Source organism: Mauremys mutica, chromosome 2 (assembly GCF_020497125.1).
Source record: "Mauremys mutica isolate MM-2020 ecotype Southern chromosome 2, ASM2049712v1, whole genome shotgun sequence".
Taxonomy (NCBI): Eukaryota; Metazoa; Chordata; order Testudines; family Geoemydidae; genus Mauremys; species Mauremys mutica.
Window position 1 is genome coordinate 136,259,264 of NC_059073.1, and position 1,126,615 is coordinate 137,385,878.

At 50.6% G+C, this 1,126,615-nt stretch overlaps 31 protein-coding genes, 6 long non-coding RNA genes and 1 pseudogene across 99 annotated transcripts in view; 20 read left to right on the forward strand and 18 right to left on the reverse strand.

Annotated features, from left to right (window-relative positions):
- Positions 1 to 598: 598 nt before the first annotated feature.
- On the forward strand, positions 599 to 7,192 carry LOC123364483. Its single transcript, XR_006577126.1, has 3 exons — positions 599 to 1,095; positions 5,924 to 6,030; positions 6,600 to 7,192. It is a non-coding gene; the product is annotated as an uncharacterized LOC123364483 (long non-coding RNA).
- Positions 7,193 to 84,860: 77,668 nt separating this feature from the next.
- On the reverse strand, positions 84,861 to 100,014 carry DOK2 (docking protein 2). The gene is made up of 5 exons (XM_045003110.1): positions 99,844 to 100,014; positions 93,946 to 94,242; positions 93,285 to 93,381; positions 86,967 to 87,148; positions 84,861 to 86,226 (listed from the first exon to the last, which is right to left on the reverse strand). Exons 1-5 carry the CDS (start codon positions 99,904 to 99,906, stop codon positions 85,282 to 85,284), a joined length of 1,584 nt encoding a protein of 527 aa, XP_044859045.1. The 5' UTR covers positions 99,907 to 100,014; the 3' UTR covers positions 84,861 to 85,281.
- A 15,867-nt stretch (positions 100,015 to 115,881) lies between these two features.
- Positions 115,882 to 119,874, reverse strand: LOC123365281 (kazal-type serine protease inhibitor domain-containing protein 1-like). Its single transcript, XM_045008000.1, has 4 exons — positions 119,177 to 119,874; positions 117,406 to 117,566; positions 116,932 to 117,079; positions 115,882 to 116,116 (listed from the first exon to the last, which is right to left on the reverse strand). The coding sequence occupies exons 1-4, from the start codon at positions 119,628 to 119,630 to the stop codon at positions 116,019 to 116,021; spliced, it is 861 nt and encodes a 286-aa protein (XP_044863935.1). The 5' UTR covers positions 119,631 to 119,874; the 3' UTR covers positions 115,882 to 116,018.
- Positions 119,875 to 125,598: 5,724 nt separating this feature from the next.
- Positions 125,599 to 208,563, forward strand: XPO7 (exportin 7). Of its 2 annotated transcripts, none has more exons than XM_045003359.1 (29): positions 125,599 to 125,902; positions 160,244 to 160,315; positions 165,404 to 165,550; positions 167,709 to 167,802; positions 170,746 to 170,912; positions 173,491 to 173,583; positions 177,585 to 177,689; positions 180,063 to 180,228; positions 181,138 to 181,211; positions 183,320 to 183,439; positions 184,606 to 184,752; positions 186,235 to 186,407; positions 187,049 to 187,242; positions 188,002 to 188,107; positions 189,556 to 189,691; positions 191,261 to 191,334; positions 192,437 to 192,517; positions 193,473 to 193,536; positions 194,802 to 194,910; positions 195,393 to 195,499; positions 195,992 to 196,080; positions 197,343 to 197,450; positions 199,043 to 199,125; positions 199,809 to 200,023; positions 201,804 to 201,942; positions 203,440 to 203,600; positions 205,423 to 205,521; positions 205,861 to 205,988; positions 207,027 to 208,563. In XM_045003359.1, the coding sequence occupies exons 1-29, from the start codon at positions 125,840 to 125,842 to the stop codon at positions 207,118 to 207,120; spliced, it is 3,408 nt and encodes a 1,135-aa protein (XP_044859294.1). In that variant the 5' UTR covers positions 125,599 to 125,839; the 3' UTR covers positions 207,121 to 208,563. The 2 variants fall into 2 exon arrangements, with proteins under 2 accessions (XP_044859294.1, XP_044859295.1); XM_045003360.1 differs by having other exon boundaries at positions 125,601 to 125,902; positions 173,491 to 173,556.
- Positions 208,564 to 209,010: 447 nt separating this feature from the next.
- Positions 209,011 to 214,720, reverse strand: PBDC1 (polysaccharide biosynthesis domain containing 1). The gene is made up of 6 exons (XM_045003370.1): positions 214,630 to 214,720; positions 213,185 to 213,250; positions 211,970 to 212,029; positions 210,562 to 210,702; positions 209,834 to 209,945; positions 209,011 to 209,541 (listed from the first exon to the last, which is right to left on the reverse strand). The coding sequence occupies exons 1-6, from the start codon at positions 214,660 to 214,662 to the stop codon at positions 209,420 to 209,422; spliced, it is 534 nt and encodes a 177-aa protein (XP_044859305.1). The 5' UTR covers positions 214,663 to 214,720; the 3' UTR covers positions 209,011 to 209,419.
- Positions 214,721 to 214,928: 208 nt separating this feature from the next.
- On the forward strand, positions 214,929 to 228,608 carry NPM2 (nucleophosmin/nucleoplasmin 2). Of its 6 annotated transcripts, none has more exons than XM_045003365.1 (10): positions 214,929 to 215,005; positions 221,125 to 221,208; positions 222,540 to 222,625; positions 223,570 to 223,689; positions 224,475 to 224,568; positions 225,201 to 225,349; positions 226,117 to 226,145; positions 226,835 to 226,874; positions 227,510 to 227,581; positions 228,196 to 228,608. In XM_045003365.1, the coding sequence occupies exons 2-9, from the start codon at positions 221,145 to 221,147 to the stop codon at positions 227,552 to 227,554; spliced, it is 627 nt and encodes a 208-aa protein (XP_044859300.1). In that variant the 5' UTR covers positions 214,929 to 215,005; positions 221,125 to 221,144; the 3' UTR covers positions 227,555 to 227,581; positions 228,196 to 228,608. The 6 variants fall into 6 exon arrangements, with proteins under 6 accessions (XP_044859300.1, XP_044859303.1, XP_044859299.1 ...); XM_045003368.1 differs by lacking the exon at positions 214,929 to 215,005 and adding an exon at positions 219,469 to 219,598 and having other exon boundaries at positions 226,120 to 226,145; positions 228,196 to 228,602; XM_045003364.1 differs by lacking the exon at positions 214,929 to 215,005 and adding an exon at positions 219,469 to 219,598 and having other exon boundaries at positions 228,196 to 228,339.
- Positions 226,758 to 259,700, reverse strand: LOC123362860. Its single transcript, XR_006576608.1, has 3 exons — positions 259,573 to 259,700; positions 243,315 to 243,479; positions 226,758 to 226,915 (listed from the first exon to the last, which is right to left on the reverse strand). It is a non-coding gene; the product is annotated as an uncharacterized LOC123362860 (long non-coding RNA).
- Positions 246,799 to 265,555, forward strand: FGF17 (fibroblast growth factor 17). Of its 3 annotated transcripts, XM_045003361.1 has the most exons (5): positions 246,799 to 246,937; positions 247,085 to 247,121; positions 255,859 to 256,036; positions 261,089 to 261,195; positions 263,096 to 265,555. In XM_045003361.1, exons 1-5 carry the CDS (start codon positions 246,903 to 246,905, stop codon positions 263,390 to 263,392), a joined length of 654 nt encoding a protein of 217 aa, XP_044859296.1. In that variant the 5' UTR covers positions 246,799 to 246,902; the 3' UTR covers positions 263,393 to 265,555. The 3 variants fall into 3 exon arrangements, with proteins under 3 accessions (XP_044859296.1, XP_044859297.1, XP_044859298.1); XM_045003362.1 differs by lacking the exons at positions 246,799 to 246,937; positions 247,085 to 247,121 and adding an exon at positions 248,278 to 248,382; XM_045003363.1 differs by lacking the exons at positions 246,799 to 246,937; positions 247,085 to 247,121 and adding an exon at positions 248,335 to 248,382 and having other exon boundaries at positions 255,892 to 256,036.
- Positions 265,556 to 273,754: 8,199 nt separating this feature from the next.
- On the reverse strand, positions 273,755 to 275,554 carry LOC123364248. Its single transcript, XR_006577048.1, has 3 exons — positions 275,461 to 275,554; positions 274,723 to 274,777; positions 273,755 to 273,874 (listed from the first exon to the last, which is right to left on the reverse strand). It is a non-coding gene; the product is annotated as an uncharacterized LOC123364248 (long non-coding RNA).
- A 15-nt stretch (positions 275,555 to 275,569) lies between these two features.
- On the forward strand, positions 275,570 to 312,828 carry DMTN (dematin actin binding protein). Of its 5 annotated transcripts, none has more exons than XM_045006181.1 (17): positions 275,570 to 275,679; positions 298,449 to 298,512; positions 299,314 to 299,370; positions 301,318 to 301,392; positions 301,906 to 302,061; positions 302,297 to 302,341; positions 303,350 to 303,458; positions 303,879 to 303,935; positions 304,054 to 304,206; positions 304,585 to 304,694; positions 304,955 to 305,060; positions 305,446 to 305,510; positions 306,252 to 306,300; positions 307,500 to 307,507; positions 308,119 to 308,178; positions 308,465 to 308,545; positions 309,964 to 312,828. In XM_045006181.1, the coding sequence occupies exons 3-17, from the start codon at positions 299,353 to 299,355 to the stop codon at positions 310,075 to 310,077; spliced, it is 1,206 nt and encodes a 401-aa protein (XP_044862116.1). In that variant the 5' UTR covers positions 275,570 to 275,679; positions 298,449 to 298,512; positions 299,314 to 299,352; the 3' UTR covers positions 310,078 to 312,828. The 5 variants fall into 5 exon arrangements, with proteins under 5 accessions (XP_044862116.1, XP_044862119.1, XP_044862115.1 ...); XM_045006184.1 differs by lacking the exon at positions 275,570 to 275,679 and adding an exon at positions 278,582 to 278,678; XM_045006180.1 differs by lacking the exon at positions 275,570 to 275,679 and adding an exon at positions 278,712 to 279,239.
- A 1,243-nt stretch (positions 312,829 to 314,071) lies between these two features.
- On the forward strand, positions 314,072 to 340,515 carry LOC123364716 (actin filament-associated protein 1-like 2). 4 transcript variants are annotated; one of them, XM_045007052.1, is made up of 17 exons: positions 322,245 to 322,333; positions 324,786 to 324,914; positions 325,753 to 325,845; positions 326,712 to 326,788; positions 329,125 to 329,224; positions 329,703 to 329,920; positions 330,931 to 331,110; positions 332,255 to 332,350; positions 332,984 to 333,071; positions 333,538 to 333,749; positions 334,140 to 334,261; positions 334,861 to 334,981; positions 335,130 to 335,235; positions 335,651 to 335,800; positions 336,838 to 336,998; positions 337,561 to 337,671; positions 337,803 to 340,165. In XM_045007052.1, the coding sequence occupies exons 1-17, from the start codon at positions 322,297 to 322,299 to the stop codon at positions 337,827 to 337,829; spliced, it is 2,028 nt and encodes a 675-aa protein (XP_044862987.1). In that variant the 5' UTR covers positions 322,245 to 322,296; the 3' UTR covers positions 337,830 to 340,165. The 4 variants fall into 4 exon arrangements, with proteins under 4 accessions (XP_044862984.1, XP_044862986.1, XP_044862985.1 ...); XM_045007049.1 differs by lacking the exon at positions 322,245 to 322,333 and adding an exon at positions 314,072 to 314,243 and having other exon boundaries at positions 329,125 to 329,920; positions 330,931 to 331,118; positions 337,803 to 340,514; XM_045007051.1 differs by lacking the exon at positions 322,245 to 322,333 and adding an exon at positions 320,006 to 320,138 and having other exon boundaries at positions 325,756 to 325,845; positions 329,125 to 329,920; positions 330,931 to 331,118; positions 337,803 to 340,515.
- A 522-nt stretch (positions 340,516 to 341,037) lies between these two features.
- Positions 341,038 to 360,673, forward strand: FHIP2B (FHF complex subunit HOOK interacting protein 2B). Of its 3 annotated transcripts, none has more exons than XM_045008075.1 (17): positions 341,038 to 341,209; positions 342,046 to 342,124; positions 344,171 to 344,340; positions 347,291 to 347,395; positions 347,932 to 348,054; positions 349,060 to 349,293; positions 349,477 to 349,673; positions 350,356 to 350,464; positions 351,640 to 351,716; positions 353,117 to 353,312; positions 354,113 to 354,282; positions 354,365 to 354,502; positions 355,554 to 355,644; positions 356,055 to 356,198; positions 356,995 to 357,135; positions 357,392 to 357,492; positions 357,836 to 360,673. In XM_045008075.1, the coding sequence occupies exons 1-17, from the start codon at positions 341,165 to 341,167 to the stop codon at positions 357,939 to 357,941; spliced, it is 2,226 nt and encodes a 741-aa protein (XP_044864010.1). In that variant the 5' UTR covers positions 341,038 to 341,164; the 3' UTR covers positions 357,942 to 360,673. The 3 variants fall into 3 exon arrangements, with proteins under 3 accessions (XP_044864010.1, XP_044864008.1, XP_044864009.1); XM_045008073.1 differs by having other exon boundaries at positions 341,039 to 341,209; positions 342,049 to 342,124; XM_045008074.1 differs by lacking the exons at positions 341,038 to 341,209; positions 342,046 to 342,124; positions 344,171 to 344,340 and adding an exon at positions 345,965 to 346,583.
- Positions 360,535 to 375,951, reverse strand: NUDT18 (nudix hydrolase 18). 6 transcript variants are annotated; one of them, XR_006577530.1, is made up of 5 exons: positions 369,622 to 370,367; positions 365,656 to 365,869; positions 364,255 to 364,867; positions 363,499 to 363,678; positions 360,535 to 360,927 (listed from the first exon to the last, which is right to left on the reverse strand). XR_006577530.1 is itself a non-coding variant. In XM_045008086.1 (5 exons), the coding sequence occupies exons 2-4, from the start codon at positions 369,778 to 369,780 to the stop codon at positions 364,260 to 364,262; spliced, it is 981 nt and encodes a 326-aa protein (XP_044864021.1). In that variant the 5' UTR covers positions 369,781 to 369,782; positions 370,713 to 370,808; the 3' UTR covers positions 362,276 to 363,678; positions 364,255 to 364,259. The 6 variants fall into 6 exon arrangements, 4 of the variants coding, with proteins under 4 accessions (XP_044864021.1, XP_044864023.1, XP_044864022.1 ...); XR_006577529.1 differs by lacking the exon at positions 360,535 to 360,927 and adding an exon at positions 360,981 to 361,679; XM_045008086.1 differs by lacking the exon at positions 360,535 to 360,927 and adding an exon at positions 370,713 to 370,808 and having other exon boundaries at positions 362,276 to 363,678; positions 369,622 to 369,782.
- A 146-nt stretch (positions 375,952 to 376,097) lies between these two features.
- Positions 376,098 to 427,557, reverse strand: HR (HR lysine demethylase and nuclear receptor corepressor). 6 transcript variants are annotated; one of them, XM_045008069.1, is made up of 20 exons: positions 419,348 to 419,366; positions 417,847 to 418,015; positions 396,945 to 397,976; positions 393,033 to 394,116; positions 390,349 to 390,544; positions 387,622 to 387,851; positions 385,702 to 385,851; positions 384,863 to 384,958; positions 384,289 to 384,410; positions 383,685 to 383,766; positions 382,991 to 383,151; positions 382,386 to 382,601; positions 381,790 to 381,961; positions 380,997 to 381,072; positions 379,552 to 379,682; positions 378,883 to 379,002; positions 378,664 to 378,803; positions 378,170 to 378,346; positions 377,531 to 377,659; positions 376,098 to 376,925 (listed from the first exon to the last, which is right to left on the reverse strand). In XM_045008069.1, the coding sequence occupies exons 3-20, from the start codon at positions 397,923 to 397,925 to the stop codon at positions 376,863 to 376,865; spliced, it is 4,326 nt and encodes a 1,441-aa protein (XP_044864004.1). In that variant the 5' UTR covers positions 397,926 to 397,976; positions 417,847 to 418,015; positions 419,348 to 419,366; the 3' UTR covers positions 376,098 to 376,862. The 6 variants fall into 6 exon arrangements, with proteins under 6 accessions (XP_044864004.1, XP_044864002.1, XP_044864003.1 ...); XM_045008067.1 differs by lacking the exons at positions 417,847 to 418,015; positions 419,348 to 419,366 and adding an exon at positions 427,290 to 427,544; XM_045008068.1 differs by lacking the exon at positions 419,348 to 419,366 and having other exon boundaries at positions 417,847 to 418,123.
- A 2,492-nt stretch (positions 427,558 to 430,049) lies between these two features.
- On the reverse strand, positions 430,050 to 444,090 carry LOC123365331 (receptor expression-enhancing protein 4-like). Its single transcript, XM_045008090.1, has 8 exons — positions 443,743 to 444,090; positions 437,432 to 437,504; positions 436,645 to 436,721; positions 435,808 to 435,928; positions 434,646 to 434,759; positions 433,536 to 433,668; positions 431,882 to 432,066; positions 430,050 to 431,582 (listed from the first exon to the last, which is right to left on the reverse strand). The coding sequence occupies exons 1-8, from the start codon at positions 443,772 to 443,774 to the stop codon at positions 431,517 to 431,519; spliced, it is 801 nt and encodes a 266-aa protein (XP_044864025.1). The 5' UTR covers positions 443,775 to 444,090; the 3' UTR covers positions 430,050 to 431,516.
- A 10,544-nt stretch (positions 444,091 to 454,634) lies between these two features.
- On the reverse strand, positions 454,635 to 461,425 carry LOC123365326 (leucine-rich repeat LGI family member 3-like). Its single transcript, XM_045008083.1, has 7 exons — positions 461,340 to 461,425; positions 460,699 to 460,770; positions 460,359 to 460,430; positions 459,631 to 459,702; positions 458,938 to 459,107; positions 458,555 to 458,719; positions 454,635 to 457,364 (listed from the first exon to the last, which is right to left on the reverse strand). The coding sequence occupies exons 1-7, from the start codon at positions 461,405 to 461,407 to the stop codon at positions 456,547 to 456,549; spliced, it is 1,437 nt and encodes a 478-aa protein (XP_044864018.1). The 5' UTR covers positions 461,408 to 461,425; the 3' UTR covers positions 454,635 to 456,546.
- Positions 461,426 to 465,408: 3,983 nt separating this feature from the next.
- LOC123365332 lies at positions 465,409 to 479,797 on the reverse strand (annotated as a pseudogene).
- A 10,988-nt stretch (positions 479,798 to 490,785) lies between these two features.
- On the reverse strand, positions 490,786 to 496,593 carry LOC123365327 (leucine-rich repeat LGI family member 3-like). The gene is made up of 7 exons (XM_045008084.1): positions 496,508 to 496,593; positions 495,865 to 495,936; positions 495,525 to 495,596; positions 494,782 to 494,853; positions 494,089 to 494,258; positions 493,706 to 493,870; positions 490,786 to 492,515 (listed from the first exon to the last, which is right to left on the reverse strand). The coding sequence occupies exons 1-7, from the start codon at positions 496,573 to 496,575 to the stop codon at positions 491,698 to 491,700; spliced, it is 1,437 nt and encodes a 478-aa protein (XP_044864019.1). The 5' UTR covers positions 496,576 to 496,593; the 3' UTR covers positions 490,786 to 491,697.
- A 3,941-nt stretch (positions 496,594 to 500,534) lies between these two features.
- Positions 500,535 to 514,871, reverse strand: LOC123365329 (receptor expression-enhancing protein 4-like). Its single transcript, XM_045008089.1, has 8 exons — positions 514,240 to 514,871; positions 507,917 to 507,989; positions 507,130 to 507,206; positions 506,293 to 506,413; positions 505,131 to 505,244; positions 504,021 to 504,153; positions 502,367 to 502,551; positions 500,535 to 502,067 (listed from the first exon to the last, which is right to left on the reverse strand). The coding sequence occupies exons 1-8, from the start codon at positions 514,269 to 514,271 to the stop codon at positions 502,002 to 502,004; spliced, it is 801 nt and encodes a 266-aa protein (XP_044864024.1). The 5' UTR covers positions 514,272 to 514,871; the 3' UTR covers positions 500,535 to 502,001.
- Positions 514,872 to 518,529: 3,658 nt separating this feature from the next.
- SFTPC (surfactant protein C) lies at positions 518,530 to 543,998 on the forward strand. Of its 2 annotated transcripts, XM_045008091.1 has the most exons (7): positions 518,530 to 518,683; positions 523,413 to 523,429; positions 538,916 to 539,062; positions 539,700 to 539,840; positions 541,202 to 541,312; positions 542,502 to 542,629; positions 543,668 to 543,998. In XM_045008091.1, exons 1-6 carry the CDS (start codon positions 518,626 to 518,628, stop codon positions 542,616 to 542,618), a joined length of 591 nt encoding a protein of 196 aa, XP_044864026.1. In that variant the 5' UTR covers positions 518,530 to 518,625; the 3' UTR covers positions 542,619 to 542,629; positions 543,668 to 543,998. The 2 variants fall into 2 exon arrangements, with proteins under 2 accessions (XP_044864026.1, XP_044864027.1); XM_045008092.1 differs by lacking the exons at positions 518,530 to 518,683; positions 523,413 to 523,429 and adding an exon at positions 538,666 to 538,722 and having other exon boundaries at positions 543,668 to 543,997.
- LOC123365325 (leucine-rich repeat LGI family member 3-like) lies at positions 525,928 to 560,483 on the reverse strand. 6 transcript variants are annotated; one of them, XM_045008077.1, is made up of 9 exons: positions 535,755 to 536,215; positions 534,408 to 534,642; positions 531,644 to 531,715; positions 531,007 to 531,078; positions 530,667 to 530,738; positions 529,924 to 529,995; positions 529,231 to 529,400; positions 528,848 to 529,012; positions 525,928 to 527,657 (listed from the first exon to the last, which is right to left on the reverse strand). In XM_045008077.1, exons 2-9 carry the CDS (start codon positions 534,617 to 534,619, stop codon positions 526,840 to 526,842), a joined length of 1,653 nt encoding a protein of 550 aa, XP_044864012.1. In that variant the 5' UTR covers positions 534,620 to 534,642; positions 535,755 to 536,215; the 3' UTR covers positions 525,928 to 526,839. The 6 variants fall into 6 exon arrangements, with proteins under 6 accessions (XP_044864012.1, XP_044864016.1, XP_044864014.1 ...); XM_045008081.1 differs by lacking the exons at positions 534,408 to 534,642; positions 535,755 to 536,215 and adding an exon at positions 560,350 to 560,483; XM_045008079.1 differs by lacking the exons at positions 534,408 to 534,642; positions 535,755 to 536,215 and adding an exon at positions 546,054 to 546,106.
- Positions 549,382 to 555,296, forward strand: LOC123365334 (pulmonary surfactant-associated protein C-like). The gene is made up of 6 exons (XM_045008094.1): positions 549,382 to 549,453; positions 550,277 to 550,576; positions 551,511 to 551,651; positions 552,628 to 552,741; positions 553,721 to 553,879; positions 555,211 to 555,296. Exons 1-5 carry the CDS (start codon positions 549,382 to 549,384, stop codon positions 553,862 to 553,864), a joined length of 771 nt encoding a protein of 256 aa, XP_044864029.1. The 3' UTR covers positions 553,865 to 553,879; positions 555,211 to 555,296.
- A 6,684-nt stretch (positions 560,484 to 567,167) lies between the features above and the next one.
- LOC123362620 lies at positions 567,168 to 574,129 on the forward strand. The gene is made up of 4 exons (XR_006576501.1): positions 567,168 to 569,708; positions 570,129 to 571,187; positions 571,729 to 571,911; positions 572,052 to 574,129. It is a non-coding gene; the product is annotated as an uncharacterized LOC123362620 (long non-coding RNA).
- A 3,681-nt stretch (positions 574,130 to 577,810) lies between these two features.
- LOC123365109 (collagen alpha-3(VI) chain-like) lies at positions 577,811 to 605,357 on the reverse strand. Its single transcript, XM_045007748.1, has 32 exons — positions 605,209 to 605,357; positions 602,528 to 602,632; positions 600,999 to 601,315; positions 600,522 to 600,600; positions 599,865 to 600,013; positions 599,450 to 599,545; positions 597,821 to 597,874; positions 596,804 to 596,875; positions 596,687 to 596,713; positions 595,867 to 595,911; positions 595,321 to 595,374; positions 594,967 to 595,029; positions 594,199 to 594,264; positions 592,782 to 592,844; positions 592,028 to 592,060; positions 591,055 to 591,117; positions 590,892 to 590,954; positions 590,284 to 590,346; positions 589,925 to 589,987; positions 589,356 to 589,406; positions 588,760 to 588,795; positions 588,331 to 588,393; positions 587,789 to 587,851; positions 587,280 to 587,315; positions 586,390 to 586,426; positions 585,391 to 585,890; positions 584,372 to 584,471; positions 582,676 to 583,356; positions 582,110 to 582,215; positions 581,037 to 581,296; positions 579,809 to 579,853; positions 577,811 to 579,136 (listed from the first exon to the last, which is right to left on the reverse strand). The coding sequence occupies exons 2-32, from the start codon at positions 602,610 to 602,612 to the stop codon at positions 578,877 to 578,879; spliced, it is 3,693 nt and encodes a 1,230-aa protein (XP_044863683.1). The 5' UTR covers positions 602,613 to 602,632; positions 605,209 to 605,357; the 3' UTR covers positions 577,811 to 578,876.
- A 3,515-nt stretch (positions 605,358 to 608,872) lies between these two features.
- Positions 608,873 to 697,881, forward strand: BMP1 (bone morphogenetic protein 1). 5 transcript variants are annotated; one of them, XM_045005568.1, is made up of 20 exons: positions 608,873 to 609,024; positions 648,999 to 649,112; positions 651,817 to 651,978; positions 653,983 to 654,100; positions 658,440 to 658,618; positions 658,843 to 658,948; positions 668,089 to 668,213; positions 674,623 to 674,738; positions 677,665 to 677,767; positions 679,490 to 679,606; positions 679,932 to 680,077; positions 683,095 to 683,290; positions 683,809 to 683,934; positions 684,134 to 684,294; positions 684,948 to 685,131; positions 693,583 to 693,708; positions 693,994 to 694,121; positions 694,636 to 694,849; positions 695,549 to 695,799; positions 696,941 to 697,881. In XM_045005568.1, exons 1-20 carry the CDS (start codon positions 608,961 to 608,963, stop codon positions 697,073 to 697,075), a joined length of 2,871 nt encoding a protein of 956 aa, XP_044861503.1. In that variant the 5' UTR covers positions 608,873 to 608,960; the 3' UTR covers positions 697,076 to 697,881. The 5 variants fall into 5 exon arrangements, with proteins under 5 accessions (XP_044861503.1, XP_044861504.1, XP_044861501.1 ...); XM_045005566.1 differs by lacking the exon at positions 608,873 to 609,024 and adding an exon at positions 611,349 to 611,631; XM_045005567.1 differs by lacking the exon at positions 608,873 to 609,024 and adding an exon at positions 611,350 to 611,631 and having other exon boundaries at positions 684,951 to 685,131.
- Positions 697,882 to 708,364: 10,483 nt separating this feature from the next.
- On the reverse strand, positions 708,365 to 758,839 carry LOC123365196 (phytanoyl-CoA 2-hydroxylase interacting protein). Of its 6 annotated transcripts, none has more exons than XM_045007889.1 (10): positions 755,101 to 757,909; positions 753,658 to 753,764; positions 753,501 to 753,561; positions 753,039 to 753,122; positions 752,759 to 752,957; positions 728,995 to 729,256; positions 718,814 to 718,997; positions 716,298 to 716,472; positions 714,889 to 715,006; positions 708,365 to 714,329 (listed from the first exon to the last, which is right to left on the reverse strand). In XM_045007889.1, exons 7-10 carry the CDS (start codon positions 718,976 to 718,978, stop codon positions 713,795 to 713,797), a joined length of 993 nt encoding a protein of 330 aa, XP_044863824.1. In that variant the 5' UTR covers positions 718,979 to 718,997; positions 728,995 to 729,256; positions 752,759 to 752,957; positions 753,039 to 753,122; positions 753,501 to 753,561; positions 753,658 to 753,764; positions 755,101 to 757,909; the 3' UTR covers positions 708,365 to 713,794. The 6 variants fall into 6 exon arrangements, with proteins under 6 accessions (XP_044863824.1, XP_044863820.1, XP_044863821.1 ...); XM_045007885.1 differs by having other exon boundaries at positions 753,039 to 753,236; XM_045007886.1 differs by having other exon boundaries at positions 753,039 to 753,257.
- Positions 730,490 to 745,006, forward strand: POLR3D (RNA polymerase III subunit D). 4 transcript variants are annotated; one of them, XM_045007880.1, is made up of 9 exons: positions 730,490 to 730,651; positions 734,911 to 735,088; positions 736,505 to 736,548; positions 736,835 to 736,986; positions 738,104 to 738,228; positions 738,986 to 739,157; positions 740,035 to 740,306; positions 741,145 to 741,297; positions 742,917 to 745,006. In XM_045007880.1, exons 1-9 carry the CDS (start codon positions 730,614 to 730,616, stop codon positions 743,037 to 743,039), a joined length of 1,257 nt encoding a protein of 418 aa, XP_044863815.1. In that variant the 5' UTR covers positions 730,490 to 730,613; the 3' UTR covers positions 743,040 to 745,006. The 4 variants fall into 4 exon arrangements, with proteins under 4 accessions (XP_044863815.1, XP_044863818.1, XP_044863816.1 ...); XM_045007883.1 differs by lacking the exon at positions 730,490 to 730,651 and adding an exon at positions 732,686 to 732,706; XM_045007881.1 differs by lacking the exon at positions 730,490 to 730,651 and adding an exon at positions 733,280 to 733,340.
- Positions 758,840 to 763,519: 4,680 nt separating the features above from the next.
- On the forward strand, positions 763,520 to 771,501 carry LOC123365199. The gene is made up of 5 exons (XR_006577473.1): positions 763,520 to 764,078; positions 764,506 to 765,494; positions 765,922 to 768,524; positions 769,141 to 769,263; positions 769,405 to 771,501. It is a non-coding gene; the product is annotated as an uncharacterized LOC123365199 (long non-coding RNA).
- Positions 771,502 to 773,876: 2,375 nt separating this feature from the next.
- On the forward strand, positions 773,877 to 816,832 carry PIWIL2 (piwi like RNA-mediated gene silencing 2). 2 transcript variants are annotated; one of them, XM_045007689.1, is made up of 23 exons: positions 773,877 to 773,893; positions 777,273 to 777,474; positions 779,561 to 779,660; positions 779,799 to 779,940; positions 784,137 to 784,352; positions 785,482 to 785,592; positions 786,382 to 786,499; positions 787,544 to 787,668; positions 790,182 to 790,262; positions 791,401 to 791,514; positions 791,901 to 792,089; positions 792,638 to 792,722; positions 793,743 to 793,832; positions 794,818 to 794,958; positions 798,232 to 798,345; positions 799,307 to 799,495; positions 803,537 to 803,638; positions 804,995 to 805,114; positions 805,792 to 805,880; positions 806,741 to 806,846; positions 809,088 to 809,341; positions 810,250 to 810,357; positions 813,456 to 816,831. In XM_045007689.1, exons 2-23 carry the CDS (start codon positions 777,280 to 777,282, stop codon positions 813,610 to 813,612), a joined length of 2,946 nt encoding a protein of 981 aa, XP_044863624.1. In that variant the 5' UTR covers positions 773,877 to 773,893; positions 777,273 to 777,279; the 3' UTR covers positions 813,613 to 816,831. The 2 variants fall into 2 exon arrangements, with proteins under 2 accessions (XP_044863624.1, XP_044863623.1); XM_045007688.1 differs by lacking the exon at positions 773,877 to 773,893 and adding an exon at positions 776,812 to 776,930 and having other exon boundaries at positions 813,456 to 816,832.
- Positions 803,592 to 810,293, reverse strand: LOC123365065. The gene is made up of 3 exons (XR_006577412.1): positions 810,169 to 810,293; positions 805,173 to 805,249; positions 803,592 to 803,724 (listed from the first exon to the last, which is right to left on the reverse strand). It is a non-coding gene; the product is annotated as an uncharacterized LOC123365065 (long non-coding RNA).
- A 13,333-nt stretch (positions 816,833 to 830,165) lies between the features above and the next one.
- Positions 830,166 to 859,832, forward strand: SLC39A14 (solute carrier family 39 member 14). 3 transcript variants are annotated; one of them, XM_045003138.1, is made up of 10 exons: positions 830,166 to 830,267; positions 840,853 to 840,946; positions 842,669 to 842,950; positions 843,620 to 843,806; positions 846,201 to 846,370; positions 850,753 to 850,875; positions 851,907 to 852,092; positions 852,276 to 852,483; positions 854,538 to 854,722; positions 855,358 to 859,832. In XM_045003138.1, the coding sequence occupies exons 3-10, from the start codon at positions 842,684 to 842,686 to the stop codon at positions 855,502 to 855,504; spliced, it is 1,473 nt and encodes a 490-aa protein (XP_044859073.1). In that variant the 5' UTR covers positions 830,166 to 830,267; positions 840,853 to 840,946; positions 842,669 to 842,683; the 3' UTR covers positions 855,505 to 859,832. The 3 variants fall into 3 exon arrangements, with proteins under 3 accessions (XP_044859073.1, XP_044859072.1, XP_044859074.1); XM_045003137.1 differs by lacking the exon at positions 846,201 to 846,370 and adding an exon at positions 848,879 to 849,048; XM_045003139.1 differs by lacking the exons at positions 830,166 to 830,267; positions 846,201 to 846,370 and adding exons at positions 837,923 to 837,955; positions 848,879 to 849,048.
- Positions 859,833 to 861,889: 2,057 nt separating this feature from the next.
- Positions 861,890 to 915,898, forward strand: PPP3CC (protein phosphatase 3 catalytic subunit gamma). Of its 6 annotated transcripts, none has more exons than XM_045004574.1 (14): positions 861,890 to 861,946; positions 880,874 to 881,071; positions 881,370 to 881,494; positions 893,150 to 893,261; positions 895,713 to 895,858; positions 897,184 to 897,323; positions 898,356 to 898,433; positions 898,528 to 898,622; positions 900,552 to 900,677; positions 907,844 to 907,921; positions 909,550 to 909,631; positions 910,282 to 910,379; positions 913,944 to 913,973; positions 915,300 to 915,898. In XM_045004574.1, the coding sequence occupies exons 1-14, from the start codon at positions 861,922 to 861,924 to the stop codon at positions 915,473 to 915,475; spliced, it is 1,509 nt and encodes a 502-aa protein (XP_044860509.1). In that variant the 5' UTR covers positions 861,890 to 861,921; the 3' UTR covers positions 915,476 to 915,898. The 6 variants fall into 6 exon arrangements, with proteins under 6 accessions (XP_044860509.1, XP_044860512.1, XP_044860507.1 ...); XM_045004572.1 differs by lacking the exon at positions 861,890 to 861,946 and adding an exon at positions 862,050 to 862,295; XM_045004573.1 differs by lacking the exon at positions 861,890 to 861,946 and adding an exon at positions 862,050 to 862,295 and having other exon boundaries at positions 909,553 to 909,631.
- An 11,263-nt stretch (positions 915,899 to 927,161) lies between these two features.
- Positions 927,162 to 971,011, forward strand: SORBS3 (sorbin and SH3 domain containing 3). Of its 4 annotated transcripts, none has more exons than XM_045006421.1 (22): positions 927,162 to 927,297; positions 947,580 to 947,700; positions 948,576 to 948,962; positions 949,785 to 949,902; positions 950,729 to 950,973; positions 951,506 to 951,569; positions 952,037 to 952,072; positions 952,453 to 952,528; positions 954,068 to 954,164; positions 954,758 to 954,829; positions 955,423 to 955,482; positions 956,050 to 956,136; positions 958,196 to 958,233; positions 961,341 to 961,486; positions 963,308 to 963,399; positions 963,914 to 963,960; positions 964,671 to 964,785; positions 965,441 to 965,566; positions 967,054 to 967,581; positions 967,954 to 968,060; positions 968,521 to 968,627; positions 968,883 to 971,011. In XM_045006421.1, the coding sequence occupies exons 2-22, from the start codon at positions 947,656 to 947,658 to the stop codon at positions 968,942 to 968,944; spliced, it is 2,655 nt and encodes an 884-aa protein (XP_044862356.1). In that variant the 5' UTR covers positions 927,162 to 927,297; positions 947,580 to 947,655; the 3' UTR covers positions 968,945 to 971,011. The 4 variants fall into 4 exon arrangements, with proteins under 4 accessions (XP_044862356.1, XP_044862355.1, XP_044862357.1 ...); XM_045006420.1 differs by lacking the exon at positions 927,162 to 927,297 and adding an exon at positions 936,054 to 936,608; XM_045006422.1 differs by lacking the exon at positions 927,162 to 927,297 and adding an exon at positions 936,054 to 936,608 and having other exon boundaries at positions 961,344 to 961,486.
- A 3,829-nt stretch (positions 971,012 to 974,840) lies between these two features.
- Positions 974,841 to 994,629, forward strand: PDLIM2 (PDZ and LIM domain 2). Its single transcript, XM_045006424.1, has 10 exons — positions 974,841 to 974,998; positions 978,500 to 978,649; positions 981,694 to 981,845; positions 985,794 to 985,863; positions 986,195 to 986,388; positions 986,603 to 986,687; positions 990,911 to 991,050; positions 992,769 to 992,914; positions 993,165 to 993,282; positions 994,287 to 994,629. The coding sequence occupies exons 2-10, from the start codon at positions 978,557 to 978,559 to the stop codon at positions 994,483 to 994,485; spliced, it is 1,197 nt and encodes a 398-aa protein (XP_044862359.1). The 5' UTR covers positions 974,841 to 974,998; positions 978,500 to 978,556; the 3' UTR covers positions 994,486 to 994,629.
- Positions 994,630 to 1,005,474: 10,845 nt separating this feature from the next.
- C2H8orf58 (chromosome 2 C8orf58 homolog) lies at positions 1,005,475 to 1,025,399 on the forward strand. 2 transcript variants are annotated; one of them, XM_045003059.1, is made up of 7 exons: positions 1,005,475 to 1,005,593; positions 1,015,427 to 1,016,106; positions 1,020,394 to 1,020,558; positions 1,021,109 to 1,021,298; positions 1,021,918 to 1,022,030; positions 1,022,761 to 1,022,879; positions 1,024,248 to 1,025,399. In XM_045003059.1, exons 1-7 carry the CDS (start codon positions 1,005,503 to 1,005,505, stop codon positions 1,024,348 to 1,024,350), a joined length of 1,461 nt encoding a protein of 486 aa, XP_044858994.1. In that variant the 5' UTR covers positions 1,005,475 to 1,005,502; the 3' UTR covers positions 1,024,351 to 1,025,399. The 2 variants fall into 2 exon arrangements, with proteins under 2 accessions (XP_044858994.1, XP_044858995.1); XM_045003060.1 differs by lacking the exon at positions 1,005,475 to 1,005,593 and adding an exon at positions 1,005,594 to 1,006,439.
- Positions 1,025,400 to 1,029,714: 4,315 nt separating this feature from the next.
- CCAR2 (cell cycle and apoptosis regulator 2) lies at positions 1,029,715 to 1,038,933 on the forward strand. 2 transcript variants are annotated; one of them, XM_045003629.1, is made up of 21 exons: positions 1,029,715 to 1,029,859; positions 1,030,280 to 1,030,395; positions 1,031,659 to 1,031,750; positions 1,032,509 to 1,032,600; positions 1,032,811 to 1,032,925; positions 1,033,305 to 1,033,431; positions 1,033,724 to 1,033,820; positions 1,034,050 to 1,034,166; positions 1,034,369 to 1,034,606; positions 1,034,684 to 1,034,797; positions 1,034,887 to 1,035,050; positions 1,035,849 to 1,036,038; positions 1,036,123 to 1,036,362; positions 1,036,479 to 1,036,688; positions 1,036,770 to 1,036,959; positions 1,037,037 to 1,037,116; positions 1,037,227 to 1,037,376; positions 1,037,473 to 1,037,581; positions 1,037,660 to 1,037,857; positions 1,037,961 to 1,038,166; positions 1,038,300 to 1,038,933. In XM_045003629.1, exons 2-21 carry the CDS (start codon positions 1,030,329 to 1,030,331, stop codon positions 1,038,348 to 1,038,350), a joined length of 2,847 nt encoding a protein of 948 aa, XP_044859564.1. In that variant the 5' UTR covers positions 1,029,715 to 1,029,859; positions 1,030,280 to 1,030,328; the 3' UTR covers positions 1,038,351 to 1,038,933. The 2 variants fall into 2 exon arrangements, with proteins under 2 accessions (XP_044859564.1, XP_044859565.1); XM_045003630.1 differs by having other exon boundaries at positions 1,037,230 to 1,037,376.
- BIN3 (bridging integrator 3) lies at positions 1,038,588 to 1,121,577 on the reverse strand. 3 transcript variants are annotated; one of them, XM_045003632.1, is made up of 10 exons: positions 1,121,430 to 1,121,577; positions 1,114,738 to 1,114,824; positions 1,087,782 to 1,087,830; positions 1,078,519 to 1,078,559; positions 1,072,673 to 1,072,734; positions 1,067,639 to 1,067,775; positions 1,067,035 to 1,067,075; positions 1,049,039 to 1,049,180; positions 1,046,205 to 1,046,339; positions 1,038,588 to 1,039,345 (listed from the first exon to the last, which is right to left on the reverse strand). In XM_045003632.1, exons 2-10 carry the CDS (start codon positions 1,114,743 to 1,114,745, stop codon positions 1,039,199 to 1,039,201), a joined length of 762 nt encoding a protein of 253 aa, XP_044859567.1. In that variant the 5' UTR covers positions 1,114,746 to 1,114,824; positions 1,121,430 to 1,121,577; the 3' UTR covers positions 1,038,588 to 1,039,198. The 3 variants fall into 3 exon arrangements, with proteins under 3 accessions (XP_044859567.1, XP_044859569.1, XP_044859566.1); XM_045003634.1 differs by lacking the exons at positions 1,114,738 to 1,114,824; positions 1,121,430 to 1,121,577 and adding an exon at positions 1,104,951 to 1,105,042 and having other exon boundaries at positions 1,038,588 to 1,039,356; XM_045003631.1 differs by lacking the exons at positions 1,114,738 to 1,114,824; positions 1,121,430 to 1,121,577 and adding an exon at positions 1,104,951 to 1,105,037.
- A 3,371-nt stretch (positions 1,121,578 to 1,124,948) lies between these two features.
- The window catches only part of EGR3 (early growth response 3), a 4,949-nt gene continuing 3,282 nt past the window's right edge, over positions 1,124,949 to 1,126,615 (reverse strand). For all 3 annotated transcript variants that reach the window (XM_045007638.1, XM_045007641.1, XM_045007642.1), the window contains one exon: positions 1,124,949 to 1,126,615. This exon is cut by the window's right edge and continues 981 nt beyond it. In XM_045007638.1, the coding sequence (XP_044863573.1) occupies positions 1,126,587 to 1,126,615 (29 nt within the window). In that variant the 3' untranslated portion in view covers positions 1,124,949 to 1,126,586.

The window sequence follows — 1,126,615 nt, forward strand, 5'->3', positions numbered from 1 at the left end:
ATTGTAATAATAATAATTGTAGAATTATACAATGATCTTTGTACAAAATATGCTTTGTGAGGTCTCATTTGAAGACTAATAACTAATCCCTCGCCGCTCTGGATTGCACCCCAAAGTGCTGTCGCAACCCCCATCCTGGGGTTCTCCTCTGGTTACAAGTTCGTAAGAGCCTTAGCTCAGAATATGAACCCTCAGTTTTATGGGGCCTCGGTAGGCCAAAGTCCTTCCAACATTTCCTTAAGGATTGCGGTCCCCTTGGACCAAAGGTCCTGTCCATTTCCTGGATCAGAACAAAGGCCCTGAATCAGTTTAAACTCAAGGCTATTTATCAAAAAGTCCTTTCTTTGTCTGCTGGTCTCTAGAGAATCCAGTTTGAGCCAGTATATGGGAGTGCCTTCATGAGGTAGGACCTCCCTGGAGGTGTTACAACTTGAGTGAATGCGCCTAATCATCCCTGTGACATATCCGGCATACAGTCTAGACTAATCAGTAGCTCGGTCAGCAGCGTGTGGAGTGTTGACAGAGGTACATTCTGTCACAATTCCACACTGTTCTTAGTTCCTGGAGGACTGTGGTCAGTCTCCCCCATGGAACTACATACAGTCCCTGGCCCGCAGTGACACACAAGCTTAATTCAGTAAAATCTGCCAAAGATATTGCAGGAAATTGCCACGTCTACCACAGGGAGAAAGAGAGACATGCCATGCAAGACTCTCCAGCCAACATCAGATCCAGCTTCAGTATCAGGGCCAGGGAAATGGACTCTGGGCACTTAGCAGAGCTAGATTGGTCTAGGGCAGTGGTCCCCAACCTTTTCGTCTGGCGGGTGCCAGACGAAGGACTGTGGTGACGGTCGAGGTGACGCCTCTCGATGATGTCGCTTGTCGGTGGCAAACGGCATCGTCGAGAGGTGTCGCCGTCGAAACGCCGCCGAATTTCGGTGGTATTTCAGCGGATGCTTGACTGCGGGCCAGGACACGGGCACATTTAGATGCCCCCGCAGGTGCTATGGCGCCCACGGGCACCGCATTGGGGACCCCTGGTCTAGGGAGTTGCTGACTCAAGAGGGATTCAGCTCATCTACCTCCCCAGCTGGTAAGTTTGAGAGCACTGAACATTATAAGACTGGACAAGTTTACTGCAGGAACCAGGGAAGGGGTGGGGGGAGAAGAAAATTAAAGCAACCTAGTGGTGTCCTAATGTCATTAGATGGCTGATTATGTTTGGATATTGCCTTTCAGCTCCCCATTCTTAAGTTAATGCCTTTAAATCAGCTCAGTTCAATTGCCGCCATCCACTTCCAGACTGGTGCTCTGCAGAGGGCATTCCAGCCAAGGGCTTTTATTTCCTAAGTCTGGCTCATGGAAATCCAGGTGTTTATGTCTCTACCTGTGCATCCCCTTCTTTCGCCACTGCCAAGAGTCCCTGTGCTTGCTGTCCTGGCAGTGAACTTCAGTCCAGGATTCTCCTCTTCACCCCTGACTTTTGCTGAGCCAAACCCTCCCTATATACAGACAAAAATAGAGCTGGGCAGGAAATGGTTTTCCAGTCGCATGAGAATTTTTGAGATTTTGAATATTTTTCTCATCTCAAATCAGAACAAAAAGTCAAAATCTCAAAAAAATTCGCAAACTAAAAATAAAAAATATATATTTGGATTGGGTCAGTTGAAATATTTAATTTCAATCATGATGGTTAGTTTAGATTTCAACTTTTTTTTTTACATTTTTCACTATAAATTAACGTAAAATTTCAAAACAATGTTGTTTCAATCAAAAAAAGCGAACTTTTCATTTCAAAAATATCAAAATGGAACAAGTTTAAAACTTGTTTTCCAAACAGTTTTCAAAATGGAAATTTGTTGAAACTGACTCTTTCCGTGAAAAGTTTCAGTTTTGTTACATCAGCATTTGCAGACCAAAGAATATTTTGTCAAAAACTTTGTGATCAGCTCTCTTCGAAAACTCAATTTTCTGCCTATAAATAGTTTCAACCAAAACATTTCAACCGTTCTTATCTACTAGCCATTGCCTCAAGCCTTTGCTCTGCTTGCAAGCCCCTCCATGCTGTTTCCTACACCACCCCCAAAACATGGGGCAAACTCCGCGTCAAAATTCTCAAAATTGCCACCTTATCTTCTTTAAACCCTTGCTTAAAACCTACCTCTGCTGCAATATCTATGAATCACTCACATCTCTCATGGGTCAGGCAAGTGAAGAGCTGAAACTTCTGTTTTTCCATTAAACTCTGTTCATTTTGTTGTAATCTAATCCTTCCAACACACCTCCGCCCTCATTTGTGTGTCTGACATATGGGTCATAAGCTCTCTGGGATAGGGTCTGCCTACTGTGTTATGTGTCTGTACACCACCTCGCACCATGGAGCCCTGCTCCTTGATTGCACTTCCTATGTGCAGCAATCGTAACGATAACAAATAGCCATCCAAAACTAAAATCATTTTGTGCAACTGAATTTATTTCCCTTAAAGAAAAAGAGAGCGCTCCCCCCCCACACACACAAAAAACCCCACCATAAATCAAATATAGTCTGTGATGTTTGGGAAAGAAGCTCTTGAAGGAAATTGACTTTGACATTCTAATAAATGTCAATTTCAGACAGGGGCTAAGTCTGAAGATGAATCCTCAAACTTTAATTGGAGACATGATGCTCCCATTACCCAGGACAGAAATCCTGCCTCCCTGTTTCAGATATTGCTATTGATAAAATTATTCTTTTATGCCTCTAATTGATTAGAATGTCGCCGTGCCTGGTAGAATTTGTTCAAGGAGATTGAGATGAGGCTTCTGAGTTAACCTGAGACAACGACAGAGTCAGGGGAACGTGCCGCGATTGATGTTTGCTTGTGGAGGGGCACAGCTCTTGCAAAACTGAGGGCAGGCGGAGAAGAGTAGGGACTACAGATGGGGAGGCAGGGGAGAGATAGGGGGGTTTAGAGGCTTTATTTCAAACCCCAACTTCTGCTGGCTAAGAGCTCTTGAGGTGGTCTAGCACAGACAATCTGTGTGAGAAAACTGGAGGCGTGGGTGTGTGTATTTGGTATGTCTTTGGGTGTGAGAGCATGTGTGCAGGGGCGGCTCTAGACATTTCGACGCCCCAAGCACAGCGGCATGCTGCGGGGGGCGCTCTGCCGGAACCCTGCGGGAGGTCCACCGGAGCTGTGGGACCAGCGGACCCTTCGCAGGCAAGCCGCCGAAGGCAGCCTGCCTGCCGCCCTCCCGGCGACCGACAGAGCGCCCCCCGCAGCATGCCGCCCCAAGCACGCGCTTGGCGTGCTGGGACCTGGAGCCACCCCCATATGTGTGTGTGTGTGTGTGTGTGGCTGGAGCTGTCCGCCCATGTGGGGTGGGGAGGTGTGCAGGGGAGGGGGGCTATGTTATGCCACATTTACAAAGGGGCTCCATGAAGCCCCACAGCAATGCCTTTTCCCTCCGCCTCCCCTCTAACACAACATATGCAAGCACCTCCCCATCCACTCAACTGACCACCCTCACAATATGGAGCCCAGGCCTCCTCCGGGCTCCCCCTTTCCTGACACCTTCCCATGCAAACCTAACTTCCAATGGCACAAAGGGTGCTTAAAGAACTCAAGGTCCATGTGTCCCCCATCCACTGTCCCTCAGACAGCTGGCGGGGGGAGATGCTGCACATTGGAGCTGAGGTAAATAACCAACAAAGGCTCTTTGATCCATTCGGGAGGCAGGAAGAGGCATCAGTGCATCTCAGGAACCTTTTGAACATCAGAGCCAAATGCCAGGCAGCCCGGGCCACTTCACAAGCAGTGGGGATCGTGCTAGCAGCTACTTTGGGGGTTCTATTACTCACAGCCATTGAAATTTTAATTAGAGCCGTCTGCTTTCTTGGCCAGGGAGGCTGAGACTGCCAGGAAGATGCAGTGATGGGCAGGGGGAGGGAGGGAAGGGAAAGGGGCATCACAAAATTAGCTGATAGGCATCTCCTGCCTGCTTTTAATTATCCTGTCGGATTTAGCAGGCAGATTTCAGAGCCTCTCGCTGGCAGCTGACAAGACCTTGACAACACTGATGAGCAAAGATTAGCTCCGCTAGGCTGTGATGGGGGCACTTTCTGGAGGCACCCTGCCCCCCGCACTCCAAGGCAAGGTGCCCTCCCAGTGGCCCTTTAGAGTGCCTGCCATCTATCATGCAACATAGCCCAGCATCCAGTTCCTCCCTGGGTGCAATGGTTGGGAAGAGTCAGGCAGAAACCCAGCAGGCCCTGGGATATTACAGGGGCTCCCTTCCTGCTCCCTTTGCCTCTATGCTCTGCTCCCCCAGGCCCAGCTCAGCACCGGCTCTGCTCCCGCATCAGTGTAGCTTACCTTTGTCCTGCATCATGACAGGGGGTCTCTGCTCCCCCACCTCCCCCGTGTTCCATTCCCCCAGCTCAGCCCTGCAGGGTTAATTCCCTCCTGATACACAGGGTGGGGAGCGCTGACTTGCCCATCAGAGCTGCCTGGATGGCAGAAAGCAGGCTCTGGGAGCTGAGTGGAGAGTGCTCACTTGTCTGCTCTGATGGACTGTTTTAAGGTGTGTGTTTACACCAAGAAACCTGCCCACCTCCCTTGGGAATCACGTGAGGCCCTTTGAACTCACACCCTCAAACTCCAAGGTTATTTCCACACGGCCTCACTTCCTAAAGCATCTTGCTGATTTCAGGAAAGGGCTCCTATCGGGCTAATGAGCAGCATGACAGCTCTGGGTCCACACCAGCTCAGTCGCTAGAAGTGTCCAGATAGATTATTTCACGGGTGTTTTTATTCATGAACATGCAAGTCCCCTCCCAGCTGGTATACAGAGCATCGGCTGGGAGGGGACTTGCATCTCAACTCAGTGCTAGGACTCCCCTCTGCTTGGCATTACATCAGAGACCCGTAAATCAGGCCAGCTCACAGAAGAACTCCAGCAGCAGCACTCTGATTGGAACTTATCACTTGCATTATAGTAACACCTTCAGACCCCAAATGAGATCAGGTCTCCACCATGCCAGGTGCTGTACAGACACACAGTGAGAGATGGTCCCTGCCCCAAGAGCTCACAGTCTTAGGCCCCAATTCTGCAAAAACATATGCACCTGCTTCCTATGAAGTCAAGGGGACCACTCTTACAGTGCATAAGTCTTTGCCAGATTGGGGGTAAATAGACAAGGACTAATTAACTGGTGATTAGCGGCTCCTTTACAGACAAAAATGTTACGGCTGTGACTAGACCAGGCTAGTTGTACCAGTACATGGCCTGGAGAGCAGATGCAGTTATACTGGTAGAAGGGGCCTTACACTGCTATAGCTGTTCCTGTACAGGAAGAGGAATAAGCCACACACTAGTAGAATTAGGACGATACTAGGGCTTATCCCAGTATAACTATACTAGTTAAAAAAAAGAAATCTCACCTCTAGCCAAGATAGTCAAACCAAGATAAAAGCTTTTTGTGGCTCAGACCTAAGATTAAGAGACTTGCCCAAGGTCACACAGAGAACATGTGGCAGAGCCAGGAACTGACTCCAGAGCACCCAAGTTCCAGTTCAGGGCCTTAGCCATGAGACCATCTCTGCCCCTTTGCCACAGGGCACAGAATGATTACTGCACCCCCCATCCAGCTAATCTCTAGGCATTTCTAGGACATCCTTGGGTATAACTGACATAGGTGGGGCTGTCCCAGCTTTGCTTCTACAGGTAAATACCCCGGGCATTATGTAGCTGATCCACTGCACTGCTGAGCTCCCACTAACCCCACAGAGGAGGGTGCTTGGCACCTTGCAGATTCAAGTGATAACTAGACAAAGGAACAGGGAAGGGCTACAAAGTGCCAGCAGTTTATGTCTTGCATTATGTCAGTCAGCCAGGAGGAAGTGCTGGTGCAGCCAATGCCCCTTCCCCTCTCTCACCAGGCAGTGCCCTGACAACAATAAGAACACGGGAGTCGGTGCCAACTTTCATCCAGGGAGTCCTAGGTCCCAGTGCCCAACCCTGCCATCGGAGAATCTCAGAACAAAAGGTTGTAACAAAATAAATACAATCCCTTTCTTCTTCCCTTTTCCAAAAACAGTAAAGAAGAAACCCCAGCCAGACACAAGTCAGAGAGGCCACGCATCTTGCTAGCTGTGCTAGGCATTAGGAGGGGAAAAATGGCCATTATTACTGCTGGCTAATGGTCCATATTTTGTTTACACTTTCCACTTTCCCCTCTAATAGCTGCTCTTGGGCTCGCTGTCATTTTTCTCCCCTCGCTGCTATTGCCGGCAATTACTCCAGAGTATTTGCATTTAATGATAAAGCCAGGGCACTGCTCGCTGGGTGTTTTGAATAGATGTCACACGACTGGAGCGCTAATAGAAATGCCTCTCCCTGTATCGGTCAGAGCCAGTGAGGGAGAGAAAAGGGAAGGAAAAGACAGTGCCACAGAACAGAGGGACTGAGAATCCCTTGCACCCTAGTTCACCCCTTTGCAGCTGCTAATTTGCCCTGATCAGTTCCCTGGCTGCTTGGATGTTCCCTCTCCTTCACTCCACTGCTTTCTGCCTCTCTGGCTGTGTCTGCTGAGCAACCTCCTCCCTTCCCCTGCAGGAGGATGCTAAGTGAGTGCAGGGAAGCAGAGCAGCAGGGTGAGAAACCAGCCCTGAGAACCAGCTGTGTGGAGGATCAAGCCAATCAGGTGATGGAAGGAGAGTTCAGATGTTAGTCATGAGGGGGTCAGAGTGATCCCCAAAGATCCTGCGACACTGGGACCCCCAGTTTCCCCCGCCCCCGACAAGAGGAATCCCACTCTGATGCTTCCCAGAGTACCCAGAGCTGTGAGGCACCTCGCCACCACCTGCCCTTAGTGGGAAGACTCCTGGTCTGTGTCTGCCAGGGGTCAGTTCCCTGACCCCACCAGCTACTGGCAACACAAGTGCTCCCCTCTCAGCCCAGCTAGGCTCTGCTGTCTCTCTGCAGGTCAGCAACAGGAACACTCCAACTGTTGAGCCCCACCATGCATCCCCCAGGAGTGTCCAGCCCCTGCTTCGCTGGACTCTCACAGCATTCACAGACCCACTGCTCCCCATGGAATAGAGCGCACCAGCATTCACAGACCCACTGCTCCCCATGGAATAGAGCACACCAGCATTCACAGACCCACTGCTCCCCACCGAATAGAGCACACCAGCTTGCCAGTTTCACCTCAGGATCACTGCTCCACTTACAAACAGCACTCAAATGAGTCAGATTATTTAACAAAGAACAGAGATCTGAGAAGGAGCAAAGATAATTCATGGATATGAATAGTTACAGCTACAATAAAATCATAACACATTTCCTAGCGCCTAAACTTACTTAACTAGTTACTTTCATGTCACACAGAGCAAATTCCTTCCTTTTAGACGGGCTCTTGGCTCACCCAAACTTCTTCCAGCATATCACAGTCAGGATCAGCTGTGATGAGACATTCGTGAGACAAACCATGCTGTCCTCTTGCCTCCTGTGCGGAATGATACCCCGTGTCTCTCTGCAACCCCACCTATATCAGCTCAGTCCTTTGATCTTTATTCATAAATGCCCCTTCCCTCATCTGATTGTTCATCCCTGGGGCCTCCCTCTTTCGTTGACCCTGCAATCTGTTAAATTAGCATCTGGCTGTACATGCAGATAGGCTTACCTGGTGAGACACACCATGCACGATACACACCTGACCAGACAAAGGAGATAACTGTCTCCTATCCCCTGTCTCAACAGATTCTGTCCAAGGCTAATCATCTCCTGGTGAGCTGCTTTGAACACCGAGGCTTTAAGAAAATAATGTACAGTATAGATTCATAGACTTAAGGTCAGAAAGGACCATTGTGGTCATCTAGTGTGACCTGCACAATGCAGGCCACAGAATCTCACCCACCCACTCCTGGAACAAACCCCTAACCTATATCTGAGTTATTGAAGCCCTCAAATCATGGTTTAAAGACCTCAAGGTGCAGAGAATCCTCCAGCAAGTGACCCGGGCCCCATGCTGCAGAGGAAGGCGAAAAACCTCCAGGGCCTCTGTCAATCTTCCCTGGAGGAAAATTCCTTCCTGACCCCAAATATGGTGATCAGTTAAACCCTGAGCATGTGGGCAAGACTCACCAGCCAGCAACCAGGAAAAAATTCTCTGTAGTAACTCAGATCCCATCCCATCTAACATCCCATCACAGACCATTGAGCATATTTCCCTGCTAATAATCAAAGATCAATTAATTGCCAAAATTAGGCTATCCCATCATACCATCCCCTCCATAAACTTATCAAGCTTAGTCTTGAAGCCAGATATGTCTGTTGCCCCCACTACTCCCCTTGGAAGGCTGTTCCAGAACTTCACTCCTCTAATGGTTAGAAACCTTTGTCTAATTTCAATACAATAAATACAACATTAGCCATACATACATTTCACAAGGGCTGAGGTGACCAGCATGCAGCAGTCTGTTGATAGAGACATTACATGACACCCTTATGTCAATATCAGACCCAGTGGTCCCTGTAAATTCCTACTCACCCCTTCAGCCCTCTGCCAGTTGGCATTAAGGCGGCCCTGGGTCAAACCCAGCCCCCCTTACAACACTTACTCGATTGCTCCCTTCCAGCAGCTTGGCCCTTTGCAGAGCACGGGGTTGGTTCCCTGTGTGGCTCGGATAGGGATACCCCAGCCAAACTGGACTCCTCTTTCCCCACATGGACCCTGGATTGAGGCTGGATTTCTGGAGCTCTCTTCAACCTCTTTGCCTTCCTGCTGCACCCTGATTCCACTGCTGGCGTGGAATTACTTTCCAGCTGTAGGGTGATAACATCCGCTGCCAATTCCACCCACAGCTGGCCCTATCAGGCATGGCCTGGGGGCTGTTTGCTGCAGAGTCACACCTCTCAAGGAATAACACAGCTTCTTGGGACTCAATATGCTTGAATAACCTGCCTCTTGCCCAGTTTGGAGAGGAAACATGGTTCAGTGAACAGGCTTTTCCCAGGACGCTGGGGTTCCATCCCCAGCTCTGCCACCATCTTGCTGTGTGACTCAGTTCAACTCCCCCGTGCCTCAGTTTTCCCCCTCTGTAAAATGGAGCTAATGATACACCTTCCCTTTGGGATCTATAGACGAACAGTTCCTATATCAGTGCTAGGTATCCTTAACCTCCCTAGCTTCTGTCTTGCCAGAGAAAGGGCCCTGTGCCTTCTAGGAGACACTCTCCCCTGCAGGATTGCACAGCACTGTCTGCAAACAGCACCAAAACGAGATTTTGCTGCAAAGCAACACACCAGCAGAGAGGCAAGGATCCATCTATCTGCAACTGGAACCGTATCCTCTGCTGCGTGGGGAGAGCCACCCCTCTTGCTTAACAGATGGTCGGCGCTTTCGAGCGCTGCCTTGATCTCCACTAGCTCACCTGGCTCTTTATCCACGCTGGCTCATTGCCTCCACATGGGGAACTCAGGTGAAACTTCATTAACAAGTGCAGAAGCAGGGAGGAGGCCTGGCTTATATCCCTCTGCCCCCTGCCGGCTGTGGGCCCAGAGGCTCAGACAAGACATTGTGTACAATTAGCCAGAGGCAGCTGACAGTGGAGCCCTTCACTCAGGACTGCTGTGACCCTGCACAGGATGGGGTACAGTCCCAGAGTTCCCTCTGCATCCAGAAACCAGGCTCATCATCCATGAGATGCACGTGGAAAGGGAGATGCAAGGCCAGGTGTGAGCATCCGAACACAGACTCACGTCACACATTTGCCATTCTCAGCCGCACTGTCTCCCTCTGTTCCAGTTCAGCTCCCAGAGCACTCAAGGCAAATAGACTCACTGGCCTGCTAGGCCATTCAGTTAATCTCCCGGGGGCCAATGCCAGCTTGTTCTGTCTCATCTAATCTATCTGTCTCTCCAAAGCACCTGTCAGCATATAGCATCTAGGTACCGCACTGCTATCATTGCTACAGGAGCAAGGAGGGGCACAGACAGGCTCAGGGCCCCATTGTGCTCCAGGAATAGTCAATGACAGTTTCTGCCCCCAAGAGTTTACACTCTAAACAGATAATGGAAGGATTATTTTGCCCCATTTTACAGAAGGGGAACTGAGGCACAAGAGATAAAGTGACTTGCTCAAGGTCACACAGGGAGTCTAGGGTAGAGCCAGGAATTAATACCAGGTCTCCTGAATGCCAGTCCAGCACTTTAAGCACAACACCTTCCTGCCTCCTTTTTCCTAGTCTCCATTTTCTAGCATTTTGCCAAGTCTTTTTTTGTCAAGTGTCCTAAGTATAGGGGGCTCCCACTGCTTCCCTGGGGAAGATGATTCACAGACAGCTGCCTAGCAAACAAATGTTGGTTTGCTGAGCCATTTCCTGAGTTGCAACCATTCTCAAAAATACAAAGCCAGTTCCCGGGGGCAAATCCTAATGCCAGTGTGGTCAGGGCAGAACTGCCCCTAACCTCATTGCAATCGGGATTCCGCCCTGTGCAAGTAACTGATAACTCACTACACAAAGGGACAGTGGAGTCACCACTCATGCCTCTTCTCCTTACCAACAGTGGGGACAGAAAGGTAACAGACAGATTAGGGAACTGGCAGCCAGGAGCTGCTACATTTCAGCCCTGTCACTGCACATTGTGCTGCTTCAGGTAAGTCACCTACACACTCTGTGCCAGATCCCCAGCTGAAGGAAATGCACACAGCTGCATTGCCATTGATGTCACACCACCAGAGGAGCTGGCTTTGTTGGGTGTCCGGCTACTGGGTTGTCCTTGGCAACCGTAGGAATAAATCCACCTTTGGTGATGAAACACCAGTGGATCATCTTGGCTCAGTGCACCAAAAGCCACCTTTTCTCTGACACAGACTCAGATACCCTTACCCCAGTCAGCTCTGTATTTTCTCTGGAGGGTCATGCCCAGAAGGTCTAGCACTGATGGGGCCCCAGCATCCTCTGCACTAGGACAGAGCCTAGCAGGAGACTCACCAATAAGGTGATTGACTATTAATGACATTTGCTGAAAAGAGAAGTGAAACTCCAGGATAATGGAAAAGCAGAGGCTTGGGGAGTTGATCAGTGACTGATTTTTAGTGGGTGCTCACAGGCTTGAAAGCCAAAAGAAAGACTGGACTCTACTCACCCCAACTCAGGCAATGTACTGGATCAGCATCTGGAATTCACTCACTCAGCTCTGGCCCGGTCCTTGGAGAACACCACCTTTGTGTGCTACTGAGAACATGCAAAGAGGCAGCAAATCCCACCACACGTGCTCAGATTATCCAGTACCTTAGGGGCTTGGGTGAGGTGGCCAAATTCAGGTGAGACGCATTGTCAATTTCATCTCCAGCAGAGCCAGCTCTGAATGCTGCTCTGTGAGCAGTTGCTCCAGGTGAGGAACCTAGAGCTCCCAGCTGTCTTTCCAGCAGGGCAGTGCTCGTTATTAATTATTTGTTATTAATTAGTGCACTAGGTGCTCTGGCTTCATTGGCACCAAGTTGTCTGGGGAAAAAAAGGATATTGCTCCAGACTGAAATGATCTATCTAATGCTTAGATAGTGTTTGAAATAATTACATAGCAACAAGGTGAGCTCAGATTTCCTAAAGCTCTTTTGTTCACCCAAGTGCATAATCCCGAATGTACTGAGTAATAGATATGGCAAACACGCACATGCATACAAACACTGTCTCCTTGTCATCCAGAAACACAGACAGACGCATCACACCAACGCCCTCCAGCAAATGCACACAAATGCCCTCACAGCAGCATACTCACCCCTACACAAACACCCTCTTGCATGCACACACTCCCACATGCAGGGAGATACCTCACACACACACACAGTCACATGGATACAGGTTTGCTCATACTGCTCCACAGACACACATTTTCACCCCATGTGCTCACACCTATGAATACTCACATAGGCACACCCTTGCACACACAGGCACATATGCACTGTGTCATAGAGATACCTCAGACACATGCACAAACCTTCTTCCACGGACACGGACATGTGCATGTACACTCTCACCCACGTACACACAGACCACCCAAACACACACTACAGCTGTTGCACAACTCCTCATGCATACACACAAATACACACAAACTCATGTCTTCTATGCATACACACCCCTCCTCACACACACACAAGCCTGTCAACATAAACGTCCCCACATGTACACACATATTCTTGGGCACACACAAACACCTCCTTCCATACCTGCCAGGAGAGCTCCCACCACCAGCAGAGCCGTGTGCCTGTTAGTAAGTGAAGCCATGCTCTCCTCACCTTCCCTTCCTGCTCCTTCTCCTCATGCTCCTTTTTCAGGCTCAGTTTCCCTTTTCCTCCCATTAAAGGGCTAGGAGCCAGGCTCTTGCTGCCGGATATGCTGAGCAATGCACCCTGACACCCTATCCAGCGGTGACCTTGTCAAGGAGCTGGGCTTTATGTGAGCAAGCATTCCGCATGGTGCCCGCAGTGTACACACTAATGGTTGTTTTCAGGGAAGGAGGTGGGGGGGGGAGCTCAACCACTCTGGCTGCCCTTGGTCTCTGTCTCTCTTTCTGTCCCTCTCTTTTCTCTGCTCGCTCTGGAGTTCCGGCTAGATCGGCTTCAAACCCCGAGGGCCCGAAAGTCAGCTTAGCTCCCCGCTGCTCTTTAATGGGAGAAAACCCCAGCGCAATGCTCAAGACACTTGCTTTGCATCACCCCTCATGGATGCTGAGACAGCCTGAACCAGGAGGCCAGCTTGGAGCAGGGACAAGCTGACTTTCATCTGGAGACTGAAGAGACCTTGGGACCTTTGCCCTTGACATTCATGCAGTAGGAATGTGCTCAGCCCAGCCTGTCAGGCTTCCGGCTGATGCATTAGCCTGGTATTTGGGAGCCCTGGAGTCAAGTCCATTGTTCTGCAACCTGTGTGAACTTGGGTGAGTCACTTAGAAATCAGCGTAAGTTAGGAGCCTAAATGCCTTTGAGGGTCTCTCCTCAGTTCCCACTGCCCTTCCTCTCCGGGGTATTGTGAGGAGAGATGCATTACAGATTGTGAGGTGCTAAAATGCTATGGCAGGGATAGGCAACCTTTGGCCCGTGGCCCGCCATCCGATCGCGGCTCCCACTGGCTGCGGTTCGCCACTCCAGGCCAATGGGGGTGGCGGGAAGCCGCATCCACCGAATCCCTTGGCCCGTGCCGCTTCCTGCCGCCCCCATTGGCCTGGAGCGGCGAACCGCAGCCAGTGGGAGCCGCGATTGGCTGAACCTAGGGAAACTAGATGGAACCACTGACTGGTCAGCTGAGTCCTCTGGCTAGGTTAGTGAACAGAACTTTCCTGCCTGCTTCTCAGGCCAGGCATTTTCTAGGAAATAGCATCCTTGCAGCAAGCAGGCTTCGCTGCACTGGCACGGACCGTGGTTTGTTGCAATCCACCCTTACAGCTAACCCCTGCTCAGTACGTTAAGATAAACCGATGGGACTGTTTCCAAGTGCAGAGAGCAGGGAGATGGAAGGCGAGGGTTAGGTAAGTTCCCAGGGTGGAAATACTACCCAGAGCCTTGTATAACTGTGACGCATTAACATGCTTTCACCTCTGGCATCCTGGGCAATGTAGCCAAGGTCATCAACAGGTATGAGTTTGCTAGAGTTCAGCCCGTTCCTTTGCAAACTAGCTGGGATTTTCAAAGAGCCTGAAAGTTCGATGCCCAGATCCCAGTGAACTTCAGTGTGATGTGGGCACCTAAGTGCCTCTGAACATCCCAGCCTTTGGGCTCTGTCAGTTCCCATTGCTAGTAGAGTTGTGCAATGGGGACCCAGGGCTGGAGTTGCAGGGGTTGCTGTAGGGCAGGACTGTGGTGCATCAGCACAGCTTGGGGTAGGGAGCCACTGCTGGAGTAGCAGAGGGTTCCGCAAGCCAGGACTGAGGTGTGTTGGCAGAGCCACAGCTGGAGGTTCCAGAAGTGAAATAGCCTTGGCAGCTGCAGGCCACGATTGAGGTGCATCAGCAGAGCCAGCCAGGGGACTCCAGGATTGGAATAGCAGGACAAGACTGGGGTACATGGACAGAGCTTCTGGAATAGCTCGAGCAGCGCTTGCCCGGGATGCCAACTCTGATCAGCACTATCCAGTATTCATGAACATTAACACTAGGCAATTCCCATACATGAAAAACTTTGTTACGTTGATCACACCTAACAGTAACTTAAGAGTAAAAATCCTTCTGAGAACACTGCTGTTAGAAGAATAATATCCACTATAAGGGGAGGAAATTGGAGATAAACTCACAATAAACTCAAACATTTGAAAGAAAGAAACAGCCTCTAGATAAATCCAAGACAACTCATTTTAATTGTCTGCCACTTTCCATTCTCTGGCTAGTGTCTGGCAAAAAGCACGTTAGACACATTTTCTAACTGATGAGCAATGCTTGTCTTAATTCACAAATAGCTTCTCTGACTAATTGTAATGTAGATGGAAATTTTCTCCTTTCCCCATTGGCAAGACCTGTAGAGAGTGCGGTCACATTGTGACCTCTATTTCTGCAAGGAAAAAGGCTAGAGATATAAGGCCAGATTTACAAAGGCATTTGGGTACCTAAAGATGCAGATAGCTGCTTACTGGGATTGACAAAAGCATCTAAACTGGGTACATACCTAATTTCCATTGAAGCCAACATGAGTTAGGCACCTAATTTGCTTTAATCTATTTGTAAATACCACTAGGTGCCTTTCCACATCTTTAAATTACTAAATACATCACTAAATACATCACTAAACTCCCAGCCAGCTGCACCAACATGACCCTAGTGTGGACAGCAGAGCTGGTCAAAAACTAGTTGCTGAAAAATGGCTCTTTGGCCAAAATGAAAATTGTCATGGAAAACTGTTCATTTCGGTTGAAAATGTTTTAGTTTTCAGCGAAAACCCAAGAAACCAAAATTTGATTTTATTTTTGGGGTGGGGTGGTGGAATTAGAGTTTTCTGTACAAAGGTTTGGGTTTGGGTTTTCAAAAAATGGTTACTTTTTTAACTGAACACCAAAAGTTTTTACCAAAAATCATTTGTAAACATTTTTAAAAAAAAAATTGGTATGGTTTGGTTTTGAATTGTTGTTGCAATTGTTGGGGAAAAAAGTCAAGGGAAAGAAAAATAAAATTAATTCCCCGCCAAAAATTAGCTAGCTTTTTTTAACTGGCTTTAGCAGACAGTCAAAGCTGCTATAAGCCATCATTTGCTCTGGTTCAACTTCCCTTGGCTTCAGTCAGCGCAAATCGCAGCTCTGCCTGGCTGCACAAGGGCTTCCGCTGGTCCAGCTATCTGGCTGATTGAAACTGGGCTAATAATGGAAAGTTAATTGCAGCCTTAACTGTGGAGTTGCTCCCATCACTCCATAGGGTCAGTTAATGCTTCCTGGAGTTTGGGAGGTGTATCTATGTACCTGCGATTGCTTTGAGTTTTGTTCACAATATATGAGGCTGGCCTACTGCAGTTTGATGGCATATTATGCCTTCCATCAATGGTCCCCCCGAGCCAAAGAAGCTCAGCTTTCATTTTAGCTGCTGTAATTGGTGACCCACTTTTCAAAAGGGCTCAGGGCAATGGGTGGCTGTTGGGTGCTGCTGAGCAGTTTTGAAAATTTGGCCCTGATTTTGAGTGCTGAGCCTTTGAAAATCTGGCCCTAAGCTCTTTTGGTATAGTCGGCCCATGGAGGAGAATGAGGACTTCCGTGGTCTTTAATAGACTCGACAGAAGAGGAATTATTGTCAAGACTAGCAAGCTCAGCACTAGAATAACCAGATGAATCAGGCAAGCACTGATTCCCAGAGTAATGGGTTCTTCTTCAGATCCCACCATCCTGGGGCCCGCCAGCTCCATAGTTATCAAATGCAGCACTTCTGGCTGCGTGACCTTGTGTTTGGCAAGCTGAAAGGGAATGTAAGTTCCTTCCAGGCCCAGCCCCCTCGCTGCACCCCCAAACAATACTCCCTGTTTAGCTAGCCCGGACTAGAATGATAGGCACGGGGGCTCATAGCAGCAGGACATGGATACTGCGCTTGGGGTGACACCAAGTGACATGCTCGGAAGGAAGAGGTTAACCTCGCAGCTCCTTCTCAGAGCATTGGCAACTCCGGCTGTCCAGAGAAATCAGGCTGGCTCCTGGAAGACCCACATCAGATCTGAGCAGATCTTTTTGCTGGAGGACATGTTCATGCAGGAATGACAAGAATCCCCATGCAAACGGCTGGGCATGGCGAACAGGGACCTTAAGGCAACTTTTGACTTTGTAACTGGAAACACGGACTCCCTCCTCTCCAGGGGATGGGTGTCCCAGGCTGTCTCTTTAGATTGATTCAGGCTGTTCTTTCACTAGCACAACACAGGGGCTGGGTGGGCATGAGAGTGAGTGTGTGAGGTGGCGTATGTAGAGGAATGAGGGTGAAAGTACAGGTGCATGAATCTGTGTTTCACTGAATATATGCACATGTTCATATATCAGTGGGTGAGTGCCCATGAGTCTGGGTGTCTACGTTAGCGTGTGTGTGTGTTACAGCCAGTGTGGGCTGAGGGAATCCAGGAGAGCATGCATGTATTCAAATATGGGGGAAGTCTGGGTCTGCAAGGGGGGAGTGCTGAGTGTGGGCATGGACAGGAGTGAGTGTGTACGGGAATGTTTGTGTGTAGGTGGGGGGGACGTGTATAACTGAGTGCCGGGGGTTCATGTGTGTGAGCATGTGTGAAAGCATGAATGAGGGGCATGGCTTTGTGTGGGGTGTTTGTGTGAGCATGTGGACACATACAGAGGCTTATGTGTGATGGAGGGGTTGTGAGTGTGGGGAGTCAGCTTGTGTGATGCTGGGGAAACGGACACACACACCTGCAAGCTGAATTTGAACCCAGGCTAAGCACTTTCCTGAGCACACTGGTGGGCAGAGCCAGCTTTAGCAAGTGTGGGGCCTGATTTGTGGGGCTTGTACTCACCGGGCGGCGCTCCGAGTCTTCGGTCGGGGGAGTGGGGCCGCGGGACTCGCCGCACTCCGGCCGGGGGAGCGGGGCCATGGGACTCGCTGTGCTCCGGCCAGTGTTGCGGGGCCGCGGGACTCGCCGAGCTTTAGCCGGGAGAGCAGGGCCATGGGACTTGCTGCGCTTTGGCCGGGAGAGCAGGGCCGTGGGACTTGCTGCGCTCCGGCCTGAGGAGCGGGGCCGTGGGACTCGCCATGGTCTGGCCGGGGGAGCAGGGCCATGGGACTCGCCACGTTCCGACCGGGGGAGCGGGGCCATGGGACTCGCCGCGCTCCGGCCAGGGGAGCGGGGCCATGGGACTCGCCGCGCTCTGGCCGGGAGAGTGGGGCTGCGGGATTTGCCGCGCTCCGGCCCGAGGAGTGGGGCCGCGGGACTCGCTGTGGTCTGGCCGGGGCCGTGGTGCCGCGGGACTCGCCGCACTCTGGCTGGGGAGTGGGGCCGCGGGACTCGCCGCACTCCGACTGGATGCGGGGCCTTCTTAGGCACAGGGCCCAATTCAGGGGACTCAGCCTAAAGTCAGCCCTGCTGGTGGGGTGGGGGGGCAAGAGAGCTGAAGACAGATAAGCTCCGCTCTCCCCAGAGAATGATGACATGCAAACTCCAGCCCAGCCCCTTTAACTGACTAATACTGGCTGATAAGCAGAGGCAGAATGCCACTTATTTGTACGTATTCAACTACGGAACCCAAAAACTAGCGTGATGGACGGGGATGGCTGGCAGCAGGCAGGAGACACCTTGCCAGCAGTCGGAGCAAAGAGCCCTCTTGCACATTACAAATGGTTACGGCTCATCTGTACAACCACTGGCCCCAAGTCTGCCTCCCCAGCCCAATGCCTGTGCCTCCTCGCCTCGCGCCCACTGCAGAGAGATGGGAACAGGCACTGCCATGGCACTGAGCGTAGAAGGCGGCGGTGGGGCTGAGGAGACACCTGCACCCTGGACATACTCCAGGCTGTAATAATCTTTCCATGTGACTCAGAGCAGCTGAGAGCAGGCCAGGCACATCCTGAAGCATGCAATCAGGCACCACAACACACCAAGCCAGAAGGTCAGGGCAGGGCTGAGCTGAACAACAAGGCGATGGAGAAATAATAAATCACCACGGGGAAAGGGAGAAAGGAGCTGCGTTCTGAGCAGTGGTGGAGAACCAGTGAGATGGTGGCTGCAGAGAAGAAGGCTCATGCCCCAACCAATTAGCAAAAACAGTGTCCTTGGGTTAAAACAGGATCTTCGCCCACATAGTGTTACTGGAAACAGAGAAAGAGCCAGCACAATCTCAGGAAGCATTTTAACAACGCAGAAGTGTTTTATTGCAATTGCCCTCAGATCAGCCAATATTAGTATCATTGCATACATAGACATGGGAGCCAGATCGTCAGTGGATGTCCATTGGGGTAGCTCCCTTGACTTCAGTTCACACCAGCTGAGGATCTGGCCCTATAGCATATTTGTGCATTTTACTAAACCTGTTTCAGCACTGGAAATTAGTGGCCTCTCGACTGCAAAAGTTTCCCAGGGTCACATCAGTTCGAATTAGAAGAGGAAGCCTGGCACAGGGAAAGAAGGAGGATCTTATTTGCCCAGCTATTTGCCCAACTCACCCAGCTACTTATTTGCCAACTTACCTATCGACATACCTATTTCTAACAGACCTTTCGCCATAGCGACAGTATGCCAAGGAAATGCAAAGCAATGGCAGAGTCAACTCTCCTTGTGGCCGACACCACGTCCCGAGGGAAGGGAAGAGGAGATGAAGGAAGGTGGAGAGGAGTGAACAGGGAAGGAGAACTTTAAAAGTTCCTCAATAACCAGAGACAGAGTGAGACAAGAAAGTGAAAGGAGGGGACATGTTCAAGGGCAAACACATTCCAGCATCTGGAACAGATGCTCTCAGAAACACAAATGGAGCAACAGTACGTAAAAAGAGGGTGTGGGTGTGGGTGTGTCCATACATCTCTCTCTTTCTCTCAGGTGGGTTGAAAGATATGCTTTGAGGGCAGGCGAAGTGGAAAGCCTGACGCTTCTCCTTGCAGCTCTGCCATTTGGCCACAAAGTGGGATGAAGAGACCTGAGTTCAGAGAGGCTTCGGAAGCCAGACAGCACAGAAATGCTGACTCTTCTCTCTCTGTCTCACATGCCCTCATGGAAAATGCCTATAGAATGTCACAGAAAACGGTCTCCCTGCCATCTGGGTTTGGAGGCATCCTATAGAACTTAATGAAGCATCCCTTTTCCTGCTAATCAAATTCTGCAAGATGGTCCAAGCAATCTGTAGAAAGGGGCTCACCTCTCGAGTGACATACATCTGGCCTGATTCTCACAGATACTCAGGTCACTTTACACCACTCCGGCAGTGTAAAAAGGCCTTCAAACGGGCATGAAGTGTATCAACACTCACCTTCATTCCCCCTTTACACTGCCAGTGTGGGGTGAACTGCCTTAGCATCCATGAGACTCCACCCACAGAATTTCTACTGCACCCTCTTGGTTTCATCCCTGTGACACTCTATGGGGCTTTCCCATATGGGGCTTACTCTCTGTTTCAGAAAGGTGGGGACTCAACGGAGTTAAGAGAGTTGTCAATGGCTAAGGCCAGAAGGAACCGGTGCCACTGTCTAGAAGCACCTCCTGCGTAAGGCAGGCCTTGGAATGCCATCCGCTTTGCTTGGGCGATTTAGGGAGCTGTAATTGCAGTTGGATCAAGCACAGAGTTGGAAGGGGATGCTCCTCAGGGGGACTGGCTTGTTCTCCCCTTGGCGAGGACAACAACTGAGCCACAGAACAGGAAACGTGCACTATATGTTTAAAGCCAGAGGGGCTGGCAGGCTCAGGAAGTCGCTGGAAGAGGCAGTAACAGAGTGGCCTGCCCCTTTAAGGAACAGAGGCAGCTACAGAGGCACAGGTGTTCCCTATAAAGAGTCTGGCTGTGATTAGGGAGAGGGAGTCTGGAGCAGCAGGGAGATCTCTGAGAGGGGAGGTAGCTAGAGCTGCTGGGAAGCTTGCAGAGGTGGGCCCAATATTTGTCCTTTTTTGCCATGCATCACCCAGCCTCCCTCCCCAGTCTGGCCCTGTCCATGGTACTGAACTATGAAGCTGGGCCAAGCCCTGTTCCAGACCCAGGTTTTATTTCATGCAACTCTCTCCAGCCATAGATTCTATTCCAATCTGTTTTCAAGATACCCAACAGTGCTGGGTCATCCAGTCCATGTCATACATTTAACGGTTGTAACAATACATGAATTCAAGCCCTCATCTCTAACTGGGAAACTTGGGAGATCTTAGAACAGCTGTTTCCCCAGAACCATGAACTGTTAAGGCCATAGTCCTGCTGGCTCAGCAGATGAAGAGCCCTTCTCCCCCAACCCACTGTGGGACCAGCAGAGAGACCTGCTGCTGCAAATGAAATAGCATCCAAGCTCAGAATCAAGAGAGGAGGGGACAGTGTAACGATGTGTTGGTGGACAGGTATGGCAGTGTGTACACTTGGGGAGGGGAGCTGGGGGAGACACATGGGTGGACAGGCGAGGCAGAGGGGCCGGGGTACAGAGACAGAGAGAGAGCAGGAGGGGAAGGCACGGCAGCCATCTATCATCCCACGTTTAGCATGCGCTAAGTTTCAGAGGGAGGAACAGCTCATGTTGGTGACAGGTTTATGCAAGATGAGTTATATAAGCCGCACGGAACCGGAGTCAGCAGTAATGAGACGCTTGTGAAATCTTGCACCGATCTGTGTCGGTGCCCTAATCACAGGCGACAGCTGGGCTCTGCGGCTGGTTTGAGATGATAATATTAATGTCAGTAAGCATCAAGCGGCGGATGCGCCCTTCAAAGGGGGGATTACACTCCTCCTGGCAAAAAGGAAACAGCCCTAATCTTTGCTTTGCCACTTTGTGGAGGATCCTGGGGGCTGTGTAGGGAAGGCCCAGCAGAAGCAGCTTCAGATGGCTTGTTGTTTGTGCAGCAGTGGCCTGGAAGTAGTCGGCACCATACATGCACATGTGTGTGCATGAACAAGGCTATACACCTATGTACCCAGAGCATGAGCACATCTCCATACATCTGCACACATGGACCCATTTGTATATGCATGCACATATATACAGACTTCTGTACCCATACACACACATCTCCACAGGCACATCCACTGATGAACACATGCGTACATTTACACACCCATGTGCACACATGCTCATGAACACATCCATATACGTACACGTGACTATGTATTCTCACAGACATGCATGAACATATCTATTTCCACGCACAGCCACTGACTTACATAGATGTTTATACACACACACATTAATACATCTATATGGATACATAGCCACCCAGAAAGGCCCCTCCACACTCACTCAGGCACATCTGTATGCACGCACCCATCCACGCACTTAGGCACTCGTGAACATGAACCCATAAACCCCCATCTCAAACTATCCTTGTACACCAATTCACAGCTACATCGCATGGTGGTGAAGGCTGAGCGATAGATGCACACACAAACACACCCCTACACTCTCATGCACACCCCCCCCCAGCTCTCTCGCTTTCTCGCTCTCACACACGCACACAGCTAAAAGCTGCTCTAAATTCCAGTCAAGTGCCAATGAGGGTAGCGGGGGAAACCTGTCCTCAGAATAATTAAAGCAAACACCTGACTTTGAGGGTCTCATTGCCTGCTGCTCTTTTATCTGGGTCCCTGATTTCTGTCATTTCACCTCCCCTAACCCACCCCCGTTCTACTTCTCAGGCAACACCCAAGGAAACCACAGTCCCCAGCACACTGGCCTTGGAACAGTGATGTGAAGCCGGCTCCCTCTGGGGTCAGACAGGGAAGGGCCTGGTGGAGACTTGGGCTGTGAAGAAAGACCGGGTGTGGAATTGAAGCTCCCTTTATAATTCAGGCAGCTTGCTCCTTTCTCTGGGAGCGGCTGCCAATCCAGAGTTTATTCTCATGCAATCTGTTCTCAGCTGGGACGATGGGGAAGGGGGAAGCCAGCAGACACAAACAAAACAAACAAACAAGAGTAGGGGGTGGGATGCTGCAGATCAGGAGGCAGGTTTGCATCGCCTGGAGGGGAAGGAGATAGCAGGGGCTGAGAGAGAGTAAAGAAAACACCACTCGCTGGGATAAAAAACAGCTCTTCGAGGTCACGTTTTTCTTATTTATTCCTCAAGGAGGCATCCTCCCCACATGGCTCACAGCCCCTGCGCAACCACTGGCCCTTCTGGTCCAGGTGGATTCCATAGGAAAGTCACCCCCACCGCCGTGACAATTCCGGCCTCGACATGTTGCCACAGAGGAGAACCTGTTATTATTAACACGTACATTCCAGTAGTGCCGAGAGGTCTCAGTCAGGCCAGGATCTCCTTGTGCTAGGTGCTTGTCACTTGGTGACTGGCCCTTTAAAGGGCACAGGGTCCAGCCTCACCTGTGATGCAGCAGCGGAGACTGATCAGCTAGGTATCAGGTGATTCTAACAGCCAACAAGTAGACCAGATAGGGAGAAAGATGCAGGGAATAGGAAGTTGGCGGGGGGCCTCCATGGGTAAGTCTACACTGCGATAAAAGACCTACAGCATGGCCCTGGTTGGCCCGGGCCAGCTGACTGAGACTCGTGGGGTTCAGGCTGCGGGACTAGAAAATGGCAGGGTAGATGTTCGGGCTCTGGCTGGAGCCCCAGCCCAGGCTCTGTAACCCCACAAGGAGGGAGGGTTTCAGAGCCCAGTCTCCAGCCCAAGCCTGAACATCTACATCACAATTAAATAGCCTCTTAGCCCGAGCCCCTCGAGCACGCGTCAGCTGGCACGGGCCAGCCGCAGGTGCCTAAATGCAGCCTAGGCACACCTAGGGAAGTGTCACTTGGGGAAGTGTTACTGGGGGTCTCTGGGTCAAGTCAGAGGGAGAAGATTTGCAGCCCTTCCTGGGCTGGGGTGACAGCCAGACACCTACAGTGCTGTGCAAACATACAGTAAATGACTGATCCTGCCCCCAAAAGCACAGTCTGTCTCCCCTTGCTCCAATCTATGCACTGCCCACTGCTGTTCAACTAAATGGTTTCATGTGGCTGGCACTTTGAGTCCTCATTCACACCTGTGAAGAGTGGCTGTGGAATGCTGCCATTCTGATCTGGCAGGGCTTGATGCCTGCTTGGCACAGATGCAAGTGAAAAGCAGGAGAGAAGCTGGTCCTGACTCTGCCTGGCTCAGCCTGCAGAACATGGACATTGCTACAGTGCTCCAAGACACCCTGCACCCACATGACACTGAACAGTCCAGCAGGGCCCAAAGGAGCACTTCCAAATGTGCTTTCATTAGCAAGCACACATGCTGGTGAGTTATAACTGTGACGTTGCACCCCATAAGGCTTTATGGGAATATGCTTATGAATGTAAATATGACGTAACTGGAATATATTTTATGCTATATATGCCATGTAACATATCTCTGTAAAGGTTATGATCTACTGAATCTATTCCTCCTCTTTGTATGCATGTGTCAATGTTGTACTCGAAGTTATGAATATTGGCTGTGTCCTTGCTTGATTTTAAGTAACCTTAGTAAAGCATTTGGTCAGCTTCTTGAGAAAGGAATGTACAAATTAAGTGCCCAATCAAGAAACACTTAACGGACAATGGATCTTGGAAGGCTCCAATCCACATAAGAAGTTTACTTAAGGACGTTCAAGGTAGCATGTGAACCGTGGCTGCTACCTGTGAGTTCTGAGTCATGTATGGACATGTGACTTGCCCATGTGACTCCAAAACTCCATCTTGTACCTGGGATTCTACACAGGGGGAGGGAGGGATATCACCCACAAGCGAAAATCTATTTAAACCCCTGGGAGACTCCTCCATTTGGTCTTCAGCTGGCTCAAGAGATAGCCCCTCCACCCCCAAGGATACCTGAAAGAAACTGGAACAAAGGACAGTAACTACAGGGGGTGTGAGTGATTGCTAGACCCAGACTAGAAGGAGACTAGTCTGTAAAAGGAAGCTTACTGGAGCCCTTCTAATGGTGAGGTTTTATCTGTATTCAGTTTTCTTACTGTATTAGGCATAGACTTGCATGTTCTAATTTATTTTGCATGGTAATTCACTTTGTTCTGTCTGTTACTACTTGGAACCACTTCAGTCCTACTTTCTGTATTTAATAAAATCACTTTTTACTTATTAATTAACCCACAGTATGTATTAATACCGGGGGGGGGGGCAAACAGCTGTGCATCTCTCTCTATCAGTGTTATAGGGGGCAAACAATTTATGAGTTTACCCTGTATAAGCTTTATACAGGGTAAAATTGATTTATTTGGGGTTTAGACCCCATTGGGAGTTGGGTATCTGAGTGTTAAAGACAGGAACACTTCTTAAGCTGCTTTCAGTTAAGCTCGCAGTTTGTGGGACCTGGTTCAGACTTAGATCTGTGTTTGTGGCCGGCAAGTGTGTCTGGCACAACCAGGCAGGGTTCTGGAGTCCCAAGCTGGCAGGGAAAGCAGGGGCAAAAGTAGTCTTGGTACATCAGTTGGCAGCCCCAAAGGGGTTTCTGTGATTCAACCCATCACAATACAGTCCCCTGGAGAAACAGACATAGAGTGGTATCTGCCATGGACACCACACAGTCATGCCACTTCAGAGCAGGCTGCAGCAGGTGGGTTTGGGCCTGGCCCTCAGGAGGCATGAGATGCAGTCCCCAGGTGGTGGCATTTCTATAAGCCATAGCAATGAAAGGCCCATGGAAGAAAATCACATGGAGAGGTCCCCTGGCCACAAGTAGGGAGGGTCTGCTGTGCAGAGGCCGGTGAGACCACTGCAAACAGGAGAGGTTAGAAGAGACTAAGGAAAGTGCTTCCCTGAAGGGTGGGCATGCGGGTGTGTTTGGGATCAATAACCCAGGACGTAGAGAGTGCATTGACTATGAAATTTGCTGATGACAATAAGCTGGGGGAAGCATGGAGGGAGCAGCCAGCACAAAGGAGAAAGGGTCATAAAATTCAGGCAGAGCCAGCACAGGAGGTGGGTAAGCGGCAGTGGATAATGGGACTTTGGGGGACAGAAAATAGATGATGGCTGCAGTAATGCTCAATAGGCTACAGCATGCTCCGAAGGGCTTGAGGGGAGAGCTGGGAGAAAGGCACTTAGTGGCTAGGACAGACAATCAAATCCTTGGTAATGGATATGAAAATAGAGAGAAGGGACGCCAGCCCTTTATGAGAGGCCAGAGAATGCGACCCCACTGGGGATGCTAGCCAGGGGTCAGATGCAGATCTGGTTTTCTGGGAAAGAGAAGTCACAGAGGGATCTTATCATGGAAATGATCGTGTCTTTCTATAGCCCTTATATCCTGTAGGATCCCAAGGGACTGTATGGACCAAGGGCCAACATAAAGCTGTCATAAGACCACTGAATCCTACTGGCTGTATCGCTACAGGGATCACAGCACACATCCCTCAGTGAAAATGCCTGCCTCTGGGGCAGGAGATGAATTTGATTGAAACTGCAGGAACAAGGGAGGTTAAGGAGGCAGAAAGTGTTACCCAGCAGCAAATTCAAGCGGACTAAAGAGGAGACTTATTTGAGATGATGTCAATCGAACAAACGACAAATGGGGCAGTGTAACAGGGTCGGACTCACCCCCACGGCGCCTCCTGCTGGTGACTCTGGGAATTAGCTCTGTTTCCAGCACTGGAGCGCCCTCTGCAGGCTGGTGATCCACCTGTCTTCTGGACCCCATGTCCCTCCCTGGACCCGGTGCCCTTTTACATGGGGTGCTGCCCCCTGGCAGTAACCCCTTTCTCTTAGGGTCTCCCCTCCTCAGGGAACCTCCACCCTCTATCCCCACCTTGCCTCAGTATTTGGCTACTGCCAGTCATTGTCTAGCCCCACACTCTGGGGCAGACTGCAGTATCAGCCTACTCATCACTGGCAAGGAGGGTTTGGACCTGCTGCCTTGGCCTACCCCTGGGCTGCCCTCTGCAACCCCCAGTACCAGTTGGCCCACTGCTAGGCCACAGCCTGGGGCTTTCTAGGCTGGAGCTCCCCGGCTCCTCAGCCTTCCCCAGCCCTGCTTCACTCAGGTACCCAGTCTCAAGCTCCTAAGCAGCCAGGCCCATCTCTCTCTGAAGGCAGAGAGAGACTGTCTGGGCTTCTGGCTTCCCTGGCCTTTTTATAAGGCCTGTGGCTCAGTTTGGGGCGTGGCCTCAGCTGCAGCCACTTCCCCAATCAGCCCAGGCTAAAGGCTGTCTTCTCCTGCCAGAGCCCTATCCCAGGGCTGTTTTTAACCCCTTCAGGGCAGGAGCAGGGTCCACCCTGCTACAGGCAGGTTCTTAAGCCATAGAAGGGATGTGTGTCTGTATGGGGACGGGGTGGTATTCAGATAGTAGCATACAGCCAGCTATGGACACAGACTCTATTTCCAATGAGAGAAATCAGATCAGATCTGATTCTAAACAGAACTGAAACCCATCAAAAACCCAGCATCATAACAGGCTCTAATCCTAAAGATTCAGAAAGGAACTGGATAGTTTTATGGATATCAAGGGTATCCAGTTATCATAACTAGTGACACTGAACATGTTGGAAAGGATATTAAACCTGGGGCTTCAAGGCCAAGCTAATCTCCGATTATTAGAGATCAGGAGAATTATGTGGGGGCAAATTGTGCCACATTGGCTACTGCGGGGTTCTTACACCTTCCTCTGATACATCTGGTGCTGGGCGTTGACAGAGACAAGATCCTGGGATAAGTGGCCACTGGGTCTAACTCAATCTGGCAAGTCCTATGGTCCTTACAGCCCTCCCTTGTTGGCGATCAGAGGCCCAGGACTGAATGGAGACCGACTGCCCCTCACGCCCCTAGAGGTGTTCTCTCCAGGTCAGGGTGGGAACAGCATGTGTGTGGGAAGCTTTCCCTGGTGCTCCCTGTATAGAGGTCTGCAATCTGCAGGGCTGTCAATACAGCCCCGCTCAAAGGCATGAAGTTCACACACACCACCAGCAGCCTTTGTTAACAGCACAGTTTCCCCCGGGGGTAACCAGGAGCCGCAGATGGGTGTGCAGTTCTGGAGGGGGTTTGGTGCCTCCCCACACTGCTAGAATCACAGCCATCCTGCTGATTAGGGGGGTACATGCACTCGGCAGCCTCCTAATCTGCTGCACCGCATTCAAGGCCACTTTCCCCATCTGTGGCACGCGCTCAGGTTTATGCTAATCCCGCCCGCCAGCCGCTCTGTCAGTGTGTACAGAGGGATTGTGTGTCAAACGCACTGAGGATCATTCAAGTGACGGTGAGGAGAGCAGCCACCAGGTGTGAGCAACAGGCTTAGTGACACCCGGCTCTGCTGATCCCCTGCAGAGGAGAAGGAGCATGCAGGACGCCCACCTCTCCTCTCGCAGAGCATGGCGAAGTCTACAGACGTGGGTGGAGACTGAGGCTGGCATGAGCACTTCAGGGCCCAAACTCGTGGCAGCTGTGATGTTTCCGGAGAAAGACAAATGCAGCCAGAATCCCGCACCCCTCTAACGAGGCCACCCCCTGCCCAGGGCTGAGAGACTCAGCAAAAGATGGGCCGTGTTTCTGATGTTTCTCAGGGTCCCTCTAGGGAAGCATTGTTCTCTATTACCCAGAATCCCCCAAGGCCTGCCCAGCCCCAGCATTGCATTCTCTGTTACCCAGAAGTCCTCAGAGTCCTACCCCAGCCCAGAGCCATATTCTCTGTTTGTACAGCACCTAGTACAATAGGATCCTGGTCAGTGACTAGAGCTCCTGGGTGCTATGATAATAAAAATAATAATAATAATTAATAAATAACAGTACTCAGAATCCAATTGGGCCCTATTTGGCACCAGCACCATACTCTGTTACCCAGAATCCCCCGGGCCTTCACCCAGCCCCAGCCCCATATCCTCTGTTACACAGAAGAACTATTTGATATCTCCTAGGCCCTGCTATATACAGAGGGAGGAGATGGGATGCTGAAAACAGAGAGAGCAAGAACTGCATTTAGATCATCCCTGGCCTGCCCTGCAGGCTGCTGTATCTGCCATGGTCCCCCGGGCACTTGGGAACTCTCTCTCCCAGGAATTGCTGTGTAAATCCAGAGAGCAGCTTAAGAACAACAGCACCAGGGCTACAGATTCATCTCCCCGGGGTCAAAGGCGGTGGGGAGGGAGACTGGCTCCTAGGAGCAAAGGTCACTGGAACAATAATTGCACATAGTGTTGCCAGAGGAGAGTTTGAGGTGATCTCTGAATCTCACCAGCAATCGCTTAGCAAAAGCAACCTAGTTGGACATGATCCAGCAGGGCACGAGACAATGCTGTGTATGTGAGGGGTGGGAACATCATGCAGGGGAAGGGGAGGGAACTGCAGACCACGAGCCAGAGCCACTGCTGGTGTAAATTAGCCTTGCTCCACTGAAATCTGGGCCTGATCTGAGAGGTAAGGTGAGGTAGAGTCACACAGGGCCTTGGGAAGGAGAGTTTCCATTTCCTATCTCAGGAACAGAAGAACCAGGGGAGGGATATGGGGGCAGGCAAAGATGTGGTTTGAGCTATAGGCAGTTGCATTTTGGATGGACAGGAGGGAAGCAGTAAGGTGTCAGGGCAGCAAGGACAGACAGTTCCCAGGGATGCTCCAGTTACACTGTTGCACATGGCACAGGCAGAAGGGGTCCCTGGGGTCTGCAAGCGGTCAGAAGCCATTAATAGGTTAGTATTTAGCCATGCTTAGATGCAGCCCTAAAGCCCAAAAGGTCAAGCCAGCCCTGCTCCACTCCATAAATCCAGCAGAGTGCTTGCTAAGAGGACAGTTTTGCTTCACCTCCATTATTACTTCCTTATGCATAAATACACTGTATTGATAAAGCCATGAATCAAACTTCCCGGCTGGGTCAGCAGGAAAAAGGAACTGCTGTCAGCTCTCATTCTTAGCAGGGGCCCAGGCACTAGTGCTCCGGCATGGGCTCTTAAAGGGACAGGCTGATGCGGCCCCACTCTGACTGTAGGGGGCTTTTTGTCCCTCTCTCAGCCCATTCTCCCTCCCCCTCTTGCCTCATGAGCCAATCCCCTCTCCATATCCCCAATTCCATCCCCCTCCCACTCCTTTTCCCTTCACCCCTTATTCCCACTCCCCCTTCTACTCCATTTCTCCATCTCGCCCCCAGGTGAGATTACCTTCTCACCCACATGTCCCCTCCTCGCCCCCCTTTCACCCATTGTCAGAGCAGTTCTCAGTGTCCATCACCCTCACCAGTGCCAATGAAGCAGAGACGTTCCCCTACCATCTCAGACCCTCCTCATTCAGGTGCTCATTCAAACCCGCTATCCTCTCCTGTCAGATTCCTCTGGTGACAGCACATGGCTGGAAAAGGTCACCAGGGCTGCCACAGACTCAGCCTCCCCCGCCACCCCTAGCTCACACGCCGTCGCCTCCTCAATTAGCTCGTCACACTGACATTTTCCCTCTTTCCGTGCACTGCCCAGAGAACTAAAGGTCAAACAATCACAGTGCTGACGCAGTGGGGGACAATTCCAATGCACTGGGGGTGGGGGGCGAGTTCAGTAGTGGGGGGAAATGGAGGGGAAGAGGAGGTGACATGAGTGATTACCCAATTAAAGCCAGGAACGGGGAATGATTCTCAGTCAGTGGAGCCAGACCCTGATTGGAATCTCCACGTTTTGCACATTCCAGTGCAGCCTTCAGGCTGCTCTGCAGGGAAGGATTTAATGGCTACATTGAATTTTCTGATTCCCTGCTTGCCCTGCTCTCTCCATCCCTCCCAATGCTCCCTGCCCAAAATGGTATCATCCTGCTTGGAGGAGCAGCTCAGAAAGCAGTGTCTAGCGCATGTCCTCTCCCTGACCTCTTGGATTCAATGGGTTTTATTAGCTGGAAAAGCAAATTATTGCCTGGTGAAACCAAGGGAATTTGAAACCTTCTTCAACCATAGCACTGAGCCAATGGATAAGCTCCCCAGCACCACTCCCATGCACACCAGAGCAGAAATGCATCAGCAGAGCGTGGTGGGGATTCCAGGACTGAAATAGCAGGAGGGGGAGATTCAAAAGCTGTGCCAGAGGAGCCCAGGACTGGAACAGCAGAGAGTACAGCAGGTTGAAATTCAGGGGCATTGGTAGAGCTGGGGGTCCCAGGATGGAAGTTGCAGGGATGGGGAGAATTGAGGGATCAGAACAGAGCTGGGCAAAGGGCAGCCCAGGACTGGAATAGCAGGGAGGGCTGCAGGCTGAGATTGAAGGACCTTTGCAGAGTTGTTTGAGTGGAGTCTCAGGGGGCCCACAGGGTGAGACTGAGGTGCATTGCTAGAGTAGTTGGGGGACGCAGGAGTGAAGTAGCAAGAGCGTCACAGGTGAGGCATCATCAGAGGCATTGGCAAAGGTAGGGTACAAGCACTGAAGTAGCAGGGTGAGCGCTAGACCAGGATTGAAGTGCATTAGTAGTACCAAGGGCCAGAGGAAGCTTAAATGGTCCTTGCATAAAGTACTAAATGCATTGACAAATGCGTAGAGAAAGGAATATATTGATCTTTCCCTGTCTGGTGGGAAAGGAACAGGCATTTGACCACCCCCACATAAGGCCAGCTGGAAACATATGAGCTAGCCCTTACGCTGCAGAGTCTGCCCAGCACCATGTCACAAGGCGGGAAGACCACCAGGTGACCAGCTCTGTCCATCGGTTAGTTCACATGAACACTCACTCGCCTAATGTGATTGCAGCTTGACTGGGTTGTGAGAACTGGTTGCTGGAAGGACGTCTACACTCCATTAAAAGACCTGCAGCATGATCGCAGCTGGCCTGGGTCAGCTGACTCAGGCACATGGGGCTCATGCTGCAGGGCTGTAAAACTGCAGTGTAAATATTTGCGCTGGGGCTGGAGCCTGGGCTCTGAGACCCACCCCCCTCATGGGGTCTCAGAGCCCAGACTCCAGCCCCAACCCATATATTTACACTGCAGTTTTACAGCCCTTCAACCCAGCCCTGCGAACCCAAGTCAGCTGTCCCAAGCTCTGAGACTCAGTGCCACGGGTTTGTTTACTGCACTGCAGACATACCCTAGGGAGTCAGGAAACCTGGCTTCTAATCCTTGACTCTGCCACTGATGCACTGCATAACCTTGGGCAAGCCCCCCTCCTGTGCCTCAGTTTCCCCATCTGTGCAAGGATTTGATACCACTTTGTTTAAAGCCTTTTGGGATACTTGGTTGATAGTGGAATGTGCCGAGTGATGCCAGCGCTGGACTCCTCACCACTCCTGCTCTGCAGGAGATGTTGTTGAGTCCTGGGCTCCCATCGCTCTGCGTTCCACTGATGTTTGGATGCCCCTTGCCTCCCTCCATCTGCTGTTGATTAGGAATCAGGATGTGTTCACACTTTCCGTCAGCTGCTACCTCTACAGTATGGAGCATTACCCGCTCTGATTGATTATTCTTTCACCTTTTTATCCTCCCCGTTTTTTGCCTCCATTGATGGAGTGGCCAATTTCCCCCAGAACCTCCACACTGCACTTTCTGGCTCCTGTTCTCCTTGGCGGGCCAGGACCATTAATACTGAGGGATACACAGGCTGGAAACGATAGCGAGGGAAAGAGATGAGCAGCTAATGATGAGTGCAAATTCAAAACACAAACCAAGGAGTGCTTCTCCCCTCCCCCTCTTAACAATGACACGCTGTGTGTATGTCCAAAACCAGACAGCATGCAGACAGAGCAAAGCCGTGCTGGATTTATCTATTCCTGGAGCACCGTGGCTGCTGGGGCTGAGGGCAGTTATGGATTGTACTATGGAGACAAGTTCCATTATAATTATTTGGATTACAACAGCGCCTGGGGAACCCATCCCAGATCAGGGCCCTGTTCTTCTAGGCACTGCACAAATATAGAGCAAGAGATGGTCCCTGCCCCAAAGAGCTTATAAATAGACAAAGGAGGGGAAATTGAGGCACAGAGCAGGACAATGACTTGCCAGACTAATGAAAGATTGTTTGGATTGCTGTAAGAGTGAGTGTGTGTGTGTGTGTGTGTGTGTGTGTGTGTGTGAGTGTGTGAGAGAGAGAGAGAGAGAGAGAGAGAGAGAGCGCGCCTTGGAACTGTAACTGAAGAAGCATTCTAACTTCATTGTGTTCAAGGATGCGAAATCCACAGACCCAGTCTGCGTTTAGTCAACAGAGGAAAAACCCATGCTGTGATGGAGACACTAGTCAGGTTGGTTTCCGGGGAAGACAGCTACAAGAGTGGATCCAGGAAGCGATCCTGTATCTCTGAACTGTTTTGGATTCTAACAGGGTGGAATACTGAATAAATGGTCAGAAATCCCCAGAATTACACTAGGTAACCCTGAGGAATTTTTGGAAATCTAGTAGATTACTACACCTCTCAACAGTTTGCATTTACAAACTTGGACTCATCTGTTAATGTATTTTACCTGCTTTAACCTCTCAATAACTCTCATTTCTTTTTCTTAGCTAATAAACCTTTAGTTAGTTTACTAGAGAAACTGGCTTCAGCGTTATCTTTGGTGAGATCTAGAGTACCAATTTTACCTGGGGTAAGTGACCAATCCTTTGGGACTAGGAGTAACCTAATGTGAGATAATTTTTTTTGGCTTAATAACCTTTCAGCACAAAATCCAGTTTGTCTGGGTGGCAAGATTGTCTGGAGAACCTAAGGCAGGGGTGGGCAAACTTTTTGCCCTCAGGGTCATATCGGGTTTCAGAAATTGTATGGAGGGCCAGTCAGGGGAGGTCCCCACCCCCTATCCGACCCCCACTGCTTCTCGCCCCCTGACAGCCCCACCCCAGAACCCCTGCCCCATCCACCGCTCCCTGTCCCCTGCCCACCCCCGAACTCCCCGCCCCTGACTGCCCCCCACCACCCCATCCAACCCCTCCTCTCCTTCCTGAATGCCCCCCCGGAACCCCTGCCCCCATTCAACCCCCCTGTTCCCTGTCTTCTGACCGCCCTGACCCCATCCACCCACCCCACCCCCTGCCCACCACCCAAACTCCCCTGCCCTCTATCCAATCCCCCACTGCTCCCTGCCCCCTTACCGTGCTGCCTGGAGCACGGGTGGCTGGCGGCGCTATAACCACGCCACCTAGAGCACCAGGACAGAAAGCCGTGCTGCCCGGCTGGAGCCAGCCACGCCACTGTGCAGCACAGAGCTCTGGATCAGGCCACGGATCTGCAACTGTGCTGCCCGACAAGAGCTCACAGCCCCACCACCCAGAGCATTGCACCGGCGGCGCAGAGAGCTGAGGCTGCAGGGGAGGGGGAACAGCAGGATGGGTCGGGGGCTAGTATCCCGGGGCAGGAGCTCAGGGCCCAGGTAGGCGGGTCCCACGGGCCGGATGTGGCCTGCAGGCCGTAGTTTGCCCACCTCTGACCTAAGGGGACTGTTTGTAAAATGAATATAGTGATCCAGGGTGCACATGTGTTACTGGCATGCTGAAATCTAATTATAGAACATACCACCAGTTTGGGGTGCCTGCTCTGAGACTGCCACTTTCAGTTGTGAGCTACTCCATACAATGTGACACACCCTAATTAGAAGACACTTTCTCTGCTCTTCCTAAAAATCTATTTATGTGCTTATCTGGCCCCTATCACCATATTATCTGAGCACCTCACACTCTGTGACGTATTTATCTCCCCCACGGCCTGGGAGGCCAGGCAGGGGTATTCTCCTCATTTTACATATGGAGAACTGAGGCCCAGATCCGCAAAGGCTCCTAACTTCCATTGATTTGCTTCAGTGACTCACCCGTGGGGGCAGAACAGGGAATCAAGCCAGCTTTGCCGAGTCCCAGGCAAGCACCAAACCACGGGGCCATCCTTCCTCACCTTGGCAGCTAAACCCCTAAGATCACCACAAGGGACCCCAGGGACCTAGAACACACACCTCTGCCCATAGCAGTTGCCTTTACATGCTAGATGCCACCTCACTTCGGAAGCAAGGCTCAAGCCTGACCCATAACTGGCTCCCTGACCTGCCATCTCCTACCAGCTTAGTCCATGGGTCTCCTCCCTTCTTTAGACCCCCTGGGAAACTGAGTGATGGTGGAAGATGCAGAAAGTGCCATCTATACAGGACCGCAGTGAATAAAGAATCCCTCTCGAGGACAGTGAAGCCCTGGGAAAGGACTGTTATGAAGCGAGGCTGTGGACAGCCCCCTACTGCTCTACCCCAAACCCACACCACTCTCCCGGCTCTGAGCCATCCCCTCGATCATCTCTGAGGTTCACCTTCATGAGGCGGGGAAGCGGGGAATTTATGGCAGGAGAGCCAGCTGTTGGGGGAAAGGGCTCTGCCACTGCAATCTTTTCAACAGCTGTAACAGCTTCTGCTATCTTTTAATGCACCAATATTTCTTCGAGATTACGCTCAGTCGCTGCTCGCCCCATTATCACTCAAATGTATATTTGGGACTGCAACAAAGACATGTCATTCCCATTACGGTGCGGAGGCAGCCTGGGCTCTGCCCACAGCCCCTGGGATCCAGGGTCTGTCAAGGAGGTGTGAAGACATGGGAGAGGAGGCAAGGGGACCGGGAGGGTGTAGGAGGGCAAGGGAACCAGGCAATAGAACAGCCTTTCCACAAAAATCCATGAAGGGAAAGCATGAGTTCTTGGGGGAGCCAAGCAATTCTGGGTCATTGCTGACCCAAAGCCTTCTGCTGCCCCCCGCCCCCCAACATCTGTCTGTCTAGGTTCTTCTGTGGCACCCTCCCAGAGTCTGCCTCAAACTTCTTTTCCTCTCGCATTCATTCCTCTTCTCTTTTTTTCTGCTCTTGTTCTTTCATCGTCTCCTCTCTGCCTCTCCCTCATCTCCAGTGCCCCATTCTCTCTCTTCTCATTCTGTCCTCGCAGCCTGAAGTTCTGCCTTTCCTTCTCTCACTCCCTCCTTCCCATCCGCCCTCTCCCTGGCTCTCTCTTTCTCACTCACTCATTCACGCTCTGTCTTCTCTTTCAGTTCCCCACTCTCTCTCTCTCTCTGACCCTTCTTCCCCCACTCTTTCATCCCCTCTCCTTTTCTCTGCCATTGGCCCTCTCAAGCACTTGTGTAACTCCACCCAACTGAAGGGGAGAGCAGGAGGCCCTACGCATGCTGCCAGTGCCCTCTTGTCTCTCTTCCCTCATGACATGGGCTATGGTCCTCACAGCCAGCCATCTGCACAGCGCCTTTCGCTAGTGACGCAGTGGGGCCCGGGGCAAGCCTTCTCTGCTGACAAGTCCCATCCCACTTCCCACCGCAGAAATGCCCTTGGTTGTTTCCATCCTTGCGGATGCTTGTCCACCTCTTTGAAGGACAGAAGCAGACGATATAGAAGAGCAGGAGGTGCTGTGGGTCAAAACTGTGTTGTGGGGCAGCCAGGACAGGACTGCAGGGAGTTAAGACATGGACGTGTTGGGCAGAGTCGTGCATCTGAGGGGCTGCAACTGAAATAACGAGGGGTGTGATACGGCGGGATGGTGGTGCATGGGCAAAGTGGGTGGGAACCCAGGGCTGGAGGAGAGGGGTGGAGCAACAGAGCTGGGCAGAGGGGGCATTTGTACAGTTGCTTCGGAGAGGCCAGGACTGGAATAACAGGCTGGAACTGAGGGGCATGAAGAGAGTGGTGTGGGAAGCCCAGGACTGGGATAGCAGGGGGGGCCTCGGATCAGGATTGTGAAGCACAAGCAGAGCAGTAAAGGGGAAGTTTGTACAGCACCAGCCTGGCTCTAGCCTGCACTATCCATCCTTATATTGAGCTGGAAAGACGGGAGGGGCCCTTACAAGACAAAAAACACTTCTGCCCCTTACCCCCGTGACTCAGGCACGTTGATTCACCTGGTCTCTGCCCAGCTGGAGGGGAAGGAAAGAGGTGCTGGAAGGGGAGAATGGGTTATGATCATGACCTGTGTCCCCTCCTGAGGATCATGGCAGAAGAGTCTGCCGGGGAAGACGCCAGTGGCAAGGGATTCTATTATCTCTGGAGACCGCTCCCCTTCCCTCTCTGCAGCCAGCATGATGGAGCTACAAGAAAACACACCAGGGAAACAGAAGATAAAAAGCAGCCGCAGCAGAAAGGGCTAAATAAAGACACATGGCTCTGCAGATTCACCGGGCTGCTAGGGGAGCACTCGGCAGTCACAAGTGCCTGGCTCAACGATGACAAAGGGAGAGCTGGCATAGTGGACTGCAGACAGGTACTGGCTGGGCGCTCGGCTGCCTCTCATGCGAGCACGCAGGGAAGGAGTTGAGTCTATTAGTGCCGGGGTGCTTTGCACTGCATCTCTGGCCATGTCAGCACACGTGCGATGGCGGGGAGGGAAAGGAGAGCATCGAGTGAGCTTATTTCCCACTCACCACCGAGCATCAATCGAGCGCTTGTCTGAGGCATCTCCCAGAGCCGAAACAAGACAAGTGCCTTTGATCTGAAATCAATGGAGGGTGGCATGTCTGAGGTGACGGAACATCAGTCAGGGACTCGCCTCGTCGTGGGTCACAGGAGAGAAGCATCCTTCTCTCCCCTGGCGAATGGCTTCCCAGCCCCATCCTGGGGGAAAGCACCAGGATTACAAGATCTAGTGCTTACCTGAGAGAGGCGGGGGTAGCTTAGAAAAGGGAACGCTGTGCCAGTGAGAAGTGCCCTGGAGAGGGAAGCCTTTGTTCAGTGAAGGGCAGCACCAGGGCCTGTTCTCCCCTCCATTCCCTGCTCCACCAATGTGCCTCGCTCACCTTGGGGACCTCTGAGACCTGGGTTTCTGGTCCCTGCTCCGCCACAGCCTCCCTGCAGGACCTTTGTCTGCCCTGTGCCTTACTCCTCATCCGGGGATAACAATGCTTCCCTGCCTCCCGGGGGTGGCGGGAGTGATTGTGAGGGGATCAGATACATGGGGTGACAGAGAAGTTAGTCCAATGACCACAGCCCAGCCAGTCCACAGTCTCTCTGCTGATGCTGCTGGGAACGTAGGCCAGTTAGTGCCAACTATGCTGGGGGATTTTGTGGCACAGGCTCTTGTCTGCGGGGAGCTAGACTGAGGCCTGCTTAACAGGATTAAAAACAAAGGACTGGGCATTTATATGGATAACAAGAACATCCAGGGTTACAGTAGTAAGGGTTTAAAAAACCTGTGAGACAGAGCCTCCAGGGAGGTAGCTGGCTGATATCAGTGGAGCTGTGCTGATTTACTCCAGCTGAAGACCCGAGTCCACGTCTTGTGGACGGGGTATAACCCTCATGCTTCAGGATAGGAGCCAGCCACTAAGGGGAGCTAGGAAGAAACTTCCCCAATGGGCAGGTTCTCTTACTGCTTCTGCAGGGCAACTTGTACCTTCCTCTGAAGCAGCTGGCACTGGCCCCTGCTGGAGACATGACCAGAGGGACATCTACTCGGACCCAGCGTGGCAATCCCCTTGCCCAGCATTAGTGCCCGTCAGACCAGGCCCCATTGTGCTGGGTGGCATACGGACAACCGAGATGGACATGGCTGACTAGCTTACAATCTACACAAACAAGGCAGGCAGCAATTGGCAGACAAGGCTCCATCGGTCGGCCCCACACACAGGCCAAGGAGTTACAGGATGGTGGCTGGGTCCCATTGCAAGTTGCTCTCTTACCAGCACAGATCGCAGCTGACATGGCTGCATCCTAGTACAGATCCCCACCTTCCACAGATCTCAGCCACCCACCAAGCAAAACTACAGGTGCTTTACCACTCCAGCCAGCAGGCCAAGACCCTGCACAGCCTTGATAGCAACCACTCCTGCCCACTACCAACCTGGGCTGGATTCATGTGAGCAACCTAGAAGCTAGGGATCCTATGTCTCAATTGCACTTCCTGACACACACACACACCCCAAGCTATCCCTGCCCCCATGCTTTGAGCATTTGTCAGGGAGAAGCCCCATCTCCTCAGACCTCGCTCACCCACTTGAGGCAAAACATGACATTTTTTGTGCAGAAAATAGACAGTCATGGTCACAGATTTTAATTAAAAATTAACTGTTGCCAGCAACTCCTGGACAAAATTATTAAGTCACCAGGTATCAACTCTGCTGACAGAGACTGTAATTAAGAACTGAATATTCCTCCTCCTGCAGCCCCCACCTGAGCCCTAGCAGAAAGCAAAAGCTCTCTGTGAAATGTTAATGCCCACCCTGGGGCAGCTGGGACCCACAGCCCAAGGGAAGCTTATACCAGGCACAGGTTCATGTGCTAAACCCAAGTAGATACCTGTGGAAGTTTACAAGATCCCAGCATCTCTGTGGGACACACACGGGGCAGCTGTTGCAGGAATACAGTACCTGCAGGATCTGTATGCTGGTAGAGTATCTTCACCTACTTCAATCTTGCATTCGTGGTCATTCCAACTGAAGGGCGTCACTAAGGGGGTTTGAATAGCTCAAGTGAACCCTCTCCCCCTATCCAGGTACCTTGAGGGCTTATCAAACCAAGGGCATTCAAACCCATCTCACAGAGAAGGTAAGGGACTTGCCCAACAGCACAACGGGAGATATCGCTCAGGTCTTCTGACTCCTAGTCCAGTGCCCTAGCTCCTGGGCCGCATGGCAACCCACCTGCACTGTCTCGCCATTGCCAGAGCTGTGTTGGGGGGGGGGCTCCAGAAATGGGGAGCCCAGGGCTAGAATGGTGGGGGTGGCAGGTCAGGAGTTAGCAGGGATGGCTGGTGGGGAGGGGGTTGTCCAGGACTGGAATAGCAGTCAGGGGAATGTTTGAAGACACCAGCAGGTTGAGAGGATTGTTTGAACCACACCTCCCATAGTAGAGTGGCCCTACTGGAGCTGGGATCACAGTTATGCCAGCCAGCCCACCAACCACCTAATTAACTGATTAATTCAGCTGGGCATGGGGGCCAGCTCTCCCCACTTTGCATGGTTTGGGGCAGCAGTGGATTTTTGCTGCTGGACAGAGGCCAGCCCAATTCCCCAGTCGCGTCCTATCACCCACAGCACCACAAGTCAGCCTGGAAAGGTATGGGCTTTGCTTCTTGTGACTCTTTACACAGCAATGAAGCCTCTTCCCTTTCTTCCAAGCAGGGCAGCTCCCCTCTGCCTGGAAATGTCAGAGCACACAATCCCAGGACTTACTGCCAGAGCCTGCCTCTCAGTATCTTCACCCTCATGCACATGGGACTCTGACACAGGGCTTAGCTAGCAACAGGCCACTCCATTACACCAGCTAGAATGTCAAAGAACAACCAAGCTGCTTAAAAGCCAGCGCCTGCCGCAGTAATCCCAGCCTTTCGCTTCTCTGAAACCCCAGCACAACTGAGGGCTTGGACAACGGGAATCGCGGTGAAATGAAGCTGAGGCTAAAAAGAGTTGGATGCATCTGCACTGGGTCGCTATCCTTGCGGAAAAGGTTAAATAGAGAGAGATGGGGCAGATGGCATCAATGAGCGTTTAGCAGGGCCAGTGAGGGAGGGAGCAATGGCAAGTCTGTGAGAGAATCCCAAGCCTCAGCAGCGGTCACCTTGTAGAAAAGCCTTACTGAATTTAATAGAGAGCCAGTCCCTCTCTAGAGGTCTGTGGATCTTCCTAGACACCCGAATAAAGAATCCTACCCCTGCTCTAGATTTCTATAGGCTGCTCCAACACAGCCCCAATAGACAGGATCTCATTCTCTCCTGAGTTCTCTGGGATCTGGGAGTTATTTCTGTAGCTTTTGAGACAGGGGCTGGGTCTTCCCAAATGTTTGTGCAATGCCTAGCAGAATGGGGCCCCAGCTGCCACCACAATACACACTAATAAATCTAGAACCCTATCATGTTTCCATAGGACTCAGCTGGTTCCAGTCTTATACATTCCCTGAGACTTTCCCATAAGGGTCTAGCCTTGATGCACAAATAGATCTTACACCTATGCTGGGAAGCCTCATCATGAAACCACAATGCCAGTGTCAACTGAAACCCCTTATTAAGTAGCATGCCCCCACTACAGTAATTACTCCTATTTATAGCCAAGTATTTGCAGCTCGCCCTCAGTAAAACTACAGTCTACTCCGCCTCCCCGTTACAGTCACTGATACAGAGAGCAGCTGCTAGTTATACCCCCAAAAAGATTAATTGGCCCTGATTTGAGCCATGTGATTTAAACAGCCCATCCCTGCAAGCGAGAGTCAAGGACCGACATTACAATCAGGGATAATGCTGCCTCCTCTATCTAGACTAAATGTTAGTGCCAGGGACCATCCCTTGTGATGCGTTCATACAGCACCCAGTGCCATGGGGCTCTGACTTCGGCGAGGTCTCTAACACCAGTATTGGACCAGTGGGGAGGTTTGTGCCCAGATCAGAATTCCCCCAAAGCAGCCCATCGCTGCAAGCGAGAATCAGCGACCAACATTACAAACAGTAGCAGTTTAGTATCTGCGATGGCTCAATGCATCAAGAAGGATGCTCTGTGGGTAGCTGGACCCATCACCCAAAGACATGGATACGGTTTTCTCCCTACACACGAGCCATTTGAGAAGCAATGGCAGCATTTCACAGAGGAAACAGCTTCAAATAATATTAACACCCATCCACGTAATTGGAACGATTAAGGAAATAGAGAGGCACTTTGGGCTTCCGGCTTTTCCGTAACTGTGCATGCCAAAGTGCTTGCAAATGGCTCAGGCCCACACAAACCCCCTGGCTGCAGCCAGAGCAAGGAGGAAAATGCCTTGCGTTCTCTCTGCACAATCAGCCCAGTCCTGAAATAAAAGGGAACAAAGACGGAATGATCCTGCTTCTGCTCAAACACAACTTCACTGGAAGAAACAACAGCCCGGAGTCACTGGAAGCCTTGCCTGAGTGGTGACTAGCTGAGGAGCTCAAGATTTTACCCTTAGGCTATAAGCTTCTTGGGTCAAGATCTTCCCTTCTTATTTGTCTGTGAATTATGGTGTGCCGCAACGGCACTCTGCACATAATCCTGTAGCTTCAGTTATTGGCATGTCCTTCATAGGAAGGGTGTCTTCAAAATATTGACAGAGTTAATGTGTGGAAAGATTGAAAAAGGCAAAGGAATTGCCGAGAGAGAGAGAGAGAGATTCAGAGCTATCAGCACCACCACCTCACTGACCTCCTCCAAATCCCTCCCTAAAACTCCTTTGCTGGGATGCCTGCAAGAACCCTGACAATGGTTATGCAGCTGGTGTGCTGTGACCACTGCCCATCTTGCTGACCTGTATGGTCTCATTCTATCTAAGGCCTGGTCTACACTACGATTTTAGGTCGAATTTAGCAGTGTTACCTTGATTTAAGCCTGGACCCGTCCACACGACTAAGCCCTTTTTTTTCAACTCAAAGGGCTCTTTAAATTGATTTCTTTACTCCACCTCCGACGAGGGGATTAGCGCTAAAATCGGCCTTGCCAGGTCGAATTTGGGGTAGTGTGGATGCAATGTGACAATACTGGCCTCTGGGAGCTATCCCAGAGTGCTCCATTGTGACCGCTCTGGACAGTGCTCTCAACTCAGATGCACTGGCCAGGTAAACAGGAAAAGGCCTGCGAATTTTTGAATTTTATTTCCTGTTTGGCCAGCGTGGCTAGCTGATCAGCACAGGTGACCATGCAGAGCTCATGCAGAGCTCATCAGCATGATGTGCACATTGCCGGGGCACCCGTACTTTGTGAGAAGTCTATGTCCTCATCACTCTCGTCACTGCGCTGCCGTCGCCTCCTCTCCTAGTTTTGCTTTTGCAGCTTCTGGTTCTGCACTGAAAAAGGCGCAAAACAATTGATTGCCGCTGCTCTGACAGAGGGAGGGGCAACAGACGACATGGCTTACAGGGAATTAAAATCAACAAAAGGGGTAGCTTTGCATCAAGGAGAAACACAAACAACTGTCACACAGAATGGCCCCGTCAAAGACTGAACTCAAAACCCTGGGTTTAGCAGGCCGTTGATTTCACAAAACAAATCGGGTCAATGTCTTGTTTTGATCCACTCCATCTATCTTTTACATCTTAGGCTGGCAGCAGACGGTGCAGTACGACTGCTAGCCATTGTCATCTCCTGGGTGCTCGGCTAAAAGAGCACCGAGGAGTATGACGACGATGGCTACCAATAGTAATGCACCGTCTGCTGCCAAAAGGCAATGAGCTGCTGCGGTGTAGCAATGCAGTCCCATGTCTGCCAGCACTCAGGAGACATACGGTAACGGTGAGCTGAGCGGGCTCCATGCTTGCCGTGGTATGGCATCTGCTCAGGTAACCCAGGAAAAAAGGGGCGAAACCATTGTCTGCTGTTGCTTTCACGGAGGGAGGGAGAGGGGGGCCTGACAACATGTACCCAGAACCACCCACGACACTGTTTTTGCCCCATCATGCATTGGGATCTCAACCCAGAATTCCAATGGGCAGCGGAGACTGCGGGAATTGTGGGATAGCTACCCACAGCTACCCACAGTTCAACGCTCCGGAAGTCGATGCTAGCCTCAGTACTGTGAACGCAGTCCGCCGACTTAATGCACTTAGAGCATTTTGTGTGGGGACACACACAATCGACTGTATAAAAACGATTTCTAAAAAAATGACTTCTATAAATTAGACCTAATTTTGTAGTGTAGACATACCCTAAGGTAACTATCTGGCCTCCATCACTGGAGCATCTGAGCTCCTCACCAGTTGTAAAGCGTGTATCCTCTGTGACGGGCTGAATCACAGAAACCCCCTTGGGAGCTGCCACCTGATGTGCCAAGACTACTTTTACCCCTGCTTTCCCTGCCAGCTCAGGACCCCAGCACCCTGTCTTTCTGAGCCAGACACTCCCATCTGCTCCAACAAAGACCCAGGGTCTGAATTACATGCCCCAAAACTGCAGGTTTACCTGAAAACAGCTAACAGACGCGTGCTTGTCTTTAGCACTCAGATGCCCAACTCCCAATGGGGTCTAAACCCAAATAAATCCATTTTACCCTGTATAAAGCTTAGTATAAAGTAGGGTAAACTCATAAATTGTTCGCCCTCTATAACACTGATAGAGAGATATACCCAGTTGTTTGCTCCCCCCGGTATTAATACATACTCTGATTTAACTAATAAGTAAAAAGTGATTTTATTAAATACAGAAAGTAGGATTTAAGTCGGGGGTTCTCAAACTTTTGTACTGGTGACCCCTTTCATATAGCAAGCCTCTGAGTGCGACCCCCCCTTATAAATTAAAAACACTTTAATATATTTAACACCATTATAAATGTTGGAGGAAAAGCGGGATTTGGGGTGAAAGCTGACAACTCACGACCCCCCATGTAATAACCTCACAACCCCTTGAGGGGATCCGACCCCCAGTTTGAGAACCCCTAATTTAAGTGGTTCCAAGTAGTAACAGACAGAACAAAGTAAGTCACCAAGCAAAATAAAATAAAATGTGCAAATCTATTTCTAATCAAGCTGAATACAGATAAGATCCTCACCAGTTCCAGAATGCTCCCTTTTACAGGCTAATCTCCTTTTAGCCTGGGTCCAGCAATCACTCACACCCCTTGCACACTGTCCTTTGTTCCAGTTTCTTTCAAGTATCGTGGGGGTGGAGAGGCTCTCTTTAGCCAGCTGAAGACAAAAAGGAGGGGTCTCCCAGGGGTTTAAATAGACTTCCTCTTGAGGGTGTAGACCCCCTCCTCCTTCCTATGCAAAGTCTAGCTCCAAGATGGAGTTTGGGAGTCATCTGGGCAAGTCCCATGTCCATGCATGACTCACAGTTTTTACAGGTAGCATCCATTGTTTACATGCTACCTTGAACATCCTCAACTAGACTTCTTATGTGAATTGGAGCATTCCAAGATCCATTGTCCTTTAAGTGTTTTTTGATCAGGTACTTAATTTCAACATTCCTTTCTCCAGGAACTGACCAAATGCTCTACTACGGTTATTTAGAAATCAAGCCAGTACACAGCCAACATTCATAACATTCATAACTTCAAATACAAAAATGATACATGCATACAGATAGGATTAATAGATTCAGTAGATCATAACCTTTACGGAGATATGTTACATGCCATATGTAGCATAAAACACATTCTAAGCATATTTCCATAAAGCCTTATGGGAGGTACTGTCACATCCTCCCTGTGCGGTAGGGCTGTGCTACTGTCCCCTTTCAACAGGCACAGACAGACAAAATGACTTTCCCAAGCTCACACCGGAGGCCTCTAGTAAAGCCAGGCATTGAACCCGGGTAGCCCGAGTCCCATGCAGCATCTGAACACCGGACCGCCCTTCCTTTGCATCATTTCCTTCCGCTCCCCGCTCTGTCTGTAGCCATCTGTTGTCTCTTGTCTTAGATCATCCACTCTGTATGGACCATCCGTTGTTCTCTTTGTACAGCCCTCAGCACAATGGGGGCCTGGACCCACGCTGCAGGCTCCTAGGCCCTACTGCAATACAAATAATCAACAACCACAACTGTAGATGCCAGGGGGAACCTCAGGACTTAGATCATAGAATCATAGAATATCAGGGTTGGAAGGGACCTCAGGAGATCATCTAGTCCAACCCCCTGCTCAAAGCAGGACAAATCCCTAGACAGTAGATCTGGATTTCAACCCCCCTCAGAAGACAGGGATGTTTGGATCAGGCTCATCTCTCGTTCTCAGATGAGATTTGGAACACGTTTGAGGAGGTGGAGGAATGGGGGGGAGGGTTGGTGCAGTCAGCTGGAACTGTAGGGTAGGCTCTTGCACCAGCCATGGAAAGATCACATATCTGCAGCTGGCACGTGCAAAGGCAGCAAGTGGATGTAACAAAGGAACAAGAGACAGCAGCCGCCCCAGGAATAGCATTCATTGGAAGGGTAGGAACTATGTGTCTAGCTCTTTTGCACCAGCTCATGGTGCGGCAAGTGACATGGAAGGCATAAACAAGATGCTCACAGATTGTGCAATCATGGGCTAATCAGGAGAGCCCCCACTCCACTAATCAGCCTCTGTGATTGCCCTTTCGCCTTGCCAGGAAGTGTGATGGGGAGAGACAGCTGCTGCTGCCACTCTACCTCCCTGCAACTCTCACACAGCCACCTGTGTGCAGTGGCAGTCAGATGCTGGCTTCTCCAGGGGATTTGAACCCAGGGCTGGGGAGAAGGAATCAAGCTGTTTACGCATCTGCTGGCTCAAGGTTAGCCAAGGCATTTAGAGAGGTGATGGTGATTGTGAAAGCCCCCAAACTTCCCTCCACCCCAGACAGGCTCAAATCTCATTCCACCTCTCAGCTTGGGAACTGTGCAGCTGGCACCTTGCTGGAGATATTTATAGCTGGACGGGACACAGCAGTAGAATATGTGCCTTGGGAGGCAACCCTATATTGGCCCCAGGGAGAGGGACTGGATGTTCTTCTGGTAGGGTGACCAAATGTCCCAATTTCATAGGGACAGTCCCGATTTTTGAGTGTTTTTCTTATATAGCCTCCTATTACCCCCCACCCCCGTCCCGATTTTTCACACTTGCAGTCTGGCCACCTTATCTTCTGGGTCCTTTCTACCTCAGACGCCTCTGATGAGACACATGCACCCACATTCCAACGCAGAGCTCCACCCTAGCACAGACAGCCACAAAAAATAAAACCTCCTCTTACCCAGTGGATATCTACTCCCTAAATTATGGGACAACTCAGGCCATGTGTGTATCACAACACTGCTGAGCCATCAGGAACCAGGTAGAGACCAGACTCACATTGCCAGTCGCCCTACCAGGACTGGAAGAACCCAGAGATGAGCAGGCATCTGGAGCAGTCACCATTTGCTATCCCAGTCCCCGCCCCTCCGGGCTGCAGCTTGGATGCCTCAGCTGATGGAAGTCAATGCACTTTACCTGGTCTCAGCGACTCCCGCCTGCCCATCTCCCCAATCACTTGTTGATGCATGAGAAGAACATTAGTGCAAGTGCTTTTTTTTTTTAATATAAATATGCGATCATTGCCTATTACACCGAGCGAGCTGAAAACCCTGCACAGTAATTACAACTAATTGCTCCTCCTCTCTGGAAAGTGTCTCTCTCCCGTCTGATGGCTGGAGACAGTTTCTCTGATGATACCCAATTGCCAATCTATTCAGACTGACATTTTGACAGTGCCCGCAACATCAAAAATAGACAAGATAAAGACCAGAGACCTGCTCTCCCCACACAGATACATACTCCACATCTGATACTGCAGCTGCCATATCCACTTTGGAGAGATTCAAGAGGTTGCTGTTGGTGTTCCTGGGCCTGCTGGTGCCGAGAGTCCCTGCCTCATGCATGCAGCCCGCACCTGCTTGAGTCACCCCCACACCTCAGGATGGGATCATCTGAGGTGAAGCTTTCGAGTTCCTTGGGACAGGAACTCTCTCATTGTGCAGAGGGGTCTAGATTCTACCACTGCTTCTTTTCCCCTGTTCTGTCCATACAGGGTGGAGACTGAGAGGCCAAGACCAAGACACAAGACTTCCCTGAGACCCCCACCCCCACCCACTGGCTGAGCTATAGGAGAGACTGGCAGTAAGCTGAAGGCCCGTGCTGGGCAGTGTTGTCCAGGAGGCAGCATAGCCTAATAGTCTGAGAACAATGCAGGGTACCAGGGACTCCTGAGTTCTAGTACTGCTTCTTAACATTGATGCCAAGTGGCTTTGCCTCAGTTTCCCTATCTAGAGTATGAGATTGATCTTTACCTACCTCACTGGGAGAATTAATTGGCTAAAATGCTAAGTGGTTACTGAAATGGGACTGGGATTCAGGAGGCCTGGTTTTTATTCCAGGCTCTGCCATATAACCTTGGGCAAGTCAATGCTCTGTGCCTCAGTTTCCTCATCTGGAAAAGATGGTTAGTGTTGCCCACCAACCTCCCTGTGGGAGGGGCGGGTTTTGTGAGACTGGAGTAATTAGTGTTTGTAAAACTCTGAGAACCCCAGCTAAAGGCACCACCAAAGTAGTAATGATTTAGGCAATAGCCATCATTTCCATCAGCAGCTCCCACCTGGGTAGGTGAAGAGAAGCACATGCTTCTGGGCCCAAGGGGAAGTGCTCCTGTTAGACCCCCTTTATGAGAGCATCTCCTCACAGAGGCACTTTGGGATACTCATCAAGCATCAGTTCTCGAACCTCCCCTGGTCCCAATTGCTCCCTTGCTAAGAGCTAATAGGAAAAGGGAGATTAAAGATTTCTCATCATTTTTTCCTGGAAGAAAAAAACCAAACACTTCAGAGAATTGCAGCATTTCCTGACTGTACCTAAAGCATTCTCCTGAGCCAGCTGGCCAGTAGCCCGCTTCTAACTCAGAGCTTTCTCTCGTGGTGCACACAGAACTCTTTCCAGAGGGCACAGAAATCCAGTTCCGGTACTTTTCTTTCCAGGATCTGCACTCAAAGGCCATGCCTTCGGGGCACCAAATTCAGTTCCTCCACTAGGTCCTAAGTTCAAGGCAGAAATCCATTGATGAAATGGCTGACCTGGTTGCAGTTAAAGTGCACACCCCTTTGCACACTCACGCATGTTCCCTTGCACACTGATTTATTTTCCCTTCTATGTACTACTGACCAAGAAGAGGCAAATGAATCCCTGGTGCATATGCACTGAAGTCTTTGGAGTAACACCTGTGACCAAGCTGATGCTACGAGTTGCATGTCACTCCTAGCTCTGAGCCATCCCTTCATACCAGCTGCAGAGCCCAACACTTCCCCAAATTCTCCTTCCCCACCCTTCAGCACATGCATTCGCTTAGCCAGTTTGCCTGGACTTCCTCCAAACCCAGTTCACATCCCCTCTGATGCTGAGTGAAGTGGCAAAAAACAACCTGCAGTCTGATTTTCTGGGTTATCCAAGTGGGATTAATGAAAAGTGGTGGCTGGTCCTATTTCCCTATCGAGAATCTTCCATGGCCTTTATCCATGTAATATCTAAGCACCTCACAATCTCCCTAGTGTATGTCTCCTCTATTATCCCCATTGTACAGATAGAGAACTGAGGAACAGAGAGGTGAAGGGATTTACCCAAGTTCACACAGGGAGTCAGTGGCAGAGATGATAATCAAATCCTGATTTCCTGAGTCCCCGTCCACTTACTAGACCATCCCTTCAATCTGGAAGTAGTGGTTGGGGTGGGGGGGGATACAGAGGGATGGATGAAAGGTAACAAAGGCAAAGACACCTGCGTCTTGTAGCAATTCCTCTAGGACATGACAGTGGATTTCCACCTCCTTCAGGAGCAAGAAATGGTGGGTCCCTGTCAGGTACACAATACCTTGTCTTGTCTTTGTAAATAATACTTGGGAATCTCTCTAGGGACTTCCATCCAAGCATCTCAGAGAGATGTGTATGGTTAAGGCACAAGACTTAGTCTGGAGGCCTGGATTCTATTCCCACAGTCCCATTGCATGTCCTGGGAAAGCCATTAAGAGCCAGAGAGCTCCACACCGAGGACCTCACACTTCTGAAAACCTGGTCCTAAAGGCCAAACTGAAGTCAATAGGGTTTCATGGGGCATAAATCAGTGCAGGGTCTGGCCCTTAGCCTCTCTCTGTCTCTATTTCCTCACCCGTACAACAGGGCCACTGCATTCAGCAGGGCATTTATGAGGCTCAATTCACTGTTTGCAACGTGCTTTGAGATCCTCAGATGGACAGGGGCTGGAGAAGAGCCGACAATCAGCACTTAGATCCTAGAGTGATGGGCCCTATAGAAAAAACCTACGATCAATAACTGGACTGGTTCAACCTCACCATATTCCTGTGACTTAAATGTCCCTGTGGGGAAACTGAGGCACAAGGCGCAGCAGTGCCTTGCCTCCAGGGTCCCACAGCAAGTCAGTGGCAGAGGCAGAATAGATCTCAGGGGTCACCAGAACCCACGGCTCACACTGCTACACTGGGGCCCATTCCCATCGCTGGCTGGGAGGTTCCATGCTGCCATGGAAAAAACCCAGGTCTGATTCCCCAAGGTGGTTTCTCACTCGCTGCCGGAGAGACCTGAGAGCATGTCTAAGGCACAATCCTTTCCCTGGAAGATGGGGGAGCCATTCATTGCTCTACAGTGACCCCTACCATCAGGTTCCCCACACAGCCCTGCTCAACAGGAGTCCATCCCAGCCCGGGGGATGTTGCCAAGGGAACAGAGGGGGAATTCATAGTGATCCCATAAAGCCAGCAAGTAACCCAGCCTGCTGCCTCCCCTGCCCTTAGCAAATTGCACCAGGAGAGGAACAGATTCTTCCCAGGCAAGTTTGAGCAGCGCCCCTTGCAGCGGCGTAGCAGGGCCCTTCCACCACTCACACGTCTCACTGCATCTCCGCTCCCCTCTTCCTCCCCTCCCTGCCCTCCAGTCCCCTGCAAGAGCTCCCTGATTAGGCTGCAGCGTGATGCATTAATCATTCCCATTGCATGTTGAGCCATCTGGCTGATATTGGCCCTCCTGCCACACCACAGAGGATTGTTAACACAAAGCATATGCTTTGTTAGAAATTAATAATAATTTTAGGCTCTCACCAGCTGCTGGTAATTGGCTCCCCTTTCACACAGATAACTGAGAGCAGCAGGGTGGAAACTCAGCCTCTTCCTGGCTCCCTTTCTAATGAGATGAGTGTGCAGCCCTGGGAAGGAGGCCGTTCTATAGAGGGGAGTGTGATAGAGGCAGGGTAATAGGTTTGTAATAACTGCATACATGCATCCGGCGCTCCGACGGGCGAGAGGAGCAGGGCGACGGGAGCAGCTTGCAGGCCGGCCGTGTGCAGGGGAATTTTAATGCTGCATTAGTATAGCTGCTTCCACCACCCTGTTTATCTGCTGGGCTGCCCCCTTTAGAGAGAGGAGAGTTGGGGGGAGCAGCAGCAGAAGGGAAAGGGAAAATAAATGGCATGGACACACGTTTAAGACCCCCAATTGTTTTTGAAAGGATACAGGGCAGATTCTGTGACTGCTAGTTATCAGGGACATTCTAGCCAGGAACCACTCTCCCCACCTCTCTCCCAAACCTCTATGTGCAAAGCATTACTACCAGTAGCATTGCATGGGGGGCTATACACAGGGGCCGCTGGTGGTTCAGGAGACACGTGCATTGCTCTGCAACCTCTCTAGGAGTTCAGTGAAAACTTGAATCGTGGCCGAAATCTCCCCCTCTGCACATGGAAAACCCTGACATAAGCCTGTGCTTGCTGAATAGCCAGGTCTGGTCCGATTTTGCTGGCTCAGAGGCTCCATTTTGCAAAGGGTGACCCTCAACAGCTACCTTTATTCCCACTGCCTGTGCAAGATCTGCCTTTGCTTAGCCCTGCCAGCACTTGTAAATGCAATTCTCCTTTTGCATGCACAGTTGTCTGTTTTGCGTGTGCGAAAAGGCCCACTCACAAGTGCAAACATGGCCTTTCCAGGCACCATTCTGGCAGCATCTGAGAGCACTGATCCATCACAGTATGGTTCAAGGTTTCAGAGTTGCAGCTGTGTTAGACTGTATCTGCAAAAAGAACAGGAGTCCTCCTGTTCTTTTAGTATGGTTACAAACTGAATACAGGAAAAAATCAGCTCCTCCTTTCACCCCCTGCCCCTGTCAAGTCCTGAGCCCACGGATCCATGTTGCTACTGCAAGGATCAACAAGCCTGATTCTCCCCTCACACTGGTGTAAATCTGGACTAGCCCCATTGAAGAGAATAACAGTGGTGTAGAACCAGCGAGAAGCGGAGAATCACACAAAGACCCCAGTGCCGACCTGCCACATCTCGCTCAGCTAAAGGGACAGCTCCCTTCGTTGTAATTGACTTTAAAGGGAAAAGCTTTAAGGCGCGAGGATTTTGCCGTGCCTCTCACAATGAGACACTCAAAGTCTCATTCGTACTGATTTGGAAATCACTCTGGTATCAACTGCCATGGCTTGACAGTCCTGCTGACATCACAGTGATGGATGCGTTAGAAATAACTAGCTAGATAGCTAGACCCACACACAGCTAGGGGCACACTCATCACTTCACTCCATTGCTTTGGTTACTTGTGTTATCATTAGCTCCCATAAAGGAAACACAGAACCGTGATTGGGGTCGGAAATGGACCCGTTTTAGAAGCCTCTTTTACAATGTAATTACTGCTGTCAGCAACAGATGAACACTGAGGATATATTTTTACTTTTTCTGGCTTACACATCATGGTCTAGGCAGGTGGGTGTAAATGGAGGCTGTTAGAGATATTTATATTCCATTGCTGACAAGTTCTGAACACGGGGGAACTATACGCTATATTATTTTTGTAAAAACAGTGCACATTAAGCAAATGGAAACATACCCAGCATATCTGCTGCAACAGAGCCACACACGAGCCAGGTTTTCCCAAAGAGCTCAGGCTGCCTTTTAGGCACCTCAAGGAGGGCCAGATTTCCCAGGGGGCTCAGCACCCACCATTATGTTACAGCAGTGCTCTACCCCAGTATTGATGTAAATGGTTACTGGGTAACGGGGCCAATAGATGGCTCTCAAAAATAGGTAGCGTCGTTTCTGTGTTCTGCAACCAAAAGTAGGGTGTAAATGGCTTTCTCTGGCGGCTCTTTATCTCAATTCTTAACTACGTGCAGAAGCCCTTTGAAAATCTGGCCAGGTTCTGATGAGTGGCATGGCCTTCCAGCCAAGAGATGCCTACATTTAGAAGGCTGGTGCTTACCTCTGAAGTACACTGGGATTTTGCACAACAATCGCACTCGTATAGCTCCTTGCTTCCACAACCCTCTAATGTACAAAATTTTCACAGCACCCTCCAGAATCCCTTACACTCCTGATTTACAGACAGAGAAACTGAGACACAGAGGACCTGACTTGACCAAGGCCAGATAGTGATCGTAAACAGAACCCAGGGACCCTGACTGCTGAACTTCATCTCTAACAGATGTAAGACACTGTTTCCCTGAGCCTGCTTAGCAGAGGTTACAGAATAAGCCTTCCAAGCCATGCAAGCAAGATGTCTGTGAGGGCAGCCTCTTACAAAATGGTGCCACAGGGATCCATCCTGGACTGGCAGGGTGGTGGGCTAATGGGCCTCTTCTCTCTCTGACTTGTGTGTGTGTCTGTGGAGCCCAGTTTCTGCGCTCTGGAGCCATTTGTGCTAGTCTGGTGTGCTGAGCTCACTGAAGAACCATTCCATGGAAGAACAACACAGAGTCCGGTGGTACCTTAAAGACGAACAGATTTATTTGGGCATAAGCTTTCGTGAGTAAAAAAACTTCACTTCTTCAGATGCAAGTGAGGTTTTTTACCCACGAAAGCTTATGCCCAAATAGTCTTTAAGGTGCCACTGGACTCCTCATTGTTTTTGTGGATACAGATTAACATGGCTACCCCTACAATCCGTGGAAGGAGCGTCCCGCGAAGCAGGGCCGGCTCCAGACCCCAGCGTGCCAAGCGCGTGCTTGGGGCGGCATTTTGCCAGCAGGGCAGCAGGCGGGTCCGGCGGACCTTCCGCAGTCATGCCTGCGGGAGGTCCACCGGAGCTGCGGGACCAGCGAACCTCCCGCAGGCATGACTGCGGAGGGTGCGCTGGTCCCGCGGCTCCAGTCGACCTCCCGCAGGCATGACTGCGGATGGTTCGCTGGTCCCGCGGCTCGAGTGGACCTCCCGCAGGCATTCCTGCGGATGCTCCACCGGAGCCGCGGGGCCAGGGAACCATGCGCAGTCATGCCTGCGGGAGGTCCGCTGGTCCCGCGGCTCCGGTGCACCTCCCGCAGGCATGACTGCTTGGGGCGGCCAAATTCCTAGAGCCTCCCCTGCCGCGAAGGGTAGCTTTGCTGGCACCAGCACTGTGCATTTGGGAGGGTTTCGCTGCAGTTCATACTCCCAGGGATAAGTCAACGTCAGTTGCTCGTGCTGGCTTTTCCATTAGCATTGCACTCTGAGTTTATCACTCACGCACGCTGGGTGAAAACTTGGTAGCATTTCATCCTGGGAGCAGAACAGAAAGCAAAACCCCATCTGAGGGGAGAGTGAGCTTCAGAGACAGCCTAGGAGCAGGGGGCTCTGGGACCCCAGTGTCTTACCCACAGAGGCCACGAAGCCAATGGGAATCAGTGACGTCCATGGGAGACAAGGGGGCTAATGTCCTGGATAAGGATTTCAGGACTGGGCCTAGTGTTTCTTTGCCACTTGCTCCAGGAGAAGCATGGCAATGCCTTTGGCATCGCTGGTTTGCAAAGACATGGGGGAAGCCACGAGGAATGCCTGGACTTTCCCTTGTTTCCCAAGCCAACAGCTGCATACCTTACCCAGAATGAACAGGGTTGGGCAGGAGGCAGGACGGCTTCAGATGGTATAAAAATATCTTGACCAAAACTGTGATCTTCTGCAAAGTAAGAGAATCACAGAAATCAAGAGGAAGGAGAAGATCTTGGAGGGATCTAACCAATGCAGGATTGTTCTCCATAGTGTGTTCCCTAGTCCAGAGTCAAACAGACCTCACTGCAAATCTTTCCTGTTATTCAAGCCTACATTTTCCTCCACTTAATCCCATCCCATTACGGTGGGTTATACCCAGGAGGCCAACCCTGTACAATCCCCTCCTTGTTGGTGTATACACCACTCTAAATGCTTGTAGGCGGTTATTGTATTTCCCCCTTAGTCATCATTAGGGTCAGGATTATACCTTTAATGGTATTTCCATAATGAAAGTGTAGGAGGTTTGTGCAATATCCAGAGAGCTGAAATACTCTCCCGGGCTTCATCCAACGCTGCTTTAATACAGCTTATTGTTATTTGATCCTTCGTCAAACATTCAGCAATAGGACAACAACTCGAAAGAAATTCTAGACTAACAGAGCAGTGAAATATGGAAACAATTAGCTGAGAACTCCCATTATCCCCAAATGATGTTAAATCAGGGCAAGACCACCGACAGTGCAGTCAGTCGCCATTCCTGCGCCCTCTTACGCTTAAGATGAACTGGACCGGAACCAGGAAGAACGTGGCTTCTTGGAACGGGTGTAACATACCGCAGACCAAAATTCTGCTTTCCTTCCTCGGGCATGTATTCCCATTGACTGCAGCGAGAGTAAGGCAAGCAAGATGCGCCTCTCATTCTGAGCATTGCGTTGAGGTCCCCCTCCAGCTTCTTGCATTCCTAGGGCGGACTGTGCTTTCGGTTACATATGGAGTAACTCCACTAAAGTCAGTAGAGCTATCACAGATCTACAATAGGGCAACAGAGATCAGAATCTGGCCCCTGCCTTTAATTGCTTTGCAGTGATGCTGTGCAAAGTTAGAGTCTGATCTCTTACATGGCTGCAAGTCATGGCTTTGGCGAAGCCCAGGGAGCCACAGCAGTGTAAGACAGGGGTGCGTGAAGGCAGAAGCAGGCCCCCCAGTGTGTTTCACCCTCAAAAGTGGTTGCATTTCAGCAGGGAGTAAAGCAATCCCTTTATCTATTGCAGACTGTAAGCCTATAAATACCTTGAAGACTTTAGATCTGTTCAGGTATGTTGTTGCTTTTCATTATCCCCGCTTCAGGGGGCGGGGCAGAAGACCAGCCTAAGACACAAGGGCCGATTCTGCTTTTACACTGGCGTCAGTCTGGAGCGACTCCACTAGAAACATGTTGTAATAAATGACGTGTTCCCCAACTGGGTCACACTGGGAACATTTAGCAGATTCCCTGGGAAAAAATAATAGCTGACTCCTAGTATTTTTCCTTCCTTTCTCATCTTGTTGAAAAATAAAAAATGTATTTTTTTCAGTCTGAGCTGCTTCGGCACTACAATCCAATAGAGAAAGCACTGGGGGAAACTTGCAGTAGACAGGGTCAGAGTCCAAATGGACAACAGTCTCAGCACATAGGGCTGGAGGGTCTTTTCCTTGAAACAAACCTTGAGAAGAGGAGCAAAAGGACATGCATGAAGCAGTAGCAGCCAGTCGGATAGTAGAGGATGGGTTGGAAATGGAAGGGTATGAAATCACTCTGGGGTATTCACTAGCACACCAGCAGCCAGGGAAGCTGAGACCTGCATCAGGCAGTGTTGCCAACTCTTGCAATTTTATCTCACAATATTTGGTACTTTTCTTAAAGTCACATGATTGCATGAGATTATCCACTTTTCCCCCCTCCCCCCCCCCCGCCCCAAGGAGGTTTGTAGCCCTTCACGATCATGGAAGCAGTATGTCTCCACAGCATCTGGGAGCAAGCCTCCCACCCCAGGTCCACAGACTTGTGCCAGTAGCGCTTGTGCCAGCATCCTAAACAGCTGTGTAGACATTGTGGCTCCGGCTGGAGCTCAGGAGCCCACACCTAGGGGAGCATACGCTGGAGAGCCCAGCTCCATCCTGAGCCGCACCTTCTACACAGCTCTTTTTAGCAAGCTAGCACAAGCCCCACCAGCACATGTCTGTAACTAAAACCCAGAAGCCCTCATGGATGTTTATTATTTTTAACGCATCAGTTTTGAATACCTGAGATTGGCACTGCCGCTGGCTGCCTGGCTGAAACACATGCCGTCTTCCTTGCTTTTGGAGGGGGAGGATTTTGAATCTGTGCTGGGATTTCTATGGCTTTCCTCCCCCCCACCCTTAATTCCAGCCAAGTGGGTTATTTAGCAGCAGGAGAAGGCTTGATTCCTAGAGGGATGATCTGCCAGAGATACTGCAGCAATGGGCACAGCAGAAGTAGATGCGAGGGGACAGTTCTCATAGGTGAAGGGAGAAAAAGGCCAGTAGGTTACAGGGTTAGGCCAACAAGGCAAAGAACTCCTATAGTTTGTGTTTCCTCCCTACCCTACCCAGACCCTGGTGACAGAGACCCACTGTATACCCAGAACCCTAGAGACACCGACTTCCTTTCTAGGCACGGTTGTCATACGAGATGCATATGCAGGCTGAGATTTTCAAGGATGACTAGTGATTTTGGCTGCCTAATCTGAGCCACATTCTGGGGCCTGGTTTTCAGAAGGCAGGTGCTCAGCACTTACTGAATATCAAACCCCTTTACAGCATCACCATTGGAGCAAATGCCCCAAGGCACCCCAAATCACGAGTCCTTCTTGAAAAGCTTGGCCTTGGCTCTTATAACTTGGTGGTTCAGGATGCAGCCAGTCCTTCGGTCCATGCAAATCCTTGGGAGTTGAAGATTAGGCCACAGAGTCATTGGGAAGGTAATTTCCCCATCGACAGCAATGAATACTTTACACTGCTTGTGCGCCCTCCAAGGATCTCAGAGCAATTTGCAGGCGTTAACTAATTACATTTCACACACTCCCTGAGAGGATGGGAAGGGACCACATCACCCACTGCTGAGGTGGAACACAGCAGCTGTTTAACAGGGCACGGTAACACTGCAGGGGAAGAAGCAAAGAAGAATCCCATATCCCATTAAAACTTCAGGGGGGAAATCTGAGTCACAGTATAACCCTCCTCGGTGGAATCTGGCCAGGACAAGAGCACTAACACCACCTCTGGTTTATGTCTCTCATGAAAAGGGAACAATTCCACCCCACCCACCCCCCAAAACACCATGCTGGGGGAACTAATTTGATACTGGCCCAAAGGGCAGATCTTAAATAGGTTCCTAGCCACATCCTTGCTAAGTTCTAGCCCTGCTTAGCTAATAGGCGCTGCTAGGATTTGCAGCACATCTACAGGGATCAGATGCATCTGAACTAGATTGTAAGGGCAGAGCGGTATCAGCCTTTGCACCCAGCCCAGCACCTGATACGTAAGAAAAACAAAACTTCCCTGCACATTTTCCGACTTATAAATCACAGCATGGGGGGTGGGACTTGCTAACCACAAGATAGCATTGAGGCTAAGAGCTTGCGAGGATTGAAGAAAGGATTAAATGCTTGTAAGGATAATAAGATCACCTGCAACTGCACCATTGGTGATACACATTTATAAAGGGCATAAACCTTCCTGCTTCAGGGCAAGAGGCAGCCGCTGACTGGCAGAGGTCAGGAAGAGACTGCCCCTCTGGCCAGGTTATTCCAGAACTGTCTATTAGGTGAGGTTTCTTCACTATTTGTCTGAAGCAGCTGGGGCTGGACAGTGTCAGAGACAGGATTCTGGGTTAGATGGAGCCCTGCTCTGATCCAGTCTGGCAGCTCCTACGTCCACGTGCTTGTGTACCTCTAACCAGGGCTTGGGAGAGGAGCTCATTACTGCATTTGGGTGCAACTCCTTGTTTTACCTGACCTGGTTGTAGCAAGTGCGGAGGGATTTCCTAACTTCTTCCAGAATCAGGGCATGTGGCAAAAGGCATCTTAGCAACAGCAGCCAGACTTGTTTCTTTAACCCCAATACCGCTGGATGTCTCACACCACTAATTCCCTCTGCTTGTGCCCTTCATGCAGAAGGATGTGGCTCCGGGTCCCCTGGTTATCCCCCGCCCTGCTGCAGCCTCGCTGATTAACAACCTTTCTATTTCCAGTGCTGACCTCACTCCCCTTAATTGATTCCCAAAGAGCTGATTGCCTGGATTACCAGCTATCCACATATCAATCAGAGCGTTACTTAATGTTCTCTCATCAGTCCTGGGCCCTGATCTTATCCGACTTCAGCCCCACTGATTGGTAACCTTGGGGCTCCAGCAATCAGGAGGTATAGGAGTGCTCCTTTTACATTGTCAGAGGAATGTCTCCCTTTCCAGGGAAGAGCAGGAGGATGTGAATTGGGGAGAGCATTCTAGTAGGTGCTGTAAAGTTTCCCTGTTTGTCTCACGGTTCCACGATGCAGGAAGTTCACATTCCTCTCCCCTGTGCTTGGGGAGCCATGACACACCCTTACCAATCACTACAGTACAGTCTGCCCGCGTGGCTCAAAGATACCCGGTCGAAGGGAAGAGAGATGGGAGAGAAAGCGGCACCAGGAAGAATCAATTTGGCCATGTAGCAGAGTCTGCTGAGGCCGCCGGTCTCAGGAAGCCATCGCCAGTCACCCTGCTGGCAAGTTGCTGGGAAGAGGATGGGCCGACATGCTTCTTAAAGGGATACAGCCAGCCCAAGCAGGGACCTTCCCTTGTCTCCTGCTGCAAAAATACAGTGATCCAGTGACAGGACCCACCATCCCTATCTGGGTAGGGGATAACTCAGAGTGACCAGGACCATTCGTTTTACATTGCAGATGGAAAGAGAGCCGTTAGCTCCCATCTAATCTAGCCCAGGCCCCACCTCCTGGAGGGCCAGCACAGGATTGTTCTCCAGGTGTTAGCTCAGACCAGTTTCAAATTATCCAAAAGATGAGTCTTCCACCCCATTTCTTGTACAGTAACATCTAGCTACCCCAACCAAGGTCAGGACCCCACTGTGCCACATAGCAAGAGATGGTCCTGCCCCAAAGAGCTCACAGTCTAACTAGACAAGACAGACAAAGGATTATTAGCCCCACTCTACAGATGGGAAACTGAGGAACAGAGATGAGATGAGTCTTGCTTAGGGTCACACAGGGAGTCCAGGGTAGAGCTAGGAATAGCATCCAGGTTTAATAAGTCCTCTCCCTGTGTCTTATCCCCTCAGTTTTACCCTCTAGAAATGTCTGTAATGCAAACTGTGCTACTCCTTAGAAAAACAGTGCAGGTGAATTTCCAAGCCCAGCCAGCTCCTCACCTCAGGCCCCCATCTAAAGACCCTAATGAGATATGGCAGCAGATGAGAGAGTGAGGAACTCGTTCCATCTGCAGGCTTAATAGTGGATGCTGGGGAAGGTGCCTACATTACCCGATGTCCCCAAGTCTTTACAGCAGCTGCCCTGGATCAATAGGTGTTTGTCAGTGACAGAATAATCACACCTCTCAGAGGCTGCTAAATGACCAGAGGAGGCTGAGGGATCAATGAGGAATGAAGGAAATATGGCTGAGGCTGAGGATGCAGCCTCCTTTCTGAGGAAACTCTTGTCTGTTTTTTTATGGACCTTTGGTAATTGCCAATTAATTTAACCGAAGCTGATGTAAAGCAGGGACAGGAAATCAGAAAGCACCTGCGTAGGACGCTGAGCACTGGATTAGCATGTTGTGGAAGCTTATGCTGGGTACTGCCAGTCTTATTGACTGAAGACTGGCTTTGCCCAGGAAGGAGAATTCACCCCGTACAGATGGGCAACATGAGGACCATGCTCCATTTCATGCCCCCAAGAGCTTCAGAGGGACATATGTGGTGCATGGGCCTTGTACTAGGGGCACGTCACCAGGAGAGAGTTCTGCAGCCTCCCGGAACTTGGGGAAATGCCCTGTGGGCACGTCCGATGTTTTGCTTTTGGGGTTAGTCTCAGAAGCACCTCGCTCCCACTCCAGTCTAGCCGCCTCCACACACATTTCCAGGGGAGAGGGAAACCCCACAGAGAAAGAGCCCAAGGCCACACAGAGGCATCAGGTATATTGTTATTTAGACAGATTCAAGTCTGCCTCATCCCAGCACATCTTCCTCCATCCCATCACATCTCTCCCTTCCATGCCCTCATCCCTCATCCCACCGCATCAGTCCATGTCCATGCCATCCCTTTTCCTGTCTTCCCGTCCTCTCCCCATCCATCTTGTTACTTCTCCATATTTTACTGGGCTAGCAAACAGCACCTGGTGGCTCAGGGAGGTACAGAGAGGTCAAGGCGCCAGCCTTTCGCTTCAAAGAGGCCCGGTGACAAACACGATTGGTTTTGTGAACCTCTCCACAGCAGGGGGGTCCCACTTCACAAAGCCTGGACCCAATGTGCCACAATGAGCAGTTCCCGCATGAGGCGCCAGTAGCACCCAGACATCCTGGTGATGGGTGGTACAGAAATACACAGAAAAACCAGACCGGATAGAAAGAAGAGCTGGGTGAGAGGGTCTGCAGGTTGAGACAGAGGGGCCTCAGCAGAGCTGGAAGTGTGGGGACTGATTGCCCAGGGCAGGAAGAGCAAGGGGTGCTGCAGGTCAGGTTTTGTATGCACCAAAGGAGTTGTCTGTGGGGAGCCCAGAATTGAAGTAGCAGACGGTGCTGCAGGATTGAGGTTGAGCAGCAGCTACACGTGGCAGGCAGTGGGCCCAATTGGCCAGAAGTGCCACAAATCCAGAAGATGAGCCATGCTCCAAGCCCTGTGGCAGGCCACGGCTTGGGCACAGAGCCTGGGCATTTGCTGACTGGCAGGTCTCCCGTGCAGGCCTTCCCGGAGCATTGGGAGCTGCCGTGCCTTCCCTAACAAGGCTGTGATTGAGCTGCTGCCCTCGCCTTGCCGAGCGCCATCATCAGCACTGAATCCCAACAGGAACTCATTAAGACATATCTATTAAAGGGCGCAGCAAGCAGAAAATGCCTCCCCACAGGTTTCCCAGCCCCAAAGAGCCGCCTCTAATAGGCTCGTGTGTTGCTGTCAGACAGTTGTCAGGGCATAGATGAGTTTGCTTGGGCTTCACAGGCTGCTGAGTGGGGGAGTGTTGCTGTATATCACAAGAGCTACTGCATGGTAGCCTCGTGGGCTCTTTGATCCATCCCCCCTCTACTCCTACTCATTCATTGACTCTGCCACTCCCCTTCCTCCTCCCTTCTGTCTCTCTTCTCCCATCCCTCATTCATTCCTTCTCCCCTGCTAGCCATCCCCAGATCGCTCTTCCTCCATCTTCCGCCCTTGGTTGCCCGTTCCCCCGGCTCATGCTGACAGCATGGTCCCCTGGGAGAGGGAAGGGGCCAGTGAGATGGAAGAGTTCCTAGGGGCCCATTCCCACTGCAGGATGAAGCCAATGATGGTGACTAGTTTCCTGCAGCAGAAGAGCCCAGGCCCTGGAGTGCATCATGGCTAGGAACCCTTTGGGAGAGTTCAAAACCAAGTCACTTAGATGCAAATATAGGAGCTTCTCAAGTACTGCTTCTTCTGATCGGCATCTAGGACTGGTTCCTTAGGAACCAGAAAGCTGCCTACTTCCCTCTTATATGGGATGCATGTTCGAAGTCAGGGAGCAGACCCTACACTGAGATGAGTGGGGCTACGGGAACTTACTAAGGGGTAAGTTTGACATAGGGCTGCTCTGGTAGTTTGGGTGCTAGTCTGAGCTGTAGGAGCTCTGGGATAAAGTCCCTGTTCTACTCCAAACCAAAGTGTGTGTGACTACCCTGAGGGGTGCCAGACAAGTGACCTAGGTAGATAGCTTGTAAGGAGTAACATCTGAGAGGGGTGCTCTCTCTTCCTTGTTCGGTGGGGTTGCACTAGGGGTGAATTTGGTGCTTAAGGGGGTCTAAGAAATGCTTGTGCCACCATAACTTCGATCCAGATACTTTCTGAGCAGGTGCTATTAAAAGGCCCTTGCGCTCACCAGACACGGGCCCTCTTCAATGTAGGCCTGATTTCCCTTCACACGAGCTGAGCCAGGGATGCCCCTACGGCAGCGGGGCAGCTATGCCTAGATCCACAGCTGGCTCTGTGCTGTTTCCGCAGCACCCCCAAGTCCAGGACATTCTGGGGTGGGCTCAGAGCTGTCCTCACCACCACAGTCCCTGAGTAGGGGAGGCAAAGCTACCTCCCCTCTCTCCCAAGGCGGCAGTGGGGTTGAGCAGATGGGGTACCAGCCTGAGAATCAAAAGACGTGGGTTCTATTGGGGGATCTGCTCTTGTTCTGTGTGACCCTGCGCAAGGTGCTTCCTCTCCATGTCCTTTGATGGATAATGCTAGAGATGTACGAATGATTGCCATTAGAACCACCCAAAGGGTTTGGAGCTTTTCCAGCCATCCCTTTCCCCAGGAGAGTAAGAGGGATTCTTTCCAGGCCAGAGCCTTCTTGCAAGATTCCCAGCACTTCCCCCAATTAGCAGAGTCTGGGCTGGGTTGGTGCTAGGAGCTGGGCTTGCCCCATGCAGACCTTATGGAGGGCAGAGAGGAGGAAGCCAAGATGCAGAACCTGGGGTTTAGCAGGGAAGCACACAGGTGGCGTTTGTTTTTGTTGTCGGCTTCTCTCCTTCACCCCTGCCCCCCCAGCCAAACTGGTGGAAAGGACGCGATCATGGGGCAGAATGCAAAGAGCCTACCTGCAGAGGCTTCCCCGCAAGATCCCCCCCATTACACTCGGATAAGCTTCCCAGCAGCAAACCTTGTTCCACAGAACCAGCTTTGCTCTCCCCGGAGTCCCCGTGGCGAAGGGAGGTGATGGTAGGTTCCAAAAGTGGGGGACACCACTCAAAGCACAGGCCCCCTGGGTTCTACTCCAGATTGTGCTACTAACTTGGAGCTGTGGCTCTGTGCCTCGCTTTCCCCACCTGTAAAAGGAAAGGATCGTGACACTTGCGTGGCCCGTGGGGATGGTGTGAAACTTGACTTGTGCGTGAAGCACTTGATGATCCATTGAGGGAAGGGCACAGGGAAGGGGTGGCATCAGCATTTGTCACTTCCAGCCCCAGTGGAGAGCTCTGGATACCAGTGCTGACCTGCAGTGGGCTCAGAGTGCAGACTCTGGAAGGAGGTGTCATAGACTCAGTTTAAGGCCAGAAGGGACCAGCTTTTCTGATCTCCTGCGGATCACAGACCATTCAATTTCACCCATTTACCCCTGTACCGAGCCCAATAACATGTGTGGCTATAGCATCTCTTCCACAAAAGCACCCAGTCTTGATATGAAGACATCAAGATCTGGAGAATCCATCAGCTCCCTTGGTAGCTTGTCCCAATGGCTAATTATCCTCACTGTTAAAAACAGTGTGTCTTGCTTCCAGGTGGAATGTGGCTGGCTTTAGCCTCCAGCCATTGATTTCTGTTCTGCCTTACTCTGCTCGATTAAAGAGCTCTACGATAGCTGCTATTTTCTTCCCAGGAAGTTACTTACACACTGTAATCAAGTCACCAGTCAATCTTCCTTTGGATAGGCTATACAGATCGAGCTCTTTGAGTCTCTCACTGTACAGCATTTTCTCCAGCCCTCGAATCATTCCATGGCTCTTTCCTGCACCCTCTCCAATTTTTCAACATCCTTTTAAAAATGTGGACACCACCATTCCAGTCTCAGTCTCGTCCGTGCTGTATACGGAGGTAAAAATCACCTCCCTCCTCCTCTATACATCCAAGAACTGCATCAGCCCTTTTTGCTGTAGCATCGCATTGGGAGCTCATTTAGTTGCTTGTCCACTATGACCCTTGGATCCTTCCCAGAATCGCTGCTTCCCAGTATACAATCCCCAGATCTGTAGGCACAGCCTGGGTTTCTTGTTCCGAAATATATTGCTTTGCATATGTCTGTATTAAAACACATTTTGTATGACTGCCCTGTCCTCATCATTACTTACCACTCCGCCAGGCTTCATGTTGTCTGCACATTTTATCAGCAGCAATTTTATGTTTACTTCCAGATCATTGAAGATAGTGTTGAATGGCCTCTGGTCTGGTATCAGTCCCTGAGGCAGCCCAGGGCTATCCAGATAACCTGGGCTGGATTTCTGTTCCCACCTGAAATGGGCTCAGGTTGCAGCCCAGGGGAGGAGGAGAACCTGGACTGGAGGGGTGTAGGGGAAGCATGATATCTGGAAAGAAGGTGTGAATGGTTCCAGTAGCCCTACTGATCAGCAGAGCCACCAACCAGTTCCCCCCACCCAATGGGTTAATGTGGGCCAGAAGAGAACAATTAACCTTAGCTGCTGCACCTGGAGGGGAGTCAGGACTAGAGAGGGCCTAATAGCCAATAAAGCCCAGCTGTGGGATAGAACTGGGCTATCATGAGAAAGCAAGTGCAGAGAGAGCTCTGCATGACTCCAGAGATGCAAAGGGAGTTGGCTAAGAACAAGGAGGATATCCACGGGGAGAGTAAGCCCTGGGGAGTCTGGCAAGAGGCTGAGAAGGGTGAAGTAGCCATGGGGAGCAGAGACATTTCCAGTGGTAAACCAGAGACAGGCCAGGGGACAGAGAGGGAGGAGCCCAGGGAAATAGCTGGGAATGAGCATACCTAGGTTGCTAGTCATAGGGTCCTGGGGCTGGAACCCAGAGCAGCCCCTGGGATAGTGGGCCTGGAGACATGGAGTGGAAGGCTGACTGAGACAGCACTGGACCGCTTGCAATGGGACTTGAAGAGAGAATCCAGGCCCTTCCACTTAGGTCACATTTCTGAATGGCGTGCTCCTCTCCTCCCCCCGATGACATAAATCGCAGGGTATTTTAGGGGCTTGTCATTTAGCACCTCTAATGCTTCCTAGGTAACAACGTTATGGCCTCTGTGGCAGGCCACTAATGCAGTTTGCAGCTGCGCCGTGGCGCCTGGGATTCGGCCGCCAGGCGGGGCGCACGCTGTAAATGAGGAGATTCCTAATGCAAGGAGACAGTAATGAGAAGAGTGGCTGCCATGATGAGGTAGCTGGGCTGCCAGAGGGGAAGGGGAACATGCTAATACCTAGCACCTTGTGCCTGACAGGTGACAGAGAGACAGCAGCTCCCACTGAGCTCTGTGTTCCTACTTCCTCAAAGCCTCCTGCCCAGGGCGTGATGCCTGAGGAACCACTTCTCCCCCAAGCCCCATCCTGATGACTTGGCCCTGGGACATCATGCTGCCTCCTAGCCCCATGCCCTGCTTCCCCAGCTCAGCCCTGGCCTGCAAGATTACTGGAGACCCCCTGCTCCCCCATTTCCCCCTATGTTCTGCTCCCCTCAGCCCTGCCCTGGGCTTTCCGCATTATAGGAGTGCTGAGCAGGGATGTGCTGTGTCCTTGTCCTACCATACCACACAATATGAAGGAATAACGTCAGCAGGGCCCCTGGGGATTCGTCTTCCAAAGGGACATTCCTCCGTGTTTGTTTACTGCCCTCTGCCTTGAGGGTCCTTGCCAAAGAAAGTGACCCTTACAGCTTAGAACAAATCTCTATTTTGATTAGCTGAGCTCCTAAATGATTTATAATCAGCATAATACAATAACAGAGAACTCCCTAATCAGATTAAGCCTCTCTGCTCCGTCTGGGGCTTGGGTTTTAATCTCTTCCTCTTCTCTGCCATTGATTTTATTTTCAGGCTCCCATTCCCTCCCAGCCCCTCGCTGAGGCCCCAATTAAAGAGCTCTCCATCCAGCAGGTACACCCTACGTGGCTTTATCAACCACACTGCATGGGAGCAGGCCAGATGCTAATGCAGAGTTTAATTCAGTGGTGAAGGTGGCTCCAGTTGCTTCCTAATAGATGAAGCAGCAATGGACTGAAATATAAACCTTCTTGCTTCAGATCGTAAGGCAACCTCTAACTGAGGGGTTGGAAGGGAACTTGCCCTGATTTGCAGTCCCCCGCTATCCAGTCCTAGCCCCTGCCTCCCCCCACTCCACCAGTGCACTGCAGTCCCAACCCACAGCCTCACTACTATCCAGACCTGGGCTCCCCACACCCACCGCAGCATTCCCTGCCCTCCTTTCTACGTACCCCATGTAAAGTCATAGCAACAAGGGGTGAGGTTCAGCCAGCACTAGAACCTGGGTCGACAGGCTGGCATCATGCTGCTACATGGCAGCCATGATGGGGCTGTCTGCATTATCACACAGATAAGCACCACTGGAGGTACCGCCTTGGAAGCCTGGACTGACAGCTTCCCTTGTGGCCCCTGATTGGTCCAGGAGCCCTATTTAAGCCCAGAAGGAGTTCCAGAAAATGTCTATGACCATTGGCTCTGACTCCTTGTTCCTGACTTCAGCTCTGACCTTCAGTGCTGTTCCTGGCCGACACTGCTCTGACCATTAGGCCTGACTGTCCACAGCTCAGTTGTGGCACAAGGTCTCTTTTCCAGCATGTGCACATCTTGCTGTCCTGTTAGAATTATTATTATTTATTTATTTGTGCTATTGTAGTGTCCAGGGCACCACTGAGTTAAGCACTGAACAAACAGATGGTCTCTGTCCCAAAGAGCTTGCAAGCTCAGACGAGAAATTGGGTGGATACAGACAGACAGAGGAGTCCAAGCAAAGAAAGAGACAATATTAGTCAGGGTCTGCATCTGCACATGTGTAGCTAATTTATTATTCAAAACAGATGCAAATTTCTTCAGAAAATTACCACACCCTCTCCCTCTTGGAGAAATTTACCCTAAGACAAGGAACTAGCATCCTACTTATACCCTCTTCTGGAATCTAAGCAGTTCATAGGTCCTGCACTGGTTCCTCCACATAGGCAGGGTGAGGCGGGGGAATCTCGCCATCTGGGAATTTATCACAATCAGCTTGCTGTGAATATTTAAAATGTGGACTGCCGTGTTGGTGAGTTGCATGTCACATGGCATCTTTTTTTCTGTCCCCCGACTGGAGGATTTAGGTAGCTAAGCAACAGCATGCAAATGGTGAATTTTGAATAGGACAATCGAATGAACAAATTTGCTTTGGGTGAATTCAAAATTTGCTTTGGGTGAATATCAAGGGCTTAAAATGTACTGTTTGTGAGGATTCTACCCACGAATGCCCAAGGACTTGAACATTTGGTGACTTTTTGAGGTCCCTTCCACCCTACAGATGTATGATTCTATATAATTTCTATCTATTCTATGGGTTTTATCCTGCCGCCCATCACGCTGGTATCTGAGTGCCTTCCATGTAAAATCAAGAGTAACAGCAATGTGCCTAGTCAAGTTTGTTGAGCTTTTAGCACTTCACCCTCTTGGGGGGTAGAAATACCTCTGCTTGGGGTATTTTTGTGGTTTGGTTGAATGGTTTATTATAAACTTCACTGGGTTTATTAAATGTATTTGTTATTTGGGAGTGAGGGTGGGGAGTAGATGGGGTGTCAATGGGGTGAATTGCTATGGTGGAAAGCTTTTCCAAAGAGGAAGGTTTCAATTCAAACAAATAGCTGGAGATCTTGTTCTCCACCATTTACTCAGATGCTCTTGGGTGACAGGGAAAATTTGCCCTTCCCCCTGAACTGGGGACCCTGAATCCTGCATCAAGGCCTACACTTGGGCCTGACTTCAAGTGACACTAAGGCTCTCAGGTAGAAATGGTGCCTTGAGGGTCCCTCCAGCCATTGTAGAGCCCTGAAGTTGCATCAACTAGCAATGAGATCCCAGCAAGTGGCAGAATGTGGAGAAGGCAAAGGTAACTTACAGCTCTACCCCCCACCCCCACCCCTTTATCCTCCATCCCTGTCCCAAGCAGAGGCACAGAATCACTAGGAATCAGACCCTTCATTTCTTATCTATTCTAGGACCACTCCCGAAGAGAGAATTGGACAGGGAGTATAAATGCAATCAGCTGTTGACAGATCCCTCAGAGCAACTATAGAAACAGTGAGCTGGGCGCATCGCCCGGGGACCTAGCGCTGACAGCTATCTCTTTGTGGCATAAATATACGTCTTTCACTCTGGCTCAGTCATGCTCTTAAATAATTAAGCCAAGGAGTTGTGAATTAAGCATGAAATACTTTTTTATAACAAAGAAGCCGTGCAGCTGGTTTTAAGTTGGGACTTTTCTTGGGCGGATTACACAGGAGCTACGCTTGCAGACAATATTTTGCTAGCTTTCTTTGGGGGGGAAGAGAACAACCTATGCATCAACCACACAGGTGGGTTGGAGGCTGGGGGAAATGGAATCACAGCACTGTTTAATCTGTATTGTATACAGATATGCTATCCACATATGCTCACTCATATGTTGCTTGTACAAACATGGAGCTTAGCACCCCAATCTCTGGATTCCCACTCCAGAGAGCTGAGTTCTACTCCCAGCTCTGCCACTGAGCTACTGTGTGACCTTGGGCGTCTCTTTTCCCCTCCCACTCTCCCCCTCTCCCCCTCTGTCTTGTCTACGTAATTTATAAGCTCTTTGGAGCAGGAGCTTCCCCTTACAGCACTCACCATAGCGGACCGTTGACTTTGCCTGGGCCCTCAAGGTATCCCCATAACATAAGAAGAAAGGTGATAGCTGTGGCCACGAGTTAGTAGAGCTCACTGCAGGATCAGGCCCCATATAGGGTGACCAGACATCCCGATAAAATCGGGACTGTCCCGATTTTGAGGAGTTTGTCCAGCGCCCCAACCAGAGTACGGTCAGGACGCCATTTATCCCGATATTTTGTTTCCTGGTCTTCGGCGGCAATTTGGCGGAGAGTCCTTCAGTCGCGGACGGTCTTCGGCGGTATTTCAGCAGTGGCTGCTTCTGACTTTGGCAGCAAGGTTTATTACCCACTGCCAAAATACCGCTGAAGACCGGCTGTGACTGAAGGGCTCTCCCTGAATTGCCGCCGAACTCCCAAACGGGTGAGTGTAAAAAAAAAAAAAAAAAAAAAAACCCTGCGGTGGTCCCGATATTTTCCTCTTAACATCTGGTCACCCTAGCCCCACTGACAATTTGCCAGGTGCTAAACCTTTCTAGCCCTTCACGTGGACTCGGTCCACCAATCCATTTCCCTTCTTCTAACAGGCCAAACCCTGAAGCAGCTTCAGACATCTGCCTTTTTTCCTTCTTTTTCCCACCTGCCAGAGCAAACTTTTTCCTCCTCCTTCAAGTTGCAGAATTTTCCCAAAAGAACATTACCTTGACCTGAGCCTCAGAGCAGGTAAGAAAAGGATTTTTAACCTTAGCATCCCCTCACTTGGACCTCCACCCCATCTCCTTAAGCTTCCGTCACAGACCAGTGACAGTTTTCTTCAACACAAAGATGTCCTGGCTTTAACGTCTTAGGGGCAAACCCTGAAGTCAGTTTGCATCAGAGGATCTGACCCTTGAGATATCAGGACTAAAGACAGGAGTCCTATCCCGATGGGAAAAAAAGAGATTCCCAGCTCCCGGGGGGTCCAGCTTCTAGCCCTGGGAGGACTCAAGGTAAGACTATAAAACAGTGACATATTTAGGAATTGAAAAGCTAAGGACACAGTTGACAGGTCTAATTAGCAGCCTCTCCCCCGGCCCCTATTTCCACCTCAAAATTGTCAGCATCCCATCTGTCTTGCAATAAGAGCATAAGTGAGTCAGGAAAGTTCCATCTCTGCCTATCACTTCACGAGAGAGGATTGGATCCAGGAGTGAGTCCAGTCCCTGGTTCCTATTTTGGGACAGTAGAGGCACTGGATACAGGAGTCTCTAAGTTGCATTCTTGTAGGAAATCACAGGCCTTGGTAAAACGTCACCTGTGGTTGACCTAAAGCAGCTGGACTCCTGCCACATCAGGTTCTGTACAAAGAGATTAAATCAGGTTTTTTTAAATTGTTGGTTTGTCCACTCTGCTCTTTCCACCCTGAACCTGGCCAAGGGGACACCTGACTTTGCTGGCATAGAGGGTGTTGGAGGACATGAGGTGACCATCTGGGGAGATGTGCACGGGGAAGATGACATAGCTCAGAGGGCTGGAGACTCCCCCCTTTCTCCTGCACGGCTAATGCTTCCGGCAGAGGACAGTCAATGGGCCTTCTCTCCCCGAGGCACTCGGCCAATTCCTGCAAGGGCACCCTGACCTGCTCTGCTCTGCGGTGAGATTGTAGCCAGCACAGCTGATGAGACCACAACTGTAGTTTCCTTCCTACATGCAGACTGGTAGCTGAACATGTAGGCTTGTCTCAGAATGTGCTTCAGGGTCAAACCCATTTCCCTGCTGCAGGGCCACCAGAGCACCCCCAACTGTGTCGTCTAGCCACAGGAGATGGCCTCAGGCAACAGGCGAGATAAGAGCATTGTAGCTTTCCTGCTGCATGTAACAGTAAGCTCTCTGCAACAGGGACTGTCTGTGTTCTGTGTGTGTGCAGCGTCTAGCACAGAGGTGGGCAAAGTATGGCCCCCGGGACCTTCCTGCCCAGCCCCTGAGCTCCTGGCCTGGGACACTCGCCCCTGACCCCTCCCCCACAACCGCAGCTCGCTCCGCCGCCAGCGCAATGCTCTGGGCAGTGGGGCTGCGAGCTCCTGGGGCAGTGCAGCTGCAGAGCCTGGCCTGACCCAGTGTTCTGAGCTGTGCGGTGGTATGGCTGGCTCCCGGCAGGCGACATGGCTGCCTGTCCTGGTGCTCTGGGCGGCGTGGCAAGGGGGCAGGGAGCAGGGGGGTTGGCTAGAGGGCAGGGGAGTTCAGGGTGGTGGTCAGGAAGCAGGGGTGTGGATGGTGGTCGGGGGGAACAGGGAGATTGAATGGGGGCAGGGGCCGCGGGGGGCAGTCAGGAAGGAGAGGAGGGGTTGGGGGGCAGTCAGTGGCAGGAGTTCCGGGAGCAGTCAGGGGACAGGGAACAGGGGGGTGGATGGGGCAGGAGTCCCGGGGGGGCTGTCAGGAGGCAAGAAGCAGGGAGGATCGGATAGGGGGTGGGGGCGGGCTGTTTGGGGAGGCACAGCCTTCCTATCCCAACCCTTTGCCCCCACACAACTCTGATGATTAACATCAAACCTTGCTTGTCCCTGCCCTCTTATTCCACACCCAGCACCCACATATACACACACCACCAGCTCTCCCTATGGATTTGTGACAAACAGCAGGGTGGGAGGGCATGTGAGCATGTCCATGTAAGTGGAACAAATGAGTGTGTGAGTGTGAAAAGGTCTGTGTGTGGCAATTATGGGTATTACAGGATATGGCAAGTGTGCGAGCGCTTGGAGAAGGCGTGGGACTTAGTGTGCAAGGTGTGAGCAAAATTGGCTAAGCAAGTAAAAGCCAAGATGCCATCCAGCTCCATGTAGTTACCTCTGCTCTGTTTGATTAGTGGATTCCCACTGGCTCTGTTAATAGCTTAGCTGGCATTGTACAAATCTCATTAGGCCCACAGGATCTTTATGGCTTTGGACCAAGCACAGTCCGGAAGGTGTTTCCATTTCTTCTGTTAATGAAGAAAAACAACAGTGGAAACTCTCAGAGGAGAAGCACAGTTTGTACATTACACCTGCCAGGAATACGCTGGGGAGAGAAGACGAGCCTGTGAGATGGGCAAAGAGAGGCCTGTGTTAATAGCAATTAATAATAAATAGCCATCATAATTAATGCAAAGTGATAATAGAATATGCTTGGGAGATTAATTAATTACAGATTAATGGTTAATAGCAGAACACCATCACTGTCCCTGTCGCCTAGTCTTACAAACTGAGGATCATTCCTGTTATTAATTTGTATTGCAAGGACCCCAGATGCTGTTGTCCTGGGTGCCTCACCAACACAGAACAAAGACAGTCCCTGCCCCAAGGAGTTTACACTACAAGATGAGACAACCAGCGGACTGGGGACGCACTGTTCCACATGGAAAGCAGGGGCCACAGCACCCCAGATGCCTAACCATTGTCTTGCTTTTCCAATGAAGCTGCTCGCAAGGAGGTTGGTTATGAGGGTGACAGCAGACGGACTTCACGATTGAGCCGTCTCTCTGTTAGGAAACAGACCGAGCCCAGCCACTCAGTCTACACAGGTCACCTGCTCTCAGTTTTCGCTCCCAGCCTACTGCTGGATTTGAACAGGTGACTGCCCTTCCCCAGACCCTCCACACCACCGTGCTGTTTTTTCCCTATGGCTTGCTAGAGCCAGGATCTCCCCTTGCTTCGCTTCCCACCACCTGCTGTCCCTGGGCGAGAGAGCGGAGCTCTTGCTTTATAATCCAAATATGTCCTCTGGCCAGGACTCCGCAGGCAGAACCAATGTGGTAATTAACACAGATTATTCCTTGTCGCCATAGAAACAGGACCATGGCGGGGGAGGGTGCGTCAGAGGAAAGAGCATTTCCAAAATTCAGCCTGGCCCCTCCTCAGCCTTGACACAAGCACCCCCAGTGACACTAAGCCGCCTTCCCAACCTGATGAGAGCCCGGTCGCCCTGTCTCATGTTGCCGAGTGACTAGCAGAATATGAAGGCTGCCTCGAGCGTCTGTGTTATTCTGCAGTGCTTAGATACCACCATGATAGGGTACCTTGGAGATATCTTAGACGGATAGATGGCCTAATCAATACAGGATAGATGGCAGGGAGATATATAAGTTGCTTCGAGCTGAGGACTGAGAGGTAGGGCTTCTGGGTTCTACCCTAGCACAGAGGCTGATTCCATGTGTAAACTTGGCTGAGATTTCTTTTACTTAGGTTGTAAGCTCTGGGTAAGGAATTGTCTTGTTCATTGTGCTAGGTGCTGTGCAAACCCATGTCCTGATCCCAACTGGGGTGCCTAGGTGCTATTGCAATGCAAATAATAAATCAGCCACTAATAGGTTGGTTTGAAAATGCCTCAGCCTCTTTGCCTCAGTTTCTCCATCTGTAAAGTGGAGGCAACTGTAGAGACTCAGTTCACAGCAAGGTGCTTTGAGAGCTCCCAATGCACAGTACTAGAGAAGGACAAAGGATGATCACTCTCTGCCTCTGCTAAGGTTCCCTGGTACATGTCAAGCATTTAACAGGCCCATGGGGGATGCTAGGCAGGAGAAATTAGAGATAGCATCTGTTTATTCTGTTGCCAATGTTTGAGTTAAGGAGCCTCATTGTCATTGTCTGTGAGTTTGTTAGTGCACTAATCTACAAGGTGAATTAGTCCATCCAGCACATGCTGCATCACTTCAGTGAGGTCCACATCTGAGGTGAAATCCTGACCCCATTGAAAATTGGCGGGAGATTTGCCTTTGACTCCATGGGGCAAGAATTTTCACGCACAGAGTGGAACTAAAGCGACATTCTACATCAGTTTTAAATTCCCTTCCCTGCGCTCTGATCACTAACAACAGCTGGGCACACTAACCCTGGCAGAAAGAGTTTGATTTTCCTCTTGCTCTCACCAGATTTTCACCTTGCACCTCCCAGAGTCATTTACACCTTTACAGCGCACAATAACTGTAAACTCCTGATCTATCAATGGTGGCATTTCACACCCACGGCACGCTGGTGTAAATTACTGCACTGTATGCAAGGCAGTGGAGAATTAGGCCCATTTATTTCTGTGGAGTTACACTGGTGTAAACCAGGGTTAAGTGGGAGCAAAATCTGGCCAATGAGTCTAAATTTACTCTTCATGTGTGACTCTGCGGTTTGTTCAGCTGGGCCAATGCAGCTGGATGTGTCAGTTTCATTTCCCAGTTCTCTGACACTGGCCTGTTAGGATTGTTGGAGTTTCCCACACAGCAGGGGAAGGCTTCTAAATCCTCTACAAAAGTTCTGTTTTCATTGCCCCCTTTACAGCCCTCCACCCAAACATGTCTCTGATTATTAGCCTTCATACAACTTTTCCTTTAAATAAAAGGAAACTGGGGTCTGAACTAACCATACTTCTACAGCCCTGTACACATTCAGACATTAACCCAGTGAATACTCATTGCTGTGTCTGCTCTAGAATTGTGACTGTGTTTTGTCTGATTTCCGGTGAACTGTAGTTACAAAAGACCTTTGTAAATGCCGAGCTACATTCCACAAAAATTAGTTCCTGCATGCACGAGTTCACAGAGCATCTGGACTAGCATTTTACATCACGCAGTGAACGCGAGTTAGCCACCAATTAACTGGAGTTACAAAAGGACCACAGACTCCAGTCTAGACAAACCCAGGTGCTATAGTGAAGAGGGCCATATAAGCAGATATTTGGCAGGTGGGGAAACAGAGGCACCAGTGGGGGTTTGGGGATTTGCCTAAGGTACCACAGCAAATGGGTGGCAGAGAGTAGAACTGAAGCTCCTGGGCATATTCCCCCAGGCCCAGCTGCTTCTCGACCTGTGTGGCAGTATCGTAATTAATGAGCAGTGTCCCCATGCAGAGCGAGAGAGTGAAATATGCCTTTCGTACTATTGCAGCTAGAACTCACTCTGAGTCCCTGGCAATCCATAGGCAGCTGCTCCACCAGCTGAGTCAGAAAGGGGAGGAGGAGCTGGTCTCAACTGCGTGTTGTTCTCTGTGCAACTCGCATGTACCACAAAGGGGGCAAGGGCTTGATCGCATTCTCCAGGCGTACCCAGATCAAGGAGTACCTCCTTGTGGCTGGTGAGTCTGGCACTCGCTGGCTCCGCCCTGCAGCTGGCAAGAGAACTTGAGGTGGCAAGTGCTGGGCACTGACCTGTGCTGGGGATGAGCGCTCGGGGGTATGCGTATGGGATGGCGGATGGGGTGCAAGCTCCTGCCATGGGAATGTACTGAGCTGCATGAAGGAGAAGCAGTGGAAGAATTATCACAGAGAAATAAGCATGCCTGTTGGACAAAACACAGTACCTTCTCCATGCTCTGTGCTGCTCCTGTCTGTGTGTGTGGTGGGGGTCCCCAGGGTCTTCTCTATCTGCTGGATATAGGGGAAGGGCCTAATCATAGCAATCCCAGGCTGCTCTCTGCTCCTCCTATCTCTGTGGAGACCTTTAATGCCCCACGGATCCCTCAGTGCCTGCTGCATGTGCGGGAGGAAGCCCTGGGTGCTCTCCAATCCCTTCCATAACCCATCGTTATTTTTTAGTATTTACTAATATAACTCTGGATATTCTCCATATCCTTATAAAAGACCAAGAAAGGGGCTCTCTTCTGCAGAAGGAAACCAGGCCAACCTGGAGGGGTTGGAGAGGACTTCCAGGCAACAAGATCCTGTTGCCTGCAGAGAAAGCCTGACCTCAGGCAACTTATTATCCTTCCACAGTCCCCCAGCACACATCTTTGAGGCCAGAGTTGCAAGAGCTCAGCTCCTACTTAGGCACCAAACGGGAGGCCAGATTTTCACACGAGTCCAGCACTTTGGGTGCAGGTTGAGCACTGACCTCTTTGAAAATTTGATCCAAAGTGTCACAATGGGAGCTGCTGGGTGCAGGTTGGGAAATCTGGCCTTTGTTTAGATACCTAAACAGGAGCCGGGCTCCTTTGAAACTCTGGCGCTTAATAAAAGGTGCATTTCCCTGTTCTGATCTGGGCTGTTTCCTGGCCGCCACCACCCAGGTTTCTCCTCCACAAGACCATGATTGTTGGGGCTATATTTGTTTTCCAGCCCATTCGATCCAGCTTTGGATAGACTGATATGAAGCTTTAATCAGTGTAATATATAAATCACATAATTTGCCTTATTAAAACTCTGCACTCTGGATTCTCAGGATCTAGGAAATTAACTTGAGCACCTCAAAGTTTATTTGATTGAAAGGGATTATAAATAATTCAAGCCTTTTTTAAAGTCCTGGCTAGGGGATGGGGGAGGGTTCACCCAAGGATATGCATTTCAGTTTCATTACTACCCACTGGCTGGGTAGTAACTTTGATACCGACTTTGGCGGATTCTTGTGATTCATTGGCTGTGCTCCCTTTAATTATTGTTGGCGGAGCCCACTTGCTTATGAGGCAGCGTGGTCTAGCAGTCGGAATGGAATGATGGGCCCCAAAAGCGACTGAAGGCTCTGACACCAACACGCAACATCCCTTGACCGTCTCCGTGCCTTAGGTTAGTCTTGCGGTCACCAGATCAGGATTCAGGAGACTGGGGTTCCATTTCCTACTCTGCTACAGACTTCCTGCATCACCAGGGGCAAGCCACTGCATCTCTCTGGGCCTCTGTTTCCCCATCTGTAAAGCAGGGGTGATAATCCACCCTCTGTCATCTTTACAGTATGAGCTCTCAGGGGCAGGGCTGTCTCTCACTCTGCATCTGTACTGCACCTAGCACAATGGGGCACTGATCTCCGCTGAGGCCTCTAAGTGCTAATGGAAAACAAATAATTTAAAAAATGTTTCTCCTCTCTTTGCCTCAGCTTTCCCACAAGTAAAATGGGGATAATGTTCCTCAGCTTCCTTCGTGAAGTATTTTGAGATCCACCACTGAGTGCCAAGCATGATTAATTACTCCCTCCCCTCTGGGACAAGGCACTAGCTGCTCAGAGGCTCAACTTCAGATCTTCTTGACTCGGAAGATACTAGTTCCTACCATCCTCCAAACTCCATGGCTGCTGTCCTTCCTCATCTGCTCTTTCCACTTTGGGTTTTTCAACTCAACCGGCCACAACAGTAAAAATGCTGCAACTCAGCCAGCCTGACTCACTGGGTCCCTGAAACAGTGTAGGCCAAGGAAATTGACTCCATAGGGCTGGACAAAGCATAGAGTTATCAGCATTCAGCACCACAGCCAGCTCACGGATGCTGCAGCCTCTACCTGAGGGTGATGAAACTGAATTTCCTTGTGTGGTGGGGGTCAAGAGGAATCACTCATTAGTGTCTGGAAAGCCTTTGTGATCCTCAGATGGAAGGAACTGTAGGAATGTAATGAATTATTACTCACCTACCAGCCCTATGCCAGGTCTTGGCTCCTCCATGTCCTGTCCTTATAGAGAATAGTCTTGGTTGCTATAAGCTGATAGTTGAACTTCTCCAAGCCAGCCGAGCCTCTCGCTCTTTCATCCAGTCATACCACCTTACAGGAGCGATCCTGCTAGGCATGGGCCAAGAATCCCTTTAGAAAGCCAAGGTGGCCATCAGAGGCTGAAAGGGAGAGACTGCCCCCTAGAGTCCATTAGCAAGAACTTCAGGCCCTACATGTGGGATCCTGCTGTTTCTATTATGAGGAGAAATTGAATCTGGAACTGGTGAGGAGAGATAAGAAAACGTGTAACAAAGGTGTGGAGAATGAATGCGAGCTCTCAGAGCCCAAGGAACAGAATGGAAAGTTGGGGACCTGCTGATTTCTATAATTTTACCAAATAAACAAAAGAACCTTTGAGTGGGGGTAAGTGGCGGTAAATGGCCGTGCTGCTGTGAGGTGCATCAGGCAGCGTGACGAGCTGGGGCCAGGGTCTCGAGTAAAGAGGGAAGGGACTGAGGACAGAGCTTTGGAGACCTTGAAGGAGGAACAGCAATGAAATCCAGCAGCAAGGCTGCTGCGAACACCATGGGTTAAAGTCTGTGTATGGCCAGAAAAGAGCCTGTACCAATGGCCTCTTTAGATGCTCTTTCTCGGATGCCTGCACATTCTCAGCCATGCAGCTTTCTGGGCAAGCTGGACTCTCCCCTGCCTCCCTCACTACAAGCACTGTCCACTCAGGCCAAACTCTGGAATCTTTATTACCAGTGAGGATGTGAGAGGCAGAAGGAACCATATTAGATTTTCAGAATCCAGGTTATCTGGTAGTTAGAAATAATCCCCTTTTAATTTTTACAGGAGCACTGGGAGAGTGAAATATGGAGCGTCATACAACAGCATTTCTGCTGAGTGTACCTGCAGCCCATTCCAGGCGGGGACCGAACTCCAGTGCCTATTCTTCTCTTTAGCTGATGGGAATGATCAGAAAGCTGATGCTCTTCTCCCTGTCTGCTATTAGCTTGCGCTGGCTTTATGTGCTTGATAGCTTGGAACTTAGCGGGCTGGTTTTGTAAGCCAAGAGTCATGAGTTCAATTTGCAGTAAGACCCAATTATTGTAAGTGCTTAAATTCTGGAGTGATGGACACCACCAGAAGGATCTGGGTGGGTGACTTCTCATTATCAAAATAGAGGCAGAGGGGTTTGTGGCTAGCTAAATCCCTGGAGTGGGACTCAAAAAACTTGGATTCAATCCCCTCCTTTGCAATTCCCTGCCTGTGTTGCTTCAGGCACCTTGCTTAGGCTTGGTCTACACTAGAGAGTCATACTGCATTAAGGTTTCAGAGGGGTAGCCGTGTTAGTCTGTATCATCAAAAACAACAAGGAATCCTTGTGGCACCATATAGACTAATAAATGTATTTGGGCATAAGCTTTCATGGGCTAAAACCCACTTCATCAGATGCATGGAGTGGAAAATACAGTAGCAGGTATAAATACATAACACGTGAAAAGATGGGAGTTGCCTTACCAAATGAATCACTACAAAAATAATTTTCCCTCTGTTGATACTCACACCTTCTTGTCAACTGTTGGGAATGGGCCTGTCATAAACAGATAGTTAAGGGTTAAAGTCTCTTTTACCTGTAAAGGGTTAACAAGCTCAGTAACCTGATGAACACCTGACCAGAGGACCAATCAAGGGACAAGATAATTTCAAATCTCTGTAGAGGGAGGTCTTTGTCTGTGTTCTTTGTTTGAGTGTTCGTTCTCTCTTTGGATTTAAGAGAGGCCAGACATATTCTTCAAGTTCTCCAAGGTTTCCTGAAGTATTTTCTTCTATTCAGTATAGTGAGTATTAGAAGGCGGTTTAGTCTTATAATTGATTTCTACATTTGCAATTGTGTGTTTGCTGAAGAAATATCTTTATTTCTGTTTGCTGTTATTTTGATTATTCTGAGGAGGAGGGAGGGGCAGTCTCTCCAGTTTTTATAAGTTAGATCCTGTAAATGTTTCCATCCTGGTATTACAGAGATAAGGTACTTTCTTTCTTTCTTTTAATAAAATCTTTTCTTTTTAGAACTTGCTTGATTTCTTCCCTTGTTTGGATTTCAGGGGAAGGGGAGGGGGGGAAAGTGAATCCCTCTTTGTTTGATTCAATGAGTTTGAATCAAGGTATCTCTCCTAAGGACTAGAAGAGGGGAGGGGGAAAGGAGGTGAGGGGAATAAATTATTTCCCTTTGTGTTGAGATTCAAGGAGTTTGGATCTGTGTTCCCCAGGGAAAGTTTGGGGGAACAGGGAGTGTGCCAGACGCTAAAAACTTGGCTGGTGGCAGCGTTTCCCAGATCTAAACTAGGATTTAGTTTAGAGGAGTCCATGCAGGTCCCCATCTTGTGAACGCTAAAGTTCAAAGTGGGGAATAAACCTATGACAGGGCCACATCCACCCTAACTGAATTGGCCTCGTTAGCACTGACCCCCCACTCAGTAAGGCAACTCCCATCTTTTCATGTGCTGTATATTTATACCTGCTACTGTATTTTCCACTCCATGCATCTGATGAAGTGGGTTTTAGCCCACAAAAGCTTATACCCAAATAAATTTGTTAGTCTCTAAGGTGCCACAATGATTCCTCATTGTTTATACTGCATTAACTATACCAGTAGAGCTAAAATGGGACATGTGAAGGGAGTTTTATCAGTCGAAAGGTGGTTTCTAGTGATATAGCTGTTCCTGTATGAAGAACAGGAGTACTTGTGGCACCTTAGAGACTAACACATTTATTTCCGCATAAGCTTTCGTGGGCTACAGACTAACATGGCTGCTACTCTGTTCCTGTATGGGGAGGGGGATAACTAGCCCACATTAGGACTAGTACCAATATATACCCTACCTAACATAGTTCTAGTGGTATAATTTTCAGGTGTAAACCAGGTCTTAATCTTTCTGTGCCTAGCTTCCACATCTGTCAATGGAGATAATAATCTTTCCTTTGTTCCTCCCTTTGTCTGTCTTGTCTACTTAAACTGTAAGTGCCAGATCCTCAAAGGTATTTAGATGTCTAGCTCCCACTGATTTTCAATGGGAACAAGGCACCTAAATACCTCTGAGGATCTGGGCCTGAACTCCCCGGGAAGGGACTGTCTCTTACGATCTTCATGTTCAGCCCCAGCAGAATGGGACCAAAATCTCAGATGAGGCTTCCAGGTGCTGCTGTCACACAACCAGTGATGAAGGCTTAATCCCCTTTGCCAGCTCCAGGGCAATCCCAGTTCAGATTATTTTCCCTGACACGAATGGCTTCTGGCTACGACTCTAGTCTGAGATGAGATTAGAGACAGACTGTGAAGCAAACCCAAGCACATTACTGCTCCTTTAATTGGTTAAAAACAAAAGCCACCCCAAAAACATTTTTTTTTCAACTTGAATTTAAAGAAAAAAATTTGTTTTCCCTAAAGCCCCTTGAAGTTGTGGCACTTGGACGGAAGCAGGGTCTCCTGCTGCGCTGCTCATACACCTGTGAAGCAAGCCACTAAAATAACCATGACAATAAAGCGGAGGGTTTCATTTATAATTCAGAGGCAGCTGGAAAGTGGTTTAAAAAAAACTGGCTGAGACAGTAAAAATTGTGTCTCTTTATGCGAATGCGCTTGCAACAAGAGGTCTCCATGTAACGAGCGTGACCTTCAGCAGAATGAGCTATCCCCAGCCGCCATCACGGGCCCCGCTAGAGGCCTCTGCTCATGAGAACAGACCCATTTCCAACCAGCATGTTAAAAATACTCTGCTGTGATCTCTCGGAGCCTGACCCAAAAGCCCTTGAAGCCAAAAGGGGAAAAAAGACAAAGTCAATGAAGCAATGCTGATTTACACCAACTGAGGATGGGGCCTCTAATGCAGAGGTAGTGTGGCTCAATGGCTAGGACTGGTTATTCAGAAAGCCTGGCTCATATCCCTCACTTTGTCACTGACCTGCTGCATGACCTTGGGCCAGTCACTTGAACCAAGATCCTCAAAGGCATTTAGGCACTTAACTCCTGCTGATTTCAGTGGGAGTTAGCTGCCTAAATATCTCTGTGTGTCTGGGCCATCCTGTCTCTCTGCTTTTATTTCCTCCTCCTTTATTACTCTTTTGTCTGTTTAGATTGCAAGCTCTTCATGGACTGGTTCTTGCTATGTGTATGTACAGCATCTAGCACAATGGAGCCCTGATCCCAGCTGGGGCCTCTGGGTGTGACTGGAATAGAAAGAATAACAGTGGGAGACTTTCAATAGACTTTGTCTCAAACAGGCCCTTAGTCAAATAATATAAAAAGCTAATGTTGTTTGCAGTGGTGTTGTAGCCATATTGGTCCCAGGAAATGAGAGAGACAAGGTAGGTGAAGTAATATCTTCTCCAGACCTGCACAAGAGCTCTAGGTAAGTTCAAAAGTTTGTCCCTTCCACCAGCAGAAGTTGGTCCAATAAAAGATATTACCTTCCACACCTTGTCTCTTTCATACAAGCTTTTGGTGTCCCTAGCCTCTGTTTGCCAGAAGTTGGGAATGGGTGACAGGGGATGGATCACTTAATGATGACCTGTTCTGTTCATTCCCTCTGGGGCACCTGGCACTGGCCACTGTCAGAAGACAGGATACTGGACTAGATGGACCTTTGGTCTGATGCAGTATGGCCGTTCTTATGTTATAAGTCTTTCTGTGCTGGGCTAAACATTGACTATGGTAAGGAGATGAGGAAGAGCTGAAGGGTAGAAATACCCCAGAGGGAGAGGAGTTATTTAGGGCCGGGGGGGGAGGAAGGAGGATGTTATTAGGGGCCATGGGAGAGGGAAAAATTAGACTATCTGGGAAAACCTCATGCCCATGAGATCAGTTGTGATAATTGAGCCTACAAAAGTGCACTAATTGTGAGCTCAGTGGGTGAGAAGTGAGTGAAAGTTCATGGAATGTCACAACAACCTCGAGTGACAAATGTTGGTGGGGAAAGTTGCAAAGTGAGACAGAGTGAATTAGTCCAAACAAAAAGGCCTCCTGCTATATATAATTCAAGAACAGTGTTGCTCAGATCATCCCTGGTAAACAAGAACTGCGGGAGACCGAAAATCAGTTAATCAAAATCTGTGTGTTGGAAATTAGACCTATTGGTGGTGGACAAAATAATGAGTGGATGGGCTGTTCCACCCACCATTCCCTTCTGGGGTTATTAAACTTTGGGGGGATACAGAACAGCAGACTGAGGCTACTGCTACACTGGATGAAGAGGAAGGAACAAGCTTCACCATCATGGCTGCTACCCTCACTGTCTCCTGGCACCCAGCACCTTCTTCATCCTAATCCTGAGAGATGTCCTGATCAGACCAGGCCAGAGAGAGGGAGCCAGATGACATCTCCACCTCCACTAGCTCCAGCTAAAACCTGAGCACCACCTGGGAGGACTGGACACTTATTATCGCCTTCAATACCAACTAAAAGATTGTCAAACGACGGGGGTGTGTGGGGGGGTTCTTTCTAAAAACTCTCTCCAGCTACAGGTGAAGGGAACAAGGGTTGTTGTTAAAATGAAAGCCTTATTCATTTCAAATGCTTTCACTCTTTTTCTTCTTTTCTACATCTTTAATAAAAGATTGATGTGATAGTTAACGGTGTGTTTGCCAGGGTGCTAAGCAGGCTGAGGTCTCTATATTGAACTCTGAACCTTGTTTGAAACTGGTTAATGTTGGGCAGGGACTGGGTTATGTTAACACCTTTGGCTCTTTGAGCCCATATATTCCACCTAAATTAAGATAACAGATCTCTCAGGCTGTGGGGTCTTCTTCCCAGGGAAGGCACTTAAAGCTAGAACATACTGTAGTGGTCACAGGGAGATGGATTGGGTGATCATTCTATCTAACTATGCTAGGTATTTCTACAGGTATTTCTAAAGGTCCCTAAATGCGCTTGGATAGGCAGGTCATAATGGTCTCTCCATTTGCTGACCATACAGTGAAACAATGAGCACTGTTGATGTCAATGGCGCTGAACTGGTTTACACCAGCTGAGGATCTGGCCTCACTAATGTAATGGTTGGGTTTGTTCCCCTAGACCACTGGAGTTACACCAGCCCCACTTTAACCCAAGAGAAAGAGTAACCCTGTGGACTGAGAGGTGGGAACTCTTGCCTTTGAAGGCTCTGCCCCTGAGTCAGTGTCTGATCTTGGGCAAGTCACGGCTCGGCTCTGTGCCTCAGTTTCCCCATCAGTAGAACGGAGATCATAAAACTGACCTAGGTCCAGATGGTTGAGGATGAATTAGTTAAGGTGTATGCAATGTAAAGTGTTACACACATGCTGAATACCATTTTTCTAACAGGATCTGTAAACTACACAAGAGCTGGGCTCCCCAGATGCCTGTCCCCCCTGGCCTGCAGCCAGCCAGGCTGAAGCACATCACAGATCCTTGGAAAGAGAAGGTTTGGCTGAATAATGGATCAAAACAGACAAACAAACCAAAACTTTAGTAGGAAAAAACACAAAGAAAATTGCAGAGGATCAGAGAACAAACTGGGGGGGGGGGCGGGGAGCTGAGTTAAAAACACAAACAATGGAGTGTAAATAGGAAGGCAGGTGTCCCCCGGGAGCACACAATGCAATCAGCTCTGAGCGCTGCTGACTTCAAAACCATTGTTGTGTCATTAATTTATTTGGGGGAAGTGGAGGCAGCAACTGTGCTTAGCTCAGAAGGGGTGCAGATGGGAGCTTAAAGTAGTGGGCTGGAGAGAGGTCCAGGGGGTCAGGACTCCTGGGTTCTATTTCTAGATTGATGTCTAGTGGTTAGAGCAGGGAGTGTGTGGGAGTTAGAACTCCTAGGTTCCATTCACGGCTCTGAGAGCAAAGTGTTATCATGGAGTCAAAGCTCCCAAGTCAGTTATGAAACATCACTCATCAGCAATGTTTCTTTAACTCTGTGGTTGCTGGTGCACACCCAACTCCCAATAAAAATGAGTGCATGTGAGTGCTAGACAGACAGACCACGTGCTTCAGTGTCAGGGAGATGTGGATGGAAGGCTCTAATAAGACTAGGGAGCTTTTCTGTTGACGCACCCTGTTCACCGGTGTTAGAAACCTGCACAATCCTGCTGGGTCACGGTGCCAGGCGCACCTTTTAACCTCCACTAGTGTATAGGAGAGTGGGTGGGACCTTCTGCTCAGAGCAAACCAGGGGTAGATGCAGGGACCCATAGGACTAGCTGGGCTTGAGGGGACATCTCTGTGCAGGGTGTATGTTGGGTTGCAGTTTGAGAAAGCCAAACCCTGGAAGTGGGCACCTCTGACCTTAGCCAGGATGTGAGATCTCTGTCTGGCCGCTTGGCATTGGCAGGGGAGTTGGGGTAGAGATGCTGCTTCTCAGGTGGAGATTTGGGGGGGAAAAACAGCAGTGTCTGGGCACATTCCTGCTCCCTTTCTGTTTGTTTCCTGGCAAGCTCCCATTCCCTTGCTCTCTTCTGGTCCCCCTCCCATAGGGCCCTGCACTAGATGAGGTTTTCACCCTCAATCCTACCTCTGTCTCTGTCACCGTTTCCCCCTACTGATCAGCCCATTATGGAGACGGGATCAGACCTGGAGCTCCAGTCTGCAGAGAGCCATCCCCACTGGCCCACATCCAGGGCCTTGTGTCACATCTGCACTGAGCTGCATTGGCTGCTGACCACTAATGCTCCTCACCCGCGGACCCAGCGCCATTGACTCATGCTGCCCTTTTAAAGGGAACAGAAATATCCATTCCAATCAGGTTTCATGGATTTTTTCCCCCTCCCTCCTTTCTTTTCTCCGGTATGTTCTTTTTCAGAACCTCATGTTTAATCATGTTATCTGAAACCCTGCTGCAAAGGCAGTTTCAGCCCGGTTCCCCTTCCCAATGGCGCTAGAGACCTGGCTGAGCATCGTACCATGGGCCAACACTGCCCTCCAGTGGGAGAGAGGCAGGCTGGCTGCCCATATGCTATCAGCTGAGAAATAAACCTACAGCTTAGATGCTCCTGGGCTGAGGTGGGTTGAAGACGGTGGGATTAGTGCCAAAGCCCGGGCAGGTTTGCTTTGCCTGGCTCTCCCCTTTCAGAGGCAGTGAGACAGTCTACTTTGGGGATGAACCCTCCAGGGAGTGGAGCAATGGGGATGCACCCCCTGGGGCAGCTGGCAAGCCGGTCCACAGTTGTAATGTCACAGATGAATTATGCCTGGCACCACCTGGGCCAGTGACTCGCCAGAGCAGCCCTATTGCTGCCACCGCATCTGCCCCCTCCCCAGCTGTCAGTGAACAGGTAGAGTTGGCCCGGCTGGCCTGCTCCATCTGAGTCAGTGTCCCAGCCAAGCTGCCCTGCCTGTGTCAATGGCACGCATGAGATGTGCTATTGAAATTGCTCTACAGAGACCAATATCACACCTGCCCCTCTCCAGCGTGGCCAGTGTCACCCGTGGGCTATCCTGCCCGAACCATTGTCTCAGCTTGATGTCCCACTTCTTCAGCCAATGTCACACCTGAATCTCCTGCTTGGCCCTAAGCTTTCATCTCCTCCCATGAGCTCACTAGGACACTGCACACGTCACAGGAAGATGGGATCAGGTGTGCTGGGGAAAGAAGGTTCATAGATTCACCTTAGATCATCTCTGAGCTCTGCGATACCACAGGCAGTTACATTTCACCCAGTTATGCCTGTATTGATCCCCGTTACTCGTGTTGGACTAGACTAGAGCATAACTTCCAGAACGGCATCCAGTCTGGATTTGACGACATGAAGAAACAAAGGATCCACCACCGGTAATGCTGGGCCAGAGAAACTGATGTAATGGGGAAAGAAGCCACAGGTCACTTCAGCAGCTGATTTAAATGCTGTTTTTAATAGAGATGCCCAGGAATATCTTCTGGGGACGGGAGAGTAACGCAGAACCTTTGGGACAGCATTATTAGTACTCTCTATATTAACTGCCATCACTGTGCTGAGTGCTGGCACACAATACACAGCAATGCATGACCCCTGCCCTAAATCTATACAGCCTAGGCTAAGGGAGAGGGCAGTTGAATTCTATTGTCCCCCCCTCCTGGACAGCCAGGCCCGAACAGGCTTTCAGTCACTAGTGAGATGAGTTTGACAGACTCAGCTTTCACCCTAAGGGACAGCTGAACAGCAAAGGATCTTGGAAATGTCCACTCCAGCCATCTCCAGGGCTAGAGAGCTGGCACAACCCGGGGCCAAGTGGAATGGCAGCACAGAAAGTCCTTTCTCTTGTTCTCTCTCCTCTTCCCTCTCCTCCCTTTTACTGCACATTCTTCTTCTTGTTCATGAACCTCAGGGCCACATTGTCATATTCAGTTTCCCCAATCCAGTCTCCCCCTTGTCTGGTGAGTGGGTGCAAGGTGGGCACTGCCATCTTGGGCACAGAGTAGTCATCCCGCTGGGAATTGTAGGGGTACTCGTGACCCACTGGGTCCTCTGCAGTGGCCTGCAGCTTCCAGGCCTCCCCTTTGACCTCCTCAGGCTCATCGTACACGGTGTGGGCAGACAGGCCCTCGGGCTCATCATAAATGTGCTCTGGCTTGGTCTGAGTGGGTGGCTGGCTCCGCTTCCTCACGCCCGCTTCATCTATGCTGTCATACAGTGGGTACGGGGCCTCTGGCTCCTCAAAGCCACAGAGAAAGCTGCCAAACTCTGTGGCCATCAGGGACTTGGCGATGGTGTCGAAGGGCACGGCATATTCAGACTCAGGTGCCTCTTTTGCCTGAGCCACCACCTTCCTCGCCTGCTGCAGGGTCTTGGCTCTGCCCTGCAGGGGCAGCCGTAGGGAGTCACGTGGCTCCGCGTAGGGCAACTCGGAGTCAACAGGGGAGATGAAACTGCTTGTGGGCTCCCCGGACAGGGGGAAGCTGTTGGTGGGCTTCACTGATTTGCCTTTGGCTGGCTTCCCCTCCAAGCTAGACTCCAGGGAGAGGCATTTGGTGCTGGCCATGTGGTGCAGCAGGGATCCCCCAGTTGAGACCCTCTCCTCGCCATCCCTGGCTCGGCTCACAGTCCTCACAGGAACGGGAACCCTGAGGGCATCGTCAGCAGGGCCGACCCACCGCGGCTCTTCTGCCCCAAGGCCCCTCTGCACGTTGATGGCTGACTCAATGACCTGGAAGATCTCGTTGCCCTGCGTGGTCTCAAACTCAAAGTTGCCTTCTCCAGAGGTGCATCTTCGACCAGCTTCGAAGGAGAAGGTCACCTGGCAGGGGTGCAAAGCCAAGCAGGGTCATATCCCCAGCACTGTGTGGGTACAGCAGCCCCTGCCACATTGAGGATAACAACATACTACAGCTGCTAACTAACTCTCCTTGCTCTCAAGTGCGAAAGGCCTGTGCTACCAATCGAAGGCTCTAGGATCAAACCCAGCTGATGACTCATACTGAGGGCTGTTATACCTACTCCCCACATGGCAGTATTTGTGCCCCATGGATAATTTTCTCACCTAGCTACCTGATGTGTTTGTTCCCAAGAAAACTCTCCTTGCCTGCCTTGATGTGACCTATGCAAGAGGGACAAGGATGTCCTGACACAAAAGGGGGCTCAGTCTCCCTGCAGGAGCTCTGGCTTGTGCAAGGGGGATGTCACAGCTACTCCAGTCCCTGCCTCCCCCAGCAGGACAGTGCACATGTATTATCTTGGAGAAGCTCACAAACTACCCCAGTTTTAGAAGGGTGCTGGCTGTGGGGAGAGCTTCCAGCTCCCAGTAGGTGAGGCTGTAATGAGCAGGGCAGGAGCGCTGGCTGTGAGAAGCACTCACCTCCCAGCTACTGGCAGAAGGGGCTGCAGCAAATGGCATGTGAGTGCCAGCTGACAGCTACTCCTGGCCCAGCCCTTCTGACAGGAGGACGCTTGACTTTTAACAGACTTCCTGCTCTCATAGCCCCCATCCCCACCCTTCACCTCAGAGGAGCTGTTCCCTCCCTCTGGGTCTGCATTTACCTTATCCCGTCCAAATCTCCGCAGGAACTTATACGGCCAGGTATAGAGCACGCCCCCCGTCTGCAAGTCCTGAAGCTCCAGGGCCTCCTCCTCAGCTCGGAGGATGAAGCTGCCCCAGAGGCGGCAGCGCTCGGAGGCCTCCGTGGCCCTCACGGTCACTTGGAACTCCTTAGTGGCCGCGGCTGCAAAGGAACACATGCTAGAGGTGATCCTGCCGGCCACACTGCAGCTCACAGCCCTTCCGCACGGCACCTCGTGAATTTTGCATGAATACATGAGCTCCCCTGGTCTCCCTCACGCTGTCAGCCCTGCTGCTGGGAGCCTGCGGCTCAACAGCACGTACCCCAGCAAGCCTGTCATCTGCTAATGTAGCAACGCAGAGGTGGGGGGAGTGCAGTTACCACCAGGCCTGGCTGTGTCCTACATAGCCAGCATGGAGTAGGACATGCCACAGACAATGCAGCTGAGCGCTCAGCCTGAGAGGGATCCAGTATGGCCCAAGTCCATATGGGCCAGTGGCACCATCGTACAATGGTTAGACTGGGGATGATGGCATGTGGCATGATAGGTGGCTTACCCCACAGGGGGTGAGGGGCAGGCGAGAGGCTAAAGATCAGGGAATCTCCAGCCTTCTTGAGAGCTGATGGGTATTAGTGAGGTGCTGCCAGGAGTTGCCCTCAGACTCAGGGAGGCTTTGGGGCCAATTCCTCTGCCTCTGGCTCATCCCTGGGGCTCCTCAAAACCTTCCTAAAAGGCAAATGCTTTTCCCTTGGGATGCACAGCCCACGAAAGCTTATGCTCAAATAAATTTGTTAGTCTCTAAGGTGCCACAAGTACTCCTGTTCTTTTTGCAGAAATGTCCCAGAAACTTCCCCTCTCCCCGGCAGGAGGGGTGGAGAACCCCCACAACCCCTGGATTCCCCTGCAAGATCTTCACACGCAGAGTCACACGTGCGCTCCCCGTCCCAGACGCAGACTCACGGTCACGCACAGACAGACATGCATATGCAGACAGCCTCTCTCACACACAAACCCACTTCCCCCATTTCAAACCGCCCAAGCTGAATGCTACGCTGTGCTCGCCTATCAGCTCCCCGCAGTTTGCTTGCTTGGCATCACAGCTCTGCCCCGTGGCTGTGGATTGGAGACAGCACTGGCATTTCAGTGGGAGATCAGCTGACTCGATTCCTCATCTCCTGTAGCACCCAGGACCTTAGGATGTTGGTAAAGGGCTTTCCAAGAGCCCTTTGTTAAGAGATCAACAGTGCATCAGTGAGGGGATGTGCCCCCATTCGGAGAACCAGGCCTGCTATCTCTGAACTCCTCCATGCAGCACGCCCACGGACGTAAATTCCCCTCTCTTCCCCCTACTGCACCCTCCTCCCCCTGGCCCCGCGATGTGACACAGCTGGCACAATGCAAGGTGAACTTTCCTCGAGATGAGCCCACCACATCCTTCCTGTTCCTGCCAGGGCTCCCTCAGCTTAGCAAGTGGGGCCAAGAGATGCAAATGCTCCCGCTGCTACGCCGCATCCCCCTCCTGCTCAGCACAGGTGCTATAACAACCACGAGGCCTCACCGGGGCCCTTGTGTCCCCCAGCTCTGCCGGAAGCAGAACATGGAGCATGTCACGTCAGCCGCCTGAAAGGGCCACAGAGCTGGGATCTGCAAGGGCTGTGCCCAGCCCTGCACTCACCGAGATCTTCCAGCAGCCACCGTGGGAGCCAAACTCTGATCCAAATGCACCTGAGATTCACACTATGCTTTCAGCTCGCGACGTAGCCACATGGATGGCAGCCTTCCGAAAAGCCCGCAGTGCTATGATAAGGGGTGCGGGTGACTCAGGAAAGGATGCTCTCTCTGGGTCAGTGCCCTATGCCCTCATGTGATAACGGAGGTGATGCGGCAGAGAATAACGTCAGTGACTCAGCAGGGGGCCCTCTCCCCTTGGAGTCAGTGCTGACTCCATTACCCCAGAAGGATTGGAGGAGGGGCGGGGGGGAGCTGTCCAATCTGTCTGGACCACACTCACCACCTGAGCATGGGATCTGTTGGAGAGGAGAGGGCTGATTCTTGCCTCCCCCTGGCGCTTTGTGCCATCGTTCTCCACTCACACCAGAGCTCACGTTTGGCACTCACTTTGCCCAAGTGTAAATGACTCCACCAGGTGAAAGACAGAGGAGAAGCAGACCCATCCCCCATCTTTCAGAGGTACACAAACCTCAGGTCCTGAGCCCAGGGCACTTCCCCCAAGGTATTTATTCTTATTACGGGGCCAGCTCCCTGCTGAGAATGCAGGTCAGCCTCTCCCCAGAGCCATGCCAGATGCCGGCAGCCTTGGGACACGACTTGCACCCCCACTCCATGTTAAACAGCCATCTGTAGCCAGGGCACAGTCCCCTGCCGCCCTGCCAAACCAGCAAGACCATTCCCATTTCCCTAGCACCTCACTTGCCCCGAGTTCAGCTCAAGGCAGGCCTGTCTCTGCAGTAGTTTGCCAAGTGCGATGCAGCCCAGCACAATCTCCCTGTGGCTTATCTGCTCCCTGCAACGTGCCCCTTGGCCCTCTCTGAGAGAGGAAGGTGAGTGTGCTGCCTTCTCACTGGCTGATAGGAGAGCAGATCAGCACCCTCCAATGGCAGGGACAGGCTATCCCATTCTCCTTTAGAGGGTGGACAAAAAAAAGTGACTCACCATCTGAAGAAGCCTGAGACAGACGCAGGCTGGAGATGGGACCAAGGGAGAGGTGCAGGCTGGATCAAGACACTGGGCCAGACTCACCCCTGGATTTACATCAGTCATGGATTTGGCCCTTTGCTCTCAATTCTCTGCCAATGCTGCTGTTTAATACTGCAGACAAAAGGCTTCCGTGTGTGTGTGAGAGAGAGAGAGAGAGAGAGAGAGCCTGCGCCTGCTCACACGTATGTACATGCATGTGAGTGTGCCCATGCAAGTGAGTTTGTGCGTGCGTTTGCATGTGAGCATCCCCAGGTATATATTTCCAGGTGGGAAGGTGTGCAAATGTGCAACTGTGTGCATACACATGAGCATGTGAGTTAGCAAGTGTGCTTGGCATGCCTGTCCTCAAGACAGGAGCAATGCCCTGGAGTGGGGGTGATTTTCCTTTGCCAGCCACCCTATGGGTTCTTGTAAGGCAGGGACTGTGCTCTGGGAGGATTAGTCTCTGTTCCTTTCCCAGCAGCCCGTGGGGCCTTCCACTTCCCTGAAAGGGTCCCAGATCCATTACTCAGGTTGCCTGTGACCTGAAGAGGTTGCTATGTTGATGATCGAGCAGGATGTTTGCAACAGGCCTACATCCGCAGGTCAGTTGATAAACTGAGCCCGAGCCAAGTATGTGTGACATCAGCTTTGTCAGCTCCCCACATGCTTTCCTAGCAGCACTCAGGAGGCGGCAAGACACAGAGATGAAGGCAGAGGGAGAAAATGCCCCTTCTGGCCCCTGCATTTCAACCCTTTCCCTATATAAACATTCCCAATCAGAACACTTGGCCCTCAGATAGGCCCTTTCCTCTGAGGATCCCCGAGCTCTGTGCGGCGCTGACTCAGTCACATTACCCTCATTGCACAAATGGGGAAAGTGAGGCACAGAGAAGCGACTGATCCACGGTCATCCTGCAAGTCAGCGGCATAGCCAGAGCCTCAACTTCCCTTTCCATGTGGCTGCCAGCTGTCTCATTCCCCCACCCCATGCTCTTCTCCCTTCACTCAGATCACCCAGCCCAGCTGCGCTACTTGGCATGCAGGGTTGATAGCCTGTTCCCATTGCATTGTGGGAGTGGATGCATGGGCTCTGTGCCTTCAGTCACTCCTCAGACCAGGAGTGCAGGGTTGAGGGGCTGTCATGGGAAATGGTGCAAGACCGACAAGGGTTCTAAGCGCTCTGGACAGTTGCGAACGGCCGGTTATCAGCGCGAGGCACAGTTCTACCAGACCACAAAGCAGGAAGCGCAGGAGGGCTATTTATGAAGCTGATTTTCCATTACACTTCTTGCAAAGAGCAGGGCTGAGCTGTTGTTGCAGCCATGTTCCGTTTCAAAATTAGCAGCATCGCTTACCTGGCTCATGGGCTAAGGCTCCAGGTTTAATCTTTAACTTAGCACAATGGGCTCCTGGTCTGTGACTAGGGCTCCTAAGCAACACAAATAATAATAGCCAAGTGATACTGACAAGGGTATCCTCTGAGCTCACCATTATATTCCCTTCCTTCCTACTTGGGTACAGTGCAGCGCTCCAGGGAGACTGGGATGGTGGGCCAGGGAATCTCTCCTTCCCGATGTCTGTCAGGGCGCAGCTTTGCACACAAGTTCAGCATCACCCCTTTAGTTAAACCAGTGCAATTTTGTGGCCTGGGAAAACTCCCTTTGCTCTCCCACTCCTGGTGGCTCATGGCTCAGAGTGGCTGGGACCTGCCACCCTGCATGCAATCTGGTACACGAGTGCAAAGTGAGTGTGAGCATCTGCTACTCTGACTGGGTAGAACCAGACCTCCAGCTGGCAGAGAAGAGGAAGTCAAGGGGACTGTGCTGACTTAAACTATATGAGGTTCTGTCGCCATGGCCTGAGATGCGCTAGCAAGAACTGTGGTCAGAAACAGTGATCAGGAAGAATGACATATGCAAATGGGTCTCCAGCACCACTGCTGCTAAAACAATTCAGACACAGTCTCCCTGGCCTGGGCAAATCCCAGGACTGTGCTCTGAGAACCATGCTACGGATTCTCTGAACATGGCTGTAATGTGGCTTCAAATGTGGACACAACCCTGATTCTCTGCAACTAGGTCTGCAACAGTTTTGGGTGTGTTCCCAGTTCGCTGAGGGGCACTTGGACTCAGTGGCTGGCTGCAGGCTTCTGGTGTCTAATGAAGTCACGTTCCCCCACGTGAAGAGTGTCACAAGCAAAAGCTTGATGCCCAAGGGAAGGGGGTGAAGTAGGAGGCAGAAACAGGTTAGGAGACCCCAGAGGATAAGGGTCCCCCAAGAGACCAAACATGTCACAGGGTGTGAGACTTGGGGAGCATTGCTATATTCAGCCTCATCATTATGTCAATTTGCTGCTTGGTTATGAGTCAGTGGCATGGTGGTGGTAATGTGAATGAAGTGATGCTGATGGTCCCTAGATCTCTAGGCTGCTGGTTTTAGCCCCAGTTAGGTCAGCTACCCAAGTAGCAGGAAGTTGTTACTCCATGAGAGCTGGTCAGTAGTGGAGTCTACTTAGAAATGGGACCTGGTGGGTTTAAAAGGCAAAATGTGCCAACGTGTGCACTAGGGGGCAGGTCTGGCTGCTGATAGCCTGGGAACTGTGGGGTTAATGTGGGGCAATGCCATTGAGTCTGGCAGTATGCAGGGGAGAGCAAGGAACAAAGGGGCATGTGGCAGCCAAGCTGGGGCTGGTGGTGAGAGATAAGGGGCTGATCCAAAGCTCACAGAAATCAATGAGAATATTTCTATTGACTTCAATGAGCTTTGACTCAGGGCCCCAGGGCTCTGGGATATTAAGCTTGCACCTGTGCCTGTGAGTGTCCCCCAAAGTAAGTACAGGGCTGGCAGGCAAAGGAGAGGGCATGTCCCTTTTTGGAAAGAGGAGGCATGATCCTACATTTCCCAGCAGCCCCAGCAAGAGCTATCGAGAGATCTGCTCTTCTGTAAGCACCCAGCAGGGCTCAGGGATCGTGGCTGAGCCACACTTGACTGTGGTTTCGGGTTCTGCCAAGGCAAGGAGTTATTACTCCATCACCCTCCTGCTGCCCCCGCCCTCTTCCTTGCTTCCCCTCAGAAAGAAGAAAGCAAAACCACTTGAATCACTCTGCTGGGGGCTTCATCTCTGCTGTGCCCTGCCTCTGCCCCTGCTGTGCCCACTCCACTCATCTGGCTGGCTGGCTGGCTTTTGCCACACATCACCTGTCTCTCTACAGACATACATATTCATCCTTATACCCACACCATGCACATTCAACTATCAGTCTATCTGATTTCTCTCTCTCTCTCTCTCTCTCTCTCTCTCTCTCTCTCTCACACACACACACACACACACACACACACACACACACACACACACACACACACACACACACACACACACACACACACACACCCAAACCTGCATCTATTTACCTGCCTGTTCATAGTGGCTCCATCCATGTCTCTAGGTATCTCATCTCCTAGCCTATGAGATCTACGAAAGTGAACAGACAGGTCCAGTCTCCAGTGCCTGCTGACCCAGCACCTTCCACCAGAACTAGATGCACTTCAAACACACATGCACACACGCAGAGCCAGGCTCTCTCATTCCCACCCTACCTTTGGCCCTGGAGCTGTACAGGGAGTTCTCCTCCATGGATAGCGAAACTGGGTGGCTGTCCTTCCCCACTGCTGCCTTCCGTTCATCCTTGCTCCTCTGGAACCCACAGGGAAGAGAAATGGATGAGCGTGGGGCAGCCCAAGTCCAGCCATGCTGATCTGGGCCCATGTGGTGTCTCCTCTCTAGTGCTGAGATCCAGATGCCAGAGCTGATAGAGAGGGTGTCCCCCTTCCTGCAACCTCATCTCCCAGTGCCTGGGGCTCGCTCTTGAACTGCCAAGGCTCCTCCCGCTCCCCAGACCAACAGGGGTTTGGAGACTCTGTGAAGGACTCAGGGGATACCAGAGCTGGCCTGAGAGAGCACCCTGAGGACTCTGAGAAACACTTCAGTGTATGCCAAACCTCAGTACTAATGGGCAAAGCTGGGCCATCCATTCTCCCTGGTACCCTCCAACACCCACCTCCATGGAAACCCCAGCTCTTGGAGTCCCTGATCTCCCCAGGGTCCCCTTCCCCCTAGATTCTTGGTGCCCTATCTTTCCAAGTCCCCCACCCCCTGAACACCCCCCTCCAGATCGTTGGCATTGCCCTCACTCCTAAGGACCCCTCCATATGCCCCCATCGCTCTCCACCACCACAGGGAGCACGCCACCGCTCTCACCGCGAAGGCCAGATCGCAGAGGGTGAGGACCCAGTTGGCCACCTCGGTGCTTTCAGCTGCCAGCAGGTAGCGCTTGTCCGTGGTCTCCAGGATGAAGGGGACAGTATCCTTGGGGCTGCTGGTGTCCCCATTAGCCTCAGCCACATGCACACAGTTACTCAACTTGATGAGCTTCTTGCCACTCTCAGCCTTCTTGGGCTTCTCGGAAGTGGGAGGCCCGGAGCCCTCAAAGAGCTCCAGGTGGGCGCAGGAGCAGGCGCTCTCCCGGTGCAGCACTGCCCAGAACTTCCTCCATTTCTGACAGAGGGAAGGAAGCAAAAGGAACAGAAACATGCGGGTGTTAGTCAGCTCTACCTTTGGGTTCCTAGGAAGTTTTGCTTCCTGACTCTCATGCAGTAGCCCAAGGCTGCAATGTCTGGGCTGTAAATGGTCTCCCGGGGACAGCTGGTTTGTTTTACATGGAAAACGAAAGCCATTCCCATGTCTTCATGGCAAAAAACAGTTGCGTTTTTACACCAAGACAGACCTAGAGCCATGGACTATTTTCACTGCAATAAGAGGTGTGTTTGCATTGATAGCTAGCTCGATGCAAACCCTAGGGGAGACAAGCCACCCGCAGTTTTTACCTTGGTGTAACTAGTGGAGTTTAACCATATATCAGCATACCTGGGTTTAAGCTCCATCACAGTAAAAACTGCAGTGCCTTCTCTCCACTAGGGTTTATCAAAGCAAACACACCTCTTATTGCAGGGATGACATGGTCCATGTCTCCACCCTGGAGTGCTGTTTTAAAAAGGGCCATGAGGGTAACAATTTCAAAAGCACCTGTGCCTTAGGAGTCCAAGTTCCACTGCAACAAGTCAACAGGATTTGGGTTCCTAAGTCACTTAGATCCAGATCCTCAAAGGCATTTAGACACTTAACTCCCATTCTGTGACTCAGAGGCTTCTGAAAATTTTCCCTTAAGTGTTTACTTTTAATTGGCTCCTGTAAACATCCCAGACAACCCACAAAGATACTGAGACTCGGGGTGCATCTACACTACTCGCGGAAGCGAGCCTCCCAGCCCCGGATGACAGATTTGGGCTTGTGCGGCTCACACTATCACATTAAAAATACCTAGGTGGAGGCTGCAGAGGTCTGAAGCCTAGGGTGGGGAGTTGGCAGCAGAGCCCAAGCTCCAGCCACAGCTGCAACTTCAAACCGCTGTCTCCTGTCTTCACAGCTATTCTTAGCACTGAAGCACAAGCCCTGTGAGCCTGAGTCTGTTGACCCAGGTTTGGGAGCTCGCTTCTTTGGTTGGTTGCTAGCTGTGTAGCGGTACCCTCAAAGGGCTGGTCTAAACACACACATGCTGGACAAGAAACACCAACACTGGTTTTCATTCAGACCTTTTGTTGTGTTTGCAGGTTATGTTAGCTTGAAGGGCCAGAGACTCCACAAAGTTTGCTAGAGACTTCATTAGTGCTCTTGATTTTATGTGGAAGGAGCTCAGATACTGCAGTGATGAGCAGCAGGATAAAATCCTTAGATAGATATATAGATTAGATTAGATTAGATTAGATAGAGGGGGTGTATGGAGATAGATAGATAGATAGATAGATACTCTTAACCTGGACTCAGAGTGGCTATACAGATAGCTATGTGTACATGCCCTGAAATGGCTCTGTCAGAAATACTGTTGCCAAGTTGACCCGCTGAACTGCTGCCAAGACAGCAGTTTCGCCCTGCAAATCATAGAATATCATAGATTCATAGAATATCAGGGCTGGAAGGGACCTCAGGAGGTCATCTAGTCCAACCCCCTGCTCAAAGCAGGACCAATCCCCAGACAGATTTTTGCCCAAGATCCCTGCCATTTGCCAATGTCCTTTCTAAGGGCCAAGACCTGAGTCTACTGAAGTGAATGATGACAGAGCTGTAGTTGAGTTCAATGGCACCAGTAGGATTTCTGACCCAAACTGTAAGAGTTAATGGATTAACTGTTTTTAAGTAATTACCTCCATTCTGAGATATTAGGAAGGGAATAGGGTATGTGTGTTCATTCATAAACAGCCTCCTCTCAGCTGCCTTACTGTTAGGTTCTGCAATTTAAATATCCAGTGTTGATAAGAAACTGCTATTCTTTCAGAAGTGTCCTCATCTCATAGTTTTTATTATGAAAGATTATCCTTTCTGGACAATATAACTACCCAGAAAACAAATTCTGTTTTACAAAAATTTTCTAGGTTTTGAAATCTGTTTTCATTCTGAGGAGGAATAAAAATTAGACCTTTTGAAATTTCTTGGGAAGAAATACAAGCTAGAGAGACACCCACCCCAGAACAGCCAGCAGTGAGGGCACTCACCAGAGCTGTGGGATACCCAGGTTCAAGTGACTACTCTAAATAATGCTAAGCAGGGACTTGAACCTGATTTTTTCACATCCCAAGAGTGTTTTCTAACTACCAGCCTATAGTGTCAGTCTTGCTTTTGGTCTGGTCCAATGAATATTTAGCTATACAAAGTAAAACAGACCCAACAGGAAAGTGACTATAGTCTGAGTCAGGCAGAGTGCCCATGATCTCTCTCTCTCTCTCTCTCTCTCTGATTTTTTTTATCAGAAATTCCATTCTGAACTTGACAAAAGCTGTATTAAAACTTCTGTTTCTGAAAAGTTTAAATTTCAGTGAATTTCTATTTTTGACATGATGTTTGGGCTCATATTTCTTATATTTAGTCTTGGTCTAGAAGCGAGGGGTTCTGGAAAGCAGCTTCCTCGCTTAGGGCCCAGTTGATGCCTAAGTGCATGACCTAAAGGATCCTAAAGTTAAATGGACTCTTGCCATTGACTATCATGGGCTTTGGATCAGGCCCTAGATTGTTTCCGATTCTGTAAAAAGAAGCAGACGTCACTGCATCAGGGACACTTGCATCACGATTTTGAAGCTAGCTCAAAAACCAGATCAGCTGGAGACTTCCTTTTTGTTACAAAATGAACGTTTAGATTCTGGAGAATAAGTAGGCAGAAGGAAATAGGGTCCAATTTACCTCCCCACTGTGCACCAGCTGAATTAAAGCGCTCACTTTAACTGAGGAGAACCTGACCTTTCTGTGTACATGGCTCTAGAGTGGTGCCAAGGACAATCTGCAACGTGCATATGCGGTGCACCAAACAGCTTCCCCATCTCCACAGTGTCACCACACGCTATTTGCTTGGGTTAAACTTTCATGGGGGAACAGCTGCCACAGGTCAAAGATGATGGTTATCTGGTATCCTGCCTGCTCTGCTCTAATGTGTTACAACATCACACCCAGCTTCCTTGGGAGGAGAGGGGAGGCCAGGATGCTCTGTCTAGCCCAGCCTTGGTGGTGGAGGGGTGTTTCAATGGGTGGGCGGAGAGCTACTGACAGTGACAGAAATAGCAAGGGTTGCAAACATTCATTTGGTTATCTGCTAAGAAGATATGCTCCATCTGTGCTCCGTGGCCTGTTAGCTAGACTCTCGCACACAGATCACACACGCGGCGCTGACATTTGCAGACGGGGGGGTTACTATTCAATTTCACGTGTACGTCTAGCACTGGTGATTGGAATCTGCTGCTTAGCCACGAAACTGAAGCCAAAGCCAGGCAACCTTCCCGACCCTGGCCTAGAGCTGTTGCCAATTTTGGCTGGACATATTCCTGGAGGTTTCATCACATGAGCTAATCTTTCATTAAAGATTCATATTTAATTCCTGGAGACAGTCCTGGAGGGCTGGCAATCCTAGGGAGCAACTTGGAAATAGCAGAGGAACTCCAGCCCCCCTTTAGGCTGCCCACCCCCAGAGGGCTAGTCAGTACCATGATTGTTTTGTGCAATGCAGACTCTTGAGGGCAGGGATCTGGACTGAGATCCTCTTTCTCTGGTGCTCGCAGGCAGCACACGGAAATGCCTTTCGGTTACCACCAGCATTGGCTACGTTGATCAGCTGACCAACAGGAGAAAGAGCCTGTTTCTGTGAACAACCCTGTGAGTCCTCCCATCTCTAAATGTGGTACAGGGGCTTAACTCCCTTCTCCTTCACGCTGGGGTAAATCAGGAGTCACTCCATAGTTACACCAATGCAAGAGAAAGGGGAATCTGAGGTTTCTAACCGTGGTGCAAAGGAGCATTTCCAAAGAAAAGGTCTGGGGGAAACAATCACCTCTCACTGTTCATTTTAGGCTGGACACTCAGCTGGTGTTAATCAGTGAAGCCCAGGGAGCTTAGGCCAACTGACACCCACTGATGAACTTCCCGGAGTCTAGGAGGATGTTGGACCCGGGAGTCCATTTAGGGCCCATCTCTATTAACAGTGCACCTCCTGCATGCCAGGGCTCATGCCCAGGTATCTAAGGGTATGTCTACCCTGCAATAAAAGACTGTGGCACGGCTGCAGCTGGCCCGGGTCAGCAGACTCAGGATGCAGGGCTCAGACTTCGGAGCTACAAAACTGCAGTATAGAGGTTCCTATGAGACCCCACGGGGGGTAGGATCTCAGACCTTGGGCTCCAGCCCAAACATGTACACTGCTTTTAGCCCCACACGTCCAAGTCAGCTGACCCCAGCTCTGAGACTCGGTGCAGTGCGGGGTTTTACGGCAGTGTGGACATATCTTTGGGAGTCTCATTGTGAGTTTCCCCTGACAGCTCAGTTCCCACAGGATATGGCAGGCAGTGCTCTGGGGTTTGAACTCCCATTTTGGTCTGGCTGCAGCATTTCCAGAGGAACCTTCCCAAGAACTAGTATGTGCTGCAAGCAGGTGAAAGCTAGCTGTGCAGACTTCTGCTTTCAGGGAAGCTCTTTGCAACCTGAGCCCAGCCCGGATCCTTGCAACCGGATCATCTTGAGACCTGCCCAGAAACTGGGCAGGAAGTACGAAAGCTCCTAAAATGCTGCAAAGAAGCAGGGGAACAGAGCCAGGGTGGGGGGAGAGCTGGGGGCGCCCCTGCAGCAGAGCAGGTGGGTGTGAGCAGGGATGCTGAGCTCAGGGGAGGTCCTGTGACACCGCAGATCAGAACTGAGCTGAGGAAGCAGGGGTCTCCTGCAATGTAGGAGCAAGCAGGGAGCGTAGTATGTCTGGGCGGGAGAGCTTCTGCTGCAGTTGCAAAACGGTGGTGCTGGTTTTTTTAAAGCCCAGCCCATGTTTATGCCAATCACTGTCAGGCCCCTGGCAAGTTGCCTGTGTCAGTGCCATGAAGACAAATCCCTGCTGCCCTCATCTTCCCCTTCCCCAGCGTAGATTGTCCCCGTCTCTGTACTGTGAGTCTCAGGCCCTATATGCCTTGAGCTGAGGGACAACGAAAGCCAGAGACCTCAGCTTCTGCCTACGCCAGGGCTCTCGTCTGGAGGGATGTGACTCATTCCTGGGAGTCACCGGGCATGATGAGGGATTTCTACAAGAGGGAGGAAGATCTGGTGAGCTGCAGCTTGTGCCCAGTTGAGTCACCAAGGCAGCAGATGGGTAGCAGAAGGGGGGATGCTGGAGGAGGCACGTCGCAGTAGGATCAATGGGGTGAAACTGGGCAAGGGACTGTTTAGGCAGAACATCCAGGGGGTTCTTAATGGGGCAGAGAGTGTGAAGCAGGGACTCGTCTCCCCAGAGAGGCCCATACATAGGGCATTTAAACCCCTAGGAAACCAGTCTGGCTCTCTAACCCCACTGCCATTCCCAGCCCAGGTACAGCATAGCGACGGGCCCCGCCAGGGATGAGGGGCCAACCCTGCAAACTGTCCTGCTTTGCAATAAGGCAAGATGGCGAACTAGAGGCACAGAGGCAGGCGCTGTCTGAGTCCAGGATGGAGGAAGCCCAGGCCCCAGGCAGGGCGTGGGAGGCCCCAGTCAAGAGCAGCTAGAGGCTTCAGCCCCGCGGAGATGCCCAAGTCAGTCCTTACCTTCCCGAAGGTTTGCTGCTGCTGGAGGTACAATAACCCCTGTTTTACAACCATCTCGTCCATCTTCTATCAAGGAGCATCCTCTTGCTCTGTCACACGCACTTTCCTGTCCCAGCCCTCCCCTCTATCTCTCTCGAACTTTCACACCTCCCACCTCTGACCCATGCTTAGCACCTCTCCCTCACCTGGCCCACCCCACTTCTAGCTCCGGCTCCCTACCCTTCAGTTTAACTCATTCCCTCCCCAGACGCCTTCCTGCTTCTGCCTTCAGGGCTGGGTTTGTTCCCGATCTCACTTCATGAGCATGTGACGTGTGGCCGGGTTTTTTTTTTTTTCCTAAACATATACGTTTCACACTTCAACTTCCTGTATTTGCGATCTTACCAAAAAGGGCAGCTAAAGACGCTGTTGTTGAGCGCTGCTATGTCCACAGACAGACTGCATACTAACACACTGACATACAGTCAGACTGTACATGCAAACACAGAGATACACACACTGACACAGAGAGACTGTATGCACTGACAGAGACACACAGACACTGACACACTGAGGCTGTACACACTGACACACAGAGACACAGACACTGAGACTACGCACTGACACACAGAAACACACAGACAATGACACACTGAGGCTGTATGCACTGACACAAAGAGACACACCGACATTGACACACAGGCTGTATGCACTGACACACAGAGACACACAGACACTGACACACTGAGGCTGTACGCACTGACACACAGAGACACAGACACTGAGACTATGCACTGACACACAGAAACACACAGACAATGACACACTGAGGCTGTATGCACTGACACAAAGAGACACACCGACATTGACACACAGGCTGTGTGCACTGACACACAGAGACACACAGACACTGACACACTGAGGTGTACGCACTGACACACAGAGACACAGACACTGAGACTATGCACTGACACACAGAAACACACAGACAATGACACACTGAGGCTGTATGTGTTGAGTCTGAACTCTTTATGCACTGAAACTTAACTCAGACTACATGTCTCTGTCTGAAACTTTTAATCAAAAGTTTTGACCTGCGAACTACTCCTGACACCTCCCCCCTCCCAATAAGTAGCCATATCCTCCTTTGTCTTTTCTAATTTACATTTTAACCTGTTTTATCCCGTAGAATCTTGATTGATTATGCATGACCATTATGATCTGTTAATCACTTTGTTTACTTCTGTGTATAAACATTGGTGCTCACCCCTAATAAACTTGCCACACTTACTCCGAAGCTCTGCTTTTAAGCTAAGGATGGTGTGAGCCCGTTGATCAACGAATTGTTGTCTGGTCTCTGACAGATTTCTGAGCCCTATACCAACTCCGCACAAACTCGGGTGCTGGAGAGGTGAGTAGGACTTGCTTTTTACCTAACAATTTGGGGGCTCGTCCGGGATTCCTTCTGGTGCGGTGCCTCTGTCCAGTGGTCAGACCACTCATATACGAATTGGCAGGCGCCACGGGAGATTTCTCCCAGCCAATTCAATATTGAGGGGTCGTGTACTGGACAGCAGGATAAACGCCAGTTGGAGGGCTCCTGTCAGACACCATGGGTCAAGGGACTAGCGTGCCTCTTGAGAGTCCGCTGGGGATTGTAAATAAGTTATGGAATGAAGGGAAACTCCCAGTACAGACAGGAATGTCTAGGAGGAAGTTGTACACACTGTGGGTAAGGAATTGGACTGGGTATACCGCGGTATTGGCCGACCCGGAGATGAGGTGGCCTTCGTATGGCTCTTTCGAACAGGCTGCCTTAAGAGGAGTAAGGAGCCAGATCGAAAAAGACCATCCGGGACAGTTATGTTACTGGTTTTGTTGGGACACAGCAGCAGAGCTGTGGAAATCTTTAAAAATTATGGCAGTCAGGTATTCTTCCGGGAGTGAACCCCCTCCATGTTATTTCGATGAAGGGTGTAAACCACGGTGTGTTTTAACTCGTCAGTTGGTCCCCACTGCACCTGCCCCTATTCCTCCGCAAGGGGACTCTCTCCAGAGTGCAGAGGGGAATCTGCAGGACTCCAGATTGGAATCTCTGCAGAGGGATAAGGAGGAATTGGAGGGGCACACCTCGGAAGGAGTTTTGCATGGGAGAAAGAAAGGGAAAGTAGTAAAAAGAAAGAGAAAAAGGAAGAATATAAGTTGATGGCTTTAGCTTTTCGCGGTGGTATTCGAGGCAGAAGCCGTGGCCGTGGCAGGGAATTTCAGGGTGCTCGGGGAAGAGGGTCCTGGCAACCCCAGCCATCAGGAAATTGTTTTCAGTGCGGACAGCCCGGTCACTTTAAACGTGAATGCCCCTGGGGACGCCCAGAGGGTCCGGTCGCATCCGCAGATACTTACACCAGGGACGAATACACCGCTGCACCACCAGCCCAGCCCGTTCCTCAGGCCTGGATCAACTACGGGCAGCAGCAGCAGCAGCAGCAAACTCAGCCTTCTCAATGACGGTACCCCGGGGGCGAAGGCAAACAATGTGATGGTCTTATTTCCTTAATGTCTTTAGCCGGCTCTTTCCTCACTTTCTCCCCTCCAAGCAAAGAGCCTCGTCTAACCCTTTCAGTCCAGGGACTGCCTGTCTGTTTCCTCATTGATACTGGAGCTACTTTCTCTCTTTTAAATCATGCCCCCTCTCCCTGGCTATCCTCTGAGGTTAAAACTGCAGCTGGGGTGGAAGGCAACCCACAGTCTCTGGGACTCACTTTGCCTCTAAATGTTATTTATGCTGATAAATGTTTTTTCTCACCGTTTTCTTTTTTCCCCAGCTTGTCCGATCCCTTTGATGGGCCGGGATTTACTCTGTAAGCTTGAGGCTACTTTAACCTGTACTCCTGAAGGGGTAGGATTATTGATGACAGTGTTAAGAGATTCAGCCCTAACTCAGGGTAATTGGGAAACCCCCCCTCTCTCTCCCCTGACCTCACTGACTTGCCTTCAACCCTCTGGGGAATTTCTGACACTGATGTTGGCCTGCTCCTTTCGGCAGAGCCAGTAAGGATTCAAGTGAAGCCCTCCTTAGCCCCCCCCGTCAGTCCCCCAATACCCCCTGTCGCTGGAAGCCCGGGAGGGCATCCGCCCCATTGTCGAGGGATTCATTGCACAAAAGCTAGTCCGCCCTCAGCGCACTCCCTGTAATACCCCTATACTGCCTGTCAAAAAGCCTCCTAAAAAGGACGGAGACCCTATTCGTTGGCGCTTTGTACAGGATCTACGGGTTATTAATAACTATGTGGTCCCTCTTCATGCAGTAGTTCCTGATCCAGCTACTATCATCAGCCAAATCCCCTGGGATGCTGAGTGGTTCACTGTTATTGACTTAAAATCAGCCTTTTTCAGCATTCCTGTGCACCCAGACTCTCAATATCTCTTTGGTTTCACCTGGGAGGGACAAAGTTATGTCTGGCAACGACTTCCTCAAGGCTACAGAGACAGCCCCACGATTTTCAGCCAATGCCTACGCCACGACTTGGAAGGCTTCACCAGTCCGCAGGGATCCACGTTAGTCCTATACGTAGATGACATCCTACTAGGTAACCGCGAAGAAGCCGCCCTCCGCATCGATGCAGATCGACCCTGTCGCTCAGGGAACCCCATCCTGCACCCGGACTCTGGCAGCAGCTGCCCTGCTGATCACAAAGGCAAAGAGCCTGACCCTGGGTCATTTTACCACGGTCTGGACCTCTAATGCCTTGTCAGCCCTTCTGCGTAGGGGCACGACCCAAGTCTTTTCGGCCCATCGTCAGCAGCAGCTAGAGGCCAAACTCCTAGAAGACACTAACCTAATTTTTAAAAGGTGTGGGCCCCTTAATCCAGCTACCTTGCTTCCTGACCTGCCAGTCCTCCAGGATCAGCACAACTGTGTGAAAGTAGTTCATAGCATCTTACAAATAAAAAACAACCTGTTTGACGTGCCACTGGACAACCCTGATTGCATCCTCTTCTCGGACGGAAGCTCCTTCTATGTTGATGGCAAGCGTTTCACCGGTTATGCAGTCACCTCTGAATGGGACATTCAAGAGGCCGCCTCACTGCCAGGCAACTGGGGAGCCCAAGCCGCCGAACTCTATGCCCTGGCCCGAGCTTGCCAGTTGGCCGCTGGTAAGACCGTTACCATTTTTACTGATAGCAAGTATGCTTTTACCCTGTACTGGTACCCGCTGCTGAACTACAGTCGTGGGAAAGCCTCGGAGCCACTCTGGTCAAAGGGACCTGGCTTATGCCGGATGGCCGAGCCTGCCTCCCTCGCTCCACATACCCCGTGGCAGTTCGCTGGAACCATGATAAGGGGGGTCACTACGGCACGCACGCCCTTGTGGACACCATCGCTCGCTTTTGGTATGCTCCAGGCATTCAACCCTACTGCCTGTCAATAGTGAAAGCATGCAGCACATGTCAGCGAAATGGACCTGCTCCGCCTCTTAACAAAATTAAGGGTAAAAAACCTCCGCCTGCTGCTCCATTTCAACATCTTCAAATTGACTTTGCACATATGCCAAAGGCTTTTGGGAAAAAACACCTCCTTGTTTTGGTTTGCCCTCTGACAATAGGGAGCTTAAGCTTACATTGGCTAAATACTGTCAGGAAACAGGGTTAAACTGGCCTCAGGTACTTCCCTTGGTCCTGTTTCACCTTCGTACTCGCCCAACCCGTGTATTGGGATTATCCCCCTTTGAACCGCTCTATGGACACCCCCCCTTTCAAAGGCGGGGCGCTACCACGTGCTGATGTTTCACTATTGGGAGGGGATCATATGACCGCGTGCCAGTTTCTCTCCCTACAGGCTCGCCTCCGTACCCTTTGGAAAGCGATCCACCTGTTCCAACCAGGGGACTTCGTCTGGGCCAAAAAGTTCGTTCGTGGCGACGCCCTCCAGCCGAGGTTTACTGGACCCCACCAGGTTCTTTTAACAACCCAGACTGCAGTGTTCCTGGAAGGACGCAAATCCTGGATCCACCACTCCCACGTCAAGCCAGCCGTAGTGGACCACAGTGACGAACCAGCAGCTCTTGCCACCACTGAGGATACTGCCTCTAACCAGTGGACCAGCTTACCTCTTTCAGACATCAGATTTAAATTGACTCAAAAAAATGAGAGGACCTTTTATTCTGACAACTGTATGTTTTTTATTATGCCTTTTTATTTTATTTTCTGCTTATGAAAAATGCTGTGTTTTTGTAAACGACACCTACCCTGACACTTTTCAACGTACCAAACATCTAAGGGAAATGGCTAAGAACTACTCCTCTGGCCAGCCACCTTATGATTGGTGGGGAGCCTTATGGAATTGGCTGCCTGGATTTGGGTGGGTTAAAAAACTCTTGGTGGGTGTTGTTGGGGCCATAGTAATCCTTATAATACTGTGTTGCTGTATCCAGTGTGTCCCCTCCCTCATAAACTCATGTGGGTCAGTTTATTCTTTTCCTACTTCAGCCAAAGGCCTTACTCTCTTCAAGTTGGCCCAGGCTGAAATTGCCAAGCGGCCCTTGGGTCCTTAAAATGGGGTGTAGCGTTTGGTAAATAATTATCCCAAAGCTACAAATGGGGGAATGTTGAGTCTGAACTCTTTATGCACTGAAACTTAACTCAGACTACATGTCTCTGTCTGAAACTTTTAATCAAAAGTTTTGACCTGCGAACTACTCCTGACACCTCCCCCCTCCCAATAAGTAGCCATATCCTCCTTTGTCTTTTCTAATTTACATTTTAACCTGTTTTATCCCGTAGAATCTTGATTGATTATGCATGACCATTATGATCTGTTAATCACTTTGTTTACTTCTGTGTATAAACATTGGTGCTCACCCCTAATAAACTTGCCACACTTACTCCGAAGCTCTGCTTTTAAGCTAAGGATGGTGTGAGCCCGTTGATCAACGAATTGTTGTCTGGTCTCTGACAGATTTCTGAGCCCTATACCAACTCCGCACAAACTCGGGTGCTGGAGAGGTGAGTAGGACTTGCTTTTTACCTAACATATGCACTGACACAAAGAGACACACCGACATTGACACACAGGCTGTATGCACTGACACACAGAGACACACAGACACTGACACACTGAGGCTGTACGCACTGAGACAAAGAGATGCACACACACACCGATTGTACTCCCTGATCCATAGGCTGCACATGCACACACATGCACAGACTGTACACACAGACACTCGAGTCTTTCGCTCTTTACACCACAACAACAATCTGAAGACACCACAGGGGGCATACTGGATCCCAGATAGCTGTATTTACTAACTATACACAAACATGCCAGGCCTAGCAACATAGTATGGGTTACAATAGCACCACTGCACTGGCTGATTTCTGACAGCTTCTGAAACACAGAGCTCAGTAAGCATCGCTAGAGGGCTCACAAACTATTTAAAGGAATCCTACCCAATTCCTACACACTTCACATATGCACCGATTATACATTTTTGTTTTTACTTTATTATCACCCTCCTTCTATTCAGAAAAGGCACAGGCAACGGCTTGGGTCAGAACCCACTCCTCCCACCCAACTCCACTATTCTTGGACAGACTCTGGGCTCTTATCTTACCACACAATACCCCAACGTGCCCTGGAATCTGCAGGCCCATCTGGATTAGAGAGGGGCTCATTTGGAGCTAGAAGGTTTGTTTAATCTATTATGGAGTCAGGGTCCAGCTGTCCCAAGTACAGTCAGATTGTGAAGAGCCCCAAATCACAGAATGTGGGGTTCTTGGGGGATGGGTTTGGTGAGGATCTGTGCTCGCTCTCTCTCTCTCTCTCTCTCTCTCTCTCTGTTGCTTGCATTGGTTCTCTGCACCTGCCTCATGCTTTACTTATGAGCTTTAAAGAAACAGCCATCTCTTCCTTGATGCCCACTCCTCAGAGCAGGTAAATGAGGTGGTTCCAGGGAAATGGGGCAACAGGCAGTCATGCAAAGCAGGAGACAGCAAATGTCCTGGTGCTGAGAGACACTGGCTTCACTTCCTAGAGGCTGGATGCCTGTCTTTAACCACAGAGCAGGGCCAGTCAAGCAGTGGCAGGCTAAGCTCCTGCGCCTGCAGGCAGTGTAGCCAGTCTTTGATATTGAGGGACAGTGGAAACAGGTCGCTTACATTTGATGCAATGGAACATGATTTAACTTGGTGCTGTGTGCTGCTGCTCTGGGAATCCCGGGCTCAAACAGTGTGTGTGAGGGGATCCTACACCCTCAGACAATGGGGCTGGGATACATTAGTTACAAGAGAGACCCTAGGGGAGAAAGTGCACACATTAGCTAACCGCATGGGCTTCCCTATACCCTACTGGCAAATGGGGCTGGCTTGGCCCCTCTGGAGAAGTAAGGGAGGGTCTGAGCAGAAGCAGCTGGCATGCGCTTTGCATGAACTAAGCACCTTTCCTACCTGCAAGTGTAGGTCTACATCTGTCAGAGCACCCTCTAGTGGCCAATTCACCCCTCCCGTGTTCTCTACGCGTCTGACAATAATAATAACTGTCACTTGTATTTGAATACAACTGCGACTGGAAATCAGTTTCCACATGTTGGGTTCAGGAAACTCATCAAGGCAAATTGGTATCTACATTCCCTCCTACTGACAGGCAAGATGGAGCGATGACATTCTGTTGCACGTTCTGCTTCCTTCATAGCAGAGTACCAAGCTCACCTGTCATGTCCTGTATCCTCCCAGGTCACTAAGTATGTGCTGCTTGATGCAATCCTTGTAGCAGAGTTTGGGATGGCCAATCTTCTTACTGCCTTTTTCAAATGCACTGTACAGAACTCTCTTAGGCAGTCGATTGTTCCGACCCAAGTCAGTTTCCTCCGTGCTGGCATTGTTGCCAGCCATAGTACTTCATTGTTGGTGATTTTCCCAGGTCATTTGATTCCCATTATGCTGCATAGGTGGTGTTGTGGCAGGCAATTAAGTTTTTGGATATGGCACCAATCAAGGGGACAGGTCTCTAATGAGACTGACAATAATGCTGCAAAATGTTATATAGCATCTTTCACCTGTAAGTAACCTATAGTACATTGCAAACAAGATGTCCAAGAATCACTTCGCTCATCCCCCACCCCCTCCCACTGAAACACAGCCACCTCTAAGGCAAGAGGCAGCAGCTATGTAATATGGCATCATTACACAGAAATTTTAGGACAGCAAGTGAAGAAGAATCCCAAACCCAGTTGAAACCGCCAGGGGGATTTAAAGAGGCAGAATAGAATAACAGATTTGGTCAGGACCCCAGGGTTAATGCAAAAGGCCTTATTCTGATTTCAGTTACATCAGTGTAAATCTGGAATGGCTCCATCAACTTCAGTGGAGCTATTCTGTATTTGCCCTGGTGTAGCTGAGATAAGTTTGGCTCCGTGACTCTTAGGGAAAGTGCCATGGGATCTTTAACAGCCCTAGCTGCTCAGAACTTCCATCTGAAGATGCCCCAATGATTATTCCATACAGCCCCCATACACACTGCTTTGTTTCTGCAAACAAATTCCAGAGGTGCTGTATTTTACAGGGACAAGAAAACTGACACTGAAATAACCCCACTTGGAGACAGCACGCTGAAGGCACTTTGGTTTATTTAGAGAGAGGCTCAGAGATGCTGTTTCTCTTTCCATCGTTTCACTGGTATACCGAGCACCCTATGAATAGGATCCATATTTCACCAGATGGCTCAGCCAGAGATATCAGAGCCATGACATTCCAGAGAGTCTGTGGACTATCCAACCTGCATCCCTTCCCTGGCATATTGAGCATCCTCAGAATATCCAAGCGGAATCTCTTCCCCATGCTGGGCATCTAGGGGACCAAAGATTTGTACCACCTTGTTAGCAGATTGCACAGCCAGATGCTATCTGAGCTGTATGCTTTTGCTGGCAGATTGGGCAGCCGAGGTATACTCATCCCATACCATTGCATTGACACATTAGGCATCTGGTGAATATATCTGGTTCCTTGTTGCTTCAGCCACACTGGGGGCATCTGTAATATTTCTGAGCCACACTGATTCTCTGGGAGCATGGGAAACTGGGAAGTATGTGGTCCACATTCCCTCAACATCCGGATGGCTACCCAGGGACTATCAGACCAGAACCGCTTCATCAGTATATTGCTAAATCCCAAGAATATCTGATCTATACTCCCTTTACTGGGACACAGGGCAGCCTGAATACTGAACATTCCAATTTTCTATCTGCTGGGGTGAAGGGAAGGACTTGCACTGCAGACCTGATGCTTCTTTGGCATATTTCATTTTAACTTGAAACATAGATCGGGCCGCAGGATGAGAGACCATCACCATCAGGCCTGAATCCCCAAGCTCGGGTACAGATCCGAATCTGAGCTTTCCCAAAATCTGGGGACGTGTGAATCCGGTGTCCCCGTTGGGTCCATTGCAGCCTTCACATACACAAATGTCTCTAACGTTTGGGCAGGTTTGGCTCGAGGGTAGCTGTTTGAGCCCATTTCTAGTTAAGCTAAATGAAATTAAACCAATCATATTTTATTATTTCAATCACTTTATTTCTAATAATAATTACAATAATTTTTGCATGATGGTAGAGACCACAATGTGCTCAGTCTACAGAAAAATATAATCCCTGCTGAAATGGGGCACTGACACTTGAAGGTCGTGTGAAAGGCCGGTTACTCTGTTCCAGGTGTTTGGAATAACAGAAGTAGTCATTGGGCAAGAGGAAAAGGGTCTTGGGGAGCAATCACAGGTGGGAGAGGGAAAGTGAGTGGCCATCCCGGACCACTGTCCCTTTAAGCCCAGCTGTGGGTCACACAAAGGCCATAATCTTGACTTGTTGCCATCCTTCCAGAGCTTCCTCCATGAGGCACAGCAGCAGGCAGCACACCTGCTCCTGTCCTGCCTGGGGGGTCCTGAGTTGGGATGAAGGGCTGGGGAAAGAGGAGATGGTGCCTGGGATGGGGAAGTGTTATCCAGATTTTCCAATGAGTTCAGGCCAGTGCAAGGGTCTTTGCAAGGGACATTTCATATCTGGGGCTTTTCAGGGAGGCACCAGGCTGTAACTCACACCAACACACCCTCTTCCCCAAGAACATGGAAGGGGCCGTGATTGCCCAAGAAGTACCTGTGTGGGAGCACCTTGTGCTCGTCCTAATATTGTACAGAGGATTTACTGCAAAGACCTTTGGCAAGCGAGCATTCACATGCTCTCGCCGTTAGAGCAGGGAACCGGGACCCAGGACTCCTGGGTTCATAGAAGAGACCTATGCAGGATTCTTCCCTATTGCCTGATTTCTAGAGTTTAGTCCTAAATGTCCCAAGCGATGGAGCTCCCAGACCACCTTATAGATCTCACCATCGGGAAGGCTGTCCGGATATTCCCTTTCCTAGTACTATTACTTGCATTCCAAGTTCTTTGGGGGCAGGGACTGTCTCTTTGCTATATACAATGGGACTGCGGGGTCTCAGGCTACTGCAAAATAAATAATAACTGGGATCCCATTCCTCCTAGTTAATCCCCTGTATCACCATAAATAAGGCTCCTCCTTTCTGGGAGTTCACAGCCTTCTGATATTGTCAGGCTGTTAGCACATCCCCTTTCAGTCATTGCTTAGCTAAACCAGACTGATTTAGCTCTTTTAATCTTTCCTCACCTCCTTGATCATCCTTGTCATTCTTCTCTGAACTCCTTCCAGTCTGTCGATGTGCAGCTGGGAATGTGGTGCCCAGGACTGAACACGATATTCCAGATGTGGTTACCTCAGAGACATCAGATGCCAGAATTTGCAGCAAGCCTCAGCATCCACAGCTGGGTCCAGGTTTTCAGAAGAGCTTCAGCGCCTGCTTACGCACCCCTAATTAAAGGGCAAGCTTTTCTGACAATGAAACCTGGCCCACAGAGAGGGACTAATGCCTCTCTGCTCATGACTGCATGACCTTGGGCAAGTCACTTACTTGCCCTCCCTGTAACTCAGTTTCCCCATCTGTAAAATGAAGACAATGATATGCTCCTGTGAGGCTGAATCAGCTAATGTTTGCAATGGGCCCTGATGGAAGGCACCGGAGCCAGGCAAAGTGTTATCACTGCAAGAAACCACAGGAGATCACGTTCCCTCACCAGCTGGACATAACTAGGAATGAAATTATTTGGAATTATTTAAAATATACATGAGACCCAGACTCTTCTCTACCCAGAAACAGGCTGTTATTTAAACCCTCGCTGCAGATAGGATATAAACCGTTACAGGTCTCATAGGAAGCATCTTTCACAGCTAATCATTTTCTTTCCTTGAGTGCTTGCAAACCAGATACAGCCTCCTTTCAACTAGGTGCTCCACTCTCCAGTCTGTTCTGTTCCCTAACTCCCACCCCCATCCCTTCCACCCTCTGCATCCTCTGGCAAGAAGAGAGCCCAGGCTGCATTAGGATCCTGCAGCTGCTGGGACAGGCTTGGGTACAGTCCTGCTTCTGATACACTGCAGGGGGGGTGCAGAGAACCTGTGCATCTGCCTAAGGTTCCCCTGAAATCTTCTCCCCCATCTCCCCCTGGCTAGGTTAGAGGGAAATCATGCCAACTGTGCTCCCCAGCACTGCACGCACATCATTTTTTGTTCCCCTACAACCAGTGATGAGCTGCCAAAATCTTAACAACCGGTTCCCTATAAAAAGTTCTGATTTAAGGGATGTTCGTCCACAGTATGTATTTTTGTACCTTTTCTCCATAAGAAATGGCAATGCATTGAATCATTGGAAGTCATACTTAAGAATAAAAAAACATTTTTATAAAAGTTTATTACAATAGAAACAAAGTATTGCTTTATTACATGAATTTAAAATACATTTGAAAAGAAAAAATATATAAAGATGTATGAGTAAGCAAACAATAATAAAGAATTAAATGCCTTTTCTTGTATTTTAAAATATTACATGTGAACTACTTAAGTTACAACACACAGCTCTGTCTGGCACACACACTATACACAGGTGGTCCCCACTACAGCACTCCCCTAACTAAAAAATGCACAATGCTCTGAGCCGGGGGTTGGATGGGGGAAGGTGGAGTCAAGGGGGGGGGACATCCTCATGGAGCAGGGGGCCCCTATAGGGCCTGGGGCAAATTGCCCCACTCACTCTCCCCACCCCAGGTGGGCCCCGAAGCTCGCAGCCCCCCCTTACTTTGGTGGCCCCTCAAAGCTGCAGGACAAGCTGGAGCTCCACTGAGCTTCCCAGCTGCCAGTGGCTTGCCACTGCGGCTCTTCGGGGGGAGGGGGCGGGGGGGCATCCTCGTGGGGCAGGGGGCCCCTGCAGAGCCTGGGGCAAATTGTCCCACTTGCCCCCCGGGCGACCCTGGAGCTCGCAGCCCCCCCTTTGCCAGCCGCTCAAAGCAGCAAGACAAGCTGGAGCTCCGCTGAGCTGCCCAGTTGCCTGCGGCTGGCCTCTGCGGGGGGAGGGGGCGGGGGGGCATCCTCGTGGGACAGGGGGCCCCTATAGGGCCTGGGGCAAATTGCCCCACTCACTCTCCCCACCCCAGGTGGGCCCCGAAGCTCGCAGCCCCCCCTTACTTTGGTGGCCGCTCAAAGCAGCTGGACAAGCTGGAGCTCCGCTGAGCTGCCCAGCTGCCAGCGGCTGGCCACTGCGGCTCTGTGGGGGGAGGGGGCATCCTCATGGGACAGGGGACCCCTGCAGGGCCTGGGGCAAATTGCCCCACTTGCCCCCCGGGCGACCCTGGAGCTCGCAGCCCCCACTTTGCCAGCCGCTCAAAGCAGCAAGACAAGCTGGAGCTCTGCTGAGCTGCCCAGCTGCCTGCGGCTGGCCTCTGCGGGGGGAGGGGGCGGGGCGGGGCGGGGGGGCATCCTCGTGGGACAGGGGGCCCCTGCAGGGCCCAGGGCAAATTGCCCCACTTGCCCCCGGCGACCCTGAAGCACCCAGTCCCCCTTACCTTTTGGCGGCCGCTCAAATCATCAGCATGAAGCTGGAGCTCAGCGGAGCTGGCGGCGGGCTGACCACCATGCGGCTCTGCGGGGGGTAGAGGGCAGGAAATCCTGGGAGCTGCTCAGGTGGGAGACAGGGCGGTCCTGCTGGCCACATGCGGCCAGCAGACCAGAGTTGTTCTCCTACCTGCCTGGCTCTTTAGCATCCGGTTCTCTGTCTGGCGTCTAATTTTAGCAAACGGTTTGCGCGAACCGTTGCGAACCGTCTGCAGCTCACCCCTGCCTACAACCCAGCCCTTACCATCCCTGGAGCACTGGAGCATCTTTACTACTGTAACCTCAGCAGCACTCCCCTGTTCCCCAGCAGAATGTGGAGCATTAAAATGAAGGCCCTGAGTGACATTCACCTGTGTACAGAAGGTGAGAGAAAGCCTGTGCTTCACTTAAGCACAGCCCTCATGCTGGCCCTTTGCACAGCAGGGATTAAGTGGGACTGAAGCGATGCCCAGGCTTTGTGTTGACCCTGCTACACAGAGTGGAATTTCACTCCTCTGTGGAAGGGTTACGAGTGCGAACGCCCGATCCTCCCTTCCTGCGAGAGCACCACATTGCACAGTAGCTCTCCAGAGCTCTCCAGAGGACAGCTGTGTTACTGCAGCATTCAGTAGCAGTAAGGGCATCTAGTCAATGTCCATTTGGCTTCTTCAGTCGAACGGCCCCTTTGATCTCTTTGAACACCACTGCCTCAATGAAGGGTACAGGGTTAGGGCATGCTAGGATGGGGCACTTCCTAACCCTCAAGAGTCCGTTTACCCATTCCCCAGGCAAGCCAGTGGCAGGAGAGTCAGCTTCAGAGCTTCTTGCCCATATCCTAATGTCCTTCATGAGAGACCTGGCCCATGGCTGTTGGCATCCAGGATCATGGGCGCCAACTTATATGGGCTCCTGGGGCTTTAGCCCCAGGAATATTCACAGTAAGGGGCTCTGCTCCAGCAATATTTGGAGCTAGGTTTCTCCCCTGCTCTGGGCTGCCGGCAGCCGCCGGGAGCCCAGAGCCTTCTAAATCCCAGCAGCAGCCGGGAGTCAGAGGGCTCTGCGCTGCCCGCTGCGGCGGGGAGCCCAGAGCCTTTTAAATCCCAGCCCCAGCCGGGACTCAGAGGGCTGTGCGCTGCCCACTGCGGCGGGGAGCCCAGAGCCTTTTAAATCCCAGCCGCCGAGGGCTCTGGGCTGCCCGCTGCGGCGGGGAGCCCAGAGCCCTTTAAATCCCAGCCGCGGTTGCAGGCAGCCCAGAGCCCTCTGAGTCCCGGCCGCGGCTGGGATTTAAAGGGCTCTGGGCTCCCCGCGGTTGCAGGCAGCCCAGAGCCCTCTGACTCCCCGCCGCGGCTGGGATTTAAAGGGCTCTGGGCTCCCCGCCGCAGCGGGCAGCCCAGAGCCCTCTGACTCCCGGCCGCGGCTGGGATTTAAAGGGCTCTGGGCTCCCCGCGGTTGCAGGCAGCCCAGAGCCCTCTGACTCCCCGCCGCGGCTGGGATTTAAAGGGCTCTGGGCTCCCCGCCGCAGCGGGCAGCCCAGAGCCCTCTGACTCCCGGCCGCGGCTGGGATTTAAAGGGCTCTGGGCTCCCCGCGGCTGCCAGCAGCCCAGAGCCCTTTGAATCCCAGCCCCTGGCCGCTGATTGCCCCCTCCCAGACCCCTGCCCCAACTGCCCCCCAGGACACCCACCCCCTATCTAAGCACCACTGGCCCTTGTCCCCCAATTACCCCCTCCCGAGACCCCTGCCCCTAACTGCCCCTTGGGACCTCAGCTCCTATCTAAGCCTCCCTTCTCCTTGTCCCCAACTGCCCCCTCCTGAGACCCCACCCAACTTCCCCCCAGGACCCTCCTACCTGTCCCCTGATAAACCTCCTGGACTCCCATGCCTATCCAATTGCTGCCTGTCCCCTGACTGCCCCTCCGAACCTCTGCCCCATCCAACCCCCCCTGCTCCTTGTCCCTTGACTGCCCCCCAGAACCCCCTACCTCTTCTCCAACCCCCAAACCGCTTACTGTGCCACTCAGACCAGCATGTCTGGCTCCGTGCAGCTCCAGACAGTTGCTGCCATGCTCCCCCATGGAGCCCACAGCCCTCTCCCACCCCCAGCACCTGCCTTCCAGATTTGAACACCTCAAAATTCAGGAGTGCTCAAGCTCGGTTTGGGCAGCTTTTACTTCATTTCTCCCAAATCAGTTTCCCCTGCAAGGTGCCAACTGAAGGTGTTGGAGAACAGAGAGATTGGGTGGCCTCCTAATGCCTGGAAAAGAGACAAAGGCCAGAGGAGGGAGTGTCAGTGCCTGTGTGGACTTCTGGGAAGTGCACGGTGTGGAAGGGGATGCTGTGATGCTTTGGAACAAATCCATACAAAGCCAGTCAGGACTCTGGGGGAGCCTCCTCTCTCGGAGCAGACTGTCTCCAGGGCAAGAAGCTTACACCTTCCTGGGTCTGACCTCAGAGCATTCAGCATGCCCTTCCACATCATGCACTTTCCACAGCGAGTCTGCCCAGGCTGGTCCTGGGGCAACCAGAGGTCCCTGCACCCCAACTCTGCAGTCAGATGTGACTCTCAGCCAGACAGTAAAACAGGTTTATTATATGACAGGAACACAGTTTAAACAGAGCTTGTTGGTACAGAAAACAGAACCCCTCTGTCAGGTCCATCTTGGGGGGGTGGGGAGCCCAGAACCAAGTTCTGGGTCTCTCCCCATTTCCCCAGCCAGCTCCAAACTGACACTCCCTCCTCTGGCCTCTGTGTCTCTTCCGGACAGGGAGACCACCTGATCTCTTTGTCCCCAACACCTTCAGTTGGCATCTTGCAGGGGAAACTGAGGCACCCACACAGTATTCAGAGAAAATATTAAGAACATTCCCACTTCATCACAACAGGTGCAACAAAATATAATACTGTATATTGAAGTAGGCAAGTGCTGCTTCTGACTTTCCACTTTTAATTGACCCTTGTAATCTTGTGGCACTGACGCGTTATAGCTTCATTTTATATCGGCTTACAGGGCGGGAGCGGGGGGGCACCACCATTTTGGGCCCCACCAAAAATTATACAAACCTGCCGCCTATGTCCAGGATCCAGGGCATCTCAGCACCAGCCAGAGGAAGCTGGAAAAGCCCTGCCCTCCAGGCTCATCTGCTTCCCCTGTCCTGTCGCGGCCCATTCTGATTTCTGCAGCAGGGTCAGTCAGCCGGGGGCAGGGATGGCACCACGTTAGTAATAATCAGAGGAATCCTCCTCTTCCTCGCTGGCTGTGGGAGCCTCTTCTCCTGGGTTCACTGGGGAGCTAAACAGAGCAGGGGGAGCAGCTTCTGCAGCAGAACACAGAGGGCAGGAGAGAGGGATAAAGGAAAGGGAGAGGCAGGATCAGTGAGAGGGATAAGAGAAGCCCAGGTGGGCTCTGTAGCAATTGTTCCAGTTTCTGTCTCTGCCCATAGTGTAGCATCTTGGGAGGGTGTTTCTGACCTAGGCCTTTCCCCACTGAATGCCATGCAGCAGACCTGAGACTGGCCCCTGCCTCTGGCTCACAGGGAAGCTCTGCAGACTATCTGCACATGGGCTGGCAAATCCTGAATCTCTCTCCCCCTCCACCTCTCTTCCTCCCGAATGGGTGGGACAGGGGCCCAGCCTCAGATCTTATCATTTCCCCTCCAGTTTCCCCTAAAAATGGGGACAGAGCCAAGGATTTCATTGCAAAAGGCCTTCCCTCCCTCCCAATCTCCCTCTTTCTGTCCCCCTTCCCTTCATGCCCGATTGCCTTCATCTCCCTCCCCCCTCCTTTCTCCTTGTGTCTACCTCTCCCCTCTCCAGCAACTCTGCTGGCGTAACATGGTGTTTTCCAGTGAATATATCAAATCTTCAGACTGAATCCCGCTTGATGGTTACATGGACGCAACTCAGTTGAAGTCAGCAGAGCTGCCCAGTTGTAACTGAGGGCAGCCTAAACCTGCCCTGGCATACGAAGCCATGACAACCAACATTTCATTGCAGCCAGGCCTGCCTTTGATTCTCTGGGTCAAGGATAGAGCTTGGGCCCTTCAGGAGGCCTCATACTGAGAGTGCAAGACTGTTTCTTTCGTCTCTTGTTTCCTTGCATGCACACAAAGCGGGCAGGGACACAGGGTACCTGCACTGACGACAAGAAGAGTAGCTTTGGCAGTGGCATTGCCCAGCTTGTTGTGTGCAATGCAGAAGTAGGTGCCTCTGTCCGCCTTCCTCACCCCTTCAATCTGCAGCCAGCTGGACAGCTCGTATTTCAAAGGGCCACCTCTGGACTGAGAGCAGGAAGAGAGTTAGGGCAAATGAGTCCCACAGTCGATCGCCAAGCTGGGCCGGTCAGAAAAATGCACACACCCAGAGGGCCTCCAGATCTCACTGAGCATGGAGGAGACTCACCGAAATGGAGATAAGTGTGTGATGCACCTGGACAGAGGTGCATGTCAGGGTCACTCATGAGGGCCGAGCTGAGTTGGGCCCATTCACCTGAGCGGAGCTGAGTCAGGGTCATTCACCTGCATGGAGCTGCCTCAAGGACCCTCACCTGGGTGGAGCTGAGCTGGGGGACCCTTTGCCTAGGCAGGGCTGTGACGGTGTCACTCACCTGGATGGAGATGTGAGGATCATCTCCAGGTAGGGCAAATTCTTGTTCATCCTTCCTCCATTCCACGAGGGCCATGGGGTAGGCAAAGACCTCACACATGAAGATCACATCATGGCCCGACATATTCACCTGGTCTTGGGGATGGTGCTTGATCTGGGGAACTGCAGAGAATCCAGACAATAGGCCGAGGATTTTAGAAGCTCACGAGGTCAGAACCTAATCCGCCTCCATCACCAGACAGAAATGAACCTCCCTTAACCAGAATCATACAGGCTGCTGCAGGAAGCATGGCAGAGATTTAAACAATCAAAGCATCTTATTAAGCAGCAGCTACTCCTATCCTATCTAGCCACTCACTCTGCCTGGTCAGTCTAAATGGCTAGGAGATAACACAAGTCACCTTATATTGTAACGAGTGCAGCAATGAACCACACCCTCTGCCTGATCCCAGCCCACCATATCAGAGGAAACAGACTGTGAGAAATACACTGAATTCATTGTTGATTTTAGATGTCACTGATGGGTCTGAGCCACAGAGTTCAGATTCGGATCCAGATTGGAATTTCCCTGAAATCTGGGAGTGACATGGCTTTTGGCCCATGTCTAGCCATTAATAATAATCACTACATTAACTTGCATTTCTCTAGAGCCTTTCATCCCAAAGGAGCCCTGTGCTACAGGCAACTCTTACACACAGAAGTTGCCCCAGGGAAGCCAGTGGGAAAACTTGCATGAATAAGGGCTACTGCTGGTGTGAGTAAGGGTTGCAGAATTGGGCCTTCTATCTCTAACCCCCACATATGATACATAAAATACATATGGAGCAAATACACATGTGGCACATACATAGCCACATTTTAAAGTGCCATATCTCCAGGTGGGGTAAAGCAGCACTGCTGCATTGACTTATCTCAGATGAGGATCTGGCCCCATATACTTATGTACAGTACATATGTATGTTATCTACTTATGGTACATACAGATATACACAGTACATACATTCACATATGGTACATACATATAGTACTAATACAATATACCTATGGTACATGCACATATACAATAACATGGTACATAAGACACTGTGTACATATATCCATATGGTACTTGAATACAATATGTATATATACAAAGAATACATATAGACCATATATATGGTACACACGCACAGTACTAAATCATAACTGCAGTGCAGCTGCCTGTGGATGGGATGGTGAATGGATGTGTTCATTTTTAATGTACACATGCACCTGAATATTCTCTCTGCCCAACTTCCTTTCATTATAAATCAGCGCTTGAAGGAATCCGGCTCTGGCTTTTAAGGCACACCTGGGAGGGGGTTGGGGAGCTAGCTCACAGGGGAGCCCAGCGCACAAGGAAACCCGATTTGCAGGACAGCTCTGAAAGCCCTTTAGGGCATTCAAGTCCCCTGATCTCTTGTGTGGATTGATCAAGGAAGGAGGTGAAAGGGTTTGCTGGCAGAAAGAGAGATTGAGAGGCTCCACCTGCCCAATAACAGCCTTGCTGAGAGGCCCAGAATGCTAAAGACTTCCCTGAAGGGCCCTCCCAGCCATCTAAGCTGTCCGATGATAGACGCCTGGCCAATGGAATCTGGCCATGGCTTGGAGGATTAGATACCTCCTGTGCCATTCTTCACCTCACCCCAGGTATGCTGGAAAAGTGGCCGGATCCCTCGTCTATCCCTGGGCCACCTTCCCCCTCCCAGTCTCTCTCCAAGAAGCAGAGGGCAAACAAGGAGGTGGGCCGTTACCTGCTAGGCAGGGCCCATCGCTGGTGATGCTGAGGTTCCGCCCCTCTCTCTCACGCACGGCCTCCTGGAACTTGCAGATGTTCTGGTAGGTGATGTGATCGGAGCCACACACGGCCGCCTGGGACCTGCACACACATTGTGGCTCGGGGATCCCCCCATAGCCTAGCTCCTGGATGTCCAGCTGGCACTCCAGATTCTCTCCGCACCGCCCATAGAAGGTGCCGCTGCCATCCAGGTCGCAGAGCTGCCCCTCAGCATTCCCGCACTCCAGGCAGCAGCCACAGTGGTCACGCACCAAGCCTGCTGGGCAGGTTGTGGCTCTAGGGCACAGCTGTGGCACACACTGACACTGTCCTTCTGCACCCTCTTCTGCCCATGTGAGTCCAGTGGGATGCGGCAAGCAGGAGGCTCCATGGAAGGACCAAGCCAGACCCATCACCAGCAGTAGCAACATCCTGCAAATTATCTCTGGGTGCCTCTTCTTCCCTGCAAGGAACAGGGCACCAAGTCTCTTCTGACCCACTTGGAAGTGTGAGCTGGGTGCAGATGGAGCCCCACGTCCCGATCCTCTAGTTTCCACTCAGAGCCGAACACTAATAACTCCAGCAGCATGAGCTACCCTCCTCTCCCCGCCCTCTTCTCACACTCCCTTGGCAGGCAGGCTCTGGTTTCAATCAACAGACAGGACAGAGCAAGAGGAAAGAGGATGTCTTTGGAGGGATCCAATCCAGCCCTGGCTGGGCTCCTCCAGAGACCATCTGTGTCCCACAGATGCTTCCCATTAAGAGTTGCATTGCAAAGGGAGATACATGCAAAAGGATCTTGCCTTGTCTTTGTAGTTGGCTGGGTGGGTTTGTGAGGAGGAAGCACGTGGATAGGCCTGCTTTCTCCTTGGTCTCTCCTCCTCTCCAGTTCTCTCCGTTTATCTTTTTGCTCTTTCACCCTCACTCTTATCCTGTCGCCCTCTTTATCTATATATATGGCAATAAGCGCTATATCTAGATAAAGCTCCTTGTAGACTTTGTCTGGGTTTTTCAGCCATCCGATAGACTTCTACAGCAGGGACAGAATTCCCACCCTAAGGAGACATGCTCACGCTAGCTCTGAAAAGAGAGTGTAGCCAACGTGGATGAGCGGCGGGACAGGCTAGCTGCCCCAAGTACATGCCTAGGGGCTGGGCTGGGGATGTACTCGGGGCAGCTAATCCATCCTGCCACCCATGCTGCCATGGCTACACTCTGTTTTTAGCATTCTAGCCGTATGAGAGCTCACCCAAGTGCGTCTCCCAGCTCCAAGTGAGGCCAGACCCTAAAAGTATTGCCGCATTCTCCTGGAAGCTCCCAAACCCTTCAAGTCTCCTACCTGTCTCATTCTAGTATAAATCAGGAGCAGTGCCATTGGGATCAAGGGAGTTACACTGGTGTAAGGGAGATCAGGACTAGGCCTCAGCTCTTGCATTAGTGACAGAGTGTGGCTGGTGAAACACTGGAGTATTTTAAAGAAGCGGTGGGGTTTTCTCTTTCTGTCTCCTCCCTTTATGTTTCTCCTCTCACCCTCCTCTCTTTCCTTCAGATCCCTTCCCTCTCCCTCACACTCCCTATGGCCTGATTGTGATTCACTACCACACTGATTAGTACCTTATTCCACAAACAGTGTCACTGGCTCCATAGGGGCTATTCCTGGCTCAAGGTATTATTCCCTGTGCATAAGGGCAACCTGTTTCCTTTCTTTTCTCCAACCTCCTTCCTCATTGATTCTTCCTTTCTCAGCTGTCCCTATTTTGCTGAGATCTCCCCCAGCCCCAGGAGTCTCCATAGCCCATCTTGTCTTTGCAGATGCTAAGCCCAAGGTTGATCCACTGCTGTATGCAGCCACAGAGCGATCCTGGACCTTCCACCTTCAAACACAGCCCAGCACAGTCCCTGCGGGGAAGGGAGAAAAATCCTCCCTCCGCTTGTATTTATAAGCTGATAAGTTGTGCAGGTGGCACCCTCAGAGACAGCAGGTGTGATTGTGACAGCTTGCCTGACGGGAGTCTAGCAAGCAGCTGTTCTTCCTTTCCCCGGAGGCAGCACTGTGTGTTCAGCCCCTGGCCTCCATTCTAGCTTTTGTTTGGAATGAGACTTGATAATTGAGGCCAGACTCCTTCCTGCTGAGCTGCTCAGATCAGAGGGGAAATGTACTTGCCCTTCACTTTGCTTTGACTTTCCCAGCTTCCTTTTCAAGTTCCTGCTGGCCCCAGATCAAGGTCATTTGGGCAGTTTGAGTGATCATAGAGCTCTTTCAAGAAGGAAAGACAGCTGGATGTGGGGCTGCTCTGTTCTTTGGAGAATTTTCCAGGAAGAAAGCGTAGGGAAAGGAGATAAAAAAAATTGATGGAAGGGAACTACTCTCTGTGTCAGTTGAGGCAAGGATTGTAGGCACAGGCAGGCTGGGCGGTACAGAAGTTAAAAGTGCTGAGATCTTTCATTGTTGGTGGGCTATGTTCAGAGCTAGGAAGATTTCTGGGGCTGGCAAGAATGCAAAAGGTCAGAGCTTATTTTTGGGGGGTACCACAGACCATATGTCAGATCTACAAACTCTGATGATCAAAGTCTTCATCTCACCTTTGCCCACATACATCATATACCTATACTCACTGCTTCCAAGCTCCTATTCTGCCCACGCATGCCCTGTAAACCTGACATGAGACAGAAAAGAGATACCAAGAAGGAAGTTAAAATAGAGATGCAACTACTGCTGTCTATTTGCAGGGTGCCTGCCGTGATGGGTCTATAAATGCCATGCAATGAAAAGCAAACAGAAAGCATTTCAAACCTAAAAAACCAGCCAGACAAATAAAGCACATGGCTATATAGCAAAATCATGCCACAACCTAGCAACAAAAGGACTGACTCTCAACTCAGTAGAAGGAGGGGAAGGGGTGAAATTCTGATCCTTTGCTGTATCTCTGAGTTGTGTATATGGCATCTGGATATTGTGTTGATGGGATAGATAGATAGATAGATAGATAGATAATCTGTTCCTAGGACATGAGGCTAGGATTTGTTTTGTTTGCCTTTTGCTTTAAAAATGTAAGACTTAGCTAAAGCTGCATGCAGCTCAGAGTTGGGGGCTTCAGCACCATACATACTACAGGGTAAAGCCGACATTTTCAGCAATGGCCTCTGATTTAGAATGCCCAATGTGAAATACCTCCTGGACTCCAGTTTTGATGAGTACCCACAGCTCTGACTCAAATGATTGTGGGTTCTAAAGGCTCAGTCCCTCTGCAGCTCAGGCCCAAGATGTCTCAGGTTAGGCACCCAAAATTAGTCACCTAAACTTAGAGGCTGTGTGTGAAAATTTGGCTGCAAGCAGCCACTCCCCAACATCTTCCCTGAGCTCCTTTCCCCAGCGAGTCCTGTGCTGGCACCATGGGCTTCTGCACTCTTGAACATGGTCGCCTGGAAGTTCCCAATGTTAATTCATTTATCAGGAGCCATATAGTTCTCTACCTATTGTTGCATCTTGGTCACTGCATGAGACAGTGCTTCTATTCAAAAGTACAAAGGTTGGTTTAAAAGTAATACAATATATATAGTACATAATCAGCAATAACCCAAATATGATTAATACATTTAACAATACAATTTAGATGTTAGCAGCCAAGCATTCGGTTACATCACTCTTGGAACATTATACAGGGAGTTGGTTGTTGAAAGCAAATATATGAATGAGTGAAGATTGTCCCGCAGTAATTGAGAATTTAGGATAGGTTGTTCGTTATAAAATACAATCCATCAGGGAAGTGTTTCCATCCACCGCTGCCAGCTATTCCTTCCCCAGGTGAGAATGTTGACTGAACAATACAAACAACTTGCATCATAGCCGATATTCAATCTGGAACCATGAGGGGGCACCAAAGTTTGCATCATCCCTGTCTGTGGAGTCATGATTTGCTTGAAACTAGCAAATGTGTGAGTGTGTTGGGCAAGGGAGAATGGGGAGCAGAATAGGGCAAATTAAAAAGTAAAAATCCCCTTTCCTTCCATGCATGCAGTCTCTGGTGCTGATAAAGATCCTGAAATGCTTGGCATGGTGATGCCATGTGCTTAAATGAATAGATAGAGAGATGATGTCAGCCAGGCTAGGCTCACAAACAGAATGGCAAAGGTAATGTCTCTTGGATTTATAATGACTTCATAAACAAAACAGCCAACTGATCACATCTGATTTAAGGTAGAGGAACGGTTCTAAGGGGTGTAGATGTATAGTACTATATAAATAAACAGCAACCAACAAAACAACAATAATACTAGAGATGTTTCTATATAAACGAATATGCAGTTTGGATTGGAAATTGCTAGTCACAATTAAGATGTCTCATCAGAGCTGTGTATGGCCCCAGGATAGAAAAAGCAGCTGGGTCCTGCAAGTCAGGATAGAGGAGCAGTGTAGGGCTGAATAGCAAGGGGGAAAGGAGTTGTACTGTATAGCCTGCTAAAGTGCATTAAACAAACTGGGGTATGAAGGACTGGAATAGTGTATGTGGGGGGGTGGGGGAAGGTACAGATCAGGGTGCAAATATCTCAATGTTGCTGAGTGAAGAGCCAAGGGAATAGGATAGTACATAGGTGAGGACTAAGGTACATTACAAGAGCCATGTATCTGAGGAGGGTGTCTCAGCTCTGGGCTGGGGTAGGCAGTGCAGTGCATGGTCAGATACAGTGGTACAACAGTACTGCAGGCACACACCCGGTGGGGAGTGCAGGACAGAGCCAGATGCAGTAGCAGGGCAGTGCCCCTGGCATGGGGCAGGGGGAGGGTCCAGGGCAGATCCAGATGTAGTGACAGGGCAGTGCCCCCAGCATGGAGCTAGTTGGGGATGCAGTGCATCGTCAGATGCAGTTGAGGGTGCTGTGCACAGTCAGATGCAGTGGCAGAGCAGTACACTGGCACACGGCTGGGGGGGGTGCAGGACAAGGCCAGATGCAGTGGGAGGGCAGTGTTCCTGGCATGAGGCAGGTGGGCAGCACAGTGCAGGACCAGATGCAGTAGCAGGGCAGTGCCCCTGGCATGGGGGAGGGTGCAGGGCAGATCCAGATGCAGTGGAACAGCAGTGACCCTGGCACACGGCTGGGGTGGCGGTGGACAAGGCCAGATGCAGTGGGAGGGCAGTGTCCCTGGCACAAAGCAGGCAGGACAAGGCCATGTGCAGTGGCAGGGCATTGCCCCCAGCACAGGGCTAGCTGGGGGTACAGTGCACGGTCAGATGCAGTGCTAGGACAGTGCTCCCGGCACGGGGCAAGCGGAGGGTGCAGGGCAGGCTGCCCCTTTGGCTCACAGCCCGGTCCCGGCCTGTTGCTCCGGCGCTGCCTTTCCAGTGCGTGGCGCCTTTAAGAGCCATGTAAACAAAGCCTAGTCCCCGTCCCTCCCCCCGCTCCTCTCTTAGCCGCTGACGTTACTGCGTCGCTTACGCCGCCGCAGCGGGCTGCGCCATTCTCTAAACCCCGCCGCCCCAGGGCTGGCGGCGGGGTCCTTTACGTAAAGTGCGGGAGCTGGAAGGTGCAGCGCGCAGGCGCGGCGGCCCGGCCGGGGGGAGGAGAGAGGAGCATGAATGGAGCAAAATGGCGGATCATGTGCAGGTGAGGAGGGAGCGCGCGGGGGAGGGGACAGCCGGGCCGCGCGGCGCCGGGCCGGGCGCGGGGGAGACCGGCCCGCGGGAGCTGCTGGGGCCGAGGGGCCCGGCTCCCCCCGGGGGGCTGCGGGGCAGCGGGCACCTCCCGGGGTGTGGCTCGGATCTGGGGGCGCGGGGCCCCGCTGCGAGCGGAGCCCCCCGCCCCCCCAGGCGCGGCGCTCCCAGCATGGGGCGGCGGTGCCAGCGCTCTGTGTGGGGCGGGTCACGGGCAGCCCAGGAGACTGAGCCCCTCCCCCTAGGCCCGGGCCGCCTCCGGCTAGGGCAGCTCCCCTCTGATAAAGGGGGCGGGGCTTCCCCCCCAGTGCTGGGGCACCTGGAAGTCAAGGGGGGCAAAGACACCCCCCCCCCGACTGAGTGGTGCTTGAGCATTGATACCCCCGACACACACACACGTGCCCTGTGCAGACTGGTGGGAGCCAGGGGAGAGGCCTTGCAGACCAAGGGGCAGCTGGGTGCTGGGATCTCCAGGAGCAAGGGGTGCCTGAGCACAGACTGCACCCAAGGCAGCTGCTGGCAGGGAGAGCCTGGGCTGCATTATGTTACCTGCATGCAGCTTTCACTCACTTTAGTTTCCCAGGTGCCAGCAATTAGCAGCAGCCCAAGAGTGGTGAGAAACAGGCCAGGGTGGGCAGCAGCATCGGAGGGAGCCTATCACCGCAAAGCTGGTGGCGAGAAGGGGAATTTGGGGCACAGTTGCCCAGGATTGGAGCCCTCAATCTGCCATCAGCTACCACAGCTGGGCACTTTGCACCAGGGAATAATGCCTGAAAGCACTGTAGAGTCAGCGTTACCTAGAGTACCTGGTCACTCTTAGTGTCAGAGGGCTTTGAAGGTCTTCCTGGGTTATTTTATAGGCAGAGACGACTGGAAACTTTTGCCTGTATTCTGCTAAGCCCTTCTGGTGTTCACCCCCTTTCGCGTTAAGCGTAGTAAGGGGCTGCCAACCCCAAAGTGAGAAGAACTGAGGGAACTTCAAAATTGACATGGCAGAAGTCTTGGCTTTGGGTCTGACACCATGGCCTGGATTATTTGTCTCCCATAACCAGGTAAATAAAATGTCTGCTGATATGAAGTTCATATGGTTTGAGACAGTCAGATTCTGGGCCCTATTGCCAGGATCCATGGGGTGAAATTAAGAAAGGGAAAATGTAGCTAGAATATCCGAAAGAATCTTTCTGCCTTTGATATATGCCATATGGTGGTATGGTCTCACAGGGGAAGCAGTGGAAATACCTTTATTTGTATGTTGTACGGATTGGATGAGTCTCTGAGATGTGTCAGCAGTGGAGAACAATGGCCAGGGATTGGAGGAGCTGACCTGATAGTTAACTTTCCATCTTGAACTTCAGTGATACTTTATTGAAGAGCATAGCAGTGGTTGGTAGTGGTAGTGTTAACTAACATCAAGGTTTTTTTTTAACTAGATCAGTGGTCCCCAACCTTTTTCGTCTGGCAGGCACCAGACGAAGGACCGTGGCGGAGGTCGAGCATCCGCCGAAATGCTGCTGAAATTCAGTGGCATTTCAGCGGCGACACCTCTCGATGACGCTGCTTGTCAGCGGCAAACGGCATCATCCAGAGGCAATGCCACCAAATTTCGGCAGCATTTTGGCGGATGCTTGACCGCTGGCCAGGATGCAGGCGCACCGTGTTGGGAACCCCTGAATTAGATGGTATTGGTGATCTTTTTCTGAAGGCTTTCAAAGCAAGCTTTAAAGTGGCTATTGTTAAACATTTTATTAAGAGACATTGTCAAATTAAAAATCGTATGTAAACAAGCTATCGTCTATCACTAATAACATCGTAAGGTATTAAAAATGAAAGCTTCAAAATTCCATTTCACATGATATGTGTGTCCTTCAGTTTTTTTATGTCTCTTTGCTTGGACATCTAAAATCAATGTAGTCAGTTTCGCTTTTATGTAAGAATCAGTTTCTCTTTCAGGGTCTTACTTTTGCAGTGTTTACATTTGAAACACTGAATGGGAACTATTTATTTAAAAACAACTGTTTCAGTTGGATTCAAAATAAAAGCTTGTGGAGATACATTTAGAGATCTTACAAAATTTAAACTTTGAGCCAAATCTAAGGGATAGTGTCCCTGTTAACAATTTACGCAGCCACACTTTTCATGAAGAACATTGTAAAGGACTCATCCTGGAATTAGAAATATTGCAGCAGAATGATAGTATAGAGGAAATAATGTTTTCCCAATATAGTGATGATTTAATTTGTGAGTATATGCATGATATCAGAATACAGAAAAAAAGTTTTGATAGTTACTTATTATTCAGGTAACTGTTAAATATATTCTGCATCTGGTACCTCTGTGAACCACAAGGGTGAGTAGTTTATTAACTCAGAATATAGCCCATGTAATTCTCAGGTTGTCTTGTGGGGTTGAAATAATCTTATCAAATGCAGCCTAGATAATCTGTTGGGGATTGCTGTGTTACTAACAATTTACGTGCCATAAAGACACTGGAGAATGGCTGTATTCTTTGGTTTGTCATTAGTGACACATCAGCTTCACAACTTAACCTGTGACTTTACGGATAGACCCACAGAATCCGGTGACACAGTGTCTCTTGCTGTTCTTGTCGTTTTAAAACAGGCTTTTTCTTTTTTAAATATTGGGTCAAGCAAATGGAATTTGGGGCCACAAGAACATAATTCATATTGCTAGCTTCGGGTGCACTAGTTAAACTTTAACATAAGAAGCTTGAAGATGTTCCACTCCAATGGAGATTTATTGCAAGTACTGTTAACCTGTCACTAAGCTACAGGAGACTTATCAGAAGGCATCAGTGCAATCTTTACAACTAGTGCTAATGGACAAGTTACATATCTGTAATGGAGTTATTTTATTTTATTTTTGTCTTTTTATTTTGCTTTGAGGCAAAAAAGTATAGCACCTCTGAAGAGGCTCTTCTAGCTTCCTTCAAAGCTGCCTCAGGATTTCTGGATTTTTATGGCTAGGGGAAAATCACTGATTAGATGAGTGGATTCAATTCCTGTTTGTTATAGTGTTTTTTTCTAAAACAAAACAAACCAACACACTATTTCTAATGCTGATCCAGTTGTTTGGATATTTTGTGAGTAGGCTGTCTGGGGCTCTGTTATAAACTATGCTTGTTTTTAAAAAAAACTGGAACACCCTTGATACAGGGAGACATTGAATATAAGTTTGGATGAGTGAGAGCATATAACTTGAGACTTGATTCTGTTTTGGATAATAGGGTGTTTCAGATAACTGATATCTGGATGATATAGTATATAAGACTAGCAGCGGAGTGGCCATATTTTGTCAAACTTCCAGTCCAGTTATTAAATATTGACTCCACAGAGTTACTGTCATTAGAACTTGCATGTTAATACTTAACAAAGTGCAAAAGTGTAGATTTATTTATAATTATTATGAGTTATGGAGTTTACAATATGATGCAAGTTGATGAAAGTGGAAGAAGAGTTGAGTTCTTCGAGACCACAGCTGAAGGACTATAGCATCATGTTCTGTAGCTTTTTAAAAAATGGAACTGTGAATGTAGAAAATCCCACTTCTTTTCTGAGTGCAATCCACGTAGTCAAAGCCAGTTGGGATAGTTTTCTGCTGGACAGCTCTTCAGAATTACTGTGCAGGGTCTAGGAATGAAAAGGACTGTAACAGAGAATTCTGTATCATTGTGTGTGGCTGTGGAAAGCTACGCGGTCTTAGACGACTGGTATAGATGCTCTTCCCTTCCTGCTTTTGATTAAGTTAATGTTTCTACCTGCTCTTTTCAGTCTGTGAATGTTGTTCCAACTCCAATATATGCGATGGAAACAGGAGATGAAGAGAGATCACTACTTTCCCCACAAAGTTTTTTCTAATAAGTCTTTTTTTCTCCTTGGAAACAGATTTGCTATGCAGTATTTCTCTTTCTTAGATCTAGGATTTGATGTCATACTGTAATCTAAAATGGGTAAACTTATTGGGAGATACCTGATGAGTTAGAATATGCTTTTAGGGAAAATGTTGATGTAGGGCAAGGGTAACAACGTGCTTCTGTGGCTTTGTGTACTGAGTTGTACCTGAAGATTCCCCTGGACCTGAATATAAGACCTAATTACATCAATTAAAAATTGTTGCCTCACTTTTATCGGTGATCATGTTATTTTTACCTGCTCTGGGTAACCCGACTTGTAGGTTTATCGTGCAAGCTCTTTTGAAATGTAACAGGTCAGGTGCTGTAGGGGTACCTTCATAGGTACAGTAGGTGGTCTGAGAGAAACTGACTGCTTGCATATGAAAAACCTAGGTTCAAGTGATATGGCAAAAGTAAAGGGATGTTAGCCATCTGATTGCAACTTCTAATTAAACTGGCAGCAGTTAATTCAAATCAGCAAACTTCCAACTCAGAAGAAGCCTATATTTGTGGCGTAAGATCGATTCAGATGTGGAGCCAGGTCCTTGAAGTTCTTTGGTGGGAAGCAAATGAAGAGGCAGGATGAAATACTTTCTTTCATTGTAAATTAAAGCCCTCTCACCTCAGAGCTATTGTATTGGAAACAGTGGAAAAATGTGGTTGGAGACACTCTAATAACATCTGCCCTTGGATGAATGGAGGAGCAGAGTTAAGAATGGAAAACTTGAGACTGAAATCAAGAAAAATGACAGTTTTTCCCATAAATATATTGGCATGTAGTGCATATAACCTGAAGCATGAAATTGGAGTAAGTGTTTAAAAAAAAACAAAAAACACCGGTGTGCATGCATGCTAATAGCCTCTTATGTGTGATTCTTAGGGTACTGTTTGTTTGGGTTTTTTTAATGAATGTCTTGCAGGGCCAATCCCCTGCCACTCCCAAACCCTAATACACCAACAAAATTCAGGAGCTATTTCTGTATTCCAAAAGGACATTGTCTTGGCTCTGGGAACAAGTAACACATTTTGCCCCAAGGGAAACCCCGGAGACTAGATATGTATTTCCTATTTGCTATCTCTGTAACCTCATGTTTGCTTGGTAAAAGAATCACGATTTAGCCCACTGCCCAACTATAATTTTGCGTAGAATACTGCATTGTTTGTTTGTTTTGTTTTTAGTCCATGCTTTTACCTTCGGCGTGTCATTGGGCTGTCTGACAGCTCTTGTGAAGGACTTTTCCCAGAATAGTCTGAGATCTGCTCAAGAACCAGGGGAAGAATACACAGTGCAACTTAAAATAGTGTTACCAGCTTTTCTTTCGCAAACTAGATTTTTATTTTACTGTCCAGCCATTGAGCAACAGAATTACTGGATAACTTTGTGGCAAGTGGATCAGAATGGCATTTTAAACGGAACCCAGGAATTCATGGATTTAGATACATAAATTTTTGGTGCTGTGATTATCATCATTTCAATGTCAAAAGTCTGAAAGTAAAACAAGGGGAAGCTCAAGCTCCAGCTCCTTTTCAGCTTGGGGGACGAAATCACTAGCAGTTGGTTAGCTGCTTCCATTCTTCCTCTTAGCCTGCCCGGGTGGCTTGTCTTATAGAATGTGCTACTCTCCTAGGAAGCAGGAAAACACCTTTTGTAAGAGACTGCTGATCTCAGAGGCACTACATATAAAGGCATGTACTTCCTCTATCCTCTGTTCAGATGATTGTGTCATGAAACAGTTATGTCTGAGAGGAGAGTGGAGGAAAATGTGTTGGCTTCTTCAAAGTTTTTCACACTCATTAGTTACTTGTTGAGACGAGAAGGATTTCAGTGAAATCCTATCCTCCATCAAAATCAGTGGGAGGTTTTACCACTGATTTCAATGGGTTCAGAATCTTGCCCTCAGTTTCTAGGTAGGAAAACCTTCTATAATTCATCTAAAGATTTCAAAGCACTTTACAAAATTAAGTCTTCTCCCCCCCCCCCCATGACATTGAGACCCATATTACAGAGAAAAAAGGCACAGTGTAGTGAAATGACAAGGTCATGCAATGAGTGAGTGTCAGAGCTGAGACTAGGCTGTATCTGTGATGTGATGGGCGATCACTCGTTACCGAGTATGCTCATCTTCCATGAGACTTATGGGTCCTCAGGTGGCTAATAAGGCCAATCCTGCATCTACGCTGCCAATTTCAGTGCTAAAACTTTAGTCGTTCAGGGGTGTGAAAAAACACCTCCCTGAGCGACAAAAGTTTTAGCACTGAAAAGCGCCAGTATAGACAACGATGGCTCCCGGCGATAAAGCTACCACTGCTCGTTAGGGGTGGGTTTTTTAAATCACTGGGAGAGCTCTCCCCCAGCGATAAAGCGTGTCTACACTGCCCATGTCACAGCATGGCTGTGCTGTAATGTGGGCAGTATAAACATACCCTAGAATTGAGGAGTCTGGGACTCCTAGCCCCCATTCTAACAGACTGTGTTCCCTCCAACACTAACACCATTAGGGAAGTATTAAGAGAACACTGAACCCTCTGTAATACAGCAAATCACTTCCTTTACTGTTCATATTGTCCTGTTGCCCTTGGTTTTGGGCAGTCTTGCTATGAACTGCAGTTGGTCTGATGCTCAGACCAACTATAGCAAAGTACAAAAAAGTCCAGACTTAAGAGGTAAAATGTTGTTTGCTGTTTTGATTCAGCTGTGTGAATCAAGGAGACACTTGTAAATCATCTGTGATGCTCTTTGAGGCTAAATCGTTTGTGTGTCTTAGTAGCCTGCATTTCCTTTTCAAGTCAACAGAAGGGAATACTTAACTTTAGAGCTTTGAATTTAGCCATGTACGCTGTGGACAGGGGCTATGCAATTCTCCAAACACAGCTTAGCCAGTACAGATCTGGAGGATCTATGCAGTTCTCACTGTACCTCATGCTTGACCTCCAACAGGCTCTCTGCGTTTCCCTATGCCAGCTAACTGTGCCACTGTTAGATTTTTTTTTTGTCTAAATTAAATGGTGGTTTTGTGCTTTGAGGGAAATAATTCCTGAAGAATTGCATAATTGTGACCCCAGTCAGACTTGAATAAGATCTTTAGAGGAGCTGCAGTGTAGTAGGGCCATTGCATAAAGTACTAAGTTAATCCAGCAAATGTGACTGTACAGTGCAACCATAAATATGTGCTCCCTGTACTGGCCTTCACTGAAACATGCAAAGTGAACCCATATAGTGGTGCCACATAAATGGTTATGGTAGTATCTACTACATTCTGAGGTTTGGTTGTGTTGAATGGATATTTAGTATGCAATTACAGGTGCTTGCTGGCTATGTTTTTATTTGTTAATGCTCACCATGTTCTGGATTGCCTACTGGGGTTAAGCAAGCTTGTTATGAAGAAAATATTACTCATAATATTTTGACATTGGGAGTTGGAATATAGTACAAGGATAACTCCACCTGCTGTGTCTTTTGGCTTGCATTATTCTGAGTGCATGTGGTACTCCTGGGGGAATTCTGCATCACTGCACATGCGCAGAATTCATGGGCCCCGCAGATTTCTTTGCTTCCCCACAGAAAAATGACTTCTGATGGGGAAGCAAAGGTAAACCACAAGAGTGGTCATGCGCCCCTCCCCAGCAATGCAGGAAGGTCAGTTTGGGTGTCCAGAGCAGCCAGTAGAGACATAAATCACCACCAGAGGGTATGGAGGGGGATCTGGGCAGTCGTGTGTGTGTGTGTGAGAGAGAGAGAGAGAGAGACGCTGTCCCTCTTGCTCACTATTGCAGCACATTTCGCGTGGAGGGGCAGGGCTTTGGGGTGTTTCTGAGGAGGGCGTGGGGCAAGCTCTGTCCCCTCAGGCAGAGCAGTGTGTAACACTCTGCCTGCTTAGTGAATTGTTCCTATTGTTTTTAGAGAATTTCTCCCGGGAGTTTAAAACAGGTGTAAAAAAATGTTAAGGCTCCTTTACATTGCGAGTGGACAGTTGTAAAGGACAGTGTGGCCTTATAAATGCTTATGGTGCTTTAGTGATTAGAACTAGTCTACATTTTTGAACTGAGAAAATTTCCTATCAAAATATGCTCCATGAACTGTTTGCTACTGACCTTTCTGGAGATGGTCAGTAGCCAATATAAATTGTGAGTTTGAGTCCTCAACCCTCGTTTGCTCTTCAGTTGTGTATGATGTAACACGGAGTGTATGGCTTCATATATTTGTTGACTAAAAACTAGAAGTAAAGGATCAGTACTAGCTACATTACTATTAGATGGGGGGGGGCAGTCCTCCAATGCTCCCCACTCCCATTCTCCATCCATTGTATTGTAGTTCAAATATGTTACCAAAATAATTGAAACCAGTGTGATTATATTGCTTTATTTTGACAAAATATGCAGAATTTTTCAGAATTTTTAATTTTTTGGCGCAGAATTCCCCCAGGAGTAATGTGGTGAGAGATCCTCAGATTTGCATGAAGATAGGTGATAGATAAGATTTCTGGTTGTTGCTTTTTTCTGCCCCGCTCCTCCTCCCCAAGTGCACACTGGTCCCTAGAACTTTTGGTGAAAGGTAGTTAGTAACCACCTACTTAGAAAGCATCTCTGCTAATGTCAGGACTGCAGCTTGATATGAAAGCAAATATTATATCTGAAGTCTGTTCCATGCTTCCTATAACTAATGTGGTAATTTTGTGAAATATTGTGGGGCTGTGTTTGTCCCTTCGTTATCAGAACCAGGGCATCAGCCTCACATTTAAATAGTCTGTTTCAAAACATGAATCTTTCACATGAATTGACAGTGGACTTGATTTTTGGGTTAAGTTGGCCAGCCTTAAGTCCGATTGTCCCCAGTGGGAACTGAAGCTCATCAGCACCTTGCTGGAGGCATTCAGTACCTTTCAGGATTGGGCCCAAGAAACTTTTTTTTTCCCCTATGGTAAAGCGTTTTTGGGAAGTAAAGGTAGGGTTCTGCATCTGCTCTTTAAGGCACTCAGCCCCTTCACTGTGCTGTGAATGTATATATAGAATGGGGATAGTGACTGTACCTGCTCAGTTATTTAGAAAAAAGATAATCAGTTACTACATTTTAGAAAAATGAGTTGATGTCACAGTGTAAAAAGTGGGCTTGAGGGTCATTCACATAACAGAGCTAACAGATTCCAATTGATTAGCCAGGCACCGCAAAACAGAAAATATGCTTTAGCAACTAATTGACAGTTTCAGCATTTTGGGGTGGACTGTCAGTGACAAGGCTGGGGGTAGATATGTCTGCACTGCAATAAAACACCCACGGCTGGCCCAGGTCAGCTGACTTAGGCTGGGGGCTATAAAGTGGCAGCGTAGATGCTCGGGCTGGAGCCCAGGCGCTGAGACATCCGCTCGGAGAGAAGGACCCATAGCTCTAACCCTCGAAGGCCAGAGCATCTATACTGCAGTTTTATGCCATGCAGCCTAAGCCCTGTGAGCCTGGGCAGCTGATCCGGGCCAGCTGTGGGTTTTTCATTGCAGTGTAGGCATACCCACTACCTCTAACAGGGTATCTTGTTACCTGTCACTGGTCTGGGTTGCATCACATCAGCTGCAAACTTGGCTAATTACAGCTGGGCATGGAATGAAATACACTGCTTTACATCACGTTTTGTATCCGGAATGCAACACTTGTTTTACATCACAGCTTTCTGTTGACACTGTCCCATTTTAATTAGTGTTATATTGTGTGCCCGCATAATACTCTGGCTGCAGAGTTCCAGAGAACTGAAAACTTACCCTGTGTGTGGCATACACCTAAACCAACAGCCAGCTTGTAGTAATATAAGCCATAAAATTGCATTTCAGTGCTGTAATCTCTGCGGATGAGAAGTGTGGCTCTGAACTCCCTTCCCATGCCCTTGTTTCTAAGGTGACTTGGGCTGCTCGTGTGTAGAGCATTTTACCTTGTCTCCCTTTTAACTTTTTTTATTTAAAGATTAATTGTTACTCCAAACCAAGACCTCTTAAAATTAGCATCTAGCCCCTCTTCTCTCCCTGCCCCATATTGCTAAAGAAGTTTTTTTAAATATATATTTTATTAAAAACCCAGGAACAACATAAATCAAACAAGAAGTTGTATGCAAGAGCAGGACAGGCAGAATGTGTAATTGGCTGGCTATCTAAATCAGGTAGATTGAAGTTGTTTGAATGCAAGTTGATCTTCATTTGATTTCTAGTGATGGAGAACCGGTCGCTAATAGCACATCTGTATAAGGGGAGACTTTTCAAATGGGAGTTGGGTGCATTTGAAAATCCCACCTTGTCAAGTTTGAGGCATCGGTAAGACAACGTACGTGTGTTTAGCTAGACAAGCAGGAAGATAATGTCATTGTTACTGACCACATTGTCACTATTCCCTACTCCACTTCATGCTTCAACTGCCCAAGTACAAATCTCTAATTATCAGTTTGTTTTTCTAAATACATGGAATAGTCATGCACTTTCACAAGGTAAGCGATTGACTTTCTATAGCCACTCCCATTCCCCAAGGTTGTCCTTTTTTTTAAAAGCTTTTCTTAGATTAAAAATCTTCCTGCTCCCTTCACCACACCTTGTGTCATCATGGAATTCCTCTGCTCTCTTTTCTTTTCTCCTCATAATACTTCGTGCACTCAAAGTGCTGTACATATTCCAAGTTCTTTACAAAGAGGGAGGGAGATGTTACAATCTCCGTCTTACAGAAGAGAAAAACTGAGACTGGCTAAGGGACTAGTCCAAGACTCCGCAATGATTTAGTGTAAAACCTGGGGTGAAAACAAGGAGCTGCAACCCCTCTCCTGAGTCCTTTGAGCCACATTTCCTTTTGTGCCACCTTATGAAGTCAGGTATATGCATGTTGAGAATGTACTCATTAACATCTTTAATCACTTGTACAGTCTTGGGTTTAATTGGCTGATCATTCAGGCAGCCACTGTCTGGCCTGTGACATGCTTTATAAAGGTGCAAGGTTGCTTTATAAATTGAAACTATTAAGGTCCAGTTGGCAGCCAGGTGTCCTCTTTGTTTAAAAAAAATAATAAAAATAAAATCAAATCTGAATAATCCATTGTGACTGGACTGGAAGGCATTTGCAATCAAAGCTTTCTGTGCAATTGTGTGTTAAATACTTGAAAATTGATGTAGAAATGTAAAGCTCTTGAAATATTTTATGATCCATTTCTATGGTGCTCACTAATGTGAAATCTCTCTTGATTCACAAATGCCAGAAAATGTATATTGACCTTGTAACTCTCAACACTTATTAGAGGAAGGAACTTTAATCTGCTATATTCAAACCGTATTCCTATATATTTTTGAGTCTCATCAAAATAATTTTCCCTAGGTGGAGGTAAATATTGGGGGAGTAAGTAAAGTGCATTCTTCAGATTTCTTTAAGATACAATATTGCCTCTGATTTTCCATTTATAAAATGACTTCTCAGCATAAATTGTAATGCTCCCCTTATCTGCTATCCAGTAGATCATTGGATGGAAGGGAGGGCTGGAATTCTCTAGGTCAGCCTCTCTTCATTAAGCAGGAAGTGACCCATATTGTTTTCCATAATGTTTTAAACCCTTTTTCAAAGCCCAGGGATGGGATGGTATTTACCAGTGGTGATTTTTACCAGGTAAAATCATGGGGCTTTTTTACTGCCCCAGGAAAAACTAGTTAGTCCCATGCTTTAAAAACTTTGTTAATGCACTCCACTTTACGTTTAACTTTAGTTAGTGTATTCAGATTGTGGTTACATAAGGCTGTAGATGTGTAGATCAATTTAATGTACAGATAAAAAGTAAAATTGGGAGTGGATGTTATACTAATATATGTAACTATAATACTGAGCATCAGAATGTCTATGTTTTGGTTCAGTATTTTCTCAAGGAAGTTATACGTGTCATGATTAATTTCATTTTTCAATATTATATAAACCAGTGGTTCTCAAACTTTTGTACTGGTGACCCTTTCACATAGCAAGCCTCTGTGTGTGACACCCCCCCCCCAAATATATAAAGTGTTTTTTAATTTATAACACCATTATAAATGCTGGATGCAAAGTGGGGTTTGGGGTGTAGGCTGACAGCTCGTGACCCCCCCATGTGATAACCTTGTGACCCCCTGAGGGGTCCCGACCCCCAGTTTGAGAACCTGTGCTATAATTAAAAAAAAATGTCATTTGGTTATATGAAAACGACATAATACGGAGTTGTAGGCTTTGAAGCACTAAGCAATCAAGATCATGCAGAGATGCAGACTTCCAGTCCAGGTCCATTTGGCCACGCAGCATTCTGTAGGAGAAGACCAACTTTGATGTAGCAGATAGACCAAGCCTATTCCTCAGTTTTGAATGGAAGTATCTGAAGTTTGAAAAGATTCATTCTGTGTTGGCTGAACTTGCTAGACACTGATGTGATTATTTTCCCCAGTTTTCCTGTTTAAACAGGTATTTACCAGTGCTCTGTTCTAAACTAGTTTTTCCTGGAAAATCGCCAAACCTACCAAAGCCACCCATGTATGGGGTCGTAACTACAGTAACTCCTTGCTTAATGTTGTAGTTATGCTCCTGAAAAATGCGACTTTAAGCGAAATAATGGTAAGCGAATCCAATTTCCCCATAAGGATTCATGTAAATGGGTATGGAGGGGGGGGGGGGTTCCAGGGAATTTTTTTTCACCATACATACACACACACAGTATAAGTTTTAAACAATTTAATACTGGTACACAGTGATGATGATTGTGAAGCTTGGTTGAGGTGGTGAAGTCAGAGGGTGGGATATTTCCCAGGGAATGCCTTACTGCTAAATGATGAACTAGCAATCTGCTGAGCCCTCAAGGGTTAACACGTTGTTAATGTAGCCTCACACTCTACAAGGCAGCAGGAATGGAGGGAGGGGAGACAGCATGGCAGAGACAGAGACACACACCGTGTATGAGAGAGAGAAATGTGCATGGCCCCTTTAAGTCTGCTGACCCCACTGTAAGTACCCTGCCTTTTTAAATAGATCAGCAAGTTGAAACAGCAGCTCCTGCCAGCAAGCTCCCTCCATCCTGAGCCCTGTCGTGTGTGTCCCCTGCTCTATGGAAATGGAGTAAGCGGGGTGCAGGAGCAGGGAGGAAGGGGTCACCCTGACATTAGCCCCCCCCTTGCACAGCAAGCAGGAGGCTGTGGAGAACAGCTCCAAGGCAGAGGGCAAGAGCAGCATAAGGCTGTGGGGGGAGGGACAGCTGAACTGCTGGCAATTGATAGCCTGCTGGGTAGCTGCTGCACAGGGAACTTAGGGGAACAGGGAGCTGATGGCAGGGGCTGCCAGTCCACCCTGGTTACAAGCCCCCCCCTCCCCCCCCCCCGCTAGCTGCAACAGGCTGTTCTTTCTGCAAGCAGTGGACAAAGCAGTTGGCTGCCAAATGATGTTATAAGGGAACATTGCACAACTTTAAATGAGCATGTTCTCTAATTGATCAGCAATGAAACAATGTTAACTAGGATGACTTTAAGTGAGTAGTTACTGTACACCAGTGCCCAGCAAATCCATCCTATGAGTAGATAAGTTCATAAAAATATCTTATTCAAGAAGATAAATGTATCCTTTTAATAACTTATTGTAGTTATCAGTGGACCACACACTTTCACTTGTTAATAAGATCACTATAAAAACAGCAGACACCATTTTCCTGTTAGTGAAATGCTGCCACTTCAGAGCCATCTCTTAATCCCTCCATCCTTTTCATCTGTTGCCAGTAAAATGAGCTCTTCATTGGTATACCTTCTACACTGTGCTTTCAGATCTGTGAAGGATTTATTTTTCTCCTGCAGTGGCATTTTTTGCATGGTTCTCAAATATACCTCTTTACTGGTCTATCCAGTAACCTGTCACTTTGAATTAATAGTATTGTTTCCTGTGTTCACATTAGGTAGAAGTGAAGTGTTATTTCTATATCATCCAAGTGTTTTGGATTAATTTCCTATTTGAATGCTCTGTGCTTTTGTATCATTAGCTGGGTGTGTTTGTGAACTTGGTGATTGCAGGAGGAGTTGTCCTTGGACGTTGTACTTGAGAACACTGCTAAAGAAGAAATATCAGTAGAGGATAATGTTCTAAAGTGCCTCTAGTTAAATCAGTAAGTTAAAGATAAGTTTGCAAACTTTGCTGAGCTTCTGCAGTTTTATGTATGAAGAGATACAGCAGTTCATAGAGGCTTTACACCTTCAGGGTGTTCACTGGTTATGGAACTCAGCACACATCTCAGGGGTGCCTTTTTTTTTTTTTTTTAAATCTGGATGAAAGAGCAACTCTGCACCCCTAAGGAATCTGCATAGTGCATGGCTTGGGCTTGTCAATGCAGAGTGCTTGATTTAAATATTGGCTTCTTTGTAACGTGTTCCCATTTAGGTAAAATATTACTTCTGTCGTGTGTTGAATGTCTGGAACAAACTGACAATCACCAGTGTGACTGTGAAATGTATAGCAGGGGGAGACTGTGCACTTTTGATTGTTGCACCTGAAGGCTGGCTTTTGTTTGCACAGCTAAAGCCCCAAATGTTGTTTGTAGCTCTTGTTAGTTGAGGGGGAAATATGATCCAGGAATTTGAAAGCCAGCTTGTTTCTTCATGGCAGCAAGCGTTACTAGTACTGTAGTTGACTCATCTTATTTTCCCATTGCAAATACCAAAGCCCAATGAAGTTCCTTATCTTCCATTCCTATCTGTGTCCCAAACACAGTGGAAGAGATTACAAAACCTTTTCCCCCTCTTTATAACAAAATGCAAGTCTGTATGGGAAAATTGATCTGTGACTTTAGAAGCAGTTCACTCCTATAAGACTTCTTGCTGGGTTTACAAAATAAATCTTACTTTTCAGTTAGTTTTTTAACTAAATAAGATTTTGGAACTGCAGAATTCTCAAATGATGCACTCCAGGGATTATTTTGCCGATTTACCAATCAGAATATTATCTTCCCTAACTCTTGATTTTGTTTGGGGCTGTGTGTGTGTGGTTTCAATCCATGTCAACCAAGATAACCCATTGTTTCACAGCTGCTCCTTGTGCTTGCAAATGAATGGTGATGATTCTGTCCAAGCCTCTGATGTGTTAACGAATCTATGGTTCGTCACCAGAAGTGAAGAACCACAATGAGCGTTTGCTGTATTTGTCCAATTTTGAGTTATTAAAACAAAGGTTGCACATCTTCTTCCAACCCTGCCACTCAGTGTCTAAAAAGCAATATGTATTTGGATTTTTCTAAAAAATCAAACTTCTTTTCTAAAACGCTTTTAACAGCTAGATGTCTCAGGAATAGATTTCTTTGTAATAGGAAAATCTAAAAAGTGTTTCCGACCACTTTACAAATGTGTGTAGTTAAATATTGGTAGTAACTGTGTAGAAGTAGCCTCTGTGCTTAGGAATGTCTCATGAGTGGGGCCCTACCAAATTCACGGCCATGAAAAACACATCATGGACCATGAAATCTGGTGTGTCCCCCCTCCCCCTGAAAATCTGGTCTTTTGTGTGCTTTTACCCTATACTATACAGATTTCACAGGGGAGACCAGCATTTCTCAAATTGGGGGTCCTGACCTAAAAGGGAGTTGCAGGGGGGTCACCAGGTTATTTTAGGGAGGTTGCGATATTGCTACCCTTACTTCTGTACTGCCTTCAGAGCTGGGCACCCTATCAACAGCAGTCACTCTCCAGCCGCCCAGCTCTGAAGGCAGCAGCACAGAAGTAAGGGTGGCAATACCATACCATGCCATTCTTACTTCCACGCTGCTGCTGGCAGTGGCTCTGTCTCCCGTCCAGCAGCTGCCATACTCCAGATGCTCAGCTCTGAAGGCAGCGCTGCTGCCAGTAGCAGCGCAGAAGTAAGGGTAGCAATACCACAGCCCCCCTACAATAACCTTGCAGCACCCCTCAACACAACTCCCTTTTGGGTCAGGACCCCTACAATTACAACACCTTGAAATTTCAGATTTAAATACACCTCTACCCCGATATAACACTGTCCTCGGGAGCCAAAAAATCTTACCACGTTATAGGTGAAACCGCGTTATATCGAACTTGCTTTGATCCGCGGAGTGCACAGCCCTGCGCCACCGCCCCGCCTCCCATTCCCCCCAGAGCAATGCTTTACTGTATTATATTCGAATTTGTGTTATATCGGGTCGCGTTATATCGGGGTAGAAGTGTAGCTGAAATCATGAAATTTACTATTTATAAAATCCTATGACTGTGAAATTGACCAAAATGGACTGTGAATTTGATAGGGCCCTACTCATGAGTAGCCTGGATCTTAGCACCTGATTTACTGAAATGGGGAACGTTTACTTGGATTACATAGGATTATACTCCGTTTTCATAAAATACTACGGAGTTATTAACTTGTGGTTAAAAAGACACCAGAGACTTAAAAAAAGGAGCTTGACTTATCCAGATGATGACATCTTTCACCTGATCACCCGATACTGTATATCCAGCAAAGTGGTTTCACTCCTGCCTAAACAAGTGATGCTCACAATGGCTTCACTACTTGCCTTGTTCCAGTTCAGCTGGAAATGGTGGTTGACCTTCATCAAATGTAGTGGGCAGGAATACAGGGGAAGTACTAACTTCTACAGGAATTAATTGGTTAAAATCAATTTTATTAAATAAGGTAGTGTCTCACTTTCATGTAATGAGGGGCACCAAAAGGTTTCTTAAAGTGGGGGAAAATAATGAGAGACCCTGGACAAACATCATTCTTGTGAAGGAGCTTACTACTGAAAGAAACAAGAAAGAAGAAACAGAAGGCGCTTACTACAAGAAAGAAACCAACAGAACTCCACTGGCCATCACCTACAGTCCTCAGCTTAAACCTCTCCAATGCTTCATCAATGATCTACAACCCATTCTGGACAATGATCCCTCGCTTTCACAGACCTTGGGAGGCAGGCCAGTCCTCACCCACAGACAGCCCGCCAACCTTAAGCATATTCTCACCAGCAACCACACACCACACCATAGCAACTCTAACTCAGGAACCAATCCATGCAACAAAACTCAATGCCAACTCTGTCCACATATCTACGCCAGCAACACCATCACAGGACCTAACCAAATAGCTACACTATCACCAGTTCATTCACCTGCACGTCCACCAACGTTATGTATGCCATCATGTGCCAGCAGTGCCCCTCTGCTATGTACATCGGCCAAACTGGAAAGTCCCTACGTAAAAGGATAAATGGACACAAGTCAGATATTAGGAATGGCAATATACAAAAACCTGTAGGAGAACACTTCAACCTTCCTGGCCACACGATAGCAGATTTAAAGGTAGCCATCCTACAGCAAAAACACTTCAGGACCAGACTTCAAAGAGAAACTGCTGAGCTTCAGTTCATTTGCAAATTTGACACCATCAGCTCAGGATTAAACAAAGACTGTGAATGGCTAGCCAACTACAAAAGCAGTTTCTCCTCCCTTGGTGTTCACACCTCAACTGCTAGAACAGGGCCTCATCCTCCCTGATTGAACTAACCTCGTTATCTCTAGACTGATTCTAGCCTGCATTTTTATACCTGCCTCTGGAAATTTCTATTACATGCGTCTGACAAAGTGGGTATTCACCCATGAAAGCTTATGCTCCAATACATCTGTTAGGGTATGGCTACACTTACAAATCTGCAGCGCTGGTAGTTGCAGCGCTGGTCGTCCAGCTGTGCAGGGCCAGCGCTGGTGTGTGGCCACATTTGCAGTATTTGCAGTGCTGTTGGGAGTGATGCATTATGGGCAGCTATCCCAGCATTCAGGTGGCAGCAACGGTGCTTTTCAAAAGGGGGGGGGGGGTGTAGTGTGACAGGGAGTGGGGGGAGAGAGAGAGAGTGGATTTTTGGAGCCAACACTGCGTGTTAGCTTCCTGACTTGAAAAATCAGAACATGTTCCCGATCCCTTACCCTTAACTCTTAACTGCAAACAGCCTGCAGCCAACACGACTCCCTTTCTCCCCTCTGCCCCTGCTGTTTCTGTCAAGCCTACACTCCCTCCCTGCCTGCCTCATTATCTCATTTGATTGTTCACAGATAGCTCCTGTTTGCTGTGATCAGTGTTTGTAGATAAACAGCTCTGGGATCAACGGAGTTCACAACAAAACAAAGAGAGGCTGCATAACAAAACAAAGAGAGTAATTTATAAAAGCATTCTGGGATACAGCCTTATACCCTGGAGGCCAATCACAGCGCTGGTGTGTGGCCACACTTGATGACCAGCGCTGCAGCACCAGCGCTGGAATCCTTATTCCCCATGCTGAGTGAGGTGTACGGCCAGCGCTGCAGCCAGGGAGTTGCAGCGCTGGAAGTGCCCTGCAGGTGTGGCCACTTACTAATTGCAGCGCTGGTGGAGGCTTTCCAGCGCTGCAACTCGCCAGTGTAGCCATACCCTTAGTCTATAAGGCGCCACAGGACTCTTTATTGCTTTTAACAGATCCAGACTAACATGGCTACCCCTCTGATACTACTTCTGAACATCTAAGTGCCTTGCAATGAGGTATATTTTTAATATGAATTATTTGGATTGATAATCTAAATGTTAGTTAAGAGTCAGGACTTTCAGACTTGCTTCATGTAAAACTTTTAGCCAGATTAAGCTCCTAGTCTATGTAAGTGCAACTAAGAATTGTTCACATTATACATAGTTCTTGCTTCATAAGTTTCTAAAACAAGGTAAGTTGCAAGGGCTTCTTTTCCTCTTACAAGTTCTTGTGGTACTTATGCATAGAGCCTTGCATGGATACAAAATTTATATCCGCATACGGTCTGCGATGTGCAAACATGGTCCACAGATATCTGCAGATGTGGCTATAAAGTGGATATCTGCAGATTTGCAGGGCTCTACTTATGCAATGGGTCAGGTTACTGCTCCATTGAGGCACTATGATTTGAGTCGAGCTTGCGGAGTCTCTGCTGTGTTTATTTGGATCTTGCTATTTCTAAGTGCGTCACAAAACTGCAAACCCAGAACACAACTGGTTGAAATACATGTTGTTTCAGCTGATCAGACAGAAGTGGAAGTCAGTTGATCTGCTCCTTCTCTGTGAGACTAAATGGGCCTTTGGCATGTCCTTTTTTTTTTTTTAATTCATTATTGTTTGCACTTGCAAATTGGGATGCAGTTTGCTACATATGTAAGTGCCACTAGCATAAGCATCACATACTCACTGAAGGCACACTTTTATATTACTAAACTAGGCACATGCTTATCATTCCTCCTTTTAATACCCTGTAACCAACTGTCGTCCTTGTTGGAAAAACAGAGCTGAGCCTCAGTGAAATTACGCTGCGATATTTGTTTCTGAGTAGTTTATTGAATAGTTTCTGCTGTTGCATGTCAGCAGTTTCACTTCCTACTTACACTCAATCATTCTTGTTCTTAGATTATAAGGTCCCTGGTGCAGGGATTACCTCTATTTATGAGCAATGTAGAGTGTTGAGTGCCTTTTTGGTCCTAAAGAAGTGCTAAACTGTGGTAGCTCATTTATGGTAGGCGTGGGTGAAGAAGGACAGATCTTGCAGCATGTCTAAAACTAGATATGTACCTTTTTGTCAGTTTTTATGAGTGATCTGCCCTGGAAACACTACACATTTTACCACTCGTAAGGAAACTCATCCCCTGAGCTTGCATCTCATGAAAATCTGTGCACAGCACAATCCCGTGCTAAATCAGAAATGATGCCACAAATCATTGTTGGATTCCCAAGTCTGGTATTTGCTTCTCTGGGTCAGCAAGTGCTGAGAATTTTGCATAGGAATTATGTTTATCACCTTGTAACAGGTGCCTCGAGTTGTTCTACAGTACCTGAGTAGGAGTGGCATTGCTAGACTCTCTAAAAGAAATCCCATCCAGCCCACCTTGGTTAGAAGAATGTTTGCTTTAGGGGAGAAAATGGGGAATTTTTTATTGATTCCCTGAAAGATGCAAGGAGATGCCTATGGATACTACTGCAATAAATAATTGTGATGTGCTGGAAGTGCATAAATAGTAGGGCTGTCAGGAGATTTTAAAAAATTAATCGTGATTAATCTCGCACTTAAACAATAATAGAATGCCATTTACTTAAATATTTTTGGATGTTTTCTACATTTTCAAATATATTGATTTAAATTACAACACAATACAAAATGTACAGTGCTCACTTTATTTTTATTACAAATATTTTCACAGTAAAAAACAAAAGAAATAGTATTTTTCAACTCTTCTAATAAAAGTACTGTAGTGCAATCTCTTTATCATGAAAGTTGAGCTTACAAATGTAGAATTATGTATCAAAAAACTGCATTCAAAAATAAAACAATGTAAAACTTTAGAGCCTACAAGTCCACTCAGTCCTACTTCAGCCATCGCTCAGACAAACAAGTTTGGTTACAATTTGCAGGCGATAATGTTGCCCGCTTCTTGTTTACAATGTCAGCTGACAGTGAGAACAGAAGTTCGCATGGCACTGTTGTAGCTGGCATCACAAGATATTTATGTGCCAGTTGCGCTGAAGATTGATATGTCCCTTCATGCTTCAACCACCATTCCAGAAGTGCCAAATGCAGCATACATTTCCTCAATTATCTGAAACGGGAACTGTAGCATGGCTAAGTCAGAATCTATTGAACTAAACCTGCTTAAAGCTTATTGCAGCCCTTGTATGCAAAGAGTGATTTTTAAGCAACCATGTAATATAGGATCAATTCCACAGCCATTTCCTGAAGCCTCCTTTTTCAGTAGCTGTTTTCTTGGGGGTATTTATCATTTGAAGATGATCACACACTGTTTATATTTGATGTGTGGAAAACGCTCGTGACAATTTTACTTTTATGCTTTCTGTCTTAACTTTTTTTTCAGTCTCCTGTTTATGCTTTATCACTCTGTCAGCTCCACAGATATTCATTCTCACTGGGAAAGCACCGAAGCAGAGACTTTTTAAAGAATGGGTGCCAGAGTAAGGCCTCCAAGTCAGTGGCTGATATTTCAAAAGTGCTGAGAACCAGCAGTTCTCACTGAAGTCAACAGAGGCTGCTGGATACTCAGAATTTTTTGAAGATCAGATTTGGGGGGCTAACTTGAGACCCCTGAATAGTATGGTGGGTGTTTTGTTTTGTTTGGGCTTTTTTTTTTTTTTTTAATCTTGGCCTAAAACTTTTGGCTTTTCATCAGTACTGAGGCAATTCTCACGAAGCCTATGTCAGCAACTCCATTAAAAACAAAAAAACAAAGCCGAAAAAAACCCATCATACTCTTCAGAAATGGATGACCTGGGTGGAAAAAACCTGGAAACTATATCTGCCTATAATTTGCGTAGGGCTAAAACTGTATGCAGTTGTAATCAGATGCCTTTCCCTAACCGTTCTCAAGCAAAGTTCACACACTGTAGGATAAAAAAAGCTCATTCCCTTCCTGGAGTTTGGCATATTAACAAAGAAAGAAACAAATAACACAAAAACAATGAGGAGTCCGGTGGCACCTTAAAGACTAACACAGGGGTAGGCAACCTATGGCATGCGTGCCGAAGGCAGCACGCAAGCTGATTTTCAGTGGCACTCACACTGCCTGGGTCCTGGCCACCAGTCCAGGGGGCTCTGCATTTTAATTTTATTTTAAATGAAGCTTCTTAAACATTTTAAAAACCTTATTTACTTTACATACAACAATAGTTTAGTTATACATTATAGACTTCTAGAAAGAGATTTTCTTAAATGTATTACTGGCATGTGAAACCTTAAATTACAGTGAATAAATGAAGACTCGGCACACCACGTCTGAAAGAGCAGCAAAGAGTCTTGTGGCACCTTATAGACTAACAGACGTTTTGGAGCATGAGCTTTCGTGGGTGAATACCCACTTCGTCAGATGCATGTAGTGGAAATTTCCAGGGGCAGGTATATATAAGCAAGCAAGAAGCAGGCTGGAGTTAACAAGGTTAGTTCAATCAGGGAGGATGAGGCCCTCTTCTAGCAGCTGAGGTGTGAAAACCAAGAGAGGAGAAACTGGTTTTGTAGTTGGCAAGCCATTCACAGTCTTTGTTTAATCCTGAGCTGATGGTGTCAAATTTGCAGATGAACTGAAGCTCAGCAGTTTCTCTCTGAAGTCTGGTCCTGAAATTTTTTTGCTGCAGGATGGCCACCTTAAGATCTGCTATTGTGTGGCCAGGGAGGTTGAAGTGTTCTCCTACAGGTTTTTGTATATTGCCATTCCTAATATCTGATTTGTGTCCATTTATCCTTTTCCGTAGAGACTGTCCAGTTTGGCCGATGTACATAGCAGAGGGGCATTGCTGGCATATGATGGCATATATTACATTGGTGGACGTGCAGGTGAAAGAATCGGTGATGGTGTGGCTGATCTGGTTAGGTCCTGTGATGGTGTCGCTGGTGTAGATATGTGGGCAGAGTTGGCATCGAGGTTTGTTGCATGGATTGGTTCCTGAGTTAGAGATACTATGGTGCAGTGTGCAGTTACTGGTGAGACTATGCTTCAGGTTGGCAGGTTGTCTGTAGGCGAGGACTGGCCTGCCACCCAAGGTCTGTGAAAGTGTGGGATCATTGTCCAGGATGGGTTGTAGATCCCTGATGATGCGTTGGAGGGGTTTTAGCTGGGGACTGTATGTGATGGCCAGTGGAGTCCTGTTGGTTTCTTTCTTGGGTTTGTCTTGCAGTAGGAGGCTTCTGGGTACACGTCTGGCTCTGTTGATCTGTTTCCTTATTTCCTCGTGTGGGTATTGTAGTTCTGAGAATGCTTGATGGAGATTTTGTAGGTGTTGGTCTCTGTCTGAGGGGTTAGAGCAGATACGGTTGTACCTCAGTGCTTGGCTGTAGACAATGGATTGTGTGGTGTGCCCGGGATGGAAGCTGGAGGCATGAAGGTAGGCATAGCGGTCGGTAGGTTTTCGGTATAGGGTGGTGTTAATGTGACCATCACTTATTTGCACCGTGGTGTCTAGGAAGTGGACCTCCCATGTAGATTGGTCCAGACTGAGGTTGATGGTGGGGTGGAAGCTGTTGAAATCGTGGTGGAATTTTTCCAGAGTCTCCTTCCCATGTGTCCAGATGATGAAGATGTCATCAATGTAGCGTAGGTAGAGAAGGGGCGTGAGTGGACGGGAGCTGAGGAAGCGTTGTTCCAGGTCTGCCATAAAAATATTGGCATATTGTGGGGCCATGCGAGTGCCCATAGCGGTGCCACTGATCTGGAGATATATATTGTCATCAAATTTGAAATAGTTGTGCGTGAGGATAAAGGCACAGAGCTCAGCAACCAGTTGTGCTGTGGCATCATCAGGGATACTGTTCCTGACAGCTTGTATTCCATCAGTGTGTGGGATGTTTGTGTAGAGAGCCTCTACATCCATGGTGGCTAGGATGGTGTTTTCTGGAAGGTCTCCAATGCATTGTAGTTTCCTCAGGAAATCAGTGGTGTCACGGAGATAGCTGGGAGTGCTGGTGGCATAGGGTCTGAGTAGAGAGTCCACATATCCAGACAGTCCTTCAGTGAGAGTGCCAATGCCCGAGATGATGGGGCGTCCAGGATTTCCGGGTTTGTGGATCTTGGGTAGTAGATAAAATAACCCTGGTCGGGGCTCTAAGGGTATGTCGATTTGTTCCGGTGTTAGTGTAGGGAGTGTCCTGAGTAGATGGTGCAGTTTTAGTGTATTCCTCAGTGGGATCTGAGGGAAGTGGCCTGTAGAATTTGGTATTGCAGAGTTGTCTGGCGGCCTCCTTTTGGTAGTCAGACCTATTCATGATGACAACAGCACTTCCTTTATCAGCCTCTTTGATTATAATGTCAGGGTGCTTTCTGAGGCTGTGGATGGCATTGCGTTCTGCACAACTTAGGTTATGAGGCAAGCGATGTTGTTTTTCCACAATTTCTGCCTATGCACGTCAGCGGAAGCATTCTATGTATAGGTCCAGACTGTCATTTCGACCCTCAGGAGGAGTCCATGTGGAGTTCTTCTTCTTGTGCTGTTGGTGGGAGGGTAACTGTGTATCAGTGGGCTGTTCAGTGTTATCCTGAAAGTATTCTTTGAGTCGGAGATGGCGAAAGTAGGCTTCCAGATCGCCGCAGAACTGTATCATGTTAGTGGGGGTGGCAGGGCAGAAAGAGAGTCCCCGAGATAGGACAGACTTTTCTTCTGGGCTGTGTGTGTGGTTGGATAGATAGCAACGTCTGAAAGGTTGCTGACCCCTGGACTAACAGATTTATTTGGGCATAAGCTTTTGTTGGTGAAAAACCCACTTCCTCAGATGCACACAAAGTTCATCCCAGGCCTTCAAAGGTTTGGTGTTTCCTAGCTGAGGAATGCTCAGCCCACACTCTATATCAGGGGTAGGCAACCTATGGCACGGGTGCCAAAGGCGGCACGCAAGCCGATTTTCAGTGGCACTCACACTGCCCAGGTCCTGGCCACCAGTCCAGGGGGCGCCGCATTTTAATTTAATTTTAAATGAAGCTTCTTAAACATTTTTAAAGCCTTATTTACTTTACATACAACAATAGTTTAGTTATATATTATAGATTTATAGAAAGAGACCTTCTAAAAACATTAAATTTTTACTGCACACAAAACCTTACATTCGAGTGAATAAATGAAGACTCGGCACACCACTTCTGAAAGGTTGCCGACCCCTGCTCTAGATCCCCTGTAGAACTCCTCCCTTAATCTTGTTAAGATAATGAGCCACCTGCCTCAGGGTATGGCTACACTTGCAAGTGTGCAGCGCTGGGAGTTACAGCTGTCTTCGTACAGCTGTGTAGGGAAAGCGCTGGTGTGTGGCCACACTCACAGCTACCAGCGCTGCAGTGTGGCCACATTTGCAGCATTTGCAGCGCTGTTGGAAGTGATGCATTATGGGCAGCTATCCCAGCGTTCAAGTGGCAGCAACGTGCTTTTCAAAAGAGGGGGGTGGAGTGGAGTGTGACAGGGAGTGAGGGAGAGAGAGAGAGTGGATTTTTGGAGCTGACACTGTGTATCAGCTTCCTGCCTTGCAAAATCTGAAAATTTCCCCGACCCCTCATTTACTCTTAACTGCAAACAGCCTGCAGACCAGATAAGCAGCTGCTCCAACGACTCCCTTTCTCCCCCCTGCCCCCGCTATTTCTCTCCTCAAGCAAACACTCATCCCCCTGCCTGCCTCATTCACAGCAAGGTAGTGGGTTATCTCAATTGATTGTTCACAGTCAGTTACAGATTGATCACAGCAAACAGGAGCTGTGTTTGTTTTTTAGATAAGCAGCTCCCGGAGCCCCGAGTTCACAACAAAACAAAGAGAGGCATCATAACAAAACAAAGAGAGTAATTTAGTTAAAAGCATTCTGGGATATCTCCTAATACCCTGGAGGCCAATAACAGCGCTGGTTTGTGGCCACACTTTACAACCAGCGCTGCAGCACCAGCGCTGCAATCGTTATACCCCAAGCAGACCCAAGTGTACAGCCAGGGAGTTGCAGCGCTGGATGTGCTCTGCAGGTGTGGACAGTTACTAATTGCCGCGCTGGAAAGCCTCCACCAGCGCTGCAACTCTCAAGTGTAGCCATACCCTTAGTCAGTCAACAGTATCCTCTTAGCTATTACCCAACAAGAGAGACACACACACACACACGCCAGCCTGCTAACAGGATGGGGTGTTTCAAAACACCAAGAGCATGTTACAATGGTCTTGGCCCAAGAGAGAACTTCCATACTCATTTTTGGGGAGGGAAATGTATCTGCTTATTTGTTTCTCAAGTTTGTTGGTTTCATGTGGTGTTCTTCCTCAATGAGAAGATTTATACAACAGATGGAATGATGTCTTTTAATAGGCAGCAGGTTTAAAACAAATAAAAGGAAGTTCTTCACACAGCGCACAGTCAACCTATGGAACTCCTTACCTGAGGAAGTTGCGAAGGCCAGGACTATAACAGCGTTTAAAAGAGAACTGGATAAATTCATGGAGGTTAAGTCCATTAATGGCTATTAGCCACGATGGGTAAGGAATAGTGTCCCTAGACTCTGTTTGTCAGAGGATGGAGATGGATGGCAGGAGAGAGATCACTTGATCATTACCTGTTAGGCTCACTCTCTCTGGGGCAGCTGGCATTGGCCAGTGTCGGCAGACGGGATACTGGGCTAGATGGACCTTTGGTCTCACCCAGTACGGCCGTTCTTATGTTCTTATGTATGTTGTCTTTGAATCAAGAAATTTGTTATTTCAAACAGTGCCATAGTGTGCTGCACTTGTGTAATACCTTTCATCAGAGGATCTCAAAGCACTTTGCAGCCATGCTGGGGGATCCTGACAGTTAAAATTCAACACTTAACTTTTATTTAGCTTAATGGGAGCATAGGAGGGTAGAGGAAAAAAATTTGTTCTTTTATCTCTGCATATTTGTAAGGTTGTTAGGTGTACAAACAAACCTGTTAAAATTGTATGACTTGTACAGAATCCCACATGGCTTCTGTTTATATCCGGGTGATGAGCTAGTAAGGAATAGATACTGTCAAATGGGGGAAGGAGCTATAGTCAACTTTCTTTTCAGCTGTTTCTGCTCCGAGTCTGTTCTTCTTTAAATGTAGGTCAGGCCTGAGGAGTGTGAATAGCTACTGACTCAATACACTATTGTTAAATTTTACTTATGAGTCTTAGAATAATTTGTTAGTCTTTAAGGTGCCACAAGTACTCCTGTTCTTTTTGCGGATACAGACTAACACGGCTGCTACTCTGAAACCTGTTAGAATAATCAGTTTCACCCCACATTTAGAAAATATCATCCATGTAACATGGAAAGTCTTCAGCATGCATCCAATGTGTGCAATAAAATGCTTGTTTACAAATAAATTGTAATCCTGATCATTTGTGTGCGGCAAAGATAACAGGAAAGCTAGGGGAGGAAAACTTAAACATAATTTACTAGAAAATGGAAATGTGAAATGAGTTAAGTATTTAATCAGAGAAACTGAGTGTGCAGAACTGTTAGCAAGTGTGTATGTGATAGTGGTTTGCTTTTTCATCTAGTGTCCCATGTTGTCACTAGGTGTGGTTATATGAAAAATTCACTTCTAGATCAGAGACGTTTAAACATGAGGTTATAAGAAATACTCCATCTAAGAGCCTGAAACTTCAGTCATTTATCTTATGGCCTTACTTTTCACAGTGTGAAATATAAGAGAAATTTGACTTACCACTTTTACATAGGATACTTTAGGCCTCTAAGTAGAGTGTTTACAACAGAGTATTTTACACTACTGTATTAGGATTTCAATATTAACATGCTAGGAGGGCAAAATAACTTTGGGAACAATCCTGCATTGGCAGGGAAGAGAGTTGATGACCTCCTCACTTCTTTGAGTGACTCAGTTTCTTTCTTCTTTGTGTCCAAATTGGCAACCTAATTTGCTGTGACACTGTTGCAAAGTAGTGTGTTACTAAGTAGAAGTGTCGTCTAGTGTCATCGGCAGCCAGGATTGCTGGATGCTCGTCCATTTGACACTGTCAGTTAACTGCTCTGTTTTTGTTTCCATACATGTTAAATGGATCGTTTCCAATCTCAAGTGTGTTGTGAGGTTTAGTGTTTTATAAAGAGCATTTCTTGAATGAAAGCTGTGATGGACATAAGTGTGGTATTGTAACTTTTTTACATCCTCTCTCCTTTGGGTCCCCTTCTACTTACGTGCCTTCCACTCATTTTAGTAGTGTTTGTGTTTAAATTGTAGAACTCAACTAGCATTTTAACATATGAATACTTTGCTGTCTCACGCTTTAGCCCTTATCTAATATATACAGGGTTCCTGCTCTACATAATCACTATACTACATGGTATTTTAATCTTGGTAAAAACAGTAGATATTGCCTAGTCTCTGAAGTTAAATAATCCCCACCTATTTATTACTCCTAACAGCAGATCATGTGACATTCAGAAAATTAGTCACTGCTAGAGGAAAGCTAGTCTGATTTTTCTCTTGCCCTCTGCTAGAGGAGGGAGAAGAAACTCCTGTATTCTGTCACTGCAACTTTGGTAGAGTATGCTGAAGGCTTAGCATTGCAAACTTGGAATACAGCATTGGGACAGTTGAAGTGTTCTGCTTATTAATGGAATAGGTGATCTAGTTAAGGCACGCAAGGAGAGAAATATCCATCAGTGAAGATCTCCCTAAAATAGCACCTAAAAGATTTTCATCAGAGAATGTCATTTGATTGGATTACAGTGTGTAGTGCAAATGTTTTCTCGCTGTTGAGCACATTCAATTAAAACATAATATTGCCATTCATGGACTGAATCTGACAAATACAAGGAAATTCCAAGTTCAGCCATCCACTCCATCCTGCAGTTGTCTTGTTGTGCTTTGGTATTTCTGTATATGTGCCATAAAAGATTCCTTTACATGATGTCCCTTCTGCACCAGGATACTTTGGGCAAGCTAAGGGAGTGTCAGGCTAATTTTAACATGAGGCTCAAAGTTAAGATGAATTAACTAAAGATGTGAAGCTACTGTGCACTAAACCCCCATGTGGAGGTTATTGTTTGGAAGTAAAGTGGCCTTAGTCTGGTTTAGTTTAATCCAATTTAACCAATGTGCATTAAATTGTCAGTTAAATCACTTTGCACAGACGCACTCAGGAAAGTTAGACAAGCCTTGAGACTTTATGGCAGTATCTTCTAATGTTGTATACTGTATATGATGATGAACCTCAACAGCAACATTATTGTGACTCAAAATTAAAATAAAGCTCTCCAGAGGAATGGGCTGGAATAGTTTCAGTGTTTGAATTTAGTGCTTGTGAAAGTAGTGAACTGATGATGCTTCTAAGATTATAGGCATAGGAACTTCAAGCACATGCTTACATGCTTTTCTGAATGGGGGCCATTGGGAATAGGAACTGTGCAAGCTCCCCATCCTCTTCACAACTTTACCAGGGCTCTGCATGCTTTCTCATACACCTCCTGTTTCTCCTGAGTAGATTGCTAATTCCTCTGCATTGTTCCCAACTGCACTGTGAATTTATAGATATGGACCTATTGCCCTTCAGAGGCTAAAACAACTTCATCTTGTGGCTTATGCTACAGTTGAAACCTAGGCTTCCAAAATGGAAAGGAAGGCTTGTATGTTAAATGGCATGACAGTGTGTTAACTTTCATCCCCAAAGAGGACAATTTCTTGCAGACTCTTCTGGGGTTGGATAGCAGTAATATTTCTGCCTGTTGATTGAGTTTTAAATTAATCAAATCTTCATCTTTCTTTGCTCTGTTCACCTCTGCTTGTACATTTGTTATACATCACAGCATATGCTCAGGAATTGTTGAGTGATTATGTGTACGTCTCCACTAAAGCTGGAAGGGGTAATTTCCAGCTCAAGTAGATATACTCACACGAGCTCGATCTATGGTTAGTGTGATAGCTCTGAAGTGTAGCTACCCTGAATAGTCCTAGGGTCTCAGACGGGATCATACTCAGGCAGCTAGCCCCTTGCACCATACAGCAACCATTCTGTTTTTAGTGCACTAGCTGGATCAGAGCAAAGGCAGGTGTGTCTGCTTGAGCTGGCGCTCACATCTTCCAGCTCCATTGTAGACCTACCCAAAATCTTTTCCCCCCAGCTCCAGCTGGCCTACTTTTCTACCTGCTAAGCAGTGAACAATCACTAAAAAACAGGAATTTCAGTACTGCTGCCTGCAACATTGGTGCTAGTAATAGCTCGGCAGGCTGTTGTGGTTTAGTCTATCTTTTAATTAAAGGGACATCGGCAGTCCAACGTGAAACTTTCCTCAAAAGTTCAAGATCATGGAGGTCCTCATTCTATATCTTATTTTCTTCTATTTCATTGCTGAGAAACTTTTTAAAGAATGAAAGCAGATGGAATAACTATGATTTTTTTTCCTCAACCTCTCATGGTATGTTTGTTATGGTTCTGAAGCAGTTAACTAACAAACCTTATTCTGAGTGCTAGGCTGACACTGATCATGTTTTGTGTACAAACAAGGATGATTTGTCATGACAAGTGGAAAATGGTGTTAAACAAAAGGAGCCGTGTTTATTTCAACAAAGTTCAGAACACTGGTGGAGAAGAATCAGTGTTTGCCAGAAGGCAGAGAGGCCGTTCATTAGGAGGAAAATGTTATATCCAAGCCTCTAACAAAATATTAAAGAATGGACAGTAGTGTGAAACTATATACAGTTGGTTGTAAATCTTTTTTTGTGTGTATCCTTTTGTTTTTAACTTTGGAAGAATATTATTAGATCAGTGTTTAGTAATTCATATATAGGGCCTGTCCTTCCGATTTGTGTACATTGTCCTAGCTCTATTGAAGCCAATGGAGCTATGCTGACTTACAGCAGCTGAGAATCTGGTCCGTTGTCATTGTGAAAATAACTGGTATTTTAAGATCTTGCAGAAAAGCTAAGGCACAAAAATGAGTTAAACCTAGCTAGGGACGTAAAAGGCAATAAGAAGATGTTCTTTAAATACATTAGAAGCAAGAGAAAGATGGAGGAAAGTGTAGGCCCTCTACTTAGCGGCAAAGAAGAGCTAATAACTGGTGATATCAAGAACACTGGGGTATTTAATGCCTATTTTGCTTCAGTCTTCGCTAAAAAGATGAATGGTGGGTAGATGCTCAACACAGTTAATATTAACAGCTCAGGGGGAAGAAACACAAGCCAAAATAGGGAAAGAACCAGTTAAAGAATACTTACATAAGTTAGATGTATTCAGAGGAGCTGGGCCTGATGAAATTCATCCTCGGGTACTTGAGAGCTAGCTGAATCTAACTCAGAACCATTAGCTATTATCTTTGAGAACTCCTGGAGGTTGATTGAGGTCCCAGAAACTGAAGAAGGGCAAACATACTACCTAACTTTAAAAAGGGAAACAAAGAGGACCTGGGAATTATAAACCAGTCAGCCTAACTTGGATCCCTGGAAAAATACTGGAACAAATTACTAAACAATCAGTTTGTAAGCACCTGGCAGATACTAGGGCTAAAAGGAATAGTTAGTATGGCTTTGTCAAGAACAAATCATGCCAAACCAACCTAATTTTCTTCTTTGACAGGGCAGTAGTAGATATATCACATCTTGATTTTCTTAGTAAGGCTTTTGGCACAGTCCCATATGACGGTGTCATAAGCAAGTTAGGGAAATGTGGTCTAGATGAAGTTATTATAAGATGGGTTCAGAACTGGTTGAAAGACCATAAAGAGTAGTTATCAGTGGTTCACTGTCAAATAGGGAAGATGTATCTAGTGGGACCTGTGGGGGTCAATCCTGGATCCAGTACTAGTCAATATTTTCATTAATGACTTGGGTAATGGAGTAGAGAGTATGCTTAAAAAATTTGCAGATGACACCAAGATGAGAGAGGCAAGCACTTTGGAGGGTAGGATTCAAATTCAAAACAACCTTGAGAAACTGGAGAATTAGTCTGAAATCACAAAGATTAAATTCAATAGACAAGGGCAAAGTACTTCACTTAGGAAGGAAAAATCAAATACACAACTACAAAATGGGGCATAATGGGCTTACATGGTAGTACTGCTGAAAAAGATCCAAGGTTTATAGTGAATCACAGATTGAATATGAGTTGTCAACGTGATGCAGCTGCGAAAAAAGCAAATATCGTTCTGGGATGTATTAACAGGAGAGCTGTATGTAAGACATAGCAAGTAATTGTCCCTCTCTACTTGGCACTGGAGAGACCTCAGCTGGACTAATGTATCCAATTCTGGGCACCACATTTCAGGAAAGATATTGACAAAATGGAGAGAGTCTAGAGGAGAATAAGAAAAATGATAGAAGGTTTAGAAAACCTGACCTAGGAGGATTATGGGGGCGGGGCATGTTTAGTCTTGAGAAACTAAGACTGAGGGAGGGACCTGATAACAGTCTACAAATATATTAAGGACTGTTATAAAGAGCACTGAGATCAATTGTTCTGTGTCTTCTGAAGGTAGGATAAGAAGTAATGGGCTTAATCTGCAGCAAGGGAGATTTGAGGTTCTATATTAAGAAAAACTTTCTTAACTATAAGGATAGCTTAAGCTCTGGAATAGGCTTTCAAAGGAGGTTGTAGAATCCCCATCAGTTGAGGTTTTTAGAACACAGGTTGGACAAACAGCTGTAAGGGATAGTCTAGGTTTACTTGGTCCTGGCACAGCACAGGGGACTGAACTGGATGACTTCTCAAGGTCCTTTCCAGGTCTACATTTCTATGATTCTGTGTACAGGTGGTAGATTTTAACAGGCAACTACATTATTAAGATCTTGCTTAATGGGTAATGGAATTGCTTGTGTGATTTCTCCAGTCTTTGTAAGTGTTTATCTTGCTTATTCATTCAGTAAGAACCGAAAAACATAGCAAATAAAGAATATGAATATTGAATACGCACCATGCTATTGCTTAGGAGACTGAAAAAGATGCCTCATGACTAAGGCTGTTCAGAAGAATGATTGTTCTAAATTGTCCTAGAAGTGTGTCCGTTGCATAGAAAAGGCTTACAGACTTTTATCCCTGTGTGTCCTCAGCTCCATGTTGCTGGTGTTGGCATTTCTAATGGGCTGTATGATGTTCTGGGGAGGGCAAAGCAGAATTTTTGTGGATTTGCTTGCCTCAGCAGCCTGCTTGAACAGATATGCACAGAAGACTGGATCCTCAGGAACAGAGTAATACAGCAGAACAGAACTACCACTTCATAGTACCTCTTGCTATTTTACAATCAACTTGATCATTTATAAACAGTATATTTGCTTCTGGACTGAACTTACATGGTCAGACTTCTCTACAAAGTCAATTTTGCCAGGCCAGTTAAAAATGACTGAAAATAGGCTTGTAGTGGAAAAATGACAGATACAAATACTTAACACCATGGTCATGTGAACAGTGGTTACTGGAATACAGTATATAGTAAAAGTCATGGACAGGTCACGGGCCATGAATTTTTGTTTACTGTCCGTGACTTTTACTAAAAATACCCATGACTAAAACGGAGCCTTAAACATTAGCAGAGAAGCTCATTTGAAAAACTAGTGGAACCGACGGATGAGGTGTTAAGGAAAGCTGTACAGATAACTGGTTGCACCTTAAGTAGCATGGTTGTTTCAGGAATTTGTCCCTTTAGAATGTCTTGTTGATGCCACTTTCTGGCACTGTGGATTCAGAGAAGGATGTCTCTGACTTCCCTGTTTTTAATTTAGTTACATCTTTAATCTGTTCTGCTTTCAGACTTAGTAAGGGAGGAAAGTGTGATATCAGCACAAAAGTGCCTCAAATCTGAGGGATTAAAATTATTTGTTTATGGATCTGAAGTGTAAATGCTAACTTTAAATTCTAACTTGAGCCTTGTTTGAGGAGCTCAAGCCTTGGTTTTCAGATTGATAAAAATAAAACAATGTATCCCGGACTGATAAAGCAGTCTTCTGTATAACCTATTAGTTGGCAAAAAGTTTACAGGTAGTTGTCTAACTAAAACTCACTAGTGATCTAATATGCTACTGGACCTAGAGTAAGAGATCTCTGGATTCAGGGCTCTGGCTAGAACTTCACAACCAACCCCAGCATTGTGTGGTGCATTTCCTGATCTCCAAGCAGTTTGCCTGGATTATAGCTGAGCTAGTGGAATTTATGATGGAAACTTATCTGCTGGACTGTAGCTTCCCAAAACAAGGTACGAGGCCTGGTTTGAGAGGTGAGTCCTTCCACTGCAGAGAACATGTGTAATACATGCTTGGAAATCAGAGGGCAAGCTCCTGTTAGCGAGCATTCTATCTGCTGGCATGAGGGCATTCAACAACTGAATGTAGCAGCTGTATGCTGCCCTTAACTGATTTGTTTTGCATTCCATATGGCAAGGTGCACCTTGCTATGATGAGAGCAAGGAGATTAGGTGTACACCAGCTCAGTCCCTTTCAGCCACTTCCACATTCCCACTCCTTTGGAATTAGCGCAAAGATGGAATCACAGGGCTTTGTTTTGAAGTCTTCCTGCTTTTGTATAAAGTTTCTTTTGTGCTGTGATTATTTTGTCAGTTTCTCAAGAAGCTGAATAGAGGAGACAAAATCTTCAGTGCAGGAAAAAGTTCCAATAAACATAATGTGGGGCAGGGAAGAACAACTTGCACAAAGTTCCTCCCTGTTTGTTACTGGTAGTGACATCCTAATGGTTTCACCCATTTCAACAACAGAGCATCAGAAATTTCTGTTGTGACTGTTGTATGGCAGTGCTCTATTTGTGCAAGAGAACATGTCCATCTGTACTCTATTGTGATGGCTGAACTAGCTAACAGGGTTAATTTGGTCTTGCAATCTATTCTCTCCAAAACAAGTTAGGTGAGTAATACGATGCTCATTTTCCAAATGAGGACACTAAGGTACAAAGATTGAGGTTCACTTACAATTCACCACTGCAAATGTAGAATGCAGCGCAAGGGCTGTTGAGAGAGTCCATTTATTCATGTAATTACTTTACCAGCGTGAGGGCATAAATATCCATCAGTGAAACTCTTCTAAAATTAGAATCAATAAGATTTTCATCAAAGAGAATGATCTGATTGGAGTACTGCCTTCTGTGGATGTTTTTTGGGTATTTGAGCCTATTAACAGTAAAACTACTATTCAGGCATTGCTTCTAACCGACAAATGCAAGGAAATGCCAAATAAAAGCATCTCCTTCATCCTTCACTTGCCTGTTCTGCACTGGTTATTTTGATGCACATTAATGTATAATATCTAATCCAATACCTGGATATGTTACAGGTAATCTACAAAGCAGGAAAAAAATGGTTGCTTTGATGTGTATATGCAATAGGCCAGAAGGCTATCTCTTCAAAATCTGGGGAGAAGCAAGGTTTTGGGGCTGTCTAGACACGAGGCAAGCTGCACTTTAGATCCCTTTTAGATCCTCTCCAGTGCACCCCTTTGACATATTTCACTACCTTCACCTCTCTGGGTGGAACCATTCAGCCCTTCCACTCCTAGACTGGGTCTCTGATCTGCAGTCCCCTGTTTACCAACTTTACATCAGGTCCAATGCCTGTTTGGCACCCATAAGCCCTTTCCCTCTGGGAGCCTGGGACTAGCAACCGATTAAAGTGACTCACATGGCTTCTTCAAAGCCAAGTATTTATCTACCCAAGGATACACAGCCGAGAGATGGGTTAAAACAAAGACTTGTGCATGTATTTCCTCTTACCGAAGCCTTAATATTTTCTTGCAAGCTTTGGTAAGCTCTACTCGTCCCTGCTACTTCCATCTCTAGCTGAGGATAGTTTGCTTGCTGCAGTTTCTCTGTCAGCACCCCACCCCCAGGCAACTACAGACAATCCGTATCCCCATCCTTGTTTCAGGTTGTCTTTTTAACTGTAGTCTCTTATTCCGTCTCTACGCTTTCAGCATTGGTATCTCCCAACTGTGCCTGTCATCTGGAAAATGGCATCTTCCCACTCACTGGCCCAGCCATTGTTGTCTTAACTCCCTCGTGTTTACCATCGGTGTCTTATCTCATTGTTTAGGTTCCTGCTTGGTTCCACCTCACTGCCTCCTTTGACTTAAATGCATGCAGAGAGACGGGCAAATATCAAGAGGTAAACTGAAGTACATAGCGGTTTCTTAACAAATAACTGAGCCATCTCCCTCATTCTCCACAGGGTGTTTTTGTTTACTGTTTTAAAAACTCTTGTCCTGATCTAGGCTGGAAGACTATGATGTTTGCAGAGCCGGTGCAAATGATATCACAAAAGGCAAGAGTGAAAATTGAACTGTTAAGAGGGAAATGATTTTTAATGAGCAGATTAAAACTCTTTGGTGGATTGTATATGGTAACACCTATTTTAACTTCATTGACTTATTAACACGTTGAATAAAGGAAGCCTGTGTTTAAAGACTGAACATCTGTTCCCCTAAAATTAAGATATTAACACAAAAATAAACCTCTTTTCTTACTCCCACTGGGCCTCCCACAAAACTAGGGAAGACCAGACTCTGCATTCCTGATGCTTCTAAATTTGAAAGAACGCGTAACTTTCAGATCTGCCTCATTCATCATAAAAAAACAAACAAACAAAAGCACTCACCAAGAGTGTAATTCTGTCTCCATGACAGTCGCTGGCAAAACTCTTATTAATTTTAATGGGGCTAGAATTTCATCCCAGATTTTTACATCCTTTGCAAGAGTTCCATTTAATAAGTGGCAACCTAATGACTTTCATTTCATTTAAATGAGACCTTTCACTTAACGGTAATGTTTTCTAATGTTGTATGCTTTCTGTAGTGATGGACCCCTAACCAACATTACTATGACTTATAAGTAAATAAAACCACATTTGAAATTTGCCATTGCAGGGACCTCAAGAATTGGTGAAGCTCCATCTCTCTGCCTATGGCACATGATAGTCTAGTCTTCTGAGGACTGCAATATTTTGGTCTAATTTCAGTGGTTGGGTTTAGTGGGTTGGGGAGGCCTGTCCTCTATAGGAGGTCAGACTAGGTATAGTGGATTCCTCTAGTCTTGAACTCTGACTAACTTGGTGCTTGTGAAAGTGGCCTATTGAGAGTGCTCTCAGAGACAAGGCATAGAATGAACAGGAACTTGGCAAGCTCTCCCCGTACAGCTCTACTGAGGCACTGTAATGTTACCCTGCAGCACCCGCTGCTACTCCATTGCTAGATTTCTCTTGAGCCAAAATTACTGATTCTTCTGCATTGTTCCAAAGCACACTGTAGATTTAGCTATATGAGACTAAAATGACCGAACTCATTACACTTGTGACTTTCGCCACTACCTGAACCCAGGTTTCCAACATGGGAAGAAGGATGTGTGTGTTAATCCAGTAATGTTCACCTCCCAGAAAGGAGAGGCTGTTACTGGCCTACTTTGGTTTGAACATCAGTGGTATGACTGTCCTGCCTAAAGTCCTGCAGTAAGCTAGTTTTGTTATAATACTTCAGTGCTGTAGACATTTAATTATTTATAAAGCAAATTATGGAAATAAGTGAACATCTTCCAGAATGACATATTCCCAATTCCCATATTCCCAATTCCTTCGATTGCTTAATTGGTACATTCTTTTTTCCATTGGGATATACCAGTTGGATTGTACTGTAATAAAGCTGTCTTCATTGCTACTTACCTTATCTTTTATTGCAATATGTTCTCACTGAGCACAGCAGTACTCATTTTAAACTCTATGCCAATATATCCTTGGCTTCTCATTTGGTGAGATGCTGGGATTTGTTTGATTCTCTTGCTCAGTAGGTCCTTGGGCAGAACTGTGTCTCTTGAGTTAAACGTCTTGAACTGATGCATTTGGGTATGAGGTTAAAAAGAGCCACTTAAAACTTGAAAACGAAGTAGATTTCACAAGATTCAAAATACTTTCTTGGATTTGATTAGTGGAAATTTTCCTCTTGATTATTTGAGAGCATGTGAAACTGATCTCTGAGGTCACATGAGAGTGTGCCTGTGAAGGGAGCCAGCGGTCTCCTACCAGATCAGAGCAGCCTCAAATCTTAATCTTGATCTGAGACATGGGAGTGAGGTAAGCGATTTTACAGCAGACACAGCATTGCACGTGCCCATGTGTTTGAGAGCACAGTGGCAGCTTTTGTTTCAAGGAAACTAAGGACTTGTCTACACTTATATTTTATAGCGCTCAAACTTGCTGCGCTCAGGGCGGTGAAAAATCACCCTCCTGAGTGCAGCAAGTTTGAGCACTTTAAAGTGCTATTGTGGACAGACTCCGAGCACTGGGAGCCATTCCCCTCGTGGAGGTGGATTACCAGGAGCCCCAGCGCTCGCGCGTGACCACAGTCACACTTCAAAGCGCTGCTGCGGGAGCAGTTTGAAGTTTCTAGTGTAGATGTAGCCTTAATTTAGACTGTTAAATGAAACAACAATCTTTTGCTCAACTACAGGTAATAGATTTATTTTAAAAACAAAAGGTCACCACTTATAAATACAAACTGAAGTCAGTGTAGATGTATATTAGACAAGTTGCACCCGGAGAATTAAATGAATTTAAAATTAATGTAATTCCACCTATGCAAACCTCTCTAGATGCACATAAACCAATTTAAACCTTCCTTAAGATAATTCAGTATAAATTGGTAAATTTAGTGAATTAAGCTAAATCAATTTAAGTAAGGTTTAAACCCATTTAAGTCCTTAAATGTTAGGAGTATGCATTGATAGATTTTAAAAATTGATTTAGTCACACCAGTGCAACTTTTCTAAAGTAGACCAGATGATAGATTTACATTCTCAAGAATGTAGCTGATCTGAGACAAAATCCTCCAACAAACAAGTGTGTCTCCACCTTTGCATAACAATGGAGGGTAACAGCGATAAACATAGTTGGGGTGGAAGAGAAATTAGATTCTCCAGAAATTTGAAATAATAATATGAATAGTCAGAGGCCACCTTCACAAGGAAACTGTATTGAAATATATAATCCCATATCAGCTCTAGATAGCGCTTACTTCAATTAAAATAGTCTAAGAATTGATAAAAATAATCTCCTCTAGAACCAGAGAGAAAATCAAACTGGAAACAGCCCATTTCACCCACAAATGTCAGCTGTCTTTCGTTCCACAGGAACCTGAGTAAATGGATGGGACTTGCACAGATATAATCCATTTTGGATTATGGGATGGAGGGAAGAGGAATAAATTCTGAAATTAGAGTATTTGAAGGCCTTTCATAGAGAATATCTTGCTGGCAACTCTTTCTTAAACAGAGGAGGGGGTACTCTAGATGGAGTGCTTCTGCTAACCTCAGTCTGTCAGTATTGAATGGGAAGGGAGCGTCTCTCCAGCAAGGAGGTCTCAAGCCCGATAGGGCTGTCATAGGTCAAAACCAAGACCTTAAACTAATCATGCAGCTCAGAGATTCATTGCTTACTAGGAGCCATCTGGGATGGGAGGGGGAGGTGTTAAGAGACACTACCAAAGGCTATATAAATATACTTGGAATAACGCACTGGGTTTTCGTTCTCAAGCATTCAGCCTTTTTTTACTGATCTCATCTCATCTCTCACCCCTCAAGAAGTTCTTTCTCTCTTCCTCTATTCTATTGAGTTTCTCCCCTGATAAAACATCTCTGTAATGCAGTGTTCTGTGTTCCTGATCCTTCAGTCCCAGGCACAAACGCTTGGAACTTAAGGGAGGAAAACAAGTTGAAAATTTAATATTAGAAATCCTTTGGTAGCAAATAAATTTAAAATGTTTACGAAGCACAGAATGCTTCCAGTCCTACTCTGGAGGAGGACGACATGTATGGTGGAGGGGAAGCTGTGCTGCTAATCTGTACTTTTAAATAACTTCAGCGTAATTCTAAGGACCTTCTTAGTAGAGAGGTTTTAGTGTGTGTGCAGAGAGTAGTTTATTTTGAGAGCAAAGACTGAAGTTTAGAGGCAAGAATGACAGTAAAGAGTAGGGAGATAGGAAGGGCACCAGCTCAAAAGGGATATTCATGGCTATGTTCAGGCTGGCAAGCTGTCTTGGCAGCAATACATGATGCTATTACACGGTAGCCACCTGTTCAAGCAGACACCTAGTTACTCCTGCTCCTTGGCCAGTAGTGGATTGGATATAATGGAAAGCTTGTTGTGTGTAGTCTGAAAGCGAAAGCAGCAGCAAAAATGATTGTGAAAATGCCCCTGGGATAGCTGGTATTTAGAACTATGTTAGTGATTCTCCTGGAGGAAGCTCTGTAACTTGTTATATCTTGAAGGGCTGATGTGATGGGAACATCAGTAACTGAAGGAATTGGTGGGTTTTTTGGAGTGGAAAGGAAAAGGCATGTTGGCCACAGAAAAGCAATTAGCATCCCATGGTGATACAGGCTTCTTTACTTTTCAAGATAGAATATCGCAGAATTGGTTCAGCTTGCCCCTCTTTCTCCCCCCACCCCCAAATCCGTATCCTACTTTTAGTATTATAATAGAGAACCATAGGTGTGCATAGTGACTGCATAACTCCTTCTATAAAAAGATCTATGACTTACAAGCTAATGGCTTTAGCCTCTTGGTAACCTTGCATCGTAGGTAAGTGTTGTATCCCCATTTTACAGGTGAGGAAACTAGGACTCTGATCCTGTCATTGCTAGGTGAGCAGACCCCATTGAAGTCAGTGGGGTTCCATGCAGGCATATGACTCTATCTGCATGGAGCTTATTGCGGGATTGGGGCCAGAGATACAAAGGTGTGACTTATTAAAATTCACTCAAGAAGCATGTGGTAGAGTTGGGAATAGAACCCAGGCTCCTGACCATCCTCAGTACATTAAGAAAAAGGCCACATTCTGGATAAAAGTTGAACTCATGGGAGTGAGTGGCATTCGCTCTCTTGCAATATGCTAGGGATGGGTAGGGAGACGGTGCAAGACACATTCTTAGGTAGGGGGTCTGGCAGGCTATCTGTTACCCTTGGACAGGATGGTGGTGCGAGGGGATTTCTCATGTGCCCATCAAGCAGCAATTGTTTTGTGCCTAATTCAGGTGAAGATGGCCATGAAACATCTAAAAAAGTAGCATAGGCTGAAAAGCCAGGTATAATTTCAACATACTCATTCCTTAAAGATGTGATGGGTTGCATGGCTGAGTTGCTACCTGACAAAACTGTAAAAATAAATTGTTTTAACTGATTTTTTTTTTTCCTGTGGTCATTCCATTACAGAGCCTAGCCCAGCTAGAGAACCTGTGCAAGCAGCTGTATGAAACTACAGACACCACGACACGGCTCCAGGCAGAAAAAGCCTTGGTCGAGTTTACCAACAGCCCAGACTGTCTGAGCAAGTGCCAGCTCCTCCTTGAAAGAGGAAGTGTACGTAGAAAATAATAATAGATTCAAACGAACGGGCATTCGAATTTGGCATTTTGGGTGAATGCTCTGAATGAAACAGGGAAGCACATTAGGTACTGCATACCCAGTAAGCTGGAATGTGTCTCATTCATGAACGTCTTCTGCATACCAGAATTAAACCTGCAGTTGGTCCTGCATTTTCCGTTTGTTTAGGAAAAAATTGGAGTGTACCCACTAAGAGGTTTCCCTTTTGAGGAATCCTGCATAGATCCTAAAGCACATCTAATCTACAAAGATAAGTACGCTTAAACACAGTTATGAAATGTGGTCCAGACTTGATATAGCATAGTTGTTAGTTTTGGGGAGGATTGGGGGGAGATGAGGTGTGGAAGGGTTATTGTGATTAGGAACACAAAGTATGGCTCTATAACCATGCTAGGAAACAGTGTGTGAATTTGGGCTAAAATGTCACTAACATGTCTAGCAGGAGAGCTACTGTTGCACAATCATTCCGGTTTTGTCCATGTGTCTGTTTATGCGAATAGTGTGAATCACATGAAAACCTCTCTTTTGATAGATTGATTCTTGGTTAATTTTATGGGCCAATCCATTATGCAAGCCCGATCTAAGAATACAACGTTAATTCTGAAAGGCAAAATCTCTTATTTCCACTGCTTTAGGAGTTCTAAAATAGCTTGGAAGACATGATCAAAGATTAAAATCCCAGCATGAGATCTGAGACTCAGATGGGATTAAAACAGAGTTTGCTTTGGGCCATTTTAGCTTACTACTAAGAATCTCTTAAAGCAAAGGTTAGCCTCTCCAATAATGTCCTCAAAGCAATCTAGCAACAATTTCAACCATGGGAAATAAGAACAATTTTTATCTTTACAGTACATTTTTTTTTCTGAGTGATCACTTGATTCACTTTGTGGCAGGATAAATCATGCTTAAAATTGCTTGGTCACAGGACCTTTTGAGGTTTGACTTATGGCCCAATGTGCATTCAGCCCTTTGAGTCTATTAGATCAGTGCCTTGCTCACAAAAATCAGGAAACATTAGCCACCCCATCTCAAAGGATCAAGGAACCAGACTGAGATTGGGCACTGTGCAGTGCAGTTCCAGCTGAACACGAGCTGAATTATTGATCTCTTGATGTTGTAAGGTTTTTTTTTGTTTGTTTGTTTTGTGTGTGTGTGTGTGTGTGTGTGTGTGGACTCCTTAATTTCTTTGGAATAAAAAATAAATTATCCTCTGGGTTTCAAATTGCATTTGTGTCTACCATGGAGGAACCAGCAACTAGCACAGGGGAAAAGGGAGGGGTCAGTTTTAATGGTAAGTCTCTAATGCACAGTTTTATTACTTTGAATATAACCCATTATGTATGTGTAGTCTGTGTCAGACTGCCATTTTGCAAAGCTGATGCACAAATTGGATGATCTGACTCACTTACATTAAACTCTCTTTGGGCATATTACTATAAATGGGTTTCTAGTCTCTTGGATTCTTGGGGTAGATTATAGAGGCAAATCCTTTTTATAGTACTTGGTATTATTTAACACAAGAAACACTTGCAGTTATACTGCCTACAATTCATAGAATCTCATACCGCCTAGGATTTCTGATGGTTCACTCACATTATCTGTATCCTATTCCCTGAATTAAATTAGTTAGTAATGTCCATTGGTCCAAGTGCTATTCTGTACGATATATATATAAATAAAATATGAAGGGGAAGAGAAAACTAACCTGTTTTGTAGTCAAGTGGAAGAGTTTGAAGCTTTTGTATAAAATCTAGGACTGAGTGTGCAGTAACACTTGCCTGCAGCATATTGCTATTGGCACTTGTTCCTTCCTGCTTGTCATAATTATCTCCACTCCTACGTGGGGGCACACAGGTGGAGGGTATGTTATGCTTTTGCTGTTGTCACCCTGTTACCTTTTGCATCTAGATGCTCTTGTTAAAATATTTTGGATAAACTTGGTATATACAGAAAGAGGGAACTAAGACAGTCCAGAGTATTTAGACTTGTGAACTAAGCTAATGTTGAAGCCCAGGTTTCCAGAGACCTTAAAGTTATTGGGTTAACTTAGTGCACAACCACCTTGTCTTCAGCTGTGGCCTCTTTTGTACTGAAACTTGATTAAACCACTGCTTGTTGTGTTTTTTCTTTACAGTCATCCTACTCCCAATTATTGGCAGCTACATGCCTTACAAAACTTGTGTCACGCACAAACAACCCTCTGCCATTGGAACAGCGAATAGACATTCGTAAGTAGAAAGCTTTCTTTTCTCTAGCCAAGCCACTGGCATAGCCAGCAAATAAATACTATGGATAATGACTAATAGTACTACATTGTGACAGGAAGTCTTTCTGCAAGCTACTAAGATGTATGGACATTGGTAGCCTAAAACGTATAGTGAAAAGGCAATTTTGCTGTCGGACGATATATTTTCCTAGCCCAGAGACTACTGGGTTTGAATGCCAGATAGATAGGAGTTATCCAGGTCCAAAGTAATCACAAATTTGTGGCCTTATGAATGAACAAATTTTAAGATAGTAACTCAATTCTTTATGAATTAGGCTATTCATCTCCTAATTCCTTTCTCTTCCCTAGTTGTTCCTTAATAGCAAGGGGTATCTTAATGAATCCAATTATTAGGAAAGGTGATTATTTTGTATTTGCCATTCTTTGTTCTACTTTGCCAGGTGGGGGAGAGAGAGGAGGGGTTTCTTTCTGTTTGTTGTCTCCCAAGTCATTGAAGACAGATACTGGCTAAAATCTGCTTTTTGCCTGTGACCCAGTGCAAGGATAACTTTCATGTTTTATTGTCTATACAAAATTGCATTGAACTGAGACTGGTGAGTTTCACAGTTCTGCTACTATCAAAGGCACAAAGGATCTCAGCCATAGCTCTGATCCAAGCCACCTCTAAAGAGTGGGCCAGGGTGAAAAGCCACTTGGAAAACCTAGGAGTCTAGTAATCCAAGACTGAAACTAAACCCTGATTGTGACTGCAGATTACTATATGTTCTGTCTTTCCAGACAGTGATCTACACACTTAAGGGTGATAGAGTAAGAGCAGGTCTGATTGCACTGATGCACTTTTTAGGGAAGGAAGGGAGAATGAATAGGACACTTGAGCAGTCTCTTCCAAGGATATAGACTCATTAAATGTTCAATGACAGAAGGGACTATAGTGATCATGTAGTCTGACCACCTGCACATTGCAGGCCACAGAACATCACCCATCCACTCCTGTAATAGACCCATAACCTCTGGCTGAGTTACTGAAGTCCTCAGATCATGGTTTAAAGACTTCCAGTTAGAGAGAATTCACCATTTACCCTAGTTTAAACCTGCAAGTGTCCCGTGCCCCATGCTGGAGAGGAAGGCAAAAGACACAAAGGGTCTCTGCCAATCTGTTTTGGGGAAAAATTCCTTCCCAACGCCAAATATAGCAATTGGACCCTGAGCATGTGTGCAAGACCCACCAGGCAGAGAATGGCAGATATGGTTTCAGAATTGAGAATGCTTTGTGGGACTCCACTTGTCACTTGCAGTAGTTCCTGTGGGAAAGTCATTCTGATGGGATGGGGTAGAAGGTTATCTCTGACTAGAGTCTTGTTGGGAGAGTAACTATGGTATCTCCTTTCCTTTGTGTGGCTGTGACCCTAGGAACCCTTCAGAGCCAACTGCCAAAGCGTTTACTGTTCTATAACAGCAACTCTTATCAGGCCTGACAAACTCTCTATCCTAACACACTGCTTTCATAGTCTGTGTGAGGTGCCAAATGGAAGCTTGCATCAGACAGATCCTCGTAATAGTTGTGTGATGTATATACAGGTGATATTTAAGAAGTTGTGTGTACGTACTGAAAATGTTTTAGAATCTGTGTCCCAGGCAGGGTTGGCAAGTGGGTTTTGCCAGACAAGGGATGTGGAATCACCTATCTCGTTTATTTATATGTAAATCAAACATTGTAAAGCCTAGCACAAAGGAGGCCCCATTTACATGTGAGAATCGACAGGAAAAACAGGTGGGGGGGGGTGCGAAATAAACTTGTGTGGGGAGACACTTTAGTGCCAGCACGCCAGGAAGGAAACCCTAGGCAGTCTTTCTGACTCTAGGGTATAAGAAAGAGGCACAAGGCTCACTCTTTTATCCTGCACTTGAGCAGGTGACCCTGCACTGCAGTTGTATCAATGAAAACAGGATCTCAACCAACCTTGGTTGAAATGCTGCAAGAAAAGGCGTAGGTGAGAAATTGCTTTAGACAAGGTTAGCCTGTTAAAGTTCAGTCTTAGTCTAGTACAAGCATTTCATACTTTTGTTTTACTTGTAACCCGTTGTTCTTATCTGTGCTCACTGCACCTTAAATCTTTCCCTTTGTAACTAAACTTGCATTTGTTTTTACTATACATAGATTACAGTGCTGTATTGTTATATTAGAGCTGATACTCAGCTGAATCAAACAAGCTGGTGTGTATATACTATTCCCTTGACAGGGGCTGGACACTAAACAGGGGTGCTTTCAGGGTGGTTCGTGGGCTGGAGTGCATCTGTTAACCTGCAAGGCTGAGTAAGGGCTTGCAAAGCCCTGAGAAGAGTGTTTGTGTGGCTGAAGGACTGACATCCAGCTACCAGGCACAAGACTCTGTCACGCTGGCTGTAGGAGGGGATAGCAAGGTGACTTGCAGTCTGGGGTCCCTGAGAAAGCATGTCATTGGTGCTTTAACAAGCCAGAGTTAATCGGCTTCTCCTTTCTCACCGGACAACAGAATGCCCTGATGTTGGGGTGGGGGGGCTGTCCTGAGGAATGGTCCTTAAACCTTTCAGCAGTTCTTGCCAGATGTGTTCTTTCAAAAGACTGAACCCCTCTTCTAATACAAAATATTATTTTGTGTGGGAAGAAACAGTTCTACATGAATACCCACCCACAATGTCATATCTCTAGAACCTCCAAACCCTTGGTGTATTGTACTGTATTATGACTAGTCTGTCAAAAAAGACATGAATAAAAGATCAGTTATGGTTGTCCGGATACCATAACAGCATTTCCATACTTTCCAACATGGTGATTGTTCCCTGTGTTTCGGTGTAAGCTTTGTAAAGAGATTTTTCCTAATACGGATTCACAACCTTATGTCCAGCTTAGCGGTCTCTTTGTCTAGGAATTTCCTGATTTTTATTTTTATTTTTTGTCTTGCAGGGAACTATGTGCTCAACTACCTTGCCACCAGGCCAAAGTTGGCAACTTTTGTAACGCAAGCACTAATTCAGTTATATGCCAGGATCACAAAGTTGGGCTGGTTTGACTGTCAGAAGGATGAATATGTCTTCAGAAATGTGATCACAGATGTCACAAGGTTTTTACAGGTCAGGGACACCTTTAAAAAACGGGGAGGAGGGTGGAGAACCAAAACCCGGTACAATTGGAGTGTTCTTGCTGTGCACAGTTGCCATATAATGCTCTGAGGGCAAGTGTGCAACTATTCTTCCACTTCCGCTGCATTAACTATTGCTACTCAAGAGCTCTGGTATTTATGGCCTGTCAAAGTTGATAAATCTAAAAAATGACCTGTCTTGATAACTCTCCCATGTGATATTGTAAGCCCTTCAGGGTAGGGACACTCATTTTGATGTCTGTAGAGTGCCTGGAACTCATGGTGTGCTATAAGTTTTTAGCAATATGGCAGAACTTTAGGATTCCAAGTATATAATTCCTCTCTCAAAGCCCCAAATCCAAATGATCCATCCAAAATGAAAAGCAAGATGACTTCCCATTAAACTGAGGAGACATGTGCACCTTACCTCACCTCACTTGCAGCTTTGTGACAAATTGCTTGGTTTGTTTAAATACTGATCTTTTAGTATTAAGCCAGAACCATCAGGGCCTTCAATTTTGAATTTGGACCCTTTAGTATGGGAAAACTATCAATCAGTTTGGGTGCATCTTTTTTTAGGTCATGAATTTTGGCTGTACCGACCTCAAGAGCCTTTAAAATTCTAACGTGCAGTGCCAGAGAGGAGAGCGGGTTCCCTGGGCAGCCATCAGAGTAATACCGCTAAGAAAAGAGACTAAGCATGGGGGAACCTCTCATTGCTCTGGCTGGCCAACATAGCTTCAGTGAAGAAGTGGAAAAAGACTGGCTACAACTCATTGGCTGCAGAGTGCAAGATATGAGTTGGGGGTGTGCCAGAGGAAGGTTTTAAAAGTATGTGTGTGACCTATAGAAGATCTTCATAGATATTATGTGGGACATTGTGGCTAGACATATTTGTAGAAACATCCCATCCCATAACATGATTATTAGCAGATATTTACACTGGGGTCTCAGGGTGCTATTGCAATCAGAATCAGAGACCCGTTGGGCTAGAAGCCATATAAACACAGTCAAAAGACAGTCCCTGCCCACAAGAGCGTAGCTTTACAGGCAGAAGACTGAACTTTTTCCCGAGGAGGCTAGCATGGCATAAAATCACACTGTTCTCACAACACTCTACTTCATTTTTTTTTTTAATTTAACGTTTTTAACAACTTAACTTCCACAAGTTAGAGGAGGATGGAAGAGTAGTAGTAAATAATCCCAGAGTCCATGACTGCAGTGGGAGAAGAGGAAAGAACTAAAGTGGGACTTTTGTATTGTGATGGTGGGATTTATTTATTTGGATAGGCAGTTGAATAGTATGATGAGCTTGGGGATCTCTGCACTTAAAAACTGCTGCAGAACAGTAAAATTCAAGAAGTGCTATCTAGAAAATATTAAACTGCTGGAGGATTACACCTTTCCATAAACAGCTCAAATGATTTCTAGCTTTTTGAGACAATCCTGTTGCTTTTCACTCAATTCTCAACTCAGTCTCCTGAGACATGTTGAAGTCTGTATTTGGTTTTAGATCATGGGTTCAGCAAAGATTCCTGGCTATAGACACATAGTATCATGTTAATGCTTGAGACCATTATTCAAAACACAGGCCTGTGATCGTAGCCTCTTCCCCACTAAGACTGCAGTGTGTTTTGATTCCTGCAAAGGGGATGAACTTAGACTCGGATCAGAGAGGAAATTGGGACAATTAGTGCAGGCGGGTGCAAACCAAAGTGGAGCTGGAGAAGGGAACCCCATCCAGTTACAGGAAGGGAACTCCTTGTGGCAAAAGAGGAGACCAGGGTAGCTCTTGTGTGAAGTTAGTTGGTATGTAAATTCTCATTCCCAGTGAGCAGGTGTTTTGTATCAAGACTGTCAACAATGTGTCAGTCTATAAAAGAGAAGCCAAAGACTGTAAGGGCTACGGAGAATGAACTGTCTTGACTGCTAGAGGTCGGGCCTCATTGTCAGGAGTGAGATATTGATTGGGTGGTGGTTGGGGAAAATTTAACTGCCACTTCTCATGCTGCACAAGTTCTGTGGCTCTAAGACTTCCATTTTCAGAGCTGTCAATTGGCAGCTTTCATGATCACTAAGGTCCCAGTCCTGCAAAGATTTATGCACTTACTTAACTTTACCATTGATTTCAGTTGAACTAAGTGCTTAAAATTAAGCACATATGTAAATCTTTGAAGAATATGGGGTAAGTAGGCACCAAAAATGTGATTTAGAATAGATAGATGAGCCATTAAATAACATGTGTTTTTGTTTGAGCATTCCATAGAAATTGTTAGCTGCAGAGAAGTCTGGCAAACTTATCAAATAGTAAATAATATGAATAGTGTGGTGGGGTTTTTTTTAATGCATCTAAATATAGAACTCCTGGGTTTTTTAAAAACATTGTGCTTAAACATTTTCCAATCACTGTTCTACGAGGACATGGTATATCTAGCCAAATATATCTGATTTACGGTGTGCAAGTACTTTCTTCTGCATGGCAGAAGGATTTCGGAATTACAGTGAAAACTGGCGAGGACAACTTGACACTGCTAATTTCTCCTCTTCTCCCCTCCAATCTCTCTCATCAGGATAGCGTAGAACACTGCATCATAGGAGTGACAATCCTGTCTCAGCTAACGAATGAAATTAATCAAGTAAGTGCTACAGCCTTCTTCAGTGAAGTAAGTGTCCAATTTTCTCATTTGTATTGTTCTCTGTTGTGTGTGTGCGCTGATTTCTATTTTTTCATGCTATCATGCGCTTTTGCGGTAAGATATTGATATTTCCTCTGATCTAAGGATTTCTTTGCCATCTCCTGCTCTTTTAGCATCTCTCATCTTCCCCAGTACCTGGATGTAATGCTCCATGATAAAAATGAAGCAACACTAATATAGCAAATGGGTTTATGCCCAGTACTATCTTGCCTGTGAAGATAAAGCCCCACAGCATGAATTAGCAAAGCATCATTAGCATCTTTTGTCCTCCATTCCTATACATACTTCTAACTTTATGCAGTTTCATTTTTTTAAAAATTTCATAACTTCTTTTGCATCGTCAATCATTACAATAACTTCTTCATGGGGATGTAAATATAGAGTATAATCATAGCAAATCTGGTAAATGTTTTGAATTTCTTTTCCGAATACATAGCATGTTACATGTTCAGTACTCCTTACAAATATTGACTGATCCTATTTCGTGCACTTTTGGTTTTGTTTTGGGTTTTGTGGGAGGCGCTGACAGGGCAAAAAGGGACACAGGTTAAGTAACTTGACCAAGCCTACATTTGAGTCAGTGGCATAAGCAGGACTAGGACTCAGGATTTCTTGTCTTTCAGTCCCATGGTCCGATTTCTGCTAGATCTTGCTTCCTCTCTGGTATTTATTTGAAAAACTGGGACTAGAGACATTAATTGGTCACATCTAAGCATGAAGGAAATAATCATACACTCCTAAAGCCAATTTATTTTCTAGCTATGACTCCTTCAGACAGATTTTAATAGTGCATTTCAGACTGCCACCAGTCACCCCAAGGAGCAATTTTTCTTGAGGACCCTTCTAGTTTAGATGATAGATTATCTAGACTTTTGCTGAAAGGACCAATACTAATTAGTTTTGTTTTAGCCTTTTAAGTTTTCATTAATATGAAAACTAACTTTGCTTTTGCTAATACATGTGCAAACACTTGAAAATAACCCAGGCTTTGAAACTCTACCATAGCATTGAATAACTTAATTAAAAATGATTGTTTGCAGTCTGTTAGGTACAGGGAGTACTTTCCCATTTTGGTGTCTAAAGCTGTGCAAAGCACTCCCAGCTCACACTGAAGTAAGTGAAGTTCAGCGTCTCTAAAAATTGGGACACTTTTTGTTGAGGAGCCTGCAAGCTCCCACCCTGCTCTGAACAGAGAATCTATTCCCACCCATTGTGTTAATCCAGACTTACCTCACTTCTTGGGATTTGGCTTCAGTGGTTACGCAGACAACAAAGTAACTGTAAACCTGTGGCTGGACTTTCTCCTCAGCCTTGGATGCTTCTGTAGTTTCCCTGCAGGAGACCTCTCTGTCCCAGACCTTAGTTCCCTGTGCCCAGAGAAGCACTCCCGCCTCCCTAATATCAAGGGCAAAACTAACAAGCCAGCAAGACACAGTGAATCAGTATATATTGATCAGCATCTCCCTGCAGGGTTTGAATACCTAACAGGAGACAAGATAAACAGAAAAGTTCTGTTGCCAGTTGTTTCCTAAATCCATATTTAAGTGCCTAGCTGTAAGCAACAACGTCAGAAAATTTTGTCCATGATTCATGAATCTCTTGTTTAAATATGTGAGAGGAGAATTCTGCCACAAAATATTACACCTCTACCCCGATATAACGCGACCCGATATAACACAAATTTGGATATAACGCGGTAAAACAGCGCTCCGGGGAGGCGAGGCTGCGCGCTCCCACGGATCAAAGCAAGTTCAATATAACGCGGTTTCACCTATAACACGGTAAGATTGTTTGGCTCCTGAGGACAGCGTTATATTGGGGTAGAGGTGTATCTAAATACATTTTGGGTTAAAGACATCCTCTTAAAATTGCCACCACTTGTATTGCTAAAAGCACGCTCACTTGCTAGCAGTCACTGTGTTGGTATGTGGCAAATATAGTGGATGGTGATTTTCTTGGGGGTTTCATAACTATGTGAATATCAGATTCATTACCATGTAATTTGTATGGGTCTTTTTTCTTAAAGTGAATTTTTGGTCACTTTTGTGTGTAAAAATATCTACACTAATGTAGCATGTTTTGTCCCAAAGAGCTGTACAAACAATACACGTACTGAAATACTGCCTTCTCTGGTATGGGGAGAGTAGCAGCCAACTGGCTTGTAGCATGTGGCACAATGCTGGAGAGCTGGGAAACTTACCAGCAACAGTGAAGCAAATCCTGACTCTTGCAAAAAATGCATGAGATCAGCAATGGGCATGTAGAGAATACAGGATGCCTGTTTTCCAGACCTCATCTAATAGATAACTGATAGGGGAGAGATGAGAGGAATATCCATTTAGTGGTTAGGACACTGCCCTGGGACAGGGGAGAGCTAGGTTCAGTTCTCTCCTCTTCCACAAACTTTGTGCCCTTGGGCGGGTGACTGACTCTCTCTCTGCCTCTGTTCCCCATCTGCACAATGGGGATAATGGCACTGCCCTGCCTCACGAGGGAGTTGAGGATAAATACAGTAAAGGTTGTGAGATGCTTGGATGCTACAGTAACGGGGGCCATAAAAGATGGATGGTGATAAGTAGTGTATATAAACGAGGGTAACAAGCAGCATTCTAGGAATGAAACCAGTTTCTCCTCCCTTGGTTTTCACACCTCAACTGCTAGAACAGGGCCTCATCCTCCCTGATTGAACTAACCTCGTTATCTCTAGCTTGCTTCTTGCTTGCTTATATTTACCTGCCCCTGGAAATTTCCACTCTTGCATCCGAAGAAGTGGGTATTCACCCACGAAAGCTCATGCTGCAAAACGTCTGTTAGTCTATATGGTGCCACAGGATTCTTTGCTGCTCTGAATGGAGAGGCAGTTTCAGGTTAATTATGTGTCAATGGTAGTCATTTAAGCCTTCTTTCCCTGTGTACAATGAGTGATCGTGAGGTTGGGGGTAAGAATGTTTTACTTGCACACCAAAAAGTAATTCACCATGGGCCACCAGGGGAATAAATCATTTATTTTAATCCAGCCTTGCAATATTCAGAATTTAAAAAAATCTCTAGTGACAATACTGTAGTTTACAAGATGATACATAGCATGCTGTCAACATCACCTGTATTATATTCAGAGTTTCGAGCACATTTCTCAAATTAATGTGTGGTTGTGGTATCCTATATCAAGCAGCATCCACTTACTTCTCCTCCTAACACACGTGGCATACTTAATTGTCATACAGCTACAAGTCACGTACATGAGTTTAAAAACAAACGTGGGCAGATCCAAAGTGATGCACACCAATGCTTAGGGCTTCTTGTAATTTTCTGTTCATCCATGTATCTTGTCACTTGGCTCTCACCATGATTGTGATTCGCTGGTGGTAGAGGACTCTGCATCTGGCCAGCACTTTCATATATGGGAGTGGAAAGAGTAATGAGCTATCAGGAATGATTTAGTGGATCTAGTTTAAGTAAATCAAGAATTGTTACCCAAACTAAATATTGGGGACTTCTGAAAATTTTACCTACATTCCATTTTTAGAAATGATTTAGACGTTAACAGCTTAAATTGTTTTTGAAAATGGGCTTTAGCCTCCTAAATCACCTGAGTGCTGTTGAAAAATGTTATCCTTAATCCTGCTTTAAAACCAGCTCAAGTAAACTTGGTTTTTTTGCTTGAGATGAAACTGTGTGTTTAAGCAGTTTAGGAACATTGCTCTAACGTAGTACCCTAGACAGGTAATATAGTTTTATCAGCAGCTCAATAAAAACTTAATGGCAGTACAGGAACCATTATTTTATGTTAATAGAATGTAATACAATGGAGAACGTCCCTTCAGTTTAATCAACTGATGCAATGCAATTATGGGGGAGGAAAGCCTTGGCGTGCCACTAATGTTTTATTGGCAACATTCCTGTGAATTCTATTTGCCTTGTTTCCTTCCTATAAACTAGTTCTAAAAGTTGCTTGTCTCTCTATCCAGGCGGACACCACCCATCCCCTGACCAAGCACAGGAAAATAGCCTCTTCATTCCGAGACTCGTCTTTATTTGATATCTTCACGCTTTCGTGTAACTTACTGAAACAGGTAGGGAGACTGCAGTTCTTGTCAAATGCTTTATCAAACTTGGGCGTAAACTCCTTCCTGCTGTAACTCCATTGAAACTAGTCCTTTCTTTCTAGATTTGGCCGCTTTTCTGCACATCTGCCTTTAAGGAGATTTTCTGATTAGATTCCTACCTTTCACTTCATAACAGCTCAGTAATGCAAAAGTGCTTAGCTGTTCATTTACAGGCAAGGTTATAGGAAAATCAGGCTGTTCTATTAGGTAAGTCAGGCCCTGATTTAGGTTTTGTGTATTCACTTTGTTTAATACAAACCTAAGATAGAAATGTCATGATCTTTTTAAAAATTTAAAATGAAAACACCTCGGATAGCTTATTTCCCCCATTCCATACCAGGAGAACTATTCCTATATAAAGTACTGTTATAGTGATCTAATTGCGTTCCCACTAGGGGAATTTTACCACCTTTACTATACGGGTATAATTAAAGCAGGTACAACATTCTAATATAGACAAGGCCTTTGTCTGGGTTGTTGGGTATTGTCAAAATTCCTTGGTGCTGCTGAGCAGCTGCACAAAAGGAAGGTTAATGGCCCTGCCACCTTTCCCAGTCCATGCAGTCTAAAGGGAGCCTTGAATTAGTGGTTTCCCAGGTATAAAGTGAGGAAGGAAAAGGTGCACAGGTGTGTGCAGTTTGGTGTGAATTCTAGAGGCAGAGGCCCAAGGCGAGTGCTTTTTGCAATAGGGCACCAGTGCCTTCCCAAAGGTTTTTCTGCAAGAGAAAGTTGCCTTATGCAGTTTGTTACCACCTCAATTCAAGAACACAGCAATTGTGTATGTTTTTGTAAGAGAAGAAATTACACTGATAAAATCCTGACTCCACACCTGGTTTCTGTTCCAAACAAGAAATGGATCTGCAGGGTCCCCAGATCCACTCAAAGTGGCAACATCACGTTGGACTGTCATCACAGCTAGTGTTGTGCCAGTGTGTGAAAATCGGGAAATGACACTGAATAGAAACAGTGTGAAATTCCAGTTTAGTTTTACTCTTCAAATTGAGTGAAGTATTAAAGTAAACAAATTGCATAAAGGGTGAAAAGCAAGTTTCACTTGGAAAAACCATTCAGACTGAATAATCTCTGGTTGTGCTAGTCATACAGGTAAAGAGTTTGGGTTTGACAAGATTTGTCTCTCTTGCCTTTGTCCTCTCTAATGTTACCATGGACTCATAACTAAAACTAAAATGTTTCCTAGAACTTTCTTGCATGTGCCATATGCCTGCGTGATTTATTTGTGATTTGGCGCTCAAGGTGAAATGAAACTTGGAGGCTTGAATGACGTGACTCATTGGGGGTTAGCCTCCAGTTTTATATCTTTATCTCTTAATCATCCTGCTTTTGTTTCCCAGGATGCCCCAATTTTAAGGACAAATTGTGATGTTTTCTGTTGTCCCATTTAATGTCCTTATTTTCCTGTCACTAACGCCCACTACCCCAGTTACTCCTTTATCTGTTTGGCAGCTTGCACAAGCTTCTGTGTATAAAACCAGATGTTTCCAAGGTGATCCTCCAATGACTCTAGTTGTTTTCCCTTGGAGGGAGCAAGGGATTGGGCTGCTAGGAACTAATGATTATGTCTATATCACTGTCATAAAACAGTGCAATTAGGCAGTCATTTAAGAACAATGCCGTCTGGTAGACATTCTGGAGTGGTTGTGGCAGACAATTCCAACAATCAGTGAAACAGTATACTGGGTCCCATTGCAACTGCCCAGATCAGTCTGTGGCAGATTTAGGGTAGAAGTTGTTTAGTTGCTCTATGAAAAGCATAGAGCAACTGTGCAAAGCGCAGGCCTTCTGGCTTGTCTCCAGACCCATGTGCTGATTTAGCATCACAAACCCACTAATCACCTTGTGGTGCTTCAGAATTCTTCTGTCTAGTCCTAGAGCTTTGACTCTGGAGTAGGGTTTATCCAGATCGTTTGCGCAGCAAAGGGAATGCACTTGTTTCCCTACTGGAGGGCGTGGTGGAGTAACAGGAGACTCTGCTGCTAAATGCATGTCAAGCAGATAGTGTTTTCCTGTGTTCTACCCAACTGAGAATTTCCTAATCTGATGGATCTTCCAGAATAATTACTGGCTGGCAAGCATTGCTGCTCTTCTATTGCACAAGGAGAACTGAGTGAAAAGGAAGCACTGTCCACCCTTTTTATGTAAGGACTAAAAAGCCAAATACAGATTCTTTGTTGTAAAAGTGTGGGGCACCAGGGATATTTAGGGTGTTGTCTCAGCCTTGACATGAAGGTGGTATGTGATACCTACAGATGTCACCGCCTGTTGAAAAGGAATTCTGCTCCTGCCTCAGTCACTGTTCTTTTTATCCACTGTGTTCTGTAGGCTTCGGGGAAGAACCTGAACTTGAATGATGAAAGCCAGCACGGCCTGCTCATGCAGCTACTCAAGCTCACACACAACTGCCTGAACTTTGATTTCATTGGCACATCAACAGATGAGTCCTCAGATGATCTCTGCACAGTGCAGATTCCAACCAGTTGGAGATCAGGTAATGCTCCAGGTGGGAGGGGGAAGCAGGCTTATCTTCTTCAGTGTGCCAGATGAAAATACGCTGGCTGGCCAGCCAAGGCTCTGTCCACAGTATATAAATAGACCTTTGTGTCAGGGAACCAGGTGTACAGCCCGTTGTCCCCTAACCTGATTACAGATGTGATTCATGTTGCTAGTATCGCTGGCCCAAAACCACACAAGCACCCTTCCTCCTGACCCTTCAGTCCTACACTGTGAACTTCAGAAATCACAAATTTGGCTTACGTGGACAGCTCAATTTTTTTTTTTAGTACACTTCTTGTAGAAGGGAAGAAAATAAGCTAGAAAGGAGCCCTGTCAGTTCTGAAATCCAGACCTTCTCTCATGCCACTCACCTTCAAAATGGGATTCCCTAACTAGGCAATTGTTAAGACAATGTTGCAGTATTTGGCAGTACTTCTGCACTTGTCACTTAAGGATGTAATGGTTGTACTGCGTCAGAACAATGGTCTATCTAGCATAGTATCTTGTCTCTGATAGTGGCCAGTGCCAGATGCTTTGGGTGATAACGTGCCCTGTCATCCAGTCCCAGCTTCTGGCGGGGGTGGTTAGGGACACCTGGAGTACAGCATCCATCCTTGACATCCTCATGGCCCTTAGCGGTCATTCTGCAGTCACAGATTGCTTCATTTAAATGCCCTGCTATATTTCTTCAGCTTAATGTGTATATTCTGGAAGAGGAGGCTCTAGAGTATAGCACTATAATTCTTTGAAAACATTTGCATCATGTAATCTTTTCTAGCACAAAGAGTGTGCATGCCCTTGTAATTTTGTGCAGAGAAGCATAAGTGTCTTTGTAAACAAAGAACTGCACAGAATGCAATAATGCAGATGTCCACAGTAAGGTGCTCCTTTCTGTCTGTTTCAGCATTCTTGGATTCCTCGACCCTACAGTTGTTTTTTGACCTGTATCATTCCATCCCTCCATCGTTTTCACCTCTGGTGAGTTCAGAGTTCATGGTTCTTATGGCTCTCCCGGTGCTGTAAATGCTTTCTGATATTAGGTGTCATATCTAAGGACTTCATTGGTATATGGACCTGAGATACTGGCCTTTTGATTAAAATGATGTAGAATACATTCAGAACAGTTGCTTATTTTGCTAATATAGTATTATCCCATAAAGACCAAAGGGAGGCTGTGCCAAGCTCCTTAGTGTTGATAGTTTCGGTACCTCCAGTGTTTTTGGAGTGGATTACGGAGCAATCTCCATTTGTTTGAAATATTGCTACTCTGCCCTTCTTTTGCCCCTTCCGTTTGAGAATCTCAAAGTGCTCTAAGTGAATGAAGCCTCCCAACTGCCCGTGAGGGAGCTAGGTGATGGTATGCCCATTTTGTAGTCTGGGAAAGCTAAGCAGAGAGTTGAAATGACTTGCCCAAAATCACACAGCAAGTCCAGGGCAAATCTGGGAGTACAACCCAAGAGCCTGACCCCTAGTCCCATTCTCTATCCACTAGACAAGACAGTGTTCCCACAAGGTGAAAGGGCTAATAGCATCAGCCCAAGTAAAGGATTCACGTGGTTGGATGTTTTCTTTTAAAATACTGTCTGCCTACCAGCAACCAGGTGATCCAATAACTCTGTCAGTGCATGGAGTTGCTCACTCTGGCTGGACACTGTGTGCATAAAGCATTCAAATCCAGGAAACGTCTCTCACGCTGGCTCAGTCAGCAAGAGTCACACGCTAAGATGTTTCTCAGTTGGAAGTTGCTCTGATCTGTGAGCATCTGTGATATGGTAGGAAGCAGAATCTGCAAATGCACTTCAGGTGCTGTTCAGGAAGAAGCCCGGCAAAGCATTAAACATCTTTGCTCCAGAAACCTTAAAAATTAGTTATCAACAAGGCTGGTCATTACAGGCAAAGAAAGGAAGGGAGGGGAGAAACGTACATAGTTTCCCTATTGGTAGATTGTTTCCCTTAAAAGCACTAAATATTTCAGCATGGGGTATAACTAGACCAGTTGCTTATATAGGCACTTAAATATTGTGGGCTAAATATTTTTCCTAGTTAACGTAGACGCATGCTGCAATGGAAACACTTCTTAACTCTGGCTGGAGAAGGGAGGATCTTTCTTCCAAAGGATGTTTCTAGGAGAGGTAGGACAGAGCTGGTCACTTCATTATATAGTGCTAGCCAAGTCTGAGATTTAAGCCTCAGTTATTCAAGAGAGTTTAAAAAGAAACACACTGTTAAGCAGAAATTTAAAACAATTAAGCCAGTAATTGCTCTGAGCTTTGATCATTAAAAGCGCGAGCTAGCAAGAATCAGAGGGGCTTTAACAGCAGAGCAGGTAGCTCTTAGACTGGTTGGGGGAATCGGGGCTCGCCTCAGTGCGAAGAGTCTATAATTAATTTGCTTCTAATGTTCATAATCCCGTTCAGCAGTGTGGTAATGGATTCACTTGCATAACTGCATCCTTGGAATCTACCTTCAGCTTAAATGTAATAGAGGCTGAGATGGGAGCGCTATAACTTAAACAAATGTGTATCTTGCCATTCTGCTTTCTCTCATATTTTCCCTAGACCATGGTAAACTCTTGTATGGAGAGGCTGGCAGGCTTTCCTCCCACTGCCAGTATTTTTCAAGTCAAGTCATGTTTACACACAATGACAGATGACACGAGTCAGATGAGAGGGCACAACCTGCCTTTTTGCTTTCACCATTTGCGGAAATCTTTTTTCTCTGTCACCACATGACAACGCAGTGGAGACTGTAACATAGTAATGGAGTTTAAGGCTTGAAGGGCCTTCCTAAAGCTGGGTGTTCATTGAGCCCTGAAGCTGGAGAGAAGATCCCTGTATAATGTAGTCTCTTAATCCCTGCTGCTTGTTTCCACTGGATTTCTCCTATTTTTCTCTTTTCATAGAGAGAACATTTGGAGGTGGTTGTTTCGTTTTAAAACCATCCTTTGAACTATAGCAACTGAGTTTGATTGCGAAGGAGTATGGTGAACACTTGAATGAACTACTCTGTCTGGAAAGGGAAACAACTCAAACCATTCCCTTCAGTTTGAATAAAGTCTTTCCACTTATTCCTTTTGCTTCCTTTAGGTCTTGTCCTGCTTAGTCCAGATAGCTTCTGTCCGCAGATCCCTTTTTAACAATGCAGAGAGAGCAAAGTTCCTGTCTCATCTCGTTGATGGCGTTAAACGAATACTGGAAAACCCCCAGGTGAGTATATCAGAAGCCAGATATTTCTTAGAGTACTCCCTGTCCAATTTACTGCATTTGCTTCCATAAACTACTCTTCTGTTAAGGAACCCTCTGACACACCCTGGCACTCCAGTATTCACCAGTGTCATGTAATTAGGATATGTTTTGTACAAAGGCTGCCTTGTGAGGTATCATTCTGAATGTCTTGATCTGCTAGACATTAATATCTCATTGGATTGTATGTACCCCAGTTCCAGGTGGCACCCTGGGGGGAACCTGTCATACCCTCGTTACAAGAAAAATGTAGAGGAAGATGATGAGAGAAGAGCAACTAAAATGTTTAATGAACTAAATATGTAAAGTTCATTTAAGTGGGAGACTAAAAGGTAGAGGAGAGAACGGTCAGAGGTGAGGGTTTAAAAAGTGTAAACCCCAGGGATGGAAGAGAATTGTTTGGTATGGTATGTAGGGCTAGAACCAGACAAAGTGGGATGAAATTTAGGCTAAATATATGGTAAACTTCACAGCACTGAGATCAATAAGGCTTGGGAGACTAATGGTGGGGTTTACCCCACTATAGAACAGAGAGGTAAGACTTTCACTGGACAAAACTGCTGAAAATATGCTTAGGGGAACAATCTTGCACTGGCCAAGGAAGAAAGACTAGATTATTTTAATGTCTGTCTTTAACTTCTTTCCTCTAGTTTCCTGCTCCCAATCACTTAAATATCACTTCTCTGTGTTGGAAGAAGATTACTTTTCCTTTTATCAAGAACGAAACTTGAGTCTTGTGGTTTAAACCTTGTGTAATTTGCTGCTGGGAATTAAGTGCGTTGCAGGCTGGTGTTTTGGATGCCAGACATTAGACGTGTTCCAAGGCCTTCCATAAATGATAGGGTTTTGTTTTAGCTAGTGATCTGTACTATGTGGCTTTGAGAGATCGTACTTTGCACTTGCATGTAAGGATCTCCGAGCAATTTAGAGGTGGGCAAACACTACCCCTTTTTTAGAAATCGGGGAGCTGAGGCACGGAGTGATAAAATAACTTGCCAAATCACGCAGTGAGTCAGTGGCAGAGCTGGGAATAAAAACCAGGTCTCCAACTCCCATTCCTATGCTCTAAAACACTAGACAGTGCTACCTGTCTCATGATTTGATATACAGTTTGTTCTCTTCCTCCCCAGAGTTTGTCAGACCCAAACAATTACCATGAGTTCTGCAGGTTGCTGGCTCGGTTAAAAAGCAACTATCAACTGGGAGAGCTGGTGAAGGTGGAAAACTACCCTGAGGTCATCCGACTCATTGCCAACTTCACCGTGACCAGCCTACAGGTGGGAACTCATTGCATTTGGCCTTGTCGGTGCCTGTCAAAATGGAACAGTTCCACTCCTTGCATTTACTTTGTAGTAGCTATGCCAATTTGTCAGGCCCAATGGCAAGAAGACTGCAGCATCCACACAGGCTTTGTAACAGGAGAGTCTGGCAGTGCAATATTGATCATACTAAGAACTCTGGCTGAAAAACACGAGGGGAGCGTTGTAGTTACAGCTCTGAAGTTTTTCCCATGTCCCATCAGTAGCAACTGCTGATTCAAGATTATTTTTCTGTAATGCATCAACACATTATTAAAATGTAGTTTAGAGGGTGGTTCTACTGCTAATACCATCAATATCATGCAGAGGTTGCCTCTGTGTTTTCTGCTGCTGTGCAGCATACAACTACATCGCTGTACAAAATAAAATGGTATTTTAAAAATTCTTCCATGATAGCTACTGCAAACTGGCAGGCTTGATCTGTAGACAGTTGGGGTGTATGTAGCTTTTAGAAATATCAAGTGTTGTTCAGATGACTTGTGAATTCAGGGGTTTAGTGGGAGGCAAACAGGAGCATTGGAATTTTACAGCTTAAGTTAGGATTGGGCGTGTTTGATAGAACAATAGAGATTTCTAAGAGCTCTGAATAAAACAGTTTAGGATATTAAAAAGCAGGAAAGCTCTGTGTGCATGGCCCCAGGTGAGGGACTAAATTGTATTACTGGTGCTTCATCAAACCAGAACTGTGTTGCTGTATTGCCTTTTTGTAATGTAAATGTCAGTAATTATGCATATTACTGTGCAGCTGTGTAACTTCCCTTTAGGACAGAATTGGTTTTCTTATGTAGGAGTCCAGCAGCAGTGGCTGGACCAGGCCACCCAAATGACTTCAAGAAAAACCTGTTTTAACCCAGGTCTCCAGAATTGGAAGTCTAGTGCAGCAGAGTTTGACAGTCCTTCTCTTGGGGCTTTCCCTGAGCTGTGGAAGGTGTGTACCACTGAAGGGGCTGCATTAGAGAAGCTATGCATAGTGAGTCATGATAGAGATGGAGCTCAGCAGATGATGATTCTTGTACTGCCTGTATCCTTGCAATATCAGTGCATGTTTTCCTCACTACGCTACAATGCTAAGATGAATGAGGAGAGAAAGCAGCAAGACTTAGGATTGAGGGAGGGCACCAAGGTTCTCTATCTAATCCTGCAAGCTTGTATTTTCAGACCTGCACTGGGAGCTGAAGGCTTCAGCTCAACTACATCTCATGAAAGTTATTTTGGAGTATCCCTGGCTCTTTTGCTGAACAGTTCTCTTCCTTAGGCACTCCTGGAATTTGGATGCTGACTTAAATTCAATGCTATATAGGAAAATGAAGCATCAAGGCATCCTGTATAAAGCCTCTGAATGTCTGCTCTCCTACGGCAAACTGTTCAAGACAAATGTGACATTCTGCAAGATCCTAAATTCACTGGCTTCCTTTCCTTTCTCTATCTTGGTACCTGTAGCACTGGGAGTTTGCACCGAACAGCGTACATTATCTGCTAAGCCTGTGGCAGCGGCTGGCAGCATCAGTGCCGTATGTTAAAGCCACAGAGCCTCATATGCTAGAAACATACACTCCAGAGGTCACAAAAGCTTACATCACATCCAGGCTGGAGTCTGTGCACATCATACTGAGGTAAGGGAAGCCTAGAGACGCATGAACACTTCTACCACAGTGCCTGCAGCACATAAGGGAAAATCTCCAAGGGTCTTTGGCGTTAGATGTATAGGCAAATAGAGTATTGACTCTGGCCCCAGGATGTTTTGCTTTGGTTGTCAATGGAGTGTTTTGGTAGGGATGTCAGAATCAGATGTGCCACCCTTGTATATTTTAATTAAAGTTAATTTATTAGATGGAAGAAAACCAAAATATGAAAGATGGAAAACACTAAAGCACAACGACAACCAGATGCCTTAATACTTGGCACTTCTTAAACACGTAAAGTGCTGTGTTCTAAAGCCCTGGACAAATATTGTGTTAAGCCTGCAATAAGAACTTACTCATTGCAGGTTGTAATGGCCCTACCAGTTCTGTTAGTTATTTCTGTGCCCACAAAACAAGAGGACACTAGTGATGATTGCTTGGTTGTATTACATCAGTCTGTGCAACGCTCCACCATGACGGCTACTAGAGGCAAAGGATCAGATGATGATCAGATATAAAGAATAGCCATGTGCCTAGGAGAGGTGTCTTCCATGCTGGAAATAAGCTTGTGTTATGGGTTAGGCTAGCACTGGTATTAATTTCCTTTATAATGCTGCTTCCTCCCTATGCAGAGACGGGTTGGAAGATCCACTAGACGACACTGGCCTTGTGCAACAGCAGCTAGATCAGCTGTCCACCATTGGCCGGTGTGAGTATGAAAAGACCTGTGCTCTCCTCGTACAGCTCTTTGACCAGTCAGCCCAGACTTACCAGGAGCTACTACAGAGCGCCACCGCCAGCCCCATGGACATCGCAGTGCAGGAAGGTGAGTGCACTCCAAGAACAGTGGCCAGGGAGCCCTGACCAGCTTGCCCCTTCCAAAAACTACAGCTCCAGAAGCCCTGACAGTATCATATCAGGAGAGATCCAGTCCTACAAGTATTCCCTTGGGAACATGGGCATTCAGCCTGGTCTGTGCGCAGCTTTTGTACAGGTATAACTATTTCAGTTAGAGGGGTGGGGTTTTTACCTATTATAGTTACACAGGTATAACCCCTCGTCCCATTTGGGAATAAGTTACACCAATAGAAATGTATCCACATTGGGCGGGCCTTGGGCTGCTTTACTATGCTGCTTTACTATACTGCTGTAATTAAATCAGTACAACTTCAGATGGTTAGGGCTTGAGTATCTGTCATATGAGCTTTGTGTGCTTTCAGAAAATGAGTGCTTCTCTTTGCATATGCAATAATGTTTCCAAAAGTCTACAGAATCTGGTCTTGTATTAAAGGAATTTCCTGGGGTGAGGGTGATCTTAAGTTGTGAGCACACTGTAGCTTGAAATGATGCTTTGAAGCAAACAGACTACAGTTCTGATCCTGGAAATTGTACATAATTTCCACTAAGTGGAAAAACAAGTAACACTGGCGTAACGTTAGCTTCTTGATCCAGAGGAATAAAATATGCTCTTAAGAAATCTTTCTTCGTGAACCCTGGCTTTGCCAGAGGAAAAACCTGAAGAATTCCTTTCTCTCTACCATGGGGCCAGTGAGTGTTTGTTTCTGATGTCATCTGTTGGCTTCAGGGCGCCTGACATGGCTCGTTTATATCATCGGGGCAGTGATTGGTGGCAGGGTTTCGTTCGCCAGCACAGATGAGCAGGATGCGATGGACGGCGAGTTGGTTTGTCGGTAGGAATGTTGAATGCTTTCTAGCTGCGCTATGTTCCGTTCTTGTGGCTGCATGGTAGTAATTCTCTTTGGGGCTTTAAGTGTTCTCCCTTCCCTCTTCTCTTTTTGCTAAAAATAACTGGATGAAACTGGCCCTCAAACAAAGACATTGATAATGCTGGCTAGACCCACTGAGCAAACTTCTGTTGGGATTTGTCTAAACCTGGATGTCTGCATAGGTGTTTGGCAAGGGATCTAAATAAACATGGGGAACAGTATGTATGGGTGGAATTTTTCCTATTTTTAATGCCTACTGCAGAGTAGAACCCAGTGCATGCTGGTTCTTTTTAGGGAAAAGATGTTTTTTCTGATATCACCCAAAGTGGCTTTGACAGTAAATATCATGAATATCGCAGTACCCTACAGCAGATGGAATTCTTATACAGGGTGGCACTGGTACATTTTTATAGTTTGTTTCAGAACCGTTTACGCCTTCTGTTAGCACAGTTACTGATTTATTTGGTATAGGTAATTAATATGCAGTTTATGGCTCTTAAACAACCCTAAGCTGAGCAAAATTCTGTGTAGAACGTAAGCTAATTCTGCTTCTCCGGGATCAAGAGGACTGAATCTGAGAATTTATGGAAGGTGGCCATGTGATAACTTGTTAATGAGGAACTGTAAATCAGGCACTAGCTCCTCCTGCAGCTGGAGCATTACTGGAGGGAAGATATAAGACCTAAAACATTTTGAGCAGCCCTCCATTTATATTATACACAAGAGACTTTCTCATATTAGTCTGTTTACTTTGATCTTTTCTCTCCCTATTAGTTTTGGGCCACCTCGCAAAAAAGAGTTGACCTTTGCTTTGCCCCCCACCACGTGTTTATAACCTCAGTCAGCAAAACCGTTTCTTACCCCAATAGATCATTCATGGGCATTCTCCACAAGCCCCACGTGGCCATAACAAAAATCGGTGGAGGTGCCCCCTTAAATGCCTCTTCAGTCTTGTAACGAGAGCTGGAGGCTTCTGCTCAGGGGATAGCTCAGAGAATGTACTGAACCTTGGCATTTGATAAGCTCTGTAGGGGGTGAAAATTCCCCTCTTTGTGGAGGGCAGGCACCAAGGCCTCTCCCTTCCCCTCCCCACCCCCTGCCCATATCTTAAGTTGGACTTAAGTGGTGTATAGGCCTTCTGCTGGCTCCTCTGCATGGGTGGGTTGGGGACTTGACTCTTGGTCATCTTCTTTAGTTTAACGTAATGTCATTCCTGTGTTTCGATCACTCTTGGCCCACCACACCACCTCCTAGAGAGCAAAAAGGGTTCTCAGCCGTACGCAGCTTTGAAATGATACCAGCTGCCTGAAGTCACTTTTCTGCTTACCCTTGTCAGTGTTCAGGCAGGCTGGTATTTCTTGTCCTCCTGGAGTGGTTGGTAGATCTGTTGCTTCTTCTTTCCCTCCCTTCAGGGTATTGCAGTTGATGAACTTGACGGACTCTCGCCTGGCACAGGCTGGGAACGAGAAACTGGAGCTTGCCATGCTGAGCTTCTTTGAGCAGTTCCGAAAGATCTACATTGGAGACCAGGTGCAGAAATCCTCCAAGGTAATTCCCTCTACCATGCAGCCTTGAGGCATCGCTGGCTACCATGATGTCTTGACATCTTTTTGGTATATGAGCTGCTCGATCTTAATCTGCTCTTGACTTATAAGAAAAAGCTTATTAGAAACCCCCATCCTTCCTGCTTTCTACATACCCAGGTCTGACAATTATAGCTTCAGCAGTGCAGCTTTGGCACTGCTTTTCAGTAAGATAATGTCTGATTAGGGCACTAACCTAGGACTTAGGAGACCTGGGTTCATATCCCTGATCCACCGCAGGCTTCCTGTGTGACCTTGGGCAAGTCACTTAGCTTCTCTGTGCCTCAGCGCCCCATCTGTATAATGGGAGTTAATAGCCCTGCCCTACTTCTCAGGGATGACGTGAGGGGGGGAAATGCATTGGGATCTGAGTGCCTCTCAGTGTTTAGGGTAATGGGGAGTTCCCAAAAGAGGTGCTAGATCTGGAGTGGAGTTTGGATACTTGGTTAAAACCTACTGGAATTTTTTCCAGACATTCTGAAACACCCCACCCCCCCCCCACCCCCGGCCTTTGCGCTGAGGTGGAACATGACACATTGCACAAACTGCCCTTTTAGGCAGCCAGACAAGGAAGGGTTTGTGGAAGTGGGCCTTTCTCACTTTTCTCTCACAAGATACACTGGACGTTAACACTGGTGTACTTGGAGCTTAAAGTAGCCCAGGAAAAGGGAATTGAGCGAAACTATGCCATCTTTATTCCAAAAACTGACTCTCAGCCATTCTGATAACCCATAATTAACTATCAGAGGGGTAGCCATGTTAGTCTGGATTTGTAAAAAGTGACAGTGTCCTGTGGCACCTTATAGACTAACAGATGTATTGGAGCATGAGCTTTCGTGGGTGAATACCCACTTCATCGGATGCATAATTAACTATCGCCCAGGGACACAGATTGAAGCACCAGGGTGACACTCTTGCTTCTGAAGGTGCAGAGGGCTTAAGAGTGTTTGAGAGTGGGGCTAGATCACAGGGATATGAGTGCAGAGTTCATTGCTTCTTTGTACTCATAGGTGTCAGTAGAAGAACCACATTAGTATTGAGTTATGGGAATCCCCCTTCTCAGAAAGAAAGTGAATGTCCACACTTTGTATACAGCATCTGTAGCTGCTGTGAGCATGGCTGAGGAACTTCGCTAGAATGAAAAGGAGGATGGAAAATTGTACAGGTCAACAACATTTCTTCTCATTTGACCTGTTACCCCACGTAGCGTATCAGTCTGAGTTAGAATGTGAGTGCCTCAGGGCAGTAACCTTCTCTTGGTGGTCTTGAAAAGCATGGACTAGATAGATCCCTGGGTCAGTGCTGCATGGAGCGGGGAAGAAAATGAAAGAGCTATCATGCCACTTCATAAATGTGGGTCATGGATCAAACGCTCTCCATCCTTAACGGCTCGGAGGCCCTAGTGCTCAGGGAAACGAAATAGCTATTTTTAAACTCAGGCTGCATCCCCAGAAGAGCCCCACCCTCTTACCACAAAAGTATCACTAATTCCATTGGCTTCTTTTTAACTTGTGTTGCTCTCTTTTCCTTCCAGCTGTACCGCCGTCTCTCTGAGGTCCTGGGATTGAATGATGAAACCATGGTCCTGAGCGTCTTCATAGGGAAAATGTAAGTATTTCTGCTTGCAGTCATCAGGGATCCCAGGGTTCACTTGAAAGTGTAACTGGGACAACCTCAATATAAGACAATGTTGTTCAGACTGAGAAAGTATCCTCTGGCTATCTGAGAGAATTATAGGCTGTGGCCAGGGGTTTAGGTCCTGTGCAGCATCCAGGATTATTTATCCACCATGGAATCTAGCTTGGGCCAGGGAGACACACCAATGTAATCCCCTGCCAGCTACACCAGGATGATGGATTCTTATTCCAGCGCCCACTTAATCCGCTGTCTGACATCATTGTTACAAGGAGCAGTCTCCGCTATCATGCACTGCCACACCATTATTGCCAATCACAAGCCAAGAAAGCACTGTGGGGAGGGGACTGCTCTCTCAAAGGTTTTCTTTTCAAATAGCAGAACTCAATACAAAAGTAGTGCCAGTACCATTCTTAAAACTCTTCCACTTTAGTAGGCTGCTCCCTACTTGGCCAGTTGCTTGGCAGCTGCCTCCAGATTGAACACGTCAATTGGGTTTTGTCGTGTCTTTTTGGCAGTCACCATTAGAATTTTAACCACTTCAGTAGCTCCAAGGCTGAAGCCCAGTGCCGTGCGCCTGGATGCACATGGCCACCGGCTTTCCGCACATCATTTTTGCCTTGGTGTGCATGGTGCCTGTCCACTCTTGCGCACCTGAGCTGCACATCCACAAGGGGTTAAATGGCTCTCCTGGAAGAAGCAAGGGCTACTAGAATTCTGCAGCTGACAGTGGATGGTGCAGGTGCAGAATTGCATACGTCTGCATGTTGTCACTGCCGCAGAATTCTCTTACCCTTGCTGCAGAAATCAGCCCTGGAGTGCCACAGAATTCCAAGGGCCTGGGTATGGGCCAGTGTAGCTTGGGACCCAAGTAGTGAAGATTATCTGAAGGATAATTTTCTAGTCAACCAAATGTAAGTACAGTAATTTTATACCAATATTTTGTGGCTTGTGATGTCTGTGACTTTTTGGAGGGTGGAGATGGTATTGGTGACGTTTTGATGGAAGATTTCACCTTGCAACAAAAGAAATCTAAGCCGTCCCTCTGACCTGTTCTTATTCTCCTCTCCTCTAGCATCACCAACTTGAAGTACTGGGGTCGATGTGAACCTATCACCTCCAAGACACTGCAGCTTCTCAATGACCTCTCCATTGGATATCCTTTTCTGTAGAGAGCTCTGGGTGTGTAGAACACACTTATACGGTGGAATTTGGGGAGCACTACACCAGTGTGTTCAGATGAAGTGGGAGCATTTTGCATAAGTTCATTAGTTATTGCCATCCACTGAGCTCATCTCAATGCATCTTTAATGGATGCTCCGGTAGGTCTGTCAGTTCACCAGGAACTTCCTAGAGCTGGAGAGAGGCATCTCCAACCACAAATTCCAACCACATAATATTGAGCCTGACTTTATCATCCACTCTCCCAGTTCTTGGCTGTCTCTCCATGTGAACTTGGCTTATCTAAAAGAAAAAAAACACCTCTCCCACCCCTCACCCACCAATTTGCAATTTCCCATATCTCCCAAACATCTGAGTAGCCAAGAGAGCATAGACACTTGGTACCCATTTCACCTGGTTGCAAAGAATCCCAGTAGATGGCTGTAGTATTGTAGGCTTTGTAACTGTGGGTCATGGCTACTTCCTAGCTTATTGCCCACAGCCTTCATTTGTGTGCTGCTGAGGTGTCGAAGAGCATAGTACAGGTTGGGGTTACATCTTCCTTCCAAAATAAGATGAAAATGGATTCTGTAGTAGGGTAAAATGTGCAGCTTCCTCTTTCAAAGCAGAATAGATCCCAGCACATTCCAGAACTTGTCATGCACAATAGCAGGGTCCACACAGACACTTACTGCGTGGAAGGCTTGTGCACTGTAGATTTCCACTCCAGCTCGCTGCGCACCAACTGTTCATATAGATGAGTCCTTGGTAACAGGATTTGGTCCAAAAAAAAAAGTGGTTGAGAAGAGAAACAATTCAGAAGGCCAGAAAGCATTATGTAAAACTTGTACGTACTCTGGAAAGTATTCCCTTGTATGTGCTTTGCAGGCACTTGGAACCGTCCAGTGACTGACTGGTTCTGCTTGCTGTTTCCTTAACACCCTTTCTACATACAGTAGTGTTAGGAAATTGGTGAAACTGAGCGCAGTACAGTTCATGCTGAACAATCACACGGTAAGTCTTTCATTCCCTTCCAGCCTCTCTCATGTAACAAACCCTCACATGCAGGTGCCTGCATGCAGGCTAAAGCAAGAACCCAGTCCTGTGTGTTTTCACACGCAGACACACTTCTGCAGTGTAACTGCAAGTCTCCCAAATACTTGCTTCATAAGAGAGACTGTTTTATGATGATCTCTATTCTCTTTGCCTCTTTCCAAAGCCTGCACTTAATTCTGACGTCCTGGATTTATATAGTCCCTCTCATCCAAATGATTCCTGCTTCTTTACAAACGTAATACAGGACTCTCACTCAGTTACTCCCCTCACTGAAATGCAGCCAACTCTGGGGAGGAATGTATGGCATTGTGATGCACTGCTACAGCCTAAAGGCAGAAAGTGAAGAATGCCAGTTGGAACTACTTTGGGAATTCAGGGAGATGAAATGTAATAGCATTCTAGCATCCTAGTCATATTCCTATCTAATACAGCCCTACCTTTGGGGGAAAAGGGCCAAAGGATGTTTAGCTGCCGCAGAGGCCAGGACCTCGGACGTACAGGTCTGCCAATAGGTGGTCCTCCAGCAATGCAGTATGTTCTCGTACTGTTCTGGGGTGTTGACTCAAAAGATCATTTTCAGAATCAACACCTGTTACAACAGCACTCGAGGGTTTTCCTTGGAGGTTTCCTGTACTCGTGGAGGCCCTGGATCTGGTCTTCTACTGTTTGCAGAGATTAATAAATAACATTGCATTAAATTGTTTTCCTGGCTTTCATTGGGAGGAAATACCAACCACAGGTGCTTGGGTATGGTGATGACTCCTAGAAATACCTATATGATAGACAGATCTAATGATTGGATCAATGGCCTGGAAATCAGGACTCCTGGGTCTGTCACCTAACCTCTTACCATCCCTATCTTACACACGGGGAAATTCATTCCCCTCATTGAAGGTGTAGCAAGACTTAATGGTCTATATAGCACTTCAGAATCCTCAGACTAAAGGTAAAGGGCCAAGTATCCTTGCCAAGGAACGTGTTAATGTTATCTCTGTAATACACTCAGCACTGGGGAGAATGGCCCTCTAATGATTTATTCTTTGAGGTTAGCTGCAGAAGTAAAGTGGTTAGCAAAGTAAACAGAGTGGTTCAGTCCTGCCAAGGCCGTTGAAAGAACAGAGTGAGTCAAAACAATCAGGGGCCCCTAAATGCCCATGAACCTCTAATATATAAGCCTTGTCTAAACCTGCCACTCACTGTTAACTTTGCTTTTTCATTGACAGAGTGAGCACTTTTCATTCCTGGGTATTAACAATCAGTCCAACTTGACTGACATGAGATGTCGGACTACTTTCTACACTGCACTTGGGCGCCTCCTCATGGTGGACTTAGGTACTGCAACCCATTCTTACAGACCTGAGAGGAACGGGGAAATTGGGTTGCTAATTGGTACACAGGGCTCTTAAATGTTCTAGTCCCCTTGACGGTGGAAGGTGATGGCTTAGCCAGTAAAAGCTATTGGAAACAGCAGAAGCCCCACCAGGAAGGGAGAGAAGTCTTGAGCGGGGAGGAATTGCTGTGATAGTCTGTACTAGCAGAAGAGAGATGCATGCCACTAATATTTAGGGCTAAGTTTTCCTTCACAAGCTGACTCTTACAGACAAACCCATATGCAGTCTTGATTCCACAAAGTTATCTGTGCATCCCTAGTCTTTTCTCCCTGTTAGGGATTGATAAAGGCACCATCTTTATTCAGAGGAACACAGGCTCCCTAACATTAGCGCTCTCAGTGCCTGTCTCTCACCTGCACGCACACTATTGTGGGAAGCGGAGTCTGGCTGGAAGGTGTCAATTCCCTCTTGCTTCTCTTTCAGGGGAAGATGAGGATCAATATGAACAGTTCATGCTTCCCCTCACTGCTGCATTCGAGGCTGTGGCACAGATGTTCAGCACAAACACTTTCAATGAACAAGAGGCGAAAGTAAGTCTGAATTGCGCAAGACAAACTTTCTAGTTAATCGGTGCCTGGGGACTTTGCATCCATTCTTTTTCCAACAGGGGCCTTGTCATCCATGACTTAATCAAAACTTCCTTTTTAGTGCTTTACTCCCAATGTTTGGAAGGTGGTAGCCACGGTCAGGGAGATCCTGATCTCTTAGAGACAGGGCAAATGATTGGTAGAAGGGGTCCAGGCATTTGGGGAAGGGAGGTGTCTCATTCACCCAGGGTAGCTCAAACACAGTGCGCGGCTTTAACCAGTGACACCTCTCAGTACCCTCTCTGCCTTGGCTTAACTTGGGTGCATTCCTGTTGCTTAAGGAGAAGGAGTGTCCAATTTTTGAGACTGGAGGCCACCAAAGAAACACCCCATTGCTCTTGGTTGAAAGGGCGGCGGGCTAGTGGAGGCCGGGAGAGGGAAATGTCAGGAAGTATGTCACTCAACATGTAATGTGTCTCTCCCTTCCCAATTCAGAGGACCTTGGTCGGCCTTGTGAGAGACCTGAGGGGAATAGCCTTTGCCTTCAATGCCAAGACCAGCTTTATGATGCTCTTTGAGTGGATGTATCCTCACCCTAAAATCCCACTGGCCACAACAGAACTGAAAGGCATTAGCCGCCCATACATTAGAATCGAGGGATCTGTGGTTCAGGGCTGTTGCTCCCAGAACAATAGGGCAAGAAGGGACGATAAGGGTCGTCTAGTCTAGTCCCCTGCCAAGATGCAGGATTTGAACCCCTTGAGCACCCAGTTAATTTTGTATTCAGTTAACTCTTCGTTTGTAGTTCTCCTCTTTCCAGTCAAGAGAATTTGCAGCTCCTGGTGGATCTCTCTCAAGCTTTAAGAAAAAACTCCTTTCGGGAGCCCTGCCTGTGGTTTCGTATTACATTCTGCCACAAAGGAGATTAGAAATCAGTTCTAAGGTTTAGGGTTGAATTCCAAATGGGCCTAAAGGCTTTAGGCACCCAAATTCCCCTGGGTTTTAACTCCTTTAGGCTCCTCTGAAAATGCCACCCTACATCTCTTGCTCCCTAGGGCTGGCAGTAGTTGGGAAGTAGCCTGTTCACCTTGGTGACCTCCAAATAAGGCTGATTAAGGAGCAACACCTGTGGACTCCAGGTGTTGTCTATAGTCTTCTGCCTGGTGGAGGCCACATGCCCATAACACAGGGCAGGCTGCTTGGAAAAGGTGAACGTAAAACGATCATGGCAGCAGTGGATGCAGGCGTAGAGATACCCCATTATCTCCCTTTGCCCTGAGATTTTTCAGCCATGGATTGCAGTTATTGTACTGTGTAGATAAATATTACCAGCCAAATGATGGTTTAAATGGAAACAAATGACTCTTCTCTAGGGCCTGGTCTACACTAAGGAGGGGGGGGGGGGTGTCGAACTAGGGTATGCAAGTTCAGCTATGCGAATAGCGTAGCTGAACTCGAAGTACCCTAGTTCGACTGACACAACCGTCCAGACGCGGCGGGGTCGAACTCCGCGGCTCCAAGGTCGACTCCGCCACCGCCGTTTGCAGTGGTGGAGTTCCGGAGTCGACCGGAGCGCGCGGGGAGTTCGAACTATCGTGTCTTGATTAGACGCGATTGTTCGAACTCCGAGAAGTCGAACTCACCGCGTCGACCCGGACGATGAGTATAGACCTACCCTAGGAGAGTAAGCCCCGGCCTGCACCATTGGTTGTGTTTAGTGCCCAGAGAGAGGCCAGGAGGAAGAGAGCCTCTCTCCAAAGGCAAGGCAAGACCTTTGACTTGAGTTTAAACTGCTGACCTTTTCTTCATAATTAAACAACAAAGTTCCTTAGCTTCTGAGTTGCAGCTATCCGTCCTACATGCCAATTCTACAGCGGGCGATTGAATTGTGGTACCACGACCCAGCCTGCACTACACCTGTGCTCAAACTGATGGCAGAGTTGGTGCATAACAGGTATGAGACTCAACATCCAAAAGCAAATGGTAATTCCTGTCTCTTCACTCTGTCACCCATTAGTTTGGGGCTTGATAATGTTCTCTGCTGCCAAGCCATGTCTTTTCCATTTCCCTCTGTTTATGCTTTGCAAGTTGCCAGCGAAAAAAGCAGCCACTCTCTCAGTAGGGAAGCAAATATAATAGTTCACATATTAATCCTGCGTCATGACCCAGTTAAACCAAAGTGCTGTCCTTCTGTAAGCTCTTAATGAGAGAGAATGTGTGGAGAGACTAGATCAGAAATCAGTGTTTGTTTATTGGAGTACCTGTTTCTGGGCCCATTGCCATAACAGCTGAGAAATTTACATTAATTTAAAAACATGCAGTTTTAAAATGAGTGCTGCTCCATCTGGTGGTCAGATGACTAGTGGTTCTTTTTGCTAGCAGATAGATATATCTCTGCCACTGTTCAGATAATTGGGAAGCTGCCTAACATGTGAGTGAAAGATTGCCCAACCTTTAGCTCTGGAGTACTGCCAGGTGAACAGAACTCTGTACGCGAGAGCACTGCTAAGCGTTGTTATAGCCATGCAAGAAGGAAACTAGACTTGAACAGACACAGGGTTTTATTGCTCTTGAGGATCCATATTGTTGTGTTGTTGACCAAAGACACAAGATATATTTGTGAAAGTACAAACCCTCATAGACTAAGGCTACGTCTACACTACCCGCCGTATCGGCGGGTAGCGATCGATTTTTCAGGGATCGATATATCGCGTCTCATCTAGACGCGATATAGCGATCCCCGAACGCGCTTATATCGATTCCGGAACTCCACCACCGCGAACGGCGGTGGCGGCGTCGATATGGAGAGCCCCGGAGATCGATCCCGCGCCGTGAGGACGGGTAAGTTATCGATATAAGATACTTCGACTTCAGCTACGTTATTCACGTAGCTGAAGTTGCGTATCTTATATCGATTTTTCCCCTTAGTGTAGACCAGCCCTAAGGCCAGAAGGAACCATCATGATCATCTGCACATTTCAGGCTACAGAACCCTGCCCACCCACTCATGTAGTAGGCCCATAACCTCTGGCTGAGTTACTGAAGTTCTCAAAGCTATTGAATCTCCCCCTTATTTGTTGAGGTGTAGGCTAGAAAAAAGATTCCCTTACTACACTTAAACTTGAAAATGTATTCATCTGTAGGGAAGCAAACTACCTAATTGCCAAGTGCCTACATTGCAGTATTGCAGTATGGCTTGCTGGAAGGCTGCCTACCAAGACGTTTCTTGGGTTTCGGTGACAGTAACATAGCAGTTATTGCTGAGGTGGGATTTCTGGCATGTGTGAATCTTAATATTCTCAAACCATGTGAAACACAGGCCTTGTCTTTGGAGACAGCAGCTCTCTTGTCTCCTTCTCTGAGCTGTCTGGCTTAGATAGTGCCATTATTATTACCAGACTGGGGCAGCTGCTTCTGACCTCCCACAAATGGCTCTAAGATCAAGGATGCCACAATGTAGATCAGCAGGGCCGATGGTCACTCCTTTCTCCTTTGCACACCTGTGTGAGCAGCTATGTATTTACTTTGTTCTGTTCTCCCTTCTAGGTCCCAAAGGCTGCAGTTTGATGTGTCCTCACCAAATGGCATCCTGCTCTTCCGGGAAACTAGTAAAATGATAACTACATATGGTGAGTCCCCAGCGTCTGCCCTGACTTAGCTCCTGACTGCTGGTCTCTTGGTGAGCAGGGGCTGGTGCCCTGGTCAGTGCTGCCTGGGGTTTTGAGGAGGAGACTGAGGTGGGATGCAGGGTGAAGTAACTTGCCAAGTTTTTACTGGCCTTGCTTGTATAAAGGGGGAGGATTCTCTCCGAGACCTGATGCCAAACAGACAGGGATTTTGCATGGGATTGAGAGAAGGACAGAGTAGCTCATGGCTCTTCTGGTGGAGACCAAGCAACAGCTGTGCTGAGCTCCACATGAGCAAATGCCTTTCTGTATGGAGTTGGGGGTTACTTTGGGACTGGATCCTACCACTAAGGGAAGCCATTAACACTGCCCTGTTCCATCAGCAAAGCCACATGCTTGCGTTCAGCCAGGCAGACCAATTCTCTCATGGGCTCTAACAGCGTAGTGTGTAGGTAAAGAGCCCTGCTACTAACCAGTTCCTGTTGGGATGTATCCCATCGTAGAACAGGACAAGTGGTTGCTGTAAGCTTTGCTCATGAAACCGGCCCAGAGATTCAGCACCAAGTGTCCATTTTCTCCATGGTCATTCAGACAGCTTGGCTGCTTTTCCCCCACACTGAGCAACACGCTGAGATGGGGGCTGGAAGCAGTGCTGGGATACTGAGTCTCCTTCTGTGCTTGTGCAGGAAATCGTATCCTAACACTAGGGGAGGTCCCAAAGGATCAAGTCTATGCCTTGAAGCTCAAGGGGATTTCCATCTGCTTCTCTATGCTGAAGGCTGCGCTAAGCGGCAGCTACGTCAACTTCGGTGTCTTCCGTCTGTACGGGGACGATGCACTCGACAATGCCTTGCAAACCTTTATTAAGCTCTTGCTCTCCATCCCGCACAGCGATCTTCTGGTAAGCCAACACACCTGTGATTAACCACTAGATCTCATCTAATCACGAGCTATGTGCCAACTGCAGAGCACCCATTCCCTGTGTGCTGATTCCGACCGACACCCATACCTGTGTCGCAGACTTAGCTAGGATGTTGATATACGTACTTCTGCTGGAACATCTGCTTTTCTCTCTCCAAAGGGCAATTGTAGGCCATGTTCGGTGCTTCATGCCCAAAGGCCCACACAATTAGATGTGCCAGACTCAGCAATGAAAACGCCATGACTTCGATATAGTACCAGTGTGTGTGTTCCTGTGAAGTAATTCTTCATGTCTTGCTGCTTAGAAGGCTACTCCTCCCTCTGACAAACAAGAGTTGTACTTGTCCTGTCCCCTCCCTGTATGCTGCTGCTTGCAATAACATATTTGGAGACCAGAGTTACAAACCTAGCTGGACTGTAGTGAGGGAGACATTGGACCTTTGGTGTTCGTTGAACGGATTTTCTAATGCCAAGTGCCATTAGCACTAATACTGAGCCCGAGTTGCTGAGCTTTAAAGAGTTAATTCAATAACAGGGCAGCTACAGCCTTCTAGGCGGTCTTCCCCTTTTCCAAATGTCTCTAATTTCCCTCCCATCTGCCCCAGCTCCAGCCAATCCTGCCAGGTCCCAGGACACACTACGATCTCCCTCTGCTCCTGAAAAGCAGGCAGTGCAGCCTTGTATGAGCTGGCACAAGTGCAGGGGATTCTGACGGGCTGGTATCCATTGCATATCATCTGTCTCTGTTCTACAGCAGAACTGCTCAGACTCCAAGTTGCAGTAAGATCTGCCTTGAAGGGAAGCACTATTAAAAAGGTGAAGAGTGCAGGGTGGGAAATTAAACAGTGGCTTTTAAAGGAATAGTGGAACTGTACACATGAGTGAGCTTGTGCCTTTCCCACGGGGTCCTGCCTACCTGGGATTCTGGGCGAGACAGAACTACTGCATATTCAGCACAGTCTGCTGCATGCCCAGAGTCCTGTCTGAAAACAGCCCCATTCCTCCTTACAACCCCATTTACCTACGGCTTATGCGTTGTGCTGCAGCTCCTCTCTTCCCTTCTCTCATCGACCCAAATAATCCCTTCCTTCTCTGAAAAACACTTCATGCAAATGGAGACCTTTCCTCACCTTGTGAGGCTGTGGGCAGAGCTCTCAGCACATCAGCAATCAACGCAGTCTTGTTAGAGGCCAGCCTGACATCTGTCTTCTATACAAGCCTGCAGTACAGTATTCTCTGCCCACTGCCGGCCTGTGCTGACATGCTTGGCCAGAATCTCTGCAGGGTTGGTGAGAGTTTGTATCATTATCTCACTAGACTTCCTACCATGGCAGAACCTGACCCTAGTGCCCCAAGGGCTCACACAGGGGGCTCTTTGTCTGATAGGTTGCCACTCACCCATCAGAGCACGTCCAGCACTGGAGTTAGCTGACTAAGCCACCAAGCCAAAAACTGGATGGAAAAGATATTCCAGTATTACACTAATGAAGGAAAGGTGGCTGGATAATGTTTTGTGACACTGAGCACATAAAAGTGATCTAAAAAATGTAAATGTAGCACACAAGTTGTCCATGGGGAATGTTTTCATAAGCGTTAGTCAAGTAGACTCTCTCAATGAGCAGCTTCCAATCGGTTGAAAAGTGGGTTGAAAGGGATGTGATTAGACTTGCTCTGCAGGAAATCCTGTGCTTGATTCTAAATTAACCATTAGACCCTAAAATCTCTTCCTTCTTTCTCTCTCTCTCTTTCTCTCTCTGCAGGATTACCCCAAACTCAGCCAGTCATACTATTCCTTACTGGAAGTTCTTACGCAGGACCACATGAACTTTATAGCCAGTCTAGAGCCCCATGTAATCATGTATATTCTTTCTTCCATTTCAGAAGGTCTGACTGCACTAGGTAACCATCTATATTCTTTTGGGGGTACATGCAATGGGCTCTTTTGGGAATGAGGAGAAGATTAAGGATTTTAGTATAAATTTAAACCATTAACGAACTAAAGTTGAGAACTATTTATGATGTAGATTGGGGGGAGTTTGTTTAATTTTCATGGCACACCTTTTTTTGTCTATGGTAGTACCTAGAGGCCACCAGAGATGGCTGCCCTCAGCCAGGCACTGTACGTGTGTACGTACACACACACACACACACACCCCCCCAAGGAACTAACAATTTAAATAGACAAGAGATTATAGAGCTTGTTTTGTCCCCATTTTAGAGCTGGGGAACTGAAGCACAGAGAGCTTCAGTGACTTACCTAAGAAGGTAGAGCCAGGAATTGCACCCAGTGTCCCAGACCAGGGAAGAAAAGAGACCCGTGGTCTATAAAGATGGCTGAAATGAGTCCATGGAGGAGCAAATGAGGACGACAACTCTGAACTCTACAGTGCATGGCAATCCTCCTTAAATTAATGCCCCATATGGAAGGGGAATTCTGTTTAATCCCTTAAATTTGCAATAGAGCAGTGGGCAACGTAATAGAAAAATCTAGCTGTGAAAAATGGAGCTCTGTAGATGAACAGGCTGAGTGTTGTTTTAGCTCAGTGAGTATTCCTGGTGCTCTACACACAAGATAGTCCCAAATAACTTGACCTCAGGACCCTTCCCAGCCAACACACATGGGCAGGAATAGCACTTACTGCAATGAGTTTCCCATTACCGGCCCTATGGTCACACCTAACATGACACGTGGTGATGATGGACTGGGAGGACATCAGTAAGATCATGTGGTTACTTTGGGAAGTTAGATGCCATTCTTGGTATGTCTAGTTTTATATTGCTAATGGTGACTGTACCCACATGGATGTGTGGTACCAAGATTTACCTTCATAACAACATTTTAAACTACTATGCTGTGGGCCCAACAAAAATGACCCCTGCACCAATGGTCTCTGCTCCCTCCAAAGGAGCCTGTTAAAGGGAAATAGCTGCTTATATACAACAGAGGAAGTTTTAATGTGCTTAGCCTTCCTAAAAAGGCACTGCAGTTCCCACAACCCAGACTGTGACTGCAGGCAGCTGAGAGCATCACATGCCAGACATGTGCTGGTTACATGACAAACTGAGAAGCTGTGCTGAGTTACCCTAGCTACATGCAAACACAAGTGAACACTAATGCCTTCCCGTGTCCTGCACACATGAACAGGGCACAGTGAGCTAATGCAGGGTACCATGTTGCTTCACCTCCAGTTACTGTGGGCTTGCACACTGGAGAATCATTAGGGTGTCAACCTGGCTGCTGCTGGCTGGTTTAGGATAAATTTGGTAGGCCTCAGAGGGGAGAAGGGCTGGCCAGGTGGCAATGGGCTTGTTAGGGTGAGTCTTTCCCAGCTGTGTCTCATGGAGGGAAATGCTCGTGTTGTCCCACTCTCTATTCCCTTTTTCTTATCCTCATAGACACCATGGTTTGCACGGGCTGCTGTTCCTGTTTGGACCACATTGTCACGTATCTCTTCAAGCAGCTGTCCCGCAGCACCAAGAAGAGGACCACTCCCCTGACCCAGGAGAGTGATCGGTTCCTGCACATCATGCAGCAGCACCCGGAGATGATTCAACAGGTAAAGAGGGAAGGGGACCAGTAAGGGGGATATGCTGCTTGTTGCAGTGTGCTGTCCCCATCTGGTGGTCAAAGACGGGATTATGCTGGACTCTTATCTGTGCTTTTCATCTTCTCTCTGTCGCTAATTCTCAGTCCCCAGCACTGCTTCCCCGACTCTATAGCTGAAGTCCAGAGGGGCTAAGGGACTTACCAGAAGCCAGCTGGGGTTGGCGTAATCTTAGGAATCAGCAGGTTGTGCCTTCCTGCCATGCATTGGATGCACTGTTTTTAAACTTAAATTTGAAAAAAAAAATAGCCAAAACCTTCTAAACTTTTTAAATATAATTTTAAAAATACCCCAATAGGTATAGCTTATGTTGTGGGACTTACTGGTAGCTAGTAAAGCTGAAACCAGAAAATATCTGCCAGCAGCGAGCATGTAATCTCTTTACACTATTTTAACACAAGAGCCAATTCAAAAGAGGCTAGAAAGCGTCAGGAGCCTATAAAAGTGTTCACAACAGAACAGAAACAGCACCGTCCTGCTGCTTAATGAGGCAATGACCAAGTTCTCCCCGTGGGGATCAACACTCTGCCTTGAGCCTTTTGCTTTATCTACTCAAGCTGTGTTTATTACCTTGTACAGCAAACAATACCTTGGTGCCATTCTGCTGCAGTTCATAATCATCTCTGCAGGATAAATTTAATCTGGTTTTGTTCCTGCAGTCTTGTTAGCACTTCTGTCATCTTCCTCTTACCGCTCTTCCCAGAACCCATGGTGAACACAGAACTGGCCAGTTTCCTTTGCTGGTCGTGAATATAGAGTGTAAGATCTGTAATACGAGTTGTAAAACCAGTCCAATAGTCCTTTTCCTTGCCTGAATCAATCCCAGCTCACTTGTAGACTGACTTCCTCTCTCTGTCACTCAGTTAATCTGCCAGGTGTATTGCAGCATATCTGCTGGGGCTGCCCCTTTTTCACCAGAGGTTCCATTACTGGGATCTGTTCATTCACCCCTTTTGGTGAAACACTTGTCCTGCTCTCAAGCTGCCCCCTCCTGGCAGATCTGGTTGAAAAAAGGAGCAGGGTTTGTGTTTGGTTAGAGGAAGTTGCTACAGCATGAACTGGAGCCTTAGTCTGACACAGGAAAAGACTGGAAACTGGTTGTGTGAACCAACAATGTTAAGACCTTGGGCTTACCTTTGAGTCTAGTTCTGACTTGGCCTGGAAGACCATGGAGGGGAAGACAGAGTGTGGAGAAGAGGCTTTCCAATGGATTGAAGGGCGTGCTCACTTGCATGCACTCCATTTCGGGTCTTGCATGTATCTAGTTTGGGGTGGTTCCTAGCCAGGGATCCCTTTGGGACAATAGAGGGAGTTTCTGCCATGGAGCCCCAACTGGCTTTTAGCTGCTGCACACATTCCTACATAGGTGTTCATTGTAATCTGTTGGGAGCATCCATGGTCTCTCCTGATACTACTGCCTATTGCAGCATTAAGAGGCAACCTGCTGAGGCTCAAATAAGGGACATGTCAATTGTCCAGGAAGCTCTGCGCAGAGTGGGGTTAATCTCTATAGCCTCAACATTTGGGGTCAGCTTCTGACCTCCTGTTAAAGTAATGAAAGTGAGACCACCCAGGACTAGTGGGAGACAGAGGCAAACCTGGGTTTCAAATAAGGGTCACCTGAGAAGAGAGTAGGCTATTGGTAACACACAGTCAGCTCTAATGGCACAGGAGGGGGATGGGATGAGATGGTAAATACTAACACATGCTCCCAGGGCAAGAGATGGGTTTGAAGGAACTGCCTAACTCTGCGGACCTCCCTCTGTCTTTCCAGATGCTGTCAACTGTGTTGAATATCATCATCTTTGAGGACTGCAGGAATCAGTGGTCCATGTCTCGACCTCTGCTAGGCTTGATATTGCTCAATGAAAAGGTAGGCAGGCCCAACCCCTCTGGCTGGGTTAAGCTGACTTTAATCAGGAGTGACCCAAGGACTTGAGCCCAGTCTCGTATCCTACAAATGAACAAGGGGTACTCAGGCAGAGCTGGGGTGTGGGGAGCCAGGCCTGGCATGGCTGTGGATTGAGCGGGTAAGCTTGCATGGCACTTGCCTGCGCCATGATTAATTCTAAGTCCTGTGGCCTGCTCATTTTCCCAATTCCTAGAATCTATCCAAAATATACAATGCGCTCTCTGCCCTGTGCAGACGAGATGAGCTGGTGCCATTCAGCACTCTCTGAAGGCTGATCTTCCTTCTCTTGTCTCCTCCCAGTATTTCTCTGACTTACGGAACAGTATAGTGAACAGCCAGCCCCCTGAGAAGCAACAGGCAATGCACCTCTGCTTCGAGAACCTCATGGAAGGCATTGAACGCAACCTGCTAACCAAGAATAGAGACAGGTCAGTATGGAAAAATCCCTTGGCCAAAGAACCTGGTTCATGACCAAGCAGTGCGGCTGACAGCTCCCCTCAAGGGGTGGCACTGCATGGTTAGTGAACCTGCTCCATGTGGCAAGGCCCCCACAACACCACGGACATATCAGGCATTTGTGCACAGGGGGCCAAGTGCTGCATCTCCTGGGAGTAACTGTTAAATTCCTTGGTGTAACACCAGCTCCCAGGGCCTAAAAGCCTGAGCACCTGCCCAGGAACTATATGGCACTAAGGTGGGTCTGACACATTGTGTATCTGTTAGAATTGTTCCAAAGGCAAACTGGCTTCCTAGTGCTGATGTGCAGCAATAATGGAGCTGTCCCTGGCTCCCCTTTCACTCTTGCACTCAGGCATGACAGCTTCCTACAAGCTGCAGTGTCCCCCTGCATCTCACATGCAGAAAGCAGGGGTGCAGGATCTTAACCTATGCAGCTGCTCAGTGGAATGGGAGCAGGGGCAAAGAGCTGCTGACCCTTTCCTTTCCCTCACCGAAAACCACCCCTATAGCATCTTCTCCTGTATGTGGTTCCAACTGGCAGGCCCCTCTGTGTTTGCGCTGCCGATTAGATACTCGTGCCCTGTTGTGGAGGGAATGGCTGGGTAGTTGCACTGGCTGATGTGTTCACTGCTCCTCTGCTGCCTTCTCACTATTCACTGAAACCTGCAGGGCCAACACTACCTGACCTGAAAGGTCCCTGACCAGATACCCTTCAGTGGAAATGCTGAGCCTGATGCATCTGAGTGGCCAAAATGCAGTCCTATAGCCCAAGGCCTTCTGCAGTAGCCTGTAGCTACTCTCCTGCTTCATGCATGATCAGACACTACGGATCCCAGCATGCACTGCTCCATCTTTGTCCCAGAATTAGCATTATAGGCTGGGAGTTGGAGCCTCCTGGCTATAGCAAAGTTTTAAAGGGGAGAGCAAGTGTCATCTAGCCCTTCTAAGTGCTGGCAAGCTGCCCACAAGGCCTCCTGCTCTAGCATGCTGGTCTGTGTTCTCTGTAGGTTCACTCAGAACCTGTCTGCGTTCCGACGAGAGGTAAACGACTCTATGAAGAACTCCACCTACGGCGTGAACAGCAATGACATGATGAGCTGACACCTTCCCCTGACTCCACCTGTACAGAGCAGCATCTCTTTGGCCTGGACCAGAGGGGTTAACATTTCCGATGGAAAGATAAGAGGGCGTTTCTGATCCCTGCTCTTCCCTAGGGTTGGACTGCGGTGCTGTTTGGTGGCACTCCATGTTCAAGGGAGGAGGGAACAGGAGCAGTGTTAACTCACCAGGGCAGGGTGCTTCTGTTTCCTTGGGAGAGGGTGGAGGGGCATAGCCCAGGGTGAGAATCCAGCATCTCCCTACCAGAATGTCTGGGTGGAACCTTAGCACTCTGCTGCAGCCTGCCTTGTATAAACATGTACATTTTTTCATAACATTTTGAACAAGGTTTATATTGACTCAGTTTAAAAAAAAAAAGTATGATTGAAATTTTTACAGAGTCTAGTGCACCAATGCTGAAGTGAGGGTTGTGTATGTGAGTGAGGAAGGTGTGTCTCATGCTGGCCTGAAGCTTTCCTAGGCAAGGGGGTGTGAAAGTGCAGAGATATATTTAGTGACAAGTGTAGAGAGAAGCAAAAAAAAAAATGTAAAATTCCAAATGTATATTTTTTCTTATAAGCCCCTTTAAATCACAACTTCCTGTTACCGTTTCCCCCTTGTTATTAGGAACTCTAAGCCATGCTGTATGATCATCCAGCTGTGCTAGCCCATGGGTGTCTCCCCTCTAACAGTAGATGCTGTCCGGTTGTCATTCAGCTTAGGGCCCTTGCCACTCAATGTGGGGGTTGGGATGCTTCTCCCCCTGCCTGTCCCCAGAAGCCCCACAACCTGTTTTCCTTTTAATTGTAAATTGTCCCTTTGTTTCCCCTTCTGTAAAGCTGAAAGTGCAGGTGGAACAAGAGCCCTCTAAAGGTTGAGCTTGTCCATAGTACTTGTAAAAAATCACAGCCCTTTGTTAAAGGACACGAGTGCGCTCCCACTGAGCAAAAGAACTGCAGCGTCTTCCCTTGAGGTAGTGCACTCCTGAATGTACGGCACAGCCAAGAACGTAGGATTTTTGTGTTGAATCTACCACCCTGGAGGGTTCTTAATAACAAGGTCTGCATAGCATGAAGTACCTAACATCCCCCTTAAAACAAATCCATTTTTCTAAACCACCATATTAAATGTTTTGGATATAAAATTTACTTACAGAAGAAAGTTAAGGGGGGGAGGGGACAACCTGTTTGCCTTGTACTTTTCCACTATTGTTGCTGCTAGTCGTGTGCATCTCTAGCTCAGCTCTAACCCACCGACACTGTCCTTAGGTTTTATTTCAATTTCTCTTCCCTGACACCACCCACTCAATTTTTTTTTTTTGTTCTTTCCTCTGGCGATTGTGTGTTGGGTCCTTTTTTGTGTGAGCAGATTGCTGGTTGACTTGTAAGGGTGTTTGCTGCATACAGTGTAAGCATTGTGACTGCAAATAAACTTCAATGGTTTCTACTGAGCAGTGTCTTTTTGGATCTTGACTGCCGTGTACAGATCATCACCTGTACTCTCCCCTGAAGGGAGCCGCTATTAGAGAATGACTGTGTCCCTCAATCTGATCTGCAGCCAGGGATTGAGGTATTTTAACAGCTTTGCAGCCATTGGTTTAGTTCCACTTTTTAAATAAAACGTATGATTTTTAGCCTATCTGTTAGATGGAGCAGGTCTGCCACAGCCAAGGTGAGACTAGTAGCCATTATATAATACACAATCTTCTGTTGTACTTCATGCTGCCACTCTCAGGGGAGGAGTGTTCCACATCAAGTCAACTGTGGGCTAGTATCTGGTCTTCAATCTGTGAAACCTGCCCTTTGTGCCCTAAACTCATTCAGGCACTTCTTGTTAAAGCTAATCTAATAGAGATGAAGGTAAGAGCTCATTCATTTGGTTTTGCCATTATAAGCTGGATATAAGCTTGTCAGTATTTTATCCTGTAAAATAGCTTGCAGTTCCATCTAGAACTTACATATAGCAGATAGTCTCGCTCTGCTAGATTCCCACACTGCGTTCATGAACTCATGCCGAATTAAGCCATTACAGAACACAAACATTTATTTACAGGGTGCTTGGTAGTTAACATGGCAAAAAGGCTGCCATAAGAGCACCGCAAACAAATTCTCACATTGAAGCCAAGTTGTCCAGGCCTGGAGTCTTGCTTTGTTCTTTATCCCTCCACCACACATCCCTGGGTAAGAGTCCACTTTAAACAAGTTATAGGAATGCTCCTGGCACCAGGGACTCTTCCTCCTCACCTTTCCTGTCCATCTCCATGTGTGGCTAGTAAAGTGACAAAGTATTTCCATCCCTGTCCTCATGCAGATATTCCTCTCTCTGGAGCAACAGACTTTGTTTCCATGGCATGGCTGTAAACAGCATTGTTATACCCCTCTCTGTTACGCGCTGTTTCAATAGCAAAGAACTGGATCCTGGTGACTGAAAGGGGAAAAAAAAAGTTTACCTAACAGACCCCAGCATCCACAAAGAAGCAGAGACTTACTCGAATATAAGCTTTATTTGAGACACCAGGGCTTCTGACCCAGAAGTCTGGAAGCTAGGATTTCCCAGCACTATAGGAGGGACTGTGGATGCAGCCAGAGATCCTGATCCAGCCAAAAGCTCTGGGGGTGGGCAGGCTCCCTGGCACAGAGCAGTTTCAGCACCAACCAAACCTCAATATCTAAACTGCCCAGGTCTGAGAAGAGGGTGTACGCAGGTGCTTACTCACCAAATATTGTGTTCTCTTCCGTGTAGTCCTTAGTACAGTCCAGACGGAGCAAGGTGCCATAGTTGAAGTCTTCAACTACCCCATCAAACTGCATACAGAACGGGCGCCATTTCTGGAGAGAGCAAAGAGCTTTCAGCCTTCTTCCTGGGAGGCAGATAAACTGTGTCTTCTAGTCTCCCTGCCACCTTCCTACAATGGCGTGGGGAGCTCCCCTGTAGGGGCAAAGCCACTCAACTCAGCTAGAGTGAGCAGAGGCGTCCTGCCCAAGGGATGATCTCAATGCTTCCTCAATGACTAGGGGTGGATTGCAGGGGGCTAAAGTTTGGGAAAGTCTCTCTGAATAGTGCAAGCCCAGCTGGGAGCGAGAGATCTATGGGTACACATCTACGACACAGTAGGGTATAGGCAGACTAACCAAGGGGCCTCAAAAGGATGGGTAACAGGGAGCACCTGTGCAAGAGACTAGCAAGCTTGTTGCGTGCAATACACAGCAGCCAGAAAGCAACACCCAACAGGAGACTGGACTTGAAATATTTGGCAGCTATGGAAAGCACCTTACCTTTTGTTTTACTCTTGAGTTCAATACCACTAGCCAGTCGCCCTCTGGCCAGACAAATGCTCTCCACTGAGCGGGGACCTTCCCCCTCACAACCACTCAGACCCAGAAGCTCACCAGTATCTCATGAGCAGTTTGAGTCCCAAAGGGTGATGATACACAAAGCACTGACCGCTTTGGCTGGTTCCGATTTGAGCTCCTCTGGGTCAAGCACATCGATCCTGAGGTCACCAAAGCTTTTCCTAAACTCAGCATAGATCTGGTCATCGACTTTTGTAAGTTTCAGGAACTTGGGGTCAACAGAAGAAATAAGCTATAAAGGAAACATGAGAATCAGATTAAATGAGATAAGGCAAGCAGCAGAGGGGTGGGTCACCACAGCATTCATGCTGAATGAGAGGAAAAATACATAGGGCTTTTAAACACAGTGGTAACTGAGTTACCACTCCCTCCCCACCATGAACCACCACCAGACAGTGACACCTGTCTCAAAGCAGGTGTTACCAGCTCTTAACAAAAGCCCTTCACCTGACAATCTGGCCTCCGTTCTGGGCACTTTTCCAAAGTTTGGCCCAGACTTTCTATCAGTTACAGCTCTGTGTCCCATGCTGTCACCTCGTAGTGGTTCACTTTCTCAGACTGGGCCCTGGGCTACAGTCCCCCACATGTCAACCGCGATTACCTTTGCAGGCCTGACTTAGGTCCATACCCTGCACTTCTGTTCACTCCAGGAGCAGTAACAGTGATGTCCAGTAACCAAGCAGCTTTCTTCAAGCAAAGTTTTTTTGAGCACAGAAGCATTTCAGAGCAAACTGCTGAGAGCTAAAATGGGAAGGGCTGCAAATGGTTCAAGTGATTTTAAAACAATCAGCAGTCTATATGCATGTTCAGCCTGACACTGAGACTTGCCGTTCCCCAGAGCTGGGGAAGGCAAAAGCTTCATCTGACCTGGACCTGTCCATGTTAGAGCAACTGACCACTCTCCCCTGCTTTAGGCTCGGTCACTGTAATCTTACCCAGTCCTTTGATCACTCCCTTTTTTAAAGAACCCATCACTTTAACTATTTACAGCCCTTTCCTCTTCAGTGCTCAGCACTACCCAACTTCAGTTTGGAGTGGGTCCTGTAGTTCCCCTCACCCAGTGTTTATTAAGAGGTTGCTTATCTATACATAGTGTTGCTTTCCCCAAGCCCCCTCATTAGATCAATACATTCATAAGGGAAAAATCTTACAAGCCAATACACAATCCCTTCCCCTCACTGACCAAGTCACATTCACAAAATTACCACATCTCAGTCTTCATTTCCAGTGCCCATGGAAATGGGAACTCAGTGACTAGAACCGAACTTGCTTCCGGTGTCTACAGCACTCCTTGCTATTCCAGCCCTGTGCTCCCCACACACAGCTGTGCTAAAGCCCCTCAATCCTGACCTTGAGCCCCCTTCTGCTATTTTAGTCTGAGGCGCCTCTCCAGAGAGACTGAAATATACCAGCTGGGTAGTGACTTATTACAAGGATAATATCAGTGGGTTATTTTTATTAAAATAAAAAGCTTGAGAAGCAATTCTCCAGGGACTTACATTAAAATAGACTTCAGCGTGCTGATATGCCTTCATGGCCCAGATCATTTCAATATTGGGCTGCAGAGAGAGAGAGAGAAAAAGCTGTGACATCACATTAAATGCTGACCCGGCTCTGTGTCCATTACCTAAGCATTTGCAGTTGTTTTTGTAACATTGCTAGGGCTTAGGTTTCCACTACGGTTTCATGTCTATGTTCTTTTCCACTTCTGGTCTAAAACAGGGAAAGGCTTGTGAGCATATGAAGAAAGCTGCAAGAGTAGCATTAGTCTGAGGAGATACAATTCACTGACATTCTAGGGCTGCTTTCATGCTGAAGTGCCCTATCAATTTAAGATGCAATTCAAACTACACATCACTTACATTTTCTCATCACTGAAATGCAACCACCTCCGGGTGGAACATGGAAGTACGGTAGTTGTACAGTAATGTCAGACAGACAGGAAGTGGAAAAGAATACAGACAAATGAAACCATAGGGAAACCTAAGCCCCATCTACATTACAAAAATGGAACGTTTACATGTTTCAGCCCAAATCATGTCTGAATGTGTCCCGTCCCCCAACCCCCTGCCCTTGCCTACAGGGACTACGTTATAACTGGGTTAGAGAACAATGTTATAAGCAGACACATCTAGGCTAAAACATATTTCCCTAACATGGGTAGCAGTTTTTTCTTGTCCACCCAGGCAAGAATAAGCTACTTTATACCAGGTTTTAGCCACCTCCGTGTTTCACAACCATATTTCAACATGGTTAAATTTGTAATAGAGGCAGACCGTAATTATTCATGTTGGGATTTAGATGGGACGCAACTAACAAATAGGACAGGGGATGGGGTCTGGTGAATGCAGCACTGGTGAGAAGTGTCCATTTGACAGCTTTGGAGACTGAAATACTGTGTATATCCAAATGGGCATTGACAGTGCAAGCGTTCCCCAGTCTACCCACCAAACACACTGCCAAGCTCTGGGATTCTTTGTATTCTTTGTATTTGAGATAGCACCAAAACAAGGACTGGGAAGTCTAAAAAACCTGGTGTACGCACTTTCAGGCAACAGCTCGGAACAATTCTGAGGTCAAATAACCCTGAGGTCTCAGTTTCATGATGTAACAACTAAGTGCTGCTCCTATTCAACACCTTTCTTGGACCCGCAGAAAGACGGCCCTATTAGTCCCTCACCAGTGCTCTCTCTGACCTTTCTGGGGATACTCACATCATTGCCATAGGCTTCAGCCGGCAGGGACAACGCATGGGCTGCTGCCATGGCTTCACCGGCTCCCTGCACATGAAACAAAGAGAGACGGCTGCTATTAGAACCGCAACTGGAACCACACAGAGAACTAAAGAGAACGTGGGGCGGGTTTGAGTTATATTGAAACAAATCAGCACAACCAAATGGCAAATTTATACCCCGAAGGAGTCAAACGAGCATGTCAGGGTGCAGAAGACTGTACAGAATCCTTGCTCTGAAGAGTTTATAATTCACAAAGGGTTGTAACGTAACAGCAAAGAGCAATTGTACAGGGCATGCACCCCTGAATGTGCAGAGACCCTTTTACTCCTCACTACAAAGAGCAGCTCCCCAAGACCCACACATACATGCAAGGCTAGTCTATGGCTGGGTGACATCGCAGAGGGAGGGGGGCAGATGGAGGTGCACAATATGCTCTCCTTTCTAGTGCCTGAGGGGTTATAGGACACTGTGGGGCTCAGCCACAGTTAGACACAATGAAAATTCACCTACAGAGAAAATTTCTGCCTTTGGAAGGCAGCAAACAGGGATGTGACGTAAGGACAGCGTCCTAGGACACAACTCCCCTCCAGGTGCTCCTGTGAGGCATCACACCCTCTGTTCTGCCCTTCCAAGGGTTCTATCCCCCCATACTTTGTTTCACCATGATCCCTACTCCCAAGGGCTCTGCAGTCCCTGCAGATCGGCCCCATGCACCCCCAAAACCAGGACTATGTCTCCCTCCTTTCAAGGGCTTCATAATCACCAGGACTGTAAATCCATCCCCAGGGCTTCTCCCTGACTTGGCACCTGCTAACTCCGCCCCCCCACACACACTTTAAACTTCCTCCAACACCACCCCCCAAACCACAGACCCCCCCAAACCTTCCCCCAACACCGCCCCTGCCCGGAGCTCGACCCCCCCCAACAAACCTTCCCCCCCAACACCGCCCCTGGCCGGAGCTCGACCCCCCCCAACAAACCTTCCCCCCAACACCCCCCCTGCCTGGAGCTCGACCCCCCCCCCCAAACCTTCCCCCAACACCGCCCCTGCCCGGAGCTCGACCCCCCCCAACAAACCTTCCCCCCCAACACCGCCCCTGCCCGGAGCTCGACCCCCCCCCCAACAAACCTTCCCCCCCAACCCCGCCCCTGCCCGGAGCTCGACCCCCCCCCCAACAAACATTCCCCCCCAACACCGCCCCTGCCCGGAGCTCGACCCCCCCCCAACAAACCTTCCCCCCCAACCCCGCCCCTGCCCGGAGCTCGACCCCCCCCCCAACAAACCTTCCCCCCCAACACCGCCCCTGCCCGGAGCTCGACCCCCCCCCCTCTCAAACCTTCCCCCCCAACCCCCTGGGGCTCGACCCTCCCCCAACCAAACCTTCCCCCCCCCCCCCGGAGCTCTAGGACCCACTTTTCCTTACCAGGGCTCCCAGGCCGCCCCCAGCAGCGGCCATGCTGCCTGTGACCTCTGACCCTCCATCGTTCCCCTTCCGCCCACAGCGGAAGCTGCCCAGCCAGTGTGCTCACTGAGCATGCGCCCAGCCGCGCTCGGAGGAGTCGGAGCGTTACGGGGAACGGCGCATGCGCAGGAGGGGTGGTGCCTGGTGCGCGTCTTGCTGGGCCAAGGCCTGCGCGACATTGCGGCGCCCCCTGGCGGCAGCTCCGGAGCATCGCAGCCTGGTCCCCTCCACCCTGTCCCTAGGACATCAAGGTCCCAGTGCCGCCAAATCCCAGGAACCTCCCCGCACGACACCAGGGTCCCTCTCCCACCTGAATAAGAATAATAGCACCCAGCTGGTGGGTAGCATTTTTCAGCAGTCACGCTGCGAGCACTTCACAAAGGAGGCTGTCCCATTATCCCCATTTTACAGATGGGGAAACTGAGACAAAGGGCTGAGAATTGACTTGCCCAAAGTTACCCAGCCTCAGAGACTGGTCGAGAACTTGGCTCTCTTAAATCCTAAGCCAGTGCACTAGCCACGGCACCTCTTCAAACCTATTTTGTTTTCTATCCCAATACTTCTGATCCCCAAACGCTGGCCTGTACCAGGTGGGCTACACCTGACTCTCAATACCTGCAGTTGTATTAATTGCAATGACTTCCTTTGAACTGCAAAAGGAGATCATGCACCCGGGAGCTGGGCTCTCTCATACAGAGATACCAGTAAACTACAAAGCCAGTATTTCTTCCCTAATGTGGCTGGGCCTTTTGCAAATTACAGAGCCATATGCTGTCAAAATTAAGGCCCAAATTCCACAAACTTCTCAAATTTTTATGGGCAAAGAATATTCCCTTGTGTTCCCCTCTGCTGCCGAGAACTAACCAAAAGGAAGCATAGTAAAGGCTCCCAACAGCAGTGCTTAATTTGTGCCAGGACATGCCAAGCCCCAGCACCTCTAAAGCTTGGCAGTCCGCAGCCCTGGCACCTCTAAAGCTCAGGGCCGCCCAGAGGGGGGGGCAAGTGGGGCAATTTGGCCCCAGGCCCCCACGAGAGTTTTTCAGGGCCCCTGGAACGGGGTCCTTCACTCACTCCAGGGGCCCTGGAAAACTCTCGCAGGGCCCAGGCCCCGGAAAACTCTCGCGGGGCCCAGGCCCCCGGAGCTTCTTCCGCTCCGGGTCTTTAGTGGCAGGCGGTCCTTCCGCCCCGGGGCGGAAGGACCCCCGGCCGCCGAATTACTGCCGAAGACCCAGCACTTTGGCGGCGGGGGGCCCCCACTTCGGTGGTAATTCGGCGGTGGGGGACCCCTGCCGCGGGTCTTTGGGGCACTTCGGCGGTGGGTCCCGGAGTGGAAGGACCCCCCGCCGCTGAATTGCCGCCGAAGCGGGGGCCCCCCGCCGCCGAAGACCCTAGACCCCCTGAATCCTCTGGGCGGCCCTGCTAAATCTTGGCAGTCCACAGCCCCGGCACTTCTAAAGCTCGGCAGTTCGGAGCCCCGGCACCTCGGCTTGCTGCGTCAGTTATGAAAGTAAAAAAAAAGCTTGCTTGAGCCCCAGCAGCTATTTCATTACAAATTAAGCACTGCCCAACAGACATTGTTTTTGTGGGACCTACAAAAATCAAGTATGTCATAATTCCCATGCTATCTCTGTAACCACACTATACAAAGCTATGCTGGTTCTGTGCAAGCAATTCCCATACCAAACCCTATTCCTAGGCAGGGTGATGACCATATGTCCTGTTTTGGCTGGGACAGTCCTCTTTTTAAGCCCTGTTCTGGGCGTCCCCGATAGGGGGGCATGGAAGAACATTCAGGGCGGGTCTTGGGTGAGCGGCGTCATGGTGGGGTCCCCTGGGGCCAGCCCTGTGCAGGGGGTGGAGGGAGAAGTGAGTTATCTTAAGTGCCTATACACAAATGAAAGAAGCCTGGGAAACAAGCAGGGAGAACTACAAGTCCTGGCACAGTCAAGGAACTATGATGCAATTGGAATAACAGAGACTTGGTGGGATAACTCACCTGACTGGAGTACTGTCATGGATGGATATAAACTGTTCAGGAAGGACAGGCAGGGCAGAAAAGGTGGGGGAGTTGCATTGTGTGTAAGAGAGCAGTATGACTGCTCAGAGCTCCAGTATGAAACTGCAGAAAAACCTGAGAGTCTCTAGATTAAGTTTAGAAATGTGAGCAACAAGAGTGATGTCGTAGTGGGAGTCTGCTATAGACCACCAGACCAGGGGGATGAGGTAGACGAGGCTTTCTTCCAGCAACTAACAGAAGTTACTAGATCGCAGGCCCTGGTTCTCATGGGAGACTTTAATCACCCTGATATCTGCTGGGAGAGCAATACAGCGGTGCAGAGACAATCCAGGAAGTTTTTGGAAAGTGTAGGGGACAATTTCCTGGTGCAAGTGCTGGAGGAACCAACTAGGGGCAGAGCTCTTTTGACCTGCTGCTCACAAACCGGGAAGAATTAGTAGGGGAAGCAAAAGTGGATGGGAACCTGGGAGGCAGTGACCATGAGATGGTCGAGTTCAGGATCCTGACACAAGGAAGAAAGGAGAGCAGCAGAATATGGACCCTGGACTTCAGAAAAGCAGACTTTGACTCCTTCAGGGAACTGATGGGCAGGATCCCCTGGGAGAATAACATGATGGGGAAAGGAGTCCAGGAGAGCTGGCTGTATTTTAAAGACTCCTTATTAAGGTTGCAGGAACAAACCATCCCAACGTGCAGAAAGAATAGTAAATATGGCAGTTTGGCTTAACAGTGAAATCCTTGCTGATCTTAAATGCAAAAAAGAAGCTTACAAAAAGTGGAAGATTGGACAAATGACCAGGGAGGAGTAAAAAATATTGCTCAGGCATGCAGGAGTGAAATCAGGAAGGCCAAATGACACTTGGAGTTGCAGCTAGCAAGAGATGTTAAGAGTAACAAGAAGGGTTTCTTCAGGTATGTTAGCAACAAGAAGAAAGTCAAGGAAAGTGTGGGCCCCTTACTGAATGGGGGAAGTAACCTAGTGACAGAGGATGTGGAAAAAGCTAATGTACTCAATGCTTTTTTTGCCTCTGTCTTCACGAACAAGGTAAGCTCCCAGACTGCTGCACTGGGGAGCACAGCATGGGGAGGAGGTGACCATCCCTCTGTGGAGAAAGAAGTGGTTCAGGACTATTTAGAAAAACTGGACGAGCACAAGTCTATGGGGCTGGATGCACTACATCCAACGGTGCTAAAGCAGTTGGCAGATGTGATTGCAGAGCCATTGGTCATTATCTCTGAAAACTCTTGGCGATCGGGGGAGGTCCCAGGTGACTGGAAAAAGACTACTGTAGTGCCCATCTTTAAAAAAGGGAAGAAGGAGGATCCAGGGAACTACAGGCCAGTCAGCCTTACCTCAGTCCCTGGAAAAATCATGGAACAGGTCCTCAAGGAATCAATTCTGAAGCACTTAGAGGAGAGGAAAGTGATCAGGAACAGTCAGCATGGATTCACCAAGGGCAGGTCATGCCTGACCAACCTGATTGCCTTCTATGATGAGATAGCTGGCTCTGTGGATGAGGGGAAAGCAGTGGACATGTTATTCCATGATTTTAGCAAAGCTTTTGATACGGTCTCCCACAGTATTCTTGCTGGCAAGTTAAAGAAGTATGGGCTGGATGAATGGACTATAAGCAGGGGGTTGGACTAGATGACCTCCTGAGGTCCCTTCCAACCCTGATATTCTATGATTCTATGATAAGGGAGTGGGGAGTCTCTCAGGCCAGCCAGTCACATTTCACTTGGGGAAATACGGTCACCCTGTTCCTAGGGCTTTGCTCAGATCAGAAGTGTAGCTCCCATCAGGCGCTGTTTTGACCAAACTCTTGGACACAGCATCTGGTGAGGTTTTTGAATTAAATAAAATTGCCCTAAATACAGTCAGCCACATGCTTAAGGAAATAAAAATCGGTGACAGGTCCATGCGCAGAGCAAAGCCAGCAAGGGAGCGAACTGTTATTTTCCAGCTTCCAAGCAGGTTGACAAATAGTAGAAACTAACAGGAAAAACAGTCATACAACAGGATCCTTTTATAAACAATTATTATTATTCCTATGTGTTGTTTGGTGCCACTCAATAAAAATAAAAACAGCCCCTGACTCAGTGACCTTACAGTCTCATTTGTACTATTGTCACCTGTTACTTGTTTTACAGTGGGGCTTAGGGGCTCCAACCCAGATCATTATGCTTGCAGCTGTATAAATGCTTTGTATGAAACAGTTCCTGCCCTGAAGAGCTCAGACTCTAAATAAACAAGACAGGCAACTGGTAGGAGAGACAAAAAGTGACTTACCTAAGCTCACACAGCACCAGAGTCAGGATTAGAACTCAAGTCTTCTAGTCCAACATCATAACTACTAGACTACAAAGATCACAACAGTACAAACAGCCTAGAGTCCCTCTGACTATCTGCATATCAGATTCTGGGCTCATGTTCTAAATGAGGAAAGAACAGACTTACTGGCCTGGAACTTGCAAACTTCTCCACACAAACAGACTCTTGCTCACATGAAGATCAGCTTACAGGGCTGAGGCCTTGATTGATTTTTATAAATTCCCTTCTTGTGGGAGACCTGGGATTTTGATCAATGGGTTTCTTTCACTCATTAGTATCTGTAACGCATTTGCAACATGAAAAGTGCTGTAGATGTGCTAGATGCTAATGATCAAGATTTGCTTTCCACGGTTGCATTTTGCCAGGGTGAGTTTGTGGAACTGTCTCTCTTTGGAGAGGGCTGTTCCTCCTTAAGGCCACATTTCAGCTTCTAGCAACAAGACTGAGGCTGATTGGGTGAAGTCTTGACCCCACTCACCTGATCTGACTTTATAAGTGGCTTGAGGCAGGGGGAGGACTCTGTTTGCAGGGGGTGCTAGTGCCAGTCCCTTTAGCAGACTATTTTAAGTTGTGTGAGTGAGGTGAGTTATCAAATACAAGTTAACAAACACTTATTTTTCCTTTAAAGCTTCCTCTTGCAGTTAGCAAGGTCTGTGTCCTTGGGAGAGATGTAATCTGAGTGTACTGTACTGTGTGTCCTAAATATCTCCTGGAAGGCAGAGATTTGCTGCCCTCTTATGTGTGGCTAGTGCTAAGAAGGTAGTGGTAGGATTGCGGTAGGAGCTCAAAAGGATTAGGCTCAAAACACCATTGATGGCCGGGGGATTTGGACTGCAGCTGTGCTGTTTGGAGAGGGTACCCCCTAGGAATAACCAGGGACACAACAGTGAGGCTGTGAAACTGTAACTTGCCCTATCTTGCCAGTGCTGGGGAAAACAGGGCTCTGATTTCATTGGACCAGCAGAGCAACTCCCTCTTAGCAAGCAATGAAAGAGCCGAGTATCTTGCTGTATCATAGTGGTTGTGATCAATGCTGGCCAGGGTGAGCAGTCTTGTTGAAGTCAATAGCAATGCTCTTGATGGTCAGGATCTGACTTCTAAGGCTACTGAGCACCCTCCACTCGGCTTGAAAGCCACTGGCTCTAGAGTTGCTTGGCACCACTTACAATCAGACCCTAAGTGTTTGGGATTGGGGCCCTTTGTTGCTCTTGTTTTACTCAGTTAATAAACAATGGCTACTACAGTTTGGAGTGATCTTGCTTCAAGGAATTGCTGGTGCCCCTGCTAAACTCCAATGTGTTTAAGTGTCCAGTTCTGGTGTTAAAAAGATGCATATAGAGATTTTGCTCAGTTAATAAATTCACTAGAAATGACCTGGATGTAATGATGCTCATTCTATAATGTGGTAACACCCTGTTATAGAGTGATCTGATGACTCTATCCATGTATTCTATCTTGCTAAACAAAAGTTCACTTTTACAAGGAGTGGTTTTGTTTCTGATAGTTACCTGGCAAGGATTTGTAAACTTGTTTTAACTTCCAAAATAAATGGAGGGGGAGGGGCTCTTGGAAAAACTAGAAATAGTGCAGAAAAGCACCAGACAGATTTGAGGGCTGGAAAATGTCTCTCCTTGTGCTCTTTGAGTCTCTCAATCTCTTTAGTTTACCAAAAAGAAGATTGAGTGGTAACTTGATTAGCATTTAAGTAGCTTCATACGGAGAAAATACTAGGTCCTCGGAGTCTGTAATCTTGTGGAGAAAGGTATAACAGGAGCCAATGGCTGGAAGCTGAAGCCAGAAAAATTCCAGTTGGAAACAAGGCCCAAATGAACAGTGAGGGTGTTAACTATTGGAAAAAAACTGTGATGGGAATGGTGGATTCTTCAGATCCAAACGGAGTTTAGTTAAACCCAAATTATTGGGTTCAATACCGGGGTAGTTGGGTGAAAACTTAATGGCCTGTAAGATACAGGGGGTCAGACTGAAAGATCTAATGCTTCTTTCTGGCCTAAACTCTGTGGAAAACTTAAATCCTATATCAGTGGGGCTGTTGTGAAGTTTTCTAGCTTAAAGACTCCACTCTAAGTAACGTCTTCTTCCTTCCCAGGAAAGTAAATCCTAGGAACCATGGCTCTTAACAGTAGTGCCAACAGCAACAGTAAATCTGAGAAGCCACTGTCTCTAATCTGGGGTAAGAACCTGTCTCTCATGACTGTTTCTGGGGATATAATTTCTCTGTATACTGTGACTAAGAGCCATGAATGCAGCTGAAACAAGTTTCCATTGACTTGTCCTCCCTCCCATCTGCTTGTTTGTCTGTCCACCTGTTGCATCTTGTTGTCTAAACCAGTGGTTCTCAACCAGGGCTACCCGCAGGTCTTCCGGGGGTACACGAACTCATGTAGATATTTGCCTGGTTTCGCAGCAGGCTACGTAGAAAGCCCTAGCAAAGTCCATACAAACTAAAATATCATCCAGACAATGACTTTATAGTGCTCTATATACTATACACTGAAATGTAAGTACAACAGTTATATTCCAATCAATTTGTTGAATTCTATGGTAAAAATGAGAAGGTCAGCAATTTCTCAGTACTCGTGTCCTGTAACACTTATTTTATTGCATTTGATTTTGTAAGCAAGTAGTTTTTAAGTGAGGTGAAACTTAGGGGTAGGCAAGACAAATCAAATGCCCGAAAGGGGTACGGACGGCTGGAAAGGTTGAGAACCGTACAAACACAGGAGGGCAGGGAGGACCATATGTCTTTCTGTCCAGTGCCTAGCACAACAGGGCCTCAACCTGACTATGGCCTCTGTACTACTGCAATATAAGCTGTAATAACTAGGTGGCTTCGGGCTACTTCAGGAAGTGTCTTGCAAGGCTCCCCTGACAATCACAGCCCTCAGCTGAAATGAAACCACTCTTCCAAGGGGCAGAGAGGCTCGGCCTCTCGGTGACAAACCAAATAACTGGAACCCTTGAGAACCGACGCTCCAGTGGTAGGTATCTGGAGAGCGCTCTCATGTAGAGGTGAGGATGTGCCTAGGTTGTCTGACAGCCGTCTGCCTGAAAATCATCTCAGTACAGTCTCCTCTTTAGTCTATCTCTGAGTTGAGCAGTCAAATTACTTTGTACCTCTTTAAACTGCCACCCGATTCTTCTTCTCTCCCTAATCTCTTAGGAAGTGAACTCTTCCCCTATGTCTTAAGCATCTCTTGGCTCCCGTTGATCAATACCTGTGGCGGCTCCATGGGACAATGTTTTGGCTCTAATAACAACCTGCCTGACAGGTGCAGGAAGCAGAGAGGAGCTTTGGGGAGCCAAACTGCTGCCTCTAGTTGGGGGGCAATTATGTATTGGTGGCTTCTCTGATGTCTCTTCTCCTATCACCCCACCCCCCTTACCAAAAAGGAGGTGTGGTGGAAGCACCATCTCTGACACTTCAGCCTAGACGTCACTCAGCCGAGAATGGGGCGGGCGGTGGGCTGAGCTGACCTGACTGGGCTTCTGCCTCACCCACAGGATGTGAACTAAACCATGAGAAACAAACCTATACATTCAAGATCCCAGATGAGTGGAAGTATGAGCAGCAGCTGGCCCTGCGGACAGTGAGTACCTGGCCTATCCTTGCCCATAGAGGGTTATCGGGCAGGGTGTGGGCATTGGTGGGCAGCTGAGCACAGGCTGGCCTTGGAAGCTAATATAAGGACATGGAGAAGAAGAGAAGACCCCTAGTCTAGGTACCATAATGTTCAAATATGACCATTCCCACTGCTGGAACCATCTGGCATACAGACCTTGCAGGGAGAGAAGAGAATGGCCTCATTACTCCCTTGCCTGGGGCCATGCACTCATTCATGCTTGTTGACACTACTGGCTTTAGGGTACCTGTAACATGGGTCTCTGCATGGCTGTTCAAAGAGCACTGCCACCAGACCAGCTTGCCCAAGTCCATTCAGTACAACCATTTCCTGCAAGGCTGGCCTACTCCAGCCATAGAAGGGAGGTGCATGTTTTGCAGAGGAGTATCTATGCTCTGTGTCCCACTGTCTGCTCCTGTGCTCATGTCCACAAGGGCTGCCATGGAAGAACAACCTGTGTGGGGTGATAGGCCCTAATTCTCCCACCCCTGATCTCTGCCAGGGTAAATGGCTGCCCTGATCAGTCAGTCGAGGAAGCCCACTCGCCCTTGGGACTGGCAGAAAGTGTGGTGGAGCTCTAATGAGCAGTGGCAGGGTCTTCCTTATTGGCTTATAGGCTTTAGTAGGGTTGCTACCTCTGAGGCACAAAATACCAAGACCTTTCCTGAACCCATAAAACGGGACAGCTGGCAGTGTGTATAGAGCACCCTCCCAGTGACCTCAAAGGGATGGTCCTGAGAACCTGGATGGGACCAACCCTAGGCTAGGGCCCTATAGACTTGTCTGGAACCCTCCTTCCCAGGCCTGGAGTTTGGCGGGGGCGGGGAGGAAGTCTAGAGTTGGTGCCTTCACAGATGTTGCTGGAGTTCTGCCACTAAAGGGGTACTGATGACTCATGTTTTCACCCAAAGATCTGCCTAGGAGAAAAAGCCAAAGATGAGTTCAATGTTGTGGAGATTGTACCCTCCGAGGACAGCCAGGATACCACGCCTGTGCCCCTAGCAACTCTGAAACCTTCAGTGCTGCCAATGGTGAGTGCCAGCTCATCAGTCTCTTAAAGGACTCTGGTGGGGGACAATGACACTGAACTGGGGTTAGCTCAGATCAAGCATAAAGTCCAACCAGAGATGGGCCTGAACAAAAACACAAGATCTGAATGGCTTGTGGGCAGAACCCTGTAGTTTGGCTCAGCTCACTAGAAAAGGCCAGACTTGGAGCAAACCCGAATGCAAAGGGAATAGCAAAGGGAAGTTTGATGTGGCAACAGTCCCTTAGGGAGGGGAAAATGCATGAGCTGAAGGCTGAGTGCACCCACCCAGCCTTCAGCTCCTGGCAAAATAAGCGTGCCTTCATTTTCCTTTTCCTCCTAAAGACTTGCTCTAGGATCCTGTCAGGCCTCGGCGCACACCTGCTTTCCAGCTATAGCTTCTAATTGAGTACGCAGCATAACCTGTTATCAATCAGACACTGCTGCTTCACCGCTGCCCAGTGAGGCAGCAATGCATGCATGGCTCTTCCAGCTAACAGCCCTTCTAGGCAGTTCAGTCCTTGCCCTGAAGAGCTTACAAAGACCATCACTGGGGAGATGGGTAGCTTACCCAACAGGCCAGGACACTGAAAATCCAGCACTGATAATGCTCAGCTGTGCATAAACCAACTCCTGTGTTGTCTCTAAATTAACTAGCCCTAGACTCTCATAGGAGGGAAATGCATGGGGGAACCTCCTTCCAGGCTCTGGCATTTGTCTGTCAGCAGTGCAGGAGGATGTGGGGGAAAGATGAAGGCCCAAATAACCTGTGACATTAATCTCTTCCAGGCTACCATGGTAGGGGTTGAGCTGACTCCTCCTGTCACCTTCAGGTTGAGAGCTGGCTCTGGCCCAGTCTACATCACTGGACAACATGTTACATGTAAGCGAACGGAGCGAGGTGGGAAGAGGGGATCTGCGCCCAAGTCAACCCTGGTGTAAATGTAATGCAATGCCCATTGGCGCCAATGGGAGCTGCATTTGCTGGATCTACTCTGTCCCCTAGAGGATGTCCAAGACCTACCCAAGTGTCAGCACCTTGGGAATTCAGTGACTTTCCACCATCTCCAGGCACAGGAAGGCCACAATCTCGGCACAACATCCCACTGTCAGAGCAGGGGCACTGCATGCCTCTTAACTGCAGGTTCTCTTCCCTACCCTTTCCTCCAGGCAGGATGGCTGGCAGGTGTGCTCTGGGGATAGTGGCTAGTTCTAAAGACTCCCACTCCTACCAAGGAGCCACTAACCTCAGCAACACATCCAGGTAACCTGAGCTGTGCTGCAGCCTAAGTTCTCAATGGGGCCAAACTTGGCTCAAGTTAGCATCTCTTTTGAATGAGGAGTGTCTCTGCCATAACTAACTGCAGCTCGTCGGGCTTGCTCTAATCAGGGCCCAGAATAAAACCAAATGTGTAAGTCCCCGATATGGGCAGCAGGTCACTGACAGGCTCCAGCATGTCTAGCCACTCTAAGGGTGCATGAACAGCTCTGAGCCAAGGCTGCTCTGCTTTACAGTGGTACCGGATCTCTCCTGGGATGAGGAGGAGGAGGAGGAGGAGGAAGAGGAAGAGAAGGAGGTGGCTGAGGAAGAAGAATCTCAGGAGGATTCTCTTCCCAAAGCCATCAAGCATCCAGCTTCCAACAAGCGGGGTAGCATTGCCAAGGTACTGCGAGAACTGTCAAGCAAGGAGCACTCACTGCCAGTCGCATGTCCCAATTCCTCCCAGGGCAGCACCACTAATTCCCTGGTGTACCTGCTGGTTCTGAATCTGTCCCCGGGTATGGAGGTGACTAGTGAGAGTAGAGTGAACTAGCTATCTAGTCTCCTGGGCCTTGCAGAATCTTGCTGGCTCACCCAATGAACCCGGAGAAGCGGCTGATATTCTGCTGGAGGTGATCTCTCCAGCATGAGACTCCTGAGTGCTTGTGACCACTGAAGACTGTATTGCTGTCCCCAAGAGTCCTGAGGGTAACGAGTGTCTTGGCTAAATTCCAGTGTAGCTAACTGTATGTAATGTTCTGCTCCCTAACCTCTCCTTCCCCCCACCCCGCTCCACTGTCAAATGAACACCGCATCCTCCAATGCATAGTATTGCTAAGGGTTTAACAGCTATGCTCCAGCCCAGAGGTGTCTGCATTTCAGTGGTGGGCATAGAGCTCCCAAGTCACTGCTATCTCTGGAATGTATTCTATGGTGCTTCGACCCCTCTCTTCACTGGGGAAAGTCCCACATGGACAGACAGTTCTCTTGCTGCTACAGCTGATCTATGCCTGTGCAATAACCCATTTTCCTGCTATAGGGACAAGCTACACAATTCTTCCTACTTTGGAGAATTATGCTCAGGCAGTTCCAAAAAATGCCCTCTCCTGACCCGTGACTTAGAACTTGTGCTAGCCTTGTCAAATTTAACTCAAGCTTTCTTCTTCCCAGAAGAAGAAGATGGAGAAAGAGGAAGAGAAGTGAGTATAATCAATGGTGCGGTGCAGGGGAGTCAAACAGTCTCGATAGCACCCTCTAGATGAGATGGTGGGAATACTGCCTGATCGATCTCTGGCACAGGTGGAAGCTAAGGATCTCATGGCAAGAGGGGACTAGAATTCCATAGGCCAGGAAATACACAGTAACATTGACATTTGGGGGGAGGGATAGCTCAGTGGTTTGAGCATTGGCCTGCTAAACCCAGGGTTGTGAGTTCAATTCTTGAGGGGGCCATTTAGGGATTTGGGGCAAAAATCTGTCTGGGGATTGGTCCTGCTTTGAGCAGGGGGTTGGACTAGATGACCTCCTGAAGTCCCTTCTAACCCTGACATTCTATGATTCCATACTAACCTCCAGGTCTATCGGAGATAACAGCCTTTTGGCTAGTGCTGCGCTGGTGCCTAACTCTGGGAAAGAGCAAAGGGATAACTGTCCTGTGAATTGCTGAGGGAAATCCCAGAGGAATGCTGGCATGCCCTTATCCCCATCACATCTGCCCAAAGCCACCAATTAGGTTTAAGTAACTTCATGCTAAAAACCTAAACACTAACAGCTGGATTGACCCAAGGAGAGGTGCAAGCTCAGTACCTGTCGTTAGATCTGTGAACGTATGGCATGAGTTTTCAGGAGTGAATCTAATCTCAACACTTCTCTTCCCTTCTCTTCCAAGCAGCAGTGTTCCTTCTGATGATGATGTCATTCCCAGCAAGGTAAGAAGCCAAGCAGTGATCTCTGTGCCCCTTGGGACAGACTGAGGGAGAAACATGAATCGCATTAATGCTGGCTTGAGAAACGTGGAAGTCTCTTCTGAAGCAAACATGGCTTTTAAAGCTGTCCCTCTGTTCCGCATGGGGCTCGTGTTTCCATTTCATCTGTGGCTGCTTTATCTCTGCTTCACTGTCTCTAGAGCTGAATGACTAGTACTAGTCAAAGGTAAAAAGACACTCTGCAAATGACTCATCTATCTAAATCACTTGCTGAAAAAATGAGTACCAGATATTCTAGCAGCTGGTGGGTGTCTGTCACATGCCACTATCTGCTTCTAATTAGCTCACAACCCCTGAAATAGGGCAGACAGTCAAACATGAAAACACGACCCTGACAGGAAAAATAACCAACAGGCATATGGATAACTAAACCTGGGCTTAGATCTGCACGCTCGTGAATTGGGCTCTTGCTGTCTAGTTCTAATGTCTAATCACTTTCCATGTGCTGTTGTGGGAGCAGTGCAGAGCCGCTCTGCATTAACATCTTGGCCTAGCGAGTGGGGCCATTGAATGTGAGGGTGCCTAGCTGCTGGCCCGTGCTACTCTAAAGCAATAGCCTCACTTTGCTCCCTTTGCAGGGAAGAGGAGTTGGCAGAGGGAGAAAGCCAGCAGTGAAGAAATAGACTGATCTGCATCGAGGTATCTACGAGGTAAGGCTGTTCTGCAAACCATAGGCTGGCTGAGTAGAGGAAGCCACCAAGATGAGGCCTTGCCAAGGAGATGAGCTGATGGCTGTATTGTCATGGAGGGACCAATATTGTGTCCCAAGTTCCCCATGCATGCAGCAGCTAGGGAAACCATAACTGTCTGGCCACTCCGTTGTCCTCCCTTGGGCAAATGCTGGATGCACCATGCTATATCTAGTGGTACTGTGTGGGGAAAATGGCTAATCAAATGCCACCTAATTGGGGAAGGGTATTTAAGGAGAGGACTAAGGATTATAATACAATGGGATAATCCACAAAGTAGAATCCTTCAGGCAGGAAGCTACTGGCATAGTATCTAGCTGCCAGCAAAATGGTCTAGCAGCCTATGCATGGAGCTTAGAGGTAGGAATCCCAGGTTCTGATTTACTGTGTCGTTCGCTGGTCTGAAGCTATACAAATGCTCAAACTGTGCACTGGCTCTAAACCAACTGGAATCCATCTGTGGGGCAAGGTACCTTTGTGGGAGGTACAAACTAGTGTCTTGTCTCTGGAGAAGTGCTCCAGGACTTTGCCCTTATACCATGTGAAAATCTGACTTGTTTCCCCTTGCCTTCTAGGGCCTGGTACAGAAGAGACCAGAGAGAGTTTTGTGCTGTTTTCTGTAAATGTCTTTAGAAAAAATAAAGGGCCTTTTATTTTGCACCCTGGGTTTCACTTGCTCCTTAAGCCTGGAAGAGGGTGGGGCACCTCTGGACAGAGCAAGTGACTCCAAGGAGCCAAAGCCAAAATTTCAGGATGGACTCAGGCCCCACAACTAGGGTCAGATTTTTTTTTTCCTTCAGCTTCAAATTCTAGCCATAATCTAGTCTTGGCTGCGCACCTTAGACCAGTCCATGTTCCACTATCTCCCCATAGCCTGGGATTTGCAGGCATAGTTGGTAAGAGGTTTTCAGACACACTGACAGCAGGGTGGGGCCTTAATGCTCCAGCTGCAGATCATCTACCAAACAGGCAACAGCAGTGGGTGTTACGCTCTAGGGACAATTGCCCAGCTTGTATTGGGTCATGTGATGAGAATACCTAAGACTTCCCCCTTCAAATCAAGTGGAGGGGGCATGATCTGCATGAACAACAGCAGGTCATGGTGTACACCCAGGAGAAACCTTGACTGCTCTCCTGCTGCACGCTCCAAGCCCTAGCTAAATCTGCTAGACCCTTCCTCTTCAGGATGAGAAATAGCTTCCAGCCTCCTGGGCTGGAGTCCTGACTTTCTGAGCAGCTTGATCAGATGTGCCAAAAGGCTCCTCTGCTGGAGTGAACACCCTGTAGTCCAAGAGGCTGCATCTCTCGCAGTGTAGTACTGCTCTGGTGCTATAGAGGACAGCACTGCAAAAGGAAAGAGCTCAGCAGCCTTCTGGTTTGCTGGAGGCTGGGCTCCCAGCTCCTGGGGGAGTATGGAATACGGTTTCATGGGCGGATGTCTGCCAGGTCTTTCTGAGCCCAGTGAGACTGGAACAGCATCTCTGGCTGAGCAGGGATGCTGTCTAAGTGAGCCGCTGTATATAGCTCTCATTTTCCATAGAGAGATGCCATCTGCTTCGGTAACAATGCGTAGCCTCAAACTTAGTTTGGTTCCAATCCCGCACCAGCTTGTGGCAGGGAGCCAGCCTTGTTCACAGGGGTGCTGAGAGCCATTGAACCAAACTGTAAACCCTGTATATGATGGAAACCACTTCAAGCCAGGGGTGCAGCGGTACTCCCCAGCACCCCTCGTTCCAGCACCTATGCTTGTTCAGAAATGTCACCCCACACTGCCAGGCTAAACTCCAGGAATGGCACTGGTCTCTGCTCAGATGGTGACTGGAGGCTGCTAGGGCAGACTCCCCTCTCTCTCCTAGTCTGCCAGCTTCCTTCTACCCCCTTGAGCCAGCTCAGACTATTAATAACTTAGATTTTCTCACCTGCATATCTTTGTCAGGACCTGGGGCAGCATCTGCTACAGCGTTAGACTGAGGTCCGTATGGGGTATGCTAGCCTTTCCCATGGGCTGTTCGGCCTGTAGCTGTGCAGCTAGGAAGTACAACACCTAGAACTGGGAATATGGCAGGGAGGAGACAGGGCAGCCTCTGCTGCTTGGCATGCGCCAGAGGCCAGTCTGTGCACAGGGCCATGGGGCTGCACTGGCAGCCAGCAGACATGACATAATTGGGAATGGTACAAAGAGAAGGGACTGCGGAGTGAGCAATGTGCTCACTGGGCTATGCTGGCTGCAGCGGCGCAGCACTGGCTGGGTGCCATCTGCCTAATGCAAGGGCTGCTTCTCCCGGGGATAGGGACCCCACAAGAGGGCAGCCTGCCCCTCTGCCATCCCTGGCCTACTTCTGACCCCATTGTCCATGCACAAACCTCCCTGCTCAGCCTGACTGAGACCCCTTCCTGTCCTGCATGCAATGTCTAGCAGAAGCTCTGTGAGGAGGGGGCTGCCTAAAGCAGGAGTAGGCAACCTATGGCACGTGTGCCGAAGGCAACATACAAGCTCATTTTCAGTAGCACTCACGCTGCCTGGGTCCTGGTCACCAGTCCGGGGGGCTCTGCATTTTAATTTAATTTTAAATGAAGCTTCTTAAACATTTTTAAAACCTTATTTACTTTACATACAACAATCGTTTAGTTATATATTATAGACTTCTAGAAAGAGATTTTCTTAAATGTATTACTGGCATGTGAAACCTTAAATCAGAGTGAATAAATGAAGACTGAGCACACCACTGCTGAAAGGCTGCCGACCCCTGGTCTAAAGGGTGGTCTCTGCCCAGCTGCTCCTGCAGTAGCTGGTTTCCCCCCACCCCCCACTGCATCTGCAGGAGGGCAGCTAAATAGGGGCCACTTAACATGTGAGCTGGGGCCTGACTGCAGGGAGCCTGATGGAGGTGGTGACAGGTTTAGTGCTGGGGGGTGGGAAGCAGGAACAGAGGCTTCTGCTACTGAATCCAACTGCTGCTCTGCTGGCCAGGCTCCCAATTTGTCCAGGGCTATAAAAACTCTGCACTCCCAGAGCCGGATGGCCACAGATGCTGGGTGGTCTTCAGCTTGCAGTGCTGGGCCACCCCATCTCTGCTTGGAACAGGGGCCTGGGAGTGCTGCTGTGTCAGGGTGAGAGTGAGGGGCAGGGATCCCTGAGCTCTCCACTTCCCCTCACTCACAGAGGCCTTTCTTGGGGATGGTGATGCTCCACTAAAAGACCCCATGGTGCCCACTCCCAGAGGCTGGGTCAGCTGAGTGGGGCACAGCCTAGAGTCTGGGCTCTGACACCCGCCCCCCTCACAGGGCCTCCGGCCCAAGCCCAAATGTCTGCACTCCCATGTTCTAGCGCCACATCCCAAGACTGAGCCGGGCCGTCTCTTATCGTAGTGCAGATGGACCCATGATGTCCCCTCAGGCCTGACTTACAGCCACCACTGCTCTTCCGCTGCTGGCTCCTAGGGCCCTAAGCCTGACCCCCACTCTCAGTTCCACCCCTGCCCCTCCCAGCAGGGGAGTGGAGCTAGCTGACCATTCAAAATAGGCAGTGAAGAATCCACCGCCCCTGCCTGGAATCACTAGTGACTTTGGCTAGAACAGCGGGTTAACGTTCAACTCTCAGCCAAGGTGCCATGGGATCTTTAATAAGCAAGATTGGCCAGGGTCTTGTTTTTTGCTAACCCCAGCTAGTACCCCCAGCAGTACCAGGCCCCTTATGCGAGCTGGGGCATCACGTGCTCCCCTAATTACCAGGTCACTCACAGAGGCAAACCCAGCTGCTCCACTTAAGGGAAGCAGTAAAGTGGGTTGCTGGCTCTAGGAGTGCTGGGCTCCAGCATGGCCGTAGCATCTGCCTTCCATGCTAAACAGATCTGACAGCCCCTTCCTATCAACCCCAAAGCCGTGCTAGGACAAGCTTTCACTCTACAGAGGCAGAAACTGACACACAGCACAGTGAGGGTCTCACACAGGGTATCTAGAACCCAGGAGTCCTGCCTTCTGCTTTGGCTACAAGACCATCCAACCCCAACATTAAGCTCCCCTCTCAAGCTTTCCCAAACTGTAGATGTTTACCCTACCATCCTTGGCCAACATGTCCCTTGCTGCCCCCTTCCTGTGTGTGGCTTGGTTGTGACGCTGCACCCCAGATGCAGTTGCATTTCAGTGAAGGAGCCTTTTATTGGTACAGTTTGTGAAGTGCTTTGGGATAGCTGGCACCCCTGACACTGTAAACCATTCATCTTCATTGCCATTAGCAGTGCAGCCTGCACAGATCACCCCCACAATGCTCTGGAGTTTCTTTCTCTGAAGCAGTAGATGCCCCTCTCTTAAAAGCTCATACCCTAGCAGACAGCTCAAAAGTCCCTATAGGAGAACCCCCTTCACCCCCCCCCCAAACACACACACATAGTCTGTCCCCAGAGTAACAAGTGTGGCTGTGAATAGGAGACAATAGAGGATTACCAAGCAGCAGGAGAGACAATTATAACCCATTGACCTGGCCTTGGTCTGGAGTTAGCAGGTATTTGTGGCAGGTCTGCCACCCCTCGGAGCATATTGGGAGACTGCTGTGCTGTGAGATTGGCTCCAAGAGGGGAGCAAAACCTTCCACAATGGCCAGCTTTAATTTTCTTCCAGGTGTGTGGCAGGGAGACTGGACCTGGGGGAGGGGGATGAACCAAAAGGGATTGCTGCTATCCCTAGGGAGGAGAGGGGGGCGAGTGGGGGAGGGAGGGAGAGAGAGAGATAATGAATGAGAGGGTTAGGGGTGCAGAAGGGAATATCTGATCCACACACACAACACCCCCCTCCAGCCCCAGGCATTGCCATGAGACTCAGCCCGTCATTCTCCCTGGAGAGATGAAACTGAGGAAAGCTGGAGTCTCAGAGAAAAGCATTTCAGCAGCATGATCTCCCAGGCTGCAGAGCCAGCCTCCTGGGAAAGGCTGGGATCCCCCCATCCCTTGGAGCCCATACCACTAGCTTAGGTGGAGAATGCACTGGAGGGGCTTCGCCTGCCCTGACTTCTGGGACAGAGACGAGATGGGGCTTGATGGGGCTCTTCCCTCTCCACAGTCTGATCCCGGCAGATCTTGCTGTTTAATACTCATCCCTCGTCTCATTGCTCTCTCTGGCCTGAGCTGGGTAGCTACTTAAATCACTAAGACAAAGGGCACCTGCATCCCCTATTCAGGTCGCTCCTTACAGGAGAAACCGAGGCAGTGTTGTTTAGACTGGGCCATAGAAGCCAGGTCCCAGCATAGGCCGGGGAGAGGTGACAGTTTGAACTAAAGCATATTCTTCCCACCTCCACTGAAGTGCCAAGGCCTTGGGCAACAGTCCATGAGCCAGGAGATGGGGAGCTAGACAGAGCTGCAGGGCAGGGTGGTCGTCTCTTGGGATGGCCCTCCCCCCTGGACTGCAGGGACAATCATGAATTGATGTGGCCCTCCTGCTCCCTGCTGCCCACTGGCAGCAGCCCCAAAGTACCTGGGGGACTGGTGCAGCATGGGGATGCCACAGCAGGACTGTTACCGCATGGTCCTGGGGGACAAAGCCTACACAGTGGCTGCACCCTGTATGGGTACCTCCTACCCTGCATTGGCACTGCCTCTCAACAGGGGAGCTGGTGTGTCAGCAGGTCCCTGTTCAGCCAGGAGATGGCCCAGCATGGCCCATCCAGGCATGAGCCCTGGCTGGCACGTTCTAGGGACCCAGTGCCCCGCTGGCATTGCCCTGCTGTTAACAATCTATTTTGGCCCCAGCATGCAAGGGGAGATCACAGGCTGGAAGTGACGGGGCTGTGTGAAGGGCTCGGCCCCTGTGAAGAGGGAGCCCACCTGTTGAGGGCTGGAGTCACACATCCAGCAGCAGACAAATGGGGACGTCATAAACGCTGGAAGTGTGAAGCCACCGTCGGGTAGCTGCCGGTCAGGCAGCGGTGCAGGGTGAGTCACAGCAGCTGCCCCTGCAGGTCCAGTGCCTGGCTTCATTCCAAGGTGGGCCTCCTGGCCACTCAGGCCCCTCCCCTGAAACCACTCTTTGGAGCACCGAGCCTGGAGACTTTGCGAGAGGAGAGGCGGCTGGAGGAAGCCAGCAGGGAGAAGCGAGGGCTACAGCAGCAGCTCTGTCTCCAGTATGTCATGAGAGGAGCCCAGGAGTGGTAACCAGGCGTCACTGTGGGACACTGCTGGATGGCCAGCGTGGGCAGGGTATTGCTGTAGGGAAGCTAGCTCTGCCTGACAGCCTCCAGGTCCCTTCCTGTCGCAGGCCACTTCTCCGGGCAGGCAGAGCAGCTGGAGGAAGCTGAGCCCCTCATTCCTGCCGGGCTGCCTGTGATCCAGTTCCTTGTGGCAGCTGCAGGCCCGGGGGGGGCTGTGATGTGCTGAGAGATCCCCTCCCTCGCAGCCGGGCGGGTGCAGCGGCTCCCCACAGGCCATCACTGCAGAAGGTTGTGATAGGAGGCACGACCCCACATAGGCGCTCATCTCCCCGCACAGCCCGCTTCCACAAACAGGCCCCTCCTCGCTTTGCTCTCCGGCACCTCGATGGCTGCTGGCCATGTGTTGCGCCCACAGCACCTTGGAGATGTTCCCATCACAGGGAGGGACCACCCCTCCCTGCCTGCACGATGAGAACTGAGAAGCCCACGGGATGAAGAAGGGAGACACAGGACCTGTCCATCAGGGTGGGGGAAGCCCTGCAGACTGTGCCCCGGTGCCAGAGATCTGTGCAGAGAGCCCCAGGGCTCCCCAGAGGCCCGGTGCTGGGGGTGCCAGAGCTGAGGAATAATCTCAGAGACTGGCCTGTAGGGAACAGAGCCTTTATTAGAAAGGCTGCCCCATTCTATTGAGCTTAGTGCTGGCCTGGAGACCACAGGAGGAGATGGTGAGGGATCTCTCTTTTGATCTGTTTGACCTCAATTGTACGCAAGGTCTAAGAACAAACTTTTGAAAGACAGAGCAATTAAGGACATAGAGGTAAATGGTAATTGGGATAAAATACAACATGGTTTTACAAAAGGTAGATCATGCCAGATCAACCTGATCCCTTTCTTTGAGAAGATAGACAAAGGAAATGAAGTATATCAAATCTACCTCGATTTCAGTAAGGTTTGGGATACGGTTCCACATGGGAAATTACTAGTTACATTGGAGAAGATGGGGATTAAGATGAGAATTGAAAGGTGGATAAGGAACTGGTTAAAGGGGAGACTATAACAGGTCATACTGAAAGGTGAACTGTCAGGCTGGAGGGAGGTTACTAGTGGAGTTCCTCAGGGGTCGGTCTTGGAACCAGTCTTATTTAACATTTTCATTAATGACCTTGGCACAAAAAGTGGAAGTGTGCTAATAAAGTTTGTGGATGACACAAAATTGGGAGGTACTGCCAATATGAAGGAGGACCGGAATATCATACAGGAAGATTTGCATGACCTTGAGAACTGGAGTAACAGAAATGAGATGAAATTTAATAGTGCAAAGTACAAGGTCATGCACTTCAGGACCAACAACAAGAATTTTGCTATAAGATGGGAATTTATCAGTTGGAAACAACAGAGGAGGAGAAAGACCTGGGTGTATTGGTCAATCACAGGATGAGTATGTGATGCCAACGTGATGTGGCCGAGGAAATGTCTAATGCAGTCCTGGGATACATGAGGCGAGGAAGTTCCAGCAGAGCCAGGGAAGTGTTATTACCATTATGCAGGCACTGATGAGACCTCATATGGACTGCTGTTTGCAATTCTGGTCTTCTGTGTTTAAGAAAGATAAATTTAGACTGGAACAGGTGCAGAGAAGGGTTATTAGGATGATCAGAGAGAGATGGAGAACCTACCTTAGGAGAGGAGACTTAAGGAGCTTGGCTTCATTAGCCTAACAAAATGAAGGCTGAATGGAGATATGATTGCTCTCTATGAATACATCACCAGGATGGGAGAGGTAAAGGCCAATGTTGGCACAAGAACAAATGGCTATAACTGGGCATCAATAAGTTTAGGCTTGAAATTAGATAACAGTGAAGTTCTGGAACAGCCTTCCCAGGGGAATAATGGGAAACAGTCTAACTTATTTCGAGATTGAACTTGATACGTTTCGGGGGGGGGTGTATAATGAGGTGTCCTACAGTGGCACATGGCCCATCCATGATGGCTATTAGCAAATGTCTCCAATGACTGGAAATGGGACACTGGATGGGGAGGGCTCTGAGTTACTACAGAGAATTCTTGCCCAAGTGTCTGGCTGGAGGGTCTTGCCCACAAGCTCAGGGTCTAACTGATGTTTATGGCCAGGCAGGAATTTTTCCCCAGGTCAGGTTGGCAGAGACCCTGGGTTTTTTTGCCTTCCTCTGCAGCATGGGGCATGATTCACTTGCAGGTTTAAACTAGTGTAAATGGTGGATTCCCTGTAACTTGATGTCTTTAAATCAACATTTGAGTTCAGTAATGCAGCCAGAGATTACGAGTGGGTGAGGTTCTGTGGCCTGTGATGTGCAGGAGGTCAGTCTAGATGATCATGATGGTCCCTTCTGGCCTTGAAGTCTATGATTCCATTATTGGTCATATTGAGCAATTCGGTCCTTGGTTCGCTCCTTTGACTGGTCGCATTGAGAATTTTGGCCCTGGGTTCTCCCCTTTGATTGGTCACATTGAACAATACAGCACTTGGCTCTCTCCTCTGGTTGTGCTGAGAGGGTCAGTGCTCTGCCCTTTAACTCCCTCTGGCCGTTGTTATCAGCCCAGCTGACTCGTGCATGCTGGCCTCCCCCTGCACTGCCCGGCAAGCACGCCAGCCGCCGATAAGGGCCCCCACGTGCTCAGAGGATCCACACGAACGGCAGCCTTGAGCAGCAACTCCCCCAGCCCTGCCTATCGCTCCGAGGTCTCATCAGCAAGATGAGCGTCAGCCTGCAGGCACAATCTCACCCAGCTGTTTATTGCCTGCCTCCAATTCGCTCCTTGGCTGTACAGCTCTGGAGGATGGCTCTGAGCCAGTGTCTCCAGAGACTGACAGGGATAGTGCCACCTGCATGTGCAGCACCAGATCCCAGATCCCTGCTTCATGGCAAGGGGCCCCCGGCTACTCTGGAGGGACTCTGCTATGGGGTCCCCAGAGAGACCTCTCTGAGCTACCGTCAGCTCAGATAGAGACCCTGTGCAGTGAGCAGGCTAGAAGGCAAACAGCGGAGGCAGAAACATACATACCTCTACATACATGCCACGGAGCACAGGGCTTCATGTCACTTCTGGCCTAACAGCAGAGGTGATGGCACAGACAACGAGGTGGTCATCTAATACCGCATCAGGTGTCCTATGAACCGAGAAGGCATCACATGCCCACAATAGCATCGTGTGATCACATAACAGGGCATGTGACTGGACCACTAGAGCATTGTGGGACCATGGAGCATCAAGTAAGCGGATGTGTAGATAGACATACCAGCGTGATCAGTACGCCCTGTCAGCCACTGAACCGTGTGAGATATGATTGCACAGGCACTGAGCGACCACATGCACTACCACTCCAGAGGACCACGTGTCCTCTCAGCCAAGGACTGAGCACGGAACATCATGGGACCATGCCATGCTGAACCATTCACCTATGCAACCAACTGGGCCCTCATGGGGCCCTCATGATCACACAGCACCATACCACTCACTCTGTCATGCACCGGACCCGTGACATGTGATTGCACATAGGAGGTCATGTGATCACCATGTACTCTGAAGAAGTGAGGTTTCTTTACCCGCGAAAGCTTATGCCCAAAAATCTGTAGTCTTTAAGGTGCCACCGGATTCCTTCTTGTTTTGGTGGATACAGACGAACACGGCTACTCCCGATACTGTGTACTCTGCCAACCAAGAGGACACGTGACCTCTCTGAAACCCCCTCTCCTTTAGGAAGTCATTCCAGGTAGTTCCCACAGCTGGGGGTTCCCTCCTCCAGACCGTGCTGATGCTCCCCTGCCAGCTGTGGCTACATGGCAACGTTAGGCCCCCACAAGCATGCCCCCATCAGTCATCCTGGGTTACATGGCCACTGGTTATAATGGGCAGGGACACAGCAGCCCCTTTGATGGCTGCTCCTGAGTGGGTGTGAATAAATTAATCCCCACCTCTGCTGAGATGCACTCAGCCCCTGGAGAGAATGCCAACTGCTTCTGGGAAGGGGCCTCTCAGGTGAAGGGCAGGGGTCCCCCTGCCTCCCATGTCCGACAGAGTAAACAGAGCTGCCTCCTTATCTTATTGACCTTGGCGTTCCAGCATCCCAGCCCACCTCAACTTCAGAGCAGCCCCTCTGCTCCTCTGGGTAGGTCCCATTCACAGCCCATTTGCCATGGATGCAGACAGACAAGGGGAGGAACACGGGGCCAGGCGAGGCAGGGGAGAGGAGCTGGCAGGAAGTGCAAAGGAGGGCACATTTCACTGCCTGTGAGGACTCTGGCTGTCATGCTAAAGGGGCTTGGCCATCCCCAGCATCTCTTGTTGGCATGGTGGGGAGTCCCACTGAGAGTGGGGACAGGGCAGCAGCGAGCTCAGGGCAGCAGCAACACAGCTGGAGGACAACATCCCTGTGGAGGCCAGTGTGTCTGAGCATCGTCTGAGCATCCTGCATCCAGGGCTGGCTCCAGGGGTTTTGTCGCCCCAAGCAGGGGAAAAAAAAAAAAGCCGCGATCGTGATCTGCGGCAATTCAGCGGAAGGTCCTTCGCTCCGAGCGGGAGTGAGGGACCCTCCGCCGAATTGCCGCCGAATACCTGAAAGTGACTCCCTGCTCCAGAGTTGCCGCCCCAAGCACCTGCTTGATAAGCTGGTGCCTGGAGCCGGCCCTGCCTGCATCGTCCGGACAGATGGACACACGAGCCTCAAGGACACATCAGCAAACACTGGACGTGGAAACAAATGGTGAGGACAGAAGCTGATAGTACTAGTATGTTGGCCCTTCCTTCATCCCTTTGCTGTGTCCATCTGTCCCTCCTGCTCTGTGACTATATCTTCCCTTCTTTTTTTCTCACTCATTTCCTATTTTCCCCTGGTTTCTCTCTCTCTCCACATCTCGTGCGTCAGCAGTTGTTGTCCGAGAGGGGGAGAGAGGATAGATGGGGACTCCAGCCACACCTCTCCTGGACTGAGCCCTCCTGCTATCCATCCTTGCTCCTTGGCTTGAAAGCTCCATCCACCAGTGTGCCAAGGCCCTTCTCACAATCCTGCCGTCACCTCTGCTCCCCTCCTTGCTGCACGGCTGGTTCCCCTGCTGGCTGCTTTCCCCCTCTGCCCCAGGCCTTCTCTAGAGGACCCCTGGAAGCCAGTAGTGATGATGGAAGGACCACTTGAGAGTGCCAAGGACTTTGTTTACAATCATCAGCTATACAAACACATCGTTTCTGTGCGAGAAGCTGCCAGGCTAAGGTGTGTGTGTGTGGTGGGGGGGTAGTGGACTGGGGAGAGCTCCTGCCCCCTCCCTGCTCATCAGCCAGGAGCTGTTGACATCTGTTTTCATTGGGGATGCTTTGATGCCGGCTGTTCTTGATTGAAGGCAAACAGAGCCCTGGAGGCGAGTGAGGACAGGTTTCCAACCCTCAGGGGCTCCGGTGGCGTCTCGGCACAGCCATCAATAATGGTCCGAGGGGCCTCAGCTTCATTCTGGGCCTTGCAGGGGGCCCCAGCTCCTCCAGACAGCTATTTGTGCTGCATTGGAAAGACCCAAGTACCCAGATGGGCTTGCTGACTGAACGGCAACGCTGCAGGAGCAGGCAGAGGACATGGGTATGTGGGATCAGAACAATGGGCCCATCTAGGCCAGTGTAGCCCCCTTCCTGTCATGCCAAATCAGATTCCTGGCCCATTGAGCCCAGAATCTCCACTGCCCAAGGGTCCCTCTACTCCACCATCCCTTCTCTGACAGTGACCACTGCTGGATACTACAAAGCAGAGTGTAATACCCCCATCCTATGCCAAACAGTGCTCCACGCATGACACCCTGGGCAGGCATTTCTTACTGACCTCAGCTGGTGCCACCTATCTGCTGTATGACCTTAAGTGCCCAGATACCATGGTGAAGGGCTTAGTGTAAGAACCTACGTGGGCTTTTGATGCCTTGGGTTCTCCCCCCGATTGATGCTGAGATTCTCAGGTGGGAGAGCCCATTAGTATGGTCATGACAGAATATAGCAATATAATTATGCGATGGGTGTCTGCATGGAGGCAGGCTCAGAGCCATTTCCTGCTTAACCTTCAGAGTCTCCGGAGCTCCTGACCTTAAAGGCTCTTCGGCAGAACCAAATGCACCTGGGCCAGGCGCCCTGGGCTTCTGATCATCCCATTACAGCCTCTCACTGCTTGTTTTCCTCCGGAGAGACCCATTGCCCTCTCTGCAGTGCAACTGCTCAAGCCAGGAGCTCAGAGACGGGGGAAGCTGTGGGCATGATCCAACAGGGACATTTAGCCCTGGGCCCTGCTGGCAGGGCCTTTAAATCAGTGCTGCATAGAGAGTATATTGGGGGTCAATATGGGCCCCCTGGTTTGCCTCTAGGCTTGGCCATGCTCCCACATGCGTGGCTTAGCCAGTGGGGATATCTAGAGTTACTAGCCCCTTCTGCCCAGAATGGACATTGGCTGTGGGGTTACTATAGGGGAAACTGTCCACAAAGGGTGAGACGTTTGAAGGAAGAGGCAGCAGGAAATCAAGTGCATTCCATGCTCTTGCAGGGAAAGGCACCGGTGTGTGCACAACTGTATTGCATACACCCCATCATGTGTGCAAATGTACATGCAACAGGAGATCATGTATCGCATCCACCGTTCAAACCAGGATCCAAAGCGTCAGTTGTGGGAGGTCCTGGGAGAGATGTTCCCCAGATGTTCCGCTCATGTGAATTCTGAAAGCCATGGGTCTGGCTAACAGTAGATGGGAGGCAACTGCTTTGTGGCTGTTACTGGTGCCACAGCACTGTCCAGCTGGAGGTTAAAGGTTCTCAAACACTGAAGCGCACTCCAGTGATAGAAGTGATGATAAAATCCTTTGTGCCTCTATGGTTCCCTCCATCTGAGCATCTCAACACACTTTGCACATACTATTGAAATAACCCCTCGGGTAGTAGGTCAGGATCAGCATCCCCATTTTACAGATGTGAAAACTGAGGCACAGAGTATGGAAGGGACTTGCCCAAGGGTCCACAGAGAGTCAGTGGCAGAGCCAGGAAGCCTGAGTACCTGCTGTAACCACTAGACAATACTCCCTCCTAAAGAAATGAACAGAATCCAGGTGTTCTGTCTCCCAGTTCCCTGCTTTTACCTCAGTATCCATTCCTCCTTCCCTGGATTTCCAGATGAAGCTTTCCCCCTGGGAGTGAGGGAGAGACACAGCCATGTCTACCACTTTGCCCTTTCCCCAGGATCCCTATATGGGCCATTTGTTCCCTTCCTTGTCCGAGTCCATCCCATGCAGCTGATGTGCACATCAGGGAGGGTTGGGGGGTGGGGTGGAGAAGCTGATCCCTGATAAGCTGCTGCTAGCCAGTTCCCTAGGTGATATTAGCACCTCTTCCCAGTGTAATCATCACATGAGACAAGGCATTCCCATAGGAGAAGCCTAGGGAAAGAGGAAGCCATGGGAGCTGGCGCTCCCCCATTACACACACAAGCCAGAGGGAAGATCAACACTTTTGTTTATTTGAAGCTGCATTTTGTGGTTTGGGGGAATTTCCTGAATGGGGGAAGTGAGAAAGCACCAGGTGAGGCTTAATTTGGGTCGTTAGCACCAAATCACATCTTCCCCCCAATACTAAAACTTCAAAAGGGGGAGGGGGTCTGCATGCTCCCAGCCCTGCTCAGCATCCTCTGCTGGGCTCCTCCATCATTTGGGGGGGGGGGGCAGGCAAAAAGAACCCAAGAAAATCCTATGCCCCTCACTAGCCCTTTCCACCCAGGGAACCATTGTATGGCCTGCTCTGCAGTGCAGGTTTCAGACACTGATGTTCAGGTACCCACATGACTGCCCTAATGCAAACCCCTAGTGAAGCCAGGGAAACCTGGGGAGGCAGTGTTACCTAGTGGATATCGCACAGCATTCGCACTCAGGAGACCTGGGTTCTATACCCAGTTCAGTCACTAGCCTAGTGAATGACCGCGAGCAAGTCACTGCCCCCCTATGCCTCAGTTTCCCCACCTGCAAAATCAGGCTAACGATACTGATGTCCTTTGTAAAGTGCTTGAGATCTACTGATGAAAAGAACTAGGGATTATTATTTGCAACTGCGCTGTTTATCCCTGCTTGAAACCAGGAGAAGCTGCATGGTTCAGAACGGGGCTTGGAGAAGCTTTGTCTGTCTGCATTATGGGTTAGGGAGTGGGGCAGCTACCACAAATGGGTCACAGCCCCACTGTCAACAAGGCCTACGTTAGTCTCTTCTATAGGGGGTTCTTATACAGAGCAGAGTATCGTCATCTCCATTTTGCACATGGGGAAACCAAGGTACAGAGTGTGAAAGCGACTTCTTATTATCTATATTACAGCAATGCCTAGAAACCCTGATCAGGGCCCATTGCGCTCAGCGCTGTATCAACATACATGAAGGAAAGGTCCCTGCCCCAAAGATCTGAATAAAGAGTAAATGGACACAAATCAGACGTCAAGAATTATAACATTAAAAAACCAGTCAGAGAACACTTCAGCCTCCCTGGACACTCAATTACAGACCTAAAAGTCGCAATTCTTCAACAAAAAAATTTCAAAAACAGACTCCAATGAGAAACTGCAGAACTGGAATTAATTTGCAAACAGGACACCATTAAATTAGGCTTGAATAAAGACTGGGAGTGGATGGGTCATTACACAAACTAAAAACTATTTCTCCATGTTAATTTTTCCCCTACTGTTACTCACACCTTCTTGTCAACTGTTTGAAATGAGCCATCCTGATTACCACTACAAAAGTTTTTTTTTCCTCCTGCTGATAATAGCCTACCTTAATTGATTAGTCTCGTTAGAGTTGGTATGGCAACCCCCATTTTTTCATGTTCTGTGTATATATCTTCCTACTGTATTTTCCACTGCCTGCATCTGATGAAGTGGGTTTTAGCCCATGAAAGCCTATGCCCAAATAAATTTTAGTCTCTAAGGTGCCCCAAGTACCCCTCGTTCTTTTTCCAAAGACCTGAGAATCCATTAGAAGGCAATAAGTGTAATGAGCAATACAGGCTTGTCTACACACAAAATGGCCTGGTGCTTGGGAAAAATGGAGTTACGTGATGTGAGACTGAATGTGATTTGTCCTAGGCTGCGCTCTGCACTGTGTCAGCTCTTCACCGTCCTGTTCAGACGTGATCTGATCAGCAGAACGGACAAGCTGTAGGAGGCCAGAAGGGGAGCATGGGGAATAGTGAGAGTCACCCAAGTCACACAGAACCCAATCTCCTTCTTTGGCCACCAGCCCTCCCCGCCCCCCCCCTCCAGCAGCTGATTCTATGCATTAGCATCTATTTCTGGGATATGGTAGGTCACCTTTGAAGTACACAATAATACATTCGTTTCTGTAGCACCTTTCATGCCAAAGTGCTTAGTAAACCGAGGGCAGATCCACCAGTGAAATGGAGCCATCTCTGGGGCAAAAGGCAGCAGTAATTTAATAGTGCACAGCAACACTAGGCAGCACTTTGGGACTTAATAGGGGCATTATCTAGATAACTGTCAAAGGTATTTATAAGGCACTTATCACCTTAGTATCCAAGCGCTGAAGCAAATGGACCACGAAGAGATGCAAGCCCTTAGTCTTCTGATGTGAAGTTAGATACCCGATCCATTAGGCCACATGGTCACACAGCATGCTGGGGGGTATTTTATGCCTTCCTCTGAAGTATCTGTTGTTGGTCACTGCAGGAAACTGAAAGGGAAGGTGTGGAGCTGTTAGTACGGGACTGACTGTGCCCATGAGTGGGTGTCATGCCAGCATGGAAGTGACTATGCTAATGCCTTGCGTTAAGCACCTGATGTTTCCAGAGACCCAAGCAGACTCCAAATGAGCTGAGCGCTCATGCAATTGATTAAAAAGTGTTACGGTTTCTTTCCTGACAAGTATCAGAGGGGTAGCCGTGTTAGTCTGGTTCTGTAGAAGCAGCAAAGAATCCTGTGGCACCTTATAGACTAACAGACGTTTTGCAGCATGAGCTTTCGTGGGTGAATACCCACTTCTTCGGATGCAAGATCCGAAGAAGTGGGTATTCACCCACGAAAGCTCATGCTGCAAAACGTCTGTTAGTCTATAAGGTGCCACAGGATTCTTTGCTGCTTTCCTGACAAGGTTGACTCTGTGTGGAGTGCTTACCAAACCTAGAAGGACCGTTGCTCCGGTCTGGGGCGGCGTGTCATTACCAATGCTCCAGAAAGGGTATATTTGATCATAAAAGGATAAAGGTGACGGTGCTAGGGAAGCCAATCACGCTTTATAATCAGGACACTCCAATGGCAATATAATTATAGTGCAGTCACAGGGTGGTTATGCTTTTTGATACGTAATTCATATAGCTAGAAAGTTCATTACATGACTGAGAATGACTACGGTGCATAATTAATATACATGGATTCTACTAGTATATATGAATTAGAGGGGTAATAAGAAGTAACTCAGCCATGAAGATAACCTTCCAGTTATGTGACTTCATGATAATTGCACACTGAGAGCCAAAACTGCCGTGTAACTCTCCTGTAATTGTAATAACCTTACTAGAAAGGGTGACAGATATCTAGCTCTAAAGGAACCCTTGGTTAGAAAGGCCCAGGTTTGCTTTAGAGATACATTTCTCACGCAGTGGCTACAATTAATTCAGTGGCTTCTGACCAAAGATCCAAAAGCAGTCACCACATATCACCTAATGAAGTCTCATAAGCCTCCTGTATGGTAGGTCCATATCGTATCCCCATTTAAGAGTACCAAAGCGCAGGGAGATGAAGGGACTTGCCTGAGGTCTCGCAGTGAGCCAGTTGCAGAGCAGTTAGACATGCACTTAGGAGAGTTCTGACTTGCAGCCCCCTGCTCTTACCACTACACACACTCCCTCCTGGAGCTAGGTATGAGCCCAGGAGCCTTGGGTCCCAGTCTCGCGATCTGCTGTTAGAGAGACTCCCTTCCGGAGTTGGCCATAGAAACAAGGAGCCATGACTCCCAGAAACGAGTGCCAACCACTGGAAATAACCCTGCAGGCCGGTGCATGTGGTTGATGTGTAGCTGAACTGGGGGGCACTGAGTGTGATTGGAGGTACACTGTAGAGTTTCTGAGTTGAATGGGGGTGCAGCTACTCCTCCTGAGACTTTCAGAGCATGAGATGGCCTGGTCTAAAGGGGTGTTTCAGTTCCAGTCTCAGTCCTGGATTTGAGCTCCTTTTATGGGAGCTTTTGTAGCGCTGAGCTCCCTTCTGGGTCCCTTTCAGCACTGCCTGGGCTCAGTAGTGCAGGCAGAGAGCATTCAGAGGGAGACAACTGAATTCCAGTGGCAGAGGGCCTGGGCGGGTGCTGGCTTGGTTTCCCAGATTGTCCCCCCTTCTGCTATGATCTCTGCTTCCAGAACGCGCCACTTACGCCAGCCACGCAATGGCAGCTCAGTGCCTCCACCCCCCGCCTCCACATTCCAGGGGAGCGGAGAGTGTCCGTGGCCGGGGGTTGAGTGGGGGCAGCAAGGACTCCCAGGGAGGGAGTGTGGAGAGAAGGGAGTACACCTTTCATTTGCCAGGCGAACACAGTGGCTTGATTCTCACAATAAATGGCAGGCGGCCACCGAGTTGGCCTGGGGCAGTGATACCAAATGGACACACTGTATCAAAGCCCATCGCCTCTGGAGAACACTGCTCTGGACATAGATAAACAAAGTATTGGCTATTGGCCCACGTCCGTCTGCTGTCAGCCTCCTCCCCATGTAGGTTTTAGCCTGACTTCTACTGAGAGATGCCTGGGCTCTTCTTTGGCACAACCCCAGGGCCAGGGTGGGAAAGTGCCCAAGGTCACCTGTGGTTGGGAGCATGTTGGGCCACTAGCTAGAGCTGCAAGCTAGCCCATCACCTCCCACTGCAAGGAACCAGGGAACGTGCGACCCCCTCTGCAGTGGGTTGCTAGCCATTCATCTTTGCAAGGGGAGGCACAAACCTCCTGGGGCATCACTACATGCAGGCTGGGAGGGGAGTAACTGTATTCTTTCCCCCCCAAGACATAAGTTACCAACCACCTGATCCTATTGTATGATGCTGGCCAAAAAGCCCCCCTTGTCCCCAGCTCTCACGCTCTGCGCCCCAGCTGAGCTGTTGAACTCGAGCGCTTGTGGCTTTCCTGCACAGATGCCCCAGCACAGTAAGTTAAAAACAGCAGGTAGCCACTACCACAGGCACACGCCCCTCCTATGCCAGGTATGTGCGGCTGGGAGTAGGGGATCGGATGAGTCAATCACCTTCTCCCCACTTCTGTTAATTCAGGTTGGTTTCTCCAACTTGGGGACACAACAAGCCGCTCTGCCAAGCTGCCTCCCCCACCCCCTTTCTCCTCCCTCACAGGCTCCTGCTAGGTAAGGTTCCTCCTTCCTTCTCCAGCTGCTGAATGACTTGCAGAGAAGCCAGAAGGGAAGGTTCTGCCCCTGTCTGCAGAGACTCTTCCAAGCTTTCAGGGCTGACACATGGGAAGTGCTAGCAATAGCCTGCAAGCAAGTCCCTGCTCCCTCACGTAATTTCTCTGTTGGATCCAAGCTTGGAATTTACTGGCGCCTGAGCCTCTCAAGTGTCTTCTCCTCCCCAGATGGGAGCACCTTGCCTTGAGCCACCTTCCCATGTAGGAGGAAGCAGCTACCAGGCTGCAGGAGGGATGCAACCCAGTGAATAATCTGAGGAAAGCAGCAAGTTTCTATTTTGGGGAAGGGTGTGGTGGGGAGGAAAGGGGAAATGGATGAAACAAACTTGGATGCTATGAAGGTTCTTCAAGCACGGCAAGGACCCTGGTAAAGATTAAAAAAGAAAGGAAGGAAGAAGACGGATGCGCTGCTCCAGCCATCTCCATGCACTGTATCAATTCTTGTTCCAGGCACTTTATGATCACATGTGGTCTTAAAGGTGCAAGAAGTGGGGCTGTTTTTTTCTGACACCTCCTTTCCTGCTGTTACTGGGGGTTTCAGACTAAAAAGGAGGGGACACCACTCCTTAGCTTCACCCCCAGGAATGTGCCAGCTTTAAGAGATCTTTGCAGCTTTGGGAGATTTTGAGAGCACTCAGCTCAGAGCTGATTTAGTTCATTTTATGTATTTATCTCTTTTTTTTTCTTTTGGCAAGCGACATGCAGCAGTACGTCAGCCTCCAAAACCTTTCCATGTAAGCGCTTTCTTCTTTCCTCCCAGCTAGCTTTGTTCCAATTATTTGCAACAAGGTTTAATCAATAGTGTATTAGTAGTAGACAGAATAACCCCCAAACAAAACCCTGTGTATTTTTTTCTCTCTCTCTTTTGTTTCCAAATACAGATGTTTCCAGCTCTTAATGCTCTCCTGTCAAACCCAGGTACGTTTGCAACAGACTGTCTGTTTTACTAACCATACCCCCCCCCCAAAATGCAAAAAGTCAGCTTATGTTTTTTTCCAATTTACTTGTGGAGTTCTTTCTTTGCAACAAAACCAAATTGTTTAAAGACACCGGTCTGCAATAGCATTCAAACCCAAAGTGCCCAAAGCTCTTTTGGAAACCAGAGTAATTGCTTTTTTTCCCCTGTGGTGCATTGCTTTAATCCTAAAGGTGGCATGTATCGGTTTGTGTGGTGCTTGAAAATAAATTGGCTAATGTTGTACTCTCAACCGAAATCGAAATGTTACCTGTGCATTCTGTTTTGCTAATGCTGACAATACTGATTTATTATTATTAAAGTTATTAAACATAGCACAGTTTTAAAAGTTAAGGAGCTCTCTCCTGCAAATACCTATGCACATGGGTAACTTTACTCATATGAGTAAAGCTAGAGGGTAGATTCTAATCGCAGACCAGCATCGCTCAGGAGTAACTGTACTAACAGTTCAGAATCTTGCCCAAGGAACTCAAATGGCACTACTCAGGTGAGTAAAATTACTTATGTGCATGTTTGAAGGTTCAGGACCAATTGTAGGACTGGATAATCATGAAGGTAAGACTAATTATTTTAATTGTTTCAGAAATGAAATTGTGTCTATCTAGGAGTAGATGTAATAGACAATTAAGGTTAATGGGATTGCTCCTCTGTGTAACCGCTCACAGGATTGGGCCTTAACCCCTAGATAACGGGTATGTTGTGCTGTATAGGAACCCGGTGTATTTCGTTAGAATACTGCTCATTGAGGGGAAATGCTCCATTCCAGAAATATACAAAGTTGAGATTTTTGAGACCTGAGTCTCCTCTCACACCAGTTTCATACCAGTGTGATGCCATCAGGCCAGATCTGCAGCTGGTGTAAATCAGCATTGATTTCAGTGGAGCTATCCCAATTTACATCAGCTGGGGATCTGTCCCAATCACTTCAGTGGAGTTACTTCTGATTTACACCAGCATGATATGTGAGAGCAGAACCAGGCCCATTGGTTTTAAATCCAAAGTCAGAGCAGCTTCCTGTGGCTTGGGGTTTAACCCCCCCACCCCCCATTCCTTTTAAAGATGAAATGTCCCTTTTTGTGATCTCAATAAAAGCCGGGGCTATTAAAATGCACTGTTCCATACCAGCACCCTCTCAGCTAGACTCCAAACCGTTTTAACAGGCCAGCCTTGGATTCCTTAACATGCACTCCGGACCTTTTTAAGGTAAATGCCTTTGAAAACAAGAGGGGAACGGAGGTGCCTTTGATGGGGACAGAAATACCCCCAAAGCCTCTAAAGTGAATGTGAGACCCTAGACCCTTCCCCACCCCCCCAACACACACACACACACACACAAAGGCTTAGGGATGCAGCCTGTTATGGAGCAGAAATTAGCACAATGGTGTTGGGCCAGGTTTATTGCCCCGTTGGGGGTGGGGGGCTCATTTGATGGCACTGTGAAAGGTGGTGTGGAGCTCTCCCTTGAATTGCTTGCCTTTCCCCCACTGAGGGTGTATGGCAGGCGGAGCGGGAGTGGGGGGGGGCAAGCTGGCAAAGGCCAGAGCCATGCTTGAGCTCCTGTGTGATGAGCAGCTGTCTCTGGGAGGCTGATCACCAGTTCCTTTGGCAGCAGCAAGGGGTCGATCCCCCCCAGCGGCCACACTAAAGACCTGTGAAGATTCCACATAGATAATGTTTGCTGTGATCTTTGCTAGACCTCTCTGTCCTCCTTTGTGAGGGAGGTGGGGAAGAGGTGGGGAGTGGGGAGAGAGAGAGAGGTTTTGCCCTGTGATCTGAAATGAGCGGAGGCTGCTGAATGCTGAAGGAAAAGGTGGGAAAGATCACTCAAGGGGAGAATGAAGCAGAGCCAGAAAAAAAAAAAGGCGAGAGGATTTTGGATGAATTAAAAGGAAGCAGCTCCTGAGAGGGGATTTCTACCTGGCTTCTTCCCTGCATTCATCCCTCCCCCAGAGGAACGCACAAGTCCCCCATTGTCAGGGTTCACGGGTCCAACATGATGCTATGAGTCCTGATGGATGGGGACAGACAGCAGCCGGTCTAGGAAGAGTCCCCATTGAGCTCAGTTGAGTTGAGACCCAGCTGAATTGAGGCACATCGGGGGGGTGAGGGAACGGCGCAGGAGAGCCCTGCTCCAGAAGCCAGCCTGAGTCAAAAGGAGACAATTGCCCTCTTTGCCAAAGGGTCTGGTCCTGTGAGGTGCTGAGTGCCTGGGACCCCCAGAGAAGTTTACAGGATCTGTGAGGGCTCGGCCCCTGGGCAGGACTAGACCATTCACCTGATCATGGCCGTGCAACACCAAACTCTTCAGAAGTGACTCTGAGTGCCCTGCTTGGGAAACCTTAAAGGTTCCTGATTTCCAGACCATGCTGAGCATCCACCGTCTGAAAAATCAGGGCCCTTTAAAGTGTCTCACATTGCACTCCGAAAAATGGAGGCATCCAAAATCACTAGTCTCTTCTTAGACTCTGTTGGTCTCATCCTACATAGGGCTCGTTGGGCCACCCTCATTCATGCTGGTGAGCACTCGCACAAGCACTCATGGAGTCAGCGAGGCTGCTCGTCTAAGGGTGCACAAGTATGAGTTAGTGTTGCACAATCGAGTCTGTTGTGAATGTCCTGCCTTTCGTGCCTCACAATAAATATAATAGTCGCACTTTAAGGGTCCATTCAGAAATTGTTTATAAAGGATTAATACATGATTAACAGCTGTTACAAGCATGTGACAGGTATGAGCAGCCTACAGCATGGATGTTTATAAGCACGCCAGTAGAAGGTGTTATAGATGGTTGTAAACCATGGTCATAAGCAACCTGTCATCCCGTTAGACTCTGAAAAACCATTTATTAAAGCATCTATTAAGCCTCTATTAACTATTTATAACTAGAACCTTGATAGAAAGTGTGACCATAATATAAAATAATAGAGGATAGCTCCCACTTATGGCCAGTTTTGCAAAACTGCTCAGCACGTAATGGAATCTGAGCTTTTTGGAAAATCTGGGCCTGATGGTGTGTTCTGAGCCTGTCTGAAAAATCTTGTAATAATGTCACAAGTAGGTCTATGAAACATACCTAGCATGCGGATTTACTGTAGAGAAGCTATTAGTACAGGGAGAGCCAATCTGTGTTTAAGTTACCAGTTTTTATTATTATTATTTATTATGTGTAGTACTGTGGGAGACCTGGTCACAAACCAGAACCCCATTGCTGCCTTTCCTTTTATAGCAAGAAGTTCTGAGCCAGCCCAGTGGCCCATGTCACTGCTCTGTGAATGTTTCTGATGAGCTGATGTTGGTGCTGTAGATAATCTCTGACCAGCACTCAGATTCCCAGAGAAATTTGGGGCAGATTAAAGTGGTCCATAGACAGGGCCTGATCCTGCTTCAGCTGAAGTCAATGGCAAAATGCTCAGTGACCGTAATGGGAGCAGGGTTGCACACTATTTAGCAATACACCTTTAAGATCTCAGTTCTGCTATGGTAATAGCTGGGTGAAATCCTAGCCCCACTGAAGTCAGCTGGGGTAAATCACTGGTGTTCCATTGAAGGCAACGGAGCAACTTTACACAGCTGAGGATGGATATACCTGTGTGTCATGCACAAGCTAAAATCTGCATCCTAGCTGAGATTTTTAAAGAGGGCTAAGCGAAGTGGACTACAGCGGTTTCAAAAATCCAAGTATTTCAACATTTTTTCCTAATATTCTCACAGAAATATTTTGGTTTTCAAGCAACAACAAAAGATTTTGTCCAGCTTTCAATGACCAGTGTTGGTAATTTTTTCTGCTGTTGGTAAAAAGTTCAGGTTTTGAAAACTCTATTCTGAAAATTTTTGCTGCAATCAAAACAAAAAAAATATTTTAAACATTTTTTTTAACCAAAAACTGAATATTTTTACAAAAAAGTATTTTTCAGTTTCTATGTTTTAAAATGAAAAATTCAGTCATTTTGACCAAACTAAAATGTTTCCACAAACATTTGTATTTTGGTCAAAAAGCTATTTCTCCCCTCCCCCCCCAAAGTTTAAATTTAAAAAGTTCGACCACCCGAATTGCATGTCCAAATCTCTTAAGGAGCTTTGAAAATCTCAGTCTTAGCTCTTAAAATCAGGGCTTCCTACTCCACTTGCATAGAGATTAAATGAAGCCTTCTCATACCAATAAAATGCATAGTTAAAGACATTGATTGAAGTTTAACTGCTCCGTGATAGCTCTGTATCGTCATAGGGATTGAGGATTATCAGCATTGTAGTCAACCAGCATGTCTGTAGTAATTAGCTGGTATTTACCATACAATAACTCTTCTGTTGGGGAGCATGCGTTTCTGCTAGGGCATTAGCATAAGTCACAAAGCCTGTTTGGGTACAATACACACTTTATTTAGTAGCCTTTTGGAGTGCTCTGAACCACTCCAGGCTGATTCTGCTGTCAGTTACACTGGTGTAAACCAGGAGTAATGCCACTGACGTTAATGGAGTTATGCCAGTGTAAATCAGAAAGGCTGAGCTCGAGATTCTGCTCTCACATCATCAGAATCTATAGTAGCTCCTGGCCAGTGAGGAGCAGAATTTGGCCCTCTCTTTTTAGTGTATCTTTGAGGAGGAGAAGGGGCAATTCCGTCGATATGCTGAGACACAGATGCATGTTGGGAGGGTTACAGCACATAATGTTTGCACCTAGATCCACAAACACATCTGGCTTCTCTGGTTTCCTGCATCGATAGAAAGATTTGGTTTGTTGTCACGTTTGCTAAAGTTTAGGAAACTTTCAAGGCAACTCAGGCCTGGTTTGGAGCAAACTCGGGCCGGTGTATGGCACTGAGTTGATCCTGTTTGAAACAAGCAGCCAGCCTCCTGTTGTTTGAACAGGAGACCAAAGGTTTTGACCCAAGTTTCATGTTGAGCTTTGTGGTCCTGATGCTGAAAGTCAGGACATCTGGTCACCCTACTAGTTGCTCCTCACTCATACATGGAGCTTCCAGCTCTGAGCCCCCACTGCGGGTTCAACACTTGAGTTCATCATGTACATGTACCAGAGCAGGATTCTGTCCATCGTTAGCTGAGTCAAAGAGTAGAATGATCTTCCCAAGAGTAACCTACCATTTGCTACTGGTGAGTCACTGTGCATTAGGAACCACATTCAGTTCTCAGTTCCGCTCAGCATGTCTCGTGGCTGGCAGTGAAGGGTGGAAGCTGAACCAGGGGTATTTACTGTTTAGCTGCTTTACCATACTGTGATTTGTAGGGCTTGGCTAAGAAAGAGCCCCCTGCCCCTATACACGAGAGAGAGCCTGGCTCGCTTAGGGTGGTGTATGTTTTGTTGTTAGCCCGGGTTTTGAAGCCTGGATGTTCTTTAGCATTTCTGTCCCTTCCAGCTGGTGATTCTTGTGCACGATTGTATGACAGGATTGCTTATGATAGGGGCAGGACTCAGGGACCTGGGGTCACTTCCGGTTTATGTCTTATGTTCCTACAAGTTCATGCTTCAGGGTTTCAGCCAGCTACCTACAGAGGTCAGGAAGGGATTACCTTCTCCCCCCACCAATTCTTTCTTTTTTTTTAAATGTTGTTAATCTCCTTCCTCTGTAGCATCAGAGATGGCCACAGCTGGAGATGGGACATTGGACAGGGAGGACCAGGGCTCTGAGGTGGCACCAAGCACTCTCTTTCCCAGGTGCTTGGCTGGCTGGTTCTTATTCACATGCTCACTGATTGCTAGATGTGGGGTCCGGAAGGAAGATTGGCAGTGACCTCAGGCAGGGGCGTTTGCCTGCCTCTTCAGCATGCGGGTGTGGGTCCCTTGCCAGGGTTATCTGGGTCTCTCTCACTTAACCATTTCCCTCCCTCGGACACTGACGCACCTCAATCCCGCCTGTTCTCTGCCTGTGGCACATCACAGTCTAGTCTCCGGTGGGCTGTCATACTTTGGTCGAGTTTCAGTTGTTGGGTTTAGTGTACAGATGCTGGGTGCTGCTGGTGGCCTGTGATATACAGGAGGTCAAACTAAATACTCTTGTCATCTCTTCTGGCCTTAAACTCTATGACCCTAGGTCATCAGTGGCTCAAACAACGGGCAGTAATACTATTGGTCCTTTGCTCTCTGAGACTCTGATATAACATCTGCTTCGGGATCCAGGGGGCAGCTGGGAGGCTCTGGTTGCACTGGGGTCCGGGGGCAGCTGGGAGGTTCTAGGTTGCAATAGGATCCAGGGGGCAGCTGGGAGGCTCTGGTTGCACTGGGGTCCGGGGGCAGCTGGGAGGCTCTGGGCTGCAGTAGGATCCAGGGGGCAGCTGGGAGGCTCTGGTTGCACTGGGGTCCGGGGGCAGCTGGGAAGCTCTGGTTGCACTGGGGTCCGGGGGCAGCTGGGAGGCTCTGGGCTGCAGTAGGATCCAGGGGGCAGCTGGGAGGCTCTGGTTGCACTGGGGTCCGGGGGCAGCTGGGAAGCTCTGGTTGCCCTGGGGTCCAGGGGCTGCTGCGAGGCTCTGGGTTGCAGTAGGATCCAGGGGGCAGCTGCGAGGCTCTGGTCACACTGGGGTCCGGGGGCAGCTGGGAAGCTCTGGTCGCACTGGGGTCCGGGGGCAGCTGTGAGGCTCTGGGTTGCAGTAGGATTCAGGGGACAGCTGAGAGACTCTGGGTTGCACTGGGGTTCTGGAGCCTAGGGCCAGCAGTGGTTTGCCCTTCGCTTCTGGCGTGAGTGTTGGGACCTATCAGCAACAGTCGTGGTGCCAGCGCATCAACAGGCCCCTCTAATTCAGTTTCGGCTAACGTGGATCCGAAGTGTTGGCCATAGACTTTGAGTGCTACAGCTGACTTGCCATTCGCTTATTTCCAGCCCCTCTTTTCTAGTATTTGTCAATACTGAGGATGAGCCTGGCTCCCAGCAAGGGTCCTGAGGCATGCAGAGAAATGTGTGAGACATGCAGCAGCAGGCTTTGTGTGCTGATGGCACAATGAGGTTGTGGAAGTAATGTTTTCTGTGACATACGCCTGCAGTTTGCATGGGCATAATCTTCCAGGAAGATCTTCGAATACACATTACTCCTGGGTCTTTGCTGTCAGGGCCCCCAGCAATACAGCAGGGACAGGACAACCCAATCCTTTATTCTATGATTACAGTCATGATAACTTCATGGGGGTGGGGGGGACTCATTCTTTGAGAAGAATTCAGCTTCTTTCGCAAAGTCTGTATTTCGCTCTTGTTCTGTTGTTACTAAGGACAATGAGAGTCGGGGGGAGGGGGAGGAAGGGGGACACCTTTACTACGTCATCTGTTCTACTTTCTCCCCAGCTCTGCTAACAAGTCCTGGGTTTGAAGAATCACATTCACAAGGTGGCCAGATGCCAGGATGATGGAAAAGATAGAGATTTAGATTGGAAGCTCTTTAGGGCGGGGATTGTCTTTTTGTTCAATGTTGGTACAGCACTTTGCACAATAGGGTCCTGCTCCAGGACTGGGGTTCCTATGTGCTACAATAATGCAAGTAAATAAATAATAAATAATAATAATAGTGTGTTATAGTGGACATATGGATGATGGTTATTTATGGTAGATGGAAGGTTTATATTAGATAGAGCATTATACTGGATGAATGGATGATGGTTATATATGGAAGATAGAAGGTTATGTTAGAAAAGCAGATATTTATATCTGAGAATAATATTACATATAACATATGGAGAGACTGCCGAACCAGTAGAGAGAGGGTTATGATGGATATATTTCTATAGACACAGAAAGAGAATCGTCTTCCCTTTAGCAATGAATTTTGCTGTCCCAGAGGACTAGGACTTTGTGGGTAATAAGGCACAGGAGACCATGACTCATAACAATCCCAAGTAACAAAGAAATAAGAGAAACGAGTGGAATTGTTTCTCAACAGGACGGGTCTCTGAGTTTCCAGGAGACATGGGTGGGTCTTGGTTAGGTAGGTATGTTGCTAGAGAAAGGAACCAGATTATCCCTTCTTAGAAGGTAGCCATCTGTGTATCCCCAGAAAAGGAGCAGGATGGGGAGCAGCAGTGCAAGCTTTTACACACACACAGCCTCTCACCCCTTGATCCACCCACGCAGCCTCTCACCCCTTGATCCAGCACCTCTACTAGTCTGAGGGGAGCTGGGTCTCCAAGCCACATTCAGTCCTCTGTTGAGCCTGCCAGCTAGTTCCATTTATGGTGGCTGGTGTTATGGGCACTGGACTGAGACTCATTTCACCTAGGTCAGCTAACAGCCATCAGGCGGCAATGGCTTTGGTCACTGTCTATTTGGAATAGGGCCAAACCAGAGATGAAAAGCTCCGTATCCTATCTCTGCCCCAAGGATGTCCTGGAATCTAGAATGTATACACAAGTTTGCATGGAATGCAATGAAACTGCATGAGGACTCCGGCCTGGGGTGCCTCTAATTTCAAGCTAGGTCCCATCATGTATGTGAACTCCTCTCCAGAGTACCAAACTCCATCCCCTGTCCTCTATGTCTCCCGACCAGGATGTCCCTTTTGTTGGTTCCCAACTATATCCTAGCCACCTCCTTGGCATGCTTCTCAGGGTCCCAGACCCCATCCCACACCCTGCATGAGCAATCCTGCCCAGGATGGCCCAGTGATGGCTCCCGACTCCATATCCTCGCCATGTCTGTGGGGCTGTCCAAAACAAATTGATTTTATTTTTCCCTTTGTAAACAAAGGGGGAGAATCAACCGTCTCCTAATTTTAACCAGTACGTGAGGGACCAGGGCGCCATGACAGACCAGCTGAGCCGAAGGCAGATCAGGGAGTACCAGCTCTACAGCCGGACCAGTGGCAAGCATGTCCAGGTGAACGGCAAAAGGATCACCGCCACAGCAGAGGATGGCAACAAATTCGGTAAGGAGTTGGAGGTGCCCCCATCCTGCCAGAGCACATGGCCAGATCTCAGCCATCTGTGATGGAAAGAGACCGGCTGGTGGGGAATACACTTTAATTCTGAGCGATTAACCTGTGGCTATACCAGCCACATCTGGAAATGGTTGTCGGCCCTGCAGAGATTCCACCTCTGGGACCTGGTCAGAGAGGCCAGTGCCAACGCAGGGATGAGTCACGCTGCTTGGGTTAGATGGTGAACTCCTTGGGGCAGGGACCGCCTCTTTATTCTATGTCTGTGGGGCACCTAGGACACCGGGGCTTCGATCCATATCTGGGGCTCCTAGATGCTATCACAAGAGGAGACTATACACCTGCTGGGTTCTATTACCAGCTCAGGGAAGGGAGTGGGATTTAGTGTTTAGAGCAGGGTTCGGTTGGGCTGGATATTAGGACTGTTCCCAGTTCAGGGAGGGAATGAGACCTAGTGTCTAAAACAGGGATGCCCGGAGTCGTGACTCCCAGGTTTTATTCCCACCATTGCCTGTGAATCACTGTACCACATCCCTGCTCCATGCCTCAGTTTCTCTGTCTGTAAAGCAGGGATAATGGTACTGCCCCCATCCCTGGGAGAGCTTTGAGACACTTGACTGAGGCAGATAACTAGCATCCCTGGTACGGGGTAAGAAGGGTCACAAGGGTTGCTTTCATATATATCCCCAAGGAAGAGACAGAGACCAGGAGACCTTCCCATTTCATAGCCACAGCTTCATTGGCAATGCAACCAGCTGAAGACTGGTATGTATTAGAAACTGAAAGATGACTTCCTGGCAACTGAGAATATCCAGGAACCTATGGCCACCATTTTTAAAGGCATTCTAGTCTAATATACAAAACAACCTTGGTAAAGTCACTCCAGTCCATCCCTAGTATGTTTGGAACTGAATCGCTGGGTGAAATCTTGACCCCCATTGTTTTCAAAAGTCCCTTTGACTTGAGGATTTCATCTTTCATGTGAGAATCCAGCAAAACGTATGGATTGTTGTTTATATTTCCCTTTGTGGAAATATCTCTTGTAAAGGCAAAGTCCTCACTATCATCAGAGACTGTGATGCTTCAAACATACAATGGCTTGTTATGGTAACAATCCAGCACTACTTTAGGGACAATAGTCCCAGATTCTCCTCGGGTGAAGTTACATGCAACTCTTGCTCAATTTATATTCTGATCAGTTTATTTGGGGGTTAAACCTAAATCTGATCTGAAAGTCATGGCTCTGAGATCTTGTTTGGACTTCAGTTATGCACATGCTGGCAACTGGAAGATTAATACATTGTCTTCAACTACCAGGTTAAATCAAAAAGAAAAACTTTAACTGGATTTAAAATACACCTAGGTCCTGCTCCCTTCCACTTCAGTGGGAGCAGGAATCAGACTGTATTGATAGTCTGTTAGAATACAAAATAGGATGGTTACAGTTTGTTCTGAACATCGAATGAAGATTTAAAGATTCAGGGTTACAAAAAGTACAGAGCAGGTCCATTTGTTTTGGGGTTTTGTAATTATTTTAAGGATTGTTGACACAGATATTAATGGTTTTCAAAGGATGTTTTTTCAAAAGCCAGAAGATAAAAAGAACACTCCAAAGCATAATGATTAAAATTTATCCCAGAGGGGGGAATTCTTCTGTTTATTGAGGAATTGTTCAAGATCAGTTAAACATGACAATAAGGCTTGATCAAAAAGCTGGTGGCAGGACAGCTGTAGCCAAATCAAGGAGAGGTGCTAAAAACTTAATTGTTCCATTTGATTGAAACGGTCTCATTATAAACAAAAAGGTGAATGTTTTCCCCCTGGAGTGCAGCAGATAAGAGAATTTGCAAATAAACCTTGGTGTGAGCTTCCGATGGATCTTATGCACCATGTGCCAATTTCTGCACTTGCTTAGGAATCAGTCCAACTCCTGTTAAAGTCAGTGGCCCATTAGCTCCTCTGGGAGCTGGATTGTGGTCTTTATACCTGGAGCCAACCCCACTTAAGTCAAGGGAGTTTCATCCATGTAACTGAGAGCAGGATTCTATCTATAACTCCCCGTCATCCAAGCAAAACTATGGGTCCCCTAATTCACTTGATTTAGCAGCTGTAACAGACAGGTTAGTGCTAGGAGGCAGGCATAACATTTTGCTGCATTAGAATTAGATTCTGTTACTAATCCAAGTGTGGATAGAGGCTTTTCCTTAGAGGTTGTAACCAGAGATAGGCTAACAGCGCAAAAATTTAGATTGAGATTTTGACCCCTCTTAAGGGCAAGCGGTTTCGGTGGGAGGATTTGGGCTAGGGGCCCATCAGTAATTGGAACAAAGAGTATTGGTCATAGGGACATAGGACAGGAAGGGACCTCGTGGGTCATCACATGCCATTCCATCGTATAATCCTATTCATAAACGTATCAAGCTCCATCCCAGTTAGGTTCCTGACCCTGGCTACTCCTGTTGGAAGACTGGTCCAGAACCTCACTCCTCTGATTAGAAACCTGCTAATTTCCAGCCTGAATTTATTTGTGGCCAGTTTATCCCCATGGTTGTTCTGCCCATGTGGATTTTACATGGGAAGGGGGATGAAAGCCAAGATGCCTGAACACAAAACTGGGGGTCCCAGAACCTGAGAGATCTAGTTGTTTTATCACTGTAACTGGGCCTTGTTCACTGTCCTGCCCATCTATAACTGTACAGTTCACATCACTGTAACCAATACCTGGAGGGAAAGGCACCTGCAAAGGCAAGCAGCACAACTGAATTTTTATTGCTAGGGACAATAGTCTGTGGTTTTCTTAGGCTGAAATTCACCCCTCTGCAGAGGGCCTAACACAGAAACCACGCACTGCTTGAGTCCCACTTAAGACCCTTTTTGAGGGCTTAAGTGCAGTATGCCCACCCCTCAAGCATTTGTAAATAATTCCCACACCCAGAGGGTTCAAAAATTAAAAAGCATCCCAAATTTTGGAGGGTGGTCCTTCCCAGGCCCTCCAAAAATCATGAGATTGGCTTAAAAATCATGTTTAAAAAAAAATTCTGAGGCTTTAGGATGCACACAGGTCATGTTTTCAGGCTTTTCCCTATATCCAGGAGGGCTAGAACTTTCATTTAAAAAAAAAAGCTGAGAGTCTCATCTTGCGAGTTAATCCTTATACAGCACCTGGCACAATGGGGTCCTGCTCCATGAGTGGGGCTCCTAAGCACTACGGTAATACTAGTGCTACTAAGTGGTACATAGGCATTATTCTGGCCCTTTGCACAGGGCTGAATTTCAACCTAGAACAGCATTACATTTTGCAGAAGCTGAAGCCCTCCTGCAGTAAATTATACTTGCTCACAGGCTATTTTGCTACTGAAATCTGCTATTCCCCATTGCTCTGGTATTAGGCTTTAAAAACTGTCATGTGTTAAAGATTCCCAAAGATACCCCTGAATTTCCTTAATAAAAATACTTAATCTCTATTAATAATAATAAAAAAAATAGGCTGTTCTAAGCAGCTTGGAAGTTAAAATAGCTCAACTCACCAGCTTCCAGGTACTACTGCTTTGCCCTTTCCAGATCTTTCTCCAGACAAACACAGATGCAGGCTATGGTTAATTAAACACAGGTGCAGGCTAGATCCTTCATTGCAATGATATAGGTATTGTTGTCTGTTCACAGAGGGTTCTAGTCAATAGGAACACATCAGACCCCAGGTGTTCTAATTAAAGAATGCGGAATGGACGCTCAGACAATTAACTCTTGACTGACTGGTCGAGAGTCTAACACAGCAAAACACATACAGTGTGCAATGGTAATAATACTGTGCATAGTCCCATGCTTTGTGCAACTTTAACCTTCTCTTTACTGTATGTTTTGATGATATTGAATACTGGCAGTGGCCATTTTTCATCACATGCCCCCGTGAAGGGTTTGTTCATTGTTACCTGGGACAGAGGCAGAATTGCAATATTATAATTACTATTACTTCTGTCCTTGCCCCTAACAGCTTATACTATAACACACAACGGGTGGGAGGGGAAACAGAGAACGAAGTTACTTGCCTGAAAACATACACTTGGGCCAGGAGTCAACCCTGGGTCCCCAACTCCTAATTCAATACCTTAGCCACTAGACCATGCTGCTTCTTGTAAATAGGTGCTTCCTTTATTTCCTGATTTGATCAAAGTAGCAGCCCTGGCTGCAGACTTGGCTTTCACCCTGTCCTCATAGATCCTTGAGGTAAGTGGGCAAGTTATCTATGCTGGGTATGTGCTTCCATTTGCTTCTTAGATGAAAGGGGTGGTGGATTGCTGGAGATGTAAGGACAGAACTGCAAACCAGAGGCTTAGACACTCCAGCCATCCCCTCTGGCAGCTTTCCTGCTGGGTTACTCTCTAACTCCTATTTCTGTATCACGGCCCTGTTAGCTGGGGAGTGGAAAGCACCATGTGCTGGGACAATTCAATGAGATTTGTCCCCGCAGCCCCCCTCTGAGGCTGGGCACTGCTGTTATCCCCCTGGTACGATGGGGACCTGAGGCACACAGAGTGTGAGGGTGTGCCTACACTTTGACACTAATCTCCAGCTCAAGGAGACCTACGCACCCTAGCCACATGCCTGTTGTTTGAGAGGCGTGCATACGCAGGGCTGTTAGCCCTTCCACTGCAGCAGCTACGCTTTATTGTTAGCATGCACCCTCGGGTCCATCTCCTTGAGCTGGGACTCCTACTGCAGCTCCAAGTGTACATGTGCCCTGTGTATCTTGCCCAAGGTCACCTGGGGAGTTTGTGGTGGAGCAAAGAAGTACTAGCCAGGTGCCCTAACCACTGGGTTATCTGTCCTCTAGAGCCGAGATAATGTAACTGCTAGTAGCGCAGTCTGTGTGTGCCATTTGGTGGCATTTGTTTTTAATGCACTCCCTATGCTCTTCTGGATCTCTGTGGGCCTGAGTGCACACACTGACTCCCTGGCACGCAGACTGGCTGTCATTCACTCTAGCATCGGTGGAAGGAGTTTTGTTTTGTTTTCTCCCTCTCTCTCTTTCTCTCATCCTTGCAGCAAAGCTAATCGTGGAGACGGACACCTTTGGGAGCCGTGTGCGCATCAAGGGAGCCGAGAGCGAGAAATACATCTGCATGAGCAAGAGGGGGAAGCTCATTGGAAAAGTGAGTCACAGCCAGGGACACCCCCACGCCCCACCCTCTTGCCCCTCAGTGCTTTTCCCCCACCTCCGTCAAGGAACGTGGCCTTCAAACTTTATAAAGTGTTGGGATGCTGCCAGGGGAAGTGGTGGTGTCTCCATCTCTTGATGTCTTCAGATCAAGACTGGATGCCTTTCTGGATGAGATGCTTTAGCCAAACACAAGTGATTGAGCCCAGTACCTGGGTAACAGGGTGAAATAAATGTGATCTACAAGGGGTCCCTTCTGGCCTCCAGTGCCTGAATCTATAACATCTCTCTTCTTTATCGGGATCCATCTCTGAAAATATAGAACCCTGCAAGCCCCCACGGCTGTTTTTGTAGGAGCTGTATAAAAACAATGGGCTGGAACTTCAGCAGGTGTCAGTCAGAATAGCTCCATTAAAGTCAATGCAGCTAAGCTGGTTCATTCCAGCTCTGGAGCTGGTTCACTCCAGCTGTGCTCTTGCCGTCGCCCTGCAGGCTGTACCAGGGAACAGGCAAGTCATGCTTGGTCCCGCAGGTCTCATCAGTGCTGCAAGAAATCAGCCCTTCCCTGTACACACACACACTAGCGCCTCTGCACTGCTCCGTAGATGCGCACTGCTCCATTGCTGCCCCATCTGGATGCTTCCTCAGACACTTTTCTTTCCACTTTGGAACAGGTGATTGGAAACTTTAGGGATCAGAGGCCCAGGTACTACCAAGGGCCATTCTCATTCTGCTGGAGACCTGGCTGGCATGGACAAGGCCCTGCTGTGGGGAAGTTCATGCTGCTGGAGTCCTGGTTAGCCCAGATAAGCAGTGAGACAGAAAGACTGTAGGGTGCTCTCCCACTGCATCATATTGTCTCCCTGTTAATTGGAAGCTCCTTAAATAAAGGCCCTGGGATTCGATAGCGAGCTACAGGAGGGAGCTTTATTGATGTTCATGCTATTTCCAGAGAGCCCTGAGTAAACTCTCAAAGCCCCACATCAGCAGGCTGTGGGCTTGGGATGGATACTCTGGGGTCTGGTTGTTCTTTGATTCTTCCATCATGGTGAGGAGAAAACAGAAGCTCTGCCCTAGGATGATATGTGGAGTGGGAGATCTATCTCAAGTAGCTGTCTGAGCAAAACTGCAAGTCAAAGGGGGACTGAATGACTGATGGGATTGAAAAGGGAGCAGAGGGCATCAGTTCCAGTCCAGCTCTGGCTGGCAGGGGTTATAAGCCGTCCCTGGTTGGTGGCCTGGGTGCCATGAATGAATTGTTCTACATGTCTACTGAAGGTGGGACAAGAAGCAATGGGCTTAATCTGCAGCACGGGAGATGTAGGTTAGATATTAGGAAAAACTTTCTAACCTATGGGTAGTTAAGCTCTGGAACAGGTTACCAAGGGAGGTTGTGGAATCCCTGTCACTGGAGGCTTTTAACAGCAGGTCAGAGGAGTGGTCTAGGTTTGCTTGGTCCTGCCTCAGATTGGGGGCTGGACTGGATGACCTCTCAAGGTCTCTTCCAGCCCGATGATTCTATGAACCTGGTGAGTCTGAGTCCAGTTCCCACTGGATCCCAGAAAGCACCTCCCCCATCCCATTAGCATTATACAGCCCCGTTGTTGGGAGCCCCACAACAGCAGCCAAGGACGGAATGGGACAGAGAGACTGGACTCCTCTCTTACCCCTGAGCGGTGGGGTTCCCTGCCTGGCAGGGGCCTGGGAAGCCTGCCCAGCTTCCATTAGGTCTGGCAACCCGGCACCTTCTATTGGCACTAAATCCTCCCAGGCCTTGATTCTGCTCCCACAAAGTCCAGTGGCAAAACCAGTGGCCCAGGATCAGACCCAGCCTAACAACACTTAACCCTTTCCCTGCTGGATTAACCCACTCTCTCCCCCTTCCTTCCCTCCAGCCCAATGGCAAGAGCAAAGACTGCATCTTCACTGAGATCGTTCTGGAGAACAACTACACAGCCTTCCAGAATGCCCGCCACGAGGGCTGGTACATGGCCTTCACGCGCAAGGGCCGCCCTCGGAAAGCCACCAAGAGCCGCCAGAACCAGCGGGAGGCACACTTCATCAAGCGCCTCTACCGCGGCCAGCTGCCCTTCCCCAACAACGCCGAGCGGCAGAAGCAGTTTGAGTTTGTGGGGTCCTCCTCCCCGACGCGCCGGACGAAGCGCACCCGCACCCCGCGGCCCCGCACGTAGGGCCCTGCGCTTTGGATAGTGCCACTCACCCCTGCTGTGCGGAGGGCTGAGCCGTCTCCGCTCCCCGCACACAGACCCAGGCTGCTGCCCCATGCTGTATGTAGGGCCGGGCCATCTGCCTCCCCACACACAGATTCACTCTGCTCCCCCATTCTGTACCTAGGACTGTGTCACTTGCATGCCCGGTGCCCACCACTACCCCATGCTGCACATTGCTACGCATCCTGCCTTCCAAACGCGTCCATACCCATGCACACCCATTGCCCCAGCTGTACATAAGACTGTGCCCCCCAGCACCCTGCCACTCCCCATATTTTTTTTTTTTTACAAAGATGCTCTATTTTTATACTTCGATTCTGTTAGGCACAAAGAAATATTGACTCGAGGAGCAAGCGTCAGGTGTGGGGGGTTATTTTTTGTAAATAGATGTCACCCCAGGCAGGATTTCCCTTTGTTCTAGAGCACCCCTGTAACGACCCCCAAGATTCAACACCCATTGCTTTTCCTGCCCTTCTGTACAGCGACCCCTGCTGGGAGGGCAGCAGACAGCAACTGGTTTTGGAGACTTCTCCTTTTGACCCTGTTCTCAGCATCAAAGGTGCTAACTCCACCCTGACAGCCAAGTTCCTGTGGGACCAATCCTGGCAGCTGGTTGGGTTTTTTTAATCCGCTACATGGGCTAAGCTCAAAACTTCTGACTGGTGCAATCTTTTAGACTGTGGGACAGTCTCCCCTTGCGGACGCAGTGGAACAAGACTGTTGACTGGACTGTAGGGAAGAATCCTGCCTTGGGATAGGGATGAACTAACAGGACTTTTTTCTCCAGTGTGCATGGATGTATCTAGCAAACAGACAGCTGATATGAAGGAGACTGTCTGTCTGCATGGGTCCCAGGGCCAACAAATCCAAGTGACTTGGAAGCCTGTGGAGCAGCAGAAGGGTTGAGGTCATCCTGCCTTCCCAGAGGGGTGGTAGATGTCTGTCTGTCTATGGTACTTAGCTGTAGCCCCTCACAATCTGTAATATAGTTATCCTCGCAACACTCCCGGAAGGCAGGGCAGTGCTAGTATCCCCTTTGTACAGAGGGGGAACGGAGACACAGAGAGACTAAGGCCTGGTTTATACTTAAAATTTAGATTGACCCATCTACGTCACTCAAGGGAATGAAAATATTTGCACCCCTGAGCGCTGTAGTTAAACCGATCTAGCCCCCATTAGCGATGTGGCTAAGTCGGTGGAAGAATTCTTCCATCATCCTAGGAGGTGGATTATCTAGATGGAGGGGGGGGAAAGCACCCAGTGACTGCCATATAGGTCACACAGGAAAGTCGGAGAAAGACCAGGGAATTGAGCATAGGTCTTTAGAGTACTGACTTAGCACTCTAACCACGGGGCCATCTTTCCCCTCCTGGTTGGTTATTACCCAGAGGGAAGAGGGTTCTAGGACTGAGGGGTGGGCGTTCCAGCATGGAAAAGGTTGAGCACCACAGTTGCAGAGGCAAGATCCCAGCACTTGTTTTCAGCTTGTCACAAGCCTCTTATTTTATTTATTTTATTGTAGGGTTTTAACTTCCCTTCTTCCCTCAGTCAGGGGCTTTCCTTTTGCTTCAAGAGACCAAATTCCCAACCACACTCCCACTTTGGAAGAGAAATAAAATGAGGAACCCCCATTTGACTAGCCAGGGAGCGACCTGGCCTAGTGTCTATGATTCCCTATCAGGTAAAGAGAAACCACTTTTAGGGGTTTTTAATACATTCCAATATTTCCTTAAAGAGTCGACTGTTGTCGCTTTAGGTCTAAACATTTAGACTTTGGGATTTAAAAAAAACAAACAACCTAAAATGAATAAAAATTAATGTCTTGGGTGTTTTTTTTATTTCAAGCACAGCATGTTTTGGGGGCTTGTCTGTATGTTTCTTTTGAGATGTAAGCGTTGCTCTGCTGTACTGGGGACCCAAATGCTGCAGCCGCAGAGGGCCGGTCTAGCTGCACTTCCCAAGTTGAGCAAAGTACAAAGAGTTAAATAAAGTGCACACGTGGCAAAAAGCAAATGATTTTCCCTCCCCAGTGATTTCAGGCAGAGTAATCTTTGGCTCTATTTCTAAAGGGCTGTCTACACAACAGACGCTGTGCACAGACCAGCCTATCCAAGCTAGCTTTCATTTAGCTAGTATTGGTAACAATATGAAGTCAGCAGAGCAGGCTGGCAAGTCGAGTATGTACCCAACATCTATGCCAGGCTCGCCTCGTACTATCAGAGCTGAAGCCCGCACTGTGCTGTCTTCACTGCTACTGTTACCCACACTAGCTGGATTCAAGCTGGCTCAGTAGGCTGGCCCTTGCATCACTTTTGCTGTGTAGACAGGCCCTAACACAGGCACGGATGTTTAAATTTGTTTAATACCTCAGAATTGTTATCTTGATGGGTATTCCAGTGCCAACCCCAGAGTCCATTGTGCTGGTGGCTGCACAGAGGGATAGTGGGAGACAATCCTTGTGCCAAAGAGCTTAGGGTACAATTTTCAAAAGTGCCTGAGTGACTTGGGAGCCTCAGTCCCATTTTGAAAAGTAACTTAGGCCTTTAGGAGCCTGTGTTGTTTGAAAGTTAATAGACTGAACATAAAAACGGCTGAACTGGGTCAGACCAATGGTCCATCTAGCCCAGTATCCTGTCTTCTGACAGTAGCCAATGGCAAGTGCTTCAGAGGGAATGAACGGAACAGGCAATTATCGAATGATCCGTCCCCTGTCGTCCACTCCCAGCTTCTGGCAGTCAGAAGCTATGGACAGCCCAAGAATGGGGCTGCATCCCTGACCATCTTGGCTAATAGCCATTGACACTGCTAAGTCACTTAGGTGCTTTTGAACATTTTACCACTACAGCCCAAATAGCCAAATCATAAGAAGGGCAGGGTTGGGCGGTGGGGGGTGGGAACTGAAGCACAGAAAATTGAAAAGTCTTGTCCAAGGTCACCCTGCACGTCAGCAGCAGAGCTGGCAATAGAAGCCAGATCTCTCTATTCCCACAGCTGACACTATAGCCACTAGCCCACACTGCCTCTTGAGAAGCTAGAACCTGGTTAACTCTATTCGTTAATCAATGAATCCTATCCGTTTTCCAACACCCCTTTCCCCTGTCACTCTCACACCATTTCTCAGCACGGTTCCGAGCAGAGTGCCGTGGTGAGGTCTTATACTTTTTTTTGCTTTCACTACCGTTTAATTCTGTTCTGCATTTTACATACATCATAAACTCCCCCCTTCATCTGCACCGTACAGCTCCCAGCACGTGGGCCAGAGAGGAACAGTGGTTTTGTGATTCGAACTGTCGAGAGGCCTGGCTTCTATTCCTGGCTCTCTCCCGGTCTTGCTCTGTGACCTTGGGTGAGCATTTGCAGGAGATTTGAAGTGCCAAGGGGTGGGGGAAATCTTCCATAGTATGGAGTCCTTAAATCAAGACCAGGGCTCTGATTCTGCTGTCTCTTACACCGGAGCAAATCCACTGACTTCAGGGGGTTGCTGCTGTCTTACGCCTGTCTAAAAGTGAGCACGGAGTCAGGCTGTAAAGGCAGGGGCAGCTCTAGGTATTTTGCCACCCCAAGCACGGCAGGCAGGCTGCCTTCGGCGGCTTGCCTGCGGGAGGTCCCGGGTCCTGCGGATTCGGCGGCAGCCTGCGGGAGGTCTGCCGAAGCTGCGGGACCAGCGGACCCTCCGCAGGCAAGCCGCCAAAGGCAACCTGCCTGCTGCCCTCGTGGCGACTGGCAGAGCGCCCCCCGTGGCTTGCTGCCCCAAGCACGCGCTTGGTGTGCTGGTGCCTGGAGCCACCCCTGTGTAAAGGCCTCTAAGATGCACTAGCTTCTCTGCACTGAGTTTGACTGAGTGGAATTTTCTGGCTCATCTTAATGAAGGGACCAGACTGGATGATCACAGCTGTCTCTTAAAGGGCCTTAAAAATCCATAACTTGAGTCACCTTTGCCTGGTTTCCAGAGGTGCTGAGCACCTGCAGCTCCCACTGAAGTGAATAAAGCCCCCTGGTTTAGCTGTGATCAGAAGCTAGTCCCAGCCTGGCAGAAGAGCATTACACTCTAGCAAGCCGCGCTTGCCAGAAAGAACCACAGAGATTTTTCTACTGCTGCATCCTTGGTTATTTTTATCAGGTTTTCCCCTGATGGACCTAACACGACTGAGGGGCTGATCACTGAAGTCCCTGGAAAGGTCTCCAAAAGGTTTCGACAGGCTCTAGATCAGGGCCCCATTAGCAAAGCACTTATAGCACATGCCTCAAGTTAAGTGTGTGCTAAAGTGCCGTTGAAGTCGACAAGACTTCAGCCTGTGGTGCAAGTGAAACTTGTGCTTTGCTGTGCATGGACAGTAAAGCCCCAGCTCCCAGACTCATGTGATCACACCATGTTGGGGGGGAGGGGGTTTAAGTAAATATCTAACTTCTGTAGCTGTGGATAAAAGCACAAAAATGTAAACTCCCTAAAGGCTCAAAAAAACCGAGCAAATTAAAAAATAGATATTTTTAAAAAGTCTCATGATTTTTAAGCCAATCCTGTGATTTTTTTTTTTTTTTTGGAAGTGGGAAAGAGCTGGCTCATAATGTTTGAACCGGAGCCTCAGCAAGGTTCTATGTGATGGTGTCTCTTTAAGGCAAGAAAATGGGAAAAGCCCCTTCCTGGCACTGAGCTGTAGTTGGGTCAGGCTGAATACCTGGCTACTCTTTAGACACAGAGGGATTTCTGTGAGATCAAAGGGCCGCAGGGGCTGATTGAAAGCAGGGGCCTTGGGGAAGAAGCAGAAAGGAGGGGAGCTGGGGCCAGAAGAGGACCAGCCCGCCCGCCCAAAGGTGATAATGCCTCTTCTTGTTCCTTGGCTGGAAACTGGCTCCAGCCCCTGGGAATGAGGCGAGAGGGGCCATGTCTGGGGAGACAGCACCTGAAAGGGAAACATTAGACTCCAATCAATCAGTGGCAAATTAGGAGCAAAGCAAGGTGGCTTCCGTGCACACACAAAAGGGAGCTTTGCTCTGCCTCCTGTCCATCCGTTCCTCCCTACCCCCTAGCGAAACATGAAGGGCCCGGTGTGTGCCATCAGGGTGACACTGCCAGGCCTTAATCCCAAGGGGTGGATGCCATTAGAGGGGATTTGCATGCCATGTGTGTCTGTGCGGGGTCAGGGCACTGGAGACCGGCAATTTGAAATGAGACTCACAGAGAATGGGACATCCTTCAATCAGACGGGGGGAGGGTGGGTTAATTTGTTCTTGGGAAAAAGGCTTCGACGCCATGCTCTGGGGACTGATGCAGCGCTCCTGTCTCCAGCTTCCCCTGCAGAGATACCGTCCGCTTTCCCCCACCTTGCTGCCCAGGATTGCCAGGTGCATGCTGCTTTCTTCCTTGCTGTGACCCAGGGAGGGTGGAATGCAAGCCCAGCTGGGGTTGTTGGAAGCAAACCTATTTCCAGAAGCCAAATAGCATCTCCTCCAAGATTCTAACAGCAAAGGAGAGAGAATGTGTTCAAAGGGGTGGATTGTACGCACTTTGTGGACAAGGACTGTCTTTTTGTTCTGTCTGTACAGAGCCGACCACAATGGGGCCCTGATCCTTGATTGGAGTTCCGAGAGACTACAGTAATAATAATGATTATAATGAATACTCTTTATTTTAAATGTCAATTTCCTGTTAAATTAACCAAAGAAAGCAGCACAAGCAGAGCCCACTTCTAGCAAACTTGGAAGTCTCCTGCTTTCAGAGGGGAGCTGGGTGGTCTGAGCACAGTTCTAGATTACCAAGACCAGGTCAGCTGTTGGGAAGTACTGCTGAAACGGCAGTTCCCACCAACCAGCATTGGCTATGCCACATGCCAATGAGGCCACATGTCACCACCGCTGCAGTCCTTGCAATGGTGGAAGCTGTAGTGAAAAAGCTTCTGTTGGTTTTACCACCTGGCGATCTAGCCCTTCTGTGAATAGCAAAAGTACCTTCTGGGGTTCTGGCTTCTTGTGGTTTCTGGCATCATAAAGTCATAGAGTTTAGGGCCAGAAGGATCATTAGATCAAGTCTAACCTCCTGTATATCACAGGTCATTAAATTTGTATTCAGCCTGTGTCCCCAGCGCTCCACGCCAAGGTAATTATATCCTGGCATTTCATGGTGACTTTCCTAATGTTCTGTTAATGTTGCCAGCTCTGGAGCTTTTCTTAAAGCCCCAGTTCCAGGAGTCATGTGATTACACGAGAACCTCAGCTTTCATTTTCAAAAATAGCATGTCTCTAGCACTCCCGGTTGGAGAGAAAACATAGAAAAGGAGATCCCTGCGGGTGCTGGTGCCAGAAGGCAAGTAAACAGATCCTATCATATATTGGTATTTTAAATCTCATGATTTCTAAACCGATTTAATGAATTTGGGGGCCCTGATTCATGGTTTCTGAATGCTTGGAGTTGGCAATACTGCATACAGCAGAGCAGAGTCCACTTGACAGACTGAGTTGGTGCGGTGACATGGCCATGAAGAAAGGTATAGGGCTTCGGGCCAGGATCTGCTCTTAGAGACACCAACATGAATCCAGAGCAGCTCCTCTGACTTAGTGAGATTACTCCAGCATAACTGAGCTCAGAGACATCTGATTCTCCTAACATAACATGCTTGCTACTGCCAGCCAGGGCTAATTGTTCTCCATGTCTACTGAAAGTAGGACAAGAAGTTATCAGCTTAATCTGCAGCCAGGGAGATTTAGGTTAGATATTAGGAATAGGAACAACTTTCTAACCATAACGGGAGTTAAGCTCTGGAGCAGGCTGCCCAGGGAGGTGGTGGAATCCCTGTCACTGGAGGTTTTCAAGAACAGGTTGGACAAACACCTGTCAGGGATGGTCTAGGTTTACTTGGTCCTGCCTCAGCACAAGTAGATAGACTGGGTGACCTCTTGGGGTCCCTTCCTGCCCTAAATTTCTATAATTTCAGGACTGCTTTCAATGCTGCTAAGCCCCCAGGATTCCCTTTGAAGTCAATGGCAGCCATCAGACCCTTAAGAGGCCTGGTCCCTGAGGTGGCTTGCAGTGAGTTCCACGGACACCCCAAATACACCGCTGCAGCCACATTGCCTCTTCCACCACCACCCGACCCGCGCCGTCCGACCGCTCCCTGTAATTGCTTTTCCTTCTCACAATGATGGGGCGGACGGGGATGAAGAATCTTAATCCTTTAACTGGGTCTAAAAAGAGCCGTTTACAAAGCTACACAAATATAATGCGGCAGGGATGCCGCTGAGGTAGGGTGCGGGGGAGGGAGAGAGGGTGGAAAAAGGGAAAATTATAACAGTTTGAGTTAAATGAAGCTTTAAAGCAGGAGGGAAATGCAACACCCAGTAATTACTGGCTAACAATAAGGCCAGGAGCCCGCTCCCAGGTGTGACAGTCAGAGAATTAGCACAGGGGCTGTTTTAGGGGCTGTTTTTTTTTTCCCTTCGGCCTCATAGAGTTTGGTTCTTGTTTCCACAGGAATTCGAGACATTCTTTAAACTCAGAAGGCTTTAAAAGGGCTGGTTTTGCCTCCCCATCCCCTCCCCTCCCCCCCCCACCCCTATTTAGCCAGAGCTTCAAAGGTGGAGGAGTTCCCTTTGTGTAATCTCTGCTTTAATTTTTTTTCCTTCTTTCCATCCCCTTCCCCCCTTTTATTTTATTCCCCCCCTCCCTTCTCATTCTTCTTGACCTCCCCGTATAGAATGGAGTCTGAAGGGTGAGTCCTTTTTAATTATGGCTGGGGAAGAAAAAACTCACACTGTTTCTTTCTTGTTTTTTGAGGTGAGACTTGGAGAGGGGAGGGGCGGGGGCTGGAGGGGAGGGGACTGGAATGTCTTTCTGTGCAAAAAGTGCAGTCAAGGATATCCCACCCCGGCTGCATCCTGCAAAGCATGATGGCCCCCATGTTAAAAGCAAAATGTCTTTCCCAAGGCTTTTCTCATCGGGCCGCTTAGTTCCTCGCCGACTCTGGCTGGTAGCTTGAAAGGTCTTGTGTGTATGTGTGTGTGTGTGTGTGTGTGTGCAGGGAGGGGTGTGTGGAGTGGGAGGTGCATTGGGACCCAGCTGGGGATGGAAGGGTCTCAATGCTGGTGAGATTAACTCGCTGGAAGGGGAAGTAATAATGGCACCTCTCATGCAATTAATAAAGTTAGTGGGGCAGGGAGTCTGGGAATGCGAGTCGGGGAGGCCGGCGCGGTCGGAATGAAAGTGCAGATGCCGGCGAGGCAAATTAGAGATGAGCCCGAACCCCGGGAGCGTCTCCCCTGAGGCCACCCACCCCGAGCATTGGGGGCAGAGAGGGGGCTGGAACAAATGGACCCCATTTCTGAACCTGCCCCAGTTCAGGGTTTGCAAAAAACAGGGCTGACTGATGAGAGTTTGCAAAGCATAACCTGCCTCTTGTTCTGCCCCGCTTGCTCCAAGCAATTGCAGTGTCAGAGGAAAGGCAATTCTGGCAAGGAGATGTCTAGCTCCAGGCACTGGTCCGAGGAACCCTGGAGAGTCCATTTCAGGGCACTTTGGTCTAGGGTGACCAGACAGTAAGTGTGAAAAATCGGGACAGGGGGTGGGGGGTAATAGGAGCCTAAATAAGAAAAAGACACAAAAATCGGGACTGTCCCTATAAAATCAGGACATCTGGTCACCCTACTTTGGTCTGGTTGGTAGCTGAATTTGGTGGGGGCAGAGAAGAGGTGTTCAATTAGATCAGAGCAGTTTGCCTTAGTCAGTCACAGGGAAGCTAGATTCCCAGGGCCCAATTCCCCACTGCACTGCACCTCGTGAGGTCGTCTCCACCAGTGAAAAGTGCGTGAGTACCTCCCAAGCAGCATGTTTTGTATTTGGTTTGCACTGGTGTAAAGGCTGCACATGGTACAGTCCCCTCTGCTTGTGTCGCTATCTACGATAGACTCAGCGTCAGAGGCATCAGCAGCACCAGGGGTAGGGAGCTAATGCTAAAGGTGGAGCAGGAATGGAAATAGTTTTGGACACAACAGAGTCACTGGCTTCCAGAAGGATCCAAGCTGCAACCCCACTCTGCTCCCAATGAAACGCCAGCTGGGACTGGTTCCAGAGAGGGCTGTGCGCTCTGCCCCGGAGAGTGGAATGATGATGTTCGAGTGATTCGATTAGAGAGAAGGACAAGGGGAGGGGAGAGGGAGAGGCTCAGGCTGGGTCCTCCAGAATCTCTGGGAACTGGGTTTATCCTGTCCAGCCCTTTGCCTCGGAGCATGAATGTGGGGGATAGGAAAAGCCAGTTCCAAGCACCCCTGAACTCTGGGAGCTTGGAAGGTGGGTCTTCTTTGTTGTACCTTGGCCCATGGCCAATTGTCCCTGCGATTATTTGGTGCAATTAACACTGCTTCACTGGGACTGTGATATGCCGGGATCCTGTTATCACTCTGGGCTTCTGAGTCCTTCTCTGCCTCGTGTACCTGAGAGCCTGTCTGCACTAGAGACATTTGCATTGGGGTAACTATACCAGCGCTCTGTGCCTCAGCTGCTTTCTCCCATCTTTGCCCTCTCTCAGTGCCTTCCCTGCACATTAATAACTACGTTAATGTTTAGGCTGGCTCGGCAGTGCCCGGCTCTATCCAAACCAAACAGGTTTGTGATTGAGAAGCGGGAAGTAGGAGCTTGCTTCCACCCTGACCCAGGAAAGATTCCCACTGCCTGAGTTTGCTGGCAGATCCCAGTGGGCAGGGCAGCCAGGGTAAGCTGAGCCATTTGCCAGGGTTCCTTGGGCAGGGAGAAGATCCTAAAGCAAAGAAGGTGGGTGCTCGTCCATGACGGAGTCCCAGGGGCACTGCCTAACCGAGACCCCACAGACCCAGGAGATCTGGTGGAGGACGTAAGTGCTGCTGTAATGCTCTTTAATGCATATTGGTAACCTGATGCCGGGAGCTGAAAGGCACCTTACTCCTGTGCAGAACGAGCACCCTGTGAGTGCGACACGTTACTAAATCCGAATGGTGGCGTTTCATGCTCGCTTTGCACAGCTGTAAACAACTGCACAAGGTGCAGGACAATGGGGAATCAGGCCTGAGAGTCCAGTGATGCTGGCAGGACTCCTGGGTTCCATTCCTGACTCTGCCTCTGGCTCCCCCACTCACTGCGAGCCCTAGGACTACACCCGATTTGGAGAGACCTTTAAAATGATCAAAGATGAATGCAAAGAACCACAGATCAGATGTGTTCTGGGAACTGGACAGAAATTTTTATACAGACAAGAAACCCCAGGCTTCCCTGGGGGCCTCTGTGGGGTTCTGATGGGTCCCATTCATCCCTGTGAATTGCCCCTGTACACTGCATGGCAATTGCCTGCCGCATGTTTGCACCCCTGTAGGCACCTGTAGTACCTCACCTCTACATCAGGCCACTGCAGCAGCAACCACCAGGATGGACTGCATGGCTCACCCATCTCAGGCAACAGGGGGCACCAGCGTTTTGCAGTCTCCCTGGGTTGGAGTGGAAAAGGCGATTAATTCCATCATGTGTTTGGCTGGTTGTCAGGGGAAGGTGTCTGGGATTTTTCCCTTCGTGCTCAGATCAGGAACTTCCCAGAGCATCTGTGTCGGTCTGTCCAGCTCAGAGCCCTTGGCAGGGACAGGGAATTCCAGGCATGGACAATGCACACAGATGGGTCCTAGGGTTTCCAGTCACTGTTGCTTTTTGTTTCCCATGCACTAACCTAATGGTACAATGACAAGGCGGCAAACACGCTGCAGGGAACCCAAAGAGATGTTTGCATTGACAAAACAATATTCAGGGCAGGGGGCAGTGCAACCAGCATAGGGAGAGGGAGCTGGTGGCGGGCACAGGGAGTGAGACCAGCACAAGGGCTAGGCATCGAGGGTCCGGTGGGGACTCGGGAATGAAACCAGCACAGGCCATGCGCTTGTGGTATTGGGGACTGTGCCTTTAAGGGCTAAAGAATCCTGTGGCACCTTATAGACTAACAGACGTTTTGCAGCATGAGCTTTCGTGGGTGAATACCCACTTCTTCAGATGCAAGTGTATTCACCCACGAAAGCTCATGCTGCAAAACGTCTGTTAGTCTATAAGGTGCCACAGGATTCTTTGCTGCTTCTACAGAACCAGACTAACACGGCTACCCCTCTGATACTTTAAGGGCTAAGCGTCCCATGCAGAGAGTCTGGGTGGGGGCACTGGGAACCCTGGACACCGACGATAGCAAAGCTCCAGCAAGCACCTTAAGCCCTGAGCGATTACTGAAGGTAGCGTGGGGCTGGCAAGGCATGCTGAGTTTGCCAGGAACAGTCTCGAAAGCTTGTTGCACACTTACCTAGCATTCGTTCTGCAGTGTCCCCTCTGGCCCCTCACACGGGCTCTTGCCGCGACTGGGGGAAGGGGAAAAGAGAGGGAGATGAAATACTGACCAGGCAGCACCACTGCTACCGACGCCACGGTGTGTACGCATGCGTGTGTGCCTAGGGGTCACTCCTGTGTAGATGGTGTGAGAGAGACACACCCAAGGCCTGTGCCACAGTGAATAATTGGGGGTGGGGCAGGGAGGAAAACCCCCACAATTCATCCTCTGTGTGTCTCATATCTGTACGGCAGTGTGGGTGTTGGCAGTATGACGGATAGACAGACACCCACAATGGAGAAATTGTGTGAGTGGATGGGTGAGAGAGAGAGAATGGGTGTACCTGGGCCTCCCTGTGTCTTTCTGTCTCTGGGTGTACATAGGACACTTCTGTATAAATTAGGCCCTGAAGCGCATCCTATCACAATCCTCCCCATGGCAACACCGTATGGCCTGGTGCTGAGTTGGGCTCATCCTGATTACAGGGTGTGGTGGGGAAGGTGCTGCTGGGGAGGCTCCTTTTAGGCCACTCCAGGGAGCCCCTAGCCTAGATTTGCAGCTCTGACAGGTGCAAGAGGCTGTGGGGCAGGGAGCGTGGAGGGAGAAAGGTCTAATTTCCCAGCCACTCCTAGGGACAGGGAATAACTTGCCCCCTTCCAAAGAGCCCAGGGGCCCTCACTGAATTCTCTCCCTGGCCCTTCCACGGCCACTCACATGCCAAGCAACCGGGGAGTCTGAGGGAGGAATAAGGAGCTGCTGCTGCAAATTATCCCTCGTCTCCAGCACTGCTGCTGCTGCTCACTCAAGCCCTGGGTTGCTGAGAGAGGCGGTCGCCGTAGCAACGTGCAGTGGAGGGGAGGAGATGCTCAGAGCAGGGATGGCTCCCCATGGAAGAGCGAACCTGCCTGCAGCTAGGGACAGGCTCCCTTGAAGGTAGGTCCAATTTGCTGCTGTCCCTCTCCTCTGCCTCTCTCGTTGCCATCCCCCGCTCTCCACCCAACACCCACGGCCACTGCGGTGGTCAAGTGAAGAAGGCTGCATTTCTGGCTGGCTGCTCCTGCTTGCACAGGGGAGGCCAGAGTTGGGTGTGGGTGGCAGAGGTCCCAAGCGTAGGGATACAGAGGGCTCCGTCGTGCTGAGCTGGGGGGGCCCCCAACGCCGGGGGCGGTAGGGAACACATGCAATGTCGGTTAATCCAGTTACAAGGGTGGCACAGTCACAGGGGAAGGTGAGACTGACGGTGTGTCACTGATGGTCTAAGTGTGGTGCTGGGACTGTGTGTGCGTGGGTCTGAGTGACATTGTATGTCAGGGCAGGTGACAGTGTGTCTGCCTGTTCCTCCACTGTACATCTCTATTTAATAATGCCTCCCAGCCCCAGACCTCGGCTGCGAATCCACTGCTAAGAATCCATCTCTCCCCAGAAGGGCTTGGGTGACTTCCATCCCTGTTTCGGCAACTGCACAGCACCCACACCCATTCCCCAGGGGCCCCACGAAGCTCTGACAGCCCAGCCCAGGTGACGGGTGTGGAGATGAGGTTGTCTGAACAGATACAGCACCTGGAAAATTTCTGCTGATAGACGAAACTGCATTGGTTTCGTTGCTTAGTCCTCTGAGGCCCTGTGGCTCCTCGTTGGTAACCCCCAGGGCTCTCTGAGAGAAGGAGAGTCTGAGCATTCAGCACCCTGTACCCACAGAGGGGACTGCGTGTGAGGTCGCACTGCCCATCACCAGGAATGGTAAGGAACCCTAGAACTACACCCCTGGAGAGGGCAGGTCCGAAACAGGGCCTTTCCTGGCCTTGATCCTGGCCCGATGGATTAAGAGCCCCTGCAGGGAGTCTGGTTTGTTAATCGATGGAACAGGAGGGGCTGGGTTGAAGTTTCCCACCTCTGATTTCTGGGGTGATTTCATTAGCTCCTCTTATTGACTATCATATTCTGAGGCGTTAGACATTAGTGGACTTCGCAGCATTCTTAGTGCATGGGAAACAGGGTTCGCATGAGTACATTGGCCCCGCGATGGACGACTATTGATCCTGTATGGGGCGCCTGGCTTCTACTCTGTGCTCTGTGGCTGGGGATGGGGTTTGTGGTTAGAGCAGCAGCGTGTGAGCCAGGACAGCAGTGTTATCCCTGTCTCTGGGAGGGTGTGGGGTCCAGTTCTACGCCCATACAGTAGAGCTGGGAAAAACTGTACCTCAACAGGGCTGATGATAATTTCTCCCCTTTGCAGAGGGCTCTGGATAAAAGGTACCAGAGAAATGCCGAGTGGTGCTATCGTCATAATTGGCCCCGTCTTGCTATACCTGCTTCCCTGCACATCCCGAGTGTCTGTGGAGGGCTGGGATACTGCTGGAGACAGAGAGAGGCCCGATCCATCTCCCATACTCTCCATTTCACATGGAGGTCTCTGGAGGTGGCCTGCTCCCTGACAGCTGGTTCTCTTAGAGTCAGATCAGGTACGCCTGGGACCGCGCCCAGCAGCAGAATTGTCAGTGACTATTTAGTCTCTGAGCCACTTCCTCCCTGCCCCCACCAGTTCTGTGCTGTTCTGTTCTAGCTGTGTGGGGAGAGAGGATACTGCTCTGTGCTCTCCCCAGCTGTGTTTCTCCTGTGCACTTGCAACCGATGGCGATTAAGCAGTTGTTGCAAAGGACCTCCTGAAGGGGGAGCCCTTGGATTTACTTGGGAACATGGCACTGCCAAGAATGCCCAGGTTGGGAAGTCACAGGCTCAGGAAGGTCAGAGGACAGGTTCCCTTGCCGGGCATAGCAGCCCCTGTTTCCTGGCTCGGTGAAGCTACAAGGGGTATTCTGGAGAGCTTAGGGCCTGGTTTTCATAGTCGACGAGCACCCATAAACGGCACCTGCTATGGATGGGAGCTATGAGCGCCTCTGAAAATGAGGCCATTCATGTTTCCACCCCATCAGGGCCTACCTGCGGGATCCCCGCCCCTTTGCATGTGTTCTGAAATAGCAGGCTCCTGTCCTGCATCCATAGGAAACCTGCATTCTGGCATCTCAAGCCAGAGATGAACCCAGATCACTGTGCTAAACACAGTGGATTTGGATGGAACATGGATGGGAGACCTCCCAGGAAAACCTAAGCTGCTGCCAAAGTTGGTGCTGATGTTTCAGTAGAGGATGCTCTTCCTTCAGGGTCATCAGTGAATGGCTTCCCCAGCCTTGTGCAAAGGGGTGCTGGAGGTGCTCCCTCTTGGATCAGCTGTGACACCAAAGCCCAGCTCGTTTATGGCTATTACAGATTCTGCAGCATCTTTTCCATGAGATGGGGTGTCAGCCACAGTGTCCATGCCAAATTCCACCATGGGCTCTGCACTCTGCTTCCTTAGAGAGGGCTGTGACTCACCCTCCCCGCTCCAACCCCCCTGGAACTTTGCGGGAGTTCTGATCCAATTCCAAAGCCGGAAACTTGGTCTCAAATGTCCATACAGATACGATTATCATCCTAGAGCGTTATAGTGCTGCGTCCCAGACAGCTGCCACGTTCCACCCCAGAGGCAGCTGCACTCCAACAGTTGGCAAGGTGGGGTGATGTGGGAGGAAAGGTGGGTCTAGACGTATACTATCCATGAGCTATAGCCAGCTGGAGCAAAGCCATTTCTGCAGGATGACATCCTGTTTGTCAGCCTGGTTCCTTTACATTGCATCGCCTGGATTTTCTGGGGGGAAATTCTACCCATTGCTCCCCCACCCACTCCTCTCCCTTCCATTCTGCCATGTTATTTTTGGCACCGGCACAGAGCGTGGTGACGTATTGATTTATTTCATTTTATTTTGCAACAACAAAAATTAACAGAGGGAGGGAGAGAGAGCAAGATGGAGAGCCGCCACCTCTCACAAATACTGCTTCGTCATGATGCTGGTTAATTCTCCTCTTGTTCAGAATGGACTGAGCCAGCAGCAGAGGTGGGGAGCTGCACACACACACACACACACACACACACACACACACACACACTCTGACTGGCTCTCTAAATCCACATTGCTATCACCACTGCATCCTTTGCAGGCACTGCCTCTGGGGCTGGGAGATACACACACACACACAGAGGACTGTCATGCTGTCAGATACACGCCAACAGCACAGCAGCTGAACCCAGCAAGGGCAGCCGGCTGAGGATTCGCTGTGCTACTTCCAAGCAAGAGGCAGGAGGAGGGGAAGGAGAGGCGTTTTGCTGCGAGAGAGGGCAGGGGAGCAGTTCTCTGGGCTCCTGGGGCTTGTTGTTGTTATCGTTCTCGGCTTGTTTTTCGGGCTGGGAAACCATGCGGGATTCCTGGAAGAGGCTTCCATAGGCAGCCGTGCAATCTCATTGCGCTCGCACTTGACCCTGCCATGGCTCGGCAGGCGTGAGAGGCGGGAGGGCACATTCCAGGCAGATGCTGTTCCACTCTGGTGCCTGTGCCCAGGACTAACCCAACCTGCAGCAAGCGAGTGTGCAGAACCGGCAGGGACTGGAGTTCAGGCTGGTATGTTGTTAATAGCATCAATTCTACTTCCTCCTGCCTTCCCTTCCTCATCCTCTTCTTGCTTTGCTTTCTCCCTCCCTTCCCTCCCTGGCTGTTTGTTCTTTGCTCTTTCTTTCCTTCTGTCCAGCCTCTTCCTCCTCCCAGGCACCTGGAAAGGGGACCGGCTTGCTAAGTGAGGATGCTCACCCTCCACTGCCAGAAGCATCACCGCCAGCTACGACAAAATGTGTATTTTTCATAAGTGGCTTCCAAAAGGCAGGCCCCACAGACAGCCTTGGCACATGCTGCCCCTGGGGTGCTGCTGGTGATGTGGGGCAGCAGGGGTATTGTGCTGCTAGGGTGGAGTTAAGGCATTCTAAGCTGGCACTTGGTTGGCAGGAGCTGGTGCTGGTAGTAGGAACCAGGAGTCTGGTGCCAGCCGGGCACTGGTTAATAAGAGCTGTCTGGTTGGGCTCAGCTAAGGGGGTTTTGCTGGGCTGCGTTGGCCTATTACTGGTTTGAGAGGCTGCTTAAAATGTTTTGGTTTTAGCGATTTAATGCTCAGGGCCAAATTTTCATGCATAGGCAACTAAACAAGGCATTAGCACCCCAGCTTTGGCCCTGTGGTTGGACCTTAGGACATATAATGAGCATTTGTCCTTTGAGGTTCTGGACCAATCATGCAGGTGACAGGGGTGGCAGGTTTGTTTAATTTTTGGTGGTGCCCAGAATGGGTCCAAGTCCTGCCCCGCCCACACCTGCCTAAGGTTCTGGGAGGGACTTTGTATGCAGGAGGGGGTGTGGGCTCTGAGCTGGGACAGTGGATTGGGGTGCAGGAGGGTGTGCAGGGGTGCGGCTCTGTGAGGGAGTTGGGGTGCGGGCTCTGGGCTAGGGTTGGGGTGCGGGAGAGGGCGAGGGGTGCGGCACTTACCTCAGGTGGCTCCCCAAAAGCAACCTGCACACCCCTCTTGCAGCGGCTCCTAGGTGGGGGAGGTCAGGGGGTCTCCGTGCACCACTGCCCACAGGCACCGCCCCCGTAGCTCCCATTGGCTACGGTTCTCAGCCAATGGGAGCTGCGGAGTTGGCGCTCAGGGCGGGGGCAGTGCACGGACATACACATCCCCCCAGGGCCACAGGGATGTGTCAGCTGCTTCCGGGAGCGGTGTGGAGTGAGGGCGGGCAGGAAGCCGCCTTAGCCCCACTACGCTGCTGGTGGTGGCAGTGGCAGCCGGGGTCACCCGGGCCCTTTTAAATGGCTGGGGCAGCAGGCAGGGTTGGGAGATGCTCTGGGGGAGGCACGTGAGGGCAGCAGGTGGGGCCAGGGGAGAGACCCATCCCCGAACACTGGTGGAGCCGGGCCCCTGGGTCCTGAATATTCCTGTAGCATGGGCACCATGGGCCCATATAACTTGCCGCCCTGAGGAATTTGGATGTTCTTGGGGCCTGTGCTTGACAAATGAGTTCCCCAGCTCTCATGAGCCCATTCCCCATGGGCTCAGAAATCCAGTCCAGTTCTTCTCCTCCTCTCAGAGCTGTATCCAGAGCCCATTCCAGGTGGGTGCAGAAATGCAGCAGGTCCAGGCCTTTAATGTCCATTTCCTACAGAGAAACATTTTTGTGACTAACAGGAAAGCGACAAGGCAGGCGGGCAGGCTGCCTCCACAGCTGCACAGCCGTAGACTCCCTCTTAGCAACCGGCTCCCTACAGTTTCAAATTCCATGCAGTTTTGGGGTTCTGGGGATGCTTCCAGAGGCCCTTGTATCATAAGGGAATTCAGAAGCCTCACCTGGGACCAGCTGATTCCCAGGCCAAAACAGGAATGAGACAAGGGTTTGCACTGTTTGCAACTCAGGGAGAACTTCTCTCTGTGCAGAAAGTGACTGAGGTAGAGGTGGAAGAGCCAAGGCCGTGCTAGGTGGAAAGCAGGAAATGGCTGTGGAGGTGGACCTAGGCAATGGGCAGATCTAGGATCTATAGTATGGGGTCAAGAGGGAAACATCTCTGAAGAAAAGTAGACATTTGCTCTCAAGCGCACTGGTTTTAAAGCAGCCCAGATCAGCAGTGACCAGAAGCCATTCCCGTCTGATAGCCCCCATGGGCAGTGAGTTTACAGGGTCTTAGTTTAGTTTCTAGCAGGACAAGCATCTATATCCCCCAAATCCCCACTGCAGTTGGCCTTAATTTGCCTCCACCCTTATGGGCAGTCAGAGGGAGCAAACAGCCACAGCTTAACGGGCCACTCTCATACTAGAGAGGGATCCCTCCAGGGTGGGGGTGAGAGGCATGGGAGGTTGCAGCCCATATACTGGGGACACGAGGACATTGTGGGTATTGCAGATTTTGGAGGGGATGGCATCAAGGTCCCATAGGCCCATCTGCCCCTCCCATCACCCATCCTATGGCAGCTGAGGGGACACACAGGCAGATGCCAGCGCCTCCTATGCTAGAAGAGTAGGAAAACTACCCGTTTGCACAGTGGGGAAAGGGGTACTGGGATCGCTGCCTAGATGGGGTGATTCTCGTCAGGTTCAAAAGACAGAGTATAGATCAGCCATGGGGCCAGCCCGCTCATACACCTGCCTTAGGGTTTCAAGCATTGTCGGAATGGCTCTTAGATTCTCCCATGCCATGACAGGCGCGTTAGGGACACCAGAGAGAAATGCACGTCCCCCGGTTGAGAGATCTGAGCTCCAGCCACAACCTCATCCAGACACTCCAAAGTCTCTTGGCTCCAGAGCTTTGTTTTGACTCATGATCAAGGCCTTTAGCAAACTTCTGACCCAGGTCTGGGCTGGGATTTCAGAGTCCTCCACGTTCCTGCTGGGGACTCTCCGATCCAGGGGTTTGGTACAGTCCCATTGACAGGAAACTGAGAGGGAATGTTGGAAGTGTTGTGTCTGGCCACCCCCAGGACCTGGGCACTGCCGCCCAGCTGGGTTGCTGGGACAGAAAGGAAAGAACCCTTCCCTCTGTGATTCCCCCAGGGTGTGTCAATATGTAGCGCAGGTTTCCAGAGGCGCTTGATGTCCAGGGAGGAGAATGTAGCGGCTCATCAGGCTGGAGTGGACAGGACTCAAGTCTGCAAGGAGCTTGGCCTCTTGCTCAGTCTATGTCTCTCCTCCTTTCGCTGCTGTCGTGTGTAAAGCCTGGTGCTGCTGACTCTTGGCCCACAGCAACCACAGCCCCATTTCTCTCCTGGGGATCCAAGCTCCCCAGTCTCCATAGCTGCTCATTCACCAGCGCCCCCCCTTGTATCGCAATTCCAGCTGTTATTTTGTGTGCCACCAGTGTGCTCGGCCCTCTCTGTGCACAACCTGAGTCTCTGCGCCATGGAGCTCAGAGTCTGGGAGCCAAAGCATGTGGGGGCTGCCATCAAAGCCAACAGATGTGCTGTATGAGCAGGACCAACTCTACATCAGACAATACAGTGCAGAGAGAGGTCAATGGAACCATCCCACAATGGTGCAGTTAGGAATCACCAGTATCTTTGCTATTAGGGGCTTTAATGAGGGTTTGTTTCTGTTGCTCCTCGCAAGCTGGGTGTGTTGAGCTGGACATTCTCAGCTGGTAGGAAGGCTCAGTTCTTTTGCCCCCTGGCCTCCCTATGCCCTTTCTACATCCTCAGCTACTGAGACCGGCTCTGGCCTCTCGGTGAAGCACATGCTGCTAATGTACAGAGCTGGCTTGAGAAGCCATTTGTTCCCAGAGCAATAGCAGCTGAGAAGGTGGAACTGGCTATGGCTGCCAAGCTGTCACAGAGTGAGAGAGGCCTGGGGAAATGCAGGGGACTCCATGACTCCCTTCTGGCGAAGGAACTTGCACATGGTTTGCTCTGACTTGTCTCTAAGAGGAACGCCTGCCTTGTTTGGCCGTTGGTGGGTGTCAAACACCACACCCTCCCGCCCCACTCAGCCAGGGCAGAAATCAAACCATCCTGGTGGCTGTGGGCAGGATCAGCTGAGCTCAGAAACAGCCACTGGCCTAGGAGAGAGCCAAGGCTCAACTGTGCTTTGCTGCGGTGGGTGTTGAACTCCGCTAACCCTGTCTGGCCCGGGGAGGGTGGGGGTAGCTGTATCCAACCCCAGCTGAAGGGAGAGGGGAGCAGTTTTTGATCCTGCCATCATATGCAGGGAAGGCAGGGCCTTGTGGATATGTGCGTGTGTGTACATCTATCTATCTATGACTGCCTAGGAAGGAGTACTGCAGAAAGGGAGCTGTGGGTCATAGTGCATCATAAACTAAATATAAGTCAACAGCGTAATGCTGTTTCAAAAAGTAGTGTGTCCCTTTCTGGGCACCACACTGCAGGAAAGAAGTGGACAAATTGGAGAAAGTCCAGAGAAGAGCAACAAAAATTATTAAAGGTCTAAAAAACATGACCTTTGAGGGAAGATTTTAAAAATTGGATTTGTTTAGTCTGGAGAAGAGAAAACTGAAGGGGGACATGAGAGCAATTTTCAAGTATCTAAAAGGTTGTTACAAGAAGGAGGGACAAAAATTGTTTTTTTTTAACCTCTGAGGGCAGGACAAGAAGCAATGGGCTTAAATTGCAGCCAGGGAGGTTTAGGTTGGACATTAGGAAAAACTTCCTGTCAGGAGGGTTAGGCACTGGAATAAAATGCCTAGGGTGGTTGTGGAATCTCCATCATTGGGGATTTTTAAGAGCAGGTTGGACAAACACCCGTCAGGACTGGTCTAGATAATACTTAGTCCTGCCGGGAGTGCAGGGGCCTGGACTAGACGACCTGTCGAGGTCCCTTTCAGTCCTATGATTCTATCATTCTATTTAGTGTTCACCATGATATCCCAGAGAGATCCTCTGGCTTAGTGCCGTGCTGAGAGTGCCCAGCCAGGATGACATAGACCTGATCTTGGCAACCCATGTGTGTTTCCAGCTCTGTATGAACGCTTTGTAAGGATAACACAGGAGCAAGGGGACAGAGCTCCCCTTTGTAGCTTGCTTCTTTGCTTGGAGCAGGAAGGGGCCTGCCAAGGAAACTCGCCCTCCTGAAGAATGATTCCCCACCCCATTTTCCACAGCCCCAGGGTGACTCCTGAGGGTGCCGTGTGGTAAGGAGCCAAGCACTGCCTGAATCCAAGGCAGGTTGGGGTCAGCTGATAGGGCAGCTTTGCCAATAGGTTGTGAAGCTAGGGGCAGAGGAGGTAGCCAGGTTTGCTTTGAACCCCCTCAAAGAACAGCTGGCCTGTCTCCTTCCACCCCATCCACTGCCACAGTGTGCCCAGCTTGTCGAGTGCCTTGAGCGCGGCTGCCTGTTTCCAGCCTTGGCTTTGCGTCTCCACAGCAGCAGGCAGGGCTGTTGCTATGGCTGGGGATGTGGAGAGAGTTCTAAGCTTCTTTGAGTCTGCGGCCTGCAAAGGGGCTGCCTCTCCAGGAGGTGTGTGCAGGCAGGTGGCCAGGGAGTCACGGCCCAGTTATCCCTGGCTGAGCTGGGGACGAGGATGCCTGCAGTACCCTCAGGCAGGGCCAGCTCTACAGTTTTCACCGCCCCAAGCAGCACACCGAATTGCCACTGCGGAAGGCGGGGGCAGTCCGTGTGCCCTTAGGGCGGCAGGCACGTTTCCGCAGCAGCGGCAATTCGGCGGCAGCTTCTATGTTTAGCTGAAACCACCGTGGACAGCTAAACATAGAAGCTACTGCCGAATTGCCGCCACTGCGGAAACGCGCCCGCTGCCCTAAGGGCACATGGACTGCTCCCGCTGTCCACGGTGGCAATTCAGCGCGCTGCTTGGGGGCAAAACAACAGGGACTGCCGCCCCTTGCAGATTGCTGCCCCAAGCACCAGCTTGGAATGCTGGGGCCTGGAGCCGGCCCTGCCCTGAGGTCTCTGGGACGCTGGCAGAAAGCAGGGCAGGAGGTGTAGGGGGCTTGAGATCACTTTTCCTGAGCTGGGAATTGGATTGGACATGTCCCCGGAGTGTAGCTGGGAATGGGGCAGGGCCTCAGTGAGGACATGAGCAGCAGGTGTACCATCCTTGTGGGCTGTCAGGGTCCCCATAGGGTACGAGGGCTCCCTGCAAGATTGCCCAGGGAGGGAGTTGCCCGCAGGGAGGGCGATGACACAGGGAACAGGCTGTCAGGAAGTGAAGGGTGTCCTGGAGTCTGAGTCTGCAGGGGTTTGGCTGCTCCCTGCCAGGCTGACGTCATGGCCATTCTGGACACATGCACGCTGGTGCATTCACCCCTACACCCATGTCTATGCCTCTCTGGGTGCAGCCTTGACCAAGTCCCCTCTCATCCCTTTTACATTATCCCTTAGTCTGTTTCCTGCTGCCCCTAAGAGATGCTGTCTGGGAGGTCTCCCACCCCCCTCGCATACAGGATGAGCTGGCTAATCCCATTCTAATCCCAGATTACACGTCACAGGAGCCTTTTCCTCGCCCCGCTGCATCACAGCCGCAGTCTCTCCAGCGCCCGGGGGCTGCTAAAAGGGCATCATCTCCCTTTGCAAGGCCGGGTGGCCATTGGCAAGCTGCGCGCTCAGGCACAGCAGAGCGGTGGCGTTGGAGTCAGCAGGGTCACAGCAGAGTGGAGCAGAACTTGGCCCACTGCATCCAGCTGACATGCTCTGTTTCCCATCCCTGGTGAGAATGACAGCACCGGATCTGTGGGAGCTAACCTCCCCAGGCAGGGAGCCTCAGATGCAACAGTGATGCTCAGTGCATGCCACAGCACTTTGAGATCCTGGGGTGAAAGGCACTGTTTAAATGCAAAGATCCCCCTCCTGCGCTGCCTGAGAAACCTGGCCCTGGTTCTTCTGACCAAGAGCCACCCAGAGCCGCTGCAAACTAGCACAGCACTTCCTTGGCTTGAGGAACAATGGCTGCTAGTTCCTGCTAGAGCTCAGAAACCAGGGGATTATAGCAGTGTCACAGATATCCACCCGAGTCTCAGGTCTCCTGAACACTGGTGAAAATGGCCCCTCCCATCCCCCTGCTCACCTGTAGATCTCAAAGTGCATTGCCAATGGAGGTTAGATAACATAGTGCAGTGCAAAGAAAGGGCAATATCACGTTCCCCATTTTGCAGCTGGAGAAACTGAGGCACAGAGAAGGGGGAACTGATTTGCCCCAGGTGAGTGGGAGAGCTGGGAACAGAGCCCAGGTCTCACCCTTCTAGCCTGGTGGCTGATCACAGGACAGTGCCACCCATGATCTCAGTTATGCAAGTGTCACCTGCTGAGAAAGCACAATGCACCCTAGCCTTCACCCCCTCCCAGCCCGGCTCTCTCTTCTCCTCCTCTCTGCTGCTTTAGCAAATTGGGGAAGAGACAAGGAGGCAGCCAGAGTGAGCAATAAACACAGGCTCTTATCCTGCAGAACCTGACCTGGGAGCAGTAATTGACACAAACTTCATTTAGTACCAAGATGCCTGTGGGGTGTGGGCATGTTGATTGGAGCCACTCCCTCTGCCTGGGAGGCTACCGGCCAGAGCCTGTTTGATGACTGAGGGCAGGGACCCTGTGAGGCCCACACAGCACTTGCCTAGAAACACTCCCTGTTGCTCATGTGCTTTGCAGCAGCCTGCTTTGCTGAGCGAGCTTGAAGGGAGCTGTCTGCCTCTGCTCTCCCCTGCCCCATTCCACTGCTCGCCCCGCAGTGAGCGAGAGACCTCCCCTCTGACCCACTCTGCTAGGGGAAAAATATCCCACCAGCTGCCAAGTTTTCTGCTTGTGCAGCCCATATTTTAATGTTAATGAGTCATCCTTTTTCCAGCTGGCACCTCTGCTGGGTGATGCTAAACAGTGTGGAAGGAATAGATTGTCAATAGCACCGGGTTAGCATTGCCAGCCTCCCCAAAGGCGTTATTCCAACACATTCGGGAGGGACCAGGGAAGAGAAGCTGGACAAAGGAGGAGATAGATGCCGATAAACCCGGCCAGAGCTGTGGATCTCATTTCCATGTCTCCCCTGGTGCTACTGCCACCTCGCTGCTCTTCTTCTAGCAAAGCAGTTGCACCAGGCACCCAGGATCAAGCTGCCATATAGATCCCAGGAGCCGCTTAATGGGATAGCCAAGTCCATACAGTCCCACGGGGCATCCAAATCACTGTCAGGAACGTGGGCACCTAAACCAGACCCTAGGTCACCCAAGTCATGCATGTGGCCCAGCCACTCAAGCTGTCACTGAACAGGGAGGCCAAGCCCAAACCATCACACAGGGCATCCAAACCACTGCCTGGGCACCTGGGCCATTCTGTGGTGACCCCATGCCAAGTCCCTGCATGGGGCACCCAAGTGTGGGCATGGAATGGCAGCTGCTGCTCCTCCAGCTGGACAGAGACTTCCCATGTAGCTTTGCCCAACCTCACCCAACAGACAGCAGCCACCTGTGCCCTATGAAGCCGTTCCTTGCTGCTCTGGGGTCTCCGGCTGCTCTTTGCTTAGCTGTCCCATGCCTGTAGCTGCTTTTTCCCTCTGGGGGCTAGTTGCTTGCCTGGGATGCATGGGCCTGGGGGAGGGCAGGTGCAGAAACCAAAGACACAGGTACCTAGGAGGACATGTGCTCATGCTGCCTGGAGCTGGGGGAGCCATGTTCTGACAGCCAGGTCTTTCATTCTAATGGGCCTAATTAGGCTGGGCTGACCTCTCCTAGAGGAAGCCGGCTGGCCGGTGTAATGGATGGTGCTGTGCAAATGGCTGTTGAGGCAGAGAGCCTGTGTGCATCCACTATCCCTGCTGCAATTGAGAGCCGACTGCCTCCCGGATGGTAATTGACGTGCCATTATCACCGCTCACTCACAGCATTAAGATTTCATTGCTGGGGCTGCGTCTCTAATGGACTCGGCTGGTGTTGGTTGGGGGCTAGGGTGGGTGGGTCTGTGCACAGAGAACAGCCTTTCAGCAGGAAGCTGAGGGACTGGAGTTCAGCGGCACCGGTGGGAGCTGTAGCGTAGACTGTCTCAGCTGAAGACAAAGTGGGAAAAATTCCTGTGCCCTGTCTCTACTACAGCTTCCTCTGTGGCACCCGCAGCCATCCAGGTGACTTAAGGCTCCCATTTTTGTCAGGAAAGATGTGAACAGCACATGTGCAAACTCCCTCCAGGAGAGAAACACACCAGGAGAGAGGAAAGAGGCCCCTAGCCTGAGAACAGAGTGGGGACTAGCTACTGCAGAGAGAAGGCAAAAACTTGAGTTCCTTCGCTCCCACTAGTATCCACTTTCTGTTCTTTTCCTCTGTGGGACCACACCCAGAGCCAGTTCCATATGGGCACAGAAATCCGGCCCAGGTTCTTCTCTTGCCAGGAGGAAACAGGATGCTTTGTGATTAAGGCACTAGACTGAAGTTCAGAAGACCTGGGTTCAGGTCCTGGTTCTGTTACAGACTCCCTGTGTGATCTGGGGGCAAGTCAGTTAGTTGCTCTGTGCATCAGTTTCCCATCTGTTAAATGGGGTTAGTGGCACTGTCCTACTTCATAGGCAGGTTGTGAGGATAAACCTGTCAGTATTTATGGGGTCCCAGGTACTGGGAGGGAAGGTACTTTGAGGGAAGGTACTTTGAGGGCCATGCAGGTGCCTTGGTAGATACTTGAGTTAGGATGAACCTATGGGGTGGAGATGACACATTGTGTGGAGCACTCCCATGTATTTATTGAATGGCCAGGTCCTTGTTTGAGAGAGGGGGGCAGATGGGGACAGGGTGGGAGTGTGGCCTATTGGGCAAAGGAGAGGCCTGGATTTCAATGTGTGACAGGACTCCTGGGTTCTGATCATGCTGTAAATTGTATGGGCTCCGGTCCTACTGTCTTCAGGAGTTGCATGCACATGGCGGATGGGATAATTGGACCCCTGGGTGTTCTGCCACTGGCTCACTCTGTGCCTTAGTTTCCCACCTTTACCTCCTCCTGCGGGAACACGAGGCTTAATTCGCTGACATGGGCAGGGCTTTGAGCATCTTGGGTGGAAGGTGCTATAGAAGCCAGTTTGCAGACACTGGCTCACAGTGGATATTATCAGATTTCCCTCCCACTCTCCAGGATATTGGCTTTAGATCCCCCTGGGGCAGAGTGAAGGAGGCAGGGAGGCTGGGCTGTGGAAAGAGCTCCTGTTGAAGGATGGCGACTGGAGGGCGAGTCAGCCCAGACGCTGAGATAGCAGAATCTTTATTCGGAAGCCCCTGTCTCTTCTTTGTCCTAGGGAGAGAGCAGGATGGAGAAGGAAGCAATTGCCCTTGGGGTCGACAGGGCTGGCCCCCAGCATCCCTGTGCAGCAGGTGGGGGCACTGGGATGGGGTGAGGGTTGTTGGGGAGGGGGATTGTTGGTGTTTTAGTGGGAGGAGGTGGCTATAAGTGAGGAGTCAGGGGGTGCAGAACTGCAGGTCCTAAGCCACTGTCCAGGATGTTCCCCATGGCTGCGTGGGGCACCGGAGCCCTGCCCATCTTTCTCTCTGCTGTCCTAGTGGTAGCACGAAGAGGCGTCCAGCAGGGCTGGGTGTGTTTCCCCAGCCCCCTTCCCCATGCGGCCACGTGCGTTCTTGGCTCACGGGCCCAACTCCCCGTCTGTTTCAGGAACTTGTGACCTAGCATATCCCTCGCTTATTTATGGCTGTGAGTCTTTTCCATAGCAACCCTCACATGATGCCTTGGAGCGAGGGAGGGGGAAATGCCAGGGGAGAGAAACAATGAGAGACGGAGAGAAAGAAATAGAGGAAGAGTCGTGATGAGGAAGGGCGAGGGAGAAAGGGGAGATGAAATGCTGGGAGGGAGGAGAAGCGAGCGAGAAAGTGAGAGTGGGAGAAGGAAGGAAGAGGAGTGCATGAGCCATGTGTGATACCCCTCCCCCGTCTCTCTCAGGCCATAGCTCTCTGGAGGAGCAGGAGGGGCTGCTCCTGCCCTGGCCCCTTGCCCACAGGCTGCTGCAAACTAACATGCTTGGCTGCTGTAAAAAGTCAAACCCCGGATTTCCTGGAGTGGGGGGAGCCGGCCTCCTAAATCACCCATGTCAGCCCAGCTTTGTGCACTGAGAACCTCCTGTCCCCAACCTCTCCCCCCCGCAACATTGTGCTCTGAAAGGTTACAGTGCTGGCACTGCTCAACGCCGCTCTGTTCCCTAATCCTCTTCTGTGTCTGTCCCACAGGCTGGGGAGAGCCTGGGACATCCTACTTGCCAGCCCCTGACTGGGCACCACCCTGCTCTGCTAGAGGAGCTGAGAATCTGGTGCACTTTCCCCTCTCCAAAACCTTTCTAGGGGTCAGTAGGTTAAAGTGGCCAAATGCAGTGATCTAGCTCTTTATCATCTTTTGAATTGACTGCATGAGTGAGAAGAGCTTATTGGAGGAAAACTAAAGTTCAGGGATTTTTATTATTTGATTATTATTACTATTATTAATGATGATGATGATTGGTTATTATTATTATTTGTATCCAGGATCCCAATTGTGCTAAGTGCTGCACAAACAGAGGAAAAAGATGGTCCCTGCCCCAAAGAGCCCACAATCTGAGTAAAAGCAGGCTAGCAGAGTTTTGCATTTATTTCTGAGCATGATAAAGCCGGGGGCTCTCGTATCTTGTGGCAGTGAGTTCCATAGTCTGGATCCAGCACCTGTCAGGTTCTGTTTCCTGCACATGAGTCTCCCCCACCGGTTGACAGTGTCACAGCTCCACTGGACTGGGGCTGCTGTGGAAGGATGTTCCAGTGGTTTGGTCACTAGTCTAGGACTTGGGCGGGATATAGGTTTAATTCCCTGCTCTGCCACAGATTTCCTGCATGACCTTGGACAAATTGCTTAGTCTTTCTGTGCCTCAGTTCCCCCCCCCTGTATAATGGGGATATTAGTGCTACCCTGCCTCCCAGGGTTGTGTGAAGGTAAACACCTTTCAGAGTGAGGAGTGCTTGGAGATCTGCTGAAAAGAGCTGAGTGTTACTCTTCGTGGGAGGCTGTGGTCATGGGGGAAGAGGCATCTCTCAGGTAGCCAGTGGCAGGCTTTGAATGTCAGGGGAGAGCTCTTGAGCTGGGATCTATGTTTTTTAGGCAGCCGGTGCAGCTCCTGGCGCTCCTGGGCCATGTGGCTAAGCAGACAGGCTGCTGTAGTTTTCTCAGGGCATGTGGTTTCATACTTATATAGAATAAAGCCTGGAGGTCACCAGTTGTCTCTGTCTCAGAGGACAGGGCATAAGCCTCTGGTCAGCTGCAAAGGGTAATGGGCACCAACAGCACTGAGGAGCCCAAAGGGGTCCCAAAGCTGCAGATTGGCTGAATCTGAGAGCTGAAGGCTCAGTAATGGGGGTTGCTTGAGGAGAAGGTGTGTTCTTCCAGGTCCTTCCCCCTTCTCACTAGCATCACCTCCGTCTTGCCTGGGCTCAGCTTTAGCCACGCGCTCTGGGTCCTGCCCAGTGCTGATCTCTGCCCACTGCTGGGAGAGCGGGCGATGGGGTTGTGTACCTTGTAGGTAAGGAGCCACAGGGCTGGGTAATACTGGCACTGCAGCCCGCGCTGGCTCACCAGTTTCCCGGATGGCTTCACGCAGGCATGGGCTCTGGAGAGAACTGGGCATTGCCTTAGCTTTCGATTCACACTCCCACCTCCTGCAGATTTGGCTGGCACTTGGTCAAACCCATCAGCACCATAACTCAGGGCTGAGCATGGGCCAGCCAGCCCCAATGCTCACAGCCCCGTGCTGCTTCACCCAGCTTTGCTTGGCTTTCAGCTATTCCTTTTCGGCAACCAGTCTCGGTGCCCAGTCCCTATGGTGCTGGGGGATGGATGGAATCAGTTTGCTCCCTGGTGCAGAGAGATCTGGATCCCAGCCCCCGGTGGCTCACAGCTGGCCTGTGTGAGAATCCCAAACATGGGTAGGATCCAGCCTTATCTCTGATGGCACCCGCAAGCAGCCAGCACGTGTGTACTCAGACTGCCTGCCAAGGAGAGCCCGAGTGGCTGGGATCACTGGCCCAGGGAGATTGGTGGTTGCTATGGAGAGAAAGACTGCTGATTGGGCGTTGGCACTGCTGTCTGCTCCAGATAAGCATGTTCTGGTGAAGTGCCCTGAAAGGGTGGGGTCTAGGCCACCGGAGCTGAAGGCAGTAGGTGAAAGGGACAGATTCTCGAGACAGCCTGCCTCCTCCTCTGGGCCTCTCGTTTCCGTCTGCCTGCCTCCTTCTCTTCATCTACAGTGTGTCAGACTCTCCTGTCTGTCTAATCATCACTATGCACATCCTTCTCTCCAGGTATCCCTCTGGCTCATTCTCTCTTTTCGTCTGTCTCTAATCTAGCTGCGTGTCCCTTCCTTGGTCCATCTGCCTGTCTGTATGTCTGTAGTCCAGTTCTTCCTCTCTCCATCTGTCTGGCTATATATACATGTCCATTCAGGGCATGGGCACAGTGAATTGGCAGGTGACTCAGGGTGCACGCAGAGCCCAGGCCTGCCTTGTATTGATCTGTTGCTGGCAGGCCAGCAAGTGGGTGGTTTGAAAGGCGTGTGGCCCAGACGCTGTTATTGCACAAGGGAGAGTCTGAAATGTTCCTAAGCAGTTGCCATGTCTCCGAAGGAGCCCACCTTTCCTTCGATGGGAAACGGCTGTTGGCTGCTTCCAGCCAGGACCTAGTTAAGGGTCCCAGGGGACCCAGGGAGGGAGTGAACCACTGGGTAAGGGCATGGGGAATGGGTCTGATGGGAGCTGGCAGCTGCAGGCACATGGGGGGCAGCCGGGGATGGAGAGCAATGTTTTCGGTGATTATTTTGGATAATGTGATTATCATCTAAAAATACCCACGGGTCTGCCTGTCGGTGAGGGCCAAGCAGCTGCTTTTGACGGCTTTGTCAAAATGTTCCAACTCAGCCAGATGTGACTCCCGTGACATACATCGTTGCCTGGCCGAGCTGTGAATGGGGGTGAGGTGATTCCAGCCTGCATGCAGCCTCCTCCGATGCGCCCGAGCATTGCTCACTGCTCCCAGCATGCTGATGCTCCCCTGGGCTCCATATAACTGCCCAAGACTTGCTCCTCCTTCCATGGCCTCCCTTCCTCACCCTGATTTCCTTCCTGCTATGCTCTCTGGCACATAAGAATACCTGTCATCACACACTAGGATAGTGGCTCATCCCCAATTTTTGTGCCAGACATGGACCACCTGAGACATGTTACCCCAAAGGTAGTGCCCTGCACTCACTTGGAACATCCATGGAGAAGCAGAGCATTCTGCACCTCACATGGAATTAAATATGGTGTTACATTGAAGTGTGTGATGTACCATTGACTTGCACGGATCACCCCAGTGTTTGTGTGGGACATGGCTTAATGTGGATCATCTCCAGTTGATATGTGGCTTTCCAGGGATTCTCCCCAGTGGATACCTGGGATGTGGCTTCACGTAGATCTTTATCATTGAATACACAGGATGTGGCTTTATGTGGATTGTCCCAAGTGGATACATGGGACATGGTCTCATGTGGATTGTTCCGAGTGGCTACATGGGACGTGGCTTCACATGGTTTGTTCTTATTGAATACATGGGATGTGGCTTTACGTGGATCATCCCCAGTGGATATTCAGGACATGGTTTCCTGTGGGTCATCCCCAGTAAAAACATGAGACGTGGCTTCATGTGGATTATCCTTAGTGAATATGTGGGACTTGGCTTCAAGTGGATTTTTCTCGTTGAACACATGGGGAGTTGCTTCGTATGGATTTTCCCCAGTGGGTACATGAGAGGTGGCTTCACGTGGATCATCCCAGGTGAATGTGGCTTGATGTGAATCTGCTTCATACGCTACATAGGACCTAGCTAGTTAGGTTGAGTATGGTTTAGCTAAACAGGGTGTGAAATGTGCTTACATCACCTGCTCCCGTCCTGTGGATTTCCAAATATACTACTTGCTGCCAGGCATCAGGAGAACTTGGGCTCATCCATGGGGGTGGTACAACGGACTGGGAAATCCAAGAGACTGACACTCAACAAGGCTATGGCCAGGACATTTGTGGTTCCTGAGATTCCAATGCACGGTGTGTCCCCTTGAGACTGGCGTCAGCTTCCACCTGAGCCCTAATCCCCTTTACGGCAGGCAGCCTGAGATTTCTAAGGGCTCTTCTTATCTGCTAACAGCAAATCCCAGTGTCAGGAGGAGCAGGGCATCTGCTGAAGCCATTCCCAGAGAGTCAGGGACTCCACCCCTGGCTTTGCCTGCAGCGGTGCCTGTGGAAAGTCTGAGCTCATGTATCCTGTGCTAGTCAGCTACTCAGCCGGCCTGGTCCCTACAATATACATCGTTATCTAGTGTCCCTCATGCTCCCTGCTGTGCAGGGCTGCTGCACAGAGAGAAAGAGGCTTTCACAGGCAGACGAAATAGTCCTTTGCCCTTCCTGGCGCCGTTCATTGAGGATTTCGATGCACTTTGCAGGCACTCATGAATTAAGGCTCACAGTGCCATCCCTGGGAAACATCCATCCCCATTTTATAGATGGGGAATCCCAGACTCAGAGAGGGTCTGGGTGAAGCCCCTGAGAAGGGGAGAAGAAGCGGGGCTGGATTTCTGTGCCCACCTGGAATGGGCTCTGGGTGTGGCTGCCTGGCCAGAGGAGAGCCAGAGCTGCATTTCTACCTCTGCTGGCCTGGATTCTGGCAACACAGCACCAAACCAAAGGGTTATTTGGAGTGCGTTTCTGACCCAGAGGCGGAGAGATTCCCAATGAGATTGATGAGCCCGGATGGTGACTATGTCTCCTGGAAGAGAGATCAGGGTGACATATCACGCTAGCTTGATTTCCTGGGACTGGAGGAGGCTCAGCCTTTGGGGGGGCCTTAGTCCCTCCCCTCTTCCATTTCTAGAGGCAATGGCTTAGTGCTTTAAGCCTCAGGTTTGAAACCCCAGGGCTCCTCAGAATCAAAGGCTAAACACCCAGCAGAGCCACTTCAGCTTTTCAGAATTCCATGGTAAAAAAAACCGATGAGCCCCATGAACTTGTTGCATGTGAGCCTCTCCTGGAACAATGAGCTTCTGTGCAGGTTTTCAAGATTCTCATTATACAGGGGTATAATGCACCTTGGTCCCAGATAGCACTGCTGTGCAGTGAGCTGCATGTCACCCCTCCAGCCCACCCCACCACCACCGCCACCCCAGAGGTGGCCGCGTCTCAGAGTCCCATCAGGGTGAAACAGAAGAGATGGACTCAGCGCAAGACAGTGTAGACACTCCCCATTCAGAGTATGAGGATTGTTTGCTCTCTCCCCACTCCTGCCCTAAAGGAGAATTTCAGAGAAAAGCAAGAAACCTGTAAAAGAGGGGAATACAATCCCTCCCCCATCCCACCCTGCCCCAGCCCCTTCTGTGCTGGGTTCTTTTCCTTCCCAGAACCGCACGGCTGCTTGTTAGCGCTCCAGGGCCATACGCTAAGTGCAGCCAGACTGCTGCCCTTGCTCCCCACTGGGGCCTTCTCAACCCAGCGTGCTGGCTGGGACAAAAGGCTTAATTAACTCTGCTCTGATTGTCAGCGCCAGGTCAACAATCGCCTGCGATAACAGGCCTCGGAGCTGGGCCCCAACACAGGACCACCTGCCCAAGGCAGGGCAGGGGGGAGACAAACTCCTGCTGAGGAAAAGCCAGACGGAGCGGAGCCTGTTTGACTCCGCTGGGCTGAGGGAGGCCGAGGCCTCTGAACAACAAACCCATTGTCCCCCCGGCTGGAGGACAGGACTTAGCTACAGGGCTTAGTTACCCGCATCAGCGGCTGGGGATGGCAGGTGAACAGGCCTCCTGGGCAGCATGCTTCAGGTGGCATTGCTGGGGGAGTCCCGTCCAGACTGTCAGACAAACACCAGCCCTTCCCAAGCCATGGCTGGGAGGAGGACTGGCCCCTGAGGGGTCTTGGCATGTCTGGGTCTGCTCCGCGCCTGTTATAAACTCCCAGCATGAAGGAAAGGCAAAGGTCCCCCGACCTGTTGTCAAGGAGATTGAGGCAAGGCCTGTGCTTGTGCTGATTGGCTCAGAGCTTGGAAAGTGCTTCATTCTCACGAGCTCTCAGCATCGGGCCCTGCGTTTTTTGGATAATCTGGGCCCAGGCATCCAGAGCTCCGTGTAACCAGAGTGAACCCTCACAATCCCCTGCACTAGGTCTGTGGTATCATGGGGAAATTGAGGCATGGAAGGAAAGAGGCCACTGATTTTGGGTGCCTCAGGGTTTCACCAAACAGCTTCCGGGGCTACTGCCGAAAAGGTTGACCTGCTCTGGGTCACCCCACAAGCCTGTGTCAAAGGCCCCCGGGGGATCCTGGTCCCTTTGCTTAGGCCACAGGACTGTTTTCATGTGTCCTCTGACAGCCGTAGAATTGTGCTTGGTTTGGATGCTGGTTCCCAGAGTTTGGAGGAGGACGGTACTGGATAAAGGCTTCTCACTTTGATCCCTAGTAGGGGCCGCTGATCCCTCCCTCCCGGAGCCTCAGCAGCTGGTGGCTGCTCTGAAGGCCAAAGCAGATGGAACCCAGGAAAGATGGAGCATATTGAGTCTCTCCCTTAGAGGTGGCACATGCGCCCTCTCCCCTGCTGTGAGCACTGACAGACTGGCAGCCTCTTGCAGCCTGGGGGGCAAGGAGTGGGGGAGATGGAGGTGTGTGTAATAACTGGGCAAATCACCCCCCGCCACAGCCTGCAACACAGGGAGACTAGAGACTGCTCCGGAGTTGGATTACTCTGTTCCCCGCTCGCCTGGCCTGGTGAGACCAGGCCGCGACTGCAAGGATGTGTTTTCCAAGCAGTGGGTTGTGGGGGATATTGATCAGAGATGTCTCCAGCTGGCAAGTGCATCTGGAGGGCGAGGCTTGGGTTTCAGCTCTCAGGACAGAGGGCAGCTTGGGGAGAGGAGGGCTGCAGAGGTCTGGTACTTGGAGACGCCACTTGTGAAGCTGATAAGGTTCTGGCTGATGTTGCAGGCCCAGAGGTGCCGGGACGATGAACTGCCAGGCCCAGAGGTGCCGGGGCTCAGCCCTGGCAAGCTCTGGCACAAATTAAGCACTGCCCCGAAGGGCCCCGCCCCCCAGAAGCACAGGCTGCCCCACGGCTGCGGAATGGGCTGATCTGCTCCCCAGCTGTCTGTCCGCTGCCCCGGGGACTTCCTGGAAAGCCCTTGTTGACCGGACTTTATAGTCGGAGGTGGGGAGAGCTGGGCAGGGCCGGGTAGGCAGAGCGAGCACGTCTGTGTCATTGCTGAGAGCTTGGGAGGCGTCCAAATGCACTCTCTGTCACTTCCCATTGTCCCGAAAACAATGTCTCAAAACAAGTGCAATGATCCCACCGCTCAGTGCATGGAAAGACTCAGCAGTGGCTGGGAGCCCAACTGACTGAGATCACTGCAGGCTCACCGGCGCTGCCAGGTCCTCCCTGGCCACGCCCTGCAGCGGTAGAGCCATCGCTCGGTGTCCTGGCTCTGAGCAGGCTGTGTGTGCTCCAGGCCATGCCATCTCCCCAGACCCTTGGCCCGGGGCAGGCTGCGCATGTTAGCTCAAAGCCGGGGCTAACTAACAAAAGTAACTGTAAATGGGGACTCATTATTGAGCAGGTCTGTTTCCAGTGGTGTCCTGCAGGGATTGATCTGTTCTTGGCCCTACACTATTTAACATCTTTATCCATGGCCTGGAAGAAAACATAAAATCATCTCTGATAAAGTTTGCATATGACACAAAGATTGGGAGAGTGGTAAATAATGAAGAGGATGGGTCACTGATACGGGGCAATCTAGGTTGCTTGGTAAGCTGGGCGCAAGCAAACAATACGCGTTTCAAAAATGGAACTGTATACCTCTGGGAACAGTGTGCCACTCCGCCATGCCATGTGGGAGACTCTGGCGAAATTCCTGCAGGAAGGGATTCCCACCCTGGGCCACGCAGGATGCTGGCTAGCTCCCCAGTTCAGGTCTCTTGCTCCCTGGGTGGGGAACGCTGCCGTGCTTTAGGGAAGGGGAAGCTTGTCCCTGCTTAATAGTGCCTGCTCTGGCCATTTAAGAAGCTACACTAGCTCCCAAGGGAACCCCATGCAGGGAGGGTGCTGGTCAGCTGGTGGGGGAAGAAGCAGGGATCTGAGGGTAGCAGAGGTTTCAGTTTCCCCTCATCTGACATGTGGTTCATGTCCATCTCCCCGGGTGTCTGTGTCCAAGCTGCCCTGGCTGCAGAGACCGGACCGTGGAAGAGGCGATGTGTGGGTGGGTGTGAAGGGGGGCTCAGCACACCATGTCTGGTGTGTGGAAGGATCTCACCTCTCCCCATCTCTATCCCTCATTGCAGAGGGAGCATCTGACCCACAGCCCAGCCTAGGAGCCCAAAGGGATGTGGAAACACAGAATCACTGGTACGTAAACCCCTCATCAGCATCTCCCCACCTGCCAGGAGAGATGGGCCAAACCCAGAGTTGTGTATCCAGCTCTCCCAAGCCCTCAGACTCAGGAGACAGTGGGGCCTAGATCAGAACCGCTCTGGTTCTGGCTCCACAAGCATCATCCCCCCACCCCATTCCCCTTCCCAGCTTTTCCCCTCTCCACCGGGCAGCCCCCTGCTGAGCCTGCTGATGAATATTTCAGAGCCCTGCCGTGTGCACCTCACTTTGCATTAGCATCAGACGCCTGAAGGCAGCCAGCTCGGCCCAGTAATGGGGCAAAACGAGAAGCCCAGGGGAGCCTGGGGGGCTGCAGATCCAAGGAGCTGAGAACCGGACATTGCTCAGTGGCTGCATACAGAGGCCCCCTCCCCCTTCCCTGATGGGTTTGATCTGAACCTCTCAAAGCCTTGATTCCTCCCCATGTACGCATGGTCCGGGCTCTCCCTCCTTTATTCCTCCATCCCTGACCCACTATGGGAGTGTGCCAGATGGACCAGCCCTCGGGGATCATTGCAGACTCCTGTCCCCACTTGAGACGGGAGCAAAGGTCTAAGTGGCAGCTTCACTCAAACAGATCCGCCAGGCCAAGCCCTGGCATCAGCTTTGTGCCATGACTGGGCAGAGGGGCGGCAGGCTGGGTGGCCCCCCCAAGCTGCTGCCAGGACCCAGGGGGGCAGGCAGCTCACCCTTTGGAATCCTAGCGGCAGGATGCCTTTGCCCAGTCTGATTGCTGCTAACGAACCTTCTTTCTTCACCCCGCCCCCCTCCCCACAGGACTCTGTGCATGACCCGGCCCTTCCCACAGGCGACGGAATGGAAAGGTTACAGAAGGTAAATGAACTGGGTTAAACTCTTCAGGCCTCCGCTTTGCAACCACCCCAGATACCCTGGTCAAGGCATGGGGGGAGGGGTGCGGCGTGGAATATATTGGAATGCAGGAGGCTCTCGCCTCCAGGGGGCCACTTCAAGCCCACCCCATCTCTGTTTGTGGGCCTCGTGCCACTAACTGGTGGGTCTCAGTTTGCTCACTAGCAGACAGGTGTCCACAGCACAGAGCCGCTGGCACCAGCAGGCCCCGTAGTTGGCAATCTCTGCAGAGAGATTAAGGGCCCCACCTGCTGCTGCAGGGAATGCCCAGATGCATTGGCAAAGGGCAAAGGAGCCAGCACTATACCTGCTCTGAGGGGGTGCAGTGGCAGAAGAGAACCTGGGAGCATCCCCTGCCCGCTGCCATGCCAGGTGAGGGGCAGGTGTCAGTTTCTGAGCAGGACAAGGGGTGAGCTGGCAAAGGCCGTGCTGGGCCCTTCTGCACTCAGCACTGCAAGGGCCATGCAATTGCATGCTGTTAATTGCAATCACTGGATGCTTCTGAGGAGCTGGGGCATGCAGTTGCTGTACAGGAGAGCAAAGGAGCAGGGTCTATTCTTCACCCATCTCCATGCTCTGTCCTAGGGGCTCCGCCCCTTGCTAACTGGAGTTTGGGCAGACAGCACCACCTAGTGCTTACTGCAGCTCTCATGGACACATCTGCTGAAGCTGCTGACAGTGCCCACCTGGGCACAGCACTGCCCCCTGCCCCAACAACATGACCACCATTTGGGCTGCGGGAGTTGGAGACCTAGCTGTGCTGTATGGGGCAGGAGCTGCAGATTTCCCTCAACTTGTGTGGCAACTCCTGACCTGGACTGGTTGAGTTTTAATTTCTAGTTGAACGTGTTTTGTGTTTTGGGAGGAGCTGCAGTTCATAGCCATTCTCCACATTAAAGATGAATTGTTCCCTGAGTCCCAACCTTCCCCACACACCCCATGAGTCTTAGGAACACAGGGACTGCCAGATTGGATCAGACCTGTGCTCCATTTAGCCCAGTATCTGGCTCTGACAGTGACCAGCACCAGCTGCTTCAGAGGAAGGGGAAAGAAACCCCAGGGGACAATTATGGAATAACCTCCCTACAAGAGAAGATTCTTCCTGACCCTCAACACTTAGAGGTTGGTTTGTGCCCTGAAGCAGGAGGGTGTTTGTATCCCCCCTGTTTCCTCCTGTCTAATGTAGCGGTGGGTGTTCTTGTGACTCATATACAGCTCCAAGCCTTTTTGAATGCTGTTGTGCTCTTGGCCTTGATAGTATCTGGTGGCAGTGAGTTCCATGGGTTTACAGCCCCTCCATATCCTCAGTCAAACCTGAGAGCATGTGTAGGCAAGAGAATGCCAAGGAATGGGGATCTCAGAGGGCTGATGTCCTTCTGGATTTCCTAGGTCTTGCTCTGAGGATCAAGGCCCTCCTCTCTGGGAGTCAGTTCCACTCATCTCCAGCCCTTCATACAGGTGCAGCGGTGGGAACACACACACACACACAGGTACACAAGCACACTTGCACATGCATGCACATACACAGTTGCACGTGCATACATACATGCGTGCAGACACATACACACACAAAATCTGGGTGCAGGTGCGCCCGCACACACACTATTCTCAGCATCATGAACTTCCCCCTCCAAAGCCATATCTAGCTAAATGGTGCTAAACTGACATATCCAAAAGGCACACCCATATAATATCCAGCTAGGCAGGGAGGGGCTGTTGGGTTTGGTACTGTAATTCCCACCTGCAAGGGAGTGAGACTCTTCAGATGACTGCTTCCCTTGGCATTGCTGCCTCTCTATGTGCCTCTCGGGGGGGGCTTAGCTGCGTTTTCTCTTGCCTTGCCCTGTCGGCTGCATTGATGAAGCCAGCGGAAGAGAAGGAAACTCACAGAGGTCTCTCCCTCCTTTCCAGCAAACTTTGACCTCTCCTGGGAGCGTCTGTTCCTCCCGCGGGTCCAGCGTCCCAGGATCGCCCTCCAGCATTGTGGTGAGTGCTGTTCATGTCATATCTCCCTTTTGGGGGGTCTCGAAAGCACCCCAACTCCATGTGGGCAGCGTAATATAGCGATCAGAGCAAAGTACTGGGAGTCAGGACTCCTGGGTCCTGTTCCTGGCTCTGGGAGAGGTGTACCGTTTAGTGTTTAGAGCAAGGGAACTCAGGACTCTATGATCTATGATTCTATGACTCCTGGGTTCTCTTCCTCACTCTGGGGAGGAGTCTGGTCTAGTGCTTAAAGTAAGAGAATGGGAGTCAGGTGTCCTGGATTCTAATCCAGGCTCTGACCTGCTGTGTGACCTTGGGCAAGTCCCTTCCCCTTTTCTGTGCCTGTGTTTCTCCATCTCTAAAAATGAGGAGAACAATCCCTTCCCAATTCCCAGATGGGCTGGGAGGCCTCAGCTCCATGTGGGAAAGAGTCGTGGGCCCTGCCCTGCACTGGGAGACGCTCAGACACCTGCTTGAGACTTTTCTGGTTGAGAAGGAGCTTTTCCTCCTTCGCAGGCCAGAATGGACAATGAAGTTCTGGGCTACAAGGACCTGGCAGCCATTCCCAAGGACAAGGCGATCCTGGACATCGAGCGCCCTGACTTAATGATCTATGAGCCCCATTTCACCTACTCCCTCATGGAGCACGTGGAGTTGCCAAGGAGCCGAGAGGTGAGGGTGTCTTGGGTGGGGCATGGTCCTCTGTGTTTGTTCCCTCTCTGACAACCCCCCATCAATGGCTGAGCCAGTGTAAGCTCTGTGGGCAGCTCCCATCCAGCTAAGGGGAGATGCTTGCACCTTGCTGGGCTGCAGGACAGGGATGTACCAGAAATCTTTACTGTGTATCCCAGTGGTTGCAGGATGAGTCAAGTAAATGGCATCTATCTCTCTGTGCTTCCTCCCACAGCGGTCCCTGTCCCCCAAATCCATCTCTCCTCCTCCTTCTCCAGAAGTGAGTACTGCCACACCTTGCCTCCTGCTTAGTTCTCCGCAGGCGTCTCTTGCTCACAGGCAACAGAAACCCACAGAGCCTGAGGTCCGACCAGTCTCCCCCACAACGTGCCCTGTATTTTAACAATTGTGCTCTCACTCCTATCACGAGCACTAGGGAGACTGGGGGGGTGTGCTAGGGGGTCTACACTGCATTGAAACCTGAGGCTATGTGACCCGGGTTTCCAGCCCCAGCCATGCTAACACATCCATACTGCACTGGGCAGACCTTCTGACTTGGGTCTGCTGCTTGAGCTGCGTCCACACTGCTCAATGACAGGACTAGGACTGGGACTCGGGCTCGGATCCACCCCCCTAGTAGGGTTCCAGGAGTGCAGACAATTTGTGTGCAGATGGAAGGGGGCTTGGGCTCAAACCTGGGCTTAGTGGCTGGTGTAGACATACCCCGGGAGAGCCTCTGCAGGGGGAAGGTATTACTGGGACAGGTGTCAGGATTGGTGCCTGACGCTGCCTGGCTGACAGATCAATGGATGAGTGGATCCATCTTTTCCACTGGCTCATCAAATGGCTCCTCCACTGTCCACATGCCGTGGCTGTGTCTTGAGCATCCGCACTACTGGCTGAGGTGAGATCAGCTAGCCCAGGAGCTCAGCGGAGTCAGAATCCAGGGGCTTAGGTTCCACTTGGACCCTGATCGAACAAGAGAGTTTTAGAGGCTGGATTAAACTAACCAGCGCTGTGAAAGATGAGGGAGATGGACAGCTGGACTTCCAGTATGCCTTGGGGCCAGCTTCGCCATGTCTCACCATTCCAAGCAGTGTCAGCCTTTCCTGAGAGATTCGGGAGAGTTTTCCCTCCCAAGGGGTGGGACTGAACTTTGAGATGCGGTCTGGGCTTGGCAGTTAGGTCTCTGTCTGAGCAGGCAGCATGGGCCACTGTCAGACACAGGCGCATGGGGCGCTGGTCTGTCCCGGGGCAGCAGCTGCTCTGACACTGGCTCTGTTCACAGGTCATCCGGGACTGGATGGAAAACAAATCCCTAGGAAGTGCCTCCCAGGCAGCTAGTCGCCGGACCAGCAGCACAGCCCGGAGTGGAGTGCACCACTTCCACCGACCTGGTACGGCCCACATGCTGCCTGGGGCTCTCCAGGGCTCCCCACATGGGTGCGAGGGGAGCAGGACCCCAACTTCAGGGCCACACACCACACTGAAACCCTAACCAGAGACCCAAGACCAGACCCTGCTCCCTGCACCCCCACCCTCCCTGCTGGAGCCAGCACCTGAACCCAACTGGGGGACTGGAACCCACTTGTCCTTCCTCCAGGACCCCACCAGCATGGAGCAGGGTGAGCGCTGTTCCGTATACCCACAGAGCAGGGACAGCAGGAGGGTGAGCCTCCCCCACCAGTGGGCCCCCCCCTCCTCTAGGAGTGAGATGGAAGCTCAGCTGTGCCAGTGGCGGTGGTGGGGCTGGCTCACTGGGTTGCCTGTTCCTTCAGGCGCATTTCTCACCCTCCTGTTCCCCTCCCCTCCTCCAGAGACCAACACCATGGAGCTGAACATATACAAGAAGCCGCCGATCTACAAGCAGAGAGGTGAGCGCGGCTGCTTCCCCACCCCGGCCTTTGGGTGCTGGGTTGGGACATTTGGGGGAGCGAGCGCAAGGAGACGGGGAAGCCAGATCTCAATTTTCTGTCCCTCTGTCTATTACAGAGCCCTCGACGGGAGCCCCACAGAGCAAGCACATGATAGAAGACCAGATCATTGAGTGCTCCAAGTTCCCAGCAGCCCAGGCCCCGGACCCCAACCAGCCAGCCAAGATCGAGACAGATTATTGGCCCTGCCCTCCCTCCCTGGCAGTTGTAGGTAGGTGATGGCAGGGTGTTTTACCTGCAGCTGGGCGACTCCTATCAGCCCCCCCCCACACACACACAAGCTGAGCGGGGTCAGTACTGAGATGGGAAATCACCAAGGAAAGCTGAAGTGTTGCTTCTGAGTTAGCATCGACCCCCCATTATGGTGACTGAGGGGGCTGGGCAGATGGGACATACAGCCAGGGCCCTGACCGCTTGTGGTCATGAAAGATCCCCTGGCACGTTTTGCTAGCCCTGGTGCTGGAGTGATTCATTCTGCCTCCCTGAATTTCCCCAGCGGGGAAAGGATCCAGCTGCCCTCTATCTCCCTGCCCCCTTGATTCGGAGTCTTGCTCTTCCCTTTACCCTGACGCTCTCTTTGGGTCCCCAGAGAAGGAGTGGAGGCAGCGGATGGCCTCCAAGAAAGGCATGGAAGAAGAGGAGGATCTCACGGAGGAAATGACTAACCTGCGTGAGCTACAGAAACAGGAGCTGAGTAAGGTAGGATGACCTTGGAGGTGCGAGGGCTCCAGGAGTGCTGAGTCCTGGACCAGGCTGGGGCTGGAGGGGGCTCCAGCTTGGAGGATGCTGGGATTTGATGGGGGCTGCTCCCTGGAGGATGCCGGGGCTGGAGAGGGTTCTGTGCCCTGGTGGATACTGGGGCTGAGGGACGGGAGCTGTGCTCTGGAGCATGCTGGCGCTGGAGGGGGCTGTGTCCCAGCACCGAGTCCTATCTGACCCTGACTGCTCCTTCTCCTTAGGTCACCTCAAACCTCGGGAAGATGATCCTGAAGGAGGAGATGGAGAAATCTCTCCCCATCCGGAGGAAAACCCGCTCGCTCCCAGACCGAACGCCCTTCCACACCTGTGCGTGGGGCCAGGCAGTGATCCAGACATGCCCTCCTCTCCTCTCCTCTTCCCCATCTCTGATGCTGAGATCCTCCCCCCAGGCCTTTCCTGGCATCCACGGGAGCAGCATCCATTTTAAGTAGATACCCTGACAAGTGACATTGTTTTGGTATCATTCCAGGTGTTGGTTTTATTTAAATATGGTTAATGGCTGGGACTGGAGTAGCCGAGAACTGCCCCCAGCCAGCTCTCCTGGCCTGCTCCATGCAGCACCCCTTGCTGGGAGAGGCCGGGGCAGGAGCCATGGGGCGCTCCCCCCGGACCATCCCCTGCACTGCTTTGTATGAGGATTGCTGCAGGAACAGTCAGCTGAGAGGTGATGCTGGCTCTTGCTCTTTTTCAGCTCTGCACCTGGGGCATTCCAGATCCTCCACCCTTCCTGCCTATGAGAGAAGTACCCTCACCAGGGTAAGTGCAGTTCCCCACTTCACCCTCCCCTTGCCTGTTGTGTCCTTGGGAGTTTGGTGTTTTCCACATATTGTTCTTATCCGTTCAGATGGCGTTCAGGTCCAAATGGTGCCAAACTGAACCACTCCACCTGGGCTAGGATCCAGCTGACGGTGTCTGAGAATAGCTGTGGCTGTTGATAATGCACCGGGCTGGGCTGTGTACCCCTGGGGGTAATGTCCTGGGCTGGGACAGTCAGGAAGAGGGGTTACCCAGAACTGAGAACCAAAGCAAATCAGCCAGTGAGAGCAGCTGGCTCACTGCCCTGCTGGTGAAGGGACCCAGGGCCTTATGCCTTTGGGCCACTGGTTCAAATCTGGCACGTGTCAGCAATGATTGAGAGTCATTACCACTTTGTGGCTGTTCGGAGTGTGAAATGAGTTTGTTGGGTCTCAGTCCAGCCCCAGTGGGACAGATCTCCTTGGCACCAAAACCACTCAGACTCCACTCTTCTCCCTGGAGGTGTCCTCTAGGGCAAGGTGGAGGGCAATGCAGGGGGAATCTTGCTGAGTTGCCCCCTGGGATGCAGCTACTCTGTGGGTACAGAGGGCCCCTTGTTCTTGGGGCTGTCAGTCTGGCCCTTCTCACCAGCTTCCAGCTGCTTCTTGCATCAGTCCAGGAGGCAGTTTCTATCCAAGCTCCCTGCCCCACTCAGAGGCACTGCTGCCCTGGTAGCTGATGCTATCCGGTTTCCTTTTGCAGCTGCAGTCAGCGGAGTTCAGCCCAGCCAGCAGCGAGAAGGGGAGCCCAGGTAAGAGGAGCACATGGCACAAGGGACAGGCGCAGGGGAGATGTGTGTCTGGTCTGGTCACTTGACCCGGAGAGGCCATTCAGTGTCGTCAGCATCAAACTCTTGCTCAGCTTAGCTGGGCCTGTTGGCCTGATGAGGGCACTGTGTAACACGCCCCATGGGCCAGACCCACAGCTGGCATGAATCAGTGCAGCACCCCAGCATCGATGGAGACACACGGGTTCACACTAGCTAAGGGATTCCGGCTCATCCCTGCCCCCATCCCACTGCTGATGAGCTCTGTGCCCAGTGCCCTCTCTTCATCTCTCGCCCAGCCCCACAGGATGCTGACAATAGCTGCCCCCACTTATTATCCTTGGGAGGGACAGGTGGATTTGGTCTGAGTGGCCTCACGGCATCGGGGAGGGCTGGAGACAGAGTCCTGCCCCTCCAGGGCACCAGTTTAAATTAGGCCCGGGATGGTAGCATGCAGGAGCCAGTATCTGACAGCTGTCGGGAGGCCCTTAGTGAGTTGCCGGGTCTCGGTCCACTTCCCAGCTGCAGTGTCTACCTGGCAGCTCCAGCAGAGAGGCCAAGGACTGGCTGGCTGGCTGGTGGGAACGCCTTCCCCTCTCACCCCTAGACATCGGGGCACGACGCAGTAGCTGGGCAGGGTGTGGGGGAAGCCTGCCCAGCCGCTGCCATGCTGTGCCTGTTTGGGGGGCTTTGCTCCCCCGCCTGTCCCACACTAGCTTCATGCAGGGTGCACTGCAGACCAGATGTGACCCCTGCGCTGCCGGGGTGGGCTGTTACTCACGTCATTGGGCATGAATGCTCAGCCATGGCAGCGAGGGCTTTGCAGCCAGGCCCTGAGTGGCCGTTGTCCATTATCTTTTGATATTGGGAATTCCAAAGCTTTGTGCAGCCCACAAAGGGTGAAACTGATACCTCTCCGCTCCGTGTAGACAGAGAAAGTAGGCAAAATCCTCAGCTGGTGTAAGCTCCATTGCATCGGTGGGCCAGATTCCCAGCTGGTGTAAAACCCACAATACTTCCATTGACCTCCTGCCGATTTCCACCGGATGAGGATCCGGCCCCTTGTTCTAAATGAGTTGGGACATGCAGCCCCTGCACCCACAGCTGGAGAGTCGGGGGGAGTGGGTCCTAGACGGACGGCTGGAGCTGGGGTTCTCTAAGCCCCTTTTCTTTGTGTTTTGCAGGCCTGCAGGTAAGCGGTCACCCTGCCGCTGGAGGGGAGACACTGGGAGCGGTGATGTATCTTGGGAGAGGCGGGGGAAGTGCCCCTCCCTTCCATTGCACGCTCAGCCTCTCCCAACCTCGCGTGGCTGCCAGACAGATAGAGCTCAATGGTGCAGGGCTGGTGCTGAGACTCAGACAGGACCACTGGGAAGGACAGGGACTGGAGCAGGGCAGCAGGGAAGAGAGTGGGGTGGCAGCACCAGAGAAGGAGAGAAGGGCAGGCTGAGGAGACAGAGAAACCCAAAGAGGCAGGATGGGGAGGGATAGTGGGAAAGGGTGTGGGAAAGAGAGTGGGAGAGAGGTGTGGGAAAAGAGAGACAGGGATTTAGGAGCTTGGGTGGGGGCAGAGAGACAGTAGAGACACAGGGGTTTAGGAGCTCCAGGTGGGGAAGAGAGAGACAGCAGAGATGTGGGGCTTTAGGAGATTGAGTCGGGGCAGAGTGCCACTCTCTCCAGTGCCTAGGCTGAAGCCCATCACCCTGCTGTTTGTTCAGGTTCTTTGGGGGAGGTGGTGGGGATCTGGGTGTGGGAAGCCCTGTATGCCTGCCCAAGACTGACTGGGAGTTTTGCTGTCTGCAGAATGGCCAGCGGGGAAGGATGGACAGAGGGAACTCCCTGCCCAGCATGCTGGAGCAGAAGGTAAGAGCTGTGGCTGGGGGCTCTGCAGGCCCGGGTCCAGGATGCAGGGTGTCCCAGCCATAGGCTGGGATGCTCACACATTCGCCTTGTTACATGCTGCCGGCTGGCTGGCTGGCTGGGGGGCATGGAGTAGCAGACATGCCCTACTGCAGGCTTTCTGTGGGTGGTGGAACATGCCTCATTGCAGGCTGAGCTGGGGGTGCGGGGTGGGGATGGGGTGCAATGGGGACAGGGACAGGCATTTTAATGAACTCCATTGTTTAACTGTGTTGTCCCTGGCTCTCAGATTTACCCCTATGAGGTGCTGACGGTGATGAACAGGGGTCATGTGAAACTGCCTCCGGGAGTGGACAGAACAAGGCTAGAGGTACGGCGGGGGGATGGGGCATCTCGCTGGCCCCTGCAGTGTCTGGGCCCAGGGGAGGGAGAGGGGCCAAGGAAACGACTGCTGACAGATCCCAGGCCGGGGTGGGGAGTGATTCAGGGTAAAACAGCTGGAGAAATACATAAAGGAGAAGGGGAGAGGGAAGAGAGGGTTAATGCTTTATGACCCCTGGACTTGGAGCACCACCTACTGCCACCCCATCCCCGAGCTGCCCTCCCCTGCTGCCCCTCTCCTGCGCTCCCACAAACAGCCCTGGGTATTTCATTAGCTTGTACCAATGCTAAAAGTGGAAGCTAATTCGATTAGAAAAGGAGGGAGCCAGGCTCTTGCCCCATGGCTACATGGGGTGGCACCGGCCACAGGGCCCCGGGCACAGCAGACTCCATGGCCAGCACCTAGAGTGGGCACATGCAGTGTGAGGTCAGGGACTCAGCCAGCAAGGAGTGGGCAGCGTCTGCTGGAGCCCGGAGGGAAGCTCTGGCATTCAGGCCTGTTCTCCACACCATGTGGCAGTGGGTTAGCTGAAGGCATGGTGTTAAACCGAGGCGACTCTGGGCCTGTCTGTGCTGCAGTCAGAGGCATGACTGCAGCAGGCATAGATCTTCCTGAGTTAGCTTTGATCTAGGTACCAACCGTAGTGAATCTGTGGCAGCACGGGCTGTACAAGCCCACGTGGGGCAAGCTAAACTGCTGTAACCAGTTTAAAGGCAATATAAGAGAGTCTACACTGGGGGTTGCATTGGTTTAATTAAATCATTTTTAAACTGATTTATGTTAAACTGATGCAACTTCTGTGTGTAGTCATGTCTAGTGTGAGGGTTTGTATTAGGACTGGATGGGAAACTGATTTTCCATCTTGGGGGAAATTCCACCATTTCAGAAAAAAAATTCTATACCAAAACACAACGAAAACAAAACGTTAGAAATTTCTTGAGAAATGAAATTCCAGTTTTTTGTTTTTGTTTTGCATTGATCAAAATGTTTTTGTTTCAATAAAATGGTTTCATTCTGATTTTGATTTTTTAAAATATTATATAAAATAAACAATATTTGAAATGAAAAGTTGTTTCAAAATGGAAAATTGAATCCCCCCTGCAAAATGCAGTAGTACACGCACACGTGTGCTCACATGTGCACACTGATCTGGCACAGAGACATATACACACAAACTGACCTCACACATGCGCATACACAGTGATCTGGCGTTTACACACAGGCACTGATCTGGTGCACGCACATACACACACACACAGAGATTTTGTGTGTACACACACAGACACACACACATTGATCTGGCACACACACATGCACGCACACCGACACACACACACTCTAATCTGGCACATGCACACACACACAGAGTGACTGGTGCATAACACCCACTGTTACTCTCTCTCCAGAGGCACCTGTCCCCAGAGGATTTCCTGCGTGTCTTCGAGATGTCCCTGGAGGAGTTCAGCAAGCTGGCCCTGTGGAAGCGGAATGAGCTGAAGAAGAAAGCTTTCCTGTTCTGAGCCGAGTGCCCGGCCTGAGCCAACCCTAGCCGTGATCTCAGTTAGTGTCAAACACAATCTCGCATCACAGCTGCTTTAGGGCTACTGAGCCAGTTTTAACACCTGCCTCCCCTCCCCGAAGCCCCTCAGGCACGTTGATCCCTCATTCCCAGTTTTGCCTCTCACTGAGGGATATCAGAGAGCCTCTCCCTGCCCAAACCTTCCCCCTCACACGCCCAGGGAGGCCGCTGGCAACGCTGGTGGGCTACTCACTCTGGGTCAAACCTCTTTTAATGGAGCCAGGGGAGGGAGAGTTGAACAAGTGGAGGGAGGAGCAAGCAAACCCTAGTCAGCCAAGGTCCCTGGGCTGGATGATGTGTAGGGGCTTCTCGGGGACAGGGCATCAGTGTCCCTCTTTGCCTTCACCTGTTGCCTGTTGGGGTCACGGCTGGTTCAGCCAGGATGGGAGCCATAGCTACTGGAGAGGGCTCTGGCAGGGGCTCTGGCTCAGCTTGGGGAGTGGACAGGACAGGGACACACCGTAATGCTTGGTTGCTGGACGCATGTTGGTTTAGGTGTAAGGGAAGTTAGGGCTGCTTCTACCTTGCTGCTGGGCCCTGACTGGCTCTTGGGGCCAGCCTCCCTTCCTGTCAACACTGGGCAGGGTGCACGTATACCTCTGAATAGCTGTAACCCTGACACGGGCCATGGGGGATGCCGGGTGTCGCCATGGCTGCGTTTCTGAGTGTCCCGTCAGCAATGGGGTTGCCATTTGCCTAGAATAGGCTCCAAAGAGCCATGATCTTCATTAGCAGCCACTCCCCATGGACCCACCCACAGTCGGGGCCCCATCCTCGTAATCAAATACCCTTCAGTGGAGCTGGGAGGGGGCACAAGAACCTCTTGTTGGAGAGAACTGGAAAAGCAGAACCAACCCTTCTGAGGTCATCTCTGTCTCGCTCTTGCTCACTCCTGGCCTCCCCCTGCTCTCCCCTCTCCCACCATCCCTCCCTGTAAATTCAATCTCTAGGTGGACATGACCGAGCACCTCCCAAGTTCTCAACCCAATGGCCCAGGCTCTCAAACCACACACCTTCCCGCTAAGGCTACAGCCCCACTCCCCACCCCTTGAAGCTGCCTCTGGGGGAGGGTTACTCTTAGCTCGATTGTTTCAGGCCTTAGTAGTTGATGATTTTGCTCCTGCCCCTTTGTGGATCCTCGGTCGAAGCCCAGCGGCCACCCTGCCAAGCCCAAGGCCTTTCCCCAGGTTTAACAGAGGAGTTTGCCTGAGCAGTGAGAGACTCAGGGCTTGAGGCTGGAGCCTAGAGGCAGCCCATCACGTTCTCTCCAGCCTGGCATGCAATCTCTGGCAGCCATCCCACTCTGTCCCCCTCAGGCCTCCCAGCTAGGATTTCCCCCTCGCTGTGTACCTCGTGGGGTGCAATAACCCTCTGCTGTGAAAACCACACCATCAGTACACTGCCACAAACTGCAGGCTGTCCCCTGGTGACACGCCAGGTGAGGTCCGACTCTGGCTTCCCAGCCGCAGTGTGTAACCAACCAGGGCTCAGACAAGCCAGCTCTCTCTATGCCCAAGGATGGAATTTCATCAGGTAGTGACAATATTTTAGAGCCGGTGCGGGTGAGGGGATGCCTGTGTCAATGCTAGGTGAAGGAGCAGAGAGGATGTCAAGGCAGGGGGCTCTGTGCAGCTGCCTCAGTAGCTAGGAAGCCAGGCCCTGTGCAGTGACCAGCAGAGACTGATGTGGTGCCGATCCCTTGTGGACCCTGGCCTCATCGCCAGGCCCTGGAGTTTGGAAATAATCACCCAAGATTGCTCTGCATCTTGCACACAACCCCGCCCAAGCCCCGTTCCCCGCACGCTTCAGAGCCGCCTGCAAGGAGCAGTGTGTCCTGGAAAGGGCAGGAAACGTACCAGAATCCTGGGGGGTTGTTCCACGCCATGCTTTTTGTTTGCCAGAGGGTGAGCTCGGCTTCCAGCACAGCTGCACTCCCCACCTCAGAGCCACCTCTGAGATCTCTCAACCAAGCAAAGAGTAAACAGCCGGGAGACTCTCCCTTCCAGACAGGGCATTGATCAAAGGGGATCCAATGAGCCTATGTTTGGATCAGCTGGCCTGTCTCGGGCAGGAGCGTTCTAGAGGGGTGAGCCACGCTTTTCTCTGAAACGTCAGGTGTTGGCAGGATATTGGCCTGACAGCCTGCTCCTGCACATGTACGTCTGTGGGAGCTCCCTATGTGGGGCACATGCAGGACAGTCTAGTGGTCGGATCACCCATCCCATCTGGGCTACAGCACCTTACATGCCTCCAGGAACAAACCCAAGGAGCTAACAATTTCCTTTGCTTTGGGGGTCATTTTAAAAGTCAAAATAACCAGCGGTCGAATAGGGGAACTGCCCCCCCATGAGCCAAACGATTTCCTGGTCTGCTGCTCCTTTCAGTCCTCATCCTGGGTCCTTTTTCTACTGTGCACCACATCTGCTCTGCAGCGCTGGCCTGAGACCCAACCCCCTGCGCTTTCCCTTTCCAACCACTGCCCCACCACTACACTCTGTTGGGATGTAAAGAATGTAATTTATTGGGAAATCCCTGGCCCATACTTGCCTTTCACTGCTACTTATACGACATATCTATAAATATATATATATAAATATGGATTTTTTTCTGATTTGAATACAGTGATTCCCCTTTCTCTGTTTATTTTTTGCTGGTGTCGGAGATTCCATGTGAGAGTGATTTTTTGCTTATAATTAAAGGTGAAATGGCTTTATTCAACACCCGCCTCTGCTGATTTTTATTCCTGTTCGCTTTAGAGTGGTGTTAAATAGCATTTTGCACCTTCCAGACAAGGACTGCAAAGCAGTTCACAGGCCTTAAGAAATTCAGCCTCACCCCCCCAGGAGGGGATCTTTGTAATTCAATGTTACAGGTTGGGAAGGCGAGGTCCGAAGAGGAGGGACTTGCCCAAGATAATGCAGTGTGTCAGAGTCAGGAATTGCACCCAGGAGGTCTGAGCTGTTCCTTTTCTCTGTTCTGGCCACTAAACTTTATTTAGCACCAAGAGCTAGGAGTAAAACCGCAGGAGTCCCTGATTCCTAATCTACTGCTCTAAGCACTAGGAAACACTTCCTTTTAGGCCACTGAGCCCCTAGGCTTGAGAGCCAGAACTGCAGTCCAAGCCATAACACTGCTATTTTTAGCATGCTAGCTCAAGCCCCACTAGTCTACCTAGGCTGGAAGGCTGGCTCTCAGCTGCAGTGTAGATGCACCAGAAGTGTCCAGTTATTAATATTGATCCCTTGCCCTTCTTAGTGTTTCCCCATCTGGATGCACTTCCCAGCTGTTGGCGAGTTAAGTCTCACAACCTGCTCCCCCCCCCCACCCCCACACACAGGGTACGTCTGCACTGCACAAAACCCATGGCAGATACTCTCAGAGCCCGGGGTCAACTGAACTGACTCAAGCTGGTGGGGCTCACACTATGTGACTATGGGGTTAAAAGGAGCCGTGTAGATGGTCCTGCTCAAGCTGTGAAACCCGGTGGGGGTCCCTGTGAGTACCACCATTTCCATGTCACAGGCACAGCCCAGGGAAGCGACTTGCCCAAGATCACAGAGCAAGTCAACGGCGGAGCCAGAAAAATGAACCCAGGCGCCCTGCCTCCCATTCCTTTTGGACCCGGTTTTCCCAGGCCCATGCTAACCCACTCTGCATGCCACAGCCCTTCTGACTCGGGACTGGGGCGTGAGCTGCGTCCACACTGCAAAATAGCAGGGCTGGCACACGAGTCACAGTGGGACTCTGGCTCAGAGACCCACCCGCCAAGCGGCTCCTAGGACCAGGGTCTTGAATGCTTATGTGTTGTGGGGGGCTTGGACCCAAACCTGAGCCCGAGCCTGCAGCCGGACGCCGCGCCCTGCAGGTGGCGGTGCTGCCCCGGGAAGTCGGCGGCTGGCGCCGGCCCTTCCTCCTGGAATCCCGGGCCCAGCCCCCTCCCCTCCCGGCATGGGCTGCGCTGGGGCCGGGGCTCCGCCGCTCCTGTGCGCCCGGCTTCCCCGGCTCCGGCGCCCGCGGAGGAGAGGGCGCCCGGCGCTATGTGAGCGGCCAGCGCAGGAGCCTGCCCCAGCGCCCCCCCTGCAGCCGGCGCCATGGAGAAGCAGAAAGGTACCGCTCCCCTTGTCAGCCCCCGGGGCTGGGAACCCCTCTGTGGAGCGGGGCTGGCGGTAACCGGGGTGCCAGGGGGTGAGATCTGAACTCAGCACCTCTGCCTGTGCTCTCTGGCACCCATAGGTGCTGGAACGAAGGGCTGCCACACTCCCTGGCTTGAAGCGGTTCCCATCATACCCAGGGTTTGGCTCCATGGCTGTCAGCGCCCCTCACTTGACAAATTGCTCCAGCCCCACGACTGGCCCGTGCCCGCCGCCGCCGGTGTGGTTAGACAGCAGCTCGCGTGTTCCTTTTCCAGGTGGTTGAGTGCATGTTGCGTGTTGCCTGGGAGCGAGGCGTTGACATACGTGTAACGGTGCCAACGTGCCGTCGGTGCCGCCTCTCTCTTGCAATGTGGGCTCATTTGAAAGCACTCCTGGGCAGTTCTCTGCTCTGGGGTATTTGGTTGGGAGGCCGGGGATCTCCAGGGGTGAGGGCTGTGACCCATGCCTGGAAGAGCCCTTCTCTCTGCTGCTTGGGAACACGCTGCCCAGAGAGGGAATTCCAGAACTGCCATGTCTTCTTCTCTGCAGTCGTCCTCCCTTATCCCTTCGTGGTGTGAGTCATCTTGCAGCTGGCCAACACAGCTCAGAAAGCTGGAGTCCAGGCCCTGAGCCGCTGAGATGGCTCAGGAAGCGGAGATCAAATTAGGAGAACCTGGGATTGGAGGGAAGCGACTTCCCTTGGAATGGGGTCATTCTGGTGCGGGATACAGAGGACCTCACGGTCTCACATCCATGTGCTGAGCTCCCCACAGCAGCGCTGGGTGTCAGAGTGGGATGTCGGGGCTGAGATCAGATCCCTGCAGAACTGGTTGTTTCCCCATCCCTGGCTTCTGCTGCATAGGGAGTGATAGTACAGGAGGAGACTTTATCCCGGGGGAAGTGGGAGTCACATCCCGATCCTGGCTGATCTCCCTTTAAAGGACTGAAAGAGGCCCCTGCTGGGGGTGGTTCTGTCTGCTTCATCACCCAGCTCTGAGCCTTGCGTCTGAATTCCTGGCAGCTTTTCCAGTCCCTAAAAGTGACCTGGGGAAAAGGTATCGAGATCAAGCACTAGCTGCTGAATGGCCTTAAAACACTGGCATCTCAGACACATCCCAGTCTTCCTTCACCTTTTCTCCACCCCCCTGCTGTTGCTGGGAATGCACTGCAGATGGGGGATTGCTGCATTCCGACATCTCTGGGCTGTACAAAGGTTGCCATGACCGTGCTGGCTCGGTCCCAAGAGGCTCTGATATACCCCTGTGCCCATGGTGGGATCTGGCTAAAAGAGAGCCCTGCACAGGGAGCTGGCCAATCTGTTGGTGACAACAGACCTGGGACGCTGAGATCTGTAGCGTGCAGGGTGTTTGTGTGTTTCCTTGCAGCAGTACACACTTTTAGCAAGTGTTTAGCATCCTGATTTTATATGTGCCCTTGGGGCTCACCTGAAAACCAGACCCTGTCCCATCCCGGCTTAACCAAGTTTTGTCTCCCTCTGAAACTCAGGCTATTATTATTTGGCAGTGTGGTCGAGCGGATGGGGCGTCAGACTGGGAACCAGGATTCCTGGATTCTATCTCTGACTCTGCCAGTAATCTGCTGGATGACCTTGGGCAAGTCGCTTCCTCTCTCTGTGCCTCTGTTTCCCCTCCCACCCATTGTCTGTCTTAGACTGTGAGCTCTTTAAAGCCGGGGCTGTCTCTTACTATGTGCTTAGCAGAGTGGGGCCTTGATTTCACTTGCGGCCTCGGGTGGTACTGTCATGTAAATAATAATAGCGGTCTCAGTCAAGGATCAGGCCCCAGTGTGCCAGGTGCTGCATAAACGTGCTATATAAAACCAGCGTCTGCTCCAGGGAATTCCCAATCTGAGATGGTGACACACAGATGAACAGACCTGTGGGGGGGGGGGGGGCGGGGAGTAGGGACAATGACAAGATGACAGTGAAGCCTTTGCATAAATGGGTGGACTTTGTTCCTTCTCCTGCTAGCATTGCTGGAAGACTGTATTCCTCCGCCAACACCTGACTGAGTCCAGTGACTCTGGCTTTTGCACTACTTTAAAGAGGAGGCGCTTGGGGCTGGTCCGTGGGCACTCTGGGGCTGGGTGATGGAAGCCTCAGGCAGCACACTGGGGTCTATGGCATGACCCCTTTCCCTGGGGAACTCAGCACCCACCTCCCCTGAACGCGGGCGCACGCCTTCAAGGCACATCACCTGGAGCGTCTGAATGGACAGTGGCCCAGCCATCGCTGACAGCAGCGGGGGAATGAGGTGTTAGGAATGGGCTGGTAGAGGAGCTGGATTTTCCATGTGCCTTTCCCTGCACTGTCTAGACTTCCCCAGCTCCACGGCAGTTCCTGTTCTTTGGGTCGCTGTGAAAGTTGCTCCCACGGTTCCCAGTAAGGGGCCTACTAGACGTGGGATTGGGGCATGGGGACCCGGACAGGGCACGTTGCTGCAGGCAGCAGCTATTGTGGGAGGAGACGGGAATGGGGGCAGATGCGTTTACCTTCAACCGCTCTTTCTTGCCATGGAAACCGAGGCAGCTGTTTTCAATCTCTATAGCATTTACTTGGCCCGGGATGTTTATGGATGGCGCGTTGTCAGGGGCGAGTCGGAGACCCCTTGGATTGCAGCAGCCAGGCTTTCAGCACCAGGGAATGACGCTCACACCAGCGCAGGCACGCTGACACACATGCGTGAGCACACGTCTGCAGGCACACACGCTCGTAGGCGTGTAGACACAACCATGTGCACACCCTGTCATTTAGACAGCCACCTGGGCGCACACAAACCTGCATGCACGTGTGACAAAGCGGGTGAGCTCACATGGGCGCACACACACCTTTGTGCACGCATACATGTGCAACAAAGCACAGGATGCACATGCTCTCGTGCACACACACACAAGTCCATCTTACTAAACCCACGTGAAATGCAGTGCACGCGAGCACAGAGCTCTCCCGTTGCTGATAGAGAGGAGGAGCGCTGCTTCCCACAGGCCCGTGGGCGCTAAATGCTCTGACTCATCCCTTGCACGTTGGGTGGCTTCCTCCCCCAGCCCCCGTGTCATGTGTTCCTGCAGCGCGTTGCTCTCCGGGTGCCAGGCAGCAGGTGAGCCCCTGAATGAGCTTGTGACAGACCATCATTGACGTGGGGAGGGGGGGGGAAGAAGAGAGTTAATGGCAGGGCAGGTCCTGTCAGAGCTGGGCTGCTTGCTCATAGCTGTGGGTGCCAGCGGGCTGAGTGCGGGGTTCTGGGGTGCTGGGGTTGCGAGGGATAAGGCACGAGCAGGCACAAGGTGAGAGTTGAGGGGAAATGTGGCCCCCGGGCTGGGGTGGGGGGAAGAGGAGCGGTGCTGGGAGTGGAGGGGATGTCATCACAGGAATTCAGGCTCTGCTGGGGTCGGGGGAGGAAGGAGGGAAGTGAGGAGGTGGGGAGACCAGAGGGAAGCAGCAGGGAGTGCTCAGTGCACAGGGCCCCCAGCCTGGCCTGGCAGAGCTGGGCTGGATTCCCTTCCCGGGGGCTCCCTGGATCTGCACTGGAGGAGCATGCTGGCTCTGCTTGTGCTGTGCACAGGGATGTCTCCCTCGCCCAAGTTCTCCCTCCTTTATTTCCAGAAACCCGCCCCCTTCCCAGTGCCCCCCTGTCCTGCTGCCCCTGAACAAGGTACAGGGAATTAGTCATCCCCGCCCCTCCCGCCTTGCCCTGTTTCTTGGGAAGTCCAGATGTTTGGATCCCCTCCTGCTTTGCTAAATCCATCTCCATCCCAGATGTTTTCTCTCCTGCAGGCAGTGACAGTTTGCCCATGCTCCCTGCCTGCCCTTGCGCCCCTGTCCCAAATCCCTCCCTCTCCTCTGAGCATCTCGCTGTTTGTCCCAGGGCCCTGCACGGCTCTGCAGCACCCGCTGTGGCAGGTGCGTGCACTGACCACTGATGGTGCAGGGGCCCAAGCCTGGGGAGGATCCAGGGGTCAGGCAGGCTGGGAGGAAGGTGCGGGAGCAGCAGCTGGGAACAGGATGGATGAGGCCAAACTCCTGTTGAACCCCAGACTGACCCAGGCTGCAGGATTGCTGAGCAATGTCAGAACGTTTTGCTCCCTTGAGCTGCAGATGGGGCCCAGGTAGGACGCTGGGGCTCTGGGAATGCAAGGGGTTGGCACCAAAGGAGAGGATGATATACGAAGAGAAGTGAGCCCAAGCTGCATAGACAGTGGGCCGGAGAAGAGGAATCATGCATCACTCAGCCACCCCCTGGGGGAGCCCAGCAGCCCCTATGCTGGCTGACTGCCCACCTCTCTCTCTTCCCACATCCGCCCACTCACCCTCCTTTGCCATGTCGCCGGCCGCTTCGCTCTCCTCTTCCCTTCACCCAGTCTCTGAGCCCCTCATTGGTCGTTCTCCACCCACCCCTGCCAGTGGGTTTGTGCAAAGGATGGGCAGGGAGCTGGAATCCCCACCTCTGCCAGCACAGGATTCCTTGCAGTGCTGAGAACCAGGCTCACCTCAGCCAGGTGCTTGCTCCCCGTCAAACCGCCCTGATGCTTCTCCAAGTACCTGGGCCGTCTACCGCTCTGCTGCATCCCCAGCTGTTTACAAGGCACTTCAACATGTGCTCTCTCTCCTGGATGCAGCCAGGTCTTCCTGAGGAGTCGCATGGCGTGACTCTGGTCTGTGTGTGGGGAGGATTTCACCTTCTTCTGAATCATCAGCTATTGGCCTCTGCAACAGGCAGGTCATGGGACTAGATGGGCCCACTGGTCTGATCTGCAGAGACTGGGGCTTGGTGGGCCTATTGGTCTGACCCAGCGCAGCAGAGAGCTGTGGGGACCAGGCTGGACTCACTGGTCTGATCAGGAGTAGCAGGGGGATGGGGATACTGAGCTAGATGGGCCGGGCAGGGAGGTGAGACTATCATCCTAGATGGAGGGGCCAGTTCAGCAGCGAGGAAGGATTCCAGCACAAATGGATTTGTGGTCCAGTCTGTGGATTAGGGAGCAGGGTGGTGGGAAGGGGGAATGGGGGAGGGACAGACACAGTTCTGTGTTCTTGACTGGCATGGCCGAATCTGAAACTGGAATCCCATGATGAAATATGACCTCGGCTTTTCTTGCCCCAGGGGAATGTGGGACAGCAGGTCTGCAGCCTTCAGAACTACAGGGTCCGGGGTGTGGGAATAAAGCACAGTAAACCCTTCTGTTTTATGAGTCAGGACTGGGGAGGTGGGAGGGGAGCGGGGGCTGTCTCGCTTCTGCGCACTTGGCAGCTCCGTATCAGTCTTTCCAACATCCTTGCAACACACGGAGTTTGGGCACCTTTCCCAGCCCTCTCCTCTGCTTGACCATCCTGTGAAGAAGCCAGGATGTTTCTTCGCTCCAGATACTGACCACACGACTTGCCATGGGTCTGATGGCGCGCACTGTGTTCGCTGATCCTGGCCCCCTTCTCAGACCACCAGGTCTGGCGTGCCCACTGGCTGGATTATGCATTAGACCCTAACCAATATAGCTCCAGCTGCTAGCCGATGTGTGAGTGCATCAGGGCAGGGCTGGGCACATTCATGTTTGTTTAGCTGCCCCCATGGAAATGTTTGGGGGCAGTGACTGCTCCCCACCCAACACCGCAACCCGATCTGCTGCTGGAGAATGTTAAAGCCGAGGGAAATTGGAAAAAGGCAAAGGAAAGAGCAGGAGATGTTGCCTAAGAGCGAGATCTCTGGGTACATCCACACTGCAGCCGGAGTCGTCATTTTCCAGCTCGTGTACCCGGGCACGTGCTAGCGTTGATTGGGCCAGCGCACTACAAGAAGCAGTGCAGCTGCAGTGGCACGAGCTAGCCGCCTGAGTCCAGTCCCATGCAAGATTGTAGGTAGGTATTAGGGCGTCTAGCCGATCCCACTGCCCGTGCTGCCATGGCCACACGGCTGTTTGTAGTGCGCTAGCTCACAGCTACTGCCGTGTATGTCTGCCCATGCTGGGAATCACACCATCAGCTGCAGTGCAGCCCTTCCCTGCAAGGCTGTAGAATAGCCCCCAAAGGAAGTGGTGGGAGCCCCATTGGGACTGGCCGAAGAACGGCCCATGCGGAACAACCCTTCCCTGTTTCCTGCTGGGATGAACTGCGAGCCTCGGTAGATTCCGTCCATTGTGAAAGGAGGTGCTGGGTGTGAGTCGGCGCTGTCCTACCAGGGCAGGTGGTAGCAGGAGAGGCTGGCCAGACTGGGGGCTAAGAGACATGAGCGATTCCCTAGCCGAGTAGGTGAGGAGGACGGAGGAGAGAGCCACGTGTCCATGGATGGAAATGTGCTGGCATGCTAGAACGGAGGTGAAAGGGGAGTGTCATCGGAAAACAACACGGGTCTGTCAATATGACTCGAGAAGCCGCCGACCTGACCCTCCCCAGCTGGAGGGTAAGGATGGTGCTTCATCCGTAGCCCTGTCCCAGGCAGTGGGGCAGGCCGCTTACATCAGATAGACTTACAGCTGATGAGAAACTTTCTCCCCCACCTCCCACTGTGCCAGGCCAGGGCAAAGGAGGAATGCGATGGATTCTCTCCCCTCACTAGCCCTTGTGACTGGCTTCCACGGCGTGACCTCCCAGGACCAGCCACATAGAGCCATTAGGAGCCTGTCCGTGTGTTCAAACATGTAGAGGAGCAAGGGGCAAACTGAGGGGCTGAGCATCTGCCCCAGGGTGGGTGGTTCCAGGCCTTCCCTCGCAGGTGGGCTGGTATCGCAGCCCCTGCCAGCTGCACTGTGATCGGGAGAGGGGGACGTGGGCCCGTTGGGCTGGGCAACGCGGTGCTGCTGGGGAAGGCTGGGCTGCATGCTTTGCAGAGGGGGTGTGGCAGAGGTGCTGAGGGGTAGGAGTGAGATGTGTTTGAGGTGTGTGTGTGTGTGTGTGCTGGGAAGAGGGCTGGGTTGTGTGTTTTGGGAGATGCACTGAGAGAACAGGTGTATGCATTTGGGAACTTGTGTGTGCAGAAAGGGGTACATTGGGCTGCGTGCCCGGGGAGGGCGTGGTGTGTCTGGGGGCACTGTGCTGTGTGTCCGGGGGTGTAGGGTACCTCGGAGGGGGGCGGTGTGCCCTGTGGGGATGTTGTGCTGGGGGTGCTGTGCTGTGTGCCTGGGACATATGTTTCCTCGTTAATCAGATAAATGACTATCTGCGTAAGGATCTGGGGAAGAGGGATGGAGCTGCCCCTGCATACTCACATACCAGGAGCTTTGTGGGGCCTCTCTGCCCCCCCCCCCCCAGGAGCCTGGCAGGGTCTCGTTGCTCCCCAGGGGATGGGGCCCCTCTCATGGTTCTGAGAATGCCAGCTGGGGTGTGTGTGTGGAGAATCTGGGGAAGCTGTTGACCGTGATTTGTCCAGAGACTCATCAGGGAAGTGCCATGGGGAGCCATCTTAAACCCTGACCCCGCTCCCCCTGGGCCTGGAGACAGTGAGCTGAGGTTAGAACAGCTCTGCACGCACTGCCCTCCCAACAGGTCCTATGATGCGGCAGTTCCCTACGGTGGTGAGGTCCCCTGAGAGCAGCGGGCACCATCACCGCCATGGGGAGCAGGGCCCATGGGCTGCCTTGTGGCTCGTCACCTCCGTGAGGGGGTTCCAAGAAATGGAGTGAAAATGGGCCTGGTCTCAGCCCTGTCCCACCCCCCTGGGGGGCAGGGAGGTTCCCTGGGGGGTGAAGGATGCCCTCTTTGGGTAGGGTCAGGGTGGGGGGTTGAGGGGGCCTGGGGTGCGGCCTTTAGGGCAGGCTTGCCATGGCTGGGCAGAATGGGCTTGGTGGAGCATTCCCAACATTGCAATTGTTCCAGGCAGCAAATTGCAGCTTTGCGTTCAAGGGAACCAGTGAGGGAACATCGGTGCTGGGGGGACGAGGAAAAGGCCGCCTGGGCCTCAGGCCAAGAATCAGTGGGTTTCGTCAGCGGGCCTGCAACATTTTATCACAGCTGGGAGCGGGGAGTGGAGCCTGGAGCCGTCCGGAGTGGTGCCGAGAAGGGAGACGCAAAACATTTCCAGATGCATGGCGGGGAGGGGGGAAGAGCAGTCTGGCAGGGTGGGTGAGGAGCAGCCTGGCAGTGGGGAAGCAGAAGCAGGGGAGTCTGTGTTGCCCCCTCTCTATGAGGACGGGGGAGCTGCTGGGGGCTGGAAGGGAGCATGAGGAAAGCTGGCAGCACTGCCAAGGTCTCCACCCTGGAAGGACGTTTGGCTGGGCGAGAAGTGGAGCAGGGCCAGGCTCTGGGGTTCCACTGCGATTTCAGGCCTCTGCAGCAGAGTTCAGGCGGTGGGCAAGCAGTGACCTGGGTGTCTCCTGCATGTCTCCCCATGCTGTGCCCTCTGCTCTGTGTCATTCCTGGGAAGACTGATGGGGATGGTGGGGGTGAGGTTGTAAACTGACTGGGGAAGGGGGAAGAAGCCCCTCCTCCACCATATGTTCCTTGAGTGCAGGAAATTGCTGCTGGGACATAGAGCAGACACAGCTCTATGTCTGCTGGGGCTACAATCTGGAGGGCCCCTTCCACCATTTATGGCCCAGGTGATGCTTTGCATCTCTTAAATGGCTGTGGTGAGAATGCCGAACCCCTGCTGGGGACCAGGCTCGCCCACCTCGCTGTGCTTGTGACCCGAGCCGGGATTCGAACATGGCTTTGCCGAGGTGTAGGAATCCACGGAGCCATCACCGGGTGAGGGGCAGATTCCAAGGGTTTGGGTCAAACCCACAGCTCCTTTCTGGGTCTGCCATCCCAGTGCCAGGCTGTCTGGAACAAGGGATTGCTTTTGGACACAGGGCAAAGCCAGGCAGGGATTAGCAAACCCAACGTAAGGGGTGGTTTGCATCTAGGTTCTGTTTGATCGGAATCCCCCAAGTTCTAGATTTTCAGGAGTGCTGAGTGCCCACAAATTCTGTGGGCGTCAGTGGTAGCTGCAGGTGCTCAGTCCCTCTGTAAACCAGGCTGGTTCTTTCGGTGTCAATCTGTAAGCCCCCAAGTGTAAACGTCTTGGGCTAAGCCTGTAGAGGGAGGAAGGAGAGCTTCTGGAGAGGAAAGATGGTCTGGAGGTCTTGAGCCTGGGAGGCAAGACTCCTGGGTTCATTCTGTGCTCAGTTGGGGGTGTTATCAAGTGGCTAGGGCAGAGAGCATAGGCTCCATTCCCAGCTCTGTCACTTACTTGCTGTCCAGCACTGAGCAAGTCACTGCCATGCTCTGTGCCTTGGTTTCCCTCTTGTAGCATGGGGGGCAATGATCCATTCAGAATCCCTTTTGTGGTGCCAGGTGCCTTGGAAATGCCAATTATCATTATCCCCAGAGGCTGACAGAGAGGGAGCCAAGGATGGGGAGTGAATCCAGGCCTGTAACCCAGGATGCTGCTGTGGCGCAGAACAGGCAGGCTCTCCCTGGGCTTTGCCTTTGTTCTGGGCTGATTGGGGGCTTTTATTCCTCTTGCCAAGCCATGCGAGGGGGCGGCGGGCAAATGCTCTGCATTGCACTGGGAACACACCAGCCTTCATCAGCTGTGCTGTTTGGTGCAATATTAACGCCCCCTCCTTCCCCCCCCCCTTTGGTGCGTGGGATGTCAGTGAAGGCACAGAGGCTTCTGAGCGCTTGTTGGTGGCAGGGCACAATTGCCCCGCTGTCTGACAGAGGGGGTCATGGATGAGGGAGGGGTGAAGAGGCCTTGTTCAGGCAGCAGCCCTGGGAGACAATGCAGAGACATTCCCCAGCATCGCTAGCCCGGCGAGGGAGAACGGGGAAGTGGACTGAAAGGAGAGATGTCACCGGAGAACTTTCCAGCCGCCTCTGCATCTTTGATGTGGCCTGGCCAGCCTTCCCCAAGGGGGGGCGCTCCGGTTCCATCCCTAGCGCTGCCACCTCCCTCCCTGATGCACTGGGGAGCTCTCTGGCAGGAAACACTGAGTTAAACTCACCCTTCTCCCAGTCAAACCCCATATTCATCTCTCCTCTCAAAGAACCTGGAAGCCCAGTCCCCCAAACAAGCCTGCTCTTTTAGTGTGGACATAAAGGGCCTTCAGTCTCCCACTGCTGCTTATTCTCTCCTTGTTGCCCCCTTCGGTCACCCTCCCCTCTTCCCTAGCAGCTCTGGGTACCTCTTGTGTCCTCCTCTGAATGGCAGGATTGTGCTGCGAGCTGGGGTCAGGTGCAGGAGATGGGAGCAATGGGTCCCCAGATGACCCGTGGGTGCAAGGAGCCGGTTCTGGGCCAGGCTGGATATAGAGAGCAGGGGAGGGCAAAGGGATATTTTCTCTGCTCCTTGTTGAGGTTGAAAGACTCTTGCCCCAGTCTCGGAAACTCCAGCCCTGGGCCTTACCCATCGTGCGTTGACCTGTCCTGGACACCCAGAGCTCCATGCGCTCGGCTGGTTGGCTCTAAGGCATTCCCAGGGGCTCGGCTCAATCAGCATCCTGCTGTCTTGGGATCCCCCAGTGGGGGGCGATGTGACAGAATGGGGTTCCCCTAGTAACTGCCCTGTTCCTTCTGTGTTGCCTGCAGATCTAGACAAGCTCCTTTTGGACCTAGAGTCCTTCCTGCTGATCTTGGACCGGGAGAACCTCAGCTACATTGCTCAGGCCAAGAAGAAATCCATCGCTGAGCTACTTTCCAGGTTCCAGAGCCCTCCATGTATGTATCCTGCTGCTGGGGCATAGGTATCCAGAGACAGGTGATGATCTGCTAATGACCCATGGGGGCGGCTATATCCTAATAACTCCAAAAGAGGGAAACTTTCTCTAGCAGATCAGATTTGTTCCTGCAGCCCTGTCCATTTCCACAGGCTAAGGTGACCAGATGTCCCGATTTTATAGGGACTGTCCCAATATTTGGGAATTTTTTTAAATATGAACTCCTATTACCCCTCACACCCTGTCCTGATTTTTCACACTTGCTATCTGGTCACCCTACCGCAGGCTCTCCATGATCCCTGGAAACTGGTCCAGCCAGTCAAATGGCTTCTTTGGTGCTCACCATAGTCCAGCTCTCTGGATCTTTGGTTATCCAGTTTGTCGCTCTCTGTAACTTTGCTTACCAATGAGATTGTCCCCTTGGGCCTGCCCAGAGCTGGTTCCATTTAGCCCTTTTTCCTACCTGTGCCTGACCCCAATCTTCTTCCAGCATCCCTGTTATTCCTACGGGTTTGCCCACTAGTTTCATATCAGCCGATGATGGGGTGTCTGCAAACTGTTCACTCCAGCTCCCGGACTGGAGCTGCTTTCGGCAAAGGAGAATGATGCATACTGAACATGAACAAGCCATTGCTGGACTCAGTCTCCAGACCAATCCCCGTCCAAGTCCCTAGAATTTGAGGTTAATTCGGGATTGTCTGGAATCTCCCAGCACCTGCCCGCCGAGTCACCCGACCCCATCCGGAGCAGCAGCCTGATCTCAGAGCTTTTATCCCCCACTTGTTTGTGGCGTTAGTCCCGTCACCTCTTGTGATCCTGATCCGCCTCTTTCCCCACAGCAGAGGACGCAGAGTACATGATCATGCGCTGCATCTCGCCCTCCTCTGGGAGCAGCGCCTTCCAAACGCCACCTGACCTGAGCCCACGCCAAGGTGAGCAGTGGAGTTGGTAGCATGTGGGGGATGCGAGAGGAGTTGCACGAAGGAGGGGGGGAGTTCCTAATTATATATGTCGGGCCAGCCCCTGCTCTCAGTGACACAGCTGCGGAGCCAGAGGGACTGCAGTGCAGGCATGAGCACCCTATGCATGAGATCAGAATCAGGCCGGGTGGGTCGAGGCCAGTAACGGGTTCAGATTTTCTGCCAAATACGCAAAAGTGGCCAGTGATTTCAGTTGCCCTTGTTTGAGACACATGCAGGTATCCAAAGCTTGGCACCCAGAGGTACTGGGCATGTTTGAAACATCGGCCTATGGGATGGTGGCCAGGACTCTCCGCTTTGGCTTAGAAGATGCTAACACTGTAGCCCGGTGCCTCAGCCTGCAGGGACACTCACCCCCTCTGAGGGGAGTCTCAGTGCTACCCATTGTTATAGAGAGCCTGGAGCTCTGTGCCCCACGGCGGCAACTGCACTGAGTGTGGGCCCAAGCTGCCGTTGTGGGTACTCAGCTACTGGCCAGGCCCACTTCGCTGCCAGGCTGAGGGATTTGGGTGCCAAGCTCAGGGGTCCACATTTGCGAACTGGGCTTTATTAGTGACGCAGGCTGAATGATCCCAAATGCTTTGAGGCCGGATCCAGCTTGCATCGGCTCCCATGGGGCTTCCCTAGCTCCAGACACCGGGTCTCGCGCTCTCTCTCGAGGATCTTCGGCCCACTCTTGGGCCTGGAAGGTTTGGAACAGGGCTGAGCAGAGCAGCTGCAGCACACTCAGCATCCCGCGGTAACCGAGCGGGGGCTCCCGGCTGCAGCTGGCACCAGTGGCTAGTTGAAATGATTTTAATCGTTACCTTTCTTGGCAGCAATCTCGTCTCCAGACACGATGGGAAGGGGAGAGTGTGACTCGCCCGCTGCCAATGGCCAGTGCTCCTCAGGCGAGGTAAGTCTCTGGATCACTCCAGGTCAGGAAGCAACGTGAGAGGGAGACAGAGATCTCAGTTACCTCTGATGCCCAGGGTGGAGTTAGCGGGTGGGCGCTTTTCAGGGTCCCAGCACCTGCTAAGTGCGTGGGGCAACGAGAGAGCCTGTCACACTGTGGCTGTCCTGCTGTGCCCACTGCTAGGAGGCCAGCCCCAGGCACGGGAGCATCCCAGCCCCTGGCTGTTACTGTGACGGCGTGGGAGAGGGAGACTCAGCACATATTCCAGGCAACACTGCACGTCCCTGGGCTATGGCCCTGCTGTCCACTCAGTGCAGAAAGAGCGGAGCAGGGAGCATGGGGAGGAATGTTCCCATGCAGCCTGCCAGCTCTGCATGTCCAGCAGAGCCTGGGATGCGTGTGTGTGTCATTCCCCTGAGCCTCCCCGGGGCTGAGCAGGGTCCCCAGCCCTGGTGGGGAACCCAGACAGGCAGAAACGGGCTGCGGGGTGGCACATGTGACCCCCCCGTTTGCCCCATGACTGCATCAGTGTTGGCTGCAAGTAGGGGCATGGGTTGCGATTGCACCCTCTTGATACAGATGAGGGCGGCAGGATTCTGCTCCTGCTGCTCTTGGACTCCAGGCTGTGCTCAGAATCCAGCCCAGGGTTTCTAGGGGCTGAACGTGGGGCAGTGGCTGGGGATTGGGGTGACTGGCCGAGTGTGGGGGAAACGGGCTGAGGGAGGGGAATTAGAGGCAGCAACTGGGCCATGGGTCAGGGACTGGAGTTGGAAAGGGCTCAGGGGGCTGTGTCCGAGGGTAGGGGCAGGGCCCTGCATGAAGGAGATGGGGCAGGGGTCTGTCTGTTTTTCTCTCTTGCCCCTTTGCTCCCAGCTACCCCTTGCTATCCCTTGGGCATCTCAGGATACAGGGGTCATAGTGAGGCCTCCCTATCCCACAGCCCCGGCCTGAGGCCTAGGGAAGGGCCCGCCTTGGCTCCCAGCCTGTGGCAGCGGGAGCCGGGTTTCCCGGCTGCTGGGCTGTCAGGCCCCTCCGCAAACAAGAGCAGATGGTTTGGCCATGAGATCATTGGGGAACCGGAAAGGAATAGGAGCGTCTGCAGCACAGACTGGGAGTTTCCAGAGAGGGATGTGCAGAGGGCTCCACTCCCTCCCCGCCCTCCCTGTCACTCCCACCTGCTCAGGTGTCCAGTGCCTGAGGAACAGCCATACAGGGGACTGGCCGTGACAGGACCTCATGGGCACATTTTCCTGCATACGGAGATGTGTTGCCGTGCCTGTAGTATTGGATCTGTTGTACTGCAGAGAGCAAGAGACACGTGGTATGAAGTAGCAGAAGTGGGTGTGTTGCATTGCAGGGGAGGGACACATTACATGAAGTGCAGCACCATCTGTTGCATGTGCAAGAGAATGCAGCAGGTGTTGCATTGCATGCAACAGAGCCAAGTGTCATTCTTGTGGAGAATGGTACATTGCACGGCATGCAGCAGGGGCGTGTTCCATCACATGCTTCACGGGATGCACTGCATTGCATGAAGAGAGGCACATTTCATTGGATGCAGCAGGGGAAGCTGTCCGCTGCATGCGGCTGAGGATGCGTTGCATGCAGCAGAGATATGGTGCATTCCCATACCGTGGGACGTTGTCTTGCTTGCATGGTGGGGGGATTGGTTGACAAGATGGCATTTCCCCGTGCTCTGAGCAGATGTGCAGCTCCAGCGGAGTTCTACTGCTCTTCCGGATGTGGATGGAAGCAAATGTGGGCTCCAGATGAGGTAACAGGAGCCGTGGCAGGGGGGAGAGGACCACCCCCCGGGATGCGATTGGCAGGAACAAGAGCGGTGTCCTGTGCCAGAATGCGAGATGTCGCTGACAGATTTCAGAAGCAGTTAATTTGGTAGCTAAACAGCATGAAGGCAGCAGAGGCCGATTAACCGTAGAGGCCACTTTAGGGGCAGTTAAGTTGTGAAGGAAGCAGAAATCCAAGCCACGGGCATCAAAGACTCTTTCATCTCAGTCCTGTCCAGATGCAGGGCTCTGAGTCGGCAGACGTGCTGCCAAGGAGCAGGGCGATTGCATGCTGGCGGGGATCCGTGCTTACTCCAAGCCCACATCAACCTGGAACAGGGAGAGAGGGAGCTCCTGAGGTGGAGATTGAGCAACTGCCCAGGGAAGGGAGTATCTTGAGCCTGCCCTTCAGTGTGCAAAGGGAGGGCACAGCTCCTGAGACCTCTCCTGAGCCCCCAGGGGACTGGCAGGCAGAGTCCCACTGACACCCCATGCCCTGATACTGCCTCCCCTGGCTCTGTTGCGCTGAGTTCTCCCTGCTCTTTCTAGACAAACCCGTTGGGCGTCCTGCCCCACCTCCCTAGCCTGCCAGCTGAGGACTCCTACGAGGAGGCAGAGCCCATCAGCCCCGAGGGACATATGAGCCCAGGTAACCAGCTCCATTACACCCCTTCCTTTCCGAAACGAGGTGGGAGCAGCTGGCAGGACATATCAGCTGCAGCGTGTGTACACAAGCTGCCCCTCATGTGGCTGTGCCATGCCTGTCACCCAGGACCCATCAGCTGCAATGTATGCACCTGGGACCCCCCCTCCAACATCTGTGCCATGCCTTCTGCACATCTGCACAGGGCACCCCTGCCTCTTGCTGCTTCCCTTTTACAGCACCCTCCTTGCTTGTGGCACGCCTCCTGCATGCTGTGCCGCCTCTTCCATCTAGGCCACGTGGGCATTGACTGTAAGCTCTCCAAGCCCCGCTCGGCTCCCTGCATGGCTCCCAGCTCCAGCGGCATGGTGTGCTTCCCATTGCAAGCCCAGAGGCCCCTGGCACTGTTGGGGCGGCCCCTTGCCGACAGGCAGCTCCATTCTCGCCAGGCGCTTGCTCAGCGCCACCCTTATGCTCTGGGCAGCGGGCGGCGGGGACACAGACAGCAGCCACTACGAGTCATACGGCGAGGACGAGGACTGCGTGAAGGACCGTGCGCACTACATCCAGTGGCCACCTGCCGCTGGCACCGCCGAGGCTCCTGCTCGCCCCGAGGCCCAGCTCTGCGGCTTCCTCTGGAGGAAACGCTGGCTCGGGCAGTGGGCCAAGCAGCTCTTCATTGTCCGGGAACACGCCCTGCTGGTGAGCATTGGGTAGGGCCGAGAGGGGTGGGAGCACTCGCAGGTGGAGATGGCTTCCCTGTGAAGGCTGCGTGGGCTGGGGTGTGTGCAGGACAGTGCCGGGGGGGAGGGAGGGGCTTGGCAACAGGCGCCCAAGGGGCGAAGAGTGCAGGGACGTGGAGGTGGGTGCAGGGAAGAGCTGCAGGGTAAAAGGGTAGGTGAACTGAAGTGCATTCGGTGCCCTGAACCTGCCAGCCCCCTAACCCACAGACCTGCAGACCCTGCACCCTGAACCCCTAACCCCCATCCCCCCAACCCTGACTCCCTAAACCCACAGACCTGCAGACCCTGCACCCCGAACCCCTAACCCCCATCTCCCCAACCCTGACCCCCTAAACCCACAGACCTGCAGACCCTGAACCCCTAACCCCCATCCCCCCAACCCTGACCCCCTAAACCCACAGACCTGCAGACCCTGCACCCCTAACCCCCATCCCCCCAACCCTGACCCCCTAAACCCACAGACCTGCAGACCCTGCACCCCGAACCCCCATCCCCCTAAACCTGACTCCCCTAAACCCCAATCCTGAACCCCCATCCCCCCAACCCTGAGCACCTAAACCCACAGACCTGCAGACCCTGCACCCTGACCCCCTAAACCCACAGACCTGCCGGCACCCCTAACCCCCATCCGCCTAATCCTGACCCCCCTAAACCCCAACCCTGAACCTCCATCCCCCCAACCCTGAGCACCTAAACCCACAGACCTGCAGACCCTGCACCCTGACCTCATAAACCCCCATCCTGCCAAGCCTAACCCCTAAACCCACAACCCTGCAGACCCCAGACCCCAACCCCCCAGTACCTAACAGTGAAGACCCCCACTCCTATATCCTGAATTCCAGCCCCCAGCCCCACAGGGAGGGTCAGGGTTGTGAGTTCCAGTTCCAAGCCCTGCTATCCCCAGTCTCGGACCCTTGCGCTCCCCGCCACCCCTGGCTGAGCCATGCCCTTTGCCCTGTGCTGCCACAGTGCTACAAGTGTGCCAAGGACCTGCAGCCAGTGCTGGAGCTGGACCTGCGCGGCTGCCGCGTTGCCTACAAGGCCAAGCGCAGCAAGAAGATGCAGCACGTGCTGAAGATCACGGGGGCGGCGGCAGAGACGCTGGTGATGGGCTTCCAGAGCCACCAGCAGGCCGAGGACTGGAGGAAGGTTTGGAGGTGTTACACCCTGGCAGAGCTGTGCATGGAGGGGGGCCATGGGAGTGCGGAGGGTCAAGAGTGGCCTCTGCCACCGCCTGGGAGCCCCCGAGGGGGACTATGGGCGAGGAAACAGCTCCTGTCGGGGTGAGACTACATGTCAGATGAGTCTGCGCTGCCCACTCCCCTCTGTGGGCAGGAACGGGCATCGTCCAGACAGAGCCATGTGCTGCCCACTCCCCTCTGCAGGCTGGGCCGGGCACCATCCAGTCAGAGCCCTGCGCTGCCCACTCCCCTCTGCAGGCTGGGCCGGGCACCATCCAGTCAGAGCCCTGCGCTGCCCACTCCCCTCTGCAGGCTGGGCCGGGCACCGTCCTGTCAGAGCCCTGCGCTGCCCACTCCCCTCTGCAGGCTGGGCCGGGCACCATCCAGTCAGAGCCGTGTGCTGCCCACTCCCCTCTGCAGGCTGGGCCGGGCACCGTCCTGTCAGAGCCCTGCGCTGCCCACTCCCCTCTGTGGGCAGGAACGGGCATCGTCCAGACAGAGCCATGTGCTGCCCACTCCCCTCTGCAGGCTGGGCCGGGCACCATCCTGTCAGAGCCCTGCGCTGCCCACTCCCCTCGGTGGGTGGGGACGGGCATCATCCTGTCAGAGCCCTGCGCTGCCCACTCCCCTCGGTGGGTGGGGACGGGCATCATCCAGTCAGAGCCCTGCGCTGCCCACTCCCCTCTGCAAGTGGGGACAGGCATCATCCAGTCAGAGCCCTGCGCTGCCCACTGCCCTCTGCGGGCTGGGACCGGCACCGTCCTGTCACCTGGGGCTTGGCAGATAAGTTATGGCCTGGCTCCCCCTGTAGGCCAAGCTGGGTGCTGACAGTTGTTCCCAGAAATCTCACAGAGCCGTGGGGAGGGAGCTGTGCTGTGAGGCGAGCCAATGCCCTTTCTTGCCAAGCTGCAGTACGTCCCCACACAGGGCTCCACAAGGAGTTTGCATTAGAGAGGCGTTTGCAGGAGCCATGGGGGCTCTGACCCTCCCAGCAGCGCATTCCTTGCCTTGGAAATGACTCTGCTCTGAGGGGGCTGGGCTCCTGCTGTGCCTGGGGGGCTGGGATCCCCAGCTGCCCCTTCAATGGCTGTAATGCTGTCCCTTTCTTGCAGGTGATTGAGGAGGTGAGCAGCTCTCCTCTCAGCAGGCCTTCTGCCCACAGCTCCCCAGTATTGCCCAGCTCAGAGCAGGGCAGGAACTCACACCAGGTGAGTAGGTTCCTTAGCCATCTCTAGCCCTGCTACCGGGGATCCTGGAGTGCTCTCACACCCCTCTCCCCACCCAAGTTAGCATCGTTGTTCCTGTGTTCCAGCAGGGAAACTGAGGCACAGGGGAGTGACTTAACCAAGGTGTCACGGTGAGTCAGTGGCAGAGAAGGGAATAGAACCCAGAAATCCTGACAGTCTCCAGTGCGATAACTGGGAGGCGAGACTAGAACCAAGGAGCCCTGACCCCCAGCTATCCCATCCTGTCCTGAGCAGCTCCTTCCACAACAAGCCCTGCTTGCTGCTGCCCACAGGAATGTTGTGAACCCTGAGGAGGGACTCTGCCCTGGGACATGCCCATAGCTCTGGGGATGTGCCCAAGGGCACAGCCTGACCCAGGAAATCTGAGGGAGGGAGATGCCCTTGTGAGACCAGACAGCACTGGGTTGTTCCCTATGGCATGTTGTGCCATTTGAATGGTCCCATGTGATGGGGCTTCCTCCTCCCTGGGGAGCTGCCCCCCATCTCCTGGGTCTGCCCATGGGGAAATCTCTGATGTTCAGCCTGAAATTCCCTCTGCTTATCCACTCTCCTCGCCTCAGTGATCATTGTCTGTGGCACCTGTGTCTCTCTTAGGTGAGAGGTTCCCAGCTTGGCTCTGACTCAGATGAGGAGAACTCCCAGATCAGCCCAGCTGCAGCCAGCTGCATCCCAAGGAAGGGAGGTGCGGTATTGACCAGCCTGACCACTCTGTGCAGCATCAGTTACCGCAGCCATCCTGTCTGTGGGACCCAGGGCTGGAACAGCCCAGGGTGCTGGGTGCATTGGTGGAGATGGGGAGGAGACCCAGGGCTGGAACAGCCAGGGTGCTGGGTGCATTGGTGGAGATGGGGAGGTGATCCAGGGTTGGAACAGCCAGGGTGCTGGGTGCATTTGCAGAAGGGCTGGTGGTGGGGAGGTGACCCAGGAGTGGAACAGCCGGGGTGCTGGGTGCATTGGCAGAGCTGTGGGGGTAACTGCACACAGAGCCCGTGCTCTCACCCCAGGCTTTCCTGAGCTCCTTTCCCACAGCCCACAGAGGCATCAGCTGCAGTTTGTGCTGAGTGGGTCAGTGCCAAGCCCTCTCCCCGATGGCGGAGGAGGCAGCGGAGGCACATCTCCTAACGAGAGGCCTTGGGGGCGCTCTGCAGGTTTCCTGGACGTGCTGCTGAACAACCAGTGGCAGAAGCTGTGGTGCAGGGTGGAGCAGGGCGCCCTACGGATGTTCAGAGACCCCAGCTGCACTGAGAGCCCTGAGTACGCTGTGCCGCTGGCGGGCAGCAATGTGACCCCAGGGGCCGACGTGGGCCGACGGCATCACATCCACATCAGCCAGCAAGGCAGAGAGGTCGCTGTCCTGCAGGTGCGTGGTGCAGCTGTGCTAACCCGTATGGTGCTGGCATGGCCCGCAGCCAAGCTGTAGCAGAGAGACCATTAGCTTGGTGGTAGGGGGACAGCTCTCACTGGCAGCATCCCACAGATGGTAGGAACTGGATCTGCCTCTCCCTTTCTGGAGCTCCAGATGGTGCTGTGGTCACGCAGACGTGGGAGCCGCACTCCGCGCCGATTGTGCTGTGCATGGGGAGACGCAGCAAGGAACCGGCCTGGTTCCCCAGCCCTCTGCTCTGCCCAGTCACGCCTAGTCCTTTTCCTGCCCTTGTGACTGCAGAGCCGATGCCATTCCCGAGAGGAAGGCATCTCCATGGCCCCTCCCTAATGGACCTGGTCCAACCTGTCCCCTTCTCTGGCGCAGACCCACTCGGATGAAGAGAGGGACATCTGGCTGAAGATCCTGCAGGTGGAGAAGGGAGCGGAACCAGCCTCTGTGTATGAAACCTCAGTCCCTGGAGATGGACCCAGCTCTGTCCCTGTGGGGTAAGGAGCCCGCAGCACCCCTGAGACACAGTGTCTCTTCAGAGCAGCTCCCCCTATTTCCTATCTTCACGTGGTCCCAGCTTCCTCCCTGCTTCAGCCTTCTTTCCATTCTCCTTCCCACTCGGCTAAGGCAGGGGACCTGGCTGCCCGTGGGTGCCTTAAGAACATAAGAATGGCCGTACTGGGTCAGACCAAACATCCATCCAGCCCAGTATCTTGTCTGCTGACAGTAGCCAATGCCAGGTGCCCCAGAGGGAGTGAACCTAACACGTAACGATCAAGTGATCTCTCTTTCTCCTTTGCTGGGACAGGGCTCCCGGCACAGAATCCTGGCTGCTTCTGCATCTGGCACTGCCATGGGGACCCAGTTACAGAACTAGTGCATGACCGAAGCATGTGCTAGCCATGTTGGGGTCAAGCCATGCTGTGTCCAGACCCCTGGTGTTACCGCTCAGATGCACAGGGCATCCAGGCAGCACTCATCAGGCCCTGCTGTGTCCAATTCGAAGCACTCATGGGCCTCAGGTGCTAAGCAAGGAAAATCCCCACCCCCGATGGGTGCCCAGCATCACAGGGCTTCCTCTCTGCTCTGCCTGCAGGGGCCTGCTGTTGCGGAGATTCCCAACCCCCAACACCTACATGGACGACCCCTTTGGGCAGCTCACACCGGCGACTCACCCCAGCCCTGTCTACTCCAATGCGGATATACTGCACCAGCTGGTAACCTCCATGTAGTCCGGCATCTGTAGGCGTTTCTAGCGAGTGGGCCAGCCCCTTGGCCAGCATAGCTTGGTGAAACTCCATGGGGATCTGGGTAGGCGCATCTGGCCAGCTCGTCCACAGGCTCCTCACTGGCTTCTCTTTGCAGCAGCAGAGCTTGGACAGAGCCACTCAAGACCAGACGCAGAGACTCCCATGTTCCCTTCCCGACAGTGCCTTCAGCAACCCCCAGAGCAGGGCTCCAGAGGAGACAGGTGAGTGAGGCTCCCTCTCCCAGCGCAGCAGGGACGTGGCTGCACCAGGGGGCAGACTCTGTGTCCGACAACAGCTGAGCATGGCCTCATCTTGGTAAGAGGCAGCGTCCCAGCACTGGTCGGCTCCCACGTCTGCCACAGCATGTGCTGAGAGGGTATCGCTGCTTCTCTGGGATGGGCTGGCTCCAGTGGGTCTCCAGGTGGCACATGCATAGAGAAGTGCCCCTCTGTTTCTCATTGCCTGCTACAGAACAGCTCCTCCCCTTTGGCCATGGGCATGTCCAGGATTCCCCTGGGCCCCAGGCACAGAGCAGCTCTGTCTCTAGGTTGGTTCAGCATGCCCAGAGGGGGAATCCCTTTCTGAGTGCTCACGGTCACACAGCCTTTGACCCCTTTCTCTCCTGTGCTCTTCCAGCTGCTCCTCCAGCCAGCCCGGGCAAGTCTCTGAACAAGCAGTGGGTAGAGGTGGCCCCGGAGCTGAAAAGCCGGGATTTTTTCCAGTCTCAGCGGACGCTGATGCAGCCCGCGAGAAAGGGCGCCCCGGACAGCTTGGATTTCTTAATTGGTATGATTACTGTACAGCCTCAGGCAAGTTGCTGACCCCCTGCCCCCGTGCCAGGGGTCAGCAAGACTTACTCAGTGCAGGAGAGGGCTGGGAGGGTTGAGCCGTGGGTGTTGTCAAGGTTCCCTCCCCACTCTGAACTCTGGGGTACAGATGTGGGGACCCGCATGAAAGACTCCCTAAGCTTATTTCTACCAGCATAGGTTAAACTTCCCCAAGGCACAAATCCTTTCTTTGTCCTTGGACTGTATTGCTGCCACCACCAAGTGATTTAGACAAACATTCAGGGAAAAGGGCCACTTGGAGTCTCTGTTTCCCCAAAATATTCCCCCAAGCCCCTTCATCCCCTTTCCTGGGGAGGACTGAGAATAATATACTAACCAATTGCCTTTAATAAAAGTACAGACCAGACCCTTTAATTTTAGGACACTAAAATTAATCAGGTTCTTAAAAAAAACTTTATTATAAAGAAAAAGGTAAAAGAAGCACCTCTGTAAAATCAGGATGGAAGGTAATTTTACAGGGTAATAAAAAGATTTAAAACACAGAGGATTCCCCGCTAGGCTCAACTTCAAAGTTCCAAAAACAGGAATAAACCTCCCTCTTAGCATAGGGAACATTCACAAGCTAAAACAAAAGATAATCTAACGCATTTCCTTGCTTTACTTACAACTTTTGTACTGTTAGATGCTTATTTCAGGTAGGGTTTTAGGAGATTTTTTTTTCCTGCCTAGTCCCTCTCTCTGTCCCGAGAGAGCACAACAAAGAGAGCACCAACAAAACCTCCCGCCTCCCCTTCAGATTTGAAAGTATCTTCTTTTCTTATTGGTCCTTTTGGTCAGGTGCCAACCAGGCTATTTGAGCTTCTTAACCCCTTACAGGTAAAGGAGGGATTTTATGCTACCCTTAGCTGTATGGTTATGACAGGTGTCCTGCGACTCTCGGGGCATGGCTGTAAACCAGAGTGAGTCAGGGTGGCAGGACTGGGCCTTCAGCTTGCCATGTGGGTTCACATGGCCCCACGATCTGCCTTCTTGCAGGTAAGAGGGCTTTCCCCAAGCTGGAGGAGAAGGTAGGGCAGCTGGAAAGGGCGTGCCGGATGAAAACCAGGCTGAAGGCTGGCTCGGAGATGAACCTGCTAGCCATCGGCAAGTCTCTGAAGGGCCACATAGCCACCGCCACCAGCTCAGCAGGCTCCGAGGTAAGGGAGGATGAAGCAGGGAGGGTGAGAGCCAGACACTGGGCAGCCATGAGACAGAACAGTTGGGGGCTAGAAACCAGCAGGGGCTGTCCTAGGGCTTCCTGCCTTTCTCTTCTCCCATCCCTTCCCCAGCATCTTCTCTTCTCCCTCTTTCCCTCTCCTTATTCTGCTGCTTCTCTCCTGTTCCTTGAGAAAGTCAGGTCTAGCTTATGTCCTTCTTTCTTGCCTTTAGACAAGGTGGGGAGGTGATTCCATATGGAAGGGAGCCCCTAGACAGGGGGAGAGGTCTGACCAGAGGCTGGAATGGCCCTTGAGCAGTGGTTCTCAACCTATTTACCATTGTGCCGCATCCAATACCTATATGGCCCTGAGGATGTCACATGGGCCGCAGCTCTGTGCTGATTGGACCGCATGTGACCCACGGGCCACAGGTTGAGAACCACTGCCCTAGAGCCTCTGTTCACAGGCCGTGCAGGGTAGGCAGCTAACCCCCCAGACAGATTGGAAAGAAGGGCAAAAGGGGGCTCCCAAACCCACCCCTCTTCTCTACTCTTATACGCAGGGTTCCTTCCTAACACCTCTGCTGAAACGCACCACCTCCACCAAGAGCGCCCTGAGGCGAGCACCCTCTGTGGTCATCATTGAAAAGGGGAAGGTATTGCAGAAGAGAAAGGTACGGAGGGCCATCTCCTCTGCTAGGGAGAGTCATGCTGGGTGTGGGGGGGAAAGGCCTGGCTCGCCTAGCACTCCCTTCCCCCCACAGGACATGGGAATAATTGTCCTTTCTCCATCCCTCTCTTTCAGGAATGGGAGATGAAGTCTGCCATGTAATTGGCCCCTTCCACCCGCTGAGTGTTCCCAAAGGCAGGAGACATTGCACTGTACATATACATATCAGACCGTGTGTCTATATATATACCGTTAACGCTGCATGTGGATCATGCACAATAAACTCTGAATCTCTCCTTTTTTTTACCATAGTTATCAATGTTACAATAACTCTTTTTCTGGTTTTAAACTGACTGGATTTTTATAGGTTGTCTGCAGTGGCACTGAAATGGGGAAAAGAGGACCAGGCTGGGTGGGAGAGGGCTCACCCCAGCATTACTGGGTCTGGACTCTTCACAGCAGCATATCCATCTGGTACCATTTTCCAGGGAGCTATTCCGCAGTGGCTTGTGAGCTCATTAGCCACCAGCACTCTCCTCCTTGCGGTTGATGTGACAGAGGTGGAGCTGAGATGGCTTCTTTGTCTGCATTTACGGAACCTTCCTGCAGCTTCAAGTTGCATAGGCTGGTGCTTCAGAAGACAGTTCTTTTGAATGCCTCCTGACACACGGGATGAAAGATGAGAACAAACGTGAACAACAGCTTCCCATGCTGTTAGACCCTAAAAGAAAGTGGAGATACAAAGAGGATGCTCTGGGCTACCTAGCTATGTGTTTTTGAGTCCTTTGAAGTCTTTCATGGATCTCCTCCACTTCTCTTTCTAGCAAACACCTTTCTCCATAGAGATAACAGCCCTCCTTTTGATTTCCAGATAGACACAGACATTTTACCGTGCAGGGATGGAATGATGCAGCTCTTTGATAACATTACATGCATTGTGCAGCTGGGCATGTCTGAAATCAGAAGAAGAGTGCTTCTAACTGGGTACGCTGGCCATACAACCAGGAGTCTAAAGGGGAGGAGGAGGCTGCCAGGAGGTGTGCATGCTACCCTGCTGCACTGCCTCTAGCCAGCTGTTCTTGGCAGCCCGCATGCTGGGACTGAAAGGGAAGGAACATGAGCGGGGACCAAGAAGTGTGGCAGCTGCTTTTAAAGTGGTCACAGGCTCTACTAAGAGGAGACAATAATTTCTGGAGGCATTTAGAGATGGGCAATTCACTTCTTTTTGAAACATCAGAGTCCAATGAGCTAACACCCTGTGGAACGACTGTAGGTGCCCACTGCGGTTTAGTGGATCGAGCACAGGGCAGGGAGTCAAAATGGCTGGCTTTTGTCCTCGGCTCTACCACTCCACAACCTTGGGCAAGTCTCTTCCCCTCCGTGTCCCTCAGCTTCTCCCTCTGTCAAACAGGCCTAATGACACTGACCCACCTTCATAAAACAATCTGAGATCTGCCATCAGCACCAGAGAAAGGGCAAAGTCTGGTTAGTAACTCTCTCCCAAGCCTGAAAGCTCAGATGCCCAGTGAATATTTAAGGGTGAGGCATGGACACAACTTTCATTACAGCAAGTGGCATGAGAGTAACTGCACTGAGAATAGTGTAAACACAGGAGCATTGATTGTATTTATCTTTATAGGGACTCAGTCATCTTCAAGGTAATATGTTGCGAATAAACTAGTGCCTTGTGTTACAAATAACATAGCAGAGGATGAAAAGAATTTTTCAAAATATAGAGAACATATAGTTATTTATGTTCTTCGGCGAAGACTTGGACAATGGAAATCAATTCCGCGTCACTTTCTGGTTCTGATCTGCAATCAGAGCTGCTTTCCCCTGGGTCTGCCCAGAGCCATGTTGAAGTCAACAGGGCTGCAGCTGGCCCAGTGTGACAGCCATCCCAACACACCTGGGATTGAAATAGACACCTCCAGAGCCAGAAGCCTGAGTCACTGCACCTCGGCTATAAGAGATTCCCATCCTCAGTGGAGCACAGAGAGGAACTCACACCACACAGTGCCCAATGGGTTTCATAAGGGCTTGCTCATGCAGAATCAGTAATTTACAGGATCCGGGTATAAGAACCTGACCGTAATCTAAAGCAAAACAGACTTTGTTGATTTCTATTGCATGGTGCTGCAATGTTTGGGTTGCAAACACTGCAGGGGAACTGTTATTTGTTTAAAAGCAACTGTTTGCATTGGATTTTGTTTTGTAATTGTAGACATATTTTTTCTAATGTTCTTGCGTTTTTTAAAAACATGCTTTTACCAAATTGAAATGCGAGGGTGGGGGTGGTGAGAGGAAATGTTAAATTGACAGTGTGCCTTTAAAGGTCCAATATGTAACTTGTTAATTCAGAAAGATGTCAGGGTTAGATGGGGGGAGTCTTTTTTGTTTTTTTGCTGGGGTTTAGGGTTGTTTTTAACAAATTATGTCAAATAAATGTTTCAAACCCCACCTTTTATCTTGTAAAATGCATGATGCTTGGAGGGGTTTCCTTTAGTCTGGTTTGTGCAGTGATTTTGTGATAGGGAAATATTGATTAGGAACATGGCTGAGGTTCAATAGACATTTTGGTTCTGACCCAGGGTGAGATTAAAATCTAGGTGAGGTGAAAAAAGCTGGTGCATGAAACGGCTGGATCCCCAGTTCTCCTAACCCACCCCACCATCTCTTCAAGTTTAAAATTAAGACATCCACTGCTGGATGGAAATAAGAGGAAACCACATGGAAAACGAGAAAGAGTGCTTTACTTTAAAGGATGTTTTAGGGAAACACTACTTCCTGTAGCATAGCAGTGGATTTTTCTCTCAAGGGCACAGTTCTGCCACCCTCTGGCATACAATGCAATTGGCACAAGCAGACATTGAATGTTTAAAATGGTACTTATCAGTTTTAATGCATTTTCAATACATCTTAAAATAAGGAGTGGGGGGTCTCCCTATGCCCTCCTGACTCTCTCCCCCAGCTCCCCAATACCCCCCGGACCCCCAGCCCCGATCCCCCATGCCCTCCTGACCCCAGCTCCCTGATCCCCACCCCCAGATCCCCCATACACTCCTGACCCCTTTCCCAAGCTCCTCCATATGCCCCTGACCCCAGCTCCCCATAGCCCCCTGACCCCCACCCCCAGATCCCCCATGCCCTCCTGACCCCAGCACCCCGAGCCCCACCCCCAGATCCCATAGCCCCGACCCCTTTCCCAAGCTGCCCCATACCCCCCTGATCCCTACCCCCAGCTCCCCTATAGCCCCCTGACCCCCAGATCCCCCATGCCCTCCTGACCCCAGCACCCCGAGCCCCTCCCCCATAGGCCCCTGACCCCAGCTCCTGCCGTTTTGAACCTGCCCCGCCCTCCTCACTCCCTGCGCCGGGAGCCCGCCCCGCGCTCCCGCACAGGCCGCCGGGTGGAGCCCGGGCTTCCGTCTGCTCGGGCCGGGTCCCCCCGTCGGTGGCCGGGATCCCCCGGCGGGCCGGGCCGGGCCGGCGCCGCCATGTTCAGCCGCCTCGGCGCCTTCCTGCAACAGGCGGTGGAGACGGTGAGGGCCCGGCCGGGGGCGGCTCCGCCAGGGAGCGGGGTGCTCGGGGGTGGGGCCTGGGGGGTCGGCGGGAGAGCAGGGCCCGGGGAGGGGCTGCGGGGGGCGTCTCCCGGGTTAGGGTTGGGGGGCTCCCAGGGGGCGCCCAGGATTGACCTCCAGGTGTCGTTGTGGTCAGAGGCTGGGGGCTCCCACGGGGCTGGCGGGGGGGGGTGCCTCCAGAGTTCAGGGTTGGGGGGTGCCCAGGATTGACCCCCCCAGCTTTTGTTGGGGTCAGGGGATGGGGGGAGCCTAGAGAATTGGGGTTGGGGGGCAACAACTGGGGCCAGGGTACTGGGGTGGGCAACCAGAATGGAGCCCCCGGGCAACCCAGGGAACTGGGGGGTCTTCCAAGAACCCAGATGTAGGATCTGGGTTGGGCCCCCAAGGGTGTCATTGGGTGTCAGGAGATGAGGCCCACGGGGGACTAGAGCTGGGGGGCAGGGGCATCCTACAGGGTACCCAGGATGGGCCCCAGGGTGCTATTGGGTTCAGGAGATTGGTGCTCTTGGGAGGGGGAGAATTGAGGGCTTGGGGAGAGGAGGGGGGACAGAGAGGTGTCCCAGGAGATATGGGGTTGGGGTCAGGAGAGGGGCCCCAGGGCACTCTGCTTTGGGGGCGTATCTCCTAACCCCCATGTCTATTGGGACAGGGGTTCCCAGGAAGCAGGATGCTATGGGGATGGGGGGGGTCAGAAGGGGGGAGACCCTCCTGTGAGTAGGGCCTGTGGGTGGATATGAACAGTGCCCTTCCCAAAGGGCTCGCTCTATCTACTAATGCCCGCGCCCTCCTCTCTGCAGCAGGAGCCCAGCATTGACCTGCTGGAGGCATTCACCGAGCACTGGAAAGGGCTCACTCACTACTACCTAGAGACCACAGGTAGGTGGTGGGCGAGGCTGGGAGTCCAGGCTCTTGGGTTCTAGTCCCCCAGCTCTGAGGAGGGTGGGGACTTTGCAAGTTAGAACTTCTGAGTTGTCTTCTCAGCTCTGCCAGTTGATGCGCCGTGAGACTTTGGAGAAATCCTTTAACTGTGCAGGGCCTCAGTTTCCCTCGCTGTAAAAGGGAGACGACGAGACATAGTTGGCCATTTGTTGGGGTTAATTCGTTAACATGTACAAAATGCTTTGAGAGCCTTGGCACAAGAGTAGAGCAAAATGTTAATCCCTCTATTATCCTCTTCCTGTGAGTGATAATGAAAGGCCTGCTGAATAAAAACCCTGCCAGGAGAAATGTTGCCTGAAACCGTTAAAATGTCTACATGCTGCTCTATATTGGCACACAGACATTGTTTCTTTCCACCAGAAGAACCACAGGGGGGTGGTGTCCCCGGACATTTGTAGATATCTGATACTCCGGTCTAGAGCCTTATAATAACCAGTCTCTGTTGCTCAGAGATGCGCTCTCAACATTTTGAGAATGGCTGGCCTGCTCCTGCACTATATGCTATGGCCAACATTTCTTATCCTTGATATTAAATTAGGTCTGATCTACACAGAGTTTTTGTACTAGGTGTTTTTTGTAACTGATTCTATACTGCTGCAGCCTTAAGTCTGCATACGATTATACTGGTATAAAGAGCTTATCCCAGTATAGCTTAGTCCCTACCAGTGTAACTGCATCTACACTAGAGGGAGTTGTATTGCTTTACAGTTAGAGGCACGGTTATACTGGTACAGTTGTGGTGTGTTAAGAAGGCCTTAAGCCCCTAACTTTAAGTATGGATTTATGAGCTTAACCTTAGACTCGCAAGTTTGAGAAACGTTGACCTTTGCTCTTGCCTATCTCAGTGTTGTTGTTCTATTATAACATTTCTGCTTAGTGTCACTATAGCTAATGGTCCATCAAGGGTTCTATTATAGGGATAATAATTTTTAAACCAGTGTCCTAGTTGCTTGGGGTGCTGCAGAGATAAATATCAAAATGAAAATTACAGCTTGGAAGCCAAAGGGGAGAGGTTGGAAGGATATATGTTTTAAAATTACCTAGGATGAAATTAATTGGTTGTTTTGCGGGGGGGTGGGGGGGTGTTTATACCTATTAACGTTCCCCCGAATCTCAAACTTAGTTTAAAAAAGATCTCTGATTGAGAGGCATGATGATTTTTTTTTAATTTTGTTTTTGTTAACTTCCTCTGGATTCTACCTGTCCCCAAAAACACCCACTTGTTTTTCTGTTGCAGGGAGGGGAAGGTTTTAAATTCACCATTTTGGAGTCTTTCACTGTGTCTTAGAATGTAGAGAAAATCTTTCTAAAAGATCACTCCTGTGTGACATGGAACAGTGTCCTGATGCCTGCAGTAGGAATTATGAATAAAGGATTGGTTTTGCCTGATTTTTTTTCTCAGGGTTTGTTTCATTTGGGTCTTGGTTAGTGTAAGGCCTGTGAGTGTGCTGCCCAGGCTCTCATGACCTGTGGCCCTAATCCCACAAACTGATCTGCTTGGGCATATCTCTGCGCTAACGTGAAGCTCCGTTGACTTCACACTGACACAGTACCAAACCCGTTCCCCAGCACAGAGGTGCTGGTTTCCAGCTGAGACATAAAACTGAAGTCCTGGCCACTTGTGACAATCCCATGATGTTTTTACAAGTGTAAGGGTGTTGGCTCCAGGGTCTTGACTAAATTGCTTTGTGGGTAATTACATTCTGACTACTTCCCTTACAGCTTCTGTTGGATATGCTTGCTATTTACTTCCTGTCCCAAACTATTATAGCATTGCTGTGTTGTTGTAACCGTGTCAGTCCCAGGATATGCTGTGCACTATTAAAAGAGCTGCCATGTTCCATCTCAGAGTTATGGGGTCGTGGGGGTGGATATGAAGAAGCTTTGGTATAAATTTGAATCAAATGGAGCTAAAGCCTTAATGCCTGTTTTACCCAGCATGTAGCGTGTTTTGCTTGGGATTTATATATTCCTTCTCTTTAGATGAAAACACCCCAGTTAAGGAGACCGATATCCCCTGGCGCCTGAAACAGATGCTGGACATTCTGGTGTATGAGGAGAAGCAGCATCCAGCAGGGGAGACAGGGCCTTGTTTGGAATACCTGCTGCAGCACAAAATCTTGGAGACCCTTAGCACTCTGGGGAAAGCAGAGGTGTGTACACCGTGTTACTCACCAAGTCGGCCATGCACAAGCCCAAGACCGGGGATGGGCAAACTATGGCCCACGGGAGCGTCCTGTCCGGCCCCCGAGCTCCTGACCTGGGAGGCTAGCCCCTGGCCCCTCCTCTGTTGTTCCCCCTCCCCTGCAGCCTCAGCTCTCCCCGCCACTGGAGCAATGCTCTGGGCAGTGAGCTCCTGGGGCAGCGCAGCTGCAGAGCGGGCCCGGCCTAACCCGATGCTTTGTGCTGCGTGGTGGTGGTGGCAGCAGCGTGGCCCGGCTGTAGCGCCACCAGCCACCGGTGCTCCAGGCAGTGCGGTAAGGGGGGAGGGAGCAGGAGAGGTGGATAGAAGGCAGAGGAGTTCGGGGTGGTGGGCGGGGGTGTGGATGGTGGTCAGGGGGAAATGGGGTTGAATGGGGGCAAGGGTCCCGAGAGGGCAGTCAGAAATGAGAGGAGGGATTGGATGGGGTGGCAGGGGGCAGTCGGGGGCAAGGAGAAGGGGTGGTTGGATGGGGCAGGGGTCCCGAGAGGGCTGGTTAGGGGAGGGCAGAAATGAGAGGAGGGATTGGATGGGGTGGCGGGGGCAGTCAGGGGACAGGGAGTGGAGGTATGTGGATGGGGCAGGGGTCCCAGAGGAGCCATCAGGGAACGGGGGGTTGGATGGGGCAGGAGTCCGGGGGGGGGGCAGATAGGAGGTGGGGGCCAGGCCACGACCCCCTCCCCTAACCAGCCCTCCATACAATTTACAAAACCCGATACAGCCCTCGGGCCAAAAAGTTTGCCCACCCCTGCCCAAAACAAACACCATTCATTGCCCTAGTGGTGGAACTGTTGATTTCAGTGACTATAAAGTCTGACTTGTTCACAGCAAAGAAGTATAATTTTAAGGAACGGAGACCAGGGTAAAATTTTTCAAATCATATCCATGATTTAGGAGTCTGAAGTCCCAGTTTCAGAAGCCACTTAGGCTAGACTAGGACTTGGAAGGTGTAAGCAGCCTATTAGGCCCATGGCCTTGTCTACACTACGCAGTTAATCCATGTTAGATAACGCCTTTCAAATTTTAGGCTAGACAGCACCTTAGGAGCCTAAATCCCATTGACTTTCAGCGAGACTAAGGCCAGGTCTACACTAAAAAGTTAGGTTGACCCTGCGACGTCACTCAGGGGTGTGAAAAATCCACACCCTTGAGTTATGTAGTTAACCCCCGGAGTGTACAGCACTAGGTTGATGGAAGAATTTTTCTATTGACCTAGCTACTGCCTCTCAGGGAGGTGGATTAACTACAGGGATGGGAGAACCCCTCTTATTGCTGTAGTCAGGGTCCACACTGAAGTGCTACTGTGGTTCAGCTGCAGTGATTCTAGTGAACATCTAACCTAAGGCTTGGTCTACATCTAAAACTTAAGTCAACCTTGCTACATCGCTCAGCGGTGTGAAAAATTCACACCCCAGGTAAGATGTAGGTAAGACACCACTAGGTTGAAGAATTTTTCTGATCTAGGCCTCTTGAGGGGTTGGATTTACTACTGTGCTTCTATCACTGTAGCAGGTGTTTACACTACAGCGCAACAGTGGCATAGCTGCAGAACTGTGGCACTTGGTCGTGTAGACATACCCATAGGCTCCTAAGCACCTGAATCACTTGGAAATGGGACTTGGATTCCTAAACCACTTAGGCACTTTTGAACCTTTTCCCCATATGCTACAACCTTTGCTGATGTGAGCAGTGTTTACTCAGGTGAGTAGTCTCATTGACTCCATGATTGAGGCTTGCAGGATCAATCCTTTGATTTGTAGGAAAGAAGTGTTTTTAAAAGGACTCTATCAGAGTAAATATCAAAAGCTAAAAATTATAACCATACTAGCCTGTGTTACTAATAATCCCTTGGCTTATTGTGCTATAAATAGTCTTTTTCCCCCTAACACAAAAACAAGGAAACAGTAACTGGAAATATAAGTCTTTATTGTGTGTTTATAAAAATCAGTTGCATTCAGTACCGTCTACCCCTTTATCTCTGCTATGATTCATCCTTGCTTGTTTTTTCCATTTCATCAAGTTATAGGACTTATGAATAACAAACCTTTTGAAAATGGAAAAATAATCTAATTGATTTTTTTTCACCACAGGGCAGCTGAGAAGCTTAATTTATTAAAAGTGAAGTTCATTAAGCAATATAAATACTTACTGAGAGAATTAATTAATGTTTTTGAAGCACTGTGAGAGCCTTAAAAGGTACATTAGAAGGGCAAAACATTATTTATTTCTGTTGTTAGGGTATTTTTATGCATTGTGTGGAGCTGGGATAGTGATATAAGTCTGGTCAATTTCACTGCTGTTTCTAGTCAGTTGTTCAATGCGCAAATGGTTGTTTTACCAGTGCTGCAGGGAAATATTTACTTCCTAAATCAAACCAGTTTTCGCTTACATTTGGGTTGTGGAAATGTGTATTCACGCTGCATTTGGGAAAAGCTATTTGTAAACTAAACCTCGGTGTTTGTCTTAACATTATCCCAGAGCATTCCCTTTAATGTTCTCACAGTTCAGCTGGGCTCCAGTTTATATCTCTCACGCTTTCTTGATGGTTGCGTGAAGCAGGGACAGTGTAGCCTTACCAGATTATCTGATGATAGAAAGGAGATAAAATCAATAATAAACTGAATCGTGTTTTTCAAGAGCTTCAAAACCCTCTGTTCTTGGAATTTCCCAGTCCATGTAAACTTGAAAACCCTTATGGTGTTTTAGCCTTCTGCACTAGCTGCAGTATATAGGGTGCGTATGGATAGATGTTTGCAGCTCTTACCTCTGCCATGTTACATACATTCACTATCTATCTGTGGCATAATGATTGGCTCAGACACTTCGTATCATGTTTCCTGTGGCACTGAAGGGGAATATTACTTAACTGCCCATTTACTTCGCTCTCTCTCCTTTGCTCTCAGTATCCTCCAGGCATGAGGCAGCAGGTGTTCCTCTTCTTCAGCAGAGTCCTGGGACAGGTGCAGCATCCACTATTGCACTATCTGAATGTGCACAGACCTGTTCAGGTGAGCGCTGCTTCTGCTTTCTCTTTGGCTTGTCAAAGCCGCTTTCTGAACTGTCTTACTGCAGGCAATGTAAAGTGCGCTCCTTGCAGCGCTCGTCGTACCTTTCCTCACTTAGTGCTCTGATGGCCTAAGTTTCTGATGAGCAGTGATGTTAACATAGACCCCATGGGGGGCCCCGTTCCCCAGTGCTATGCACCTGGTGCTATGTTACACCAGTGCAGAGTGGGTATAAAATATGACTGTTCTGATACCCAATTGATAGTGGTGTAAATCACTATGCAGGGTTCAGGGCAATGCCGAATACTTTGCTTTAATGTTACTTTGCCTCAATGGGGGCTATTGCCTGCTCTTTTGTTCATCGGTGGCTGTACGACTGATACGGGTACATATTCCTGGGGAGTGTGTCCAGCAGCTTCTAGTGAGGAGGGAAGAATGCCCGTCCCCGATGCCAGCAAACCCCTTTCAGCACTGTATAAGCTCAGTCCTACCCCCTCTTTTATCACTGTGAAGGCTGACCGCCCTGTGTCCTTCCACAGAAGCTCCTTCAGTTCGGCAGCAATGCGCTAGGCTCTGCGACTGAGAAGGAAGAGGTACAGTTTGCTGCTGTTCTGTGTGCAAAGATCAAGCAAGATCCTGCTCTGCTCACGTACATCCTGGAGGTAAGGAGCCCCCATTGGCGCCTGCATGTCATCCCTTCCTTATAGCAAGGTATTGGCCACTGCTGGAGGCAGGCTTCAGGGATCAATGGGCTGATCTGCTAGGGTATGATTGCACGGTGATCTGAATAACAGGCAATTTCCACAGCGTAGCAAGCTGTCGAATCTCACCTCCATATATCACAGACATTGCCTCAGTGCTGCATGCTCAGGGATGACGCTGAGCTCCTCTGCACCTGAAATCTTGCTGGCTTCTTTAAAATTAGGCAAAGTGTCTAATCTGGTGCTGGTGATTACCTGGATCGTTCCCATCTGACAGCTGTTTTGGGGGGCCCTGGGTGAAGCAAATTTGGTCAATCTCAGTCCAGTTCTCAGTGAGCTGGTGTTTGTGCCATGAAAATAGCCAGTGGTTGGCACTAATTGGCCCCTGGACTGGTAGTCTTAACAAAGAGACCATGGGTCATGGATGCTCAGCACCCCTTTCCCCGTGGGGGAGTAATGCATCTCTCCCAGATGGCTTGATGGGACGTGTGAAGCTTGCTTTGTCACTGCTGTACCTATTCTGTGACTAGAAGGTCACATAGTCATTGATCAGGCAGTTTAGAGTGGAGGACTAGGATCTGGGATTCCTGGGCTCTCTTCTTAGCGCCACCCTGGATTTGCTGTGTGACCTTAAACATAGTTCTTCACCTCTCTGTACTCCCCCATCTGTGAAATGGGGATAATATCTACTTCCCTACAGCACATCGGGGAGTTGTGAGGATTAATGTTTGCAAAGGGTTATGAGATCCTCCGTTGAAATATGCTATGTTGTTTTATCTGCTTAGCTGAGCATTTCTAGGTGTTTTTTGCAGTATATACATATCTAGGTATGTTCAGGTACATATTGCACCTATCTAGCTTTCTACGTATTCGCTGTCTGTACCTGGGATCAGTCCCATTTGTGTCAATGCTGGAAGCGCTATTGCTGTGACGCTAACTGCTCTCTCTCCTGTCTCTATTCTCAAGGGAAAGAATCTTCTAACTGCGAGCCCACAGGGAGATGCTGGCAGCAGCCAGAGAGAGAGCTTGGCTACCAACGGAGCCCTGACTGCATCTCCTGAGCAGGACAGAGAGCGTTCCATGGGTGACGCCCCCTGTGCTAGCCTGGCTGGAAAACCAAAGAATTCTGTCTCCAGCTCCTCCCCTCTGAGAAAGGAAAACAATCTGATCACTTCCTTAATCAACTTGTGCAAGAGCCAGGTACTGACATGGGGTGGGGAAAAGCAGAAGGGTGCCAGGCAGCGAGTAGGGAATGATCTTGCCTATCAGTGGGATGGAGCAGGTTAGCGTCAACCTTGGTGTTCCATTCACCCTTGAGCTGGGGAGGGGAATAAACAGGCTTGGTGCTGTGGTAACGTGTCTCTCTCTCTCTCTCTCTGGCAGAAGAGCAGGGTTGCACTAAAAGCTCAGGAAAACCTGCTGCTTCTCATAAGTGTCGCTCAGCAGGCAGCTGCCACGTACCTGGTACAGAACAGCGCCCTTTGCTGTCTGGTGACTGATCACCTGTGTGACCTGTACAATGCCGTCCCTACTTCAGCCGATCCTGCAGATATCCTCTCCCTAGAGAGAGTCAGCTGGAGGTAGGAAGTTGATGGGTCAGTAGGAAGATAATGAGAGCCTGGGGTAAATCCATTCCCAGCCTCACTGCAAGGGAACGACCCTGCCAGCTTTCACTCTTGGGCTGCTCCCTGGAAGTATTGGGCCCAGAGAAGACTAGTGAGATCTGTTCTGCAGGGGCTGCACCCCAGCTCCCATGGACCTTGGCAGGATTGAGCACCTCGCAGGTGTGGGTACATAGTGAGGCTTGCTAGGCTGTGGTATCCTCTCCAAGGGGGACTATGGGATGGCTCAAGCTGGTACTGGGTAAGTCCCTGGAGAATAGCGACAGTGTGGTGTCTGCCCTGGCTCAGGGGGTACAGCCTAGCAGAGATCCTCAACCTCTTCCCTACAGGGGACCCCCTTCCCACTTAGCAATATGGGAAGAGCAGGGTGGTCACCACTACCACTCCTGGTGGGTCATGACCCCAGATGAGAACTGCTGGCCTTGTTGCTCTCTCGGGTCTTTTCCATCTCTGGTGTTCTATGCCGTATGGGCCGAGAACGTTGAGAGAACTAGCAGCTTCCTTTGCTCCTGTCACTCCAGAGAGGAGACTCCTCTCCTTCTCTTCCCCCCCCCCCCCCACCCCAATGTACCATAGCCCTTGGATGATGCTTTGGAGTTGATTCCTACAGTGTCCTTCACCCGCTTTGATCTCTTTGCAGGTTGCAGAATAACTCTGCCGATGAGGCCTCCTTCCCAGGAAAGGGGAGCCTGGATGCTTTCTTTAGCTGGTTAGATTACTGTGATCACCTCGTGAGAGAGTCCCACCCGGTAAGAAACAAGTGACTCCTCCCCACTGTTTGTTGTCTTAGATGAGCATTCCTATCTCCTCTGCCTCAGAGGGTGCAAGTCTCTAGAGCAAGACAAATATACATTTAAACATGTGAGGAGCCTGATATTTAAGGAATCATGTTGTCTTAGCCCAACCCTAGATGCTGTTTCGGGCACAGCCAAAGAGCCACTGATTTACGAGAGTGAATTGGAAACTGGCTGAGTTACTCATCCCACCTACAGCTAAACATCTTGTGCCTTTTACCTGATGAGCTGCTGGCAGTGGAGTTAGACTGCTGCAGCGTAAGCCAGCCTCGCTCATATCTCTGCTAGAACTCAGGCCAGGTCACCTGTTTTCCTCCTGCATTTAGTAGACAACCTCATTAGGCCACTACTAATGGACTTACAAGCCACGGATGTGATGGTAGGTGGGCCATTGGGAACCAAACTGTGTCTTGTCTTATGGGTAAAATTCTCCTTGGAGAAGGCAACCTATGGTGCCTTTTTTGAGATCCACCAACTCCAGTGGCTCCTGGACTTTTACATCCTGGCTTTTGTGGCTTGGATTTTGGGTTTGCCATGTGTCTTGAAGTGTGTTAGGACAGCCTCAATTTCATCAGGCCTGTCTGTGAGTCCAGCTTGCCAGACAGCTGAAGATCTCTGTGGAACTGCATCAGAGTATGATGAAATTGTAATCTTTGTGTGATATTGTGGAAGATCACCATGATGCATCGCCACACACAGCTGCAAAATGACAACATGCACTTGCTAAGGTCACAACAGGATTATTTTGTTCCTACGGGGATGTGTTAAAGGGTGGGAGCCATCCTGGATGACCCCAGTCTAGTGGTTTGTGTTGAACCCATTTAAGAAGACTCCAGCATGTTCTGGCTCCATCTTCTAGCTACCAGGAAATGCTTTCCTTTAATAGGAGTGCTTGGGTCACTTGGCTCCAGAGTCTGTGTGTGCAAGAACCACATAGCATGTGTCAGCCCTGGCCAAGGAACAGTGATGTCACAGTCACTCCCCATATATGTCAGTGACCCTACCACACCGAGAGAAACTTTAAGGAGCAGCAGAGTCTCTGCTCTTGTCATGCAGGAAGGAACTAGGGGAGTCATAGGAATATCAGGCAGCTGGTAGCTTGTTACTTACTCTCTATTTGCGACCATCAGGTAGTTGCAGATGCCGTAACGGAGACCATTGGTGAAAATCTCTTCCAGGGAATTCTGCAGCCACAGCTCTTGCAGATGTGAGTACACGTGTCACACAGGCTGAGGGGCCAACCAGCTGTTCACCAGCTTCCTGTGTAAACTGGGGTGCGGGAGCTGACCTGGTCTGGCACCCACACCAGGCATGAGAGGGAGGGAAGTGGGTTAGTCTTGTGGTGAAAGTAAGGATTTGGGAGTCAGGACCTCAGTTCTGTTTCTGGCTATGGCAGCAGCTGGCGTTAAATGAGTCGCTGCTTTGGTGCCTCAGTTTCCCCATCTGTAGAATGGAGCTAATGCTGCATTCAGGCTGGTGAAGCTCAAATAATTCCCATTGGAAAAGTGCTTTGCGATCCTGGGATGGCAGGCGTGGTAGATAAGAGGGGTGCATAGCACTCCCGCAAGGAGGCAGCTCCCCGGCCACATGCGTCCCTTCCAAACTTTTGTGGAAGTTAGTCTGTCTTAAAATCCTCTTCCTACACTTCAGTGTAAAAGTGAAACCCCTGCTGGCAGAATGGAACATTCCACCAGAAGGATTCTAACCCGGTCTGCCAAGCTGGGGAATTTGAGTCTGGGAAGCAGAGAAAGTTCAATAGAGGGAAAGGCGGGAACATCTGAGCCATCCTGGAGATGAGGCAGGGGTGTAAAATAAAATGGATTAAGGGAAGAATCAGATCTCCTGTCGCAGGGAGTGGTTTTGGCAGTTTTCTAATGCCTTTAGCTGTCATTCAAAGCGATGGGCTTTATTTTATCCACCCTAAGATAGGGTAGTGCTGAGGCCAGTGGTCAGTTCTAAGCCTTCTGCAGCTCATAGAGCCAGTGCCGCTGCTCAGGGTCCCTCCAAAGGCAGGACCAGAGCTGGCCCCTGACAAGATGGAGTTTCACACTTGGCTCTGCATTTCCAGGCCTTCACTATTATTTTGGACTCTCTTGTCCCTGCATAGTAAACTTCCAAACTCATTACACCTGAACTGCCCAGTCTAGCCTCTGGCTTTGGTATTGCCTTGACCCTTTTCATGCGCCCTCCATCCGCTGCAGTGGCCCATACGCATCTCTAGAGAGACTTTCTCTTCGTGAGCTGGAATAGGCTTTCCAGATACCACTCTGCATTATTTTCACATTGCTCTTAGTGTCCCAGAGGTAGTGACATCTTAGGGTCAGAGCAAAAAATGAGGAGCGCGGGTGGAGTCCTGGGTTCTGTTCCCGGCTCTGTCATTTCCTGTCTCCGTGCCTTGGTTTTCCCATCCATCAAAGGGGACGGTGCTACTGGCCCACCACAGGGGCTGGGTGGGTGGGTACAGAGCTTTATTTGTAAAGTCCCTAGAGGTCCTTGGGTGGAGATGTTTCCTTTAGAGCACATAGCTCACTGTGCTGCATGTGCCCTCTGAACAGCTGCACGGAGATGAGCAACAGTAATTACTTTCCCTCTGCCATTATTTGGCAGGTCTGAACTTGGCATCCTCACCTCTACGGCAATGCTGACGGCCATGGTGAGGCAGATCAGCGCTCCTGCCCTGCTCCGGGAACTGGTGACATTCCTGCTGGGCACAGAGAGGCAGCCAGAAGCTATCACTAACTCTCCACAGCAGCATCTCCTGCGCTCTCAGCTGATAGAGCACTGCAACCACCTGTCTGATGAGGTGAGGCTGTGTCTGCATGCAGAGCTGCCACCTGCAGCCTCCCATGGTTCTGCCTCCCTCCTCTTCCCTCTCTGGTGGGACCCCAGACTCAGCTTTTACTAGCTAACCTCCATCTTGGAATTTCAAAGGGAGAAGCTGCTCTTCCTTTTGGACCATTTTCCAGACCTAAGGCCCTGCTCCCTTGAGATCACTAGTGGCGCTCTGGCACCCTGGTAGGAGTTGAGGGGTCCTGCCGTAGTTCCAGGCCAGGTCATTGTATTCAGTCTCGTTAAATTCCCCAGGCAGTTTGTCAGATACAGGATTTTTCAGTCTCGGCCCTCAGCAGTCAGGCAGTGTTGCTGTGTGGTGGCTCCATCTCAGTGCCGGATGAAGTGATCCCTGTAGAATTTGTAAAGTGCTTTGGGATATTAATAACTGATGCAGTATCGCTCATCTAGAAGGATCCCAAACCACTTCAAACACTCTGGATTTACAGCACCACTGGGGGTTCAGTCCCCCTGCACATTGCATGCTGTACAACAGTAGAATGCTGGGGCAAACCCCTGCTCCTGTCAGCCATGCTATGAAATCTTTAATGTCCTCACCAAGCAGACAGGATCCCTTGTTTTTAAGGTCTCCTCTGCAAGACCCTCCCCCAGCTAACTGCTTGGGAACTCCATGTATCAACCCTGGAAGGGATTATGGTCTGAGATGGCCCTGTGGGGAGTGCTGGGCTTCCTAGCTGCGTTTTAGTGGTGAATGCTTTTCAGGGGAGTTTTAAAGACTTGTCCCACAAATGACCCACGATTCTGCCCCTGTAGATCAGCCTTGCTACCCTGAGGCTATTTGAGGAGCTGCTCCGGAAACCCCATGAGCACATTGTATACAGCCTAGTGCTGAGAAACCTGGAGGAGCGGAGCTACATCCTGCGCAGCCAGCCGGGGCAGGAGGAGCGGAGCACCCATGAGCAGGAGCATTACGAGGACACACTGTAAGTGGACAGAAATGGGAAGCGCAGAACCTGGTGGGCACAAGCTGGGGCTGCAATGTAATGCCTGTTCCTGGCCTTGCAGGGAGCTGGAGGAAGATCCCTATTTCACTGATGAATTTCCAGATACAGGCTTCCGGACATGTAAAAAGCCAATGCCATCTTCCCCCCGGGGGCCTGCCAGGCCTAGTGAGAAGACAGATGTGAATGAGATTGTTCTCAGGTAGGGCTTTCACTTGGGCTGTGGAGGCTAAGAATCACGAATGATAGACCATGCACCCAATGTCCAGCACGTCTTTGCCTCCCCTCTGCAGGCTAGCTCACGGCTTTGATCCAGCCAGAAGGGTGGGGTGGCTTTGGGGAACCCAGTGCAATTCCAGAGCAGCCCTGGCAGCGCAGGCTGTGAGAACTGGGTGAATTCCCCACTCTGGGAACCCCTGCTCCAGCAAGGGCTCTGTGGACTGGTAGGCTCCCTGCTCCAGGCAACATGACTGGGCTGTGGGGATCTGGTAGGAACCCTGCCACACAGCAGCTAAGTGAAAATGCGAGCCTCTGAATGTCAATTTCATAGTTCATTTCAGGAACACCCTATTTTGCTGTGTAGAATGAAAGCAAGTTCAAAAATACCGGAACTTCTGGCAAACCAACTCCCTGAGTTTGAGTCAGCTTGCATCCTGCCCTACCCAGAAGCCTTCCATAACAGGCTAGAGCTCTGTCTCCTAGGCCCTTTCCCATATTGGTAGCCATGCCAGGGGCCCATCTAAGCCTCCAGCTCACAAAAATTGGGCTATTACTTTGAACTGCAAAGGAAGACCCCACACTTGCTCATTGTTGGGCATCCCATCTCCAGACAGTGTTTTTCTGGTACATTGTTACCAGGAGCCCACCCCTCCAGCTTTCACTAGCCTAAAGCTAATGGGCATTGGCTATCCAGCCCCACTAGTAAGCTTGGAACATCTTACCTAGCCTGCGCAGTTCACCATAGCTTCACAACCAGCAGTAACCCAGGGAATGACAGAAGGGTAATCTTATGGTAGGTTTCATGGGGTAAGGTGGTGCCTGCAGTAAGGGTCAGGAAGGAACTTTCCAGCCATGGCACAGGCTAAGTGCCGAATTGGGGAGACCACATTAGGAGCTGGGATATCAGTGCCAATAGGCCAGGTACATTCTGCATCTGCTGCACTCACTCCTGTCTCTCTTCTCTCCCCCTGGCAACATCAGCATAGGGGGAGATTTGCATAGAGTACCAGCTCCTGTTGGCTTCTCTCTTTCAGCTTCCTGGGCCTGGTTCCTGATGAGGCAAAGACCTCCTCCTCTCTGGAGGAGGCAGGATATGATACCTATGTGCATGATGCCTTAAGGCTGGTAGGTCATGGATGGGGTCCCCATACCCCTTGAATTCTCTGCTGCCCCCACTCCCTTCTCACAGCTCCCTTCCCATCAGGACTATTCTACCTGACACACACAACTCACTCCACCCCTGTCTGTGCCAGACCTGGCTGAGATTGGACATACCCACTGCTCAGACAAGGTGGCCAGTAGGGTTTCAAAGTCTTTCTTTTTCCCCCCTCAGCCTGGGGCTTCCCTGTCCCATTCCAAGTGGAGATATAAAACGCCTTTGATCTTTAACAGTACCAGCTGTATTGCCAATTGTTTTGCCAGTGCACCTGTCTGCCTCCCACACCCAGCAGTTTGGGCTGCTGGCCATGTTCACCCTAGTTTTAGGGTTGAGAGCACTTTGTCCTCCTTCATCGCCCTCACGCTTCTTCTGTCAGTTTCAGGAATGCTCTGCTAACATATCCTCATGGAATTGGCCCCAGGAACCAAAACCTCTGGAGCCCTGTGACCCACAAGCAGCATTTTATGAGGGCCACTTCCTGAAGGTGCTGTTTGACCGTATGACACGGATCCTGGATCAGGTAGGGTGAAAACTGCAGCCTTGTTTTGGGGATCGGGGAGCTGGAGGCGGGGCTTTGTCTTTGGGGTAACCAATGAGCACCTAGCCATTTTGTAGGATACAAAGGTATTGGCTAGTGACCACAACACAGGACTGCGATCCTTGATCCTCCCAGATCCCCATTCCACCCCAAGGCTTCAGCCAAGTCGGTGGGGAATGCAACTATTGAATTGAAACTGAGCCTCAACAGGGAAATACATTGTGTCCAGCTTTGTAGATCTGTCTGGCTGTAACAGCTTCATTACTGTGACTTCTGTAACCTTGCAGGTGGCCTACAAAAGCAGATAGCTGCCAACAGGAACACAAGTCACCATCAAATTAGACTGTAAGCTCTTGGGAGTAGGCCCTGATCCTGATTAGGGTTTGTGGGTGCTCCTGTAATACCAGAGATCCACCTCACTGGAAGGTAGTTTCGGGCCTTTCAGGTTCTCATTTTCCTATTTTTAAATGAATGAGAGGGACATGAACCAAAGGCAAAGTCCAAGCCAGGCTGCTCCTACTGCAAGGGTTCTCAAACTGGGGGTCACAAGGTAATTACTGGGGGGGGTTATGAGCTGGCAGTCTGCACCCCAAACCTTGCTTCGCCTCCAGCATTTATAATAGTGTTAAATATATATAAAAAGTGGCTTTAATTTATAAGGGGGGGTCACACACATAGCAAGCCTATGTGGAAGGGGTCACCAATACAAAAGTTTGAGAACTACTGCCTCTGGGAAGGCACTTCAAGGAAGCGATCTCATATTTTGTCTGTTTTGCAGCCCTATGGACTGAACCTACAAATGACATCAGTGTTGTCCCACCTAGCCCTCTTCCCGCACCCGCATCTCCACGAATACCTCCTGGACCCCTACCTGAACCTGGCTCCTGGCTGCAGGACACTCTTCTCTGTACTCATCAGGGTAACTTCTCCCTATGCCAAGTCCTTGGTGGGGCATAGAGGTTCATGTTGATGTTAGTGTGCAACTTCGGGGGAGGGAGATCAGAAAACAGCAAAAAAGCCTTGCACAAAGCTGCCAGCACCTCTAGGCTGAGCGGGTCCAGAGTAGAGTCCTGGACTGAGGGCAAGGCTGTATGTAGGAAGTGCTCTGAAACCCAAAGCTGGGGGGAGGGGGCACCTCTCCACCTGCAGGGAGCTAATTCTCACCTCCTCCCTAGGTGATTGGAGATCTGATGCAGAGAATCCAGCGGGTGTCTCAGTTCCCAGCCAAGCTGCTGCTGGTCCGGAGACAGTTAATGGGGCTGGTCCCTGAAGAACAGTAAGTGCTTGTACTTGTCTTGGGCTACATCAACTGGTGCCCTGCAGCATGTGTAACACGGGGAACACAGTATCTGTCTCAGCAGACATTAACCGCCAGGGAAACTTCCCTCATCTCAGCACAGGGCCCCACTCCAGTGTGCTTGATATATCGGGGTGGCAGGGAATTAAGTACAAGCAGCCTCTGGTAACAAGCCTGCCCTGTGCTTGTGCTCCATGCTGTGCTAAACTTTCTGGGATAGACATGAGATGGGGTGGTGGAACATTCTGCTCTCCAGGCAAGGGAGCCAGCTTCTCCCCCCTGTGCAGAGCACTCCTCAGCATTTGCTTTGGTTCCCTTGCAGGATCGATCACATGACCCTCTTCCAGGGAGTAGTGGTGCTGGAGGAGTTTTGTAAGGAACTGGCAGCCATCGCCTTTGTGAAGTTCACCCCAGAGGGCCCTGCATGAGCCCAGCCTCCGGCTCTCCTCAACTGCTTCTTGGAGAGAAGATCTGAGTGCAGTGCCAGCACGCACTGCTGGAATGGGGAGATTAGTGCTCTGTGGCTCGGGGGAAGGCAGCACCACTCCTCACTCAGCCATCCACCTTAGCTGAGACCTTCCTGTATCACTGGCCTCCAGAGAATGTCTGGCTCTGATACCCACCTGCCTGATAGCCAGACTCCCCCCCCCATCAACCAGCCCCTCTCCACAGAGCAGCAGGGAACCAGAACTCTGCAGCATCACAACAGAGGGCAACTCCTCCAGGCAGTCTCAACATCTTACTCAGGTTTGTTGCTTCCCTTTCTGGGGGAAGGGGACTCTGCTTCCTACCTTACAGAACTAATGGTTTGCTCAGTGTTCAACTCCCAAAGCTGGCCGGGAAAGCACTAGCTGCCACAGCCCCCAACGTTCAGAAAGCAAGACTAGATGCATTGAGAGCCCTCCACCATTTCTATCTGCTGCCTCTTAGGATCAGAGTGGGTAGGAGCATTTGCAGAAAATCATCACCCACAATCCATTCTGCAAGATTTTTATAGCTCCTCTTCCAAGTGCCTATGGCTGGGGGAGGGAAAGGAATGGATACACGAGCAGGGCAGTGTCTAAAGCCCTGTGGAATAGAGATCTGCATTGCACTCTTGCTACATAGGGCCCGTGGGAGTGCACTGTTCTGGTGTCCTGGCAGTGAGCCCAGAATAGACGTCTAGGTAACTGTAGGTGAAGGTAGGATACAGCACATTGCAAAAGTGGGTGCTAAATCAAAATCAGCCTCCTCTGTGTAACGAACACAGGGACAGACAAGGGAGCCAGCCCCAGTTGGGTGGCCATAAGACACTCTTCTGGCCTTTAATCAAAGTGCAGCATCTCCAGCTGGTGCTTTGCTGCACCTGGCCCAGCAGGGTCTATTAAAAACACCCTGAATATAAAATATTAATCTAGAAGCCTGCAGTCAGACTCCAGCCATGGCACTTATGATGCCTTACTGGGTGGGCAGCCAGCCTCACTCCTAGTGCTTCACTGCCCCAAACCTTCCCTCTTCCCCTGCAATCCAAAAGGGAAGGAGTAGGGATGGTGGGTGGCCTTGAGGTAAGTCATGTTCCCCTCTCTCCCCTCCCCCGCCCCCAAGCTTTAAGAGAGGCATAAAGAAGTGACTGGACCTACCTCCCAGACAGATCCTGAGGCTTACTCCATTGGTTTTGACGTGTTTGGGGTTCCTGAGCAAAGCAGGGCAGGCATGAGTGATGTGGCTGTGTGACAGACGAGTCCCACTGGGCCCCATGCGCTGCTGTCAGGGGGCTTTCTGTTAAACAAGCTTTCATTTAGTCCAACGCTCTTGCTCGCTAGCGATGGGGGCCCTGGGGCAAGGAGGAACAGAAGGTACACGGAGTCCTTTACTGGAGGAAGGGTTCATTCTGACTTTGAACTGGCTCCAGTTGCTTTCCATATGGTACGAATAGAGCCACCGTGGCTCTGCCAGGCAGCAGAGACATGTAAGGTTGCTCCTTGTCCTCAGCAAACCTTTAGAGGCAGCGCTGCGTTCCATCACGCTCGCAGTGCCTCGGCTCTGGCTGATCAGAAAATGGGACAGCAGCCCTCAGGCAGGTGCAGCTCTACCCTGTCTTCCTGGAGGTGGGAAGGCGTTTTGCTTTAGTTTAGCTAGACAGAGTGAAGCAAAGCCTTGCAGAGCACCCTCCCAAGCAACCTGCCCCATTGTGAAAGGAAACTCAGAGCTACCTCGAGAGAGCAGGATGCTTCCCTCACATATCCTGGAGAACAGCCCCTTGAGAAGCCAGAAGGGCTGGAGACCAGCATCAGCTGAGTTCTCACTCTTCCGCATTGTTTCCCTATAATGGGCCAGATTCTTACCTGATGTCCGGCTTCATAGTATCATTGAATTTAGTGACCTACACCAGCTGAGGATCTCACCCACTGCTTTCTTGGGTAGCAAGGATGAATTTGTAAAGTGCTCTGGGAATGAAGTTAGCAATAGTCTTTATACCAGCAATACTACCCCATTCAACAGGGCTGTGTGTCTATTGATAGATATTCACACACCCTGCAGAATGCCAGCATCTCACTCTCTTCCCAATGTGCACTTTAGAATGTAACAAACACTTCATCACAATGCAGCGAAAGGTCTCTAGTAACAAGAGTAGATACAAATTACTGTATTTGGGTAGTGCCTAGCACAATGGGGCCCCAATCTTGGTTGATCTGTAGGCGCTACCATAACACCACCATCAGGGCAGCTTGTAAGCCTGACAAATCTCAGCACAACTGGGTTCTTGACATTGGTATTAAGTGCAGGGTGGATGCTTAGGGGCACCATTGGCTTGGTAATGCACTATTTAATGTTACATTAAGTGATTCTTTATAGCATATTTAGCTATACTGCATTATCTACAGAGGGGCTTTTGTTCTTGTGTTGCCTCTTATCAACCATGCACAAAGGTGTGTACACCTGGTTGCTTGGTAAATCTGGGTGTTGGTGTTGTGTTTATGGCAACTGCATGTGGTAAGTGGGTACAATGAACTAGCAAATGTTACAGCACCACCTCTTTTCAGAACTATGCACTTTTAAATGTATGGCGTGTAACTAAACCAGCTGTAAAATTTGTGCAGTTTAAGTCTGTACATATGTACCAGGTACAAGTAACTTAACTCTTCCTGTGGCAATAAAGTGATGTCTTGATAAATTGGAATCAGTTGGCTCCTTTTCCCTTTACGAACCTCTCCTAGTGCAATTACAGTATGTTTTTTCAGCTGCACCATATTTTTTTATGGAGCTAGCATCTCAATTAGAGGGAGCTGGCTTTTTTCGCAGCTCTGCCACTGACTTGACAAGTCACTGCCTCTGTCCTCAGTTTCCCTCTCTGTAAAACGGTGCTAGTACTTACCCACCCTTGGAAGTGTATTATGGTCCTTACATTAAAATGCTTCTGGGCCTGTAGCAGAGCTGAAATACAAACACATGTAAGCATGGGGCAGAGGTACTCTTAAGGGATACTGCCATTACACACTTTGTTGTTGCTGACCGAACCCCAAAGCAGCCTCCCCACTTTGGGCGAGACTAACACTAAACCTGTCCAGCCTTAGTTCCAAACAACTGCTCTGAAAAAAGGAAGGGGAGAATGTGAATCCCTGGTGCAAGGTGGAAGGTTAGGGTGCAGAATCAGGTATGTGAGCCACCGCAGGAGACTGATGCAGTACCAATAACACACGCAGACCCTGTACCGTTTCCTGAGTATAGGTGGGGCTTTGCCTGATTTTAATAAGAGGTACATGTATTACAAAGAGCACAGCAGATGCACATCCCACCCCCTACAAGCTACACACAGTTTCCAACCTGGAAGGACCTACTGCTAAGAATTGCAGAGTGGACCAGTGACTTGGGGTGCCCACACCCCTTAAAGAAGAACCCTGACCTTCAGGAAGGGCCAAGCAGCTGCCCTCTGAAAAAATCAGGCCCCTCTAATGTGGCTCAGACTGGCCATCCACACATCACTGGGTGCCTCGGCCTGCACACTTTACATGTCAGCCCATTTCCCTCTCAACTTTGGAATGGAGTCCAATTGGAGCTGCAGCTGGAACACAGCAACTGAGATTTTTGGAAACAGGGGACCTAACTCCATGTTCAGACACCTACCTATGTGGCCTGGTTTTCAAGGGTGCAGATTGAGCCAGCAGCTCCCAGCCACGGTGATTTCCCTTTGAAAAGCAGTCTCCTTTCTCTCCTGCCATCCTACCCAATTATCCATTCCAGAGTCCTCTGACGCGCATTTGCCGTGCCTAGCATTCTCACAACACGATAACACGTTGTTTAGCTTGCAGGCTTAATATAAGTTTTGGCATCAGGCACAAAACTCTGGGTCAGTGAAACCACTTGCTCAGAAATTTCACAGTAAACAACACTGCAAGGGAGTCAAGAACAGCACTGGAGGAGGAGGAGAAATGCATGAGTCTGCCCAGCAATGACCCTCAGGACTCTAGCCTGTGCTCTGGAGAGCTGGGTGAAATCTTTCAACCAGGACTTTAGAGGGGGGGGGGGGGGAAGGGGGAGGAAATGCAGATTCAGTGAATGTGTGTTGATTTCACCAAATTGCTTCAGTTGAAAAAAAACTTTCAAATTTTGGGGGATTTTAAAACATTTTGATTTGAAACAGCTTTTCATTTTGAAATTTCCATTAAATTTTTACAATTTAACAATTAAAACAAAGGCTCAAAAATAAAAATTTTCATCCGACCCCACATTGGTTTCATTTTCAATTTGTCAAAGATTTCATTTTTGGTTCAACCTGAAACAATTTGTCAGCCTCTATTCTGGAGCCTGCTCTGGAAAAGGAGGAAGCATCCCTGCTGCAATGGCAGAGAAAGCACATGGATCACAGGCACTGACTGGGGCATGATCAGTCAGTATGTCTCCCTCCCCTGTGGAATTGCCAAGGCAGCTGAAAGGCCCTGTGCTTTCTGTGGCTGAATGGGAGTTTGGGGTGAGAAAGCTAACCACTTCTATGTTGCTAGGCAGAGTGCGGTTCTCAGTGTCGCAGCAGGGCTCAGGCAGGAGGTGGAACCAGGACTATGGCTTTCAAGGCATGTTTTGGAGACCAGCAGAACCTGCTGTCCCCTGCGGCATGAGGGCTCCTCTAGAGCTTTACAAAGACATGTACTCTACGTTTCTGAGCAAAACCTCAAGCTGACCATAGAGCTGCTGGAACATTTGCTCCTGCATAGGGCTGCTCCCACTGCCAATAGCTTGTTTCACGTGACAGTCCAACCCCCTTTCAGGCCAGCAGCAGAGGGAGGCCTCTGGTTCCCTTTAAAAAAATGAGAGCAGCTTGCCCAGCTGTGAAGCTAAAAGCTCTACAGAGTCCAGCAAACTTCAGGCTCCATCCAGGTCAGAGCAGATCCACACCCAGGACCAAGAGGTGGAACTCCTGAGTTGTATTCCCAGCTCTGCCACTGACCAGCTGTGAGAGTTTAAGCAAGTCACTTCCTTCTTTGTGCCTTAGCATTCCCATGTTTTGGTTGGGGGAACTATCAGCCTTACTGGGGTATGAGGCTTGGCTGTACGGAAAGTACTTTGCATGGGAGGGCACCGTGTTCTTAGCCCCATCCCCAGAGCAGGGAGCAAAAGAAACAGGAATGCGCTGCTGCCTTCCAACCGAGCCCAGCGGGCCTGACTGACTCATTCTCCACATCACATTTGCCACGTCTAATAAACTTTGCATTATGCTTCCAAACAGAGCCCTGCTTTAATCCCAGCAAGGAACAACATTCAACACTACAGAGAAACGGCCCTTTTTATTTCCAGGCTCCAGCTGTAAACAAGCTGCCTTGGCCAGCTCTCTGCATCCCGCATCGGGGACATGCGGTACCATGGAAGGGAAGAGCCCCGGACGCTGGAACTTCAGCTTTAGGAGCTGCAGTCTGCCCAAAGGTCACTTCAGGTCAAGTCCTGAAAAGTCACCCCCCCATGGTGGTGCTGCGTGCCCCCCTCAGCTTGATGTAGTGAGGGGGTTCCACTCACCCTTCCATAACCGTGCAAGGGAAATAGGTCTGCGGGTGGCAGCGGCTGGGTAGGACGTGCCCTGCGGGGAAGCCATGCATCATCCTCAGGATGGCTGCGTGGGGACAGCCAATGGACGTAACAGGGTGGAGCGTGTCCCATGCCTAGGGAGAGGTCGCTGAATCCAAGCTTCAATGGGACCTTGTGGGAGAAGAGCGAGAGGGCAATATTTAAGCATCAGCACACCTGGCACCGTGACACCTTCTCCATCCATGGTAACGGTGTAGCCCAACAGGCTTTAGCAAGGGCTCACCTGGAATTATTATAGGGCAGGGGTTCTCAAACAGGGGGTTGGGACCCCTCAGGGGGTCAGGAGGTTATTACATGGGGGGTCGCGAGCTGTCAGCCTCCACCTTAAACCCCACTTTGCCTCCACCATTTATAATGGTGTTAAATATATAAACAAGTGTTTTTAATTTATAAGGGGGAGGTTGCGCTCAGAGGCTTGCTATGTGAAAGGGGTCACCAGTACAAAAGTCTGAGAACCATTGTTATAGGGTTTGCTACTGACAACCATCATCCTAGTAAGTCAGTGAAAGAGGCCACCAATCAGGTCCCAGTAAATGAACCCAGGACTGGGAGCAGGACTCCTGGGTTCTACTCTAAGCTTTGCCATAATTTGCTTTGTGGACTTAGGCCAGCCAGTCTCAGTTTCCCCATCAGCGAAGGGGGGGACCAGATATGCCTTAGGAGTGGGGCTTAGCCAGAACTGCTTACCTGTGTCAGTAGCTGTGAATTGGAACAACAGACGATGAGCTGAGCCGCTGGAGGATTCTGCTTCTCAAGCTGCTCTCTTCAATCTTCCACCACTGGAAGCTCTCACCGTGCAGCTCTGGTGGTGTCTCCTGGGTGCTCTGGCCACCCTGCGTAACCGTCAGCAGCACGTTGAAGCAAACGCCGTCAGATTTCCCTGCATTCTTGCCCAGGTGCTGCAGCCCCAGGACCCCGTGGGCCCGGACAGTCACTTGGGGTAGCAGGCAGCATTCCTTCAGCAGCCTGCACGCTGCCGCCTGGATGCTGTTTTGGATTTTGCAGGGGGAGGTGGTGCGGGCAGACACCGGCAGGTGCGGGGCCCCTACAGCACTCAGCAGCACCCACAAGTCACCGGCACCATTGGTGAACGTAGCCAGGAGCCTCTGGCAGATCAAGGCACAGGGCATCTCCTCCGGCAAGGTCATTGGGTGGGACGGGCTGTCTCGATATCGCACAGCAAGGTCCATAAGGGGCAGGATGTCCCGGGCTCGCAGAGGAAGGGCAGGAGATTCTCTGTCCCACCACCTGGCTTGGAGGGATTCAGCATCTGCATCCTGGGGTGCCTTCAAGGTCCCACCTACGCAGAAAACAGAGTGTGTCTGTGTTGCAGTGGGCTGAGCCCCTTGCCCTCAGAGTGGCCTGGGCAGCAGTGCTTGGGGCACAGAAGGGGTTGGCAGGGATGTTACATTTCTGCAGATAGTGCTAGAGGAAGGGGGAGGGAGGAGTTAAGGAGGCAGCTGGGGGCTCTTTTCCAGGGGAGGAATGAGGATTTGGGGGTATAAAACATCCTTGGTTTTCCCTTCATAATCCCTACAATAGGCAGTAGCACCATGGCCAGAGCTGGGAAACATGGACACCTCCCCCTCTTCAGCTAACACAGCTGGGAGTGCTTGTGAAAGGATGGAGTGGATGCACAGGCTAGGGGCAAGGACCCTGTCATGCACGCTACCACCACAGCTCTGCCAGTGCAGCCACATGAGCTGCAGCTCCCCAAACACAGCACCCTTCTGACCTGCAGCTCCCCCCGCCCAGTTCTAACCCCTCCTGCACCAAAAGCAGTTTGGACTCAGTGGGCAGTTATGGTGCAAGCCCAGCACAAGATGCTGTGTGTGTGCACGCGCATGTGCAGTAGGAAGAGCAGGTCCTCTGGGCACCTTCCCTTTTCTTTCTGCTCAGAACTGGAGCCACCAAGCTGGACAAGCCCCACACAGACACGCCTCCTTTGGCTAGCTCCAGGGGGAAACCCAGGAGGCTTCTCTGCCTTCTGCCCCATGCCCAGGGTTGAGCTTGCTGCTTGCAGTGTCCCCTGCCATCCTCACACATTTTAGTCCCACTGGGCGGGAAGTAGGAGTAAGGGGGAAGCACCAGTTGGCCGAGCGAGGAAGACAAAGCGAATCCAGATGGGGCCTCTCTCTTCTACTGCCAGCAGAGTGAGGGGCTCACACTCCAGCCCTGTCTCCTCCTTCACCTCCCTCTTCATGGCCTCCAGGATGGTCTCATTGGGCTCCATCCTCCCGGCAGGCAGGTACCACGTCCCATAGCACTCATGCTTGGCCTCCTGCATCATCAGCACATCGTTCTGGGAGAGAGGGAAAAAAATCCCAGGTCACACAACATGGAGCCATCCCAATGGGCAGGGACCAGCCCCGTTTGGATCACCTCACTGCATGGGGCCCACAAAAATCAAAGCTACAACAAAACGTAGGACCTCCCGCAAGACTCTTCCCTACAGGCCAATTCTCCAGTCCAGTCTTCAGCGTCCCAAGAGATGTGGGTCCCACCAGTTTCCATGGGAACTTAAGAGGTGTCCGCCCTAAAGTGAGATCAGTTAGGAACCACCGAATTCATCCACCCCGTTCGCTACTGTGTATTTAAAATGGCCCAGGCAATATGACTGCTACCCCTTCCTTTGGAAGGGTACTCCACAGCCAGAGAGATCCCACCATCCAGCTCTTTCTGCTCTTCTGCCTACCCTTTTCTGTGCTCAAAAGGACATTGGCCAACCCAGCCCTTAGGCTTTGGAAAAAGAAGATAAACCCAACCAAAACATTCCTTAGTTGTTTTTTAAAATGACAACGAAAACAGTTTTTAAACACACAGATACTTTCCCCTATAGAACATCGGCCACCAAACTCTTTGGACTAGCTCATAACAACTGGAATGGCTAGAAACAGACTCCAAACCAGGGGCAACATCATCATTCTGTATTGTTTGCATAGCACCAATGGTATGCACTCTGGGTATGGCTACACTGGCGATTTGCAGCACTGGAAAGCCTCCACCAGCGCTGCAATTAGTAAGTGGCCACACCTGCAGGGCACTTCCAGCGCTGCAACTCCCTGGCTGCAGCGCTGGCCGTACACCTCACTCAGCATGGGGAATAAGGATTCCAGCGCTGGTGCTGCAGCACTGGTCATCAAGTGTGGCCACACACCAGCGCTGTGATTGGCCTCCAGGGTATAAGGTGTATCCCAGAATGCTTTTATAAATTACTCTCTTTGTTTTGTTGTGAACGAGCTCCGATCGGAGCTCCGTTGCCGTTGCCGCTTATCTAAAAAACAAACAGAGCTCCTGTTTGCTGTGATCATCTGTACCTGGCTGTAAACAATCAAATAAGATTGCAGGCAGGGAAGGAATGAAACAGCGGGGAGTCGTGTTGGCTGCAGGCTGTTTGCAATTAAGAGTTAAGACTAAGGGGTTGGAAACATGTTCTGATTTTTCAAGTCAGGAAGCTAAACACACAGTGTTGGCTCCAAAAATCCCCTCTCTCTCTCCCCCCGCTCCCTGTCACACTAGACCCCACTCCACCCCCCTCTTTTGAAAAGCACGTTGCGGCCACTTGAACACTGGGATAGCTGCCCATAATGCATCACTCCCAGCAGCGCTGCTAATGCTGCAAATGTGGCCACACACCAGCACTGGTAGCTGTGAGTGTGGCCACACACCAGCGCTGCTCCTACACAGCTGGATGACCAGCGCTGCAAACCGTAAGTGTAGCCATACCCTTTAGGGCCTTAGAAGCAGGGAAGAGGACATTAGGTTCTGCCAGTAGAGCTATGCCAGAAAAATCCCCCTAGTGGAGATGCACATTATACCAGCAAAAGTGTTTTTGCTGTATAGTTTATGCTTTTGCTGTCAGCAAAAGAAGCTCTACTGGCAAAAAAAGTACTTTTTTTTGCCAGTATAAACTGCATTTACACTAGGGCTTTTGCCAGCAGAGAAATGCTACAAATACTAAGGTGAATAAAAATGTATTAGAAAAATAAAATAATCATAAGTTTTATTTAAATGAGATTTTAATTTAAATACATTACATTTTAAATTAGGTTTATAATTAAAAAGAAAAATTTGAAATGATGATAGCCTCTGATAAAGGCCTAATCTTACTATGCTCTACTACAATCATTTAAATTAAATTACAAACTGTATTAGGTATTACAAGTTTGCTGCCATGGTTTAAAATAAAGTCAAACCACTGAAACAGTGGAAGTCACTGGCTAAGCACCTGCCGCCAGAGTTTGCTGAAGTGCTAACCCATCTTTTGACAGCCTTTTGCAGTATAGTCTTTTATTTTATTTAAAATAAATCATTGACTACAGCAGGTAGAGAGAGAATATTTACTTCATTTCAATTAGTTCAGTTCAAAGCTAAGAAACCAACCAGGAGTAGTAAAAGTATGAATGCTTGTCTTCCCCCTTCTAATCTGCAAATAAAAACTAGGTGTAAAGATGAGAGCTACAAGTTCTAACGTTTTGAAGGACATGGGATCAGAAAAAAATCACTTCAGTTTACTAACAACAGATAGTTCCTTTGTTTCGTAAACCAGTTGGTTTGAAATACAAAATATGTTTTGATAAACTTTTTTTTCTGGTTCCCGTTCTCAACTCATTTAAGGAAGTTTTATTTAACTAACAAAAAACAATTATAAAATGCTTTTTTGTGCATTTTTACTTGAATTCCAATTTCCAGCCAAATAGAGCTTGACACAAATCACAAGTAACAAAATTAAATCATCTAGGACAGTGTTTCTCAACCTCTTTGATGCCAGGGACCAGCTTTCTGCCTCTCTAAACTGTGTCGGGGAGATCTCAGGGACCGGCACCGGTTCATGGACCAGTTGTTGAGAAACACTTTCTAGTACAGTAGAACCTCCAGAGTTATGAACTGACTGGTCAACTACACACCTCATTTGGAAATTGAAGTACACAATCAGAAGCAGAAGAGGAAAAAAAGGCAAATACAGTACAGTACGGCATTAAATGTAAATTACTAAAAAATAAAGAGAATTTTAAAAAAGGATTTGACAAAGTAAATGAAACAAGCACAGAAACAGTTTCCTTAAATTAAGATGGTTAAAAGCAGCTTTTTCTTCTTTATCATAGTAAAGTTTCAAAGCTGTATTAAGTCAATGTTCATTTGTAAACTTTTGAAAGAACAAACATAACAGTTTGTTCAGAGTTATAAACAACCTCCATTCCTGAGGTGTTCGTAACTCGGAGGTTCTACTGTATAAAAAACGCCTGATCATTCACCATTTTCTAAATAAAAAAAATGTAAAAACTAAGAATTTAAATACATGTACGTTAATCTATAAAACTGTTTAAATATGTTATTCTCCTGGTTAGCAGGAAGAACCAAGTTCACTTAAATATTGCATTTAGTTGCAAATCAGCGTTTTCATCATTACCAACCAATGAGAACTTTCCTAACAAAAGGATGATAACTAAAACATACATATGCAAAACCAGATTAAAATCTATCCTTTAAATTGAGGTTTCCTGCTGACTGATTTAAATCAATCCACCCTGGGCAAAAAAAATAAAAATAAATTACACCTCTAGCTGATGTTGCTATGCCAGCAAAAGTTTCTAGTGTAGACCTGCTTTGGTTGTTAAAGGAGCTTTGTTTTAATAAGCTAACTGTATTACTAATAACACATGTAAGGAAGCTGGGTCTCATTCCATGGTCTGCTACTGACCCACTGTGACATTTGGCAAGTCACCTCTCATCTCCGCATCCCCAAAGGTAACATGGAGAGAATACTTCCCCCCACTTTTGTAAAAGTGATTTGAAACAAAGCTGTTAAGAGGGTCATAAAAGTGCTAATTAATTTTAAAACAGAGGTTAAGATTTTCAAGAGTGGCCAGGCATTCTGGGGACCCAAACTAAGATGGCTTGAAGGAGCCTGATGTTGAGAACAAGAGTGCGCAGCGCTTTCTGGACTGTGGATGCTCACCCTGCAGTGACTGGATGCCATGGTGATGGGCACCATAGGAAACCCCTCAGCAGTTACTCTGATTCCCCCAGCCAGTGCTACAGGGGACCCCTCACCTGGTCGTTGAGCAGGACAGCCAAGACGATGTAGCAGGCGGTCTTCCGCACTCTGACAGGGTGCGCGGACACAGGGGCAGAGTCGTACCTCTCCTGCACCTCCCAACCCCTCCCGCTCAGCACAGCATCCAGCTCCTCTGCCAGAGCACCACAGGCCATGGCTGCAACACACCAAACCCCACAACTGGTCAGCGGCACAAGGCGCAGCACCAGAGGGCTGTGGTGGCAGGGGAGCATGGTGACCTGAGAGCCCCAGAAAGGGGTGCTGGGGGACCAGAGGGGTACAGATAGCAGGATGGGGGGGGCAGTGACATGGGGGCTCCAGAAAGGCAGGTTTCTTCCCACACCCAAATATTCAAGTGCTCCTCCCCAGTGCCAGAGAAGGTGGGTTATTGGGGGAGGGCAGCAGTGAGGTTAAAATGCAAACTCTCCAGCACACTGGAGATAACTAGGGTGGGTGGTGATAGTGGAAAGTTTGCTCCCAAAATATCCCCAACTCTCTGCACTGACACTTCTTTGGGATGAGCAAGAAAAAGGGGGAGTCCCTGAGAGCAGGGGAGGGGAATCAGAGTGTGGCATGGGGGAGGAGGACACCCTGAGAACTGGGAAGCTAGGACCTGGGGGTCAGAGGGATGGACCCCCTAGGAGCTGGGTGGGCATGGAAAGGGAACTGGGGGGCAGAGGGAGAAGCCCCCTAGGAGATGGGGGGCAGGAGGGGACCCCCAGGAGCTGGGTGGGTATGGAAAGGGGTCAGAGGGATGGACCCCTAGGAGCTGGGCGGGCATGGAGGGGGAACTGGGGGGCAGAGGGAGAAGCCCCCTAGGAGATGGGGGGCAGGGAGGGCAGGAGGGGACCCCCAGGAGCTGGGTGGGTATGGAAAGGGGTCAGAGGGATGGACCCCTAGGAGCTGGGCGGGCATGGAGGGGGAACTGGGGGGCAGAGGGAGAAGCCCCCTAGGAGATGGGGGGCAGGAAGGGCAGAGGGAGCCCCCCCGGGAGCTGGGTGATCACGGGGGGGGGAGGCTAGGACCTGGGGGGCAGAGGGAGGGGCCCAGGAGCGGTGGGGGCGGGGTCAGGACCCCCCAAACTTACTCGTCTTTCCCCAGCAGTTTCAGCTCCCACCCCGGAAGAGGGTGGCAGGTTTCAGCTCCCATTGGCCAGCCGAGATATGACGCTCATCTTCCATTGGGCGGGATCGCTTTCATTCAGGCTGCCCACGGCCGGAAGGAGGGGCTACTCCTTAAAGTGGTCCCGTGCCCAAAAGAGTTGCAGGGTTCCAGGGGCCTTCATAGGGATGCGTCCCCCCACTGGGCCCGCTGACCCCGGGGCGCATGGTCATCCCCGACACCCCAGTGACCCTGGACCCCTCCATGGGGAGGGGGTAATAGGGCAGTGCCAGCCACCCCTGGGGCATTGGCAGGGGGGTAGGGCAGTGCCAGCCGCCCCTGGGGCATTGGCAGGGGGGCAGGGCAGTGCCAGCAGCCCCTGGGGCATTGGCAGGGGGGCAGGGTAGTGCCAGCTGCCCCTGGGGCATTGGCAGGGGGCAGGGCAGTGCCAGCTGCCCCTGGGGCATTGCTCCATGGGGTGGGGATAGCAAGGTTACAGGGGGTAGCGTCAGCCTCAGGCAGGGCCTGCAGGAGCATCAATCACTCCACACTCAAATCTGAGAGCTCTTCCTCACCCTTCTAGACCTGCCCTCCTTTCCATGGGGCTCCCCAGCTGGGGTCGTTGGTGGGTGGGAGTGGGTCTGAAAACCCATGGGCTCTTCCAGCCCACCACCATGTCCCCCTTGCTGCAGCAGCATCACTCCCCCTCGGAAAGTGGGAGAACCAGGCCTAACAGCATCCCCCAAACCCTCCCGCCTGCCATCTCACAACAGCCAGGCCAGAGCTTCCTTGGCGAAGTCAAGGAGCTCAGAGGTAGGGAAAGGGCACCAGCACCCTGCTTTCCCGCTTAGACCCTTGCCACTGACCTCTGTACTCGATAAATGGCAGGTGGGGGTATCAGCACTGCCTAGCCCCCAACAAGGTCTGCCTCCCCCAAGCCCCCCACTCTATCCCCCCATAAATCAACACACCCAGTCATGTCTTGCCAACAGTTTATTGAGGACTCCTTTTAACACTGATGTAGGGACTCCAGATGAAATGCACTCTGCCTCCCCTGCATCCAGCCAGCCACACAGCACAAGGCTGCCCTCACCCCCCTATGTTTACACACTACCTGGCTTGGCAGGGGCACGCCACTGCCTTACACCCAGAGCCCAGGGACACCTGTGAGCAGGAATCCCGGCCCAAAGAGAAAGAATGAGGATGGCTTTGTTCTAGGCAGGAAAGGGGGAGCAGGAAAGGGAGGGACACAAGGCAGGAAGACCAAGGTGTGTAAGAAGGAGAGAGGGGGGGAAGGAAAGACATGGAGAGAAAGCATGGGGCAGAGGAGAGGCATGCAGCCAGTGCTGAGTGCACCAGGGACAGAGATTAGGAGGGAGATGGGGTATGCAGGCTGTGCTGGAGATAGAACAGCAGCTGTTTCTGTTTTCCAGAAGCACAATGGCCTTGGAAAGTGTGTGAGGCCCCCCACCAAGGCAGCATACTCATCTCAAGCATGGGGGCTTGAGGGGAAAGAGAAGTAAATGAGTCTAGGAGTTAGGACACCAGGGTCCCATTCCCAACTCTGTCAGGGACTTGCTGTGAGAGCTAGAGGACAGCAGTACGCAGCTACCGCGTCAGAGGGGCTGGGTGGCTGAGCCCACTGCCTGTAAGGTCCTTGAGATCCTGGGACAAGAAGGGACACGCAAGGCATGTTTGATTCCCAGAGTGGCGCTTGCTCTGATGAGACTGACAGCGGGGCAGGACAAGGCCTGCTTTGACTGTGAACTCCTTGGGGCAGGGACTGGCTTTTTGGTCTGTTTTTGCAGCACATAGCCCAGTAGGGTCCTGATCCATGACGGGGGCTCCTAGGCACTGGGTAATACGAACAAGAATGAGTGGGGAACTGGCCTGAGCTCCACCAAACTCATTTCACTGACTAGCTGCAGGGCTGGTTTTGAAGTATTCCCTCTGCCACCATCAGTCCCTGAAACACCCCCCTGCTTCCTTTGCCTCCAACGCCTGGAGCCAGGGGTGGCATTTCTGAGGCTTTTTGCTCGCCTCAGTCACAGGGCGTCTTTGTCTCCTGGAAAAAGGGAAATCCCAGCTAGCGGGCGGAATCAAGCCCTGGCCTCCCACTCCAGAGTTGCAAGCAGCTGGAGATGCCTGTGGAAAGCGGAGTTGGGGTGGGGGGGTAGAGTGTGAGGCCCTGCCAAGCGTAGCAGCACTGGCCTAAGCACGGCAGCGTTCACCTGGCCAGCAGCCAATAGGAGCATCTGGTCTAAACTTACCCAAGCGCCTCACTTGACAGTGTCTAATTCACAGCAGCCTGAAATGACCGGCTCTTAATCTGACAGGATTGGCTGCTTTATCCCTCCCTGACCCCAGCTGACCCCGCCATTGCAGGCTAAGCTCTCAGCTCTTCCACATCTGCAGGGCGGAGCAGGGGCCTGGGAGGGTGGCGTTTATTTTAGCTGGCGGGCTGCTGCACGGTTGCTGTCCAGAGGGTGCTGACGAGACGCAGCGCCTGCCTTGCTGGAGGATTCTAGTGCTGGAAGGAGCCCCAAGTCTGGAGTGGCCTGGAGGAACTGTCCTAAAAAGGAAACAGGAGTGGGAGACGGGATTCCCCCTTCCTCCCTGAGCTCCCAAAGGGCAGTGAGTCATCCAACCAGGCTAGTGCTGCGGCTTGACAGAAGAGAAACAAGAACATTGACAGGGGAGCCTATGTACAGGGCTGTCAAATGGGCCCCTATCGGGAGCAACAAACATGGAAATCTGACACTTCCCCTTGCCAGCCTTTCCTGTCCCAGGATCTCAAAGTGCTTTAGGAACATCAGTGCGCTCAGGTCCCCTGGGAGATCACTCAGCATTATTGACACCATCAGGTCAGGGAGAGATGGGAACAGGACACAGGTCTTCAGACTCCCTGTCCCTGCTCTGACCACTACACTGCACTCATCCCAAGAGGCAGAAATAGAACCCCAGAGCCCTGACTCCCACGCAGTCTCCCCTGCTCTAACCACTAGACACCACTCCCTTCTCACGGCTGGGAATAGAGCCCTGACTGCCAAGCCCATTGCTTTATCCATATTACACCATTTCTTCCCAGGGTAGCCACACTGAAAGCCCCATCCATGAGATGGGCCCATTGCCGTGGGAACTGGACCCTCAAAGGGCCTGGCACTTTTGGGGAGAGAACTGCCCCACTGGCACTCTTTAGAGCATTGCTGCCGATATGCTGAGCACCGAATGCCATAATCCCAATGGACATCCCTAGGGAGATCATGACCAGCGTGGTGACATCATCAGGGTGAACCTTCTGTGTGATGACATCAAAACAAGCCCTGAGCCAAAGGGCACAGAATGAACACTGGCACAACGTCATCAAAGGAAGCACAAATCCGAAGTCACTACACACAGTGACATCATCAGAATAAGTTCCTGGTGTGAGGCCAGCAGAACAAGCCAAGACTATGATGCACTAAATATGGCACCAGCCAGTGCACAGTGTTACAACTCGGATGAGCCTCCGTTATGACCTCATCACAAGGTGCAACAAACACGATGGCCATCACCACCAGCACCTCCAGTGATGTCACTATGGAGCATCACCATAGGCACCCCACTCGATGCCAACAGGTGGGAGGGCAGCAGAGCTTGCAAAGAAACGTGCCCCTCACCTGCTATGTATGAGAATGGCCCCTGGCTGCCTGTGCAGAGTCCCCCATTCACATTAACACCACCACAGCCCTGCACCGAGAGCACAGTACCTCTCCATGTCCCAGAACACCCCCACCCTGCTCAGGCCAGGCATGGCTGCGCTGCTGGAGTCCCCTGGCAGTGAGTTACATGCAGTTTTCCCTGCCATTGTGTATTGGGGAGGGGGTTTCTAAGCCAGCCATTCCCTTCCCGCTCCTGCCAGAGCAGCCTCTGGCCTGCCACACACTTTGGAAAGAGTTAAGCAGCAGCCCGGGCCCTACGGTTTAATTACAGAGGGAACTGCTAAACCAGAGAGGCTTTTAATCCCTTGGCCTCCTCCCCGCGCACACTGCCAACTGGTGTAGCAGAGAACAGATGGGAACAGGGCCTCCAGCGATTCGCAGGCGCTGGGGGAGGAGAGAGGCTCCACTCCTTTGCACAAGCTGGGGTCACCCTTGTGCTGCCTGGGACCACGTCAGAGGGAGAAACCGAGGCAGAGCCTGATAGTGCAGCAGCAGCCTCCCACCCTCCCCGGTGCAGAAAGAGCAGAGAGCTGACATGACCACCCCCCAAGTAGGGTTGCCAACATGGTATTTCAAAAATAAGGGACTGTTTTCTTGGCACCCCTGTCTCCTGATATTATCATTAATAATAATAATCAGCAGTACTCACCTACACTTGCCAGGGGGATTTCTTGCTGCTCTTTGCAGCACTCAGCAACTCCCAACCTTGTTGCCCAGAGATGACAAAAGGGATGTCCCTTGCAATAAGTGACCACTGGCAACCCTACGCCCAAGCCACAACCTCCTGTGTGCTCCAGGCCTCCCCGCATTGGTCCCCAGGGCTCCAGGGAGAGCCCAGATGCTTGCTCTCCTTGGGAGGTGACCTCACAAGTGCATGAGCCACTTCCTCCTGCCTTTGTTACTCTTGCTGGGAGGGACTGCCAGCCCGGCAGGATGGGCTGTTACAACTGCTGCATGATCTCGCCCCACTTTTCTCGCTCAGCCAACGTGCACAGCAATGAGAGCATGGCCTGGAGAGACGCAGGCAGACAGGAGAGTGGAATAAACCAGAGGGCCTGTTTGATGCACCAATTAAGATGGTGTCTGCTGCCAGGGGGAGGAGGACAGCAAGGGCAAGAGAAAGGGGATTTGGAGAGTAGCAGACTGTCTGCCTTCCTCACCCCAGCTGGTTGGTGGGACCTGCCCTCCCACTCCATTCCCCGGTTAGGGAGACAAGTCATACCAGCCTGCTCCCAGGGGCTGGGGAGAGAGAATAAAGGGGCCTGGCTGGGAGAGTGGGGGGCTGGCCAATATTGTCACTAGACAAATACCTCAGAAATGCCCCCCTCCCACACACACCACTGCCACCCCCTAACCAGGCCACACGCTCCTGTAGGGTCCAGGGAGACTCACTGGGTTGGGCCCCTCAATGATGCGGATTCTCAGTCCACAGAGAGCCAGCAGTGGCCACAGGGGAGAGATGGACACGGAAGTGGAGAAAGCAGGGAAGGCCAGGTGGAAATCTGGGTCTCAAACCAGTGCAATGGCCTTGTTGGCTGATGGGTCTTGGGGTGAGAGGCCCCAGGGCCCTTGGTTAGCTCCCCTCCTCTCCCAGCCTGCCCCAAGACACCTGCGAAGAGGAGTGCGTGAGAATTAAATGGACATCAATTCTGCATGCGATGTCAGCCATGTCTCCTCAAAGACTCGTCTCAGACATTTATTTTCCATGGCTCCCCCACCCCAGGCCCATCGGCCCTCACCTCCACCCTGAGAGGATTTGCGGGGACAGAGACCTGGCAGAGCACGCCGCCCCCGGGAGCAAGCACCGTGGCGTGACATTGCCGAAGTAAGCACCAAGCGTGACATTGTCAGGGCGAGCGGTGGGAAGACGCCTTCGGAACGAGCACCGGGTGTGACGTCGTGTGGGCATGGCGCGGGCTCTGCCGGGTAGGCGGGGCTGGCACAGCCGGCAGCAGCATATCGGACAAGTGCTCAGTGCAGAACGGTTGCAATAGGAACCCAGGAGTCCCGTGTGTCGCTGGAAGCTTGAATCCCATGCAAACCGCTGGCTCCTGGCAGGGGCTGTATGGAACAGCTGGGGGTCACATCCCTTGGGCGGATGGTCTCTCAGATGGCTCATCCCCTCCTACCTGTCCACATCACAGCTTCTGCCCTTCCCGGAGCAGGGGAGTGGCTGGGCCTGAGCATGTTTTGGCCCCATTTTGTCCAGCAGCCTCTTCCTCGTCACAGGCCCTGCGCTCTAGTCACTTCAGCCTGACAACCCTGGCCTGTCATAGTCAGTGCCAAAGAGCCGCTCCCCATCCAGACAGGCGGATGTGGGGCTCCCCAGGAATCCTGTGCTGCTGCCCCCTTTGTTTCAATTCTGCTTCCTGGACTCCTGGAGGCCCCGGTCTGAAGCCAGCCCCCTGCCTCCACGCTGCATGCCTGCCAGTGCCTTAAGTGTAGCCCTGCAGGGTCCCCACTGCCTCCCTCACAGCACCATACACCATGCTGTCCATCTGCAAGGCAAGAGAAAGAAGCAGGGTTCAGACACCGACTTACAAGATCATTAAGGCATCACCGTAACTCCGTACACCTCTATAGAGCATCTCAGCTCAAAGGACCCCACGGCACTTTGCATCAATGGGCCTGATTCTCCTCTCACTCACATACGTGTAAAGCAGGAAGAATTCCACTGAAATCATTGGAATAATGCCAGAGCTGAGCCAGCCTAAGGAAGGCGAGATCAGGCCCTTTATACAGAGAAGCCACTGCGCCTCAGACCAAAATGCAGCCAGCTCTAGGGTAGAACACCACTGGTGGACATCAACACTGCAAAAGCAATCCCGGAAGCAAAGAGCAATCATGTATTCACTTGAAACTGCAGGGGGATTTTAAAGAGGCAGAGCACAGTTATCCACATTAAAATCTGGGCATGCAGGATGCCAGGGTTAATACTCGGACTCTTGCAAAAATTACTTGGGTATCTAACGGCCACAAATAGTCTCTGCTTTCAGCACTGTGGGGGGCCCCCAGCACCCCTGAATTCAGGAGTGAATCCCCAACAACCGGACTTTTGGGGAGAGGTGGGATGGTGGTTGTTGTGGGGAGGCTAGCTCCTGACCTGTGCACGAAGTCTCTGTACCGTGCCGGCAGGGTCTGTGGTCTGGGCTGCGAGCCGGGCCGAGCGGGCAGCGTTCTCTGGCGAGAGGAATCTCTGTGTGACGCTGATGGTACTGCTAAGGCTCTGCACCTGTCGTGGGGGAAGGAGAGCGTGTGAGGGAGCTCAGGGGTGCCCAGGCAGCATCAGAAGGGTGGGAAGGCACCATCCTGCCAGAGGAGAGAGCATTACCTTGGAACCGGGCATCCAGACATGGGGATATGCTGCCTGCACTTGCTGATCAATGCACAGATAAAAAGCCTCCAAGGAGGTAGCGTGACCTAGTGGATAGGGCACTGGGACTTAGGAGACCAGGGTTCCATTCCCAGCACTGTTGCTGGGTGGCCTTGGGCAATCACTTCCCCTCTCCGTGCCTCAGTGTCCCCATCTGTAAAGTGTGAATAATGACACAGGCCCCCTTTGTAAAGCACTTGGAGCACTCCTGATGAGAAGTGCTAGATAAAAGCTAGACATTATTAAGGAGAAGACTCTCAGCTTTGGCTAGGGTAAAAGGTGGTAGCAGTTATTAGGGGCACCCTACCCCCACCCAGGAGCAATTGCTATGGGGAGAAGGCTAAGGTGAATCAGAGCTGGGCTCCTGACCTGGTGTGGAGCCCCTGTTGGCACCAGCACTGCATCCCCCAGGAACTGGAGAAGGGTCCAGCTGCTCACGCCACATTCCTCCCGCAGCCTCCTCCGCAGAGACGCATCCAAGTAGCAGCTCCTGTGGCCATTCAGATCCAGCTGGGCCGCCCCGTCCTGCCCTTGGGCTTTGCACACCTGCCAGAGAAAAGGTGGAGCTGACGTGAGATGAGTTTGGCAGGTCTCAGTCAACAGCTTGCATTACAAAAATCTGGTGCCCTCCCTGGGGTTCCTTTGTGGGACGGCTCAGCAGAGAAGCCTAGGGCTGAGTGGGACACACGCAGACTAGATCCTGGGTGCAGTCCTAGGAGGAGAAATACTGTAAGTAGATTTCTGGGCCTTCTGGGAATGGACTCCCGGAGCAGTCCCTGGGTGAGAAGGAGAAGAACCAGAACGGGATTCCTGGGCCCATCTGGAATGGACTCTGGGCACAGCCCCCTGCAAGAATCACTCACCTTCTGTAAGAACCCCTCAATGCAGTCAGCATCCTCCGCTCGGAAGACGTGCCACAGGGCTCCTGCCCAGTTCCTCGTGTTCCAGAGCCGCTCCTTAAGCACATCATCAACTCCATCGTCTTCCACCCTCCGGAGAATCTCTGTGGCACAAAGGGAGGGGTATTTAGGCTGAGGTGGTTTGCCAACAACCTGGAGCCCAATCAGTTCCTGGAGTCCTACCTTTCTGGGCACTGTGCCCGTCCAGCGGGTACGCCCCAACGTACACCAAGACGCTGATGGAATCTGTCGCCTCCACTGTCAGGTTTTTGGTCCCAATGGTCCTGTCCTCGGGGGCCACACCTGGGAATCAGGAGCAAATGTCCCGTGAGAATTCAGCTCAGTTCATGCACTGGCCCACCAGCTCCATCATCTGAGCTGGGAAGAGGCTGCTTCCCAGCCTCTGCTGTTTCCAAAAAGAGGACACTGTGGCTTTTAGAGCTTTAGTGAAGAAACAACAGGCCTGTGTGCATACAGAGCCTAGACAATGGGGCCCTGATCTCAGTCGGGGTCTCTAGACACTACCATAACGTGAATAATAAATGATAATTCCCCACTAAGGAATCCAAGCAGATCTATTGACTCTATTGTTGGAGACCAGCAGAAAAACAGATCAGCCTCTTGTAAATACAGAGGCATCAAAGCAGGGCAGTGAGGATAAGGCACAGGACTGACAGTCAGGACTCCTTGGTTCTTTCTTTCACAGAGTCCATGTGGCCTTGGCCAAGTCTCTGCCTCAGTTTCTCCACCTGTCAGTGGAAGATAATGAGGCTCGCCCTGCTTTGCGAAGCACTTTGAGACATACAGGCAGTACAAGAACTATTTAAAATGCAAGTGGAGAGCAGGACGAACCATAGGCAGCACAGATCTGGGGACTCAGCCACTGCCTGCCTTGGCTACCCGGCAGGTACGAAGCTAAGTTCATCTTTCCATCATGCCCGCAGTACTCCAGCAGTGGCAAACTGGCATAGAGGTTTTCAGCCCTGTGGGAGAGAGAAGATCATAAATCCCAAAACTAGAGCATGTCACACTCTCACCCCGCAGCTTGTTTTGCTGTGATTCTCCCAGCTGAGGGCCAGCCCTGGGAATTCAGTCTCTATCATACAGGAGCATGTTCTGAGGAACTGACATTGGGAAGGAAGGACAGGTGCAGAAAAGGTGATGCCTTCCCATAACTTGCAGCCAGCCTGCAGGAAATCACACACAGCCATACTGAGTATGTCTACACTCAAAACAGTTCTCAACTCAGGTTAGATTGGGAGCTTGATCCTCAGTGTAAAATGAGTGTGAACCCCACCCCATGAGACATGGTGCAGGGCAATAAGGCGCAGGACTCAGAGTCTGAGCTGGAGTCTCCCTCCCATGTGGGGTGCTGCCCTACAGGACCCCCTTATAGGGATCTGCAGCTGGGGCTGCCCTGCTGCATAAAAACTAAGTCCAAAGAGCCCCCGTGTATTGTGCTGTGGTTTCCCTCCCTTGGGACCCCAGAGTGCACTCCTGTAATGGCAGTGGCATGGAGGCTGCGAGGAGACTATCGCTTACAGCCAGGCTGCCACACAAAGCCAGCAGACCGAGAATACTCCGTGTGCCCAAGTGGAAAAGCCAGGTCCTGGCAGTGGCTGCCGCTGCCCCAGCCGCTCGCCAGCTCCTCACCACCTCCTTCCAAAATAAAAACACATGGATGTGAAAAACAAGGCTTGTTTTTTCCACTCCGCATCCCATGGCAGCGGCGGGCTTAGGAGCTACTGGGAAAGTGGCAGGCAGAGGGAGCCATGACAGGTTGGTTCAGCCCAGCACTCACACAAGGGGCGGGTTCATCCCTGGGAGCTAAAGCCACTCTAAGCTAAGCCTCCTTCCCCAGCTGGCTCCGGGGCTGCCCATGCAGGGAAGTAGCTCAGGGGATTTGGAAAAGCCAGGCCTGGGCACTCGCCTGGGGAGTAGAAGATGCTACCCATGTAGTAGCTGCCGATCACGGCAGGTTCACTGAGAGATGCACTTCCATAGTGACCAGCCATGTGCAGTGGAGGCCTGGTTCCATGTACCTCCATGCTAATGGTTAGTGGCCTGCACACAGGCCTGGGGTCCAGTCCCAACTCTGACACTGAGGTGAACCTGGAAGGGTCCTAGCCCTACCAAGTGGGGAGGAGATGATGTGAGGGAATGGATGTAGAGGCAAGGATGGGTGCAGGTGAGTGGAGAGACAGATGGATAAGGGTGGGGCGAGCCAGCACGGAGGGGGGGGGGAGCCGGGGGCAGGCGAGTGGGTAGCTTTTTCTCTGCCCCCAGTATCCACATACCTGCACATTGGCATGTCCCCAAAGCCGCTCTCCAGCTTGAGCAGGTTCCCCCCACTGTTCTCTGTCTCCAGGCATTCTGTAAGGAAGGGAAGAGCAGAGTCTTACAGACAACCGGGTCTCCCACTTATGCAGGCTGCGGGGAGCAGGATGTCTTGCCCGGCAGAGCCCCTGAGCACCCCAAGCCTGCCTTGCTCCCCCAGCTTTACTCCCGCTGTAACTCAAAGCATCAGACCTTCTTTGTGAATCAGACCTGCAAGTGAATTCCCCCTCCACATGCAGCCAGAGCACAGAAGCCGGTGCCCACACTCACTGTTAGAGAAGTGGATGCTAGGTCCCTGCAGTTGCCCGTGCTATGCCCAAGCCCTTTGTTTTGGCTGTGTCTGTCCTGTCCGCACTAGGGGGAAGGAATGATAAATAATCCTGGTTCCCTTGTGCCTTTTTAAACTCAAACTGACTTTATTGCAACAGAAAGGAGCCAGATCTCTCCCCCGACACCCTAGAGACTGGTAGCTTCCTCTCCACAGTGTCCTGCCAACAGGCCTCAGCCCAGCCCCAGAGGGACCCTTTCTAGGGGGTGAGGAGGGAGGGGCCCAGTCAGTCCTTGGTCTCTCTGCTGTGGCTGCCACGGAGGGGACCAGCTAGTGCTGGGTTTGTGACGTGGGCATCTGTCTAGTAGGCACTGCACTGAGACCCAGCACCCTCCTTTCTCACAAGTCCCTGCCCCACCTGTGGCCGCCCAACGGAGCCAACCCGTCCTCCATGCTAACCCTCCGGCAAGCTCTCAGCCGCTTACTGGCACTGGAGGCAAAGCCGTCCCAGAAGTCCTTGCTGCTGATCCTTGTCCAGCCCGGCTGGCTTCGCAGATTCACCGCCTGCACCTCCTGCCCCCGCTGTTCGTGGCAGAATGACCCGGGCTCCCACAGGTTTCTCTTCAGTGTCTTCTGCAGCCCTGAAACCAAGACAGGCTGCGGGGGGGGGGGGCAGCACAGGGGAGGCGGAGGTTACCAGGCTGGAGCGTGCCTAGAGAGTGTGCAGGATATGTCACCCCTGGGAGAAGGGCATGGGGGGACAGAATGGAATGCTATAACCCTGGGGGGGGCGCAGAGGAGCAGACCAGGCTGCTCCCAGCACTACTACGGGGGACCCTCAGACAGCAACCCCAGTGGGGCAGTAGAACCAGCCCCTTCCCCACAAAGCAGTCCTGGGACAAGCCCTCCTCTCTGTGTGGCACTGAACTGAGGGAACACAGCCTGGCCAGCCCCCCGGCCAGCACATCACTAAGGACTGTGGGACCCTGGTCCGGCACTGACGGAACAAAGCACACAGGTGACTGGGATGGGGTGGGACTGAGGAGACAGCCCAGAGAGATCCTGGTGTTACCATCCCTACCTGGCCCTGCCTCCAGTGCTCCTGGAAGAGCCTGTAGTTGCAGGAGTGGTTTGGATCGTGAAGCCACAGGAGTCCCCCTGGGGCCAGGATGCAGTGGGAGACCTGCAGCTCGGGAGGGCTGGGACTCCGCAGCTCACACTCTGAGTGCTTCTCCTGGATCTTCCTCTCCACCACCTGGGCGATGATGCTGTCCAGGATGTTGGTGATCCGGTTGTCCTGTGAGAGCAAAGGACCAAGGATGAAACCTCAGTGTCTCCACAGCATCCTTATCACCCTCTCCCCTTCCCAGGCCTCCTCTCCCCAGGGACCTGACTGATAATCCCTCCCATGGAGTAAGCACAGCCCCGTCGGGGCCAATCTCCCCATGAGATCCAATCTCAGGGACCCGGGATCATTCACCCTGGAGACGGGCCTGGGGCACGGAGGTCGGATCTGGGATCGGATCAGATCCGAATCCAACTCCCCTCCCCATACTGGGAGGCCTGAGTTGCAGAGCTCAGATCCAGGCCTTGGAAGTGGGAGGCCCAGCCTGTGTCTGAGAGGAGCCCCCCAGCAGCAGAACCAGCAAACGAACCCACAGGGCCCCGGCAGCGGCCTGTACTCACGCTGGGCAAGGCCGGGGAGACGGGCGCGAACGCCATGCGGACGCCGTTCTGCCCCAGGCACAGCTTGATGGCCGTAGAGGTCAGGAGCTCACAGAGGGTGGACGTCTGCACTGTGCCCTTGGGGCCTTGCTTGCTCAGCGGGTGGACGGAGTCTGGGCTTTCTAGAGATGGCGGGGAGAAAGGGGAAGGGTTGGAGAGATGTCACTGATGCCCTTCCCCCAGGGGACTCTGAGCTGGGTGTCCCACAAGGGCAGAACAACAAGTCCACAAGTGCCCACAGGAGACCCTGCTCCCTCAGGCACAGAGCAGGTACCATTAGGACCCATGCAAGCTTCTCTCTCTCACCTCTGTAATCTGCCCTACAGCCCCCTGGGCTCCCCATTGCACCTCAGTCCTGCCCTACCGCTCCCCCACCCCCGCACAACTACCCAAGCCCTGGGTCTTTCCTGGTCCTGTCCCAGGCTACCCTACTTTCCCATGTACATTGGGGAATCGCACCTCTCCCGTGGTGTCTTCTATTCCCACAGAGGTGGTACAGCACATGCACCCGGCCCTTCTCACCCACCCGCTCTGTCTCCCAGGGGCTGCAGAGGAGGAGGGCTGCTGTGCTCCCTGCTGCATCAGTTTGGAGGCATGCACAGAGAGCGTCCGATCCTTCTGTGCACGCAGCAGAGACAGAGGCGGCGAGACCTACCTTCCTTGATTACCCTCGAGCCATCTGTCTCTCCGTTGCTGGCAGGTTGTAGCGAAGGTGTCATGTTCCCCATCTCCTCCTTCTGAAACATCCAAAGTGAGGGGTCCATGAGGGCACCCCATGTAGGACCATCTCCCAGCCCTGCTCCCCGAGACACCCTCCCGGCAGGGCTCCCTAACTATTCCTCCAGACATCAAGCTGAGACTAAAGGCACTGACACCCCATGCCTCCTGGAGCCCGGCAGGCTGGGGCCTGCTATTGTGGGATACCCCATCTATTAGAGAAAAGAGCAGCCCCGCCAGGGGGGTACCTGGCCAGGAGTGAGATTCAGGCCCCCAGCCATAGCAACCCCAGCACTGCTGCTCCCCCACGGCGCTTCCCTGTGCATGCCGGGCGCTGGGAGTTACTATGACTACACCTCTGTTGCTGCCAGTGTTTGCTCTGCAACCTGAGCTCCCCATCGCCCCCTCTGAATGCCAAGCGGGGTGTCTCCTACTCATACACACAGCTCCTTTTACATCCACACATTTTCCCCCACCCGTGTTCTCCCTGCCCCCTCCCATCCTGTCCTAACAGACCCCACTCGGGCTGCCCCCAATCGTACCTGTCCGCCCCCCATGTTGCCGGTGAGGCTCTTGCTCAGGATGCTCAGTCTGCAGGGGCAGCGCGACTCGATGTCAAACTTCACCTGCACTTCGTGCATCAGCTTCCAGAGCTCAGCCAGGACTAGGAGAAGGATGGAGATGGGTTAGAGGAGGTGGCAGTATGAGAGGTGACAGCCCTGCTGAGCAATAGAGCTCCGCACAGCTCTGTCCCAGCGCTCAAAGCACTGCAGGAGCTCAGCAGGTAGGAACTGGGGTGAAGGAAGGAGCGGGAGCCCGGTCTGCAGAGATCGTTGTGACTGCAGCCCCTGCCTCTCCAGGCAGGAGGCGCTGCAGGGAACAGGGTGGGAACACTGGCTATGGAGAAGCTCCCAGAAGGAAGCGCTGCAGGGAACAGCTAAAGGAGCATTGGATTAGATGCTTCCTTTTCGATTCCAGGTGCCAAGTAGGGTTCGTTTTCCCCTAAGCATAAAGCACGGGAGTGGGGAGCCCTGCACAGCCCATTTGCAGTGGTCGGACACCAGCTTCTCCTGCTGTTTGCCCAATTTTCTGGGGAAGCACTAGGGGGTAGCTCACCGTGGGTGGGAATGAACTGCGCAGGGATGAGGGACAGAACGTCATGGCCCTGCCCTTGGACACACTTGGCCGACTGCACAGACTCCTCTGCCCGGGCTAGAGAGAGAGAGAGAGAGAGAGAACGTGGGCACCAGTCACTGCTGAGAGCTCGCAAACTCACAGGGACCAGAGCTGCTACCTCCACCCACCCTCAAAAACTCTTCAAACTCGGAATTTTGAGATGGCTCCAAAGTCAGACACTAGATGCAGGGGGAGGCTGAAATCCAGTTGCAAATTGTACCGCTTGAGCCCTCTACCAATGTCAACAGAGACAAAACAGCTGCACCAAGGATTCTGTCCATTCCCTTCCCACCCACCCACCCCCCACTTAGCCCAGGGACTTGTCTGGGCAGGGTTATTGGTGTAATTACACTAGTGCAAAGCCCCAGCACAGACACACTGCACCAGTGCAAACTGAGGCTTGCTCTCTCTCGTGCAACACTGGTGCAGTCATGCACTGACTTAGCTACAGAACCATGCTAGTGTCATGGAGGAAACAGGCTTAAGCTGCAAGTTTGGCTCTGGATTCTGCACACCCCAAGTTGGGGGGCTGCATGTTCAGATCTGGAGCTTTGGCTCAATAGAGGGACCGTTTACAAAATTCAGGTTGAGGACCAGATACAACCCCTCCCCCCACTCCAGCAATCAGGGCTGTTTGGACTGAGGGCATTTCTGGTTCCATTGTAAGCTATCGTACAATGCCGTACATGCTTTCAGCTGACCGCCTGGATGGTTATAACCGCCCCAGGCCCACCCCCCAACACACTCTCCTGAAGTGCTTGGGGAACCCGGTGTGCTACCTGGGCTGGCTCGCTCTCTCTTGGTCCGGTAGCACTCCAAGCACAGCTGGAACCCACAGCTGGAGCAGCTCCAGTGAGCGTTGAAGAGGCCGTGCTGGCAGGCATCGCAGGCCTGCAGGGCGCCTTTCCCTCGCCGCCAGGCGGTCACCCCTGCAAGCAAACAAATGCCTTCAGCGGCTGGACCCTCTGCTCCGGGACAAAGGCCCTTATCTCTCATGGGACTCAGGCACTATGGACTCCAAATATTTGAGGTGTAAAGTCTGGGGCACAGGGGCGCCTCTGTTTCCTGCCAAAGGCCCTTCTGTTTGGATTGGAAAGCAGCACAGTTGCTCTCATTCACCACCACTGAGCTGCTGGGAACAAATTATGGGGGTCTCCTCCCTCCCCTCTCCTCCCTCCCCGGCTTTACGGCTCCAACCATGTCACCGCTTTGCCTCCCCTTCATCACAAAGCTTCTGCCCGCATGGAAGAGCATAACCTGGACACAGCTCTGCCAAGGCCTTCGTGACCCCACTGCACTGGGGCTACGCTCCCCCCTCTTCCCACACAGCTCCCCCCCGATCCCCGAAACTGCTCTACAGCATTCCTGGCTTCCCCATGCGGCCCCACCCTGACCCTGGCATGGCACAGCACCCTCCCCTGGGTGAGCAGGGAATCTGCTTTCCACATGGCATGATCACACCCTGCTCTCCACGGCTCCGTGGCACAGAGGCAGCACCTCTGTTCTACACCAGAGTGGAGTGGAGTCTCCATGGTCACGCAGTCCTGGGCTCCCACACACGGTGCCCCAAGGTTCCTCTCCATCTCCTGCATAGTGGGCTGAGTCCATTCTGTCTTCTCCCCTGTGACTGCAGAGCACCGACCCTCTGGATTCGGGACTGGGGGTGGGGGTTGTTGCTGGATGCATGTGGATAGCTCGGGTGAGGCCTGCAACACTGCCGCCAAGCCAATGAAGGGGAAAACCACCTCAAGCCTATGGGCCAGATTCTGCTCTCGCGGACAGTGGTGTAAATCCAGAGGCACCCCCCCACCCCCAGTGGCTCCAATGCAGAATCTGATCGGATGCGCTGGAGACAACCAGCAGAGGGGACGGGGCAGAGCAGCACTTGGCTGTGGCTCCCTTCTGCAGGCACAAACCAACCTGAGCCACGTGGGCTGTGAGTGACCGCGGCACGAGACCCAGGGCAGAGAAACCCCCTTGTCAGCACAACCCTTTGGGAAATGGACTGAGCCGAGAAACCTCTCGCTCCATCGGACTCACGGGGCCCCACTGGGCACTGCATTGCCACTTGTGGGGTCACTGGGCACGTCTGCACGGCTATCAGGAGGAGTGACTGCTGCCTGCGTAATGCACCGGAGCTGCCTTTGATCTAGCTTGATCCAAGCTGGCCCGAGGAACGATAGCAGTGAAGTTGTGGCTGCTCGGGTGGGTCTGCAGGCTACTGCTGTGTGCCCAGGACCCCGGGTGCAGACTCAAGGAGCCACGGCCCATGCTGCTGTGGTTTCTCTGCTCGTTTTCAAACTAGCAAGATTAAAACCATCTGAGGCACGTCTACACATGCTATAATCACACCTCCCAGCTGCAGCGCAGACACACAGTCACCTGCGAGCTAGCCTGGCCTGCCTCTCCCTTCTCTGGCCCCCAGCTTCGCACCAGGGTGAGTTCACCATTCGCACAGAGCTTCTCCTGACTCTCACCAGGGCCAGTGACAGAAGGATCAGTCCCAGCGGGTGCAAAATGCAACAAGAATCACTATTCCCGGCTCACATTTCACACCCTCTTTGCCTGGGGGTAAGCGGTGACCCCAGGCACGGGAGTGTCTAGCCTCTGTGGCATTCAAACCCAGGGTGTCACACGCTGCAGTAGGTGAGCATCTCCATGACCCAAAGTGGTCCCCAGCACCGTTGTTTCCGACTTACTTTCATTTTCCCCTTGCGCCCACAGCCAAGCCTCTCTGTCTCTCCTGATGGCCTCACAGAACTGGTCCCCCAGGACGGAGAGGAGATACTTGGCGAGGCTGAGGCTGGTGCTGATGTCCTGGGCCCTTCTCTCCCTGCTGGAGATCCTCAGGCATAAGCTCTCGCCCTCAGCTTCGTCCAGCGTGGAAAATCCATCCACGCTCAGCTCTCCGCTATCACAGAACGCCAGCCTAAAAGCAGCACAGAGAGGACTCAGCTATGGTCACAGCAAGGAGAATATTACCAAGTCAGAGAATCCAGAAGCTGCCAGGCCAGCTACCTGTGGCCAGCAGGCAGGCAGCAGGGCCTTAGAGTTCCAGGGTCAGGTTTCCTGAAGGGATAAAGCTCCAGAGCCCATAATCTCAACCCAGACTTCCCAGATTAGAAAGCCAGAAGGGACCACTGTGATCATCTAGTCTGAGCTGCAGAACACAGGCCCGAGAACTTCCCTGAATTAACTCCTCATTGAACGTGAGAAGATCTATTAGGAAAACATCCAGTCTTGATTCTAAAACTGCCAGCAATGGAGAATCCGCCACAGCTCTCGGTAACTTGTTCCAATGGTTAATTACTCTCACTATTAAAAATGTGAGCCTTATCTCCAGTCTCAATTTGTCTCGCTTCAGTTCCCAGGCATAGGCTCCGGTTATACCTTTTTCTGCGTGACTGAAGGGTCCTCTCTTACCAAATGTGTGTTCCCCAGACAAGTACTTATAAACCAGGGGCCGGCAACCTTTCAGAAGTGGTGTGCCGAGTCTTCATTTATTCACTCTAATTTAAGGTTTTGTGTGCCAGTAATACATTTTAACGTTTTTAGAAGGTCTCTTTTTATGTCTATAATATATAACTAAACTATTGTTGTATGTAAAGTAAATAAGGTTTTAAAAATGTTTAAAAAGCTTCATTTAAAATTAAATTAAAATGCAGAGCCCCCCAGACCAGTGGCCAGGACCCGGGCAGTGAGAGTGCCACTGAAAATCAGCTCGCGTGCCTCCTTCGGCACGTGTGCCATAGGTTGCCTACCCCTGTTATAAACTATGATCAAGTCATCTCTTAGCCATCTCTTTGCTAAGCTAAACTGATTGGGCTCCTGGCGTCTATCACAATAAGGCGTTTCCCAATCCTTTCATTCAGTGGTGCCACCGAAACCTTGTGTGGGCCAAACAGATTCTACATATTTTGATAAGATTTAAAGTCACCTGTATTGATTTATATTTTAAGTTCAGCTTGTTTCTTAGGTATTTAGATAGAAACAACCTATGTCCAGTATTGTCTATTTACACACTTATGTGAACTAAACTGTTGTAAACATGATGACAAAATGCTAATTACTCAGCCTTATGCAATGCTCTGGTGGGCCACGTACGGCCCACGGGCTGTAGGTTGGGCACTCCTGCTAATTGTTCCCATGGCTCTTTTCTGAATCCTCTCCAATTTATCAACATTCTTCTTGAATTGTGGGCACCAGAACAGGACACAGGATTCCAGCAGCAGTCACACAAATATCAAATAGAGTCTGATAAAATAACCTCCTTCCACCTATTGGACATTCTCCTGGTTATACATCCCAAGGGTTGTATTAGTCCTTTTGGCCACAGGGTCACACTGAGAGCTCACATTCAGCTATTATCCACCATGACCCCCACGGATTTTTCAGAGTCACCACTTCCCCCAAACAGTCCCCCAACAGAACTGGCATCCGGTTACAGCATTGGGGTGAACACACTGACTAACAAACAGCACCATCCAATCTTTAATACACCCACTGGCAAAGGACTCTCTTCAGACAGAACAGCAGCCCTTACTGTATCAACCGCACCCCTCCTGGTTTTGGCTGGAGGGCTCCCATCCAAATACCGGTTAAGCTCAGCCCCATTAGGCTGTGAGATCTCCTGTGGTGGCAGGTGCATAAGGCTATACAGAAGGGAAGGTTGTTGCCGTCTATGAGGTACAAGGGGGTACTGCCCCTCTTTCCCTGCCTTCTGCGATGGTTTGACAGTGTCTGTGATTGCAGCCAACTCTAGAGGTCTGCACGTGCAGTGGGTCAGTCCAGCACAACCTTTTATTACTTGTCATTGCATTTTATGTCCGTTTCTCAAAAGCAGAGCCAGGCCAGCTTGCAGGGACAGGAGGTGACGGACGGGAATGCAGCAGCATGGAATGGAAGTGGAGAGGAGTTGGGATGGGATGGGCATTATTTGTGTTACCATGGTACTTAGGAGCCCCAGGCATGGACCGGGACCCCATGGTGTGAGGTGCTGTGCAAACACAGAACAAAAAGCTGTCCCTGTCCCAAAGACTTTGCAATCTAAAGGCAGGATGGTGCCCTACATCAGATCCTCCGAGTCATTTCACATTCTTGTTTTAAATGTCCAAGCAATGCGACTCCCACCCTGTCCCTGGAGAGCAGACTCCACTGCCCAGCTGATCTCACTGTTCGGAAGCTCTTCCTGATATCCCAACCTAGTGTCTCCTTTTGTAATTTAAGACTCGCTTCTGCCCTCTGCTTCCTGGGGGCTGCAGGAACGAGCCAATGCCCTGTGTGGGAGAGCCGCTGCCAATAGCAGCCCAGGCTCCCCCAAATCACAGCACAGGCTCCCCCCCCAGACTTGTTATCTTGCAGGCCCCAGGGGTGCCACTTCTCAGTGCAACAGGAGAACTGAAGAGGACAGCCGCACATGTGCTCACCTTCGGAAATGCAGGAGCCTACAGAAGGTTTCCACAGGTTCTTCCTCCTCCTCCCGGAGCACAGCGCCCATCCCGTCCTTGGAGGCACAAGCACAACACCTCTCAATGCAGTCAGGGAGGGCCATACATGGAACGCTCTGTAGGTATCGCTTCTCCTTCTGCTCTCCAGCATCCTCTCCGTTGCAACTCAGGAGCCCTGGGGAAACAACGTGGGGTTGAGCACCTGCTATGAAGACACGGGCCAAGATTCCTCACAAAGGTCCTTGCACACCTCGTCTGGGGGGATGCACCAGAAAGACAGCCTAGCAGACTAGTGCAGTGTCACCACGTGAACTTATGGAACCCTAGAAGGCAGCAGAATGTCTGATCACATCTGAGTCATTCCCCAACAACACCCGAGCCTAATTCTGCCCCATCTCCTACCAAACCCTCAACTGCTCTCCGGCCAAGCTCCCCTCATTCCCTGCCACTGAGGAGAGTGGGTAAATCAGGAAAGATGACAAGGCAAAATGAACAGGCCTCACAAGAGATGAGCTTGGCCCAGCGAAGCTGAGATCCCCTGGAGGTGTCAGAGAGACACAGAGAGAGGTGTGGCTGCACAGAGGGTGGAAGGTGGGGTGGAGAGGTAGGTCACTCAAGGCAATGGATGAATCCAGGGGACCAAACAAGATCCTGTGGCCTCTGACACTAGTTCCCTCCCCCTGCATCCTGTTGGCTTCTGCAGCTCTGTCCTCTTCCATATGCTTGAGGCCAGGGGTGACTAGCTTTTTTGCCACCCCAAGCACGGCAGGCAGGCTGCCTTTGGTGATGCACCTGTGGAAGGTCCCTGGTCCCGCGGATTCAGCGGCATGCATGCGGGAGGTTCGCCGGTCCAACAGCTTTGGCATACCTGCTGCTGAATTGCCGGCGCATCCGTGGGACTGGTGGACCTCCCACAGGCAAGCCGCCGAAGGCTGCCTGACTGCCACCCTCACAGGGACCAGCAGGATGACCCCGCGGATTGCCGCCCCAGGCACATGCTTGGAGCGCTGGTGCCTGGAGCCGCCGCTCCTTGAGGCATCTCACTGGCTCCCATACACTGAGCGTCAGATTCAAACTGGTCATCTTTCCCGGCCCTACTTCATTCATATCTGCTGCCATCTCTGACTTGGTCTCCTTTCACATTCGCTTCCCTGCTCCCTCGACCTTCACCGATGAGCCAGCCTTAATGCCCCTTCTCTGTCCTCTTCACACAGGCATCTTCGCCCCTTCTTTTATGCTGCCTCTTAAGCAGGGTTCTCATTTGACTGCGAGTTTTGCAATATTTGATGTGTCCGTCCCCCCCCAGCTCCAGAAGTCAAGTGATTACAGGAGACTCTCAGCTTGCATTTAAAACAAAAACACACCGTAACTTTCTAGCCCTTGTGGTGGGGGAGAAAAGCTTGATAACATGACCTGAGCATGACCCTAAAGGCTCCAGAACCAGAAAGCAAAGAAAAAGCACCCCAAAATAATTATCTGTAAATCATCTCATGATTTTGGGGGGCCCTATTCATGATTGCTGAATGCTTGGAGTTGGCAACATGCTGGGAGTTGCACTTGGAATGCTGTCCACGACCCCCCCACCCCACCCCGCACCAGTCCCCATGCCGTATTCATGTCCCTCCAAGAACCACTAGACTGTGTCCGTCCCTTACTGAGTAACCACATGATTACTCTTATTTTAATATCTGCGTTGCCACTCACGATCGGTGCCCCCATGTGCTGGGTGCTGCACAAACACCCAGGAAAACGTAGCCCCCTGCCCCGAAGAACTTGTGCCTATTGTCCCCCCCTCTCCCTCCCAGCCTAGCCTTTTAATGCCATGCTCGTCTTGCACCATGTTAATTTGCCTGGTATGCTCTACGGGGCAGGGAAGGGGTTTGGAATGCCGTCTCCCATGCAGAGAAGGAGGAGAGGAGAGGGCCAAGGAGGGAGCCATGGGACTCTAACAGCAGGAAACATTAGAGAAGAGTTCCCCAGGCCTGCACGCTCCCAGCCCAGCTGTTTTCTAAAGCATTTGAGCTGCTGTGGAAAGGAAGGAGACCTGGGGAGACATCTTAGCGCCCCCCCCCCAACCAGGCACTATGAGCAAGGATTTAGGGACAAAGTCCCATCTCCTTCTCTCCTGGCTCCCTCCATAACCGAAGAGCAAAGTCAAAGCAATTGCAAATCATGGGCTTTGCTCTTGTCTGACTGTCTTTCTGTGCCTGAGCGCACACACGTGTGTATTTACAAGTATGCACGCATATTTTTCATGGATGTCTATCTTGCTGGGGTGCGTCGTTGCATTCTTGTGTACCTGCTTGTGTGTGTGTGTGTTTGCATGTCCGCGTTTGCACGCGTGTTTCTCAGGGACCAAAGAATGGGAATTGAACTGTATCCTTCATCCATCCGCCCACACTGTCACCGTCGAATCTGAATGTCTCCGGCCCAATGAAAGTTACCCCAGAACATAACTAGCCTATGCCAACGCTCTGTGCTGGAGTCATTGCTCTGGCCCACGGACCAGGCCAGCTAGCAAAGGCTGTTCAAGCTGCCACTCTGCAGGGGCGTCTTATGCAAGGATGGGGCAGCTGCAAAGCAAGAATTAGCCCCACACCACCACGACTCTGGCCTAGCATCCCCATTTGTCTGCTTGGCTACACAGGTTCCACGCTTCTTACCTCCCTCTCCTGCATCTGCTTTCCTTCCCATTGCTGGGAGCACCTCCCTCTGCTCCGGGGCCTCACAATCCTTCCTCGTGGGATTTAGCGCCTCCTCCTCTGCTACCTTTGAGCTCCGTTTTGCTGAATAGCTACCCCTGTCCACGCATGGGCTCCAGAGATCCTCCCCAGAGACATGGCTGTGAGGCCGCTTAGCTGTCCGTTTGCCAGATCGGTCTGCTTCTTCGGCACTCTCCTGGCCTTCCCTCTTTAAAGCTTTGAACCTCAGAGGTAAACCCTCTTTGATCTGACCAGGAGCCCCTTTGTCCCCGAGGCAGCTAGCAGGGCATCTGAACTGCTCCGAGTGCCTGGTCAGCCACGTCTTCTTCAGCTTGGTGTGGTGATTGCTGGGAGGGCAGGGCAGCAGGGAGGAAACCTTGCCCCGTTGGATGCCATGTCCTCCTAAGGCTCCATCTATGTCTTGGTATGGCCCAGGCATCTCATTTCTGGTGCCAAAGGAGTTGACAGCGTCGCAGCCTGCCCCCTGGCACCTCTTGCAGCATCTCAGGGGGCAGTCCCAAGGAGAGCATTTGCAAGGGAGAGCATGAGCTGGAAGCACCTCCATCCTGGATGGGAGCTCTACTTTGGAAAGGGCAGGGGGCTGGGCTCTGTCCGTGAGCGAAGAGCCAGAGGATTCCTGCAGCACCACAGGGGAGCCAGGCTTCAGGCTTTGGTACATGAGGCTTTCGTCTTTGGACTCAGAGGGCCTGGCCGGTGCTTTGCTGAGAGGATAATCCAGAATCAGGGGCCGGCTGGACCACAAACTCTCTGCCACCTTGTGCTTTAGGTAGAACAGCGGCTGACCCATTTGGCCATGGTTGTTAGGAAGAGTTTGGTCACTGGGAGGGGCCAGTGTCATGCACCCCCTCTGCTCAGCTCCCTTCCGCGTGGGCTCCACATAGGTCACCTCCATCTCGCTTTCTCCATCTCGCTTCACCTTCCCCACCTCGTACTGGCCGAGCAGCCGAGGCTGCGCCCGGTCAGGCATAGGGGCCAGGTCCTTTCCTGTGTGGGGAAAGCCAGGATCCTTCTTCTGGTAAAACTCCTAGAGGTGAAACAGCAAAGCGCTGAGTGGAGTCAGTGGGGAGGGGGGAATTTTAGGGGGAGACGAGTGAGGGGAGCAAGTGTGTTTGGGGGAACAAGCGCAGGCCCAGCGGGCACACCTGCCATACTAACACCCGGGCTTGTGCTTAGAGCACTGGGCCGGGAATCAGGATATGCGGCTATGCCCCAGACTCCGTGTGAGCCTGGGCAAGTCTCACAAGTCAGGCATTGCAGACGCGCTTTGCTCCCACAACTTATTTTAGGTTCTTAAATGGGAGCGGCTGGGTTCTGAGCTCTTTAGGAAATCTGGCCCCTAGTCGCTCTGTGTCTCAGTTTCTCCACTGGTAAAATGGGGATAATACTCCTTCCTTTCTCCCTCCCTGTGTGTCTGGACTGTTTGGATTATAAATTCTCTAGGGCGGGCACTGTCTCTTACCACGTGTCTGTACACCACCCAGCACAACACGGGGGGGGGGTGCTACTGGAATATGAATAAATAATACTAACCCCCTGCTCAAGTTAAACCTTCACTGACTGAGGAAAGAACGAGCCAGGGCTTCAGGCTTTCCCTGGCACGTAAGCAGAGCTTTTCATTTCCCCAGTGCTTCGCCATCCTTGACTGACTAATCCTCGCAGCCCCCCAGCGAGACAGGTCAGTGACATCATTAACCCGGGACTCACCCGGCAGCGGAGGCGAGTCCGAACCCGGGAGCTGCCGTTCTTGGATGGCGTCCGTGTCCTATCCCAGTGCCAGACACAGCCTCTCACAACTGCCACAGCAGCACTGCAGGAGTAGCCTTGAGCGCCCCCACCTCTGCCCCCGTTAGCACGACTCAGACAAGCGCCATAAATTCACCCTGGGTCTGCATCAAGCCAGCAGGTTGAAGGGACGGGGCCTATCACCACTACACACTGTCCCGTCTCTCACTCCTGATCTACCGACAGCATCACTTCTTAGGGATCTCCCCTTGGGCTCCCCGCAGTCAGACTGGGAACCCTGGAGACCATGCGCACTCACTTCCTCAAAATGCTCGCATCTTGTCTGGGTCGCCTCTAGCACTCCGGCGTCGGAGGTTCTGTCTCCACTGCACACTAAGCCCAGGCTCTGATTCAAGCTTGAGCCCAAGCCCCCTTTTCATCCACACACAGATGAGTCTGACTTAGGGCAACAAGGACTCCGGACCAGGGTCCTAGGACCTGCTGGGGAGCAGGTCAGAGTCCTGCTGGGACTGGGGACCGAGGCCTGTCATTTTGCAGTGTGGATGCAGCTCAAGCCGCAGACCCAAATCAGAAGGTCTGTGTAGTGCAGTATGGATGCATTAGCGCGGCTGTGAGACCCGGATCCAGCGATTGGAAGTCCAGGTTTACAATGCACAGTGGATGCTCACGCATTGGAAACACCAAGTCCACAAACCTGGGTCCCACAGACCAGCGTGTGTGGTGTAGAGGGGTCAGCATCAAGACAAGTGTTCTGGGACAGCTGGTCCCAGCCTTTTCAAGCACCTGCACCCGGCTAAGGACCCAACCCCCCCCATACTAGAGAGGGGGGCCAAGAGCACCAGCCGGAAAAGCAGAAGCACTAGCACTGGGGTGTGGTGGGACATCACTGGTCTGCAGCCTCCAGCAACAGCATTTCCCCATAAATGAAAATTCAGCCAGGCCCAGCAGCTGGGCATGAGCCTGAATCACTCCCTCTAACGGGCACTTCTACCCACCATCTGTTCAGGGCCTGGCCTCGTCACAACTGGTGGGAGATCCAGTGACACCAGGAATACCCTGCAAACCAACAGCTGCATTCATATTGAAAAGTGACTGGCTGGCTGCTACTCTTGGGGAGACATCCCAGGCGATGGAGTTTAATCCTCTCTAGTCTTGTTCCTTGCTCAGCACAACATGCTGCTTGGCTGATCCTGGGTGCTAGAGTGGCTGGTTGAATTAAGCCCCTGGCTGCTCCCTATGCAGCTCCCCAGCGAGAGAGTCCAGAGCCAGTTGGGCTAGCACAGAGGAGACTATTCCTGATGGAGAACCCTGGTTCTGGGTCCTAGTTAATGGGGTATGTTGTCCATTTGATCCCAGACACGTATCCCTGGTTGCCTCCTACCTAATGGTGCCTGCAAGGACCTTCCTGATTCATCCTCTGAATACAAAAGCATCCAGGGTTCAGCTGCAGCGGAGGTCTAACGCCCACGCATAGGTCTGTCTCTTCCTCTGCCATGTCACCTGGCTCCACACTCCCCTTTCTGCATGTGCTTTTGCATGAATGGTTGGGCTCATTTCTAGCAAGAGATCAGTCCAATGGCAGGTCAAAGAGCAGGTCTGCAATTCACTCCTGAGCTTGGACATCCCTGCTGGGACCTTGTCCACTGCTGACCTCCAGCCCCAGGACATGAGACGTCTCCAATACCCCTCCCAAAGAGCATGCAATAGATTGTGGAACTGAGGGTGCTTAGTAGGATAGACTCGAGGTTAAGGAACTGGGCTGGGATTTAAAGGGCCAGGAACCAATTCCTGACTCTGCCACAGACTCTCTGAGGCACCTTGGGTGAGTCATAATCGCTCTGCACCTCAGTTTTCCCATCTGTGAAATGGGAATAACCATACTTTCCCTGCCTGTCTTGTCTAGTTAGACTGGAAGGTCTCTGGGGCAGGGACTATTTCTTGTTGCCAGATTTCAAAAAAGCTCAGCGCCCAACAGCATTGTTCTCCATGATGCTGCTGGCCACTACTGTGTGTTTGTACAGCACCTAGCACACTGCTCTCAGCTGGGGCCTCTCTCCCGGTGCCACTGTAACACAAAGAGCAATAGCTGTATAGACTCCAAGAACTTACCTTGCTACCTGAGCTGGAGCAGGTTTCAAAAGCAGACGGGGTCTTTGTTCTTGGATGGGGTGCCAGGTACACCGGCTGGCTCCATGCGCGTGGGTAAGGTGCCCGATGCCAATCTGGGTCAGTGTACTTGGCCTCTCCCAAGGCAGAGGGGCAGTCCTGGGGCTGGCCAGCCAGGGCTAGGCTGGCCAAGCTATTGCCATAGGCAGACTCAGCTGGAGTGCTTGCTGATCCAATGGAGGAAGCCAAGAAGGGGTTCCTCTCCGCCAGCTTGGCCTCCACCAGGAAGGGGCAGTGGGCGTTCAGGCGGTGGAAGGAAGGAGGATCGCCCGCGCTGTCCCCAGAGGGACTGGCGGAGTGGAGGGAGTCTTGCTCAGATAGCTGGTAAGGTTTGCCAGTGGCAGCCGGGCTTTGGTTTTCCAGCCCAGATAACGGCAGGGGGTAATTGTGGTAAGCGTGGTTGTACAGAGCCAGCTGCCTGGCCAGCATGGCCTCTGTCCACATAGGGCCAGGCCTGTCTTTATTCTGCTCCACCCAGCTGATATTTACCTCCCCATTCTTGGGCTCGGAGTGGAGCTGGAACTCGGGTGTCTCCTTCGGTTGCATCCTCCTGGGGAGCTGGTGCCTGGCCTCCATGCGCTTGGAGAAATCTGCTTCAACGGCAGGATGGTACGGAGAGTCCAGTGCTGTCTCCAGCCCCCCGAGGGTCTCTCGGCCCCATCTCAGACATGGAGAGAACTCCTTCGCCCTCTCAGCATGCTTCCACAAAGAGGCCTTCTCCCCGGGGCACAGCGCTGAGTCAGGCCCAGGCCCGCAGCTCAGGTCCACCCCATCCCGACAGCTCTTGGAAGGGATCCCCAGTGCCGCACTTCCGCTCCTGCGTACGGCTCCAACCACGGTCTCTAGCACCTGGGTTTCTTGGGCTCCTCCCTGAGGTCTCCTCCAGCTCGGCGCAGCCTCCCCGTTCTTGGCGTCACTTTCCATGGTTTGTTCCCCGGCATATGGTGCTGACTGTCCTCCCAGGTGCACTGTACCCTGTTGGCAAACAAAACTCAGCATGAGGATGGCAGGGAGTGGTGTTGGGCTAGGTTCGGGACTCGGCATGTGGCAGACACCGAAGGTTTCCACAGCTACTAATGACCTAGAAGAGGATGTGGGTTTGGGATAGGGGGCTGGCTTATATTCTAGATCCACTCAGGATCTGCAGGGAGCTTCTCCCCTCACCTGCGGGAGCACGTCACATTGCAGTTTTGATAACGGTCTCCCAAAACCACAGGCTTCACGCTCATTTCTTCCTCCTTTCATACCTTTGACAATGGCTCTGTGGCTATAAATCCCTCAGCTTTCTAGCAGGGATGGGTCTGATCCCGACCCCCAGATCCAACACCCCAAAAGCTTGGTGAAGTTCAGATCCAGAACCGAACTGTGCAACTCTGGCCCATGTCTGATTTCTAGTGGCTCCTCTGCTCAACCTCCCAACTTCCTCTCTGACCTGCCCTCTCCCAGGGACCCCTCATCTCCATGGGGGGGTGGGGAGGAAGGTCCATCTGTCCTCTTCCCTGTCCTGTGTAGGGAATGCATTTGAATTGCTGTGCTATGCCAGGGTGAAATGTTTTGTAACCTCCCCATGCAGAAACTGAAGCTCCCTTGACAGCAGATTGTATAACACGCCGGGCAGCTCTCCATGGAGACACACACACGCACACGGCCCCACCCTACCACCCCAGGGCATGTGTACACACCACCCTCTGCAGCACAAACACCACCCACACGGCACCAGGGAGTGTCCTCTGCACAGAGCACAAAGCGTCCCATGCACTGCCCACACCCCGAGAAGCAAGCAGTGCAGTCCCCTGTGGAGCTCATGACCTCGGGGACCATGCACCATCTCACCCAGATACCAGGTTCTTTACCACTGCCCTTTGAGAACAGTGGGATGTGGCCTTAAACTGTAGGACAGCAAACGGGGCTGAAAGGAGCTCTGCTGGGCTCCATGTGAATGGAGCACCATCCCCATCACTGACGGGTTCCCCATGGGAAGCAGGATGGGGAGCCATGAGCCACACAGGCAGGAATAAATAGCATGCACTTGTTCCCCCCTCCAGATCTCAGTGCACTTTACTTACACATGCAGCTAAACTAGAGCAACATTCAGAGATGGGGAAACCGAGGCAGAGAGAGTCAGTAGCTTGCACACCACAAATCAGTAGCAGAGTTGGGAGCATAACCCAGGACTCCTGAGTCACAGGACCCAGCTCCAATCAGCTCACACTCTCCTCCCTGAGCTGGGAACTGAACCCAGGAATCCTAAATCTCGCCGCCCTGCTCCAACAATGACACCACACCCCCTTACCCGAGTTGGAAAGAGACGCCAGCAGTCCTGATTCAAAGCATCCTGCTCCCACTACTAGACCCAGCTCCCTCCCTGAGCTGGGAATAAAGCCCATTTCTCCTGACTCACAGTTTCAAGTTCTAACCACAAGACCATGATGCCACCTCTGGGATTCAGCCCAGCAGCTAGGGAGGCAAGTGGGAGGACAAGGAAGGTTAGAGAGGACACAGAAGTCTCCCCACGACCCTCCTTAGCCCTTCCACCGGCCCTAGCAACAGGATGCATGGGGGGAAGAGGAGGTATTGTGTCGAGTTGCAGAGAGCCATACAAGCATTGCAGCATGAGCTGCTGATACATGTTGCAATACTAATGTAGCATTTATAGAGCACTCTGTAGCCATTATCTAATTAATCTTCCCTACACGCCTCCTAGAGAAGACAAACCTCTGCACTTCAATAGCATCTAAAAAGGCTTTACAAACATTCATTTACTGCACCCCTGTGAGGTCAGTATCATTACCTGGGGAATGGGGAAACTGAGGAAACAGAGTGATGTGATTTGGTAGAGCTGGGAACAGAACCCATAAATCCTGACTTGTAGCCCCCCCCCGCTCTAACCACTAGACAACACACACTCTCAACGGTGGGAACAGAACCCATAAATTCTGACTCGTAGCCCCCCTGCTCTAACCACTAGACAACACTCTCTCAAAGGTGGAAACAGAACCCAGGAGTCCTGGGTCCCAACCCCCTGCTCTTGCTGACCAACTTACAGCGCTTTACAATGCTTTAAGTCCGTTGTTGCATCTATTAACTGGTGATGCTCCATGAGAGATTGTCCCCGGAGTATAGGCAGAGAAAGAAGGACCAACTGAGGCCAGAAGACCCCCTCCTGGGCTCCCAGAGCTCAGCCCTACAGCATGAACTGCCAGAGAGCTGACATGCATGAATAACCCTAGTCCTGAGAGCATGAGGCGTCAGTCGGCTGGCCAGGAGCCATGGGGCTGGGGGGATTGGAGGAAAGGAGCTGGAGAAAGCATTTTGCTGAAGCAGGAAGTTGTACACACATGATTCACCCAGGCCCCCATTATCCCAGGCCAGCTCTTTGCGCACAGACGCAGCATTGATACCACTGGTTCACTTCTGTAGCATCTCTGGTCCCAAAGGACCCTGCTGGCACTGAGCAGCTCCACAGTGACTGGATCCACCCCCACTGGCACGGAGAGAGGCAGATTCCAACTCCCTGTGCCAGCGAGTCTGTATGCCCCACCCAGGTATTCACCCGAGGGCGAAGGCTGCTGGTGTTTCCCAGAGGTGGGTGGTTACACTAGGGAAGAGCAGCTCCAGAGTGTGCTGTGAGCGCCAGGGGGCCCTGCCGATAGAAACTCCCCAGGAGATGTACTTCACTGAGGGGCCCTGCCACACTCCCCCTCCCTCTCCAGAGCTACCTGTTCTGGGACTGCACTGGCTGCCAGTGGCACCCTCTGGCAGAGGAGGGGCTGCAGCACCTGGGCCTGCCACAACCCCACAGCCCCCAAGCTGCCTCGCTCCCCCAGGCTCAGTGTGGACACAGGTGAAGCTTCAGAAACCACGCGACCGAAGCCAGAGAAACAGAGGGGCAAATGTAACTCCATGTCTGCAGCAGCTAGTGAAATGCGGCCACCTCTAGGGCACGAGGCAGCAGTTGTTCAACTGCTCACATGGGCAAAAGGTGGTCCCCCAAGCTGGGGAACCGAGTGAGAGAGGCTGCACAGCAATACCCGCAGGTCCGCCTGTGTCTGTCCCTTCACTCACATTCAGTCTGGGCCATTCTGCCCTGGTGAGATTCCTGTCATGCCCTGCGATCACAAGGCAATCAAAGTTCTGTTCCAGTCGCTGTTGTCACACGGGGGGGCGGGGGGCCCGCCTCCGCCAGGGGAGGAAAGTACTGTATATCTCTGACCTGCTCGTCGTCTGCAGCAGGCGCTTACGCAGCTGGCGCCTAGCCGGCTTGGCACAGACCTGCAGCCTGTGCTCAACCGTCTCTGCACGGTGCCAGAGCCCGGGAGGCGATCGCACTGGCATAAGTGTGAGCCGGCCCCATTCAGCAGGGACAGCCCTTAGCATTGCCTCCTATTCTTGCCCTCCACAGAGCCCCCTTGTCCAATGGAGTTAAAAGGAGGTGGCAGGGGTGGGAGGGAGGACTCTCACATGAGCGTTTGGGGGCTCTTCTGGGGGAACGAGGCAGGGCAAAGCTGGGTTGGATCCCCTGTGCCATGGGTGGAATGGGTTTGGGGGAGAATGGGTTAGCGGGACCCCTGTGGCTGCCTAGACAGGAGCATACTGCAGCAACCCCAGGGTCTCAGCAGAAGCCAGAGTAAGGAGGGCAGCTCTCCGGATAGAGCTGTTGGGGGTGGGGGGGCTTGCAGAGCTGCCCAGAGTCTGTGAGTAGACCCCTGGCCTTCTCTTGCTTGCTCCACCCGGCACTGTCCCTGCCTGGCTCTTGGTTCAAAACACCCTGCTGTCCATCCTATCCTGCTTGCTGGGCTCTCCCTCAACCCCTGGTTCCATTACCATGGGGCTGAGGGTGTCTCTCTTTTCTCATTGCTTGCCCAGTGCATGGTGTTTACATTGGCTGTAATCCTGGAGGCTGAGCCGCCTGTTTATTGGCAGGACAAGTCTACACCAGGCAGGTGCCGAGCATCCTTCCCCCACACCTATAGGTAATAGGTAATAATTGGAGATATACCAATCTCCTAGAACTGGAAGGGACCTTGAAAGGTCATCAAGTCCAGCCCCCTGCCTTCACTAGCAGGACCAATTTTTGCCCCAGACCCCTAAGTGGCCTCCTCAAGGATTGAACTCACAACCCTGGGTTTAGCAGGCCAATGCTCAAACCACTGAGCTATGGAGTTTGGTCACCATGGCCCAGGCCAGCCTTAACTCTCGCTCTGCTCAAACTGCCCAATGTTGACAGCTGCAGGAGTGTCTTTGTATTGGGGGCACTTATCCCGTGGGAAATCCAGCCAGTTTATTACATAGAAATGCCCAGAGACCTGAGACAGCCTGCTGGGAGAGCAGATAGACCACCAAAGAGCCAGCAGATTGTAACAGTTTTCCTCAGGGCTGGATCTGAACCATCAGCCTAAAAGCAAAAGGCTCTTTAGCCCACCCCCAACCCACACAGTCCCACCACCATTTAAGTCGCAATGCTATTAACATCTCCAGTAATCACCTGTGGTGGTGCTGGGCTGATCCATTTAGGGAGCTCCATGCATGACCCCTTATTCAGTTTCCACCTCCATCATATCCCAGCTGGTGGTACGTGGCACTCCGTAACGAATAGGCTGCAGTTTCGAAGGATCAGGCAGCAGAGCTCAGAGGCTCCACAGTATGGACCTAAGCCAAGGACAGGGTCTTCAAGAGGCAAGACAGATTGAGAGACCCTAGATCCATTGACTAAAGGGATCTGGCTCTGGAATTTGAAGCAGGCAGAAAGCAACCCGAAGGGCTCCTTGGATGTTCTTCTCTGAATTCTGGAGCTGGATTTCTTGATCCATTGGTTTGGGAGTCTCTGTATTGTTCCTTCCAAAAGTCCTTTGATTAAGTCTCTCTCCAAGTGTGCTCTGCGGTGGTGAGCTATGGGGAAAGAGCTGTTACAGGGAAATCTACGAGAAGGCAGAGGAGAAAGAGAGAGGGGACTCCCTCATACCTAAGGGCCATCCAGCCTCAGATATCTTCTGGCAGAGACAGGAAAGGAGGAATTTGGGGAGCTCTGCTCCCCAAACTCCAGCCACCCACAGAGAAGAAGGGAGACTGCAGCCTCCGAAGGCTCTGTACCAGAAGAGAACTCCTCCAGTTACTCATCCGAAATAATGAGGGGACGCATGAGCAAATTACTCCGAGCTCCTCCCTGCCTCTGTGGGCTCCAGCCAAGGTAGCGTCTGCACTATGCGCGTCTGGCCTCTTTGCCAACCTGAGGCAGGTATGCCCAGTTATTCACTCTTCTCCGCTCCAAGAAAGCGCCTTTTGTTCCCAGCACCAGCCTCCCAGCTCAGTGTCAAGGTGTAGGCTCCTGACGAGAGAGTCAGGCTGGGCCAGATCTCAACCTTCCAGATGCCACACCCTGCCGTGGGCAAAGCGGAACCAAAGAGCCTAGCAATCAGCAATGTCGAGCTCCAGCAGCCCCAGAACTGGGGGAAAGGGCACCGTATGGCCCAGGAGCTATAGGGCCCCGAACGGAAGAGGGCAGGACTGGAATGCAGGTGTCACTGCAGGCTAGAACGGAGGGGCACTGGCAGAATGGGACGGGGAGGCCAGGACTAGAATGACTGGGGGAGTTGAAAGGTAGGATTAAAGGGCACTGGCAGATGGGATGGGCAAATAACAATGGGAACCGGGCGGGGGATGGGGAAGCTTTCACCGCACTTGTAAGACCCTCACTTTCATCAGCACAAAAATTCTTCCTTTTCAATGCTCATGCCCCCCCTCTCCCTCAATATATAGGAAACAGATAGGAGACTGGATCTTCTAATCACAACAGGATATATTTCTAAAACTCCCTTCCCTAGAAATCTGTTGGTGGGGATGGGTTAGAACTTGAGTTCATTACCCCACCCCCAGCTACTTCTCTGCCAGCTGAATTCAAATGCCCCAGAATTTGTCAATTTCTCTCACTCTTTTCCCACAGCAGCTTTTTGGAGCTGCCCGAGGTTCGAACTTCCAAGCACATTCACGCTGATCTGCTCCCGGATTCCCCAAATGGTTTGCAATCATTGTCCCTTTCAAGATCTTTTGGTTACTTTGCATGACCAAGAGACAGGCCCAACCCACAACGTTCATACAATCATGGGGCTGGAAGGGACCTCCAGAGACCAAGTAGCCCAGCCCCCTGTGCTGAGGCAGGACCAAGTAAACCCAGCCCATCCCTGACAGGTGTGTAACAACCTGTTCTTAGAAACCTCCAGCTCTGGATCTCAGCAGCATTCCTGCCACCCTATTCCTCCCTCCCTGCACAGTTTAGGGTGAGGGGAAATCCAGAATTTGGTGCTGTCCTATTATAAAGATAAAGCAAATTTACAAATGGCACACTTGGGTTTGGATTTGGGGGGTGGGGGCGGGGAAGGGGATATGGTGTGGAATTCAGGAGGAGCTCATTCTCCACTAATAAAGAATCTTCCCCTAATGGAAACTCCAGCAAATGGGGTGTGCCCACACATGCTGTGGTATATGCACCCCAATTCCAACCCCCCACCAATCTCTAGAAAGCTGGGCAAAACCTGGGATGATTTAACCACTATCCTGAAGAACTAGGGTGAAGTTAAACGGGACCTGGAAATGAACCCCCATGCTACATTTCATTTTGCAACCTCAAAACCCAACCAGTAGGGCTTTCAAACCCCCAGGCTACCCTTGGTTTTGCCTGATCTTTATCTGTATCCCACTAAACCAAGATCCTGCCCCTTGCTCCCATCCTTCCATGCAGTTCCTTTCCTGCAAAAAACAAAAAACAAAAAAAACCACACACACACACCTACCTACCTACCTATCTTTTAAGTTGGGTAGAGTGCCTCTTCCTTACAAGAAATGAGCTGGAGTTTGCAGAAACTTAGCATCTCACCAAACAATTGGGATGGAAAGAAAGCTTGTGATTTTAAAGGAGATTCTGGCAGCTTGGGATTTTTAATCAAGAGCATGAGGCAGTTATGAAGAGTGTCTTAGGGAAGCATTATCTCCCCCAGTGCCAAGGAGAGTGTGGTGAGGACTGACGGACGCGTGGGAGTAAAGAAGAGGAAACATTGTAGCCAGTCTAATGCATGAAATGTTTTCTTGGACATTTTTGCCCGGCGGGGGGGGTGGTGGTCCATACACACACACACACACAGTACACCCCATACACACCATGCATCCAGGCACACTCAAACGGACATGCCTCTATAAATACACAGCAAGAGCCTGTCTTTTTATGCTGTCTTTGTACAGTGCCTACCACAGTCCTGTAGGTGCTACCATGACACAAACAATAAATAACAACATATGCATACCTGCACACGCAGAGACATATATGTACACACAAACATGCATACATACTCACCCAGGCATACATATATACAAATACACATGTCCACTCACACAGAAAGAGATGGATGCAGGCAGAGACACGTGCACATAACATATACAAGCCCCATATTTCATAAACGCATATTTTCTCACTTTCTCTCAGACACACAGTTTATACACATAAGCACTGACATATACATGAACTTTGACAAATATTCATACAGGCACCATGAACATATGCTCATATTTGTGGCTAATTATAATAGGTAATAATGATAAATATCTTGTGTTTCTTTAGGCCCTTTCTCTCCACAGGAAGCCATAGTCCTTTGGTACTCTATACAGAGGGCGCCCAGGAAATGCAGCCACTTCTGGGTTGGAGGGCAGCAGCCACAGCATCTTCTCTAACCGCTGGGAATCTGGGACACCGGCTCAAACCCCAACGCTTAAGGAAAGTATCGTGGGGACTTGAATATCCAGGCCGAGCAGACAAGGCTGATCCACACACACGAAAGTGCCCGGAACTCAGTGTATTTGCAGGGAAATGATGTCGGACTTGCTGGGAGAGTTACTGTTAGCCTTATGTAGAGCGTAGGTGTTTCCTTACCCCCCCGCCCAAACACACACATACGTGTTATATAAACGCGACAGCCAAGCAGTTACACCTGCCACCCATCCACTCGCCCCACACAGCTCCCTTCCACCTCCTCTATGTGCAGTCACCTCTGGAGGTAATTGCAGCAGTGGGTGCTTGTCTTGAGGTGCAGGGGAGACCTTTGGCGGATGGCACTCTGGTGCGGGGGGGAGAGGGTGAGGGGAGGACATGGCCGTGGGCTGAGCGGCGTGATTAACATCAGGCCACTGGCTGCCTCCTTAAAGCTCAGCAGCTGCTGTGTGGTCTGGCCTTGTGTGTGAGGAGCAGCATTATTATTAACCCTTCCTGAATCTAGCCGGGCAGGGCTAGGTGCCAGAGCACTGGCAAGGCTCTGTGGGGAAGAAGAGGAAGAAGGTGGGTTCTGGGCCTAGCACGGGGCCATGGAGCATCTAAACCTGGTTACTATGAAAGGGGGAGAGAGCAAGAGGGGAACTAACTCCAGTTCCCATAGCAACCACCAGTGCCAGAGCCACCCCCTTAGCAACCTCCTCAAAACGGACACACGTTCCCTAGCAACGCACCCAAAGGACATAGGGGTCCACTAGCAATGTCCCAAATGAACATGCATCCCATAGCGACATACCCAACAGGAACACACACACACACACGCACACCCCCTACCAGCATGCCCAACAGCGGGGTACAGGCCCTCTAGTAATGCATGCATAAACCATGCCCCTTAAACAGGAGAACACACATCCCCTAGCTACAGCCTCAACACTTCATTATATCCTTGGGAAAGAGGAGACACAGGAGAGAGGAAAAAGACGTCATGGTATGAAATAACCTTCATAGCTCTTCACAGGTCCATGCATGTGTGTACACGTCCGTCAGATACCAGGGCAATGACTGGGATCTTTATATATACGTCAGACTGGACTTCCCCCTGTCCCTTGGCCGCATGCTACCCATTGAGACTGTAAATTCTCGGGGACAGAGATCCGTCTTCTTTTGTGGCCACAGAGCGTCCTAGAGCCTCACGAGTGCTAAGTACGTAAATAAATAATATGAGAGAGCTCGCGCAAGTGCCCAACATTTGCATGCAGGCCTATGGCACAGTGCTGCGTGCCCATATGATGGAAGCATATGTACCAAACTGTGCAAGTCTTCATCTGTGGGTCACCTTCTGTGGACATGTCAGGGTATATGTCCAGGTGTATCCATCCATGCATGTGGGCACCTGTTTGTGTCTGCGTGTCTGCGTCGGTGTCAGTGCGGGTGCCAGGAAGAGCATGCCCTGGCATGCATGTGTGGGTGGATGTTTGCTGGTTGGGTAGCGTGCATGCCCGGGGGCTATGTCGGAGACTGCTTGAAGTCGGGAACTCAACAAGTCCAATAAAAAGCCAAACAGAGACAGTCAGCGCCTGCATTTGGACTTGGGCCCATCGCAGCCTGGCTGCCCTACCTCCCAGCATGCTGAGCTGCCCCAGAACCTCCCTGGAGAAGGGTTAAACAAATACAGTGACTCAATCCCAACAGAAAAGGAAGGATAAAAAAAAAAGAAATCACCAGCCCCATGCCAAGAAAACAAAGACAAGACTCTGACGGTCATGGCCCCTCTGCCAAGACCTTTCATGACTGAGCAAAGCGTTGGAGCCAGATAATCTTTGATTCCTTCCCCCACCAACTTTCCTGCCACCCCACTCTCTCCCCCAAGCCTGTATTCACCAGATCATCAACAGCCCCCCACCAACCCACACACTCGGAGATGCTGGAGAGAACATTGCAGGAGGAGCTCCTGGTCTCTGACCACTCAACGATGTAGGGAAAGTGCAATCAGACTCTCAGGCACTTGAGCACACATTTGGTGAGGACAAGCCACAGCTCAACAACTATATGCAGGCAGGGCTGCCCTTTCAGCCCCATGGTGTGGCCCTTGTTGAGCTGCTCCAAGAATCATTCTTATGCACAGATGGAGCCCCAGCAAAAGGTAGGGCCGGAGACCAGGGAGAGGATCAGACATTGGCTTGAGGCATCAATGCTTCCTTCTTTGGCATGCAAGGTGGTGGGGGGAAGGCGCTCTCCCCAGGGCAGCTGCAGCCTGTTGGCAGTCACATAATTCCAGGAAGTTTGGTTCTCCCAGAAAGGTGGGGTAAGGGTGGGGTTGGTACAGGGCTCAGAACAGCCAGGGCCAATTCCCAGGGCTCTGCTGGGTTTGCAGCTGTGACAAAACCTGGAGGGGAGGGGAAAATTAGGTCTAGATAGCCGTAAAATGATTACCCTGGTGAAGCCAGAAGAGCATCAGGAGCCTGGTTAATAAATCGAGTTTATTACGGTAGTGCCTAACAACCAGCCAAGAATGGGGCCCCACTGTGCCAGGCACTGTGCAAACACAGACCAGCAGACAGTCTCTGCCCTGAAGAGCTTACAAACCAACGGACAGGACGGGACACAGGGTGGGGGAAGGACACACATGCAGAGCAAACAATGTGATGGCAGCAAATGGCCACAATTCCAGGGGATGGTGGGAGTGAGTTAGGAGGAGATCAGCTACATGGAAAGGGAAGGGAAGGGTAGGGAAGGGGGGACAGGGGAGGGGAGGGGAGAAGGGGGGATGGGGAGCAAATGTGGAGTGAGGCCGAAACGGAGAGGGTTGGTGCAAACCGCCTGTATGCACAAAGCTGAAACTGCAGCAAGTTCTCTGAATGTCCAGAGGTCCCAGCCTGGCTGTTCCTGCTCTGCTCCTAGCAGCTGGAGCCTTTGGTTGGCTCCTCTCTGCAGTTTTCTCACCAAGAAACATGGCTGAGGTGGAAGCGGCCCCTTTGGGTCCTAGATTCCCCACTCACTCACTGGGGTCTGTCTCGGCATAATGGGGCCAAGGGCCCGGGGTAAGCAGAGAAAAGCCAACCCACTACTCTGAGCCAATCAGTGGCAACTACTTCTGAAAGACAGATAGTCCAGCCCCAGCTCTGTCCCTTCCACCTCCTGCACCTAACGCGGATTCGGCAGCAGCTCTGCGGGTGATCTGCCAGTCCCGCGCCTTCGGTATACCCGCCGCCGAATTACCGTCGAAGCCGCGGGACCAGCGGACCTCCTGCAGAAACGCTGCCCTCACGACGACCGGCAGGCCGCCCCCGGCATGCACTTGCTGCGCTGGTGCCGCCCCTGCTTCCACCGGTCCAAAGATGACTCCACCCCCAAGCTGGAGGAGCTGATTCAGAACAACTCTGGATCTGATCAGGAACTAAAGAGCTGGGCCCTGCCTGGGCGGGGATTTGTGGTGAACAGCCTTGCCCTAGGCCTGAGTTCTGCCAGGCCGCTGGCGGTTACTGAATATCAGGGAGCCAGCGGGAAGCTTTTGCCCTTATAGGTTGGACAGCTTTTAAGAGGCAGAGATAGGTCAACTCAAATCCCTTCCTGGGGTAAGCAGGCCCAGCCTCTACAGCAGTCACGGGGTGGCTGTGCCTCTTGCTCCAGGGCTGAATTTGGCCAATACAAAAGAGAGCAGAGAGAGAGTGCGGTGAGTGGGTCAGAGGCAATCCGACTGGCAGCCCCCCAGGGACAGCTATTTTAGCTACTTTGGGACCAGGTCCGAACAGAGCAATGGCAGCTGCCCAGCTGTGGGTTCTGCCTGCTTTGGTGCATTGTTGTTGTTGTTTTTTTAAAAGATGAGCTAAGGACCTTTAATACCGAACTGTATAAACAAAAGCCAAAGAAATGTAACACTCTCTCCCCCCTGCCCCCGTCCCAGGACAGCAGCTCTCGAATTAGAAACCTCGGTGACTTCCCCTGCTTAACCCCCTTGGCACCAAAGCCTGGGTGGCCTGTGCAGAGTTGGGGCTCGCATGCTTCACTACAATGGTGAGGGATGAGCTAGAAGTACAGGCTGGCATTGCCCAGCAGGAAACGCCCTCCTGGCATGGCTGAGGGACTCCAGGGCAGCTAACCCGCTCGGGCTCAGATGGAGCTTTGCAGCTGACAGGCTGCAATTTGGGGAGCAGACAGTAGGGAGAGAAGAGGGACGAGGTGCCAGGGAGGGAAAGGGAAGATCCAGCCCTAGCCCCAGCGCCCATCTATGGCAGGAGGGGCCCTGAAGTTTCTAATGCAAAAGGCTTGTTACTCATTAGAGATAGCTGGGAAGGATGAAGTAGCCACTGAGCCTGGCTCGACCCACCACATCCCCCCTCCTGAAAGCACTGGCGGAGCAGCATCACCCCTTTTCCCTCTCCCTCCTCCGGGATGGATTCACTCCCCTCGCATCCCAAACTTGGCTCTGCAGAGGAGAGGCGCACGCCTGTCCCCCTACAGCGCAACCCAGGCCGGTTCTTTGGGGCCAGACCTAACAAACTATATCTCAGCAGCAGATTAAATCTCTCCCTGCCTCTCTCTTTCCTCCCCATGCAAAACGGCAACAAGATTCCCCCCGCCCCCCGAGCATGTCCAGATCACTTATCACAGCAGCCCCTTGTCTGGGGCACTCTCGCTCACAGCTCCTTTATTTTCTCCCTCTATATGATTCCCCCACCCCTTTCCCTTCCTTTTCATTAATTTCTCTGAACACCCAAGCCCTGTAAGTGGATCCCTGCTGGAAAGCCAAACACACACACACACACACACACACACACAAATCGAAAATCAGCCCAGCATGGACCTACCTGAGGCTATGAAGGTGATGAAGATGAAGGGGTGTGGGGAGAGGAAGGGTAGGGGGAAGAGGAAAAGAGACCTTCCTTCCCCGTCTCCCTCTGAGCACCAGCTGAGATGGACAAGAAAGCTATTGCTAATCTGCGCCCGGTGCTTGAAAACGTCAAACCTTCAGGAGTCTGAAAGCTGCAGCGGAGCGGAGGGCATGAGAGGACATCCACTCCCACACGAGTAGCTTTCTGGGAATTAGGGACACAGCCCAACTGCTCTGGCAGCTTCACTCCCCTTCAGTTCTGGCTGGCGGTACGGCTCGCTCGTCCTGGACAGCTGCTGAATGGGAGTCACACACGCGAACTCCCACTGCTGGGGCTGGGGGGGGGCAGGAAATGTGGGGTGGTGGGAGGAGGATGGCACGGGGGCAAATGGGGAAGGCTGATATCTAGCATCAAAGCAGCGCATTGCCAGCTTTATCGCATTAGTCTTCCCAGCAATGATCCCCCTTTTACCGATGGGGAAATCGGCATGGGGAGATGAAGGGACAAGCCAAAGGCCACACAGCAAATCTGTGGCAGAAGTAGGAATAGAATCCAGGGGTTCTGACTCCCCAGCTCCCCTACCCTAAGCAAGAGGCTTCACTCCCTTGCAGAACTGAGAAGATAACCTGGGAGTCCTGTTACCCAGTGCCACTATGCTAACCAAGGCATCACACTGCCTCTCACAACTGAGAAGAGAAACCAAAAGGCCTGTGCCCAGTGCCCCCCCTTTCCTCCCCCCCAGTTCTAATCAATAGTTCATGCTCGCCTCCAAGAGCCAAGAAGGGGCTCCCAGTCCCCTGTTCATGCCTCATGACCATGCTACCTCTCTGTAGGGAGATGGCTATTTTTTTTACACCCCTTCTCTGCCTTTTCCCTATAAGGCTGGCCAAGAGCACGCAAGTTTCAAGAGACATTCAGTCACTGATCAGCACAAGAACTGAGAGACATACGGCGGATGAGTCTGAGAAGAGAGGTGCAGTTTGGGGTTATAGTAAATGTAATTTTTTTTCATAGTACTAAGAAGTCACAAGAACCATGCTAGAATCAGATGTTCAGTAGCCTCTTAAAGGGATGAGCCTGGTTAAAGGCATGGTGTCTCTTAAAGGGATGAGTCCAATCAGAGACCTTGCATCTCTTAAAGGGATGAGCCTGGGGAAAAGCAGAGGACCCCTTAAAATAAGACAAAAGGTAGAGAGGCTTACAGGAAGAGCAGACAGCCTCACTGCAGCAGGCACATGTGCCAGCAGACTCTGCCTGCATCAAGGCTGCCTTTAACACCCTCTGCTGCCTCAGAGACAGCGTCCCTCCACCGTCAGTTTCTTGTTACACCCTGGGTTCCCAAAAGCAGGTGCTGAGCACTGGCTGGGCACTTGGGGATGGGGCAGACTCGCACCCTTCGCATTCCAGACTTGGCTCTGCAAAGGAGGCGTGCATGCGTGTCCCCCTGCATCACAACCCAAACCAGCTCCTTGGGACTGGACCTAACAAACGACACCTCAGCAGCCGATTATCTTGTGATTAAATCTCTCCCTGCCTCTCTCTTTCCTCCCCATGCAAAACGGCAAGGAGAATCTTCCCCCCACCCCCGAGCTCTATTACCCCCCCTGCTCCTCTGCAGTGCGCTCGTCACCGTGGTATCTGGGTGATATTCCAAAGCACAGGCTCCCTTCATGTGCAGCCACAGGGACTGCAACCCCAAGCTGTGTGTGGGGGGCACAGGGCCCTATAGGGCAGGGCGAGTGCCTACTGCAGAACATATGCTAGGGACACACAGGATCCCCTATCCCCTTCCTTTCCCTGGTTCCCTACCACCAGGCAGACCCCCCCCAGTCTGAGTCACCCTATCAGGTGTCTCTGGGAGCATCCCCTGGCACATCCTACTCTTCAGGGGTTTCTTAAAGTAAGTCATGGGTGGCGTGGAACTGAGCCATAGAACCCCAAGCCTATGGTGGAGAGCGCCAGCCGAGAGTCCTGCCAGAGAGGAAAAGGAGGCTACAAGAACGGGGGGGGGCAGGGGGGACGGAATATGACCTGCAGCATCTCATCAGCATCGTGATGCACCCAGGATGCTCTGAAAGGTGCCACACAGGTGAGATTCCGGGGCGCCCTTCAACCAACCCCCAGGGCAGCGAGGTGAGAAAGGGGATGGCAAAGAAAGGCCCTATCCTGCTTCTCCAGCAATTTTGTGCTCCCCCTGTGTGCGTGTACGCCCCCTGCCCAGTGGGGACTCCTACTTATGGAGATAAGTGGCATTAACTGGGTTCAAATACCTTGATGCAATTAAAAGCTCCCCCTGGGGACTGAGGACTTAGAAAGCCAGCCCAGGCCACGGGTATAGCTCTATCAACCACGAGCTCTGCGCTGTTTCCCTAACTGGAGGTTGCCAGCCCACTGGGAAATCAATGGCAGCTATCCAGTGGCTGCTGTCTGCCTTGCCTTGATCCCACTAACTGGGAAAGGGAGTCAGGAGACCCATCTTGCTCCCTCCCAGCTACAGCCTTCCTCCACCAAGCACCTCCCCATTCCTTCATCTCCAGGCTTGCCAGTCAGCCCCATACCCTGCCCAGGCTAGAGGAAGACGCTGAAGGCATACAGGACAGCAGCGACTGGTGCATCGTGGGGCACTAGACCAAGCAGCATTTGCCCCAGTGGGGCTATCATGCCAGCAATCCCCATGCATGCAGACAGTGCACCAGAGACCAGCTTAGTGACAGCGTAATGAGCCTTACTTGAAGCTAACCTAATCCTTATGGTGGGGTGACTAACCATACACCATGGGGCGCATGAGTGTGTGTGTGGATACAGGGTGTGGTACGCAGGCAGGCACCATGGTGCTTGGCACGGCGCATCTCTCTAGTGTAGACCAAGGCTTCCTAGAGGCACTGTCCTCCAGCCAAGATCCTTTCCTGCCCCACTCCAGTGACTGTCTAGGTTGCAATTACAAATCCTCAGGGCATAAATGTGGGAAAATTCAGTATCCCAGCCAGTTCCTGCCTTTCTCCATGAAAAAAACAACTGCCAGCATCCAAGGCTGCATGGGCCCAATTGCTAGAGGGCAGAGAACAGCTGCTGTTTTCTCTGGCTTCGTCTCCCTGCTGTGGGAGTGAAGCTCTCTGCTCTGGGGATTCGCCCCACAAACCCTGATCCTATCATATGGCCCAGAAGCAACCTGGGCTCTGAAGGGCACTGAGGCCAGTCACCCAACAACAGGGCCGGTCTCACCGGGTTTGAAGGCAGAAGAGGTTCCCAGAACCAGGCAGCAGGGCACCCTTTCATCTCCAGTGGGGTTGATCACAGCGAGTAGGACCGGTCAGGAGTTTCCCATGGGGACGTTTTCCCACCGGGAAATGTAGATTTGTGGAAAGTGAAACATTTCACAGGAAAGGGCGTCAATGTCAACACAGGGCCACCCAGAGGATTCAGGGGGCCTGAGGCAAAGCAATTTTGGGGGCCCCTTCCATAAAAAAAAAAGTTGCAATACTATAGAATACTATATTCTTGTGGGGGCCCCTGTGGAGCCCGGGGCAAATTGCCCCATTTCCCCCCCCCCCCTCCCGCCGGCCCTGTTTCAACATTTCGTACAGAGGAAAATGCAACTGAGCATTCCCATGGAAGTCGACCGGGGTCATTTCAGAACAGTTTTTTGCTTCTATTTTTGACGGAAGTTCATTATCCAAATATAACAGCAAACTTTTAAAGAGTCAACATTGGAATGACATTTTGATTCACCCAAAACAAATGGGGTGTGGAGGGGGGGCAGATTTTGGTTTTGCAGGACATTTTTTTTTTAAATTTTGTCCCATTTCAGAATGAAAAAGAAAAACGGAAAAAGTCGGTTCCCGCCCTGCTCAGAGCACCAGGTTACAGGTTCAAATCCAGCCCAGGGCAAAATGTGATTTTGGCAGCCCCTCTGTGTAATAAGTTGCTGGGTCTCAATTCATGTCCCAGGGGGATGGGACACCCCCGGGAAGCAACATCCTATATTTATTGGAGTCGCGGCAGCAAGGCAAGCTTCTCCCATGCGCTGCACCCTGCCCTAAGGGACTCCCATTGGGGTGCAGGGGAGAGAACCCACACCATGGCTTATTCCTTCCTCGGCCTCTTAGCTCAGACAGTCAACAAGGGGATCAATTAGCGCCTGTTTGTGTTGTGTATTTGGTTGTCATGGGTTTTGTTACTATGGCAACTGAGTTAGACTATTAAGGGATAGCTCAGCCGGTTTCAACCGGCTGAGTGAGCTCTCTGTTTCTGTAAATAAAATGGAGGTTTTGGTTAGCTGTCTGCTCTCTGGCCTCAAGTGATTGCTTCCTGCACCGGCTGCCCCTAGGACATAACAGTTTGTAGTGAAGGGATGGCTGGGAAGTAGATCAGAACAGCTTCTAGCACAGGCGAGCTCTGAGCTTGTACTAATTGCCTGCCTGTTGCGTGTGTTCAGACTCTAAGGTTGTCACTCCCCCCCTCCCCACCCTTTGGCATCAGCTGAAACCAATTATCAGCTGTTTTATACCCAGGTTCCAATGCAGGCGAATGGCAACGTCACAGTCTCATGCCAACATGCCACTGGTCTCTGCACTGTGATGCCTTGTAGCGAGCATGAGGCCAGCTTCCAGTATTACAGAGAGAAATTCAGAGCACAGGAGGTATCCCGTGGGGAATGGGCTGGGTTCCAAGCCTTGCTGGGCTGAGCTAGTGGAGCTAAAGGGACAGATAAGAACTCAGCGCTGTCCCTCTGGAGTGGCGGAATCTCAAACAAAAACTCAACAGGCAAGAAAGCAGAAGGAGCTGGGGTCAGACACCTGTGGGTTGAAATACCCCACCATGGAGGCCTGCAGATCCATCCACAGACCCCTGCATCCCACCACAAAGGGTTAATAGAAACCAGGAGAGGGACCCCAGGACCGCTGATCTGGCACACTTAGACTGTTTGAAAGCATCAGGGGGTATCTACAGGCAGAAGGATTTCCCAGCTACTTTCTGTCTGGCTAATTTCTGAAATGATTTTCTGCAGGTGTCTGGTTTCTTTGATCTATTTCATGCAATTGTTTAATCAGCTTGGTTTTGCTGTGTACAGTTTTGAGTTGGGCACACTGACAGTAAGCAAATGAACTATCTTAGATCCATGTTTGCAAGAGCAACCCAGGAATCTCAGCAGTTAGACTTAGATACTATGCTTAGGGAGTACCGTAAGGAGCGTCACAGAAAAACCTAAAATAGAAAGAGAGACGGACAGAAGGAGGAGCACCTATAGCAAAAGAGAGTGTGTAGGGTGATTAGACAGACAGACAGACACAGGCAAATGGTTCAGAAATCATTTCTCCTCAGGGATTCATTATAACCCTGTGCTGTGTGGAACCCCTCCTGCTGCCCATGGAGCCCATTCATATCCAGGTGCCCTAGTCTCTGCTGTACCTAGTTCTCCAGGTGGGGAGAGGGTTAAACACCAATAATCAACCAGAACTCCAAGGTGCCCAGCTCCTTCTGCATTTATATTTCCCGTAGCAGTGGGACACAGGTCAGCTCCACCCTTGGATTCAAGAAGTTCCCCCGGAGCATGGGGGTGCTCAGGGCTAGCTGTTGTTTGGGGTTTATCTCTAGGTTATCTCTTGGGGCTACTTTTCCTCTAGCAGCCAATTAACACAAGTTCTGGATTTCTTCCAGAGTCGTGTCATCCCCCCCCCCCCACCCCGGATGGAGCAGCCCGATCAGACCAGACCTGGAGGCCCCCCTCCTCACTTTTCCCCGTGACACCCAGTCTAGACGTCGTCACCTAGAGAGCATTAGGAAGAAGGGCAAATGAGCAGCCTGCACCCAGGTGTGCTGGAAAGCAGTGGTTAGAGCAGGGGACTGGGAGTCGGGACTCCCAGGTTCCATTCCTGGCTCTAAGAGAAGCGTGTTCTAGGGCCAGATCCTCAGCCAGGAGGGTCATGACTCTGGAGGGGGAGGGATGGTAAACAGGTGTCAAGGGGTTGTGACCACCATGATTACCCCTGCCATATTGCTACATGGAAGTGAGGTCCTGGAGGCAAAGGTTGAGAACCATGACTTCAGTGGTTAGAGCAGGGGTACTGGCTTCTGTTCCCAGCCCTGCTACTGGAGTGGTGTCTAGAGGCTAGATCACATGGCCTGGGTTCTATTTTCAGCTCTGCCACTCAGGCACTAGGGCAAGTTACTTCCCCTATCAGTGCCTCAGTTTCTCCTTTTTGTCACATGAGGACCTTCTGCATGGGGAGTTTGGAGGCTTAACATTTGCAAAGTGCTTAGACATATGCCGTGGAGTGAGTGCTGTTGAAATTCAAAGGATTCAGTATTATTATGAATTAATGCTGCCAGCAGAGACAGATCCCTCCCCACTTCTATACCAGGTGAGTTTTTATAGACATACTTTTTTTTTCTTAATAAACTAAACCCTTCAGTTTGCTCCAATCCCAGTCTGTCTGGGACCCAGCAGGATCCATGTACCCTTCAGAACACAGAGAGCTGGCTGCCCCCATCCGTCTCCTATACCTCATGAACCTAAGGGGAACCCCATTACAACCCCTGAAGGCTATTGCTTTTAGTACTTATTGGTACAGTCCTGATGCTGCCCTGGCTGGCACCTTCCGGAGGGCATGTTTTTGGTTAAAAAAAAAAAGGTGGTGTTTGGGGATGTGGGTCCCCAGAGACGGGAGGAAAGGGGCTAGGAAATAGAAAAGGAACATAGGTTCCCCTTACAAATGTGGAATACAGACTCCTTTAACAACCCCCACATCCTCCAACATCCCCTTGCCACCTGTCACTCCACCGTTCCAAGCACATCCTTTTCCCAGCTCTAAAATCCCCCCCACCCAAAAAAAAACCCCTACCTGACCTCACCTCTGACAAACCCCAGCCAGCCTCCTCTCTGCCCTCTCAGCCTAATCATCTCCCACGCCTAGGGTGACCAGATGTCCTGATTTTATAGGGACAGTCCCAATTTTTGGGTCTTTTTCTTATATGGGCTCCTATTACCCCCCACCCCCATCCCGATTTTCCACACTTGCTGTCTGGTCACACTACCCACACCCTAGGTAAGCAACTGGCAGGCTCTGGGCCACGTCCTTCTGAGAAACCAGCAGCTGGCATGCATCTGGCCTGGGAGCTTGGACTTGTTAGCGGGCCAGAAGTAAGTTTTTTGGGGAGTGGGAGTTGTAGCTCTCTCACCCTTCTTCCCCACCCCCTACACCCTCAGTTGGTCCAGCCAGAGCAGAGGGAACAGTGAAAGGAGCTAAGTTCTTACACCTACCTGAATGGAAGGTATTCCCAGATCCTGGAGAGGGGACTTCTATCCCCTGCCACCTGGACCCCTCTGGGCTCAGGCAGTCTCAGAGCAGCTGAGGATTGGGTTTCTCATTGTGTCTCCTTGCCCTCCTTGTTGGTAGCATAGCCTGGGAGCCAGCTGAAGGCTCTGCGAGCTGCCAACAAAGAGGCTGCATTTAAACAACAGACATAATTATGCTTTTGATACCGTCTGCTAAAAATACAGCCCTGTGCAGTGCTGCGAGCCATGTGTGTGCAGGCTCACATGGCCTCTGAATGGCAGCAGCTGACTCAGGCAGGGGGAAGGGGGGCCTGTGGAGAAAGGAGGAGGGAGAGGCAGACGGAGGTGAGGGAGGGAGGGAAAGGGAGAGACAGCGAGGCATGGTTGGACACACACAGAGTGAGGGAATCCAAGCCAGGCTTCGGTGCCAGTGTCAGATGGGGACAGGGCTCCCTCGGGCTAGGGCTTGTGGAGTGTGTGCCAGTCTCGGATGGTGGGGGGGCTCCCTCAGGCTGGATCAGGGCCAGTCACAGAGGGGCAGGGGCTCCCTCAGTATATGGGCTTGGACCAAGCAGTGCCCCATCCATCTGGGCTGTTGAGAGGAATCACAAAGGTATTTGGCTTGCATCCCTCCCCCCGCTCTGCCCTTTTGGGCATCACATGAGACTTAGACCTTCCTGCAAATGCCCCCAGCAGGATACAGAGATCTGGGGCCGCTGCTAAGGACCAGTGCACTCCTAGGCTGCATGGTGAGAGCTGAGGGATGGGCAAGGTGCCGGAGCTGCCAGCCCCAGCAGGATCGGGGAGAGCCGTGCAGTCAGCAGGAAACCAGCCTCCATAATTCCCCTTCCCAACACGAGTGAGTTTTCAGCAGCTCTCTCTCAACTCCTCTTCTGGGCATCCACAAAGAGGGAGGAGATGGATTGGGGATGGGGGTCACTTACGTAGGGTCCTAGGAGGCAGAGTGGAGGAGGGTTCTGTCAGTGGGGGGATGGGGAACAGTCAGGGATCAGAAAGAGGAGGGGGGAAAAGGGGGAGAGATGGGATGTTGGGGATTGCTAAGTATACAGCTGTTTGCAGTTCCCTGGGGAACAAGAGCTCCAAGGAGCTCCCAGCCTCCATCCATCTCCCACTTCCCTGCTCCTAGCACTGGATTCCAGTCCTGTCCCTAACCCAGAGACTCAACTGACAGAGCACAGCCATTCAGGGGCAGAAAATTCCTAGCACCCGAGGCAGGAAGGAAACCAATCACTGGACTGAAACTGCCCCTTTGTCTGAGGTTTCACTCATACATGGGGAGAGGAAGAGGCAACCCCCAGTACACTTGCTGCCTCGTGCCTCCTATTAACTCAAACACAAAGCAGTTCCTCTGCCCACACGGGGCTACATCCCTCCAAAAATCTTCCCTTGCCTCAAGGTTAGCAAAAAAAAACCCCACCCCTTTAACTCCCCTACTTCAAAAGCCATCACTCTCCCCTGAGCACACCTGACTGCTGGTTTGCAATCACTTGACCCGTTCCCAGGTGAGTCTGATAATTGAACAGGACTAGTTGGCCCCTGGCCCTTAAAGGGGCAGGCCACACTGTTCAACCTCCCTCAAGTCATTCTCTCCCATCTGCACCCTGTCCCCACAAGCAAGCACACAGGCCAGCTTGTGGATTTGCCACACCTCCTGGGTCAGGTGTGGGTTCTGTTCTATCCAAACTGGGGCTGGGTCAGGCACAAATCATCTTTTAATAGACCTAACAGCCCCCATCGCCCCACCCCTGCTAAATGATTCTGGGTTGGGCCCCCATTTAGTGTTCAGGTAAAGACCTTTCCTATTGTCTGGCTCACTGATGGGCTTCTCTGGAGGGGTGAGGAAAGGGGCTGTGTGCAGCATCGGAAGGGTTAATACAGACATAGGGTGCAGGTATCAGACAGCCAGGGCAAGTGGGGTCCCACCTGGGCTGGCCCAAGCTGACAGCTTGGACAGAAAGGGAGCGGGCTCCACCCTTTGCTGAGCCCACCGAGTGGTTAGCAAGGAAGGGTCTGTCTGGACCCTTATAGGGAGCTATGGGGCCCATTACAGCAGCCTTGGTATATACTGACCCATCTCTCCCTCAGTGGTTCAAGGCCTGTTCCTTCCATTCCTATCCACAGGCTGGCAGTGCAAGTAGCAGGGCTGCCAGCTTAACTCCTTGAATGTTGCCAGCCATTCCCAGTATCTGCATTTAGAGCACACCAGGTATAACTTGGCAGAGCACCTCTGCTGTGCCAGGGGCAGGCTGGCAGAACAGTAGACAGGGGGCTGCCAGGGGCAGAGCCCACCTCTCCCTCTGTGCATGGTTAAAAGCACAAAGATACAGGTATGAAGGGTCACCTGCTGTCTGGAGTAAGCCCCAGCAGCTCAACTGACAGCAGCCCAGAGGGACCAGCAGCAACAGTGTTAAGGGAGGTGTATGCCAAATGCTGTGTGGCATGCTGGCTGGGGAAGGCACCAGACAGTCCTGGCTGGTAACTTCCTTTGGGTCCATGGCCAGGACCTCCCCAAGGACTAAGAGTCCAGCAGAAATTTGGTCTTTGCAGCCTGTTAATGAATAAACAACCTATCTTATCTCCCTCCCCCAGTTATTGACCTCTAGCGTCAAGCAGGGGCAGGTGCCAGCCCAGGTGCATTGAGATTGGCTGACCAGGAATGTGGCTGCCTGGCAAGCTGGAGGTGAATGTTCATCCCCAGGAAAGCGGGTTCACATGCAGTCCAATCTGAGCAATGGCCAGCTCCATTTAGGGCTAGTTTGGCCCAGTTTAAAAGAATCAATTGCCTGTTCAGAGACCCCCTTGGGAAGCAGGGTCTTTGTCTGTTGGTGGCTGGCAAGGCCCCTGTATCCAGGGAGGCAGGCGTTAGCATGGCCTGGCCCCACCTGTTGGGAGTGACTTTGCTGAGATGTGGGGAAGGCAGGACCAGGCTGGCCATTCTCTGCCAGGTGAGAACTTGGGTGCTAGCTAGTGGCTCTTAGTAAAGGCCCTGTTCCTGGCACAACCACTCCTCCTTCCATCTTTTGAGTAGCCCTCCCAGTGCTTAGCAGGGCAGGTGAGGGACCTACGCAGCACGTCCCCTCCCTACTCAGCCATCATAGACCGTAAGGTGAGACGGGACCATCACTGACCTCCTGCACCTGGCAGGCCACAGAACCTCGCCCACCAAATCACACCCAGCTAAACCCTTTTAACTTTGGCAGGGCCAAGAATACAGAGCGTTCTGTTCCTCTGGCTCTTTTCGTTCCCAGCTGCGCTCCCCCGTCACCTGCACACACGCTTAACTGGCATAACAGCCAAGGACGGTCAGTAACCAGCCAGGGTAACGGGGGGCTGCCCCCAGGCAAGCACTGTGTTCTTGCTCCCCAGGGAACGGTGCATTCCTCCCGCTCAGAAGAATTTGGCCGACTTGGTCCCCATGATGCAGCAGTCATCAGCCTGTGGGCTACTGACTCTGCCCCCACCCTCCCCTACATCCAACCCAAGAAGGCTGGCTGAGGTTATCCAGGATGTCTATGTGTGGGAGGGATCCCACATGGGGGACTCTGGACACCAGCTCATGCTTAGCCACGTCCTCCTGGTATACCAGAAGCTGCCCCGTCTCCATCCTTTTAGGAAGCACCACAAGGAGGGTTGTGGGACATATCTGACCAAGCTGAGTGAGGAGCAGGAGCAGGAATAAGGCTTAGGCAGCCCAAGGGCTGCTTTACATGGTCCCCAAGACCCATTGTTGGGGGGAAAACATGCTTGGAGAGGGTTTTCAAAGCACTGGTGGTGGATAAAGGGACATCCATTCAACGAGCAAGGAAAGATGCATGATCTTCTGAGTGATGCACTAGACTAGGAATCAGGAGATCTGGGTTCTATTCTTGACTCTGCCACAGATCCCCTGGGTGACCTTGGGCAAGTCACATCATCCGTCTGTGCCTCAGTTTTCCATGTGTAACATGGGGAGAATAACCCCTCCTTTCCCTCACCCTTTGGCTTTGTCTATTTAGACTGCGAGCTCTTTGAGGCAGGGACTGTCTCTCACGCCAAGTGTCACTCCAGCATCCAGTGTTTGAGGCCTCCAGCTGCTCCTGGAATACCTCTAATAACCAGTGTACTTAGACAGCTGGACTTTCTCTTTTCATCCCAGGGCTGTTGGGGCCAGGCTGCCAAGTGCTCCGTACCCACGATGGGGCCAGATTTTCAACAGAGCCCCATGCCCAACATAAACTCAGAGTCACAAGCTCTTCTGAAAAACAGAGTGATTCCCTCTCAGAGTCACGGAAGGCAGGAGGGGATGCAAGAACCCCCAACCCTCAAAAAAAGGTCAGTTAGATTTTATCTTGTTTAAAAAGTCCAACCACTAAGAGTAACGACCCTCCTGCCCTGCTTGGTAGAGAATTCAGAGAGCCCAGACAGCCCTTGCAATCCAAACAGAATCACCAGAGGCTACTAACAACATTCCTGCTCAGCGGTTCATCAAGACAGGCACCCCTGCCCCAGAGACCCTGCGCACCTTAACAAAGGGACCTGGGGGAGACCCCAGGACAGATTCAACTACCACCCCAGCCCAAGTGGGCTCCTCCCTGTCTGACACTGGCACAGACCCCACTATTTGCCCCCCCACCCAGCCTGAGGGAGACCCCTCCCTATCTGACACTGGCACAGACCCTAATATCTGCCCCCCCCAGTCTGAGCAGGGGCGGCTCCAGGCCCCAGCACGCCAAGTGCGTGCTTGGGGCGGCATGCCGCGGGGGGTGCTCTGCTGGTTGCCGGGAGGGCGGCAGGCGGCTCCGGCGGACCTACCACAGGCATCCCTGTGGAGGGTCCACTGGTCCCGCGGGTTCGGTGGAGCATCCGCAGGCACGTCTGCGGGAGGTCCACCGGAGCCGCGGGATCGGTGACCGGCAGAGCGCCCCCCGCGGCGTGCTGCCGTGCTTGGGGCGGCGAAATGGCTAGAGCCGCCCCTGAGCCTGAGGGAGACTCCTCCCTTTCTGACACTGGCACAGACCCCACTATCTGCCCCCCTATCCAGCCTGAGGGAGACCCCTCCCTTTCTGACACTGGCACAGACCCCACTATCTGCCCCCACATTCAGCCTGAGGGAGACCCCTCCCTGTCTGACACTGGCACAGGCTTTATTAGCGATCACTTTTCATCTGGCATGGTCACAGGGCACAGAGGAATCCTGGCTGGAGTCTCCTGCCTCTGGAATATACTCCCTGCATCCCAGAGCACTGCACAGACATTGTCCCTGTATTTCCGTCCATGAAGCATTAACAGGACAAGGGAAACCCAGCCAAATACCTCTTCTGGAAAGGTCACAGGGGATGAGGGAATGATTGAGAAATCTGGCCTAAAACCTTTTGGTGCCAAAGGCCAGGCACTGTGCGTGCATGGAACCCAACCCAATTCAGGGGGTCCACACATCCCCGCTAGCTAGGACTCCTGGGTTCTATTCCTGGCTTTGCCACTTGACAGTCCATGGAGAATGGCTGCCCATGCTGTGTGCAGATGCTGGCAGGGAAGCCTGGACAGTGAGAGACGGGGATTAGCAGGAAGCTGACGAGGCAGGTCAGCAACCTGGCCCCACTTCTGTCTGCAATACAGTGGTTTTCAACCTGTGGTCCGCAGGCCCCTGCAGCCAATGTCTAAGATTTCCAAAGGGGTCTGCAGCTCCATTTGAAATTTTTTAGTGGTCTGCAAATGAAAAGAGGTTGAAAACCCCTGCTCTAGTACATTCACTCAGGGACCGAGCACTGGGGAAGCTGATTAGAGAGACGTGAGCAGCCCTGGGCTCAAAGATTAGTGGCCTCCTGTAACCTCCGCACAGAGAACATCAAGTGCTCAGCTGTTCATGGCCTCGCCTGGGCAGGGGCTTCTTACAAGGGAATGGAGGGGCTGGCTCCTGGTGAGATAGCAAAGGAAGAGTGGATGCAGCAGAGCCCCTGAGTTCAGATCTGACTAATGGCTGGGGCTATGCAGCAGAGCAGGCTAGCTGATGTCTGGTCTGGGAATCTGTGACGAATGAGTGAAATGAGGTTGGTGGTTTTCAGTCTAATCCAAAATGGCTGTTTGGGCACTACCACTGCATGGCTTGGGGAACGGCAGCATCTGCTCAGACAGATCAGAGCACGGCTGCAGGTCACGACTGAGAGGTCAGAGAGCTGTGGGTTGGGACAGAGGGGTATTGGCAGCACACAGAGGGGAACTTTGCACATCACCTGCCCCCACAATGGTTGGGTCTAACCAGCCCCTGTCAAAATTCTGAGAAACTTTAAAAGGAGGGGAAACCTGGCTCTTCTGAGCAGGCGAGGAGGGGAGTGGTCACTTCTCCCTTCTGCTATTGCCTCTGCATTTATGTGGAGTGTTGACCCCACCCAGTTAGCCCAAGACAGATGGGACCCTGGCAGCAGGTTTGGTGACTGGAAAGAAACTTCTCCACGGCTGGGCAAGCTCAGGTCAGCCCGATAATTGCTCTGCTGGTCTCGTGCCAAAAGGGAGATTATGGCTTTGCTGACTGCAAACTGGCACAAGCCAGTGAGCTGACACAGCTGGTATCAGTGTCTGGCACTGGACGAGGTGGGGGGAAGGGTCCCACTGTCTCTGTCCTCAGCAGCACCTGCTGGTGAGACACACCCCGCAAGCAGCTTCTCCGGTAGGGGATGTGAGGAGCAATGGGCAGACTTTGGCCAGCCCTTCCTGGGAAAGGAACCCTCTCCATGCCCTTCCTTGGGGTCCATATCCTAGGCAGGACTCTGCAAGGAGATCTCTCCTGTCAAGATGGGAGCCAGATGTTCTCAAGCACCTAGAGCAGGAGGGAGTGGGAGTCAGGACTCCTGGATTCTATTCCCAGCTCTGCCATTAAGTTGGTCTGTGACCCTGGGGTCCTAACCGCTCCCTGCCTCAGTTTCCCCACCTGTAAAATAGGGATAACGATACCACTTTTCTTCCTGAGACTTATGATGTTTAAACAGCCTCAAACACCCCTTGGTCCCATTGCTCTGTTCACTAAAGCCCACTGGCTGTGGCTTTCCCCCAGCCCAGGGAGTCTGTGGTTATACTGGTTTCTCCTGCAGAGATGGGAACAAGATGTGCTCAGAATCAGGCCCACCATCAGGAAGGGGGCTGCGTCCTAACAGCAGTGGCACAGGGATGCTCAGCACCTCTCAGGATCAAGCCCTTGCCAACAGCAAGGTTACACAAGCAAAGGGAGTGGAGTCTTCCAGCAGCGAGAAACACTGTTGCCCCTAGGGTGACCTTAACTCTTTAGGAGCCAGAGGTTTACAAGCACACCGGGATGATGAAATGACCATGGAAATCACAGAGTCCTGTTTCAGCATCCTCCTCCCCAAGTCAGATCCTTGGAGGAACCGCTCTGCCTAAACAGATTGAGCAGGATTACAGGCCACCTCTGGCCTCTTTCCTCCCTGCCCCCAGCCTTCCTCCTCCACTGCTTTAAGTAATCGTCTCCAAGACAGTTTTACACAGCTAATCCAGTCACCTCCATCTAATCTGCTCCAACGCCCACTGGCTGCTGCATGGCCCCCTGCAGCGCACCCAAAGCCCTGCCCCACATAACAGGGGCCTGGCTGTGCCTTCCCTCCATGCAGCCGGTAGGGTCACCCCCTTTCCGCTGGGCTCCACTGCTTAGCATGCACGCAAGCCCTCCTCACCTCCAGGGGCAGAGCTCATGCAGACATCGCAGCTGGACAGGCAACGAGGAGCCACAGTTTAAAAATAAGGTTGGCCAAAGCTCTTCGTGAGGAAGGATTGGGCTCTCCGCCTGGAAGGTTAGGACATGCAGTTCGTGCAAGCGAGGACGCTGCTGAGGCTAAGCCAGAGAGGGCTCTTCAGGGCACCGCTTAGGGGAGAAAGCGGCACAGAGGGCTCGCCAGGGCACGGGGGGATTTGGGAGGAGAGTGGCTGATGGGGAGAAAACCAGAATCACCTCCCTGCCACCCATTCCCCTCCTGCTGGCTCCCTGCCTCCACCCCCCTTTGGGGGTCTGCACAGCCCCACTCCCCCCTGACTCTGCCAGCACCAACCCTCGACCATGGATGGGGGGAAAGTACCAGCCACGAGAGGCCTCCTCTTCCCGCCCACACCTCCATGTCCGCACCCTCCTCTGGGGGACCGCGGGGCTGGCTCCAACCCTCTTCCCCTTCAGCTCCCTTCTGCAGCTGCCCACCGGGCTCCCCGTGGCTGCTGTGACTCACAAAGCAGAGAGCGACTGCACGGTCAGTTTGCGGCCTAGCGCTCCTCTCGTGAGACTGTTGGCTCCTCGGGGCAGGGACCTGGCTGTCCAGCGCCCTGCCCCTCCCCAGCACTAAGCCAGTCACGAGTGTTTCACACCCATGAGCACTGGTGTAAGCAGCTACACGTGGTGGAGGGCCTGGCCCCTTGTCTGCAGGGCTTGAAGTAGAAGGGGATGGGTGGATGTAACAGACTGGAAGGCCCAGAAGGGGGCAAAAACCAAGGAAGGAGGAGAGACGGTCCAACAAGCAAAGGGATGAAACTGAGCAGAGCAGAGGCTGACTAGGATGCCCCGCAGTGAGCTCTTCAGCCTGTGGAAGCACCTTGCCCAGGGAATGGTGAGAACCCTGTCGGTGGAGCATTCAGAGATTCTGGACAAAGCCCCAGAGTGAAGGGAACAATCCTGCATTGGCGTGGGGCAGAGAAGGAAGGGGAGATGGCCTACTTGCTCTCTGCTTGCTACAGGGCCAAGGCAGCACTGCCAGCCCAGAGAGGGAGGGGAGATTGGGCCCACAGCCATTCCTGGAACACCTCTGGCTCTGTGTTCAGCTGTGGATCCAGGGGCTGCACCAGCTGCCTCAAAGGTGTGGGTGGGGTTAATGCAAGGGGGAAGCAGGGGGCTTAGACAGGGCTGAGCACACATACCCAGCGTTCAGGCCTCATGGAGATGCCTGAAGCATAAGGTGGCAGTGCCGAGTCCAGGATGGAGGCATAGGCATCTCAGAACCAGAGAGCCCAGCAAACCTGGCCCCCCAGGAGGGAAGGCACCCAGTAGGTTACCCACCCAAGACAAGCAGCACCACAGACCCCACATCTGCACTAATTTATGTACAGAAGATAGCAAACCCTGGGAGCTCAGGGGCCCAGTGCCCAGCCCTGCTATTACCCAGAAGTCCCCAAGACTCCCACCCAACCTCAGCCCCACTTTCTGTGTTACCCAGAATCCATAGGGTCCTGGCCAGCCTCACATGCAGCGTCTCACAATCCCTACCGTACCCAGCTTCAGCTCCACATTGTAGGTGATCTGGAAGCCCTCACACACTGTTTTCTATGGCCCCACTCATGCCCATTCGTATGGGATGGGCAGAGTTCCTGGGGCAGCTCCAGGACTTGCTTGTGGGGTCAGGAGCTGGCCCCCACCCAGACCAACAAACCCTTGTACTTACCAAACCCTCCCTGGCAGCCTTTCCAGTGGCACCCACCATGCCAAGCCCCAGGCAAAGGCACCAGGCACACAGCCACTGTTAGGCAGCCCCAGCCTCCCCCAGCCAGACATTGCCCCACGTCCACTCAGCCAAGAGCTGCAGGGGGAAGCTGGCCGCCACAACCCTGACCTCTGCATCTACAGCCAGCCTGGAATGAGGTCACAGCCCAAAGCTGCTAGGCTCCCTGCTCCTCCTCCAAACCTTCCCCGCCTCCCCTTTCCCCCAGCTGGCCTTCAAACATGGAAAGCGGGAGCTCTTTGCAGGGAGACAAGCCAGCTGGCTGAACTGTGAGGAGCCTGCTACTGCCACGCTGTGGGATCTCACACCTACTGCAGCAAGGGATGCTCTTCCTCCTTGACCTCCAGATCAGATTCCTCCCAGGAGCAACCCTCCAATCTCTTTGCAGGGATTTGGAAAAGTTAAGTGCGTGTTTATGTCCAAGAGATGAGTAAGGACAAAGCAGAGCCCGGCCCCTACCTTCTGCTCCAGCTGCACCGCCCGGCTTTCCAACCGCCTCCTGCCACTCCCGGGCAAAGCAACTTCTGCCCAGCCAGGACTGGCATCACACGGAGCAGCCCAGTTGCTACCTTGATATACTCCAGGATCTGAAACCCTCCTGTGCCTGGCAGCCAGGCACAGACTCAGCATCACCAAATGCCATCAGCGCTGAGGAGCCCAACCGTATCTCCCCAGTGATACTCCTCCGTCCCCCTGGCATGGCTCCTGGCAGGGGCAATGGTGAACAGCCTGCCATCCCCCACCCTCCTCACGGCAGAGCAGCCGTTCTGAGGCTGCACCCAGAGCATCTGATTTGCTGCACTTGAACTGAAAAATCACACACACAACAGCTGAACGCTCTTTCCTCTCTTCCCTGCGCAGGCCCCAGTAGCCACCAAGACTAGGCCCTCAGCCCAGGGGCCGTGGTTGCTCCCTCCCTTCCCCCTATCCATGGTCTGCCACAGGTTTAGGAACTAGAAAGCTCACAACGCCAGGCACCCACATGGCTCAGGAAGGAGATTCTCCAGACCTGATCAACCCTGTGCTCCCCTCAGTCCAGTCTCCCGCTTCCAGCCTTCAAGGGAAGGTGTAAGAAACCCTCTGTGGGACCATTATAAAATCAATTGCCCAGAAAGTGACTCTGGTCAGGAAGAAAGTCAGTGGTCAACTTGTGCCCTGAAGCAGGGAAGTTTTTGTTCTATTTCTGTAACTTGCCTACCATTCACCTAACTCAGGGGGAGGCTCTGAAGTTGCTCACTCTCGACTTACCTAAATAATTGTGTCATTTGCACATTTTGCCATCTCCTGGTTCATCCTCTTTTCCAGATCACCATTAGGTGCTACTACACAACAAGTACTAAGAGCCCCAGTCACAAACCAGAGCCCCATGTGCCAGGCACTGTACAAACAGAACAAAGGAATAGTTCTCATCCAAAAGATCTTACAAATGCTTTCGACACCAGTCCTAGAGGGGAACGCTGTAGCCCCTCCACCACTGCCTTCTACTATACCAGGGATAGGCAACCTGCGGCACAGAAGCTGATTTTCAGTGGCACTCTCACTGCCCGAATCCTGGCCACCGGTCCAGAGGGGCTCTGCATTTTTTTTTAAATGAAGCTTCTTAAACATTTTAAAAACCTTATTTACTTTACATACAACAATAGTTTAGTTATATATTGTAGACATAGAAAGAGACCTTCTAAAAATGTTAAAATGTATTACTGGCACGCAAAACCTTAAATCAGAGTAAATAAATGAAGACTCGGCACACTGCTTCTGAAAGGTTGCAGACCCCTGTACTATACTAACAATTAAGCACTTACACGTACTCTCTTTTCTATTATTAGCTACTTTCTAGTGTAGACAGTACTTTGTCTCAACTCCAGGACTACTTCACTTCCTTAGCCAGCTCTTTTGAAGGACTTTGCCAAAGGCCCTTTGGAAGTTCAAAGAAGCAATTTCATCCGGTACTCCTTTATCCACTATTTTGTGGACATACTATAGAATACCTGTAGCACATTTTCCTATCTAGAAGCTGTGCTGTTTTGTAGAAGTCACTTCCATTTAGGAGCTTTATAGTCATCTCATCCCAGCTGCAGTAAGGATCACCAGTGCAATGCCCAGCATTGGCCTCAACTCTTTAAAGAGAGCGACAACAGTTGTCCTTGGGGTATAGCTTTTTCTACCCCAAGGACAAGGCACTGGTCTGAGATTCATTTCAGCCGAAACAGGAGCATTTGCTGCCCTACCTACAGACTCCCACCCACCCCACCTCTGCCCATGATGGTGGATTTGCGTTGATGATTTTTTAGACTAACATTTCATTCCCAGCACAGCACCATGTCTAAACAGCCAGCAGCATCTCAATCCCATGCAAAGAATGCTCACTTGTGATTAGAAAGGGGCACTCCTTGTACGGCTTTATCATTGGTTTTCTGTGCCTCAGTTTCCCCATCTATAAAAGGGGAATTACCCACCTTATGGAGTCAGAGTGGGGGAGAAAGCAGGTGTCTGAAGCATTTCAGACCCTCTACTAGAAGGCGTGTGGGAAGAGTACAGCTGCAGTAACAATCCTTCACTCTGCAGTCCCTGTGTGCGCTGCACAAACATGGCAGCTGGGGTTGCTAAAGGACCCCAACTCCAGGACCCTAAGCCTGCAGGCCACACTTCCGTGCTTTGTTCTTGAGCGGGGACAATTGACTCAAAAGAAACTCCCAGACCAGCTCATTTCACAAGTTCATGTATTTAAATATACAAAAGCTCTATACATGAGGGTCTAACATAAAAACCAGCTGAGGGTGAAGGACACAGAAGTGGGGCTAGAGAGCAATCAGTCAGTCTGTTTTCAAGTAACAAGGATTTGAGGCAAGACTGTGGAGGGTCTGATCCTTGAGCTGCAGACAGGGGAGATGGAGGTGGCTACAGAAATCCACATGGGGCAGAGAGGTGACCAGCTCCCAGCGCTGTGTTCTGGGTCTAAAGGCAAAGGAGCGCATGGATTTTTGGCACTTGAGGTCTTTGGTTTCGTGTAACTGAGACAGAAGGGGAAGTTCTCACTGCATCACACCTCTGCCTTTCGATACGGCTGGGATGTTTAGAAGAGGTCAGCAAGACAGTAACTAAGGGAGCCTCTGGGCTGATGTGTACGTTCCATTCAGAGGTGGATCATTTGATCCAAGACACAGATCTCTGGAGAGTTGACGGCTCACAGAAGCGCTCTGCTTGGCTTAAAGCATCAGTCATTTCAGCCACAAACGTTCCGTGGTGGACCCCTGGGAACCGAAGGACTGGAGAGGGTCACTCAGATTCCATAAGGCAACTGCTAGTTACTCTACAAATAAATATCCCCCCAAACTTGTGCATTAGAGACTGCAGAGCAGGAGGATGTAATGCCCAGGACACAGCATGCATGTGACCCTCCTGGGCCTGGTCCAGGCTGCTACTCACCACAACTCCTGACCCACAAGCAGGAGAGAAAGCAGTTCTTTGCACCCGCCCAGGGTGCTCCGGCACACTGGGTGGTGCAGAGCACTCCCAAGCTGAGCAGTGGCAGACAGCAGAGAAACCTGAGTGAAACAAGAGTCGTCGCCCTATGGGACTAGTTGCAGGGATGTAAGACACCCCCCTGGGCGGGCAGAACTGCCTGGGTCAGTGGGAGGATGGCAGCAGGAGGGGTCAGAGGCACTGGAGCTGACCTGCAGCAGATCGATGGAGGCACGGGGGGGGGGGGGGGGTGTCTTTCACCTTGGGACAGTGACAGGGGCACGTGAAGTAGCTCAGGAGAATAGCTCCATGGTCTAAAGTGCCGCTAACCCAGCTATGGAGGAGTCATGCTGGGGCCCAGCAGAACGGCAGGGGAGTCAAGATTGAACCCCATGTGCAGAGTGCAGCAGGCCTGGTGCTGGGCTATTTACACTCAGGGAACCATTGTGCGTAGAGGCAGCTCCTGTGGCAGAGAGAGCAGCAGGAAGTTGACAGGAAGGTACAGGGACCTATCAGGACAGGAAAGGGACAAGATATTTACAGTGGGGTGTATGGGGACCTCCTGCCCCATTAGAAACAGCGATCTCCTCTGCCAGGCATGTAGCAGGAAGTGGCACATGGCCCCATGGAGACAGGTGCCACCCATGGTGTGGCAGCCAAATCACGTCAGGTTAAGATTCCCGGTGAAGCCCAGCTCTTGCAGGCTGACTAACTGTCCTGATCCGGCTGCACCGTCTTCTTCCTCGCCCGGCCCCGCACCAGCCTGGAAGAGCCCTGCAAAGGAGAAGCAAGTCAGGCCTCCTTCGATGCACCTGCCCCACCAATGTCGCTCCGTTAACTCCCTTCTCCCAAGGCGGCTCCATGTGCTGAGCTGCCCCCCAAGCAGCCAGGGTGCCCTTTAGAAGTGATGATGGTGGAAACAGAGGCTTCCACCTTTCCCCCCCACCCGAGGGCACAACCCTCCCCAGCACCAAAGCCCAGGGGCAGACACTGGCACAGCTCCCGGCCCATGGGTCTCCCAGGACAGCAAGGCTGGTGCATCAAGGCAGGACACAGCCTGCCTGAATCGTCACCTCTTTGACTTGGGGTCTCTTCTTCACGACGCGCAGGCTCTGGCTCCTGGAGATTGTTTTGGACAGCGCGAAGTCCCGGCTGCGGGGAAGAGCCTTGGGAGAGATCTGGGAGTCCGACCAGCACTCCTCTTCCTCCGTGTCACTCTCATGCCCAGGCTGCCGGCCGGCCGAGGCAGTTCTGTAACCTTTTGGGTGCGCGGGAGCGGGGGAAAGAAAGCCCAGTGCCGGATCAGTGCATGGCACAGGGGTGGACTGGATCCCTGCTGTGGCCCTTGGCACATGCCCATCTCTTTAGAAGCCAAGTGCCACGCTGCCAAGAGGGCAGGCTTTGAACCCTCCACTGCCTTTCGCAATGTTCTCTTGCCACAGCTGCAAATTAGCAGAGGCTGTTTCTGAACCAGGATCGCTCCAAGTCCCTCTGCCTGCCATGAGCACAGATGTGTAATTGGGGCTTTGGAAAGCCAAAGTCAGGGAGAAAAACAGAGCGCTCTGGTTGCTATGCTGAGCACTGGGCAGGAGGAGCCTTTCAGAGAGATTCCTCCTTTCCTCCCTTAACACCTTCAGTTTGTGCCAATGTGATGTTGTTAACTCTCAGCTCTTATCTAGCACTTCTCATCCCTAAATCTCAAAGCACTTTACAAAAGGAGGACATTACCATTATCCCCCATTTTACAGATGGGAAACTGAGGCACAGAGGTGCAGTGAATTGCCCCAGGTCACATAGCAGGCCAGCAGAACCCAGGTCTCCGGAGTCCCAGTGTGGTGCTTTATCCACTAAGCTATACTGCCTTCCAGCAATGAGGCAATGCTGTCTCCCTTATGGGCTTCAGTTTTTGCTCTTCTCTAGCACCTTCTGTCAGAGCACCGCAGAGTGCTTTACTGACACCAAGTAACTTGGGGAGCCATCCTCCAGGTGGGGAAACTGAGGCTGGCAGACACCAGGAGCGACTCACCCAGTACCACGATGCCAGGAATAAAACCCAGTTTTCCCGACTCAGTCCCAGGCCTCGCCCTGAGCCATCTGCCCTTCCTCTACCCACCGGCCCTGCAGAGGTGCTCCCACACCCCATACATGCAGCAAGCACGTTCTACACAGGAGCTGGTCTGCCCCCTTCCAGCCAGCGCCAGTGCCGCACCATTCGGACCAGCTCTGGAATCCTTCTCACCCCAAATCCTGTACACAGGGTCCATCTCCCACAAGGCTTTCTAAGTCGCACCTTCCCTCTTTCCAGTTTAGGAGTTGCTGGAGGCCAGCCTGACCCCCAACATTAGCAGCATTGCTGCCGGAGGGGAGTTTGGCCACAAACCCACCCTGCCTCCTCCTCCAAGTGTGGAGCAGCTCCCCTCCTGCCCAGACATGCAGCCCTCCCCTTGCCAGCCTGATCCCAGTGCCCCTTTGGAGGTGAAGCCTCAGACAGTCCTTGGGCCCAGTTCCTCAGCAGAGTCCTGGCCCCAGCCCCACCACCCCCCATCTCCATCTCTCAGTGGCCAGGGAAGTCTCCCCAGCCCAGCCCCAGATCCGAAGGAGGTAGCCAGCACCCAGTGAGTTATGGGGTCCAGAGAGAACTAAGCTGCACTTCCGTTAGAGCTTTTACAAACCCTAGATCCCCAGGACCTAGTCCCCTCCCCTCCCCTCCCCGCTCTTGCCTCTCACCTATCGGCCGCCTCCTCATCTCCTGCTCCTCCAGGTACAAGGGGTCTTCGTAGTGCACGGGGGCGTCGTCAGGGATGGCACGCAGGTCCTGCATGCTGAAGCTGCGCAGACGCCCGGCCAGGGCTCCCTGGCTCTGTCAGGCAAATGAGATGGGGGAGATGGAGAGAGACCAGGTCAGGGACACCCTGAGTCAAAGTCAGACACTGGGCTGCAGTAGCAGCTTGGAGCACCTAGATCTGCTGCCGCAACACTCAGGTGAGGAGCAGCAAGGGGTTAGTCGCACCATGGCCAGGTGACTCCTGCAGAGAACGGAGCCTCGGGGAAAGCTTCATGCAAAGTACTGCCCCGTGGGGGCTAACACAGCTGGGACAGTCCATAACTCCAGTGGGTTGTTGGGTGGGGGTGGTTCACACCACTTAACAGAGGTCAGGTTGGCATTTACCACGTAAACACACGCACTTAAGTGACATCTCACCTAGAGATCTCAAAACGCTTTACCAGGCGGGTGCCTGCTGGGTAGACAGGGACCCAGGCACAGAATAGAGGGAACTTGCAGCCAGTCAGGAACAGAACCCAGTCCTGGGTGCTAGCCCCCTGGCAGCACGGCTTGCTTTGAAACACCCAGCTCCTGGGCAGCCAAGCCTGATTATTTCCTCTGATTTTTTCACTTGGTAGGAGGCCTCTTAGCAGGATGTTACTTGCCTCTGACACTGGGGGTGGGGAAGGTTATGGGAGAGCTCAGTGGAATCCAGCTTAATAAGCACCTGGTAAACAGGAAAAACAGGCAAAGCCGCATCTGTGTGAGAGGTGCAGAGAGGGGGCAGCATGCTGGTCCAAGGAGAGCAGCAGCATTACCTCTGGAGGGGCAGTGAGCAGTGACTGTGGGGTTAAACCTAACCTCAAAGCCATGGTAAACTAACAGTAACCTGGGCATACATCTGGAACGCTAGGGCTGCGAGCTGCCAGGATGTGTAGGTGCCACACAGCAGCCCCAAGCACCCGGTCCACGCCCTGGCACAATCTCACTGGCATCTGCCAGCTCTGCTGATTTTTTACTGGGATGTTCCATGGCCATAACAGCCTCCCAAATCACCCAGGGAGATCAGGTACCTTGGCCGCAGCTTGGACGGCAGCTGTGGCTGCAATGTTGAGGCTCTTCTTGCCAAAGTTCACCATAGTCTCGTACCCGCGCTCCTTGGCCTGGGTGATGTACAGGTCGATTTCCTGCAGAGACATAGCACAGTGAGCATTCCCAGAGGCCAGGCCCAGGTCCAAATCCCACCTTGGGAAGGAAGAAGAGGAATCTACCTGCTCCAAGACACAAGGGTACTAGGAACCCCACACAGCTGTGCCAGCGGAGAGGCCTGAGCCAATGCCCACCTGGCCTTGGGAGCGCTGTACCCCTTAAATTCAACTGCAGCACTACCCTGTTCCAGCCAGGGTCTCGCCTTGCCATCCTACCCTGCACACTGCTTTGTTTGGGAGGAGTTATTGAACTATGAGCCTCACAGGGCCATGTCTTCCACTCATGCAGAACTGGCTCCTTCCGATGCAGGTGACAGAGATACAGAGTCCATGCAACTATACCCCTACACCGAGAACCATGCAGGAATCCTGCACACAGCCCTGTTACTGCTCCCCCCAACACACGCCCCACCTCGCTAGTGGGAAGTTCAGGGTCCTAGGAAGTCTTAGGAAGTCGAATAAAAGCCCCCCACCAAGGAACTGACCTTTAAATGGATTTAAAGGGAGTTCAGCAGGTCAGGCAGAGGAGCATTGGCAGAGCTGTGTGGGGGAAGCCCAGGACTGTAATAACAGGCAGTGCTACAGGGCAGGACTGAGGGACAACAGCAGAGATTTTAAGATCAAGACCAGATGATTTTTTTTTTTTTATTAAATAAAGAAAAAGTTCTAGCTCAACCACAAGGTATGTGCTGGATGCAGGAAGTCCTGTGGGAGGTTCACTAGCCTGTACTATCCTGTACTATGAAGGAAGTCAGAGTAGATGGTCAGAATGACCTCTGCTGGCTTTTAAAAACAAAACTATGGCTGGGGCTCTGAATTGTAATAGTGAGGGGGATGTGGGTCAGGATTGAGGGGTTTTGGGAGAACAGGGTGCAGAAAGGCTGCACAGCACCTGCCTCCATTCTGATCAGCACGGCCAGCCAGCCCCTCACTTTAAGCGCTAACAATGCAGCTACCTGAGGGAGGGATGGCGGCTTTGCTGAATCCCAGAAGCAAGGCGAGAGCGTGGGGACAAGTGACCCGTTACCTTCTCTCTGCGGGACAGCGTGGGGTGCACGAACTTCCGGTAGAGCAGGCTGGCTCCCTTGGTGTAGGGGGAAAGCAGCCACACGACAAATGCCATCTTGATCTCATAGTAGAAGGGAAACCTGCCAGATTGAGAATGCAGCAGTGAGAGGGTACCCGGGGCCCTCAGAGCCCAACACCTCATACTTCTGCCATTCATCCTCATGGCGAGATGGCTTAATGCCGAGCAACTCGGCAGCTGCAACCCCGATTGCTCCTGTCCACCAAGAGGGGGAGTGGGGAATTTCAGGGAGCTTTCTGCTTCTGGACTGAAAGGATAGCTGCTCCCCAGCCCCAGCCTGCAATCAGGCCCAGCGAGTCCCCAGTGGGCATCACATGGAATGGGCATGAAGGGAGAGGGTCAATCAATTCCACCCTTGCTAAAGCAGGACAGACGGGAGCTTGGAAGCCCACAGGGTAGTGGCAAACATGCAGGAGATTCAGATGGACAGATGGACAACTGGGATGGCATGGAGGGAGTTGTTCCTTCCCTTCCCCTCCCCTTGGCATGGGGCAATGGATCAAAGGGCACTTGCAGACCCTCCAAGGCCACGTCCCAGGACAGAAACTAGGATATGAGTGGGCAGACAAACAGCTATGGGTAAGAGAAGCCATAAACCCATCCCACCTCCCTACAGCGGATGGCTAGGCTCAGGCATGCTCCAAGTGACATCACTCTGAAGCATCAGTCCCTTGTATAGAGTATGGCCCTGCAGTGGGCTCTGTACGGTCCAGAGGGCCTCCTGCAGGAAAGCCACCCATGCCCACCAGGAGAGGGCCCTCAAGGCTGGTGCCCTACCAGGAAACGAATGTATCCGTGAGGGTCTCTGTAGCCATGAAGAGCGCAAACACAATCCAGTACATCATCCAGCGGACCTGAAGGGACAGGGGGAGCAGGTTAGCCAGCATGGACCGTGAGAGCCTTCCCCTTGCATATACCCATGCCAGCCTGCAGGGCTCAGAGTCAGCAGAGGAGGGGAGGGAAGGGCTGCCATGCAAGCCCTGGGGTAGCCCTACCTGCCCTTCACAAAAGGGGTAGGGCCCTTCACCTGCTATTAGCCCTCAGGTCCAAGCCCCCAGACACATTTCTTCACCCCTGCAGTGATCAGAGTGCCAGTCTGATGCTGGAGGGGGCATAGCTTTTACAGCAGAATCACATACCAGCCCTTGAGTTTAGGGCCATGGGAATTTAATCCCTTTGGAAAAAAACATGCCTGGTGCCTCACACACGAGTTCATCCTCACCGCCCACAGGGTCAGCCTGGGTCACCATCCCCACAGCAGAGGTGGGAGACAGGCACACAGCATGGGGATCAGAGCCCCGGCACTCAGCCTCTCCACACTCAACCCTGCTCCCAGCAAACTGATCGTGCACCCCCACCACTGCCCTCTTGTGCCCAGCCTCAGGGGGGCAGGGAAATCAGCCCTGCTGCTTCCAGGTCTGGCGCAACGCCCCCCCCACCCCCCAGGTAATCTGCCTCCCTGGTCTCTTCCCTAGGGTCACCTCCCCACCAGGTCCCCTGTGCCTGGACACAAAATAACTCACAGAAGCCTCCCCAGAGCGGACTCCACACTCCTCATACTCACGTATTCCCGGATGTTCTTGGTTTTCACTGCCTTGTAGGAGGCATAGGCCGGATAGAGCATCCCGAACACCAGCCTGTAACAGAGAGAGGGGGTGAGAAAGGCTGGCCACCATAAGTAGAGCAGGGCCAGCAGAGAGAAGCAGCATTGCCTGGCTCTGCTCCGCAGCTTTGCCTTCACGGCCTCCAGCACCATGCTGCCCCGGTGCCTCTGCCCAGGGAACGTTCACTCCTCTCCCTCTGGAGCAGCAGTGAGATGAGATGGCAGCTGACTGGCAGCAAGAAAGATGCAGGGGGACGGACTCAGGGGTGGTACCGGGAGGGAAAGTAGAGCCTGTATCCAGGCCAGCTCCCTGTGACACAGGGCCACCTCCCAAGCACCCCAGGCAGGCAGAGCGCCTGAACCCCGTGACAGATACCAGCCAAGCCAGTAATTAGCCAGAGCGGCACAACTTCCTCAGAGCCTGCAGGTGATCCTGAGCGGGGAACAGCTATTAGCACTGACAGGTCAGGATACTCCACATCCTGCCCACGCGCACCAGCCCTCCCCAGGTCACTCCATTTCACAGACACCTCACGGCAGTGGAGACAAAGAACCAAGCCGACAGGAGAGCTCAGGTAAATCCAGCATGACAGGCAACTGCCCTGACCGGGGCTGCAGTGTGTTCAGGATTTAAGCCCTTTTTCTGAGCTGGTGGCAGGTTGTTCTGTAGCATGGTTCTACCTCTGCTACCCTTCAACCTGGGTCACGTCCTGCCCCCCTCCAAGCACCCTTTAATGGGGAGTCTGATTTCAGGTCCTATTTCCCTGACACACCCTAGAGTTTGGAGGCAGGAGCAGGAAGTGTATCAGTCTCATCCATAGCATCATCCCTCTGGACTGCATTCCCCTCCCTGCTATCAGTCTGACGGCACCTGTGAGCGCACACCTGGAGCATGGCTAGGTAACGTGCCTGGGCTGCCACACCGGCTCCTGGTTACACAAGCCAAGCCAGTCCAACGGGCTGTTACTAAATCACAGGATGGCAACAGGCTGCACTTCCTCACCAGAACTGGTTACCAACAGGTTCCAACACACTGTGGGGGAGGGGAGGGACACTGCCAGAGCCGGCCCGTGGGGCAGGGCCTGGCCCCCGGGGAACCTGGCCCTGCTGCCAGAAGTGCTCGAGTGGAGAGGGACAGGTGGGAGCAGGGCACAGGGAGAGAGGGGGAGCAAGGAGATGGAGGGCTCCTGTAATGCGGCTGCAGTGAGCAACAGCAGAGTCTGCACGAGGCTGCAGAGCCATGTGGGCAGCATGAATCAGCCTGAGAGAACAGCACCAGCCAGCCCCCCCAGCAGTAGCTGCACTTCTCCCAGTTATTCCCATGTGTCACGTTCAGATTAAATTTATTTAAAAAAATCCAAACACATAGATGATGTCATCCCGAACCCAGCCCCCGCTGCATTGCATTCCTGCCACCACCAACTGAATCCCCTGCACCCTCTTCCGAGCCAACACCAAGGCCTAAGATTCCCCCATACAATCAGCAGGTACCTCTCCGAGTCCAGGCACATGCACGTCTGGCCTCTGCTGCTTCACCCAGATGGCACTGGAGCCAGAGATAGCAACTGAAGGGCTGGAAGCGTGCTGGGTTACCCATGGGGCTCCGAAGATTTAAAGTGCCATAAACACGGATTGTTAAGGATGCGTCAGGATGACCGGGATTCCAGGTGTAACGGGCGATGGGGAGTCTGGTCTGCAGTACACTGCCAATGCTGCCTTATTGGGCAGGTACCAGCCATTCATCTGTAGATCTCCCAGTACTTTAACAAACCAGGTCGGTAACATTGACCCCGCCCCCCCAATTTTATAGATGGGGAAACTGAGGCACAGGGAGGTGAAGCGATTTGCCCTGGGTCATCCAGCAGGCCAGCGGCAGAGCTGAGAACAGAGCCCAAGTCTCCCGGGTCATAGTCCAGAGCTCTGTCCGCTAGCGTAAGGGCATAGGAGCCCCAGCCCAAACCGCTTTGCTAGACTCAGTCCATAGCAAAATGGGGTGCGTGCAAGCCCAGCCAGAATGCACTGGCTTCTCCATGCCAGCCCACCAGGGCAGATATGCTTAGCTCTGAAAGCTTGGCTCCCAGGCAGAGAGGGCCCCTTGCCTACACCCAGGTAACCAAATAGAAATACAGGCTGTATCCCAGCTTTGCTCTCCTACGCTGGCCCCACACAACCACATTTGAGAACCTGGCTTTAGCCCGGCTAGAGGTGGAGGCTAGGAGGTAGCCCACACTGGCAAGAAAAAACACATTACTACACAGGTTGGCCACAGCCCTATTTAGACATGTTTACTCCTGCAGCCTATCTAGAGCTGCAGACCAGCCAGTCCACGTTCTGGAGCTGACTGCCACCACATCACCTATAGCAGAGAGATGGGAAGGCCACAGTAAAACCATCCCCCAGCCCCGCTTTGGGAAGTCACTGCACAGGCTACCTCCCACTCGGGGCAAGCGACAGGTATACATCCGGGCCCAGCACTCCCCACCCAGAGTCAACCCCAGCTGTGATGCACAATGAGGCAGGTCATTAACAGAGAGGGCCCCACCAGCAATGGCTCTTCAGGGAGGTGACTCTCTCCTCTATCCCCACCCTCCCTGAACATAGTATTCTGCAAACGCTACAGCCTCCCTCGCCTTAAGGGCAAACTCAGAGCTACCAGCCCTCTGCTGTCTGTCCTTGCAGGGTCCCCGGCCCACAGTGTCCGGGTTACACATTAACACGCAACCGTCACAAAGCTGTGAGCAGGGGAGCAAAACCAGGCCAAGTGGCAGTAGTCAAGCAGCTTCCCCCACGCTCAGGAAACTGCAGCTCTATGCCCTGCGTCTTGGGTACAGGGGTGCACAAGTTCTTCCCAGGGTCACTATTACTGTCTCCCAGGGTGGATAAAAGCCAATGATTTAAAAAATAATGAAAAGAAATCCGATTTTTTTATTTAAATCGGATTTTTTTGATAAAATGCTTTTTGAGGAAAAACCTATCTAAAAATAGTGTTAATTAAGATACATTATAGCTCAAAGATGTCTCATACTATCGAATTCGAATTTATAATCCCTATTCCATGATGAGATAATATATTCATGTAATGTTTACAAAACTTTTCTTAAACGAGTTCCAATAGCTCATGGATTAGGGACCCAATCTTTTGAGGTTCCAGCGGCTTCTGTATAGATTATTTAGGTTAATCTTTCTATCTACCCAATGGGACTCTGTGCTCAGTCTAGAAGATACCATCAGAGATGCTTGGTTTTGCAGTTCTCAAACTGTGGATTTGTGTCTCCAGAGGTAACATGCTTGTTTACAGCAAAAATGTTTTTAAATAAATTATATAGAGAGGTGAGAAATAACTGCCCTCAACCCTATTGTCCCTCTGCAAATTTGTGTACAGTCAGTCCCTTACCTCGCTCTAAAAGTGCAAAGTTTCCAAAAGTTCAATGACTAGAAGATTGTTGGGGGGGGGCACAGATCTGGACAAGGAGAAGAAGTCTGGAGATAAATAGGAGAAGGGAGGGACAGGCAGTAGAAACAAAAGTGAAACTGTTTTAACAGCATATTCCAGAAGTCTTGAGGTCTGAGTGTAGCCTTCATTGATTTGAGATCTACCATACCATCCTCTCACTAGAAGGGAAAATTTATAATGGCAGCAGGCCGTAAAAGAGACCCAGTTTGAAAATATTTTAATGAAGTTCCTCTACCTGCGGGTAAGACAGGCATGCGTACAAAATGCAAACAGTGCAACAAAGTAATGCAAGGCCTGATTGCCTGATTCTCACATCATGAGAAGTGCTCCTTCTCAGGAGGAAGCTGTGTTGAAGACGAAAGGCACATGTCTGAACATGCAGGATCTTCAGGTTGGTAACAACCAACAAGAATGCACTCTTATGTAGAAATCCATGATTAAATCGAGTCTTCCTGACCAGTGATTTAAATCAAATCCACACTGCTGTCTCCTACACAAGAGTTCACAGCCACAGATGTAGCTGCACCAGCGCCCCGCACCCACCACGTGCAGCTACACTAGAGGTTAAAATCCCCAGTACAGACAAGGGCCTAGTGCACTTTCCAACTCCTACCATAGTGAGTGGCCCAACAATGTGTGTTTTAGCAGCTCCCCAAACTCCCCCGGCCCCACCTCCAGCATGTGGGTGCATCCCTAGCACACCAAAGCCCTAACCTGTGGCCTTTGTAGCCCTGACAGGAAGCTGGCATGTGACCCAGCTTGTGCAGTCTGTGACGTGAGATCACTTACCAGATGGGAAATTAACGGACTTGTCTGGGACATCCCGCCACACACAGACACAAGCATGTAGGGCTTTCACTAGTAATGCTACATAATGAGTGGCTGCTAAAGAACACTCCCTTACTAACGAGATTCCTACCAGATTAGCTGGCACATCTGCCCAAATGCCAGGAGCCCCTGATGGGCGCTATGTGGAATGCCACAGCAAAGAAGGATACTTGCCCTTATTTTAGAAAGCAGGGCCCGTCTGAAATAGCCATTGCTTTTGGGAGGCTGCTGTCTGACTGGGGTAGGGGAGGGAGAGCACACATTCCAAGGGCTGGGTGGAGGTAAAAGGTGCCAAATTAAAGGCAGACTGCACCAACTGGCTGTAACTCCAGGAGCTAAATATTTAGTAAGTCAGAACAGACACCACAAATAAAAAGGTCAGTTTTTGGAAATACGTTGTCCCTGTTTCACCATCTGACCCTTTCCTTGGGGTGCTACATATGAAAGAATTGGATTTGCTATTAGAATTTGAGACAAGTTAGGTCCCGCCTCCGCCACCCGAACAGACATGGTGTTCAACAGGTGTTTTGACTGTTACACCAGCGGTTCTAGAATTGTTTGTTGAAAAGAACACTTGTTTAACTCCCTTTGCACCAGCCTTGAAATGGATTTCCAGCAGCAGAGTCTGTGCTTCCAGGTCCCACTTTGCAGCAGTTATTTGTATGCCCATAGCCTGCAGAGGCCCCAGCAGAGACTGGAACCCCACTGGGCAAAGGGGGGTGCACACATACAATGACAGTGTACCATCTACATAGACAGGACACAGGGTGGGAGGGGAAACTGGGGCACAGATAAGCAAAGTGACTTGCCCAAGGTCACCCAGCAGTTCAATAGCAGAGGCACGACTAGGACCCAGGTCTGAGTCCCAAGAACTGACAACTCAGAAGCCATTTCAGAGGTGGTCTCGGGAACCCAATAGGCACAGATGTCCACCAGCAGAGTGACAGAGAGAGATGGAGGCTATTGGGAATGCAGGAAAGCTGGTGTCTGGCTTTCCTACATGCTGGCTAAGGCGCACAGGATACTCTGTGGATAGCCCTCAAACCAAAATGCTTTCCTTATGATATAGTTTATTTCAAGCCAACCCTAGAGGTAGAGGAAAGGTAAGTGAGACATCTCAAACTGGGTCAGACAAAAGTCAAAGGTGACAAGCAGGATAGGATCACACCTGTCAGGGACCATCTACATTTTCTTGGCCCAGCCTCACCACAGGGGGATGGACTAGACTAGATGACCTCTGGAGATGCCTTCCAGTGCTACATTTCTAGGATTCTCTCATGCTGGTCTGACCCTCAGGTCTGAAACACTCAGTCAGCCTGAGGTCACAGATTTAAGTCCCAGCAGTTTCAACTCAGCCCATATTCCTTCCAAGGTACCTGTACATACCGTCTACTCCAGGTGGGTCTCCTAGAGCAGTGTTTTTCCAATGACCGGTCCACAGACTGGCACCGGTCCCTGAGATCTCCCTGACACAGTTTAGGAAGGCAGCAAGCTGGTCCCAGGTATCAAAACAGTGGAGGAACGCTGCTCTAGAGGAAAACAATGAGGAGTCCAGCGGCACCTTAAAGTCTTTAAGGTGCCACCAGACTCCTCGTTGTTTTTCTGGATACAGACTAACAGGGCTACCCCTCTGATACTTGTTCTAGAGGAGACGCTGAATGACATGAGCCCCGCCAAGGGAAGTTAAGAAACCCCCCACGTCTGTGACCAATAAATTGGGGGGGTTGCTCCTGTATCTGCTAGAATGCCACCCCATCCCAGGCAGCACCCCCTTCCCACAGTACCCCCTTCCCACCGCAGAGGTGGCCGCACTCCGGCAGCGCTGGCGGGGTATGGCTTTGTCAAGGCCACCAAAACACGGTGTGACTTTACACGCCCCCAACAGCGACCCCCAAAACGCAGCCAGGTGGCACGAGAGATGCCAGGTTGGATCAAAGGGCGAATCTACCTTCCCCTCCCCACAAGCCAACCAGCTCTGCACCATACTCACACGACCACGCGGCAGATTATCCAGGAGACCATGGCGCATCAGCAAGGGGGCCCCGGGCTTGCGGGCGGAGAGCAGCTGGCTCCTGCGGGGAGCAGCAGGCTGGGTGGCCACGGAGCGCTGGAGAGGGGAGAGATCTCGGCGGCGGAGCCTGGCAGAGGCTGCTCGGCTGGGCTCTGGATTAGCTAATGCCGCAGGAATGCCTTGCGCTGGGTGTCTCTCGGGCAGAGCGGGGCCCTGCTCGGCTGGTTTCTCGCGGCTGCTGCCAGTTTCCCTCCGAGGGGTGCAAGGCAGGGCCTGCCGCTGACTTGTCCCCACTGGCCCCTGTGGCCCCGGCTAGCTCTGAACTGGCCCTGGCCTCCCCTGACTGGCTGCCCCTTGCCCCGGGCTCTGCCCGCTGCTCACCCTGGGCGGGGAAGAGGCTGCCCCGGCTGCGGCTACCGAGCCCTGGGGGGAGGCTCTGCACGCCCCGGCTGCTGCTCCCTGCGCTGGCCCAAGCTCGGGCGCTGCAGGCTCCTTCCTGGTGCGCCGAGGCTGCAGCCGGCCACCCAACCCCGGGGCCGAGCCGGGCGGTGCACGCGCCGTGACGGAGCAGGAAGCGCTCCTTAAAGGGGCCTTGCTCTTAAAAGGGCCAGGGACGGCCGCCTCTGCCTTCAGGGGCCCTTTGCTTCCCGCTGCTGCTGCTCCCCCTTCTGATCAAAGTCAGCAATAGACAGAGAACTCGGTGCACCTCCCGCGGAATTAATTGTTCATGTGGCGGCGAGCGGGGTCCAATGCTTTTTAAATAAAAATAAATAAATAAAATATAGGAACACAAAACATATAAACCACCAGACCCCCAGCTGTCCCTAGGAGCTGCGGGTGCTCGGTGGCTCTGCATTTCAGACCCAGGGGTCTGAAAACTGATTTGTCTCCAAACAGAGGCTGCTTTTGAAAACTTTGGCCTTTTTGCAAATCCAATCTCATGGGGTGAAAGGAACCAGCACGAGGACCCTTTGCGACCTAGCAGCGCTAATACTGAGCCTTCAAAAACCCAGGGTCAGCCTCCACCCCCCAAATCATGAGATTTTAAAACAATACATTGGGGGTTCTCTTTTGTTACCTTCTGGCTTGTGAGGATTAAGGGTGCACTTGGGTCACATATGCAAGTGTTTCTCAGAAACCATAAGGGCTAAAAACTTCCCTTTAAAAAACAAAGCTAAAATTTTCAGGTAACCACATGAACCCTGGAGCTGAGGCTTTAAGAAAACAGCAAATATCACAAGACTAGAATTAAAATCACCTCCCAGTGACAGAGAATTCACCCCAGATAACAACAGATGTAACCAGGACCCCAACTCTCTAAGGCCCTGATTCACCAAAGCACTTTAGTAAATGCTTAACAACTGTAACCACATGCTTAAGTCCCAGTGAGGTCAAGTAGCTTACGTGGACTTCATTGGGACTTAAGCGTGTGCTTAAAGCTAAGCATTGGCTTAAAGGTTTTGCTGAGATTTCAATGCCTTGTGGCTTTAAGAATGGTGTGGGTTGTTGCTAGGCAACAACTGCCAATTTTTAAAAAGCAGAGGCAGCTTTGTCAAGTAGCCAGAGCAGGGCAGTGAGAATCAGATAATCCGAGTTGAAATCTAAGTTCTGGCACCTACTCCCCAGGATACTTCATTTCACCCCTCTGTGCCTCAGTTTCCCCACTGATAAAATGCTGTAGCTATTTACCTATCTCCCTGCGCTGTGTGGCTTAATGCATTCAGATCTGTGAGCTCTTGGGAAGTCCTCGCATGAACAGTGTCAAATAAAGGAACAAAGAGTTATTCATGAATCACTAATCACTACTGTGTATATATATCTCCTCACTATATGTTCCATTCTATGCATCCGAAGAAGTGGGCTATAGCCCACGAAAGCTTATGCTCAAATAAATTGTTAGTCTCTAAGGTGCCACAAGTACTCCTGTTCTAATCACTACTGTGTACATGATGAAAATGGATCAGTGAAACATCCGTGCATTTGCCCTTCATTTGCAATTCTCTTCGCCACATATCCTTCTTTGTCAAAACAACTTGTAAATCACTCTAAAAGACGCACTCTTGTTCAGTGACAAGTTTTTGGGCTATATGTGGGAATTACTGGGTGAAATTTTCCATCTTATGCTACTCAGATCCTCAGACTAGATGATCATAATGGTCCCTTCTGGCCTCAAAATCTACTCTGCCCATTTTACAGGTGGGAAAATAGAGACATGGAGCAGAGAAATGACTTGTCCAACATTACACAGTGAGTCAATGGGAATGCTGGGAACAGAACCCAGGTGTCCTGAATCTCAGCTTTTTGCCGTGAGCTCTGAGGATCAAACTGCTGCTTGCCTTAAGAGCAATAGTTGGCTTTGACACAGTGCTTTAATTTATTTATTGTGCCGGAAATTTATGATACATTCATGATGTAAATATCATTTCCATGGAAACCACCAGAGATGGCAAAACACATAGGATTCTACTTTCCCCACAGGCTAGGACAAAAGGAGACAGTTGCAGCCCTGTCCAGACTTCCCAAATGTCCCCATTTTGGAGCCACAGTTTCTATCTTTTCAGCAAAACATCTACAACTTTTCCACTCTGTCCCTCCAAATAGTGTTCCAACTCCATTGTATCTTTCTCCAAAGGTCTCTATTCATAGCTTCCCAAAGTTGGCAGGTACTGCATGCCCCAACCTCCTGCTGCTCTGTGAATAGGATCCCTGCAACAAAGATGTCTTTGTGAAGGAGTCTTAACTGGATTTTACGTCCTATTCAAGCTCCTGTGGTACTACATACATAGGTGAAAGTTGATGAGATACAAAAATGAAACTGATAGTTACCTGAGCCGTGACATGTACAATGCTTTGGGTTTAATGCTCTAATCGTGTTGCTATGATCCCATGTTATTAGCCTCCCACTTCATGTGCATAGAACTAAGCAACCCTCCCTCTGCTCCTTCAAATCCCTTCTTCCAACCCATTCCTTTTGTGAAGCCAAGATCCTCAGCTGGTGTAACTGGGGTAACTCTACTGGCTTGAGTGGAGCAACCTGAGGTCACACCAGCTGAGGATCTGTCCTGCAGTGTCTCTGTTCTATCAGAAGTGCACTCATGACGTCATATTAGTGTTAGAAAGCTAAGAAGCAGGACACGCCTGCAAAGCACATGCAAGCCCTGGGCTCTAAAAACAATACATAAGATTAGGGACTCAGATTCATCCCTGGTGTAATGGTAAAGCCAATGGAGTTACACCAGGGGTGAATTTGACCTATGACCTTTATTTCAGAAGAGTCCCCTTTAATTTCCTCTATAAACCTAGTAAGTCAGATGCCCAGCTGGCATAAACGACCATGGCTCCACTACAGTCAACAGAGCTACTCTGGTTTGCACCAGCTGCGGGTTTGGCTCTGGCTATCTCTGTATGTAATAACAGGACAGTTACAACTCTATGAAGTGCCAATGCCCCCTGGGTTTCAACAGAGAAGAACTGGAGCTAGAGTATTGTCAGCCCTTGGCTATGGAATTCCCTCCCTCCTGCTCAAACAAGAGCCTGAATTTGCTGATCTATTGAACTTCTCTCTCTGTGTCTCCAGTGCCTATGACCATGGTATCCAAGATCTGAAAAAGGGACCCCCAAATAATTGTCCATAGTGGTCTTCATAGCAGATTATGCTTCCAGACAGGCTGCTAAGCCAATGTGATTTCCCAGGCTTCCTTCTTCAGGGTTGGGATTGGGGCATGAGTGCACACAAAGGGGAGATTTGTGTTTGCAAATCATCAGGGAGGGGTTAATATAGCTCCAGCAGAAATTTGCATAGGTGCTTTCCTAACAAATGATTTCAGCCTCCAGTTGTAGATTGGAGCCCTCATAAAATCAAAGTGAAAAAAACCCAGCGAAGACTCAGCAATTGGGCCTCAGCTAAGTCCAGTGGGCGAGAGCTGGACTGCACAGTTATTATTATTATTGTTATTTGCTGTGGTAGTCAAGACCCAAACAAGTCTCAAAGGTCACAAGTCTCTGACACAAAAAAACAAGGAAGGGAAATTGGCCTGTTCACCACTTCTCAGAACAGAAAATCAATACTGATCATTGTAAAAAGCTCCAAGTGATGCAGCCCCCTCGGCTAGCACTTTTCCCTCTAAGGCTGGGAACCCTTTGAGGACGAGGGCACGGTCACTGGACAGTTTTGTTGCCATGGTGCCTCTAGAATGTTTGTTTGCCTATTTCACTCTGAGTTCTTTGCTGACGGCTCCTGTGAACCACAAAGGGACTTCATGTGAAACAACAGCATCATGAGGCTGTGTGTATCCCGACAGGGAAGGTGCTTGACGCATGCACACAAATAATGGGTGTGCATAGTCCAGTGCCCAAAGGAAAGAAACAAACCACGCAGGCTCTGACGGGTAAATGAAAATTGCATTTTGGCAACGGCTTTCCCCAGTGCAATGTGAAAACGACACAAGACCCAGAGGGCACAGAACAGAAAAGAAGGCGCCTGAGGTTTATCAGGGCTGCTTTTGCAATGGGCAGTGGGAGATGCTGCCATTGGGCTGTGAAAAAGTCAAAAGGGCACCCAACATATACTCTTTTTGAAGCGTTCGTACAATGCTTTTTGTCTGTTGAGAGAAGCACAGGTACTTGTGAGCTACACAAGCAGGAGGAAGGATGGTCTTCTGGTTAAAACCCAGACCTGGGACTCAGTAGATTCAGTGTTGTCAAGTCTCACTATATTTTATGTTTTCCTTAAAGCCCCAGCTCCTGGAGTCATATGATTAGGTGAGAATCACATTTTCCATTATAAATAAAAGCAAGTTTCAAGCTCTATTGGTTGCAGAAAAAAGCCTGAAAACATGACCTAAGTGCACCCTGAATGCTCAGAAACCATTACACAAAGAAAAAGAGCCTAAAGTGTATTGTTATTTTTTGAAATCTCATGATTTTTGAAGGCTTAGAGATGGAGATAATGGTCCCTTCTGACCTTAAAGTCTATGAGTCTATGAGATTCTGTAGATCTGAGTTGTACTCCTAGATCTACCACTGATTTTGCTGTCTGATCTTAAGGCCAGGCAGTCTTTCAAAGCCCATTAAAATCAATGTCCCCAATTCAGCAAAGCATGTGCTTAACTTTTAAGTGCATGGGATTTAAGTACAGGATTAAAGTTAAGCACGTGGTTAAATGCTTTGCTGAACTGGGGAAAGCAATCTGTGCCTCGGTTTCCCCCTATGTAAAATGCAGATGATAATCCCTACAACACAGGGACATTGTGAAAAATCATTGACACATATAAAATGCATTGAGATCCCGCCCCCCAAAAAGGGGCAAAGGATGATTACATGCTCTGATGAATCTCTCACATGATCCCAGGCTCCGATGAAACTTTGGTGCCCAGACACCTCAATGATAGGAAAGACTGGTTGTGAGAACGAAGTGCCTGTCATTCAGTCTCTGAGATGAATTGGTAGCCAATTTCCCTGCACTCTGCTATGTTTGGAAACCTCCCTTATCAAAATAATAGGACAGCATCCTGCATTAACAGCCCCATTCCCTGCAGTGTCAATATTGCAAATAATGGTGTATTGGCTCATGCCTGAAGGATCCTGCAGTACATTCTTTTTTTTATAAGCGCTGCCACAAGTCTTTTTCTTAAATTCAAGGCCCAGCCAAACACTGACTGTGGTTATCTGTGTGCTATGCAGGTGGCAACTTCCTTAATTGCAGAGGGACTGAGATTCCTCCCGGATGTAACAATAAAGATAATGGAGTTATACCAGGTGTGATTTTGACCTATGAGCTTTATGTCAGAAGCATCCACAGCAAGCAATTCCCTTTCCGCTTTCAGGGAAGCTGTGAGCACACCTGAATAGTGCTAGTCTTGTGTGTGGTTTTGAGTTGTAAACCTACATCATTTCACAGGCAATTTATGGTAGATGCGCACCTTGGGGGTGGGGATGGGAAGAGATGCAACCCTCGTAGCTGCAATTTGAACCATGTAACTCCTGCTCTGGCTTCTTCCATGTGACAATAGGTCAAGAATTTTTCAGTCTCCTTTATCGGGTGTCGTGGCTTTGAAAACATCTCACTCTTAAATTTTGTTAATGGTTTTTTTTTTTTTTTTTTTTTTTTTTTTTTTGGTAAGTGCCATTTGTATAACTTAAATAGCTTCAAGTGGAGAAAGACAAATAAAAACCTGCATTTGGAAATGAAAAAAAAAAAAAAAAAAAGTTAATCCCTGGTGCAAATTGGAGGCAGCCCTCATTTGCAAACCCACTTGTTGTGCAAATGAAGGCTGGGATTTCCCAAGTGACTCCCACTGAAAGTTGGACACCCAGCTCCCTTAGACCCATTTGAAAATACCAGCCTAGATGTAGCCTGTCTGTGCAAATTCACTACTGTGCAAAATGGACTCGGTCCTTATGAAAAATCAGCCCTTGGTCAAATTAGGTGGGACCATCCGGCTCCTGGTGTAATTCTCTGTTGTCACAGTGTCTGAGCAGCTGTTATATACTAGGTCCTGGTGTGCTGAGCCTTCCACCACGGATATTTAAATAGGATTCTTTATCTGAGGATCACGCAGCAGATGTTATTTCAAGGTAGAGTTTGATTATATAAGAAACCAGAGCGGCTCCTGTCCCTGGGGGCTGGGATGCCACATACCACTTAGTTTAATTCAGTATTGAATAAAATGTTGTGAAGGCTGCTGAGGGTTATATAAAGCTAATGGAAGGCTGGGAGCAAGAGCGGTTTCCCATCGACCACTCTGCTGAGTTTTCACCACTAGGGAGGGACCTTTGCCAGCCTCTAGACTCTATAAACAGAGGCATTTGGGGGCTCCTTTGATTTCTATTGATCCCTATTCGACAAATGCAGGGGTTCTCACAACAAAATTTTTGGTGGCCTCAGAGGGTGGCCATCAACTCTTCCTAGTGGCCACTCTGACAAATTTTCCTAAAACAACTTTAGGAAAAACAAATAAATATGCACATATACATGTCCAAATCAGTGTAATTAATTTATGTAGGGTTTTTGTTTGTTTGTTTGTTTTGCAGACTCAATAATAAAAATAATGTACAGTTATGTTTTTGGTGCCCCAGGTCCCCACTGCCTCCCCTGGCCCTCCACCCATCACCTCTAGCCCCTGATGCCTCTCCACTGCCCCCTGGGTTTTCCATTGTCCCCTGGGGCCCTGCTCCTCCTCCCCTGCCCCCATTGTCCTGAGCTCCCTTTCGTGGCCTTGCACCTCAGGTTCATCCCACTTCTTGCCTCTTGACCATGACGCCCCATAAGGCTGGCCCTGCTCAAGCCTTGCCACCCAGGGCTGAAGCCCAGAGCCAGAGCCCCATGGCTGGAGCTAGACGGGGGGGCAAAGGGGGGCCAAGCCTGTCTCCTGAGCCCCTAGGCACTGCAGGGAGGGGCTGCTGCTTTGCACCCTTGCTCTCCTCATCTCTGTCCAGGAGGCTGTGGTGGCCTCAGGAAAATCCCCTGATGGCTGAATGCAGCCACGGTGGCCAGTATTGAGAAACGCTGGGGGCTGTATCACAGAGGAGAAAGTGAGAGTCAGCTGGGAAAAATAAACAGGGACTGTCCCTGCTGAGCACAGCCAATTGGGAATGAATGGACCAGCAGTGAGAGTCACAGCCACTGAGAACCCTGGCCATTGTACAAGGCATTCAACTGCTAATCCTTAAAGCACAGAAAGGCAATCACTGTGTCATGTTGTATGGACCTGATCCAAAACTCACTGAATTCAACAGAAAACGTCCCATTGATTTCAGTGGGCTTTGGGTCAGGCCTTATAAAAATAAAAATGACCAATGGGTGAGCCATTCCCTATCAACTAATGACCAGGCTGTCTCTCGGGCCTACAACTCCTTCATCTGTTTACTAAGGGGCCAGGCCATGCTCTCTTAGTCATTATTGCTTAAATATTGCCTCCTGATAATATTATTGACGGCACTCTGGCTACTATTGGGACTAGCACTGTGTAAAACAGATAGAGTGAATGAATCTCTCTGGTGAGAGAGAGTAGGCACATATAGTCACAGAGACAAAGACAGCTAGACATGTATAATATTAGATGGATGGATGGATGGACACAGTATGAGTCATAAAGTATCTGTCAGGAGGATTTCTGCCCCATTGGGTTGGAAATGTGGCTGACACAGGGCTCGAAGGCTGTCCACACGCAGCTGAGTTCTCACTTGTAATGTGTCAGATATTAATGGGGGCTGCGGGGGGCCGGGGGTGGTGGTGGCAGGAGTCCAACTACAATTGCCTGGCCGTTCTTTTATAACTGCTCTTGGGTGACCAGCGGGGACATTTCAGGCTTGGGGGTGGCCAAGAGATGCTGTCAAGAGGTCCCCTGGGGGCAATGGGAAAGAAAGCGCTGGCCACAGGCAACTGCCAATCCCTGAACCTTCTCCCTCAATTGGGGATAAAATGGAAAAGGGGTTCAAGGGAAAGCGTGGTGTCCTGGAACTGGAGGGGCTGTGTGTTGCCAGGATGGAGGGTCAGGGATTAGTGGGAAGGAAATTCTGGGATTAAGGAGAGGAAATATTATGAGATTAGGGGAGGGTGTGTGTGTGTGCTGGGACTGGGAGAGGAACTGTGGGATTAGGAAGTCTATTTTGGGATGAAAGGGAGAGGATGCTCAGGGAGGAGAGAGTTTTATCAGGTTTGTAACACCCCCATTAGGTTGTGCATTCACACACACACACACACACTCACTCACTCCATCCCTGGGGCTGGCACGTTCCATAGCACAGAGCTCATGGTTCAGAACAAAGGACGGCATGAGTGTCACAGTGCGTTTATTTTTTGAAGCATTTCTGTAGCGCTCGTACACCTTGGTTATAAATTGTATGCAGAGAGCGTCCTGCTCTGGGGCTGAGGAGGGGGGCAGTGTGGCCAAGAGGGGAGTTACAGGCACGAGGAGGCAGCTGATGAGAGCACAGCATGTGGACCTTCCCTCCTCCCAGGCCCCTGCACAGCAGGGCCAGGTCGTCCCTGTCACCACTCCCCAGCAGATGGCGAAAGAACCTCAGGGCTGCTCCTCTCTCCAGCTGGGAAGCGAGGGGAACAGGAGGCTGCTGATGGGGTCACTGCACACTGACAGCAGGCTCCTCCGAGCCTGATCCTGCTCCCACTGGAGTCTGCGGGAGCTGTGCCACTCGCTCCAATGGGAGGAGGGTCAGGGCCTGTGGGAGCTGCAGGGGAAGGAGGGTTTGAGACTGGGGCACTGCAGCTCAGGAGTAAGATGGTGAGGACAGGCGAGATGCCCTTATGTCTGAAGAGCTCAGGCTCATTCTCTGTTAGGGACAGGGGAACCCTCCTGAAGCCCTCACCTGATGATCAGCCTTTCCCTTCTTTCCAGGTACCCCTACTGCAAAGGTAACAACCTGTCCTCCACCAGTAACAACCAGCAGAGTTTGAACCTGGAGCCATCAATGCTAAAAGCACATGAGCTAAAGGGATAATTCCTGCAGTGAGCAGCAATAGTAGGCTTTTATCTCCTGTATGAAACCACACCCACAGGCAGGAGGAGGCGACACATAGCCCATCCCCAGCTCTTCCACACTTTGCATGATCAAACTGCTGGGGGAAAGGAGGGATAAGCAGGGACAGAGGCCCAGATCCTCAAGGGTATTTAGGTCCTCCTATTGATTTCAGTGGGAATTAGGCACCTAAAGACTTTTAAGGACATGAACCATCGAGACAAATGGATAGAGATGGGGCTAGTCTGTGGATCGGAATATGGACATATAAACAGAGAGACGTAATGGGAAACAGGTGCCTTTGCCTGGTTAGCCTGCCAGGAGATAAAGCACCAAAACCAACTACCAACGTTCCTTTGCCCTCGTGTTTCCGACCCACCAGAAAGCCCCCTGCCTTTGAGATCTGCAGCTGCAAGAGGTCCGGAGGCCCCAGAGGAGAGGGGGTTTGGAGCAGAGCTTTCTGATGTTCCCCATCTCTAGGCACCCTGCGAGGAAGTGAGGAGGGGCAGGGTCTCATTTCCCAACACAAGTAGGATATCAGCAAACCGGGTACAGGGAACCAGTCCCCACTCCCTCTCTGATGATCAAAGGAAATAAGCACAATATGAAGGGAGAGATCCTTGCTGCACGTCTTAAAGATGTGCAGGCTTTTCCCACAGCTGGGAAACGATCACCCACTGAGCTGCTCTGCGCCTCCCACCAATGCCTGGGATGCACAGAATCACAGAGCAAGCTGGGACCTTTGCTCCAATCCCCGGTGATGCACTAGAGACAAAGGGGACATCGAAACACTACAGGTCTGATTCTTGTGGACACTACAGCCCCTTTGCACCAATCTGGCCTCCACGTGGGGGTCGATTAGTTACATGCTCTTTAAGGCAAGTGGTGTAAAGGGGCTCGGGGTGAATGAGAATCAGCCTGGAGGCTGGAGCTCTGTCTCCCTGAGTAGAATACAGGAGCTCAGGGGACAATTGCTCCTATCACTGACACTGACGGGACTCCACCCTGTCAGTGGGGAACATACTAGTGAGACCGAGAGACAATTTGGGCCCTGTGGCCATTGATTGATGTCATCCATAAACATCAAAAGCCAGGCAGAGCCAGCGCTGGGATCACGCCAGGAGCTGGGTGGGCTGAACCCAGGGCCGGCTCCAGACCCCAGTGCGCCAAGCAGGCGCGTGGGGCGGCATTGTCCTGGCAGGGCGGCATTTGGCTCCGGCGGACCTTCCACAGTCATGCCTGCGGGAGGTCCACCGGATCCCCGGGACAAGCGGACCTGCTGCAGGCATGACTGCGGCGGGTGCGCTGGTCCCGCGGCTCGGACGGAGCTCCCGCAGGCATGCCTGCGGATGCTCCACCAGAGCCGCGGGACCACGGGACGGTCCGCAGGCACTTCTACCCCGGCCGCGGGACCGGGGAAGGGCGGCGCGAGCGGCGCAGCGCGCCGCCCTGCTTGGGGTGGCGGAATTTCTAGAGCTGCCCCTGGCTGAACCTTCGTAGTTCAGGAAACCCCTGGCTTCCTTCTCTCCAGTCCCTCTTGTATGGGACATGTGACTCCCTGGAGGAGTCTCTCTTTTCACTCCCTGTCACTGTGGCTGTCAGCAATTCCGTTTAACTTGAGCCATGCAAGCACATGGCAAGCGAAAGGCAGGATAGAAATCCACACACTAGACAAAACATTTCCCTTTAGCTGCCGTCCAGTCTGGCCTGAAAGACTCACTGGTGCTTATGCAGCGGGATTGTGCACTGGAGCAGATGCACTAGATTTCTGCTCTGGGATTGTGCACCAGTGCATATGCAAGGGGATGATGTATTGGGCACATGCACTAGATTTGTGCACTAGCGCATGCTCTCTGACCCTCTCCACTGACCCTGGATTTGTGCATGGGGATATATGCACCCAAGGCACATGGGCTCATGCACTAGACTTGATAGCTAGCATGCTGATAGCTCTTCCTGTCTGCAGATAACAAAGGAGGGGAAGAAACAGTATCTCCCTTTTACAGAAGGGGAAACTGAGGCACAGCAATTTACCCAAGGTCACACAGCAGGTCAGTGGAAAAGCCAATCCTGGACTCCTGAGCCCCAGTCCCTTACACTAACCACCGGACAGTGTTGCCCCCTGCAGCTTGACAGAGAGAAGATGCCTGGAGGGAAGCAAAACAATTCACTGCAGTAAAGTGGGGGAGGTACAAAGGGCCCCTTTATACTTCCATTAGCTCCCAGAAGGCTGTGGAAGGCAGCTCACTGAGGGCGCTGGGATGATCTGGGCTGAGGTTGCCACTGGGCACGCTTCCAGAGAGCCCTCTTGCAGGGTGGCTGTGGGAGCCAAAGGGGATCAGGTGGTCCAGGGTCTCAGGAGTGGTGGAGCCACACAGAGCAGTGTCTCTACAATCTGAATATGGGTGATGGCTACAGAAAGTGCGGCAGAAGCTTCAGGAAGAGTTCGGGAGAAGTGACGACAAGGGACTTTCTTCTTCCAGGCCTGCTACCCGGCGCTCTGTATGGGGACAGGAGCATGTGTGCAGAGGGGACTGCAGGGAGGGTTCAGGGTGACAGATACAGGGATGTATGCATGTGTGTCGGTGGGTGGGAGACGCAGCATGGCGTGGTGCACCGCCAGTGCACCATATCTGGGTTCGCCGATAAGAATGTGCACACGGGAGTAGCTGTGTGTGCATGGAAGGTGCAGTAGTCAGAGTGGATGTGAACAGGCATGGATCTGAGGGTGTACATGGACGTGGCTGTCCATGCACAGCAGTATATGGGCATGAATATAATGCTCTATGCGGGGAGATGAATGTGAGGTTAAGGGGTGCGGGAATGTGTGTTTGTTTATGGGGTGCACAGGGATTGCATGGACATGTAAAGAGTGAGTGTAGATGCATATGGTATGGCTAGGAGACGGCGAAGGGGTGTCCATGGGGGTGTTGGAGTGTACGCGCACTGGAGGCCTATGGGCAGGAATGTAATGTGTATGAGATGCTGGAGGGCATGTGCGTATGCGTATGAGTTTATCTATGGAGGGATGGCTGTGGTGAGCATACACTCCTGAATTCGAGTGCATGGATGGAACGTGTGCTGGGTATGCATGGACTCACGGGCCTGTGTGAGTATGTGTGTGTTCTGGACTTGTCCATGGATATGGCAGTGGGGCAGTGCATGGGCACAGACAGGAAGCCTTAGCCTGAGGCGAGGCAGTGCGCTGGAGTCCCCGGCTCCAGGGGTGTTGCAAGTGGAAGAACGTTTTCTCTGCACAGTGTCTAGGAGTGAGGCAGGGAGCTGGGCAGGTGGCAGGAACCCCCCCTACAAGCTGAGGTCCACCACAACGTGCTTGTAGACCAGTGTGCTGCTCTTGAAGCTGGGTGCCAGCAGAAGGTCCATGTCCTCCAAGGGGACGTAGTGGAAAGCCCGGGGCGCTTGGACGGAGAGTTCCTGGAACTTGAGAAACTTCTGCTTCTCCTCATCCCAGAGGTAAAGATGGGTGAAGGAGAAGTCGCTGCCAAGTGCCATGTACTGGCGCTGGGACACCAGGAAGGGCTGCATGACCATGGAGCCCCGCGAGGGCAGGGTCTGCAGCTCGGTGAAGCGCTGCCCCTCCCACTTGACCACCTTGGAGTCCCCGATGTAGCGGCTGAGGCACAGGTAATTGTCTTTCTTGAACTTGAAGTGCTTGACCATCTGCACGTCCATCACCTCGGCCACCTCCCCCTGCTGCACAAACTGCTTCTGGGCGCGGCTCCACTGGTAGATGACAGGGGCCTGGGAGCTGCTGGAGATGATGAGCCGGGGCTTGCCTTCGTTCTCCACGTATTCCACGTCGGTGTCGCGGTGCCAGGGGTGCAGGGCCTGGTGGGAGTAGAAGCCATTCTGGTTCCAGCGGTAGAGGCTGGTGGAGCCAGCCTTGGAGCTGTCGGCGATGACGAAGTACCAGTCGCCGTCAATCTGGAAGGCCTCAATGTCATTGGGCTTGCGGATCTTCCTGCTGTCCATGTCCTGGATCTTGATGAACTTGTCCACGTTGGTGTCCCAGCGGTAGATGTAGGAGCCGCCGAAGAGCTGTGCCACCACCACGTAGAGCTGCGACTGGGCCACGATGGGCTTGCAATACACGGCCGAATGAGCTGTAAGGGGGCAAGAGGCAGAGTCAGCAGGGCAGGCCCCTGGCCCCCTGCTCCAGTGCACAGTGTGCATGCATCAGACATGGTCTGCACCCAGAGCCCATTCTGGGGGGCCACAGAGATCCAGCCCAGATTCTTGTCCTCCCGGCGATGCACCCAGAGTCCATGCCAGGTGGGCAGAGAAATCCAGATCCGGCTCTTCATACCCAAAGTGAATTAGGCTGAGGGTTCCCTCTCCCTATCAGGACTGAAGATCTTTTTCACCTGTGTCTGTCACAGACACATGCGCTTCCTGGTGTGCGGGAAGAGGAGAAGAACCCGGACTGGATTTCGGTGCCCATCTGGAAGGATGATGTCCAAGTGGAATAGCTCTGGAGCAGTTTCCAGTAGCTAGTGGAGGAGAGTGTCCCAGGTGAGCAGCGTTAGCATACCTGCTTGCAGACACACATACCACACACTTGTGCACACACCTGCATAGTGATGGAAAATCCAAACCCTCCCTTAGACTAGGCTTCCCAGGAAGGGGGTGGAATCCCCGTCACTGGAGGATTTTAAGAACAGGTTGGACAAACTCCTGTCAGGGATGATCTAGGTTTACTTGGTCCTGTCTCAGTGCAAGGACATGAACTAGATGACCTATGGAGGTCCCTTCCAGTGCTACATTTCTATGATTCTATAACCACTCACATATACACACACAGTGGCACTTTCACATGTGCACACAAACACTTGGAGACTCTCCCATATATGCATGCACGCACCCTGCTGTTGGCCTTGAATCTGAAGGGGGCTCCAGGTTGCTTTGCTGTGACAGCGAGGATGCAGCTCCTGCAATCCGCACTCCCTGCCTCTGCCTAAAGGGAGTGGGAAGAACCACCTGGCACTGCCAGGTGTTTCTGCCCCTAGGCTCTGCACTGTAAACCCCAAGGGTAGCTCACAGCTTCCCAGGAATCATGCCCTGAACCACACCAGGGAGGCTAACGTCCCCTCTTCCTATCCCCCTGCCATGTGCCTCTTCATGGCTCATGCAATGAGAGACTGATTGCAAGTGACCATGAACCCCTGATGATAGGATCTTGCAGTTTCTCCTAGTGCTCACTATTATGGGACTTGCTGTCTCCCATCTCTGGCCCCACTCCTACAGGAAAGTACAGGGCCATGGCAGGATGTCTGTCTGCATGGCTGGTCCTTACCAGGGATGCGGTCAAAGTCCCGTAGCTTGCGCTCCACATAGTCCCACTTGAAGATGGTGCAGATGCTGGCACTGGGCTGTGCCAGTGCTACGTAGAGGTCGCTGCTGTAGACAAAAGGCTCAGCTGACACCGACTGGAATGGCAGGACCTGGTGCACCACAAAGTCTGGGAGGGAAGGGGTGAAGATGAGGCAGCAGTGGGGACCCCCGTCATAGCACCCAGCCCACTGCTCCCTGGCCGTGGCAGCATCACCAACGGCTTTGCTTTTCAACCATGCCCATGGAAAGTGGCCCCATATCCACTCTCCCCTGCCTCCAGCCCCAGCCCGCTAAACAAGCACAAGTCATGCCTAGTGAAGCAGTGAGAGCAGCAGCCACTCCTACCTGTCGTGATGCAGCTGAAGTCCTTCAGGGCCGGGTCCCAGATCTTCTGCCCCTGGTAGCGGACGGGGCTGCTGCAGAAGATGGCAGGCACTGTGGCATTGGTCCTCTCCATCCATTCCACCAGCCACTTGATTTTGCAGTCACAGATGAAAGCGTTGCCCCGGAGATCCCTGCGGAGGGGAGGGTTTACAATGGAGCATTGGTCACGTGAGCAATGAAACCCCACTACCACCCCTTCCTCACCCCACAGCTACAGACAAGGCCGGGAACCCCAAAGCATGTGCTTACGGTCTGGGCCTGGAGAAGGAAATGGTTTCAGCTCTGGGGGAAGCTAGTCTCAACCCTGGTGTGTGAGTGGGGAGCACATTTAGTCCCTTGAGCCTCATTAAAGAGACTCATCCCTCTGTTCTCCCTCCTGTGCTCTGAGCCCACAGAGCCCTAAGGTGCATGTGGATATTGACATCCTCCATCCCCAAAGAGATGACTAGGGAGCTGGGCGCTGGATCTGCAGGCCAGGAGGGGTGGGGTGAAGGCACTGGGGTAGGCAGGAGAATGGGGAGGCAGGTTGGGCTGCTCAGAGGACCAAGGTTCCTGGGCTCTGATATCCTGCTCATTGGCTCTACAGAGCATGGGACAGCATCTCCCTCAATAACAGGCCCTTAGTGGTGGCGGGAGACCTGGGCGGGGCCTTACAGGTCACTGAGGATGTCCAGGGGTGTGAAGATATCTCTGGGCAGTGTCTGCAGGTTGTTGTTGGCCAAGGATCTAAAAGAGAGAGAGAGAGAGACTTATTACCAGGAAAAGTGGCACCTCCTTTCGAATGGACCCTGGGCAGAAGGCCTGTCCCGGAAGCCAGCACTGTGTCCACAGTGGCAACCCCCAACCCACAGCTCCTGCTTTCTTTGATAGGCGGAGCTACCGCCCTAAAAGTCAGAGAGGCAGGGTTGTCTGCTTGCTGCGAAACTCACAAATAGATGGACCCGTTGTACTGTGTCAGGCATGCCATCCCCACAGGCACGTGCCCGGCATGCCGGGCGTATTATACCCACAAGCTCTGTGGTGCACATTATACCCACAGACATGGTGAGGTGTGCTTAACTCACAAGTGCTGTGAGGTGTGGCATGACCATGGGAATGCCATATCCACAGGACGTGCTAGGTGCACCCACAGGCCCATGCCAAGCGTGCCATGCCCACAGGACGTGCTAGGTGCACTTTGCCCACAGGCCCATGCCAAGCATGCCCTGCCCACAGGACGTGCTAGGTGCACCCACAGGCCCATGCCAAGCGTGCCATGCCCACAGGATGTGCTAGGTGCACCCACAGGCCCATGCCAAGCGTGCCATGCCCACAGGACGTGCTAGGTGCACCCACAGGCCCATGCCAAGCGTGCCATGCCCACCGGCACGGGCCATACTCACAAGTGTGTCAGGGACTTCAGTCCTCGGAAGGTGAATTTTGACAGAGAGCGGATGTCATTGTTCTCAATGAACCTGCGGGGAACAATGGGGACACAGGTCACGCCCTCCTCCCTGAGAGGTGGTGCTGCCAAGCAGCCCCAGGGACTGAGCTCCCCTCTCTCCTGGGGTGGCCCCTTCAGATGGGAGGAGAGCATCCATGGGGTGGGATGCCATGACCCCCCAACCCTAACCAGAGGTGGCACCTTCCCTGCAACCCCTGCCCCCCGAAAGACCTTCTCCTCTCAATTCCCACCATCCCCTCCCTCCAGCCGACTCTGGTGTGAAGGAGAGGCGAACGTACAGGTACTGCAGGTGGGAGAGGCCGGTGAAGGCATCGTCCCCGATCAGTGTAAACTTGTTGGAGTTCAGTAAGCTGCAAAGAGAAGGGCGAGACATCAGCTCCGGGGGCTCTCCAGCTGGGCTGCATTGGGGGTACTAGGCTGAGAATAACAGAGAGGGGAATCCCTTCCCACCGCTGGGGGTGCACTGAGGAGGCAGAGATCTGGACGCAGGCTGTGAGTTCAAATGCTACCTGCTGCAGCTCAGCCGTGGCCAGGGGTTAACCCCCGACGCCCAGGCAGGGGAGGGTTCCATGGAGTGGGGGAGGCCTTCCCATTGCACAGGGCTGAGTGCCTCCATGTAGGATGCTCTCCTCCCTCGTGCCTGTGGTTTGTCCTGGAGAGAGGGGATAGAGGGGAGGTTTTCTCTGCCCATCTGTATCTCCCATGATCTCACCATTCAGCCACCTAGATCAGGCAGGCCCAGCTTTGCGGGAGATCAAACCTTACAGCTCCAAGGCCTCCCGAAGGAGACTCTGCCGAGCCTTTACCAGCCCCTGCTGCCTCACAGGGTATAAGAAGACCTGTGTCCCCATCCCCGGGGGGGGGGGGGCTGCCGTTGCAATAACAAGCCCCCATCCCAATGAGAGACCCAGAGACGTACAGGAACTGCAGGAGGGGGATGTGAGCGAAGGCTGCTGCTTTGATTTCAGTAAAGGCTGCATTCACCATGGTCCTGCGGAGAAGGAAAGGGGGAGAGAAAAGCTCAGGAACATTCCAGGAGGATGGGGCGTTCAGCACTCAGAGAAGTGACAGCAGGATAGTGTGGGCTGGAGCTAGGCAGACAGCAGTGTGCAGAGCCCGTCAGGGACTTTTCAGCAAAATTTGTTTCTGTGGGGAAATGCCCGTTCACAGAAACCAAAGCTGCCCTCAGGGAAGGATGGTTGGTTTCTACGGGTTTCCCCGTTTCCGAACAAACTTGAAAACACATTTTAAATTGCCGAGGGCTCACCTTTTTGGACATTTTCCAAATGAAGAAAAAAAGGTTTGTTTTTCAGGTCAAAATGTTTTTTAGTTTCAAAATTTTAGTGCACGGTAAAGGAAAAGTTTTTTTTAAAAGGTTGAAATTGAAATGATGCGTTTCCCCGGACTCAATTTGAAATTTTCTACTGATCTTTGGTTTATAAATGTTTTCAAGATTTCAACTTTTGGTCCTGATTCAGGGTGGGGAAAATGTAGAAATCTTGAAAATCCTTGCAGGTGAGGACAAGCATTTCCTGCCCGGTTCAACTGGTATGTGCTGTGTAAGCATCTCTGCCTCTCGTGTTGCTCTGCCAACGCCCCTCAATGCTGGCCCACAGCCCCCCTGCTCTCCCAGCCCCAGGGCCTGCCACAGCCCTGCCGACACCCCTCATTCCTGATCTGCAGTCTCCTGTTCTCCTAGTCCTAGCTTGGCATGTTCCAGTTATTGCTCTTGGATCCAGGTATGGCCTTTCCAGGGGGAGGTTTATATCTGCCCTCTGCTCCCCAGGTAGAGGAGGTATATTTAAAGAGCTTTTTTGCTGTAATTACAGTCTGCAGGTCCAGGGAGGTCCCGCAGGTCCAGTCGATAGGGCCATGCATGTTCAAAGGAAGCCTGTCTGCCTCCCGCTGCAGAGAGCTGGTCTGCCTGGGACAGGTCCAGCCAGTGCAGTCTGATTGGAAATAAACCAATGGAGGCAGTGATGCTCAGTGTGTGTGGGGTGGGGGGAGAGGGGGCAGAATTGATAATGCAATGCGGGACCCACAGCATGGAGCAGGTGCTCCTCATTTGCATCATCCGATTCTCCCACTCCCCAGCACCCTGGCGAGGGGGATGGACTGCAGCAGAGCCAGCGTGTGCAGGAAGGAAGAGTGCTCCTGCAGACAATGAAAGAATGAGGTCAGCAGGCGTCCCACCCTGGGCTCTAGGGTTTGAGGGGGTCAAACCAAGGACAAGGGACCTAGGATGGGCAGAAGTGGGGTATGCTTCAGGGCTTCAGACATTCTCTATTTGAGATCAGGATTGGAGTTATGCAGGGGGTGGGAGGCAGATTATCTCCCATCTGCTATTGTGCTGGTGCTGGCCGCTCTCAGAGACAGGACACTGGGCTAGATGGCCCTCGGGTCTGATCCAGTCTGGCAGCTCCAAACCTTCCCCGCCTCCCTTTCCCCCAGCTGGCCTTCAAACATGGAAAGCGGGAGCTCTTTGCAGGGAGACAAGCCAGCTGGCTGAACTGTGAGGAGCCTGCTACTGCCACGCTGTGGGATCTCACACCTACTGCAGCAAGGGATGCTCTTCCTCCTTGACCTCCAGATCAGATTCCTCCCAGGAGCAACCCTCCAAGGGCTCTTTGCAGGGATTTGGAAAAGTTAAGTGCGTGTTTATGTCCAAGAGATGAGTAAGGACAAAGCAGAGCCCGGCCCCTACCTTCTGCTCCAGCTGCACCGCCCGGCTTTCCAACCGCCTCCTGCCACTCCCGGGCAAAGCAACTTCTGCCCAGCCAGGACTGGCATCACACGGAGCAGCCCAGTTGCTACCTTGATATACTCCAGGATCTGAAACCCTCCTGTGCCTGGCAGCCAGGCACAGACTCAGCATCACCAAATGCCATCAGCGCTGAGGAGCCCAACCGTATCTCCCCAGTGATACTCCTCCGTCCCCCTGGCATGGCTCCTGGCAGGGGCAATGGTGAACAGCCTGCCATCCCCCACCCTCCTCACTGTAGAGCAGCCGTTCTGAGGCTGCACCCAGAGCATCTGATTTGCTGCACTTGAACTGAAAAATCACACACACAACAGCTGAACGCTCTTTCCTCTCTTCCCTGCGCAGGCCCCAGTAGCCACCAAGACTAGGCCCTCAGCCCAGGGGCCGTGGTTGCTCCCTCCCTTCCCCCTATCCATGGTCTGCCACAGGTTTAGGAACTAGAAAGCTCACAACGCCAGGCACCCACATGGCTCAGGAAGGAGATTCTCCAGACCTGATCAACCCTGTGCTCCCCTCAGTCCAGTCTCCCGCTTCCAGCCTTCAAGGGAAGGTGTAAGAAACCCTCTGTGGGACCATTATAAAATCAATTGCCCAGAAAGTGACTCTGGTCAGGAAGAAAGTCAGTGGTCAACTTGTGCCCTGAAGCAGGGAAGTTTTTGTTCTATTTCTGTAACTTGCCTACCATTCACCTAACTCAGGGGGAGGCTCTGAAGTTGCTCACTCTCGACTTACCTAAATAATTGTGTCATTTGCACATTTTGCCATCTCCTGGTTCATCCTCTTTTCCAGATCACCATTAGGTCCTACTACACAACAAGTACTAAGAGCCCCAGTCACAAACCAGAGCCCCATGTGCCAGGCACTGTACAAACAGAACAAAGGAATAGTTCTCATCCAAAAGATCTTACAAATGCTTTCGACACCAGTCCTAGAGGGGAACGCTGTGGCCCTCCACCACTGCCTTCTACTATACCAGGGGTAGGCAACCTGCGGCACAGAAGCTGATTTTCAGTGGCACTCTCACTGCCCGAATCCTGGCCACCGGTCCAGAGGGGCTCTGCATTTTTTTTTAAATGAAGCTTCTTAAACATTTTAAAAACCTTATTTACTTTACATACAACAATAGTTTAGTTATATATTGTAGACATAGAAAGAGACCTTCTAAAAATGTTAAAATGTATTACTGGCACGCAAAACCTTAAATCAGAGTAAATAAATGAAGACTCGGCACACTGCTTCTGAAAGGTTGCAGACCCCTGTACTATACTAACAATTAAGCACTTACACATACTCTCTTTTCTATTATTAACTACTTTCTAGTGTAGACAGTACTTTGTCTCAACTCCAGGACTACTTCACTTCCTTAGCCAGCTCTTTTGAAGGACTTTGCCAAAGGTCCTTTGGAAGTTCAAAGAAGCAATTTCATCCGGTACTCCTTTATCCACTATTTTGTGGACATACTATAGAATACCTGTAGCACATTTTCCTATCTAGAAGCTGTGCTGTTTTGTAGAAGTCACTTCCATTTAGGAGCTTTATAGTCATCTCATCCCAGCTGCAGTAAGGATCACCAGTGCAATGCCCAGCATTGGCCTCAACTCTTTAAAGAGAGCGACAACAGTTGTCCTTGGGGTATAGCTGGTTCTACCCCAAGGACAAGGCACTGGTCTGAGATTCATTTCAGCCGAAACAGGAGCATTTGCTGCCCTACCTACAGACTCCCACCCACCCCACCTCTGCCCATGATGGTGGATTTGTGTTGATGATTTTTTAGACTAACATTTCATTCCCAGCACAGCACCATGTCTAAACAGCCAGCAGCATCTCAATCCCATGCAAAGAATGCTCACTTGTGATTAGAAAGGGGCACTCCTTGTACGGCTTTATCATTGGTTTTCTGTGCCTCAGTTTCCCCATCTATAAAAGGGGAATTACCCACCTTATGGAGTCAGAGTGGGGAGACAGCAGGTGTCTGAAGCATTTCAGACCCTCTACTAGAAGGCGTGTGGGAAGAGTACAGCTGCAGTAACAATCCTTCACTCTGCAGTCCCTGTGTGCGCTGCACAAACATGGCAGCTGGGGTTGCTAAAGGACCCCAACTCCAGGACCCGTGGCCTGCAGGCCACACTTCCGTGCTTTGTTCTTGAGGGGGGACAATTGACTCAAAAGAAACTCCCAGACCAGCTCATTTCACAAGTTCATGTATTTAAAATATACAAAAGCTCTATACATGAGGGTCTAACATAAAAACCAGCTGAGGGTGAAGGACACAGAAGTGGGGCTAGAGAGCAATCAGTCAGTCTGTTTTCAAGTAACAAGGATTTGAGGCAAGACTGTGGAGGGTCTGATCCTTGAGCTGCAGTCAGGGGAGATGGAGGTGGCTACAGAAATCCACATGGGGCAGAGAGGTGACCAGCTCCCAGCGCTGTGTTCTGGGTCTAAAGGCAAAGGAGCGCATGGATTTTTGGCACTTGAGGTCTTTGGTTTCGTGTAACTGAGACAGAAGGGGAAGTTCTCACTGCATCACACCTCTGCCTTTCGATACGGCTGGGATGTTTAGAAGAGGTCAGCAAGACAGTAACTAAGGGAGCCTCTGGGCTGATGTGTACGTTCCATTCAGAGGTGGATCATTTGATCCAAGACACAGATCTCTGGAGAGTTGACGGCTCACAGAAGCGCTCTGCTTGGCTTAAAGCATCAGTCATTTCAGCCACAAACGTTCCGTGGTGGACCCCTGGGAACCGAAGGACTGGAGAGGGTCACTCAGATTCCATAAGGCAACTGCTAGTTACTCTACAAATAAATATCCCCCCAAACTTGTGCATTAGAGACTGCAGAGCAGGAGGATGTAATGCCCAGGACACAGCATGCATGTGACCCTCCTGGGCCTGGTCCAGGCTGCTACTCACCACAACTCCTGACCCACAAGCAGGAGAGAAAGCAGTTCTTTGCACCCGCCCAGGGTGCGCCGGCACACTGGGTGGTGCAGAGCACTCCCAAGCTGAGCAGTGGCAGACAGCAGAGAAACCTGAGTGAAACAAGAGTTGTCGCTCTATGGGACTAGTTGCAGGGATGTAAGACACCCCCCTGGGCGGGCAGAACTGCCTGGGTCAGTGGGAGGATGGCAGCAGGAGGGGTCAGAGGCACTGGAGCTGACCTGCAGCAGATCGATGGAGGCACGGGGGGGGGGGGGGGGGTGTCTTTCACCTTGGGACAGTGACAGGGGCACGTGAAGTAGCTCAGGAGAATAGCTCCATGGTCTAAAGTGCCGCTAACCCAGCTATGGAGGAGTCATGCTGGGGCCCAGCAGAACGGCAGGGGAGTCAAGATTGAACCCCATGTGCAGAGTGCAGCAGGCCTGGTGCTGGGCTATTTACACTCAGGGAACCATTGTGCGTAGAGGCAGCTCCTGTGGCAGAGAGAGCAGCAGGAAGTTGACAGGAAGGTACAGGGACCTATCAGGACAGGAAAGGGACAAGATATTTACAGTGGGGTGTATGGGGACCTCCTGCCCCATTAGAAACAGCGATCTCCTCTGCCAGGCATGTAGCAGGAAGTGGCACATGGCCCCATGGAGACAGGTGCCACCCATGGTGTGGCAGCCAAATCACGTCAGGTTAAGATTCCCGGTGAAGCCCAGCTCTTGCAGGCTGACTAACTGTCCTGATCCGGCTGCACCGTCTTCTTCCTCGCCCGGCCCCGCACCAGCCTGGAAGAGCCCTGCAAAGGAGAAGCAAGTCAGGCCTCCTTCGATGCACCTGCCCCACCAATGTCGCTCCGTTAAACTCCCTTCTCCCAAGGCGGCTCCATGTGCTGAGCTGCCCCCCAAGCAGCCAGGGTGCCCTTTAGAAGTGATGATGGTGGAAACAGAGGCTTCCACCTTTCCCCCCCACCCGAGGGCACAACCCTCCCCAGCACCAAAGCCCAGGGGCAGACACTGGCACAGCTCCCGGCCCATGGGTCTCCCAGGACAGCAAGGCTGGTGCATCAAGGCAGGACACAGCCTGCCTGAATCGTCACCTCTTTGACTTGGGGTCTCTTCTTCACGACGCGCAGGCTCTGGCTCCTGGAGATTGTTTTGGACAGCGCGAAGTCCCGGCTGCGGGGAAGAGCCTTGGGAGAGATCTGGGAGTCCGACCAGCACTCCTCTTCCTCCGTGTCACTCTCATGCCCAGGCTGCCGGCCGGCCGAGGCAGTTCTGTAACCTTTTGGGTGCGCGGGAGCGGGGGAAAGAAAGCCCAGTGCCGGATCAGTGCATGGCACAGGGGTGGACTGGATCCCTGCTGTGGCCCTTGGCACATGCCCATCTCTTTAGAAGCCAAGTGCCACGCTGCCAAGAGGGCAGGCTTTGAACCCTCCACTGCCTTTCGCAATGTTCTCTTGCCACAGCTGCAAATTAGCAGAGGCTGTTTCTGAACCAGGATCGCTCCAAGTCCCTCTGCCTGCCATGAGCACAGATGTGTAATTGGGGCTTTGGAAAGCCAAAGTCAGGGAGAAAAACAGAGCGCTCTGGTTGCTATGCTGAGCACTGGGCAGGAGGAGCCTTTCAGAGAGATTCCTCCTTTCCTCCCTTAACACCTTCAGTTTGTGCCAATGTGATGTTGTTAACTCTCAGCTCTTATCTAGCACTTCTCATCCCTAAATCTCAAAGCACTTTACAAAAGGAGGACATTACCATTATCCCCCATTTTACAGATGGGAAACTGAGGCACAGAGGTGCAGTGAATTGCCCCAGGTCACATAGCAGGCCAGCAGAACCCAGGTCTCCGGAGTCCCAGTGTGGTGCTTTATCCACTAAGCTATACTGCCTTCCAGCAATGAGGCAATGCTGTCTCCCTTATGGGCTTCAGTTTTTGCTCTTCTCTAGCACCTTCTGTCAGAGCACCGCAGAGTGCTTTACTGACACCAAGTAACTTGGGGAGCCATCCTCCAGGTGGGGAAACTGAGGCTGGCAGACACCAGGAGCGACTCACCCAGTACCACGATGCCAGGAATAAAACCCAGTTTTTCCCGACTCAGTCCCAGGCCTCGCCCTGAGCCATCTGCCCTTCCTCTACCCACCGGCCCTGCAGAGGTGCTCCCACACCCCATACATGCAGCAAGCACGTTCTACACAGGAGCTGGTCTGCCCCCTTCAGCCAGCGCCAGTGCCGCACCATTCGGACCAGCTCTGGAATCCTTCTCACCCCAAATCCTGTACACAGGGTCCATCTCCCACAAGGCTTTCTAAGTCGCACCTTCCCTCTTTCCAGTTTAGGAGTTGCTGGAGGCCAGCCTGACCCCCAACATTAGCAGCATTGCTGCCGGAGGGGAGTTTGGCCACAAACCCACCCTGCCTCCTCCTCCAAGTGTGGAGCAGCTCCCCTCCTGCCCAGACATGCAGCCCTCCCCTTGCCAGCCTGATCCCAGTGCCCCTTTGGAGGTGAAGCCTCAGACAGTCCTTGGGCCCAGTTCCTCAGCAGAGTCCTGGCCCCAGCCCCACCACCCCCCATCTCCATCTCTCAGTGGCCAGGGAAGTCTCCCAGCCCAGCCCCAGATCCGAAGGAGGTAGCCAGCACCCAGTGAGTTATGGGGTCCAGAGAAACTAAGCTGCACTTCCGTTAGAGCTTTTACAAACCCTAGATCCCCAGGACCTAGTCCCCTCCCCTCCCCTCCCCGCTCTTGCCTCTCACCTATCGGCCGCCTCCTCATCTCCTGCTCCTCCAGGTACAAGGGGTCTTCGTAGTGCACGGGGGCGTCGTCAGGGATGGCACGCAGGTCCTGCATGCTGAAGCTGCGCAGACGCCCGGCCAGGGCTCCCTGGCTCTGTCAGGCAAATGAGATGGGGGAGATGGAGAGAGACCAGGTCAGGGACACCCTGAGTCAAAGTCAGACACTGGGCTGCAGTAGCAGCTTGGAGCACCTAGATCTGCTGCCGCAACACTCAGGTGAGGAGCAGCAAGGGGTTAGTCGCACCATGGCCAGGTGACTCCTGCAGAGAACGGAGCCTCGGGGAAAGCTTCATGCAAAGTACTGCCCCGTGGGGGCTAACACAGCTGGGACAGTCCATAACTCCAGTGGGTTGTTGGGTGGGGGTGGTTTCACACCACTTAACAGAGGTCAGGTTGGCATTTTACCACGTAAACACACGCACTTAAGTGACATCTCACCTAGAGATCTCAAAAACGCTTTACCAGGCGGGTGCCTGCTGGGTAGACAGGGGACCCAGGCACAGAATAGAGGGAACTTGCAGCCAGTCAGGAACAGAAAAACCCAGTCCTGGGTGCTAGCCCCCTGGCAGCACGGCTTGCTTTGAAACACCCAGCTCCTGGGCAGCCAAGCCTGATTATTTCCTCTGATTTTTTCACTTGGTAGGAGGCCTCTTAGCAGGATGTTACTTGCCTCTGACACTGGGGGTGGGGAAGGTTATGGGAGAGCTCAGTGGAATCCAGCTTAATAAGCACCTGGTAAACAGGAAAAACAGGCAAAGCCGCATCTGTGTGAGAGGTGCAGAGAGGGGGCAGCATGCTGGTCCAAGGAGAGCAGCAGCATTACCTCTGGAGGGGCAGTGAGCTCGACTGTGGGGTTTAAACCTAACCTCAAAGCCATGGTAAACTAACAGTAACCTGGGCATACATCTGGAACGCTAGGGCTGCGAGCTGCCAGGATGTGTAGGTGCCACACAGCAGCCCCAAGCACCCGGTCCACGCCCTGGCACAATCTCACTGGCATCTGCCAGCTCTGCTGATTTTTTACTGGGATGTTCCATGGCCATAACAGCCTCCCAAATCACCCAGGGAGATCAGGTACCTTGGCCCGCAGCTTGGACGGCAGCTTGTGGCTGCAATGTTGAGGGCTCTTCTTAGCCAAAGTTCACCATAGTCTCGTACCCGCGCTCCTTGGCCTGGGTGATGTACAGGTCGATTTCCTGCAGAGACATAGCACAGTGAGCATTCCCAGAGGCCAGGCCCAGGTCCAAATCCCACCTTGGGAAGAAGAAGAGGAATCTACCTGCTCCAAGACACAAGGGTACTAGGAACCCCACACAGCTGTGCCAGCGGAGAGGCGCTGAGCCAATGCCCACCTGGCCTTGGGAGCGCTGTACCCCTTAAATTCAACTGCAGCACTACCCTGTTCCAGCCAGGGTCTCGCGCCTTGCCATCCTACCCTGCACACTGCTTTGTTTGGGAGGAGTTATTGAACTATGAGCCTCACAGGGCCATGTCTTCCACTCATGCAGAAACTGGCTCCTTCCGATGCAGGTGACAGAGATACAGAGTCCATGCAAACTATACCCCTACACCGAGAACCATGCAGGAATCCTGCACACAGCCCTGTTACTGCTCCCCCCAACACACGCCCCCACCTCGCTAGCTGGGAAGTTCAGGGTCCTAGGAAGTCTTAGGAAGTCGAATAAAAGCCCCCCACCAAGGAAACTGACCTTTAAATGGATTTAAAGGGAGTTCAGCAGGTCAGGCAGAGGAGCATTGGCAGAGCTGTGTGGGGGAAGCCCAGGACTGTAATAACAGGCAGTGCTACAGGGCAGGACTGAGGGACAACAGCAGAGATTTTAAGATCAAGACCAGATGATTTTTTTTTTTTTATTAAATAAAGAAAAAGTTCTAGCTCAACCACAAGGTATGTGCTGGATGCAGGAAGTCCTGTGGGAGGTTCACTAGCCTGTACTATCCTGTACTATGAAGGAAGTCAGAGTAGATGGTCAGAATGACTCTGCTGGCTTTTAAAAACAAAAACTATGGCTGGGGCTCTGAATTGTAATAGTGAGGGGGATGTGGGTCAGGATTGAGGGGTTTTGGGAGAACAGGGTGCAGAAAGGCTGCCACAGCACCTGCCTCCATTCTGATCAGCACGGCCAGCCAAGCCCCTCACTTTAAGCGCTAACAATGCAGCTACCTGAGGGAGGGATGGCGGCTTTGCTGAATCCCATGAAGGCAAGGCGAGAGCGTGGGGACAAGTGACCCGTTACCTTCTCTCTGCGGGACAGCGTGGGTGTGCACGAACTTCCGGTAGAGCAGGCTGGCTCCCTTGGTGTAGGGGGAAAGCAGCCACACGACAAATGCCATCTTGATCTCATAGTAGAAGGGAAACCTGCCAGATTGAGAATGCAGGCAGTGAGAGGGTACCCGGGGCCCTCAGAGCCCAACACCTCATACTTCTGCCATTCATCCTCATGGCGAGATGGCTTAATGCCGAGCAACTCGGCAGCTGCAACCCCGATTGCTCCTGTCCACCAAGAGGGGGAGTGGGGAATTTCAGGGAGCTTTCTGCTTCTGGACTGAAAGGATAGCTGCTCCCCAGCCCCAGCCTGCAATCAGGCCCCAGCGAGTCCCCAGTGGGCATCACATGGAATGGGCATGAAGGGAGAGGGTCAATCAATTCCACCCTTGCTAAAGCAGGACAGACGGGAGCTTGGAAGCCCACAGGGTAGTGGCAAACATGCAGGAGATTCAGATGGACAGATGGACAACTGGGATGGCATGGAGGGAGTTGTTCCTTCCCTTCCCCTCCCCTTGGCATGGGGCAATGGATCAAAGGGCACTTGCAGACCCTCCAAGGCCACGTCCCAGGACAGAAACTAGGATATGAGTGGGCAGACAAAACAGCTATGGGTAAGAGAAGCCATAAACCCATCCCACCTCCCTACAGCGGATGGCTAGGCTCAGGCATGCTCCAAGTGACATCACTCTGAAGCATCAGTCCCTTGTATAGAGTATGGCCCTGCAGTGGGCTCTGTACGGTCCAGAGGGCCTCCTGCAGGGAAAGCCACCCATGCCCACCAGGAGAGGGCCCTCAAGGCTGGTGCCCTACCAGGAAACGAATGTATCCGTGAGGGTCTCTGTAGCCATGAAGAGCGCAAACACCAATCCAGGACATCATCCAGCGGACCTGAAGGGACAGGGGGAGCAGGTTAGCCAGCATGGACCGTGAGAGCCTTCCCCTTGCATATACCCATGCCAGCCTGCAGGGCTCAGAGTCAGCAGAGGAGGGGAGGGAAGGGCTGCCATGCAAGCCCTGGGGTAGCCCTACCTGCCCTTCACAAAAGGGGGTAGGGCCCTTCACCTGCTATTAGCCCTCAGGTCCAAGCCCCCAGACACATTTCTTCACCCCTGCAGTGATCAGAGTGCCAGTCTGATGCTGGAGGGGGCATAGCTTTTACAGCAGAATCACATACCAGCCCTTGAGTTTAGGGCCATGGGAATTTAATCCCTTTGGAAAAAAACATGCCTGGTGCCTCACACACGAGTTCATCCTCACCGCCCACAGGGTCAGCCTGGGTCACCATCCCCACAGCAGAGGTGGGAGACAGGCACACAGCATGGGGATCAGAGCCCCGGCACTCAGCCTCTCCACACTCAACCCTGCTCCCAGCAAACTGATCGTGCACCCCCACCACTGCCCTCTTGTGCCCAGCCTCAGGGGGGCAGGGAAATCAGCCCTGCTGCTTCCAGGTCTGGCGCAACGCCCCCCCCACCCCCCAGGTAATCTGCCTCCCTGGTCTCTTCCCTAGGGTCACCTCCCCACCAGGTCCCCTGTGCCTGGACACAAAATAACTCACAGAAGCCTCCCCAGAGCGGACTCCACACTCCTCATACTCACGTATTCCCGGATGTTCTTGGTTTTCACTGCCTTGTAGGAGGCATAGGCCGGATAGAGCATCCCGAACACCAGCCTGTAACAGAGAGAGGGGGTGAGAAAGGCTGGCCACCATAAGTAGAGCAGGGCCAGCAGAGAGAAGCAGCATTGCCTGGCTCTGCTCCGCAGCTTTGCCTTCACGGCCTCCAGCACCATGCTGCCCCGGTGCCTCTGCCCAGGGAACGTTCACTCCTCTCCCTCTGGAGCAGCAGTGAGATGAGATGGCAGCTGACTGGCAGCAAGAAAGATGCAGGGGGACGGACTCAGGGGTGGTACCGGGAGGGAAAGTAGAGCCTGTATCCAGGCCAGCTCCCTGTGACACAGGGCCACCTCCCAAGCACCCCAGGCAGGCAGAGCGCCTGAACCCCGTGACAGATACCAGCCAAGCCAGTAATTAGCCAGAGCGGCACAACTTCCTCAGAGCCTGCAGGTGATCCTGAGCGGGGAACAGCTATTAGCACTGACAGGTCAGGATACTCCACATCCTGCCCACGCGCACCAGCCCTCCCCAGGTCACTCCATTTCACAGACACCTCACGGCAGTGGAGACAAAGAACCAAGCCGACAGGAGAGCTCAGGTAAATCCAGCATGACAGGCAACTGCCCTGACCGGGGCTGCAGTGTGTTCAGGATTTAAGCCCTTTTTCTGAGCTGGTGGCAGGTTGTTCTGTAGCATGGTTCTACCTCTGCTACCCTTCAACCTGGGTCACGTCCTGCCCCCCTCCAAGCACCCTTTAATGGGGAGTCTGATTTCAGGTCCTATTTCCCTGACACACCCTAGAGTTTGGAGGCAGGAGCAGGAAGTGTATCAGTCTCATCCATAGCATCATCCCTCTGGACTGCATTCCCCTCCCTGCTATCAGTCTGACGGCACCTGTGAGCGCACACCTGGAGCATGGCTAGGTAACGTGCCTGGGCTGCCACACCGGCTCCTGGTTACACAAGCCAAGCCAGTCCAACGGGCTGTTACTAAATCACAGGATGGCAACAGGCTGCACTTCCTCACCAGAACTGGTTACCAACAGGTTCCAACACACTGTGGGGGAGGGGAGGGACACTGCCAGAGCCGGCCCGTGGGGCAGGGCCTGGCCCCCGGGGAACCTGGCCCTGCTGCCAGAAGTGCTCGAGTGGAGAGGGACAGGTGGGAGCAGGGCACAGGGAGAGAGGGGGAGCAAGGAGATGGAGGGCTCCTGTAATGCGGCTGCAGTGAGCAACAGCAGAGTCTGCACGAGGCTGCAGAGCCATGTGGGCAGCATGAATCAGCCTGAGAGAACAGCACCAGCCAGCCCCCCCAGCAGTAGCTGCACTTCTCCCAGTTATTCCCATGTGTCACGTTCAGATTAAATTTATTTAAAAAAATCCAAACACATAGATGATGTCATCCCGAACCCAGCCCCCGCTGCATTGCATTCCTGCCACCACCAACTGAATCCCCTGCACCCTCTTCCGAGCCAACACCAAGGCCTAAGATTCCCCCATACAATCAGCAGGTACCTCTCCGAGTCCAGGCACATGCACGTCTGGCCTCTGCTGCTTCACCCAGATGGCACTGGAGCCAGAGATAGCAACTGAAGGGCTGGAAGCGTGCTGGGTTACCATGGGGCTCCGAAGATTTAAAGTGCCATAAACACGGATTGTTAAGGATGCGTCAGGATGACCGGGATTCCAGGTGTAACGGGCGATGGGGAGTCTGGTCTGCAGTACACTGCCAATGCTGCCTTATTGGGCAGGTACCAGCCATTCATCTGTAGATCTCCCAGTACTTTAACAAACCAGGTCGGTAACATTGACCCCGCCCCCCCCAATTTTATAGATGGGGAAACTGAGGCACAGGGAGGTGAAGCGATTTGCCCTGGGTCATCCAGCAGGCCAGCGGCAGAGCTGAGAACAGAGCCCAAGTCTCCCGGGTCATAGTCCAGAGCTCTGTCCGCTAGCGTAAGGGCATAGGAGCCCCAGCCCAAACCGCTTTGCTAGACTCAGTCCATAGCAAAATGGGGTGCGTGCAAGCCCAGCCAGAATGCACTGGCTTCTCCATGCCAGCCCACCAGGGCAGATATGCTTAGCTCTGAAAGCTTGGCTCCCAGGCAGAGAGGGCCCCTTGCCTACACCCAGGTAACCAAATAGAAATACAGGCTGTATCCCAGCTTTGCTCTCCTACGCTGGCCCCACACAACCACATTTGAGAACCTGGCTTTAGCCCGGCTAGAGGTGGAGGCTAGGAGGTAGCCCACACTGGCAAGAAAAAACACATTACTACACAGGTTGGCCACAGCCCTATTTAGACATGTTTACTCCTGCAGCCTATCTAGAGCTGCAGACCAGCCAGTCCACGTTCTGGAGCTGACTGCCACCACATCACCTATAGCAGAGAGATGGGAAGGCCACAGTAAAACCATCCCCCAGCCCCGCTTTGGGAAGTCACTGCACAGGCTACCTCCCACTCGGGGCAAGCGACAGGTATACAGCCGGGCCCAGCACTCCCCACCCAGAGTCAACCCCAGCTGTGATGCACAATGAGGCAGGTCATTAACAGAGAGGGCCCCACCAGCAATGGCTCTTCAGGGAGGTGACTCTCTCCTCTATCCCCACCCTCCCTGAACATAGTATTCTGCAAACACTACAGCCTCCCTCGCCTTAAGGGCAAACTCAGAGCTACCAGCCCTCTGCTGTCTGTCCTTGCAGGGTCCCCGGCCCACAGTGTCCGGGTTACACATTAACACGCAACCGTCACAAAGCTGTGAGCAGGGGAGCAAAACCAGGCCAAGTGGCAGTAGTCAAGCAGCTTCCCCCACGCTCAGGAAACTGCAGCTCTACGCCCTGCGTCTTGGGTACAGGGGTGCACAAGTTCTTCCCAGGGTCACTATTACTGTCTCCCAGGGTGGATAAAAGCCAATGATTTAAAAAATAATGAAAAGAAATCCGATTTTTGTATTTAAATCGGATTTTTTTGATAAAATGCTTTTTGAGGAAAAACCTATCTAAAAATAGTGTTAATTAAGATACATTATAGCTCAAAGATGTCTCATACTATCGAACTAGAATTTATAATCCCTATTCCATGATGAGATAATATATTCATGTAATATTTACAAAACTTTTCTTAAACGAGTTCCAATAGCTCATGGATTAGGGACCCAATCTTTTGAGGTTCCAGCGGCTTCTGTATAGATTATTTAGGTTAATCTTTCTATCTACCCAATGGGACTCTGTGCTCAGTCTAGAAGATACCATCAGAGATGCTTGGTTTTGCAGTTCTCAAACTGTGGATTTGTGTCTCCAGAGGTAACATGCTTGTTTACAGCAAAAATGTTTTTAAATAAATTATATAGAGAGGTGAGAAATAACAGCCCTCAACCCTATTGTCCCTCTGCAAATTTGTGTACAGTCAGTCCCTTACCTCGCTCTAAAAGTGCAAAGTTTCCAAAAGTTCAATGACTAGACGATTGGGGGGGGGGGGGGGCGGGCCCAGATCTGGACAAGGAGAAGAAGTCTGGAGATAAATAGGAGAAGGGAGGGACAGGCAGTAGAAACAAAAGTGAAACTGTTTTAACAGCATATTCCAGAAGTCTTGAGGTCTGAGTGTAGCCTTCATTGATTTGAGATCTACCATACCATCCTCTCACTAGAAGGGAAAATTTATAATGGCAGCAGGCCGTAAAAGAGACCCAGTTTGAAAATATTTTAATGAAGTTCCTCTACCTGCGGGTAAGACAGGCATGCGTACAAAATGCAAACAGTGCAACAAAGTAATGCAAGGCCTGATTGCCTGATTCTCACATCATGAGAAGTGCTCCTTCTCAGGAGGAAGCTGTGTTGAAGACGAAAGGCACATGTCTGAACATGCAGGATCTTCAGGTTGGTAACAACCAACAAGAATGCACTCTTATGTAGAAATCCATGATTAAATCGAGTCTTCCTGACCAGTGATTTAAATCAAATCCACACTGCTGTCTCCTACACAAGAGTTCACAGCCACAGATGTAGCTGCACCAGCGCCCCGCACCCACCACGTGCAGCTACACTAGAGGTTAAAATCCCCAGTACAGACAAGGGCCCAGTGCACTTTCCAACTCCTACCATAGTGAGTGGCCCAACAATGTGTGTTTTAGCAGCTCCCCAAACTCCCCCGGCCCCACCTCCAGCATGTGAGTGCATCCCTAGCACACCAAAGCCCTAACCTGTGGCCTTTGTACCCCTGACAGGAAGCTGGCATGTGACCCAGCTTGTGCAGTCTGTGACGTGATATCACTTACCAGATGGGAAATTAACGGACTTGTCTGGGACATCCTGCCACACACAGACACAAGCATGTAGGGCTTTCACTAGTAATGCTACATAATGAGTGGCTGCTAAAGAACACTCCCTTACTAACGAGATTCCTACCAGATTAGCTGGCACATCTGCCCAAATGCCAGGAGCCCCTGATGGGCGCTATGTGGACTGCCACAGCAAAGAAGGATACTTGCCCTTATTTTAGAAAGCAGGGCCCGTCTGAAATAGCCATTGCTTTTGGGAGGCTGCTGTCTGACTGGGGTAGGGGAGGGAGAGCACACATTCCAAGGGCTGGGTGGAGGTAAAAGGTGCCAAATTAAAGGCAGACTGCACCAACTGGCTGTAACTCCAGGAGCTAAATATTTAGTAAGTCAGAACAGACACCACAAATAAAAAGGTCAGTTTTTGGAAATACGTTGTCCCTGTTTCACCATCTGACCCTTTCCTTGGGGTGCTACATATGAAAGAATTGGATTTGCTATTAGAATTTGAGACAAGTTAGGTCCCGCCTCCGCCACCCGAACAGACATGGTGTTCAACAGGTGTTTTGACTGTTACACCAGCGGTTCTAGAATTGTTTGTTGAAAAGAACACTTGTTTAACTCCCTTTGCACCAGCCTTGAAATGGATTTCCAGCAGCAGAGTCTGTGCTTCCAGGTCCCACTTTGCAGCAGTTATTTGTATGCCCATAGCCTGCAGAGGCCCCAGCAGAGACTGGAACCCCACTGGGCAAAGGGGGGTGCACACATACAATGACAGTGTACCATCTACATAGACAGGACACAGGGTGGGAGGGGAAACTGGGGCACAGATAAGCAAAGTGACTTGCCCAAGGTCACCCAGCAGCTCAATAGCAGAGGCACGACTAGGACCCAGATCTGAGTCCCAAGAACTGACAACTCAGAAGCCATTTCAGAGGTGGTCTCGGGAACCCAATAGGCACAGATGTCCACCAGCAGAGTGACAGAGAGAGATGGAGGCTATTGGGAATGCAGGAAAGCTGGTGTCTGGCTTTCCTACATGCTGGCTAAGGCGCACAGGATACTCTGTGGATAGCCCTCAAACCAAAATGCTTTCCTTATGATATAGTTTATTTCAAGCCAACCCTAGAGGTAGAGGAAAGGTAAGTGAGACATCTCAAACTGGGTCAGACAAAAGTCAAAGGTGACAAGCAGGATAGGATCACACCTGTCAGGGACCATCTACATTTTCTTGGCCCAGCCTCACCACAGGGGGATGGACTAGACTAGATGACCTCTGGAGATGCCTTCCAGTGCTACATTTCTAGGATTCTCTCATGCTGGTCTGACCCTCAGGTCTGAAACACTCAGTCAGCCTGAGGTCACAGATTTAAGTCCCAGCAGTTTCAACTCAGCCCATATTCCTTCCAAGGTACCTGTACATACCGTCTACTCCAGGTGGGTCTCCTAGAGCAGTGTTTTTCCAATGACTGGTCCACAGACTGGCACCGGTCCCTGAGATCTCCCTGACACAGTTTAGGAAGGCAGCAAGCTGGTCCCAGGTATCAAAACAGTGGAGGAACGCTGCTCTAGAGGAAAACAATGAGGAGTCCAGCGGCACCTTAAAGTCTTTAAGGTGCCACCAGACTCCTCGTTGTTTTTCTGGATACAGACTAACAGGGCTACCCCTCTGATACTTGTTCTAGAGGAGACGCTGAATGACATGAGCCCCGCCAAGGGAAGTTAAGAAACCCCCCACGTCTGTGACCAATAAATTGGGGGGGTTGCTCCTGTATCTGCTAGAATGCCACCCCATCCCAGGCAGCACCCCCTTCCCACAGTACCCCCTTCCCACCGCAGAGGTGGCCGCACTCCGGCAGCGCTGGCGGGGTATGGCTTTGTCAAGGCCACCAAAACACGGTGTGACTTTACACGCCTCCGACAGCGACCCCCAAAATGCAGCCAGGTGGCACGAGAGATGCCAGGTTGGATCAAAGGGCGAATCTACCTTCCCCTCCCCACAAGCCAACCAGCTCTGCACCATACTCACACGACCACGCGGCAGATTATCCAGGAGACCATGGCGCATCAGCAAGGGGGCCCCGGGCTTGCGGGCGGAGAGCAGCTGGCTCCTGCGGGGAGCAGCAGGCTGGGTGGCCACGGAGCGCTGGAGAGGGGAGAGATCTCGGCGGCGGAGCCTGGCAGAGGCTGCTCGGCTGGGCTCTGGATTAGCTAATGCCGCAGGAATGCCTTGCGCTGGGTGTCTCTCGGGCAGAGCGGGGCCCTGCTCGGCTGGTTTCTCGCGGCTGCTGCCAGTTTCCCTCCGAGGGGTGCAAGGCAGGGCCTGCCGCTGACTTGTCCCCACTGGCCCCTGTGGCCCTGGCTAGCTCTGAACTGGCCCTGGCATCCCCTGACTGGCTGCCCCTTGCCCCGGGCTCTGCCCGCTGCTCACCCTGGGCGGGGAAGAGGCTGCCCCGGCTGCGGCTAACGAGCCCTGGGGGGTGCAGGGGGGAGGCTCTGCACGCCCCGGCTGCTGCTCCCTGCGCTGGCCCAAGCTCGGGCGCTGCAGGCTCCTTCCTGGTGCGCCGAGGCGGAGCTTGCAGCCAGTTGAATGTCGCAGGCTGCAGCCGGCCACCCAACCCCGGGGCCGAGCCGGGCGGTGCACGCGCCGTGACGGAGCAGGAAGCGCTCCTTAAAGGGGCCTTGCTCTTAAAAGGGCCAGGGACGGCCCCCTCTGCCTTCAGGGGCCCTTTGCTTCCCGCTGCTGCTGCTCCCCCTTCTGATCAAAGTCAGCAATAGACAGAGAATTCGGTGCACCTCCCGCGGAATTAATTGTTCATGTGGCGGCGAGCGGGGTCCAATGCTTTTTAAATAAAAATAAATAAATAAAATATAGGAACACAAAACATATAAACCACCAGACCCCCAGCTGTCCCTAGGAGCTGCGGGTGCTCGGTGGCTCTGCATTTCAGACCCAGAGGTCTGAAAACTGATTTGTCTCCAAACAGAGGCTGCTTTTGAAAACTTTGGCCTTTTTGCAAATCCAATCTCATGGGGTGAAAGGAACCAGCACGAGGACCCTTTGCGACCTAGCAGCGCTAATACTGAGCCTTCAAAAACCCAGGGTCAGCCTCCACCCCCCAAATCATGAGATTTTAAAACAATACATTGGGGGTTCTCTTTTGTTACCTTCTGGCTTGTGAGGATTAAGGGTGCACTTGGGTCACATATGCAAGTGTTTCTCAGAAACCATAAGGGCTAAAAACTTCCCTTTAAAAAACAAAGCTAAAATTTTCAGGTAACCACATGAACCCTGGAGCTGAGGCTTTAAGAAAACAGCAAATATCACAAGACTAGAATTAAAATTGCCTCCCAGTGACAGAGAATTCACCCCAGATAACAACAGATGTAACCAAGACCCCAACTCTCTAAGGCCCTGATTCACCAAAGCACTTAAGTAAATGCTTAACAACTGTAACCACATGCTTAAGTCCCAGTGAGGTCAAGTAGCTTACGTGGACTTCATTGGGACTTAAGCGTGTGCTTAAAGCTAAGCATTGGCTTAAAGGTCTTGCTGAGATTTCAATGCCTTGTGGCTTTAAGAATGGTGTGGGTTGTTGCCAGGCAACAACTGCCAATTTTTAAAAAGCAGAGGCAGCTTTGTCAAGTAGCCAGAGCAGGGCAGTGAGAATCAGATAATCCGAGTTGAAATCTAAGTTCTGGCACCTACTCCCCAGGATACTTCATTTCACCCCTCTGTGCCTCAGTTTCCCCACTGATAAAATGCTGTAGCTATTTACCTATCTCCCTGCGTTGTGTGGCTTAATGCATTCAGATCTGTGAGCTCTTGGGAAGTCCTCGCATGAACAGTGTCAAATAAAGGAACAAAGAGTTATTCATGAATCACTAATCACTACTGTGTATATATATCTCCTCACTATATGTTCCATTCTATGCATCCGAAGAAGTGGGCTATAGCCCACGAAAGCTTATGCTCAAATAAATTTGTTAGTTTCTAAGGTGCCACAAGTACTCCTGTTCTAATCACTACTGTGTACATGATGAAAATGGATCAGTGAAACATCCGTGCATTTGCCCTTCATTTGCAATTCTCTTCGCCACATATCCTTCTTTGTCAAAACAACTTGTAAATCACTCTAAAAGACGCACTCTTGTTCAGTGACAAGTTTTTGGGCTATATGCGGGAATTACTGGGTGAAATTTTCCATCTTATGCTACTCAGATCCTCAGACTAGATGATCATAATGGTCCCTTCTGGCCTCAAAATCTACTCTGCCCATTTTACAGGTGGGAAAATAGAGACATGGAGCAGAGAAATGACTTGTCCAACATTACACAGTGAGTCAATGGGAATGCTGGGAAGAGAACCCAGGTGTCCTGAATCTCAGCTTTTTGCCGTGAGCTCTGAGGATCAAACTGCTGCTTGCCTTAAGAGCAATAGTTGGCTTTGACACAGTGCTTTAATTTATTTATTGTGCCGGAAATTTATGATACATTCATGATGTAAATATCATTTCCATGGAAACCACCAGAGATGGCAAAACACATAGGATTCTACTTTCCCCACAGGCTAGGACGAAAGGAGACAGTTGCAGCCCTGTCCAGACTTCCCAAATGTCCCCATTTTGGAGCCACAGTTTCTATCTTTTCAGCAAAACATCTACAACTTTTCCACTCTGTCCCTCCAAATAGTGTTCCAACTCCATTGTATCTTTCTCCAAAGGTTCATAGCTTCCCAAAGTTGGCAGGTACTGCATGCCCCAACCTCCTGCTGCTCTGTGAATAGGATCCCTGCAACAAAGATGTCTTTGTGAAGGAGTCTTAACTGGATTTTACGTCCTATTCAAGCTCCTGTGGTACTACATACATAGGTGAAAGTTGATGAGATACAAAAATGAAACTGATAGTTACCTGAGCCGTGACATGTACAATGCTTTGGGTTTAATGCTCTAATCGTGTTGCTATGATCCCAAGTTATTAGCCTCCCACTTCATGTGCATAGAACTAAGCAACCCTCCCTCTGCTCCTTCAAATCCCTTCTTCCAACCCATTCCTTTTGTGAAGCCAAGATCCTCAGCTGGTGTAACTGGGGTAACTCTACTGGCTTGAGTGGAGCAACCTGAGGTCACACCAGCTGAGGATCTGTCCTGCAGTGTCTCTGTTCTATCAGAAGTGCACTCATGACGTCATATTAGTGTTAGAAAGCTAAGAAGCAGGACACGCCTGCAAAGCACATGCAAGCCCTGGGCTCTAAAAACAATACATAAGATTAGGGACTCAGATTCATCCCTGGTGTAATGGTAAAGCCAATGGAGTTACACCAGGGGTGAATTTGACCTATGACCTTTATTTCAGAAGAGTCCCCTTTAATTTCCTCTATAAACCTAGTAAGTCAGATGCCCAGCTGACATAAACGACCATGGCTCCACTACAGTCAACAGAGCTACTCTGGTTTGCACCAGCTGCAGGTTTGGCTCTGGCTATCTCTGTATGTAATAACAGGACAGTTACAACTCTATGAAGTGCCAATGCCCCCTGGGTTTCAACAGAGAAGAACTGGAGCTAGAGTATTGTCAGCCCTTGGCTATGGAATTCCCTCCCTCCTGCTCAAACAAGAGCCCGAATTTGCTGATCTATTGAACTTCTCTCTCTGTGTCTCCAGTGCCTATGACCATGGTATCCAAGATCTGAAAAAGGGACCCCCAAATAATTGTCCATAGTGGTCTTCATAGCAGATTATGCTTCCAGACAGGCTGCTAAGCCAATGTGATTTCCCAGGCTTCCTTCTTCAGGGTTGGGATTGGGGCATGAGTGCACACAAAGGGGAGATTTGTGTTTGCAAATCGTGAGGGAGGGGTTAATACAGCTCCAGCAGAAATTTGCATAGGTGCTTTCCTAACAAATGATTTCAGCCTCCAGTTGTAGATTGGAGCCCTCATAAAATCAAAGTGAAAAAAACCCAGCGAAGACTCAGCAATTGGGCCTCAGCTAAGTCCAGTGGGCGAGAGCTGGACTGCACAGTTATTATTATTATTGTTATTTGCTGTGGTAGTCAAGACCCAAACAAGTCTCAAAAGTCACAAGTCTCTGACACAAAAAAACAAGGAAGGGAAATTGGCCTGTTCACCACTTCTCAGAACAGAAAATCAATACTGATCATTGTAAAAAGCTCCAAGTGATGCAGCCCCCTCGGCTAGCACTTTTCCCTCTAAGGCTGGGAACCCTTTGAGGACGAGGGCACGGTCACTGGACAGTTTTGTTGCCATGGTGCCTCTAGAATGTTTGTTTGCCTATTTCACTCTGAGTTCTTTGCTGACGGCTCCTGTGAACCACAAAGGGACTTCATGTGAAACAACAGCATCATGAGGCTGTGTGTATCCCGACAGGGAAGGTGCTTGACGCATGCACACAAATAATGGGTGTGCATAGTCCAGTGCCCAAAGGAAAGAAACAAACCACGCAGGCTCTGACGGGTAAATGAAAATTGCATTTTGGCAACGGCTTTCCCCAGTGCAATGTGAAAACGACACAAGACCCAGAGGGCACAGAACAGAAAAGAAGGCGCCTGAGGTTTATCAGGGCTGCTTTTGCAATGGGCAGTGGGAGATGCTGCCATTGGGCTGTGAAAAAGTCAAAAGGGCACCCAACATATACTCTTTTTGAAGTGTTCGTACAATGCTTTTTGTCTGTTGAGAGAAGCACAGGTACTTGTGAGCTACACAAGCAGGAGGAAGGATGGTCTTCTGGTTAAAACCCAGACCTGGGACTCAGTAGATTCAGTGTTGTCAAGTCTCACTATATTTGATGTTTTCCTTAAAGCCCCAGCTCCTGGAGTCATATGATTAGGTGAGAATCGCATTTTCCATTATAAATAAAAGCAAGTTTCAAGCTCTATTGGTTGCAGAAAAAAGCCTGAAAACATGACCTAAGTGCACCCTGAATGCTCAGAAACCATTACACAAAGAAAAAGAGCCTAAAGTGTATTGTTATTTTTTGAAATCTCATGATTTTTGAAGGCTTAGAGATGGAGATAATGGTCCCTTCTGACCTTAAAGTCTATGAGTCTATGAGATTCTGTAGATCTGAGTTGTACTCCTAGATCTACCACTGATTTTGCTGTCTGACCTTAAGGCCAGGCAGTCTTTCAAAGTCTATTAAAATCAATGTCCCCAATTCAGCAAAGCATGTGCTTAACTTTTAAGTGCATGGGATTTAAGTACAGGATTAAAGTTAAGCACGTGGTTAAATGCTTTGCTGAACTGGGGAAAGCAATCTGTGCCTCGGTTTCCCCCTATGTAAAATGCAGATGATAATCCCTACAACACAGGGACATTGTGAAAAATCATTGACACATATAAAATGCATTGAGATCCCGCCCCCCAAAAAGGGGCAAAGGATGATTACATGCTCTGATGAATCTCTCACATGATCCCAGGCTCCGATGAAACTTTGGTGCCCAGACACCTCAATGATAGGAAAGACTGGTTGTGAGAACGAAGTGCCTGTCATTCAGTCTCTGAGATGAATTGGTAGCCAATTTCCCTGCACTCTGCTATGTTTGGAAACCTCCCTTATCAAAATAATAGGACAGCATCCTGCATTAACAGCCCCATTCCCTGCAGTGTCAATATTGCAAATAATGGTGTATTGGCTCATGCCTGAAGGATCCTGCAGTACATTCTTTTTTTTATAAGCGCTGCCACAAGTCTTTTTCTTAAATTCAAGGCCCAGCCAAACACTGACTGTGGTTATCTGTGTGCTATGCAGGTGGCAACTTCCTTAATTGCAGAGGGACTGAGATTCCTCCCGGATGTAACAATAAAGATAATGGAGTTATACCAGGTGTGATTTTGACCTATGAGCTTTATGTCAGAAGCATCCACAGCAAGCAATTCCCTTTCCGCTTTCAGGGAAGCTGTGAGCACACCTGAATAGTGCTATTCTTGTGTGTGGTTTTGAGTTGTAAACCTACATCATTTCACAGGCAATTTATGGTAGATGCGCACCTTGGGGGTGGGGATGGGAAGAGATGCAACCCTGGTGAAAGTTAATCCCTGGTGCAAATTGGAGGCAGCCCTCATTTGCAAACCCACTTGTTGTGCAAATGAAGGCTGGGATTTCCCAAGTGACTCCCACTGAAAGTTGGACACCCAGCTCCCTTAGCCCCATTTGGAAATACCAGCCTAGATGTAGCCTGTCTGTGCAAATTCACTACTGTGCAAAATGGACTCGGTCCTTATGAAAAATCAGCCCTTGGTCAAATTAGGTGGGACCATCCGGCTCCTGGTGTAATTCTCTGTTGTCACAGTGTCTGAGCAGCTGTTATATACTAGGTCCTGGTGTGCTGAGCCTTCCACCACGGATATTTAAATAGGATTCTTTATCTGAGGATCACGCAGCAGATGTTATTTCAAGGTAGAGTTTGATTATATAAGAAACCAGAGCGGCTCCTGTCCCTGGGGGCTGGGATGCCACATACCACTTAGTTTAATTCAGTATTGAATAAAATGTTGTGAAGGCTGCTGAGGGTTATATAAAGCTAATGGAAGGCTGGGAGCAAGAGCGGTTTCCCATCGACCACTCTGCTGAGTTTTCACCACTAGGGAGGGACCTTTGCCAGCCTCTAGACTCTATAAACAGAGGCATTTGGGGGCTCCTTTGATTTCTATTGATCCCTATTCGACAAATGCAGGGGTTCTCACAACAAAATTTTTGGTGGCCTCAGAGGGTGGCCATCAACTCTTCCTAGTGGCCACTCTGACAAATTTTCCTAAAACAACTTTAGGAAAAACAAATAAATATGCACATATACATGTCCAAATCAGTGTAATTAATTTATGTAGGGTTTTTGTTTGTTTGTTTGTTTTGCAGACTCAATAATAAAAATAATGTACAGTTATGTTTTTGGTGCCCCAGGTCCCCACTGCCTCCCCTGGCCCTCCACCCATCACCTCTAGCCCCTGATGCCTCTCCACTGCCCCCTGGGTTTTCCATTGTCCCCTGGGGGCCTGCTCCTCCTCCCCTGCCCCCATTGTCCTGAGCTCCCTTTCGTGGCCTTGCACCTCAGGTTCATCCCACTTCTTGCCTCTTGACCATGACGCCCCATAAGGCTGGCCCTGCTCAAGCCTTGCCACCCAGGGCTGAAGCCCAGAGCCAGAGCCCCATGGCTGGAGCTAGACGGGGGGGCAAAGGGGGGCCAAGCCTGTCTCCTGAGCCCCTAGGCACTGCAGGGAGGGGCTGCTGCTTTGCCCCCTTGCTCTCCTCATCTCTGTCCAGGAGGCTGTGGTGGCCTCAGGAAAATCCCCTGATGGCTGAATGCAGCCACGGTGGCCAGTACTGAGAAACGCTGGGGGCTGTATCACAGAGGAGAAAGTGAGAGTCAGCTGGGAAAAATAAACAGGGACTGTCCCTGCTGAGCACAGCCAATTGGGAATGAATGGACCAGCAGTGAGAGTCACAGCCACTGAGAACCCTGGCCATTGTACAAGGCATTCAACTGCTAATCCTTAAAGCACAGAAAGGCAATCACTGTGTCATGTTGTATGGACCTGATCCAAAACTCACTGAATTCAACAGAAAACGTCCCATTGATTTCAGTGGGCTTTGGGTCAGGCCTTATAAAAATAAAAATGACCAATGGGTGAGCCATTCCCTATCAACTAATGACCAGGCTGTCTCTCGGGCCTACAACTCCTTCATCTGTTTACTAAGGGGCCAGGCCATGCTCTCTTAGTCATTATTGCTTAAATATTGCCTCCTGATAATATTATTGACGGCACTCTGGCTACTATTGGGACTAGCACTGTGTAAAACAGATAGAGTGAATGAATCTCTCTGGTGAGAGAGAGTAGGCACATATAGTCACAGAGACAAAGACAGCTAGATAGATGGGCATGTATAATATTAGATGGATGGATGGATGGACACAGTATGAGTCATAAAGTATCTGTCAGGAGGATTTCTGCCCCATTGGGTTGGAAATGTGGCTGACACAGGGCTCAAAGGCTGTCCACACGCAGCTGAGTTCTCACTTGTAATGTGTCAGATATTAACGGGGGCTGCGGGGGGCCGGGGGTGGTGGTGGTGGTGGCAGGAGTCCAACTACAATTGCCTGGCCGTTCTTTTATAACTGCTCTTGGGTGACCAGCAGGGACATTTCAGGCTGGGGGGTGGCCAAGAGATGCTGTCAAGAGGTCCCCTGGGGGCAATGGGAAAGAAAGCGCTGGCCACAGGCAACTGCCAATCCCTGAACCTTCTCCCTCAATTGGGGATAAAATGGAAAAGGGGTTCAAGGGAAAGCGTGGTGTCCTGGAACTGGAGGGGCTGTGTGTTGCCAGGATGGAGGGTCAGGGATTAGTGGGAAGGAAATTCTGGGATTAAGGAGAGGAAATATTATGAGATTAGGGGAGGGGGTGTGTGTGCTGGGACTGGGAGAGGAACTGTGGGATTAGGAAGTCTATTTTGGGATGAAAGGGAGAGGATGCTCAGGGAGGAGAGAGTTTTATCAGGTTTGTAACACCCCCATTAGGTTGTGCATTCACACACACACACACTCACTCACTCCATCCCTGGGGCTGGCACGTTCCATAGCACAGAGCTCATGGTTCAGAACAAAGGACGGCATGAGTGTCACAGTGCGTTTATTTTTTGAAGCATTTCTGTAGCGCTCGTACACCTCGGTTATAAATTGTATGCAGAGAGCGTCCTGCTCTGGGGCTGAGGAGGGGGGCAGTGTGGCCAAGAGGGGAGTTACAGGCACGAGGAGGCAGCTGATGAGAGCACAGCATGTGGACCTTCCCTCCTCCCAGGCCCCTGCACAGCAGGGCCAGGTCGTCCCTGTCACCACTCCCCAGCAGATGGCGAAAGAACCTCAGGGCTGCTTCTCTCTCCAGCTGGGAAGCGAGGGGAACAGGAGGCTGCTGATGGGGTCACTGCACACTGACAGCAGGCTCCTCCGAGCCTGATCCTGCTCCCACTGGAGTCTGCGGGAGCTGTGCCACTCGCTCCAATGGGAGGAGGGTCAGGGCCTGTGGGAGCTGCAGGGGAAGGAGGGTTTGAGACTGGGGCACTGCAGCTCAGGAGTAAGCTGGTGAGGACAGGCGAGATGCCCTTATGTCTGAAGAGCTCAGGATCATTCTCTGTTAGGGACAGGGGAACCCTCCTGAAGCCCTCACCTGATGATCAGCCTTTCCCTTCTTTCCAGGTACCCCTACTGCAAAGGTAACAACCTGTCCTCCACCAGTAACAACCAGCAGAGTTTGAACCTGGAGCCATCAATGCTAAAAGCACATGAGCTAAAGGGATAATTCCTGCAGTGAGCAGCAATAGTAGGCTTTTATCTCCTGTATGAAACCACACCCACAGGCAGGAGGAGGCGACACATAGCCCATCCCCAGCTCTTCCACACTTTGCATGATCAAACTGCTGGGGGAAAGGAGGGATAAGCAGGGACAGAGGCCCAGATCCTCAAGGGTATTTAGGTCCTCCTATTGATTTCAGTGGGAATTAGGCACCTAAAGACTTTTAAGGACATGAACCATCGAGACAAATGGATAGAGATGGGGCTAGTCTGTGGATCGGAATATGGACATATAAACAGAGAGACGTAATGGGAAACAGGTGCCTTTGCCTGGTTAGCCTGCCAGGAGATAAAGCACCAAAACCAACTACCAACGTTCCTTTGCCCTCGTGTTTCCGACCCACCAGAAAGCACCCTGCCTTTGAGATCTGCAGCTGCAAGAGGTCCGGAGGCCCCAGAGGAGAGGGGGTTTGGAGCAGAGCTTTCTGATGTTCCCCATCTCTAGGCACCCTGCGAGGAAGTGAGGAGGGGCAGGGTCTCATTTCCCAACACAAGTAGGATATCAGCAAACCGGGTACAGGGAACCAGTCCCCACTCCCTCTCTGATGATCAAAGGAAATAAGCACAATATGAAGGGAGAGATCCTTGCTGCACATCTTAAAGATGTGCAGGCTTTTCCCACAGCTGGGAAACGATCACCCACTGAGCTGCTCTGCGCCTCCCACCAATGCCTGGGATGCACAGAATCACAGAGCAAGCTGGGACCTTTGCTCCAATCCCCGGTGATGCACTAGAGACAAAGGGGACATCGAAACACTACAGGTCTGATTCTTGTGGACACTACAGCCCCTTTGCACCAATCTGGCCTCCACGTGGGGGTCGATTAGTTACATGCTCTTTAAGGCAAGTGGTGTAAAGGGGCTCGGGGTGAATGAGAATCAGCCTGGAGGCTGGAGCTCTGTCTCCCTGAGTAGAATACAGGAGCTCAGGGGACAATTGCTCCTATCACTGACACTGACGGGACTCCACCCTGTCAGTGGGGAACATACTAGTGAGACCGAGAGACAATTTGGGCCCTGTGGCCATTGATTGATGTCATCCATAAACATCAAAAGCCAGGCAGAGCCAGCGCTGGGATCACGCCAGGAGCTGGGTGGGCTGAACCCAGGGCCGGCTCCAGACCCCAGTGCGCCAAGCAGGCGCGTGGGGCAGCATTGTCCTGGCAGGGCGGCATTTGGCTCCGGCGGACCTTCCGCAGTCATGCCTGTGGGAGGTCCACCGGATCCCCGGGACAAGTGGACCTGCCGCAGGCATGACTGCGGCGGGTGCGCTGGTCCCGCGGCTCGGACGGAGCTCCCGCAGGCATGCCTGCGGATGCTCCACCAGAGCCGCGGGACCACGGGACGGTCCGCAGGCACTTCTGCCCCGGCCGCGGGACCGGGGAAGGGTGGTGCGAGCGGCGCAGCGCGCCGCCCTGCTTGGGGCGGCGGAATTTCTAGAGCCGCCCCTGGCTGAACCTTCGTAGTTCAGGAAACCCCTGGCTTCCTTCTCTCCAGTCCCTCTTGTATGGGACATGTGACTCCCTGGAGGAGTCTCTCTTTTCACTCCCTGTCACTGTGGCTGTCAGCAATTCCGTTTAACTTGAGCCATGCAAGCACATGGCAAGCGAAAGGCAGGATAGAAATCCACACACTAGACAAAACATTTCCCTTTAGCTGCCGTCCAGTCTGGCCTGAAAGACTCACTGGTGCTTATGCAGCGGGATTGTGCACTGGAGCAGATGCACTAGATTTCTGCTCTGGGATTGTGCACCAGTGCATATGCAAGGGGATGATGTATTGGGCACATGCACTAGATTTGTGCACTAGCGCATGCTCTCTGACCCTCTCCACTGACCCTGGATTTGTGCATGGGGATATATGCACCCAAGGCACATGGGCTCATGCACTAGACTTGATAGCTAGCATGCTGATAGCTCTTCCTGTCTGCAGATAACAAAGGAGGGGAAGAAACAGTATCTCCCTTTTACAGAAGGGGAAACTGAGACACAGCAATTTACCCAAGGTCACACAGCAGGTCAGTGGAAAAGCCAATCCTGGACTCCTGAGCCCCAGTCCCTTACACTAACCACCGGACACTGTTGCCCCCTGCAGCCCGACAGAGAGAAGATGCCTGGAGGGAAGCAAAACAATTCACTGCAGTAAAGTGGGGGAGGTACAAAGGGCCCCTTTATAATTCCATTAGCTCCCAGAAGGCTGTGGAAGGCAGCTCACTGAGGGCGCTGGGATGATCTGGGCTGAGGTTGCCACTGGGCACGCTTCCAGAGAGCCCTCTTGCAGGGTGGCTGTGGGAGCCAAAGGGGATCAGGTGGTCCAGTGTCTCATGAGTGGTGGAGCTACACAGAGCAGTGTCTCTACAATCTGAATATGGGTGATGGCTACAGAAAGTGCGGCAGAAGCTTCAGGAAGAGTTCGGGAGAAGTGACGACAAGGGACTTTCTTCTTCCAGGCCTGCTACCCGGCGCTCTGTATGGGGACAGGAGCATGTGTGCAGAGGGGACTGCAGGGAGGGTTCAGGGTGACAGATACAGGGATGTATGCATGTGTGTCGGTGGATAGGAGACGCAGCATGGCGTGGTGCACCGCCAGTGCACCATATCTGGGTTCGCCGATAAGAATGTGCACACGGGAGTAGCTGTGTGTGCATGGAAGGTGCAGTAGTCAGAGTGGATGTGAACAGGCATGGATCTGAGGGTGTACATGGACGTGGCTGTCCATGCACAGCAGTATATGGGCATGAATATAAGGCTCTATGCGGGGAGATGAATGTGAGGTTAAGGGGTGCGGGAATGTGTGTTTGTTTATGGGGTGCACAGGGATTGCATGGACATGTAAAGAGTGAGTGTAGATGCATATGGTATGGCTAGGAGACGGCGAAGGGGTGTCCATGGGGGTGTTGGAGTGTACGCGCACTGGAGGCCTATGGGCAGGAATGTAATGTGTATGAGATGCTGGAGGGCATGTGCGTATGCGTATGAGTTTATCTATGGAGGGATGGCTGTGGTGAGCATACACTCCTGAATTCGAGTGCATGGATGGAACGTGTGCTGGGTATGCATGGACTCACGGGCCTGTGTGAGTATGTGTGTGTTCTGGACTTGTCCATGGATATGGCAGTGGGGCAGTGCATGGGCACAGACAGGAAGCCTTAGCCTGAGGCGAGGCAGTGCGCTGGAGTCCCCGGCTCCAGGGGTGTTGCAAGTGGAAGAACGTTTTCTCTGCACAGTGTCTAGGAGTGAGGCAGGGAGCTGGGCAGGTGGCAGGGACCCCCCCTACAAGCTGAGGTCCACCACAACGTGCTTGTAGACCAGTGTGCTGCTCTTGAAGCTGGGTGCCAGCAGAAGGTCCATGTCCTCCAAGGGGACGTAGTGGAAAGCCCGGGGCGCTTGGACGGAGAGTTCCTGGAACTTGAGAAACTTCTGCTTCTCCTCATCCCAGAGGTAAAGATGGGTGAAGGAGAAGTCGCTGCCAAGTGCCATGTACTGGCGCTGGGACACCAGGAAGGGCTGCATGACCATGGAGCCCCGCGAGGGCAGGGTCTGCAGCTCGGTGAAGCGCTGCCCCTCCCACTTGACCACCTTGGAGTCCCCGATGTAGCGGCTGAGGCACAGGTAATTGTCTTTCTTGAACTTGAAGTGCTTGACCATCTGCACGTCCATCACCTCGGCCACCTCCCCCTGCTGCATAAACTGCTTCTGGGCACGGCTCCACTGGTAGATGACAGGGGCCTGGGAGCTGCTGGAGATGATGAGCCGGGGCTTGCCTTCGTTCTCCACGTATTCCACGTCGGTGTCGCGGTGCCAGGGGTGCAGGGCCTGGTGGGAGTAGAAGCCATTCTGGTTCCAGCGGTAGAGGCTGGTGGAGCCGGCCTTGGAGCTGTCGGCGATGACGAAGTACCAGTCACCGTCAATCTGGAAGGCCTCAATGTCATTGGGCTTGCGGATCTTCCTGCTGTCCATGTCCTGGATCTTGATGAACTTGTCCACGTTGGTGTCCCAGCGGTAGATGTAGGAGCCGCCGAAGAGCTGTGCCACCACCACGTAGAGCTGCGACTGGGCCACGATGGGCTTGCAATACACGGCCGAATGAGCTGTAAGGGGGCAAGAGGCAGAGTCAGCAGGGCAGGCCCCTGGCCCCCTGCTCCAGTGCACAGTGTGCATGCATCAGACATGGTCTGTACCCAGAGCCCATTCTGGGGGGCCACAGAGATCCAGCCCAGATTCTTGTCCTCCCGGCGATGCACCCAGAGTCCATGCCAGGTGGGCAGAGAAATCCAGTTCCGGCTCTTCATACCCAAAGTGAATTAGGCTGAGGGTTCCCTCTCCCTATCAGGACTGAAGATCTTTTTCACCTGTGTCTGTCACAGACACATGCGCTTCCTGGTGTGTGGGAAGAGGAGAAGAACCCGGACTGGATTTCGGTGCCCATCTGGAAGGATGATGTCCAAGTGGAATAGCTCTGGAGCAGTTTCCAGTAGCTAGTGGAGGAGAGTGTCCCAGGTGAGCAGCGTTAGCATACCTGCTTGCAGACACACATACCACACACTTGTGCACACACCTGCATAGTGATGGAAAATCCAAACCCTCCCTTAGACTAGGCTTCCCAGGAAGGGGGTGGAATCCCCGTCACTGGAGGATTTTAAGAACAGGTTGGACAAACTCCTGTCAGGGATGATCTAGGTTTACTTGGTCCTGTCTCAGTGCAAGGACATGAACTAGATGACCTATGGAGGTCCCTTCCAGTGCTACATTTCTATGATTCTATAACCACTCACATATACACACACAGTGGCACTTTCACATGTGCACACAAACACTTGGAGACTCTCCCATATATGCATGCACGCACCCTGCTGTTGGCCTTGAATCTGAAGGGGGCTCCAGGTTGCTTTGCTGTGACAGCGAGGATGCAGCTCCTGCAATCCGCACTCCCTGCCTCTGCCTAAAGGGAGTGGGAAGAACCACCTGGCACTGCCAGGTGTTTCTGCCCCTAGGCTCTGCACTGTAAACCCCAAGGGTAGCTCACAGCTTCCCAGGAATCATGCCCTGAACCACACCAGGGAGGCTAACGTCCCCTCTTCCTATCCCCCTGCCATGTGCCTCTTCATGGCTCATGCAATGAGAGACTGATTGCAAGTGACCATGAACCCCTGATGATAGGATCTTGCAGTTTCTCCTAGTGCTCACTATTATGGGACTTGCTGTCTCCCATCTCTGGCCCCACTCCTACAGGAAAGTACAGGGCCATGGCAGGATGTCTGTCTGCATGGCTGGTCCTTACCAGGGATGCGGTCAAAGTCCCGTAGCTTGCGCTCCACATAGTCCCACTTGAAGATGGTGCAGATGCTGGCACTGGGCTGTGCCAGTGCTACGTAGAGGTCGCTGCTGTAGACAAAAGGCTCAGCTGACACCGACTGGAATGGCAGGACCTGGTGCACCACAAAGTCTGGGAGGGAAGGGGTGAAGATGAGGCAGCAGTGGGGACCCCCGTCATAGCACCCAGCCCACTGCTCCCTGGCCGTGGCAGCATCACCAACGGCTTTGCTTTTCAACCATGCCCATGGAAAGTGGCCCCATATCCACTCTCCCCTGCCTCCAGCCCCAGCCTGCTAAACAAGCACAAGTCATACCTAGTGAAGCAGTGAGAGCAGCAGCCACTCCTACCTGTCGTGATGCAGCTGAAGTCCTTCAGGGCCGGGTCCCAGATCTTCTGCCCCTGGTAGCGGATGGGGCTGCTGCAGAAGATGGCAGGCACTGTGGCATTGGTCCTCTCCATCCATTCCACCAGCCACTTGATTTTGCAGTCACAGATGAAAGCGTTGCCCCGGAGATCCCTGCAGAGGGGAGGGTTTACAATGGAGCATTGGTCACGTGAGCAATGAAACCCCACTACCACCCCTTCCTCACCCCACAGCTACAGACAAGGCCGGGAACCCCAAAGCATGTGCTTACGGTCTGGGCCTGGAGAAGGAAATGGTTTCAGCTCTGGGGGAAGCTAGTCTCAACCCTGGTGTGTGAGTGGGGAGCACATTTAGTCCCTTGAGCCTCATTAAAGAGACTCATCCCTCTGTTCTCCCTCCTGTGCTCTGAGCCCACAGAGCCCTAAGGTGCACGTGGATATTGACATCCTCCATCCCCAAAGAGATGACTAGGGAGCTGGGCGCTGGATCTGCAGGCCAGGAGGGGTGGGGTGAAGGCACTGGGGTAGGCAGGAGAATGGGGAGGCAGGTTGGGCTGCTCAGAGGACCAAGGTTCCTGGGCTCTGATATCCTGCTCATTGGCTCTACAGAGCATGGGACAGCATCTCCCTCAATAACAGGCCCTTAGTGGTGGCGGGAGACCTGGGCGGGGCCTTACAGGTCACTGAGGATGTCCAGGGGTGTGAAGATATCTCTGGGCAGTGTCTGCAGGTTGTTGTTGGCCAAGGATCTAAAAGAGAGAGAGAGAGAGACTTATTACCAGGAAAAGTGGCACCTCCTTTCGAATGGACCCTGGGCAGAAGGCCTGTCCCGGAAGCCAGCACTGTGTCCACAGTGGCAACCCCCAACCCACAGCTCCTGCTTTCTTTGATAGGCGGAGCTACCGCCCTAAAAGTCAGAGAGGCAGGGTTGTCTGCTTGCTGCGAAACTCACAAATAGATGGACCCGTTGTACTGTGTCAGGCATGCCATCCCCACAGGCACGTGCCCGGCATGCCGGGCGTATTATACCCACAAGCTCTGTGGTGCACATTATACCCACAGACATGGTGAGGTGTGCTAAACTCACAAGTGCTGTGAGGTGTGGCATGACCATGGGAATGCCATATCCACAGGACGTGCTAGGTGCACCCACAGGCCCATGCCAAGCGTGCCATGCCCACAGGACGTGCTAGGTGCACTTTGCCCACAGGCCCATGCCAAGCATGCCCTGCCCACAGGACGTGCTAGGTGCACTTTGCCCACAGGCCCATGCCAAGCGTGCCATGCCCACAGGATGTGCTAGGTGCACTTTGCCCACAGGCCCATGCCAAGCGTGCCATGCCCACAGGACGTGCTAGGTGCACTTTGCCCACAGGCCCATGCCAAGCGTGCCATGCCCACCGGCACGGGCCATACTCACAAGTGTGTCAGGGACTTCAGTCCTCGGAAGGTGAATTTTGACAGAGAGCGGATGTCATTGTTCTCAATGAACCTGCGGGGAACAATGGGGACACAGGTCACGCCCTCCTCCCTGAGAGGTGGTGCTGCCAAGCAGCCCCAGGGACTGAGCTCCCCTCTCTCCTGGGGTGGCCCCTTCAGATGGGAGGAGAGCATCCATGGGGTGGGATGCCATGACCCCCCAACCCTAACCAGAGGTGGCACCTTCCCTGCAACCCCTGCCCCCCGAAAGACCTTCTCCTCTCAATTCCCACCATCCCCTCCCTCCAGCCGACTCTGGTGTGAAGGAGAGGCGAACGTACAGGTACTGCAGGTGGGAGAGGCCGGTGAAGGCATCGTCCCCGATCAGTGTAAACTTGTTGGAGTTCAGTAAGCTGCAAAGAGAAGGGCGAGACATCAGCTCCGGGGGCTCTCCAGCTGGGCTGCATTGGGGGTACTAGGCTGAGAATAACAGAGAGGGGAATCCCTTCCCACCGCTGGGGGTGCACTGAGGAGGCAGAGATCTGGACGCAGGCTGTGAGTTCAAATGCTACCTGCTGCAGCTCAGCCGTGGCCAGGGGTTAACCCCCGACGCCCAGGCAGGGGAGGGTTCCATGGAGTGGGGGAGGCCTTCCCATTGCACAGGGCTGAGTGCCTCCATGTAGGATGCTCTCCTCCCTCGTGCCTGTGGTTTGTCCTGGAGAGAGGGGATAGAGGGGAGGTTTTCTCTGCCCATCTGTATCTCCCATGATCTCACCATTCAGCCACCTAGATCAGGCAGGCCCAGCTTTGCGGGAGATCAAACCTTACAGCTCCAAGGCCTCCCGAAGGAGACTCTGCCGAGCCTTTACCAGCCCCTGCTGCCTCACAGGGTATAAGAAGACCTGTGTCCCCATCCCCGGGGGGGGGGGGGGGCTGCCGTTGCAATAACAAGCCCCCATCCCAATGAGAGACCCAGAGACGTACAGGAACTGCAGGAGGGGGATGTGAGCGAAGGCTGCTGCTTTGATTTCAGTAAAGGCTGCATTCACCATGGTCCTGCGGAGAAGGAAAGGGGGAGAGAAAAGCTCAGGAACATTCCAGGAGGATGGGGCGTTCAGCACTCAGAGAAGTGACAGCAGGATAGTGTGGGCTGGAGCTAGGCAGACAGCAGTGTGCAGAGCCCGTCAGGGACTTTTCAGCAAAATTTGTTTCTGTGGGGAAATGCCCGTTCACAGAAACCAAAGCTGCCCTCAGGGAAGGATGGTTGGTTTCTACGGGTTTCCCCGTTTCCGAACAAACTTGAAAACACATTTTAAATTGCCGAGGGCTCACCTTTTTGGACATTTTCCAAATGAAGAAAAAAAGGTTTGTTTTTCAGGTCAAAATGTTTTTTAGTTTCAAAATTTTAGTGCACGGTAAAGGAAAAGTTTTTTTTAAAAGGTTGAAATTGAAATGATGCGTTTCCCCGGACTCAATTTGAAATTTTCTACTGATCTTTGGTTTATAAATGTTTTCAAGATTTCAACTTTTGGTCCTGATTCAGGGTGGGGAAAATGTAGAAATCTTGAAAATCCTTGCAGGTGAGGACAAGCATTTCCTGCCCGGTTCAACTGGTATGTGCTGTGTAAGCATCTCTGCCTCTCGTGTTGCTCTGCCAACGCCCCTCAATGCTGGCCCACAGCCCCCCTGCTCTCCCAGCCCCAGGGCCTGCCACAGCCCTGCCGACACCCCTCATTCCTGATCTGCAGTCTCCTGTTCTCCTAGTCCTAGCTTGGCATGTTCCAGTTATTGCTCTTGGATCCAGGTATGGCCTTTCCAGGGGGAGGTTTATATCTGCCCTCTGCTCCCCAGGTAGAGGAGGTATATTTAAAGAGCTTTTTTGCTGTAATTACAGTCTGCAGGTCCAGGGAGGTCCCGCAGGTCCAGTCGATAGGGCCATGCATGTTCAAAGGGAGCCTGTCTGCCTCCCGCTGCAGAGAGCTGGTCTGCCTGGGACAGGTCCAGCCAGTGCAGTCTGATTGGAAATAAACCAATGGAGGCAGTGATGCTCAGTGGGGGGGGGGGGGAAGAGGGGGCAGAATTGATAATGCAATGCGGGACCCACAGCATGGAGCAGGTGCTCCTCATTTGCATCATCCGATTCTCCCACTCCCCAGCACCCTGGCGAGGGGGATGGACTGCAGCAGAGCCAGCGTGTGCAGGAAGGAAGAGTGCTCCTGCAGACAATGAAAGAATGAGGTCAGCAGGCGTCCCACCCTGGGCTCTAGGGTTTGAGGGGGTCAAACCAAGGACAAGGGACCTAGGATGGGCAGAAGTGGGGTATGCTTCAGGGCTTCAGACATTCTCTATTTGAGATCAGGATTGGAGTTATGCAGGGGGTGGGAGGCAGATTATCTCCCATCTGCTATTGTGCTGGTGCTGGCCGCTCTCAGAGACAGGACACTGGGCTAGATGGCCCTCGGGTCTGATCCAGTCTGGCAGCTCCAAACCTTCCCCGCCTCCCCTTTCCCCCAGCTGGCCTTCAAACATGGAAAGCGGGAGCTCTTTGCAGGGAGACAAGCCAGCTGGCTGAACTGTGAGGAGCCTGCTACTGCCACGCTGTGGGATCTCACACCTACTGCAGCAAGGGATGCTCTTCCTCCTTGACCTCCAGATCAGATTCCTCCCAGGAGCAACCCTCCAAGGGCTCTTTGCAGGGATTTGGAAAAGTTAAGTGCGTGTTTATGTCCAAGAGATGAGTAAGGACAAAGCAGAGCCCGGCCCCTACCTTCTGCTCCAGCTGCACCGCCCGGCTTTCCAACCGCCTCCTGCCACTCCCGGGCAAAGCAACTTCTGCCCAGCCAGGACTGGCATCACACGGAGCAGCCCAGTTGCTACCTTGATATACTCCAGGATCTGAAACCCTCCTGTGCCTGGCAGCCAGGCACAGACTCAGCATCACCAAATGCCATCAGCGCTGAGGAGCCCAACCGTATCTCCCCAGTGATACTCCTCCGTCCCCCTGGCATGGCTCCTGGCAGGGGCAATGGTGAACAGCCTGCCATCCCCCACCCTCCTCACTGTAGAGCAGCCGTTCTGAGGCTGCACCCAGAGCATCTGATTTGCTGCACTTGAACTGAAAAATCACACACACAACAGCTGAACGCTCTTTCCTCTCTTCCCTGCGCAGGCCCCAGTAGCCACCAAGACTAGGCCCTCAGCCCAGGGGCCGTGGTTGCTCCCTCCCTTCCCCCTATCCATGGTCTGCCACAGGTTTAGGAACTAGAAAGCTCACAACGCCAGGCACCCACATGGCTCAGGAAGGAGATTCTCCAGACCTGATCAACCCTGTGCTCCCCTCAGTCCAATCTCCCGCTTCCAGCCTTCAAGGGAAGGTGTAAGAAACCCTCTGTGGGACCATTATAAAATCAATTGCCCAGAAAGTGACTCTGGTCAGGAAGAAAGTCAGTGGTCAGCTTGTGCCCTGAAGCAGGGAAGTTTTTGTTCTATTTCTGTAACTTGCCTACCATTCACCTAACTCAGGGGGAGGCTCTGAAGTTGCTCACTCTCGACTTACCTAAATAATTGTGTCATTTGCACATTTTGCCATCTCCTGGTTCATCCTCTTTTCCAGATCACCATTAGGTGCTACTACACAACAAGTACTAAGAGCCCCAGTCACAAACCAGAGCCCCATGTGCCAGGCACTGTACAAACAGAACAAAGGAATAGTTCTCATCCAAAAGATCTTACAAATGCTTTCGACACCAGTCCTAGAGGGGAACGCTGTAGCCCCTCCACCACTGCCTTCTACTATACCAGGGATAGGCAACCTGCGGCACAGAAGCTGATTTTCAGTGGCACTCTCACTGCCCGAATCCTGGCCACCGGTCCAGAGGGGCTCTGCATTTTTTTTTAAATGAAGCTTCTTAAACATTTTAAAAACCTTATTTACTTTACATACAACAATAGTTTAGTTATATATTGTAGACATAGAAAGAGACCTTCTAAAAATGTTAAAATGTATTACTGGCACGCAAAACCTTAAATCAGAGTAAATAAATGAAGACTCGGCACACTGCTTCTGAAAGGTTGCAGACCCCTGTACTATACTAACAATTAAGCACTTACACATACTCTCTTTTCTATTATTAACTACTTTCTAGTGTAGACAGTACTTTGTCTCAACTCCAGGACTACTTCACTTCCTTAGCCAGCTCTTTTGAAGGACTTTGCCAAAGGTCCTTTGGAAGTTCAAAGAAGCAATTTCATCCGGTACTCCTTTATCCACTATTTTGTGGACATACTATAGAATACCTGTAGCACATTTTCCTATCTAGAAGCTGTGCTGTTTTGTAGAAGTCACTTCCATTTAGGAGCTTTATAGTCATCTCATCCCAGCTGCAGTAAGGATCACCAGTGCAATGCCCAGCATTGGCCTCAACTCTTTAAAGAGAGCGACAACAGTTGTCCTTGGGGTATAGCTTTTTCTACCCCAAGGACAAGGCACTGGTCTGAGATTCATTTCAGCCGAAACAGGAGCATTTGCTGCCCTACCTACAGACTCCCACCCACCCCACCTCTGCCCATGATGGTGGATTTGCGTTGATGATTTTTTAGACTAACATTTCATTCCCAGCACAGCACCATGTCTAAACAGCCAGCAGCATCTCAATCCCATGCAAAGAATGCTCACTTGTGATTAGAAAGGGGCACTCCTTGTACGGCTTTATCATTGGTTTTCTGTGCCTCAGTTTCCCCATCTATAAAAGGGGAATTACCCACCTTATGGAGTCAGAGTGGGGGAGAAAGCAGGTGTCTGAAGCATTTCAGACCCTCTACTAGAAGGCGTGTGGGAAGAGTACAGCTGCAGTAACAATCCTTCACTCTGCAGTCCCTGTGTGCGCTGCACAAACATGGCAGCTGGGGTTGCTAAAGGACCCCAACTCCAGGACCCGTGGCCTGCAGGCCACACTTCCGTGCTTTGTTCTTGAGGGGGGACAATTGACTCAAAAGAAACTCCCAGACCAGCTCATTTCACAAGTTCATGTATTTAAATATACAAAAGCTCTATACATGAGGGTCTAACATAAAAACCAGCTGAGGGTGAAGGACACAGAAGTGGGGCTAGAGAGCAATCAGTCAGTCTGTTTTCAAGTAACAAGGATTTGAGGCAAGACTGTGGAGGGTCTGATCCTTGAGCTGCAGTCAGGGGAGATGGAGGTGGCTACAGAAATCCACATGGGGCAGAGAGGTGACCAGCTCCCAGCGCTGTGTTCTGGGTCTAAAGGCAAAGGAGCGCATGGATTTTTGGCACTTGAGGTCTTTGGTTTCGTGTAACTGAGACAGAAGGGGAAGTTCTCACTGCATCACACCTCTGCCTTTCGATACGGCTGGGATGTTTAGAAGAGGTCAGCAAGACAGTAACTAAGGGAGCCTCTGGGCTGATGTGTACGTTCCATTCAGAGGTGGATCATTTGATCCAAGACACAGATCTCTGGAGAGTTGACGGCTCACAGAAGCGCTCTGCTTGGCTTAAAGCATCAGTCATTTCAGCCACAAACGTTCCGTGGTGGACCCCTGGGAACCGAAGGACTGGAGAGGGTCACTCAGATTCCATAAGGCAACTGCTAGTTACTCTACAAATAAATATCCCCCCAAACTTGTGCATTAGAGACTGCAGAGCAGGAGGATGTAATGCCCAGGACACAGCATGCATGTGACCCTCCTGGGCCTGGTCCAGGCTGCTACTCACCACAACTCCTGACCCACAAGCAGGAGAGAAAGCAGTTCTTTGCACCCGCCCAGGGTGCTCCGGCACACTGGGTGGTGCAGAGCACTCCCAAGCTGAGCAGTGGCAGACAGCAGAGAAACCTGAGTGAAACAAGAGTCGTCGCCCTATGGGACTAGTTGCAGGGATGTAAGACACCCCCCTGGGCGGGCAGAACTGCCTGGGTCAGTGGGAGGATGGCAGCAGGAGGGGTCAGAGGCACTGGAGCTGACCTGCAGCAGATCGATGGAGGCACGGGGGGGGGGGGGGGGTGTCTTTCACCTTGGGACAGTGACAGGGGCACGTGAAGTAGCTCAGGAGAATAGCTCCATGGTCTAAAGTGCCGCTAACCCAGCTATGGAGGAGTCATGCTGGGGCCCAGCAGAACGGCAGGGGAGTCAAGATTGAACCCCATGTGCAGAGTGCAGCAGGCCTGGTGCTGGGCTATTTACACTCAGGGAACCATTGTGCGTAGAGGCAGCTCCTGTGGCAGAGAGAGCAGCAGGAAGTTGACAGGAAGGTACAGGGACCTATCAGGACAGGAAAGGGACAAGATATTTACAGTGGGGTGTATGGGGACCTCCTGCCCCATTAGAAACAGCGATCTCCTCTGCCAGGCATGTAGCAGGAAGTGGCACATGGCCCCATGGAGACAGGTGCCACCCATGGTGTGGCAGCCAAATCACGTCAGGTTAAGATTCCCGGTGAAGCCCAGCTCTTGCAGGCTGACTAACTGTCCTGATCCGGCTGCACCGTCTTCTTCCTCGCCCGGCCCCGCACCAGCCTGGAAGAGCCCTGCAAAGGAGAAGCAAGTCAGGCCTCCTTCGATGCACCTGCCCCACCAATGTCGCTCCGTTAACTCCCTTCTCCCAAGGCGGCTCCATGTGCTGAGCTGCCCCCCAAGCAGCCAGGGTGCCCTTTAGAAGTGATGATGGTGGAAACAGAGGCTTCCACCTTTCCCCCCCACCCGAGGGCACAACCCTCCCCAGCACCAAAGCCCAGGGGCAGACACTGGCACAGCTCCCGGCCCATGGGTCTCCCAGGACAGCAAGGCTGGTGCATCAAGGCAGGACACAGCCTGCCTGAATCGTCACCTCTTTGACTTGGGGTCTCTTCTTCACGACGCGCAGGCTCTGGCTCCTGGAGATTGTTTTGGACAGCGCGAAGTCCCGGCTGCGGGGAAGAGCCTTGGGAGAGATCTGGGAGTCCGACCAGCACTCCTCTTCCTCCGTGTCACTCTCATGCCCAGGCTGCCGGCCGGCCGAGGCAGTTCTGTAACCTTTTGGGTGCGCGGGAGCGGGGGAAAGAAAGCCCAGTGCTGGATCAGTGCATGGCACAGGGGTGGACTGGATCCCTGCTGTGGCCCTTGGCACATGCCCATCTCTTTAGAAGCCAAGTGCCACGCTGCCAAGAGGGCAGGCTTTGAACCCTCCACTGCCTTTCGCAATGTTCTCTTGCCACAGCTGCTAATTAGCAGAGGCTGTTTCTGAACCAGGATCGCTCCAAGTCCCTCTGCCTGCCATGAGCACAGATGTGTAATTGGGGCTTTGGAAAGCCAAAGTCAGGGAGAAAAACAGAGCGCTCTGGTTGCTATGCTGAGCACTGGGCAGGAGGAGCCTTTCAGAGAGATTCCTCCTTTCCTCCCTTAACACCTTCAGTTTGTGCCAATGTGATGTTGTTAACTCTCAGCTCTTATCTAGCACTTCTCATCCCTAAATCTCAAAGCACTTTACAAAAGGAGGACATTACCATTATCCCCCATTTTACAGATGGGAAACTGAGGCACAGAGGTGCAGTGAATTGCCCCAGGTCACATAGCAGGCCAGCAGAACCCAGGTCTCCGGAGTCCCAGTGTGGTGCTTTATCCACTAAGCTATACTGCCTTCCAGCAATGAGGCAATGCTGTCTCCCTTATGGGCTTCAGTTTTTGCTCTTCTCTAGCACCTTCTGTCAGAGCACCGCAGAGTGCTTTACTGACACCAAGTAACTTGGGGAGCCATCCTCCAGGTGGGGAAACTGAGGCTGGCAGACACCAGGAGCGACTCACCCAGTACCACGATGCCAGGAATAAAACCCAGTTTTCCCGACTCAGTCCCAGGCCTCGCCCTGAGCCATCTGCCCTTCCTCTACCCACCGGCCCTGCAGAGGTGCTCCCACACCCCATACATGCAGCAAGCACGTTCTACACAGGAGCTGGTCTGCCCCCTTCCAGCCAGCGCCAGTGCCGCACCATTCGGACCAGCTCTGGAATCCTTCTCACCCCAAATCCTGTACACAGGGTCCATCTCCCACAAGGCTTTCTAAGTCGCACCTTCCCTCTTTCCAGTTTAGGAGTTGCTGGAGGCCAGCCTGACCCCCAACATTAGCAGCATTGCTGCCGGAGGGGAGTTTGGCCACAAACCCACCCTGCCTCCTCCTCCAAGTGTGGAGCAGCTCCCCTCCTGCCCAGACATGCAGCCCTCCCCTTGCCAGCCTGATCCCAGTGCCCCTTTGGAGGTGAAGCCTCAGACAGTCCTTGGGCCCAGTTCCTCAGCAGAGTCCTGGCCCCAGCCCCACCACCCCCCATCTCCATCTCTCAGTGGCCAGGGAAGTCTCCCCAGCCCAGCCCCAGATCCGAAGGAGGTAGCCAGCACCCAGTGAGTTATGGGGTCCAGAGAGAACTAAGCTGCACTTCCGTTAGAGCTTTTACAAACCCTAGATCCCCAGGACCTAGTCCCCTCCCCTCCCCTCCCCGCTCTTGCCTCTCACCTATCGGCCGCCTCCTCATCTCCTGCTCCTCCAGGTACAAGGGGTCTTCGTAGTGCACGGGGGCGTCGTCAGGGATGGCACGCAGGTCCTGCATGCTGAAGCTGCGCAGACGCCCGGCCAGGGCTCCCTGGCTCTGTCAGGCAAATGAGATGGGGGAGATGGAGAGAGACCAGGTCAGGGACACCCTGAGTCAAAGTCAGACACTGGGCTGCAGTAGCAGCTTGGAGCACCTAGATCTGCTGCCGCAACACTCAGGTGAGGAGCAGCAAGGGGTTAGTCGCACCATGGCCAGGTGACTCCTGCAGAGAACGGAGCCTCGGGGAAAGCTTCATGCAAAGTACTGCCCCGTGGGGGCTAACACAGCTGGGACAGTCCATAACTCCAGTGGGTTGTTGGGTGGGGGTGGTTCACACCACTTAACAGAGGTCAGGTTGGCATTTACCACGTAAACACACGCACTTAAGTGACATCTCACCTAGAGATCTCAAAACGCTTTACCAGGCGGGTGCCTGCTGGGTAGACAGGGACCCAGGCACAGAATAGAGGGAACTTGCAGCCAGTCAGGAACAGAACCCAGTCCTGGGTGCTAGCCCCCTGGCAGCACGGCTTGCTTTGAAACACCCAGCTCCTGGGCAGCCAAGCCTGATTATTTCCTCTGATTTTTTCACTTGGTAGGAGGCCTCTTAGCAGGATGTTACTTGCCTCTGACACTGGGGGTGGGGAAGGTTATGGGAGAGCTCAGTGGAATCCAGCTTAATAAGCACCTGGTAAACAGGAAAAACAGGCAAAGCCGCATCTGTGTGAGAGGTGCAGAGAGGGGGCAGCATGCTGGTCCAAGGAGAGCAGCAGCATTACCTCTGGAGGGGCAGTGAGCAGTGACTGTGGGGTTAAACCTAACCTCAAAGCCATGGTAAACTAACAGTAACCTGGGCATACATCTGGAACGCTAGGGCTGCGAGCTGCCAGGATGTGTAGGTGCCACACAGCAGCCCCAAGCACCCGGTCCACGCCCTGGCACAATCTCACTGGCATCTGCCAGCTCTGCTGATTTTTTACTGGGATGTTCCATGGCCATAACAGCCTCCCAAATCACCCAGGGAGATCAGGTACCTTGGCCGCAGCTTGGACGGCAGCTGTGGCTGCAATGTTGAGGCTCTTCTTGCCAAAGTTCACCATAGTCTCGTACCCGCGCTCCTTGGCCTGGGTGATGTACAGGTCGATTTCCTGCAGAGACATAGCACAGTGAGCATTCCCAGAGGCCAGGCCCAGGTCCAAATCCCACCTTGGGAAGGAAGAAGAGGAATCTACCTGCTCCAAGACACAAGGGTACTAGGAACCCCACACAGCTGTGCCAGCGGAGAGGCCTGAGCCAATGCCCACCTGGCCTTGGGAGCGCTGTACCCCTTAAATTCAACTGCAGCACTACCCTGTTCCAGCCAGGGTCTCGCCTTGCCATCCTACCCTGCACACTGCTTTGTTTGGGAGGAGTTATTGAACTATGAGCCTCACAGGGCCATGTCTTCCACTCATGCAGAACTGGCTCCTTCCGATGCAGGTGACAGAGATACAGAGTCCATGCAACTATACCCCTACACCGAGAACCATGCAGGAATCCTGCACACAGCCCTGTTACTGCTCCCCCCAACACACGCCCCACCTCGCTAGTGGGAAGTTCAGGGTCCTAGGAAGTCTTAGGAAGTCGAATAAAAGCCCCCCACCAAGGAACTGACCTTTAAATGGATTTAAAGGGAGTTCAGCAGGTCAGGCAGAGGAGCATTGGCAGAGCTGTGTGGGGGAAGCCCAGGACTGTAATAACAGGCAGTGCTACAGGGCAGGACTGAGGGACAACAGCAGAGATTTTAAGATCAAGACCAGATGATTTTTTTTTTTTTATTAAATAAAGAAAAAGTTCTAGCTCAACCACAAGGTATGTGCTGGATGCAGGAAGTCCTGTGGGAGGTTCACTAGCCTGTACTATCCTGTACTATGAAGGAAGTCAGAGTAGATGGTCAGAATGACCTCTGCTGGCTTTTAAAAACAAAACTATGGCTGGGGCTCTGAATTGTAATAGTGAGGGGGATGTGGGTCAGGATTGAGGGGTTTTGGGAGAACAGGGTGCAGAAAGGCTGCACAGCACCTGCCTCCATTCTGATCAGCACGGCCAGCCAGCCCCTCACTTTAAGCGCTAACAATGCAGCTACCTGAGGGAGGGATGGCGGCTTTGCTGAATCCCAGAAGCAAGGCGAGAGCGTGGGGACAAGTGACCCGTTACCTTCTCTCTGCGGGACAGCGTGGGGTGCACGAACTTCCGGTAGAGCAGGCTGGCTCCCTTGGTGTAGGGGGAAAGCAGCCACACGACAAATGCCATCTTGATCTCATAGTAGAAGGGAAACCTGCCAGATTGAGAATGCAGCAGTGAGAGGGTACCCGGGGCCCTCAGAGCCCAACACCTCATACTTCTGCCATTCATCCTCATGGCGAGATGGCTTAATGCCGAGCAACTCGGCAGCTGCAACCCCGATTGCTCCTGTCCACCAAGAGGGGGAGTGGGGAATTTCAGGGAGCTTTCTGCTTCTGGACTGAAAGGATAGCTGCTCCCCAGCCCCAGCCTGCAATCAGGCCCAGCGAGTCCCCAGTGGGCATCACATGGAATGGGCATGAAGGGAGAGGGTCAATCAATTCCACCCTTGCTAAAGCAGGACAGACGGGAGCTTGGAAGCCCACAGGGTAGTGGCAAACATGCAGGAGATTCAGATGGACAGATGGACAACTGGGATGGCATGGAGGGAGTTGTTCCTTCCCTTCCCCTCCCCTTGGCATGGGGCAATGGATCAAAGGGCACTTGCAGACCCTCCAAGGCCACGTCCCAGGACAGAAACTAGGATATGAGTGGGCAGACAAACAGCTATGGGTAAGAGAAGCCATAAACCCATCCCACCTCCCTACAGCGGATGGCTAGGCTCAGGCATGCTCCAAGTGACATCACTCTGAAGCATCAGTCCCTTGTATAGAGTATGGCCCTGCAGTGGGCTCTGTACGGTCCAGAGGGCCTCCTGCAGGAAAGCCACCCATGCCCACCAGGAGAGGGCCCTCAAGGCTGGTGCCCTACCAGGAAACGAATGTATCCGTGAGGGTCTCTGTAGCCATGAAGAGCGCAAACACAATCCAGTACATCATCCAGCGGACCTGAAGGGACAGGGGGAGCAGGTTAGCCAGCATGGACCGTGAGAGCCTTCCCCTTGCATATACCCATGCCAGCCTGCAGGGCTCAGAGTCAGCAGAGGAGGGGAGGGAAGGGCTGCCATGCAAGCCCTGGGGTAGCCCTACCTGCCCTTCACAAAAGGGGTAGGGCCCTTCACCTGCTATTAGCCCTCAGGTCCAAGCCCCCAGACACATTTCTTCACCCCTGCAGTGATCAGAGTGCCAGTCTGATGCTGGAGGGGGCATAGCTTTTACAGCAGAATCACATACCAGCCCTTGAGTTTAGGGCCATGGGAATTTAATCCCTTTGGAAAAAAACATGCCTGGTGCCTCACACACGAGTTCATCCTCACCGCCCACAGGGTCAGCCTGGGTCACCATCCCCACAGCAGAGGTGGGAGACAGGCACACAGCATGGGGATCAGAGCCCCGGCACTCAGCCTCTCCACACTCAACCCTGCTCCCAGCAAACTGATCGTGCACCCCCACCACTGCCCTCTTGTGCCCAGCCTCAGGGGGGCAGGGAAATCAGCCCTGCTGCTTCCAGGTCTGGCGCAACGCCCCCCCCACCCCCCAGGTAATCTGCCTCCCTGGTCTCTTCCCTAGGGTCACCTCCCCACCAGGTCCCCTGTGCCTGGACACAAAATAACTCACAGAAGCCTCCCCAGAGCGGACTCCACACTCCTCATACTCACGTATTCCCGGATGTTCTTGGTTTTCACTGCCTTGTAGGAGGCATAGGCCGGATAGAGCATCCCGAACACCAGCCTGTAACAGAGAGAGGGGGTGAGAAAGGCTGGCCACCATAAGTAGAGCAGGGCCAGCAGAGAGAAGCAGCATTGCCTGGCTCTGCTCCGCAGCTTTGCCTTCACGGCCTCCAGCACCATGCTGCCCCGGTGCCTCTGCCCAGGGAACGTTCACTCCTCTCCCTCTGGAGCAGCAGTGAGATGAGATGGCAGCTGACTGGCAGCAAGAAAGATGCAGGGGGACGGACTCAGGGGTGGTACCGGGAGGGAAAGTAGAGCCTGTATCCAGGCCAGCTCCCTGTGACACAGGGCCACCTCCCAAGCACCCCAGGCAGGCAGAGCGCCTGAACCCCGTGACAGATACCAGCCAAGCCAGTAATTAGCCAGAGCGGCACAACTTCCTCAGAGCCTGCAGGTGATCCTGAGCGGGGAACAGCTATTAGCACTGACAGGTCAGGATACTCCACATCCTGCCCACGCGCACCAGCCCTCCCCAGGTCACTCCATTTCACAGACACCTCACGGCAGTGGAGACAAAGAACCAAGCCGACAGGAGAGCTCAGGTAAATCCAGCATGACAGGCAACTGCCCTGACCGGGGCTGCAGTGTGTTCAGGATTTAAGCCCTTTTTCTGAGCTGGTGGCAGGTTGTTCTGTAGCATGGTTCTACCTCTGCTACCCTTCAACCTGGGTCACGTCCTGCCCCCCTCCAAGCACCCTTTAATGGGGAGTCTGATTTCAGGTCCTATTTCCCTGACACACCCTAGAGTTTGGAGGCAGGAGCAGGAAGTGTATCAGTCTCATCCATAGCATCATCCCTCTGGACTGCATTCCCCTCCCTGCTATCAGTCTGACGGCACCTGTGAGCGCACACCTGGAGCATGGCTAGGTAACGTGCCTGGGCTGCCACACCGGCTCCTGGTTACACAAGCCAAGCCAGTCCAACGGGCTGTTACTAAATCACAGGATGGCAACAGGCTGCACTTCCTCACCAGAACTGGTTACCAACAGGTTCCAACACACTGTGGGGGAGGGGAGGGACACTGCCAGAGCCGGCCCGTGGGGCAGGGCCTGGCCCCCGGGGAACCTGGCCCTGCTGCCAGAAGTGCTCGAGTGGAGAGGGACAGGTGGGAGCAGGGCACAGGGAGAGAGGGGGAGCAAGGAGATGGAGGGCTCCTGTAATGCGGCTGCAGTGAGCAACAGCAGAGTCTGCACGAGGCTGCAGAGCCATGTGGGCAGCATGAATCAGCCTGAGAGAACAGCACCAGCCAGCCCCCCCAGCAGTAGCTGCACTTCTCCCAGTTATTCCCATGTGTCACGTTCAGATTAAATTTATTTAAAAAAATCCAAACACATAGATGATGTCATCCCGAACCCAGCCCCCGCTGCATTGCATTCCTGCCACCACCAACTGAATCCCCTGCACCCTCTTCCGAGCCAACACCAAGGCCTAAGATTCCCCCATACAATCAGCAGGTACCTCTCCGAGTCCAGGCACATGCACGTCTGGCCTCTGCTGCTTCACCCAGATGGCACTGGAGCCAGAGATAGCAACTGAAGGGCTGGAAGCGTGCTGGGTTACCATGGGGCTCCGAAGATTTAAAGTGCCATAAACACGGATTGTTAAGGATGCGTCAGGATGACCGGGATTCCAGGTGTAACGGGCGATGGGGAGTCTGGTCTGCAGTACACTGCCAATGCTGCCTTATTGGGCAGGTACCAGCCATTCATCTGTAGATCTCCCAGTACTTTAACAAACCAGGTCGGTAACATTGACCCCGCCCCCCCCAATTTTATAGATGGGGAAACTGAGGCACAGGGAGGTGAAGCGATTTGCCCTGGGTCATCCAGCAGGCCAGCGGCAGAGCTGAGAACAGAGCCCAAGTCTCCCGGGTCATAGTCCAGAGCTCTGTCCGCTAGCGTAAGGGCATAGGAGCCCCAGCCCAAACCGCTTTGCTAGACTCAGTCCATAGCAAAATGGGGTGCGTGCAAGCCCAGCCAGAATGCACTGGCTTCTCCATGCCAGCCCACCAGGGCAGATATGCTTAGCTCTGAAAGCTTGGCTCCCAGGCAGAGAGGGCCCCTTGCCTACACCCAGGTAACCAAATAGAAATACAGGCTGTATCCCAGCTTTGCTCTCCTACGCTGGCCCCACACAACCACATTTGAGAACCTGGCTTTAGCCCGGCTAGAGGTGGAGGCTAGGAGGTAGCCCACACTGGCAAGAAAAAACACATTACTACACAGGTTGGCCACAGCCCTATTTAGACATGTTTACTCCTGCAGCCTATCTAGAGCTGCAGACCAGCCAGTCCACGTTCTGGAGCTGACTGCCACCACATCACCTATAGCAGAGAGATGGGAAGGCCACAGTAAAACCATCCCCCAGCCCCGCTTTGGGAAGTCACTGCACAGGCTACCTCCCACTCGGGGCAAGCGACAGGTATACAGCCGGGCCCAGCACTCCCCACCCAGAGTCAACCCCAGCTGTGATGCACAATGAGGCAGGTCATTAACAGAGAGGGCCCCACCAGCAATGGCTCTTCAGGGAGGTGACTCTCTCCTCTATCCCCACCCTCCCTGAACATAGTATTCTGCAAACACTACAGCCTCCCTCGCCTTAAGGGCAAACTCAGAGCTACCAGCCCTCTGCTGTCTGTCCTTGCAGGGTCCCCGGCCCACAGTGTCCGGGTTACACATTAACACGCAACCGTCACAAAGCTGTGAGCAGGGGAGCAAAACCAGGCCAAGTGGCAGTAGTCAAGCAGCTTCCCCCACGCTCAGGAAACTGCAGCTCTACGCCCTGCGTCTTGGGTACAGGGGTGCACAAGTTCTTCCCAGGGTCACTATTACTGTCTCCCAGGGTGGATAAAAGCCAATGATTTAAAAAATAATGAAAAGAAATCCGATTTTTGTATTTAAATCGGATTTTTTTGATAAAATGCTTTTTGAGGAAAAACCTATCTAAAAATAGTGTTAATTAAGATACATTATAGCTCAAAGATGTCTCATACTATCGAACTAGAATTTATAATCCCTATTCCATGATGAGATAATATATTCATGTAATATTTACAAAACTTTTCTTAAACGAGTTCCAATAGCTCATGGATTAGGGACCCAATCTTTTGAGGTTCCAGCGGCTTCTGTATAGATTATTTAGGTTAATCTTTCTATCTACCCAATGGGACTCTGTGCTCAGTCTAGAAGATACCATCAGAGATGCTTGGTTTTGCAGTTCTCAAACTGTGGATTTGTGTCTCCAGAGGTAACATGCTTGTTTACAGCAAAAATGTTTTTAAATAAATTATATAGAGAGGTGAGAAATAACAGCCCTCAACCCTATTGTCCCTCTGCAAATTTGTGTACAGTCAGTCCCTTACCTCGCTCTAAAAGTGCAAAGTTTCCAAAAGTTCAATGACTAGACGATTGGGGGGGGGGGGGGGCGGGCACAGATCTGGACAAGGAGAAGAAGTCTGGAGATAAATAGGAGAAGGGAGGGACAGGCAGTAGAAACAAAAGTGAAACTGTTTTAACAGCATATTCCAGAAGTCTTGAGGTCTGAGTGTAGCCTTCATTGATTTGAGATCTACCATACCATCCTCTCACTAGAAGGGAAAATTTATAATGGCAGCAGGCCGTAAAAGAGACCCAGTTTGAAAATATTTTAATGAAGTTCCTCTACCTGCGGGTAAGACAGGCAGGCATGCGTACAAAATGCAAACAGTGCAACAAAGTAATGCAAGGCCTGATTGCCTGATTCTCACATCATGAGAAGTGCTCCTTCTCAGGAGGAAGCTGTGTTGAAGACGAAAGGCACATGTCTGAACATGCAGGATCTTCAGGTTGGTAACAACCAACAAGAATGCACTCTTATGTAGAAATCCATGATTAAATCGAGTCTTCCTGACCAGTGATTTAAATCAAATCCACACTGCTGTCTCCTACACAAGAGTTCACAGCCACAGATGTAGCTGCACCAGCGCCCCGCACCCACCACGTGCAGCTACACTAGAGGTTAAAATCCCCAGTACAGACAAGGGCCCAGTGCACTTTCCAACTCCTACCATAGTGAGTGGCCCAACAATGTGTGTTTTAGCAGCTCCCCAAACTCCCCCGGCCCCACCTCCAGCATGTGAGTGCATCCCTAGCACACCAAAGCCCTAACCTGTGGCCTTTGTACCCCTGACAGGAAGCTGGCATGTGACCCAGCTTGTGCAGTCTGTGACGTGATATCACTTACCAGATGGGAAATTAACGGACTTGTCTGGGACATCCTGCCACACACAGACACAAGCATGTAGGGCTTTCACTAGTAATGCTACATAATGAGTGGCTGCTAAAGAAACACTCCCTTACTAACGAGATTCCTACCAGATTAGCTGGCACATCTGCCCAAATGCCAGGAGCCCCTGATGGGCGCTATGTGGACTGCCACAGCAAAGAAGGATACTTGCCCTTATTTTAGAAAGCAGGGCCCGTCTGAAATAGCCATTGCTTTTGGGAGGCTGCTGTCTGACTGGGGTAGGGGAGGGAGAGCACACATTCCAAGGGCTGGGTGGAGGTAAAAGGTGCCAAATTAAAGGCAGACTGCACCAACTGGCTGTAACTCCAGGAGCTAAATATTTAGTAAGTCAGAACAGACACCACAAATAAAAAGGTCAGTTTTTGGAAATACGTTGTCCCTGTTTCACCATCTGACCCTTTCCTTGGGGTGCTACATATGAAAGAATTGGATTTGCTATTAGAATTTGAGACAAGTTAGGTCCCGCCTCCGCCACCCGAACAGACATGGTGTTCAACAGGTGTTTTGACTGTTACACCAGCGGTTCTAGAATTGTTTGTTGAAAAGAACACTTGTTTAACTCCCTTTGCACCAGCCTTGAAATGGATTTCCAGCAGCAGAGTCTGTGCTTCCAGGTCCCACTTTGCAGCAGTTATTTGTATGCCCATAGCCTGCAGAGGCCCCAGCAGAGACTGGAACCCCACTGGGCAAAGGGGGGTGCACACATACAATGACAGTGTACCATCTACATAGACAGGACACAGGGTGGGAGGGGAAACTGGGGCACAGATAAGCAAAGTGACTTGCCCAAGGTCACCCAGCAGCTCAATAGCAGAGGCACGACTAGGACCCAGATCTGAGTCCCAAGAACTGACAACTCAGAAGCCATTTCAGAGGTGGTCTCGGGAACCCAATAGGCACAGATGTCCACCAGCAGAGTGACAGAGAGAGATGGAGGCTATTGGGAATGCAGGAAAGCTGGTGTCTGGCTTTCCTACATGCTGGCTAAGGCGCACAGGATACTCTGTGGATAGCCCTCAAACCAAAATGCTTTCCTTATGATATAGTTTATTTCAAGCCAACCCTAGAGGTAGAGGAAAGGTAAGTGAGACATCTCAAACTGGGTCAGACAAAAGTCAAAGGTGACAAGCAGGATAGGATCACACCTGTCAGGGACCATCTACATTTTCTTGGCCCAGCCTCACCACAGGGGGATGGACTAGACTAGATGACCTCTGGAGATGCCTTCCAGTGCTACATTTCTAGGATTCTCTCATGCTGGTCTGACCCTCAGGTCTGAAACACTCAGTCAGCCTGAGGTCACAGATTTAAGTCCCAGCAGTTTCAACTCAGCCCATATTCCTTCCAAGGTACCTGTACATACCGTCTACTCCAGGTGGGTCTCCTAGAGCAGTGTTTTTCCAATGACTGGTCCACAGACTGGCACCGGTCCCTGAGATCTCCCTGACACAGTTTAGGAAGGCAGCAAGCTGGTCCCAGGTATCAAAACAGTGGAGGAACGCTGCTCTAGAGGAAAACAATGAGGAGTCCAGCGGCACCTTAAAGTCTTTAAGGTGCCACCAGACTCCTCGTTGTTTTTCTGGATACAGACTAACAGGGCTACCCCTCTGATACTTGTTCTAGAGGAGACGCTGAATGACATGAGCCCCGCCAAGGGAAGTTAAGAAACCCCCCACGTCTGTGACCAATAAATTGGGGGGGTTGCTCCTGTATCTGCTAGAATGCCACCCCATCCCAGGCAGCACCCCCTTCCCACAGTACCCCCTTCCCACCGCAGAGGTGGCCGCACTCCGGCAGCGCTGGCGGGGTATGGCTTTGTCAAGGCCACCAAAACACGGTGTGACTTTACACGCCTCCGACAGCGACCCCCAAAATGCAGCCAGGTGGCACGAGAGATGCCAGGTTGGATCAAAGGGCGAATCTACCTTCCCCTCCCCACAAGCCAACCAGCTCTGCACCATACTCACACGACCACGCGGCAGATTATCCAGGAGACCATGGCGCATCAGCAAGGGGGCCCCGGGCTTGCGGGCGGAGAGCAGCTGGCTCCTGCGGGGAGCAGCAGGCTGGGTGGCCACGGAGCGCTGGAGAGGGGAGAGATCTCGGCGGCGGAGCCTGGCAGAGGCTGCTCGGCTGGGCTCTGGATTAGCTAATGCCGCAGGAATGCCTTGCGCTGGGTGTCTCTCGGGCAGAGCGGGGCCCTGCTCGGCTGGTTTCTCGCGGCTGCTGCCAGTTTCCCTCCGAGGGGTGCAAGGCAGGGCCTGCCGCTGACTTGTCCCCACTGGCCCCTGTGGCCCTGGCTAGCTCTGAACTGGCCCTGGCATCCCCTGACTGGCTGCCCCTTGCCCCGGGCTCTGCCCGCTGCTCACCCTGGGCGGGGAAGAGGCTGCCCCGGCTGCGGCTAACGAGCCCTGGGGGGTGCAGGGGGGAGGCTCTGCACGCCCCGGCTGCTGCTCCCTGCGCTGGCCCAAGCTCGGGCGCTGCAGGCTCCTTCCTGGTGCGCCGAGGCGGAGCTTGCAGCCAGTTGAATGTCGCAGGCTGCAGCCGGCCACCCAACCCCGGGGCCGAGCCGGGCGGTGCACGCGCCGTGACGGAGCAGGAAGCGCTCCTTAAAGGGGCCTTGCTCTTAAAAGGGCCAGGGACGGCCCCCTCTGCCTTCAGGGGCCCTTTGCTTCCCGCTGCTGCTGCTCCCCCTTCTGATCAAAGTCAGCAATAGACAGAGAATTCGGTGCACCTCCCGCGGAATTAATTGTTCATGTGGCGGCGAGCGGGGTCCAATGCTTTTTAAATAAAAATAAATAAATAAAATATAGGAACACAAAACATATAAACCACCAGACCCCCAGCTGTCCCTAGGAGCTGCGGGTGCTCGGTGGCTCTGCATTTCAGACCCAGAGGTCTGAAAACTGATTTGTCTCCAAACAGAGGCTGCTTTTGAAAACTTTGGCCTTTTTGCAAATCCAATCTCATGGGGTGAAAGGAACCAGCACGAGGACCCTTTGCGACCTAGCAGCGCTAATACTGAGCCTTCAAAAACCCAGGGTCAGCCTCCACCCCCCAAATCATGAGATTTTAAAACAATACATTGGGGGTTCTCTTTTGTTACCTTCTGGCTTGTGAGGATTAAGGGTGCACTTGGGTCACATATGCAAGTGTTTCTCAGAAACCATAAGGGCTAAAAACTTCCCTTTAAAAAACAAAGCTAAAATTTTCAGGTAACCACATGAACCCTGGAGCTGAGGCTTTAAGAAAACAGCAAATATCACAAGACTAGAATTAAAATTGCCTCCCAGTGACAGAGAATTCACCCCAGATAACAACAGATGTAACCAAGACCCCAACTCTCTAAGGCCCTGATTCACCAAAGCACTTAAGTAAATGCTTAACAACTGTAACCACATGCTTAAGTCCCAGTGAGGTCAAGTAGCTTACGTGGACTTCATTGGGACTTAAGCGTGTGCTTAAAGCTAAGCATTGGCTTAAAGGTCTTGCTGAGATTTCAATGCCTTGTGGCTTTAAGAATGGTGTGGGTTGTTGCCAGGCAACAACTGCCAATTTTTAAAAAGCAGAGGCAGCTTTGTCAAGTAGCCAGAGCAGGGCAGTGAGAATCAGATAATCCGAGTTGAAATCTAAGTTCTGGCACCTACTCCCCAGGATACTTCATTTCACCCCTCTGTGCCTCAGTTTCCCCACTGATAAAATGCTGTAGCTATTTACCTATCTCCCTGCGTTGTGTGGCTTAATGCATTCAGATCTGTGAGCTCTTGGGAAGTCCTCGCATGAACAGTGTCAAATAAAGGAACAAAGAGTTATTCATGAATCACTAATCACTACTGTGTATATATATCTCCTCACTATATGTTCCATTCTATGCATCCGAAGAAGTGGGCTATAGCCCACGAAAGCTTATGCTCAAATAAATTTGTTAGTTTCTAAGGTGCCACAAGTACTCCTGTTCTAATCACTACTGTGTACATGATGAAAATGGATCAGTGAAACATCCGTGCATTTGCCCTTCATTTGCAATTCTCTTCGCCACATATCCTTCTTTGTCAAAACAACTTGTAAATCACTCTAAAAGACGCACTCTTGTTCAGTGACAAGTTTTTGGGCTATATGCGGGAATTACTGGGTGAAATTTTCCATCTTATGCTACTCAGATCCTCAGACTAGATGATCATAATGGTCCCTTCTGGCCTCAAAATCTACTCTGCCCATTTTACAGGTGGGAAAATAGAGACATGGAGCAGAGAAATGACTTGTCCAACATTACACAGTGAGTCAATGGGAATGCTGGGAAGAGAACCCAGGTGTCCTGAATCTCAGCTTTTTGCCGTGAGCTCTGAGGATCAAACTGCTGCTTGCCTTAAGAGCAATAGTTGGCTTTGACACAGTGCTTTAATTTATTTATTGTGCCGGAAATTTATGATACATTCATGATGTAAATATCATTTCCATGGAAACCACCAGAGATGGCAAAACACATAGGATTCTACTTTCCCCACAGGCTAGGACGAAAGGAGACAGTTGCAGCCCTGTCCAGACTTCCCAAATGTCCCCATTTTGGAGCCACAGTTTCTATCTTTTCAGCAAAACATCTACAACTTTTCCACTCTGTCCCTCCAAATAGTGTTCCAACTCCATTGTATCTTTCTCCAAAGGTTCATAGCTTCCCAAAGTTGGCAGGTACTGCATGCCCCAACCTCCTGCTGCTCTGTGAATAGGATCCCTGCAACAAAGATGTCTTTGTGAAGGAGTCTTAACTGGATTTTACGTCCTATTCAAGCTCCTGTGGTACTACATACATAGGTGAAAGTTGATGAGATACAAAAATGAAACTGATAGTTACCTGAGCCGTGACATGTACAATGCTTTGGGTTTAATGCTCTAATCGTGTTGCTATGATCCCAAGTTATTAGCCTCCCACTTCATGTGCATAGAACTAAGCAACCCTCCCTCTGCTCCTTCAAATCCCTTCTTCCAACCCATTCCTTTTGTGAAGCCAAGATCCTCAGCTGGTGTAACTGGGGTAACTCTACTGGCTTGAGTGGAGCAACCTGAGGTCACACCAGCTGAGGATCTGTCCTGCAGTGTCTCTGTTCTATCAGAAGTGCACTCATGACGTCATATTAGTGTTAGAAAGCTAAGAAGCAGGACACGCCTGCAAAGCACATGCAAGCCCTGGGCTCTAAAAACAATACATAAGATTAGGGACTCAGATTCATCCCTGGTGTAATGGTAAAGCCAATGGAGTTACACCAGGGGTGAATTTGACCTATGACCTTTATTTCAGAAGAGTCCCCTTTAATTTCCTCTATAAACCTAGTAAGTCAGATGCCCAGCTGACATAAACGACCATGGCTCCACTACAGTCAACAGAGCTACTCTGGTTTGCACCAGCTGCAGGTTTGGCTCTGGCTATCTCTGTATGTAATAACAGGACAGTTACAACTCTATGAAGTGCCAATGCCCCCTGGGTTTCAACAGAGAAGAACTGGAGCTAGAGTATTGTCAGCCCTTGGCTATGGAATTCCCTCCCTCCTGCTCAAACAAGAGCCCGAATTTGCTGATCTATTGAACTTCTCTCTCTGTGTCTCCAGTGCCTATGACCATGGTATCCAAGATCTGAAAAAGGGACCCCCAAATAATTGTCCATAGTGGTCTTCATAGCAGATTATGCTTCCAGACAGGCTGCTAAGCCAATGTGATTTCCCAGGCTTCCTTCTTCAGGGTTGGGATTGGGGCATGAGTGCACACAAAGGGGAGATTTGTGTTTGCAAATCGTGAGGGAGGGGTTAATACAGCTCCAGCAGAAATTTGCATAGGTGCTTTCCTAACAAATGATTTCAGCCTCCAGTTGTAGATTGGAGCCCTCATAAAATCAAAGTGAAAAAAACCCAGCGAAGACTCAGCAATTGGGCCTCAGCTAAGTCCAGTGGGCGAGAGCTGGACTGCACAGTTATTATTATTATTGTTATTTGCTGTGGTAGTCAAGACCCAAACAAGTCTCAAAAGTCACAAGTCTCTGACACAAAAAAACAAGGAAGGGAAATTGGCCTGTTCACCACTTCTCAGAACAGAAAATCAATACTGATCATTGTAAAAAGCTCCAAGTGATGCAGCCCCCTCGGCTAGCACTTTTCCCTCTAAGGCTGGGAACCCTTTGAGGACGAGGGCACGGTCACTGGACAGTTTTGTTGCCATGGTGCCTCTAGAATGTTTGTTTGCCTATTTCACTCTGAGTTCTTTGCTGACGGCTCCTGTGAACCACAAAGGGACTTCATGTGAAACAACAGCATCATGAGGCTGTGTGTATCCCGACAGGGAAGGTGCTTGACGCATGCACACAAATAATGGGTGTGCATAGTCCAGTGCCCAAAGGAAAGAAACAAACCACGCAGGCTCTGACGGGTAAATGAAAATTGCATTTTGGCAACGGCTTTCCCCAGTGCAATGTGAAAACGACACAAGACCCAGAGGGCACAGAACAGAAAAGAAGGCGCCTGAGGTTTATCAGGGCTGCTTTTGCAATGGGCAGTGGGAGATGCTGCCATTGGGCTGTGAAAAAGTCAAAAGGGCACCCAACATATACTCTTTTTGAAGTGTTCGTACAATGCTTTTTGTCTGTTGAGAGAAGCACAGGTACTTGTGAGCTACACAAGCAGGAGGAAGGATGGTCTTCTGGTTAAAACCCAGACCTGGGACTCAGTAGATTCAGTGTTGTCAAGTCTCACTATATTTGATGTTTTCCTTAAAGCCCCAGCTCCTGGAGTCATATGATTAGGTGAGAATCGCATTTTCCATTATAAATAAAAGCAAGTTTCAAGCTCTATTGGTTGCAGAAAAAAGCCTGAAAACATGACCTAAGTGCACCCTGAATGCTCAGAAACCATTACACAAAGAAAAAGAGCCTAAAGTGTATTGTTATTTTTTGAAATCTCATGATTTTTGAAGGCTTAGAGATGGAGATAATGGTCCCTTCTGACCTTAAAGTCTATGAGTCTATGAGATTCTGTAGATCTGAGTTGTACTCCTAGATCTACCACTGATTTTGCTGTCTGACCTTAAGGCCAGGCAGTCTTTCAAAGTCTATTAAAATCAATGTCCCCAATTCAGCAAAGCATGTGCTTAACTTTTAAGTGCATGGGATTTAAGTACAGGATTAAAGTTAAGCACGTGGTTAAATGCTTTGCTGAACTGGGGAAAGCAATCTGTGCCTCGGTTTCCCCCTATGTAAAATGCAGATGATAATCCCTACAACACAGGGACATTGTGAAAAATCATTGACACATATACAATGCATTGAGATCCCGCCCCCAAAAAGGGGCAAAGGATGATTACATGCTCTGATGAATCTCTCACATGATCCCAGGCTCCGATGAAACTTTGGTGCCCAGACACCTCAATGATAGGAAAGACTGGTTGTGAGAACGAAGTGCCTGTCATTCAGTCTCTGAGATGAATTGGTAGCCAATTTCCCTGCACTCTGCTATGTTTGGAAACCTCCCTTATCAAAATAATAGGACAGCATCCTGCATTAACAGCCCCATTCCCTGCAGTGTCAATATTGCAAATAATGGTGTATTGGCTCATGCCTGAAGGATCCTGCAGTACATTCTTTTTTTTATAAGCGCTGCCACAAGTCTTTTTCTTAAATTCAAGGCCCAGCCAAACACTGACTGTGGTTATCTGTGTGCTATGCAGGTGGCAACTTCCTTAATTGCAGAGGGACTGAGATTCCTCCCGGATGTAACAATAAAGATAATGGAGTTATACCAGGTGTGATTTTGACCTATGAGCTTTATGTCAGAAGCATCCACAGCAAGCAATTCCCTTTCCGCTTTCAGGGAAGCTGTGAGCACACCTGAATAGTGCTATTCTTGTGTGTGGTTTTGAGTTGTAAACCTACATCATTTCACAGGCAATTTATGGTAGATGCGCACCTTGGGGGTGGGGATGGGAAGAGATGCAACCCTGGTGAAAGTTAATCCCTGGTGCAAATTGGAGGCAGCCCTCATTTGCAAACCCACTTGTTGTGCAAATGAAGGCTGGGATTTCCCAAGTGACTCCCACTGAAAGTTGGACACCCAGCTCCCTTAGCCCCATTTGGAAATACCAGCCTAGATGTAGCCTGTCTGTGCAAATTCACTACTGTGCAAAATGGACTCGGTCCTTATGAAAAATCAGCCCTTGGTCAAATTAGGTGGGACCATCCGGCTCCTGGTGTAATTCTCTGTTGTCACAGTGTCTGAGCAGCTGTTATATACTAGGTCCTGGTGTGCTGAGCCTTCCACCACGGATATTTAAATAGGATTCTTTATCTGAGGATCACGCAGCAGATGTTATTTCAAGGTAGAGTTTGATTATATAAGAAACCAGAGCGGCTCCTGTCCCTGGGGGCTGGGATGCCACATACCACTTAGTTTAATTCAGTATTGAATAAAATGTTGTGAAGGCTGCTGAGGGTTATATAAAGCTAATGGAAGGCTGGGAGCAAGAGCGGTTTCCCATCGACCACTCTGCTGAGTTTTCACCACTAGGGAGGGACCTTTGCCAGCCTCTAGACTCTATAAACAGAGGCATTTGGGGGCTCCTTTGATTTCTATTGATCCCTATTCGACAAATGCAGGGGTTCTCACAACAAAATTTTTGGTGGCCTCAGAGGGTGGCCATCAACTCTTCCTAGTGGCCACTCTGACAAATTTTCCTAAAACAACTTTAGGAAAAACAAATAAATATGCACATATACATGTCCAAATCAGTGTAATTAATTTATGTAGGGTTTTTGTTTGTTTGTTTGTTTTGCAGACTCAATAATAAAAATAATGTACAGTTATGTTTTTGGTGCCCCAGGTCCCCACTGCCTCCCCTGGCCCTCCACCCATCACCTCTAGCCCCTGATGCCTCTCCACTGCCCCCTGGGTTTTCCATTGTCCCCTGGGGGCCTGCTCCTCCTCCCCTGCCCCCATTGTCCTGAGCTCCCTTTCGTGGCCTTGCACCTCAGGTTCATCCCACTTCTTGCCTCTTGACCATGACGCCCCATAAGGCTGGCCCTGCTCAAGCCTTGCCACCCAGGGCTGAAGCCCAGAGCCAGAGCCCCATGGCTGGAGCTAGACGGGGGGGCAAAGGGGGGCCAAGCCTGTCTCCTGAGCCCCTAGGCACTGCAGGGAGGGGCTGCTGCTTTGCCCCCTTGCTCTCCTCATCTCTGTCCAGGAGGCTGTGGTGGCCTCAGGAAAATCCCCTGATGGCTGAATGCAGCCACGGTGGCCAGTACTGAGAAACGCTGGGGGCTGTATCACAGAGGAGAAAGTGAGAGTCAGCTGGGAAAAATAAACAGGGACTGTCCCTGCTGAGCACAGCCAATTGGGAATGAATGGACCAGCAGTGAGAGTCACAGCCACTGAGAACCCTGGCCATTGTACAAGGCATTCAACTGCTAATCCTTAAAGCACAGAAAGGCAATCACTGTGTCATGTTGTATGGACCTGATCCAAAACTCACTGAATTCAACAGAAAACGTCCCATTGATTTCAGTGGGCTTTGGGTCAGGCCTTATAAAAATAAAAATGACCAATGGGTGAGCCATTCCCTATCAACTAATGACCAGGCTGTCTCTCGGGCCTACAACTCCTTCATCTGTTTACTAAGGGGCCAGGCCATGCTCTCTTAGTCATTATTGCTTAAATATTGCCTCCTGATAATATTATTGACGGCACTCTGGCTACTATTGGGACTAGCACTGTGTAAAACAGATAGAGTGAATGAATCTCTCTGGTGAGAGAGAGTAGGCACATATAGTCACAGAGACAAAGACAGCTAGATAGATGGGCATGTATAATATTAGATGGATGGATGGATGGACACAGTATGAGTCATAAAGTATCTGTCAGGAGGATTTCTGCCCCATTGGGTTGGAAATGTGGCTGACACAGGGCTCAAAGGCTGTCCACACGCAGCTGAGTTCTCACTTGTAATGTGTCAGATATTAACGGGGGCTGCGGGGGGCCGGGGGTGGTGGTGGTGGTGGCAGGAGTCCAACTACAATTGCCTGGCCGTTCTTTTATAACTGCTCTTGGGTGACCAGCAGGGACATTTCAGGCTGGGGGGTGGCCAAGAGATGCTGTCAAGAGGTCCCCTGGGGGCAATGGGAAAGAAAGCGCTGGCCACAGGCAACTGCCAATCCCTGAACCTTCTCCCTCAATTGGGGATAAAATGGAAAAGGGGTTCAAGGGAAAGCGTGGTGTCCTGGAACTGGAGGGGCTGTGTGTTGCCAGGATGGAGGGTCAGGGATTAGTGGGAAGGAAATTCTGGGATTAAGGAGAGGAAATATTATGAGATTAGGGGAGGGGGTGTGTGTGCTGGGACTGGGAGAGGAACTGTGGGATTAGGAAGTCTATTTTGGGATGAAAGGGAGAGGATGCTCAGGGAGGAGAGAGTTTTATCAGGTTTGTAACACCCCCATTAGGTTGTGCATTCACACACACACACACTCACTCACTCCATCCCTGGGGCTGGCACGTTCCATAGCACAGAGCTCATGGTTCAGAACAAAGGACGGCATGAGTGTCACAGTGCGTTTATTTTTTGAAGCATTTCTGTAGCGCTCGTACACCTCGGTTATAAATTGTATGCAGAGAGCGTCCTGCTCTGGGGCTGAGGAGGGGGGCAGTGTGGCCAAGAGGGGAGTTACAGGCACGAGGAGGCAGCTGATGAGAGCACAGCATGTGGACCTTCCCTCCTCCCAGGCCCCTGCACAGCAGGGCCAGGTCGTCCCTGTCACCACTCCCCAGCAGATGGCGAAAGAACCTCAGGGCTGCTTCTCTCTCCAGCTGGGAAGCGAGGGGAACAGGAGGCTGCTGATGGGGTCACTGCACACTGACAGCAGGCTCCTCCGAGCCTGATCCTGCTCCCACTGGAGTCTGCGGGAGCTGTGCCACTCGCTCCAATGGGAGGAGGGTCAGGGCCTGTGGGAGCTGCAGGGGAAGGAGGGTTTGAGACTGGGGCACTGCAGCTCAGGAGTAAGCTGGTGAGGACAGGCGAGATGCCCTTATGTCTGAAGAGCTCAGGATCATTCTCTGTTAGGGACAGGGGAACCCTCCTGAAGCCCTCACCTGATGATCAGCCTTTCCCTTCTTTCCAGGTACCCCTACTGCAAAGGTAACAACCTGTCCTCCACCAGTAACAACCAGCAGAGTTTGAACCTGGAGCCATCAATGCTAAAAGCACATGAGCTAAAGGGATAATTCCTGCAGTGAGCAGCAATAGTAGGCTTTTATCTCCTGTATGAAACCACACCCACAGGCAGGAGGAGGCGACACATAGCCCATCCCCAGCTCTTCCACACTTTGCATGATCAAACTGCTGGGGGAAAGGAGGGATAAGCAGGGACAGAGGCCCAGATCCTCAAGGGTATTTAGGTCCTCCTATTGATTTCAGTGGGAATTAGGCACCTAAAGACTTTTAAGGACATGAACCATCGAGACAAATGGATAGAGATGGGGCTAGTCTGTGGATCGGAATATGGACATATAAACAGAGAGACGTAATGGGAAACAGGTGCCTTTGCCTGGTTAGCCTGCCAGGAGATAAAGCACCAAAACCAACTACCAACGTTCCTTTGCCCTCGTGTTTCCGACCCACCAGAAAGCACCCTGCCTTTGAGATCTGCAGCTGCAAGAGGTCCGGAGGCCCCAGAGGAGAGGGGGTTTGGAGCAGAGCTTTCTGATGTTCCCCATCTCTAGGCACCCTGCGAGGAAGTGAGGAGGGGCAGGGTCTCATTTCCCAACACAAGTAGGATATCAGCAAACCGGGTACAGGGAACCAGTCCCCACTCCCTCTCTGATGATCAAAGGAAATAAGCACAATATGAAGGGAGAGATCCTTGCTGCACATCTTAAAGATGTGCAGGCTTTTCCCACAGCTGGGAAACGATCACCCACTGAGCTGCTCTGCGCCTCCCACCAATGCCTGGGATGCACAGAATCACAGAGCAAGCTGGGACCTTTGCTCCAATCCCCGGTGATGCACTAGAGACAAAGGGGACATCGAAACACTACAGGTCTGATTCTTGTGGACACTACAGCCCCTTTGCACCAATCTGGCCTCCACGTGGGGGTCGATTAGTTACATGCTCTTTAAGGCAAGTGGTGTAAAGGGGCTCGGGGTGAATGAGAATCAGCCTGGAGGCTGGAGCTCTGTCTCCCTGAGTAGAATACAGGAGCTCAGGGGACAATTGCTCCTATCACTGACACTGACGGGACTCCACCCTGTCAGTGGGGAACATACTAGTGAGACCGAGAGACAATTTGGGCCCTGTGGCCATTGATTGATGTCATCCATAAACATCAAAAGCCAGGCAGAGCCAGCGCTGGGATCACGCCAGGAGCTGGGTGGGCTGAACCCAGGGCCGGCTCCAGACCCCAGTGCGCCAAGCAGGCGCGTGGGGCAGCATTGTCCTGGCAGGGCGGCATTTGGCTCCGGCGGACCTTCCGCAGTCATGCCTGTGGGAGGTCCACCGGATCCCCGGGACAAGTGGACCTGCCGCAGGCATGACTGCGGCGGGTGCGCTGGTCCCGCGGCTCGGACGGAGCTCCCGCAGGCATGCCTGCGGATGCTCCACCAGAGCCGCGGGACCACGGGACGGTCCGCAGGCACTTCTGCCCCGGCCGCGGGACCGGGGAAGGGTGGTGCGAGCGGCGCAGCGCGCCGCCCTGCTTGGGGCGGCGGAATTTCTAGAGCCGCCCCTGGCTGAACCTTCGTAGTTCAGGAAACCCCTGGCTTCCTTCTCTCCAGTCCCTCTTGTATGGGACATGTGACTCCCTGGAGGAGTCTCTCTTTTCACTCCCTGTCACTGTGGCTGTCAGCAATTCCGTTTAACTTGAGCCATGCAAGCACATGGCAAGCGAAAGGCAGGATAGAAATCCACACACTAGACAAAACATTTCCCTTTAGCTGCCGTCCAGTCTGGCCTGAAAGACTCACTGGTGCTTATGCAGCGGGATTGTGCACTGGAGCAGATGCACTAGATTTCTGCTCTGGGATTGTGCACCAGTGCATATGCAAGGGGATGATGTATTGGGCACATGCACTAGATTTGTGCACTAGCGCATGCTCTCTGACCCTCTCCACTGACCCTGGATTTGTGCATGGGGATATATGCACCCAAGGCACATGGGCTCATGCACTAGACTTGATAGCTAGCATGCTGATAGCTCTTCCTGTCTGCAGATAACAAAGGAGGGGAAGAAACAGTATCTCCCTTTTACAGAAGGGGAAACTGAGACACAGCAATTTACCCAAGGTCACACAGCAGGTCAGTGGAAAAGCCAATCCTGGACTCCTGAGCCCCAGTCCCTTACACTAACCACCGGACACTGTTGCCCCCTGCAGCCCGACAGAGAGAAGATGCCTGGAGGGAAGCAAAACAATTCACTGCAGTAAAGTGGGGGAGGTACAAAGGGCCCCTTTATAATTCCATTAGCTCCCAGAAGGCTGTGGAAGGCAGCTCACTGAGGGCGCTGGGATGATCTGGGCTGAGGTTGCCACTGGGCACGCTTCCAGAGAGCCCTCTTGCAGGGTGGCTGTGGGAGCCAAAGGGGATCAGGTGGTCCAGTGTCTCATGAGTGGTGGAGCTACACAGAGCAGTGTCTCTACAATCTGAATATGGGTGATGGCTACAGAAAGTGCGGCAGAAGCTTCAGGAAGAGTTCGGGAGAAGTGACGACAAGGGACTTTCTTCTTCCAGGCCTGCTACCCGGCGCTCTGTATGGGGACAGGAGCATGTGTGCAGAGGGGACTGCAGGGAGGGTTCAGGGTGACAGATACAGGGATGTATGCATGTGTGTCGGTGGATAGGAGACGCAGCATGGCGTGGTGCACCGCCAGTGCACCATATCTGGGTTCGCCGATAAGAATGTGCACACGGGAGTAGCTGTGTGTGCATGGAAGGTGCAGTAGTCAGAGTGGATGTGAACAGGCATGGATCTGAGGGTGTACATGGACGTGGCTGTCCATGCACAGCAGTATATGGGCATGAATATAAGGCTCTATGCGGGGAGATGAATGTGAGGTTAAGGGGTGCGGGAATGTGTGTTTGTTTATGGGGTGCACAGGGATTGCATGGACATGTAAAGAGTGAGTGTAGATGCATATGGTATGGCTAGGAGACGGCGAAGGGGTGTCCATGGGGGTGTTGGAGTGTACGCGCACTGGAGGCCTATGGGCAGGAATGTAATGTGTATGAGATGCTGGAGGGCATGTGCGTATGCGTATGAGTTTATCTATGGAGGGATGGCTGTGGTGAGCATACACTCCTGAATTCGAGTGCATGGATGGAACGTGTGCTGGGTATGCATGGACTCACGGGCCTGTGTGAGTATGTGTGTGTTCTGGACTTGTCCATGGATATGGCAGTGGGGCAGTGCATGGGCACAGACAGGAAGCCTTAGCCTGAGGCGAGGCAGTGCGCTGGAGTCCCCGGCTCCAGGGGTGTTGCAAGTGGAAGAACGTTTTCTCTGCACAGTGTCTAGGAGTGAGGCAGGGAGCTGGGCAGGTGGCAGGGACCCCCCCTACAAGCTGAGGTCCACCACAACGTGCTTGTAGACCAGTGTGCTGCTCTTGAAGCTGGGTGCCAGCAGAAGGTCCATGTCCTCCAAGGGGACGTAGTGGAAAGCCCGGGGCGCTTGGACGGAGAGTTCCTGGAACTTGAGAAACTTCTGCTTCTCCTCATCCCAGAGGTAAAGATGGGTGAAGGAGAAGTCGCTGCCAAGTGCCATGTACTGGCGCTGGGACACCAGGAAGGGCTGCATGACCATGGAGCCCCGCGAGGGCAGGGTCTGCAGCTCGGTGAAGCGCTGCCCCTCCCACTTGACCACCTTGGAGTCCCCGATGTAGCGGCTGAGGCACAGGTAATTGTCTTTCTTGAACTTGAAGTGCTTGACCATCTGCACGTCCATCACCTCGGCCACCTCCCCCTGCTGCATAAACTGCTTCTGGGCACGGCTCCACTGGTAGATGACAGGGGCCTGGGAGCTGCTGGAGATGATGAGCCGGGGCTTGCCTTCGTTCTCCACGTATTCCACGTCGGTGTCGCGGTGCCAGGGGTGCAGGGCCTGGTGGGAGTAGAAGCCATTCTGGTTCCAGCGGTAGAGGCTGGTGGAGCCGGCCTTGGAGCTGTCGGCGATGACGAAGTACCAGTCGCCGTCAATCTGGAAGGCCTCAATGTCATTGGGCTTGCGGATCTTCCTGCTGTCCATGTCCTGGATCTTGATGAACTTGTCCACGTTGGTGTCCCAGCGGTAGATGTAGGAGCCGCCGAAGAGCTGTGCCACCACCACGTAGAGCTGCGACTGGGCCACGATGGGCTTGCAATACACGGCCGAATGAGCTGTAAGGGGGCAAGAGGCAGAGTCAGCAGGGCAGGCCCCTGGCCCCCTGCTCCAGTGCACAGTGTGCATGCATCAGACATGGTCTGTACCCAGAGCCCATTCTGGGGGGCCACAGAGATCCAGCCCAGATTCTTGTCCTCCCGGCGATGCACCCAGAGTCCATGCCAGGTGGGCAGAGAAATCCAGTTCCGGCTCTTCATACCCAAAGTGAATTAGGCTGAGGGTTCCCTCTCCCTATCAGGACTGAAGATCTTTTTCACCTGTGTCTGTCACAGACACATGCGCTTCCTGGTGTGTGGGAAGAGGAGAAGAACCCGGACTGGATTTCGGTGCCCATCTGGAAGGATGATGTCCAAGTGGAATAGCTCTGGAGCAGTTTCCAGTAGCTAGTGGAGGAGAGTGTCCCAGGTGAGCAGCGTTAGCATACCTGCTTGCAGACACACATACCACACACTTGTGCACACACCTGCATAGTGATGGAAAATCCAAACCCTCCCTTAGACTAGGCTTCCCAGGAAGGGGGTGGAATCCCCGTCACTGGAGGATTTTAAGAACAGGTTGGACAAACTCCTGTCAGGGATGATCTAGGTTTACTTGGTCCTGTCTCAGTGCAAGGACATGAACTAGATGACCTATGGAGGTCCCTTCCAGTGCTACATTTCTATGATTCTATAACCACTCACATATACACACACAGTGGCACTTTCACATGTGCACACAAACACTTGGAGACTCTCCCATATATGCATGCACGCACCCTGCTGTTGGCCTTGAATCTGAAGGGGGCTCCAGGTTGCTTTGCTGTGACAGCGAGGATGCAGCTCCTGCAATCCGCACTCCCTGCCTCTGCCTAAAGGGAGTGGGAAGAACCACCTGGCACTGCCAGGTGTTTCTGCCCCTAGGCTCTGCACTGTAAACCCCAAGGGTAGCTCACAGCTTCCCAGGAATCATGCCCTGAACCACACCAGGGAGGCTAACGTCCCCTCTTCCTATCCCCCTGCCATGTGCCTCTTCATGGCTCATGCAATGAGAGACTGATTGCAAGTGACCATGAACCCCTGATGATAGGATCTTGCAGTTTCTCCTAGTGCTCACTATTATGGGACTTGCTGTCTCCCATCTCTGGCCCCACTCCTACAGGAAAGTACAGGGCCATGGCAGGATGTCTGTCTGCATGGCTGGTCCTTACCAGGGATGCGGTCAAAGTCCCGTAGCTTGCGCTCCACATAGTCCCACTTGAAGATGGTGCAGATGCTGGCACTGGGCTGTGCCAGTGCTACGTAGAGGTCGCTGCTGTAGACAAAAGGCTCAGCTGACACCGACTGGAATGGCAGGACCTGGTGCACCACAAAGTCTGGGAGGGAAGGGGTGAAGATGAGGCAGCAGTGGGGACCCCCGTCATAGCACCCAGCCCACTGCTCCCTGGCCGTGGCAGCATCACCAACGGCTTTGCTTTTCAACCATGCCCATGGAAAGTGGCCCCATATCCACTCTCCCCTGCCTCCAGCCCCAGCCTGCTAAACAAGCACAAGTCATACCTAGTGAAGCAGTGAGAGCAGCAGCCACTCCTACCTGTCGTGATGCAGCTGAAGTCCTTCAGGGCCGGGTCCCAGATCTTCTGCCCCTGGTAGCGGATGGGGCTGCTGCAGAAGATGGCAGGCACTGTGGCATTGGTCCTCTCCATCCATTCCACCAGCCACTTGATTTTGCAGTCACAGATGAAAGCGTTGCCCCGGAGATCCCTGCAGAGGGGAGGGTTTACAATGGAGCATTGGTCACGTGAGCAATGAAACCCCACTACCACCCCTTCCTCACCCCACAGCTACAGACAAGGCCGGGAACCCCAAAGCATGTGCTTACGGTCTGGGCCTGGAGAAGGAAATGGTTTCAGCTCTGGGGGAAGCTAGTCTCAACCCTGGTGTGTGAGTGGGGAGCACATTTAGTCCCTTGAGCCTCATTAAAGAGACTCATCCCTCTGTTCTCCCTCCTGTGCTCTGAGCCCACAGAGCCCTAAGGTGCACGTGGATATTGACATCCTCCATCCCCAAAGAGATGACTAGGGAGCTGGGCGCTGGATCTGCAGGCCAGGAGGGGTGGGGTGAAGGCACTGGGGTAGGCAGGAGAATGGGGAGGCAGGTTGGGCTGCTCAGAGGACCAAGGTTCCTGGGATCTGATATCCTGCTCATTGGCTCTACAGAGCATGGGACAGCATCTCCCTCAATAACAGGCCCTTAGTGGTGATGGGAGACCTGGGCGGGGCCTTACAGGTCACTGAGGATGTCCAGGGGTGTGAAGATATCTCTGGGCAGTGTCTGCAGGTTGTTGTTGGCCAAGGATCTAAAAGAGAGAGAGAGAGAGACTTATTACCAGGAAAAGTGGCACCTCCTTTCGAATGGACCCTGGGCAGAAGGCCTGTCCCGGAAGCCAGCACTGTGTCCACAGTGGCAACCCCCAACCCACAGCTCCTGCTTTCTTTGATAGGCGGAGCTACCGCCCTAAAAGTCAGAGAGGCAGGGTTGTCTGCTTGCTGCGAAACTCACAAATAGATGGACCCGTTGTACTGTGTCAGGCATGCCATCCCCACAGGCACGTGCCCGGCATGCCGGGCGTATTATACCCACAAGCTCTGTGGTGCACATTATACCCACAGACATGGTGAGGTGTGCTAAACTCACAAGTGCTGTGAGGTGTGGCATGACCATGGGAATGCCATATCCACAGGACGTGCTAGGTGCACCCACAGGCCCATGCCAAGCGTGCCATGCCCACAGGACGTGCTAGGTGCACTTTGCCCACAGGCCCATGCCAAGCATGCCCTGCCCACAGGACGTGCTAGGTGCACTTTGCCCACAGGCCCATGCCAAGCGTGCCATGCCCACAGGATGTGCTAGGTGCACTTTGCCCACAGGCCCATGCCAAGCGTGCCATGCCCACAGGACGTGCTAGGTGCACTTTGCCCACAGGCCCATGCCAAGCGTGCCATGCCCACCGGCACGGGCCATACTCACAAGTGTGTCAGGGACTTCAGTCCTCGGAAGGTGAATTTTGACAGAGAGCGGATGTCATTGTTCTCAATGAACCTGCGGGGAACAATGGGGACACAGGTCACGCCCTCCTCCCTGAGAGGTGGTGCTGCCAAGCAGCCCCAGGGACTGAGCTCCCCTCTCTCCTGGGGTGGCCCCTTCAGATGGGAGGAGAGCATCCATGGGGTGGGATGCCATGACCCCCCAACCCTAACCAGAGGTGGCACCTTCCCTGCAACCCCTGCCCCCCGAAAGACCTTCTCCTCTCAATTCCCACCATCCCCTCCCTCCAGCCGACTCTGGTGTGAAGGAGAGGCGAACGTACAGGTACTGCAGGTGGGAGAGGCCGGTGAAGGCATCGTCCCCGATCAGTGTAAACTTGTTGGAGTTCAGTAAGCTGCAAAGAGAAGGGCGAGACATCAGCTCCGGGGGCTCTCCAGCTGGGCTGCATTGGGGGTACTAGGCTGAGAATAACAGAGACGGGAATCCCTTCCCACCGCTGGGGGTGCACTGAGGAGGCAGAGATCTGGACGCAGGCTGTGAGTTCAAATGCTACCTGCTGCAGCTCAGCCGTGGCCAGGGGTTAACCCCCGACGCCCAGGCAGGGGAGGTTTCCATGGAGTGGGGGAGGCCTTCCCATTGCACAGGGCTGAGTGCCTCCGTGTAGGATGCTGTCCTCCCTCGTGCCTGTGGTTTGTCCTGGAGAGAGGGGATAGAGGGGAGGTTTTCTCTGCCCATCTGTATCTCCCATGATCTCACCATTCAGCCACCTAGATCAGGCAGGCCCAGCTTTGCGGGAGATCAAACCTTACAGCGCCAAGGCCTCCCGAAGGAGACTCTGCCGAGCCTTTACCAGCCCCTGCTGCCTCACAGGGTATAGGAAGACCTGTGTCCCCATCCCCGGGGGGGGACTGCCGTTGCAATAACAAGCCCCCATCCCAATGAGAGACCCAGAGACGTACAGGAACTGCAGGAGGGGGATGTGAGCGAAGGCTGCTGCTTTGATTTCAGTAAAGGCTGCATTCACCATGGTCCTGCGGAGAAGGAAAGGGGGAGAGAAAAGCTCAGGACCATTCCAGGAGGATGGGGCGTTCAGCACTCAGAGAAGTGACAGCAGGATAGTGTGGGCTGGAGCTAGGCAGACAGCAGTGTGCAGAGCCCGTCAGGGACTTTTCAGCAAAATTTGTTTCTGTGGGGAAATGCCCGTTCACAGAAACCAAAGCTGCCCTCAGGGAAGGATGGTTGGTTTCTACGGTTTCCCCGTTTCCGAACAAACTTGAAAACACATTTTAAATTGCCGAGGGCTCACCTTTTCGGACATTTTCCAAATGAAGAAAAAAAGGTTTGTTTTTCAGGTCAAAATGTTTTTTAGTTTCAAAATTTTAGTGCACGGTAAAGGAAAAGTTTTGTTTAAAAGGTTGAAATTGAAATGATGTGTTTCCCCGGACTCAATTTGAAATTTTCTACTGATCTTTGGTTTACAAATGTTTTCAAGATTTCAACTTTTGGTCCTGATTCAGGGTGGGGAAAATGTAGAAATCTTGAAAATCCTTGCAGGTGAGGACAAGCATTTCCTGCCCGGTTCAACTGGTATGTGCTGTGTAAGCATCTCTGCCTCTCGTGTTGCTCTGCCAACGCCCCTCAATGCTGGCCCACAGCCCCCCTGCTCTCCCAGCCCCAGGGCCTGCCACAGCCCTGCCGACACCCCTCATTCCTGATCTGCAGTCTCCTGTTCTCCTAGTCCTAGCTTGGCATGTTCCAGTTATTGCTCTTGGATCCAGGTATGGCCTTTCCAGGGGGAGGTTTATATCTGCCCTCTGCTCCCCAGGTAGAGGAGGTATATTTAAAGAGCTTTTTTGCTGTAATTACAGTCTGCAGGTCCAGGGAGGTCCCGCAGGTCCAGTCGATAGGGCCATGCATGTTCAAAGGAAGCCTGTCTGCCTCCCGCTGCAGAGAGCTGGTCTGCCTGGGACAGGTCCAGCCAGTGCAGTCTGATTGGAAATAAACCAATGGAGGCAGTGATGCTCAGTGTGTGTGGGGTGGGGGGAGAGGGGGCAGAATTGATAATGCAATGCGGGACCCACAGCATGGAGCAGGTGCTCCTCATTTGCATCATCCGATTCTCCCACTCCCCAGCACCCTGGCGAGGGGGATGGACTGCAGCAGAGCCAGCGTGTGCAGGAAGGAAGAGTGCTCCTGCAGACAATGAAAGAATGAGGTCAGCAGGCATCCCACCCTGGGCTCTAGGGTTTGAGGGGGTCAAACCAAGGACAAGGGACCTAGGATGGGCAGAAGTGGGGTATGCTTCAGGGCTTCAGACATTCTCTATTTGAGATCAGGATTGGAGTTATGCAGGGGGTGGGAGGCAGATTATCTCCCATCTGCTATTGTGCTGGTGCTGGCCGCTCTCAGAGACAGGACACTGGGCTAGATGGCCCTCGGGTCTGATCCAGTCTGGCAGCTCCTGTGTTCCTATGGAATTTCTCAGGCCCCACCAGGGACATAGCCAGGGGAGCATGCGGTGCACACACACAGCAGACAAAAAGGGACTCTCTCTCTCACATGCACACACTCTAACATCAGACACATACACACACACACGCAAATGCCACACAGTAGATGCACATCCCAGACAAAAAATATAGGGGCACCAGACACACATACCTACCAAACACACGCACACACTTCCCCCACACCACCCGGGCAATCTATAAAGGGTCAGTTCCAGTTTGTCACTGCGGAGATACACTAGTGACAGGCGCATGAGATTCTATTCAACCATTCCTTTTCCTTCCCTGCTCTCACCCCAGCCAGGCCAGGAGGGACCCGCCGGCAGTTAGGAGATCTTTGAGGTCAATGAGAGGTGATGGGGCCATGCCGAAGGGGGCAATCAGGATTTATTGCTAGGTCTGGATCAGCTGTGACTAAAACAGTGGAAGGAAAGGGCTGCCTATTTCTGTGCTGAGGAGCTACCCAGGAGGTGGCAACACACGGATGAGAGTGTTTGTGTAGCCCTCTCCCCACACACACACACACACACACACACTGCACTTGCACCAACACACACTACTTTTCATACATCTCGCTTTCATTCACACACACAGAGACACACACTTCCATACACAAACCTGCTCATTTATAAACATAATGCATTTGCACAACACACACATGCACTGCACGTATGCGCACCCCCCACACACCTGAGGAACAACATGCTCACCCAGCCATGGACATGCTTACACTGATGCACACCCAGACACATAACATGAGCAGAAAGAAAAATACACCCAAAAGGTATAGACACCCAGCATGGTCATGCCGACATGTTTACAGGCACACACACATGATTGTCTCATATCAGTAAGCAGCTACAGTATACATACACGAGAACCTGCATGCACACAGAGGGCTATTATTGAACACACATCATACATTTGTGCACACGTATACCCCACGGATTCACACACACACCATCTCAAACCCACAACAACCCTGTTCTGATGTAACCCCAAGGAATATGCTGACTTCTGGGAACCCTCCAATAGCATCAAGGGCCCTCAGCCTTTTAGTCTAAAGCTCGATCAACCCCACGGATACCCCAACTCCATCTCCCTCAACCCCAACCCCAGAGATTCCCGCAGCCCACCTACCTCCCCCACCACACCCCATTCTTCATCCCAGTGATTCCCCCCTCCACCCACACCCTCCTGCTCTGATGATACTCACAGGGAAATGACCTCCGGGGGCAGGTTCCTGGGGACCGCTTTGGAGTCGATGCAGAAGGCAGTATCCCTGGTGCAGGAGCAGCTCTGGGGACACGGGGGCAGCTTGGGGGCTCGCTTGGAGCCTGCAGGCAGCCAGAGGTAGGCCAGGCTGATCAAGAGGAAGGCAAGGACTTGCCCCGTCCGCATCACTTTCCCTGGCTGCAGCTCAGCCATCACCCTGGCCTGGCCTCCCTCCCCTGCAGGAGAAGAGTCTCCCTGTGGACTGTTGCTTCAGCTCTGCTCTGTAATCCTCCCTCCTCTCCTGGCTTTGCTGTCAAGCCCAGGAGCTGCAGTGAAGAGCTGAAGCAATCCTGGGAGTGAGGATGCCACAGTCCATCATGCTTCTCTGCAGAGCACCACACTCAACTGCTAGGGTGGGGGAAGCAGGAGTGCTTTGCTGCTGAATGATTTGTCTAAGTGATATCATGGCTGAGGATCTCTGGTGCATGGGGAGTGTGTGAGTGTGCCGCGTGCAATAGCATGTGTGCCTGTGCACACTGCATGCACTAGTGTGTTTGCAGGCATGAGTGTGTGTATGTACTGCATGTAACTGTGTATGTCTCTCTCTCTCTCCAGGTATGAATTCTGCATGTGTGTTTGAATACATATGTGTGTCTCTCTGTGTGTGCATGTGAAAGTGAAAATACATGTGCAAGAATGTAACTGAATGTTTGTAGTGTGCATGCAAATGCGGTGTGTATACAAATATATGACTGTGTGTGTACTTTGTATGTGCAGGGCTGTGACCGATGGAGCATGTATGGGTTGTGAACGGCTCTGACTGGGCTCTTATGTGCCTGAGAGTCTGTGTGTGCTTGTGTGACGGCATGAGCCTGTGTGCACCTGGGTTGTGTATGTTCTATGTGCGCTTGTGTGTTTATGTGTGTGTGAACATGGGTGCACATGCATGCATGAGTGTGTGACTATGTACATGTGGGTCGGTGTACTTGGGTGGGTGAACAGGTGTGCACATGGAAGTGTGTGCACCTGAGTGCTCTTGTGTGTATCCCGAGAGCATGGTTAGGGCAGTTAAAGCACAGACTCTTCCACTGGCTTCTGGCCCTCGCTGACTCACCCTCCCCATCACACTCATTCCCATTCACCAGTTGTACAGAGACCTTCACCTGCAGCAGGATCCTCCCACGACTTTGCCCTCCCTGCCAGCTCATTTCCTTCCGATCTCTCTGCCCTGTGCCCCTGGGTTTGCAGCATTCTACCTATGCCCCCGATTCCCTCCCCCATCAACCCCTGCCACCACCACCACCACCTTGTACACTCCCCAACCCCCTCCCATCTGACCCGTCCTTACTGAGCTGCTCTTGGATAATTTATGATGAGCTGAGTGACTCAGGAGGCACAAGCTGAACAGTGGCTCTCGTCCCAGGCACAGCCTTCTCCTGGCTAACAATGAGAGGGGATGGCTCTATGGAGGGCATTCTTACTCTCCACAGCTGGGTCTGAGGCCAGGACACTGACAACAAACAAACAAGGGTCCCAGAGCCCAGTGGAGGCAGGGCAGGGGGAGAAGTGATTGGCAAGTCATTGGGTTGTCACTGAGCTCCCATGGATCAGGAGAGGGGAGACAGCAAAGGGAGGGACATGGCCAGAAGCTATGGAGTGAGAGGACGGGTGGATCTGGGGCAGGACACATTATGGCAGCCCAGCTCCCCTTCACTGGAAGGGGCCTCAGCACACAGGGTTCATCATTGCTCCATCTGGACTTTCTCCGGGGAGCAGAGCAGGAAGCTGGGGGCAGGGCCAGCTCTAACTTTTTTGCCGCCCCAAGCAAAAAAAAAAAAAAAGCGCTGCCCCGCCGTAACACCCCCCCCCCCGCAAGCGCCGCCGAAGCCCCCGCCCCCCCAGCGCCACGCCGCCGAAGCTCCCAACCCCCCTGAGCGCCGCACCGCCGAAACCCCCGCCCCCCCGAGCGCCACGCCGCCAAAACCCCCGCCCCCGAGTGCCGCGCAACCCCCCACCCCCCACAGCGCCGCCGAAACCCCCGCCCACCTGAGCGCCGCGCCGCCGAAACCCCCGCCCCTCCGAGCGCCGCGCCGCCGAAGCCCCCGCCCCTCCGAGCGCCACGCCGCCGAAGCCCCCGCCCCCAAGCGCCGCGCAACCCCCCACAGCGCCGCCGAAACACCCACCCCCCCGAGCGCCGCACCGCACAACCCCCGCCCCCCGAGCACCGCACCACGCAACCCCCCGCTCCCCGAGCACCGCACCGCCGAAGCCACCACCCCCCCATGCACCGCACCGCCGAAACAAAAACAAACCCCTCCAGCGCCGTCCCACCGAACCAAAAAAAACCAAAAACCCGAGCGCCCCCTCCCCAAGGTGCCGCCCCAAGCACGTGCTTGGTCGGCTGGTGCCTGGAGCCAGCCCTGGCTGGGGGCAGTTCTGAAGCTCAAGGTGAATCTGACAACCTGAGGGCAAGAAAAAGACAAGGAGAGCTCTTCCTGCTGAGGGTTGGGCCAGCCTCCCCAGTGCAAAACCAGTACAAAGGAGCAACCTCTGTTCTGTGCAGGCTTCGAGGCCTCAGGCGGGGAAGCTGAGGACTTATTAGCTGTGTACTATTGCCAGTCCTTTTATGTTCTGTCGCACAGTCTATGCAATCAGCTGCAGACAGGGTCAGGCTAAGCAGCTGTCAGGCCATGGTTAACTGCAGAACAATTGTAAGGTCAGGTCAGCCTGGAGCAGGGTCAGAGGTTAGCTCTCAAACAGCAAAGAGGTCAAAATTCACTGGGGGACCAGCTGATGTGTTAGGAAGTGCCTGCATTCATTCAGTGAGCTGTAGAAATCAGCTCATCTCTGCCCAGCTGCAGCCCTGCAAACCAGGGCCGCCCAGAGGGGGGGGCAAGAGGGGCAATTTGCCCCAGGCCCCGAGCCCCACGGGGACCCCCACCAGAGTTTTTTGGGGCCCCTGGAGCGGGGTCCTTCACTCGCTCCGGGGGGCCCGGCAAACTCTTGCGGGGCCGGGCGCAGGAGCTTCTGCCGCTCCAGGTCTTCGCCGGCGGGGGGGTCCTTCCGCTCCGGGGCGGAAGGACCCCCCGCCGGCGAATTACTGCCGAAGACGGAGCGGGACCCGCTGCCGAAGTTCAGCCCGGTCTTCGGCGGTAATTCGGCGGCGGGGGGCTCTTCCGTTCCGGGACCCGCCGCCGAAGTGCCCCGAAGACCCGCGGCGGGGCCCCCCTCCGCCGAATTACCGCCGAAGATCGGGCTGCGCTTCGGCGGCGGGTCCCGCTTCGGCGGTAATTTGGCGGAGGGGGGCCCCGCCGCGGGTCTTCGGGGCACTTTGGCGGCGGGTCCAGGAACGGAAGGGCCCCCCGCCGCCGAAGACCCTGGGCCCCCGGAATCCTCTGGGCGGCCCTGCTGCAAACTTCCCCTGTCAAAGGTCTCACCCCTATTAGTAAGGTCCCTTACCCCAGAGGCTGTCCACAGCTGCAATTATTTAGATCCCGGTTTGAGACCAGAGTTTGAAGCCCTCAGTGTCAAGAGAGAGGGTGGCTCAGAGCTCTGGTTTGGGTCTGTCTCTAATTGCAACATGTGGAAGCAACAACGTTGGGATGAGACACCTAGAGGGAACACTCCAGTGTTTGAGGGATCAGACTCCATGACCCGTTCAGCACATTGGACAGAATGTGACTGACCCACGGCCCCTCCCCAAAGGCCCCTGGCTGCCCACACTCCGATAAGGGCCCGGGCACTCACGACTAGTGCTCTTGTGAAAGGCCTTTGATTTTCGGCTTTTGCTTTGAACATCTGAAGCACCATCAGGTGCCAGAGGGGCTCAGAGACTCGGGGCACTGAGCCAAGCCTGGCCATGGCCATATCGACGGGCCGGATACTCCAGCCTGAAGGGCAGCACTAGCCCCTCGGAGCTGGATGACTTTGGCCTCAGAACCCCTGTGGTTGCAGCTCTTGGGTGCTAAGAGGCCCATGTGCCCAGAGACAAGTGTCCTCGGAGACTCTCGACTGACACGGGCCCAGGAGGTTATCAGAAACCCGGCTCTGAAGGGCTCCAGGGAAACAGGTTCACAAACAAAAATGAAGTGAACACTTGGCTTGCAGCCAGAAAGGCCTGGGGAACTCCAGCATGCCCTCCCCTTTCCCTCCACCCCTCCACTATATCAGAGTCCCCTATATAAGCCCCTCTCCAGCCACGGAGCCTCCGGGGGCTGTTTTATTACTGGAGGAGCACTACAGGGACGGCCAGGGTCTGCAGAACAAGAAACAAGATGGATGTTAGCAGCAAGGAGGCTCTGATAGAGGCCCCTCCGGTATGGCAATGAACAGAGGATAGATAGTTCTGTTCTGTGTTAGTACAGCACCTAGCACAAATGGGTCCTGGGCCATGAGTGGGGCTCCTCAGTGCTACAGGAATACATATAATAAAGGGGGAGTGGGGTCCTGTCCCTCCAGCATACCCACATCAGCTCTTCTTGCTGTTACTGTTCTTTTCTGTTCCCACAGGACTACAGTCCCATCCCCAGGATACCCTGCCTCTCCCCTCACCTCAAAAGACTCTTGATCATCATGGTGGTGGTTGTGATCATAGTCTTGGTTGTGCTGGGTTTCCTCCTGATGGGACTGCACATATCCGAGAAGCACACAGAAACTGTAAGTACAGTGTTAAAAACCCAGGGGCAGTGGTTCAGAGGGGCAAGTCCAGCCGTGTGCCAGTGCAGAGGGGACGAGGGCACATTGAGGCTGCTGCAGCCACGCCCAGGAGCACAGGGAAGCAGATGCAGCCAGGCAAAGTGGGCTGCTATGGCATGGGGTGGGTGCAGCCACACCCAGCTGCAAAGGAAACTCAAGCAGACTGGGAAATGCACCTGTGCACCAGTGCTAAGAGGCAGGAGCAGCCAGGTAAAGAGGCAGCTCCAGTACACAAGGGCAGCAGGAATGAGTGGAGCTGTGGACAAGCACAGAGGACAGCTGGAACCATAGACAGCTGCAGAGGAGACTGGGACACTCGAGGAATAGCTCTCTATTATCGGGGCCAGCAAAGAAGTGAAAGACTTCAGCAAAGTTTCAGTGGGTACCTTGAAATGGGAAGCTGCTGCAGCCCAGGGCTCTGATTTACTAATGTCTCTGCCTGCACTGAGTCAGCAGGGACAAAGGGAGTGCTGCTGGCAAAGAGGGCACTTCTTCAGGGTATAGGCAATGAACAGCTGATGCATCGTATCTTCTGCTTTGGCCCACCCAGCCCCCTGCACTGGGCACGCCTCACTCTGTGACTTTCCTTGCCTTCTAGGTTTTGCGAATGACTATTCAGGGCCTGGATGGGGAAGGGTCCTTGCAGCAGCTCTCCATGAGTGGGAAAGATAGGACGGGGACTTTTCACATCAAGGCAGCAATCAATTCTTCAGCCACTGTTGTGTACGACTACCACCACGTAAGTAGGGCACGCTGGTTTCGCTAAGTTTCAGGGAGCCTCTTCCAAACAGGTGGCCAGCCAGGCAAAGCTGGCTAGAGCTATAGGGAACATTCATTGCTATACCCATAGCTCAGACTGGGTGAGACCTGGCCGGTCGGACTAGAGCAGGTTAGAATCCCTGGAGTCTCTACCACTCTCTTGATTAGAGGTAGCGGAACCAGTGATAATTTCAGCCTGGTCCATATAACTGTCCCAGATGCAGGCTGAGCCAAGCCAGTGTATGTACCCTAGAGACAAGCTTGACCCAAAACCCCAGATCTGAATACACCCAAGATCTGGGGTATTCAAAGTCCCACCCCCAGACCTGGATTGTGTGGCTTGGGCCCAGCATTATGCTGATGTCAGAGTGTGGTCAGTTCACAGCCAGGTGTGACATCACTTCATAGCTGCTAGTAAGCAAAGACAAGTGGGTTCCAGGGGAAATAAAGAGAGAGAAAAACACTCGTGTTAATGCAAGCAATAGAAAGTGAGTGAATAAGCATCAGTCTGGGCACAGCGAAGGGAGATGGATTGGGGCACTGTCCTCATTGGCCAATGTGAGAGGGAAGGTGGTCGGGGAGGGTGTAGGGGAGACAAGCAAAATAAGGTGGGTTTGAGTTTGCAAAGCCTATGGTTTGATCTTGCAAAACCAAGCCCAGGGAGGTTTGGATCCAGTTCCTATCTATACAACCCCCACATTTTGGAGATCGCTTGCAGACACGGCACCAATCCTGGCCCATCTCGAGCTGATGGCTTTACAGCCTCAAAGGGAAAGGATGTGAGGGGTATAGGAGGCTCCTGGGCTGAGTGCCACGTTCAGCAGACAAGAGGAGGATGGAGAGGGGTGACGATGGTGGAAGCAGCAGGGCCGGCTCTACAGTTTTCGCCGCCCCAAGCAGCGCGCCAAATTGCCGCTGCGGACGGCGGGGGCAGTCCGTGTGCCCTTAGGGCAGCAGGCACGTTTCCGTGGCGGCGGCGGCGATTCGGCAGCAGCTTCTATGTTTAGCTGAAGCCGCCGCAGACTGCTAAACATAGAAGCTGCCGCAGAATTGCCGCCACCGTGGAAACGCGCCTGCTGCCCTAAGGGCACACGGACTGCCCCCACTGTTCGCGGCGGCAATTCAGCGCACTGCTTGGGGGCAAAACAACAGGGACTGCCGCCCCTTGCAGATTGCCACCCCAAGCACCAGCTTGGAATGCTGGTGCCTGGAGCCGGCCCTGGGAAGCAGAAGGGGCTGTGCAGTTTGGGAGAGTGATTCAGCCCCAGTGAATACAACCTAGGGAGCTACCATGATGGGAAGCCAGGGCTAAAAGTCACTCTGTGCTCTGTCTGCAAATAGCTGCTGATCTGCTACAAATCCTGGCAAGGCCGAGCCTGCTACATCACCAAGATGGACAAGGAGAACATTCAGAGCCTGGATACCATTGCCAAGGTGTTCCAGCATTTCCAGGTGAGCAGCTGGGAATGCACACTCAGTGTGAGTCGTGCCGGGTACAAAGGCAGGCACAGGAGTGCAGGGAGAAAGGGCACTTGGGAGTGAGAAACTTGTGAAAGATTAAAACACTGCAGAGGCTGGAGGCTGCTCTCTGAGTCCCTGGGAGACAGCTGGCTGCAGTCAGAGTGCATGCAGTTTGAGCTCCCATTGAAGTCAGTAGGTGCTGCACCCTCTTCTGTGAGGCCTGAATTTGGGTCTCAGAGCCAAACTTATAAATGAAGCAACTAGTGAGTATTTGCCTGCACAGATCAGGCAGAGGCTACAGTGACTGCGTGCCACCAGTGACTGCACTGTTAATTCCCCACAGTGGGCATTTGCAGGATCACCACCTCCCCATCCTGGGGGAAATGGGCTCAGGCCAGCACAGGAGCAATTGCTCCAGGCCTCATGTAGAGTATTCAATGCATACAACCACAAGGGGGTGCAAAGAATGAATTGCCCTTATCAAATGGCTTCCAGCCAAGGCTCTCCAAAGGCTTTGTGACTGGTAATTGAATCATATGCACACAGAATGAGGTGCAGCGCAAGTCAGCAGTGTACTCCTTTTACTTGGGGTACAGTGGAGGCACAGGAAGAGAAAGTGACCTCCCCAAGGTCTCCTGCTGAGGCAGTGGCAGAACTGGGCACAGAACCCAGGAGTCCTCGCCCCAAACCCCCGCACTCTCGCTGCTAGAAGACACTGCCTCTCTTGTACCAGCTCAATCAATGCATTGGCAAGGTAGGATAATCTAATATTTGGGCGAGGAGAGCATTGCTAGTGCAGGAGAGGAGTGGTGGATGGTTTGGACATCCTCACACAGCACGGGATGCTTCCACGGCTATTCTGAAGCACTGAGAGCTTAGTTTCCAGAGCAGGAAAAAAACGACAACATGAGCACATCTTGTTACGATTAGCACCTGATGGTGTCTAAGGATTGTAAACTTCTAGTCCCCCAGCCTGGGCTATAAATTATAGTTCCTGTAATGGTGTGTGGGTAGGGCGACCGGATAGCAAGTGTGAAAAATTGGGAAAAGGGGTTGGGGGTAATAGGCACCTATATAACAAAAAGCGCCGAATATCAGGACTGTCCCTATAAAGTCGAGACATCTGGTCACCCTGTGTGTGGGGGTGGTGCATATCTAATTCTATTATTTCCTGTCCAAGCTCGAACAGGGTGAAGAGATGGAGGAGGTGGGGTTCCCTGTGCCCCAGGCCAATCGCTCCATTTTGGGCACTACAATTAACATCCTGTGCAGCCACGTTCCCATCTACTGGGCTTAGCAAGGACTCAGGTGGGTGAGCAGTAGAGCAGCTGGGTATCAAGGGGAGCTGGTTTTAGTCAGTGACTGAACAATCAGAACTGCCTACAGCAACTTTCTCTCTCTCATACACACTCACACACACAGTTGCAAAAGCCCTTTGCCAGAGGATTCCCCCCACACCCCCGCCACACACACAGATTTGCAAAAGCAACAAGCCCTTTGCCAGGGACCAATCAAATCCCTTCCCAACCATCAAATCACCACCAGGCTCCGGACAAGCAGGATGCAGAAGAAATGTCTCCATCTGGCTGGTAAAAAGACAAGGCTTCCACCCGCTCTGCGCAGAGAAACCAGAATGCAACAGTCAGCAGGAGGCCATAGCAGCCTCTCATTGACTCATTAGCAGCATCATTGCAGAGTTTTACGTGGCATGGGTGGAATCAGGCTTGAGAACCCAAGGGACTGTGTGTGCACGTGGGGGATGGTCTCCTCTTGGCCCTTTCGCTTGCAGCCTTGGCTGGGAAGGTGGCTGAGGGAAAGGCCTTGCTCTGCTGCCTGGGTTGGGAGGTGTCTAAAATATAACAAAAGCCAAAGGGTATCCTTGTGGTTCAGGCACTGGGCTGGAACTCAAGAGAGCTAGGGTCACTTCTCTGCTCTGCCATAGATTCCCTGTGTGACCCTCGACAAGTCACATGGGGCCAGGTTTTTAGAGGTGTTTAAGCCTCTAACTCTAATTGAAATCCCTTAAAAATCTGTCCCTTTCTCTCGCTCTCTGCCTCAGTTCTCCCATCTGTGAAATGGAGATAATGACACTTCCACTGGCTGTCCTATCCATTTAGACTGTGAGCTCTTTGGGGCACAGACCTCACCACATGTATGTACAGCACCTAGCACAATGCATCACCTGACCTCAACTGGGACCTTGGGCACTACCATAGTGCAAATAATAAATAGCAAGATGGAAAACAGACAAGGTTACCTGGCCACAAGTGGCTTTCTCTGTATGGATTTCTTAGAGCTGCAGCTATTGTAGCTCAAACTTCTCATGCTCCACCATTTATCTTACAGGTCCCCGTGCAGTCTGAGCTCCGCATCTCTGCTGTCACTTCCCAGTGAGATGGGCGTGGCGCCCTTGTATCCACAGTGCTGGGACTTCTCTCTTACAAGGATGACTACATTGTGTGTGCAGTCACCACACAGCTGGGCCTAGGCTTGGCCCGTGGGCCGGCGGGTGGGTGGTTGCATGATCTCCAGCCATTGCAAAGCTTTTGTTCTGTTGCCACACAAAGCAGCTGGGAATTTTCAGGTGGCGCTTGCAATAAAATGAGAGTTTCCTATATGAGTTTGTGCTTCTGTCTGAAAAGTAAAATCTCCATAGAACGAACATGCTGCTTCCTTTATTCTCTTCTTAGAGAGATTTGTCTTTTCCCTGCTGGATCCTGCCATATGGTACCGATTTAATCAAAACTGCTCAGGGCCTTGTTTATACCCAGGGCCAGAACATGTGAATGGGCATTCACCCAATAGGATTTAAACGTTGGTAAATTCACACATGTTGAGAGGCAGTGATGGCTAGTGGACAGACCACTGGACTGGGAGTCAGGAGGTCTGGCTTCTATTCCCAGCTCTGCTATTGACCTGCTATCTGACTGTGGGCAAGTGACGGCCAGTGCACCTCCGACAAAGGCTAAAGTAGGACATCAGTAGTGCCTGGCCCTTGCGCTGGCCCCTCTGCACAAGCTGAATGTTCCTCGCTGTGCATGATCACTCAGCAGATTTCAGTGCAGCTGGGACACAGATAACGCATCCGGTTATTACATCGATCCTGGAGCTGGATTTGTAAACTGGCTGGGTGATTATATGATTAATAATAGCCCGGGCAGAGACTTGCAACATTACCTTTGGGATTTAGAGACACAATTCCCCATTAAACAAATGGAAAACCCCAGCCCTGTTGTTATCTTCAATTAGGGGTGAGATAATCTCATACTACAGGGGCTAATCAGCTTGCTGCAGGGGAGAAGGAAGAAATGCAAATATGTGTACACACACACACAATTTCAAATTTGGTCAGGTGATCTATGAAGGGGCTGCTTCTTCTGTAGCATCCACTACTGGCCACTGTCAGAAACAAGACACTGGCCTTGGGGACAGATCCACTCAGGTGACTCCTGTGTTCCGGTACTTCTAGCCTCTCTCTGTTGCATCAGGCTCTTTATGCAGCATCAAGGGGGCCTGGTGCTGGTACTGGACGCTCAGGTTGCAGAGTTAGGAAGATGGGGATCATCAGGTGGCCCAGCAGCTACCACAACCACAAACAAAACCTATCCTGCAAGCTGAGTGAGTTGTGAACAGGATGGGTCACAACGCACAGGAAGCTCTCCCTAGCTCCTGGCTTGTCCTTGAGGCCTTCACAGCACGGCCAGGTGAACCCATCTCCTCCCCTGCAGACAGCTCCACTGGTTCCCCATTCATTACAGAATCCAGTTTAAAATGATTCATCTCACCATGCTTTCCAACCCCTCCAGGAGGTGGAGGGATGTCAGTGTGCATCTGTACAGGAGAGTGTTGGTGATATATGTTTTTGCATGTGTCTGTAGCTGAGCGCATATGTCCTAGTGTATGTGTATGTTTCCACACAGGACTCTGTGTCTGCGTGTTTGTAGAGGTGTGTTGGTATGTGCGTCTCTGCACGTGGGTGTGGGTGTGCATAAGTGAGTGTGCTGGCATCCGTATATGTATGGGGGTGTTATAGTGTATGCATGCATAGCAGTATGTGTGCGTGTGTCACATTGTTGGCGTGGACATACACTACTACAGCATGATTGTGTATGGATTGTGCTGGCTCTGCTCATCCATGTATCAGTATAATGGTCTCACCCTCTAGTCTTGGAAAGGGAACACAAGAACAACTGGCAAGGGACAGAGATTCCCCTTAGCTATCCAACCTAAAGCACAACCTTGGATCTGAACATCCCCGAGCTCTGGGAAAGTTAAGATCTCACGCTGCAGCTTGGTACCATCTCCTTTAGGAAACAAGTGATGAAACAGGAAAGGCACAATTTTCATGTGATACCCTCCTTGAAACTTTGAAACCAATTAAAACTCGCTGCTGTAACATCTTAGGGAGACAGACAGAGATTGAACACCAGCAGTGTAAGATTAATCTGTCAGGCAGGGTCAATCTCCCCTAAAGCTGGCAGATACCATCATAGGAAGAGGGGTCTAAGCCCTGGATTTCTTACAAGGCAATTGGCTAGGCTGACAATGACTCACCACTTAAACAAAAGAGCTCACTGGCCAGTGCCAAGTGGAACAAACCTGGAAAACGGAAAACGGCCCTTCGACCACCGGCAATAGAAAGCAGGCTGGAAGTTGAAACTAGACAAATTGAGACTGGAAATAAGGAGTACAGTTTTAACAGTGAGAGTAACTAACCATTGGAAAAATTTACCCAGAGTCGTGGTGGATTCTCCATCACTGGCACTTTTAAAATCGAGATGGGATGTTTTCCTAAAAGATCTGATCTCGGAATTATGTGGACGTTCTATGGCCTGTGTTATACAGTGGGTCAACTAGATGATCATAATGGTCCCTTCCGGCCTGGGAATCTATGAATTGCTCGTTCAGACACCAGAGAAGTAGGATACCATCCTCTGTGTTGATGCCTCTGCTGGGAGATCTGGGCCGAGTGGAATCAGCATCCCAGGCCCAGTCCCCCGTGTGTTGCAATGCCAAGCCATTGAGATGTCCACAAGCCCCAGCTCAGCTCCATTATTTGATGTCCCTGGTCTGCCTGTTACCCAACATCAGCCTTTGCACAGGTGAGGTAATGAGGCAGAAGATCAAGAATATGTTCTCACTGCAATTGAGGAGGGGGGCGGATGTGGAGAGAACAGAATGTCTGGGTTGGGCTTCATGCAGCAAATGGAGCCGATGAGGATTCCAAGGACTCCCTCCAGGATAAAGAATGTTTGAGGGTAAATGGCCCTGAGAGCTACTTGATTCTTTCTCCCTCCCTCAAACATCACTAAGAAAACGCATTGCACAGAGCGAGGAAAATGCAGAGACCTTCCCATTGACAAGCACTCAGAGTCAGCAGAAACCAGAGCCAGGGCTGTCAGGAGTCAGACAGCAAATCTGCAGGCTCCTCCAAGCCCTTGAGCAGGGAGGCCGGGGAGCTCCTGGCTCTTATGGGTTGAGGAATGTGCAACCATTTCTTTCTCAAGGTCTGTGTGGGCAGCTGTGGGTTCAGGGACAGTGAAAGAAGAGGAGAAAGCGCAAGACCAACTGTTGGAATGCCTGCAAGAGATCAGCTCTTGGATGAAGAGCAGCTGGGCCCAGGCGAGACCAAAGTGATGCCGGTCAGAAAGGGGAAACGCTTTGGAGAACTGGTCGAGGCAGTGTCTCCACCTTCCACTGAAGGCTCCATTCGTCAGAGAGATGTGACCCCTGGAACTGTTCGACTCCTTGCTAAGCTTGGAAGATCGGGTATCATGAGTATTTACCAATGCCTTCCTTTCTCCTCCAGCTCACTAGGAAACTTCCTCCCACTGAGGACCTGTCCACAGTGATCTCTGCATTCATCCCCTCCCGGCTGGATCATTGTAACTCAATGTATCTGAATGTGAAAATGATGCACAGGTTCCAACTAGCACACAATGCAGCTGCCCCCTTCTCCTTGGCTCAGGTTGCCATGAGCACATCAGGCCTGTGTTCAAGTCCCTCCGCTGGTCCCAGTCAGCTTCCAATCTCAGTTTAAGGCCTTGCTCTTAATTTAAAAAACAATTAATGGATCAAGCCCCAGCTATATCAATGAATGATTTTTGATCTATGAACCACCACGACAGCTGGGCTCCACTGGGGCAATGCAGATCTCAAAGCCCAGGACAAAGCACTTGAGAGCTGGAGATAAAGCATTCTCTGTCCAAGGGATCTGACTATGACACAAAGACCCAAAGGAAATCAAACAAATCCAGAAAGTCTGACCGTCTGTAGGAAACACTGCCAAACCTTCCCCTTTGAAAAGGCCTCTTCACCATACAACAGACACTCATAGCACTGACACTGCCTTCTACCTCCAAACCCCAACACAGACCCACCCTAAAATCCAAAACCTGACCGCCTCCTCTACCCCAAAACAATTCTGACCCCCCTCGGATTCCAAGCCCCAGCACTGACCCTCTCTTCTACCCAATAAAACACTACCACCTAAAAATCCTACCCTAGAACAAATCAACCCAAAACCCCAAAAGTCAATTGATAAAATTTTGAAAAACAAAATCCCTTTCCCAAACAGTTTTTTACCCTGAAAAAAGGGAGAAGTGCTAGAGACTCCATTAAATCAACCAGGGACTTTGCTAGTGCTATTGATTTTATGTGGAAGGTGCTCGGATACCAGCGATGTATGGCAGTATTGATACTCATAGATAGATAGCTGGATTAGAACAGCTGGTAGGTCAAGGCCAGATGTGAGATCAGGGTTGTCTGTAGGCCAGCTGGATTAAAGGTGAAGGCTCAGATTTTTAAAGGTTGCAACATCTACCTGATTTAGGAGCCTGAATCTCATTTTCTAATGAAATTTAGGCATTTAGAAGCCAAATTCCCTTGTCTGTCAATGGGATTTTGGTTCCTAAGTGCCTAAATCACTTTTGAAAATGATATTTAGGCTGCTAAATCAGTTAGGCACTGCACAGCAACACCTAAATAACTTTACAAAACTGGGTCACAATCCTGGTCCCAAGGAAGTTAAGGAGAGTTTTGATTTCACCCTAGGAGTTTGGCACGTCTTAAGCACAGACCTCTAACGACTCATAGATCAGTGCACTCAGTGGGTGAATTTCACAATCATAGAATCATAGGACTGGAAAGGACCTCAAGAGGTCATCTAGTCCAGTCTCCTGCACTCATGGCTATGACTATGCATCATCTAAGTCCCAATTCAGTAGGGGCATATGTGGGACCTTGTGCTGGTCCTCTACCCAGGGGCGAGTTTTCCAAGGTGCCTATGCTCCACATCTCTGTGCAGATGCATCCCTGCAAGCTTCCCTTGTTGAAGGTCTCACTCCATTCAGAGCTTCCTTTCTTCACCCCCTCCCAGCTCCTGAGGTGTCCATGCTCCCAGGAGCTGCAGCCCTGATAGCACAAGGATGCAGCAGTGTTAGCCCCAGGAAGTTTCCATCTCTCCTGAAGTCGCCGCCTTGGAGAGATTGAGCAAGGTGGTGGTGCAAACACTTGTTGGAAATGACGGAGTTTTACACAGGGCCTCTCCCCAAAGGCCGCTGGCTGCCCACACTCCGATAAGGCCCCAGGCACTCACGACTAGTGCTCTTGTGAAAGGCCTTTGATTTTCGGCTTTTGCTTTGAACATCTGAAGCACCATCAGGTGCCAGAGGAGCTCAGAGACTCGGGGCACTGAGCCAAGCCTGGCCGTGGCCATATCGATGGGCCGGATACTCCAGCCTGAAGGACAGCACTAGCCCCTCGGAGCTGGATGACTTTGGCCTCAAAACCCCAGATGGTGCAGCTCTTGGAGACTAAGAGGCCCATGTGCCCAGAGACAAGTGTCCTCGGAGACTCTCGACTGACACGGGCCCAGGAGGTTATCAGAAACCCGGCTCTGAAGGGCTCCAGGGAAACAGGTTCACAAACAAAAATGAAGTGAATTAGAAACTTGATTTGTAGCCAGAAGGAGCTGGGGAACTCCAGCATCGCTTCCCCCCTCACTTTCTCTTACCTCAGGTCCCCTATTTAAGTCTCTCTCTGCCCTTCACACTAAGGGGATGTCCAAGTGGCGCAGGAGAAGCAGCAAGATGGAAATCAGCATCAAGGAGGCTCTGATTGAGGACCCGCTGGTAAGCCTCAGCCTCATCCCCTCCTCCCCGGGCTGGGTTTTAGCAAAGGGCAAAGGTTAATGAAAGCGACCACATCCTCTGTAGCTCATACATTGCAGCTCCAATAGTTTCTAATGCCCAGCTATGGTTATGAGTCAGTGGCGGATTCTATTCCTCCCAGCTTGCAGGGTGTGGGTTGGCATCTGAACCTGTGTGTCTGTGTGTCTCTGTATTTGTGTATGCATGTCTCCAGGTGTGTCTCTGTACTTGCATCTGTCCATAATGATGTACAAAACGTTTCACCTGCTTCCTTGGTTCCTCCAATGCCTGTTGAGATGCCATGCTCAGCTGGGTGCAGATCTGGCTGAGACTGAGAGTCACCGACCGCACATTTCTGAAATGTAACCACTCTAGCAGCTGTCAAGGGTGCATGAGAACTATCAAATGGTGAACCCCAGAGAAAGGAGGGGGTATGACCCTTCTGACTCAAAAACAGTGCTTCTCCCCAGAAAGCTGGGGCTATTGCCTGAAGCTGCATTGGAGCTATTAGCGAGGCATCTTGCCTACAGAGTCAGCCATGGTGCTGGGATCTAGCTCGCTACTTTAAAAAGCACTTGGAGACACTCTTGAGCAGGGAAGATGCTACTTAAAACCATGACCCGTCCCAGGCCCAAATCCTGTGTCAGCACTTCATTTCTCTCTGTCTCTCTCTCCCTAGTCCTGTCTCCTTCCCTCGCTGTCATCTACACATCCCTTACTTCTCCACCTCCTCCTGTTCCCTTTTGCTTTGCATTTCAATCCCTCCTGCAGTGACCTCTCTCTCTGTGTGTGCTTGTGTCCCCAGCACTACAATGCTCTGGATTCAGAGATGGACGTCTGCCCCAGCTGCACTGACTGCTGCCCCAGCTGCCCCAGCTGCACTAACTGCTGCCCAGGATGCCCCAGCTGCAAGTCCTGCTGCAGCTGCTGGAAACGTGTCTTCTGCTGCCTCCCTAAGCTACTCTGCCGTCTGCCCAAGTTCCCCGGCTGCCCCCTGCACATCAAGAGAATCCTAATCATCGTGGTTGTCATTGTGCTGATAGTTGTGGTCGTCCTGGGAGCCCTGCTGCTGGGACTGCACGTGACCCAGGAACACACTGAGACTGTAAGTAAGGGGGAGAAGGAGCAGTTGAGGCTGTGCACAGGTGCAAAGGAAGGTGTTAAAATCATGCCCAAATGCAGCAGTTTATAGATGAATGGGGGATAGTGGCAGCTAGGCACAGATGCAATGGGGATCCATGCAGCTGACCATAGTGCAGCCTTATGTAGGTGCAAAGGGGACTTGTGCAAAGGGTATGGCCCTGCATAGGTGCCCAGGGGACTGCTGGAGCCCTGCAGAAGAGATCACTGTCACCATGCCCAAGTCTAGCAATAGGCAGAGGAAGCAGGGACAGATGCACGGAGATGCAGAACAAAACTGGGGCAGTCATGCACGGGTGCAGAGAGAGCAGATGGGGTCCTGTTGGATGCAGAGGGGACTCAGGTAGTCATTCATTGGAGGAAACAGAATTGGCACAGAGGGGACAGATTGCATCCGTGAATGAGCAAAGTCAAGGACCAAGCCAGAGGAAGATGTTGCAGTTGCATTTAATTCCAAGAGGGCTGATTGAAATCCTGGCCCATTGAAACAGATCCTGTCTACCTTGCATCACAATATGTGTGGACAGCAGGGAAGAGATAGAGAGGGCTCGTTCTGTCGGGTTAGCAGGAGAACATTTAGGAGAAACAAAATCAATCTTGGGTGTCTCTTCCCAATAAATTTACCCTTCCCATTCTGCAAGAGACTCTGGGGCCCTGGCCAGCCTTGAGGGAAGGAACAGGGTTGATTATTAGAAGCAACAGAGAAATGAAAAGCAGCTGCAAAATGTCCCTGGGCCCTTTGAAATGGCTGTGTTTCAAATGCGTTAGAATGGAGCAATGTTGCTCTTTTTGATGCAGGGAACCCATAGCAGAGATGATAGAGATCCCATCCCTTCCATATCTTCCCACCCCCTGCTCTCCTTGCTGCTCACTCTTTAGGCTCTATGATCTCCTCCTAGGTTTTGCAAATGACCATTGAGGGGCTGGAGGGGGAAGAGTCTCGACTGCGGCTCTCCATGGACTGGGAAGAAGAGGTGGCAACTTTCCACATTGATGCAGGAACCCATGACCCGGGCACAGTGGTGTACGACTACAGTAATGTAAGCAGAGAGTGCTTGCTTGGCAGGGTGCGTGCTTCAGAATGGACCTTTGCCATCAGGCTATGGGGCCGGGATCCTGCTTTGAATCCTCCTGTCCAGGGAGTGAGGCTGTTTTTAACCCATGCATGGCCGGGACATCCAAGCACAAATGTGGCAATGCTGCATTAGAACAGAAGGCACTCTGAGAGGCTATTAGGCACTGCTGGGTGCCAGCCCTTCAAGTCAAAATCAGAAGGGGTTCCAGTCTCAGTGGCGCGGCATCACGCCCCTGAATGGAGCAGGGGAGTCAGTCCCTGGGGGAAAGCCCTTGGGTCGCTCAACACACAGAACTCTGGACAAGCAAGGAGCAGCACCTGTTGGCACACGGGAATCCTGCCTTGGTCTCCTCTTCCTCTGTCATGATGCAGGGTTGGCGGGTAGGGGAGGAAATGGGTACTGCCAGAGATGCAGAAAACCCAGCTCCACAAAAGAAACATGACCAGAGAGGAAGAGCCAAGTTAGAGAGGGAGTGAATGGGGCTAGAGTTGGGGCTATGAGGGGAGAAGGATGGTTTGTTGTCTTCATTGGCCAGAGTGGGATGGAAGGTGGTGGGGGAGGGTGCAGGGGAGACAAGCAAAATAAGAATGTGGGTTTGGGTTTGCAAAGCCTCAATTTTCATCTTGCTAAACCAATCCCCAATGAGGTTTGGACCCAGCTCCTATCTACCCAACCCCCGCACTTTGGATAGGGCTTGGAGTGATGGCACCAACCCTGGCCCATCTCAATCAGATGGCTTTAAGTCTCAAAAGGAAAGGCCCATGAAGGGTCTAGGAGGCTCCTGGGCGTAGTGCCATGAGGGGGATAGAGCGGGGTGACATTGCGGAAGCAGAAGTGGCTGTGCAGTAGGAGAGGGTGATTCAGCTCCGGTGAATACCAGGGAGCTGCAGTGATGGGAAACCAGGGCTTATAAATTACTATGTGCTCTGTCTGCAAACAGCTGCTGATCAGCTACAAATCCTGGCAAGGCCGAGCCTGCTACATTACCAAGATGGACAAGGAGAACATTCAGGGCTTGGATACCGTTGCGAAGGCATTCCACCAACATCTCCAGGTGAGCAGCTGAGAATGCACACTCAGTGTGAACCATGCTGGATATAGAGGCAGGTATAGGAATGCATGGGGGAAATGGCATTCATGCAATGCTGAATCTGAGGCCAACAGAAGAATGTGGGGGAAGGAGGGTGGAAGATAGTACGTGGATAACAGAGATAAGAGGCTACTTAGACTCCAAAGATCAAATCCTCCAAAGGATGGTGCATCAGGGACACCTGGAGTTATGCACATGCATCAGCTTAACCAGCAAAAGCAGCTACACATGCAAAATGGGCTAGTGTATGTCTAGTTGCTGGTGTGTGATTCCACAGTAGCCTCTGGAGTTTAATTGTTTCTCTATTTGGATCTTTTACATTCAACAGCTGTTGTGAGAATGATTTGCTCTCATAAAGCATGTGATGTATGAGTGCATGGAAATGCTTTGCTAACACTGATTGACCCTCAAAGCCCTAAGTGGGGGTCGATGGCAATGAGAAATACTGATAAGTTAAGTGCCTCAGGGCACACAGTGAGTTAGTGGCAGAGACAAAAAGAGAACCCAGGAGTCCTGTTTCCCAGTCCATTAGACAAGACAGCCTCCAAGAAGTGGGAACAGAACCCACGAGTGCTGAATCTTTCATCATCTGCTATAATCACTAGCCTCCACAGCCTCCCATATTTATATTCAAATAATTTCATGTCCTATTAAAACAGGCTGGCCTGTATGTCACCAGCCAGGGCAGCATTGCTAGAAATTTTTGATGCTTCTGAAGCAGTGGCCTTGTGGGAAGCCCTCCAGATGTGGAATCCATCCTCACAGGTGGAGTGAAGGTGCTGAAAATATATTGGGCACTAGGAGAAAACTTAGTGTGCGTATCGTATTGACATTAAGGATTTAAGATATATGGGAATGTCAATAGCCTGTGTCTATTCCTGCTGCAAACAAGGGTGCAGGGTGTTTGGTGTGTGTGTTTAATTTTTATTATTTCCTGCCGTAGCTCAAGTCTCTCATCCCAACTCCTGAGCAGAGTGAGGAGGAAGAGGAGGAGGAGAAAGGGTTTCCCATGCCCCTGGCTGATCGCTCCATCCTGGGCACTACAATTAACATCCTCTGCAGCAACGTTCCTATCTACTGGGATTAGCAAGGCCTCAGGGAAGTGAGTAGCACTGTGGATGGGTGTCAGAATGGGAGCCGATTGTACTCAATAGCTGAACAATCACAGTTACCTGTACTAACCACCCACTCCCAACACACACACACACACACACACACACACACACACACACACACACACACACACACACACACACACACACACACACACACACACACACACACACACTACAGTAGAAGCATGTGTGACAGGCATGTTGGGAATGGGTCTTGGGGAGCAGGCACCGGGGGACATGGTCTATGTGCAGACACAGGAGTGAGTTCTTCACAGCCAGGCCTACGGTGGATAAAAATCAATGCTTTTTAAAAAATAATAATTAAAAAACAGATTTTTTAATTTAAATTGGATTTTTTTGATAAAATGCTTTTTGAGAAAAAACTATCTAAAGATAGTTTTAATTAAGATACATTATAGCTCAGATATCTCATCATGGAGTAGGGATTATAAATTCTAATTCGATAGTATGAGACAATATATTCAGTTAATGTTTAAGAAAAGTTTTGTAAATGAGTTCTAATAGTTCATGGATTGGGACTCAATCTTATGCGGTTCCAGGGGCTTCTGTATAGATTATTTAGGTTAATCTTTCTGTCTACCCAATGTGACTCAGTGCTCGGTCTAGAAGATACCATCAGAGATGCTTAGTTTTGCAGTTCTCAAACTGTGGATTTGTGTCTCCAGAGATAACATGCTTGTTAACAGCAAAAATGTTTTTAATAAATAAATAAATATATAGAGATGAGAAATAACAGACCTCAACCCTCTACAAATTTGTGTACACAGAGTCAATCCATTACCTCTCTCTAAAAGTGCAAAGTTGCAAAAAGTTCAATGAATAGAAGATTGTTCGGGGTGGAATAGATCTGGACAAGGAGAAGTCTGGAGATAAATGTGAGACGGGAGGAACAGGCAGTAGAAACTAAAGTGAAACTGTTTGAGCAGCATATTCCAGCAGTCTTGAGGTCTTTCTGAGTGTAGCCTTCATTGATTTGAGATCTACCATACCATTCTCTCACAAGAAGGGAAAACTTATAATGGCAGCAGGCCATAATAGAGACCCAGTTTGGGAATAAGAGCCATTCAAGAAATATATGTTTGCTGATGATGTTTTAAAGAAAGTCACAGAAGTGAACTGGTGGAAGTCACTTAAGCACTTGGATTCAGAGACTGTTGAAGTGATAATCTCACTTTTAACAGCAGTAGCTTCGTCTGCTGGTGTAGAAAGAATATTTTCTTCCTTTGGACTAATTTTTTCCAAATTGAGAAATTGTTTGGGACCTGAAAAAGCAGGAGAGCTTGTTTTTCTTTTCCAGGTTATGAGCAAACAGGAAAATGAAGGTGAAGACGACTGAGTGAGCTGCAAAAGCCCATATCTTAAGTTTCTCATGTTGAACTGGCTGATATCGATTTAATTTTTTTTTTCAAATATTTCATTTAACTATTTTAGTTAAAAACAATTTTAACAAAAACAAACCTGATTTTAAAAACTTGAATGTTTAACTAAATTAAAAAATTCATATGCTTGTTTTGTTAAAATACAGTATTATATGTTTGCTGTTGAAGAAAAAAATCCAGAATACATAACATTGTTGTTTTAGTTAAATAAAACAATTTAAATGTCTGTCTGGTGATGTTCTCCTCCTAATACAGCATGGCAAGAAAATCCTCCTTGAATTGGAGATAGTTCACCTTCCAATGACTTCATAAATATCTGCTTCAATTACCTTTGGTAAACGAAATAATCAAACAATAATTCATTTTCAGATATAGCTGTAAAAGTAATCTGAAAAGTTTTCAAAATAAATCACTTAAAAAATGTATAGTGTGTACCTTCTAAAAATGAAACCTACATCTATCTCTGAGTTGTGAAGAATATGTATTAAGGTTATAACAACCAACAAGAATGCACTGTTATGTAGGAATACATGATTAAATTGAGTCTTCCTGACTAGTGATTTAAATAATGATTTATATTATGATTTAAATCAAATTGATTTAAATAAAATCCACCCTGCAGGCCGATCTGAGGCCCTGCAGGAACAGCTGGCAAATGTTGCAGCCTTCAGAGGAGACTATCCATTAGGCTGGAACAGTCTTCCCTTAGGCCTACTGAGAGAGTCAGCAGGCAGCTTGCAAGGTTGCATGCCTGCTGCAAGGGGAGTGGATGCTTCACGCTCACCTTGAGACAAGGAGATACAAATCCCCAGCAGCCACATTAGGTGATAGTGACAGCTTGGAGTCGGAGATGCTAGCAGGCCCTTTAGCACAGAAGAGAGTGACTGATAGAGAGTCCACACTCTGCTGCTCTAGTAGAAGTTATTGCCTGTGTATGAGAATAAGGGGACATTGGCAAGGGAAGCCAGGGCCATTAGCTGCCCAACTCTCCCATGAAACCAGTGGACACCTAACTCCCCTTTGTGCCTCTGGAAATCTCTCCCTAAAAGCAGAAATGAGGGAGGTAATGCTTGGGGGGCCATCTGGGGCCAAGCAACACTTACAGCTCAGGATGTTCACAGGGATCATTTTTCACCCCCCCGTGTGTTTGCTTTGCAGGATCCATAAAGGACAGAGCATCTCCTGCCTGCCATTGCTTTCCGAGGGGGTCCCAGCAGAATGGGAACACCACGTGTTCAGCCAGACCCCCAGTTGTGGCTTTGCTGACTCTGTACCTGTGGGTGATTATGGTGCAGCTGGCTCTGTGCAGAACTCTCTCGCTGGCCCCAATTCAGGAAAGCACAACGCACATGGTTAAGTTCCTCTACCTTCAAGGGGACTCAAGTGGGTGCTTAGATGCTTTCCTGAATAGGGCAGCTTTCCAGAATTGGGGGAACCCAGATGGAAGAGCTGTGCCAATGGGAAGAGGAGCCAGAGGGACCCTGCTATAAATAACAGCTGTACATGGGCTGATCTGTTTGCATTGGATGCAGCGGGCATTTGCTAGGGACATTATAGAATGAGAAGATTGCTTGCCATTGTGGGTGTTAGACTTCTTTTTAGAGAATAAAATCTACAATCCCTCACCAACCCCTCTTATTTCTTCTTCTGGGTAATGAGGTATTGTGTCTTCACTTTACATGACCTCACAGCCTAGTGGGCTAGCACAATGTGGCCAGAGTAATGACAGCAGGGACAACTCATCATACTAAGGGCTTGTCTACATGGAGTGTTAGTCCAGAATAGCTGATTAACTCCAGATGTGGATGCTCTTATTCCAGCATAAAAGTGCCTTAATCCAAATTAGTTTAATCCACTTTATGTGCCTTTGGGCAATTACAATGCACCTGGCTCTATATAGGAGTCACTTTGTGAACTAAATTAATTTGGACTTTGTTTAAAACTATGGTGTCATGTTGTTCTCCACTGCTAATTAGTGGAGCTTGTTAGAAAAAAAGAATTGTCAGAATTTACTGTTTTGTTTAAATTGGAACATTCTACAGGACTGTGTCAATTCTGACAAAATCCCAACAGAAACCAAGCACGTTTCCAGTGGACCTTTGCCTGCCAGGCAGGATTCCATGAGAAACCTTGACTGGCTCCTTGGCAGACCATCTGGCAGAATGCAGTGAACCCAGGCTCCCAGCTTCTCAGCTGCCTGGCTGGTGGGAAGCTGGGAGCCTGGAAGTTGTGGGAGCCCCAGTTCCCAGGCTCGTGACTCCTCATCAGGCAGGGCTGTTAGGGTCCCTGGCTCCAACACCACCCACCAGGTTGTACTACTGAGGATCTAGGTCTTCAAAGGCCCCCAGGTTCCCCAGGTCTAGGGCAGCCCACTAGGCTGCGTTAGAGCTCAGTGGAGATCAGTAATTCTGTTTCACAGAGAATTTCAAATATGTTGGTTCATTCCAAACCAGAATGAAATCTGATTTTGAAATAGCAAAATCCTCTGCAAAATAGAATTACTGTTCCCCAACCAGTTCTATATTAGCTGTCATGTTTCACCCTAGAGGTAAATGTACAGTAACTGCTAACAAAAATACTAATTAATGCCAAATTCAGTGATTGCTTCTGTGATCTGGACACCTATCCATGAGGAACTGGACTAGGACCTTCTAATTCATTTCACAAAGGTCACCTGTCATTTTGATTTTTTAGCATTCAAGGGAGAAAAGCAAAATGTATTTGAGCCCTGTTGCAATACAAATGTAAATGGCTCTTATTTACCTTGGACCAAAAAATGTCCTTTAAGACGCCTTGACATGGCTTAGATTGTGCAACACACAGTATGCACTGTGATAAGTGTCTTTATTTCCTCTCCTTGTCAGGCTGTTACCTTGATCAACATACCCAAGAAAGGTGCAAAAGTAAATCAGGGCTGTGGAAGTGATCTCTTGGGTTAGATTGGAAGGGAACAGAAGGGAATTCAGAGGATTGCCATTTGGACAGAATAAGAAATCAGGTCCTTCTAATGTCATACAATTTTAATACTGAAGGCTAGCATAATAAGTCATTCCATAAATCCATTATTAACTACCAGCAGGACAAATAAATTACACTATCAGCCCATTATCTATAGTTCAAGCTGAATTTTGCTTGGTAACATAACTGCAGAGTAGGTGACCTAAACAACAGGCATTCTGAGATAAGTTGAAGGAATTCAAAGCAGCGCCTGTAGCTGTGTATTCAGCTGCTGTTTTCTAACCCTATTTTCCACTTGAATGTGATTTTTTTAAACAAATCTACATATGTCCTCTGTAAACACTATTTCCCTGCAATCTATTGGGATTATTATGATATTTTGTGTTATCACTAAAGATGCATGCACGCGCACACACACACACAGACACACACATGCAAACCCCTGTATACACTATTTCTTAAGGGGGAATAAAGAACAGAATTTCCATGTAACTCTAGTATGGTTTAAAATTAAAGGTATTGGATTATGACATTTTGTCTCTCGTAGATATAATTGTAAAACTGTAAGCTCTTTATTTCTGTGTACAATAAAACACATCCATACAATTAAATCAAGGTTGAAAGTCTTTTGCCTAGAAGATTAATTTAAGCCTCTATGGATAAAAAAATGATCTTGAGAATACAATATACTGATGTGTTGACAGCACCTCAGCATATTTCAGTGAGCTGGTAATTCCCTTTCCGATGCCCATGCAGGGGATATCTATTTACACTAGAAACTTTTGCTGTATCTTTTGGCCATACAGGCCCAGATCCTCAAAGGTATTTAGCCATTACGGGAGTGAGGGGCCTAAACACCTCTGAGGATCTGGGCTGCTGTCTCTTGGCTTCTCTTTCCCATCAGTGGAGTCCACGTGTGCAAATGGGAAATCGCTGCCTAAGGCTGGGAGAGGCCCAACTCCTCCTTGGGCTGGTGATGGGCTCTTCCAAAGTGCCTGGCATGGCACCATGGTGGTGGGGACGAGGGAAGCCAGGGTAGGCTTGGCAGGGCTGGTGCAAGGATGTTTCACGCCCTAGGCGAAACTTCCACCTTGCGCCCCCGCCCCTGCCCTGAGGCGCTCCCCCCACTCCGCCCTGAGATGCACCCCCGCTCCAGCTCACCCCTGCTCCGTCTCCACCCCGAGCGCGCTCTCGCTGCTTCACTTCTCCCGCCTCCCAGGCTTGTGGTGCCTAAGCTGATTGGCGCCGCAAGCCTGGGAGGTGGGAGAAGTGAAGCAGCTCACCCCTGCCCCCCGTCCTCCCGGAGCACGCTGTGGCTGCTTCATTTGTCCCGCCTACCAGGCTTGCGGTGCCAATCAGCTTAGGCGCCACAAGCCTGGGAAGCGGGAGAAGTGAAACAGCCACGGGATGCTCGGGGAGGAGGCGGGGCAGGGGTGAGCTGGGGCGGGGAGTTCCCCTGCGTGCCGCCCCCCCCCTTACTTGCTGCAAGGGCCCTCCCCACGCTCCCCTGCCCCAGCTCCCTCTGCCTAAATGCCAGCGGCGACCGGGGTGGCCGAAGATCCGCCTGCCGCGGTCGCTGCTGAAGAAAATGGCGCCCCTCAAATCCTAGCACCCTAGGCGACTGCTTAGGTCGCCTAAATGGTTACACTGGCCCTGGGGCTTGGTAGTAGAGCCTGGGCAGCAGGGATGGGCTGGGTGCTGTGGGGAAGCAGGTGCAGGCTGGTTCTGTGAGCTGCTTAGGAACAGCAGGGGATGGTTTGGTCCCCACCTCCTGATAGGAAGAGGCCAGGGTGGCACAGTGTAGGGGCTGCAGTGGGAAATGGCCTGAGAGGTGAGCTCTACCTCTTGTATCTCCAGGGCCAGCTCTGATCAGCACAGGCCCCGCTGCCACCATGGCACCAGGCCCCAAATCAGCCCTGAGCACAAGGGCTGGACGGAGCCCACATGGGACCACCAGGGGGCGGGACTCGGGCCGGGCGGGAATGGGTTCGAGAGGGAGAGCATTCGGTGTGAGGGAGGCTGAGTCAGCTCAAGCCCAGGCTGGGGCTTAGCATTAGAGGATGGCGGGTGCCAACTGTGAGGCGGCACTGAGAGAGAACCTCTGAGGCAGCACGAGCCGGAACGGGGCACAGGGGCAGAGGGCCACATGCCCAGGTGAGCCCCTGGTCTTCGAAGCGCTGACGCTGCTCCAGGCCCTCAGGAAAGGGGGAGCCCAACGGGGAGAAGCGGCAGAAGGAGGCCGCCCCAGCACTCGGAGCCACCGGCAGCCGGCAGAACCGTGCAGGAACCCCCCCAACTGGGAGCATCAGGAAGGTTGGTGCCAGATGGAACAAGCGCCGCAGGCTGGACAGGGGGGCTCAGACCAGGCTCCCACATGGGGGCAGAGCTATGGGGCTGCAACTGAGGCAGGAAGGGGTGGAAGTGCCGCGCGGAGGGGTGTGGGAAGCAGTAAGAGGCGCCGCCTGAGAAAGAGGAGCGGGTGGCTGGGTTGTGAGGTGACAGGAGGGGCAAAGGCGAGGCTGGAGCGAGATGGCAGGAAGCAGCTGGGCTCTGGTGGGAAGCTCTGAGGTGGTAGGAGCCAGAGCGTGGGTTGGTAAAGAGCGATGCAGGGCACTGAGGCAGGAGACGCTGAGGTTGCTGCAGAGCGGGAAGGGACGATGCTGAGGGGGTAAGAGGAGGCTGGAGGCAAACCCAGAGAGGGGGTACGAGCGGAGGGAGGGGCTGGGCTTGAGGTGGGAAGCACTGAGGTAACTCGAGGAGGGAGGTGGGGAGTGTCTGATGGGGCACCAGAGGGCAGGGCTCCAGCCAGGCACAGAGAGTTCAGGGCACGAGGGGGGTTCACATTCAGGCGAGAAATGCCGATGTCACTGGAGGGGGTGAGGAAGGTGATTTGAGGCAGCAGGCTGGGCAAAGAGACCTGAGGCAGCATGAATTGGGGGATGGGGCTTGGGCTGAGGTGGGAAAGATCTGAGGTGACACCAGAGAAGGGGCTCAGGGCCAGGGCGGGAAAGGCTGAGGTGATGCCAGAGGAGGGGTCTGGGCGGGAAAGGCTGAGGTGATGCTGGAGGTCAGGAGGGCTCAGAGCCTGGGTGGGAAAGGCTGAGGTGACGGCGGAGGAGGGGCTCAGGGACTGGGTGGGAAAGGCTGAGGTGACGCCGGAGGAGGGGCTCAGAGCCAGGCTGTGAAAGGCTGAGGTGATGCCAGCGGCAGGGGCGGCTCTAGGTATTTTGCCGCCCCAAGCACGGCAGGCAGGCTGCCTTCGGCGGCTTGCCTGCGGGAGGTCCCCGGTCCTGCGGATTCCGCGGCACGCCTGTGGGAGGTCTGCCGAAGCCACGGGACCAGTGGCCCCTCCGCAGGCATGCCACCAAAGGTTACCTGCCTGCCTCCCTCGCGGCGACCAGCAGAGCGCCCCCGTGGCTTGCCGCCCCAGGCACGCGCTTGGCATGCTGGTGCCTGGAGCCGCCCCTGGCTGGAGGAGGGGCTCAGAGTCTGGGCGGGAAAGGCTGAGGTGATGCTGGAGGAGGAGCTCAGGATCTGGGTGGGAAAGGCTGAGGTGACACCAGAGGAAGACTCAGAGCCTGGACAGGAAAGGCTGAGGTGATAGGTGACGCCAGAGGAGGGCTCAGGGACTGAGTGGAAAAGGCTGAGGTGATGCTCGAGGAGGAGCTCAGGGTCTGGGCGGGAAACGCTGAGGTGACACTGGACAGGGGCGCTCAGAGCATGGACAGGAAAGGCTGAGGTGATGCCAGAGGAGGGCTCAGAGTCTGGGCGGGAAAGGCTGAGGTGATACTGGAGGGGGCTCAGGGTCTGGGCGGGAAAGGCTGAGGTGATTCTGGAGGAGGGGCTCAGGGACTGGGCGGGAAAGGCTGAGGTGGCACCAGAGAAGGGGCACAGGGTCTGGGCAGGAAAGGCTGAGGTGACATCAAAGAAGGGGCTCAGGGCTAGGGCAGGAAAGGCTGAGATGATGCCGAAGAAGGGTCATCTAAACACTGTGGAAATGCTCGTGTTTTTGACAATCTGCACTGATGTTAGAAAACATAAAATGTGTCAGTTCCAATGAGATTCTATGGATAATTAAATAAAAGAGCTTTATCCAATTAATGGTGCAATAAAAGGTTTTTCACAGAAATAATAATAAATGCACAACTGATTTTTGTTGGGAAAATTTGGGACTTGTTCTAATGTCTGTCTTCTACTATATCCATCTATTGCCAGCACTTCCAAACACAGGAAGAACAAAGCATCTGAGAAGTGTCCAAGAAAGAGGAGGAAGAAAAACAAGTCACTGAAGATGGAGGAGAAGTAAAGGGACTCTGGGGACAGTAACCTCCCTGTAATCAGGCCTCAGGTTGTGTAATTACACTGTACGGGCATCTCGAGCCTTTTAATACCTTGAGCAGCGTGACCGCCCTATAATCAGGGTCCAGGTCTGTGCTGTTTTATCCTTTTGACATTATGCTCCGTTAGCTGACTAGTGAGAGTGACTGCCCTGTAATCAGGGTGCAAGTCACCTCCCTCTCGCTTTTGAGGGAATTGAGCTCTTTGATAACTTGAGCAATGTGACCGACCTGTAACTAGGGTCTGGGTCTTTGCCGATTTGCTCATTTGGCATTACGCCTTGTTCTGGCCCTGTAGTCAGGATGACAACCCTGTAATCAGGGTGGAAGTCATATTCCTATTGCTTCTGGGGGATACTGAGCTCTTTGAAACCCTGAGCAGTTTGACTCACCTCCCTGTAATTCGGAGTCAGGTCTCTGCCCTCTTGCTGTTTTGGCATCATGCTCTGCTGATAATCTAGTCAGTGTGACCACCTGTAATTGGGGTGCATGTCACACCCATTCTGTAGTATGGGAAATACTTAGCCCTTTCATACCATGTGGAGCATGACCTCCCTGTAATTTGGGGACAGGTCTCTGCTATTTTGCTCCCTGGCTTTATGCACCTTTATCTTTCTAATCAGAGTGACCACCCTGTAATTAGGGTGCAGGTCGAATCCCTCTCATTTATCAGGGATTAGGGTTAGTTTAGGGCCCTTAGGAGCATGACCGCCCTGTAATCAGGGTTCAGGTCTAAAATTGTCTTCTGTGATTATGCTCCATAATTCATCTAGTCAGAGTGATCACCTTGTAATCAGGGGGAGAGTTACGTTTCCCTCACTTATGGGAGTTACTGATATCTTTCTTACTTGAGCCGTGTGATCTCCCTGTAACTAGGGTTCATGTCTCTGTCCTTTGCTTATCTGGGATTGTGTCCTGTTCTCAGCCTGGTCAGTATGACTGCCCTGTAATTAGGGTGCAGGTCATGTGCCTCTTATTTAGGCAAGACTAGGTTTCCCTTAGTGATTTGGGCTCAGTGACCACCCTGTAAGAAGGGTTCAGGTCTCCTCCTTTTTTCTTTCTTGTGATGTATTTTCCATTAATGAATTAGCCCGAGGGACCACCCTGTAAGAAGGGTTCAGGTCCTTTCCCCTTTGGGTTGTTGGGCTAGTCACTTGGACCCCACCCTGTAATCAGGGTGCAGGTCTTGTCCCTTTTCCCTTTGTTTTTTTGAGGGGAGGAAGATTGGTCGAGTTTAACACTGTGGGTCGAGTGACCTGTTGCCATGAGCTCTCTTTCTGTTCTGGGAAGTCCCCCTTTGTTTTGTTCGGATGTGTTTGCGAGAGCACGTGATACAAGTGGGTGTGCAAGCTTTTTAATTTTTAGCTATTTATTTTTATTTTTTTAAGTTAAATCGCTGCAGCGCTTTTTCTTTACTCTTCTCAGAATTGGAAAAAGAGCTCAAAGTGTATTAATGTATTTATCCTCCTCCTCCCCACAAAAGGAAAGAGTAAGGGCTCTGATGTCATCTTTTAGCGCCTTGGACAGTGTGACCGCCCTGTAAACAGGGATCTAGTCTCTTCCCTTCGGCTCTGTTTAGGTAGAGCTCCTTTTAGTGGGCTGATGGCAATGACTGGCCTTTAAGGAGGACAATTTAGGTCACATGTCTGTGACTCACAGGTAGTGCAGTATCCCTTAGTACTTGGGCAGCATAACCACCCTGTATCCAGGGTTCAGGTCTCTGCCCTTTATTCTTTTGCCACTATTCTACTTCAGCCAGTTGGTATGAGTTCTGGCCCTGTAATTAGGGGAGAGTTTGTGTCCCTCTGGCTTCTGGGGGATATTGAGTTCTGTGGAGCCCTGAGCAGTGTGACCACCCTGTAACTAGGGTCCAGATCTTTGCTCACTTGCTCGTTTGGCATTACGCCGTGCATGTCACAAGTATCCACAGAATGGGACATATTGAGCCCTTTGGTACTGTGAGGAGCTTGACCTTCCTGTAATTCAGGTTACAGTCTCTGCTATTTGGCTAATCCCAGTGACCACCCTGTAATCAGGGTACAGGTTGCATCTCTCTTTTGAAATCTGGTGGATTAGAACCATGGGCAGCTTGACCTCTCTGTAATTAAGGTTTGGTCTCCGAGGCCTTTTGGGTCTCTTGGCATTGTGCTTTCTTCACAGCCTGAGGCGAGTGACCGCCCTGTAATCAGGGAATCTGGTCTTGGCTCTCTGGTGTCTTGGCACTAGGCCAAGTGAGCCAACTGGTCTGAATGAGCACCCTGTAAACAGGGTACAGGTCTCATCAGATACTATTTATGGTGCCCAATGAACCTGTGTCCAGAGTCCTGGCCCTTCGCACTGCGCGTCCAACTTGCCTGGAATTCTGCAGCCAAGTCTCCTGCTTTCTTCCTCGCGTACTGTTCTCTTGGAGACCCGAAATCCTGCTCACGTTGCAGGTAAACTGAGAAAGGGAGGGTGTTGTGGCACTTTGGGACTAAGTCAATCCCGGCAGTATACCTCCTGACATAGATTTTGGAATACTTGTCAATTAATTCCATACTGCCCTTAATCATACTGAAGTTGCTCTTCATTTTGTATGGAGACTGCCTGGTGTAATAGTTGTCAAGGGGAAACCTGGAGATTGCGGCTCTGGAGTCAGATGGGTCTGGTCCTTTTCTCACCCAGTGGGGCTGAGGAGGAGGGGAGAGTCCTTATGGAAGTGTCTGAGGACTGCATCTAGGAGCTGAATATCCAGGCTGTCTGCAGACCTGGAAAACCACACAGGATCCGTAGTTTACTCTCAGTTTGCATTTGAGACGTGGAGTTGTCATAAGTGCATCTGAGTTGCACTCTCCTGTGTGCTCTCTCTGTTTCAGGCAGCTCCAAGCACAAGTGGACAAGAAGGAAGTGTCAGGAATGTCAAGCAAAGAAGAGGAAAGAGGACAAGTCACTGAAGATGGATAAGAAGGAAAGGGACTCTGGGCACAGTAACCTCCCTGTAATCAGATCTCAGGTCATGTAATTACACTGTACGGGCATCTCGAGCCTTTTAATACCTTGAGCAGCGTGACCGCCCTGTAAGCAGCGTCCAGGTCTGTACTGTTTTGTCCTTTTGACATTAGGCTCCGTTAGATGACTATTGAGAGTGACTGCCCTGTAATCAGGGTGCAAGTCACCTCTTCCTTGCTTTCGAGGGAATTGAACTCTTTAGTAACTTTGAGAATGTGACCGCCCTGTAATCAGGGTCCAGGTTTGTGCTACTTTATCCTTTTGACATTATGCTCCATTAGCTGGCTAGTGAGAGTGACTGCCCTGTAATCAGGGTTCAAGTCTCCGCCCCCTCATTTTCGAGGGACATTGAGCTCTTTGGTAACTTGAGCATGTGACTGCCCTGTAACTAGGGGTCCAGGTCTGTGCTGTTTTGTCCTTTTGACATTATGCTCGGTTAGCTGACTAGTGAGAGTGACTGCCCTGTAATCAGGGTGCAAGTCACCCCCTTCCCTCGCTTTCGAGGGACATTGAGCCCTTTGGTAACTTGAGCAATGTGACCATCCTGTAACTAGGGTCCAGGTCTTTGCCCACTTGCTTGTTTGGCATTACGCTGTGCTCCGGCCCACTTGTCAGCGTGACAACCCTGTAATCAGGGTGCATGTCACAAGTATCCACAGAATGGGAAATATTGAGCCCTTTGATACTTTGAGGAGCTTGACCTTCCTGTAATTCAGGTTACGGTCTCTGCTATTTGGCTAATCAAAGTGACCACCCTGTAATCAGGGTACAGGTTGCATCTCTCTTTTGAAATCTGGTGGATTAGAACCATGGGCAGCTTGACCTCCCTGTAATTAGGGTTTGGTCTCTGAGGCCCTTTGGGTCTCTTGGCATTGTGCTTTCTTCACAGCCTGAGGCGAGTGACCGCCCTGTAATCAGGGAATCTGGTCTTGGCCCTCTGGTCTCTTGGCACTAGGCCAAGTGAGCCAACTGATCTGAATGAGCACCCTGTAAACAGGGTACAGGTCTCATCAGACACTATTTATGGTGCCCCCATGAAACTGTGTCCAGAGTCCTGGCCCTTCACACCGCGCTTCCAACTTGCCTGGAATTCTGCAGCCGAGTCTCCTGCTTTCTTCCTCACGTACTGTGCTCTTGGAGACCCGAAATCCTGCTCCCGTTGCAGGTAAGATGAGAAAGGGAGGGTCCTGTGGCACTTTGGGACTAAGTCAATCCCGGCAGTATACCTCCTGACATAGATTTTGGAATACTTGTCAATTAATTCCATACTGCCCTTAATCATCCAGTTGCTCTTCATTTTGTATGGAGACTGCCTGGTGTAATAGTTGTCAAGGGGAAACCTGGAGATTGTGGCTCTGGAGTCAGATGGGTCTGGCACTTTTCTCACCCAGTGGGGCTGAGGAGGAGGGGAGAGTCCTTATGGAAGTGTCTGAGGACTGCATCTAGGAGCTGAATATCCAGGCTGTCTGCAGACCTGGAAAACCACACTGTATCCATAGTTTACTCTCAGTTTGCATTTGGGACGTGGAGTTGTCATAAGTGCATTTGAGTTACACTCTCCTGTGTGCTCTCTCTGTTTCAGGCAGCTCCAAGCACAAGTGGACAAGAAGGAAGTGTCAGGAATGTCAAGCAAAGAAGAAGAAAGAGGACAAGTCACTGAAGATGGAGAAGAAGGAAAAGGACTCTGGGCACAGTAACCTCCCTGTAATCAGATCTCAGGTCATGTAATTACACTGTACGGGCATCTCGAGCCTTTTAATACCTTGAGCAGCGTGACCGCCCTGTAATCAGGGTCCAGGTCTGTGCTGTTTTATCCTTTTGACATTAGGCTCCGTTAGCTGACTAGTGAGAGTGACTGCCCTGTAATCAGGGTGCAAGTCACCCCCCCCCTTGCTTTCGAGGGACATTGAGCTCTTTGGTAACTTGAGCAAAGTGACCGCCCTGTAACTAGAGTCCGGGTCTCTGCCCACTTGCTCGTTTGGCATTACGCCGTGCTCTGGCCCACTACTCAGGATGACAACCCTGTAATCAGGGTGGAAGTCATATTCCTATTGCTTCTGGGGGATACTGAGCTCTTTGGAACCCTGAGCAGTTTGACTCACCTCCCTGTAATTCGGAGTCAGGTCTCTGCCCTCTTGCTGTTTTGGCATCATGCTCTGCTGATAATCTAGTCAGTGTGACCACCTGTAATTGGGGTGCATGTCACACCCATTCTGTAGTATGGGAAATACTTAGCCCTTTCATACCGTGCGGAGCGTGACCTCCCTGTAATTTGGGGACAGGTCTCTGCTATTTTGCTCCCTGGCTTTATGCACCTTTATCTTTCTAATCCTGTAATTAGGGTGCAGGTCGAATCCCTCTCATTTATCAGGGATTAGGGTTAGTTTAGGGCCCTTAGGAGCGTGACCGCCCTGTAATCAGGGTTCAGGTCTAAAATTGTCTTCTGTGATTATGCTCCATAATTCATCTAGTCAGAGTGATCACCTTGTAATCAGGGGGAGAGTTACGTTTCCCTCACTTATGGGAGTTACTGATATCTTTCTTACTTGAGCCGTGTGACCTCCCTGTAACTAGGGTTCATGTCTCTGTCCTTTGCTTATCTGGGATTGTGTCCTGTTCTCAGCCTGGTCAGTATGACTGCCCGGTAATTTGGGTGCAGGTCATGTGCCTCTTATTTAGGCAAGACTAGGTTTCCCTTAGTGATTTGGGCTCAGTGACCACCCTGTAAGAAGGGTTCAGGTCTCCTCCTTTTTTCTTTCTTGTGATGTATTTTCCATTGATGAGTTAGCCCGAGGGACCACCCTGTAAGAAGGGTTCAGGTCCTTTCACCTTAGGGTTGTTGGGCTAGTCACTTGGACCGCACCCTGTAATCAGGGTGCAGGTCTTGTCCCTTTTCCCTTTAGTTTTTTGAGGGGAGGAAGATTGGTCGAGTTTAACACTGTGGGTCGAGTGACCTGTTGCCATGAGCTCTCTTTCTGTTCTGGGAAGTCCCCCTTTGTTTTGTTCGGATGTGTTTGCGAGAGCACGTGATACAAGTGGGTGTGCAAGCTTTTTAATTTTTAGCTATTTATTTTTATTTTTTTAAGTTAAATCGCTGCAGCGCTTTTTCTTTACTCTTCTCAGAATTGGAAAAAGAGCTCAAAGTGTATTAATGTATTTATCCTCCTCCTCCCCACAAAAGGAAAGAGTAAGGGCTCTGATGTCATCTTTTAGCGCCTTGGACAGTGTGACCGCCCTGTAAACAGGGATCTGGTCTCTTCCCTTCGGCTCTGTTTAGGTAGAGCTCCTTTTAGTGGGCTGATGGCAATGACTGGCCTTTAAGGAGGACAATTTAGGTCACATGTCTGTGACTCACAGGTAGTGCAGTATCCCTTAGTACTTGGGCAGCATAACCACCCTGTATCCAGGGTTCAGGTCTCTGCCCTTTATTCTTTTGCCACTATTCTACTTCAGCCAGTTGGTATGAGTTCTGGCCCTGTAATTAGGGGAGAGTTTGTGTCCCTCTGGCTTCTGGGGGATATTGAGTTCTGTGGAGCCCTGAGCAGTGTGACCACCCTGTAACTAGGGTCCAGATCTTTGCTCACTTGCTCATTTGGCATTACGCCGTGCATGTCACAAGTATCCACAGAATGGGACATATTGAGCCCTTTGGTACTGTGAGGAGCTTGACTTTCCTGTAATTCAGGTTACAGTCTCTGCTATTTGGCTAATCCCAGTGACCACCCTGTAATCAGGGTACAGGTTGCATCTCTATTTTGAAATCTGGTGGATTAGAACCATGGGCAGCTTGACCTCCCTGTAATTAAGATTTGGTCTCCGAGGCCTTTTGGGTCTCTTGGCATTGTGCTTTCTTCACAGCCTGAGGCGAGTGACCGCCCTGTAATCAGGGAATCTGGTCTTGGCTCTCTGGTGTCTTGGCACTAGGCCAAGTGAGCCAACTGGTCTGAATGAGCACCCTGTAAACAGGGTACAGGTCTCATCAGACACTATTTATGGTGCCCAATGAACCTGTGTCCAGAGTCCTGGCCCTTCGCACTGCGCTTCCAACTTGCCTGGAATTCTGCAGCCAAGTCTCCTGCTTTCTTCCTCGCGTACTGTTCTCTTGGAGACCCGACATCCTGCTCCCGTTGCAGGTAAGCTGAGAAAGGGAGGGTCCTGTGGCACTTTGGGACTAAGTCAATCCCGGCAGTATACCTCCTGACATAGATTTTGGAATACTTGTCAATTAATTCCATACTGCCCTTAATCATACTGAAGTTGCTCTTCATTTTGTATGGAGACTGCCTGGTGTAATAGTTGTCAAGGGGAAACCTGGAGATTGTGGCTCTGGAGTCAGATGGGTCTGGTCCTTTTCTCACCCAGTGGGGCTGAGGAGGAGGGGAGAGTCCTTATGGAAGTGTCTGAGGACTGCATCTAGGAGCTGAATATCCAGGCTGTCTGCAGACCTGGAAAACCACACAGGATCCGTAGTTTACTCTCAGTTTGCATTTGGGATGTGGAGTTGTCATAAGTGCATCTGAGTTACACTCTCCTGTGTGCTCTCTCTGTTTCAGGCAGCTCCAAGCACAAGTGGACAAGAAGGAAGTGTCAGGAATGTCAAGCAAAGAAGAAGAAAGAGGACAAGTCACTGAAGATGGAGAAGAAGGAAAAGGACTCTGGGCACAGTAACCTCCCTGTAATCAGATCTCAGGTCATGTAATGACACTGAATGGGAATTTCGAGCCTTTTAATACTTTGAGCAGCGTGACCGCCCTGTAAGCGGGGTCCAGGTCTGTGCTGTTTTGTTCTTTTGACATTGGGCTCCGTTAGCTGGCTAGTGAGAGTGACTGCCCTGTAACCAGGGTGGAAGACACCCCCCACTCCTCGCTTTTGAGGGACATTGTGCTCTTTGTAACTTGAGTAATGTGACCACCCTGTAACTAGGGTTCAGGTCTTTGCCCACTTGCTCATATGGCATTATGCCGTGCTCCGGCCCACTAGTCAGCTTGACAGCACTATAATTACGGTGCATGTCTCAAGTATCTGTAAAATGGGACATATTGTGCCCTTTGGTACTTTGAGGAGCTTGACCTTCCTGTAATTCAGGTTACGGTCTCTGCTATTTGGCTAATCCCAGTGACCACCCTGTAATCAGGGTACAGGTTGCATCTCTCTTTTGAAATCTGGTGGATTGGAACCATGGGCAGCTTGACCTCCCTGTAATTAGGGTTTGGTCTCTGAGGCCCTTTGGGTCTCTTGGCATTGTGCTTTCTTCACAGCCTGAGGCGAGTGACCGTCCTGTAATCTGGGAATCTGGTCTTGGCCCTCTGGTCTCTTGGCTCTAGGCCAAGTGAGCCAACTGGTCTGCATGAGCACCCTGTAAACAGGGTACAGGTCTCATCAGACACTATTTATGGTGCCCCCATGAAACTATGTCCAGAGTCCTGGCCCTTCACACTGCGCTTCCAACTTGCCTGGAATTCTGCAGCCAAGTCTCCTGCTTTCTTCCTCCTGTACTGTGTCCAGAGTCCTGGCCCTTCACACTGCACTTCCAGCTTGCTGGAATTGTGCATCCAAGTTTTTTGCCCTGCTTACCTTGATCTTGGCCACCCGTCATCCTGCTGCTGTTACTGGTAAGCTGTGAAAGAAAGGGTTGTGTGGAACTTTTGTAATAAATCTTTTTGTACAGTTTTCCTTTTTCTGTTAATTTTGATATTAATGTTTGCTAATTCTGTGTTGCTGTCAGTCATCTAATTCCTGATGATTTTGTATGAAGAGTTTTGAACTTCTTGGTGCAGTAGTCATCAAGTAATTTGGAGAATTTGGCTTTTAGATAGGATTTATTTTGTAACATTCCTGTTCCTTTTTGCTTTCTGTGTATTGTGCTAATTTAGGGAGTCAGCTAGATTTACTTTTCTTAAAATACATATTTAGTCACTTTTAGTTATTCTCCTTTTACATTTGAGGCTTGCTCTCTGCAAATATACATTTTTATTTGTTAATCTGTACATCTGTCCACTTTATTGGTGCATTCCAGAGTTTGAAATGAATACCAGTAATTTGAAAATCAATCTTTTATTTCAATAACTGAATCAGTATTTTTGTCTACTTCTTTTTTAATTTTATTTTGTACTGTCTTTAAACATTTAACATGTTTCTGTTATTTTTATCTAGAATTTCAAATGGCATTGCAAGTCTGCTATAACTGTCTTGCATACTCTTAAATCCTCTTAAGAGAATTGGACAAAACAGAACCAACCAACTTAAAAACAAGAAAAGAGATGCTAACCACCTGTGAAGAACAAGAAAGGAAACAAATTCTGAGAGCAAAGTATAGTTGTGTGATCTATTTCAAAGGTAAATCATACTATAAATTCACATAACGAATATAAATTCATCTAATGTAGTTCATTAATAGATTTCCTTAAGCAATATTAAATATTTATTTGCAACTTAATTAACATGGCTTTAAAATAATATTTTTGTTTGCTCTTCAGGTTTATACCATGTCCAGCACCACAGTATATATATGCATTGGAAGGATAAATTGAACAATGTGACTAGTATCTGTTACCTTTTGAATGCTGATTAATGTTAATAGACAGTATATAACAAACTCTGAAGCTCAGTTACTTGTGGCTTCACAAAACTGAAGAGTGGCAAACAGTTTCCTTCTATAACCTTTCAATTCAGTAACTACCTCTGCCACATGAGAACTGATATGTCATCTTATTTTATAATTATGTATGTCCTTTCAAATTGTCTTTTCTGAGTCCATAAAGCATGCTTTGTGCATCATACTTTCATATTCTGGTAGAAAAGCAGGATGTATCTTTTTTATTTAATTCAAAAACTTAATCTTTACTAGGCTTTCATGACATTGCTTGATGATTTGGGTTTCTGTTTAGCAAGTAGTCAAACTTACTTTCTTAAAGTCTCTGTTGGCTACAGAAGAAAAGTTATTTGAAAATGATAGAAGAAAACTGAGATGTTGGGTGCGAGTGGCCACCCTGAAGAGTGTTGGAAGACCTTTTCCAGTAGGCACACTATTAATATTTCTCCCAGTTCATAAGAAAGCCCATTTTTATACCAAAATAGTACCATAGTTATGATGCCATATGGAATTTAACTAAGTTTCTATCTATCACCAATTAGAAATTGTCAATAGAACTGGTTATTTGCATCTAAATTGATTTCATGTACCTATGTAACCAAGTATTTAAAATATGTTTTACCAGGTGACTACCCGATTTTATGTAAAATAGTTATACACATCTTAGAAGATGTGCTCTTTTGACTTAAGTGTGTGACTTTTATATAGTTGGGCAACTAATGCTTTATGTACTTTTTGTTTTTACTAACAAGTTTGTCACTAGGCACCAAGGAATAATTGTGAATCTGTAATGCAGATCACACAAGCACTATAGGATCATAGCTTACTATTATTAAAAATCAATAATAATTTCCTACTGGAAGTACAAAGATGTAACTGAAGGGAAGGCATGTGTTTGTATTCTCCACTCATCCTCAATTCCCCCCCACCCCCAATTCAAAAATAGTTCAGGTGGAAAGATTAACATTTACTCCAGGTAACACCTACCTTAATATTTTAAAACTCTGTATCTCTTACACATGCTAAAAACAAGCAAACAAAATTAAATGTTCTGGAAACTGGCAGTTACTCCCTCAACTTCACAACTTTCAAACACCTACTCTACTTCAACGGTCACACGAACCAAACTGTACCACACATGCAATTTGAACTTAGCACCTATTGTGTCAGAACAGTTAGAGTATATTTTGGTAGTTGTGTATATTGATGTACATGGTAATAGTGGTGTTTTAATGGGTTTTTATGCTTAGTGAATTAAGAGGATGTTCGAGGATGACGATGTGGATGTTTTATTTAGGTATTTTTCTGTTAAGTTAGTATTCGTGTAGAGGTGAAGTATTTTGTGGTGATGACTGTTTTTCAGGTATTGGTTTAGTGTGAATTGTTGAAAAATTTAGATGGTTTTTGCATATGTACATTGTTAGATGTACTTAGAGGGCAAAGTTGAGGTTGCCTGTTTGGTGCAATTTTATTGGTGTGAAAGTTAATTTAGAGTATGTGTTTGAAAACCCTGAGGTTTGAATTTTAAGCTGTACAGGGATCCAGTACCCGTTTCAGTTCTTACTGTCATTCTGAATTCCAAAATCTGGGATGAAGATGACCTGGCAGAATAAAGATATCTCCAGAGACTTTCAAGAGTTTAGCATTTCTGCAGCTTCATGGAATTCCTTAAACCTTATTGAGCTTTACAAAGTGTAATAATTGTGGGAAACTTCTACTTCTGCCAGTTAAGTGTTGAACAATGACCTATATTAAGAGATTTATACTGACAGTTAATTCTGTTCTGTACTAAGATGATTTTGCTAATATTTCCACTTTATGATGTGTGAAATGAATTAACTAGGTTTGACTATACCTACTTGACAAAAGTTGGAATACTTCATGTTTTATTCATAGATTTAACTTTGACTGTCATATCACCTTACTTTGCTTTCTATAACTCCTTATTTAATTTATTAATATTTATGTAATTCAATTAATAAAACATAAATTCAGGTATGGTCTCAGTTCTGTCTTTGGCTAAATAAAAAGGAATCTGGTAAACTGGTGAAGAATTTTTGTATCATTAATTTTAATTTAATCATCATCTTTTTACCCTTTTTTGTGTGGTCATTGGAAGTAACTATCTTATAATGTTGCAAGTTTCATTTTCCTCTTGCATCACGCGTTTTTTGGCAGACAGCAGTATGGTCCTCTGGCAAGGTCCTCGGCGCTGTTTGCAACATTCCAGTTCAGAATTTATTCATTTTTTAAAGTTGATTAATATTTTTATATTTAATTTAATCTCATGTTTCTCAGAAATTAATTTTTACAGTGTACAAAATTGTTAATATGCTGCTACATGTGAGGAAGTGTGGTCTAGTGGTTTAAAGTACTGGTTTGGGATTCAGGAGACCTGGTTTCTATTCCTGGCTGTGCTACTGGTCCACTGTCTGTCCTTGGGCAAGTCACTACACCTCCCTGTGCCAGTTCCCCCATCTGTTTAAAAAAAAGGGGGGGTGGGGATAGATGATTGTACTCACCTCATTTGTGAAGTGTTTTGAGAGCTGAAGAAAAGCACTAAACAGAATTTTTACTAAAAATGAGACTCCACATGGGTAGGAGAGAACTAGAGATTATCTTTGGTAAGGGTGCATAAAGATATAATTCACTAAGTAAGTATTAATTATGCTAATGCTGTGAAGAAAACTATCTTGGTGAATAATGAATTGAAACAGTCTCGCACTCTTGGCATTTGTTAATTAATTTCTAGCGTACCAGATGCTTTTTGTTCCACTGAAATATGTATGGGGATGCACTTTGATTTATTAATCTTGCCCTATGATTTTTTTATTAAAAAATGGGCAACTTGAAAAGCAACTACTCAATATTAGGTGATTGTTCACCCACTGTACAAAAAGTCTAAGGCAGGGGTTGTCAACAGGTGGACCACGGCCAAATCTGGACTGCCAGCTGCTTTTGAATGTACCCTAAAATATTTTTTTTACTTTTTATTTTCTCTGGAGTCTGGACCTTGACTATACCTTGACCAAGAAATCTGGACCGCGATAAAAAAAATTTACTACCCCCAGTCCAAAGAATGGCAAAAGCTGAAGGAAGCTGTAACTATATAGATGGGATTAAGGAAGAAAGTCTTAGTATTCCAACAGTAATTGCTAGAAGTTGGAGATGAAACAATTAAACAAAGTCTTTGTAAAACAGGCACCCAAAATAGCTTTAATCAGCATGCAGAAGAAGGGGTTTCCAAACAGGGAGTCTTGCCACTGAATTTGAATCAGTTTGAATTTCACAATTTATGATGATCAAAACATCCTCCAGGGGGATCTGTTGGCCTTCACTAATGGTGGCCAGGCAGCTGCAGATGGCACAGCCTGGGTCCTTGGTACCAAAGACTCTGGACTGGCCAACTCCGCCTGCCCTGAATTACCGGGTTATTGTCTTCTCTGGTTGGACTGGCACTGAACTGTAAGAGGGCTACATAATTGATAGAGGATTTACACTAACTCAAAGTGGCACCGCAACCCTACAGGCTCATGAATAATAGATTAATGGATGGCGTCCTTGTTAGTAGGTCATGTCTTTTGCCTATGGAGCCTCCTAGCAGGCAGCAAAAAGGGGACAGGGCAGGCATAGAGACAGCACTGGAGCCATTTGAAATACACCTGCCCTGACCTTTGTGCTTATTGGGGAACCTTCTCCTCTGTCCCTTCCTGCAGGCTCAGCTTCAGGCCTGCTGGTTGCAGCTCAGGGGGGTTAGGAAGCGCTGCACCTGAGAACAAAGACCTCACTGCCAGGGGTGGGATAAGCGGAAGATTGAACTTTTTTAGCTGTTGGGTAGAGGCCAAGAGATGGGAGGGCTGTGCTGGGGCTCAGGAGGGATTGGTGAAGGAGCAATGCCTAATCCTCATCACACTTCTTTCTAGCCATAGGAATACCCCCTCACCCTTGCAGACATGCAATTAACTCAGCCTTACCTGCCCCTCTGCAGTAGGGTAATATTATCCCCCTGGTGTTGCAGCTGGGGAAAACCGGGGGACTTGCCCAAGGTTCTTAGGACTTAGCCTCAGAATGGGATGGTGAAGGCTGCAATAGTGGGATGCCTTTGACACTGTAGTAACAATATTCCAGTAGCACCCAGAGGCCCCAGCCAAAATCAGGGCCCCATGGTGCTAGGCACTATACAGACATCTAGTGAGAAACAGCCCCTGCCCCAAAGAGCTCATGCTATAAACAGGCCAGACACAGATGGGAGGTAAAGGACGGAGCATAATGGAGGCTAAATCCCAGTCAGCACAGAAGGCTCATGCATCACCAGCTGCACCTTGGGGGAAGAGGAAAGGTTCTGGCAACCACAAGGGGGCGTGTGCTTGTTTACAAATTCTGGATCTGGCTTTTCTCCAGCATTTTTGCAGGCCCGGGCCTGATCCTGAAGGCTGAGACGCTGAGAATCCATAGCAGCCAGGGGAAGAGGCAGGGGAAACAAACCTATAGGCAGCAGATTTTCCCCAAGCCAGTGAGCGCACCCCAGGGATCTAGAGCAGGCTGGCAATGCAGTTAGGATGACCAGACAGCAAATATGAAAAACTGGGACAGGGGATGGGGGCGGGGGGGAATAGGAACCTATATAAGAATAAGACCCAAAAATCAGGGCTCTCTCTATAAAATCAGGACATTTGGTCATCCTAAATGCAGTTGCCTCCCTCCTGCATCTGTAGCTATGGAGCTGGGTTGTATTTTCCCCACACGCCTCCAGTATGTTTCTTAGGGACGTACAACAGCACATCTCACCAACCTAGAGTCAGAGTACAGACACATGATCTATGAACTAGCTTCTGTCACAGACATTTTGGTGCTCGCCCCCATTCAGACATCAGCTGGTGACTGATGGGCCGGAAGGAAAGCCAGGTGGTGTGGATTACATGGGAGCCTGTTCTCTAACAACCCCCTGCAGAATTGGGGTGCCTGGGCCCCACCCAGAGTGTGCTAATAGTGCTCAGTACTTGGCAGGAGTTGGGATGGTTTCTCTCAGGAGGGGATTTTGATTTTCCACTGGAACAGACTGTTGTTATGCTCTCTCTCTCACACTTACATTCTCTGATGTGCTTCACATGCAGCCTGTGCTTGCATGGTCCCCGTTCATGGTACTTAGCTGCCCTGAAAGCCATCCCTGCTTCTTTCCAAAGCATTGTGGTTTTTGGACTCCTTACCCCCTCTATAAAGCCCACGGTCCTGCATGGACCAGGCAGACAGTGATGGAAGAGACGGATTAGGTCCCCTCTGGTTTAACTCCTTGGCCAATGCTGGATTGTTCTCTACTGTTTAATTGCCCGAGCTCTGGTTACTTTTAAAGTGATTCAAGCAATAAGGCTCCCACCCATTCCCTTGGGAGATTATCCCAGTTCCTCACCAATGGGAAATGCATCCCCCTATACTCTCTCTCCATTTTCATCCCATCTTCCCTCGTTACCCCTCCTTGGGCAGCTGGAAGAAACCCTCTCCCCTTCTTGTGGCTTCATCTTCTGCTAGGCACACGGGGGCAGCCTGAGAAATCAAGAGTTACACAGCCGCTTTACCACCCAGATCCCTACACCTTTCCATCACCGCTTCTACAACCAAGCAGCACCAGCGAGTGTGAAACATGGGTTTATTTTTTTTTTAAATATTTTACATTTTAACAGATTCTAGGCACAGAGCAGCAAAATCTCTTACATGAATGAGGGTCCGAGTTTCAGTGCCGCTCTCCAGCTCTGTGGCTGCGAGAGACCGCACTTGCAAAAAAAATGGGCACCCGCATGCTGGGCATGCCCAAACATGCCAGTCAGGCAACAAGTCATACAACTGCCTCATTTATCTGCATATACAAAAGTGAGCCAAGATTTGGGACATGACAGCCCAGGGAGAGAGAGGGCCAGATCCTCATGAGGGTTCAGCTGCAAGCAGCTCCTGCTGAATTCCAGCCACTTGTTTAAGTGGCTTAATGGGAGCTGTAGGATGCACAGCTATTTTAAAAATCTGCCCCCAACATATTTGTGCATTTTTCCAGGTGCCGATTCTCTCATCTGCAAACATCATGAGGGTTTATACAGGGGTGGTTAGAATCAAATCAAACTCTCCCTCCCGCACCATGTGGCTGTTTCGCTTTGCTCTGTTCCCTCCAAATCAGCGATGACCCTTTGGGGACAAACATCCAAAATGAAGAATGTGGGGTAACATCAAGAGCCCAGGAAGCCTTACCCATCCTGGTATCTGTCCCTTTAACGTGTGCCATGTGTCATTCCAGCTTCCCAGCTGAGCCACCTTTACAAGCTGTTTATATTAATTAAAAGTGAGATCGGGTTTGTGGCTGGAGGCCACCCTGGGTGTGAAGGGGAAGACACTCTGGGATCTCTTGGCATAAGTGTATTGGAAACTGGGATGTGGTGTTCCAGCTAGCCACATGGGCAGCAGATGGGCAAGGAGCAGATATGAAGGGAGCACTAGCGACAGCAAGCAGAATACTATGGAAACTTGCTGGCTGCAGCCTGGGGCGGGTGTGTGTGGGCGGCGGGGGAGATTTAGTTCATTGCATATTAAAAGCCACAGCTTCCGTGTAACATGTGCCCTGTGCATAAGGGTGGCTGGCTGTTCAGTAGCAGAGGATGGGCAGCAGCTTAACCTGACTGCATGACAAAAAATGTCAGGAGCTTCCCCATTCTCTCCCGGTTGCTCCTCACACATCTGCCCCACTTGCACAGCCAGGCCTGGACTCGTCAGCCTGCACGGACTCCCCAGCAGATTGCTGCCGCAGCATCTGCCCTGCTAAGGGCAGGCAGGTGGATTCGCACAGCTCCCGGGTCTCAAACCTGTTCCTGTTCCCTTCGCAGCCACCATACCAAAAGGGGGTGCAGCGCGCAGGCTGGGTCTTGTTAAAGAACCACTTCAAGGCGAAGGAGTGGCAGGGGCCTGTGTCTCTGTCCTCCAGGCACACAGCTGCAAAACACAACAGGTATCAGAGGGCTCCTGATGCAGTCGGAGACATCATAGGGTGTTGCTAACAGGGCCAAACCAGACACAACAGGGACCTCCAGAGCTAAAAGCAGAAGCTGCTGCAGCTTGAGCTGAAGAGCCAGGGCTCTCTGGCTGGGACTGCAGCAGACTGATATGCCCTGTGGATAGGCACAGAGGGGGACCTGTAACAGGCACTCACCAGGGGTTACACTTGCTCAGGCAGGCAGAACTCCCACTGAAGTCCATGGATTATCAAGGTCTGCAGGGCATGGCCCACACAAGCTCACTTCATGCTGAAGGATCCCAGAGCACTGAAGGGTTCACCTGAGATCACACCGTAGCTGGAACTAGAACCCAGGCTTCCTAGGCCAGGACCTTCTCCACTAGACCAGATTTCCCTCCATGCCTATCCCCCTGGACCTCCAAACTCTGAGTTGGCCCATCACTGCAAAACACTGGATTTCCCGGGAGATACACGAGGCTTACACAGGGAAACCTATAGGCCGTGTGCTCAGTGCCCTATTTCCCCTGAAAACTCCATGTGCCATCTATGCCAGGCTTCCAGACAGTCCCTCCTGCAGAGTAGCTCAGCTCACAAGAACCACTGCGAAGGATGCTAGAGCTCCACCCTCGGTCCTTCCACGAAGCATTTACCTTGAGTCAAGTTCTTCTCTTCCCCAAGCCCAGCTGCATGCGTACCTGTATCCAAGAGAATCACAACAGTCAGAGCATCAGTACATGACGAGGGGAGGGATAGCTCAGTGGTTTGAGCACTGGCCTGCTAAACCCAGGGTTGTGAGCTCAACCCTTGAGGGGGCCACTTAGGGATCTAGGGCAAAAAAATCAGTACTTGGTCCTGCTAGTGAAGGCAGGGGGCTGGACTCAGTGACCTTTTGGGTCCCTTCCAGTTCTATGAGATAGGTATATCTCCATATATTATAACATAACGCAGGCTATGGAACCAATGCAGGATGATTCTTGCTTAAGTCGCTCCCCCTGCACCCAAGGATGGAGCAATCTCAGCCATGGGATGTTTGGGCTCATCTTGTGCTGGCACAGAGTATATGGTGTATTAGACAATGGCAGCAGCACGACTGGGTTCTGAACCATGACATCTGTCAAAAGGTGAGCTGCCCCTTTAAGGAGGAGTTGAGGCAGGCTCACCTGTACCAGGTGTAGCCCCACCTTTCCAGGTGAAGGGAACAATTCCAAGGGGTCATGTTATGGGAACACGTAGCTGAACTCTGGTTGCCCTTATATTCCTTAGCAGGTTCTGAGTCACACACTCCCATCATGTGACCCCTTGGACTCACTCCCTTTATCTGAGGAGGTGAGGTGGGGATACACCTGGCATAGGTGAGGCTGAGCCCCCACCCCCTTATGGAGCCAGCTCTCCCTGTGAAAATATCAGTCAGGATTGTCTCTGCTTGGAGCAAGAGCACATTAAAAGTCATTAGCACCTTGGCTGAGAAGCAAAGGTGTTGGGTACATTGAGGTAACTTCTTAAATGCATTAGTGGGTTGCGCCAGCGTTCAGTCAAAGCCATTAGAGATGGAGTTGTTATGGATTGTGAGGTGTTGAAAGCAGTTGAGCCACAGTTGCAATGGGCTTGGTGAGGCAGCATATAGGCAAGATAAAAGCTGTACAGCAAAGGAAAAGGGTGTGTGAGAACCAGAGTTCTGTCAAAGATAGCTGCGGTCCCAGAATCCACTGCAATTCTGGCCCATCTGCCTTGGAACAAACTCTGGCTCAGCCTTACAGGTGACAAAGCTAATTGAATTCATCTCGTCAATTGGTGCCATGTCCCCAGGACAGGTCCTTGTGCCTCCACACATCCCTCCCTGACACCAAGCCATGGACAGTCACAGGCTGCCCCACGTACTTCGGTCAATGCACACGCGGATGCAGTCCTGCTCACTGTTGAACCGATTGGCATTGCCGCCACAGCCACCATACCAGAAGCGGTTGCAGGAACCCATGTCCACCCGGTAGTACCACAATAAGGAGTAGTCGGTGCACTTGACGCCAGAGTCTTTGCCAAGGAAGCACGGATCTTCACTGTCCACAACACCTCTCACCTCGCTGGGGCTGATGGTGGCTGCCTCCATCCCATCTTGAGGCAGAGCACCAGGTTTGGAGACCCTGTTAAAGCATTCGACTCTTCAGTGACAGATCCAGATTGGCTGGTAAGGCTTCTGAAAATGATGTCTCTGAAAGGCCTGGTCAGAAACTCAGATGATATTTCCGGGCCCAGATCTGGACTGGAGACTGCCCCCAAGAATACAATGCAAGTGCTGAGATCCCACAGCAATAGTGCTACTGAACCCTCCCAGACAGAGAGAACTAGTATGACCTGGCACACGACACTGGCATTAGCTTTGGGCAGGTGTCTGGCTGCCTCCAATAACCCCAGTGGTCCATTAATACCAAGTCTCAGTGTATTAATGGAAAAATTCCAGGTGCCTGGAATGCAGCCTCAGCCTCTGCCCCACTCCAGAAATGGTGTGTGCAAAGAGTAAGGAATGCAGACACTCCTCTCAGCCTCCTCCCTCCCCACCTTCCTCAGCCTCCCATCTCCCAGATCCCATTGCTCTTGCTGTGCTTGCAGCTCCTGACTGTTAATATGACAGCTTGTGTTCTGCTTATGCCCCTGCTTCCTGGAGCCAGTACTTCCTAGGAGTCGCTGATCTGGGGAGGGTGCTCTGCTGACTCAGCCGGCTGGCTGGGCACTGGAGGCCACACCTGGAGAACCATGGTCCCCCCACAAACAGTAGAGGAAGAAAATTTGCCATTGGGCTAGCCAAGTTGCACCAGCTGCCCTGAGTGCAGAGATGCAGGGGTTCCAGCCTGCAGTGCAGCCATAGGTAGCTCGGCCAAGGTGCAGTCCCCTGCTGTGTTCCACGCAGTTAAGAAGAGGGTCTAGGAAGGCAGAATCAATACATGCCATCCACTCACCTATCTGGGCTCACTGGAGGTGGAAGCGTAGCACTAGGATTGGTCGGGGAGAGCTCTAGCTCACACCAAGCACTGGTGCGTTCCAGGGGACGCCGTCGGCTTTCCACTGTAAAGCACAAGCAGGTACAGAATGAGCGAGGCCTCCATTCTGCCTCCCAGCCAGTCCAGCCCCCTACCTTGTGAGGCTTACTGCCTCCCATCTATATTCAGCCCTGGATCCTATGTCCTGGAGCACTCCTATGTCCTGGAGAAAGACTTAGTCCAAGTGTAGCACACTGGCTAAGTGAGTCACCAGCCCCTCTAGTGGCTGTTTCATATAGAAGATAATTGCCTACTACTGTCCCCAGCTAGCAGGGGTTACTCCCTCAGCTCAAGGCATACTGGCACATGCTGAGGGGAAGGATGTCCCAGAGTCAGTCCCTGCTGATGGGTCGTTGGACAAACTCTCCTTCTCCCTTTGTCCATGACTGCTGCAATCAGTGCCATGGCTGGAGGAGGTGGTGGGTGCTGTGGTTTCCATGGCAGATGGGAATTCCCCCCATCCTTAAGCCCCAGCTGTCACTCACCCAGCAGGTTTCTCAGGAACCCCAGAACCATCCTCTCTGCATACTCCATTTCCGGCTCCTGGACTGAGCCAAGCCGCAGGAAGTGGTATCTCCACGCTGGGAAAGCCAGCGGCTCTGGCACGATCCCTTCCTGCTTGCCAGCCCCGTCCGGGCCCAGGGCTAGGATGAACATGGCAAACGCCCCACACTGGGCAAAGCGGGACAGCTCTGGTAGCGTCTCCTGGTCCCACAGGTCAGTTTCCCTGGTAACTACAGCAAAGAGCACCCGTAGCTTGTGTGAAGGGCTCTCCCGGAATGCTTGGCGCAGGGTCCATTCCATGACTTGGCTGGCCGGCATTGCTGCCTCCCTGGCAGCCAGTGAGAGCTGCAGATGCTCTTTGATCCTCTCTCTAGAGCCATGCTGGGTGAAAGGAAACTCCCACAAGACCTCTCCAGAAGCTAGGTGAGCCCTTGAGGGCCCCGTCAGCACCAGGGAGACACGGGCACCACTGTCAGGCAGCTCAGGGCGGGGGGAGATCTTCAAATGGTCCAGGATGCTGCTGAAGAGATGGGCGACTCTCCCAAGGCTCCCCACTGGCAGGGCAAGGGGGGAGTTATCCACCAGCAGAACCAAATCCAGGTCCAGCCCCAGCGGGTTCTGCAGCAGGGGCTCCTTCGTGCAGTTCCCAGGCTTGCATATATCTGGGGAGAAGGGGGGTGGGACAGAAAATAATGGTGCATCTTTCCTGAAGCAACAGCTGAAATACGCCCGCAAGCAGGAAGCTACTCATTGTGATGTCACTTGTAGGGGGAAAAGGAAGGGTGGTCTTGGGGGTTCTGGCTCTGACTCAAGAGAACTGGGTTCAATTCCTGGCTCTACCACAGACCCCCTGGGAGACCTTGGGCAAGTCACTGATAGACTAGCACTGCCCTAGCTCTGGAGGGGAGGACAAATCCATCAGTCTGTGGATGTCCATGGCTGGAGATGGGACACTACACGGGGGTGGGCCAGGGCTCTGTGGTGCCACTGAGTATTCTCAGTCTCTCTCATGTGCTTGGCTGGCTGGTTCTTGCTCACATGCTCAGGGTCTAACTGATCATCAGATATGGGGTAAGGAAGGAAGATCGGCAGTGACCTTGGGCGGGAGAGGGTTTGCCTCCTTCTGCAGCATGCGTGCGCTGGAGGAGGGGGGTATTTCTTACAAAGATCCCAAAGCACTTTCCACTGCTCCTGTCTCACAGCAATGAGCCCAACAGCAGCATGGTAAGGAGGTCTGGGAAAGACCCTATGCTCAGGTTGGAGTTGTAAGATGTGGAACTTTGCTGGCCAAAGCGGAAGGGAAAGGGGGAGCTCTGCAGCAGGGTCTCTAGGACATGGGGAAATAACAAAGCCTGCAGGTGTATCTCAGCTGGCCCGGGACTCCCTCTGGTCCTCTAAGGTTCATCTACATGGCCATAAAACTGCAGCACTTGGGCTCCTCGGGCTAAAAATAGCCGTGTAGACATTGGGGCTTGGGCTGGAGCCTGGGTTCTGAGATCCTCCCCCCACACGGGACCTAGAGCCTGGGCTCCAGTCTGAGCGTCTACACTGCAATTTTATAGCTCCGCGGCCCGAGCCCAAGTCAGCTGCAGCTGTGCCATGGGTCTTTCGTTGCCGTATAGACTGATTCTTAGGCTCTTCAAGCCAAGAGTCCCATGGAGCAGCAAAGCCCCTTACCAAAGCAAAGCGTGCAGAGGAAGACAGCTTCCCGAAGCGCCTCCACATCCCGAGACGAGTCCGCAGCCGGCAGCTGGACCACTCTGAATGTCTCGTCCATCTGGCAGGAGAGGTAGACGGACAAGGTGTAAATGAGGGGTGATTTGGCCCAGTGGCCGTGATGGAAACAGAGTGCAAGGGGGCAGGCTCCAGAGCCCCAAAGCTCCCGCCCAAAGCTCTGCTGGGAGAGCAGATTCTTCCTTCCCACTCACAGAACAGACCCCGTTGGGCAACGGGGAAGAGGCAAGGAACCCCCCATCCAGTCCTACAGCCTGGCACCACAGCACAAGCCTGGCCACAGGGGCCTCCTGTTTGTTTACAGGCGTCTTGGCTTTTGCCAACAGCCGGACGTGAGACTTTGCACATGTCAATCAGGAGAGGCGCAAGCAATGGCACTCACCGGGCTGCCTGCAGCCCCTAGCCAAGCCGTTATTTACCAGGGCACAAGCCCGGGGGATGTCCCTGAGAGCTCAGGCCATGAACATATCCCCAAACATCCATGGAGATGCGCAAAGCCAGTGCATTACAATGTGGCACAAAGCCATTGGCACAAGGGGAGGCAGCCAGCTTACCCCAGAGGACAGTGTTTTAGAGGTGACAACTCTGAAGATCCCCCATCTCCATGGGCTGCCAGCAAGAACCCAGGACCTCCAGCACTCTTCCATTCGAGCTCAAGAGCTGGCAGCTCTAGTAGGTTCTTGTCCTGCCCTGGACCAGCCACCAGAGAGGGCGCAGCATGGGCTGTGCCAGCACTTCATGCTGGGTCCCCTTTGCACAGTGCAGGTAGGGGCTGTCCATAAGTTATGTTATGCAGTAGAGGGTGGATGGATCCTTCATTTCATGGGACAGTGTGTTTGTTTTGTGATACAAGGGGGTGAATGGGTGGGAAAAAATCACTAAAAAAGCCCAGCGTTATGTAATGTACGGCTGGCCCCCTACAAGGGAGGTACCAGTCTTGTACCCTAGCCCAGCCTGCTCACCTGGAATGCCTGCTCCACTACCGGCACGGAGCTGAAGGTTACCACCACCGGGACGATGCCAAGAGCCACATACTCCAGGGCGACCTTGCCAATGCCCTCCTGGGCCTGGCCCCGGCCACTGGTCAGGAACACCGCCACCTTCCTGCCCAGCAAGGCTGGCCTCACCCTTTTGAAGGTATTGCGGCCCACAAACCTCATGGCAGCAGCCAGGCGGCCCCTCTGGGTAGAGTGCACATAGGACAGGTCCCCCACCAGCCGCAGGAGCAGCCCCTTTGTCTGCATGTCGGTGAAGCGCAGCAGGTAAGTGGGGGTGGAGGCGTAGGACAGCAGGGCCACACGGGCCCCGGCGGGGCAGTTGCCCTGGGAGATGCGCAGGTCCCGGAGCAGGAAGGCCAGGGCATCTTTCATGCGGCCGAACTCAGCGGGAGTGACATTGGCGGACGTCTCCACCACCAAGGCCAGCTCGGTGGGGAAGAGCGGGCAGGCCAGGGAGTCGGGGTCTGCACAGAGAAGGAAAAAGTAAAGACCCTATGGCGGCTGTCCCTGGGGCTGCACATTGGAGCAGCACAGAGCACTCCTCAGAGGGCAGCGCTGCCCATTTAGAGAGTGAGCCAGTTACTACCACTAGCCAGGCAGAGAACAGGATGAACCAGCCATTACATCTTATAATGTCCCTGCCACATCCACCCACCCAGCACATCTGTCTGTCCCTGGCATGTTCACCCATCCACCATGTCCCTCTGTTCCTCCCACATCTGTCCGTCCATCCATCCACCTGTCTGTCCATCCATCCATGTCCCACTATCCCGGCCACACCCATAAGTGTGTCCATCCAGCATGTCCATCTGTCACTCCAAAACTCCCAGCACCTTTGTCTGTCACAGCAAACGACGTATCTCAGGTCTTAGTTCATGCTGCTGGTTTCACTGTGCTTCTCACTAGGGCAGACCTCCCATCCCCAGTTCTGCCAGCTCCTCACAAAGCAGGCAGAGCACTTACCGCATCTCTCTCGGACAGAGGCAATTAGTTCACAGGGCTGGAAGGGAGAGTGGGAAGCCGGGTCAGTTCTAGTTTTGTTCCTTGCCTTTTCTTTCCAAGCCAGTGGGGTTCCCCCTCTGCCTCCCCAGCTCTCCCAAGTGACACAGGGAGGGAGATCTGTGGGCCAGTCGGAGCTGACCCCAGAGGTTGTGATGCAATAGACCCAACTAGACCCAGGGTTCTCTGTGTGTTTAGGTCTTTTGCAAGCTCCTTCTGTCAAAGGGATGGGAGTCATTCACAGGACTGAACTAACAGAAGATGTTGTATCCTTGGGGTATTTCCACCAGAGGGCAACTTTCTGGGTGGTACTTACCCAAATTCTGCCCATAAACCAAGCTCCACCTGCATGTGATCATTCAAAGTATGACCTTGTATGGTATGCTGCCTCTTCAGACTTAGATCCACCCATATTGTGGGCAGAGCAATTCTTGGGTTCCATCCACCCCACAAACAGCTCCCCCAGGTATGGAGGAGCTCATGCGGACACAAACACCCAGCACACAACTGGCTGTGCTGGAGTATCTCTGCTAAGTCCTGCTCCATCCTGTCTCTCAAAGGACAGCCATTTCTACAGCTTCTCCTCCTGCTGGGATGTCTCATGGCCCTTCAGAGAGATGCAACAGCTCAGAAGGCAAGCCAGCTGCACCCATTACACTGGTGAGAGTCAGGAGTAGCTGGTGCGGATTTAAAGGATGAATAGCAACCTCTTATAGCAGGGAGCACCAGAGGGAAGAGGCTACTATACATGCCTCCAGCAGCACTCCCCGCAAGCCGTCACACGCCCTTCCTGACCCACCCAACGAGCACACAGCCAAGCTAGCGAGACACTGCATAACAGAAGAACCCCTTACCGTAAAGAGGGGAACTCCAGGTAAACCTCTCAGACCCTTGAAGCAGAAAGGAAAAATAGAGAATGAAAAGGCAGTGAGAAACCTTATTGAGAAAGCACCAGAGAACTCAGAGCAGTGAAATCACAACACACACACACCAAGCACTCACTTAGGCAAATAAGATTCGCCCTACTGAGTGGGAGCATTTTCCCACCAGGGCCAGTCTCCTGCCTCTGTCAAGGGCCTATATCTAGTTCCTCAGAGAAACATACCTCTGATACACCTGACCAACCAGGGCCATGCTGGACATGGGTTTCTTCCTGACCTTGGCAGGTAATCTGTTTATGCCCTGAAGCATGAGGTTTGGTGACCCTTATCTCAGCATGAAGAGCTGGGTTATTAATAGCCAAAATAAATCATCCATACCTGTTATAAGCCCAGACACAGCTGCTGGCTGATTGTGCCCCCAGACCCACTTCCCTACCCCTCCAATGCAGTCCCACCAAGAAGTCCATGCATCAAGACCCTACCATCTCTCCTGGAGGTCCCACGCTTCCATGCAGCCCTTGGTCTCCCTTTCTCCCAAGAGGCCCCTGAAAGATCAGGGGCAGTTTTAGAGACCTGCAGATCAGCAAAAAAACAGCGTACAGGAGAAACAGACCCCGGGGTTAGCCCCGTGCTTCACAGGCAGGAACAAATGAGATCTATCAGCTAAACTCAGTCAGCAGGAAGTGCCATTCCTCCCCATTCCCCCACTCCAGAGCCTGTTAGGTGCCGTGTTAGCACCTACAGTCCAGGGCAAAGGGCCCCTCTCCCTAGGTCTGTACTTGGCAGCAGGAGAGTGGTGTGTTTAGCAGAGGTGGATCAGAGATGCTTTCCTGTGGGGAGCACTGGCTGCTCACATATGACCAGCTGAGATTGCAGGCGGACATTAGGCATAGGGTGTGGGGTGAGGGTTGGCACTGGGGGGAGAGATGGGCATTTTTGTGACATGGCAGACTGCGTATGTGCTGGATCCATCCTGAGAAGGAAGCCTGATTTGTATCGGAGGCCATGGCAGCACCGTACTCACCCTGGATCCACGCAGGCCTTTCCAACCTTTGTCCCCCCTGGCACCTTTGTCGCCTCTTTCACCCTGAGAATAGAAGGAAATAGACAGCAGGGTCAGGCACCAGCACTGGGTGAGAGGAAGCCACTGCCTGTCCCTTAGGGACGTCCCTCACACCCCACTTATAGAGATCCTGCATAGCAACCCCGCTGGTCCCCATCCCTCCTGTCCCCTATGCCCTCCATGCTAACCTTGCCTCCACGGCCCGTGCTGAGCAACAGAGAGTCGCAGCTGGCAGGTAACACGGAAGCGCTGCCGGACTCTGGGTAGTTATCCCTAGTCCCGACGCAGTCACCGTGAAACGACAATGCTAAGCAGCCGCCTTCCTGCTGTAGCCACAGGCTGATGGCAGCAGCTCTTGAGCAAAGAGGGCACCGCTGGCTCTCCACTCACCTGAGCACCAGGGTCTCCATGGCCTCCGCGGGAGCCCTACACAAGAAAGCAGGAGAGAGGTGAATGCACCCAGGGAATGGATCCCGGCAGGAAGCGAAGCTAAGCGGGGCCCTTGGATCACAGGGGAGCAGGCAAAGCTCACGCTGCATACAGTCACAATGGAGAGGTTGGAATTCAGCGGTGTATAGGGATAGAGGCTCCCATCTGCAGTTAAAATGCCACGATGAATGGGGCTTCTCCATGAATCCCTCAATCACCAGCCCAAGCCTTTGGAATAAGCACCTTATGCCCACACAGTGACCCTTGGCTGGTAGGATCCCAAAGCTCCTTACACTCCACACTCAGGAACAGCTTCCCCTGGCACTGAAATGCAGCCGGCTCTGCAGCACACAGCAACAGTTTAGGGCAAAGTGAAGAATTCCAGGCCCGGGTCTGGTTTCATGATTTCAGTGGAGCAACTGCTCATTTACACCAGTGTCGGTGAGACCAGAAACAGGCTCAACAAGGGAAGTGCTGAGGGCAAGGGGGTGGGGAGAGGAGAATGGACTCTGCCCACGTGGGGTTAATGCTGCTGGTTTGCTGGCAGCAGCGATTACCTTTGGGCCCTTCCTCCCTGGAGATCCTCGTTTATCACATCCATTGTCCCCCTAGAAAACACACACAATTACTATAGGACCTGCACATACCTCTGTCCCAGCCCAGCCTGAAAGCGCCAGCCTGTCCTGTGAAGTTCCCTAGTTTGCTGGGTGTCTGCATTGGGGACAATCAAATTGGCAGGATGGGAACATATCACAAAGTGCTCTGGAGATCCTCTCCCAGGCACCCCGGACCAGGAATGGAAGTGACTTTTCTTTCTCATGCATCCCCTCGTTAAGGGACAGCTGGAGCCATACCAGGAGCATCTTCACCCAACACCCAGGTCCTAGATCCCTCTGCACTGGTGCTGGGTGGCTGCAATGCATTTGGGAGGGGACTCCCACAAGTCATTTGGGTCTCAAAGGGGGAAGAGCTGGGTCCTGAAGAGGAGGGGTGGGAACCTTAGCTCCCATCTGCAGTGGCCTCTGGCCAGGAGCTCCCGTTCTTGGATGCTTGGCTGACCAAGTCCAGCACCATGAGAAATATACCTGTTCCAGAGCAATGCCAACATTCCTCGCACCCAACTCACCAGTGCCCCCTTGGGCCCCAGAGACCCTGCGTTCCCTTTTTCGCCTCTTCCTCCGGCCTGCCCCTGGAAGAGAAAGAAGCCTGCCAGCTCAGGGGAAGTACTAATGGACCAACAGGGCTGAAAAGGGGACGCTGTGCCCAGGCAAATCTTCAGGGGTGGTGATGAGAAATTCAGGAGATTCCCCACCTGAACCCAGATTTAACTAATGCACCCCCCCACACACACACACTTGTTGGGCCAGGGGTGACATTCTTAGCCATCAGGAAAGGGCTCTGCAGGGCTCTTGCAAACAGAGCCGCACCTCGGGGGAGAGATCTGCAGCATGGCCTTGTTATGCAATACACTGTGATCTCACTGACCTTCTCACCCTGGTGACCAGCGGGGCCGGTGTTTCCTGGGGAGCCCACATCTCCGGAAAGCCCCTAGGCAAAAGACAACGGTAACTCTGAAAACGGCTCTGGTACCAGGACATCCAGCCCCCTGGCGTAAGAGGAACTAAATATAATGCCTTGTGGCAATGCCCGGCAACTAGCTCAGCTCACTCCACCTGCTGGGGTGATAGGCTGGGAGATGCAAGGAGGACCCACCGCTAGGAGGCATTGGCAGAGCAGGGCTGCCTGGAGGCTCGTGTCACTAGAGCCGCAGCTGGCGTGGACAGGGCAGTCCTTAGGACCATTTTCCAGCAGAGCCAGGGCCCTGTGGTGAGGAGGCTCATCACTGGCAAAGCACATGCCCTGGAGCCTGCAGCAAACACCCGTATGTCCCCAGGGAAACATGAACAATGCAAGGGAACCATTTAAACCACAGAGAACACACTCTGCCCTCTAACACCATTGGGTCTCTGCTGGGGCTGGAGGATGAATGGATGGATCCCAGCACTGGAGGGACTGAGCAGAAGCACCACTCCCTCATTTCACCGTCCTCATCTCTGGCCAGCTGTAAAGCAGGGGCAGTCAAAAGCCGGCACCTGAGCTCCACGGCACCCCGGGTGACCTGCGATGCCCTTTGTCCCTCTGAGATCTCGCAGCCCCTGGAACAGAAGCAGCAGAGGGGAAATGTAGGTGCTCCAAGTGCAAGCTCAGGAAGACTGTCCTAGGCAGGCACCCGCAGGCGGATCCAGCTGGCCTCACCTGTGCACCTTGGTAGCCCTTCTCCCCAGCAGCACCTGGAGCACCTGCGATGCCCCTCCTACCCTATGGAGAGACCAGGAAGGGTCAGTCTGGATGCAGCCGAAGGACCAGAGTGAGATGTCTCACCCCTCCCTCCAGGGACACCCTGCAGCCAGGATGCACCAGGTCAGAGAGTGCCAAAGGCAGGCAGCTGGTTCTGAACAGGCCGGGATGGCCTTTGTTGGGCTTTTGCACCCACCGGGATCCAGAGGGACTGAGTCTGCCATGCAGCTCAGGCATTGAGCCTGGACTTTGTCAGAGCATTCCCCACCCCTAAAGCCGGCCAGTCTAACTTGACCTGGGGTGGGAAACGACCCACTGGCTCTGCTAGAATGTGTTCTTTGGAAGGGATGAAAACTACTCCAGGGACCAGCAAAGTGGCCCATTACTACCCGCTGTAAGGGTGCGGGGGGGCTTGCTACTGGTGTACACTGGCCTTGCCAACAGGTCCAGTGTTTCCACCTGCTCCAGGGGAGGTGGGGGAGAGGAGACATGTGGGAAACAATTCCACTAAACAACAAAAGCTAGTAGGGAGAGATTCCAGAACAGGGGCGGCTCCAGGCCCCAGCACGCCAAGCGCGTGCTTGGGGCGGCATGCCGCGGGAGGTCCACCGGAGCCGCCTGCCGCCCTCCCGGCGACCGGCAGAGCGCCCCCCGTCGCATGCCGCCCTGCTTGGGGCGGCAAAATGTCTAGAGCCGCCCCTGTTCCGGAACGAGCAGGGGAGCTGGAATCAGGACTCCTGGGTTCTCTCTGGGAAGCTGTGTGGGTCAGAGGTGGGGAACTGGGAGACTAGGTTCTAGCCCCAGCAATCCCCCTAACTCGCTGCGACCTTGGGGAAGTCACTTGCCATTGGGCCTGTTTCCCCATCTGCAAACTGGGGATAAGGATATTTCCCTCCCTCGGGGCGGGTAACAGGGACTCATCAGTTCTCACCTGGGCTCCTTTCTGCCCCTTCAGGCACGTGCTCTGGGGAGAAGACAGAATTGATTCTTTACTACACAACCCAGCCAGGCTCACACTATGCTGGAGGCCAAAGCTACCCCCGCCCTCGCGGCTCAACCCAGTGGCCTTGGGCAAACACTGGGATACTAAGAGAGAGAGAGAGAGTTTCAACAGACAGTTCTGATCCCAGGGCCAGACTTTGGGGGCTGGGTGCCTGTGGGAGCTCTCACCCAGCTCCTGGGGTTCCATTTGCACAGCCCAGCCCTGACCCCACTTTGAAATCTAGGGCTCAGTGGGGAGCTCTGCCCAGTTCTGGGATGACAGACCTCCATGGGGCAGGAGCATGCATGGTATAAGTAAAGACAGGGAGGGGCTCTCCAAGGGGGGACCTTGCCTGCAATTATACCAGCTCCCAGCAGACAGGAAGCAGGCTCCAGAAGCTGATGGCAGCTCAGATCCTGCGGGACCGTCATGGCTTTACTGTACAAGCTACAGATCAGTGCGTCCCAGCCTCCCCTGCCCCATGGAAACAGAACAAGGAGCTGAGCAGATGGGCCTTGACATCAAACACACATGCTAGGGAAGGGGCCAGCTACTTTCCCCACCTTCACCTGGTTAGGGGCGGAGGTCTCAGTGACCTGCTAACGGTCAGGGTTTGGGGGTATCAGGTGCTGGGGGACGTTCAGGGCACAAGGGGCTTAGGACAGGCACTGGACATCCCGCACAGGACGAGCGCGAAACGTACCGGATCTGCAGTTGGCCCCTGTGACCCAGGTGGCCCAGGGCTGCCCTCTGGTCCCGAGTCCCCCTGGTCAGGGAAGGGAACAGAAAGAGAAGCAGAACAAAGCTGTGAGAAATGGCCTGGGATGAGAATGTCCAGCTTCTGGTCTGATTGCACCAGGGCCATGGAGCCAGCTCACCAAGTGGGGTGGGCTGCAGAGTGGGCAGGGGTTCCGCACTGCCACCTTGCCTGCACAGCCCCTGGTTCTTTTCCTTTGTTAGGCACAGGGATGTTTCCCCAGCGAGCTCCCTCTCCCAGCCCCTCACCAGGAGCCCGATTCTCCATTGCACTGCCCTGTGCTGCCATTTACACCGGTGCAAAATCAGCACTGTGCTCTGGTGTGGATGGTGCCTAAGGGGAGAACTGGCTCCCCTGTTCTCCAGGGGGCTCTCTGACCCCATTGCACCATTCAACAGGCCCTGCGCACGCCTTCCCCAGAGCACTCCCAGCCTCTGGAGGGAGCAGCCTGGGGGAGCAAATACCTCGCCATTATTATCCAGAGAACTCCCCTTCTCCACAAACAGCACTGATCTCCCCCAGCTGCCCACCTTGCACCTTTGCAAATCTACCAGCAGACCGTGCTGTCTCCCCAGAGAAAAATCCATTCATCGGCCATCAAACACAACCTGGCAGCAACGCAATACACCGGGTGAGGGCCAGGAAGAGAAGATGAATGCCCTGCACTAGGGAAATTGTGGGGAGCAATTTCCAACCCAGGCCCTCAGCCAGCATTAACATTTCTACTATCACCGAAAGCTCCAGGAGGCTTCCTATGACCAGCCACTAGAAGGCAGGATCTCTGGCTTACATCTATGATACTTCCCAGCCTGAGCCTGCTTCAGCCTGATGAGTCATCCCTGGGGCAGTGTAACGAATCAGACGCAATTACCTGCTGGTCTTGTGATAGGCCCCAGGCCATTCAACCAGGGTTCAGCCAATCCACAGGCAAGAACCCACCCAGGTGATCCCAAGGCAGGTATTGGAAGCAGGCTCCTATTTGCTCAATGACTGGGTGCATTCCCATTGCTAGCTGGGCCAACACACTGCCCTGGCTCCTGCTCCTGCCTGTACCTCTTCCCACTGGCTGCTTGGCAACACTGAAACATCTGATCCTGCAGAAATTACTGCCAATGGTCACTCTTGTCAGACTCTCCTTATTGAATCACCAGTGCACCACTCTGCATTTTCTTTACAGGTTTCCCAGCCAAGTACTGCCCAGGTCTGGTTCTGTTCAGCTTGTGAGCTCTGAACGGAGCATGGCCCAGGGTACTACAGCTGCCACCTTTTGTTTATCTGGACTTGCAGCAAACAGGGCTGGCTAGGAGCATCTGTCTGGAGTCATTAATGGCTCAGAGAGTTGGGATGGCTTCATTGCCATTACCTGGGTGCCTCTTTCTCCCTTCCTTCCGGGGGCTCCACGCTCTGTGCTGCTTCTCCCAGGATTTCCCTGTGGAGCACGGAATCAGAGGGGGTGAGCCCACACACTGTCCCACCCCCTTCCTTGCCAGTGAACTCAGCATTCATTTCTCCCCTTAGGCTCTGAAGCCAGACTCGCTGCCTAGAGCAAGATCCAGCGGCAAGTGGCAGGGTGGCCAGCGTGGGGGACATGCCCACTTGGCCCCAGTCTGTGCCTCTCTGGAAGGGCACAGGGGATGCTGTCTCTGAAGCTGGGCATTTGGGATTAACATGTCCCCTTTGCCCACCAGGGACCCCAGCTGTGCACCCTGCAGCCCTCCCCTCGCACTTTGCTTTTCTGCTGGCTAAGACAGCTTGGGCGAATTGAGCGCTGGTGGAAGGGGCCAGATTCCCTGCCCGAGGTGGGGAGGGTGAGGGGGGGAGAAGGTCTGTGTATGTATTCACAGGGCATAGGCAACAGTAGGGCAAACTCCCCCCTATACGGCTCCACCAACGTGCCCCAGCACGACTCTCAAAACCACCCCATTTCCTCTGTGGCCCAGCCAGCCCTTGGCCTCTCCACTGAGGCTACCGACTAGTGGGCCAATTAGTGCCAAATGCCATGGTGATTTCAGGGGCTTAGACTGAGACCCACCGAACTCATTGCAGAACGAGGCCAGTGAGCTGACAGGAGTCACTGCCCACAGGGTCTGCACTGCAAGAGCTAACTCCCCGCAATTCTCTGCACACTTACAGCATCGCCGGGGGGTCCTGGAGGCCCTGCGTCACCACGGAGACCCAGGGAGCCTTTCCGCCCCTGGATCAAGGCAGGAGGAAGGGATTAGCAGCACAGAGCCAGCAGGGGTGAATGTCAGAAGGGTTGGGAAGTGCAGGAGTCTATTGCTGAGTCAGCATTGCCAGGGCACCCGCTGGAAGGTGAGTGGCTGTCAGGGAAGCAGCATCACAATGGGAGTTGGGCCACACAGAGTGGGGTGATGCTTGGATCAGGGGTCTGAGGTCACGATGCTATAGGGCTGGGGGAGGTGGGCACGGGACCGTCTCCTCCTCCTGGGGCTTCTTTACCCGCTCAGCCTTGCTGCCCACTCACCTGCCTCCCGCGGGATCCTCTTGTCCCAGGATTCCCAAATGGGCCGGCTTCCCCCTGGGAATGAGAGAATCCGGGAAAGGGGTGAACCCTTGCTGTGCTTTAGTCATTGCTGATGCCCTCTAGTCTCCCTGGGAGAGCTCAAACGATTGATAGTTGGGCTCTAAGGGCTAATCCTCTGCCTCCTGGTAGGGGAAGCTCCAGACCGAGTGCTCACTGCATGCTGCATCTTCCCCTCAGTGCCTGTCCCACAGAGGCTAGGAGACGCCAGCAAGAGGACAGAGGGCATGAGCCAGAGCTCACTGAGAGTCTGGCCATGAATTTCACAGGTTCTGGGTTGGAGTTATAGCTCCAGCAGCGGAGGCTGGTGTCATTCACCCCTGAGAGCCTGGGTTTGCTCTGGCAGAGGACTGTCATTTCTCCAGGCGCTGTGGAGGTTAATAGGATGGATTGTTTTAGGGGACACACAGCGGGCACGGCCCAAAGGGGGTGGCGCAGGGACCTGGGGCTGCCCAGCTCTGCTGCAGGACATGCAATTGCACAGCTCACCTTCTCCCCAGGGATGCCATCGTATCCAGCTTCCCCGGGAGCTCCCTGGAAAGAGATTTGTAGTTGTCTTAGTCCTGGATGCTACCTGGGACCTGTCTGGATAAACAGGCACTCTGCAGCAGGCCCAGGAGCAGCTCATGTCCTTCCTGGCCACCAGGGCTGCCCAGAGGATTGAGGGGGCCTGGGGCAAAGCAATTTCGGGGGCCCCTTCTATAAAAAAAAAGTTGCAATACTATAGAATACTGTATTCTTGTGGGGGGCCCTGTGGGGCCCGGGGCAAATTGCCCCTCTTGCCCCCGCCCCCCTCTGGGCGGCTCTGCTGGCCACATCCATTAGGGCCAGGCCTTCTCAACATTTTGCATCTTAGCAGAGAGGATGCCTTGTGGACACCTCCCCTCCCATTCGAGACACCTCCCCTTCTGCTCTTCATTGTCCAGCCCCTCCTCCCCTGCCATTCACCGCTGTGCAGCCAGGAGCGACAGGGAAACACCAGGCACTGAGGGGCCCGCTGCGCCTACCAGTTTTGCAGGTGGATATTTGGAGGCTGGCAAACAGCACGGCTCCGGGTGTTGGCCTTCCATCTGCCTGGGATGGCGCAGATTCCCCGGCACACCTGCACTGCCTGGCCCCAGAGGAGTGCGCCTGGAGTGCCACATGCGGGGAGATGTTTAGGGAGAGAGCATGACTAGCAGGCCTGGCTATTGTGGAGATGAGCCACGAAGCTGAGTCCTGCCATGCTCATCTTAAGGTTTGCTCTACAACGTACATGGTATTTGCCTGTTAGATTCTACACGCACACCAAACAGTGAGGCCTCTGTACCTGCTCTCCAGGGTATCCCATCAGTCCCTGAAGCAAGACAGAGAGAGAAAGTCAGTGAGGTGGAGGAATCTCCAAACCAAAGGGAAAGCAGCTGCCAAGGCTGGTCTGGCATCTTACCTTGGGTCCACACTGGCCTGGGCATCCCTGGGTTCCCCAGCTCCCTGGGAGCCCCCGCAGTCCCTGCTCCCCCTGGAATTGGGATTGGAAAGGAGAGACCTTCAAGCACTCCAGTGAAAAAGGAGGCTTCAGAGATAAGCAACACATACATCCCTACGGAGATGAGTGGCTGGGAGTCCCTCAGAGCCAGCTTTGTCTAGCTTGGGGAATGTCTAGGGAGTATAAGCAGGAGTTGCAATGGGAGAACGCTGAGCTAAGGAGAATCCAGGCTGGGTATCAGGAAGCTCTCCCTAGCAGTGAATGCTACCAGTATTTGATTGCTCATGGGGCAAGAGTGAGCATGGGACGGTCCAGTGCCATTGGGCAGCGGACTCATGGGCCAGTGTAAGCATGGAAAGCAGTGGGAGCCCATGACGTGGACTTTAGAAGCAGAGTAGATGAATCTCCAGGGCACAATCCTGCATTGGCCCATGAGGGACAGAATTAGATGGGCTCTGATTGATCTGTTCCACCTCTGGCACCTGGGACTCTAGCCTGCACTGCCCAGGGGATGCCAGAGGCAGCTGGTGAGAGGGCTATCTTCAGCTGGTGGGATACTTACAAGTGTCGGCTCCAGCACTATCCCCAGGCTTTATGATTGCTCTGGTTTCTGCTCAAGCTGTTCTGCTGCCACCAAGCTCTAAACAGGGTGTGCAAACTCCAGTGTCCACACCAGGCGTGGCAAAGCTATGCCAGAGCCCCCACCCCTATGCTGTTCTGATTGAAGATGCAGGGAGGGGATCGGGTCTTTATGGCCAGCGCTCTGTTCACCAGTACACGCCAAGGGCCATGCCCAGCGGCCTTCCCACCCTGTGCACAGCATCTCTGCCCTTGAAAGAGGATATCGGCCCCGATCTATGTTTGTGGGGTACATCCCACACACCCCATTTCTACAAAGTGGGCCCCACCCTGGGGTCAAGGAGCCCAGCAGCCACCCCTCCATTGGAGATTTCAGAAACAGACAACAGTTCTACTCACGCTGTGTCCATAGTGCCCGTGGTCTCCAACCAGCCCCTTTGCTCCTTTCCTCCCCTAGAGCCAAGACAGCAGAACATGTGAAGTCAGCTCCCCTGAGACACAGCCTACACCACTAGCTTCCAGTCTGAGCACTCCAGAGGAGAACAGTCAGCGGCATCAGCTCTGGGCTCACTCCCCTCCCAGTGCCCAGAATGCTAGGACCCAGCAGGACATAAAGTCCCAGCCTGTGAGCCCCAGACAACACAGGGGAGCATCAGTGCAGAATTAAGGCAAGCGCCTGAGGGCAAGCTCTGCACAGCTCCTACCACCTCACTCAGAGCGATTTCTTTGGCTCACATGGTGGTGCCGCAGCTTAAGAACTGGGAGGGGTGGGGGTCTGGGTTGAGTAACAGCTGTGCTGTGTGCAGCTGCCTAATCGGGGATTCAAGTGAAGGGACAGTAGTGATCTAGTGGATTGAGCACACGGCTGGAAGTCTTGGGTTCTAGGCACAGCAGGGGAGTGCATAGAGCAAGGGGCTTAGGAATCAGGACTAGGTGGGTTCTCTTCCCAGCTCTGTGCAGGAATTTGAGAGTCAGAGCCCCAGAGTTCTAGTCTTGACTCAGGGAGGGAGTTCTCTCGTGGCTAGAGCAGAGGCTGTGAGAGTCAAGGCTCCTGGTTTCTATCCTCAGCTCTGGTTAGAGCATGGGACTGTGATTCAGGATGCCTGGGTTCTCCAACCCTGGGATGGAGTGCAGTCTAGTGGCAAATCACTTCACCTCTGTGCCTCAGTTTCTCCACTAGTAAAACAATCATGTTTGTAAAGTGCTGTGAGATCTCCAGAGGAAAGCACTCAGTATGGAAGAGCTAAGAATTAATCACTATGACTAAGTGGTTAAGACCAGCTTCAATGTCTGGTGACTCCAGTTGACACAACATCAGATGATAGAGCTCAGGCAACATAGAGGCCAAGTTGACAAGGTCCCAGCTGTGTAGGGACCAGCCAGCTGGGTCAGACAACATAGGCCCAGCAAGGCCAATAGGAATGGAAGTTGGAGACACCAGGAGATTTATCCCAACTGGAAGGGAAAGAGAACATTCTAAACTCTTCTCAGAAACATAGAAAACAAAAATCCCCTTGTGCCTTTATATCATTCCCCCATGTTCTGCAGATCCAGATGTGCAAACATCTGGCCTCATCCTGACTTCTCAGACCGGTGAGTAAGTGCAAAAGGCATGTAGCTGGGAACAATCGTTTTCCTAGGGCTCTTCTGCACAGGGTGTTTTTGCACTGGTTGCTCTGCTGGTGTCACACCACCAGTGCAGATACTCCACAAAGCTGTGCAGAGCAGTTTGTGCCCAAGCATGGTTTGGAGCCTCATCTGCAGGAGTCGCTATTTACACTGGTGTGGCATGTGAATAGTGGAGCTTTGCACCAGTGTAAAGAAACCCAGTGTACAACTCCTGCTTCATCACCTCCATGCAGAGTGTGGGGGTGCAGGCTGTGAGACACACAGCCTCACACTCCTGCTAGAGCCTGGTCCAAAGCACTGGAAGGGAACAGCACAACCCCCCGCCCCCTCAAAGCAGAGGCTGCACGTGACAGCCCTGCATGCAGCACCAGGACCGGTGACCCACAGCAAGCGCTTTACCTTGCGCCCTGGAATGCCCAAGGGGCCTCGCAAGCCTGGCAATCCAATGCAGGTGCAGGGGCACGGGTGGCAGCACTTCCTCTCCGACACAGCCAGCTGCAGCGGACAGAGAGCATCAGCGTCACAGCCAGGATGGCCCGGAGAGCGAGTCCCCTGGGGTCTCGTGCGAGGCGCAGGGGAGCTGCAGGCTGACACAGAGCAAGTGACTGACCACTGCTAGGAAGACAAGCCTGGTCATCAGGCTTCCTTCGCTCAGAGCAGAGGAGCTTCTGTGCAACCCAGACAGCTGGGCCAGGGATGGACCCCAAAAGATAGACCCACCGCTTGATACTTGTCAAGTATCTCTGCCCTCTGCTGGAAGGAGTCAGACCCTTGGGCCCATGAGCCAACCTGCTGGGAAGGGGCCCTCCCTTACCAGCTCTTGAGCCAAAACGCTGCCAATCTCGGGGCTCTCCATGCTCAGCTGCTGGCTGTGCCTGAACCTTCGCCCAAACTCAATGAGCTGCAGTTCTTCCAGGTTGGTAGCATTGTTCATTGCAATAGTAACTAGTGCGTCGAGCTGGCCTAGGACGGAAATGAGGCCAGAGCTGGGGTCAGCGTGGCATACGGAGCAGAAGAGACACAGGTTACCGACTGCAGCGGGTTGTGGGTTAGGTGACTTGGCCCCATGGGGCACATGACTCCCTATCTGACTCTCTCTCTCAACCGCTCCATGCCTCGGTTTCCCCATCCATAGGGTGCCGGCAATAACACTGTCCCGCCGCACAGGGAGGATAAGGATTAGTAAATGTTTGTAAAGTGCTTTGCGATCCTCAGAGGGAAAGGGTGGATGGTGCCAGGGCAGATCAGCACCATGGGGCAATGGTAAAACATGGCATCATGGAACCAGAAGCAACTTAGTGAAGGACTACAGTCCCTGGGATAAGAGGGGAACAGAGGCACCACGCTCAATCCGTCCTGAGATCCCCACATTCCATCAATACCCCTGCGCTCAATCCCCTCCTGAGGTCTGACTGTGCCCCTCCAGATCTAACCACCGGTCACCAGGAAGTTGTGTGATCCAGCCACATACCTTGCACCCGCAGAGCAGCTGACATCTCCTCCAGCTTCCTCACATCATCGTCCAACCCGTCCGTAAACAGGAGCACCACCTGGGGCACAGACATGTTTGGGACACATTAGCCTACAGGCCGCTGTGGAGGAAGCAGGATCCAGGGCAGAGACAGCTGGTGTCCCCCAGCCTGGGACCACACAGCACTCCCCAGCAGCAGCAATGCAGCTCTGATTCTGCCTGATGTAGCAGGTATTCTGCCCAAGCCAGATGCACCTGCTGTGCTGACCCGGGCAGCCAACAACCCAGGTGAACCCTCTGCTGAGCTCCTAGGAGCCTTCCTCTTTGAAAAAGCAGTGGAACAATGGGAGCTGAGCAGGGAACTGGCAGCAAGGGGGTTAAATGGCTAGAGATAGCCGAGGAAGGGAGCCCGCTGAGCGGGTGTCCTTGCCCTGCAGGCTGTGCCCATGCAGAGCTGTTGGCCAGCTGAGGTTCTACCTTGTTACTCTCTGGCAGGCCTCGATTCATCTCCAGCAGTCTGTGCAGGGACGGCTGGTTCAGGTAGGTGCGCCTGAAGGCATGCACCACGCGCAGCTGCTGCAAGATGTCGTGCTGGTACTTGGCGAGGCGGGCTCGGAAGAGGACCTCGCCACCCTGGTCCACGCTCTGGATGCTCAGGGTGACATTGAGCTGGGCGCAGCTGACCCTGGTCAGGGAGAACAGCTCCCAGATGATGCCCTCCAGGTACTGGTGTAGGCTGGACTGTTGGTAATCAGTGACGTCCAGGCCGACGAGCAGGTGCAGGGGGCATATTCCTGCAGGGCAGAACATGGAGACCCAGCCAGCTCCCGGCCTCCTCTCACTCACCACCGCCCTCTCCACATCTCCACAGCAGCCCCAGGGGTGAGGAGTCCGTCTCCCTCCCACACTCGCCTGGGGACTTGTGTGCCAAAGTCTCGCCCACCTGCCCATCGTGGTCAACGGCTTCTCAGAACTCAGCCCTACTTCGGGACCTTTCTGGGATGTCTGCACTGGAGCTGGGAGCGCGTCTCCTGCCTGAGCAGACAGACTCAGGCTACAAATAGCAGTGTGGACGCTGCCGCACCAACGGAGGCTCAGCTAGCCAGCCGAGCTCGGAGCTAGCGGGTAAGGGAGGCACACCTCGGTCCCTGTTCTCTGCCTGTGTCACATAATCGTCTTGTCTCCTGGGAGCTGTGGTGCTTTCATCTAATTCTGGTTGTTGGGCTCAGTGTGGAGGAGGCATGGACCCGTGATCTGTGCTATATAGGAGGTCGGACTAGAGAATGGTCCCTTCTGGCCTTAAGCTCTGTGTCTTCACTGTGATAAAAAACCGCACGGTGCTGAGTCTCAGAGCCTAGGTCAGTTGGCTCAGGCTCGCCCTGCAGGGCTACGCTCTGAGACCCTCCTGCTGGCGGGCTCGCCTGGAGGTCTGCATTGCAATGTCATAGCCCTGCAGCCGGCCCCTGAGCCTGAGTCAGCTGACCCAGCTGTAGAGCAGGCGTACCTCGGTGACTCAGTCTGTCAGCCCAGGCTTCCCAGCTGCAGTGCAAACATCCCCTAAATGATGCCCTCCCCGCTCACTTTTCATGGCTGTTCCAAAATACTAAGGAACTCTCATGAGCCAGGGGCCCTTCGCCCACCCCCGCATCCCCCCAAAAAATCCACCCTGCGGGCCAGATCCATGGCAAATGTAAATCTGGGGGTAGCTCTACTGAAGTCAATAGAGCTCCCCTGATTTACACCAGCTGGGGATCTGGCCCTCTGTCTTTACACATCGGTCCCTAAAGGGGGTACAGCCCTGGGAGTCCCCTCCACAGCAAGGCCTGGGGTCTCACTTTGTGGGTCCCCTCACCAGTCCCTGCCCCTCCTTGTGCATAGAGAGTAGGGCCTGGGGTCTTCATTGGGGTACACCCTGGGAGTCATCAGCACCTACCTGTAAGGACTGGGATTGCCCTCCTAGGCAGTGTATTGGAATAAACGCCCCTCCGGGAGCAGTCCCCACTTACCGGTGTCCTGACTCTGAGCCCCTCCAGCTCCGACAGCGAGCAGAAACAGAGCGAGCCAGCGTTTGAACAGCACCATCCCCTGCATCCTTGCAGGCAGGACCTGGGCTGGACAGGCAGGGGTGGGGAAAGCACAGGGATCACCTTCCCGGAGCTCTTGGCCCTCAGACGGTCTACAAACTCACCCAGGGAAGAGCCTCCCATTCACCCTGATAGTCCAGCTACCAATCAAACTGGGTCCTGGGCAGGTCCACAGTGGACATGGGGAGGTATCCTGCAGCGCCATCCCTTGGAGGTGACTCTAGTGCACCAGCCCTTATGCATGTTTCCCATGGGATGGGAATGAGCGCTGGGGAGCCTAGGGCCTTGACTTCCCAGGCCCCACCACATGCATGGAACTCCCAGAGGACACGGTTCCAAGCATCCCTGCAGAGCCCCTCCCCTAATCCCACCAGACCTGTTCTACTGCCAGGAGCCCTCCGCAGTCATGGGAAGAGCAGGATTCACCTCTTAGTGTGGGTCTTAAGCGGGGCCCAGCAAGTCTAAGCCAGCCCTGGCGACCCCATCAAAATGGGATCGTGACCCACTTTGGGGTCCCGACCCACACTTTGAGAACCGCTGGCCTAGAGCAGTGGGGCTCTGATCTCCGTTGTGGCCTAGAGACTCCACTGTAATATAAATAACGAATAGCAATAATAATAATCAAGCACCTGCCATGTGAACTGGGGTCAGGACTCTGGGTTTGGCACCACTTCCTACTCTCCATCATTGTTCATGAAAAACAAACAGAGCCCAGCCCAGCTGAGAAGCTGATTTTGGCTTCCTCCAGCCCTGGCTGCAAGAGCAGATCCTGACCCCATCCTTTCTTGTCTGTCTGTTTTGCTGTTTGCAGAATCACATTTGGGTGCATTTTATTCCTCTGCTAATGGGTGTCAGTTCCCAATAATTGTGCTGTGGTCTGGAGAGAGGGGACACCGAGTACGGGGAGATTTACCCCAAATGATATCTGAAATGTATGTAAGTGTACAAAAATGACTTTTCCATATACATCTCATGTTTCTTGGTCCTTTCTCAGGCTGTATGGATGCAAATGCAACCCTTCACTAGCTCACAGCCCACATACATCTTTTGCTTCAATGTTGCAGTCAGGGCCGGCTCCAGGCACCAGCTAAGGAAATAGGTGCTTGGGGCGGCCAATACAAAGGGGCGGCACCTCCTGGTCTTCTGCGGGAATTCAGCGGCGGGTCCCTCAGTCCCTCTCTTCCTCTTTGAGCTGCCGAAGTGCTGCCGAAGAGGAAGAGAGGGAGTGAAGAACCCACTGTTGAATTGCCGCTGAAGAATCAAGCGGCGCGATTGAGCTGCTGCCAATCAGCTTTTTTTTTTGTTTTTGCCGCTTGGGGCGGCAGAAAAGCTGGAGTCGGCTCTGGTTGCAGTGAGTTAATAAATAATACTAATAATGCTTTGAATGTATACAGGTTTCAGAGTAGCAGCTGTGTTAGTCTGTATCTGCAAAAAGAACAGGAGTACTTGTGGCACCTTAGGGCTAGTCTACACTTACCGTCCGGGTCGACGCAGTGAGTTCGACTTCTCGGAGTTCGAACTATCGCGTCTGATCTAGACGGGATAGTTCGAACTCCGGAAGCGCCGCGGTCGACTCCGGTACTCCACCACTGCAAAAGGCGGTGGCGGAGTCGACCTTGGAGCCGCGGAGTTCGACCCCGCCGCGTCTGGACGGGTAAGTAGTTCGAACTAGGGTACTTTGAGTTCAGCTACGCTATTCACGTAGCTGAACTTGCGTACCCTAGTTCGACCCCCGCCCTTAGTGTAGACCTGCCCTTAGAGACTAACAAATTTATTTGAGCATAAGCTTTTGTGGGCTACAGCATCTTATGCAGCATCTTTCAGCTGAGAATCTCAACATGCTTTCCCAAGGTGGTTAAGTAGCTTCTTTAAAAAGCCCTATTTAAAAGATAGGAAAACTGATGTACAGAGAGGTTAAGATTCAGTTGAGAATAGAACTCAGGCATCCTGGCTCCTAGTCTCTGGTCTAACCACTAGACCAGAGGTAGGCAACCTATGGCACGCATGGAGCTGATTTTCAGTGGCACTCACACTGCCTGAGTCCTGGCCACCGGTCTGGGAGGCTCTGTGTTTTAATTTTAAATGAAGCTTCTTAAACATTTTTAAAACCTTATTTACTTTACATACAACAATAGTTTAGTTATATATTATAGACTTATGGAAAGAGACCTTCTAAAAATGTTAAAATGTATGACTGGCACGCAAAACCTTAAATTAGAATGAATAAATGAAGACTTGGCACAACACTTCTGAAAGGCTGCTGACCCCTGACCTAGACCATTCCCAGCCAGAGCTGGGAATAGAACCCAGGAGTCCTGACTCCCAGCCTCTTGCCCTAGCTGCTAGACTGTCCTACCTCTATTGTGACAGCACAACAGTCACTTTGTCGATTCAACACCGTAACTTCACTGAAGGATCAAAGCAAAAGAACCTTGTTTAAATGCAAACACCTTTAGGAATTAGCAAAGTGGCCAGCCAAGAACAAAACCCACCCAAGAGCTGAACCTGTCTTCAGGTTCAGCTCTTGGCTGATATCTCCAGCTATCTTCTAAAGTTTCCCCCCCGTGTAAAATTTTCTCTTGATAGAAAGCATAGCCTCTTACCTCACTGCACCATTCGGGAACGCGTAATAGCAGCAGTGCCTGGGGATCCGTAGAGGCTTATCCAAAATGGACAGAAACACATGAATTATTTTATTTGATAGTCGGCTGCAGGATGGAGGAGAATTGGCTGCTAACTCGGGACATTCAGCGTTGGGAGGTTTACTTGTTTATTCCACAGCTTAAATAAATAAATAAATAAATGGATACGTCAGGAGAAAGTACATTCCGCCCAGTGACTGGCTGTCAAGGACTTCCCAGATTTTAGCTTTCTGGTTCTTAAAGAGAACATGTGAGGTCAACCTAACCTCCCCAGGTCGCATGATGCCACATGGCACTACACTCACTCAATAATGCCAGCGGGGTTCTCATTTTTGTCCTGTTGTGGGTACAGAATATCCAGTTTCCAGCAAGCCCACTTGAAAGAATTAAGGAATGGACTTGCTAAAGGGCACTTCTGTACATTGGAGCACCTCTTGCTAAAAGAATAGAATGAAGCCTTCTGAATGAAATTCCAGGACAAGGATCAGTGAGATTTCCAGTTCTCCTAAGTGGCAATCAGAATGAGAGACCAGGCCACTTATGAAATCAATAGGTGGAGGCTGATTTACACCAGCTGAGGATTTGGCCCAATAGTGTCCAGAAACCAAACATCTTTTCCTGTAATCCTAAGAGAGCCTGAAGTTATTAACATGTAAAGTGTCTGAGACATTCAGCTTTTACATTTGAAACGTTTCACCGCAGACGCTGTTTGTCTCCTCTCAAGACTACACAGACAATGACACTGGGTTTGCTTCTTGCCCTTCTGCGTTCTCGTGCACGAGCCCGATGTTGCAGTGTGTGGGTTGCACACCATGAAAGGAGGGGGGGACAAAAAACCACTGTTTTCAAAGGGTTCTTTGTTGAATGGAAACTTTTTTTAATGGCACTTAGTGTTAAAATCTCGTTTTAACAAAAATCTAAATGTTGGGTCTAAAATGAACCTGCGCTTTTGTGTAATTGAAGTAGTGTATATCCTGACATTATCTACCCCGGAGTGGGTGGGGGGAAACAAAGGGGAAATACAGCAAAGGTGATTTATTAAAGAGACAGGCTTTCCCCCTCAGCAGTGATGTTTGAGTAAGGGATTGGAATGAGAGGAATTCTGAATTTAACAGTTACTGAAATGAAAACAGGAGACAAGGAATGTTATTTGGCAGATAGGAAAAGGAAGGGGGAGCTGGAATTCCTGGGTTCAATTCCCATCTCTGGAAGAAAGTTTTAGCTAGTACCCAGAGCAGGAATCTGGGACCCCGGATTCCTGAGTTCTATCTTCTTCATTGCCACTGACTCACTATGGAACGTCAGGCACTTTGTCCAAAAGTGGCCTCAGATTTTTGGCACCCAACTTGAGATACCTCTAGCCTGATTTTTAGAGGAGTCGAGCACATGCAACTCCGGCTGGCATCGGGGGGAGCTGAGGGTGCTCAGCCTGCTGAAAATGAGGCTGGCCCTGCCCTCTCTATGCCTCCGTCCTAGTCTCTGTATTGTGACTAACAACACTGACCTGCAGTGAATGTTAATGTTTGCAAAGGAGTTTGAGACTGTCACACAAACGGGCAAAATATTAACCTGACTGTTTAACGGAGAGGCAGCATTACCTAATGCCCAGGACCCTGGACTGGGAGTCAACAGAACTGGGTTCTAGGCCTGGCTCTGCCACTTATCTACTGGATGCCCTTGGGCAAGTCCCTTCATTTCTGATTCCTCTCTTATTTACAACAATAAATAAGGGAGAGGGACTGTCTCTCTCTATGTGGATAGCTCCTGGCGCAATGGGGCTCTGAGCTCAGTGGGGACCTTGGTGTGTTCCCATAATCTAAATAACAATATTAACCACTTTAAATACACTTCCCTTCCAAACCATTTGTACTTGCAAGTTGGGGACAATCCTCATCCCGCTGCGAGATCTGCCATCAATTTCAACGGGAGCAGGATTGGGTCCTATAGGAGCATCACCTCAGGGGCGTGAGAGCAGAAGCAGTGGTCAGTGAACCTGATGAGTTCAGGCAGCTAAGCCAAGCCCCTGTGATGCCACTGTGCGCTGTTGTGGGCCAAGTCATGGAAAAGAGCCAAGAGCAGTTCACAGTGCATTTAAAGTCCTTAGCAAATTGGAACGCTGTATGCTGCATAGTGCATCACAGCACACAGAGTGTAAGGCCCGAAGGGACCACTAAATGACCTAGTCTGACCTCCTGTGTAGCCCGGGTCACCGATCCCAGCCAGGACAGCAGGCTCAGAATCTAACCCTGGGCGGAAAGCCAAAGCCCCACTGCATGGGGCTGAAGTCCAGTGCCCTGAGTCCTGCCACCCAGGGCTGAAGCCAAAGGGTAAGTAATGTAGCTTCACTGGGGGGAGGGGGAGATGGGCCTTGAGGCCCCAGGCAATTGCCCTCCCTGCTACCCCCTAACACTGGCCCTGGCTTTTATATGCAGAAAACCAATTGTGGTGGCACCGGTGGGCCATGGAATTTTTATAGCATATTGGGGTGAGCCTCAGAAAGAAAAAGGTTGAGAACCCCTAGTCTATCCTACCCCATCAAAACATGGGGATGCACATCATGCCCATTGATTTTAAGGGAGTTGTATGGGTTTTGTAAACTCTTTGGGGCAGGGACCATCCCTCTGTTCTGTTTGTACAGTGCTGGGCACCATGGGGGCCTGGTCCAGGACTCAGACTCCCAGGCACTTATGGTGATACAAATTAGTAACAATTCAGCCCTGCATGTGTGCTGCCCTTGACAGACAATAGCAAGCTTGGAGCTCTACCTAGTGGCCACTGCTTGGGCTGATCCCAGTGCTGGCCAGTGGCCAACCCTCACAAATCACGGCCTTGCTCAGCATTGCAGCAGTTCCCCCCAGTGCTGCCTGAATTCGCTCCCAGACCTAGGCCTCCCTTAACCCTTTGGACTCAGCTGGGTTTGGCCTGGGATGGGAAACATGGTGTTCTGCGTCCAGTGGAGGGGAGGGAGGAAAAGACTACAATGAGAAGGGGGGGAGGGGAAATAGATGCTAAAGGAAGACCGGGAGCAAGACTGTCCCTCTCTATGTGGATAGCCCCTGGCGCAATGGGGCTCTGAGCTCAGTGGGGACCTTTGTGTGTTCCCATAATCTAAATAACAATATTAACCACTTTAAATACACTTCCCTGCCAAACCATTTGGAAACAAGACAGTGTAGTTGTGAGAGGGGAAGGCATCCCTCTCACATCAGCACCACCAGCCGCTCTGTGGGCAGGTGTTCAGTGTTTGATACAGGCAGAGATCTAGTCCTTCTCAGAGGAGCAGGCAGTAGAAATTCCACTGAGAACTGCGGGGAAGAAACTCCCACAACATCTCATCTTCACAGAGGTAACTCTGCTTTCTGTCTTCTGTACAGCCAGGGTTGTGTTCTGCAGGTAAAAGAGACAAGGGCAATTAGTGAATGCAAGGGTAAGGACACTGCTCACACCTACACACAAGCATCATAAGCACTTATATATATATATATAACAGTATCCTCACACACACCTTAATAAGTGAGACCACTGTTCCCGCCCATATACACACAGCCTACACCTGCACATACTCACCATATCAAAGGGGTGATATCCAGGGCTGCTGGGAAGAGACTGCAGTTTATGGCCTAGCCCAGGGTAAAGGTTACAAAAGTGTCTGCACAAGCTCTATTATAGCAGCCAATGGGTTCTACTACTCCAGCAGTTGCTAGTGCACTGAGATGCATGGCACATCTTGCCAGACCCAGCATGCAGCCAAGGAAGTCCTAGAGGCAGGAAGGAAAGGTAAGGATCTGTTCAAAGTGGGAAATGTGTTGCCTCTGGTCCATAGCTGCTCTTGGGGTGGAGAATAACCTACAAGCACAACCCCACTGCTGTTCTGCAGATTGGGCACAACCTGGGGAGATCCAAGCCTCAGCCAAGTCAAGGGGGCTAGTCCCAATCTGGGAGCAGGACAGGGAATGTTTGCTTGTCCCTCTGCCATCCTGGTACCCACTTCCTTAGGCCTTCTGTTTGCAGCCAGCTTGCTCCCCAGGGCTCAGCTTCCAAAGGGCTTCTGACAACAGGAGGTCTCAGGGTCATCGTGCAAGCCAGCCAGCAGCTGCCAGCCACGAGAGAGGCCTGAAGTGACAGGGCTTGACCTGTAGATGTCGCCCACAGACCTCCATTACACGGGTGCTGGGCCAAACTTCCCATGTAGGGAGCTCCCTGCACATGTAAAGGCTGTTCATCTCTCCTTGCTGGGGCTGCTGCCAGGGCCTGGCTTTATCCCTACACACACATCTACTAGCACCACCAAGCAATTCCCCTGCCCTGCTCCCTCTGCACAATACAGTCCCCCTCCCCCCAGCACACCAGTCACCCTACAGTGATTTCCTTGCTGTTAATCTGGCTGAACACTGGGGCTCAGCAGCACCCCTGGCCGCTCAGACACCCTCTCCAGTGGGCAGAGTCCATCCCTGTGCATCAGTCCCGCGTGGAGAAGCATGTTGCACAGGTACTGGCCTTGTGTCAGAACAAGCTGGTGGGTTCTTATGGGGCCAAGTGTGTACCTCCCACGTGTGCAGGTGAAACCCCTGCTGCAGCTGGCACCGCTTAGCCTGGGTGGCTCCAGCAGGGAGGTCCAGGAGCGAGTGGGCTGAGGGAGAACTCCGAGGCTGAGAGCATTGGCGGGGCCCAGTGTGTGTACAGGGGATGCTTGCCCCAGCTCTGTGCTAGCTCCAGGGATAGAGGGTGTTCTGCTCCAGGGTTGTCAGGCCAGCACATCTCAGCAGCATGAAATTCACCTTGTGAGAAGGGCTGCTAGAAAACTGTGAGCGGGGCCAGATGTGCAAAAGGGTGCAGCCCCCTGCAGCTCTGACGGCTCCTTGCCGAGGGTTCACACAGTCCAAATCAGACTCTTATGAACTCGCCGGTCCCATTCCAGACCAGGCCCCTAAGTGACATAGATTCACGGGGCAGAGACTGTGCTTCCCATGCTCAGTGCACCTACTGAAATGAGTGCCAGGCATCTGAGGGACTTCCCCCTGGGGTGGGGGGAGGAGGAATGGCTAGATTCCTAGATGGAGAACTCACAGGGGTGCAGCACTCCACCCTGTATTTCCTCTGACACTGGGGAAGCATGCTGTCCCCTTCCCAGCCCGGGGGGCTAGATGTGAGCCCAGTTCGGTAGCCATTTACACCCGTGAAAAGTGAGTGTGAGACTCCAGCCCACCAGAACTGCCCCTCACACCACCAGCAGCATTTTGCATCCTCTTTGCATGAAGGCAGGGGGAGAATCCCTTGTGATGCTCGGATCCTGGGAATGGCTGGATCGAGGGTTTTGGTTCATGCCTGTCTGTGGAGACCCCAATGCAAGCCCCTATTAAAAGCAACCAACAGACCGCTAAGGAGGCTTCCCAGTTTCCTCCTCAGCAAGCAGCTGCTTTAGGGTCTATCCCATGGCACTCAAGCCCTGCCACTCATCGACCAGCCCTGGGATCACAGCAGGGGATGAGTCTCCCAGTCCTTCTCCCTCCCCGGTAAACATACCAAGGGCCGGAGCAGAGAGGGGGCAGCATTTCCTAGCTGTCCTGATCGCTCCTCAGGCAGCTGGGAGCCCTGCAGCCTGGGGTTGCCCTTTTCTCTGGGCTTAGCTGCAAGAAGCCGCATCCAAAGGGGTGGGCGAGGGGACTGGACCATGGCAGGGGGCTCCCCGGGGCCTCGCAGCTCAGAGATCAGCTCACAGCGGGGGGGTCTGGAACGCCCCCCCCCCCCGCTGCCGCCCTATAGAAACCTGCCACTTAAAGGGGGCAGCGCACAGCAGCGGGTCCTCCCGGGTCCGGCCCCCGGTGCCCACGCGGGGGCGGGGTGTGACGGCCCCACGCCGCGGCGCGATGCCGCGGGATGCCGGGCATTCCCAGCCGCGGGCGGGCGGCGATCCCAGCGCAGCGGCGAGGGGTGCCCGGAGGCCCCGCGGAGGGCGCTCCCAGGCCGGGGAGCGGCGATGCAAGAGCATCTCCGGGAGCCGCTTCTCCCCCACCCCGGGCTGGCCCCGTTCCCAGCAGGGCTGCGAGCAAACTCTGCAGGCTGGAGGGGCTGAGCTCCCGGCCTGAACCCGCCCCCACCGGCTCTCATTTCCCTAAAAAAAAAAGAGAGCGAGAGCGAGGGGGGAAAACCCTCCCATCTCCTTCCACTTCTCTCCTTCCCCCTCCTTCCCGCTCCGCTTTTCCCTTCGGTCCCGAGGCGCGTCTGCCCGGGACTCGCCAGCCAGCATGTCCGGGGCCAGGGCGTGCTGGCTGCTCCTGTCCTTCGCGGTGCTGGGGCGAGCCCTGGACTTCCCCGATTACACCTATGAGCTGGAGGAAGAGGAAGACACTGACCCCATTGACTATAAGGATCCTTGCAAAGCTGGTAGGGCCAAAGGGATCCCCGGCCCCCAAGCCCCTGTGCAACCGCGTCCTTTGGTGGGCGGCAGGGGGGTTGTGTGCGGGCAGCGAGGCCATGGAAGGACAGGGGCTGGGTGAGCCTGGGTCATGCAGACTGCCTGGCTGGCAGGGCAGCTGCAGACAAAAGAAAGGGGACGTAGGGGGGGGTGTTTCAGGGACACTTTCAAAGTTGCTGCTGGGGCTGGGAGGGAGCAGAGCCCAGGCAGACACAGCCTCGGGCAGGGAAAAGCTCCGGGGCTGGAGACTTGAGTTTTCTGGGTTGTTCCCCCCACCCCCACTTTGTGCTGCAGGAAATGAATCCCCCCCCCGGAGTTTTTCCTCCCCTCTCTCCCGGGGAGTTTTGGGTTTCTTTGTGGGGAGGGTTTGGGTCTGGCTGGGGGAGGGGGGGGCTGAGCATACCTCATGTAAGGGAGACGGGGAAGGAAGTTGCCACGAGGTTACGCTGGGGGGAATCCATCCATCCATCTGTTTATACTTCGGACGTGGAAGAGGCTCGGGGGAGGGCTCTCCCGCTTCCCAGGAGGAGCTGTCAAAGGAGGCTAACTCCTCCAGCCCGGATCGCCCCCATGTCCCCGGCACATCTGGCCCACTAGCAGCTAAGGCTTTTTGGCTAAGGTCTCTGAAGGTCTCCTCTCGTTTACACCGGTTTCACTCCTGTCTCACTCCGGTGTGAAGGGGGGAGGGATCCTGCTCCAAAACCCAGTAAGCGAGAGGAGAATCGGGACCCAAAGAGTTTGCAAAACTTTTTGTTCTTTCCTTCTCCCAGGCAGCTGTATAAACCGCTGCGAAACAACAGCGGAAAAGCCTGGTGGTGATAAGGGTGGGGATTGGATTAAGATTGATAAAGAGGGATTTTGAGTGGGAGGAGTGTTATCTCAGTTAGTGATTATGACATGTTATTTGATCAGAGACTTAGCTCTGTTCCTGGCTCTGCCACTAGCCTGCTGCCTGTCCTTGGGCATGTCACTTCACTGCTGGTGCCTCAGTTTCCCCATATGTAAAATGGGGATAATGAGGACGGTCTTTTGTAAAGTGCTTTGAGATCTGATGGGGAAAAGAGCCCTACAAAGCCTCAGTAGTAATATTATCTCACTCTTTATTATTATTAATCAGTCTAGCATGATGCTTTACCAACCAACAGAGGGAGAGTTTAAAATCTAAACCCACAATGGTATCCTTATGGGTGCTGGGGTCCCCTGGGGCAGATTGGATTGTGGGAGTAGGGCCTGAATTTGTGTGTGTATCACTGTGATCATACAAAGCACCCTCTAATTGTGGTTATTGTTGTATTAGAATGATGTTTATTATCTTCCTTGAGCAAGCCAGGCCAGGAGATGGCTAAGGGGTTGGTATTTAAATTACAGCAGCACCTACAGCCCCCAGCTGAGATCAGGGCTCCATTGTGCCAGGTGCTGTATTGAATGAGAGACGCTCCCTGCCCTAAAGAGCCTGCAATTGAAATAGACAAGAGTGATGAAATGTAGGAGGGGAAACTGAGGCCCAGAGAGCAGCCATGAGTTGCCCAAGGTCACACAGTAGGTCAGATCTTGCAGAGCCTAACCTTGTGCTCTGGACATAGGAACCAGTTGTCCCTTTAAATCTGCTCTGTTCAGCCTCCACTTCGTCACCTTGTGCATGTGCGTAGGAGAGGGGGATTTAATTGTTGATTAAATTAATGGAGGTCAGTCTGGACAAGAGGTAGGTCCAGAGGAGTTCCTTCTGATTGTGCTTGCTGGTCCATTGTGTGGTGAGAGACATGTGGAGCGGCATGCTGGAGCCCTGCCCCCCACCCGTCCTTTATTGGATCCATATGTGACTAATTGAGTTATTGCCATTTGTATGGTGGCTGTGTCCGGAGGCCCCAATCTGAATCAGGCTCCATTAGACACTGTACAAACACAGGCCCTATCCTGAAGAGTTCTTTATCACTCAATTAGCTTCAAGTGTGTCTCAGGATCTGGGGGTCAGATGGGAGCTTGCCCATTGCTTCCTACAGGACAGGGAAGCAGTTCCTCTGCTAAGATTGGCCTGGCCAACTACATATCCCACAAGGCTCTGGGAAAGTCTGTGTGTTTGTGTTTTTTTTTTTTCGTCTCTCAAGGCACCAGCTGCAATAAGTTTCCTAGGACTTTAAGAGCAGCCGGAAACAGCTGACTCCTTGGCACTTGGAATTATTCCGTGGCTCCCTTAAATTCCGCATGGAGAAGGAGCAGTGGGAATAGCTAAGAAATGGATTTGGTTTTCACTGCACAGCTCATGCCACGGGTATCCTGAGGCCACCCTAATGTTCCCCTTGCCATCTCTCCCTGCTGCAGAACTTCCCTCCACCCCCACCCCAGGGTGGTACTGGCCCAGACCCTGCTGTGGTGCCAATAGGCGTTTTCCTGAGAAATGCAGCCAGGCTTGTGGTCCTGCCAGCTTTGGCATCAAAGCTCCCACATCACAGCTGTGCCTGCTCCCTAGATGGAAACAGTGGCCCTGGTCCTGCAGTCCGTCTCCTTACCTCCTGTCAAAATAAACCTCTCCGGCTCTGATCCAGAGCCACGGCAGCTGCTGCTTCCTTAGCTGTTCAGTATCAGAGGGGTAGCCGGGTTAGTCTGTATCCACAAAAACAACGAGGAGTCCGGTGGCAACTTAAAGACTAACAGATGAATTTGGGCATAAACTTTCATGGGTAAAACCCCCATTTCTTCAGATGCATGGAGTGAAAATTACAGATACGGGCATAAATATACTGGCACCTGTAGAGAGGGGAGTTACCTTACAAGTGGAGAACCGGTGTTGACAAGGCCAATTCAGTCAGTTAGTAGTCCAGACTCCACAGCGCTGAGGGGCGCTTTGGTAATTTGCCAGGACCAGTGAGCTGCATCGGAGTCTGTGTGTGCTGTGGGTTCTGTCCTAAGCACCGGGATCCCCTGCAGCACTCGGACTAACACACCCTCAATTTCAACCCCGGGGGCTGGCAACGCTAGGGAGAGGAGCCCTTAGCTGTGGCATTCACTCTCCCTGTTGGGCCGGGAGAACAGTGTCCATCTATTCTTTTTTTACTGTGTATAGGTTCTCATACCACCCTCAACACTGTCCTATCTGAAGTACCTTCCAGCCGGGCATTAAGTGGCATCCTCACATGTGGGTTGTTCCCTCCCCTGGGGCAGTGTGCAGTGTCTTGTTTGTGCAGTGAGGTGTCTTGTTTTAGTAGGGCTTTGTTTAATTTTTGTATATCTCTGTACATGCTGCTCTGTACAATTGCTGTATTTATAGGGTGGCTTGCCCGTGGGGTTAGCAAGTCCTGTGGGGGGCCCATCTGCTGCCACTGAGTCAATCTTTTGTGACAGAGTCCGTTTATAAGTCAACTAAATATCGCTTTGTTTCCTGTTGAACACTAGAGGAATAAGCAGGAGTTTGGCAGTCAGGACTCCTGGGTTCTCTTTCCAAGTCTAGGATGGAAGTGTGAACTTGTGGCTGGAATGAGTGAGCAGGACTGGCAGTCAGGACTCTTGGGTGCTATCCCTGGGAGGGAAGTGTGGTCTAATGGCTAGACCATAGGGGTCTGGATTCTGCTTCCAATTCTGCTACTGACTTGCTGTGTGCAGCTGTGAGCAAACCCCTTTGCAGCTATGTGCCTCAGTTTCCCCAGCTGTGAAATTGGGATATTGATACTGACCGACCTTACTGGTTTATTGTGAACATGGCTGCATTAACATTTGCAACAGAGCTTTGAACACACAATGCCCTATTAAGTGCTAACCAGATAATGTTTGTGCTTCTATTGTCCTTGGGAGATTAATATACAGTTGTTGAGCTCTTCGGCAATGAAAACAAACTCCCAGGTGTCTCCTGAGCCATTAGAGAGGGACAGTAGCTGTGGGTTTGGTCCTGTGTGAGTGACTGGTTCCTATCAGCCTGATGTGCTGCTGTAGTAACCCCGCCTCTGTAATGTGACGTCTTTAGGGGCAAAGCTGGAAAACGTGGGTCCAGATTTTGGACCCCTCCCCCCCTTCCCAGAGTCAAGGCTGATTTGAATCTTCCCATTCTGAAGTGTAGTGGCGTTCTGTTCCGGGAGTTTAGACTGGACCCTTTGCTGGTCAAAATGTCCTTCCAATATGACAGGGTGTGATGACATTTCATGGGCCCTGATTTCTGGATCTCTGAGCATCCAGGATAGCAAAGTGTGTAGGATACTTGATCACCGGGAATGAGATAGGGATTATCCCCCAAATAACTGGGATAGTTAGTGAACTCCACCATCTGCCTATGCAAGAACTTCCCAGATCATACCTTGGGAATCTCGGCCATACACACCTGGTTGCAGGAGAGCAGGGTTTGACCTAAATTCCAGTTTCCATGTTGAGTCAACTGAAGTCACTTGTTACAGTTGTATTTATCATCATGATGCACAGACCTATTCCAACCGTTGTCATTTATTCATCCAGGGTGAAGTGCGCCCACTGAGCAGAAGCCAGTGTGAGGCTTTTGTTTGGAGATTTAAAGCGCTGCATAGGCCTTGTGAATTTCACACCATGACATTTGGATTTTGTTTTAGTGCATGGGCGTAGCTCATTTCACACTGCAGTGTCCTCTGACTAGACATTGGTCAGGGATGGTCTTGGACTTACTCCTGCCTCAGTGTCGGTTGTGGGGTGAAGACCTTGTGAGGTCTCTTCCAGCCCTACATTGCTATGATTCTATAATAAACGGAACTGGGGAGAGGTCAGCTCTCATCTTGCAGCTTTGGGAGGGCATGGTGGTGGCAATGCGGTTAATAATAGGTAAGCTTTAGCGCGCGTGCTGAATTTTGATCACTGGGGTTTTAATCCTGGGGCAAGCTGGCGGGATTTCCCATGGCGAAGCACAGGGCTGCGTGCCTGGCTTGGCTGCACCTCCCATCTGCCCTTCTGTACGCACTGCCAGCAGCTTGGGAAATCCTCCTGCTGTTGATTCATGCCAGCGGGTCATGTCAAAAGGGACGCAGGACTTCCCGAGGCTTATCAACCAGCACTGCTGCTGGACAGGAACAGGGAGCACATGCAATGCACTTGGACAAGAAGGATGCTTCAGCCTGCTAGAGACAGAATGGGACAGAGACTCCCTGCAGATTTCTCTTTCCTCTCTGGCAGAGGAAGGAAAGGAGAGAACAAAGCATCCAGCAGGCAGCACAAGCAGAAGGGGAGAGATCGGCAAGAGAAACTAGATTGGAAAGATTTGAAGGGGCTTTAATTTGTGGGTGAAAGAACTGTTTGAATGGAAGAGGAAAGGGCCAGTTATCTCCAGGGGTTGATCTGCCTGAGGACTGCATTTCTTACCTGTTTTTATCTTTAAGGCAGCACCTAGAATCATACTATGCATTGCTTGGGAGGAGAGAATGCCTCCTCCTGGTCTATCAGCAGCCGTATGTACTTCCTGGAGGTTTCCAGTCCAAGCAGTGACCCAGCCTGGCCCTTTGAAGATGTGATACTATCACAGCTTGAGACAGGGCCGCAGCACCTCCCTGACTAGTGAGCGAATGGATTGAGAGGCCTCGGGCAGCACTGACTCATTATGAGGTCTCCTGGGGTCAGCCACAGGCAAACAGTTTCCGGCTGGGAGAGGAGGGCCTGAGCGCAGGCAGCACCATAGGCTGGAAGAAGGAGGCACTTGGGGAAGAAAAGAAAATGTCCTCTTTCCCCGAACCTGGGCTGGTGCTCTAGAGAGACTGACAGTAATTCTGGCATGTGTCCTTCCCCACAGAGAGGAAATCCCTGTTTGCACCCCTTCTGCCCCTCCCCCCCCCCATAGCTCCATTTCCCAGTGGCTTCAGATTTCCAAGCTGGGGCTACCTGGAGTCTGATAGTTCCTGCACTGCTGCGAGCAGATGCTGCTTGGGACATTGCCCTAATGGCAAGGATCTAGCAGGTCCTAAAGACGAGAAGCATCTGTAATAACTATCGGACTGCATATGTGAACCTAGTTATTGAGCAAGACTGTGTAACTCAGGGGTAGGCAACCTATGGCTTCGGCACGCGAGCTGATTTTCAATGGCACTCTCACTGCCCGGGTCCTGGCCATTGGTCTGGGGGGCTCTGCATTTTAATTTAATTTTAAATGAAACTTCTTAAACATTTTAAAAACCTTATTTACTTTACATACAACAATAGTTTAGTTAGATATTATAGACTTATAGAAAGAGACCTTCTAAGAACGTTAAAATGTATTACTGGCAGGCAAAACCTTAAATCAGAGTGAATAAATGAAGACTCGGCACAGCACTTCTGAAAGGTTGCCGACTCCTGGTGTAACTACTGTATTCAGATAGGGGTATTGTGTTAATTCAGTGGGGGCTGCGGCCGAAAAAAAGACACTAGCTCCCAGATAAGAATGTCCAAGCACACAGTTGATGGTGGGGAAAGCTATTAGCTTGGAGGATCCTAGCCTGTCTCCAAGGAAGTTGCAAGGTTTATTTTGCCAGTACTGGGAGGTAACACATCAAAGGGCTATAGGCAGTTAAAAAATGACTTGATCCCTGGGAAGGGGTTGATCAAAAGATAGAGCAGGATTTAAAGGCACACTCTCTGAAGCAGGCAGGGAAAACTGCCTGGTGAGTTGAGAGAACAGAGTATACCACCCAGACTCTAGTGCAGGGGTAGGCAACCTATGGCACGGGTGCCAAAGGCGGTGGGCAAGCTGATTTTCAGTGGCACTCACACTGCCCAGGTCCTGGCCACTGGTCCGGGGAGCTCTGCATTTTAATTTAATTTTAAATGAAGCTTCTTAAACATTTTTAAAGCCTTATTTACTTTACTAACAACAATAGTTTAGTTATATATTATAGACTTATAGAAAGATACCTTCTAAAAACGTTAAAATGTATGACTGGCACACGAAACCTTAAATTAGAGTGAATAAATGAAGACTTGGCACAGCACTTCTGAAAGGTCGCCGACCCCTGCTCTAGATGTCTTGAAGTGTCTGTAGAAGTTTAGATCTACCAGATGTGGAAGATGGACAGACACCTGGTAAACTAGACATGCGTAAATAAACAATATGTTGCTTTAAGAAGGCTGTTTGGTCACTGCCTACCAGAGGGAACAGAACAGAGGGCACTGAACATAAGTCAAGCCTGATGAGGCAATCACAGTTAGTATCCGGGGCTGCAGTCAAGGGTCCAATTTGAGGGTGAGAGAATTGTGTGATTCCACCCAAAGAGAGGTGATGGCCCGAGGCCTGAGAGGGGATGCCCTTGGAGAGGCCAGAAGGGGTTCGAGGTGCAGTTAGCCTGGTAACAGTGACACAACAGCCCTGCGTGGCAGGGAATTGCTCTTCTCCCCATTTCACAGATGGGGGGAACTGAGGCATCAAGAGACTCAGGCCTGGTCGACATTTAAAAGTTTTGCTGGCATAGAATCATAGAACTGGAAGGGACCTTGAGAGGTCATCTAGTCCAGTCCCCTGCACTCGTGGCAGGACTAATTATCTAGACCATTCCTGACAGGTGTTTGTCTAATCTGCTCTTAAATATCTCCAATGACAGAGATTCCACAACCTCCCTAGGCAACTTATTCCAGTGTTTAACCACCCTGACAGTTAGGAAGTTTTTCCTAATGTCCAACCTGAACCTCCCTTGCTGCAATTTAAGCCCATTGCTTCTTGTCCTATCCTCAGAGGTTAAGGAACAACATTTTTTCTTCCTCCTCCTTGTAACAACCTTTTACATACTTGAAAACTGTTATCAAATCCCCTCTCAGTCTTCTCTTTTCCAGACTAAACAAACCCAATTTTTTAAATCTTCCCTCATAGGTCATGTTATCTAGACCTTTAGTCATTTTTGTTGCTCTTCTCTGGACTCTCTCCAATTTGTCCACATCCTTCCTGAAATGTGGTGCCCAGAACTGGACACAGTACTCCAGTTGAGACCTTATCAGCATGGAAGAATTACTTCTCGTGTTTTGTTTACAACAGTCCTGCCAATATATCCCAGAATGATGTTTGCTTTTTTTGCAACAGCGTTACACTGTTGACTCATATTTAGCTTGTGACCCACTATGACCCCCAGATCCCTTTCCGCAGTACTCCTTCCCAGGCAATCATTTCCCATTTTGTATGTGTGCAACTGATTGTTCCTTTCTAAGTGGAATACTTTGCATTTGTCCTTATTGAATTTCATCCTATTTACTTCAGACCATTTCTCCAGTTTGTCCAGATCATTTTGAATTTTAATCCTATCCTACAAAGCACTTGCCACCTCTTCCAGCTTCGTATTGTCCGTAAACTTTATAAGTGTACTCTCTATGCCATTATCTAAATCATTGCTGAAGATATTGAACAGAACCAGACCCAGAACCGATCCCTGCAGAACCCCACTCATTATGCCCTTCCAGCATGACTGTGAACAGGGCCGGCTCCAGCGTTTTTGCTGCTCCAAGTGGTGAAAAAAAATAGAGCCGCGAGAACGGCGGCACTTCGGCGGCAGCTTTACACCCCACCGCTTCATTCTTCGGCGGCAATTCAGCAGCAGGTCCTTCCCTCCGAGAGGGACTGAGGGACTTGCCGCTGAAGAGCCAGACGTGCCGCCCCTTTCCATTGGCCACCCCAAGCACCTGCTTGCTGTGCTGGTGCCTGGAGTCGGCCCTGATTGTGAACCACTGATAACTACTCTCTGGGAATGGTTTTCTAACCAGTTTTGCACCCATCTTATAGTAGCTCCATCTAGGTTGCATTTCCCTAGTGTATTTATGAGAAGGTCATGCAGGACAGTATCAAAAGCTTTACTAAAAACAAAATATACCACGTCTACCACTTCCCCCCATCCACAAGGTTTGTTACTCTGTCAAAGAAAACTATCACATTTGTTTGACATGATTTGTTTTTGATAAATCCATGCTGACTGTTACTTATCACCTCATTATCTTCTAGATGTTTGCAAATTGAATGCTTAATTATTTGCTCCATTATCTTTCCGGGTACAAAAGTTAAGCTGACTGGTCGGTAATTCCCAGGGTTGTCTTTCTTTCCCTTTTTATAGATGGGCACTATATTTGCCCTTTTCCAGTCTTCTGGAATCTCTCCCATCTTCCATGACTTCTCAACGATAATTGCTAATGGCTCAGATATCTCCTCCAACAGCTCCTTGAGTATTCTTGGATGCATTTCATCAAGCCCTGATGACTTGAAGACATCTAATTTGTTCAAGTAATTTTTAACTTGTTCTTTCTGTATTTTAGTATCTTCTGATCCTACCTCATTTTCACTGGCATTCACTGTTAGACATCCAATCACCACCAACCTTCTTGGTGAAAACTGAAACAAAAGTCATTAAGCACCTCGGCCATTTCCACGTTTTCTTTGTTATTTTTTTCCCCTCATTGAATAACGGGCCTCCCTGTTCCTGGTCTTCCTCTTGCTTCTAATGTATTTGTAGAATGTTTTCTTGTTACCCTTTATGGCTCTGGCTAGTTTGATCTCGTTTTGTGCCTTGGCCTTTCTAATTTTGTCCCTACATACTTGTGTTATTTTGTTTATATTCATCCTTTGTAATTTGACCTAGTTTCCACTTTTTGTAGGACACATTTTTGATTTTTAGATCATTGAAGATCTCCTGGTTAAGCCAGGTTGGTCTTTGGCCATACTTCCTATCTTAGCTACGTTGGTCAGGTGTGTGATGCGGTCTGATCCGTGATCAGCAAAGTTGTGCTGGCAAATGGTTCCCTAGTGGTTAGAGCAGGGGACTTGGGAGTCAGGACTCCTGGGTTCTATTCCCAGATTTGGAGGGAGTGTTGTCTCATAATTAGAGCACTGTGGGGGAGGGGTGCGTTGGAAGTCAGGACTCCTGGATTCTTTCCCAGCTTTCCAATAAGAGGAGGAAGGCACAGGAGACATGACTTGCAGGTTGTATTCCTTTCTCTGCCAATGACTGGCTGTGTGACATTAGATAGGCCACCCCACCTCTCTGTGCCTCAATTTCCCCATCTGCACAATGGGAGTTAGTCAGCGTTATCAACCCTACAGTCATGCAGCAAAGCCAGGAACTGATCCCAGCAGTCCTTGCTCCCAGTCCTGTCCATGAACCACAAACACTGTTCTTCCTCCTGAAAAACCTGCTCACACCTCTGAAGATCCTGTTTCCACGCAGATGACCTTGAGCATGAAGAACTGGGGAAGGATTAAAAAAAAATCTGGTACCCCCGCTGAATAGATTCCAAATATTTTTCTTTCCAGCCGCTCTTCTTTCAGTAAGTGACTAACTCTGCTGGCTCCAGTTCTGTTTTCATAGTTGACTTGAATTTGCAGATTGAATCCAAACTCGAGGAGGAGGGAGAGTGTGTGTCTATGTGTGTCAAATCCCCCCAGTGTCCCCTTGCAATGTTCTTTGTTTAATAAATATCCTTCCTTTGTGGCTTCCTTCCAGAGCAGCTTTGATGTGTGTTGGGTTTGATTCCTCGACCTGTGTCCTTGCCTGGCAACTGGGAAGCATCTGTTCTGTTCGGAGTAATGGAGCAGGAGCAGTAGGAAGATGAGTCCCACCCCCATAAGGAGAGTTCCCCTCCCTCCCTCCTTTGGGGTGACCAGACCATCTCCCCTTCATGACCCATCTCTGAGCATGTGTTAGCTGGAAACCATTTATTGCTATGCAGGAGGTCAGATTAGATGCTCACAATGGTCCCTCCTGGCCTGAGAATCCCAGAGAGCTCAGCTGAGCGCCTTTCATTGTTGAGTGGGCTCTGATTAAGCTCAGAGGTACCCAAGTCAGAAGCATTTTTCCAGCTTTGTGGGATGCAGATGTAATGGGCGTGCCAACCTCGGAGATTTACAAAACAAGACTCAAAGCCACCCGGCCATTATCCCATCCCTGAGACACTTCCTAAACAGCCTCCCCATTCCACAGTCTCCGCAGCTTCCCCACGGACATGGCTAACTTCTCTACCCAACCCCAAAGTAGCCTGTGGGTGAATCGGGCTAATGGCACTGACATCAGTGAGCCCGATGGCCCCAGCATCTCCTGCCTTGGGCAGCAGTTCGCCTGCGATATCCTGGACTGCAATGGTCGGATGAAGGAGGCAAGGGGAAAAACTAAGGCAGAGAATAGAGCTGGGCAAGGCCTTGAATCCTGGACAAGAGAAGTTGCGGACAAAGGGGGGAGAGGGCAAAAATGCTGAGCTTGCTACAAAACAGGAGCGAGAAGGGGCAGGGGCCAGTGTGCTAGACTGGGACTCAGGAGACCTGGGTTCTAGTCCCAGCTCTGTGTGACCTTGGGCAAGTCACTGTCCTGCACCTCAGTTTCCCCATCTGTAAAAGGGAAGAAAAATGCTTCCTGTCCTCTACCTTTATCTGTCTTGTCTATTTAGTATCTAGACTCCTCAGCACAGATAAAGGGCAGGAGGGGAAACTGAGGCCCACAGAGAGGCAGAGACTTTCTGAAGGTCACACAACAGATCCCACATTCCCCATCTGCTCTCCCAACAATCCATCCCACTTGCCTAATGCCCTGATATAAAAAGTCCCTTTCCTCCTCATCCCCTTCCAGATTCCTCTGTTCCCCATATCTGAACCACCATCACCCCCATTTTCTATTCCCAAGGATGCTGGCTCCCTCCCTTTTCTGATTCCCTCCACCAACAGTTAAAGAACATAAGAGCAGCCATCCTGGGTCAGACCAAGGGTCCATCTAGCCTAGGATCCTGTCTTCTCACCTGGCCAATGCCTGATGCTTCAGAGGGAATGAAAAGAACAAGGCAATTATAAAGTGATCCATCCCCTACTGTTTAGTCCTAGCAACTGGCAGTTAGAGGCTATGTGCACCCAGACCGTGGGGTTGCATCCCTGACCATTTTGGCTAATACCCATTGATGGATCTATTCTCCATGAACTCATCTAGTTCTTTTTATAACTCACTTATACCTGAGTTCTCTTTGTCTTGCTCTCCCCTGTCCATGCACCATCTGCTGTTTCCATCCTCTGTGTGCCTTGGTGCATTGCTGCACTCCCCTCGGCCAGCAAGCCCGGGATGCGCTCTGCCTTTGTGCTTAGTTTGCACAGATGCAGCCCGTGATACTGACAGCCCTGGCGGCTGGTCGGGCTGTGACTAGCAGGGATTCGGCGCTCGCCAAGTCTGTAATTACACACTCGCTGTGTGAGCCAAGGGGGAGGAGGAAGAGCGGTTAAGGTGACGAGCAGCGGGGGAGCCACTCGGAAGTAGGGGCCCAGCAACAGACATGTAGCAGAGCTTGAGGAATACAGCGAGGGACTCGCTGCAGGAGCAGAAAGCACACTGACTCCAGGCCCAGGAGCAGGGATGCAGTGGTGCACTGAGGAGGATGCACGCTGAAGAAAGAACCCTCAAGTTCTTTATGTTACTGCCCAGCCCCTGCACCATATTCCCTGTTCCCCAGAATTCCCCAGGGCTCCAACCCTTCCCCAGCGCTGTACCGTTACCTCAAAGCCGCCGGCTCTGCTGTGTTCTGGCATGACGTTTTTTGTCATGCGGGAGATATGTCCCAAACACTGATGTTAGCCTGATCTCAGCACAGAAGGGAATTTTTCTTGACCTCAGTTAAACCAAGTCCTCTAACTGGCACAGCTGGACCAACTGGTCACTCACTGCTAGCAGACACCAGTAAACTATAGTAAGACCTACCTGGCTCAGAGAGGGCACGTGCCACGAGAGGGTCCCTGGGTTCTATCCCCAGCTCTGATACTGACTCACTCCTTGGCTAGCCACTTCCCTGCCCAGTGCCTCAGTTTCCCCCTCTGTTAAAACAGAGTCAGTGAGAATGACCTGCTCCACTGCACAGGTTGTGAAGCTGAATTTCTTATATGTGTGTGACAGACATGTGTCTGGATCAGAAGGAAGGTGCTATGGGAAAGCAAATATCCCTAGCCAGTGTTCACAGGCTGTTTGCTCCCCCTCCCTTGTTGGTAGTGAGGGGCACTGCCAGGGGGCTTCAGAGTGGTGCATCTGGGAGGAATCTCGCAGAGGGCCTCCCTTGCTTTCCTGGTTTGTCTCCATCCCTCGCTGCTGTTCTCGGAATCTCTTTGCACAGCCGAGGCTGCTGCCAGGCAAACATCCCGGATCCTGCTTGTTCAAACACTGCAGCAATCAGGAGGTGCGCTGCAGGCCCGGCAGAGGAACAGAAGCCTCACCAGCGAGCAAGGCTGGTGCCAGGTAACCGTCCACTTCACTCCAAGGAATCTCTGCCTCTGCTGCTAGGCAAGACACTTTTGAGGGAGGGTTTTATTCCTTCCCAATCCCACCCCCATGACAAATGAGGGGGCTCAAGCTGCAGGACTCAGATCAGGACTGTGGATGCAGAGGGTTAGTGCAGAGGGTCACTCCCTCTGCAGCACACGCACTAGGATATATATCTCCACTCCGGTATGCACTCATAGGACTCCCTGCATGGTGCCTGGGCTCCATGGGCTGGTCTAACATGAATGCCCTGCCTAGCTCTGGCCAAGCTTAGCAAATGCTAAGCATTGTGAAATGACCACCGGCCTCTGAGCTGAGTGATTGCCCAAGGCCAGATAAACACTCCCACCCTGTGAGATTAAACACAGGAAGGACATGGAGGGTGCGGGGGAGCACGTGCTGGCCCTGTCCAGATGCAATGGGGACACGTTACTGACCATTCAAGTTAGCGTGTGCTCTCTGCACGCTCCGCTCAGCTGACAGGGTACACAGCAAGGCTATATAGCACTGCGGGTTCATGGGGTTGTGAAATGAACTTCAGTTCCTAGCAGGAACGTGTCCACAGAGCAAATCAATGAGAACAGTAATCGACCTGGCAGAGAGGAAGGATGGCCCAGTGGTTAGAGTGCTAGCCTGGATCTCTGGGTTCAATTCTTTGTCCCATCACAGACCTTTTGTATGACTTTGGGAAAGGCCCTTAGGTTTCCCATCTGTGATAGCACTAGTAGCACGGCCCTGCCTCACTGCTACTGGAATGATGGGGGCCATACAAGTCCCTAAGGATAAAGGGCAACACTAAGGATTGAGTGGTGCATGGGGCCTGACCCCCCTGTCTCTCCCCCCTGCCCCCTTACATCCTGGTCCCACAGGGTAAAGCCAATGCAGGAGCTCTCAGAGGAAGGTAGGGGCTGGTCCACATCCAGTTGTTAGTTACACTGGGGCAAAACCCCTGTGGTGTAAAAGGTGCCTTGGTTTCAAATCACTTTTAGTTCTGATGCCCTCTGTGTACAAGCCGAGGCATTAAGGGCCGGTGGCTTTCACCAGGGCTAAATTCACTCTCAGAGAAGGAAGCCCGCAGGTTCTTTGGTCATACTGGGAAATTATCAAGTTTGTTTTTTGGATTCATTTTTTTTTTACTTGGCCAGTGCTGGCAGTGCAGGATTGAGCTCCCTCCCACAGCCCTGCCATCCTCCACTGTGTCATGGAGCTCCAGTATTTCAGGGGGAGAACCTGGAACTGGCTGAATTCTGCTCTTTGCAGCTTGGTGTCTCTGTTTTTGCTGGGAGCATAGCATATTCTGTGTGCAGCAGCCAGGCTGGAGGGAGGGAGGAGGAACATTCCTGACATATTTAACAACTTTGGGATGGAAGTAGGATGCTGAGCTATTGACGCTGAGGCTGTATTATTTGCCAGATCAGCACTTGTCCAGGATCTACATTTTTAAATAGCTCTCCTCCTTCCACTGAGCTGCCTTCCTGTTCTGGGTAAACCCACAATCCCTTCCGGTGGTGCAGGAATGCAGGTCGGGGTCTCATCTTCCTAGGGGCTACACGTCAAGTCCATTCCAAATGGGCACAGGAATCCAGTTTGAGATTTGGAAAAGATCTTTTAGATCCCATCTAGTCCACCCTCAGAGATTTTGGAATAGGAGACTTTCCACACTGGATCAGACCCATAGTCCAACTAGTCTTGTCTCCAATAGTGATGCTTCAGAGGAAGGTGCAAGAAGCCACACAGTTGTCAGTGGTGACACAATCTGCCCCACCCCATGTCAGCCAAAGCTTTCTTGCGGTTTTCCTTACTCTTTGTTTTCTAGAGTTGTTTCAGGACTTGTTTGAAACCTCCCCATGTAGCGCGTATGGCGAGGAGCTATATTGGCAGGAGAGCATCTGGACAGCACTTTAAGTCGATGTAACTTATGTTGCTCGGGAGGGTGTTGTTTTCACATCCTTAATTGACGTAGGTTACATTAACTTGCGTGGTAACGTAGGCCAGCCCTGTGTGAACTGGTGCTGCAGGGCTGCGTCTTTTAGCTCAGGCAGTAGAGGTTCATGCATAGGGTGACCAGATGTCCCGATTTTATAGGGACAGTCCTGATTTTTGGGTCTTTTTCTTATATAGGCTCCTATCCCCCCCCCCCCCATCACGATTTTTCACACTTGCTGTCTGGTCACCCTATTAATGCACATAAAGCCAGAGGGTCCAGGTTCAATCCCTGATACCAACAACTCACCCAGCGTCATGGTGTTACATTGGCAGTCGATCAGAGATAGCCTTTCCTCTGGCTAAGACTTTCTAGAGCATAAAACTGTCTCCTCTCCATTCCCTGGGAATCTGTTTGGTGGTATGTGCCCAGCTGTGTTTATTATCCCACAGACGTCTGGATAGTAAAAGTCTCTCCTGTGTGGCGTCCTGGAGTTTTAAATATCTGGAGAGTTGGCCTGGGGGTGCTGTTTGCTCTGTCTCTCTCTCCCAGCTTTGGTCCTCCGTAGAAAATGCCCACTGTGGTTTCTTCTTTGTTTTTCTTTCCTTTTATCCTTGTCTGGAGGGTTTAAGGCCAGAAAGGACCATTGTGATCACCTAGTCCAAGGGTGGGCAAACTTTTTGGCCCGAGGACTACATATGGGTATGGAAATTGTATGGCGGGCCATGAACGCTCATGAAATTAGGGGTGGGGGTGCAGGAAGGGGTGAGGGCTCCGGCTGGGGGTGCAGGCTCTGGGGTGGGACTGGGGATGGGGGGTTGGGGTTGCAGGAGGGTGCTCCAGGCTGGGACTGAGGGGTTCGGAGGGCAGGAGGGGGATCAGGGCTGGGGCAGGGGGTTGGGGGCGTGGGAGGGGGTCAGGGGTGCAGGCTCTGGGCAGTGCTTACCTCAAGCAGCTCCCAGAAGCAGCGGCATGTCCCCACTCCGGCTTCTACACGGAAGCGCAGCCAGGTGGCTCTGTGCACTGTCCTGTCCTCAGGCGCTGCCCTGCAGCTCCCATTGGCTGCGGTTCCTGGGTATGGAGCCCCCTGGCTGCCCCTATGCGTAGGAGCTGGAGGTGGGACATGCCACTGCTTCCGGGAGCCACGCGGAGTGGGGCAAGCCCCTGACCCCACTCCCCACTTGGAGCGCCAGAGCAGGGCAAGCCCCAGACCCTGCTCCCCGGCAGGAGCTCGGGGGCCAGATTAAAACATCTGGAGGGATGGATGTGGCCGCCAGGCTGTAGTTTGCTCACCCCAATCTAGTCTGTCCTTATGTATAGCATGGGCAAGAGAATGCCCCCGAGTTGTTCTTGAATCTTGTGACCATGTTTTGATTCTGTTGCCTCCTTTTCATTCTTAAATTGCAATTCACTGGTATTGAAAATACATTTGGAATGGGGCTTTCAATTAATCATAGTTAACTCAAAACAAATGAACTCAATTAAAAATATCAATCATGATTAATCGCAGTTTTAATTGCACTGTTAAACAATAGCAAAATACCCATTTCAATTTATGATAAATATTTTTGGATGTTTTTCTACATTTTCAAATATATCTATTTCAATTACAACACAGCATACAAAGTGTACAGTGCTCATTTTACATTATTTTATTACAAATATTTGCACTATAAAAAAGATAAAAGAAAGTATTTTTCAATTCACTTCATGCAAGTACTGTAGTGCAATCTCTTTATCGTGGAAGTGAAACTTACAAATGGAGAATTATTAATTTTTTTACATAACTGCCCTCAAAAACCAAACAATGTAAAACTTTAGAGCCTACAAGTCCACTCAGTCCTACTTCTTGTTCAGCCAGTGGCTAAGAAAAAGAAGTTTGTTTACATTTATAGGAGATAATGCTGCCCGCTACTAGTTTGCAATGTCACCTGAAAGTGAGAACAGGCATTCATGTGGCACTGTTTTAGTGAGAGTTCCAAGGTATTTACATGCCAGGTATGTTAAATATTTGTATGCTCCTTCATGCTTCGACTTATAGATTGCACTTTTTTTACAGTGCAAATATTTGTTATTAAAAAATAATAATATAAAGTGAGCACTCAACACTTTGTATTCTGCGTTGTAGTTGAAATCAATATATTTGCAAATGTAGAAAAACATCCAAAATATTTATAATAAATTTAAATTGGTATTAAATTTATTGTGATTAACTGATTAATGGTGATTAATTTTTAAAAATTGTTTGACACCCTAATTTGGAATAGGAGCCATATTCTCTTGGGGCGTCTACCCAGAGTGTGTTGCAAATGGATGCTATTTTGAGAGCTTAAGTGGGACTGAAGTGGTGCAAAGGACTTGATCCGGTTCAGCACAGAGGTTCAATTCACCCAGGTTGAGTTGAGATGTGATCTGCTTCTGTTCAGCTGCATGACCCTCCTTTGCCACTATCATTCCCCCTAGTCCATGTTTGCTCTTGCTTGCTTAAAAGAACACTGTTCACTTTTTGTGTGCATGACCCCGCTCACAGCCCCATTGCTCCTCCCCGTTCTCCTGCTGTTCCGCCAGCCCAGCCATGTGGATGTGGGGTCTAACTCATCCTGAAGTGACTGCTGCAAATGATTTGGGAAAGACTATTCTTCTGACAGAACAGTGCAATTTTATCATGCCCTGCAGGATATTTCCAGCTTTGAGGAGCTACTGGAAGGCTACTGAGCTACCAGACTCTTTGGTTTGCCAAAACAAACCATCTGGGGCTGCTGGAGATCTTTTAACATGGTGGGGTGCTGAGGTATGGAGTGGGGGATTAGAAAGGGTGACAGAGAGAGGGAATGAGCTTTCTGTTTATTAAAGGAGCATGCCTCTTGCAGTTCAGGGACTGGATACTCCAGGGACTGACTTGTGTCATAATAAGAACCTTGTTTGTACAAAGCTCAGCCCTGGGATTACATCAGCATTCCAAGAAGCAAAGCAGAGAGCAAGACAACGTCAAACAGCTGAGTATTAAGTTATCTTCCAGCCCTTGGAAAAATCCAGTCAACTAAGTTCTTTTGCTCCAGTGAGAATTCCCAGCACTTCTGACACAGCAGCATCTCAGTGTGACCCATTCACAATAATGCTGATACTTAGCAGCTCTCTAGTACCTTCCCCACGAGGAGCTCATGCACATGGCCCATGCACCACTCAACTCTTACCTGAGTTTAAGCACACAGACCTTGTGCTTCAGTCTGAGTAGGGCTTAATGAGGGCATAGACTTTGAGCTGGCCCTCTGCCCAGAGGAGAATTGTACCCTAAGCCTTTCAGAAATAGGAACTGATTTAATTCATTCGGGGGTGAGAGGGGTGTAGGTCAGTATTATCCCAGAATCACGGATGGGGAAACTGAGGTACGGAGGGTTTAAAGACAAAATATTCAAAAGTAGCCACTACTTTGGGTGTATGTTAGGTGCCTGACCTGAGACATGTGGGTCTGATTTTCAGAGACTGAGAATATGCGACAGTGAACAAGATAACAGACTCTCTGTGTGTGTGTGGGTGTGTGGGTGTGTGTGTGTGTGTGTGTGAGAGAGAGAGAGCGATTTCGTTATGAATTAAGGAAGAATGTGCAACTCATTGGATTCTTCATGGTCACTCCCAATTGTTTGTTTGTTTGTTTTGTTTTGTTTTCGGCTTGTAAAAATGAGCCCATCCAATGCTCTGAGTCCATCTACAACTATTCTAAAAAAATCCCTTTCTGTCTATCATTTACAGTGGAACCACAAAGTTACAAACACCCTGGGAATGGAGGTTGTTAGTAACCCTGAGATGTTCATAACTCTGAACAAAACATTATGTTTGTTCTTTCAAAAGTTTACAACTAAATATTGATTTCATACAGCTTTGAAACTTTACTATGCTGAAGAAAAATGCTGCTTTCCCTTTGTTTGTTTTTTTAATAGTTTACATTTAGCCCAGTACTGTACTGTGTTTGCTTTTATTGTTGTTTTGTTTTTTGTCTCTGCTGCTACCTGATTCCATACTTCCAGTTCCAAGTGAGGTGTGTGGTTCACTGGTCAGTTCATAACTGGTATTTGTAACTCTGAGGTTCTACTGTAGTTGTATCAGGGTAGCGCCTACAGGCCCTAGTCAGGGACTAGGGCTTCATTGTGCTTGTTCACCTGTACAGTACCAATAAAAAGATCCTGCCCCAAATAGCTCCCACTCAGAGTTATCTCTCCATTGGGTTTCTATAGGACCCATCCCCATGATCTGTCTACCCCCAGATAGAAGGCCTGATTGTTAGAGGTACTGAGCCCTCACCATTCCTATTGAAGTCAATGGGAGCTCTGGATGTCAGGCCTATAGTATCAATCTGTCATCTCTAGGTTATTGTATTACTGTCAGCAATGATTAGGTCCAATGTAAGATCCATCCTGAACCCCTAGACCAGGGGTCGGCAACCTTTCGGAAGTGGAGAGCCGAGTCTTCATTTATTCACTCTAATTTAAGATTTCACGTGCCAGTCATACATGTTAAAATTTTAAGAAGGTCTCTTTCTACAAGTCTATAATATCTAACTAAACTATTGTTGTATGTAAAGTAAAAAGGTTTCTAAAATGTTTAAGAAGCTTCATTTAAAATTAAATTAAAATGCAGAGCCCCTGGACCGGTGGCCAGGACCTGGGCAATGTGAGTTGCACTGAAAATCCGCTCGTGTGCCGCCTTTGGCACCCAGCCGTAGGTTGCCTACCCCTGCCCTAGATTCCCACTCCCCTGTCCCCTCCCACCCTAGCAATAGCCCGGGAGGGCAAGCGGCACAGAAGTTGATGTGCCATTTTGGCGTTGACAAGCCAGTAGAGGAATCAAATTGCATAGTCCCTTCACTATGGATGCCCTGCATCCTGTCCCCCAGATAATCAGAGCATTAATTCCAGTGCTGCTGAGGGAGGAACTCAGCTGCCATGGTACAGCATGGGGAGAGAGGGGCTTTCAGTTAATCGAGATGAAATCACCTTGTGCCGATCGCTACACTGGAAGCAGGGAGTGCTTGCGAAACAGCTAGAGAGCTCATTGCTGTGCTGTTAGGAAAGGCTCTTTTCCGCTTAGCATCCCCCTTCTTTTCACAGTTTCTTTCCTTTTCCTCCTCTTCCCCGCTCGGCTACTGTAGATGGGAACTAGAGGAAAACACATCAGCACCAAGCAGCTGCCCTTGAACTTGCACCTGCTCAAGATTGCAGTGTTCTCTCCCTCCTCTGGCTGCAGCCCAGGCCTGATCTGCTGAGCTGTTATTTTGTCTACCTGTGTGTGATCTGCCCTCCACACACTCGCTTGGGTCGAACCCGGTCTCACCCAGATAAGGCCCCGTTTCTGAAAAAGACAAAACAGCCACTGGCAGAGCCAAGTGGAGATAAACCTGGACTGAGGCACCCAGCTCCTTTGTGAATGAAATGGAGTGTCAGGAGGGGAGTGGGATTAAAGGGTAAAGATCCCTCTGAAACCCCAAGGGACTTCTCTTTTTCCAGCAAGGAAAATGGGCGGTTTCTGGTGCTGGCTGGCAGGATTCCGGGACACTTGCAGCCCATCTGTATTTTGCGTCAGCTCACTGGAAAGGCTGATGGCATTGATGCAGTCAGCTGTTCTCCGTGCTGCTGAGGGAACCCAGCACTCGATCTCTCCCTCCAAGGCAAAGGCCTCTCCAGAGTGCCCCACTGTTGTAGCTGAGACCTTGGTAAACTTGCTTCCAGTCTGCCCTGTGTGAATGTTACAGATCCAACAGCACTGACATGAGAGCAGGGCTTTGTCCTGAGCCCTTGACCAAAATTTCCCCCTTTGCACTCGTCTGCATGGTGCTGTGTATCTGACTTCTGCTCTCCTCCCCAGAGGTGGCTGCATTGCCATGAGGCTGCATGTATAGAGCTTGTGTGAAGCAATCTGGGACCTGTGATAGCCAAAGGAAAAGACCCCTGGTACTCCCAATGCAGATTGCATCCTGGGGCGGAGAGTAGGAGCACATTAGTAATGGCTGTGACTGTCTGGGATGCTCCAGACACGTAACTGAGACAGAGTTGACTGCCCTACAGCTCCTAGCTTTCCTGGCACCCTTGCGACTATTGCTAAGTGCTTAGGTGCCCGTACCCCTCCCTGGCCTTGCCTGGGGCCTCTGTGTTTGAGCTTTCCACAGCAAGCCAGCTCCTACTCCCTGCTCAGTTCAGCACGCAGACCTCTAAGGCTGCTTGCTCAGCAGTTTTCTGATGCCCAGTGACACACAACGCTTGATTCCCCAAGTGTAGACAGGCCACTGCACAGCGAAACCCGAGGCTGAGCTGTCTGTCCCTCTGCCCCAGTAACCCTCCCACTCCTCCCCTTCCCCGGCGTCTCTCCCCTTTGCAGCACTGAAATTTACAGTAACAAAAGTGAGTCGGAAACTTAAGCTAGGGATTTTTCTAAGCTCTGTGCGGACTAGCCCAGCTGGTTAAGCAGATGGGCAGCCCCGAGGGGAGCAGCGCTAATACACATCCCCACCCTTACAGAAAAGCTCTGCTCCTTTCACAAAGGCTCATCACCTCTCTGCAGGGTCTTTGCACCACCCTGTAGAACTGAGTAGAGAATTGTATCGCTGCTATAGAGTGCAACCTCGCCCAGTCCCTTTGTTACCGTCCATGGACCAGATCCTTAGCTCATGGTCTCCTTGACCTCCGCAGTGACGCTTTTTATACCAGCTGAAGATCTGGCCCGATAGATCATTGTAATAGAACCCTGTTGCTTTCATCTCTGTTAAATTCTACAGGACTTTTCCCTGAGGAAAAGGTACAAAAGGACATAACGGGTTATGCCAAGCCCCGGTCTTCTGGCTTATTGCTCTGAGACCTTTAATGTGAGGCCAGGGTTCAAATCACAGTCTACGTGTCTCTTGCTTTGTGGGAACAGGAGACCCTTGTGGAGGCAGCCCGTGCAGCCACTGAGGGAGGACGGCTTGGCAGCTGAAGAGCGGTGATCTCTGCTCACTCAATCCAGGGCTTAGTGGTTATAGGGATCGTGACCAGGTGGTGACATCTCTGATGTGATGGAGAGCAGGGCCTAGGCCAGGGGTCGGCAACCTTTCAGAAGTGTTGTGCCGAGTCTTCATTTATTCACTCTAATTGAAGGTTTTGCTTGCCAGTAATACATTTTAACGTTTTTAGACGGTCTCTTTCTATAAGTCTATAATATATACCGGTAACTAAACTATTGTATGTAAAGTAAATAAAGGTTTTAAAATGTTTAAGAAGCTTCATTCAAAATTAAATTAAAATGCAGAGCCCCCCAGACCGGTGGCCAGGACCCGGGCAGTGTGAGTGCCACTGAAAATCAGCTTGCGTGCTGCCTTCAGCACGCATGCCCTAGGTTGCCTACCCCTGGCCTAGGCTATGGTGTTCGGAGGGTCACTAAGAGGGTAAGAGAGAACACAGCACAGGGTCTGAGGAGTGACCCCAGGGACTTCAATCCAATGCATGTCTGGGGCTGGGCAGGAGCCCCCGGGGTCTTTGGGTAACAGTGAATGTGACGCTGGGTTTGGCAGGAGCCCCGGTGGATTCTGAATAACAGTGAATGCAGGGCTGGGCAGAGGCCCCTGGGAGTTTCTGGAGAACAGTGCATGTCAGACCACAGTAAGGAGGAGGCACCAGCCCTGGGAATAACAGGGTTTGTTTTCTATCCCATCAGCTCACTATCTATAGATCCCTAATTAGCCAGGCCTCACTTTTACCATTTTGCTGCGTTATTTTTTAGACCTTGGGTTGGAAACACAGAATAGGAGCAAGAAAACATCAAAGCATCGAGAAGAATTTGAGGGAGCCCATTGCGGGCGGGTAATACCAGAACCAGAACCCCTCTGTCCTGGGATTTGAGTCTCTTAATCACGTACTTGACTGAAGCTCATTCCTAAAGACTCTGAGATGAGACTGCACAGGCAGACAAGTCACGCTTTGGCGCTTGGAAAGAGCCTTGGAAGACAACGCTGTAATTCCTGTGAAGAGAGAGGCCCGATTCAGCAGGGTGCTTAAGCACGTGTGTTGCCATCAATGGGACTACTGCTCAAAGTCAGACCTTGTCCGCACACACAAGTTGTAGCACTCTGCTGTCCGGGTATAGCTAGGGATTAGTGTGGATGCAATTCCACTGGTATAAAGGTGCTTATACTGGTACAGCTATTGCTGTATGGAAAGGGGAATAAGCTAGCCTGGTAAAAAGCATTTTTAATGGAATAACTGTATCCATACTAGAGTTGTACCAGAATAGCTATACAGTAAAAAAAAAAGTCACTCCCCTCCAATGTCCGAATAGACATTTCTGGAGTTATTCTGTAGCTGGGCTTCAACTGATCCTCCTCCCCACAGGCTGAGGAAATCCAAGGCTTCTTTCCTGGATCAGGCAGCCACACCAGGTTCATCTGGAGCTTTACATGGAGCCATACCTGTGTGCTTGCCAAGGTGGACTAGCGAGGAGAGAGGCATTTCAAAAACCCGGGAGAGGTTTTAAAGGTGATGGGCAGAGAGACTTCTGGTCCCTGCAACACCTGGGCAGCAGAGTTCAGAATTGTGACCAGAGTTGTCGCCGTCGCAGGGACAGGGCCATTGTGGGACTGCTGCTGGAGGACTGTTGACAACTGAACAGCGAATGCAGCATCCACTCTGCGATGGTACCTCTGCAATAGGGCTCTGAGATGGCTTGTGTTGTCCATGGAGTTGGCTTACCATGACTCACAGACAGTCAGGGTTTTACCGACAGAATGCAAAATTGAGTGTGGACACATGCAAAGATGTGTTGAAATGAGGCAAGTTTTACTGGTAAAACGTGCAGCCCAGATCACCTACTTTTTTATTTTGTCTTGTGTATTCAGTGCTCTTGATAGGTACCAGGCTGACAGTCATGGCGAATGAGCGCCTTTAGTTATTGCTCGAGCGGGTACAGTATGGGCAGCATCAGGGCCACCTTCCCTGGCATGCTGGCCTGCCAAAGTGCATCCGTGAGAAGGGATTTCAGTCTGGCTGATCCAGCTGGTCCTTGGCTTGTGAGCTAGGACTTTCCCAATATGTTGTTAATTGCTAGCCTGCAGGGGTGTTTATTTGTGATGTAGGCAATTGTTTGGGGAACTGGACGGAGACCTCCCACCCAGCACCTTTCACATGGTAATAGCCACATTTTGCACTTTTGCACAGGTAGCACTGTTTGGCCACGTGGTTCAAAAGTGCCTGGTGACTTGGAGGTGCTCAGCTTGTGGCAGGCCGGCTTTAGGCCCCTTAAAAAGACAGTGCTGGGGACCCGCCATTTGAAAACCAGGCCCCCTTTTGATGTCTTCAAGCTGGACATCAAATATCTCACCTCCCTGACCCTTTTCAAAGGAGGGAAAGTCTCAGTCCATTGGTCACCGAGGAGGATGGTGGTTGTAGTAGGAAGAGAGCCTGAGACATAAGCCCTTGTATCAAGAAGTCTGGTACGAGGCAGGACCTGCTCACAGAATCTGGCAAGAACAGGGCTGATATTGCAGAAATACGCACTCCTAAGAAGTGCTAGTCACAGAGTACTCACGCAAACACATCCCAATATCAAGGATGGTACAAAAACATTCCCCAAGCACAACAGAAACACACTGACCCCTCCTAAAAGGTAAGGTTAGGATGACAGTATGTAATAAAAATGTTTTAATTGAACCAATATGTAGAAGGTGATAACTAGCCACATCAGGGGGCAGTAACTATGTTAGAAGGGCAGTACTAACATGTTTGTATCAGGGTACAATATGTATCTCAGAGGGAGTATCTTTGGCCAGCGTGAGGGGCAGTGGAAAGTCCTGCCACTGACTGAGCTGCATCCATTGTCATGGGCATTCATGTCTTAGTATCCTCGTAGAGTCTGCCAGGTGCTATTACAAGTGCTTCGTCGACAATAAACCTGGCCGTGTGCCTTCGTCCCTTAACGGATCTTGTGGTCATTGGGCAGTTTGATCGAGGTCTGCTGTGCCAACTGTATGTGCAGAGCTGGGACAGCACACAATGAGAACACACACCCGCAGCCAAACATCTGACCACAGTGGTAACTTTCAGTGACTATTGGTCTGAGCTGGGTGTGTCCTAGAGGTTAAAAGCCCCCACATTTGATCACCATTCCCCTGAGACTAATATGTGTATTTGAGTGCATGGTGCTTAAAATTAAAGTGTTGCGTCTCCCAAGGCTGCCATTCACATAACCGTCTGCCTACGACTGTCTTCCTGCAAAAATGTGAGCAACCTCTTCTGTTCATAACCAGGCATCTCCTGCACATCTGACTTTTATAAGCTGCCTCAGAGATTTCTAGCAGATTATGCTGTCTTGTTCCCAGGGAGATCATTAGCAAATATAAGGCAGCCCAGCTGTTGTGGTTTACGGTGTATACTCAGCATTTGGAGGAACTTTGTCACCAGACCAAAAAACCAACCAATCAACATGTCCATGTAAGATCAATTTGGAGAAATAGGCAGGCCATTCCCAAACCTGCCCAGGAATGGTTGAACCCAGGCCTGTCTCAGCTTGTCTGTCTTGAAATAGCTCCACTGGTTCACATGGGGTCACATCAGAGTGTAAAACAACATGGTTCATTGTCGGTGGCTGAGCGTATGGTTGTAGCTTATGAATTATATTGTAAACTCTTCCGGCCAGGGGCCCTGGGTCTGATCCACCTGTGCCTTGTGTCTTGTGGCATCATGTACATGAGTGAGTGTAACATGCTGCCATTATTATTGCTTGTGTTCAGATACTGTGGTGATGGGTGGCAGTATAAAACCCTAAAATAGATATATTAATATAGCAGTAGTGTCTAGAGCAAGGTTGGTCAATAAGCGGACCATTGGCCAAATCCAGATCATCAGACGCTTTTGAATGGACCCCGAAATCTTTTTATTTACTCATTATTAGTATTATCATTATTTTGTTGCTTTTTATTATTTTCTCTGGATTCTGGACCTTGACTATACCATGACCAAGAAATTTGGACCTAGACAAAAATAATTGACTACCTCTAGTCTAGAACCACAACCAAGATTAGGGCACCATTGTGCTAGGTGCTGTCAGGACCGGCTCCAGGCACCGGCGAAGGAAGCAGGTGCCTGGGGCGGCCAATAGAAAGGGGCAGCACGTCCGGGTCTTCGGCGGCACCTTGGTGAAGCTCAAGCACTCCGCTTTAGTCTTCAGCGGCAAGTCCTTCACTTCGTCTCTTCCTCTTCGGCGGCAGCTCAATTTTTTTTTTCTTTGCCACTTGGGGCAGCAAAAAAGCTGGAGCCGGCCCTGGGCACTGTACAAACACCTGGTGAGAGACAGCCTGACCCAGAAGAGTTTATAGTCTAAATTCACAAGACAGACAAAGGGTGAAAGGTGAGAGGAGTTGCCCAGGGTCATGCAGCAAGTCAGAAGCAGAACCACGGATAGACCTAATTCTAAGGTCTCCTAATTCACCAGCTAGTGCTCTACCCACTAGACCACACCGTCTCTCCTTTCTGCTGCACATGTTAGCCTCATTCATACAACGCCTCCAAACGGTGCAGGGCAACGATGGATCAGAAGAGACACAAAGGCCAGAGGAGGGAGTGTCAGTTTGGAGCTGGCTGGGAAAATGGGGAGAGGCCCAGAACTTGGGTCTAGGCTCCCCACCCTCCAAGCTGGACCTGACTGAGGGGTCCTGTTTTCTGTACCTACAAGCTCTGTTTTAGACTGTGATCCCGTCGTCTAATAAACCTTCTGTTTTACCGGCTGGCTGAGAGTCACGTCTGACTGCAGAGTTGGGGTGCAGGGACCTCTGGCTGCCCCAGGACCTGCCTGGGCAGACTCGCTCGGAAAGCGCAGGGTGTGGAAGGGCAAACTGAATGCTCGGAGGTCAGACCCAGGAAGGTGTAAGCTTCTTGCCCTAGAGACAGTCTGCTCAGAGAGAGGAGGCTCCCCCAGAGTCCTGACTGGCTTTGAAGGAGTAGTTCCAAAGCATCCCAGCATCCCCTTCCACACCATGTGCTTCCCGGAAGTCTGCACAGGCACTGACACTCCCTCCTCTGGCCTTTGTCTCTTTTCCAGGCATTAGGAGGCCACCTGATCTCTTTGTTCTCCAGCACCTTCAGTTGGCACCTTGCAGGAGAGCGGCCCAGGCCATCAGTTGCCCAGAGACAGGGTTTCGGCCATTCTCTATGCAGACAGCATCACACTGGCCCTCTAGGGCTCTACAACAATCACACCCCCTTATCCCACCATCTAGATCCTTGAGAAATGCATAGGGGAAACTGAGGCACCCACACAGTATTCAGAGAAAACATTAAGAACATTCCCACTTCGTAACACCTGTATATGACTAGTTATATACTTTAAAGGGTGTAAAATAATCAAGTATTGTGCTAAACACAATAATACTCCAAACTGACCACCAAATTTAAGTTGCATGTTTTTCCCCTCAGGTGAGGGCTCTGGGCTGGGGCTGGGGATGAGGGGTTCACAGTGCAGGAGGGTGCTCAGGGTTGGGGTGCTGAGGGCACAGGCTCTGGGGTGGGGCAGGGCAGGGGATAAGGAACTTGGGGTGCAGACAGGCTGCCCCCAGGACTAGGGCCAGGAAGTACTCCCCCCCTCGCCACTGGCAGCAGGGTTTGTTTCCATGGCATCCATGTTTCCTTTCCACATGTACGAGTTCCGTGTTTCCCGAAGCTGTTTACCGTATACAAGAAAAGCAGAGAAAAGGAATTTCTTTTTGTGTGTAAAAACGTCTTCGCAGCTGTTTTGTAGTCGTCGTGGTTTTTACCCAGAGCCCTCTGGGCTTTATTTAACCTCCTTGGGTTTTGTTTTTTAAAGGATTAATTTAACACCGCTAACTGTTTTATTACTTTTATCAAAGAAAGCAAAGTCTATTTTTGTTTCCTAGTTCTTAGGGACATTAAAAACCAGCAGCAAGCTCCAGGGGAGTGTCCTCTCCTCTCCCCCCCCCCCAATAGCACACTCCCTCCACACCACGGTCACTGCACATGCTCCTCGGGCCTCTCTCAGGACCAGAAAGCCCACTCGCCTCCCCTATGCTGGGTACTGGGGACGGGGGTTGCCATCACGTGTGGCCTCCCCTGCTGCTGCCCCCCACCATAGCCTCACGGGAAATGGGGGATGGGGCTGCCCCTTGCCCAGCATGGGGCAGGAGTGGGGACTGTAGGGTGGTTGCAGGGGGGGTGGGCATAGGCTGTCACAAAATTCACCCAAGCCCCAGCTGCTCAGGTCTAGGAAGCTCCCCTCCTCCATCTCCCCTGTGGGTGGGTGCTGGGGGGGCTGCCATCACATGTGGCTTCCTTCCTCCCCTGCTGCAGCCTGCTGCCCCTCACCCTAGCCTCACTGGGGATGGGGCTGCCCCTTGCTCAGCACTGGGCAGAAGTGGGGGGGGGCTCACAGGGCCAAATATCACCAAAGCCCCAGCAGCTGCTCAGGTGAGTGAGGGTCACCCCAGATGTCCATCTCCCGGCCGGAAGTCCCCTTGGCGTCTCCTCCAGGTGGGTGCCGGGGACTGGAGAGAGGGCTCCCAAGCATGTGTGTGCCTCCTCCCCCCTCCTCTCTCCCCCTCCCCGTCCTGAGGTGCTACAACAGTCTGCCCTCTGCTGCTCTCTATAGCCTTAGGCAGAAGCAGCGGCAGGCAGCCAGCAGCACAAGCAAGAGAGAGGAACGGGCTGTTTGGGCTGTTTTATTTTTTCAGGCAGGAAACCTCCGAGATGGTGGGGGGATGACCTCCAGGGCGGGGGGCAGGGCCCGCTCCAGGCAGGGCCAGGGGAGAAACCCAGCTCCAAATATTGGTGGAGCACAGCCCCCAGCCTTGAATATTCCTGGTGCTTGGGCACCATGAGCCCATATTACCTGCCGCCCCTGCTTCTGGCAGCTCTTGCTTGTGACCCCACAGTCTGTACTGCCATGTCCTGCCATCTGCCTGAGCTTTGGTTGGGGTCTAGTACTGGTTGAAAGCTGTTAAAATTCTCCGCTTCCCCCTTGCATTGCAGAAAGGGTAATTTACACAGAGCACTCTGCTTGCTAATCTGCTATCACCTGTGAACTACAAACATCAGACAGCACCAGCCATTATGCTAATTGGGGATAAACAAGTCACTACAACATTGTATCAATTACAGCCAACGCTCTAAGAGAAATTAAAAGTGTCTTGGGAATCTTTGCAAACGGGTTGAACACTCCTTTAGCTCCTTCACTCCGTTATCTGTGAGGTGGCTGGGGAAACTTCAGTGGATCATTTTATGCCATTAGTTGAAATCTTTTGCTTGAAAAAATATTTTTGATGAAAATTGCCTTTTTTTAAAATAGAAAAAAGGTTTTTTTTGACATTTTCTCAATGAAAAAATTATATCTATTGGATATTGAAAACAATTAAAAACTGAAAAACATTAATGAAATTTTTTTTTAAAAGTTTTATTTTGTTATGAAATTTTTCTTGGAAAATCTTTGCCATTATCTGACCAGCTCTGTTAGTTTCTAATACCCCTTTAGCCCTGTCTGACAGTATCCCGCTACCCATCTCAAAGCACTTTGCAAACAGTAATTAATTCAATCCCACAACCCTCTGCAGGATAGATGAGTGTCATCATAACCCACTTTGCAGATGAAGGAAAGAGGTGGCACAGGGAAGTAAGTGAGTTGGGATGTTGATCCTGCACCTGTTGAGACAATGGTAAAACTCTCATTGGCAAGGTGGATTTGATTTAAATCATGATTTAAATCACTAGTCAGGAAGACTATTTAATCATGGTTTTCTACATAAAAGTGCATTCTTGTTGGTTGTTATAACCTTAATACATCTTCTTCACAATTCAGAGATAGATGTAGGTTTCATTTTTAGAAGGTACACACTATACATTTTTAAACAGTGATTTATTCTGAAAACTTTTCAGATTAGTTTTACAGCTATATCTGAAAATGAATGATTGTTTGGTTATTTCATTTACCAAAGGTAATTGAAGCAGATACTTATGAAGTCACTGGGAGGTGAACTATCTCCAATTCAACAGGTTAATCATTAATATTTGGAGGATTTTCTTGCCATGCTGTATTAGGAGGAGAACATCACCAGACAGACATTTAAATTGCTTTATTTAACTAAAACAACAACGTTATATATTCTGGACTTTTTTCTTCAACAGCAAACATATAATATTTTAACAAAACAAGCATATGTCCCTCTTGTCTCACATTTATCTCCAGACTTCTCCTCCTTATCCACATCTATTCCACCCCAACAATTTTCTATTCATTGAACTTTTTGAAACTTGGCACTTTTAGAGCGAGGTAAGGGACTGACTCTGTGTACACAAATTTGCAGAGGGACAATAGGGTTGAGGGCTGTTATTTCTCACCTCTATATATAATTTATTTAAAAACATTTTTACTGTTAACAAGCATGTTACCTCTGGAGACACAAATCCACAGTTTGAGAACTGCAAAACTAAGCATCTCTGATGGTATCTTCTAGACTGAGCACAGAGTCCCATTGGGTAGACAGAGAGATTAACCTAAATAATCTATACAGAAGCCCATGGAACCGCATAAAATTGGGTCCCTAATCCATGAACTATTGGAACTCATTTACAAAACTTTTCTTACACATTACAGGAATATATTGTCTCGTACTATCGAATTAGAATTTATAATCCCTATTTCATGATGAGATATCTGAGCTATAATGTATCTTAATTAAAACTATTTTTAGATAGATTTTTTTTCCTCAAAAAGCATTTTATCAAAAAAATCGATTTTTTTTTTATCCACCTTGCTCATTGGCTTTAACAGGAGCAGGCTTTGGCCCTAGCCCAAGGGCACTCAGCAAGTCAATAGCATCCTGGGAGTAGAGCCCAGGAGTCCTGACACCCAGTCGCCTCCAGTACTTCAGTAAACACCACTTGCTCTCAGCCAGAGGAACCCAGGTGTCCTGATTCCCACTTAGCTGCTCTAGGCACAAGACCACAGTCCCCTCTCAGAGCCAGGGATAGAACTCAGGAGTCCTGATTTCCTAGTTCCTTGGTCTAAATACTTTTGCATCTTTGGGTCCATACACACACTGTATGGACCCAGTATCCTTTCAGCTCTGCTAGTGGTGCCAGTGACTACAGACGTTTTAACCCCCACGTCACTGAGGCTTGCTCTGAGCAGGGCTAGACAACATGCCAGTAAAAACGCTGATGGCTGGAGCTGATCTGATGATAATGGGGGGAAAGGGCTAGTCTACGTAGAGCCAAAATCGTTCTCCCCAGCATTCCCTGACTTACAGTGATTCTCCCGAACAAGTCACCCATGATGCATTGCAGTCGTGTTTGTACATGTGTAGCTGAACTCTTTGAAAGTGCTGCTGGCAGGAGCTCGCACGTAAACTTTGCTGCCTTGCTTTTGCTGAATGTTTAAAAAATATAGTAATAATTATTGGTTTCCCGTTTCCTGCTGGAGCCCTTAGGAGCTTGGTCAAGAGGGCAGATTTTAGACTGTGCCTATTCCTCTGATGGGCATTGTTGCCACCTTGTTGGAGTGGCCAATATGTTCTGTTTTTGTTTTGTTGCTGCCACGGTGGGGGGTGGTGGTAGAACTTTTCCAAATCCTAAGTGTGCAGTTTGTCTGTGTTGATTCGCTTCGCCAACAATCCCTTTGCTGCAGAGAACTGTGTTCTCTACCCACGTGGCTATTAAAATACATTGCCTCTTAAAAAACACACAAAGCCACCTTCATTTAGGGATACACCCAGCTTCAGTGAGCCAGATCATTAGCCGCGATAAATCAGCATTGCTCGGTTGAAAGCATCAGCCACTTTTCAGAGGAGATGCATTTATTTGTCAGTCAGTGGAAATAGTGGAATGAGGCTGAGAATCTGGCTCCAAATCGTTGCAGTTTTGTTACCCAGGTCCTGCACGTACCATAAGTCTCCCCATGTGGCTTCTAGACAAATATCTCTTGGCTGCATTCACAGCCTTGCGCCTCCTTCAGCGAGTTTACTTTCTCTTGCCTTTCTGTACTGTTCTTGGCACTACCTAAGCAAGGGTATTGTCCATTAATCTATTTGAGAGTCAGAATTCCTGCAATCCCTAATCTTCCCCTGCAGATGTTGCAGGTTCTGACATGTTCCCTAGAAGCTGTATTCTTTTTTATTATGTTGTTGTAATTATTATTATTATTATTGCACTACTCTGTTGACTCCTGGCCCATTTAAATGGATAGTCATCCCAAACATTGCACAATTCAATGCACAAGCCGGGTTCCTTTTTCTAGCTGCATGAGGCAGTGTGACAAGTGCCAGACTGGGTGCCCAAACACCTGAGTTCTTCACCCAGTTTCACCCCAGGCCTGCTCTGTGACTCTGGCAAGTCACTCCTTGTGTGTCTTGTCCTGCTCTGCTGTAAAATAGGGAGAAAACCTACTCTTCCAGGGGAAGTGTGTTGAGATACTAGAGACTTTACAGCACCTGCGGCGTGGTAAGATCTCTCATGTAGCTGCTCTATGCCGATGGGAGAGAGCTCTCCTGACATAATTAAACCACCCCAGTGAGCAGCGGTAGCTATGTCAGCAGGAGAAGCTCTCTCACCGACATGGTGCTGTCCACACTGCCACTTATGTCAGCGAAACGTATGTCACTCAGGGTGTGTGTGTGTGTTTTTTCACACCCCTGAGCAGCATAAGTGGTAGTGGAGACGTGGGAGTGTAGAACATCATTGTTCTGTACCTGATTAAAGCTGTGATCGCTAGAGACAGGCCTGAACCACAAAGTCCAGAACCAAAGCTCTCCAAGTTTTGTTCAGAGGTGGGGGTTTGGTTCAGCCATTGTAAAAGAGGGCAGGTACCACATTCATCTCTGGATCGGGATCTGATTCTAGCCCAATATTCAGAAGGCTTTTGGTTTTCTGAGTTACCCTAATTGTCCGGCCTCATTTTCATAATTAAAGACATAATTAAAGATGTTAATTGCATCAAAGCAGGGACTGGGCATCATCTTTCCTTATGCATTAACTGATCCTGTCACCTTCCTTTTCATTTTTATTACTCTCTCCTCCACCTTTTCCTTGGAGCCAGAAAATTTTGGTAAACTAGAAATGCAGGAGGAGGTGGCTTATAAAAGTCCTCATTCCACTGCACTGGCTGCTTTCCCGTTCAATGATTCTAACATGGACTGTGGCTATCCATTGATTGCATTGTAGAGGGAAGGGCAAGACACTGCCTCATGCAGTCTGCAGCTCCCTGTTCATGGACCAGGCCCATTGTGCCAGGCACTGTGCAAAGACAGAGCACAGAGATGGATGGTCCCTGTCCCAAAGAGCTTGCAATCTACATCCATCTTTCGACACTGGGCTCTTATAGGAACAAGGTAAATGACCTAAACCCCCGCTCCAGACCTTCTCAGGGTGTTTCAGTGAAAGTCTGGCCTCCAAGGCAGATGGTTGTGCCAAATTCCTATAACTGAGCTGAATCACCATCCCGGGGCTGGCTGGCTGAGTGTTGATGGTGTCTCTCTGAGATGCAGCCCCCCAGGGTTTGCATGTGGATTCCATCTATACAGCAAAGAGGAGAGCCTAGATGGCTTTTCCAGGGGAAGGAAACGGAGGGAGGAGGAAAAAGCCATCTGCCAAGCCAATTGTTAAGTCTGGGGGATTCTTTCTCAGCCTCCTTTGGCCAGAGACCATCCTGTTTCTTTTAGCACTGTTCCCCCCCGCCCTCTCCCGCAATGCAAGTTATATCCTTTCAAGATTAGGTTGCTCCCAGGATCCCCCTGTATGCAGCATACAGCGCTGGCTTTGTTTACCTGGCGATTCCAGCTATCAGTAGCCAGTCACTGGGGTAGCTTCACTAGGGCAGAAGTGCAGGCCCAGGGTACGTATTATCCGGTCAAATGGCTGTGGGGTAAGTCTGCTTGATAGACTAGGAAGGAGGCCAGAGCTGGGCAAGGGGAGGGAGAGGAGCAGAGAGGGAGATCAGGTGTGTGATAACAGCAAGAACAAGGATTTTAAACACAAGAAGGATAATTCTGAACTGGTTCCTGGTCTATTTAAATTGTAGGCTGCTCTGGGCAAGGACTTCCTGATACTCTGTGTTTGAGCGTGCCCAGCATAATGGGGTCCCATTCTTGGTTGGTCCCTAGGCACTACTGTAATAAACGTAATAGTCATAATGGGATTTCAGAAGCTGGATACTGGGATTCCCTCATCTCTTTTCTCCTACCACATGCACTAGGTGTCCCCATTCTGTGCATCCCGAACTCTGCTGTCACATATTGGGACCGTTCCATCACATAGCTGTGGCTTCCATTCTAGGTGTGTTCTACACAGAGGATTGACTGGCATTATCTGCTTGCATGGGGCAGTGCGGTTCTTAACCACCCAGAGCTCTACTGCAATGCTTGGAGAGCTTGCTACCGTAGAATTGCCCTTGTAGTCAGGAGGCCGGATAGTCCGTCTTCTCTGGGGTCAAATTCCCCACACACACCGTGCACTGGGCCAGGACTAGGCCTATGTATGAGGCAAGGCCCAATTTTGAGGGCTTAAGTAGGACTAAAGTGGTGCCTAGCCTTGTGGGTACTCTGCTCAGGGGTGAATTTCACTGTACACATGGGGACAAATCTTCTGGGCCTTCCTTACCCAGGCGAGACTTCCAGTGGTTGTAGTGAGATTTGCCTGAATGGGGGCTGCGCCGTGAGCTCAGGGGTTGGCTCACAGCTCCTGATGGACCCGAACCAAACCACTGGATCAGTTCCCAGATCTGAACAATGCACTTGGGCCACTAATCTTTATACCAGGACAGCCTCAAGCTTAGATCCAAACTTAAAATGTGTTTAAAATCTGAATCCAGACTTTGCAGCTTGGGCCCCATCTCCCCTGTGAATGTTGGAGCCCCACCGCCTCTCCCCACAGGCTGGCAAATCAGGCACAGGGCCCCCACCCCCAGCCTCTGAGGGCCTCCATTGTGACTCTGGTGCTGCTGTCCGCAGTGTCCACCGTGCAAAGGAGTTGAATCCAGACTCGCTGTGGGGAAGGAGGGAGGCAGAGGCCGTGTTTGCACCAGTGATCTCTCCGTTGTTGTACCATATGGTTTCTATTCTCTTTGACAGAGGAAGCTGAGGTTATTTGAGTATCCCTTGGCTGTAGACTGGCGTGTGTGTGCAGACACAAAGAAAAAGGAGGGTGCAAAGAGGGAACTTGCAAAAGAAGCTCCAGGTTAAAACAATTTGTGTAATAATAATTAATAAAAAAGTCCAGAGGCCTGTTGTATCCAAACCAGATGTCTGAGCATCACTGCTGCCAGCAGAGCTGGTGATCCGACACAATGGTGGGGCACAGAGCACCAGTAGGTGCTCCATCTCCATCAGTCTTCTTTGTTGCTGCTTTCCCTGCACGCACTGTGTTTTAATTTTTAAAAAAGGGGCGGGGAGGAAGGAGAGGAAAAGCCTGCTGCCTTCTTTGGGAGGTGCATTTGAGGCAGAGATTAACTCCTCACCTTTCCTGTCCTGGGACTCAGGAGAGGCTGGGCAAGAGGGGAAACGGAGAGAGAATCGGTCTTAGTTATCCCTGGACTGGAGCTGCACTTTGCCCCGGTGGTGTGTTTTCTGCGGTCGGTTATCTGGGATTATGACATGGGCTGAGGTGCCTGTGCACAAGAGAATCCATGGGCAGGTCATGGGACACCAAATACTGTCTCCCCCCACCCCCAATCATTTACAGTGTTTATCAGTGTCCCTTGTGAGCTGGCAAATGTGCCCCGACCCAAACCTGCAGGGCACTCTGCAGCTGCTGTGCGGCTAAGGAAATACGCTTGATCTGAGCTCGGTTTACTGGCGGCAATGAGAACCCAACAGACTAGAGCGTGTGCACTGGGCTCCTAACTCACCGAGCTACTGGGTGGAATTCTCTGCCCTGTGATTTATCACAGTGTTCCCGTCTGGCCCTGGAATCTCTGTATCCATGAGGCACCCTCTGAGCTGCACATCCAGGGGCCTGATCCTGCGCTGTCCACTTTGTGCAGTCATTTGCACCAGTGCCAAGTGGCTGTAAGATGCCAGTTCTGAAGGGTAGCATTTGACACCCCGTTGTGCTGGTGTAATAGAGAATTGGATCTCCAGTCTTTAGCCCCCTGCCTCTTTGTTCTTTTCAGAAGGTCCAGGGGAAAGTTCTGAACTAATAATCCTGGAGAATAAATATATGCTGGCAGTATCGCAAATGTCAAACCTTTATAAAATCATGAGTTGTGTCCCAAAAATCAAGGGCCTGGCTTACAAATCATGAGATTTGGAGGGAAAAAAACCCAGCAACTGTTGGATTCTTTTTCTTTACCTCTTTATGTCTGGGCCTTTAGAGTGCATTCGGGTCCTGTTTTCAAGCTTTTCTCTGCAACCATAAGTGCCAGAAACTTCCTCTTTTCTTTTTAATGAAAGTGGAGATTCTCACCTAACCATGTATCAGAGGGGTAGCCATGTTAGTCTGGTTCTGTAGAAGCAGCAAAGAATCCTGTGGCACCTTATAGACTAACAGACGTTTTGCAGCATGAGCTTTCGTGGGTGAATACCCACTTCTTCAGATGCAAGCATCTGAAGAAGTGGGTATTCACCCACGAAAGCTCATGCTGCAAAACGTCTGTTAGTCTATAAGGTGCCACAGGATTCTTTGCTGCTTCACCTAACCATGTTCATCTGTGGTCAGAAAGTGCCTTGAGAAATACACCAAATATAGCAAGACTCCATGACAGACTGACAAGAGCAGTCTTGTGATGCCTACAAGTCATCACCAGTTATCCGTCACTTTCCTGCCCCTTCTACTTGGGCTATGATTGTGGTACCATACGGGACAGAACCAAGACCCCAAAGCCCCATTTCTAGAGCATTGATTGCTCTGGCAGCTAGGTGCTGGTCTTAGCCTTCCTGGTGACAGAGGGCCAGAACAAACCCTGTGCATCACTGAGACCCTGAAAGTCCCTGTTTTCTACCTTCAGTGGGACATATGTGCTGCAAAAGGCCACGTACTGGAACATTTCACCCTTAAGCATTGCAATGGGAGCTGAGCTCTTTTGAAAATCTGGCCCAGCAGTGGCTGCAGGACACTTGAAAACCCAGCCCTGAGTATCTGATCTTTTTCTTGATTCTTCCCAAGCTGTCAGCTTGAATAATATCCCATGACTGCAAACTCCAGTGTTCCCCTTATAAAACGCCTACCCTCAGAGGGCAGCAGAATTAAAACCCCGACAACCTCTGCCCCATAACCAGCCTGTCCCCTTTTCCATTTTCCAGCTGCCTTTCTGGGAGACATAGCATTGGACGAGGAGGATCTCAGGTTATTCCAAGTGGACCGACTCGTGGACCTCAAACGCCGCACCTTTGAGAAAACAGCCACCAACACCTCAGGTACAGTAGCACCTTAAGAGCGGTAGTGACTGTTCAGCTGCCAGAGCTCTTTACTCTGGTCCCTTCTTGGTGCTTCCTTTAGATGCCGCCGCACACGGGGGGGCTGGGGGGGGTGGAGAAGAGTGGGGTTGCCAAAGTCTTTCGCAATTAGTGCTGTTTGGTAGGGTTACTGAGTGCCCCCCAGCCCCAAAGCAGAGGGATGTTTCTGCCCCCATCTGCTGAGCCGCTGATGTTGGGGTGGTCCCCAAGGTCACGTTTCTAAATGATTTCTGGCGGGTAGTGTCGCATGGCGTGCTGCATAATGGAACGGCGGGAGAGTCCCCAAAGCAAAGGGCAGGGGATGGCTTGACCTAGGGCCCCTTGAGAAGACGGGATCGTGGACTGAAGTTTTCAAAGGGTCCTGATGGGAAAGTCAATGGGAATTGGGAGCCCCACTCCCTGAAAGCCCCTTTGAACACTCCATCCTGTATCGATAGCCCGGTATTCGTTACTGCGGAACGCCTGGCTGCAGGACGCTGTCAGAAGGGAGAGCTTGACCCTGTGGTAGGGCACTGGCCTGAGAGTCAGGAGGCCCCAAGTTCCCAGCTCTGCCACTGCTATACTGTGTGACGTTGGGTGAGTCATGTTACCTGTGTCACTCAGTCTGGAAATGGAGATCGCGACACTTGCCCATCTTGACTCAGTGCTTTGAGCTTGAGTGATGGGAAGCACAGAGGCTTATTATTTATGTCCTGGTTGCCTCTGGCGGGGCCTGTCTTGTAGCACTCTTAAAAGGAGCAAGATGTAGAAGAGATTTAATCCCCTCCCCCCCATCTTCAGATGCTTGATATCATGATTGTTTGTAGTATCCATAGCACCTAGGAGCCCAGGCCCTGGACCAAGACCCATTGTGCTGGGTGAGGTATGAACGCAGAACAAAGGGATAATCCCTGCCCCCAAAGAGCTGGCTGGCTTAACCCTGAGAGCCACAGGTAGGAAGGACACTTCACCGTCTCCAGGAGTCTCTTTCTGTGCCACATACAAATCACAGACCCTCCTGCTCTAGCTCTGTTCACCACAAGCCTTTAACTAGTGACTTGTGCAACCCTAACACCAGGGCTCCCCAGCCCTGTTCTCCTGCCTTTCTTTCATCCTCCCCGCCCCACACCGAAGATAAACAGAACAGCCTGGCCAGCGCTGAAGGATTGGATAGACCTTACCACCCATCCTGCTGAGAGGCAGGGGTCATTAGCCCTGCAAGCTGCTCCACTGTTAGCTCAGCTGCTAGTCCTGAGACCGACTGAAAAGGGGGTAGCCACCTCTGGCATGGCTCCACTGATAATATTTGCAGGCTGCATGTCCATTTGGGATAAGACAAAGGTACCCCAGCTCACCAGGGCCAGTTCCCATAGGCACCTCAGGGAAGCTGTTTAACCATTCACATTCCCCTGGAGTTCCTGGGGATCTATCCTCGAGTCTTGCTGTCTCCCTGGCAGTGGGATCTATTAGGCTGTGGGGAGACTCTCCCCAAAGAGAAGAGCAGACGCCCCATTGCTTGGAACTGTAATAGCTGGACTAGGCAAAGTGCTGGGAAATAGAAGGGACAGTCCTGCCATGGGCCCCGGGGGCAATGGACCAGTCGAGAGCTAACAGGTTTTCTCCATCTGTTGTTTCTCCTACCTCATGCACCATCGTCCATTCTGGCTGAGATTCTGTAAAGTGATTAGCCCTTGGGATACCTCTGTTCTCAGGTGCTCGGACTGAGGCCGTCCAAAGGGGCCTGACTTTCAGACAGTGCAGAGCCCCTCCCCTCTGGTGACATGACCCCTTTAAGGCATCTTGAATTGGGCATCCAAAGTCACTCTTGAAAAATCTCTTCCTATGAACCAGTCAGGGGTCCCAGGGCAGAGCTAGGGACACAGTATAACCCCAGTGCCCTACGCCCTTCCCACAGACGTGGGGGCGGTGGCAACTCGCTCTCCTGTCCTGGATCCTGTCCGTCGCAAAATCAGCAAGCCCTGTGCACCGTCTCCTTGCCAGGGGGCCCATCTCTTGGCCACACCATGTCCCTTTGCAACCCCGGCCCATCCCGACAAGCAGCATCTTCCATGAGCCCTTTGATGGCAGCATTCCAGGCTATTTGGAGACAAAGAACTTGGTGCGCTCCAGCTGCTTTTATTTCATTATCTTACAGAGACAGGCAAAATTTTGGAACGGCTGTGATTCCCAAGCCAAGCACACGTCACTTGAGATCCTGGGGGCACTAGCTGGCCTCTGCTCTGCCCCGTCCCGATCCAGCTCAAGAGGGACCAAAGCCGCTGTCTCCTCGGCACTGTAGAGAACTGGTGGCTTTGGCGAAGGCCATGCTAGACGAGTAATTAGTCCATCCTGCCTGTAACCTGGGCTAGTGGGGTGGTCACATCCTGGCTTTCCACTGTGAAGTGTGATGTAGACTCATTCCTGAAATGAGCTCGGTGGTCTCATCGTAGTCCCTGTTCTCATGACCCTCAAACTGGGCCTTGGATTCATGCCCCCCAGATGTAATGGAGCAGGGATTATTGATCGGTCTGGTGTGTTGGGTTCGTTGGGCCAGGTCCATCGCTGGCATCACTGAGGTCGGTGTTACACCAGGGAGGCATTTGGCCTGGGGACAGTCAGGTCACCAGGACTAAATGAGACGCTTCCATGGTCACACCCCCTGCCTTCGCTGCTCTCATGCCCCCAGGAATCAGCACCAACAGCACCAGCCTGAAGTCCAGGAGGCAGCAGAAGAGGCAATGGAGGCGGGGCCAGGCGCGGTCTCGAAGCCGCCGTGCTGCCACTTCCCGTCATGAGAGAGTGTGGCCGGATGGGGTCATTCCCTACGTGATCAGCGGGAACTTCAGTGGTGAGTGGGGGGTGATCGGCACATGCTGGGCCTGTTGGCTCAGTACGCTGGGAGTGCACATTTCATTGCCATGCTGTTTTCCTTTCTCATCCTCTATTGCTGAGGAGAGAAGGGCTCCGACATGGCAGCAGTGCGGTCCAGTGGTTAGAGCAGGGGATTGGGCATCAGCAGGGGCAGCTCTAGCCATTTCACTGCCCCAAGCACGGTGGCACGCCACGGGGGGGCACTTTGCCAGTCGCCCGTACCGCGGCTCCGGTGGACCTCCCGCAGACGTGCCTGCGGAGGGTCCGCTGGTCCCGCGGCTCCGGTGGACCTCCTGCAGGCTTGCCTGCAGATGCTCCACTGGAGCCGCGGGACCATCGGACCCTCCGCAGGCACGCCTGCGGGAAGTCCTCCGGAGCTACCTGCCGCCCTCCCGGCGACCGGCAGAGTGCCCCCCGCGGCATGCCGCCCAAGCACGCGCTTGGCGTGCTGGGGCCTGGAGCCACCCCTGGGCATCAGGACACCTGGGTTCTATTCCCAGGTCTGCCCTCAACTTGCTATGGGACTTTATATGAGTGGCTTCCCCTCTATGTGCGTCAGTTTCCCTGTCTGTTAAAATGGGGGTGATGATGACTAGGGCCCTGTCAATTTCACGGTCATAGGATTTTAAAAAATGTCATGATTTCAGATATTTAAATATTTCACGGTGTTGTAACTGTAGGAGTCCTGCCCTAAAAGGGGCGAGGGGGGTAACACGGTTATTGTAGGGGGGTTACTTCTGCGATACTGCTGGCGGCGCCACTGCCTTCAGAGCTGGGTAGCTGGAGAGTGGCAGCTACTAGCCGGGAGCCTGGCTCTGAAGGCAGAGCCGCCGCCAGCAGCAGCGTGGAAATAAGGGTGGCCTGGTATGGTATTGCCACCCTTACTTCTGTGCAGCTGCCTGCTGAGCTGGGCCGTTGGTCAGCAGCTGCCACAATCCGGCCGCCCAGCTCTGAAGGCAGCAGCACAGAAGTAAGAGCGTCATGGCATGGTATTGCCACTCTTACTTCTGTGCTGCTGCTGGCGGGGCGCTGCCTTCAGAGCTGGGCACCCTGCCAACAGCTGCTGCTCTCTGGCCACCCAGCACAGAAGTAAGGCAGGCAATATCACGACCCCCTACAATAACCTTGCAACCCCCTCCCCCCCATGACCTCCTTTTGGGTCAGGACCCCCAGTTTGAGAAATGCTGGTGAAATCTGTAAGGTGTAGGGTAAACGTACAGTAACTCCTCACTTAATGTTGTAGTTATGTTCCTGAAAAATGCAACTTTAAGTGAAATGATGTTAAGCAAATCCAGTTGATTGCTGCGGGCAGGAGGCGGGGGAGGAAGGGGAAGACGCTGATCCATGGGGTCTGCCAGTGGGTGGGAGGCGCTGTGGGGGGCATAGGGGAGCTGATAGGGAGGCTGCCAGCTGTGGACAAAGCAGGCAGCCAAACAACGTTATAGCGAAGCACTGCACAACTTTAAATGGAGCACGTTCTGTAACTGAGCAGGGACGTAAGATTGAAACAACATTAAGCGAGAGGATGTTAAGTGGGGAGTTACTGTACACAAAAGTCCAGATTTCACGGTCTGTGACGCATTTTTCACAGTCGTGAATTTGGTAATGATGACTCTTACCTCCCTTGGTAAGAAACCTGTGCATGCAACTGCTTCCACTGAGAACAACAGGAACTGCTGGGTGCTGGGCTCCTTTGAAAATCCGGCCCTGCAGTGCCACGTAAGAGTGAAAGATCATTGCTCATTCCAGCGCGTTGCTCTGTCAGGTGCTTGAGGACCCCTGCGACAGGTCTGGCTCAGACGTATTCCTGTGCTGCTCCTCACCCACCTCAGCAGGGTCTATTGTGATTATTTATTATTGTAGCACCTGGGAGCTCTAGTTACGGCCCAGGGCCCCCTGGTGCTAGGTGCTGTACAAACAGAGAACAAAAAGCCCCTGGGGCTTAGAGTGTAAGGAGCTGAACTCCTGGCCTCTCTTGCAGGCAGCCAGCGGGCGATTTTCCGGCAGGCCATGCGCCACTGGGAGAAGCACACCTGCGTCACCTTCTTGGAGCGCAATGCTGAGGAGAGCTACATAGTGTTCACGCACAGGCCATGTGGGTGAGTGGGGCTGAGGCCGCTACCAGGTGGGAGGTGGTTATCGTTCACTAGAGCCCAGGGGGACATTGTGCGCTGGACAGAATTGCCCAAACTGGGAACTGAGGCTGAGATTTTCAAAGTAGACCAGGGGAGTTAGGTACCTACTTCACTTTGAAATTCAATAGGAGCTAAGCTCCCATAGGACCCCTTTGGAAGCCCCAGCCTAACAAGTAGGGCAGCATTGCCTAGTGATTAAAGCACCTGTGCTCTAATCCACTTCTGACTTGCTGGGTGACCTCAGTTTCCACATCTGCCCAGTAGTGATAACAGCACTGGGAGGACAGGGAGGACTCGTTCTGTAAGGTGCTTTGAGATCCTCCAATGGAAGGGGCGAAAGGAGGGCCTTGAATTAAGAATTATGATTTTAATTATAAAAGACATTGGCAAATTGGAATTCAGAGGAAAGGTGGCAGAAAATTATGATGAGCCAAGTTTGAAATGTGGGTGCCTGGCTTGGCAGTGCAAAGGGCCTGACTCTCCTCTCACACTGGTGTATCTCTGCTGAAGTCAAGTAGCTATGTAGTGTAAAAGTGAGGAGAGAATCAGGCCTCCAAGTTGCAGGCAGCCAGTGGAAATTTTATTATTTTTGTTACAGCAAGGCCTAGAAGCCACAATCTGTGTTGGGGCCCCATTGTGCTAGGTGCTGTACATGCACATGGTGAGAGTCAGTCTCTGCCCCCAAGAGCTTACAATCAGAATAGACAGGACTAGACAAAAAGTAGGAAGGGAAACTGAGGCATGGAGTGGGGCAGTGACTTGGCCAAGGTCAACCAGCAGTGCAGTGGCAGAGCCAGGGATAGAATGCAGATCTCTGGAATCCCACTCTAGACTATGCTGCTTATCTGACTCTCCCTCATTTGAAAGAGCAAGTCCATAACATACCATTGCATGCTATGGGGTCCAATCCCACAGCCCTTGCCTACCCAGACGGTCTCATTCAAGTTCACAGGTCGTCTCGCTGCAGGCCCAGGCCCAGTGCTAGAAGCAGACCCCATGTGCCATTCCGGTGCAGTCCCGTCTGTTGGGGTCACTGCTTGTGATCATTCAGCAGAGGCAGAGTGTGTCAGTGCTCTGCTCTAGTGCCAGGCTGGGGTAGGTCAGGCTCTAGGGCCAGATGTGGCAGGAATCCATTTGCTCAGAGGTAGGGGTGGACTCCTCCCCTGTGTGATGACACTCAGCTGCCGGTGAACAGAGTGGTGGCTTGTGGGAGCACTAGTTAGACCCAGTTAGGTATCTTGGCATTGAAACGCTGCCTAGCAGAATTTGCTCTGCCCTAGCTCAGTAGAAACTTTGGTCCTGATCCTCAAAGGGTATTTAGGCCCCTAACTCCCATTGAAATAAATGGAACTTAGGCACCTAAATAACTTTGAGGATCTTGCCCTTTTGTGCCTGATTTGGGAATTTCTTTTTTAAGGAGCTGGGTGCAAAGATCCTTTCAATATAGCAATACAAATTGGGGTTGCCCAAGTTGGCCCTCCTGGCAGGATAAGAGGAAACACATTGCCACACAGTTATGCTGTGGAACTCATTGCCACATGATATATTTGAGGCCAAGAGTTTAGCAGGTTGAAAAAAGGATTGGAGATTTTTATGTGGCTAATAAGACTAGTCAGAATCCTAGTAGTAAGAAAAAAATAAAACAAGAGCTGGGGAAGAGAGAGAAATCTTCATGCTTCAGGGCATGTGCCAACCTCTAACTAATGAAGGTCAGGAAGAAACTTTTCTTGGAGGGCAGGTTATCCCACATCCGCCTTTCGCAGAGTTTCATGCACCATCCTCTGAAACACCTGGTGCTGGTCACTGCTGGAGACCACACTCTTGGCTAGGTGAAGCTCTGCTTTGACCCAGTTAGGTGGTCCCTATGTTCCTGTGATTCACAGACCCGTTTGTACACAGTGTGCATATGCCTGCAAATTGGAAAATATGGTAGAACAATGAGGATGGATTCAAACAACCCAGTCTGATTGTGCTGGTGAAGCAGCAGTGAAAAGTAGGTGGGGGATGTGATAGCTGTCCACATAGACAGCGAGAAAGAAGGAGAGTCTTTGGAGTGGAGGCTGAAATAAGATGAAATTAAGCAAGGGAAGATGAAGGTTGCTCTCAGCAAATGTTTCCTGACAGGGAGATGTATCAGGCTGTGGAAGAGCCTCCTCAGGGGAAGTGGTGGATTCTGCAGGCCTTCAGCTAGCCTAGTGCATGGATCAATCCTGGGCTGTCCAGGCTGGGTAGACAGGATGGGGCCAACCTGCTTTATTCCATCTCTACATCAAGGCAGAAGGCAACTCTAGCTGGAAGGAGGGCTGCTCCCCAGCATGACAGGTGCTGCTTGTGCTCAGCAGATGTGGTGAGCTGGGGAGGCAGCTTTTTGCTTGGAGCTCCCCAGCCCAAGTGCTGGAGCTGTATGAATGCCGCTTCTCCTCCCCGTACCTGTGTGTGGTACAAATGCAGTAAAGCACGGTTATTAATTAATCCTCTGGGGCATAATATTTGGTTTAGCAGAGTCGATCCACGGGGGAGCAATGAAACCACCCTCCTCCCACAGCCAGACAGTAACAGCCAGGAGCCCTGCTCATTACCCAGGAATGAAGCCTCTTGGTGAGAGACCAGCAGGGACTTGGTGCACTGCAGAGGTGGAGGAGCAGGAGTGATGAACTTGGTCATGCTCCAGAGCAGCCCCTATTGGCCAGCATAAGTAGCAATGCCAAAGCATGGCTCTCTGAAGGTCCTAGGATTCATTCACCCCTTTGTTAAGTGACAGTGGGTTCAGCTTCTTGGTTGCTTGCTTTGTTCAGATCCAGTTCTTCCTCTTCCACCTCAGGCGTGCATAGCCATAGAATAAGGTGCACTATTGAATGAGACAGCTGGATTTGCTAGAAGCCTGCATGCTGAGCTGAGAGCACTGAGCAGCTGAGAGGAGGTGCCCAGTATCTCACCAGATCAGGCCCTAAAGTATACATTTTACCTTGATTTGCTGGCAGCACATTCAGGCTTCCAAAAGGAGAAAGCGCCTCTCTCTGGCTACTCAGCCCCGTGTGGCTTTGGCTGACTCTGCAAATCTTTAAGGAGAGGAGTAGACAAACATAGGGCATTCCCCGAGGACCCACCTCTAATCGCAAGGGAGAGAGAGACGTATCACAAAGTGCAAGATGTTAGAACCATCACCCAGGAAATGTCCATGCATCCTGAGCCACGGGGCCAGATTCTGACCCCATTGGGAACTGGCCAACACTCGCTGAAGCCAGTGAGGATCTCCCCATTGACTTTAATGGGTGTATAGACCAGGGTGCGTCCAATGACTTCAGGGAAGGTAGAGCAGTCTGTCCCACCGAGTGCAGAGTTCTCCTTGCTGGCCTCAAGTGGTGGGTGCATCCTGGGGTTCAGTTCAGAGCAGCAACCAGCAGCACGGATGCTCATGCAGATCTCGTCAGAGCTCTCGGAGCCTCTGGAGTCTGGCCAAGAGCCTTCCTGGTGGTATTTTGGCTCTTCTAGTTGTGGTCCCGGCCGGAGCGCAGAGCTACAGAAAGGAAACACAATTGCTCTTTGGCGTTAACCCCAAACTGGTCCCAGGCAAAGATCCAGGCCAGGTCTTACTCCATCCAAACTGGTTCCCCCATCCCACCTGGGGCAGCTTCCCCCCGTTGCTGGTGACATTCACTTTTCCAGCTTTCACTTTTCCATCCCACAGGCAGCTGCAGCCTCTCAGCCCTGTGGGACGTGCTGAGCCTTCCCAGTTTCCGACTAGACCCTACTCGCGTTAAAGTCGCACAGGCTTTCATTTAAATAAAACCTGGGCAGGCCATTCAAAGTTTCCAGAGGGTAATGCTTTTCCAGATGCGCTGCCTCTTGTGGAGACATTACAGCGCTAACACTTACGGCCCTGCTGATTTCCAAACCATTCAAAGGGTCATGATTTCCCCATGGTCAGAGCGGGGGCACTTCCTTCTCCACCCAGCTCTCAGACGTGCCTCGGTCATGGGAGGAGGCGGTAGGGTATCCTCGCAAGTGCAGGTTACTCCCAACCTTCTATCATGCGATTGCAGACCCCTGCCCATCTAGGGATCCTAGGATGATGGATGGAGCCCTAACTCTAACCCCAGACCACTTAGCGCCAGGGGAAGTGCATAGCTTTAAGGCCATTAACCCCTTGGAGACTGGCATATCAGCACCTCTTCCTGAGCCCTGCCCTCGGAAATGGCAGTGATCAAAGAGTTAAGGAGAGTTGCTGATTGGCTGGCTGATCTCATTCCTGCTACGCATGGGGTTCGATGGGGCGCTTATTCCTCCTCCCCACCCACCCCAGGTGCTGCTCCTATGTGGGCCACAGAGGAGGGGGACCCCAGGCCATCTCCATTGGCAAAAACTGTGACAAGTTCGGCATCGTGGTTCATGAGCTGGGTCACGTCATCGGCTTCTGGCACGAGCACACGCGCCCAGACCGGGATGACCATGTGTCCATCGTCCGGGAGAATATCCAACCAGGTAAAGGCCCCTGCACTCCTCTCTTCTACACTCCTCTCCACTTCCCTCTTTGTCTATCCTCCCCTTCCCTTCTGCTCCACGCCCGGCACCCTTAAGGATGGGACTGGGAAGTAGCTGGCAGTAATCAGCCCATGCTCGTGGCTTATCCAAGTTCCCAAGCCCTTCCCCACCCGCTATTGCCTCCCTTGCTTTATTCATGCCTCTGTCTCCCCCGGTTTCCGCAGGGCAGGAGTATAACTTCTTGAAGATGGAGCCTGAAGAGGTGGAGTCCCTGGGCGAGACGTATGATTTCGACAGCATCATGCACTATGCCAGGAACACCTTCTCCAGGTAAGAGTCCAAGGAGATGTTGCTTCAGTCACTTGCTCAGCCCACGTGCACATAGAATCATAGAATATCAGGGTTGGAAGGGACCTCAGGAGATCATCTAGTCCAACCCCCTGCTCAAAGCAGGACCAATCCCCAATTAAATCATCCCAGCCAGGACTTTGTCAAGCCTGACCTTAAAAACTCTAAGGATGGAGATTCCACCACCTCCCTAGGTAACCCATTCCAGTGTTTCACCACCCTGCTAGTGAAAAAGTTTTTCCTAATATCCAACCTAAACCTCCCCCACTGCAACTTGAGACCATTACTCCTTGTTCTGTCATCGGGTACCACTGAGAACAGTCTAGATCCATCCTCTTTGGAACCCCCTTTCAGGTAGTTGAAAGCAGCTATCAAATCCCCCCTCACTCTTCTCTTCTGCAGACTAAACAATCCCAGTTCCCTCAGCCTCTCCTCATGTGCATAAGTCATGTGCTCCAGCCCCCCTAATAATTTTTGTTGCCCTCCGCTGGACTCTTTCTAATTTTTCCACATCCTCCTTGTAGTGTGGGGCCTAAAACTGGAAAACAATACTCCAGATGATGCCTCACCAATGTCAAATAGAGGGGAATGATCACGTCCCTCGATCTGCTGGCAATTCCCCTACTTATACAGCCCAAAATGCTGTTGACTCATATCCAGCTTCTCGTCCACTGTAACCCCTAGGTCCTTTTCTGCAGAACTGCTGCCTAGCCATTCGGTCGCTAGTCAGTAGCAGTGCATGGGATTCTTCCGTCCTAAGTGCAGGACTCTGCACTTGTCCTTGTTGAACCTCATCATATTTCTTTTGGCTCAATCCTCCAATTTGTCTAGGCCTGGCCTCTCCTACTGTAGCTTCTTTGTGAAAGCCACGCCTTGAGCCCGAGCCCTCTTTGATACCCTGTGGACCTGCCACAGGGATGAGCCTCACCCACTGCGTGAGGCATACAGGCTAGGATGAGATTCCCAGCTGGGCGCTCTCTGCTGGCTTGTTGGCCAGGTCGGGCTAGGATAATTGTCCCTTCTGCCCTGGGAAGAGGCCTGAGGGAACCAGATGCCTTTCTTGGGGGATGGGGGTTAAAGAAGCCAGGGCATGTAATAGGGAGGGAATTCGCAGGAGGAGGCAGAGAAAATTCCTTGACTCAGGCTTCTGCAGGTGAGCAGCTCCTGAGAAGCTGCAGAATTAGACCCCTAAGCCCATTTCATTACTGGCATCACTCCACTGATGTTAGGGAGGGATCCCTTGTCCGTGTGTGCCAGGTGATGAGCCTGCTATGGCTCTAGGGAGGTTCACCATCTCCCCCCTCTGAGGGAAAGCCAGGAGGGTACTCTCCTAAGGCAGCTGGGCACAGACAGACCCTACAGGTCTCTTGCTCCCCAGCCGGCGCTGCCCAGTGTCCCCACACAAGCTCTCCCACAAGTCCTGGCTTGGATTAGGCAGTCGGGGCCACTGACAGCATGCAGTGGCCAGAGGGGAGACGGAGAGTGGCCAGAGAGAGAAGCAGCCACCTTGGTCACCCAGCAGGAAGTTCACTGATGGCAGAAGAGGTGGGGAAATGGGTTGGGAGGTGCAGCCTCTAGCAGGGAAGCCTGCAGCCAAGGGCACTGAGAAGGAGAGGAAAAATAATCGGTGCCTCTGGGACATTCCTCCAGAATCTCAAGGCATGTCCTGCTCGAGGTCCCATGTGGAGGCAGCGTCCTTCAGGTGGCTGTGCCAGAGGGTCATTTGAGAGCAGCTCCTGAATCAGCCTGAGCTAATACTCCAGTAAAAGCCCATCCCAAGGCAGGCCCAAGCAAACAACTACTCTGTCAAAATAGTCCTGGCAGCACTTACAAGGGCTGGCCATGGCCAGCTGCCTCCGAGGAGTCAGGAGTAGGAGTTGAGTGTTTACCTTAGAAAGGCAGGGGAAGTGCAGCACTGGGCCTGGAAAACCCCTCATTGTCCGGGGGGGGAAGGCTATGCTCTCCCAGGCTGTGCACACCTGCCTCCCACGCTTCCCTTCTTCATCCCTGATTCAGTAATTCCTCATCCACAGCCGCTGTGGAAAGCCATATAATAGGGTGCCTAGGTACTAGCATGGGGGGAGAGAGGGAGGAAGGAAGGAGAAATCAAAAAGCAGTATTTAATAATGATACCCAGCTCTAAGATAACCATTTAGCTGTAGTATTGAGGCTTCTCCTGTGTCTTCTGCCCTTGCCAATGCAGGATTGTTCCCTGCTGTATATTCTCCAGGGTTTTGTCCCATCTGGGTTTCAATGTTTCAAACTCATGAGGCTCTTCCTCATTACCAAATGTTTCCTGCTCTTCAGCCCCAGTTTCTGCAGGTCAGGTGTATCTCATCCCATCTCCCATGGCCATGAATGATTCTCCCTATCCCCTCCGTGATCGCAAAGCTGGGGTCTCCTCCGAGGTGCATTGGAGCAGAGAGAGAGAGATGCACAGAATGTATTCTCACTTGCAGCAAGCCGTGTTTGAATCTTGATTAAGTGCATGAGAAATCCCCTTAGGAGAAGTTCACCTTCTGGCACAGCCGCAGCCAGGGAAAGGGCTTTGAAAATACAAATCGCTAATTACTGTATCTCATGGATCGCTGGGAGCGAGCCAGTGGCACCACATCTGGATTTGCCGCCGCAGCCTGACTGCATTGCGCTGCAGCCCACCTCCCAGCGGGTTGTGTCCTTACATGCTATGAGCTGACGATGTCCTCTGCTGAGCCTGTGGGCTCCAGATTATCCCTCCTTTTGTTGCTGCTGTTGGGCTTGTCAGTCTTTTCCCCGGGGAGGTTGGCTCAGCAGGTGAATCCCAGGTTGTGAATTCCTTTCGGCCGAGCCCATCAGTGTGCGCTTTGCAGACGCGTGTCACTGCAGGCTACGAAGGTGCAGCTGGTGCAGTTTCTCGTTGCTCTGTGTTTGTGTTGCTGCCTGGCGTGTTTCAGCCGGTACTATTGCCAGCTTCATCCACGCTGCCTGGGACGTGCTGCTGGGTCTTGCTTTCGTAAGAGACACACAATGTTCCCCAGATGGCATGAACCAAACCTAACCAAACCACCTGTTATCTGTAATGGAGGCAGGTCCCTCTGGCTATTTACCATGGAGTATAACAGGACAGGGGTCCAGATACACAGAGTCAGGCCTGAGTTAGTATGGGGGCTCCCTTCCACTGCTGGGTGTCAGCAGATTCAGTGAGACCAGCCAGGCTCAGGCCCCCATTCAGCAGATGCAGAAGCATGTGTCCAGTCTGTTGCAGTGACGTCAGCAGGACTACCCGGGTGCATAAAGCTGGGCAGGTGCTTAAGTGCTTTGCTGAATCAGAGCCTACAGCGTCCAAACGAAGCACCTTGGTCCTACTGGCTCACGTTTTCAAAAGTCACTAGCTGGGGCAGCCTGAACCAAAGGGAGGGGTCTTGGCTCTATTCCAGCTCTGACAGACCGGGTGACCTTGGGCAAGTCACTTCACCTCTCTGTCGCACCTTCCTTTTCTGATTTGGGTTGTAAACTCCTCTCAATGGTGCCCCAATCTCTAGATGCTACCATAATAATTTGAGGTGCCTTTGTCTTTGGGTGCCCAACTCGGGACCCCTCTTTGCAGAGGTGTCGAGGACTCTCAGCTCCAATTCAGGGCAGTGGGGGATGCACGCATCCATCTTCTCTTAACCAGGAGAGGATGGAAATTCCAGGTGAATTCTGCAGAATTCTCCACCAGTTAGACACCAAGCCTTCAGGCACCCTGAAGGAGGGGAAGCTTTTGAACAGTGTCCTGCTGATCTGGGAAGCTGGACATCTGCCCATCACTGGGTGAAGTGACATCTGCAGAGCCACAGCAGCCTTGAGTGCCGAGAGGTCCTGGCCCTCCATCAAGAACTTTGCATAATCACAGTTGCTCGGCACATTTTTTTTTCGTGAAAGCTGGGCCCTGGAGGCTCGATATGGGACAGACGCTTGGGCTGCTCCCTCATGATTCATATTCCCAGGATCATTGGCAACTCGCGCCATGGTTACTCACTGCAGAGCCGGCCCTGAAATTTCATCACTTATTTTCCATCTCCAGCCAAAGCCTTTTGAGGAGGAAAAAGGCTGGACATGGAGCATCCTCTAGGATGATTTGCCGCACATGGTGGTGGTGCTGCTGCTGCTGGTAGAGAATGTCCCATCTGCCTTGCCTTGTGTTGCTCTTTTAAATTCCATTGCCTCTCCCGTCTTTGCCCTGGCTGCCAGATGAGGGTCCCTGCCAACTGGGTGAAAAGTGTAACAATAACTCCACGGGCCAGGAAAGCATGCCTGCAGATCACTCAAGATGACAGGATGGAAACTATCGAGAAATAAAAGCCCCCCCTCCTCCTCCCCTTCCCCCCACATGCTCCCCCTTCCAGATTTAAACACGTCCATATGGAAACAGGAGCAGGGAAAGATTCCGTTCATTAATGGCAGAGTCCTGACCCGTGGGGGGAGAGAGAGCCCAAGCTGCTTGCACAGCCGCTCTCTGTCTCAGCGCCTGGTTCTCATTCTTCTTCATTTTCCTCCGTTCCCTCTTCCTCTCATTCTTTCATTTTCTCTCTCTCGGGGTATGTCTACACTGCCACAGTGCGTCAGGCCTGGTCTGCACTGGAAAAGGAGGTCGCTTTAACGATGACATGGGTCGGGGTGTGAAAAAGCCATACCCTCGAGTTACACCGACCTCTTGGAGAGGTGGATTAATGACAGCGATGGGAGCGGTTTCCCCATCACTGTAGTAACCCGGCTCCCTAAGAGGCAGCAGCTAGATAAACGGAGGAATTCTTCCGTCAACCTAACGCCATCTGCCCCATGGTTAGGTCAGTATAGCCACATCCTAAGTTCCCTCTAAGTTGTGCGACCGCCTATTGAGCCCCAGCCAGGGAAAAGGAGCCCCTCCCATGGCCTGGCCCAGCCACGTCGGAGCTGCTGCAACTGGGGAGAGGTGCACCTCTCCCCCAGCCCCGAGCTGCTGTGGCAAAAGGGGGCAGAGGGGAGTTCTCTCTCCCCACCGCAGCCCCTGGGCAGCCTGCAGCCCAAATCCCTCATCCCCGGCCCCACCCCAGAGCCCACACCCCAACCCTGTGCCCCAGCCCTGAGCCCCCTCCTGCACGCCAAACCCCTCATCCCTGGCCCTGAGCCTGTACCCCCAGTCAGAGCCCTCATCCCCCCAACCCTCGGCCCCAGCCCTGAGCCCCCTCCTGCACCCCTCATCCCTGGCCCCACCCCAGAGCCTGCACCCCCAGCCAGAGTCCTCCCCCTTCCCCCCCCGAACCCCAACCCTCTGCCCCAGCCCTGAGCCCCCTCCCACACTCCGAACCCCTTGGCCCCACCCCCACCACATGAATTTTGTTGTGTGCACTAATATGGAGGTGCTGTGTCACACAGGGTCATGACACACATCACCTCCATATTGGTGCACACAACAAAATTCATCCCGCCCATGGACATAAAAAATTAGAGGAAACACTGGCCACATCTCTCAGAAGTGTGGATTTTTTACATCCCTGAGAGATGGAGCTTTGCTTCTGTAAGTTCCCTGTGTAGACAGGTCTTCTGTTCCTCTTCCACACACATTCTCACTCGTTTTCTCTCCTCCTTTTCCTTGCCCTGTTTTATTCTCTCTCTGACTGGCTTTAGCCTACCTAGCAGCCTGTGGGCACCATGGAATTTGCTCCCTGTTGAGTTGCTTCTGAGAAGAGGCAAGAAATATAGATGCCAAAGCACAGGGCATAGGATGGGCCAATGCTGTGTCTGCAATACACTTTGGGCCTGATCCTGCTCCCGTTAAAGTTGCTGGGGAAACTGCTGTTGCCCCAGTATCGGGTGCACTGGCGTATCAGAATGTGGGGGTGTTCATCTCTTTGGTTTGGGCCCTGGGGGAGGCCCTCCAGGAAAGCTAAGTGCAGGAGCCTTGCCCTCCGGGATGGTGTGTCTGTGGGGAAGATCCTGTCTTCTTCCTGGAGAGCAGTTGGATTAGATGGTATGCCGTCCGCCTTGCTGATGGGGAGTGAAGCTGCTTCCCTGACCCGCTCCTGTTTGTGGGATGAGCTCAGAGCAGAGGTGGGATAATGCCCTCAGACCACAGCCTGGCCCATGAGCAATCCCTCTCCACTCTCCCTTCAGGGCACTCCTCCGGTGGTTTCGGTCTCCGGTGACGACAAAAGCTTGCCCCACCCCCCCGGGAGGTTCTCCCAGCATGTCTTGGCTGCCCTGCTTGCTGGTGGCTGGCTTTCATGACAGATCCGCACCCTTGTTTACATTTTGGTGTATTTTCACGTTTGGTTGTGAAATGGCGAAGGGCCATGGGGAGCTGCCCTGTTCTGTACAGCTGCTGCTGGCTGGTCAGGATTATGCATCGGGTCACTCCAAAGGCACATACTTCATGTAAGCAGCGTCGCAGATGAAACTAGAATGCAGGACCCCCTCTGCTCTCACCACTAGACACCACTCCCCTCACAGAGATAGGGTTAGAACCCAGGAGTCCTAGCTCCAAACCCCCTCTGCTCTAACCATTAGACCACATTCCCCTAACAAGACTCACCCTAATTGGGAGATCGCACAACCCCACCCCAGCCCTGCTGCTCCCACTGCACCCCAGGTCTCAGTCTCTGACTGGCAGATGAGTTAGCTGCCCCTGTCCCCCCACCAGCTGCATGCAATCCTGTTCTTCCGTCGGTTCGGGCTTCCGGCCTGTTTGACTCACTTTCCTTCACATATACAAGGAGCACTTTAATTACAGGGGCGTGTGAGCTGTTTTTAGCAGCTTGCCCCTTTTTTTCCCTAGAACAGAGCTGAGCTATGCCACTCTTCCTGGGGCGTGGTGTGTGACACCCACACACGGTCCCAGGGGAGGAAGCAAGCCCATGTATTAGAGAGTTCCGAACCAGCTGCCTTGATGTGGTCCCCACAAGCCAGGCCAGACTCGCCCCCCCAAGCTGCGCTCAGCTAGGAGTGCTGCTGCTGCCCATTACACTCCTCCTGCTTCGATTTCAGCCCCCTCCCCTCAGCACCTTTCCCCACACACTTGTGATTGTTACCCGGGATGTCTGATTTAAAGCTATGTGTTTCTTATGGTCTCCTGTCGGCCTGGCCCAAAGCAGTGCAGCTCCTCCAGAATTGTCCCCATCCTGCCCCCTGAGCTGCTGCCCCAGCAGGGCCGGCTCCAGGCACCAGCCCAGCAAGCAGCTGCTTGGGGCAGCCAACGGTGAGGGGCAGCATGTCCGGGTCTTCAGCGGCAGGTCCCTCACTCCCTCTCGGAGCAAAGAACCAGCCGCCGAATTGCCGCCGAAGACTGAAGTGGTGGCGGTAGAACTGCAGATTGCGGTCACGGCTTTTTTGCTGCTTGGGGAGGTAAAAACCCTGGAGCCGGCCCTGTGCCCCAGCTCCATCAAGGGGCTGGTGTCAAAGCAAACTTCCCTCTGGTTGATAACCGATGATACTGCTGACCGTAGCAATGCCATGGCTGGTACTAATGCTACCGATAACTGATGATACTGCTGACCATAGCAATGCTAATAGGATGTATAGCACTACGGTGCTATAATATTAATACTGCTATTCATAGAATCATAGAATATTAGGGTTGGAAGAGATCTCAGGTGGTCATCTAGTCCAACCCCCTGCTCAAAGCAGGACCAACACCCACTAAATCATCCCAGCCAGGGCTTTGTTAAGTTGGGCCTTAAAAATCTCTAAGGATGGAGATTCCACCACCTCCCTAGGTAACCCATCCCAGTGCTTCATCGCCATCCTAGTGAAATAATATTTCCTAATATTCAACCTAGACCTCCCCCACTATAACTTGAGACCATTGCTCCTTGTTCGGTCATCTGCCACCACTGAGAACAGCCGAGCTCCATCCTCTTTGGAACCCCACTTCAGGTAATTGAAGGCTGCTATCAAATCCCCCCCACCCTTCTCTTCTGGAGACTAAATAACCCCAGTTCCCTCAGCCTCTCCTTGTAAGTCATGTGCCCCTGATCATTTTTGTTGCCCTCCACTGGACTCTCTCCAATTTGTCCACATCCCTTCTGTAGTGGGGGGGACCAAAACTAGATGCAATACTCCAGATGTGGCCTCACCAGTGCCGAATAGAAGGGAATAATCACTTCCCTCGATCTGCTGGCAATGCTCCTACTAATACAGCCCAATATGCCGTTAGCCTTCTTGGCAACAAGGGTGCACTGCTGACTCATATCCAGCTTCTTGTCCACTGTAATCTCCGGGTCCTTTTCTGCAGAACTGCTGCTTAGCCAGTTCTGTGACTACTACTGATAAGTTGCAACACTACTGAGAATAGTTGTAGAAAAACAACTACCAAATGCTCCTGCTAGTACTAATAATACAAATGTAATAATACTACTTAACATTTCTAAGATAGTTTTCAATACTATTGATAGGAGTATTAATGCTGCTATTACCACTTCTAATCCTAGCTCTAATATGCAATGCTACTTGTAATACTGCACTACTAATAGTACTATAGTAACAGTGCTAGTGTGGTTTCCCTGCAGCCTTTGGGGCCATTACTGTATGTTCCTGTGATATGAGTTCTGCTCCTCTCGCCTTCCTCGGTGCTTTTCCTTCCCATCTGCTTCTCCATCTACCTTTTCTCTTCCACCCACTTGGTCCTAAAATCTCCCACAATGAAGCTGCACTGTCTCCTGAGCGGGCGATTGGTGTACTTCTCCCCCCTTCACTCCGCCAGTCATTCCAGGAAATAATTGGGCTGAATTTTTGTGGCACCTTCTTTGACTGTGTGGCCAGTCGGGGTCTGGGCCATGTTCGTCTCTGGGATAACTCCATTGACTCCCGCCTCTCTCCAAGCACAGTGAGCGGGGTTTGCTGTGACCGCATACAGCTTAGACATGAGCGGACCTGGACTCTGGCATGCCCACCGAGCCTCACTTAGGCTCTCAGACTGGGCCTGGGTGTGCTACCGAGGCAGCATGCTCAGAGAGGAGGGCAGGAGCCTTCCCTGCTCTGCAGCCAGTTTGGGCAGCAGGAGAGCCCTGCATGGAGCCCATGAAATGTGAATTTCTGCTGCAGGTGCCGCTTTGCTATGGAGGCCCTAGGGGAGCTGAGTAGCTGGTGTCATCCATTCCCCTCACCCATCTCTGCTCTTGTTCCAGGGGGGTTTTCCTTGACACCATCAAGCCCAAATACAATGTGAACGGGGTGGTGCCCCACATCGGCCAGCGGACTCGGCTGAGCAAAGGGGACATAGACCAGGCACGCAAGCTTTACAGATGTCCAGGTAAGAGCCACTGGCTACTCAGTATCCAAGGTGGGGGTAGGGTAGGTGCAGAACATACATCTGCCTTCTGGGATCAAGGGGAAAAGGGCAACATAGAAACTAGCTACACTAGCCTGACCTGATACAGTATTATTATTACTGGTATTACAGTAGCATCCAATATCCCAGTTGAGTTTGGGGCGCTGTTGTGCTAGGTGCTGTACATACACATAAGTCAGGGACTGCCCTGAAAAGCTTGCAGTCTAAATAGAGGAGGCAGACAAAGAGTAGGAAAATGGGGGATTATCTCCATTTTACAGAGGGGAAACTGAGGAACAGCGAGATCACCCAGGGAGTCCATTGCAGAGGCAGAAATTGAACATTAGACCCCAGGAAATCTTAACCACATAACCCTTCCAGTTGAAATTGTTCAAATTTTGAAATTTCCACCAAAAAAATCAGAATTTCAAATTTTCGACCAAAAAAATTGACAATTTTTTTCACCAATTCTCCCTGGTTTTCAATCAACCATGGAGTGACTAATTTTTTACCTTTAAAAAATTTTTTTTGACATAACTTCAAAGAAAAATAAATAATAAAACCAGGGAAATAAATAAATAGCGAGCGAGAGAGAAATTTAAAAAAAAAACAAAGCCCAGCTCAAATACACACTGCTGTGACTGCAATCAGAATGTGGCACCATTCTTTATAGATCTGTAGTGTATTTTATTCTAGCTGAGCCACACACCTATTTTGTTTGGCTCTTAGCTGCATGAATGTAAAATCTTTGCTAAGGACGACTCAGAAAGGAGGTTAGAGGGCAGAGAATGAGTCAGTGACCCGTAGGGAGTTCCACTGGGAATGGAATCACAGCCTCCGATTTGGTAACACCAGCTGGAGTAAACTGAGCCTGATGTCCCAACCCCTCCCTTGTATGTTATGTCCCCCGGGTTCTGACGACATGCTCTGATCTGACCGCTTCCCACTGCTTTATGAATGGAAATAGCATGACATAACCCAGGCCTGAGAGCCCAGTCTGGACCGACAGCTCCCATCTTCACCAAGGCTTTGGAGACCGTCCAGCCATCCCCGGCTCTGGTGCCAGCAATTAAACAGATGTCAGGAAGGAAGGCAGGGACAAGTAGTCAAGAGAAGAGCCGGGAGTGTGTGAAACTTCTGGTTCCCATTTGACTCCTGAGTCCTTGTCAGGCCTGGAGATCCCAGACAACCGGCCTCACTCACCCTCTGTGTTCACAGAGAGGTCAAAGGCTTGTAAACAGACTGGGCTTGTTTTTCCACCAAGGAGTTCAGTGATGGCAGTGGGAATGTTTCTGAAGGGAATGATGAGTCAATGCCAGGGAATAGGGGGTGGTGCAGCAGAGGGGGAGCTCGAGGGTGTAGAGAGCACGGGGCTCAGATAGCAGGGTCAGGATTGAGGTGCATTGACGGAGGTGGGGTGGGTAGCCCAGAGCTGGAATAGCAACAGGTGCAGTGGGACAGGATTGAGGTTCTCCGGCAGAGTTGTGTGTGGGGAACTTGCATCCCACTCTCATTTTGCCTGGCTCTAATTGGTGCTGATCACTTCTGGGACCACTCCATTTCCCCTAAATACTGTCAAAACAGAATGAAAATAAAGATGATAAAAATCTGCTGAGTTTCCTGAGCCCTAGATGGGCCATTTCTGCTGCTTTCTCTGGAGCCCACCTAAGAGAGGTCAGCAAGCTTTGTTATAAACCTTCCCCCTTGTGCCTTGCGGGTTGCTGCAAGCAGAGGATGTTACGAAGAACCAAAGCAACTGTCAGGCAAACAGAATGGGGCTCTGGAGTGCCACCCACGAAAAATAGCCATGGAGACACACGCCTTGTGACAGTTGCCTCACCAGCTTCCCCCACTTCCAGCTGACAGGGTGTTGATGGAGAAGACAGGCTGGCCAACAGCTGTCAGTCTCCTGTCTTCCCTGGGGCTTCCTGCAGGCATCAGAGCGAGTATCTTCCAGCTGGTTTTCCTGATGTGCATGGTGTGACCACGTGGCCCATCTGGCTGTGGAGGCGACGGGGTCAGTAATGGTAATATTGTTTTGCAATGTCAGTGAGAATGAGTCGATTTTGCTGACACCGTTGAATCTCCTAACAAGTTCTAGTTGGCTGCCTCATTGCACTCGGTGCTGTACATACACATAATAAGAGATGGCCTCTGCCTCAAAGTGCTCACAGTGTAAATGGACAAGACAGACAAAAGAACAACTGAGATCCCCATTGTATAGATGGGGAACCGAGGCACAGAGAGGGAAAGTCAGCGGAGTTACTCCCAGTGCAGCCTGAGATCTGAACCTGGCCCTGTGAGCCAAAGAACAGTGCTGTGTAGGAGCCGGGGCACCTGGATTCTATTCCTGCCTCTGTCACTGACTGGGCTCGAGCAAGTCATTCCACTTATCTGTGCCTCAGTTTCCCCATCTATGAAATGAGGGTAATACCACGCTCTTTGGGCCAGAGGGGAGTGGAGTGCAAGGTTGAATTCATCAATGTGTGCGAAGTGCTTTAGGATCCTCAGGTGAAGGTGCTAGAAATGGGTAATGTATTTACAGGGCATCTATGGTAGATGCTATGGTGACCGAGGCATTACAAATGTGTGTGATATCTAAGTACACTACAGATAACAGACTGAGATCCAGAAATCTAGATGGACCCTGACTCAGGACAGGAGCAGACCCTGCAGAAATCCCTGCTGCTTAGAGATAATTTTTACAGTGGCATAACATGAGACGTGCCTTATTTTAGCTTCTTTATAATGGAGAAGGAAGCCTGAAAGGAGGTTTGTTTTTGTTTTTTGTTTTGTTGATTAATCACATAAGTAAGGAGGAGTGACATCTCTTCTTCTGTTTGTTTGTCTCTTTGTTTTAAATCGAAATTCGGGTCCGCTCTCAAGTGGAAGGCTCTATGGAGGACTGGAGAACTAGGGAGAACTATGACTCATAGACTCATAGACTTTAAGGTCAGAAGGGACCACTATGATCTTCTAGTCTGGCCTCCTGCACATTGACATCACATAGGCGAGGAGAGCACAAGTTGGGCAATTGTGTGGAGAAGGGATTTTTAGTCAAAGACCTTAGAACTTTTTGTGCCAAATTGTCTCCATTGGCTTTGCAGGAGTTTTGTCCTTTTACATGGATTTTTTACCCTTTGTTTATCATTAGTTCCTGTTTAACTCCAGTGACTAATTGGCCTCTTGGAGAAGGAAGTCTTTGTTAAACATATAACAACTTTGCCTGGCCCTTGCAGTGGGAACACCCAAGAGACCTTCTAGAGGTTCTCCAGCAAACTCAGGGCAGAAAAGAGTGGAAATTGCTGATATTTCTAAGGTTAGAAACCAAGCAGGGAAAATCATTATTAAAGAGAGTCCAAGCCTCCTTTTTCCACAGGAGGGACAGGCTCACACCCCAATTCTGAAATTATCTTTTACATTACACCTTTAATCTGGCTCCATCAACACAGTCCCCAGTGCTGGCTCCACACTCAGGAAGGCGGGGAAGGATGTATTGGCCCGTGGACAGCAGTACTGAAACGTCGCTGAGCTTCGTCACAGCCAACTAGATCATGTGGCTTCCAGATGGTAGTGCTGGGCTAGCTCCAGATAGTGCTAAGTAGTAAACCTGTCCTGGGCCAAGCTGGCTGGCTGGCCACAGCATGGCGTGGCAGGGTGTGTGTGGGGGAGATTCCTGCCCTGATGAGGCGGGGCTGCCACGGGGGCATAAGTGCAGATGCAGCTCCTGGAAAGCCTTAATTGGCACTTGGATGCAGCTCGCCCCTGGCTGGGTTTGAGGGTCTGGCTTGGTGGCTATTGGAGCTGAAAGGCAGGGGAAATTGTATATAGGAGAACGTTCAATCCATGGTTCTCTGCTGGAAAGGCTGAGACTTCAGTGAGGGGGCTGGGGGCCGACACAAAAACTCTTGTAAGGTTTAATTTTCCATCTTAAAGTTGGGACTTCAGTTGCTGTGGCAACATGGCACCAGGTTGGGTTTCCATGGCTACTTGGGAGCTTCAGTCCAGGCTATTGATTTGATTGGGGGGGTGAGGGGGATGCATCTTAAAAAGGCCAGTGCTGCTATTTGGGTGACAAGAAGCAAAGCCCAGAGACAAAAGACGGAGATTTCCCTTGGAGCAACACCGCCAGAGGGATTGGGGCTGTGTGTTAAACATCAGGTTTGGAAGTGCTAACTTCTGCAGGAATGCAGGGCCAACTCCCAGCCAAGATGATTCAGCCTGGGTAAGGGGGATAAATTGTCCCCTTTGCGATGTGCTTCCTGGGGTGGGGGTGGGGATCTTTTTTGGGATGGGATCTTTGAAAGCCGCTGGTTGTTGAACCTGATCCAAACATCCTTGAACTTTACATTTAGATCTTGCAGCAACCAGGGCCGGCTCCAGGGTTTTTGCCACCCCAAGCAGCAAAAAAAACCCAAAAAAACCGCTGTGATCAGCGGCAGCTCCACCGCGCCACTTTCTTCTTTGGTGGCAATTTGGCGGCGGGTCCTTCCCTCCAAGAGGGACTGAGGGACCTGCTGCCGAATTGCCACCGAAGAGCCCGACATGCCGCCCCTTCCCCTTGGCCGCCCCAAGCACCTGCTTGCTGAGCGGGTGCCTGGAGCCGGCCCTGGCAGCAGCCTCCCTCTGGATGGGACGCTGGAGTCCGTGAGAGCTACCAAGGGACAGAGCATGCACTCTGGCAGTCCAGAGAGGCAAGCCTGGCCCAATTCTCTGTCTGTACAGTAACTGGGAGCACGTTGTGCTGTGCTGTATGGTCCTGTGGGAGTCCTTCCCAGGGCTGCAGAGTGCACCCTCTCCTTGTCCCCAGGACAGCTCCCCAGCACACCTTCAGCACTTTAGTGGTCCGTTGAGCCATTTCCTATGGGCACTTGCCTCCCTTGATCTGTGCTCCCTCGGAATGGGGCTCCGGGTCTAAAGGCACCTCCAGTCCCATTCCAGCATCGGAAGCCCAGACTTTTCAGAGCTGCTGGGCCCACAGAAGGAGGTTGGAGTCCCCGGAACAGCAGTGCAAGAGCAAAGAGCTTTGGGGTATACCTGGCGCATGTGTGAGGTTCACCTGGTTTTGCATCAGGACTGGTCAGAATGCGGGGAGTTCAAGCAGGCCCTGGGGTTTCTAAGGTTCCCTACAGCTTTAGTTCCCCACCACTACCCCAATCCATGTAATCCTTCCCAAGAAACAGCCCCACACTCAACCCTGCGACCATCCCCCAGTCGCACCGAGCTATTATTCAGGAGCTCTTCCTGCACCTAGACTCTAGCTCCTGCCTTCATCCCACTGCTGCTCTTCCTCCCTGATACAAACCTAGCAGCTGTGGACACTTCATTCCACCTGCTGCTGCTAGTGGTACCCAGCCCTCCCCATAGGTGCTGGAACGAGGGGCGCTGGGGGGTGCTGCCTCACCCCTTGACTTGAAGTGGATTCCATCATATACCGGGTTTACAGTTTGATTCAATGTCTCTCGGCACTATACAAATTGTTCTGGCGCCCCTGCCCACCCGGCCATACAGCTCCTCCTGTCACAAACCCTTTCAGAAGCCTTGGCTCATCGTGCACCTTGAGAATACATACCTGTAACACGTCCCCGTGTGTCTCCACTACAGCCAGGAGAGACACTAAAGTCAGCCAGCCCAGATACTTTCTGCTCACGCTTGCAGAGCTGGCAGGGGGAGGGTTGCAGATGGAAAACTCAAGGCACCGCTTTGGGGAGGGCAGGGAGTGGTTAGCGACACATTAACCCTCGTAACAGGGGGAGCAAGTAGCTTGGATCCAGAGTTTGATCTCTGGGCAGGTCTACACTATGGGGGAAAATCGATATAAGATACGCAACTTCAGCTACGTGAATAACGTAGCTGAAGTCGAAGTATCTTATATCGAATTACTTACCGTCCTCACGGCGCGGGATCAACATCCGCGGCTCCCCATATCGATTCTGCTACCGCCGTTTGCATTGGTGGAGTTACGGAGTCGACATGAGCGCGTTCGGGGATCGATATATCGCGTCTAGATGAGACGATATCGATCCCCGAGAAATCGATTGCTACCCGCCGATACGGCAGGTAGTGAAGACGTACCCTCTGATATGTTGTCTGTCCAGGGTCTTCCTACCCTTGTGCTGGACTTGGGGGAAGACTGGAATAAAATTATTTCATCTCTCCGATTTGGATGTTTCTTACCCCTGATCCATCTGCCTCTCTCACTCCCTGCCCTGGCAGATTTATGGGGGCGTGGGAGGCAGTACAGGGGCATTTGTTCCTTCTGACCCAACCTGCTGTTGAAAGGGGGATCTGCTCTGGGGCTGCTTGTGAGGGACACGATGATTTGGCTGGGTGCTGGGGTGGCTTTGCTGAGGGGTTTTTAACCCTCTGCCCTTTCCTGTTTTGTTCCCAGTCTGTGGAGAGACCCTCCAGGACAGTCAGGGGAATTTCTCCTCCCCAGAGTTCCCCAATGGATACCCTGCACATGTGCACTGCGTCTGGAGGATATCAGTCACCCCGGGAGAAAAGGTACCAGAGCCCACCCCAAAGTGCCTGGGGTAGGGTGCACGGTTGCAAAGGGCTAGGGGTGAAGGGATTAAATGAGGGAAATCCAGGTGTTGAGTGGTGCTTTTCTTTCTTGTTCCTCCCTCTTCGTGGTCCCCTTTTCCTTTCTCTGTCTCTCCCCCCCTTGCTCTCCTTCCTCTTTCTTCCCCATTTTTCCCTTCCAGCCTTTCACACTCTGTCTGTCCCTTTTCCCTTCTCCCCACTTTATCTTCTTCTCAGTAGCCCCCCCTGGTGGAGCACTGGATGTAACGCCATACAAATCGTCACCTCTCCTTCCACTCCTTTGTGCCCCTTGTGTGGTGGTTCCTTCTGCTATACACACACACACACACACACACACACACACACACACACACACACACACACACACACACACACACACACACACACACACACACACACACACACACACTCCTTCCAGCACGCAATGTGGAGTTTGCTTTCTTATCGCAGTGCCCCCACTCTGGCTGGGATCCCACGTTCTGGGAACTGTCTTGACAGCCGCAGCTATTTAACTGCCCGTTCCCCAAGCTCCACTGCGCGGCTCCGCATTACCTTGGATCCACTGGAAGGGTCTCGATATGGAGCACAGGGCAGAGATCAGAAACGGGCGTGGGAACCGCTCCTTTGCTGCGCCCCATTGGAATGTTACCCCCTCCTCCCGTCTCATGCTTTCAGGGTCACCAGGCTCTGATCAGTTAGGGATGGGAAAGGCCAGGAGAGCATGCGCCTTCAACAGGGGGGTTGGGACTATCCTCCCCTTCCCATGCTGCCAATAGGAGGGGATCCCAGCTAGATCCTGGCTTGGAGGCGGGGGGTCAGGGAACGGAAAAGGTGTGAATCACTGCATTAGAGCCATCAGAGCCATTCACTCTTTGGGGCAGGGACTGTCACTTTGTTCTGTGTCTGTACAGCGCCTGGCACCATGGGGTCCTGGTCGATGGCTGGGGCTCTCAGGTGTAATCGGAATACAAAGAGATAATGATCATTAGAGCACTGAGCCCATCCCCCTGCAAGGAAAGGGTACAGGCCCCAGAGCCGGGCCATCACACTGATGTTCTGCTTTGCCTTTGGCTGTGCCTGCCTGTGTGGGAGGGGCAGTGGGAAGGTCAGTAGCCAGCAGCTGGTGCCTCCTGGGAGTCCGAGTGCTCCTCCCCAGAGTGGGGGTCACCGGAGAACAGGGGCGGTTTGGGCCAGGACCCAGCCTGCTACTTGGGTCACAAGCAGTGGAGACCTTACCCTTCAAACAGCCTGGTTCTCCCCTTTACCCTCAGGCCTGTGTAGCCGGGAGCGGTGGTTCAACCCTCCCATTCCGCCCTGCTGTGCTGCCCACTAATGGGATGGCCAGATGTTCATGCCAGCTGGGGATGGAAAAGGCCTTGTGGGCCATCCCCAGTGGGGGTTAGCACTGAGGCGGGGGCTATTCCCTGGGGCTCTGGCCAGCCCATTGGAAATGTCCCAAGTACAGGGGGGCTCCCAGCACTTGCCTGGAGAGGGACTCGGAAAGATCTCTCCTTTGGGAAGCTTTTTCCTCCGATGATCTGCCTGAAGGCCCAATCCAGAGCCTGCTGAAGTCACTGGGAAGGCTCCCAACGAGTTCAAGGAGTGTTGGATCAAGTTCTAACTGCTCCTCTTGTTCAACTTTACCCCATTCCTCTTAGTCAGACCACGCTAAAGTTCCTCATCCCCGCACTCCGGCCTTGCTGTTTTCTTCCCGTGAATCGTGTCAGCAGACGGCTCTCTTGGCTTTCCATAGTTAGCAGCTAGCCCAGCTAAGCAGCTCTACGTATTTAGTGCGTCTGGCTACCATATCTCAATGCAAGCACCTATCCATCCCTGAGCCCTTCAAGACTTTGGAGAAGGACCCAGATCTGACAATGCCCACACTTGGGTTGAGTTGTGATCTGGAGCCAGGCTCTGCAATCTAGGCCCATTTCTAGCTGGAGGAGTTAATCAGCAGAGCTTTATGCAAAGTCACGATTCCTGAGTTGAGGTTTCATTACAGACTCATAGCTTGGGCCAGGTTCACATGAACCTAGGGCCGGTGCTTTGCTTTTCTGACACCCTGGGATGCTTGCAGTTCCCACCTCAAAATCAAATGAAACTCTGCTGTTTCAGCGGGACTTCCCTTCGAGTTTCTGCCATTTATTCCACCCTGAAGTTCAAAGCTAAGCCCAGGGTGCACGGCCTCCTGCGAACACTTCCCTGTGTTAACTGACACCTTTCCTCAGCCAGCGGTTGCAGCGCCCAATGATACTTGCCTGGGGTGATCACAATAACGGATGGGCCTTGGGCTAGCTGCAGTGCAAACGCTCTGCTTTCAGAAGTTTGGGCCTGTGACTAGTGATCCTGGGATACCTCACTTGTTAGCTTCCCAACTTGAAGTGCCTGAATGGGCCGTGGTTTTCAGGCAATGCTGAGCATCCCCCTCTGCAAGTCAGGCCCCCTGTAGGGTGTCTAGTCACTTCTGGAAATGTGTAGGCCTTTGATCAAAGTGGCATCTGGACACGGTGGCTACCGGAGCCCTATAGATACCTGAGGTGGATGAAAGAACTTTAGTTGAGTAGAGGATGAGATTAGTGGAAAGCCAAGTGGAAAGCCCTACTGCTGCTTTTGGGTTCACGCACCCACCCCTGAATCCTGTTGGAGGAAGATGACTGGAATGGCATAATGATCTCCTGGATGGATTTGAACCTGGGAGCTTCAGTACTGCAGCACAGACTAATACCACATCAGCTAAAGGAGTAACTCTGTGAGCTGGCACCAGTAGTAGGCTATTATCCTGTCATGGACTAGCCATCAGAGGGGGAAAAGGCACTCACTTGGCCTGTGTGTTACCATAGGGTCCCTCCATGGGGGGAGTTTCATCTCTGCTTGTTTTCCCTCTCAGATCATCCTGAACTTCACGTCCCTGGATCTGTACCGAAGCCGGCTGTGCTGGTATGATTACGTGGAGGTGAGAGACGGATTCTGGAGAAAGGCCGCACAGCGAGGTAACCAACAAGAATCTTGGGCGGGCAGGCCAAGCTACGCTGTGCTGCTGGACGTCAGTCCCTCTAATGACCCTTTCCTCCACCATTAACTCCCAGCTCCAGTGATGCTCTGCCTCCCCGCATTCCCCGCCTTCTCTGCTTTATTTGCTTTTGGCAAGGAACTTTCCGCAGCGATGCTGACCGATCCACATGCTGTCAGCCAGAGTAGGCAGAATAACCAGTGTCTTGACCCTGGTTTTCCTCTCACTCACCCGGTTTAAATGGGGTTAATCCCAATTGATATGAGTGTGAGATCAGAAACTCACCCACAGAATCATAGGGACATAACGCTGGCAGGGACATAAGAACAGCCACACTCGGCCAGACCAAAAGTCCATCTAGCCCAGTGACTTGTCTTCTGACAGGGCCAATGCCAGGTGCCCCAGAGGGAATCAACAGAACAAACATCAAGTGATCCATCCCCTGTCACTCATTCCCAGCTTCTGGCAAACAGAGGCTAGGGACACCATCCCTGCCCATCCTGGCTAATAGTCATTGATGGACCTATCCTCCATGAACTTATCTAGTTCTTTTTTGAACCTTATTGTAGTCTTGGCCTTCACAACATCCTCTGGCAAGGAGTTCCACAGGTTGACTGTGTGTTGTGTGACAAAATACTTCATTTTGTTGATTTTAAACCTGCTGCCTATTAAACATCAAGGAATCTTCTAGTCTAGTGTTTCATAAACGACTGGTCTGGGGACCGGCATCAGTCCCTGAGATCTCCCTGACACAGTTTAGGAAGGCAGCAAGCTGGTCCCTGGTATCAAAAAGGTTGAGAAACACTAACTAGTCCATCCCCCAGTGCCGAGGCAGGATTAAGTCTACCTAGATCACCCCAGACAGGTGTTTGTCTAGCCTGTTCTTATAAACATCTAATGATGGCGATTCACTCCCCCGTGTTCACCCACATCTTCCAAGTGCTTTGCAAATGAAGCTAGTGCAACTCTATCGACCTCAGTGGAGTGACCCGTGCATGTGTGAGCGCTGCATGTGACTATTAGCAGATTAACCTAATTCGCATGGCCCATCTGGCAGGCAAGCGAGTCAGTCACCCCATTTTGGGAAACAGAGACACAGATAGATATGATGGGCCAGATTTTCCAAAGATCTCAGCCCTCCCTCAGCGAAACTCCTTTGGAAAATCTGGCCCTCGAAGACTCACCAAGGGTCACACAGCAAGTCAATGCTGGGAACAGAACCCAGGAATTACTTGATTGCTAGTCCCCGGCTCAACCACTAGCTCACGTTGCCTTTTAAAAATGGCTGATTCAGACTTATGGCTGCACAAGCCTTTTTCAACCTACTAACACAGGGGTCAGCAGAATTCCTTACCCAGGAACAAAAGGGGAAGACCTTTCTGGTAACTTGCTCTAGCCCCAGAACTTGGTCTCTATGACAATGATGACATAAATGTTCCCCAGTATTCCACATCCTTACATTCTGGGCCACTTCACCCCCTCCTGGAAACATCAGATGTTTGTGCAATTGCCACAGAATGGCCATTTTCACATCCAAAACTGGCCACGTTCCAGTGCCAATCAGGTATTGTTGGGAAGTGATGTTGCCTTGCCAAATGTTTTGCTCCACAACTGCAGTGCAGGGAGCAGAGGGCGTGAGCCGCTGCCAGCTGGCAGTAAATGCCATTGAGAGATACCCAATAAAGCACGTGTCCTTCTCCAGGTAGGTTCTGCGGTAATAAGCTCCCCGAGCCCATCATCTCCACCGACAGCCGCCTCTGGATTGAGTTCCGCAGCAGCAGCAACTGGGTCGGCAAAGGGTTCTTCGCTGTCTACGAAGGTACCGGGTTTTACCCCTGGGACTGGCTAAGTCGCTCATGTTGGTGCAGGGAGGGAGGTGACTCCAGGGGGGAGAGATTCCACCCAGTATCTCAAGGGTTACTTTTCTTTGGGGAGGGCTGATTAGGATTGTCAGTGCTAAGCCTTCTCCTGGGAATGGGCTGGTTGGTCCCAGGCCCTCCAGATAACTTTCTCCCCAAGGGCCACCCCAGAATGCTAGGGCTAGCCCTGGAAGCAGCACCACCTCTCCTCCAGGCAAGCGTCACCCTGCTGTGCACTGGCTGGGCCACTGCTTACAGCCAGGCTGGCGTTACCTTCTCTTGCAGCCATCTGCGGGGGAGAAATGAAGAAGGATAATGGCCACATCCAGTCTCCGAATTACCCGGATGAATACCGCCCCAACAAAGTGTGCACCTGGAAGATCACGATCTCTGAGGGCTTCCATGTGGGGCTCACCTTCCAGTCATTCGAGGTATGGGCAGCACGAGTGTCCAGCCCGCACTGTGAGTGCGTGCAGGGCAATGGGGACAGGCCATGGAACCTTAACGCTCACTGTGGCCCAGATCCTGAGACATGCTGAGCCTCTGGGACTCTCTCTGGCCCTGTTAAGGCTGGCAGGAGCCCAACACCTCTTGGGATTTCACCCAATACTTCCCTAGAGCCTTTTGCCTGAAGATTCCAAAGCGCCTCTGTCAAGGTTCCTCCCCCACTCTGAACTTTAGGGTACAGATGTGGGGACCTGCATGGACACTTCTAAGCTTAATTACTAGCTTAGATCTGGTAACACTGCCACCATCCAGAAATTTCAGTGTCTGGATCGCTTTCTGTCCCCCCAAAACCTTCCCCTCCCTGGGCAGCCTTGAGAGGCTTTTTCACCAAGTTCCGGGTGAACACCGATCCAACCCTTTGGATCTTAACACAAGGAGAATTTAACCATCCCCTCTCCCTTCCCCCACCAATTCTTGGTGAGTCCAGATCCAATCCCCTTGGATCTTAACACAAGGAAAAATCAATCAGGTTCTTAAAAAGAAAGCTTTTAATTAAAGAAAGAAAGGTAAAAATTATCTCTGTAAAATCAGGATGGAAAATACTTTACAGGGTAATCAGATTCATATAGCCCAGAGGAACCCCCTCTAGCCTTAGGTTCAAAGTTACAGCAAACAGAGGTAAAATCCTCTCAGCAAAAAGGAACATTTACAAGTTGAGAAAACAAAAATAAGACTAACACACCTTGCCTGGCTGTTACTTACAAGTCTGAAACATGAGAGACTGATTCAGAAAGATTTGGAGAGCCTGGATTGATGTCTGGTCCCTCTTACTCCCAAGAGCGAACAACCCCCAAACAAAGAGCACAAACAAAAGACTTCCCTCCACCAAGATTTGAAAGTATCTTGTCCCCTTATTGGTCCTTTGGTCAGGAGTCAGCCAGGTTTACTGAGCTTCTTAACCCTTTACAGGTAAAAGAGACATTAACCCTTAACTATCTGTTTATGACAGCATTAATTAGTTAATCCTTGCAGCTGCTGGGTGAGGGGGCAGCATTGCCCAGTAGATAGGGCATCGGGCTAGGCTTAAAAGTTCTATTTCTGGCTCTGATGTGACATACTGGGTGACCTTGGGCAAGTCACTTTCCTTCTCCATTCCTCAGTTTCCCCATGTAGGTGTAATGATCCTTTTAAGCTTCCTGAAGGACAAGCCCCATATATGAGTTAAGTATTGCTATCTTACCCACGGTAGAGCTGAGACACAGAGAGGGGAAGTGACTTGGCCGAGGTCACTCAGCGGGTCAATGTCGGGATTATAACACAGAATGCTTGATTCCCTAGCCTCTGTTTAAACCCCTTCCAAATCCCTTTGGAAGCACTGAGAATTTGAGCCCTAGATCACGCCTCACTCATGTTAACAGCAATTCCCATTAGGCTGCAGCAAACGCGCACTCTCCTCTCTTTTCACATCCCCTCCTCTTGCCCAACATGAGGCAGGCTCACAGAAGTCACTACATGCCTCCACTCCGTAAGCAAAGCCACAAAACTGAGTCATCGGCACTCATCCGGAGTCACCCGCTGGCTCTTCCCATTAAAACAGCATTCCTTAGCAACAAGAAACCTACTGGCAAGCTCACTGCAGAGACAGTCAGAACTCAGAACATCCATCCCCTGGGAAATCCTGAAATTGCAAAATTTCCTTGTGCCCGAAATCACATTGACAAGTGAAAATTTCCAAAAATTCCCACGAAATGAAATTTCAAAAAATATGGTTTTGTGCTAATATCAAAATGCCCTTGTCAAAGTGCTTGGTTTTGAAGGAAGCATTTTGACTCTTGATATGATATTAATCAAAATGTAGCACTTTGCCCTTATTGAAACAAAATGTGCAGATCATTTTTCATCCAAAATATTGATAACGAAATAGCGAAACGTGTCTATTCCGTTGAATCGTTATTTTCTGACAGTAAACGGTTCCGCTGGAGGATTTCTGCCCAGCTCAGCTCTACAGCGGTAGGAAGACAGCATGGGCTTGTGGTCAGAGTCGAAGGGGGTGGTGAGTTGTATAACTGCACCTCATCCACACCTTGGAACAGCTCCGCCTGGGCAAGCGTCATTTGCCTTTTCAGGGTCTATGTACGCTGCAGTGGAGAGGTCTGACTGCAGCAGGGTGCGTCATCCCCGCGTAGCTTTGATTGAGGTAGCTTGCTAAAATAGCAGTGGAGACTTAACAACGCAGGGGAGTCCATACCGGGGGTCCAAGGAGGGCTTGTATTTGGGCTGCTAGTCCATGCGGCCCTGCCTTCACCACTGTTTTTAGTGCGCTAGCTTGATGGAAGCTAGCCCAGGTACACGTGCTGCAGTGACACCTCCCATGCTTAGCACAGACATGCCCGTAGGTGCACTTTATCTACCACTTGTGAGCTTGCTCATGCCTTCACGGTGGTGTAAATCAGGCGTCACTGCTGAAGGCATTAGGATCAGACCAGTACAGAACTGGTTCAGGGGAAAGCAGAATCAAACCCTGCATCCCCAACTTCCATTTTGTAGCTGCAGTACCATGACCCCCACTCATACACCTGGTCTATACCTCTCAGGCCTGGTTGCATGTCAAGTTTGTGTACTGGGGTATGAAATTGCTCGCACCTTAACTGAACCTGTAACATTTCTCCTTTGAATCAGTTGCCTAGGTCTTACTCCCTTCTCTGCCACTGACCTGCTGGGTGACCTTAGGCAAGTCCCTTCCGTGCCTCAGTTTCCCAAATTTTAAAATCATGGTGCCGACCCTGCCTGCTGGGGCTGTTGTTCAATTGCTTTGGGATCATTAGTTGAAAGGAGCTCGAGCTGCCAAGTGAAAGCACAATGGTTTTGGCCATTGCTACTGGATTTGGGAGTTAAGCTCAGCAGGTGAAGTTGCCATCTGGCTGGTCAGGCCACTGAGCAGCTGAGGGATCCTTGGGAGCCCTCTGGTGAACTGCTGTCTTGCCTGCTCCCCCTGTCCCAGATTGAGCGGCACGACAGCTGTGCCTATGACTACCTGGAGATCCGGGACGGCAGCAGCGAGTCGAGCAGCCTGATCGGCCGGTACTGCGGCTACGACAAGCCCGACGACATCAAGAGCACTTCCAACAAGCTGTGGATGAAGTTTGTCTCGGACGGCTCCATCAACAAGGCTGGCTTTGCCGTCAACTTCTTCAAAGGTACCAGAGCCTCCTTCGTCTCTCCTCTGCCGGCAGCATCTGGAGCTCCTGTGGCAATGGACCCTTTCTTTGAGCCTCCTGGTGTATGGGGTGGGCTTGGCACAGCGTGCCGGGGTGGATGGACTCTGCTTGCCAGCGGGAAAGGGGCAGGCTGAGCTGTTCCCTCCTGTCAGCTGGGGGAAGCTCTTTGGCTTTAAAATCCCAACCTTTATCCTTGGGCTGCCAGGAGCAGAGGGACCAAAAGCAAGCCCAGTCCAAGGTACGGTCCAACCCTCTAGCGACTGGCTGGGAGCTTAGCTTGCTCAGAGGTCTCTCTCTTTTCAGGCCACTGCTCCCCAGTTTTACTCCTGAGTGCTCAATTGAGGCTGCAGTCCCCAGCCCTGCTTGGTTCCTGTCCTCCATGGGGGGCTCCGAGAATGGCACTGCCCCCCTTGCTGGCCAGCGCTGAGACGTGGCCCCGGCAGCCTGTTCCAGGTGTCCCGCTACCAAACCCTTTCTCTGCTTTTGTCCCCTCACAGAGGTAGACGAGTGCTCACAGCCCAACAACGGCGGGTGTGAGCAGCGCTGCGTGAACACCCTGGGCAGCTACCGGTGTGCCTGCGACCCTGGCTACGAGCTAGCTTTGGACAAGCGCCGGTGTGAAGGTCGGTATCTACGGGTGGCCATGACCCTTTCCTTGACCCTGCTGGCAGCTCCAGAGCTGTAACTGCTCTTCCCCGCCACGCCTAGCCCTGCACTGCTCCAGCCCACCCACCTGCTTCTGAGCAGTGCCTGCCCTAGAACAGTCAAAGTGTCACACATGAGGGAAGCCTGGCCAATGCTCCCATGCTTTGTAACCTGCAGCCGCCTGTGGAGGCCTCCTCACCAGACTCAATGGCTCCATCACCAGCCCTGGCTGGCCCAAGGAATATCCGCCCAACAAGGACTGCGTCTGGCATCTGGTGGCGCCCTCCCAGTACCGCATCTCACTACAATTCGAATTCTTTGAGACTGAGGGGAATGATGTGAGTACCAAGGCCCTATATCCTTTCTAAACTCCTCACCGCCACCTGCAAAAGACCAGCTTGCTGCATCTCCAGGTGAAGATCCCTGCAACGTTGCAAGCCCCGGCATACATGGTCTGGGTTTGGGGGGAGGCATGACTGCAGAGGGAGGTCAGACGTTCATTTCTCAAGGTGGTTCTACGTCCTGGTAAGTGCATGGGTCAAAGCCAATGTAGTAGCTCTCAGAGGAAGTGAGGGACTTTTCTACATCGGGTTGGTTGTTGCACTAAATTCATAGACTCTAAGGACAGAAGGGACCACAGTGATCATCAGAGAATTTCCCTGAAATTAATTCCTGTCTGAACCAGAGAAGGTCTTTTAGGAAAACATCCAATCTGGATTTTAAAATTGCAACTGATGGAGAATCCACCAGGACCCTTGGTAGATTGTTTCAATGGTTAGTTACTCTCTATGTTGAAAATGTACACCTTATTTCCAGTCTGAATTTGTCTAGTGTCAGCTGCCAGCCACTGTCTAGCTAGTGCCGATACAAGCCCTGAGCTCAGTGCTCTAAGCCCTCGTCCAGATGAGCCGCTGGTCAGCTCCTGCTGGCTGCCTCTCCTCACCCTGTCTCAGCCTGGCTCCTCTGTCTGTCCTCTCCACCCTCACCCCAGCAGGTGTGCAAATACGACTTTGTGGAGGTGCGCAGTGGGCTGTCAGCCGACTCCAAGCTGCACGGCAAGTTCTGCGGTGCCGAGAAGCCTGACGTCATCACTTCCCAGTACAACAACATGAGGATCGAGTTCAAATCCGACAACACCGTCTCCAAGAAGGGCTTCAAAGCCCATTTCTTCTCAGGTAGACCCGCCAGCCTGCGGCCTGGGTGTCCTCTGTCCCTCCACCCCCACCCTATCGCTAACCAGCTCCAGCCGCTTACCTATGCCTAGAGGGTGCAGTCCCCAGCCTCTTTCACTGGAGGACACTCTGCTGCCTCCAGGAAGTTCTATGCAGATGCCTCCCCTGCTCCACCTGCAGCTGCACCGGGGAGCCAGGGAAGAGTGGGGAAACATGTTCGAGGTTCTGCAGCTCATTCCAACTAGAAATGGCCAGATCCTCAGCTGGTGTAAACTAGCATCGGTGCTACACTGATTTACACCAGCTGAAGATTTGGACTAAAACCCCAGCCAGGCCTCTGTTTAAGGAAATTGAAAAAAAAACCAACCCCCAACTAAGGCTGTTTCCAAAACTCTCCATTAAATAGGCAAATAGGGTAAAATCTCTGTCCCTCTGGAGTTAGTTCCTGTGGGTCATTGTATACTACTGTGTACAGTGTATGGGCCGCATTCTGCCCCCTGTTACAGGGGTAAATCCAGAGGATGCTGAAGTGGCTTCAGGTCTGCACCACCGTAATGGAGATGAGAATCTGGCCCAGTGTACTTAGGCCCAGATCCTCAGGTATTCAGGCACTGAACTCCCATTTAAAACACTGCGAGTCCAGTGCCAGCCTCTTTGAGGATGTGGGCCTCATGGCTTACTCTGGTCCTGATTCCGCCACCCTCGCTCACGCCCGGTGTGCAAGTGCAGTCAATGGCACAAAGGCAGACTCACCGTGAGTGAGGGCAGCAGAATGTGGCCTTGTGTGTGTGTGTGTGTGTGTGTCAGATACAGCCAGCCACCCCCTGGGATGAGCCCGGGCAGCCTCAGTGGATCCCTCTGCGCCGAATTCAGCAGTGATGTAAAGCTGCACTGTTACCGGGGTAAGTTATACACACTGGGCTAAATTTGGCTGTCAGCAACATGGCCTCAGCTCCCGTTGACTGCTGCGTGTGGCTAAGGATACATCCATATGGCAGTCAGGGGATGACAGGCTCTAAGTAAGGGATACATGCCAGCTAACACAGCCGTATGCCAGCTCATGCCTATGGGCCTTCATTGGTTTCAAACAAACTCCCCACATGAGTATTCCTCCAACTCAGGAAGCCTGGGCATTGTCCACTCCCAGCTAGGGAAGCTTTTAGTGGCATTGACGCAAACAGGGCTTGTCTACACAAAGACTAAGTGTGTGGCCAGCCGGGGTGTGAATCTACAGCCTGGCGCACACTAAGGGGCTGGGTGGACCCTGCTACCCTGCAATAAATTTCCCTAGTGCACTTTGGCACCTTGCTGCTTGAAACTCCAGCTTGCCACACGCTAGGTCTTGGAATAGACAAGCCCACATGCTTTTTATTTCATTTGCAAGGCTAGACCTTGAAGTCAGCCTCTAAGCCTTTGGCCCCTGCAGTCATTTACAGGTGCAAAACTACCAGAACCAGCGTTGGGCTCCATAGCCAGTTGTCAGTGCCTGCCTGACTTTAAAAGGTGCTGAACTCCCACAGGGCCAGATGACATTATTGGGGCCTGCCGGTGCTCAGCACCTCTGCAAATCAGGCCCCAGATATCTAAGTGCTGTCATCTGTATCTGGAATTATTAATGCTGTGTATTGCAGTAGCACCTAGGAGCCACAGTCATGGACCTCTTGTGTTAGGCGCTGTACAAACAGAGAACAAAGAGAGGCCCTGCCCCAAAGATCTTGCCATCTGATTAGTTGTGCTACATTTAACGGGACAACCCCTGGGAAAGCAATGAGCTGCCCTAGCCCCTGACTGCCCTTGGTGCTGACCTTCCCTTCCCAGGGCACTGCATTCTCTAGCATTATTGTATCATAACCGCTTCAAGGAATTTGAGCTATCCGAGTGGGCCACTTCTCGCCTTAGCTACGGGTGTCTCCTCGCATCGCCTCCTCCGCTTTGCCTGTCCCCGCGGTGCATCCCAACCCCTGGCTCTGCTTCGACGATGCCACTGTCTGCTCAATGCCTTTGCCAGTTGTCTCTTCCGGCTGTGCTGGGGACGTGGCAAAGCATCAGCGCTCCTTCTCTGCTTGAGGGTGTCCCCTCTCTTCCTCCTCTTGCTGGGATGTGTGCTGATCTAGAATGGACTAAAAACTCCCCCTACTTTCCTCGACTAGTAACAGCGGTGAGATATTGACCCGTCCTACTGTCTTGGCTATGCAGGGTCATTTGGATTCCTGGCTTGTACCTTATGCGGCAATGGGATTGCACTGGGTCTAAGTCTAGGCAGGATTTGTCCTGAGGTCCCTTAATTATGCTGCGGCGGTCAGTCATCTTTGATACATGTAGCCATTCAGCTGCCTACGCTCCTTGGGTTGGGTCTCCTTCCTTTAAAGCAGACAGGGAATGTTGGGACAGTTCCAGTGGAAACCATTACCTGCTTATTTCCTGTGTGGTGTGTGTCTTTCTCTTCTTTCCTACACCAATGCCTTGGAAGCAGCATTAGATTTTGGAAATCCTTTAACCTCTTCTTTAAAAAAAACAAACTCCTGGGCGAGCTCTCCAGCTGATGTAAATCAGCATAGCTCCATGGAAGACCAGTTGAGGGGCTGGCTCGAGGACCCCAATTCATTTTTGTTTAGGACAGGTTTTAAGTCTGGGAAGGATTTGTCCTGAGGTCCTTTCATTACATTGCAGCTGTGAATCGTCTTTGATACATTTCATACATGTTTAGGACATGGTTATCTTTAAGCGCACGCTGAAGTCCCAGTGAAGTCCAGGCAATTGAAGGACGTGTTTAAAGGGAAGCACATACTTCTTGAATAGGGATGGATTTAAGCATATGCCTAAGGGCATTCCTGAATCGGGGCCAAAGAAAGTAGAGCAATTATGACAAACTCCTTGAATCCCCAATGGATTCTTCAAGGTCCTGGCCCCTTCAAGCCATCTGCCTGAGCAGTTTTGCCCTCAAAGCTCAGAGAATTTCCTACAGCTCCTGATGAGCTCCCTGCCCCATCCCATGCTGCCACAGGAGATGTTCCAAAGAACCCACCCAGCAGGGCTTCTGCAGCTCCTATAGCACCATCACGTCACTTATTGATCAAGGCCTTCTGCAGCTGGCTGGAATGAATGAAGAGCCAATGGACAAGCTTCGGGTATGGTATTTTTGCTTTATTTTTTTAAATGCAAACAAGGCAAGTAAGGTAATCCGGCCTGGCCCAGCCAACAGGAATCTTCACCATCCAGCAAAGAACGACCTCAGATAAGCCTCAGCAGCCGATCATCCAGCAGGATTGCCGAGGCATTCTGGTAAGTGTCTTATTCTCCTCTACTACCTAGCTTAATGGCCTGCTCCTGGATCCTTTAGTCACCTAGGTGAGTGAAATCGGGGCCCTGCTGAAGTCAATCGGAATTTCATCATTGACTTCAATAGGTTCAGGATTTCACCCGTTGCTTTAGTGGCACTACTTGGGTGGGTAGGGGCTGCAGGATCCCAGGCGCCAATTTAGGTCCTTCTCAGCCTTTTGATGTTCCTTGTGTTTGCTCCCCTGCCCCATCTGCCGTTGTAGAAACACAGCGTTCCCCAAAGACTTCCCAAATCGCGCCTACCTACCCACAGAACAATTCAGATCCATGGCTTTATAACTGCGATGGCCACTACACACCTTGTTCACATTTTGTGGCAACTAGGGAACCGTAGGTGACTTCTCAGGGAGCCCCCAGTTTGTCCCATGAGCTCTACTCACTGGAACGTCCTCAGGCTGTGGATTACCAGAGGTGCCCAATGCTAACGAGGCCATAAAAATATCCGTTCTGTCTCTTCACTCAGGTCACAGCAAGATGAAGCTGGAGGACACAAAGAGAACTGGATTCCCTATTTGGTGTATCACCCCTATTTACTTCCAGAATATTCTAGTGTTACCGTCCAACACCAGGCAGGGCCAACCATGAGCAGTTCCCAGATGTTTGCTTGGCTGACTGGTCTCTTCTCTAAATGTATTCTTATACCCTTGGTCCTCTCTGGAGTTTTTGCGTCACTCATGCTTCAGATTCAGGCAGGAAACAAAGCCTGGCCGCCACTGTCCTGTTGCACAGGAAGGAACCCTCCCATCTTTGTGACTGAGTCACGTTCCTCACCTCCTGCGCTACTTTGGGAGCTGGGGATAACCAGAGGCAGCTGGCAGGAGGCAGATCACTCTGGACTCTACCTGAGAAAGCGCTGGCTGGGACCAGAACTAATGGCATGGGTTAATGTGGGTGCGTAAGTTAGACAAGTAAACGAGATCAGCAAGAGAGAGAGCCATGGTGGAACAGCAGCTGTTGACCACCCGAACAGAAGACATTGGCTGGAATGTCCTATTCCTTAGCAGGTGCTGCAGAGTCTTGGTGCTTATCTAACCACACTTAAGGAACCATTTCCACTGGAGCTGCCAGTGTCAGTGCTCAGGTAAGCTCCCCTTCTAATGTCCCTTCCACACTGGAGCATTGCTTCACAGCTGTATGTTTGTGTGATTCAGTACCTCTTGGGCTTAGGTATCTTTCTGGCCCTCCATTACTATTGTGCAGTGTTATCTGCCTAGTTGTTGCCCTCCACCCCAGTGGTGGCTGCATTTCATCACCGCTACATGTGGCCCTGCTCCAGGAAAGCACCTGCTTAACACTGAAATTCAGTGGGACTTAAGCATGTGCTTTGGCCAATGGTGTGCTTTTGTGATAGGGGTGGGGTATCGATACAAATGGGTGTATACGGCCCAATGCTGCATCGCTCGATTGCAGTGGGATGCAGACGGAAAGCAGAATCGGGCCCAGAGTTTGCAAGGTGCTTTGGGATAAATGTCAGACGATATCATTATTGCTGATTATTTATTTTCAATGAACGAGCTGATAGAATAAACAGTTACTAAAGACAGCTTTCCAGTGGGCTCTTTTCCTATGCAAATTCTTTCTTTTATCTCCTCATCCCAGGTGTCCTTCCTGAAGGGGGTTTATTATGCACAGTCCCCCTTGCAGCCCCCTAGCCTTGATTGAAATGCTTCTCCCCCCTGCTCTGTTTGCTGCCTGTACAGTTAGGCCTTTAAAATCCCCCTCCTCTGCTGCATCATGAACTTTGAGCTTTCTGGTTATGAGCCCCCCAGGAAACAGGTCTGGCCATGTGCAGCAGTGGGCGGTCAGAACAAGGGGGTATGTACTGTTGCACCTGGGGGTTGTAATGGCACGTCACACCTGTTCTTAACAGCAGCCAGGCTCGTAAGAGTAACTGGACCATGCATCGTGCTAAACAGAGCCCCGCATGCATGTCTAAATGAAAGAGCCTCCTGAATGCAGCCTATAAGCAGTGTCTCACCTGGAGCCTTAGGCACGGGAGACACCTGGCTTCCTGGGGTGTGTTCTTTTCCCCACAAGACAACACGGTCACACGATTTTTGCTATTCTTTGTATCACAGTAGCACACCTAAAGGCTCTGAGGTCAGGCTCCAATTGTGCTAGGCGCTGCACATGCACAGTGTAAGGGACTGGCCCTGCCCGGCAGAGTTGACAATTTAAACAGATGAAGGAAGCACTGTTCTACAGATGAGGAACTGAGGCAGAGAGGTGAAGTGACTGTCCCAAGGCTGCATGGGGAGTCTGGGAACAGAGCCTGGATCTCATGAGTCCCAGTGCGATGCCTTAACCATAAGACCAGCCTTTTGCTCCAGCAAACCTTTCCTGCATTCGTGCTGTCTTGTGGGGAAAAGAACACCCCCCTGGAAGCCAGGTGTCTCCCGTGCCCGAGGCTCCAGGTGAGACACCGCTTATAGACTGCATTCAGGAGGCTCTTTCAAAGTGTTCCTGCATTTCTCATTGACTAGAAATGGGTGCTTCTTGCAGACCAATCACTCTTGATGTTTAAGCCCCTGACTGTGCTTGGTACTGTACAGAGCTAAAGGAACCACAGCCCCTGGGGGCTTACAGACTGAACAGGTAGTGCACGCAAGAGCTCACTGCAAGACTTGGGACTTGGGGCTTGGGCCAACTTATTGCTATTTTGAATACTTAGTTGTCTGCCCCCAGAGTCAGGATCTGCCATAAGTGGAAATCTCCAAATGCCCAGTCTTAACTGTCCCGTTATTGTTATTTGTATTTCAGTGGTGCCTCAAGACCACAGCCGAGATCAGGGCCGTGCTGTGCATATACACAGTGAGAAACAGTTCTTGCACAAAGAGCTCACCACCTAGACAAGACTGTCAAAGGGTGGGAGGGGAAACAAGAGGCTGAGAGAGGGGAAGTGTCTTGCCCAAGGTCACACAAACAGGTCAGTGGCAGAGCTGGTGAATAGAATCCAGGTCTCTTGGCTGCCAGTCCGGTGCACTATCTGCATCACCGTGCTGCCTCTTGACCTGTCCTACAGCCAAAGAAATTGCCCATAAAGATCATCTAACCTTCCTGGCTGGAAGTCCATGGGAAGCCCTAAGTAACCAGCCTTCCTACACATGCTCCAAAGCCTTGAGACGACGTCGCCTTTCAGGGAATTCTGCCATGTGCAGGGGCAGGTCCTTCCTGTAACCATTGCAGCCAGGGTTCGGCGGAGCAGAGGTAAGTGGGTAGGGGGGAGGAATATGCCTCCTCCCAGCTCCACACACCGTCCCGTTCCAGGTGCCCGAAGTGCAAACAACGATCCCTCAAATATGGTCTTCCAAAACCTCCTCCAAATTAACACTCTGCAAACCATGGGCAGCTCCTGTGCCCTCTCAGTTATCTATCTGGAGGGCTATCCCCCATGATGCTCATATCCCCCACAGAAACGATGTGGAATTTGTATTGGCTTTTAGCAGGCGACAGCTAGTGAAGACTTTATTTGACTGATAGCTTGAAAGGGCCAATTTGCTCCCAATACTCCCTTGTCTCAAACCTCTCTGGAGTCTGCCAGCCCACCTCTGCCTCCTTGTGTTCTCCTCTATGCAGAGCTAAAGCTGTGTTAGGCCAGTGAATGTAGGATAACATGGGAAAGGAGGAGATGCTTCTGCCCTGAAAGGAATACTCCCCCAAGCGCCTTTAGGGGGTGCTGCACCAGAAAGTTCCTCCCGTCCATCACTTAATGCTGGAGCTAAAGTTTGCTTTCAAGAGCCAAAGGGAAAGGGTGGGGTGTGACTCCGTGGGATCCGGTAGCCCTTGACACCTTTCCCTTGTGCTGTGCCTCTCCTGTAGTTTGGCAGCAGTAGCTGTGTCTGTGCTTCCCCTTTCCTTCGGCTCTGTAACACGTGCTACTGAGTATGGCTCCCGCTCTCTGCATGTCCCACTGCCCCCCAGCCTTTTCCTTGGCTCCCTTACCTTGGTGTCCAACTCTCCCTCCGGGCACAACAGCACAGATTCGTTTTCATTTTCTCTCTCTCTCCCTCTCTGTCGTTTCAGAAACGAAGCAGCAGCCGCAGCCCCCGAAAGCTCGCCCACCCGGCTGGAAGTTCCGCCTGCAGAAAAGAATACGAGGCCCTAAAGGAATTCGGCCAATCCTCCGTTCAGTTTCTCAGGAACACTGCCCCTCCAAAGGATCCAGGGAACAGGGAACCAATGTCCTTCCGTTCTGTCCTAGCTCACAGCCTCGCTCAGAGAGCAGCCCAGGCCCCAAATTCCTTGCTTGACAGAACTGGTTGTTGGCTTTTTTTTTTTTATTCACCATTGTTTTTAGACTCCTCTGGTTTGTCATTGACCAGTTGACCTTTATTTCCAATTTTTATTGTGTCTGTGACATTTCCTATTGATAAGTAAAGAAGGACACCATGTCCTGGTCTTTCTTGCATCTTTGGTTGTCCTTGTGTCTGTTTTTCTACCTACCCGTCTGTACAGTAAGCAGGTAATGGTTGTGTCCCATATATATTGAATTGATTTCCATATGGAGTTAGCACAGGGCAAGATTTGTAGACATGGAGCTTGGTTCTCCTCTCGCTTGCACTAGTTTTGTGCTTCACGCACTGCATTCACTCTGGTGGAAGTGAGAACCAGGGTCAGGCCCATAGATCTGGTTGCTGCTGGAAATAAGAACTTGCTTGTCTGATAGTTTCCTTCCACTGATAGCTGAACGTTTTGAGTCCAGGTCCAGGGACTTTCAGTAGCAGAGCACTCGGAGTCTGGGAGTAGTGAGTGAGGTATGATTTAGGCACTAGTTGGCACAATTTGTCTCCATGGAAGATGTTTCCACTCGAACAGGCGGTGGTATGGATTGAGGTCCCTTAAGCCGATGTTCACCCCAGTGCAGAAGGGTCATAGGGAGGCACTGGACACCAATTCAGTCATGGAATTTAAGTGGGATTTTGCAATGCACAGAACCTTGTGAGTGAGCCTTCTGTACTGGGGGTGAGTCTGGCCCTTTCTGAATGGCTCAGCTGCCCTAGATTTCACCCCACTGAGAAAGGTCATCCATTGCAATGCTGGCGATTCATCGTAACCCAGCAGGGAACAATACCTAGGCCCTGCTAAACAAAGGACTGCTTCTTTTCTTCTCCTTAGACAAAGATGAATGTTCGAAGGATAATGGAGGGTGCCAGCACGACTGCCTAAATACCTTCGGCAGCTACCAGTGCCAGTGCCGCAGCGGCTTTGTGCTGCACGACAACAACCACGATTGCAAAGAAGGTACGTGTGTCCCCAGGATGGCAGGGAAGGTTCGGTTGCCTTACTGGGCTTCTCAGTGCACAAGGTCTCTGAAGGGTTTGCTGCCAGTGTCCTCTGGACCGTGCACAGGTTTCCCCATCTCTTCATTTTTCTCAGCAATAAGGGGCTGGCAAGGGGATAAACAGCATAGCTGGCCCTTTGGGACTGTTGGGTGAGTGAGTTTTGGGGGTGGAGGAAAGGTGGAGAAATGACCCTTTGGGGGATAGCCCCCTGGCTGACTCCTACTTTGGGATCCTCTTCCTGCAGCCGGCTGTGATCACAAGGTGACGTCCATCACTGGTACCATCACCAGCCCTAACTGGCCTGATAAGTACCCGAGCAAGAAAGAGTGCACCTGGGCAGTAACTACCACGCCTGGGCACCGCATCAAACTGGTAACATATAGAACAAGGGACTAGCAGCAGAAAAACACACATGTGATATAGTGACCACAGCCACCAGTCCCCGTGTGAAAGATATGACACCTAGGAATTTCCAGTCTGCTTCAGACCAATGGTCTGTCTAGTCCATTGTCCTCTCTCCAGCTGTGTCCAGTACCAGATGCTGTGCAAGGAGGTGTATAGCCTCTATAATGGACAATGGAGCCATGACACACATGGGAGGAAGGGGACAATTATGCAGTAACATCCCCAGGGAACACTTCTTGTTAATGTTGCTTTGAGAGCAATCAAATGGGATGGGAGTAGATTGCAGACAAGGTGACCTCTGCACAGAGAAACTGCCAGCTGTGTCCAGACTAACATGGCTTCTAACAGCATAGCCAGAGACGTGCTGTATGGGACTTGGAATGGCCCCCCATCACTGTCGTGACTTGAGATCTATAGAACTTCGGTGCTTTGCCACCTACTGTCATTGTAAGTTTCCCTCCATCTCCTTCCCTCTTCCCAGACCTTCACGGAGCTGGATATTGAGGGTCATCAGGAATGCACTTATGACCACTTGGAGGTTTACAATGGGAAAGATGCCAAGGCTCCAGTCCTGGGCAGGTTCTGTGGGGCTAAGGAACCGGACCCCGTCATCTCCACCAGCAACAAGATGTTCCTCAAGTTCTTCTCTGATAACTCCGTCCAGAAGAAGGGCTTCCAGGCCACCTATTCAACAGGTAACTGAGTTTTTGTTTACTTGGTGTTTGGTTCAGTGGCAGGTACCTAAAACCTCCGAAGCGTTGTGGCGATGTTAGGCCAGGGGTGAAGCTCTGGTCCCAGAAGAGAGGGGCTGGAATATTATCCCATTTCACCCTTGTGTCTCCCTAGGAATTGTGGTGCTTTAAAGACTCTGAGGCTTGGTGTGGTTCAGTATTTTGTATAAGGTGTTAAATGTGTGGAGAGAGGCAAGGGGAGGAGAAGAACAGAGAGATTAGGGGGTCATTGGCTGATAGTAAAGGAACGTTGAGAGGCATAAGCAAAGCAGCTGCCATGTTTCTTTTTGAAGTCACAATTTTGGGGGGCAGGATGGCTTAGGAGATCAGTGGTGGGACAGGGAGCCATTCACTTCTGCATGACCCGTTTGACCATCTATCTCACGGCTGCTCATTGGATCCTGTGCAAAAAACACCCAAGGTTGGCAGACTAAGCAGAGAGGCCAAAGTCTGGATGGGGCCAGAGACTGCGCTCCACTCTCCCTCTTTCCATGACATACAGATGGGGTGGTTGTGGCACCTTAGAGACTAACAAATTTATTTCAGCATAAGCTTTCATGAGACATTAGGAAATAGAGAGGAAAGGAGATGACCCTCTTGGGCAATAGGTGCCCACCCTCCTTCACCTCCTTGCTATGCGCATGTGTGTGTTCTTACTTCCAGTCTGTGGGGGCCAGATGCGAGCTGAAGTGAAAACCAAGGACCTGTACTCACACGCTCAGTTCGGAGACAACAACTACCCTGGGGGCTCGGACTGCGAGTGGGTGATTGTAGCGGAGGAAGGCTACGGGGTGGAGCTCATCTTCCAGACCTTCGAGATCGAGGAGGAGGCTGACTGTGGATACGACTACATGGAGCTCTTCGACGGCTATGACGGGACAGCGCCACGCCTGGGGCGCTACTGCGGATCTGGGGTAAGCTCCCCTGCTGTGCTCACTTCCTTCCCACCCCTACCCCTGCTTGGCCCCAGAAGGAGGGGAGAGCTGCACCACGTTCCGGAGCGAAACCATGCGTCGCATGGCGCTCTGAGCCAAGAACTGATTGTTCAGTTTGGTGGCCGAATGGAAAAATCCAGGGGAAAAACCAAATGTTTTTGTTTGACCCAAAATTATTTTTTTCCCAAGGGTTTTATTATGGTTTGTGGTGGTCTTCAGCCCCCCCCTTTTTTTTTTAAGTTTAAGCAAATCTAGCTAAATTTCTAAACAAAAAGTCAAAAAGGTTTGTTCTGAAAATGTCTAACCCTTTTGACTTTTTCTATTTTTTTTTTTATTTATTTTGAGACGAAACTATTCACTGAATTCAATCTGGATTTCCAACCCAGATAGGGGGCGGAGTTTGGACTGAAAAATGCCTTTTTTGGGAAATAAACTAGTCCCTGGAAAAAAAAAAAAAAAGCTGACCGAGCTCTAGCACTCAGCTACTGCAGAGATGGGCGCAGGGTAAGAACCTATAGAGAATGGAATAACCAATGATAATGCAAAGCACGGCAAGCCCAATGGAGGAGAGGGGGAAACACCTAACCCCTGGCAAGGAAGCGATTGAGCTTTCAGAGCTGGGGGAGAGGTGGTTGAAACCAAGGAGAGATATTTCAGTTTAACTTGGGTCCATTAGGAAAGAGGGGCAAGCCAAACCAAAATCAGTGTCCACCCAGGGTCTGCACCCATTGAACTAACCTAGTTCAGGTTGGTGCATAGACAAGCCTTATGCTGCTAGCCCAATGGCCACCTAGGCTCAACTATGCGAGTGGACGCCGCCTCAAGCAAGGTGGGGTGTAAGCTGCCCCACCCCAGGAGTTGCCCTGGGATTCAGCCATTGCTGTCAGCCCCCAGTGCCTTCGCCCTACTCCCTCCTGGCTCCAGGGCCATTGATGGTTTGCTGCTGACCTCTCTCAGCAGCAACTTATGGCACTGGCCCATGAGGAAGGGGAAGATGAGCCCAACCATCCCAGAGAGCCTGTCAGCTCTCAGGCCCCTGCAGTCTCTCACCCTCTGGGTCTGTGAGGGAGAAACAGTGTGCCCTGACTGGCTCTCTCCACTCCATTGCCTCCCCCTCCAGCCCCCGGAAGAGGTCTCCTCCGCCGGCGATTCGGTCATGATCAAGTTCCACTCGGACGACACCATCAACAAGAAGGGCTTCCACCTGCGGTACACCAGCACCAAATTCCAGGACACTCTGCACACAAGGAAATGAGGCCTCACAGCCACCAGGGCCCTCGCCACCCCACGCTGGAGGGACGGTTCTTTTCTGTATAGAACAAATACATGCGCGGGGAGGTGGGGGGGAACCAGACAGACTGGATGGAGAAACACACAGTGAACCTCAGCACTAAGACACACTCACACAGAGGCTAAGGCACAGTCAGCTGCTGGTACCGACCAGATTGGGGGCGGGGGGGGGTCTTATCTCTTTAAATATCCATTCCTAGGCCTCTTTTTGTTCTTTGAAGCAGGGCACCACCCAAGCCAGGAAAAATGTTCTTCTTAACCACTTTGCAACTACCGTTAATGAATCGATTGTAACTCCCAACTTCCCTAACTCCCCACCCCCTGGGAGGTATCGCTTAATGCAGGAAAGTCCAAGTGTATGGCAGACGTTTTCCTTTATAAACTTGACAAAGCAGGTATCAGCTCAGCTCTCGGAATGTACAAACCCCATAGGAGTGAAGAGCCCAGCAAACACACAGAAGCTGCTGGCTATCTGTTGTAACGATGTAATAAAAACTCTATCTTGTAAGGAGATGGCCATCGGCCTCTTTAACTCGTCTGCTTGGGGTTTTGTTTTAGTGGTGCTTTTCTGAGAGACACCTAATGTATCAGAGTCCTTTTCCCCAAATGTACGTTCGTTCTTTTTAAAAGTCTGATCTCCAGTTGGAGGGTTGTCCTCTTTCATGATACGTCAGTCAATCTAGAGACAGCCCTGAAAGCAATTGCGGGAAGGAGCCATGCGCTACCTCCAGCCCCACTTGGAAAGTCTGTGTCTAATAAACGGAAAGTGTTGCAAACAAAACTGCCTGGAGTCCTTGCTGGTGTGCGCCTGCTATCCAGATATTCCCACCTGTGCTCTCTTTTGGATCCTTTTTGGATCCTCTTTCATCCTCTGCCATCTGGTGGTTGTTTCCAGCGATGCTGTCTCTTTCTGGGGTCCTGCTTTGCAGAAGCCATTGTCTCATTGGGTTCCAGCAGTGCTGGATCCTTCTTGGGAGCGATCCTAATCTCTTGGATCCTATACTCGTGCCTGCTCTCCAGCTCTGCTGTCTCTTTCAGGGCTCCTGTGGTAGTGTTCTGCTCTCCAGATGTTTCCAGCTGTGATCTCCTTTTCTGCAGCCTTCTGTATCTCTTAATCTTCCATGGGTCTGATTCTCCTTTCACACTCATGTTAATCTGGAGGAATTCTAGTGGACTCAATGAAGAGTCTCCACTATATGGTAAATGAGAAGACTAAAAAAAGCCCTATCTATCTGGGGCTTGAGTCAGCAAAGCAATTAAGCAGTTGCTTAAAGTTAAGCGAGTACTTAAATGCTTTACTGATTCAGGGCCTTAGGGAGACAGGAAGGGCTTTATTGATCATACTTAATAAGTACTTTTTTAACATGTTTTTATATTCAAATATCTTTTCCCCTCACCTCATGTTGTAAGGGGAATATCAGGAAAATATTACAGAGCAATTGCGAGAGACAAAAGAAACTCATAAGGTAACATGGGCATTTGCATTCAGCAAGGGGCAGAGTCCTGGGTCTGAACCCTGGCATGGCTGCATCTCAGGTTTGCTAATATGAAATGCTCAATCACTGGCTCATTTTGCAGGAGGCACCACATGTGCAATGCGAACAATGTTCACACGTGAGTGGGTCTCTCTGAACCAGAGATGGGTCCGAACCCAAACTCCAGAGTGTCAGGAAAGCTCGGAGCCAGACCTGAATTGTGCAGTACAGGCCAGCTCTGATTGCAACAGCCATTCTGAAGCTGAGGAGCCTTTAACTGAGGCTTGAAACAGATTTGTAGAGCTGGTCAAATGCATGTCAAGGGCAAAATGCAGACACTTGGATCAAATTCTCCATTCTCAACCCAAACAGTCTCCAGAGTCCTTGTGGGCAGAGGAGTCACCAGCTCTGACATGGGTGTGCGGGAGCAGGGCCGGCTCCAGGCATCAGCTCAGCAAGCAGGTGCTTGGGGCGGCCAAGGGGAAGGGGCAGCAAGTTGGGCTCTTCGGCAGCAATTCAGCGGTGGATCCCTTGGTCCCTCTCGGAGGGAAGGACCTGCCGCCGAATTGCCGCCAAAGAAGAAAGCAATGCGGTGGAGCTGCTGCCGATTGCAATCATGGCTTTTTTTTTCTTTTCCACCACTTGGGGCGGCAAAAACCCTGGAGCCGGCCCTGGCAGGAGGCACATGGGAAGGGAAACCATGCCCTGGAAACATTTATCCTCAGCCGTCCCAAACTCATCCCCCCTACTCCTCCTCTGTACAATCCAAGAAACAAGCTGAAGTTTGATATTGCCTCCATCCTCTTGCCCAAGCCTGCCTGTCCCTCTTCCATTCTGTCTTGTGTCTCTCTCTACATGAGCTGCTTGGATGGCTTCTCTCCTGTGGGTCTGAGACTAATACAGTGCTTTTCCTCAAGAAGGCTCCCAAGGCATTTTGTGAGCCCCATACTGGGAAACAGTTGCCCATGGGGTGTGGTGGCAGCTCTGTCGACAGCTAGCCTACAGGGCTGTGGGAGATTGGGGACACCAGCGGAAACACCGACTCCAAGTGCCAAAAGATCTTAATGTCTTTGCAGAGGACACAGGATGTCAGCCTGCTCCAAAAGACACAGCCTGGGGGTCTCATCTGATCTCCCTCGGAAGGATAACGGTTAGATGCACTAAGCACCTCCAGAGACCCGTGTGGCCAAATCCTCAGACCCTCACTCAGTTTTTAGGCAGCCCTTACTCAGCAAAATTGCCAGTAACTCCAACCAGAGTTTGCTTGATTAAGGAAAGAGCAACTATGGACTAAAACCTGAGTCAGGACCTTGGGAATTGCATTGTTCTTTCCATCAGCTTCAGTATGTGTGCTGTAATTACCTTGCTAAGCAAACTGCTTCATTCAGAGTGTCCCCTCCACCCAGACACTTAAGTTTCTCTTTTGCCAGCTGTAGCCTGTTGCTCCTTCCTTGGCCCAGTGGTGCCAGAAAAAAAGAATGGTGCCCAAATACTGTGACATTGGATATCCTAGAGTAAATAGGGTGGATAGATTTGTTATCACTGACCTTTTCCATAACTGCACTCCTCTAGCCAGGGCCTAGCTGGGACCCCCCTCTCATTTAACAACATGAGAAGAGCAGGGAGGGCATGACCCCCCAGTACCAGTTCATGGCCCCCAGCTGGAGAACCCCTGAATTTAAGGATTCCATGAAACCGGTCACTGAACGTTGTCCCAAAAGTGATTAAACTGAAATCTACCTCTTGAAAGTCTCTGATGACAGCCTAGGTATGAAGCATGCTTATGACATCACCCGGGCAGCTGCTGATGTCACAGAAACCCCAGCGCCTGGCACAATACTCTTAAGTGAAGGTGGTATGGAGATGGACCAGGTGAGCGGACAGGGAGCAGCATGAGACTCCAGAAAGAAAAATGGAAGGAAATGCACTACACCCCACGTCAGCTTTCCAAGAAGATTGGAGTCACCTACTCCATGGCCCAGTTCATAGTGCAGAGCTATCGCAGGCCATGCCAGGCCAAAGCTCGCCAACATGTCACCCACCTTCAGCCAACTCCCAAAAAACAGAACGTGAGTGTGTATAAGGCCCAGTGCACGTATTATGTCAGGACGAGGGGCCGAGGTCAGGAGTTAGCAGACTCTGACGCACCTTTGACATCTTGCTGCAGAGCAAAGGGGAAAACGGAGGAGGATATGCATGGCTATGATGCTCCGTTGACATCTAATGCCAGGGGCAAGAGGGGAGCCAAGGATATGGGTGACTCTGATGTGCCTTCTCTTCACATCTATTCAAGATCTTATTCCAGGGCCAAGTCCAGAAAGGAGGGCATGAGCCCCTCCACATCCTATTCCAGACCCTGCAGCGGAAGAAGCTACGTGGCTCCTGCTAGAAAAGCAAAATTTTCTAAAGGAAGGAGAGGAAGAAGGAGGCAAAATGTAAAAAGGAAAAAAGGAGCCCGGGGTGGGAGATACCAAAGGGCGAGAAAAGCTGTCCCTTTTGTGCCTTCCAAGCAACCCTGCCAGAGAAGAGGCAGAGAAATACCCATAAACCTTCTTCTGGAGGTACCGTTGAACATACACCTGGAGGATGAACAATGGGCAGTGAAAGAAGAGGAGAGGCAGACAGGCAAGAAACGGAGGAACAAAGGTGTTGCTGTCCAAGTCCCTTCCATCTGCACCACCGAGCTGGTAGCAACAGATGGCTATCAGACCGATTCTTCTTGCGGACACGGGGAATCCAGGACCAGCCAGTGGTCTGCAGCTGCATCCACGACTGTAGCTGAGAGCCCAGGGGAGAAGAAGGTCTCTATCCCTGAGGAGATTTCCTGTGAACATGGGGCTTATCCAACAGGGGGAGAGGTCCCAACAGAAATCAGCAAGGAATGCACTAGCTCTGGGTGGTGGGAAAGGATCCAAAACTGGCTGCTGTCCTTCGGAATGTATTTGGAAAATATAATAAAGTCCTAGCTCTCCCAGCCAGATCCTTTCCTGTTGTTTTATTGGTCCCTAATGTGAGCATGCTTAGAGTGCTGAACCAGGGACCGTCTGCATCACAGTGGGCACTTGCAGGTAGCCTGCTGTGAGCCACTGGAGAATCTAGCTAGCTAGGCTTTGAGGACCTGATTTAAAGGACATAGAAGTCTTTGTATTGACTTCACTAGGCTTTGAATCAGGTCCTTATACGGCCCTCACCACCACCATCTGCTGAGCACCTCACAGGCTGCATCCCAGGTGATGGGGATGATCAAGTGATTACCTGATCCCTGGCCACAGCCCCATTGCCTGGGAGGCAGCTTAATTAATCACAGGCTGGGGGCTGAACCAGAATCTCTTTAAAGGACCACCCCATCCTGAGAGAGTCCCTTGGATTTTAGGTGCCCAACTTGAGACCCCTGGCAGGGGCCTGGTTTTCAGAGGGAGGGTAGGTAGCTGGGTGGGTAATAAACACTGTCTAAAAATTAACCCCTGTTAAGGTATCTCAAGAAAAGCTAGGTGGGGAACAACAGTTCTCCATCCTAGCAGCGTTTTTGAGAGTTCCAACCTTTTTCCCATCCCAAATTGGGATGAAAAGTCAAAACTCCCACAAACGTTTGCGACCTGATGAGCTGAAAAATGTTTTGTTTCAATAACTTTGAAACATCTCCTTTCCATTTCAACCTTTTTTTTTCCATTTTTTAAAGCTTTTTTTTAGTATAAATTAACTAAAATGTCTGAACAGAAAGTCGATTTGCACCGGAAAATGAAGCTGTTTGTTTCAATAATGTCAAAGCGGGATGGTTCTACAATTTTCAGAACTTGTTCTTCTGAATGGGGGAGAGTTATCAGAACTGACCCTCCCCCACAAACAGTTCCAGCCCCAGCAAATTGACATTTTCTGACCAAAAAAACGTTGGGTTGGAAAACTCCCGACCAGCTCCAGTCTCAAGTGGGGCCCTTGGATGCACAAGTCGCTTTTGAAAACCGCGGCACGCAATTGCTGCTCCTCGGAACCTCTGGATGGCACTTTGATTTAGGTGCCGCCAGCTGCAGGGAATGTTGGCTTCATTTCTCCCTTTCCCTGACTCCCTCGCATCTGCCCAGCTCGCATCTGGATTCAATCTCTTTTGGCCCTAACACTGTCTTTGAATCATTGCCCAGCCAGCCATTAACATTTCAGCAGCCACAGTTCTGTCACTCGGAGAATGCAGCTTCTTTCAGCTCCCTGGGCTGTATCTCAGGGTCAACATCAAGGGCACACCCGGTCACCTGTGAAGCCTGATTTGCAGGCCAGTCCCAGTTTTAACCTGGTCCTTTCAGTAGCTGTCGATCAGTCCTGTGCTAATTGGGCCAGCTTTTAGGCAGAGACTGAGTGGGGAGAGCAGACCTGGAGCACATCTCTGCTGACTAATGAAATTCTGCACTAACTGAGCTGGCCGATGTGTATGTGCACCACTGCCCTCTACTGGATGGTATCTGAACTGCTCAGCTGTGTGGCATGAGTCTTATACTATTGGTAACTACTAAAAGAGATTTGACAGGTAGCATCAGCATCATCAAATATGCATAGTCTACTGAGGACCACTGCACCAGCCAGAGTGACTATGCTTGATGGTGTCACACCAGACCTTGTGTAGTGAAGTTCCCAGAGCTGGCTCATTCCTGCAAATCCACAAATCCCTGGGATGGCCCCACAAAGGGCTCCAGGTAGGGTCAATGGAGAGTTTTGGAGAGCATGGTGTGCTGGGGTGTTTTTGTCCATCCTGACAACGTGGCCAAAGAGCATGCAATGCTGCTTTTGAACTTAAGTGAAGAGAATTCGTCTGAAATCAACAAGATGAAATACAATGAGAATAAGCACAAAGTACTACACTTGGAAGGAAAAATCAAATGCCCAACTACAAAATGGGGAATAACTGGTTAGGTGGTAGTACTGATTAAAAGGATCTGGGGGTTATAGTGGATCACAAATTGAATACGAATCGTCAATGTGATGCAGTTACCAAAAGGACTAGTATCGTTCTGGGCTGTATTAACGTTGTTGTAGATAAGATATGGGAGATACTTGTCCCTCACCTCTGAGCACTGGTGAGGACTCAGGTGGAGTATTGTGTCCAGTTCTGGGCACCACACTTTAGGGAATATGGATAAATTAGAGAGAGTCTAGAGAAGAGCAACAAAAATGATAAAAGATTTAGAAAACCTGATCTATGAGGAAAGGTTAAAAAATTGGGCATGTTTAGTCATGAGAAAAGAAAACTGATAACAGTCTTCAAATATGTTAAGGGCTGTTATAAAGAGGATAGTGATCCATTGTTCTCCATGGCCACTGAAGGTAGGACAGTATAACAATGCAGGTAGTACACAGGTTTGATAGATCCTGAACTTTGTCTCAGCACAAAGATATTTTGGCATCCAGAAGCGAGATGTGGACATCATGCAGGAGGCAGTGAGAAATACTGCGACTTTGAACGCAGCTTGCAGCCTAGGTAGATAAACTCATCAATCTCTCCACAGAACTCGACCCCACCTGCAACGGGGGCCCTGCTGGCCCCACTCTGTGGTTCTGGCCCTTGATCTTCTGCCACGAGAAGCTCAACTCCATAGTGGAGCGGCACCTTGGAGACCTTGGAGGGGGGAGGCTGAAATACTTGGACTTCTCCACCAGCAAGGCAGTGTCATCAGCAAAGTCTCGATCAGTGAACACTTCTTCACCACGCTTGATTCTGACATGTGGAGCGGGAAGTTCCAGTATCCAATCGATCGCTCAACACAGAATAGCGGTGGGAGGAGAATGCATCCCTGTCTCATGTTGTGTAGAAATGCAGCAAAAGTCATGAACCAAATGACAGTGGCCTGTGCTTTTACAGTAGCTAGCGCTGAGTTCTCTCTCTGCTGGTATCATCATGCATAGCCCTGGCATGCAGCACAATCCTGGCATGGTTTTGTTTCACCACACCTTTCTGCTGGGGATCACAAATGATATAACCAGTAAGCAGTGATTTGCGGTGAGATGCATAATTCAACACATTCACTCCAGTTCCCTTCTGTTTGTCAGGCAGCTCCAGTCTGGGGGTTCACATCTGGTCTCAGAGGCAGTGGAGCGGGGTTGGGGTTGGGGAGTGAACCCAGCTGCCAATGCACCATGTATAATGTCCCAGATGTCATCTTGCTGGGGGCAAAGAGCAGGACAGTGTGGGGCTGACACCCAAGAGAACACAGCAGAGGTAGGTAATTGAAATGGTGCAGAGATAACCAGTTCTTCGGCATAAATCTTGTTTCCTGGGAGCCTGGATTCAGGATTCTGCATTCAGGCGGTGGCCGCTGGCAGTCGTTTTCAGCACTTAAGATATGGGATATTCCCCAGGTCCACGTGGGATAACAAAGGTGAGTCTAAAATGAGACACACTCCCCTAGGGAGGAGCGGATGGAAGGTAGGCTAATGCCCCTATGCACCCACGCTCCCCCTGGACTTCTTTTAGTGCCTTCACATTTCAGAAACAAGACAGCTTTGCGGCTCCCCCTTGTGACCAAACTAGCTAGTGACGGGATTAAGCTGGGGGAGTGGGCTGGGGTGGGGGGTTGTCAGCCGTGGAATAGCCTCCATTCTAATGTTTCTCAGAGGCTGGTTTGTTCTAAGTGTCAAGTGGCGTCTGTGTACTGCACTGCACTGTTCTGGGGCGGGGGGGGGCAGCAGCAGCGAGCAGTGGGGAATGGGGGCGGGGGTGGTCGAGAGTGGGGGCTGCTGAAGAGATGGAGTAGAGAGTGCATCCGTTGCTAGGGGCATTGTGAGGGTGTTTGTTGCCAAGGAGCATAACAACAAGGGCACCTGTTACCAGGCAGGCCTGGCAGTGAGCTCTGATTGCAGGGGTGCTGCAGCGTTCAATAATGTTTTTTCTTCTTTAGAGGATGGGGAAAGATCATGTTTTTAAGTAATTTGCAATTTTCAGTGTCAGTTTTAGGGCAGCTGCAGACATGGCTGTGTGTGTGTGTGTGTGTGTGTGTGTGTGTGTGTGTGTGTGTGTGTGTGTGTGTGTGTGTGTGTGTGTGTGTGTGTACATGCACACCCACGCTCCTTGGAGAGACCTTTAAAACCTACATGCCTCCCCTCTAGGTCCCAGGTTGTCAAGGTCAGGGGTCGGCAGCCTTTCAGAAGTGGTGTGCCGAGTCTTCATTTATTCACTCTAATTTAAGGTTTTGCGAGCCAGTAATACATTTTTATGTTTTTAGAAGGTCTCTTTCTATAAGTCTATAATATATAAATAAACTATTGTTGTATGTAAAGTAAATAAGGTTTTTTAAATGTTTAAGAAGCTTCATTTAAAATTAAATTAAATTAAATTAAAATGCAGAGCCCCCCAGACTGGTGGCCAGGACCTGGGCAGTGTGAGTGCCACTGAAAATCAGCTCGCGTGCCGCCTTTGGGATGCGTGCCATAGGTTGCCTACCCCTGGTCTAGGTGGACAGAATGACACAGTTCTGCTATGAAAACAGGAAAAAGGAGCTGAAGGACAGATGTGGGACTGGATATGCCTGGGTTTGCTGGTGAGTTACAGAGCTTCACCACTAGATGAAAAGGTTCAGAAAAGGGCAACAAAAATGATTAGGGGTATGGAACAACTTCCGTATGAGAAGAGATTAATGAGACTGGGACTTTTCAGCTTGGAAAAGAGACGGCTAAGGGGAGATATGATTGAGGTCTATAAAATCATGACTGGTGTAGAGAAAGTAGATAAGGAAGTGTTGTTTACTACTTCTCATAACACAAGAACTAGGGGGTCACCAAATGAAATTAATAAGCAGCAGGTTTAAAACAAATAAAAGGAAGTATTTCTTCACAGAACACACAGTCAACCTGTGGAACTCCTTACCAGAGGATGTTGTGAAGGCCAAGACCATAACAGGGAGGAGGGATAGTTCAGTGGTTTGAGCATTGGCCTGCTAAACCCAGGGTTGTGAGTTCAATCCTTGAGGGGGCCACTTAGGTATCTAGGGCAAGAATTGGTCCTGCAAGTGAAGGCAGGGGGCTGGACTCAATGACCTTTCCAGCTCTAAGAGATTGGTATATCTCCAATTATTTTATTTTTAAAAAAGAACCAGATAAATTCATGGAAGAAGGTCCATCAATGGCTATTAGCCAGGATGGGCAGAGATGGTGTCCCTATCCTCTGTTTGCCAGAAGCTGGGAATAAGCGACAGGGGATGGATCACTTGATGATTACCTGTTCTGTTCATTCCCTCTGGGGCACCTGGCACTGGCCACTGTCAGAAGACAGGATACTGGGCTAGATGGACCTTTGGTCTGATCCAGTAGGGCCATTCTTATATTCTTATGATCATCCATCCAACTCCATCCTTGGACAGTAATGATCAAAAGCTGTCTCTGTCCAAGGGGTGCCCAGTGGCCCACGTGAAATGAGTTTGCTGGGTCTTGGCCCAATTGGGCAGGCATCAGCATCCCCAAAACAATGATCAGTTAGTATGAATTAGTCCCCTTGGTTGGTAGCTTCAGCAGAGAGGCCATGGACTGAATGGGGCATTCAGAGGAAAGCACAGTGTGGTCTAGTGGATAGAGCATGTATTGGGAGTAGGGAGACCAGGGTGCTACCTAGCTTTCCCAGTGTCCCATCTCTGTGCATCAGTTTCCCCATCTGTAAAATGGGGTTAATTATACTGACTTCCTTTATAAAGCACTTAGAGATCTACTGATGAAAAATGCTACAGAAGAGGTAGATGATATTATTAGTGGTGGGTAGGAGTGTAGGGAGAAGCTTGCACTGCCTGCCTCTGCCCATGCTGTACCTGCTCTGTGCACAATCTCCAGGCTTGTCTTGCAAATTGTAGATAAGAAAGCTGAATATCCTTTGGGAGAAAACCCTGATCTGAGGGTCACAGCTAGAGCCCTAGTATAAAAGGCAGCCAGTCCTTACCTGTACTCCAGGAGGAAGGGATATGCAAGCAAAGTGGCAAGTTTTCTTTTCTTTTTATGCACTTAATGCTAATATTACGAGTGGGATAATAGTGCAAAGCATGATGGGTAATTGCATGCTAATTGCCAGTTAGTATCTTATTTAGCAGTGTTCTCTCTCTCTCTGTAGCTTGCCTAATTTGCAAAGGGAACTTGTGTGTGAATAGGATCTTTTCATATATAATTTAATAACAGATTCTGGCATAAAGAAGAATGACATCTACAGTAACACTTGCTGGAATAAAAATTTCATGAGCCATCGACCCTCATGCTCCCCTGCACAGGCTGCCCACCGGCCAGAGGTCAGGAGGGACCCTGCACTTTCACCCCTGCCTAGCATTGTACCGCACAGTTTGCCAGGGCGTGATGCAGACGTGCCAAGCCTCACTCATTCTGGATTAATTGCCAGGCAGCTTCTGAAGTGCCTTGCTCTTGTGGAGATGAATTTTGCAGCATCTTAGATGAGTAATTTAAAATATCTCACTGGTAACATCTATGAAATCACAGGCATTTAAACTGTCATGGCTTGGAAAGCTATGCATGACGAGTGAAGGTTTTATTTATTTTTTTACCACCCCTAAAGCATTTGGCATTTCTAATTGATAACAGACAGGACACCAGCCTAGATGGACCATTAGTGAGTCCCAGTACAGCTGGAGGCAGGATTCTGTGCTGGATAGTCTATCTCAATACAGATGGAGACCAAACTAGATTCAGATGGAGACCAAGAGAGAGGGCACTGGGCTCTCTCAGTGTAGATCGAGACAGGATACTGGTGCCATTGGGAGACCAAGCTAGATGCACCCATGTTCTAGTCAACGCAGCAGGAGACAGAATTCCAGACTAGACTGACTTCTGGACTGCTGTGAAGTAGTGACTTCCATGTTCTGAATCCAGAACCGCTTCCTGTTTTGTTTGTGTTCATTGCAAACTCTTTTCCTCTGATTTGCAGGCACTTTGTGCACAGATCCTCAAAGGTACTTAGGCACCTAATTCCCATGGAAGTAAGGTGCCTAAATACCTTCGGGAATCTGGGATTTTGTGCCCAGTTCCAAAAACACAGTGTTCACCAAACTCTGCAGACCTGACTGCAAGGTGAGTGGCCAGTCTGTGAGCAGCGTTCGAGTCATCTCAGGGCAGGTGGGGAGGAGGGGAATGGACCCATGGGCTGCAAGATCCTCTCCACCCTTACAGGCAGAAATACTGCAGTCTTCTGTAGTGATAATGCCAAGTAGGGTGGGCCATACTCCACAGTCCTTACTCAGGTAAAGTCAAGCACTGAGTAAGGACTGTAGGAATTAGCCTAGTAGAAACTCTTTTGTAAAGCTATTGTGCTTGGGGCCATTACTGTAGGATACGGTTGTGTTTTTTGTTATTGTAGTATTAATTACTGCTGAGCAGTGATATGCTCTTTGAAATTCTGTAATATTGTTTACTGGAGAATAGTGTAGCATTCATTTCTGTTGACCATTGTTCTGTTTTTTTAGTACTGTAGTATTAAATACTGTGGAGCAGCAGTGCTGGGTCTGTTTCTATGGCGTATACTACAGTATCAATTACTATGGAATAGTGTAGCAATTCTTTAAAGTAGAGTAGAATTCCTAGTTCATCCTGCAAGCTAGTCCTGCTGTGTCAAGACCCCATAATGTCATGGCTCAAAGCCAGAGCAAAATCACCCAAACATGGCCCTGTTAGTGTCAGACGGAGGTTGCTCTGATCTGGTTCACAAGATCAATAATGTCCCCTCAAGACTCCATCCATCCATCCCATTGCAATTGTGGTGAGTAGCAGCCAGTCCATTCCTCCTTAGTTGGTGTGTTCTATGGGGGCCTATTCATTCAGGGTCTTATACTGATTCCCATGTTTTGAGGCACCAGCAGGTGGGAGAGGGAGAAGCCAATTTGGCAACCCGTCATGAGTCTGCTCAGGAAGACCTTCACTACAGAGGCCCCCAAAGGAAACAGGGAAGCTATGTTAGCCACCCCAGGAGCACTCCAGCTGTACAGAGGGGCCTTCATGGGGGAATGCTACAGCAGTAACCCCAGAGGTTATTGAGCTGGAGGGTATCTTGAGGCCAGGCAGGAGGTCAGGTGGCAGAGTTAATTAACAGGACATGGTTGCTGGGATGGGGTGGGGACTCTACATTCACCATTGCAACCTCATCCGTTTTTAAACTTTTCTTCCTTTTGACCTTAGAAGACATTTCAGGCTCCGTTCAGTTGGGAGAGCTTCAGCAATGGACCAGTCACTGCAGCCATCCCCCCTCCAATTTCCCACTGCCACACGCACAGCCGTATATAAAAGCCCTCTCCTTGAAACTGGATCACCTCCCTGGTGCACCCACACACACACACCCAGCTGTCCCGAGACGCCAATGCAAGCAGCAGGCTGGGCTGCACACAGGTTGTTAGTTTATTGATACACACTGTCAGCACAGCACAGGTTTGTAAGGGGTTTTCTTTACAGCGTGCATCATACACAGAGACTGGAAAAGCACCACATCAGGCCAGGGATGATGTGGACACTGCCACACAAGCGCCATGCTGTGGTTCTCAGCCACATGTGGGGCACAGAGGGCAAAGGGGGATGGAGTCTCTCAGAACAGACACAGCCCCCTCTGGCTCCCACCCTGATGCTGCAGAAAGGGAAACCTAGCCTGCGTCATCTTTAAAGAGACGACAAGAAGCTCCCAAGAAGAGATCCGCTCCCCCCTTATGGACACCCTCCTAGCCAGATTCTGATTCTCCCCTCCTGGTCTCATGGGGGCACCTACGTCAGTCTAAGTTCAATCAACCTCCTGCTCCAAAGTGTGCTTACACCAGCCTCAACTTCCTGACTGTCACACGCATTGGCCAATGGGCAATTTACAACCCTCTTACACAACACCTCTGAATTGGGCCCACTGATTCAATGAGTTCACAGTCAGCTGTGCCACACATCTCCTCCGGTCTCTAGAGAAACTGTCAATCCCACTCACCACTTCCCCCATCCAGCTGTCTCTAGGAAAGGCCGATTGTCACCAACCCCCTCCTCCTTCTGTCTCCAGGGAAGACTCTCCGGGTATGTCTACACTGCAATAAAAAAAACCCATGGCATTGGGTCTCGGAGCCCAGGTCAGCTGACTTGGGCTCAGGCTGCAGGGCTAAAAATTGCAGTGGAGATGTTCCAGCTCGGGCTGGAGCCCAGGCTCTAAGACCCAAACCCCTCATAAGCCTGGGTGAGCTTGAACGTCTATATTGCAATTTTATAACTCCACCGTCTGAGCCCCACGAGCCTGTGGCAGCTGACCCAGGCCAGCCATAGCTGTGCAGTGGATCTTTCATCGCACTGTGAACACACCCTTAGTCACCACCACCCTCCTCCGCCTGTCCCCGGGGAAGGCTGACTGTCACACCTACCACGCCCTGCCTGCACTCATTTCCCATATATTATCTCAAGTCTCACATTGCCACGAGCAATGAAACATAAGTCACATGGTGCTGCAAATCCTGTGGCCTTTGCTGGAGTGATCTATCAACATTACTGCTTGGAAAAGCTTCCGAGACTGCAGCAGCCTTTGGGACCTCTGTGTCAGTATCAGCGCACAGGTCAGAGACCAGCCAGGAAACTGTGCACTGCCTGTGGGCATCAGCAGCCTCTGCACAAGCCACGTCCCAATGGACAAGTGGGGGTTTTTCAGTTGGCATGGCTGGATTTCGCAGTATAAGGGGAAATCAAAAGCTAGTGTAAAAAAAGCCAAGGTCCTTATCACTTCCTGGCTGCAGCACTAACAGCACAACATTGCGACAGCACACAGCAAACACTGCACAGCCGGATGCTCAAGCATCCCAAATGCCACTAAGAATTAAAACACTACTGTGCTCACCAGAGCAGGGCCTCCCTTCCCGGAGCAATGGCCAGCGCTTGAAATTTCCCTCCCCTTTTAAGGGTGACTGCTTGATAATGAACGCCCTGCTCTATTTCTCTGGGCAACTGGGGACATGCCGGGTCTAGAATATGACTGCTCACCAGGAAACTATAGGATCTTTATCTGCTGCTAGTGGCCGGTCTGCATCAAATCTGTTTGTGAATCTACTACCTCTGCTGCTAGCAGGGGGACTTGCTCCTTTAACTCACACAGTAGCAGCTCGGGCTTTTAAAGCTGAAGGTTCCTGAGTTCAAACCCCCAGCTGGTGAATAGGATGGGAATCAGAATTTTGGGACGTCGAACATCTTCCAGCTGTTGGTACCAGAGTCCTTAGTTCATTTGATTGGACCTGCTGCTTTGGATGCCCACAAGCTCCTCTGTGGGTCTTATCTGATTTCCAGATGCCAAAAAACCTCTCCACACAGAATATCTCTGTTGCCTCTGTCCTTCAGGCCCTGGCCCCAGTCTGCAGCAGGGCGTGGTGAAAGGGCAGACTCTGCATCTCTCTTCCAATTTAGGAAATGCCCCCTCATGCTGTCCTCTCTCAGGGCCAAGGGCAGCTCACAGGCATGGCTGGAAGGCTGACGGGCACCTCACGCCACATGTTCAAGCAGTCTGGGCGCCGGCAGACTCCCCTGGAAAGCTAAAGTTTTCACATAGCACAGAAAGCCCAGCACTATTTATAAAGAGGAGGGAGCGAGGCTCAGCCTTGGGAGGAGGTGGCTGGTGTGGGGAGCAGGGCAGGCCTGGGGCAGGAGTTTGAGGAAGTTCTGCTTGGCTCAGGCTGCCTCAAGTGATGGACAAGTTAGGCTGAAGCAAGGATGGGGCTCTGCTGTGAATGCCTTGGGATCTAGCCAAGCCTTTCTTCTCCCATCACCTGGAGAAAAAAGCAGCCCTCAAGACCGCTTTTGGGGCAACACATCAAAGGCCGTAGCATGGCAAGCAGATCATGCCCGAGGGACATGGTAGCAGCAAGGAGACCCAGCACTCCAATCAGCCTGGTTCCATGGTGCACAGTGGTGGGAGGCCAGGAGAGAGCCGTGCTTGGAGGTGGGAGTGGGCAAGGGGGACAAAAGGAAGAGAGGGTGAAATTGTTCCTCACCCCAGAAGCTGGCAGGTCACTCCAGGACGTGGCTGAAGTCACAAGCAGGGAGGCTGCATTCCTCCCCGCACCCAGCCGGGGCGGGAGGAGACCTCCTGGGCAGGGCTAGGCTCCACCTGAGACTGGGGAGCAGGTACATTCATGCTACAGCCACCCCCGGGAATTCCAACACAACCCAGGAGTGCCACGGGGCCTGTCGGGACCTGCAATGGGGCCGCTCGCCCAGCCCACACGGCGCTTAACCAGGTAAATAAAGGCGGTGAAGCAAGAAGTTCCAGGACAGCCTGGGGCTGAGACAGAGCCCGGATGGAGGGAGCTGAGGGTGAGGTAGCTGCATGCTCTTTCCTGAGCCTGCCAAGCCTCCAATAGCTGAGAGGCCCCACCAGGAGAAAACAGCAGGCTCTGGTTTCACAGCTGGCCATCTAAGCTAAGACCCACACCTGGGCTAGGTGGTTAAGCGCATGCTGGGTTCACAAGCCACCCCCCCCCCAGTGCAAATCTATCTCCCTGGGCTAGGAGGCTGGCTCCCAGCTGCAGTGGGACATACCCTTCAGGGCTCCCCAGGTGGGAATCAGGTGGCAGGTGAAGATCTAGCCCACCTGGGCAAGGTAGGAGTTGACTGAGCGCTTAGCAAAGGGTAGGGTTGGAGAGAGTAGCAGAAAGGTAGGGGCTTATTGAATTGACAGGGTGAGAGAGGGCTGAAGAGGCAGATCTAGGAGAAGGGGAGCTCATATCAGAGAGGGAAGAGCTCCAGGTTCCCCTGATGATAACATTTCCAAATTAACCCAAAGCTCCTGTTCTTTCCAACTTGAAAATGGCAATGAATGGGCAGCTTGGTTCCGAGGGGGCTGGAGCTCCCACTCTCCAGTGGGGCAAGTGCAGAAGGGGGCGGGTCTTTCCACCTTGGCTTGAATCAGATTAGCAGCCAGCTCAGGTGTTTCCCTTCTCATACTGACCAGGGTTTGTCTGCAGGAGTCAATGGAGGCCAAGATCCCATTTGAGCAGCACCGGAGGTCCTCTCCCACTATGGCCGGGATCCTGCCAAGTCCAAATTGACATTGGACAGCAAGGCATGCGCAGAGAGATTGGAAATCCACAGTCCACGCTCACTCCAGCCACAAGTCCCATCCAGGTCCCAGTTTCCACCCCTGCCCCCATCCCAGACCACGTCCATTGCAGAAAGCCTCAGGTTAGTCCAGTCCTGCTTCATGCATGCCTCCCCACACACGCATCCCCTCCAGCTCCCCCCTCAAGTCACTAGCGCCCCACGCTGATGTTGCACGTCTTGCAGCTGGGGTCCTTTTTGGCATCAGCGGTGGAGAGACTCATGAGTTGGTGGCCGCTGATCTCTCCCAGCACGCCCAGGCTGAGGTCGACGGGCTCAGTGTATATCACCTCCAGGATGATGTCCTGGGCATGGTGATAGACTAGCTCGCCGTCCTCCATGCAGCAGGTCAGGAATTTGTTGCAGGAAATGTCCAGCTGGGGCAGGCGCTCCCGGCAGAAGTGGTCTCCCGGGGAGCCCTTAGGAGCCAGCACCAGGACGACGTAGTGGTAGGCGGTGTACATGCAGTAGAAGTCCGCAAAGTAGAGGTTGGTGTTGGGGCTGAAGAGGCGCTGGGCGGGGATCTGGAAGCGGTAGCGGCCGTAGGGCGAGTCCTGGGGGGGCTGGCCTGTGTTGAACTCGGTGTTGCAGCTGAAGAAGATCCCGTGCAGCATGCCACTGGTGGGTGAGCCATGGCTCCCACTGTTGTCCTTCAGAGAGGGCTTCATCATGTTCCCACAATGCATCCTGAGAGGCAGGGAGAGAGAGAGTGAGCTTCAGACTGTCAGCCCAGTGGAGGGGGCATGGCTCTTGTGCTCCATCGGCCGCACTAGAGACTAACCGCTCCTCGGGGTTACCCCAGCACGCCCCCACTGAAATTCGGGTTTGGATACTATTTGCTGGTGTGGGTATACCACAAGCTAGTGTTTGTGGACTAGTGGTTAGAGCAGGGGATGGGATTGGAGCCAGGATTCCTGGGTTCTATTCCCAGCTTTGAGAGAGGGGTGGGGTCTATGGGTTAAAACAGAAGACTATGCATCAGGACTCCAGGGTTCTATTCCCAGCTCGGGGAGTGTGCTTGAAATTGGTTTTACTTTTGAGCGAGTGCAGATAGGTCTGGGACAGGACAGGGTCAGAGGGGAGACCAGCCTTGCAGCCCCAGCTCTGTGTTCTTTGTGCCTCCTCATTCTAAGTCAGGAAAACTCCTGGAGATCGTGCTTCTTCCCCCCAGACCCCCTGCATTTGCTAGGCTGGGTGTGTGTTCCGGCCCTGCTAGGGGAGCCGGGAGGAGAGTAGGGGGTGTTACCTGACATGCTGGAAATATTCCTTGTGCTGGTTCCTATAGAAGACAGAGAATCTGAGCATCCTGCCCGCAATGAGCTCAGCCTTCTCCTGCAGCTGGGCCAGGTGCTCCTTAGCATAGTCTGCAAGGGGGAGGGAGACATTGGCCATCACCTACATCAATGCAGCCAGCTCCCCTCCTACCCACCCCTCTGCAACCTGCTGGGCTCCTCCCCAGCAGCTCAGCCTGGCTCCCCCTCCACACCACAGCCAGCTGGATCCCCCTCTACACCGGAGGCAACCAGACAGCTCCCCTGCCCCATTCCCATCTTTCTGCCTCTCTCCTATGGCTGCAGCCAGCTCCCCCCCCCCCCTTTGTTTATTCCTTCCCCTGCCTTTACAACCGGTTCCCACCCTTTCCCCTAGCTGGCAGCAGCCAGCTCCTCCCTCCCTTTGCTTCCCCCTCAGGGTGCGACTAGCTCCCACACCCTAAGCCTCCCACTCTTCCACTGTTGCTCCACAAGACAGGGGGTTTTGCTAGCTCTCCCCCCAGCCTCTGTCAGCCTCTGTTCTGCCTCAGAGTCAGCAGCTCTTGTTTTTCTTTATATGCCTTTAGCACAGGATGCTCCCTCCCCTCTTGGGCTGCCCTGCATCCATCCCCCTCTTCTGTCCCCTTTCCCCTCAGCCTTTCCCCAGAACACCCACAGCCTGCAAATAGGCTCCTGCCCCAGGGGCAGGGGGTCTCCGTGGATAGCAGCACCATTACCCCAAGGCGCTGAGAGGACCGGGGATTGTTGGGGAACAGAGAGCTCCCTGGTCAATTTGGGAGGGGGGCCAGGCAGGGGCACACACAAAGCCTTCCTCTGCTGTTTGTCACTATGGAATTGGGGGGGGGGTCAGTGGAAAGTCTGGGGGGGGGCTCCAACCTGTCTGAAAGCAAAGCAGGGGAGCAACGATCCCCCCTCTGCCCCCACCCCAGCTAATGCAGGAGAAAGGAAATCTATTTGCGGGTATTGTGCTGGTGGCAGCCAGTCTGTGCCAGCCCCCTCAGACTTGGCAGCAGGCCCATTAGGGAGCAGTCCCTGGCTAATGAGAAATGGCTGCACAAAGAGGCTAGAGCCCCAGGGGGGCAACCCATGGGCAGCTCAGTTCTCGTTTAATATTCAAGCAGCATGAACTCCCCACACCTTGCATAAGCAGTATGACATGCCAGAGTTCCCCCCCCCCCCCACCCCGCCCCCCGAGCAGATCTGATATGGGTCCACAGTGAGCTCAACTCTGAGAACCAATTCCCTTCTGTGGTGCAGCAGGCTGGAGATTCCCTTCCGAGGATGGGCCACAGGGGCTCATCACAGTCTGTGCCAGCTGGGCACGGACCATGTGGCTGAGGTTCCGCTACCAGCTATTGCTCTTGACTCATCAGGGTACACTCACCCCCTGTGCAGAACTCCACGGTCTCGCTCCAGCCAGACACCAGGTACTCCCCATCACTCTGCTTCACCGCTGTCTGCACGGCCACGCTGTATTCTGTCCTGGGGCTCAGGAACCAGTGGCCCCTCACAGTCATGGGCAGTGGGACTGCCTTGGCGACCAGCTTGGTGGGCACATCCTGTTCAAGGGGAAGAGCCATGCCACACGTGCAAAAATAAACCAGGCTTGGGATCGAAGCAGTGTGGCTAGTGATTTCCCACCGCACCAAAGCCTCCTCCCACGAGCAGCATGACACCTGGGCCCTGGGAAATACAGCACCCATCCAGGCATAGCCTCAGAGCATTGCACAAGGCTGATCTGGCAAGACCCTCCAGCAGCTCCCCTGAACTGGACGTGCATGCCTGTAAAGGAGTCCGTGCCTGCCCATGATGAACAAAGAGGCAGGTCATGGAGACCTTGAGAAAACCCTTCTTAAAAACAATCCTAGTCTATTACAAGGACAACTGCTTGGCTCCACAATCTGCTGTACAGTAAGCTGCATGACCTACTGGCGTGGAAAACTGTTGGGTGTATTACTACAGTGGCCACTACTCTAAAACAACTCTCACTACTACTATGTTGCTCTTATATAGCATAGACTGACCGAGAATGCTGCCAAATTCACTATAATAGAATACCACTGCTTTCTAGCATCACCATAGCACTCATTACTGCAGTACACTGCAGAGTAGTACTCTTACTAATATCTGTTACTGTAGTATTTGGTGCCATAGTATCTACTGAAGTGGAATACTGTCATATCTGTTACTGCAGAGTATTATAATATTCATTAGCATGGTATTATCTGTGGAATACTCTGGTACTTGTTATTGCTGAATAATTTATTACCATGGTATTTACTGTTGTAGTACCTGTTACTGCAGAATATGTAGTATCTATTGACATGATACTCACTGCAGTGAAATACTGCAGTACTTGATATTGCAGAACATTGTTGTCATTATTGCCATGGCATTCATTTCTGCGTAACACTGTAGTAATTATTGCCATAGCATTCATCACTGTGGAATACTGCAGTGTGCATTAACATAGTATTCAGTCCTATGGAACACTAATTCTTTTTCTGTTTGAGCAATGTCTGAGATGTGCCTTCTGTGTTGCACCACTAAGGCACCAATATACCTCCCACCCCACCCAGCAAGGGTTGTGCCCAACTCCTCTTGCATGCAAGATGGGCAAAGAAATCTAACAGAGCCCTGGAAACAGCCAAACAAGCTCTGAGGTGTCCTGAAAACCTTTGTTTTAAGGAATAAATTGCCGTGTCAGTAGGCCACAAAAGCATCAGTGCAGCGCAGTGCTGTTTCTGTGGCAACGGCAAATGCTGAAGAGTCAAGAGACATGGGGGAAAAAGAAGCTTATTATTGGGAAGGGGAAAAAAATATTTAACATTAAATAGCATCACCGTGGTAACCATCCTGCTAAAAGGATCGTGAATTAGTGACTCCATTCCAGAGGGAGAAGGAAGAGTGAGTAATTCATTCCACGTCTCCTCTAGTTATGTGTTGGAGGGTACGTTTATCACTCCTTTCCATGCTGATTTGAGGGGTACAGCTGCCTCCTCACCCATCCCCATACTGGTTCACGGGAGCAGGCCTCAAGTCTCCCATGGCTCACTGCTGCTCTGGCCCCCTGGCATCAAATCTCCCAGGCAAAACCTTTTAACTCAGGGGTCGGCAACCTTTCAGAAGTGGTGTGCCGAGTCTTCATTTATTCACTCTAATTGAAGGTTTCGCGTGCCAGTAATACATTTTAACGTTTTTATAAGGTCTCTTTCCATAAGTCTATATTATATAACTAAACTATTGTTGTATGTAAAGTAAATAAGGTTTTTTAAATGTTTAAGAACCTTCATTTAAAATTAAATTAAAATGCAGAGCCCCCTAGACCGGTGGCCAGGACCTGGGCAGTGTGAGTGCCACTGAAAATCAGCTCGTGTGCCGCCTTTGGCACGCGTGCCATAAGTTGCCTACCCCTGTTTTAACTTCACAGCAGAGTTGGGTGGGGAAAGGAGGCTCTTTTTCTATTGAAGCCTGGCTCAGGCATCTTGGGCTGGTGACACTAGTGGGCTGAGAGTCTGAGGGGCTGAGATCCAAATCCTCCTCCCACTGAAGGATTTTGATATTAGTGGGACCAGGCTTTGAACCAGCACCAGGCACAGCGCCCCGCCCTATGCTGTCCCCATCCATGAACCCAGTCCCTACCCCGAACAGACCCCTTCCATGCTCCTTAGGACATGCACCCCTTGGGTCCTTCACTGGAGCTGCCAGCAAAGGGAACCAGTTTGGAGGCATCTGGGATGTAGATACACAGCTGTGCCGCGAGGAAGAGATGGCAGCTGATGGCTACATGGGGAGTGACTCAGCACTGGGCTGAGTACTTGGAGAACAATCGTTGGCTGAGGGTGGCCACGAGCATCCAGTCGCTGCCCACGTTCCCCCCCGCCCCCGCCCCTTGCTCACCCTGTGTTTGAATTTGTTGGAGTTCTTGTTCTCCTTCTTGTTCAGGTCGATGAAGTAGTGGGTGACTCTCTCCAGGTCTCCCCCGTCCATGGCCCAGGAGATCCGGAACGAGTCACACGTGATGTTGTTGATCTCGATGCTGCGGGGGGTGGAGAGCAGCTCCATGGTCCAACCCGCCTGGCTCCTACGGCACAGTGAGGGGATCAGTACGGTGATGGGCAATGAAGGGGTAGAGGCCATAAAACCAATTGGCCTCACAACCAGATCCAGAGACCATTAGAGTCAATGGACAGACTTCCCTTCACCAGAGTGGGTTTAGCCTCCAGCCCACAGCGTGGCCCCAGGGCCAGGGGCGGCTCGAGACATTTTGCCGCCCCAAGCACGGGGGCATGCTGCGGGGGGCGCTCTGCTCGTCGCCGGTCCCGCGGCTCCGGTGGACCTCCCGCAGGCATGCCTGTGGAGGGTCCGCTGGTCCACCGGAGCCACGGGACCAGTGGACCCTCCGCAGGCATGCCGCCAAAGGCTGCCTGCCTGCCGCCCTCCTGGCGACCGGCAGAGCGCCCCCCGCGGCATGCCGCCCCAAGCACGCGCTTGGCATGCTGGGGTCTGGAGCCGCCCCTGCCCAGGGCAGAACCCCCTGCCCACCATGGGACTCCATTGCAGCTTCTCATCCCCGATGTGAGAATTTGGGGGTGCTCTGAGGCAGCCCCTCTGCCAGCACTGGAGAGAGAGTACTCTATGGAAGTGTATGTTTACACAGCTATCTGGATGCACATGCAGCTTCTGTGGGCACAGCTCTGCCGACGAATGCTGGCTCTAAATGAAGAGAGGAGGGAGAGAGCTGTGACTTGGGAGGCATAGGTGCTCACATGGCTAGGAGACCAACCTGAGCACGGACCAATTATAGAGGAAGGCTGATCTTGTTGTCAATGCACTGGCCCATGACTTGGAGGGGACCTGGATTCCATTCCTGAACTCCCTTGGTGCTTTACATATGTCAGATTTCCAAAAGGACTGTGCTGTGTGTGTGTGCCCCTGATAGGCACCAGATGGCCAGCTCACGCCGTGTTGAGCGCTATGGAAAAATCTGGCCCCAGCTGTGGGTGATGAGCCCTTGAAAAACTGACCCCCTCACCGCTCTGTGCTTCAGTTCCCGCACTGTAAAAGGGAGGCCACTGACACTTCCTTGGCGGGCCTCATCTATCTAAGGTGTGAGCTCTTTGGGGCAGGGACTGTCTCTGATCCTGTGGCTGTGCAGGGCCCAGCATGATGGGCATCCATCTCGGTTAGAGCTACTGGAATATAAATAATAACATGGAGAATAGCCCTTCCCAAAGAGCTGTAACTCAGGCAGTGATTCCCCAGCTTCTGTCATTCTCTCACTTCCTTTCCCCATGTATGTGCCCCTCTCATTGGAGCACTAATTAATTCCATCTGAATCCATGGTGCCAGCTGAAGAGCGGGTGTCAGCCCACACGGAGGTTTGACAGAGCAGCTGGCACCTTGCAGGTGTTGGTGCCAGCAAGTATCTCGCAAGCCTTGAACAGGACAGATTCGGAGCAGATGGTGCTGGGGAGGGAAGGGGCTCTGGGCCAATAGGCGCAAAAGGGGGAGGGATTTGAGGAGTTTTTTTTGTTTTGAAAGGAGAGCAATTGCAGGCAGGGAAGGGTAAGGGTGTGCATGCCAGGAGCTAGAGAAAATGTGAGAATGCCAAGAGAGGGGTTCGGGGTGGTGTCTGGGTAACCCGCAGTTTTAACATCCCCTTTGTCATTTCAGGCACTGCTTTGCACTGTGCTTAAAGCAGCTTGATTGCCGTCATTGTACAGAGGGTAGGGTGGAATGGCAGATAGCCATATACTGCAGTTACAGTGAAAGAGGGGGTTTATTGTACACACATGCAGGGTGTTGTGCCTGGATCAGGCAAGGGAAAGTGAACAGCATATGCGGGGCGTGCAAGGTGCATGTATGTGCAAAGAATGGGTGTGAACTGGGTGGAGACACTGTCATTAAGGTGTGTTTTGGTTGTGTAGGTGGTATGTTTGTAACATGCATAAAAGTACATACAGTGTGTGAGCAGAGGTAACGGGTCACATGACATCTGCATGTGTTGCATATGTGTGCAGTGGGCAGAACCCCTGGGTACATGTGGCATGGATGTATTGGGTGTGTTCATACAACATAAGTGTGCGCTCCATGTGTAAAAAGGGGAGCTGGTGAATTGGTAACATAGGCAGATTCACTCTGGGTACAAGCCCTGCATGAAGCCCGCTAATGAAGTGGGTTCTGCTATGTATTACTAGCTTCTGATGGCAGCCAATAGGCAGCTTTGGGGTGTACATGGAACCTGAGCGGTACATGAGCAGAATTTCACCCAGCATTCGGCATGAGTGCAAACAGAGCAGATTTCCAAACGCACTCAGCACTGAGCAGCTCCCATGGTAATCCTGGGAGCCCAGTTTTCAGAAAAAGCCCAGCACCCAACATCTGCTTAGCATGCTGAGCTCTGGACCAACACGTGGTGTCTGGAGTGGTTGCACGACATTATTTCTTCCACGCCTCTTTCATTTGCAGTGAACCCAAGTCTGTGACCTTCATGGATGTCAGCAGCTTTGATGTAGGGATTATTTAAGACGCAAAAGGCAAGAGAGCCTAGGACTGGCCTGAAGCTGCAGTTCCTTGTAGCATTATGAGGCCCGAGAGGAGTTTTTTCTATAAGGAGGAGCTAGGCATGAGACTCTAAGCTCAAACACAGAGGTATAAATCAGGAGAGATTTCACTTCCATCCGCTCGGCACGGGGCGGGAGGGAGGAGATGAGATGTGACTTGGAGAGGCAGGCATGGGTGCTCTTCTGCTGCAGCGCTCCCTGGGCAGAGGGGAAGGAGCCCTGCCAAGAAGCCACCTTTATAATCTGGGTGTTTCTCTTTAAAGGGATGGCACTATGTTTGCTTAATGTGGGGTGGGAAGGAGGGAGGGCAGAAGAAAAACAACAATGTAGGACTTAGAGTTGGGGAAATGTATAATTACATGTCAATGTTCTCCCGCACCAGCTCTTTGTGCTACAGGGAAAGCTGCTTTTATGCCCAAGGCCCAGCCAGCACTGAGGCCTCTGGGCTTGATTCTGGATTCTATCCTGCCACTGATTTGTTGTTTGATTTTAGGCAAGTCACTTCCCCCATCTGGCTCTGTGCCTCACTTTCCTCATCTGAACAGTGAATAGTTGCTACTGCTCTGTTTCATGGGGGCATGGAGACTCTGCCCATTGATATTTGTAAAGTGCTTTGAGATTGATCCTCAGATGAAAGGGAACAGAGGTATTATTGGCTGAGCAGGTTGGGCACACCTATGGGCAGACTGAGTTGGCCCTGGTGAGTTTTACATTCGCTTCACTTTGCTCTGGCTTCTTTGGAAACAACTGTGCAATCAGTTTCAAAGGGTGAGGCTTTTATCTGGAGAGAACAGGTCTGAGCACCTGTGCTCCCCTGGGGAGGGGCACTGGGTGAATCACTAGCAGCTAAAAAGCCTAATTCACCTTCCCTGTGCTGTTAGCCAAGTAGGTTGGGGCCTGGTCAGTGCTTGGATGGGACAGCTGCTGAGTGAACAAAAGTGGTGCTGGCAAGTCGGCATAGGATGTTTGGAGTCAGTATTGAAAAGCTGCTTTCCGATGAGATGTAAAATCAAGCTCTAACTAAGCTGCTGTGGTCATTAAAGATCCCTTGGTGTTTCTTCCATTAGCAAGACCAGCATCTACTCTCCCAGGGATGCTACGCGGCCTTTAGAAGGACAGATTTGCAAATGTCTCTCTTTTCTCTTCCCCCGCTCCATCTCTCCCCTCCTCCCACCCCCTGCTCTCTCACATGGGCACAGGCTCCTGCAGCAGGATCAGTTTGTTTCATGTCAAATTTTCCTAATTGTCTTTCTTCTCTTCCCCCCTGCCGTGATGGCTCCTTTGTGTTTGGGAAGCAGGTGCTTTTATTTATAGCTGCCACATGAACAGCCCACACCTTCGTGCTGTGTTGCGATTTCTCAGAATTCAGCACATCAGAATTTAACCCTGCAATGACTCAATATATCCAACCATAGGGACGGTAGTTGTTGCATAGCAATAGGCGCTAGCTGAGGGGGGAAAGGCTGTTACCTGAGTGAGGCACATTTTAGAGGGCCAGTGCCACAGTTAACAAGGACCTGAGTGGGGCTGCTTTTGTTTGCTTATAACTGCATGCAACAAAACCAAATGGCTACAAACTCTTTTTTAATATGGGGGGGAAAGGAGAAAAGGAGATGAATCCTGGCATCAGCTTAGCACATATGAGCAAACCTACAATAACAACCAACTCGTGTGCAAAGCAGCTCAAGAATAACAACCAACCAGTGTGCACAGCTCATGAGCAACCCAACAATAATAATCAGCTCGTATGTAAAGCAATTTGAGAATAACAACCAACCAGTGAGCACAGCACTTGCGAAGAACCCTACAATGACAACCAACCAGTATGCACATCTCATGAGCAACCCTGCAATAACAACCAAATGTGCACAGCACTTGTGAAGAACCCTACAGTTACAACCAACCAGAGTGCACAGCCCAAGAGCAAATCTACAATAACAACCAACCAACATACACCGCACATGTGAGCAACCCTACAATAATAACCTGCCAGTATGCATAGCCCTGGTGAGCAGCCCCAGTGTGTGCCTGCACAACTACCAAACCATCCTGAACATGGGTGGGAGCAATCGGGTGACAGGAGGGGCATCCTGAGCCCACTGTGGACGTGGTGCTGTTAGTGACTGAGTGGGAGATAATCCCCAACCCCAAATCTCTATTGGCTGCATTCCCCTGCCAACCACCGTGCTATGGGCAGAAAGTTCTGAAAGCCACAGCTCTACATGGGTGGGAGCCCAATCAGTGTGAAGCACCTGCTGATAAATAGCCAGCGGCTGCTACTGGTCTCAGCTGTGCTGTTTGCTCAGAGACCGATCCTTGGGGATCTGGCCGGGCCATTAACACTGTCCTTTAAATCAGCTGCAGTCCAACCTGCCAGCAGGCTGGCTGGTTTAATGAACAGAGCTGTGTCTTGTGACTGTGGCTGAGGGCCTGATGCAAGGTTCCAGGGAGCAATTCATTGGCCCCCTTCCAGCTCTGCTCGGCTCCAGCATGGGTCCCATCCGCTCAGCACCCCCAAACAATACCAGTATTTTTCCTTTCTCTATTGACTTTTTCCTCCCTTCCCTCGAGTGAATTTAGCTCTGGTGAAATGTGCCGGGCTGGCAGCACTGAGGAGGAGCAAGGCCCTCTGGCTTCAGGTCTAATGCTCATCCCTCTCTGGAGCCAGAGGGGAATCCAGCCTCCATGCCACGTTCTGTCTTTGCCTCCCTGCTGAGGCTGCTGGCAAAGGAAGGGGAGATAGTTGTGGTGGTCAGTGGGTTGATAATAGCCACCGCTGTCCACCGAGAACGCTGTACAAATTCACAGATCCAGTGCGCTGATGCCATTTTCCTCCAGCGCCTCCGGCTGGGAGAGGCTTATCTCTCTGCAGCATGATACGGTCCGAGGAGAGGAGGTTCTTTGTGCAAGCTCAGCTCTTCCTTTGAAGCAGCTGCAGCAGATAGGCTAAAAGCTCAGCCCTTCGGCCCCGTCTGGTTCAGGGTGGCAGAGGATGCAGGAGGAAGAACTTGGGGAGAAATTGCTCCAGAGTGGTATTTCTCAGCCTGGCTGTTCTTCCTCTGGTATCTGGAGGGAGGAGGGCAGAGGCATGGCAGCCAGAAGCAAGGGGTGAAGGAGGGATCAAACTTTGTAGCCCCTTGGTGTGTCTGCTTCTGCTCCCTGCACACCCTGTTCTTAGGGGGAAAGCACTGCTAGGAATCCAAACAGAGCGGGAGGCAGACTGGGTTCGGCTTGGTGCCTGGAGCTTAGGAGCAGATGGAGAGAAAGAGAGCGGGAGGTGGAGGGGACAAAGGAGGGAATGGGGATGGGGAACAGATCCTGGACTGCCCCATGTGCCCTGCTGATGCACTTGGGTGGAGCTTGGCCGATGCACCTTTCAGAGCAGACCAGGCCCCTGCCCCAAAGCACTTACAGCCCAATAATGGGCGGACAGCGAGGCTGGCTGGATGAATGAGCTGAAGTGAAATGTGCCTATGTACCGCTATGCAGGGAGGCCGTCAGCGCCCGGCTAACCCGGAGACCCATCTCACCACTGAGCGGGGCTTAGCAAAGCATAAAATACTGTCAGGAGCGAGTGCTTGCTGCTCTCCTTTTGAAAGTGCTCCACAGGGATCTGGATGCCCTGAAGCCCCACGCACCATTGGAAGTCACTCAGCCAGCATTTCCAGTATGGGCCCTGACCTGCACTGAATGTACAAGCAGCTCTCACTGCGGAGCATGAGACTGCACAGTGAGGGCCATGGGGTAGTGAACTGTGTGATTCCTATGTACCCTTAGCAGGGTCATCCCTGGGTTCCCCAGCAGTAACACAGCACGGTCCAGAAGTCCAATGAGGAACCCTGACATGGTGCATCTAGAGAAGCTATGTTTTGGAAGGGAAAAGATACACACACACACACACACAGGTCTCATCATGCAGGGGTACCACCAAACAAAGTCCAATCTGCAGCCCTATGGTCAAATTTGGTTCAATGTGTACATTTGTTTTTATTACGCAGACCTTGGCAACGGGTATTAATGAGGGGGTTTGGATGGCCAGATCAGATCAGTCTCTGGCAGCAATTGGCATAATGTTCCAATCCATTTTTAGCTCCAATTAATAAGTGGCGTTTGAAGAATGCATAGCAGGCTGTTCAGCTAGTCTGATGCACATGCGCTCATGCAAAGTTAGTCATAAATGCATGCAGATCTCCCACGCATGCAGAGGCGTGAAGGCATGTGTGGCGATCCACGGAGAGAGAAAAAGGTGCATATGGAGAAGGAGAGATTCCTACAGGTCCAGCACGATGCATGCTCAGATACAGAGGAGTGAGCAAAAAGAGAGAACATGCATGGCAGTGCACAGACATGAAGACATACAGAGAGACAGCCACATCATACACGCATGCAAAACTATTGTTTAGCTTCTGTATATGCACAAGTATACAGAGGCACGTTCATGTATGGCAAAGCACTTATATGAACAGCGACAGGCCTATGCAGATACATACATGTGCAAGTAATTGCTTGGTCTCTGTTACTGGAAAATATATGCAGGTATGTACCGGGGAAAAGGCACATACACAAATAGGGAGGCACATGCATGAACAATGATAAAGAGACCCCTGCACAGAGCAACAGACCCAACTGTGTGTGTAGCTGTCACAGAAAAAGAGCTGTACACATGCATGTATAAAGCAAGGCACAAGTGAATAGCACTACATATACATGTCCAGTAATGGAGAGGAAAACGCACATACTCAGGGAGATGCTGGTACACACATGTGAAGCTATTGCTTTGCTTCTGTCTATGCAGACGTGCATGGGGATGCACACACAGGAATGGGGCAAACGGAAGCACATACATGTTAAGCGATCACCTTATCTTTGTACATGGTCAAAGAGAGTTGCCAATGTGCATGTACAAAAAGACATACAGAAATGGAGACACATACATATGCACACCTGTGTAGCTCTCGCTTTATCTCCCTGCACGCTCAGGGCACAACGCACAATTAAATGTACAAACAGAGGCAAGCACATGTATGAGGTGCACACGCAGGCACAGCTCAAGGAATGCACAGATGCAGCTGTCACTCCCTCTCTGTGCATGTTCAGAGAAAGAAATATACAGAGACAAAGATACACTCATGCAGTGACACTCACACATGCTCAGAGGAACACGTTACCTACGCTATGCACAGGCAGAGGAAGACCTGGACTGGGACATAATCACAGATGTGCACACGTGCATGCACACACTCATGTAATCATGCACACCCATTTCACCCCCACACACATACCCCACCCCGCAAGCAAAGAGGGCTCCATTCCAACCTCTGATTTGTAAATGAAAAGCCACTTGACTAAAGAGGAACGAGGTGCCTCGGCCAGCACTCAAGGGAGAGAGCTCCCACGCTTCTAGCCCAGATCCAAAGCAGGGCATGGAGAGAGCCAGGAAAGAGCAGAATGTGTGTGGGAGGAGTGGGGAGGGTGCAGGTCTCCTCAGGGACTGATGCAGAACCAGCCTAGCAGCCTACCTCTGATGTGAATGCCACTTCAAAAGAAGGGATGTGGGAAGCAAACCGAGCTAGTCCCAAACCCCTGCCTCGTGATGGGGACAATTCTGACCTCCTTGGCTTATTCCCCTGCATCTGTGCCCCTTTAAACGCCAGTCCCTCTCCCCGCATCAGCCCCCCACGGTCTCCTTCCAGCCCTTTCACCCTCACTCAGAACAGCAGGCTCCATTTTCACCTGTCTGAGTGAGGGTGTAGCCAAACCAGGGAGATGGAGCAGGAGGGTGTTGGAAGAGATGGGCTCCCTGCTGTTCAATAGATTGGCTGGGTGGCCTAGGGTTTCTACTAGCTGCCTATAGGAAAGCAATGGCCCCTGTGTCCCCTAGGCTCTGGCAGGCAGAGTAATTCCCTGAGCAGAGCTTGCCAGGAACTAGAGAACCTGAGCTGTAGGGAGCCAAGATCACCAAAACCAGCATATTACTGAACCTCAGAGATTAATGCAGTCAGTATGAGAGTGCAGTTTATAACCACCTCCCATTCACATGCAACCCCTCCCTCCTCACAGCCCTCACACCCACATGCAGACATACTCACATGTATGTGACAGCCACCTACACACACACACACACACACACACACACCACTGCCTGAACACAAGCACATACATATTATACATACATACCCACTCACAAGCATGTACACACAAGTATATCCATTCACAGCCACTCAGACACCTGAGTATACACACACATGCCTACAGAAACATACATAACTACAGGTATACAAATACAAACATACCAATTCACATTAGTGCACACAGCCACATACACACACACGCATTTCTAACTGTATATGCACAAGTATAGTCACACAAACATGTATGTATGTATGTATACAAACCCACTCACCCACATATATTCACAACCACCCATCTGCAAACACATACATATTATGCATCCATGCACATGCTCGCAACCACACACATGTATCTACTCATATCACAATCAACGAATCCACTCTCAGCCATGTACACCTAAGTACATATACACCTGCTCACAATCACCCATAAACATATATAATACAACACATCCCCATATATATTTACATATCTACATGCATTCATATACAAATACATACCATACATACCTCCACATGCATGTCCTTACATGCAAACACAGAGAAAACCATGCACATGCATGAATCATACTCAGGCACAGACTTCCATTAACAGACATACATACACACCTTGCACCCATATACTTGCATACAGACTACACAACCATGCACATACACACCCATTCACAGATACTCCATACTCACATATATCATGCAAGCACACCCACCCACTCACAGACACCCATTAACACATACACATGTACACCCCTCCCCGACATACATCTATGTACACCCCCACACAGACACACCAATCTGGTCTCCAGTAGCAGCTTTTTTTAAGAGTATGGGATTTCAGGCTGCCAGAGCTGCATGGCACATTAGCCCCCATTCATGGAAACCCAGTTAAAGTTCTCCGATTTTCCCCATTCCAATCGGCTGTGTCATGAAAAAAGGAGAAGGTCGTTTCCTTGGGGACAGTGAAAAGCAATGTGACAGGTACAGCTGCCTTCTCAAGCCCTTGGAACAGATTCCAGGGCTTGGAGAGATTGACAGATGGGGCCCTTGCCTGAGTTGCTTAACCTCCCTTCCCCTGCTGTACTGTCTTATTATAAGGGGGCTTTTCCTGCCTCAGGGCTTCTGAAGCACGATCCTCTCTATTAACACTTACCTAGCGCTTCTTGTCCTCCATGCACTTCACCAGACTTGACTGATTAATCCCTGGGAGGGAGGGATTTCTTGCTCCCATTTTACAGATGAGGAAACAGAGGCATAAGTGACTTGCCCAAGGCCACACAGTGAGTCAGTGCCACAGCTGGGCTCAGCACTCCGGAGTTCATGGCACCTGGTCTGGTGCTCAGAACCACATACACACCCCATCTCCGAGTACAAGGTAAAAGCGCCTTACCTGTCTCCACGGGGAACCTCTGACACTAAGAAGTTAGTGTGGCTGCCTTGTAGTATTAAATGTGTGTCAGGCACACAGCTGGGGTGAGGTTTCTGGTTTGCAGAAACTTGGCTGCAAAAGCAGTCTCTCCAGCTAGGTGCTGCTCCTTCCCATGCAGTCCCCTGCCTCCTTCTGGGCTAACACTGCTCCTCTGCCTCCGGCTGCTATTGCTGCTGCTTGCTGCTGCCCAGACTCTTGCAAGTGCTAGGAAACAGCAGACACCCTAAAGAAGCAGAGGGGGAAAAAAATCAAAGCAGCATGGAGGAGAAAAAAAAAATACAGCCCTTCTCCACCAATCGGGTCTCAGTCTGCAAAGCATCAGGTGATGAGCAACCACGTTCCCTGCCTAGCTTCCCCAAGCTGCATCCTCCGCTGTGCAAGGATAGCACTGTAAAATTATAGAGGCTTTTCCCGTGGTGGAGGGTGGGGAATCACAGGATCTGGGGCAGGATCTGGGGCAGGGAGGGGAATGCGGCCTCAGGTTGGGTGCAGAAGTGTGACGTACTGCACGCATGGTACCAAAAATGGGGAGAGACGGGTGGTCACTAAGCAACACTGAATCCTTATCAGAAACTTCAGAATAATGGGCCAGACTCAGCCACTGGTTTGACAGAAGTTGCAGCAGTGATATATCTGAGCAGCTTTAGGCATCATGCTTGCATTTAGACAGCAAGCCCTGATTCTATTCACACCTGGATGCTTACTGGTTAACTGGGAATTGCTAATTTACACACCCTGCTGTGGGGTTGCAACCCCTCATTTGAGAAGCACTATCCTTGTGGGTAGAGTGGGCTAATTGTTGGGATTCCTGGGTTCTGTTCCCAGTTCGGGGAGTGGGTGTTTGATTCAGAGAGTTTAAGGCCTGAAGGGACCATGAGATTATCTAAACTGCCCTCCTGTAGATCACAGTTTCACCATGATGCCAGTATGGAGCTCAATACGTTGTGTCTGACTAAGCCGTCTCTTCCAGAAAGGCAGCCAGGTTTATGCTCAGCCAGAAGTCTCCTAACCATCCTGTCTACTGAGTCAGGGATCCTCCCGGTGCAGGCAGTTTTACCTGCAAGTTTTACTTGCAGAGGAATCGCAGGGAGCGGAGGTGGGCCATGGATGCTGGACTTTCCCAGCCCACATGGTGGAACAGTTTCACTTTCCCAGTGGCATGGATGGAAAAAAAACGGACGGTCAAGTGAAGGGATTTCAGGTTGAATAGAAGTCTCTCCATTCTCTTCCCCGACCCCACAGCTGCCCCATCGTGTTGCAGAACAGCATCCCCTGGGCTGCAGCTGGGACTCGCTCAGTTGCACACTAAGTAGAGGTAACCAAGATGCTGGTAATTACATCATCCATCTATCTGTCAGCACTCCAAGGACAGCCGGGATGCTGCCACAGCTGCCCGGCAGAGCCTTTAATGATGTCTCTCTGTCACTGTCCCCTCTGTTACAGACAGAGCCTGGTGGAACTTGCAACGCTGCCAAAGGATAGTTTACCTGCCTTAGCCTTGGGCTTCCCTCAGCCTTAGGCTCGTTGCCAGGGAAGCAGAATGGGGACAGGGAGTGAGCAGGTGTAAGGGGTACATGTGAATGGTCATCTCAGCGAGCGTTTGTGTGAATCTCCATGTGTGAGTATTTGCATAAGTGTGCATCTGCTTATGAGTGTTTGTTGATTTGGCACCTAGATACCTTGGGCACCACCTCTCTGCTTGTGTTATCCCAATGCAGTTGAGATCAGCTATGACCTAGTCCCTGTGCTCCCTCAGTATGTAAGTCACACCAACTTACAACTCACTTCGATTTAGTGATGTGTAATGGCCGTATATACCCTCTGTGGTTTGGCTCTGTGTGAGTGCGTGTGTGAGTAGGGGCACAGAGGTAGGAAACAGCACAGGCCTGGACCAAGCTGACCCTAAATCTCTCTATTCTGGATGGGTGAAAGTCACCCATTAATTCTTATTAAGTGGGCCTAAAGTGGTTCATGGACCTTGGACTGGCCTGCAGCACAGGGGAGAATTCACTTGAGGAGCAGATGTGGCCCTTCTAAAGGGTTTGTAATTGAGCATTACTAACATCAGCTTGTTCTGGACAAGCAAATCTGAAATTTCCTCTCTGTGTTCTGTTCCCCACCTACAGTGCATAATGAAAACTAAGGTTAATTAGGAAAGGATGGATCTAGAAGTGCATGAGAGATTATCAAACTTCTAGACAACTTACAAACTTTTTGTAAGTGTGGCTTTGTGAAACTTTTGTGAGTTTTGCAAAATGTCTGTGTATCTAACTAGGGATTCTCAACTGATGTAAATCAGCATAGCTCCATTGAACAAGTCCCATGTATACCTTTATTTTTCAAGGGAACTCTTATTGACAATGATGAGCCAAATTCTGATCTCCTTTACACCAGTGTCAACATGGGATCTTTCTATTTATTACTCCAGATTTACACTAGAAAAGTGAAATCAGAATTTGACCCATGCATCTATTTCTAATGAAAAGAAAGCCTGTGCTATGCAGAGAATAGATATTCTTGTTTCAAAGTCATTCTTGAGTGGCTTCTAGCCTCTTACAAAACAAAATTTAACAAAAGAAATAATGTAACAGCCCAAAATTTGTGTTTGGACAGAGCTAATAAGCAGAGTCCTGTTCTAAATCTAGAACCCATGATTTTCAAATAGGATCAAATTTTGGCAAAATGAGTTCTCTCTTCCCTCCAATGAATGGGTTTTACAGGCACATTCAGGGGTGACCGTACAAGCACAATTGCCGTAGAGATGGTGTGGATACTGCAGGAAACAGGACAAAGGGATATGGAGGTGGACGAGGACCGACTGCAGCAGCATCCTCTTCAACTTACTGCTCTTCACCTGAAGTGTTAACATGCTCCATTACTGCAGTTTCATGGCACAATAAATGTAATGAAGGAACCTTTAATTTCTGAGGGGCTGGTTTTAAAAAACACCTTTATCTTGATGCGTGAAAAATGAATTTGATAGCAACAATTTCAGCTGTGGGATTTTCCCTTAGGCTTGGAGAGCCCACTTTCATTGCCTATATACCTCCCCTCCTGCAGAGGTGTTAAATTAAAGCCCAGAAACACTATACATTTTTCAATTTTCATTTAGCACTAGCGAGGAGATACTTGAGGCTTTTTCCTAGCAGGCAGCAGCCACTGACAGGAGCAAAGAACTGTTTTACTTTTTATAGAGCCAGGGCTTGATTTTGAAAAGCAGCTTTGGATTTTTCTCCAGCAAATAATTGCAGGCCTAGTTTTATGGGGTCAAATAATTGGATGTACCATATTTTGACATGTAGCTGCTTGGCTGCCTCCTGAAAACCAGGTGATTAGACATCACAGCACTGTAAAGAGTGTCTGCAAAATTGTGTCTGAGTGTATAGTTCTGTGGGTGCAAAATTGCAGTTGCAAGTATTTCCAACCCCCAAGCATTCAAAAATCAAGAGCCAGTCCCTGAGAAAGTCATGAGAGTGGCCTAAAATTTATGAGATTTAAAAAAATAATGTTTTGTGTTTTGGTTTCTGAGCCTTTGGAATGCATTCAGGACATATTCTCAAGCTTTTCTCTAAAATGAGAGCTAGAAATATACTTTTTTCTTTCAAATTAAAAAAAATCAGTGAAATCTCATGCAATCCATATCCTCCAGGAGCTGGGGCTTTTAAGAAAAACAGTAAGTATTGCAAGAGTTGGCAACACTGATTTGCAAAGAATGAGACAAGGGGCATCAGGTATTTAAACCATGGATGCCACTAGTAAGCTTCTAGCAGCATTTACCTCTTCTCATCCTGGGGAATCTTGCTAGTGACAGTCTACGGTACAATTCTTAGCATGGGCATTTAGATGCCAGTATGATCTAGAGGGTTTGGCAGGGTGATTGCGGCATTAGGGTAGGTAGGTACTAATCGCAGTAGTGGGAGGAAAGTGATTGGGAGTCTGGACTCCTGGGTTCTATGCTTGATTTGTCCACTTATTTCCTTTGTCACCATGGCAAGTCAGTGCCCTGCCTCAGTTTCCCTGCCTGCCCACTAGCAGCAATTATTTCCCCCGTTTAGTGGGCGTCCCTCACAAAGATGGCGCCTCCTTCCGCCTATGTTAGCGGTCGCCCCTCACAAAGATGGCGGCACGCTCTTTTCTCCATTACGAGTGCGAGCCCCTCACAAACATGGCGGTGCGGCTGGCGTCCTTCCACGTTCACTGCCCCTCATAAAGATGGCGGGGGTACGCATGCGGGCTAGAGTTGAAAGGTCAATCGTGGGGTCACTCTTCTTCCTGCTTGCTGCTGCTGCTGTTCGAGGTCGAGATAGGTAACAAGGGTTGGGATCTGAGCCCCCTATGGGGGGGTGTGCGTGTCTGAGCCCCCTATGGGGTGTGTGCGTGTCTGGGGGGGTCTGAGCCCCCTATGGGGGGGGTGCGTGTCTGGGGGGGGGTCTGAGCCCCCTATGGGGGGTGTGCGTGTCTGGGGGGGTCTGAGCCCCCTATGGGGGGTGTGCGTGTCTGGGGGGGTCTGAGCCCCCGCTGGGGGGTGTGCGTGTCTGGGGGGGTCTGAGCCCCCTATGGGGGGTGTGCGTGTCTGGGGGGGGTCTGAGCCCCCTATGGGGGGTGTGCGTGTCTGGGGGGGGTCTGAGCCCCCTATGGGGGGTGTGTGTGTCTGGGGGGGGGTCTGAGCCCCCTATGGGGGGTGTGCGTGTCTGGGGGGGGGTCTGAGCCCCCTATGGGGGGTGTGCGTGTCTGGGGGGGGGTCTGAGCCCCCTATGGGGGGGTGTGTGTCTGGGGGGGGGTCTGAGCCCCCTATGGGGGGTGTGTGTGTCTGGGGGGGGGTCTGAGCCCCCTATGGGGGGTGTGTGTGTCTGGGGGGGGGTCTGAGCCCCCTATGGGGGTGTGTGTGTGTCTGGGGGGGGGTCTGAGCCCCCTATGGGGGGTGCAAGTCTGGACGGGGGAGGAATGAGGGTGATTGAGCTCGCTATGGGGGGTGTGCCTGGAGATGGGAGTAGGTTCAGAGGCTCCTATGGGGTGTGTGAGCCTGACGATGGCCCTAAGGGGGGTGCACGCCTGGAAATGGCAATATGGGGTTGAAGCTTAGTGGGGGGGGGGGTTGCATGCCTGGAGACAGGTGGTGGGGTCTGAGCCCCCTATGGGGGTGCCTGGAGATGGGGGAGCCTTGAAAGGGAGGTGTCTGGGACCCTTGCTGTGGGATGTTGAGCCCCTATAGTGAGGGGCCTAAAGACAGGGGGAGCCCTCCCCCTGTGGCAAGGGAGAGTTCCCTCATAACGTGGATGCTGGCAGGTAACTGAGCCCCTGCCTGTGGGGAGAAGTGAAGGGGGTCAAAGCCCCCGTGTAATGAGGGGGATCTGACCGTGTACAGCAAAGGTTCCAGGTGGGTGTGGGTGTGAGCCCTGAAATAGTGAGGGCTGGGTATGTGGGCCTTCTTTCTGATCCCCTTTTGAGGAACTCATCCCCAGTCTAGCAAAAGGCAGATGAGCTACAGAAAAGATCTCCCAACTCTGCTGTCCTCCTGTGCTCAGTACACCTTCCTTACATGCAGGCTGTGCCCGGCCCCCACCCCCCCCCCCCCCCCCCCCCGCACCCTCCAAAGGTCCCTTCAGTTAATCATGCCTCTGGTATCTCAGGTCTCTTTTGTCCCTTGTGATTTGTTAATTTCTTGTCCTAGCAATTATCCTTATTCCCTTTTCTCCCAATCGCAACAAATTCCTCTTTCTCCTCCTGACTGAGCTGTGTCTGGACAGCAAAGGAGTCGGCATGGCTATAGCACCACCTCCATTCCTTCTGGCTTGGGAAATGGGTTTCCAGGTGTCAGCTCTTTGGGTTGCTGGAAATTTCAGCTGTGTTGTTCCCTGTGATGTTTCTCTTCCCCAGGCAACTGGAAAGGATGTCGGAGGGGAGTTCAGGCAACGACGCTGGAAACCCAGGCAGCCTCCGGCCTGGACTCACTGGGGCACGGGGGCTGATAGGGAGGAGACCTGCCACCCCCATTACCCCTGGGCGCCTCCCCTCCATCCGTTCCCGAGACCTTACCCTTGGAGGAGTAAAAAAGGCAAGTGTCCCCAATTGCACAGAGAAGACTGCCCTCCTGACTTTCTTTAACCAAATAAGTGGCCCATAAAATAAATTTGATCTCATTTTATAGAACCTGATCCTGCACCCACCAGGGTCAGTACCACTGACTTTACCATGTGCCGGATCTCGCCTGTAGTATCCATGACCTGATGCTGTACAGTGATCAAGAACACATAGTCACTGCCACAAAGAGTCTGTACACTCAGCAGATGTGCTTAGTGCTCTTACAGTGACACTTCTTTGAGGAATGCTGCTAATTGTTCTTGGCTCCTTTTTGGAGTCTAACAAAAGGTGCCTCCTCCTGACATTAAAAAGCTTAGAGACCTGATTTTTATTACAATAATTCCAGTGTCAACTTGTTTTTTGTATCTTTCTGCCTGTCTCGGATGGAGGAAGGGGCATAAGCTAAACACTAACTGCTTGGGTTAAGAAGAAAGTTGTCCATTTTGGGGTGGCTTACACCTTCCTGTGCAATATCTGATAAGGAGGAGACAGGATACCACACTAGATAGACCACTGGTGTGGTCAGATATGGCAGTTCCTATGTAGTATAGTTGTTGGATCAGGTGCCTCTGCAATCAGAACTCCTTGTTCTGTTCCCTTCTCTGACACTAACTCCTTCTGAGGCTTTGATCAAGTCACTCTTTCTATTTCCTTTCCTCATCTGGAAAGTGGGGGAATACGTATCTACTTGCCTTATAGAGCAGGATGTGATGGTTAATCAATGAATGTCTGGAGAGCAGTTGGAAAATAAGCCTTAGATAAACAGCATTATTCTGTTTTGAACTGGCAGCCTGAGCAGGACCTTGCCAATCTCTGCATGTTTCCATGTTCTCTGTAGCCTCTTCTTTCAAAGGCTGCCCTCTAACCCATTCCTGATGCCATGTGAGCAATTTGTGTAACTGGGGCTGGCACCTTCTGTAGAGGTAACTGGGCAGGGAGTTGTACGGGACACAAATGCACTGTCTGAGTCTGTAATGCAGCCAGACTGGTTCTGTGCCAGGCTTCCTCACTCCTGTTTTTTAAGCATCTTTCATCCATAAACACGGAAATAGTCAGAGCCTAGACAGACATTCGGGTGCTTGTGCATAAGATGGCTCATAAACAGCACCTCCAGTGGGGAGAAACTATTGGACCATGATAAAACAAGAGACTGATGTAAAGTACCTCCAGACAGCAAGATTTACATCAAGGGTCAGGGCCAGGGCCTGGCTCCCTTCAGCTCCTACTGAAATCAGTGGGAGCTGAGGGCTCTCAGGATCTAGCACTGTGTTACAGAGCTCAGCAGCAAATGATGGGGTCATCAAATAGCTTCCCATTTGTTTTCTGTGGCTTATATTTGTCACATTCTGAACAAGTGACGTAATCATTTTTTTGTTTTTGTTTTTTGTAGAAAACTTTCACCCCCAACATAATTAGCAGGAAGATCAAAGAAGAGTAAGTGGCCACCTTATATTGTCTCAGTGGAGTGGGATGTGATTATCTAAAACCAAAATTAATGTGTACTGGTTGCTATGCACTATTAAACAGCCTCCACGTTCCACCCCAAAGGTGGCTGCTTTGCAGTGATTGCTATAGACAGTTTGTAAAATATCCTCGCATCTTCTGAGTGTATGTAACTACACTATAAGATGTGAGGGTGGATTATTTCAAGTGTGTTAGGATTTAGCAGGAGCGTTTTAAGCTTGCAATAAGCAATACCCCATCAAACCTTTTTCTCCAGGCCAAAAGAGGATATCTCCATCAAGAAAGAGAAGAAAGATAGAGATCGGGATCGGCAACGAGATGGCCATGGGCGAGGCAGAGGGAGGCCGGAGGTCATTCAGTCCCACTCCATCTTTGAGCAAGGCCCAGCAGAAATGATGAAGAAGAAGGGTACTGTTAGCAGGAATGTGGACAGCACTTACAGCTGTGGGGGCAGGAGGGTGTCACAGAAGCCACTTTTCCCAGGGTCTCCCTTCTGCTTTGCTTTTTCTCCTTGGAGATGACTTACAACGAAGGCCAGTGATAGGAAGAGATGCTGCATTTTGGTGGCAACTTTAGTGATCCCTGTGTCCGGCTTGCATGTATCTTTGTGCCAGAATTGTTAAAGCACTTTGAAATGAAAGGTGCTGTCCATGGGTTGATTGTTTTTGTTAACGTTGGTACTGCCTTTATGCAAAGGTTTGAAATAAAATGACCTGGGGTTTGGAAGGGTTCAGTGATCCATGTTGGGGTAAGAAAGCTCTTCACCACAAGGTTACCAGTTTCAGTTCAGCCCATTAAAGTCACCACTGTTCAATTCATTGTGTGGTGGGTCTCAGTGCTCTTCCTAGTGGGCAAATGTCCTGGTGGCTTGTGTAACATGCACTTGGGGAAGTCAAGACTGGAGAGTCTCTTTCCTGGCTGGAGAATGAGGCCTTGTCTTCACAGCAACGTGAGTTCAAGCTGTAACTCAAGTGTTGCCCCAACCCAGCTCCCGTTTGCGTGCACACACCTAGCTCGAGTTAAGTGGTGCTTTAAAGTCAAGCTCACTGAGCTGTTGCGGAGTTGTTGTTGTGGGTTGATGCTCAAGTCTGCTAATGCTCAAGCTACTAATGCAGTGGGAATGCAGCAGCCTAAGTTATAACAACTCATCAGCTGCTGATCCGTTCACTCCGTGTAACTTGATATTGTTTTTGCACTGTGACTGTGCTCACTCGATCTCAGCTAACTTATGTAGTAACTTGAGATAACTTGCAGTGAAGACTAGCCCTGAACTACCCTCTCTCCCCAGAGGTGCAGTTCCTCTAGGCCAGAGTGGAGGCATGTTGGCAGGCTAGTGTTGGGAGAAGCTTGCACTGCTTGTGCTGTTCTGTTCTAGAGTGGAACAAGGGGATCCCGGGCTGCAGGGCTCTGAATCTAGAACCACTTAATTCACACCAAGAAAAGAGGGATTGAAGTACAGTGCTTGGCAAAGGGATTATCCCTGTTCCAAACCTTCACTCCTGTGTTCTCCTTCTCTTTCACACAGGCACCTGGGATAAGACTGTGGACATGTCAGACTTTGGACCTTCCCACATCATCAACATAAAGAAAGAGAAGAGGGAGACGGACGAGGAGACCAAGCAGATCCTGCGTATGCTGGAAAAGGATGATGTAAGCAAGGCTGGGAAGAGGGGGCGGTACCATCTGGGACGCAGGGCTATAATTCTCCAACCTTCTGGAACAGAAGTGCCTACTCCAGGATTGTTCCATTGGAGGGGGTCGGGGAAGTTGAGGAGGGAGTTTAGGGCTTCTAGTTCCCTGATGTTTGTTAGTCTGAGAGTCCCCAATTCTACCCCTGCCAGCAAGACACCTAGGGCCTAGTGGTTGTTTCCCCAGGTCGGGACATCCCTGCTGCTCCCCAAGAGTCAGTTTCTGCACCCAGCAGTGGAAGTTTCAGGCTCACCACAGGTTACTCTCCTGACTTCACTGCCTCATGGAGAGGAGAGAATACTCACGTTGCCTGATCCTGCAGCAGTCACGGACAGCTCCCATTGACTTCTGTGGGATTGGCTTGTACACAGATCAGACCAAGCGCTCTTACAGGTGGCGCGGGGTCATAGGATTACAGTATCCGGGTGTGGTTGGTGTGCAGGACTGGAAGGCAGGATTCCCGGGTTGGGTCCTTAGCTCTGCTGTCAACTTGCTATGTCAGTCACAACTCGCTTCCCCTCTGTACCTCAGTTTCCCCTTCTGTAAAATGGGGGGCGGTGGTGCCTATCTGCATAGGGGTTATGAAGTATTTGTCAGAGTATTTGTCTTCTCTGTGTCCAGTGTCCCTGATAAGTCCTGGCTGGCAGCTCTCCCCTCTATCGCACTGAGGGATATTCTACCTTCTGACTCTTTTCCCTCTCCCTCTTTCCTCCTTCAGTTCCTTGATGACCCACGCTTGAGGAATGACATCCGGAACAAGCCAGTTCAGCTGCCCCTGGCCCACTCAGGCTGGCTGTTCAAGGAGGAGGGCGAAGACCAGGAAGATGTGAAGCCTTTGGCCACCAGCACCAAGGAAGAGATGATGGAAGTGGATTTGCCTTCAGTGAAAGGTACCAGATCCAAGCCTATCATGGTTAGACTCTGTGCTGGGATCCCTATGGGGATACACCCTGTGGGCTAAACTCACCAGCCCTAGCTACAGCCTCGTAGCTTGAATGCTTGGGGTAGCGGAACATGGAGCTGATTTGTGCCACTGTACTCACAAAATCCAAGCATTCAGCTAAGCATACTGGCTGTTGACTGAAAGGTATCCCTGGGAGACCTCCCTAGCAGGTCTCATACATTTGGTCTGGCCCTTCTACTTCCAGCCTCCCTGCCCCAGTGAATATCAGGGGTTCGCTGATCAGAAGAGGAGCAAGGTACAGAGGTTGCAGGGGGTGGAGAGAAACTACATGGGGATGTGACCTCTTAGTATGTTGGACCATTCACAGCAGCACAAGAGGTACAGTGCTGTACAAGTCTGTTTGCTCTGACTGAGGATGGTTCTTCTCTCCAGCTCTTGAGAAGGGGATGAGAAACCACCCAGAACCAAGGGTTTATTCAAGAGGCTCAGTTTGTAGCCCAGACGTTAACTACGTGTGATGTTTCCCGTCATCCTCATCACTAAGGGTCAGGTCCTGCATGGTGCTGAGAGCCTCAATTCCCACTGACTCCCAATGGGACTTAACACCTTACAGGATTGGGCCTGACAGGTGAAATAAATGCACCAGAGGTCAGCGTTCTTCCTGTGCCCCTGGTTATTCTGCTGCAAGATTCACTGCAGGTGGCTAGAGCCTCTTTCCCTCCCACCCACAGGGTGTGTGAAGCGGACGCTCCCAGAGCATGGGAAGGAGGCTGTTGTCTAACAGGGCGCTCGTGGTGGAGTACAGGTAGCCTGTGACCTTGTCTCCACCCCAGTGAGCTCTGCGATTTTGTCTCTGCTCTTAGTGAAAGAGGAGCCCCGCGATGAGGAGGACTCAGAGGAGCCACCGGCAGTTGCCAAGCCATCTCAGACAAAGGCACCTCCCAGCTACCCACAAGACATCTCCGTGGCAGAGTTGCTGCAGAGTCTGAGCCTGACCAAGGAGGAGGAGCTGGTCTTCCTGCAGCTGCCGGATACACTCCCTGGACAGCCGCCCACGCAGGACACCAAACCCATCAAAACAGAGGTGCAGAATGAGGAGGGACAGATGGTGATGGTGAAGCAGGAGAAGAACCAGGTACACGGTCAAGCGGGACCCTCACTGAACTCTCCCTGGTGTGGGAATGAGTAGCAGGGGGCTGGCTTGCAGTGCATCACCCCTGTTTAGTTGGGAGCTGTATGCATATATTGTAGCTAAGCGCTAGGGAAGCATGTGGGCTCGGGATGCCCATCAGCAGAAGTTGTAGGTAAAACTTAGCTAAGAGCTGAGCCCTGTCAGACAGAGGTCCCCCCTGGGGCACTGGTGTGCATGTGCATGGCAGAAGGAGCAATGCAACAAGGGACAGTCAGTCTGTGTTGGCATTTCTGGGAATTTTGCTGTATCCAGTGGTGAGAGACCTGGGGTGGGAAGGGCCACACAGGCAACTTTAACAATGCTCCCCAATCCCTTCACTGGGTTCTTCACACACTCCCGGAAAGCACCTAGGATTTCATTGGTGCAGTTTCTGTAAGCAGCTCAGTCTGCGTCTTGGCTCATGGCAATTCCCATTTCCACTATGCAAGTTTCCCAAACCCGTTGGCCTTTGACATCCTACCAGCTTGAGCCAGGTGACAGATATGCTTGCAACCTCGGCACGTAAGGAAGGCTGTGGTTTTGAAGGAGACTGCATTGTTTCGGCACTGATGGAACTTGCATTAAATTTTGAAAGAGGCAATTAACGTCTCTCCAATGATACAGCACACCTGAGCCTCATTGCATGGAGGTGCAGACATATCTTACAGATTCTCTTACTCCTCTTTGGAGAGACTCCTTCAAGGAAAGGCATGAGCATCCCAACTCTTGACTGGAGAAGAGCACTGGGGTGACCAGGGTAAAGGAGCTGCACCACTCTAACCCTGAATGTTTCTCTCCACAGGAGGCCAAGCAGGCTGAGAACATCTGCACCCTGGGGGACCTGCCAGAAGGGCAGGTGGGGAAGCTGCTGATCCGCAAATCAGGAAAGGTGCAGCTGGTTCTGGGCAAAGTGACTCTGGACGTGACCATGGGGACCCCCTGCTCCTTTTTGCAGGTACAGCTCGCTCAGCGGCCAGCATGCATGGGAAATGGCTCGTCCTTGCATCTATGGTGAATTTAGTGCTGGTGATAGATGATAGGCTGGGAGCCTGGGGAATGCTTCCTCCATCCCCAAACACTTGCTTGCTGCCCCATTGCCTGTGTGTTTCAGTCCTGACTTGCCCTTGAGGGACCCCCCTCTATGCTTGAGAGGAGCATTCTCTATCCAGGGTCTGTTCAGTCCTTGGCCTCTCAATTGAGATGGCTAGTGAGAGCCAGTTGTTAGACATAATGAGTCTCAAAACACAGTACATCTCCGTGGTATATAAACACCATCTTATGGACCCCGAGCTGCTAGGAATTGGGCTGAGGCTCCAAAACCTCATTTCATGAGAGGCCCATCCAGCAGCTGTCAGGTAGCAGTGACTTTATCTACTCTCCAACTGGGCCTGACTTGAACCAGCACCTCAGAGGTGCAAGGTTCTGTATCTAAATCTCACTTCCCTGAGCCATCCACTTGATGTGCCCTTTGAGGACTGAGAAGAGCTGCTGCTATCTTATTTAGGGTCAGGAAGAGGCCCCAAAATATGAAGGCTTATAGCAGGGGCCGGCAACCTTTCAGAAGTGGTGTGCCGAGTCTTCATTTATTCATTCTAATTTAAGGTTTCGCATGCCAATAATACATTTTAACACTTTTAGAAGGTCTCTTTCTATAAGTCTATAATCTATAACTAAACTATTGTTGTATGTAAAGTAAATAAGGTTTTTAAAAATGTATAAGAAGCTTCATTTAAAATTAAATTAAAATGCAAAGGCCCCAGACTGGTGGCCAGGACCAGGGCAGTGAGAGTGCCACTGAAAATCAGCTCGCGTGCTGCAGGTTGCCTACCCCTGGCTTATAGCATCCACACCTCAACACTGGAAGTGGGGAGATTATTTTGGAGACCGTGGATGAGAGAGAGAGAACCCCAGCTCTTGCTTTGGGAGGACTCGGGGAGCCTATATTTTAGCAATGATTTGGCCTACCCTAGTCATCTACTGGCTGTGTCTGTAACCAGCACACGGGGGATCCTGGTGCCCAGGCAGCTGGAAGATGAGTTTCTGGGGTCGGCTCTCCCTACTGGGAAGTAATTGCTTCCCCTCCAGAGTTCAGATGCATACAACAGAGCATTAGAAATCAATGCTTGACAGGAGCATAACTCACTCATGGAATGAATCAGGGCCAGGGAGTTAAGCTACAGCATAGCACTCTTGAGTGATCATGAAGATCAGGGCCAGCTTTAGGAAGTGCGGAGCCCAATTCAAATAGTTTCGATGGGGCCCCAGCAGGGATGACTCACCCGGCGGCGCTCCGGGTCAGCGCTCCAGGTCTTCCGCGGCACTGAAGGACCCGCGGCCAAAGACCCAGAGCGCCGCCGGGTGAGTAAAAATTAAAAAGGCGCCTAAATTAGGCGCTCTTCTTTAGGGTGCGGGGCCCGACTCGGGGGAATCAGGGGAATTGGCCTAAAGCCGGCCCTGAGGAAGATTGCATCTCCCTGGCTTGGGGAAACTTTCTCTTTATACTCATGGGCAGGTAATCTCTAAACAGAGAGTGGATCTGGCTGTTTTTAATGGTTTTTCCTATGTTGTTGAAAGGAGCTGGTATCTGTGGGCATTGGAGACAGCAGGACTGGAGAGATGATCATCCTGGGACACGTGAAGCACAAGCTGGTGTGTTCCCCAGACTTTGAGTCCCTGCTGGAGCACAGGCATCGATAAGAGAAAGGAAAGAAGGGGCGGAGTTCTCTGTGGGATTCTCCTCTCCTTGGTGGAGGTTCAGCCCAGAGGTGGGCTGCTCCTCTTGTCTTCCTGGGATGTCCATCCCAGTTCAGGTTCTGTTCTGGCTACGGGAAGCAGGTGCATGTCAGAGGAGAGTTTCCCACTGGGGCCGTGCAATGCCCTCTGTGCCACTACGCTGCCCAGGGGCATCTTGCTCTTAGAAGCCTCCCATCCATGTTCTTTGCTGACTGTGCCCAGAGCGAGGGGAGTTGGGAGGGCTCCTCCCCTCCAGCTGTAGCTATAAACAAGAATTACAGGGGACAAATGCACTCCTGTCCCCATCGGCACAAGTATGTGTATGTTCCCACCCTGTGTATATAGAAAAGCTACAGTGACTCTAGCCTCTGCCTGTGGACCTAGCTCTGGACTTGAGACAACTGGGGTTCGGGGTTCAAGCACAGGTGGGGTGTGCTTTTGGTACCAGTGAGGGAGATTTCCTTCCCCACTCCTGACTGTATATGAACCTGCAGCATCTTACCATGTTCACCTGCCTTGCACTGGCAGAGTCCCTGCATCCAGCCGCCACCATTGGGCTGAAGGAGGACTGGTCCAGGAGGCATGACAAAGCAACTCAAGCTGCTTCCTTCTGCTCCCTGTGGTTGAATGAGCTGCCTCTTTCACCCTCCCAAGCCCTGCTGGGAAAAGCCCAGAAGCCAAGCCCAGGGCCCCATCCTGGAGACTGTTAAACTTTTGCCAGTGGTTTCCCTTTGGCCAGAGATATAAAGTGAGCTGTTCCTATGGGGTCTCTGATCTGCCTGTCAATACCCAGGCTGAAATTCTGCCTCCTTAGCTGTAGCAGCCTGTATGTGTCTATAGGATGTTCACACTGCAGTTAGACACCCTTGGCTGGCCCATGCCAGCTGACTCAGGCTCTGTCTAAAGGGTTGTTTAAGTGCAGTGTAGCCTTGCGGGCTTGGGCTGAGCCTGGGCCCTGGGACCCTCCCATTCTCAGGGTCCCAGAGCCCAGGCTCTAGCTCAGGCCCACAAGTCTACACTGCACTTAAATAGCCCTGCAGCCTGAGTCAGCAGGCACAGGCCAGCCACAGGTTTTTATTTGCAGTGTAGATACCCTAAGGCCGTACTGCTCTTTAGAAGGGGTATGCAGTCATTCAAGGGCTTGCTTTCACATCACCCGGTGACTGCCCAGAGAGAGACACTGCCTCTCATCCTTGCGTAAGTATTCCTTTAAAAGGCTAGGCCCTGTGCCCAATAAATGTGTGATATGGCTTTGTGGGTGAATTTCCCTCATCTGTGAAGCTGCGAGACCTCTTTGCCAATGTCCAGATAGCACTTTGAACTCCTAAAGTGCTGTCCAAGTGCGAAGTGTGTGTTGTTTAAATTTTCCAGCCTGCACCGCTTGAAAGCCATGGAATAAGGTGCCAATAACTTTATCAGCTGCCAGTCTTGCTTTTGGGAGTTTAATATATTAAAATGTAGCCTTGGTCCAAAATGCATTCAGCACCCTTCAAGCTCCCCCACCTGGCTGTTGATGTAACAAGTTCCCAGTGCATTCATTGTATTATTGAGGCTGTAGAGAAACAGGATGGCCAACACCACCTGTTTAATGACCGCTTAGGTTCTGGAGTACTCCACAGAAACCAGCTAATTCCACCTCTTCTGCTGAGTCTTCAGACACCCCTAACTCCTCCCCAGGTTTATGTGAGCGGCTAAAGATAGCTGTCTACCTCCCACAACTGCTTGTGCCAATGAAGTGGTTTCCCACTGGGGTAGTTGCTCTTGGAAGACCCAGCAGCTTGTCTGTGTGGTCTCTGTGTGGTGGAGCCAATGGAAAGAGCTGCACTTGCTGCAGTGTGGTGTCAAGGCTGCTAGATTATACCGGGAGCATTGCATGGGTTGCGTGTGGAAATCAAAGTGGAATAAAACTGCTTCCGTGTGCACACGTGGTATAGGTGTGTGGGCTACAGCTTATTCCTAGGAGGCTATCGTGCGTTCTCTCTGTACTTAGTATCTTGTGTGCTCTCCTCTCTCCCTGAAACTCACTATCCCTTCCACCCAGCATTTGGGAATCTGCTCTTCCTTGCTGCAGTTTTTCCAAATCTTGTCATCCTAGAGGCCACCTTTTCCCATCCGTCTTCCCTCTAGCTCCCTGCAATGTTGCAGTTATCTTTCCTCAGTAGTATCTTATATGCACTTTTTACCCAGCCCTCTATCTGACAGGTTGGATGTACTGTCACAAGCCAGGTCAATAGAATCTGGGCGTTTTTTGTGGGGTTCATCTTTTCTCCTCCACCAAACTTATTGCTTGAGATGGGCTTGGTATCCTAGTCTGCTCAGTCCCTAACTCTTGTTTAACATGCACTATATACCACTACTACTGTAGGAGGCAAGGAGAGTCATTCAGTAAATATTCACTATCTGGTTAAAACAAACAGCCGCTCCTGGTGCTACCACAGTTTTAATAGAAACTTGTGATATCTCAAAGCTTTATCTGATGGGAACATAAAACATCCTGCTCTCTGCAATTCAGAAGGCAGTAGCAAAGTCTTACTCATCCAGATAATCAGCTTTATTGGCCTGAAAACTAGGTCTGCATGCTATGAGAGGTGAGGGTATTAGAGGTATTGCTAAGGCCATTGGACATGTTTCTGCTGGGATGATTGACGGTGTAATGGTCAACCTCTGAGTTGGACTCTATGGTTTAATGTTCCCTTGACTCAAAGGAGGGTAAAATAAGGTGGAAAGTGCCCATCTTTGTAAGTCCAACTTCTAACAGTTTGCCTGTCTTCAGATGCAAGCCCCCAGCACATTCATGGCATTGATGCACTACAGCAGTGTTTCTCATTCTTTTTGATACCCGGGACTGGCTTGCTGCCTTCCTAAACTGTGTCAGGGAGTTCTCAGGGACTGGCACCGGTCCAGGACTGGTAGTTGAGAAATACTGCTCTCCACAACTACAATGGCCAGGAATGTCTTTATTATTAGGAAAGCCTAGTGGTTGGGATCTCTATAGAAAGGCTTTTAATTCTCAGAATTTAAGTATTGTCTGTGCTGACAGTCGTACTGTTGCAACTCGTATCTCTTACATGGCAAAACATCAGAATCTAGGGCCTAGGCCCACTAGCTATTGAATTATCCCCTACAATGAGGATACTGGAGGAGTGTGCCTTTCTGACAGCCGAAGCTGCAAGCAATTCCTGTTGTTGTTGGAGGGTTGTTCAGGCTCTCAGAAGATCCTTAGTGTGCTGTATGTGCTCCCTCCCCTTGCATAGTAGGTCGGTTTGGCAAAATGCACCTGTAGAGCTGCCCTGTAGATCAAATCATTCTATTGGGACTTAACTACCATAGGATGCTACCACGTCTAGCCTTGGAGCCCAGAAGGAATGCAGTTAATCAACAGGGTGCTCTAAGGGCTGCTCCGTACCTGAGGTGGATGTCCTACAGATAGAGGAGTAAAGAGGAACTCATGGCCAGGGGAAGGAGGTCACTCAGGATTTGTCTTTATTGGTGCATTGAGTTCTTAATGTAACGCACCATCTTGAAAGCCTTCAGGTTCAGCGTTCCTCCCTGGATCCCGTTCTGGCCCACCAGGATGAGGCACACTGGGTTGGCCAGGGCGACGGTAATGGCATTGGTGCAGGTGTCACTGTTCTCTTGCTGTTTGGTCCGGAGGTCCATGGTATAATTGTGGGTGTCTGTGTAGAGATTGTCCCGGATCACCAGACACTTGACCCCACCCAGTGTGGCTCCCTTGGTGAGAAGGGTGTCTCTATTCCTGTCCAAGAGTGCTTGGATCTCCAGCTGAGTCATGTTTGCCAGAACCCCACCTGGGTGGGCAGCCAGGAGCTGCTGGTGAGCCATGGAGATCACTGCTGCATCACAGCACAGCCCATCTCTCATCAAGCTGCTGATAACATCCTGCCAGCCTGACATACTGTGATCTGTGGAGCAATGTGTGCAGCTATGCCCACCTTGCTGACACGGAAAGGTGGAGATGAAGGTTCCTCTTAATGTCTCTGATGGTAAGGAGGTCCCTTGTTCTAACCTCCAGCTTGGTCTCAGAAGGGTAAGGCGTACATTCAGTCCATACAGTCTCTTTCCATGAACAAATGACTTATTTCAGGCCAAGCAGCAGGGGAGGCTCTCACTACTGTGACATTGTGCGCTTCCTCCCAAGCACAGTGTAAATCCCTGGTGCTCACCAAATGAGGCTTCAAAGCCAGATTTCCAGATGCTAAGATCCTGCAGTGTTTTTTCTCAGCTGCACTGAGTGACCTCCACCGACACCCCAAGCAGCTGGATCCTGGGTGTGAAGGCTTAGCTGCCCTCCATGGCTTCTGATCTCAACCCTGGAAACAAGCCAGTGCTATGACGACAATGAGATCATTTCTCCCTGTGATGTCACAGTGCATCCTTACTGATATCTGTCTGGCAAGTTGATTCATCCTTTGCTGTGTATTCAGGACTCTCCTTAATGTTCATTTTCCCCTCCACCCTACATGAGAACATGTACTGGTGTAGTTGTCAGGTCCTAATCCACCAGTGCGCTCGTGCTATTACCCGCTCTAACTTCTGCGTGGGAAACTTCTCCAGAGCCAGTGCTTCTATAGCAGCTTGTACATTCTGGACTTACTCTGTAAGGAAGCACTGCCCCAGAGATCACCAACCCTTCCACCCCGTGGAAAAATGTCCTACTGCAGCTAGCATGCAGGGCTTCTTGGATCCCACCCTCATCAGTTTGCTGCTGTTCTGTCCTACCTGTGTCGGTTTCATCTGTCCAAAGATGCTGGTCTGGGGTGGCAACTCTATTGCCTCACATCCAATGCTCCTTTGGCTGGGGAAGCTGGATTTTGGAGCAGTGCAGCAGCTAGGGGAAGGAGAGGGCATGGGCCTCTTTTTTGCAAGAAGAGAAGGAGCAACACGCAGGAATTTACAAACGAAAATAGAGGCAGAAGGGGGCTGTGAGCAAATGGCTCATTTATTACATCAGTGGTCCCTAACCTTTTCATCTGGCAGGCGCCAGACAGAGGACTGTGGCGGCAGTCAAGCATCCGCCGAAATTCTGCAGCATTTCGGCGGATGCTCAACTGCCAGCCAGGACGGGGGCGCATTTAGACGCCCCTGCGGGCGCTATGGCACCCATGGGCACCGCACTGGGGACCCCTGTATTACACAGACAAACTGGATGAGGTAATATATTTTATTGGACCAACTTCTGTGGGTGAGAGACACAAGCTTTTGAGCTACAGCAAGCTTGTTTTCATCTATTACATGTCTGCAGCTGGCTTCCCTGGGTGTTAGCAGCAATCAGCATTGCAAAGGTGGCATGAAATAGCTAAACTAACTGAGAAGGCAGCAGGGACTGGTCTCCAGACAGCAGCTGAAGCATTCAGTCGGGCTCTGACTTGTAGCTAATGGTGAATATACCCTCTAGTGTTAGTAGCTGGAGTGACTTTCTCGAGCAATCAGGGAAGGGAGGATGCAGGAGGCAACCCTGAGCCTATCGCTCTCCCCGGAGGCTGAGGAAGCTTCTTCCAGCAGAGGGCTGAGTTGCAAGTAGGGGAAAGGGAGGGATAAGGGGCTTTCTTCCGTGCCTTCTGCAAGCCTGTACCCTGCTGGTGGATGATTTATTAGCAATGGGGAAATGTTGACCCCAGCTGAAGACGCATACTGCAAAAAGGCCCTGGCCCCTTGCACAAGCAGCCTGTATGCTGCTGTGACCCCAGGCTGGCCATAAGCTGGTGGCCAGCTCTAGAGGTGTGAAATATTTCCACAGCCACAGAGGGGAGTGTCTCACTCTCCTAGCCCTGGCTTTCTTCCTGGCAGCACAGAGATGAGGGTGGAAACAGCCTATTGCTGAAGGACCAGTGCCCTGTCCTAGGAGCTTTAGCCAAGTACCTCCAACCATGGAAATGGATCTCCAATGGAAGTGCTGCTAGAAGATAGCTAAGGACTGAATGAGCATAGAGGACAAGTCCTATCCTCCACCACTCAGCCAGAGGAGTACACCCATAGAGGCAGTGCAGGCTAGGGATGCACCGGCTCCCACTAGGAGTAAATGAGGTCTCAACACTGCAGTCATCTGTATAGGCCAACTGGAACTTGATGTAGCTTCCAGTATGACAGCTGTCACCTGCTCTGCTGTGCAGCCCACAGCAGTAAGAGTGCTTAGCCAGCCAGCTCTTCTTACATTCCTGCTCTTATTTTCTTTCCCTGGAAATTATTTTCTCTAGCTTAGTGCAAGCCAGGACAGCACCTTCCTTGCCAGCGTAATACTTCACCTTGCTCTAGTGTCTGCTCCACGAGGATCTCCAAGCACCTCACAAACACTACTGATGGGGAAACCGAGGCAGAGTGCAGCAAAGCATCTTGCCCATGGTCAGAGAGGAGCCGTGTGGCAGATAGGGAGCGAGTACCTATATCTCCTTGGTCACTGTTTATCCTTTAACCACTTGGAGCACCCTCTTTCTCCTTTTTCATGTCTGAGCTGTCTTGTGCATAAAATACATCCACTATTGGTACTAAGCTGGTGCAGATTATGCATTACTAACTACTAGTGCTCTGTTCCTCATGCACCAGGAGGTATATACCACTCACCTGCTGCATCCCCTCTTCTGAAGCAATGTAACTTCCTTCTCATATAACTGGGCCCAATCCAAGAAGAAGAAATAAATTTCCTCCTTTCATTTAGTCATTTTGCCTTTTTTTTGCTGCTGTTAGCTTAGATGTGATTTCTCCCACCCATCCTCCACTGCTCAGCCAGAACTGAGCCAAGGGCTTGTAGCCTGCTGCGTTCCTCCAGGCCACCTTCCTGCTTCCAGTCTGCTAGGAAGGCTGGGAACAGAGCCTACCAGACCGTCTCTGCAAGTGACGTTCTCCAGCTGTCTGGCACAGGCAAACTGGACTGACCAGCCTGTCAATCAAGCACTGGCTCCTTCAACATCAGGGCAGTTACCATTACCCCATTAGCCATCTTCATCTTCCCCAGGGAAAACATCGGTCCACCTGGGTGAGTGGTTGCAGCCCCTCCTCCACTGCCTTGAGGCAAAATCACAGGCATCGGAGCCTACCCTTTGGGTTGGCCTGGCCCTAAACTTCAAACTGCTTTTTACTGCCTATTTCTGTGATGCATCCTTCCACCCTACTGAACCTGCCCATGATGGGTCCCATTTCCTTAGCCTCTTTGTGTATCTTCAGTGACTCCCAGTCTTTCATCATTCTCTAGCTATAGAGTGTGGGGGTTAGAAGGAAACTTCCCCTTGGGCCAGGTTATCCCATAAGTGCCTTCTGCAGCATATCTTGCATTTTCTTCTGAAGCAGCTGCTGGCTCCTATCAGAAACAGGAGGCAGGACTAGTTGGCTGCTGGGATTTGATCCAATAGGGTATATGTTTTGTTCACCCCACTGCAGCCTCTGCAGACTTGTGCCATCACCCAGTGCCTTGCAGCCTCACTACCTGGGCAAAAGGGTTTGCCTAGGGCTCTGACACATAACAGGAAGCAACGACATGTCCCCTGGGGGCTGGAAGCAATGTGGTCTGTGCCAAAACACCGAATGAGATTGGAAAGAGTGTTGACTCTGGAAGAAACCTCAGCCCTATCCCATAAGAAGGAGAGAGGTGTGGCTTGCCAGGGCAACAATGAAGGGACCACCCCATGCTATGATGCAGGAGAGAGGGGGTCCTGCTGCAGAAGGGGGAAGTGGTGGCAGTAGGTCAAGCCCCACCTATCCTCAATGGAGTCCTCACTATCCTACAGCATCTGGGTGATCTGCTTCATCTGCTGCTTGTGGAAGTAGTCAAGTGCATGTGATACATGGCAGTGTCCCTGCACCGTTCCCACAGGTCACTGTGTGAGGTCTTCTCCACCAGCTCCTTCAGGTTCACAGCATTGCTGGGGGCAGGGCTGGTGCCTGTGCCAACATGCCAACCTGACCGTTCTCACCCCCAGGTTTAGATCCTGATGCCTGCCTCATAGAATATCAGGGTTGGATGGGATCTCAGGAGGTCATCTAATCCAACCCCCTGCTCAAAGCAGGACCAATCCTCATCCAGATGGGGAGAGAGGTGGCACTTTGAACTGGGCACTGTGAGTGGCTGACCCTTCCCTGTGCCCTTGGGTCCCTCTTGCTAATACAGCCATGACTCTCAGCTTTGCTAATCCTGCTGGGGGGTGGGAGGGTATCTTCACTCTGGCTTCTACCACTGCTTTACTACTCATAGACTGGGGGAAATTTGCAGCTTCCTCTGAGCAATAACCCACTCAGCCTGGCAAACATAAGTCCACCATTAACCGGTTGGAAGCTGATGCTTTCCCAGATGTTTAAGTCCTTGGGGACTGTGCAGTTGCTCAGGGTTTGGCTGGGGGATAAGATCAAGTCATGGCCCTGGCCTTACCCCAGCTGGTAGATCCCTACCCTATATGCACCCATCCTGTTGTTGATGGGGCCTTTCTCAAAGTGGGTCACACTGGGCAGGGGTGGGGAGAAAGTGGCCCAGGGGTGAGCAGCAGTGGAGGGAATGTGGATCAGCAGGCTGAGGTGGGTATTTTCCTGAAGGGAGCAGAACCCCAATGACCAACCTGCTGCTGCTACTTATGCTGGGGTGAGGGGTTGGCAGCCGCCTGTGTATGTGGCCACTCTTCCTCATCCCAGTGTAGCTGGGGCTTTACAGAAGCTGGTGTGGGAGCACAGTGTAGGCCAGGGGTCGGCAACCTACAGCACGCTTGCCAAAAGTGGCGCACAAGCTGATTTTTGATGGCATGTGGCGGCGGGCTGAGTGGTTCAGCCCACTGCCGCTCTGGGGTTCCGGCTGCTGCCCCGTTGCCAGCCAGGGTCCCGGCCGCTGGCCCCACTCAGCGCCCGGTGCCGGTCTGGGGTCTCGCCAGCCGCGCTCAGCCTGCTGCTGGCTTCGGGTTCCACTCACTCAGCCAGTGCGGGGCTGAGTGGCTCAGTCCGCTGCCAGTCTGGGGTGCCGGCAGCACTCAGCCTGCTGCCGATCTGGAGTTCCGGCTCCTGGACCCTTTACAGTCGGAGTCCCAGCCACCAGTCCTGCTCAGCCTCCTGCCGACCTGGGTGAACAGAACCCCAGGCTGGTAGCGGGCTGAGGGAGGCCAGCGGCTGGGATCCCAGCTGGCAGGAGCTGGCGGACGGAACCCCAGACCGGCAGCAGGCTGAGTGGCTCAGCCCGCTGCCGGTCTGGGGTCCCGGCCACCGGCCCCGCTCAGCCCACTGCTGTCTTAGTCAATGGAACCCCAGACCGGCAGTGGGATGAGCAGGGCCAGCAGCTGGACCCCAGACCGGCAGCAGACTGAGCAGGGCTGGTGGCTGGAACCCCAGACAAGGATCCCAGGCAAGGATCACACTAAATTGATAAGATCTGCATTTTAATTTTATTTTAAATGAAGCTTTTTAAATATTTTTAAACCTTATTTACTTTAAATACAATAGTTTATTTATATAATATAGACATAGAGAGATACCTTCTACAAATGTTAAAATGTATTACTGGCACACGAAACCTTAAATTACAGTGAACTTGGCACACCACTTCTGAATGGTTGCTGACCCTTGGTGTAGGCTATCCATTGCATGATGCATGCTCATCCCTGCTTACGCATCTCCCCAGCCTCCCACTTCTTGGGCTGCTCCTCTGGTTGGGGAGAACTTTGCATTGTCAATGCAAGCTGTTTCCTTCTCCTCACCTGCCATTTGCAGGTTGGTGACTCTTGGACCATGGGCATCTTGCCTTTTAGGAGACTGTGCCCCTTGCCAGGCCACAGGTCTGTGCTGAAGAGAGCAGAGAATGGCCTCGTGAGCGCAATGCAGAAGGACCAAAGTGCAGAGACTCATATTTTCTCTGGCCAGAATGAGCTTCAGAATATCTTGCTGCTGCCTCAGCATCTGCAGGGAGAGAGAGGAGGACAGGGCGTGAGTGTCGGGGTGCAGAGGGTGGGTGCTGGGGTTGGGAAGGTGTTTTCTTACGGGTAAACCGATCTGGAAGGTGGCAGGTGTCGTTCTCAGGATGGCAGGGTCCACGTCGTGCAGTCTGTTGCTCAGTACTATCATCTTCAACACAATCAGAAACGCAGGTTACGTGTTGCCAGTTGCAGCCTCTGAGTCTTGGATCTGGTGGGAAGTGCTGGGATTTGATCTGCTGCAGCTCCCCCTAGAGGTAACAAACTGGTACAACAAAGCACCAAGCTAGGTACAAAGAGGAAACCAGAAACACTCACTAGGCTCCCAACAACAGTATTGCCAACCCCAAATGTTCAAAAATCATGTTAGGCTCACCAAAATTCATAAGATTGGCTTTAAAATCATAAGATTATGTAAAAGTAATAGATTAGATGTTCTTTTTATTTGTTTTATGCTTTTTGAGCCTTGAGGGTGCACTGAGGTCACATTTTTAAGCTTTCTTCATATCCATGAGGTCTAGAAACTTACTTTTTCTTTAAGAATGAAGGCTGAAATCATCACATGTCCACTTGACTCCAGGAGCTGGGGGCTTTAAGGAAAACAGTCATTATTATGAGACTCATGACAAAATCATGAGAGTTGGCAACACTGCAAAACAACTTCCCTCTCCCCTGTCTGTTGGTACCTGGCAGTCAGATCTGCTCTCCAGCCCATCCCAGAGGCTCATGAACTGGGTTTTGATCATGGCATTGGCTTCATGGTCAGCGCTGGAACAGTTCTGAAGAAAGGAGCCTGTCGGGGACAGGAGCACAGGTACAATACTATAGCTGGAGCTCCAGCCTCATCCTGCCTCCCATCCCCCTGCACCACTGACAACCTTATCCAGCACTTCACCCTGACACCCCTAATTTGCCCTTCTCTGAAAAAGTGATGCCATGATGCCTAGACAAGAGCATCTATTCTAGGACATCAGTATGGGGTCAGGAGACCCAGGCTCTAGTCCCAGCTGAGCTGGCTCTACCATGGATTCAGTATGTGGATTTGGGTGAGATGCATCCCCTCTCTGGGCCTCAGTTTCCCCATCTGTAAAAGGAGCTAATTATATCCCCTCTATACAGCAGTTTGAGAGCAATGGGTGAAAAGGGTGATCTAACGGGCTGTTACTGTAGCATTAGATCCTGCAGGCATAGCATCCCTTTGCTTCCAGCCCCCTGGGAGGCATCATGGTCCTGTGGTCTGAGCCTAGGAGCTAGTATTCCTGGGTTTTAATCCCAGTTTTGCCACTGCCTTTCTGTGGTCTTGGTCAAGTCATTTAATCTCTATGCATTTGCTCCCTGTTTTATCTATTTTATCAATGAGGACGATGCAGGGCTGGATCTTGGTGACCAGTAAGAAAACAGCTGCTGTGAGCTTCTGTGATTCCTTGTACCACCTGTCAGCCAGGGAGGATGCCTGCAGGTGTATAAACTGGCACCCTGAGGCCTGCACGATTGCCTTGGCAAAATGGGTCTTCCCCTTGCCAGGGGAGCTGTACAAAAGACCCTGCAGGGGGAGATACATCAACACCGCCTCACAAGCTGCCCTTTCCCATCTCTGAAAGCCCACTCTTACCAGGCTAAAGTCCCAAAGAAGTGCTCAGCTAATTGGGCCCCATCTGACCATGCCAGAACCAGGAGAGGAAGGGAGCTACACTGCCTCTTAATCAAACAGATTCCTAGCTAGATGCTCTCCTTGTTTGCATTGGATGGGCAGGCCCCTCTCCCAGGGCAGAGTGCTCTGCTGCTACTAGAGATGTCCCAGCCTAGTGAGGATCCTTGGGACTGTTATCAGCCCGAGTGAACATCAGGCTTTGGGGGTGAATGGATGTCCCACTCAGCCTTGCCTCCTTTGGCAGGCAAGGGTGGCTCTGTGCAGAGAACTGATGGATCTTCATTGATTAAAATCCCACCAGTGGAGGAAGGGGAGGGTCCATTCCTGACCTTGCCTCAGAACTCAGGCTCCTGTTAGTTCATCCTCAGTTTGTGTGAGGAAAACAAGCACTTTTCTGTCCCCTCCCTACCTGACCTATCACCTAATCAATTCATTTACATTTCCCCATAGACAGCTACAACTTTGATTTATCATTTACCTTTTTTTTAAAAAATAGTTCTTTCCAAAAAGATGATTATAGATGAGCATGAATAGCTGGTAATTGGGATTATAAATAGTGTGTGGGTGATTCATTATTGATTATATGGGGGTGGCATTATGGAAGACTTCCTCCCTCTATCTGTTCCATCTCTCAGCATGCTGCCACCTCCTTATTCTGGGTCCAGCGAGGAAAGCTTCCCCATCTTATTGCTATCCCACCTATCATTATGACCTTTTAGTCCCAATTAAACAAAAGGCCTATGAAGCTTTCAACATCCCAGTCCATAAAAGCCAAGGGTGCAGGTGGATTTAGGTTTGCTCCAGATACATCCTGCCTCTCCCCAAAAAAATCCAAAGTATGAGTAGATGAATTTACCCTCACTAAGAACTGCATGCAGCGTATTCTATTTCTTAAGGGGGAATAAAGGGCAGAATTTCCATTTAAATCTAGTATGATTTAAAATTAAAGGTACTGGATTGTGACATTTTGTTTCCTGTAGATATAATTGTAAAACTGTAAGCTCTTTCTTTTTGTGTACAATAAAACACAGGTTGAAAGTCTTTTGCCTTGAAGATTTATTTAGACCTCTATGGATAAAAAGAATAACCTTAAGAACACACTACACTGATGTGTTGACAGCACCTCAGCACATTTCAGTGAGCAGGTAATTCCCTTTCTGATGCCCATGCAGGGGGTATCTATTTACACTGGAAACTTTTGCTGTATCTTTTGCCCATACTGGCTCAGATCCTCAAAGGTATTTAGCCATCACGGGAGTGAGGGGCCTAAAAGCCTTGGAGGATCTGGGCTGCTGTCTCTTGGCTTCTCTTTCCCATCAGTGGAGTCCATGTGTGTAAATGGGAAATCGCTCTAAGGCTGGGAGAGGCCCAACTCCTCCCTGGGCTGGTGATGGGCTCTGCCAAAGTGCCTGGCACCGTGGAGCTGAGGACGAGGGAAGCCAGGGTGGGCTTGGTACCAGAGCCTGGGCAGCAGGGATGGGGCCAGGCTTGGCGCTGTGGGGAAGCAGGTGCAGGCTGGCTCTGTGAGCTGCTGAGGAACAGCAGAGGATGGTTTGGTCCCCACCTCCCCATAGGAAGAGGCCAGGGTGGGCACAGTGTAGGGACTGCAGTGGCAAATGGCCTGTGAGGTGAGCTCTGCCCCTTGCGCCTCTGGGGCCAGCTTTGCTCAGCATGAGCCCCGCTGCCACCAAAGCACCAGGCACCAAAACAGCCCTGAGCACAAGGGCTGGATGGAGCCCACATGGGGCCACCAGGGGGCGGGACTCGGGCCGGGCGGGAATGGGTTCGAGAGGGAGGGCATTCGGTGTGAGGGAGGCTGAGTCAGCTCAAGCCCGGGCCGGGGCTTAGTGTTAGAGGATGGTGGGCGCCAACTCTGAGGCGGCACTGAGAGAGAACCTCTGAGGCAGCATGAGCTGGGACAAGGCGCAGGGGCAGAGGGCCACATGCCCAGGCCCCCCAGGGGCCCTGGTCTTCGAAGCACTGACGCTGCTCCAGGCCCTCAGGGAAGTGGGAGCCCAATGGGGAGAAGCGGCAGAGGGAGGTCACCCCAGCACTCAGAGCCACCGGCAGCCGGCAGAACCGTGCAGGAACCCCCCCAACCGGGAGCATCAGGAAGGTTGGTGCCAGATGGAACAAGCACTGCAGACGGGGCAGGGGAGCTCGGACCAGGCTCCCACATGGGGGCAGAGCTACGGGGCTGCAACTGAGGCACGAAGGGGTGGAAGTGCTGTGAGTAGGGGCATGAAAAGCAGCGAGAGGCGCCGCCTGAGAAAGAGGAGTGAGTGGCCGGGTTGTGAGGTGACAGGAGGGGCAAAGGCGAGGCTGGAGTGAGATGGCGGGAAGCAGCTGGTCTCTGGCGGGAAGCTCTGAGGTGGCGGGAGCCAGAGCGTGGGTTGGTAAAGAGCGATGCAGGGCACTGAGGCAGGAGGTGCTGAAGTTGCTGCAGAGCAGGAAGGGACAATGCTGAGGGGGTAAGAGGAGGCTGGTGGCAAACCCAGAGAGGGGATATGAGTGGAGGGAGGGGCTGGGCTTGAGGCAGGAAGCGCTTAGGTAACTTGAGGAGGCGGGTGGGGAGTGTCTGATGGGGCACCAGAGGGCAGGGCTCCAGCCAGGCACAGAGAGGTCAGGGCAGGAGGGGGGTTCATGTTCAGGTGGGGAATGCTGATATCACTGGATGGGGTGAAGAAGGGAATTTAAGGCAGCAGGCTGGACAAAGACCTGAGGTGGCATGAGTTGGGGGATGGGGCTCGGGCTGAGGGAGGGAAAGATCTGAGGTAGATCAAGTGAGGTAGGGGGGAGTGCTCAGGTGATGCTGGAGTAGGGTTCAGGGACTGGGCGGGAAAGGCTGAGGTGATGCTGGAGGAGGGGCTCAGAGCCTGGGTGGGAAAAGCTGAGGTGACAACAGAGGAGGGGCTCAGGGACTGAGCAGAAAAGGCTGAGGTGATGCTGGAGGAGGGGCTCAGGGTCCGGGCGGGAAAGGCTGAGGTGACTCCGGAGGAGGGGCTCAGGGTCTGGGCAGGAAAGGCTGAGGTGGTGCCGGAAAAGGGGCTCAGAGAGTGGGTAGGAAAGACTGAGGTGATGCTGGAGGAGAGGTTCAGAGCCTGGGCGGGAAAGGCTGAGGTGACACTGGAGGAGGGGCCCAGAGTCTGGGCAGGAAAGGCTGAGGTGATGCTGGAGGAGGGACTCAGGGCCAGGGAGAGGAAAGGCTGAGGTGACACTGGAGGGTACTCAGGGCTAGGGCAGGAAAGGTTAAGGTGACACTGGAGGAGGGGCTCAGGGTCTGGGCAGGAAAGGCTGAGGTGATCCTGGAGGAGGGGCTCAGAGCCTGGGTGGGAAAGGCTGAGGTGATGCTGGAGGAGGGGCTCAGGATCCGGGCGGGAAAGGCTGAGGTGACTCCGGAGGAGGGGGCTCAGGGTCTGGGCGGGAAAGGCTGAGGTGATGCTGGAGGAGGGGCTCAGGATCTGGGCGGGAAAGGCTGAGGTGATACCAGAGAAGGGGCTCCAAGCTTGGGTGGGAAAGGCTGAGTTGATATTGGAGGGGCCTCAGGGCCAGGGCAGGAAAGGCTGAGGTGACACTGGAGGAGGGGCTCAGGGTCTGGGCGGGAAAGGCTGAGGTGATGCTGGAGGAGGGGCTCAGAGCCTGGGCGGGAAAGGCTGAGGTGATGCTAGAGGAGGGGCTCAGGATCCGGGCGGGAAAGGCTGAGGTGATGCTGGAGGAGGGGCTCAGGATCTGGGCGGGAAAGGCTGAGATGATACCAGAGGAGGGAAATCTAAACACTGTGGAAATGCTCATGTTTTTCCATGACTTACTTGGAGTGAAGATGCTCTGCATTTATTTTAGGAAAAATAAAATGTAGCAGTACCTATAATACGCTTAGAATAATCACATTATTATTATTACAGCCTATTTAATGGTGCAATAAAGAGTTTTTCATAGAAATCATAATTAAATAACTGACTTTTGAGAGGAGAACTTGGGACTTGTTCTAATATATGTCTTCTATTATATCATTCTATTTCCAGAAATTCCAAACACAAGATGAACAAAGTGTCTGAGAAATGTCAAGCAAAGAGAAGGAAAGAGGACAACTCACTGAAGATGGAGGAAAAGGAAAGAGACTCTGGGCACAGTAACCTCCCTGTAATCAGATCTCAGGTCATGTAATGACACTATATGGGGATCTCAAGCCTTTTAATACCTTGAGCAGCGTGACCGCCCTGTAATCAGGGTCCAGGTCTCTGCTGTTTTCTCCTTTTGACATTGTGCTCCGTTAGCTGGCTAGTGAGAGTGACTGCCCTGTAATCAGGGTGCAAGTCACCTCCCCCTCGCTTTCGAGGGACATTGAGCTCTTTGGTAACTTGAGCAATGTGACCGCCCTGTAACTAGGGTCCGAGTCTCTGCCCACTTGCTCGTTTGGCATTACGCCTTGTTGTGGCCCTGTAGTCAGGATGATGACCCTGTAATCAGGGTACAAGTCATCTTCCTTTTGCTTCTGGGGGATACTGAGCTCTTTGGAACCCTGAGCCGTAGGACTCACCTCCCTGTAATTTGGAGTCAGGGCGCTGCCATCTTGCTGTTCTGACAGTCTAGTCACCGTGACCACCTGTAATTCGGGTGCGTGTCACAAGTTGCTGTAGTATGGGAAGTACTGAGCCCTTTGATACCTTGTGGAGTGTGACCTCCCTGTAATTCGGGGTCGGGTCTCTGCCCTTTTGCTCCCTGGCTTTATGCACCTTTATCTTTCTAATCGGAATGACCACCCCATAATTTGGGTGCAGGTCAAATCCCTCTCATTTATCAGGGATTAGGGTTAGTTTAGGGCCCTTAGGAGTGTGACCGCCCTGTAATCAGGGTTCAGGTCTAAAGTTGTCTTCTGTCATTATCCTCTTTAATTCAGCTAGTCAGAGTGACCACCTTGTAATCAGGGTGAGAATCAAAATCCCCTCACTTATGGGAGCTACTGATGTCTTTCTTACTTGAGCCATGTGACCTCCCTGTAACTAGGGTTCAGGTCTCTGTCCTTTGCTCTTCTGGGATTGGGTCTTGTTCTCAGCCTGGTCAGTATGACTGCCCTGTAATTAGGGTGCAGGTCATGTGCCTCTTATTTAGAGAGGACTAGATTCCCCTTAATGCGTTGGGCTGAGTGACCACCCTGTAAGTAGGGTTCAGGTCTCCTCCTTTTCTCTTACTTGTGATGTATTTTCCATTAATCGGCTAGCTCGAGGGACCACCCTGTAAGAAGGGTTCAGGTCCTTTCCCCTTTGGCTCCTTTGGGTTGCTGCGCTAGTCACTTGGACCCCACCCTGTAATCAGGGTGCAGGTCTTGTCCCTTTTCCCTTTGTTTGTTTGTTTTTTTGAGGGGAGGAAGATTGGTCAAGTTTAACGCAGTGGGTCGAGTGACCTGTTGCCATGAGCTCTCTTTCTGTTCTGGGAAGTCCCCCTTTGTTTTGTATGGCTGTGTTTGTGAGAGCACGTGATACAAGTGGGTGTGCAAGCTTTTTAATTTTTAGTTATTTATTTTTATTTTTTTAAGTTAAATCGCTGCAGCGCTTTTTCTTTACTCTTCTCAGAATTGGAAAAAGAGCTCAAAGTGTATTAATGTATTTATCCTCCTCCTCCCCACAAAAGGGAAGAGTAAGGGCTCAGATGTCATCATTTAGCGCCTTTGACAGTGTGACCGCCCTGTAAACAGGGATCTGGTCTCTCTATTTAAGTTGAGTTCCTTTTAGTGGGCTGATGACAGTGATTGGCCTTTAAGGAGGCGGATTTAGCTCAGGTGCTTGTGACTCACAGGAAGTACAGCATCCCCTAGTACTTGGGCAGCGTGGCCACCCTGTATCGAGGGTTCAGGTCTCTGCCTTTCGTTCTTTTGCCACCATGCTACTTCAGCCGGTTGGTTTGAGTCCTGACCCTGTAATGAAGGGATTGTTTGTGTCCTTCTGCCTTCTGGGGGATATTGAGTTCTGTGGAACCCTGAGCATTGTGACCACCCTGTAACTAGGGTCCAGGTCTTTGCCACTTGCTCATTTGGCATTACGCCGTACACTGGCCGACTAGTCAGCTTGACAGCCCTGTAATCAGGGCGCATGTCACAAATATCTATAGAATGGGACATATTGAGTCCTTTGGTACTTTGAGGAGCTTGACCTTCCTGTAATTCAGGTTACGGTCTCTGCTATTTGGCTAATCCCAGCGACCACCCTGTAATCAGGGTACAGGTTGCATCTCTCTTTTGAAATCTGTGGAATTGGAACCATTTCAGTAACATGGGCAGTTTGACCTCCTTGTAACTAGGGTTTGGTCTCCGAGGCCCTTTGGGTCTCTTGGCATTGTGTTTTCTTCACAGCCTGAGGCAAGTGACCACCCTGTAATCAGGGTTCTGGTCTTGCCCCTCTATTCCCTTGGCACTAGGTCAAGTGCAGCCCACTGATCTGAATGAGCACCCTGTAAACAGGGTACAGGTCTTATCAGACACTATTTATGGTGCCCCCATGAGACTCTGTCCAGACTCCTGGCCCTTTGCATTGTGCTTCCAACTTGCCTGGAATTGTGCCGCCAAGTCTCCTGCTTTCTGCTCCGCTTACTATGCTCTTGGAGATCCGACATCATGCTGCTTTTGCTGGTAAGCCCAGAAAGGGAGGGTCCCGTGGACAAAGTTTTGGACTAAGTCAGTCCAGGTAGCATACCTTGGGACATTGACTTTGGAATACTTGTCCATTAATTCCATACTGCCCTTACTCATCTAATTCCTCTTGATTTAGTATGGAGCCCACCTGGTGTAACAGTTGTCGAGGGGAAATCTGGAAACTGTGCCTCTGAAGTAGGATATGTCTGGTATTTTTGTCACCTGGTGGGGCTTGGAAGAAGGGAAAGCCTTATGGAATTGTCTGAGCACCGTATAGAACTGTCTTGAAGCTAAATATCCAGACTGTCTCCGACCCGGAAAACAATACTGTATCAGTAGTTTATGCTCAGTTTGTGTCAGGGATGCGGAGTTGTCGTAAGGGCTTCTGACTTACACATTCCTGTTTGCTCCCTCTCTCTCTTTCAGGCAGCTCTGAGCACAAGTGGACAAGAAGGAAGTGTCAGAAACGTCAAGCAAAGAGGAGGAAAGAGGACAAGTCACTGAAGATGGAGGAGAAGGAAAGGGACTCCGGGCACAGTAATCTTCCTGTATCGGGCCTCAGGTCATGTAATTACACTGTACGGGCACCTCGAGCCTTTTAATACCTTGCGCAGCGTGACCACCCTGTAATCAGGATCCAGGTCTGTGCTGTTTTCTCCTTTTGACATTGTGCTCCATTAGCTGGCTAGTGACAGTGACTGCCCTGTAATCAGTGTGCAAGTCACCTTCCCCTCGCTTTCGAGGGACATTGAGCTCTTTGGTAACTTGAGCAATGTGACCGCCCTGTAACTAGGGTCCGGGTCTCTGCCCATTTGCTCATTTGGCATTACACCGTACACTGGCCTGCTAGTCAGCTTGACAGCCCTGTAATCAGGACGCATGTCACAAATATCTATAGAATGGGACATATTGAGTCCTTTGGTACTTTGAGGAGCTTGACCTTCCTGTAATTCAGGTTACGGTCTCTGCTATTTGGCTAATCCCAGCGACCACCCTGTAATCAGGGTACAGGTTGCATCTCTCTTTTGAAATCTTTGGAATTGGAACCATTTCAGTAACATGGGCAGTTTGACCTCCCTGTAACTAGCGTTTGGTCTCCGAGGCCTTTTGGATCTCTTGGCATTGTGCTTTCTTCACAGCCTGAGGCGAGTGACCGCCCTGTAATCAGGGTTCTGGTCTTGGCCCTCTATTCCCTTGGAACTTGGTCAAGTGCAGCCCACTGATAAGAATGAGCACCCTGTAAACAGGGTACAGGTCTCATCAGACACTATTTATGGTGCCCCCATGAGACTGTGTCCAGAGTCCTGGCCCTTCGCACTGCGCTTCCAACTTGCCTGGAATTGTGCCGCCAAGTCTCCTGCTTTCTGCTCCGCTTACTATGCTCTTGGAGATTCGACATCCTGCTCCTGTTGCTGGTAAGCTCAGAAAGGGAGGGTCCCGTGGACAAAGTTTTGGACAAGTCAGTCCAGGTAGCATACCTTGGGACATTGACTTTGGAATACTTGTCCATTAATTCCATACTGCCCTTACTCATCTAATTCCTCTTGATTTAGTATGGAGCCTGCCTGCTGTAATAGTTGTTGAGGGGAAATCTGGAGATTGTGCCTCTGGAGTAGGGTGGGTTTAATATTTTTGTCACTCAATGGGGCTTGGGAGAAGGGGAAAGTCCTTCTGGAACTGTCTGAGGACCGCATAGAACTATCTTGGAGCTGAATAATCAGGCTGTCTCAGACTGGAAAACAACACTGTATCAGTAGTTTATGCTCAGTTTGTGTCGGGGATGCAGAGTTGTCGTAAGGGCTCCTGACTTACACACGCCTGTTGGCTCCCTCTCTGTTTCAGGCAGCTCCAAGCACAAGTGTATGAGAAGGAAGTGTCAGGAATGTCAAGCAAAGAGGAGGAAAGAGGACAACTCACTGAAGATGGAGGAGAAGGAAAGGGACTCTGGGCACAGTAACCTCCCTTTGTCAGGCCTCAGGTCACGTAATTACACTGTACGGGCACCTCGAGCCTTTTAATAGCTTGCGCAGCGTGACCACCCTGTAATCAGGATCCATGTCTGTGCTGTTTTCTCCTTTTGACATTGTGCTCCGTTAGCTGGCTAGTGACAGTGACTGCCCTGTAATCAGGGTGCAAGTCACCTTCCCCTCGCTTTCGAGGGACATTGAGCTCTTTGGTAACTTGAGCAATGTGACCGCCCTGTAACTAGGGTCCGGGTCTCTGCCCATTTGCTCATTTGGCATTACACCGTACACTGGCCTGCTAGTCAGCTTGACAGCCCTGTAATCAGGACGCATGTCACAAATATCTATAGAATGGGACATATTGAGTCCTTTGGTACTTTGAGGAGCTTGACCTTCCTGTAATTCAGGTTACGGTCTCTGCTATTTGGCTAATCCCAGCGACCACCCTGTAATCAGGGTACAGGTTGCATCTCTCTTTTGAAATCTTTGGAATTGGAACCATTTCAGTAACATGGGCAGTTTGACCTCCCTGTAACTAGGGTTTGGTCTCCGAGGCCTTTTGGATCTCTTGGCATTGTGCTTTCTTCACAGCCTGAGGCGAGTGACCGCCCTGTAATCAGGGTTCTGGTCTTGGCCCTCTATTCCCTTGGAACTTGGTCAAGTGCAGCCCACTGATAAGAATGAGCACCCTGTAAACAGGGTACAGGTCTCATCAGACACTATTTATGGTGCCCCCATGAGACTGTGTCCAGAGTCCTGGCCCTTCGCACTGCGCTTCCAACTTGCCTGGAATTGTGCCGCCAAGTCTCCTGCTTTCTGCTCCGCTTACTATGCTCTTGGAGATTCGACATCCTGCTCCTGTTGCTGGTAAGCTCAGAAAGGGAGGGTCCCGTGGACAAAGTTTTGGACAAGTCAGTCCAGGTAGCATACCTTGGGACATTGACTTTGGAATACTTGTCCATTAATTCCATACTGCCCTTACTCATCTAATTCCTCTTGATTTAGTATGGAGCCTGCCTGCTGTAATAGTTGTTGAGGGGAAATCTGGAGATTGTGCCTCTGGAGTAGGGTGGGTTTAATATTTTTGTCACTCAATGGGGCTTGGGAGAAGGGGAAAGTCCTTCTGGAACTGTCTGAGGACCGCATAGAACTATCTTGGAGCTGAATAATCAGGCTGTCTCAGACTGGAAAACAACACTGTATCAGTAGTTTATGCTCAGTTTGTGTCGGGGATGCAGAGTTGTCGTAAGGGCTCCTGACTTACACACGCCTGTTGGCTCCCTCTCTGTTTCAGGCAGCTCCAAGCACAAGTGTATGAGAAGGAAGTGTCAGGAATGTCAAGCAAAGAGGAGGAAAGAGGACAACTCACTGAAGATGGAGGAGAAGGAAAGGGACTCTGGGCACAGTAACCTCCCTTTGTCAGGCCTCAGGTCACGTAATTACACTGTACGGGCACCTCGAGCCTTTTAATAGCTTGCGCAGCGTGACCACCCTGTAATCAGGATCCATGTCTGTGCTGTTTTCTCCTTTTGACATTGTGCTCCGTTAGCTGGCTAGTGACAGTGACTGCCCTGTAATCAGGGTGCAAGTCACCTTCCCCTCGCTTTCGAGGGACATTGAGCTCTTTGGTAACTTGAGCAATGTGACCGCCCTGTAACTAGGGTCCGGGTCTCTGCCCATTTGCTCATTTGGCATTACACCGTACACTGGCCTACTAGTCAGCTTGACAGCCCTGTAATCAGGACGCATGTCACAAATATCTATAGAATGGGACATATTGAGTCCTTTGGTACTTTGAGGAGCTTGACCTTCCTGTAATTCAGGTTACGGTCTCTGCTATTTGGCTAATCCCAGCGACCACCCTGTAATCAGGGTACAGGTTGCATCTCTCTTTTGAAATCTTTGGAATTGGAACCATTTCAGTAACATGGGCAGTTTGACCTCCCTGTAACTAGGGTTTGGTCTCCAAGGCCTTTTGGGTCTCTTGGCATTGTGCTTTCTTCACAGCCTGAAGCGAGTGACCGCCCTGTAATCAGGGTTCTGGTCTTGGCCCTCTATTCCCTTGGAACTTGGTCAAGTGCAGCCCACTGATAAGAATGAGCACCCTGTAAACAGGGTACAGGTCTCATCAGACACTATTTATGGTGCCCCCATGAGACTGTGTCCAGAGTCCTGGCCCTTCGCACTGCGCTTCCAACTTGCCTGGAATTGTGCCGCCAAGTCTCCTGCTTTCTGCTCCGCTTACTGTGCTCTTGGAGATTCGACATCCTGCTCCTGTTGCTGGTAAGCTCAGAAAGGGAGGGTCCCGTGGACAAAGTTTTGGACAAGTCAGTCCAGGTAGCATACCTTGGGACATTGACTTTGGAATACTTGTCCATTAATTCCATACTGCCCTTACTCATCTAATTCCTCTTGATTTAGTATGGAGCCTGCCTGCTGTAATAGTTGTTGAGGGGAAATCTGGAGATTGTGCCTCTGGAGTAGGGTGGGTTTAATATTTTTGTCACTCAATGGGGCTTGGGAGAAGGGGAAAGTCCTTCTGGAACTGTCTGAGGACCGCATAGAACTATCTTGGAACTGAATAATCAGGCTGTCTCAGACTGGAAAACAACACTGTATCAGTAGTTTATGCTCAGTTTGTGTCGGGGATGCAGAGTTGTCGTAAGGGCTCCTGACTTACACACGCCTGTTGGCTCCCTCTCTGTTTCAGGCAGCTCCAAGCACAAGTGTATGAGAAGGAAGTGTCAGGAATGTCAAGCAAAGAGGAGGAAAGAGGACAACTCACTGAGGATGGAGGAGAAGGAAAGGGACTCTGGGCACAGTAACCTCCCTTTGTCAGGCCTCAGGTCACGTAATTACACTGTACGGGCACCTCGAGCCTTTTAATACCTTGCGCAGCGTGACCGCCCTGTAATCAGGGTCCAGGTCTGTGCTGTTTTCTCCTTTTGACATTGTGCTCTGTTAGTTGGCTAGTGAGAGTGACTGCCCTGTAATCAGGATGCAAGTCACTTCCCCCTCGCTTTCGAGGGACATTGAGCTCTTTGGTAACTTGAGCAATGTGACCGCCCTGTAACTAGGGCCTGAGTCTCTGCCCACTTGCTCATTTGGCATTACGCCTTGTTGTGGCCCTGTAGTCAGGATGACGACCCTGTAATCAGGGTACAAGTCATCTTCCTTTTGCTTCTGGGGGATACTGAGCTCTTTGGAACCCTGAGCCGTAGGACTCACCTCCCTCTAATTTGGAGTCAGGGCGCTGCCATCTTGCTGTTCTGACAGTCTAGTCACCGTGACCACCTGCAATTCGGGTGCGTGTCACAAGTTGCTGTAGTATGGGAAGTACTGAGCCCTTTGATACCTTGTGGAGTGTGACCTCCCTGTAATTCGGGGTCGGGTCTCTGCCCTTTTGCTCCCTGGCTTTATGCACCTTTATCTTTCTAATCGGAATGACCACCCCGTAATTTGGGTGCAGGTCAAATCCCTCTCATTTATCAGGGATTAGGGTTAGTTTAGGGCCCTTAGGAGTGTGACCGCCCTGTAATCAGGGTTCAGGTCTAAAGTTGTCTTCTGTCATTATCCTCTTTAATTCAGCTAGTCAGAGTGACCACCTTGTAATCAGGGTGAGAGTCAAAATCCCCTCACTTATGGGAGCTACTGATGTCTTTCTTACTTGAGCCATGTGACCTCCCTGTAACTAGGGTTCAGGTCTCTGTCCTTTGCTCTTCTGGGATTGGGTCTTGTTCTCAGCCTGGTCAGTATGACTGCCCTGTAATTAGGGTGCAGGTCATGTGCCTCTTATTTAGGGAGGACTAGATTCCCCTTAATGCGTTGGGCTGAGTGACCACCCTGTAAGTAGGGTTCAGGTCTCCTCCTTTTCTCTTACTTGTGATGTATTTTCCATTAATTGGCTAGCTCGAGGGACCACCCTGTAAGAAGGGTTCAGGTCCTTTCCCCTTTGGCTCCTTTGGGTTGCTGCGCTAGTCACTTGGACCCCACCCTGTAATCAGGGTGCAGGTCTTGTCCCTTTTCCCTTTGTTTGTTTGTTTTTTTGAGGGGAGGAAGATTGGTCAAGTTTAACGCAGTGGGTCGAGTGACCTGTTGCCATGAGCTCTCTTTCTGTTCTGGGAAGTCCCCCTTTGTTTTGTATGGCTGTGTTTGTGAGAGCACGTGATACAAGTGGGTGTGCAAGCTTTTTAATTTTTAGTTATTTATTTTTATTTTTTTAAGTTAAATCGCTGCAGCGCTTTTTCTTTACTCTTCTCAGAATTGGAAAAAGAGCTCAAAGTGTATTAATGTATTTATCCTCCTCCTCCCCACAAAAGGGAAGAGTAAGGGCTCAGATGTCATCATTTAGCGCCTTTGACAGTGTGACCGCCCTGTAAACAGGGATCTGGTCTCTCCATTTAAGTTGAGTTCCTTTTAGTGGGCTGATGACAATGATTGGCCTTTAAGGAGGCGGATTTAGCTCAGGTGCTTGTGACTCACAGGAAGTACAGCATCCCCTAGTACTTGGGCAGCGTGGCCACCCTGTATCGAGGGTTCAGGTCTCTGCCTTTCGTTCTTTTGCCACCATGCTACTTCAGCCGGTTGGTTTGAGTCCTGACCCTGTAATGAAGGGATTGTTTGTGTCCTTCTGCCTTCTGGGGGATATTGAGCTCTGTGGAACCCTGAGTAGTGTGACCACCCTGTAACTAGGGTCCAGGTCTTTGCCACTTGCTCATTTGGCATTACGCCGTACACTGGCCGACTAGTCAGCTTGACAGCCCTGTAATCAGGGCGCATGTCACAAATATCTATAGAATGGGACATATTGAGTCCTTTGGTACTTTGAGGAGCTTGACCTTCCTGTAATTCAGGTTACGGTCTCTGCTATTTGGCTAATCCCAGCGACCACCCTGTAATCAGGGTACAGGTTGCATCTCTCTTTTGAAATCTGTGGAATTGGAACCATTTCAGTAACATGGGCAGTTTGACCTCCCTGTAACTAGGGTTTGGTCTCCAAGGCCTTTTGGGTCTCTTGGCATTGTGCTTTCTTCACAGCCTGAGGCGAGTGACCGCCCTGTAATCAGGGATCTGGTCTTTGCCCTCTATTCCCTTGACACTAGGTCAAGTGCAGCCCACTGATCTGAATGAGCACCCTGTAAACAGGGTACAGGTCTCATCAGACACTATTTATGGTGCCCCCATGAGACTGTGTCCAGAGTCCTGGCCCTTTGCACTGCACTTCCAACTTGCCTGGAATTGTGCCGCCAAGTCTCCTGCTTTCTGCTCCGCTTACTGTGCTCTTGGAGCTCCGATATCCTGCTGCTGTTGCTGGTAAGCTCAGAAAGGGAAGGTTCTGTGGCAGTTTTCTAATAAGTCAGATTGTACAGTTTTCCTGTTTCCATTAGTTCTGGTATCTATGTGAGGTTCCATGCTGCTCTTGATCTTCTCATTCCTCCTGATTTTCTATGAAGATTTTTTAACTGCCTAGTGCAATAAGTGTCAATGGGAAATTTGGAGACTTTGGCTTTGAAATAGAGTTGATTAGGTAACATTCCTGTGCCTTTTTTCTGGCCATATATGATGCTAATTTAGTGAGTCAGGTAGAGTTATTTTTCTTAAAATGCATTGATAATTGCTTTTAATTATTCCCCTTTTAGTTTTGAGGCATTGTTTTCAGGAAATATAGTGGTTTTTTTCATTTGTGGTTCTATAGGTATGTCTACTTTATTTGTGCATTCTAGAGCTTGAAATGGATACCTGTAATTTGAACATCAGTCTTCTTTTTCAGTGACTGAATCTGTACTTTATCCTTTTGTCTACTTCTTTTTTAAATTTATTTTGTTCTGTCTTTAAACATGCAACATATTTCTGTTGTGTTTATCTAGAATATCAAATAGTATTGCATGTCTGCTATAACTGTCTTGGACACTTTTTACATCTTCTAAAGGAGAATGGGACAAAACAGAAGCACCCAACTGAAAAATGAGAAAAGAGACACTAACAGCCTATGAAGAAGGAGAAAGGAAACAAATTCTGAGAGCAAAGAACAGTTGTGTGATCTATTTCAAAGGTAAATCATACTATAAATTCACATAATTAATATAAATTCATCTAATGTAATGCATTACTTGATTTCCTTAAGCAATATTAAACATTTCTAGTGTAACGTAATTAACATGGCATTTAAATAATATTTTTGTGTTTTCTTCAGGTTTTATACCATGTCCAGCACCATGGTATATGAGTGTATTGGAAAGATAAATTGAACAAAGTCACTTGCATCTGTCACCTTTCAAATGCTGATTAATGTTCATAGACAGTATATAACAAACTCTGAAGCTCATTTACTTGTGGCACCACAAAACTGAAGAGTGGCAAACAGTTTTCTTCTACAACCTTTCAATTCAGTAACTACTTCTGCCACATGAGAACTGATATGTCATCTTATTTTATAATGATGTATGTCCTCTCTAATTGTCTTTTACTAATGAGTCCATAAAGCATGCTTTGTGCATGACACTTTCACATTCTAGTAGAAAAGTGGGATGTATTTTATTTAATTAATTAACCTTAATCTTTATGATTCCTTGACGAGTCATTTTCATGTCATTGCTTGGTGATTTGGACTTTTGTGTAGCAAGAAGTCAGTTTTATTTCCTTAAAGTCTCTGTAAGCTACAACAAGTTGTTCAAAGCTGAAAAACTATTTGAAAAAGATGGAAGAAAACTGAGATGTAGGGTGGCCACCCTGAAGAGTATTGGAAAACCTTTTTCCGTAGGCACACTATTGACCTTTCTCCTTTCTCTCAGCCCGTTTTTATACCAAAACAGTACCATAGAAATGATGCCATGTGAAATTATACTAAGTTTCTACCTATTGCCAATTAGAAATTGTCAATATAACTGGTTATTTACATCTAAATGTTGATTTCATGTAGATATGTAACCAAGTATTTTAAAAGTATTTTACCAAGGTGACTACCTGATTTTATGTAAAAGAGTTACACACATCTTAGAAAACATGTTCCTTTGACTTAAGTGTGAGCGACTAATGCTTTATGTACTTTTTGTTTTTACTAACAAGTTTGTCAGAAGGCATAAAGGAAAAATTGTGAATCTGTAATGCAGAGACCTTAAACAAACAAGCACTACTTTTATTAAAAATGAATAATAATTTCCTACTGGAGGTGCAAAGATGTAACTGAAGGGAAGGCATGTGTTTGTATTCTCCACTCACCTCAAGCCCTCCCCCTCCAAAAAAAAAACTCTTCAAAAAAGTTAATGTTGAAAAGATTAACATTTACTCCAGATACTGTCTAAGTCAATATTTTTAAAGCTCTGTATCTCTCACGCATTGCTAAAAACAAGCAAACAAAATTAAGAGTTGTTCTGGAAACTGGCAGTTACTCCCCCAACTTCACAACTTTCAAACACCTACTCTACTTCAACTGTCACACCAACCAAACTGTACCACACATTCAATTTTAACTTTGCACCTATTGTGTCAGAAGAGCTAGAGTATTTTTTGGTAGTTGTGTATATTGATGTACATGGTAATAGTGGTGTTTTAATGGGTTTTTATGCTTATTGAATTAAGTGGATGCTCGAGGATGATGATTTGGATGTTTTAGGTAGGCATTTTTCTGTGAAGTGTTAGTATTTTTGTAGAGGTGCAGTATTTTGTGATGATTGTTTTTCAGGTATTGGTTTACAGTGAATTGTTGAAAATCGTAGATGTTTTTGTATATGTACATTATTAGATGTACTTAGAGTGCAAAGTTGAGGTTGCCTGTTTGGTGCAATTTTATTGGTGTGAAAGTTAATTTAGGGTAGGTGTTTGAAAGCACTGAGGTTTGAATTTTAAGCTCATCAGGGATCTAGGACTTACCTGGCTACCTCAGTTCTTACTGTCATTCCCAATTCCAAAATCTGGGATGAAGATGACCTGGCAGAATAAAGATATCTCCAGAGACTTTCAAAAGTTAACATTTCTGGAGCTGTAGGGGATCCTTTAAACCTTATTGATCTTTTTGAGGTGTAATAACTGGAAAACTTTTGACTTCTATTTCTGCCAGTTAAGTGTTGAACAATGACCTCTATTAAAAGATTTATACTGATAGTTAATTCTGTTCTGTACTAAAATCTTGCTAATATCACCATTTTATGATGTGTGATATGAATTAACTAGATTTGATTATATCTACTTGATAAATATTGGAATATTCCATGTTAAATTCATAGACTTAACTTTGATTGTCATATCAACTTACTTTGCTATCTGTAACTCCTTGTTTATTAATATATTTATTAATAGTTATGACATTAAATTAATAAAATGTATAAATTCAGGTATGGTCTCAGTTCTGTCTTTGGCTAAATAAAAAGGAATCTCATAAACTTGTTAAGAATTTTGGTATCATTAATTTTAATTTAATTATTATCTGTTTTTACCTTTTTTATGTGGTCGTTGGAAGTAACTATCCTGTAATGGTGCAAGTTTCATTTTTCTCTTGCATCACACATTTTTGGACAGACCGCTGTGTGACCTTAAAGTTGCCCTCCTTGAGCTTCCAAGGCGCATAAGAATGGGACTTTGTTTGGGTCCTTCACTGCTGACAAGCTTGTAGATTGCTTGAGATCTGCAGGCCCTGCACTTCTTGAGCACAATATATGAGACCACAGTTTCTATGATAAGAATAGCCTAAAATTGGCAAGGTCTTCTGGTTTCTGCAGCATTCCAATTCAGAATTTTTTAAAAAGTTGATTGAATCAAATATGAAAATTAATATTATATTAATCTCTTTTCAGAAATTAACTTTTGCAGTGTATTAATTTTTTAATATGCTTCTACATGTGAGGTAGCGTGGTCCAGTGGTTTAGAGTACTGGCCTGGGATTCAGGAGATCTGGTTTGTATTCCTGGCTCTGCTAATGGTCCCTTTTGGAAACAGAGCACTGGACCAGATGGACCACTGATTTTACTGAGTATGGCAAATCTTATGTTATTCTATTGTGTTTAGTCATTGTACAAATGTCCTTCAGTAAGGAACCCACAAGAACCTTTATTCAGAATGGGAGATGGAGGCTTAAGGCCTTATGAAAATGGAACTATATTCCAGGAAGTCCTCAGCCATCCTTCTGTGGGTGACTCTCTGTCTCTCTAACAGGTGCCCCTCCTTTCCTCACCTTCACACCTACCTGCATGATCCCTGAAGCTCCATATCTTTTTTTTCTAAGGTTCATCCTCTGTTTCTGAGTGGAGTCCAGGGCATCTGAGACCCACTTGATGTTGAAGTAGGTAGCAGCCCCAAAGACCATCAGGCAGATGGGAAGACCCAGCACCTTGTTCCACATCAGACTCCAGGTTAGGAGGTCTTTGGAGATCTCCCCAAACAGTATCTCTATGTGGAACCTGAAGTTGGGAACTAAGCCTGCCACAAAGAGGAAAGACAAAGACAGCAGTCAGTGTGAGAATGCTGCAGCCCGTGTACCTGCAAGTGGCATTCTCATAATGATGACAAATCTCAAATGAGGCTGCCCAGTTCACACTCCATATCCTCAAGAACTCTATATATGTAAAACAGGTGTAGCCATAATAAAACGGTATATTCTTTAAAAATGCCAGTAGCATGGATGAAAAAGCATATGTTTAAGGATCTGAATATTTAATGCAAAGACATTTCATTGATACTCTCAGGAAGGCTTGGGGTTTTTGCAAAGGTTTTTCAAAATCTAATATTAGTAACAACTGTACTGATGTTTACAGTGCCTATTATCATGGCACATCAAAATACAGTAGTTAAAAAGCATACCCCTGAAATCAGACACTCTCAAATCATGGGCACTCAAATATTACCACCTGGACTATCCCACAAATATTTTGGGCCCAATTCTGCACCACTGTGGTCAATGAGTGTTTTGGACCATTAATTAGGGGAGCAGGCAGGATAATCAGATTAGTAAGCAAACACTGAGCAGAATAAATTACACTATAAACAGTTCCTCTTTGGTTTGACTGCAACGTTCCCCATCAGAGCATTGACAGCCCAGATATTGGGACATTGGAATGGTGCATGAAAACCTGAAAGTGAAACTGATTAGGAATAGAAGTAAAACTGACCATCCTATTTTCATTGTCCATATGAGAAACATGCGAAATGTGGACAAACTGTGCTGTGGTGAGAAGGAAATTAGATTGAAAAAAAAAAGTTAGTTTTAATATTCTAAGACATTATTCTTGGCATAGGAAAGGTCATTTATTTAAAAAAAATTGACTTGTGTCCACTTAAGTTATATTAATAGTTCAATCCTTCTTTAATTCTACTAAAACAATATGAAAGATATAGTTTGATAGCATGGAACAGATGAAATCTATCTTTGAGCCCCCACAAATAAATTATACAGACACACTAAAAGCAAGGATTTATACATAAATTTCTAAGGGCAAGAAGACACACAAAGGTCACCAAAAGTACTTACAGATGGAGATAAACGCTTTATGCTAATAGAGGGTCCAGTACTATCAGGTGCTGAATGACTTCAAATCCTGTCATTGTCAATAGGATTTGAAGAGTCCCACCGGAGCTGGCTGATGTTCAGGAAAAGGTAATGCAAGCCATAGTGAAAAGGAGAGAGGAAAACAAATCTGGAACACCGTTGCCTGGGAAGAGACTCACCATGGAGAGTCAAATTCAGCCCTGGTGTAAGCTAAATCTGAATTTGGCCTAGGCCTAGAGCACAGGGATTAGAGGACTTGATCCTCCTAATTCAGTGGTTTGAGCATTGGCCTGCTAAACCCAGGGTTGTGAGTTCAATCCTTGAGGGGGCCATTTAGGGAACTGGGGTAAAAATCTGTCTGGGGATTGGTCTTGCTTTGAGCAGGGGGTTGGACTTGATGACCTCCTGAGGTCCCTTCTAACCCTGATGTTCTATGATGCTATGATTCGAATTCCATTGAATAATGCAATGGGGCCATCGCTAATTATCTCCAGCAGGAGCCGGCTCAGGTCCTGAGAAGTAAAGGGGTGAATTTCAGAGACCGAGTGAGGCACACAGAAAGAGGGAGAAAGGAAGCTGTGGGCCGGGTTTCCCAATCAGAAGGCCCAGCAAAAACAGGGTTCATGGTCCAGGCTCTGAAGCCACACAGCCCTGTGGGTTGCTGTCCATGGTGCTGAATGCAGCTCCCCAGGGACCCAGTGGGGACAGAAAGGACTCAACCTGAAGGAACATGAATTCACACTGTGTAGATCAGGGGTCCCCAACATCGTGCCCACCAGGGCATCTAAGTGCACCTGCGTAGTGGCCTGGGGATGAGCATCCGCCGAAATGCCTCCGACAAGCTGCATCATCCAGAGGCGTTGCTGCCGAAATGCCGCCAATTGTCAGTAGTATTTCAGCGACGACACCTCTGGATGACACTGCTTGTCAGCGGCATTTTGGCAGCAACGCCTGTGGACGTTGCCGCTTGTCAGCGGATTTTCAGCAGATGCTCATCTGCCGCACGGTCCTCCGTGGCTCATCATCTGGCGCCCGTCAGACAAAAAAGTTTGGGGACCACTGGTGTAGAGTTAAGCACAGGAGTTTATTATGCACAGCGCTGGTGGAGTGTTACCTTGATTATTAGGCTCAAAGACACTGCAGAACAATTATATAGGGTGTTTATTGGGCGGAGAGAAGCAACAGGGATGGGGGGTTTTAAGCCCCATGGATAGGTTTTAGCAGCAAGACAAGCACAATAAGCCAATTGTTTAAAAGATTACGTAATGGCTTTGCCCAAGGCTTAAATTAATATATTGCTGATATACAGATAATTACTTTTAAACTATGTTTATTAAAGTGTATAGGTTCAATCCTAATTTTGGGGTTCAGGGGAATGAGGTAGCAGCTCTCCCAGTTGACCAACAGGTACATTCCTGGAGATTTAAAGCAAAAAAGCAGTAATTAATACACAATAGTCTATAAATTTACTGTTGCATTTCTGTGGGCTAGGATTGGCATACATCTGTGAGGGGAGGGTGTCATAACTCATGTCAATCATATTAGGCCTCTTTCTGAACTCTGTCTGGGATCTGAGGGGTATTGTACCACTATCTACTCCCTGCATTAGGGAGTAACTCTGAGGCCTTTCTCAGCACTTCATGTGTCTATAACTCACGATAAGGATGCCCAATTATATTCGGAGTTATGCTGACTCTGCTCACTGATTTGAAACACACAAGGTTATTTGATTACTCCAGCTTTATTTTAGCTATGTATTGTTCTCTGTTAGCCAGCCCTCATGGCCCAGGCTAAGCTGTGGACTTTGGGCCTATATGAAAAGCTCTTAGCAGAAACTGTAGTTAAGATCTTACATCCACATTAAATGGATTATGGCCCTTTAAACTCCACAGCAAACACATGGCCCCCTTCCCAAGGAGAGACTCCACACCACGGAACTCCATTACTCCCCTAACCCCACCCCACCCCGTGCATCCTGGGGAAAAGGAGCATTATACTCTGAGAGTCGGGCAGAGACATACTCGCTCACTCACTGCAGCGTCCTCATCTCTGGGCAAAGCACTCCAGATGGCAACAAGGGCAGAGAGAATGAGTTTTACCTGGCTAAGAAATGCCTGTAGCCCTTCCCTCTCCCTCTACTAAGCTGTTGTGACTAAACTCTGAGGACTGCTGGTTTCCCTTCTGGCTCTGCAGTATCGCCTAGCCTAGAAGCCCCTGCCATGAACCTGGACTTCATTGTGTTAGGGGTTCTCAAACTGGGGGTCTTGAGGTTATTACATGCAGGTCATGACATGAACTGTTAGCCTCCACCCCCAAACCTCACTTCACCTCCAGTATTTATAATAGTGCTAAATATAAAAAAGTTTTTAATTTATAAGGGGGGGGGCCTGCACTCAGAGGCTTGCTGTGTGAAAGGGGTCACCAGTACAAAAGTCTGAGAACCACTGTGTTAGGCGCTGTACAAACACTGAACAAAAACATGGTCCCTGACCCAAATAGTTTACTAGCTAAGTAAATAGATTACCCTGGGCAAGTTGCTTCACTCTGCCTCAGTTTCTTCATTTGGTAATAATGCCTAGTACGCAAAGGGGTTGTGCGGTTTTATTGATTAATGTTTTATAGCATGCTAAAATCTTGGGATAGTTGCAATTTTTCATTCAGTCTTTTCAATGAAAAAGGGGCCTTTTTAAATGAACAATTTGTAGATTTTATTTTTTTTTTGTTTAATTTAAAAACCAAGAATGGAAAAGGCAAATTTTTTGTATTTCCATTTTTTTGTGTTATTTTTTCCTCTTGTCTCTCCTTTGCCCCACTCGATCAGCAGGAAAAGGAGGTGGCTACTTGCACTACATTCTAAATTTGGTTGTTTTTAATTGAAATTTAACTATTAGAGGCATCTCTCTGCCTGGACAAAGACAGAACACCGCGCGAGGACGCAGAGCCCCTGGGCTTCACCATTCACTAGGTGGGGGTGGTGATACTGCTATTTCACCTGGGCAGCCCGCTGCACTAGTCACTGGAGGATATGACCGTTGCTCTGCCCCTCCCCCCCTCCACTTTCCCCTCGAGTTTGGTAGCTCCCAGGCAAGGACACTGACATGGGCGGGCCCCTGTGGGGATTAGTCTCCAATGGGAGGGTGGAGCTGGGTGAAAGACGGCGGCGTGGTCCAATGGAGGGCAGCCGTGGAGCCGGGCGTCAGGGCGAGGCGCGGAGGCTTGACTTTGAGCGCGTGTCCGGCCCGGTGAGGGCAGCCCCTAGCGCCGGGGGCAGGACGGGGCCGAAACCCCCCCCCTCCTCGAGAGGGGGAGCCTGGGGCGGGCTGGATCCCCGCCCCCGCCCGCCCGCCGGGGGGGCAGGTTGGATTCCGTCCCCCTGTGGGGGGAGGGGGCGCACTGGTGTTACAGCGCCGGGCACTGTACGTGGAGTGCAGCGCTAGAGCCTGGCCCTGGGGAGGTTGGGCCCTGAGCTGCCCCCCTGGATGCCAGGCAGGGGGCTGTACCCAGGTCCCTGGCCTGTTGGTGACACCCTCCCCCCCCCACCCCTTGTGCGTGCCTCTGTGCCACATGTGTTTCCTTTCCGACAGCCTCGCCATGGATCCCCGGAGGCCCCCTTTCCAGGGCACTGCCCCCTTTCGCATGCCCTGTGGGGCCCGCATGCCTGGGCCTCAGCCGCAGCTGCTTCAGCCTGAGCACCTGATCCGTGGCAGGGCAGTGTCCCTTCCGTGTACCAGCAGGATGCAGAGGGTGCCAGAGGAGCCACGGCAGCTCGCAGGGCTGGTACAGCAGGTAAATGTTCCAGTGGGCACCATCACTGTCAAAGTCATATGTCTCACTGGGAACATCTTGCCTACTCGTTTTTTTATTTATATTACAGTACAGGCTAGAAGTCCCAGTCACGGCCCCATTGTGTTGGGTGATGCAAAGACTGGCTGAGCCAGGGGAATGACTGGGATTTCCATAACTGATGGGTTAGACGGAAGGAGATGTTTATCTCTCTTAGGATATGTTTGTTAGAAAGTGTCATTTCCAGGTTGAATAGACAAACTTGCCCTAGCTCTAATCAAGCTGGCATACTAAAAATAGCAGTATATTTGTGGCAGCATGAGCAGCGGGATGGGCTAGCCCTGCCCCAAGTACAACCCCATCCAAGATTCTAGTTACGTACTTGGGTGGATAGTCCGTCATGCTGCTCCAGCTGTACTTCTATTTTTAGCTTGCTAGCTTGATCAGAGCTAGCACAGGTATGTCTGCTTGAGCTGGAAATTACACCTTCCAGCTCCAATGTAGACATAGCCTTAATTTGTCTACTCTGTGTTGGCCAGCACTTTGCAAAGGGTCAGTTTCCCTTTCCTCTGTATAGACGGGGCGGCTCCAGGCACCAGCACGCCAAACTTGTGCCTGGAGCAGCAAGCTGCGGGGGGCGCCCTCCCGGTCGCTGTGAGGGGCGCAGGCAGGCTGCCTTCGGGGGCTTGCCTGCAGGAGGTCCACTGGTCTTGTAGTTTCGGTGGCGGGTATGCCAAAGCCGCGGAACCGGAGGACCTCCCACAGGCATGCCCCCGAAGGCAGCCTGCCTGCCGTGCTTGGGGCGGCAAAATACCTAGAGCCGCCCCTGTGTATAGATAGTCAGTTTCTCTTACTGTGGTTGTGAGTTATTCTCACAGCAATAAGCAGGAGGAAAACCAATTTTTTTTTAAATTATAAAAGTTGTAATAATTGTTTGGGGGGCTTCGGCTCATGCAAGGTGTGGAACTATCTTTAACTTATTTTAAATTGATTAGATCGTGCTGCCCTGCCTCTCAAAAGTTCCCTCCCCTATCAAATATTTAGATTTCATTTAATTGCTCTGGGTCATTTCAACTCTAATCTAAAATGTCTTATTTGCAATGAGACCTCTTGGACAGGATTGGTAGAAGTAAGTTTTGCTCCACTCCTTAAAGAGAACGATATAACGTGCTCATTCATTTTACTCACTTCCCCCTTCAAAATTACAGTTTCTTCCCATCAAGGTAGTCTTTAAAAAGTGTAGCAAAATATGACTTTTGATATTTTAAATTCTTAATATAACAGTGTCTAAGAAACTTAATCAGAGACTTTCTATGACAACTGTATTTCTAGACTGTAAGCTCTCCAGGACAGACTGTCTCTGGTTAGGTGTCTACGGATCAGTGATAACATTCTAATTGATTAGAAAATAATACATTCACTGCTATTAGTGTTTTTGTTCTAGCTAAGGATATTATATTAACATTAACCTAAACAGGTGCAACTGAATAGCAGTTCTTATCGCTGTGTCTGATGATGCTGACTAGTGGAATAAACTGAATGTGCTCTTCGCAGCATGGATGATGTCTGAGCATTTGTTCTCTTGCTCTGAAGAGGCCTGGCCATGTTTCATCACTTACTTTTCTGTAGGGGTTCAGTTGTGGAACAAAAACTTATGATTTTATTATAAGATAAGAATGTCACTGTAATTCAACTGCCTTTGTAAATTCAACTGCCTTTGTAATAGTTTTAAGTTAAAAAGCTTTAACTTTAGAATTTAATTGTTGCTTGGCAGTTGTGAATGTGTAACCTGAGGTCTGTAGTTTACAAACCTCTGCAGGGAAACCTTACAGCTGCAGCAAGTGGATATTTGTTGGGGAAAAGCTAAGAAAACTCTGCTTTTGGTCTGCTTGGGTTGCATGAAAACACTGCTGTCAAATAAGCTGCCTCCTTAAGATTTCTCTATAGAGGCTTTCCTTACTTAAGAGAGAGTTTCTTGCATGAAATGTATCTTGGAAGTACAGCTAATCATTGAGATTGTTGTTCCTTTTAGGTCTTAATGAGGCTTCTCTGTCCATTCTTTAAAGCTTTATCCTTTGGCTTTCTGCAGGAACCTCTTCCGTCTGTCACAACCCTGCATTCCATGTTCCAAGGACTTGGTTTTGAGACAATCCCGAGACCTGTCTTGGGACGGGCAGTTCAGCCTTTGGGTAAGTTATCCCAGCCTTTTATAAGGTTCTGTTCCAGTAAAGGCTGTTTTGTGGTGTAGTATTTAAACTGATAAAGATAGCTCTTTCATATCTTGGGAGATTTCTTCAGGCATGTTTTGAATCTATCCCTTCATTCAGGTCGAGGCATCTTGGGCAGGGGCATGGGTGATATGGAGGCCAAACCTAAAGCAGTCATGCCAATGCAGCCCACCTTTCCATCACCAAATGTCATGCCAGTTGGGGACAGCAAGGTGGAAAGGATGTCGCTTTCTCCTGGCAGGTGAGTAAAATGTTTGCCTGAGCTGAACTCTTGATTCAGAAAGAACTGTGCATTTGATGCTTAGTCAGCAATAGATTTCATATACCAGTGAACTAGGCATGTATATTGCACATGTGTAGTGTATATAACAGACATTAGAGATGGCTTGTTAGTCTAAACAGCAGGTTTGAAATACTAATGTTCATCAGCAGCACAGGCCTGAATTCCAGCAGGGCTGACTCAATCTTTTATTTTGCCAAGGGAGGTAGGTTGAGTATGCTGCCGTTTTGCCATATGCTGGTCTATCTGCTCTATACGGGTTGTAAAAATGGTGCAGTGCTTTTTTTGTGTGAGTTGAGAAGTCCCTTGCTGTCCTTGGCCAGAGTTCCCTCTCTTGTGATGTTTGATTGGTGATCTGCATAACAGAGGTGGCTGCATTTTAGTGATAAACAAATTAATTCTTGTAGGTGAACTGGGGAATGAAAATGCTCTAGAAATGAGATTTACTAGTATTAACAACTCACAGGCATGATGTTAGTCTTCCTTGTGTCTCCAGGAGATCAGTACAGTAATTGTTTGACATTGCCAGTCTGGAGGATTGTATGCAGCAGTTGCTATTGGTTGGGCTGGGTGATGAAAGAGCTGCACTCTCGTTTTCTTTGTCATTCTGCTGTAGAGTATGTGTAGAAAGAGGGTTGAGGTAGAGTGCCATTAGACAGATTGTCAAGATGTGTGTGGCGCCTGCACTGTAAGCATGCCTGCTAGTAAACTTCCTCACTCTCTTTGTAAAAGGTTGGTGCTGTTGTTCTGTCCCAAGGTGAAATAGGATAGGAATAGCAAGCAATTGTACTGATTAATGTTGTTCAGTGCTACGCTCCAACGAATGACAGTGAAGAGGACGACAAAGACTACTTTTACAACAGACTCCAGAAAATATTAGAGATTCTCCCAGACAAAGACATCACCATCCTTATGGGAGACTTTAATGCCAAAATTGGACCTGACAACACAGGATACGAACAAGTCATGGGGACCCACGCTCTGGGAGAGATGAGTGAGAATGGAGAGAGATTTGTGGATCTGTGTGCACTTAACAACCTGGTCATAGGAGGTAGCATCTTTCCTCACAAGCGATCCACAAGAGTACCTGGGTATCGCCAGCAGGCATAACAGAAAACCAGATCGACCATGTCTGCATTAGCAAGAAGTTCAGAAGATCCTTGCAGGACGTTAGAGTTAGAAGAGGAGCAGACGCGGCGTCCGACCATCACTTAGTGATGGCCGGATTGAAGCTGAAGCTGAAGAAGAACTGGATAGACGCGTCAGACGGAAGAGTGAAGTACAATGTCAGCCTTCTAAAGGACCATAAGACCAAGGAAGATTTTGGACTGAGGCTGAAGAATAAGTTTTCAGTACTACAAGATCGGTCTGAGAAAGAGGAAGACAGTGTACTAAACTGATGGCAGAAAGTGAGAGAGACACTTAGATCAGTATGCCAGGAAGTGCTTGGAATTAAGAAACGCCAGCAGAAAGAGTGGATCACAGCAGAGACCTTGACTAAGATAGAAGACAGAAAGAAGAAGAAGGCAGCAGTCGTCAACAGCAGGACTAGAGCAGCAAAGGCCAAAGCTCAAAAAGAGTATGCTGAAGCCCACAGAGCAGTGAAGAGGAATATTAGGAAGGATAAGAGAGATTATGTGGATGGACTGGCAGCAGAAGCGGAGCAGGTAGCATACAGCGGCAACATGAAACAGCTGTATGATACTACCAAGCGACTGTCTGGAAAGTTCAGCAAGCCAGAACGTCCCGTTAAAGACAAGCAGGGAAAGTCTATAACAGGAATAGAACAACAGATGGGCGGAGCACTTTGAGGAACTCCTGAACAGACCAGCACCACCAAATCCACCAGACATCGACCCAGCCAACGAGGACCTCCCAATCAATTGCGATAAACCAACCAGAGATGAGATCAGAAAAGCCATCACCATGATGAAGAACAGGAAGGTGGCTGGACCTGACGACATCCCAGCAGAGGCCCTGAAAGCAGACCTGGATGCTTCAGTGGAAATGCTGTACCCCCTCTTTGAGAAGATATGGGAAGAAGTGATTCTGGCAGACTGGAAAGAGGGATATCTCATCAAAATCCCCAAGAAAGGAGACCTTAGCAACTGTGCCAATTATAGACGAATCACACTCCTGTCGGTGCCAGGGAAGGTCTTCAACCGAGTCCTCTTAGAGAGAATGAAGGATGCCGTCGATCCACAGCTACGAGATGAACAGGCAGGTTTCCGGCAGAACAGATCATGCACGGACCGGATAGCAACGCTTCGCATCATAGTCGAGCAGTCTATGGAGTAGAACTCCTCGTTGTACATCAACTTTGTTGACTATGAGAAAGCATTTGATAGCGTGGATCGAGAGACTCTCTGGAAGCTCCTTCGGCACTATGGCATCCCAGCAAAGGTGGTCAACCTGATCAAGAACTCATACGACGGTATACACTGTAGAATGATCCATGGAGGGCAGCTCACAAACAGCTTCCAGGTATGAACCGGAGTCAGACAAGGATGTTTGTTGTTACCACTTCTCTTTCTCCTAGTCATCGATTGGATTATGAAGACATCCACTTACGAGCGTAGGAACGGAATCCAGTGGACGTTGTGGACCCAGCTTGATGACCTGGACTTTGCCGACGACCTTGCACTCCTTTCGCACAGTAAGCAGCAGATGCAAGAGAAGACCAGTGTAGTGGCAGCCACGTCATCACAGGTTGGCCTCAACATTCACAAGGACAAGACCAAGATCCTTAGGATTAACTCCATCAGCAACGACCCAGTCACACTGAATGGAAGCCCCCTGGAAGAAGTGCAGTCCTTCACCTACCTAGGTAGCATCATCGACCAGCAGGGTGGCACAGACGCAGACATCAAAGTAAGGATTGGTAAGGCAAGAGCAGCCTTCTTACAGCTCAAGAACATCTGGAGCTCCAGAGAGCTGTCTTTGGCAATAAAAATTAGACTGTTCAACTCCAACGTGAAATCAGTCCTACTGTATGGAGCTGAAACCTGGAGGACAACCAAAACAACCATCAGGAAGATCCAGACCTTCATTAATAGCTGCCTCAGAAGGATTCTCCAGATCCACTGGCCAGACACCATCAGTAACATCCACCTCTTGGAGAGGACCCATCAACTCCCAGCAGAGGAAGAAATCAGAAGGAGAAGGTGGGGCTGGATAGGACATACACTACGCAAGCAGCCAACTAACATCACCAGACAGGCACTGCGGTGGAACCCCCAAGGCAAGCGGAAAAGAGGCTGTCCAAGAAACACCTGGTGACGCGACCTTCAGGCTGATAGCAAAAAAATGGGCTATACCTGGAACCAGCTAGAGCGAATGGCCCAGGATAGAGGACTCTGGAGATCTGTGGTTGGCGGCCTATACCCCGATTGGGGTGACGGGCATGAGTGAGTGAATGAGTGCTGATGAAAAATCAAATATACAATCCATGTGGAGGAGCAAAATGGAGATTGTTTGTTTGCTCGTAGCACAACCCATAAACCTCTGTTTTCAAGCACATTCCAAAGAAAGTCAGTGGAGGACTCAGTTAAAACAAGACTGGATAGAGTTATGGAAGAATGGACTGTATCTTTACTACAGGCATAGCACAATGGGGCCCCGTTCAGTTAAGCACTACTGTAATACAAATTATAAATAAGAAGAATGTACCATGGGGAATTGTCTTTTACTGGCTTGTGGGGAAGGCTTAGATGGAATTTTAACAGCTCTCTTCCATCTACAATGTCCATGTCTCTCCTAAAACTCCCTGTGGAAGAGTCAGGTATCACTGGCATGCTACTTTTGTAGGGTTTGGGCTCTGGAACAGGGATACCGAGGAGCCTTCTGAGTGCAAGAAGTCATAGTTGTGCCATTTGGTGAAATACAAATCTGCAGAAAGAAGAAATGACATCTGCCTATTGATTCACAGGTATGTCGAGTTTGGCCACAGTCTGAGTCTTGTCAGGCTTGGATCTTGGTTTTAGGCTTAAATAAGCTTCAGCCAAAAACCAGAGGAGTGGAATAAAGACATACCAAAGCCTGTTTTAAACATAACCTGCATTCACATCAGTCAAGTCATCTAATTTATAATGTGGGTGGAAACTTAAAGTTGGGGATGGGTTAACATCTTTCCTTTTCATTCTTGTATATGGATTCAGAATTCTTGGCCGCGGGCAAATGGAATCTCCACCTGTCCCTCTTGGAAGAGGAGCCATGTCACTCGGCAGGGGGTTGTGCAAAGTTCCTACAGACTTGACTTTCCTGTGCACAGGTGTGCTTCAGCCTCAGCTCTCACAACCGCTGCTGTCACCCCCCGGGTTTGCGCCCCAGCCAGAAAATCCTCCACCCACCGTTGTTGAACAGATGGAGAGAAAGTAAGTGAGAGATGGATGTGTTGAGTTGCCCACTTATTTCTAAATATCTCTTAGATCAACTGGTAGGTACATAGATTCTGTAGCCGTTTATGCTGTAGAAACCCCTAAGGTAAATCCTCTGTTCAGTGATGTGGCTTGGCGCCTGGTGGACTCATTGCTGCAGACTCTTATGCTGTTGGGGGAAGAGGGTGCAAATATTTACCTCTCATATTCTGCATTGATGCCTTCTGGTATGGGGCTTTGGTCTTGAATTAACAAAGAATAGGACATGATGCAGAGTGGAAACCACAAAGAAACAGCAGGGTTCTGTGAGGGGAGGATTTCTTAGGTGCCTTGAAAAAACTAAGAGAAGGGCTAGCTTACTTAGTGGAAGAAACTACAATATCTAGGTAACCTTTCTCTGAAATTGGTTAACGAAAAATGCTGACAGTGGCAGCGTGTGTAGCTTTATGCAGCTGCTTCCCACTGATAGCTGCTAATTGTACAACAGAGGGAGTCATTTTTTAATATATTTGAAGATAGACTAGGCACCCGGCTACCTGACTTAGTTTAGGACTAGTAACATGGATCATGCTGCGGGAGAAGGGTAGGGGACAGTACTAGTGAGCTTCAGGAAGACCCTTCCTGACCAACCAATCCAGATTCTAAACAGACTTCACACAATCTGAATCTACAGTGTTGCAAAGCTGAGCCAACTTTACTGGGATAGAATATTGCTGGAACTTGTCTCTTAAAACTAATATTTTTTTAAACAGGCATTGTGATAAGAACACACTCAGTCACTGAACAAACTTGGGTAGGTCACTTAACCTCTTCTTTTTCCTTAGTTTATGCATCTGTAAAATGGATACCATATTTCCTGCCTTTCAGTGGGTGTTGGGAGTTGATGAATTTTTGCAAAGTGCTTTGAGATGCACACGTGGAAAGTATTAATGAGATGTTCTAAGCACATACTAATTGTTGCACAGGTGAAAAGTATAGAAGAGGTCTAGGGGTGGTGTTGATGCACTCAGATTTTTTTTTTTCCCTCAGATCCTCAGCCAGTGCTGGCATCCTGCGCTGCCTCTTTGCGTTAATCTAGACAAAACTATTTTGTGCTTTTGTCTTCCTTCCCTTCATATCTTTACAGAGAACCGCTAATGAAGCAAGGATCTAAAGGAACTCCTTTCCCCTTAGGACTGAACCTGATTAAAATACACTGCAAAAATGAAGCCGTTTACCAGTACCATGTGACTTTCAGGTAGTGACACCTTGCACACTTGAACATCTATCTCAATTATAGTAAGGTTTGAAGAGGTATAGAAGCTAGTGAAATTAGCAGTGGAACTCATATGACTTCTATAAACTTGCCCTTCTGAATGATTTTCAAGCAATTCTCATGGAGATTTGGAGGACAGCATGCCCAGGGAAAATAGCTTTAATTTATCTTGATTTCACAATTCCTGAAATTTAAGCATTGGGGAACATGCTATCCTTTAAGTATCTGGATTTAATTGGAGGAATGTTATGGTAACAGTTCTTCCAGAATCCTTTTGATGGTCACAAAATTATCCTGGAGATGTAACACAATACAAATCCATTCTATTGGCATAAAGCATTAATACTGTACCATGAGTATTAATAGTTACTCTGGAATAGCCACTAGATGGGGCAACAGTCACAAACATTACCTGGTGTTTTAGGTCTTCTTTGCAATAAGTTGCCATAGCATAGGATAAGGATTGTGGCTGTGTCGGTTACACAGTAGAGTTGATTTGAACCCCTGCTTTCTTCTTGTGATTTGATATTAATCTGCATATTGCACTGATTTTTCTTCTGTTGCAGTTTCATGGGCTTGGGTTTGGGTTATGGCTGTGGCAGGGTTGTGAGGTGTAATACTAAAGCACTCTGAGAGCCTGTAATGGACACAGTAGTGTTAACTGGAATTTGAATGCATACTTGTATTTTCCAAGTAAAAGGATATTGCGGACACTATAAAGCATTCTCTCTCCTCTTCTCCCCACTTTCTCCTTAACTCCCTGACCTGCAGTCCTAATGTGGAATGTAAGAGTATGCGGTTTGGGATGATGATGGAACATAGATCGGTGACAGGAGACGTTACGGCATTTGATGGCTCTATCCTCTACCTGCCTGTCAAGTTGCCTCAAGTAAGACATGATACTGGTGAAGAAAACACACAGGCTGACTCTTGCATGGTGCCACATGATTTGAGCTATTATAGAGTGCCAGAGTGTATCAGTTGAGTACGTGGCTTTTTTAAAAAGTGAAAGTGAAACTTACCAGTAAAAAACTGAAGGTATTTTATCCTGTGACTGGCATATCCTAAGACAGTAATTTTTATGGCCTGGTTTAGATTTCCATAATCCATGGAATATGTGTAAAATTCTGGTGAGCACAGAAACAACTGGTGATTTCAAATGTTTTAAATGGCTCCCCCCCTTCCCTCGCAAGTAAAGAAAAGCACACATTCCCCATACACTTCAGGAACTAGAAAAGGGAATAATCTGCCTCTAACAAGTAGAGATAAGGAAGGGAGCCTAGAGTGTGTGGCAAGGGATCATGGCTTTGGTACCATTCTGTCTCCACTTAGCAGAATTGCTGCACAATTGGCAGTTTGGGGGACCCAGGACTAGAATAGATCAGGATCTTACATGTCCAAATTGGTGTACTTCAGCAGTTACATTTGGGACGTTTGCACAGCACCCGTCTGCAGTACTTATCTTTCAGGAGCACAAAATTGTCATTCACCAGCAGGCAGCGTGCACAGAGATTTGCTAATATAACAGTCTTGGAAGTTTCAAGATTCTATCACAAAACCTATCACTATGAGTCTCCTGGGTCAGAACAAATATGTGGTTCAGCATCTTCATCTATCTCGGGAGCTGGAAGCGGGAGAAGGGGGCTGTGATTTTGCCAACATCATTTCAGGTGGAGCAATGTGTTGAGACCAGATACTTGCATCTCCCCAAAAAAGTTTCCCCTCCTATTAGGGATTATCTTGTATGGAGCAGCTCTTGCTTGGAAGACACTGGATGCTCCCTGGTGATGCAGAGATTAATCCTTTTGGACAGCAGGAAGGACCTGCTGTAGCAAATTCTCAGCTACAAGGTGGCTCCAAAGGGTTTTTATAGTTAATGATCTGAGTAATTTCACTTCTTGCTACTGCTAAGATGTCTTCATCCCTGCACTAGACTGTTGATCTGACGTGTCAGAGAAAGACAGATGGAGCTGAGATCTCCATAAAGCTTCAGATGACCAAAATCCTAGAGCCCAGCTCGGACCTGTGCATTCCGTTTTACAATGTGGTCTTCAGGAGGTAAGGAAAAGTTGAGGCCAGTGACTTGGCATGATGCTTAACTGGCTGGTAGCCTTGCATTCAAGTCAACGGTTGACAGGACATCCAGGTGTGTAATGGCTGTGCTCTACTAGAGACTGGGGTTGCCTATAGTCTCTTGCTTCTGGGGTTTGCTCAAGTTTCTAAACAGTTGTTGCAGCTCTGACAGACCGAAGGGATGGTTTTTGCCTCAGGCTGTACATTCCTGCTTCATTCCTGGTCTGAAGGTTGATGCCTGAGAAAGTGGGGCGAGGGGGTTGTGGATGTGGAGTATAAAGGGAGAGGGAATTCCTACAAAAACATAAGAGGAGGAAGTTCGAATCTTCCAAAGCTAGATAAGGAACTGAGGAAGGGACCTACTATACATATACCAACATTCTATTACTACAGGGTAATTTTTGCAGACACCTGCATCCTAATCTAAAATCTGTCTGTTTATCCTGAACCACGTTCAGTGACCTCATCAGTTATTTAGGCATTTATCTCAGACTAACCATCTGCCTTGCCTTCTGATTATGAATGCCAGAATCTCTTGCAAGGATCATGACAACATTTTGTATGTGTAGTCTGGGACATCAGAGGTTTCAGTCCTGTCTCAAACAAATCAAGGAGAGTCTTGTTTGTCTTGTATGAGAACATCTATTTTTTTTTATTGTGCAGTTTCACTCACTAGACTCCATTTTCTTGGCATGGTGTATATAGTTCATTTAGGCAGATTGAACCTGTAAGCAATTTTTTATTTCTTTTGCTCTTCCCCTTTCTTTGCTTTGCTTTAAAGAACACTCAGTTCTTTATTTGGTACGATCTCTCTAATCCTGATCCTGCACTATTGTCAATGAATGAAAGTTATGTCATTGACTCCACTGGATGCAAGATCAAGACCTATGGAGGGCTGAGGAAATTAACTGTTAAACGCAGGAACAACCATTTTATTTTCTTGCACACAGGGGAAGAGCGATGGGAGAGAAGCACCAAGAACCATATTTTGGTTCTTCAGAGAAATTGAATGAATCTTTTTTTTTTTGTCCAATTACTTTTATTTTTTCTTCTATGCTGAAGTTGCACAGGGTTGTTTGGTTTTTTCCCTGGGAGGTTCTATTTGTATTCCCCAATTTTGTTTGAGTTTTCCAATCTCTTTAAAATGAGTAAAATAACTTTTTATTTAAATGGGCATTGGTAACTTATTTTAATTTTAAATATATATTTTTTGAGGCGGGGGAAAGCTGTAAAACCTAATGACTAAAGTGCTCTCATGAACACTTACAACAAAAGTCAATTAAGCCGTTGTTTTGGATTTAAAATTTTAAACCATCCCCCTCCAGTGTGTTTGCAACACAAACATTGCACTATTGGGCTAGTGCATGAGAATCTGAAAGTGAAGCCAGCTAATCTGTTTTCATTGCCCTGCTTAAGACAGAGGCAAAAGTGAACAGTAATTTATTGATGAACTGTTGATTAGACTTTGAAATTCTTTCAGTTTGAGTAATCTTAGGTGGAGGTAGAAACACAGATCAGAGTAATCTATACATAATGGTTAACCAAATGAATACAATGACTTAAAAGGCTAGTTTCTCCATACGCAAGCTATTCTAAAAAGGGAACCTGCAAAGGGAGGGGAAATGTTTTTGGGGGGATTATTGGGGAGAATGTTTGCTTGCTTTTTGATAAAAGCCTGAAGTTTTGTGTTTTTCCAGAAAAGTTTTATATTGGAAATTCAGGCCTTGTCTGCTCTCTTTACTGGAAAATTCTGTGGTTAACTAGAGAACTCATAGTATTATGATACTCCAGGAACCAAAAGACCAGAACCTGAACAAGGGGGAGAGACTTGATTTTTAGTCTCTGTTTTAAATGTTTTTGTTGTTGTTGACACCAATTTAACTCAAACGCTGACAAACTTGTGGGAGAAAAGAGAATTGTTTTGAAAGATTCAGCAACACTCCTTTTCCCCCATGCCCTCATCTGAGGTCTGAGAAGTCTCCCACTCCAGTTCTTTAGTCCTTCAGCAAAAACTGGGGAGGTGACATTGCTAATATATTAAGATAAAAGAACAGGCAAGGGGAAAAAATTAAAAAGCAAGCCAAAACCTGTTTCAGGTGCCTTGCCTCAAAGAAAAAAAGATGCATACATATTCCTTTTCCTTGGCAGACGGTCTGTTACTTTTTTTTTTTTAATGCATATAGGAGCCCAATCCTGCAAAATGGAGTTTTCTCCATTCATATTGACTCCATTGTGTGTTGAGGATACTAAGCACCTCACAGGATGAGACCTTTAATAACTGTTTTAACGTAAGCTCATGCTCCAAAACGTCTGTTAGTCTTTAAGGTGCCACAAGACTCTTTGCTGCTTTTACAGATCCAGACTAACATGGCTCCCCTCTGATACTTGTTTTTGTGGCATCTCCCTAACGGTGTAAGCTATGCAATGCAATTTTATTGGTTACATTTATCTATCCCAGCCCCCAGAATCCTTTTAATTATCCTAGTTTTCTATTCCAGAGTGATGAGGATTTTAGATATGAAACTTGTTGGGAGAAACTTCTATGATCCCACCAGTCCTACAATGCTGCCACAATATAGGTTAGTACTATTATTTGTCTCCTATTGCCATGGTACCCATGCACCTTTCAATGCTTAAAGTGAATAAGAGGGAGAAGAGCCTGTCCCTTCAGTACGTTAGTCTAACAAGCTGCAGGATGTGTGCAAATGTTTAACATTCTAAAGGCCTGACTTGCAGAGGTCAAGCCCTGCAGTTGTGGGCTATTGGCAGGAATGGGTTCTATAGATGAGGACTATTGATTGAGAACATCTTCCCGACTGACCTGGGGGGAGGGGAACTCCAGGAACTGACTTTGGAAATGTCCAAAGAGAACATACGGGACTCGACAAAAGGAGAGGATCTCTCAGTTACTAGCTCCGGAACCATTCACAGATGATTATTGTTCGCATTGTGGTAGTACACAGAGGCTTCAGTCTGGATTGGGAACCTATTGTGATGGTGTTCTGGATGTTCTACAGATTTAGAGGCAGATGTGGTCCATGCCTGTAAATTTACAATCTGTGCAGGCAAAAGGAAGACAAAAAACAACGTGGAGAGGGTGGTGGTTGGCTCACATTCTGTTTCCCACCTTTATGGCTTCTTGTGAGCAAAAGGCACGTCCCATGGCGGTCATGTCATGAAAAATTCTTCATTAATCTCCATCCTCATTCAGTGTGAGTAACCCAGGACAACAGTGTCTGTCCTGTCCCTTACTCATGGCTTAGACCACTTACAGAGGTTTGAGTCTGCTACTGCCTCTGAGCTAATGCTTTTGGATCCTGAGGTCCCAGGTTCAGTCCTTTCAGACAAACCAAACCAGGCTCCACACTTGGGCTACTTATTGTATTGGTAGGCCTATCACCATTGTATTTGAGCATCTCAGGTCTAGAAACTCAGACCTTTACAGCAAGGCCTTTGTCACGTACGTTGTCTGAATGCTGAGGTTCCTGTCTAGTCATTTTTACCTGAAAAAGACTGCTTATTTTTTGATCTGCAGTTCAGAGATTTTAGCTGAAATTCTACCTGCTGACTAGGTTAAATGTATTCCCTGTGGAATTGTGCTTGCCTTGTGTTCACTGTACATTCTCACTGGTAGAACAGCTCTTAGTCATATACTGAGATTCCCTATGACTTTTTTGGATGAGCATGCTGATTTGTATGCAATCTGTTTTTCCAAAGGTTGCAGATATGGCCAGGTTACTCAGCCAGTATCCGGAGGACGGATGGAGGTCTCTTCCTGTTGGCAGACGTCTCCCACAAGGTTATCCGGAATGATTCTGTCCTGGATATAATGTGAGTAAGAGAAGAGAAATCAGAATTAAACATCTTGTGGGCTCAGAAAACAATGGTGGTGCATACAAAGAACTGCTGTTTCAGTAAGTATGCCATGAGGAATAGTTCTCTGAAAGGGGGAATGAGATGATCCCATAGCATTGTCCTTTGAACCTCCCAGAAGGTTGGTTTCAGACGAGTGCAATTGAGTTAGGAGTCTAAGCATTGTTATTGTGTATCTTCTGTTTCATTACAGAGCAGTTACAGCACAGGTAGTGCAAGCTTCCCCCATGCTGTCTTGTTAGTGCAATTCATCCATGAGCTAGAGAATATAATAATTTATAGTTCTTCCTTGTATAAGGAGATGGTTGAAATCTGAGAGCTTTCATTCATCCTTCTCCACAAAGGCATGTAATCTACCAGCAGAGAAGAGAGACCTTCCAGGATGAGAGCACCAAGCAGCTAATTGGCAATATCATCATTACCCGTTATAATAATCACACGTACCGTATTGATGACATTGACTGGAACAAGACTCCAAAGGACAGTTTCACTATGTCTGATGGGAAAGAGATCACCTTCATAGACTATTACAGGTAGACACTTCTGTATGTGCCACAACAGAAGGCCGTTCTGTTATAACAATGTTTAAAAGGGGACTGGATAAATTCATGGTGGCTAAGTCCATAAATGGCTATTAGCCAGGATGGGTAAGAATGGTGTCCCTAGCCTCTGTTCGTCAGAGGATGGAGATGGATGGCAGGAGAGAGATCACTTGATCATTGCCTGTTAGGTTCACTCCCTCTGGGGCACCTGGCATTGGCCACTGTCGGTAGACAGATACTGGGCTAGATGGACCTTTGGTCTGACCCGGTACGGCCTTTCTTATGTTTCTTATATTTCTTATGCCGTGTTGCGGGAAGAAAGAATCTGATTAGTAGCTAACATTGAACAGGAAACCCCAGTTTATGTGCCATTCTGGAGCATCGCCTTTCGTTAACTTTAATGAAGATGTAGTCTGACCCCTCAGTTCTCATCTCTAGCTCTGTTATGACAGAGCCTCTTCTGCAGTCTGTGAGCTAAGCTTGTTGCTCTGGTATCAGGAAAGTGCTTCTTTAAAATTGTTCCCCCACTCCTTTTCCAGCAAAAATTATGGTATAACAGTCAGGGAGCTGGACCAGCCGCTGCTGATTCACAGACCCAATGAAAGGCAGACTCCCCAAGGGAAGGTGAGTTGTTTTTGCAGCTGGAAAGTCCTAGTAGTGGAATTTCAGCACCAGATTCCTAGTGATAGGTTGGCACCCTTGGATTATGAAAGGATCTACTCACAGGCAGCAGCATCCCCTTTGTGCCCATGTGCCACAATCCTGGTATAGCGGGGGGACCACTTCTAGGAGTCAGAAGAGTTCAATCCCCATGGCCTATTCAGTTTTGACCTCTCTGCTGAGGCCAGTTAGTGCCAAATGTGGTGGCCCCTTAGACAAAGACTGCCCCCACCCAAGTCCTCCCATCAAACCACCCAAACAGTTATTTGATAAGGCAATTTCAGTCACTGTACTGAAAATTATCTCTCATTACCAGTCCCCTCAGCCATCCAAGTCTCCTTCTGCAATTGTTCTGTGGCTTCTTTTAACTCTTCTGGTGTCAAGGGTTGGTTCTGCTTGATGTATGCCCTTATCATAGTCAGAAGTGAATTGTTTTGCAGCTCCACGAAGTCATAAGCCTCAGTGTTCACTAACCTGCTGTTAGTTAGGAAGGAACCAATGGGGCCAGGCAAAGTACACCTCTACCTCGATATAACGCTGTCCTTGGGAGCCAAAAAATCTTACCGCATTATAGGTGAAACTGTGTTATATCGAACTTGCTTTGATCCACCGGAGTGCGCAGCCCCCCCCCCCCCGGAGCACTGCTTTACCGCGTTATATCCAAGTTTGTATTATATCGGGTGGCGTTATATCAAGGTAGCAGTGTATGTCCAAACTCTGCTCCACATGCACCCATTTGAGCCCCATCGACGGCAACTGGGATATCAATAGTGGCAGAAATAGTCCCTTAATGTTCCTGGGAACTAAACCTGGGACATACTTGATTCCATTCTCTTTTTTTCCAGCAGTATAAGCTCACCTCTTTTTTGCTTCCCCCAGCAGTAGCAAGGGCTGGTAGTATTTTTCTTGTGCATGATATGGCTGGGAGCAACTCACCAGGCAGTATGTGTATGTTAATGTGTACTGGCTCCCCTTTCCCTTCAGCTTCAGAGGGGTGAGATTCTGCTGCTGCCAGAGCTCTCCTACATGACCGGGATCCCTGAGAAGATGAAGAAGGACTTCAGAGCCATGAAGGTTGGAGCATTGCTGCAGCAGGGCAGGTCTTCAGCCCCCACGAGCAGACGTTTCTTGTTGCTTACGTCCTCTGCTCCCTCTCCCAAGACTTGCAAACAAACCACCAACTGGGTGCTAATCAGAGTGAATCTAGAAGCCAATTCGTACTAGATCTGATTATACTAAGCACCTCTAATGCAATAACATTCATATTGATGTCTGTGCACCCTGCCCTGTCTTTCCTGTCGTAGGAGATACAGTGCAGTGAGTTGCCTGCATGACCAGTTCTGAGGGTTAAACTCTGCACAGCCATTGGCTTGGTCTTCTCAAACCTATTCTCCCTCTAGTATTCTGCCATAGCCCAAATTTAGAGATTTTAGGCTGAGCCCTGAGATCTGTCAGGCTTTTCAGGATTATGGGCTTATTTCAACAGAGGGGATTGGAGTTGTTAAAGGAGCTGGGTAGTGGGTATGGGTTTGCTAGAAGACTTGGGGGGCAGGGGTTGAGCTGTACAAGAGAGAGAACGTGTGGCAGAACTTGCAATGTCTTGTAATTGCCTATAAATGTAAGGCACCTAGGTGCTTGATAACACACTATTATAAACATCTAAGTAATCCCCAGATATTGTGTAATGTGGCTCCAGATAAATGGGATTCAGTAATCACTGTCCTTCCTCCTTTGCTTTAAGGAGTTACCTGGGAACAACTGGATCAGTACTTGCATTTTGCCACACTCTGATCCTCGAAGCGTATGACTTATTCCTAAGCACATAGCTTTTGTTATATCACTGTCAGCGTTGTCTATGCTTATACACCAGGTTGCTGTGTATGTGTGATGACTTACGAAACTGCAGCTGGGTGTCCTTGTGCCAGTGGAATAATATGTGATGTGATATCCTGAAAATGATTGCTTATACAAGTCAGGGTCCAATATCAATAAAATTCCACCTCAGGATAGTAACATTCTCAGATGTGACTTCTTTTGTTCCCTTATCCATCCTCTCTAGGACCTAACCCATCAAATTAATCTGAGCCCTAAGCAGCACCACGCATCTCTGAGTAATCTCCTGCACAGGATTGAGGTGAATGAGGCTGCCAGCAAGGAAATGTCACGGTGGGGACTATGTTTGGACAAGGATGTGTATAAGGTAAGATATTTCCCATCATACATGAGTATTGTCTAGTGCTTAGAGCAAGGGACTGGATAACAGGGCTCTTCCACTCTATTACAGATTCTGCCACTGGCTTGCTGTGGCCTGGGATGAGTGACTTAACCTCATTGTCTCAGTTTCCCATCTATAAAATGGTGATAATACTTCATAAGGGCGAGGGGGTTTAATGTATTTGATACCATGAGAGGTGCTATTGAAAGGCAGATTATTGTCACCTGTTGGAATTCTTTAAGGGATTCTACTTCCTGCGTCCTAATGACCCTAATGCTGTAAGACTATGGCCTGGTCTACACTACGCGTTTAAACGGGTTTTAGGAGCGTTAAACCGATTTAACGCCACACTCGTCCACACTAAGAGGCCCTTTATATCGATATAAAGGCCTCTTTAAACCGGTTTCTGTACTCCTCCCTAACGAGAGGAGTAGCGCTAATATCGGTATTACCATGTCGTATTAGGGTTAGTGTGGCCGCAAATCGACGGTATTGGCCTCCGGGCGGTATCCCACAGTGCACCACTGACCGCTCTGGACAGCAATCTGAACTCGGATGCAGTGGCCAGGTAGACAGGAAAAGCCCCGCAAACTTTTGAATATCATTTCCTGTTTGCCCAGCGTGGAGCTCCGATCAGAACGGGTGGCGATGCAGTCCGAAATCAAAATCCAAAAAGAGCTCCAGCATGGACCGTACGGATGTGATTGCTGTATGGGCAGGCAAATCTGCTCTATCAGAGCTCCGTTACAGAAGACGAAAGTCCAAAGCATTTTTAAAAAATCTCCATACAGATGCCATAGCAGGGACTCAGCACGCTGCTGCGTGACAAACGTAACGGAAAGCCAAAGAATCAAATGGATGCTCATGGAGTGAGGGAGGGGGGACTGAGGACTCAAGCTATCCCACAGTTCCTGCAGTCTCTGAAAAGCATTTGCATTCTTGGCTGAGCTCCCAATACCTGTAGGGTCAAACACATTGTCCGCGGTGGTTCAGGGCATAGCTCATCAATTTACCCCCACCCCCAGAAGGAAAAGGGAAAAAAATTGTCTCTTGACTCTTTTAAATGTCACCCTATGTGTACTGAATGCTGCTGGTAGACGCGATGCTGCGGCACTGAACTGTAGCATCCTCGCCCTCCCCCCTCCTTGGTGGGTGATGGTACAATATGGCTGATATCTGTCATCATCATCAGCCTTGTGGCAGATGGTATAGTGCAGAAGGACTGGTATCCATCCTCATCATCAGCCCATGAGTGCTCCTGACTGGTCTCCCAGTCATTCCCAGTAGACGGTACAGAACGGCTGGTAACCGTCTTCATCATAGCAACAGGGGGCTGAGCTCCATCAGCCCCCGCCCTTCATGTGTAAAAAAAAGATTCTGTACTGCCTGGACTATCATAGCAGCAGGATATTGGGCTCCTGTCCCCCACACTGCTTAATGTCATGTCTGGACTATCATAGCAGCTGAGGCTGCCTTCCCCTCATTTTATCTTAATAACAAGTCACTGTTTCTTATTCCTGCATTCTTTATTACTTCAGCACACAAACAGGGGGACACTGCAACGGTAGCCCAGGAAGGCTGGGGGAGGAGGGAAGCAACAGGTGGGGTTGTTGCAAGAGCACCCCCTGTGAACGGCATGCAGCTCATCATTCCTGCAGGATCTGACACAGAGCGGCTGTGCTCTCTGGTTCTCTGATACACTGGATCTCTAGTACACTTGCCCCATATTCTAGGCAGGACTGATTCTATTTTTAGATACCATAAAGGAGGGATTGACTCGGGGAGTCATTCCCATTTTTGTCTTTTGCGCCCCTGGCTGATCTCAGCCAGGGGCACCTATGACAGCAGCAGAAGGTATAGCGCAGAAGGACTGGCAACCATCATCTCATTGCCAATTTACAATGGCATGGTAGACGGTACAGAACGGCTGATAACCATCTCTGCTATCATGCAAAAGCAAATGAATGCTGCTGTGTAGCGCTGCTGAATCGCCTCTGTCCGCGGCATCTAGTACACATACGGTGACAGTGACAAAAGGCAAAACAGGCTCCATGGTTGCCACGCTATGGAGTCTACCAGGGCAATCCAGGGAAAAAGGGCGCGAAATGATTGTCTGCCGTTGTTTTCCAGAGGAAGGAGGGACTGACAACATTTACCCAGAACCACCCGCGAAAATGTTTTTTGCCCCATCAGGCACTGGGATCTCAACCCAGAATTCCAAGGGGCGGGGGAGACTGCGGGAACTATGGGATAGCTACGGAATAGCTACCCACAGTGCAACGCTCCAGAAATCGATGCTAGCCTCGGACCGTGGACGCACACCACCGAATTAATGTGCTTAGTGTGGCCGCGTGTACTCGATTTTATACAATTTGTTTTACTAAACCGGTTTATGTAAATTCGGAATAATCCCATAGTGTAGACATACCCTATGTAATGTCTGTCTTCCTCTTCAGAGCAAGACCTGCAGATCTTATCCATCTGTAACAGTGACTTAGGAAGAGCATGTGTGAATTCCATAGCGCACAAGACCAGACGCAGGTTCTGAATGGTGGGGATGTGGCATATCCTCTTGTGATATATGTGTACCACACTGCCAAGGGAACCATATGGCATTTGGTCACAACTCTGTGTTCTCTTATACCCACAACAAACAATTGTCTGGCTTCTTGGTGCTGGGTTGTTCCGTATGCTATATTCAAGTGCTCTGTCAATTCATTGACTTTTACTGGATCCTGTTCTCCATCAACTTTGCATATAGCTGAAAACCAAACTGTACCTTTTACTGTCGCCTTTCCTTATTAACAAAAAGTGCATTTAAGTGATGGTAGAATGAGAGATCCTCTCAGAATGCTTACACGCAAGGGCCAGCATGTAAAAAAACAAAATGAAAAACCTTTAACTCTGGCTTTCCTGACTTCTATGCAATTAGTTTCAACCTTAACTCTGTTAATCAAGCTTTGATATTAATAGTCTAGATTTTTCTTTCCAGTGGCAATACTTTGACAGTTTAGACATAAATTAACAATACACAGTTCAGTTGACGCTATTTACATACTCTTCATTGGAAGAACAATATGAAGAAAGTCTCCTTTCCCCATGTTAATGTATTTGGCAGTGGTATATTGCACTGCATGAAGTGAGATCACATGAAGTACGCATACTAGAAGGGCAGAGGGGACTTCAGCAGCGTTTCCTGATGTCTGCAGTATGCATGTATACAACAGTTGCATATGGCTCTTGTTCTCTTCTCTTCAGACACAAGGGCGCGTTCTCCCCATGGAAAAAATAAACCTGAGGACCAGCTCTTTTATGACTTCTGAGGACCTAAACTGGACCAAAGAAATAACAAGAGAAGCCGCCATCTCTACAGTAAATTCCTTTGCAGACAGAGAAGTTGCTTCCCAGTACCGGGAAGACAGTGGAGTAGCCTGTTCAGCTGGTTGTTTTGTGTGTGTGTGTGTGCACGCGCGCATGTGTGTTTTTGTTTTTTTGAAAGTGTCCCTTTTGATTTCTAAATTGAGAAGGCCACAAGCAGTATTGGTGCTGCCCAGACTGTTTCAGTTCCTACTGGACATGGAGTTGAATTTTTCCAAGGCACCAGCTTTGTTAACATTGTCAATGGTTGTCTTTCCAAGGTGTTAGTGGGAAAAGTCTTTCCTCAGAATGTGCATGCTCATTGAAGAGTCTAGTTAGGAGAAAGATGTTCAGAAGTGCTCCATCTGGAACTAGAAGTCAGGGTCCTCTCTTTTTATCACTTAATGCAATTTTTTTTTTTTTTAAATTTTCTCCTCCTGAGCTTGTGTAGATTGAAGTACACGGTGAGTCTGTGCTGCAGGAGAGCAAGGAGCAGGGCCTCTGGAAGCTGACTATGCAGTGCAGATGCACATTTTGTCTGCTTTCTGGCTGTCTTACCTCAAATTTGGTGGGATATGAAGGCAAGACGTTTCTAATAGCTGGGTCTTCTGTGTCCTTTCCCTAGGGTGACCAGATAGCAAGTGTGAAAAATCGGGACAGGGGGTGGGGGATAATAGGAACCTATATAAGAAAAAGACCCAAAAATCGGGACTGTCCCTATAAAATCAGGACATCTGGTCACCCTACCTTTCCCCAGCTCTTCCTTTGATTAGCTCTTTGACTTTGGGCATGCCACTTAATTTCTCTGTGCAGATTTCCTCATCTGTGAAACAGAAATATCTATTTCGGTGGGTGGGTAGTGAGGCTTTATTAATGGCTTGGTAAGGTGTTTTAAGATCCTCGGGGGGAAATCTCTACCACCTTCACTTATACAGGCTATTTGATGATGATGTTGGCTGTCTGGTTCTACTCCTAGATTCCCATGCATTACTGGGCATTGTTTTATCCAAAACGGGTCGTGGACCAAGCACGAGAGTTGGTCAGCATGCTGGAGAAGGTCTCTGGCCCAATTGGCATGCAGTTAAACCAGCCCGCCTGGGTGGAATTGAAAGATGATCGAATAGAGACCTATGCCAGGACTATCAAATCCATCTTGGGCACTGAGGTAATGGGGAGGAAGGGACAGAGTGAATGGGGTTTGGGTAATCCTATTTAGAAAGCTGTTCAGTTGGCATTCTCGTATCTCTAGGAGATTGGGGCACTCTGATTGCACATATGAGAAATGTATTTATGAATCTGTCCATTTGGGAGGATCCTTTAAAGTATCATCCATGGACAGTCATGTGCGCATAGCATAGTTTCTTTGTGTTTCTTGTGTGTGCGCCACATTTCCATTGGAGTCTGTAAGGAGGGCTCTTGTAAAGCATTGACTGTTGGCTTGACATCTGTTAAGTGATACGTAAGCCACGCTGAGCGAGCATGGCTACAGTATACCTGGTCCTGCCTTGAGGTGGGAAGAAGCTACACTCTGCTGTGTGTTTCATTTCTGCCCTTTTCGTCATGCCTCAGTGGGTCACAGCTTAGAATGCCACATTCAGAACAAACCCCTGAAAAACAGGGCAGACTGGTGGTTATTCTGTCATTAGATTACACCAAGCCAGTAACAAAAGTAAACTTCTGTCTCACCATGCTGGTTAACAAGAAGTCAAAAATGCAGTCTCCTTAGGTATTCCAGCCCTTATTTCACCATCTAGACACTGGACTCTGAGTGGTTATTGAAAACCAGTTTTATCACATATGGTGTCCTCTTAATCCCAGGAGATCAGCCACATAGCCAGATAAATATGTAACTCAGATCTTACCCAATAGTCACGCTGCTGCCAGTCTTTTAGTAACTAAAATCTAAAGGTTTATTAATAAAAGGAAAAAAAGAAGAGGAGTTGTTAATGGTTAATAGATCATATACATACAATAATTGCAAAGTCCTTATATCGGGTTTGTAGCAGTGATGGTACAGATGGCTGGCTTGTAAAATCTCTCTGGTAGCTTCCAAAAGATTGGAAGGTCCTCAGTCCATAGTTCAGTATGGTCCTTTTAGTTGTAAATCCACAGTTCAGAGAATCAGGGCAGGAAAGAGGCAAAATGGAGTCATCTCAGGGGTCTTTTATACCCTTTGCCATGTGCCTGGAAATTTACTGGTTCAGACACAGGTCGCAGCCTCTGTTTGTGCAAAGTCACTGGCCTAAGATGGAGTCCAGGTTCACATGAGCATATCACATATCCTTTCATGCTTTGACGCACTGAGGCAGCCATTGGCTCCTTGGAGCCTGAAGCATCCTTCTACTGGGATATGTAAGGGTTTAGTAGAGACCTGGGAAACCGCTGGTATGCTGACATGGTATTAGGGTGTAGAGGCACGGGCAGGCACCGTTTTTTGCGCCTGATAGATAAAGTGCTACCTCTCTCCCTTCCCTTCTGCTTGGTAAGGATTGATAAGTGTTGCAGCTGCGTAAGGAATGTGGTTGTTCAAAGGATCCCCTTTGTGCAAAGAGGTGTTATCTCCCCCCTCCCTTACTTTCCCAGCTACATAAACGAACTCGGGCTCATGGCCCCTTCCTCCCTTCTCTGTGAACTGCTGATCAAGGGAATTTGTGGCTGCAATTATTGCAAAGAAATGTATCTTCAAGGTAAAATTTGTCTGTAGAATATGCTTAATGCTGCAAACAGTAATCAGGGGCAGGGATAATTATGTTCAGTATACAGCTATTAATATTCATTGTATGGGCCTTCGTATTACTCAGGGCTTGGCTACACTTGCAAGTTGCAGCGCTGGTAGAGGCTTTCCAGCGCTGCAATTAGTAACCGTCCACACCTGCAAGGCACATCCAGCGCTGCAACTCCCTGGCTGCAGCGCTGGCTGTACACCTGGCCGGGTTGGGGTGTAGCGATTGCAGCGCTGGTGATCCAGCGCTGCTCATCAAGTGTGGACACACACCAGCGCTTTTATTGGCCTCCAGGGAATAAGGAGATATCCCAGAATGCTTTTAACTAAATTACTCCCTTTGTTTTGTTATGCAGCCTCTCTTTGTTTTGTTGTGAACCTCCGAGCTCCGTTTCTACCGGAGCTGTTTATCAGCTCCTGTTTGCTGTGATCAATCTGTGAACAATCAAATGAGATCCTCCTCCCTGTTGTGAACGAGCTCTGTGGAGCTCCTCCGTTGCCGCTGCTGCTATCTAAAAAACAAACAAAGCTCCTGTTTGCTGTGATCATCTGTACCTGGCTGTAAACAATCAAATAGAGGCAGGCAGGGAAACAGTGGGGAGTCCTGTTGCCTGCAGGCTGTTTGCAATTAAGAGTTAAGACTAAGGGGTCGGAAAAATGTTCTGATTTTTCAAGTCAGGAAGCTAACACACAGTGTTGGCTCCAAAAATCCACTCTCTCTCTCCCCCCGCTCCCTGTCACACTAGACCCCACTCCACCCCCCTCTTTTGAAAAGCACGTTGCGGCCACTTGAATGCTGGGATAGCTGCCCATAATGCATCACTCCCAACAGCGCTGGAAATGCTGCAAATGTGGCCACACACCAGCGCTGGTAGCTGTGAGTGTGGCCACACACCAGCGCTGCTCCTACACAGCTGGATGACCAGCGCTGCAAACTACCAGCGCTGCAAACCGTAAGTGTAGCCAAGCCCTCAGTAAGGGTTTTGGTGGTGGTATAGTAAATGTAGATATTTACATACTAACTTAAATAAAAAGAGTGTGCTGAACTAATTCAGTGCTTACTGGACAATTGGGTCAAGGGCAACGAGTACCACAACAATGAAGCTGGTTTACTCAATCCGCCTCTGGGTCCTCCTGCTCAATCTCTAACACCCTCCATCCACAGAAAGAATTGTCTGGGCAAAATGAGTGAAATGTCCTTAATGGGCCATCAAGCTTGACTAGCCCATTCACAATGGGCTGGCTAGATTGGATGTAAACTACCTTGTGTTTTGTTCTTGGGGTAACACCCACATTTGAGATACAGTGATGATACATGGATTTAAGCAGGATAGTCTTATTTAGCATATCATCACTTTTCCATTGACACCTTATAGGACACACTTTGTACAAGATTTGTTGCAACTGAATAACAGTGGCAGTATCGAGGATGTAAATGGTCATATTTCAGTCATACAGCATCACAAGGGTATCAGACTCGGGTACACCCTAAATACAAATCATGGGAGCCGGAAAGCTCTGCAGCACTTTGAAGGCCCTGTGCATGGGGAAGAGACCTACTTAGCCACGTTAGACACAGTGTACCCTTTGTGGACTGTTTCTGTGGGACTTGTGTATGGTGTTGCTCTGCTCTTCAGCTGCAGCCTATCAAATAGTTTATCTTGAATTAATATATTAACTATAAAGAGCTGCATATTGATTGTGACGCTTGAAGATAGGCGACTGATCAGCAAAGGTCTTGAGAGACTTTGCTACCTGCCCATGTTCTGTTCCTGGGATCTAATGCAGATGTTGCACTTGTAATGTTCCTTTGCACCGTTATGGTGATAAGGACTTGGCCTGTTGACGTTAGTTATTTGTGGAACAATTATTTCCCAGCCCTCCGCAGTAATGCCTTTTGTGCCAGTGGATCTTTCACAACATGCAGTTATGAACGCCTTGGTGCTTGTTATCTCAGTTAAATGAGGCACGAGGTTTGCTTTAATTGCAGTAGTTCATGTCGTGGAGATTGGATGTGAGCCCATCAGTGAAGGGCTTTGATACTAGAAAGGAACATTGGAGTTACGCAGTTCATGGTGCTATTACTGAAGACCTGTGCTCCCAAATCCAGTCCATTTCCAAGCCTTAGGTATAAACAAGGGGGTGGAGGGAGCTGGGGAGACCTAACAACTAATGAGACACACGGGTTGTTACTGTGAAGGTGCTAATAATACCAAATCTATTCTTAAGAGTATTGGCATAACTACAGTAATAGGCTCTTGGTGAGGATTCTGCTCGCTCTGTGACAAATAGCTGTGATACTGCTCTTGGCTGCTGCTTTATTAGACAGTGGGAGCTAATGTCCCTGGATTGTGTGTTACTTCCCTTCATCACAGTGCTACTCAGGGGGGCTGCATTCATTCCATTGCCAAGGCAGAGAAAAGTCTGTGAGCATCCAGCAAAATTTGTGGTGCTAAAGCCTGACTCTGCATTTGTCTCTTGAAGGGTAAGATGCAGATGGTAGTATGTATCATCACTGGGACCAGAGATGACTTGTACGGAGCCATTAAAAAGCTGTGCTGTGTGCAATCTCCAGTACCCTCTCAGGTGAGTCAGGTCATTGCAGTATTATAACTGCTTGGGGCGGGGGGTTGACATGCTGGAGACAAGGATTCCATACACAAAGTTCTTGCCTGGAATGAGACCACAAAATACTGTCCGTTTCATCCTCGTCTACATTTGAAGCTTCCTGTCCCATTTCTCTCTAGAGCCAGTACACCTCTGGAAGCAGTAGAGCAGGCAGGCTAATCTGGCTATAGTTAAAAATAAACAAAATCCTACAGTAACATAAAATCATGACCATTTAACCTAACCCTTAAGTATACAGTGAACAAGACATGTAATTTACTGCATTCCTCTAAATTAAGGCCAGTATAGCAAAGATGGCATGCCTAGAAAAAGGCCTCGGGTGGCTGGAACATCATCTTGGTCATCATATTGTCTATAGCAGAATAACAATAGCTTGTATTTAATCTGTAATTAGTCACATTCAAATTGTGTTGTGGACTATTGCCTTGCTTGTGAATATTGTGTCTAGCCTTAAAGAACTGTTTCATGGTGATCTCTGTAAGTATCTGTGGCTAGCTGGGGCTTCATGTGCTTCACACCTCAGCCAATGGAACAGCAAGGATAGAACTCAAATCCCCCTGTTCCAAAACCTCAGACCTCTGCCAGTTAAGCAAAAGGAGGTTCTCCTTTAGCTGTGTGAATGTAAGACCTATGGCAACTGTTGAGGAGCTTCAATTCCATTCAGAAGAGGAAGATAGTGCAGATACAACAGCCAGTACATATAGTGTCTGTGAGTTTTTAAAAAAAAAAAAAAAAGTGAAACTTGCTAGAAAGACACTTTAGTTTGCTGGAGGATGTAATGCAAACATCATTCCGTTTGGGGAAACATCTTTTCTTTTCCGATGGGTGGAGAGGGACATAAATGCTAGTCTAGGGTGTAAGCATCCTTCAAAATACTTGGGAGCTTTGGATGAATTGGGGGTAAAGGGCTGGATGGGTATCAGTGTTTGTGTTTGCTGTGTATGAGACTTCTGCTAAGTGAAGGCTAAATTCTGCCCTCAGATGCACATTCAAAACTCTTGACTTAATGAGAATTACACTTGCAGATCCAGGGATCAGAACTTGGTTATACAGGCTTTAACAAATGCAAAGTCTTACTTTTACTACTTAAAAGTTTAGAGAAAAAGCAAAGAAATAGAATACTAATGGAAAAACTTAACAGCCCGTTAAAGTTGTATATTTGGATTCCTTGCAATATGCAAGTATAATCTGTTTAAATTTATGATTGATTTATAGCAGGAATACAGTCTGGGGAGGAAAAAAGTAGACCCTGCTTCTGCAGTCTTAAAAACTTAGCTGGAGTTAACTGATTTTTAATATTTCCTGTTGCTGCAGGTCATCAATGCTCGAACTATCATGACCCAGCCAAACAAATTAAGGAGCATAGCACAGAAAATTCTGCTGCAGATTAATTGCAAGCTAGGTGGGGAACTCTGGGGAGTGGACATCCCATTGGTAAGTCATGTGAAAGTTATTTCCATCAAGGGAGGCTTCAGCACCCTGAATGACCTACCTGTAGGTGCAAGGCTCTCATCTGTGACTTCTCTGTGGCCTTTCATTCCTTTATGTGTGCACAAATATTAATTCATCCTAGATCGGATAGAGGAAGATAGTTCATAGCGTGAAAGGAGCATTCAGCGTCTCTGAAATGTATCCCCCTTATTCCCTCTTTCACAGGGGAATGTACTCTTACCCTTAAGCTGTCTCTCTTACAGGCTATCAGCATACTAGCCTAGACTCAGAAGGCATGGGTTTGATTACCAGCTCTCCTACAGACCTCTTCCCTGCACACTTATTCTCTCTGTGCCTCCATTACCTGTCTGTAAAATGGGGATAATAGCACTTCCCTACATTATGGGGGGGGAATGTTGTATACCACAGTACCGATGAAGGATAGATGAAATGAACTATCTGGTTAGCTCTCTGGTGGTAACTAGTACTTTTGATTAATTCCAGGGATTTTATGACCACTACAGGCATTAAACCTGAGGGTGGAACTCCCTCTTGGCATTTAATTCAGCTCTGCTTTTTTGCTCTTTAGAAAGTGTTCAGATGTAGTTTCCAGTGAAATGGTGAGTTATGCCTCTGACTCACAGTTCCCCAATGCACTGGGCTTCCTTTCTCCTTTCCAGAAACAGCTGATGGTGATTGGCATGGATGTGTACCATGATCCCAGCAGGGGAATGCGCTCTGTGGTTGGCTTCACTGCAAGCACCAATCAGTAAGTTGTTTCTAAATTAGAGTATGTTCTACCCCTTTACATGCCTGTAAAATGTGGACCTCTAAGCAGCTCAGTGTTCGGCTGACGTGTGCGCTTCACACTGCAGCCAGTGTTTGCAGGGAATGTGACACATGCCATGGACTACAGAGGGAGACAGATGGATCTGTTTTTTAATGGAGCATTCCAGATTACTCTGTCACAGTGAAGATCCTGCATAGTTCTCAAGTAGGGCAGTTGCTGTTTTGATCAGTTTTCTCCTTGTGTATTCCCCACTGCTTTCTGAAGTGTTGGTCAACCAAACACACAATAAGACCTGGCCAATAGCAAACTGGGAGACTCTCTGGGAAGTTTATCTTACTCTTCCAGGCTTTTGACAGTCCCTTGCTGGAGGAAAAAGTGGTGTCTGTGATTAAACTGCACATTGTCATACACAGATGAAAAGTCTTCAGATCTTGAGTTTCCCTACACTTGCGCTGCTAGGGAGTTGCATTTTTGGTGGAAAAGTTACATCACATGGCTGGAAGCGAAACTCTTTTCTTTATCAATAAAGTTGCTTTATGGCACTGCCTTGCCCTTACTAAAAAAGACAAGAGATATTGACTTAACCTTGATTGTCCTTTTCAACAGGGTTTAATAACTTGTTTGTTTGCAGTCACCAATTCCAAATGCCAAGGACCACCTGGCATTATCTCTGATCATGTGCTGCCCCTATTGCCGTGTGCCTGAATCCTTTTAGAAACAGTCTGAGAAAAGATATATGCAAAGCTGGAGCTGAATTTCTTTTGAATTGTAGAACTGTTTTGGGCTTTGGCTCACAAGAGACCTGTAGGTAATATTTATCTTTCTCTTTCTGCCACGAGTGCTCTCTCAAAGTGGTATTCTAGGGTTGTGTTCCAGATGCCTCATCAGGAAATTGCAGACAGTTTGAAGCTTTGTCTGGTTGGGGCCTTACAGAAGTTCTATGAGGTGAGGAAACGTAGTAGGTGACTCTTCGCTGACCACTACAAGAAATGGATAAAACTGCAAAGAGAAAAGTGTGCCTAGCCTGAAACATGCATCTCCTTTTCTGTACTCAGGAGTGCAGGCACCATCTCTTTTCAGTATCCTAGGGTGAAGAGTTGTGGGTATCATTTATTGATTTAAAAAGAGATGGGATAGTTCTATGGATATCAAGAATATCCAGAGTTGTTATATTTAATGACAAAAAAATTGAAAGGAATATGAAACCTCATGCTTCAGGGCTTAAGCCAATCTCTAACTATTAGAGACCAGTGTGAGGGGCAGATTTGTCCCATATCTGAATGTGCATCTTGCACCTTTTTCTAAAACATCTGGTGCTGGCCACTGTCAGAGACAGAATACTGGATTAAATGGATTTAGGCCTGACTCAGTCTGCTAATTCCTACGTACTGGATTGCTGTCCAAAGAGAGCACCATAAACTGGATCTTACCCAATAAGTAGCATCCACCTATCCACTGTGCTTCAGTACATGAATAATTGGGTTTGTCACTCCATGTGTTCATGAGTGTCAACATTCCCAACACAACCTGGAGTTCATCTCGACTGAAAAACTACTATATGTAGTATCAGTGGAAGATATTAAATTGGGCTTTCTAAACGAAAAGTAGAACAAATTAAAAGTTAAGCAAGTGAATAAAAGGCTTTGCAGAGCTCACTTTGAATTTAAAAATTGAAATGGCCCCTTGTTTGGCATGGCATGCTTAATCTTCCTTCCTTATCTCAGGGACTTGCTTAATTACCTCGATGAGGCCTAGCTCACAACTGCGGCTATTGCTGAATGACTCTTCTCACTTTCAATACTGCTACCTATCTTAAGCAGTTATTCTCCTGTCTCTGAATAACCTCAGCCCTTTATCTCACCATAAATCCCCTTGATGCAAAGAAAGGAATGGTACATTCTGTATGAAAGTGTAAGGACCATGATGTAGTTTCTTGATTATTTCACCACTTCAGTGGGTCGTGTATATGCTTTAATCTTCACTGGGTGTCCGCAAATAAAGCCATGCTCCCAGACACATGGTTAGGTCTGCTTTAGGGTTTTGAGTTGCAAAGGCACTCCTTCAAAAGGCAGTCAGTCCTATTTGTAAACATATAAATTAGATACAGTAGGTTTTTATCTCTTGAGTGTTTCTTGTGGAAGGTGCCAAATTAACAACTTTGGAAACTGAAGTCTACTTGCAGGACAGGTCCTTCATGGGCCGTGGTAGGGCAAGCTTTTCCAAACACTATCCTGTGAATATGCCTTAATGGCCTGGAACGAGCCCCCTTCTAGTGGGACAAGGAGGATTCAGTTTCCATGGCCCATTCAGTCCTTAGTCTTTTTGATGAGGCTGTCAGGAAAGGTGCTGATTGTGATGGTGGTTTTTCGAATGTGGATACTTGTCCTCTTGGGCCTGGACTGAGACCCAGCAAACTCATTCCACATGGGCGTCGATGAACCAGCATCTTCCTGGGCAGCAGTTAAGTTGGCATTATTTGTGTCCAAAAGCAGACTGACTGCATTTAAACCCAAAGTAAAAAGATCAATGGTCAAAGCCAGAAGTGTCAGTGTATTTGTGAAGTCTTTGTGGCCCAATCTGTTTCACAGAATGCAAGCTTCAAGGAAAGAATAAGTTTCTAGCCCGTGTGGTTGGGGTTATAACCTTCCCAATAAAAACTGATGCAGCATTGTCTCAGCCTGAAAAATACTTCTTCAAAAATAGGTGTTAACTCTTAATGCTCATGCTAACACATCGAGTCAGATTTTTCAAGCAATTTAGGTTCACAGTTACTGACCTCTTTCCCACCAAGTGATGCTGCATACCGCAGTGACTTTTTAACTAAAAAGTCCATGTCCTACACTCAACTTTGCAAACTGCCCTTTGATGTCAGTGGGTATTCTGTTACTGATCAAGAATGGTACTTGACCTTATATTTGTGGATTCTCAGACCATAATCTACAAATATAATTTGGCCTCCTTCACAGCATGAAGCTGCACTAAGACATCAAATTCACCCATGTTACCCTAGACAATTCTTAGAATCATAGGGTTTGAAGGGACCACAAGGCTCATCTAGTATAACCCCCCGCCAAGAGGCAGGATTTGTTGTTTCTAAACCATCCAACATAATGGCTATCCAGTCTCCTTTGGAAAATCTCCAGCGAAGGAGCTTCCATTCTTTGTCTTGTCTTGTTTCTTATTCAGGTGAACCACTGTCTGCCTGAGAAGATAGCAGTTTATAGAGATGGAGTGTCAGACACCCAGCTGAACACAGTGGTCAGCTATGAGATCCCACAGCTCCAGCAATGCTTTGAAGCCTTTGAGAACTACCATCCCAAGATGGTGGTCTTTGTGGTCCAGAAGAAAATCAGCACCAATCTCTACTCTGCGTCCACTGAGCACTTTGTAGCCCCCGCTCCAGGGACTATAATTGACCATACTGTCACCAGCAGGGATTGGTGAGTGGCAGGCAACCCACAAAAGTCTGTTCTCTGCCAGCATCCATATATTCCCCCCATCACCATTATGTAACTGCCAATAAAAGTGGAGAGTCAAGTTGCAAGTTGGAAACCTAGTGCATATTTCAATTCCAGAGCAAAGAATTGAATGTGACTCAGCACTGGCTTATAGCAGGAAGCTGCCAATTATAGCCAGAGGGGATAGTCTAATGAATTTGGTACCTAGACTTTCTAGACCCCAGAAGTTCAATTCAGCCCTTAGTTTACCTGCTTCAGTAGGATACCTTATGTAACAATGCCATTTACTCTGGAGCGCTTTCCCATTAGACCTTGCAAAAAGGGTCCCATCTGTTCTCTGTGTATGTTAAACATACCCCTGAATAATAGCTCTGTGTAAGCTCAAAAGTTTTTCTCTCTCCAGCAGAAGTTGGTCCAATAAGATATTATACCACCCACCTTGTGTGTCTCATATCCTGGGACCAACACAGTTACAACACTGCATAAAACATTCCTCAAGCATTTATAAGAAGGGGTTTTGCTCTGTCCTTGCTCAAAATTTCCCATCTACTTCCCCACGGTACTGGTTGCTCTCCATCACAGAACGTGCTGCATGAATATAGACTGAAGTGCTTTGGGAACGAAAGGCCCACTTACATATTCAGCTCTTAGGCATTGTAGCTGGATCCTTGATGACTAGATGCTAGTGTACCCCTGGGGAGAATACACTGAGGGAGTAGGCAGTGACATCATGCTGTGATTTCAACTTAGAATGAAACCTTGATAAAGCAAACTCAACTTCAGGTGTAAACCCCTTTTAACAGACCTACCTAAGGAACTGCCACAGGCTTTTCTCTTGTTTACAGGTGGACAACTTGACTCTTTAAAGTGTTTCTCTTTATCCTTCTCAGGGTGGATTTTTACTTGTTGTCTCATCGCGTCCAACAGGGTTGCGGCATCCCGACTCACTATATCTGTGTGCTTAACACAACCAACCTCAGTCCTGACCACATGCAAAGGTGAGAGCACTGAGCAGAGGGGTCTTCCTCAAACACCCCCTCCCTACAAAGTTGCACAGCAGAGAGGCTGAGTAGCTGGAGGTGGCGCTGATGACATGTAACTCTGGTCTTGAATGTTTTGTGATGTCGTTGTCCAAATCCTGCCCTAAAGAGAAGTGGAAGTTACTTCCTTGTGCCTTCTGATGTGATTGCAGAGGTGCATTTAGCAGCTGCTCCCCACCCCCGAAATGCTGGCTATCTACTGCTGCGAGAGTCAGCGTCTTGGACTTACTGGTGCAGTGGTCTGATCCAGCATGGCACATCTTCATTTTGGAAATAGTCTCTGAGTTTATTTGCAAAATTTGTCCTACTAGGTGAGGTGAGATCGCTTGCGAGTTGGGCATCTTTGCATATTATTTCCCATTTTTCTTTTTCAAGGAAATACTAGGTTGAGATATTTCTGAATTTATTGAAAGGGTGCGGGGGGGAATCATGGCCAAAAGTCCAGCAATGATGATGTCAAACTCTGATTGGTTTGGCCATTTCTTGTTCTCCAACAGGACTTAGTGTTGAGAAATACTCTTGCAATACACAGCAGCAAAGCTGGAACTTTCCCCAAGGCCTGTTGTTGCAAAACAATCTCCATTTGGAAGTTAGCTAGAGACCAACATGTACCTTTACAAAGAATGAGGTGAAATTACTTCCTGTCGTGCCTTAGTTCATTGGCTCAAATGCTAACAACTCAAAAATGAATGGTACAGAGAAAGCAGATTGGATGTTCCTGTTTATCCTTCTTCATTATACAAGAACAGGGAGAGAATTGATGAAATTGAAAAAAGCAATAAATGTAAATCAGATAAAAAGAAACTCTACTTTATACAATGTATAATTAGCAATTAGCCTCTGGAACTGACTGCCAATGACAATATATAATTGAGCAGGATTCAAAAAATTGTTAGAAATCTATGGATAATGAGCTTCCATGGCCCGTTCAGTCTTTAGGTATGCAGAGTTTGCATTAAGTAGGTCATTGCATTTTTCAGGAGGATCAGGAACATACTTCCCCTGTGGGTAGATTATTCCATAATTGTCCACTAGGGATTTTTGCACCTTTCTCTGAAGTAGCTGGTGCTGGCTGTCACACTTCCTGAGGTAATTGCACCTCTGATCCCCTTTGTTGCCTCTTCAAGGGTCTCAGGCCTGTAGCCATAACCTCTCTTGGGGCATGGTCCGTTGACTCCCCTCCTCTAGACTGAGCATTTAAGTTGCAGTTCACTGTGATGATGTTGTAAAATCTGACTTAAGTTCAGTACCTGCTGTTCTTCTTTTTTCTTGGGTAATGGCAGGGTTAACCAGTGACCATCCAGCCTTCATAAAGCAAAGTATTATTTGTTCAGAACAGAAGCATTACAGAGAAAACATACCTTAATGTGTAGGTCTCAGCTTACCAGCTAGTCGCCCATCTTCTACATGGAGACCCTGTTAAGAACAGAGTCCTTCAAACCCTGTCCTCAGTGTCTGTCCCTGTTAGTCACAAGGTTGTTGTGACACTTTCTGGGGGTATCCAGGACTGTGGGGCACCTTGCTACCACCTGCCCTTAGCATGAGGAAGCCTTGTCTGTGCCTGTTGGGGGTCAGCTCCCCAGCTCCACTGGCCACCGACAAAACAAGCCCTCCTCTCTCAGCCTACGCAGGCTCCACTGTCCCTCTGCAGACCAGTGTTAGGCACATTCCAACCATTAAGCCCTCCAAGCTTCTCCATTGAGTGTCCAGTCTCTGTTCCATGAAGACTCATGGTATTCACCAATCCACTGCTTCCAAAGAAACAGTGCACCTCATTTTCACCTCTACTCACCACTTCAGTTAACATGCAGCACTTAAATATGTTTATAGTGAAATCAAGTATAAGTTTATTTAACAAAGCACAGAAAGTCAAGTCGTAGCAACTAGAAGTATTGTAAACAGCTACATTATAAAATAAAATCATAGCACACATTCTAGAGCCTCGGCTTAATTAACACGATATTTTATTAGACGTAAGAGTATTGCTCACCCAAAATCCCTGTAGGCAGGCCATGACCTTTTTGTTGTGAGACATGCATGCTGTCAGTGTGCCTCCGAAGTGAAGGATTAAGTGTCTCTTTGCACTCCAAGATATACCAGACCAATCATTTGTCATAATTCATGAACAGGACACTCCCCTGTGTGTATTCCTGTAGATTTTATAATCTCTCAATTCATTCCTGGCTAAGTATGCACATAGGCACACAGTGTAAGGCATACAGTACACAAATGGACAGGCAGGGAGGTAGGTGTCATTTACGTCCTTCCTGAAAGGAACATCTCCAATCGGTCACCTCCTGGTGACATGCCTGAACTCTAAGAGCATATTTTCAATGTAGGTACATAACTCCTTAAATGTTATCTGTATGTACATTTTTCATGGCTTTCAGTACAGGCCCTCACATGCCCCCGTTGGTGAACTAGTATGCAGATGTCTGACCAGGGGACCCCTATACAACCCTATGCACCCCCTGTGCTCTCTATCAGGTGGCATCAGGGGGTCCCTGGGTTATAGCTGTGTCAATTCTTGAATTGAGTGAGAGTGACCTCTCCCTTATGTGAGGGTGGTCACTTTATACAGCTGAGTTCTTTGTTTGACAGCCTCCTTTTAACCAGCTCAAACTGGTATATGCAACTTCCCGCAAGGCAGGAGGACTTCTCCTGACTTGTATACCTGCCTAGGGATTTGCATTGATGTATCACCTCCGAGTTAGTTATTTTAATTCCTTCAGGAAGCTCCTTGTAACTCCCCATGGAGCCAGAAGACAATCCCAAGTTCCTAAAGATACATATACTGTTGTTAAAGCTGATATAATACCTTTGGAGATTGTGTCCAAAATATGTTGCATGGGCTGCTGTCAGAGCTAGGTTAACGGTTTGCCCCAGTATGGCAATTCAGCGAGAGAAGGGTTTGGTCCTTAAAGAGCTCCTATCCGGTGACTTTGAAAGGACAGCCCTCCACAAACACATGGTGTTCCCTGTGGGTTAGACATACAGTGTCCCAAGTAGGGAGGTATGAATTCTAATGGAATCTTCTTTCCTCCTGTTGTTTCTAGGTTGACTTTCAAGCTTTGCCACATGTACTGGAACTGGCCAGGCACTATCCGAGTTCCAGCCCCCTGCAAATATGCTCACAAGCTGGCCTTTCTCGCAGGACAGTTTCTGCACCATGAGCCAGCTATTCAGCTGTGTGAGAGACTCTTTTTCCTGTAACCTGGAAAGCTGGGAGGTGAAGGGGAGACTCTAGCTCCTCAAACAGCAGATGGAGAAGGGAGCCTCTTGGATGGAGCTTTCATTGCTCTGTGGTCACCTTCTGAGGGAACACTGCACACCAGTGCTTCTGACAGCCATATAAAAGGAGACTCTTCTAAGTTTGTTTTTATAAATATATATATTCTGCATTTCTTTTTACTTGGTTACTTAAAGGACACTTGAACATTAGACCCAGAAACATGACTTCCTTTAAAATCAATGCAATAATCCGGTGGGGGATTCTGCTTCTTGACTTCTGTTGCTCTGCTCTCCTGCGTATGAAAACAAAAGCAGTATGCTGCCTCTGCAGCAGCATTTTAACCCTACCTCCCCACTGCTGGGCTAATGGCATTGAGGCTGGCTTAACAACACAGAAGTAAATGGTGTTAATTTCGTACACCAAGGGAGGGGTGTGATCAGGGCGTTCCTGGTCATAGGAAAGGAGCAGAATCAGCAGAGGTAGGGCTAGCTTTACTGGAGTGTTGACCTAAGGTTGAAGATACTTAACAGTACCCATTTAAGAGTGGATTCCTGGTAACAGCCATTTGCAAAGGGAGGTGAAGATGCAACAGGAACAGATAAATCTTGTTTCAAAGGGTAGCGTTCAGTTTGCAGACAATTAAATCTGTTCCCCGTCAGCTGATTGCCCAAGGAAACGGGACTGCAGGGTTCCATTGTGAGGGAGAGTTTGAGTTTGCTTGCTTCTTCAGCATATGCAGGTGACATGCTAAGGGCTAGTCTACACTACCACGCTACATTGGCTGCATTGATGCAGCTGCGCTGCTGTAGTGCATCTGGTGAAGATGCACTGTGCTGATGGAAGAGCGCTCTCCCATCAGCATAATTACTCCACCTCCATGAGAGGAAGGAGCTATGTCAGTGGGAAAGTGTCTCCCGCCGACTTAGTGCTGGTGTGGGCAGCGCTTAAGTCCACATATTGTGTGTAGCTTAGAGGGGTGGCTTTTTCACACCCCTGAGTGATATAAGTTACGTCGACTTAAGCAGTAGTGTAGACAAGCCCTAAGGAGACAGTCAGGTATTTTTGAGCCTGGTGGCTGGGTACATTGGTCAGAAGGAACATAGCACCGCCTTTTCTTTTTATTTTATTTTTTTTCCTACTTTTTAAGAGATGTCTCAGTACTTGTACTGTAAATGCAACCTTCAGGAGCTTATATCTCAGCCAAACAACAGCAGGTGTTGGGTGGTGGAGAAAGCTAGATCTTCACACAGAGTTCTTGTTTACATTTGGGATGATTTTGTTGCATTTCAGTGCTAGAGAAATAGTTCTGTAGTGCAGGCTAAGGCTAAGCACAATGCAGAAACTGCATCAGCATGGTGAAAGGCATCTTTCCCATGAACCCGTTTCTGTACTCCTACCCTAGAGGGGGTTGCAGTAGGAGAGCTGCATTGATTCAGAGTCCAAGGAAAACACTAAAGACATCCTCAAACTTGGCAGGGGGAGGGTTATCTGCTGCTCTTCTGGAGTTCCCTCCTTCCTCACTCCCACGTGGGCTAATAGGATGTCCTGAGGCACAAGAAGTGGTGTGCATGGGGCAGTCACACTTACCTAGCACTTACAGTGACTGCTAGGATTATCTCCAGCTCCATGAAAGAGTGTGAGACTGAGCGATGATGTGATGTAGGTGTACATTGTCACCGTGCCAACCTGGTGAACTGTCCTGATGATCTGCTCCTTGTGCAAACTGGAATTTCGGGAAGTTCTCCCTGTTGTTCCAATCCTGGGATTGCCTTGCTGCTCCACCACTTCATTTGACTAGCGGGGCCAGACGTGCAGCTGCAATGGCATGAGAGATACCTGGGGACTAGGTTGAGCCACCATACTAGTTCCACTTGTGACTTAAGCCATTTTAGCTCCTTAGCTTTCAGAAGTGGAAAGCCACAGTATATTAGCCCACTGTACCACCCACCTACCTTCCATCAGGTGCCACCTTTTGCTCCTGTAGCTCCACGAATAATCTAGTTTTCTGTGTGTATTATCTTATCTTTCTCTGTGCTTTGGGTTAGAGAGCATGAAAGTAACTAAATAAAAACTGCATTTGTTGTATGTTCATTCCTTTTTTCTCTGCCTCTCTGTCAAGGTTTTTACACCTATTCTGTGTAGTTTCTAGTTTACCACAACAGATTACAGTAGGCCAGAAAACTCCTGAAATGTATGAAAGCATATTGGTCGGCTTACACCCAGGATTTACACAGCAGTCTGGGGAAAAGTTCCTTTGACGTTGTCAGCTGATGAGTTCAGAAAGCCAGAAACCCAAACACAGATGACTAACATCTCCAAAGGAAATGTTGATTTACTGGAAAACTAGGTTTTGTGTGTTTAAAAGGTGCTGAGTTTGTGAACTGATCCATTATGGTCCATGAAGTAAGACTTCCAAAATATACCTTTAACTAGATCATTGAGTTGGCCACAGTCCATGCCTCAGTAGTAGTAGTAGTACATTACAAGCTGTTGGATTAGAGACCCGGAAGCTTTTCTGGAACTGTTACTGATCTTTCTGGTAAACAGTTTCAAACAAACAGTCCATGTTCCAAAAAATGACTGTTTCTGGAATGAACACTCTGCCTATGCAATAGTATTGAATATTTGCCCTTTTCCTAATTTCGGAACCAAAGCACTGGGTGTACTTCAAAAATCTGACAGTCTTCCAATAGCACTTTTTGTTTTTTGAATGTAGCTTTCAGTGGGGTTTTTTGTTTTGTTTTTTTGTGCTTTACAAATATTGGTCCTTGTATGAAACCAAAGACAACATATTCCCTGATCTGTGTCCAGAAAATCTCTTGCAACACCCTGGAGTTTGACGCTTATGCATTTCTACTTCATTTTCCTTTTTTTAATCTAATGCTTTAAAGAGCAGAATCCTACATTTTATTTGTTTTTGCAGCTATGTGCTTAAAAGTTGCTGGTTACTGTAAGAAAATTTTTTTAATTCTTTCTCTTAAAGCTGGGATAGCTGTTTAAAGTACCAAAGTTTTCCAGTTGCCATGTAAGCAGCTTTCCTGAGGATGTTGCGTGAATAGTTGAAAAGCTCACAAATAAAAACATGATGATATATTTATGTGAGGGGATGAGGCTAAAAAAACCTAGGATTTTAAAACTGTCTATGAATCTGTTGAGATGCTGATCTAGAACTGACACTTTTGGCTTGAAGATTTCTCTGTGCAATGATCAGAATTCATTTTGAAGTTGCATTTGCAAAGTTTCTGCATCTGTCCAATTGAATGGCTCCTCTCAAGGCTGGGGGTAGATGAAAGAATCTTGTATCTATTCCTGGTTTTGAAGCCTCTCTTCTCAGTTTTAATACCGAATGGTTGAAAAACTTTTGTATAAATGTGTAGTTCTGTTCAACACAGTACAATTATAACACAGCTCTGTTAAACATCTTTTCTTTACTGTGTTGAAAATGTTTTTTGCATTGGGCTGTTCCAATTCTAAGTGGTAAGAACTCCAGTGAAATGCGCCAAATCTCCCATTAGAGAGGTGGTTTGCTAGACTGGAGCAAGTGAGGGAAGCCCAGGATATTAAAGCAGGCTCTCACCAGGCATGTATTTAGAAACCGACAAATTCATCAGATTTAACAGGTATCTGAATGAAGAATGTAACCAGTGTGCTGATAACCATCAGGAAGAGGAGCTGACAGTCTGGTAAAGGGGGATGGGTGGTGTGATATGTAACTGCTCCCAAGCAGGTTTGATTTGATTCATTCATTCACTCAGTTTATTTCTTGACCTAAGGGATCTTTTTGCTTCCTCCAATCACTAGTCTGGGTGCAGGCATGTAAATCCATGGCCTTAGCTGAGGGTGAGATTATATACCCCTCAAAGTCTGAGGCTAAAGAAAGGATTTGATTGATAAAAATTGATGTGAAAGACGTGGGATTATCCAGTCTTCTCCCCTCCATACCAGCCTTCAGCACAGGGTCTTCTCCTGTGCTTTGTGTAGCCAAATTGAAAACGCTAGTGGCTGGCTTTCCATAGAGTTGGCTCTTGTGATTTTTTGGGGGGGACTAAAACTAAGAGGCAAGCTGGCTGGTCACAATGTTTGCATGCTGGCTGGCAGATGCACTTATGGGAAATAGATGACACTTCTATATGTAGGCTACCCGCTGCCCCACCCTTACTGTGCAGCCTGTGAGGGGTGGGGCCACAGTGTGTGCTTTCAGCCCCATAGTAATGGAAAGGTAGCTCTGGAGAAAAAAAACTACATTCACTCTGTTTTTCCTGCTTGGCTTATCTCTGTTACTTGATCTTGTCAGGGTATAAGCCCAAAGGGTCAAAACTGCTTCCCAGGTATTGTGCATGAATGCACTGAGGGCTCAGAAATGCTGCAGAAGGCATGAGTGTGATGTATCTGAGAGAAGGGACAGGACAGGGAGAAATCAGTAAGTCTGGTCTATGCCATTGTTCATCCTATGTACATGCCCTTAACTGTGTTGCTCCCACACAGATTTATTTGCCCTATAAATAAATTTTCAAACTCACGAAAAGTGCCCTGGAAACCAATATCCCCCCTTTGGTGGATGGTCACTTGGGCATTGCCTACTTCCCCCCACCCTGCCAAAATCCCTGATCCCTGACCTGACAGAACCATCTCTGGAGGGGAAAGGCGTTTAGTCTCCATGGCCCATTCCAATCCAGATTGCTAACAAGGGGAGCAATTATTGCCAACTGTCACGGCTTTTTTTGTGGTGTAGACACCTCTCAACTACAAACTGGGCAGCCACTGAACTGCGGTTGGATGGTAACTACTACTAGTCAGTGCTGACATGGGTTAGATTTGAACTGGAGCCATCCCTCTGAAGATAAACTGGTTTTAACAGGAATTTGACTAATGTAGAGTGACTTGTTTTAATGCTATTGAACTTGAATGGGTCATGATTTGCTATTTCCAGTTAAGTTCTAGTCTGAGCAGGAAGTGTGGGGCTCTCACTTGCATACGGGAGGTTTTTCAGTTCCATTGAACATTCTTTTCTAATCAGTCTTCCCCCACTCCCCTGGATAAGTCTCTGGATTTGTAATTCTATGATCTTTCTTTCTGGAGCCTTGGCAGAGTTTGGGATTAGATCTCCCTCTCTCTCGCACACACCATCTGCCCCATTTCAAAAGAGATGAGCTAGAGGCTAGACTTAGGGCTTGTCTATGTGGGGACAGTTAGTGCAATTGCTATTCTGGAATAGCTCCCTTTTGTGGATAGTCTTATTCCAGAACGAGTGCCTTTTTCCAATTTAGCTTGATCCGCTGTAAATGGATTAAGACAAACCTGAAAAAAGGGACTATTATTCCAGAATAAGAATGTCTACAGAGTGAGTTATTCTGGAATAGCCATAGTGCTCTAAATTCAGACCCTATCTTATTCCAGAATAGCTTCTTTGTGTAGACAACCCTCTAGATCCAACTTGCCTGTGACATGAGAGCTGTCTGTTAAAAGCAAGCCAGCCTTCTGAGAGTGTCTCTTATAAAACAAAGCAAAAAAACAAACTAATGCTAATATGAATGAGACCTTGGCAGGATGCAGGAAAGGGAAATAATTACTGGATCAAGACTATCCTTCTGCGAGTATATGGGAGGCTCCCCTGATGAAGGATATAGCTGACACTACACATGGTCTTATCCAAAAGGTTGAGATTCTATTCCCCCTCCCACATTGGAAATAGAGGCTACTATGCAACCTGAAACTATGTGCGGATGCTAAGGCCATTGTGATCAGGAGGCCTAAATGAGAGGGTGTTATGACTATCTCACTCATTGGTAATTTTAGCTGGTTCTGCTGAGTGTTGAAACAGGTGGCAGCTTTGGACTGCCACTGAGACCCGGCGGTACTGTGCTGGAGAAAGGGCAAAGTGCAGGGAATCTATCCCACTATGGGGGTGTGCTGACAGAAGCCCAAGCTAAGGACTCTTAATTCCCCTGCACCGCCAAGACGTTGGTTGAATAACCTGTTATTACAGTATCTGCGGGTGACTGTGAGTTGGACAAAACAGAGCTTCCCCTTTGCATTCTAAGGGTGCTGCCTGACACGTCAGGCCTGCAGGGGTGCTTTTTGGGTATCTAGTGCGGCATCTGCTATTGTGCAAAGCTCATGCTGAAATAAATTTGTTAGTCTCTAAGGTGCCACAAGTATTCCTGTTCTTATTGCGCAATAGTGGCTTCTCTCCTTTGATGGAATACAAGACATTCCCTGCATTGCTGCAATTCCTCTTACACCAGATGCTAAGACGTAGCCTGGGGGCATCATTTTATGTTGTATAGCACCAGTGGTGTGCTAGGTCCTTTAGACAGAGATGAAGTCAGGGCCCCTGTGATGAAGAGTTTACAATCTAGCTAGGTGATGTAGAAACAAGGCTGGGTGGGGTTTGTCTGTCAAAATCAAGGCAATGAAATGGTGATGCTAGACTCTGGTTCTGTTTGCAGGGGGGGCTGTTGGCCTCGTACATGTGAACATCAGCCAGAGTCTCTGAAAAACACCAGTCCCAGATTTAAAGGGCTCAAAGTTAGGGATTCTGTTCCCCTTGACTTTTCAACTCTGGGTGCTTCATTTCACTACCTTAAATCCCCAAAGTTAGGCACCCTGAATAAATGACCTGACTTCCAAAGGTGCTGGGATCCTGCCATTCCTATTGATGTAAATGGAAGCTTAGCATGCTCAGCCCTTGGAGGAATTAGGCCACCTTTATTTAGGTGCTTATCTATGGAGTTGGGTGCCTAACTTGAATTTTTGGGCCATCATTTTTAATACACTAAGAGGAATAGGAGGCTGGGTTGATAAGGTGTTTGGCCTCTTTGGGGGTTTTATAGGGAAGGAGAGACTCATATCTGGTGTTTCTGTGCCATCTGCAGACAGCCTCATCTTTGCTGGGGAATGATACCTGTGCTGCAGACAGGGCAGTCCCAGTACCAAGATTGCAAACCTATGAGAGGTCTTGAAACCTTTGTTTAAATATTAAATCGAATCAAGCTGTCCCTGTGGTGGGCATAGCCAAAGCCAGGGTGTAGTTGGCTCAGGCTGCCATGTTGTGAGGTTAGTGCTGCTGGTGTCACAAATGGTGCTTCCTCAGAAGTGCTGGCGCCACCAGGTCTAAACACTGCTTCTAATAAAACTTATCTCCAAAGGCAAGAGGGTCCTTGCCATGAGGCTTTGGAGGGGCTGAGCAGATAGACTCAAAGGTAGGAGGCTGCAGGACAGCCTGGGATGGACTACCATAAGCAAGAATTCAATGTTTTCTCTCTGCCCCCTTCCAGTCTTGAGAACTTCTGAATGCATTACATACTTTATTTTCTTCCCTTGGTTAATAATTTACCTTCTATCAACTATATTCTCCTAGTGTGCTAGCGATAGCAGGTTTTACCCTGTTTTATTTGCCAGTCCCACCTCAGCCCATGTGGATTTTGGCCGCCTTCACCAAAACCTGGTTAAGAACAAATTAGTACTAGGCTGAAGAAAGGACAAGGTTGGTATCCCTTCACTCTGTGTGAGCCATTGCCTTGTGCTCTCTCGATTCTCTACAGATGATTACATCCAAATTGCAGTGAGCATTGCGTTCAGTTCCGGGGATTGGTTATATTTTTGCAGTGACTGATTGATGAATCCACAGTTGTATTTTTGGGTAAGCTTTGGCACTCTCCAATTGCTTGGTTTTTAAGGCTGAGATTTGCTCAGGCTACTAACTGTTCCCTGGTATGAAATACATTTGGGGAAAGGTGCATGGGAAGTAATCCAGAGAACAGCCCCACATCTGCTCTTCTATGAACATCAGATCTTTGGTGCAGGCACAAATCTGTTCTCTGGATGACAAGGTGGCCTCTTAGGGTACTTCTAGTCAGCCAGCAGCAGCCCATGGCAGCACGCCTCTGAGCTTGGGTTGACAGACTTGGGGGGCTTGCACTATGGTACCAAAACTGATGTGTAAACAGCAGTTTTAAATTGCAGCTCAGGCTCTGAAGCCCACCCCACTCCCTAGTTTTTGGAGCCCAGGCTCCAGCCTGAACCGCAATCTCTGTGCAGCTATTATTAGCACAATAGCATAAGCCTGAGCCTGCCAACCTGGTCTTGGACACTCGCCACCGCGGGCTGTGCAGACGCACCCATAAACTTTCAGGGTGACAGCGATTGCAACTCTGCATCAAACCTGGTTTAGGTCACAAGTGAAAAGAAGTTTGCTCTCTTCCTAATTCTTGACATTGACACACACACACACACACACGCATGCACACGCACACACAAACTGTTGACCATATTCTGCAGAAATGCTTGGGACTGGAATAGCAGGAGCATGCTTCAGGTCGGGACTGAGGAGTATTGGCAGAACGGTGTGGAGGGAGAGGACTGGAGCAGCAGGGGCATGCTGCAGGTCAGGATTGAGGGGCATTGTTAGAGATGAGTATGTTTGTACAAGGCCTACCAGCACACTGCTTGATTTTAGTTGGTGCTGTTAGTCCTTTTTCATGAACGCTAAGTTCAATGATCCCTCTTCTATGCATATTCAAACAGCAGTGCAGTGTTTGGTGCCCCTACAGAGTCTGGGTCTAGTGAAGAAGTTCTGCTTGCTAAGAACCACTGTCCATAAAAATGGATCATGCTCCAAGATCAGACAAGAAGGTTCGGCACTAACCCTTCCCGTCAGTAAATCCTAGTGCTGACCTAACACTGGCATCCTTTCTCTCTTTTGCTCAGTTTGCTGTATCAAGAATCCTTAATATAGCCCCGCCCTAAGGTCTCTTGCTCTCTTGCAGGGAGTCAGATTTAAAGATGGAGGTCAAGGGCTCAGTCTTGCAAACACACCTGCATCTGCTTCATTTTCAGCAAGTTAGCTCTGTTAACTTCAGTAGGTTTGATGCTTAAGATTAAGCACAGGCATATGTGTTTACAGGATCAGACCCAAATTTGTACTCTCTATCCTGCAGTCTTTTGCTTCGTAGAAGTGAAAAATTCAAGACAGCTTAACACAAAACCAAGAGCCAGAGCTTTACGGTGAACACACCCATGCAGTGTTTCTCTAGAGCCGGCCTAGCTTCCAGAGTCTGTAGATCCTACCTGTTCCGGCATTAGAAGCTTGTAGAAGGATGTTGACTGAATAGCAGGCCAGGAGGCAAATAGACCTTATATGAGCTTTGACCAAACCCTGCCCCTTTCTACAGCTCTTCACAGAGAGGTGCATCATGGATTTCACTGAAAACTAAATTCTGGTGTTGCCCCTAACTCAACTCCCATCCCCAAACCCAAACCCTTAATTCAACAGTAGTGGTGTGTGTAACTTCAGTGAGCTGCTAACACATTGTAGTCTGGATTCCCGCTAGAGCCATGTGAGTGCTGCTAGTCTTCCAGTGCCTTCCCACCATTCTCCTTGCGGGCCCAGACAGGACAGAAAAGTTTTCCAATTCACTAGGAGGAAAGAATTCAGAGAACCGTTTAGCTTACTGCAGCGCTAGGACCCAAGGGCTGTGCCCCCTAAGTGTCTTAGTGCCACACACGAATGAGTGCCGCTCCAGTGATGACACAGCAGCTTGTGGGTTAATTTGCATGGTGTCTGCTGCCACACGAGTTAGGCCAACTCGAAGAATAACTCATGTATAGCTAACGCTGCAATGGAGACACTAGGCGATGCCTTCACTGGGCACAGCTGTGCTAAACTGGACCAGACCTGTATAGACTCAATGTTCCTCAGAAAAATGTACTGTCTCATGGCTGTTATAACTCAGATCATACTTAATCCTGCCATGGGTGCAGGGGACTGCACTAGGTCACCTCTTCAGGTCTCTTCCAGTCCTATGATTCTATTATCTACACTGGCCACATCAGCCAGGACAGTTACTGCCCTGCTCTTTATAGGTCTCTGACATAGTTATAACAGACGCTGGGCCCTGTTCTAGCATGTGATAGCGCTGGGCAGATCCCCCTTTGCTTGGAATTACTGACTGACTTTGGAGGCTCTACAGCCAGCCTTGTTGCACTGTTCTGCATGGAATAAATCATCTGGCATGTGGATTAGAGCAGCAAAACCATTCAAGCAGGGCAGGACGTTTCTGAAGTTCTAAATTGGCTTCTGCAGCCAATCTCGCTGAGCTGGGCAAGTGGCATTGGGATTCTGCCTCCGCTGAGCCTTAGGCATTGAAAGGAGAGCGGCTAACTCGGGAAGGAGGCCGGGTGCGAATGGAAGTGCACTCCCCTGCTTCTGAATGAGGGCTCTGGGTGTGAGAGCATGAAGACGTGCTGCTTCATGAGAACGGGCCATCTAGCCCAGTATCCTGTCTTCCAACAGTGGCCAATGTCAGGGGCCCCAGAGGGAATGAACAGAACAGGTCATCAAGTGATCCATCCCCTGTCACCCATTCCTAGCTCCTGGCAAACAGAGGCTAGGGACACCATCCCTGCACATCCTGGCTAATAGCCATTGATAGACCTATCCTCCATGAACTTATCTAGTTATTTTTTGAACCCTGTTATAGTCTTAGCCTTCACAACATCCTCTAGGAAAGAGCTCCACAGGTTGGCTTTGCCCAGCCCCACTAGAAACAAACCCTGGTGTTTGGCTTCAGCTGCTAGTCAGCCTCTCTCAGGTCTTAGTGCAGTAGTGACTGTACATTACTTTTCCTTGTTGTGCATTTTGTTGACCCACGGCTGTAGCAGAGAGAACCCTAATCTCAGTGCCTGTACAGACGAAGGTGAAAGTAAACCTGTTATGCGCAAACAGCAACGCAATCACCCCGTATGTTGGTTTTTTTAATTTGAATAACACCCTACTATAAAGTGGTAGATTACCCCTTCAAACGCTACCTGCTGCTTCCAGGGCCGAATCCAGGTACTGTTTTTGCATCTAATGAGTCAACATTTTTTCTTGCTGACATGGTTCTAAGCAGCTTCCCACGACCCAGCCTTGACCAAAGTCCCTGGCATTGGCCTCTTCAGTTTCTGCTGGAGTGTTTTCTTAGCTATACAGACTGCTTTGTCCTCCTTCGGTCACTGGATACATCCCCACCTGCTAGAACCAGATTTTAAGAAGCCTGGGTGCAAGATAGCAAGAGGCAGAATAGCAGTGGTGCCAGCCCCATGCCTTTGAAAAGCATGATTGGCATTCAAAATCTCTCTCTATATTTTTAAAGCCAAACAATCCATTTTGGGAGGGATTTATTTACCGTGTGGCTTCTGGGCCCTGTAGGTTGCACTTGGTTTGTGTTCTTAAGCTTTCCGCAGCAACTAGCAGGGATTGACAGTTTCTAAAATGAAAGCTGAGGGTCTCACAATCACATGACTCCAGGAGAACACCAAGTAGCATGAGACTTGCAATAAAATCATTGGCACTGGCAACATTGGCACAGCCTCTCAACCCTGTTACATTGTCTGGGTGCTTCATTGCAGCTTTGCCAGTCTCGTTATCCTGGCTTCCTCAGAGTTCTTAGGGTTTCTGCCAAGTGGTATCATTTTATTGTTTCTATTTACAGTAGCCCCTGGAGGCCACAATCAAAGATCAGCGCCCCAGTGTGCTAGGTGCTGCACAAACAAGTACAGAGAGAGGCCGTAGCTCAAACTCTAGACTTATTTTTGCAATAGCTGGAAGTAGCAAACCGGGGCTAGATGTGGCCTAATGCCCCTAGTGCCAGCAGGCTGGTGTACCTTGCTGTGGTAGGGCAGGGGACTAGGTTCACTCTTAGTGGAGGGAATGTTCTAAATAAACAGGATTTAGTTATAAACACTAGTGATTAAAGAATAGCAGCTATACTCCTGGGGCACTTGTCTAGCACCTTTCAGTGTGTGTTTGGGGGTGTGTGGGGGAGCAGAGCACATGCATCTCCAGGGAAGCATAATCTGCAGCACTGTAAACAATGCTGCCCTACCTCTTCCTTTCCTCCACCATGCTGTGCTTATCTGGTTACAGGGCAGAGCTGCCTGTGATAGCAGGGACCTGGACTCAATCACCCAGGAAGTCCCTTCCAGTCCTGTGCCCTATGAAGCCCTCATTGAGTGAGTATGGCCTTCTCCCTGTTTTGTATATGCCTCCTGGCCATGCTGCTTAAGTTGTGTCTGAGCTCCACTTTTCAAGCGACTTAGGGCAGGGGGGATGTTGGTTTGAGGCACTGAGCCAGCCAGCCCACTGTGGGGTGCTAGGAGATAAATGACCATACAGGTGGGGAAAGAGCAGAGCAGTAGTGGGGGCAGGGTGAAAAGAGCACAATTTCATTTGGAAAGAGTTAGAGGAGGCCTGGGCCGTGGCTTTTGTCTTCCCTGGGGCTTTTGTTCAGAGGGGCTGCCTTAGCCTGTTCAGGTAATAACACTAGGAGTCCCCTGGCCTGCTGTGCAGGGCCTGGCTAGTAGGGGGACACCCGTACCATCTACTCACATCTGCCCTCTCTGACATTACCTGCTCCACATCCTCTGTCTCTAGGTACTTCCCTGGCCCCCATCCCTGTGGTTTCCAAGTATTTATAATTATCTCAGGTCCCAGGGCTGCTGGCCTAATAACAGACTCCTTTTTATAAACCGCCTTAATTGCTGCTTTTAGGGGACAGAGCCTGCTGTGTCATTTCCCAGGACTGGGGTAAGCCCCTACCCCTGCAGCCTGGAAAACCGGTTGTCTTTTCAGCTTCAAGCTAGACAGCAATTGGGCCTTCTGCCTCCAAAACCAGGAGTCTGCTCTGTAAGCTAATAATCTGGGATAAGTGACCGACTCTTAGGTTAGGAATCAGACATCTAGTACTGTAGTGCAGTAGTTCTCAACCAGGGATACGTGTACCCCTAGGGGTACTCAGAAATCTTCTGCGGGGTACATCATCTCATCTAGATATTGGCCTAGTTTTACAACAGACTACCTAAAAAGCCCTGGCGAAGTCAGTACAAACTAAAATTTCATCCAGACAATGACTTGTTTATACTGCTCTATATACCATACACTGAAATGTAAGTACAATATTTATATTCCCATTGGTTTATTTTATAATTATAAGGTAAAAATGAGAGGCAGCAAGTGTGCTGTTTTTAAGTGAGGTGAAACTTGGGGGTACACAAGATAAATGAGCCTCCTGAAAGGGGTACATTAGCCTGGAAAGGTTGAGAGCCACTGCTGTAGTGTAACTGCGTTGTTATTTACGGTTGATACTCTGTGGGATGCTCGTACTAAGGATACTGTGGCGCATAACAAAGGATGAGGAGCAATGGGAAAGAGAATCTTAAAGCAGACTAACAGCCACCTCTGGTTTCTGCCTACAGCAGCTTATTTTTCCCTTCCAGCAGCAGAGGGGATTCTGCCGCTGTGGAAGGCTGTGGTTCTCCCTGGTATTTCCACAAGAGGCGCAGAAGGAGAATGGGTAGCTAATAAACTATTCATGTGTCACAGATCCCATTTCTTGCTGTTCAGGCCCTTTGATCCCATTAGCAACTCCGATGCGTAATCCTATACCTGCTCCAGGGCAGCACTTCCTGCCCGCTGCACCTATGGGTCCAAAGTAGTGGGGGGGGGCTTGCGGAGCTGTAGCAGAGCTTGGGGGCTAGCCTTGCCATTTGGAACACAACTTGGTGATGTGGAATCAGGAATTGTCTTAGTATGATTTGCTAATTTACAAAACATGCCCCGGTGCTATATGCAAACTACCCCTTGGCAACTCCCTTGTGCAGGAGCCTCAGACTAGCCCTGCTGCCCTGTCCCAAGAAGCAGCTACCTCAGGCCTATGTCACTCCAGAATTCAGATCAAACTCCATGCTCCATACCTAGTTTCCTCCTCCTACCCTGCACTCTTCCCCTAGGATGCACCACGGCTCATGGGGACCACAGGGCCTGGAGAGGTATAGCTGCTCTACAACACACGGGAATATTGGAAAGGTCTAACAGTCCAGACAAAGCAGAGTGCTTTAACCCATACGATTCCCCTAATGACCTTTGGCTGCAATTACTGCATGGCGTCTTTGTGCTGTGGCATACCCTACAACACAAGATGAGAGCACAAAAGCTGGAGCCAATCTGGAATTATTTACATTGACTTGTGGGATTTCCTAGGTTTATCCCACCCCTACCCGCAATCCCCAACAGGACAGACACATTCTACCGCCTATACTCCGCAGAAGACACCCTACAACAGTGCAGTTTGCTGGGGCGCTATGAACCATGGCCTGCATCCCCTAAAACCTTTGCATTTCCCACAGTCGGGTGCAGTGCCAGCGTGTGTGCAGGGTATTACCGGAAGCACATGGAACTCAACTGCTCTTTTGCAGCATGCCCAGTTGTGTTCTTGATGATTGACTCAATGGCAGTAAGTCTGTGGTAAAGATTAACCCTTCAACAGTTGTTCTGGAAAGTTTCACTGGTTCTTTAATAGCCCTTGTTCTGGTGGAGCATGTTTGTGTGTGGGGCTAAGGGGAGCCAGGCTGCTGAAGATACTTTTTATTTAATGAGGCTTCAAACAGAAGCCTTGACAACTTGTGATCATTAAAAATCTCATGGCACACTTGCAAGAGTGTGGGTTTATTAATCTTGAGTCCTTGACACATTCTAGGTAGCCTGCTTAACTGTCTTCTGCCTCCCAAAATTCTGCCAGCATTTCAGCTGGACACGGTATTCTTTGCTGTCTTGCCTAAGCTGTTGCGTACTGTTATTGTGCACTGTTAAAACTGCTGCTGTATCTCAGCCCCCAACTAGCTGCAGTGAGTCTCCTAGAAACATTTCATAAAATGCTCTAGAAATGTAACTCGCTGGCAGTGGGCTGAAGATAGAGGGGCAAGAGGAAAGGCTGTCAGAAAGGTGGGAATTTAATGGCCTTTTCCCTCATAACTGACATTGCTAGTGCTCTGGCTGAGACTTCTTCCAGCGAACTCTCGGCTGGCTATAGTTCAATAATTGGCTCCAGCTCCTGCGTGCTGTGCCCACTTGGTCTCAGCCCCACAGATACTGTGTCCTCTCCTTGCCTTTGTTTTTACAATATGTTATCAAAAGTCTTAGTTTTGGAGTCCACCACTGCCATCACCTGAATATTTCTCCACATACCAGCCACTTTTAATGAGAAAAAGACCTATAACCACAAGGCTGGTTATAAAGAACAGAAGGTTTATTATCTCTGGCTTCTAAAAGACCCTGTTTTACGTTATCGAAGGGGCCATGTTAAGCTTGACCCATCTCTCTAAATGCTGAGATGACAGAGTTGCTGTATCGCTGCTGTGTAATTTACAACAGACGGTATAATTAGGGGAATGGGACAGGGGCTGCACATAACAGGAGGGCTTCAAAATTTCTTAAATAGGATTGCTCTGTTCTCATTTGCTGTAAGTGACCAGCCAGGGTTATGCCAGAACGTGACTGGGTCAACAGCCTTTCGATTTGACTTCCAGGAACAAGCAAGCAGCTAGGCAAAGGTTTTGGTTTGTCACTATCAGTGCTGGTTCTGTCATGCCAAAGAGCTGTCAAGAGGAAGAAATGCTAGACTCAGAGGATAGAGCCTCACACTAGGACTCAGGAGATCTGAATTCCATGCCCAGCTCTGCCACAGGCCTGCGTGGTGACCTTGGGCAAATCAGTTTGCTGCCTCTGATTCCCCATCTGTAAAAGGTGGATGATACTGACCTCCTTTGTAAAGTGCTTCCAGGTCTGTGGGTGAAAAACGCCACAGAAAAGTTGGTTATTGTTGCAGATAGGGATGAAAAGGCCAGTGCTTGAGCATGGCCCCAAGGCAGGGAGGTGGATGGTCTTTTGGTTAACATGCAGGTCTGGGAACCCGGTCGCTTGTTTTCTGTCTCTGCCCTTGAATTGTGTGTGACCTTGGGCCAATCTCATCCCTTACTTTCTGTCTAAATCTGGAACGATGCTGCCTTGCTTCATGGGACTGTAACTGAATTCATGAGGGTGTGTAAAGAGCTGTGAGGGCCTCATGAGGAAGGGGCTAGGGAAGGGCAAAGGGTCATTTTTTATTCATTTATTATTTATGCTCTTGTCATCCACCCTAAGCCTGTGATTCCAATCAGGTTAGTGCCTCACTGTGTGGGAAAACTTCAGAGCCCTGCATTCCTAGTGCTGCTGGGTGTGGGGTTTGTAAGTGTGTAGTGGGGTGTGTATGAGTACGTACACACGCAGAAGCAAAGGCAGATGTGCAAGTGTAGATACAGGAAAGGAGTACAGCCCCTTCTCTCTCTCACACACACATACAGCGTTGTCACACGTGTTTTAATAGTGCAGATCATATTCGGAATGCACGGGTTCTCTCCTAGACCTGCCCCTTATTTATTACGGGTATTGCAGAAGCGCCTAGCAGCCCCAGGCAGGAACCAGGCGCTCACTGTGCTAGCGGCTGTATAAACGCAGACCAAAACAAGGGGCTCCCCCACCTCCCCTCACCCCAGCACCTTCCACCACCACTGTCACCGGGCCCCAAGCGATGACGCCCGACGCGCCACGTGGTGCTCCTGGCTTCCGAATGGGCGTGTCGCGGAGCCAGCAGAGGCGTGGTTATGCTAATCGGCGCGGGCCCGTGGCGAATGGCTGTGTGCAGGGGGCGGAGCCGCCGGGCTCTCCCCCTGGTACGTAGCGTGCGCCGCCAGTGCCGTGCAGCCTGCGCGGGCCCGTGCGGAGCTGGGAACGGGCAGGGCTCGGGGCCGAGCGCACAGCGCCGCGGAGCCACGCCGGCAGGTGAGGGCCGGGATCGGGGCGGGACTGTGGACGGCCCCGGGGGCTGCAGCTCGGGCGGTGAGGTCAGGGCCACGTGGCTAGGGGTTAAGGCGCTGGAGGGGTGCTGAGCCCAGGGGGTTGGGGCACTGTGGGGTGCTGGGCAGAGGGTGGTGCAGGGATCAGGGGTTGCTGGCCGGGGGCGCTGGGAGTCAGGGCATTAGGGCGTGCTGGGTAGAGGGGGCCAGGGGGTGCTCGGTAGGGGGAGTCAGGGCACTCGGGGGTGCTGGCTAGAGGGGGTAGAGGGTGTCTGAGGATCCGCAGGTCCTGGCTAGCAGCGGAGGTGAGGGCTGCAGGATCTGTGGGTGAGTTTGCAGGGTCTAAGCTCCAGGAGAACTGGGGGTCGGGGGGGGGGAATGTGTGAACTGGGTGTGATGGTGCAGCAGAGTTGGGATGCTAGCGCCCTGTTGCTGTGATGGGCCTTGGCTCTGTGTCCCTGAGGCACTGGAGTGACACCAGGGCAGGTGCTGAGGGCACTAGGAATTGAGTGGTATCAGGGTGGTAGTGAGTGAGTGGGTGGTCTGCCTGTGGGAGCTGTGGGGCAAGCAGAGAGGGCCCTGGCTGTGGAGTATAAGTGGTATCTGGGGATATGACAACAGGGAGCTGAGCACCAAGGAGATGTCAGGGCACTGAGTAGGTAGAGGGAGTGAAGCCAGGGGAGAGGGAAAGAAAGACTTTGTTGTGGGTGGGGAAGGGGGCTCTGCTGGGCCTGGGGAGTAGAAGAAGTAGTGGCATCTTTGAGAGGGGGTAAGTGAGGCCGAGGTCTTGGAGAACAGCTGATATCAAGGCCTGGGCCGGGACATGTAGGGAGCAGAGATAATTTGTGGACATTCATTTGCCTGAAGGGACAGGCAGGGACACGCTTGGGGAGAGCAGGGAAGCTGGTGGGTCTGTTCACAGTATGCACTTATGCCTAATGGGTGCCAGGAATCAATTCTCCACTGGAGGACTGGATGCTGCTAAAAGCTAGATATTGCACTGGAGGGGCTGCTCTTCTCTTCTTCTTTGACAAATCCAATAAGGTACCCTAGCTCCAGGTAATGCTGTAATTGTTGGCCAAGACTGCAGTCCTCACATAGAGCACATGTGGTACTCACAGCTCTGGGAGGGAGGCGGAGGGTCAGAACTCTTGGGTTCTATCCTGGTCCTACTATTGACCCTCTCTTTGGGCTTGTGCAAGTCACTTACACTCTGCGTCTCACAGAAGGAGAGAGGGTTACTTCACAGGTGGATTGAGAGCTGCTGGATAGAATCTGCACAGCCTATTGGTAGAAATGTTTTAAGGGTCACTCAGACCCTTCCTTTGTGTTTAAATATTTCCCTGTCACAACTTTCTCTGCTTTGCCACTTGGCCCTCGTGGCATTGGGCTGAGGCTGGAGAACGGGGGAAATGCTTAGAAATAGAAGTAACACTGGCTACTCCCTTATCTCTTGCTAAGCTGGGGGAAATGCCAGAAGACCAACTAATAGCATAAATGCTGTCAGGTCAGTTTTGCTTTCAAATGCCCATCAGTTCAAAGCACCAGGATGTTACTAGTAGTATGGACTTCTTGTTTGTTTTTTCTTTAAACATGATTTTTAACGTCTCCCTCCCTTGTTTGTGAATTGCTGTGATATCTGTAGATGCAAAGCAATATGCAAGGCAAAGGGCAGCTGATATGCCATTCAGTCCTTGCCTTCTGCGGGGAGACTGCCAACAAGAGGGTTAATTATTGCCCTTGGTTGCAATGACTTTTGCTGTCTGGACACTTGCCTATGGGGAACTAAACTGAGACGCACCATCCCATGCCACGTAGGACTGTCTGTTTGAAAACGAAGGTACGTAGGCCAGATTTAGACAGCCAAGAACTGTTTAGATGGGCACACCTATTCCCAGTAGGTGGTAATGGGGATACCATTACAAGGCCAAATGCAGTACTGGTGTGAGCAGACACAATTCTGGTGACATCAGTGGAGTTGTTTCTGCTTGCACTGTTGGCCTGTTGTGCATGTGGTGTAAGATTGTGGTGTATTGCACACCCCTTTATGGTTGCAGTAATCAAAAGTGTGGGGAGAGAATGTGCTTTAGAGGGTTGAGAAACATGCCTGCAGTGGGAGAGGGGAATGCTAACGTTGGTACTACAGTAACGATTCTTCCCTTTCCATCCACGCTCTGGGAGGAGAAGGGAGTTAAAAACATCAGTGCTGAAGGGGCCGAATAGTCTGGAAAAGTCTGAGCTTAAAGCATGAAGGGAGTGGTTAGGCATATGGAAAATGTGCCCTTTTGACCTTGTTACAGTAAAAGCTACAATGACTTCTCCTGTCCCCTCTGCTGGAGGTTTCGAATGCTGTTCGTGTTGACACAGCCAGTGTCTTGTGCTGTTTCTGGAACGTGGCATGGGTTGGGTGAGTTATGAAGAGGGGCGATGCTGAGACATCCCAGGGTCTTTGTCAGAGGATTGCAAGCTGAGTGGTAGCACCTTACTGGTGAGCAGAAAGGGGAAGGTAGCATAATGCTACACCACCATATGCTCTTAACTCTTTCTAATTTGCCTGTGTTTGAACAAATAACACAAATGCTTGAAAATAATAACTTTCTCACATCGGGGTGGCTTCTTGCCCTGGGAAACATTGATTCTCCCTCTAGCTGAAATTAACATGTTACTTCCAGGCTTGTGTTCTAGCTTCACAATAATGTGTAATACTTCGCATTTCCATTGCACATTCAAAGAATTACATACACTTTAAGAACTAGGGTCTATCCCTAGCTCTGCTCCTGACTCACTATCTCCCTTGGGCAGGTCGTTTTCCTGCTCTGTAAGATGGGGTTAATGACTAATTCACAGGATCCTAGTTTTGAGTCCTTTACTCACTGTGTTTCCTCCTGACATTCAAACATCCTGGGGTTTGAGAGCAGCGGAGCCAAAGGTGGGGAGGGAGACAAGGACGAAATATTGCTCTCTTCGATTCCAAGTAGGTCAAACATTGCTGCTTTTGATTGTGTCATTTCCCAGTTGTTTGGGTTGAGCCATCAACGGGTGCTTGGGGGCTAGATCTGACCTGATTGGGACTCAGGCCTCCCACCCCCTCTGTTTAAAAGTAACGCTGCAAATCTCCTTTCCAATGAAAACCCGGCAGACTTTGTAACTGTATCAAGAATGTTCATGGTCAGAGGGCTCCATGAGCTGACAGAGAGGCTAATCGGTGTTGAATCAAACAGAGGATACCTCAGGAGGTCAATCTATGGTGGGGGTGGAGAATTCTAACATGAGATGTAACAGGCAGGATGCCAGCCAGTCTAGCTGCGGATTTCTGAATGTGTGAGAAAGGGAGGTGGTGGTTTTCCACTAGTTGTGTGAGGTGTCTCTTGTAACCATTGCACGTGGGCAGCTGGATTGCTCCTGTTTCCAGCAAGCACTGGAAATTCCTCCCCCTCCTCTGTTCAGAAAGGGATGCTCCAGACTCGCAGCCTTTCTTTCCAGGCTATTGCTCTGTACTGTTAGTCTCCCCTGTTCTCAGGCTTTCGTTGCCTTTCCTTCCCGAGAGGCCCGCTATCCTGTCCTGTCTCTTCTCTAAACAATGCTGGTGGCTTCAAAAAAATTAAGTAGTAGGGGACAGGTGGGGGTTGATTCCTCCAAGCATAGGGAAATAAATCTTGAAAGACATCCTCCATGCGTTTCTCTAGCACCTTTCAGCAGCATGGGAGTAGATGTTTAGCGACACACAGGATCTGCACTATAGAACTCTTCCTGCATTTTGTATCATCACTTTTCCTGCATGCTCTGGGCCACGTGTCCTGCATGCACCAGGGACGCCAGGCATGCTGTTGCCTGTCTGAAAGGGTCCCTTAGAAGAAACCTCTGAAGTGCAGCAAAAATGGCTGCAAAGCAACATGGGGTTCTTCTGACTGGGGGGTTGCAACATTCTGAGTGCTACACATTGTGTAGTCATGATCTAGGAAATGCTGACAAAGGACAAGAGGCACCATGAGGGTGTGATGGGGAATCTCCTTGCGATTAGATCCAATCTGTGGTCCCAGTACACTATCAACTGAGAATGCCTTTGCTAGCTTCTGAACCTTTAAAAGAAATGCAAAAAAACACTCTGCTCCCCAGTGCCAGTGAGGTTCAGACAGAGCTCCTGGAGATCTAACCCTTTGTAATTCCTATAGTGCTAGTGAAACGTGCTGGCTGCCATCCCTGGAAAGTGAACTAGCCACAGGGCAGGCACAACATGCAGCTCACCATCCCCTGCCAATGCGTTTCGGCCCCGATCAGGAGGAATTTCCTTTAGGGAAGCGAGGAGCTTGCTCCCCGTGGCCCATTCCATCCTTGGTCTCTTCCAAGATTGCCAGCAGGGGCGAGGCAGTGACTTGTGAAACTGACACCAGTCCACCAGATCTTTCCAGGTTGGCCACTGAACAGGTGTCAGGGGAATGAGTTTTGAACACTAACAGCGTGGTCTGGTTTTGAACTGCCAACTTCAGAGTGCGACTGAATCCTGTCACCAATCCTCTTTTGCCATTGAGGCTCCATGTAAACCCTCGTAATGTACTGTGACAGGTCTCTCTCTGGCTGTTCTTGCATTGTTGTGCTCAGCTCTTGCATTGTTGTGCTCAGCTCTGCGGTGGTTATGGGGTATGTTCTTTCACAAAGAAGACCAGGCACTTTAGTTTTACTGTGAGGTAAATTTTTCCAGAGGTCAGCTGTGGGTGGGGTGGGGTTTCCCTACTGGTTATGTGCTTGGTGTGTGTTGTGTTTTTATCTTGGGACAGCCCAAACATATTAATCACCCTAAGGTAAAAAACACACCACCATTAGCGCTGAAGATAAGACCCAAGCTGCATGCATTGCTTAGCAGGCGTCTTTTTACACTGTAAAGCTGTGACATATGTGAGAGCAGTGCTGTAACTTTTACTGAATTGAATAGTCATTCTTGTTCCATGCCTGCACCTCAGGATACAGAGCTGGCAGAGAGAAACTTGGGAGTGGTTTGATCTTAGTAACATGCTCATAGTTTCCATGAATTCCAGCAGCTCAGACTTCTGGGAAGGTTTTGTGTGTGTGTGTGTGTGTGGTGTTAGTTAAAAATTTCTTCTGCAGTCAATATAATGCACTTACTGTATTTACTGAGCAGATGACTTAGGTGGTCAGTTTTAAGCAAGGCAGGAGGTGGTTAATAGGGTGTATATTTGCCCTGGAGCTGTTTAAATATATTTAATCTGGGAAAGGGGGTTGGACAGAGAGGTGGCTGCATTTGCAGTGGAGACAAACATTCGTGGGTTAGCTAGAACTAAAGGAGTATGAGGAGCTTCAGAGGGACCTAACAACATGATATCAAATGAAATTCACTGCAGGTATGCTGGAAGCAGCAACTTGAATTACTCGTACATGTTGATGGGGGTTCTCACCAACAGTCACCATTCAGGGAAACAAACCTGGGTGTCATTGTGGGCAGCTCAGAGAGGAAGTGTTTAAGGATTAGACATCCCTGTGAATGAGGATATCATCTGCAGTTACAGTAGTTAGGATAGAAATGTGTAAAGGGTAAATGTCTTCATGCCTGTGGGTACGAGCCAGCCACTAACTGTTGGTGATCAAGAAGAAAATTCCTATGGGCAGGTTATTGCAGGGTTTTACACTCTTGTCATTATGGCACTGCATTTGGACCATTGATGTGATCTGCTCTGACAATTTCTGTGTTCTGTGGTGATTGGCTTAGTATGGGTTGGGGGGATGGAAATAGCTGGTAAACTAAGTGCTGGGAAGTGGGGAGACAAGAAACCTGAGGCTATTCCCTTCTCACCTAGCTGCCAAGCCCATCTAAAAAGACAGGGGTAGCAGCTGTGTCACACTCCATCCTCCCAAGGGCGAGTATGTGGTCAGACTGGGCTGTACCTTTTAACCTCAATCTCCAGTCTGTGTGCTGCAGACCTTTACCAGGCTTTGTCCCCAGTTCTTTAAAGCAGCAAGGAGCTCTGAGACAGGGTGGGAGCAAGGGGTGGGTCCTGCAGTCTTGAGGGGGATTGGCGGAAATGTTTGTGTCCCTAGCACTTTCCGAAATCTGTGCTGCACTGCTTCCAGATGGATTGCCTTTCTCTGGATTTGGGAGGGGAGGGGTTAAATCGGCAAACCATCCCCCCCCAAGCCCTTGCTAAAACCTGCCCGGCCAATTCCCTCTCAAGGAATTCCTGGTGCTTTTTTAAAAAACAAAGATTTCAAAGTTGCAGTAAGCTCTTTGAGAATGTCGATCCCTTTTTAATAAGAAAGTGGTGGATGTGGCATAACAACACCATTGGGCGCTTGGGTTTGGTTTGCTTTGATTTGATTAGCCTTGAATTGGCAACAACAGAACCTCTGCTTCTCCCACCCAGCCCGTCAATGTGAGGGACTGGGAGACCCGCTCCTTGCAGAGCAGACCCGTCAGGAGAGGCCTTGCCAGTCCAAATATGGCTTTGGCCCATGAGCCAAACTTTTATTTTCAGAACATTTGCTTGGGTAGGGTCCAAAAACGCCTTAGATCAACTTCTAGAGGAGACCAAAGTCTGTAACACATCAGCAAAGGTTTGTTTTGAATATGGCTGTGGGCCTAGTGAATGGGAGCACAGACCGAATTCCCCTCTAGGTCATAGCTCTGTGTGTGTTAGCAGAGCAACAAAAGTCAGTGTCTTAAGTGAATGCAATACTGGTGTGACACCCTTCAGGCATAGGGCATGTTGCACCTGCATCCCACCCACAGCAGGAGCAGCCACCACTAGGGGAAGGGAAGGAGATCAGTCCCTCTGGCCCATTCCATCCTTGGCCTCTCTGATCTTTCCCCCAGACTCATTTCACAGAGAGCACTAAACAGCTGCCAGGAGGGAGTGATTTTGAGTCCCTGCCAGCCTGAATACAAACCACCTCCAAGGCCCCATAGTGAATTACCCACCCCCCTAAACCTTGCAGTAATCTGTCTGTGAAAGTATCAGAGAGTATGTCAGTCTTTAATGCACTTATTCTCACCACAGCTGTGTGTGGCAGGGGAGTGTTGTTATCCCTGTTTTACAGATGAGGAACTGATGTACAGAGAGGCTAAGTGACTTTCCCAGGGTGACACAGGACATCCGTGCCAGAGCTGGGAATTGAACCTAGATCTTTGGAGTCCTAGGCTAGCATCTTGTCTACTTCACCATCCTTCTCTTGGGCAGTTGAAGTAGTTTATGGAAGCCCAGAGTCCTGGAAATAACTATGCTCACAGCAGGGACTTGTCATAAACATACAGCTATGGGTAGCATAAAATCCCTCCTTTACCTGTAAAGGGTTAAGAAGCTCAAATAACCTGGTTGGCACCTGACCAAAAGGACCAATAAGGGGAGAAGATACTTTCAAATCTGTGGGAGAAGGTTTTTGTTTTGTGCTCTTTGTGTGTTCTCTCCAGGACAGCAAGGAACAAGGGCAGGGAAAATACATCTCCTAAAGCCATATCCGAACTAAGCATCTAAGATTACAGATTGTAAGTAATAGGAAGGAAATGCATTAGATTATCTTTTGTCTTAGCTTGTGAATTTTCCCTAGGCTAAGAGGGAGGTTTATTCCTGTATAATTTTTTGTAATTTTAAAGTTTTGCCTAGAGGGGAATTCTCTGTTTGAAACTGATTACTTCATAAAATTACCTTCCAACCTGATTTTACAGAGGTGATTCTTTTACTTTTTTCTTTATTATAAAGTTCTACTTTTAAGAACTTGATTGGTTTTTAGTGTCCTAAAAACCCAAGGGGCTGGTCTGTGCTCACCTTGTTTGCTCTCAAGCCTCCCCAGGAAAGGGGGTGAAGGGGCTTGGGGGGGATATTTTGGGGAAACAGGAACTCCAAGTGGTCCTTTTCCTAAATCTTTGTCTAATTCACTTGGTGATGGCAGCGATTCTGTTCCAAGGACAAGGAAGAATTTGTGCCTTGGGGAAGTTTTTAACCTAAGCTGCTAGAGATAAGCTTAGAGGGTCTTTCATGCGGGTCCCCACATCTGTACCCTAGAGTTCAGAGTGGGGAAGGAACCTTGACAGGATTCAAAGCAGCTTTTCCTCAGGCTTAGTGGCTAAGATACCCCACTTGCTAAAATACTGGGCACCAGCTGGGGGATGTGCTGCTACTCCTGTACCAAAGTCCGCTTTAGCAGCGTATGGCCTGAGATCTGGGGAGAAATCTAGCAAGGTCTAAGCGAAGAACCTAAACCATACTGAAGTGTGCAGATGACCTTCCTGGAGAGAGAGTGCAACATTTCCTGGCACCCAAGGTTTTTTCCCTGATAAGGTCTCAGTAGCACAATGTGTCAATGTTCCTGTATCCCAGAGACACAACTTTCCCCTCCTATGGAGACAATCCAACTCTGCAGTGCTTATCGGAATTGCAAGCCGTAGCCTCGTTCCTGGACTGCAGCAAGAAACCCTGTCCATGCTGTGTCCAGGCAAGTGTCTTCCATTTCTCAGCCTTGTGGATTTATATGGAGGCTTAATTCTCTGTTCTGTGCTGGATGCTGTAATGCGCCTCCTGTTGCTGTGCTGGGAAATGGCCAGCTGGAGTCAGGAAAACATTCCCCCCCATGAACCAGCTGGGACAGAAATAGCTGGAGTAGCCATCTGAAGCCTTCCCATGGGTGCCAGGTGGCTTTACCCTGGAGAGATTTGCCATGCAGTGCACAGCAGGTGAAATTCTGGCCCCACTGAAGACAATGCTGCCACTGCCATTTAACTGGGCCACTGTTTCACCCAACACATCGTGGTGACTTCACTGGACACATGAAACATTACCTACAGTAAGGCACTCTGTAAGCCTGTTTATTAGAATAGGTAGGAGAAGTCCTAGATCAGCTCCTGTGTGTGATTTGGTGACTGTCCTGGCAATTACAGGACACTGGTATTGGTCAGTAATATTTATAATAGTATTTTTTAATAAGAGCCTGGAAGGGATTTTGACCCTCATGCTTCAGGGCTTCATCTTGTCTCAAGGTATGGGGGGTCAGGAGGAAACGTTTTCTGATGGCAGATAATTCCATAACTGCCTTCTACAAGGTTCTTGCATCATCCTCTGGATCAGCTGGTACTGGCCACTTCCAGAGATAGGAATTGCCAGGCTGGATCAGACCTGTGCTTCCATCTAGCCTGGCATCCTATGTTCTTATGTAAGGCCTCCCTCTTAGTGCCTCAAGGCGTATTGTGTGGCAGAGCTGGTGTTGCCCAGCGTTCTAGCTCTGTACAGTTTTATTGATTTCTTTTATATAAAAGATTAGTGATCAGGGACCAAGTAAATATAAATACGTATATGCCTCCGCCTGGGGAAGAGGCCACTGGGACATGGTTCAACTTATAATTAGCAGCATGGATAAAATATAACATAATGCACACATCTTAGTCCTCAGGCCCTCAAGCTGCTGCATGCTTCTCCTGGGCTCCCAGACAGCTCAGAATGACTCGCTACAGCCCAGCACCCAGGTTTCCACAAAGCTGCACATCCTGATGGCTGTGCTGTCATCTGTGTGCCTCCTGTCTGAATGTGGGTGTGGGATTTGTGTGAGTTAGGCTGGAAGCCCATGGAGCAGGGGCCTTGTGGTGAGTGTGTGAAGCCTGCACTGGGGGTCATTCAAGGCCCTGGATAGGCTGTCAGGGTAACTGACCACATGGGAGCGGGGGGTGTGGTCATAGGAGCCCAGGTCTAAAGCCGGCTCTGCAGGCTTTGAACAGTGATTGTAACTTAGAAGAAACAGAGGAAAGAGAAGGGTGAATAAAACCAGGCATGGTGCAGCTTTCAGGCCTGGAACGCGGCACTCAGCTAACACCCTGGCTGTGGTGCCCATCTGTCTACGCAGAGCCCCAGCTGGGACCTGGGTGCGGTAGGCAGGTACAAATTCTCCCCCTGCACCCTCTGTGGGTCTGTGTGGAGTGGGCCTCCTGGCGCTCGGTGTCTGAGGGAAGCGAAAGCTGCCGCAGCCAGCTGCCAACTCCTTGGCCTGGCCCCTTTGCAGGAAGTTTCCCAAACCTCTGACCTGGCTGCTCTGGTTTGACCCCATGTTTGTAATGCTAGGTCGAAGCTGCCATGTTCAGCCTCCAGGCACCGCAGGGACTGGGGTGATGTTTGCACCAGGGCAGCGGTGGCTGCTGGCGTGTGGGCTGTGCCCCGGAGAGCTCTGCAGTCTTGGAGGAGGCGTGTTTTGTGGGCTCTCTCCCCCAGGGCCCTGTAGATGTGAGCGTCCCCTGGAACGCTCCGCTGCATTACTGTGGTGGCTCTGCTGGCATGGTGTGCTGAGATCCTGATGGCCTCGGCACTCTGGCGTGAGAAGATAAGAGGTGGGGGAAGCAGCCTGCAGCTGGCCCATCCCATACGTTGCAGAAGCACAGAGGGTGTGCTGGATCTGGGGCGAATGCTTTTCAGCAGGCAGCCTTAGCCATGCACATAGACAAAACCCTTCGCTTCTCAGTAGCTCCTGGCTCACTGTCCCGTCTCCTGGGCAAAGCATTGTGACAGCAGGAGAGCAGCATGAAACGCTATGGTCCTCCCGCTGCAAACTCCATCCTCCCTTCACACTGCCTCTCCCCCTTCCAGGTACTGTGAGCTCCGCTGCCCGTGAGCATTCGGCACACCCTGCTTGCCAGTGCCTGTTCCGGGTTACTCCAGCGTGTCTCTGGTCCGGACTAAGGTGAGTGCCCTGCATCAGGGGAATGCTGCTGTGAGCATGGCTGGGGTTCTCCCAAGCAGGCGAATACCTGTGTGGTTCTGGCAGCGGATGCTCTGGGGATTCTCCCTTCATTCATGACACCATGCCTCTTGAGGTCTGCTGTTGTGGCGCTGCGTGGGGGTGGGGTGAGTGAGGCAACGTGGCCCTGTCTGCCACGCAGGGCTCGGTCCATCCTGCTGGGCTGGAGAGATGGACAGTCCCCTTTCACATCTGAATCCCTTCAGTGAGGCAGTGCTGTCTGGTGCCAGGGCCTCCCAAGGACAATTCCTGCGTCTGACGGAGAGTCCCTCTGTAGCTTGAGGCAAGTCACGCCTCTCTCTGCCTCAGTTTCCCCACAGGCCAAATGTTGGCGGTAATCCTGACCGCCTCATGTCATGGGGGTGAATGTTTCTGTATGTGCTGGATATCACCGTCCTGGGGAGGGGGGTGCCAGGCAGGGAGCCTGTACGGCTGCACGAGCAGCTGAGAAGCTGCTAGGCACAAAGCCAGTACGGTGGCCAGTGGAGACTGAAGTGGTGGCCGGTGGCACCGTTGCCGGGCCTGAGAGTTTGGAAATTACCTCCCAAGAGTGATCTGCAACCTGGAATGCACATCACCCCCATTCCCAGCTCCTGGAGTTCCCAGCCACAGTGAGAAGCACTGTGTCCCTCAGGGCTTGCGTGTGCTGCCACCCCCTCATCTGACCTCATAGCATGCTGGACCTCTCCATTAATGTTCCTGCCCATCTGTGTGGATGTTGGTTTTCTCCCTTAAAAAATGTTGACCTGACCTTCCTGGAGTCACTTGACAGCAGCCCTGCCGCCTCTCTCTCCCCTTCCGCTCCAGCTCCTCACATGCAGCAGTTCAGCAAGCAGAGCCTTTCCTGGCAGGCCTTGCAGCTGCGACCCTTTGGGAATGGGCCACGTGGCAGAGCTGCTTTTCTGGCAGTGTCTGCTTGTTTCGCCCTGTGAAATTCTTACATGGTGCAATCGCTGATATTTGGTAGAGCTGCCATGGACCTGGAGTCCTGATCTGGCTACAGACCAGGGCGGGAATCTCCAGGTACCTTTCCTCTGCCAGAGGGATCGGTGCTTTCGCTACTAATCATGGCGAGTGTTGGAGTTCTGTTCCACAGTGAATCATCGGCCCGTGCAGGTGAGGGAGAGCCAGGCAGCGTGGCTATCACACTAGCAGCTGGATGCCTGCAGGTGGCATGGGGTTCAGTGATGATCAGCTGCAAAGGGAATCTGCTGCCCCCTGCAGGGCACACTGCAATACTTTCGCAGGGCATAGGAAGGCCTATGTCATCCTCACTGCTGGGTGCACATTATCTTGTGTGGGGAAGTCGAGTAAAGGATAGGACAGCTGGAAGGACGGAGCCTAACCCAGCCAGGCCGAGGTGCTGGAACAATTTGCATAGTGGGGGTGCTGTATAGAATGGAAACCACTTAAAACCAGGGGGTGCAGCAGCACCCCCAGTTTCAGCACATATGCAGCCAAGTGTGCTCGCTGGAGTGGGTCTGACCCAACAAGGTGCTTGCTGCATGCCTTAGCACCTAGGCTGTCTGTGCCCTTTCAGTCCAGCAATCATTGGCTGGTGTTGGACATGGAGACTGTTGCAAGGAGCTGTCTGGAGTGATTCTCTTAGTGCTCAGGGCTGCAGGGAACACTAAAGTTAACCACAGTGTCTGTCTCCTTTTGCAGGATTGCCTGGTCACCATGATCCTGGATGTGAGTCCCCGATGCCACCTCTTGGTGATGCTGCTCTGCCTCCTGGGCATTTCCTGCCAGGCGTGGGCTGGCACGGACGCCTCGCTGCAGCCCGCTGTCACTGCAGCTTCCTTCCTGCAGGATCTCCTGCACCGGTATGGCGAGAGCGATGTGCTGACCCTGCAGCAGCTCAAGGCCCTGCTAAATCGCCTCGACGTGGGGGTGGGGCACGAGAACATCTCCCGATCGGAGCCGCAGCGCAGGAACCTCTCCCGGGTAACGTGAATTCCTGTGTGTCCCCCTCTGCAGTGCCCCAGGAGGGATAGCCCGAGCCTAACACACCGCTGCTCCCCCGCCCCCCGTAAACACAGTGTGGGGTCACCATGCCACTGGCTAAGCTTGTCTGGAATGGATGATCAGATGGGCCATGTTCTCTGCAGGGTTTCTCCTTGGGCTCACGTGGGCCCTGTGTCACCCATGCAGGGAATCTGCTTGAGCTCCACTCTGGAGACCGTTGCTTCCCCGGCTATATCCGCTTGCTCCCCTCGCTGCCCCAGCTGCTGTGCATTGTGTTCTGTGTTCCGCTCCCAGGGAGCCAGCTGGTGAAGTTGGGCAAAAGGGAGAGGGGGAATCCATTGCAGGCCAAGCAGAACTGCTGTGATGGTGGGAGATGGGATATTGCCTCTGAGTGGAGAGAATTCTCAGGGAGGGGGAGGAAAACAGCCCCTGCAGCTAGGTGGTTTGTGGGACCCATTAGACCTGCAGAGGGAGCTAGGGCCTCACATGCAGTGTGATAGGCCTGAGTCCAGTGAGGGGCTGCTGTGTGTGCATTGCGCCAGGATGGAGAGGATGCAATCAAGGAGCTCTCTGGGGATGCCCATATTGCCAAGCCGGACAGCCGAGCACAGCCATGGGATGCTAAAGGTGTCTCTTTCCCCACACCAGTGCTTCAGCTCCTCCGAGCTCTTCACTGCCCACAACCTGAGCGAAGGGTCCCATGTTGGCCCGAGCAAGTTCCAGGAGTTCTGCCCGACAATCCTGCAGCAGCTGGAGTCTCAGGCGTGCACAGCAGAGAACCTGGAGAATGAAGAGAATGAGCAGACGGAGGAGGGGAAGCCCAGCTCGGTGGAAGGTGAATGGATAGCCAGGGGTCACAGAGAGGGGACTGGGACCTGCTTTAGTTTTAAAGGCATTGCTGAAGTGTGAACTTTCCGAGCGCCTCTCTCGAGTGCAGGGCACTGATGCTTTTTCTAGCCCTCACTGCAGAAACAGGGCATATTCTGAGCTTAATGTGATAGCACCTGTTCATAACCCTTCTCCTTCCCAGCCTGCCATGGCCTCAGCTCTGCAGCTGGAGCAACACACCAGGGCTGTACAACGCATCCAGAGCTGTCTTTGACTGACAGCAATTAGAAAATGGCGCTAGCCTGCCCAGAAAGAGAGGAAGCATGTGATGGAGGGAGCGGAATCATGGGATTTTGGGAAGTTTGACTCCCAAGTCCCAGAATTCCACTAGCTTCACTATATATCCCACAATGTGCAGCGAGAAAAATCCCAGAATGCACTTGGAAAAGCAAAGGAGCATGGGATACCCACCTGGAATGCCACACACTTAGTGTGCACCAAGCCCCGCCGTAGGCACACAATGATGTGAATTGAAATAGGGCACAGCTGTCCCGTGTGCATGCTGTTAGTGCAGCTTACATGCCACGCATCAGCTAGTGCGTGTCAGCCCGGTGTGAACTAATTCCCCATATAGACAGGCCCTTTGTTACACAGGGGAGTTGTGGGGACAGAGATCCTAGGCAGAGGGGGCCTTTGTACATTAAACCACAGCTTTCCAACAGGTAGCCCTTTGAAGGTGCTTTCTGAGTTGAATGTGGAATCGGGCTGGCAGTCGTGATGGGGCTGCTTGCTAGGTGCTAGCCCAACTAATGCTAGATGGCAGAGTGCAGGGGGAGGGTGGTCTGAGTCACCATCCCCCAGCTGTTACATTACAGAAAGTCCCATCAAATGCCCCCACACCTCCGTTTTCCCATCTATAATCTGTGTGGCAATCCTTACCCGCCTCCCAGGAGGCTTGCCTGAGAGTGAAGTGCTTTGGGATGAAAGATGCTGTCAAAATGCACTGTACAGCTATTAAGCTGGTCCTCTTAGTGATGGCTTTGGGGCAGTTGTTTGAAACCAGAGGGACCCCAATAAAATCACCCCTCCACACCTGCGTATGCAAGGCTGGATTTTCTGTCTTACCTTAGGTCGTTGCAAAGACTTTTCATGGTAGGTGGGGAGAGACATTTCTCTTGTGATAACCTTGGAAAGCAAACTTTCCAGGGGTAGCTTGGAATCTTGATGGCTTTTCCCCAGTGTAATTTTCTTGCAGATTCCATGGAAAGTGCGGAGGCACTAGTGTTTGCAGCCTGTTGAATCTGCCCTCGCCTTCCCTACCAATGGCACTGCGGGGCAGAGAGAGAGCAGTAATTGGACCATTGACAATGCAGAGGGGAGAATTTGCTGCTGGGGCATGTGACTTTAGTTCCCAGAGCAGTCAGCGCGCTCTTGCTCCATAGTTATAGCGGAGGCAGTGCCGTCTATCAGTGAGAAAGTAGTGATTGGTTACCTGTGTTTGTGTCCTGCTACCCCAGCCACACACATTCTCTCTCACGCTTGTTCTAGGTTAATTCAGCTCAGCAGGGCCTGTTTTTTATCTTTCACTAGCGGATCTGGTTGGAGGTTAATAAATAACAGGTATTTCTATAGCCCCTTTCATCCAAAGCACATTACAAACTGTTTACATGAATTGCATTTTGTACACAGACTGTGAGGAATAGCACACCATCCTTCACCTGGCAGTTACAGGAGAGTTCAGGGAAGCAGCATGCAATTGCTCAGATTAGATTTCCCACAGATGCCAGGTTTGTATTGTGGTAGTGCCTCGGGGCCCAGCCATGGACCCCGTTGTGCTAGGTGCTGTGTAAAAACTGTCCCAAAGGAGCTTATCAAAGTAGAGTCCTAGGTTAACTTTCCAAAAGTGCCAGGGGACCTGCAACAATCAAGTGTCCCAGGCCTCTGATTGGCTTCACAGAACGATAGCGCCCCCTATTGGAACACACAGTTATTGTCTCAGGACCTCCTTGTTAGACCTCCTCTGGTGCCTTCAATTCTCCCCCTTTCACAGGCATTCCTGGCTCTGGCTCACTTTTTCCTGCCTGTTAACAGGCTACAACTGAGCGCAGCGCCTGGAGCATAATTACTCCCAGTGCCCTTTAAAGTAATTCAGAGACATGGAGATGCATTAACCAGGTTTATTTCCACACCCTCTCCTCGTCCTGTAACTCTCTCACCGTTAAAGTATCCCAAGGAGCACAGCGGATGGGAGTGATCCTCTGTCACAACAAGGCCCCCTCCTCAGTGAGGCTCGACTCCCCTGGCCTTCCCTGCCCAGCTGTATCCAGAGCTGCTGGTGTCTGCCCCTTCCCACCCCCAAATAGCCTTGGTAATCCAGCCCTCATTTCTTCTTGTTCCGCAGTGTGGGGCTTTGGCTTTGTCAGTGTGTCACTGATTAACCTGGCCTCCCTCCTTGGAGTCTTCATCGTGCCCTGCACCAACAAGGCCTTTTTCCAACGGGTCCTCACTTATTTCATCGCGCTCTCCATCGGGACGCTGTTCTCTAATGCACTCTTCCAGATGATCCCAGAGGTGCAGTAGAACACACCCTGCCCTTCTCTCTGACCCTCAAGGGGCTGGCTCTCCCGCTGGCCTTTACAGCAACCCCTGCCAAACAGATTTCTCCATCGCCAAGACCGAGGGAAACTTCTCTTCCATGCTGGCTTCCTGCCAGTGGCTTTCCAGGTCCTTCCTGCTCCTCTGAGCACCAGGAAACATCACATGGTTTCTTCAGGGTCAACGTTTGGTGTTCAGGCAGCATGGGGAGCCCTGTGCCATCCTAGCTTGCTTCCTCCTTCCTTCCTGTGGGGTTGCCTGCAGCCTCTCTGAGAACAGCAATGTCCTATAGTCACAGTGCAGCTGGCAGGGATCCTAGGTCTGGAGGGAGAGAGAAGAGAGCTCCCTCCCCCATGTGACTCCTGCTGGGTGGTCACACAGCCCCTCTCCTCCCACCCGGTTGTAGTGGTTGGAAATATGGGTGGTCCTAGCTCCAGTGAGATCTCTCTGCTCGTGGAACAGATTGTAGTAATAAAGATCTCTTGCTCTTCGTGTTCCTGTTAGCTTTGGTTGCCAAAGGGGAGACTTCCCAAAGCCTGCCTGTGATGAGTGACACTAAGCATAGACCAAGCTTATGCAAGTACATCAGGCAGTGTCTGGGAGCTTTAAGAGGAGAGGGCACTCCTGTGCTGGGTTGGCAGCATCTGTGCTACGTCAGCGTTGGTCTGATGGGCAGAGCCTGGTGTAGGGGCATTCCTGGGGCTCATAAGAAGGGTGTGTGGATGGAAGGAAGGAAGGAACAGAGGGTAAAAATGCACAGAAGGGATTGAAGAAACCCCTCCTGCTGGGGATCCCAGCTGTCTCCTGGCTCCCGGTCTTGCTGATTAAAGGCGGCAGAGCCCCTGGAAAGATCGATGCAAAGTGAGGTTTCCTGGTGCCCTGATGGGTTTGTCAGATACATCACAAACTAATTTTTTTTTTAATTGCACAATTCTGGAGCTAAATAAATATCCCCATGTGCTTTACAATCAGATGTTGGAAACACACACATTCCTCCAGCATCCTGCTTTCTGGCAGCAGGATTTTCTAAACAGGGTCTAGGTGCTTAGGGACCTCAAATCCATTCAGATCCTCAAACTTGCAGGCTAGAAGTCATGGAATTAAAATAAAATCTCAGCTTCTCGCTGGAGTCATCCTCCCACCATGATCCCAGGGCTGCTTTGCATTCAGTATGTGTGCACATTGTACTGCCCTGAAGAAGACACTTCTAATAGTTAATGACCCTTCCTTGCCAGTGCTCCAGAGTGCAGGATCTCTTGGCTGTTTCAGTCAGCTGCCTGCTGGCAAGCAGAGGGAGTTGGGGACAGCAGGTTTGGTGCTTGTTTTTCTCAGCCCCTTGCAAGCTAAAACAAAGCTAGTACGTTTCATGTTGGGTCTTCCAGGCTTGGTGGTCTCAACCTGACTCCCAGTATTCCTGCATATCCCATGCTGGCAAGGGCTGTTACCACGTCTCTAAACCAGAGTCTGATGGAGCCCCTTGTTTGTGGGACTTGAGGAGGTATTTTTCAGCTCCAGAACTGTAACTTTATTGTATTTTTTTCTCTTAAAAACCAAACAAAATGCCTTGTTTCCTGATCTGATGGGAACTAAAATGATGGCATACACTCCACCCCCATGGGACGCACGTTGCAGGAGAACTCCCACGCCATGGAACGTAAATGCAGGTTAATCCATTAGGCTGGAAGGGCCTCGTACAGCCCAGGCAGAGCGCTTGGCCTCTCTGATGTTGTCTGGTGCCCAGATACTCCAGTGATGAATGCACTAGGCATGCACAGGGCGAAGAGACTCAGCTGTGCGATGAGGGTGGAGTGTATGAGATGCTGGCTGTAAAATTGAAGTGCTCCATGAGAAGCTGGAACTCTGACATGCCCTCTCCACTCCCCCGCCATTAAAGGGGCCTTATGCCCTTGGGAATGGCATGTGCCCACTGGGAGCCTGACAAGGTCACCAGGAAAGTGAATCTGTTTTGGGAGTAGAACCCTGATTTTTATTTCTCTCTTCAAAATACACTTCACGTCCACCTGCCACAAGCTAACCTCCATTCTTGGAGTGTTTATTGTTAAATAAGAGCCTTGTTAGGATGAGGAATCTCATTCCTTCACCCAAACCCCTGCTTCCCCAAGGAGAGAATCCATCCTCTCGTCAGTCTGTGGTGCAGTTATTCACAGCAGCTGCATCCTGCAGTGTGGGCTGTAGGGCTAGCTCCGCTGATTCACATTCCCTGTAGTGTTGCAGCCGCGATCCTGCCCTCCCCAAAGAGGCTGGCATGTCAGAGTTCCAGAGCCATCTCATACCAGGTTTGCTTCTGGCCTCCCTGAACCAATTCCAGATTGAGATGAAATCACTAATGAATGTCCCCTTTTCTCCTCCCTCCCTCCCTCTCTCTCTGGTGTGGATTCACTTCTTTGCTGTCCTGTGTTGATTTCCCTGGACTCTCCTGCCCTCTGTGGTGTAACTGGGGTGGGGTTGGCACGCACGCTGCAGTCTGGGGTTACGGTTTCCTCTGCGTGACCGTCATCTCCCTCTGCTCCCTGGTGGGAGCCAGCGTGGTGCCCTTCATGAAGAAGACCTTTTACAAGCGGCTGCTCCTCTACTTCATAGCTCTGGCGATTGGAACTCTCTACTCCAATGCCCTCTTCCAGCTCATCCCCGAGGTATGGTGAGGGCCTTCGGGCCTGTCGTGTGTGTGTGTGTGTGTGTGTGGTCGGTCGGTCGGTCGGTCTGTCGGTCTGTCTGCTGGTTTGAGGAGAAGCCGGTGGAACTTGAGGAGAAACATGAGTGACTGCTGCAGGGAGACAAAGATATGGTCAGACCTGTGTCTGTATCTAGTGCTGGAAATGTTTAAGGCCCATCAGCAAGGCTAAATTCTGCTGTATGACTGTGTTAAGCTCCTAGCTGCATTGCCATTGACTGTGTGACCATGGACAAGTCACTTCCACCTCACCTTTTGGTGCTAGTCCCATGGGGGAGCGGGTTAGGCATTCCCAGACGGTATCGCTGCCAGAAATAAAATGGCACTGATGGTATTTACTTACCTGCCAGGATGAGGTGTCTGGTCATGGTCTAGCACTGATCAGAGGACCTCAAAGCCTTAGGGTATGTCCACACTATGGAGACTGTATAGTTACAGCTATGGCTCCATAACTATGCTGGCATAACCCCATATCTTAGAAGCAGCCTGCACCAAGGGAACGAGTTTTTCCAGTGCTGTAGGAAGCCAGCCTCCCTGAGCTATAGTTGCTGTGTCAAAAAAAGCATTTGTCCATTGGCCTACTTATGTCCACCGTGGGGATGAGGTCAGCATAGCTGTGGGGTGTTTTGTTTTTTTTCCCTCACACCTGAGCTATGGCAACCTAACTTTTAAGTGTAGACCAGGCCTTAGCCATTCTCAGGCCATATAAAGAAAGTGGCTTTGGTGTGTGAACAAAGCCAGGCTTGACTGGGTCACTTTTATGGTAGAGAGCAGACGAGGTGGAGAGAAGACTCCATGTTGAGGAGAATCTTAGCTGCCTGTTGGTGTCACTCGCGTCCCTTATATACGGCTCAGTGTTCGTGCTGGCCGAGAGTGGACACGCTATAGTCCCAGTGGTGAGTTCATTGTGAGAAGTGGCTTAGACAGTCTGGGCTTTGAGATAAAAGGGTCCCCAAGCCCATGTGCTAGAACTTGCCGAAAACACCTTCTATGCACACAAGAAATGAATAAGCTGAGAAAGGTGGAGTGTTACTGTCCAGAAAACCCCTACTCAGGTGCCTGATAAGTGATTGTTGGTGCAGTTGCTGTGCAGTTGCTTCTCCTGATTCCGTGCTCAAAAGGGAGAGGAGAGGTTAGCTAATGATGTTTTCTGGGAGTGGGCTTGCAAGAGAGTTGATTGGCCCACCTGCCTGTGTTTATATTCACACCTGACTTGTGAGAGGAGGGACAGTGAATTTAAAAACCAATAGATTTAAAGCAAAGACATTTTATAATTAACCTGTGGAACTCATAGCCACAGGATACCAAGATGAGTAGCTGAGTGGGATTTATGGAGGTATTGGACACTTTAGATTAATGTGAGTAGGATCTGCAGTGACACTGTGTCTGAGATAAAACTGAGATGGGCTAACAGTTCTCATGCATCAGGGCATGAGCTGATTACGTCTGGGGTCAGGAAGACATTCCCTTCTAGCATGCAGTAGTATTGCACAATGAGGTGTGTTAAGCCTTTTCCCTGAAGCACTCGTTGGGGGAGAAAAGACTAACTGAAGTGCTGTTCTGCTGTCCCCGTACTGAGAGCTCCTACAGACAAGGGGAGGGGAGGCAAGGGATGCTGCTGGAGTTCATGGTTCTCAAACCTTTCTCTGTTGCCCCTTGTCTTCAGGCCTTTGGATTCAACCCTCAGGAGGATTATTATGTCTCCAAATCTGCAGTGGTCTTTGGAGGCTTTTACTTGTTCTTCTTCACAGAGAAAATCCTGAAGATGCTTCTCAAGCAGAAAGATCAGGTGAGGTTGAGCTAGTCCCATGGGGGAGCGGGTTAGGCATTCCCAGACGGTATCGCTGCCAGAAAGGTGCTTCCCAATGGGCTTACTCTAATGCAGTTTTCAAACAGGTGCACTCTGGAAAGGCCACCTGCTTTACTGACTCTTAAATCCTGTGTGTGAAGAGAAAAGCTTAGATCCGGGGTGGCCAACCTGAGCCAAAGAGCCACAGTAATAAGTCAGCAGCTCCCCCGTCCTGCTCTCAGCGCCTCCCGCCCACTGGCAGCCCTGCCAATCAGCGCCTCCCTCTCCCTCCCTGCACCTCCCGATCAGCTGTTTTGTGGGGTGCAGGAGGCTCTGGGGAGGGATGGGGAGGAGTGATGACATGGCAGGCTCAGGGGAGGAGGCAGGAAAAAGTGTGGCGGGGCAGGGCCTGTGGCAGAGCCAGGGATTGAGCAGTGAGCACCCCCCGGCACGTTGGAAAGTTGGCGCCTGTAGCTCCAGCCCCAGAGCCGGTGACTGTACAAGGAGTCGCATATTAACTTCTGAAGAGCCGCATGTGGCTCTGGAGTCACAGGTTGGCCACCCCTGGCTTAGATCTTTGTATAACAAACAATGGTTCCCTTTTTACATTTAGAGGAGGGTGATATTTTCAACAGAGAAAGGGGAAGTAAGAGACACTTGGGCATGATGCTGTATGTTTCTTCCTTCTCCTGATCCACCCCAAAAGCTGTCACATGCCATCCCAGAAGTACCTGTAGTGACTCGTGTGTGTAGTTTGTACAGTCGGTTAGCAGGGGTGGAAGTGCTCTGGGATGAAAGATGCTATGAAAATGTACAATCACAATGTTGGGTTTTAATAACAAAAGACACTCTAGTTTCCTAGTGGTTTTAGTCAGCTTCAGCATCGCCGTCTCTGCGACGTTTCCTGTTCTAGCTTGTGGGCAAGCTAAAATAATCAGCATGCCCCAGGCGTTTGAGCCGGAAATATACAAGTGACTGCATGCACCCATGCTGCATGTGGCTAAAGCCTGTAAATCTGTGTATCCTTCCAGCACCATCATGGGCACAGCCACTACAGCCCTGAGACCCTCCCCTCCAAGAAGGACCAGGAGGAAGGGGTCACTGAAAAACTGCAGAATGGGGACATGGATCACATGATCCCTCACAGAACCGGTGAGCTAGAGTGCAAGAACCCATCTGTGGATGAGAAGGTCATTGTGGGCTCTCTGTCTGTCCAGGTTAGTGCCTCTCCTCTGAGGTTGTTACCAGTTACAGCTGTTGATTGGAGGCGTTGGCTTAGTCTGCAGAGATGGGCATGACACTGGGCAGTGCAGTAAGACAAATGGAATTGTCTGCAGTCTGGTGTGGGTTGGTGACCCAGTTAGTGGGGTTCACATGTGACTTTGGGTGTTCCCTTGCAGGACCTGCAGTCTTCCCAAAGTGCGTGCTACTGGCTGAAGGGGGTGCGATACTCTGACATTGGCACGCTGGCCTGGATGATCACCCTGAGTGACGGGCTCCACAACTTCATCGACGGCCTGGCCATCGGTGCCTCCTTCACCGTGTCTGTCTTCCAAGGGATCAGCACCTCCGTGGCCATCCTCTGTGAGGAGTTCCCCCATGAGCTGGGTACGTGGCTGTGACGATGCGGTTCTGGCGGGACCCAACTGAGAGTGCCAATTCAGGACTAATTGCTTAAACAGGGCAGTCACAGCCCAAGGCTGGGTTTTTTCTACCTCTAAGGCAAACCAAACCAGCCAGACAAAGAGGACTTTGGTTTCACCCCACTGGCTAACCACAAGTCACACAAGCAATTTCCTTAGACACTCCAGTCTTCCAGTATTACCACCAGTCCCACTCATCCTGGGGATGAATGGTTATGAAAACCAACACCCCAATAAAAGAAAACGGTTCTCTTGATCCCAAAGAATCAAGCCCCAGACCCAGGTCAATATACACATCAGATCTTACCCACAAACCACGCTGTTGCCAATCCTTTAGAATCTGAAAACTAAAGGTTTATTCATAAAAGGAAAAAGATATAGATGAGAGATAGAATTGGTTAAATGGAATCAATTACATACAGTAATGGCAGAGTTCTTAGTTCAGGCTTGTAGCAGTGATGGAGTAAACTGCAGGTTCAAATCAAGTCTCTGGAGTACATCCACAGCTGGGATGGGTCATCAGTCCTTTGTTCAGAGCTTCAGTTTGTAGCAAAGTTCCTCCAGAGGTAAGAAGCAGGATTGAAGACAAGATGGAGATGAGGCATCAACCTTTTATAGGCTTTTCCAGGTGTAAGAACACTTCTTTGTTCTTACTGTGGAAAATTACAGCAAAATGGAGTCTGGAGTCACATGGGCAAGTCCCTGCATACTTTGAGTTACAAGGCGTATCTGCCTTCTCTCAATGGGTCAGTTATGTAGCTGATGGTCCTTAATGGGCCATCAAGCAGGCTAGGCAGAGCTAACACCAACTTGTCTGGGATATTTCGTAGAAGCATAGCATAAGTTTTTGAAATACAGACAGTTTAGAGCCAATATTCATAATTTCAACTACAAAATTGATACACACATATAGACAGCATAATCCATAACCAGCAACCCATAACCTGGTCTTAGACACCTTATATGACCCCCATTACATAAGATTTGGTGCCACTACAGGACCTTGGTTGCAACCATGTTTTATATGGTCCCAGATTATATCAATAACGTCACAGTGGGTCTTCAGCTGTGCACCCTAACTGCGTTTGGTCCCCATCCAGCCAAGTATTTAAGCATGTGCTTAAGTCCTTAAGGAAAGCGTGAAAGCACTTGTTTAACTTGAACCTATTTCACCATTTTCTTTCAACCGTCAACAAAATGTACCAACTTCTCGGTCATTTAAAGAGAAGTGTGTGCGTGTGGTGGAGGGCGGTATGTGAAACAGTACTAGCCAGGGGAGGAAAGCTGCTGAATCACATTGTGTAATCTGTTCTGAAAACCAGGGGTGTTTGTGATTAAATTTAGATCGTGAGACAGCTGGTAAAACGCCTGTGCTGTGTTTGTGTTTGAATGTCGAGAGTTATACGTGGAAGTAGATGTGGACCTTTGGCACCTGGTGAATCAGCGAGTCTCTCAGTGTAGCAAAGTTTTGGTTCCTTTGTGCTAGGGTGTCCTTGTTCTTGCAGTTAACTGTCTTGATGGGGCTTGACTCAAGATGGCTTCTTGAGCAGTGTCGTGCACTGCGAGGGTTAGGAGAACCTGGGTTCTATTCCTGCCTTTACTGCCAGCTCGCTATGTGACCTTAGACCAGTCACTTCCCCTCTCTTTACTTCTGTTTCCCCAGGTGTAAATCAGGATAATGGTACACTACTCTCTTTTTTTAAAGCACTTTGAGGTCTATGGATGAAGATGGTCTATAAGAGCAAGGCATTATTATTATTTTATGTAAGGCCTTGATTCAGCAAGAGGGTTGAGCATTGAAGCATTTCAAGAGTCCCATTGACTTCGACTTCAGTGGGGCTACTCACATGCCTAGAGTTATGCACATGCTTAAGCACCTCAGTGAATAGGGAGCCTGAGTGCTGTTCTCCAGTGGGATGCTGCATTTGGGCAGGAGTTTGCTGATGCATCCATCCCATAGATGGTCATGTGTAGCTGTCTGTCTCCTCTTCCCCTTACATTTTCCTCTCTTTTTTGCAGGTGACTTTGTCATCCTGCTAAACGCCGGAATGACAATCCAGCAGGCGCTCTTCTTCAACTTCATCTCGGCCTGCTGCTGCTACCTAGGACTGGCCTTCGGGATCCTGGCCGGCAGCCACTTCTCTGCCAACTGGATCTTTGCTCTGGCTGGTGGGATGTTCCTCTACATTGCATTGGCTGATATGGTAAATCCCAAACCAACAGTAATGGAGGGCTGCTGGCTAGGGGATCGGAGCATTGCAGGGTTGTTGTTGTTTTCCTGCAGTGACCACTGCCCAGTGAGCACTGATGAGCCTCGGTCAGGATTATTGTTGCTCTGCAAAGCTTCGAGGATGCAGAGCTTTGGGAGCTAAGAGGACTTGCCTAACGGCAACGCTCTGCAACATCATGTGTGGTACACCAGGGTTCCCACACAGCTTTTCACAGTGAGGCCTCTGGGTGATTTTGAGGGAGGAGTATTGACTGGCCTGTGTAAGTCAGGAGTATCTGCAACCCTGGGCACGGATGGGAGAATGGTGACAATATCGCACACAGAGGGATGGTTATTCCCTTGTGCCCACCAAATGGAGGGTGTGTAGCTAGCCTATAGCCAGACCACTTTGAGCTGTAAATTTATCAGATCTTAGCCTAACAGGGTTGGACAGGGTCAGATCAAGAACACTAGGCCTTGATTGTGAACAGCTCTATATAAATTAATGCCTAATAATAGATGGGGGGTGAGGTGGGGGAAATACAGCGCTGGGATCTGCAGGTGCGAATTTGCAGGGATCCTGGAGGGTGGAGAACTTCCACGACTGAAACGTTCCAATTCTTTTCTCAGTTCCCGGAGATGAATGAAGTGAGCCAGGAGGACGAACGGAATGGCAGCGCCTTGATCGCCTTCGCTATCCAGAATGCAGGGCTGCTGACGGGATTCATTATCATGCTGCTACTCACCATGTTCTCGGGACAGATCCAGATAGGGTAGGGACGGGCTGACGGCACCTGTATGAGACATCAGCGTTGCAAAAGCACTACAGAAAAGAGGCATTTTTAAAAAACTATCCCATAGACTTTGTATCGTTTATTTCAGGGGGCTGATGAAGCTCCTTGCCCTAGATCTATAGTGACCCAAGGACCTGTTTCCAGTGTAGCATCCCTTCCTCTACTCTCCCTGCATCAAAGGGACTCCTGGGAAGGACGTGTGAGAGGATCAGGAGAACGGACTTTCTGGCTGCATCGCTCCCTTCGGAGAGCTCCAACCATGGACATTACTTCTTCTCTTCCTTTTCGGGTGGCTGCGGATGGAGGATGGATGTGGTGGTGGTGCTGGATGGGAGACCACTTTATCAAGGCAGACGCTGTGCTTGAGGCTTGTACTCGTCCATCCCTCGTACTCAGTCCCTCCATGGGCAATGGAAATATGAGGCATAGGAACAGCCGTGGGTCCCAGGACAGCCCCAGTATTTACATGCATTACCTGTAGCCTCCAGTGCTCTGGTTGTGCAGGTAGCCGGTGTTTCTCTTTAGGATGGGGAGCATGCCTGCCTTTTGGACCTAAATATGCAGTCGAGACCTGTTCAAGAGTGGCTCTCTTCATCCAAAAGCTTCCCTTGCCAGCGTCTCTGCAGTGTGCGCTGGGCTGGAGGAAAGGGGCAGAGTGTGAAAGAGAGATGAAGAGGTCTGGGAACGTCGCACAGGGAGAGGGATGAGCAAGACCATATCCTGCTGCTGTGCTGGAACGCTCCTTTCCTGGCACAGGTAGTGGATACTGAACGGGGCCCGCAGCCTTGGTTTCCCGGCCCCCCTGCTCTCCTAGTCACAGCTGTTGCTGCTCCGGTCTCTTCCCTCTTAGCTGCACGGGCAGCACTGAAGATGCCAGGGCAGGAGAAGTGTTTGACATGCAGTCAGGCTGGCTTCGGGGTGGGAGTTATGCTGCTCCTGTAGGGATTTAATGAACTATACAGTTGCATCTGCTGGTCAGAATTACTGTAATGGACACTTCTGGGTGGCTTCCCAGAACAGCCAAACACCGCTGCCTCTCACAGAAGTCCCTCCACAAAGAGGAAAAGTGCTTAGATCCCTCCATCCTATCTCGGGACACTTTGAGAGCAGAGGGAGCGGAGCCGTGAAGCGAAGATGCTGCAGGATCTCACCATTGCAAGGGAAGAGCATGGCAGCTGCAGTCAGGCCAGGGTGGTGTGGAACACAAGTCCTTGTGCCAGTTTCTCAGGCCTTCCTGCGAGAGCGATCCTTACACTGTGACCAGGTTCACTTGGAATTGGACATCTGGTTTTAAACACTGACACTGCTGAGTTTCAAGGTTTTTTAAAAATACTGTACTTTTCTTCAGGGCACAGGGTCCCAGGAACACAGTCTGTGGAACTGGAACCCAGCTCTGGGTGGCAGCAGGAGTTGGGAAGGGAGTTAAAGGCATTTCAGAGCTCTACTTCTGGGCTAGCTTTCCCCCAATTCACTAGGTGAACTGACTTATTGTTAATTTTTGGCCCCTTCAGCTTGGGCAGGGAATGAGGTTCCAGACTCTGCCTCCCATGGTTGTGAATTTATGGCTGCTGACTAACAGAAGTTCCTGCCTCTGCTACTAGCTTGTTGGGTGACCTTGGGCTAGTCACTTCCCCCCCCCCTTTCTGTGCCTCAGTTTCCCCATCTGAAAAATGGGGATAATGATGATGACCTCCATGGTAAAGTGCTGTGAGATCTACTGATGAAAAACACGAGATAAGAGCTAGGGATGATGATGATTCTTATTTCTGTGAGGGGTGTCGAGTTTATTGCTGCCACTCTGTCTCTTGTGATCATTCCGTCTGCCTGATTGGCTGCCTGGTGCGTAAGGGAACAGTTGTTGTCCAGTCCCTTGTCTTGTAACTTGTCCATTGACGCACAAAGTTGTGTTGCCTTGTTATGCTGTCCTCATGGCAGAGGCTGAGCAGAAGCAATTCCTGATGGTTTCTCCCTGCACCCCTTTAGAAGAAAGGTGAAAGGCCTGTTCCCTTATCATACCCAATGCTTTCACACCCCACACCTCAAGGATTTAGACCCCTCTTTGGTAAATGTGAGCTAGGCAGCTACACCCAGGCCCACTGTCTGCCTCCCTTCAATGAGGGCAAGCCGAGATCAGAGTGACTCCAAAGGAATAGATCTCATAACCAAAACCACCTGGGACAACAGCTGGCAGGCACAGCGCCTCCAGCAGGATCATGACTTGCTTTGGCTGACTTCTAATGCTGAACTTTAACTAGCTCAATAAAGACTGGACATCAAACCCCAGTCTCCTGTAGCTGTCAGTCATCTGTTCCATTGCACTAGCATGATTGGCCCTAATGGAGAGATACAGCTGGGTGTCATTTACATACGGCAGCAACCATAGTCCCTGTCTCCTTCGTAGCACTCCTAGTGTCCTTGTAAACACGTTGAACAGTATAGAATCCTGTAGTACCTGTGCAATACAGACTTTTGTTCACATGACCAATTATCCATAATAGCCTACTGGGCTATCCTACTTTAAAAACAGTTTCAGAGCAGCTCTGTCAACTTGGGCAAAGGACCGCAGCCTTGTCAGTAGTATCTCATGTTTACTGCCTGTATCTTAGGTAGCTGGCATGCTGTCTTCCTCCACAGCCAGGAGAAAGTCTTTGCCCCACGCCATACTTGCTGTTTATGGCCCAGTCCTAAACCCTAGTTAGTTTACACCATCTTTTTATGGTGCTTCACCAACGAATGCTTGATATGGGTTCACCCAAACTTTGCCAACTCCATTTCACCAAACCTTTCCTTGACATGTTGATAAAAAGACTAGAACAGGGGCCTTTGGAAAGCAGCAGAACCATCTCCTTCCCCTGGGAAAACCATCATTGTGGGATTCCTGCTGCCCAGTTGAGAGGTGAATGGAATAGGATGGCACTCTTGTGTGAGTCACATGGGAAAATTTTTGGTCAGGCCAGCATCTGTCATCAGCAGCTGACCAGGAGAAGTTCTCATTGTAACAGTGAGGAGGCCAGCTTCTGGGAACAGTACTTGAGAGGGAAACTGCCTGTGATCAAAAAGCATGCACTACTACTGGTAGGAGAGCTGCAGCATTGTATCTGAACTAAGTAGTGTCTGAGAGTGGGAGATTAAACCCTGTCTTAAGGGGAGAGGTCTGGGCTGCCTATTCTCTCTCAAGAAAGTATTTAGAAAGCACATGCCATCTAGTGCAGTGCTTCTCAAAGCCAGTCTGCCGCTTGTTGAGGGAAAGACCCTGGTGGTCTGAGATGGTTTGTTTACCTGCTGCGTCTGCAGGTTCGGCCGATCGCGGCTCCCACTGGCTGCGGTTCGCCACTCCAGGCCAATAGGGGCTGCGGGAAGGGCAGCCAGCATGTCCCTCGTCCAGCGCCGCTTCCCACACTCCATTGGCCTGGAGCGGTGAACCAGTGGGAGCCGCGATTGCCCGAAGCTGCGGACATGGCAGGTAAACTAACTGGCCTGGACCGCCAGGGCTTTCCCTGAACAAGCAGTGGCCCGACTTTGAGAAGCACTGATCTAGTGCATTCCAAAAGGGAGAAGATGGCTTAGCTTTTTCATAGTGCCAGAGCTCTCTCCGGCAAGGATGGTTCAATGGTACACAGAGAGGAGGCATTGCACTGCCAGCATCTGGGAAATCTGTCCCTCTCCTGGAACAACGTGCCCCCCCCCCCTCCCCAAATCATACTTAGTAACAAACCAAAACTAGAAACTAAGCTGTGCTCCAGGTGGGAGGAAAGTCTAGAAGAACTGATGTGTAATTTCCTCTGGGCTGTTCCAAGACCTTGAAGATGATAGAAAATCCTGAGTCCTTTTCTCTAGTTTCCTGTCAAGGTGTTCTTGGGAGCTGACTTCAAGAAATTTGCAGGCTGGAAATTTGGTTGAATTGCAGGGGGAGCAAAGACCTTCATAGGAATGGAGCTCCTTTTAGAGAGTTACCTATGAAACCCTCTAAAAACATTCTCTACATGTGTAGCTGGGGAGGCAGGCAACCAAAGTGTTAATTAAAAGGGGTGCCTGGGAGAGGCTCCTGTCTCTCATTTGTGCAGGATGGTACAAACCGGAGGGGGGGGGGGGGCAGAGAAAGGAAATTGACATAAAGCTGAGCTTGTGAGTGTTTGTTTATATTTCCCTTTACACCTCTGATTAGCAACTCAAGTTCCATCTCAGTATTTTAATATCTCAGGTGTTCTAAGAAATACTTGTTGAAACAAAGAACATAACTTATGTCTTGTGAGCTGTAAAGTTTATTTGTAAAATTCCATAAATTAAAATCTATTCTGTAATGAAAAAGAATTGGAAGTGTGCTCTGTGCAGTATTGAATTCTGATTAAAGGCAGTATATAGCTTGAATATTAAAGAACTTCCCTGCGGTGAGATCTGTTTAGGCTGCAGAATAGTCTCCCTAGGGAAGAGACTGAAGCTTCATTACTTCAGATGTTTAAAACTAGACTGGGGAGTGAGGGGAACTTGGGGGTGGGCTGGACGGAGCAATCCTACATTAGAAGGCTGGGCTGCATTGGATGATGTAATATGACTTTTCCATCTACATCTGATTACCCTGCTTGGGCGGACGCTGGCTTTAAGTGCAGTGCTGCGTTTTAAACAGAAGATGGCGCTGATGCCCACTCATATGCATCATTTGATCTGTTGGATACTTTGGTTTGTGGTGCCCCTTTCTCACATTTTCACTTTCTAAGTGTTTACCTTCTTAAAATATGTCCATTCAAAATACTGTCTTTGTGCAGCAAGCTAATGGCCTATTAGGACTTTAGAGTCCCCTAGGTGGCTTCGGGATGCCTGGTGGATTTCACTCTAGTTCACATGAAGCGAGTCTGGGCCAGTGGTGCCTGTGTCATTCTTGCTGCTTTATTTATTTTTTAAAATGAACAGTCAGTTTCGACTCAATGTCCCATTCTCTTGTACCTTAGCCTCAAACTGCAGTAGTCTGGTTGTAACCACTTTGTTTGAAAGCAATAAAATATTTATTTAAAAACAACTGTTTCCCACTAGGTTTAAACAAACCTTGAACCATCCTGGCTGCTCTTACAATAAATAACCCTGAACAATAATTTTGGGACAACTGTGACTTACTGCTGTCCTCCTAATGCAATGTTTGAGGTGAGGAATCAAGTATGCTCCTCTGGACGTTGATCAGTAAGGTTTCTTCAGTATTAACTTGGCTCTGTTGGGCATAGACCAGAGCTGCTTGACTGTTTTCAAATCATAGTTACACGTGCGCCCATTTTTTCTGTCTGTAACTCTGTACCTCAGACTATTGGCTCAGTTTAAATCCCAGAAATTTTTGCTACAGTTAACCCCCCTTTTTTGCTAATTTAAAATGACTTTTTTCCAACTGTTTCAATGAGCCATTTTTAAAGTTTTCTCTAAAGATGGATACCCGTTTACCAATAATTCTCAAGCTTCTGCGTTCAGTCACTGCTACTTATCCTTTATCTCTAAATTTGTCAGTCTCGTACTCTGCCTGTACACAAGTACTTGCAATTCCCTTTTTCCTGTTTAAAGGTGAGCTTAATATTCTTGTTTTATTAAATGCACACCATTCAAATACACTGTCAGGTTAATGGAGCCCTGTGTTCTGAGCGCGTGATGTCTCTTTTTGCCTTTTGACAGGCTAGCTAAAGCCCTGTGGATAGGGATGATGGCTCTGACTGTACTGCAGCCTCTTATTTCTAGGGTGGAGAGGAGGCAATGTTGTATTAGCATGTAACGTTGCTGGTTGGGTAGAGGCAGAGGCAGTATCCTCTGTACATTGCAATCCCTATACAAGTTATTAAAGGAAAACTACTGCACAAAGCTGGGGGGGGGGTGAGGTATAGGGGTGTCCTCTCCCTGCCATGTTTCACTGCAGGATGTAAAATCCTGTGGTCTGTGCCATGCTTTGAGCCTCAGCCCCTGTTGGGTATGAGGCCTTTCCCTTTAGGGTGTCCCTTATTTGAAAAGATGAGGCTGGGTTAAGGGGTCCCCTGCAGCTCTGTCCTCAAAGGGGGCAGCACCACCCCCCTGGGCGCAGGGAGCGAGACCCTGGGCCTCCAGGAGGGGGCACGAGCTCTGCTCTACGGGGGGTGAATCAGGCTCTGAGCTTCCCCCCTAGCCCTGGTGCCTGGGCTCAGGCCGCTTGCCTCCCGCTCTAGGCCGCAGGCCCCAAGCAAGGCCGGACCCTCATCACCTAGCAACACTGCTCATTCAAGATTTGGGGGGGGGGGGGGGGGGAGGAAAGGGTTCCCCGCAGATTGGTCACGTGACCTCTGAGGCGGGCCGTTCCTAAAGGCGCCTGCGGGACACCATCAGCGCGGGTGGGGGCAGTGCGCGTGCGCCAGGAAAGGGCCGGGCGGGGGTGGGGGCGAGGAACACCAGTTGGTGCATGCGCGTACAGAAGCACAGAGACGGTAGGTGGCGCCTGCGCACGAGAGGAAATGAGGGGGTTGGCGCCTGCGCGTTCTCTCCTCGGGAGGTGGTGGCAGGTTGGCGCCTGCGCGCTAACGGTGTAGGCTCGGGGAGGGGGTGGGGAGAAGACGAGCTCGGGAGGAGCCGCTGCCGCCGCCCGGACACCGAGCGGATCCGGATCCCTGCGCCGCCGCCGCCGTCGTCAGCGGGGCCTGTTCAGCCGCAGTCGGAGTCCCGGCTCCCCGGGGGAGGCCGCGGGGGGAGGGGCGGTCCGGGAGCCGACGCGGGGAGGCGGCACCATGACCGGGCGCGGCCACAACAAGCTGCCCACGACCGAGCGCATCGTGAAGGGTGAGGGGCCGGGGCGCTGCCGGGGGGCGGGGCGGGGCTGGGGGCCCCTCCCGTTCTCTGGCGGCGGGGGACCGGGCTGGGGGGGCTGCCGCGCTGCGAGTACAGAGGGGAGGGGCCTGGGAGTTCCCGCTGTGTGGGCCCCCAGGGGGAGGGAGACGCTGGGCACCGTTGGGGGGGGGGGTTCTCGGGTGAGGGTTACTGCGCTTGGGAGGGGGCCCCGAGTGTGCGTGCGGGGGCTGGGGGGGCCTTGCGGGTCACTGTCTGGAGGGAGCAGGCGGGTGAGTGGTGCAGGCTGGGGAGCTGTTTTTCCTTCACCGGTAAAGGAGGGGGAAGAGATCAGGGAGTTGGGGTTTGTGCCCCCTTCCCCTTGGGGGGGGCGATGTGGGCACGTGGGCGACCCCACTTGCCCGTTTCCAGTCTGAGCATTCAGACTTATGGAGCCGAGCAGTGGCCAGTGCTGATATTCTTTCTGCTCCAAGAAGGGTGGAGATTTCCCCTTGTCCTCCTGAGCCCCTGATGTGCAATGCACCTCATTTTTTGCCTGCACTTGAGTGTCTTCCTGAAGTCCTCCTGTTTTGACATGCTGTGCTTGGTGCACCCTGTGCTGGGCACCTCCCATAGTAGATGCTATTTTAAAAGAGCTGATGTTGTTGGAAGCGGTTAATAGAGAGGAGGGCAAAATGTTAATTGAGAAGTTCCTGGATTAGTTGGAAGCTTGTACAATGTAGATCTAGCTGCCCTAATTAATCTAATGCCATCTCTCATGCCCATGTATTGGAGAACATCTATTTTATATGTTTACATTTTTGCTCAGCAGCCATCACTACTATACAATTGCACAGTTACAAAGGCTGCTGACTTGGGCATCTTAAATTGTTATAGGTTTCAGAGTAGCAGTCGTGTTAGTCTGTATTCATAAAAAGAACAGGAGTACTTGTGGCACCTTAGAGACTAACAAATGGATTTTCCTGCTGATAACAGGTCATCTTAATTAATTAGCCTCTTAGAGCTGATATGGCATCTTCTCTGTATGTGTGTGTGTGTATATATATACTTTTCTTATATGTTCCATTCTATGCATCTGATGAAGTGGGCTGCAGCCCACGAAAGCTTATGCTCAAATAAATGTGTAAGTCTCTAAGGTGCCACAAGTACTCCTGTTCTTTTTAAATTGTAATATTCAGTCACACTACCCTTAACCCATCTTGTTATAGGACTGAGATATGGACAGGAATGTCAAATTTCACATGTATGGAGCCTCTACTGACCATTTCGGTGCTTACACTGTCACCTCTACCTGGTACTCTAACCTGGGCCCAAATGAATTTTTGCTTGTTGTGTTCAGGTGTTAATAGCTGCTACTTGATACATAGACAGAGTGAAACAGGGTGGCAGCCTGGACCCTGAGGTTCCTGTGAGTTGCTTAGATGTTTAACGTTCGGTCTTTTTTTGTGATTTTAGTTTAATATTGCTGCTAGAAATGAGGGTCCTGTCAATTCAGCTGTCTTCTATATTAACACTATCTTAGCTTACATTGTAACTGAGCCTTTGGACTCCTTTCTGTGAAATCCCATTAACAATTACGTGTACATTGTGGATGCACTGGATTGAATACATTTAATAGAGTAGCTTTGGGGGTTAGCTAGCAGTGTAATAATATCTAGAAAGCCAGAGTTTGGGAATAGCCTTTGATAATTAGTCCTCAGCCAGGTGGAGCTCACACACATGTAGCGAGTTATTCACTGGAGCTTAAAGGGAGGCAGTATGATCATTCACTACACAAATGCATGCTGACAGTATGTAGTGAAGCCTGGGGGATAGTCTCATAAGGAGGCTGCCCTATAGATAGAGTGCTGTGATTATGGATGTCATTCCCGAGGTAGACTATGAACCTTATTTGGACTGGCTTTGGATGCCTGGGGAGGAATTTCATCCATCTAAAAGGAGAAAAAAAAAAAGATTTTTTATTAAAAGGTGGTTGCATTGTTTGTGGTATTTACATTTTAAACCTAAAGAGAAATAAGAGCTAATTTTGTTCAGTCACTGCATTGAAAAAGTCTCTCTCTCCTGTTCTGTTGCATATTTTAATAATGCTTATCTTATAAACTGACATTTCCAAAGGGCTGTGAAAACATTAGCCTTAATTATGTTCAGTCATAAGCAAGTGGAAACGTAGTTCCTCAAGTTTGTCTACTTACAGCTATTATTTTAAAGCAGCTCAGTTTTTTAATCCTGTGTTAGGCCCCCTTGTATTTCTGGTTCATCAGATATCTCTATTAAGCAGCTTGGCATATAACCAAGTGATGTCTGTTTTACCCAAACATCTTAATTTTCAAACATAGTTAATAGTTTAGACATGGCCAAAAGTAGGTCTCAGTGGAAGCTGTCAGGACGTTACTTGAAGCAAAATCACTCAGCTATTAAGATAGGTGTAGTTTTGCCTTTTTAAAATAAAAGCTAAAAAGTCTTGGCATAGATCAAAAGCCTATGACATGCAATAAAACTTCAGAATGGTGGAATGTGATACCTTTAGTCAGATGTAAGCCCTCTGAAATGGGAGTGCAAATAAAATTTCTCTACAGTCTCCTTATTAGCAGTCTCAGCAGTGAGGTTAAGAATTGGGTGGACCGTGGGGACTGACTTCCCTTCTCACACCTATTGGTGAATCATCCAGGACAGAGGTGTGAAGCATGTTGTCAGGGAATAATACTGTATACCGCTCCTCTGGGTAAATAGGGCATTGATCTACAAAGAAGTAACTTGTAAAAATAGGCCTTCAGACATGTCTGTTGTGCAGTAACGGTTCCATTTCATTCTACATGAAGTATAAACTATCACCCTTGGCTATAAAATAAATCCTCTGGAAAGTAGTGGTGACAGTGAGAGTAGCTATCTGCAGTGGGGATCCTGATTTTTTTTTTCTTAATCAAAAGTTAAGTCCTGATGACTCAAGTGGACTGGAGAGAGCAACCTGACTACTGAGCTATGTTTATGTTTGTCTTTATGAAGAATTCTTTAAAAAACCTTGATATGGTTATTTAAACACTTGGCCAGATCAAGGCAAAGAAACAAGAGCCTCATCTTAACTTGGTGACTTTTTTCAGGAAGAAGTAATGTCAGTGTGTTGGGATCCTGACTAATCACTAGGAGGAACTGAATTGCTAAGATCTAGCATTTTCTCTTTTGGCTACAACTACAGTTTCATGTTTCTCAGTAATCAGCGTAATAGCTTTATAATGTAATACTTAACACTTGTATAGTGCTTCTGGATAGCCACTAATTTGCAACCCTTCTGTGAAATAAGGAAGCATATTCACTGTTTTACGCTGGGGAAACTGAAGCACAGAGAAATAAAGTGACTTTCTTAAGGCCATGCAGTGAATGATAGCTAATGCTGGGATTAGCATTTAGCAGTTCCTGCTTTGGTCGAGACCACATTGATAGACGTCTCCCACAAACAAGAATTGTTTTTTCGGGTTAAGATTGAGTTTATCACCTTTCAGAACTCCCTGTGTGCTCCTCTCTCTCAAACACTTAAACTTTGTCAGTCTCATAGCTGCATACCCATCTTATTTGTATTAAGGGAACAGCATAAGAGGGGGTGAGTTTAAAAGCCCTCAGCTTTTCTTTGCTAGTGTTTGACCTGCAACTCTGACCATTCACTGAACAAGTTTATCATAAGGACATTTAGTTCTCAAGATAAAACTGTTTTCTTTCTTGTTTCAAGAGTCTAGTTCTTGGTTTGGATTTTCCAAATGTGAGTTAGATCTCAAGACCTATGGCAGCATGCCATTGAGGAGTTAGTCAAGACAGTAAACAGCAAGTCTAGGAAAGTAGGACTCCTAATAAGAGGTAGCCAAAACTTGGAGATTTCAGTATTTATGAAAATGGAAGACACTGCATGCTGGTCAAGGTGATGCTTTAACAGTATGCTTGTTCAGTTCAGATGAGGCATAGTTTTTGAGTGGAATATAAATGCACAAAAGGTGGCTCATCTCGCTCTCTTTGTGCACGCCATGTTCTATATATCATTTGTGGCATGGGCAACTCTTAGTATAGGGGTCTGATTATGCAGTCCATATTCAGGCAAAACTTCCAATGACTTCAATGAGAGCCTTACCACTGAGTGAGTGCTGTAGAGTTGATGCTAATTTGATATATTCTGCTTTTCAGTGGCTTTGAAGGGGTTCCTTCAGATTGTGACAAGGCGAATCAAGATGAAGCTAGAAAATTTGCTGCTTTACCTTGCTAAGTCAAAACTGTTCTTGAGACCTTGCACTTCATAAAAAGTTGTGGTCTTAAAATATATACCTTGTTAACATACAGTATTCTTATTTTGAAGTTGAATATATTTCTCCCCCATCTGAGGTACTCACAGATGCTGTACAGCTATTTCATAACACAACACATGGATAAAAATATCAAACAAATACTAGCCTAAAACTGCATACACTGGGAATGGGAATCTTATAAGGAGGCATAGAGATGGACCTTAATATGAGGGAAATGTTTATTAAAAGAAATAAATACATGTTTGAGGGTCTTCATAATAGCTGCCATAATATTTAATGTTCTCTTTTGTGAGATTGGTTTTCTTGTCTAATGTTGTAATATTATGACTGAGAATTAATTTATGGAACACTGGGTGGGGGGAAAGAGCTATAGGTAGTGGTTAAAAGTAGGGACAAAGGGTGCATACTTGTTTGGGGGACAAGGGGAGCTTTCTCAAACCTTGGGAGCACCACACTAAAAGTGCCAATGCCAGCTGACTTAAGAAACCTCAGTGGGATCCCTAAAAGCCAGGTGGTGTCACTGCGCAAGTACTCATCTGGACAAGGCTCCAGGTCTTGAGCATAGACATGGCTATACCATTAAGGGCTATAGAAATCTGGAGATCTCACTGAATATTCCTTAATTATTAACTGATCTTTTATGCCCCACAGACACGTCTTAGCTCAGGTGGTCTTAATTTGATGTGGTTTGAGAAGGGACAGCTTGTAGCCTGGGCTTGGATTGTCTGCTGCAGAATTCATGCTAATGCTGTCAGATCATGTGACGATACATCCAAAAATGCAACAGAAATCAAATGCATTGCAGACTGTGGTACTCTGACTAATACCTTATGGGAGAGTGGAAGATTAAACTATAATGTGCATCTGGTATTAAATGTCTCCTGCCCAGTCCTGTATATTAGCAGTGGCACCGCCAGTTCATGTGTCTAGCAACCTTTATAATATGGACCTGGCTGGAGCAAGTGCCCGAAACCAGGTCTTGGTAGCTAAAAATATGACTGCTCTCTCTTGTCATTATGCTATTCTCTGATTTATCTGCATTTTAGCAGAGGTGTCTGTGCTGCTACCAAAGACTAAAATGTGGTAGCAAAGATAGAAAATCATTGATGGGGCTTTGTGAAAATATAAAAGGCCTGGGGTGCATTTGTATTTCTTTGGAGAACCACATATGAAGTGTCGGAATGGTGCAACAACATGGAAAGGAGGGGGGAATCCCATGTGTAAATGACAAGAGTTGCTGTTAATTTGTGAATCCTCTGTATATAATGTGATTTTTCTCTATTCCTATTATCTGGATATTCTTCTGTGAAAGGTTAACTCCGTTCTTCATATTAAGGTCTGTACCTGCTGCTGAGAAGCCCAATTCTCTAGCAGTCAGAACAAATGAGTTCAAATCAGCCAGGTATCTTGATGAAATAAAAATGCTTAGTATTTTTCATTTAATAAAAAGAGAGAGACATGACTTGAATCTACCACTTCTAGCTATAATATCATTTTCACTGTTTAGCTGGTTTTATGGTTAGAAAATGAAGGAAGGCTGCTTGCTTAGGAATTGAGTCTGCAGGAAGTAGGGCAGGGTGCTGGCTTAAAATAGTAATGAAGGCTGGCCTGTTTGTGATGAACAGAGCTATTTAGGTAAATCCTGGAGTCCCAGTGGAGGCAGAGCCACACATTAATCTCAAGATATTAGCTTGTAGACCAGTAATTGTCTGAGTTTATCTCTGATGACTCTTTATTGGTTTTCAGGCATCTCCTGTTCAGTCCCTTACGCTTCTGTACAGATTGCCTTGCGATGCCGGGTATGTTTACTAACTGTACAGTGTGTTAATGGGTTTAGACATTATTAAACAGTTTGAAGCAAGGGAGCGGGCTATGTGAAAGCAGCAGTGTTAATATATAAAACTCAGCTGTAAAGCTCTTCTTCAAGACTGGTCTCTTGGCTTGCAGTACTGAGCTGGGTTGGAGTCCTGGGTCAGGAGTACAATGAAAGCTTATGGAGAACAGAATGATTTCTGTTTGATGGTATTGGTGGGCTCCACAGGGAGGTCAGTCTCTGACTAGAAGGCTGATGGGCTGACAGGATGAAAAACAGAGTTGGGAAGATGGGGGTTGAAAATGAGATGCATGAAGGAAGTCCACATTGATGTGGCAGACCCCAGCAGGGATAGGAGAATGAAATCCTGTTCTGCTCTTTTTTTATTTTAAAGACTTAATTTGCAGAGAGTGGTAGTGTTGTGCTATCTGGACTGCACTCCTGACTTCAAACCTCCAATCTCTGAAGAGGAAGTCTCACTGGCTTCTCTAGCAGCAGCATTTCCAGCTATGAAGCTATAATAGGTTCTTGCTATGTTCCCATTAGTAGCAGAGGTAGATGTGAGTGTATTGAGTAATATGAGCCTGGGTATGTTACTTATGTAAGACTCCTAGGTTTTATTTATGAGATCCAGAAATCTAAATCCAGCTCTTCACTGTTGATTTTTTTGGGGGGTGGGGGTGGAGGTAAATACCTTCTGGCTTCTGCAAGAGCAATGGTGATGGTTTCTGAGACTTAAATTTTGAAACACTTCCTCTGCCCCCACCCCAAGCTGAGCAGGACCAGGTGAGGTAGATATGCAGTGTTCGCTCCCATAGCCAGCTACAGAAGGCTTTCCATTTCATAAGCAGGCGAGGGATGGTGATCACGCATAAAATGGCTTTAAAACGAGTAGTAAGATAATTCATCTTATAAAATTGCAGTGTTCAAATTTGTAGCCTGAAGATTTCCTAGAGCATGGCCTATAATAAAGGTATGAAGAAGAATTTTCTCTCTGGTGATAGTTGTAGGTTTCTTTGAATGATTACTGTAATGTGACTTAACTTTTTACCTATGTTCACACCTGTAGGATTAATTTTATGGTGCTTACCAGGTTTTATAATTTATTTATGAATAAGGCTGTAAGAAAGTCATGATTTTTTTAGTTCAAAAGTTGTTGCCACGGTTTGTTAAAGCTGTGGCTTTGGTGCAGAGCCAAATGTGTGTGTGCCAGGTTGCAGTGCCATTCACTCAGTTGGCCTAATTCTCCTCCTCCCCACCCCACCCCACCCCCACCCTGTCATGACAGAGGGGCAGCTGGGCCAACTCTGAGTGAGTGGCTCTGCACCTCTGTGAGTGGATGGCATGATGGAGAGAGAGCCAGACCAAATTTGAGTGAGTGGCATTGCGACCTGATGCATGTGATCACGGTGCTACTCAAATTTGTGGGAACTACAAGATGATGTGATGTGTGTGAAAAGTTTCTGTTTCTGCAACGAAATCACAGCCTGTGATTTTCTTACAGACTTATCTAAGAATCTTTTGATATTCCACCCCATTGTAACATAACTCCTCTTAAAGTGGTGATTGAATTTAGGTGCTCTTATACAGGGGTTTGCTCCTCCTTAGCTTTATACGCTGCTTGCAGGTGAACTGCTCCTGTTGAGCTCTAATATAGGCTAACTGGAGGGTTAGGTTTTATAATACTGTATATTGCAACATCTTTCCTACAAACTGTCACAGTGATTACAAGACATTGCCTGGGTGCAGCTGACCAGAAGCAGTGGAGTAAAGGTGCCATACAGTGATTTAGAATCTGTTTGTAACCAGAACTTATCCAAGTGTAAACAGAGCTTACATTGAAGTATTCAGCCATATGGTGAGTATTGGAAGGAAGAAAAATTGAGGCATCCACGATTATGACCGTGAGACTTGGTAACTTTTCTGCAGTCGATAATGCAAGTAATTGAAATCTTTTCTACTGGTAGTGATCGTCTCTTGCTCAGTATAATGCAACACTTTGGTCAAAGGCCTACTGGCTGGGCTCTGCATGTCTGTGTCACAGTTAGCAGTGGAATCCGATTAATGTGTTTGTGGACATTACTTTGTTTAGGTTTCCCATGTGGAACAGGTCAGCTTATTCCTACAAAGCTGGCTTGAGTCTGATCTTAAAAATACACTATGTACAAAATCATGTTCACTTAAAGTAGGTTTAAAACTAGAGCCAACCCCTCAACCTCCCCCTGCATGCTGCTGGTAGCATCAGATTTACTTTTACCAGCAGGTGGGGAATTTGTCTTTGACACAAAGACCCTACTGTTTTTGTATTAATGATCTATTAGTGGACTAGCTGTCAGCTTGCTAACCTTGTGAAAACAGGTGGCGAATTTCCCTGTCTGCTGACATCTAGGAATCCCCTCCTCTCCTTTGGTTAGCTCACTTTTTTAAGTAGCTGCAGCTGTTTGCTGTGGACCTCATGCTTTTTTTCCCCCCAAGCTTAGTGATGACCCTCTCAAGTCAGCTGAGGAAATCATCCAATCTGATGGAGCTGATGAAAGGAAGATGACAAATCTGATGCTGGGTGGCATACTGTTGAGTGATTGTTTCATAGTAATATGTGTATTTTTAACTGCTGAAAAGTCGGTAGAGCTTCAGTGTCTCAAAGATTTTTCAGGGCTTATCTGCTCTCCTTTCTCTATGGCAGCTAGCAGTATGAGATTGCAGTTCAAACTCCTTATGTTACTGAGCCATCAGAGTACTGAGTCAGAACAGAGTAAGTCATGGTCCCTGCCCCAACAAGCTTAAAATCCAAGACAAACCAAAGACAGCAGATCAGTCACTCAGCTTTGGCTCATTAGGAGCTGGAACCATTGCATAGCAATGCAGACACTTTAAAACTAAACTCAGCTTTCCCAGGCAAGTAGAATATGGTGTCTTAATCATCAATGGGAAAGGTGGGCAAATACAAAAATTTATCCACTGGTACATTAATCTAACTGTCTTGCAGAAACTGAAGTAAAATAGGGCTTCTGCAGTAGAAGGCTAGCACTGCTGGGCTTCCCAGAAAACACATGTCATGAATTAGGGTCTCAGCTGCAGCCGAGATGTTCAGCTTGGTTTGCTGGGAAATCCCATTGGCAGGAAATGAATCCATGCATGAAGAGTTAATTTACATAATGAAAGTTTTGTAACTGCTCTTCTTGCTATGAGTTGGGTGGCTGATGCATAGCGGCAGTCTTAAGTTGCCTCTGTTTTAATTAGTACTCCTGCGGTGGGGAGGGGGAGATAGCTCAGTGGTTTGAGCAGAGTTGTGAGTTCAATCCCTGAGGGGGCCACGTAGGGATCTGGGGCAAAAATCAGTACTTGGTCCTGCTAGTGAAGGCAGGGGGCTTGACTCGATGACCTTTCAAGGTCCCTTCCAGTTCTAGGAGATTGGTATATCTCCAATTATTATTATTATTTTATTATTATTATTATTATAAATCTCGTGGCACTCTTGTGAAACCATAGAAAAGGGGAGCAACATGCCCCTCTGTGTGTGCGGAGAGTTTTATAACAAATTCCATTAAACTGAGAGGTGAGAAATGGCAGAGTTCTGCACTGTTTTAGACTTAGTGTGCATTGGAAAAGTTTTCCCAGCATAGCTATACCAACAAACGTCCTCAGTGTAGATGCAGTTTATCTTGGCTAAAGCACTTAATTGCATCTACTTGAGGGCATTTGCCAAAATAAAAATGTAGTGTGTGTGTCGGGGGGAAATCTCACCCCTCACTGACAATCATGTGCCAGCAGAAGTTTCTAGTTGCAGAGGTGGCTTCAGAGCAGTAGCTGGAAGGTTAGGCTGTGTTGTATATTGCTTCCAAACTGTTCTTGTGGACTCAGATTTAGTTGGCTTTTATTTTTTAACCACCTTGTATTTACCAGTAGGTCCCGCCACAGGGTGGGAAGGGCTGTAGGGTCCACTTTCAAAAGGAGCTTTAAAAGTGATTACACTCTTGTCATGTTTATTTGCATTTTGAAACATGAAAGTGTAACTTGATTATTGGAATTAGATGCATGTGGCTTATAAATAGCCATTTAAGGCCAAATTCTGTTACGCTGTTGGAACAGAAAGGCGAACTTGTCCTCAGAGGTTGAGCATTGCTCCCTTACTGGAATGCAGTTAAGTGATGTAGTGGTGAGACTTCAGGTTCTTATTTCTAAAGGGAACATTTCAGTTCAATGGTATATCTGTGTGACTTGAATCTAGTATTGTGATAACTTACTGTGTTTCCCTCTTTCCCCATGGAGAAAATTGTTCAACTTTAGTATGAATGATTTTTTTAAACATTATGTAGAGTGTTTAGGATTTATTATAGGCAACTGTTTTTATCTTAATTTCAGAAGAAATGATCTGGTTCAGTATGAAGGGTAGAGTAAGCTTTCTGAATCTGTTCCATAGAAAGGATTAATTTTCATTCAGAAAATATAGCTGTCTTAGACCAGTTTCATATTAGATCAAAATTTCTGGTGAGCCCTAAAAATTATCCTAGGAAATCAGGTGCTTAAACACTCCTAATCTATTTGGGGTAGTCAGTATTCATTTAAAAAATGAAGTATGCTGTAAAAACAGGGAAGGAGGGTAAGATATCCAGAGTCTGAAATTCAGCATATCATCGTTAATAGGGACATTGAAAGTGAATCAAGGGACTGTCATAGGCACCTTGGCTGCCTGAAACAGTAAATACCCACATGATGACAATTGGCCTAACTTTCAAGGTGCTGAGAACTTGTAGCTCTTGTCCGCTTCAGCTGGATTTGTGGATGTTCTGAAATTCAGGCACCACATTCATACCAGAAAAGGAAAATTACAGTCTACAGGGGAGATACAAGAATCTGCAGAAGTTTAGGGGGTTAGGAACAAAGAGCAATAAAATGGTGTAATAATAAGCATTTATATAGCGATTGTGACAATCCTGCAAGGTAGATGCTCGTTTTATTAAGTGACCTGCCCAAGCAAGGCATAAATTGAGTTTGGATTAATAGGATCAAATATTAATGGAGCAAGTTATATTCTGGGGTGGGTAACAGGTTAGAGGAGCTGTTCTTTGCTTCATGTTGTGATTATTTAGTTTCCATGGTGCTTATTTAGCTGAAGTGGTAATTCTGCTGAGGCACATCAATATCCCTACTTGTGCCAGAGTTGCTTTAAACTGAATAATGGCAAAGATTATTTGTCTCGGTTGGTCCATGCTTCAGAAAGTTAGGATGAAACACAGATCTGTTCCTGCAGATGCTTAACTTCACCTTAGTCCAAGGGAACATCACATAGCTCAAAATGGGGCTCTAGGAATGAAGAGATCCTGGGGTTGTGTGACCAGAGATTTGTGTAGAGGATCATTTCAAGAAGAAAACTCTAGCTATAAATATATTGGGGAGCTAACAGCAGGTTTGAATTTGATGAATTTACTTAAATGTTAAAGGTCAGACTGGGTTCAACCCATTTGTGGTATCGGTCTGGGGAAAACTTAAGAAACCTAACTTGGTTTCCTGTTTAGATTATACACCTATAGCAGTTATCCATATTACAGGAATAGGTTTTTTTTAATATTATGGCAAGCCTCTGCCTGCTATTAATGTTTACAGCTCTGGTTGTAAAGAAAACTTCATGCTAGGTCTCTTCCACTTTACAGCCTCTAGTTTTAAATGTGATTTCCCCCCCCCCCCCCTCCCCCAACCCCGCAAATTTCCACCTTTAAACTTTGCATAGTGGTTCTGTCAGATCTTGCAGGTGAAGCAGGGTTGGGTTGGTCGTAGGTGCTGCGGGAAGCTTGTGTTGAAGATTTAATATGTGGTATTCTTCCTTCTGAGTCAGTATAGGCCCAATGCCCCAGCATATTGCTAAGGACAATATATTATTTATTTGTATTCTAGCACCAAGGAAATGCTGGAGCTGCTATTAGCTGGGGTATAAAAACTGAGGTACTGATGACTTGTTAAAAATTCCATAGCACTCTTTTCATGTGTCTTATAGATGTCAACCCGAGAGTTCTGCCCAAATTCCATCTGGAGGGATTACATGCTGACTACCTATAATTCCCCTTGCAGTTTAACTTGGATGCAGTATTCACTGTCTGTTTATTTCCTATCTCTCAGTTATGTACTTGGTTTGAACTGTTTCTAAAATGCTGTAAGGTCTTGGGATGAAAGGTGCTATAGAAGAGTAAATTAGTAAATTCTGCATGTGTGTGGTGATGGAAGTTTGCAGCGTAACACAGGCTGTAGGAAGATGTTGTTATGGTGCCATGGAATAAAGAGAAATAGTAAAACAGATGGACTAGACTATTGCTGTGGCTGTATAAAGATGCCATCCATTGCTTGTGATCCAAGTATTTGTTCCCTGTTAATTACTGTTACAGCTTTGCGCATTGCTGAATTTTTAACCTTCTGTGAGCACAGAATGGCACACTTGTTACCTTTCATCACTGAACCAGGTGGATTTGTTCAGATTGAGTCAATTGACTGTGAAGCAATAGTCTGTTTGAACCCTAAAAATATGCAATCAGCTCCATTGAGTAGAAGAATGTTAGGTTACAAATGGACAAAAAGAGAGGATCTCAGGAAATATAGGATTGCAATATTTTGTAATAGAAAATGCCAGAGACCTGACATTCATGCTATTCATAATTTAACACTGGAGAGAGTTTCTTGTAACCTTTTAAAAGGTTTTACAGAACTGAATCCAGTGCAGTATTTTTATTGTGAATGTTCCTACCTTGGGCATCTGGGTCTGATCTTGGCAATAATTAGACCTCTGTGACAGGTGGACATCTGTCATGAATTGTCAGACTGTTAGCTGATGGTCAAACATTTTAGATGTCTAGTTGCAAAGTGGTGGAAAGTGTGAAATATTTGGAAGCTATTAGTACCTAAATCTATTTAGATTGATCTAAAGGAGGCTCTTTCAAGCTAACCTTTGTCTGAGTGTAGAAATGACAGTCTAGCCAAAATCTACTGTGACTTGTACCAAGGTGAAACCCTATCTGAAAGGTATGGTTCTTGTCAGAACTGTGTTAACTGTTCCTTCAGAATGCTTGAAATGCCTTTCCCCCCCCCACAAGGAGGCTTTTAGCCATCTGTTGAACTAACCAACTGTAATTCCTCCACCCATCTGACTAGAAGCAGACAGGAGAAGGAGCCCATTGAAGTGAATGACTTTTCAGGTATGCTTCCATATTGGGTTCAAGACTTGCAGCATAATCTCTCTGATGTTCACTGCTGAGCAATACTGTCATTTTAATCCTGAACTGCTGCTTTTGGCTGGAAGACTTGGAGGGTTTGAAATGTAAAATCTGTCTTCTCTGTCTGGTTCTGTCCATCAGAACCATTAATGGAGGGCTTGGGAACAAATTAGTCTGTACCAACCATCATTTTAGGCAAATACTTATTATTCCTTTTTCAGTAATGAGTATTGGTTGTTATTTTGTACAATTGTCAGAGTAATGGTAATATGAGAGATTTTGTGTTTCCATTTTCATGGCATGGATCTGTTCTTTTTGAAGGTGTGGATTACTAAACTCTGATCTTGTTTAACATTTGTTACTAGCATGATTTCTTTGACCAGTGATGATAAGCATTTTTTTATGAACACATTAACCACAGTGTTATAAAACTATGCTACAGATTGCATTGCCTAACCCAGTCTATGCTCGAGAAGACTATTACCATGTTTAATAGATGTGTAGCATTAGTGCAGCTGTAACAATATTATGAACATTTTAAACCGTAATGTAGAAAAAGTGCAGGCCTTCTACGTAAAGGAGCATGGAGATTTGGCAGTGGCAGAGTGACTTTTTTGTAGGTGAGTTGGTTCCACACTTGAACTGCCTGATATCTGGTTTTGCAGTGTTTCAGCAAAGTGATTTTTTGTCAGGTTGTCATTCTGTAAATAGCCTTTTGCCATATTCAGCCTCTTAGTTTGCAGGCTAAGAATACCTACAGTTGGTGGACTTGTAAATATAGAGCATGTTAATTTAACCAAACATCCATTCTTGCACTGCAGTGTGGCACGGATATTGCCATCCTCTTTCTTTTACTGAACTCCTTGAAACACGACTGACCCCTTAATCCATTTTAGATCATGGATGTTTACATCTCAAAGTTCACGTGTGCTTGTGTCCCTTTGTCATTGCATGGCACTTGGTATAAAATGTGTGCTGTTTTGCTAACCATGAATTCTAATATATTACTCATTATACTGGGTGTGTATGGTTTTTGCAAAATCATAAGCTCCTGCCACAAGGATTTTGTAGCCTAAATTAGATTTGACACAGGACATGACGGTAAACAAAAGGAGTGGGCATGAGGTTCTTAGTGAATGATCATGAGAAGTTCAATGTTATGTGCACCTTTCACCCTCTTTGAACTTTCTTAAACTTAGTATTTATGGGTGGTGTCTTGGGAGCCTCGTGTCAGATCAATTTAGTACTCTTCATCTTCAGAGTACTTTGACAGTCTGTAACGATCCTTCTCATTCCCCGGTGAGGTAGGTAAGTATTTACACCTTTTACAGATGAGGGAGGATGAGGCCCAGAGAGAAATGTAGAGCCCCATGGTGTGAGATGATGGCAGAGCCAGGGCTTGTGCCTAGCTCTTGTAGCTCCCAGTCTCTTGATCTAACCACTAGATGAAGCAGTCTGTACCCTTTGCAAACTAAAGGTAGGATTGAAAAGAAACTTCCTCCACAGCACCTTCTTACAGTATTGACCATTTCAATGGGGTTGAGTGCAAATGAGGGCAAAAATCTATAAAGGTGAAAATTAGTACATGGGATAATTACTTGCACTGAGTTGATTAAAGCCTTTATACAAGTTATGCTGGCTAACAGGATTATTTGCTTTGGCAACACTGATTACTTAAGTGCTCATCCTTATCACTTACTGTGTGCAGGAGACATAATCATTGCTTAATAATATTGGGTGGGTTTTGGTTTTGTTAGAGCCTCCGATCTTGACCCCTCTGTCTAGCTGGGAGGATTTTTCATCTGTCCTCCTTGTGGACTCTGGCATATTTGATCCTCTCCAGGTATCACAACATGCTTAACTACTATTCCAGCACCTTACTACAGTACTGGCTTAAAGAACAGAGAACACTGTTTTTGACTTGGTCTGTAGGAAGTGAAGTGAGGAGTATATTCCCATATACAGTAGGAGATGCAGTAGTAATTGGCACAAATTGTCCTCCTTGGTGTATGTATGCAGCACCCATTCCTCTAGGGTCACTGCAGAGTGGTGGACAAATTGGCAGAGCAGAAAAGAAGTTGATCATGGATATCTGATTTCATCTGGGAGTTCACAGTCACATAAAGATAGCAGCAAAACTTACATAAAAGTTCTTGGCTGCTCACATCAATGTATTGGCACAAATAATCCTCATTTTATCTTGCATAAGACTCTACTTACTAAGACTCCGGAGAAATGGCAAGGCAGAATTTGCCAGAAGTTTTTCCTGGATTGTTTCTGAATTGTGGATGGGCACTGCCTCTTCTGTGGTCACATACCTTTTTCATTAAACATGCTATGCTAAATTCTGTGGTCTCACTTTTTCTTAAGAGCTTTAAATGGTTAGGGTGATGTTAGAGTTACTGACCATCTTGAAGACTTGAGAAAGCAGTCACGTGGTATATTGGCTACATAAAATAATTCCTGATTTACCCTGAATTTTCTTCTTTCCCTTACGAGTCATTTGACTTTCAAATTCTATGAGCCTGCCATAAGGCGGAGCTAGTAGGTTGTAGGACAAATGTGGAGTTCCATACAAGAATTAATTTTTAATATGATTGGAGCTTTCAGACACTACTGTAACTAATCAATCAGGATGGGGCCCTAGTGTGTGGGGTGCTGTACACAGATTTGTAATCCACTCATTGGTGTCCCTCTCCTTCCTTCCTTCTTTCCCCTGTGTCCAAGCCTACCCAGCTGCCAAATCCTGCAGTTTCTTTCTGACAGTGAGTAAAGTCGTGTCACATTATTCCAGTCACGGAGTGCTGGACTGGGTCTCCTTTCATTACATCCAGCCTTGTTCTCCTTCTGTCCTACATTCCACGTTATTTGGAAAATAATGTTTGGCTTTTAAGACACTCTGGATATGCCTACCCTGCAATTATACACCCTTGGCTGGCCCATGCCAGTTGACTGGGGCTTGCAGGGCTCAGGCTAAGAGTCCCAGAGCCTTGGCTCTGGCCCCAGCCTGAACGTCTGTGCTGCAATTAGACAGCCCCTTAGACAGAGTAAGCTGGCAGAGACCAGCCGCAGGATTTTAATTGCAGTGTAGACATACCCTCTGGTACAAACTTGCTGTCTTTCTCTCTGCCCATGGGTTTCCAAACTAAGGGCAGGTCTACATTGTGGGGGGAAGTCAATCTAAACTACACAATTTGAGTTACGTTAGTAGCGTAACTCAAGTTCACAGGGTCCCCACTATGCTATGTCAAGAGGAGATGCTATCCTGTCGACTCCCCTTACTCTTCCCATTCTGGTGGAGTACTGGAGTCAATGGGAGTTGATTTAGCGGGTTTTCACTCAAGGCTTATCTCCACTTCCATCGTAAGTGGAGACCAGTCTGAAGGAGCTACTGTATTTGCACTTAAGAGAAATCAGTTACATTCCTGTTAGTCACTATATTGTTTGATAAGCAACCTTACCATGCCTATAAATTCAACAGTTTGGCATATTGAATGTCTGTCTTTGGAGATTGCTAGGGATATCAACTTGATTTGCATTTCAGTAATATTTTTGTGTTGCCTCTGGTTTAGAGTTAAGAGCAAATCCATTTTCCCAGCACATGGTCATAATATTGAAGTTGGAGATGGGAAAGATCTGATACCTTATCTAGTCAGAGTTGGGATTGTATGCTGTGACGCTTGGAGATGCAAGCCATGCAGGCACACCCAGGGGTGGGAGTGACTAAGGTGTCTTTAAGCCACTTTTGTGCCATCAGGATTCCAGGGGCAGTCCCCAACTGCTTGTAGAGAGCAGTGCTACCACAGTCTCCACAGAGATGTGCACTCTGGCACTATCCCCTATGTCACAGCCGATGAGGGATCCGCATAAACAGTACGTGCACCACAGGAATTTTCCCTGACCAGTTAAGGGTTTTTTCCTGTCAATTTACGCTCACAGTAGTGTGCGGTGTCCCAGGGGAGTCCCTAGAAGTAGAATTCCTCCTAATATATCTGTACCCTAGCCGCCTCTTCCCAATGCAGAATTGTTCCCTGTGGAGTGTTTCCTAGTAATGCTTTATCTTGAGCGTTTAGATACTGCAGTGATGAGGGCTGTAGGAGAAAAGCCAAAGCTAGATGGTTGAAAAGATACATGGTTATTTAAGATGTTTCTAAAAGGAAATGGATTCAGGGCCCAAGATCATCTCTACACCACATCTTTGTAATAAGAGAGGCAAATAGCTACAAGCAAGTCACGTTGTATGTTGGCACCACCTTTAGTTAGGGGACATGCTTTTACATCTGCTTGACAGGATTTTATCTTTAGTCTCCCTTTCTTGCTGTTTTGAGAGCACCCACAGCATTCAGTCTTTCTGGAGGTCATTTTTCAGAAATAGAAACACCGTATCCTTGAAATACTGTGCAAGGGTCACTTCTTTGTTTTTTTATTTTTAATTTATCCTGACCTGAGAGATGGCAGGGGGGAATCTTAATTTGATCACCTCTAACAAATCATTAGAAATTTTTCTTCCTAATTTCAAATACTTCCCTTCTGCTGGAAGCCTCTAACAAATAACACAATTCTCTTTCATGAAAGTATAGTGGCTTTTGACGTGTCACCTTCTTTAACATGGTGTATCTCAAAGGTATGCTTAGATACTGAAGTGATGGGTGCTTTAGAATATGTACAATAAATGAATACAGGGTATCGACATGACTAGCCAAGTGCTACCCAGAGCTGAGCCTGTATGGGTCACACTTAAAATAGTGCATGTGCTGAATAAAGTGCAAGGTTATTGTAATGGTGAAAGCAACTTCCTGATAAGCTACGCAAATTGAGCCACAAGCACTAGTGCTCATCCCCTAAGCTCCAGATAACCAACACTTGTTCGTAGAGAACAGCAATCAAGTATGTTTGGTTAGTTATTCTGCTAGTATACAATATTTGCACCCATAACCTATCCCTTCTACAACAGTTTTATGGCAGTGGTTTCCCTCACTGAAGTCAGGAAGTGCTTTAGTCCCACATCAACTGTAGTTTTGCACCCCTTTCACCTGCCACAGATACACATAATATTTTGCATGGCTGTATATGGTGATTTTTAATGTGAGGCTGCCTGTTAACTGGGTTGGAAGCATAACTTTGATATTGTTGCATTTGAGAAGACAAATGTGTATTGAAACAGATGCTTGTGACGGTTCATGTCTGAGTGCTGGACGGAAGTCTAATGCTGAAATGTGAGTATGAGTCCCTTTAAAGAGACACATTGCTAATGCCTTTGCTTCTGTTTTCTAGCTGTCCCATTTCCTCCCACGCAGCGGCTCACACTGAAGGAAGTGTTTGAGGATGGAAAACCCAGGCTTGATGTCTTGAAAAGCCACTTGGTGAAGGAAGGGCGGCTAGAAGAGGATGCAGCATTGAAGATAATCAATGATGGGGCTGCCATTCTGAGGCATGAGAAGACAATGATTGAAGTAGAGGCTCCAATCACAGGTCAGAGAGAGCTTTCTGAAGCTGAAGTCACATATAAGGGCTGTTTAGAATCGCAAGCTGCCAAAAATAGCAGATCTGCTGCTGCGTGTTCTTTCCATCATTGTTCAGGCAGTGGGGTTTTAAAATTGCCTTTACTCCCAGAAGAGGGAGCTTTTTGGTAGCATAGATAAAGTTTTCACAGAAGCTAGATATAATGCGACAGTAGCTTAGGTAAAAGTGAAGCCATGCTCCCTGTTGCTGCCATGACCTTTCTCCTCTTAGCATGTAATTCCCTTTTTTGCTGTCCTTCCTCCCTTAGTGTGTGGTGACATTCACGGGCAGTTCTTTGACCTGATGAAGTTGTTTGAAGTTGGAGGATCACCCAATAACACCCGCTACCTCTTCCTGGGAGACTACGTGGACAGAGGCTACTTCAGTATAGAGGTGACAAATAAACCTGTGCCTTTGAGGATTACCATGTTAAAGACTGAACTAAGCCTAACAAATATTTGTCTCTTGTACCCTTTTTAAGTTCTAGTATGCTTCTGAGGAAGGCACGTTGCTTATAGGTCATCTACTTGCAGTGTGATTTGTTAGAAGAGTTTTTATTAACCAATGGGACATTATTTTTGAGGCAAGTTGAAAGTTGTGCCCTCAATATGTAGAGACAGGAAAACAACTGTGGCAGGGCTAATGTCTAAACCAGGGATTGGCAACCTTTGGCACGCGGCTCACCAGGGTAACCACCCTGGCGGGCTGGACTGGTTTGTTTACCTGCCGCATCCACAGGTTTGGCGGATTGCGGCTCTCACTGGCCGCGGTTCGCTGCTCCAGGCCAATAGGGGCGGCGGCAAGCGGCGGCTAGCACATCCCTCGGCCTGTGCCGCTTCCCGCTGCCCCCATTGGCCTGGAGCATTGAACCGCAGCCAGTGGGAGCCACGATCGGCCCGCCAGGGTTGCCAATCCCTGGTCTAAACTCTTGATTCTGAGTCTGTAGCTTTAATTTCACATGTGGCTGTTCTGATTCTGAGCAGAGCAAGAGGGAGGGTTGATCACAGGAGCACTCTTCATATTGCCCATAATACACAAGGGAGCAGTGAGTTTCCTAGCAGAGGAAGAAGAGATCATATCTACTTATTGGCCCCTGAAGTATTTAGTGTTGCATGAATGTAGAAGGCTGGAGTTAGAGGGTGGAATTTCACCCAGAACATTGGCCCAAATGAGCCACACAATAATCACAGCGCAGTGTCCTCTGACTACATACCTAACTATATTGTAGCTACATGCTTTGTCAGTGTAATGTCAGTCATCACACCAGGATTTTGTGGCTTTGTGACTCCGTTCATTGATCATGTGGTATTGCAGCTAGGCAAAGTTGAGAACAGTTGGTCTTAAAGGACAGATTAATTGACTTAGATCAGTAACAGTTAGCTACTAGCTCTCTGAATAGTTCCTGGTAACTGAACAAGCACATAGTAGTCGTGTCAGGAGGTGGTTGGGACTTTTCTCCATGTGGAAGAGTTACTAGTAAATCCCACAGACCCTGCAGATGCTATCTCACTTTGCATGAAAGTGGAGTTGACTACTAGAGGAGTGCTTATTCTAGGTACAGATGCAGCATAACAAGTGACATTTGAGACTATCAGAGGGCATAAGATGGTCAAACTAATGATGCCAGGGCTTGTGGGTCTTGCTTCTAAAGGTAATAGAATAAGGTGCTGCATAGCAATTTCAGTTAATGTCAGATATGAGAACAAAGGTAATGAAGACTTGACCTATTGGAACTCAAGCAGAATTTCTATTTGCAGAGATGAGTTAAAATACAAGTGTGGGACTACCAAAGGCAGCAATAAGGGTATTTAGTGTAAATAGTTCTTTGAAGGATATTTACTACCAGAGTATTTAGTGGGGTACCACTGACTGATTGTGTTTTGGCAGATGCCTGGCCTCCTTCCATCCTAATACTTCTGTGCTCCTACATATTGACTTTAAGCCAAGATGAGACACTGAGCAGTTACTGGGATAGTGGACACATTGATGCTTGAGAGGTTGCATTTCTAATGTTCAGCCAATAGGATTTCTGTAGTGCTGGCACTGGTGCCTTTGTGTATTATTTCTGGAAGGGAGAAGGAATGACAGGAGTTTCATGCTATTCCTCCTTAAACAGTTTGGTTTGTGCATACTCCAGTGTCGTGTGTTTAAATGTATTTACCTTCCAGAGATATTGTCAAATGCCAGTTTAATCCGTCAGTGATCTGAGGAATATTTCTTTTGTGGTGTTAAAGCTGGTAGGTGAGAATTAAAGTTGTGTGTACATAACAGTGTACACTCTACAGAACATGGACGGGGAGCTGGCTTCCCACCCCCCAGCCTTTGATCCTTGGATCGTATCACAGATAGGCTAAGTTGTCTAGCATGTGGGAGGAAGATTAAGGAGTAAGTGCTTAAGTACTATGATGGTGGGCGCAATTTGGACTAAAAATGGGAAAGCGTCAGAACTAGGAAGAAGCGTGTGCAGCAGGCAGGAAAATGGATCACCGAGTAGTCTTGCTGGGGAGAGGATTGAGCTGAGAAAATTTTATAACGGAGTAAAGGCAGCAAATTTGAGTTAGTCAAATTTTGCTTGATCTGGTCCCTTTTTAAGTCTAATACGTCTTAAAAGTTGGAGTCCTTTGTAGAGCAACCCAACACTTTCAGTCTTTGGAGACATTTGGGACAGCTGTTCTTTGTAAGCTGTCAGCATGAATCCCTTTCATGCCATTCTTGACCCTCCTCTCCCGCTTTCCCTGTGAGTCCGCAGGGGAGATAAAGCCATGAAGCATTCTCTTTCCCCACAGAGCAAGCATTGATCTTTCACGAAGCAGGGTGGGCTTTGATTAGTACACGCGGGGGTTGATCCAAATGTCACTGATAAAACAGAATATAGAAGGCTTGCTTCCCTTGTGCTTATTGATGTGTGCCTTTTCTTTCCACCTACTGCAAAGTGCTGCCTATATGTTTAGAGGGATTCCCATTTGGGAGTGTAATAAACTGCAGCAGCACCAGTTTCTATAGTGAAATGGCAGCAGTTCAGCAAACAGCTTAGATAACAGCTGTGTGGGCAAAGAAGTGGCTAGTTAACAAGTGGTTAATCTAGTTCTTTATGGTTTTTTTCGGGGTTTCTAACATAAACAGTGCAAATATTTTCAGAGGTAACTGGATTCAGAAGGCCGGATGCTGTGATCTGAGATACTTGAGTGCCTTAGTTTTGCAGGCACACTCTCTTTATCACAGAGATTCAGGTGGCTGTAAGGCATCCAGATTTTGCTGTGCTTTCCAGTTTATAAAGGTGAAGAATGCTGGCATCCACAGGCCCTTTTGTGAGTCATGGCACAAGCTTGTGCATCCGTATGCTGGGAGGGGATATTATCAAGTGTCTGCCCAGAGCTGCTGATAATCATGACCTTTTAACTGAGTGAAATAGAACGTAATTGTATAATTGCATCCTGATGTATGCAGTCAGGAAGCAGGATGCAAAACTGGGGACCAGGGAGGTGTTAAGGCAAACTGTATTAGTTGTTAGGGACCCAAGTGACCCCTGGAAGATACCTGTGTTGCCATGAATATTTGATGGGTGGCTAGGGTAAAAGTGGTTGTCTATAGCGTATGAGCTGAGTATTTAAATATGCCCAAAAGTCAGTTTGGTCAGCTCAGAAATCTTTACCAAATTCTTTCTGGACCCCACTGTTTGTGTGTTGTAGTTTAAAAGCAACATCCTGTGGTGATAGTTAAAATGAGCATAAAGATGCAACAATTTCTTTTCTGTATTGTACAGAAGTGGAGGCTTCTCATTCCAAAAGGAAATGTTTGGTCTCAGTGCCTGTCATTTAAACCCGTCATTGCAATTGGGTCTAATGAGCTCTTTATTTGGCAGTCTTTGCAGAAGACCGGGATTGAATAAGAGCTAGAGACTGAACTCTGTCCCTCCAGAGTGGGGTTGTTGATCCATATTGTGTAGCAGTCTGTGAGGGAAGCTGGCATTGTTGCTATTGCTGGTTTTGTACCTGTTCTAGGGATAAACACAGGCATCTGGTCTCCAGAGCTGTCAGCACTAAACTCACACCCAATAAGTTAAAGGTAAAGGACAATGTTCTCATTCCTAGTCATCTCCTGTAGTGACATGCAGTCTGGATGCTATACTATAGGCTATGTGCCTTGCACAGTGGAGCCTAACCTGCAGGCAATATCTGTGCTAAATAACATTTCATTTGTTCCATTTTTCAGACGCAAGACTGTAAGCCATTATATTACAATATTCAGAGGCTGGTTAGAATTGTGACTCGGATCGAGATCAATTCCATGTAGCTTCCTCTTTATGAATTTTTCCTTCCTTTCATATCATGGGTGCCTAGCTTGGAAAAAGAGATTCATTTTGTTATAGATAGTACTGTAGGTCTCCTGCAGGTCTGGTGGTAAAAGCTGACTTGTATTCTTGCTCGTAAGGAGCCATGATCTTGCAGTCTTTGTAATTCTATTATGTAAGTTCTGGCTGTTTACTGGACTGTTTTGTTTCACATATGAAACATCTAAGTTTAAAAAATAAACAGCCTGTGCACTAGCAAACAGTCTTTCTGCTGCCAGTGATGTGGAGGGTGTTTAACTGATTATCCCCATAATCTGGAAGTGAGAGAGGAGCTTGTTTTTAAAACATACATATAATATTTTGTGACTTCTATCAGATTTTTAGTCAGACACATTCTGTGCATCTTCCACTTTTGTGGAGGGATCTCCTGTCGTAGAGGCTCCTACTTACAACTGCTTAAATGCCTGTATGTATGCAGTGCCCAGTGTATCCTGTGCACTGTATTCAGAAAAGGATCTAATTCATAAGCACCAACAGCAGGAGTGACACCTTAACCTAATTTTTCCCCTTTAAGATATTAGCTGCTAACGGACAGGGCACTGAACTGGGACTCAAGAGATCTGGATTCTACATCAGGTCTGCCAGTAACCCTCTGTGACGTTGGACAATTCACTTCTTCTCTCTGGCCCTCCATCTTGTCTCTTGACTGAAAGCTCTTAGGCATTGGGAATATCTTTCACTCCGTGTACAGTGCTTAGTGTGATGGTGCTCTTATTTCACACGGAAACTCTAGATGTGCTACCATAATACAATTAATAAAACCCTGTTTTATTAAATATAAAATAAAAGAATTGTGACCAGAAACAGAACCAGTTTTATTTATCAGTAGAGGTGAAGTGATGGTGGTGCAGACCTTTTCTGGATTAATTTGCCAAATTAGATGAAAATTAGATCTAACAGATCTTGTTTTGGTTTTCAGGTATATGCATTAAGTAGAATTCCTGTAAATCTCACTAACACTAGAAGGGAGCAGTAAAGAGGTGTGATATAAAATTGCACACCCAGAGTGCTGAGTGCTTTCTTTCTTTTGCATCCCTCAGTTTGGAGGGCAGATGTACTTTTTTTCCATGATAAGAGGAAATCACCAAAAATTGACCTTCGGGTTGGCGCTCATGACTGGCCCAGGTAAAATGAGTTTTGTCTCACTCCAGTTCCAATTCCCAGTAGAAGGGTCCATAAAAAAACCCACAATAGCTGTAAGAGACCCAATTTCTGGAGCATTCCTCAGTGTGGCCAAGGTTGAGCGGATTGGGGAGACCAAACCCCTAGATTGGCCAACCACATAAGGGTTTAGACATGTTGTCAAGAAACCTTGCATGGCCATTGTAGCTGTTCATTGTAGTTTAAGGGAACTTTGGTCTCTAGAGTGGGATTTCTAATTTAGCATATTTCGCAAAATTCAAATTAAAAATTAATATTCTAGTAGACTTAATGTGAGGCCTGCCAACCTTGACAATGTCACTAACATTTCTAACAAGTGTGCTTACCACAGCTTGGTTGACCCTGCTGGTGATTCTGATATTGCATCAGAGAGAAAAAAGCCATGAATGTTTGAAGGGAAACTATCCCCTCTCTGAGAGGGGAGGGCATGTTTTGCCTTTGCACCTTTTCTTTCAGTTTGATTCTGTTCTGTCTTGTTAGCATTATTAAAGAAAGCTGTCATAAGCTTCTCTTGCTAAACCATGTAAACTGTACATTCATTTCAATTTAACAGACCAAGCTATGTGCAATTGTAAATAGAAACAAGGTTCATTCTCTACCCCATCCTGGAATAAGATTGAATAATTCTCAATGTATGTTTTGGCAGAATATTTTCAAATAGCAAGCATTTAATCATATTCCCTTGCTTTGTCCATCCATTACATTAGCTGTATCCCAGAATACATAACACATTGAAGAAAAAAATGTGGTTTGAGCATAGGATAGACTTCTGAAACTTTGTTCCCTGCGTTGCCAATGACTGCCATTCTCTCTCTCTCTCTCTCTCTCTCTCCCACCTCTTCTCCCCCCCACCACCGGTACCTGTTTTCCTGTCCATAGAATGGCAATACACCTCTACCCTGATATAACACTGTCCTCAGGAGCCAAAAAATCTTACCTCATTATAGGTGAAACCGTGTTATATTGAACTTGCTTTGATCCACCGGAGCGCGCAGGCCCCCCCCCCCCCAAGCGCTGCTTTACCGCATTATATCCGAATTCATGTTCTATCAGGTCACATTATATCAGGGTAGAGGTGTACGTACCTATTTCAGAAGAGGGATGGAAGGTTTATTATTTATGAGCACTTTATATATGCAATTTTTATTCATTTGTAAATCTCAGCTGACTCTTTAAAATGAACATCTCTCTGTTTATAGTGCTAGTTATGTATTTGCATAAAGGGACTCTTGAAAAGATTCTTCAGTTTGATTCCTTATGCTTCATGTAGGAAATGTTCAGTCATGCTTTATTGCAGGCAGTTCTGATCTCCTTATTGTAAGCAGTGGTATGTTACAAGAGTAGATCTTTTGTATGAGTGTCAGTTTGTAAGGGAAGAAATTAAATATTCATGTATGCCTCGGTGTGTGACTTTAGGCTTTAAGGTTACAGACAAAAGGGAAGTTGCGTTCTGAAATCTAGTAATCCATAATTGTCTCAAGTTGCTACTGAGATATAATCATTTAGTAATCTGTTTCTAGGCATAGAGCCTTGGAAAATCTGGATAAGGGATCTCTTAGTAAAACACCAGCTAAAAAATCACATGAATGCAACTGTAGTTATCACTATTACTTCTTATCATGGCTCCTGTAGAGACATCAACAGGCTGTTCAGTGCTCTTTGGACTATGTTTCCCCTTATATGTTACCTTTCTCAACACCAATGATTTTTCAGGTACTTGTGAAATATCCATACACCAATTGAGACTAAAATGTAAAGTCTGATTTAGAGTTCTGTAGATTTTACTCAGGCAGTGAAACCAGCTTAGTCAGTTCCCTGATCTTCTGTCTCCATCCCTCATGTCAACTTGTGTCATTTATAGTAACTTTCATTTTCTGGTTCTCATGTGCTAGCCCTGATCTGTGACATTGAGGTTGCAAACACCAGGATAAAATTGAAATTGCAGAATATTTATAAATTTGTGGGAACATTTCTCCTATAAATAGACTTAGGAAAACATTTTATTCTGGATGTAAACGGGCTACCTAAATTACCTGACAATGTTGCGTTATCAGTAGTAATATTTAAAATTTAGGTTTGTGTAAGCATGTCTCTTCCTTTAAGGTTTAAATTCTGTAACATTCAGAGAGATACTTCAGAAGTACATGGGACTCTGGAAATCCTTACATTTACGTAGGCAGAAAGGCTCCTTATTCTCTGGAGATTTTAATGTTTCAAATGAGTAAATCAAAGCTTGCCTGGGGGTTCAGTATTTAAGTACCTTGATGTTTTAGCCATCTGTAATAGAAACTGGATTGAAGTTGGTTTGTCTCTGCTCTGGAACTAATTTTTATACCACAGCAGCTGGCTTCTGGAATACTGTGCACCCAAACCAGCATGTATTAAGCGCAGAAATTGCTTTCTGATGTCAACCTTCATCTTTCATGTTGTGAAAGAATGTACAGTTTTTGCAGCATGTCAGCCTAAAGGGCAAGTGCTTGTTACAAACTTTAATCCAAGCCATACTGCTTGTTGTCATAACAGATTATCTTCCAACTCTCAAAATCATCAAGGCAAACTTGATATCACTTCTCTCATGTTAGACAAATCAGCTGGTTAACAGTCAGTTTGCTAACCACAGGGTGATATAAGTATATTCTCTTTAAAACATTTATCTTCAGAGCTTCCTTGGCAAGCTAGCCTGGAGTATTTCCCTGGCCCTAGTAAGGCTGTTGTGGCACTTTGATATTGGTCTGTTCCTCAGTGACACTGAGGCACTTGTTCAGTGACACTATTCAAAGCAAGCTTGTGAAACTTTTTTCAGACCCCAGAGGGTTTTGAGTTTTTCCTGTTTGGGGCTTTTTCATTTCTTCTAGCATCTATATCACATGAATATAACACGTATGCAGAAGTTTGGTTTTTTTTCCCCATACTAAAACATATTAGGCTCTAACTAATATTCAACCCATTTGATATAATGGTCAGCAAGGACTTAACGATCTCCAGTTTAGGTTGCAGATGGGACATCTGTAGAGATGCTGTCCATCTGATTGTGCTTAGCTGCTCTGAAAATGAGTGCTCTTGCTTTAGTTTCTGCTGACAGGGAGGAAGGAAGGAAAAGCTGCCCCCACCCAATGCAAAGTTGGTTTCAGTTGAATGAGATCTCATCTGTCAGTTCTCCAGCTCAAGCCTAATATAGAGAAATGTGTGCTGTGGCTTTTCCCCCACTGGTGGAGTTGGCCAAGATAAGATCTGATGCTGCTTATGGAACTAGGTTGCTCTTAAAGTTCTACTTGAAATCAACTTTTTGGGTTTGTTTTAAGATGGATGAACTTGAGTGCATTATTAAATGAGGATATTGTTACAACAGGCACCACAGAAACTTGGTGGAATGATGATCATCAATGGGACACACTAGTACTAGGGTATAAAATATATAGGAATGACAGAGTAGGTCACACTAGTGGGGCAGGGGCACTATATGTGAAAGAAAGCCTAGTCAGATATAATAAAAATCTTAACCGAATCAAACACAGAATCTCTATGGGTAGAAATTCTATGCTTGAATTGGAATATAGCAGTAGCAATATATTACTGACCACCTGACCAGGATGGTGACCATGATTGTGAAATGTTTAGAGACTAGAGAAACTACAAAATCAGAAAACCAATAATAATGGGGGATTTCAGCTATCCCCATATTGACTGGGAATGTGTCACGTAAGGATTGCAATACAGAGATACAATTTCTAGACATCATTAATGACTACTTCTTGTAGCAGCTAGTCCTGGAACCCACAAGGAGAGAGGCAATTCTTGATTTAGTCCTAAGTGGTGCACAGGATCCGGTCCAAGAGGTGAATGTAGTTGAACCGCTTGGTAATAGCAGCCATAAATGTAATTGGTATTTTCCCCAAGGATGTTAAATATAAAGAAACCCACTACAATAGCATTTAACTTACAAAAGGGGAACACAAAAGTGAGGAGGCTAGTTAAATGGAATTTAAAGGGAACAGTCACCAGAGTGAAATGCCTTTTAAGCTGCATGGAACCTTTTAAAAAACACTGTAATAGAGGCTCAAACTATATGTATACCCCAAATAAAAGAGAAAACAGGAAGGAGGGGACAAAAAAAGCCACCTTGGCTAAACAACTGAGTAAAAAAGGTGGTTAGAGATAGAGACCTCTTAAAAATTGGAAGTCTGATCTGACTGAGGAAAATAGAAAGGAATCATAGAATCATGCACCTGGAAGGGACCTCGAGAGGTCATCTAGTCCAGTCCCCTGCACTCATGGAAGGAGTAATGAACATACACTCTGGCAAGTCAAATGTAAAAGTATAATTAGGTAGGCCAAAAAGGAATTTGAGGAGCAGCTAGCAAAACACACAAATCAACAGCAAATTTTAAGTACATCAGAAGCAGGAAACCTGCCAAACAATCAGTGGGACCACTCAACGATCAAAATGCTAAAGGAGCACTCAAGGAAGACAAGGCCATTGCAGAGAAGCTCAGTGAATTCTTTGCATTGCTATTCACTGCAGAGGATGTGAGTGAGATACCCACACCTGAGCCAATCTTTTTAGGTGACAGATCTGAGGAGCTGTCCCAGCTTGAGGTGTCAGTAGATGAGGTTTTGGAACAAATTGATACATTAAACAGTAATAAGTCACCAAGACCAGATGGCATTCACCCAAGAGTTCTGAAGGAACTCAGATACGAAATTGCAGAACTACTAACTGTGGTATGTAACCTATTGCTTAAATCAGCCTCTGTACCAGATGACAGGAAGATAGCTAATGTAATGTTGATTTAAAAAAAAAAAGGCTCCAAAAGTGATCCTTGAGATTATAGGCTGGTAAACTGAATTTCTGTACTATAGTTCCTACAAATTTGCCTGGTACTGAACAGAATTATCAGACACTTAGATGAACACAGTATGTTGGGGAAGAATCAACATGGCTTTTGTAAAGAAAAATCATTCCTCACTAATCTATTAGAATTCTTTGAGGGGGGGTCAACAAACTTGTGGACAAGGGTGATCTATTGGATATAGTGTACTTAGACTTTCAGAAAGCCCAGTGTCCCTTGCCAAAGGCTATTAAGTAATGTAGGCAGTGTGGGATAAGAGGGAAGGTCCTCTTGTGGATCAGTAACTGGTTCAAAGATAGGAAACTAGGGCCACCCAGAGGATTCAGGGGGACCTGGGGCAAAGCAATTTCGGGGGCCTCTTCCATTAAAAAAAAGTTGCAATATTATAGAATACTATATTCTCGTGGGGGCCCCTGCGGGGCCCAGGGAAAATTGCCCCACTTGCCTCCCACCCTCTGGGCAGTCCTGTAGGAAACACAGGATAGAAATAAATGGTCAGTTTTCACAGTGGAAAGGAGTAAATAGCAGGCTCCCCAAGGATCTGTATCGGGGCCAATGCTGTTCAACATATTCATAAATTATGTAAAAAAAAAAAAGGGGGTAAACAGTGAAATGGTGAAGTTTGCAGAATGAAATTACTCAAGATAGTTAAGTCCAAAGCTGACTGAGAAGAGTTAACCAGTTTTGTGAGATCCCTTTGTGCCTGGGCAACAAAATGGCAAATGAAATTCACTGTTGATAAAGCAAAGTAATGCTGGTACACATAATCCCAACTATAAATACAAAGTGACAGGGTCTACATTAGCTGTTACCACTCAAAAAAGAGCTCTTGGAGTCATACTGGATAGTTCTCTGAAAACATCTGCTCAACGTTCAGTAGTGATCAAAAAAGCGAACAATTTAGGAACCATTAGGAAAGGAATAGATTAGACAAAATATCAATGCCACTATATAAATTCATGGTACACCTTGAATACTGGTTGTCCCATCTCAAAAATATTAGCGTTGGAAAAAGAACAGAGAAAAGCAACAAAATGTATATGGGGTATGGAACAGCTTCCTTATGAGAAGAGATTAAAAAGACCAGGACTGTTCATCTTAGAAAAGAGACGACTAAGGGGCAATGTGATAGAGGTCTATACAGTCATGAATGGTGTGAATAAAGTGAATAACACTTCCTTATTTAACCCTTCACATAACACATGAACTAGTCCTCACCCAATAAAATTATTGGGCAGCAAGTTTAAAACAGACATAAGAAAATATTTCACACAAGACACAGTCAACCTGTGGAACTTGTTGCCGGGGATGTTGTGAAGGCCAAAACTATAACTGGGTTCAAAAAAGAAATAAGTTCATGGAGGATAAGTCCATCAATGTCTATTAGCCAAGACAGTCAGGGAGGCAACCCCATGCTCTGGGTGTCCCTACACCTCTGACTGCCAGAAGCTGGGACTGGATGACAAGGGGTAGGTTACTTGATTAATTCCTGTGTTCTGTTCATTCCCTTTGAATCATCTGGCACTGGCCACTGTCAGAAGACAGGATACTGGCCTAGATGGACCACTGATCTGATCCAGTATGGCCATTCTTAGTTGTTCCCCAAAACTCTCAGTAAAGTCTATAGATGATTAGTGCCCTATAAAAGGTTTTATGACATACCGTCTTCTTCCATCTCGTTTGTAGTGTGTGCTGTATTTATGGAGTTTAAAGATAAATCATCCCAAAACGCTGTTCCTGCTTCGAGGGAACCATGAATGCAGGCACCTCACAGAATACTTCACCTTTAAACAGGAATGTAAGTATACCCAATTCTCCTCAGTAATGACATAGATGCACCAGGACGACCTGGCCAGGTCAGGGCTCTCAGTCCTCTATTGGGCCTGTCTTGGATGGCCTAGCTGGCTTTGGCAAATATATCTGCACTTAGCTGTCCTCTTGTTTCCAATATTCTAGCACATTGCTTTAAATGCTGTTCAATATTTTGGGTTGAACCAATCCTGTGGAGTGCTGAACATACGCTAAAGTAGCATTTGAGTTCTCTTGGTAGAAGGAATATGAATGCAGATAAAAGGAGTGCAAGCCCATCTCCTGTGTTACTGACAAATGGTTGCATGCAAAGTCCCCTCCTTCTCCCCAGTTTCTAGACCCAGCACCCTATAATTACTGCCAAATGACTTTCAGTTCAGTTTGTGCAGCTGGAATTGGTGATTACAGCTGGAAGAAAATAAAGGACTCTTCCTAGTGTTTGTACTGGGCGAATCATTACCTCTAAGATAATTTTATTTTAGTTAAATATAGTATTTATAACTTTTTAAAGTATGTGAAACTAGTGCTGGTGAAAGGTCAAGTGGCATGCCAGCACTGGAGACTGAAATCCTCTCTCCACACAACAAGCATAGCAGAGGCAGCAGTCGTGTGTGCGTCGACCCTGACCTGAAAGAGTTGTCTTTAGAGGACAGGCGATAGTTGTCAGAGGGGTAAAGTGTGACAGGAACCTACCTGTTTGTTCAGAAATGAGCTGAGAGGCATCAGCTTGCTTCATGCTGGACACTGATGATGGTCATTATTTCTCCCTACTGAGCTGAGCTGGATTTGAGCCAGTGATCTAGAGGTTAAAGGTTCTGTATTCTGTTCCCAGGATCCCCTGTTGAAAAGCATAATAAACAAAAACTGCCTTTTCTCTTCCTGTACATAAATGTTTCACTACAGAAACCTTTTTGAGCAACAGAAATAAGGGAGGGAGAAAACGAAAAATTCAGTAATATCACCCTTTCCCTGTAGATGAAGGTCACTCTTACAGTAACAGTAAGATTTTTCCAAGACATGGTTGTGATAAAACATCACCATCTAAGATGGCTGCCAGACCTGAGACCATGTGTACTTTGATGTGGTGATCTCCTAATGTGACTACATGGTGTTGTAGAGTCTTACTACTTCAGTAGCATCTGATGGGGGACGTTTCTGAATCTATCTGACACCTGGTTGTGAAAGCTTAGTTTCTGCTTTTAGGAAACCCATATCACTTCTGTGACAGTGAAAATCTTCCTAGCCTATCTGTTAAAACAAGCAGCAAACGACATCAGATTGCAGAGCATTAATGGTTAAACCAGCATACTGCTGCTTAGAACAGCACCTCCTGTTGTATCCATAAAAAGAAATCTAAAACATTGGCTTTTAGAATGCATTTTAATGTGGAGATTGCGGAATGTAACTTTTTTTTTAAGCCCTTTGGGCCAACTCAGCACGCTAAATAAGAGAACTTGTTCTCAGTGGCTTCTTTTGGGGGAAGGAACCAGATCACTCTGTGTTCTGATCTGTTCGGGTCTCAGGCAAAAAAGTTTGGGTCAGGTCAGTACTCAGATAGGAGCCCTTGAAATAACACAAGTTGCAGGAAACGGTGCTAAAAGTGCACTGAAGGGCTCTTTTCTCTCTGAATCAGTAACGAACTAGTGCCTCAGCATGGTGAGAGAACTGCTACTAGTTGATTGTACCTCTGACATCAGGCTGAGGCGTAAAGCTGAGAACCTGACCATATGTGGACATTAAAGATTATATGCTATTTCTTGTAAGACTTGGTGTGTTAACCCCTGGTATCCTGGTCAAATTCTAGCTCCTTAGCCTCCCTGAGTCTCCCTTGAAGCACTCGTATCCAACCAAAACTGCAATTCCTGATCTAAACTGTTACATGGTATTGGTTGTGCCAAGTTAAACTGCTGTTGCAGTTCCTAATGTATAGTCTGCATAGTAGTTGAAGGTTGTAGGATTCTTTGGGGTCATTTGAGATGAAAGGTGCAGTATGAATTTATTAGTAAACCAAGTTCTTTCTAACCCTTGGAAAATGCTGAGGCGCCTCTTCCAGGAAGTTCTTGCTATGGAGGTTAACGTGCAGTAGGATAAGTTAATCTTCTCCCGTCAAGCTCAGAAATTAAAGTAAAAGTTCCTGACTGGGGCCATGTTGGAAGCCTTTTGGCTTTCAGGGTCATAAAGTATTTTCTAAGACAGCTCCATTAATGTGCTAGAGGAAAGCTTTGCTTAGAATGTCATAGGTGTAGACTGTTTCTGTTTCACCTTCTACATTGGCTTCCTCTGACAATGCTACAGATCATGGCCTTTGCTGCCAGTTTTTGTAGTATGTTAGTCTGAATGCATGAATGGTCTGGAATCTTTTCACCCAACTTGATCAACCCACATTGTGTAGAAGATAAACCATCCTCTCTCTCTCTCTCCTGCCTGCTCTCCCTGTTAGGTCGAATCAAATATTCGGAGCGAGTGTATGATGCATGTATGGATACATTTGACTGTCTTCCTCTTGCCGCCCTCCTAAACCAGCAGTTCCTGTGCGTCCATGGAGGACTGTCTCCAGAAATCACATGTCTAGATGACATTAGGAAAGTAAGTAATCTCACTCATCATTCACACTGACAGTTTTATTGGGCACTTGTATTACTAGGGTTTGATTTTTAGTTGCATACTCACACAACCCATCTCTGGTGGACATGAGAGTTATTGCTTCCTCTGGAATCTTGGATTGTTGAAGTTTGGTCTTAATAAGGCTTTCTTTGATCCCTTTACTGAAAGGGGTTGACTGCAGTTTAAGCATCTGGTTCGATACCCTCCTGGGAACCCAAGATCCCAGCAGGAACATAACAGCTTTTTTTCTTTCTGAGGTAAAGAAATTGAGTTCCAAGCAGTTCAGTGTGCGTGGGCCTTTTGGACAATATGTTAAAAAGCCAAAGCCCTGTCTGTTGCATGGACATTACAGCTCCTTAGTCCTTATTATGGAGCGTTCGGTGCACTGGTTAGCAGCCTTTGCACCCCACAGGTGGCTGCTGTAGTTTGATGCTCTTTGTTGGAAAAGCATGCTATGCATGTTTGCTATTCCTCCATTTTATCTGCTGTTTGTAATACGCTCCCATGTATCTTGAGACAGCAGCATGGTCTGTAGTTCTGCAGCACAGCTCAAGCTACTTTGAGTGTTTGAGGGTAATAGATCACACACTTTTCTTCCTCTCTCCCATCTCATCCTTCGTTCTCTCATGCAGCCAGAGCTGGTTGGTTTCAAGGGCCTGACAGATTGTCCCAAAGTTGGGCCTTCAGTCAGCAAAACTCAGGCTAATTTAAAGGCCTTTGGGTTGGTTACTAAGACTTGGTTCCTGCTCTTCTTCCTAAATTGCTACCAGGTAGCGTGTCACTGGCATCGTTTGCATTTTTAAGTCTGCAGTATGTTTTTTGTTATTATATAGAATTTACTTTTTCTGCCACCATGTAACAAGTTAATAACATCCCTGATGCTGACTGCATTTAATTTCTGTAGACACTCAGTGTCTAGGTAACATTCTCTAGTGATTAGACCAGGGAGCTTCAAGTCAGATAGTATATGCCAGTTCTCCCACAGTGAAGATCTCTTCTGAATGTTTTGAGGGAGAATGAAAAGCAGGCAGGGGCAGAAAGCCAGGCAACTCGTGAGCATCCAAGTGGTGACCACATGGCTGCCACTCAGACCTTGCTCCCCAAAAGATGGAAAAAGAAGGGAGGAAGCTCAGATCTGTTGAGTAGACTCAGTTTTGGTCTCAGTAAGAGAGGAGGTGTCCAAAGCGCTAATCCTAATTCATTCGAACTAGTCCATCTCCAGAGCTCTTCTGCTTAGGGGCATGTACCCCTTGGTTACAAAGCTACTTTACTGCCACAATTGTCCTCATTTTGTGTGCACCTTCCAGTTAGACAGGTTTAAAGAGCCTCCAGCCTTTGGTCCGATGTGTGACCTACTCTGGTCTGATCCATCAGAGGATTACGGCAATGAGAAGACGCTAGAGCATTTCACTCACAACACTGTTCGAGGCTGTTCCTATTTCTACAGGTAAGCAGAGTTTCAGTGGGGCTCAGATAAACTATGGCTTCTGACTTGCCCTGGGTAGTCTTTAAAAGTGAATGGAGAGATGGAGTGAAATCCGATTGTTGTGTTAAATGTGCTCCTACTTACCAGGTTCTTGGGCTGTCTGTGTTAGCACAGAAATATATAAACTTGCTTTAAAGCTGTTTTTCCCCTATGGGAAATCTACTTGGGTGGTACCTGACTCCCTGAAGCTGCCCCAGGATGCATCACTTGATGAAATCGCAAGTATCTAAGTTGTAATGAGACTTCTGGTACCTGTTATGGTGCTTTTGGAGATAATTTCAGGAACCAGAAGGTATCAAGGGGATTTTAGAAGGAAAGAAATAATTTTAAAAGATAATTTTCTATACTTGATTCCTTACAACCTGCCTGGTTGGGATTTAAAGTAGGAATCCAGACTGACTACTGTTTCCAATGTGCTTTGTGATTAATCTTTAAAAGATGGCACTGTACATAGTTGTGGCCTTATTTCAGAGGTGCTGGGCGCTTGCGGTTTTCATTGGCTTTGAAGGGTGTGACTACACTGCAGCTCGGAGTGAGCTTCCCCGCCTGGGTAGACAGACTTGTGACTGCAGGGCTCTAGCTAGCATGCTAAAAATAGCATTGGGAATGTTGCTGCACTGGCTGAGGCTCACGCTAGCCACCTAAGCTTGAAACCAGAGGATCAGGTGGGTCCGAGCTTGGCGGCTAGTGCAAGCCTCCGCTAGTGTAGTAACATGTATGCTGCTGTTTTTTAGCACACTGACGCTTGCATGGCTCAAGCTAGTCTGCCAGCCAGGATTGGGGGCTCACTCTCAGCTGTAGGGTAGACCTATCTAAAGATTCTCAGCACATCTGAAAGCAGCCCACAACTACATGCAGTGCTATCATTTGAAGATTAATTGCAAAGCTCACGAGACCATTAATGCTCTGTGTTCTCATTTCTCCTGCCTCCCCAGAGGAGGGAGGATTTTTTTCTTTGCTACCTACTAATGTATTTAAAACTCTTCTCTTTAGTTACCCTGCAGTCTGTGAATTTTTGCAAAACAATAGTTTGTTATCTGTAATCCGAGCTCATGAAGCCCAGGATGCCGGGTAAGTGCTACAGTGCTAGGACTGTGCAAGAATATTTTTTCAGTTTTTCTACACTTAGCAAGACCAAATTCCAACACCATGCCCTGCCTTCTAGGTACCGAATGTACAGGAAGAGCCAGACGACAGGCTTTCCATCGCTAATCACGATCTTCTCTGCACCAAATTACCTAGATGTGTATAACAACAAGGGTAAGGCAGGCAAGGCCACGTCTCTGCAGTTGTTTTGGATGCCAGTGCTGTTTTAATATTAACCCTTAGGAAACCCCTCTCCAACTTCCTCCTCCTGTTTTGTTAGCAGTAGCCGCAGTTCACTCCATCCTTCTCATTTGAATGAAACCTCTTCAACTTCCCTGTGAGCCAGAACATGCTAGCCACTGAGCCAACTGCATCATGCTAACTGCTGTGTGCTGCTACCCCTCTCTTCTAGCCTGGCCTGACCTGCTGATATGATTCTGCTCCCATTCATCTGGTTCTCAGCTTTCATGGGGAGGTGGGTGTCTGGGAAGTGACATCTGGGGAAGAAGGTGGAACAGCTCAAAACGGGCTCCTCAAGATCTCTAAAGTTATATTACCTTTTATCTGCCACAGTGGTCTGATGGAACCCTATGAAAACATCTCATCTTCAATGTGATGTGTGCCTGGGATAAGCTAGTGTTGAATCCAAAAGAGCTTCATTAAGTGTCAGTTTGACAAAAAGCCTGTAAACTCATAGTGAAGATTGCCACTCTGTGTATGACTTGACCCTATCCCAACCCATGTGTTGCAGCACCAGTGCACAAAGGAATAAATAAACCATGGAGTTAGTAGCTTTGGTTCTGAATTTCTTTCCTTTAGTCAGTTCAACTTAGCGCATCACATTATTTTCCTTTTTTGGATGATGGCACTGAATGAAAAGTAGCTTTGCTATTAGCATTGCAGCTGCATTCAAATTGGCAGCAGATTGTTGTGGCATTGCTTACTGAAGTAACACACTGTTTCATTGACATCATCAGGTCAGTGGGTCCACAGGGCACACTATAGCTAGAAGCGTTTGACATATGTAAACACGAAGGAGAAAGAAAATTGTTCATAATAGTCCATGGTGGTTATAAATACAAATAATGGGATGAAAATGAGCACCGGTAAAATTTAGGCTGAGAGCAGGAACTCTTTCCTAAGAGCCTGATCTGTAGGGCAGAGGAATAGTCTTGAAGAGGAGTTGGGGGCAATGAGTTAGTTACTCTGGACACACACCTAGTATATGCTTCAGAGGGAACAATCGTAAACTGCTTGGCCAAGAGTACTTAATAGGCCTTCACCTCTGATTCTGATATCTGTGGGAATGTCATCTTATACCATGTCGTCAGGGGTCCTTAAATGAATATTGAGGGGCATTGGGAAAAGGAGCATTGCTGTGAATTTAGAACTGCACTGAGGACTAAAAGCTGCTGCGAATCTTGTTTCTAAAACTAAAAGCTAAAGCATTTTTTTAGTCTAAACTGGACTAAGTAGGAAACTTAAACAAGACCCCTTCTTTCGCACTCTGATCCAGAAATGGCTTAGCTGGCTTTCAAAGTGTCCCCCTCTAAGGTGACAGTTTGCATGCTGTTACAACTAAACTGTCAAGTTATAAGCCCTGGGGGAATGACATACATGCCAGTAATGGCAACTCACTAGTAATGGTGACTGTGCCGCTATAACATGCAGTTGCTGTCCATGTTCATAATCTTTAACCCTGCTGATATTAAATAAGGAGTGAGGGAAACTTTCCACCTATCTTTCTAACCTTAACTTAGGACCAAGAGTTTCTAGTTCATGGTTTCTTTGAGGTGACCATGTGAGGCTTCTGAGCAGAGTGTACTTTTTCTTTAGAGTCTCATTATATTGTCCTGAGGAGCTATTTGGAAGATGAGCTATTGTGAAATGTCTAAAACTTCATGCCCTGTAGTTGATAAACTGAAAATACCACTTAAGCCTCTTAATTCTAGATAAGTAGTAGTTTGGTGCTGCACAAATTGAACTAGTTGTCATTGTGTGATCACTAACGCTCAGTGCTGAACGAACCTAGAGGGAGACTGTCTTTGAGCCTCAGAGCTCACCGTGCCTGCATACACACATTCTCACTCTATTCTTTTTTAGCTGCTGTGCTGAAATATGAAAACAATGTCATGAACATCAGACAGTTCAACTGTTCTCCACACCCCTACTGGCTTCCAAACTTCATGGATGTCTTCACATGGTCTTTACCTTTTGTAGGGGAAAAGGGTAAGAAATAAAGCATTCAGATTTCTGTTTGGCCTAAACAGTGACGGGTCATAGCACTGTGTGTGTTAACAGCCCCCTGAAGGTAACTAAATATCTGTAAATATCAAATCAAGTGATTATCTAGGAAGTTTTAAATATGTGGTGTGGCTTGGCAGTGTAAAATGGCGTTGATAAGTAGTTCAGACTTTCCATGACCTATTGTACACTAGTAAAACTCTGATGGCTAAAGTTCCTCAGATTTTAAGTTTCTTTGGGGAAGAAGATCTGCTTTGCCATTACCAAGAAGTTAAATAAAATGGTCCCTGTTTCACAGTACTTTTGTACTGTGAACCAGCCCTGATTAGGTAATTCATCCAACTGTGCTGACATCTTCCATGCTACACAAAAATGGAGATAAATATCATGTAGATATGTGGCCCATCAGAAAAAGCATTCACCACAGTCAGGGAGAGGCTTTGATTTCAATTTTAATAAGGTACGGCTGCCTAAACCCCCCCAGATTTTGCCAAAATTCCAGCTGCTTCTTCGAGTGATTGCTCCTATGCATTCCAGTTAGGTGTGTGCGCCGCGCGTGCACGGCTCTTCGGAACATTTTTACCCTAGCAACTCCGGCGGGCCGGCTGGGCACCCCCTGGAGTGGCGCCGCTATAGCGCTGGATATATACCCTAGCTGGCCCGTCCGCTCCTCAGTTCCTTCTTTCCGCCCGTGACGGCCGTTGGAACAGTGGAGTGCTCCTTCGACCTCCACATCCCTAGCTTCTCTCTGTTTCTCGTTGTGTATTTAGTGTATATAGTCAGTTAAAATAGTTAGTAAAGTTAGTAATTAGGTAGATTAAGGGGAATTAGGGGGGCTTAGCCCCTCTTCTCCCGACCGGTGCGGGCTTATGCCCAAGACACCGGAGTTTAAGCCCTGTGCGGCTTGCCAGCAGCACATGCCGATTGGGGACCCTCACGATTCCTGTCTGCGTTGTTTAGGAGAGGCACATCGTGCAGATAAGTGCCCAATTTGCAGATCGTTCAAACCTAGAACGAAAAAGGAGCGGGACATTAGGTTGAAGCAGCTCCTAATGGAGTCGGCGCTTACCCCTGCGGTGCTGACACCATCAGCTCCGCAGTCGTCTTCGGCACGGAGTGCACCAGCAGTTCCCGACCGGTCCGGCACCGAGACTGTAAAAAAGAAGCAGCCGGCACCGAGGCCTCGGCACCGTTCCCTCTCGCCATCGGGGAAACGAAAGCCGCAGCAGAAGCCTATCAAGGCACCTGCGTCGGGACCGCTCACCCAGCCACCTCCGGCACCGACTGTGGTGGTGCACAGACCGTGCACGGTTCCGTTGACTCCGGCGCCGCAAGGGCCGTTGAGTCCGGTATCGCCCTGCTCCCCGGTGCCAACCGCGGTCGAGCTGCCTCTCCCGTCGACGCCCGAGACTTTCTCGACGTCGAGAGAGCTCATTGAGCTCACAGAGGCACCGAGCCTCCAGCCCCCGGCGCCGCCGGTGCGGGCTGTACAGTCAGTGGGAAAGCAGGCTATGATGAGGCCACCTTCCCCTGACAGATGGGATAGACGGCGGTCCAGGTCCCGATCCCGATCCCGGAGACGGTCGCCGGCACGCCGATCCAGATCCCGGCACCGATCACCATCTCGGTACCGCTCCCTGTCTCGGTGCCGGTCGCAGTCCCGGTACCGCTCCGCATCGCGGTACCGGTCGCACTCCCGGAGACGTTCCCGGTCCCGGTCACCAGACCGTCGGTACCGAAGGAGGTCCGGTTCCTGGTACCGTTCCCGGCACCGCGACTCGCGAAGCCGCTCTCACTGACATCGGTCGAGATCACGGTCGACCTCCCGGCACCGGCACGGTGGATGGTCCCGCTCTCGCTCCCGGCACCGCGACGACCGGCACCGATCCCCGGCACCGTCCAGGGACAGACCGGCGGCATCGATGGCGCAGTCCTTGAGCGCCTCTGCCCCCCCATGGCCTTCTCGCCAACCCTCGGTCGCCTCTCAGGCAGACAGCGGTGGAGATCTCCGGGCCGACCCCCAAGGGCAGGACCACGGACCGCAGCAGTGGGGCTTTTGGACCCCCTGGGCCTACCACGAGGCTCAAGGGCTCCCCCCCCCTCCATGCCCCAGGAGCTCCGAATGCAGGGTGCCGGAAGCAACGTTCAGCAGGCCTCCTCCATCACAGGGTGAGGCCCCACCGCCACCTGTAGCGGCGGAGCATCCTGTGGCCGAGGTGGCTTCCCACCCCCTGGAAGAACCACCTCCAGAGGCCATTGTCCAGGGTCTGTCCTTGTCTTCCTCGCCAGATGAGGCGGTGGCGGGGGCATCTACAGTGAACCCCCCTCCGATTGACTTGCGAGCTCACCAGGACCACCTTCGCCGGGTGGCGCAGGCTATTGACCTCCCCGTGGCAGAGGTCGCTGAGGATGACGACCCGGTGACCAGGGTGCTTGGAGCTGAGGCCCCGCTGCGGGTGGCCCTACCATTTATCCGCACCATACAAAAGAATGCCACTACCATCTGGCAGTCACCGGCGTCTGTCCCTCCCACCGCTCGCGGAGTGGAACGCAAGTACTCAGTTCCTCCCAGCGGCTACGAGTACCTATATACACACCCGACTCCGGACTCCCTCGTGGTGCAGTCCGTAAATGACCGGGAGAGGCATGGGCAACCCGCTCCAGCGCCAAAATCTAAGGACACACGGCGCATGGATCTGTTGGGCCGGAAGGTCTATTCGGCAGGTGGTCTCCAGCTCCGGATTGCCAACCAGATGGCTCTCCTTGGTCGCTACACCTATGAAATTTTGGTGTCCCTGTCCAAGTTCTCGGAGCTGATCCCAACAGCCTCCCGACGGGAGTTCTCGGCCCTCCTTGAAGAGGGCAAGAAAGCCTCCCGATCCTCCATCCAGGCCGCTCTGGACTCGGCGGACTCAGGAGCCAGAACTCTGGCCTCGGGAGTGACCATGAGGCGCATCTCCTGGTTGCAGTCCTCCACCTTGCCGCCCGAGGTGGAGTACACTCTGCAAGACCTCCCCTTTGACACTCAGGGTCTCTTTTCTGAGAAAACGGACTCAAGGATTCAGACCCTCAAGGATGGTCGAATCGCCATCCGCACCCTGGGTATGCACACACCGGCTACCCAGCGGAGGTCGTTCCGGCAACAGCCATACCGACCATTTACTCAGGCCAGGTCACGGCCTTATAATAGTCGCAGAGGCAGCCTAAACAGCCGTAGACCGTCGGGCAACAGGCGTAACCAGGCCCAGGTGCCCTCCAAGGCCCCTCAAGGGCCTAAGCAGACATTTTGATGGGACGCCCGAGGGCGGCCCATCAGACTCTTTACCGGATCCTTCCCCGTTATTTTGCAACCGCCTTTCCCACTTTTTCCCGGCATGGTCCCAAATAACAACGGACAACTGGGTACTTCGTACGGTCCAGTATGGTTACCGCCTTCAGTTTTTCGCCCCCTCCCTCCCACCCACCTTCCCCGTCCCTCTTCAGGGACCCCTCTCACGAGCAATTCCTCTTGCAAGAGGTCGAGGCTCTGTTGAGCTTGGGTGCCATAGAGGAGGTGCCGAACGACATGCGAGGCAGGGGATTTTATTCCCGATATTTTCTCATCCCCAAGGCGAAAGGAGGTCTCCGACCTATACTAGACCTCTGGGAGCTCAACAGGTACCTGCTCAAGCTCAAGTTTCGCATGATCACCCTGGGGACCATCATTCCCTCTCTGGATCCGGGAGACTGGTTTGCCGCCCTCGATATGAAGGATGCGTACTTCCATATCGCGATTTACCCCCATCGATGCTACCTGCGGTTCGTAGTCAACGAGGCGCACTACCAGTTTGCGGTACTACCCTTCGGCCTTTCCACTGCGCCGAGGGTCTTCACCAAGTGCATGGCAGTGGTTGCCGCCGCCCTCCGCCGTCGTCGCATGCACGTCTACCCGTATCTCGACGACTGGCTGGTTCGCGGGCCATCACGACAGCTAGTGGCAGGTCAAATGGCCGAGATCCTAGCCCTGTTTCGGTACCTGGGCCTTCTCATAAACGCCGAGAAGTCCACTTTAACTCCATCACAAAGGGTGGAGTTCATCGGAGCGGTCCTGGACTCCAGTTTGGCCAGGGCCTGCCTCCCTCGACCTCGGCACCAGACGATGGTCTCCATTATCCGAGACCTGCACGCTTTTCCCACGACAACGGTTCGGTCCTGCCTACGCCTCCTGGGCCACATGGCGTCCTGCACGTTCGTGACCTCGTACGCGAGGCTGCGCCTTCGCCCATTTCAAACTTGGCTGGCGTCGGTGTACCGTCCGCACCGCGACCCTCTGGACATGGTAGTCACGGTGACGAAGCCAATCCTCGGTTCGCTCAGCTGGTGGCTGGACCCAGAGGTCGTGTGTGCAGGAGTCCCGTTCCGCCCTCCTCGCCCATCCGTCACCCTGACCACGGATGCCTCGGCGTTGGGTTGGGGGGGCTCACCTTGGCGACCTACACACCCAGGGTCTCTGGTCGCCCCGAGAGCTCTCCCTTCATATCAACATCAGGGAGCTGCGAGCGATCCGCTTGACGTGTCACACCTTCCGCGCCCATCTGCAAGGGCGCTGTGTGGCGGTGTTCACGGACAACACGACGGCGATGTTCTATGTCAACAAGCAGGGCGGAGCCCGCTCCTCCCTGCTTTGCACGGAAGCGATGCTCCTATGGGACTTCTGTGTAACCCACTCGATTCACCTGGCAGCGTCCTTTCTTCTAGGAGTGCAGAACACACTGGCCGACCATCTCAGCAGGTCGTTCCTCGCCCATGAGTGGTCCCTTCGTCCGGATGTGGCGCTCACAATTTTCCGAAGGTGGGGGTTTCCCCAGATAGACCTGTTTGCCTCCAAGGAGAACAGGAAGTGCCACCGGTTTTGTTCTTACCAGGGTCGCTCCTGAGGCTCCCTGTCGGACGCATTCCTCTGCTCCTGGACGGATCACCTCCTCTACGCCTTCCCTCCGTTCCCACTCATACACCGGGTGCTACTCAAGCTTCGGAGGGACAGGGCCCGCCTCATTCTCATCGCTCCGGCCTGGCCATGGCAGCACTGGTACACTCTGCTGCTAGAGCTCTCCGTTCGGGATCCCATTCCCCTTCCGTTATGGCCGGACCTCATCACGCAGGACTTCGGCAGACTCCGCCACCCGGACCTACAGTCCCTCCATTTTACAGCTTGGTACCTGCGTGGTTGACCCACGCGGAGCGGGACTGTTCGGCGGCGGTGCAGCAAGTCCTGATGGAAAGCAGGAAGCCTTCCACTCGCTCAACCTACCTTGCGAAATGGAAGCGTTTCGCGCTCTGGTGCGATCAGAGGCCTTAATCCCTTCCTGGTCCATATTCCTACGATCCTGGACTACCTCTGGTCCCTTAAGGAACAAGGACTTGCGGTCTCCTCCTTGAAGGTACACCTGGCAGCCGTGTCCGCCTTTCGTCCATCCATAGGAGGTCGGTCCATCTTTTCCAACCAGATGGTTTCCCGCTTCCTTAAGGGCCTGGACCGCTTGTACCCGCCGATACGACGTCCTACCCCGTCCTGGGATTTGAACCTAGTTCTGGCCAAGCTTATGGGAGCACCCTTCGAGCCCCTGGCCACGTGCTCCCTGCTCTATCTCTCGTGGAAAACGGCCTTTCTCGTCGCTATAACGTCAGCAAGACGAGTTTCCGAGCTCCGTGCCCTAACGGTTGGTCCACCGTATACCATCTTCCACAGAGACAAGGTGCAGCTTCGACCACACCCGGCCTTCCTCCCTAAGGTGGTGTCGGCCTTCCACCTCAACCAGGACATTTTCCTTCCGGTTTTCTTTCCGAAGCTGCATGCCTCACCTCGTGAGCAACAGCTTCACACCCTGGACGTCCGCAGGGCCCTCGCTTTTTATATAGAGCGGACAAAGCCCTTCCGGCGTTCGCCCCAGCTGTTCGTAGCGGTTGCTGATCGCATGAAGGGCGAGCCGGTCTCCTCCCAAAGGATTTCCTCCTGGGTGACTGCATGAATCCGGACATGCTACGAGCTTGCTCGTGTGCCAGCACGCCGCCTCACCGCTCACTCTACGAGAGCGCAAGCCTCGTCTGCCGCCTTTCTGGCCCATGTACCCATCCAGGACATCTGTAGAGCGGCCACCTGGTCTTCTGTCCACACCTTCGCTTCCCACTACGCGTTGGTGCAACAATCCAGAGACGATGCAGCCTTCGGCTCAGCAGTCTTACACTCTGCCACGTTTCATTCCGACCCCACCGCCTAGTTAAGGCTTGGGAATCACCTAACTGGAATGCATAGGAGCAATCACTCGAAGAAGAAAAGACGGTTACTTACCGTTGTAACTGTTGTTCTTCGAGATGTGTTGCTCCTATCCATTCCAGACCCGCCCTCCTTCCCCACTGTCAGAGTAGCCGGCAAGAAGGAACTGAGGAGCGGACGGGCCGGCTGGGGTATATATCCAGCGCTATAGCGGCGCCACTCCAGGGGGCGCCCAGCCGGCCCGCCGGAGTTGCTAGGGTAAAAATGTTCCGAAGAGCCGTGCACGCGCGGCGCGCATACCTAACTGGAATGGATAGGAGCAACACATCTCGAAGAACAACAGTTACAACGGTGAGTAACCGTCTTTTCTTAATAAAGGAGCGCTGTCCTCTCACAACCAGGCTAGATTCTCATTCTGGGCTTTAGATTTTGGGGATAGCTTAAAGGTTTAAAATGTTTACTCTGTGGAACCAAAGGTTGAAATCCCAGACAAGCCGACATTCCCTGAAACAGATGGAGTATTATGCAGTTTTTGTGGAGTGTGGGGAGTGAAGGGGGATTGGGAAGGGATCTTAACTGAGACCCAATCTCTTCTGCATGAACACTATGGATACCTCACTCCCTGACCAGTTCCCATGCAGTTGTGCAGCATTCTGTGCATTGCTCAGATTGCACCCACCTCTGTGACAGAGGGTCTCAGGTATCTCATCTAATGTGTTTTGGGATCCTTTGCAATAAAAGATACTGCAGAATGTAGCTATAAAATATCTTTGGGCTCCCTCTTCAAATGTGTAAATGACTGATATCATTGGTTCAGTCCAGCTCACCCTTCCCCCTTGGGCAGTGTGAGCACCAGCCCCCTCTAATCTTCCTACCTATTTGTCACTACTTCTTGCAGTCACAGAGATGCTGGTCAACATCCTCAACATATGCTCTGATGATGAGTTGATTTCAGATGGTGATGAAACTTTGGAAGGTAACAACCTTTATTACAAGTTGGGCTGTTAACAGTGGTGAGGGAATGGTTTAAAGCTAAATTAAGAGATTGGCATCCACTTTAGAACTAAATACCAAACTTTGTCCCCTTGCAATCCAGTGACAGTGAAGTGCATAGGGTTGTACTTATTTGTGGCAATGCACTCCTCACTAGATATTCTGAAGAATGATTTCCTGGCATTACCAGGTCATGGGATTATTCCCCAATAAATTCCCCAAGTTATTTTTACTGACTCAAACGTTACTACTCAATTTACTGGTGCAGACAGTCTTTCCACTGCTACTCTGTCCTGCTACATCTAAACTTTAACACTCAAGCACTGGGCCAATTTGTCCTTCCTTTTCATACTAGCTCCAGAAATAGCAGCCAATTATTTGGACCTGATTAGTGATTTTTGAAGTGGTGATGTGTGAAGGAAGCTGAATGCAGGTGAGGTAATGCATCAATGTTGACAAATGGAAAAATATTGAGAGAAAATAAAGTAAATGCGGCATGGAAGTAGTAGGAGAGGTATAACGTAACAAGGTGCCACTTCTGTCAACAGGTCAAGACTTTAACCCGCTTCTCCCATTTAATTTCATTTTTGATTTTTTTTTCCCCCTCCCTCCCATGAAAATTAAATTTGTTTCTTCTATCTCTGTCTTCATCTGCTTGTTTCTTGGTGTCTCCTCTCCCTGAAGATCACTACATTTCAAGCTATCAGAAAGGTACCCAGCTAGAATTTGCTACAAGCTTAATTCTCACTGCCTGTGCCACCAGATTCCTTGGAGTGGATTTGAATAGCAGACTAGCTGGGGAGGCTCTCCATCCCCCTTTCAGCTTTAACAGAAGCGCTGTGTGTATTTTAACCCTGCTGCGTTCCTCTAGGAACTTGAGAGATGGGGTCACATTTCTATTTGACTTCCTAATGCAGCCACCTAGTGCATGGCAAAACCATTGGTGCATGTTCAATCTCCAGTGTGGCTTGTACTGTTCTAATGTGTGACAGTGCCATTTGAAGAGTCTGAGCTGAGAGGAGATGTCTATCCTATTTTATCATCAATCACCTTCCATGCTTTTCTCCCAGTGTATGTAGTAAAAAGGGAGTACACCTACCTCACTGTGTCTGAGTGAGGGTCAAAGCAGAGTTGCAAGGCTCCAGCCAGCCATTCACTATGTGTGTTTATGCCAGAGGTGATGCTTGTGTGACCACTCTCTCTTCTGCAAGCACAGCCCAGTATTCCAAGGTATTCATCAGCAGTCAGATTTGTCCGTGTTCTGCCTTACCAAGCTGTCTACATGGCTGAGTCATTTGTGGTACATTCTGTGTAATGTGATCTGACCTGTCGAGTAAAGATCTGCTGCTTCAAGCAAGAAGTGCGTGATCCATTCTTCTGGTGGTTCTACTCTTTCCTTAGACCTTTATTCTATGTGTCTTTTTGTCAATGTCACCATCCTCATTTCCATTCCTACCCCCCTCCAAATAGTCTGTTTTCTAGGGAACATAGCTGTGAATTTGTAATCCATGATTTCTCTTTCCTAGAGCCAGACAGATGCTCCATACTGACATTGCCTGTGGCTTTAAAAGGGGGGCAAGAAATCCTTACACAATTTTTTTTCTTTCAAAGCAGGCACGACAGTCCGTAAGGAGATAATCAGGAATAAGATCAGAGCCATTGGGAAGATGGCGCGTGTTTTTTCAGTTCTCCGGTAAGAAGGCAACTTGGGAGTGTTTTGTGTCTGAGTTTAATGTGCAATCTGGGTACTGGGGGTTGCTCCTCTGTCTGACCTGTATGAGTGAAGATAGTAGTATGCAGTCAGGAATCCAGCTGAGAGAGACTGCAAAACTATATCAAAATGGGGGGTCTGGGTTTGGGAAAATTGCTCCCATGTATCTGTCTCTGGTGCTGTAAAGCTGATGGTCAATCCTGTTCTTCGGGGACTACAAAAACTTCCATCCCATCAAAGCTAGCATCCTCATAAACAGAGAAAATTAGACCTATAGTAGGGATCCCTCCAGATCAGAGCTGCATTTCATGTAAACAATGAAGTATTGGGGAAGTGATTGCCTTGATGTTGGCTTTGCTGCACGTCATCCTAGTAAACAGAGTACCTGAGCCTACAAGGTTGTATTAAACTTCCTGATAGAAAAAGACATCAAATGTACGCTGTTTGGATCACCTTCAACAGTTTACTGCCAAGATGGTACAGACCTAGGCTTAAGAGTTACCCAAAGGTAAGTATGTAGCATTCCCCTATGAGGGAAGGAATATTTTAGTGAGCATGCCTCTGGCTGTAACCCTCTTGTCTAAATGCTGGCTTTGGTAAGAGTAATCCGTCCTTCTGCATCCTTTTTCCAGAGAGGAGAGTGAGAGTGTGCTGACTCTCAAAGGCCTGACTCCCACAGGTACTCTGCCCCTGGGAGTCCTCTCAGGGGGAAAGCAGACTCTACAGACTGGTGAGTACTTGCGAAATAACCCTTACACTGTGCATGGAACTCACTGAATCTTCTGCTCCAGTGTTACACATGTACATAGGTGCTTCTCAATGTGTGGTTTGGGACACGTGAGGGAGCCCCCAGCACTTGTTTGGAGGAGTCATGATTCTCTATTTGCCTGATCTGGCATTCTGCTGAAGCAGAGATGGCATGGAAATATCTGGCCTTCAGGTGCCACCATAAACCATTGTGCCAGTTCCTACAGTTCCTTTCCTGCAGCACCATGGGAATGGGGGCAAAGGATTCTCGGGAGGACCATTGTGTGGGATCGTAGGAGGGAAAGGTTGAGAACTCCTGGTATAAACGGATACAAACTGGGGTGGGGGTAGGGGGTCTTTTCTAAGATACTAGTATAATCTCATGGTCAGTAATGGTAGCAAGGGTTGAGACTGAACAGAATCAGGCTTCAAGCATGTGTATCATCTCTTGTTTGTTATAACAACTCTTAAGGGTTGTGTCCCCTGCCCCCTAACATTGTCTCCAGGCAGTCTCTGCTTCAGCTACTCTGCTGCTGCTGTGTACCAATGTACTTTAATAGTATGATAAATGAGTCTGCTTTTTGGTTCTTCTTATCAAACTAAATCCCTTTGTTTTCAACCCTAATATTATGATTCCAGGAGGGGGTAACCTATATTTTTTACTTTAAAATAAGTTAGTTCTCTCAAGTCTGTTTTTAATGTTCAGACTTGGCAGTCCCAGTGACTTGGTCCATTGGGTTTGAGTAGCTTTCCTGTATGCTTGTTACTTTCTCTGTATTTTTGGCAAGTACCCTTGTTGCTTCCCACCAATCAGTCTCAAATTATATTAATGTTCTGAGAGCGGCATTGATCAAACCTCACATAAGTGGAGTGTTTCAGGCTACAGGAGTGGAGATTGGCTGGTGGTCAGGGAATGAGTTATCATCGTAACATGTGTCCCCAGAGGGAATCCTGTAATCTAGTGTTTTAATCCTTTCCTGCTGCCAGCCCTTCAGTACTGGCATATAATTGGCCTGCTTTCCCTTTCTATCAGCATTGGATGGTTTCCTGATGGCTCTGAAAGAGGTTTGTTCTGGGACTGTCTGGCTTTGATTAAATATTTCATGTGGGTGCATGAGAGGAGAATTGCTGTAGGATCCTATTGGGTTTGGATGATGTGGCATCTTCCCAAGTTTTGTAGGTTTTCTTTGTCCAAGGAGATGTGCGAGTTTACTTTACACTCTGTCCAATGTGATTTCTGTCACACTGATTAAGCTATGGGCATGAGACTAGAAAGTCAGTGGGTGAGAAAGCAGGTGTTCACCTTGAACGTGCTCTGATAACCTTGGGATACAAAAGATTAAAGCCAGGCTTAGTCATGTTTCAGAGTAGCAACCGTGTTAGTCTGTATCCGCAAAAAGAACAGGAGTACTTGTGGCACCTTAGAGACTAACACATTTATTTCAGCATAAACTTTCGTGGGCTACAGCTCACTTCTTCGGATGCATAGAATGGAACACGCAGACAGGAGATATTTATACATACAGAGAACATGAAAAGGTGGAAGTACGCCTACCAACTGGAAGAGTCCAATCAATTGAGACGTCTCAATTGATTGGACTCTTCCAGTTGGTATGAATACTTCCACCTTTTCATGTTCTCTGTATGTATAAATATCTCCTGTCTGCGTGTTCCATTCTATGCATCCGAAGAAGTGAGCTGTAGCCCACGAAAGTTTATGCTGAAATAAGTGTTAGTCGCTTAGTCATGTAACATTGTTTTATGAAACTCTAGTTTGAAGGGTGATACATGTTATAGACCGGAGAGGTGCAAACAAGCTTAGGACACAGACTTCTGTCTCTTGCTTTTTTTAGGTTATTCCTCTCCCCAGAACCCCCACCTCCTCAGAGGTGAGGTGCAATGCAGACACATCCCAAAGTTTCTAAAGAGCCACGCTTTAACCTGAAGTGAAGGATTTTAGCTTTAAACAGCTTCATAGTGAGCTTTGTGGTTTGATCATAATAGTGAGAGAGATGGCAGACCAATTAGATCATTCCTGTTGCTCTTACCCTGTTCTCCCTCCTTCTCCTTCAGTCTCTGTTGACTTTCCCTCTTCTTCATGATGTCTGAGCTTCTCACTTTCAAGGCAATCCATAACTCCACTGCTACCTGCATCTCCATGCTCAGCTCCTAAGCACCATCCTGCTTCTTATGCCCTCCCCATGCTTCTCTCCTCGTCATTCCTTGTCCCTCTTGTCCACTCCTAACTTCATGCTGCCTTCCATGCTACCCATATGCTTGGAACGTGCACCGAATGACCTCCTTCAAAGACCACTCTGGAAACCCCCCTGTTCGGTCATGCATTCCACAGATAATGGCCACACCAAGCTGTGAGCATTCGGTGTTGTATTGGATCATCTTCCGCCCTCATTGTCAGGGCGGGGAGGCTGGGTGTTGGTTTACTCCCCTTCTCACTGTCTCCGAGCCTTTTACAGATCTTTAATAACATGAGATTAACAAGAGTCAACTAATGATGCTCAAGCCAGAGTTACGATGTTAACGAACAATGCTACCCCTTCCTCACCCTTTGTCTGGAAGCCCGAACACATGACCTGTGCATTATGCCACAAGGATCTCAGGCACTCTCAAGCCTAAAGGAGAAGTAGATTCCAGTTAAAGTCCCTCCATTGAGAATGCCCTGCTACCAGGTGTTCTGACAGGGGTTAGTAGCACAAGCACGTTGACAATCACAGCAGTTCCAGGGGCGGAGGGAGACATGACATTGCTGAAACGTTATGGTGTCCTGTCGCTTAGTAATCCTTTTTTGTGGGAGGAGTTGAAGCCAAGTAGGTTTGAAATATCTGCCTGTGTTGTGTTCTACTTCAAGACATCAGGAGCGGAACAGCCTAGTTACTATGCTACTCAGTACTCCGCTCCCAGAAAAGGAGCCAACCCCCTTTGCTTCCCCTCCTGTCCAAATGCCAACCTGTTGGTTAAGGTCAGTTTCTTCTTTAAGTGACAAGGGCACTTCTGCCACAGGTAGGTTTGTGCACTGTAATCTCCATGAGGCAGTGAGTTCTATCCATGGAACTCTCCTTCCCAAAGCATCACTAAGCTGAAGGTAGTAGTGGATGCCCATTAAAGGTCAGCTTTGCAAACCAATGGAAACGTGGCACTCTTCAATCCAGAAAGTACTAGTCCCATGGGTATCATGGGACACACATGCACCTGGCCCAGGAGGTGCTGAAAGGCCAGCCCTGTTAGTTGCTTTATTACTTTTTTTGGACTCAGCAGTTTGACATGTATGGTGAAATTTGTGCCACTAAGAGGAAGGAGGCTCCCAAACAGCCTGAAGTTTGAATCCTCAGCTGGAAATTCCAGCTGAGTGAAATCCCCTTCCAACCCTTCTGTCTCTAGCTCCTGTCAGTCCTCCTCTGCCAACTGATCATCATCATGGTCCTTACTGGGGCAGGGAGGTTGTGGGTCTCTGTAATAGCAGCAATAATGTTAGTTCACTCACTCTTTTCTGTCTTCATTTTTGCATGCCACTGTTCCTCCTGTATTACAGCCACAGTAGAAGCGGTAGAGGCACGGGAAGGTATGGCTAGAATCCTGCGAGAGACTCAATCATGTTTGTCTGCTAATTTTAAGGAGCTTTATCAGCAGTATGAAAGCTTTTTACTCTTGCATCACCAAAGGGATTGGCCCCTTCTGGGAAAATAAATAAAATATTGGGCTACCTCAGATCTGTCTCAGCCTTGATGTCACAGAGATGAGTTGGGATGCTTAATTTCATAAGACTGGGCTTTTGGGACTGCTGTATTTCTGTAGCAGGATCCCAGACTGAGAATTCTGGTGTCTCATCAAGGTCCTAGTGTTTGATTCCTGAAACTTCATCACTGGATGGCTTGTTGCTCAGCTCAGGCCTTTGACAATATGTTTCTGAAGGCTGCAAGAGCAGTTGACCAAAACCATATAGGAAATATTTGATTGTATTTATTGCTATCCTGTCTCCTTGGGATCTGATCTCAGCCTTTGCCTTCCCTTTGGGTGGAGTGAGCACAGTGTGGAGAGGCAATACCCTCTCTGCAGTTAAATACCAGAGTAATGAAATTACTCCTTTGGAAACGTACATTCTCCTTCACTATTTCATCGGATTTACATTGGGTAAAACCGCACTATTCGGAGATCACAATATCTGAAAGAATTTAATCTTTAAAAACACTTGAAGCAAAACCTTTTACTTAAATCTATTGTAAAACAAACCAGCTAAATGCTTTGTGTAGGGCAGTCCCTGCAAGGAACTTGAATTACTGCAAGATTGAGTAGAAACAAAACATACACATCTGCAGTGGGGCTCTGTCCCATGCGATTAGCTCCTGGTCATGCAAGATAAAATGCTTCCTTTCCGATCCAAGGATTAGCTCTTTCTCCTCTTTGTGGTGTTGCAGTGCGTGGTTTTTGTGTTGAAGTAAAACGCCCTTTGTTGATTTGTCCTCACTGTTTTTTTTAGTATTATGTTTTTCAGCTTTGAAAGTGTGCTGCTATTTCACTGCATTAACTCTTCAGAATACAGGGCACATGTCTGGCCTGCAGGTTGCCCCCGCTAAACAGTATCGCAAGGGAAGTCATAAGTGAAAACAATGCAAATAAGCACTGGCTTTATTGGTGCTGCTGAGTAAATTGAACTGAACCCTCGAAATTGGTTTAATGAAAGATAATGCAATTCTACATGTCACCAGTATAACTTCGCCAGTTCATGAGACAATGACAAAATCATACACAGATCCGCTGCTTATTTTTTCTTACCCAGACATGTGCTCTGTAGCCACGACTCTCGGTTCTGTAGTATGGTGTGTGCTGATAGGCTGTTCCTCAGTATGCTATGGCACAGACTGACTCTTCTTTGCCCTCCTTGCTCTAGCTATCCGTGGATTTTCACCGCAGCACAAGATCCGCAGCTTCGAAGAAGCCAGAGGGTTGGACCGCATTAACGAACGCATGCCGCCGCGCAAAGATTCAATGCACCCAGACGGGCCGGTGAACTTGGTAACCTCGACAAACTCTGCGGAGAAGAACGGCACAGGGAAGAAAGCTTAGTAATGGTTCTGATGCCTAATCTGCACCACTAAAGGATCCAAAACTTAATGAATTTTATTTATTTATTATTGGGGTGGGATAGGGATGGGGAGGAATAAACTTAACCTGGAGGCACGTTCATAATCCAGTTTGCATCCATTCTGTAAGAAAGGTGACCATTTTGTAATTTTTTTAATTTATGTTCAGTATATAAAAAGTCCATCTTTTTTTTAATTTAGAAACCAATCTAATTGCTAGTGAATATATGAAGTGTTGTGCTGTACAGCTGACCTCTCCCCCACAGAAGGGGAACCTCTGAGGATTTAAAAAAAAAAAAAACTCAGAGTCCCAAGCAACTTTGATCTTGACTTTGGTACAGTTTTAAATTAGCCTGTGCTTTCAAAAGCAGCATCTTTCATTTTAAAACATGTTTTCACAACTGTCTTCACGGAGTTTGCTGTTATTTTCTTCAACTTTTATTGTCTAGCTCATCCGCTGCTTTAGCGATTGATTTTGTGGAAGATGGCATGCTGCATGGTGCGACTGGCTCAGACCCAGCCTTCTCTTTTTGGAAGACTTTATCCTAGGTGGTGATAAAGTGGATAGTTCAGATTCCAGCTGGGGTGTTGGATTATCTCTTGGGGATAAGGGTGTGAATTTTCCAATAATAGCATATTTCTCTTCAGGATTCCAATTTATTCCAATAGAACAAAAAACCTCTTAGAATGACATGGAAGGTGAGCATGGGAAAGCATCCCCTCTAGTCGCCATTCTTTCCAAAGCTTCTGGTTTTCAGACTCTGAAGCAAACCATTTGCATCGTTCCATCAGTACAGACAACACTTCAAGTGCATCTAAACGTTCTTTACAGAACACTGTGCATTTTGATTTGTAGTCCATTGAAACAGGAGTAGGTCAGTGCACACTAGGGCACATTTAGTGCACAATAGCAATGTCCATGTAGCCAATTAGTGCACTAGGATTTACACTCCAGCTTGCCGTGCACTAACTGTCTTGACAAGCCGTTGGTGTTGGTGTTGCCACAGGCAGTAGCAACCAGAACGAATGAACACACACACACCCCGGCATAAGGGATTAGGCGAGCAAGAACCTAGTCACTAGTGGAGGTATGGACGGTGTATGCTGTATGGAAAATGGTGAGCCATCCAGGGAACATCAGTGACTCCATTTGAAAGAGGGAGTAATTTACGTGGCCTCAGATAGATGGGATGGGGAAGGATTGGTGATTCATAATGATCATTGCCCCCCTTCCCCTAAATATCTGTGCTGTTGAATGGTCAGTGCAGAGGGGGACTTGTGAAACATGTACTTTCTTGGAAACATCTGTGTCCTTTGCCTGTACTGAGGAGGATAATTTTTAGAGAAGGAAAGTGGCTTGGAGAACTCAGTGGATCTGGGCTAGAGGTTCTTGAAGGCTGTTTGTATAGTATATCTCTTAGTGAGTTGGGGGAAAGGAGATCTCTTTAGGGGATGGTGGGTTTCTACTATAAATGCAGCAATGGGGATGCCAAAAGAATGGCCTCTATACATTGTAAAGAGTACATTGTGTTTTGAAGTTTGCTTATTTAGATTCCAAGTACCCAGTCTGGTTCATTTACTTATTCAGACTTTGCCTGAATCCAGTTTTGAAACAGACCTTGAAAAATCCAAACCTGGTTGCTTATTTTTACGAAATGCAAACTCCTCTCTTTCTGCCTTTCCCATGTTGGTCATTTTAGCTGAATCCCCTCCTGCTTATTACATTGCATCAAAGCAGCATCACTCAAATGCTAGTCCTTGGCTGCTTTTTGCTCCCCTTCCCACTTGAACAAATGTATGACGTCTCCTAGTGCCACCAAGCAGATGAGGCAGATGAGCAGAGTTAAACTCTACCCTCTGGGTGATCCATGCACCCTGTTCTTTATTTTGTTTGGAAGCCCCTTGATGTTACTATCTTCCCTTCATGCTGTGGGCATAGTCTTTGATTCCAGTCCCAGAGGAAGGCAGCTGCCTCACAGGAATCTTTTAAATTGTCACTTCTAATGCTATGTCACAAACTTAATTTCATACTAGTTATTTAGGACACTGCATCTGAGCAGAAGGGGGTTTTAGCGATGGACTCTTAAAGTCACGTGTCACCATTTTTTTTACATGACTGCCGCCTTGTGAAAGTGAGTGTTTTTGGAAGGCTTGTCTTTTCTTACTCCATTTGGGGCAAGGGGTCCCTCTTGATATCCCTTTTCTTTCTGTGGCATCTGTTCCAAAGAAGGAATAGACCTAAACATTGCATCTTCCTTGAAAAACTGGCTGGTTGTGCAGTGTGCTGCCCTAGTGTGTAGTGCACACACTCTGACCTGGCTGAGATCTTCTCTGAGCAACATCTCTGGTTCAAGAGCCATGTGACAGGCACCAGAATTAGATGAATCTGTCCCTCCTTAGGGGTTAGTGCAGGGGTCCCCAACACGGTGCCCACGGGCGTCTTAAGTGCGCCTGCATACTGGCCAGCGGACAAGCATCCGCCGAAATGCTGCTGAATTTCGGAGGCATTTCGGCGGCGACACCCCTGGATGATGCCGCTTGTTGGCGGCATTTCAGCGGATGCTCGTCATCTGGCGCCCGCCAGACGAAAAAGGTTGGGGACCACTGGGTTAGTGAAGGGGGGGGGGGTGGAGGGGGATGTTTGGCTAGGTTGGAGCCTTTCTGTCCATAGTAGTGGTGGGAGAAGATACTGCCAAGGTATCCTCTGCCCATCACCCTTTGGAAGCTTAACACTGAAAGTTGTTTCTGCCCCAGTTGCAACGGAAGCTTTGCTCATGAACTCCAGGCTGCTGGTGTTGGCTTTCTTGAAAAGAAAAGGCATTTGTTCCTGAAACGCTGTCCTGTTCTGTGTTTTTTGTTTTAAAGCAGGTTGCACTTCAGCCCTACCAGCTTCTGCTCTGAACCTCTTTGCCCTTACTCCTCAAAGAAAAAGATTAGTTTCTGTTTCAAACCTGGAGGCTCACCCATAGCATTGCTTAAGTGGTGTTTGCAAAGGATGGAGCTTCAAAACCATAGTTACTGGAGCTGCGTGCCTGCTGAAATTATCCATCCTCAACTAATCAGGGGGCATAACTGGGGGGTGACAGCTGGCTTCCTAAATTCTGATTGGCTTGTGACTTAGCAATTCATTGAGCCAGAGGGGGCTTGTTAATTGTTGGGTGTTCCTTAAACAGGAGTCCCAAGTCATCCGCTAATTGTCAGTCAATGAGGCTGTCTCCGATGGGGAGGAGCCCAGCTCTCACATTAGTCACAATCAGTTCGAATGAGCAGTACTGAGCGGCTCTGACAGCAGTCACTAGCCCAGTGTGTTGTGGGCGGAAGGAGCTTTGTGGATGACTCATGGCTTCCCCATGCAGGAGCTATCGGGTCTTTCCCCTCCTTATTCCATCAAGCGGAGAGCTGCTGGAAACGTATTCCATATCCCACACAAGCACATGCAGATAGGATGCTGTCAGGCGAAGCACAGTCTCCAGTTGCTATGGGAACGTTGGTGCCAGGGTCTGTTTCTTCAGCACAGTATGCAGTGTTCTTAATGGGGCGAGGGGGTGAGCAGCAGCACAGATTGGGGAGAGTGGGTGTTAATTACCCCCTTAATTGATGTTCATCTTGTAACCTTCCCTGTCCTGGCTTTTCCTCTTTAATTCAGAGGTTAACTAGCTCCTGTTGCGCCAAGTGGTGCAGTGTGTGAGCGGTGGTGATCGTGCATTGACAGTAGGGGAGGAGTGTACCATCACCAGCTGCAGTTGTCTTGGGCATGTTGAGATTCCACCTTCAATCAGAGACGGGGCGGCCAGGTTTTTTGCTTTTTAAAATATAAACACAGTATGTGAACCAACCTTCAGTGCTAAGCATTTAAACCTCACAGTCCCCTTCACTTCTGTTCTTTTGTATCCCAAGGAAGGAGCGGGGGAGAGACCTCAAAGCATAGGCCTTTGAGTGCTGGGCAGCTCTGGAAAGAAAGCAAAGCTCATTCCCAGCAAAGCATCACGCCACAACCAGAGCATTTGGTGCGAGAGGGGCTCCTGCCCTTCTGCACTGTAACAGACGAGTGCAAAGAACTATGGCCTTCAAAGCCATGTCAGAGAGGGAGGGAGCTTAAATATTCCCCCTGCTCCCAATGCAAAAGTATTGCAGAGACTTGAAGTAGTTTCTCCTCTTCCAGCACCCCATCCCATCTCCCAGAAACCCAGCACTGGTTCTGCCTTGGAACTATGCATGTCTGAAGAGGCCTCATCTCAGAGCGCCATTCCGTCCTTTGTTTCCATCCCCTCTTGCCAGCCAGCTGCAGAAGCTTGACAAATGAGACTTTGCAAAAATATAAATAAATAAATAAAAAATAAACACAAAAGCCAAGGAGTACAATCAGTCCATGGAACTCCAGACTATTAAGGGCAGTGCCACTGCACTCCTTTCTCCACAAGGCTGTCCCTAGCAGCCTGTCTTATTTTTGCATGTTATAGCAAGGTGCATGTAACAAGGAGGGAGTCAGCAATGGGATATTTTAGCATTGGGAACAAAGGTGCATTCACCTTGTTTTGGGAGAACCTTTTACTGTGATGCCATCCCGCACACCTATTTTTAAGGGCCTTTCTTGGCACACCACCACACTCGGGTAAATCTTACCTAGCTAGATTCTTGTAACGGAGTAGCTCGGAGGCTTATCTGCCTCAGACCCAAAGGACCGTAAAGCCCCTAAGAACATGTGTTGGATATGGTGATGATGACTTAGGTTCTCGCCGCTGAAGGAGCATATGCCCGTTGCCTGGAGACTGCCTCCTTTTTTCTTGCTTTTTTTAGTTATGTTTAAAGAAAAATGGTGAAAAATGTTATTTATTGGCAGAAATTATTTAATATAATTTCTTTTTTGTGAACAAGGAATGAATTTGTTAGAACTGTCTTAATGTAAATTGGAAGTCATCTTTAAAAAAAAAAAGTTAAAAATTAAATGACAGTCATTTGGCTCTGGTGTCTTTATTCAACTCCGATTCACTGTGGTGCGTTTGAGGATCAGTGGATTTCAAGTCATTGGCATAAGGCTTGGGGAGGAAAATCCTGTCTGTGTTTGCACAGGGGTTTGTTCCTCAGAATGATATTTTCGGGGTAGGAATTCCCACATGACTTGCAGCCACACCACAGTTACGGTGATCTCACATGTTAACACTGCTACCTCTTATGTATAACACTTCGGCCAGAGATCTCACGCCCCATACAAAGAAAGATCTGTATTTGACAGATGGGAAATCAGACCCAGAGCGGGGAAGTAATTTACCCAAGTCACCCAGCCAAGCCAGGAATAGAACCCAGGTCTTCTGACTCGGTCCATTGCCTGATGCACTGGGTCACCCTGCCTCGCAGCTAAGCCTGGCTGGGCTGAGTCAGGACTTGATGGGAGACTTCCAAGAAGCAGGTTGGTTGTGCAGGAAGTTCTATTTTATTTAGGCGTGTTAATACCACGCTTATCACCATGGCCTCAGAGTACCTCTGTGGTGCCCTGGATCCAGTAGGTACTCTCCTCTTAGCATGGCTCACGGAGCTGTGGTCTAGGACGGAGTCTTCTGCATAAGAGGGGCTGAATAATCATAGTGATTAAAGATGGCAGGTCTTTTCTTAAAGATGTGGGTGTTTAAACACATTGAAACTCCAATTCAGGTAACTGTACTCTGCCTGGCTAAATTCCCTCTTTTGTTTCAAATGGATACTTCTTCCCTTCCTACCTTAAACTGATATAGTGCATTCACTACAGCTATTGCATTGCAGGCTAGAGGTTGCTGATATTCCTATATTTCACCTCCCTCCCCAGGTAGGTTGAGGGTTAATTATAGTTGTAAGGTGCTCAGTAGAGCAGTGGGTGATACTATTCCAGCAAATGCCTGTGAGTTGTCCCCCATTTCGCTATTCTGTAAATAGTCATCTTTTACAGTCCCAGGGCTTTCATTGGGAAGCATTATGGTCTGAAAGGGGCTTCATTTTTAAATTGTATTTGTGGGGTAGCTAGTCTTTCCCACCCCCCTCTACTGAAAACTCTACAAGCCGGTGCCGGATTCCCTAGTACTGCCTGGATTTGCTGTGTACACTGCTCATGCTGCCATTACACCAGCAGAAGGCGCTGTTGCTCTTGCAGAGAAGGTCAGGTGCTGAGATGTTGGTGTTGCTTTACTTTTAACATTCAAAACTGAATAGGATTTATTTTACTGATCAGTCACTTGTATCCAGCCTCCTCCACTGTCTTTCTCCCCCCCTCCACCCCAGCTACTGGTTAGCACAAGCTGGCAGGAGAGATATTTCCCCTGAGTCAATTGCAAGGATCTGAATGGATCTAGGCCAGGGGTAGGCAACCTATAGCACGGGTGCCGAAGGCAGCACACAAGGTGATTTTCAGTGGCACTCACACTGCCTGGGTCCTGGCCACCGGTCCAGGGGGCTCTGCATTTTAATTTAATTTTAAATGAAGCTTCTTAAACATTTTAAAAACCTTATTTACTTTACATACAACAATAGTTTAGTTATATATTATAGATTTATAGAAAGAGACCTTCTAAAAATGTTAAAATGTATGACTGGCACGTGAAACCTTAAATTAGAGTGAATAAATGAAGACTCGGCACACCACTTCTGAAAGGTTGCCGACCCCTGATCTAGGCTAAGGACTCTTACCTCTTGTGCTTCTGTATTTTTTTCAATTCCCTGGTCATGTCAGTACAGAGATAATTTCCATTTTCTGAACTTTGTCCATTTAGTAAGATGTCACAGGTTCACAAGTGGTCTTACTATTATTTTATATTCCAGGAGGGCCTCAAATCTCCACCTGAGACCAGGGCATCTATGTGCTAAGTGCTGTACACACTCAGGTTGAGACAATCCCTGCCCTCGGAGCTTTCAGTCTCACCAGACAAGACAGGCATAGTGTGGGATGGGGAAGGGTTTTGCCCAAGGTCACACACAAGTGAGGGATTGAGCAGGAAATAGAACCCAGGTCTCCTGACACCCAGTCTGGTGCCCGATCTGCTAGGCCCGGCTTTCTCTTGTAAAGCTGAGAGTGGCATGTAAACACCCAGTAAGCTGCCAAAGCTTGGGTGATAAACATTTTATATGGTGCCCATGTTTTATGATTCCTCCTTTAAAACCCCCACCACTTCCCTGCCACATAGAGCAGCAGTTCTTCTTTCTTCTCTCTCTCTCCCCCCGGCATTACAGAGCAGCAATTGAAATTCTTCCCAGTTCAAGGTTGACAGGGAGGGTAAAGTTCTTACAAATCATGTGACACGTGAGTTACAAAGACAAATTAAAACTAGGTTAACCTAGGATTGAAATACCCGTGGAGAAGGGGAAAGGTCACCAAGGATGACTGAAGGAGGATTAGGTAATGTGTATAACATGACTCTGATCTTGCACAGCAGTTAGAAAACACTGCTGGTCTTAGTTCCTGCTTTATTACTGTAAACAATGATTGTGTGTAGAGCTGTGCCAACTGCCTTTTAGGGCCCATCTGCCCCTCCCCTGTAGTGCTACAGATTCTGTAGTGACAAGAGCCGTGTAAATACCAAGAGAGAGCTCCGAGCCTTACTGCACCTTATTACTATGCTGTTCTCACTGTTTAAAACGATCTCTGCCTGAATCAGGCGCCTATGTTTTAGACAATCATTGCTGTCCATTTATCACCACCCCTTGGAATATGTGCAAATGTCTCCCAAATTTGCTGTAGGGAATGGAGCCCTGTTCTGTGAGTGACTCCCTCAGCAGAGATTAACTTCATTCTACAGCTTGTTCCTGCTAGTGTACTGTGTCTTTCTATGGGCTTTTCAGAGGTTAAACATTCAGCTATCTGGTTCTCTTGCTGGCCTAGATCTTTGAATGGAGATTGAGTTCTACCTGCCGGAGTTACGCCTGCTGTTTCTCTTTAGAATCTTATTTCCCACACCCCCAGCTAAATTCTGAATGGTGGCTTTGCAAACATGACCAGTCCCATGCTGCTCTTTGTGGTCACTTACCAGAACCCCCTTGGGGCTGTGGCAGGTCTGAGCAGAGGCGATTAGAGGCTGCAGCTGATGCCTTAACAACACACCACAACAAAACCTGCTCTACTTACCTCCTGCTATTCCACTGTATTTCTGTTCCAAAAATGACCCTGCTACAGGCAGAGCTGCTAGAAGAGCAATACCATGTACCTACAGGCCCTGTCCTCTAATGTCTTCCATTTTAGGCTCTCCAAGCACTTCACTAATTGTGATACATTCAGTCTCTTGTGTGCCCATTTTGCAGATGGGAATCAGAGATTCATAAGCCTTCAGTAACTTGCCCAAGGTTACATAGCAAATTAATGGCAGGGCTGGCAATAGAACCCAGGAGTCCTAACATCCTGCATTTGTCTTTTCTTCCTTTGCAACACTTTTTATCTAAGCAGCACAGGTCATCCTGTGCATGGGGTGGACCTGATCCTGTGTGGTATGGAAAGCCCTTGCTGACTACTGGAGCGTATGCCCTCCTTGCACAAGTGGGCCATCGTGCAAAGGCTATGCAAATAGATACAGGGCTGTCCCTCTGGGCTTGCGGGGACTGTCAACATTAACCTAGGCCAGGCACAAAGGAGCACACAAAACCAGCTGCTGGAGGGCGGCAGCAGTGGCTGTCACTTGTGCCCTTCCTGGAGGCATCTGAGTGGTGCTGCCAATTGCTGATCTGATGGGGGCTGCGATGGAGTGCGGCTTTTGAAATGTGTTGCTGTACTGCATGAGTGTCCTCAACGGAGAGGCGGGCCAGGTCGGTTGGGTCTGGTCAAGTCCTACTGCCTTAGCCTGCTGTGGGTAAGTCCTTGGAAGGTTATGAGCACTAAGACCAAGGGTAGTACTAAGCCAAACAGGCGATGCAGGGTCCAGCTGTGGCGTGCTTGATAGGCTTGTATGGTCACTGCTGCTTTCCTTATCAGCTTTCCTTTCACTTTGTGAAATCTAGTCAGTTACCTTCAGCTCAGCAACATATACCCATAGCTAGATGGCTTGCCCAGCCCTAGTTTAACATGTGCTGTTCAGCGCTTGCCCACCCCACTGTCTTAAAATACTTCTGCTGCATCGATTCCATTGAATAATGGTGAGTTCATGTTTAAATACCAAAGGAAGAACTCTCTGCAGGACCAGTGGTGTTCTGAGCCTGCAGCATGTACATAAGTTCTATTAGGCAGGTACCAGTACAGGTGAGATATCAACAAGCAGCCCTAGCCCCCTGCTTGCACTCTTGTTCATTCTGCCCATTGGGGTATGCTAGGCCATCCAGGGGTTGATTTGTTTTCCTAGGTAAAACATGGGGTTAGCCACGGGAAAGTAGCCAATGGTAAGCCACACTGCCTGCTTATTCATGAATGCCTAGTGCAGCCGCTTTCTGGACCTCAGTCCCCTGTGAGAGCTTTCTGCTTGAGTTATGGAAAATCAGGCTGGACAGAGCCCTGGAAAGTATACCGTAGGGAACCATACTGCATTGGCCTGTGGTTCCATAGACAAGGTGTAACCTCATCTGTCCTTCCCCATCTCTCATTGCTATGGTGCTTTCAGTGTGAAATACGAGGCCAGTGACTGACTACAGGCACTAAGCCAATGGTCCTGAACTATAGATAGCAACACTTGCATAGACTTCAGTGATAGTGGGAGGAGGTCCCATATCCTAGCCCAGGCCGGAGGACCTGGGCAGAAGCAGAGTCAAATAAAGGGTAGCATGAAATCTCTCTCCCCCTGCAGGTTCCTCTAGATTCCCCATCACAGCAGAAAATCTGAGCCAGAGCTAATGCAGGAGCAATTTATTTTTCTTTATTACTACTACTCATGAGTATAGCATTAGTAAACAAAGATCTCCAACCAGCGACTGGGGCCTCGGGGGCATACAATGTACGGCCTGGCCTGGCCTACACTTAAAATTTAGGTCAGCTTAGCTATATTGCTCAGGACTGTGAAAAATTTCACGCCCCAGGTGAAGTAATTAAGTTGACCCTCAGCCCGTGTGTGGGCTCAGGTAGGTTAATGGGAGGATTCTTCCCCCGTCTCAGAGAGGTGGATTTACTACAGTGCTGGAAACACCCCATCCATGACTGCAGGAAGTGTCTGCGCTGTCGAGACAGCTGCAGCTGTCACTTGTAGTGTGGACATGTGCTAAGCGGGGGAACACAGTGTAGAAGACCATTTTGACCGGTGTAATAAGAAGCATCTCAGCTGCAGAAACCAGGCTGCACTGCTGTGCACCCCGCAGGATTTCCTTTCATGTTCCAACCAGCCATACCCAGTTCCCTGCTAGGGTAATCCAGCAGGCCCTTTCCTGAAGTTGGAAGTACTGTATCATAATTGTGGCTATCGCTAGAAGGTGCTGAACACACTATGCTCCTATATTGCTACATTTCAGGTATTGTTTTCCCTTTCCTTAGGGCATTAGCGTTGTTATGGCTATTTTAAAACAGACTGGATCCTCATCTCTTCTCCAGTGCCCCAGTCCCTAATAGTGTTTTCTTTCCCCTGGCTCACTGCCTCTATCCCCTCTGCCTGCCCATCTCTCACTCACTTTCCCCCATTTTCCTCCACACCCCCAAAATCATTCAGTTATGTTGGACAGAATAACTAATGAGAAGGGATAAAAGCCCCACCTGCTTCAGGGCCCTGACTCATGGAAGTCTGGAAGGAAGCCCACTCATGGGTAGGTTATTGCCTAATTAGCCACTAGGGGACTTCCTGCACCTAGCTCTTGAAACAGCCAGTACTGGTCATATCAGAGCCAGGATACCAGGCTAGATGGGCCCCTGCTCAGATTTCGTCCGGCACTTCCTCTGGTCTTGTCTGTTTTCTCCTCACTAGGACTGGGAACTTATTTTTCTGAGCAGCCTAAAAGCATAAGAATGGCCGTAGTGGGTCAGACCAATGGTCCATTTAGCCTGGTATCCTGTATTCCGATAGTGGCCAACGCCAGGTGCCCCAGAGGGAATGTACAGAACAGGCAATCATCAAGTGACCCATTCATCCCCTGTCATCACTCCCAGCTTCTGGCAGTCAGAGGTGTAGGGACACCCAGAGCATGGGGTTGCGTCCCTGCCCATCCTGGCTAATAGCCATTGATGCACTGATCCTCCATGAACTTACCTAGTTCTTTTTATAACCCATTTATAGTTTTGGCCTTCACAACATCCCCTGGCAATGGGTTCCACAGGTTGACTTAGTATAGTGTGAAGTACATCCTTATGTTTGTTTTAAACTTGCTGCCTATTCATTTCATTGGGTGACCCCTGGTTCTTGTGTTATGAGGAGCAAATAACACTTCCTTGTTTACTTTCTCTACACCAGTCATGATTTTATAGACCTCTCTCATATCCCCCACTCTGGTAGTTGTCTCTTTTCCAAGCTGAAAAGTCCCAGTCTTTTTAATCTCTCCTCATAGGGAAGCCGTTCCATACCCCTAATCATTTTTGTTGCCCTTCTTTTGTTCCCTTGGATGAAAGCTAAAGCCTAATGTGAATGCAATGCCAGGCGAGTGAGTGCTGTAAGAGACATGAGCTCTGTGCACCCGGCTTTCCCTGCTGGAAGGGAATAATATCTAATCAATCAGGCCATGCCTGCATGCTCCTAGAGCAGTCTGGCTAGCACCCTGCCATCTAGCAAGCAGGAAACAGTCGAGCTTTGTTGATTCTGTCACAGTCTGCGTGTTAAATATTTATCTGCAACTGAAGGACGGCCGGGGCTCAGAGCAGCAGGAGCAGTGCAGCGTGAGGGTGGTGAAAGCTTATACTTTGAGAAGGAGGATCACAGGGCGAAGACCACTCAGCAAGCAGGAGCCGGGGAGGTGAGTGGGGTGTGCACAGACTTTGTGATGATCCTTGTGGATATTAGCTGGTTTGGTGGGAGCTCTCTGGGTCAGCAAGGCATGTGACAAGGTGGGGCTGTGGCAGTGTATCTCAGGCTACAGCATGCTCTGAAAGGATCGTTTGTAGGCAGCTGCTGTTTCTCCTTATGGTGTTGAATGTGCATTGGGTACAAAGGCCACGAGCCTGTTATGAGATCTGAATGACATGTGTTCAGCTCCTTGCAAGGGCCATTTTCAGTGAGATCTAGGGCACTGGTTCTCAGACTTTCCCATTCTGGGATCTCCCACATCTAACTGGGATCTACCCAGCAACCCCCAACCATTTAGCAGAGAAAGGCAGGGTGGTCAGAACCCCTCAGCACATGTTTGTAACTCCCAGATTGAGAGCCCCGGTCTAGGATTTAACGTCTGGGCTTGATGACATGATCTATTGACTCTCCTTGCCTGTGTAGTATAGAGGCAAATGTACTCTTTTGAGGGAAGATGGGCTAGAATTTAATCAATGAAATAGGAGAAATTCCACTAGTAGAGAAGGCCAAGTTCTTGTCCCTCCCTGTGTTACCAAAACCACCAGCGATTGTTAAATCTCACTCAGAGGACTAAAAATCCAGCTTGTGTCACTAGTTACGCTGTTGCTTCCTCTGCATTTTTCAGTGGTGTTATTTGCATTGTGGTAACTCTTGGGAGCCCCAGTCATGGATCAGGAGTGCACGGCGCTGTACAGATCGAACAAAAATACAGTCCCTGCCCTAAAAAACATAAATGAATCATGATAACCAACTAGTCACTTTCCTAGTCAGTTTCTTCTGACCCCGCTGCAATGAACACTTTGAAAACCTGGCAGGGGACTGTTCACTTAATGAATTTATTTAACTATCTCCACTTAAATTTAAAAATGGAGGAGGGGGGAATCCTGGGAATAGTTGTGTTGGTCTGAAGTTTTATGAAACTTTTTTTTTTTTAACCAAAACTAATTTGGGGGGATCAGATTGGATCTGACAATGTCTGCTTGCATATTAGAAACCAAGGCCCCAGTCCTGCATTACGTTCCGTGTGGACCAACAGGGCTGCCCAGAGGATTCAGGGGGCCTGGGGCAAAGCAATTTCGGGGGCCCCTTCCATAAAAAAAAGTTGCAATATTATACAATACTATATTCTCGTGGGGGCCCCTGCGGGGCCTGGGGCAAATTGCCCCACTTGCCCCCCTCTCTGGGCAGCCCTGTGGACCAATCCCTGCACCCACCTGCTGTCCTCATCATGTGCCCCCCTACTGCTCACTGCAGCCTTGAGGTTTAACTTACTGGCACTGTCTGTGTGCCGTGGAGTGGGAGTGCTGGTAGCACAGAGCCTATTCTCAGCCTTTTGACTAAGATCGAGTCTGCTATGACCCATAGTGGTGATCCTTGCCCATCTCAAATGATTGTGATCTCACCATCGGAACATCATGACTGACTGGAATCTGTTGTGCCTCTTGGCCTGCAGGATTTAACTATTTTAGTGGGCTTGTTCTTTTCTGATTCTTCATTTCTCATCCTGTTTACTCCCCAGCCTCCTCTCCTTTGGAGGAAGGCTTTTCTTACATGATGCTCTTATGTTTGCAAGCCAGCAGGAGGTGCCCTATTAACTCTTCTCAGTGGGAGGAAAATGAGTTCATTGTTTAAACACACATACGCCCCACTCTCCAGCAGGTGCCGGAGTTTCTAGCCAGTTTTTAACTGAAGGGCTTTGCTGGGGAGAGCAGCTTTCCGTCTCTGTGTACTCAGCTCTGGGCTACATGCCTTCAGTAGCAGGAATGCCCACTGAGGCACTGGACCAGCTCTATGCCAACTCCCCTAGATCTTTCCAGACCCTGAGTGGCTTGTGCCCACATTAGCTGTTTATACTCTGTCAGCATTAAAGCAATGGGCTGGTGCCCTGTTTCTCATGCAAAGGCAGCATGGAGTATTTGGGGGACAGGAGGTGGGGGATCTGCTTTAGCCCGGGCTCCATCCTCTCTTCCAAGATGTCTCTTTATCTGGATAGCGGGGATGAGATGGACTCATTGAGGGAGAGGCCAGCAGGCTCTTGCTGCAGAGGGGTTAAAGATGAAAGAGAAGGGGGCTCTGGGAATTCAACCACAGCGCCGTTCTTATGTGTCCGAGGCTCTGGATCATTGGAGGAATTTCTCAGTTCTCTGACAAAAGGAAACTAACCAGGAAGGTATTGAGCTGACTCCCCTTTTCAGAGGCCTTTCACCCCCTTGCAGAGAGTGGCGGCAGCTTGTCGCTGAGGCAGTAGCTGGGAACTCCTGGGGGACGGGGCTGTTGGTAATAAGTGACTTCTTTGCCCCTCCATCCAAGGAACTAGCGCATTTTATGGATATTAATGATTCCCCCGGTGCAACAAAGCAGTATTGTTCTGAGTTTGCAGGTGCCAGCAGACAGTTTTGGTGCTCCAAGTTTTCTCATGTTCAAAAAGACGTTCAGAGTGTTTCCAATCACTGAATCCTTAAATAAAGGCATGTGTTTTGGTTGAAAGAAGTTTGCAGGCAAAGCAATAACCGTTTCCAGAAGATGGTGAATAAATAAGCCAGGGCTGTATAACAGATTCGCCATTGTGCAGCCAACAAGGGAACAGATCTTCAGACCGCAAATGGGTCTTCCCTCCAATCACCTGCGCAGAAGCAGAGGATTTTTTAATGTTTATATTTTGACAAGTAGCTGAAAGCATCGCAATCCAAAAACTCCTGCAACTTTCATCAATGTTGTTCCACGATGCAGGATCACGGCTAAATTAATCTGCTTGTATCGCATTTGTCTCATCTGCATAACTTGGTCCCGGCTTGCCTTCCTCCCACAGATCCAGATCTGTACTTTCCTCCTCTTGAAGGCCAAGGGCTCCGTTGCCAGCAAGAGTGTCTGCCGAACCAGCCTTGTCGTCTTTGTCTGCTGTTTCTCCTTTCTCTCTCTCCTTGAAGTATCGATTCATTGTTGGTATCTTTTGTGGCAAAGCAACTTCTTTAACCTCCTTTGCTCATTTCAGTTTTCTCTTAGCTCTCCTGCTTAAGTAATGCCGAACCATATTGTGGGTTTCTTAAGCAAATACAGTGGCGCTAAGGTTTTATTTTTTTACTCTCTGTCAATTCTAATGGATGCTGTTGGCATCTGACCAATCACGCAGCAAGTCATTTGCATGTTGCAACACGGGTTGTTTGAAAAGACAAACTTCTGTTAAATGTCCCTGAAGTAATTAGCAAGAGAAAGGGATGGGGGGTGGGGAGTCTTGGATTTTTTATTTTCCTAGTTTTATTGGTGTAATGACATCCTCGGTTGCATCTTCAAACCATGCTCCAATCTTCTGCATCACATGGGGACCGGGCCATGTTGGAGATGAGTGACAATTTTACCCTATTCGTCTTGGTGGAGTGCCAAGAATCCGTACGTCTCTGAGAGCCCATGGCAGCTGGGGTGCCTGAGCTCGGGGCTTTCCACCCTGTGGCATCTGCCAGGACGCTGGGCACGGGGGCTCCCTGCCCACTCCACAGTGCTGCCCCTCAGAGTGCCAGGGCTTCCCCCTGCCCGCCCTGTGCCCGCTCCAGGTTCCAGTTGCCCCGTGGCAGATGACAGCTGTCTGCTGGGGTGCCCCCCAATTGGCTGGGGCCCCTGTGCACAGACCCTATGGGCCCATGCGGTCATCCACCACTGCATATTAACAATAACAGACACAGAAACGCCCAGGAGCTGGGGAATGTGATGGAAATGGGAGGGGAAAACGTGCGCCTGAGGGGGGCTCAGTGCTGAGTCCTGCTCCCCCAAAACAAAGGTGCCGTTATCGCTGCACCTGTGCCTCCCCAAGGCCTCCCTGAGCCGTGGAACCCACTTCAGTTCTGTGCACTGGGCAATCCAGTAACTAGGGGCTTCTCTTCCCAGCAGTGTTCACTCCCGATAGAACTCAAGGGCAGCCCTGTCCTGACTCCCATCGGCACCCACCTCCCTAGTCCACAGTCAGTGGTGCTTTCATCTTGAGCTAGCTGGCTTGTTAGTGGGTCTGGTTTGAAGCTCAAGTGCTGCTGATGCTCAGCCAGTGATGCAGTGGCGGGGGGATGCAGCTCCGGGCTGCAGTGTGAGTCTGCACAGCTCAGCAGCTGCTGCCCCAGTGGCACTGTGCTGCTGGAGTGTTTGCAGTAGGGCTGCTCTCGCTGGAGCCAGGCCAGCTTGAGAGGAGTAACTCGAACCAACGGTTGCAGTGAAGAGCAGCCCTGAGGTGTTAATTGTGTGTGCGCGCGTGAGTGCACCTGTGCACGTGGGCTCTGCCAGAGTCCGAGAGAGCTATTGACTAGCAACACCCGGGAGCCGTCCAAAATGGCACTGTGTTGCGCAGGCTCTTCTAACCTACAGCTGTGTTTAAGGAAGTAAATTTGAAGCCAGTTGTGTCTGGTTTTTGACTGGAACGCCCGGTCGAAAAGGGACCTGGCGGCTCCGGTCAGCACCACCGACTGGGCCATTAAAAGTCCAGCTGGTGGCACAGTGGGGCTAAGGCAAGCTCCCAGCCTGCTGTGGCTCTCCGTGGCTTCCGGAAGCAGCGGCTTGTACCCCCTCCAGCTTCTACACATAGGGACAGCTAGGGGGCTCCGCACGCTGCCCCCACCCCAAGCGCCAGCTCTGCAGCTCCCATTGGGTGAGAACAGCGGCCAATGGGAGCTGCGGGGACGGCGCCTGGCCGCACCTCCACGTAGGAGCTGGAGGGGAGACATGCTGCTGCTGGAGGTAAGCGCTGCTCGCAGCCTGCACCCCTGACCCCCTCCCATACCCCAACCCAATGCCTCAGCCTGGAGCCCCTGCCCATACTCTGAACCCCTCAGCTCTTCCCCCACAGCCCAGACCCCCCTCCTGCACCCCAACCCCCTAATTTCTGGCCCCACCCCAGAACCCACAGCCCCAGTTGTGGGGGATGGAGCAAGTAGGGGTGGGGCCTTGGAGAAGGGGTGGAGCCTTGGAGGAGAGGCGGGGCCAGGGTGTTCAGTTTTGTGGGAGTAGAAAGTTGGCAACCCTAGTGTGGAAGGGCAGCCTGCGAGCCAGTTCGGCCACTATCCCCAAGTCTCCCTCCCCTTTGTAGCAATGTTGATGAAAGGGAAATGCAGGCACGTGCCTTGTTGCCTTCAGCTGCCCCACACTGGGACATGGTGTGTGGTGTGCTGGATTAGTCCCTTTCTCCTGGCGATCCCCCTTGGTTTTACTTCCCTAAAGCGGCAGCAGTGTGGAGTCTGCCCCACCTCACAGGGCTCTCGTTTCAGGGACGGGAGCAGATCCATGCTTCATCTGGACAATGCCGGGTGGCTCTACCTGCTCCGGGCACAAGATAACTAGAGCTCTCAAGTCAGGGCTTGGGAAGAGCAGGGCTGGGGAGGTGTTGCCCCATTTCCTGTGTGTGTGGTGAGCTGAAAGAGCAGTGGCTGTAGTCGGAGGGGAAGGCCGGCCCAGACAGTGCAGGAGAGGGAAGTGGGGAAGCCCAAGATGTGATGCAGCAGGGCTGGGGCGCAAAGCCCCTTGCGCATGCACAGATGCACAGCAATGCAGGTCAGTGCTGGGCTGGTGAAAGGGGTGCGGGGGACAGAGCTGGGGCGTAAAAGCCACTGTGGCCTTCAGGATAGTGCAGGGCTGGGGAATGATGCCTAGAGCAAGGCATGACGGGAGAGGGGAGGCAGGACTGAGGAATCCTGCCATGGGTGCGGGGGTGCGGTGCTGGGGTTAGTGGGATCAGACAGAACTGGAAGGAAGGTAACACTCCTAGCTTTGACTAAACCCTGGGAACTAAACCCAGAGGCTACTTCCCTGTCCCCTCTGGCCACAGCGACATGCTAAGGGAGCTCTGTCCAGGGGTGTAGAGGGACGTAGGGCTCTGTGCAAGTCGCCATTGCTTTTTGGGCATGAGGCTGCAGCTGGGGAGGACAGGGTGGGGCTTCCATTGGGGGGCTGCCATGATACTGGAGCAGGAAGCAAGAGATTAAAGCGTTGTCTAAACAGCCTTCGCAGCTGCCCAGCTCCTTCTCCAGCATGGGATGCTCAGGCTCTGTCTAACTGCTGCCAATCCCTCGCGTACACACGCCGGGGATGGACCTGGCTGCTGTCCGTCCTTCAGGGCTATAGCTGGGTTCCCAGCACAGCCCATCCAGGGGCCGCTCACCTTTAGGGATCTGCAGAGCTCGCTGTGGCTCGTGCTTCCAGTCATGTGGCACTGTCCCCTGGGAACCTGTCTCTGCATTCCCTCTCCAGCATGTGCTCCTGCCCGAGTCCCAGACAGCATAATGCCCCCTGAGCATCAGGCCTGCCAAGGAGGGGAGGTTTAGCTCTGTGATGCACCTGTGAAGATTTAACCCCAGGAGTGGCCGCATGCCAGCAATGAAGCCCACCCACTGTGCAAGAACCAGGGCAGCTCTCCCTGCAGTGTTTGACTCCCCAAAACCCTGCCATCACCCCTCTAGCCATATCCCTGAGAGCACCCCTGTTCCCGGGGCACTGACCCTGCTTGCCTGCCATGATGCTCCTTGCCTGGTGCATGCAGCTCTGCAATGGTCAGGGGCTCCATTTGTTCCCAGCCTCCATTCCCCACCTCCCCAATTTGCCCGACCCCCTTGAGTCCATAGCTGGTGCTGAGAGGATGGAGATAGCTGCAGAGACACCCAGAGGGTTGGGAGGAGCCGCTTCTTCCCAGATTTCTCTCTCACTGCTGGACTCGTGTTTGGGCTGGGAGTCGGAAATCCTGAGTTCTATTCCCAGTTCTGGGAGGGATTGGGAGTCTAGTGGCTAAAGCAGGGTGTGGGTGTGGGTGTGGGTGTGGTGGGGGGGCGTGTATCAGGACTCCTGGCTTCAATCCTTAGCTCCAGGAGGGATTGAATTCTAGTGGGTAAAAGAATAGATGGGGTTCTGCTCTTGGCTATGGAGGCAGCAATGCCTAGTGGTTAGAGTAGGGATTGGGAGTCAGGACTCCTGGGTTCTATTCCCACCACTGCAGAGTTCTTCGAAAGGGCCAGCATGCTCCAAGTGGTGTGTGTGCCTGGCAGAGGAGCACCACAGGTGGCTGTAGTGGAGGGGGCGCTAGGACCTAGCTCACTGCCCCTCTCTGCATGTTGCTTGGACAGCTGATTGCAAACGCCCCAGTGTGGAAGCCAGGCTCATCCGGACCAAAACCAGAGGAAAGAAACGAGATGATAACCTGCCTGTACAATAGCTCCCGCCAGTCATGCCCGCCCGATTTTACTCCATGACCTCATCTCTTCCCTCCAGAGAGCCATGAGCCGGATCATAAGGCTAAGAAAGGCTGCTGCCAAACTCCCACTGTGCACCAGGGATGGATCCCTGAAATAACCTCACGGCCAGCTCAGGGGGGCAATGGCCCCTCTCAGCTCAGGGAAGCAGCCCCCTTCCCCAGTGCATCCCACCCAGTCTAGTCTCTACTAGCCCGGTTTCTCTTCCATTCCTCTTGCCTGCTCCGCCTCTGCCTTGCTCAACCGTCTCCCACACTCAGGTGATCCCAGGTTGGTCTGCAGAGCAATCGCTTAGCTGTGGGCACGGCGCTGCGCAAGACGCCGTCCACAGCATATTCCTCTGGCATGCAGCAGCAGATGGTGAGATGAGAAATGAGCCGAAAGCAGAACTTTTGATCCAACTGACTCCCTTCATCCCATCTCCTAAGGAATGTGACTTGGATACAATAGAAGCCGGGTGCAAAGGAGGTGAAGAATGGCTCGCAGGTGGGTGGGGTGGCTAGCCCAGGGGCTACGGCATATGGAGGCAGTCACTGATTCAAACACAGCCCCGGTTGGCAGCAATTGCAAGTTGTTCCCAGCTGGGCCCATGTGTGAAATGAGTTCATCTCAAACCGGCTCTTAGCATGAGAGGCATCCCCATCGCCAAGGCCTCAGCAGAGGGCTCTGGGGACTGGCCTCCCTAGGTCAGGACTGGCGCAGGTTGCAGGGAGCTTGCTCTGCTGTTTCTGGGGCAGAGGAGAGACAGAGGTCTCCAGGCTGCAGGGCTGGCAGCCTGTCACAGCCTCTTTAAGAAACGAGGAGAATTGATCAGGGGAGTGAAATATGCATGTTGGAAGGGCATGCACGGCCAGTGGGTGTGTCGGGCAGAGGCTGGCACCCTACCCCTCACTGGACTCTGCAGTGGGGTCTGGGCTGGCATGTTTGTGTGAGTGCACTTTTGGGGACATGCTTGTCTGCAAACGTGCATACGTATGTGTTTGCATGCATGAATATGCACATGAATGACCGCTTGTCATGTGCCTCCATATTTGTCTAGAAGTGTGTGAGTGTGGGAAGCACATAACTGTCTCCATGTATCTGTGGATGAATGCATGACTCTAGCATGTATGCTTGCGTGTGAGAGCCCGCGAGTTCTCAAGGTCTTCGTGTTTTGTAACCAGGCGGCGTGAGCCAAGCTCTGTGTGTGTGTGCAGTTCGTTATTTCAGCGTTCTGGCTGGGCTCCCACTCCCTGGAACTCATCCTCACTCCCACACTCTGGAAATGTCACTGGAAACTCTGAATGGCCTTTCGCCGGCTCCAGATTCGTGTTTGTTTTAATTGCAATGCTGCACGGTGCAGGGGACTTTCCAGATAAGCCGGGAGGGACAGTGGTGGGCTGGGGAGGGAAGGGACAGACTTCTTAGGCACTCTGTGGGCCGGCTGGGGGGATATGCTCAGCTGCTGACCGTGCTAGGGTCAGTTTGTCCCCAGTGACTTTCCTCTGAAAATTCTCTGCTCCTCTGAGTGTGTCCCCTTGCGTCACTATCAGTATCTGATGCTTGCTGGCAGGGGACATCCGGCCCTGGGGGAAGCTGTCTCAATCCCACAGAGTGTGTGAGTAACGGAGGGCTCTCCCTGGGGCTTCCTTAAAAGAGGAACTTCTCCTGTGCTGGGGGCTAGCTGCAGGAGCATGGTGCTAGCTGGCGGGATGCCCCTGGAGCAGGGAGGGCCAGCTTTCCCTCCATCCCCTGATGTCAGAGGGCACGTTGTGTTTCCCCTCCAAGTTTGCTTGTTTTTCTGTTGTGTGTGAGTTGCTCCCCCTGCAGCTCGCAGCACGACTATTAGACACAGAATCCCACACACTCAGCGTAGCGGTGCCCTCCCACTGCACCGTACTGCTGTTGGGAGCCAGCCCTTCGGACGCGCTGCCTGGGCTAGCAGCAGGCATGAGACTCAGTCAGCACTGACAGCTGCAGCCTGGGTCTTGCTAACCGTACTAGCTTGGGAAGTGCCCTGCTCTCTGGGAACATCGGACGGAGTTCCTTGCCAGGCTCCTCCAGGAAGGTAGGGAGCTGCCTTCTCTCTCTGCAGTGTGTGTGTGTAGGGGAGGGTGTATGTGGGAGGGAGTGTATGTGGGGGGGGGGGTGTATAGGCCAGGACGGGGGTGGAGGGAGTGGAATTCTGATCACAGGAACCCTCCTATTCATAAAAAGCCAAAGGCATGAAGGTTGTTAGAACAATCTTTATCAGACACCCCCTGCCCCTGGGTGGTGCGATTCAAGCCCAGCCTGGATTCCCTCCTGCACCAAACCCTGCAAACTCTCAGCTCCCCCCTGCTTTGGGAAGAGAGACCAGAGCTACAGGCAGTTTGTGTGCAGAAGGACCGGAGCCATGGCACTGCCAGCCTGGAGCATGACTACACTTGCAAACGGAGATTGCGATGTCTGTTGCCTCTGCCTGTCTCATTCCTGGATTATAGGGTACATGAGCGGAAGGGAATGGGATCCAGTGGTTAGAGCAAGAGGGACTGGGAGTCAGGATGCCTAGGTTCTCTTGGGGAGGAGTGTGGTCTGGTGGTTAGAACAGGGGGCTAGGAGTCAGAACTCCTGAGTTCTTTGCTCGGCTCCTGAAGACAGTGTGGGAGGCTGGGTTCCTTTCTGTAACTGTGGGCAAGTCGGATCTCCTCTCTGTGCTTCAGTTTTCCCCCTGTAAAGCAGAGATGATGATAATCCCCACTTCACACGAGGGCTGTGAGGCTCCGTTTGTTATTGGTAACTGGTTATTCTTGTGTTTCTAACATGACTCTCAGTGCACCATGCAACTGAAAATAACAGTGCTCAGCATGTCTTCAGCCCAGTGCCCTTTACCCCAGGCGGTCAAAGTGCTGCACCCAGAAACCACAACCCCGCTCTCGCTCTCATTAAAAAGAACAGCCAGTGGCAGTGCAGTCTAGCGAGCAGAGCACTAGACTCTCAGGACACCTGGGTTCCACTCCCAGCTCTGCCACTGACCTACGGTGTGATCTTGGGCAAGTCACTGCCCCATCGCTCAGCCTCAGTTTCCCCTCCCAGCCTTTGTCTTGTCTGTTTAGGCTGAAACTCTTCAGGGCAAGGACTGTCTATAAATATGTGTGTACGGCACCTGGCATAACTGGAGTGTGTGTGTGTGTGTGGGAAATATAGTTCTCATTATCCATTTAAGTGCCCAATCCTTTTTTGAGTCTTGCTAAGATATAGGGATATCTTGTGGCTGTGAGTCCCACCGGCAGATTGTGTTTAAAAAAAAAAAAAGGGCATTTCCTTTCAGCATTTATAAATGTGCTGCCTTTCAGCTTCATTGCCCAGGCCCCTGATCATGTATCATGAGGAAGGGTAAAGAGGGGCACCCCCTCTCCCTGCTATTTAGTATTCTACCCACCCCTAGTCTGTCCCCTCTGACCCACCTGCTCTGCTAACTGACCCATCTTTGGAGTCTCTCTTCACACAGGACTCTCTCCAGCCCCTCTGTCTGCTCTTTCCTGATCGAGATGGGTGACCGGCGCTCATCACTCTAGCTAGGGACACCCCATTGATAATGGCATCATAATAGGGTTGTCTCCTTTGGGTTGCGCTTTGGACTTACCCCTGGATTGGGCCCGGTATTTGTAAAGTGCTTTGAGAGCCTTGAGTGCCAGGCCCCGAAAAGGAGGGAATGGTGGTGATTATTATTGCTCGAGGTTAAGCTGTCACATTACAAGCTGGGTGGGGAATGGAAATGTTCTAGGGGACGCCAAAGGGAAAAATGCTTCGTTGGCTCTCGGAGAGCTACGTGCTCTGCCTAATTGCATCCAGACCCTTGCGAGTGAAATGCAAGCCCCAAGCAAAGAGTGATGCAGGAGCTCTGCAACTGAGCCATCCTGAGCCAGGCACAGCCTGGGTTTCCTGGCAGGGGTCTGAAGGGAAAGTGTTGAGCAGTAACGGTAATAGATGCCCCACCCAGCAACCTAGCTTTGGGGAGGGAGTTTCCTTTCTGAGAGTGAGGATTGCAAGGGGTAGATATATGCACTGGGCTGGCATCATGAGAGTTAGAGTTTTGCACGGTGCTAGAGCAGTGCAAGCGCTGGCTGGGCATGAGGATGGTGAGAGTGGCATGGGCACTGGCTGGGCATGGGAGCAGTGAGAGTTGAAGAGTACGTGGCTAGCTGCCCCAGGATGAAAGCACAGAGACGGGCCATTTCTGCAGGTGGTGTTCCAGCCCATTTCTCCTCAAATCTGGCGTTCCCCACTGTGTGCCAAGTACCAGCGTTGCCTTGGGCACCCTTGGGTACAGGGGCCTCTGTGCTGAATCCCCATGGCACCGCCTCACCCAGCTGTGTCCGATAGGATGGGAACCGTGCCCTCTACACCAGGGAGGGAGTGAGCCGGAGAGCAGGGACCTAGGCTGGGCCTTGGGCCGAGACCCTGGCCAGGGCTAATTCTGGAGGAGGAATCTCCCCTCCTCCCCCACAAATGCCTTTGTCCTGTGCTGTAACAAAGGCAGCCTCTACAGAGAGGCAAGAGGCTGGCAGGGCCGTGGGCGGTGCCACTGAAAGCCTCAGGAGAGAGGGGGGCAGCAACTGGCCTGCGGCTGCAGTTCGGAGCCCGTCCTGCCCTCTCCGGCTCAAGGTGTTGGCAGCCTCCAGCACAGGGCGCTCCGTGGCCTTGGGGTTCAAAGCCAGGAGCAGCCGGAGAGCAGCAGCTGTTGAAAGTGAACTGCAAAGGGTTCATCACTGCCCCCTCAATGGCTGCCCGGTTCCGGTGGGGTCAGGTCGGGGTGTCTGGGAATGGTGAGTGGGTGATGGGGACCTCATGGAAGAGTGGGGTGCAATGGGGGGGGATAGGATGGGATGGGGAGCAATGTTGGAATGGTTATCGGAAGGGTTGGAGGTGGGGGGATGGGGAGCAGTGTGGGATGGTTATAGGAAGGGGTGCAGTGGGGTTGGAGGCAGGGGATGGGGTTCAGTGTGCGATAGTTATAGGAAGGGGTGCAGTGAGGTTGGAGGCAGGGGATGGGGAGTAGTGTGGAATGGTTACAGGAAGGGGTGCAGTGGGGTTGGAGGCAGGGGATGGGGAGCAGTGTGGAATGGTTACAGGAAGGGGTGCAGTGGGGTTGCAGTGTGAGGGAGGTGATGGGGATGTGAGGGAGCACTGTAGGGGAGGAGGTTGATGGGGTGCAGTGGGGTTGAAGGCAGGGGATGGGGAGCAGTGTGGAATGGTTACAGGAAGGGGTGCAGTGGGGTTGCAGTGTGAGGGAGGTGATGGGGATGTGAGGGAGCACTGTAGGGGAGGAGGTTGATGGGGTGCAGTGGGGTTGGAGGCAGGGGATGGGGAGCAGTGTGGGATGGTTACAGGAAGGGGTGCAGTGGGGTTGGAGGCAGGGGATGGGGAGCAGTGTGGAATGGTTACAGGAAGGGGTGCAGTGGGGTTGGAGGCAGGGGATGAGGTGCAGTGTGGGGTGTTTATAGGAAGGGGTGCAGTGGGGTTGGAGGCAGGGGATGGGGAGCAGTGTGGAATGGTTACAGGAAGGGGTGCAGTGGAGTTGCAGTGTGAGGGAGGTGATGGGGATGTGAGGGAGCACTGTAGGGGAGGAGGTTGATGGGGTGCAGTGGGGTTGAAGGTAGGGGATGGGGAGCAGTGTGGAATGGTTACAGGAAGGGGTGCAGTGGGGTTGCAGTGTGAGGGAGGTGATGGGGATGTGAGGGAGCACTGTAGGGGAGGAGGTTGATGGGGTGCAGTGGGGTTGGAGGCAGGGGATGGGGAGCAGTGTGGGATGGTTACAGGAAGGGGTGCAGTGGGGTTGGAGGCAGGGGATGGGGAGCAGTGTGGGATGGTTACAGGAAGGGGTGCAGTGGGGTTGGAGGCAGGGGATGAGGTGCAGTGTGGGGTGTTTATAGGAAGGGGTGCAGTGGGGTTGGAGGCAGGGGATGGGGAGCAGTGTGGAATGGTTACAGGAAGGGGTGCAGTGGGGTTGGAGGCAGGGGATGGGGAGCAGTGTGGGATGGTTACAGGAAGGGGTGCAGTGGGGTTGGAGGCAGGGGATGGGGAGCAGTGTGGGATGGTTACAGGAAGGGGTGCAGTGGGGTTGGAGGCAGGGGATGAGGTGCAGTGTGGGGTGTTTATAGGAAGGGGTGCAGTGGGGTTGGAGGCAGGGGATGGGGAGCAGTGTGGTATGGTTACAGGAAGGGGTGCAGTGGGGTTGCAGTGTGAGGGAGGTGATGGGGATGTGAGGGAGCACTGTAGGGGAGGAGGTTGATGGGGTGCAGTGGGGTTGGAGGCAGGGGATGGGGAGCAGTGTGGGATGGTTACAGGAAGGGGTGCAGTGGGGTTGGAGGCAGGGGATGGGGAGCAGTGTGGGATGGTTACAGGAAGGGGTGCAGTGGGGTTGGAGGCAGGGGATGGGGAGTAGTGTGGAATGGTTACAGGAAGGGGTGCAGTGGGGTTGCAGTGTGAGGGAGGTGATGGGGATGTGAGGGAGCACTGTAGGGGAGGAGGTTGATGGGGTGCAGTGGGGTTGAAGGCAGGGGATGGGGAGCAGTGTGGAATGGTTACAGGAAGGGGTGCAGTGGGGTTGCAGTGTGAGGGATGGAATGCAGTGTGAGGGAGGTGAGGGAGCACTGTAGGGGAGGAGGTTGATGGGGTGCAGTGGGGTTGGAGGCAGGGGATGGGGAGCAGTGTGGAATGGTTACAGGAAGGGGTGCAGTGGGGTTGCAGTGTGAGGGAGGTGATGGGGATGTGAGGGAGCACTGTAGGGGAGGAGGTTGATGGGGTGCAGTGGGGTTGAAGGCAGGGGATGGGGAGCAGTGTGGGATGGTTACAGGAAGGGGTGCAGTGGGGTTGGAGGCAGGGGATGGGGAGCAGTGTGGGATGGTTACAGGAAGGGGTGCAGTGGGGTTGGAGGCAGGGGATGGGGTTCAGTGTGGAATGGTTACAGGAAGGGGTGCAGTGGGGTTGCAGGTGGGGGATGCAATGCAGTGTGAGGGAGGTGAGGGAGCACTGTAGGGGAGGAGGTTGATGGGGTGCAGTGGGGTTGGAGGCAGGGGATGGGGAGCAGTGTGGAATGGTTACAGGAAGGGGTGCAGTGGGGTTGCAGTGTGAGGGAGGTGATGGGGATGTGAGGGAGCACTGTAGGGGAGGATGTTGATGGGGTGCAGTGGGGTTGAAGGCAGGGGATGGGGAGCAGTGTGGAATGGTTACAGGAAGGGGTGCAGTGGGGTTGCAGTGTGAGGGAGGTGATGGGGATGTGAGGGAGCACTGTAGGGGAGGAGGTTGATGGGGTGCAGTGGGGTTGGAGGCAGGGGATGGGGAGCAGTGTGGGATGGTTACAGGAAGGGGTGCACTGGGGTTGGAGGCAGGGGATGGGGAGCAGTGTGGAATGGTTACAGGAAGGGGTGCAGTGGGGTTGGAGGCAGGGGATGGGGAGCAGTTTGGAATGGTTACAGGAAGGGGTGCAGTGGGGTTGGAGGCAGGGGATGGGGAGCAGTTTGGGATGGTTACAGGAAGGGGTGCAGTGGGGTTGGAGGCAGGGGATGGGGAGCAGTGTGTAATGGTTGCAGGAAGGGGTGCAGTGGGGTTGGAGGCAGGGGATGGGGAGCAGTGTGGGATGGTTACAGGAAGGGGTGCAGTGGGGTTGGAGGCAGGGGATGGGGAGCAGTGTGGGATGGTTACAGGAAGGGGTGCAGTGGGGTTGGAGGCAGGGGATGGGGAGCAGTGTGGGATGGTTACAGGAAGGGGTGCAGTGGGGTTGGAGGCAGGGGATGGGGAGCAGTGTGGAATGGTTACAGGAAGGGGTGCAGTGGGGTTGGAGGCAGGGGATGAGGTGCAGTGTGGGGTGTTTATAGGAAGGGGTGCAGTGGGGTTGGAGGCAGGGGATGGGGAGCAGTGTGGAATGGTTACAGGAAGGGGTGCAGTGGGGTTGCAGTGTGAGGGAGGTGATGGGGATGTGAGGGAGCACTGTAGGGGAGGAGGTTGATGGGGTGCAGTGGGGTTGGAGGCAGGGGATGGGGAGCAGTGTGGGATGGTTACAGGAAGGGGTGCAGTGGGGTTGGAGGCAGGGGATGGGGAGCAGTGTGGGATGGTTACAGGAAGGGGTGCAGTGGGGTTGGAGGCAGGGGATGGGGTTCAGTGTGCGATAGTTATAAGAAGGGGTGCAGTGGGGTTGGAGGCAGGGGATGGGGAGCAGTGTGGGGTGTTTATAGGAAGGGGTGCAGTGGGGTTGGAGGCAGGGGATGGGGAGCAGTGTGGAATGGTTACAGGAAGGGGTGCAGTGGGGTTGCAGGTGGGGGATGGAATGCAGTGTGAGGGAGGTGAGGGAGCACTGTAGGGGAGGAGGTTGATGGGGTGCAGTGGGGTTGGAGGCAGGGGATGGGGAGCAGTGTGGAATGGTTACAGGAAGGGGTGCAGTGGGGTTGCAGTGTGAGGGAGGTGATGGGGATGTGAGGGAGCACTGTAGGGGAGGATGTTGATGGGGTGCAGTGGGGTTGAAGGCAGGGGATGGGGAGCAGTGTGGAATGGTTACAGGAAGGGGTGCAGTGGGGTTGCAGTGTGAGGGAGGTGATGGGGATGTGAGGGAGCACTGTAGGGGAGGAGGTTGATGGGGTGCAGTGGGGTTGGAGGCAGGGGATGGGGAGCAGTGTGGGATGGTTACAGGAAGGGGTGCAGTGGGGTTGGAGGCAGGGGATGGGGAGCAGTGTGGAATGGTTACAGGAAGGGGTGCAGTGGGGTTGGAGGCAGGGGATGGGGAGCAGTGTGGAATGGTTACAGGAAGGGGTGCAGTGGGGTTGGAGGCAGGGGATGGGAAGCAGTGTGGAATGGTTACAGGAAGGGGTGCAGTGGGGTTGGAGGCAGGGGATGGGGAGCAGTGTGGGATGGTTACAGGAAGGGGTGCAGTGGGGTTGGAGGCAGGGGATGGGAAGCAGTGTGGAATGGTTACAGGAAGGGGTGCAGTGGGGTTGGAGGCAGGGGATGGGGAGCAGTGTGGGATGGTTACAGGAAGGGGTGCAGTGGGGTTGGAGGCAGGGGATGGGGAGCAGTGTGTAATGGTTGTAGGAAGGTGTGCAGTGGGGTTGCAGTGTGAGGGAGGTGATGGGGATGTGAGGGAGCACTGTAGGGGAGGAGGTTGATGGCTCAGGTGTCCGGGTAAGTAGTTCTTGGATCAAGACAAAGGCCTTGCTCCAGTGCAGGGGGCAGTCTGGGGTGTGTGTGGCAGCGACACAGCACCGGCATGTTCGAGTGCTTCACGAGCATTAACCCATTACCTCTCACAACCCCCTTGTGCCCTGGGGAAATAAATACTGTCCCCATGTCACAGATGGGGAAACTGAAGAACGGAGAGGGAACATGACTGGCCCAGGGTCACTCAGTAGGTCAGTGGCACAGCAGGAAAAAGAACCCAGGAGTTCTGGCTCCTAGCCCCTTCCTCTAACTCGCTGGACCCCACTCCTCCTCCCAGAGCTGGAAACTGAACCCAGGAGTCCTGGTTCTGCCAGGGCTGCCCAGAGGATTCAGGGGGCCTGGGGCAAAGCAATTTCGGGGCCCCCTTCCATAAAAAACAGTTGCAAAACTATAGAATACTATATTCTCATGGGGGCCCTGCAGGGCCCCGGGACCTGGGGCAAATTGCCCCATTTACCCCACCCTCTGGGCGGCCCTGGGTTCTGCTGTATGTTGAGCAGGGTGAGGGGCTGGTTAAGGGAGCTGTGTGCTGCCTGGGAAGAGCGGAGCAGCGTGAGAGACACTGGGACACATTCCCCCTTTCCTGCTCCCCTGCCCTTGGTGCAGTGCCAGGCCCGGCTCTGCTTTATAGCAGTGACTCATCCCCAGAGCTGGTGAGTTGTCCCTCCCCTCCGGATTGTTCTCCTGCTCCAACACGCTGTTCCAGCCCCCCCTCTCTGGGCCGGCCTGCCTGTCTCTGCAGTGTTTGCACTGGGACGGCACTTGGGTCTGGAAATATTTGCACACTAAACGCTTCACCCTCCCCCTCACCCTCCCCCACCCCATTCTCCTGCCAGAGCTAAACCAGTGCAGCGAGTTTCATCCAGCCTGAGGGACTATCCCTGGAGTCAGGGGGTGCCCAGCTGGAGGGATGGGGGTGTTGAGGTTAAAAGAAGGGGTATCCCCTCCCAGTAAGGGGAGCAGGGAGGTCAGAGTGGGACTCATGGGGAAGGCACTGCTCAGATCTTGGTGCCAGGGCTCCTGCCCAGACTGGTCCGGGAACAGTGATGTGGTTTCCGTGCACTGGAGACGCCAGCTCCATACACGCACCTCACCCCAGCAGTGGGGGAGATTTGTCCCTATACCAGCAAGCAGACCCCCCACCCCGCCTTAGCTGGAGCTGCAGCTCCAGGCACGGATGAGTTGGTGGCAACCTCAGATGCTGGTGGGGAATAACAGATCCTCCTGGTGGTCCTGCCCCTCCACTCTGCCCTGGGCATTGGCATCTGGGTACCTCCTTCCCGGCCTCTGAGCAAGGCTGCAGGGAGGCAGCAGCAAGCTGGCTGGAAACAGAGAGAGAGGGACTGGTCTGCATTAAGGCCCGTGTCTGGGGAGAAGGCTTTTTGCTGAGACAGTACTGCCCGCAGGGGAATCCCAGCTGGGTTTCTTGGTGGCTGGAAGATGGGGCAGATCTGGCCAGAGTCTCTTTTCCTCAGGCTGGTTTCTTCCCTCTCCATTTTCTCTCCCTCTTGCTCACCCCCTGCTGAGTTAAGAGCCACAGTGCCAGAGACATCTGGGCTCAAGGGTGCAGGGTAAAACCGTGGGGTGGGAACTGGCAGCCGCATCTCCCTGCATGCTGCCAGAGAGCTGCCAGTGTGGGCGAGGGAGATAAGAGACAGGGTGAGTGTGTGTTTGTGTATAGGGCTTTACTAAACAGTAACAAACAGATGCAACCACAAATACTACAATGTTTTGGTGTCTGTTTCCGTCAGTTACTAATGGGTTTTGGTTTTTCTCTTTTATGTAGTGTTATGTACACATACTCACACACAATAGTATGTGATCATGTCATTAAAGACAGTAGGGAACCTTTAGATCCACCATGCAGATGTCTACTGCTTGAGCTAACAGAGTGACTGATATCAGTAGTAGGCTGTCATCCTCCAGATGGACCAGGACTCTTGGATTCCATTCCAGGCCCTGGAGGGAAGTGCGTTGCAGTGGGCCCGTTCCCTTCCAACCAGTCCCGTCTCTTCTGCACCCCTGACTCCTCGTCCAATTCTATTCACCTAGCCAGTCCAAGTCTCCACTACTCAAGCTTCTCATCCCAGTCCCAGTCTCCTGGCCCAGCCCTGCCCAATTCACCCTTCCACCCCTTGGCTCCTTGAAGCCACTTACCCAGCCAATCCCAATTGCCTCCTCCTGGTTCTTCACCTCTTCCCCCACCCTCCACCAGCCTTCACTCACCCCCGCACCGATGTTCCCCATTCCCATTGGCGTAGGGTGACCAGATGTCCCAATTTTATAGGGACAGTCCCGATTTTTGGGTCTTTTTCTTTATATAGGCTCCTATTACACCCCCACCCCCATCCCGATTTTTCACATTTGCTATCTGGTCACCCTACAGTGGCTCCCAGGCTCCTCGTCCAGTCGCAATATCCTCACTTCGACCTGGCTCCTTCTCCCAGTCTCTTTGTGCAGTTATTTTAATCCAGCAACTACAGGGTTAATGAGTTGTAGCCTGCACATGGGCTGGGCCGGAGTCCCGTGTGAGCAGCTGTGTTTTGGTTGGCTGGAAAAGCCTGGGAAACAGTGTATTTCCCCCTTAGATTGGAAGGTTTTCAGGGCAAGGTTCTGTCTGTAAAAGGCCGAGCGCCCTGTGGCTGCTATATAAATAACACCAGGTTGTTGCATCTGGTGTTCTAGCCTGCACCTATGCGTGCTGTGCCGATGACTGTGCAGGCAGAACAGGGCTGAGGGAAGCATGCTGGCTTCCCAGAAAGAGCTGATTAGTGCGCCCCCTTGTCGGGACTGTGCAGCCCCGGGGGGCCAGGGAGGAGAAGAGTCTGAGGTGGCTGCTGGGGAACGGCACCAGGTGTGTGTGTGGGCACCCCAGCTTCTCCTCGTCCCCTGCTCTGCGAGCCCACGGCCCTTCTGGCTGTGGTGGAAGGCTTCTTCCTGAGCAAGAGGGGTTAGGCTATGGGTCTGCGCTTCCCACTCCATCGAACTTGGCCTGTAGGTCCGGGCTCTCCTATTCCCATCTCAGCCCCGCCTCCCGCCCACCATGGACAGATGTGGGGCTGGATTGTTCCCTGTGAGTCCTGGCCCCAGACACTGCCACCTCCCTTCTGTTAACCCAGCGCTGCCCCCAGACAGCTCTGCCACTCCCACGATGATGGAGCCCGGCAGCAGCTCAGACTGTAGCTTGTTGTTCAGGGCTGAATACAAGGCCATGGCATTGTCATAGTAGCAGGGAACGGCCAGACACAACTTTCGCGCTGGCAAAGAAAGGGGGTAGGCGCTGACCTCACGGTGGACACCCACCAGTGCGGGGGTGGGGGGGGCTTTGTTTCCCAAGAGTGCAGTGTGCAGTGCTGACGAGTTGGCACACAGCTGTGGCCAGGATCTCTCTGGAGCTGGGACTCAGAGGCTCTCCCCTGCTGTGTCCCATAGCTGGGAAGGAAGGAAACAGAAGCCATCCCAAATCGGCCCCCAGCTCTGTTGGATTCTCCCACCCTGAGAGCCCCAGTTTGCCTCTGCATGCAGGACTCTACAGGGCCCCCGGCCCTGATCCTGCCATCTCTGGGGCTAATGCTGCTTCACTGAGTCTTGTCTTGCCCTTGGAGCATGATGTTGCTGCCCCAAAGCTCTGGCTGGCTATTGGCTAGGTGCCATAGGCGCCCTCACCAGCCTGAGTGCCAGGCAGCTCTGCCAGGCAGTGAATCCGGCCTCTGGATGGGGGGCGGCATGAACAGGGACAGGCAAACTGGAGCCCAATTTCCCAACCAGCGAAACCCATTTCTGTGCTGCCCTCCATCCTGGCTCAGGCTCAGGGCCACGGTCACATCTCTTTCCCTCTGTGTTGCAGAGCCCTGCTGTGGCTGACCTCCGTGCTCCACCCTCCCACCCCGTGATTCTGGGCAGCTGAGAGGCATGAGACAGCCATGGCGTTCCAGGCAGCCGGATCTGGGACACTGCAGCCCCGGAGCGTAAGGCGTTGATTCCACTGAGCTTGTGTTGTTTTTACCATTGCGGTGTCTATGTGTGAATAACAGGAAACGCTCCCAAGCGCCCGAGCAGTGGAACAGGCTCCCCTGGGAGCATGGGAAGCAGTTGTACTAGAGCCAGGGTAGCTAGAGCCATCTACTGGCAACAGTCCTTTGCTGGGACAACGTCGGCCCTAATAGATCTTGGCCTGGGAGCCAGGACTCCTGGGTTCTATTACCAGCTCTGCCATTGACTCCCTCTGTGACCGTGTGCCCGCGTGCTCCAGTCACATCGTACCTGCTTGATGTCTCTCCCCACCTCAGCTGCGCCTGTCGCCATGTGCTCCATGTTGATGGTCTGGGGCTGCTCACGGCCAGGCAGTCAGATTGGGGCGATGACGGTTGCAAAGCGAGGTGGCAAGGGAACGTCTGCTCAGGAATAAGAGCGTTGGCCCCGGTCCCTTCCCAGCACAGGGCCCTGGCGGGGATGACTCAGGGGAGTCGCATCTTAGTTCCCCACACAACAAACACTGCAAAGGTGTGGCCCCTGGCTCAGGAAATGGAGGGAGGGGACTGTAGGGCAGGCCTGAGAGGCATCAGCAGAGCTGTTTGGCGTGGGGAGCTCCAGGCTGGAATAGCAGGAGGGGCTGAGGGTTGGGATTGAGGGACCCACGGGAGCCGGGAGGGGATCCAGAGCTTGAACGGGGGTGGGGCTCTGCAGGACAGGACCGGCAGAGCTGGGCTGGAGACCCAGGCCTGGAACAGGACTGAGGGGCACTGGCTGGGTGTAGTGCATGGTGGTAGAAATGTGCCCAGCACCTGGCTCTGGCAGCCTCCTACTCTCATCAACAGTGATCTCATTCCTGCCCCTCCCACAGGTGCGACCTCTGGAGCCTCTGCTGCATGGCTGGGGACCGGAGCCTGCTGCGCAGAAAGGATTCCTTGGCAACTTCTCTCTTCCCACTCCCCTGCAGGGGACATTGAGGGCAGCTGGGAATCCCCACCTCCGGGAGAGACACGGTGCACAGCCAGCAGGAGCAGGGGGCAGCGGCTGCTTTCCTCACAGTCTCTCCTCTCCACCCCCCCGTGCCAAGGCAGGGGGCTGCCTGAACCCTGAGGGGTCCCAGGACCTCAGCTTGAAAGACTTTGTCCCATCCCACTTCCAGAAGAGGGAATTTCTTCCTGCTGCCAGGAGCCCTGCAGCCCCCACGGCCACATCCCCTCAGCGGTTCACGTGGGTCCCGCTGCGACACAGAGGACCCAGGGTGAGTGGAGCCTGCCCTGCCCTGTCTGGAGCAGTGGCATGCTGGCCCTGGGAGCTGGGGGCGCCTAAGCTAGCAGCCCTGCTGTCCCTGCAGGGTCTCTGGCCCAAAGACAGTGGTTGGGGCCAGATGGGCAGGACTGACCTCGCAGGGACCACCCAGGCAGCGCCAGGCTTCCCCCACACACTGCCTCACCCGTGTGCCTCACCCCGACCCTCAGGCCCGTTCAGCCCTTGGTCCTTCCCCTGGGGCTGCCCACGAAGGCGGTGACTGGTGCCGATGGGGATGGTGGCCTTTGTGTTGTAGATGCTTTGCCCACTGGACTGAGACCCCCACAACCGGCCTCCCCCTGGGGCCACCGAATGGTCGTCGGACAGCGATGGGTATTGGTGCCGGCCAGCCTAGGCTGGAGTTGAACCGGTGACGTGGGGGCGGAAAGCTCTACGGGGAGTCTCTTTGCTGTGCAATGTTGGAGCCCATGTCTAAGGAGGGGCAGGCAGGAGACACGTTCAGCCCCCACTCCAAGTCCAGACTCCTTCCCCACCCATTGTTGTATGCCGCTAGTTCCAAAATCAGAGAGGGGAAACTGAGGCCTCAACTTCTCTAGCACCTGCTGCCCTCTAATCACCCCAGCACTGCTCCCTGGCACCCAGTGTGCTGTGACTGCTCTGCCCCTCAACTCCCCTATGCCTGCTGTAACCCACACTTCCCAGTGCCCTCTGTGCCATGGCCTCTGACTCCCCTGCACCCTGACTCCTTGGTGCCCATTGTCTGCACTCTGCTGCACCCTGCACAGCAGAACCATGTTGTTTCCCTCCCCCACAGGTGCCCGTGATCCGTAACTGCGGCTCCAACACCTTGAACTTTGAGTTCCACGACACGTCTCCCCGCACAGCATGCAATGGCACCGCCGAGCCTAGGAGAGCAGCCCCCAGGAGCTCAGGTAACTCCAGCCAGGGACGGTGCTCCACAGTGCCGGGCTCAGACAGAGACCTGGGAGAGCCCCTTCTGACTCAAAAGCCCTTTCCAGCCAGCCCCGTTTCTAGGGACCATGGTCTGCGTGACTGGATGCCCAGATCTCAAGGTGCAGCTGTCCCAGTGCATCCCCCTAGCAGCGGCTGTCGGCCTGCAAGCTGGAGGTCCCCAGGAGGACAGAAAATTCTCAGGGGCTGGGAAGCAGGAGAAGTTCAAATCCAGGCCGCTCCCTGTGCCAGCTTTCGGCCCAGCTCCTCTCCCAGGCCAGCCCTGACTAACGAAGCAGGGGGCAGCCTGGGGGAGTCACCAAGCTCAGCCAGCCTGGAGAGGCACCTCTGGCAATGGGCTGGGGGCAGGGAGAGAGGTGTGGCCCCTTAGTGCCAGAACGGATATGCCCCCTTCTCGGGCTGGATAGTACCGGGCAGTCAGGGGATCTGGCACGTCCCCACCTGGAACAGCCCATTGCCACCACAGCCCTGCTTGCGGGAGGTTTCCCGCCTTTCCCAGCGCTGCATGTAAAGAGTGGTGGGGAAGAGACGCTGAGTGGGGAGCTGGGGCCTCCCATTAAAAATAGCATGGCTGTTCTGGGTTCCCTGGACTCCTGGCCCCACACCTGGACACTTGTCTGTCTGTCAGCCCCTGTGTCTGTCCAGGGGACATGGGCCCTGCTGTTAATGGGGCTGCCATTGTGCTCACCGCCCAGGGCCTCTGGCATAGCAGGACCCATAAGTCTTGGACTGCCCATGCCCTGAACCCCATCTCTCTCTGTCTGTCTCTCCCCACCTTGCCTGCAGTGAGCGACTGGTACCAGACCTGGCCTGCCAAAGAAACGAAGAACCTGAGTTCCCAGGCAGTTCCTGTTCCCCTCCCAGCTGAGTCGGCAATGAGCCCCCTGGAGAACGGCCCCCCGCCTGTGCCCCGCGCAGCCCCCTGGTCTGCCACCTGGACTAAGGATAGCAAGAGGAAGGACAAGCGATGGGTGAAGTACGACGGGATCGGCCCAGTGGATGAGACGGGGATGCCGATCGCATCGCGATCCGTGAGTCCAGGGCGGGAGTGGGTTTAACGGGCCTGTAGAAACCCCACTGCTGGGCTGGGCTGGGCTGCGGGGAAGGGAAGCGTGTAGGAGGTGCTGGCCCCTCGCAGTGGGTTCTGATCCCAGTGCCCTAGAGTGGTGCAAAGGGGCGCAGTGCTGAAGGGTAGGGGGCTCAGGAGGAGGCACTCTCCCCTTGCAGCCAATGCTGACCCCAAGGCCCTAGCAGGGCACAAGTGGGTGCTGTGCCACAGGAAGTGGGGTAGGAGGATCAATAGGGGGCACTGTCCCCCTGGAGTTAGTACTGCCCTCAGTGTCCCCAGTGCAGTGCTAGGGGGAGCTGTGGTGCAGGAGGTGGCGTCTTTTGCATATGAGTTAAATGCAATGTCCTGGCCATCATTTGACACCTGGCTGGGGCCAGTTTCCCTGCCCGTCCAGCCATGGCGTATCAACTCCGCTGTAGCTTTCTGCTCCCCCCTAGTCTCCTTGCTGCAGGGCTGCTGCTCCTGACGCCTTGTGTGTTTGCTTCCAATGGCAGAGTGTGGACAGGCCCCGAGACTGGTACCGGAGCATGTTCCAGCAGATCCACCGTAAGCTCCCAGGTAAGGTCACCTCCTCCCTTGGCTCCCCTCGGAGCCACATGATAGGTGCAGGGGCCTTCCTGCAGCAGCTCGGCTAAAGTGATGCCACGCACCCCTCGTGCCCACCCGCGCTTCCCTCTCCTCTCCCGCTCCCCCCTGCCCTGTGGTATGTAATGAGTCTGTGTCATTCTGCCAGCTCCCCTGCCACATGTCTCTGTCCTTATCCTGGGACAGAGGTCAGGGACTGACTAATCCGCACCACCCCACTCCCCTGTGCCTGTTCCTGGCCACATCCCAGCTGCTCCCAGAATTCCCATGGGCCTCCCCCCCACCCTGCTTGCTGGGTTGGGTGAGGGAGCCTGCCTCCCGGCAGACAGGAGAGGGAAGGACCCAAGCTGGGGGGCTGATTTCTGCACCCCCCAGCGTGTGCCACACCAGACATTGCCCCATCCGGGAACCTGCTCACACCAATCTCCCTCCTCTTCCAGAACCACAGCTGGACTGGGATTTCCACCACTGCACAGGTAAGTGTCACAACCTGCTCGCTGGGGACAGGAAGTATCAAGTCCTTTAACATCGGGACAGAGAGCAAGGCCTGGGGGCCCCCCTTCACCCCTCTCTGCAACCACTGTCCATAGAGAGCAGGGCTTAGGACTGTCATAGGGATCACAGCTTCCTGCCCCTTGTTCATAGGGAGCAGGGCTTGGGGTGTTCATAGGGGAAACACCTCTGGGAAGGCCCTCACAGGGCCCTGCAGCCCCCTGTGCACAGAGAGCAAGCGGGGTGGAGGGTGTTGGGCTCCAGGGCGGTGCCCTGCGGGAACACACACTCCCTTGCCTGTCCCTCCAGGAGTCTGCGCTGCACCCCTTTCCGCACTGGGCACTGAACTGTTTGTCTCCCCCAGAACCACGCCCTCCGGCGCTTGCACAAAAGGGCCCCATGCCAAGTGGCTCCTCTTACCTGCAGAATGGCCTGGACTGGTGAGTATAGAGGTGGGAGTGCTTGAGGGGATGGGACATGCACGCCTCCCCTGTGGGGAGGCGCAACAAACCGGAGGTGGGGAGGGGAAGAGACAGGTCTCTGGGCTGGTATCCCTGCCCTGGAATAGATCAATGACTCATCTGTCCAGTGTCCCACTTCCTGACACGCCAGCTCAAATAACTGGCCAGGTGGCTCTGCAATCTAACCTGGTGCCGTGCTGGAACAGAGCAGTGGCCGATCTAGCCAGCTATCCTGCCTCATGCACAAAACCCTTCCTGTGCCACCCCAGTGTGCATTATCATCTCTTGTGAGGACATGCCTTCCTGGCCCTGGGTCTTGATCAGCTTATACCCTGAAGGATGAGGCCCGAGGGCCTTTCTAATCTGACCCTGGCTAGGCGTGCAGGTGCGGAGTCTCTTTGAATAAAGCGACAAATCCAAATTTCAAACTAATAGTCTCAGCAGCAACATCCTGCAGCAGTGAGTTCCACAGGATAACAGCACTGTGTGGAAAGGAATGCCACCTCATCTACGCAGGTTTTTCCTTTTCTTTGTTCCCAGATGGGTGTGTCCCATTGCACTATCCCAGCAGGTATGTCCCTGCTGCAAAGGGCAAGGAGGGGCTGCTCCCCTTCCATACAAACCCTCCACCAGCTTGGAAAATGAAGTTTGTTGGAGCTTTTTCCCCCAGCTGCTGGTGACTGCGACAGCCCTGGTCTGTCTGGGACCCTGTTGGCATGGCTCAGGGTTGCCAGAGCCAGGCAGCAGGTTTCCATCCACTGTTAAGCTGCAACCGAAGAAGGTCATTCTGCCAACAGGAAACCCTTTGTGTCTAAGGTTTAAATAGTGATGCTTGGGTTTGGAGTGACTGGCTGCCTCTCTGGGACCCTCTCATGTCTGACTCTGTCCTCTGCAGGGATTGAGCAGCCCCTAGTAGATAAGGACAAATTGCAGCGGCACTGGTGAATCCTGCGAGGTGGTGGGATCCCCAGCATGTTCCCCTCCCCGTCACATGATTACACTCACCTGGTACCCAGCTTAGCCGCCAGGGGGCAAAGCCCCCCTGCTTCAGAAGAGTCTGCAACGATGGGATGGCTGTTAAAGGAAAAATCTTGGTGTCTTAACAGCCACTCAAGTGCCTCTTACAGCTCCCAGCCCTGAGGCCAGGAGTAAGGGCACCTGGAACCTGGGCTGCCGGTGGCCAGATGGGTGGAACTCCCTCTTCTGAGTCAGTGCTGATCCGAATGCCCCAGTGCAGCAGTAGGGGGGCCGTGCTATCGGGAGTGGGGTGGGCAGCTCAGTAGGGGGCGCTCTCCCCCTTGCTGATCACAGTGCCCCAGCACAGCCCCGGTGCTGCAGGGAGTGGTGGGAGGCATCTGCCCCTCCGTGTCGCCCATGATCGGGAGGCAGGGGGTGCCGTGCAGCCTTGTTGTGAGAGGGGTGAAGGGAGTAGCAGTGCCCTTTGCAAGCATGTTGGGATGCCCTCGAGAGCTAGGCAGCAGGGCAGAGCTCCTCTCACCCCACTCCCTTCCCCTGCAGGAGGGGCCAGGAGGCAGCTGATGATGCTGCGATGGAGCCCAGGAGCATTTTCGACTACGAACCCGGGAAATCGTCCGTCCTTGACCACCCCAAACCGGTAGGGAGCCTTCCCTGCCCGGGTACCACCCCTGGGCCTGCTCTGGGGGCGGGGGAGCTCTTGGCATTTCCTTTGGCACAGACGTGTCTCCACACAGCTTAGCTCCGTTATACTGGTTAGTTCTTGGGTTGGGGGCATTTTCCAGGGGGTCTGCACTAATGCGGGACAGCCCGAGCAGGGAATTGGAGCCCAGGCTGCGCTACATCTAGCGGCGGTGGCGTCTCCCGGCTGGAGAAAGCCTGCACTGATCTTGTCGAACTCTTGGGATCCATCCTGGGTCAGCCCCATGTGCCGGTGCTGCTCCAGGGGTTGGCCCCAGAGCTGCGCATGAGAGCTGCAGTCTGCTGTTTGCCTTCCTGCGTACGGGTCCCGCCTGATCTCTGGCTTGTGCTCCGTGGCGCTGGGTGGGAGGGCTGGGAAGCGGAGCCTGAGGCTACATTGGGGGTGGGAGGGTGACAGCGTGGCCCGGCATGACGTGTACGTGTGTAGCTCCCGTGCAGGGCGAGATCCCCAGGCTGCAGCTCCAGGAGTGCTGGCAGGGGCCTGACATAGGAATGTGCTAGTGTGGCTCTCTCTGTCTGTCCCAACTGCAGGCTGCAGAGCCCCAGGCGGGACGTGCTGGCAGCTGGTACCAATTTCTGAAGGAGCTGGAGACAGGGAGCCTGGTAAGAGCCTCCTGCTGCCCTTCCCCCTCCCAAGCTGCTATGGCGACAGCCGGATTGAGAGGGCTCCCTGCCGCTATCTCAGCTCCCCCAGTGTCCCTCTGCCCACTCCTTCCCACCCCATCTCCTCTCATGTCCCATCAGTGTCTTCCCTCTGCACGGGACTTTCCCTGCGGGCCCCTGAGCCAAACCAATCCCCATCTCTGTGGGCGCTGAAGGGGTCCTTTGGAGTGCCTGGCTCCCCCCACCTCTAGGCTCGTTCCATGGGACCTGAGTTCAGCCCCCCTGCCCATGTGACACCCCGCTGGCCTCGCTCAGTGTGCACCGGCCCCGCCTAGAGACGGGCTGCTGGCTCCCTGCCCCACGCCCAGGGTGGGCTCACCACCCGCCTTGCAGTGCAGGAACCCTGGGATCCTCCTGGAGGGAGCAAGATGACTGGAGAACAGTCAGTGGGAGTGGCAGGAGCACCACTGTTCGGGGGCATTTGACCCCCTGGAGCAGGCTGGGGAGGGAATGATCCTGCCATGCTCCCTGGCTGGAGTGGATCCGCCTGGTGCTTTGCTGACTGCTGCCCACTCCCCCGTTGGCTTTTGCAGCCTAAGAAGCCCCTGGCACCGTTTCCTGCAGAGCCTCCCCCACCGTCCCAGCCAATCGAGGTAAGTGCCATGCAGCTGTGCCGGCCAGGGCATGTGCCGGGCACGCGCTAGCAAAGCCGGGGCTGCCCTGCGCCCTGGGATGTGGCCCAGTGAGCGTGTGCTAAATGCTTGAGAGCGGGGGAGGAGGTCGTGGCTGGGCTATGGCCCCTCCCCTGCAATGTGCACTCCCCGCCCACCCCGCTCAGCTGCTCTGCAGCTGTGTTTACTGGCTTCCATGGTGCTTCGTCCCCCCTCCCCCTTTCACAGCATGGGAGGTCGGACAGAGGTTTAAATTGGTCAGCAAAGGCTGTGGTGCTGACAAGGCAAGAACCGCGCCATGTGGCCACAGCACTGTGGCATCCTCACCCCATGGCAGCACCACACCGGGCTGGCGTGTTACCGATGCACCTTTGTGGTGTCCTGGCACGGGGGCACCACGTCAATGTGCATCCCCCACCACCACCCCTCCGGCACCACTGGGCAGGGTCACACCCTGGCATTGGCCCAGCCTCACCCACTCCGTGAGTGCGACCGGGCGGGGTGCTGGCTGGGGCCTGACACACGCTGTCTCCGTCTCCCCCCAACCAGGTGTTACTGGAGAGAGAGCTGCAGCAGCTCAGCGAGGAGTTAGACAAGGACATAAAAGCCCTGGAGACGCATCAGCACCCTTGCAAGGTACCCCCTCGCCTCCACTGCCCGGGGGCAATCCTTTCCGCATAGCTATCCCTGCTTATTGCTTCCAGCTCCCGCTTACCAACTGGCTCAGCTGGTGCCCTTTCACTTCCACATCCTCTTCTCTCTCCCACCCCGCAGGCCTCGCCAGCCCCTCCTGGGGCCTGCGCTGATCACTGCAGAGCAGCAGGGGCTGGTGTGCGTGAAGGGAGGGGTGTTTTGCCTCTTGACTTCACATCTCTGTGTTGGCTCCGCGTGTAAGTGACATCCGTTGTGTCAGCACACGGCGCCGAGCTTGCATCCCGACAGAGAGCTGTCCGTTTCTCACGTCCCGCTGGCAGAGCTCCTGCTGGGGACTCGTGCCTGGATCCACACTCTATGGGCATATTGTCCGTCCGTATACCGCCCTAGCGCCTGACGTAGCGTCAGTACGTACCCTTCCCCATGATGCTAGCAACCAGTGGGAGACCAGCTTTCATCTGAGACCTCGCGTGACAGTCTTTGGTGAAACACAGTGGACATACCCGAATTAGGATATACCTCTGGGCCCCCTTGACAGCTGGCATTAAGAGGTTCTTGGATCGCAGGGACACAGAGCCTCTCCCCCCTCAGGGGCACTGACTCTAATCCAGCCCCAGGTTGTGGGGCTGGCTGGCTCAAGGAGACAGGAAGGTTGGTCCACACGCTCACAGACCCTCACTCTCTGCTCACTGGCTGGGACAGGCGGGCAGCGCCAGGGTAGCCCAGCACTGAGGGTAGGGGAAGCTCTTGCAGACCCCGCCACCAGGGTGCGCAGGTCGCACGGGCCTGGATTGGCTGAGCTAATCCCCAGCAAGAGTTCCCACACAGGGCACCCTGCGGGTAGCGCTGTCAAAGCCTCGTCCAGGCCTGGCGCTGTCCAGCCCTCTCTGCCAATAGCCACGCGAGGTTCCAGGCTCTACCTCTGGACCCACTCTCCCCTCTCTGCCCCCAAAGGCACTGTCTGTCTAGCTATTTTGTAACACCTGCCTGTCCCCGCATTCATTCCTCTAATCTAATCTATCGCCAATCTATCTATCTATCTATCTATCTATCTTCCTGTCATAGTTCTAACATGCTGTCACCATAGCATCTAGGTACTGTCCATCTGTCCTCCGTCCATCTGCCAGCCTTGCTGTCTCCCTCCCACCGACCCCAATCAAAAGAACCAGTCCCAAATCCCCCATTCGCCCTGACAAACCCCATAGGCCTGGGTTTAGGCAGCAGTTTAGGAGCTTATGCGACACACCTCTGTCCCTCCCTGCCCGTCTCCCCATCTCTCTGCCTCCCCCTATCTCCATGGCCCTGAGCCCCTGGCCCTCTGTCTATCTGATTGCAGGGGTCAGCAAACTTTGAGAAGTGGCGTGCCAAGTCTTCAGTAACTTAAGGTTTCCCAGGCCAAAATAAATTTTACATTTACAGGGGCCAGCGGACGGACCCCAGACCGGCAGCGGGCTGAGCGGGGTCGGCGGACGGACCCCAGACCGGCAGCGGGCTGAGCGGGGTTGGCGGACGGACCCCAGACCGGCAGCGGGCTGAGCGGGGTCGGCGGACGGACCCCAGACGGGCGGCGGGCTGAGCGGCTCAGCCAGCTGACGGTCTGGAGTTCCGGCCACCAGCTCCTGCCAGCCCCCGCTCAGCCCCCTGCCGGCCTAGGATTCCGTTCACTCAGGCAGGCAGGGGGTTGAGCGGGGCCGGTGGCCAGGACCCCGGCTGGCAGTGGCGTGCCAGTAAAAATCGGCTTGCGTGCTGCAGGTTGCCAACCCTGGTCTGATTGCCTGCCTCCCTTGCAACTGGCCCCCTCGCTCTGCAGGGGCCATGGCGCCAAGACCCCCCGCCCTCCCCCCGCAGGGATGTTGGACTCTAGGACCCTGCTCCGGCCCCACTGGCTGGCTCTCCCTCCCTGCCGGATGGGCCAGCTCTCCCTTCTGGCTTGTTATTGGCTCCTCTCTGCCAGGACTTAGATTCCGGCTTCCCGCACAAGACAGCCTCTTGGATGATTAATTTTCTCTTTCCCTCCTTCTCTTGCTGTCTCTCCCTGCAGACTTCCTCGGCGTCTCCCTGCGCTTGCACCGCCGCCCGGTGAGTACTGCCAGGTAAAACGGGGTGTTCGCCCCCCGCTCAGGTGAGACAGTCTTTGGTTAGCTGGCGTCATCCTGCAAGCAGCTCGGTCCGCCCAGCTGCCTGGGGCTGGTGAGCTCAGAGCGGATTACGAGAGGTGCAGAAAAGGGGGGAGCGAGGGAGAGCTGAAGGGAAGGCAGGAAGAGCGAGCGAGGTGGAGAGAGAGGAAGGGAGGGTGTGACAGGAGAAGAGAGGAAGGAAAGGAGAGCCCCTTGCTCATAAGTTAAGCCTCAAGAGCTGGGGCTCCTCAGAACCGCTTGTTCTGGGCACTTGGGAAGGGATTGCAGGACCTCTGTGCCAGGGTGTGCCTGGCTGAGCACACACCTTCAAGCGCCCACCACTGCCCTGGACAGCCTGCTGCTCCCTGGCGGGTAACGGGGCTGCAGCTCCCAGCCAGGTGCCTTTCCCGGGTCGCGTGCCCCCATTGCGGGGGTTTTCCAGCCAGCCAGCGTAGTTCACATTGAGCTCTGTCAGGTCCCACCCCACAGCAACGCAGATGTTTCCCAGCATAGGCGTGACCTGAGCTCGGAGCCTGGGGTCTGTCTGCTCTTTCCATGCACTTTCATTTTGGAGCAGATCATCACATTCTTTCAGCATGTTCAGTATCCGGGGCGGTTCCTCGCTCTCTCTCACCGTCAGTCACAAGGGGTTAAGCAGAATTCCCAGGAAACCTTCCCCTGAAGCCTCAGATTCTGTCCCTGCAGCCACAGGAATAAAAAACAAACACTCCGCTTGTAGGTCCTACCATAAACAATGGGCGGGTAGGCCCTGCAAGAAGCCAGGACTTTGCTTTCCTTCCTGGGGCTGCAGTGGATCCATAGGGGCCTCCCGGGGAGGAGGGCTGGGAGTGAGTCAGGAGGGTAGTCCACTCCCTATCTGTCTCTGGACAAGGGGGGCATAGGGCAGGGTGCCCCTCCCTGGGGTGTCCTGCTCTGCCATACACCGTCTCCGGAGTCCCACTTGTTTTCCCTCGGCATCATTCAGGTGCCTGGGAAAGAGGCGCTGCTCCTTTAAGAATTCAAAGTTAAACTTTAGCCAAGTGGCTGTATCCTGCCAACTCCTTGTTGTTGCTGCTGTCTCAGTGCTTCCTGCCGCGCGGCCCTGCACAGGGGAGGGAGGAACCAGCGCTACCCGCCTGGCTGCCAGGGTAGGAGGCAAACATCGTGTACCCACTCTGGCTGAGGGGGGCAGGGCGTGCCGGGACCTGACCAAGGCAATGGCCCACAGGGGCAAAGAGGAAGTGGCAGGGGCAGCTGCAAGGCAAGAACCCAGATTCCTGTCGTTCCCTTCCCCCAGCTGGAACTAGAACCCAGGAGTCCTGACCCCCAGCCCCCCACCCTAACCCACTAGACCCCACCCTGCTCCTGGAGCTTCAAAGAGAACCCATGAGTCCTGACCCCCAGCCCCCCCCACTAACCCACTAGATCCCACCCTACTCCTAGAGCTTTGAACGGAACCCAGAAGTCGTGACCCCCGGCCCCCTGCCCTAACCCACTAGACCGCACCTGCTCCTAGAGCTTTGAACAGAACCCAGGAGTCCTGACCCCAAGCCCCCCACACTAACCCACTAGATCCCACCCTGCTCCTGGAGCTTTAAAGAGAACCCATGAGTCCTGACCCCCAGCCCCCTGCCCTAACCCACTAGATCCCACCCTGCTCCTAGAGCTTTGAACGGAACCCAGGAGTCCTGACCCCCAGCCCCCTGCCCTAACCCACTAGACCCCACCCTGCTCCTAGAGCTTTGAACGGAACCCAGGAGTCCTGACGCCCAGCCCCCCCTCACTAACCCATTAGACCCCACCCTGCTCCTAGAGCTTCAAAGAGAACCCAGGAGTCCTGACCAGGGCCGGCTCTAGACCCCAGCGCGCCAAGTGTGCACTTGGGGCGGCATGCCGACTGGAGGGCGGCAGGCGGCTGTGGTGGACCTCCCGCAGGGATGCCTGCGGAGGGTCTGCTGGTTCCACGGCTCGGGTGGACCTCCCGCAGGCGTGTCTGCAGATGCTCCACCGTAGCCGCGGGACCAGCGGACCCTCCACAGGCACATCTGCAGGAGGTCCACCGGAGCCGCAGGACCGGCGACCGCCAGAGCGCCTCCCGCAGCGTGCCGCCGTGCTTGGGGCGGCGCAAATCCTAGAGCCGCCCCTGGTCCTGACACCCAGCCCCCTGCCCTAACCCACTAGACCTCACCCTGCTCCTAGAGCTTTGAACGGAACCCAGGAGTCCTGACCCCCAGGCTTCTCCTTGTTTGGCTGTGGGTGAGATGTAGGGAGGGGTTGGCTCTGTGCAGGAGCAGGGGTCTGGCTCTTTTGGGGCCATGGGGGGAGGAGGGGAAGCAGGCTGAGAGCAGGGGCTGTGTCCCGGGTTGCCTGGCAGCCAGGTGGGGCTGGTTGGCTGCTCAGAAACTCCCTCTGGGTGGCTCCAGCGATGGGACTGGTTTGTTTTCCATGGGCAGTGGAGGTGAGACCCAGCAGGAACACACCCCATGTCAGCTGCTCCTGGCCACAGCTCTGCACTGGTGAAGTAATGCCGGCGGTTGGAGTCTGTGACCTCGGCATCCTGTTAGAAGCAGCCCCTGGCTGAGCTGGGGGTACGCTGTGCGTCTGCTCCAAGGGGTCCGGGCAGGGCTGTCCCTGGAGTGCAGTAGGCTGCCTGGTAGCTCTCTCCCTTCCCAGACTGGAGACCCAGTTATCCCGCTTCTCTGCAACAGGAACCCAGCTCGGGGGGGGAGGGCATGCCATGCTGCCAGCACCCTGCTTACGTTACACCCCCTAGGACTCCCAAGCCAACTACCACCAGGCCCTTGGAATAGGAGGCTCTAGCTGTTCCCGAAGCCGTGACACCAGTCTGTAGGGAGGTTGTCTGGGGGGCAGGCATGCTGGGTCTGTGTGTAGCTGCATGAGGTGTGTGTCTGTGTGCACATCCCAGCAGATAATCACTCCTTATGGATCACTAGCCATGACCTGGTCCCTTGATTTCCTCTTGGGATTGGGCAGGGGCTCCCTGAGGTTTTGGGACTGGTTATCCACAGAGGCCCATAGTCTCTCTGACTGACTCTGCTCTTGCTCCAGCAGCCTGCCATCTGCCTGCCGTTCCCATCCTGCCTTGGGGCAGAGCCCCCCCGCTTCCCGACACCGCCCGCCTGCCAGCCCCAGCATGGAGAGAGGGGGCCTGGGCCTGGGCACGAGCGACTGGAGCAGGTCTCCTCCCAGGAAAGGTGAGGATCTCTGCATGCAGCCATGTCCTTCGAGAAGCTATTCCCCTCTGCCTCTCTGACCCCCATACCCCTGCTGCTGCTCACTCCTCCATTCTAGCCCTCTCCAATCCCTCCTTCACTCGTACTGTCCTGTCTGCTGGGAATCCCCCCCAAACCATGGAGACATTCCCTCCGCTTTGAATACTACCTTGACATCTGCCTTTCCCCTTCCCCTTGGAAAGGACTCTTTTCCCTGCCCAGCCTCCCTCTCTGCCGCACCTGTGGTCAGATCTTGTATGTAAGACGCTACATGCACTGGTCTCATCCACCCCTCCGCACCCCAGTAATATGGTTTCCCAGCTGCCCGCGGACTCAACCCAGCCATCTATGGGCTCCTCCCTTTGCACTGGGTTTTGGGCAGAGGTCAAACTGGGGTGGGGAGAAGGAAGCCGTACTCTTCCAAGCTGCACTCAAAAATCAAGCTCTGCCCACAGGAGTAGTGACCTATTTAAGTCTCCTGACACTTAAGTGTCACTGATGGCATCCGAGCTAACGCCCACTGAGATGAATGGGGCAGTTCGCCCCTCTCAGAGCGATTGTTGCAGGCTATCTGCTGACTCAGGCAGATGTCACTGCATTACCTACATGTGTTGCAAGTTTTCAAGGTTTTCTTCCCAACCGCAACAACATAAGAACATAAGTAAGAACATAAGAACTGACTTACCCATCCTGGATGGGCAAGGAATGGTGTCTCTAGCCTCTGTTTGTCAGAGGATGGAGATGGATGGCAGGAGAGAGATCACTTGATCATTGCCTGTTAGGTTCACTCCCTCTGGGGCACCTGGCATTGGGCTGGATGGACCTTTGGTCTGACCCAGTATGGCCATTGTTCTTATGTTTAACATATTCTTTTTAAATGAAAGTGGAGATTCTGGAGAACAGGGCAGCAGCTTGCGGGTGCACAGCTGTCTCCTGGCCCAACCCAAGCCCTGGCTCTGGGCCTATTGTGCTGCTCCACATGAATGGCCTAAGGGTGGATGGTGTCACAGACAGAGAGCTGTAATTTGGGCTCTGGCTGGTGCAGATGTACCCCAGTAGCCGAGCTCTGGTCATGTTCACTGGGGAGCAGCTGGATTGGCAGAAATTTGCTTATTTGAGTCTATTTTGGTAGATGCAAAGGAGTCTGTGTGCCTGCGAGCTGTCAGGAGAATGTTAATGGGCTGTATCACCTAGTGGATAAAGCATTGGACTGGGGCTCAGTAAACCTGGGATCAGTTCCTGGCTCTGCCACTGGTCTGTTGGGTGACCTCAGGCAAGTCACTTCCCCACTCTGCCTCAGTTTCAGTGTAAAAGGGGGCTAATGACACTGACCTCCTGTGGAAAGTGCTTTGAGATGTGAGACGAGTTAGGGGTGCTATTAATACCTTGAGACAGTGAGTCCAGACTGGAGGGGCGGGTTAGAATGATTGTCCTCAGCCTACAGAGAGAGAGGAAGCAGCTCGTCCAAGTTCATGGCAGAGCTGGGACTAGAACCAGGTCTCTTGACTCCCAGCCGCTGGACTACGCTGCCTCTTTGCAGTCTGGGAGAGGTGCAGGCACGCAGAACCCAGGTGTCCTGGTCCTTCCAACTCAGCTGCACGTGGTGTGTGGACCCCTCCCATGCTGATGGCTGGATATATGGACGGAAAATGCACCTCCACTGGCGTCTTTTCTCCAGATTCAGAGCAACCCCTGGTATTGGAACAGTGCTGGGTGTCTCCTCGTAACACCCGCCTTCCTCAGCCACGGGGGCTGTCAGGAGAGGATAATGTGCTCATCCCCTTGTTTCATGGTTCTCTGCAGATCCCCCAGGCCACCCTGGGAAAAGCCCCTTGGCTGATGAGAGTGAGTCTATAGAGGCGGTGGATGGACCGGTGAGGAAAGAGGACAAGAAGGTGAGGCACGACCTTTTTCCTTGGGAATGTCCTTCACTTGCAGCTGACAGAGCTGGGACACTGGGTTGGCGAGACATGGGAGAGAGCTTGCAGGTGTGTCTGCAGCTGGCGGGGCAGCAGGTCACTTTCCATCCAGCTAGCGCGGGCCTGGCACCAGTCATTGATGCTGGGGATTGCCGTGGTGCTGAGTAACCATAGATGCTACCGAGCCAGCTTCAGGGCTAGGGGGCCTAGACAAGGGAGACTGCCTCCGGTCTGTGTATGGGAGAGAAGAACTAGCCAGTGAGAGGGGCTGGCATCTCTTCAGGGGACCCAGGAGCACTGGGAGAAGTGACCAAGCAGTGGGTCGGTTCTGGGTCTCCCTCAGGAATCAGTGACTACAAGGTAGGAGGCTGGGTTCTAGGGACTGGACTTGGCTGGGGGTCTGGGACCAGGACCTTCCTGGGACCCCAGGGCTCTGGCTGTGATCTGATTTGATTTCACCCTCTTTGACCCTTTCTCTCCCTCACCCCAGATGAAAGCTGCTCGCGTCAAGTTTGACTTCCAGGCTGAGTCCCCAAAGTAAGTGGCACTCAGTGGATCTTTGTTGTTTCCAGACCCGAGGTCCCCTGAGCGGGTCTGTTCCTATCGGTGTAGCCATCCCCCTCTGTCCTGGTGGACCCAGCCTCCGTGCCAGCTGTGGAATTGGCCTGTATTTTGTCCCTCTCCTGGGTGGATTTAGATGGTCAGTTTGAATCCTCAGGAATCGTCTCTGGCGGGGAGTGGTGGAGAGGGACCTGGCCTATGCGACGTGGGCTAGCCCCTCTGTCCCCTGGCTGCTCCTGCAGAGATAGGACAGCAGCTGGGGCAGGCCGGGAGGAGGGTGCCGACTTCCCCCTCGCTGGGTCTAACCTCACCAGAGAAGAATACATGGAAGTGAAGTTTTCCCAGGGGAGCGATTATGGACCAGAGCGGGGCTGGCACGTACTGAAGGATGAACCTAATGCCTGGCTCAGCCTCGGGCTCCATCATCAGTAGAGTGGGGGGATGGCCCCTTGCGAAATGGGCATCCAGTGGGACCGGGTCAGCAGCAAGTGAACTCCCTACAGCCAGGGCTTGAGGTGTGTCCCTGCTGAGGGCAGGGAGCCAGGACTCAGCCCAGCATCAGGAGTCACAGGCAGTTCTTTGACCCCGCAGATGTCTCTAGGGGCTAGGGAGCTGCTGGCTGAAGGGGGCAGGCGTCAGCCCCCGGGAAGGGCCTGTGGCCATGACGCTATGCCTTGACCTTTCAGGGAGCTGACCATGCAGAAGGGAGACATCGTCTATATCCACAAGGAGGTGGACAGGAACTGGCTGGAAGGAGAGCACTATGGGAGGGTGGGCATATTCCCCTCCAACTACGTGGAGGTAAGGACGGGGCTGCTGCTAACATGATTGCAAGCCTGGCGGGAGGAGAGCATGCCCAGGGCGGGTCCCGCACTCGGCATCGAGGCTGGCAAGCCGCTCCCTGGACAGTGTTCTCAGTTCAGCACTTGGCACTGGTGCATGGAGTAATAGGGACGTGCCCTCTAGTGGCCAGTGCTGGTATCACGCCTGCATCTGAACAGGGGCAGCCATCAACACCCTCTTCCAACCCCTCCCGCAGCCCGAAGGTAACCCAGACACCAGAACAGCGGAAACCCTGGCAGGACCAGCTGCCCCTCAGGAGGGACCGAGCACTCCCAGACCCGACAGCTCCCTCCTCCCAAGCACAGCCCAGATCTCCTCTCCGCTGCTGCTGACCAGGCTGGATGTGCTGAGCCTGCGGAGCTAGAATAGACCAGGCGTTTCCTAATATCCCATTGACGTGACTGGCTGATAGCAGGGTACAGGGAGAGGGCCAGCAGCACTGAAAGGGTTAACCCCTTTCCCCTACACCTGGGGGTCTTGAAATGGAACATGCCCCCCCTCAGCAGGAGGGGGCGGTATCGAGACAAGGGCTGGAGGGGGCACTCCGGACAGACAGCTTCCCACCAGCCACTGCCGTGCTCGGCTTACCCTGCTCCCTGTCTCTCCCAAACAGATCCTGCCTCCCACCGAAGTGCCCAAGCCCATCAAGCCACCCACCATCCAGGTGCTGGAGTACGGAGAGGCCCTGGCCCAGTACAACTTCAAAGGGGACCTGGCAGTGGAGCTGTCCTTCCGCAAGGTACAGAACCCGCCCGGTAAGGGGTGCTGGGTGCAGGGAGCACAGAATGGTCACGAGGAAGCTCATTGCAGAAGCTGTTACCTTCAGGTCACAGTTCAGTACCAGCCCAGGCTGGTAATGACCAAAAGTCATTCCCATCTGACAGCTGTTCAGTGGCCTCCATGAACTGTGTTTGCTGGGTCTCAGACCAGCGCCTGGTCCTGTAGCTGGCAGCCTCAGGGAATCGTCCTGACGGGGCGTAGTGGAGAGGGACCCAGCCTGTGTGATGCGGGCTAACCCCTCTGTCCCCTGCCTACCCCTGCAGTGTAGTTCTCTGCACTGGTCTCTCCTGGGGACTGAGCTGGGGATGCATGTGTGGGGTGGTGGAGCATCGTAGAATCATAGGACTGGAAAGGACCTCGAGAAGTTATCTAGACCATCCCTGACAGGTGTTTGTCCAACCTGCTCTTAAAAATCCCCAATGATGGAGATTCAACAACCTTCCTAGGCAATGTATTCCAGTGCTTAACCCCCGTGACAGTTGGGAAGTTTTTCCTAATGTCCAACCTAAACCGCCCTGGCTGCAAGTTAAGCCCGTTGCTCCTTGTCCTGCCCTCAGAGGTTAGCATCAGGTGAACTTGGCCCAAACCTGTTTTGTGGATGCTCAGAAGGTGTTGGTCTCCAGAGTGGCCAGCCCAGAGCTCTTCCCCAGCGCTGAATCCACTTGCAAAGAACCATGTCGTAGTGACGCTCGCTGGGCTAAAACCAAGCACCATCCTCAGGCTGCATGCTCTGGGGACCGAGCTGCTCAGCACCAGCACCACTCCCCTCCGTGGCACAGCACTGTGCAGCTGGCTGGACTGGACGTTGCACGACTGGACAGACCAGTGGGGTTAGGGGGCAGGAAACCAGACTGGCTGGACCTGCTGGAGCAGGAGATAAGAGTACAAGGGTGGGCTGGTGTCATGAATAGTTAGTAAAGGGTTAAAGCATAGTACCTGGTGGGCACCTGACCTGAGGACCAATCAGGGAAGAGAATTTGAAATTCCTAGGAGGGAACTTTTTCCCTCTGTGTGTGTGTGTATTGTCTTAGCTGTCTGGAGTTACAAGAGTCCAGATGTTTTAATCAAGTCTACCAGCTTCCACCTTTCTGAACTATCTTCCTAATACTCACTATCTTGACTAGAAGAAATTAGTTCAGAAAGGTGGAAGCTGGTAGACTTGATTAAAACATCTGGACTCTTGTAACTCCAGACGGCTAAGACAATACACACACACACAGAGGGAAAAAGTTCCCTCCTAGGAATTTCAAATTCTCTTCCCTGATTGGTCCTCAGGTCAGGTGCCCACCAGGTACTATGCTTTAACCCTTTACTAACTATTCATGACAGCTGGTCTGTTCTAGAAGGGCAGGAAGCCTCACGACAGATGCAACAGAGGCTGACGGGTGGCATGTCCCATGTCCCTATCCCGGGGGCTCCTAACTTTGCCTCTCTCTCCATCCACAGGGCGAGCGCATCTGTCTGGTCCGCAAGGTGGATGAGAACTGGTATGAGGGACGGATCTCTGGCACCAGCCGCCAGGGTATCTTCCCGGCCAACTACGTGCAAGTGCTGAAGGAGCCGCGGGTCAAGGCCTCAGAGGAGTTCCCCTCCTCCCCAACCTTGACTGCCCCTGCCTCCCCAAGGCAGCTGGTTCACACAGGCTCACCGGCCCAGCTGCACTCGCCTGGTAGCCAGCGTTCCGATCCCTCGTCCTCCTTCCTGGCGGGCTCTCCCACTGCCCAACGGCACGGCACGGAGGGGGGTGCCCTGTCGTCCTCGCCGCGCCATTTCGGCTTCACCTTCCCTGTCTCCCCCAAGCTGCAGCGCGCCGGAGTCTCATCCAGCCTCCTCCAGGGGCCCCAGAGCCCCCAACTGGGCCCCAGCACCACCTTGCTCTCCCCCCTGAGTCTGAACCCGAGCCCACAGCCTCCGGCCCCCTCCCGGCCACAGGAGACTCCACCCGCTGTAGCGCCTTCCTCGCTCCCTGGGCAGGTGAGACAATCGTGCTTCTCCTTCAGTCCTTCCTTCCCCGGATCGCCCTGCCCCAGGGTCCCTGCCCTGCCCTGCCCTGCCCAGCCTGCAGCACAAGGACCCCAGCTCCCTCCAGTGCAGCCCCTGCAGCTGTCCCAGGGCAGCTGGTGAACCTGCATGCACCCCTGGAGTCCAACCACACACCCCTGTAGCCCCCCATGTGTGGGGGTCAGCATCTGTCCTCTGGGCTCTCTCTCTCCCTCCCTTTTCCACACCACTGGGCTAATTCCCCCAGTGACGCAGTGGGAGTGCCCATCCCCTCCACCTCCGGCCCCCTCTCCCAGCACTGCTCGCTGTTGTCTAGCGCACCAACCTCTTCCCTCTCCCTTGCAGAGCTCCACCCTTGAAGCCCCAGTACCTGCAGGTTGCCATCTGGGCAGTGCTGGGCACCTCCCCAAGGCCCCCCCATCTGACAACGGCTCCAGCATACAGTGGACCCCGTAAGTGTAGCCGGATCGGCAGCTTCCCTGTCTCGGTGAGGGGTGGAGAGGAGCAGGGACCCCCTACTCCATTTGGAAGCCGGCCAAGCCAGCCCGGGGAAGTGACCCGTGCCGAGGGCTGGCTGCAGACACCCCGCTGAGGCGCTGGGCTGGGACAGTGTCTGAATTGTTACCCCAAACAAGGACCTTTTCAGAGCTGCTCGCTCAGTGAGCTGCAACCAGCGGATGCTGCTGGCAGCTGTACCAGGGCCCCCCCCAACACTGCAGACCCCCTGCTGGTGAGCTGAGCGCCCCCAACATGCCTGTCTCTGTGGATACAATGCGGGAGTGGCTGATGGGAGGGAGGGGGCCCTGCTGACTCGGTGGGCCCGGCTTGGTTCTTAGCACCCGCTGGGCCAGGTCAGCGCATGAGCTGCACGGAGGTGGGAGCAGGACCTCACGGGCTGATGGTGCCTTGCAGGTTCCGGGCCATTTATCAGTACAGACCCCAGAATGAGGACGAGCTGGAGCTGCATGAAGGGGACCGGGTGGACGTCATGCAGCAGTGTGATGATGGCTGGTTTGTGGGTACGTTTGCCAGCCTAACGGCAAGGGGGGAAAGACTCTACCCATGGGAGTGCTGGGGGGAGCAGGACAGGAGCTCCCAGCGACTCCAGTCCCAACCTCTCCCAGCGGGGGCACCGTAGGGGATGGTGTGGGACTGGCCCGTGTGGGGAACACCAGCCTCAGGGCCGTCCGGCAGAAGTGGAAGGAGGCGAGTTTCTCCTACAGGGCAGCCTCAGACCCCTCCCTCATGGCCCTCCCTTTGTCTTCCCACCCCAGGTGTGTCCAGGAGAACCCAGAAATTCGGCACCTTTCCTGGCAATTACGTTGCCCCTGTGTAACATCCCCCTGCCCCGCACCCCAGCACGAGCCAAGAGGAAGCTGCATCTGCGACTCAGGCTCCTGCAGCCTACCCAGAGCTGGCATCGCGCCCTGAGACCAGGAGAGGAACGAGGAGATGGGGATTGGGACCAGCCCAGCCCCCGCCCCCACGGACATTCCCAGCAGGACCCTTTTGGTGGCTGTTGCTAGGGAGCTCGGCACTGGGACCGGCCCCTGCCTCTCCTAGTAACAGACCCCCTCTTCCCTGTCCCAGTCACTCAGCTCCGCTTCCAGCACTGCCTCTTGGGGCTCCCTCTAATGGGGACCAGTTCCTGTCCTTTCCCTCCCCCGTGGGGCTTCCTCTAACGGGGACCAACCCCCCAGCCTTACCCCCTATGGGGCTCCCTCTAACGGGGACCAGTCCCCCAGCCTTAACCTCCGTGGGGCTCCCTCTAACAGGGACCAGTCCCCCAGCCTTACCCTCCGTGGGGCTCCCTCTAACGGGGACCAACCCCCCAGCCTTACCCCCCCATGGGGCTCCCTCTATCGGGGACCAACCCCCCAGCCTTACCCCCTGTGGGGCTCCCTCTAACGGGGACCAACCCCCCAGCCTTACCCCCCATGGGGATCCCTCTAACAGGACCAGTCCCCCAGCCTTACACCCTGTGGAGCTCCCTCTGATGGGGACCAACCCCTTAGCCTTACCCTCATGGGGCTCCCTCTGATGGGGACCAGTCCCCCAGCCTTACCCCCATGGGGCTCCCTCTGATGGGGACCAGTCCCCATCCCTGCCCCCAGGGCTCTCCCTGGCAGGAAGTCTCGCCCTGTGCCCACCTGATAAGTATCTGCCAGTCTGTGCCTCACTGCAGAAGGCGTCTGCATCCTGAGGGAAGGGGCTGTTAGTCCTTTCCCTCCAGCTGAACCCCCAAGCTCCATCACGACCTCTGGAGGGAAGCAGGCACTGAGCCCGCCCTCTGCACCTCCATGGACCTAGCAAGCTGTGCTGAACCCTGTGCCTGCATGTGGCTGACGCTTGCAAGGTTGCTGGCCTCTCCGGTGCTCCTGCTGTGTGGAGGGGGGGCGAGGGGGAACACGGGGAGGGTAGTCTCCTCCAAGCTGCCTGTAAAGAGCCGGCTCACATGCCCGGAAACCTGATCTGCTTGTCCTCTGTTATTAAAGATCAGCCTCACCCCATGCGAATGCCCCGCCTGGTGATCATCAGGGACGGGCGGGAATCCATGCAGCAGGGCAAAGGGCAGCTTGTGGCCAGTGGAACCCTGAGGCAGACGCCCTTGTTGCCAATGCCAGGATGCACTGCGTGTGATAGACCTGCTCTGAGCAGCGGGCAGTGTCCCAGCTAGGATCCCTGTGCTCCCCTTGCCCTCTGCTGGGTGCAGCCATTTCTGTTCTATATCAGCTCGGCTGCTCGCCAGTCACCCCATGCTCGGCACCCCCCAGAGCATCTCTTCGCACTCCGTGTGGTGATGGCAGACCATGGGGCACGATGCGCCCCGTCAGACCTGCTCAGGCCAAGCATGAATACATAAAAGGGTGTTACAAGGAGAAAAATTGTTCTCCTTGTCCTCTGAGGATAGGACAAGAAGCAATGGGCTTAAACTGCAGCCAGAGTGGTTTAGTTTGGACATTAGGAAAAACTTCCTAATTGTCAGAGGGGTTAAGCACTGGAATAAATTGCCCGGGAAGGTTGTGGAATCTCCCTCATTAGAGATTTTTAAGAGCAGGTTGGACAAACACCTGTCAGGGAGGGTGTGACCAGGGTCCTCATGGGGAGCCAGCTACAGTCACTCAATTAGGGTGAACTGCAAAGAATGGGGCAGACAATCCCCATAAAGCTGGTGGATATTCTGATACTTAGATTTACCAACCAGCACAAAACAGCTTCTCTATTACCTTACTGGTTACTCAGAAGTCCAAACAATACAGTTCCTTTAAAATGATCCAGCCTCCATCCAGGTACCCACGTCAAATATGATGAAAATTTCTGTAAATCTTATTTCATCATATAAAAGAAAAGGTTCTACCAATCCCAAAGGATCGGACACATTATCTCCTGGTTATTGAATATTCCAGATCTTACCCAAACACATGCTACAGCCAATTCTTATTAACTAAACTAAATGTTATTTAAAAACTAAAGAGAGGGAGTATGGTTAAAAGATCAAAATACATACAGACATGAGTTCAATTCACTGAGGTGCAGCTTCATAGCAGAGACGGTGAGCTGTGTAGTTGCAAAGAGTTCTTTCAGAAATAGTTCATAGGTTATAGTCCAATGTCCAAATCTCATATTCAGGGCATACCAGCGTAGCTGGGACCTCAGTCTTGCAACTCAAACTTTCCCCAATGAAGTTTAAGCAGCTCTGAGATGACAGAATCAGGACCTAAGGATCTTTCATACACTTTCATGTGTTTTGGCAAGTTGGGAGTTCAAATGGTAATTAGGATGACTGTGGAGGAGGTCCATCACTGGTACTTAGCTATAGAATTAACATAAGGCAATTTGCATGTTCCTCCACCATTCACAGATTATTTGCTATACATTTCAAAGAGAGATGAATACAGAGATAGCCCGTGTTTACAATTCATTTAAATGATAAGATGTTCTTTTGACCTCTGAATTATGAGAATGCAGCATAAACAGGGACCCTTGATTACATTGTCAACCCTGCTCATACTGTGTATGTAAATACACAAAAACACAAACATCATCTTCCCACATGTCTTTTGAGGGTTGTTTATTTTGCAGGATGTTTAACCCTTTCTGGCCATGCATCACAGATGGTCTAGATAATACGAGTTCAGGGCACTGGACTGGATGACCTCTCGAGGTCCATTCCAGTCCTACCATTCTGTGAGTGCCAGGAGGTTATTTTGTGAGCAGCCCCAAAGGGGTGCTGGCGTATTATGAGAGATGCAGCTGCTCCGAGCTGGGGCAGATGGGATTTACGAGCCTCCAGCTGCTCCCTCACAGACACTCACCCCGGGCAGCCTCTCGGCCTCAGTTGTGCGGGACCAGCCTACTCCTGCCCCAGAATCTCTTGTAGCGACTCTGGTGGTCGGGGCTGGCAATTCAACAGGGCCTGGCTCAACCCAGGGGTTAGGACAACATTGGCCCAATGTTTGTACCACTCCTTTCCAGCCCTGGCCTCCTTGAGCTTCCTCTCCCCGAGCTCGCCTTGGATCTCCACGGACATGATGCAGAGCCAGCTGGGGGTCTCAGTGATTTGGGCCGCACAGGCCATTACACTGACCCGTCCTAGTGGCAGTGCTAGGACCCACTGGCAGGACTCCTGGATGGTAGTATCTCCAGGCACTGAGAGAAGACTCTGAGGTTCCCCAGCTGGAACATAGCTGGCCCTCGCTAGGAACAAGGGTGGCTGCAAACTTCCCTGATTTCATACAAGTGAAAGGTGGGCCCTGGGTTCCAGGCAGGCTCCCCGCACCCCAGAGAATAAAGTCTGAACAGGGCTGGACCCACTGGCAGCCACCTTCTGCTCTGAGCCACTCACCAGGAAACCCCACTGAATCAGTGGGAGTGGGCAGGGTGCCCGTTGGCCTGGGAACTGTGTATATGGGGAAGGATTGGGGCAGGTGGTCCTCAGGTCAGCAGCCAGGCAGGAGGGGCTGTAATTACAGGTGCAACGTCAGCCCTTCTGCACTGCGTGGCTGCAGACTAGTCACCAGGCAGTGCTATTTTCCTGCTGGGTGCCATCGCTGGAGGGGACAGCGTTGGGATACAACCAGTAGGTGGGTGAATGAAATTCCCCAGAGCCACAGGTTCAAATCCTGGGAGCGCTTTGTTCCCCATCAGAGGGAGCTAACTCGTGTGCCAGACCGTTTATTAAGTGTGGAACCGTAAACCCAAGTTCTGACTGCCTTGCCTTCCCATGAAAGGGTCCAGGGCATTTCCCTGACAGGCTGGAGCTTGCCTTTGGCTGAGGTTTCCCCTCACACACGGGCTGCGCTGTGTTGCCAGATCACCACCTCCCACTGTAGAGGTGGCTGCATTTCCGTGGAGCTGTGCCTAGATGGTGTCAGGATTTGAGGACTCCAGGTTGTCTTGGGACTGCCAGCAGGAGGCAGCTTTTGTACCAAACCTCCAGCCCCATGGTCCCTCTGCTATGTGCTAGAGAGCGTCACACCAGCAGCATGCACAGAACTCGGCTCTCCCTGCTCGAAATCACAGGCCCCTGCCACTTGAGCTAAAGGAGATTCTCCAACAGCCGGCAGCAGTGTAGTGCTTATGCCACACAGATGAGCACTTCTGATTCCACCCAGTACACAGCAGTGGCACGCACACACAGGCACTTAATTGTATCAGATCCTACAGAGCATCCCTCAGCCTGCCCCTACCCTGATGTGGGGCAAGGAGCTACAGAGAGGAGGAAGGGGGAGAGAAATAACAGTCAGTTGTCAATGAGACTGGCCACAGTTCCTTAGCACAGGCAACATTGCCTGTGACCCTGGTGTTGCAATCTGGCTCTTCCAAGGTAATGAACGCAGGGCTGTGAGGATGTGGTGGGGATGGGGTCTACAGAGGAGAAATGGGAAGGTAGGGAAGGATTGTGTGAGCCTCTGAAGCTCCTATGCAATCTCCTTTCTGTCGTCCTGCCTCTACTTGTGCCCCCACGTAGATCGTAAGGACAGCAGGAGCCATTCTTGTGACCAGCCAGTCTGAGCTGCGTCCCGCCGGCTGGCCAGAGAATTCCATCCAGTGATTCCTGCCTGCAGCCAGTCACTTGAGCCAGAGTTGAGCTCTTAGAGAGAGACATCCATTCTCTTGTTGGGGATGGGGAATCCTCTGGCCTGGGCAGCCCATGCCAGCGACTGACCACCCACCCCATCAGACCGGCACCTTGGTGCCAGTGTGACTGTCTCTCTTCCAGAGCCAGCCTGACGGGCCCCATAACTTCCCCTTATTCTCACCACTAGCGTCAGCTGAGTCTGGCTCCTCTCGGGCCTTGGCATGTGCCGGAGTGTGTGTGTGATTGTCATTCACTGCTCTGGTCACTTTTGCCATTGGGTCAGGTTTCCAAGAGCCACTAGGTCACACAGGTGCTTGCGGGCTGCTCCCAGGAGCTGGGGTTCTCTGCTCAGTGTCCCCCTCTGGATCCCTAGTTTTGCACCTTTGCCCTTCACTCCTGACCCTGTTATTTTGTAGTTGTCCCCTGCACACATTTGGATCCCGGGTCCAGCCGTCCCTCCTGGAAGGCTGGGGGAGGGGCCTTCAGAAGCAGACAGGCTTGCGCCTGCCTGCCTCCCTCCCAGAGCTTTCCAATAAGGCCCCCATGAGTGACTTGGGCCCAGCTTGGCAAGAGTAGTTAGGGGGCTTAACTTCAGGCAGGCATTGCAGCCCAGTGTCTAGAGCACTGCACTGGGACTTGGGAGACCTGGATTCTATTCCTGGCTTGGCTACTGGGTGATCTCAGGCAAGTCACTTTCCTGCTCTCTGCCTCAGTTTCCCCACCTGTAAAATGGGGATGATGCTGAGCTTCTTGGGAATGGGCGACAGGGGATGGGTCACTTGATGATGACCTGTTCTGTTCATTCCCTCTGGGGCACCTGGCACTGGCCACTGTCAAAAGACACGACACTGGGCTGGATGGACCTTATTGATGTCAGCAGGAGTTGGGTGCGCACAAACCTTTGGGTTTCAAGCCCTGTGGGGACATGGGGGGCCCTAGTTGCCTGAGTCACTTTTGCCAATGGGATGCGAGCTGCTGGGGCGTGTGCAAGCTCCCGCTGCCCGGCTCCAGAGAGCCCCTGTGCCGGGGATCCCCCCGAGGGACCGCGGGCGTCCGAGCCGGGCGGCAGGGGCGGGGTTGCGCCGCCAGGTGGCGCCGCTGGGCCGGCTCGCCCATGCCGCTCCAATTGTCTCATTAGCCGAGCGGCCAGCCCCTGCCCACGGGGCGGGAGGAGGCTGCTAGCGCCGGGCCGGGCTGTCTGCTCGCCGGGCCGAGAGCGGCTGGGCTGGGAGCCCGCGGGCGGGGGCTGCTCGTTCCGCACCGCATCGGGCCGGGGAGCCCAGGGAGAAGCGGCGTCTCTGCCCCGAGGTGAGTGGCCCGGGCTGCTGTCGGGGTGCGGGGAGAGCCCGCCTGGGGAGCTGTGCCCAGGGCAGCTGCTTTGCTGGGATTCCTGGGCTGCTCTGGCTCCTGCCCTAGGCTGCCTGGCTATATGGGGCTTTGTCTTATATATGCAACCCTACCCCCATGCTCCCCGAAAAAGGCCCCACTTGATATCTGGTCACCTTACCCTGCCTCCGCCCCCGCGCTGGGGTTCTGGGGGGTGGGGGCACCCGGGCAGGGCAAGGGGCTGCAGGCACACGCTGGCGGGGGATTCTCGTCCAGCCCTTGGGTAAGGGGGCCAGGGGCCGCAGATGCTCTGGCCTCTCCTTGCAGGTGTCCTGGACCCTGGGAGCGTCCCTGCCCCCCTGCCCAGCCGGCAGCTTCAAGCCTTGCCTGGTCTCTGGACTCTGACCCCTGCCCGCTGCGCTGCAGACTTGGAAAGCGTCTCTCGGGCTTTAGGGCTGCGGGGTAATGACAGGCTGGGCTGCGGCGGGGAGCCGGGGCTGGAGCCATTCTGGGATTGTCTAGTAACTAGCCTGTCTCCTCATGTGGGGGGGAAGATGGGCACTGAGAGCACCTCGGCTGCAGGAGGCCTGGCTCCTCCTCACCCCATTGCCCCGCTTCCTGACAGGGGTGCTCGCATGCCCCCGTGGCCCATGCCCTGCTGCCCCGGCTGCCTCTTGCCACCTATTGTCACCCCTCCAGTTGCCCTGCAGGGAGCTAATCCAGCCTGACTGTTGATGCCAAGGCATCATGCACCCAGGAGCAATCTCTCCCTCTGCCGTGCTGCCCACCTAACGTACGAGCCACAGGCTTCCCCATGCTAACGGAGGTGGCTCTCTCTGCCTGTCACCCAGCACCTTGCGTCTCCCCTGTGCCTCAAGTCATGCTGCGGGGTACGCGCCAGTCACTGGTGAGTTCGCAGGGGTGAAGTAGCGGATGTGTCTGCAGGGCACGGAGGTCAGAGATGTTGGGTGCCAAGAGGGGACCCTTCCTAGTGCTTTGTCCCATCTGGTTCTGAGTGTCACAAGCGAAGGGGCTCCCTGTGCCCCTGTCCAGCCTCTGGGATGGCTGCCTGGGCGCTCATAGGCACACAGGCCCACCCTGCTGCTGGGCGGGGTGGGTGGTTTCAGCCCTTCTCCCCCTCCCTGTCTCTCTCACCCCCCTCACTCATGGGGGCCCTGCTGGAGCCCAGAGAGGACTGCCAGGCACAGGGCATGTCTGTATCTGGTGTGTGTTTGGGGGGGAGGCGCTTCCTACTGGCGCTGCAAAGCCAAGCACAGGAAATTCTTCCCAGCGGTTTCTCAAGCCCCTCTTTGTGCGCCTGGGATTTTTAAGATGTTTCCCTGACGGTTATGGAAGAGGTGTCAGGGCCAGCCAGCCGCTAGCCCTGCTTCCTCCCTCTCTGCCAAGCTGCTTGGGAACCTAAGCTCCCCAGGGAGGGGGCCTGCCTGCCTGCTTGCAGCGCTCAGGAGTGCTTGGGGCTGCGTCTGACCTATTGACTCCAGCTGCTCAGACGTGGGGGAGCGGAGCATCGGGTCATCCCCGGGGCTGTGCAGTGGGGCTGCCCACACGGGATAGGAGCAGTGCCAGGTGGATTGCTCCTTTGGGTGCTGGAGGGGACGGGGGCCTTTCTGCCTTCCTCAGTTGGAGGAGGACGCACAAAGTAGGCTGGGATGCGAGCAGCACCAAATGGGATAACTCAGCCTCTCCCCCCCCCCCCCGTGATGCTGTCCAGGTCTGACTCTTCGTGTGTTCTTGGGGGTGGCCCCGCCAAGCTGCCTTGCTGAGAGCCCTGGGCTGTTGTGCCGTCCCACCAAGACAGTCTCTCCCTGCCCCGACCACCACAGCCTGTCTTGGTGGGGGGCGGTGTCGGCACATGGAGGTGTCAGCCCAGCATCCTCTCTGAGCTGAAAAGCTTCTACTGAGCCACAGGAACAAATGACTCAAACCTGTGGCTGCAAACTTCCTGCATTGTCTTGTCACTGCTTCCTGCCAGTGCAGGGGGTGGGAGGGCTGCCTGGCTCAGGCCTACAGCACTGACCTGCCAAGACCTCTTCTGACCCCCCCCTCCCCCCGATACTGGCAGCTGTTCAGTCTCTGCTCCCATCATCTCCCTTCTGCTCAAGTTTCAGCGATCTTCTGCCATTGCACTATTACCATCTGCCTCTTGCCAGTCCCGTGGTCCTCTCCTCTCCAACACACGCTCTTGACCAGCTCTCCCCACCCCCCCCAATCCTCACTGCCTTGCCCATAGCACCATCCTTGCTATCCATTCTGCCACCTTTCCAAGCCATCTTCCATAGGCCCTGGTCCTACAGCCTGGCCCTGCTCTCCCTAGGCCCCCTGCCCTAGGTTCGCTCCTCTCTGGACCCTGGCTATGCCAACTCCTGTGCCATGTCTGGGTCCCTGTTCCCTGGGGTCACAGCAGGGTTCTTAGCTGGGTTCCTTCCCAAAGCTGGCTTGGTCCCCTTGGCCTCCCCATCTGCCCCAAGCCCTGCTGTGCGTGATCCCCCCCCATCCTCATAGCGTGCTGGCTCACCCCACAGGTGTCGTGTTGACCAGCCAATGCCTCTGCCAGTGCACCAATTTTCTGGATTGCAAAAGGGCCTCGAGGTGTGTAGGGGGCAGCCTCTGAATGAGACTAATTTGCCACCTGCAATGCTGGGTTGATGCTGGCACCATCCGACCAGTGCCTTCCCAGTGTGCCTGATCCCTTTGCAGGGTGATGCCAGAGTGTCCCTGTCCCTATTCTCTGTGCCCTTTCTGGCTGGACGGGGCTGGAGCAGGCCCTGTGGGCCAGCAGCCTGTGCCCACAGTGTGTTTCTTTGCAGGGAGACCCCTCCATCCGCCCCAGCTGCTTGTGGTTAGGAAAGGAAACTGTCAGCCTTATTGGCTGGTCTCAGGTCTGCAAGGGGAAGGCAGAGGCTGTTAGCACCAACCTATGACAGCGCAAGACACTTCTCTGTGTCTCGCAGCTGCCCTCCCCGGAAGGAAAGAGTGGCCAGGCGAATGAAATTAGTGTGCCGATTGCCCTGCGAGAGAGGGCAGCGCTGGGACAAGCCAGGGTGAGGGCCCCGATTACTGCTGGGCAGCCCTTCTAGCTTTGATTTTGGGATTGGAGGAGGGGGACTGGGAGTCAGGACTCCTGGGTTCTGTTCCTGGCTCTGGGAGGGGCGTGGGATCTAATGCTTGGTGCTGGGATGGGGTGGGAGTCAGGACTTCTGGTTCCATTTCTACCTCTGGAAGGGGAGAGTGATCTAGTGGCTTAGAGCAGTGGGACTGGAACCAGGACTCCTGGGTTCTATTGCTGTTTCTGCCACTGACCTGCTTTGGGTGAGGCAAAAAAAGATTCTCTCTCTCTCTCAACCCTGGACAGCCCAAGAGCCTAAAGTGCTCATGCTGCTGGGTTCAGCTTGTCCCCCGCCCCCCCCCCCCCCCCCCCCCGGATTTCCCAGCCCTGATGCTCTGGCCTCATTCCATTTTCAGATCTTCCTCCAGGTGGTGCCGCGCTGCGCTGCCCAGCCTGCGACTGGTGGCTTCACCATGTCAGTGACGGTGAATCTAACCGGCCCGGCCCCCTGGGGCTTCCGTATCACAGGAGGAAGGGACTTCAGGAAGCCCATCATTGTGTCCAAGGTAGGAACATCCACATGCGTATGTCCTGGGGTTTGTCTGCTTGTGCTGGAGTGCGCTCGAGCGCAGCGGGGCACTGGGAGCCAGGACTCCTGGGTTCTAAACTTGGCCCTGAATCCCTGTATGGCCTTGCACAAGCGCCTTGGATGAGAGGGTGAGCGTTGCCTGTGCTCTGGAGGCGAATAGGCTCTGATGAGCTGGCAAGGGGAGCAGCTTGCTCGGCTGCGGCTCTGAGGATTTAGCTAATGCTTCCAAATCCTAGGCTAGACAACCCGGGTTAGCAGCCTAGTGCAGGCGTGTTAAACTTGCCGAGTTTAAGATAGGCTCCCCCCAGGATGTGCTGTGTCCAGTTAAGCCCATGTCAAGGCACACTGCCTTGTCCAGGCTAGGCTAATGAGTAGCGAACACCTTCCAAAGCCTAGTCTGGGAGTGGCCTGAGGGTGCATCTGGGGTCTCAGCAAAGGGATCTTGGCTGGTGGCATGCAGAGAGGGTGGCAGCCAGGCCCCCAGCTGTGCATGGCTTTGTGTTCTGGGAGTAGCTGCTGGAACGGGAGCTGGGATGCCCGGGGAGTTATGGCTAAATGGCCATCCCTGCTAAATGGCATGTGCAGTGGTTCAAGGAGAGCAGCCAGTCCAGGAGGTGAGGTAAAGAAGCCACAGAGAGTGGGAGGCTGTCCCCCAGCAGGGATGCTGCAGGTGCCTTCCTGTGGGGATCTGAAAGGGGAGAGCCCAGGCATTGGGTCCAGCTCCCTGTTGGTGTGGGGTCTGGCAGGCTTGATCCTGGGGTGAGCTCCCTGTGGATTTCCCCATGGCTCCCTAGTATAATCTAGCTGGCTCTTGCGCATCTTTCTGCTGGCATGCTGTCCTCTCCGTCCCCCCGTGCTGCAGCCACTCGCTCTCCCATCGGCGAAGGGCAGGGGCTGCAGAGGAAGCCAGCTCTCCGCTGAGTGGGCGCGGCGCCAAGGGACCTGGGAGCAGATCCTGTTTACCGTCCTTGAGGAATCCTGCTCTGTGGGAACAGGCTAGAAGTCCCTGTGGTGCACGTGTGCGGAGAAAAACAACGGGCCCTAACGTCACCCGCAGCCAAGAGGAGTCTCTCTGTTGTTGTTCTGGCCTTGGCCTTGGTGTCCACTGTAAACCTGGCCTCAATCAGGAGAGATCAGGACTGGGAGGTGGGGCCTTCTGCCTCCAAGGCACCAGCTGGGACCCGTGAGCAGGCTGGCTGTGACTGAGAGCCCTTCCCGCCTCAGCAGAGAGGCCAAGGACTAGGTGGACCGGAGATTCAATACCCTCCCCCAGCCTTGGGCGGGGGGGGGCCCCTCTGAATCAGGGCTTGAGGCACATTGGCAAGACTCATCCTGTGCTTCGCTGTGGATTTTCAGAAGCTTTTACGCCCTGCGGCTTTCGCTCTGGCATCTTTCCCCAGCACTAGATTCATGTCACTTTATTGTAGGTGGTGCAGGTAGCGAGGCCTACAGTTAAGGTTGCTGGACATTTCCCATTCTAAGGCCCTGTTTTCCAAAGCCAAACTTTAAGCCTTCAGGCTGATATCTTCCATGTTGACTGGCTGTCTCAGGCTGAACTTCTTTGGAAAGCTTTGGCTAAAATGGTTCAGCCATTTCTGAGAATGGAGTTTGCCTCGTTTGTTGCAGAGGTTGGCAGGCGTGTAGTGAATGAGGCAGGAGGCTGCAGGAAGAGAGAGGATGGTCTCATAGGTAAGGTAGTTGAATGCAGTCCTGGAGAACTGGAGTCTATCCCTGCCTCTGCCATAGAGTTCCTGTGTGATGCTGGGAAAGTCACTTAAACTGGACATTTGTTTGACAGATGGTCAGTAATTGTGTGTTCCTCATTTTCTGTGTACCTGACTTGAGACCAGATAAGCAGAAGTGCTGAGCGCTCCCAGCTTTTGCCTGAAGTCAGTTGGGAGCTGGGCTGTAAGCATATAACATGCTACGTGTTGCTAAGTATGCTGAAAAATCAGGCCCCAGGCGTCTCAAATTGGACACCCAAAATTAGCTGACAATTTTGGCTTTAATCTTTGTGCCTAGTTTTCGCACCTATAAGATGGGGGGGAGGGGGGAAATACCAGCCCTCGCCTCCCAGGCGCTGTGAATTTGTTAATTCATGTTTGCAAAGAATGAAGACTGCAATGAGAGCACTGTAGAAGAAGCCCACAAGGAAATGAATGAATCTGTATTCAGAGCAGGATTGGGATAGTCATGCATGGGACTGCACAGTGTTGGAGGGGGATAAAAGGAAATATTGCCCAGCTTGGCTGAGCACTGGCCAGAGAGTAAGGCATGTAGTGTTGGGGGTGGGAGAGGGGTGCCTGGGGAGTCTCACCCACAGGGCTAGCAGATAGCCACTCAAAAACTCAGCAGTGTCCTGTGCCCCAGATCTACTCCCTACACTGTGGCCCCATTTTGACAGCCACTTCCCAAGGGCTGCAGCGTAGTTGGATGCTGTCTGGTTTCCAGGTCAGGGATGGTTTTCTGCCCCCCTCCCTCCCGGCCTGGTCTAGGTACGATGTCTGGGAACTTCCAGTCTGGGGGCAAAAGCTCTAGGCCCCTGAATGGAATGTAGGGCTCCTCTGAGCCAGCCTGGGCCAGGGGCAGGTGGAGAAATCGCTGCTGACTTGCAGGGTTTGGCCATCCCTTTGGGCTCCTCCTCACTGCAGAGTGTGACAGCTAGTGTGTTCTGGCCAACCGTGGGCAGGGCCGGAGGCTGGGCTGGAAGAGGTCCCACAGGGAAGCCAAGCTGGGGAAAAAGCTGAAGCTGGTGGCATGGCGGTAGGTGACGGTAACTGCAAGCCCCAGGCAGGGCTAAGCTTGGGCCAGTGCGTGTCATCTGTTCAGAGCCGGTTGGGAAGGCCCCCTGCTTATCTCCTCTTCCCCTCTCGCTGCTCCTTGAGTGAGGGTGGCAGTGTCTCCTGTGCCGTGGTATGCTGGAGGTGGCTGGTAGGTCTCTTCCCCTGGCATTGTCTCCCCCAGGGCGGTTTGTTTCTCTGCAGTAATGCCTGGGTGTTCTCCCGCCCACTTGCTGCGCAGGTGACAGAGCACGGGAAGGCAGCTGCAGGGGACCTCCGACCTGGTGACGTCATCGTCTCCATCAATGGCAACAGCACGGCCGACATGCTCAATGTGGAGGCACAGAACAAGATCAAGCAGAGCTCCGGCCGGCTCCAGCTTCAAGTGGACAGGTGAGATCTGCCTGCCTGCGTCCGTACTGTGCTGCTCCCTGTTCCTCAGCAGGGCAGGGATCTGCTCAGGGGCCTGGCTTCGCTATTTCCCCCACCCCAGTCCCCATGTGCTGGGGAGCGGTGCAGCATCCGGGTGGGGTGTCAGGGGTGTGTGGTGCCATGGAGAAGAGCGTGGAGGAATCTGGAGTTCTGCAAGTTCAAACTAGCAATCACTCCAGCAGGATCCATCCAGGCTCTTTTCATCACAGCAGCAAGGCCTAAGGGGTGGAGCTGGGAGTCATGACTCCTGGGTTCTCTTCCCGGCTCTGCCACTGATTCACTGACTAGCCTTGGGCAAGTTACTGACCCCCTATGTGCCTCAGTTTCCCCTGCTGTGCACGGTGGGGTAATGATCCCTACACCTCTCCTGGAGGGCTGGGGGTTAGTTAACAAATCAGTACAGCACTATTTATGTCCCAATACAATATGCCATTACCAGGGCTCAGCCCTGTACTGCTCCTGCCTACACCTCCTGCATGGACAGGATGTGGAGCCAGGGATGAGGGTTATTCCCCCCTGCCCCTCAGTGATGGAAGCACGCCAGCCTGGGCAAAGGTTGAGCGGTGTGCAGGGCTCCAGCTCCCTCTGTTTACATGGAGCAGCAGAGGCCTGTATGGGGGATACAAGGCTGGAATACAGGGGGTCTTGCCCTGGTATCATTGCTACATCCTGCGGATCACTGCTCTGGGGTCCTGTGCCAGGCTTGATGATGCAGCTCTGAGGGCCGGGGGGCATGCTGGACACAGAGCTGTGGCTCCTGGGTGGGTGGGTGGCTCTAGCATGCTATGGGGGGTGGGCATGCTGTGTTCTGGGTGGCTCTGGGGCAGGGGGAGGGGATCAGCTGTGCTGTGCTTCTGAGGCAGGGGCATGCTGGGCATAGAGCTGTGGCTCGGGCGGCATACAGAGCAGGGCTGGGGTTCTGTAGGGTGGGGCTGTGCCAAGCACAGCGTGTCGGTTCCTCCCTGCTTCAGGAGGCGCCATCTCTGCTGTTGGCCTCAGGGGGCCTTTAGTCTGCTTCTAACAACCAGCATGCTGTGCGCACCACGGAGCAGGCAGCTTTGGCAGCTACCGCCCTGCAGTCCAGGTCTGACTGGTTCTAGCAAGCCTCTGCCCTCTGGGAGGGGCAGGTCAGAGGTGTCCTGTGACAGCCCCTTGCAGCATGGGGCAGGCCCCAGTCAGCAGAAGCTGGAGCTGGACACGGCCCCCACCCCGGATGGCCAGGCTGCAGAACAGGGACCCTGCGTGGCAGGTCTGTCAGTCCAGTCACCCCCGGGCCGGCTCTCCATGACCCTCCCTGATTCACCTGCTTGGCCCAGATGAGCTGGCTGCAGCGGCTGTATTGACGCTGCCCGAAGCGTGTGTGGTGCTTACGGTCTAACCAGACCCAGTGAAAGGGGAGGCAGGCGCTGTCTTTCCCCTGAAGCTGGGCAGCTGGGCCCTGCCCCAGTGGGGAGGTGGAAAGTTTCTTTCCACTGTCTCCTGATGACTCTGACTGACTGTCCAGAACGTGAAGCTGTCTTTAGGCGGGGGGGGGGGTGATGGGCGCATCCTATAAATACCTCGCTTCTGACCCGGGTGCGGCCACATGCCAGCCTGACTCACGGCTTCCTCTTGCCCTCCCCCGCCATCTGCGGTGCTCGCAAGGGATTGTTTGGCAAGGGAATCTGCCTGGCCTGCTGCCCCAGGTGTTGCATTGTAGGGTGAGGACGTGCCTGGGAGCGCCAGGCAAAATCCTGGGCTGAGCCCCTGCCTTGCCCTGATCAGCCTCTCCTGCAGCAGGTCGTGGAGCCTGGATGCTCGCTCGCATCCCCGCTCAGCAGTTGCAGCTCAAATGTGTGTGCGCACAAGCTTCCATGCAGTCACACTTGCACAGGCATGTGCAGCCTAGTTTCACCATTGCTGGGGCACGAGCTCCTGGGGAGCTGCCTGCCCAAGAGGCCCCTCCTACATGCATGAAGCCCCTTTCTCTCGCCAGCCCATCTCTCCTGGCTGCCTCTCTGCTCAGTGCTGCGTCCTCTCCAGCTGACTGGGACGTGCAGCGGGTTCCTGACAAAGGGTGGGAAACCCTCATGGTATCTTGGAAGTAGCCCAAGACCCATAAACCCAGCCGGAGCGGCTCAGGAGGCAGCATTCCTCTCATTCCGGGCCCTTTGGCTCATCTTCTTCCCTTCCCCGCCTGCCCTGAGAGCCAGCCTGCTGTCCCTGTGCTGCTGCTGGGTCCCCAGGGTGGGGAGCCATGCCTCTCCATCCCCTGGCTGCTGGCCCTTCCCCTCGCCTGCTCTCGCTCTTCACCCCCTGGCCACGGCTGTCTGCAGCCCTAGAGCACAGGGGAGAGCAGCGCCCCACCTGAGTAGCCGCCCCCAGCTTACGCACCCTCGCCCCGGGAGCTGGCTCTGTCGCTCTGTGAAAGCAACGTGCCCTTTTGCTGCCATTGGGCGTGTCTGCCTCTGTGTGTGTGAGGGGCACGCAGACACCCGCAGTCTGCTCTGTGTCCTGCTGGCCGGGGCTAACCCCATGTGACCCCTTTCCCCGGGTGGAGTGCTGGTCCCTATATTCTGACCCCTTTGGGGCTGGGCCCAGGCTTCAGAACTCGGGGGACCTTCCCAGCACCCTGCCCCTCTGCTCACGGGCGTATGGGATGTTGGGGGATCACTCCTCTCATCTCCCACCGTCATGTTGCATTCCTACGGTCCCATTTGTACCCCTCCATTTAACTGCCCTTAATGAATTCCAGCTCCTGGCTACATCAAAGCCCCCAGCGGGTTCCTGCTGAGAGGGGGAGAGAATATAAAGCAGCCCTGTATTCCCCTCCTCCCTCCGCCTGGCCTCCGGGGCTGGCGCCGCGTCCAGCGCATCTGGGCTGGGACCAGGAGCAGGAGTGGAAGAAGTCCTCTTAACCCTTTGTCCTTCTAACTGTGGCCCTCTAGGTCCCTGGACAGGGAGAGTGCTGGGTGGAGCGAGGCCTCTGGGCAGTGGTGAGCTGGAGCAGGTTCCCACAGGTTCTCAAGCGCCGGTTGTTAAAATTAGACCTCCGTGGAGAACCGGTTGTTAAAGGGCCAGGGGGTGGGCAAAGAACTCTGGTCCATGGGCTGGACCATCCTGTTGCTCCCATGATTCCCAGCTGGGAAGGCTGAGGCTCCCCCGGCCCTTCCCCCGCTTCCGCCCAGCTGCAGCGTGGCCAGCCGCTGGCACCAGCTGGGCAGCTCAGCTGAGCTCTGGAGTTGTTCTGCTGCCGCTTTTTGAATGGCCCAGCAAGGGGTGTGGGGGGGGGGGGGGCTGCTGCAAGCTCCAGGGCTGGCCAGAGGGGAGGGGGCAAGTGGGGCTCCCGGCCCCACGAGGATCTCTCCCCTGGCCCCTCCCCCGCTCCCCCCCCTTTAAATCAGAACTTTTTATAGGGAACCGGTTGTTAAGATTTTGGCAGCTCATCACTGCCTCTGGGGTGAGCCGAGTTCTTCCTCACTGACAGGGAGACTGTTATGGTAGCACCTTGAGGCCCCCACTGGAATCAGGGCCCCGTTGCGCCAGGTGCTGTACGTAAATAGCTCACTGGGGAACGGGCTGTTTCTTGCCAGCCAAATAAACAAGATGATGGGTTATTAATGTTACCCCGTTGGACAGATGGGGACTGAGGGTGCAGAGTCTGTGGCGGAGCAGGGAGTAAACCTTGAGTCTCCTGTGTCCCAGGCCTGCGCCCCCAGCTTATCCTCCTTTCGCTTTCCCACGGGGAGGGTAGTTGCTGCAGTCTGTCAGACACAGTATAGCAAGGAACATGGCCTCAGGGCAGGGCACGAGAAGGGGTAACTAGCCAGCTGCCTTCTCTGGGCCTGGGTGTCATCCCAAGGTGGAATGGGGGCCAGCCAGGCCGATCTCTCTCTCTCTCCATCTCCTCCCTCTTTCCACTGCCCTCAGGTCCCAGTTGTTCTCTCCTGGCCAGACCAACGGTGAGAGCTCCCCAGAGATGTTGGCCATGCGGTTCCAGGTGAGACGACCCCCCTGCATCCCCAGTTCACCACCAGGTCCTTCCCCAGACCCTGGGGAGAGCGGAAACATCCAGCCCTACCTGGCAGCAGGAGCCCCATGTCTTGGCCCCAAGCCCTGCCCGTAGTGGGGAGGGTGCTATGCCTGTTAATGGCCATGGGCCTAGATTTCAGGGCATGGCTGCCATTGCCCACCCCAAGGTCTCTCCCCACACAAGGGTCCTTCCCGCTCAACCTCAAAGGAGGGAGAGTGATGGGGAGCCAGGCCATCCTGACTGGTGTGTGGGGTGGCTCCATCCCCCTGCCCGCTTGGCTAACAGTATCTTTCCCCAGGATGTCGTGCGAACCAGGGATGACAGCCAGGGCTCGGTGAGGTCCTCCTACTCCAGCCCGGCATCCATCAGCCCTCGGCCCGGCAGCCCCTTCTCATCCTCGTCACCCGGGTACCGGCCCGGCAGCCCCTATAGCCCCCAGAGGCCCAGCCTGCCCTCCGAGGGCAGAGTGGAGACGGTGGTGAGCAGCCACAGGTAAGGCCCAGACCCAGGGAGAGGTAGAGGCTCATGGCTGGAGCGATGAGCACCGGCAGATAGGGGCCGGGTGGGCGTGCCACGCATCTGGCTTTGAATGGCACAGGTGTGGCGGGGCTGGCAGGGTGGAGGTGATGGGGTATAGCTGACCCCTTTTTGTGATCCCCCTGTGAATGGGTTTCCCATAGATTTTCCCCCCCCCCCCCCCTTTCAGCTTCCAGTCTCTGGCCGGTTCTCCCAGTGTCTTTGAGGATCGCTCCCCCTCACCCCACGGGCACCAGCGTCCAAGCAGCAGACAGGTGAGCAGGAGGGTGCTGGGGTAACAGAACGCTGTGCAGCTGGGATGCTGTGTTGGGGGGATTTCCCCCTGCCATCGAGCTGGGGTGTGATGCTGCAGGGGGCAGATATTGGCTTCATACCCTGGGAACCTGGCATTGTGCTGGGGCGGAGGGGGTGTGTGTGTGCGTGCGTCCGTGTTATGTTGTCTCTTTCCCCTGCCTGGGCCGCTGCGGGAAGCCTCATGATGCCATGTGTGGGGCCAATGACACAAGCTCCTCCAATTCCCCCCCAGGGTTTGAGATGCTTCCTATCTGAACGCAGGGGGAGCAGGGTGCCAGGGGCCCAGCTGGCAATTCCTGTCGGTGGCTGTCCCCTTGTATGTCAGATGGGATAACTGGACATTCTCACCGTAGCAAAGTCCAGTCCGTCTTCACAGTCCTGCTGAGCTCTTGGCCCCAGCAATATCTTGTGGCAGCAAGTCCGACAGGCTAACCGCCCATTTTGCAGCAATCTGAAACATGCTGCCATTGGGTGTCGCTGACTTGGGGGCTCCAGGGGAGGGCTACTGCCTTCCCTGTCCTACTCATTGGTGTGGTCTGTCCATCTGCGCCAGCCCCTTGCCACCTCTCCCAGCGCCTGTCTCTGAACCCCCCTCTCCTGGGATATTTTTCCTTGTGGCGTTTGTCCCTTCCTCTCCCGGTGCTGACTCTGGGTCTGGGCCCAGGTGTATTTGTAGGGTTGGGGAAGAGCTCCATTGTGGCAACAGGAGGGGATTTCACCGCCGGAGGGGGCTGGGGTGTTCACATCAGCTGTTGCTGTGACTGCTCCTCCCTTGGTCCATCCAGCTTTGCCCGCTTCCTCCATCCAGCCTCCATGTTCCTGTCCTGCCCCAGAGGGACCCTCCTGGCGGAGCGAGGGCTTTGGCCTCCATGTTGCCCCACCTCGGCTGCCCCCTTGAGGCCGTGCGCTGGGCCACGTTACTAAGGCATCCGGCTCCCACCTCTGTCCCTGCGGGCAGCAGTGCACCTGGCTGGGGATGTTTGCCTGTTTCTACCTGGCGTCTCCGAGGCAACGGCTCAGGGCTGGGGAGGCAAAACCAGTTTGGGGAGATGCTGCTGCTCTCCCGTGGGCATGCAAGGCAGGGGCGTTGGCAGGGGAGGCTGCCTCCACAAAGACACTCGCTGGGTCCTGGGAGCCGCTGCACTTCCCTGGAGGAGCTGCTTGCTCCATTGCCTCTCGGAGGTGCTGTTCAGTCTCTGTTCAAAGCCCTCCCTCGTTGCTGGATACTGCCTGCCCTGGTGCCCCCTCCCCTGTCCTGGGTGTGTTCTCTGTGCTGATAGCCAGGCCACACTGGCATCGCAGCTGCAGGTCCAGGGAGTTCAGGGCTGAGGAGCTGCAGTCCGGCACCTGAGCCATGAGCGCCAGTTACCCACCCTGCTGGCGCATGGCAGAGCCTGGCTCCAAGAGGCTGCATCCCCCTGCTGCCCCTGGGGCGGTGGGCTCCGTTCCCTGCCCCCCACCACTGGGCTCCGTGTACGTCCTTCCCTATCCCAGAGGTGCCTGGGCAGTGTGGCCCAGGATAGTTGCAGTGCAAGGCTCCAGTCGACTTTCTAGCCAAACCTACACCTGGGGTGATGTGCTGGGAGGCCTGTGACCCACCAGGGGGTCTGGCTCCTGGACTTTCTCATATCTTGCACCCTGTGCCTCCCCTTTCTCATGGGGGCCCTATTCTGTGCACTCTGGTGGCGTAGTGCCTGGAGCCACATCCTAGCACACCCCACTTCGCCTTGGCCCAGCATTTTCTTGGCTCCCATCCTCTCCAGCATGTTTCTCCTGGGCGCTGCTGCTGCTTGTTCCTCCTGGCTCCAGCTCCGTGGCAGCCGCTGACTCCGGGGGCCCTCTCCCTCCCCAGCTCTCTTTATTTTCTTGGGGCTGAGGATATTTTTCAAGCCCAAATTGGGAAGCGCGATGGCCCCGGAGCGTGGCCTGTTCCAGCTGGCAGCGGGCTCGGCCCCATCAGACCCTTGGCTTCCCCTGCTGGTTTGTTCTCTCGTTCCTTCCCAGCGTTTATTTGCTTTGGTCTCTGGGCCCTGGTGGGCTCCTCCCTGCCTGGAGGCCACACCAGAGCTGGGGCCCTGTGGGTGGGATCGGAGATGGGGAGACAGGACCCCAGTGTGCGGGAGCTGGGCAGGGATGCTTTCCCTGAGCCACATGGCTCCTTGGCAGCTGCTTAGCTCTTCTTAGCAGCAAACAGTGCATCCAGGGCCCCAAAGGCTAGACCATCTCCCCCGAATCTGCCTGTCTCTTGATTCCTGATGACCAGAGCCGCCCAGAGGATTCAGGGGGCCTGGGGTCTTTGGCGGGGGGGCCCCCACTTCAGCGGTAATTCAGCAGCGGGGGGGTCCTTCTGCTCCGGGATCCGCCGCCAAAGTGCCCCAAAGACCTGTGGCGGGCGCCCCCTGCCACCGAATTACCACCGAAGACCCAGCACTTCGGCGGCGGGTCCCGCTTCGGCGGTAATTCGGTGACGAAGACCCGGAGTGGAAGAATCTCTGGGGACCCGGGCCCTGTGAGAGTTTTCTGGAGCCCCCGGAGCAAGTGAAGGACCCTGCTCCAGGGGCCCCGAAAAACTCTCGTGGGGGCCCCTGCGGGGCCTGGGGCAAATTGCCCCACTTGCCCCCCCTCTGGGTGGCCCTGCCAATGACACCCCCCAGCTCCCCAATGGTCTGTCTTTGGGACACTCGAGTTAACTGCAGGGGCTGGCGTGCGGCACATTGATATGGCCGGACCTCGCTGCATTGTGGGAGTCGGAGTGTCGCTGATGGGAGGAGGGTTGCTTAAAGTGCAGGTGGAACTGCAGGGAGAGTCTCTAAGGGATTAATTGGCACAGTGATCTGTATTGGGCCGCTCTGGGGCCAGGGAACCCGAGGGCTGCTGTGCACATGGCACAAGTACACACTCATGGGCTCTGTGCTTGGCTCCTTGCAGAGATCTGAGCCAGCCAGAGCCCCTGCCCCCGGGGAAGGGGACCAGACCCCTCTACTTTCCTCCTTGGAGGGAAGGCTGAGCAGCCGGGCTCTGCTGGCTTGTAGGGTGTGCTCTGTCGAGTCTTTCTCCCAGAAACATTTGCTTCCACTTATCCAGGGTTTCGCCTTTCTTGTGGCTACAGGGCAGTTAAACAGGAGCAGATGCCGCTGGAGGAGCGTTTCTGGGTTAGCAGCACAGGCTTAAAATAACAGGCTTTTGTGGGGGTGTCTCCTGGATTTGGCCGGAGCTGACCCAGAAATAGGCATGCTGGGCAGGGACACAGCCCTGGCAGAGAGGGTGCTGGGCAGCACCGTGACAGGGAGGAGAGGGGCACGTCTGTCTGGTGCTGCGTAGCTGGCTGGTCCTTGCAGAAAGGAGCCAGGGCTCTGGCAGGGGTGGGAAGCAAGCAGGGAGGGGCGCTGTGCTGGACCCGTTCCCCTCTGCTCCCCATGGAGGGGAGCAGGGTCTGGCTGGCTTTGGAACTGGCACCGGCTTGGTGGGATGGCTGGGGACCCCTTCCAGGGCCTGCTCCAAGAGGGTGTGACTACCCAGAACATCCTTTGCTTGCTCTGGGGTGGAATGAGCACATGCAGCTCACCACATAGTGCCAGGATGAGCAGAGCCTCCATCTCCCTTGCAAGCTGACGGGGCATCTGCCTCTTGCAGATCCATCCATTGCCCACTTCCCCCAGCAAGCAGAGCCCTCTCTGCACCACCCATGCCCCGGCTGGGGGGCTCCCGGAAACCAGCCCTGCATCGTGGGCCAGGGCCCTGCGGGACAGGGAGGGCGTTGCCGTGTGTCTCCCCACCCAGGAGCCGCAGGTCTGAGGGGTCCCCTTTGCTCTGCTGGGAAACACTCCAGCAACTGGGAGGAGACATCTGGACTGTGGATCAAGGGCGTCCTCTAGTGGCCGGAGCATGCAGTGCAGCCCTGGGTGAATGTGAAAGGGCCACGCTCTTGTATCCTATGGGGTGAAAACGGGATGGACCCATTGAGTGTCTGCACAAAGCACCCCTGCCCTGCGGCATCCCATTTGCTAGTATCCGCAGCTCGACTTGTCCCTCGCTAAGGCATTGGGACGGGCGCCGTGGCCCAGCGAGCAGAACTCTGGCTTGGGAAGGCTGGGTTCCCCCCCCCTCTAAATTCTGCCCCCCCCCCCGGCTGGCGTGGCTGTCTGGCTCCTCACGCTCCCTCCTTCTCTCTCTCATGTCTCAGGAGCGAGGCAGCTTCTGCCACCCAAGCAGCTCTCCGGTTGCAGCTCTGCCTCTGATCAACCGCACACCATCCCCTCTCAGCCCCTGGGAGATGGGGAGGGCCCCGGGCAGGGCCTCGCCCTCGTACAGCCCCCGCAACAGGTAAGCCTGGCTCACCAGCTGGGGCCTGGGCAGGGAGGGGGCTGTGACCCAGCCCAGAGGAAAGGATGCTGTAGGGAAACAGTTTGTGACCCACAAGGCTCCAGGGGAAGTGTGACATAAGCCAGGCTGGCAAGAGGGCCTGGAGGATGCTGCCATTCGGGGCAAAGGGGCGTTCGCAGAGCCGTGCCAGCCTCGAGCTGATTTGGAGAGTGTATGGGAGGGGGTGTTGGGTCGAGGTGAATTGCCTCAGCGGGGCAGTGAGGGGGCTGTAACTCGAGACTGAGGCATGTTGTGGGATCTGGGTCCAGGGAGGGGTCTCTTTGGGTCTCACCTGAGCTGGGAGATTGAGGATGGAGCTGTGGGGTCAGTTTGGGGGTGCATAGCCTGGGGAGACTGGGTCTGGTTGGGGTTGTGGGGGTCAGATTGGGATTGAGGCGCATCACCAGAGCTGCTTCCTTAAAGGCGTATGTTCCTACCTCACCCCCCCCCCCCACCCTTGCTAGTCTAGTCCCACAGCCCTGCCAATGTACCTCTGTCCAGGCCCACGGCACCCCCTGCTGCTCTGCTGAGCTCTGCCAAGGTGCTGCACGGGCTGGGCCTGAGGTCTGCCAGCATTGCAGGGGGGCATGGGGGTGGTGAGGGGAGCCAAGCACTGGAGTAGCTGAGAGTGAGGTAGGGCACTTTTGGAGAGAATGGGCCCCTGGCTGAGAGTGGAGTTGTGGGGTTGGGGGAGCCCTCTGGTAGGCTGGGAAATCCCTGCCCAGTGATCTCAGGCCCCAGCTTGCTCCCCAGGGGTTCCCTTGGCCCAGGGAGCCATGCAAGGGTTAACTCAGCTGATCCAGGTGTGCGTGGGAAGGAACAGGGCAGGCCTGGGCGTCGCCCTGGCCAGGGAGCGTCAGCGCCTTGTCAGCGCAGAGAGCTGGAGACTGGGCCTGCAGAGAGACCGAAGGGGCAGCAGGCTCACCCCCTTGCCAGGGCCCTGGGGTAGGTATTGGGAGGGGGGGGGGGAGGGTGAATTCCCACTTCCCACCCGCAGGGGAGCTGGCCATGTGTATGGGATGCAGGGTGCTGGCTGGGCTGTGGCCCCTGGGTTTCCTCATGGAGGAAGTGCAGAGGAAGTGGGCTAGAAAGGCACCCCCCTGAACGACTCAGGTGGTACGGGATGATGGGCACAGAGTTGTCTGCGCCTGGGGTGAGAAGTTGGCTCTGTCAGCGGAGCTCAGCTGCTGGGGTGTCTCCTCCCTTGGGATGGGAGCTGCAGGTTCCTCATCCTGGCTGGAATCAAGGGGGGAGGGGGATCCTGCCAGTTCCTCCCTAGGGATGGGGGACTGTGGCCCCAGGGGCCCCTCTGGATTAGGGGGTTAGCAGTCACCTCTGGGTCCCCAAGCTGGCACGCTGAGGGGGTCGGACTGTCTGAACACCCTGCCCGCGGCCAGGCTGCTGCTGCCTTGTCACAACGGGGATTTGCTTGGAGCTTCGGCGGGTGAGGGGACCTTAAATGTCCCTTGTGTCAGGATGGGATGAGCCCCTTGCCCCTCTCTGGAGCACCAAGGCTTCCAGGTGGGTAGCTGCACGCAATGGGTGGTTAGCAGGGCTGATTGGCCGGGATCTTGCTCCCAAACCCACCGCCTCATGCTGGGTGCCTGGGGCTGGACATGGCTAGGTGCTCTGTGTTCTTCAGAGGGGCTGCTAGATACCAGGGCCTGCTCTCTCCGCAGCCTGGACTCAGAGCCGGCCATGCGGCGCTTGGAGGAGGACTCCGAGGTCTACAAAATGATGCAGGAGAACCGCGAGATCCGGGCCGCTCCGCGGCAATCCAACACCTTCCGCCTGCTCCAGGTGGCTCTGGAGACTGATGGGGGAGGTGAGCAGAGGCTGGAAGGAACCGGGGCAGAGAAGGGAGTAGGCAGGAGTCCAGAAAAGGAGAGCAGAGAGGCCAGGACAAGGGCAGGGGTGTGATAGTCTCCAAGGTATGGGGTTCTGCATGGATGGAAGGGTCAGGATGGAGGGATTAGTCTTTGGGGTCCAGGGCAGTGTGTGGGGAGGCCTGGGGAGGGTCTGTGGACATGGGAGTGCATCCTTGATCCTAACATCTCCCTTGCTCTCCTTTTTAGCGGGCACCATGACCCCCTTTCCCAGCAAGCTGTCCCCCAGCACCCACAAGCCAGTCACCAGCTCCGTGGCTGGGGTCCAGAAGCTGCACACATGTGAGAAGTGCGGCACCGGCATCACGTGAGTGTGGCTAATGCAGGGGACGGAGACTCCGGAGACCCTCAACCTCCTTTCGGGCTGACGGCTCCATTTATCCCAGGATTTCTCGGGGGAGGGCCCAGTTGGGAACTCACAGCAAGCCTGGGCTCTCTTGTCCTTCCAGCCCCCAGTGCTACCTCCTGCAGGCCAGGTTTCATCTCCGTGTGGCAGGAGAGGATGTCAGCCTGGTGCTCAGAGTCCAGACTCCTGGGTTCAATTCCTGGCCAAGGGGAAGCGGTCCAGGTGGGGAGTAGCCTGCCCTGCCCATGTTGCTAGGTGGGGGCGCGGAATGGCATTGGCAGAATACAGAAGGCTGATGCGCTGGTATAGCAATGAGAGCGCAGGAACTGGGCGTCGATCTCCTGGGTTCTATCCCCACCTCTGCCACCGATGCCCTTTGCAAGTCCTGTTCCCCCTCCGTGCCTCAGTTTCCTCATCTGAGAAGGCTTCATGAATGTCTGCAGCATTGGAATGGGGATCCATCCTTCTCCGAGCTCTGGGGCAGTTCAGACCCATGGACCTGGCAGCTGGAGCCCATGTGCCGTTACTGCCCTTTTGCCCATCGAAGCATGGCTAGGCATGGGGCTTGGCTGCATTAGCCCCTAGAGATGAGGTGGAGGTGGCCATGCAGTCGCCCTTCTCCATGCATCTCTGAGCAAACAGAAAGGCTTCTGGGGCTACTCCCCCGCTCGGCTGGTTACTGAAGCAATGAGAGCTGCTCCAGCAGCTGGAGTGATGCCATGGTGAGCAGCCTGAGGCTGGAGTTCAGAGGAAGGTGCCCGTGTCTCAGGGATGTCCCCACAGAGCAGGCAGGAACCCGTTGCTTGAAAGGCTTGGCCGTAGCTTGGGAGAACGGAAGGTGGCATTGACCCTGTTGGGATTTGAAGGGTAGCTCTGGGACCCTGGGGGCAGTGGCGTCTGGAGAGCTGGGATGCTGTTGGCCAGCTCTTCCTCCCAGCTGACCACGTCCACGCTGTCTCCCGCAGGACCCAGGCGGTGAGGATCCAGGAGAGCCGCTACCGCCACCCCTCCTGCTACATCTGTGCCGACTGTGGCCTCAACCTCAAGATGCGGGGCCACTTCTGGGTGGGCGAGGAGCTGTACTGCGAGAAGCATGCCCGCCAGCGCTACCAGGGCCCCAGGGAGGGTGCCGCTGCTGCCACGGCTATCTCCTCCAAGTCCTGAGCTGCCCCCGAGAGCATGGGGCCTGGGGCTCCCTGGCTCTGCCTGCCCCCCATCCCCGGGGCTTCCGCCAAGCACAAACGCCACCTCCCATGCTGGGAGTCTCACTGCTGTGTCCTGCTCTCGGCCTCCCTCGATTGGCTGCCAGGCCCTTGCTCCCGCTGCTCCTCAGCCCGTTGGCTTAGCTGCTCTTGTTGCCTCCAGCCAATCGAGAGAGACCGATGAGGGAGCCTGCCAGGTATAGGGTAGCGGTGGGAATGGGATAAAGAGTGGCCTTTGGCCTCTAGGTCACCAGTTCGAATCCAGATTCCTCTGCTCAGCCAGTCCCAGCTGGTGGTTGTCCAGCTGCAGAAATGAGCTTGTTTGGTTCTCAGTCTCTTTCTTAAAAAGAGTCTGGCCTAAGAGGTGCCCAGCTGTGGGAGATGCTTGCCCTGTCTTCTTCCTGCTCAGTGGGCAGAGGGTTCGGACTCCAGGGCTGCCGGCCCCATACCTCTCACCAGGGCACCTCCAGGATACAGACACACACTGTAGGACGGCTGTATTGCCACATTCTCACGATCACTGCCAGTTGCTGTGTGTGTGTCTGGATGCAGTGGGGAGGGTGGGGGTGGCGCTCACACACTTAGGTACTGGGGGCGTTGCAAGGGGAAATGGGATTGGCACAGCTTTGTACACTGACTTTGTAAAGCTTCTCTATGGTATTAAACCAGATCTCTATATAAAATATAATATAATATATATATATATACACCTGCCCCGCACTCACTTGCTCCTGTGTCTGGTCTGTGGATGCAGCCAAGAGGGAGGGGGAGCATGCTTTTTCCCCAGGACCAATGGGGCTTAAAGGAAAAGGGGGTGTGTCCCACTCACCCGAGTCGGGTTAGAGACAGACAGCTGTGTGGGGCAGAGTAGAGAGGGGGTTGATGAGGGAAATACCCATTCCTATCCGAGGGGCACTCTCTGGAGGAGGAGGAAATGCACCTTCCCATTAGGGATGTAGGGGGATGCTCTGGGGTCCCTCCTTCTCATGACAGGGATTGTGCAGGGCGTAGTCCCTTTCTGTATTCTGCCAAGCGGGGGGGCACCTCTAGTCCCAGGGGCCAATGCAGACTTGGGAGGCTCCAGGGCCAACCTACCAGTTAATTGAGCAGCCCGGTGCAACCTGGGGAGATTTCCAGCAGCAGTGGGGCCTCTCCCTGCTGCCAGCTCCGGGGTGCAGGATACAATGTGGGTGAGGGCGGGCGCCCCAGGCCCACAGGAGCCAGGTTTGCACTGTAGTCCCAGCCCAGGTGGGGTGCTGGCAGTGCCGTCTGGGGCCTGGTTGGGTATGTTGCTCAGAGGTCAGGGGAAGGCCGCAGCAGCTGGGCTGACGGTCCCACTGCACAGTACAGTGCCCGCTCTCCCCTTTGAAAAAAAAAAAAAACAGGAGTACTTGTGGCACCTGTTAGTCTTTAAGGTGCCACAAGTACTCCTGTTTTTTTTTTTTTTTTTTTTTTTTGCGGATACAGACTAACACGGCTGCTACTCTGAAATCTCCCCTTTGAGTGCACTGTGGGCAGCTGGACGCTGGAGGGCAGCAGCTTCCCTTCAGCACATTGCACTGACTTGGGACGGGGCAGCCAGGCCAAAGCCTCCTGGACAGGTGTGTGTTTGCAGGAGAGAACGCCGGTGCTGCTCGGGCAGCAGTGCATTGTGGGTGGGCTTGGGACAGATCCTGAGGCAGCCATGCCCTGGCCTGGCAGGTCCCCTCGCAGCAGGCAGCTGAGTGCATGTGCACAGCCGGGAGCTGGTTAGAGCAGGGTTGCCCCACAGAGCTTTACACTTGCAACATCTGTGGGCTCCTCTAGCAAAGGGCATGGCTGGGGCAGGGGGAGGTGAGCCGGCTGTAGCAGGGCCCCACTCCCTGCCCAGGTGGTGGTTACCTGATGGGGAGCCTGCACTGAGATGCAGAACAGCGCTAGCAAGCAGAGCTCAAAGGCTGTCCAGTCCCATGGAGCTGGGTGTGTTCTCACCCTGGGGTGAGCACCAGGCTGGTACCGGGCTGCCAGGTGCACAGGAGAGGGAGGCAGGCAGGCCAGCGCAGTACCTGTGCTCCAGCCCAGCTGCTGGAGGAGAGGCCACGGGTACCAGTGTGCCCATATCTGGTGTTCCCTGGGGCATTATCCCGCTGTGCCAGGGCACCCTCAGGACATGGTGCAGAAAGGGTCATGGGCAACCACCCTACAGATACATGCAGATCCTTGCGGAGCACGTAGCCCTGAATGCTGGCCGCCTGCCTGGCTTGGTACCTGCATGGCACCTGCAGGCCCAGCCCTCCCCTTCTCAGTGCACAGAGATCAGACCCTTGTCCAGGTGATCTGAAAGAGCATTGCCCTGTAGGGGGACTGGGGTGCCCAGCCCCGCTCTGCCAGAGGGATGGAAGCAATTGGGCAGTACTCACTGGCCCCCGGGGGAGCAGCCCAGCTGTCTGCGTTACGAACAGCGTCTGCAAACTGCTTCAGGGACGAGTGACTTGGAAGCAGCTGATGAGCCTGTAACAGCCTGAAATTGGCCGGGGGATGGTTGAGCTTTCTCAGCCAGCAGAGTCCTTACTACCCAGACCCCATGCCTAGCATCTCCTCATCCTGCTTCCCAGTGAGGGGTAAGTAGCACTCTGGGAATGCTAATGTAAGTGGGGAGAGGGGTGCAGGGAGAGGAAGTGGCTTCATGGGACTCTCCTCTGTCACAGCCCAGCCTCTCCACCCCCTGTGTGGTAGGTGTGTAGCATCACTGGGGATGTGATGTGCCTGAGGATGCAGAGGGAATGGGTGGCAGAGCTGAGTTTGAAACTCGGGAGCTCCTGCCGCCCCTCTGATAGGCCTCTTGTCCGTCCCCATAGAGGGAATGTTTACGGGAGCTGGAAACAAGAACCCAGGAGTCCTAGGCCCCTGTCCCGTGCCTGGGCGACGTGGGATGGGGTGATTGTGGCGCAAGTCTGTTGGACGTGCAGCATCCTGCAGTCACTGCTCTGCCCAGCCTCCCAGCTGCGTCCTGTTTCTCTGGCGCAGGGTCTCTCTGTGGCTGGAATGCCTGTGGGGTGGGGACTGAATTGGAAAGTTGCGGGGGGGGTCACTAATCCCTAAGAGGTCAAGTTGGGGGGGGTGGGGGGGAAGGGGGAGAATCCAGCCCTTTAAGAAGCACAAACAAAACACTGTGCCAAAGGCCAGGAGCAGCATTCCTGGCGCCTCCTCACTTCCTGTTTGAAGCTGCATTCCTGCCATGAAGTCACCGCAGAAAGAGCCTGCTGTGGAATGCAGCCTGTGCACGCTGTGCGGTCAGGACTGCAAGCGGCAGGCTCCGGGGTAGGGCTCTCTGCCCATGGTGCACCCCGATGTGTGCTCGGGTTCCCTGGGAGCTGCAGAGGACTCCCCTGGCTTAGTCTGAGGCAGAAATTGGCAGCTCTCATTTTCCCTGGGGCTGGACTGACTCCAGGGCAGAGAACACCAGGGTACTGGGACTCCTGGGTCTGTTCTGGTGCTGGGAGGGAGTGGGATCTAGTGGTTAGAGGAGGGGGGCTGGGTCCTCCTATCTCTGTGTACTGCCATCACTTTAGGTGGAGAGAAAGCGAGGCCTAGCAGGTTGTGAGCCAAGACTCCTGGGTTCTGTTCCCTGCTCTAACACTCATAGCTTTGGACAGGGCACTTAAGCTCTGTGCCTCAGTTTCCCCACCACTAAAGCGGGGAGGGGGACTGTTCTCCCCCACCCTGTGGTGGCAGCCTGATGGAGCTGAGGACTAAACAGACCATGGAGACATGTTAGTGTTAGATGGCCATACACCAGCCCTTTAACCAAACCCCAGAGCTCTGCTGGGGAGGGGATCTGCAGCTAGTGCAGGGGTGAGATGGATGCTGAAGACCCCTTGATGCTGCTAACAAGGCAGCTCAACTGCTGCACCTGGATAATCCTCACAGGCCTTTCATGGGGCCTCCTGTGGGGCAATGAGCCCCAGGCCCCACCCGCTGCCCCCTTGTTCTGTTGGGAAGTGTTAATGGGAAGTGTCAGTGCTTTATTGCTGGCTGTTAGTGGAGGTCTTTGTTCCCCTGAAGGAGGGTCAGGTGGGCTCTTTATCGGCTGCTCTCCAAGCCCAGTGCTGTTTGACTTTGCACTGAGATGTGCTGGGGGTGCTATCAGAGATTTGCTGCTTATCTGCAGGGCCTTGTGCAGCCGCTGGCTCCCCTGGGTTTCACTGGGCCCCCTGCTGCCTTGCTGGTTTCAGCAGAGTCTCCTGCGCATAGATTAGGAGTGTGGGGCGCCAGGCTGGAATGGGAGCCACATGGACAAGGCCTCCAGTCCTGGCCAGGGCACGGCTACTCCTAGCAGGATGCTTTCCCAGCAGCCAGGCCCAGGACCTCTCTCCCCCTGGGGGCGAGGTCCATCTATCTCCCCTGGGCTTGGAGTGCTGGGGATGGCTAGGTAGCACGTAGGGGATCCAAGCAAGGCCTTTGCACCCCCATCCCTCTGCCTGTGTGCCTGTTCACATTTCAGGTCAGTGCCGCTGGGGGACTTCAGTGCCATGGTACCTGCCAAACGATGCCCCATGGGGAGGAAGGGGATGTCCCAAAGGCCTGATGGAAATGCAGCAGGCCCTGCAGTAATGTGACCGTACAGCCCTGGAAAGGCAAAGCACATCTGCACAACGTGCCCTATGGGGTGGGTACCAATATGCCCTGGAGATGCACAATGCACCCCATGAAAGGCATTGATGTGGCTGTAGAAAATCTGTGCTGGATGTGTGTGGCTAGAGGGTTGCCAGCCCTCCAGGTTTGGCCTGGAGTCTCCTGGAATTGATTCCCCGGTGACTATTGAAAGCAATCCAGGAGATTTGAATAGGATATTTAAAGAAAATGACATTTGTCATGTTGTGGGGGGAATCTCCCGGAATAGCTTCCATCAAAGTTGGCAACCCTAGGTGTGGCCCTTATGATGCTGGAAATGGATGGCCAGGCTTGTGTTCAGGGGCTGGTACCATCTGGCCCTTAAGGCCTGTATGATGAACACTCTGAGCTCCCCACCTGCCATCCGGTTTTGGTGTGGAGTCTGGAGCAGCAGGGGCCTGTTTGAATATGTACTGCGGAGTGGCAGGCAGTGGGCCGTGCTCCAAGGTTAGCTGGCTAGGGGACATGTTGGCTGGGCTCTGCAGAGGTTGCCTGTTCCCCAGCCCCTGGGTGCCCTGGCAGTTGTTACACATGGTCTCCAGCCCACTCTCCAGCTGCAGGAAGCTGCTCTTTACCCTCTGCTGGATTAGAAATGAGTCTATCACTGTGCCATTGACCCCTGCTGCGATGCACGGTCCCGTGCATCCTAAAATGCCTCCGTTTGCTGGCGTTATATTCCAGCACCCCCTGTTGTGGCTTTCTTCCTCTGAGGGCCCTTCAGTACATCTGCTGGGACTTCAGAGCTGCGAGCTTCCCCAGAGCCATGCCCTGCCTGTGCCAGCCAGGACTCCAGCAGTGTGCACTTCCCCACAGCAGGGCCTGGCATATAAGGTGCAAACACTTCAGCGCCCGTGCAAGCCTTCCAGGCCTTTCCACTTAGGGTGACCAGACAGCAAATGTGAAAAATTGGGATGAGGGGGGGTAATAGGAGCCTATATAAGAAAAAGACCCAAAAATCGGGACATCTGGTCACCCTTCTCCCACTCCCAGGTCTCTAGGTGGGAGGTTTTTGCGCTTTTGCTTGAACACAGATTCTATCACTGAGTTATCTCAGCAGTGGCCTGGCCTGTGGCTGGGTTACTCTGCTCTCAGAGAGGCAAGACTTGTCCCTCAAGAACCTCCACCAAACTCAAATAAATTAGGGCAGGAGAGAGGCTTAGGAGTTAGAGCATGGAGCCTGCCGGGTTCTGGTCCTGGTGCTGGGTAGGAAGTGGGATGTAGGGAAGTGGTGGACATCTTCCTTTCTGGGACACCTGGGTTCAGTTTCCAGCCCGGTGCTGCTGTCTCTCTTTGGTTGCAGTCCGTGAAAGGGGAAGAGGGGCGAATCCGTGGCCAACAGGCGCTATGCTAGGTACATGCGAGGGGCTGGTCCTGTGAACCGGGTAGAAGAGGCCAGCCCTTTGTGTTTGCAGCCCAACCCTGTCTGCAATCCCATCTGAACTCTGTCCCTTGGGCATACGTGCTCCCCTTGCCCTCGCAGATCCCTGCCTAAGCGCCTGCTGCTGCTGAGGGCTGATTCCGGCTTGTCAGCAGCGACAGGAGGAGGGGGGCAGGTGAATTCCCGCACGTTCGCCTAAGTCCCTTTATCTCCCTTATCTCTGACTCCCTCCCTGAAGAGGGACTGACGGGAACAGGAGGCTCAGGCAGGGCTTCCTTCAGCAGCTGCTCCCACCCCTGCATTCTCTGCAGGCCCCGGGAGGGCGTGGGCCCTGATGCACACGGGGGGCTCCCCTAGGTGCTGAGGGGCACCGGATACATTTTAGGCCTTTCACGGCTTGTATACTTTTCCCCAAAGTGAGGGGGTGGCTGGCCCCTGTGTGGTACCTCTAGCTGGGTCCATGGATCTTGGTCTTGCTCATGAGCAGCAGGTTGGCTCCTCTCCTGTGCCCCACAAAGTGATGGGACCATGGTTCCTGCCTCACATGCTAAATGGGGGTGTGTGGGGGGGGAGGCAGCTGATCCCATGCCAACCAACCTTGGAGGGGGAGCCAGGGGCTGGTGGATTCTCGCCTGGTGCCCTGAGTGGGATGCCAGCAGAGCTCCCCTTCTGCTTCCAGCTTCTCTGGCCTATAGGCAGGCAGGAAGCAACAGCTTGGCTCCCCTCTGCAACACCCTGGGCCTCCCCACCTCGAACCCCACATTCTATGGTACTCGGTGGCTGGAGGAACGAGCTGGTCCCTTTTGACAGCTTCTTAATGGTGCCCCGATTGCTCCCTCCCTGCTGAGGAGACACTACTGGGCTCAGGGTCCCATGGGGGGCAAGAGAAACAAGAACCCAGAGTGTCTCATGGGCCAAGGGCATGAGAACTTGGTGTCCTCATGGCTGCAGGCCCCTCCTGGACAGCAAGGCCTGGGCCACTGGGCTCCTGACCTGGCCTGAGGGACCTAGAGCGGGGAGGCTGCCCTGGAGGGGCTCCGTGGCCTGGCTGTGCTGCGAGGGGGAGAGGTGGGCTACCGCTGAGGAATGCGGGCTGGGAGTCACAGCAAGACCTGGGCGCAGGTTGTGGTTCCCTAGGTGCTATGTGGGGGGAGGCCTTTGCTCCTTGGTCTCGAGCAAGAAGCATGTGAGAGCTACTTCATGGTCCCCTTCTGTTTATTGAGGCTGCAGGGCACGGTGGCCCCTGTCCAAGCCCCATTGCTGCCGACGGGGTGAGGGCTTTGCAGCTCCTGCAGTTGGCATAGGGATAGTGCCCTGTGTCCCCTCCTCCTCTTTCACATCTCTTTGGCTCCTGGAGGGAGTCAGGGACCCAGGTGCTTGGGGCAGCTGGGGAAAGCCAGCGTGGGATGTTTCCCTGCCCTAGGAGCTGAGTGGAGGGGGCTACTTCCTTTAGCCCTGGGAGCCTCCTGGGCAACAGCGGCAGTAGGCTGTGACCATGCCTGCGGGGAGCCCTGGGCACCTACACGATGCCTGCCTGGATTGGCCTACATCCCCACCCCATGATGGCTTTTTTGGGTGGTGGGCCTGTATCTGTGCATGCCTGGGTCTGGCCCTTCTCTCTGCTCCCGAGGGACAGTGTCCCCCCACTTCAGTGCACAGCCTTGGACAAGAGAAAGCGGAGTGGGGCGGCCAGGCCCATGGCTAGATGCACGCAAGGCAGGACACAATTCCCCTAATGAAGGGAGCCTCTCTCCACATCAAGAACTACCCCTTGTTTGCATCTGCATAGGCAGCCTGCCCTGTGCCTGCAGGGCTTTGTTTGCCATGCATCTTAGGAACTGGCCAGGATCTAGTACAAGGTGTTGAATAAAATCTCATCACCCCCTTGGACCATCTCCACAAGGCCCCCAGAAGCAATGGGCCAGGCTCTAGTGTCTGCTCAGCTTGAACCCTCTTGCTACACACACATCTTCCCCCAAGCCGTCACCACCCAGGAACAGCAGGAAGCTAAACAGCTATTTACCTTTTGACACCTAATTACCTCTGAGTGCAGCAGGCCTTGGGAGGGATTAGCTGAGGGGCCTTTTGTTCCCTCACCTCTTCACACGCCCTCCCCTGCACGTACATGCCCATCGGCACATACACACATCACCAGGCGCCCCCACACATGCTCAAATGCTTGACCCTATACAGCCAAGAACACATGTCAACACCCAGGCCCCCCACAGGCCTAAGAGCACACACAACACATGTACACCTGGAGACATGCCTGTAAATATGCATGTACACCCATGTGCCTTGCACACACCTGTGTGTGTTCATGCATACATATATACACATACATGAGCCTGGGCGGGCATACACCCTATAGGTCTCTGCCTGAACACCTGTCATCTGGATCTCAGAGCACTTTACAGACCAATGAAACCCCCCTGTGAGGAAGGCAGGTATTCTCCCCAAAGAACAAATGGGGGAACAGGCACAAAGGGAAGTGAGTTGCTCCAGGACCCAGCTTGAGTCAGTTTCAGGGAGTGGGGGGTAATAGAACCCAGGACTCCTGTTTGCTACTCCACCCCTGCTCTAACCACTTGATCACATTCCCTCCTAGGCCCAGCAACAGAACCAAGGAATTCTGCTTCCCAGAGCCCTGCGTGCCACGCTAGATCCACCAAGTTCTCCTTGAGAGCTAGGAATAGAACCCAGGAGCCCGGCCTGTTCTGCATACCTGGCCATGCCCCTTTCACAGACTATGAAGTGAAATGGTTAACACTTTTGATATGTCTGTGAGCTTTAATTAGACTTCCACATTAACACTCCATCAAGGAAATTCACATCTCCTCCTCCTCATTTTTCAGTCTGTCTGCTGATCCCCCCAGCCCATATTGGGTGGGGTGGGCTGGCTATTAGGGTGCAGAAAACCAGATGCTGTCCTGAGTTTGAATGTAAATGTTGAGACTCCAATAGAGAATAGCTGAAAAATCTGGCTGTGTGAATTTGTACTGTTGTAGCTGATGGCTTGTCTCACCTTGTCCATGTGCACAGATAATGAATGCCCCCTCCTTCGGAGTGTCCTGCAGAGAGAGAGAGAGTGTGTGTAAACACACAATTAAAATAGTTATCTGTTTTCCAAGGGAACTGTTGTACCTGGCCATTTTCTCAGGGGTTACAATGAGTTCAACACTAGGGTGGCAACCCTGCCGCATGAAACCTGCTGCTCCATAAAATAGATGCCACACAGGCTGTGGCAAGGCAAGCATCCTCCATACACTGCTGGCCTTCCAGATGCCTCAGTCCTGCACTGGAGAGATGGGGAAACTGAGGCAAGATGGAGCCATACGACTTGACTGAGGCTGCAAAACAAATCAATGGCAGGGTAGGAATAGTTGGCTTGTCATCTCTTCAGGGCAGTGCTTGTCTTTTTGTTCTGTTAGTACAGCATCAAGCACATAGGGATCTTAGTCCTGTAGCCACTACCCTAAGGAATGGAGCCCTGGGGAACCCTGCCTTCTAGACTCCCCTGCTCTAAACACTGGCCCCCCAGCCCAGGAGGCCTGACTCCTAGTTCCTCTGCTCTAACCATACTGCACCTCAGTGTTTTGTTTCATTATTCCTTGATGGCTGCGGGCGAGCTCCAGCTCTGAAATAGCAACGTGCCCTGGGCAGATGCCAAGCGGAGTTCCCTGCTCTAGCTGCTAGTTCGGACTGGTGCTCCTTCCTTGTTCAGGGCATGGTCTAAACTGCTGCCTAGCAGGAACTAAACACCCTAGTAACCCCATATCTCCACTCAGCACAGGTCCCTGCCCCACAAGCTGCACCCCCCACCTGCTTCCAGTGCATTGCCTGGGCTGGCTGAGTGACATCCAGCCAGTCACCTCCCCTCCGAACCATGCCTGCATGTGCTTGTGCTCCATACTATGCACTTCTGCTTGGCCTGCCCTGACACCCGGTGCACGGGGCGAGGGTGACGATCCTCAGTGCACTAGTTCCTACTCCTCCTTAGTTCTGCTGCCTGTGTGGGATATCAGTTCCTCCCCGGAGCTGTGAGCCTGGCTGGCCAATACCCCCATCACTGCCTGCCCCTTCTGCAGTGAGAGAGAGACCCTGGTATGTGCCTGGCTGCAGGGCACCAGGTTGCAGTCTCCTCCAGAACCAACTTGTCCAGAGCCCTGCAATGCTGCCACCTCTGTGCACTGGACAAGATGCCCAGCCTTCAGCAGAGGAGGGGGAAGCCGGGTGATGGGGGGCAGGGTGTTCTCTGTAACTGTGGGGACCTTTCCCACCCTCATCTGTCCATGTGGCATCAACTGGTTGCATTATCCAAGGGTCCCTTGTTTGACTCTATGATCTGTGCCTCTTCTCTGTTCATTTTGTGTTAGCTGATCTCCTTTGTCACTGCAGTGGCACATTCACTTCTTCCCTGTGCCCCTTGTTGGGACTGGGGGCTAGCACTGCATGGTAACGGCCCCTAACCAGGCACAGCTGTTGGCACGACGGGGTTGAATGCCCTGCAGTGTTAATCTCCTCCAGGGAGCGGATTAGTAGGAACCTGGCTGGCTGCTTTCCCTGTTCTTAGAGAGAGACTGAGAACCTCTGTGCGCCAAACTTTTCAGGGGATGACAGAAACCTTCCAGTAATTTTGTGTGGGTGGGTCATTTAATGACAGGAGCCTGTGTAGTGAGAAGCAACCAGGCAGGTGGCTAGTTGAGGGGAACAGGAGAGTGCAATTCACCACTCTTGATATGCAGATATTTTCTGAGCAGTAGCCCTGCAGGGAAATACCCAGGCTTTGGTTAGGACATAGGAGGGGCTACTCCAGGTGTATGTGCATGCAGTTAATTTCTCTTTACAAGTGCATTGATTTTAGCTGGAGGATTAGGCCTCTTAAGTGCTGGATGAAGGTGGTAAATCTAATCAAGAGGATTAGGGTTCCCAATCCCTATTTATCTGTATGAGGGCAGCAGTGGGCAGGTCTGACTTCCTGTCTCTCTCAATAATAGCAGGTGCCCTCAGTTCTGAAGGAGATTTTCTTCCTTTTACAGGTGTAATAGTCTGTTTTTCCATGCCCTATCCCTGTTACTCCAGCCCCTGCCCTCTGTTGGGTGTGCGGTTAGTGTGAACTGGCTTCTTCTCTCCCTGACTCTGCCACTGAATTGCTCTTTAGCAAGTTGCGGCCCCTCTCTGTGCCTCAGTTTCCTCATCTGATAAATCGGTCATATAGCTGCAAAGGGAACCATCTAAGGAGTGGGCCTTTAGATCAGACTGTTGCCCCATCAGGTTGGGGATTGGGCATCATACAAGTATGGGCTTGTACCCCATACTTTGGGGGAAGGCAGCAACTCCACCGGTTAGTTAGGTGCCTTTGAAGATCTGGGCTCACGTGGCGGTAGTACCCTCACTCCTGAGCGGGGCTTTATGCAAACCACCCCCTCTCCGTACCCGTGAGAGATTAGCTCCCTCAACCGATTGTGGAGAGGGGCTGCGGCACCGGCGGTTTCGACAGCTTTATGATGAGTGATTTATTTTCCAGTTCAAGCCAACAAAAGGGACAGTTGCCGCAGCACAGCGCGGGCTGGCTGGGCAGGACTCTTCCCTCCCGAGCCTAAATCCTAGGGCGTGAACAGAGATTTTCTCCTCACCCCCCCCCCTCCATTCACCCCCCCTTCTCTCCGCCCCTCCGGCGGGGGGAGCCGGCCTCTGGGAGCGTCCCAGCCCAGGCAGACCCCTCCCCGCAGGACGCGGCCAGCAGCCCGCCGAGGGGGGCCGGGCAGAGCGAGCGCCCGGAGCCTGGCGCACGCACGCGGGGCGGGAGCCGGTGTCCGCTCGGCGCTGCAGGGAGATGCTGAGGAGGCGGCGGGTCTTCGCGGTGGAGCCGCTCTGGAGCCGAGGTGAGCCCCGCGGGGGCGGGAGCCGCGGAAGGGCGGGGGACGCCCGGGGCTCTGTGCGCTCCGGAGCTTTGCAGCGCCCGTCCATGCGCGCAGCTGGCTCCGGGGTTCGTGCCCCCGCGGAGAGACTCCTCTGCCCGCAGCCCAGAGCGGCCCGGTTCTCCCCCAGAGCTGCTGCTCTGCACGGGGCGCGCTCCTTCCCCGCGCCTCGCAGGGGGTCTCCGCGCCCCCTTGTGCCTACGCCCAGTGCGCCCTGCTGGCAGGGAGCGAGTCTGGCCCGCGAGGTGCGGGGCGCCCTGCTGGGGTTCCTGTTTCCCAGGCTTTCCCTTGGCCCCGTCACCCCCACGCCAGGCCCTTGTTTCTGGGCGCCTTAGGGACGGTTCCTGCTCTGGGTGCCTTGATGGGAGTCCCATTTCTGGGGAGCTCCCTGCTCGGTATGGGATCTGCAGGCACCCTAGGGCACTCCCTGCTCCGTGCACCCGAAGCTTTGGATTTGTTTGGGCTCTATGCGATCCAGCCCAGACAAACAAACTGCCAAGGTGCAGTGCTCCACGCTGCAGCTCCCTCTCTTTGAGGGAAGGGGCGAAGCTAACTTGGTCCGGGATGGGCTTGCCCCGCCCTCAGTTCTGACCTCCCCAGCACAGGGGGCTCCTTCTGCACTGGGGAAGGGGCTTATGGAAAGTCAGTGGGTGCCAGCGCTTTCTGCAGGAGTTCCCTTGGGGAGGGGGGGCGAGGAAGGGGTGTATTTACAGCACACAAACTGTGCTTCCTTATGGGGCTCACTCCCTCCTGGGGTGCAGGTCTCCAGAGTCATCCCTGACCATGACTCCGATCAGTGGTTTAGCCTAGAGCAGATGTGGCTCCACTGAGCTAGGCACACTCGTACTTCCACTGTAGTTCAGTTATTCTCAATCTTTTCCACACCAGAACCCCCTGTAACACAGAAACATGTTTGGGACCCCACCAGCCAGCCATACAGACAAGGCGCATAGCTGGGGACCTCTGGAGCAGAGAGGGTAACTGCTCTTTCCACTGCTGTTCTTGACACCTGATGTCAAACATGGCCCTATCCAACTTGCTGGTGAAACCGGTTTTCTGAACCAGTTTAGCAGTGTGCTGGTGTGGACCTGGCTGAGCAGTGGAGACTCAGACCAGCCCGTCTGTGGCTTTGTCTGTCCCACCAGGACTGCCGTCCTCCAGCGGAAATCACAACACAGCAGGGCCGCCCAGAGGATTCCGGGGGCCTGGGGTCTTCAGCAGTGGGGGGCCCTTCCGTTCCGGGACCCGCCGCCGAAGTGCCCCGAAGACCCGCGGCGGCCCCCCCCCCCCCCGCCGAATTACCGCCAAAGAGGGACCCACCGCCCAAGTGCAGCCCGGTCTTCGGCGGTAATTCGGCGGCGGGGGGGGCCCCACCGCGGGTCTTCGGGGCACTTCGGCAGCGGGTCCCGGAATGGAAGGGCCCCCCGCCGCCGAATTACCTCCGAAGACCGAGCTGAACTTCGGCGGCGGGTCCCGCTTCGGCGGTAATTGGCCGGCGAGGGGTCCTTCCGCCCCGGGGCGGAAGGACCCCCCGCTGGCGAAGACCGGGAGCGGAAGAAGCTCCTGGGCCCGGCCCCACAAGAGTTTTCCAGCCCCCCCCGGAGCGAGTGAAGGACCCCGCTCCAGGGGCCCCGAAAAACTCTCGTGGGGGCCCCGGCGGGACCCGGGGCCTGGGGCAAATTGCCCCTCTTGCCCCCCCCCTGGGTGGCCCTGCAACACAGTCCTGTGAGGAGCAATAATACTCGTGCTGCTCTGTAATTCAGAGTCCCAGAACAATTCCAGTGGGGCTCAGTGCTTTGGGTGTGGGGGGTCCTGCAGGGGTTTCCTGGGTTCTGTTCCTGGCTCTGCTAGTGACTCGCTGTTTGACATGTGGGGTGGGGGTGTCAGTCAGTCTTCCTTCTGAGCCTAGCTCTGAGTTCAGCCCTGCCCTGTTTCCCCTGGATTATTTTGAACCCTATTTCCTCTTCCAGCATGGAAAAGGGGACTCCTCAGAGGGGTGGGAAAGACACAGCCATGCAGGGAATGGAGCTAGGATGCAGGAGAGAGTGAGCTGGAAACCATTCCCAGTGAGAAGCCAGCAGTGAGTCTCTGAGCTCCCGGCATGGGGGCTGTGTACATGCCACACCTATGTCCAAGTGGAGGTGTGCCATGGACAGCTGGCTCAGCTACATGCAGGAGGAGGCTAGTGGGTTTGGGATTGGTGACAGAACAAGGAGGCTTTCAGCTCTGGTTTATGGGATCAAATCCAACTCAGATCCGTAGTAACTGAAAGCCCCAGTTCAGCTACCAGTAGCCACAGGTGTTAGCAGCAGACCAAGGCAAAGAACTGTGCAGGCCATGCAGGTAGGCTGAGCTCCCTCTTGGTCAGCACTGAGGTATGTTGGCAGCATGGACATGTGGAGAGGACAGGGAGGAAGCTTACGCATCAGTTACTGGTGCTGGGCCTGTCCTGGGAATAAGGAAATTAGCAGGGCTGCGCTAGCATGAACATTAAATACACGTGTGTGAGAGAGAGAGAGGGTGGCAAGAGGCCCCATGTATCTGTTATAATCTGTTCCCTCCAGTCTTTCCTTGTAAAACTACCTTGTGTGTGTACATTCCACCCCACCTTGAAACTGGGGGTGGAGCTAACAGTCCCGCAGGCTGATGGAAATATTTGGGAATTACTGGAATTTGTATAAAAATGTCCCCGCAAGGTGGTTTTTTTGGCCATTAATTGCAAAGTTGTTGTTTAAAGGAAATGAGGAATGCTGCAGATTTAACTGCTGCCTGTCTGATTGGGCATTAATCTGCTTGCCAGTCCTACATGCATTTGCCTTTTGGTTGCATGTGCTGTTTAGGTATCTGTCTTATCTTGCTCAAAAACCAATAGGCTCTTGATAATCTGCAGTGTATGGTATGAATGAAATCTTGGTCTTGTGCCACTTCTGTTTTGGTCAGGATACTTCCTGGAATGTGAGGCAAATGTGATGTGTTCTAGTGGACCAAGCATGAAACCAGAGTCCAGGAATTCATGAGTTGGTGCATGACCTTGGGCAAGTTACTTAACCTTTCTAGTATCTCTGTCTTAGCTCAGCTGACTCACAACACCTTGTGAGGCAATTATTGACTGTTCAGACATAGCTCTGGCACAGAACCATGCATCTTCAAAGCAAACTATTGTAGTAGCATTGTTTGTGTATGATTAAATACATAAGAACTAGCTGAGAAGCTGCCCTATAATGGGGTGCAAACAAGAAATTATGTGGTTGTGTTGGATAGTCTGTGTGTCCAGGAGTGGCCCTACATCTTGGTCTCCAGACACAAATCCTGTCCTCCCTGCCTGTGAGGATTAAGTCAGCCCAATGCAGGGCTCTCAGGAAGGGAGAGATGCCCTCCCATAAGACCAACTCTGCCAGACAAGATCCTCAAATCTGGGCTCTGCCGGTGACTTGTTCTCTCTCCAGAAGGGGTGGAAAAGGGGTTTCCATTGGCTGCCACAGCCCGGGCCCCACACTGGGCTCAGCACAACGCCATGCCCGACCCATACCATGGCATGTGCTTGACCACAGCCAGCTCCTATGTTTCAGACATAGGTGTCGATAAAGCTAGATATCTAAATCAATGTTTAGGGCTTGTCTATGTGGGGTGTCTTCCACTTCCAGTATATCCGGAGTTAAACTAATTTGGCATAAATCTGTCCACACATTAAACTAACCTGGAATCGTTAATCTGCTTTAAATTCACACCCTACCTTAGTCCAGTTTAGCTTTCATGTGCAGACAAGCCCTGAGTGATCTAACTCACTTTTCAGATGTGCTGAGCACCTGCAGCTCTGTCTGAAGTGGGAGCAGGACACTTGTCAGTTCTGGAAGCTCTAGCTCAGGGGTCAGCAACCTTTCAGAAGTGTTGTGCTGAGTCTTCATTTATTCACTCTAATTTAAAGTTTCACATGCCAGTAATACATGTTAATGTTTTTAGAAGGCCTCTTTCTATAAGTCTATAATATATAACTCAACTATTGTATGTAAAGTAAATAAGGTTTTTAAAATGTTTAAGAAACTTCATTTAAAATTTAAATTAAAATGCAGAGCCCCTCAGACCAGTGGCCAGGACCTGGGCAGTGTGAGTGCCACTGAAAATCAGCTTGCGTGCTGCCTTTGGCACGAGTGCCATAGGTTGCCTACCCCTGATCTAGCCATTTACTCAGGGTCCTAACTGTTGATCTAATTACCTAGCTTTGTAGATGCTCAAGTTTGAAATGTTGGTGTCTGTGTGGTTGTCTTTCCACCTCCTCGGTCCAGATTTAAGATTTGTTCTTAGTTCGTAGTAATCTTAAGAGTAATACTTTTGCTTAAGGAAGGAGCTGAAATAAGAGAATTGGGAGAGCTCTTCTTGCTAAAACAAGGAGAGGTGCATGAAATAAACTGGTGTCCTAGTAGATGCACAGTCGGGAAAGTAACTGAAATACTTTCCTCATGGATTGTATTTTCTAAATGGACAACCTACCCTAAATTCTCAATTACTGAGGGACAATCCTCACTTATTGCTATATTTGCTTTCCACGACCAACTCTCTGTATAACTTTTCATGAGTGATGTACCCGAATTCTTGGCTGCTAATATCTAAACTGTGTTCTTAAATTTATTCACCTACATTTGGGTTATTGCTGATTATGCACTATATGTATCTTATGACTTTAAAAACAAACTTTGTATTGGTGGGTAATCTAAGCACTACACCCGGATGTACAGACACTCTTTTCTTAACCTGTGTACTATATCATTTTTTAACGTTAGTTTTAATAACATATTAAAATCTGAAATCCATGTGGCTGGTTGGTTGTCCCAAAGCCACTCTTGACCCCTAAACCACCATATTGGCCCATGGGTGGGGTCAGCGGGTGGAAAGGCTTCTTAACAGATAGCTAGACCATCTGGAGGGCTTCCTCCCATGTAGCACCTGGGGGCATGTGCAACTGCCAGCGCTTGTGGCTCAAAGCCTAGATCCACCTGTCCGGCAGCATGGGAATGAAAGCTTGTCTAGCTTGTCTTGGAGGATCTGCTTTCTGGGCCCCTCCCCCACTTCCTGACACTTTCACACTGGGGGTTTTGGGCACCTGTGATGGGAGGAGATGTGGGACTGCAATCTCCGAGTAATTCTTGCTGGTTACATTGGGTGCAATTATATCCCGTATTGCAAGGTGATGGCAGATGCATTCCTGCCTGTGTCTCACGTAGATAAGCAGTTGACCCAGCTATCTCACTGCTGGGCCCTCCCCAGGCAATGCAGCATCCATCCATCAGGGGAACTGAACCCAGCCCAGCTGCACAGATAAGTGTCTTTGGTCTCTAATGTTCCCAGGATGCCAGAGAGGGCGGGAGGGATGGTGTTGGTTTCTAGAAACATTCCCTGCTGGGGGGCTCTGGGGCAGGCCCAGTCTCTGGGGATCAGGGAAGGGTAATATTGCCTGCTCTGAAGGTGCATGTGGCGGCGGCAGAGAGGCCGATCCCAAGCCGTAGTCTCCCCTAGCAGAGACCTGGCCTTGTGGCTTTAAGCCGTGTGTTGCGTGGGAAACGGCATCTTGTCTCCCAGCAGAAAGTGCGTGACTTGTATTCTCTGGGCAGTGACTGGAGACTGTGGGTCAGGCCCCCACCTGAGGAGCTGGCTGCGCTGACCCCAGTGTGGGGCATGGGCTGTGTCGGCCAATGGAAGTCCCTTTTCCATCCCTGCTGGAGAGAGAACGAGTCACTGGCAGAGCCCAGATTGCGGCACCTTAGTGGCTGGGTTGGTCTTATGGGAGTGCCTCTCTCCCTTCCTGAGAGCCCTGCGTTGGGCTGACTTATCCTCACAGGCAGGGAGGATGGGATTTGCCTCCTTGTGGAACCCGTTAACGCTGCAGTGGATCGTGCTTTCCGCCTGGCCTCCACAGGATGGCGCTGGGCTCTGTGTTGCTGGCAGGTCTGTTCCCTCTGGCTTCCCTGATCAGGCTGGGGTATGTTGTCCCTAGTCCAGAGGTGTGTAAGCTATGGCTCTCGGGCCACATCCGGCCCATGGGACCCTCCCTCCTGCTCGGCCCCTGAGCTCCTGCCCCAGGAGGCTCACCTCGGCCCCTCCCCTGCTGTTCCCCCTGGCCCGCAGCCTCAGCTTGCTCCGCCACCAGCGCAATGCTCTGGGCAGTGGGGCTGCAAGCTCCTGGGGCAGCACAGCTGCACAGCCCGGCCTGACCCGGTGCTCTGAGCTGTGCGGTGGCGTGGCTGGCTCCTGGCGGGCGGTGCTGCTGCCTGTCCTGGTGCTCTGAGCAGCACAGCTCTAGCACCACCAGCCACCGGTGCTCCAGGCAGCACGGTAAGGGGATGGGAAGCAGGGGGGTGGGGTGGGCTGGATAGAGGGCAGGGGAGTTTGGGGTGGTGGTCAAGGGGCGGGGGTGCGGATAGGGGTTGGGGCGGTCAGAGGGCAGGGAACAGAGGGGTCGAATGGGGGCAGGGATCCCGGGGGGCAGTCAAGAAGGAGGGGGGGTTGGATGGGGCGGTGGGGGACAGTCAGGGGCTTCAGGGGACAGGGAGAAGGAGTGGTTGGATGGGGCAGGGGTCCTGGGGGGGCAGTCAGGAATGAGGGGGGGGTTGGATGGGGCGGCCGGGGGCAGTCAGGATTGGGGGTTCCAGGGGCAGTCAGGGGACAGGGAGTGTGTGTGGGGGTGGATGGGGCGAGAATTGAGGGGGGATAGGGGGTGGGGGGCTGGGCCACCCCGGCTGTCTCAGGAGGCACAGCCTCCCCTAACTGGCCCTCCATACAATTTCCGAAACCCGATGCGGCCCTCAGGCCAAAAAGTTTGTCCGCCTCTGCCCTAGTCAGTATCCCTAATAGCGGTGGGGAGGGTGACTTGTGTGCGCTAGTGGCAAGGGAAGCGTAGAAACAGGGCTCTTAAATCCTGGTGCCTGCTGACAGCGTGAGGAGTGGGGCAGGGAGAGCTATGCTGAGCTGGGAAGTTATCCCTCCGTGCAGCAGGGCTGTGGTGCCCAAATGAAAGCACCACCTGCTGACAACCCTTGAGCCAGCGCCCTTCCCCGGGCTGGGGGACACTTGACCCTCTCACGGAGTGACGTGGTGAGAGTGGCAGTTTCAGCGGAGCCTTGGCTTGCTCAGCGCCAAGGAATGCGGTTTGGGCCTGGTGCCAGGAGGGAGCTGTTTACAAAGCACCTCTGCAATGCAATTCACAAAGGACCTGGGATCTGGGTCGGGCCCCAGGGGATGTTTCCAGGGAGACTTGGGACGCGCTGGGCTGTCAGATGCGCGCTTGGCAATGGGCTGCAAAATGCAGAATGAATCCACCCGGCTGGGTGTAAGAACTTGAGGTCAAAGGATCCCAATTCCTAACCCAGCCGCCGGAGGAGGGCTGGGGTCACAGTGCAGGGAGATGGATGCAGCTTCCAGGGAAATGGCGAGTGACCCTCTCTGAGCTGCCCTTGCAGAAACTAGATCAGACCTCTGTGTTCTGCAGCCAGGGGCAGGGCAGGATCCGTTTCTGCTCCCCACTCCAGTCACACATGTCCCAGGCACCAGCAGCTCCCATCCCTCTCGGAGAGGGTCCCGCAGCCAGGTGGCTCTCTGTTGGGAAAGCGTTCCCTGATAACATCTCCCCCACAGTTACTGTGTCCTCTACCCCTAATGCACACGCCTCCCAGGGCTTCATGGAGGGTTGTGCTCTGGCTTGGAGGAGGTGAGCTCTCAGGCCAGGGGAAAGGAGTGTGACTCAGGGCAGCTTGAGTCCCTACGCCTGCGGTTTGCCTGGGAGGCTGGAAACCCCAGGGACGGGTGAGGGATGGAGGAGGGAGAGCCTTGCGTCTTCACAGTGGACTTTATTGTAGGAGCAGACCCTAAAGCTGAGAGCAAGGGGCGGTGGGTGGAGGAGGTGGCTGGAGAGGGAGGACTCTACCCTTGGGGTCCAAGCGGTGTGAGTCCGAAGGGGAAGCAGAGGAGCTGGCTCTGGATAACGGTGGGCTGCTGTAGCCCTGAGGCGATGCAGTAGGATACTAATGCTTCCGACTGCGCCTGAGCTGTTCATGGGAAGGGCTGGGGTGATGGTGGAGGTGGATTTTTGTCCCTTAAACAGCTTAGCTGAGCCACAGCTTGGGGGTGGGGTGGAGGATTCAATGAGGGGACAGGAGGGTGGGTGTCTTCCTTGTCTCCCTGGGGTGTTTCTCTATATCCAGTGGACCAAAGTTATTCAGGAGAGGGCTGGGACAGGAGGTGCTGCATGGAAGTGCATCGGCAGAGCTGTGTGGGAGGCTCAGAAATGGACTAACAGTGGGGGGGGGGCTGTCAGAGTATCGGGGGTGCATCAGCAGAGCTGGAACGGGGAGCCCAGAGCTGGGAGATGAGGTTTCTCAGTAAAGCCAGGTGGGAATCACTGGTCTGGAAGAGCAAGGCAGAGCTGTGGGAGTGCACTGGGCTGGAATAGCTGGGGAGCTGAGGCGCTGGCAAAGCTGCGGGGCTGGATTAGCAGCGTGGGGTGGGGGAGGCTTGCACACAGCTGACCGACTGGTTCCGGGAAGAACGATGCTTTCAGTGAGGACTAGATTGACACACACCTTGTAAAAGGAGGGGAGCAGGGGCTGGGGACTGCAGTGGCTGGCCCCTGATGTCCCAAGGACTACAGAGATGCATGTGTTGTCTTTACCCTTTGCACAAACTTCCATGGTGAACTCCCCCCCACGCTCTCTGCTGCGTTTCTCCCTGAAACTCCCCGCCCGCCTGAATCACCAGGAGCTGCGGTTGTTCACCTTGGAATTCGCATGGAGCAATAAGGGATAGGCATGGGGCAGGGAAGAAGGCTGGAGTCAGGGGGAGGGCTTGCCGGCTGGGCAGGTACCATATTCGAATAGCCACAGGTAAGGAGGAGACAGGGCTGCGGTGCTCTGGAGGAGGGATGGAGCCAGCCTCTCTGACAGTCCATCTCTCTTGCCTCACAGATGGCGCACGGAAGCCCTGGGAGAGCTGCGTGGTGCTAACCTCGGCCAGCGTCTACCGCAAGCTGCAGGAAGCCTCCGGAGAGAGCACGGATCCTGCTCCCGAGCCACAGCGGGCCAGCAGAATGAGCGGCGAGCTGGGCCTATGGGGCCCGGCCGGGTCACCGACGGAGCCTGACCTCCCCCACCAGCTGGGCCTCTTCCCAAAGAGCGGGCGGCTCCTCAAGTCGGAGTCGGAGGACTCCGGGGTGGAGATGGCCGGCAACGAGAACTCACCCTCCACCCCGCTGGGCTCGGAGAGCAGCTTCTCTCTGGACTGTCTTGATGGGTTTCAGCCCTCCACCGCAGATTCTGCTGCCAGCGACCCAGAGGAGGGCTGCCCCGAAGCAGAGGGGCCAGAGGAGCCAGACCCTCTCCGGGAGCGGGCCTACCTCCGGAACCTGTCGGTCAGCAAGAAGCTGGCCCAGGTGCTGCAGCGCTCTCGGAAGCTCCACGCGCCCAGCCGCTCTCCCAAGCCGCTCGGCCGGAACAGCCTGAGCCTGGTGGAACTGGAGCTGTTGGCCTCCTACGGCTTGCAGGGGCTGAGCGGAAAAGAGGGGGCTGCAGAGGGACACAGCCAAGCCCTCTCCAGCCGCCGGAGCCTAGAGGGACAGAGCACTGAGTCCTGTGGGGAGGAGGCGGAGGTGAGTGCCGGGAACAGGCTTCCTTGTGGTTCAATAGGGGCTGGCTGGGGTGGAGAAGAGGGACAACCCCCTCCCCCCTCAGACCTGTAGCAACTGGACTGACTTCCAGCAGGTGTGGCCTCTATGGGGCCAATGGGTTAAGAGACGTAGTGGTTCTGCATGGAGCAGCAGCCTCACGCTGATGCCATAGCGTAAAGGTGGCAGCAGTTGAAACACAGCTCCCTGGGTGATGCGATGTGGCCTGGGCCGCAGGCACTGCTGCGAGGAAGCCTGTGCGTTCTCCCCTGTATTGGGGGCAGGGAAGACAGGATGGCTATCACCCCACCACCTCTAGCCCATCTTGCCACAGGCAGGGCGGGGTGGTTTCAGATAGGGAAACGCTCCACGTTTCCATCCCATGACACAAGCACGTGGAAGTGCCTCTAATTAGATTGTGGTGTCATCACTGCGCCTGTGATGACTAAGCTGGGATGCTCCAAGTGGCGTGGGCAGACGCTGGGCTGGTTGTAAGTGGAACTGGGCCAATAACTGACTTTCCAGTTTGCTGGCAGTACAAAGAGTCGGGAAAAAATTAGTTTGGGGTCAAAGGAAAGGTTTGGTTTTGATGTCGAGGTTTTTTATTTTTGAAACTAAATGGAAGGAAATTTCAGGGAAAAAGTCGTTTTGAATCGAGATGAGGGGGGAGGCAATATATTTTATTGGGCCAACTTCTGTTGGTGAAAGAGACAAGTTCTGAGCTCCATAGAGCTCTTCTTCAAGCTCCTCTGCCTCCCCCACCTTGTCCGTCTGTCTGTCTGTCTCCTATCCTGGGACCCACGCGGCTACAACAGCAGCAGCAAACAATTTTCAGTTGAATCATTTTGACTTTTTCGTTTGGAATTTTGTTGTCCATCTCCCCATCCGTTGTGTTCCCTGCGGCCCCCTCTCCCACCCCCCCAAAACAACAACCCCCAGCACCCCCCCCATTCAGGGCGCTGTCTCGGAGTTGCTGAATCTGCATGTCCACGTTTTGCCTGAAGGTGTTGTCCAGCTATAGTCATGAGGTTTCACCTGGCTCCGATGTCCAAGTGTCCTGGTGATTCCTATCCTGAGATGCAGAGCCCTCTGGTCACGTGACCTCGGTTCTCTTTGGCATGGGGGCAGTGCCAGTTCCGCCTGTAGGGCTAGCCTGTGGGTCATTGAAAGAGAATTTGCTGGGATCCTGTCTGCGCCCGTTGTCCCTCCCAGCTGCTTTGCTGGTGCACCTGCCCCTCTCCAGAGCACTCATTTCAGGGTCCCGATGCCATGTGCTGGTCCATGCAGCGTGGCCTGCTTGGTGCATGCTTGCAATGACTCATTAGAGTTATTGTTAGTGAGCTGGAGTGTAGAGCTCTTAGGCCTTACATCTGTGCCTGGCTCTGCTGGCTTAGTGGGGCCAGCTGGACTCTCCCCACACCGCCATCTCCTCTCACTCACTCCAGGTGGGACGGCTCCTCCTTTGCCCCTTAGAGGTCCCAGGATGTCTGTGGGACCTGTCCAATGTACAGAGCCCTCTGGGGATGCTGTAGTCCCTCGCCCTGCGTGTGCTGATGGATAGTGGCATGTTGGGGTCATCCCCCCAGGGCCGGTGCAAGGAAGTTTCGCACCCTAGGCAAAACTTTCCCCTTGTGCCACCCCAGCTAACCCCGCCCTCCGCGGCAGCTAACCACGCTCCCGCCCCCCCCACCAGAGGACCCCCCCCGCGGCAGCTAACCCAGCCCCCAACCCGGGGAGCCCGCTGCCCCCCCACCCTCTCGGCAGCTAACCCCACCCTCGCGGCAGCTAACCCCGCCCGGGGAGCCCCCCCCCGCCCTCGCGGCAGCTAACCCCGCCCGGGGAGCCCGCCCCAGCTCACCTCAGCTCCACCTCCTCCGCTGAGCACGCTGGTGTTGCTCTAATTTTCCTCCCCTCCCAGGCTTGCGGCGCCGATTGGAGGAGACTTAGAGCAGGGGCTGTGTGCTCAGTGGAGGAGGCAGAGTGGAGGTGATCTGGGGCGGGGAGCGGTTCCCCTGTGCGCCTCCCCCCGTTACTGCGGGTGGCCCTCCCCGCGCCCCCCACGCCCCAGCTCACCTCCACTCCACCTCCTCGCCTGAGCGGGCTTTTAGGCGCCCTCAACCCAGTTTGCCTAGTGGTTGCACCAGCCCTGCATCCCCCGCTCTGACTGCCAGGGTGAGGGGCAGCTCCTACAGGCTAGGTAGGGGTGGCAGTGGGGCTGGGAGCTGGTGGCAGCACTGGGGAGGAAGTTTTGATGCTTGGCCTGAAGATCTGAAGCTCTTTATAGCTATTGATAACCCTCACCATCCTCCTGGGAGATCCCGTAACTGCTACGGGTTGAGGAAACTGAGGCAGAGAGAACCAAAGGAACTCGCCCAAGGTCTGTGGCTGTGGGACTGACTGTCAGTCCATGGTGCCAGCTGGGTTGCTGTGATTGCTGTGAGCCATGGGGAAGTACCGTACAGCTGGAGGGGAGCAGTGAGATGGGATGGGGGTCAATGAGACCCCCCCACACCCTGGGGCTTCGAGGGGCCAGGATACCACTCGGACGAGAGCCTGTGTTGCCAGACAGAGCAGCCCGCTGCTGGAACTCCTCCCTGCTCCTCTCCCCTTTGCCTTGTGGGAGCAGCTCTCCAGCCACCTGCTAAGCAGTTCCCCAGGCAGGAGTAGCGCTGTGCAATCCCTGCCCAGCCTGAGACTCCCTTCCAGCCCAGCCACTGAGACTGTCCAGTGTCTGGGGCCTTCCAGGGGCTGGGCGTCTGGCAGGGGGGTTGGGACACAAGAAGGCTGGGTAGATATGGAGAGGCCCATTGGGAGGATCTGTGGGAGTCTGCTGGCTTCCCTGTCTGGGCTGGTCACTGGCCGGAGCTCTGGCCTGTCACCTGGAGACCCCGGAGCTCAGGGCTGCAGGCTGCATTCCAGGGATTGATCCAAGGGCCAGAGGCCAATGGCAGTGGCAAGATACAGGTGCCATGCGGACAGGTAGATGCTGGACTCATTGACCTGAGATGGGATTGCCTGGCTGAGAGGAGCTGTTGGGTGGGGAAAAGGCTGCTGCTCCATGAACTTTGTGCTTTCCATCAGTATAACAGGGGGCTTGTACTTCCAGCTGGCGTGGCAGCAGGCAGAGCACTGCTGTGAGGGAAGTTCACAACCTCCCCAGTAAGCAAAGGGGGGCAGTGACCTCAAGGAATGTAACCTTCATTCGGCCCCAACCCCAATTACACAGTGAAGTGTTTAACCACCCTCTGAACATAACCTGTCCTCTGCTGCGACGTGTCCGTCCACGGCTCTGTCCCTCCCCGGTGCAGTGCGTCTGTGCGCTGCTCCGTGCTGGGAAGTGGGAGGAGGTGTAGGGCTTGGGTGTCTCTGTAGGTCCCGGAACGATGGAGCTGGCAGAGTCCAGCCTCTGCAGCTTTGGCTCCTTGCTTGCTCTTAGAACTGAATAAGCCCTGAGCCTCATCTCCTCTTGGATTGTCCCTGGCATAGATCCGATTCCACCCCCCTCCAAAAAACCCACAAACAACCCACTCTCCCCGTGTGAGGAGAGGGATGGAGCCAGCCTGCATCAGGCATAATTGGGATGCCCTAGTTTCATAATCTGGTTTAAACCCCTTAAACAGCTGCTATCTCTCTAGCTACCTCTTCAGAGTGTGTGTTGCTGAGGAAGTGCCAGCAGTCAGGGGGCTACAGGGGCTGAATGTGGGGGAGGAGGAAATCTGACTGTGCCCCCAGCCCTCCCCCGGGGGTTCTGCAAATCCAGATCTCCATCTAGGTGCTTCGCTCTGCCCTGACCCACCCCTCAAGGGTGTGTTGTGGCGTGTTCATGGCACGGACCCTGAGGCTAGCACTGTGGGAGAGGCCAAAGGCGGCTGTATCAGCTATTCACATTGGTGCTGTTCCTGGGGAGGCCAGTGTGGGATCTGGGAGCCAGGAACGGATGCAGGGAGCATTGCAGTCTGAACACAGCCCCTGTTGGGAAGGTTCTGATCTGTCCCATCCTGGCCACACCATGGAGATCGTCCCCAGCTGTGTGTTTCTAGTACACTCCCTCTGGGATGGGTCCCCTCTAGTGAATAGCCCCTCCATGGACCTCTCCCCACCCTGCCCCCCAGGTTACTGCGTTTGTTTCTGGGCACCTTGACCCCTTGCAAGATGTTGACAAACTGGGGGGAGCAACAAGTGCTGCCCTGGTGGGAGCGACTGAGAGCTGCAGGTCGTGCCCTGTCCCCAACGCTGCCTGTGCCTGACGCGCTGTGCTGTGTCATCCCCCAGGTGCGGAGAGACTCCTCTTTAACCCTCCCTGGCCAGGGCCTGCGCTACCTGGAGCACATCTGCCTGATGCTGGAGAAGATTGCCCAACTGCAGCAGGCCAACCTGCAGCTCCAGCAGCAGCAGAAGGCGATGGAGAGTCGGCTGTGGGGCCAGCAGGCTGAGAACGTAAGGCTGGCCGTGCGGGGGGGCACAGGGGAATGGGCATGGCTAGGAACCAGGGTGGGAGGGCAGTGGTTAGGTCTTACCATTCCTTAAGGGAGGATGCAGCTGCTTGTCCAGTTGTATCCCCCAGAAAGAGTCGCTGCACACCTTGCAGTCGTGTGATCCCCTGGGAGGAAGGTGGGGTATGTGTGTGTGGGTCCTCTGTCCTCTTAGATCTCCAGCCATGGTGGGGCTGTCTCAGATACACCTCTGCCTCAATATAACGCCACCCGATATAACGCCGTATAGCAGCGCTCCGAGGGGCGGGGCTGCGCACTCTGGTGGATCAAAGCAAGTTTCACCTACAACGCAGTAAGATTTTTTGGCTCCTGAGGACAGTGTTCTATCGAGGTAGAGGTGTACTTTTGAGGAAGAGGGGGAAGGTGGGTCTTCCCTGGGTTTTGGGATTCCTTTCGCTATGAGGGTGGGGGCGGGAATGACTAGAGGTCTCCCCTCACCCCCCAAATCCCTGCAGCTGCTTTTTTTCACTCCATGCATCCTCTCTGCCTGGCAGGCGGTGCCGTCTGAGGAGAGGCCATGCAGAGCCCCAGAAGAGGGGGGGCTGTCCCAGCCAGAGCCTGAGAACAGGGTGGAGGTGGAAATGCAGGAGGAGGATTTGCCTCTGGACTCTTGGAGGCCCCACCCCTTCAGGGCGCGCTCAGCCTCAGACACCAGAGTGCTCCAGGACCTGCCCAGGAGCTCAGGTGAGTGAGCCTGGCTTGAGTAGCAGCCCCAAGTCCCAATCCCTTCCCCTGCGTGTCCTGGCGGCAAGGAGCTCCCTCTCTGCACCCCTGAAATTAATGAGACCCATGCTGTGCAAATTGAATGTCCTCGCTGGGGTGGCTCATTCCTTGGGGAGGGGGACAGGGCTGCTGCTAAGGATTTCTCCACCCTCCCGTGAATATGCCCCACCCTTCCGATCTGACAGCAGCTCCCTCGGATTTTCCACTGGCCAGCTTTCTCCCTGTAGAGCAATGCCCCAAGCCCCCTTGGGGCTGGGTGTGCTGCCCCCGCTGGCCTGGGGAGAGCGAAATCCCAGACCAGGAAGTCTATCTCCCACCTCCCCGGTAAATGCCAAGCACAGGGTCTCTGGCATTAAAAAGGCCTGGGCTCTGAAATTAAGCTTGGTGAATGATGAATGAGGCTTTCCCAGGTGGGTGTGCAACTCTGAAACCATTAAAGCAGGGAGTACTGACCCCAGGCTCTGGCCATGTGGGGCTGGCCCTAGTGCTAGATGGCCTGGGTTCTCTCCCGGGGGCTGCGTCTGGACTGATCGCTTTAACTCAGCAGATAATGGGTGCTGATGCTGTCTCTTCCCTGCAGAGAACGAGCCAGTCTGCTCCAGGAAGACAGCAGTGCACTGCGTCAGCTCACCCACCCTGCTGGATCAGCCGGACTGGGGAGCCCATACCCTACCGCCAAACATGAGACCCAGGGTAAGTTTCATGCCCTGCAGAGCAGGGATGGGGAGGGGAGGGAGAAAACAAGGATCCCCTACGAATTCCATATGAATCATCCTGATGCTGTGAAGACCCTGTATGTGCATCTAGTTCTGGTGTCCTTCTTTGCCTGTGGTGGGCCGGCACTTACCCAGTGTGTCTAACTCTTATTGCCAGAAGCTGGGAACAGGCGACAGGGGATGGATCACTTGATGATGACCTGTTCTGTTCATTCCCTCTGGGGCACCTGGCATTGGCCACTGTCGGAAGACAGGACACTGGGCTAGATGGACCTTTGGTCTGACCCAGTATGGCCACTCTTATGTTCTGTCTCTCCTGGTGCCGCTTGCTAAGCTGTTCTGCAGGCGAGAGTAGCGCTGTGCAATGCCTGCCCAGCCTGAGCACCCCCTTCCCCCCCACCCCCCCGCCACTTCCAGCAGCTGCAGGGGAAGTGGCTTTTTGGAAATGCTTCCTGACAGCCAGCAGCTGAGACTCTTGTTTATCCCTTCCCAACCACTCTACCCGGGGAGGGGTTTGGGGTTCCTCTGCCCCTGCCAGAGGGAAAGCCCTTCTTTCTGCCCTGCCCATGTCTCCTGAGGGAGAGTTATCCCTGAGAACGGGGGTTGGGTGTTCGGGTGCCAGGGCTCTGGCTTGCACCTACGTGGCAGGAGAAGCCGCTGCCCTCACTCCTCCCTTGCTTCACCGCTGCCGTCACTCTTCCTCTCAGAACGACCGCTCGCACTGGGGGAAAGTCAAAGTGCTGATCAACAGGATCACCAGGAAATCCATCCGGGCCAGCGAGCCGTCCCCGTTCGGGGAGTCTGCCATCGACAGCAGACACTGTAGGTAAGGCTGCCCTAGCCTAGAGACTGAGCAGGGAAGAGAAGGCAGCTCCTTGTGAATAGACTGCTGGGAAAGCCCTGCAGACATTCACCCCAGCTTGGGTACAGACGAGGGAGAGGCAGGGCAGGCTCCTTCCTGTGACGCTCAGCCATGCTGGAGGGAGCCCAACGGGGGGGGGGGGGGCAGTCTCCATGGCCCACTTGATCCATGGCCTCTCTGCTGAGGAGGCCAAGGGTCCCAGGTTGTTCTGTCTGTGATGCACAGATTCCAAGGCCAGAAGGGACCATTCTGATACCAGTCTGACCTCCAGCCTAGCGCAGGCCAGAGAAGGTCCCCAGAATAATCCCTAGAGCAGATCTCTTAAAAAAAAAATAAAAAAAAATAAAAAAAAAAATCCAACCTTGATTTGAAAAGTGTCAGTGCTGGGGAATCCACCGTGGCCCTTGGTTGGTTAGTTCCAATGGTTAATTACCCTCAAGGTTAAAAACGTACCCGATTTCCAGTCGGAATTTGTCTAGCTACAACCTCCAGTCATTGAATTGTGTTAGACTTTCCTCGGCTCGATGGCAAGAGTATTAAATATTTGTTCCCCCTGTTGATACTTAGACTGTGATCGTCACCTCTTCACCTGCTCTGTGTTAAGCTAAATACATGGCGCTCCCCCGAGTCTGACACTAGAAGGCAGGCTTTCTCATCCTTTAGTGGTTTTCAGCTCTTCTCTGCACCCTCTCCAATTTACCAACATCCTTCTTGTGGGCAGGTGGCCCCTAGAACTTGTTTCACCCAGGCCACCAAGCCATCAGCAGGTGGGAGATCCCTCCTTGGTCACCACCACCCCAGGACCTAGGGATGGGAGGCCCCATGTGCCATTCCCCCGCAGCCAGCTATTTCCCCCCAGGAGCGCCCCCTGTATATGCTGCCTCTCGCTCTAGCTGCCTAAGGATGAAACCGTTTACTGGGCAGGTGCCAGAAACCGGGACCCTGGGAGCAGCAGCCTGGCAGAAGGAGCAAGGCATGAGCTGTTCATAGTCCGGGGAGCCTGGGTGTGAGTCCAGGGGAAAAAGGAAGCTGAAACCACTGCCCCCTAGTGGTGCAGTTGGAGAAGTGCCTCCCTGGGTAGGGCAATGCAGCTCTCTCTCTGCAATGGGGACTGAAAGGAGTGGCTGAGGGAGAACTGAAGGGGACAGCTGTTTCTCCCTGCCCTGTGCCTCTGCCAACCTATCACAAGCCAGAAATGGATGGCTGGGATCCAAAGGGCCGTGGGTATAATTTGCTGGCTGATCTGGGATTTGACAGGGGAGCACGTTGCCTCAGCACTGGTATATGGTGTCCCCAGCCTGACATTTTCCACCCCCTGCTCTTCCCTTGCAGTCTGGAGGCTTCACTGGAGAAACAAGGCTCCCACCCGAGGAGGAGCTTCCTGCCAGCACTGGGGGTGAAGAAACACCGCTCGAAAACCCTCTCTGTGCGCTGAGCGCCCCGAGGCTGCGGGAGCCTCTTGAAGACCTGAAGGATTTAAAGCTGCTGAGTCTTCCCTGCCGTGAGCGGGGGAGCAGTACACACACACCACGAAGGGTCCCCTTCATCCCACTGCCCCCTCGACGCTGGTTTGGATTGCCCAGTCTCGCCTGCTTCGATGAGTTTGATGGGTTTTCTGGCCCTTCCGTGGAAAAAGGAGGAAGTGAGGGGCGGGTGTTGCTCTGTTGTCTGTTCCTGTGGAGCTGTGACATTGAAGCCAAGCAGCTGTGGATCAAGCCTGCTTAGACATATGAACGCTGGGGTGCACGCTCTCCCTACTAACCTCTCGCGGTGGGCATGTGTAGGAGGCTCGTTCCTCCATTGAGGCAGGTCCTCAAGGAACCTGGTTTAGCCCCAGCAGGCTCTGGTGTCTGTTTCCATATTCTTCCCCTCCACACACGCACACACCACCACCACCACCACACACATACACACACCCTTGCCCAGCATCTCCCTCTGGGTATGTCTGTCTTCAGCAGGCTGGTTCTGAAATCTTGCTACTTCCTTGCTTGCAGTGTGCTGCTGCAGAAGCTAGGAGGCGCTCTCAGTGCTAGCTGACTCTCTCCCACCACCTTCCTCCTCCTGTGACTGCAGGCGGCTCCAAGGCTGCTCTTGGTATCAGGGTCTCAACAGTGGGTAACAAGGAGCATTGACCACTGGGCCGCTCTCCTGCGGACCTTAACTGAACTATGGAGCTGACTTGTGTGCCACCGGAAGTCTCCTTCCCTCCTAAGGGGATGTCCATCCATGCTCCTGTTCTGTTCAGACCCCTGCCTAGGCTGGGATTCCAGTTCTGGGGGGTCTCTGCACAGCAGTGAGAAATCCCCAGCATTGTCGAATGTGAACTAATTCATCTGACTGCTTAGTCCACCACTGCTAGCACCTGGTCATTTTGTAAATGCACCAGTGTATTTGTATGTAATGTATTTATATGGCCTCATGGAGAGAGGTGCTTATGGAGGCTGATGGATTCTTAGACACTTAAAAAAATAAACTACCACTGAGTTTTGCATCCTGATCTGTAAAGTGAGAGATGGGGGCATCTTTCTCACGCCCCCACGCTACTGGGCTGTAGGTTGGCCAATGGGGAGTCTGTGCATGCAGGGCCTTTCTGCGTGATAGGACTCATGAGTGTGTGCGCCGTTCTGGCAGCTTGTTGGTATCCGTCTACCATGCAGGAGTCCCAGGATCCTCACCTCTCACGCTCTGGCCTGTCAATATTGGGGAGATAACAGCTTGGCCTAAGAGACCAGTGCAGCATGAAGTGCCATGTGCTGCTACTCCACCTGAGCCAGCCCCTCTGCTAGGGCAAGGGATGAATTGGTCACCCAGTGTCAGCCTCATGCAGGCTTCATGACCTAGCCGTACTCTCTGGCTGCAGAGGAGTCTGCGTGAGAGTGGCACTGGGGACAAATCAGCAGCGTAGCACGTAGGGAGTAACACGCGTAGTGGAAAGGTAACCAAAGGAGGTGAGCTAAAGATCCAGGCTGCATGGAGGACATTAATCAGGAATCTCTTCAGAGGTCATGACAAATGCATGGAGCACAACTGCACAGGAATCAAGAGAAGATGCAATTGTGACCATGCTCTTAATGCTGAATGCCCACGTCTTCTAGGATCCAAGGATGTTGGGTACCTGGAGTAGGGTCAGCCCCAGCACTGCCTCCTGTCCTGCATATTCCTGCTGTTGCTTCTGTCTCCTACCTACTCCCCTTTGGCATCACTGATATCTGTAACTCCAGATACTTAGCATTTATAGAGCACTTACCAGTGCTTTTCAGACGTAAGAGTGGCCATATTGGGTTAGACCAAAGGTCGATCTAGCCCAGTATCCTGTCTTCCGACAGTGGCCAGTGCCAAGTGCCACAGAGGGAATGAACAGAACAGGTAATCAAGTGATCCATCCTCTGTCGCCCATTCCCAGCTTCTGGCAAACAGAGGCAAGGGACACCATCCTTGCCCATCCTGGCTAATAGCCATTGATTGACCTGTCCTCCGTGAACTTATGTAGTTTTTTTTTAACTCTGTTATAGACTTGACCTTCACAACATCCTCTGGCAAGGAGTTCCATGGGTTGACTGTGCATGGTGTGAAAAAATACTTCCTTCTGTTTGTTTTAAACCTGCTGCCTATTAATTTCATTTGGTGACCCCTAATTCTTGTGTTATGAGAAGGGGTGTAAATAACTTTATTTACTTTCTCCAAACCAGTCATGATTTTATAGTCCTCTATCATATCCCCCCTTAGTCGTCTCTTTTCCAAGCTGAAAAGTCCCAGTCTTATTAATCTCTCCTCATACGGAAGTTGTTCCATACCCCTAATAATTTTTGTTGCCCTTTTCTGAACCTTTTCCAAGTCCAATATATCTTTTTTGAGATGGAGCAACCACATCTGCACAGAATATTCCAGATGTGTGCGTACCATGGATTTATATAGAGGCAATATGATATTTTCTGTCTTATCTATCCCTTTCTTAATGATTCCCAACATTCTGTTCACCTTTTTGACTGCCGCTGCACATTGAGTGGATGTTTTCAGAAAACTATCCACAATGACTCCAAGATCTTTCTTGAGTGGTAACAGCTAATTTTAGACCCCATCATTTTATATGTAGAGTTGGGATTATTATATGTATAGTGAATGATGAAGACTTCTGACCTACAGACCTGTACAGAAGTAACTATAGCTGAGAGCAGGGCCTGCTCCAGGCACCAGCCGACCAAGCATGTGCTTGGGGCGGGGTGGCGCTCGGTTTTTTTTTTTTTTTGGTTCGGTGGGGCAGCGCTGGAGGGTTTTTTTTTTTTGATTGTTTTTGTTTCGGAGGTGTGTGTTTGGGCAGCGAGGCGCTCGGAGGGGCGAGGGCTTCGGCGGCGCGGTGCTCTTTTTTTTTTTTTTGCTTGGGGTGGCAAAAAAGTTAGAGCTGGCCCTGGCTGAGAGGCAGAATAGAGAAGTGATAGAATGGAGAGGGCGAAAATGGAATTTGGTTCTTGTGCTCACATGATAGATATCTACAGCAGGTGCTTGTGTGTGTGGACAGACTTGCTATCTAAGGAGCATGTTGGGCTGTATAGACAGGGCAGAGACAAGGGGTTAACGGTTTTCTGGCCCCAGGAAAGATCACAGCTTTCTCAAGTGCAGGGATTTGTAAGGTTGCTGAGCCAAGCCTGTGGGAAATTAACGAATCCTATTCTCCCAGCATGAGCTCAGGGGAGTTGTGGCAGGGAGAGTGGGGAGGAAGGTTCTCCAAGGAAGAGGAGGTGGAGCTGAGAAGAGATCTATCCTTGCTGCAGTTCTGCCAAGGTTGAGCCATGCTCTCTTATGGTTGTTGGGGCTGGCCTGTGACTTCAGTGCTCTTTTATTTTATTTTTTTTAGACAACGACCTAGTTGAATTTGGGCCCTGTGTAAGAGCAGCTATTTTTCTACCCTGTCTTTCAATAATCAATACTATGCAATCAGGGCTGGCTCCAGGCACCAGCCCAGCAAGCGGCTGCTTGGGGTGGCCAACGGTGAGGGGCGGCACGTCTGAGTCTTCGGCGGTGGGTCCCTTGCTCCCTCTTGGAGCGAAGGACCAGCCGCCGAATTGCCGCTGAAGACTGAAGTGGCGGCGATAGAGCTGCAGATTGCGATCGTGGCTTTTTGCTGCTTGGGGCGGCAAAAACCCTGCAGCCGGCCCTGTATGCAATTGTGAAAACTCTGCCTCCCCTCTGCTCTGATGGGTTTGTCTATGGCTTGTATCTGCATTAAAGCTTAGCCGCCACTTCCAAAGTGAGGTAGGCCTTCATCTGTAAGGAGCCAGATCCCGGCTAGCTAGCATGTGCTGCATTTGGATAGAAGTGGAGCTATTATCGGTTCTGCTTCCTACTGAGGAATTGGGCTAGGGGCAAAGGGGAGAACCTATCCTGAATGAAAGTGGGGAAGGTTTTTAAATTAGCCACATGATGGCAGTAACATCTCCATTATAATCCTCCATGCAGCTCCCTGGAGTAGATTTACTGTTCGAGATGCACTCCATTTATTGCTCAATCTCCTGCATGGTTAAATGTTTATCTGTGGGGAAAGGATTTGGGATGAATTAAATACGTGTTTAAAATAAGGCATAAATAATTTCAATTAACAGGTTGCATATGGTCTTAGTGTGATTATGATGTAGGGGTAATGGCTATTCCTAGCAGCTCATGTGCTATCCCTTCCCTGGCAGGGAATAATGTACAGGCGCTGTGATTGTTAAAGCTGACTTGGGCTAGGAGATGTAATGGGTCAGTTTTGTGGGGTGGATAGCGGTAGGATCCATCTGCCAGAGCTAAGGGAAAGAATTAAGTTAGGCCAGGGCCAGGCCAGCCTTTGAGAGTCCAAGGAGCAAATTCCCAAAGGGTCTACTGGCCTCTAGAATTAGGTCTACGGTAAAACCTTTGTGAAAGACCACCTCGGAAGAGAGACCACCTATCACGAGCGACTATGTGTCAAGGCCATGGACCATCACTGCTCTCTGGTGTGCAAGCTTTTGAAGAGAGGCAACCACTTTTGGTAACTCCCATGAGTGGTTGCTCTAGGTAGAGAAATGGCCTGTATCCTACCCCTGGCTTACTGATGGAAATCACTTTGGCTGGAGTTCATCAGCGGTGTTCACCCTCCTCCCTCTCTAAGCACAAGGGGTACATAAGGCCTTGTCCCAGTAGCTGGAGGGGCGATGCTGCTGGGGGGAGTTGTGTAAGGCAGCTGTGGGGGAGGGGGGACAAGGTGTTGGGTGATGCACAGTTGGGTGAGGTTGGGAGAGAAGGGGTGTCTCCTTGTGCACGTGAGGGTGTGGGAAGGTGCTGTGGGACTCTTGCCTGCAGGGGTCAGTATTGCCTCAATGAGGGAGGGCTGTGCCTCCAGGGGGGGTAGCACCAGGATGTCATCTAACAATGCAGCAGAGAGTCCTGTGGCACCTTATAGACTAACAGACGTATTGGAGCATGAGCAGCCGAAGAAGTGGGTATTCACCCACGAAAGCTCGTGCCACAAAATGTCTGTTAGTCTATAAGGTGCCCCAGGAGACTCTGCTGCTGTTACAGATCCAGACTAACAGGGCTCCCCCTCTGACATCGAACAAAGTGATGCATAACTGTGATGTCACAGGGATATTATGATGTCACAGTACCCACTGTCATCCCTGTGCCCAGGCTCAGGCGACTTCCCCACGCCCCCAAAACACGCGATGAGGGGGGCAAGCTGCAGCCCCTGACCTCCCTGCCACACTTCCGGTCATGGCAGGCCCTCTTCCGTTAAGGGATTATACAACTTCCGGTTAGTGCCTCGTTTGCCGCTCCGGGCAGCAACACTTCCCGTGGTGCGGCGGTTCTCGGTCCCTTCCGGTTGGGCCGTGGCGGGCGAGAGCGGGCTTCCGGTGAAGCGTTTCCGGGTCCCTTTGTCCCAGGTGCCGCGGGTCCTGCATGTCCCGGACCTGCTCCGCCCCCGCCCGCAGGTGGGTTCCGGTTCCGGTCGCTTTTCCCCCGTCGCAGCTACGCGGGGTGTGAGGGGGGCGGCAGCGTCTCCCCCCTAATCCGGAGGGTGAGGGGGGCAGTGCCCGGCCCCGCCCAGGTCCCCTCCCGCGGGGCAGTGCCCGGCCCCAGCTCCCCCCCCCCCCCGGGCTGTGCCGCCTCTTGCGCCCCGGCTCCGGGAGCGGGCCCGGCCTAGGGGCGCCCGGGGCTGGTGGTGCTCGGGGGCGGGGGGAGCCGGTTTAAGGGACGACTGTTGTTGTTGCTGCTGGGGGTCGCCCTGCGCCTGAATTCATCTAGCACCTGCCTGGCCGGAGAGCGCCCCCGCTGGGGGGCCGGGCTCGCCCTGCTCCTGGCGAGGGCGGCCGATGTGTGATGCAGCCTTTGTCTGTCTCTCTCCCTTCTAGACAAGGCGAAGCTACCGCCTAGGGAAGACGAACAACCCGATCGCCCGAAATGGCCCAGTTCAAGCGTCAGAAGCCTCTGCGAGCTGGCAGCCTGCAGGGAGCGAGGCCGTTCTCAGGTCAGCCAGCCCGACGCCTGGGGATGTTTTCTGCAGACTTGAGCAGTAGCCCAGCTTAATTGTAAATGGCTTAAGTCAGGGGTTCTCAGACCTTTGTACTGGTGACCCCTTTCACGTACCGAGTCTGGGAGTGCAACCCTCCTTCTACAGTAAAAACACGATATATTTAACACCATTATAAATGTTGGAGGTAAAGCAGGGTTTGGGGTTGAGGCTGACAGCTCGCGACCTCCCCCCCATGTAGTAATCTCGGGGTCGCGACCCTCAGTTTGAGAACCCCTGACCTAAGTGATGAGGCTTCCCTCACTTTTCCTGGGGAACCTGGAGTCAAGTATTTAATCAGAGTGGGAGAGAGCCAGGACTCCTGAGTTCAAGTCACTGACACACTTGAGAATTATCCACATTTTATTTATGGATAATAAGGTTGTCTCTCAGCCAGGAGCCCCTGGACTTCCAGGAGCTAAGCAGATCAAAGCAAGCATATCTATCACATTGAGGAGATTTACACTTCAAGACTCCTTATAATAAATTGAAAGGGGGGTGGATATTTTTTGCTGTTTTTAAAATTAAATAGGCATTGTGTTGTTTTTAAAATTATTATGAAGGACAAGTGTAAGCTTTATTGTAACATGCACTGTTTGCCTGGACTGCTCAAGACCTGATTGGTTGTGTAGCAGGAACTCTTTGAGTTGGCTTTTTAAATACCTTCAGGCTGTTTCAGACCTGATACTTCTAGATTAAACATAGGAGCCTTGGTTTATAACAGGCTTATTCAAAGTGATAGAAGTTAGGAAAGTGAGAACTTGGAAACATGTTGCCATTTTCATAATGTAATAAAAATACTGTAATGATCAATAATGTGCAATAAGCATCTCATAAAAACAAATGTTATGAGACTTGACATTTTAGTGAAAGGGGTTCACAGGTTGTTAAAGATTGGGAACCACTGCATTAGGAGATACATGCTGTGTAGAGGCAGCATCTTCCCAACTCCATACAGTTTGGTATGCTAAGGGTGGGAGTTTCCCAGGGCATTGCTTCTGGAAAACTCTGGTAGCACCAGTGAGTCAATCTGGTTCTCTTGCTATTAGGCATCTGGAAAATTGGACTTTTAATTACAGGTCAGTGTCTCTTCTGCTTGCCCCCCTGTAATCTGGGCTGGACAGGTTGGTGGTTGGTACTGAATGGCTTAGATTGGAGCTACTTTTGAGTTGATTCCACAAGGTGTCCTAGGGATTAACTTGTTTTTCTCTTCCGTTCTAGGGACACACCCGACCTCCTTATTGGGACCTCCACCTGGCCTGTTAAACCCTCCGGTCTCAGCAGATCTTATCCAGAATGCACGGCACCTGCAGGTATGTTGGGGACAATCCTTCCCTCAGCCCCATCTGCTTTGCTACTTCAGGAAGCTGGTGTTTCATCAGGGGGTCTCACTTCCTGGAGAGACCAGCCTGAGTTTGTCCCCATGCCAACGTATTCTTAACCCTCCAAGTACTAAGTCACTTCTGGTCACAGCCCAGCCCCCTACACATGGCTGCAGGAATTTCCCTTTAGAGTCCCCCTCAGTTGCTGACAGTACATAATGCACCAAGTGAAAGTGAAATCCAAAGGGATCTGTAGGTGGCCAGCTCAGCCCACTGAGCCACAGCAGACTGGGTTGGAAAGACTTGTGTGCTGCGCATTCATGAGAGAGAACAGGGCCTCATGGATTATTGCCCTGCTGGCCCTCACTAAATAGCAAACTCCCTTTCTGTTAGTTGGAGGGTTTCAGGGCTCAGGTGAGCTTTAAGCTTAAGGGGCTAGATGGTGGTGACAGAGCCCTTGACTACAGTGTTCCTCAGTCCTGGGGATAATAGGGGCTGCCCAGAGCTGATGCTGGCTACTTGTGTGAGAGAGTGAAGTGATTTGTGCTTGTGCATGGAATGTGAGCACGACTGTGTGGTGTGTGTTGTGTGTGTGAGAATGTGTATTGTCTGTTGACTACAGTGTGTGCGTGCAGGCGGTGACTGAGCATAGCGGCAGCAATTGTGTGTTCTTCCTGGTGCTGATGTGTCAGCCCCCACTTTGCCCTACTGGGATGATATAGTGAACCCACTGGTCCTTTGCCTTGCAGGTGGGTGAGAAGCAGCGAGTCTTCACAGGCATTGTCACCAGCCTGCATGACTACTTTGGGGTGGTGGATGAAGAGGTCTTCTTCCAGCTGAGGTAAGGTGAGGGCTGGTGTGGGTGTGGGTGGGGAAGGGCTCTAGGAGCACTTCAGGACGAGAATGCTCTTTCCTTTCTGAGGCTCCAGGCCTTTGGGAGGGGAGCATTGCTCTAACCCCTGAGCAGAGGGGGCGGGGCTAAAGTCAGGACGCTTGGGCCCTGGTCTGAAATGGTAATGGCGGTGCCTTGTTGCTCTGTGTTTTGTGACAGTGTTGTGAAAGGCCGGTTACCACAGATTGGTGAGAAAGTGCTGGTGAAAGCTGTCTACAATCCAAGCCAATCGGTGCCTTGGAATGCCATGAAAGTCCAGACATTGTCCAATCAGGTATCACTTAAAGCCCTTGTAGTTCTCTCCATGTTCGGCTTGAAGGAGGATCTTTCCATGCTCAGAGAACATTGCTCATGTTTGCCTTGATCTGGCAGCAGCAGTTGCCACATCCCATCCCAGTCATAGCGATGGTTGAGGCTGATCCCTGTGTGCCTACTCAGGCTGCTTGTTTACCTGTTGCTGTGCTAGGCCCAGCAGCTAGCCTGGTCAGTGAAAGGTTAAACCAGGCTTTGCTGGGCTGTTCCCCTTTCTCCAACCCAGCAGGGGTTGGGGTGCAGTGCTTCATCTTGAGGAAGCCAGGCTCTCACTGGGAGGCCCTAGGCCTGGGTGGGGAACAAGTTCTTGGCCTGAATATTGCATGCCTTTCATTCTATAGCCCCTCCTGAAGGCTCCCACCCCTCTCCTGCATGTGGCATCCTTAGGACAGAAACAAGGCATCCTGGGAGCCCAACCTCAGCTGCTGTTCCAGCCTCACCGGATCCCTCCTCTGTTTCCCCAGAAACGTGAGTACTGATGACTAATGCGGGGGAGACTTAGAGCACTGGAGCTACTGGGATTTCTGGGATGATTCACCTGTCTTAGTGGCAAGGGTCCTGTGGACACAGCCTCTTCTTGACATAGGCTGGTGGAAACAAAGTTGATTGCCTCCAGACATGGGTTGTGAGAGCCCTGGGATGGCACCTCCTGGAGCGAGGGCGGGGGAAGCCAATGTAGTAATAACAAGCCTTAGTTAGTCCAGACAGGGATTGGATTTTGGAGTGGCTTGGAAATAAGACTGTGTATTTGTTTCCCTAGCAATGAGCCTCTTCCAGTCATCCCCTTCGCTCCACCTGGGCCACCTTGGGAGATACCCTGGTCGGGGCCCAAAGGGCAGGCAGGACTCAGGCAGATGGTAAGGACTGTGCAAAGTGTGTCCTTATAAGCTCCAAAGGGAGTGTTTGAAGGACCCTATAGAACCTTTGGCAAGAGTCTGGATATCTGATTATTGTGTTCCCCACCCTTGAGGTAGCTGCATTTCAGTGCGTGATTCCTGCATGCAGGCCCTAAGGGGCTTTTTGGAGGGGAGGAAGGAGAGAGGTCTCCTGGTAGGGCTATCCTTATGGACACTGTGCTGGTTACAGGGATGACTTTGATTCGAAGAAGCGAAAACAGAAAGGCGGCGAACCGTGGGGAGTGAAAAAGCCACGCCATGATCCGCCACAGTACCGGGTCTACTTTGCACGCTATGCTGTGGACAGGTGAGACATGAAGGAGAGAGCCACTGGGGGTAGGGAGGAGGAAATATTAATAGGTCACAGCTGGCCAGACCAGGATTCCCCTCCCCAGCACTGTTATGCCTCAAAGATGCTAAACGTATCCCTGAAGTTGGTATTAGCTGAGGGGCTGTGACTGGCTCTGTGTGTCTGCTGCTAGCCCTAGTTTCTCTCTGCCTGGCTCCAGCCCCTTCTGCGATGCCATGGAAATCCTGAGACGCTACTGCAGCATCCAGTTGCCCCGGGAGTTCTATGATGTCCGCCTGTGCTGGCTGGACACCTTCCCGCTTACCCAGCCACTGACACTGAGGCACCCCAGCCGCATCCTGGTGGCTGACCCTGCTGCGGAGGAGGCGCCCGAGGCAGAGGAGGATCCCACCCAGGATGTTGTGCCGGAGGACACAGATCCTGCATTCAGTGCCAAGGTGAGAGAGTCAGGGCAATGGGTCCCAGGGTTTATAGGGGTATCTTTGCCAATCTGACCGTGTTGCTGTCCCCACAGGTGATGCTGCTGTCTTCCCCAGGCCTAGAGGAGTTGTATCGCCATTGCTTGTTATATATTGAAGAGCCCAGCGAGCAGAAGGAGAGTCCAGAGCACCCCACAAAGCAAATAAAGGTGAGGCTGCTGTTAATATATAGGGAGGAGGAGCAGGAATTCCCTCCTCTGCAGAGGATTATTGGGCTTCACAACTTCTCCTTCCCTAGTTCCTGCTGGGGAGGAAAGAGGATGAAGCTGTGCTGATTGGAGGGGAGTGGTCGCCTTCTCTGGATGGCCCCGAGCCGGACTCTGATCCCATGGTTCTGGTTCGCACAGCCATTCGCTGCACCAAGGCCCAGACTGGCTTGGACCTGAGTGCTTGCACTAAGTGGTGAGTGTTACCCTCCCCCACCTTGGGCACTGGGAGCAGGAGGCTGTCTAAGGGTGGATGGGTGACCTCCAAGGAAAACAAAAGTCTATAGTGACAGCTATTCCACCAGGGTGGATTTGATTTAAATCACTGGTCAGAAAGACTCAATTTAATCATGGTTTTTTTGTTGGTTGTTACAACCTTAATACATATTCTTCAGGAACACACTATACATTTTTAAACAGCGATTTATTTTGAAGACTTTTCAGAGTAGTTTTACAGCTATAATCAGAAAATGAATGTTTGGTTATTTCAATTTCATTTTCCAAAGGTAATTGATGCAGATCGTTCACCTCCCAATGACTTCATAAGGAGGAGAACTAAAACAACATTATGTATTAATAAGATTTGGGTCCCTATTAGAATTAGATGGTAAAAAAAATAGACAGCAGGCTAGTGGCCTATTCTGGGTTGGTGGAAGGTGAGATGGGGTGTGCAGATCCATGTAGATATGGGCTGGAACTTTGGGTGCATTGGTTTGGCTGATTACATCATGGCTATATATAGAATTTCTGCACTGGGTAACCGTGGCAACTGATTTTTATTTTGCTTAAACCTGGTCTCACATGTGACTTGGTTGGTTAGTAAGAGCTAAGGGAAGATGGAGGCCTTCTGTCTTTAGCATTGCAGGGTGAACCCAACAGCGAGTTCAAGAGGCTTGGTTTGTGACTGCTCTGTGGTTTGGGTGGAAGGAGCGGTCTATTCCCTGTCCCCAAAAGCTGACCCTCTCACCCCCCCCACCCCCTTCCCATGCTCCAGGTTCCGTTTTGCTGAGTTTAGGTATCTGCGGCAGGGAGACCCATCACAGAGGGAGACAGTGGTGATCTTCCTGCCGGATGTCTGGAGCTGCATGCCGCCTCTGGAGGAGTGGGAGGCCCTGTGCCAGCAGAAGGCAGAGAAGGCCCCTCTGCCACCCCCCTCACCCTCACGGGAAGAGAAAGCAGAGATGGTGAGACTGGGCTGTCATAAAGCCAAGAGCAAAAGGTCTTATTGCTCACTTTTGTAAAGATCTCTCTGTGATGCTTTTAAACAGGATGTGGAGATCCCAGAAGTGGCCCCTGACCAGGAAATGGAGGCCAATGCACAGGATGTGGATGCCACCAATGCTGCTGCTGAGCCAGCTCCTGAACCAGAAGCTCCAGCTCCCCCCCTGGAACCTGCCATCATCGCCCACCCCAAACCAGCAATGCAGGGTGGGCAGCCGAGCTGCTCCAACCTCTCACTCTGCACCTTGCTGGAGTACAGGAGACGGAGGGAAAAGCTTTCATTTGAGGTAGGCTCACTCACCTACCTACCTCTCCCAGTTGGAAGGCACCAGGCCCATGAGTTCCTAAAGAGTTGCTTGGAGCTCTGCACTTACAATTCTCTCTGCCCCTTTCCCTCCCCAAGGTGGCGGTGGTGGCAGAGCTTTTCCAGGAGATGCTGCAGCGGGATTTTGGCTACAAGCTTTACAAGGCGCTGCTGGCTCTGCCAGCGAAGGAAGAGCCATCAGAGGCAAAGAACCTGGAGTCAGAGAAGCCAGCTGAGCATGAGAAAGTGCAGAAGGAAGATGCCCAGGAGCCTCAGGAGGAGGCAACCAGTGAGCAGGAGCCTGTGCAGGTGTGTCCTCCACTACACTCCAGGGTCTCAGCTGAAGCTGAGACTACAGAGCACTTCTGACTTTCTCCTGTCTGTTTGCAGACCCATCAGGAGGAGGAAGAGGCAGAGCAGAAGCCAGCATGCAGTGAGAGTCCCAAGGTGGCCAAAGAGGATGAGAAGGCCAGCAAAGATGACAGCAAAGTGGAGCCCAAAGACTCAACTGATGAGCTGTGCATGCTGAGCCTAGAGGATGACCTCCTGCTGCTGCGAGACGATGAGGAGGAGGACTTTGGTAGGTCTGGCGCAGGTGGCATGTGCAGCATCCAGTTGGGCTGTGCAGACAACTTGCCTTGCTTGTGTCCCCTGTAGGTGTCAAGTTAGATGATGCGGAGGTGAGATCCATTGCTTCCAACCAGTCAGAGATGGAGTTCTCATCACTCCAGGACCTGGTCAGTAAGCCACCGCAATCCAGACTGACTAGTCTTAAGGAGGGAGGGGAAATAGAGCTGCCCTGAACCAATGGTTCATTCCCTAGCCATGCATGTGCCTTGTTCCTTAGCAGCCCAAGGAGCTGGACCCAAGTGCTGAGCTGCCTGTGGATGCTCTCCTGGCCTTTATCTACTTCGATTTGAATTTCTGTGGCTACCTGCACAGAAGAGACCTGGAGAAGATCCTCATGACACTGGGGCTACATCTTTGCAAAGAGCAGGTGAGCGCCAGCTTGTGGCTGACCCTGTTGCGGGGGGGGGGGGGGCACTCCACTGTGAAAGTTACTGTGCTAATGAGCAGTGTGTGCTGTTGACAGGTGAAGCATCTTGTGAACAGAGTAGTGACTCAGTACGTTTGCCAGTATCGGAACCTGCACTACAACCGCCAGGACAGTGCTGACCACATCACTGAGGAGGGGCTCTTGGGTAAGTATTGGACACATGGTCCATGGCAACAGCAACAGGAGGTTAAAGTCACCACTAAGTTGGTTGCTCTTGTTTCAGGAAACCTTGCTTTGCTCCCTGCCTCAAACTCTGTGGCTGAGGATTCTGCTCAGCCTAAGGCAGTGGTGGAGCATGGGGACCTGATCTCCCACAATGGGACTGTCCTCAACGTGGGAAAGCTGCTGGAGAAGGCAGAGCAGACTGAGAGTAGCCGCCTGTACCTGGAGAGCAAAATCCACACACTGGAGGTCAAGCTGGGTGAGCCAGTGCACTGCTGGGGTGGGTGGTGACAGAGTAGGTGCTGGCCCACTTGCAGGGCCCACCAGGGAGTCATAGTGCTGAATGTGTTCTTTGCCCACAGAGGAAGCCCAGACCCGTTTCTCAGCAACAGAGTCCTCAAACAAGGTGCTGACTGCTGAGCTGCAGGATGTACAGAAGCAGCTGGCTGATATGGAGGAGCAGGTGAAATCAGCAGAGAGGCAGAAATCCCACTTCCAAAGGCTGCTGCAGGAGAACAAAAAGCGCCTTGTTCCACTGCAGCTGGAGATCCAGAAGATCATTGAGAAGGTATTAATCAATTTCCTTCCCCCCCCCCCAAGCTTTTTCTGAGAGAGGAGACAGCATAGTTAGTGGCTCCTCTTGCATTTGCTTTTTTGGGGAGAGGGGCCTGTCTCATGCCTGCCTTCCTTCTCTCTGCCAGACTAATAACTGCTTAGAGAAGAAGGAGGAGGAACCATCATCTAGCAACTGACACCTGTGACTCCCTGAAGCTATAGTGTGCCAGAGGAGAGCAGAGTCTGTGCCCTGTCATGAGCATAGACTAAATGGCAAGGTCAGTGAGCGAGGGGCATAGATGCTGAGGAACCAGGAACCAACCCTTTCACTGCCTGAGGGAGACTTGAGGGAGACTTGAGCTGGATTCCCATTATGGGGGAACAGGACAGTGTTGGGCTGCAGCACATGACAAACTTCTGAGGTAGGAATTTTCACAGCCTAGTGTGTGCAAGTGCTGATGCCCATGAACTGGCTTTGCGACAACCAAGGTTGTCAAAAAAAACTGAGCATCACTGCCCATGCCTCCCCCTTTTTACAATAAACACACAAGGGTCTTAAAATGAAGGTCTGCCATCTGCACTTAGTTTTGATGTGGTGCTTTAGACAATAAATGTGGTAACAACTTGTATTTAATGGGAAAGGTTTAAAAACTCTCTTCTTTTTCTTCACTTGTTTGTCTGTGGCTATTTTTGTCTCTTGTTTTCCCACTGAGATGAGATGACTTTGTATAATTTTTTTTTTTTAAATTCTCAATAAATAGTTGTGTGCTCCAGGAAAAACCATGTGTACATTGTTGTTTGCAGTTAAAACAAGGCATCTTTATTAGTGTTGTTGCTTAGAAATCTAAAAAGTCCATGGGAGAGCGCCTGGCCTTGGCTGAAGACCAGCAGGCCCATTGCATGAGGTAGCCAGAAATGGTTTCCCCTTCTCTTGCTCTTGTGCAGTGCAGGGTATTACTCTTTCCCCATCATCAAAAGTTGCATTGTACCTTGTCTTGGAGTTCAAACCTAAAGTCAGTCTCCATCCTGTGTGTGACAAGGGCAGTCAGTCATCAGCCACAATGGACAGGGCCCGCAGCTCACTCAGCTTGGCTTCATTCTCTTTCTCCCTCTGCTCATCGGTGAGGCCTGGCTCATCAATCTGCTCTGTCAGGTCGCCAAAGATCTTGTGCATTTCGGTGTAGTACACAACCTGGGGAGACACTGTGTCAGCCTTACATTTAAAATATGATTCCTCACACAAGTCCCTCCCCCATGCTTCACTGTGCTTTTCCAGGTGGTTGCAGTGAACACCTGCACAGGGATTTAGCTCTGATGCATGCTAGTTTACCCTTGTCCATGCAGCTGCTGGCTTTAGCCGTACACTGTGCCCATAAGTAGAGTGGGCAGTTCAAGTGCCATTCAATGGGTGATGCACTGTCTTTTAGAAGAGAGAGTTCTGAACACCTGCAGTCACTAACCCCAGGTGCTACATAACTAGATTTATCACACAAATCCACTAGGGAGCTCCACACTCCAACTAGAAGAACTGTGCAGCTAAACTAGTGTCCCCAAAATCAATTCCTTTCCATCCATTTTCCTAGACAATGGCAACTAAAAGGCTGCGCCCACCCCCCAAATGCATACACTGCTGAGCAATGCTAATATTAGCGCAGAAGGCTGTTGATTTCACTAACCCTAACCTTTCCATTTTACTGCATATAGAGGCTAGCAGCCGGTCACAGACATCAAGAGGCTGAGGTGACAGAGAGCTTCCAAACAGCTCTCTGGGCATATTTCTGGTGGCTCCTTTACATTTCATGGACAAGACTGAACATTTGGGTAATTCTGCCATCGGACCCTCTGGAGGGACTCTGTCTAGCAGGCAGTTCAGGCTCTGAGGAGACAGAACCATCAGCTTATGTTACATAGGCCACCAGCTAAAATACAGGCATATGCATGTTCACTAGAGGGTGCTCTGATCCCAGAGTAAAGCAAGAGGGAGTATTCATACCCATGTCACCGCTCCTGGTTGAAATATAGCAATATTGGCAACTTGCACGCTGGCCTCAGTTAATGCAATGGGCACTCTTGCAGCATTCACAAGCTGCTTTCTTGCTGCAGAGTCTGTCCTGTGAGGCCGCTGCTTAGAAACCAAGGGAACACCAAGATAGCCACCAGAAAGGGAAGGGGCTTGGGGAGCAGACTAGCATTTAAAGGGACCACACAACAAATGGGACCTGGCAGGGTTGTCCCGTGTATGGCAGTTTTCCACCGGGCAGTGCTATGCTCTTACTTGCAGTGTTCCGACAATATCACATTGTCCGTTGCATCACAATAGCGTGGTTGTTAGCTATAGAGAGAGCCCTGCCGTCACAGGGTGCTTCACATGCCATGCGGCCAGGTTTTCTTATAGAACAAACATCTAAAAAACAGCACCCTATTTCAAATGTTCCTTTTCTCTCTGCACCTCTCCCCTGGCTACTATGTGAGCCTCTAGCTAGTCTGAGAATAAATCACTATATTCAGCTAATGCTTAAGACACAGTCAAAGGCTCCTAATTCCACTTGCCTGTTCTGCTAGACCAGGCTTTCTCGATTTTCTCTCCGTCATATGTATAGAGCACCCATCGCTAATGTCTCACTGCTTTCAATTCTACCTCTATTGCTGAGAAATAGCATGACAACAGGCCATATTTATGTAGGGGGAGGGATAGCTCAGTGGTTTGAGCATTGGCCTGCTAAACCCAGGGTTGTGAGTTCAATCCTTGAGGGGGCCACTTAGGGAATCTGGGGCAAAAATTAGTCCTGCTAGTGAAGGCAGGGGGCTGGACTCGATGACCTTTCAAGGTCCCTTCCAGTTCTAGGAGATTGGTATATCTCCAATTACCTTGTTTTGTGTCCTCCTGCTGGTTGAATTGCAGCTGTTAAACCAAAACCCAGAGCTGACGCCCAAATAAACGCAATACCTTTGGCACAGGAGGGCTGAGTTCAAGTTGTGCCATGGGCACCCCCAGGCCTTGGTGGGTCTAGTTAGGTCCGAAACATAAAGCTACTTTTCTGGAGCTGTTTAGGGTGTGCCAGAGGGCACAGGTCGTTCCTGTCTCTCTGGTCTGGAGGAGGCTTAGCCATAAGTCCATATTTATGGGTTGCAGTCTCTGTGTCTGACAACTGCCAGGGCTTTGTCCGGCAGTCTCACTGCCCCTTCCTCTTGGGGGAAAGGTGCACAAAGAGGCCACTGGCTTTATTTTCATGGTTTTCAAGCCAACATTGGAGGGGAGGGTGTATCTCTACCCAGCCTTAACGCAGGAGGTTTGACTCAGGAGTAGGGAATCCTAAGGATTCCCCCCCCCTCTCAGCGTTATTGGCTGACTCCTCTGTGAGTAAGAGCAGTGCTCCCCTTTGCTGGAACAGCCCTCTGTGGGTACATCTACACTGCAAAGAGAAACCTTCAGCAGCAAGCCTCAGAGCCCGGGTCAAAAAGACCCTCCCTCCACGCTGGGCTCCAGCCCAAGCAGGAACATCTACACGGCTATTCGGAGCTCTGCAGCCCTGAGTCCAGTGCCACGGGTCCCTCTTGTAAATTAACCTGCACTGATTCACTGCACGGTGTGTCCCATCAGCAGCTCAAGCAGACCAGAGAGAGGAGCCCACTGGACCCTCCAGTTCCTAATGCTTGGGAGGTGAAACTGCTGCTGGTTCTAGTTTCATTCAGAAAATGATGGCATCTACCCCTGTGTCAGCTGTGCCCTCCCTCCCAGTCTCTAAAATGATCACTACTATTCCATAGATGAGAACTAAAATAGAAATTCCACTGAGTAACTTGAAACCCTGCAAAGATAAATAAACTCAATGAGGCTTGGAGGGAGACATAACCCAGAAAGAACGCCGGCGGGATGAATGGGCCGGCCGGGGGCGGCAAAGCAGCCCATTACCGTTCACATGCCTTTGAGCACGAGCTCATGCCCATTCGGCACGCAAAGGAGGATAGGCACAGAAACAGGGTTGGGAAAAGGGATGCTCTCGCCAGCCCTAGGCTCCCATTACAGGCTGGGAGGAAAACTACTTGCAAGCCTCTGCCTTAATGGCCCCAACAGGGATGCTGCAGTTCAGTGGTCACAGCAGTGAGTTGGACTCCTGGCTTCTATTCCTGGCTCAGCACTGACTCATTAAGTTGCCTTGGGCAAATCAGATTATCGATATGGGGAAATACTGCTCACCTCCTGCATGTGTCTGAAGTGCTTTGAGACGGAGGTGCTATGGAAGGGCCAAGTAACCCTACCAAGGGTGGCCGCGAATGACTGTCAGAGCTGCTGCTAACCCTCCACCCCTGCCCCAGCAAAGGGAGTGGCTGTCGGTAAGAACCCAGGGACAGTCCCAGATTTCTTTGCAACTTCCTGTGCTCGGCGAGCTCCTAGAGGTGCCTCTTTGTCTCTGTTATTCCTTCATCGTGAGGCAGGCAGGAAGGGAATAAATCACCCCTCCAAGCAACCTCGGGAAAGGGACAAGAGAAAAAGGCGTGTGAGCACTAGACAACTGAGGAATCTTTGCACAGACATGGAACAGACCCATGTATTAATGGCCTCTGGAGAAGGGAAAGAGATCTGCTAGGTCCTGCAGTCCCAGCTGCCAGCCAAAGCAAGGGAAAAGAGCAAGCTTGGGAGCATGCAACTGCCTGCCCAGCCAGCACTGTCACTAGATTGCCAACACCGATGTACAGCAAGAACCAACAACTTAGTCTTGGCTTTCAACCTGGTTGCTCCTTTGTAGCTGGGCCCTCCCGGAGCCCTGCCACCATGGGCTTACGCTCAGGGGGATGCAGAACAGGACTGACACCTCACTCCCCTCCAAATGTGAAAGGAAAAGCCCTCTTTCCTCCTCCCCACCCACCTCCCAAGAAGTGTCAAACCCGGCAGAGCAGGGTTCGCTCTAGCTTCGTGGGCAAGAGCAATTGGCTGGCAAACAAACAAAAACAAAAAAATTCTCATGGAAAGGGTTCTAGCAGAGGGTCTTGCAAGCAAGCCCATGTCAGAGTCACAGATGCAGCAAAGGGACAGGCCGTGGCTCCTGTGGGCCGGGGCACACAAGTGCCAGCACAGGAGCAACCTGGCTTTGTGTTGGGCACCTTGAAAGAAGTTTCAAAATTGTTTCACACCAGGATCACATGTTCTTGAGGTGGGGGAGGGGAAGGGAAGGCACAGGAACCGTTTGGTTTCGTATAGCTGTATAAGCAGTGATGAGCTGCCAAAATCTTAACAACCAGTTCCCTATAAAACGTTCTGATTTAAGGGGGTGGGGGGGGAGGGGCCAGGGAGAGATCGTCGTAGGGCCAGAGGCCCCTGCAGGGCCTGGACCAATTGCTGCACTTGCCCCCTCCCCTCTCCTCTGGCCAGCCCTGGACCTTGCAGTAGCCCCCCCCCCCACACACCCTCCTTGCTGGGCCATTCAGAAAGTGGCAGCAGGACGACTCCAGAGCTCAGCTGAGCTGCCCAGCTGGGGGGAAGCGGGGGAAGGGCCGGGGGAGCCTCAGCCTCCCCAGCTGGGACTCCTGGGAGCAACAGGATAGTCCAGCCCACAGACCAGAGTTCTTTGCCCACCTCCTGGCCCTTTAACAACCGGTTCTCCACGGAGGTCTAATTTTAGCAACTGGTTCTTGAGAACCTGTGGGAACCTGCTCCAGCTCACCACTATGTATAAGCTCTTTCATCCCTCAGAGCACCGCACAGAGCACAGGCACCCAACACGACGCAAATGCAACCACCTTAAGAGCAGAGGGCAGCAGCCAACTGGCACACAGCACAACAGGAGTAAGGGAAACATAGGCCAAAGACACCAGGGCAAGGGCAAGGCCCCGCCCTTAGGAAACTGCCAGAGGATTGTTCATGTATACGTAAAGCTGACACCACTCTGGGTTTCAAGGCCTCAACCAAAAGATCCACTGCAGAGAACTGTCTGGGACTGTTTATCTACTTCAGAAGGGCCACGTCAACCCTGCTGTGGCTCTGGGGAGCCTCGTCATTTCAGCCCTGATGCTTGGAGCATGGAGCCCTCTCCTCCAGCATGACAGAGATAGAACAGCATCCCTGGTCTCTAGCAGAGGGACCTTAGGGTGAATCACTCCGAGGGCAAGTTGCTTTCGGGTTTGCAGAGGCCCAAGTTCAGAGGCGAGTCTGAACTTATGTTATTTACACCTTCTTCCAGTCCCCTTAACGTGCCTCTTACTCTGCCTCTAGAATTGCTTATTTAGACTGTTACTACTATCTTACACATCAGCTCCGTCTCTGGCCCACTGAGTCTACCGTAGCAACTGGCACGGTGGTCCAGGGGCACAGCGCTTCTCTGGGACGCCAAAAATCACAAGTTCAAATCCCAGGAAGTACCTACAATGATGAACCTGTGCGGATGCATGTCAGTTTCCCCCACACTCTATGACCTCTAGGATGTCAGTTTAACCAATGATAACGGTCCCTTCTGGCCTTAAAATCAATGTCATAGAGAAAACTGGCAGCAAACGCAACCAACAGGAGAGAGTGGGAAGGTGTACCTTATGGCAGGCCTTCCCCGCATTTAACTCACACCTTCCTCCAGATCTGTGTAAGTTACACCAATTTCACTTTCCCAAAGCATTGGTAAGTGGGTGTAGCTAGGTCTAGGGGAGTGTGAACAAGGCAGTCTAAGCTACACTACCTTATTCATCACCCCGACTGATGCCTGGTGTGCGTTCAGCCTGCCAATCAGCCACGCTTGTCTCCCCTATCCTGAGTCACACCTTGCGAACTTGTACGTCTGCTCAGAAGGAAAGAGGTTTGTTCTGCCCCATCAGGCTGGCCAGCTCCATGGGGAGAAGCCTCTGCAGAGAGGAAACCTAGGACGCTTCTCACCTTCCTCATTCCCTCTCTCCACAAGAGGAGGACCCTGCAAGTTTGGGCAAAGATTTACGGCCCTTCCTCATAAAGGGGGGGGGGGGATGACCTTGTCCACAGGGGCTCACACGAACACGTCCCAGAATCAAACTACATCACATTCTTTTGGACACTGATCACACGAATCCCCAGGGGAAGGGAAGGGATTTGAGTTATGACATTCCAAACCCCCAAAACTAATCTATATTACAGCCTGCCTTGCACCATGTCCCAACACGGGGGGCAAAACTGAGATTCCCTTTCTCTATCACTTGTGCCAACAGAGAGATTGGGCAGCGGAAAACACAAAACCCTTGAGGATTATGACAGATGTGTAAAAAGCCACCAGCCATTCAGGGTTTTTCTGGGGGATTTTCTCAGCGCACTTCAGCCGGGACCTGCAGCACCTCATAATATTCCAGTTGTGATGCTTCCCCTAGTTATGCAGGTGCGCATCAGTCAAGACCTGCAGCATCCATCCGCTACGTAGAAAACAAGGACCGGAGACTAGGCAGTGACTTAATATCTTATCCTTTACGATCACCACTCAGGACCCCAAATGCAGAGGGCCAGGGTATTCAGATCAGCGAGCCACCCAGCCCCACAGTCTCACCTGTTTCGGGAGTAGGGGCTCTGCTCATTGACTTGAATGGGATTGTAGGATGGGGCCCTAAAGAAGCAAAGCACTAGATCCGGGCAACACTTTATGACGAAGAAAGGGCGCAAAGTTCACTTCATGCCGTTCTTCCTGCATGGCATTCAGCTACCATAGAACCAGACCAGCTTTGAGTAGAAGCCAACTCAATCTTCTGCCAGATAACGGGTCAGGCAACCTATCCGCCTTGTGCCCAACTGTAGCTTCCATGATAACCCCAAAGTTCAGGATTGATGCTGTTCAACTATGACTTCCTTTCCCCGCGGTCATACATCCCAGCATTTTAAGGGATTCTTGCAAACCCCAGGAGAGATGTAGCATGCAGACAGCGAAGTCGATGGGATCAATATCTATTCAATTGGATGGTGCGTTAGTCTTAGGGACTCATATGCTGGTGAGATTAACCGTTCACCTAAATAACATCTGAAAGAGTCTGTGCTCCAGAGAGGTGCTCAAGATAATGGACACTGACATGAGGGCAGCCAGTGCAGGGAGAGGTTTCACTATGGGTCTCACCTGAGCTCGGATCAATGATTCAAAGCTGGGCTCGAAGTAGTCGATGCGGCTGCTGTAGAACTTGGGCATCTCCTCCAGAAGCTGCTTGTTTTTGGCTTCAAAGTCCTCCTTCACCGGCCTCAGCTCCTCACGGGCCTGGGGAATGAGAGGGGGTTGCTCAGCTGCCTTAAAAATCCCCCTTCCCAAAACAAACCGATGTATGAACTTCCAGGAAGCTGGCTTAGGACAATGGTTTTTCGCACTAGGGCCCAAGAACATGTAGCGTTTTCGATAAGGGAACATTCTGAGGACCAGCCTGTGGGTTTGGGGGATGACTGACTCTCTCCCATAAAGAGATCCACAGGTAGGTCACTGAAAGGCAGTAAGGACTCTAACATCACCGTGGCAAGCTGCTTGTATCTGCCACATGCACAAATTGACTCAGTGAGTGGGCACCAAACATTAAGAGCTTTCCTTAGCCAGTCTCCTCTATGTGGTACTATAAATATGCATCAAAGTTGCTTTTCTATGAGCAGCAAGGTACAGATGACCTGCTGGGAGGCATAATAAAATCGTTCCTTCTCCTGCCTCTCAAAGAGAAATGAAGGCTATACACCAGGGCCCTCAAAAAAGCCTGTGGTCTGAAACCAAACAGCTCTACAGAGCAAACCCGGAATGTGACACAAGATCCTCTAACTAGCAGCTCAAGGACAATGTTAGCAAGCACCATAGTTTTTCTGTTGCCTGCAGCCCTGTGGTCAGGTGGTGTCTCGCTAGGACATTGGCAGATCTCTCTCTCGCTGGGATAACTGAAAAGTTCTGAAGGACCCTACAGCCCACGCCATACTAGGGGCCCATGCCGGTGCTATGACCCCATATTCAGAGAGGGGGCGTGACTTGGCCAGCAAAGCAACTTTGCTATGCTGCTGGAAGTAAAGGTGAATAGGGGAGACTCCAAGCTGAACTAAGGCTTGGCTCTCGGACCTGCTAGCACCGCTGGGCTGATGCCGAGACTCTGATGGTCTTCTGTCCGTCCTCAGGGTTTGCTCCCCTAACCCTATGCCCTCGGAGAATTTGCCGTGTCAACCCCAGGGGAGTCTCTCCTGTCTTTGCACTTTGCCTGTGACCTTCAGTTTGGAGAGTCCTATTGGCGATCTTTAAACAGAAGCGTGGGGAGAAAGGGAAATGTCTCTCAGAAGGTGTGGAAAAGGGCAGGAGGGGGTGGGTGCTGAAACATTAGACAAGTTCAAGTCTGCCACTTAATCCTGGTGCAATTCCAAAGGGAGGGGGTGTGGGCTAGCAGTGAGATTCCACATGCTGGTCCTGCTCTGGCGGTGTCTAATCCTATAGACAGATTGGTGTTAAGACAGGTTCCGGGCCTTTGTTGGGAAAGTACGCTAGAGATATGGAGCAGGCATAACTTCCGGCTAGTAAGGTCTTAAAATGACACCAGGCTCGAAAGGGGCAAATACATTGTCTGACACCAATCCAGCTACTCAAACTGAGGCTGAGAGTGTTCCAACTCACGGGAAAGGAGGGTTAATTCAGGAAGCTTCCTGCATCCAAAAATTGAGGGCTTGGGTAAACAGCCCAATTTATATTTTAGGCCGGATGGAAATACTTTATGAGACTATACTAACTCCTTACCAAATATCTGGATCTCTCTTGAATAGCCTGGCTTTAGGTCCTCTCCAACAGCACTTCTGGCTATCCCAGGTGCCCAAGCTCAGACTTTTGATTATTTATTTCAGATTTTCATGGGGGAAAAATTGAGATCATACCAGAAGTTCATTAGGAAAAAAATAAAACCGACTTAATCACCAGGACAAAAGAACTCCCATTTTTCCAGCCATAGCTTTAGTCACTGAGGCTGAGCAACATAAGCTGCTTACTATGAAGTCTGAATTCTCTTTTGTTAATGCTGATAGGGCTGTTCTTTAACACAATACTTAATTTTGGGGGGGAAAGTGATCAAAACGGTGTGTTCTTTCACTCTGATGAAGGCGACTATTCCTTAGAGGTTTCAAGCAAATGTTTTGTAGAAATGACAGATTTTGCTGGGAATGCCAGTGAAGATTTAGTAAAAACAAAACACAAAACCCAACAACTTTGCTCGAATTTCAGAAAGATGTAATAATTTGGTGAGGTTTCATGTTAACCAGTTATTGCAATTTTGTGAGACTAAGCTTTGTATCAGGTGGCAAATGTGTAGAATTTTATGATTTTTTTATAGCTGTTTAGTCAAATTCTGAAAGTTCAGGGGAATGCTGTCTCCTAATGTGCTCCTACAGTTATCTCCAGTTCTTGTGGGCTTTAGTTTGGAAAAGACGTTTTGTTTGGTCTCAGACTGAGTCCTCTTAATTTACCTGGATTTACCAAGCATTGCGTATGTCAACTTAATATTGAAAAAATAATGGCACATTAACCCGAAACACTGAATAAATTAGCCTATACTTTAGGGAATTTAGATACAGAATTTAGATACTGGAAGACAAAAGATCATTCAGTCCATTTCCCTGCTGAGGCAGGATTGTACCCAAGTGAACATTTACAAGGGATTTCCCCTGTCTAGTTTTAAATGTCCCAAGCATGGTGTTCTGATCATTTCCTTTGTGAGTCTATTCCATAGCCTAACAGATCTTCGGTGCCTAGATTTTCTGTCTTAATTTCATCACACTATTCCCAGTTACTGTGCTAAATAACTCACGCTTGCACCTTTCAACGATACTTGGCATTCAGGATGAAACATACGTAAGGGAAATTGTAATGTGTCACCCTGCACACAGGGGGTGCCCTAACATTCTCTCCAGAGCTTTTCAACCCCAGCAGTAAGCGCCCGTCTCCCAGCTCTGTACCTGGTGTAGCTTGGCCAGGATGGGGCCGGTCTTCTCCTTCTCTTCGTATTTTTCCACCTTGGACTGCAGCCGCTTGTAGTCTTGCAGAGTCTGCTCACGTCTCTTCACTGCCATGTTCAGGCTGGGGAACACGCTGCTGAACCTGCAGGGGTTCAAAGAATAAAACCCCGTGAATGCTGTGGCCTGGCTGGACTCATCTTAGAGACATATCTACTTGGCCAAACTCCCAGCTAAGAACCTGTTAATTCAAGGTGCTCAGGCAGAATTCTATATGACACTAGGAGTGGGCGTTAGCACCTGTCCTCAGATTACTGGTAGGGCAGGGGCGGGGCAAGTGTCCTTATGGCCTGCTCCAACCCCCAATTACTTTAATAGGAATCGGATCAGGTCCATAATCTCCACGAGTCTTTCCACAAAACAAGACACAAGGTTATACTACAGACCATATTTATCCTCTTGGAGCTTCCAGCAGATGCATCATGGGTCCTATGGCTTTAGTGTCTAAAATGTATTTCATGTTAACGGCCTGCAAACATCTGTAACATGCCAACATTAAGTGGGGAGAGGAACTCTATGGGGGGTCTGACTAGAAGTAAGAGAACAGTATTGGACAACTGGAAATGTAGGCTGAATATCAGTAAACATTTCTTAACAGTGAAAGCTACAAGATCTGGCATAGCCTCCCAAGGAATGGGGTGGAAGCACCAGAGCTCAGGATATTTAAAATTAGACAGGGAAAAATGCCAGTATGGAACATTTTTGCACTGGCCGCTGTGGTGGGTACGAACTAATGTCTCTGACGCTATGAAAGATATAGGGGAAGGAGAAAGATAAGAGCTGCTGGCCCAGCAATGAGCAGAATGGTTCAGCAACACGTAGCTGTCCCTTCTCTCCTCTCTCGTCAACTGGAAACTGGGCTCTCCTTAGCCAAGAGACTGCTATTAACACAGCCCAAGAAGGGAGATCCCTAATACTAAGGGAGACAGAGACAGCCCTCAGCATTTCCCTGAGGGAAGAGAAAAGCATGAACAAAGGCCTGGGGCCACAAAGGAGCTAGTCCTGAGGGATCCCACTGGCCCTGGCACTGCCTTGCAGTTTCTTCACTGCTTTGAAAGTTTATATGAGCCACATATGAGGGGGGAGGGATAGCTCAGTGGTTTGAGCATTGGCCTGCTAAACCCAGGGTTGTGAGTTCAATCCTTGAGGGGGCCGCTTAGGGATCTGGGGCAAAAATTGGTCCTGCTAGTGAAGGCAGGGGGCTGGACTCAATGACCTTTCGAGGTTCCCTTCCAGTTCTAGGAGATTGGTATATCTCCAATTATGACCTTATGACATGTTGCTCTTAAACCAGGGCATGGGATCATTAGCCAGTCTTCCTGGGACACAAGCACTAATTCATGACCGAGGAGGAGGGTTGCCAAGACAAAAAGAGGAACAGGAAAGAAATCACAGAGAAAGCAGAAAGCATCCTTTTCTCTCTCCTGACTTGTGCTGACTAGCACTCAGGGCACAATCCTGTGAGAATCTCTAATGATTCCACAGGAGTGAAACATCTTGCAGGATTAGGCTGCAATTGATGAAACAAAAAGAAACCCTGATCCCCTCTTTTGTGCATGTGGAAGAGCTCCATTTTGCAACTTCCTAATGTGAACAATAATTTGCTCACACCTATCCTACTTCCTGCACAGAGCATGGAAGAACAATGGGGGTTTGTCTAGATGCTCAATACTCACCAAAACATTGGTTATGGAAAAGATATTCCCGGCAGCTTTTGTGGCATTTCCCACTAGAGTGAGTGTGATGCAATCCACACTCCCAACACCCCCTCATCTCTCTGTCCCCTGAGTCCTTTTGATAACACGAACCCTGCACTGTGTGGATTTAAAGACACACCACTCCTTTTACTGGGCTGCTCTTACTCGTTAATTACAAAGGGACTGCCCTGCTTTCCCTTTCCGAGAGGGACACGGTCAACTTAGTTTAGATCCAGAATTTAGAATCTGTTAATCAAAACAAGGAGTGAAACAAAACCTAGTCCAGATAGAAATGAGTTTATTATAAACTTCTATGGGCATTCTGAGACTGAACTAACTAACTGATGGACGGTGCTACTAAAAGGGAAAGTTAGTATTACGATCATTATTTTGTTAATATAAATTAGGCAGTGGCCTGCAATAACAAGGGAGTGGATCCAAGAAGGCCCTTTCCAGTCTTATGTTCCCATGTCAAGTGGGTTTTTTTTATTTAAACATACATCAACTACTTAAAATCTAGTCAGTTTCACACACCTGGTTAGAAGTAGTTAAGAGGCCCCACATTTGTCTCCCAGCCCTCCTTCAGAGACTGGTGATTTTACAGTCATATTTTCCTATTTTTTAAAATGTTTTTTCTCTCCTGCTACTGCTGTGGTACAGAGCCACACAACAACGTGGGAAGCTGGCTGTCTACACAAGGGGGGAATAAAGAAACTGACCCTACACAAAGTGCTGTTAAACGCAGAAAGCACACAAACTGATAGAGGAGAGAAAAATACTATTCCCCCACTCATCTAATTAATTTCTAATCACCCGAGGTGTTATTTGCTACAACACCAGCTTCAAACAACAACGTTCAGCCAGAGGTGAAAGTTTTAAGTGGATGGTGGCTCTTTAAATATTGTCCTCCCTAGTTGTGAACCCAATGATAACAAACTTGAGAATTAAAAAGGGACGGTGACTTTCTGTGAAATTAACCGGGTCTAGTTTCACTGTCTTGACTAAGTGAATTGCAAAACATAAGGAAATAGCAGTGACAGGAAGTAAATGAGACTGTGAACATTTTTCAGGATTAATAATCTACAGTATTAATCTAGGGCAAGGGAATTTTTAACTCTGAATTTCCCTTATCAGTGCCTCTTTAACACTGAGTTCCAGCTAACACTGTGCACCATCTCTCTTATCATTACCACATTTGTTCTGCGGAAATTTAGTACCGGGTTTACCTCTCACATATAATAGATCAAATTCTAAGCATTTTGTGAACCTGACTCCTCTACAGTCCATCTAAAATGCTACTGCCGCAACCATCTCTAGCCCATTGCTTCACCATGACACGTCCTCTGTGTGAGGCACTTGGCTGGATCAACACTGTACTGAAGAGAAAATTCACACATCTTGCCATTAAGGTTTTATCTCACACAGCCCCTGCCTACAACTTGAACTTTCTCTCCTTTCAGATTCCCTCCCAGCCTCCCTGATTTTACCAGTGATGCCAATCTAGGGATCCTCCTCCCACAGTTGATTCCTCACCTTCTTCCATGCTGCCCCTTATATTTGGCACCCCCTCCCGGAGCCTGCTGGCCAAGCCACTTGCACGATTTAAATCCTTCCTGAAGGCTCATGTCTGCTACCTCACCTAGGCAAAGTAAGGGGAAATAAAAGGAATTATTGGCAACGCCAGGCTGTGCCTATGCCTTATTGAGTTGCTTCATCTTCTGATCACTGTCGCCTTTCCCCTTCCTCACCTCCTTCCTCTTATGGCCCTGACTCTACCCAAAACCATAGGTGTAATTTGACTTCTATATTTGGGCGGCAGCTCCAGTCAGGCCAATGTGGCTGTGCGTAGGGGAGGGAGGGAAGCAGGGGTGGCTCTAGGGATTTTGCTGCCCCAAGCATGGCAGGCAGGCTGCCTCCGGCAGTTTGCCTGCGGAGGGTCCCGCAGCCTGCGGGAGGTCCGCCGAAGCCGCGGGACCAGCGGACCCTCCGCAGGCAAGCCACCGAGGGCAGCCTGCCTGCTGCCCTCGCGGCGCCGGCAGAGCGCCCCCCGCGGCTTACCGCCCCAAGCACGCGCTTGGCGTGCTGGGGCCTGGAGCCGCCCCTGCAAGGAAGAGAAATATCGTGGCTGCCCAAGGCTTACATTTTTTTTGGGGGGGGGAGCAACACTCCTCTGTCCCTCCCCAAACTACGCTCGTGCCCCAAAATCTCCCTTACTTTTGCTCCTCAGTGCCAGTCCACATTTAATTTAATATCAGCTGCCTTTGGGTCAGCTGTCAACAGAGTTAAGGAGATCTCCTCCTACACTCAGAGACATCCCTTGCTTTTCTTCTGTCCCCTTGGCTGCTTTCACCATTGGAGAGAGGCCGTGAGGTTTATTAGTCTGGGAGTCACTGTTGTAATCCTGGCTCTAACACTCATTCCCTTTGACAGGTCCCAACTGCCCTGTCTCAGCTTTCCCCAGCCATAAGATAAGGGTAATGATTCAGATCTCCGGTTTTAGGCTAAACTTGATGAAATCTCTCTGAAGCAATAGCACGAGAACAGGTTTTTTATAATGTAGACACACACACAAAAATACCTGCTGACGGGCCCCCAAAAGCTCCTGTGTTTTGGACAGCAATCTGAACGTGAAAAGCACTATGCAAATACTAACCACAACCTGGGTAGAAAGCTGAAGTCTCCCCACCCTGCCCCATCCCTCTCCTATTGTCATAGTCTGTCCGGATGTGCTGTTAAGCCATAGCCTTAGTCATTGTAAGTCCCACCAGCAGCACACCCAGGATGGGAGCTCTGTGCCCCAGACTGAAGGAGTAGTAGCACCATGCTATCAAAATCCATGTTGCCCATAGCAATGGAGCCAGGTGCCAACAATTATGCAGGCTACGGAAATATTCATATTAGCACCAACGTTTTGTGAATTAAGAAATGTCTTAATCAACATTTAAGTAAGAAACCAACAGAGAATATTGCTGAAAGTGACAGAAGAGGCAGCCAACTAGGAGATGGAGGAAAGACCCACAGTTGACCATATTAAGCTGGTTTACAGAACTGAAATGAAGCTTTGTGATAAAAATGAAACCACCCTCCCTCCTAACTTTCAGTGGACTTCAATCATGCACACAAATGGCTGACTATCAGAGGACGTGCTCCTATGAAACTGGCCACTGCATCTCCACAGTGCACTGGGTAACTTGCTGGTCATAAACTATATGGTCAGTTTTACAGGCTAAAACCAACAAATCCTTCATGAGAACAGTTTCAACAGTACTGCAACATTTATCCTTCTGTTATGTCTTTCTTACAGACTAGTACAGGTGAGGGGATTTTATACCCACCGGTACTGAAATACCTATGATCAGCAAGGGGTAAATGAGCAAAAAGAAAAATCCCAATTTATGAATGTAATTGCGTTTGATATATATAGATACATGAACTATGTCGAAGGATTTAGCCTTGGAAACAGAAGCCAGGCTTGCTTTGCAGCACTGACCACTTAGCTCTGTGCATGTTTAATATTATTTATTTATACTGGGGCTGCACTCAATATGTGCTACGTGCTGAGCAAACACGTAGGGAGACAAAGGCCTTGCTCTGAAGCACTTACAGTCTAAAAAGACAAAGCCCAGAAGAGTTGGGGAATGGGATACAAGGACCATTAGTGTTTAATATTCCTGGCTCAGATGGCGAAATACCAGCTGGTGTTACCATGATCCCGATCGCTAGGTATAACTCAAAAATAGACATAGATGCGTAGTGGGTTAGTGCAGGGGAGGCACTGCGTCTTTCATGCCTAACTATGTGCCCACCTGATTACACTTCCCACTCTGCCCAAGAGTCCACGGGGTGACACAGACTATCACAAACCACAGTCACGGCAAAGCTGCTGGTCCAGTGCTCACAAGCGCCCACAATGTCACCCCCAACATGCTGTACCATCAAGACAACCTCTAATCAGAACAACAGCCTACAGAGGCCACCCATAAGGACAGAGCCCCGGGCCTTAAGTCATCCTGTCCTGCAAACACCAAAAGCAACTGTGCCTTGTATGGCTGATTCTTTGCATCCACCATCCCTTCATCTCATTATGGAGATGGGGCTGGGGCATTAATAACCTTGTATCGCCCTGTGCAACCTGAAAAAGTCATCAGCAAGCACACGGTCATTCTTCCATCCAGCTGGTCACATGCAGATCAGATGCTGCTACTCTAAGATTGCTTTTTATAGTCAGTTTCACGCAGGGTTTGCCATTATATTTAAATGTATCAGCTAACAGACTGACTCCCACTGGGACTGGCTACAGAGGCCCCTCGTTTCATGGGCATGGGGGAAATATTTAAATATTTCGCTGCTATGTAGATAAGTAAAGAAACACATGTATTAAAAGGGCTGGATAAACAGGAATCTGAATGAACACAAGAGACCTGCACAGAGAAAACCAGACAGGTCAAGGGAATGTATCAACCGTCATGCCCTTCCCATATCAAAGGCCCCGTGTACTCTGTGGCAGGATGGCCATGAATTCAGTAGCTTTTTGGTGCACCACACTGCAAATTCTGCAGCAGCTTCACTCAAATTAAATGGTTGCTATTTAAAATGAATTTGAGATGAAAACGAGTAAGACAATCAGTACAGTGGCCCCTGTTTTTCTTGGGATATTACAATTTAATTTATTTTAGGATCCTGAAGAAGGCAAGGGCAGGATGGCTCAGAAGGGTGGTAACGGAACATGGAGCCTTTTAGCTCTAAGCAACAAGTTCAATTCCCGACCAGGCCAGATGTTATTGAAAGTTGGGAGTTAGTTCGGTGAGTCCATCATGTTGCCAGCAGACAGGGGTCTACAGTGCAAAGCCCACATTGCCACTGATTTCCTCCTTCTTGGTAGTCTCAGCAGAAATGCTAGGACTGAATGGGCCGGGGGATGGAATTCCCCTCTCCCCAGGTTCACACTGAAGCACTGCCATGGGGAAAGCTCACACTCCAGTGGCCCTTTGCTGTATTTGGTATGTGGCTAGACAGAAGCCTTCAGTCTCCAGGGCTGTCAGTCTAGCACAGGGGTCGGCAGCCTTTCAGCAGTGCTGTGCCGAGTCTTCATTTATTCACTGTAATTTAAGGTTTCACGTGCCGGTAATACATTTTAATGTTTTTTTAGAACATTATATATAAGTCTATATATTACACACCTCTACCTCGATATAACGCTGTCCTTGGGAGCCAAAAAATCTTACCGCGTTATAGGTGAAACTGTGTTATACTGAACTTGCTTTGATCCACCGGAGTGCGCAGGCCCCCCCCGAGCATTGCTTTAACCGCGTTATATCCAAATTCGTGTTATATCGGGTGGCGTTATATCGACATAGCGGTGTATACCTAAACTACTGTTGTACTGTAAAATAAACAAGGTTTTCAAAATGTTTAAGAAGCTTCATTTAAAATTACATTAAAACGTTGATCTTACGCCGCTGGCCCGCTCAGGCCACTGCTGGTCTGGGGTTCTGTTCACCTAGGCTGGCAGCGGGCTGAGCGAGGCCTGCGGCCGGGACCCCGGCTGGCAAGAGTCTGGCAGCCAGAACCCCAGACTGGCAGCGGGCTGTGCGGGGCCGGCAGCTGGGACCCCAGACCGGCAGTGGGCTGAGCGGCTCCTTCTCCCTGGTTCTGGCCCATTCTCTTCCTCTCTCTGCACTGAGCTGAGGGTGGGAGTGCACTGAGCACAGGGCTGGGGGTGAAGGAGCAGGTTAGGGTGTAGGGTCTGGCCTGGAGCTAGAATGAGGGAGGGGGCTCAGGGTTGGGGCAGGAAGTTTGGGTGTGGAGCACTTACCTGGGCAGCTCCCATTTGGTGCAAGGGGTGCAGGTGGGAGTGTGCGTGCGTGTGTGTGTGTGGGGAGGGGTGCAGGAGCTCCCGTTTGGTGCTCAGGGTGGGGATGTGGCGGATGCATGGTGTGTGGAGGGAGGCTAGGTATGTAGGGGGGTGCAAGAGTCAGGGCAGAGGGCTGGGGGCATGTGAGGGGGGTGCAGGTGTCAGGGCATAGGGTGTGGGGGGCCTGGGTATGTGTGGGGGTACCAGAGTCAGGGCTGGGGCCGTGAGGGTGTGTGTGAAGGAGTCAAGCAGAGGGCTGAGTGTGTGTGAGGGGGGCGCAGGGCTTAGGGCACAGGCCTGGGTGTGTGTGGGGCTGCAGGGCTCAGGGCAGAGGGCTGGGTGTGTGTGTGGAGGGGTCAGGGCAGAGGGCTGGGTGTGTGTGAGGGGGATACAGGGCTCAGGACAGGGGCCTGGGGGGTGTGCGGGGCACAGGGCATGAGCCTGGGGTGCGTGCAGGGCTACAGGGCTCAGGGCAGAGGGCTGGGTGTGTGTGAGGGAGTCAGGGTTCAGGGTAGGAGCCTAGGGGGTGTGCAGGGCGCAAGGCTCAGGGCAGAGGGCTGGGTGTGTGTGAGGGGGGGTCAGGGCAGGGGGCTGGAGGGGATATGCCCCATTCCACCCCCCCCTTCCCTAAGTCCCTGCCCCCACTTCTTCTCTGCCTCCACACGCTGACTCCACTCCTCTCCCACCCCGTCCCTCGCAAGGGCCATCAGCCAATCAGCCGGCAGGGAGGGAGGGGAGGAGGAAGGGCAGGAACCCAGAACACTGCGGGAAGAGGCAGGGGAGCTGGCAGGACCAAGCTTCTGCCCCCTGCCCTGTGGGGGAGGGGGCAGAGAAGAGCGGGCTGGGCTGGCCCGGGCCGGGCAGGATTTTTAATGGCACGCTGCTGCCAGCTGGGACTCCGGCAGGCAGCAGAGTGCCATTAAAAATCGGCTCGCATGCCGTCTTTGGCACACGTGCCATAGGTTGCCGACCCCGGTCTAGCATTTGGCCCCAGGGCTATGTTCATATGCACATACTTGTGGCTTTTTTTAAAATACCCTGACCATTTTTAAGGCATTCATTGCCATAAAGAGGAAAACAGCATTGACACAACCACTCATCTGTGGTATCGCTGCTTACGTACACCCAACATATGTGCACTCTACGAATAGGATACATGGTGAACTTGGAACGTATGTCCAGGAGATGGAATACAGTCACTTGTCAGTGATGAAGGACTTTACAGAGCACAGCCATCAATGTGCAGCATTTCTCTAGAAAAGCAACACAGTCTAGTGGCATGAGCAGAGGGCTGGAGTCCAGACGCTCTCGAGTTCTAAGCCCACCACTGACACCGACTCTTTCTGTGGCCTCAGGAAATTCACTTATCCTTCAAATCCTTCTTTAAGACTCCTCTCTGCCACGATGTCTGCAAAACCCAGCCAGTTGGTCATGGCTAGGCAGATGACAAGTTGAGACTGTTGCTCCTCCTCTCTTTCTTTCCTTTTCCTCCACCCTCAACTATAATCCATGCAACTAACACAGCTGAGCCAATGATACACCCTAGTCAATTGCCGTGTACGTTGCATTCCCTACTCTCTGGCTGTTGGGGTCTTTAAATTGTAGGCACAATGGGGCCTCAGTCCCACTGGGAGCCTTTGAGTGCTACCACAATATAAATATTGCTACCACCCATCTGTGCCGTAGTTTCCTCACCTGTAATGTTGGAATGACTCCTATCCACCTCCCCGGGTGGAGTTTGAAGGCTTCATGTCAGAAATGTACTTTGAAAATGTTCAGCGTTATGACAGCATTACACATTACCCTTTCAATAAGCTCCTCAACATGTTTTTTGGATAATGCTCAAAGGTGACTGTTTAACAAGGGCTCTCTCCACTACGACCCATTGAGCTTAGTACTAGGATAGCACTTTACGGCTTGAAAGCACAGGACATCAACTAATTAGCGTGTAACCATTCACATCATATGAACCCACTAAAGCAGAAAATACTCATTCGGCTCTGAAATGTGGCATGCAAGATCTCAGACAAGGACCTGCGACAATGATGGTAGATCTGTTTTTAAAACAAGGTGGCTTGACTTTTTGTGCTCCTACTATTCAACCCATCTTGGATTTAACAAAGTGAGATTTTGTTGGAGGGGCATCATGCTTCAGAGTGCTTTAATAAAATAGCGCCAGCACAGAGACTGAAGAGGCAGTTATTGTGTAGGCACAGCAACTACTGTTTCATAAGGACTTTTAATGCATGGATTATATACTGAATTTTGGGGTGCGGGGATTATTGGACTCTGCAAGCTGCCATCATCACAGTGCATCATGCCAGCTCCAGACAATCATGACAAACTGAAGATTCAAACTCACGAATCAAAAGAACAGAAATCTATATTCAAACAACATGGAAAGGGATGAGCCCTCAAAATCAAGGATGTCCAGGGTTAAAGCTGGGATGCCATGGTTTGGTGCTCCACGCCCCTGGGGTTTAAAATATCTTACTCAATGCTGATGTTTCAGCGTTAACTTTCAGTTTCCCAGGGTAGGTGTCATGGGCTTAAATCAGACCCTGAGAGCTGTTTTATGAAAGGCTATCAACTAAACTGAGATCGATGAGATCTGCACCCACTTACACGATGGCTGAATTTCTCCATAGTGCAGTAATCATCAGTAAGCAGGAATGATAGTTTTTGGAAGTTTGCCGTAGTGTCTGTGGATATCCTGGGATGCGGCAGCATTGTCTCGGCTGTTAGGAGTTCTCTCATTTCAGGTCAGATCCTGAGAAGTTCTGAGCAAGTTGTGATTGCTCAGCACCTCGCAGGAACGGCCCTCACTGCTCTGTTCATTCTAACAGGTAGGTAGCGAGGCACATGGTTTAATCGTATATTGCAAAGGTAATCAGGTAAAAAAGGCAACGTACACCTTCACTGGGCTGGGGCTGGATCGGGCTGAGGAAACAGTTCTCCTGCCATCAGATCCTGCTGGCTCCTGACGGAACATTCCTATGGAAATTCTCTCATTCCGACAGGATTTCTAGACTTACACTGAAAAGTATGGTACATGCTAGGTATTTTCCTTCCCAATTAAGATTATCTCTCATTTTTCTCCTTCTTTACTGGAGTGAGCTGTATGTGGAAGCAGACTCTCAAGCCAAATGCCCCAGGTGGTAAATAGATGTGAAGGACAGATGAAAGATATGGCTCCTGTTATTGCAGTGGGGTAAGGCACAGGACAGTGACTCGGGGCACCTGAGTTTTGTTTCCAGCTTTGCTACTGAATCACTATGTGGCCTTGAGTAAGTCACATAACCTCTCTCTGCCTCAGTTTCCCACCTCTATGAGAATCACAATACCTACTTTGCAAAGTGCTTTGAGATCTACAGATGACAAGTCTTGCAGACGTGTTCAGTACTAGTCATAAATCCAATACCATTATTCCTCCACAGACACCTGCTGCTGTACAGGGGAAAGATGTTTTGACAGCCATAAACACTTAAAAAAACCCAAGGATTCAAGCACAATCCATTTTTTGAAATACTTGGTGAAATAACGAAGCCGACTAAGTGGGTCTCACTTTGGTGGGTACGTTGCTGAAAACAGGCAGCAGAGGGGAGACTGAGCTGAGATTTTAGACAAGTCCCTAGCTCACCCTTGCTTCCCAGGGCTGCAGATTCCTGCTTATACACTAAGGTGCCATTGCTTTCTGACACCTCTTAGGAAATGTGGTTGTAGGGGGATTCCTAAAAAGAATAGGTGACGGTAGATACATAGGGATAACGAAAAGAAAATGCAAATAATAGTCGCCCCACCACTGGGGGAAAACGTACCAATGAAACTCCTTTTAGGATGACATTTTAGCCTCAGAAAAAAAATCCAGACTTTAGAAGATTCTCTGAATTATAAATAATGTTGCCACTTCATCTCTATGCTGTAGCCTTCCTTCAGCTTCCCATAATTAAAGGATGGGGATTGAGAGACACTACCACGGAAGATAAAAGCACCATCAGAATTCCCACCACTGCCGGATTCATTAGCAAGTCAACCTAACTGACAAGTCTGTTACTTGAAAATTGCAGATTTCTCTCCCTCTCTGGTTGTGACATGGCGACTGCGGCAGAGAGCCGTTAGTGCCAGGGCTCTGCACGCCTGGAGTTACAGCGCTAATAGGAGGGGAGGAGACTGTGCTGGCCTGCATGCGTACAGGTGCAGATCAGTTGCGCGGTGTCTTGATGGCTGGAAGGAATTGTGTGTGCCGAGAGGATCCGCTGCAATGGGGAAAGGGATGTTCACAGGACACATGGGAAGAAGCAAGCGGTTATCGACGCTCAAGACAGCAGACGAGTAATAGAGAGGGCCCAAGTCGGCTCCCTCTGTCAGTCTCTCAGCATGTTATAACCATTCAGATGATCATCAGCACCAAGGCCAGCTAGCAATCTGCCTTCTCCCTCCTCAATGCCTCCTCTTTCTCTGTCTCCCTCTCTCATGTCCATGCCGACCCTTATACCTTCTTGGAGACAGTACAGGCTAGTGGATGAAGCGTGACACAGAGGAAAACAGGACAACTTGGTTCTATTCCTAGCTCTTCCACTGGCTTGCTGAGTGGCCTCTGGCAAGTCACATCTCTTCTCTGCCTTTCTCCTCTCACAGGCAGGTTGTGGGGATTAACACTGGTTCAGTGCTTTGAAAATGCAAAGTGCTGTGTAAGTGCTAAGTATTGTCATTATCTTCTACAGCAAACGACCTCCTTCTCTTTATTCCAATCCCTCCTTAAAACACACTCCCTCCTGAAAAGCAATTCAGTGATGAACCTTCAGAGCGATCTGCAGCGCTCTGACACTGCATCCTCAAGCTGCATAGCATGTGTATCTCAATGCTACTGTCTGAGTCTGAGCCAGATTGTAAGAGATCTGGGAAGAGGAGGCCCAATTCTGTTCCCAGTGTAAATCCAGAGTCACCCCACAGAGGTCAGTGGAGAGATCGAGGATTGACACCAGAGATAGCTGAGATCAGAACCTGGTGGGGTGTTTTTATGTTTGCACAGCATCGAGCATGTTGATGGCCTACAATAAAAAAAGAACGAGCCTGATCCCCAATGGGCAATCTGAAGGCGTTGGGGAAAGAAAAGGGGAATGAGGAGGAAAAGAAGGTTATAAAGGAAAGGAAGGACAGGAATCAGAAGGAGAAAAAACAGTATCAAAGCATGAAAAGGAGAAGGAAAAACCTGGGAGGAAGTTTAAGGACCCAGAGAGGGATGGCTCAGAGCTAGGCCAAAGCACTTGGGCTATGTTCAGGAATGCCTGCCATTCCGCAGTCCATGCCCACACGTCCGTTGCGGGCCCATCCACCCACCAGGAATGGGAAATTAAAACCATCCCTTCCGACTACAGCAAAAAGCAACCGAAAAATAAGACGACAGTTCAAACTGGAGAGAGCTGAGGATTAAGGCTAAGAGCCCCGAGATGAGGGAGGATGCACAGGGGGGCGAGGCAGCCATGTGGCTTGCTTTGTGTATGAAATCCTCATTAGAGGCCTGTAAGGACATGAAAGCGGCTTTTCCTGTTTCCGGTCCCCAGCGCCCCCAGGGGACCCTTACGGCTGGTTATCTGCTTTCACTGTCAGAGAAGGAAGTGCAGATTGAGGCTGTACACGAACGGCAGGGTTTTGTGTGGTTACAGGGAAAAAAGGAGATCACACAGCATGTGTGCAAGCCAAGCTGGGGAGGCAGAGATTAAGCAGTGCAACTGATATTTTGGGGGACTCTGGCCAGCTGATCAGGAGAGGCCAGGGCTCTGCTCTGATGGAGCTATTCCTCCAGAGAGTGGATCTCTGTGCTAAGGATAGGCAGCAGGGATTTTAGACGCTCACTCCTGGTTTTTCAGCCCTTATGGAAACCAGCCAGAGGACTCACTTGCATGCTGATTTAATTTAGTTGATACATCAGTCTGTGGTGGGAGGCATTCTACTTATGGGAATCTGAGTTCTCCTGACATTAAGACCAAGCACAAACTGGCCACACATGGAGATAGCATCACCTGCACCACCTTTGCCAAAGCACCTTAGTCTTGGCCTATATTACTCCCTAATATTCTAGTTCTGACCCCTCCCTACACAGTTCTGGCAATGCACCTCCCTCCTACCTGGCAACCCCTTTGCTATTCCAACCCAGGGGCCCACACAGCCCAACTCTGATCTGCAGCCTTTTCTATTATTCTAGTCCTATCCTCATCCCCAGCTCTGCCAATTCACCGCAGTGCTGGGACCAGTACAAATTCTAACAGAGCACTTCAGTCCTGAACTGCAGCTATTCTCGAGTCTCAGGGCAGAGAGCCGATTGTGCCAAGTTCCTTCACAGTCTGGCCACCATATAACTCATGCAAAACTAGTAAGCGCATGCACCAGCAACTGTTTTGGAGGAGAGTTCCCCAGGATCCCCTCATTCTATTCAGTATCTCGGTGACCTTCTCCCCTGCAGCTCCCTCCTGACCATTTGAAAACACTTTTTCTATCATCTGGGAAATAAACTGCATATCAATAGAAGCTGTTTATAGCCACTGCTGGCATGGGATCTCTGGATCCCTTCACACCAGTGTGGTACAAACCACATGGCTGACCCATTCACTATGACAGCAGAATCCTGATTCTCCAAACCACCTGGGTGACACCAATTATTATTGTTATTTGCTTGCAGTTGCACCTACAACAGGAGGGGAGCCTTTCAGACACACAGGAAAGAGAAGACCGCTGCCCAAAGGAGCCCACAGTCTCAGACAGACAAGTAGACAGATGTCAGGGATAGGCAATATTTGGGCTAAGATAAGGGCGAGTTTGATAGATTGGGAATTTAGGCTCTGAGGGAAGCCCTCACTAATCAGTAACACTCAGGTAGCTTGACAAACAGGGTGGTTCAAATCATCAGTCTGTTAAATCAAGATCCCCTTGCAATTAACATCAGATCAGAATCCACAGTTCCAAATGCAAAAGGCATTAAAGTCAATGAATCTTCAAACCTCCTGGCTTATTTAAACTGTTTCCTGCCCTAAATACTGACACATAGGATGTAATATCAACATGAAAGCACACAGTCCATCACCAACCCCAAGTCCAGCCAACGCACTTCAGCCCTCACCCAAGGGACAAGAGGAGCCCAGCCAGGCTGAAGAACTGGAAGTTACACAGTGCAGTAAAAAGCATCTGTTTTTTCACTGAGCTGATCTGGTGTGAATTTACACAAGTAGTTCCCAAGTGAAGGCCTGACCTCTCCAGCCACCCGATCTCTTTGCCCAACCCACACCTTAAACCCATGTCATATTCTAGCTAGAGCTTTGCTAACTCCGTGAAATTAAATGAGTGATTTCCAGCTATGAGTTTGTTACAGTTCCAAAAGGAAGTGACTGCATGATCCTAACTCTGCCATAAGCAGGGAGATCTGGATGATAGAACCACCCCTTGAGATGGTTACTCTTAATGTGGCTGATAGAAACCTCATATCGCTGAACTACAGAATGGAGATTTTATGACACATGTGCCTCTGATTATAATATATTACCATTAATATAATGCCTGCTTTCTACTTATCTGTGTCTTTGGCTAATAAACTATAGAAGACCACCAGTGAAGAAGTAATAAAGCACAGCTGTTGAATCAAAGCCTGTTTCTAGGTCAAAGCGAGTTTGGGAGAGGCTGAGGAGAATGGGCTCTACCAGGGGAAACAATACCGAACTGAAACGAGAAGAGGATCCTCCAGGCAGCTTTAATTAATCTTTAGTTTTTATCCCAGAAACATTACTGGAGTTCTCGGCAAGCAGGCCAAGAAGAGGACGCAAGTCTGCATTTCCATAGTGCATCTCATTATTATCCAAATGGACACCCCAGGCTCTTTACAAATTGTATCGACTGTAGGAATTATATATGCACGTACCTGCACTCGTGCATACTTAGGGACAGGGAGAGGAGACAAGTCATTCTTGGTCACCAATGAAATGCAGCCACCACAGTCATGAAACAGGAGCCGTTTTAGAACATACTGCAACAGTGCTTAAGTGACAAGGGCAGGAAATGAAAAATGTCACATCCAAGTAAGGGGAAATGTAAGGAGACAGAAACAAATCACCAGAGCTGGAATATGTAGTCAGGACACTGGGGTAAACAACCGTAAATCCTACAAAAGTGCCTCCATGACAAGTGGTCAGGAATGGCGTTTTACATCTCATCACCACACAGAGCTCACCACCACAGCCCTGGGGGCCAAAGGAAGAACATCAGCTGAATCTGCTTTCAGTGCGATTCTGGAATTTCTCTAGACTTCTTGCACCCAAACAGTGACTTGGCCTGAATCTGCTCAGCCTGAAAGCTGGCTACCTCAGAACTCAAGGTGGGATGGAAGGGATCTTTCTTATATGGATACATGATTATTATTATTTGCAGTACTGTTGCACCTAGGAGCCCCAACCAGGGACCAGGACCCTGCTGTGCTAGGTGCTGTACACAGAACAAAAAGACAGTCACATGGAAACCACCTGGCTAGTTTAAGCTAAGATCTATTTCTTGACAATTAAATGAGACAGTTTTAATAGAATGCCAGAAGATAAAGGTGCTGTATCTTTCATGCTGAGGACTATCTACCTAATAAGCAACACAATTCCACCATCGGAGGCTTGTTTTTTTAATAATCAAGAATATCTGGTTATAGGGTAAACCACAAAAGCAAAACTCAAGTCAGCATGCCCTCCCACCGCCCCAATAAAAATCCAGGGCAGCCCTATGCGCAGAGTGGTATATGTTGGTTTACTTTCAGACTTGGGATTAAACAACAACAAGCAAAAAAACAACCACCACCAAAACCCCAGTCGTCAAATGTAAACTAAAATTGTTATTCAGCAATTTGCATCACTTACTGTCTTATTAAAGTCAAATGATTTTCGTTTCTCTCTCTCTCTCTGTTCTTGTAATAAAATAAAGAATCTAGGGATTTTTGAAGACATTTTGCTGCACTAAATGAAATTCTCCTTTAATGTTTAAGGGTATAGTCTTACTTACAACTCCTGCCAACACTGGTGGGACTCGCACAGAAATTAACATTTAAGAGTTCCATGGATGACAAGATCCCTACAGAGATGATGCATCAGTGGGTTATGACACACTGTAAGACACAAGGTAACTTCTTGCCATTAACAAAGTGTGGCGGGAATGCAGTGATCCTGAAACAGGGGAGGTGGTAATTCTCAATATAAAGAAACCAAAATGTCAAGTGACTGCGGACCAGCGAGTTCAGCCTCTTATCTTGGACTGATTGAAGCCAATGGAAATTCTGGCATTGACTTTAGTGCAGGATCAGGCCCTAAAGAAGCAAACAACTCCTAGGAAGCCCAGTTTTTTAATGTAAGCTCTACAGCTCATGGAAAGAAACAACACCAAATTCAACCCCCTCCCATGGCAGCAGAGGGTCAGGTGACTCATGGTCTGATCCTCATGGGATCCTTTCCCCCCCATGAAGGAAATTGTCTATAGAAAATAAGTCAGTGGGTGGCTTCTATGCCAATGGATTCATTATTAAACCCCTGCCTCCATGGTGAGCACCAAACACTGACAGTGCCAAAATCCACTTGCTCTGCTAAGGTTTGATGGGCTGCTTTTGTGGAGCTTCACAGACTCAGTTCCCTCAAGGCTTTTATCTGACTGTGATACATCATACCATGTATATTTCTGTGTGAGGTCTTTACTTCCTAGCTTCTCCTTGAACAAATTTCAGGGACACTGGAGGGTCAAATCTGGCCCAAAATTTAGGTGTTGAAAAAATGCCTTTAACTAAAATTAAGAGGAACAAAATATTTCTGAAAATTCCCTTTTTTAAATTTCCAAAGGAAACATTCACCTCTAGCATCTGTAGCCCCAAAGCAGCAGCAATGCATTAGACTGCATTGCAACTTCCTAAGGACCAGAGACTGAAACGGATTAGAAATCAAATGAAACTGACTAGTCCATTTTCCTCCTTCAAGCCAAGCAAAACGTAGCAAGTAACCAACAGCATATGTGGAGATAGACTGGATGTTTTAAGTGCTTTCAAGTTTTTAATAACTTCAGGTGTTTTGTGAAACACAGTTAAGTGCATTTGGCAAACTGAAGTACAAGATCAGGAACTAAGAGATTCGAGCTATTTTCCAGCTGTGCCACACGCTAACAGCCTGGACGTGGTCAAATCACTTAACCTCTCTGTGCCTCGGTCTTCTCACTGTAAAATAGGGACAATACCTTCTTGGATGGAGGCTGTGAAAGATTATTTGCTTTTGGAAGGATTATGATTTTAAACCTGACACTGTCCCTTTAAATGATGTACGTCTCTAAGGAACATGACTACTGAGAGCACTTGATTCTGCTCATAGGAAAATGCTGCTACTTACTTTTTCAAGGGCTCTATCACCGTCTTTTGGATTTGGTTCACCTATTGGAAGAAAAGAGATTGTTACAAACAAATTATTGAAGAAGCCTGTTTGAACTAAGTTATACATTTGTGCAGCGTCTTCCACACCAGGGCTCAGGCCTCGAGGTGCTACCAGAGTACAAATTAACATCATCATCTTCATCAAATCCTCACCCCACAACCTCCTGTGCTCTGGAGCTGAAATGAAGTTTCAAGTGCAACTGGCAGCACTCGGACACAACTCTGGTCCTGTGCTCCCAAACCAGCAAAGACAGGACGTGCTGTGAGGGCAGCGAACTTGGTCCTCCATGGAGTGGGGATGAGAGAAAGCAGTTCATGTTACTCTATAGAACTCTCTCTAGTCGGTTTAAGGACTAGCCCTGATTGGCTCCAGGTGGAGGCACATGCATCTATTCTCTTCTGAAGTATCCCAGGATATGATAAATTAATCTGGGGGCCCTCCTAGGGGGAGAGAAGAAAGGGAAGGGGTAAGGGAGAGTTCACCTGTATGGAGCAGACACACACACACAGAGCACATGTTCCCATCCCCTCCTCCTCCCCACTTCAGTAAAACCCACACACACCTTCTCTTGGTTGAAAGAGTCCATTCTCTTCATGGCAGTGTCCAGGGCTGTTACCATCGCCAGGAAATTGGGGTCTTGCTCGCAGAGTGGGTTGGACAACAGGTCTGAAGAGATTTTCACAGCTGATTTTGACATGGCTGCAGTACGATGGGACCCAAGAGCATGTAAAAGAAGAAGAGAAGGTCCATCAGTGACACAGAGTTGCACAACAGGACAGGCACTTGCAAAATAATCCAGGTTTGCTAGAACTAATTCATTATCCCGGTTCTACAAAAAACAGTCTGGGACACAAACCTAAATCTTCAGCCACTAAGGCACTTAGTTCAGGACCTAAACTTTCCAGGGACACAAGTTGGAGGCTAAGAGAGAAGATAAAGAGAGAGGTACTGATTTTTTCATGTAAACTCTGAGAGAATAGTTTTTAATACAGGTTAAATGTGGACCATTTAAATGTAAGATGTGATGCTGCCAGAAATAATACCAGACTAACAAAAGCATAACTTTCTTTTAAAAATAATGTAGAAAGCTTTTTTGACATTTTTGTATACATCTGCTTTTTTTTTTTAACAGACTATTAAGCATTGCTCTGTCTCATTGTAGCTCCTCCACAATGAGAAAAAGCACAGTCCATTAAGTCTTCCAAAAAAGCTTTACAAAGATACATATTTTAAGTGGATTTAGTGCTGGGGGAAAGGGGCCAGACTGACAGGGCTGGAGAAGGAAGATCTTTATTCGCCTGTAAAACAGGTACAGCATGAGCAGTAGTAGTGCAAGTTTGTCACCAATGAGCCTGAGTTTTCTTCCAGAGGGAACCATTTCCCAGCAATGGGTCCTCAGCACACCCCTCCACCTCTCTGCTGAGACTGCCAACAAGAGGGCCAGCTGCTGTGGCAGTTGTGAACTGGCCACTTGGCCACCAAAGAGTCACAGAATTTAAGGCTAGAAGGGACCCCCGGGACCACCACTGAACTCAGATTTCAGCAACTTTCATTTCATGAAGCCCCTTTCACTTTCTTTTAGATTTACAAGCATCTCTTCTTTTCTATCCAATCAACTGGCCTCATTTTTCAATGAAGAAAATTCAGGACAAAGACCCTGCAGCGGGTCCTCCCGACACACAACACTGTAGAAGGATAAGATGCGAGATCAATGAAGAGTTCGTACAGCAACAGGCTGAACGACGTTCACAGTAAATAAGTGGAATATAATGTAGGAAGATGAATAAAACAGAAGAGCCAATATGTAAGTAAAAACAGCACCGCTATCCAGAAATCTCTCTTTTTTTCCCCGGTAACGTTGCTATAAGTTATTCCAGTTAAGGATCTGAAAGCCAGACTCTTTTGTACAGTAGCTCAGAGGAGCTTTTTAAAGACTATCACTGTACAAACTTTTCATGTCTGAATTAAAGTCATCCTCAATGATGGGGCTTAAGATCACAAATCAAGAGATTAAATGCTCTGATTTAAAGGTTATGCACAATTATACAGAAAGCTCAGAATTCATGTTCCAATGGCTGGAAAGCTCAGTCCAGAATGAGACACTCACTATGGAATAACAAAGCTACGGTATCAGACTATTATTCAAACATTAAGGGTTTAAACATTTAAACCTTTAGGCAGATGGGACAGAAACCTCATGTGAGACCACATCTGAGGAAGGATTTGTACCAAATTAATGATCTGGAGGATGGCATGGACTGCACTCTCAGCAAGTTTGCAGATGACACTAAACTGGGAGGAGTGGTAGATACGCTGGAGGGTAGGGATAGGATACAGAGGGACTTAGACAAATTAGAGGATTGGGCCAAAAGAAACCTGATGAGGTTCAACAAGCACAAGTGCAGAGTCCTGCACTTAGGACGGAAGAATCCCATTCACTGTTACAGACTAGGGACCGAATGGCTAGGAAGCAGTTCTGTAGAAAAGGACCTAGGTGTTACAGTGGACGAGAAGCTGGATATGAGTTGACAGTGTGCCCTTGTTGCCAAGAAGGCTAACGGCATTTTGGGCTGTATAAGTAGGGACACTGCCAGCAGATTGAGGGACGTGATCATTTCCCTCTATTTGACATTGGTGAGGCCTCATCTGGAGTACTGTGTCCAGTTTTGGGTCCCACACTACGAGAAGGATGTGGAGAAATTGGAAAGAGTCCAGCGGAGGGCAACAAAAATGATTAGGGGGCTGGAGCACATGACTTATGAGGAGAGGCTGAGGGAACTGGGATTGTTTAGTCTGCAGAAGAGAAGAATGAGGGGGGATTTGATAGCTGCTTTCAACTACCTGAAAGGGGGTTCCAAAGAGGATGGATCTAGACTGTTCTCAGTGGTACCAGATGACAGAACAAGGAGTAATGGTCTCAAGTTGCAATGGGGGAGGTTTACGTTGGATGTTAGGAAAAACTTTTTCACTAGGAGGGTGGTGAAGCACTGGAATGGGTTGCCTAGGGAGATGGTGGAATCTCCTTCCTTAGAGGTTTTTAAGGTCAGGCTTGACAAAGCCCTGGCTGGGATGATTTAGTTGGGAATTGGTCCTGCTTTGAGCAGGGGGTTGGACTAGATGACCTCCTGAGGTCCCTTCCAACCCTGAGATCCTATGATTCTATGATTCAAAACAGGACTGGGCTAAAAACCATAGAACTCTTTAGCTGGAAGAGAAATTACTATGTGCCCCCAAAATGCAGAGAGCTGGGACTTAATACAATTAGGATAGTGAGTGATGGCAGGCAATGGTCAGACAGATTCTCAGAGGCTGGGAATCAAGATTCCTGGGTTCTAGTCCCTACTCTGCCATCGATTTGCTGTGTGACTTTCGGCAAGTCATTTCTCTCCTCTCTGTACCACCGTGTCTTCACCTGTACAACAGGGGGAAGGGGGAGACTTGGAGGAGGAACTGGTTAAATGTTTGCACGGTACTTTGCAAATATAAAGTGCTGAGTATTATTAATATTAGAAAAAGTGACCGTAGGCCATCGCTGGTTATTCAAAGCAAGATAAGGCTGCCATTTTATAATTAAGACAGCATCCATCTGCACAACAAATCCAGAGCAGGATTTGTGGTCTAATGAGGCAGTTATATTTTATTTCAAAAGGAGAGGACTTTTATTACAGCTAGACAACCAAAAAAATAAATAAATAAAAAATCCCTGCTCCTTAAAGCCACCTCCCCTCTGGAAAAGGAGACAAGTGATGGAGATGCTGAGTGACCCTCAACCACAGCACAGCAAGTGTTGCAGGTAATTCTTACTGAGGTTTGAATCACCTTTCCCAGGCATGCTGCTAAAACTGGCACGGCAGCATCCAAGTCTCCCAGGAAAACTTGTGCACCTGAGAAAGTGTCCGCTTATTTCGGAGTGTGTATCTTTTGTTGGCAGAACGTGGACTGGCCTGACTAGGTCAAACATGCTGGCGAATGTTTACAGTCAGAGTGAACAATCAACCCCCTCGACACTCAGATACAATGGAAGAAATAAGACACTAGGAAGAACAGCAGCAGAGCTGATGCACTGCCAGACTTCTGCTGGACATGGGAACTACACATTAGTTAACTAAGTACAGTTCTCTCTTCATCTCTCTGTTACTCAGATATTGCAGGGTCAGGGAAGCCTCCAGAGGTCCTGAATGCCTGTTCTCCATCCTCTGTGGTCTGGGGCACTCTTTATTCACTGGCACCAAGTTTAAAATTCTCCCCTTATTCAGGATTTCATGCCTTTAAATGAGAAATCAGCTCATACCGGATCTGGACAGGGCCTGGGCTAATTTGCAACCCTGCCATGAACGGAAAAGGAGAGTCCTCCCACAGCTCCTCTGGGGCTTGAAATGCTTCATATAAAAACACCCACTGAAAGGGAGGGGAGGGGAATCCTTTACAAGGAAAAACTTGCCAGAGGAGCCCTGATAATGAACAATGTCCCAGGGAGAGAAGCTTTCACCTTGGAAGGGTTTTTTTCTTGCAGCATTTGTTGTTCATGTCTATGATGGTGCTGTGTGTGTAGCAATGTATCCTCCTGCCCTACTGCTGGCAGGCAGCAAAATGTGGGTTCTTTTTAGCATACCCGTCTCTTCATAAATCAAATCACCATGAGGTGCTTGTGGAGATTGGACCAGCCCTCACCTGCCTACTTATGTAATTTGACTTGGCTCCAACACCCAGTGGGCCAATAAAAATAGAGACTGCTCCAAACTCTGTGCTGCAAAAGAGCCATCTCTGTTTAAAACAGCTCTTTTCTGCATGTTCCAGAAGGTTGCTCAGCTCGCTTCAGTAACTGGCAATCACTAATCTCCACTTCCCCCAGTGTCTCTTCCTTCAGATTGTCTAGTCTTTTCATCTTACCCATGTTTGTTTAAATCCTGTATTGTGTGATGCGGTCAGACTGGGTTCCTACTGGAGAAACTGCTAAGTGAGCAGGCAGGACCCCATGTGCAGGAGTGACGCACACCTGCAAAGCAGATGTCACTCTCTGACCTCGCAGAAGCAAACAGCTGGGGCAGTGACATGAAGAGACTACTTGTTTATTGCTTCCTATGTAGCTCACTGCAGCAAGACCAAGCCAACTATTAGGCAGAACTTGCAGGGTTACTCTTACATGTGAGCCATTAAGTTGGCAAAGTGATATAAATGAAATGCACACACTTAATGTCTCTCACTACGTGAGGATACAGTGACCAACCCAAGGGGGCCTCATTCTCAGTCGGGCCCTTCAGGCGCTACCCTAATACAAATAAGAATTATCCCAAATTTTCAAAGGCAGAAACTGAGCCACAGAGAGGTGAAGAGACTTGGCCAAGGTCACACAGCAAGCTAGGATTCAGGAGAATGAGGTTCTATGCTTGGCTCAGCCAATGGACTCACTATATGACTCTGGGTAAGTAATAGTTTAGGAGCCCTCAAGAGGACTGTCTTGTAGCTAAGGGTGAACTGGAACTCAAGCGATCTGGGTTCAGTCTCCAGCTCTGTCACAGGCTTCCTGTCACCCTGAGAAAGTCACTTACTCTTTTAATGGCCTGATTGCCAATCTGTGTCTCACACTGTTACATACCCACATCTGCATCTGTGCTCTTCTTCATGTCCTTCTGCAGTTTCTTGGTCTGATCTTCCAGCCTGAAATAGGAAAGAGTAAGACTAAGTTCTGAATCTTTAAAAAATAACCAAACATATACACCTCTACCTTGATATAACGCTGTCCTTGGGAGCCAAAAAATCTTACTGCGTTATAGGTGAAACCATGTTATATTGAACTTGCTTTGATTCACCAGAGTGCGCAGCCCTGCCCCCCTGGAGCACTGCTTTACCGCATTATATCTAAATTTGTGTTATATCGGGTGGCGTTATATCGAGGTAGCAGTGTACATGACAATTATGCCAACAGGCCAGCTGGTAGTTAAAAGACAACTGGACACGTTTCTATTATGTATAATGCTGTTTAACCATATAACTAATTTCAAGTGACCACCCACATCTCCACATGACCCTTATGTTTACTATAAAAGTAAGAGTAAAAACGTATCAGATATAGGTCCATACAATGTAACAGTCGGGGGAGGACCCCGCACCTGTGGGTACAAGCGGTCCAGGCCTTTAAGGAAGCGGGAAACCATTTGGTTGGAGAAGATGGACCGACCTCCCATAGATGGACGAAAGGCAGACACTGCTGCCAGGTGTACCTTCAAGGAGGAGACCGCAAGACCTTGCTCCTTAAGGTACCAGAGGTAGTCCAGGATGGTAGGGACAGGGACTACGAAGGGATTGAGGCCTCGTTGATCACACCAGAGCGCGAACCGCTTCCATTTTGCAAGGTAGGTGGAGCGAGTGGAAGGCTTTCTGCTCTCTAGCAGGACTTGCTGTACTGCCGCCGAACAATCCCTCTCTGCGTGGGTCAGCCACGCAGGTACCAAGCTGTAAGATGGAGGGACTGCAGGTTCGGATGGCGGAGTCTGCCGAAGTCCTGCGTGATGAGGTCCGGCCATAACGGAAGGGGGATGGGATCCCGAACGGAGAGCTCGAGCAGCAGGGTGTACCAGTGCTGCCTCGGCCAGGCCGGAGCTACGAGTATGACGTGGGCTCTGTCCCTCCGAAGCTTCAGTAGCACTCGGTGTACGAGCGGGAACGGAGGGAAGGCGTAGAGGAGGTGATCCGTCCAGGAGCAAAGGAATGCGTCCGACAGGGAGCCTGGTGAGCGACCCTGGTATGAGCAAAACAGGTGGCACTTCCTGTTCTCTTTGGAGGCAAATAGGTCTATCTGGGGAAACCCCCACCTCCAGAAGATTGTGTGCACGACATCTGGACGGAGGGACCACTCGTGGGAGAGGAACGACCTGCTGAGATGGTCGGCCAGCGTGTTCTGCACTCCCGGAAGAAAGGACGCTTCCAGGTGAATTGAGTGGGTCACGCAGAAGTCCCACAGGAGCATCGCTTCCTTGCAGAGCAGGGAGGAGCGGGCTCCACCCTGTTTGTTCACATAGAACATCGCTGTCGTGTTGTCCGTGAACACCGCTACGCATTGGCCTTGCAGACGGGCGCGGAAGGCGAGACACGCCAAGCGGATTGCTCGCAGCTCCCGGACGTTGATGTGGAGGGAGAGCTCCTGGGGTGACCAGAGACCCTGGGTGTGAAGGTCGCCCAGGTGGGCCCCCCATCCCAGCGCCGAGGCATCCGTGGTCAGTGTAACGGATGGACGAGGAGGGCGGAACGGGACCCCTGCACACACGACCTCTGGGTCCAGCCACCAGCTGAGCGAAGCGAGGGTAGGCTTCGTGACCGTGATTACCCTGTCTATGGAGTCGCGGTGCGGGCGGTACACTGACGCCAGCCAGGATTGAAATGGGCGAAGGCGCAGCCTCCCGTAGGCGGTGACAAACGTGCACGATGCCATGTGACCCAGGAGGCGTAGGCAGGAGCGAACTGTCGTAGTGGGAAAGGTGTGCAGGTCTCGGATGATGGAGACCATCGTCTGGTGCCGAGGTCGAGGGAGGCAGGCCCCGGCCACCATGGAGTCGAGGACCGCTCCGATAAACTCCACCCTCTGCGATGGAGTCAATGAGGACTTTTCGGCATTGACGAGAAGGCCCAGTACCCGAAACAGTGATAGCATTTTGGAAATTTGCTCTGCTACCAGTTGTTGGGATGGCCCGCGAACCAGCCAGTCGTCGAGATACGGGTAGACGTGAACGCGACGACGGCGGAGATCTGCAGCAACTACCGCCATGCACTTGGTGAAGACCCTCGGCGCGGTGGATAGGCCGAAGGGTAGTACCGCAAACTGGTAGTGCGCACTGTGGACCATGAAACGTAGATAGCATCGATGGGGAGGGTAGATCGCGATATGGAAGTACGCGTCCTTCATATCGAGGGCGGCAAACCAGTCTCCCGGATCCAGGGAGGGAATGATGGTCCCCAGGGTTACCATGCGAAATTTGAGCTTGACCATGTACTTGTTGAGCTCCCGGAGGTCCAATATGGGTCTGAGACCTCCTTTCGCCTTGGGGATGAGGAAATAACGGGAATAGAATCCCCTGCCCCGCCTGTCATGCGGCACCTCCTCTATGGCACCCAAACTCAACAGCGCCTCGACCTCTTGTAAGAGGCATTGCTCGTGAGAGGGGTCCCTGAAGAGGGACGGGGAAGGTGGGCGGGAAGGAGGGGGCGAAATAAACTGAAGGCGGTAACCATACTGGATAGTATGAAGTACCCAGTTGTCCGATGTTATTTGGGACCACGCCGGGAGGAAGCGGGAAAGGCGGTTGCAAAACAAAGGGGTTGGATCCTGGAAAGAGTCTGATGGGCCGCCCTCGGGTGCCCCATCAAAACTGTTGCTTGGGCCCTTGCGGGGCCTTGGACGACGCCTGGGCTTGGTTGCGCCTGCTGCCGGATGGCCTATGGCGGTTTAGACCGTTCCGCCGACTATTATACGGCCTTGACCTGGCCTGGGTAAAAGGCCGGTAGGGCTGTTGCTGCCGGAAAGAGCGCCTCTGGGTAGCTGATGTGTGCATACCCAGAGTGCGAATAGCTATACGACCGTCCTTCAGGGTCTGGATCCTGGAGTCCGTTTTCTCCGAGAACAGACCGTGAGTCTCAAAGGGGAGGTCCTGTAGGGTATACTGCACTTCCAGCGGCAAGGTGGAGGACTGCAGCCAGGAGATGCGCCGCATAGTCACTCCGGAGGCCAAAGTCCTGGCCCCTGAGTCCGCCGAGTCCAGAGCAGCCTGGATGGAGGACCTGGAGGCTTTTCTGCCCTCTTCGACCAGAGCCGAGAACTCTTGTCGGGAAGCCGTCGGGATCAGCTCCGAAAACTTAGTGAGGGACACGAAAATGTCAAAGGTGTAACGAGCTAGGAGGGCCAACTGGTTTGCAATCCGAAGCTGGAGACCCCCCGCCGAATACACCTTCCGGCCCAACAGGTCCATGCGCCTGGCGTCCTTGGACTTTGGCGCCGGGGCTGGCTGTCTGTGCCTCTCACGGTCGTTAACAGACTAAACGACGAGTGAGTCTGGTGCGGGGTGGGTGTACAAATACTCGTACCCCGTGGGGGGGACCGAGTATTTTCGTTCGACACCCTTTGCAGTAGGAGGGACGGATGCCGGCGACTGCCAGATGGTAGTGGCATTTTTCTGAATGGTCTTAATAAACGGGAGGGCCACCCGCACCGGGGCCTCGGCTCTGATGACGTTGGTCACCGGGTCTTCGTCTTCCGGGACCTCCACCACCGGGAGGTCAATAGCTTTCGCCACCCTGCGAAGAAGGTCCTGGTGGGCCCGCAGGTCAATCGGGGGAGGGTCCGCCGTAGCGGCACCCGCCACCGCCTCATCCGGTGAGGAAGACGAGGAAAGAGTCTGGACCACCACATCTGCAGGTGGTTGCTCCAGGGCTTGGGAAGCTGTATCATGCCCCGGATGCTCTGTGGGACCTGACGGCGACAGGGCCTCCCCCGGTGGTGTTGGGGGAGGCCTGCTCACCGTGGCTTCTGGCACCCTGTGTTCAGCACCCGCTGGGTGCGGGGGGAAAGGGCTCATGGTAGGCCCAGGGGACCCAAAAACCCCACTGCTGTGGTCCAAGGTCCTGGTTCTGGGTGCCCGCCCGGAGATCTCTCCCGCTGCCCGCCTGGGAGGCGACAGATGGCTGACGCGAAGGCCACGGGGGGGCAGAGGCGCTGATGGAGTGCGCCGTGGAAGGAGGCAGCTTGTCCCCGGACGGTGCTGAGGATCGGTGCCGGCCGTCACGGTGCCAGGATGGAGATCGGGACCGTCGATTGCCTCGGTACCGGGAGCCTGACCGCGACCTCGATTGGCGGTGACGGGAGCGGCTTCGGGAGTCGCGGTGCCGAGATCGGTACCGGGAGCCAGACCTCCGACGGTACCGTCGGTCCGGTGACCGGAACCGTGAGCGTCGCCGGGAGTGCGACCGGTACCGCGATACTGAGCGGTACCGGGACTGCGACCGGTGCCGAGACGGGGAGCGGTACCGAGACGGTGATCGGTGCCGGGATCGGCGTGACGGCGACAGTTTCCTGGATCGGGACCGGGTCCGAGACTTGGAGCACCGCCCATCCCGTCTGTCGGGGGCCGCATCATTGCCGGCTTGCCCACCGACTGAACAGCCCGCACCGGCGGTGCCAGGGGCCGGAGGCTCGGTGCCTCTGCGAGCTCGATAAGCTCTCTCACCATCGTGAATGTCTCAGGCGTGGACGGGAGATGCAGTTCGACCGCGGTCGGCACCGGGGAGCAGGGAGGTACTGGACTCGACGGCTCTTGAGGTGCCAGAGTCAACGGAACCGTGCACGGCTTGTGCACTACCACAGCCGGTGCCGGAGGTGCTGGTGATGGCTGGGTAAGCTGTCCCGAAGTCGGAGGCTTAGGAGCCGAGTGCGCCGTCTTCTGCTTCCTCGGCGGAGAGAGGGAATGGTGCCGGGACTTCGGTGCCGTCTGCGAAGCTTTAGCCGCGTCGGTACCAGGGCGGCTCGGTGCTGCTGGTGCGCTGCGCGCCAGCCGGGGACGGAGCGGGAGGCTGAAGTGCCGACTCCGTAAGGAGCTGCTTGAGGCGAGAGTCTCGCTCCTTTCTCGTGCGCGGCTTAAACGCCGTGCAGATCGGGCACTTATCTGTCCTGTGAGATTCCCCGAGGCAGCGCAGGCAGGAGTCGTGCAGGTCGCCAATGGGCATGTGCCGCTGGCAAGCCGCGCAGGGCTTAAACCCCGGTGGCCTTGGGCATGAGCCCGCACCGGTTGTGGAAGAAGAGGGGCTAAGCCCTCTAATTCCCTTACTATACTATAACTACTAAACTTATTCAACTAATCTAACAACTAAACTAAGTTAACCAACTATATACACTGAAGAAATGGAGAAACGCTAGGGCTGTGGAGGTAAGAGAGCACTCCACTGTTCCAACTGGCCGTCACGGGCGGTAAGAAGGAACTGAGGAGCGGACGGGCCGGCTGGGGTATATATTCGGTGCCATAGCGGTGCCACTCCAGGGGGCGCCCAGCCGGCCCGCCGGAGTTGCTAGGGTAAAAATGTTCCGGAGAGCCGTGCACGCGCGGCGCGCACGCCTAACTGGAATGCATAGGAACAATCACTCGAAGAAGAACAGTTACTACAACTACAACATTAGACCTTACAAACACTGATGGTTTTGGACTCCTTGAAGATATTCTGGAAATTTTGTTTTCTTTGCTTTAGAATTGTAATAAAATTGTCAATGCCTCATGACCCCCCGCAGGTTGCGACCCTGACTGAGAAACACCGATCTAAACCATCTCGAAATTACAATGCACTCAGCAGGAGAACAACAAGCTGCTAACAGAGCATTAGGCGAGCAACACAAGGAAAGATGCAATAAGACTGAGTTGGGTGAAAAGCAGATCCATGATCATCCCCAAACTGGTTAACACTTACTGCTGAAGTTTCCCATATTCCCTTTCGAAGTCTCTCTCCACCTGGGGGAAGGAGAAAGAGAAACCACGTCAGCTCAAACACATTAGAGCACAATTCAAAAAAATCGACCCAGGCCCCTGTCCTCCCAGCGGAAAGTACAAACTGGATTGATCTGCAAGTATCAACGGATACAAGTGAAACTATTATTATTTATATAGTGTCAACAGCATGCTAGGCACTTTAGAGACAAACATGAGGATAACAGGTAACATTTTCAAAAGCACGTAAGTCCCATTTTTAAAAGAGTTTTAAGCACTTAGGAGCCCTAACGCCTGGTCTGTACTTAAAATTTAGATCAACCAAGCTACATCACTCAGGGGTGGTAAAAATTCACACCTTTGAGAGCCGTTGTTAAGCAGATCTAGTCCCGGGTGTAGATGTGACTAGGTCGACAGAATTCTTCTGTCAACCCAGCTGCCGCCACTTGAGAAAGTGGGTTATTTACATAGATGGAAAAACCTTTTCCATTGATGTAGGAAGCATCTACAATAGCGTGCTTTAGTAGCACAGCTGAAGTGTGCCACTGTAGTGCCCGGAGCATAGACATGGGCTAAGTCTCACTGGACTTCTAAATCACTTGGATGCTTTTGAAAATTTTACCCAAGGTTCCTGCTCTGGTGATATTACAATCTAAATACAGAACTTGTTTAGCTTATAAACTATATAAGACCCAAATAAGATCTGAGGCCTAAACCTTGAAAGTATTTGGAGTATTAAATAACAAAACAAAACTTTTGACTTTTGGTGGTTCCTCCTAATTTAGTTCCAAAGTGATCACTGGGATTTCAGATCAGGAAACATCATGAATCTCCCTACACCAGCAAAATTCTGAAGTTCGGAGTTTCATTCTAAGGCATTGGGGGAAATGTCGAAAGGTGGAGATATGAGTGTAGTGTATTCTGTGCAGTTAAATTTGTATTCAAGAAATACCCAATGGACCCAAGTAAGTGGGTGCTATAGCTTCTCCCCAAAAGTAGATGTTACACCTGTGTTTTCTGTTACTAGATGGACCAGACCATTTTAGAGCAAAAGTCATTGCCACCAGCTGTGTCAATTCATTCTGAGGACATGCTAGGGCATATGAACTGGAAACTGACAAAATAAATGGAGCCATTCCAAAAGCACACAAAGGTGGCAGCCCAACAGGTATAATGACACATGAACATACATGCAGGACTGTCCGCTTTACACAGCCCTGCTTGGTGTTTACAGAAGAGGAGCAAGTCATATGAGAAATGTTTCTGCTCAAGGGTCCAGAAACACTGTGTGCATATGTTCACCCATGGTAATAGAGAATGGGACTGGGGGCATGCCCCTCTCTCCTCTGACACCAAATTTAAAGGACTCCACACTCCCCTTTGCAGAGTATTAAGTATCTATCTTCTCTGCACGCAACTGTCACTAATACTGGTTCTTCGGGCTTCAATAACTGGTATTCTAAGCCTCCTCCTCCTTTTCCCTTATGATTTGCCTGTGTGATGTGCCCCAGCACTCCTCCAAACTCCCATTCTAGTCCATAGGTTCTAATCCACCACAGAATCCGGACTGCTCCAAGCCTTAGACCTGAACCTGGGTTTGAAACAGTTCAAGCTCCATTAGAAAATGCACAACTGAAGGGGTGGTAGTGGCTACTGGCTGCTACAGCTGAGTTCTTAGTCAGATTAACTACTACAGTTGTCCCAAAGGATTGGTAATTTTGTATTTTAGCACTTCTTTTCTGATCACTTCCTATGAAACGACACGTTCTCTGTACCATACCCTCTGTCTCCATCAGCTCAGGTAACCAAGGGCCCTCTTCTAAGCCTCAAGACACCACTGGGTCTCCATGCCCCCCCAAATTCTAATACATGACCCTATTGCAAACAAATCCACCAAGCCATGGGCTGAAAAGAAAACAATTTTATTATTTTAATTGCAGTTCTCAGTGTGCCGGGCACTTTCCAAAGAGATGAAGATAGAATCATTGCCCCAAAGAGTATACAAGCTAAAAAAAAAAAATAAATCACCCAAGCAGAGAAGTATTCTCCGAATATGACATCAATGATTTCCTATTCCAACCTGCTGTCTGACAGAAAATTTCCAATGAGCTACGATACTCCCTGGTGCTTTCATTCCAGGTGGAGTTCTGGAGTGAAGTTCTGGAACAGCCTTCCAAGGGGAGTAGTGGGGGCAAAAGACATATCTGGCTTCAAGACTAAGCTTGATAAGTTTATGGAGGGGATGGTATGATGGGATAGCTTACATTTTGGCAATTAATTGATCTTTGATTATTAGCAAGTTAATATGCCCAATGGTCTGTGATGGGATGTTAGATGGGGTGGGATCTGAGTTACTACAGAGAATTCTTTCCTGGGTGTTGGCTGGTGAGTCTTGCCCACATGCTCAGGGTTTAACTGATCGCCATATTTGGGGTCGGGAAGGAATTTTCCTCCAGGGCAGATTGGCAGAGGCCCTGGAGGTTTTTCGCCTTCCTCTGCAGCATGGGGCCCGGGTCACTTGCTGGAGGATTCTCTGCACCTTGAGGTCTTTAAACCACAATTTGAGGGCTTCAATAACTCAGGCATAGGTTAGGGGTTTGTTACAGGAGTGGGTGGGTGAGATTCTGTGGCCTGTGTTGTGCAGGAGGTCAGACTAGATGACCATAATGGTCCCTTCTGACCTTAAGTCTATGAATCTATGACTGTTTTAACACATACTTAAACATTCATTCCACATCTTATCAACCAAATAAAGCACGTGGATTTCAACTGACCAGCCAAGAGTAAACGTGTACTTTTGTTGTCATGGGATCAAAACTGGGTTCTTTTTCGTGGTTAAGCTGCCACGCTATTAAACAAGCAGCAAAGCGTTGCGCACAGCCAAGACTAGAATGAACCAGAGTATTTTTTTTAAAAACGTACTCCATGTGCTCCAGGCATTTGAGACTGAGACTCACAGCAACAAAATATAGCTAAAGAAACAACACATTTAATAACACTCCCCCTACTTGGTTTTCAATTCCAATTGCTATAAGGCCAATATTTTAAAGTGGAGACCTACAGGTGTAAATGTCACCCTCATTTTTTGCAATCCCCCTTTCTTAAATATCTTCTGAGTTTGCAGGTTCAAATCCACCCAAAGTCAATAGTGACTGAGTCACTGCAATCTGATGGCTGTTTGGTGAGTAGTGAGTTTGGTGAGCTTCGGTCAAATTCCAAGGGGACATGTGTCCAGACCAACAGAGACCACTACTACTGGCACCCACGCTGGCTGTCTCTGTAGACTGAAAAGCTCCAGAGACTGATCTCCCTTTCTCGCTGCTAAAATTGGTCCCTCCAGGACAGGGTGGATCAATGAGGGGGCAGCTTGCATAGCCAATGCCTGGTTCACAGCTCTGCAAAAATCCACGACAGCTGGTGCCTTCAGGTCAGGTAACCAGCACATAGTAAAATCACCCTATATTTCTATGATTGTTCCGGCTGTAAAAATAACCCCAGACTATTGCATTCTATTTATATGTCTGTGTGAACTGTCCTGGTTGCAAACCAAAGGGGGCCGGCATGACTCAGGCTCGAGTCCTTTGACGGCTGATGGTATTATTCCCCGTTCTCAGCATGAAGCTCCATCCTGTTGCAGATGTACTATTCAGAAGAATTTCCCTTTCATTTGGTCAGCAATAAGTTATTTCTAGGCTTAGTTGCAAGGGGTGGGGAGGCTCGGGATGAAACGAAATGTAAAGATGCTGAGCGGTTCCTGACATTTGCTGATTTACCCATTATTGTTCAATTCTCCCCTCTACCTGCAGTACGTGGGGGTGAAACAAAGGCATTTCAGTCTATTTGATCTGAGGGAGGCCACAACTCTCACACAGAAGTTATTTTTCTACGTGGAGTACACGTGTTCCTCAAACTCTCATCCTGTCCTATCTTTCTTGGGTTCCTTGCCTGGTCGTCTTGTGTGCACTCTGCATATCAGGGACTGAATCCTCTTTTCCACAAGGCAGCACATCAAACACCCCTCCCCACTCACATCCCCAATGACATTTATATAGAGACAGCTGCCCAAGCATTAGTCTTGTTTCACCCCCACAGTAACAGTTGGCTACCAGTCACTGCATTCTGCACACCCATGTGCCTCTGCTAGCTACTATTAATTATTATTTCTATTACGGTAGCACCCAGAGACTCCAGCTGAGGCTCATGGACCATCATGCGACACAAATAAGTCCCTGCCCCAGAATGCTCACAGTCCGGGTTTATGTAAAGATGCAACAGGTGGATGAAAGAGACAAATGCAGTGGGCTGCGAGGGCAAGGTAACAGTACACCAAGCACGTTATGCATAGTACCCAGCAGCTTCAGCTCTCACTTAGATTTCACCAGCCTGGAAACTTAATGGCCGTAGGCATCCGACATGTAAAGCAAAAAGCTACTGATAGAGTTACCAAGTTAAAAATAATGAGCACTAGAGGTACTTTGAAGAAAAGAAACCATCTAAGTAAGTTTCCACATTCAAATAATTCCTCCCTCCAACCCATCTCACTCACTTTTGGAAGCTTGAAACCAAAATCTGTTTTCCTTTCTGACATGCTTTTTGTTCCATGCACATTGGTTAGTTATTGTAAGATTGCTCCCGAGTGCAGACATAGGACTTTTAACTGAAGTGCTCTTTAAAAACCCCCAGTGAATTACATTGACTTTGCAACAAATCCAAGAAGGGCTCGAACTCTGGGCTTTCCAGCCATGATAGAATCTTTGTAACTCAAAGGGGCTGCTGTAACCAGCAACGTGGTAGAAAGGAAATGATGCAAGACCAATGAGCACCACTAGAGAATGGAAAGGCAGTACTGTGAAGAGCCTTCTTACTCTCCTGGAGGAAGGGTGCTATTTGATTTCCACTTGGCATCATTCCATTGGACTCAGACTCCCTTAATGGGACTTGGCAACAAGAGGGAAGAGAAAAAATTGTGTAGTTAAGCCAAACGTTTTATTATAACCACAAACTTCTGCTGGGTATGTGCCATCCCATCAAACACAACAAAGATCCCACCTAGAGAATGCAAGTTGCGTGCATAAATTGGGTGCAGCAGAACAATTAGCATAAGACACAATAACCCCTTTATGTCTGACAGTCGAGTACCTTGGGCCAAAATAATCCTGAAATGAAGTGAAGCTGGGATATGAGCCTGCACACCCAAGACTAGGATTTTGTGAACTTCACAAACCAGCAAGCTACACCTACCCATCTTCTAAGTAAGGCTATAGGTGGATAAGCAGTGCACAAAAGCAATGCTGCTCCTATGCCGTTCCCCAAAGAGCATCATGTGCAGCTTCAGAATAGAGGGATGGGACTCACCCCGCTGAAGCTTTAATGAGGGGGTGGAAGGGAGAGTGTAATAGACACAGTCACCTAATTCACCAGGCCCGTTAATTTCATCCCACCAATGCTGTTACTCCAGTACTAGAGATTTCAAATGTTAGTCATGTGCAGTGGAAACTAATTATGGCAAACTTGCTGGGATGGAATTCTTGTTATAATGAAGCTCAGTTACCGAAAGGTCTCAGGGAACACCAAAATCTTTGGCTAAATCAAGGGAGTGGGGTCTAGAAGACTCTGAAGTCTACAACCCAGGTTTGTGAGCTCTGGAATACACTCTGCCAATCATGCCCAGCCAACTCACTCAAGGTCAGCCAGCAACACAGTGGGGGAAGGATACACCCCGAATCGAGCAGACGGAGGTGGGGAACCCCTGACCAACTTGTCCAAGGTTATTGGGGGCGGCTATGCTCTGGATTCCCCTCTTCCAAGAGAGAAAATGAGCTGACTGGCTTCCCCTGCTTTGCCTGGCAGCAGTGGGAGGCTGTGCTCCAGGCTCAGAGCTCACTGTGGAGAGGCACAAGCCGCAATTCTTTTCAGCCACCTGCCGACTCAGACGACCCAGTCCCCACTGAAGAGCATGGTACAACCCCAGGGTGACACAGATGAACTTCAGTTAGCTGGAACTCCACTGCAGCTTGAACAGTGTAACTTGTGCTTAGAGTGAAGTTGTCCTGGGGGTGAGGGGAAGTGGAGAGAGAAGGGAACTGTCTCCGCTATAAGAGGCTTCCACTGCACATTGGATTTAAACAATAAACATTCTGCACACAGATCTAATTCTAACAGGTTTAAGTCCTATCGCTGGGCATTAGTTTAATTGGGCTGCGTTACTATGTCCTCTATCGTTCCCCTGACAGCAGGTCCTCTCTGTATATTAGATCCTCCCACCCAATCTCCTCGCCTCTGTACGAGCTCAGTGACAGATGCTCTTTTCAGGGGAAGAGGAGGGGAGAGATTATTCCGTCTGGAATTGGATTTGCCCAGGTTTAGGTGGAAACAAAGTAGTGACATGCCAGGAGATGTGGGGGGTGGGAGATCACTTCAGTTTACCAGCTATTTTCTACAGGGGTTTCCTTCTACCTGAAGAGATAAACGGTGGCTGACACTTTGCCCTTCTTCAAAAGATCAGCACCGAGTGGGCACAAGGAGTCATGACTAATTCCTACTGCAGCCCAGTCAACCTATTTTCCAGTGCTCCTACTAGTACTAGAGCCTTTTAATCACAAAACCTTTGGTGAGCTAAGCCTGCCATGTCAGAATGATTCTGTCTCTCTCCCCGTGTTGGAATTAGCATGCTCTGGTGGGAACCAACTGCTAAATTCTGACAACTGCCCCCCCGCCTCTTTTTTTGTGGTACAATCTTGTGAGTGGGAGATCCTCTCCATAACCGCTTCCCTTCTTATGAGCTCTGGATGGAGCCCTGGAGATGCCACACCTTCCCACTTCCTGCAGCAGCCTCCAGAGGCCAACATCTGGAACAAAATGGAGAGCTAAAGCAGATTGTACTGCTGTTCCCAAAAGCCCACACAGATGGAATGTCTCAGCCTGCAAGGGGGAGGTAAACTCGGAGGTCTACGCTAACTAGCTTAGATACAAAGCAGCCCATAACTTCCATACCCTGAAACTAAGAGGAGTGTAAATCTGAAGGGTCAGGTTCTCAAGGGAGAATGGTAGTTTCCTGTCATTTGTTCTCCTTTGAAGGACTGCGCTCTACACTTACCCTGTGCAGTTACATTGCTCCATGCTTTCTGTTTGGCACACATCTGTGCCAAGAGTATTGTTACAATCAACAAGATGGCATAGTGGAGGCCAGGTAAAAATTTCCAACATTCAAACTCTCAGCACTTCTGCTGAATTTGGGAAGCGGAGGGACAGGTGAAGAGCAGGGGAGAGGGGAAAAAGCTTGGAACCAGTAACAATTCTGGATGAATCTTTGCCCCTTGGATACTCTGAACTTGACAAAAGCGTTTTATTTCAGAAATTACAGCCCATAACTGCCAGTTTATCTCTATTTGTGGATGTGCTGGAGAAATCCCTACAACTGGATAGGCAAGAGAAAACTGAAAATGGCTACAAAAGCTCAGGAAGGAACTGGATAGCAATCTCTTGGATTTGCGTATGATATACTGTATCTCCACATTGAAAGACAAAACCCAGGAAGCTAACAGACATTCCCATACTGCCACCATTCAAAATGCCAGGCACAGGACATAACAGGAGGGAAGAGTGTTAGGGCAGAATCCACTGCAAACTGAGAGCAAAGAGAGATCTTGAAGGTTCAAATATTAACTTTTGTTCAATCTGAGCTCCTGGCTCTACCATTAGGAGGGCTAGCTTCAGAGGTGATAGTGGAGACCTTAGTGTGTGGCACTATGTGCAGCAACACAGTTTTATGTAGTATAAGGTCTTTCAGACAAACTGCATCCTGAAACACTTTACATAGTTAAACAATACATTATGGCACAAGGAAAGGGAAATTCACAGGTGCAGACAAATGCAGACTAATATGTACTTATATGAGAGACAAAAATCAGATGGGGCGGAAATGTCCAAAAACACTGTTCAAGTCATCAGGCGATGCGGAGAAGAAGGCTCTTGCGCCAGTAGAAAAGAAACCACTGCTAGATAGGTGGATGGAGCAAGTAAGAAAGTGAGACAGTCAGGATCTCTGCAATCTGATAGAGAAAGTCAATGAGGGATTTAAAAACAAAAAAAGGGTAATTTTGAACTGGATCTTGAAATAAACAGGGATCCAGTGGATTTGCCTGAGGCTGGGGGTTGTATTTCTTTGCAGAGAGCAGCATTCAACATATGAGGTCTGGAGCACTAGAACTTGGGAAGACCACAGAAGAGTGAAAAGGAGTCAAAGGCTCTTGTTAGGGTTTCAACATTGCTGTTCTTTAAAAAGGTCCCTTGCTTAAATTTTGCACTACCAGTCTAAAGCAGAAGCAGAAAATTGTCGTTCTGCAGCACCACAGAACGACACCATCCTTTAAATAAAAGATTACAATTCATCAATATTGGGAAGTGGCAGAGTAAACCCTCCGTCTCAAGGGGAAACTTCATGCCACAAAAAGCATCTTTGACACCTTAATACAAGTAACCCACGCATCCTAAGGAATTAGCAGTGGTGGGAGTCCCACAGAGGAAGGATCAGGAATGTTAGTCTGTACAGGGGATTAGTTCACCAATGCAGTTATAATTATAAAGCCAATGTCTCTGTCACACTAGCGATCAGGACGCTTCTTTTAAAGCAGGTATGCAGGTTAATTCAGGGATTGCTACTGTGAGCACTACAGCTTTCACAGGACAAGGACCATCTGCTTAAGTAGGGAAAATACCACAGCCAGCTGCAAGAAACAGCACTTGGGAAAGGACTTTCAAATTCATCAGAATACAAAATGCTTTTTTCATTTTCTTTTAAAGCAAATGCTGTGCAGCACAAATTAATTCATGCCTGAGTACTAAGCATCTCAGCCTCCACTGATAAGCTTTCCTTTGGAAACAGTTATATTCAGCGATCTGAACCACTCCCCCTCCTCCATCTGCTCAGAAAGGATGAACAAACAAGCCATTGCTGAAAGAAGGAAGGAAGGAAGCATGTTCAGTCATCTCCTAGGAAAACTGTGCCAGAATGAAAGAGCCCACTCCCTTAAAAAACAGATCCCGAGACCAAAATACTGCATGTAGCTGGGACTCCCCCTCACCCACAGCGCAAGGATGTGATGGTCAAACACAGCAACAGGTTCTGCTCACTCACACTCCCCTCCCACATACACACACAAAAATGGGACGAGTCAAAGTGCTGGCTTGACTCACCAGCCACATGATCACAGACTGGATCTAAAAAGGGGGAATTGGTTTACTCACCGTCTTGGGTACAATCTGTTTCTTGGGCTGCCCAATCTTGAACGGAATCCTGGAAAAGGGAGGAGGGAGAGATAAGGAATATGTAAGCGAACAAGAATAGCTGGCCTCACATGCGACGATGTCAAAAAACACGTTCCCCAAGCTCTTTCTTAGAGAAAGATTTTTGGATGCCAGCTTCAGTGGAATAACATCTCAGATCCTGGTACTACATTCAAGATAAAGTACATCTCCCTTTGGAATCTGCTTCAGCTTTGGCATCAGTGATCTTCCCAAACAGCAGTGCCAGCTGGGTCTCCAGCAGTGAAATCCCCCTTTTTCCTCTGGTCAGTGTCCTATTAAGGGCTCTAGATGTCCAAGGCACTCCTTGGCAGAACAAAGGTCTGAAGGGTGTACAAAATTTCAAAATAAATCTGAAAGGGGAGGCGGGGGTGGGGAGGAAGGAATCAAACACTGCAAATATTTACAAAGAGAACATTAAAAAGAGGGGAGGGAAAGACCCTCAAAAACCACTACTCAAGTGTCTGGAGTTTTGAGCTGCTTCAAAGGATTTTTCTTTCAACAGCTGCAGGGATGGCTCACCTGCCAGCTGAACAGCCTTCATTCTTAAAAACCTTAATATGGTTGTGAGTACAATCTGGATGAGCTATTCCCCCCCACATAAGCTAGTTGGAAGGTGAAGAGTGCTCACTATGTATCCAGTTTTGGCTTGATCAGATTTTTGTAGTCATAAAGCAATTAAAATAATTAAGTTTCTTTCCCCACTTGATAACCAAAGTAATAAAACCACAATAATTCAGCCATTGCTTTTAATGTATTAGACTAATTTATGTTGTCTGGTTAAAATTCATGGTCCATAATGCTCCCAGTTTATACTAAACCCAGTTTACAGCATATTATGCTGGTGTAGCTACGGGGAGAATTCAGATACATATTTTTAAGAAAGGAATAGCCTTATCCAGGAATGGTATCCTGTCTCAAACAATGTTCTGTACCAGATGCAAAACAGACAGTGCAGAAGTCCCCTAATGGTCCTGTGCGAACAGTAACAAATTCTCATATTTTTTACTAAAATTAATTTTAAAAATCTAATTTAGTTTATATTAATCTCTTAACCAGTTCATTTTTGTCAGTATTGCAGAGTGAAAATGGCTAATCAGTTTCACAAATGTCTCTAATCAGTTTCACTTACAGGTTGCAGGGCTGTTGAGGAAAGTTTTAATTCAAACAACTACAGATTTCCAATGATTATTTTTAATTGTGAAAACATTTTTATTACCCTATTGGTTTTGTAAAATCTCTTATATACAACAACTAACTTTTAGGATTAAACTACCAGTTAGAGACTTCTTTCTGCAGGCACCACTCCACAAACACCACACCATATGAGACAACACTTAATATGGGAATGACAGCAAAAACAAGATCATCCAATGACCCAATTCCCTCTTTGCTTCATTTCAGCCAATCATAGTCAAACCAATGGTATAATTAGCAACCAGTAATAAACCTAGACTGCAATCCATACCTCCTGAACTGACCATGGAGTAAAAGTCAACATTAGTCACAAATGTTTAAATTTAATTTCTGGAGTACTTCCTGTTTATTGTTCTCCAGCATGGCTGATGTCATTTTAGACTGTTAACCCCTTCCAGTTCCACTGGCAGTCACAGCAACCATGAATCACACATCTTCTATAAACAAACAATCGTCTAGCATATAATTAAACAGTCAATAACTGGTTGTGGTGCCTTACAGGAAGGAATAGGAAATTAAAGATTTTTCTTTTTTCTACATGGGCAAAAAGTCAATAAAAATGGGGTGACTCCCTTAGTACCCTCTGGGCACTGGTCATACTATTGGAGTCAGTATAACCAGGTGCTATCTATCATTAGAGCTAGTTATTTGTGACAGTGAAATCTGCATCAGTTACTGTCCTCAGGTAGAGGCCAGGAACAAAACGGGGGAACTGAGGGGGAGCAGTGGGATGGAGAAGAAAACTAGGACCAAATACAGCTCCCGGTGTAAACAGATGCAACACCGTTGCTGAATTTGGACCTGCTGTGCCCAGCCTGAGACTGGTTGATAATATCTTGCAGCAGCATTGCCGGGAGTTCCTATAGAAACATAACACTGGAAGATGGAGATTGCTGGCAGTAAGTGAAGAAAGCAAGTATAAGTCAAAGCTTAACCATTTGATCTCCTGTGAAATATACAATATGCAGCTACTAGAGTGGCATCCTGAGGTACCATGCATCCCTGACACCATGCTGAAGTAATCAGCTAACAAACGCACCTTTAAATACTTTGCCCTTCTACATGACGTTACAACAGAGGATCTCCGAGTGCTTACAAACACTGAATCTTTATCTCCATTTTACAGATGGAGGAACCTGATGCACAGAGAAATGAAGTGATTTACCAAAGGTCACAAAGTGAGTCAATGGCAGACAGGAATAGAACTCAGGAATCCTTATTCCCAGTCTCCTGCCCTAAGCACTAAAAATCCATGAGAAGAGATGTGGCATTAAACAGAGATATTATGGTGAGTGACGCTGTACCGATAAGAGGAGGCGGAGGAAATTCCACCAACGGCACCCCATTTGAATGCATTATTTAGTATTCATGTTGCACCATGAATTGCACAGTGCATTACAGAAGAGAGAGAGAGACATGGTCCCTGCCCCAGAAAGTTTACAGTCCCAGCCAAAGAACAGTTAACACTGTGCACAATAAGGGATAATTGTTTCTCTGTTGCTAATGATTAACCTTAGTTAACACAGAAATGAACACAGAATTTAAATACAGGCCCCTTGCAGAGGCTCTGAAACACCACCAGCCAAAGAGGACCATTCAAACAGACGGCTCCAGCAAATTAATCTGCAACAGACAGTGGCCGGCTGGAAAACGCAAAGAGCAGCAGTGAAGATAGCTGTAGTTGTGTGAGTCTCTAAACATTTGTTTGCAGTGGTTTTGGAGCTGTGCTGATCCCAGGATAGGAGAGACACAAGGTGGGTTAGGTATAGGGCTGCCAACTTTGGTTGGACGAATTCCTGGAGATTCATCACATGACATTATCTGTAATTAAAGATTCATCTTTAATTTCTGGAGACTCCAGGACAATTCTGGAGGGCTGGCAACCCTAATTAGGTAATATCTTTTATTGGACCAACTTCTGTATGTGGAAGATATAAGATTTTGAGTTCCTTTCCCCAAAGCTGAAGAAGAGCTCAGCATAGCTCGAAAGCTTGTACCTTCCACCAACAGAAGTTGGTCCAACAACAGACATTTTCTTGCCCACCTTGTCTTACTAAAACATGACCTTTCACCATTTACTTAATCAGATTTCTCTATCCAATACAGCTTTGCAATCTCATGAAGTATGGGGGCTTCCTAAGGGAAAGCAGCTGCTCTGGAAAGTGTGCGAGGCATGGGGAAAAACCGACTGTCAGTCTTCATTAAAGAGCATGACAAAACTAAGTAAACTCTAGTAAAACAGGGATAGTGGAGTGGAAACCGACCAGATTAAATCACAAATCATACTAGAAAGCCTGGATCCTAGTGTTCTAAATCAACCAAGACCAGCAGCTGAGGGTACAGGCAACTGATAGTTTATGTAACAACTAATTGCAGGATGGAAGGGAATGGAGGAATCCGGGCTCAGACCGAGGGAATATTTCAGGTCTTCTACAGCACCTGAGTAGCCCGGTTGAGCTTAAATTGTATCACTCCTTCCTCCTACCATTAACCTGAGCTGACATAGTCTGCTTTAGCACTTGCGTTTCTTCTCGAGCCGAACTAGAATAAAACAAGCAGCTCAGGTCAATTAATGGATAATGGGATCAGCCCATCCTGTTTCAGATGGCTCACTTTTCTTTAAACTACTCATTACATTTATGCAATGAAGGGCAGTGCGAGATGCGAGCTACAGGATATTTCAACTCCAGCTCAGTTGGGAAGAAAGGATTTTCACATCCAAAAAGTTCTGTGTACAGAGGAAGAAACAAAGACTATTTTCTTTCATAGCAAAAGAAAGTCAACAGGATGTTCAACAAAACTACAAATATACTTTGAAACAGCAAATATCTCTATTAGCATCATGTCTGTCTCACTAAAAACCTTTTAAAAAACCCCTGTTCATATAATGTCTATTTTTTTATTAAAAAAAAAAAGAAAAAAAGAAAAAAAAGGCTATTTTATATTTTGAGACAATTCTCCTGGTTTAATATGGCTCAGTGAAAAAGCAACACAGGAAAGAAGAACAGAAGGAATAAAGCAATGAAGTAGTAAGAAGATCAGAACCACTGATCTTAGCTGAGATTGTAAAATAAATTGACACACCCGCAGCTTTGAAATGCAGTTGAAGCTGCTGGCAGCAGAGAGAGAGATGTGCTCCAACAATCTGAGCACAAGCCCGAGAGCCAATAACTCCTCCTGGGTTCTAATCCCAGTTCGGACATTCTATGGCTGTGACGCCTTGGGCCAGTCATTTCACTGCTCTGTGCCTCAGTTTCCCCATCCGTAAAATGGGGATAATATGATTACCAAATATAGTGGGATGCACAAATTAGCAGCTGTCAGAGTGCATTGTAAGATGAAGAGCTCCAGGTATTATTAGTCTGCCTGGATACTACAGCGATGAACATATCAGAAATAGATCGGATTGACATACGGTTCCAGATATTTTACTATGTGTTACGGAGCCTCCTCCTGGTGTGCCAGAGCCGCAAATGCTACCCTAGAAACCTGAGCATGTTTCCACACAGCCTAGAGAAGAAACCTGGACTTGTGTGTGTTTCGGTTCTATTATTTCTGCTAAGCGAGAGAAAGCTGGGGTTGTGTTTGGGGTGTGAAATCCCTTGAAATCATGTACATAAACAGTGTGGGCACGCTGAGTCAGAGTCGGAGTTTTCCCACTCTGAAGAGCTCTCTGGTCAGATACAGCCATTTAGCTCGGCGAGCCACAGGAACGGTAACGCCTTGAAGATTCCTGGCCTCGCTTTCCAGGCTGGCAGGGGGAATGTGGCAAAGGCAGCGCACGCAGCCCCCATCGGGACGTTGAGAGTCATTCACCAGCAGCCTCTCTGGCTCGTTTGGGGACACCGATATCAGAAGGGAGGCTCCACCTAGTCTTTCGCAATGGAGGAGGGTGAAGTACTGAAGAGAGGGGGTGGGCGCTTCAAGTAAGAAAAAGGTGTAGATGGGTGGAGAGAAGCCTGAAAGCATCCCACCAGGGAAGTTGAGGGAACCCCTGGGAGGGGAAGGTGGGGAAGGGAGGGCGAAGCTGTGGCTAATTTTCTCTGAAATTTCCCCAGCAATGTAGCACACCTCTCCATGTACAAGCTCAGCCCACACACCAAAGGGTCTAAGGCTGTACTTACTCTACAGCTTATGTCGGCAGAATTTACGTTGCTCAGGGATGTGAATAAATCACCCCCCTGAGTGACATAAATTACACCAGCGTAAGCACCGGTGTGGACAGTGCTACGTAAGCGGGACAGCTTCTCCCACCAGCACAGACTCTGCAACTTGCAGAGGTGGTTTTGTTATGCTGACAGGAGAGCGCTCTCCTGTTGGCACGGAGCGTCTTCACCAGATGTGCATTGATGCAGCTGCGCCGCTGCAGCGCTGTGTATGTGTAGACATTCTCCTCCGCATGCACGGGAGCATTGCAGATAAATCCACTAGGCAATGGGGAATACAGCCCAATGAGATTTGCAGGGCACTTTCTGTAGTCCCCTCTGAAAGTAAGATGCAGAGGGATCATCCGACTGGATCAGACCCCTAATCTAAGGCTGCAGCTGTGGTTTTATCTATTCTCCTGTATAACAACATTCCCTCCACCCAGCAAAACACTTGCCCACTCTTGCTCCCTAATCTGGCAGAGACCAGAAAAAATGGAGGAGGGCTATCAACCTCAGGAATTTAAATGGGGGAAATAAGCGTAGACAGCAACAAAACACATAACACCTTCCACTTGAGGACCACAAAACACTAATCAGGCTTCCTAAGACCTCTCTCAGGTAAATAGGGAAAACACATGAATATTTTCAACCTCCACTGAAATGCAGCTGCTTCTGGGGATATGAACAGCTGCTGTTCAACAGTGCACAACAATCTCCAAAGATGGTTTAGGACAGGAAATAAGGAAAAAGCTGTATGCAACTGAAAGTGGAGGGAAAGTTGGAGGGGGCAGAAGGTACTTACCGACAATGTACATGGTCAGGACCTCAGGGTTAACACTCAGACTCCTGCAGAAAGTGTCATAGGCTCTCTAATAACTATAAGGGGTCAGACTAGGAGGGCTCACTGAAAAATTTCTGTTGAAACTGATTTCCAACTCAACAAAATTTTTCATGAAAGCGTCTGCTTTCCAAGGAAAATTTTGCTTTTTCATCAAAAAAACAAACGCTGCATTAAGTTCACCTTAATTAGGTGACAGGAACTTTCTCAGCAAAATGCTGAAAACCCTCAATTCCCATTCCCTACACACACCATCTGTGTCCTTGTCTACATTAGCAATGCTCCGGCAGTTGCCAGCGGTGGGGCAGCTACAATGTTTGTAGCAACAGTGGAAGCATTAGTGTAGACGGGAGTAGGTGCTTCTCTCACAGTATGATTCAATGCGGTTCGGTGCAGCTTTTCATGACATAATAATAAAAATGCCTGGGCCCTGTCTACACTTGCAACCTTAGGCAGCTGATGAAATATAGGTAATAATTCTGCTACTATAGATGTGTCCTTGCAAGAAGTGGGCAACACCTCATAGGATCAGGCCATAAGAGAAATTATTCACTGCATGCTGACAGTGTGCTTGGTGCTGTACAATGCCTTAGTGAAAAACTTATACAACCACTGAACTTCCAAGTCTCAGATAGCTGAATAAGGAGTCTGAGATTGTCCCGGTCTTAAAAAAAACCCTATGACCTTATACAATGCACCAGCAAGTGTCCAAGGAACAGGGGGGAATTCCAGCTCCAGCCCTCCCAGGTGAGAGATGCATGAACACAAGACACAGTTGGAATTAATATATCACATCACTCTGGATGTCTTGCTGTACTACACGGTGTCCATGGAAACTGCATGCACCATCCCACCCCACTCCCCCTTCTTTATAAGAACTCATAGCAACCACTCCAAACAGAACACTAATGCAAAAGGAAAAAATTATTCAAATGGATCACAAACAGCTTATGTTAAGAGAGATACTGCGCCAAATTCTGTGTTAACTTCTGCCCGTGAAGCTCCATTGGGAGGTCAGTGGGATTGCCCGGGGCATGCAGCAGCACAGAAGTTGGCTAAGAGTATTGGACACCTCTGAAATTAACTGAAAAATATATAGACTTAACCCTGGGTTTCAGTCCGCCCCGAACAAAGCTACAGGGCACCAACAAACCAACAAAACTGGTCTCAGCGTGAGCCCCTATAACAAAGAAAAAACGCATAATGTAACCACGCAGTTTATGTTGATTTAGACCAGCCTCAAACTATAATCCTTAAGTATTTAGTCCTTTTTGTTCCAAACCTGCTTCCACTGAGTTCAGTGGTGCAGTACTAAGCCTATAGAGTGTAAGCTCTTTGGGGCAGGGATCGTCTTTATCCCTTGTGTCCTCTGTACAGCCAAGCCCAGTGTCAGTACTAAACAAATGCAATAATGCCAGAAGTTACTCTCCCACCCGTTCCAAGATGATAATGAAAAAACTAATGATATTTTACTCACCCATCAAAAGAGAATTACTCACGCCAGGTGCGTGGGCGAACAGAATTTTGCAAGGCTGTTTTAGGCCCTGACTATGCTACAAAAATAACCATTTTAAGCGTGGCTGTGAAAGATGGTTGTGGCTTAACTGTGTTATAAGATTGTTTTTTAGTTGCCTGCATGGAACACCACCACCAAGTCATGTGATAACCATGTTAGCATTAAAAGAGGGTGCTCACATATTTTTTTCTGTACACACAGGTAATAAAAAATTATGGCTCTGATTCTACAAGCTGGTCCATGTTGGGGGACTCCCCGAGCCGGTGTGGACCCCCACGGATGCCAGTGGCTCAGGGGTTCAAGTCACACAGACTAGTTTGCAGGATCAGGAGCTACATTAATGCAGGTAACAACTACATTTCATTTATAGTGTTTAAACATGAATACTTCTGTAGTGCATGTGACCATCTGTGCTATAAAATCAAGTATCTAGGTATATGTAGGAAGTAATTATCTATGTAGCTATTTATACTTTGCTCACCACTTTGGGATCTAAGAGCTTTTTTGGATCAAATTTTATCAGATACTAAGGGCCAAATGCTGGTTTCACTGGGAGTTTTGCCATATACATCAATGAGACCAAGATCTGGGCTTGAGGAAATACCTTTGTTTGCTTCTCTCCAGAACTCATTGATCAAACAGGTGCTAGCCTGCTATCATTATAAAGAAATTCTGTTTAAATTCCATCATGAAAAGTGGCATTTGGCAGAAAAGCCCTCGGTGCATGGGGCACGGCGAATCAGCTCCCCTCTCAGCCCTAGAAATGGGCTTTCTAGTGCAGAGGTAACAGCGCTTCTCTTGCAGAGACAGAAGACTGGATTCTCCAGAGCAGCCTGGCCTGCACTACGTTCCCTTGAATTCCATATAGAAGTAAGTTCACTCCGAAAAGGTGACAAACAAGAATTCTGGTTGAGACCAAGTTTAAAAAATGTCAGCCTACGAGGTATTTTGTGGGGAAGGTAGACCAGTTAGCAGTTATAACCCACTGAAAATGGAGGCTTAGTCTAAAAAGTACCTTCTTAACTGTAACTGCAGCATCTCTAGACTGTAGAAAGCTAGAAATGAAGCTCTTTGGGGCAGGAACTGTCTCTTTGTATGTGTTTGCACAGCACCTAGGAAGATGGGGTTGTGATATTGATCAGGACTCGGGGCATGACTGTAATATTAATAATGTTAATACATAATAAACATTTATGTTGGAACCAGAACATGCCTGTCATTTCCCACCTGTTCCCAAATATACTTTTTCCCAGTACCTCTGGAGTAGATGGGGTTCAGTGACCTAGAAAACTACGCTTTATTGCACGACCTGAGCTAAACATCAGCCTTTACACACCGAAATCTTTTGGAAAATGGATTAACATGGAAGTGGTGTTAGATCAAAACCTGGTAATGGTTTGGGGAGTTAAACATCACAGGACTATACAATTCAACTCCCAACTTTAAATTAATACTAGGTGCTTAGTTTAGTTAGTATGCTGGAACTGGAAAACTACTGGAAGAGGTGAAGTGTAGCTTGAAAACCTGCTTTTGAGATACAACAGAACTAGATTTTAAGCAGTTTCTTCTATAACTACAGGTACCCTTTAGATTATAAATTGATGCTTGAATTGTAACTGAAGAGGAAAACACAGAAACCACAGGTTCAGTAATGGCCCCAATAAAGCCCAAGTCATTCACATTTGCTTTTAGAGAATAGAGGTCAGAAGATCAGTACTGTATTTTCTACTCTTTCCCCCAAAGTGACCTGGGATCTTTAAATTTCACCTGTGACAGCCACAGGAGTAGAGCTCACTTTAATATATCATCTGAAGGACAGTACCTCAGGCCATACAGCCCCCTCCCTAGGATGGCACTGAAATATCAGCACAGGAGAGAAAATTCAGATCCTGGTTTGGAACTTGAGTGGAGACCTCCTGATCTCAACGTGTGTTGCCACCTAGCCACACTGAGCAACTTGCTGTCCTCCATTCTTAACCCGTAAACCTGCAGAAAAACTAAACTGCCTATCAGTGCTGCAGTGATAGAGTCACTAAATACCTGCTACACCACAAATACTCACTCCAAATGGCTGAGCAGTGGCACAATTCCTGACAGCACCAGCAACCAAGCTACAACTTCTCAACACAGTCTCTGGGTCAGCTCATTTAGGAGACTATAATCCAAGTAAGACACAAAATCTTAATGATGCCAGAAGGATCAAGATTAAAAAAAATAATCTCATCTATCGACAAAATATCCCTCCCCAAATAAGCCTAATTCTGCTCTAATTAAAGTTGGCCCTAAAACATGGTCGAGAAAACATCATCTAGTCATAACCCAGGTGTGGAAGTCAGGAGATCTGGGTTTGATTCCTGCTTCTGTCACAGGTTAGTTGTAAGGCCTCTGGCAAGTCACATCCTCTCTGGGTCTCAATTTCCCCATTTGTAAAATAGGAATAACAACACTGACTTTCCTTACGGGGGGCAGGGAGGCTTAATCTGACAGTGTTTGTAAAGTGCTAAGGAAAGACAAATAACACAGAAGTAACAAGTAACACAGAACTTGAGTTACATCCATCCCCTTGTTACAAACAGGCTCTTTACAGCGATAGCACCTTTGATCCCAAGGATCCCAGTGTGCTTTATAAACATTAATTAAGCCTCAAAACACCTATGCGAGGCAACTATTATCTCCATTTTACAGACAGGGAAACTGAGGAAGAAAGATTAGGCCACCTTCCTCAAAGCACAGTGAGACAGTGGTAAAGCCACGAATAAAACTTTGTAGAGTCATGACTAAGTCCCTTTCTCTAATCACTAGGGTAAACCTCCCACTAAACTTCAAAACATTATGTTCCAAGCTGCGGACATGCATCTGATGAGGGCCATTGTTGGAGAGAGGCAGCACGCTCAAACTAAACAAACAGTGATATATCGGCTAAACAAAGAAAACTCTCAGTCTTGAATGTTTGGAACAAGGCTCATCCTCTTTTTATGCAGAACTCCCAGCAAGCAAGTGATATAAACGTTAGACATTTTTTGCACTGACATTTGGGAAGCAGGGCACAATCCCCTAGACAATAGGCCCCCTCTGATATGCATGCTGTTCTACAGAAGAATTTGTTACTGCCTTGCTCGTTCACAGTCACCGCAGCCTAAATGGTCCAAATGTGACCTCAGGAATCTTCCTACATCAGAGGATGCACGTCAATAAGACCCTTTCCCCTCCGAAGACGTACTGAATTCCAGCCCTAAGTGAATGACACGATTCATTCAATAAGCGGCAGCACGACTTCACATTGGCCATATCTGCATGAATTAGCGACTATTACAGTTGGCATGGCCTGCCAGCCATTGACAACCGAACTGAGAGCGATTGTCTGTTTTATACACAGACTAACCGCCTCAGAGTTCAGGTCTCTCACATTCATGTGGAAATAGGGCCACAACACGCGCAAAGACTGACGTTGATCTGTTGTGGAGGAAGAAAGAGGAATCTCAGATTTCAGTTGAGTAACCCCACCCTTGACAGTGACCCCTCATTCCTACCCCAGTAAAAGATTAAAAATTCATCTTCCAGTGCAAGCCACATATAATGTATGTCAGCTATTGCAGGCTAACCTTCCTGAAATAAAGCAGCTCCCCAGAGGTACACAGGGTTTCTGAATTCTCTGATTCTCTGCTAAAGCTTACTGAAGGCCCCATATTCATTAATGGAGCAGTTTTTAAAAATCGTGTTAAAACACAAGTCAAATGTGGCTCCCAATCACGTGGCTCAGCAGGAACCATGTTTAAGATGCGCTCTACCAGGGCTTTCCCAGATGGCTCCATTCTGAGAGTATGTCTTCACTGCAGTGTTAGTGCGAGTGACTCCTGTTGAGTTACCCTCGTTCGGGTGAGAGCAGCCACACCACACAATAATCCTCATGCTGCTGTGTCCACACTGATGCCGCTCTCACTTGTGTGTGGTGCTAGGATTTCTGGGGGCATATCCCATGGTTCCAAACTGCAGTAAGATGAGCTGCTCCAGGAATTCCTTCTCAAGGAATTATGGGAGAACTCATCTGTCCTTTCTGGGCACAGGAATGGAGTTGTGGGAAAGGACCAACAGCACTCGAGTGGCTCTAGCCTAAGTCCACACTACACAAGTGGGCATGTTAACAGCTGATGACTTGTGCTAATCTGAACTTTAGCCTGTATCACTTGACAGGCCAGTGAACTCAAGTGAAAAGCACCATCATGCTCAGTCTAGGGGTACGTCTTCACTGCAATGTAAGCCCAGGGCTAGTGGAAAGCGAGTCAGCAGACCCTGGGTTAGAGAACTGATTGTCAGTCCTACGTTAGGAATTTTCTAACCTGGTCCCAAAACCGGGATTCCAGCATCTACACTGCAGTGTGCAGACCTGAGTGCAATCAACCATATCCCAGCTCTCCTAGTGCCCTCCCGCCATATGGCTGCTCTAGCTCTTTGTTGTGCAGTTTGGGAAAACCTGACTGTCCACTAAACTTGACTGTGCTAAGGACCAAGATAGCCAGCCTGTGGGAATGTGGGATACTTTTGGCTGACTCCCAGAGGCTAGGTCCAGTGGGGCTGCATCTACACTGCAAAGCTATAGGGCTTGAACCCTGGGTCCTGGACTCCCAGTTTGACTCAGGCTTGGACCCTTCACCCTTGCAGGGTCCTGGGACCCTGGGTTAGAATGATTTGGGTAAGAATGGAAGGGAGGTTAGGCTTGAGCCTAAGTTCGAACCTTGGGCTTATGCTGAAGTGTAAGTGCACCTAAGTGTTTTTGTGTGTGGACGTGACCTGAGTTATAACCAGGGATCCTAGTTTTCTGTGATAAAAAAAACCAAAATCCTGATAAAAAAACATAAAAATCCACTTTTTTTTTTTTTTTGCTATTTAAAGGAAACGCTGAACTTTCCCTAGCGACAAAATATATAGGTGTCAGTTGAACATAATATTTTACTGATATGTTTATAATTTTTAAGCTGACAGCCTGAGCACCGCTGCCTGGGGCTGACATCCCAAGCCCTGCCCATTCCCCTGATTATCTGAATTGTTGATTATCCAAGCTGGCCTCAGTCCTAATTAGATTGGATAATTGGGGTTCAACTGTATTTGATTTTATTTTCTCACAAAATGTCAAAACTAAAGATTCTCTCGAAGAACACAAATTCTGCATTTTTCTGTGGCAAATGGATTTCTAGGATCCCTGGTTATAACTCATGTTAACTTTGTAGTGAAGGCAAATCCTTAGTGTAGACAGGAGCTTAACATGCAGTTATGCTCTGAAAAGGAAATTCACAAATGACATGATAAAATTCTGTTTACTGTCTCAGTTATTTCTGATCAAACTGGACTGGCTTGGTTTGAATATTTCTTTTCTAACCATCAGCTATGCAATCTCACCAGGGATATGAGGGTCAAGCTGAGTTATTTCTGGCTCATTCCTCACCATCAATAGAGTCTGCATGCCAAATTTTCCCCTCAGTTACACCTGTGCTGTCATATTGTCTTCAAAGGAGTTGCAAAGTTGTAATTTGGCAGCATTTAGCCCTGTCCTGGGAACTTCATTAATGATGATACTTATAGCTGAACAATCCGGTTTTATTAGCTCTGCAGTGCTAACACGTGTAAAATGTAGCAAAAACTAATTCTCAATATACAGGGAGTAAATCTGCTGAGCGAGGTGCTATTTTCAGTTATTTTTCTGACCACAGCCACATTTAAAAGTACGTTTACAGACAAAGGCTAAAGATTATTTGTCTGTTGGCCAGCCCTACAAACTCAACCTGGGATCTCAGAATCAAGCTAAATTCTCTCTTTCTTACATCACCATACATCTATCACTAACTCTATAGGCTCTGCATGACTAACAGGATTGAAAAATGACCACCACACATGAGAGGAACTGTGGATGTGATCTGTCCCATAACAATGTTTTAGGAGTCTTGTACAGAGCTTTTAGCAAATCTGACTTAAACACACACAGAGGAACTTTTTTAACGCTCCAACTAAAGTTCTTTTTGTTTGGAGTTAAAGGCCCTTCTACAATGTTTACAAACTAAGCATCCCATCTTTGTGTGAATGCATGAGAACCTCAAAGTGAAACTATCTATTTTCGTTGCCCAGGCTGAACAGAACTAAAAAAGTAAAAGTGCATAAAGGGATAAAAAAAATACAGTAGGTTTTTACTCTCCTTCCATTTTTAACAATCAAAGAAGTGAAAGTTAAGGGCAGTTTAAGTAATATGACATTTAATGTGACACGGTCCCCTTAACTTTAGGCAGATTTATAAATGTTTGGTTTTAGGATGCAGCCATTTATAGCATAGAACACAGATGATGCAGCGGTGTCACTGAAAGCACACGTGGAGTGATTCTGTGTTGTGCAATTTAAGAGAGTAGTAAGATTGATAGAGAGGGTGAAATGAATTGATTACTTTAAAATCTAAGTGCAGCAATGGGTATAATTTACCACAATAACATGATGCATGAGTCAGGACTAAAAATACACTGATTAGGCTATCTGGACTATAAAGTACATATTCCTTTCTTTAAACAGCAGGGGAGTATAATCAGGAAGATGATTCTGTTCAACTGGAACTTTTTATTCAATGTATCCATGCCCTGTTTGTCTTCAAGGCAGATCTGCTGACTTTATGGATGCAGAAAAGTTTCTGCTGTTATTCTTGAAGAGCCAACATAGACACAGCAGAGAGAGCTGGAGTCTCTTACAACAAAGCTGCCAGCAAATGTCTGATCCTAAAATCTTTATTATTTATGGTGACAGTAGGAGGCAGAGAGAACACTGCTGGATTTTTCAACTCTCAACTTGAATTTGCGGTGCCAGCAGCTAGGAAAAAAAAAAATCAAACATTTGACTTGTAAACTGAGACCATTTGAGCAGGAATTGGTGAGCAAGAATAAATACAAAAAACCAGCAAGGGTTTCTAAGTAAAACTTTATGCGGGGAAATGGAGGTCAGAAGAATCTAATCAGAAATGCTGCACATTGATCTGTTACAAAGCAAGAAATCGAGTTTTGTAGCCAGACAAGTAACTTATATTTTGAAAATAATTCTGGATAGTGGAGTAATTAAAGCATGTATGCAAGTATACTGATGACGTGTACGTGACAAGGTTTGGTTTAAATGTCTTGATCAAATGATTTTTGGACATTACAATAAACATTAGAAATGCCTAAGAGAAATACCAATAATCATAAAAATAGAATAATCAGTTATTTTAATTTATTGCAAATAAAGCTTACAGTCATTTGAAACCATGAGTGTGAAGGGCTGCATTAGTGTTTCCAGTATCTGATCACAGATCCATTTTCATTAATAACAGAAGAACAGACTCAAAGCAAAAGTGTACATTTATTTTATAATCATATTTGCAATAGGTAAGGAGGAGGATTCAGTCAGAGAGAAGGGAGAGATGATTAAGAGGGGGGAAACCAGGAAGGTAGGGAAAGGTGTGTCTGGGTAAGCAATAAGATGTTAAGCAAGTACTATGCTACGTTTGAGAAAAATCTCATTTTTGGCCAGGATGTCCTATGCATATATGCACATTGCTGCACTCTGGTCCTTACTCATTCCATCCCCTCTCTTCTGTTTGCTACTGTCCAATCTAAAATTAGGCCCCAAACCAAGAAACATTTACACATGGTTAACATTACACATTAGTAGTGCCACTGAAGTCAGTGACTGGGGCCTTAGATAATAAGCTCTTCGGGGCTGGAAACATATCTATGCATGCATCTGTACAGCACAATAGTGGCCTGATCCTGCTTGGGGCTTCTTAGTAATTATAAATTATTTGGGTCAGAGACCGCATCTTCCAAATTGTTCTGTGAAGTATCCAACACACATTTACTTTAACACACAAACATTCATAAACAACAACACTTAACATTCCCAAGCTAAGATGAGGTATGCTGCCAAGCCTGTTACAACGGCAGGAAGCCTTCCCATGAGTAAACTGGACAGCACTGCTAGAACACATGGGAGAGTACAAAACCCCATCCCCCCCCAGTCTGCACTGTTACTATTTTAATACTGATATTATGAGGTGCAAATAATGTCTGTATCACAAACATACTGAAATCCATTTGAGAGGCAAGATACAAGCTAAAGTGACTTCAGCTAGTTCTGAACCCAACCTAGGTTTTATAAAAACCTATTAATAGACTGTTTCAGGCATTTAAAAAAATTAGCAAAAAGATTTTGTTTTGATATAAACCTTCCTCTGCTGTGTTTATTACAGACATTGTTAAGCAAGTATATAAATAAATAAGAATTTGGAACCAGATCCAAAACCCTTTGAAGTCTATAGGTGCCTTTTCACTGACTTCCATATGCTTTGGATCAGACCACAAAGCCCCTAAAACATGCTTCGCATCCACAGACCAAGAGCTGCTCCACAAAGGAGAGCCAAGTATCAGCCCCATGTTGTATAGGGGGGAAATTAATGTGCAGAAGGGAAACAACTCTCACACCAGAGCGGAGAACAGCAGAACTAGGAACTCAGCCCAAGCTGTTTGACTCCCACTCCCGGGCCCTTTCTACAGGAACCTGGTGCTGTAAGGGGGGGGGCGGGCGAAGGGTCCTGAGAGTGAAAGGGACTAAAAGAAAGTGAAACTAACCAGCCCACTTTCACTCTGCAAAGGGAGTAACAAACACCAGTGGCGAGAAGTAAACAAGGGTCCACGTTTGCATGTTAACAACCCCGCGTACACTGGGTCACACAGATCGGTTTGCGAGGTAGCTTCCCGCCCCCCCGGTAACAAACTTGACACAACAGCACTTTGCTACAAGGGAAACAGGAGGGTGGGGAGAACACGAGAGGGATGCGGATATCAGGTCAGTAGCGGATGCAAGAGCTGTGGGGGGGGGGAAGGCCCAGGACACGGGATGGGGGGCGGCCCGGAGCACGGGGACTGGGGTGGGGGGGGAAGGCCCCAGGGCCCGGGGGGGGAGCTCGGAGGGGGGTGGGGAGGGGAAGGGCCCAGGGCCCGGGGGGGGAAGGGAAGAGGCCCGGGGCGGGAGCTCGGAGGGGGGGGAAGGGAAGGGGCCCGGGGGGGGAGCTCGGCGGGGGGTGGGGAGGGGGAGGGGCCCCGGGGGGGGGAGCTCGGAGGGGGAGGGGGAGGGGCCCCGGGGGGGGAGCTCGGAGGGGCCCGGGGGGGGAGCTCGGAGGGGGAGGGGCCCGGGGGGAAGGGCCCGGGCGAACGGGGAGTGTGTGTGTGGGGAGGGGAAGAGCCAGGGACCGGCGGGGGCGGGGCGGGGCCGGGCGAACGAGGAGCCCCGGGTGCCTCGGGCCGGGCAGGGGGCCGCAGACGCGGGCCGGAGCGGTCGGCCAGTGCCGACGGCAGAGAAGGGCCGGGGCCGCGGGACCAGCCCCCAGCGCCTCCCCCCGCTTCACTCACCAGCTCATGGTCCCCTCCGGCCCCGGCTTTCTCCCGGAAGCGCTTGTTCTTTAGCCCCGCCCCTTCCGGAACTGAGGTAAGCGGCGCGCTAGACGGCGTGACATCACGCGCCGCCTGGGGGCGGGGCCAGCTGGACGTTAACATGCCGCCTCCCGAACAGCCCGGGGCCCGGCTGAGCCACAGGGTGAGACGCTGTGTCGTGATGTCACAGTGCAGTATTGTGATGTCACGATGTGGAGCTGTGATGTCACTGTCCAGTGCCATGACATCACTGGGCTGGGCTGAAGTGAGCTGGTGAGAGGCTGCGCCCCAGTTTTACAAAGCAAGGCTGGTATGCGGCTGCCTTGCGAGGCTGCAGCGATCACTCCCCTGTTCTGCCATCACCAGCTCTCTGGGACATGCGCCAGACCAGCACATTGCAATGACCCCCAGCAGCCGTTCCCTGAGCCACTTCAGGGCCTGGCTTTGGGGAACAGCCTAGAACTTCAAACTCAGCTCCCAGCAATAGCTGCAGCAGAGCCCTGGGAGCCTTCCGAGGCAGATAAATTGACACCCCTGCAGCTGAATGGCTTTCACAAAGTGGACGGCTTACTGGCCCAGGCCCTATTTGCAGTGTGCGAATCTCACAGCGCTTTTCCTAGGCGATGGAATTTGCCCAACTTGCCTCGTCTGAAAATCTGCCTCTGTTGTTGCACAGTGGATGTGCTACTGAGGGTTGCGTTGCAGTAGTTACGTATGTCTGTGGCAGTGGGATAAAGTGGTGTTGCTCCAATGGATGGAAAGACTTGTATCTCTGCGGACAACTTTGAAGCTAGCTTTTCATTTTAAGCGTGATTTATTTATTATTAGACACAGCCCCTGAGGAAGCCATCCCAGCATTTACTCAAGGCCCAGTACATGCTGGGACAAGTTAGCAACTCTGGCTTAGTCATTTCAGTGTAGGCATCCAGCCAGGTTGGGCGGATTGAATAAGGCTTCCAGTTCTTCCCTTTAATACTGAGTCTTGGTGTATTTATTCCAGGCTGCCAGAGAGCTGGTACAACACAAAAAATGTCAAGAAGTAACAATGCCAGGATCCACAAGAAAAACAAACTTGAGAGACAGGACCATGGCAAGGAACTGATACGAACAAGATAAATTAAGTGTAACGTAAGGTGGAGGCAAGTGACTAAGAAGGAAAATAAACTGCATACTATTTTTAAAAGCCTTTGAGGGAACGATTGTGTTAACGATTTTTGCAATATTAGGAAGGGTCCAGTTGCACTCAATAGTCAATGAAATTGATGAAGTACATGGGAACTGAGTAGGGAACCATATGGCTTACCACTTATAATCTTCAAAGCATTTACAAACCTTTAAAAATTGCCCCTCACAAGCTTCCAGGGGTAACTGGCCCCATTTTACAGATACAGAAACTGAACCAAAAAGTGTAACACCAAAACATTTAGATGTGTCGGATTGTGCCCTCTGATTTTGGATGCCTTTTGAGTGGCTGATTAGAATTATTTAGGCCCACATCCTCAGAAATATTTAGGCACTTAACTTTCATTTATATCAATGGAAATTAGCAAAAAGGAGTACTTGTGGCACCTTAGAGAGTAACATTTATTTGAGCATAAGCTTTCGTGGGCTACAGCCCACTTCATCGGATGCATGTAGTGGAAAATACAGTAGGAAGATATATATATACACAGAGAACATGAAACAATGCGTGTTACCATACACACTCTAACGAGAGTGATCAATTAAGGTGAGCTATTACCAGCAGCAGAGAAAAAAACTTTTTATAGTGGTAATCAAAATGGTCCATTTGCAGCAGTTGACAAGAAAGTGTGAGGAACAGTGTGTGTGTGGAAAGGGGGTGGGGAGGAATAAACATGGGGAAATAGTTTTACTTTACTATTTCCCCATGTTTATTCCCCCCTCCCCGTTCCTGCTGGCAATAGCTCACCTTAACTGATCACTCTCGTTAGAGTGTGTATGGTAACACCCATTGTTTCATGTTCTCTGTGTGTATATATATATCTTCCTACTGTATTTTCCACTGTATGCATCTGATGAAGTGGGCTGTAGTCCACAAAAGCCTCTGCTCAAATAAATTTGTTAGTCTCTAAGGTGCCACAAGTACTCCTGTTCTTCTTGCGGATACAGACTAACACGGCTGCTATTCTGAAACCTCTCATAATAGAAATTAGGCGTCTAAATATTTTTCAGGACCTCTGCCATCAGGCACGATTTTCAGAGGCGCTGAGCTACCACAGCTCCAGCTGTCGTCTATGGGAGCTGCAAGTTTTCAGGTTCTCTGAAAGTCAGGCTCCAAGTGGTTCAGATCAGGCATCAAAAAAAGGAGACGCCCATATATAACAGAATAGTTGGAAAATGTTAATCAAAGTGACTTAAAGTGATTCCTGTGAGGGGGTCCCAGAACCCAAGCCCCAAAGTCTACACAGTAATTTTTATCCCTGCAGCCTGAGCCCTGTGAGCCCGAGTCAACTGACATGGGTCATCCGGGGCCATGCTGCAAATCTTTTATTCTACTGTAGCCATACCCAGTAAGGTTATATGTCCTGCCCTCTCTCATTAGGTCCTTATCTGGCCTCCATTGCTGTAGTACCTGAGTACCTCACGATCCTTAATGCATTTATCCTCTCACCACCCCCATGAAGTAGGGAAATGCTGTTATCCCCATTGTACAGATGGGGAACTGAGAGATGAAAAGCCAGTGTTTTCAAAAGTATTTATGAGACTAAAGATGCAGACAGGCGCCGAGTGGGAGTTAGGCACCCAATCTTCTTAGGCGCTTTTGAAAATCCCATGAGACACCTATCGGCATCTTTAGGCACCTAAATACCTTTGAATATCTGGCCCTTAGTGACTTGGCCCAGGTCACACAGGAAGTCCATGCCAAAGCAGGGAATTGCATTTGAGTTTCCTGGGTGAATACCCTAACCACTGGATTATTGTCCCTCTGCTAGTCAGTTAATGGGGCAGGGAATAGATGCTAGATTTCCCGCCTCCCAGGCAGGATCGTACACTCTTATAAGTAAAGAACGGGGCATGCTGCTGCCTTCCAAAGAACTAGTGCGACATTTGGAACCACCACTGCAGAAGGCTGGATTACAACACACTCAGCTTCACACCCCAGGACTTGCATACAAGCTCCCCACCCCGACTGCTGCTGCTGCTGCCAGATTTACTCCTCTCTGCAGTCCTAGATGCTTACCTCTTCCCCCACCCAATTTCATCATCCAGGCCAATTACAAGCTTCTCCTGGGAGTCCCGTCTCACTCCAGTTTGTGGCACAGGGTTTGAACTTCCCTGCAGCGTGGCCCCAGATCCCTATTTTGAAACAGGCACAGGGAGGGAGAGGCCACTGACCTTAGTGCCAGTCAAGATGGCAGCAGCCACAGCCTCTGTTCAGTTCCGAACGTGAACAGGGTGATTGTCAAGTGCAGGCAGGTGCCCTGCCGTGCCAGTGGGATGTGAGGAAAAGGCTTTGAGTCAGTCACTTGTCTGCCAAGCACATAGGGAATTAGAACTTCATGTCAGGACCATGCAGGCTCCTGTCTGTATCCTCAGGGTGGGACAGGGCTGGAGAACAAAGGCTCCTGTGTTTTCTCAGGTGGCGAGAGGGACTGACAGCACAGGTAACCTTTTGGATCAGTATAAAGAGAACCTTTGAGGAGAGTTGGACCCTTACTACTAACAGTCCCAAGGTAAAATGGTGGTGCTCCAGGGTGATGACTATGGTCATTCTTACCAACTACACCTTTGCCTGGGGGAATATTTCCATGTCCCATGGCTAGGGAGAGACTTGGAGTTGTGAGTGGTGGAGGACCGAGATGCCTTTGGTCTAGGAGTAGATAAAAGGTCATCTCCAAAAGTAAGCCCAGCAGAGGGCACAGAAGGCCCTGGCATTTCAGAAGGTGATGGGAGAAGCTGGGGTGGGGGGGCTGGGTGGCAACACGAGGGGGTGAGTTTCTAGGCTTTTCACTTCACTCACATACTCCGAGGGCAGAAAAGAGACAGCTCTTGGATTGAATGGGCAATGAAGACTGAACTCCACTCCAGAGGAGGCCTCTCCAGAAATGTCACATTGGCAATGGAGCTTGCCCCATTGTTCTTCACGTTGGACCTATAGGATCTGAGGAGAGTTCATTCTCTGCAGCCCATACAGTCCATGGTCTCTCTGGTGAGGCTGCCAAGAAAGGGACCGTGCAATGGTGGCACATCTGCCTTTTGGGAACTCAACTTGGACCCTACCAAATTTTCATGTGAGCTGCCAAAGTTCCTTTAGAACTTTTAGTTACTACTGACCAGGGCTGAGGAATCTGGCAGTGAAATGCTGCATGTTGCACATCCTCCCTCTGTCACTCCCCCCGAGCCATCCACTCCCCGGATGCTGCTCCTTTCCCAATTTAAAAGCCACAAGCGTCCAGGACAATGCCGAAGCGTTCCTAGCTAAGTGCCTTGCCTATTGCATAAGAGGCTCTCAGGCACTGTGGCTTCCATTTCATGTCTGCCTGTTTGGATTCCTGCTTGCAGAATGACTAACTTTAAGGACTAAAAAAAAAAAAATGTTTTGATTACACTGCCTTTTTGCCAACTGGGAGCATTAGTCACAGCATTTTTTTTGTGTGGAGATACCAGGCTTAAAGCTCAGCAGAGCTCCTTTCTTTCTCCCCCTCCTCCTCCTTTCTGACTTATTAGCAGGATCCCAAGCATGATGAAGAATGGAGAGAGAGAGAACGTGCATGAACATCTTCAGGGAAAATTACTCTGCATTATTTTCTTCCCCCCATCCCACCCCACCAGAGAGAGGAAACCAACAAAGCCTTTTTAAAGGTTTGGAGTCGGTCTTTGGACGAATGGTGCCGGATCCTCAGCTGGTATAAATCGACACAGTTCAGGGGGCTTTGACAGCGTTATGCCAATATGAACCAGCTGAGGATCTGGCCCACAGTTTGGCACCTATTCATCTCTCTGTATAAAGTGAGGGCGGGGGAAGGGTTCTGGATTAGCAACTGGTGATGGGCAGAAGAGGGGGTGCCTCGCTTGGCTCACTGCTCCCTTGGCATGCCCCGCCCCTGCCCCAGGAGACCCCACCTTGAAAGGGAGACAGGGGTGTTCAGTCTCCACCGTCAATTCCATCTTTGTGGAAACCAACAAAAGGAGGCAATTTGCACTAGTTGCAGGGGTGATTTTGGTGAGGCCTGCCCCCTGGAACTAGACTGCCATGATTATTGTGTGTCTTATGGTTGCACCTATGAGCCCCATCATGCCAGGTGTTGTACACCCACAACGTGTGAGAGAGTCCGTGCCCTGAAGCTCACACTCTGGATGGGGAGTATTATTATCCCCACTTTACAGATGGGAAACTGAGAGAGCCTAAGCATCAAACCCAAGGCCATACAGTCAGTGGCAGAGATAGGAACTGAATGTAGATCTCCTTAGTCCCAGTCCTTAATCACAAGACCATCTTTCCTCTCTAAACTTGAGACCCACTGCACTCATTTCCCAGGGGCCACCAAACAGCAGTCAGATTGTAACAGCTTTGAGCAGCATCAGCCTATGTTGGAGTTGAACTAGCAATGTAGAGCTCTGTATTCTCTTATTCATTTCTGGAGTCGTCCAGTTCCCCAATACGTCAGCAGTAGCCTCTACAAAACATGTTGATGACTTAGCACTTAGGAGCTGGCTAATGCTAGAGACCCACCAGTTTGTCTTAATAGAAGAATGCGAGCGGTGATCTCCATCCCAGAACAGGCTTGGATCTGTGTCTGCCAGTAGGGGGAGTAATGCTGGAGCCAAATTTAAACACATCATCAGAGTGACTTCTACAGTACCTTTTCTGCCAGCTGCATAGGTTACATGCACCATCTACATAGTTCCTCAGCTGAAACTGGCACCCACACTCTCCTGGTTTGTAGGAGACATGTCTGCCTTTTGAGCCAGAAGGGAAGCTTGTCTTTGGGCCAAACTGGTAGGAGCCATGCTAAGCTGGTCTTGGAGGTAGACGCCCTTTGCAAATCTTGCACCATGCAAAGGGCTCCTGCTCTTGGTGCTCCTGGCATGGGATGTTAGGTATTTGGGTTCCTCCCAGGGGTTTTGTAATACCCCCACCTCTGACACGTTGCACTCACAGACTTGACTGGCATCTCAAGGCACCGCACAATAACAGAAGATAATTAAACTAATTACCAAGCTCATTGAAACCAATTAAAAAGGGCTCCGGGAGAATATCAAGTCTTTTAACGGGCACCAGCTGAATGTTGCAAACCTGGGAGTACCTAAACGTCAGGATGCAGATGACAAAGGCTCCAGCACCTGCTGAGTTAGAAGTGGGAGTGGGGGGTGACCATAGGAGTTGTGCTTCCAGGTGGGTCCCCCTGGCAGGGGCGGCTCTACCTTTTTGGCCGCCCCAAGCAGTCATGCGCGGGAGGCGCCCCGGAGCCACGGGAGCAGCGGACCTCCCGCAGGCATGACTGCGGAGGGTCCGCTGGTCGCGCGGCTCGGCTGGACCTCCCGCAGCTGCGGACGGTTCGCAGGTCCGGCGGCTCTGCTTGAGCTGCCGCAGGCATGCCTGCAGGAGGTCCAGCTGAGCCGCAGGACCAGCGAACCGTCCGCAGTCATGCCTGCGGCAGGTCCACTGGAGCCGCGGGACGAGCGCCCTCTGCAGTCATGCCTGCTGCAGGTCCGGTCGTCCCGGGGCTCCGGTGGACCTCCCGCAGGCATGACTGCTGCAGGTCCGCCGGCCCAGCCTGCCGCCCCCCCGGGAAAGGGCCGCCCCATGCGCGTGCTTGCCGCGCTGGGGTCTGGAGCCGGCCCTGCCCCCTGGTGAGTAATTTGCTGATTCCGTTCCCAAGGCATAATGGAAAAAAAATCCAGTTTATTATGGAGACAAATTGCCCCATGACCCTTTCAGAACATGGGACTCCATTGGCTTGGCAGCCTTACTGAGAGCCAGCTGCCTACTTCCAGCCTCCCCGCTAACATTCTGGTGAACCTAAATACTGCCTTCATCCTGCAACTGTCTTTCTCTATAGATCTTGAGCCCTTCTTCCTCCTCAGGACGAAGCAAATCCCATGCTATGTGCAGTCCCCCTAGTGCAAAAGGTGACTAGACACGTTGTCCATCGGTAGGTACAACTCAGGGGCCACCTTATGGAGAAAAAGACACAACCTGTGAATCTAGACACTCCAGAGGTGGGGTTCATGGGATCAGCGTCCCCAGGACTTTTCTCCAGAATTATAAGATCCAGATTATTCCAACAGGGCTGCTGGGAAGAGGACCAGAGCTGAGGGAACTGGGCTTATTTAGTCTGCAGAAGAGAAGAGTGAGGGAGGATTTGATAGCAGCCTTCAACTACCTGAAGGAGGGTTCCAAAGAGGATGGAGCTCGGCTGTTCTCAGTGGTGGCAGATGACAGAACAAGGAGCAATGGTCTCAAGTTGCAGTGCGGGAGGTCTAGGTTGGATATTAGGAAAACTATTTCACTAGCAGGGTGGTGAAGCACTGGAATGGGTTACCTAGGGAGGTGGTGGAATCTCCATCCTTAGAAGTTTTTAGGGCCTGGCTTGACAAAGCTCTGGCTGGAATGATTTAGTTGGGGTTGGTCCTGCTTTGAGCAGGGGGTTGAACTAGATGACCTCCTGAGGTCTCTTCCAACCCTAATCTTCTATGATTCTATGATCCAGGATCTATGAGTGAGGGCATTGGAAATCTTATCTGGGACACATCTGCACTTATAGTCTTGTTACTGGTGTTTAGGAGAACCTCTTCTATGTCCCATCATGAGAGATGGGGAGGGCTGGAGAGGGGAGAGGTCTTACCACACAGCATGGCAGAAGTTCAACCCAGGACAGTCTCTGCAGAGACCATCACCCCAGCAGGAAGAGTGCACCCACATCACCTTTTCTCCTGCTTTGACTGGAAGTTGCCTATGTCACTTGTTTTGCTTGTGCAGACACAACAAAACGAGACAGCATGTTTTAAGGGAAAGCCAAAAAAGGCCTCAATTATCCGTGGGCTCTGATTATACCACTGGGAGGAAAACAGGCTGGAGAGGGCAGGAATCTCTCCTCTTGCTGCTAGAAATGAGCCTGAAATAGCAGAGCATCTCCTAAGCGTGCTTGAAGTTTCCATGCACCAGTATTATCCTTATTATGGAATTTGTGTCCATGAAGTCATCTACCAAAAAAACTTCCCTCTGCTAACGTGACCTGGATGTGCTATGCCCACGTGTGAAGGTGTCTAAATTGGCTCTGCTCTTCCAAACTGGTCAGCTGGAGACTGCCTGGCACAACCAACTGGCCTTGGGGATTTGTAGTCTCTTTACCTTACGCAACTCGCCTGAGTTTCTGCAGCAAAGCCCTAGATGGCAACGAGTGCAGTTTAGCAGGTGGAGGAGTCTGTTTCTTCCCTCATTCTTTCAGGAGGAGCAGATGGAGTTTAATTTTTCGTGCAGCGGCAGCGAGCTGAGAATAGCAGCTCTTCAAATTGGCACCAAGGCGGTGGAGAGGCACAACAAAAAGCACCAAGAAATGCCCCCTACCCGCCAGGGTGCTGGAATGCAGAACTGGGTCTTGAGATGCAGAATACGCACAATTGCACACCGGAATAAATTCAGAGCTGGTGTAAGCGGCTACAACTCTGGTCTCTTGCCACATCTGAATCTGCTCTGGGATTACTGAGTTCACTCCATCCCGTAACTGGCCCTCTGCTATGACAATTTGTCAGGGTCCAATTCTGCCAGGTGCTGAGTTCCCTCTGCTCCCAGTGACTCAGTCCAATGCAGACGGAGTGCTTTAATACAGAAGGATAACAAATTTAAGATCCTAGGGAAAGCCAATGCCCCTCGTTGCTGGGATCAGGGTAAATTGGTGGGATATTTCCTCTTCCATTTAGCCAGACAGAAATATGAGGGTTGGATGCAACTGATCCCTCTGCTGGAGTGGAAGATCAGGATCTGGCGGTGAGCCCTGTCTCTTGCTGTTGCCACAGGGGAAATTTAGGTCAGGCTGTAAACGCCCTTGCACTGCTGGAGCAGGGAGATCAGGTGTATGAACTGCTGAGTCAACACAGGGCCATGTGGCCCCAGAAGCAGTCACTTGTGCTGCTTGGAACTGGAAGTTCTGCAGCCCAAACTCTCATGTTTTTTTCACAGCAACAACTTATTATTTGTATTACAATAGTGCCCAGAGGCCCACCTGAGATCAAAGCCTCACAGTGCGAGGGACTGTTCAAACGCAAAGCATAAGACAGCTCCTGCCTCAAAGAGCTCCCTGACGATACAGGGAAGACAAAGGGTGGGAGGAGAGGTAGTATTATCCCCATTTTACAAAGGGAGAAGCTGAGGTTTTCAAAGGGATTTGGATGGCCAGTTCCCATTAAAATTAATGGGAACTGGCCTGTTCAAATCCCCTTAGGCAGCTTTGAAAATCTTAGCCAGTGAGATTAAGTGACTGGTCCAAGGTCACACAGAGAGTCTGTGGCCGTAAGCTGGGAACTGAACGGTGTCCTCCTGAATCCCAGTCCAGTGCATTAATTACAAGACCGTCTTTCAGCTGTGACTTCTTTCAGATGTCAAACAAATCCCCAGCAAGGAGACAGGGTAGTGACTGCCGCCAGGTTTTGGCAGAGCTTTTAGATCTGATAGCCTGTATTTAACTGTGTACACTTAAGTGTCATTAACAAGTAAAACCTATTTCTGATAAAACTTCTTATTCTGAGAAATTACACAAAATGGAAGAATTCATTGAGTAAAAGGGGGAACAAATAAACCCACCGCCACATCTCTTCTCATAAGTACAAATCATCTGTATCCGCTCTTCTCCTGGGAATATGCTGCTTTTCAAATCTATCGCAATTTTCCCTGCATGACAGAAATCAGAAAAACTGTTCTTAACATACAGTGGAAGGGAACGTCGCGGGAACCTGGCACGCGTCGCAGCCTAATGCAAGAGAGAAATTAAGAGAGAGAAATATCCCTAGACATTTCACTCCCCACAAACAAACTCAGAGAGAGTTTAAAATATCGTGAGATCGTTTAATTGCTTTTTCAATTTTTTTAAATAATAAGAGCTGGATCTCACTTGTGCCTTGAATGGAGAAAGAGTATTATGAACTGGAAGCAGCAGTTAGGAAAGTGAATTGGTGTTAAAATTAGAATCCCCTTGTTTTAGCACCCACGCTGGAAAAAAATGGAAACACGCAAGGTTTAGGGTTAAGGACTGTCTTGCAACTGGATGTGATTCAGAAGATCTGGCTTCAGTTCCCTACTCTGACACAGACTTCCTGTGTGACCTTAGAGAAATCACTTAATCTCTCTGTTCCTAATCTGTAAAACTGAGATGATAATATTTCCTTGGTCAGTCTTATTCATACTGTATGCTCTTCAGGGCAGGGACTGTCACTTAATATATATCTGTTCGGTGCCTAGAACAAAGAGGAATCTGGTCTTGGATGAGCCCTCTACCTTCTATCATAATATAAATAACAACATAATTCACGGCCATACGTGTCTGTAGTGCTAGTTCACTAATCTAGATGCTGATTCTGCACGCATTTAAGAATTTCGGCAACTCTACTCATGTAAGAAAAGTTGCACATAATTGTAAGTATTTGCAGGACTGGGGCCCTAAAGAATGCAGTTGTAAAGCAAGGCACAAAGCAAGCCATGGCGCGGTGGCATCATTCCACAAAGCCAGCGACTTTGCAAATCAAAATAAGAAGGGGGAAAGCAAGTAGGAGGAAATTATAGTTTCCGAGTTATTTTCAGAAAGGAAACTGAAAAAAAAAAAAGGTCCCTAGTTTCAGTACAAAACACGGAAAATTGAGGAAAATAACTTCCAGCATGTTTTTTGGGGGGAGATCAGGGGAGATTTTCTTTGCTCTTTTTCTGGGACTTAAAAACAAAAAAAAAGACTCTTAAAACTGCAACGGTAGAGGTGTGTGTGTGTGTGTGTGTAAGCCCTAAGCATTTTCAAGCCCCATTTGCCACAGCAAGTTTAGTCAATTCCATTCTCTTGCCACGCCTAGGAGTGGTTGTTTGAGGCAATCTGGGTGTACGTGAACCCTGGGGAAGTCTAGAGCTGCTGTTGTGGGTATGGGGATAAGGTGTGTGAAAGGGAGAGAGGGGGGCGTGCCTGTGGTGGGAAGGGGATTTGTGTGCATATAGGGGGGTGCTGTGCATGCAGGGTTGATGGTGCAGAGAGTGAGCGAACGTCAGGAGAATGTTGAGGAGAACATGCCCACGTGCGTGAGGAGTGGGGAATGGATTCTACAGTGGTGGGGAAAGTGTGTGTGTGATGGTTACATGGCGAGGGCATGTGTGTGACTCCAGTGTGTGATGGTGGGGTGGAAAGAGAGAGGTTATTGACTGACCAGCTATGCCGCTACACCAGTGGTTCTCAGCCTATTTACCATTGTGGGCCGCATCCAATACTACCTATATGGCCCTGATGATGTCACATGGGCCACAGCTCTGTGCTGATTGGGCCACAAGCCGCCCGCGGGCTGCAGGTTGAGAACCACTGTGCTACACGGTCCCTTATTGTCTTTCCTTCCCATTTGGTGTTGGTTTGAGCAGGTTATAAGCACCTGTGAGTTGGAGGGGTTAGGAAACCGCAATGGAGGGGACACCTGGGATTTGAGAGCCATGGAAAATGTGTCTGTGGGGAGGGAGGGTGGATGAATGAGGCGGCTGGCAGCAGGGAGATGGGCAACACTGAGATAGAATAGAAGGGAAAATTCAATGAGCCAGCAGCTTGGCCAGTGGAACTGTCTACAATTACGCGAAGTGCATAAGCACCAAGAAGGAACAGGAGTGGTTCCACGTGGGATGATGGGTATAACTGAGAGCAAAGCTGTGTTAAGTCAAGGCAAACTTAGGCAGGATGATCGGAGAAATTCCCTAGCAGCAAGATTTGAGCCTGCACAATTGCTTCTGCGGGCACAGCTTCCCTGGGGAGCTTAGGGTACCGCGGTGCTCGAAGGGCTTAGCTGAGAGTGAGCAGCTGGAGTGGAGAAAGAACACACACGGAGGAGAAAAGCAGAGTGGCAGCTGCAGGGCAAGTGGAGCAATTGAAAGTGGGAGAGGTGCCCGTCGCTTGGGTCAGTATCAGTCCAGTGTACGGATCAAGGACCTGGAAGAAGAAAGGAGCAGGCCCAGATAGATGATAGCATTTACCTAAGGCACAAACCTGAGGGAGGAGACAAACACAAAGGAAGGGGATATGCAATGCCGATGGGCCTGGAGAGATATGGAACAGGCCAGAGACAAGTGTAATTTAGCCCATGCAGAGAGAAATATAAGGTGTGGCAGGGAGTTGCCCCATTAATAGTCACGCTCTAAACCCCCCTGAGCAGCAGAAGAGTCTAGGCAAGAGGAGGAGAAAAAGGGGCATAAGCCCCTGAGAAAGAAAGATGTCGAGGCTAATGGAACCAGAAGCAATACACAGCACTGGAGACTGCTGAAGTAAATACCACGTCAGAAATACTCAGTCGCTTTAATCTCTAATTACAACATGAGTGGATGAAGGGGACGCAGGAGATATAATACATCTAGACTTGGGGAAATGATTTGATATGGTGCCTCGTGAACTCTTACTTGAGAAGCTAATTCAAATTGGCTTGGATGTGTGAGCGCTGTCACATGGATCGAAAACTAGCTGGAGGATTGGCGACTAAGGGTAATGCTCCATGGCACTGTGCAGTGGGGAGGTGTCCGGCACAGAGCTGCAGGGATCAGCGCTAGGGCTGGCTTTATTTATTAACAATCTGGATGTGCAGGTAAACAGCACGGTAATTACATTTGCAGATGATACTAAACTGGGAGGTGTTACAAACACCAGTGAGGACAAAGGATTAACATAAAAGGATCTAGGGAGGTTAGAAACACAGGCAGGAAATGAACATAGATTGATCTTGGGCAAATGCATCTAGGGAGAAGAGATCCCGAAGCACAGATATTCCCTGCGTAGGTGACATTTAGAAAGTAGGCATGGCTAAAAAAAATACAGCTAGAGGTGAGAGCAGATAGCAAATGAGCTGGGAGCTTGCAATAAGACATGGCAGCAAAGTTAAAAAAAACCAACCAAACAAACAATGCCGTTTTGGATTGCAGATGGAGATGCATCAGAGCAGCTCCAGGAGGCAGGGGATGAGGGACAGGAGAGCTCTTAAAGCATAAAAAGAACCTCCACTTCTCTCCCTGGCTTGGGTGAACAGGGTTCCCCACTGCTCCCCCTCTCTTCCTTGGCTGGCGTGATGCAAGCTCCTTCTTTTGTTTCAATCCACTGTTCCTTCTCTGCCTGACACCTTCTGTTTTGGGCTCATTGATAGAAGGAAATTATGAGCAAACTGGGTGGAGAGCAAAGAAGAGACGGAGAAGCGACTGAGCGGAGCGAGGGAGCTGACGTAGGAGGAAAGCAATCGAGCCTGATCTTGTGAGGGGCCCTGAACTGCTTTTGGACTTCAGTGAGAATTTGGGGCATTCATCATCCTTCCGTAATCAGGCCTGACTGCTGAGCACCTCTGGCAAATTGGACCCTGAATATGAGCAACTTGGCCAGACAATGACCAGTGGTGAGACACCCAGACATTGGCAAGTGCCTGAAGGGAATAACCAACAAAGGAGAGGAATGTAGGATAGTCCAAGGTTTAATATGTAGGGGCAACAGGATGTTTAGCAGGGGAACACTTAGGTTGAATATTGGGAGCTGGGATGGCTATTAGCTTATGGAAGAGCCTCGTGAAGATCATGGAGAAGCCCACAGTTTAGGTTATTTAAAACTTGATTGGACCTAGCACCAACAAACAACACTGTGTGGAAGTTCCTGCATTGCCCCTCTGCTGCCCCGTCTCTGGCAAGGAGGAAAGACAGCCTTGTGTCTAAGGCACTGAACTAAGGACTCGGGAGATCAGGGTTCATTCCCAGCTCTCCCTCACGTGACCTTGGACAAATTGCTCCTCTTCTGTGCGCCTCGGTTCCCCCTCCCCAATGTGGGGAAAAAGGACACTTCCCCAATTCACAGGGGTGCACTCTGTGGATAAATACCTGGGAGATGCTTCGGCACTATGGTGATGGGGATCGGATTTGTCACTAGCATTGGGGGCAAGAGTGATGACTGTGGGGAAGGGCAGGATAAACTCTGAAGCAAAAAGCAGGGAAAATACAACCAAAAAGATGGAACGAGAAGGCGTTTGAACAGAGATGGGATCAGCTGCAAGGGAAAGCCAAGCACGGATGGAATTTTAGCTGCTTCCTCTACACAGAGAGTTCTTGCTATAAGGAATAGACTTTCAGGGGCAGTAATAGGAATGACTCCTATAAATCATTTAAAGAAGGAGTTAGAGATGTGAGTCGTCAGTCTCCTGTGGGCTTGTCCACCACCAGCAATCGATAGAACAGACCTTGCATGGAGCTCAACCCACACAACTGCTGATATTAATGAAACACAACAGCTCCCTTTTGGAGTCCCCCCAGCCCATGGCCCCTGCCTGCATCAGCAATAGCAGGGCTCCCCTTCCAAGAGGGCACAGATTGGTTAGACTAGGAGACCTTTAAAAAGGCCCGGCAGATTTCGGGAGCAATTTCAAATGGCCCTTCTTTCAACTGTCTGCAAAGGAGGCGTGTACAAGGACTGAACATTATAATCTACCCAAACGGCTTCCACAGGCACGACTCCTACTCTCCTCTAGAAATGTTTATGCTGAAATCTGGGGCAAGAAATTGTCACACAATGTAAGGAAAAATTGGTTCCACACAAACTACTGACTTCAAGGAGAGGGGAGTCCAAATACGGGACCAAATGTCAGCCGGACCCTCTTGAGAAGATGCAGTGTTATGCCATATGGGGCGAGCGGAGGCAGAGGAGAGTGGTCAAACAGCTCAAGCAGTTATGGGGAGTCAGGGTTCTTGGGTTCTATGCCCCCGCTGTAGGAAGGGAGCTGGGTTTAGGGATTACAGCAATGGGCTGGGAGCCAGGACTCCTGGGCTGTTGTCCTGAGCTCATTGTGACCTTGGGGACGCGGTTTCTGTTCCCTGTGCCTTAGTTGGGAAATGAAACCTACCTCGTAGGGGGCTGTTGGGCTTAATTAAATGTTTGTCAAGTCCTTTAAGAGCCTGGGCTGGGAGGTGCCAGACAAGGGTGAAGTGATGTTATTACTGCAAAGGCTAAACATCAGCCAGTGAGCTTATTCATAAAATTAAAGGGCACTGTTAAAGAGAGAGAGAGAGAGAGACCAGATCTATTCCAGATAAACTGGTGTGTGACTGGCAACAGCACACGTATGCCAGCCAGTCCAGAAGGGGTCCGGAAAGCATTGTGCTCCCTGAGCAACCATCAGCCTTCCTGCAAGGTGCTGCACTCCCATTGACATCAGGAGAACGCAGGGTGCTCAGCACCTTGCAGGGTTCAGCCTGCAAATACTCAATACCTATATCACAGGGGACAGCAGAAGTAGCTGGCCTGCCTTATGTGAGGGCCCAATCCAGCTCTCACTGAAGTCAATGGGAGGTTTGTTGTGGACTTCGGTGAGATCAGGATTGGGCCTGAAGAACCGCAGGTCCCTTGCTTGGAACAATAAACTTCTTGGCTAGAAACATCCAGCAGTCCCAGTCCCAAACAGCAGTGACACACTATGGGGAGGTCTTCACTGCGGCGTTAACCGAGGCTGTTACTTGGGTGTTGTCCCTAATCCTCCTCCCATCCATACACAAAACTCTCTCTCCTGAGAATACTGGGTGCTTTCCACCCAGCCTAACTGGCCCGGCAGGGGGCTGGGTTAAAGCTTGGGTTCTGCTTTCACTTGGGCTGGTAACCTGCCCACTTGGCAGTGAGGACACAGGCTAAATCCCTCAAGTGCCTTCCTACAATTCCACCCATGTGCCCAGAAGGACAGACCATTTATCCTAGAATTCACTGGGAAAAAGAGTGTTTCAGCTGACTGCAGCACAAAGAACCATGGGATGTGCCCCAGGAGAAGTCCTTGTGACACACATTGGGGAAGTACAGCTCCAGTGAGGACACGGGAACTCAGACTAAACCAGGTGCCGATCACCCAAGCTAACTCTGCAGCGCAGACATACCCGATCGGCCCTGCCCACTTGGACTCCTTCCACAACAAAAGGCAACCTCCCCACTCCCACTCCAGTTCCACCCTAAAAGGATTGTTTTGGTGGGAAACTCTTCTGAAACAACCCGAAGGATTCCCTGTTGTGGCAGAGGGACTCCAAGATGGCATCTTTAGCTACCACCACACCCCTCTCTCTTGTCAGACCTTACATGAGGCATCCCGTGCCACAGACCCAAATTTACCTTGATCCCCAACAGACTTGTTCTGGTCTCACCATTTTTTAAGTGCAAACTGTTGACAGTGACAGAAATACAGACCAGAAGAAGAACGCTGTGGAGCTCAAAACCTTGTTTCTTTCACCCATAGAAGTTGGTCCAATGAAAGATATACCTCACCCACCTTGTCTCTCTCAGAAATACAAAGGACAGTTCATTGTAAACATTACAGACAAGATCCCCATGGCGGTCTGGGATTCCTGCTCTATTTGTGGCTGTTGAGACCTCCTTTCAGGGTCTGCGTCACACACTGGAAAGATCAGTGTCACCCCCTTGGGGACAAGGGGACATTTACAATGACTGTGCTGACAGCGGCGGGAGACCATTATCCTGTCACAATGCTCTGTTTCACTGACACTCGGTCATCACAAAGAGACCAGTTTATTTCACTTCTGGGCACAGGGGAAAATTCTTCCCCTAGCTTTGCAAATTCCCTATGCTTATTAGTGTCTCACTGTAGCTACCTGGATCTCAAGCTGAGAAAGGGGAGGCCTCTAACCTCCAAGAGAAATCTCCAGAGGAAACCCATCAATACCCAGGTGTGTTCTGAACTGTATGAACTGAAAGGGCCAAGTAATTACACATGGAAATAGGCAACAAGAGACTGCCTTATTTTTATATAGCGCCTTCCATCCCAAAACCATATCCTCAGAGAAAACACGTCACCAGCCATTGCAAGGCAGCCACCAGCCCTGGACAACGTGCCCACGGAAAAAGTCACAGCAGTGTTGGGGGTGGTGGGGGGAACTGCTCGCTACAAACATTGGCACAAGCCCTTAATCTTATGGCAGGAATCATGGGATAGCTAATGTGCAGGCACTGCAGATAGAGTGTCAGCTCTCATGGTCTCATGTCAGTGAGCCACATGCACTAATAAGCACACAGAAATCAAACTTACCTCCAGGGGAAGGGAAAAAGTTGGGCGGACCCTGCTAGGATTTGAACCTGTGGTTCGGGAGAGTCTAGGTATTTCAAAGCTGATACTTAGAGCGCAAAACAAATCCCTTCCAGCTTGCAAGACTGGGCCAAATTTACCCCTGATTTCACATCACTGGAGTCACACCACAGATAATTTGCCCCACTGGCTCTACTGGAATGTAAAGACCATATAAGGAAAAAATATCAGTGAAATTACAGCAATTAAAACTGCATTGACCCGGCAGTAGCAGTTAATTACTTCAGGGCCTGCCCCTGGACAAAATCTGAAGTACATAAGATTTGCCAAAACTGCTTCAGCTACTTCCCCTTTGCCCCAGTAGCTTGCGTGAGTCTAGGTTCTTAATGCGGAAGAGAGTAAGGAGAAGAGTATGGGGGAGGGCAGGTTAGAGAGGAGGATGCACACCAAGCCGAGAAAAGAAACTCTTCCTTTGCTGGGTTTGTATGATTGAAGATGTTGTAACCCAAGAGAGAGAATTATTCCTTGGAGGAATATAATGTTAATGGGGGTCCAACTGCTCTAACTCTACCCAAACAGACCCACCCAGCCACCACGCGAGGACTCATTCTGGCCCTCGTTCAACAAGGTACTTAAGAACATGCCTGACTTCAAGCACGTGTGTAGTCCCACTGAAGTCCAGGTTAGGCATGTGCTTCCTTACTGAACCATGGCCTACCACCCTTACATGCCCTTTGTTCCTATGGAAGAAAAGAGGAGCAGGGGCTGAACCACAGGCCTTATGATCTGGAGGGGTGTGTATTTATGGGTATGGCAAAAACCTGAGCAAGTGCCAGTCCTATTCCCAGCAGCTTCCTCGAGTGAGTAGTCACAGCTACTCCCACCTGCTAACAAGATGAGCTATTGCTTAACAGAATACTCCTCTAGCTCTTCTCCAGTCCTTTCCATCAAAGCACTTTCTAAATGGTAACGAATTAAGCTTCTCAGTCCTCCAGGACTCACTGTGCACTTGAATTTGGGGTGTAAGGAGGAACATGTCCATTCAAACTATCTAAGTTTCTTATCATATTTAATCTCCCATTGGAGGCTTTTTCTTTCCTTCAGTTACTACAGCAGTTTCTAAAACCCTTGCATTATTTCTAGCCCATGTACTTCATCAGATGACCTACAGAATGGAACAGATCTCCTGTTTTCTCTACCTGCAGTGATTTGGCTTGGGGAAGGAGGTAGAGTATTAACACCTCAGCTGAACCCGCCAGACCCCTTTTCACCCTCCGTTATCCAGCAGATACAACAGAGCCTTGCAACTTACAATTAAGAGCATCTGTAAAATGGTGACAGCATCTGTCAATTACAAATTCAAGACTGGACAGAGCCCTGAAGAAGATATTGTACGGAACAGCCCACCCTCCACATGATGAGACTGGATTAGGGGCTTGCTGCAAAGACTACTTCAGGGTAATGCTCCCATTGATGTCACTGGATTTTGGATCAGGCCCTTCAATTCTTAACAGATTTCTTCCATTTCTAAGTTCTATGATACATTGGGAAATGGAAATGGGAGGATTATGAGGAGCAATAAGACTTAATGTGGCCAGTCCTGGTTACCCTAAGTTCTGACCACTTAGCCCTGTAAACAGAACCTGAAGGAGATGGGATTGGTAAAAGGATGGGTTATTTTTTTAAAAATCATATCAGAATCACTAGAAAATGTACAAACAGATTCCAGATATGATCTATAGAGATGCACAATGCCTAACATCCTGCACGTTTCAAGAAAGCCATTTTAACATTTTCTTTACATATTAGAGATTTTTCAGTATATATATATATATATTCAGAATATATATATATATACATATTTTTAAAGAAAGATAAAATAAAGATATTTACTACAGGATTTGATTGTCAGCAAACACAATATATTTACTGCATTAGCATTTGCTCACAGTGCAAATGGTACAACAATACATCAGTTCAATATTTCTGATTTTTTTCTTAAAAATGCTGTATGCATTAACTATCATATTTGCATTACAACGTGACAAATGAGCAAATGAAATGTGTGTGAAAATTATCACCTTTTCACAATATCAAGCATAATTTTTTTAACCTTAGTATAAGGTACTATAAATCCAAGAAATAAAAACATCCACAAAATATATTACATCTGGTAGGTCTTTTTTTTTTTTCTCTAAGTACTCAACTTTATACAAAAGACTTTCAAAAATATCATTCCCTTAGGTTTGCATGGTTAAACCTGATTTTTTTGTGTGTGTTCCTTTCAGATCACATAAACTAGATTGCATTTTCTCTCTTCTCCTTTATGTTGTATGGTTTTTGTTTTGCTTTGTTTTTTAGAAAAAAAAATCACATGCAGACATCAAACCTGAATAGCACAACCTTTTGGCAACAAATATTTTTTTAAATAATTATTATTTTTGTTTAGTTTAGCTTAAATGTCTGAGCACAGTTTTATTAAAACAAAAGAAGAAAAAATCAGAGCAGTCATGCAGTGACATGCACATACCAGAAGGAGAAAGGAAAAAAATAATATAGAGGGATAACTGATTTCTCCTCCCTGTGTTTTTTGAAGTGACCAAATAAAATAAAAATATGTCACATTATAAAAAGTATTCAGCAAAATACTGGTTTCTGCATTTCTGTAAAGAATTTCCCTTCTGTTGAAAAGAATGATCAATCAGTATCTTCCCTCCCACCCTCCCCAACATTATATTGTCAACCCAGATTAAGCTAAGAAGTACCTGGAAATTCATCACCCACTTCCCTTTTAGTTTCTTTTTAAAGATCTAGATAGCTAGTCCATTTAAATCCACCACAGAAAAGTGATGCTTTGGGAAAAAAATAAAGGGCGAAAAGATGCATAAAGTGACTTTAAATCAGACATCCTGTAAACTCAATTACTTCCCCCCTCCCTCCCTCACCCCAACAGTATATTAGCCACAGGGGAAAAAGATTGAATAGGTAACAACAGTACATTCAGTCAGATCTTTGATGAAAGCTGCTAAGCAGCTCCACTTTCCCCCTCTTTCTTAGGGTTCAATTGAGCAAGTACATTCAGAGCTGCTTACAGAGGACAACTGGGAGGTGGATTTGGGTGTGATAAAAGAGGATTTTAGTTGAATACAAATCCCCCATCTTCCCTTTGGAGGAAAGTTTGGAGTAAAATTTTACTCCTCACAGTTATTTTCTCTTCTCCAAAAATAAAACATTAAAGCTGTAAATACTTATATACCTTTATATATGGTTGGTACTGTACTAGAAAGCCAATAGTGACATTAACAAATACATACTGTATATATTTTTTATTATATTTTAATTCAGAACTGCTGTAGAGATGGTAACAAGAACAGAAATGGCAACAACCTCTTCTCCTCCAGATGAAAGGGAGAAAGATGTTTCTCCCTCTCTTCCCAAGGGTTTTTCTACTAAATGTGACATGAACTAAAACACCAAGTGGAGTGAAATGGTGAAATTTAGGGGGAATTGCCTCTTTCTTTCTTCCTTCCAGAAGGGAGGATACTTTGGGTGGAAGAGGTGAGGAGGAAGGAGACAGAGGATGAACCTGTAAAGGAAATCGGTTTAAAAAATAAACCCATGAAGATAAATCTGGAGCAGCCAAGAGCTGATCCCAAGCCATATCCCTTCTCCAGCACATCAGAGGACGTGCCTCCAAGACAAGTAGTGAAGAGACCAGGAAAACATAAAGGAAGCAGCTCCAAGAGGAGGGGGGCAGGAGACCAGAAGCAGCAGCAGCAGCAGCATCCTAGGCATTTCTGTAAGAAACATTTAGATCAGATGGAAGGCCACCCATTCCAATGATACCCAAGGTCCCCACTATGTCCAAGAGGTGGCTTGGTTCTCTCCATTGTCCAGAGTCCTTTGGGGGTGGTTTGACACCGAAGCAGCCCAGTTCAGCTCAGAGTCACATACACACACAGGGACGCACAGTCTCAACGGGCAGCAAGCACTGCGCTTTGGTGCTCCCCCCGCCACCTCCAATGAGTAGCGAGGGGGGGAGGAAGGGGGCGCGCATATTCGGAGCGGGGAGCTTCCCCGACACCGTCACCACCACCCTTGCTCGCACCGCATGCCTTTCCACAGCTGGCACATCACAGCCCTGCAACCCCTCACCCGCCCCCCACTACGCTCCGCTGGGAGAAGTGGGGGGCTCCCCCGCCCCTCCCGCAGCCGATTCGGATCAAGACGATCCGATTGAAAGCGAAGTCCCCACCCCGGTGAAGCAGGGACGGGAGGGGAGGTACGCGCACTGCCAACTGTTCCTTGGTGAGGGATCCCCATGTTTGCGCTTTTGCTAAAGGCAGCAATTGGGAGGCACTGGGACCAGGGATCGGGGCGGGAACCTCATGCGCAGGTGGTGACCACCGGGGCCA

Coding starts and splice junctions, on each gene's coding strand:
- DOK2 (XM_045003110.1), bottom strand. CDS start 99,906: ATGGACGAGATGGTTGTAAAACAGGGGTTATTGTACCTCCAGCAGCAG. Junction 94,243..99,843: donor AGCAGCAAACCTTCGGGAAG/GTAAGGACTGAC, acceptor TCCCTCTGTCAG/AAATGGAGGAAGTTCTGGGC. Junction 93,382..93,945: donor TCTGCGATCTGGCCTTCGCG/GTGAGAGCGGTG, acceptor TGTGGGTTCCAG/AGGAGCAAGGATGAACGGAA.
- LOC123365281 (XM_045008000.1), bottom strand. CDS start 119,630: ATGTTGCTACTGCTGGTGATGGGTCTGGCTTGGTCCTTCCATGGAGCC. Junction 117,567..119,176: donor CGATGGGCCCTGCCTAGCAG/GTAACGGCCCAC, acceptor GATTCTCTGCAG/TTCCCCAGATCAAGCACCAT. Junction 117,080..117,405: donor ATCCTCACATCTCCATCCAG/GTGAGTGACACC, acceptor TCCTGCTCTCAG/TCCAGAGGTGGCCCTTTGAA.
- XPO7 (XM_045003359.1), top strand. CDS start 125,840: ATGGCAGAAGTCTTGGCTTTGGGTCTGACACCATGGCCTGGATTATTT. Junction 183,440..184,605: donor GAATACTGGAAAACCCCCAG/GTGAGTATATCA, acceptor CTTCCTCCCCAG/AGTTTGTCAGACCCAAACAA. Junction 188,108..189,555: donor GACGGCGAGTTGGTTTGTCG/GTAGGAATGTTG, acceptor CCCTCCCTTCAG/GGTATTGCAGTTGATGAACT.
- PBDC1 (XM_045003370.1), bottom strand. CDS start 214,662: ATGGCCGCTGCTGGGGGCGGCCTGGGAGCCCTG. Junction 213,251..214,629: donor GGGGCGGCCTGGGAGCCCTG/GTAAGGAAAAGT, acceptor TTTCATGTGCAG/GGAGCCGGTGAAGCCATGGC. Junction 212,030..213,184: donor CTGAAGCCTATGGCAATGAT/GTGAGTATCCCC, acceptor CTCTCTCTGCAG/CCCAATATTGAAATGATCTG.
- NPM2 (XM_045003365.1), top strand. CDS start 221,145: ATGGCTCTTAACAGTAGTGCCAACAGCAACAGTAAATCTGAGAAGCCA. Junction 221,209..222,539: donor GCCACTGTCTCTAATCTGGG/GTAAGAACCTGT, acceptor CCTCACCCACAG/GATGTGAACTAAACCATGAG. Junction 223,690..224,474: donor AACCTTCAGTGCTGCCAATG/GTGAGTGCCAGC, acceptor AATCTCTTCCAG/GCTACCATGGTAGGGGTTGA.
- FGF17 (XM_045003361.1), top strand. CDS start 246,903: ATGCAGCAGTACGTCAGCCTCCAAAACCTTTCCAT. Junction 246,938..247,084: donor AGCCTCCAAAACCTTTCCAT/GTAAGCGCTTTC, acceptor TTCCAAATACAG/ATGTTTCCAGCTCTTAATGC. Junction 247,122..255,858: donor TGCTCTCCTGTCAAACCCAG/GTACGTTTGCAA, acceptor TTGTAAACAAAG/GGGGAGAATCAACCGTCTCC.
- DMTN (XM_045006181.1), top strand. Junction 304,695..304,954: donor AGAAACAGGAGCTGAGTAAG/GTAGGATGACCT, acceptor CCTTCTCCTTAG/GTCACCTCAAACCTCGGGAA. Junction 305,061..305,445: donor CCGAACGCCCTTCCACACCT/GTGCGTGGGGCC, acceptor GCTCTTTTTCAG/CTCTGCACCTGGGGCATTCC.
- LOC123364716 (XM_045007049.1), top strand. Junction 331,119..332,254: donor GACTGGAGGAAGGTTTGGAG/GTGTTACACCCT, acceptor CCTTTCTTGCAG/GTGATTGAGGAGGTGAGCAG. Junction 332,351..332,983: donor AGGGCAGGAACTCACACCAG/GTGAGTAGGTTC, acceptor TGTCTCTCTTAG/GTGAGAGGTTCCCAGCTTGG.
- FHIP2B (XM_045008075.1), top strand. CDS start 341,165: ATGTTCAGCCGCCTCGGCGCCTTCCTGCAACAGGCGGTGGAGACG. Junction 347,396..347,931: donor ATGTGCACAGACCTGTTCAG/GTGAGCGCTGCT, acceptor GTCCTTCCACAG/AAGCTCCTTCAGTTCGGCAG. Junction 355,645..356,054: donor TGCATGATGCCTTAAGGCTG/GTAGGTCATGGA, acceptor TTCTTCTGTCAG/TTTCAGGAATGCTCTGCTAA.
- NUDT18 (XM_045008085.1), bottom strand. CDS start 369,858: ATGCTCCCCTGCCACCACAGCCCTCTGGTGCTGCGCCTTGTGCCGCTG. Junction 365,870..369,621: donor CTGTCCTGCTCAACGACCAG/GTGAGGGGTCCC, acceptor CCTCTCTCCCAG/AACGATGTGCTGATGATGCA. Junction 364,868..365,655: donor CTTCCTCGCTCGGCCAACTG/GTGCTTCCCCCT, acceptor TTTTCTGCGTAG/GTGGGACCTTGAAGGCACCC.
- HR (XM_045008067.1), bottom strand. CDS start 427,328: ATGGTGGGTGCCACTGGAAAGGCTGCCAGGGAGGGTTTG. Junction 378,804..378,882: donor CGGGCACAGTGCCCAGAAAG/GTAGGACTCCAG, acceptor TTTGTGCCACAG/AGATTCTCCGGAGGGTGGAA. Junction 378,347..378,663: donor TTGAGGGGTTCTTACAGAAG/GTGAGTGATTCT, acceptor TTTCTCTGGCAG/GTGTGCAAAGCCCAAGGGCA.
- LOC123365331 (XM_045008090.1), bottom strand. CDS start 443,774: ATGGTCTCCTGGATAATCTGCCGCGTGGTCGT. Junction 433,669..434,645: donor CCGTCCAAGCTGCGGCCAAG/GTACCTGATCTC, acceptor TTTGCCTGACAG/AGCCAGGGAGCCCTGGCCGG. Junction 432,067..433,535: donor GATGAGGAGGCGGCCGATAG/GTGAGAGGCAAG, acceptor CGCACCCAAAAG/GTTACAGAACTGCCTCGGCC.
- LOC123365326 (XM_045008083.1), bottom strand. CDS start 461,407: ATGGTGAATGCAGCCTTTACTGAAATCAAAGCAGCAGCCTTCGCTCAC. Junction 459,108..459,630: donor CTGGACATCCTCAGTGACCT/GTAAGGCCCCGC, acceptor TCCCCTCCGCAG/GGATCTCCGGGGCAACGCTT. Junction 458,720..458,937: donor CTTCAGCTGCATCACGACAG/GTAGGAGTGGCT, acceptor CTTCCCTCCCAG/ACTTTGTGGTGCACCAGGTC.
- LOC123365327 (XM_045008084.1), bottom strand. CDS start 496,575: ATGGTGAATGCAGCCTTTACTGAAATCAAAGCAGCAGCCTTCGCTCAC. Junction 493,871..494,088: donor CTTCAGCTGCATCACGACAG/GTAGGAGTGGCT, acceptor CTTCCCTCCCAG/ACTTTGTGGTGCACCAGGTC. Junction 492,516..493,705: donor GGACTTTGACCGCATCCCTG/GTAAGGACCAGC, acceptor GCCCCCTTACAG/CTCATTCGGCCGTGTATTGC.
- LOC123365329 (XM_045008089.1), bottom strand. CDS start 514,271: ATGGTCTCCTGGATAATCTGCCGCGTGGTCGT. Junction 505,245..506,292: donor CGCTGTCCCGCAGAGAGAAG/GTAACGGGTCAC, acceptor ATGTCTCTGCAG/GAAATCGACCTGTACATCAC. Junction 502,552..504,020: donor GATGAGGAGGCGGCCGATAG/GTGAGAGGCAAG, acceptor CGCACCCAAAAG/GTTACAGAACTGCCTCGGCC.
- SFTPC (XM_045008091.1), top strand. CDS start 518,626: ATGGGTGTGCATAGTCCAGTGCCCAAAGGAAAGAAACAAACCACGCAG. Junction 539,063..539,699: donor CCGAGAAGCACACAGAAACT/GTAAGTACAGTG, acceptor CTTGCCTTCTAG/GTTTTGCGAATGACTATTCA. Junction 539,841..541,201: donor TTGTGTACGACTACCACCAC/GTAAGTAGGGCA, acceptor GTCTGCAAATAG/CTGCTGATCTGCTACAAATC.
- LOC123365325 (XM_045008077.1), bottom strand. CDS start 534,619: ATGGCTGAGCTGCAGCCAGGGAAAGTGATGCGGACGGGGCAAGTCCTT. Junction 531,716..534,407: donor CCCCCGGAGGTCATTTCCCT/GTGAGTATCATC, acceptor CCTTCTCCGCAG/GACCATGGTGAATGCAGCCT. Junction 527,658..528,847: donor GGACTTTGACCGCATCCCTG/GTAAGGACCAGC, acceptor GCCCCCTTACAG/CTCATTCGGCCGTGTATTGC.
- LOC123365334 (XM_045008094.1), top strand. CDS start 549,382: ATGTCCAAGTGGCGCAGGAGAAGCAGCAAGATGGAAATCAGCATCAAG. Junction 549,454..550,276: donor CTCTGATTGAGGACCCGCTG/GTAAGCCTCAGC, acceptor TTGTGTCCCCAG/CACTACAATGCTCTGGATTC. Junction 552,742..553,720: donor CATTCCACCAACATCTCCAG/GTGAGCAGCTGA, acceptor TTCCTGCCGTAG/CTCAAGTCTCTCATCCCAAC.
- LOC123365109 (XM_045007748.1), bottom strand. CDS start 602,612: ATGCAGGGGATGGTGCTGTTCAAACGCTGGCTCGCTCTGTTTCTGCTC. Junction 589,988..590,283: donor CTGGTCACCAGGGTGAGAAG/GTCAGTGAGATC, acceptor TTTCTCTTCCAG/GGGCAGGCCGGAGGAAGAGG. Junction 579,854..581,036: donor CCGCGTGTGCATTGACCGAA/GTACGTGGGGCA, acceptor TCTTGGATACAG/GTACGCATGCAGCTGGGCTT.
- BMP1 (XM_045005566.1), top strand. CDS start 611,493: ATGTCCGGGGCCAGGGCGTGCTGGCTGCTCCTGTCCTTCGCGGTGCTG. Junction 680,078..683,094: donor TCACCTTCCAGTCATTCGAG/GTATGGGCAGCA, acceptor CCCCTGTCCCAG/ATTGAGCGGCACGACAGCTG. Junction 685,132..693,582: donor CAAAGCCCATTTCTTCTCAG/GTAGACCCGCCA, acceptor TCTTCTCCTTAG/ACAAAGATGAATGTTCGAAG.
- LOC123365196 (XM_045007887.1), bottom strand. CDS start 718,978: ATGGAGCTGCTCTCCACCCCCCGCAGCATCGAGATCAACAACATCACG. Junction 716,473..718,813: donor CCAACAAATTCAAACACAGG/GTGAGCAAGGGG, acceptor CCCCTTGAACAG/GATGTGCCCACCAAGCTGGT. Junction 715,007..716,297: donor CGTGGAGTTCTGCACAGGGG/GTGAGTGTACCC, acceptor TCCCCCTTGCAG/ACTATGCTAAGGAGCACCTG.
- POLR3D (XM_045007880.1), top strand. CDS start 730,614: ATGGTCATCTCAGCGAGCGTTTGTGTGAATCTCCATGT. Junction 740,307..741,144: donor TGAAGCAGGAGAAGAACCAG/GTACACGGTCAA, acceptor TTCTCTCCACAG/GAGGCCAAGCAGGCTGAGAA. Junction 741,298..742,916: donor CCCCCTGCTCCTTTTTGCAG/GTACAGCTCGCT, acceptor TGTTGTTGAAAG/GAGCTGGTATCTGTGGGCAT.
- PIWIL2 (XM_045007688.1), top strand. CDS start 776,818: ATGGGAGGGTGGAGCTGGGTGAAAGACGGCGGCGTGGTCCAATGGAGG. Junction 779,661..779,798: donor ACGGGCAGTTCAGCCTTTGG/GTAAGTTATCCC, acceptor CCCTTCATTCAG/GTCGAGGCATCTTGGGCAGG. Junction 792,090..792,637: donor ACCTTCATAGACTATTACAG/GTAGACACTTCT, acceptor CTCCTTTTCCAG/CAAAAATTATGGTATAACAG.
- SLC39A14 (XM_045003138.1), top strand. CDS start 842,684: ATGATCCTGGATGTGAGTCCCCGATGCCACCTCTTGGTGATGCTGCTC. Junction 842,951..843,619: donor AGCGCAGGAACCTCTCCCGG/GTAACGTGAATT, acceptor TCCCCACACCAG/TGCTTCAGCTCCTCCGAGCT. Junction 843,807..846,200: donor GAAGCCCAGCTCGGTGGAAG/GTGAATGGATAG, acceptor CTTGTTCCGCAG/TGTGGGGCTTTGGCTTTGTC.
- PPP3CC (XM_045004572.1), top strand. CDS start 862,244: ATGACCGGGCGCGGCCACAACAAGCTGCCCACGACCGAGCGCATCGTG. Junction 881,495..893,149: donor GAGGCTACTTCAGTATAGAG/GTGACAAATAAA, acceptor TCTCGTTTGTAG/TGTGTGCTGTATTTATGGAG. Junction 895,859..897,183: donor GTCTAGATGACATTAGGAAA/GTAAGTAATCTC, acceptor TGCACCTTCCAG/TTAGACAGGTTTAAAGAGCC.
- SORBS3 (XM_045006421.1), top strand. CDS start 947,656: ATGGCGTTCCAGGCAGCCGGATCTGGGACACTGCAGCCCCGGAGC. Junction 948,963..949,784: donor TGCGACACAGAGGACCCAGG/GTGAGTGGAGCC, acceptor CCTCCCCCACAG/GTGCCCGTGATCCGTAACTG. Junction 952,529..954,067: donor CTGCAGAATGGCCTGGACTG/GTGAGTATAGAG, acceptor CTTCCCCTGCAG/GAGGGGCCAGGAGGCAGCTG.
- PDLIM2 (XM_045006424.1), top strand. CDS start 978,557: ATGTCAGTGACGGTGAATCTAACCGGCCCGGCCCCCTGGGGCTTCCGT. Junction 985,864..986,194: donor TGTTGGCCATGCGGTTCCAG/GTGAGACGACCC, acceptor ATCTTTCCCCAG/GATGTCGTGCGAACCAGGGA. Junction 986,688..990,910: donor AGCGTCCAAGCAGCAGACAG/GTGAGCAGGAGG, acceptor CTCATGTCTCAG/GAGCGAGGCAGCTTCTGCCA.
- C2H8orf58 (XM_045003059.1), top strand. CDS start 1,005,503: ATGAGGGCAGCAGTGGGCAGGTCTGACTTCCTGTCTCTCTCAATAATA. Junction 1,005,594..1,015,426: donor AGATTTTCTTCCTTTTACAG/GTGTAATAGTCT, acceptor CTTGCCTCACAG/ATGGCGCACGGAAGCCCTGG. Junction 1,022,031..1,022,760: donor CGCCAAACATGAGACCCAGG/GTAAGTTTCATG, acceptor TCTTCCTCTCAG/AACGACCGCTCGCACTGGGG.
- CCAR2 (XM_045003629.1), top strand. CDS start 1,030,329: ATGGCCCAGTTCAAGCGTCAGAAGCCTCTGCGAGCTGGCAGCCTGCAG. Junction 1,034,167..1,034,368: donor GCACGCTATGCTGTGGACAG/GTGAGACATGAA, acceptor GCCTGGCTCCAG/CCCCTTCTGCGATGCCATGG. Junction 1,036,039..1,036,122: donor GGGAAGAGAAAGCAGAGATG/GTGAGACTGGGC, acceptor GCTTTTAAACAG/GATGTGGAGATCCCAGAAGT.
- BIN3 (XM_045003632.1), bottom strand. Junction 1,049,181..1,067,034: donor GTGATAGAGCCCTTGAAAAA/GTAAGTAGCAGC, acceptor GAACCCCTGCAG/GTTCAGCAGCGTGTTCCCCA. Junction 1,039,346..1,046,204: donor AATCATTGATCCGAGCTCAG/GTGAGACCCATA, acceptor GTGTCTCCCCAG/GTTGTGTACTACACCGAAAT.